Source organism: Pseudorca crassidens, chromosome 19, assembly GCF_039906515.1.
Source record: "Pseudorca crassidens isolate mPseCra1 chromosome 19, mPseCra1.hap1, whole genome shotgun sequence".
Lineage (NCBI taxonomy): Eukaryota > Metazoa > Chordata > Mammalia > Artiodactyla > Delphinidae > Pseudorca > Pseudorca crassidens.
Genome location: NC_090314.1, coordinates 13,684,881 through 14,681,820, shown reverse-complemented (window position 1 = coordinate 14,681,820; position 996,940 = coordinate 13,684,881). Strand labels below are relative to the sequence as shown.

General features: G+C 48.2%; 24 protein-coding genes, 3 long non-coding RNA genes, 2 other non-coding genes and 3 pseudogenes across 91 annotated transcripts; 10 read left to right on the top strand and 22 right to left on the bottom strand.

Annotated features, from left to right (window-relative positions):
* Nucleotides 1–1,456: 1,456 nt before the first annotated feature.
* TRPV1 (transient receptor potential cation channel subfamily V member 1) lies at nucleotides 1,457–36,008 on the bottom strand. 2 transcript variants are annotated; one of them, XM_067717398.1, is made up of 17 exons: nucleotides 35,516–36,008; nucleotides 33,911–34,928; nucleotides 25,304–25,622; nucleotides 24,392–24,546; nucleotides 24,165–24,317; nucleotides 23,647–23,787; nucleotides 23,203–23,501; nucleotides 22,158–22,337; nucleotides 19,443–19,601; nucleotides 18,081–18,176; nucleotides 16,616–16,686; nucleotides 13,904–14,069; nucleotides 13,418–13,484; nucleotides 10,250–10,572; nucleotides 9,217–9,344; nucleotides 8,491–8,606; nucleotides 1,457–2,365 (listed from the first exon to the last, which is right to left on the bottom strand). In XM_067717398.1, the coding sequence occupies exons 2-17, from the start codon at nucleotides 34,188–34,190 to the stop codon at nucleotides 2,193–2,195; spliced, it is 2,826 nt and encodes a 941-aa protein (XP_067573499.1). In that variant the 5' UTR covers nucleotides 34,191–34,928; nucleotides 35,516–36,008; the 3' UTR covers nucleotides 1,457–2,192. The 2 variants fall into 2 exon arrangements, with proteins under 2 accessions (XP_067573499.1, XP_067573500.1); XM_067717399.1 differs by lacking the exon at nucleotides 35,516–36,008 and having other exon boundaries at nucleotides 25,304–34,043.
* Nucleotides 36,009–36,141: 133 nt separating this feature from the next.
* Nucleotides 36,142–56,492, bottom strand: SHPK (sedoheptulokinase). Of its 3 annotated transcripts, none has more exons than XM_067717418.1 (7): nucleotides 56,238–56,492; nucleotides 52,704–52,845; nucleotides 46,860–47,043; nucleotides 46,166–46,318; nucleotides 44,729–44,904; nucleotides 40,825–41,025; nucleotides 36,142–38,598 (listed from the first exon to the last, which is right to left on the bottom strand). In XM_067717418.1, exons 1-7 carry the CDS (start codon nucleotides 56,451–56,453, stop codon nucleotides 38,186–38,188), a joined length of 1,485 nt encoding a protein of 494 aa, XP_067573519.1. In that variant the 5' UTR covers nucleotides 56,454–56,492; the 3' UTR covers nucleotides 36,142–38,185. The 3 variants fall into 3 exon arrangements, with proteins under 3 accessions (XP_067573519.1, XP_067573521.1, XP_067573520.1); XM_067717420.1 differs by having other exon boundaries at nucleotides 55,506–56,361; XM_067717419.1 differs by lacking the exon at nucleotides 46,166–46,318.
* Nucleotides 56,380–75,969, top strand: CTNS (cystinosin, lysosomal cystine transporter). Of its 4 annotated transcripts, none has more exons than XM_067717431.1 (12): nucleotides 56,380–57,001; nucleotides 58,424–58,679; nucleotides 59,765–59,844; nucleotides 63,808–63,886; nucleotides 65,069–65,153; nucleotides 69,560–69,663; nucleotides 69,781–69,912; nucleotides 70,829–70,928; nucleotides 71,019–71,138; nucleotides 72,199–72,369; nucleotides 74,143–74,260; nucleotides 75,002–75,969. In XM_067717431.1, the coding sequence occupies exons 2-12, from the start codon at nucleotides 58,633–58,635 to the stop codon at nucleotides 75,055–75,057; spliced, it is 1,092 nt and encodes a 363-aa protein (XP_067573532.1). In that variant the 5' UTR covers nucleotides 56,380–57,001; nucleotides 58,424–58,632; the 3' UTR covers nucleotides 75,058–75,969. The 4 variants fall into 4 exon arrangements, with proteins under 4 accessions (XP_067573532.1, XP_067573530.1, XP_067573531.1 ...); XM_067717429.1 differs by having other exon boundaries at nucleotides 74,521–75,969; XM_067717430.1 differs by lacking the exon at nucleotides 58,424–58,679 and having other exon boundaries at nucleotides 74,521–75,969.
* A 952-nt stretch (nucleotides 75,970–76,921) lies between these two features.
* On the bottom strand, nucleotides 76,922–81,943 carry TAX1BP3 (Tax1 binding protein 3). Its single transcript, XM_067717435.1, has 4 exons — nucleotides 81,784–81,943; nucleotides 78,684–78,803; nucleotides 78,202–78,279; nucleotides 76,922–77,891 (listed from the first exon to the last, which is right to left on the bottom strand). Exons 1-4 carry the CDS (start codon nucleotides 81,820–81,822, stop codon nucleotides 77,754–77,756), a joined length of 375 nt encoding a protein of 124 aa, XP_067573536.1. The 5' UTR covers nucleotides 81,823–81,943; the 3' UTR covers nucleotides 76,922–77,753.
* Nucleotides 81,944–82,042: 99 nt separating this feature from the next.
* On the top strand, nucleotides 82,043–82,956 carry EMC6 (ER membrane protein complex subunit 6). The gene is made up of 2 exons (XM_067717436.1): nucleotides 82,043–82,201; nucleotides 82,389–82,956. Exon 2 carries the CDS (start codon nucleotides 82,437–82,439, stop codon nucleotides 82,767–82,769), a length of 333 nt encoding a protein of 110 aa, XP_067573537.1. The 5' UTR covers nucleotides 82,043–82,201; nucleotides 82,389–82,436; the 3' UTR covers nucleotides 82,770–82,956.
* Nucleotides 82,957–93,982: 11,026 nt separating this feature from the next.
* Nucleotides 93,983–109,843, bottom strand: P2RX5 (purinergic receptor P2X 5). Of its 13 annotated transcripts, XM_067717410.1 has the most exons (14): nucleotides 109,707–109,843; nucleotides 105,582–105,732; nucleotides 104,875–104,946; nucleotides 104,514–104,589; nucleotides 104,331–104,427; nucleotides 103,992–104,072; nucleotides 103,612–103,750; nucleotides 103,009–103,145; nucleotides 102,459–102,552; nucleotides 102,244–102,309; nucleotides 100,248–100,330; nucleotides 99,839–100,046; nucleotides 99,226–99,375; nucleotides 93,983–97,797 (listed from the first exon to the last, which is right to left on the bottom strand). In XM_067717410.1, the coding sequence occupies exons 1-14, from the start codon at nucleotides 109,841–109,843 to the stop codon at nucleotides 97,711–97,713; spliced, it is 1,578 nt and encodes a 525-aa protein (XP_067573511.1). In that variant the 3' UTR covers nucleotides 93,983–97,710. The 13 variants fall into 13 exon arrangements, 7 of the variants coding, with proteins under 7 accessions (XP_067573511.1, XP_067573513.1, XP_067573512.1 ...); XM_067717412.1 differs by lacking the exon at nucleotides 99,839–100,046; XM_067717411.1 differs by lacking the exon at nucleotides 104,875–104,946.
* LOC137213072 (uncharacterized) lies at nucleotides 96,380–107,810 on the top strand. The gene is made up of 3 exons (XR_010937773.1): nucleotides 96,380–96,485; nucleotides 98,251–98,329; nucleotides 101,608–107,810. It is a non-coding gene; the product is annotated as an uncharacterized lncRNA (long non-coding RNA).
* A 753-nt stretch (nucleotides 109,844–110,596) lies between the features above and the next one.
* On the top strand, nucleotides 110,597–125,532 carry LOC137213073 (uncharacterized). Its single transcript, XR_010937774.1, has 3 exons — nucleotides 110,597–110,733; nucleotides 123,634–123,698; nucleotides 125,274–125,532. It is a non-coding gene; the product is annotated as an uncharacterized lncRNA (long non-coding RNA).
* Nucleotides 124,751–173,533, bottom strand: ITGAE (integrin subunit alpha E). The gene is made up of 30 exons (XM_067717437.1): nucleotides 172,264–173,533; nucleotides 164,825–164,916; nucleotides 163,530–163,597; nucleotides 163,061–163,178; nucleotides 162,697–162,840; nucleotides 162,170–162,285; nucleotides 161,420–161,571; nucleotides 160,055–160,208; nucleotides 159,372–159,522; nucleotides 158,796–158,863; nucleotides 157,382–157,517; nucleotides 156,706–156,848; nucleotides 156,201–156,341; nucleotides 155,297–155,533; nucleotides 154,139–154,269; nucleotides 152,352–152,482; nucleotides 150,983–151,146; nucleotides 149,435–149,563; nucleotides 146,363–146,436; nucleotides 143,018–143,150; nucleotides 140,888–140,986; nucleotides 140,292–140,371; nucleotides 139,515–139,592; nucleotides 138,931–138,994; nucleotides 138,741–138,848; nucleotides 135,298–135,354; nucleotides 134,886–134,981; nucleotides 133,227–133,322; nucleotides 128,573–128,683; nucleotides 124,751–127,625 (listed from the first exon to the last, which is right to left on the bottom strand). The coding sequence occupies exons 1-30, from the start codon at nucleotides 172,419–172,421 to the stop codon at nucleotides 127,530–127,532; spliced, it is 3,525 nt and encodes a 1,174-aa protein (XP_067573538.1). The 5' UTR covers nucleotides 172,422–173,533; the 3' UTR covers nucleotides 124,751–127,529.
* Nucleotides 135,509–139,181, top strand: HASPIN (histone H3 associated protein kinase). The gene is made up of 2 exons (XM_067717438.1): nucleotides 135,509–137,886; nucleotides 138,660–139,181. Exons 1-2 carry the CDS (start codon nucleotides 135,545–135,547, stop codon nucleotides 138,742–138,744), a joined length of 2,427 nt encoding a protein of 808 aa, XP_067573539.1. The 5' UTR covers nucleotides 135,509–135,544; the 3' UTR covers nucleotides 138,745–139,181.
* A 17,167-nt stretch (nucleotides 173,534–190,700) lies between the features above and the next one.
* Nucleotides 190,701–222,557, bottom strand: NCBP3 (nuclear cap binding subunit 3). Of its 2 annotated transcripts, none has more exons than XM_067717400.1 (14): nucleotides 222,330–222,557; nucleotides 220,300–220,365; nucleotides 218,293–218,398; nucleotides 209,338–209,550; nucleotides 207,364–207,492; nucleotides 207,076–207,152; nucleotides 206,225–206,333; nucleotides 203,773–203,872; nucleotides 203,370–203,473; nucleotides 200,981–201,275; nucleotides 199,315–199,469; nucleotides 197,655–197,816; nucleotides 196,363–196,525; nucleotides 190,701–195,896 (listed from the first exon to the last, which is right to left on the bottom strand). In XM_067717400.1, exons 1-14 carry the CDS (start codon nucleotides 222,510–222,512, stop codon nucleotides 195,788–195,790), a joined length of 1,971 nt encoding a protein of 656 aa, XP_067573501.1. In that variant the 5' UTR covers nucleotides 222,513–222,557; the 3' UTR covers nucleotides 190,701–195,787. The 2 variants fall into 2 exon arrangements, with proteins under 2 accessions (XP_067573501.1, XP_067573502.1); XM_067717401.1 differs by having other exon boundaries at nucleotides 209,338–209,463; nucleotides 222,330–222,553.
* Nucleotides 222,558–228,491: 5,934 nt separating this feature from the next.
* On the bottom strand, nucleotides 228,492–256,847 carry CAMKK1 (calcium/calmodulin dependent protein kinase kinase 1). Of its 8 annotated transcripts, none has more exons than XM_067717406.1 (17): nucleotides 256,689–256,847; nucleotides 249,958–250,080; nucleotides 249,441–249,842; nucleotides 248,494–248,541; nucleotides 247,675–247,728; nucleotides 247,074–247,125; nucleotides 246,688–246,821; nucleotides 246,207–246,243; nucleotides 245,323–245,344; nucleotides 243,993–244,081; nucleotides 240,589–240,788; nucleotides 238,698–238,751; nucleotides 237,992–238,065; nucleotides 236,260–236,347; nucleotides 235,911–236,039; nucleotides 233,748–233,851; nucleotides 228,492–229,122 (listed from the first exon to the last, which is right to left on the bottom strand). In XM_067717406.1, exons 2-17 carry the CDS (start codon nucleotides 249,988–249,990, stop codon nucleotides 229,038–229,040), a joined length of 1,605 nt encoding a protein of 534 aa, XP_067573507.1. In that variant the 5' UTR covers nucleotides 249,991–250,080; nucleotides 256,689–256,847; the 3' UTR covers nucleotides 228,492–229,037. The 8 variants fall into 8 exon arrangements, 6 of the variants coding, with proteins under 6 accessions (XP_067573507.1, XP_067573503.1, XP_067573509.1 ...); XR_010937759.1 differs by lacking the exons at nucleotides 228,492–229,122; nucleotides 249,958–250,080; nucleotides 256,689–256,847 and adding exons at nucleotides 229,660–231,618; nucleotides 232,993–233,202; nucleotides 254,446–254,657; XR_010937758.1 differs by lacking the exons at nucleotides 228,492–229,122; nucleotides 249,958–250,080; nucleotides 256,689–256,847 and adding exons at nucleotides 229,660–230,645; nucleotides 231,388–231,618; nucleotides 254,446–254,654.
* A 2,400-nt stretch (nucleotides 256,848–259,247) lies between these two features.
* P2RX1 (purinergic receptor P2X 1) lies at nucleotides 259,248–276,335 on the bottom strand. 3 transcript variants are annotated; one of them, XM_067717428.1, is made up of 13 exons: nucleotides 276,180–276,295; nucleotides 269,492–269,605; nucleotides 267,461–267,608; nucleotides 267,090–267,161; nucleotides 266,565–266,634; nucleotides 266,227–266,323; nucleotides 265,843–265,923; nucleotides 265,439–265,580; nucleotides 263,654–263,781; nucleotides 263,129–263,219; nucleotides 262,644–262,709; nucleotides 262,303–262,360; nucleotides 259,248–262,192 (listed from the first exon to the last, which is right to left on the bottom strand). In XM_067717428.1, exons 4-13 carry the CDS (start codon nucleotides 267,138–267,140, stop codon nucleotides 261,786–261,788), a joined length of 1,191 nt encoding a protein of 396 aa, XP_067573529.1. In that variant the 5' UTR covers nucleotides 267,141–267,161; nucleotides 267,461–267,608; nucleotides 269,492–269,605; nucleotides 276,180–276,295; the 3' UTR covers nucleotides 259,248–261,785. The 3 variants fall into 3 exon arrangements, with proteins under 3 accessions (XP_067573529.1, XP_067573528.1, XP_067573527.1); XM_067717426.1 differs by lacking the exon at nucleotides 269,492–269,605 and having other exon boundaries at nucleotides 261,977–262,192; nucleotides 262,303–262,404; nucleotides 276,180–276,335; XM_067717427.1 differs by lacking the exons at nucleotides 267,461–267,608; nucleotides 269,492–269,605; nucleotides 276,180–276,295 and adding an exon at nucleotides 267,609–267,760 and having other exon boundaries at nucleotides 267,090–267,110.
* A 103-nt stretch (nucleotides 276,336–276,438) lies between these two features.
* ATP2A3 (ATPase sarcoplasmic/endoplasmic reticulum Ca2+ transporting 3) lies at nucleotides 276,439–346,073 on the bottom strand. Of its 6 annotated transcripts, none has more exons than XM_067717393.1 (23): nucleotides 345,942–346,068; nucleotides 324,684–324,849; nucleotides 322,596–322,762; nucleotides 319,168–319,290; nucleotides 304,774–304,856; nucleotides 303,230–303,334; nucleotides 302,909–303,047; nucleotides 302,564–302,644; nucleotides 302,388–302,473; nucleotides 300,352–300,816; nucleotides 298,305–298,393; nucleotides 298,037–298,139; nucleotides 296,694–296,825; nucleotides 296,175–296,300; nucleotides 294,899–295,117; nucleotides 294,455–294,790; nucleotides 292,409–292,629; nucleotides 291,333–291,535; nucleotides 290,782–290,867; nucleotides 287,144–287,277; nucleotides 286,564–286,681; nucleotides 285,928–286,045; nucleotides 276,439–276,573 (listed from the first exon to the last, which is right to left on the bottom strand). In XM_067717393.1, the coding sequence occupies exons 6-23, from the start codon at nucleotides 303,269–303,271 to the stop codon at nucleotides 276,473–276,475; spliced, it is 2,799 nt and encodes a 932-aa protein (XP_067573494.1). In that variant the 5' UTR covers nucleotides 303,272–303,334; nucleotides 304,774–304,856; nucleotides 319,168–319,290; nucleotides 322,596–322,762; nucleotides 324,684–324,849; nucleotides 345,942–346,068; the 3' UTR covers nucleotides 276,439–276,472. The 6 variants fall into 6 exon arrangements, with proteins under 6 accessions (XP_067573494.1, XP_067573497.1, XP_067573495.1 ...); XM_067717396.1 differs by lacking the exon at nucleotides 276,439–276,573 and adding an exon at nucleotides 281,785–283,165 and having other exon boundaries at nucleotides 345,942–346,073; XM_067717394.1 differs by lacking the exon at nucleotides 276,439–276,573 and adding an exon at nucleotides 281,785–283,168 and having other exon boundaries at nucleotides 345,942–346,066.
* TRNAR-CCU (transfer RNA arginine (anticodon CCU)) lies at nucleotides 345,230–345,302 on the bottom strand. The gene has a single exon. It is a non-coding gene; the product is annotated as a tRNA-Arg (tRNA).
* A 651-nt stretch (nucleotides 346,074–346,724) lies between the features above and the next one.
* On the bottom strand, nucleotides 346,725–461,986 carry ZZEF1 (zinc finger ZZ-type and EF-hand domain containing 1). Of its 4 annotated transcripts, none has more exons than XM_067717384.1 (55): nucleotides 461,326–461,986; nucleotides 444,802–444,946; nucleotides 441,134–441,328; nucleotides 439,440–439,611; nucleotides 437,751–437,950; nucleotides 435,912–436,122; nucleotides 432,371–432,487; nucleotides 431,146–431,324; nucleotides 429,481–429,579; nucleotides 425,493–425,584; nucleotides 424,961–425,109; nucleotides 420,497–420,608; nucleotides 419,197–419,412; nucleotides 417,458–417,558; nucleotides 416,767–416,936; nucleotides 416,060–416,193; nucleotides 411,934–412,004; nucleotides 410,842–410,956; nucleotides 407,084–407,243; nucleotides 406,007–406,128; nucleotides 405,799–405,921; nucleotides 404,740–404,906; nucleotides 404,575–404,656; nucleotides 403,400–403,601; nucleotides 402,193–402,341; nucleotides 400,255–400,495; nucleotides 396,978–397,057; nucleotides 394,718–394,811; nucleotides 393,479–393,947; nucleotides 392,442–392,606; nucleotides 388,955–389,074; nucleotides 388,002–388,163; nucleotides 386,312–386,441; nucleotides 384,465–384,603; nucleotides 382,762–382,927; nucleotides 381,569–381,831; nucleotides 380,022–380,191; nucleotides 375,711–375,861; nucleotides 374,161–374,300; nucleotides 373,549–373,826; nucleotides 372,318–372,492; nucleotides 371,697–371,829; nucleotides 366,446–366,645; nucleotides 364,813–364,932; nucleotides 362,820–363,011; nucleotides 361,610–361,710; nucleotides 360,130–360,265; nucleotides 359,675–360,034; nucleotides 358,495–358,638; nucleotides 356,765–356,933; nucleotides 356,499–356,597; nucleotides 355,931–356,096; nucleotides 353,502–353,655; nucleotides 352,824–352,895; nucleotides 346,725–346,813 (listed from the first exon to the last, which is right to left on the bottom strand). In XM_067717384.1, the coding sequence occupies exons 1-55, from the start codon at nucleotides 461,677–461,679 to the stop codon at nucleotides 346,757–346,759; spliced, it is 8,883 nt and encodes a 2,960-aa protein (XP_067573485.1). In that variant the 5' UTR covers nucleotides 461,680–461,986; the 3' UTR covers nucleotides 346,725–346,756. The 4 variants fall into 4 exon arrangements, with proteins under 4 accessions (XP_067573485.1, XP_067573483.1, XP_067573484.1 ...); XM_067717382.1 differs by lacking the exon at nucleotides 346,725–346,813 and adding an exon at nucleotides 348,392–351,003; XM_067717383.1 differs by lacking the exon at nucleotides 346,725–346,813 and adding an exon at nucleotides 348,392–351,003 and having other exon boundaries at nucleotides 411,934–412,001.
* On the bottom strand, nucleotides 427,349–429,087 carry LOC137212519 (etoposide-induced protein 2.4 homolog pseudogene; annotated as a pseudogene).
* A 130-nt stretch (nucleotides 461,987–462,116) lies between the features above and the next one.
* Nucleotides 462,117–478,519, top strand: CYB5D2 (cytochrome b5 domain containing 2). Of its 5 annotated transcripts, XR_010937771.1 has the most exons (6): nucleotides 462,117–462,494; nucleotides 466,713–466,853; nucleotides 470,732–470,918; nucleotides 471,417–472,036; nucleotides 472,832–473,562; nucleotides 476,729–478,519. XR_010937771.1 is itself a non-coding variant. In XM_067717433.1 (4 exons), the coding sequence occupies exons 1-4, from the start codon at nucleotides 462,245–462,247 to the stop codon at nucleotides 471,631–471,633; spliced, it is 795 nt and encodes a 264-aa protein (XP_067573534.1). In that variant the 5' UTR covers nucleotides 462,117–462,244; the 3' UTR covers nucleotides 471,634–472,333. The 5 variants fall into 5 exon arrangements, 1 of the variants encoding a protein (XP_067573534.1); XR_010937772.1 differs by lacking the exon at nucleotides 472,832–473,562; XR_010937769.1 differs by lacking the exon at nucleotides 472,832–473,562 and having other exon boundaries at nucleotides 471,417–472,170.
* ANKFY1 (ankyrin repeat and FYVE domain containing 1) lies at nucleotides 477,116–554,017 on the bottom strand. 2 transcript variants are annotated; one of them, XM_067717389.1, is made up of 25 exons: nucleotides 553,878–554,017; nucleotides 536,623–536,815; nucleotides 532,047–532,165; nucleotides 521,110–521,245; nucleotides 516,499–516,622; nucleotides 515,213–515,362; nucleotides 513,525–513,690; nucleotides 508,744–508,948; nucleotides 507,410–507,478; nucleotides 506,987–507,186; nucleotides 501,977–502,074; nucleotides 498,641–498,872; nucleotides 497,587–497,685; nucleotides 497,193–497,346; nucleotides 496,274–496,442; nucleotides 495,342–495,460; nucleotides 494,378–494,534; nucleotides 493,042–493,242; nucleotides 491,304–491,480; nucleotides 486,505–486,652; nucleotides 485,951–486,041; nucleotides 485,523–485,647; nucleotides 483,915–484,061; nucleotides 481,906–482,014; nucleotides 477,116–481,232 (listed from the first exon to the last, which is right to left on the bottom strand). In XM_067717389.1, exons 1-25 carry the CDS (start codon nucleotides 553,885–553,887, stop codon nucleotides 481,100–481,102), a joined length of 3,531 nt encoding a protein of 1,176 aa, XP_067573490.1. In that variant the 5' UTR covers nucleotides 553,888–554,017; the 3' UTR covers nucleotides 477,116–481,099. The 2 variants fall into 2 exon arrangements, with proteins under 2 accessions (XP_067573490.1, XP_067573491.1); XM_067717390.1 differs by having other exon boundaries at nucleotides 481,906–481,996.
* Nucleotides 554,018–558,671: 4,654 nt separating this feature from the next.
* UBE2G1 (ubiquitin conjugating enzyme E2 G1) lies at nucleotides 558,672–691,610 on the bottom strand. 2 transcript variants are annotated; one of them, XM_067715882.1, is made up of 6 exons: nucleotides 691,400–691,610; nucleotides 591,265–591,367; nucleotides 583,541–583,638; nucleotides 578,279–578,457; nucleotides 574,143–574,265; nucleotides 558,672–561,729 (listed from the first exon to the last, which is right to left on the bottom strand). In XM_067715882.1, the coding sequence occupies exons 1-5, from the start codon at nucleotides 691,593–691,595 to the stop codon at nucleotides 574,179–574,181; spliced, it is 663 nt and encodes a 220-aa protein (XP_067571983.1). In that variant the 5' UTR covers nucleotides 691,596–691,610; the 3' UTR covers nucleotides 558,672–561,729; nucleotides 574,143–574,178. The 2 variants fall into 2 exon arrangements, with proteins under 2 accessions (XP_067571983.1, XP_067571984.1); XM_067715883.1 differs by lacking the exon at nucleotides 691,400–691,610 and adding an exon at nucleotides 662,209–662,546.
* A 17,160-nt stretch (nucleotides 691,611–708,770) lies between these two features.
* Nucleotides 708,771–708,888, bottom strand: LOC137213669 (5S ribosomal RNA; annotated as a pseudogene).
* A 10,294-nt stretch (nucleotides 708,889–719,182) lies between these two features.
* On the top strand, nucleotides 719,183–759,781 carry SPNS3 (SPNS lysolipid transporter 3, sphingosine-1-phosphate (putative)). Its single transcript, XM_067715881.1, is given in 12 exon segments — nucleotides 719,183–719,256; nucleotides 719,258–719,487; nucleotides 724,178–724,314; nucleotides 724,859–725,010; nucleotides 725,723–725,789; nucleotides 726,488–726,636; nucleotides 727,431–727,583; nucleotides 732,687–732,876; nucleotides 751,579–751,644; nucleotides 758,119–758,217; nucleotides 758,318–758,489; nucleotides 759,383–759,781. Coding segments are annotated over 12 exon segments (1,578 nt in total). The 3' UTR covers nucleotides 759,472–759,781.
* Nucleotides 759,782–768,664: 8,883 nt separating this feature from the next.
* SPNS2 (SPNS lysolipid transporter 2, sphingosine-1-phosphate) lies at nucleotides 768,665–802,449 on the top strand. 3 transcript variants are annotated; one of them, XR_010937761.1, is made up of 13 exons: nucleotides 768,667–769,207; nucleotides 782,964–783,029; nucleotides 790,896–791,032; nucleotides 796,131–796,282; nucleotides 796,506–796,572; nucleotides 797,876–798,018; nucleotides 798,321–798,473; nucleotides 798,592–798,781; nucleotides 799,093–799,158; nucleotides 800,956–801,054; nucleotides 801,127–801,290; nucleotides 801,590–801,750; nucleotides 802,309–802,411. XR_010937761.1 is itself a non-coding variant. In XM_067717409.1 (13 exons), the coding sequence occupies exons 1-12, from the start codon at nucleotides 768,838–768,840 to the stop codon at nucleotides 801,744–801,746; spliced, it is 1,650 nt and encodes a 549-aa protein (XP_067573510.1). In that variant the 5' UTR covers nucleotides 768,668–768,837; the 3' UTR covers nucleotides 801,747–801,750; nucleotides 802,309–802,449. The 3 variants fall into 3 exon arrangements, 1 of the variants encoding a protein (XP_067573510.1); XM_067717409.1 differs by having other exon boundaries at nucleotides 768,668–769,207; nucleotides 801,704–801,750; nucleotides 802,309–802,449; XR_010937762.1 differs by lacking the exon at nucleotides 799,093–799,158 and having other exon boundaries at nucleotides 768,665–769,207.
* A 1,271-nt stretch (nucleotides 802,450–803,720) lies between these two features.
* On the bottom strand, nucleotides 803,721–819,742 carry MYBBP1A (MYB binding protein 1a). 3 transcript variants are annotated; one of them, XM_067717386.1, is made up of 29 exons: nucleotides 819,222–819,742; nucleotides 818,995–819,089; nucleotides 818,723–818,838; nucleotides 818,319–818,626; nucleotides 818,027–818,125; nucleotides 817,223–817,306; nucleotides 817,059–817,133; nucleotides 816,859–816,966; nucleotides 815,820–815,995; nucleotides 815,500–815,667; nucleotides 815,276–815,393; nucleotides 813,871–814,166; nucleotides 813,121–813,231; nucleotides 812,442–812,567; nucleotides 812,089–812,256; nucleotides 811,899–811,998; nucleotides 810,190–810,286; nucleotides 809,941–810,092; nucleotides 809,491–809,577; nucleotides 809,250–809,411; nucleotides 808,994–809,164; nucleotides 808,743–808,900; nucleotides 807,471–807,723; nucleotides 807,122–807,247; nucleotides 806,966–807,034; nucleotides 806,259–806,372; nucleotides 805,946–806,047; nucleotides 804,911–805,059; nucleotides 803,721–804,739 (listed from the first exon to the last, which is right to left on the bottom strand). In XM_067717386.1, the coding sequence occupies exons 4-29, from the start codon at nucleotides 818,580–818,582 to the stop codon at nucleotides 804,175–804,177; spliced, it is 4,098 nt and encodes a 1,365-aa protein (XP_067573487.1). In that variant the 5' UTR covers nucleotides 818,583–818,626; nucleotides 818,723–818,838; nucleotides 818,995–819,089; nucleotides 819,222–819,742; the 3' UTR covers nucleotides 803,721–804,174. The 3 variants fall into 3 exon arrangements, with proteins under 3 accessions (XP_067573487.1, XP_067573488.1, XP_067573489.1); XM_067717387.1 differs by lacking the exon at nucleotides 818,995–819,089; XM_067717388.1 differs by lacking the exons at nucleotides 818,723–818,838; nucleotides 818,995–819,089; nucleotides 819,222–819,742 and having other exon boundaries at nucleotides 818,319–818,579.
* Nucleotides 819,743–820,391: 649 nt separating this feature from the next.
* Nucleotides 820,392–823,089, bottom strand: GGT6 (gamma-glutamyltransferase 6). The gene is made up of 3 exons (XM_067716063.1): nucleotides 821,234–823,089; nucleotides 821,039–821,152; nucleotides 820,392–820,729 (listed from the first exon to the last, which is right to left on the bottom strand). Exons 1-3 carry the CDS (start codon nucleotides 822,123–822,125, stop codon nucleotides 820,392–820,394), a joined length of 1,344 nt encoding a protein of 447 aa, XP_067572164.1. The 5' UTR covers nucleotides 822,126–823,089.
* A 10,535-nt stretch (nucleotides 823,090–833,624) lies between these two features.
* Nucleotides 833,625–853,910, bottom strand: TEKT1 (tektin 1). 4 transcript variants are annotated; one of them, XM_067717423.1, is made up of 9 exons: nucleotides 851,689–851,998; nucleotides 849,950–850,156; nucleotides 846,440–846,605; nucleotides 844,195–844,323; nucleotides 843,522–843,665; nucleotides 841,162–841,384; nucleotides 836,026–836,222; nucleotides 835,367–835,588; nucleotides 833,625–833,874 (listed from the first exon to the last, which is right to left on the bottom strand). In XM_067717423.1, the coding sequence occupies exons 2-8, from the start codon at nucleotides 850,137–850,139 to the stop codon at nucleotides 835,381–835,383; spliced, it is 1,257 nt and encodes a 418-aa protein (XP_067573524.1). In that variant the 5' UTR covers nucleotides 850,140–850,156; nucleotides 851,689–851,998; the 3' UTR covers nucleotides 833,625–833,874; nucleotides 835,367–835,380. The 4 variants fall into 4 exon arrangements, with proteins under 4 accessions (XP_067573524.1, XP_067573525.1, XP_067573523.1 ...); XM_067717424.1 differs by lacking the exon at nucleotides 851,689–851,998 and adding an exon at nucleotides 853,754–853,910 and having other exon boundaries at nucleotides 833,783–833,874; XM_067717422.1 differs by having other exon boundaries at nucleotides 833,783–833,874; nucleotides 851,464–852,000.
* On the bottom strand, nucleotides 842,731–842,802 carry TRNAD-GUC (transfer RNA aspartic acid (anticodon GUC)). The gene has a single exon. It is a non-coding gene; the product is annotated as a tRNA-Asp (tRNA).
* Nucleotides 853,911–873,292: 19,382 nt separating the features above from the next.
* SMTNL2 (smoothelin like 2) lies at nucleotides 873,293–934,864 on the bottom strand. 5 transcript variants are annotated; one of them, XM_067716776.1, is made up of 11 exons: nucleotides 934,792–934,864; nucleotides 929,360–930,465; nucleotides 928,305–928,481; nucleotides 904,560–904,691; nucleotides 885,689–885,779; nucleotides 884,933–885,169; nucleotides 884,188–884,263; nucleotides 883,090–883,269; nucleotides 881,299–881,416; nucleotides 880,842–880,993; nucleotides 873,293–874,246 (listed from the first exon to the last, which is right to left on the bottom strand). In XM_067716776.1, the coding sequence occupies exons 2-11, from the start codon at nucleotides 930,383–930,385 to the stop codon at nucleotides 874,120–874,122; spliced, it is 2,316 nt and encodes a 771-aa protein (XP_067572877.1). In that variant the 5' UTR covers nucleotides 930,386–930,465; nucleotides 934,792–934,864; the 3' UTR covers nucleotides 873,293–874,119. The 5 variants fall into 5 exon arrangements, with proteins under 5 accessions (XP_067572877.1, XP_067572880.1, XP_067572878.1 ...); XM_067716779.1 differs by lacking the exons at nucleotides 928,305–928,481; nucleotides 929,360–930,465; nucleotides 934,792–934,864 and adding an exon at nucleotides 906,168–906,472; XM_067716777.1 differs by lacking the exons at nucleotides 904,560–904,691; nucleotides 928,305–928,481; nucleotides 929,360–930,465; nucleotides 934,792–934,864 and adding an exon at nucleotides 893,016–893,496.
* On the bottom strand, nucleotides 893,608–899,186 carry LOC137212832 (uncharacterized). Its single transcript, XR_010937643.1, has 4 exons — nucleotides 898,162–899,186; nucleotides 895,427–898,125; nucleotides 894,048–894,090; nucleotides 893,608–893,911 (listed from the first exon to the last, which is right to left on the bottom strand). It is a non-coding gene; the product is annotated as an uncharacterized lncRNA (long non-coding RNA).
* On the top strand, nucleotides 913,646–915,025 carry LOC137212518 (proteasome maturation protein pseudogene; annotated as a pseudogene).
* On the bottom strand, nucleotides 934,481–948,463 carry XAF1 (XIAP associated factor 1). Of its 5 annotated transcripts, XM_067716788.1 has the most exons (11): nucleotides 948,414–948,463; nucleotides 946,611–946,691; nucleotides 945,312–945,425; nucleotides 944,919–944,992; nucleotides 941,973–942,017; nucleotides 941,616–941,672; nucleotides 941,069–941,264; nucleotides 939,816–939,901; nucleotides 936,608–936,949; nucleotides 934,792–934,864; nucleotides 934,481–934,678 (listed from the first exon to the last, which is right to left on the bottom strand). In XM_067716788.1, the coding sequence occupies exons 2-10, from the start codon at nucleotides 946,648–946,650 to the stop codon at nucleotides 934,808–934,810; spliced, it is 1,011 nt and encodes a 336-aa protein (XP_067572889.1). In that variant the 5' UTR covers nucleotides 946,651–946,691; nucleotides 948,414–948,463; the 3' UTR covers nucleotides 934,481–934,678; nucleotides 934,792–934,807. The 5 variants fall into 5 exon arrangements, with proteins under 5 accessions (XP_067572889.1, XP_067572891.1, XP_067572890.1 ...); XM_067716790.1 differs by lacking the exon at nucleotides 945,312–945,425 and having other exon boundaries at nucleotides 948,414–948,458; XM_067716789.1 differs by lacking the exons at nucleotides 945,312–945,425; nucleotides 946,611–946,691; nucleotides 948,414–948,463 and adding an exon at nucleotides 942,212–942,347 and having other exon boundaries at nucleotides 944,919–944,986.
* Nucleotides 948,464–962,107: 13,644 nt separating this feature from the next.
* On the top strand, nucleotides 962,108–988,940 carry SLC13A5 (solute carrier family 13 member 5). 6 transcript variants are annotated; one of them, XR_010937642.1, is made up of 13 exons: nucleotides 962,109–962,794; nucleotides 968,854–968,982; nucleotides 969,263–969,399; nucleotides 971,722–971,909; nucleotides 972,888–973,053; nucleotides 974,547–974,669; nucleotides 977,913–978,128; nucleotides 978,968–979,068; nucleotides 980,130–980,248; nucleotides 982,175–982,336; nucleotides 985,376–985,513; nucleotides 985,693–985,837; nucleotides 986,673–986,813. XR_010937642.1 is itself a non-coding variant. In XM_067716781.1 (12 exons), exons 1-12 carry the CDS (start codon nucleotides 962,348–962,350, stop codon nucleotides 986,796–986,798), a joined length of 2,052 nt encoding a protein of 683 aa, XP_067572882.1. In that variant the 5' UTR covers nucleotides 962,110–962,347; the 3' UTR covers nucleotides 986,799–988,940. The 6 variants fall into 6 exon arrangements, 5 of the variants coding, with proteins under 5 accessions (XP_067572883.1, XP_067572886.1, XP_067572884.1 ...); XM_067716781.1 differs by lacking the exon at nucleotides 985,693–985,837 and having other exon boundaries at nucleotides 962,110–962,794; nucleotides 986,673–988,940; XM_067716786.1 differs by lacking the exon at nucleotides 985,693–985,837 and having other exon boundaries at nucleotides 962,674–962,794; nucleotides 968,862–968,982; nucleotides 986,673–988,940.
* Nucleotides 988,941–996,940: the final 8,000 nt, after the last annotated feature.

Here is a 996,940-nt window from a genome sequence, read left to right as displayed (position 1 = left end):
GCAGACCCACCCAATGGTCAGCAGCGGGTCCGTCTGCATCCCAGTGGCCACAGCTGTCCCTGGTTTAGCAGAGCTGAGCAGCCCGCCCATCAGGGATTCTGGGTGGTGACTCATGCTGCCTCCGAGTGATGGAGAGTGGAGGACATGGGAACTGAGAGAGATCAAGAGACAGCGACAGATAAAAAAGACCAAGCTGTTGCAGGTGTGTCCTCCTTTAAACAACCCGGGTTTACACAAAGGTTGTAATCATTCATTTTACAAAAGAACACCCACAGGATTCCTTCCAGCGCTGAGTTTGGAGGTTTGATCCAATTTGCAGTCATTTGAAAATATCTAATGTCTGCACATTTTCTGAGGAAGGCCTACGGGTAAAGTAAGGAGTCCCAAACCCAAACAGGAAGCAGAAGCCCGCACGTCTCCCTTCCAACCCTGGGCCAGGCTGTCATGCCCCAGCCCGTTCTCTGCCATGCAACCTGGCACCACAGTCAAGTTCTGGCTTTGGAGTCACATTTGCCTGGGGTCGGACCCAGGCATTGCTGTTTCCTCGCTGTGTAAACTTACTAACTGTTCCAGTCTCAGTTTTCTCATCTATAAAATGGAGCTAATAATAGCTCTTCATGGGCGATTAGGAGGCTTACAGGATAATGAACATGGAGCACATCACATAAACACTCCCTTCGTTCTAGCCGTCGGTGTTCTTCTGCTATGCTCATTTGCCATGGTCTGGCCATGGCTCACTACACGCCTGGCCGCTTCGTCAACCAGACTCAGGATCCTCTGCTGGGCTTGTGTGTGGAGGTAGACGTGCTGCTGGAGAACTTGGAGGAGGGGGTCCCAGTGTTCCCTCCGGATAGACTTCTCACAAAAGGGCTGAAGCCCGGCCGCAGCTAATGTCATCCTTCATCTTGGGAATCAACATCCAACAATTTCACGACTAGGCAGCTCATTCCACACGCCACAGACATAACAAAACCCGCCAGTGTTTGGGACAGAGGGCTTTTCTAAATCATTCTTTCTTACATTCTAGTCCGTAAAGCAGGGATCCTCAAACTTTTCCATAAAGGGCCAGAAAGGAAATATTTTAGGCTTTGCAAGCTATTCAGTCTCTTGCAACTGCTCAGCTCTGTGTTGTAGCATGAAAGCTGCCAGAGACAGTACAGAAATGAAAGGTTGCCTTGTGTTCTAATAAAAGTTTGTTAACCAAACCAGGTGGCGGGCCAGACTTGGTCCCTGGCCCACAGTTTGCTAACTATTGTAGGTGTATGCATGCAGGAGTGCCCTCACACACGGGTAACAACTAAAGCATGACCAGAGGCTCCTAGCCATACAAGGTAGTACACACACGCACACACACACGCATGTGCACACACAGAACACACGGAGCCAATGAGCTACGCCGGCTCAATGACTGACATGGAGTTCACACTTGATATGACAGATGTATTTATTTCTGTACTTATCTGATGGACGGCAGGATGGGTAGAGGTGGAAGTAGGTATCCCTGTAGGCGAGCAGGATTATGGCCACTACAGAGGGAAGATCATTAAAAAAATTCTTGCCACGTGGCTTTGGGACATGGTTCTGTACTTTCATTTGAACAGCGATAGAGCTAATATTTTTGGAACTGGGATGGATCACACAGAAGGAGGGAGTCACTCCGGAAACACCTGATTCTGACAGAGCTGGGAATGGGGCCAGGTTCCCCCACCTTCTCGGAGGAGCAAACATTGTCACCCCCAGACCACTCTGGACAGGGGAGATATTAAGGACAAAATAGACAAGGGCTTCGGCATTCTATCTCAAAGAAGTGTTTTGTTCTAAAAGGTGTTTCCCTGGGCATCGCTGCCTTTCACTCCCAGGAATATAAAATCAAAGGAAACTGGGGCATCGCGTACATGCACGTGGCGATTTCTCATTCGCCATGTTTGATAAAGTCAGTAAAAACTGGAAAGCGATATCCTTTTGTGTTAGGAGAGTCAGCTGGGGACAGTGAGGGTGGCGTGACTAGCTCTACCCACGCATCCAGCAATGCCTCGTGCAGCTTGTTCCGTGCGGTCTAGGAAAGGGCCTGCGAGGAGGGTGCTGGTAGGGCCAGGCTGCTGAGGCATCACTGGTGGCCCCTACACACCCTCTTACCGGAGACAGTGGGCTTTCCTAAGGCCCACAGGGTTGAGAGCACCCTGTGTGGTCCCTCACTTCTCCCCTAAAGCAGCAGAATCCTTGATGATATCGGCATCTTCTGGCTTGAGGGACCCTGCAAAGTGCTTCAGATGAACTTCCTCAGGCTGGGCAGGGTGTCTTTCTCGAGTACTTGCATCTCTTAAGAGGGGAACCAGGGCAAAGTTCTTCCAGTTCCTCCCTGCAGCTGAAAGATGAAACACTATTACTGCTTTGGAAGCAGCAAAACGATACCAAACAGTCGTTTGCTGGCCTTACCACCCTCCAGATAAAAGGGGGCACAAGCACATCGGTGCTTCCGGAACACAGGGATCAGTGCCATTTCCTCTTTCCTCACCTGATCGAGGAGGCTCATCTGCTCTGGCAGCTCCTAAATTCTCCTCCTCGACCCCACCCTGACTTGCTTGTGGCCTCAGGATTTTCCGGTGCTGCTTTCAGCCTCAGTTTCCTCCCTGCCCATGTGGGAGGGAGAGCAATGCTGGGGCTGCCCTGGGAGCAGCTCCACACCAGGTCAGCTGCAGCGTGATGAACCCCAGCCAAAGAATGAGGATTTGGGGTTCAGGCCCCACCAGGGAATAGCAGATTGGGAACAATGCCAAGGGAACCATGGTGACACTGGGCCTTGAAGTGGGCTCTCATGTGTGGCCTGAAATCCAAGGAAGCCCCTGAGGAGGACCCACTGTCACCCCCCAGAGCGATCTCCAGCCCCTCCCTCCCCCCAGCAACCTCAGAGAAGTGACAGCCAAGAGGAACAGCTGTACGTGCTCTCCTTCTGCTTGCCTCTGGCTGGCCATCTTGGGTCTGATCTTTCTAGAAAACCAGCCTAAATTCACACCTTTCGCCCTCAGGCCACAATTCAGGCTCCTCTGTTGGTGTCCTGCACTGGTCACATCCCAAAGGCATCAGGAATGTGGGAGGCTGGGCCCATTGTGACCTCCCAGCTGAATTCTCCAGGCCTCGGGTTTCCCCTGGGCCCGCAGGCTGACACTGGTCTGCCCCCGTTCACCACAGCCTGATACAAGCACCAGGAGGATGTTTCAGGGAAGGCATAGAAGCAGGAAGCCTCCACGGGGAGACAGGCCAGGTGCTCACTGAAGATACCATCTTCTGGCTGGATGGATGGTGGGGATACACCTCCTCAGAGACCGCTTGGCCCAGCTCCAGTCCCTGGGCCCTCAAAGCAGGCATGGGGGCTCCCAGTGCCTGCTTCCCACAGTCCTGATACGAAGACCCCCTCACGTGCTCTCCCTAGCTCAGCTACTGACCACTTTCCTCCCTGCCCTTTCTCTCTTGCGCTCCCTCATGCCTTCCCAATCACTAGTGCTATGTGGGTGGGGAGAGTTCCCTGTTACCTGAATAATCTGATTATTCATTATGGGAGTTTCCACTGTTACGAGGTTGTATAGGAAAGCAAAATCCTCAGGAAATACTCCCTACTTAAGCATAGGTGTGAAACCAGGGATCCTCTAACCATCTCCTAGCCCCTCCCCAAGTAACATGAGTGTGTGTGTATCCCTGTCACTGGATCAATGTCTTTATTAATAGCACAGTGAATGTGCGATGCCTCAAACAGCCAACAATGTCATGCAAACACAGTGCAAATCAACTGCAAAGTGAAACAGCAAATCTTGTAAAAAGGTGTGTGGTTTCATGAAATCAATGAGGGCAACGTTGGAAAACTACTCAAATCACTTGCAAAGCCATCTTTGAACGGCTCTGTGGTGAAGCTGGACCAGTTAACAACAGAAAAAGAGATAATAAGTGTTATGACATGACACGGGGAGTGCTTCTAATGAAACTTGTGGGGAAAGTATAGGACTGCAGAAGGCCCTTGGGAACACTGATGAAGCCCTTGAGTAGTTTTCCAAAAGTAAGCCTCTTAATAAAATAGATTTCCACTTCCAGCTCTGATGGAGTATCTAGTACTGGGCTAGCCATCCTGCTATAAACAATCATAAAACTGGACAAAATACATGCAGCAAATGTCTTCAGGCATAAGACAACAGACTGAGAAGCTGCAATTGCTGAGAGAAGTGAGATTCACAGGGTGAGCCCTGTGATCGCCCTAACGTATTGCTTAGGGACAAGTTCTCAGACTACAGTGCAGCAAGCTGGAGTCTAAGCAGAGTGTAGCAGTGCCTCTGAGCTAAGGAAGAAGGGAGCAGCCGAAGTGGCCGTGCCTCTGAGCAGCCGAAGCAGCTAGAATCTGTGGGACAGGGTGCAGGAGACGAGGAAGAAGGGAGCTGTAGGGGTAGAGGTCCAGAAGTCTTTGGGGTGGGGTCCCCCCAAGTCCTTGGCTCACAGTTGGGCTGTACTTGCACAGGCTTCTCAGACAGCGGATGCTATGGGGTTGAAAGTGGGACAGAGACACCAGAAGTTGAGCCGTACTGAGGGATATTGGAGATCCAGCCCCGCCAGTGGAGAGACTTCCTCACCACCCTTTTTCTACTCTGAGGATCAAGCTAAAATACCAGAAATACCCTACTTACTGTACACACACTAAAGTAAGATCTACTCAAGACCCACCCTAAAGAGCCTCTAACCAAGCCCCGACAAGATCCACAGTGGAAACAGTTTGGAGGTTGAGTCCTACAAGTTTGATGGGATTGGCAAATACCTTGGAATTTCCACAGGCCTCCCGCAATAAAGGTTAAAACTAAGCCTACACAAGTTCAAGGTGATTCATCAGTAACTGAACTGCCAACTAGGATAAAAATTCAATCAACTGTCTCTACAACATATTATTACGATGCCCAGTATACAATTTAAAGTTACTAGACACACAAGAAACAAAGAAATGTAACTCACAGCCAGGAAAAAAACAGTCAGTAGAAACTGACCCCAATAGAAATTCCATAACCAAGAGCCTAACACTTGAAGTGTAATATTCACTGGATGGGCTTAATAGCAGTTTAGAGATGACTGAGGAAAGTGTCAATGAATTTGGAGACAGATCAATAGAAATTATCAAATTTGAGAAATAGAAAAAAATTGAGGAGGAATGAACAAATGAAACCCACAGGACAATATCAAATGGTCTAACATGCATGTAAAAGGAGCAGATAGGGAGACTAAAACAAAGTGTATATAGTTTCCAAACATATTGATGTACAGATCCAAGAAGCTCAGCAAACCCCAAGCAGAATAAAACCAAAGAAAATCAAACCTAAGCATATCTTAGTCAAACTGCTGAAAAGCAAAGATGAAGAGAATGTTTTGAAAGCAGCCGGGGCTGGGGTTGGGGGCGGGGGCGGGGGGAGGGTGGGGAGACACACTACAGACAAGAGAACAGCAGTGCAAATTATGGGTAAATTTTCATCAGAAACAATGGAGGCCAGAGGACAGCAGAGAATCACAGTTTAAGTGTTAAAATTAAAAACAATGACAACAGGGCTTCCCTGGTGGCGCAGTGGTTGAGAATCTGCCTGCTAATGCAGGGGACACGGGTTCGAGCCCTGGTCTGGGAGGATCCCACATGCCGCGGAGCAACTAGGCCCGTGAGCCACAACTACTGAGCCTGCGCGTCTGGAGCCTGTGCTCCGCAACAAGAGAGGCCACGACAGTGAGAGGCCCGCACACCGTGATGAAGAGTCGCCCCCGCTCTCCACAACTAGAGAAAGCCCTCGCACAGAAACGAAGACCCAACACAACAAAAATTATTTAATTAATTAATAAACTCCTACACCCAACATCTTCTTTAAAAAAAAAAAAAAACAACAACAACAACAAAAAAAAAACCCCTGTTAACCTAGAATTCTATATCCAATGAAAATATCCTTCAAACATGAAGATGAAATCAACATTTTCAGGTAAACAAAAGCTGATATAAAACTAATCTATACTGATCGAAATTAGATAGTTACCTGGGATGGGGAGGGTGGAATTGACTACAAAGGGGCATGAGGGTCTTTCTGGGATGATGGAAATGTTCTGTATCTTGAGTGGGGTAGTGGTTGCCTGAGTGTGTACATTTGTCAAAACTTATCAAACTGTGCATTTAAAATGTGTGCATTTTATTGTATGTAAATTACATCTCAATAAAGTATACTTTTTAAAGTTTGTGAAATATAAAAAAATGAGCTTCTCTATGAAGCAATATCAAACACGCAGTGTCATGCTAACAGGCAAGTTTGCCTGAAAAATCATGCCCTTTCCCTGAGCGAGCCAAAAAAAAAAAAAAAAACTATCAACACTTGATTCATTTGTTCATCTAAGAATTAGCAACACTGGGCTCCCTGGTGGCACAGTGATTAAGAATCCGCCTGCCAATGCAGGGAACACAGTTTCGAGCCCTGGCCCGGGAAGATCCCACATGCCGAGGAGCAACTAAGCCCGTGCGTCACAACTACTGAGCCTGTGCTCTAGAGCCTGTGAGCCACAACTACTGAGCCTGCGTGCCTAGAGCCCGTGCTCTGCAACAAGAGAAGCCACCACAATGGGAAGCCTGTGCGCCGCAACGAAGAGTAGGCCCCGCTCGCCGCAACCAGAGAAAGCCTGTACACAGCAACCGAGACCCAACGCAGCCAAAAATAAATGAATAAAATAAATAAATTTGTTTTTAAAAATTAAAGAAAAGAATTAGCAACATCAGCAAATTGGCAAAGTAGGCAGCTCTAAACACCCATGCCTCCACAAAAACATTTTTTAAAAAGGCAGAAACTTTAGAACCAATGCAGTCAGAACTCTGTGAAACAGTCCAAGGTTTATAGCAACTTAAAAATGTTAGGGAGCTAAAACTACAAAACTCTTAAAAAAAAAAACTAACAAAAACAACACAGGGGACAATCTTCCTGACATTGGATTTGACAATGATTTATTGGATATTACCCCAAAAGAATAGGCAACAATGGAAAATAATGGATAAATTGGGCTTCATCAGAATAAACGTTTTGTACATCAAAGGGCAACTCACAGAATAGGAGAAAATATTGACAAATCATATATCTGATAAAGAATTAATATCCGAAAGTTACAAAGAACGCCTATAAAAAAAAATTTTTTTAATGGGCAAAGGGCTTGAATAGGCATTTCTCCAAAGAATATCTATAGATGGCAAATAAGCACATGAAAAGATGTTCAAAATCATTAGTCATTATGGAAATGTAAATCAATGAGATACTACTTCACATCTATTAGGATGGCTATAATCAAAACGAAAACAGGAAATAACAAGTGTAGGTGAGGAAATGAAACCCTGGTACGTTGCTCGTGGGAATGTAAAATGACTCAGCTGCTTTGGAAAACAATTTGGCAGCTCCTCAAAAAAGTTAAACCTAGAATTACCACATGATCCAGCAGTTCTACTACCACCCAGAAGACTGGATATTTGGAAATCAAAAAGAATCTTGTACACTAGTGTTCACAGGATTATTCACACTAGGCTAAAAGGTGAAAACAATACTAATGTCAGGGAACAGATGAATGGATAAATAAAATATGGTATATACATTCAATGGAGCAGTATCGAGTCAGACACAAAAGGACAAATATTGTGTGATTCCTCTTATACGAAGTACCTAGAATAGGGAAATTCATAGAGACAGAAAGTAGAATAGAGGGGCTGGGAGGAGGGTGAAATGGAGATAACTGCTGAATGGGTACAGAGTTTCTGTTTGGAAGAATGAAAACATTTTGGAAATAGATAAGGGTGATGCTTACACAACACTGTGGATATAATTAATGCCACCAAATTGTACACTTTGAAAAAAATGATGGAAATGGCAAATTTCATGTTATATATATTTTACCACAACTTAAAAAAAAAAGAAAAACAGACTTAGTGCAGGGTTGTAATTATAACTCAAAATGTGTTCAATATAAGACTAGGCTTGCCTCATTTTTAGGTAAATATCTTCCATTGGACCTTTCATTTCATGCCCACTGTTAAAATGTTTACTATTAATGATGAAAGGACTTTTTCTGGTAGTGATTTTCCACGGGGCTTCTCTGTTCAAGGTGTACATTGTCTCCTCCCACTCTTCCCTCCTCTGCCTGCCTGGATGTGTTGGGTCGGGTGAGAGTCCCTGTTGGTGTCCGTAAGCCTCACGGAGCTGAAGGCAGATGCTGGGTGTGAGGACTGGGCAGGAGGAGACAGGGCACCCACGGAGAGGCTGGACGTGGGCTGACGGCTTCCTCTGGGGCACTGACAACCAGGGGGGCGTGCAGAGCTAGCGGGCACGGGCACACGGAGCAGCGGGCCGCGCAGGCGTGCGAGAGAGCACGGGAGCGCCCATGACTATGTGGGTGGCTGACACCTGGGGCTGCTCCAGGAGTGGGGGACCCCAAGGCTTCAACTGCCCACCTTCCCCTCACCTCGGCCCGACCGCAGGGAGAAGCTCAGTGTGCGTTTGATGCCCTCACAGTTGCCCGGGTCTTCATTGATGATGCCCACGTTGGTGTTCCAGGTGGTCCAGTTCACCTCGTCCACCCTGCAAGGGAGGAGGTGAGGGAGCAGGGAGCTGGTGGTCCACGGCCAGCTTCCCCGCCCCACAGGCCACGCCCGTAGACCAGGATGGGGAGACACAGCTGGCGAGAGGAGGCGCAGAGGGGCCTGCCTTTTGGACACCACCCCTGAAGATGAGTTCTCTGACCACACTGTGGGACCCAGGATCTTTAAAGATTGGATTCCTGGTTCCGACCCTGATCGCTAGGTGACCCCTTCTGGACACCTCATTTACCAGTATTTCATGTCTGGATCCCACCATCTGGGATCTATGGTGGGGCCCCTATGCTCACAGTCAACCCCTAGGGCAGCCCCTGAACCTACAGCTGCCTTGGGAGAGTCCTTTATGTTCATGACTGGGCCCAAGAGACCCTGAGAAAGGCTTATGTTCCCACAGTTGGTTCCAGGTGGGTCCTCCATACCCATGCTAAGCCCTGGAATGGCCCCTGTACCCACAGCTGGCTCTGGGTGAATCCCCAGGCCCACAGGTGAGCCCTGAGTTAGGCCTCTGTACCCACAGCTGATTCTGGTTGGGTCCCAATATCCATAGCTTAGCCCCCAAGTTCCCCAAGCTTTGATTCTTGCCTGGGAATTACCTGAAACACCACCTGTAGTCGTCCTTGCCGTCAGCTGTGTACCCCACCTGCAGCAGCTTGCCTGAGCGAAAGGCCTTCCTCATACACTTAAGGAAGCTCTTCTCCGTGTCCAGGATGGTGATGGCTCTCTGCAGGACGACACAAAGGGCAGAGGGGCAGAGGGTTCATCCAGGAGCCGCCCCTGGCTGCCAGTGTCACCTGCCAAGATCAGCGTCTGCAGGGTCTCTCCCCGTCCCTGCGCCTCCGAGCCGGACCTCCAGAACCCTCTTTACCAGGCTGGTTCCCACAGCCAGGCGGGTGCACATTCCATGGATGGAGCTCAGACCTGCACAGGCACTGCTGGTGCCTTCCAGGTCTGGGCAGGGCAACCATGAGTTAGATGGAGTGTGCCAGCCCCAGTTCCTCCCCTGAGGAGCTCACAAAGGGGCAACGTGGTATAGTGGCTAAGAGCAGAGGCTCGGGGGTGAGACTGCCTGTGCCGAGTCCTGGCTACCTTGGACACAGATACCTAACTTCTCTATGCCTCGTGCCTTCACCCAAAAACGGGGAGAGTGAGAGTGCCCTCTTGGTAGCATTACTGTAGGATTAAAGAGAGCATGTACGTAAGACACTTAGAACAGTACCTGGTGTAGAGCCAGTGCTACTTAATAACAATGATGCTTTTATCATTAGCTGGAAAGGCAGATGGAGACCAGGTGTCTCAAAGATGCAGCTCTCAGGGCCCATCCCATATTAGCTGCTTCCCGAGTCTGGTCTCTGGTGCCCACTCTAGATGGAGTTCCTCTGCGACAGGCACCCCCGTGGGGCTGAACCCTCCATCTCCTCCCCGCAGGGACTGCCCAGCCCACAGTAGACACAGAGTCTGCAAACACCCGCTGGTGACCCTGGGCAGGGACCCCTGTGGGAGGAGCCAGGGGGAGCCAACTGAGGGAGAGGCTGCTGCCTGAGCCCGTGGCCTGGCTAGGCTCTCTGCACCCTCCCCAAAGCGTGCAGGGGATCCCCTCGTGCTGCACACACCCCGCCAAGCACCCACCTGCAGCTTCCAGATGTTCTTGCTCTCCTGTGCGATCTTGTTGACCGTCTCGCCCATGAGGGCAATGAGCATGTTGAGCAGGAGGATGTACGTGAGAATCACATAGGCCAGTAACAGGATGACAAAGACAGCCTTGAAGTCATAGTTCTCCGTGAACTCCAGGTCACCCATGCCGATGGTGAACTTGAACAGCTCCAGACACGTGGAGTACAGGCTGTTGTAGGAGCTGTCGGACGGCCGGCAGCCAGGACCTCGCCACCTGTGCGACGTCAACTCAGCCGACACGGAGCCATTCTTCCCATCCTCAATCAGTGTCACCACCGCTGTAGGGCATGGGGAACATGTGGCTGGATGGAAGCCAAGACCCCAGGTTCCCCAACATGCACACCCACTACCCCCAGGATGGGTCTGCGGCAGGAACTCTGGCCTGGCTGTGAGAAACCTTTGTGTGATTTTTGTTTTTAAAAGCACTCCCTTCTTCAAAACTATCAGTTTGTCATAATATACTGTTTTATTAATAGAAAAGTTTTATCATCATCTGCTAGGGGAAAAAAATGCTAAAATAAATATATATGCACAATGTGATACAGTCACATGTGTGCAGTACACAAGCTGCCTAACCTTACATGTCAGCCCTGGGTCCGCATCTACTTTCTCAGTCACACCTTTGTCGCCTGTGCCCCTTAGAGGGTAGCCCAGAGCCAGCCCATTCCAGAACCATGGGGGCTAAGCAGCTCAGATCAGAATGGCTTCTTGCTGCATTCTGTACTCTTCTTTGGGAGAGATACTGCAGAGCCTGAGAGCTTCTGTAGCAGTTGTGCCCCATGGTTACTGCATAACCCCCTTGGCCTTATCCCCTCCTGTGGCTCAGATCAAGCGCCAGAGCCCACACTAATCCCTATGAGATCCCTTCCAGTCAAAGCTGCCCATCACTCCCAGACAGGATACCACGTGAACCACGTAACAGTAGGACTCAGATGGGGATCAAAGCAGGACTCAGTTGCTAAGAAAAGGATGTGGTGTGTCAAAAGGGCACAGGAGCCAGCTGCAAGGGACTCCTAATGACTATTTCTCAGAGAATTTGAGCATGAAAAGAAATGATAATAGTAAGGAGTTATAACCCACTTAACAAAGTGAGAATCCACACACACAAAAGAATCAAAGAGGCCCTACTGATGTAAATAAATAAATCAATGTAGGAGAATGGAAACCCCTTCCATTACGTTACTGTAGGGAAAGCTCTTCCAGACAATAGCATGCCAGCTAGCAAACGTAGAAAGAATAAATTAGAAAATTATCATTTGGCAACCATCACAGGATCAGGTGATTCAGGTGGGAACCATCAGTGGATGCTAAAACCACTGGGTGAAAGTTTGATGAGAAACAGGATATTTACAGTCTCAAAGCATCACCTCACAAATTACTTATCAATTACAAAGGGAAAGATAATAACTTGACAGTGGATAAATCTGGTAGACCTACCAAAACCGGGTAACCAAAGTTAACATCACCAGAGGGAATGTAAATTGGTGCAGCTACTATGGAAAACAGTATTGAGTTTCCTTAAAAAACTAAAAATAGAGCTACCATATGATCCAGGAATCCTACTCCTGCGCATATATCTGGAAAAAACAAAAGTTCTAACTCAAAAAGATACATGTACTCCAATGTTCATAGCATCACTATTTACAATAACCAAGACATGGAAGCAACCTAAGTGCCCATTGACAGATGAATGGATGAAGAAGATGTGGTATATATATATACAATGGAATATTACTCAGCCATAAAAAAGAATGAAATATTGCCATTTTCAGCAACATGGATATACCTAGAGAATATCATACTAAGTGAAGTAAGTCAGACAGAGAAAGACAAATACTATATGGTACCACTAATATGTGTAATCTAAAAAATAATATTAATGAATCTATAAGCAAAACAGAAACAGACTCACAGACATAGAAAACAAAACTTACCATTATCAAAGGGGAAAGGGAAGAGGGGAGGGATAAATTAGGAGTATGGGATTAATAAATACAAACTGCTATATATAAAATAGATAAGCAATGAGGATATACTGTATAGCATAAGGAACTATATTCAATATTTTGTAATAAACTATAATGGAAAATAACCTGAAAAAACATACATATATGTGTGTAACTGAATCACTTTGTTATACACCTGAAACTAATGCAATATTGTAAATCAATTATACTTCAATTCTAAAAAAAGAACCACAAAGTTATCATCAGAAATGGGACAGACAGACATCACGGGACTCCTGATATAAGGAAGACACACATTACTTCACTGATATTCTGACCAAACATGTATACCGAAATCTAATTGTGAGGAAACATCAGATAGATACAAACTGACAGACATTGTAAAAACTGGTCTTTACTCAATAAAAATGCTAAGATCACAAAAGAGAAGGAAAGATTGAGGAACTGAAGGAGACCAAACAGACTTGACAGGTGAATGTAATGTGTGATCTGGGATTTTCATTTCTGTAAAAGATATTTTTAGGACAATTGGTGAAATTTGAATAAGGCTGGAAATGAGCTAATAGTCCTGTATTGATATTGATTTCCTGATTTTGATCATTATGCTGTGTTTATGTAAGAGAATGTTCTTGTTTTTAGGAAATACACACTGAAGTATTTAGCGGTAAAGGACTGATCATGTCTGCAACTCACTCTGTTCTTTTAAGTATGGTGTAGTGTGTGTGTGTGTGTGTGTGTGTGCGCGTGCGTGCGTGTGTGTGTGTGTGTGTGTGTGTGTGTGTGTGTAGCTGGGAGAGAAAGTGATTTTTTAAATGTGGTAAAATTTGGGGAATCTGAGTAAAGACTATAGAGAAGTTATTTGTACTATTCTTGTGGCTTTTCTGAAATAACATCAAAATTTTTTAAAAGTTTAATTGAGCCAAAATGCAGCTATACTATAGGTAAGCAGCACTTCATACCTCTAAAATGACTTAAAATCTTTTATGAATCAATTTCTAAGTTCTCCTACTATTTCAGTGTATTCACTGTCCATCTGCTCTGTCACCTGCAGACACACACCCCGGTGGGCCTCTCCCCACCCAGCCTGGCAGGGTCCTCAGGAAGCTGAGGTCAGCGGAACCCCCTGCGCCCCACCAGCCCTGACCAAGCCCGTTACCTGTGGAAAACCCAAATAAGAAAACGAGATAAACAAACATGAAGCGACACAGGTCTCTCAGGATCATCTGCGGGAGAAAGCAGGCTTGTCAGAAGCAAATCAAGGCCTGGGAGGGGCCAAGGGAAGGGCCAGGACTGTGTCGGCCTGGGGGCTCATCTTGAGCGCAAGTGGAATCAGAGGACAGACAGGTAGGTTTGGTTTGGTGGTTTTCAGCTCAGGTGTCATGAGGGAGTCACCACAGCTCCCCCCGCCCCCCGCCCATGGGCCTTTTTCTGGTGGGAGAGGGGGGCCTGGCATGTGGCAGGTCAAGTTTCAGGGGAGCCCCCCAAACCTGGGTCAAGGCCAGATTGCCTCATTGTTGGGGAATTCTCTGCAAAACTGGGTCTTAAAGCAGCACCTCCCCAGACAACAACTCCCCAGACCGGGTCCCACACACTCAGGAGGTAAACGGGCTCTGCAGAGAACCGCTCCGGCACCGGCACCCACCTTCTCAATCATGACAGCATAGATGCCCATCTGCTGGAAGCCGCGGGTGTAGTAGAGCATGTTGGTCCAGCCCATGGCCAGGGAGAAAACCATGGAGGCCACGTACTCCTTGCAGTGGCAGAAGTATAGCACGACGGTCCCCAGCATGAACAGCGACTGCACGAAGCTGACGGGGGAGGGACAGCAAGCCCTGTCCATGGGCACCGGGGGGCCTGCACCCTCACAGACAAGACCCCAGATGCCTGGACCTCTCCTCAGAGGCACAGCCCCAGGCCACGGGTGAGCTGGGGATGGCTGTCCTCCCTCCTTCAGCCCATGAGTCTCAGTGGGAGGAGTATCGCTCCCAAGAGGCAAAAATCGGTTCGGGGGGCAGGGGGAGGGGGTGTTGCATGTGCAAAATCTTATCCTTTTTACACACAAAACACAGATACAAATACAGTACATAAACGCATATATAGTACATTTGCAGTAGGAGATTTCATGGGAGGGGCAATTAGGAAAAAAATTTTCTAAAAAGGCTGAGAAAAAGGGCTGTAGCTCCAATAGCCTCCCTGCCCAGTCCCTGGGAACAATAACCTCACGGACAACAGAGACCTAGGAGGCCTAGGCCTCTGAGGAGGTCTAGGCTGTGCTCTCTTGAAAGAACCACAGGTAGAGTCTGCTGGTCACACCCTCAAACTCAGGTGAGGAGCCAGGGAAGATGTCCTCTCACTCTTTAGTCTGGTGAGGGCTGCCCTAGTCGGAGCCTTGGAGAGGCTGGAGGACGTCTGGACGATCCTATGATCATTATCCTACGACGATCCTATGACAGGGTCTGCTCAGTTGTCCCTTCTTTACTTATTCGTCCCAAGTCTCCTTGTTCATCATGGCCTCCTCCCGGAAGTGCCCGCCCAACAGCTGCATTAACACAGAAGCCTGCACTGACCACCCAACCTCCCATTTGTGTGTGAGAACCCAGCAAAAAGTCACCGCTGTGCTGATGTGAGTGTACTGAAAACTAGTGTCCTTAAACTGGCTCGTCAATTGGAGTTCTGCTGCAAAGAAAAACTATTCCTCGGCATCTGCAGACCCTTGGCCAAAATAAGAACTGACGCCAGCTGACATAGGCAAATGGAGTCCCCACCTAGGAATTCTGGAAGCTGGGACGTAGTGAACAAATGGAAACTGACCTAGCAGACCCAAGAAAGCCAAATTCAAATCCATAGTGCGGAAACCTGAGAACCAACTCGTTCCATCAAGGAAACTCAAAAGGCTTTCGAGGGGAGGTGAAGAGACCTGACGTGAGTAAGAGTGGAGGTGTTGTCTCTGAAGAAGATAAAGCAGAGGGTCTTTGGACCCGGTTTCATCAGACACCCAAGAAAGCATTGGTATTTTACCCAAAACAGGAGATTGTGTGATTTCTATACAAGACATTACGTAAAGCCCTCTTCTCCACTCAGCTCTCAGGAAGCTGGCAGCTAGACTTCTTCCCTCCGGATAGAAGATTGAAAAGATGCAACAGATTGACTTTGGACATTCTCCAACAAATTGTTTATCTAGACCAGACTATAATGCAGCTAAAAATTGATAAGCACCGGGCTTCCCTGGTGGCGCAGTGGTTAAGAATCCACCTGCCAGTGCAGGGGACACAGGTTCAAGCCCTGGTCCAGGAGGATCCCACATGCCACAGAGCAACTAGGCCTGTGCACCACAACTACTGAGCCTGCGAGTCACAACTGTTGAAGCCTGCATGCCTAGAGCCTGTGCTCCGCAACAAGAGAAGCAACCACAATGAGAAGCCCGTGCACTGCAACAAAGAGAAGCCCCGGCTCGCCACAACTAGAGAAAGCCCGTGTGCAGCAACAAAGACCCAACGCAGCCAAAAATAAATAAATAAATAAACTTATAAAAAAAAAAGGGGGGGGGAACAAATAGAATTTTTTTAAAAGAGCACTTAGGAATTAAAAACATGATATCAAAAATAATAAACTCACTAGAAAGAACGGAAATTAAAATTGATTTGAACCTCCCAGAAAGAAGAGCCAAAAATAAAGAGAACACAAGTGAAAAAATGTAAGAACTAGTTCAGGACGAAGTCAGGAGGTTCAATATACAAATCACAGGAGTTCCAGAAGAGAGATCAAGAAATAATTCAAGAAAATATACAAAAAAATAAAGGACATAAATTTAGAGATTGAAAGAGCCCACTAAGTACCCAGAATATTGGATAAAAACAAATCTGCATCAAGAAACATCAAGTTTCCAAACACTAGGAATAAACAGAAGATACTATAGGTTTACGAAGAGAAAAACCAAAAGAGGTCTTAAAAGAGGATTCAGAATCAGAATGGCTTTGGACTTGTCGCCTTTCATATTGAAAGCAAAGAAAAAATGGAGAAATATCTTCACAATTTTAGAAGAATTTTATAACCAACCTCGCTATCAATCAAACGTGAAGGTATAGTAGAAATATTTTCAGATGTGCCAGATTTAAAAGAAATTCCCTAGCACCTGGAACATACCTGGCACAGAGTGGACCCTCAGTATTCCTCACCCGACAAACGTTTATTGGGTGCCTTCCATCATTCATTCAACATGTTTATGAAGCCCTACTATGTGCCAGGCCCAGCAGATGTGAGAGAATGAGTGAGAATGAGCTGATTGCTGTAACCCCAGGTCTCATGCCCAAAAGATGCTATCTGCTACAGAGGCATAAGAGTCAGTATCACTTACAAAAGCATCTCACTGTAGCTGTCCACAAATAAGGTCTTCAGTGATGGCCGTCTCTGCAGGAAATATTGAATCTGCAGGTAAACAGAGTAAGATCCCAGGAAAGGTTAAATGGTGAGCGCCCAGAATGCTTCCTAAATGGAGCCACGATGGACCATGGGAGTGCATCAAAGCAAAGATAACGAAGACAGTGAAACAGGATGGGTCAGGCTAATGGGGTAATGTTATGTACTCGGTCAGGAAGATTTTTTTAAAATAGAGTAGAATTACAGCTATACCTAGAAGCAAAGATGGGAAGGAAAACCACCAAAATGTTATTAATTGCTGTGCTTGAATTGCGTGATTTTTTTTCCTTCTTTTTAATTTGTACTTTTTCTTCCTAATTTTCTTAAAGAAGTTTGAATGCCAGTAAAAATTCTTTAACCATCCTCCACCAAACTAACTCTCCAGGATAAACCAGTGCTCTCCACCCCCCGAAAACATTCTGACTGATGCCCACGGTGCATGCTCCCCTCCAGGACACCCACACCCGCCTTGCCCTCCCACTGGTTAATCCTGTTTGCCAATAATGCTTTTTGCCCACTGCACTTGCTACTGCAGCTTTGTACTTTACTAAAATATAAACTAGGAGGGTGAAAATAAACAGAAACTGTTGTTTCTGTGAAGACAGAGTCCAGTGATTTGGAAAGACTCCTTAAAGGTGAGTTACTGAAAAAAAAAAAAAAAGAGGTGTAGCTTAGATCAAAAAGATTAAGGGGCGGCTTCCCTGGTGGCGCAGTGGTTGAGAGTCCACCTGCCGCGGGTTCGTGCCCCGGTCCGGGAGGATCCCACATGCCGCGGAGCGGCTGGGCCCGTGAGCCATGGCCGCTGAGCCTGTGCATCCGGAGCCTGTGCTCCGCAGCGGGAGAGGCCACAGCGGTGAGAGGCCCGCGTACCGCAAAAAAAAAAAAAAAAAAAAGATTAAAGGAAAAAATCACAATAATCTCAAATTCTGCATTCAGGTCCCTTTGTACATGTAACAGTGGTTCCACATATATTAGAAGAATGGCCAAGGAATATGCATGTTTGAGTTTTTAGTTAAAATGGTTCCAGTTTACATATAGATTTCTTTCATTATTCAGAGCTATAATGGGCTGTTTCAATTAATTAAACAACTACTAGTCATGATCCTGTCTCTTAATAGGCTTCCACTCTATCTCTGTAATTAAATATTACATTCAGTGGGGAGCCCTGACTGCCTGTCTTCAAGCATGACTGCCCTGGGTCTGCAGGGACCCACTGGGCAAACCTGCACCCTCCCACAGCTGTGAATGCCTGAGGGATCTCATCTTCACCTGTGCGTCTCTAAGCTCCTCTATCAGGGCCATTATGTGGCTGATGAATTAAAAAGTGGGTGAGCGCTGAGTGAGTCTCTTGACTTTTTGTTTTGGTGATAGTGGAAACTCACGGAGTTGGAAGGAATGCTTACCCCTCGGAAAAAAAAGTAGACTCCCCCTGCTACAGAAAGAATCTCTCCAGTGACTCGGAAATAGCCCCCAACGGTGTGTTTCAGCTTAAAGGGAGGCTGCAAAGGGCAGAGAAATTAGTGATTCCATTCACTCATTCATTCATTCCACAAACATTTACCTGGTACAGAGCCCTGCGATTAAGACCCAGCCCCTTCTGGAAAGGCTCAGCCTCCATCAGGAGAGAGAGACACAAATAAAGACAATGCATAATTATGGGGACACCTGCAAGGAGGCCCCTCTGTGGGACCTGATTTCCAAAGTGGCAGCTTCCAGCTGCTAAGAGGAGTGTCCTTACTGTACTGTGCTGTCTCCTGGATGATGTCCTAACCTGGAGCTCTGCTTGGCTGGGAGGACGGTGGTGGCATTAGGTGGAGGCACCCTTACAGATCCAATGTCATGTGCTTCCTGCTGTTCCCACAGCCTATGGCGAACGCCTGGTCTCCCAGAACTGTCAAGGTTCCCCACGGATGGTGGAGGGAGAGACGTCACCGTCACACACACACACGCACGCGCGTGTGCGCCCACGCACGTGTGTGTGTCATCCTTGTGTTTCAGCCACAGTTTTCCAGAGTGGGTTTCCTTCCAGCCTATCATCCATGTTTCATAAGCACTAGTTCACTAGCTTGTCTCATTAGCACACATTTCGTTTCTCTTAAAGTCATTAGATGGCCTTAATAGTTGTATAGAAATTGGGTTTCACCTAACTAGGAAGTTGAGTTTTTCAACCAAATTTACAAGCAAGGCAACCTGGAGATAAAGGCAGCAAGTTAAGTGCTTGGATACTGAATGGAAAGGACTCAGTTCGGAAACTTGAGGGAGTCTATGGCTCCTGGTAGCGGAAAAAGTCTGGTCTTAAGTTAATCTGATGCATAACCCAGGGCCTGGCTTAGAGGAAGCCCTCGAAGTATATGTCCAGGGAATGAATAATGTGCAAGTGAGTGAACAAAAGCAGGCAGGTGAGAGGGCTGGCAATGTGCTCAGGGCTGACGCCACCTGGGACCCTGAAGACACGCAGACGAGCGGAGAGGTGCTTCTGGAGCCCCAGTTCCTGCATCCTTTCTAACCTAGTACTGCCCCCCTGCGATCAGGGACCTCAGCGACCACAGGCTCGGCCTCTCAGAACCCGGAGGCTAAAGGAGGGGCTGAGAACAGGAGAGGGAGGTGAGACGACCAGGAGAGGGAGGACGGAGCACAGGGACATAAGATCTCCAGGTGACTCTTCCATGTCTCCAGGGTCTGGCCTGGGCCCGTGGTCTTGGGGTCTTATAGGAACGCCCGCCCCCTCCCCTCGTCCCCCGCAGAGGCCCGAGCCTTAGGCGCACCCGGCCTTCCACAGGCCTGTAGTAGGCGGCCGTGGTGAAGATGATCATATACAGACAGTAGATGAAGAAGTTGAAGTAGAAGATGCGCTTGACGAATCTGTCCCACTTGTCCTGCAGAAGGCGGTTGAGCGGCTCCACTAAGAGCATGTCATGGCGATTCTAAGGGGAGCAAAGAGGAGTGAGGCTCACCCGTCCCGGACCCGGCTCACAGGACCACATCACACCCACGTCTCTGCAGGACCACGCCCTCAGCTTGGGCGGCAGCGGAGGGTCACAGCCGGCTCCCCACGTGGCCCCCCCGTGGGCCTCAGTGTCTCTGTTGTGCAGTGAACAGGGGTGACATTGGACACGTGACCCTAAGAGCCCCTGACACTCAAGACCGTACCAGTGTCACCTGACATTCTACGCCCACTCTCTGTAATAACGCTCTCCCAAGAGCCTACATCCTTGCTGTTCCCACAGTATCGGGAAGAGGCTGGCACAGGCAGAGCTTAGCATGAGGCTGCTGAGGGAGAGGCCTTTGAATTCCTTAATTCTCCCATTTCCGGCCCTGAGTCAGACAGGCTATCCAGGTGGGAGTGGCAATCACCTATGCATGAGACTGAAGGGAACGGGGAAGTCTTTCCTGCCGTGAGTGGGCCCAGTGCCTGGGATACCACCATTACAAGTATTGCTTTGGGGCAAAAGTCTCACATCAACGAGCTCTCTGTAAAGTTCAAGTATTCCTAGGATGTGGATGAGCCAAAATCAGGTCATCCTAGCCTTTTTGGGCCATTGAGTGCAACGCTGACCCAAGCTGGAGCTCCCCAAATAAGGACCATGTTCAGTGTCTTCTTGAATACCTTTGGGAATGGGAAGCTCTCTGCTGCCCCAAGAAGCTTGTCGGGAAATTCTGCTCTCTGGAGTAAAGTTGGTCTTCTCTGCTTCCCACCAGTGGTCCCCGCTCTGCACTCGGGACCCCAGTACTGCATTCCAGCCCTTGAAAGCCTCCAGAGATGTGCAGATGGCAGCCGTGGCCCCAGAGCCTTCTCTCTAGGCCAAACACCCCAGTCCTTCTTGAGGTTGTTTCCTACCTGGGCCAGCCCTCTGGGAACACTTACATCAGGGATTCTGAGTCAGAGGCCCAGATTCAGCATGGCAGCCCAGGTGGGAGCTGACAGGACAGAACAAAGCAAGCCAGGCCTCTCCCTCCTCTGGATTCTGCCCCTGTAAGTGCAGCCTCTGCCCTGTGAGACATCATGGCAGCCCATCATCACCAACAGCACAGACTACAGCCCCCAAAGTCAGCCTCAGGGCCTGGAGCACCTGTCACCTTAGAAAGATGGGACAGCAGTGGTGGCAGGATAAACTTTTCATTAAGTGGCATTGGGACCCTCATTTGTAAACAAAATAAGTAAGACACCTACCTCACACATACACAAAAATCAATTCTTGATAAATTTAAAAGCCAAACATAAAATACCTACAAAGGAACTAAATATAAGTATTGGAAGATGTATGTGCAATCTTGAAGTGGAAAAGGCTTTCCAAAGCAAGACACAAGTCACAAAAGCTATGAAAGAAAAAGTCTAACCAATTCGACTCTCAAAATGAAAACTCTGTATAAGCAAATGATGCAAATGAAGTTTGCAAGAGACTAGGAGACTAGGAGAAAATAAAATATCTGAAACATGTGCAATAGAGAAAGGATCAATTCATTTCATAACAAGAGCATCTACACACTAAAAGAGTAAGGCAAACAGTCCAGTAGAAGAGATGGCAAAGGACAAGGAATAGGAAATCTACCAAAGAAATATGAATGGTTGAAAACACATGAAAAAATTCTCAGCCTCACGGTAAGCAAGAAAACAAGAATTAAGACATCAATGAGATAGCATTTTGGGCTCCATGGGCTTAAACTAGGTTAAAAAAGAAAGATTGGTAATACCCAGGTTGGCAAGGACATAAGTAGATGTGTACCCATGGGTGGTGGGCAAGTACATTCATGAAATCTTTTTGGAGGCCATACTTTCTGACTTAGCAATTCCAGTTCCAGGTGTCCTTCACAGAAAAATTCTCAAACCCATGCCAAGTGGCCGGTAGCATTGTAGTAGAAAAAAAAACAACAACGAAATAACTCAAATGTCATTCTTTGGATATTTACACCCCATTCCTTCTATGGAATACTTGCAGTAATTTTTTTTAATGAAGCAGACTCTTATGTGCTGATATAAAACTATCTACAGGGACTTCTCTGGCGGTCCAGTGGTTAGAACTCTGTGCTTCCACTGAAGGGGGCCCGGGTCCGATCCCCGGTCGGGGAAGGTCTCACAAGCCGAGCAGCGCAGCCAAAATAAAAAATTTTAAAATTTAAACAATAAAACATGCCACTAAGTGAAAAACATGGTTGTTCTGTACTATATATAGTATAATCCCATTTATATAAACAAAATGAAGCTACATGTTTTTATATGGTAGAAAAGGAGGATTCTTTTCTTGTCTATGTATTTTTGAAATATTTAAGTTTTATGGGAATATTATCATATATTGACTGTATGATGCAGGAAGACATTCGGTGGGAATGAATGGGGAGATGAGACCGCAGGGTGTAGGCCCCGGGTAGCAGGTTTCCATTGATGGGAGGGGCCAGAGCCAGATTAGGGAGTGGGAGTAGGGGCTGGGGTGCAGTGAGACCCGAAGCCCTTCCTGGCTGGGTCCCAGCCTCAGCCCACTCACAGGTGTCTCACTGCTGCTGTAGGCAATCACCTCCAGCACTGAGTTCTTCTCACAGGTGTCGATGCAGGACAGGTCGTACAGTGAGGAGTGCACAGGCCCGTAGGCCCACTCGGTGAACTTCCTGGACAGGTGCCTGCACTCGGGCTCCTGGATCTCCCTCTGGAGAATATAGGCCAGGACCTGCCGCAGGGATACAAGAGCCTGTTAGAGGCCAGCCTGGGGCCCTGCACAGGCTGCATTCCCTACCAGCTCTGCTCCAAGATTAATTCTGCTTCCCAGCCCATTGGAGACCCCACCCAAGCCCCAGGAGAGCCCCACCCCCATCTAGCAGCCTCCTGACCACCATCAAGATCAACTTCCCACTGCCTCAGACCCCAACTGCAGCCACATCGGACCCATCACCTGATCACACCTGGCCCCCCATTTCTCCCATCTCGCAGTGAAGGACTGCAGTGGTCCACTCTAGAAAACCTCAAGCCAGAAGGAAATAAAATCCAAGAAATAAAACCAAGGTTATAAAGGTTATAAAACCAATGTTCTCATCCTAAGAGACTCAGTATGAACAGAGTCAAGCTCCCAGAATCCTCTGGTACTGAGAAGCCCCTTCCCCTCCAGTTCCCAATTGCCCAGCCCCACCTTCAGCCTTCCATGGCCTGACATCGTCCACAGGCTTGGGCCTGCCCCACCCCATTAGGACCCCATATCACCCAAAAGTCCTATCTTCCATGAAAAAACACCAACAGTTTCTCTTTCCATTTCACCTTCAGCTCAACCCACCCCCATCCCCAGACCCCAACGCCCCACCCCCATTCTGTGTCTTGTCGGTGATGCTCAGAGTTGGAAATCAGAAACGGCCACGTGTGAGCTGATGAATTCTGCTCGGCATCTCACAATTCCCCTGGCTGACTCTAATGCCCCCTGCCCTCCCTCTACAGGCTGGTGGGGCAGCACCAGGGCTCTGCGCGGTGGCGATGTCAGAAGCTTAGGAAGGTAGGCAGGCCCCTCCCACAGCACCCCCTGCTCAGGCGTGATGCCCCCTCCCTACCCCGATCTTCCCACTGCTGGCGGCCAGAGCCAACGGCGTCAGCCCCTTCTTGTTGGTGAGCTCCTCCAGCTTCAGCGCAGGGTGCAGTCTGGCCCCCAGGATCAGAATCTCATTGTACATGCTCGTCACAAACTTGGTGTTGTCGGCTGTGTTGTCAGCCACCTCCACCAGCGCATGCAGCACAGTGTTGCCCACCGAGTCCCTGGCGCTGATGTCGGCCGACTGCCAGGAGTTCTGCAGCAGGAACTTCACGGTGCCCAGCTGGTTGGTGCACGCAGCCAGGGAGAGGGGCAGCTCACCTGCAGCCAACACAGGCAAGCGGTGGGCTTCCCCAGGAAGAGACTGGCCCTTGCACCACCCAGCCTCCAACTCCCCCCGTCTCCACCTCAAACCTCCCCTTAGCAATCATCAAAAAGCCAAGTGTCTACCACGTGGTCTCCCCACCAAAATAGAAGCCAGGCCGCCCTTTGGTTTTCTTAAAGAAGTCCCCATTGGCCGCGGCCTGGACGTCGGCCCCGTTCTCCACCAGGAGGGTCACCAGTGCCATGTTCCGTCTCTCGATGGCAATGTGCAGTGCCGTCTGGCCTGTGGAGGACGCGTGCTGTTGGCTTTGTGCTCGTCGTCCTGCGGGGGCTGCCCGGACAGGTGCCGGCGGTGGGCGTGGGCAGAACATGCAGCATGACCCCCCACCAAAGGAGGCCCAAGGAGGCCCTGAGGCAGGAGTAGAGACCCCCAGAACAGGGAACACCAGACTGGGATCTGAAGGAATCAAAATGGCCCAAGTGTAAGGAGCACCGAGCCATTGGGGGGGTGGGGGGTGCAGGGACCCCCAGGACCAGGAGATCCCAACTCAGTGGCTGGACAGGGAGTAAGGAGCTCAGAGCCTTTCCCGGGCATGACGGTGCCCTCCTGGATCCAGGCAAACTTGTGGGCAAAGCCATGCTGGCCCGGGCCTCCCTCACCCTTGTAGTAGCCGTCCGTGTAGCTGGCATTGACCAGCTCCTTCAGGCTGTCCGTCTGCCGGGCGATCTCCAGGAGAAGGGGGATGGTGTCGTTCTGCCCGTCGTGCAGGTTGAGCATGGCTTTCAGCAGGCAGGTCTTCCCTGTGTCCGGGTCTGCAAGACAAAATGGGGGTCAGAGCAGGCAGCACGGCGGGGCCGCTCCCGGGACCCGGCGGCTTCCAGGCCACCTTTGAATTCGCTGTCCGTGAGATGTTTCTTGCTATTCTTCAGAAAGAGCAGCAGGCTCTCCAGCTCTTCACAGTTATTCTGAGCCACTGCTTCGAAGATCTTCCTGCGATCATAGAGCTTGAGGTTCTCGGCAGCAGAGTCCTGGGATGGCTGCCTGAGGGCCAGAAAACACCTTCGTCTCATACTCTGGTCTCAGCCCTGAGGCCTTCAGAGCCTGTCAGGGGGCACAACTAAACCCCGAGGCAAACCAAAAGGGGAAAAAACACGATACAAAACCCACCGCTCAGTCCAGGCTGTAACAGGGAACAGTGGGGCGCGTGTACCCCTGTTGTGTCCCCACCCTGTGTGTAGGCATCATCTAGAAAGTCTTTGCAGCCTCCACTTCCTCCAATACCCAGGCCACTCACTTCTCTGCCTGCTCAGAGGCTGGGGGAGCCTGGAGGGGATGGAGGGCAGGGGTTTGGCTGGCCTCTGCTAAGTGAAAAAGCATGCTCACAGGGCCACAGAAGTCATCCAGCCCTGTGCAGTCCCTGTCCTGCTTCGGAGGAGGTGGGAGGCCTGGTGCGCTCTCTCTGGAACTGTTTTGTACTCTGTCTAAAAGCATCCTGCGCCTGAGCCTCCCAACTTAGAGTCCTCATGATTAGGGCTGGTGAGCATTCTAAGCCTGGACCCAGAGATCAGCCAGCAGCTAGGATCAGCATATATGCCAGCATGTGTGGCCACATGTCCCGAAGGTCCTATGAGTACAGACGCTGGACCAGGCGACCTCTGGAGACCCCCAGCTCCCTGGCTCTATGACCTTCAGCCCATAAACTCGAGTATCACATGGTGTCTCCACGGCTGGGGCCTCAGCCAGCTGGGCCAGTTAGGCTCCTGGTGGAGCGGGAGGCTGAGCTCCAGGTGCAGCTTACCTGGCACAGGTGGGACCATCCCCAGGCCTCTGGACGGTGACAACAGGGCTGACTGTGATGGCCGGGCAGGATGCCAGCTGACCTTCCTCATATGAGCAGTCCATGAGGGATGTGTCCTCCGAATCACCCTTTCCAAAGAGCCGGCTGCGGTTCTTGGCCACAGGGAAGCTGTGGGGCTTGGCTGGAGCTGGCCTGGAGTTAGGGTCTCCATCTAGGGGTTCTGGGCAGGAGTCCTCTTGACGCAGGTCCTGAGATTCCCGTAAGTCTGAGCTCCCCCATTTCTTCATCCTGCCAGATCCTCTGTGGCCCGAGAGGCGGCCTGCGGGCAGCCACCAAGATCGAGTTTGCTCCCAGCTGGAGGGCTGCATGACCCTAGCCCCCACTGCCCTTGTTGCAAAGGCCCCTGTGAAGCAGGACAGCCCAGAAGTCCGACAGCTCCTGCCCCCAGCCTTCCAGAAAGGAAGCTTTCAGGGGTGTTGTACCTCCCACCCCAGAGGCCTCAGGGGGAGCAGGCCTAGCAGCCCCATGGCCAGCAGCCTCCAGGGATGAATGAGCCCCCAGCTTGGAACCATCAGGATGGATGGTTCCTCCTCTTCTCTGGGCCTCAGTTGCCTTGTCTGCAGAGTAGGAATGATAACCACTGCTCTGCCTCCCTCCAAGATCAGAATACGGGAAACAGGAGGAGAGGCTAATCTCTGGCTGTGCATCTGGGGAGGAGCTCAGGACGGCTCAGCCCCAAAGAGCCGAGCAGTGTGAGTCCCCAGGAGCAAGGTGGCTGCTGGCAGAGACCGGCATTCACACTCCACACTGCGTGGGCCCTTGGGTGCTGTGTGTCGCCCCCCCCACCCCCATCAGCCACGCACTCTCCTACCTTTGCTCTTCGACCTGGCTGCTGCAGCTGTTGAGTTTGCAGGGGATTTTTTGCACGTTTTGTCATCTTTGTGAAATTAGTATATTTCAAGCATCCTGGCCCTGAACTTTTAGACTTTAAGTGATTCAGCGCCGGTGGGCCTTCTAGGCCTGAACACCTGGACTTACACTGGCAGCTGGTGCCAGCACCTATGGCTGTAAACTGCTGTTGATACTGTTTTCCACTCTTTCTTAACCTCCTTTCCTACTCTTCCCCTCCCGACTGGGCACCATCACTCCCTGATACCCAGCGCTGTCCCACATCTCAGGGACCTTGGCCTCCACAGTGCCTCCACAGGGGGTGCTTTTTCCTCCTTCTCCTCTTGTCCAAACTGCACCACCGCTCAGATGCCACCTCCCCACTGATGCCACTTCCTCCACGTCCCCTAATCCCTGCACTCATCGTGCTGCTCCCCTCCCCCTCCAGAGGGGCCCAGCTCATTTCATCCCTCCTCACAGCCCTCTTAGCACCGTCCACCATGCAGTCTAGCAATTTCTATGCTTCACCGATATCTCCGCACCCTGCCCCGTGAACTCCACCTGGGCAGGGCACTTACCAGATCCATGTCTTTACGAAAAAAAAGCTGTGCTGGGAAAGGAGTGAGATCAGATACAGACCCTTCTGGCTCCCATTTCCATAGGAAGTTAGAGAGATTCATGTTCCGGCAGTGGCCGGATTCCAGGCTTCTCAAGCCTACATGTTCAAGTGAAAGTTCAGGCAGTGAAAACTCAGAGCATGTGGCTGGGCTGTGACAATAACTTGGCTATGATCTGATGCCCAGATCCACGCGGAAAAAGAGGCAGCCTTACCATTTCGCATCCTGTGAATAGGACAGACGATGACTACAGGCTCGTTTCCACTCCTGCCTGTTGTTCTGCATTCAGGAGGGCCTGAGTCTTTCTCTGATTCATCTACTAGGTGGAAACCCTGCTGCAGGAAGTATGCCCAGCCACAGAAAGCCCCACTTCCAACCAACACCCATGTGTGCATCCCATCATTCAACACCCATCCACTGACACTACTGGGTGCCCAGCCCTGTGCTGGGGGCACGGAGAGGACTGAGACCCCATCGGAGATAGAAACCAGGTGCTGGCTGGGGCAGGGGAACCACAACAGGGCCCAGAGTGCTGAAGAAGTCTTCGTGGAGGAGGTGACAGATGAGCTGGGCCTGGAAATGGAACAAGGCTGGGCTGGGACTAGGGAAGAGGATGGAGACCCCCAGAGCAGCTGATGAAGAGGAAGTCAGTGGGGTCAGAACCAGATGGCTGTCAGCCCTGAACGCCAAGGAACAAGATGTGGACATTACTGCTCAGATGGTAGGAAGCCATGAGAAGCTTCCCATCGAGGCCTGTTCATAGGATGGGGATCGTATTGGCGATTAAAAGGCATGGGAGGCTAATGAGAATGAGAGGAATTGATGTGTTTGAGCCCATGCTGTGCAAAGGAAAACACTGTTCTAACACTTTACAGGCATTCACTCGCTTTATTCTCACATCTCTAAGAGGGAAATATTTTACGGATGAGGAAACTGAGGCACAGAGCAATTATATTACTTACCCGAGGTCACACAGTTAGTAAAAGGTGGAACCTGGATTTGATCCCAGGCAGCCTGGCCCCTGAGCCTCTCTAGCACTCTACCACCCCCACCGGAAGGCTCAGGGCTCTTTCTCAGTCATGAAAAGCCCCAGACCTCACACCAAGAGCTGGGGGCCAATCAGACCAGGCCCTCCCAGCCGTGGGGCCAGGCAGGTGGGGACAATGCCCTTTCATTCAGAAGCCCCAAACCTGTAGCACCCTCCTGCTCAAAACAAGCATCCCAGGAAGCTCAGAACCCCACAACAGACACAAATCAGGTCCAGGCCATACGCCAGGCCTGGCTCTCCCAGCAATGTCTCCCTCTGGATAAGGCTGGCTGCAAAACCAAAAATAAACCTGCTTCCCAACTAGCAGCTCTTAACAGTCCAACAAGAGAGCACCTATTAGCCAGGAGCCTCAACAAACCTTTCAGTGCTGTTCTTTCTTGCAGCTTTGCCTCATTCTCTGACTGGTCCAAATCTAACCAAACTCAGTAAACATGAAGCAGCCCACACAGTGCTATCAGTCAGTCAGTCAACAAACCCTGGATCTGCCCTGCAGGCCCTGCACCTGATTCCCTACTGGAAACCAAGCTTCTCCCAGGACAGAGGGAGGGACAAGGACTAAGAGGCCATTTGCTCTAGGCTGCGGGGGATGAACAGGGACAAGATAGTCTGCACTGCCAGGCCTGAGGTGTGCCCAGCACGTGCGCCCCATGGCAATGCACCTGTCAGAGCCAAACATTCTACAGAGTTGGGGGAATTTCCAACCGCGATTTGGGGTGTCTGATGGAGATGGTGCTTCTGTTTTACATAAGATTCACAAATTCACCCATCTGGACTAAAGGATGGTCTCGAGAAAAGACTCTGCCCAGCAAAGGCCTGGTTTGGCCTCTGGGTCTTTCTCAACTCTAGAGCCAGGAAGGACACTGCCCATCACCTGGGAGAGGGCTCCCTTCCCCTCTCCCCAGTCCAGGTGAGACATCCTGGGGTACAGCTCTCCTCCTCCCCTCTCTGCCCAAAGCATCCATCTGTGTCTGGCTTCCGTTCGGGCTTTTGGGAGCTGGTCTAGCACCCGGCCTTGATCATTCTCGTCTCCTACTGAGCATCTCCTAAAGAGGGATGGAGAGCTGGGTTTGCAGCCCGTGGATGAAGAGCCAGAGGAACACTACCCCAAACAGAGAGTGGAGGCTAGACGAGGACCCAGGGCTCCCGCCTGCCGGCCCAGCGCTCCTTCACTCCAGAGGGGACTACGCACTGAATCCTCCAGCCACGAACCGCTGGCCTCTGCAGCAGCCAGAGCTTCTTCACCCCAGGATGCCTCTGGTGCAGATGAGACACAGTGATAATAGCAACCTCCACGATCCCTTACCCAGTGCTCGCGATTAGCTAGGATAAGTGCCCTGCGACTCCGGTACCACTTAAGACTCACCATGGGCTTTGAGGAAGCCACTGTCATTATCCCCAGGTTTCCGATGGGGTGAGTGAGGCGCCCAGAGGCTAGTTGAACAGCCCGTAGTCACACAGCTGGGAAGAGGCATACCCCAGCTTTGGACAGCTCACTATGCTGTCCAACGCTTTTAGATGTTTCTGAAAGCGAACATCCAACTACAAAAGGGACTCACCAGCTAGACGCAGGCACACCCCAGACCCAGCAGGCGCGGCGAGCTCGAAGGCCGTTCCACTCGAAGGGAGGGTTGAGCTGCTGTGGGGAGAAGAGGTGCCTCCCCTGCCTCCCTCCGTGAGGGTCCACGGCCCCTCCCCGGGCTGCGGCTGCTCCGCACTGACAGGGATGGGCTGTGGGCGCCCTCTGGCACTCAAGGAAAACGTTTCCAGCAATGGTAGCAGCCGCTGTTTCTGAGGCTCCGATTCCCAGAGGACCCCAAAGTCTTTCCCATCATTTTTGCCCTTTTTTTCAGAAACCACTTAGTGCTGGGGCCACAATGCAATTAGCCACACGCAGCCCAGAACCAGCCAGAGCTGGTGACCTCAGCTCTCAAGGAAGAAGGGCGCTGCTCAGGCCTCCCAAACCCACCACTCTTGCAGACAGGGTGCTCTGGGGAAACAGCTCAGCAAATGCACTTTCACAGCCAGAGATGTAAATGGAGCACCGCTCCATTTTCAAAATGCAGAAGGAATGGAAAGGGTCGTGTCACCCATCATGCAATCCTGGCCTGGCAATTAGGGACCTCCTGGTTTTGAGTGCTGCCTTTGCACCAACTCTGTGTGACCTGGAACGAGTGCCTGGCTCTCTTGGGCCTCTCATTCCCTGTGTGCCCAGATCTGGGGCAGGGATGATGGTGGGGGCACGTCTGCATCTGCCAGTTCCGGCCTTTCTCAATTGGGGTTCCTCACGGAACCACAGAACACAGAAAATGATGAGGGTTTATTTTCTAACGCTTCCTAGTATGACCCTAAAGGAACAAGGGAAAAGTTAATTCATCACTTCCAATAGGGCTTCATTCCCTCCCGGAAACTGGTTGAGAAAAGTCTCAAAGTCTTTCCAGGTGTGCATACAGGCTGCCGCCCAAAATGCCTGAGAAGCTGACCTAGCAGCTGCCCCTGGGAACTCAATAGGACTCCAATAAGCTGCGGGTCAGACACAGCCTGAAAAGAGCAGCCACATGCCAGAAAGGCCCATTGTAGCCCTGCCTGGAGTAGCTTATGAGCTCCGACCCCTGAGTCAGACACTGAAGTGCAGACACCACATGGATCCGGCATGTCTTTCTACAGTTTACAAAAAGATTTCACCACCCACTCTCCTAGGCCATGCAACAACCCGGCACAGTGGGAGGGTAGAGACTGTCATAGCCATTTTACAGATGAGAAATCTGTGACATCTAGCAATTAGATGATTTCCCAAGTCACACTGCTGGTTGGGCCAGGAAGCCGGGCCCATTCCACCACGCCATACCATGTCCCCTGCTTGCACACCTTTTCATATGTGTGTCGTTTGATATGTGCCTAAAATTGAAGCTAAAATGCTTCAATTAAAATGAAACTTGGGGGACTTCCCTGGCGGTCTGGTGGTTAAGACTCTGAGCTTCCACTGCAGCGGGCTCAGCTTAGAGCCCTGGTCGGGGAACTAAGATCCCACAGGCTGCACAGCCAAAACAAAAATAAAAAATAAAATAAAATGAAATTTTGGAACGACTAAGAATCTACTGTATAGTGCAGGGAACTCTACTCAATACTCAGTAATGGTCTATATGGGAATAGAATCTAAAAAAGAGGGGATATATGTGTATGTATAACTGATTCGCTTTGCCGTACTGCAGAAACTAACACGACATTGTAAATCAGCTATACTCCAATAAAAATTAATTTGGAGGGCTTCCCAGGTGGCGCAGTGGTTGAGAGTCCGCCTGCCAATGCAGGGGACACGGGTTCGAGCCCCGGTCTGGGAAGATCCCACATGCCACGGAGCAGCTGGGCCCGTGAGCCACAATTACTGAGCCTGCGCGTCTGGAGTCTGTGCTCCGCAACAAGAGAGGCTGCGATAGTGAGAGGCCTGCGCACCGCGATGAAGAGTGGCCCCCACTTGCTGCAACTAGAGAAAGCCCTCACACAGAAACGAAGACCCAACACAGCCATAAATAAATAAAAATTTAAAAAAAATTAATTTTTGAAAAAATGAAACTTGGAATTCATTCTTTTTTTTTTTTTGAAATTGTGGTAAAATATGTATAACTTAAAAGTTACCGTTTTAAGCATTTTTAAGTGTACAGTTGAGTAGCATTAAATACACCTCAGTATGGAGACAGTGCCGTGCAGACACTGGGTCAGGCACAGCCCCTGGCTCACACGCTGCCTGGGCCAGGCCGGGGTCTCAGCCTTGAGCTGCCCCCAGGCACAGGGAGGGAGCTATCTGAGGAAGGCACTGCGAGAACCGGCCAGCCCAGGAGCAATGTCCAGCAAAGTGGTGGGTCACACTTCTCCACCAGGACCGTCCCCTTAGCCTCCAAGGTGATTTTTGCCTCTGGTGAGGACAACACTTGTCACTAAATGTGTCCCCTTTGTAACAGAGCCAGTGGGGCTGACAACATCCCAGAGTCTACCTGGTACCGCACATGCTCCGAGGGCTGCAGGGGAAATCCTGGCCCTTCTCCTCCTTCCCCGACAGCTCCATGTTGGTCTCCTTGGCTGCCTCTCCTCGCCAAGCCTTTCCCCTCCACACAGGTGCTCCTCGGGACCCTTACCTCCTCCTTCGCCTCTCTGAGACCCTCACTCCTCCAAGAACCCACCTGACATTCCCAAGCCAGTGACTCCTTCACCCAGGCGTCCAGCCCTGCCCTCTCCCCTGGGCTCCATCCCTGCCTCCCGGGATCTCCAGGTAAAGACCGCAAACCCCTTCCCCTCAGCACATCCCAAGATGGACCCCTCTTCCCCCCACATTCCCTTCCCTCAATGCCCCTGCCTATAAAGGCACCAACTTTCTTCTGGTCACCAAGTCCGGCATGCTTTGTCCTCTCGACCCTCTTCTCTGTCCTCGCCGTCTGGGCTGTTTCTGTGGCTCACGTCCATCCCTCACGGCAGCTGGCAGACAGTTCTCACCAGAAGCCCCAGAAGTGCCTCCTGTTCCCAGTCTAGGCTTCCCAGCCTGCCACCTCCCAGTCCCTAGTCCTAGAACATTGTCCTGATCGTGGCCCCCTTACCAATCAAGGCCCCACCCCTCCACCTGGCACCCTGAGACCACATCCCCGGTCCACTCTCCCACCGTGGCCCACCTCCTCCTGTCACCTAGACACATCTCCTCCCCAGCCACACCCACGGTGCCTGCCTCCACGCTCTTCCCCCCGCCGTCCCTCTGCCCAACATCCATCCCACTCAACCCACCGTTACGGCCCAAGTGACAGGTGAGACCTATGGACGCTGAGATCCTATCATTCAAATCCCACCTCCTCCAAACGATGCCTTCCTGGGCCTACTGGTACATTTGATCACAATGACAACAAGAATGGCAGACAGAGTGCCAGGTTCTGGGATAAGCACTTTATAGGCACTATCTCATTGGACCCTTGCAAAGTTTCACGAGGTGAGTACAATTTTGTCCCCACCTTACAGAGGAGGAAATGAAGAGCAGACAGGCTATGTAACCTGCCCAAGAACAGTGACAACTGTACTAGTCTCAGCTGGAGCTTCCTAAAATTTGTATCGGGCCTTAACTTCTCTGATGTTTGCACCCGGCTTTGCAGATTTTAACGGCTCCTGGGCGACACAGGCTCCGGCGCCCTCCGTTTCCCTTCTCCAAGCCTAACTGCGTGCCTTTCCCAAAGGTGCACGCTGGCCCGGCTTTATCTGAACAGCACCTGCCCTGAGTGGTTCCACTAAAGTTCAGAAAACAGTGTTGGGACAGGACCTCAGGGCTGGGCCTCACCACCATCAGTGTGGTTTCTGGGTCGTAATTTGAAACACTGTGTTGTTCTTGGATCTATGTAATGACGTGCCCATTAAAACTCTTTGTAAGTAGATCATGTTTTAATGATGACTTCTGGGAAGGGGCACTCCCTCCAAGCTCTGATGGGTACCAGAGGCAGCACGGGAAAGCGCTGGAGGTTTCACAGCAGGTGGTTGGGCCCCGTCTGGTGTGACCTAGGCTAAAACTGCTAACGTCAATGATGGCCACAGGTCTCTCTCTCTCTCTGTGTTACCACCGTGGGGCACACTGACCCTGGCAATGGGAGCCTAATAGATTTTTTTCATCCACCTGGGCTCTTCTCAGATTGGAAGCCAGACTTTCTGGCACAGCTAGAAACCAGCAAACTCCCATGTGCTGAAAAAGACTGATTACCAAAGTCGGGAACACTCATCCTGCCACCTCGGGAGGAACCTGGTGGGGAGCAGGCCGTGCTAGACCCAGCCCCAGGGAGACTGGTGAAGACACGACCGCAGGTGCCTGTAACGCCCACCCCCCCGCCAAGGACAGTGAAAACACTACTAGTTTGTCTCGAGCTTTCTAAGTCTTGCACTGAGATTTCTAAATCGTGTCCTGATTTATGCGTCTTGCCTCCCAAATTTTAAATGGCTTCAGGGGTCCAAGATTCAGATGGAAAACAGCAAACCTGGAAGAAAACTACTTTCCTTTTCGCATTTGGTCTGTGCATGAGTGTCAGCGGTACTCACATGAGTCAGCTCCCGTGGAGGGGAGGGCTCTGGGAGAGGGGTCTGTGTGCTGCAGAAGCAGATGAGCTGGCCATCTGAGCTGGGGAGGCATCCACTCGGCACCCCATGGCTGAGCCCTGCTCTGCAGAGCTGGGACCCAGAGAGAGGGACCAGAACAGAGTGAGAAGTGGTTGGCGGCGTGCAGGCAGAGAATGGAAGCAGGAGTGAAGCGGCCCAGCTGTGTCAGACGCCAGCTGCGTGAACTTGGGCGGCAGCTGAAGCTCCGGGCCTGCTTCTTCATCCACAACACAGGTGAGAGCACCTGCCTGGCCTGCTTTCAGGGGCTTTGCTGGGGATTAGCAAGGATATGGATGTGAATGGGCTCTGTGAGCTGGTAAGTCTCCAGGCAGGTCTGGGGGGTTGTACATCTCCTCATTATTTCAGCTCGCATCTGCTGACTGCTGAACTGTATCCGGCCATTAGCTCGAGGTGGTGACTAATTGTTTTCTGATGAAAAAAACAAGATTTCCTTAATGTTCATGAGTCACGCAGTGAGCATCTCTATACCAAGAACATCTCACTTTCAAAGATGTGGCCTGTTCATCTAATCACGCCTGAGAAGTGGTCAGGTGTGACCCACCCTCTTTCCTGAGGCCCACTGTGCACTTTGCAAACCCAGAGCGGTGAGTAGGGTGAACAGGGTGGTCTCTGCCCTCCAGGAGGCTGGGAGGGATAAGGAGGAAGACCTGCTAGGCTCTCTCTGATGCTTACAGGGTGGGGCTCCCTGTAACAGGCACAAACCAGGAGCCAACAGGCCGTGCCGACAGCAAACATTGAGCGAGGTCCTGGATGCAGTTGTGATCTGGTGGCAAATATGCTGCAGGGGGACTGCAGCTGGCGGATGGCATCAGAGTCAGGCCTCGGACAAGGTGTAGCGTTCTGCCTTGTGAGGTGGACATCAGCCCAAGTCCAGATGCAGGAGGAGGACGGGGCAGAGAACACCTAATAGGGACCCTGCCCCCAAGGAGCTTTCAGTCCACTTGAGAAGAAAAGGAAAACAGAGAACATGAAAGCCACGTAAACATCATATGTATGTAGTCAAAGGCCAAAGGATAGTGCGTGTGGCCGGGACAGGGGAGCGAGCCGGAGGGCTGGCGTTCACTCCTCTGCCCCTGGCTGGTTCCAGCCTCACCATCTCTCACAGGCTGTTTTCTAGGTTCCTCTAATTGGGACCCTTCTCCTAACATCCATCCTCCAATCCAGAATACACACTGCCAGCTATTCTCCCAAAGCCCAAGAATCCCCAATGCCCTCCCTCCCCTCTGCTGCCCACAGGAGAAAGTCCAAACTCTCTGGCATCCACCACCCTTCTCCGTCTGCCCAACATTTCCAGCCACCACTCCCACGACACCCTTGCACCTGCCCTATGACCAAGTGACACCAGACAATTCACACACTCTGGTCAGGCCAATCACTTTAACATAAACACATTTGCCTAACCTGACCTCGCTGCCTAGAATAACAAAGAAAGCGGGCTGGGAATCCTAGAGTCGTGATCTTACATAAGTTACTTAACGTTTTTGTGTTTCGGTTTCTTCATCTGTGAAATGGGGATAATACACCCACCTTCTAGGATTCTTGTGAAGATCAAATGAGTTCAAACAAGTGGAGTCCAGATTAGCTTCTAGTCCATTGTAGGTACTCAAAAAACGCTAACTTGGGCTTCCCTGGTGGCGCAGTGGTTGAGAGTCTGCCTGCCGATGCAGGGGACACGGGTTCGTGACCCAGTCCGAGAAGATTCCACATGCCGCGGAGCAGCTGGACCCGTGAGCCACGGCCGCTGAGCCTGCACGTCTGGAGCCTGTGCTCCGCAACGGGAGGGGCCACAACAGTGAGAGGCCCGCGTACCGCAAAAAACAAACAAACAAACAAAAAAACGCTAACTTTTGTTAGTAGCAATGGACTGAAACTTTCTAAGGTTTCTTTTTTCGATGTCGCTTGCATGAAGAATGAATTGCTTCTCCTTCTTGGCATGTGGGTAAATCTGTTATAGCGTTTATTTCATTCCCTAGTGAGGGGGATTCAACAATACATCACCGTGCCTGATAGAACACCCATCTCCTAGTAGATGCTTCATAAATATGATTCACCTGGGTCTATGCTGGGACTTCTCAGGCACAGTGTCTACCATGGCTGTAGCAGTCAGAATGAACTAAGTTATCCTGTGGTAACAAACAGCTCCCAAATCTCAGTAGCATCAAACATCAAAGGTTTATTTCTCAGTCACACTATGAGTCACTCGCTCTTTGGTGAGGGCTCTACACCACAATGCCCTCATGTGGGACCCAGGGCAGCAGAGCCTCCTCTCTGGGACACCCCAGGTCACTTACAGCAAAGGGAACAGAGTGTGGCAAATCTCACATTGGCTCCAAAGGGCTTCCTGCCTGGAAGCGACAAACTTCTGTTGACGTTTTACTGGCCAAAGCAAATCAGGTGGGGAAGTGCTAGCCTACCATGCGCTTAAGATCAGGGTATTGGCAAACAGCCCTAATGACCCAGCTCCTCATCTGAGGATCAGAATGGTACCTCCTGAGAATGAGAGCAGAAGCAACGAGTGGTTTATGACTTCAGGCTGGAGAAATGAGGCCCTGGCAGCTGTACTCAAACCCTTGCAGAGGCTCCAGGCCAAGTGCAATAGAAATGACAACAGGACCACCAGCTGGCAAGCTTGGACCGTGCAAGGCTTAGCCCTCAGAGGTAGTGTGGACATGCGGAAAGGGGACAGAGAGTTATGGTGCTTCGCAGGATACCCATCCAGCTCCTAATTTATATTTAGACTCTACCCACAGCATCCTGGGAATGCAAGACAGGCTGCCTCCCTGACATCGGAGGGCCAGTTCCTCCTGATGGACAGGGCTCTCTGCTATCCTTTGGCCCATCCCGAGGTGACTTCTCTCTCAAAATGATGGTGTCAACTCATTCTGGCCAAGAGAACAATTACATGACGTTCCTGAGTGATCTGCAGCTGCTTGTCCCGGCAGAACCATGGGGCAGGCAGGGCTTCTACAAATGATCCCCAGAGTTATGTCCAACCTCCCAAACCCTGTGGCAGCGCCAGATTTATAGTCTTCCCAATGCAGAGAGGTGTGTTTTACTAAAGGGACAAGGCTCTGGAAGAATGAACTTTAGTATCTGAAATTCAATCAGCACAGCCAGGCAGATTAAGAGTTTCAGACAACCACATAACGTGGCATTCACAAAGAGACATGACTGCTTCCCAAACTCACAGTCGCCCAGGTGCCTCAGAGTCAGGGACCTGGGATCACCCTTGGGAGTGTGGAAGTAGACACAGCAATGGTGGCCCTCTCCTGGAAGCCATTCCATGGTCATCCTACCAACCACGGGAAGGTTTAAGATGCTCTGGGATCCCTGCAGAGATGCCGACTCAAGTGGGATGTTTCTGCAAGCCAGGCACACATGGCGGGCCAGCAAGGCCCACACCAAGAGAAAGAAGAGCTGGGGCATTTGGGACAAGGGATTCTCTCTGCTTTCTCTCTAACAGGAGCATGCGCAGCTGCATCCCTTCCCTTGGAAGGCTTCCCAGGGATGCACAGGGGTAAAAACACACTGCTGCACAGACACACTCTTGGAAAAGAGTCTTGCTGGTGTCTGGTCAGACTCTTGGGAACAACATGCCTGAACGGTGGCGTTATGCAGCATCTGTCCCCTTGGCTGGTCATTCCACCCACATTTTCTTCTCTGTTCTGTGTCTTCAAGCCAGCTGTGTTGTGAGGAACCATGGCAGCCCCAAGCAGGCTCTCCTTGGAGGGGAGGTACATGGCAAGAAGGCCAGCACAGATCCCTGCATCTTCATCTCAGCCAGCCTGCATCACTGTCCTTGGGTCACCTTCTGCCCCAGCTAGCTGGCTGTGGCCAGAGAAGAACAAGATTGGGAAAGGGGCCTCAGGGTCACGTGGCACAATCCAGTAGGGAAGACTCTTCCAACAGTACATGTGACCCATCTTTCCCTTTCTCTCTGTCTATCCCACATCTACATTTGCAACCAGCTCTCAGGTGAGTCTCTTTCAGAAGGCACTGATTTGGGATCTGGTTGATGACTCCTGGCTGCATTATTAGAGTGTGCCCTGAAGATTGGTTCTTGGTCAAAATGATGGCCTGAGAATAAGCATTGCTTAAAACTGCCCACAGAGCTGTCCAGGAAAAGCATGATCCCAAGATAAGGAGAGGAACGTTAATTAGATAAACTTTGCAACAGTCCTTTGGCCAATGAGTGTGCTAATACTCCTGCTGGTTAAGGTTTCTCTGGAGCATAACCAGAGCGGCCCCTACAGCTGCATCCACATCCTGCCCATAGGACACTGGGAAGGGGAAAGCCCTCTGTACCTCCTGCTTCAGCACCTCGTTCCTGGACAGCGCACTCCCACTGCCGATCACCCGCTCCACGCCCCACTCTTGGAGCTGCTGAAAAGGAAGCATTGAGTGCAGGTTCTGAACGATGCCTCTGCACAGCGCCCGGGTCACGTGCCCCAAGGAGAGGTCAGAGGAGGAGATTCTGGTCACTGAGGCCAGCTGGTCTGGCAGGTGCCTCTCGCCCAGCACTGTTGGAGTGATGGTTAGGCAGGTGTCTTTCTGCTGTGCAGCAGCCTGGATCATGCGTGAGTACACAGTGGATTCTTCAGCCTCCAGGCCTGCCAGGAACAGAGAAGGCCTGTGTGAGTTCATGCACCCCCTCGCTGCAGGCTATAGAGTTACCAGGGGGCAAGGATAGGTTGACTTGCTGCCTCTCCTCACTGTGGCTGGCTGCTTCCCAGCTCAGGACTCAAATATTCTGGCTAGCTGTGCTCTGCTCCAGACCCCAGCCACCTTTCTCACTACAGACCCCAGCCCAATCTTCAAGGAGAGATCTCGTAAGCGCTGCTGTGAGTCCTTACCAATCCCACAGCTGTGGGACTCTTGGTCCTAAGTAGACCAAATGCATACACTGATCAGTAAGTATCATCACACCTGTTATTAGTGTCACAGGAATCCCAGGACCACAGTGCTGATCACAGTCTAGCCTGCCCCTCGGCAGAGGTTACGAACAACCGGTCTAGACCAGAGCTCAGAGTTGAATGTGCATGTGAATCACTCAGGGATCTTATTAAAACACAGCTTCTGATTCAGTGTGCCTGGGGTGGGGCCTGAGATTCTGCATTTGTCATCAGCTCCTAGAGGAAGCCAGTGCAGCTGGCCTGAGGACCACGCTTTTTGAGTAGAAGGTTCTAGATCAGTGCTTACCAACACTTGAGAGCATCAGGATCACCTGAGAAACTTTTATAAAATGCTGTGCTCAGGCCCCACTCCTCTCCCCCAAGCCAAATAATCAGCTTTTCTGGGGGTGAAACGAGGACATAAACATGGTTTTTAAAACTCCACGAGTATTTCCAATGTATGGCCAAAAGTCCCCAAGGAGTCTCAACGTCAGCACATTTAACTGATACAAACTCACCTATACACCCTCAGGAATGAGAAAGAAAAAAATATATTCTTTTCAATCAAATGAAACAATGTAGACATTTCATAGGAGGTTAAGTTATATAAACTACTAGCCTTCAAAGCACCCTCTGTTTCATCAAAATAAGAACCACGAAAATGTAAAAGACTTTTCTTTTTGAAAATCTTAGAGAAAACTTAAGTATTACGTACTCTTTCAGGGCTGAGCAAAACAGTCACTTCTGTATAAATAGAAACACCAGCCAACTCAGTAAACAGTCGACAGACTCAACCCAGTTGAAGAAGTATCTGAGTAAAGGGCTTGCCTGAAGGTTCTGATGACTGGTTCTGCATCTTTAAAACTTTTCTTGATTCAAGGCAAAACAAGATCAAAGTTCTGTTCTTTAAATGCAGCATTCCTGAGGGATTCCCAGCCAAGGGTGCAGAACTTACCCGCAATGCTGACACCCCCAGCCAGCCTGGAAGGACTGACGTGGGTCAGCAACACCTGTCTGCATGACCAGTATGAACTTCCCAGGTGCTCCCTGTGGCCTGTGCCCCACCTAGTTATTCTGTTCGATGTTTCCTGGAATGACCTGATTTTGAGCTCCTACAAGTGACCCATGCATCTGATAAGCATGATCTCCCTATTTCTAGACAGCTGGCCAGAAATTTCATTTCTACCCTAAGTACTTAGAAAGGGAACCTCTCCTGGAAGAAAGAGGTTACATCTTTCTCTGTAAATGCAGAGCAGAGGAAGGCCTGATCAATTCCACCCTGAAGAGAGCAGGAAGACGTCAGAGTTTCCAGGGACCCTTCCAAGGAAGGAGGAGAGGTGCTACTTTCCAGGAATAAGTGCTACCAGTCTTTTCACTCATTCATGTTTGATCATTTTATTCTTCGCTGTCTGTAGCCAGCAGAAGGCAAACCTCAAATGCAAGGTTACTGACAGAGAAAGTAATAGCGGGGCCAGGGAGAGCCAGGAGACTATTAGGATACTCCACAGTTAAGATTAGAGGAGAAGATGCGCCTCAAAAAAGAGAGTATGGGCTTCCCTGGTGGCGCAATGGTTGAGAGTCCGCCTGCTGATGCAGGGGACACGGGTTCGTGCCCCAGTCCGGGAAGATCCCACATGCCGTGGAGCGGCTGGGCCCATGAGCCATGGCCGCTGAGCTTGCGCGTCCGGAGACTGTGCTCCGCAACGGGAGAGGCCACAGCAGGGAGAGGCCCGCGTACCGCAAAAAAAAAAATAAAAAAGGGTAGGTGATGGCAGCTCAGAAGATGAAAGGCTACAAGCTCAGATCCCTAAGGACAGAGGGAATGTGCTAGAATCTGGCTGGGTCTGAGACAAGAATCTAGAAACTTACAGCACATTCAGCACCAGGACACTGCCACATAGAAAGGACAAGCAGAGAACACACCACTGTGTGGGCCACCCTTACCTAGATCCGCCATCCACTGGACCAGCATGTGGACGAACATGGCCAGCACGTTGCCCCCATTGAGGGATGCTGCCACCGCCAGGTAGGTCCTGTCAAAGTACGGGAAGTAGGCGACTGGAGCTGCAGGGTCTGGAGTCTGCACTGGCTGGAATCCTGAAGGCATGGAGGCTACCAGCTGCACCGAGGTGCTGATGTTGAGAACTGGATGTGGTCCAAAGAAAGCAGAGGTTAGGCCTGTTGGGCTAACTCAGAGGCCACAAGTCACAACAGGGTCGGAGAGTGTGCCACAAATTCCTGGATACTCCTCCTTTCAGGAGGAAGAGCCTAGTCCTCCACCCCTGAGTGTGGGCTGGACTCAGTGACTGGCTTCTAATGAAGAGAGTAAAGCAGAAGTGACAGTGTGTGACTCTGGAGACCAGGTCATAAAAGGGCACTGCAGCTTCCATCCTGATCACTTGCTCCAGGGGAGGCAGGTACCACGTCGTGAGCAGCCCTATGGAGAGGCCCACTGGATGGTTGCTGGCATAACTGACCCCATCTTGAGCCCATACGGTCCCTCCTGTCCCTCCGCTGACCCTACCCAGGACTGTACTAGGCGGTGAATCACTTCTCTGCCGTCAAGGGCTTTATAGTTAGTAGATATTGTTTAACAATGGTTAGGGCCAGGTGGCCTCTATGCTCTGTTAGTTCCCAAACTATGCTGACTTTTGCTGATGTATTCCCAGAGCCCATGAGACTAGTTACCCATTCAGTTATCTTAACTTAGGAGTGTATGTCCTGTTTCCAGGCACCCACCTCATGTCCTAGGTTAGCTATAAAACTGTCCCAAAGGCCCCTTGGTGGTGCAGAATGCAGCTGCCAATGCTTCCAGATCATTGTCTGCCTGATCCCACTCTGTAAGTTACCCTAAAATAAACTGACACATTGATTATACAGAGCCGCCTGCCTCATTTTTCAGTCGCAAGATGCAGTCTCAGTTCGGTGGGTACTTTTCATTCCCTCCGTCCTCCAACACCTACAAGGAGCTGAGGCCTCCTGCCAAGAGCCACATGAGTGAGCTGAGAAGTGGATCCTCCAGCCCAGTCAAGCCTTCAGATGACTGCAGCCCCAGCCGACTGACAGTGTGATTGCAATCCAGCCACACCTAGACTCCTGACTCTCAGAAACTGTGTGAGATAATAAGTGTTTGCTGTTTTAGGCTACTAAGCATTGGAGCGATTTGTTACACAGCAATAAGCTACTATTCACAGAGAGGCAGACCTCAGCCCAAGTGTTTTATTCTTTGGGAGGTTTCATTCATTTTTGGTGGGTACCACCTCCTTCTCATTTCCAAGGTGTGCTTCTCAACCTCCCTCCACCAGCAGGGGGGACGCTCCCAGACCTAGAACAGAGGGGATGCTTTTCTCCTCTAGATGGAGGCCAGAGCCTACAGACTGTCCCAGGAGTCTCTCCTCCATTTCTCACGAGACCTGGCCAGAAAGCCTGTTCCTCTCAGTCTGTTGGGGCTAAACTAACTGAGGTCAGGATCCAACTGTCCTACCTCCTGGGAGGCAGAGGCAAGGAGAGTGAAAACAAGTCTCAGAAAGTCAATAACCTTGACTTCCTGCCACATCAAGACTTTCACCATGACGATAAACCAGAAGCATCATGCCCTCCACCTATCCCCTCGGGGGGAAGTGTCAGTGAAGGGGGCCGACCAGCCTTGCCCATGGACACCGCACAGCTGGGCACAGGCCAGCGGCCCCAGTCTAGAACCAGAGACCACAACCAGCTCAGTGAAGATGGAGCCTAAAGCTTAGCTTCTTCCCATTTGACCACCATCTAGAAAGGACATTTATATCCAGGCACATGACAGCTCTCTGTGGAGGGAACAGCCTAAGATTTGAAGACTACCAGGTAGGAGGAAAGAGCCAGGCTCTTTATAGGCACCATCCCAGTGCATCACGACAACGGCCCCATGAGAAAGGCATCATCATCCTCATTTTGCATGATGACAAGGGCTCAGGGAGAAAATTCAGGAGAAAAAGACGGGGTTCTTGACCTTAAAAGATTTTATCACATATTTGTGCAAACAAAAGTGGCAGAATCTGGATATATGTATATGTATAACAGATTCACTTTGTTATACACCTGAAACTAACACATTGTAAATCAACTATACTTCAATAAAAAAAAATTTTTTTAAGTGGCAGAATCTCAGCTTTCCCTCTCACCTAATCTTGAATTAAGAGGAATTACTACCAAAAACAAAACAAAAAGTCACTTGAAATTTTATTTTTTAAGAATGTACTAAAATAGGAATAAACTACTGCTTCAGAGGATAGTGCTGGTCAGAGTTTTTAAACTCAAGGTTAAATTGTAATAGTTCTAACTGATGGAGGAAAAAAAGATGTGATGACAAAGAAAATCCGAGTAAGATGAATGACTTCTCTGTTCCCGTTGATAACAAGGCGAGGCTCTCAAAGTGGGCCCACTCAGCCAGGCTGCCCTGAGGATCAAATGAGACACACAGCCTGCAATCACCCTGCTCGGGGAAGCAGACCCAAAGTCTACCCCAGCCCCAGGAGGGGCCAATGGCAGCCCCCAGGCCATATCCAGCCTGCCATCTGTTTTTGTATGGCCCAGGAGCTAAGAAAGTCTCTTCCATTTTTTTTTAAATGATAGCTTTATTGAGATGTAATTCAGAAAATTCACCATAAAATGCACCCTTTTAAAGTGTACAGTTCTGTGCTTTTTAGTATATTCACAGAGTTGTACAAACATCACTGAGACCTAATTTTAGGACATTTTCACCACTCCAGAAAGAAATCCCATACTGGTTAGCAATCAACCCCGTGTCCCAGCCCTAGACAACCATGAATCTGCTTTCTGCCTCTACGGATTTGCCTGTTCTGGACATTTCACAGGAATGGAATAATACACTATGTGGCCTTTCACTTTCATTCACATGTTATAGCATTTTAGCTCTGTGGATACACCACATTTTTAAAATCCATTTATCAGTCGATGGGCATTTGGGTTGTTTTTACATTTTGGCTATTATGAATAAGGCTGCTAGGAGCATTTGTGTACAAGTTTTTTGTGCGGACATGTGTTTTCAATTCTTTTGAGTATACACATGGGAGTGGAATGGCAGGGTCCCATGGTAATTCCACGTTTAACTTTTGAAGAACTGCTAGACTGTTTTCCAAAGGGACTGCACCATTTTACAATCCCAGTAGCGTGTTCTTACCTTTTTAAAAGGTTGAAAAGAAATGAAGAGGAGAAGAATATTTCATGACACATGAACATTTTATGAAATTCACATGTCAACCTCTCTAAATAAAGTTTTATTGGAACACAGCTACACCCACTCACTTATGCATTGGCTATGGCTGCTTTCCTGCCCCAACAGCTGTGAAGTAGTTATGATAGAAACAAAATGGCCCACAAAGCTTAAAATATTTACAATCTGGCCCTTTACCCTGCCCTGGATTGCTGTCTCCCCTTCACTGTGACTCTCTTGCATGGAATACAGGGACGTCTGCGCTTCTACTCAGATCCGAGGAACTTTCATTGACAAACACACAATAACAAAACCCCTAACCTATTGAATAATAATCTATTTTCTTGGTCTTGGAGACACATAGAAACCAGCCAACTAGAGAGAGTCATTTCCCTCACCTGTCTCTAGAGAAGAAAGGCACAGACTGTGGTCAGGATAGAAATTGCCCTGCTGAATTGTATGTAAGCTCCCGGGGCAGGGGCTTCACCTGTAGGGATGAGGGTGTTTTTCATGTTTTTAACATAATGGTCAAGAGGACGCTGCGACTGCTGGCTATGGGTGCCCCTCGGACCCTGGCACAGAGCTGGGGCTTAGGAGGCCCCAGTAGAAGTCTGAGGAGAGAACCAAAGACAGACTTACCTGCGTCTGTCCTTTGGGCCATGCAGGAATAGACAGAGGCCTGCAAATCCCCCAAGGCCACGCCCACCTGCGTCCCCTTTGGGATCTCAAACCAGGCCCGGGAAGTTCTGCCTGCCACGTTGCCAGGCTCGGTGACGTCCGGGAGTAGGTGGACGGGAAAGCCTGCGTCCCTCAGTCTGCAAACCAAAAGTGGACAGCATATCTACCTGGTGCTTGGTTTTCTGTTTTCTGTTGTTTCCAGGAAACTCAGCAATGGAAAGCGCGATAGGATACACATTCAAGAAGGGAGGGCAGAATCCAGTGTTTTCACAGAGCGTCTCTTTGGCTTTTTTTAAACCATGAGGAAAAGCCTTGGGTTATTTAAAGAGTGAACCCTGGCTTTCAAGAGCTTGGGATGGGCCTCTTGGAGAAGAACACAACCAGTTTGAGCAGAGGTAGTCAGAAGGGACTGGATAAGAAGCAGATTTCATCGGCATCCAGCCTCCTGCATTTGAAGGGAGAGCAAACACTGTGCAAAGGGAGGAAGCTGGAGTTTTAGAGCAAAGTCACAGCTGGTTAGCACAGGCCAAACCAAAGTCAAACCCATCAGTCTCCTGAATACCAAATGCATCCATCACTCGCGGTTAGTGAACATGGGGCTGCCAATTTTATAAAACATGCTGGAAAGTCCTTTACCTGAATTACCAGGTGCTTTTTGTTTTATTACAGAGCTCAGAATTTGGACCCTGAAGGCAGTGAACTTATAGGGCACTGGACTGCTGGACCTGAAAAGGCAAATGATTGCTTAAAGGGAACTTAAAAGGCATCCCTTAAGCCTACTACTTCCATTTCTTAACCTTATTTTAAAATACATTAGGGTGGGGGAGAGAGATAGCTAGGGAATTTGGGATTGACATGTACACACTGCTATATTTTAAATGGATAACCCACAAGGACCTACTGTATAGCACAGGGAACTCTGCTCAATATTATGTAACAACCTAAACGGGAAAAGAATTTGAAAAAGAACAGATACATGTATATGTATAACTGAATCACGTTGCTGTACACCTGAAACTAACCCAACATGGTTAATCAACTATATTCCAATATAAAATAAAAAGTTAAAAAAATAAAATAATATGTTAAAGAATGGATGTTGTTCTTTGGAATCTACGGGCTGGCTCAGGGCACAGAAAGAACTGGGGAGCCCACCCTAGGTCTGGGCAACGGTGGAGGAGCAGGCAGCATGGTGTGGTGGATGGCGCCCCTCCCCAAGAACTTCACTTACAGTCAGGCCCACCCATGCCCGGGGACTGGAACAGGCTGGAGGGTGTTGGAACCTGACCTTGGCCTCGTGGAATCCTCCATTATTCCCAGATGGGAAAGCCCCACTGAAGCTCCCGCTTTAGAGGTTCTGCCCTTCAGCCTCAAGCCAGCCTGCACAGTTATACTCACGTCTCCAAGTTCCAGCTTTGGCTCCTGGTGTTGAAATATCCCCAGCTAGCGGCATTCTGGTCGGACATCAGGGGTCTTGTCAAGCCACACAGCATGGCAACCACATAGTCGTGAATAGTGCCAGCTGCATCGTAGGACTTCAGGAACTCTGGGCTGTTTTTCATACCCCAAACAATTCAACGTGGTTTAATATTGACTTGAAAGCATGTGCTGCACCTAACTGTGGGCGGTGTGGACTAGACATGGCATAGCTGGGTAGCAGCCAGAACCGCACAGGCTGTGGATCCCTAGCAGCGGAACCTCCCAACCCCTCCAAGCCAAGCTGGCCAGAGTCAGCCTTAGGGGAGGGTACTCCTAGGAGGACACACCGTGCCTGGGAAAGCAGGACATCAGCCGTTCTCAGCAGCCCTGATCCCACCGTGAACCCATCCTGTGATCCTTGGCAAGTCCCTGGCCCTCTCGGGTCTCTTCTTTCCCCCTCCAGGTGAGAATCAGATTACCAATAAGAGCCCTCTGCGAAATGAAGCAGTGGTAGACCAAGTCTAAGTCTTGTGACTATACCCTGTGCTGGGCCACACTCACTGAGGGACAGTCCAGCACGTGGAGTGATGCTGGCCAGCTAGAGGTACAGCTCCCTAGCCACTCTCGTTCCCCTGCAAATCTGTCACCCAATTCAAACAACAGGTGTCCGTACCTATTTTTCAAAAGCCAGAAGATGGTTGCGCAGCCAAACCCCGTGGCCACACTGAGATGAGACTCTGGCCGGGGCAGAGAAGCCAGGAACTTGCTGCCACACCGGCCATCCTGCCACGTTACTAGGTGGCTCACGGCTCTGGGCTCGAACACAGGGGCAGCCCCTGCCTCTGTCCATTCACAACCTGGAACGAAGGAGATGACCAAAAATGGAGAACTGGCACCAGCATGTCCTTGAGACTACTCTGCTAGTGAGGTTATAGGACAGACTTTATCACCCATGACAATGCTTCACTCACACTCAGGGGTTCTGGCCAGTACCCAGAAGAGCAGGGAGTGGATGGACCTAGAGATTGTCATACTGAGTGAAGTAAGGCAGACAGAGAAAGGCAAGTGATATCATATGATATCACTTATATGTGGAAGCTAAAAAAAAAAAAAAAGAGGTACAAATTTACTTATTTACAAAACAGAAATAGAGTCACAGATGTAGAAAACAAACTGATGGTTACCAGGGGGGAATGGGGTGGGGGAGAGATAAATTGGGAGATTGGGATTCAGATATACACAATGCTATGTATAAAATAGATAACTAATAAGGACCTAACTAATAAGGACCTGGCGGTCCAGTGGTTAGGACTCAGTGCTTTCACTGCTGAGGGTCCAGTTCGATCCCTGGTCAGGGAACTAAGATTCCACAGGCCCCAAGGTACGGCCTTAAAAAAAAAAAAGAAAGAAAGGAAAGAAAGGACCTACTGTATAGCACAGGGAACTCTACTCAATCCCTCTGTAATGACCTATATGGGAAAAGCAGCTAAAAAAGACTGGATATATGTATATGTATAACTGATTCACTTTGCTGTACAGCAGAAACTAACACATTGTAAATCAACTATACGTCAATAAAAATCATTAAAAAAAAAAAAAAAGAAGAAGAGCAGGGAAGCGGTCACAGATAATATGCACCTGAAGCTTACTAAGTTTCACCCAGGAAGAGGGAGTAAGCTGGGGATGGGGTGGTCCACCCTCACTATTACGTTTCTGCCTAAAGCTGGGATTCTTATCCCAGCCCTAAAGCTGGAAATCTGAAGCTTTTTCTTCAACCCTTTTATCTGCTTCCAAAACTCTTTTGACCCTTTTTCTTCTTTTTACTTTTAGGACTATCATCTTTATTTTGTTTGTGTTATAAAATAAATACGAAGTTCCTACCATGTACCAGGTATTGTTCAAAGCACTTTAAAAATATTAATTTTTTTAATCTACATATTAGCCTTACAACATAGGTGTGATATTTATCCCCATTTTCACATAAGACATATAAAACTCAGAGAAGCTTTAAAAATCTTGTCAAAGATCACATAGCTACTAAGTGATAGAGGCAGGATTCAAGTGCAGGCAGTCTGTTCCAGAATCTGGCCTGATGGATATCCTTTCTCTCACTTTCTTCTTTTTTTTAGCAAAAATAATAATAATAATAATTTAAAATTTTTTAAATTATACAAATGATAAGTGAATGCATTCTCAATATAAAATATCCAAATATTACAGATAAAGCAAAAGGCCTGCTTGACCATCCCCATCAGAGTCCCAGCCCCCTTCCTGTCACTGTTAGCACTTGTAGAGTTTTTTTGGGTTTTTTTATTTTTTGGCCGCGCAGCACGTGGGATCTTAGTTCCCTGACCAGGGATCGAATCTGCACCTCCTGCACTGGAAGCGCAGAGTCTTAACCACTGGACCGCCAGGGAAGTCCCGTTGTTGGGTTTTTATACTCACACAACATACTCTCTTTGGTTTGGTTGATTTGGGCTGGGTTTTATTATATTTTGGTTTTGTCTGTTTTTTAAAAACAAACAGTACTATACTGTATGTATTTTTTTAGTGGTTGTTTTTATCATCCAGCAACATGTCCTGGAATTCTTTCCACATTAGTACATGTGAGTGCACCTTATTCTTTTCAACTACTGCATACCATTCTACAGCGTGGGGTACCAACATTTATTTAACCACTCCCCCATGAGGAAACGTCACAGTTTTCACTACAATAAACAAGGATGCCATGAATGACCATGATTATGCCTCTTTTGCATATACATGTTAAAGTCCTTTTCCTGAACAGATTTTAGGTAGTAGGGCCACTGAGTCATAGTAACTCTTATTTTTACAGTGTATAATTTAAAAGCTTTATCCTCACCCCCGGCAGTTAGCAAATGGGTTTCATATTAGTTCAGCTGGAAGTTTTCTTCCTGTAGTTGCTATAACTCTCTTATTTTTTTTTTTTTTTTTTTTTGCGGTACGCGGGCCTCTCACTGTTGTGGCCTCTCCCGATGCGGAGCACAGGCTCCAGACGCACAGGCTCAGCGGCCATGGCTCACGGGCCCAGCCACTCCGCGGCATGTGGGATTTTCCCGGACCGGGGCATGAACCCACGTCTCCTGCATCGGCACGCGGACTCTCAACCACTGCGCCACCAGGGAAGCCCACCAAACACCCTGCCAAACTGCCCTCTGAAACGGCCAAGCTAATATATACTACCAGGAGTGATATTTTAAAAAACCAATTTTCCACCCCCTTTGCCAACTCTTGACATTCTCAAACTGCTTTCTTACAATCCAGTGGGTGGAAAATGATTTCTCGTTGTTGTTTTCCTCTGCATTTTCCTAATTCCTAATGACACCGAGCATCTTTTCATATGCTTATTAGCTATCTGTATTTCCTCTTCTAGGAATTGCCTGTTGGTTTCCTCTGCCCATTTTTCCACAGGGCCATTGGTCCTTTCTTTGTTCTTTATATGCACCCATATTCGTCCTTTGTCTACTATATACTAGTGAATAATTTCTCCCTGTCTGCTGCTGGCCTTTTAGCTTGATTTTATGATCCCCACTTCTCTCCTGCTATTACTGAGCCTGAAAATGGAATGTGGAAACTGGTGTAACCACAGGCCTCTCAGAAGACACTAGTCACTCCCTCTCTTCTCCAATTGGCGCCCTTGTGGAAGCACTTAGCTCTCCGCTCAGGTTACTGGTGCCTGTCTGTGTTGACTGCCTTGAGCGAGCCCTGGAAGACGAGGGCTGCATCCTGTTTCTATGTCTCCCGCGGGGCCCAGCACAGAGCCTCATATATTGTAGGTCCCGAAACCAAACTGAATTACAGCCGCTATGAAAAGCAGAACGACTTGATCTCAAATATGATTTCACTCACTCTGCTAAGCAGGTATCATCGTCAAACAGTGGCTCTCCTTCCCAGAAACTGAAACCAAAACAAGAAGGCATGCAGGTGGGCCCCATGAAATATTAAGCAGCTCTCTCCACCGATGTGGGCGATGGTTTGTGTGGTCGTTACAGAGGCCAGGAGACGGGCAGAAAGGAAGGCGTGTGACCGGAGCACAATCATTAGATCTCTGCTGTCCTCTTTGGGAAGGGTTTTAGTATCAAAAGGACGTTTATTCTTGTTACTGCAAAATTAAGGAGTTTAAAAACTTTTACAACCTAGACTCCCCCTGAGAGTTCAGCTCTAACACCAGAACTGGCCTTTCACTCCTGCTGGGGATTGGAGCCGAGCAGCTCCCGTGGTCCCAGCTGGCCTGACGACAGGCAGACAAAGGGAGAGGAGGAGGGGGAGAGCCTGGGTGGGCTTCGGCAGTCACCCAGGCCCCCCCTGGGGACTGATCAAAGGATGCACCACCAGACCCCTGTCAAGCCACCAAGAGGCAAGTCACCACTCACTTGGCCCAGGGGAATCGGAATCACTGATCCTCTAGGCAGAGGAGGGGTGAATCCAATGTCCAACCTCCTTAACTACAGCCTCCACCCCGCAAAGTAGCCATCCATACTACGCTTAAAACACCTGCAGTGAAAAGTTGATAGTTTTGAAGCTGGGTGATGGGTATGTGTCAGTTCATAATGCTGTTCTCCCTACTTTTATGTCTATGTCGAACTTTCTATAATTAAAAAAAAAATTTTTTTTAACACTTGCCGTAACAGGAGCTCATAACTTCCTACAGGAGTCTAATCCTGCCTTGGACATTCTGTTGGGAAAGTCCTCCCTTCATTGAGCTAGTGTGTCCTCCTGTGACTCTGGTCCTCCTGGGAGATTTTCAAAGTTCAGTGTCTGAAGTCAGACAGACTTGAGTTCAAAAGCTGGAGTCACGGGACTTCCTTGGTGGCGCAGTGGTTAAGAATCCGCCTGCCAATGCAGGGGACACGGGTTCGAGCCCTGGTCTGGGAAGAACCCACATGCTGTGGAGTAACTAAGCCCGCGAGCCACAACTACTGAGCCTGCGTGCTGCAACTACTGAAGCCCGCGCTCCTAGAGCCCGTGCTCCGCAACAAGAGAAGTCCCCGCTCGCCGCAACCAGAGAAAGCCCGTGCACAGCAACAAAGACCCAACGCAGCCAAAATAAAGATTAATTAAAAAAGAGAAAAGCTGGAGTTGCTACTTGCTGCCACATGACCCTGAGCATATTATTTTATCCTCTCTGAACCTCCAGGTCTCATCTGCACAAGAGGGAGAGTAATGTAACCCATGTCATAAGGGTGTTGGGAAAATTCAATGAGATCACACAGGTAATATACTTAGCTCAGCACCTGGCATGCGAAGTGCTCACTGCTGTTTTCCTGGCTTAATACTCCTCCTAGAGGCCAAACAGAACAGGCCACCCACCTCTGCACTGTGGCAGACCTCCTGAAAGAATACGACCAACTAAATGATGCTTAGCAACTGTGCCCATGAAAAGGATGTGCCCTGGAATGGAAAAATCACAAATATCTGTGATTATGTTAAACAACAAAAACTATGCCTAAATTCAGAAGAGTTTCCTCTGCGTCTTGGAATCTACAGCTACACTAATCTCTTGGTTGTTGGCACTGATGCTCCAAGGCACTGGCACAAAGAAAGAGGAGGCTGTGGAAAGTCCACTCCACTGAACCCAACAGAGAATCAGAGAGAACTCACTCTTCTCCTCTCCCTGTTCATGAATAACGTGTGAGTGGACAGTTCACTTCATTACCTCCTTTGAACAGGACAGGATGTACACAAAACGCAAGAGGCAGCAGAATAACCTGACCCTTCACAGAGAGCCCTTGGCAGCCCTCTTCTGGTTCCAGGGGAGGCAGGAGATAGAAGGGCCCCAGGCTGAGCAGCTGGAGTCTGTCCCCTGCGGACAGATACTCCAAGATGAAGGTAATAGCGGAGCGAAGCGTTAAGGGCTGTCCAGATAAAAGATAAAGAGACCACATATTCCTCATTCTCAAGATCAAGGAGCCCTTCCCAAGTACACGTGCACAGAAAGGCTCCTCGGGGGTCAAAAAGGGAAGGGGTGCCACTCCATAGTAGGTGATGTCAACCTACCCGTAGGCCTCTTTGCTAGAATCCATCTTGCCTAAGAGATGTGCGCACACACAGGGGAGGACCCTGAGATAAACCAAATACGGACTCAGAGCCAGTCAAAGCAAGAGGATTGGCCAAGGGAAATCAGAAGAAATGCCCCATATAAGTGATTCAAACTACCACGAGGGCGCGAGCCTCTGAGAGCCTCTGCCCCTCTGAGCCTGCCTGTGTGTCTATACACACGTACCCTTTTTCCTCCTAATAAACACTTTACTTGTTTCACTACTTTCTGTCTCTTTGTGGAAATTCATTTCTACAAAGCCGACGGGCTAGAGTCTTATCACTGGCCGCTGGTCCCTGGTGGTCTAGTGGCTAGGATTCAGCACTCTCACTGTTGCAGCCTAACTTCAGTCTCTGGCCAGGGCAACCAAAACCCTGCTTCAAGCCGCTGCAGGCCGAGGCCACCTGAGATCACAGGGTGACTGTTAACAGCACGTGATCACCCCCAAGCTCAGCATACCTTGGCCTGTTTTCCAGAACATGACTCCGTGCATCTGTCCTGACACTCCGATGCCACAGACCTTGCAGAGCTGCTGCCGGGGAAGGGCAGCAAGGCACTCGTGGAGGGCCTGGATGATTCTCCTCACATCCTGCTCTTGCCCCTGGAAACAGAACAGGATACGTTGGACAGAGGTACACACACAGGCAGGGGAAGGAGGGCAGAGGCGCCAGGGACCTCCTGGGTGGTGGCTGCCCACCTAATTCCACCGAGGTCACTTCCAGGACCTGCTGAGGGGCCTCAAGGAGGGGATATGGGCCTGAGGGTTCTCCACCACCTCCAGCGGGGCCTGGAGTAGGAACGTGGTGGGCGAGGTCCCACTTCTCCCTTCACAGATGAGGCGCTTCTGTGGGTTAAGTTCAGCCAATGGCCTGGGCTCTGCCCGCTGCTGTGGAAGAGTCTGAGCTGAGAAAAGCACTGCCCTGCCCTACAGGAGCTTACTGTCCAGCAGGACAGGAAAACACAAGAAAGACCATGCTGCAAGAAGAAATAAGGCAAAGGTCTTTGGCAAGGCACATGAAGCACTGGGGTAGAGGAAGGATGGAACCCAGCAGGGAAGGTGTAGGCAAGAAAGGCTTCCTGGACTAAAGCACCTGAGGACCAGCCCTAATGTTTGCTCCAGTTCATCCATCTGGCAAACATTTCCCGAATGCCCTGAGGGCTTGCATGTGTTCCGCGGGCAGTGAAGGCCTCCCCTCCTTGGAGTTAAGCCTTTATTTGTCAGCCTGCTGGCCTCGGGCTGTGGCAGTTCTTGGCTCCAAACAAACATGATAGAAGGAGTAGAAAGAAGAAAGGCGAGGAGGGGTAGGGCTGGGGAAGGAGAGGAGAGGGAACACAGAGCATTTCGTTGAGGAGGCAACCCTACATCCTAACAAGACTCTTTATGCAGGAGAGACTACAGTAGAACTGAGCGGGCAGTAAAAGATGGGGCAGAGAGGAGGTGCATGGCTATGCGTGATCCCCCAGGAGGGAAGAAATAAGACAGTGGGCAAAGGAAGAAGGAAGCAGGGAAGAGGCATTTGTTTACACCTGCCCTGTCCAACACGCCAGTCATCAGCTATACACAGCTAGTCTGAATTGAAATCTACACACCAGATTTCAGATTTAGTACGAAAAAAAAAAGCACAATATCTCATTAATAATTCTATATTGATTATTACATATGGAAATGATATGTTTGGATCCATTGGGTTAAAATAATAAGCAATGAACCTTAATTTTATGGTTCCTTTTTACTATTTTTTGATACGGGCACCAGAAAGTTGAAAATTACACGTGTGGCTCACATTTGCACTGCACAGTGCTGGTTTAAAGAGTTCCCACGTGGCATGAACCCAGATGGTACATGAACGCAGGACAGAGGAGCTGCTGTTTAAAATGGGCCTAGGGTGGGTGAGCTGTGTAGGTAAGGACAGCGGAGGAATGAAACAGGCCAGAGGGGAGCGAAGGCAAGGAGGCACTCAGTGTGTGGGGAGTTTTAGTGGTGAGTGTGATGGGGGAGCAATTCTTGGACAGACAGTGGATACACCCACAATGTCACAGGAAAGGCGCTGCCCCCATTCCTTGATTCAGAATATCAAGTGGTCTACATTCAGATCAGATGCTAGAAATTCAGATTTGAAAAAAGAATTTAGGAACTCATTCAACCCTCCTCCCCCACACCCCTTTTTACAGATGGGGAAACTGAGGCCCAGACAGGTAAAATTCATAACACAGAAAGGGTCACAGAGCTTCCCTCAAAAATCTTGATATTTTAAAGTTGCAAAGAGCTAAAAGTCTGACCTTCCACAAAGCTGCCAAAGTTGACCGTGGAGTACACAATGCTTCTAAAGAGTGAGAAATATGGACATGAGGAAAGAACAGAGCCACCAGGCGTTTCTATGGATCAGTAGTGTTTACCCCAGGGATGATTTTTGTCCCCTCGGGGGCATTTGGCAATATGGAGGCATTTTTGGGTGTCGCAGCTGGGAAGGAGGGTTCTACTGGCATGCAGTGGGTTAGAGGCCAGGGATGTTGCTGAACATCCTACAACGCACAGGACAGCACCCCACAACAAAGAATCATCCAACCTCCAAATATCAACAGTGCCAAGGTGAAGAAATCCTGCTATAGGCGAACTTACAACAAGGCTGTTTGTCCCAGAGCACAACACACATGTGGAGGATGCAAGGGGGGCTATTACCGGCCTCCCCTAAACCCCCCCCTTAGGCAGGTGTGGAGCACTGGGCATGCCTGTAAACACAGAACACTGTGCTGGACACTGGGGGAAGTGGGGAAAGTAGTTTTCAAGAAGTGGCCCTATTTCAAGAGAAAAGGGCACTGCCTAAAACCCACCCCTGTAATCGCAGCTCTGCTGCCTACCCCCACAGGGTCAGAGCTGACATTGCCTCCACTTCATGGTCCATGAAGTGAGATAATCATTCTAAAATGTCCTGATGCCCCAACCAAGCTAATTTTGAAAGCCTCTATGAAAATGCGAAGTGCTCCTGAAATCTTTATCCTCTGAAATGCTTCTGATCAAGATGGACTCTGAACCCTAAAGGACTGAGTCCAGGTATGTGGCAAGAGCTTGTGAAAAACAAAGCTATTGGGAGTGGGGTTTGGCTCAGAAAATCGAGGTTTGTGGCTGGAAGGGGCCATAGAGGTCATCTATTTCAATTATAAGAACAAGCTGAGATCCAGGAAAAAAAAAAAAGGCATGAGGATACACAGAAAGTTCCTTGATATTAATCTGTATTATCAATGAACTGAACATAAAGCTACCTTTTTCAAGGAATTAATGGAATCCATCTCTGAGGACTGACATCCTTTCTGAACCCACAACTTGCAATTGAGCCCACTGTGGTGAAATTCTCCATTTCTATATTGTAGCTTTCACAAAACACTAGTTTTCGTGTAGAATTATCAATCTGACCTTTTTCTAACATTTTAATTGTGGTATCTCTCAATGTCTATCTGTCCTGGTGTCTTTCTTCCAAGGTATCTCAGCCTTTGGAGCCAGGGGACTTTTGCTGTCCAAGTGTTTGAGTTCCTCCACCCACAATCCACTCCTGCGGGATGAGAGAGCGGCAGGTTACGCTGGATTTTGCGTCTGATTTCTCAAGGAAAACCCAGACACCGCCCTAGGGAACAAGCTGAATCCTGAATTTGAGGACACCTGCAGATGTGAGGAGCAGAGAGCCGCAAGAATGAGAAGGCAGCCTGAGATCGCTCCATATGCAGGAGAGCAATTTCCTTCAGGTCAGGATACAGAAAGTGGAGGGCAGAGAGCACGGGGGTATAGCGCCAAGGTCAAGGCTCCCAAAGAAGGCCCGAGAGTGGGGCGATCGGTGCCAGCAGGTGGGAAAGCTCCTGGGAGGAGATCTATCGGATCGAGGGAGTTGCAGCGGGCAGGCAGAGATCAGGCAGGCTGGAGCAGTTAGGGAGACTTCTTTGAGGAGGAAGAGGGTGTCTGGAGGCTCCTGGAGGCGGCGAGGCTCCAGGGCGCTGCCTCACCTGGGGCCCCGCCGCCGCGCTCTGGGCCGCAGTCTCGGCCCGCGCAGGCCGGGCACAGCTCGCCAGTACCACGAACCCGGAAGGGTCGCCGCGCGCGGCCTCCACCAGGGCCGCCTTCACAGACGTGGTGCCCAGGTCGATGCCGAGAGTGACAGACCGTGCAGCCATGACAGCGATTGAGTCTGGGGCCCGGGCGCCCCTTCCAGCACACTTCATCCGGGACAGAGGCGCCGAGGCGGGGCCTCGCCTGCCAATCTTTCCAGCCACGCTCAACACGACGAATTCTCGTCTTCCCATTGGTTGAGGAAGGCCGAGTCCCGCGCACCCCGAGTGACGGGCCCCGGCTATAGGCGGAGCCGCGGTGGAAGGCGGAACCTACAGGCCCCGCCCCGCAGGGCAGGGTTTGCGATGTGGCCCGAGGCTTCGGCCTTGCTCACCAAAGTACCAGTACCCCGAGTCTCGCTGGGGGATGCGAGAGCTTCTGTGACCCTAATAGTGACTTAACCCTCCCACATATCCGAGCCTGCCAAGTTGCCTGAGCCCCTCCGCTCCTCCCCAGCCCCAAACTGTCTCGCCGAGACGCGGGAAAACTACAGCTCCCAGGGTGCACCGCGCCGAGACCTGTACTCCGCGGATCAGGTGGCTCGAGTCAGGTGACTTCTGGTCCGCCCCACACTAAGTCAAGCCGGCCGGAGGAAGCTGGTACAGTCCGAAGCGGCTCCTGCGTCCCGTCTGGTCGGTCCCCTGAGCCTAGAGGACCTCAGGTGAGAGCCGACGCGGCCCCGACAGCCTCCCCGCCTCGTCTCCCAGGCGGACCCCCTGAGGCCTAGAGACTGGCACAGCAAGTCAGTTGGGCAGCCTGCCGCGCATCCAGCCTCCCTCAGCCGCGCCAGGGTTCCTTCCCCGGCCGCTAGCCCCGGCCTCGAGGCACCGGACAGCACCCGGGTTGAAGGGCTCGGGTGGTAGTGAGTGGAGGCAGGGGACACCGGGCTGCCGAGGTGGTGTGGGAGGCTCTGTTCCAGTGCAGGTTAGCGTCCCTTCCCCGCTTTCTGCTTAGTTGCTGCCTGAATCTGGGTCGCAGAGTTTGCAGATTGCTTGGCAGAGGGGAGACACTGAGAGGACCACGTCAGGAACTCCTTTTGGGGTGCTGAGCGCCGGGCTGGGCTACCGGGGAGTGGGCAGGACGAGACCCGGTCCCGCCCTCCGGGCCTTTCAAGCTGGAGGAAGGGAGGACTACTGGGCCCTGCCTTTTTCACCAATGTTGAGGAAAATTACAACCTAGGCTTTGTGAGAGCCTGCTAAGGGCCCTAGGCAACAGCTGTATTTACTTTACATCATTGTTTCTCATCCTTTTTTTCTTACCAACCCCTTCCCCTTGAAATTTTAATACTGCTGATAAAAGGACCACGAATCGTGCCTAACGTGTCATTTAATTTAAGTCCTATGATTTAGTTCCCACTGTCCCTGTTTTCACTTTAGGAAATTGGAGCTTGAGGAGGTTAAGCAGCACCCCAGAGTCACACAGCTAATAACTGGGGAGCTTAGGTTCAAACCTGTGCAGTCACTCCCCAGGGCAGACATTCCTTGCCACTATGTTTTCCTTCTCCAAGTGAAGAAGATCCAGGGAGTTCCAGATTGTACAAAAGGTGACAGGATTAACCGGATACCTGACCAAGTGGAGCTACCACAGGAAACCCCTGACCCCAGGTTTCCCCTGGGAGGGGATTGGGAGTGGGAGGCTTCTTGAAGCAGGTGGCATCTGAGCGAGGCCTAGAATATATCAATAGAACTTACACAGGAAGAGCAGCATGTCAGACAGAGCCCATTGTGGTGAAATTCTCCATTTCTACCTCGTAGCATTCACAAAACACTAGTTTTTGTGTATAATTATAGTTTTTAATATTTTATTTATTTATGCACGCATGCATGCTGTGCCAGGTCTTAGTTGCGGCACGCAGGATCTTTAGTTGCGGCATGCGGACTCTTAGTTGCGGCATGCATGCGGAATCTGGTTCCCCTGCCAGGGGTCAAACCCGGGCCCCCTGCATTGGGAGTGCGCAGTCTTACCCACTGGACCACTAGGGAAGTCCCTGGGTATAATTTTAACCTGATCTTTTTCAGACATTGTAATCGACCACATATCTCTTAAGTTCGTTTTATATCTGTCCTAATGTGTTTCTTCCAAGGTGTGTCAGCGTCTAGGACCAGGGAACTTCTGCTGTCCAAGAGTTTGAGTTTCTCAGTCTACATTGCAATCCTGTGGAATGAGAGAGGAGCCGGTTAGGTCTGATTCTGTGCCTGAGTTCTCAAGGAAAACCCAGACTCTGCCCTGGGGAACAAACTGAATCCTGAGCTTGAGGACATCAGCAAGTGTGAAGAGCAGAGAGTGGCAAGAATGAGAGGGGAGTCATTCCACATACACAGGAGAGCAATTTCCCGCAGGTCAGGGTACAGAAAGCAGAGGGGCAGAGAGCACGGGGATACAGCGGCAAGGGCAAGGCCTCCAGAGGAGGCCAGAGAGTGGGGAGATGGGTGCCGGCGGGTGGGAAAGCTCCTGAGATAAGACCCAATGATCGGGGGAGCTGCAGCAGGCAGAGAGGCCCCTGGAGGAGACGGAGGGGCAATGGAGGTCAGGCAGGCTGAAGCAGTCAGGGAGACTTTTTCGAGGAAGGGGAGTATCAGGAGGGTTCTTGAGGCCTTTTGGGGAAACTGAAACCAGAGAGGGGGGCAGGGATGTTTCCACACAGACCTCTCATGGCTCTCCAACAGTCCACAGGAATCCCCAGAGGCTGTCACAGGTGGCGGGGCAGAGCACTGTACACTGAAGCAGCATGCGGAAGCCAAGTTATAGATATTTAAGCTCACCTGCCCCATCTTGACCCTTGGTTCACCTGTTGTGCGTGGGGGTTATGGGTACGCAGTAACCCATCTCCTTCACTTAACCAATGAGCTGCCACGGGGCTGATCTGAGGCTTGTCCCACACTGGGTCCCCTTTGTGAATGATCCCCGCCGGTCCCAGAGAAGTGACACTTGTTAAACGAAAATGTCCTAATCAAGGGTCGGTTGGTGGCATTAACCCATAGACGCTTATCCCAGGACAGGAAATGAAGTTAATTTCCTTAAGGTTTATAGGTTCACAAAGTCAAATATCTGACCACAGTTTTAATATCTTCTGGAAAAAAGAACCCCCAGCCAATAAGACTGCATTCTTTCTTTCTGTTTACTAGGTTGCACAAAGCAGTTGAAGAGGGAAAAATTCAGCATTTGTCCACTTCCTCAGGGTGGGACCTTACACAACCCACTTAGCCTCTCTGAGCCCATTTCTCCACATGTCAAAGAAAGATAAGTCCTCCCTGGGGTCCCCTTCTCCAAGCTGGTGATACAAAGCCCATTGAAGTCACAGGTGTGAAGTGGAAGTCCTTTAGGAACTGTCCGTGCCATGGTTCCAGGTGGCTTATTGTCCACTTGTTGCTGAGCTGATCCAACTTTAACCTGAACTTCTCTTGCTGTTTGTTTTTCTTTCTAGTTCATTGAAATCGAGGAACATGATAAGGAGGTGGCTGGTTATTTTTAGCCTTTTTCCCCTGAAGCTCATAGAGAAATGTGGTAAGTTGAGAAATGGATAAAGAGGGAAATGGAGTAAGTAGCCTGACTTGTTTGCCGCCAAAAGTTCAGGACCATCCAGCTTGCATGTGTCTGCCTGCCCCTTGGCCAGATGGGCACCCAGTGAGTGGAGCAGACCGAGGTCTGGAGTCCAGGAGTTTTACAGGGAGCCAGATGGTTCCACAGATAATTAGCCTTCTGCCCCGGGGTCCCTATTCCCTTTTCTGTATCACCAACATCAAACTGTGGAGCTCTGAAAATCTGGGATAATATCTGTAGAGAAGAGCTTGTGTTCCCACCCTGTAGACCTCAAAGAAGGGAGTTATGGGTCCTGGGAGATGCTGCAGAAGCAGGTGAGGTGGCCACCTTGTTGCACCTGGTTCTACCAAGCGGTAGACACCTGAGGAGCCTGCCCGGCATCGCCTGGTATGATGAGAAAGCTCTTCCCTTAGACAGGGACCGAGGAACCAGAGTGAAGCAGGGCTAGGGGCCTCACAGAATTCAGGCTGGTTGTCGAAAAACACGTCAGGGTTTGTGCATCCTTGTGAGGCTTGACCTTCAGAGCAGGGCCCTTAGAGGCCTGTATCATTCCATCGATTCTCCACTGCCCAAACATTGCTGAAATTCCTTCCACGAAAAGCTGCGTAGAGCCTCCATGGACACCAGGCCCATTATTTTGATCATCTGGCTGTTGTCAAAAATCAAATACATCTTGGGAATTCCCTGGCAGTCCAGTGGTTAGGACTCGATGATTTCACTGCCAAGGGCCCGGGTTCAATCCCTGGTCAGGGAACTAAGATCCCACAAGCCTTGCAGCACAGCCAAAAACAAATCAAATACATCTTAAAACCCCCAGCTAAAGTTTCCAAATTAACCTTATACGAACCGTGCAAACCCTTGCCAAAGCTCCCCAGGAGCCACGCGCAGTGGGTGCCCTGCTCCAATTATTTGGCCTCTTGAGCCTCTGAGAAAACACAGGTCATCTGATCAGCTCTTCCAGGTTTGTTAAACAATCAGTCATGTCACCTTGTAGTCACACCTTGCGGGTAAGCAATTTCCGAGAAAGAAGAGGTTTCTTCCAAGAAAGAAAGAACACCATGGAGTCCAGTGTTCTTCCATACGAATGCCAGAGCCCCACTCCAGACCTGCCGGATCATATTGTCTGGGACTAAGGCCCCGAAGTGTGTACATGAGCCTTGGGCTGCTTTAAATAAAACTCCATTAGTCATGCTAATGCACTGCCCTAGGAAAGAAGAACAAATCCAACTGCCACCACTCGATCATACAGAGGGCTGACTTAGGCCCAGAGAGGGTAGAAGTCTCTCCCAAACTTGTCTCTGCTTTCGGGAGTGGTGTTAGAGGACCAATGATGAGATCATTTGCCTTCGGAGTTTTTTGCCCCTGACTTCTTTGGGTGGAATCTTGAGGTGCTGCCACCTAGTGGCAAGGACCTGCGCTCTGGACCAGGCTGGCCTAGGTTTAAATCTTGCCTCTACCGTTTCTGAGCTGTGTGAGCAGGACACTTGCCCTCATGGGTTTCTCCACTTTCTTCTATCCGAAATAGGGATCACGTTGCCCGTCTCTCACTGTTATAGTAATTTGAGGATGGGAGTTCACAGTACAGCAGAGTGGCTGGCGTGGGGTGGGAGGCATAGTGGGAGATGTGCCAATAAGGATTAGTTTTTAAAATGCAAAGACTCTCCTTGGGGGAACCTTCAGGTAGTCCCACCAAGACTCATTTGGTTATTCGGATGTGGTGTCCAGAGACTCCTGCCCTGGGGCAAACTTTAAAACATGCTTTCCCAGGATATGATATGATGCCAGCTTCCTAACTGCCTCCCATCTTGGGCTAAAAAATGTCCTGCAGGGTTTACATGATAAGAATAGTCACCAGCAATTATTTCGCACTCAGGCTGTGTGGAAATTGCATCACAGACGTCACCACGCTTTATCTTCACAGTGCCCCCGGGAGGGAGGGAGTGCTGTGCTCTCCATTTCACAGGTGAGGAAATGGAGGCTCAGGGAGGTTAAGTACGTTACTCTCGGTCACACAGCGAGGAAGTGACAGAGCCAGGAGGGAACTGTGTGACCCAGAGCCCAGTCTCTCCGCTGCTGAGCGCTGCCATCTTCCTTGGGGCTAAGTGAGGGGAAGTGGTTGAACCCTGACCTGGTTCTCTGAGAGCTCACAACCTCCTCTTTTAAAATGCAAAGTCTGGAAGAGTTAAGGCCATGTGGATCTCCCACTCACCCTGACCACAGTCCCAGCAGAGCCCCAAGGGACCCAGAATGTGGGTGGCTACCTGGCATCACCTTCAGTATCCCTGTCCTGGGCAGGGTCTTGCTTATCTGATGTGGTCCTCAGGCTCTAGGTAGAAAGTAACAGCAGGGACCTTTAAGTCCTCCTACCTCAGCTGTGCAGCCCAGAACAGAGCCTCGGGCTGGTATGAGAGAGGTGAGTGTGAACAAGGAGGGGCAGAGCTGCCTCCAGGCCCCAAAGATACACCTAAGGAGGGGGTGGTGGGTGGGGACCATCCTACTCTGCTCTGAGCAGCTTGGCCTCCCAAGGGCCAGGGTGGGGACTGCAACTGACTGTGGGAATCAGCTTGGAGACTTTCAGGCATGCGCCAGAGCCTGCATCTGCATCCACCTGCAGGCCAGCCTGGACAAGGTGGCTCAGGTGGGGCCTGAGAGGTCCCGGGTCACAGAGCCAGGCCCCGGAGTGCAAGTTTCAGGCTGGCAGGTTCCCTTGGAGGAGATGAGGTTACTCTCCGCCCCTCCCCCCACTCCCACTGAGGTGTCCGGACAGAGGAAGAGAAACTACTAGGGAGGAGGACTGAGAAGGGGCTCAGACAGTGGAGGTTGAATTAGGGAACTTTTAAGTTTCCTTCCAACCTGAGCATCTAAAATTTCAGTTCTTCGTCTCTGCCTTTGAGGGGTCTGGGGAGACCTGGAGGGAGAGGGAGACCTGGGCCCCACCTGTATCCACTACCCACACAAGGACCATCTTCATCAAACTGAGCACCTGCTTTCCCCTGTGGACCCCCTTCCCAGCCCCGTCTATGTTCATGATCACACCTTAGGCTGCGAAGGCCCTCAGGTGAGGGAGGTGAAGTAGACGCGTGCCTGGGGCATTGGGAACACCTTGGGTGCCGGGGCCGCCCAAAGAACATAGGAAGAGGTCAGAGAGAAGCTAATTCACTCCTGGTCTGTGGCCAAGCTGCCCTGGAGTGTTTGGCTTCCCAAACCTGCTTCCTCCCTCACCCCCGAGGCCTATCTGTCTACCTGCTGAGTTAGCATCTTAATGCCAAGAAGAAATCTCCCAGAGTGAAACTGTGTACTGTTCACCAGTCTCTCCCGCATCCCCAGCAGAGTCAGCCTCCGGAAGGGGATCAATGAATGGGGTGAGCTGGGTTTGTACAGGAGCCCAAAGGCGGTTCTTTAGAAACAGGTTAGCTGGGCCCCAGGTGTCTCTCTGAGACTACAGGACGGGACAGGACCAGTTATGCAGGGCCAGTTTAGCTCCATGAACAGAGGAAGCCATTGTGCTTTCCATCTGAAGAGGTGGTTTAAGCCCACATGTTCCAGTCCCAGATTGTGGCTTGATTTCCTTTGGGCCAGTTGGGCCAAAAACTGGGACCAGTTTTGGGGCTCCATGGTTTCTATTTCTGGGTGACTCCTACAGACCCTCAGAGCTCATCGGTGGGAGAGGAGGACGCTACAGCATCTCCTCCTCAGGCCTGTGTCTCCCTCTATTTCTGGCAGCAGGAGGGGAGAGAGCATAACAAGGACATTTCCAGTCCCATCACTTACTTAGCCCCTCAGAATCTCAGAGTCTTTGCCTAGGGGATAGAGGTGGTTATAAATCAGACTTCGCAAGTTCAAGTGTCAGGAGCCCTCCTCCCAGCGTCTCAGTGGGCCTGAGTTCTCTGACCTCATGACTTATGCCACTGATTTGGGTCATTCCAGAGTCCACGGTCAACTTCTCTGTTCCTCCCACCGTGAAGCTGGAAAATGGAAGCTCCACCAACGTCAGCATCTCCCTCCCGTAAGTTCCCAGGCCCAGCTTTGTCCTCAGCCCAGCTCGTTCGCCCCACAGCTGGGTCAGGGCTGACCCCCGGCTCAGTCTGTTCATATTTTAAGTGTGATGCCCTTGCCTCTTCACTTTAAGACGAGCCAGGGAAAGAAAGGCAGCGGCCCTAGGCTGCAGACCGAGGTCCCAAAGTCTCTCCCCAACCGCTGAATCCTTGCTTCCAGCGGGAGGAGGATGACACGTGAGCCTTTTCCCCAGCTGAGGAGAGTCCTTGAGTGACCAGCAGTTGATGCCAGACTTCCAAGTGGTCCTTTCCAAGGTTCGAAATATTTGAAGAGAGCCCTGGAGGTTGGGGGCGAGGAGCTAGGTCGCTTGGCAGTGCTTCTGAGATCACATCCAACTGCATCTGCATTGGGTGGATCCCACTGTGCAGCGCTCCTGCTGAGGCTTGTCTGAGAGTCTCTCTAGCTGCCCTCTGCTGGTTCCTGCACGAGGGTGCCGACCTAGTCCAGACTGTGCCAGAGAGCTTACCTCCTCTGTATCCTTCCCTGCTTTGTCCAACTCTTGCCTCCCAGCCATGAGGATTCCCCAAGATGAAGATCTGGGAAGATTTTTTTTCTCTTTACCCTTCTCCCTTTTCCTCACCTCTCCCGGGATGTCTGATCTCAAACCAAAGCTTTGGGACCAAGGCTCCCTAACAGACCCGCATTCCATCCCCAGATCCTGCCATTTCTGCACATCGACACCTTGTGAATCTGACACATCACCCCCTCAGCACAACTCTCCCCTCTGCAGAATCCTTAAGCAGCTTTCCACCGCCTTCCAAATTAACTCCAGGCCTCTAAGCCCAGACTTGAGGTCCCTATGGGCTGCTCCCACTCAGACATATCTCACTGCTTTCTGGGGTTGCTGCTCCCTGCCACCTGACCCTTCTCAGAAGCCTTTCCCACCAGAGCAGATGCCATGGTCCTGTCGGCCTCTGGACACCTCATGTGGCATTCACAGCCAGTTTCCCACCTTCTTGTGTTCTCACTGGCCACAGGGACCCCACCTCTCAACCCCCCCAGGGCCAAGCACATAGCAGTGCCTCACCCTAATTGCTTGAGAAATGACAGGCCTGCTGTGAAATCCAGAGGGCTGGTTGAGATCTCACAGAGTACAGCTTCTCAGCAGTAACCAGACTCTTGTCCTCCACAGGCGTCCTTTAAATGCAACCTTGGTGATCACTTTTGAAATCACATTTCGTTCAAAAAACATTACTATCCTTCAGCTCCCTGATGAAGTAAGTAATGAATCATAACTGATGGGTAGAAAACTACTGGATAACAAAACACATTTTAACTAAGTGCTTGTGTAAATAGGCCACCTTGTTTTTATACCATGGGCTGCCCCTGTCCTATTATTCTAGAAATCTCAGATTTGGGCTTTGTTAGTCTCTTTGAGGATGGGCTTTTTATGCTATGCAGATGGAATTAGGAAGGTGATGGTAAGAAATCTGAGGCAGAAATGGTTCTGAGAATGTAGAAGAAATTCTTAAGATGGTTTTTTAAGACGTTGCTGCTCAAAGAGCATCGACAGACTAGGAGCATTGTCTCTGCTTTAAAATCTTTTCTTTTCTTTTCTTTTTTTTTTTTTTTTTTTTTTTTTGCTGTACGCAGGCCTCTCGCTGTTGTGGCCTCTCGCGTTGCGGAGCACAGGCTCCGGACGCACAGCCTCAGTGGCCATGGCTCACGGGTCCAGCCGCTCCGCGGCATGTGGGATCCTCCCGGACCGGGGCACGAACCCGCGTCCCCTGCATCGGCAGGCGGACTCTTAACCACTGCACCACCAGGGAAGCCCCTATTTTCTTTTTAATTGAAGTATAGCTGATTTACAATGTTATGTTAGTTTCAGGTGTACAGCAAAGTGATTCAGTTATACATACACATATGTATATATATTCTTTTATGTATATATTCTTTTTCAGATTCTTTTCCCTTATAGGTTCTTACAAAATACTGAATGTAATTCCCTGTGTTACACAGTAGGTCCTTGTTGGTTATCTATTTTATATATAATAGTGTGTATATGTTAATCCCAAACTCCTAATTTATCCCTCCCCACTAAAACTTTTTAGAAATGCCCTATCCCAGACCTACTGATTAAAAATCTGCATATAAGCAAGATTCCCCAGATGATTTGGGTCCACATTAAAGTTTGCAAAGCACTGTTCTGAGATCCCATTGGATGAGTGTTATTTCCAAAAACCAGTGCCAGAGGCCCAGAGGCTGTCTGATATAATAGTGATGACTATTTATAGTCTTTATACATTTATCTGTTAATACATACCCTGCTTCCACCTTACCAAGGTTTTGAGCCAATTACCAGTCAACCTGATTTTAAAACAAATCAGTAGGGGGAAAAAAGAAACCAGACAAGATGAACACAGGGATGAAATTGATAGCCGTGAGGCTCAGCATGAGGCCCTGTGTGGTCGTAGAAATGAGCTGCAAATCAGCTCTGAGCCTCCTAGCAAGCAAACAGTATTGACTCATGATCAGATAAAGAGCGTCTACCTAAAGGACCTGAGTGAGAGGGGAGTCTCATCTCATAGACAGGGCCATTTCCCACAACTTCCCCCTCCTGCCCCGGGATATGAGGCCTGCTGCAGGGTAAGAAAAGCCGTTGATTCTAAGAGCAGGTTGTGGTATTTAGCCCTCAGAAGTCTGGCTTGATCCACAGATCAAATTTAGACTCTGAGGAAAGGACGCTGATCACTTAGTTTAAGGGCCAGACATCTAAGGGAAAGATTAATCTTTTAAAAATAAGTGAGGGCTTCCCTGGTGGCACAGTGGTTGAGAGTCCGCCTGCCGATGCAGGGGACACGGGTTCGTGCCCCGGTCCGGGAAGATCTCACATGCCGCAGAGCGGCTGGGCCCGTGAGCCATGGCCGCTGAGCCTGCGCGTCTGGAGCCTGTGCTCCGCAACGGGAGAGGCCACAACAGTGAGAGGCCCACGTACCGCAAAAAAAATAATAATAAAATAAAAAATTTAAATAAATAAATAAATAAAAATAAGTGAAAATCAAGCATAACATTAAGCCAAAAAAAAAAAAAAAAAAGCCTGGACTGTATGATTAAAGTGCAAACACAGACAAAGCAAATCTATGGTGTTAGAAGAGTGGTTTCCCAACCAGTTTGCAAAGCAGAAATAGAGACATACATGTAGAGAACAAACATGGACACCAAGGGGGGAAAGCGGGGGCGGGGGTGGGGGGATGAATTGCGATTGACATGTACACACTAATATGTATAAAATAGATAACTAATAAGAACTCCTGTACAAATAAATAAATAAAAAACTCCTATAGTAAAAAAAAAAAAAAATAGTAGTTTCCTTTTGGGATCAGCGGTGACCAAAAGGGAACAGAACACAGCTTCTGGGGTCTGGAAACGTTCCATTTCTTGATCTGGGTGCTGGGTGCACTTTTCAGCACTTATGTTATAGTTCATTTTTTTCTTAAGAATTTAATTTAATTTTATTTATTTGTTTATTTATTTTTGGCTGCGTTGGGTCTTCACTGCTGTGCACAGGCTTTCCCTAGTTGTGGCGAGCGGGGGCTACTCTTCGTTGTGGTGTGCGGGCTTCTCATTGCGGTGGCTTCTCTTGTTGTGGAGCACGGGCTCTAGGCACGTGGGCTTCAGTAGTTGTGGTGTGCGGGCTCTAGAGCGCAGGCTCAGTACTTGCGGTGAACGGCCTTAGTTGCTCCATGGCATGTGGGACTTCCCGGACCAAGGTTTGAACCCGTGTCCCCCGCGTTAGCAGGTTCTTAACCACTGCGCCACCAGGGAAGTCCCTAGTTCAATTTTTTTATTTATTTTTTTTTTAGCGTAATGGTGGCAGATCCATTTGTAGAATGACCTATCTGGGCACCAACCCACTCTTCCAGGCTTATGCCTCCTTGACCCATCCCTTTCTCTAACTACTCCTGTCTACTCCCTGTGCCTTTGGAAACCACTGGGTAGAACTTGGGGGTCAGGCAGGTGGTCTAGGAGCCTGCGCTGTGAACCACAGGTGAGGTACATCACCCCAACACATCTCAGTTTCCTCATCTGTGGACAGAAGGTTAATAATGTTTCCTTGACAGGGCTGTGAGGATTAAAAGCAGTAGCAAGTATGAAATGTCTAGGATTGCAGCTGGCTCACAGAAAGAAAGCGCTCAGAAAAAAGATAGCAATAAATTTTGCTGTGGACCTAAAACTGCTCTAAAAGATAAAGTTTATTGATTAAAAAAATTAAAAGCAGGACTTCCCTGGTGGCGCAGTGGTTAGGAATCCACCTGCCAATGCAGGGGACACAGGTTCGAGCCCTGGTCCGAGAAGATCCCACATGCCACGGAGCAACTAAGCCCACGTGCCACAACTACTGAAGCCTGCACGCCTAGAACCCGTGCTCTGCAACAAGAGAAGCCACCACAGTGAGAAGGCCATCAACACAACTAGAGAAAGCCCACGTCCAGCAACGAAGACCCAACGCAGCCAAAAATAAAAATTAATTAATAAAAAAATTAAAAGCAGTTGTTATGATTTCATTCTGCCTTGTATCAGTTAATTTCCAATTGGAAGATTTTCCTCTTACCTAGTTCTACAAGGGACCTGATGGCCACTTAGAAATATGCAAACAACAGTTGCCAGGAAAATCTGCTAAAAATAAGAACAAATGAGGATGGGAAAGTAAAAGAGCCAAGAGTAGTACATGTCATGAAGACGTAGCTCACGAGACATTGGCCACGAACTGGATCCCAGGCTTTGCAGCAGCCACTTACACCGTTTCAATTGTCCTGCCAAAGCCCCCGATTTCTGGGGATAAGAGCAGAAAGACAGTGTTCAAGGGTCCCTGAAGAAGCCACTGCCATCCAGTGAGCCGCATCCTCACGGTGCCCACAACATGGCTGGAAGGCGGGGCCTGAAGCGTCATCCAGGGAACAAAGAGATGGGGGACAGTGTGGTTCAGTAAAGGTATCATCCCACTCCCTGCCACACTCGGGATTTGAGAGCATCAGGAAGCATGATTGGGAGGTCAGAAGTTGCAGGTAGGCCTCCAAGTACTGTTTCTTGGAGCAGAGCTTTCTATGAATATTGGGCAGAAATGAGGGTAAGGATGTTCTCCCTGCCGGGCGTCTGGTGTGTGCACCTCTTCTGTTTGTCGCTTGGCAGCCAGGCTGGGCGTGGGGCAGACATCCCTCTGTGGATCTGGAAGAGCCGTCCGTAGTAACGGAAGTAGAGGTAATAGCAGTCATCGTAGGGTAGTAGTGATGGTAACCACTTCACAGCTTGCTGCGTGTCAGGCTCGGTGCCGTAAGCTTTATGGACATTATGTCGTTCAGAGCAGCCCTGTAAGGTAGACACTTGTGTTCCCGTTTTACAGATAAGCAAACCAAGATCAGAGCTCAAATAGCTTGCCCGAGATCGAATGGCTAGTGAGACGAAGAGGGCCCTCCCACCATCCCTCAGAGATAAGCCAGGGGAGTCTGACGCTGATGTATGGGGATTCCAGCTGGCCGATTAGTCCAACATTTCTCCCTACTGTTAGGAAGCTCCTAGAAGGCAGGGGCTGTGTGTGACCTGTCCCTCCATTCCCTAGTGCATGGCCTGGAGCTGGGGTCCCAATAACTACGGGGCGCTGGACCTGATTCAGTTTTCCTAACAGGTTGTGGTCCCTCCCGGCGTGACAAATTCCTCTTTTCAAGTGACGTCTCAAAATGTTGGACAAGTTACCACTTATCTGCACGGAAATCACTCCAACCAGACCAGGTAGGCTGGCCTCTGCCCGTGTGGGCCCTAAATGATGAGAAGGGGGATGGTGCTGGCACGGGGGGTTTCCTCCGGAAGTCCAGCCCCAGCTCATCCTGGTCCCCGCATTCTCTCCAGCCCAAGGATACTCTTCTCCGTGATCCACAGCAATGTCGTCAGCATCATAAACCAGGTGATCGGCTGGATCTACTTTGTGGCCTGGTCCGTCTCCTTCTACCCGCAGGGGATCGCCAACTGGAGGCGGAAGAGGTAACCCACGGAGCTTCACGTGCAGTTTCACCTGGGGCCGGCAGGATGGGTGTTCCAACGAGGCTGTGGGCAGCCTGGGTTCTGACTTACCCTCTGCTCTTCTTTTTTCCTGTCCTTTCTTAAAAGTGGTCTAATGTGAAAGTTCTAAGCGCCTGTGTAGGACTTGCAGTGCTGGGCATTTGGTCTCTTGTGCAATTCAGGCCCTCCCTGCGAAAGCGACAAAATGGGGCTTCTCAGTGGAAGTGGAGAAGGGGCTGGGTGGGAGGAGCCCACCTGAATCTGCTGGGCTCCTGGTCCACGGAGCCCTGGAGGAATTAGTGTCAAGTTGTGCCCCAGTGCAGGAGTTGGATCCTTCGGCCTCAGAGACGAAAACCGGCCCACCTTGATTTTAAAGACAAGGGCCCAGGGCTTCCCTGGTGGCGCAGTGGTTGAGAGTCCGCCTGCCGATGCAGGGGACACGGGTTCGTGCCCCAGTCCGGGAGGATCCCACATGCCGTGGAGCGGCTGGGCCCGTGAGCCATGGCCGCTGGGCCTGCGCCTCCAGAGCCTGTGCTCCGCAACGGGAGAGGCCACAACAGTGAGAGGCCTGCGTACCGCAAAAAAAGACAAGGGCCCAGGCGTCATGCACCAAGGACACCTAGGCCACCAAGGAACGTGGGCCTCTGAGGGGCTGCTGAGCTGGGAACCAGGGAGGGGGGCGCTTCCTCTCTGCAGGAAGCCTCCAAACAATCCCAGGAGGGTGGGGTTCGGTGGCATTGGGGGTGGCATGGAAAGGGACCTGAGGACTGTGCTCTCCTTGAGGGAGCCAGGCCCTCCTTCCTGTGTGCTGGGAGCTCTGTCCCCTCCAGCCCCCGGCGGCCCCCAGTCTCACCCCCTGCTCTGCTTTGTCTCCCCGTCCCCCCGCCCCCCTCCTCAGTGTCGTGGGTCTGAGCTTTGACTTCGTGGCCCTGAACCTGATGGGCTTCGTGGCCTACAGCGTGTTCAACATCGGCCTCTTCTGGGTGCCCTCCATCAAGGTACGGCCCTGCTCACCCCCGCAGCCCAGTCCAAGCTGTCCGGTGGTCTGGCCACCCCTCACCCCCCAGCTTCTCCCCACTCCCAAACAGGAGCAGTTTCTCCTCAAATACCCCAATGGCGTGAACCCCGTGGACATTAATGACGTCTTCTTCAGCCTGCACGCGGTCGCCCTCACCCTGGTTATCGTGGTGCAGTGCTTCCTGTACGAGGTGAGCAGTGACCCTGGCACCCGCCGCAGCCTGCGCTGCCCAGGCCAACACCCGGCAGCACCTGCTGCCCATACCTGCCGTTTTACAGGAGACATGGAAACCCCCAGAAGGGAAATGTGTCCGTTCACTCACATCTGCTGGCCTATTATCCAGACCCCATTGCTGGGCACAGGGAACACCCCGTAAGCCCAAGTCCTCAGGCCGCCCCAGGTCTGGGGTGAGGGACACAGACAGAGACAGTGATGACCCAGCAGGCTGAGAGCTGAGCGGGCAGGGAGAGCACAGGTAGCTCGTGGGCCCCACGACTCAGCCAGGGAGGAGGGGGAAAGAGGGCACTGAGTTGTGGTCCAAGGGATGAGTGAAGTTCCCATGGCGATGCGGAAGAGGGCCAGGGTGGGGCACCCCGGCCGGCGGACAGAACTGTGAAGGCCAGGGACTGCGAGAGGGACTGCGAGCAGATGGGTGGCCAGGGTGGCGGTGGAGGGAGCAGGAGAGGCCCTGGGGGGCTCTGGGGGCCGGGCTGAGGAGCCCGGGCACAGCTGTGCTGCTGGAGGGCCGTCTGCTGTCTCAGCAGGGAAGGACGTCGTGAGTTAGTGCGTATTTCAGGGCATCGCTGATGCTACTGTTTCCTTTCACTTCCCTGTGGGTGCACCACTTCCCTTGGGGAGTTCTCTTCCCACACACAAGGCAGGCCAGAGCTGCTTGGCCCCCACCTTCACGAATCTTCTAGGTTTTCTTACCCTTTGCTGAGAAGGTTAGATGAGGGAGGCCTGCTTTTGGGAAAGAGATTCCAGAGCCAATCAGGCTCCCTGGGGTCATGGAAGGAGCCTGGGCCGAGATGAGGTGCCAGGCCTCCAGCGTGATGGGGGCCATGTCCCTAGCACCCTTCACTCCTGGTGGGCTCTGAGAGGGACCCCGCTCTGCAACATGGGAACAGGAAGCAAACGGGCTCTTCAGGTCCAAGAGGAGGGAACCAGAGACCCTGATAGTGACAAGGTGCAGTTGGTGCTGGGCTCTCTGCACCCCGCCCATCCCTTCCCCTGCCCTGTCTCATCCTCAGCGAGGCAACCAGCGGGTGTCCTGGCTGGCCGTCGGCTTCCTCGTGCTCTCCTGGCTCTTCACACTCATCACCCTGATCATGGCCGCGGTCAGGGCCACCACGTGGCTGCAGTTTCTCTTCTGCTTCTCCTACATCAAGCTGGCAGTGACGCTGGTCAAGTATTTTCCACAGGTACCTCCAGGGTCTGCCCGCCTTTTCCACAGGTACCTCCAGGGTCTGGCCGTTAGCGTGAGAGGGATGAGACACAGACCCTGGACCCGGCTCCCTTGGGGCAGCTTCTGGCCGGGGTGAGATGTGGATGGAAAGCTACAGGGAGGAGGCCGGCAAGCCCAGCAGGAGTGGGGCCTCACAGAAAACCGGCTGTGACCAGTACCTGCTCTTCCCAGGGGCCGGGAATCCCACGGGGAAGTCAGTGGCCGCTTCTTTGACTCATGCTCAGCTCTGAGAGTCAAGGGTTGTGCAAGTCACTCCCATCTCTCTCCAGCCCCACCTTTCTAATGACTTCAGCTTTGCCCCCCCACCCTACCACCACCACCCATTACCACCAACTGATGACCCTGATGGGCCACAGCAGGGTACCAGGAAGATGAGGTGTGGGGGGGAACCCGCCACCATTCAGGGTCCTCGTTGTGAGCCCTCAGCACCCTCCCTCGAGCACTCAAACAGTCCTCTTCAGAGCTGGGTCAGACAGCCTAAGAGTCAAACACAGCTTGCCCCACAGGCGGAATGGCCCGGGAGAGGGTCAGGTGTAGAAGAACTGCTAACTGCAGGCTGAATCTAGGCCCTTGCCTTTAACTCGCCTTCCCAGCACAGGGAACCTTGTGTTCCGTGGGCCCAGGAAGGAGAGCATTTTGGCCAGGGTCAGGGCCAGTACCCTGGAGGGCATGGAAACAGAGCCATCCGCTTAAGGATGAGCAGGACTCCGTTCTGTGGACAAGAGAGAAGGGGTGCTCCAGGCCGGGGCAGCCTGCACAAAGGCACAGGCACAGAAGACCCTGCCGGCGGAGCACTGTGAAGCTAGGAAGGCAGGACCAGGTCCCAGGGCGCTTGGGAAGGTGGCTTCAGAGTCGGGGGATGGTTTTGGGGGAGGTGGGGCCTCAGTCCCTGAGCGTGGGGAGGCTTGGGCCTGGGAAACCTGGGAGGCAGGAGCCCCAGTTAGAGATGTTTGGAACCGTCCAGGACTGGAGAGGTGGCAGCAAATACAGAAGAGGGTGGGAGAGGGCAAAGAAGGGGAACTGACAGGTGGCTAACTGGGAGAAGACCACTACAGAGGCCAAGCCGTCCCCCCGGGTGGTGGGAAGGGAGGTCAACGGTCAGAGAAGCCCAGAGGGCACTGGCAGCAGGAAGAGGGGCGATGTGCAAGTGGGCTGGACCTGGGAAGCCCGAGGTGGAGGCCCTAGAGCCCAACCAGGGCTGAGGAGGGAGTTAAGTCCACTCTGCAGATGGGGAGACTAAGGCTGGGAGAACTCAAGTCACTCTGCAAGGGTAACATAGCTCCTCCGATGGTGGAGCTGGGATTCCAAACCAGGCCATCAGACTCCCAGGCCATGTTCATAAGCTCAACATGAATCCAGTCCAGGCTGAGTTTGGGGAGACTCTCCATTTGAAGGTGAGTAGAAAAATCAGAGTTGCTGGGAAGCCAGGATAAGGAGGGCTGAAGAAGATGGAGAGGCAGCAGCTCCCCATCCCTCTGCCGGAGTTTGGGAGGTGCAAGGGAAGGAGGAGGAGGGCTGTTTGCTGAGCACGCAGAGGAGACCCCAGAACCCGCCCAAACCGTGCCCTCAGTCGAGGCTTGTCGGAGCCCAAAGGTCACTGTTTTTGGAGCTGAGGTCCAAGCGCATGAGTGGGAGGAATGAGAGCCGCTCTTGTTTGGAGCGCGGTCACGAGGTGCAGGAGGCCGCCACTCAGCCCCCTCACCGCCCTCCATCTGTCTGTCCGGCCCAGGCCTACTTGAACTTTTACTACAAAAGCACCGAGGGCTGGAGCATTGGCAACGTGCTTCTGGACTTCACTGGGGGCAGCTTCAGCCTCCTGCAGATGTTCCTCCAATCCTACAATAACGGTGAGTCAGCCGGCAGGCAGCTAGAGGCACAGGGCGGGGCCAGGCTTCCTGGAAACCACCCCTCCCCCACGCGGGGAATCCTAGCCAGTCCCAGCCCCCAAGGTGAGGCTTACCTCCGGCTTTGGCAGCTAGAGGATTTGTGGTTTCCTGGGCAGATGGGCACCCCGCCCCCCCACCCCCACAGCCCCACGTGCTCCAGTTGCTTCAGGGGCTGCCAATCTAAAACCAAAACCAATCCCATCCCTTCTGGCTGCTAACAGACCAGTGGACGCTGATCTTTGGAGACCCGACCAAGTTTGGCCTCGGCATCTTCTCCATCTTCTTCGATGTTGTCTTCTTCATCCAGCATTTCTGCTTGTACAGAAAGAAACCAGGGTATGACCAGCTGAACTAGCTCCCAGGGACCCAGCGGAAACAGCCCAGGCCCTGGGCCCTGGTGGGCAAGTTTCCACTAGGAAGGCTGAAAAAGCCGTCTGGAGTGCCGGGCTGGCTCCATGTGGAGAAGCACTCTTCCTCAGGGCCAAACTCCTTGAACTTGAACCAGCCTGCTTTCGTCCAGGACTCTTACAGGCCAGGGAGGAACCTACCTCTGGGATAGGCACCTGACTGTGTGCCGAGATTAATGGCCAGACCACTGGCGGCCCCTCCCAGACTCCCCAGAGGTCTCAGCCCCTCCCAGGCTTTGCTGGCCAGGCATCTGGCCCTCCTGCATCTTGATGCTGCACCTCTATTTTCTTCAAGGCTTCAGGCAGCACGCAGGGCTTCTGGCAGCCGTCCCAGGCAGGATTGAGCACTGAGCTTGGAGCCAAAGGCCTGGCCCCAAGCAACGAGTGTTTCTGGAAGCAGCTTGAAGGACTGACCTTGCAGCTGGGAGAGCCAAGGGTGCTTTGCTGCCACTGCTGTGTTCAGAGACCAAGCAGCCAGGTGCCGTGGCCAACAGACCTGAGGTGCTGGTGCTGGTGGCAGGGGGGCTAGGACTTTGGGGTTAGGCCTTGGGTACCTCCTCTGAAGGCTGCATTCTCTGAGCGCTCACTGTCCTGACACTCAATTCTACGTAAACCCACTTTCACGACTGCAATCACAGGTGGCCCAGGCCAGGCTCTGGTAAAGAAACAGTATTTCTGAGCCTTGAGGTACCCAACAGATTGGTTCAGAACCAGGCTCACATCCAACACTCTCTGGATCCTTATCACACTAACGACCCTTTTGGATTTTTCAAAGGGATGTTTTGGAAGTGAGTGGCTTACTTTCTTCTGCTGCTGCCTATCTCCACTTACCCATAGTCAGGCCCCAAGCCCCTCCAACTGCTCCTTACCCTGAGTCTGGAGTACAGGACACACACACACACCAGTCTGTGCCTTAGGCGCCTGTTAGACTTGCCACGTGGTGAAAACAGCTCCCCTGACGGGGAGGGCAGGCCCCCTTCCCTCCCCAGACCCCTACCTGAGACTCACCAATTTGTGGCTATTCAGGAGCCTCAGATAAGGACTTAAGACCAACTTACACAATCCTTATGGGCCCCACCTGATCCCAAAGCCCCTCCTTTCCCACTCCAAGCAGTTGTCCTTCCTTTGGAGGAGGGGAGGGGAGGGTCCCAGGACGTGCCTTGTACCTGCCATGAGCTTGTCAGTCCACTCTCGTAGTTGTTAACCACGAGATCAACATGAGGGGCTTCTGTCCTTAATTAAACCTGATTCATTTCCTCTGCACACTGAGCATTTGCCAGATGCAGGAGGCAGGGGTGTTGGCTTCAGAACCAAGTCCTTGGGGCTTAGGGAGACAGCCTCAGTCACTCGTGTAAGGAAATGTGTGGGATTTTGAAATTTGCTGATTCCAAGGTGGCTGCGTGCCGACCCGGCATTTCATCAGGGGAGCTCTGTTGGGTGGCACAAGATGCTTACCTGCTCAGGGCCAGGTAGGTCCCGCAGGGACCCTGTCTGCATTACCAAGGGCATGGCACTCAGGCTGTGGTTGTGAGCACGGGTTGGATGAGGTCTTTAAGGGCACGTGGGGGAAGGGTGGGGGAGGAAGTCTTCCAGATCATCTAGCCAGGTATAAGTATCAAAGAACTTAGGATCTTGTTTCCCTAAAGCAGAAACTGCAGCCTGACCAAGCCCACACGCCTGTTTTATTTGGTCCACCCAGTCTGTGATTGGGTACCACACTTTAAAGGTGGGAGATTGCAAAAATCTGACTTGGCAGTGCTAGGTGGGTCCATGAGTGGCAACAATTCCCAGAGCTGGTAATGCAGCCAGTGCTGGGCCAAGCAAAGGCCTCAGTGCTCCCCAGCTCCCCCCATCTCCTCAGGTCACAGCCCCTGGAAACATTTGGGGCTGCATCTCTGGCTGTGCTAAACTGAATGCTCTTAAGAGTCTTAGTGGGTGGATGTTCTCCCTTGGTGTCCATGAGGTCCCTCCCCAATAGGAGCTGAGGCTAGGTTACGCGAGGGAAGTTGGGGGTTCCTGGCCCAGTTCCAGTGAAGGTACTCCCAGACGTTCCCACGCGGGCGGCCCTGGGCAAGCACAGCGTCAGCGGCCTTGGGGATAGTTGGGCTTTGTCCAGAGCAGCAGGGGCCAAGTCAGCCAGCCTCACAACCAAAGCTCTCTCACAATTCACCCCCAAATATCCCTACCTCATGTCTCAGCAAAGACCTCTGATGAATGAATTCCAGCACTGTTTATTGGGCACAAGACGTGGGGTGGCTTCCTACTGCCCCATTTCCACAGTAACCAAAGCAAGGCTGGTTCCCTTGCTAAGAGTAATTCCCAGATGTGAATTAGCCGAATTCGAAAGTTGAACTGGCATCTTCAAAGAGTACGATAAAAACACTTTGTATCAAAGTTGTGATTAAAAAAATACAAACGTTAAACCCAAAGGCATAGAGGAAAATGGCAATCCTGAGAACTGCCCTGAAATGTCAGCCTCAAACCTCATCTGAATCCTGTAAGTAGGTGAACCCTGGGGAGGCCCGCACCCCTTGGGGGGTGGGAGTGCAACGGGGTGAGCTGCGAGCCTGCCTGGCTTCCATCCGGACAAACCTTCATAGTGTCTCTGGTAGTGAGTCGAATCCCCGCTGGGAAACACAGGGAAAAGGATGGGGCACAGGCACTGCAGAGCCAAGACACGGGGGGCAGTGCCCAGCCCTGTGTTTCCCAGCTACATGGTGTTCTCAGGAAGGGGGGCCCCCTGCTCGCCTGCTGTGGCCCGGCAGCAGGGTCTGGGGGCCAAGCCTTGGTCACAGATTGGGGACTGACTCCATCTCGGCTCCAGGCCCTTGTTTCCAATCCTCAGTGTCCAAGGGAGAGAGCTGGTCCCAGAGCTTCGGGCCCATGGTGGGAGAGGGGAAGGCAGGTCAGGCCTCTGGGACCAGCTCTTGCCCTTCTAGGTGGGGGCCCAGCAACGAGCAGAAGCCAGGACGAGGGGCAGACAGAGCGTGGAAGTAGTGTCGCTGTACAAAGGGCGGGCAGGCATGAGTCAGGGGCCCCGGCGGCTGCTAGGACAGCATGGACTGCTGCACGGCCTTCTGCAGCGACTGCCGCGTCACCAGCAGACGCACCACCTCCTCCGAGCGCTTGGTGAGCCGCTTCCGGGCCTGGTCGTGTGTGACCATGGTCATGTCCCAGCCGTTCACCTGGCCCAGGGAGAGAACACAGCCCACCTCAGCTTGCCACCTTCTGGGATCGGAAAGTAGGACGGGCTTTGGGAGGCCTGGGTCTCCCGAGCTGACGTGCCCGGGCTGGGGGATGCCAAGCACCTCTCACACATACACACAGCGGAGAGCCAGCTTCCTCTGGGGGCGACGCCAGTATGGGCTCCAAAACGACTTCGGTGATTCTCCCAGGTGCCCAGGGAGGCAGGCAGGGGCAGCCCCGCCCCCCCCCCCCAAGTGCTTTAGACCCTCTGGCCCAAACCTTGTTTTCCTCCTTTGGGACATCTGTTACCTGCATGATCTTGTCCCCAATCTGCAGCCCAGCAATTTCCGCAGGGCCTCCTTCGGATACCCGTGTGACGTAAATGCCCTGGAAAGAGACAGCCCAAGTCAAGCACTGGGGTCACTGCACTGGCCTCTTATCCACAGAGCAAAGCCCAGCATGGCATACTCCTAGCCGTCTGTCTGTCCCGCACCCAGTATCCCCCAGCACAAGCTGTGTCGAACAGCCAAGGGGGAAGTAGAACAGCCCCATGGATGCTACAGCCCCTGCTGCTAGCCTCCTGGGCTCTGTCTGAGCAGGGCTTCCTAGTGCTGGGAGGGCTGGGAGGCCCACCCCTACTTATTCCCACCAGATCATTTCTTGGACCTTCTTAGAGAGGACGTTTGAGAGAGATGAGGTCTGCTCCTTCCACAAAAGCCCAGGAAGCAGAGACCTACCATCTCAGGCCTCTGTGCCCCACAGAGAGGTCCCCAGACCCTAGTCCTCCTCACCTTGTCCGTCTTATCTTCTGAGAAAGGATTCTGGGAGGGATCCTGGTCAATTCCACCTCCAATGCTGAAGCCCAGGATTAAGTTCTCACCTTGACGCAACTTGTGAATTTCAACTCTTTGCTGGCAAAGATAAAAAATGAGTTGGGGATGAGTAGGTATGGAGAGCAAATGCGGTCTGTGTCCCCTGCAGCAGCCTCAGGCTCAGAGCCATGCCATGGGGGTGGGGCCCAGGGCCTCTTTCAGGAATCCAGCTGGTCACCAGCCTGGCGGGCTGGGGGGTTGAGACTCATAACTCAGCCACATCAACCCACCCACACAACCCTCAGTCCCAACCTCTCCCAGCTCCCTCTGTCTCAGGCACCAGCCTTCTCAACACATGCTAAGCCCCTCCTGGCCCAAGAACCAGGGTGCTTTGGCTGCTCTGAAGAAGGGCCTATGTCCCAGGGGAGGGACCACACAGGGCAGGAGAGGTCAGGCCCTGAAAATAATATGCAGGCACACTGCTGAGGCAGCTCGGATTGCTGAGCCAGCCCTGTCAAGGGCAAGCCCGGAGATGCTCGGGAAAAGCAGAGATCAAACTTGCACAGAAAGGAGGAAGGCTGTCATGGCCAAAGGAACAGGAGCAGAGGCTTGAAGTTGCTATGGATACACGTCCATGAGACCGGAGTGTACAGCGCAGGACCGGAACTGGGAGGTGAGATGAGGCCGAGCCCAGGTCAGGAAGGCTGGGAAGTGCAGGCCCAGGAGACTGGCCCAGAGGGAGGGGGTGTCTCCCTAAGCCCCAGGCCCTGCTCTTGTGCAGTGGAGGAGGTGGAGGAGGTGCCTAGGGCTCTCCCACCATACTCAGGTTGTGGGCCCCATCTGTGCCAAGCTGCTTTCAAAGACCTCAGCAGCCACCCTCCAGTCCCCAGATGCTGGGAGCCAGACCGACTGCCCCACCCCAAAAGTTGACAGTTTTAACAGAAAGAAGAAAAACACAAAGCAAAAGGTGACTTGATCTGGACTTGAGGGGCTTCACAAAGGAGCACCAGGCATTGGGCTGACCAGGATTTTGGCCACCTGACCTTGATTCTAGGCCCACTGGAGCTCTCAGAAATTGGGGAGTAGGGCTGGAGTCGGGCCTGATGGTAGATCATGGTCAGGTGTGATGCTAGAATGACCACTCAGGCACTCGGTACGGGAACAGATGTCTCACAGAGGTGGTATGTGGAGGCCAGGGTACATGAGCTACTTAGGAAGTGAGATCAACAGGCTCCAGACTGTTCATGGCCGAAAGGAGCCAAGGCGAGCTCCTGGCTGGCCACCTGGCCTGGCTGAACACAACCATCTCCCAGATGGGGACCCGAGATGAGAAGGAGCATGTTGAGCTGGAGAGCCAGGAGCCATCCAGGCAGGTGTCCAGAGGGTAGACAGGCCTATGGAGCCAGAGTTCAGAGGAGAGGCCAAAATGATTTTAACATTCTCAAAATGTTAACTACATGGGAGAGGGCACAGGGCAGGAAGGAGCTTCTTCCACCCCCATCCCCGATCCAAGACACAAGAGGGAGAGGCCAGACCCCACCCACCGTATTCAGACATGTTCCTAGTGTGAGAAGAATGGGAAGGTCATGGTCCTAGAATTTTGAGGAAGGCCCGGGGACCAGTCATGACCTGCAGTAAGGGGGTTGCGGGAAGCGTGACACCTGAGGCCCACTGGACCTAGGTCCTTCATGTGCAAACGTGTGCGCTCCTCCAGGCCTGCCTCTGCCTCCTCTGACACACACCTTTGCGCACCTTTGACTCACCTTAAGATCAGAAAGAAGTACAGGCTTTAGGACTGGGAGACAAGGCCCCGTCACTGACTTGCTGGGTGAGGTCAGGCAGGTTACTGCCCCTCTCTGGTTCCCCACCTGCGCCCCTTTTTTCCAGCTAAGGAGCAAACATGACTCCTTCTCTCTGGGGCAGCTAGAGAGCTGGAAAAGGCAGGCTGGTGCAGCCAGGGTGAAGCTGAGGACAGCTGTCAGCAGGTCCAACGATGTTTCCTCCTAGCCCAGGCCTGAGCTGGTGCTCTAAGCTGACCCTCACGTGTCAGCTTTATCAGTGGCTCCCTGGTCACGCCACCTGACTGCAGGAGTGCCCAACACGCCCATCTGAGATACTGCAGCCAGTCCCAGGGCCCCAGGACTAGGACTTCCACCTGACCCGTGCCCTACCCAGCAGGCATTTCTTCTCAGAGACCTGGCTCCTTCCTGAGGGCTTCTTCACACGACTGAGCATGACCAGACTTCTCTCTGGGACTCAATTTCCCCACCTTAGCCACAGAGTGGGCCTCCAGACCCCATCCAGCTGTGGCATTGGTATCTGGGTCTAATGTCCCAGCCTCACTTTGCCTATTCTAATAGCACTTGGCACCCAAGACCAGCCAAGGGAGGAGACAGGGGCCTGAGCTGACCCCAAAAGGTCTCCTCAGGCCCCAAGTGCCAGGTAGGGGACCTGGACTTTGCCCCAAGGGCTGGGGTTCCAGGGAACGTTCGGAGCAGGATCGAACCAGTTGTATGAGCCTTCACTCTGGACCGGGCGGCGATGGGTCCGAGAAGGAAAGGCCGCAGGGGAGGGGGGGAGGGGCAGCTATGTTGGCCCCGACCACCTCCACCCCGCAAGTCTCCCTCTGGGCGGCGGCGCCGGCTGGAGTGGAGGAAGCACTTCCTCATTCCAGAGGCTGCGACTCATGGACGTCGGGGCCGGCGCCCGCCACCCGCGGCTGCCCGGCTGGGGACACAGATCCGGGAAGTGGGCGCTTTCCCAGACTCCCACAGCAGGGGCCTTTCTCCTCAATCTTCCCTGCCCCGGCCGGCTGAGAGGAGCCCAACGCGGCGGCGTTGGTGCGCGGGGTCTGGCCTCGATCCCGGCTCCTCAGGAGGCGCTTGGGTCCCAGCCATCTCTGCTGCATGGCTGGGTAAGACCGCGGCTCCGCTCCGGCAAAGCGAGAACCAGAGCTCTAGCTGCGGGTTTGCAGGAGACCCGGGCTCGACGCTTTGTCAACGTGTTTGAGGTGTCAGTTTACCTATCTGCAAAGTGGGGTCAAGCCAAGACGAGGAGGAGCCCGCGCGAGACCACTCACCACCACGGCGGTGACCGGCTGGCCCGGGACGTAGGACATCTCGACCCCAATCTGGTTAACCAAACACCGCTCAGTGAAGCCCGCAGCGAAAATCCCTAAGGCCTCGCCCTCTCTAGTTAACAAAGGCCAACCAGCCCGGCCCGCCCGCTCATGAATAGTTAACGACGCTCCAGCCAATCACCGGCCGGAGCGCTCTCGGGCTTTCGGAAGTCCCAGCGCGCGCATAGAAAAGCGGAGAGAGGGGTGGAGCGTGCTCAGGGCGCCCGTGGCGCATGCGCCAGAGGGCGGGTGCGAGTTCCTGGCGACTGCGCAGGCTGGGCCGTCCCAGCATCCTCCAGTGCAAGATGGCGCCGCGGGAATCCGTCCTGCGGGCTGTCTGAGGGAGCGCCGAACTACTGCGTCCGCCGCCGGCTTCCAGGTAACTGGGCGAGTCTGGGTGGGAAATGCAGATGTGCCGCCAGCAACCCCGAGCCCTCAGCCTTTTCAGCGTTTTTCGAAGGTCCGAGACTGAGGGGTGCGAGGTCTCCGCAGCCCCAGGGGGAGGGGCGGCGCGAACCCAAGTCGCCACGCTCCGGGCGCCACCTGTAACTTGGTTCTCTCCGCAGCCCCGCGTTGCTCCACGAGAAAGCAGAGGCCGAGCCCGGGCGGGTGCGATGGCCGCTGTGGTGGCCAAGCGGGAGGGGCCGCCGTTCATCAGCGAGACCGCTGTGCGGGGCAACGCCGCCGTCCTGGATTACTGCCGGACCTCGGTGTCGGCGCTGTCAGGGGCCACGGCCGGCATCCTCGGCCTCACCGGCCTCTACGGCTTCATCTTCTACCTGCTGGCCTCCATCCTGCTCTCCCTGCTCTTAATTCTCAAGGCGGGAAGGAGGTGGAACAAATATTTTAAGTCGCGAAGACCTCTCTTTACAGGAGGTCTCATTGGAGGCCTCTTCACCTACGTCCTGTTCTGGACATTCCTCTACGGCATGGTGCACGTCTACTGAAACGTGGGCAGGGATGACTTTAAAAAAAACAGATTGGGAGGACTGTTGCCAGAAGTTAACACCAGGTAGACTTACCTAGTTTTTAAATTGTTGGAGTCGCCGCTTGTCCTGTAACGTTATAAATAATTTATATCTTAAGATGAAGAGTCTGTACTGTTCTACAGATTAAATGAAGCGTGAGACCCTTTGTGGAGTTTTCTTCCTACCTTAACGCGTACCACCTGTCTGCCATGGGTGCAAAATCGCCTGGTATTGGCTCCGGGAGAGCTGGGACTGCGCCTTAGTTTTCTGTCCTCTCCTTGCATTTACACATAGGCCCCTCAGAGAGGGGCCACTAGGGCCTGAATAAGGAGAGAACTTATCGTTAACATCCTGAGAATTAATAACAGTTAATGTTTATTAAGTGTGCCTTGTATGCCAAGCATTGTACCTCGTACCTTTTACTCATTACTTCGTTAATTCTAGCAATGTCCTTATGGAGTAGATGTGATTATTATTCCCCATTGATGCACCTGAGTCTCAGAGAGGCTAAATACCTCTGCCGGAGGAGGCACAGCTAGGAAGAGGCAGAGCCAGGATTCAAATGTAGGTCTCTTAATTGCTCTTACTGTATTGGCTGACTACCTTTTCAGAACCCAGCCTTCCCTCCCAACCACTACTCTCAAGGTATGAGTGGTGTCATTTCAGTTCCATTTCACCTAGTTAGAGCTAGCTGTTTTCAGTTTTTAAAAAGCAAGCTCTTTTTTTCTAGACTCTGTCAAGTGAGAATTAAACAGACTGATTGATTGAGCTAATCTATGGGCTTGTCTAGAGTGTAAATGCCTCTGTCTATATGCTGGTCCATGATCCCTTCCTGTCAGGAGGCTTATCTTAGAATAAAATGCATACATTTAATTGAGAAATAAATATTGCATTAGCGTTAAGTAAGGAACACGTTGCTTGTGGAATTTATAGTTTTAACTGGGAAGACCAGCATTACCTGATTTCACAAATAGATTATAAGAGCTACGAAGAGAGTACACGGGAGCCCCAAACCTAACCCAGGTTGTGGGGTAGCTTTTTTTTAAAAATTTTTTAATTTTATTTTTTCATACAGCAGGTTCTTTTGTTTTTTTTAGCAGTACGCGGGCCTCTCACTGTTGTGGCCTCTCCCGTTGCGGAGCACAGGCTCCAGACGCGCAGGCTCAGCGGCCATGGCTCACGGGCCCAGCCGCTCCGCGGCATGTGGGATCTTCCCGGACTGGGGCACGAACCCGTGTCCCCTGCATCGGCAGGCGGACTCTCAACCACTGCGCCACCAGGGAAGCCCTATATAGCAGGTTCTTATTAGTTATCCATTTTATACATATTGATGTATATATGGCAATCCGAAACTCCCAATTCATCCCACCACCACCACCACAACTACCCCCCCCCCGCCACTTTCCCCACTTGGTGTCCATACGTTTGTTCTCTACATCTGTGTCTCAATTTCTGCCCTGCAAACTGGTTCATCTGTACCATTTTTCTAGGTTCCACATATATGCGTTAATATATGATATTTGTTTTTCTCTTTCTGACTTACTTCACTCTGTATGACAGTCTCTAGATTCATCCATGTCTCTACAAATTTCATTCCTTTTTATGGCTGAGTAATATTCCATTGTATATATGTACCACATCTTCTTTATCCATTTGTCTGTCCATGGGCATTTAGGTTGCTTCCATGACCTGGCTATTGTAAATAGTGCTGCAGTGAACATTGGGGTGCATGTGTCTTTTTGAATTATGATTTCTCTGGGTATATGCCCAGGAGTGGGATTGCTGGGTCATATGGTAATTCTGTTTTTAGGTTTTTAAGGAACCTCCATACTGTTCTCCATAGTGGCTGTAGCAATTTACATTCCCACCAACAGTGCAAGAGGGTTCCCTTCTCTCCACACCCTCTCCAGCATTTGTTTGTAGATTTTCTGATGATGCCCATTCTAACTGATGTGAAGTGATACCTCATTGTAGTTTTGATTTGCATTTCTCTAATAATTAGTAATGTTGAGCAGCTTTTCATGTGCTTCTTGGCCATCTGTATGTCTTCTTTGGAGAAATGTCTATTTAGGTCTTCTGCCCATTTTTGGATTGGGTTATTTGTTTTTTTAATATTGAGCTGCATGAGGTGTTTATATATTTTGGAGATTAATCCTTTGTCCATTGATTCGTTTGCAAATATTTTCTCCCATCTGAGGGTTGTCTTTTCGTCTTGTTTGTAGTTTCCTTTGCTTTACAAAAGCTTTTAAGTTTCATTAGGTCCCATTTGTTTATTTTGTTTTTATTTCCATTACTCCAGGGGGTGGGTCAAAAAAGATCTTGCTGTGATTTATGTCTAAGAGTGTTCTTCCTATGTTTTCCTCTAAGAGTTTTATAGTGTCCAGTCTTACATTTAGGTCTCTAATCCATTTTGAGTTTATTTTTTGTGTATGGTGTTAGGGAGTGTTCTAATTTCATTCTTTTACATGTAGTTGTCCAGTTTTCCCAGCACCACTTATTGAAGAGACTGTCTTTTCTCCATTGTATATCCTTGCCTCCTTTGTCATAGATTAGTTAACCATAGGTGTGTGGGTTTATCGCTGGGCTTTCTATCCTGTTCCATTGATCTATATTTCTGTTTTTGTGCCAGTACCATATTGTCTTGATTACTGTAGCTTTGTAGTATACTCTGAAGTCAGGGAGTCTGATTCCTCCAGCTGTTTATTTCCCTCAAGACTGCTTTGGCTATTCAGGGAATTTTGTGTCTCCATCCAAATTTTAAGATTTTTTTGTTCTAGTTCTGCAAAAAATGCCATTGGGATTTTTTGCACTGAATCTGGGATTGCACTGAATCTGTAGATTGCTTTGGGTAGTATAGTCATTTTCACAATATTGATTCTTCCAATCCAAGAACATGGTATATCTCTCCATCTGTTGGTATCATCTTTTTTTTATTTTTTATTTATTTTTTTTTTAGCGGTACACAGGCCTCACTGCTGTGGCCTCTCCCGTTGTGGAGCACAGGCTCTGGATGCGCAGGCTCAGCGGCCATGGCTCACGGGCCCAGCCATTCCGCGGCATGTGGGATCTTCCCGGACCGGGGCACGAACCCGTGTCCCCTGCATCGGCAGGCGGACTCTCAACCACTGTGCCACCACGGAAACCCTGCAGTGGCTTCTCTTGTTGCAGAGCACGGGCTCTAGGCGCGCGGGCTTCAGTAGTTGTGGCACGTGGGCTTCAGTAGTTATGGCTCGCGGGCTCTAGAGCGCAGGCTCAGTAGTTGTCACGCACGGGCTTAGTTGCTCCGCATGTGGGATCTTCCCAGAGTAGGGATTGAACCCGTCACCCCTGCATTGGCAGGCGGATTTTTTGTTTGTTTGTTTGTTTTATTTACATCTTTATTGGAGTATAATTGCTTTACAATGGTGTGTTAGTTTCTGCTTTATAACAAAGTGAATCAGTTATACATATACATATGTTCCCATATCTCTTCCCTCTTGCATCTCCCTCCCTCCCACCCCTCTAGGTGGTCACAAAGCACCGAGCTGATCTCCCTGTGCTATGCGGCTGCTTCCCACTAGCTATCTGTTTTACATTTGGTAGTGTATATATGTCCATGCCACTCTCTCGCTTTGTCACAGCTTACCCTTCCCCCTCCCCATATCCTCAAGTCCATTCTCTAGTAGGTCTGTGTCTTTATTCCTGTCTTACCCCTGGCTTCTTCATGACATCTTTTTTTTTTCTTAAATTCTATATGTATGTGTTAGCATACGGTATTTGTCTTTCTCTTTCTGACTTACTGCACTCTGTATGACAGACTCTAGGTCCATCCACCTCATTACAAATAGCTCAGTTTCATTTCTTTTTATGGCTGAGTAATATTCCATTGTATATATGTGCCACATCTTCTTTATCCATTCATCCGCTGATGGACACTTAGGTTGTTTCTATCTCCGGGCTATTGTAAATAGAACTGCAATGAACATTTTGGTACATGACTCTTTGAATTATGGTTTTCTCAGGGTATATGCCCAGTAGTGGGATTGCTGGGTCATATGGTAGTTCTATTTGTAGTTTTTTAAGGAACCTCCATACTGTTCTCCATAGTGGCTGTACCAATTCACATTCCCACCAGCAGTGCAAGAGTGTTTCCTTTTCTCCACACCCTCTCCAGCATTTATTGTTGCTAGATTTTTTGATGATGGGCATTCTGACTGGTGTGAGATGATATCTCATTGTAGTTTTGATTTGCATTTCTCTAATGATTAATGATGTTGAGCATTCTTTCACGTGTTTGTTGGCAGTCTGTATATCTTCTTTGGAGAAATGTCTATTTAGGTCTTCTGCCCATTTTTGGATTGGGGTGTTTGTTTTTTTGTTATTGAGCTGCATGAGCTGCTTATGAATTTTGGAGATCAATCCTTTGTCAGTTGCTTCATTTGCAAATATTTTCTCCCATTCTGAAGGTTGTCTTTTGGTCTTGTTTATGGTTTCCTTTGCTATGCAAAAGCTTTGAAGTTTCATTAGGTCCCATTTGTTTATTTTTGTTTTTATTTCCATTTCTCTAGGAGGTGGGTCAAAAAGGATCTTGCTGTGATTTATGTCATAGAGTGTTCTGCCTATGTTTTCCTCTAAGAGTTTGATAATTTCTGGCCTTACATTTAGGTCTTTAATCCATTTTGAGCTTATTTTTGTGTATGGTGTTAGGAAGTGATCTAATCTCATACTTTTACATGTAGCTGTCCAGTTTTCCCAGCACCACTTATTGAAGAGGCTGTCTTTTGTCCATTGTATATTCTTGCCACCTTTATCAAAGATAAGGTGACCATATGTGCATGGGTTTATCTCTGGGCTTTCTATCCTGTTCCATTGATCTATATTTCTGTTTTTGTGCCAGTACCATACCGTCTTGATTACTGTAGCTTTGTAGTATAGTCTGAAGTCAGGGAGCCTGGCAGGTGTATTCTTAACCACTGCACCACCAGGGAAGCCCTAGTTTACTGCATACAGGTCTTTTGTCTCCCTACGTAGGTTTATTCCTAGGTATTTTATTCTTTTTGTTGCAGGGGTAAATGGGAGTGTTTCCTTAATTTTTCTTTCAGATTTTTCATCATTAGTGTATAGGAGTGCAAGAGATTTCTGTGTATTAATTTTGTATCCTGCAACTTCGCCAAATTCATTGATTAGCTCTAATAGTTTTCTGGTGGCATCTTTAGGATTCTCTATGTATAGTGTCATGTCATCTGGAAACAGTGACAGTTTTACTTCTTCTTTACCAATTTGTATTCCTTTTATTTCTTTTTCTTCTCTGATTGCTGTGGCTAGGACTTCCAAAACTATGTTGAATAATAGTGCTGAGAGTGGACATCTTGTCTTGTTCCTGATCTTAGAGGAAATGCTTTCAGTTTTTCACCATTGAGAATGATGTTTGCTGTGGGTTTGTCATATATGGCCTTTATTATGTTGAGGTAGGTTCCCTCTATGCCCACTTTCTGGAGAATTTTTATCATAAATTGGTGTTGAATTTTGTCAAAAGCTTTTTCTGCATCTATTGAGATGATCATATGGTTTTTATTCTTCAATTTGTTAATATGGTGTATCACATTGATTGATTTGTGTATATTGAAGAATCCTTGCATCGGTGGGATAAATCTCACTTGATCATGGTGTATGATCCTTTTAATGTGTTGTTGGATTCTGTTTGCTAGTATTTTGTTGAGGATTTTTGCATCTGTATTCATCAGTGAAATTGGTCTGTAATTTCCTTTTTTTTGTAGTATCTTTGTCTGGTTTTGGTATCAGGGTGATGGTGGCCTCATAGAATGAGTTTGGGAGTGTTCCTTCCTCTGCAATTTTTTGGAAGAGTTTGAGAAGGATGGGTGTTAGCTCTTCTCTGAATGTTTGATGGAATTCACCTGTGAAGCCATCTGGTACTGGACTTTTGTTTTTGGAAGATTTTTAATCACAGTTTCAATTTCATTACTTGTGATTGGTCTGTTCTTATTTTCTATTTCTTCCTGGTTCAGTCTTGTAAGGTTATACCTTTCTAAGAATTTGTCCATTTCTTCCAGGTTGTCCATTTTATTGGCATAGAGTTGCTTGTAGTAGTCTCTTAGGATGCTTTGTATTTCTGTGTGTCTGTTGTAACTTCTTTTTCATTTCTAAATTTATTGATTTGAGTCCTTTCCCTCTTTTTCTTGATGAGTCTGGCTAATGGTTTATCAATTTTGTTTATCGTCTCAAAGAACCAGCTCTTAGTTTTATTGATCTTTACTATTTTTTTTTGTTGTTGTTTCTATTTCATTTATTTCTGCTCTGGTCTTTATGACTTTTTTCCTTCTACTAACTTTGGGTTTTGTTTGTTCTTCTTCCTCTAGTTCCTTTAGGTGTAAGGTTAGATTGTTTATTTGAGATGTTTGTTGTTTCTTGAGGTAGGCTTGTATTGGTATAAACTTCCCTCTTAGAACTGCTTTTGCTGCATCCCATAGGTTTTGGATCGTCGTGTTTTCATTGTCATTTGTCTCTAGGTATTTTCTGATTTCGTCTTTGATATCTTCAGTGATCTCTTGGTTATTTAGTAACGTATTGTTTAGCCTCCATGTGTTTGTGTTTTTTTATGTTTTTTTTTTCCCTGTAATTGATTTCTAATCTCATAGCGTTGTGGTCAGAAAAGATGCTTGATATGATTTCACTTTTCTTAAATTTACTGAGGCTTGATTTGTGACCCAAAATGTGATCTATCCTGGAGAATGTTTCGTGTGCACTTGAGAAGAAAGTGTAATCTGCTGTTTTTGGATGGAATGTCCTATAAATATCAATTAAATCTGTCTGGTCTGTTGTGTCATTTGAAGCTTGTGTTTCCTTATTAATTTTCTGTTTGGATGATCTGTCCATTGGTGTAAGTGAGGTGTTAAAGTCCCCCACTATTACTGTGTTACTGTCAATTTCCTCCTTTATAGCTGTTAGCAGTTGCCTTATGTATTGAGGTGCTCCTATGTTGGGTGCATATATATTTATAATTGTTATATCTTCTTCTTGGATTGATCCCTTGATCAGTATGTAGTGTCCTTCCTTGTCTCTTGTAACATTCTTTATTTTAAAGTCTATTTTATCTGATATGAGTATTGCTACTCCAGCTTTCTTTTGATTTCCATTTGCTTGGAATATCTTTTTCCATCCCCTCACTTTCAGTCTGTATGTGTTCCTAGGTCTGAAGTGGGTCTCTTGTAGATAGCATACATATGGGTCTTGTTTTTGTATCCATTCAGCAAGCCTGTGTCTTTGGTTGGAGCATTTAATCCATTCACGTTTAAGGTAATTATCGATATGTATGTTCCTATGACCATTTTCTTAAGTGTTTTGGGTTTGTTTTTGTAGGTCCTTTTCTTGTGTTTCCCACTTAGAGAAGTTCCTTTAGCATTTGTTGTAGAGCTGGTTTGGTGGTGCTGAATTCTTTTAGCTTTTGCTTGTCTGTAAAGCTTTGATTTCTCCATCGGATCTGAATGAGATCCTTGCCAGGTAGAGTAATCTTGGTTGTAGGTTACATATTCATCACTTTGAATATGTCATGCCACTCCCTTCTGGCTTGTAGAGTTTCCGCTGAGAAATCAGCTCTCAACCTTATGGGAGTTCCCTTGTATGTTATTTGTCGTTTTTCCCTTGCTGCTTTCAATAATTTTTCATTGTCTTTAATTTTTGCCAATTTGATACTATGTGTCCGGGCCTGTTTCTCCTTGGGTTTATCCTGTATGGGACTTTCTGCACTTCCTGGACTGGGGTGGCTATTACCTTTCCCATGTTAGGGAAGTTTTTGACTATAATCTCTTCAAATATTTTCTCTGGTCCTTTCTCTCTCTCTTCTCCTTCTGGGACCCCTATAATGTGAATGTTGTTGCATTTAATGTTGTCCCAGAGGTCTCTTAGGCTGTCTTCATTTCTTTTCATTCTTTTTTCTTTATTCTGTTCCGCAGCAGTGAATTCCACCATTCTGTCTTCCAGGTCATTTATCCGTTCTTCTGCCTCAGTTATTCTGCTATTGATTCCTTCTAGTGTAGTTTTCATTTCAGTTATTGTATTGTTCATCTCTGTTTGTTTGTTCTTTAATTCTTCTAGGTCTTTGTTAAACATTTCTTGCATCTTCTCGATCTTTGCCTCCATTCTTTTTCCGAGGTCCTGGATCATCTGCACTATCATTACTCTGAATTCTTTTTCTGAAGGTTGCCTATCTCCACTTCATTTAGTTGTTTTTTTGGGTTTTTTTTCTTGTTCCTTCATCTGGTACATAGACCTCTGCCTTTTCATCTTGTCTATCTTTCTGTGAATGTGGTTTTTGTTCCACAGGCTGCAGGATTGTAGTTCTTGTTTCTGCTGTCTGCCCTCTGGTGGATGAGGCTATCTAAGAGGCTTGTGCAAGTTTGCTGATGGGAGGGACTTGTGGTGGGTACAGCTGGCTGTTGCTCTGGTGGGCAGAGCTCAGTAATACTTTAATCCTAACCCACTTGTCTGCTGATGGTTGGGGCTGGGTTCCCTCCCTGTTGGTTGTTTGCCCTGAGGCAACCCAACATTGGAGCCTACCCGCTCTTTGGTGGGGCTAATGGAGGACTCTGGGATGGCTCACGCCAAGGAGTACTTCCCAGAACTTCTGCTGCCAGTGTCCTTGTCCTCACAGTAAGACACAGTGGCCACCCCCCCACCCCCACCCCCCCCGCCCCTGCCTCTGCAGGAGACCCTCCAACATTAACAGGTAGGTCTGGTTCAGTCTCCTGTGCAGTCACTGCTCCTTCCCCTGGGTCCCGATGCGCACACTACTTTGTGTGTGCCCTGCAAGAGTGGAGTCTCTGTTTCCCCCAGTCCTGTCGAAGTCCTGCAATCAAATCCTGCTGGCCTTCAAAGTCTGATTCTCTAGGAATGCCTCCTCCCGTTGCTGGACATCACGTTGGGAAGCCTGATGTGGGGCTCAGAACCTTCACTCCAGTGGGTGGACTTCTGTGGTATAAGTATTCTCCAGTCTGTGAGTCACCCACCCAGCAGTTATGGGATTTGATTTTATTGTGATTGCACCCCTCCTACCGTCTCGTTGTGGCTTCTCCTTTGTCTTTGGATGTGGGGTATCTTTTTTGGTGAGTTCCAGTGTCTTCCTGTCGATGACTGTTCAGCAGTTGGTTGTGATTCCGATACTCTCGCAAGAGGGAGTGCGAGCATGTCCTTCTACTCCGCCATCTTGAACCAATCTCTCAATTTACTTATTTTATTTATTTATTTTTGGCTGCATTACATCTTTGTTGCCGCACGCGGGCTTTCTCTAGTTGTATTGATGGGCTTCTCATTGCAGTGGCTTTTCTTGTTGCGTAGCATGGGATCTAGGCACACAGGCTTCAGTAGTTGTAGCATGTGGGCTCAGTGGCATGAGGGCTCAGTAGTTGTGGCTCGTGGGCTCTAGAGCACAGGCTCAGTAGTTGTGGCACACGGGCTTAGTATCTCTGCGGCATGTGGGATCTTCCCCGACCAGGGCTCAAACCTGTGTCCCCTACATTGGCAAGTGGATTCTTAACCACTGAGTCACCAGGGAAGCCCCTGGGGTAGCTTCTTTGAGGAAATAACATTACAACTAGGATGCAAAGGTTGAGTAACAGTCAAGTGTGGAGAAGGAGTTACTTGCAAGAAAGTGCATGTGTGAGGGCCAGTGAGAACAAAGGAGTTTGGCCTGTGTCTGAAAAGTTAGAAGAGGCCCTGAGGTAGAGCACAGTGGGAGGTTTTGCTGCCGAACTAAACTTGGGTCCACTTGTCCATGCGCAGTAAAACCAATCTACTTTCACTGGGTTGTGGTGAAGGAAAGTGCAGTGCTTATTGCAGGCGCAAAGCAAGGAGACCAGGCAGCTAGTGCTCAAAAGGCCCAAACTCCCTGATGGCTTTCAGGGAAAGGTTTTTTAAGACAGGGTGAGGGAGAGGGTTGCAGGGTGCGTGATCAACCTGAGGACAGTCTTCTGATTGGTTGCTGTTGAGGTGACCAGGAGTTAACATCATCAACCTTCTGGTTCTAACAGGTCTGGGGTCTACTGCTTGTGGGCAGCATACAGTTAACTTCTTCCACCTGGTGAGGGTTTCATTATCTGCAAAACAGCTCAAAGGAGGTGGCTCAGAATGTTATCTATAGCCCTTGAGGAGGAACTAAAGGTCTTTGACTTAGTTTAGCTATTATTTTGTCTTGCTTGACTGTTTTTCTTTCTGTGTTTTCTCCCTTCTCTGATTAAATTTATTCTTTGGAACTGGGGGAAGCCTAGGAAGCTAAAGTTTTTCTGCAGACAGGAGGCATGTGGAGGACATTCTGTCCTGGGAAGGCCACATAGGGTCTTGCTCAATTACAGTTTGCCCTTGATACTAATAGCAATTGGGGGGAGCCTTTGAAAGTTTTAGCTAGGAGCGATGTGATCAGTTTGGGACTTTTAGAAAAGAATCAGTTTTAGATCAGAAGGGGATCTGAGAACTTGAATTCAGGTCCCCTTTTACAGATAGTAGGTGGTAACCTGTGACCAATAGTGGAGGCCCAGGCCTCCTGAATCCCATTTTGGGCTCTGGACCAGATGTTTTCACATGAAGCCAAGAAGCGGCTGAGGTGATAGCTTTGCCTCCTTCTCCCAGTGACCACCTCTGAACTCTTTCTCTGACCACCAGTGAAGATGCTCACGTTCATGGTTTACACAGCCCACCCCCTCTCCCAACCTCCCTGGTCCTTTCAAGGACTTCTCTAAGTGGGAAGGGAGGGTTCAGTCCTGATGCAGGGTGAGTCCTGCTGGGGGGTATGGCGAAAAGTGAGCTGATTTACTTAACCATTCCTCTATTGTTGGGCAGTAAAATTGTTTGAAAGGTTATTATAAAAAAGACTGCAGTGCATGTCTTCACATCTATATCATTTTGAGGGAATTTAGTAAGCTACTAGAAGATAAAAACTTGATTCCAAATGCTTTCCAGAGTTTTATCAGATTATACTCATTAAATGAAAAGGACCAGTTTTATCAGTGCCTTCCTAGTCCTTTAATGTTTGCTAGTTTAAAGAGTTTCCTTTCATTTGAATTTCTTTGCAAGACAATAAGGAAAGTAATATATTGCTCACTATTTGTTTCTTGTGTCTGCCTCTTTTGGTCTTGCCTTCTTTACATTTTCCTCTAAAACACCAGGTATCCATGAAAATATGTAGGAGAAAAGATCAGGACACATTTAAAGTTAACACTTTTTATTGTTTTATAACCAAATTAAAATGTCAGAAAATACATATACTGGTCAGGACCCAGAAAATGCTTGATATCTCCCCCCTTTAATTCTGTGTGCTGGCCTAAGGGGAAACAGCTGAAAGAAAGGTATCTTTTGTAGAGAGCATTCTTGGGTCCACTGGAGAATATGCTCTGAGGAGAGTTGTACCACTTGGAGCGGGGGGGGGGGGGGGGGGGGGGGGGCAGGTTGGAACCAAGTGGAGCCCTTTTCCAGACGTGCAAGTTGCCATTCCAAATGGAGTGATTTAAGGACTTCCCAGGGCACTGCAGACCCTATCTGGGGTACTCAGACACCTGGAGGAAGTCACATTCCCCCCTTTATCCCCAGGGGTCAGCTAGCCACTGAGAAAGGAACTGATGGGCTTGGGGGGCACAAAAAAGGCATCTGTGACTGATCAGTCCTGATGACCACTGCATCAGGAGTAAAGGGCACTTTGCGCTTTTTTTTAATATATAAATTATTTTATTTTTGGCTGCGCTGGGTCTTCGTTGCTGCCTGCGGGTTTTTCTCTAGTTGCAGTGAGTGGGGGCCACTCTTTGCCGCATCGCGGTGGCCTCTCCTGTTGCGGAGCACGGGTTCTAGGTGCGCGGGCCTCAGTTGCTGTGGCTCACGGGCTCTAGAGCGCAGGCTCAATAGTTGTGGCGCACGGGCCCAGTTGCTCCGGGGCATGTGGGATCTTCCCAGACCAGGGCGCGAACCCATGTCCCCTGCACTGGCAGGCGGATTCTCAATTACTGCGCCACCAGGGAAGCCCGCTCTTTGGTCTTTCAATGGCTGGTCCCTATGATGTCACATTAATAGCACCCAATTTGAAACTTTCCCATTGGCCAGCATCATGGTACTCCAAAGGCATGGAATAGGTAGATGGCTTTAGGCCAGGGCTTGAACATAAGCATAGACAATTCTTGTGATGCTGAAATGTCAGCATGGAAAGATCTTAAGAGGCTAGCATGATCATCTTCCTGATGAGGTGCACCGAGGGAAAGGGGCTTTCCCAGGTTTGGAAAGTGCTCAAGTTCCTGCTTCTCTTCTTCCCACTTCAAAGCCAATTTCTGTAAGATTAATGAGCCTCCTACTCGTTCACCAAGTTTCTGCAAAAACGCGGGCAGGGGTGATGCTGTGCAGAAGCATGGGAACTGGCTGTGTGTTACACCATCCAGAAGCTTTGATGGGGGCCACTGGCCAGTCTGGCTTCCTGAGCATGGGGCCTCTGACATGTACGGGAGAGGCCACCTGGAAAGCTTTGCTGTACTTGAAGAAACAGGTTAAGTCCTCCATGGCAGTAAGTTTAAAGGGGCAACCCTTAAAATTAAAGAACGTTAACTTGATGAAAGCCTCACAGAAGCTGCTCCAGTGACACCGTCTGCATTCCAGTTCCTCAGTTGCTCTTTCTCACGTCTTTTCTACATGCAGTTCCCTGACGTGGATGCTTCCCCCATCACCTAGTTAGACTGCTACTAACCTTTCTGACTTCAACTTGTGTGTCACTTCCTTGTGGAAACCTGGCCCCTCCTCACTGAGGACTCTCAAAGCATCCCATCCTGTTTGTGATTGATGTGTGACCTCTAGACTCTGAGCACCTGGGCAGGGACCGTTTCTGTGCTGCTAGCCACTGTGTCACCAGCATTTAGTCCAACACCTGACACAGTAGGCACTCAATAAATATTTACTGACTGAAGGAGTAGCTGTAGGGAGACATTTCCATTCCAGTATAAAACAAATAGCACAGCTGTCAAGTGTTACGGCCGCTGCCAAGCGATTCCAAAAGCAGATTAAAAGAAACCAGACCCAACTCCTCAGTGGCCGTGACCCCTGCCCTTTTCACTCCCAAACATATACGTAACATGCTGTGTTATCAGATCCAAGGGTTAGCCTTAGAGAGGAAGTGAAACACCACAGCAAATCACCTGGAGTTTTCACTTTCTCTTCAGACAGCAGGTTGGGCTTGCTGACAGGTCACCTAGCAGCCCAGGGGAGGAGCTGCTTGATCTAGAAGGGGTCCAGTTCTGGGGACCACGCCCCTGTGCCCCAGAGGCCAGCCTCGCCAGAGACCTTTCCGCCCCTCCAACCCTCTTGTCCAAAGGCCCCAGTGGAAGGATGTTTACTCCCCGCTCTGTGCGGAGGAGAACCAGAGTCCTCCCAGAGAGGGTGCTCCCTTGAATCAGGGCAGGTGCTCACACAGCACCCAGGCTTGCTGGGTGACGGGCAACACTGCAGGCCTGGGCTGCCAGCTGGTTTCAACAACCATGATTGAGTTCTAGACCCCTCCCCTTGCGTTTTCGCTGGGGCTCCTCAGCCAGTGCAGCGGGAGAAGCGAGCCAGCCGGCTCCCTAGCCCAGCATATTCTCTTGCATCTGACAGAGGAGACTCGGTCTGACTGCAGGCGGCAGGAAAAGTTCATTTCCTGAGGGAAGGCGTGAGTAACCCAGTGGATTCTCAGCAAGACAGGTGAGCCTCTTGGAATTGGTAACACAGGTTGCCTCCGGGAACGGGTGGGAGGGAAGCTTTTCACTTCTGTTCTTTTGTACCTCTTAAATTTTGAGTCATTTAAGTATGACCTAGCCAAAATATTTTAATTTAAATGAATTGAGCATAATGCCACTTTCCCGAGGGAGGGAAGGGGGGAATCTGCTTGGTCTCAAAGTAGCTTGCGCTATCTCCTCAAGCACTGCTTCTCAACCTTTCACGTGCGTGTGAATCACCTGGGAGTCTTGCTGAAATGCAGGTTCTGATTTAGGGGGATGAGGGAGGGGCCTGAGACTGCATTTCTAACAAGCTCCCAGATGATGCGGATGCTGCTGGTCCAGACCACACTTTAATAGCAGTGCTTTACAGCCACTGAGGGAGGGGGTTGAAGGCCAACCTAGTAACAACTGTTTCCACCTGACGACTGAGCGCCATTCATCAATCATCTCATTAGATGGAGCCCTAGAGGAGACAGGGAGGGAAGCCGGGCAGGGACACTGCAAGCCCCACAGAACAGCGAGAGCCAAACCACACAGGCAGATGTGTCTCCCATCTGGGTGAGACGCTATCCCCTGAGCTTCCCGAGGCTCTCCTTCCTCATGGCCAGCTGCCTCCTCACAGGTCCAGTCCTTTCCCAGTTGCCTCCTTGGCCACCTTTAAATTTCACCCCTGGGGGCAAGGCCACATGTCCCCTTGGGTGTTGGCCAAGGTCCTTCTCTGAGGAGCCATCATTCGCTCTAGGGATTTGTGCAGGTCTCAGCTAGAGGCTGGAGGAAGGCCAGAGTCCTGGGCCCAGCTGTCATGTCTGTCGGCTCTGGAGGGAATTACACGCATGCCCCCCTCCCTGGGGGCCAGGTCAGTGTCTCATTCAAGCATCTTTTGGACAGGGCCCAGCCCGCAGCAGGCATCAGTGTTTGTTATGTGAATGAATAACTGAATGCCCTACTAAGTTCTCAGGAAAAATGAAAACACTCTAGGCCCTTGGCCTGCCCTCCACCCTTCCCCTCCCCAGGGCCTCTTCTGCATGAGCCACTGTGGCCACTGGGAGGCTCCCCTCCGCACACACACAACAAAAAGCTTGTAGCAGGATCCCAAAGTGCAGGAGAGCGGGCTGTGCCTGGAAGCCCCGTCCCATGTGGATGACGATGACTCTTTCCAGTTCAGAGCTGTGGGCAGTTCTGCCCTCAAATCTTCACCAAATCTGCTGTCAGCCAACAGCTCTGGCTATGCCTCCACGGTCTGCAGGTTCTGCAGCTGCTCCACATTCACCTTTCCATTCCCCTGGTGGCCAGACCTATGTGTGGGCGGGTGGGGGCACAGAGGACGCTTGGGAGCCCTGCAGGCAGGGACGGCCTCCCTAAAGGCAGGCTCCGCCTGCAGAAGCCTCTGGCTGGCAGCGCGGTAGGCAGTGAGCGTTCACAGCAGCAGTCTGAGGGCTCCCTGGCCACAGCCCAGGCACAGGGAGGCGCAGGCCGCGGCCTCTGGAGCTGGCCCAGCAATGAGCAGCCGCTGCGGCCCCACAGCAACAGGCGAGGTTGGCCAAGACCAGCAGAGCAACCGCTCTTTCCTCTTGTAGGCGAAGGAGCTCAGGTGAGCACCCAGGAAGTGACAGGGAGCACGTGGGGGGCTGCTGGCACAGGCCTACCCCAGCAGATCTCCCAGCCTCTCCATCGTTCTTTCCTCACTCCTCTCCATCCTTTGCCTTCCCTCTCCATCCTGGCTCACCGCTCCCTCTTTCCCTGCCCAGGCCCAGTTACCCACTGGAGGCTGCCAATCGCTGAGTCAGCAGAGAATGGAAGCTCGAAGCAGAGGGCAGCCAGCCCCAGGTCAGTGAACGCCTCTGACGTAGTTCACGAGAGGAGAGTCAGGGAACCCTACTCACTGAGCTGGAGGTTCCCCTGTGTCCAGCACCCCCGGAACAAAAGGGAAAACAGGCCCAGAGAGGGCCAGGCACTTGCTCAGGGGCACATAGCGAGGCAGGGAAGCAGAGCAGGCCTGAGGGCTGCCTCCTGACTCAGCCCAGGGCTCCCTCCCACGCCAGGCTGTGGTCAGGTCTACAGAAAGCGCCAGGCTGCCCGGGGCTTCTGGGCAGTGCTCAGGGAAGGGCAGCCTGCAGGTCACCTGTCAGCACAGCCACCACTGTCCTCAGGCTTGGGCAGCTCCAGAATTTCCACATCAAAGAGGAGCTTAGGGGGAGGCATCTGATGAGGTGTGGAGGGATGAAGGGCCGGTAAGGCAAAACAACCTGATGGAGAACTGGATTCTAGGAACCCACTGCCCAGGTTCAAATCCCAGCTCTGCCATTTATTAGCTGTGTGACTTGAGCAAGTTACTTGACCTCTCTGAGCCTTGGTTTCCTCATTAGAACAGGAAATATTAATGTCCACCTCATTAGGTTGCTGAAAAGAGTTCACATGTACAAAGAACTCAGAGCAGTGCCCAGCAGAGTAAGCCTGAGTAAATGATAGTACTGTCTTAACGTGGGCACAGCATAGCAAGCAGACAGGTTTGTGGTCGCTCAGGGGTACTGGAGGGTAACGGGCATCGTGGAGGGGCTAAAGCACCACCAGCACCCCTCCCCCCCAGAGTCCAGCTTGGATGGGCTCTGCTGGGTCCCTGGCATGCTGCCTTGGGGCCAGGTCACCCAGAGCAGGGAGCACAGTAGCCAGCTGGGCTGTCTCTGCGGGCCTCGTTCCTGGCCCTTGGCTGGGCAGCCCCTCACCTGGTAGGCTGGAGGAGCTGCCGGCACACACAGCCATTCTCCTGGGCGCGACCTCCATCCTGCACCTCTGGCTGCTCCGCCAGCCCCGCCGCGTCCGGGGCCATGCTCTGCTGCGAGGACTCTGCCATTCGGGCGAGGACCTCTAGGTCCCTGGGCAGGACATGACCCATTAACCCTGGCCTGTGGGTCCCACCTCCTCCCTGGGACAGGTGAGCCACTCGCCCTGCAGGGGGCGCCCCTCTTCCCCCAGCAGCTCAGCAGGGGTGGCAGGTACAGTGAGGGCTCAGGGCTCAGCCCGAGAACCAGGGCTGGGGTTCAGTCTAGGCAGATGATGCAGGCTGGCCCTCCGCCCCGTCCCAGGTTGGGGTGGGAGTGAGGGAGCAGCACCCAGTGCATTTCCCATCCCAGCTCCTCTGAACACACGAACACACACACACACACACACACACACACACACACACACACAAGCTCCTCTGAACACACACACACTCTCTCTCTCTCTCTCTCTCTCTCTCTCTCTCTCCCCCCCCCAGGCCCCCAGAGTGAGGGGGGGGAAATCCGTTTTCTTTTTTTCCTTCCCTTACCACTCCAGCTTCCCTCAACCCCAGCTCACCAGGACCACCAAGTCCAAGAATCCTAAAATTGTAGGTGCTGGAAGGCACTGTATGTAAACCAACACTCTCATCCCACAGAGAGAGAAACTAAGGCCCAAGGCGGCCTGGGACTGGTCCAAAGTCACCTGGGGAGACCGTGGCAGGGCCAGGCCTGGAAACGAGGTCTCCTGCCCATGGCCTGGGTGGTCTTGTCTTCTGCCAGCTGCTCTGAAGTAGAATCCAGTTTTGTAGAGCGGGTACTCAGAACATTCCGCCTTACCCAGCCCTTCCAAGGGAGCTCCCCGTATTCAGCCCTGCCTCTACCCGCCAAACGCCGACATAAAACCGGGGTAAGAGTTCTGAGCCCGGGAGGGGGAAAGGCTGACCTAGTGGGCTCCCCTAGGGCCGCTGGGAGGAAGCATAACTGACCTCGCTTCCTCATATTTCTTGTCTCGGTAAAAGTGGCTCTTTTTGATGAAGTAGATGAGTACCAAGTCGCAGAAGAAAGACCCCTGCAAAAGAGTTGGGGGTCCCTGACTCAGGATCCTAGACTTCCAGAGAGCACCCGGCCACTTGACACCAACTACATCCCATTTGATCCTGCAGCAACCCCTGAGGGGGGCTGCGCTCAGAAAGAGGCATCTTTGTCCAGGGCCACAGAGCTGCTCCATGGTAGAGCCCGAGTTAGCCTGTGGTCTGTCTGACCCCTCAGGGTGAGCACCCCGCACTACCCTGATCCCATCGGATCACGCCTTCAGCCAGGGTCTGCTAAGCACTGCCCTGGGGTGCGGCCAAGAGTAAGCCAGTGAGACCCTCTGGGGACTCCCCCTCTGGTGCAGGAGGCAGGCATATAAATTATGACTGACAGTGACAATGTCCCAGGATGGGGACAGGAGCAGGGGCAGCAGAGAGAAGATGGGACGCTACTCAGCCTGGGGAGGAACATCTGGGCTGAGTCTTGAGGCTGAATAGGATTTTATATAAGGAAAAAGGAAAAATCGCTCAGGAAGGGCACTGCAGAGGAACAGGCTCGTCATGCCTGGGAACAGGGCCAGGAACAGAATTGTGGCATTGCGGGAATCCCTCTAGTAGGCAGTGAGAGAGGGACTGGAGGGTATCTGAACAACAAGGACACCACAGCAGCGGTCAAGGAAAGATGAGGAGGGCTGAGCCAACCCAGCGGACCGACCCACTGACACCTGAACACAAGCTCTTCAGACCAGAGTGGATGGCGCAAATACCAGTCTCCTCCACCAGAGGGCGACTCCACCCACTGCACAGAGAGGAGGGAGCGGGGGTGGGGGGTGGGAGAGGGTTGATGGAGGACCACAGGTGAAGCAAGTCCTCTGACCCTGGGCATTGCACAACCTTCCCCGCCATACCCGCCCATCCAGATGCTAAAAACATTATCAATTCCTTGTTCCACAGAGAACACTCCTCCCACCCCCCACCCAGCCTCTACCACTTTTCCCCCTTACCTTCATTTCACAAGTGTGTCCCCAGATGCCTGTGTTCTGATTTACCCCCATCATAAAGTGATGTCTGAAGGTGGCCCCTGTCTCGGGAAGTTACCTATGTTAAACGTGCAGGGCTCCCCAACAATGTTGCTGCAGTTAAGAGGAGGCCCTTGGGGCCCACTTTCATCCACTGACCACCTCTCAGGAGCGGGGCTGCTGTGACCTCCTGGGCAGAGGAACCAGGGACAAGGCTGCCAGAAACCTTGGCAAGTGGCTTGCTGGTACGGGTGTGAGCCACTCTGATGACTGCCTTGTCTTTAAAAAACTTCCAGAAAAACAAAGGGGCATGAAAGATCCAGAGGAAGCCTTTCCCTGCCCTCCAGCTGCTACTTCCTCTCCGGTGGCCCCTCTGCCCAACTGAAGGGACAGACCTGGACTACAGCCCTACTGCCCTGCCTCTCATCTTTCTAGCCCCGTGATTCACAACCGGGGGGCAGTTTGGCCGTCACAACTGTGGGGGAAGGTGCCGCTGGCGTCTGGTGGGTAGAGGCCGAGGATGCTGTCAGACACTCTACAATGCACACAGTCACCCCACAAAAAAAGTGATCTGGCCCTACGTGTCAACAGGGCCGCGGCTGAGAAGCCCTGTGTATAGCCGGATCCTGCCTCTTTTTAGCAGAAGTGGAGACAAGGCTGCGCAGGATCCCAGAGAACCCCCCCCCCCCCAGCTGCAGAGCCACAGGCAGAAGCCTCTCTGGCTCTGGAAAGAGAAACCCAGGTAGTCACGGCCACCTGGGGGCTGCTGGAGGGGTGTGAAGTCCCAGAGAGCCCTCTTCACCCCCATCCGCACTGACCTCCCCAGTTCTGGTTCTTTCTGGAGCACTGGGACGACAACTGTGGGGCAGTGTCCCTGCTGCCCGCCCCTGCGGGTGCTTGGAGGGTAAAGAGGGTGGGGGAGAGGTACTCACCACACCCATGAGCGCCACCCCTGAGCCCACGTTGATGACTGTGGGGATGATGTTGAACTTCCCTGCCTGGAGCACAGAAAGACAAGGTGGGGTGAGGAAGGCAGCAGGACAGCGGGATCCCCAGGGACTCCCCCAGAGCCAACCTGGGGTCCCCCCAGCATGCCCCACCCTCCCAGGACCTGCCCAGCTTCAGAAGGGGAGCCTCACCCACACACCTTGCCGTTCACCATCACATCAAAGCGGATCCCGTAGGCTTTAAACAGCGTGCGGAGCTCCACCCCAGCTGCGTCTCGGTAATACTTGGCAAACCTGGGGGAGACACGGCTCAGGGAGCCCTCGGCCTACCTGGGTCTTCCCTGTTTGGCAACACAGGCTCCACTACCTTGGAGATTTATAACCCCCCCACCCCAGGACCCTGGCATTCAGCAGGCCCAGGAAAGGTTGGAGACCCCCTTGCTGACGTGACATAAAAGGTTCGTTCAGATCTTTGAAGTTCTTGTCAGACGCTCCCCAAGAGGCAAGGGCTTTCCCATGACTACTGGGCCAACCCGGACCACCAAGGCACTGATGGGCCTGACCCAGGCCTCAGCTTCAGGGCAAGTCCAGAGCCATGGCCAATGCTTCTCTCCCAGAGGCCCCCTGGCAGCCTGCCTGCACCTCCCGCTCTGACACCCACCCCCAGGAAGGGGTGTTGTAGCGCTGGCACCCAGGCAAGGACACGAAACGTGGAGAGGGTCATAAGGTGGCAGACTTAGCCCCAGTTACCTGAAGTTGTACCCAGAAGAGAGAGAGTTTTCTGAAAATCTGTTGTCCAGACGGTTAAAATAATAGCGAGGGTAACATTCAGAGGGAGCTCTATCAAGATCACAGTCCCATTCAATCTGAATTCCTATCACACCACCCTTGATGCAAAAGAGACAAGAATCAGTGCACAGAACTTTCTGGAGATACAAGTCACAGACCAGCTCTTCGTGGAGAGCTCAGGCAGGGGGTTGGCCCCACTGGAGCATCCTTCCCGGAGGGAAGAAGGCCCAGGGTTCACACCTCTGGGGTGACTGAGAAAAGTGCGTCGCGGACAGCCCATATCCTCCTGCTTCACGCTCCAGGGAGAAGGGAATGACCCGAGCAAGCACCTACTGCAGGACTGGCACCTCACACCACAGCCAGGGTGCCAGTGGGGCTCCTGGCTCGGTTTCAGCTGATGCCCCTGGACTCAGAGCCAGACGCAGGTGCAAGTGTGCAGCACAGCTAATTCTGAGACGGTCCCTGGGCAGGTGACTGTAGGGCCACCCCATCGCGTGGGTCCTCCTCCACACCCCCTCCTCACTGCAGAGCTCAAGCCCAGAGCCGGCCAGCCCCACCACCCACCTGCACAGCTATCTCCTGGAAGCTGCTCCCCGTCCAGCTGACCACAGACCCAAGTCGGAAGATGGGGCAGTAGGGGTCCTTGGGGCCAAATTTACAGGACTTCAGGAAAGCTCTGTCTGTGGTGTCCAGCACATTTGTCCTGGGTGGAGGCCATGAAGAGCCAGTGAAAGGAAGGTAAGACTCGCTGTTCCCAGGCCAGAAACCGGGTGTGACCCACACTGAGCCCTTGGCTAAAGCCCCTCAGATCCTGACTGCTTTCCACCCCCAACACCCTCCAGCACGAAAGGACACAGCCCTGCCGCCACTGCACGGGAAAGGGTGCCCCCTCACCACCCAGTGGGGCATTCCACACAGCGTTCCATACACATGGGCCCACGTACTTGGAGAAGTTGAATTTGGGGAAACGAACGAAGTTCTTTATGTAAACAGTGAAGTCTTCAGCTTCGCCCAGGAGTGGCTTCCTGAAAACCAAGGCAGGACAGTCTGCTCAGGAGGCCCTACCCCGCCCCCTCCATGCCTGTGCGGAGGCTGAAGCCTGTCTGCTCCCTGGGTGCCCTGGAGCCTTTGCAAAGGACAGTCAATTTGATCATGTCGGGGTGGTCCTGGGGCCTTTGTGGGGTGCCCTGGCTTCTCCCCCAGGACATGTCTCCACCATTGGGCTGGGACCCGCTGCCCAGGACTGGGTAACTCCTCAGGGTCCCGAGGTTACAGCCACTCACGCTGGCCTGGACTTTGTCTCCACCGGGCACCAGGCGAAGATCTCACAGGTGCCCTTTTGCTCGCTCCCCGCCCGCAGGCAGCGGCCAGTCCTCACTCCTGCAGGGGTGGGAGAAGGACAATGCCAGGAACCTCCTGGTTCCAACTCCCCTTCTGCCCCCAGCCCTGTCTACTCCAGGCCTCACCATTTCCAGCCACAACAGGCTCCCCAGGAGGGCAGTCGCTGTCCTCATAGCACAAGGCATCCGGAATGCTTTCACTCTGCCAGGAGAGAAAGGGTGCCTGGCGGGGGGCAGGTGCTTGCAGGGACCCCTTCTCAGAACCAGGTCCCACCCCAGGGTGAGGCCGGGGGTTCCTCCCTTGCCTGTGGCTGCTCACCCCTTGAGAACCTGCTTCTCCCCTGAATAATGCAGGTATGCACGCTGGTGCACACATCCCCCAGGGCCCTTGGAGGGGGTCGACACCCCTGCCTCAGGAGAGGGGTGGACCCCAAGTACTGCTGGCAGCTCTCCCACCCCCTCCCCAGCTCTCTGCACCAAGACGCACCTCGGCACAGGTTTCCTGCCGCTGGTTGGGGGTCACGACCAGGTTGGTGATTACAAAGAAGACATTCTCTCCCTGAGAAACCAGAGGGAGGTTGAGGAACCCCCTCCTGCCATCTGGGGTCCCCCCTTCCCGGGGCTGCCTGGCAGGTGGTGGGATCTCTGCATGGGTGTTGCAGACACGGGGGCCACAAATCAGTGGATCCCACCCACGAGCCCACTGACCTCGGAGTCCCAGAGCAGGTATGCTTAGAGGGGTCTCTTCCATGCCCACAACCCCAAACCATTCTGACCTCAGCCCCCAGGGTCCAAGCTGAGATACAGGAGGGGAGAGAGGAGAAGGGGCAGTGAAGAGATGGCCCGGCCCCGGCACAGGGAACTGCTCCCAGGGACAGTGGCCAATATAAGGGCAGGGCTCTCGGTGCCAGGCCACCTGACTCACACTGACCTGGAAGTTCTCTGGGTCCCATTTGGTTTCAACAGGCTCAGGGTTTCATGGGAACAGAGCAGCCCCGTAAGGCACAGTTGGGGAGGGCTGGGGTTAGGCATGGGGTAAAGGACCTGGGCAGAGTCTATCTGCAAACCCTGCAGCCATCCCAGGCCAAGGGAGACAGTGAATGGAGGTCCCTGGCTCCCCAAGCAGTTTCCCATGTCACCCACCCGGATCCAGACCCTGCCAGCCTGGGCCCTTGTGCTGGGTGGGGCTCAGACCTGGGGTGGGATGACATAGTCGGCAACATCCCAGAGCCGCTCCCCAAGCTCTGAGGTGTTGGTGAAGGTCACACCCTTGACTTTGGTGATGATGCTGCTCTGCAGGGATGTGTCCGTGTCTTGGTAACACTTCTTCACCAGGAACACCCAGCTGCAGGGAGGGGCAAGCAGGTGGGCGTCAGCCTCATTGCTGCCCTCAGGAAGTTTCCTCAGGCCCCCAGGGTGTGGAGGGGTCAGGCTTGGGGCTCCACCTTTCCCACCAGCTCCTGGGCAGGAGTCACAACTCCCTCTGCCGCCTGAAAGCCAGTCCTGCAAGCAGCAGAGGTGACAAGCAACCCCAGAAGTGAGAGGCTGCTGCTCTCAGGAGCCAAGGCCCTGCAGCTGGGCAAGCTTGGGATGAAACTGGCTCGACCCACACTTGCCATGTGACCCCGGGTGAGCCAATGAACTCTGGGGGTCAACACAGGGCTAAGTGCACCTCCTTCCAGAGGGGTGAGGATGGTTAAAGGACATGGTGCACAACCTGGAACTTATCATGAGGAGACCTCAGACAGACCCAAACTGAGGGGGATTCTACAAAATTAGAGTGCAAAATTCTGTACTCTTTGACACCCAAAACACAAGCAACAAAAGAAGAAATAGGTAAGTTGGACTTGATCCAAATTAAGAACTTTTTTGTGCATCAAAGGACACTATCGGGGCTTCCCTGGTGGCGCAGTGGTTGAGAATCTGCCTGCTAATGCAGGAGACACGGGTTCGAGCCCTGGTCTGGGAGGATCCCACATGCCACGGAGCAACTAGGCCCGTGAGCCACAACTACTGAGCCTGCGCGTCTGGAGCCTGTGCTCCGCAACGAGAGGCTGCGACGGTGAGAGGTCCGCGCACCGCGATGAAGAGTGGCCCCCGCTTGCCACAACTAGAGAATGCCCTCGCACAGAAACGAAGGCCCAACATAGCAAAAATAAATTAATAAACTCCTACCCCCAACAACAACAACAAAAAGAGTACATGTGAATTCCAGAGTTTACTTATGAGGAGGTTCTATTGGCAAACTTCCAAAAGTCACCAAGAATAAAATTAAAAAAAAAAAAAAGACACTATCAACAAAGTGAAGAGACAACCCAGAGAATGGGAGAAGATATTTGTGAGTCACATAACTGATAAGAGTCTAGTACCCAGAATATACAAAGAAGTCTTACAACTCAACAATAAAAACGACAAGTAATCCAATTTAAATATGGGCTAAGGATTTGAATAGATATTTCTCCAAGACAGACATACAAATGGCCAATAAGCCCGTGAAAAGATGCTCAACATCTTTAGTCAGGAAATGCAAATCAAAAAACACAGGGAGATAGTACTTCACACCCAATAAGACAGCAGTAATCCAAAAAATGGGAAATAACAAGTGTTGGTGAGGATGCAGAAAAATTGGTACTTGCTGGTGGGAATGTAAAAAGGTGTAGGTGCTGTGGAAAGCAGTTGGGTAGTTGCTCACAAGGTTACTATATGACCCAGCAATTCCACTCCTCAGTATGTAACCAAGATAATTGAAATCATATATCCACACAAAAACTTACACATGAATGTTCTAGCAGCATTATTCCTAATAGCCAAAAAGTAGAAACAATCCAAATGTCCGACAGATGAATGCATAAGCAAAATGTGGTGTATCCATACAAGGAGGTATTATTCAGCAATTAAAGGAATAATTTACTGACACAGGCTACAGTATGTATAAATCTTGAAAACATTATGCTAAGTGAAAGAAGCCAGACAAAAAAAGGCCACGTGTTGTAATGATTTGATTTATATGAAATGTCCAGAATGGGCTATAGAGACAAAAAGTAGATTAGTGGTTACCAAGGGAGGGATGGTGGTAGGGGAGAATTGCAAATGACTGTTAATAGACACAGGTTTCTTTTGGGGGTGATGGAAACGTCCTGGAATTAGATAGTGGTGATGGTTGTACAACATTGTGAATGTACTAAAACCCACTGAATTGTGTAATTTAACATGGTTAGTTAAAATGATGAACTGCATGCTATGTGAGTTTTACCTCAATTTAAAAATGGTTTTTAAAAGATCCTGCACTCTCCAAAAAATGTCAGTGTCATAAGATACAAAGACAGACTCAGGAGTGATTCCAGATTAAAGGAGACATGACAACTGAACACAAGGCATGATTTCAGATTTTCTTTTCCTATAAAGGTAATTTTGGGGACAATTTACAAAAGGTCTATTGCTTAGATGATAATATTTTTATGTTAATTCCCGAATTTTCATGCTTTTACTTCATTAAATAAGAGATTCCTTGTTTTTAAGAAATACCCATGGAAGAATTTAGGAATCGAGAGACATCATGCCTGCAACCTACTCAACAGAAAAAAATTGCACATGTACACACACACATAGAAAGAGAAAGGGATACGGAAAACACAAATGTAGTAAAATGTTAACATTTGAGGAATCTAGGTGAAGGGCATTAAAAAACTACTACTCTTAAAACTTTTCTGTGAGTATAAATTACATCAAAATACAAAAAAAAAATTTTTTTAATGAGACGGCACACGTAAATTGCTTAGCACAGCGAGTGCCAGGCACAGAGGAGGAGCTCAATGAATATAACACATCAACTTATTACTGAGGTTACTGTTAATTAGAGATTGTCCAGGTCAACCCCCCTTGGTAAAGTTGGGAAAACTGCAGCCAGAAGAGGGCAGGAAGCCGCCTTCCTGAGGTCCTGCAGCAGTGCTGTGGGGTGCCCTGCCTCTCCCAGGCAGCAACCAGGATGCTTCCACCCTCATCTCTGGGGGCAGAGCTGGCATGTCCTGGGGCCCTAGGCTGTCCCATCTCCAAGGACCTCTGAGAGGGTTGTGACCCTTGAGCCAACCAGCCATTTTAGTAGGGACACACTGGGCCTGGCCTGGACAGAAACATTCAGCAAATACTCAAGGAACAACCACCCTTCATTCACTCATTCGTTTCACACCTGTCCCCTAAGCAGTTAGGGGATACCAGGCAGGCCCCGCCCTCATGGCATCCCCAGGCTGACAAGGGCAGTCAGCACGAACGTTAAGCAAATGATCCCCTGAATACGCACGTAATTACATTGTGGGAATTCTGGGGAGGAGCATGCGAGAACCCAGGTGTGAAGGATGAGTGGGCGCTAACGACGTAGGGGAGGAAAGGGAAGCCTGGCTGAGGAGCAGTAAGACAGAAGGCCCTCAGGTGGGGGGCAGCCAGGTGTCTTAGGGATGAATGTCAGGGATGAAGCCCGGCCTCCGGGTGGGGGTGAGGTGAGGTCAGGGCTGCCCTCCCTGGAGGAGCCTCTACTGCTCCCCAAGTCAGGAAGTAGGAGGGACTCAACAGCATTAAACTGAAGGAATAAAAGAGGCACATCCGCATCCCAGTTGTCTGGTGTCATTTCCTCTCCACCTGTCCGCTCCCTGCTTGGGGGTGAGGCCTCTGAACAGTGCCTGGCTGACCCCAAGGAGCTGCCCCTCAGCTGATGGTGCCAGCTCCTGCAGGGCGGGGGAGGGGGGCAGACAGGAGAGCTGGGTGCCAGGGAGCGTAGAGGGTTTCGGGGCAGGACCCCCAGAGAGGCCAGCCGCGGGTGGGGCAAGCCAGCCAGAAAGGAGTTCTGGGACATGCCAGGCTCCTGAGTTGCCCCTGCCGGGAGACTGGCACTGAGCTCAGTGACTATAAATAAACCACCGGGGGCCGGCCTGGGCCAGCCTGGGCTAGGGCCCAGGGGGGCTGCCATGACAGCTGCAGCCCAAGCCCCTGCAGCCTCGCCCCCTTCCCAAAGCCCTAGCACTGGCGGCCCCAGCCCTGGAGAAAGGAACTGCCCACGGAAAGCCTCACAAATGGGGGGGCCCCAGGAACCCCGGTGCATCTCATCACCTCAAGAGCCGCTGGGGAGTTGAGGGCTCCCTCCTTAGCCCCCACCCTTAAGCCCAACGGTACAAGAAGGGCCGCCTTCCCGAGCAGGGTCCCAGAGCCCAGTCACAGGGCACCCCCGGCGCCCCCAGGCCAATTCCCAGCCCCCGGAGGCCACAGCTGCGGCCCCGACCGGCCCTTCCCCCTCCCCGAGCCCCGAGCCCCGAGCCCCGGAGAACTCACACCACCAGGTAGGTCAGGATGGAGACCTGCAGCAGCCGGTAGAGCAGGCCCACCTTCTTATTCTTGGCGATGACGTACTTCTCGGTCTTGTAGTCGAAGAGCGACTGGTAGAGCCCCTTGCAGCCCGCCTGCCCCATGGCGCCGGCTCACCTGGCCCGCGATCGCGTCGCCACACGTGTACCGCATGGAGCCGCCCCCGCCGCCGCCCGGCCTCCAGTGTGGGCACCGCTGCGCCCGGGTGCGCGGCTCACCGGGCGGGGTCCGGCGGTTGGCGAGGCCGCGGCAGCGCCGCCCGAGGCCAGGCGGGGGCCTCAGACTGCGACCTTGCCTCCTCCCCTGACTGACAGTGACACCGCCGGGCCGCCGCCCGGCCACTGGCCTGCGAGGGCCCTCCCGGCGATCGCCGCCGCCCGGGAGGGGTGCGGTGAGAAGAGGGTCTCCTTTGGAAGCAACGCCCCTTCTCCGCCCCCAAAGAAATCCAGGGGTTCCTCCTATTGAATGGCCGGGGAAACTGAGGCCAGGGGAGGGGGACCTACAACACAGCAAGTGGAGGCGAAGACGGGGTAAAGAGCATTGACAGAAAGATACAAACAGGTTTCTTGATTTTTCTTGCTCCCTGGGGGCAACCCTCGCCCTCCCCTCACAGGATGGGGGCTGGGATGAAGTGCGCGTTCCTACTGCAGCAGCTGCGGCCGGCCCGTTTAAACCCCACACTCCGGGGGAGTCAGTTGCCAGGCACGCCCCAGTGGCCAGAGCACGGAGAACTCTGTAGGGCAGGGAGGATGGGTGGGGTGGGGATGGGGAGACAGGCAGCCGAGGCCTGGGATCTTAAAGATGCCTGGAGAGAGGGCGGGGACCAGCTGTGGAAATGCTCCCAAAGCAAGAGACGGACCTCACCTAAGCTGCTGAATCTGCAACCCCTCACGGACGGTGGAATTAAATTAGAGGCAGTGGGAACACAGATGAGGACACCTCCGAGAAGATCAGGTTCAGAACGTGGGACAGCCATCGAGAGGCGGGGTCCTGGGTGAGCTCGGTGTGCGTGTGCACGTGTGTGCTGGGCTGTGCACGCTTGTTTTCTGCATTTCACTCGCTGCCATCCTGCAGTCTGACCGGACGTGGTCCTGCTCCTCTCCCTAGCCTGGCTCTCACACAGGAATAAGTTCCCTTCCCTGAACCATAGGCTCTGGGAGTTGGGAGTTGGAAGGGACCCTAAAGTTCACCAGGTGTGACCTCCTCTCAAAGTAAAAGCCCCAGGGCAGCACGCCTCCAGTTTTAGTGAGCATGGGTATCATTTGGAAGAAAAATGCAAATTCCTGGGCCCTGCCCCAAATATTTTCATTCCCTTAAGGCTAGGATGGGACCAGCAAATCTGTATTTTGCTCTCAAGTTGCCATTTCGGAAGCACAGATTTTTGCAACTGTTCATCAATTTCAATTCAAATGCCATTTCCTTAAAAAAAAAAAAAAAGTCCTGTTCTTACTACCACCCACCGAAAGCGCCTCCACCCCAAACACTTTCTATCCCATCACCCCTTCTTATTCCCTTAGAGCCCCTGTCACTCTTGAATATGATCTTATTTACTTATTGTCTGTGTCCCCCACTAAGACCGTCAGCTCCAGGAGGGCGGGGACCTTGCCTTTGGACATCTCTGCATCCCATGCCCACCACTATGACTGCTACATAATATGTCAGTACATATTTGTTGAGGGAAACTCAGGCCTGGCGTTTTAAACAGGGAGATTTCCGCTGCCGCCCTGTTCCAGTCATGGCTGGGGATTTTGGAAGCTGACATCATCCTGGGGGAAAGGCTTAGGAATTGTCACCAGGCCTCCTTTCCTCACTCTCCTGCCAGCCTCTTCCTCAGCCCTCCCCTCACACGGCTCTCCAGCACTCAGAGGAGATGCAGCCTCCATGGAGTGACACCACGCCTTATAAGGAGGCCCACCAACCTGCTCTTGTCTGCCCTCCAGTGTGGGCAGCCCCTCCTGAACCCCCCACGGCCCAGCCAAGACCAGGCTGCAGTTTCTGACAGAACTATCCAGGTGCTTTACAGACCACGAGGGACATCCAAAGGGGAAAGCGCTGCTCTCAGGGCCAGGGCCAGACCCCTCCTTGTGGGCTCCCTCACAGCTTCTCAGGCTAGATCCAGACCCATCAGTGGGTCAGGACATCAGTTTACTGAGTTCCAACCAGCATATTCACAAAAAGAAAATATCAGAGTGTGTTTAAGGAAGTAAGTGTAGACAGTTTGGTGAAATGTTTGAAGTATGTGTGTGCGTATAATGACGTGTAATATATTTCTTCTTGTGGGTCATGGTCAAAACAATGTGAAAAATACTTCCCTGGAGCTGCAAACCTAAGTATCTGCAATCTACCTCCGTATCGCTGGGGCCGGCTCACCTCCCCAAGTTCAGGTCTAACTCCCATTATACCCGAAGTGGGAGAAGGGGTCTTTGCTTTTTTATTGGCCGCACATGCAGAAGTTCCCATTACCAGGGATCAAACTTGCACCCACTGCAGTGGAAGTGCCAAGTCTTAACCACTGGACCGCCAGGGAAGTACCAGAGTCTTTGCTTTTTACGTTTGCATTATTAGAAGTTCAAGTCAGGGATGTTTCCAAATCCAAGATGAATTCTCCACTTGAATGAAAACTGCCTGCTGTCTTTGAGTGGTTTTTCCAGTCTCTACCTAAACCCATCTCAACAGGCACCCTGTTCAAATGATCTTCGCCACCACTACTGTGCGAATGCTTATCAGCTTAGCAAGTAGTAAGTCAGGGGTCAGGGGTGAATGGCTAGTTCTCAAAGTAGTCAAAGCCCCCTTCCCTCTCCTCCCCCAAAGGCATCCACATCACGCTTCATTATAATGACTGTGGTCCACCTTAAAGAAAGGGGCTGGCAGTGAAGGGACTGACCAATCTCATCTGGTTTGTAAGACTGTCTCGTTGGATGATTTAAGGTAGCTGCAGTCAAGTGATGGGAAATTAGTAAATGAACTCAAAAAATATTCTCCAAATAATTAAAAGGAAGCAGAAGAGAAATAAAATACACATCTCATAAAATAACGTCCTTGGAGGAGAGGTTCAGAGGTTACTTACACCTAACAAACGAGGTTCAATTTCCCACCCCAGAGGAGAGGAGGGATCAAACGAGGCCTGAGATAGGAAATCTGAATCTGTCCTAGGGCACAAAAGGAAGTCATCAAAAGGCAAGGAGAGCCCTCCTTCAGAGCCCGAAATATCCTGGATGACCTAGAAGGGACAAGAGTGGGAGAGGCGTGGCACGGAAAGGGTTTCATGAAGCAATTCATCCTTTAATTTTTCTTTTGCTCTGAGGAGTCCTGCTTTGATAAACACATTCCATTAACAGACATTACTGGTCCATTTAAGAAATAGTATTTCTCAGGGTATATGCCCAGTAGTGGGATTGCTGGGTCATATGGTAGTTCTATTTGTAGTTTTTTAGGGAAACTCCATACTGTTCTCCATAGTGGCTGTATCAATTTACATTCTCACCAACAGTGCAAGAGGCTTCCCTTTTCATCACACCCTCTCCAGCATTTACTGTTTCTAGATTTTTTGATAATGGCCATTCTGACTGGCATGAGGTGATACCTCATTGTAGTTTTGATCTGCATTTCTCTAATAATTAGCAATGGTGAGCAGAGTGAAGTAAGTCAGAAAGAGAAAAACAAACACCATATGCTAACGCATATATATGGAATCTAAAAAAAAAAAATGGTACTGACAAACCTAGCTGCAGCGCAGGAATAAAGAGGTAGACATAGAAAATGGACTTGAGGACTTGGGGTGGGAGGGCGAAGCTGGGCTAACGTGAGAGTAGCATTGACATATATAAGCTAACAAATGTCAAATAGTTGGCTGGTGGGAAGCAGCCGCAGAGCACAGGGAGATCAGCTTGGCGCTCTGTGATGACCTAGAGGGGTGGGATAGGGAGGGTGGGAGGGAGGCTCAAGAGGGAGGGGATGTGGGGACACGTGTATGCACATGGCTGATTCGCTTTGTTGTGCAACATCAACTAACACAGTATTGTGAAGCAATTATACTCCAATAAAGATTAAAATTTTTTTTAAAAAAGAAACAGCAGATACTAATGTTGCTTCAAAGAGTCAACAGGAAGAAGGAAGCCTGTCTCTGCAGGAAGCATTTCTGAGTCCTGTCTTAAGTGATGGGTTCTTACTCATTACTCAGTTCTCAGAATGTGACCTGGGGAAAAACTCCACCGAGGTGTCACTTTAAAAGACTAAACCGTCAAATGCTGGCTCACTGGGCACTGAAAAGGATAAAGATTCAAACTCAAACCAACCAAACCCACACAGCAGCGCCAGCACGAACATGGCACACGGTAGAGAAAGATGGTCCTGCTCGTGCTCCCTGCGGGGTTTTCCCCACCTTCATGAAACAGCCCTCGTCCATCCCACCTCTGTCTCCTCGAGTTCACAGGACTGTAGTGATGAACCGCGAGCAAGCAGGACATCCTCGTGTGAAACCCGAGAGTGGGTGTGGCGTCCACAGCTCCTGCGCTCAGTCCTCCCACAGATTCTTCCTCTGTTGCAGTCTCTATCCCCACCTGCCCTTCTGGCCTCACGAGCCCTTTACGCACACCAGCTTCAGGGGAACTGACTGACAGCTTTATCACATCCCGCACTTTCCAATCCCTGTGCCTCTGCTCAGGCGGGTCTCTCCTCAGTACTTCATGGCTTCAAGGCTCAGCCTTTACAGGGCTTTGTCTCCTTCACAAAGGCCTCCTGGATCCCTCTCCTCCTCTAAATTCCCAAAGGACAGGATCCGATCTGTATGTTTCAGGGAGTTACAGCTGAGTGCACACCTTATCTGTCCTATAGGGCGATGAAGGCAGAAAAGGCTTTACCACTCTGCTCCACTGGGTCTATAATGAGATAAGTGGTCATCCAGAAGAGAAGGGGGGATGGGGGGAGGGAGGGAAGGAGGAAGGGGGGAAGGTTGATTCCTGATCATCCTGCCTCTACCCATTAGCCTGCATATTTGAAGTGTCAAGAGTAGAGTGACTAAGCCTTTATTTTTGAGTGTGTATTTCTAGAAGATTTCAACAGAGATAACTCTACTAGAGCATTATGTTACATTTGTCTCCTGAAGCAACTTGTTAGTCATCAAGACTCCAAGTCTGTGCTGAGCGCTACCCACTGACAAAGCGTAATCACATGAACAAACCCTGATCTCATTAACTAGTATTTCACAGGGTGTGGGTCTTGACATCAAAGCTCACCCAGAGTGCTTGCCCCAAAAGCCAATTCCCAAGCCCAAGCCGGACTAGAGCATCAGGACCCTTAGTGGGTAGAGCCCAGGAACCTGATGAGCTGAGCTCCACCTGTGCCTCTTCCCCAGCAACACCTGTAAACCTCCACTGCCCCCTAGCTGCCGCTGCCCTACACCCTGCCCGCCTGTAATGAAGCTTCTGTGGAAAAACATTAGACCTGAAGATTCCTCCTTAAACTAGCTGATGGCCTTGGGCAAGTTGTTTCCTCCTCCACAGAACAGCTAATGGTGCCCGGAGTGACTGATAGATGGCTGCAAAAGTACAAAGCCTGGGGTAGAACAGATGCTTTTTCTTAAATGACCCAGCCTAAACAGAGTAGGTCTGTGAAGCTGGATGGAAAAATAGGTTACCTATTTATTTTTACTACACTTTAACTGAAATTTACCATTTCCTTCAATTATGAATGTAGGCAACAAACCATAAGAGTATTAGCAGTACCTGTATCTTAACACCAGTAGAAATTACAGATATTTCCCCATTTTTCTTTCTTAATAAAGAAGTATGTATCTCCATTTCATAAAAATTTTTTTAATATTCTGATCACTGTTTCAATATAACTGGTTCTTTATAAACTTATATATTTAAAAACAAGCTGATGGAAAAATACGATAAAGCAAGCATAGTAAAATGTTAATGGAAGAAGCCAGGTGTTCAGTGTAAAATTCAATTTTTCTGTATGTTTGAAGATGTTCACAATAAAATGCTGGGAATTTATCTGAGAAGCCGTCCCTAGACTTCAGCAAATCGCCAAACGGGTCTATGGCAAACAAACAAGTTAGGAACTCCTGACCTAGAGGTACTAGTGTCCTTAACTTGCTACTCTACCAGTGAGTTCTTCACCTAGGAGGCAAAGGACCCCAAGCCCCAGTGTAGAATCCAGGAGTTAGGCTGGTAGCCTTTCCCAGACTAGGCAATCTAAAAGGTCTGCAGAACCACAGTGGGCCAGTGGTGTTTTCTCCCACCCCAGCAGTCCAACGTCAATCTCAGACCTCACAGCTCTACAGAGAGGAAAAAAATTCCTGACCACATTCATCTTTGCTCAAAATTACACCTGCTCCAATACACAAGTGGCAAAATACTATAAACAACTTAAATGTTCATCAATAATGGTGTAGTTAAATAAATTACGGTACCTCCCAAAACAGATACACAGGACAACAAACCATCCATTAAAAAGAATAAAATAGATTTCCAGTTCATATAAAATGATCTCCAAAATAGATTAGTAAATGAAAAAAAGCAAAATACAGAAGAGTGTATACATTATATACTACGATTTGCAATTTTAAAGGATGTTTTTATATGCATAAACTCTCTCCTGAAGAATGCACAGAAAAAAGAAACTGGTAATCCTGGTTTTCTCAGAGGAAAAAAAAAATGGACAACTGGGGGCCTGGGGCATGAGGGAGACTGATTTTTGCACTGTTTGAATTCTGTTATCATGAGTATGAACCATTACCACGTGAAGAGAATAAATAAATTCACTGTTCCTGAAAAAAATAAAAAGAAAGAAAAACTTACCCCAGGGTAGGACACTAGTCAAACCCAGGAAACAAGGCCAAGAGCTCGAGAGCATCTGCCAGCGCTCTGGGCAGGGCTAGCCCAGCCCCCTTCCCAGACCCTGCAGAGAAGACGCCTCCCCAGAGAGCACACCTGCAGTCCCCCGACCACTCAGGACTGCAGCTGGTTACAGGTCCTAGGAGTTGACCAACCAGACCCAGAATCCAATCCTGGGGCAGAGGGAGGGGGAGCAGAGCTGCCAGCTGCCTCTCCTGGAGGCTGGCACCCTGGTCCTGTCTTCCCTGTGATACTTAGGAAGAGTTCCTCGTTTAGACAAACCACCAGCAATACTACTGCTTCCTAATGCCCAGCAGCGAATCTGCAAGACTCAGTTCCCCCACTTCTGGAGAGCACATTGCTCTCTAATTCTAAGTCAAATCACTCTTACTTGCAGGATACAAAATTAATGCACAGAAATCTCTTGCATTCCTATATACTAATGATGAAAAATCTGAAAGAGAAATTAAGGAAACACTCCCATTTACCACTGCAATAAAAAGAATAAATAACTATGAATAAACCTACCAAGGGAGACAAAAGACCTGTATGCAGAAAACTATAAGACACTGGTGAAAGAAATTAAAGATGATACCAACAGATGGAGAGATATACCATGTTCTTGGATTGGAAGAATCAATATTGTGAAAATGACTATACTACCCAAAGCAATCTACAGATTCAGTGCAATCCCTATCAAATTACCAATGGCATTTTTTATAGAACTAGAACAAAAAATCTTAAAATTTGGATGAAGACGCAAAATTCCCCCAATAGCCAAAGTAGTCTTGAGGGAAAGAAACAGAGCTGGAGGAATCAGACTCCCTGACTTCAGACGATACTATAAAGCTACAGTAATCAAGACAATATGGTACTGGCACAAAAACAGAAACATAGATCAATGGAACAAGATAGAAAGACCAGAGATAAACCCACGCACCTATGGTCAACTAATCTATGACAAAGGAGGCAAGGATATACAATGGAGAAAAGACAGTCTCTTCAATAAGTGGTGCTGGGAAAACTGGACAACTACATGTAAAAGAATGAAATTAGAACACTCCCTAACACCACACACAAAAAATAAACTCAAAATGGATTAGAGACCTAAATGTAAGACTGGACACTATAAAACTCTTAGAGGAAGACATAGGAAGAACACTCTTAGACATAAATCACAGCAAGACCTTTTTTGACCCACCTCCTAGAGTAATGGAAATAAAAACAATAATAAACAAATGGGACCTAATGAAACTTAAAAGCTTTTGTAAAGCAAAGGAAACTACAAACAAGACGAAAAGACAACCCTCAGATGGGAGAAAATATTTGCAAACGAATCAATGGACAAAGGATTAATCTCCAAAATATATAAACAGCTCATGCAGCCCAATATTAAAAAAACAAACAACCCAATCCAAAAACGGGCAGAAGACCTAAATAGCCATTTCTCCAAAGAAGACATACAGATGGCCTAGAGGCACATGAAAAGCTGCTCAACATCACTAATATCACTGATCATTAGAGAAATGCAAATCAAAACTACAATGAGGTATCACCTCACACCAGTTAGAATGGGAATCATCAGAAAATCTACAAACAACAAATGCTGGAGAAGGTGTGGAGAAAAGGGAACCCTCCTGCATTGTTGGTGGGAATGTAAATTGATACAGCCACTATGGAGAACAGCATGGCGGTTCCTCAAAAAACTAAAAATAGAATTACCATATGACCCAGCAATCCCACTCCTGGGCATATACCCAGAGAAAACCATCATTCAAAAAGACACATGCACCCCAATGTTCACTGCAGCACTATTTACAATAGCCAGGTCATGGAAGCAACCTAAATGCCCATCGACAGATGAATGGATAAAGAAGATGTAGTACATATACACAATGGAATATTACTCAGCCATAAAAAGGAACGAAATTGGGTCACTTGTTGAGACGTGGATGGATCTAGAGACTGTCATACCGAGTGAAGTAAGTCAGAAAGAGAAAAACAAATATCATATATTAACGCATATATGCAGAACCTATAAAAATGGTACAGATAAACCGGTTTGCAGGGCAGAAATTGAGACACAGATGTAGAGACCAAATGTATGGACACCAACGCAGGAAAGTGGTGGGGGTGGTGGTGGTGGTGTGATGAAATGGGAGATTGGGATTGACATATATACACTGATGTGTATAAAATGGATGACTAACAAGAACCTGCTGTATAAAAAAATAAATAAAATTAAATTTAAAAATTAAAAAAATTTGAAGAAAATGTTTATAGATTCATGTAAGTGAATATATCTATAATAGATTCAAATGAAAAAAGGAAACTGCAATGCATGGAAATATTATTTTAGGAAAAATTTATGTAGCTATGACAGTAAGCCTTCCGATTCAGGAACTTGGTGTGGCCTGCCATATGTGCAGATCTTACTTTGTGTCCTTCAGTAAGATTTCACATTTCTTTTATTTAGGTTCTTTAACATTTTGTTAAATTTAAATGTATTAAGTGTGTATTATAAGTGGTATATTTTCCCCTGTCCATTTCTAACTGGCTACTACTCATATTAAAAATAAAAATAATAAGAAAAACATAAACAAAACCCAACTTATCAGTTTGTGTCTTATGTAACTTTATAACTCCTTATAAATTCTTATACCACTTTATAAATTCTTTTTAATTCTAGTAATCTTTTACTAGATTCTCATAGGTTTTTGAGACCTCTACAACTACAGACAAATTATGCTTTTCTAATATTACAAAATTATTTCATACCCTTATCTATTTCATCAGACCAGATCTCTATAAATAATGAATCACATTATTAAGAGTAAGTATCTCCTGTGCCTGATTTTAAGGAAACAGCCTCAGAAATTTGCCATTTAGTATATTTGCTAAAAATTTTTGGTAAATGTCTTTATCATTATGCAATAACTTCCTTCCCTTCCTAACCTACTTAGAAGTTTTATTAGGAAAAGTTGCTAAGTGTTATCAAATGCCTTTGTAGCATTTTTCATATAACCTAATTGTTTTCCTCCTTTAATTTGCTGTTGTAAACAATTCAAGTTTTGTTTTAATTCAGACTTCATCTTTAATACCAGACAATGAGACTGCCCTAAGACCAGAAAGTGCCAGGTGCCATCCAGGAGCGACTGGAAGGACACTACATAATGCCTCTCTTTGTCCTGATTGTTTTGGACACTGAATTCTGCTTTTTCAAATATGAAAATTGCCACCCCTCCTTCATTTTTGTTTGCATTTTCCCAATATCTTTGTCTATTTATTTTTCAAATTGCTTGCTATCTTGTTTTACAAGTGTTTCTTCAAATAATACACATTTGGGCTTCCCTGGTGGCGCAGTGGTTGAGAGTCCGCCTGCCGATGCAGGGGACACGGGTTCGTGCCCCGGTCCAGGAAGATCCCACGTGCCGCGGAGCGGCTGGGCCCGTGGGCCACGGCCGCTGAGCCTGTGCGTCCGGAGCCTGTGCTCCGCAACGGGAGAGGTCAGAGCAGTGAGAGGTCCTCGTACCGCAAAAAAAATAAAAAACAAATAATATGCATTTGAATCTGACTTTTCAGCCCATCTGACAGTCTCTGTCTCCTGAGTGCATTCACGCTTAGGGAAGTAATTAATGTACTTGGTTTTATTGCTTCCATCTTAAATACAATCTCACTTTCCTTCTTCTTACTTTTGCTGAATTAGCCATTTTCGTCCCTGTCATTTTTTCCTGTTCCTTTTTCCTCCCTGTCATTCCTCTGTTTGCCTTTCTTTCCTGTCAGTTTTGAAGTCCTACTGTGCTTTAAAGATCAGCTCATGCCTATATATTCCTGAGTCATCTTCAAATATATATATTCTATCAAAAGAAAATAATAATGTTATACAATATGTGGGGGCTTCCCTGGTGGCACAGTGGTTAAGAATCCGCTTGCAAATGCAGGGGATATGGGTTCGAGCCCTGGTCCGGGAAGATCCCTCATGCCGGGGAGCAACTAAGCCCATGTGCCACAACTACTGAGCCTGCGCTCTAGAGCCCGCGAGCCACAACTACTGAAGCCCACACTCCTAGAGCCCGTGCTCGACAACAAGAGAAGCCACCGCAATGAGAGGCCCACACACCACAACGAAGAGTAGCCCCCACTCGCCGCAACTAGAGAAAGTCCGCGCATAGCAACGAAGACCCAACGCAGCCAAAAATAAATTAATTTAAACAAATGTTATACAACATGTATTTTTTTTATACAACATGTATTTTTATACTATATGTATTTTTAACACACATGCACCAAGCATCTATAGCTGCTCACACCTCCCTCAACCCCAAACAGGATAGAAGCTTTAGTTCTAGGTTACTGTTAAGTTTTTCTTTAAAGAATGACTCTTCTATTTCAAAAGTCCCTACTTAGCGTTTATATTACAAAGTCCTAGTCACATCATTATTATCTATTTAACGTTAATAATATATATATTGCAAGATTCACTGCTCCCATTATTCCTCTCCTTTTTGTCTTTCCCTATCTTGGGATTTCTGTTCTGAACCAACTGTCATTTGATAGAGTATTTCCCCACGTGCTGTCCTCAGGTAAGTACATGGACAGAATACTTCTTAAATGCCTGCACTTCTGACAATGTTTATTTTTCCCTGACGAATGAATGATGTCTTTTCCTGGTTAGTGATTTTGGGGCCTTAGTCTTCTTCCCTCAGGATTCTACAAATGTTGCTCCAGGAATTTAACTGTTAGTGTTGCTGATTAAAAAAAAAAGTCTGAAGCTAATTGATTCTCTTTCCATTGCAAATAAATAATCTGTTCTTTGGGTCTCAAAACTTTAAGATTCGTCCTTATCCTTGGACTTCAGGAATTTCATCAACGTGTGTCTACACATATATTCTTACGTTAATCCTGCCTGGGACTCAGAAAGAGGATTACTTCTCTACTTATTTCTTTTCTACCTCCAGACTCCTTTATTTCATGTTATAACTTCTGGATCTGACTTTTGAATTTATCTCTAGATAATTCTATTCTACATTGTCGGGTGTATCTTGAGCTTCCAGATGTGACTCAAGAAGTATCATAATCATAATCTTTACCTATTCAATTTTTTAATCAAAAATTAAATTTGTTGTATATGAAAGCTGTTAAGAGTAAATCCTAAGCGTTCTCATCACAAGAAAAAATTTTTTTTTCTATTTCTTTAATTTTGTATCTATAGGAGATGATGCACGTTCACTAAATCTACTGTGGTAATCACTTCATGATGTATGTAGATAGAGTCATTACGTTGCACACTTTAAACTCACACAGTGCTGTATGCCAGTTATAGCTCAGGAAAACCGGAAGAAAAAAATTAAATTTGTTCTGATTGCCAAAGAAAAAAATCTCATTTCATGGGAAAATACATGGTCTTGCCGATATTAAAAAATAAATAAAAAGGAAAGTAAAGCTACAATTATATACCCATTAAGCAAACAAAGTAAAAACAGAGATCCCAGGCTCGTTCACGCTGCTGATAACCACGTAATGTGGTTCAATCTTTCTGGAAAGCTATTTGGCATTGAAGGGCAATTACCAAATGTGTGTAAGCCCACTTCTGGAGAAAGCTTTACAAAGTGCAATGACCTACACAAATTTAAGTTACTGACTTCCCCAAACACACATTAACCCAAGGTGTTGCCTCTCCCCCTCCCCCCAAACCTGCATTCCGCAGCAGCATTTTGTCTCTGACACTGGCTCCTTGAAAATGGTCATAAATTATCACAAATGGTAGAAGTTATGATCCTGTTTATGTAAAACACAAAACAAAACCCAAAAACCCATGTACTTGTATATGTACATATGTGAATATTTCCAAAAGCACCGAATATGGTCTGGAAGGATACATGCTAAGCCAGCTGACCTCAGCTTCTAAGGAGGGGCACGGGATGGGGCAAGGTTGTGACTAAAGCATATTTTCACTTTTCACTCTGATCTCACTCTGAGAGTGTTATCTATGTATTACTTACATACTTTTCAAAACGTCCTTCCACTAATCAAAATAAAGTCAACTGGAGTTGGGAATTGTCTATTTAGGTGCATCCAGCTACCTCCTGAACTCTTGATATTTGAACAACTGCCCTTCCTGAAGTGATTAAGATTCCCTTGATTCCATTTACTAGAGCTGTTCTTAAAGTAATGGTAAAATTCTGGCACTATTGCAAGGTTATAATTACGGCTAGGAGACCCCAAAATACCTAAAGCCTGATCTTAACCAAATATCCCTCCTTGTACGGATATTAGAGAAGATGTGCACAGACTAATACACTAGCACAGATTAATTTTAGACTGCTGGGCTTGGCTGGAATGCTCCTTTCTCAAGGTCTAATTAGGCCTAAATAGTTTGACCAATTTAGATATTCACATCTGCTTATTTCATCCCTCCAACAATCAAATTCAAAGTTCAGATGTTATCCTGAGAGAGGTTATTTGAATCCGCGCTCACTAGCCTGTAGCCGGGGAGATGAAAACAAGAGAAACCACAGGGGCACTTTCCCCCATGCTAGTGTCCAGCTGGCCCCATCTTAGTCCTTTTCTGGCCGGGACACTGGCCCTGTGACATGACCCACTGTCCTTGGATCTCTGCAAGCTTTGGCATGTCCTGTTCCCAGGCAGAGGAGGGTGAACAGGAAATGGGAAAGGTCTGGCACTAGATGGGCATCTTTTAGAAGAAAGACAAGGCTCTGGCCCAAGCCAACAGCACATGAATTTATACAGTGTAACCATGGCTCCATTTAAGTCTCTTCCTCCTCACAGACTGGTCCCTTACGAAGTCTCCTGACTACAATGACACTGGTCTAACCCAGTCAGGTCAGCCCAGCTCAGTCAGTCAATAGCTTACAGATGGTCAATGTAAGTCTTGGCTGTTACAACCAAAGTGGGCTCTTATTTGCTATTAAAAAAAAAGTATAAAAGCAGGGACTACAAGTCACCTATAATAATGAAAACTTGGACACAACTCCTGAGCCCAACAACAGGGAAACACCTAAGCAAACTTACTTCTTTCTTTTCCTTCAAAGGCACACCTCAGAGATATTGCAAGTTTGGTTCCAGACCACCACAATGAAGCAAATACCATGATAAAGTGAGTCATACAAATTTTTGGTTTCCCAGTCCATATAAAAGTTATGTTTACACTATACTGTAGTCTATTAAGTGTGTCATAGCATTATGTCTAACACAACAGTGTACATACCTTAATTTTAAAATAAAAAAAAATTACAAGAGTAACATCAAAGATCACAGATCACCACAACAAATGTAATAAAGTTTGAAATATTTCAGAAATTACCAAAAACGTGACAGAGACATGAAGTGAGCAAATGCTGTTGGAAAAATGGTGCTGACAGACTTGTTCAACACAGGGCTGCCACAAACCATCAGTCTGTAAAAAATGCAGTACCTGCAAAACCCAATAAAGGAAAGTGCAATAAAACAACATGTGTCTGTAAATAAGATACATTAATAAAGGTAGCTGCACTGAAAAACAGAGAATGGTATAATAAAGGGACCAACGTATAAAGGAATTCCTGAAACAAATAAAGCAGACGGATTCTGATCAACAGAAAAGCTGATCGTCCCAGACAGGAAAGATAAAGGGCTCCATGAGAAGCGGACGGGACCCCAACCAAGCCCCAGTGATCACCCAGAGGCAGAGTGGCAGAGAGTGGGACCGAGGGCAGGCTGTGAGGCAGGCAGAGGGCATGCAAAGCTCCCATGAAGGTCAGGCCCAGAGGTAACTGCTCGGAGCCCCACAAGTTCCAGCCAAAGACGTAAGGATGAGAAAAAGCATATCAGAAAGACTCCAAATTGCCATTCTGTGCAGACAGGATTTTGAAATCAACAGAAAAGCTATTAAAAAAGAGTAAGAGTAAGATGGCAGATAAGATAAATATTCAAAACAACCAATTAAACACAATTAAACACAAAACCAATTAAACACAAACTCTATATAATCAGTCAGGGGGAAAAAAGGTATTTTTCAGAGTAGCAGTAAAAAATATAAAAATGTAAATACAAACTATAATACAGCTGGAAATTAAAATCTTTGTAAATTAAGACCTCTCTGAAGAAAATTACAAATCTCGTTGCAGGGTGTTTTAAAAAATCTCAGCAAGTGGAGAAATGCCATACTTCTTTCTTTTTTTGATAGGAAAGAAGTGGATTTATTTAGAGAGAAACACACTCCACAGAGTGTAGGCCATCTCAGAAGGCAAGAGGCCAGAAATGCCATATTTCTAAGTAAGAAGATAATACTATAAAGATAATGATTCTCCCCAACTTAATCTGTACATTTAAATTAAAACCCCAAAAGGTTTCTTTTGGGATTCTGAAAAACTGATACTATGAATTACCTGAAAAAACACAATCAATAATTAAAAAAAAAATAAGAATGAAAATGCCCTATAATCAAAATTTACTGCAAGGTTAAAAAGAAGGCTGATATCAAAAGCAGAATACCATTTCCACACTGATCAGATTAGCAAAAGTTAAAATTTGATGATGCCCAGTGATGGCAAGGGCACAGAGTGGCACTTACATATATTCTAAGTGGGACTGAAAACTGGTGAACTTTTTTGCAGGTCAAGTCACATCATACGTTGAAACTTTTTATGTTTTAAAAAATTTTTAATTTAATTTAATTTAATTTTGTTTCTAGAAGCTGCACCACGTGGCATGTGCGATCTTAGTTCCCTGACCAGGGATCGAACCTAAGCTCCCTGCACTGGAAGCGCAGAGTCTCAACGACTGGACCACCAGGGATGTCTCATATATCGAAACTTTAAATGCACATAACCTTTGAGTCAGTAATTGTGCTGAGAACTTACCCATCACTATACTTGAAAAGCATGCCAGGATACCTGTTTAAAGATGTTCGTCGCGCCTTTTCTTTGTAATAAAAAAAGAAATGGAAATAACCTAAATATCTACCTGTGGGGACTTCACAAGTAAACTCCAACACATCTGCATGTAACACAGTATACTATGGAGCTGTTAAAAAGAACGGGGTAGATCTGCAGGTGCTGCTAGTGGAAGACTTTTCTAAGGTCTATCAGATGAAACAGCAAGGGGTGGAACACTGCAAACAATTCAATCTCACTGAAAACGTTTACACTGGTATATGCGTAGGAATATTTTGAAGGAATATGTGAAAAACCATTAACAGTGGTTGCTTTTGGAAAGAGACATTAGAGGTGGGAGAGGAGAGGGAGACTGCCTTTTCATTTTTTAGATCCCTTTCTGCTGTTTTGAACTTTTTATTTGCATAATGCTAAAAACTGTGGTTCCTTCCACTGTGGTACTGGCACAGGAACAAACAGATCAATGAAACAAAACTAGATTTCCACTTGTGTGTGTGTGTGTGTGTGTGTCTGTGTGTGTGTGTCTGTGTCTGTGTGTGTCTGTGTGTGTATACACACTAGTATATATATTCTAATATATATTTGAATAAATGATAAACTGTTATTCATCTGGAAATAATAATATAGTTAGACTTTAGGTCATCAAGAAAACAGAAACTGGGACTTCCCTGGCGGCACAGTGGTTAAGAATCCGCCTGCCAATGCAGGGAACACGAGTTCGAACCCTGGTCTGGGAAGATCCCACACGCCGCGGAGCAACTAAGTCTGTACACCACAACTACTGAGCCTGCGCTCTAGAGCCCACGAGCCAGAACTACTGAGCCTGCGTGCCACAACTGCTGAGGCCCGTGCGCCTAGAGCCCGGGCTCTGCAATAAGAGAGGCCACTGCAATGAGAGGCCCATGCACCACAACTAGGATTAGCCCCTGCTCGCCACAACTAGACAAAGCTTGCACACAGCAACGAAGACCCAATGCAGCCAAAAAAAATAAAGAAAGAAAATAAAATAAAAAAGAAAATCAGTTATGCATCCGGGAAAAAAAAAACTCAAGTTAAATTCCCTAATTCACACCTTATACCTACATAAATTTTAGAAAAAAATCAAAATTTAGAAGAAATAACAATGAAAGCACCTGAATTAGATAAAGAAGACAAAGGGATCAGAGAGATTACTTTCTACATTATATACTTCTGCACCGTTTAATTACTTGCAATGACTTTTATTACCCATGAAAACAAAGACTGTTCCACTGCAGGTTTGGGAGTAGGGAGATATGGCCAAGTCTTAACAGCATGGAGCGTACAAATGAAATAAAATCAGATACTAAGAGCAAAGCCAGCCTGTAACTAGGCCCTACTCTTGGTTCCACCTCCTCCTGCGGATGAGCGAGCGCTCTCTCACGGAGGCACGATGGTCCCCTGAGCAATTCACTCAGGAGGAAGCCAGGCGAGGACCAGCACAGGATGTTAAGTAGACACTACAAAACAAAGTCCTGGTCTTCCCCTCTCCCACCTTGTTCCTGTTTTGGTGACCTCCGTATTTCCACTTTTTACATTTGTTCTGGGGTGCTTTTCTGTGGCCTCATTTGAAATAATAGGCCACATCTTAGGGTCTGAAAATGCCAAACTAGGAGCTGCTTTCGTACCACTTTCCCCAAGATATACTTCGTGGAACACCATTTTGGAAGATGTTAACAGAAACAGCAGGAAAAAAGCACTCTTAGGCAAATAAGGCTGGGAAATGCTGCATAACTGCATAACCTCCTCTTGGGGGGCGGGGGGGGGCGGGAATCACAAAGTATATTGTATTTGCATATTAAAGGCACTTCTGTAAAGAAAACAGTTTTATTTAATACCAAATGTCTCCCAAGTTTCATTTTTGCACAATGCACAGACACTTTGGGGACAATGTATGGTTAAAAAACAACATTCACAAAACGGTGTGCTAGGTTCTGCTCTCGATCATCCTAAGGAAAAGCAACCCACAGGACACCCAGTCTCTAGAAGCCTCCAGGACTGGCTGGTACTCTCTCCCAATGGATGAGGAAGCTGGTCTAATTTTCTTCTTCCAGTAGACTCTCTGATTTCAGCTGGTCCTTCCTTATTCTCTCCAAGTTCAGTTGTTGGTATTTTCTTTTAAAAAAGCCACACTAAAACAAAGGGAGGGAAGCCCGATTACAGGCCTAACCTAACCATCTGCTTTAGAAAACCATCTACCTGCTTGTTGCCATAATAGCCCCCATGCTCCTCTGCTTCCTCTGAATCTCTCCTGATAACCCAATCCTTCAAGACCCGTCTTAAATACTGCCTTTCCTGCGCTCAGTCCCCAGTCAGAAGAGATTTTCCACCTTCCTCTGAACCCCCAGAGCACTTTAACCTTTTTAACTTAACTAATTCTGCAAAGTACTACAGTTTCAGCTGTATTGGGTCATATATCTATGTAAAAGTACTCAGCCTACTGGGCTGAGGGTAGAAAGAGATCAAGTACAGCCTCCTACACATCAAGAAACTCACAACCTAGTGAGAAGAGAAATAACCGGAATATAGTGTGACGACTGCCCCTTGGAAGGGTTTCTAGAGGGGAGCTCAAAGGAAAAGCATAAAGCTCAGCTCAGAGGACTCAGGAATCTCTGGGCTGAGTTTTAAGGGAAGAGTGAGAGCAAGTCAAAAAGAAGGAAAGGACTTACGGGTGTAGAGAGCCTAACTGCAAACACAGAGACACGAACCTATTTAGTTCAGTGTGTTGAGAAAAAAGCAAGACTTAAAGGTGGAGAAAGTAGAGGCCAGAGTGGAAGGTCTTGAATAGCAGTGAAAGAGTCTGAACATCAAAACAGGGGAAGGAAAGGAAAGGACTTAAATAGGGGAACGACAATCAGGTTCATTTTAGGAAAATATCTCGGTACTCCAATTCTTCAGTTAGATCTTTTATCTTTTTCAGACAGAAACTGTCTTACTCATTTGCCTCAACAGGCCTGTGGCTGAAGGAAGAGGGAAAGGTGGTCACGAGGCCAGGGAAGCTGCTCTAGGTCAGGGGCTGGCTGTCCTAAGGAGGACTGTGCCCAACACCAGAACCTTTACGAACATGAGTGGAACCGACCTTGACTAGGATGACTATAATCACGATCAAAACCAGAAGGCCACCAACACTGCTTTTAATAATGAGAGACAGAGAATACGCCTCCTCATCTTTCAGGAAGATGACAGTGATCTGGAACAAAACAAAGAGATCATCCAATAAGTCAGGTAAGGCAAAATGAGAAAAAAATTTCACGTTATTTTAAGGAGCAAAATGTGAGAACTTGGCAACATACAGTGTATTGATCGAAACTGATGACAGGGAACTTCGCTGGTGGCGCAGTGGTTAAGAATCCACCTGCCAATGCAGGGGACACAGGTTCAAGCCCTGGTCCAGGAAGATCCCACATGCCGCGGAGCAACTAAGCCCGTGCACCACAACTACTGAGCCCACATGCCACAACTACTGAAGCCTGCACGCCTAGAGCCCGTGCTCTGCAACAAGAGAAGCCACTGCAATGAGAAGCCCACGCAATGCAACGAAGAGTAGCCCCCACACGCAGCAACGAAGACCCAACACAGCCAAAAGTAAAATAAATAAATAAATAAATAAAAATACCAATGGAATTTTTTAAAAAAAGTGTACACACCAATGGTTTTTAGTATATATATATTTTAAAAAAACTGATGACAGTAAAGCAAAAAGCTAAACATTTCCTGATGCAGCATCTAAAATTATCTGATGAGATTTGTGGTTTCTGCTTCCACATGTAAGGAGCTTGAGAGTCACCACTCCATGCTAACAAGTAAAAAGCTGAACAAACTGAAAAATCAACAATTTTTGGATCCCTGAGAGAGCGGAGGCCACAAGGCAAATTGCTGCCCCCAAGAGCGGAGGGAGAGACAGAGAGACTGACACAGAGAGCAGAGGCTCACCAGCACCAGGGAAGCAAAACCTGAACTGCAACTGATGGGCTGCTGGAAGCGCAGTGCTGACAACCCTGGGGCTTACAAACTCTAGGAAACCCAGTCGCGGGGCTGAGGTTTTCTCCAGGAGCTTGACCAGGTTCCCACAGTAAACACTGGAGAAAAAACCCTTCATGCTTCCAGCAGGGGGAGGGGAAGAGGAACCATTTTGAAATAAGCCAGAGAACCCTCATCTTAACAAGGCCTGTCCTCAGGGGAAACTAGTTAACTAGCCTAACCTGCTGGGTAATATCAGAGCCTAACTGTCCTGGGGGAAGGGAAGTACCCAACTCAAGCCCACTCTAGCCATCCTGTCCCACCTAATGGGGTCGAAAAAGACTGAGAAACAGGGGTGAAGTTCGCAGTCCAGAGGCACAGGCTCATTAAAAGACTGAGGCCTATCACAGAACGACAGCACACTGCCCCTCCCCAACACCTCACCACATTCGTGAAGGTCCGTCTACAGCATTTCCTTCTACCTGGTACAGCGTGTCCAGCTACCAAGAGAAAATTACCAGGCATACCAAAAAGCAAAAAAACACAACTTGAAGAGACAGAGCAAGCTTCAGAACCAGACACGGCCAGAACGCTGGAATTATCAGACTAGGAATTTAAAACAACCATGATGAATATGCTAAGGGCTCTAACGGTTAGAGCAGTCAGCACACATGAACAAAGAAAACGAGCAGACGGGCAATGTAAGTGGACAGATGCAAATCCTAAGAAAGAAGCAAAAAGAAACGTTAGAGATGAAAACCCGCTGTAACAGGAAATGAATGCCTATGATGCGCTCATTAGTAGACTGGACATGGCTGAGGAAAGAATCTCTGAGCTACAGACAGCAACAGAATCCTCGAAAAGCAAAGAAAACAAAAACTAAAAACAAAACGAAAGAAAAAAAAACCAGAGCACAGTAAAATTATCTGATGACCAAAATATTTTATACAAACTATTTTGGTCTCTTATCTAGAAGAGTTATGTCTGCCAGGAGACTGTGACCTTCTGTTTGTGTGTGTGTGAGAGACAAGAGAGCGAGAGAGGGAGAGAGCAAGAGAGAGCGAGCGAGAGGGAGAGAGAGCGAGAGAGCGAGAGCGAGAGCGAGAGCGAGAGCGAGAGAGGTTCTATTAAGGAGCCTCTGACAGTTTAATAGAGGGTCCCAACAAATTAAGATCTCTAGGGTTTAAAGAACACTGAAAGACGCAAAATCAAGATTCTACATCCAGGTATGCCCCAAGCTCACATCTTCAAAATGATTTCTAAGTCCCTTCCAACTCTGTTCTGACAACTCTTTTTGATCTTGCCTAATGACTGATAGGACATTTTCTGACATGAAATACATGACAAAGATAAGGGTCTGCTCTTCACCAGACTAATGTCAGTGACACAGTAATAAATGCAAAATGGCATCCATGTGTACTGTTGAAAAGCCCTTCCATTAGAAGCCACCCCAGCATTGCTGTCCAGAGGCTCTCTCCATCCCAGGGCTCAAGTGGAAAACCCAGGGGACGTGCTTCCCAAGTGAGACCCAGACATGGTCCTCCCAAGTTGTGCCCAGCACACAGATCACGGCCAGAAGGCCATCAAGACACCTCTGCCTGCCCAAAACACTGAATTCCCTTCATCCAAGTGTTCAAGCACCAAGGTCAGGGATGCTTCGGACAGAATTTCTGTATGGGATGGAAGGCTGGACAAATTTACCTTTGAGGCCTCTTCCAATTAAGTCATAAACACTTCCAAGGGCTGACCCTCCAGGCACTGTTTAACTCATATAAGCTGAACTTAAGTTCTGGGCCTTGGGAATAGCGAGGGAGCAACGCAACAGAGAAGAACAGGAAGAGAGCTGTTTTTTTCCTTTATGGAAGAGTAAAGTGGGGGCAGCGGGGAGTATGGGGAGAAGACTTGAGAACCTGAGGTTTCAGAAAGTAATGAAAGGAAGTCCCAAGATGACAGTAATGTAACATGTCAGGTTTGAGTAGAAGTACTCCTATTTCTCAAAGCCTCCTCCTTTTTTCCTCTTCCAAAACCACAGGTTCCTAAAGTGTCCTAAGGTGTCCTAGTAGAGGTGAAGGCAGAAGCAGGACACAGAATACCCCGGCTTGTAGAAAACACTCTTGGTGGCCCACCCAACAGCCATTCTCTCCTTTCCTAGTTTGTTCAGAAGTCATGACTGGTCTAAGCTGATCATGACAAAGTCATCCCACTTTGCCAGTGACTGACACAAGATCTAGTTCTCACTAATAAGTTACAAGGACATTATCTGCTAGGAGTTTTTAGGAAAATTGTCCTTGAAAAGGGAAGGCTGAAATTCCCTGGCAGTGCAATGGCTAGGACGCTGCACTTCCACTGCAGTGGACATGGCTTCAATCCCTGGTTGGGAAACTCAGATCCCACAGGCCACACGTAGTACAGCCAAAAAAAAAAAGGAAAGAAAAGAGAAGACAAATGAGGAAAAACTCCTTTTGCTTCTGACCTCTTGGCTTCCTATTTTGTATACTGCCATGTGAAACTGTATCACTGGGAGAAGTGGAAAGTGGCAACTTTGTGGCAGCCACAAGGGAAGGCGTCCCCAGCACACGGAGGGTAGAGCACAAGATTCAAAGGGGCCAGCCCGTTGACACTGGTCTGCCTCCCTCACTGGATAAACAACAGAGGCCTTTATGGTACATGAGTGCTAGTGTCTTGCAGCTGAAATGTAAATACTTTGCTTGGGGTCCTGAATTTTAAAAAAGGAAAATCACTGTGGGATCTCTATGCTATAGAAATAAAAGCATCAGTAAGTAAAAGGGGGAAATTTATACATAAATTATTTAAGAATGTGCATGTAAGAAACTGTTAACAGTAATTCCCTTTGGGAAGAGGGAATCAGGGGTGTGGAAAGGGGGAAGTAAAGGAACCATTATTTTTTGTTTGGGACCTTTGTGTAAGGCTTGGATTTTCTTGCTTTTCTATTTAAAAAAAAAAAGTCTGAGCAATGGGATAATGGGGCACTTTCTTCCATATCATTTTCTGTATTAGAAATACTTACAAATAAAAGGAAATGTTTTTCCTGACATGTTTGGAGAACTGCACCTTTCCCCTCCTCCAGGGAGGAAATCAGAGGACCTAATGTTTAGCGATCCAGTCTCACCCTCTTGACATTCCCTCCGATACTGAATCATGCCTAACTACAGAGCTCACAGATGGACAATCTCTGACACCGGCAGCACATCTAGGTGAGTGTCAACAAGAATGACAACTCAGGGTGGCACACACAGTATTCGGCCCACAGATCACAAAGGTCAGTCTGACTTGCAGTCATTCTTCTGCAAAACGAATCCAAGAGTTCTAGTACTTAGTCTAAGACTCATAAAAAAAAATATGCATTCCTGAGTATTGTAACTGTGCAACATTGTAACTAAACACTGATACCACACACTAAGAAGAGAGTTGTTATATACCCCCTCCCCCAAAATTTCTCACCTAAGAAATTTAAAAAAATATACATTTTCAAATCAAAGTATATATAGCTGTTGATTCCAGCCTAGTTATTTCAACTGAGACTTCCTCTGCTTAGGCCTCTTATTCAGTTGCCTCATTTCAGAGACAGAAAAACTGAGGCAGATGCTGAGTAACTCAAGGTCACGGAGGCAGTTGCTGGCAGAGTCAAGATCAGAGGTGATAAGACTAAAACAGGAAGAGGGCAACAGCCAAGTGTCTGTACAGGGGCGCTGAGGCCAGGCACAGTTTTCCCAGGACATCACCCAGAGAACGAGAAGACAGCCAGGGATTACCTTAGTTCTATGGTTCTCTGCATTGAGCCCCTCATATAGAGATTTGTTGAAAGATATTTCCCCAAGGATGTGCAGCTCAGTCACATCTCTTCGTAACTATAAGATGGGGAAGAAAAAAAACGAAACACATTTTAGACATGGACTTACTGTTCTTTTTTTTTTTAAGTTAACTTTTACAAAAATTTTATTGGAGTATAGTTGATTTAAAACAGACAGCACTCATCATCTGCCCCTTTAAACGTGCTCCTTCTCCAGTACTTCCTCAGCAATCACAAAGTTACCCAAGCAAGACACCTGCAGTTATACCTCAACTTCTTTTCCCTTATCCTTTACTTCATGCTACACCCTCATTGACCTACCCACACAGCCCAAGTCAGTTGTTGGTGATTCTTTTTTTTAGCCTCTCTTGCACCTGCCCCTTTTTCTCCATCCTCATTGCTACTTCTTCAGCTCAGATCTCATCATTCTCACCTGGATCATCACAAGACGTTAAACTAGACTTTAGTCCCTACTTTTTTTTTTTTTGCGGTATGCGGGCCTCTCACTGTTGTGGCCTCTCGCGTTACAGAGCACAGGCTCCGGATGCGCAGTGTCAGCGGCCATGGCTCACGGGCCCAGCCGCTCCGCGGCACATGGGATCTTCCTGGACTGGGGCACGAACCCGTGTCCCCTGCATCGGCAGGCGAACTCTCAACCACTGTGCCACCAGGGAAGCTCTAGTCCCTACTTTTGAATGAGTCATCAGGTAAGGCCTAAGAGGTAACATGTGAGTTAAATATAAGAAGAAACCACATACATGAAGATCTATGAGAAAAGCAATGTCATGCAGAAGGAACAGCAAGTACAAAGATCCTATGGCCAGAACAATATTGGCAAACTGGAGTATAAAAAGCAGGGAAGGGCTTTCCTGGTGGCACAGTGGTTGAGAGTCCGCCTGCTGATGCAGGGGACACGGGTTGGTGCCCCGGTCTGGGAAGATCCCACATGCCGCTCTGGCAGCTGAGCCTGCGTGTCCGGAGCCTGTGCTCCGCAACGGGAGAGGCCACAACAGTGAGAGGCCCGCGTACCGCAAAAAAAAAAAAAAAAAAAAAAAAAAAGTAGGGAAGAGGCGAGTACTAGGAGATTAAGTTGAAGAAGCAAGCAGAGACCAGATCATAGGGTGCCTTGCACACCACTGAAAGAGACAAATTTTAATCTAAGTGTATTCAAACTTTTATTAAAAGCAGATAAGTGGCACAGTGTTTTCTTTTAAAACATAGCTGTTATATGAAGAACGTTTGTAGAGGGTATGGCAAAAGCAGAGGCAAGAAGAGCAGAGAGAAGGATACTGCAATAAACCCAGTAAGAGGGGTGGCCTGAACTACAACAGTACCAGTGGAGATGGAGAGAAGTGAGTGGATTCAGAATATACTGGTGGGGGTAGAATCACAGAGCTTGCTGCTGATACAGATACGGGGATGTAAGAAAAGGAGTCGCAAGTAATTCCTAGAATTCCTAGTAACTAACCCGAATAAGTTACCCTAGTTAGTAACCCTCAGTAAGTGGGTAAGCAACAGGTTGGGATAGGAGGTGGATCAAGAGACCCGTTTTGGACATATTATATTTGGAGATGCTATCATCCTTCTTAGGGTAACAGTAGGATAATCAGATCTCAAGTACCTGTTCTGATTGACTCAAGGAGACCTCTGCAGCCACGGTTACATTTTCTTTATCCGAGGTGACGTTACAGCTCACTGAATGCCATTCTTCCACATGCTGGAAGAAGGTGTGTGTTAGTTGGCACAATTCCTCTTCGGGTGGAAAAGCCGGGAATTTTAACACTTGGCACACAGAGCACCTCAAGGTCCCGGAATAGAGGGTGTGAGCAGTTTCTGCGCTCACTTGGCTCGAGCAAAGCCGCAACCCTGGCAAACGTGACCCAGTGTAGAGGCTAAGGGGCGCCTTGGGACCGCCCCGCCTGTGCTTTCAGGGGAAACCTCGGAAAAGTAGAATTCGTGCGTCTCATGTCACCCGCTTCAGGCCCTCTCCCTCCCTGCCGCCCCGCCCTGGCCTCTCGGACGACCGCGCTCACCTGAACCAGGTCGCTCCCACAAACGCGCTCCGGACTCTGGCTGCACACAGTGTGAGCCTGAAACAAGACCCATTCCCGCGACGCCTTGAGAAAGCCAAACCGCCATAGTTATCCGCCCTCTCCCACTTCTCGCGAGACCCATCGTGATTTGCGGGTGCGAGGCAGGGCGCTAGGACCCGGCGGGCGGGTCTGCGTCTCTAACAAGTCTCGCGGTGTTTCCATTTGAACCGCCTGGCGGGTGTCGGCGATGGCGGCGTCACTCCGGCGACCCGAGAATCGCCTCTTCCGAACGTATGGGGTAGCTGGCGGCGGGGGGCCGCGGCGGCGTCCGGGCCAGGCAGCGGTGCAGTGGTTCCCGCCACAAGACCAGAAGCGTTTCTTCAGCAGCAGTAGCAGCGACGCCAGCGGCGGCGGCCCCTCGCCGTCTGTCGTCTCCGACGATCCTGACGACCCCGACTTCCCCGGCAGCCCGGTGGGTCAGCGGCGGAGGCGCGCTGGCGGCCGACTCTCCAAGGACCGGCCGAGTCTGATCGCGACCCCGAGACGCCTGAGGCTGCGACCGCGGTGCCCGCAGAAGTGCAGCACCCCCTGCGGGCCGCTCGGACCGCCGCCCTTCCCCAACGGCCACCCGGGCCTCCTGAGCCCGGACCTCAGTGTGTGCGGCCAGCCCAGGGACGGCGGCGAGCTGAGCACCAGTGCCTCCCTGTTGAGTTCTCCGGCCTCTCCCGGCCCCGGGTCCCCTGCGCCAGGAGACAGCATCTGTACCGACCCCTCCGCCTTTCTGGATGCAGCCTCTGAAGCTCCGAGCGGCCTCCACCTCCCAGAAGCCTCCCTGGACCAGGAGCCTCTCCCCTGTTCCCAGGAGGCAGAGACAGCAGGAGGCAGGCTCAGCAGGTTGGCCCACCAAGCCCGTGCCAGCCTCAGGTCAGCTCTCTGTAGCTTTTTGGACTCAGGAAATCCTGAGGATTCTGAGCTTGGGCCAGATGGGAAGAATATGCGGGAGTCCTGCTGTGACAGGGAACTGGTGAGGAGGAGGCTGGAGAGCCCAGGTTCACACAGCACGGGCAAGCAGAGGGCCACGGACCAGGACTCCGGTCGAGAGGCCGGGTCTCAGGAGGCTGTCCAGATAGAATACGGGGAGGCCCGTGGGTGCAAGCGCGGTATGGCACCTGGGAAAAGCAACAGGCCTGAGAGATCCGGGCCAAGCCGGAAAAGGAAGCATCAAGAGACAGCAGAAACCTCCCTCCACCATCACCACCACTTTAAAAAAGGCCAAAAGATGCAAAAAGATTCACTCGTCACCCAGGACCTGACGCGTTTACAGAATGCCTGCTCTTGGACCAAAGCCAGGGCCTCCTTCAGCTTGCACAAGAAGAAGACGGTGACCGCCGCGTCACAAGTGTGCAGCATCTACACCGTTGCCAGTTCCCTCTCTGAGTCCCTCATATCAGAATATTCAAACCTTCCTGTCACAAACAGAACAAACAGTGCCCTGTACCCTTGGCACTTCTCCTCCATATATTTGCTCACCCCCTTAAAGACACTACATGCCACAGACAAAAAGGCATCCGATGCAGAAAAGGTTTATGGGGAATGCAGTCAGGAGGGTCCTATCCCCTTCAGCGACTGCCTTTCCTCAGAAAAACTGGAATGCTGTGAGAAGATTGGGGAAGGGGTGTTTGGCGAAGTGTTTCAAACAGTTGCTAACCACACACCTGTAGCCCTAAAAATCATTGCTATTGAAGGACAGAAGTTAGTCAATGGAGCTCATCAGAAAACTTTTGAGGAAATCCTGCCAGAGATCATCATCTCCAAAGAGTTGAGCCTCTTGTCTGATGAGGTATGCAACCGTACAGAAGGCTTCATTGGGCTGAACTCGGTACACTGTGTTCAAGGATCTTACCCTCCCTTGCTCCTCCAGGCCTGGGATCGCTATAACTCAGCCAAAGGGTCTGCAAATGACCGGCCTGACTTTTTTGAGGAAGACCAGCTCTTCATCGTGCTGGAATTTGAGTTTGGAGGGATCGACTTAGAGCAAATGAGAACGAAGCTGTCCTCCATCGCCACTGCAAAGAGCATTCTGCACCAGATCACTGCGTCCCTTGCAGTGGCAGAGGCATCGCTGAACTTTGAGCACCGAGACTTGCACTGGGGGAACGTGCTCTTAAAGAAAACCAGCCTCAAAGAGCTCCACTACACCCTCAATGGGAAGACGAGCTCCATCCCCACCCGAGGGCTACAGGTCAACATCATCGACTACACCCTGTCACGCCTGGAGCGGGACGGGATCGTGGTTTTCTGTGACATTTCCATGGACCAAGACCTGTTTACAGGAGAAGGTGACTACCAGTTTGAGATCTACAGGCTGATGAGGAAGGAAAACAACAACTGCTGGGACGAATATCACCCTTATAACAACGTGCTCTGGCTACACTACCTCACAGATAAGATCCTGAAACAAATGACCTTCAAGAGCAAAGATAACACCCCTGCCTTGAAGAAAATGAGGAGAAAGATCAAGCATTTCCATGAGACTATGTTGAACTTCAGCTCTGCCACAGACCTGCTCTGCCAGCACAGTCTGTTTAAGTAAGCTGGGGTTGCTGACCGCTCCCAAAGGAGAGGGCACAGGTCTGGAAGCCCCTGATGCCGTTTTTAACCTCTATCCCCACAGCAGGGTGGGATTCCTGTTCTTACAGGTTTCCAGTCAGCTTTTCAAACAAGAATTTTGTTTCCAAGTGGAAGCTGAAATGTTTGTTGAAATGTTTAAACTTAACAAATATTCTTTAAAAATAAACTATACATGAGAACAAGTGTTTACAACTGAAAAGCCCTCTTTCTGTCAGCAGACTCCATTTTGTAAATTCCTTTCCCCATTTTCCTTTTTGAGCCTTGACACTTTATGTAGCCTGAGCAGGAAAAAAAGCCCAAGGCCTCAGCTGTCAAACCGATCAGAGCCTGTTGCTGTAGGTGTCATAAGGCTGGCTTTGACAGACGAGGAGCCAGCTGAGAGCAAAGAGGCCGTAGCAGAGCAGAGTCCTAGGCAGACAGACTGGAGGGCAAGGAGGAAGGAGGATGGTAGGCAGTTTATAGGGAGAAGTGTGAGAAATGCCACATGTTTATCAAGCTCATTTGCCAGTCACAAAGAGAAGCAGAATTTATCGATGATTTTCAAATGGAAAATAAATTTCTCCATGGCTACTCAAAACGTTTGAATTTTGCTTATTTTTTCATCAAGGGAAGAAAAACTGGAATGTCGTTTTAAGGGCTGAGTGGTTAATATTCCTTGTGAACATGACTTTGGTAATTTACTCCTAAAATGTGTTCCCAGGTTAACTAATCTTTTTCTACTCCTTTTCTAGAGTTTTAGTTTTTCTACCTTTGAAAATCCACAGTCACTCTGGAAAGAGATGTGATGGTGATATAGAACCGCCTCTATGTACCTGAGTCTTGGTCAGGTTCTTCACTCTTATGACCTGGAAACCTTGTAATTTAACTGGAACACAAATTTGCAGCTGGAACTCGGCTCCAAAGAGGTTCTCCCCATGTATCTGCAAAATAAATCAAAGCGGGAAGTCACGGCTGGTGTTGCTTTGCCACCTGTGGCTTTGCAATGACAAGCACAGCACTTACATTGAAGAGGAACTCCTTGTGGTGCGAAAGCCCCTGGCTTGTGTTCATGTACGTCACTGATGGTCTGCATTTGAGAGGACATGGGTTAGGCCTCAAGGCCCCTTTCTCATTTTAAAAAACCTCAATGCTACCAACTGGATACACTAGGACAGAGGGCACCTGATCCTTAATAGGGATCAAAGCTGAATATCAAAATGTAAGGTGGTGGTAGGGCAGTTGGGATCAGGTTAGAATATTCGAATTCTGTATATTTGGGCTGGTTCTGTATCTAATTATAATGCCTTAGAGTGGCCTTACTTTTTTCCTTCCTTTCTTCCCAATCCCATAGCCCCTCTCTTCCCTCCTTAGCATCACATCAGTTCCCTTTTGTATCAAGACCAGTTGGCACTGCTCCTCCTTTGATTATGACCATGGGGTTTCTAGGACCCAACTGTTAGTGCCCTAGACGTCATTGGGCGCCTGGGTTCTAAGCAGCCTCCTCTCAGGGAAGGGCAATGCCCACATCTACCCTGACCACAAGTTCCACCCACAAGAGAAAATGCCTGAAGCTGTCCCGCAGGTGTGGGCCCCTTGGAAGTACTTACTTGGGAAGAACTGCAATGAAGGCATGTTTGAAATGAAGGCTGTGGGTCTTACTGACCAAAGACCTTCTTTCATTGGAACTAGGAAATAAGAATGTCAGTTTACAGCACACCTGCTTTGTACACATGGCTTCTTACCTTGGCTTCCTGGGATCACTGGGGGTCAGACAGAAAAGACTCTGGGAGATAAGCAATTAGAGTGCAGAAGACGCTCTAGGAGACCATACTTAGAGAAACTGATTTTAAAAGGGTTTCTCAACCTTGATAATATTGACATTTGGGGCCAGATAAGTCTTTGAGAGAGGCTGTTCTGTATATTGTAGGATGTTTAGCAACGTTCCAGGCCTCTACCCACTAGATGCCAGTAGCACCTGCCCCAAGTGGTGCCAGTCAAGTGTCTCCGGGCGCTGCCCCTGGGGGCAGAACCACCCCTGTTTGAGAATTTTCCCAACACCGTACCCGACTCTACCCCAAACACAGAGGTTTTACAGAAGACAGAGCTTCTCTGAAGTTAAATGAACCAGAATTAGAGCTCCAGTCCAAAGCTCATTCTTCCAGACCATACCATAGTTTTACTTTGTCAGTAAAAGAACATTTTAAATATCTTCGATAACAAGAAGGGAAAGCCAAGTCACAGCAGGGACACACGTGCCTTCTCAGGGCTCACTGAGGTTCCCCTTCCTGGGCAGTGAGGGAGCCAGAGCTATTATGCACGCACATGGGAGGGAGGCTTCTTGCAGGGCTACAGGCTGGGCCTGCTGTAACACAGGCATTACTTACTTGGTGACTGTCACAGCGATGTCGGCTGTCCTGTTTGGAAAGGCACTCTCCTCCAGCTGCCAAACTAATGAAAAGTTTGCCTGTTTAAGCAAAAAACAAGGTCACTTGATTCCCCTTTATACCACTCACAACTCAAACTGCTTCCTACTAACTAAACAGACCTGGGAAACATAATTCATACTCATGTTTTTGTAGCACAGCATGCTTCAAGGTCCGTTATTCCACGTTAAGCCTCACAATGTCAAGATGGAGTAAGCGGGGCAGACAGGATTATTCCCCTTTACAGTTGAGGAAGCTGCTTCAGAGATTTCCCACAGCGCAGAGCTCATCAGTGGCAGATCAGGGACTCATAACTTTGGGTCTGATGCTCCTTCCATACTGCACCCAGCTTCACTCTGCTGTACTGGGGTGTGTCAACCATTTATCTGTGGCTGTATCCCTCACCCCCACCACTCCCCACTTTCAGAGCACGCTTGGCCGCTCTGAGCACTCTAAGAGAAGTGTGGAGACTGCAACTGAGATTCTAATGAGACTGGGAAGTAGAAGACACCAATCCCAGGGCAGTGAGAAGAGTCAGCCAATCAAAACAGACTCACAGATGACCTCTTGAGTACGGGGTGACCGATCCTGCAGTTCATGACCAGGACAGAAGCAGTTGGCTTAGAGTCATCGCACTGAATGTCTGGAGAAGGAGGCTGTTAACATAAAAGACGCTGTTTTTGTTTTGTTTTGTTTTTGACATTGATTTTAAACGGCAAAAAAAGGAGCAGTTTCCTCACACCAATTCAACATGCCAGACGCCCTGCCAGGAGCAAGGGACACAAATAAATCAGACTCTGTCCTTGTCTTCCTCACAAGCTGGGCAGTAAGGGCCCAATGCTAGATGGTTGAGGAATTTAAATACAAGGCCTAAGGAGTGGTTCTGTGAGAGCAGTACAGAGAAAAGCAGTAGAGAAAGATGAGGTCCAACCAGGAGGATTCAAAGTCTTCATGGGGAAGGAGACATCTGAACTGGGCCGTGGACCAATGCAGATCTCATGTACTGAGCCAGGCTGGAAGGCCAGCATGAGCCCAAGCACTGCCATGCAGCCTTTTTCAGCCACGGTTCCTCATCCAGACCACTGAATACAGAAAATGACTTGAGTAACTACTATTTTCTTAATTCTCCCAAGGATGCTGCATCTAGTTCCATTCTAGATGCTTAGGAGATCATGGCATTCTTCTCATGTAATGGATGCTGTCTTAGCCCAGATAGCCTCAGACCACTAGGGACACAGTCGTAGTATGACAAAGCCAGGTTTGTTGACTCATTACAACGAGGAAAACTGCACTGTGGTGTATCTCACCAAACAAAGGAAAAGACAGTTATTAAAGGATTCTGGGGAAAGGTGGAGTTCAGGGGAAATGTAGACAAAGCAGTGTTTTGATAGGCCCAAACCAAAGCAGGGCTGCGTGTAAAAGGCCACTCAGCATCAGGGCTGGACTGCAGAGTGGACTCAGGGACCCATGTCCTTGGAAACTATTAAGGTGAATGTGAAAAGTTATGTCCAGAAACATTTTATCTGAAGCTCCAAGCCTCAGACGGAAAATGAGAGTGCTTCTCTTTGTCAAAGTGGCTTGGACTCTCCAGGCAAGAGTAAGATGGTTTCATAATTACAGATAGAACTTCGAACAGCAAAGTTTCTGACTGCCTATGATGTTAGGGAACAAAATTTCTCAGTGTTACAATATTTTACAGCTGCAGGGTGTTCTTGGGAGAAATACTGTTTCCTAGTATCTTGCAGCTGGCTTTGAGTCTGTGCTCCCAGGCTGATGAAAGGCCAAGCAGACTCTTACTTTCCAGTCCAAGCTACTTTATTAGAGGTTATTTCTCTCTCAGAACTCTAGTTAAGAAAGGCTGCAAGGGGACTTCCCTGGTGGCGCAGTGGTTAAGAATCCGCCTGCCAATCAATGCAGGGGACACGGGTTCGAGCCCTGGTCCAGGAAGATCCCACATGCCACGGAGCAACTAATCCCGTGTGCCGTAACTACTGAGCCTGCGCTCTAGAGCACGTGAGCCACAACTACTGAGCCCGCGTGCCACAACAACTGAAGCCTGCGCACCTAGAGCCCACGCTCCACAACAAGAGAAGCCACCGCAATGAGAAGACCACATACTGCATGAAGAGTAGCCCCCGCTCACCGCAACTAGAGGAAGCCCGCGTGCAGCGACAAAGACCCAATGCAGCCAAAAATGAATAAATAAAATAAATACATTTATTTAGGGGCTTCCCTGGTGGCGCAGTGGTTGAGGGTCCGCCTGCCGATGCAGGGGACGCGGGTTCGTGCCCCAGTCCGGGAAGATCCCACATGCCGCGGAGCGGCTGGGCCCGTGAGCCATGGCCGCTGAGCCTGCGTGTCCGGAGCCACAACAGTGAGAGGCCCGCGTACCGCAAAAAAAAAAAAAAAAAAAAAAAAAAAAAAATTGATTTAAAAAAAAGGCTGCAAGCAAAAGGAGTGATTAGGCAGCAAAATAGCACCATTGAAGATTTTTAAAGCAGAGAATGACGTGATTGGATCCATGGCATATAGTTGGATTGGGGGGGGGGGATCCATCTAGTTAATAATCATTTACTGGATGGACCAGGGTGAGGCCGGAGGCAGAGTCAGGAGGTTGCCGTAACAAAGCAAGTATGCCAGAAGGGAGAGCCACGAGCAGTGTGGTTCCCAAACGCTGTCATAGTTACCTTTTGTATCCTCTTAAACTGCAAGTTTCTGGGGTAATTCAAAGCCATGCTTGTCATGTAGGAATCTTCCCCAGAGTTAGTTAGGCTAATGTTCATGCTCAGCTCCTTTGTGAGACCCACCACCAATTCCTGCCTGCACAGGGTAGGCAAATAGATAAATGTTACCAGTTTATTTAATCTGTACAAACCTCAGTGCAATACAACAGCACCTTTTAAACTAACTCCTTAGATAAATTGCTTAAAGGATACATTTAGCCTAGATTTTCTTCCCCTCAACGTAAGCAAACATCTGGACTGCCATACCTCAGCTGCTGTGTGACATGACCATTCACGTAATGTTTACCATGAGTCAAGGACTGTGTTAAATGCTTCACACGCTCAGTTAATCCTCGTAATAACCCTATGAAGTAGTACGGTTGCTATCTGTTCTATAGAGAAGGGATCAGAAGCCAAGGGAGGCTAACTGACTTGCCTGAAGTCCAGCAGCCTCAAAAGGGAGTTGGGAGAATTGGATCTAAACCCTCTTTCTACCACCAACGCACTGTGACCCCAGGCAACGTACTTCGTGACCCAAATTCATCCATCTCACGTACATTTACAGAAGACTTTCTCTGTGCCAGACACCCTGCTCGACATGGCAGAAATAGCACACGGGGGACAGATGCTGCCCCTGCCCCTGTCTTGGCCTCAGCCTTCCCACCCACAACATCATCCCGGCCCTTCCAATTTAAAGGCTGTGGGTTAAAACATGAATCTGTTCAGCCTGGAGAAGACTTGGGGACGTGTAAGTGCTTCTTTCCATCTGCTGAGGCACCATGGGGCCCCTCAGTAATTGAGACCTACAGGGAAACATATTAACAACAAAGAAAACTTTCTAACCCTCTGAAAGGTTCAAAGATGGAATGTGCAGCTCTCGAGAGTAACGTGACCTGTGTCTTGTTGTGTTGTTTTTGTTTTTATCACAGCTGAGAAAAGGATAGATTGGAGGGCTAGAGGGGGCAGAGGCAGAGCTTGTGTGGGGATCCATCTGGGAGATGATACAGGCCTGAAATCAGACAGTAGTAGTGGGGATGGGCAGGGGGTAGAAAGCAGAGGTGATAAGGCCGTGCTTGCAAGCAGCACAAAAACGAGAGAGGAGTCGAGGATGCCTCCTGAATATCCAGCTTGGATGACCGAGTGGGGCTAGTCGTGAGGGAGAGAACACAGGGGGAAGACCCGAGGGCAGAAGTTGATCAGATGGGTTCAGTCCAGGGCATGATGAGAGGTGCCCAGAGGACAGGAAGGCAGAGATGTTGAAATGTCAGTAAGGCATCCTGTTCTAGAGCCCAGGAGAGAGATCTGAGAGTCACTGGAATATTTACCAGGGGTTCTCAACCTGAGGGCCGGGGCAGTTTCAGAGGGCCCCAAATGCAAACACCAGTGGATGCAAGTGTGATCTTCTAGGGAGAAAGCTCTGTAGCCTCCCTTAGATTCTTTAGGAGATCCATGTTCACAAAAACGGTCAAAGCCATTGAGACATTTGGTTGCTAAGGATTAGGTTCAATACTTTTGAAAAAAGAAGAGACTGCTGGCTGTGAACACTAGGGGGTGATGTAGGGCCAGCTGTTTCACTGTCTACTTCACAAGGACGTGGCTGGGAGGGCTTTCTCCGCTGTAATTAATTCCCTGTTAGAAACAACTGCGTCTCCTTGTTAGGCTGGCTTCCAAAGCACTCAAAAGCCTTGAATTGGATCCTTAGTGACTGAGAGGGGCAGCGCTAAGCCATCCACATCTGAAACACAAGTCCTGCAAATGTCTATGAGAAGGCTTACCAGGACTCAGAGAACAGTGCTCTTCCCCAGAGATGCCAACTCCGGCCAGCTGGCCATCAGTGCCATGTTACACACACAGCACTAGGAGTCAGGGAAGGCATTTTAAAACCACCACATGTCCAAAACCAAACTCATGATCTCTTCCTCCCCACCCTGCCTTCCAAAACAATTCTTCCAAAAGCTTCCCTAATTCAGTTCTTGACATCACCATCATTCTAGAATGCAGTGCGGTCCAACAGAACTCTGGCAGTACTGAAAATGACCTGTTCTGCGCTGTTTAATACCACTAGCCATATGCGGGTCCTGAGCACATGAAATGGGCCCAGTGCAACTAAGGAACTAAAATTTAATTTTAATTAATTTCAATTTAAATAACCAAGTGTGACTAGAGCCTATTGTATTGGACAGCACAGTCCTAGATGCTCAGGCTGAAGCGTTGAAAGACTTCTTAGACCCCTCTCTTTCTCTCACTCCGCACATCCAATCTGTCATCCAATCCTGTGGGCTCTAACTTCAAAATATAACCACTTTCATTGCTACCACCCTGGCCTAAGTCACATCACTTCTCACCCGAGTTCCTACAGTAGCTCCCTACCATTGCCCCGCCTCCACCTTTGCTCCTACAGTCTACTCTCAACACAGCAGCAAGAATGATCCTGTTAAAGTGCATGGTCATGTCATCCCTCTGACTTCTCAGCTCGTGGTAGAAGTCCTCATGGAGATGCAGGCACGTATGACCTTTCCTCCCCTCACGTGACCTCTCCCTCCCTCAACTACTGCAACCATGCCGGTGTCCTGGCTCTTCCTCCCATCTCCAGGGCATTTACAGGTGTTCTTCCTTCAGACCCCCGCAGAGTTCATTCCTCCACCTCCCCTTGCATGCACCCAAATGTCACCTTCTCCGTGAACATTCTCCTGACCACTCTATTTAAAACTGCCACCCCACCTGCCCCCGGCATTCCATCCCCCCTTCCCTGCCTTCTTTCTCTTCATAGTATTGATACATCTCATCAACACAAAGTTGACTTATTACCTTCTCCCCCTAAAAGCACCAGGAGGGCCGGGATTTTTGTGTGTTGTTTACTGATGTACCTCTAGCACCTAGAGTGCTGGGCACAGAGGAGATGCTCCATAAATATGCAATGAATTAAGGAATTTGGTTAAGAGGTGAGCCAGGGAAGAGGTTACCTCTAACTTAGGTGGTCCTAGGAGTGAGAGACACTGACTTAACGAAAATAGCGTTGTCCGGGATGTCCAGAGACCTGGGTGTAAGTCCACCCAATGATCATGTGACCCCACACAGGCCCTCAGCTACTGAGTCTGTTGCCTAATCTATAAAATAGGAATACAAATTTCTGTCTTGCCTCCCTCACTGGGTGGGTGGGGAAGCAAGAGATAATAAGTGCAGAAGCCCTTTGTGGGCCATGAGGGGAAGGGGGAGGAAGTGAGCGGTCCATCCTGGGGAGGGGTTTGCCCAGGTAAGCCTTCAGGAGGAAGTTAACTGCAGAAACCGTGACGACTGGATTCAACTCACTGAGAGAGGGTGGTAGCCAACTGCAGCTCAGCGACACAGAACAGCTTATTCTTGCAGGCCTTCTCGTAGGGCAGCTGTAACCAGACAGAGAGGGGCAGGATCAGCCCAGAGACCCCGCCATCCCCGCCTTGCTTCATGATCTCCTTAGCACATTCCTGTCCCTCCTGCTGACTCTGAGAAGTGCAGGTGAAGGCTGACAGGCTGGGGTTGTGTCCACAAGGCCGTGAGAGCTGTGACTGTGACATTCCTTGGCTTGTCAGGGATGGGGATGTGCTTGGTCCTACAACACAGGTACCATGCGTCAGGCCACTGGCCAAGGTCAAAAATGGGGTGACCTTCGTGAAACGGTGGGAATGCCTGCCGCTTTCATATTATGCTAATTAAGCAGCAACACTCACAACTCACTATTTTGAACATTTGGGGGAGGAAAACCCAGGTGAAGAAAAGCTTCCTTAGTCCTCTTAAGTAGAGCAGCAACAGCAGGGGACAAAAGGGGGTAAATAACCAAATATTGTCAAGGTCCAGTCCCGTGAGGTCCTCTACCCCCATGGCTAGTCTTCTCTGTAGGTTAAATATTCCACCTTGCAATCTTGCCTACACCAAACAAATTCAGAAAGTCGCACTGGGTCCAAAAGGCCCAGTCAAGGTTGAAAAGCTCCAGCTCAGGCTGAAAAATCAAGTTGTCTAAAGGAGCTGGTCTATTTTTTATTCTGAAGGAAGCACAGGCAGCTCTCTAACTGGGGAACCTCTGCATTTATCTTCCCAGCAGCCAGTGACCATCGCAGCAGCTTTACTAAACAGCAGCAAGGACTGTTTCCATGACCTGGAGCTAGAATGGGAGCCCAGAGCTAGAAAGAAAACCTTCTGCTTCCCAGAGAAGGGAGATGCAGTTCACAGGAGTCAGAGCTTGGAGCTCTATCTGACTGGGTCAACAATTGGGGGCAGGTTTTTTTAGTTTTGTTTTTAATACAGCCAAGCAGCCTGCTCTCTTTCAGCACGATTATAACACCCTAAGCTCCCAGCCAGAACTCATTCTCTGGAAACATCTATGTGCCTAACCTAACAGCAAATCATTTCTCCTCATCCATTTTATCAGTGGGATAATTTCTTTAAAAACCTCTTTGCCAAACCATCAAACTAATAGTTGATTAAGGTAAGAATCCTGAATGGATGTTAAACAGGATATATGCATAGTCTCAGAGCATCTCCCCATAAGATACTTATTAATTACAAAGGGAAATAGCACCAGGAATGGGGCAAATTTAACATGATGTGCCTCGGATACGATGCACTTAGAGGGGTGAGACCTCATTTCTGGGATATTCCTGCCCCAAATGCATAACCTGAATCTAACCATGAGGAAACATCAGACAAAGACAGGTTGAGGAACATTCTACAGTATAACTGGCCTGTACCCTTCAAGAATGTAAGGTCATTAAAGACAAAGAAAGATTGAGAAATTATTCAAGATTAAAGGAGACTAAACAAAAGTAATGAACTATCCTGGTCCAGAAAAAATTTTTTTTCTTTTGCTAAAAAGGACATTAATAGGACAACTGGTGGTATTTGAATAAAGTTTGTAGATTATAGTATTTCATCATTGTAAATTTCCTGGTTTGGATCATTGTACTGTGGTTATGTAAGAGAGTGTCCTTGTTTTTTAGGAAATACATATTGAAGTATCGGGAGTAAAGACGCATCGTATCTGTAATTAACTCTCAAGTGGTTCAGAAATATAAATTTCTGAGACTACATATGTATATGTGTAAGATATACATGAGATTTTGTATAGAGAGAGAGAGAGACAGAGAATAAAGCAAATGTGATAAAAGGTTAAAATGTTAACATTTGGGGAATCTGGATAAAGGATGGGAATTCTTTGGACAATTCTAACTTCTTAGTAAGCAAAATATTTCAAACTAAAGTTTTCTTAAAACAGAATATATATAATTAGTGATAATCTGCTTTGTTGACAAAACTTTATTATTAGTTCTCCCAGTCTTTTCTGAACCATCTAAGTGTCAATGCCAAATTTTAAAAATTTAGAAAATTAATATACTATTATGAATTTAGAATAAATTTGCCTAAAAAATTAAAATGAGAATCTTTGCTCATCGGGAACCTGATCCTCCCTCTTCCTGGGCAGACGAGCGATAGGAACAGTCACCCTGATGATGTTGTTCTCTTATTTCTATTTACCTTTCGTGATTGATGCATTGGGTGTTAACCAAAACTGGAGCTAAAGGCTTATATAACTGAATTAATATAGAGCATTCTTGTACAAATATTGGACAGTTGTGAGTGTCCTATGATTACCTAGAAATATACTTCTGCTACCTGAAGCTTTTCTGTGCCAGCATGAACTACTTTTGGCTTATTTTTACTTTTGGAGGTTCAATGCATTCCAGCTAGCTGTAATTATTACTTTTCAATGCCCATGTTATCACTTCTTTGATCCTGCTGATTTTTCTGTGCCCCATAAGACTGTCTAAATGAATGCTGACAGAATACCCCAAGGCGCCAGGGCCTGAGTGGGAACAAAATCTCCTCAGATATCATAGAATCAAGAAACTTTACTGGTTTTTCCCTCTCTGATTTCCTGTAGTTATGAGAGAAGCTTTTTGTGACACTATCCATCTGCTAGGGTATAGGTCTGGTGGGCCATTCAGCCTGAAGGCCTGGGCAGGACCTGGGCAGGCAGGTATGCCAAAGGGCATCCTCTCTGCAGCGCGGGGCAGGTGGGCTCCAGTCCAGTCCCCACCCCTCACCACTCCGTTATCAGAGACTCTTGCCAAGGTGGGCAATGTATTCACATGCTTCATTAAATATGTAGCAGGCGCTTTTTGTGAACATGAAAGAACGAGCCTTGGGGGTGGTTTGGAGACGTGTATTACCCACCAGTGAGGTCCTGGGCAAATTAACACCATCTCAGGAACTCTATATCCTTGTTTGTACAGTGAGGGGCCTAAATGCTGTCTGAAGACCCTCCCAACTTTAACATTCTTTGAAGACAGGGGAGCAGGTACTTTTAGGGGGATGGCTCCCAGGAGAGTCTGGTCCAAGCTGAGTCACCTGGAAGATGGCAGAGGGCTCAGCATAGAAGTCCAGGATAGGCTGGGGATGGTCCCTCCGGCCCTCGGGGGTCTGGAGTTGGTAGCTGACCTTGACACTGATGTTGGAGAAGCAGTCCTCCTGACAGAGCTGCAGAGTCACCAAGGAAGGCAGGGTTGGAGTTGGATGTGGGGGAGAAGATGACAAGGAGAATACTTTTAACTTTGATGCAGTCACAATAAGAAATAAACAATGAAAGTGGTAAGCCAGGATTCCGAAGCCTCTTCCAAATAGGCCCGGCTGCCAAGAGCACTGGGAAAACCTCCCTTGATCTGCCATGGCCTCGGGCACCGTAACTCCTTATGGTTCCTGCCCCAATCACAACGGGATTCTGGCCATTAGGAGTTAAAAACTGGCCCGGGTTTTATTCAGAGTACAAAGGGGAGCCACGAAAGGGAAGAGTCATGGCCACATCTGTGTTTACAAAGATCATTCTCCAAGCAACACGGAGGATATACTAGAGAAATAAAAGCTGAAGACCAGGAGATGGGCTGGCATGCTGTTTGCCATTCTCTTTGTTTATTGAGCCTTTTTGCCAGGTGGGAGCTTTGAACACCTGAGAGTAGGTGAGCACGATTCCCAGGTGGAAAAGGTAGTTATGCTTGTATTTAAGGAAGCCATAGATTTGCTAGAAACTCGTTCTTAATCCATTTAACAATCAACAGACATGGGAACAGATGTGTAGTCAGAAGAATAATTTACGAGTTTATTGGAATAAATGATCCTTTTAGGTCCACAACTCTGGGTCCTGTCAGGCTCTGGGTTCTGACAAATACATCTTTCATGTCTCTAGGCACATCTGTCAGGAGTAAACTTTTGTAAATCACAACTTCTGTCTTTCTATTTCTACTTTCTCTCGTTCAGGTTTTCTGATGTTGACTCATGCAAGGGCCCTCTGCCCCACTTTTATTATCAGGTGAGGGAAGGAGCCCTGTTATTCCCAATTTATTACCAAGAAAAATGTCAGCAATTAGAGAATTTCCCTCTTTGTCCAGTTTCTAGGAAGCTCAGAGATCTACTTAGTGTTCAATTTCGGTAGGTTTCTTTTCTTTCTGGCCACTCGGCACAGCATGCGGGATCTTAGTTCCCAACCAGGGATCGAACTCACGCCCCCTGCAGTGGAAGTGAGGAGTCTTAACCACTGGACCGCCAGGGAAGTCCCTCGGTAGGTTTCTTTAATTTGGATTTATGGTACCATAACTCCCACCTCCCACCTCCCATGCCATCATGTGGTTCTTTTTTTTTTTTTTTTTTTTTGCCCTCATCGTGCTGCTTGTGGGATCTTAGTTCCCTGACCAGGGATTGAATCCGGGCCCTCAGCAGTGAAAGCACAGAGTACTAACCACTGGTCCGCCAGGGAATTCCCCCATCATCTGGTTCTTAATCTATTATGATTATTTCAGTTGCCTCATTTGTGTGTATGGGTACATGTGCTTCATTGCATGCACCTCAGTTCTTTTCTCAACAATACAGACCCCTCTAGACTTTTTTGGAAACTCCTCCACTTACCTCTCCCTCTGTGGGAACCAGCAGGAAGGGCTCACAGAGACGGGGGCCCGTGCCCCACTCCCTAAGGGAGCTCTGACACAGCCTCTCATCTGAACACTGCAGCCTTTTCCTCTGCTTCACCACATCCACGTCCAAAGTGAAGTTCAGAGAGGTCTCTTTGAGGCCTGGGAATGAAGACCAGGTCTTCCTGATGAGACTGGGATGGGCAAGCCCCAGACAGAGGGCCCTCCCATGAGTCCCTCCTGAGTGGCGCCCCCACGCAGGCGCTTCCCCAAGCTGCTTCTTCATTTCAAAGGTACTTTTCTCATGTCTTCCGGCACCCAGCTAGGGTCCCTCAGTGCACCAGCCCCAAACCCGGAGCAGCACATCCCAGGGGCTGAGTCAGGCTTCCCTAGGGGAAGAAGCGCTTAGGGAGGAGGCTGGGATTGAGGGGGGAAATGAGGAGGAGCAAAAAGTCAAGGAATAGAGAGAGAAACCACAGAGTAAAACCTGAGGACAGCAGAGCTGGAAGCACCTTGTAGACTACCTGGGCCAGCTCCCTCACTGTGGAGAAAAGAAACCAGGGCCCAGAGAGTGAAAGACGCCCTCCCAGTGTCACACAGCCACCCAGCAGCTGCCATGCGGGCTCTGTGGCCTGAACCTTTCAGCCTATACAGCTGGAACGGATAGGCCTGCCCTTTCCTACTTAACAGATTTGATCATGGGCTCTTGCAGGAAAGCCAGCCTCCATGGGAGAGCACATGCTGACCTGCAGGAAGACATCCCCAGGATTGTTACCGAGAGCTTAAGCCCTGGGGACGGTTGCTGGGGGGTTGTTCTGGCGGGGATCTCTTGGGTTGGCGGTGAGCACCTGGGCTGTGAAAGCCATGCCTTCTGGAAGTTCTCCCAACCAGTGCCAACTAAGCGGATGGGAAGGGAGGCCAGGCCGCTGGCAGGTTATCCAGTCCCCCTGGGCCAGGGAGACACGGTGAGCAGGGAAGGGGAGAAGATGTAAATCAGGGAGAGAGAGGACAGGTACTTCTCGGGAGCCCTGCGCACACACAGGTGTGGGCACAGTAGGTGGAGATGCACAAGTACCGGCCTTCTTCTGAGTCTCCTTTCAGAAACTCAACCCTTCCACCCAAGGAAGGGATCCAGTGCCCCTTTTCCCAACAGGGTCAGAGAGACCCCTTCAGAGTGTGGACTTGACAGCAGATCACCCTTTTCTGGGGCGGTTCCCATTAAATTGAACCTAAGGTCAAAGGAGCTAAAGTCTAACAGAGGGATTTCGTAACACCCCACCCCCACTCAGCCCTCTTTTCCTGCCCCCCCACTGAAGCCAACAGGAACTGACCACAGCACTGGACGGGTCAGCTAGGCTGCCTGTTACCTGACTCAGCAGCTGGGGACACATAGCTGATTTCAAAACACAAATTCACATTCACGCTGCTGTAGAAGCCAATGGGCAGTGCCTTGGGGGTGAAGGTCATGGACAGCTTCAGACGAACCACAGGTCTTGAGCTAAACAAGACAGCAAAGAGGACCATGAGAAGGGACCACAGGACTTCTGGATCGGTGCCTGGGCTCTTCCTTCATTCAGTGAATATACATTCAACACCTCGCTTATGCCAAGTGCTATTCTGAGTCTTCAGGATACTACAGGGAAAGAGATAAGCCCTGCTCTAGTGGGAAAACAGACAACAAGCAGATAAACAAGAAGAAACAGGAAAATCCTATGTACAGGAAATGCTATGATAAAAATAAAATAGGATTGGGACTTCCCTGTCAGTCCAGTGGTTAAGACTCTGTGCTTCCATTGCAGGGGGCCCGGGTTTGATCCCTGCTCAGGGAACTGAGATCCTGCATGCCGCGCAGTGTGGCCAAAAAATAACTAACTAACTAAATAAATAAAATAGGATAAGGTAATAGAGATTGGGGGCTACTTAGCTGGTGGTCAGGGATGGCCTCACAAATGAGGAGACATTTAAGTTGAGCTCTGTTACCAAGAAAGAGCCCGCTCTGTGAAGATCTAGGGGAACTGCATTACAGGCAGAAAGCACAGCTGATATAAAGGGCCTGTGGTAGGAATGAGTCTGCTTTGTTTGAGGAACACAAAAGTCAGCATAACTGGGGCACAATTAGTGAGACAGAGAATAGTAACTAGTGGCGGGGAGGGAGGGGTCTGCAGGGCCAGGCCATGGTAAGGAATTTCGATTTTACTCTAAGTGTGAACCACTGAGGGGTTTTGAGCAGCAGAATGAAAGGGTCTCTCTGGCTGCTGTGTGGAGAACGGAGCACAGGGAGTGAAAGCAGGGAAGGATGCCATGGCAGTGGTCCAGGCGAGAGGTGACAATGTCATGAACTACTAGGAAGTACTTTGGAGGTAGAGCCAACCAAAACTCGGTGGGATGGCAGGGAAAGGAAAAAGAGGAATCAAGGATGACTCTTGGGTTTTTATCCTGAACAAATGGCACCCTTTGCTGAGATGGGAAGCCCAGGGAGGGGCAGGTGGGGAGAAGGAAGGGCGGGTGGGAATGAGTCCTTTTTTTTTTTTTTTTTGGCTGCCCCATGGGGTTTGCGGGATCTTAGTTCCCTGACCAGGGACTGAACCCACGCCCTCTGCAGTGAAAGCACCGAGTCCTAACCACTGGACCGCCAGAGAAGTCCCCTTTTTTGTTTGGTTGGTTTTGACTTTTTTTTTTTTTTTTTTTTTTTTGGTGAGTCCATTTTTAGACGTGGTAACTTTGCAATGCCTGTGTTGCATAAACAGCCGAGCCTGGAGCTTCGCGGAGAGCACAGGGCAGATTGGTGCCCCGCCAGATTATTTATAGCCATGGGACTAGATCACTCACTTAGGGATGGAGCACAGAAGCTCTGAAATTAATAGTAATAATAGCAGCCACCACTGAGCACCGTGCTAAATACTTTGCATAGATCCTCTCAGTCCTCATAACTCTCTGAGGTAGGTGCACTGTTATTCCCATTTATAGATAAGAAAATTGGGACTTAGAAATTCTGTCCAAGGGCACACCGTTAAGTGCAAGTTGAGGTTCAAACCCAGCTGGGCAGAGCCGGCGCCCTTAACCATGCGCTTACTCCCTCCCCTCAGTGCCTGGTGTCTTCACGAGGTCACTTAGGGCAGGACAACTGGGTGAAGCTGCCAGAGCAGACCCCTACCGGAGCACAGCCGCCCGGCCCAGAGCGCCCACAGCGATGTCAGCAAGGCCGTCGCCACTGAAATCTAAGCCACCTGCCACCGACGTGCCGAAGTACTGCAGTCCTGGGGCCACCACTGAGGCTCTGATCCTCTGTGGATCGAGAAACACAAGGTGTCAGGGAGGGAAAGGGGTTTCCTTTTGGTTTAATTCAATCAGCAGATTAGCCTTTGTCCCCATCCCAGGGAGCCATCAGCTGAGGAACTGGGAAGAAAACGTCAAGGTTCTCCCAGGGAGGCTTGAAGGGGGGTGGGGCTTGACAGGGAGAGTAAGGACAGCAGGGGGTGGGGAAGAGTAGGGTCGTCCCAGGAAACAGTCAGGGGTCAGTGCAGGGGGCACAGGGAGTACTGGGCACAAGCAGTCCTCATGTGGGGCTGAGGCGAGGGTGGCTCTGAACTACATTTCAGAAACACCACTGAAGCACAGGGTGGAAGATGGGGAAGAGGAAGGAGCCAGGGCAGGGGTGGTGGGGATGGAGAGGAGGGGCTGGATTTGGGAGACAGCAGGATCTTTAGGAGGCAGAGGCTGACATGTTGAGCTGAGGTCCGGGATTAGCCTGGGTTTCTGCTGTGAGCCGTGGAGGGGTAGGGCTCAGAGGAGCGGCAGGTCTAGGGGGAAGAGGATGCTTTCAGTTGGGCATCCTGAGAGTGAGATGCTGGAGGCCATCCAGGTGAGGGGCTCAGGAGCAGCTGGACACACAGGACTGAAGCTTGGAGAGAAACTGCAGCTGGATGTGAGTGAAAGTGCCCATAAAAGATGGAGCGTGGAAGCTGGCAATGGATTCCTGGGGGGTGAGAGCTAGGCTTGGGGTGGGGGGAGGGGTTGGGTGGGAGACAGGAGCCAGAGAAGGGACAGAGAGAGGAAAGAGGATCTGAGGCAGGTCCATGGTCAGGAATGCCAAAGAAGGAGGGAGTCACAGGTCAGGAAAGTACATGGATGTTGCCACAACCTCTAGCCCCACTGGAAGGGTCTGAGGTGAGAACCTCCAAGTGACTTCTGTCCTTCAACCCTCTGGGACCTGCCTGGCACTTAGGACTGGAGCTGGCTTGGGTCTCAGGCCATCATATCTGGGGAAGGTCAGAGTCCCAGAGTAGAGGCAAGAGAGAGCCCTGCGGATCACCTGTGGCTGGTTGGTAGCGAGGTCAACCAGCTGGTTGGTAGAGCGTCCATTGTAGATGTACACGCTGCCGAAGCCTACACCATCATCTGCCCCGAAGTCTTCCAGGGGGGCCCCGATGGCCACATCTGTGAGCTCATCCTGACTGATATCCCCCACTGTCGCCATGGCAAAGCCAAATCGCGCATAAGTTAACCTGGGGTGGCCACTCAGCGTGCGTACCAAGGAGAAGGAACCATCCTGTAAGGCAGAGAGGCAGCTCAGCCCTCAAGACAGGGATGCAGGGTGCCCACCCCACTGCCACCCCAGGGAGCATGCTCAAGGACTTGTTGATTCTGATTCTCCAGCAGGGAGGGAGCCTGTGGCTCAGAAGAGGCAAGAGACCTTCCCAAGTCTGCACAGTGAGTGAGTGGTGAAGCTGGAGTCCTCCTGCCTTGCAGTCCAGGACCAAGAGCTGCAACCCTCTGCTCCCATGATTGGGGTACTGGGCTGGCGATCAGGAGGCCTGGCTTCTCGCCTTGGCTCCACCACACACTTGCTCTGTAAACTGAAGCAAGTCTCCACATCACTGAGCCTCAGTTTTCTCATCTGTAAAATGGGAGTAACAGCTACCTCCCATAGTTACTGTGAGAAACAAGTGAGATCACAGACAGGATGTGCTTTGTCAACCGTGCAGCTATTTGCGATGTCATCATCCTCAACATGAGATGATGGGGTGGGGAACGTAAGAAAGTGGGGGAGGGGACGGAGGGAAGCAGTCGCCCCACCAGGCTGCCATCCACCCTGAGCTCCCCATCTCTGCCCTCTGGTGCAAGGCGGGGCCGGGGCGCTCCCAGCCTCTGTCCCCTCGGCCCCAGGCCGAGCAGCCACAGCCTCGGCCAGCTTGCGAAGATGGCGACTGTCCCACCTGCTTGTTCACACGGTACATGTAGACTCTGCCCTCCTCGCCTTGCACGTGGTAAAACGGGGCGGCCACCAGCAACAAGTCTGTGGTCCCATCCATGTCGACGTCCACAGGGCACAGCTCAGAGCCAAAATAGGACCCCATCTACAGGCCAGAGGGAACGCAGCTCACAGGGAGTGCCGGGGAGGCAGCCGCCACCACCAGAGCCCTCAGCAATGCTAGGCCTCTGCTCCTGCTCTTCCTGGGCCACCAGCTTCGGGTCAGACCAGATCAATGTGTTCAGCAGAATAACACAGGAGACTGGGTGAACAGCCTGATCCCCCACGATGGGGGAAACCAGCTGGCGCTCAGACACGCAGAGCCGGGGCAGAGGCTGAGTTCTGAGACCTGAGTTCTGCCCAGGCTGGGTCCCCAAGCCACTGTGTGCCCTGGAGCCCACCCCTTTCCCTCTGGGACCTCCAGATCCCTATCTGTAATAACGGGGGCGGGGGTCCTTCTCCAGCAGTACCTGCTCGCCCTCCAGCACTGGTACAAAGTTGGTCTCTTTGCTCTCCTTCCGGAGCTCAAACACAGCCCCTTGCTGCTTGTGCTGTGGAGCCCCTGCCACATAGGAGAGGCCACAGGTCTTGTGCAGCACCGCCACCGAGTAACCTGCGGGGGGGATGTGGAACTGTGATCAGGATCTCCCACCGGGCCACTCCTGTGCCCCGCCCCCCTTCCCAGCCAGGACTTCGAAGTAGCTTGGGCAGGGAGGCAAACATGGAGAGACTATCTTCCTCATCCTTTTAAAATCGTCAGCGGTGGCTCTACTTACCCATGCGGCTGCTCACACACGTGTGTCCCACTATACAGATGGGATAGACACACACGATCACACACACAGCTTCACTCAAAATACACTCCACGCACGTTCATCACAAACGCAGTGCATGAAGACTGAGGAGGGGTGAAGGGGCACCCACCGCCATTACTAAGGGAGAGGCCCTACCTCCCTAGGCAGCTGCCAGGACCTGGCGCTTTGGTACCAAGCAGGCCTAATTCTCAGCCTCAGGCTCCCTAAGTGGGGCCCTTCCCTCGGTCCACGTGACCGACCTGGGCCCTCCTCAGCTAGGAAGTGCACTAGCGGCCTGTGTCCCTGTACAGGCCCCGCCCACACCCAGGTAGCCTCCAGGCCCCGCCCTCACCCAGGTAGCTGTACTGCACAGCCTTGGCATCCACCGCTGTCTGGTTCAGGAAGCGGCCCTTGCGGCTGCTCATGTTGTAGAACAGCGTGCCCCCCGACCAGTCGAAGGCCCCTACAGCACCGAGCAGCACCTGCCCCTGCAGGGGACAAGGGTGGGCGGCCATCTGAGCGGGAGGGACCCAGGGCCAGCCAGGGTGGCATCGGGTCTACCTGCCAGCACAGCAAACCTTGCAGGGGGGATGAGGGGCATTCAGTGCACCCGGCCAGAGACGTAGGAGGAAGGCGAGAGGCAGACACTGGGTTCCTGCCTTGTACCCATGACCCTGTCAGGGCAGCTGTCCCTCCAGTACCAGCAACCCCTGGGGCAGAAATCCAACCCGGGGCCCAGATGTTGAGCATTTAAAAAAGTATGACTGAGGGACTTCCCTGGTGGCACAGTGGTTAAGAATCCGCTTGCCAATGCAGGGGACACAGGTTCAAGCCCTGGTCCGGGAAGATCCCACATCCCGCGGAGCAACTAAGCCAGTGCGCCACAACTACTGAGCCTGCGCTCTAGAGCCTGTGAGCCACAACTAGTGAGCCCTCGTGCCACAATTATTGAAGCCTGCGTGCCTAGAGCCCATGCTCCGCAAGAGAATCCCCCACTCGCTGCAACTAGAGAAAGCCCACGTGCAGCAACGAAGACCCAACACAGCCAAAAATAAATTAATTAAAATAAATTTTTTTAAAAAAAGTACGACTGAGCAAAATGGGGCTCATGTCCTCCAAGTCTGCACAGCCTGAGTCTGGCACCCAAGGCCCACCTGTGTCGAGTGATGTGCTAACCGTGCTTCCACCACATGCAAGGACGGTGTCCTCACTGCCCGTCTGTGGGGAACAGGGCCTCTGGTGGGGAGAAGTACCCGGCTTGGTAGGCAAGCCCACCCAGGGCTGGGTGTTACCAGTCTGTGTTAAGGAAGCTGCTTAATCCTTGAGCGCAGGACGAAATGACCTCCTGTTATAAACAGGGCCACTCTCTCCTCGACCTCAAAGGTCCAGGTTAGGGCGAGCACACAGAAGTGTTTTCCTTTGTCCTAAAATGGCTCTTTCATGGGACTTCCCTGGTGGTCCAGTGGTTAAGACTTTGCCTTCCAATGCAGGGCACGCAGGTTTGATCCCGGGTTGGGGAGCTAAGATCCCACATGCCTCGGGGCCAAAAAACCAAAATATATAAAACAGAAGCAATATTGTAACAAATTCAATAAAGACTTAAAAATGGTTCACATCAAAAAATCTCTATGAAAAAAAAAATCTTAAACTGGCTCCTTCAGAGGCCTCAGCACAGGGCACTGAGAGCCAGGGGACTCTGAGCCCCTGGGGGCCGCTGGGGCCCCTCCTCTGTGGAGAGCCTGCCTGGTGCTGAGTCGGCCACGTACCTCGTCCAGGATCTGGGCGCTGAACCCGACCTGTGCCAGCTGGTAGTGGAGGGCATCTCCGACCGTGCCTGGAAGCCAAGAAGCCCAGTGAGACTGCTGTGGGCCAAGGTGAAGGGAGAAACCAAGTCGGGGAAGGGTCCGGCTTGGCCTCTTCCCAGAGGGAAGGAGGTTCTGGTAGGATGGGACGAGCATCAGGTTGGAGTAGAGATCCGGGTCCTGCTTGAGCAGCTGCTGGCAGCATAGCTGGGAAGAGGGCCATCCCCTCCCTCTTCCTGGGCCTCAGTTTCCTCACCTGGGAGCTCCTGGGAGCAGGAATCATGCCCCAGTCACCCTTCTTCCTCCAGCACCAGAAAGAGCTTCTCATCAGAGTTTCATGGAATTTGGGGGAAGTGAGGAAGGCTGGGGATATTGTTGCCTTTTTAGAGATGGAACAGCTGAGGCTCAGAGAGGTGACCGGAGTTGCCAGAGTGCCACATGGAGGGAGGACAGGAGTAGGGCTGGAGCGTGGGCCTCAGGCCTCCTGCTGAATGCCGAGGGGGCTGCCACACAGGGGTGGCCAGGGACCTGGAGCCTCACCTTCCACGCTAATGATGCTCTGCTGCAGTTTGCTCAGCAGCCCATCCAGCGCTGCGTAGTTGGTCACCTTGAAGGCGTGGTCCTCATCGGGGTCCGAGGCGATCAGCTTCAGCTCGTTGTACGCCCTAGTTTTATTAAATGCATCTCCCACCTGCACAGAGGCCCTGGGTCAGTGGGCCAGCACCGCGAGGGCTCTCCAGGCCTCCTTCTTTCCCTGCTCCCTGTTCTCCCACACACTCTACGTGTGTTTTCCTGAACACACCAGCTCCTCACCCCTGCCCACGCTATTCCCTCTGCCTGCAGAGCCCTTCCCGCCTCCCCTGTGCCCCACGTCAGCTACTCCTCTTTGTCCTCCGAGACTCAGCTCAGCACCCGCTCCTCCTGGAACCTTCCCTGACATCCCTCCTGTGGGCTCCCAGGGTGTCCACTGCTCTCCCCATCACTGCTGGGCGAGTGAGCTGTGACCACCACTGGGAAATGAGCCGTCTGCGGGGAAGACCCTGAGTGGGGTGGGGAGTGCGGGGTGCATGGGACACGGGGGCTGAAAGAAGAGAAGTTGGTGAGTGAGTGTGAGTGCAGCAGGGTTTGGGTACGCTGCTTACTGAAGCCCCTCTAGGAGCCCTGGCTTCTCGCCACCCCAGGCTGCACAGGGTCACGAGGTACCCCCAGCACCTAGTTCTTACCCCAATGGCAAAGCGCTCAACACCTTGCATCTTTGTGGAGTCGATGACAGTTGTGAGGTTGAGGGGGTCCCCGAATATGTCCCCATCAGTGAGCACCACCATGACCTTGGATGCCTTTTCTCTGGAGCCATGGCTTGGTGTGAAGATGTTGTCTCTAAATCGGGGAGAGTAAAGGGAAAGAACTTTGCCAAAGGGATGACTGAGCCCTGGGGAGATTTTATTCACTGACCTGTTTTAGAATTGAAGAGGATTAAGGAGCCCTCCTGGGAGAACAAAGGCCCAAAGAGGGGTGGTGATGTCCCTGGGTACACAGCTGCGCGCGTGGAGGTGAGGCTGCAACACAGGTGTTCTTATCCCTCACCTGCTCCCAATAGAAAGGTGCTGGACAACTAGAGAAAGCCAGTGCACAGCAACGAAGACCCAATGCAGCCAAAAATAAGTAAATAAATAAATTTATTTTAAAAAAAAGAAAAAGAAAGGTGCTGGACAGCACTGGAGTCTATTCCTCGTGTGTATGTGTGGGAATAATAATGATATTAAAAACAGTGGCTAAGATTTACATAGAACTTAGATGCCAGGCACTCTGGTATGCACCGTACATATTTTAAGGCAAGTACTATTATTATTATTATTATTATTAATCATTATTACTGGCCACGGCTTGCGGCTTGCAGGATCTTAGTTCCCCGACCAGGGACTGAACCCTGGCCTCAGCACTGAAAGCACCAAGTCCTAACCACTGGACTACCAGGGAATTCCCTATTATTCTCATTTTAAAAGTGAGAAAACTGAGGCTTCCCTGGTGGCGCAGTGGTTGAGAGTCCGCCTGCCGATGCAGGGGACACGGGTTCGTGCCCCGGTCCGGGAAGATCCCACATGCCGCGGAGCGGCTGGGCCCGTGAGCCATGGCCGCTGAGCCTGCGCGTCCAGAGCCTGTGCTCTGCAACGGGAGAGGCCACAACAGTGAGAGGCCCGCGTACCGCAAAAAAAAAAGTGAGAAAATTGAAGCATAGAGCGGTTAGGCAACTCGCCCAAGGTCTCACGAGTACAAACTGTAGCTGGGATTGAACCCAGGGAGCCTGCCCACTAAGCCGCTCTGATAAGCACCGTGCCCTACTGCTGCTCGCAGGAGGAGTCTTTGGAAGAATTTTTGGAGGACTGTCTTGGGGTGTCATCTATCAGCCAAGGCTGGGTGGGAAGACCTCACAGTGTCCCCTTTCACCAAGGAAGAGCCTGAGCCCTGACCCTCTCCTCTACACAGTCTGTCCAGCCCCTTCCCCAGGTAGGACGCCTCAGAGCCTCTGGGCGGGGCCGTGGACTGGCACTCGGCAGGGGTACAGGTAATTCTGTTGCCCTCACACTCACAGGACATGCTGCATGGCAGAGGCAGTCTTGGTGACACTCCCCACTTGAGTGATGTTCTGGACTCTGGCGAGGGACGCTGTAACGTCTTGGCTGTCCTGAAGGTCAAGCTCTGTCTGGATGACTTCCCCATACTGCACCAGGGCAAAGTTGCACTGCAGGGGAGGGGCCGAGAGGGAAGGAGTTTGGCAAAGTTGCCCAAGGCCACCCCTGCCCCTTAGATGGCTCCGCCTGGAAGCAGTGGAAGAATCCACTGCTTCCTCCCAGTTTCTGGGCAGGAGGAAATACTCAGGCAGAGGGAAATCTCTAAGCCAGTGGGGGTGGAGGAAGGTATGATAGTAATGGCTCCCAGTGAATCACAGACTTCTCCTTGAATCCATGTCCCTGTGTAGTCCCCCTCTTCCACACTGACTCCGGGATAGGCCAGGTGACTTGCTTTGGCCAATGGGACATCAGAAAATGTGATATAATCAGAGGTTTGGAAAGTGCTTGCCATGAAAGAGTTGGGCTGGGCTGCTGGAGACACACGGTCCAGACAAGCAAGGGCACCTTAGGGTCTAGTCAAACAACCAGATGTCTGCAGCTGCAGGAATAACTCTAGGCAAGACCAGCAAAAGAACCACCCAGCTGAGCCCAGACCGAACAGCTGACCCACAGAAGGAGAGCAGATCGCTGGTGGATGTTTTGAGGTGGTTTGTTCCCAGCGGTAGATAACACACAAGCTGTGTGAGTCCAGCCCTTAGGGAAGCCCACCTCAAAGCACTTCTCATAGATGTTCTTCATCATGTTGGAGATGAAGTCTTTAGCTCTCTGGAAGTCTGGGGGATCGATGCTTCCTGAGCCATCCAGGATGATGGCGATCTCGGTGCCTGGGCCAAGACAGGGAACAGGTCAGGTGTAGGCTTGGCATCTGGGGCAGGAGTGAGGGCAACTCGTCCTGCCCTGAAGGGCACCCACCCAGTTCAAGCCCTGAGGGCTCAGTTCAGGGAGGGCATCGGTGCCACTCCCAAGAGTGAAGCCTTGTCTCAGAGGCAGAGAGAGAGCCAGAACCTGCTCAGGCTCTGACTTGCTGCGTGAGTCACTCCCAGCACCCCCACTCTCTGGGCCTCAGTTTTCCCAGCTGTGAGATGGAGAGAGACAGGGCTGGGACTGGCCAGGCCTGTCTAATCCAGCCACTGCTCTCCATCTCTTGGACCTAGGCACGCCTCAGCCCTGGAGGTCTCCAGCCTAGGGAGTCAGCTCTGACAGCCCTGGGAGCGACCAGATTTGCCTCTTCTCACCAGCTGCCTCCTCGTCCTCGTCCTCTGTCTCCTTCTCCTCCACCTTCAATTCCCGGCGCAGCCTGGCTGTGTTCTCCGTGCTGCCTTTTCTGTTCCTGGAGCAGTCTCCAGCATCCACAGGGGCATCAGGGTCCAGTAATTTTTCTTTAAAAAGTACACGTGGAAGAGCTCCGAGTCAGATGGCCTCCTCGTTCACCTACAGGTAAGCCTGCTCTTAGCTCTGCCCTGGTTCCTTCACATGGGGCCTAAGCCTGCCTTGCCCTCTCCGGGCCTGTGTCCCTCTGCATCTACCACGGGCTGGCGCCTCTTCTTGCAGACCCCGGGATATCCCTTCAGAGCTGTCCAACGAGGGTCCAGTCCTTACCAAGGTCGGAGAAGTAGACCTGGGCACGGGGACGGAGGTCAGGGGCCAGCAGGATGCAGTTGCCTGTGAGCTCTGAGCTGAGGCTCTGGGGCCACCGGGTCGTCACCTGAATGCAGACCTAGAGGAGGGGGAGAAAGGAGGGGAAAGCCCGGGTCACCCCCAGCCCAGGCCCCCTCGTCACAGCCACACCCACACCCCCACGTCAGAATCCAGTGGCTCAACCAGGCAGGGGACGCGGGAACAGCGTGCTCACCCCTCACCAGGGGTAGGAGTCGCTGCCGGGGTCAGTGTGCTGGGTCACACGGAGTACCCAGCTCAGAGCCGCTGTCAGCCCTGGGGCTGCTGGGGATACAGCTGGGCTCAGCCCTGAGAATAACACGCCAGTCAGGACTGGTATCCACCACGGTCAACCACAGGGGTAGCACCAGCTCCCCAAGGCCCTCCACCCTCCCTCGCCACGCATACTCACCAAAACACCATGGTGGTTCCGGACAACTGTCACTCCACGGTACCTCCCCTTTGGGATGGGGACATTCTCTGAAACAGTGAGGCCCAGGTAAGGAGGGAGGAATGCTGGGAGGCAACCCAGGAGCCAAGGTCAGAGAGCACAGGGCCATCTTGGTCAAAGCCCCATGAGGAAGAGCTGGCCACTCAGAGCAACCTCTAGAAGCTAGATGCGGGGGGCCTTCAAGGACAGGCCTCTCTCCCAGGCTCATTCGGTGTCTCATTCAACATATGCCCCGTGATGTCTGCTCTGTGCCCAGCCTGCGACAGATGGTGATAGGGATCCAGAAACATTGAGACCTGGTGCTGGTCGTCCAGGGGCCCCTGGGCTGCTGGGCAGCTGGCAGGTGTGTGCAGCACCAGGGAGGAATGGCAAGAGGCTGGGGGACTGGCCCTAGAATCCAATGAACTCTCCCCTCTCCAAGTCCTGTCTCTGGGGAATCTTACTGCCCCACATCCCCAGGGGCAGAAGTGTAGCTCCTTCCCCTCCCGCCCCACTGTGGGCCTCAGGAGACTTGCATTTTTGAGTCCCAGGATCACTCAGTCACCCTGCCGGACCGTGTGCCCTTCTGATGCAGAGATGGAGGCTGTTCAACACAGCGCCTCCCACAGAGACCAGCACTCCACCTGACATGGCCCAACGGTCGTCAGCAAAGTGGGCCTTCAGTTGGGCTGGGCAGGATGGGAGGAGTTTGGTCAACGAGCGAATTAGGTCCATTCCTTTGTTCATTCAAACGGCATTACTGAGCACCTAATATATGGCAGACCCCATGCTAGGCGCTAGGATGGCTACAGTTAGATTGCAGGGGCGCGGGGCGGGGGTGGGTTCCATTGAGGCGTGGTGAGTTGCGGTAGGTTGGGTTTTGGAATTGGGTGGAGTTGGGTTTGCATCTGTGGTGCTGCTCAGATGCGTGACCTTAGTCATAGTGGAAACCAAAGGACTTCTCTGAACTGTAGCTTTCTCTTCTGTAAAATGGTGTGGTTTTAAGGATTAAAAGTCCGCGAACCACTTAGCAGAGTGTCAGGTGACTCTGTAAGCACTCCATCCATTTTAGGTTTCATTTTTGTTGTTAGGATTGGGTCCGGAAAGGTGGGCTGGGGGTTAGGGTTGGGTGGGGATGGGATTGGGCACCAGGATGGAAGGCTTGCTGTGGCTGGTGGTGGAGGCTAGGGTGGAGAGACTGGAATGGTTGGGCTGGATGAGTGGGATTCCTAGAAAGGAGGTCCTGGGAGCATTCCCGGGAGCAGGGGCTGACTTACCTACTGGCTGGCAATGGAGCTCATCCTGAATGAGGGAACACTGATACAGGGGCCCTGCCGTCCTGCTGGTCCCGGGGCTGGTTACCAGGAGCCTGAGCGAAAGAGTCGGCAGCAAAGTTGAGCTGGTCAGCGATTCCCTTTTCCTCCCTACCTGCCCAGACACAGTCCTTCCATTCCAGGCCCACAGACCCACAGGTTCCCTGTGGGGAAAACTATGGAGAAGACCAGACCTGGAAAGGCGGGCAGGCTCCCAGCCCAGGATGGTGGATCTGCCTTACGAGGGAGGCATGGGCTCAACCTTTGCACAGCTCCAGGCAGGAAATGGCTAAATGCATCCCCTCTGCCTGCTGGCCCACCCTGACAGAAATGGGGTGATATTGGTGGTAAATAAACACTCGCTGCTCTTTGATGGCGGTGGGGGGAACCAGGAAGCCACCAGCAGCACAGTTGCTTCTGCTGGGGACAGAAGCCTTCCTTCTGTTGCCTTCCTAGTGGCTGCAAGGGCGCCTGCCCCACCTGGCCCCAGTGACAGCACTTCCTGAGAAGAGCACACTTGTGCCCCTCTCCTAGGGGCAGGTCAGAACTGGAGGTTCTGGGCCCCTCAGCCTGGTTAAGGCAGCCTCAGGAGACGTGATTCCCAATGGCAAACTCTGCCCCCTGCCCAGGGAGACAGCAGAGAGCCAGCGTCAGCCTAAACATTCCGTGTGCATGCTGCCCAGGGAGGATCAGGGCTGCCCCGAGACAGGGAGAGAGCTCCCCATCCTAGGAGCTGTGAGTAGGGGGTGTTGGGGAAGGGGTCCGAGGCTGAGCTTGATAACACTGAACCAAGTTCAAGGTTTTATGCTGAGGGCAGTAGGAAGCCACAGAGGACTTTATAAAGGGGAAGCTTTATAAAGGGGATGAGACAGGTCATGATGAGTTACAGTGGTTTGGGGGCCAGGAACGAGGTCATGTTTCCACTTCCTCATCTCCCGTTACTTGACATTTAAAGAAAATATGAAATGTATCATTCACTTATCTCCATGGGTGACAGCATAATAATAAAATCTACACCTGTGTGTGTGTGCCCTACCCAGCTTACCCCAGCCCAAGCTGACTTCCACCCCTGACGGGTCCTGTCAAGGTCAGCGGTGGTCCACACATCGTCAGATCCAAGGGACACCTTTCTGCCCTCATCTTCCTCAACCTCTCAACAGCCCGGGGCAGAAGTAACCGTCTCTCCCTTGAACCACTTTCTTTTTGGTTCCCCTGACCTCTCTCACTACTCCTTCTCAAACTCCTTTGCTTGCTCATTCACTGTCTGACTTCTAAATGTCACTGGTGTCCCGGGGCTGGGTCCCTGTTTTCCTCGTCCACACACTCTCCCTGGTGATTGATCCCCCCTCCAATCCCTGGCTTCAGTACACCTATCAATGCTGACATTCCCACCTTTATATCTGCAATGCTAGCATCCCTCCACCAGAAGCCAGGCCAGCGCAGCTCTAGAAAGCAGAATAATGACCTGCCCCGCCCAGAGAAGTCCATGTCCTAACCCCCAGAGCCCAGGAATACGCTACTTTTTATGGCAAAAGGGACTTCGTAGATTAAGTTAAAGATCTTGTGCTGGGGAATTTATACTGGATTATCTGGGTAGGTCCAATGTAATCACGAGGGTCCTTATCAGACCCTTTAAAAATGGAGGAAGGGGCCACAAGCCAAGGAATGCAGGCAGCACCTAGAACCCAAAGGAAGTGAGGAAACAGATCCTCCCCTTGAGGCTCTAGAAGGAACAGAGCCCTGCTAATGCCTTGATTTCAGCTCAGTAAGACCCTCTTTGGACATCTGACCTCCAAAACTGTAAGATAGTCATTTGTGCTGTTTTAAGCCACTAAGTTTGTGATGAATTGTTACAGCAGCCCTAGGAAACTAATAAACAAACAACTGCCCATTGTCTAATAGGCATCTCAAACTTAGAACGTTCGAAACAGAACTATGGTCTTGCTCTCCATCGCCTGAACTGAACCGTTCCATCTTCCCTGACATGATACATGGCACCACCAACCACTATGTTCTGAAGTCCAAAGCCTGGGAGCACCCTTGCTTCGTCTTTTCGCTCATCCCCTTCATCAAATCCATCAGTAAACCCTGTTGGTTCTTCCTCCAAACTATATCTAGAGAACATCTCTTCTCTCTGTTTCCCCTGCCACCATCATCTTGCCTGGTGTGTAGTAATAGCCCCCTGTTATTTTTTTCTGTTGTTTGTTTTTTAAATTTGCTCTTGGGACTTCCCTGGTGGTCCAGTGGGTAAGACTCCGAGCTCCCAATGCAGCGGGTCCGGGTTCGATCCCTGGTCGGGGAACTAGATCTCACATGCATGCCGCAACAAAGATCCTACGTGCCTCAGCTAAGACCGGCGCAGGCAAATAAGTAAATAATAAATAAATATTTGTTTAAATAAAATAAAATAAATGTACCCTTGTAGATTACACCACGTCACTGCCCTGTTTCAGCTGCCTCCCGTGCACTTAGGTGAAGAGTCCATAGCCCTTGCTGCAGCCCACGGGGCCCTGCACCATCTAGCACCTCCCCACCGCTGAGACTCCCCTCCTGCTCCTTTGCTCTCCAAGCTCTAGCCCCGCACTGGCTGGCTTCCGTTCCTAGGCTGCCCCCAGCTCTTTCCCGGCTTGGGCCCTCTGCCTTGCTGCGCCCCCTCCCCCCAACCTGGCTCATTCTCATTCCTTGGCCTCGCTTAACTGTCACCTCCTCACAAATGCTTTCTCCAACCAGCCTCACCTCACAACCCAGTTACTCCGCTCTGCATCGTCCCATTTATTTCCTTCCCAGAACTTGTCCCCGTTTGATAGCATCCTGTTTACTTCTTTACTGTTTATTATCAGTCTCTCCCCCTAGACTCTAAGTTCCCCAAGGAAACTTACAGTCTACAGGGAGAGGATCTTGGTAACAGTGAACCAAGTCCAAGACCTCACAAGTTCCCCAAGTTCCCCTTGCCTCTCGTTTGCCATGTTATTTCCAGCACCTAGAACAGTGGCTGGCACAGAGCAGGGGTTTGGTAAACATCTGTTAAATGACGACTGAACAACAGCCGAGGCAGCACATGAGGGGGCTAATCTGGGGCAAGGCTGAGGGGCAGAGAACCACGTGCAGCTGAGCTCTGTGGGCTTGCAGCTGAGCCCCTAAATTAGGTCGCCTGCTCAACAACTTTGCCTCTTTCCGCAGACCCCTCCCAGCCTGAGCCTCAGCCCTGGGCCCAGCACCTTATTCTCTGCTCCCCCGTAAAGGTGGGCTCAGAGCTGGGATCCAACCCAGCCACGTCTTGGTGGGGTAGGTGCAGGCCTGGAATAGCCTCAGCTCTCCTTCCTCCTTTAGGCCTTGGCCCAAGCTGTTTCTTCCGCTTGCAATGCCTTTCAGCTCCTCTTCCTGCAGAACAATCTTCCCAAGTACCAGCTCCTCAGGAAGCCTTCCCAAAAGAAGGAGCACCTTGACCCCCTCCAAGCCCTCCAGGAAGCCCTCACTACTGGACACCTACACTTATCCCTGGCTTTTGTTCCCACCTAGACTGTGAGTTCTTGAGAGACCACCACGTACAGCTGCACAGGCTGTTCACTGCAGAACCCAAGGTTGCCACCCATATCACAGTCACGCAATGCCGGGGCCCCGGGGCCCCGTCTGAGCTGCCTCTGCCGCCCGCCCCTTTAACCACCTCCACCACGGTGGGTGGTCTCTTGATCTCCAGGTTTACCGACTGAGTGGCTGGCAAACTAAACTATAACTGAGCTCACCATCAGCTGACAGCCCCAGGGACCCTATCACACCTGGGCTGAGTGTAGCCCAGCTCCTGGCTTCACCCAGCTGTAACTCATCTCTGTCCTCAGAGTCTATTCCCATACCGCCCAGGGGGAAGGCCTTCGTTATATCCCACTCCACCCCACTGCAGCGGCCAAGTCCATGATGCTGCCAGCCCTGGCTGTTACAACTGACGTAGAAACAACATGAGGGAGAGAGAGGCACGTGTGGTCCTTGCACGAGGAGCCCAGCCTGTTCCTCTGCGGCCGGGGTGGCCAGAAGCACGTTTCCTGCCCTGAGCAGCAGCCCGTGGTCTCAGGCTCCAAGGTTTGAGGCAGGAACCCACAGGTGCCTCCCACCACATCCTCCCCCGCTGCACGTTCAAGCCCGTGAGACCCTTTCTGCTTCAGCAGGTGTCCGGGGAGGTTTCCTTGGGCCCTGGGGGGCTCGGAGCCTTCTGCTCTGGGTACTTCAAAGTCCCCTCTTCCACTGTGGCGTTTCAGCTCGGCTTTTTTAAAAAATATATAAATTTATTAATTTTATTTATTAATTTTTGGCTGTGTTGGGTCTTCGTTGCTGCACGTGGGCTTTCTCTAGTTGCGGCGAGTGGGGGCCACTCCTCGCTGAGGTGCCCGGGCTTCTCATTGCAGTGGCTTGTCTTGTTGCGGAGCACAGGCTCTAGGCACGTGGGCTTCAGTAGTTGTGGCACGTGGGCTCCACAGTTGTGGCTCACAGGCTCCAGAGCGCAGGCTCAGTAGTTGTGGCGCACGGGCTTAGTTGCTCCACCGCATGCGGGATCTTCCCAGACCAGGGCTCGAACCCGTGTCCCCCGCATTGGCAGGCGGATTCCCAACCACTGCACCACCAGGGAAGCCCTTGGCTTGGCTTCTGAGGGAGGGGGGTTAAAGTCTGTTGGGTCTGAAGCTGGAGTGGTGAGGGCCCTGCTGGGGTACTGGAGGGAGGGGGCTCGGCAGGAGATGGTCACAGCATGGCCGAAACCCGGCCTCGACCTTGATGAGTGCGGGGAGTGCAGGACGCTCACACACTGCCAACTTTGTGAAAACTGAATGCTGACCCAGCGTAGAAGCCACGATCCAGCAATTCCACTGCTGGGCACCCTGTGCCTAATAAAAAGAAGTGCATTCACCCAGTGAAAGAAAGTGCAGAGCTAGGCCGGGGGTGGGAGCGGGGGTTAACTCTCGCCTGGGATGTGCGCGGAAGGGAGCACATGGCTGCAGGGGGCTTATGCGAGGCTGGTCCTGTCCTGCCTCGATCTGGACGCTGCTTACGTGGGTGGCTCACTCTGTGAACATTCGCTGAGCGGCACTCTGATGACGTGCAGTCTTCTGCGCAATAGTGCAGCAATAGAACTTTATCAAGACAAAACACAGCAATGCTTACCTTTAATTCTTCCTGGAACCAGAACATTCCTAACAACCTTCTCACCGCGCTTCAAGCCTTTCAGGCTCCCCAAACCTTTGTGCCGGCTGACAAAGCACGGCCCACCTCCCCCATCCAATGTCTCATCAGGCTCAGTTTCAGCCACCGACACCTTCCCAGCCCCCGCACCTGGCTCAGGCTGGCTTCCAGACTTCTGACCAAGCAGCTCTCAGCCCCGATTCCCCCTCCCATGCCTTCTCACACTAATTCCTACTCAGCCCCTAAGTCCCAGTGTCAAGGTACATCCTTTGGCTGAAGGACACACGTGCCTCTATGTCCCCAACGCACCCTGGACGTCCCCACAGAGCAGTCTTCACTCCTCCTGTCATCGACCAACTTGTCTGTTTCCCACAAGAGCCTGGGAGCTCCATGAGGGCACGGACTGTCTCCTTTAGTATCTTATCCCCCTAGCTTTGCCCGGCACTGACCAGATGCTCCAAAAATACTGATGAATGAATGAATGAGTGAATGGGCCCTGCCCTCACCACTTAAATCTAATGGTCACCAGCCTCTTCACTGGACAGTGAGGAAATCAAGCACAGGGTCCGAGCCCGCTTGGCTGGCGTGGCCATGGCCCAAGTCCGGGGCTATGAGGCTGCCTCGGGAGCCACCACTGCCCACCCATCTGCTACCAAACAGAGCTCCACTCAGCCAGGCGCCCTGAGTGCCTCACCTGACTCTGCCCCAAAGCTATCTGGACCCTGGGCTCATGGCTCAGGGTTGCCGGGTCCGAAGGAAACCCCTCACCGTGGATCAGAAGCAAAGCAAAGCAGTGGCAGGTGAGGGGTGGGGTAGGGAACCAGCCAGGGGCAGCTGGGCAGTGGAGCAAGCACAGAAAGAGCCCTGCCACGAACAGGACAGGGAGAGGAAGGGCTGCTCTAGAGTAAGGGAGACGAAAGAGATACAGCCACGATACGCAACACAGGAACTCTGACTGAACGCTGGCTTCAAAATGAGCAGCTCTAAACGTCATCTTGGTGACAACAGGGGACGTTGGAGTGTGTGTCGTGACCCTTCACTGCAGAACTTCTCCGAAAACCAAAGACATGTCCCTAAACAGCACACCACCACTACCTCCATCTGATAGAATCTACATTTGATTTACTTGCTTATTGTCTATTTCCCCCGAGCATAAGGATTTGTGTCTGCTTTGCTCACCACTGTTCCCTCAGGGCCTGGCACAGAGAAGCTGTTATTGTATAAATGCTTGCGGAGTGAATGGCCATGGTATAAATAATTCTACAACTTGCCTTTTTCATTTTACAATGTGTTTCGAGACTGATCCGGTTCATAACCACTGCACTCAATTCGTTCATTTTACCTGCTTTCAGTGTCGCATTGTATGACTCACACCTTATGTCTTCCATTTTTTCCGACGATGCTTATTTCAAAACAATGTCCCAGTCAATATCTCTAGGTGTGCCCCAAAAGTTCCCTAGGGTTGGTATCTGGGGGTGGAATCACTGAATCAAGGGCCGCCTGCATCCTCAGCTCTACCTGATACGGCAAAATGATTCTCCCAGGTGGTTATACCAACTCACATTCCTACAAGTTCCTGTTTCACCACATCCTTACCAGCAGAATGCTATCAGACTTAAAATGTTTTACTTATCTAATGGGTGGGTACAGGTGAGAAGTTTAAAATACAAAGTCATGCGTGTTGATCTTAAATTTGGCCAGAAATTGTGCCAAACACTTTACGTGCATGAACTCAAATACTCTTTGCAACAACCCTGTGAGGCAGGAAAATAATCACCCCCACTGCAGAGATGAGAAACTGAGGCCGGGGGTTGCATGCCTTGCTATAAATACAGAGCAAAGCTGTCACCGAACCACGGCGACCAGAGGCACAGTCTCCTCGTAACCACCACGCCCACCTGCCTCATATTTTCCATTTAAAGGAAATATTTACCGTCACTGTCCAAAATTTCTATGTTGAGCACGTTACTTTTGTAACAGACAAAAGAGCCTTGATAAACTTTAAAAGATTTTTAGCCTCCCCTCCTCCACCCCCGGAGAGGCCAGGGTGAGGAGAGGGGCCAGGGCTGGGAGAACGGGCCCTGAGCTAACGGCCTCTCCCCTGCACGCCCTTCTGAAAGGGGGTTCTCCCCAGGCTGGGGTGTGAGGTGCCAAGGGCTTGTCTGGGGGCCTTCTCAGGCTCCCCGAGGACTCATCAGTCCTCACACACCCCGCCCCGCGCGCCAGGCCCCACTCACCAGGTCTGGTTGGTGCTGGAGTCCTCATGCAGAAGTGAGCTGAGCACGTAGGGGACTCCCTTGGGAGTCACCCAGGTCTGGACCATGTCCACATTGAAGGTGGCCAGGGGAGCCAGGCCTGAAGAGAAAAAAAGAACATTTAACAAAAGAGGCACCATTATTCCATCACATCCTGCATTGCCACTATCCCCATTTTACAGATGAGGAAAGCAAGACTCCCAAGAATATTTTTTGGATGAACCACATGGCATGTGGGATCTTAGTTCCCTGACCAGGGATCAAACCCATGCCCCATGCAGTGGAAGTGCGGAATCTTAACCACTGGACCACCAGGGAAGTCCCCCCGCTACCAAGAACCTTTTTTCCATGGGAATAAGACTGGAATGCAGGCGTGTCTGACCCAGAGCCCCTGGTCCTCCCACTAAACCAAGCTGTGTTGGCACCAAGACCCCCTCCTCCAGGAGGCCTTCCTTGGTTCTGTCCCAGAGCACTTGCTACCTTCTCACACCTCCCACTGTGCACTTTCTATACCTGCCACGGAGCACATGCTCATCACTGTGTCATGTACCAAAGTTAAAATAGACTACGGGCCCCAGGGTGAGGGTCTGCATACATTCTGTCTACGTACCTGCCCATCAAGTGACCCAAGAGAAAACACATGTCCTCAAAAATACCTCAGAAAAAGAATGTTTATAGCAGTTTTATTTGTAACAGTCCCAAACTGGAAACAACCCAAATGTCCATCAACTGGGGAATCGATAAACTGACATATTCAGACAATGGAATACTACGCAGGAGTAAAAAGGAACGAACAATTGACACACACAGCAAGATGGGTGAATCATGAATATCATTATGCTCAGTGAAAGAAGTCTTACATAAAAGAGTATCTACTGTATGATTCCATTTATATGCTGTTCTAGAACCAGCAAAACTAATCTATAGCAAAAGAAAATATTGCCTGGGCTAATGTGGGATGGGGATTAACTGGGAAGGAGCAGAAAGGAGCTTCCTGGGGTGATGGAAATATCCTATATCTCTATAGGAGTTTGGATTACAAAGGTGTGCATTGTCAAAAATACATCAAATGGTCCACTTAAAATTTGTGTGTTTCACTGTAGGTAAATTTTACCTCAAAAAAAACACAAAAGAACTATAAGGAAACACTGAACTCTAGTTGATATGTATGATGAAATGCTTAGGGATGAAGTGTGCTGATGTCTGCAATTTACATTGAAATGCTTCAACATATAAGACGGCTTGATGGACGAATAGATGAATATATATGGATGGATGTTTATATATAGATGGATATAAATAAACATATTTTATATATGTCAATTACAATTGTCAACATTTTGTTATATTTGCACTATCACACATATTTTACATATACGTAATATACAAAAATATATATATTGTAAAATCCATACATTGTAAAATCTAAGTGTTGTATGTGGTTGTCCACTGCACAAGTTTTCCAGATTTTCTGTACGTTTGAAATTCTTCACTAAAAATTTTGGGGGGAAAATTGATACAGACAGATTGTCCCCCAAAGAGGCTGCGCCAATTCATATTCCAACAACAGAATGGAAGGCCTATTTCCTCACAGCATCTCTTGAGCAGACTGTGCGGACCTCCTCATCCTTGTTTTAAAAGAGTATCTCAACATTTTGTTCCCAAACTATTTTTTAGGGCTTCCCTGGTGGCACAGTGGTTAAGAATCCGCCTGCCAATGCAGGGGACACGGGTTTGAGTCCTGGTCCAGGAAGATCCCACATGCCGCGAAGCAACTAAGCCCGCGCACCACAGCTACTGAGCCTGTGCTCTAGAGCCCGCGAGCCACAACTACTGAAGCCCACATGCCACAACTACTGATCCCGTGTGCCACAACTACTGAAGCCCGCGTGCCCCAATTACTGAACCCGCATGCCACAACTACTGAACCCACGTGCCACAACTACTGAAGCCCACGCGCGCCTAGAGCCCATGTTCCGCAACAAGAGGAGCCACTGCAATGAGAAGCCTGTGCACCTCAAGGAAGAACAGCCCCCGCTCGCCGCAACTAGAGAAAGCCTGCGTGCAGCAACGAAGCCTCAACACACAGCCAAAAAAAAATTAATTAAATAAAATTTTTTTAAAAGCCCAGCTCTTTAAAAAAAGAGAAAATTTGAAAAAAAATCTATTTTTTAAATTATGAGTAAAGTCAAGCCTCTTATAAGTTTGTTTCCTGCTTATTCATATACATTATCCATTTTATGAGGTCTTTATTGTTTTCTTACTAATTTATAAGAGCTTTTTGTCCAAAAGAAATTGTCAATGTGTTAGAGACTCTTTCTCACTTAGCTCTTTGTTTGACTGGCTTATATTTTTCCCCACATCTACATTTATTATGTAGTCAAATTATGTTTCCTGTATGACTCGAGTTTTGTGTCACGCTTCCCCACTCAGAGATCATATAATTCACTCATGTTTTCTTCGATATTTTCTTTGTTTCATTTCTTATGCTTGAGTCTTTGATTCATCTAGACTTTATTTTTGCATATATCCAGCTTTACTTTTTCTCCCCACAACATGAAATTGTCTCAACATTACTTCTCAAATAGCTCATATTATCCCTGCAGATTTGAAATACCACCTTTATCATTCTCAGAATTCTCATGTGCGTTTTGGCGTCTCCAGGGACTCAGTTCTGCCCCATTGACCTTACTGTCTCCTGCTTGGACACATTCATTAGTTTCCTGACCTTTCTCTTCCAAGACTTCTCCCTCTGGGTACATCCTTTCCGTACCAGTTGCCAGAAAGAATTTTTAAAAGCATGCTACTCCACTGCTTAAAATTCTAACTTCTTGGAAATTAAGCAATGTACTTCTAAATAACCTACGGCCAAAGATAAAATCATAATGGAAACTTTAAAATATTTTGAACTGAATGAGAATTAACACAGGACAAATCAAAACTTGTGTGATACAGTTAAAGCAGTGTTTAGAGGAAACGCAGAGCCTTAAATGCATATGCTAAAAAAAAATTAAGAAAAAAAGAGAGGCTGAAAACCAGTTATCTAATATTCCATCTCAAAAAGCTAAACGAATAGCAAATCAAGCCCAGAGAGAGTACAGGAAGAAATAAAGACATGAGCATATATTAGTGAAATAGAAAACTAACCTACAGTAGGGAAAATCAACAAAGCTAAAGTTTGGTTTTTAGAAAGAGTAATATAACTGATAAAAACCCCTAGCAACACTGATCAAGGAAAAAAAAAAAGGCAAACACATAAATTACCAATATGAATGAAAAGAGGACATCAGAACAGAGCCTAAGACATTTATGAAATAATAAGAGGATAGTATATACAACTTTATGCCAGTAAGCTTGACAATTTAGGTGAAAAGGACAGATTCTTTGAAAAGTAAATTTACCAAAACTGACAAAAGAAGTGAAATCTGAATAATCCCAAATTTTAAAAACTGAATCCATTAACTCCAGGCCCAGATGGCTTCACTAGTGAGCTCTCCCAAACACGTAAAGAAGCAATACCAATCTTACATGAACTGTTCCAGAGAAGAGAAAATGAGAGAACACTTTCCAATCATTTTGTGGGGCCAGCATGACATTGATATTAGCACCTGACAAGAGCGACACATGAAAGGAAAATTAGCCATCTCTCTAACGTAGATGCAATACTGCTAAACAAAACATTAGCAAATCAAACCCAGGGGTATATAAAAAGCATAATACCTTACAACCAAGTGGAGTTTATTTCAGGAATGCAAGAGAGGTGTGACATTCGAAAAGAATCAATTTATTTATCACGTTAACAGAAAAAAGAGGAGAAAAAAAAATCATATGATCATTATGATGCTGAAAAAGGTATTTGATAAAATACAATACTGATTTGTAATTTAAAAAATTCATAGCAAACTAGGAATAGAAGGGAATGTCTTTAATCAAGAATATCCACAAAAATCCTTCAGCAAACATCATTCTTTTTTTTTAATTTTTTTTTTTTTTTTAATTTTTGGCCATACCACGTGGCACGCGGGATCTTAGTTCCACAACCAGGGATAGAACCCGCGCCCCCTGCAGTGGAAGTGCAGAGTCTTAACCACTGGACTGCCAGAGTTATTTTATTTTATTTTTATTTTTTTTAATTTTTTTATTTTATGCCACGCAGCTTGTAGGATCTCATTACCCCGAACAGGGATTGAACCCATGCCCTCGGCAGTGAAAGCATGGAGTCCTAACCAACCACTGGACCACCAGGGAATTCCCAACATCATTCTTATTGGTGAGTTATTGAAAGCTTTCCCCCTAAAATCAGAAATGAAACAGGGATGCTCACTCATACCACCTCTATTCAACATTTTACTGGAGGTTTTACAGAAGTAAGAAAAAAGAAAAAATACAGAGCACAGAGATTAAAAAGGAAAAAAATAAAACTGTCATTATTTGCAGATGACATGATTAAGTAGATTGAAAAATCCAACAGATCCACAAACATTGAGGATTAATAAGTGCCCTGAGCAAGGTCATGGGATACAGAGGCAAAATACAAAGAACCATTGTATTTCTATGAACCATCAATGATCAAATGAAGAATGAAAAATTTTAAAAGACGCCATTAACAAAAGCCATAAAAAAATCAAATGTCTAAGAGTAACTCTAACTAGACATATGCAAAACCTCTACACTAAGAACTATTAAAAGATTGGGAGAGATTAAAGATCTAAAATGAAGGAACAGATGATGTTCATGAATTAGAAGATTCCGTGTTGTTGTCAGTTATCACTATACTGATCTATAGCTTCAATACAACCACAATCAACATCCTAGCACATTACTGGGGGAAGGGTGATGTTCACAAGCCAATTTTAAAAATTTATATGAAAATGCAAAGGGCAAGAATATTCAGGCACTCTTGAAGAAGAATAACAAAATTTGGGGACTTATCATTTATCAAGATTATTATAAATTTATAGTTATTAAAACAGAATTATATTGGCACAAGGATAGAAAATAGATCAATGGGACAGACAGTCCAGAAACATATGGGCACCTGATTTATGACAAAGGTGACAGTGAGGAACAGTGGTGAAAGAATGCTCTTTTAAATAAATGGTGCTGGGTCACTTGGATATCAATATTGCAAAAAAAATTAATCTTGACTCTTCTCTCACATCATACACAAAAAGTCAGTTCCTGATGAACTGAAGATTTAAATGTGGACTTAGATAGACCAAATATCTAAATATGAAAAATGAAACAATGAAGCTTCTAAGAGAAAACAAAGGACCTTGGGGTAGACAGATATTTTTTAAACAGGACACAAAAAACACTAGCTATAAAGGAAAGAATTGATAAACTGAACTTCATTAAACTTAAGAACTTCTGTTTATCAAAAGACATCATTAAGAATGAAGAGGCAAGCCACGGAGAGAGAAGATGTTTGCAATACAAGTATCTGACAAAAGATTCCTATCAGAATCTGTAGAGTTCCTACAGATCAATAAGAAAAAGTCAGGTAAGCCAACAGAAAAAGGACATTTCACAGAAGAGATTATCCAAATAGCCAGCAATCATATGAGAAGGCACCATTAGACTTCACAGAAAGGCAGAGTGAGATCACCATGTGATACCACTACACAACCACCAGAAAGGCTAAAATGAAAAAGAAAATACCAAGTGCTGACAATGAACCCTCAAATACTGCTGGTGGGAATGTCAATCGGTACAATCACTTTAGAAAACCGTTTGGTAGTTATCAACTAAAGCTGAGCACATGCATAGCTCATAACCCAGCGATCCTACCCTAAGGCAAAAACCCAACAGAAATGTGTTCATATATTCACAGAAAGACACGTACAAGAATTTTCATAGCCTCACTATTCATAACAACCCCAAACTGGAACAACCCAGATATCCATCAACAGGAGAAAAAAATATGCTGTGGTATATTCCCCAATGGAATACTCTACAGCAATGAAAATAATCAACAACAAGGTGGGTTGGATCTCATAAATACAGGAGCAAAACAGAACATACTGTATAATTCCATTTATACAGAGTTCAAAACAGGCAAACTAATCCATGGTATCAGACGTCAGGAGAGTGGTTACTCTTGGGGGTAAGGTAATAACTGGAGGGGGCCATGGGAGGTACTTCTGGGATGTTGGTAATGTCCTCTGTTTCTTGAAATTGGTATCAGCATGTGGATTTGATTTAATCTGAAAATTCACTGATCTGAATTTGTCCATTTTTGCATGTGTTGTCTTCAAAAAAGTTTATATTAAAAAATAATAATTGTGGGGAGCGGGGAGGGATAAATTAGGAGTTTGGGATTAACAGATACACACCACTATATATAAAATAGGTAAACAACAAGGATTTACTGGATAGCACAGGGAGCTATGTTCAATATCTTGTAATAACCAATAATTAAAAGAATATAAAAAGAATATATATGTATATGCATGTATGTATAACGGGATCACTTTGCTGTATGCCTGAAACTAGCACAGTATTGTAAAGCAACTACAGTTCAATAAAAAAATAATAATTGCCAAGTGTCTGAAGCACATTGAATACACAAAAATTCCAGGGGTTCATAATGATACTTAAAAGACAGAGAGAAAACAAAACAAATCAAAACACTGCATTTTTCACCCTTGGAAGTAATGACGGCATTATGCCCTTACTCTGAAAATTGACTATTAAAGGGAAAGCATTAAGCCATTTTCTTGCCTTTCCTGTATGCGCTGCATTTCAGGGTCACCAAATGGTCCTAGTTGACGAGAAAAAGCTCTTTACAGAAGAATCGTTACTAATGAATGCGGAAGGAATAATAGAACCATAAAAACACAATTTTGCAAGTCATAACGAAATACAATTAATTCAGGCCACGATCATCAATGGATAAAACTACTTAGATGAAATTTTGATAGAGCACTTCACAATTAGGCTGACCCCCCCCCCGACCCCAGCCCACTAGTTCATCTCAGTGCCGCTAAGAGTGGGCCCCCCAGGCATGTGTGCCTCCTAGTGTGACCCCCTGGGAAGAATACTGGGGCCCAAGACGCTGCATTTCTAACAGCTCCCATGTGATGCCCAGGCTGCCAGTCATCAGACCACACTGAGAAGCAACTCTCTAAAATACGTCGGCAAAGGAAACAGAAAAAAGGGAGTGAGATAAATGCAGGACGTATGGCAAAATCCTCCTGATTGTTTAGAGGATGCTCGCCAAAAAAGTTAAACCTGAATTTAATGAAGGCATTAGCCCTAACTTCCAAGTTTCGGGTAATGTAGGGGATTGAAGGACAAATCACATCGAGAGGAAACAAACGCACAAACCCTGCAAGATGTTCTGCAAGACAAGCAACTGCGCTCTGCAGTAAAGAGAAGATTTGAAACAGACACACAAACCTCAAAAATGAGCAAGGGGGTCACTCTCGACTAAGAAAGGCACAGCAACCATACGTGGGGTGTGGGTCTTGTTTGGCTCTTGATCTGAACTGTTAGAAACAGACATTTTGAGACAGTCAGGAAGATGTGAGTTAAGAACTGGGTATTAGATGATACCAAAGAATTACTGTTTATTTTGTTGGGTGATGAGAACATTATGGCTGTGTAAGAAAACATCCCCAAGTACTTCAGAAATACGTATTGAAGTACTGAAGGGTGAAATGCCTGATGCTGGGCATTTTTTTTCAAACAATGCTTCCGAAACATTAATGTGCAAATGAATCATCCAAGTATATTCTTAAAAATGCAGGGCTCCCCTGGTGGCGCAGTGGTTGAGAGTCCGCCTGCCGATGCAGGGGACACGGGTTCGTGCCCCGGTCCGGGAAGATCCCACATGCCGCGGAGCGGCTAGGCCCGTGAGCCATGGCTGCTGAGCCTGCGCGTCCGGAGCCTGTGCTCCGCAACGGGAGAGGCCACAACAGCGAGAGGCCCGCGTACCGCAAAAAAACAAAACAACAAAAAAAATGCAGATTCTGATTCAGTAGGTCAGGGAGTGGTGCTAAGATCCTAGTCTGACCGCCGCTAAGTGATGCCAGGCTGCTGTTGGTCCCCAGACCAAACTGTGAGCAGCAAGGCTTCAAAATACTTTGGCAAAGGAAACAAAAAGGGACAGTGAAACACATAAATGCAGCAAGCGTGGCAAGATCTTGATAGCTGTGTCATCTGGGTGATGGGTATATTGGGTTTATTAATGTTATTTGCTTTAGTTTTGTACATGCTTAAAACTTTGTTAAAAACCAACCTTCCAGGGACTTCCCTGGTGATCCAGGGTGTAAGACTCTGCGCTCCCAATGCAGGTGGCCTGGGCTCAATCCCTGGTCGGGAACTACAACCCACATACATGCCACAACTAAGAGCCCACATGCTGCAACTAAAAGATCCTGCGTGCCGCAACTAAGACCCTGTGTAGCTGAAATAAATAAAACATTAAAAAAAAAAAAAAACCCAACCTTCCAAAGGCTGAAGGAGCAGGCACCCTGTGAGAGGGTAGTGTCCACTCTCTCCTCTCAATTCCCAGTCTCCTTCCCCAAGCCTGGCACAAAATAGACATCTGTACTTTATTCCTTTCCCTTTATACCTCTGCCTTGCCCGGAATGATTGGTGGTGACTCATAAAAATACACCATGTGCTAAAATAAAACTTGTTTTAAAATAATGGGACAGGTCAAAAAAACTAAAAAGGGAGAACTACCCACTTCTTACAAGGGGCGACTGGAAGGCATTCTTTCCCCTTTTTACCATCTGTGTGACTTAAGAGACATGAATTGAAACCCCTGTGATAAGTCCAGCCTCCTCCCCCCGGCATCCATGGTACCCCCCTGCCCAGCCCAGTGTCCCCTCTGCCAGCTCTGCTCTCTGGCTCGATACCCCACTTCCTGAACACCATCTGCATACCACCCGCCGCAGGGCCTTTGCACAAGCGGTTCCCTCTGCCAATGTGCCTTCCTCATCACTCTCCCACCTCTACCCCATCCTTTGGGGCCCTGCCCCAGGAGCAAATCCAGATTCTCAGCCAGAGTACCCCAGTGGTCCCTGAGCTCCCTCGGCATCCTGTGGGGTCTCTGTCGCTCTGACTAAATCGTGTCTGGGTCAGAGTGATCTGTGATAAAGTCTGTCTCCCCAAAACTGTAATCTGATTTGAGTCATCTATGACACACCCCCAACCACTGAGTCCCGCTCAGCACAGTGCCAGGCCCAGATGAAGTGTCCTGGAAACATCAAAGAGGGACAGAGATTCCTGATCCCCTACCCCAACCCCCACATCCCCATTTTGCTTTGTTCAACGGCGGGATCTTGGTGCAAGATTCCTGAGGGGTGGGAAAGGGGAGGAGATAAGCAGAGAGACCATTACAGCCACCCTCCTTGACCACCTGCTGTCTTCCAGGTACCATACTCAGGTGCTGAGGCTCAGAGAGGTCAGGTGATTGCTCGTGGCCCATCAGCAAATTGTAATTTGTGTCTGGGGCCCAGGTCTGCCTATTTCTAAAGCCTTTAATAAAAGCTGGAGGCGCTGCGGGGGCGGGGGGGGGGGATGGTGTAAACAGAGACCTGGCTCCCTGTTGTGCCAGCAGCTCAGAGCTGGGGCAGAGCTCTGGGTTATGGAGCTGGTAATTAGGTCAGTGAGAACATATTTATGTGTGTGTGTGTTCAGGAGTGTCACCGGGGCCGCTGAGCTTTCCCATAAGGCCAGCCAGTGCCTGGGGTCCACCAGGCGTGGGCCGCCTTGCTGGGGCAGGCTTCCCCCAGGCCCCTGCCGTGGTCCCTCTGCTCGGGCTGTACCTCCATCAGGGGACCCCTCTCTTCCCACTTCCCACTTCGACTCAGAGAAGAGAGCATGAGCCCAGGAGGGAGACAGCCCTGAGTTCAAATCCTCGCTCTGCCACGGAGTCCCTGAAGGACCTTGGGCTTGTCACTTCACCCCAGTCTCCCCATCTGTGACGTGGGACCGTGCAGACTAGTGGGGCAAGGCCGGGCGCAGCATCTGACATCTTGCAGGCTCAGTATGTGGGTGCTAATGTCAGTGTTATAACCACAAGGGAGGCCTGCCACGTTCTCTGACAGCCTTGCCCGCCAGCTCAAGGCCCCTTCTTGGGCTGCCAGTGGTGAGAGCCCGGCTGAACCGGAGTCTGTCACCACAGCGCCCACAGGGCCGCCTCTCCAAGCTGTCCCGGCCACACAGGTCTGCTGAGTCAGAGTCCCCTCCATCCTGTCAGCCACCACTGCCTGCACCCACCCCCTATCTCCCCCACCACACCAGGCAGTTTAAATACACATTCTCACAGTACTGTTCTCGGTTTAGCAAACTGAACCCAGAGGGGTGGATGCAGGGCAGGGAATGGTTTGCCCACACGTATACAAGGAGCCGGGCCATAGAGCTAGGACTAGATTCAGCCTTCCTGACGCCCAGTCCAGAGCACCCAGAAAGGTCTGCAGGCCGCCTGTCCCGTGGGGCAGCTCACCCTCCACCCACCCGCCTGGGTCTTCCATGTTGAGCCTCATCGTCCCAGCCCCAAACCTCATCCCTCGGTCCCCCACCCTGGCCCCTTCACAGGCTACCTAATAACCATGGCCGACAGGTCTAGAGCAGACAGTGTTGTGCTCTGTGCTAAAGTGCTTCTTCCTCCTAAACATTTCTCGTAAGTGTCTCTCCCTCCCCATGCCCTCCTGCCCCAACCCCCCGGATGGGACCTCAGCAGCGGCTCCTCACGGGCCCGTCTGCCTCCCCTTTCTCCAGGACTCCGCCTTCTACACCACAGGCACGTCCGGGCTAGGGGCCTGCTGGCCTTCCCACTGCCCTCAGGGTGTGGCCCGAGCTCCCTCAGCCTGGCACTCTGGGCCCCCCACACTCTCCACCAGCACCCTGACCACCCGCATGGCCCCCAGCTACTCCCCAAGCCAGCCTCCCAGAGAAGGTCGGAGGCGTCTGGCTCCTGCGTGGACCGCTCTCCACACCCGGCTGGCCCACGAACACTGTGCTTGTCTTACCTCTGCCTGGGATGCCCTTTCCCCATCCCCTGTGTGTCATCTGAAGGCATTCTCAGTGGGCCCTCTGGCTGGGGACAGAGGGTCAGGGTTATTGTGTGCGTGTGGCCTGCTCCCCACTAGGGCCCAGCGTGTCCTGGTTGTGGGGCACAGGCAGCGTCAGAGCAGACAGCCTTCTGTTCCCACTCAAACCTCACCCTGCGTCTCCTTAAACACACTCCTCACACCCGGGTCTCTGTCCATACTGTTTCTCCTGCACAGAAAGCCTCCCTCTCACCCCGCACCACCTGTCTGCACTTGCTATGCACCTCCCCCATCCTCAGGGCCACCGCGGACACTACAGTCCCCCATCCTCAATGGCCAAGGTTTCCCATCACACACTTGCACTCAGGTCTGGGGTTGTGCCCCGGGAGGAGGCAGGTCTGACACCTCCCCACTCCCCCAGCAGGACCCAGCAGGGCCCCAGGCCCCAGCCTGAAGCTGGTGCAACAGCAGAGCCGGCCCTGGACTGCTGGCTCGTGTACCACTGTAAGGTTTTACAGGCCACTAGCACAGTTCCCTTCCTCACACGAGCGATGCAGACGCAATCTCTGAGACCCTGGGGGGAGAAGTGAGTGGCTGCGGTCACAGAATGAGTCAGGGTGAAGACTGACCTCGGAACAGCAGGCTGCATGGTAGCAGGACGAGATGGGCAGCCCCAGGGTTTCCGTGAGTTTGTATCTACATCTGACTGTCCCAGAAAACTGATGTTATCTCATCTGCTCCCACTGATAAGAAGTGGGCATCACCACAGTGGGTGCTTGGGAAGGGTGGAAGGTCAGGCCAGGAACAGTTTGGATTCTCTCCAGCCTAGGGAGGTGCAGCCAGGCACAGGATGCAGGGCCCTGGGCGTGGGGTCACTGTCTGAGGGGTTCCTCCACCCTCTCTGGCATCTCCTTGTCACTTTCTCAGACTCTCTCCAGCCCTTAAGACTCAGCGCCAACCTCACTTCCTCCAGGAAGCTCTTCATGATTGGTCCATCCCTAAATCTCAGGACCTCACAGCTTGGAGAGGAACTGTCACAGTTCCATTTCTCCCACTCAGACTGGCGCTGCTGGGGCCCTGATCTTACCCCCAGCCCATAGCATAGCCAAGCGGGGTAAGTGATTTCATTGCAAGTCTGCTGCATCTTGCTCTCTGCTGTCCGTCAGCCTGGGGAGTGCCTTAGCCTCAGAAGGGGTTTGATACATGTCATCTGGATTGACATTGCTGAAAAAGGTGCTGGGGTGATAGATGGTCTTTCCAGAGGCCACAGGAGACAGAGACAAGCAGGAGACCAGAGTGACACCAGGGTTAGTGTCCCAGGCCATGGGGTATCCTAGAGCTGGGAGGCAGGCAGAGGCTTGGCCTTGAGCCCCGCTTCTACTAGTACGTGCTTGTAACTATGGCCAGTCATTACCCCTCTCTGGGCCTCAGTCACCTCCTCTCTACTGGGATGGGGTGGACCAGGTATGGACACACTTGGTGATGGGGGATCAAAGCCATAAACCATAAAAAGCATTGAGACCTTCCCCACACACCATATGTAACTGAAAGTAAAGGGAAGTCTAAACTGTAAAATAAGGAAAAGGAAGTTCAACAAGGTTTTGATCTTTCCACGATGACTATTTTGATGTTTTTTTAAATATCAAATATTAAAAGGTATCCAAAAATGTATGCTTTGCTCGTGCCCCATGCACGTTTGGCCTGCCTCTTGGGTGATCTGGCCCCATGGTAGGTGCTAATTCTGAGCCCCCTCCCAGCCTGGCCTCAGCTCTCAGCCACTGTCTGGCGTTCACTAGCTAGCCCCCACCCATCCTTGGGGAGAACTCAGGCTCCCAGCAGCCCTGAAGCTACAACTGCCTGATGTCCAGTCTCATTCTTCTGACCAGCTCCTGGCCAGCGCAGGAGGCCCCCGGGAAGCCTGCCGGATCACTACACAGGACCACCCTCGCCTCAGGCTGGATCTGAGCAGTGCCCAGGGGCTCGCTGACCACGCTTATTCTCATCCCTGGGGCCTAGTGGCGGGGTGCAGACTCCTGGCTTGGCTTGCCTCAAGGGGCTTCCAGAGGAGTTTTAAAGGCCATATGGGACCCCAGGCAGTGGAGAGGGAGTGTCCCCTCCCCCCATACAGGTTCTCTCAGGGGACCTAACGTCAGGAACAGGAAGCAGGCTCCCCCCACGCGTTCGCCGCACGGTCTCTCATCAGTGCTCACCTGAGCACGGGGTCCTCACCCTCCTCAGCTAAACCGGGGGGCTCCGCTGGGCGGGTGGGCCGCACCAGCCTCCACACTCTGGGGACAAGCTTGGCACAGACCTGAGGGGCTGCCTGGAGTGGGTTCCAGGGGAGAGGGCCTGCGTGGGGAGGGGAGCTGGCGGGAGGAACAGGAGGCAGAGCCCTGGAGTCCAAAGCCACACGCTGTCAGCAGCCAACAGAGCCTCAGAGGTCCTTCCTACCTGGGGGTCTGACCCACGGAGCAAGACGGGCTTCCAGGGGGAGTCCCCAGACTTTCTCTGCCCTCAGGCTCTGAGCCCCACCAGAGACACGCAGATGGACAGGCTGTGCAGCCCCTCGGGGCAGGGGGTGAGGCTGACTTACTGGTCATGCAGAGCAGAGTGTGGAAGAGCCACATCCTGGCTGGAGCAGAGGCAGCGGCGTGGGCCTCGACTCGCTCAGCTTCCCTCCGCAGCTCCAGGGCTCAGACAGCCAGGAGGCGGGGACAGAGGCGCACACACAGGCAAGGACCACAGGCAGGCAGGCACTTTCAAGTAGACACAGACGCTTCACTTGTAAACGGCTGGCTGCGTGGCTTCCTCAGCAGTTGTGGGCTGGGTCCTGGGAGCTCAGAGACACCAGCCAGCCCTGCCCCATCACCCACGCTTTGGTGGAACAGTGAGCCGAGGTTTGGCCTGGGAACAGGGCTGGATGATCTCAGCAGCAGATGTGTGAGGTGCAGGAGCAGTATTAATCCAGCCGTTGTTTAGCATCCACGTGGGTGGGTCCCAGCCCCATGCCCTGCCCCGGAACCCGCCACTACACACCTCACCCCAGCGCCTGGCCCAGGGTCCTTCCTACCGAAAGCACCCTCACAGCTCGGGGCTCCGGCACTCCGCCTGCGCACGCGAGGCCCTGAGACTGCGGAAGGTCAGGTGAGTGGAAAGACCCACGTGCTGCCTGAATCGCTGCCTCAGTGCAGCTTTGGCTGCATTCTCGTTAACACCTGACTACAGCCCATGATATGGAACTAACCTCACGAGCTCTGGGCTACCAGAACAACGGAAGAAGTGACACTCCATGCACCTTTCAGCACACCTTGGATCCAACCCAGCAGCCCAGAGGACACACTGCCAACAGCCTGCAGTCATATTTAAATGCCAACTTCACGATCTGTCCAATTTTCCCCGTGACCACATCTGTCGCAGAAGGAAGTCCCTCCCGCACCTCTACTTCCCAGACTGTTGGCCGTGCAGAGCAGTGCTGTCCAACAGAACTCGGCGATGAGGGTCTAGAGCCGCACGGTCCAACACGGGAGCCCCTAGCCACATGTGGCTACTGAGCCCTTGAAATGTCACCAGTCACTGAGGAACTGAATTTTCAATTTTATTTCATTTTAATTAATTTACAATCAAAAAGGCAGGGGACTCTATGTCTCTCTCACATGAATGCCTGCATCTCCAGGGAGAGCGCTTTGAAGTGTTAATATAAGTGTTAAAACACAGCACACAATGGTGATGACTTAATGACTAGATGAAAATCAATTTTATCTTGTTTCTCACAGTGAAAGCCTGCTTGGCCAAAGTTCTGTAAAGACTGATGTCACTTATAACATTCTTGCATTGTTTGCTTTGGTCTGACAAAATACCTCCGACTAGCACGATAGTTCCCTGATGTTACACGGTTGTTTGAACAGAGATTACGATTCACTGTTTTTCACAGTATATACCATCCAACAGAGCAGTTAAACAGATGAAAAAGCAAAGCTCCAGGTCTGATGAGTTGTCTGCCAGATCACGACGAAGATCACCCCAAGTTGGCTTCACCTCGTCACAGGCCAGGGTGCTGGCTGTCTTCCCACACTCAGGGCTCAGTGACTCTTTCCCTCCCTGTTCCCAGTGCCAGGGGCACCTGGCAGAGCAAGGAGGGGCTCCCCTCCCACCACTGGCCCAGAGCGGGAGAGAACAGACCCAGGCCGCAGAGCAGAGCAGCAGTAAGGACAGGCTGGAACCCACGACTGCAGCCTGCTGGAGGTTTCTGAGAGAAAACAGGACTTTGGTTTGGAGTGTGAACTTTAGGACATCTCTGGAGGCCAGGCAAAGTTGATGAGTGGATGCTGGAACAGGTGCAGGGCCATTTTCTGCATCTTTGGAGACTTCCAGAATGCTGACTCCTCCTGCATCCATCCGAGATGTATTTTCCAAGCTTGTTGGTGCCGGCACAGCAGACCCCTAATCACGAGCACGCAGGGGCCCTTCAAGCCCTTCTGACAGTAACTGCTGTCCCCACAAACCCAGACTTAAGGTCCTAAGTCAGAGCCAGGCTATATAATGCTACATCCAAAAGCAATGTGAAAATGGCTTCTTAACTCATTTGACTTTAAACAAATGGTAAGGGACCAACTTGAGGGAATTCTACAACATGACGGGACTGAACACTTCAAAAACGTCAACATCATAAAAGGCAAAGAAAGGCAAAGGAATCGCTCCACATTATAAGAGACTAAAGACAGGATATTAACTGTAGTGTGTGATCCTGGATTGTATCCTAGACCAGAAAAGAACATTATTGGGACAGCTGGCAAAATTGAAGCATGAACCACGGATTAGGTACTATTGTACTGATTAAAATTATACATTTCCTGAATTTGATAACAATGCTCTGGTCATATGAGAGAATGTCCTTGTTCTTAGAAAATGTACACTAAAGTATTATATTTAGGGAGTAAAGGGATGCGATGTAGGCAAGTAACTCTCAAACAGTTCGTGGCTGGTGGGGGACAAGGGGGTGAGGGGGGAGGGAGGGGAGGAAGAAAAGAATGAATAATGAAATGTGGCAAAATGTTCCTTGGTCTACCCTCGAAACGATTCTGTAATTGTTAAATTAATTCACAATGAACAGTTTTAAAGTTAGGGGACGGAGGACACATGTTCAGCCTGAGCTGAAAGGACTAACTGCTTTGTTTGCGGAGTGAGCGGACAGCACAACTCACCAGGGGATGGGGGCTGTCCCCACAGGCCTGCCTCATCGCCCCCAGACACAGGAAATACTTCTAATTACCCACTTGCCTTCTGAGTCCTAGGAGGCTGGGAGGAGGGCATTTGGAAGAGTGAGGATGTTACTGAGACTAGACACGGGACTGCAGCAGAGGACAGAGCTGGCAAAGGGGCTCCGGGAAGACTGAAAAGCAGTCGTAATCACGCCCATTGACTGAGCGTCAGGAGGGGACGCAGACTCAGTGCCAAGGGCCTTCCACGCAAGCCCTCATCTGATCCTCACAGCCACCATACTCGGTTATCCCGATTTTGCAGATGAGGATGCTGGCTCAGAGACAAGAGGTTAAGTAATCTGCCCAAGGCCATATGGCTAGTAAGTGGCCGAGTGGACTCAATCAAATGGGTCTGTTTCCTCCAGAACCAGGACTCTGAACTACAAACCCTACTGCCTTCAGACCCATGGATCAAAATCCCTCCCAGTCTGTGAGCTTTTAAAAAGCAGTGACCTCATTCCACAAACACACACTGGGACCCTTGCATTACTGGGTGCCATGGACTGAACTGTGTCCCCCTCCCCAAATTCATATGTTGACGCCATAACCCCCAATGGGACTACATTTGGAGATAGAGCCTTTAGGAGATAATTAAGATCAAAAAGGTAGGGCCCAGGACTTCCCTGGCGGCACACTGATTAAGAATCTGTCTGCCAGTGCAGGGGACACGGGTTCGAGCCCTGGTCGGGGAAGAACCCACATGCCATGGAGCAACTAAGCCCATGCACCACAACTACGGAGCCTGCACTCTAGAGCCCACAAGCCACGACTACTGAGCCTGCGTGCCACAACTACTGAAGCCGTGCGCCTAGAGCCCGTGCTCCGCAACAAGAGAAGCCACTGCAATGAGAAGCCCGTGCACCGCAACGAAGAGTAGCCCCTGCTCACCGCAGCTAGAGAAAGCTCACGCACAGCAATGAAGACCCAATGCAGACAAAAATAAATAAAAGTAAAAAAAAAAAGGTAGGGCCCTAATCCAATAGGCTTGGTGGCTTGAGAAGAGGAAGAGACATCTCTCTCTCCAAGCGCATGCACCAAGGAAAGGCCATGTGAGCACACAGTGAGATGCTGTCTGCAAGCCAGGAAGAGAGGCCTCGTGCGAACCCAACTACTAGCACCCTGATCCTGGACTTCTACTTTTAGACCATTGAGAAAATAAGTTTCTGTTATTTAAGCCACCCAGTCCATGGTATTTTGTCATAGCAGCCTGAGCTGATTAAGACACTGGGCTACCTCCTAAAAAATCTCCCAAGTGAAACACAGAATGGTGTGTGTGCACTGGGGAAGGGGGGCAAGCAGGGAAGGGAGCAAGGGAGAGGATCTCCTTCTCCTTTCGTAACGGAGGGCTGGGGCGGGGGTGTTGCACCGGCTCATGGAACCAAGGGTGCAAGGGCTTAGGTCTCTTGCTTGCCCCCAACTCCTTCCCGTCCAACTTACGCTCCTGATGCTCCTTGGGAAACCTCAGCAAAGATCCTAGAACTGACATTAGCACTAGAAGGAAACCTGGAGGTCATCCCACTTGAGCCCTTCATCTGACAGGCAGGAACACTGAGGTCCCAAGAAGCGAAGGGACTCGTTTGGGTTTTTTTTTCAAGTCTGCAGATGAGCTAGAACGAGTCCCCAAGGCTGCGGGCCCAGCCCCAGCCATCACCCCATTTGACCCCCCCCCGCAAAAGACATTCTACCTGAGCAAAACAGTGCCGTCTCCTGCTCAAGGGCCCTCTGACGAACTCTTGCCACTAAGAGGTGACGCATTAAACACACGACAGCCCCAGGAAGGGACGGGAAGGCCTCATCACCTCTCCTGTCGATGGTGTGGTCCCTTGCTCTAACCAACACTGGTCCCGAGGCAGGGGTGACACAGTCTGAGGTAACACAAAATCTCAACTACTGAAGACTCTGTCATCCAGAGGAGGCCTCTGGAATTCGCTCCAACAAAACCAGGTAAGAACCCCGGGTGCCGGGTGCTGACTTTGGTGGGTTAAAGACCACCCATACCCTAGAGTTGTATTTATAGCAGAGCAAAAGCCCACTGCAATGCCTCACAACTATTTGAAATAAGCTTCTGAGCCAGCATTTCCCTGACCGCTCCCAGGAACATCCAAGTTATGTGAAACGTTCATAGAATTTCATTGTTTTAAAAAAGGCTAGAGTATTATTTTTCTTCTAAGATTTACTTTATAAACATGTAAGAAAAGTTCTACGTTACTACTGGTCAGACTACACAACAACAGTCTGCCTTGAAGCCAGCATGCTGTTCTCAAGTTCATCAAAGACATTCTGTCCTTCTAGTTCTTCAAAGAAAAAAATGGTTTGACTTCTAATTTACTTATTGTGTAAGATTTAAAGGCAAATACTTGTACATCAACTTATTTGTGCAGCAATTAATTAATCTGTGAAGCCGTCATTTGCTGTTAACTTTAATCCAAATTGCCTGTTAGCATTTCACCGTAACTTTAAAACTGCTCCGCGTGACAGTGGGAAGCCTACTTTAGGCAAAAGAGTTGTTGCCAGGAACGAATTGTTTCTTTGTGTCTTCTTTGGGCTGCTGTCACTTCCTCACCAATTGGATCAGATGCTAAGAATCGGCCCAGCAGTCTCTCTTTGGGGCCTCTGATCCACCCGCCGGCTTCCTTTCTTGGTCTCCTGGGTGCAGATGAATGCTTTCTAAAAAATATTCTGGATTATCTACATGACTCTCTAGCAAATTCTTTACAAAGCCAGGTAAGCTTCAGCTCAGATACAGCCAGATCATCAAAATTTGAACTTCATGGAGGTCTACTTAATGAGATTCTTTCTTATGCAAGTGCGATTTATGCACTTGTGAACAACCTTCCTCTTTTTTGAATCTGGTAGTCTCCGCTAGAAGCAGACTAGCCTGCAGACAAAGGTGCCAGAGCTGGGTTGGCTTCCCACAATTCATTCATTTGCCAAACACTTTTTAGGCACCATTTACTCTGGACTGGCCTGGTAGGAAGAACAGATAACAACATGAAGAAGCCTGCTCACAGGGGCTGCTAGCAGGGAAAACAAAACATGAAAATAAAGTGTTGTGTGTACAAGGCAGAACCACGAGGACTAGCCTGTAAGAGGATGCCGGGGCTTCAGAGAATGGAGCTGCTCCAGCAGCTGGGGAATTCACACATCCAGCTATGTGTACAGGGGATCTGCCAGGTGCCAGGCTCGGCACTCGGACTGGGGAAGCCCATGACCAAGCCAGATGCGGCCCTGCTCTCACGGAGCTCACAGTCTAACAAGAAGACAAAGCAGGAAGACGGAACTGCGATCCAGTGTACCGGTGTGCTGGCTTGAGGGGGTACAGAGATTTGGCATTACATACATATTTCACTTAGGCAAACGTTATGGTATTTGTCTGAAAAAGTTAGGAAAAAAAAAAAGTCAAGGAAAACAGTTTTAAGTCATTTGGGCCATTCCATCTGCCACTCCGCTCCCTGAGCAGACAGGCGGGAGGGCCAGAGGTGAGCTTGTGCCCCTGCTGCTCCCGTGGCCTGTCTCAGTTCCCAAGAGCCTCTTCAAAAGCGAACTGCTCGCCTGAGTGTGAGTCTAACAGCTACAAATAAGTGTTGCTTGCATAACACGGCCCTATTTGCAGGCTAACCACTTCTCCTGGTGCTCAGCGAAAGAAACTGTGACCTATTCCTGCACAGGCAGGAACCAGCCGCACTGCACCCTGCGAGAATGGTCTTCAACATGGCGCCTTCCTCAAGGTGTCTGAAAGGAGTTTTGATTACACTCAATTTTTATCCTAGGCATGACTTTATAACCTAAACCTGGAATGTAACAAGACTCCTTCGTGGCAGTACCATGGGACACATAACAGGGCCAATAACCTTGCTCTGGAAGTTGCAGGTAGCTTCCTGGAGAGGTTTGTAAGTCCTTGAGGATGAGGGAGAGGAGAAGGCAAAGCTGAAGTGGGATGAGGAGAGGACCAGGGGGTCACTGGGGAAAGGAACAGCACTGAGCAAAGTCTGGGAGGCTGGTGAGATCAAGATGCCTCCAGGAAACCAGCAGGCAGAAGGTCGGGGAGGATGGGGAGAAGAGGCTAGAGATACTGCCAGAGGCTAGATCTTGACCAGCCTCGTGAGCTGTCAAACGAGTTCAGAATTTATCCCATCGGCAATGGTGATGCTTTTAGGCAGAGGAGTAATAGGAATAACCTTCGTAAGAATGTTCGTCCTGAAGCACATGAAAAGATGCCCAACATCATTAGTCATCAAGGAAATGCAAATCAAAACCATAATGAGATACCAATTCACATCGAAACATAACAAGTCTTGACAAAGATGTGGAAAAATTGGAACCCTCATACGTTGCTGGTGGGAATGGAAAATGGTGCAGCCACTTGGAAAAACAGTCTGGCAGCTCTTCAAAGGTTAAAGATAGAGATACCAGAGGACCCAGCAATTCCACTCCTAGGTATATAACCCAAGAGTAATGAAAACATATGTCCATGTAAAAACTTGTACATGAATTCTCACAGCAGCCTTATTCATAACAGCCAAAAAGTAGAAACAACCCACCGGTCCATCAACTGATGAATGGCTAAACAAAATATGGTATACCCATACGATGGAACATTACTCAGCAATAAAAAGAAACGAAGTACTGACATATATTACAACATGGATGAACCTCGAAAACATGTTTAGTTAAAGAAACCAGTCACAAAAGCCACAAAGTGTATGATTTCCATTTATATGAAATGTTCAGAACAGATAAATCCATAGACACAAAAAGTAGTTAGTGGTTGCCAGTGGGGAACAGGGGATGGGGTACTGCGAATGGGTACAGGGTTTCTTTTTGATGATGAAAATATTCTAACATTGATTATGGCAATGGATGCACAACTCTGTGAATCTACTAAAAGCCACTGAAATGTACACTTTAAATGGGTGAACCGTATGCTATGTAAATTATATCTCAATGAAGCTGCTAACAACACCGAAAGTTCATCCCAGCTGCAGTGTGCAGAATGGAGAAGGAGAGACAGGGGAGAGGAACCAGTAAAGAGGCTGCTGCAGGGATGGAGTGGGAGAAGACAGTTTCTGACCTAAGGCGAGGGACTCATGGGGTCAGGCTAGAGGAGGCCAGGGGAGGAGAGGTTCCATTGTGTGCTGGGCTCCACAAGCTCTCCTGGGTAGTTGGCACCTCTCCCAAGGTGGAGAGTGGAAAACAGAAATGAGGTATCTGTAATTATTATCAAGCAGCAAAACGTATCTAAAATCTCATATGTGTAAAGACTAAACCGACTGTCCATCTTTGCTCCCCAGCTCCCAAGAAAGGGCCTGGGCTTCCAGAACCCCCCACTCGTAAGACGCTGCAAGATCTGAGTGCTTGAGTGGGCTGGAGAGTGAGAGGCTAAGGCCAATAACTTTGGGAAATAAAACTTAACGTCTTTAAAGGTAATTTTTTGGGCTGTGCGTGTTTGTGAGAACTGCAAGGCTGCTGAAGTAGGCATTTTTCTTGGTCACAACAGTTTTAACTACATACCACCGCCCTTCCTGAAAGCCTTCCTTGATTCCTAGCAAAAGACTGGTGAGGGCTGAAAGGCCATGGGACAAGTGGGCCTGAACTACTGGTGGGAAAGGGTCATGACTGGGAAACACAAGGGAAAGTCTGAGAAGGGGAGTTTTCTGAACACTGCAGAGAGAATGTCAGTGGGGACCCTGACCACGGGGACCTCTTTGTCTCACTAGTGGCCCAGAGACTGGAGTGGGGTGGGGGTAGTCCCGTCCACAACCTCACGCACACCCTCAGTTGTCTCCTTGACACTCCCCGCACCTGCCGCAGATGCTGGTGCTGGCCAGCCCGCTGCAGCCACCGCTCTGAGACAGCAAAACACCATTAAGACGCACCAACGAAGCCAGCGGCTCAGGTACCAGCCCATTCATTTGCTAGAAGGGGAAACTGAGGCCCAGGCCCACGGAGCAGAGCCAGGGGTCGGCGTCTCTGACTCTACAGCCCCTGCACTTCTCACTTGACCAACCGCCCAGACCCTGGCCCCTCCTCAAGAACCTGGTTCCCAGCTGTGTGCTTCATGGGCAAAGAGCTGAGAAACCCTCAGAAACCTTAGGTCTCAACTGGCAGGGAAACCAGAACCAGCTCTTTCCTAGAATCCCACTAGGAAGCTGAAACATATCATGGTTACATGCTCTCATCTTTCTACAGGGAGGGAAAAAGCAGGTTAACCAACAAAATATGGACAACACAGTTCTTGTTGCAACTCTCAAGTCTCCCCGCCCTTCTTTATTAAACAAAGCGTTCGTTCTGCCCTCCACCGCACCGTACTGCAATCAACTGATCATGTGACCATTAGCTCAGGCAGAGCAAAGAGCTCTAGAACCCTGAGCTGCACTGGGTGCTGAACATTCCAGACAGGTGAGGGGCTGTGACATCACACAAGCAACACAGGCTTTATTCTCTTTAACTCCTAAGCTCTACTGAATTGAAGTAAGACACTATTTTTAAGCCTGCAGAGGAATACAACACTAAATACTTCAAAATAAAAATCAGACAGGAAGACAAAATAACCTACCACCTTCTCATGGTAAAATAATCTGAAAGGAGTTTAGAAATAAATGAACTAAAATTTCTGTAACTATTATCTTATTTGCCAGTTTTGCAGAGTCTTCAAGTGCCAGAACTTGGAGACAGAAAGAATAAATATCAGTGTTATCACTTCTGAAGTGATAATAAATGACAGGTTCCCATCTCAGGTGGATGGGTTTTTTTCCCTACAGCGGCCAAAAAGCAAGGTAAACTCTATGTACAACAGACAGACTATACAGTTAGGATCATTTAAAAATAATGCGGCTCCCCTCTTTGCCTTCTTCCAAAGTATATAATATATATTTAACAGCACATAAGAAGACACCACTTGAGCTTCCCTCGTAGCCAAAAGGAAATATTTTCACATATAAAAATTAAAAATTTAAACTTTTAAATCATTAATATTTTTTAAACATAATACAGACTTAAAAATTGTTCAACATTAACCCATGACCCCACCCCTAGCACAAAAATCCACCCCAAAGTCACAGTTTTTTGTTCCTAAAAATCCCACAGCACTGAACTTGATCTTCACTGCAAGCTGATTGCTAACAAGGCCCCCTAACAGAAATCCCCAGGGAGGAACGAAGGGCGATCGACGCTGCGGCTCTTATCTACCTGGGCGGCATGGGTGCACCTCTGAGGTCAGGTCCATGAGATTCGGCCCCCACACTAGGATCCTGGAAGGGTGAGCTGGCAGCTTCCCTCATCTTCCCCCTCGAAGGCTGTCCAATAAGCACCTGGGAATTGACTTTTCTTGGAAAAAGGGTGCTGGTAACAGCTGTCAGGGCCAAGGCAATAGTGAGAAGTTCAGTTCTCTGCTCTTTGGATGAACTGTGTAAAACATTTCTTTTAAAAGACACAATGTTAAAAATATTAAGAAAAATGTCTACAAAATCTGGAGGGCTGCCTTTTCCTCAAAGGGTAAAGCTTGTGGGGTGGTGGGAAAAGAAATGAGGGCCCAGAACTATAACTCTGCAGCAAAAGATTAGATAGATGCCCTTCAAAACATGTCACATTCTTAAGATGTCTTGCTGAAGTAGCAAGAGCGGAGGGTGACTGCGTGAGCCAGAACGGGAGGGGCGCCAACTCCCGCATGGGGGGTTCCTACTGTGCACCCCACCCTGCAAAAGAATGTCAGGCTTCAGGGCAGCTGCCTTGGGCCCCAAGGGCATCAGGACTCTGCCTCTGAACCAGAGCTGCTTTCCCGACTAACTTCAATCTGGAGAGATGGTAAGTTATCTAACCGGCTCTTCTTTTGGCGAGACTGTTCTTTCTCCTTAATCAGAGCCCCCCATGCCCTCTGCAGCTCGGAGTCATCTTCCTCTGTGCCGGGCGCCCTGTGATCCGTTTTCTTCGTGTTCTTTTCTTTGGTCTTGGGTGCAGATCCTAAGCGATTCCATAAACTACCTGTTTGGGTGAGAAGGCATTTCAGCTCTGGCAGTCGATGCTGAGAAACAGGGGCACTGGCAACACCTGACGTGCAGGAAGCACGGGGCGGGGGGCGGGGATGGAGCCAGCGGGGCGGCTGGGGGGTTGTCCATGGCACCTGCAACCATGGTGCAGCCTTGGGCAGATCCTCTCCTTTCCCCGGCTGCAGTCCCCTGCCTGCAGACTGAGAGAACTGGACCCAACGGGAGATTCTCTCAGCTCGGGGATATGTGCCCCCCGACCCCACCCTACCCCATGCTAGGCACATCAGAATCACCTGGGAGGCTGCTTATACTACACCTGCCCCTGCCTGGTGAGACTCACCATCCCGTCCGTGGACAACTTCATTCTGCCAGGACTGGGCCATTCCCAAATCTTCCCAGCTACAACATTCTACAAACTGATGGGCCTGCTACACTGTCAACTTTCAGATTCTGCCCACTCTCCATTAATTTTTCAAATATTAATATTTAACAATAGAGAAATACACAGAATTTCATAAGATAGACACTCTGTAAGGCAATTAAAAGTTTTATGTATAAGGGCTTCCCTGGTGGCGCAGTGGTTGAGAGTCCGCCTGCCGATGCAGGGGACACGGGTTCGTGCCCCGGTCCAGGAAGATCCCACATGCCGCGGGGCGGCTGGGCCCGTGAGCCATGGCCGCTGAGCCTGCGCGTCCGGAGCCTGTGCTCCGCAACGGGAGAGGCCACAACAGTGAGAGGCCCGCGTACCGCAAAAAAAAAAAAAAAAAAAGTTTTATTTATAAAAGCTATAACAATGTGGAAAAATGCCTATGATAAGATGATATATGAAAATAATAGTATATTTATATGGGTAAAGACTGGAATAGCATGAAACTAAAAAGTCTTTGTGTTAAACAGAAAGAATCAGGGGTGGGTCTTTTTTCCTATTTTCTAAATTTTCCACACTGTTACCATGATGATGATGATGATGATGATGATGACAATGACTATAATGAAAGAGGAAAAATAATTTACTTTTGTCATATGCTATTTCCTGCCTTCTGCTAACAAAGTATTTCTGTGCTACACCCATTGTCTCTGCTCTTACCCAATTCCCTTCCCCATCAGTTTTCAGTGTTACCAACCTGATTTCTTCTCCCGAGTATCAGAGTAGAGGCCTTTAACATCTTGCCTGGGAACACCTAGCCTACTATGTACATCAGAAAAGGGCTCTCTCCGAACGACTGGGTTACTACTAAAAGCCTTTTCCGGAGAATGTGGTCTTTTTCCTAATCGCTGGCGTATATCTAGAAAAAGAAAAAAAGTACTGCCATGACCACGCGCACATGCTTTGCTATCTGTACTGTCAACCTGAGATCTCTGCAGGACCTGGTACCAAATCTCCCTGAGATTTAGACACGCGCTGGACACGGGGCCCAGCACAACCAGGCTTTTAAGAGCCTTCCCTCTACAGAGTCTGGATTCTCCGGGAAAATTCAAATGAGAATCCCCAGGGGCTCGCAGGGGGAAAAAAACCTTAGCTGACTGCTCAGAAAGGAACTTCTCAGGCAGAATTGTCTGCTTTGTGTTTTCTGTAGTAGGATCAAGCAGAGCAAATAATTTACGAACGTTTCGGCTAACAAGAAATACTGCAAGCTCCCTGAGGACAGAAGCCGCAATCTCTGAACATGTAAGAAGTTCTCAATAAACTATTACATTGAACAATAGTTGTAATGAGACTGACAAAAAGCAAAGGATCAAGGGAAGATGTCCCAAATCATATTTGTTTTTCCTCCAAGCCCCGCCCCCCCAGAAACCTGCCTGTCCTCCTGAGCTCCCTCTCACAATAACAGCAACCACAAAAACACATTTATTAGCAAGGCCCTGTGCTGGGCTTTCACCCACCTTGCCTATGCTCTCTGAGGACAGCACCCCCATCTTTCAGCCCCTCAGGCCTGGGCCCTTGGCTTCTCTCCCTTTCCTCCCGCAATTCCCAGCGCCGAGTCTTCTTCCTCTCCAAGGCTGACACTGTCATCAGTTCTGCCTCCACTGTCCCTGATCTAGTTCAGGCCCTTGTTACTTACTTAACTCTCTGTCACATGCTACGCCGCCACCAAGTTACCTTTCTAAAATAGATATAAGATCAGGTTACTTCCCACCTCAAAAAAATTAGGTTTGCCAACTGAGATCCTATTTCCTCTCCGAGGCCTCACTCCACAGTCACGTGCTCGGAGAAGCATCCCACAACAGATCTTCCCCCAAAAGATCCACCTCCTCTCTGCTCCCACAGCCCACTGCTTACAGTGCCCTATCACAGCACTTACTCCATTCTGCTTCAGGTGGAATTACCTGAATGTGTGCCCTTATGTTTTTCCATCTGAGTTCTATGATTACTTTGCATCCCCTGCAAAGACTTCTAACACTCCCAGCATCTAGCCCTGGCACACAGCAGGCATGGCCAAGTACCCACTATATGCGTGTTTGCACATATAAACTAACCAGTTCAAACTCTTAACCATTTATACAACAACCCGAATTAATTTCTATTATCCTTATGTATGAAGTATACCAATGACATACAGAGTAAAATAATTGTTTGGGACAAAAATATTGAAAATGAGTATTGCAAAAGTCTGATTAAATTTCATGTCCTAAAGTGCCAATGCCTAACCCAAAATTTAGAAGTGATGAATCAGGACTACTAAATTGGTCCGTAAATGACAGTGTTTTATCCAAGAACCTATCCCTGTCTGCATTTGCTTTCTGGAACTCAGAATGAAGCCCAGATACACAACTCAACAATACCTGTTTTAGTACTGCTGCCAGGTGGCCGTGGACGTGTGTGTTGACGTTTTTCATCTAACAAATGTCGGACATCTGCAAATTTCTCAGGTGTTAATTTGTTACCAATTCGGTTTTTTATATTGCTTGTAGATAGAGTATCTGCCTTCATGGAGTTCCTTTAAAAAGGGGGGTGGGGGAACAGTAAAACAACTTGAACTGTGGGATAACACTCATACAACAATCTCATACACTCTGGAAAAACAATTTAAGAAACCCAATTAACATGGCCAACCAACATTCACTTACAACACCATAAACCAGTAATTATTTGCTTACAAAAGCCAGGACCAGCCTGCTGTAAAGAGGCTGCTTGGGGTTGAGCAGGCCCGAGTCTTCCGGGGTGGTTTCCGCACACAGCATCTGCAAGCTATCGCAGAGCACGTACCTGCGAGCCCCCTCCTCCTGGGACAAACGCTAAGTAGAGGCCTGCAGAGGGCTGGAGGCCTCTGCTCACCCAGGCTGTGATCTGGCTATAGTCTAGACACAACGGAGTCTACAACCCCTTTCGTTAAAGGACAGACGTCTCTGCCAAAGACCTCTCCCACCATGTCAGGGGACGAGTTCCATTATTCTGGCAGCATTTGCCACTGGAAAGTTCTCTGAAAACTAAAAATAAGGATGTGAACAAGGCCATACAAACCAACCAGCTTAAAAGTTTTTTCTTCCCTTTTCCCAAACACACCATCAAGAGCTCTTAGAGAGCACCCCAGCCTCGAGCCCTCTCTGAGCCATGCATATGCGATCTGCCCTCAGGAATCTGCTCAGCTCCACTGGTCATCAAGGAACGCATATTAAAATAACTGTATTTTTTCGTCCATGAATAGCAAAAATCAGAGTGATAATACCTAAGGTTGGTGAATGATGTAGGCAACAGGTGGTAATTTGAGTAAAACCTTTTTGGAAGGAAATTTAGCAACATCACATTTTAAAACATGTGCCTTGACTTATGCAGTAACCAGAATTTATCTAGTTGTTGCAACAGTAAGAAAACAGAAATCCAGGGAATCCCCTGGCATCCCAGTGGTTAGGGCACTGCTCTTTCACTGCCGAGGGCCCAGGTTTGATCGCTGGTTGGGGAACTAAGATCCTGTGAGCCGCATGGCGCAGCCAAGGGAAAAAAAAACAAAACAGAAATCTCCATCAATAAGGGATTGGTTAAGTAAACAACGACACTTTCACACAATGGACTACATACACTTGAAAAACTAGCAGACGTCTACACTACATTAAATGGAAAAAGCGTATGTCAAAACAATGTAAACAGTATAACTTAATTTTTGTACAAAGATATCTATAATTTCTCTATGTGTTATGTATACACATAAAACTAGCAGGAAAGTAATTCACCCAATTGCTAACAGTCGTTCTCTTAGAAGAGGAGATTACAGGTGACTTCACTTTCTATATCGTTACAGCTTTTGTAACAAGGATCACCTCTTGTACATTAAGAGGAAAAATCAGATGCTTTTATTCAAATTCTACAAAGGACTGAAATTAGAAAAGATAAAAGTGGATATAAAATTAAGAGGCATTAAGAAGAAGTTAGTAACTGGTATTAAGAAGAACTTAGTAATTTTTTAAATCAAATTAAAAGCTAGCACTGATAAAAAGAAAAAAATATTTTTACCTGATATTTTTCAGCTGAGATTCCACTTCGTCCGCATACATTGTCATTTTCATGCTCTTCTTTGGCGAAGGGGTGGAAATCATTTTCAGTTCGAGATCATAGTCCATTTCATCCGAGTCTGAGCCGCTGGCACTGGACCGCCTAGACGTGCTCCGCTCCCGGGTCTGCTTGAGGGCTGGGAGCTCCTCGTGGTACTCCACCACCACCCTGTCATCAGCATCCATGTCCTGGTCCGCCTCTTCCTCCTCCTCCTCTTCCTCCTCCTCGATGGGTTCCTCAGGAACATTCACTAGTCCTAAGGAATTTAACCAAAAAACATTAGGAAAAGCCCTAAAACTAACAAATCCAATTTTCTATTCTACGTCAGTGACCTTTTTAAAAGATGGGATTCCCATCCTTAGAGTTTACTGGGGCATTATGTATAATAGTGCTAATCTGGTTACCATTCTGATCCCGACAACAAAGAATGTCTAGGTAAAGTATGAACGAGCAGCCTGATGCCATATTACAGAGTTATCTAAAATACAGACCCTCATCATTATTCACAGATTCTGTATTTGTGAATTTGCCAATTTTATTTGTAACTCCAGAATCAAAACCCATGGCGCTTTCGTGGTCATTTGTGGACATGCATAGGAGCAGCAAAAAATTTGAGGCACCAGCCATGCATGTTCCCAGCTGCGGGCAAGCAAAGCCACATCTTCTTTGTTTTATCTCTCACACTGTAAACAAGTGTCCTTTTTGCAGTCCAGCGAGTGCTAATTTTTAACACTTTTGTGGCTTTTATTGGTGATTCCCTTGTTTAAAATAGCCTCTGAGCATAGTTCCAAAGCTGTCTAGTGTTCCTAAACGCAATGAGGCTGTGATGTGCCATATGGAGAAAATACGTGTGTTAGATAAGCTTTGTTCGGGCATGAGTTACACTGCTGCTGGCCTCGAGTCCAATGTTAATGAATCAACGGTATGTAGTAAATGAGGTGTCTTTAAGCAGAAACACACATCAAACAAAGTTATATGCTGATCAGTTGACAAAAATGGTGTGATTAGGGCTTCCCTGGTGGCGCAGTGGTTGAGAGTATGCCTGCAGATGCAGGGGACGTGGGTTCGTGCCCCGGTCCGGGAAGATCCCACATGCTGTGGAGCGGCTTGGCCCGTGAGCCATGGGTGCTGAGCCTGCGCATCCGGAGTCTGTGCTCCACAACGGGAGAGGTCACAACAGTGAGAGGCCCACTTACCGCAAAAAAAAAAAAATGGTGTGATTAGAGTCTCTGAATGGTTTTCAATGATCACGGTGACTTTATAGAACATAACCACCATGAATAATGAAATGTACCTTTAAAAGTCATGGAAAAATGCTTGTAAGTGGAATGCTTGAAGCAGAATATAAAATATATGTCCACAACAGTTATTATAGTATTTATTGTGAAAAGAGACAAAGGAAAAATGTAAAATGAAATCAGTTGTTAATCTTGGAGTGCTAGAATTAGAGGCAATTTGTTTTTTAATTTCTTTAATATGAATGTAAAGATTATATAATGAAAATAAAAGTAACTGAAATTGGAAAAGCCTAACTGTGTATCAGAAAAGTATGTGCGTTAAGATGCAGATTTCAAATATACAAGTTTGGATATTCACATGAAATTAAAATGTAGAGATTTCATCTCTCCCTGTCCCTATTACAATGATAAATGTGTATGCGTGTTATTCTGTGTTTGTATGCTGACTTGGCTGGTTCTACAAAGCATATAGAAGATTTTCACAGATCAGACTCAAAATAAACAAATCTTTATAAAACTTAATGAAAATGGTTCTTTCACAATAAGCACCAAAAGGAAGGACGGAAGGAAGGGAGGACGGAAGGAAGGGAGGAAGGGAGGCAGGAGGGGTGGGGGGGGGGGAGGGAGGGGAGAGAGAGGAAGAGAAAAAGAAAGAAAAAGAAAAAAGAAGAAACAAAATGAAACCCAAGTCATGATATCCCACTTTACTGAGGCATTCACGTGCACAAGCCAATAAGCACAGAACGCTAAACATAGCAGCTTATTTTCATCAGACAAAGGAACGATCAAATCAACTCATCCAACAAAAGAATTAAAATTTTTTTCATGCAGCTTTTGATATTAATAGGAAAATTAGATTCCTAAGAAAAGTTTTAATTTTTCCTACATCTTGCCTTTATTGTTAGAACGGCTTTTATAAAATCATTTGACCTCTTTGTACGGGGCAATTTCAAATTAATTGTGACTTGACTTACTTTCCTATATGTTGGCAGAGGGTGAGGGCAAGGAAGAGAGGATGATAAAGTTTGGAACCTTAAGAGACTGTATTAAGAATAAAAATATGATTTCAGGAGCCAAACATGTGTCTACCCAAGAGCTGAGCAGGCAACTACCGGAATGTCGGTGTTCATAGGATGTCAAGCCAACGTCGTCCCCAATCAGGGCTCTCTTCTTGATCACATCCCGCTGAATGCGACGGGAATGGTATCTTCGCTTCCTGCAACATTGCCAAAACAAGCACATAATCAAAAACCAGCAGGAAGGGCCTTGAAATCCACTAGTTAATTTCAACTACACCCTGACACAATGTTAGGTGCTGAAACCGAGATATTTCACATGAAGCTGAAAGTCAGCATTCTCACACCATTTACCACAGTTAAAAATCTTGAATTCTTTCTTCTTGTTTTCCTTCACGTCCACATACGGTGTTGACATTCCACTGCAGAATACCAACTGAAGGATTATGAAAAGCTTACATACTATTTAAACTATTGTATTTTAAGGTTTTGGACTCACCAAGAATTACTAAGAATTCCTTTCATGCCTCCGTAATTTGGATTCCCATATTTCATGTAATACTGACTTCTTCTTGCTGCTCCAAGTTCCTTTTTGTCATCTAAAAATTAATTACAAGTTACCAAGGATTTCCTGTGAGTGTGAAGACAATGTTGAATGGGTTTAAAAAAAAAAAAAGAATGTTTTTCATGGCTGGGATCAGATCAGCACAATCAGCCAACAAAAGGGGAGGACGCACTAGAAACACTGACTCTCTGAGCGCCTCCTAACGCACTGCCTTGTGGAGGGGGTGGAGCAAAATTCAGAGACGAGGGAGGTTAAGCTGCTGTTAGGGAGCTGACTTCATAGAGAAAATACTATTAACAACAATACAATATACTAGGTTCCAAGAAGCACAGGGGAACATCAGTTATCACCAGCGTTCAGGAATCAAAAAGGCTTTTAGAAGAGGTGGCATTTTCACTGCCCCCTGAAAGATGATACTCACTTCTGAATGACAACACTCCAATAACACAGAATCAGGGTCAAAGAAACAGATTATACACAGGTCCGTGTATTTGGCAAACCATTTTTTTTCCAGTTTACCGTGATGTTCCTCAAAATGGCTTAAGGAAAACAGCACAGCACCATATATCCAGAATGCACACAAATGGTCCCTCGAATAAGTAAATGAAGACAAGACCCCATTTATCAAGTTAAAATGCCAGTTAACAGGAAGAAAAGGTGGTCAGTGAGCACACATATTTTCATAATATAAAGGTCTCTTGACAGCTCCCTGGGCACTCACTGAACGCAAGGGATGAACACCAATGAGAATGTACCCAGTGCTAGAGATAAACTTGGTGTCACAAACCAGAATGTGCACCCTACAAAAAGCATGCCCACCAGCTCCCTGGAGAAATGGCTGATTCCAGATCTGGGGCAGGGAAAGTACAAGTTGAGCCTGGCAAAACAAGATGTTTTATTGTGCCATAAAGAAAGAACTCAAAGAATCATGAAGGCGTGTCACAAGAACACAGTTTGAAGAGGCTCTACTTGCCAAATCCAAAATAATTTGTGAATCAAAATAATGATAAAATGGATGATAACCCATTGAATAAAACTCCATGAATCTAAACTGATATAAGTAAAAAAGATAAGTAAATACATAAACAAATGGGTAAAAAGGGAAAGCTCTTCCTTACGGCAGACTGCCAACTAATAAATGAGAGAGCTAAAAAGTCATCAATGGATCTAAAGCTACGGCATGGAAGTTGGATGAGGAACAGGCTATTTACATAACCTCAAAGCATCTCCCCACAAACCTTTAAATTATAAATGGAAAAAGAGTAACTTTATAGTGGAGAAACCTGGCGATCATTACCTTAACCAAGTGATAAAAGCTAACATCCTCAGGAAGGGGATAAATAAATACAATGTGCCTCCTGACATGATGCACTGAAAATGACACAATGTCACGTCTGTGGTATAAACGCACAACCCGAATTTAATTAGGAGACATCAGACAAACTAAGGGGCAGCCTATAAAATAATGAGCCTATCCTCTTTAAAAATGTCCCAGTCAAGGAAAACAAAGGAGTAGTTCCATATTCAGGGAGACTAAGGCGACACGGCAGACTTAAACACCCGGGCCTAGAGTGGATCCTAGTTCAGTGGGGGAGTAGTATAAAGAATAATCCAAATGTATTTGATAATCATCATTGTCAGCAGCAGCAGCAGCATGAACTCTTAACACTGACACAGCACTCACTGTGTGCCAGGTAGTTTTTTCTTCCCCCAGGTAGTTTAAATATACAGAGTGGGGAGCTGGTACAATCTGAACGTGGGCTCCGAATTAGGTAACAGTATTGTATTAATGCTAAGTTCCCTGATTTTGATAACTGTGTGTAAAACCAAGTCCTTGTTCTTCAGAAATACTTACTGAAGTATTCAGGGGTGAAGAGTTGTCATTTCCAATTAACTCTCAACTGACTCAACCCCCACCACCACACACACATTATTAATGTGTACCCAAATCATTATGTGTAAAAAGCCTTATGAATTGTTAAGAGGCTTTTTATTTAATTCTTTAGAGAATTAGAGTTGAATGGCGCTACTAGCAATGTCCAGGAAGGTATTGCTATGATACCTAAAATACAATTTTAAAGTTTTCATAGTTCAGATGATAAACTGGCTGAAAAGCACATGGGACAAACCAGCTTTGACAGAAAATAACTTACTTTAGCTAGAAACCACAAAAGTGTACAAATAACTAATATTCACTTTCAATGTGTGAAATTCCAACTCAGGCAGCAAGTCATTGATTTTATAAGCACAGAATATTACAGTTTGAAGGATCTTTGAGATTACTTGACCTAGGTTCTGATTCAGGAGAGGTGTCACTCAATAAAAATCACTTTGATTAAAAATAAAAATAAATACAAAATAAAAATCAACACCAATGATCATTTACCTTTTGTAGCAAATCTCATGAATAACCTATTTCCTTTAGCGAGTCTGTTCGCTGGACGAAGGTCATTTCTTAGCAGAGATTCTTCTTCTACCTGAGACAACGTGTCCAACTTAAGAAAAAAGAGCATTTTCGACATAAAAATTAAAGCCTTTTTCATATTCATTCAGCAGCAAAGTTACCACTGATTAAGAAAGCAATCTACCTTTACTAATACCCATCAGCATTACAGCACCAGTTCCTCTGCAGGATGTCTAAGTCAGAGGTCTTCCCTGACCACCTTGTCTAAAAGAATCGTCTCCATCATTCTCTATCTGCTTACCCTTCTTTACTTTTCTTCACAGCACTCATCACTTCCTGACATTATATTACATATCTGTGTATCAGTGTATTGTCTGTCTACCCCACTAGAATGTAGGCTCCGACAGGGTAAGGACTTTGTTTTGCTGGACGCTATACCCCCAGCACCTAGAATTTGGTATATGGTAGGCATTTAATAAATAATTTTAAAATGAATACACTTTAATATTTCCAACAACAGTACATATGCCATTAGGAAATATGCCATTACTTGCTATTCCTTAATTTTACTGATTTGATAGCATTTCAAAGGATTTCTCAATAAAACCATTTCCTTTCATACAGAAGTGTGAGTACTAAGATCTCAAGATGAATCATTCATTATAGCCACACGAACTTAAAGGCCAAGAGCCTGGTGCCCCCTCAGGAGGTATAATGGTGAAAGCCAGAGGAGGAACACAACGTACTGTATTAAGTCTTTAAGGCTTAAATACCAAGACAGTAAGCAGTTGTTTACAGTGAAACCTTACAGACACCTTTGCCCTCTCACTGACCTCTACATCACTTGCGTTCTCATCTTCAACTTCTCCTTCTTCAGCCTCATCGTCGTCGGAACTGTCTTCCTGCTTGTCTAAAATGGAACGTGAGGGACAAGATGAATCTTAACTCCATCTCATGCATGCTAAGTCTAATATTTTCTCCTCCTCTTTACTAATGATCCAAAGCATCACAGCTTATTTCAGAAATAACTGGCGATGAGATGCTATAGAACACTGCACAGAAACTCAAGTTGTAAAGGACAGGACTTTTAGCCCCAAAGTCCCTCCTTTGTGGTCAGTTACCTTTTTTACTTTTCTCAGACGACTTGTCCTCATTGGCATCCCTGCTTCTTATCTTATCCAGGGCTGGCAGGGAACTCATATTGATAAGGGCTCGTGTGGCTGTCATTTCATCCAACCAAACCACATTACCTAAAATAAGATAACACGTTACATCACATCCAAATGGTTAAGTTTCTTGAGAACAGAGACTACATCATATTCACTGCTAAAGTCTCATTCAGCTATGGACTGGCATCAGTAAATGTACACACCAACGAATGAAAGGAACTACAGAACCTGGTAGTAAAACTGCTTTGATAAAATCAACCTAGAGCTACATTCCCAAACTGGGTCCACAAAATAATGGTCAAGTATTCCATGAAAAGGGGTTCTTTATATTAAAACTGCCTGGCATACAGTGGCTGTTATACATAAGTGTTAGCAGTTCTTGATGATGATGATGGTGAAAATTCTCAAATAAATTTAGATTATCCTTTATTCTACTGCCCCCTACATGGAAGCCCTCTGCTGTTCCTTGTTATCCAGACATGCTAAATGATGTTTCCCTACTGTGAAGTGTGGGTGACGATGGCATCCATGGGATATATAGAACGGAGGCGTGACAGCCACCTGGCTTTGCAGCAATCAATTTAATTTGCTTCTTTAAGAGAAGTTAGCAAGAAAAGGTTTTTGAGAAGTTTAACTTTAAAGCAGCGTTTCTCAAACTTATGTTACTCCTGTATCTCAGTTTGGGAAATGAAAGTCTAAAGAGTCTCATCTTTGTTAATAATACGCCACATGGTCTTGAGCAAATAACCTCCCGCTTCTGTTTCTCAGTTTCTGATGTACAATACGAGATAGGTGAACTGGATGATTCTAAGGGTTCCTCTGACTCTAACATCCCTTAGCTACAGTTTTAATTAGATAAATCAGGCGTTAGCAAATCCAGCCCACCACCTGCTATCATTGATTCATTCATCCATCCATCCATCACCCATCCATTTATCTATTTATACTTGAACCGGCTTTATTTAGTTATAACTAACGTATAATAAACTACACACCTGCCACCTGTTTTTGTAAACAAAGTTCTACAGAGAACAGCCAGGCTCATTCAGTTATATTGTCTATAGCTGCTTTCACGCTACAACGGCAAAGCTGGGTAGATTCCACAGAGACTGTATGGCCTGCAAAGCCTACAATATTTATCATCCAGCCCTTTATAAAAAAGGCTTGCCATCCCCTGATTTGGATGGTCTAAGTTAAGAAAAAAGAAAAAAGGAGAAAAACTTTTACTCAGTCATGCTTCTTCTTCTTTCAACGAATTAACATCTAAGAAAGCAGCCGGGAAAAGCAGGTCAGCACACTGGCAGAAAGTAAAGCCAGACTAGAAGTGAGACAAGACAAGAAGCCGGCAGAGTGGGTACCAAAGGTCAGGCCAGACTTGGAGAGGGGACGCAAGTTAAAAATTACAGTTAGCTCACAAGTGGAACAGTCCCCAGATTAGGGCCAGCAGATGAAGCTCCAGAAAACACAGTCCAAAGCAAGCAGAGATGAGAGGTCTGGCACTGTGTCAGAGGGTTCTGGTCTAGTTCTAGGGCAGAGATAGCCCTCTGAGAAGCTGTATGGCAAGTTGCAATGACAAAGTCTAAAGCCCTGAAAATGCAGCCCCAAGTCTATGCAGTTGGACCCACCCCTTTGTTGGGAAACTGTGGGTGTTAAGAGAGGCCTCAGTCATGTACCCTGGACTCCGCTGCCAACAACCATCCTCCTAGAGGCCGGGTAACCACCTCTGAGCTGACTTAGAATACGCATGGAGTACGATCTGGCAGACTGGTTAACGCACTCTGGTTCTCAGCAGTGAGCAATTTTTTCTCTCCTAGGCTAAAGGCAGAGGTTAGACATAGTCTGGCCAAAATCATTCACCATTTGAGATGGCAAAAATTCTTTTAATATCATAAACAAAAGCATATTCAAGTAACCTGGGTTACTTACAGGAGGTATCATCCAACCACTCAATGTGGGCCGGAGGATATTCTTTAAAATAGGAAAAGACATCCTGGGTACTCATCTCATCTACGCCGCAAATGTAGATTGTCTCCAGTCTCACTTTGGGGATTGCTAGAAAAACAAGACACCTGCTGTTGCACAATCCACCAGTAGCCCGTTGTAACAGTTCAGATAATAGGTATTTTAAAAAGAAATATGCTGAAAGAGATAATAATTATTTCAAAAGAAAATGAGACTTGACAGTAAGGTAAACTATTTTAATTTTTATCACACATCAATAGCATTAAATAAACGACTATTCAGAATGGGCTTATTAGGCTGAGGAAGATTAAACAAATGGTGTTGATTATATACATGATACCTCGTCTCAAAATGACCTGTAATAATAAAAGCAATACCGAATTCAACAGGGTTATTCATTGAACTTGATACACTGATTCTAAAATTTTTTAAAGATATGTCAATGAGAAATGTGCGATAGTCAAGACAGTTCTGAGAAGAGACACTGCTCCTGGATGTAAAGCAAAGTATGAAAGTAGAGCAAAGAAATCCTACAAATCAATAGAAAATGACGGCCCCAAATAAAAATGGGCAGAGGACATGAGCAGAGGACATGAGCAGAGGACATGGGCAGGCAATCCACACAAAAAGAAACAGAAAAGGCCAATAAACATGAAGAGATGGTTGACCTCACTACTATCAGGATAATCCACCTTAAAACAAGGTATCAGTTTTCATTGACCAGGTTTTTTTGTTTGTTTGTTTTTTTAATTTATTTATTTTTGGCTGCGTTGGGTCTTCGTTGCTGCACACGGGCTTTCTCCAGTTGCGGCGAGCGGGGGCTACTCTTCGTTGCGGTGCGTGGGCTTCTCATTGCGGTGGCTTCTCTTGTTGCGGAGCACAGGCTCTAGGCACGCGGGCTTCAGTAGTTGTGGCTCACAGGCTCTAGAACACAGACTCAGTAGTTGTGGCGCATGGGCTTAGTTGCTCCGCAGCATGTGGGATCTTCCCGGACCAGGGCTTGAACCCGTGTCCCCTACATTGGCAGGTGGATTCTTAACCACTGTGCCATCAGGGAAGCCCACTGACTATGTTTTTAATTCATGTCTTTTAGTATCAATTGGTGGCAGTGTGGAGGAAGGAGCCCCTCCCTCTGCTGGTGGGAGTGTGAACTGCCACAGCCACTCTGAAGGGCAACTAGGAGTGTCTATTACAAATGTAACTTAGCACATGCCCTATACGCAAAGGAATTCTCTTCAGTATCTATCCTAAACACACATGGGTTCACAGAGTGGTCCACACAAAGATGTTTGTTGCAGCACTATTTTAATAACCCAGTAGCTATCAGAGTAATAAATTATGGTTTATCCATATTAAATGAATCATGGTTTATCCATATTATAGAATATTAAGCAGTTAAAAACAATGAGATAATTTATTATATACCATGGAAAGATTCTATGACACATTACTGAGTGAAAAAAAGCTGCAGAAAAATACATACATTAAAAATATTAAAACATAAATATCACCATATATTTTCTAAGGATATATATTTGTGTACACAAATACATAGAAGAAACTCTGGAATAATTCACTCCACACTGATAAGAGCTGTTACCTCTGGGAAGGAAGAAACGTTGAAGGCTGTGGTCTAAAGGAACCTCACCCTTAGCAGAATTGTGTTTTTTACTAAATACTTTAAGCACATTATCTCATTTAATCTTTTTAATTGTGAAATACACAAATATATCAACAAAGAAAAAATATTTTTAAAATACCTGTATATCCACCACCTAGCTTTACGCTTAAATTCTTAAAAAGATTTGAGGCAAATAAGGCTTCCCTGGTGGTGCAGTGGTTAAGAGTCCGCCTGCCGATGCAGGGGACACAGGTTCGTGACCCGGTCCGGGAAGATCCCACATGCCGTGGAGCGGCTGGGCCCGTGAGCCATGGCCGTTGAGCCTGTGCGTCCAGAGCCTGTGCTCCGCAACGGGAGAGGCCACAACAGTGAGAAGCCCGCGTACCACAAAAAAAAAAAAAAAAAAAAAGATTTGAGGCAAATAAAACACTATATATAAAACTAGGGCCCGGGCTTCCCTGGTGGTGCAGTGGTTAAGAATCCGCCTGCCAGTGCAGGGGACACGGGTTTGAGCCCTGGTCTGGGAAGATCCCACATGCCACAGAGCAACTAAGCCCATGCGCCACAACTACTGAGCCTGTGCTCTAGAGCCCGCGAGCCACAACTCCTGAGCCTGTGAGCCACAACTCCTAAAGCCTGGGTGCCTAGAGCGCATGCCCTGCAACAAGAGAAGCCACTGCAATGAGAAGCCCGCGCACCGCAACGAAGAGTAGCCCCCACTTGCCACAACTAGAGGAAAGCCCGTGCGCAGCAACGAAGACCCAACGCAGCCAAAAATAAATAAATAAAATAAATAAATTTAAAAACAAAAACAAACAAAAAAACCCCCTAGGGCCTGTGTAAGCTCTCCACGTCCCTTCCTACCCGAGCTTCTCCAAAGTTGTTCTGTCAAGAAGTCAGCATCTGGGACTTCCCTGGTGGCGCAGTGGTTAAGAATCCGCCTGCCAATGCAGGGGACACAGGTTCGAGCCCTGGTCCGGGAAGATCCCACATGCCACGGAGCAACTGAGCCCGTGCACCACAACTACTGAGCTCGCGTGCCACAATTACTGAAGCCCGCGCGCCTAGAGCCCGTGCTCCGCAACAAGACAAGCCACTGCAATGAGAAGCCTGCGCAACAAAGAGTAGCCCCTGCTCTCCGCAACTAGAGAAAGCCCACGTGCAGCCATGAAGACACAACACAGTCAAAAAAATAAATTAATTAAAAAAAAAAAAGAATTCAGCATCCATTACTCCTAAGTATGTTTTTATATGTCATATATTTTATTTAAAACAAATGAACTTGAAATACATGTGAATACTTTCAGATAAAAGTTCTTTTTAATTTTTTTTTTTGTCATTTTGAAGAGTAAAAGACAGGTTTAATGGGAGCCCATTAGGTGTGGGCAGAATAAATCAGGTAAGTATCTTCCTGCCAACTCAGATTCATGAAGACAGAGATACCATCAAGACTTATGAATCCTAGGACTTCCCTGGTGGTCCAGTGGTTAAGAATCTGTGCTTCCACTGCTGAGGGGATGAGTTCAATCCCTGCTCAGGGAACTAAGATCCCGCATGCTGCATGGTGCGGCCAAAAAAAAAAAAAAGACTTATGAATCCTTAGCAAGTCCTTATTAGTGACCAGCGGTGCAACAATGAACAGAACCCCAAATGAGATGGATGTCCACACTGGACATGCAGAGTAACTCTACCACGCAGGATGGGAAACTGAAGAGGTAGCCCAGGGGACCTTCTCAGTTCTTCAAGCTAAAAGCCATGATTTTGGAGGAAAAAATCCTTTGGGAAGTAAAGAGATGGTTTTGAAGAGGGTAAACAACAAGAACAGCTCCTGGTGAGGGTAGAGGAATCAGACTGAGGAGCAGGCAGAAGAAAATCTTGTAGGAGATGCTGATATGAAGGATTTAATCATATATGAGACAAGCTTAAGATCTGATGGAAGCCTGCCAATGTCACTGCTTAAAATAAAACAAAGCAACAAAGAAGGCGCCTAGATTTATTCCCAGATGATGAGAAAGGACTAACTGCTGAGGTGGCAGTGAACAAATGAACTGGGGAATGAGAACTGGGCATTTACTGAGTGTTGACTACAAGCAAGGTGGTGAGGGAATCATCTTGGATTTTCCAACAGGAGAGAAGACAATGAATGACAGGTCGTAGGACACAAAACTCAAGTCTTTAAGAAAGCAGATTTCTGAAAATCCAGAGAAAAAGTAGCCAATTTCAAAGCCTCAGATTAGGATGATCAAAAAATTTGGAAGACACTAAATACAGTAACTCAGAGTATGAGAGGTGATCCCAAGAAAAGAGAAAGCAACAAAGCTTAGGTGAGCACAACTCACCAAAGAACACATATGGGAGACAGATAAAGGGTAAATTACCAGTATAAGAGAAGAAATGTAAGAAATGCACGAGTCTGAAAGACTACATCAGGCTCTATGATAACATGGAAAATGCTGATGACAGACTGTCAAGTGGAAAGGAAGAAAGCAGTAGGACTACAAAGCGAAAAGCAAAAATAAAGTCCATACCCAGAAAAGATTAGAAGGAAATGCACAAAATGTTGACAATGACTGCATTTGGGTGGTGCACTGTGGGCAACTTTTCTTCTTACTTTACTTTCCTAATTTTCTTTGGTGGACACGAATTGTTTGTCTAACATCTAATGAAGAAAAGGTTACAGTCCAGAGCAAATAGGCTCATCAAAAATGCCAATGGTGGGGGCTTCCCTGGTGGCGCAGTGGTTGAGAGTCCACCTGCCGATGCAGGGGATACGGGTTTGTGCCCCGGTCCGGGAAGATCCCACATGCCGCGGAGCGGCTGGGCCCGTGAGCCATGGCCACTGAGCCTGCACGTCCGGAGCCTGTGCTCCGCAACGGGAGAGGCCACACCAGTGAGAGGTCCTCGTACCGCAAAAAAAAAAAAAAAATGCCAATGGGGGACTTCCCTGGTGGTCCAGTGGTTAGGACTCGGCGCTTTCACTGCCATGGCCCCGGGTTAAATCCCAGGTCAGGGAACTAAGATCCTACAAGCCAAGCGGCACGGTGAGGTGGGGGGTGCGGGGGGGAATGGTGGTTTTTTTTCCAAGTGTTTCGAGCAACGTTGCTTTGGGGAAAAGGGCAGAACTGTTGATCTATTTTGCTGTACTACTAAAGGGCAGTAGAATAGCTATCATTAAGTAAGAACTAAAACCCAAGATAGGTGACAAGAAGGGCTTTAGAAATAGTTTTAATAGATTTAAGTCTTCTAATCTAGAATTACGCCCCACTGTACTAACCAAAACACAAAGCAGTGATTTCAGAATTAGGCAGTAATCTCTAAAAAGTTGCAGGGGAGGAACGAGGTACCTTAAAGCCTTGAGAAGGACTAATTCTGTACTGATTTTCAGAAAAGAGGAAAAGAGAAATTCCCAAACAATGCAAAAGATTGTCATTCTCTGAAATTTTTAAAAAATAGCTTATCAGACAGAATCTCTGATCCCTTAAGAAACTTAAGTCTTTCCCATAGGAAATGACATGAGTTCACTAAGAAGCAAGCCAGCTAACCTCTTTTCTTTTTTGATTGGATTAGCAGGCCAAGAAATTCAAAGAATACCACAGACATGTTCTATCTCAAGTTTATTAAGGCGCGTAATCTAGTTCCGCATGACAATAAAATGATAGGTGGGCCTGATAACAGAATAAGACTATAATTGATGCATCTGTGTGTCATGGCATGATACGGGATTATCCTGTCTGACATTTACCAACAGCTGGATAAAGATGCAGAAGCCATGCATAACAAAGTGAGGAGTGCAGCTAAAATGTTGAAAGGCAGAGTCAAGATGAAAATTAACTCCGTAAGCTGAAATGGAGTCTTGAAATCAAGATATAATTTAATAGGGATAAATAAAAAGGCAACTTTTTAAAATGTCTCAAATACAAGATGAGAAAGACTGTTTTGATAGGCGCAACTCCTGAGGGAAACAACTGGTGCTTTGGTTGACTAGAAGATGACTACTATGAAATGGCTGGGACAGAAACCGTGGTCAGAGTCCTGCCATGCACTGCACGAATCCAACCAAATCTGGAATCTGTACCTCATCTGATGAAGGACGTTTAGAAACTGGGAAGGGTCTATAGGAGGGAGACCAGAAAGTCATGCCACATAAGAAAGTTTAGGGAATGGGCTGTCCATTCCTTCAGCTGAAGAGTTACTGTGTGAATGAGGAAAGGACTTAATGTTGTTCTAAGAGTTACACAGTAACTAATAGACAGAAATTACTAGAAAGCAATTTTTGTTCAACATGAAGAAGTATCCAAAAACAAGACCGTGGGGACTTCCCTGGAGGTCCAGTGGTTAAGACTACGCGTGCTTCCATTGCAGGGGGCACAGATCCGATCCCTGGTTGGGGAACTAAAATCTCACATGCCACAGGGTGCGGCCAAAAAAAAAAAGAAAGAAAGAAAGATAAATAAATAAACAGTGTGCATGCCTTAATTAAAACAAAAACAAAAAAACTGACTGCTTCATAAATAGTTCTCATGCCACCACTAGGAAATGTTCAGGCAGAGGCCAAAGGACCACGGGGAACTTTGCCGAAAGGCCTGCAGCACTGGGCAGGAGGAGGGATCCAGATGACCTCTAAGGTCCTTTCCAACCATGAGAGCTTTGATCTTGGAGATAAAGAGAAGCTGCCTGACACTGTCACTCAAAAGTAGCGAGTTACTCTTGATGAGGACTGGTCTAGTGCAGCGCATCCCAAACCACATCCCTGAAGCTGGCAGAGAGATTAGGAACACAGGCTTCAGTCAGACCAGCCTTCGAATCCCAGCCTTGCTACTTACTACCTGTGGGACCTTGAGCAAGTTTCTCAACCTCTCAGCACCTTACTTTCCTCACCAGTAAAACAGAAATGATAAATACGTTCCCTGCAACAGGGTTGTTGGAAGATAAGCTAACCACATAGCAGAGTGATTGGCACATAGTAAGCATTTATCAAATGGTGTATTTTATTACTGTTGATATTAATAAGAAGAAATAACTTGACACCTACTGTGGCTGCAGGAATCAAGATGCTTATTCCAATGTCCCCATTCTCCCAAGAGGCTGGACCACTTAGATGACTGTTTGGAAGATGGAGAATGCCAGATAATAATAATAACTAACATTTACTATATGCCAGACACCACTCTAAGAATCATAACATTTTGTCAGAGCCTCCCAACCACCCTATAAGAACTAACGTTAACCTGCCTTTCCAGATGAGGAAACTGAGGTTCTTAGAGGCTAAACAACTTACCTAAGGTCAAAGAGCTAGAAAGTGACAAGTCAGGATTTGAATACAGGCAGTCAGACTTCAGAAACCACGCTCTTAACCACAACACCAGTGGTTCTCAATCCTGACTGCACATTAGAATTACCTGAGGAGATATAAAAATAATAACTATCTTTGAGATCTATCCAAACCCATTCCCCCACTCTAATTTAAATTGATCTGGGAAAGGCAGCAGGGTTCTCTGGAGTTCAAGAACACACTCCAAAACCATGCTGCTTCCTGGATCAAAAAACAGGTTGTAATGAGCAACTGACATTCCAGGCAGATCTATTGTTTTTAAGAGAATCTTTAAAACCATGAGATCGGGATTACTTTTCAAAAAAACATTTTTTTTTAAATTAAAATTTAACCCCGAAAGTGATCATTTTCAGGAAGGTATCCTATTCCCATTTTACAACAAGGAAAGTGAGACCTAAAAAGGTTCACTAACTCGCCCGCATTCACTAAGGAACTGAGACGATCCCAGGAGGGCTCAGCACTCTGAAGAGCCCCAACACAGGTGGGAAGAGAGGCTGAAGTGAGTAATTAGGGATGCTTCACAGAGGCAGTGACATCTGAACCAGAAAAAGCGTGGGACAGGGAGGGGCAAATCAACAGAGTGACCGGCATGAGCAAGGTCAGAAGCAAGATGTCACAAGGACTGCTTACGGGACTAGAAGGAAACAGGGGGGCTTTCAAGGTGGAGCTGTAAGAAAGGCCTCCGACATCTGCCTGGGTCTAGACCGTGCAGGCACATGAATGCCTATGCCTTCACAGGACTTTTCCTGAAACAGAAAAATCCACTCAAGCAGATGCCTGGACGCCTGGCCTGCAAGGGAAGCAAGGTCGTATTTCCAAACTGAACTCATTATGCAGAAAAAAGGAGTAAAACAGCTCCAGAGTTGAGCTCTGCATCCGAGCCACTCTGCCCACTGGCGTGGAAGGAGGTTTGGGTCTCTGGGATCATATCATATATTGTAAGGCAACAGAGCAAAGCAGTTAAGAGCAAGGCTTTAGAGTCAGGGTTTATCTGGTTTATCAGGTTCTAACCCTGACTCTACTTTTACTAGCTATGTAAACCTGGGCATTTATTTAACTTCTTTGGGCCTGTTTCCTTTGTAAAATAGGGATAAAAATACATTCCTCATGGGGTTGTTGTGAGAAATGAGTACGAAACAAATATGTAACCCGCTAATTAACACAGTGCCTGGTAAGAGAGCAAGTTCCCAACAAATAGTCGCTATTCTTTCATTCATTCAACATGTTTTTATCAAACAAGCAAGCCTAGAGAAACTCACACAGCAGAGCATAGACCTTTAACATGCATTCAGAAGGCTGCCTATTAAGCCCTTCACAAATCCCAAATTTGCAAATACAACAGAGGGCGGTCATTTGCATTTATGGAATAATAAATATGACTGTGAACTCACTAAAAGGGTAATAATAATTTTCCCCTCTATTTATAAATTGCTTTCGAAAACTGGGGTAGATTACTAGATGTGATAATTCAGGGTGAATTTCAGGAAGCATGATACTTACCCTAACAAAACACAAAAATAAAATAAAATCACAAGCCTGTATCAACTGAAGTATTAATGGTATCCCCCCAACCAATCTGACTCCCCTAAAAGACAGTCTCACTGTGATACACTCCCACTATATTTAAAGGCAAAGAAAAGTTAACACTTCTATGTTAAAAGCAGAAAATGAGTAAGAGTCCATAAAAGCACAGTTCTAATCTCAGCTCTGCCTCCAACTAGGTGACGTTCTCTGGGGCTTCTCAGAGAAGACAATCTCCTTCTTCCCAGCTCTGACATCTGAGAGACAGCTAATGCAGCTCAACTTTAACAGGTCACCTCAGAAATGGGGAATTCACCAGTTCCTTCCTTAGGCAGTATCTGGATGAGGACTGGACACGAAAGGCAAGGCCAGAAGCATAAGGCCCTGGCAGGGAGAAGTCATTCTCTGGGAAAATGTGGAAAAATTCCCCCCGAACACCCTGTACCTTTCTTCATCATGTCTCGGTCCAAGGCTACATTTCTTTGGGCAAGATTTACTTCTGAGCGAAAATGGAAGCGCTTAGCTCGCTGTTCTTTCTTTTCAATTGCTTCCTAGAAGGTATAGAAAAAGCCAAAGAAGTGAAACATGGAAGAGGAAAGTTAAATCACAAACACAAAATGATGCATCAGTGACAAGTAACTTAGAAGAAATAAGCAACATTGTGCCTTTAATAATTTTTGCAAAGAACTAGATATTCACAGTCAATGACTGGGAGGGTATACACTAATAGTGCTATAATTTGTAATAATCTCTACAATGATTCATTGCCTATCACTGTTATCTGGGACACAGCAGGAATTCAATGAATATTTGTTGATTCAGTGAGTAATGAATAATGGTTTGACATTTATTATTAGGAATCATGTAAACAAATTGTAACTAAACAATCTTAACATTCCAATTTTTCAGGTGCAGAAACTGAGGCACAAAGAAAGTTAAAAGGTTTGCTAGAGGCACTTCAGCTAATAAGGGGCAGATCTTCTGATCTCAGTACTATTTCTAGAAGCCCCACCACCACCCCCATTTCACAAAGTCTGTGTGCATGGTAATCACACCTATCACACATTATGTCTGCCTGAGCAGTCCACTCCCTAAAGCTTTTTCTGCATTTGAAAATAACATTGAAGCAAAGAAACTCTCTCCTCTATTCTAAACTTGTGCCCACGGAATTGCCAGTTTTCATCTATAAGTGACAAGAAGCATTGATGCTCTCTAAAAAACAAAACAATCAGTTTCCTAAATTTTTTTTCCAGGAGGTAAAATAAATCCAGGTCCAACTATGGGTTTCTGATAGCTTTTAGGAAGCTTCACTAATTGTATATTGACTTTGCCACGCTAATTGAAGGTCTGACTATAGAAAGCTTGTGGGGATTGGTAAAGCAGCAACAATTCTGTTATTTCCCAATAGTTATGCTAATTTTCTTCACTTAAGTTTTCCCAGTGGAAACAACTAATCTACCTTCCTTTAATAAGACTGAAGTACCAATTCTTGGCTACCACCCTTTCCCCCATATATTTGTTTCATATAATGGCAAATGGTGTGGGCTTAAGAAGAGTACTGTATACTTCTTTTTCAATTACAAAAAGAAAACACCTTCACTTTATTCTATTTTCTTGTCAAAAAAGATGATCAGTTATTTCTTTTGTCCTTTAAGCAATCAGAGATTGAGACCCAGATAAAACACAAAAAAGTTAGCATGACATACTTATTTTTATTTTTGCTTTCACACATCCAATATAGTAACACAGTATTATTTATTCAGAATTGTAACTTAAACTCTGTTTGAAACTTAATTGCACACATTAAAATCAGAAACAATGTTTAAGCTGAATATCATCAACAATTAAAGCAACAAATAAGTATCAACTGTTTATTGTAAAGAAAATAATATGTTTCGTTCTGTGAAGAGTTACAGTGAAGCTGGTAATCTAGTAACAGCAGTCACTAGATAAAAGGCAATACTCCCAGGTACTGGGAATAATTCAGTCCACTTGGCCTTCAAAGTCTAGCCACACACACACATTCAGGAAATCGTATTTTTCTCGGCCTCAACCAGTGAGGAATAAAGACATTTACTAAGGGCTTACTATGTGCAAGGCACTTTCACGTTTTGCTTCATTTAAAGTGGAAACAGTTTACACATTTTTAAAGAATGGACAGCATAAAAAAAGCACTCCAGTGCAGAACTTTTTCTTGAACATGGTTAATTACAGGCATCTAGGTACAGTGATTATATCTTCTCATGGATTCAACAACACACAAATGCTGTCTGAATGTTCTCAGGATGCATGAAGGCATCACGGTATAACACAAAATTTAAACCTAAAAAAAAGTTTCAATCCAACAACAAAAGAAAAAAGGAGGTAAAGAATAATTGCTGTTCTCCTAGAGATCTGTTCATTAAGTTCACCTGCTTCTCAAAATGAATAAATTAATCATGGTCTGTCTTACCTTGGAGGTGACATCGATTCCAGTGATGAAGCTGCCAGCCTTGTTTTCATATCTTCTGCTTGTGTCCTAACAAGAAGGGGATGGGTGAGAATTGCTAACGAGCAACCGACGACAAGCACATGATAAACAACAGCCTGACAACCCATTCCTTCTGGACAGTCGTTCTTTTCAGCAATCCTTCCCCCGCCCTGACAACCTCATATTATGGGGAAGCCTGTCCCAGTGACTCCATGTAGCAATCAACTACTATACCAAGAAGGCTTTTCTAGGCCTATCCACAACCTAAAGTAATTCCATCTACTGAAGGTATCCGTGTAAATGAAAATCTAAAGGCGTTCATGAAAAATATCCAAGATGATGCACAGTCACTTATCTCCCCAACCCAGACTGGACAAATTCATTGTGCCAGGCCACCAGATGGAACACAAGTCTTCACCAAAATGCAGAAAGTCAGGACTCACCTCGACCTTCTGGGGAAAACACAGCACAGTGCAATGAAAATAGGATGGGATTTGGAAGCCTGGGGACTCAAATCACATCTCTGACGTTCACTGATTACATGACACTGTACAATTCCTTTGGCCTCTCTGGGCCTAGGTTTCCTCTGTGGTATCCGCCTACCTTTCTGACCTCTTTTAACTGCTCTCCCACTTGTGCTACAGAACTTTACCTTTCTCCAACAAAACAATCTCGTGCCCATCTCAGAGCCTCTGCACTTACTGTTGCCCCTGCTGGGAACGCTCTCTTCCACATCTTCACATGGATGGCTCCTTTTTGTCACTTAGGGTTCAGCTTAAATTTCACCATCTCAGAGGACTTTCCTGACCATCCTATGCCATTCTGCTTCCTGCTCTGCACACCCTCCCTGCCCTCTGCACACTTCCATCCCATTAACATGCTTTATTCTCTCCACAGCACTCACCACTACCGTAAATTATTAGTTTACTTGTGTCCCCCCAACTGGAACATAAACTCCAGGACACAGTCTGGTCTTGATCTTGGTCAAGTGCCTAGGGCTGTGGCTGGCACTAAGTGGGGGACGCAATAAGTACATGTTGAACTGAAGGAATGAAGGGATGATAACACCTACTTCACAACCACAGTGATATTTTAAATGATATAATGTAGTAAATGGTAAAATGCCACTATGTTAGTTGTTGTTGCCAGAGTCACTGTAATTTACTGTCTTTAGTGCTCTTACCTTTTTTTAAAAAATCTTTTTCCATAATCTTAATTTAAAAGCAAGACTAGCAGACATGTGCTAAAAAGTAGTCCATGTTAGGTGAGAAATTAAGTACATGAGAGAAGCCATGCAGGCCTGAGACCAGCCCTAAGAACCGGACACAAGACCACCAAACCAAAAGCAAAAACACCTCTCAGCATCCCCATTGTGATAAAAGAGGGACCAAGGACCACTGCTGGTTCACTGATGTTTTGTTTTCATTAAGGGCTGAGATCCTGGAGCCACGGTGTAACAGCGGAGCCGCGCGGGGACAAGATGACCCTCAAGTCACAACAGAAACACAGAGTTTCTGCAGCTGACAAGCCCAGCTCTCCCAAGGGAAACCGCGAGTGCTATGTTTAACAGACACCAGCTCCACCGGAGTAGGACCCACAAAGAGACCGGGATGCCCGCGCCACTCGACAGTTCCTTCTGGGCCGCTCCTGGTTCTGTTCCCGCCCGGGGCTCGCCCTTTATCTCAAGCCCCCAGATAAGCCCAACCCCTCCTCATTCACACTCTTGCACAGACTGACTCCGAGGAGCAGCGAAGGGGGTGTCCTCAACTACCCCCCAGCTCTTCCCCAACTCCTCCAGCCCTCTCAACACCCATTTCCGGGCGCCCCAGCGTCCTTTCTCTTGCTGCCCGTTTCTGCTCAAGCCTGGCGCCCCCGGCCCCCGGGCGCTCGCCCCCCTCATCCCTTCCCCAGACTTCCCCCAGCCCCGGCCACCTCCCCTTCCGGCCCCCACCGGCGCGGGACACTCGCTCAGCGACCTCCTCCTCGCCCTCGCCCCCGCCCCCCGCCCGTACCGGGATCAGTTCCTTTAGCGAGCGCCGAACCGGCACGACCTCCAGCTCGCCCTCCTCCACCTCCATGGGCTCCGGCTCGCCGCGGTCCAAACCTGACTCTGCTTCAGGCGACGGGGGCCCCAAGGCCGGCCCCGCCGGGACCTCCGCCTTCACCGACACTCGCAGGCCCCGTACGGCCGCCATCGCCGCCCGCCGGCCGCACCACTGAGAGCTCGCCCCGCACACCGCGGGCTAGAGCGCCACTGCCACAGGCCACAGAGCAGCCGCTACCTAGAGCGTCGCCTGCTGCGGCTAGAAGGCTCTCTTCAGCGCCTACGCCCTCTGGTGGTGGGAGGAACCCTGGACGGCTGGAGCGGGATCTGGTGAAGAGGAGGCGGGACCGAGTGGGAACGGAGGCAGGGCCTGCTGGAGGGCCGCCCCCCTGCGGGGCCTGGAGCAGTTCGCTACAGTCTGGGCTTAGAAAATAGCTACACCTTGAGCAGTAAACTTGTAATCAAAGCTAATTTTACTGAATTATCATTACCTGCCAGTGACTGTTCCAAGTGCTTGAATCCTTACAACAACCCGATGAAGTTTCTACTTTTACTATCCCCATTTCACATTTGAGGAAACTGAGGCATTGAAATTTACCCAAGGTGACAGGCTATTTAAAGGACAAAATCCGGATGTGAGCCTTGGCAACCAGAATGAGCCTTGGTCTGTCACTTCTGGGCAAGTCTGTAGGTTTACAATGCACTTGCCTCGACAACCTTTGTCTCAAGTTTCCCAATAGTTGGCCCATTTTACATACCGCAAAATTGAGACTCCAAGAGGGTACTGAGCTTGAACGCTAATTTCGTGTCTCCCAAGGGCTCAGTCTACTGGAGACTTCTGAGCATGGTTTCTTGCGGACATTTCTAACAGGAACCTGGTTGGGAGAGAGGGAGTGTCCTCTAGGCTTCCAGAGGGCGCCACTGGTCAGTTTTTGCTTTGAGTCCTGATTTTGCACCTTCCTCCCCGTGTTACCTTGGGCTAGTTCTGACCCCTTTCTGGTCCTGTCTTCCCATCTGAGGAGGGTGGAGGTGGGATCCTAGGGTCTCCAAGGCCTTACCAGCTCTGACAATGGAGAAGCAAATAATTATAAACCAAGGGAGAACATGATCAATATCAGACACACCTGGGTCTCAAGCTGGCTGGCTCCGCCCCTTACACCACATGTGACCTTGGGCAAGCTACTTAACCCTTTGGAATTTCAATTTCTTCATCAGTAAAATGGGTCATTACCCACCCTGGGAGGTTGTGAGGCTTAAATGAGATAATTATATGTAGATACAGGATCAAACAGAAGGGGTACAGTACATCATAGTTCTTTGTTTGGTTGGTTTTGCTTTTTTTAAAATATGGTCTAAAACAGAGCAAACACGAGATGGAGCTCTTTAGGGGGCTAGTTTTCCTTGATGAAAGGGACACATAGTAGTTACAAGATTGGGTTAAATGTATGGAATGCACTTGCATGAATTTTAAAGAACATTTTAAAGAAAGTTTGTGCTTAGCTGGCCAGCTTTGGGCCACAGTCACAGACCACGCCATTACATGTATTCCATAGGCCTGAGGGGGTGGGGCACGGGGAGAGGAGGAAGCAATCCCTCCTCAGCTATGGACATCAGGAGGCCAGCAGAGAAGTTTGCACAGGCCCCTGTCCCTGCAGGGTAAGAGCCTCGAGGACTCAGGCATTGCAATTCAGCACAGTCTAGAGGAGAACCAGCTCCCTGGGGGACCTCTGGCTGGCATGAGAATCAGGAATCCAGGGCAAGCCAGGGCATCCAGCAAACACCAGGGGTCCTAGACTCCTGTCAGAAAAGCCCTTGATGCCTGTACCTTTCTGTTCACCTAACTCACCCCCACCGCCCCTTCCTTTCCTCAGTGCAGCCTGCTGAGGTGAGGTCACAACACTAGTAGCGGCAAAGAACAATTTTCAAAAAAGTTAAAAAACATGACTCCCAAATATTAAATGAACACGTCAAAGCTTTTAATCCTCATTAATGAATGAGGACATCAGTAAGATTTTATAAATTTATTTATTTATGTATTTATTTTTGGCTGCATTGGGTCTTTTTTTAAAATAAATTGATTTTATTTTTTGGCTGTGTTGTGTCTTCCTTGCTGCACGCGGGCTTTTCTCTGGATGCAGCGAGCAGGGGCTACTCTTCATTGGGGTGCGTGGGCTTCTCATTGTGGTGGCTTCTCTTGTTGCAGAGCACGGGCTCTAGCCGCGCGGGCTTCAGTAGTTGTGGCACACAGGCTCAGTAGTCGTGGTTCGCGGGCTCTAAGCACAGGCTCAGTAGTTGTGGCGCACGGGCTTAGTTGCTCCGCGGCATGTGGGATCTTCCCAGACCAGGGCTCGAACCCGTGTCTCCTGCATTGGCGGGCGGATTCTTAACCACTGCGCCACCAGGGAGACCCTGCATTGGGTCTTCATTGCCGTGCGCAGGCTTTCTCTAGTTGCGGTGAGCAGGGGCTACTCTTCGTTGAGGCATGCGGGCGGGCTTCTCATTGCGGTGGCTTCTCTTATTGTGGAGCACGGGCTCTAGGCGTGTGGGCTCAGTAGTTGTGGCTCACAGGCTCTAGAGCGCAGACTCAGCAGTTGTGGCACACGGGCTTAGCCGCTCCGCGGCATGTGGGATCTTCCCGGATCAGGGCTCGAACCCACGTCTCCTGTATTGGCAGGCGGATTCCCAACCACTGCATCACCAGGGAAGTCCCCAGGAAGATATTAAGACTAGCTCAAAAGAGAATTTGAGCATGAATACCAAGTTGGTCAATCAAAGGAATATTGAAATGGATTTAACCACAGAGGTTAATGCTCTGCAAGGCAAGAAACTGTAACCTTTGGGGTTCCCTTTTCTACCAGACAGAAAAAATTTGCATTACTATTGGACAAGAATTATTTAGTCAAAAGAAATAAATTTAAAAAAAGAATTATTTGCTCATTGTGAATTTTCTATAAATTAACCTCTGCCCTTACAGAGTTGTAAAATACCCTAATCAATAGTAAATCGGAAGTCAGACCAGGGTACCCTTCCCTAGAGAATGAGATGATCCCAGGTGGAACAGGCATGTTAGAGAGCAGCCAGCACTATACTGAAACAACATCAGTGTGGCTATTTTTCCTATTCCTTTTTCTTATTTCCAATGTCTGGATAATTTTCTATTCATAGAAGAAACCAGGAGAGTGGGATACTGAGACAGACTGGAGAGTTTCATAAAAGAAGTGATCAAGTGTCACAGACAGGACTTCCCTGGTGGCGCAGTGGTTAAGAATCCGCCTGCCAATGCAGGGGACACGGGTTCGAGCCCTGGTCCGGGAAGGTCCCACATGCCGCGGAGCAACTAATCCCATGCACCACAACTACTGAGCCTGCACTCTGGAGCCCGCGTGCCCCAACTACCGAAGCCCGCACGCCTAGAGCCCATGCTCCGCAACAAGAGAAGCCCCCACTTACCGCAACTAGAGAAAGCCCACGCACAGCAACAAAGACCCAATGCAGCCCAAAATAAAAAAATAAATAACATTTTTAAAAAATACATTATGTCATATAGCCACCTTTAAAAAAAAAAAAGTACCACACTAAGGCAAATGTTACTAACAGGGGAAACTGGGGGGCGGGAGAGGCAGGTGAGAGGGTGTATGGGACTCTACTTCCTACTCATTTTTTCTGTCAACCTAAAACTGTTCCAAAAAATAAAGTCTGTTTGTTAAAACAACAACAACAACAAAACCTTGACACCCAGACTACATTCCAGACCAAAATAAATCAGAATCTCTAAGGGTGGATGATTTTTTAAAAGCTCCCTGGGAGATTTTAGCATGTAGCCAGGTTGATAACTGATGTTTACACTGAACTGGGAATGGGAGAGGGCAGACTACAGCTGGGAGCTCTCTCAGCTTTGGGGTGCATTTCCCAGGGAGGTGGGTGGATGTTGGCAAGATTACCTGAAAGAAGATGAGAGCACCTGAGGGCATGTGGATCCTCTCCTGTGAAAGCTCTGTGCCTCAAGGCTGATCCCCTGCGCTTGGGGGAGACCGAGGGCGAAGAAGTTTAACTAGCCCCTTCCCATCTTGCGGTTCCCCATTGTTGTGGTTCCATTCCTGCAGTGTGGACCTGTGCCTAGGCCATGGGGAAGGGAAGGTCTTGGGGAGACCAAAGGACTGGGGGGAGGGGTTGTCAAAGGGCTCTCAGTGCAGAGAGCATCAGCCACTGACCAGAGCAAGCAGGGACCAGCGCTGCTGGGGACGGGACACACTGAGCCAGGAAGTAACAGGGAAGAAGGAGTCTGCGCAGATGGCATCTGAGAGAGAAGCCAGGAGGGGCTCTTCCTGTATGCCTGGGAGTGTGGGACAGCAGCCTTCAGAAAGCCAAGGCGGTGGAAATTGGGAAATAGTTAAGGGAAGACCTGAGCTAGTTTGCAGGCTGAGGAGCAGGGAGGGAAGAACAGAGAAGGCCAGAGATATACAGGCTAGCGAAGAAGCTTACTAGGGATCAGGTGGAGAGAATTGGGTTCCCAGAGGGAAAGTCCCACTCTTGCGATTCAGTTGAGAGATGCTTTTCCAATGGTCTTCATCATGGCGGATCAGTGAGTAGACAGATAACAAGTTGTGAAAGTGACTCAGCCGGTAGGTAAGGCTGCAATCCCTGGGCCTTGTTTCCAGTCTTATAGGAGATGAACCAGACATCAGACCACATGCCAAGGGTGCCTCTGGGGCTGTGGACCAGGGAAGGCTTCCTGGAGGAGGTGACCTGGAGATGGTGGGGGCCTAGGCAGTGGGGAGAGCATGGAAGTTGACCACAGAGCTGGCATGGGCTAATGATAAACTGTCAGCCCAACCTGGGTGGGAACTGGCAGCTGCCCTGGAGAGTGAGAGGTCCCAGACTTTGTTCCCTGGGTCATGCTAGCTGGAGAAGTGGATGTATCTGAGACCTCAGAGGGCAGATCCAGGTCAGTCTGTGTGTGTGTGTGTGTGTGTGTGTGTGTGTGTGTGTGTGTGCGCGCGCGCGCGCGCAGGAAGGGACCAGGGACAGGAGGTGGTCATTTAAGCCATGGACACCCAGTCCGTCAGGAGGCTGAAGCAGTGCAGGGAGCGGCCAGGGCTTTATTCTGCAGGTGAGACAGAGGACAGTCTCCTCCCAGCCCCTCCTGGTCTCCTTCTGGGCCTCAGTTGACCCCCAGGGCCCAGTACCATCCACCGCATGACTCCCCAGCCTCCCTCAGTGGATCCCCAGTGGCCCAGGAGGCAGCCCCATAGACAGGCCTGCTTGTTTGCCCAAGGGGAGGTTGCGTAGGTGTGCCAGCCTGTGGGCAGGGGAGGGAATCTATAACCTGTGACGTGTATATATGAGTCCCAGTGCATCTGGGTGTTCCCCTGGGAAAACTGGAACCCTCAGTGGCCCTGACCACCCATCCCTCCTCTCCTTCAGGCTGAGACCATATAGGATGATAGAGGTTGGGGGGAGCAGAGACCGGGCAAAGTTCCTGTGGGATCCGGAGCCCAGAGACATTCTCCGCGAGGAACCAGAACCTCCCAGGGCAAACCTCACACTGCCCCGAGCCTTCAGCTGGACACCCTGGCCTGGGCTCAGCTTCCCCGTGTAGTTAGGCCTGGGAGCGCAACCTCCATCTCCCATCTTCGCAGGTGTCCTTCCCCGTACGCTGGGCTCTCGGGTTTTCCCAGCCACTGACGTGGGAACCTGCGTGGGGGTGTGGGCAGGAGGCCTGGGCTCTGGTCTGGCTCTTCCCTAACTCGCTGTGTGACTCCGAGCCTCAGTTTCCCTACCTTAGCGTGCCACGTAGAGTGGCTGTCCTCGTGGTGAAATGACATCGTGGTCCTATTCGAAGCTCCTGTGCGTGACAATCTGTACTGTCAAACCCAGGCACGAGGTTTGGTGACCAACACCTGGGATGAACCAACCTGAGGATCTTTCCCGACTGCAGAATAGGCCTTGGAGGGTGGGGCTGACACTGATGAACAGAGGCAGGGGTGGGGGATAGCCGTGTCTGGGAGTAGTGGGTGAGTGAGTCTGAAGAGCCGTGGGGAGCAAGAAGTGGCTGGAGGGAGGGTGGGCGGGGCATGGGTCAGGAGAGCGTCCAGGGAGGCCTGGGAGGCTAATGGCAATGGCCTCAAACCCCGGGCTGAGCACTGAGAGGGGTGGGCGTGGTCCGGTGGGTGCCCAAAGACCACTCTGGCAGCTTGTAAGAGGATGGATTGGAGCACTGAGGACCAAGCCAGAGACCAGTAAGGAAGCGAGAGGTGGTGGGTCCAAAACTGAGGGACAGCGAGGGTCGGGAGGGAGTGGCGTTTGGGGAACTTCTGCCTGGCAGCCAGGACCCCCTCCCACAGAGGGCTTGGTGTAGCCCTCATGGGACCTTTGCAGGACGACCAGGAAACAGGCAGCAGCAGCTTTGGTCTCCGTTTCTCAGATAGAAAAACCGATCACCATGATGGGCAGCCTCTGGCTTGATCTCCTTCCGGCTGGTCTCCAGTAGCACCTGGTGAGGAGCTCTGCAGATGAGCAAATACCAGTCATGCAGGACGTGTTGCGCTTCGGGTCTCTAAGGCTGGCTTCAGGCAGCCCCAGAGGCAGAAAGGTCTTTGGGTTGCTTTTCAAGGGTCTAAGTTGCTGAGTACTTACTATGTACCAAGCACTATGTCAGATGCTTGGCACAAATGCCTCATTTCACCTCACAAGAGCCCCATGAGGAGGTGCCGATATTGTCTGCATTGTACCAACAAGGAAGCTGAGCCTCCTCTGATGACCTGCAAAGGGCACACAGCTATTACATGGCAAAGCTGGGATTCAAGATGAAGGCTATCTGACTTCAAAGATGACTTTTCTTATCATGGCCATGGAGAAGCCTCCTACGAGCAGGGAGCTGCCGGGTCCAAACAGTTAGTACCAGTGCCCAAGGCTAAGGGGGCACTGGGAGGACACTGGCCTGTATCACAGGGACTCCTGTGAGCCTTCACTTGGGACTTCTGCCCCATGAGGAGTAGCAGTGGCTCCCAAGGACCAGACCCTGGCCTCCCTGGGCCCCTGCAAAACAGGCAGGATGCCCTGACGGGCCACGCACTGGCTCCCAAACACCCTGTTCTTCCCAAGGAGGGGCCACAAGACCTACCCAGGAGACTGAGCCACATCCTGGACTGTAGCCCCTCCCCCTCCAAATCAACCCTCCCTCCCTCCCTCTCCCACCCCCAGAGCTCCTCCACTATTGCCCTACTCAGACCCCTGCAGAAAAGTTAGCAAAGCCACACCCAGATGCAGAAAAGGTACATATACCAAGCTTTGGGGGGTTGTTTTGTTTTAACTCAGGAAAGGGCTTTTATTATTTTTAACTCACTTCCTAGGAAGTTAATTTTTAAAACACTCTTATGGAGTCTGTCCATCCCTTGTGCTACATTCAGAAACAATGATGCCAGTCCAAACCCTCAGTGATGGGGTGAGCATGGGCAATGAAGCCGGGCCCACCTTGGAGCTCTGCGAGGGGGGAGCGTGTCCCTGAAACCCCTACCCTCCAAGGCCCCAGCACAGAGATGCTCAGGGAAAACCTGCTGATCCGTGAATGGCCTCCCATGAACTCTATAAAAAGTGTTCTTAAGAACAGTACCGAATTATCGTTTAAGCCCTGGGTTACAATGCCTTAGTGCAGAGGAGCAGGGAGACATGTGGACCCGGTGACAACTGGCCGCGTTCTGCTCAGAGCCTTAAATAAACATAGACGCTATATTACAGATGCACGTGCTGGTGCAAGACATGCTGTGTGCAGCAGATGGGCACGCACGGGCGTGCGTGCATGGAGAGGCGATGTACACCCACAGGCACAGACACACGCGAGATGCAGCCTTCCTCCAGCCCCACCTCCTTCCCTTCCGAACAGAGTTCTCCTGCAACAGGAGCCCTGTGAGGGTGACTGAAATCCCTTGTCTGGCCCATGTCTTCAGGGCAGGTATGTGAGTCCTGCTTCATTTTCCTTTGGGGGCCAGTCTCTTCAGCATTTGGTCAGTCAAGGCCAAGCCAGCAAGCCAGGCACTGATCCCAGAGAGAAGTCGGCTCCAGCTCTGAGCAGGTGGGATGACAACTGTTCTGGGGTGAGCCAGCGACAGAAGGCCCACCTCTCCGTGGCCACCTGCCAGCGCACACACCCCACCAGGGTTCCAGCTCTAGCGAGGCCTCCAACCTGGGCACTTGGTCCTTCATCATTGGAACGCGAGGGCAGCTTCCAGGACCAGATGGGGAGGCCGGTGCTGGATCGCAGCCTGGATTTCAGTTACTCCAGCATCTGCAAGGTCACAGCCCTGTGAGTCCAGGGCCCTCGGTCCATGTCAGCCCTGGTATCTCTGGCAGCCAGGGCTCTGGGGAGCCACGGGGGGAGGGAGGGAGGCGGGCAGGGAAGGCTGGGGTTCCTGGTTCGGGCCTCTGCTCAAAGCCTCACTCAGCCCATCCTCCAGAGTGTGAAACACAATCCGGGAAGGCCAGTCCAATCCACTTGGCTGCCAAGTGATGGTGGGTACGCTGGGAACCACCCAAAGCTGGAGGAAAGCTCGATACGTGTTCCCAGGCAGAGCTTTGCACCTACCTCCCCCATCAAGTTACCAAAAAAAAGATAACGAAAGAGGAACCTGGATTCTCCAATACTGGCCCCCGCCCCCGTGAGGCCCAGGAACACCCACCAAGGGCTCAGAGCCTCCACGTCAGTGTTCTCAGTAGACAAGAGCTCTGGCAGCGCCCCCCTGAGGAGGGCAGGGTACACCCCTCCTTGTGCAGGTGGCGGCTGAGCCACGCCCACCCGGCCTCTGCGGTGGTAGCAAACGAGGCTTCCACCTGTCATCTTCGTTTCCTGCCTCCTGCCCCTGGGCCTTGCCAACCAGCCGGTGCGGTTTCTAAGGCACCACGGGCACCCAGCTTCCCCAAAGAATGGGTCCCGCCAGGGAGAGCGAGGACGAAACAAAAGGCTTTGTGGGAGCCCTACCCCCCTCAAACCCCAGGTGACACACATTCCGATCCTGTCCCTGGACACGCACTTGTGGAGGTCATGCAGCACGACAGGGGAGGAGGGCCGGGAGAGGGGCCACAGTCCCCAGCCCCCTGCCCGCAGGGGCGGCTGTTGGCATGAGGGCAGTGGGCCTTTGGAGGCGCAGGATGAGCGTGCTGCCGGGCGGCCCTGGGCGCATGCAGGGGCTCAGGACGCAGCCTCATCTTCTTGGACGCCGGGGAGCTCCGGGCTTTTGCCTCCTTCACCACACCCATCCTTCCTGTTCAGGGGACACCAGAGGCAGAGGGACCTCAGGGGTCAGAACATCGCATGCACGAGGACACTCACACACACTCACAGGCATTTATATCCACATCTCTCAAATCCCCCCTCACCTCCTTTCTAAGCTCATCTCAGTCTCACTCTCCTGCATGGTGGTCCCTTGCTGGTTTCCTCACCCCTCGTCTCAGCCCACAACCCTCCGTGGCTCCCTACTGCCTGGAGACCAAGTCTAGATTTCCCAGCCAGGCTTCCGGAGCCTCTCCAGATCTGACCTTCCTGAGCTGACTTCCCTGCACCCTCAAGGACCAGCCGGGTCACAGGCCTTCTAGGTTGGCCTAGATCAGCCCCCATGGTCCTAGGTCGAAGGGCTTTGGTTTTGCATTTTCTTTTCTTTGTTCACAGGACAGATTCTACCTATCGGTCTCAGGATTCTGTCACATATTCAGTAGATTCCTGTATCTGCTTTTTTCCCCTAAGACCTTTTTTTTAAAAACATGATCAATGAGTGGATTTTGATACCTTTAAAAAGGATCAATCTCATTTAAGTCTACTGTAGAGTTTCAACAATTATCCCGAAGCATAAAAAACAGAGACAATCAAGGACAAATGTTGGGACTCTGACGAGGTAAAACCTGCTTTTCAAAATTAAACTTGAGTCACAGAACTATAGAATGTTATAGCTGGGAAGTGTTAAGCCCAATCCCTTCACAGTCCAGATGAAGGAACTGACCTGTCTCCCCATTAACATGTCCACGAAAGGACAACGATTGCCTCGTTCAGGTGTACTCTTCATGCCCAGCCCTGTGCCCTGCGTGGATGCGTCCCTGGCCTGTGACTGGCCCGAACCACCACTAGGGGGCGCCTAGTCACAGACACTGAGCTGGAGACCAGACGTCCAGGTTTGCGCCTCATGGTCCTAGTTCTGCCTGTTGTCCCCGGCATAGTTAGTAATAGCTTCCTCTTTCGCTCTCAAGAGTGGCTCCGTTTGGACGCAGAATATGTGGTCCCCTACACTATGCCCAATTCCAGCATCGCAGCCTGCAGATCTAAAAGAGCCCGGGGAACCCCTTCCCTAGGACTGGCCACCTCACAGAAGAGACAGGGAACAGGAAGTAAGCTTTGGACAGTCGAGGCCTCTCCCAGGCCCCAGAGCTCACCCCACTTAGGCCAGGGAGTCTGTCAAGAGGAGGGCAAGAGGTTGGTACGTGGACCTCCCTGGGTGCAAGCAACCTCTGGCAGGGAGCAGACACCAGCTTGTCCACTATGATGGGACCCCGTACGTCTGAAGAGGGTGGTCTCACACAGACGAAACCCACATCTGGGCCCCCGGACAGCACAAGTGAAACTGCTCCTTCCCCAGAGGCCGACGTACCTGGACGGCAGCCGCCGCTCACCTCCCAGGGGAGCACATCTCCTCCGCAGAGCGGGCTGGCTGGCACAGCCCCTCTGTCCCGCAGCTCCCTTCGCAGGCTAGAGGAAGGCGACCCAAGTCCCAGGACCACATTCTGGTCCAGGACCCCCTTACTGTTTTCTCTCTGCAGGTCTGTGCGCAAACTCCAGCAGGCCTTGTCAGCATCCCAAACTTTTATTTCAGTGGAAGAAGGTGGAAACGCTGAGGGCAAGGCTCACGGAGGTCTGGGGAACTGCTTTTCTGCCCTCCCCCAGGAGGTGGCGAATGTACCTGCCGGGCTCTGAGGCGGGAGCCGGCAGCACTGGGGGTTCCTCTTCCCTGGCCCAGCATCGTCGTCACCAGTCTGCCTGTCCTTACTCGCTGAACAAGCATTTACGAAGTGCTGACTGGGTGCACGGCCTCAGCAATGGCCGGATGTATAGCACAGGCCACTCAGGAAGGCAGCTGACCCACCCCGCCCCTGGACCAGGAAGAGTCAGCAGAAGTGTCCCTCCCTCCACACACAAACCAACCTTCTACAAAGAGGTCTGCCTGCAAACCTCGACTAGGCTGCCGTGGGCTGAGAACAGAGGTGCAGACAGGGCCCTGCTCTGAGGCCTGGCCGAGTCCCCAGGCTCAGCCTGCACAGCCTGGTGATGCTGAGAGTGAGGGGAGGGGCCCCAGCCCTCACCCCACCGCAGGGAGCACCCTGCAGGCCTCAGCCCACCAGTACTTACGACAATAAGCTTCCCGGGGCAGACATGGATCGCTCTTCCCTCCGCGCCTGGGGCTCAAACGGGTTCCCAAAGGAACGCTTTCTCAGCATGGACTTAACCAGGATCTGGGGAAGACACATCAGCGTGAGGAACACAGGCCCCCGGGTTCCCAGACGCACTGGCAGCCTCCACCCTGACTCCCGGACGGGGAGGCTGCTGGGTGGGCCCTGCTAAAGCTCCCTGTCCTTGGGCAGAGCAAGGAAGCGCATCCCAAGCAGAAGAAATGGCAAGAGCACGGAGGGGAGCTGGTTGAGGGTGAATTCTGGGAACGGCGAGGAGCCCGGTGCATCTGGTGCGTGGCGGGCACAGAGGCCAGGAGCAGACCAGGAAGGGTCTGGAATGCGAGGCTGAGGGCATGGGGAGTGCAATTAGGAAATGCCTTCTGGCTACACAGGAAGGATGGAGTCGAGAAGAGGCTGTCCCAGGGGCCAGAGAGGAGCTGCGCAGTGGCCTGGGGGGATGCCAGGAGGGGACAGGCTGCTGTGCCCTAGCTCTCTGACTGTCCCTCCTCCCGCTACAAGGACAGCTCCATCCTCCTGCCCACATGCACACAAATTCTCACACACCAGCATAGCATCGGGGCGCCTTTACTTCTTCCCTCCTTCCTTCTTCCTTCCAACAGAAAGTATTTATTGAGCGCCTACATATGCCAGACACTATTCGAGGCACAGGGACCACAACGAGACAAAAATTCTTGCCCTCATAGAGTTTATATTCTAGTTGCAGGGACAGGCAATAAATAAGACAGATCAGTAGAATGTATGTTAGTTAGTGGTAAGGGCTCAGGAGGAAAATATAAAACAAGGAAGGGGGATGAGGTATGACAAAGAGGAGGTTGGAATTTTCAATAAGGGGCTGGGAAGGTTCACTCACTTCTCACTGAGAAGGTGACTGTGGAGTGAAGACCTGGAGGGATGAGGAAGCGGCCCTGTGGACATCTGGGCCAGAGGACCCCAGGCGGAGGGAAGGGATGTTCAAAGGCACTGGGGCGGCAGGTTCCGTGGCATGTGGTTGGAGTGAACGGAGGGAGGAGAGGAGGTGGGCAGGGGAAAGGGGGGCAGGCAGGCCATGCAGGGTCTGCCAGGCAGTCAGGTGCGTGGCTCTTACTCTGAGCAACACGGAGGCCTGAGTGAGCAGGGTCTGAGCTGAGAAGGGACATGACCAGGTCCCTGGACCACCCTGGCTGCTGAGTTGGGTGTTAACTGTAGTGGGGGCAAGGGTGGAGGAAGGGCAGGGGGACAACCTGGGAGGCGAGTCCAGTGGTTTAGAAAAGAGAGTATGGTGGTTAAGACCAGGGAAGTGGCAGTAGGGACCCTATGGGAGCTGACAATTCCAGGGACCCCATACAGCCCTGGAGCTCTGTAGAGCACAGGATTTTAGCCCGCTGGCCCTACTGGACCCAGTAGGGAGGCATGAAGTGCACAGGCCAGACCCCATGCCAGGCACGGGCCCCAGCTCGCTCTCCCGGCCTTGTGCTCACCCCGACTCACTGTGAAACCTCAGCGCAGGGCAAGCCATGGCTCTCAGTGTCCCCCCACAAAAAAACCCAGATGGCCATGAGGGCCAAGTTAATAACTCCCAACTGTTAACGTGGGAGCTGTCCAGAGGAGGATGCGAACAGCTGAAACATGAGAGGAAAGCGGAGGGAGCACACGGGTGGTGTCTGCCTGACACGCGGGGGCCCCGGGACCACGTCTCCAAATCAAAGGCACGCTAGGCCTTTTCCCTCTCACGTCCTTGGCACCTAGGCCAGTGCCTGGAAGATAGCAGAAGCTCAATAAACGTTAGGAAGGAAGAAAGGGAGGGAGGGAAGGAGGGAGGAAGGAAGGAAGGAAATGCTTCTCCGGTCGTGGTGAATGTGGACACTCAGTGAGGGCAGTATATTTAAACCATTCGCTCTCCTCACCACACCTCCTGGTCTCCCCACCACGAGGCTGAATAATATGACCTTGTTCCTGTGGGCCTCTAGCGGAACAGTGGCCTCAAGGGCCCAGCATCGGGGCTGGCCAACCAGGAAGCCCTCTGCCCCCCACAGGGCCCAGCACAGAGCTAGTCTCAGGCGGCAGCCATGCCCACCCCCCAGGCCCTCCCAGGAGTCGGTGCCTCCCCCCCCCATCCTCTTACCACTGTGGTCCAGCTGGGGATGAGCCTGACTGAGTTCTTCACCTCCTCCTCCGTCACCTCTACCACGGTGCAATGCTCCTCCTCCGAGGGAAGGGGTTCCTCCCCATTCTTGGTCACCCAGGGATGCGACTGCAGAGCAGAGGGCAGGGAGGGTCAGGGCCACAGGCGACAGACATCGGCAAGCGAGGGCCCTAGGCATCCCACCCGCAGTCGCCTTGAGGGTCCAAAGCCCAAAAACCCCAAACCCCAACCCAATACACAGATGTCCCCAGTGTAAGGCTCCCCAGAAGGGGAAACTGAGGCCTGTTTTCTGTGGCCCAGCCCAGCCCAGCACCTCTGGTTCCCCAACCTTGATGTCTGGCACCCCAATTCTTGTTTCAGGGTTCTTGTCTAGCATCTTCAGGATTAAGTCCTTGAGCTCTTCGCTGACCCTTGGCCTAAAGAAGGGGAAGGAAGGAGACGAGGGAGAGACAGCTGATGGTCCTTTGCTTCCCACCTCTGCATTCCACCCTGCTCCAGGCTTCCCTGATCAGTGCACACCAGGGCAGAGACACCGCCGACCCCCCTTCTCAGAGAGCAGGAGGGACACCCCCAAAGGCACCAGGGTGGCAGGAGAAAGCTCCAGAACAAGCGTATGGATATCCTTCTCCCCTGAGTACGAAGTAAAGCATTCTCCCTCAGGGGGCAGAGGTCACAGACGTAAACGGGGTCCCATGGGTGCTGGACACCCCCTGGGAGGCAGAGGTGGCAAGGATAATGCGAGAAGAGTCGCTTTATGGGACCCCCAAGAGGCCTTCGCCCCCACTCACCATCTTATCTTCTCCTCCGCCTGGGAGGCGGCCAGGGAAGATACCCATTTGACAGAGGAGGAAACCGAGGCTCACCGCCACCCAGAAGAGGGAGGGCAGGGGTGAGACTCAGGGGGAGGAGAGCAGGACTCAGCCCCGCATCAGCTTCGACGGTCTCTGCTTAAACTTCAGGCTTCGTTGCTACTTAAATTCTTGGGAGAAGGAACCTACTCTCAGGGCTATGACCTTGGCTCCCTCTGCTGTCCTAGATACTTAATCCCTGGGGGTGGGGGGTGGGGGCGGAAAGGCTGGGAGACAAGCAGTCACGTGAAAGGGGAGGAAGCCACTGCTGTAGGGATGGTGGCAGGGAGCGGGGAGCTGGCGGCAGGTGAACAGGTGGGGGGACCCAGGGGTCTTTGAATGCCCGGGCCAGGGCGTGCCTCTTCCTGTGGGCTTTGGGAAGCCTTGGAAAAACTTTCAGCAGGCGGCGTGGTGAGATCTGTTGCGCTTCATCAGGGTCACTCTGGCCTGACTGCAGTAGCTGGACAAGGCAGAGGCCTGAACTAGGCAGGGGGTGCCGTTGGCAACAGAACCGGGAGAAATGTAAGAGGTGGACTGAGCACGGCTTGGGGCCAAACAGGAAGTGGGTGCGAGGGGCAGGGACCCCGAGGACAACTCCCAGGGTGGTTTCTGACCTGGGCACTCTGCGCAGATGGTAAAAGGGCCCTGAAAAGTGAGGCGCTAGGGGACTCAGGCTGGCTGCCATGGTAGCTGGCATCATAATCGGGAGAACCGTGGATGGGTGGGGAGGCCTCTCCAAACAGTCCTTCTGGGCTCAGAGACCTCAGTCACAAAGGAAGGGGCAAGGGGGAGGGAGTGGCTTCAAATCCCAGACCCACTGAGCCTCCACTTTTCCATCTGTGAAACGGGGGAGTGCACTGGCATCATGAAGCCCCCCCACCCGTGTGGAGAAGGTGGAGGTTCCCCGCGGGTGCAGGATCTGCATGGGGTTGATGTCACTGACCTCCTGGAGGCCTTCAGTGAAGAAGCAGGATGAATGTGTGACCTGAGGTCATCCCTGCCCCACTCCCAGCCTCAGAGTTCCCATCTGTTCAATGAGATCCAACCCAGATGTCTGAGACCCCGCTCATATGTCCCTCCATTTGCTCCCAGGGAGCAGCACCCCAACCTCCAGATCTGCAGGCTGGGGTGGGGCCCGGAAAGGACAAAAGCTCTGCTAAAACCCAGACACGCCTCCCTGGGGGTGGGCGGGGCCCGTGGTGGACAACTCACTCCTCCGGGAACACGATGGCCTCATTCTTGATCTTGCGGTGCAGGGCCAGGATGAAATCATCGATGAATGGGCACTGCAGTGGGGAGAGACAAAGGATGCGGCGCCCAGCACCTCAGCTCGCTGGGGGCAGCTCCGGGCTCCTCGTGAGCTGGGGGGGACCTCGTCTAACTTGTGCAGGTCCTAGCCCACAGGAGATGCTCAACAAACGTGGACTGAACGAATGAGTGCATGACAACCACTCGCAGCAAGGCCTGCACTGCCAGGGCCTGAAGTTTGGGAACATGTTCCCTGAGATTCCCCCCTGTGCCTCAGCACGGTCCCTGGAGTGGGAGCGCGTGCGGACGGGGATCTCGGCACGTCAAGGTTGGGTGTCCGGCCTGACTTAGAGCAGAGGTCAAGGACAATTTGTTGAATGAATGAATGAGTGAGTGAATATGTGAATGAATGAATGGCACCATCTACACCTCCCTTGGGATGTCTGCTGTCCCAGGACTCCTGCACATGAATCCATCCCCCCAAGGGGACAAGAGGAGAACAGAAAAGTTCCTTTTCCTTCCGTCTTCTCTGAGCTGGGTGGGCTCTTTCAAAAGTCACTTTACTTAAGGACACAAAGGCAGGGCCTGCATCTGTCATGCATCCTGACCCATGGTGCCCAGCCCATGGTGCCAGGGCTGCCCCACCTCTGCCAGCCCACCCAGCACTCACCTTCCCGTAGACAAAGCAGTACAGCGTGATCCCTGTGGCCCACACGTCCAAGGCCTAGAAAGAAACAGCTCATATCAGTCCCCCAAAAGGAACTGACACCCCTTGGTCACCCAGCTTCAGTGGGCCATGGGAGAGGGCAAGTGGGGAACCTCCTTCCTCAGTCATGTATTCACTCAACAAACACTCCCAGGCCCCTGTTCCATGCTGGACCCTGTGCTGAGCACTGCGGACACAGGGACAGCCAGACCAGGGCCCTTGCTGTCAAGGGTTTCCAAGTCTCCTTGGAATGGGCCCAAACCAGACATGTTTCCAACTCAACAGGTACAAAACCCCCTTCATCTACAGGGTCGCATTTGCTGTACGCACGACACAGACGCACCCCAGAAACGACAGTATATGTTGAACTTGTACTCGCTAAACCAGCTCTGGCTTCGAGAAGTCATCCCTCTTCCTGATGATCCACTGGAAAAGCCACCATCCACCTTCTTTCTGACACCAGAACAGCCCCTGGCCCTCAGCTACCTCCACAGCCCCTTGGGGCTTCCCTGCACCCTTGAATGTGCCCTGTCTCTACAGGCTCCTCCTCTGGAACCCCACCTCCTCTCCTAGTATCCACTTTCTCTCTTATGTGAATGATTCTCAAATCTCTGCCTACGTATTCCTGCCACAGATGCCTCATCTGAATCCGATCAGGGAACACCAGACAAATGCAAACTGACATCATTCTACAAAATAACAGGCCTGTTCTCTTCAAAAATGTCAAGGTCAAGCCACTTTTCCAGATTAAAGGACCCCAAAGAGATGTGACAAGTGAATGCAGTGACTGACCCTGAATCAGATCCCAGACCAGAAAAAGAAAAGGCATTAAAGGACAGTATGGGGACAATCGATGAAATCTGAACAAGGTCGATAAGATAACAGTCTTTTATCGATGATAAATGTCCTAACTTTGATAACTGTACGGAGGTTATGTAAGAGAATGTCCTTGTTATCAGAAAATACCTCCAGAAGTATTCAGTGATAAAGGGGCCAAATGTCTCCAACCTCTATAAATATACGGAGAGACAGTGAAAAGGTAAATGGAACAAAATGTCAATAATTGGTGAATCTGAATAAAAGATGTAGGGGAGTTTTTTGTATTATTCTTGCAATTTTTCTGTAAGTTTGGAATTATATTAAAAGTTAAAAAAAAAAATCTCTGTCTACAGCCGTCTCCTGAGCTCCACACTCACACACGTGTCCAAGTGCCTCTCAACCATTTCCTCCATGGCAGAACCACAGTGGGGCAGCCAGTACTTCACAGGTAGAGCAGGATGTGCCGGGGGACACACAGAACCACAGTCCCTGCCCAGAAACCTTTGCCACTGCCTCTGTCACTTAGGACAAAGCCCAGACCCTTAGGACTTCCAGACCCTTTAAACTCTGTCCAAACCCCGCTGTGCCCCTCAGTTCCCTTGTATGTTCTCTGGGCTCAAATTCTCCCCATTCTTCAAGGCCTAGTTCAAAGGCTGGCATATCCAAGAAGTCAGGGGAAGCTCTGATGTCCCCCCAGACACGAGCTCTCCTGCCCTTGCACCATGACCAGAAGGGCAGGGAGCTGGGTCATCCAGGCTCCGTGTGTTCCACAGCCCAGCCCAGAACTCAGCACAGAGCAGCTGGCGGGAAGTATCTACAGGGAAGACTTGGGGCCGTTTTGCTGGAGGACGAGAGGAGGCCCAAGTTCGGCGAGTTTGTCGGACTCCAGAAGGAGGCAAACATGACGGAGGGGACCATGTTCGGTCCCTCCTGAGACATGAGGACCCTGGCACCCTCAGGTTGGAAATGGGACCCCGTGGCACGTACCCCCACCCCTCCACCTGAACCCCAATCCAGCCCGGGTCCTGGGAGCCACCTTCCCACTGAAGCTCTGGCCGGACTCAGAAATGGCCTCGGGGGCCATGAACGCTGGGGTCCCGGCCGTGCTGGACAGCCGAGCGTCGTTCCCCTCAAACTGGTTGCTGACGCCGAAGTCGGCGATCTTCACGTGCCCGTCGTCCCCCAGGAGCAGGTTGGATGGCTTGATGTCCCTGTGGATGATCTTCTGGTAGTGCACTGCAGAGAGAGGCAGCTCGAGCGCTGGCCTGGGGCCCTGCCGCCCAGACCCCCCACCTGCTCTTGCCTGGCCGTGGAGGCTGCCTCAAACTCCAGGAGAGAAGGAGCGGGGACTTCCTGTCCCCTGCACACATTCATCTCTTGAGGATCTAGGGCCCCCTGCTCAGCTATGCAGTGAAGACACTAACCTAGGCTGTTAGTAACAGCGCCGGGACTGGACTCTTAGGAATCTTTGGACCCCAAGACCAGTGCTCTCTCCATGGCAGTCAAGGCATCTGCCACTGAGGGTGGACGTCAGAGGAAACTGGGGGAAGGGGTCCTCCGTAGGCCATCCCTGGCCCTCCCATGTGAGTGTTGTCTACAGGCTTGAAGCCCATCAAAATCTTTCCCCAGTTCCATCCCCCGCACCCAGCCTGTCACAGCTGTCCCTGTTCCTCGGACTGAGGGTGGGATTGTGGGGTATCCTGCAGAGGTATCACCTCAGCCCTAGGGACTCTGGGCTGATGAGGTTTTGGAGAGGGAGGGCACCCCAAGCCTTGGGACTGCCGGGATGAACGTGGCCGGGGTAAGGGTCGGCCCTCTCTAGTAGGCTGAGCGCCCACCCTGCTTCCTGGGTCCAGCACTGCCGGGAAGAGACGGGCAGCTCAGGCTGAGATGACCAGCAATGTCCCAGCAGAGAAAAGGCACTGACCTCATCCCACAGCCATCCACTTATGGGCTCCCTGCTCAACAAATACGTTCCCCTGGACCAACAGACCCCAGGGTGTTGGAGAGGAGGGAAGGGAATGGGAAGGAGGGAAGGGGAGGGGGAAGGAGAAGGAGAGGAAGGCTGGGGGCAGGGGGAGTGAACATCATATATTGATAAGAATAACAACAGGACCCATGGCCCTATAGCGACTGCCTCCTATGTGCCAGGTACACACAAAGCATGTGACACACACCCATCAGAACACAGACGTTCAGGAGGCTGTGAATTGGACCATGGAAAGTGGGCTCAGATTCTTATCACAAACCCTGGTATCGCCCTTGAACTCCCAGCTCTTTATCCACATGGGTATCCCACAGACATCTCAACATACACCTCAGTATTTGTCAATCACATATTTAATTGAGAACTTGACTTCTCTTGTCTGCAACCCCCGCCCCGCCTAAACACACACACACACAGCACCACCAAACAAACAGAACAGAAAAGCTCTGCTCCTCTTCTAGTCTTTCCCATTTAGTTAATGGCCATATTATCAGCTGCTCAGGCCAAAAGCCTCAACTCCTCTCTCCTTCAGACCCCACATCCAATGCATCAGCAAGTTCTATGGACTGGACCTCTGAGATATATTCCAGATGCGACTGCTTCTCCTACCTGCATGGCTGCACTTGCCCCGTCTGTAAGAATCAGGCCTGAGCCTCCCCGACCACAGGGCCTTCCCCGGGCAGCCTCAGCTCTCCCTTCTGGGGGCCAGAATCACAAAGTGGGTCTTCAGCACCGGGTGCCACCATTTGTCTGCCTGTCCAGTCCCTGCTGCTGACCAGTTCACTCCAGAAAGCCCTTCATCATGGTTAGCTGGGTCCTGATGAGGCTTTACCCAAGAGCCAGATGGGATTAGCTTGTTTTTTCTGTTTTTTTTTTTGCAAGGAGAGAGGATGGGAGACAACAGGCCCGGGACAAGAAGTGGGTGGAAGCCAAGCTGGTACGGGGTTGTGTCTGCTGCCGACCACACCAGGGTGAAGTGCCCCCCTTCTCACACCTCTAGGCCCTTGTTAGGGACTTTCTGCAAAGCCCTTCCCTCGCTGTGCCTCAGTTTCCCCATAGGTACAAAGACATCATTAAAATGAAGGCACTGGAGTGCCTCAGATGAGATAAAGACATTCACTGCAGGTCAAACCTCAGCTGGTCCTCACCTGCTCCCCTAGGGAGAGAATATGCTTCTGATAAACCAAGCTGAGATTTCAGAGGGATGGCCTGTGCCCCACTCCCCAAACCAGGACAGAACCCTAGCTGCCTGCGGGCCCTCTTCTCCCCATGACCAGTTAGTCACCCACTGCTGCCCACCTCACCTCGTTCACATTTGCTCCCCGCTGCCGCTGCCCTAATCCAGGCCTCACCATCTGTCAGTTGGGCTGTAGAACCAGCCTCCTCCCTGACCAGCTGGTGGCCTCTTGTCCTCCATCCAGCCACCATACGCTGCCAGACAGAGCTTTCCAAGACACAAATCCTGTCACTCCCCTCCCCTGCTCAAAGCCCTCAGGGGCTCACAAGGCTCACAGGATAAAGTCATGAAAGTCCTCTATGGAGGCATTCCCAGCCCTCGCGGTGCAGCCTGGACAGTGTTTACAGCATCATCTTTCCCTATCCCTGGCTCCCAGGTTGGACTTAACCAAATTGAACTTCTCCCCAGTCTCAAATAGTACTCCCCTCCGTGCCGCTGTCATGCAGTTCTCTCCGCCTGGTGTACTCCCTCCCACCATGCCTCAAACTAGCCAACGAACTCCTACTCATCTTTCAGGACCCTACTCATAAGTGGCCTCCTCCAGGAAGCCACCCCTGGTCCCTTAGTGCTCTGACAGCCCCTGTGCCTCCCCAGCCTTGGCAGGCACTGCTTAGGTTCCCGTCCCTCCCACTAGGCTGCGAGATCCTTGAGATCACTTCTGGGTCTTTGGCCAGTGCCCCCAGCTGGCACTTAGTAGGTACTCGTAAATGGATAAATGAATGAATAAATGAATTCCACAGATAGAGGCTAAACGAACATTCTCCCTTCTGAGCTCTCATCACCTTAGGGCCCCTCACAGTAAACGGACTCTGCTACCACCCACTGGCCCCATACCAGGACAGACTCCTCCTCGAGCCGCTGGACATAAATTCCTTCCCACAGCTCTTGAGGTCCAGTGGAGAGGCTAAGCTTGGCTAAGAATTCAGCGGAGGTGAGATACACGCTGAACGTCCGAGGCGCTGGCCGACGCGGTGACGACCCGGCGCCAAGGACCTGGCGCATGCCCAGTGAAGTCTGCCGCCACCCTACCTGTTCAGGAAGTTTCGGCCCCGCCCACAGGCCCATTTCCCCACCCCCAGCTAAAGATGATTGGTAGATCAGCACTGACTGACAGGAACTGCTCAGAGTCTGCTCAGCCTGGGCTCCGTCTCCTCTTGTGTCCCCTCCACTCCCCCCGGGTCTCCAGCCTCAGGGGGGCAGGCAGCCCCTTACTCACAGTACTCAAGACCCAGGATGATGTCCCTCAGGTAGAGACGAGCTTGCTCCTCGGGGAAGGGCTTGTCGCAGGGCACTTCCATGACCGGCCTATGGGGAGGGCGGGGAGGGATGTTTCGCCGGAATCAGGATGAGTAAAGGCAGATGTCAGGTGGAGGCGAACAGGGACTGGGCCATACAGACCCCTCAGGACCTTTTGGGAGCCCTCTATGCTCGAACGTGTCCCTAAAACCCCAGATAGTAGCTTCTTCTCCCATATAATGAAAATTTGAAAACAGGCATAGACGCAAATATCCCTTTTCAATCACTACAATTTCAAATTAGCTTTATCTTAATTTCTGATTGGCTTGGTATTCCTTCTTCTAAGTACTTAATTATCTATAATCAAACAGTTGTGAAGATGCCATTTAGGGCAGTGTTTTCAAACTGTAGGTCCAGGACCAAGAAGGTCATGAAATCAATTTAATGGATGCCTACTGCTTTTTTTTTTTTTCCCTAATGAAGTAGAATATATCAGAGTATATCACACGTAATACACTGTTTTATAAAACTTTGGTTTCAATTACAGATATGGATGGCAATGTAAAACTTGTATTTCTTACTTTGAATGGAGGTCAAAAATGCTGAAAGCCCCTGAGTCTTAAAAGGACATCACTCCCTGCCCCTTCCCCAAATTGGTCTTTAGGTAGCCTCCCAGGCAGAGAGACAAGTCACAGCCTGTATTCAGGCCTTGGCAGTGAGGGCCCCCAGTCCACCCAGCCCCGTGCCCTTTACTGCATGTCTGCTGTTCTTCACATACCCTGAGAAGGTCAGACAAGGCAAACATGAGTTACAACCCTAGATTTCATCAGTGACTTGCTGTGTGACTTTGGGCAAGCCACTTACCCTCTCTGAACCTCAGCTTCCCTTCTTGTAAATGGGAGTGAATGGCATCCCAGCCACCCAACTCACAAACTTGTAAAACTGAAAGAACTCTTTGTGATTTGAATACAGATGAGAGTTGAGTTCCATCTCTATACTTTTGCTGGAGAAATATTCCTTTCTTCTCTCTCTTCTCCATCAAAATCTTCTTTCCAGTTCTTCAAGTCCTGGCTCAAAACCCACCCCCTCTTCCTGAGGCCTCCCTGGCTATTCCAGTCTCACTGACCCCACCGGCCTTCAAAGAATCATCCTCTTGGTCTCTCGTTCTGCCCCCACTCCCCAACCCAGACCACAGCTCCCTAAGGACAGAGGCTGGACCTCTTTTTTTTGCTAGAGTAGCTGACCCCAGGACTAGGGATACAGGGAAGGAAAGGAAGACTTGACCTGCCTGATCGGGATGGGGAACTCACCCCTTTCTCAGGAGGTCAAACACTGAAAGAAAAGAGAAGAAAAGAAGAGTAGGTAAGGTGCAGCCAGGCTGAAAAAACAGCCAATGCCAAGGTTCCTCCCTGTTCTGGAGGGTGGGAGAGGGGGCAGGCATCCAGGCATACTTGAGGGAGGGATAGGACAGGGGTCCCAGGGTATCAGAGGAAGTAAATGAGCGTGGGTCGACTATGGACCTGCCTCACTAGACTCCCAGGTGCCGAGTGAGGACCATCAACATAGACCCCTTTTATAGGGGGGAAATGGAACCTCAGAGAAGGGGCAGGAATTTTCCTACAGGTCATAGCAGATAGGCAGGTAGGAGAGGGAGTGGAGGCTAAAGACTTGGCCTCTGATTCCTAAGCCAGTGTTCCTTCTGGCCATTCCCTGAGAGCTGCTAAGCCCAGCCCTAGATCGAGCACCAAGGCCTTAAGTAATGACAACAGCATACTATTACTAATAATAGCTAATGTGTCTTGTATATAATAACTCATTTTCTTCTCACATCAGCACTAGGAGGTAGATACCATTATTATCCCCATTTTACAGGTGAGGAAACTGAGGCACAGAGTTATCAGATAGGGTCTGGGAACCCACATCACATAGCCTACTTCCTGTATCTATCTGATCCACCATCCCTCCGATCAGTGGAGTGGGGGGGCTTGGGAATATTTGTTGAATCTAACTGGATATTCTGAGCCTGGCTCAGCAGGGCTGGGCAAGAGAATCTGGGCCTTGAGAACATGTGTTTCCTCCCTGCCCCCAGGAGGTCAGTGCGTTGCACACAGCCCATCTAAATGTCAAGTGTGTCTCCGGGGAGCACTCAGACCCACCGGGGTAAGCTGCTTTGGGGATGAGCTGGGTCACTCACCCAAATAGAGATTGTCCTCAGCTGGGTCATCCAGGACCTGGTGAGAGGGAGCACACATGAGGGTGAGTCTTGGGGAGTTATGGGGTGGGCATCCCAGGCTGTCTCGTCCTCACCAGCCCTAGGACCGCTAGTGTGCTCCACAGCCACCCTGGACGATGCAGCAGGAACTCTGCAGGCACCAGGCAGATGAGGCCTCAGGAATCGCGGGCCCCGACCTGGGTTCACCACATGGCACCCAGCCCCTCTTCCCCTCCTGCCATAATGGGGGCTCACTTCTTGCCTCTGGGGCAGCTCGTCCCCCTCCATGAGAACTTGAGAACATCCCAGACCAGCCTGAGCTGACCCCAGAAGCCTCCCGGCAGCCCCCACTCCAATTCTGGCCCTGCCCTTGGCATATTTCCCTCAGCGGGATCGCTGGGTTCGTGCCAAGTGCCCCCTGCACCAGAGGCTACTCCACAGGCCTCACTGGCTCACCACCTACCTCGATCAGCTTGACCACATTCACGTGGTCCAGCTTCTTCAGGATGGCGATCTCCTGGTACACCCGCTCCAGGGGCAGCAGCTGCTTGGCTGGTCCTGCCTGGGCAGCCTGGGACCCTCTAGGGGGAGGGCGACCTGTGACCAGGAAGGGGAGTCCAGCCAGTTGCAGAAGGCTGGGCCTCACCACGGCCCTGCGACCAGCCTCAAGCAAGAATCTTGCAAGACCATGGCCTTGGCCTCAAACCCTCAAGCACAGTCCCACCACCAGGCCTTTGCTCATTTTCTCCCTGCCTACCCCCAGTCCTAACAAAAACTAGCCTCCGAGGTCTCCTCCTCCTCTGCCCCCAGGCCAGGAGCTCCCAAGCCCAGGACCAGACAGATACGTACGTGGAAAGCCATACTGCTTCAGTAACTTCTTCTTGGAAAGAACTTTCATTGCCTGAGGAGGGAGGGGCAGACATCTCACTTGTGTGAAGCCACCAGGGGTTAGAACAGGCTGGTTACATGTGGACTGAGGTCCAGAAAGGCACATGAGCATCTGTCACTGGCACTGAGGATATGGACTGCCTGCAGTTATGCTGGGTTAGGAGGGAGCCATATCTGAACCTAGGCCTCACCCCTCTTCCCCCCAACAAGCCTTTCTAGAGCTCTCTCCTTAGAGGCATCCAGCCTCTGCTTGCATATCCCCAGGGTCAGGAAGCTCATTTCCGAGAATTCCCTGGTGGTCCAGTGGTTAAGAATCTGCCTTCCGATGCAGGGGACGTGGGTTCGATCCCTGGTCAGAGAACTAAGATCCTACATGCCGCGGGGCAATGAAGCCCACGCGCCACAACTAAAGAGCCTGCATGCAGCAACTAGAGGGAGCTCACTCTGTTCACAGGCAGCCTTGTCCTCTGTCTTAGCACAGCCTCTGCCCACTCTCCCAGCCTCCTAGGGCCCAGCTTGGAGGGGCCCTAGACTCACATAGTGAGTCTATCCCCAGACTCACATAGTGCCTGTCTTCACTTTCGTTGTAGGCCAGCCTCACCACGCCGTAGGCACCCTGCAGATAGGCACAGGTCAGCCCCCGCTGGACAGGACAGCCTCCCCCAGGACTAGCCCAGGAGAAGGGGAGCCTGAACAGCTCCAGCCCCCTCCCCTCGCTTCCCATCTCCACCCCTGCCACCAGTGGGCATAAATTTCAGGCGGGCAGGGAGAGGGCTCCTATGCCCTGGTCACTGCCCCTGCCGGGCTCAACACAGCTCTATGCCTTCCCCAGTCCCTTCCATCAAAAACTCTGGGGAGGGGACTTCCCTGGTGGCGCAGTGGTTAAGAATCCACCTGCCAATGCAGGGGACATAGGTTCGAGCGCTGGTCTGGGAAGATCCCATGTGCCATGGAGCAACTAAGCCCGTGCGCCACAACTACTGAGCCTGTGCTCTAGAGCCCGTGTTCCACATTAAGAGAAACCACCGCAATGAGAAGCCCGCGCACCACGACGAAGAGTAGCCCCCGCTCACTGCAACTAGAGAAAGCCCGTGCACAGCAACGAAGACCCAACACAGCCAAAAACAAATAAATAAATAAATTTATATTAAAAAAAAAAACCTCTGGGGAGTCAGGAATCAGGAGTCATCGCCCACCCCCCACCCCAGGTGTTTCCTATAGAGGACAAAACTTTCCTCACTTCCAGGCTAGGACCTCCTTGGCCCAGCCTCACATTCCCAGAGGAGGAGAGGGGATTTTGGCAAGCAGAGGATCTGGACAGGCTGCCTCCGCAAATCCCCCAGACAAGTTCCCACTGCTCCTGGCCTGCCCCCAGGCCTACCTTGCCAATCTCACTCTGCAGCTTGTACTGGTTCAGCTGCACACAGTCCTGGTGGGGGAAAGAGAGAGGACATCAGGTAAAGCTTGATCCAGAAGCAGCACTGCTCCCACTCCAGGAGCACGTCCAGGGCCCCATCCTGGCCCCAGGCCCCTTGCTCCCAGACCCTGGGTCTCACCCACCTTTCAAGTTTACATAGGCAAGTGAGGTAGTGCCAATGCCAAAAGTGAAGCCGAAAGTGACAAGACTTGGAGAATGTTTGAAAACATGAATGGTGAAGCATGCCTATGCTTTGCTCCCTAGGAAGTGGTGGAAAAATGCACTGATTCCTACCTGGATGCTGGGGGCTGGGAGACCCTGATGGGAGAAACCCATGAGCAAGTATTTCCAGAAGCAGCTGAATGAGGAGACTGCATGGACAAGAAAGATGAGGAGAGCCTTGGGGACAGGAGACCAGAGCTCTGGCTCAGGCGTGAAACGCTCAGCTTCTGAAGCCTGGAGATTGCTCAGTACTTGGGTTCCCTTTCAGATCTAAGTGGCAAGGACGGAGCCCAGAGGCTGGAAGCCTGCTGGCAGCTCCTGAGTCAGAGCAGACTCTAAGAGGCAGGATTAGAGGTGGAAGGTTCAAGCTGGGGAAGACTTGGGGGACAGGAGGACGCACTGTCTATCTTCAAATCTCTAAGAGGACTTCTTGGGGGAATAAGGGAGGGACCTATTTCCTAGGCCTGGACTGGGGGTGGGAATGGTGAGACTTACAGGAGGCAGCAACTGGCTCAGATGAAGCTCCCCTTGGTGGGAAGAGACCATGTAGTGAGGTAGTGAGCTCCTCAGCTCTGGGGGTATGCAAACCAAAGGCTAGACAGCTGTGTGGCAGGGATAGGAACAGCAAAGGGTCTTCACTGAGGACTACTGAAAAGCTCGTGGGCACCCCCTAGCTCTGCCCCACCAACCTCTGCGTCCGAGATGGCCACATGGTGGGACTCGATGGTGGGCCTGCGCCATGCCCGTGGGGAGATGTGGCTGGCAGGCCCTGTGGCGTAAGGTGCAGCCTGGGCCTCCAGGCAGCTCCCCGCTGGCCGCTCCTGCAGGGAGAACTTCCTAGCCGAGAGGCTGGGCCGGGCAGCGGGGCATCTTGAAGTACCGCCGGGGATCACGGAGGCAGCTCTGGCCGGTGGTGAAGGGTCCACACAGTTCCTGGTGGGCTCTGGGCTGCCATCCGTCTCCTCCAAGTGGGCCACATCCATGGCTGCCACTCGCTCCACCAACTCTGCCCGAGGGTCCTGGCAGCAGACCGCCGGGCCCCCCTCCATTGCCACAGTCAGCGGGTTCCTCTGTGCAGCCTTATTGGGAACCTGAGAAAAGAGGGCAGAGAAGCCTTCAATCCCGGCCACAGAGCAAGGAGGTCAGATTTCCAGGCCCTTCTCCCATCGTAGCCACAAACTGTGAGTTCCACCTCCGTGTCTTTACCTGGCCTGTTCCCTCTGCCTGGGTTGCCAGCATCCAAACTCAAGTCTCCCTACTAACTAAAGGAATTCCAGGAACTCATCTGGCTCTGCTGCACACCAGCCCTCTAGACCTCAGTGTCTGCATCTGTGAAACAGGCACAGTCACATCAGCCTTCCTGGCTTCACAGGGAAGCAGGGAGAATCTGATACTCTGGAGTCAGGACAGACAGACATGGGCAGAACACTGGAGGCCCAGCAGTACTGGGAGAAACAGAGCTCCAGGTCAGCTCAGGCCCCCATCCAGCAGACAGCGCAGTGACTCACAGCCCCACCCCCTGACAACAGAGCATTCCAATGCTGCTGCTGTGGCCGCCTGGAAGCTGATCCAGGCCCCCCTCCACCCCTCACTGCCTCCAGGAAGACTTCCCTGGGTCTCCAGCCTCTCCCACCCATCTCACTTCCTCCAGGAGGACTTCCCTGGGTCTCCAGCCTCTCCCACCCATCTCACTTCCTCCAGGAGACCCTCCAGGGCTACAGGGCAAGTCTTCCATTCCTCTCTTCCCTGCCCTAGCAGAGCCGGCAACCCAGGACAGGGTCCATTAGAGGAGGAGGCTGCTACTTTGGTGACTGTGAAGAGAGACTTCACTGCACTTATTTCTCCTGGTTTTTCCTTCCAGTTTATTCATGTGGCTAAAATGTTCCCCACATCTGTTCAGGCTGAGATGCTCCCCCTGGCCTGGCCTTATATCCACACTGGCCCTATTGCAGTCTGAGCCTCCAGGCCAAGGACTAACTCCAGCTTGAACCCCAACCAACCTCCAACCTCCAGCCCCAGACCTCACACTCAACTACAGCTCTGGGCTGAACCCTGACCCAGGGCTGAACCCTGATACTCAGGCTGGGACTCCATTTCTGCCCCAGGCTGAGCACTGGCCCCACCCCACTCGATGCCCCTCCCCTTTCCTGGACCAGACTCAGCATCTTCTCAGGAAAAGGAAGTAAATGGACTCCTGACCCTCTGCCCTTCCTGTTTGGCGGTAACTTGTGCTGTCACCACACAACAATTTTGAGAACGTGGTCTCCATTACACCCCTTATTCCCCCATCACCTTGCTTTGACAGATGTCAAGGAGGCGGGGTTCACTGGAGTCCACTGGCCACAGAGGAGCCTGGGCTGGGTTCCAGTCCTGCCGGCCAACCTGCTGTGGGCCCTAGGCAGCTCCTTCCTGACTCTGAGCCTCAGTCTCCCCATCTGTACCACAGATGCAGGACCTTCCCAGATTCCTAAGACCACAGCAAAACTTGGAGATGGATTGTGGGTAAGGGTGTGGTCCAGACCCCCTGTGCCTGGCACACAGTGTATTGTATGAGTAGAAGCCTGGTGGAGCTGATGTTGGCCTGCAGAAAGGAAGGGAGAAGGGAATTTAGACTGGCAACAGGAAAAGACATGGACGCTGGACCTAAAGGAGTGAGGGGAGTGGGGGTTGGTGAGGCTAGAGCATCAGGGAGGCCTCCCTGGAGAAGGTGAGAGTGGCAAGTAGGAGTAGAACATCGGGGAGGACTCTCTGAAGTAGGTGAGGAAGGGAGTAGGGCTGGAGCATCATGGAGGCCTCCTTGGAGGAGGTGGAATGGAATTAGAGCATCAGGGAGGCTTTGGGAACCAGATGGTTGCAGGAAGGAAGAAGCCAAGGCTAAAGGGAGCCCTACAAGCCTGGCCCACCCTGTAGGTGGCTCACCCTGACGCCCCTCCCCCTCACTCTGTAGGCCCTTTTTCTCCCACCAGAATATAAACTCCACAGGTTAGGGCTCTTGTCTGCCTCGTCTCCATAAGATTACTGGCATCAGCAGCAGTGCCTGGCACAGAGAAACAGTAAATATTTTTTGAATGAACAAGTAGTTGCCATAGTGATCATTACAGTCCTGGCCCCATTAGACAGATGGAACAGCAGAGAGGGGGAAGGAGACCCCAGGGAGCCTAAGGCAAGCCCATGGCAGGGAACAAATGGCAGTGTGCGGACCTCCTGTCCTCTTGTCCACAGCAGTGACCGAGGGGACTGAGAGTCACCCCAGGCAGAGGCCACAGGCTGCCCTAGCCCATCAAGTTTGCATAGGATTTCCCTGAGGCTGTTACTCCAGCCACAGGCCATCCTCCTTCAACTCTCTTTCCCTCTTTTCTCAGATTGGGAAAGTAGGGCCCAGCAAGGTCACACAGCAGGTCAGGGCAGAGCCTTCCTGCTCCAGTTTGGGGCCCTGTTACCTGGTTGAGGACCCAGGCTCTGAAGCCAGGCTGCCAGGCTACGCTCCTTCCTGGCCATGTGCCCGTGGGCAGGTGACTGCGCTCTGTGCCTGGGTTTTCCCCATCTGCAGAATGAGGTTAACAGCAGTATCACCCGCCCGCGGGGCTGTGAAAAGGAGTGAACACCCATCCCGGGCTCAGAACCAGGCCTGCCACTGACGAAGCCCCGTAAAACGGAGTTGTGCTGCCGTTGTTGTGATTGCCTGGGACACGTGGTGGCCCAGATGGATGCGCAGGCGGCACAAGGCAGCTGTGAGGGCTGACGTCAGGCCCTCCGCCCTCCCTCCCGCCTGGATCAAATTCAGGTGACTAAGCACGTCTGTGCAGGAGGCGCCCTGGGGAGGCCCCAGGTTCCTGCCTCGTGTCCAGGAGACAGGGCCGTGTGTCCGCGTGAGAGAGTATGTGTAAGCAGGGCTGTAGGCTCGGGGTGACAGTGTGTGTGTGTGTGTGTGTGTGTGTGTGTGTGTGTGTGTGTGGGGCCGGGGGCAGTGGAACGCACACAGGAGGGCATCTGCACGGAAACAAGACTCTATGGGTGTGGCCTATACTTGCGGATAAGTGTGTTCATGTACATTGTGTGCCTTTAGGTCTTTGTGTATGTGTGTCCCAGAATGGGGGGTGGGGCCTGCGCCCCTCGGGGCAACAGCAATGTGATCCCACAGCATCAAGTCTGAACTTCCCACATGGTCAACAGTCTACCAGCCTGGGGCTGCTTGCTGGGCTGGGCTGTGTGTCTTGGGCAGGACCCACCCCTCTCTGGAGGCTCACCCAGGGGGTCTCTCAAGGCCCTCTCTAAGCTGAGGCCTCCGTGCACACTACATATAAACTGACTCAGCAGGTGGCTAGGAGCCACATGGGCAAATAGAAGGACAGACAGGCTGGCACCCAGGCCCAGGACAGAGCAAGGACTCCTATGGGCGTGGGGAGCCTCCCAGGGACCAGCCTGGTCCTGCAGCCGAGAATGGCCAGGCTCAGGCCCTCACTCACTGAAAAATTCTACCCGAGTCTGTCCTCCCAGCCTGTGACTGTGCTGTCTGGACGGGTCACTGAACTCCTCGGGGCCTCAGCTTGCTCATCTGTGAACTGCACAGAGAGCCACCATCATGCCGCCTTCAGGGCTACGGGAGGAAATGGATGAGACTGTGAACGTTGAAGAGGATGGTGCCTGAGCGACGTGGAGCTGGGATGAGTCTGTGGCACGGCCACCGAGAGCGAGCCCTGATGTACGTGCAAAGCCCCATATCTGCCCCCCGCTCCCAGGTGGCCTGGCACATTACCCCCTCAGGCTTCTCCTCCCAGGCTACGTCCCTCATGCACAGGTGTCTGGCTATTCCCAAGGGATGCAGACCCTGGCTCCAGACCCTGCTTGGCCAGGCCTCCCCCTCAGGATGTGCCTCATCACCTGGGTCCCTCGGAGGAGGCCCAGCGCAGGACAGAGCAGGGGTATCCTGCTCTCATCCACACTGGTTCAAGCAGCCTCTCCTGGGATGACTTCAGGTACCAGTCAGGCCTCACCCTGAGTTCTGGAAGGCTGCTGGGAACCTCAGGGCAAGGTTGAGCAGGGGTCCCGCTATCATCTAGGCAAGACAAGCTGTGGCCCTGGCTGGCAGAGGGCAGGCCAGAAGGGAAAGCTGTAAGGAGGTGGTCCAGTCACCCGGGCCAGACACAGAAAGTGGCCTTGACATCACTGGGCTGCCTCACAGGAGCCATGTTTATGCTCCTGACAAATGTCTGGATGGCCCTGGCAACGGTGGCCTCTGTGGCTCCCGCCCCCGCCCAGGATGACTCAGTCCCCTCGAGGGAGGCCCAGGCGTCTGTCATGCTCGAGGACGCCTGCTGTGAGGACGCGCCCCCGCCCCCCCATTCCCAGGGAGGCCCCAGGCTCCGAGATGGGCTCTGTGCCTGATTCCGCACGGCAGCCCTCAGCACATCCTGAGCGCCCTTGGCTGAGAGTCTCCAGGCCTCCCCTCTCCCTCTGCCCCTGCATCCTCCAGAGCAGGTCTGCGCCTCCTTCCCTCCGTGTTCCCTGGCAGCTCGGTTCCAAGAGGCTCCAGTTCAACTCAGCATTTCCCTGAGTCTGCTCTTCCTCCTCTGTCCCCATTGCTGAGACGAGTGCCCCCCCTCACAGTTCTCCCAGCCCAGAAACCCAGGAGCCCTCCTTATCAGCCACCTTTTCCCTTTTGCCCATCCTTATCCCCCCTAACCCCACACTTACTCTCCACTCTGGCTGCAAGTCCCAAACTGCAGACTCTGTTCTGCTGCCAGGCCTTTGTCCAAGCTGTGCCTTCTGCCAGAACACACCTCCCTCTCCTTTGCTGCTGGAGGGCAGTTCAGACATCTCCTTCCTGATCTCCCCACTGCTGTGCTGGATGAGGTCACCGAGCCCAACTCCTTAAAAAGTCCACACGCAGACCTCCACTTTCCTTCCCCCCTGTTTCCGCCACACAGGTCACCCGCCTCCAGGCTCACACCCCAACCCCACCACACCCCATCCTCCAGACCAGTTGCTAGAGGGAATATTCCTAACATGCAAATTTGGTCTCAGTTCTTCCAGACCTGGCCTTCCGGGATCTTGGAATCTGGAGGACAGGAGAGCAGGAGACCTAGACTCAGACTGGGGCTCACAGGCTAGGGAGCAGCCAGGGACACAGACTTCTGGGACGCAAACCCAGGGTCATTCATTCATGCAAGAAAAACTCATTGAGCACCTGCTGTATATGCCCAGGCACTGTGCTAGTTCCCAGGAAATAAAGCAGCGAACCAAAAAGACAAAGTCCCTGCTCTGATGAAGTTTAATTTCTAGTGGGGCAAGAAGCAACAAACAAGAAAGCCAGGAATTAATAGATGGTATGTCAAACAGTACATGCTATGGAGAAGAAATACAATCGTGTCAAGCGGAATCAAGAGTGAGGCACTGGGGGGTGCTATTTATACAGGGCGATCAGGAAAGGCCTTTCTGATGCAGGATTTGAGCAGAATCTGAAGGAAGTGAGGGAGCGAACTGTGTGGATATCTGGGGAGGGCATTTTAGGCACAGCAACCGCAAAGGCTGTGAGGTGAGACGGTGCTTGCACTGTCTGAGGAACAGCAAGGAGGCCGATGTCACCAGAGTGGGGTATCCACGTGTGAGAGGTACCTGATGGCAAGCAGAGTTATACCTGGATGACAAGGCCCAGTCATTCACTGTGCCTGGCCTCACGGATGGCTTCCTGGAGGAGGTGGCATTTAAGCGCTTTCATGATTGCTGAGTACGGGTTTCAGAGGAGAGGATAGAAGTTCACACTGTGCATGACAGAGAGCCACTTCCTGGCTGGGGCTCAGGGCTTGGCTTTGGGGGTCTTTTTGGACAGAGACCAGGAGGACTCGAAAGCCAGAGGAAGGTTTTGAGTAGGGGAGTGACTCGATTTGGATGAGGTTTTAAAAAATCATCCCTCTGCCTTCTGTGGGGACTGAGGGTAAGAGGCCAAGGAAGGGGCAGGAGTCCCCAGAGTCTGTGGGCCTAGGACACGGTCTGGCACACGGTGGGTGCTCAGTCTGTATGCACTGAAGGAAGGAGTGGGGGCTGTGAGGGCAGTCGGTGCACCCTCAAGGACACAAGCTGTGTGCTCCTCCCACTTCCCGGCCCACTTGACAGATATACAGCCCCATACAAGCCCACCGAGGCACAGTCCTGTGACCTGGGACACAGCCTTCTCTACACACCCCTGCACCCTCAAGATACACACACACACACACACACACACACGCACACCCCACTCCCGGAGCAGGCACACGCCGATATCCGCGTGACCCGCCCGCACACACCACTCCATCCTGTAATGCACACAGGCACACTCCTGTGCCCACGTGACACACGCACACCCGCCTCCAAACACCACACACAGGTCCCTGTGCACGTGTGCACCCTCCGAGCCACCAGTTCTGTGCCTGTCGGGCCGCCGAAACCGCAGCATCCACCTCCGCCGCCCTCCTCCACCCCCTGCTCCAACCAGGGAGGACTGCGCAGCTAAAACCACTCGAGTCGCATCTGTCCCATTCATCCCCCCGCCCTAGCTCCAGCACGAAGACTCGGAGGTGGGCAGTGTGGGAGGAGCGCTCCGCGCAGATCCACACGTGGGTTCACCTGTCTGGGCCCACTCCGCATAGACACGGCCTCCCACCAAGAGCTGGGGCTGGGGTAGTACGCCAGGTATGGACGCGGTCCCGCAGACCAGAGCTGGGAGAGGGACGCAGACGGCGGGGCGCCCTCATAGATGCGGTCCCAGATGCCGGCGCAGACAGAAGCAGGCTCCGGGAGGCACCTAATAGACTGGGCCCCGCAGACCGAAGGGGGAGGATCCCCGCATGGACTAGTTCTCGGCTGTCCTCGCAGACCATCCTTCTCGCCTGCAGGCTCCGAGCAGACGTTCAGGCGTTCGTACCCTCCCGCTCCCCCGCCCCCTCCCAGCCGACCCCTACCTCGGTGCCCAGCGAGATTCTCCGCGGCCCTGAGGACGGCCAGGCTCGCTCCCGCGGCGCGCATCCCGCCCCGCCCGCCTATCCAGGGCCAAGATCACGGAGCTCAGACCGCCGGTCCCTGGGCTCCAAGCGGCGCTCGCTCCCCAGCCAGCCGCCGCTCTCGGCGCGCGCTCATTGGCCTGGCCGCGCGGCCCCCCTCCGGCACCGCCCAATCAGAGCCCAGGACTCCCGCCCGGCTCCTGGAAGGGAGGGGCCGCGGCGGGCGGTGGCTCTGTAGGGGTACCTCCCCCTGCGGCTGGACCGGCCTCGTCACGCCCCCATCGACTCGCGGCAGGCTATCTGGGGTCCCTCGAAATCCCTCCACGCCGCGGCCTGGGCCCCTTAGCTGGACCTGGAGGGTACGGTTGCTTCCCCCATAAAACCCTTTGTCCCCCAAACATCTCGGCCTGGGAGGGGCAAGAGCGCACCCCTGCCCCCGAAGTGGGGGGCGGGGATGAGGCGCAGTGAGTACTAGAGGAGGGGCGAAGCGAGATCAGCAAAGGGATGGGGCCCGGGCCGAGGGCCAGGGAGGAAGGCCTTGAATGGTAGACTCAGGAGTTTAGCCTTCTGCTGTGTGGAGGGTAGGGGAAACGGGAAGCGGTTTTAACAGAATGCTGGGGTCATAGTCGGATTCTCATTTGGGGAAGGGAGCAGGCAGCAGGAATGGCGAGCTGGGGCAGGACGTCGACCTTCGTGGTAGCCCACCTCTCCCCTGGCAAGCTCATCAACTCTTGGTTCAATTACATTCTACACTTGTGTATCTATCCTCTGGCACCTCACCCCACCGCTTGTCCAAGACAGAGCCCCATATCACTCCCCCAAACCTGGCCTCTTATGTCCCTGTCTCAGTCTGGAGCCAGACACCTGGGAGTCATCATAGCCTACCGCTTACCTGTTCCAACCAGTAGATCACCAAGTCCTGCCCATGCTGCTTCTTAAATATCCCTGGAATCCACCCACTTTTTTCTGCTTCTCTGCCCCTCCCTTGGCTCAGGTCACTATCTTCTTGCACCTGAATTGCTACAGCAGCCTCCTCATTGGCCTCCCAGCTCCGTGCAGCCTCATTGCCCTCCCGCACGGCCCCCACCCACTTGCATTTCTCCACCTGGTGGCCAGAGTAATATTTTAGAAACACAAGTCCAACTGGTCAGCTCCTGCTTCGGAATCTTCCATGGCTCACCAGTACCCTGAGAATAGATCTAATCAGGCCCTCCATGACCTCAGTCCTAATCACCTGCCTCACTCCTTTCAGGACTTGGTTCAATGCCCCTTCTGCCAGACACACTTCCCTATGAGCTCACTGCCCAGAGTGGGTTAGCGAGTCCTCTTAGGGACTTCCTTGAAGTGAGCATCTGTTTACCTGCCTGTTCCTCCTCTGGACTGGGAGCTCCTTGAGGGCAAGGACCATGTCTGATTCATCCAGCACAAAGCCTGACACGTTGCTTAAAAGATGTTTGTCGAATGAATAATTAATTGATATGGCGATTAGGGGGTTGGATGTGTGTGGTTGGAGTTCAGGAAAGAGGGCTGGGCCATTGAGACAGTTTTGGGAGTTGTCCGAAGGGACCCATAGTAGGGCCATGGGAAAGGCTGAGATAACTTCAGGGCAAATAAACAGGGGCTGAGGACAGAACCCTTGCTTTTAGGGGGAAAAATTTCTGTACCAGGTAGGATCAGTTTTGACTTAGATAACAGAAATTCCATGTAAGAGCCTCAGGGAAGACAGTCCTGGGCTGGTATGGTAAGCAGATGAGGTAGGGGGTCCCCGAGGAAAAGAACCAGATGTAGCATTTTGACATAAGAGAAGCCATTTTTGGCCTAAGCCGTTTTTGTAATCTAACCCTGGCCACAATGCTTGTCCTTGAACAGGTCTCAGTAATTAATGATCATAAGGGAACAAAAGAATGGAGGAACAAGCAGCTGTTATCAGGTGGAGAAATAACAATAGCAAAGATAATAGAGCAGTTGTAAAGACTCCCAGTTCTGTTTGAGTACTTCAGATTAGCCTGAAATACTTTCTTAAAAGAGCTGTTTTGCAGAATTTAAACCCCCTTCAACCACCAGATCAACTAGAACCTGAGGGATGATGTTGATCTTTTCTGAAGCTTCTGTCAACCTTTGCCCCAATTCTATGATGCGTACACTGCCCAAGCCTCTTCACGAATATGTAGCTTAACACTTCCACAATTTTGCCATTCGGGGAGACACTGCTTTGGGAAAGATCCCCAGTGTTCTCCTTACTTGCCTCAGGTAATAAGTGTCTCCTTCTCCCACTCTTTGGCTTGGTTGTGTCTTTGGGCTCAACACCCACCAGAAGGTGAACCCAGTTTTGGGGTAACAGTATGTCAGCTGTGCTCCACAAAGACCTCCCAGATGTGGCTCTTTCCACTCACTACTCCAGCCACTTCTGGATTTGACTCTTGTCCTCGTGATTCAGGATGGTGGCTAGAGCTCCAACCATCACGCACACATTCCAGGCAGTGGGATGGAGACAAGGATGAAGAAGAAGAAGGCAAAGGATCTGCACCAGCTCTCTTTTAAGGAAAGTTCCCAGAAGGCGTCACATGACGCTTCCACATACATCCAATTAGCTATAACAGTCACATGACCAGACCCAGCTGCAAGAGGAGGCTGGGAAATGCAGCTTCCATTCTAGGCAGCCACACACCCAGCCAAGAACCTGGGGACAGCTAGCTGACTCTGCCATTGAAAGAGAGGATAGAGGCAGGGGCAGAGCACTACTGTGTGCCAGGCTCTGTGCTAGGTACTTTATGCATCTTATCTTACCCCAACCTGAGTAGAGGCTATTATTACCCCTGACTCACAGAGGAGGCTTGGAGAGTTAAGCAACTTGCCCAAGGACACACAGTGACAGAGTTGCAATTGAAAACTATCTTATCCCTACACTCCAGGCTGACTGGAAAATCTGGAGAGGGTGGGTCCTAGGAGCTGCTGGAAGGAAATCTTTCAACAAAGGAGGGCTCAGCCAACAGTGTCAGAGGCTGACAGGCTGAGCAGGATATGGGCTGAAGTGTCTGCTTGCATCTGGCAACAAGGACGCCGCTGGTAACCTTGGCAAGGGCATCTAGAAGTGGGGGTAGGGGCTGGAGGCCAATTGTAGAAGGTGGGACCCAGAGGGAAGTGTAGACTGGTCTTTCTGGAATGGTGGTGGCAGTGAACGGAGAGCAGGCAGAGCAGCAGGGAAATGTGGGCTGCGAGGAGGCAGGAGGGGAGCGGGAGAGAGGAGAGGCGGCCTCCAGGCTGGGTGAGGCATGATTTCCAGGGAGGAATCCTCTGCTCACTCGGGAGGGAAGGGGACTGGAGGTGCACAAGCAGGTAGATCTGGAGAAGGAAGGGAGGGAAGAAGAGGGAGTGCCTGTCTTGTAAAATCCGAGGGATGGCTCTTGGCCGGGGAAGATGGCAGGAGGCCAAGGGCCTGAGGGAGAGGGGAGGGGCTAGCCTGTGATGTTCAATATGGTAGCCACTAGCCACACGTGGCAAGTTAAATTCAAATGAATAAAATAAAAAATTCAGTTCCTTGGTTGCATGAGCCACATTTTAAATACTTAACGTCCACAATGTGAATACTACATTGGACAGCACAGATAGACACTGTTCCATCACTGGTGTCGGACAACACTGGTCTAGACAGAGCATGGTGATGGGGGTGCCCAGAGACCCTGCTTGGCCAGAGGGTCATGCCCACAGCAGGGTCCCTGGAGGATCCTTCCACACTGTCTCCAGTCAAGACCTTCCTCCCCTCTTTGGGATTCCATCCGATCTCCCTCCTGGGACAGCCAGCCCCTTCCTCACCCCTGCTTTCATGAGGCCACTCCTGGGGTCTCTGCTTGTCCCAGTGCCGGGCCTTTCAAAGCCGGGGGAGGGGCGTGAGGAGGGTTGGGAAGATCTCCAATGACTGGGGCCGTGCCAGGACAGCGGACCCTGGATAGAGGTGAGCTGATGCCCAGCACTGCCTCTGCATAAGGGTCAGCTCACCACCTCCCACGGAGAGACCCAGAAGGATCTCAAAGATCGCTCAGCTCAGCCCCGTGTTTCACAGCTGCGGACACTGGGTTTCAGAGAGGGCTGGGAAGAAAGGGCGGAAGGCAGAGGTTTGAACTCGTTCACCAATCCTCTTATTACACTCCAGCCCTTGATTTCCCAGACCTTGTGTTCACACAGGGCCGGGCAGGCCCCGGGAGCTGGGGCTGGCTCACAGGCAGAGAGCCCAGGATTCGGGCGAGGCTCCCACGCCGACCAGAGGTAGCTGAGTAAGGATTCATCACTAGAAGGGGCTGTCCTGGCCTGACACACTTGAGGAGAAGCACATCCCCACAGAGGCGGGGTGGCATGGACCATGAGTCTGCGCCTGGGGGTGTAGGTGTGTTCAGATGGTTGTGTTTGCAGGGCCCAAGCTGTTCAAACACACAGTGTGGATGGGAGGGGGGGCTGTGCGTGCGGGTGAGCGTGCATGCGGGTGAGTGTGCACGTGGGGGAGGAGTGCATGAGACACCGTGTGGCCTGTGAGCACACCACACACCTGCTCAAGGCCCGCACCTGCCAGGGGATGCCGGCCCCAGCTAAGTCTGATACCTGATCAGGAGCGGTTCTAAAACTTAGGTCCTGAAAATGACCTGAAGAGTTTGCTGTGCTTGCAGACCATGTGACCAGATGTGGAGTTTCTGGTCCCGGAGGTCTGGGGCGCGCCCAGCTGCTGGCACTGCTTTTCTTTTTTTTTTTTTTTCCTTTGGCCTCGCAGCTTGTGGGATCCTAGTTCCCTGACCAGGGATCGAACCCAGGCCCCTTGGCAATGAAAGCGCAGAGTCCTAAACACTGGACTGCCAGGGAATCCCCCGGTGCCAGCACTGTTGATAAGCATCCCAGGGAAATCTGGGGTCAGTAAGAAACAGGGTTCAAGCAGAGCTGTCCAACAGAACTTTCTGCGATGCTGGAAACGTTCCATGTGGTTCAATAGGGCAACCACAGCCATATGTGTGTATTCAGCAGTTGTAATGTGGCTATTTGAGGAACTGAAGTTTTAATTTTATTCAATCTTAATTAATTTAAATAGTCACCGATGGCTAGTGGCTGCCATATGGGACAGCAGAGGTCTGGAGACATGAGGGAGTAGGATGGATGGACAAGGGCCCAGAGGGAGAGGCATAAAACCTGGGGCCAGGAGTGGCTGAGGCTGGTGTGAGGCTCCCTTGGGGGCTGCAGAGTTGGAGCCAGAGCCCAGAATTGTGCAGGTCTGTCCCAGAGTCCACCCTGAGCTTCCGGCAACCTGGTGTCTGCCTGGCCGAGAGGGTGGGAGCGCTCCTGGGGAGACCCCTCCACCCTGGCTGAGACCCCACCAGGCTCCCTGCCTGCTGTGTCCAGTAGGAGGGGGGAGACAGAGGTCAGGATGTCTTCACGTTGTCCTGCAGAACCAGGGTGGAGCTGGTGGCCGCAGGGTCGTGCGCCCCCTGTGTAAACATTGGGGGGATGAAAGTTATCCCGGGGGAAGCAGCTGGTTCCCCGGCACAGACACGCAGGCCTGGGGCCTCTGCAGGGCTGGCTCCGGGAGTTCTCTTACCGGCCCTGACCCCATGTCCTCCGCGTACTTGAACTTCTTCTGCTTGTAGTAGTGCCTCCTGGGCAGGATGTGGAGCAGCAGCAGATCGCAGAGAACCGTGGCCTGAGGGGCGGCGCACGGGAACCTGGGGGTGGGGACAGGACCCTCCACTCCCCACCTCTGTCCTGCCCCAGCTCTGGGCCCCAGTTTCCTCAGACATACTGTGTGCGGGTCTAGGGAGGTGGGGTGGGCTCAGTAATAGGGAACAATTTCGGTCAGGTCTGGGATGGGAGACTTGTTGCTGAGGTGTGGAAGGGGAGGGCCTGACCCCGGCGCAGTGACCCCATGACCTCAGCACTTACCACCCCAAAGATGCCAATCCCAGAGCCAATGGTGGTCATGGTGGGGATGATGTCAAACTTGCCAGCCTGGTGGCAGGGCCCAGGGGAAAGAAGGTTAACAGTCAGAAGGGTCTGGTGGAAAAGGCCTTCCACAGGAGCGCTGAGACCGGGCCGGGAGCAAGGGGCCTTCCCCACCCTCCACTGGCAGCTGGTCCCACAGCCTGCTGCCCACGGCTCTGGCTCTGCATGGAGACCCAGCTGCTGCTTGGGAGCCCTGGGTTTTGACCTTGACTCTGCCCTCCCTGGACAAGGGGAGACAGTGAGGGAGGGGTGGTCACAGGCTGGAAAGCCCTGCCCTCAACAGCATCTGGGTCCCTCTGTTATCAGATGTAGAAGTGCTGAATGAGGCCCATCCAACTTCCTGTTGCCTCTAACCACAGACACCCAACAAGCACCGGCAGGAACCGAGAGTGTGTCTCTGGCTACCCCTCACAATGGACACTCACCTTGCCGTCCACGAGGATGTCAAAGCGAATCCCAAACACCTTGAACAGGTGCCGGTAGTTGGTCCCATTCTCCACGAAGTGCCTGGCAAACCTTGGGGAAGGGGAGAGGTTGCAGGAGAGGGTGGGTGATGGAGAACTGTCTTGGGTCCAGAGTTTCCACAGCATCAGGGATACAGGAGCCCTTAGAGGTCCATGAGGACAGCCCCGTGCCCCCCAACATTATATAGAGGGGGAATCGCAGGCCTCATTCCAGGAATGCTGTACTCAACCGCTGCCCTAACTCCTGATGTGGGCAATCTCCCCAGCCAGTCCTGGCCAGGTGGGCCTCAAGGGAACCGAGAGCCAGGGGCAGGGCTCAGGCCTCTGGGCTCGTGCTCCCTGCTTGGTCAATTCCGGGAGAATGGGAGTTTCCTAGGATCCGCTGCTCCCCTCCCGGAGACACTTGCTTGGCCTTAAGGGGTTCTGGGAGTAGAAAAGCCCGCAGGACGCCAAGGAAGGATGCACTGGTGGGGGCCCGGCAGGCACCTGAAGTTGAAGCCTTGAGACAGTTTTTTCTCTTCATACAGCCCGTGGAACTCATAGACGGGTTTGCAGTGTCGCACATGCCAGTCCAGGTCACAGTGCCAGTCGATGGTGATGCCTACCACCCCGCCCTACCAGGGACACAGGCCCTCAAGATCCGGGGTTTAGGATCAAGAACTCCTGCCTTACAGCTGGTGCAGCTGTTTTCTGTCTGTTTGAGAAGAGACACTGAGAAGCTGCTTCAGGGTTGAGGTCCCATCACCCTCTCTGGTCCTGCCTCCCACCCATCACATTCCAGCTTTCTGACAGTTTCTAGAATACACCAGGTTCTTCCTACCTCAGGGTCTTTGCACAAGCAGTCACTCCCCCCACCCCACCCCCACCCCCGCCCACCACCATTCCCCACAAGGCTGGTTCTTTCTCATCCTTTGGTCACTTCTCCTGGGAAGCCTTCCCTGACCACCACCCCCAGTCTAAAATATGCCCTTGTGATTCCCTCTGTGTTCTCTTCTAGAACACGTGTCACTTTGTAACCACACATTTATTTTGTGTGATTATTAACGCATCTCTTCCAAGACTGTAAACTCCACAAGGGTGGAGCTGTCTGTCTCATTTGCACTGACTCCTGAGTCACAGCGCAGGAGGCAAGTAAATAGCTGTTGAATTAAAGAGGGAGTCTGTAAAGACATGGGCTGGGAAGAGAAAACCTGAGAAAGTGAAGCCCCTCTGGGCGAGGCAAGGATCAGGGACAGGTGGGCTGAGCAAGAGGAGAGTTGCGTGTGGAGCTGGGCAGCTAGGCGGGAGGCTAGATGCCTACCAACAATGGTGATGGGTGAGAAGTTCCTACTGGGGGTGGCAGGGAGATTTTTAGGAACAGGGGAAACTAACATTCAGCTTTCTGGTCCTGTGTGTTGCTACTGCGTAAACCCCCTCCAGGGGTTGGCAAACTGAGGCCTCGGGGCCGAATCTGTTTACACATTGCCTGTGGCTGCCTTTGCCCTACAGCAGCTGACCTGGGTGGCTAGAACAGAGACCATGTGACCTGTGGCCCATACGTATTCTCTGGCCCCTTAAAGAAAAAGTTTGCTGACCCGTGTTCTCCATAAAGGCACCGTGGGTGAGTCGTTTTGGTGTGTGATGTCACAGAGAGGGGTTGATTTCCATCCCTGGATCCCACAGGAGCGGATAAGGCTCACAAGGGAGCACGTACCTAGGATGCCTTGGGCCAGGCCACCCTGAAGTGCTGTCCCATGCCCTCAAGGCAATCCCGAGAGACTTGCACTATTACTGCTCCCACTTTACAGGTGCAAAAGCGCAGACTCACTGAAGGTAAGAGACTTGTCTGAGCCAGGATCTGAACCCAGTCAGACAGGTCTGTGCTCCTTATAAGGTAACGTTTCTCTGGGAATCCCACGTGACTGTGTGCATCTCAGCCTCCAGAATTCCCAGGAAACCTGGGCAGGCACAGGATTTCCCAGGGCCATGGGCCATGGGATTTAAGCTGCTTGTATCTAATATTTAAAAAACACTGGGCCCTCGGAAGACAGCCAAGTGACATCTGCCTATGGCCATTCATTCTGGGCACCTCCTCTGTGCCAGGTCCATGCCAGGCCCTGCTGAGGACACAGGCCTGAACCACAGAGGCCCCCAGTATTAGGGGATAGATCTATATATATGCTCGGCCCACGCTAGGGACTGGGTGCGGTGCGGGGGTTAACTGGGCCTGAAAAGTCTTTTTTGGCCTGATGATCTGGGGGCCCAGCCCTCCCCACTCGGCTGGCACCATACCTTCTCGGCCAAGGTGCTAAAATTCTGGCCTGACTCTTGTACCATATAGCCGAGCTTGAAAACTGGGCACAGTGGGTGCAAGGTCTTGTGATAGAGGCAGGTCTTCATGTAGGCGGCATCCACCTCCTCCACCAGGTTGCGCCTACAGGGGCAGACGGCATTGGTGGTGGCAGCATGCCAGCTGGAAGGGCACCCACCATGCCCGGGAGCTCTGGGGACCCCTCCCGGGCCCTAGAGACGCCCCCTCCCTATCCCTTGGAGACTGAAGGCAGCCCACCCCAGGGGCCCAGGCCAAGCTTCTGCCTCCAGAAGGAACTCAGCATGAGTGCAGGGTGACAGAGGTGACAGGTTAAGACCGGCTGGAGCAGCCTCCGCCTGCATCTCTGCCTGCTTTTCCCACAAACCTGGTGACCTTGAAGCGTGGAAAGCTGATGCTGTTCTTGATGAAGAGAGTGAAGTTCTCGGCCTCTCGGAGAAGGGCAGGGCTGGAGGAGACGGCACTCACCTACTGCCCCCTCCCCAGGAGTCCTTCGTGTGCCTACCAGAGCTGGGCTTGGCGTGTGGGGCTGTGAGAGCCTATGGGATCTTCCTGAGTCATTGGAGGGGTGGGCATGCTGTAATGTGGACTCTCAGGCCCCTTGAGCAGAGGCTGGGGCATCTTTGGCCTGAGCTGCACAGATGGGGTGAGGGTGGGGTTGGAAGAAGGGGGGACAGAGCACAGATCCAGATGCTCCTCTAGTCTGGGCTGGGGACCCTGCTCCCAGCTCCCTGGAAGGACAGGGCATTACCATGGGATGTTGTCATCCACCTCCACGGGGCACCAGCCAAAGATCTCACACGTATGCACGATGTCGTTGAAGGCCACACACTTGCCTGTGCGGATGCCTGGAGCAAGGGTGGAACCCCTGGGTGCCCACCCCAAGCTGGGGGTGCAGAGGAGAACCCCCAGGCCCCACTCCTAGGAGCCCCCATTGATGGGGCGCCCAAGAGCAGAAGCCTGGCTGGTTCTGGGACAGGGGAGGCCAAGGTCAAGGTGGCGGGAAGAGAGAGAGCAGGAAGGACATCCTGGTGGAGGAAGCCTGGAACTGACAGGCTGTGGAGGGGGACAGGAGGAGGCCGACCTTACCTTGGGCCTTCCTTTCTGCCTTTCCCGGGGTGCAGCCACTATTATTCGTGCACGTGCCCCCTTCTGGGTTCTGGGGAAGGGGAGAGCTGCTGGCCCCAGGTCCCCTGGGTAGGGTCCTAAGAAGATCCCCCCGCCCCCTGCATGGCCCTAGGGTGTGGGGCAGAGTCTCAGACCCCTTTGGAGTGACGCTTAATCACAGCCTCCTTCCCCCAGTCCTCTCCCAGGACCCTCTGGGCTCATGCCAAGCTGCCTAGTGCTGATGTCACAGCAGGGGTAGGGGAGGTTGGGGCCTGGGCATTGGGCAGGCACTGAGGCTCAGCATCCTGCGTGGCACACAGCTGGGAGGGAAGCCTCAGCAACCGCCAGTGGTGGGCCATTACTGGGTGTGAACTTATGCCTGAGATTCCACCACTGTGGTGCCGCAGGAAGCCTACCTGGCTTCCCCTCCAATGCCCAAGGGGGCCTCCTCTTCTATGTTATTTTCCCCTGTGGGTCCAAGAAGGGGGGATGGGCAACAGTCCTCACCTCTGCACAGTGGCCTTGGGCCTGCCGGGGGGTGGCGATAAAATTGGTCATGACCACAAAGGAGTTGTCCCCCTGGAAGTGAGAGGCAGGGGGAGGGGAGGGCAGGGCTCTGAGCTGGGAGAAGAGCCCCAAGAACCCAAGCACTGCCCTAGCAAGCCCCCAGAACCCACAGGACACCCAGCAGCCTCCATAACCCACGACATCAGACTGGGGTGATGTTATGAGGCTGCTTCCGCCCCTCACTCACAGGGAATCTGAGGCCCAGAGAGAGAGAGGAGCTAGGCTGGTCCCCCAGGGAGGTGGGACGGAGCCTAACCCAGCTCTGAGCCAGCAAGCCCTGTGGCTGGAAGGTGCACCCCGAGTCTGCTCACCTGGGCTGGGAAGACGTAGTCAGCCACATCCCAGACCTGGGGGCCCAGGCTTGGGAGCTTCGTCACAGCCAGACCCTTGAGTTTCACAGACACGCTGCTGATGAGGCCACTCGAGGTCTGGTAGCCCTTCTCATAGACAAACACCCACCTGCAGGGGGGCAGAGGGGCCAGAGTTGGCCGGAGCCATTCAAGGATGGCATGAGGCTGTGGGCCACCGCCCCTTCCGGCACCAGCTGGACGTGTCAAGTCCTTTCCCTTCCCCTCCCCAGACGCGTCTCTGAGCCACTCTCCGTTCCTAAAGCTACATCTGGGACTGGAGGCTGGAAATCCTCACCTGCTCCCCCTGCTGGCCTGTGCCTAGGGTTCTACCATTCTTTTCACTATAAAAATACTCTTACTGGTTGGCCAGGGAGCAGAGCCCCTGAAGGTCTCTTTCAGAGCCTTTTCCAAGAGTAGCATTTGTTGGAGGCCAAGCTGCTTGGACTCCAGTCTTCAGCCCTATCTCCTTCCTTCCTGAGCTCTTCCCGCTGAGAAACAGCAGAGTATGATGATGGCCGAGAGCCTGGCCTTTGGTGCCCGAGAGTCTGGGCTTGAATCTCACAGGCTGTATGAGGGTAAACTAGTCTCTGTTTAGGGCAAATCCCTCTCTGTTTCAGTTTCCTTGTAAAATGTAAACAATAATAGTACCAATACTACTTATGTTGTGAGTTAATGCCTGTGAAAGCACTTGGAATGGAAACGGGCATGGGCTAAGCACTGTATAGACATTAGCTACTATTATCTCAGCCATGCTGGGAGCTCTTGGGGAGGGGGACTGACTGGAAGGGAAACCGGAGGGGCAAGTGGCCCTTTGAAGGGCTCACAGCATCTGGCCCCAGATGAGGCCCTTGTGGGTGTGGGTCAGGCTGGAGGTCTCCCAGCTTTCTCAGGAAATTCTGGCCTTCCCCTCCCAGCATCAAGAACCCCTGCTCCTCTGGGTTCTCCACTTCCAATCTGGGAGGTTTAGTGGGGTCAACCTCCCTCCTAGCCCCACAGTGGGGGGCACACGACCAGGGTTTGCCAATCAATGTTCCATTGCCCTAGCAACAGCAATGGGTCTAAGGATGGGCACACAACCCTGAGGAGTTTCAGCAACGCAGCCCGAATTTTTCTGGGAATTACTGGGAAAGAAACGTCCTCTCTGTTGGGTGGCTAAGCAAGGTATGGTTAGTCATCTGTGTTACCTCACGGAGACAGCAAGCCTGAGAATGAAGCCAGCTTAGAGAAAAGCCAGGCCAGTAGATGGAGAGGGGCAGACCCCTGACAATGTTGCTTGAGCACCTGGATCCTGCCACACCTGAAGCATGTTGAAAAGTCACTTCTGGACTTCTCAGTTATATAAGTTAATAAATTCTTTTCCTTTATTTAAGCCAATTTGGGTTTGGTTTCCGTAGCTTACAAGTGAGAGTTGTGGATAATACTTCTCTCCAGGGTGTGGTCCCCTTCCTTCAGGAAAGAATCTTGGCGATTCATTGTAACTCTGTGTGTGTGTGTGTGTGTGTGTGTGTCCATGGTATCCATCAGAGTGTGTAGCTGTGTATCTCCAGGGCAAATCTGTGAGCACACTTGTGGCTGTGGCTGACTGTGGGGAGGTGTGTTTCTGCCCCTGTCACCCCTCACCCTACCTTTAGCCCACCCGTCCAAAGCAGAGCTCAGAGCCCTTCTTCTGTCCCCCAGAGCTCAGGACCCATGACGGAGTTCTCCAGGCCTCCTATTCCCAGTCACCACTAGCTCTCTGGGGGCTGTCTCCCTGCTCCAGGCTCCAGGAAGGCAGCCCACCAATGTCGTCCTCTCCCCTCCTATAGTCTACTCCTCTCCTTCTCCAAGCCCCCTCAACCCCCAAAGCCTGGTGCTGGAGCCCAGACAACCCCTCCCAAGCTTAAGCGTGGTCACTGCTGCCCCCTGCAGGTCTCAGATGGCAACAGGTGAGGCATGACAAAGCCTGAGCCTGCCTGCTTGCCTCCAGCCCCGTCAGGGAGGGTGGGCCATCACCTATTCCCCCAGTCTCCTTAGGTTCCTTCCTCCAGGAAGGCCTCTGGCTCCAGGTCCAAGTGTGAAGTTGCTACTGAGGGGGATGACGGGGAGCTGCTCCGCACTCTGAACACGCTGCAGGAGAGAGAGGTCACCGGCCTGCCTCCTGGGCCCCCCGATCCCTGACATCCTAGTAGCAGCATTTCTCTCTTTGCTCAGAACCAACTCCTCACCGTATAGATAGAAAAACTGAGGCCTGAGGGAGTGTCCCTCCCGAGTCAGAGGCAGACCCAGGCTCGAGGCTCCCCAGCCCAGGACCCTGGCCCCGCCACTGAGCAGTCTGGCATCAATGTGTCTGCCAGGAGCCACACGGAGGCTGTGCCCCGGGGCTGATGTAGCCATTCCAGGCTGTGTCCGTTCCCAGGGGCTGTCAGTCCTGTGGCCCAAATCTGACATCAATGACCTCGGTTCTGATAATACCGGAATGACCATGGCGCCAGGCCTCTCCCTCCAAAGCCATGCTCTCCGTGATCCGGTCTTGTGGTCAACACCCCAGGAAGGCCACCAAGGGGGTCTGATGCCAAAGACACTGGCATCTTCAGAAGCCCCTCCCCTTCCAGAAATTCTCTTTTCCATTCTCTCCTCCTCATCCTCAGTAGTCTCTCTTCTTCAACAGCCCCTTGTGGAAGAGGCCACATGGTGGAGTGGCTGAGAGTGTGGCCTCTGGAGTCACAGAGGCCGAGGTTCACACACCAGCACCGCCACTCACCAGCTGCGTGGCTTCAGGCTAAAGACTAAACCTCTCTGAGCACTAGACGTCTCAGTAAAAGGAGGTGAAGGCACCTACCTCAAAGATGCTGATCGTTCCACAGATATTTACAAGCAAGGCCCTACCCCTCACTGAGCCGTGGGCTGGGCTCCAGGAAGAAAAAGAGTCTAGGTGATGGTGTGGAGGACGTTCCCATGAGTTCTTTTTAAGGAAATTAACACAGTGCTTGGCATGCAGCAAGCACATGATAAAATAATCCTATTTATTTACGGTCTCTGGTCCTCCTTCACCAATTCCTCCTTAAATGTCGATCTGTCCCCATCTTCTGGCTTCCATTCTCAGCCCAGGCAGAACCTTGTGTGTGCTGTTGCGGGCACACTTTGTCCCGATTTTTTATCTCCACTTCTGCACTCTCCTCCAAGATTCAGTTCCACACATTCAGTCATTCAACAGATATTTATTTATCGGACCCCTATTATGTGCCAAGGAAAAACAAACCAAAATTCTGCACTCAAAGAACTTATATAGAAGCTTCCCTAGTGGTCCAGTGGTTAAGACTCCGTGCTCCCAATGCAGGGGGCCCAGGTTTGATCCCTGGTCAGGGAACTAGATCCCACATGCCAGCGAAGATCCTGCATGCCGCAACTGAGACGCGGTGCAGCCAAATAAATAAACATTTTAAAAAAAAAGAACTTATGCAAATGTTGAACCTCCAACTGTTTGGTGACACAGATTCCTCCCCCCCTGCCCTGCCTACCCTCCCACCCCCCTCCCAGACATCTCATAGGTACCTCCAACTTAACTTGACCCTTTGGAAAACAGTCTGGAAGGTCCTCAGAAAGTTAAACATGGAATTACCATTTGACCCAGCAACTCCACTCCTAGAACCGAATACCCAAGAGAACGGAAAACATGTCCACACAGAAACTTATACACAAATGTTCACAACATTATTCACAAGCAAAAAGTGGAAACAACCCAAATGCCCAGCTAAGTGTGGAATTTCCATACAGTGGAATATTATTCAGCCATTAAAAGGACTGAAAACTGAAACGTGTTACAACCAACGTGGACGAACCTTGCAAACATGGTGCTGACAGAAGCCAGACACAAAAAGGCCACATATTGTACGATTTGATCTTTATGAAACGTCCAAAATAGGCAGAGCAAGGGGTAGGGAGGCGCGACGGGGAGTGGCTGCTAAGGGGTGTGAGGCTCCTTTTGGAATAGCGCAAACGTTCTGGAATTAGATAGTGGTGATGGTTGCACAACTTCGTGATTACACTAAAATCCACCAACTTGTGTACTTTAAAAGGGTGAACGTTATGACTTGTGAACGTTATCTCAAAACAAAACTTCAACCGGACCAAACTGAACGCCTCATCTTCCCACAGAACTTCCTTCTCTGGTGCCCTCATCCTGAAGGACGGGGTCATACTTGCCCCAACCCCCAGGCTCACAGCCTGGACACGGCACCCTCCCTCTCATGCCCCCATTCTTTGCATCCCTCCATCCTTCCCATCTCCCCTTGGCTTTCATCAAAGAACCCAGAGGGCTTCTTGTGGGGAGGCTGAGACACAAGAGGAGCTGGGGCAGATGCCGGGGCAGCTCTGGCGTGCGGCAGGGAGGACAGGGCATGTGGCTGGTGATACAGGGTATAGCCTTGGGCCACGGGCTATTGGGCAGAGCACCCTTGGAGAGAGGCAAGACCAGGCTCCGGGCCCAGGAGGGACTGAGTTCAGAGCTGGGGCCCACACCGGGGCTCAGAGGTTCATCAACATGCAGTCTGCAGACAAGTCAGGCTGATGATTTATGTCTGTAAGTGTTTTGACTGAATCATCAACCTCTAAAAACCAAGAGATGTTCCTTTCACCCATAATTTCCAATTTCCCACTGCTCTTGAGAAGTCAGGAACTGTGGCCATGCTGGGCACATGTCCTGATGCAGCAACGGTGGGCAGAAGCTGAGCTGTGGCCACCCCCAGTGCGGGGCCCGCTGGGATGATGACCTGTCTTCCATGCTCGCTGCTTCTGCCTTGGCCTCACCCTCACCTCTTATCACTGCTGCCTCTTCACAGCTGTCCTGCCTCTGGCCTCCACCCCCTACCCCAGCACCTGCCTGCCCTGGGCCTTCCCCTGTTAGACACCCTTCCATGGCTCCCCACCACCTGCAGGAGAAAGCCCATATCCCTCAACTCAGCATTGAGAGGCCTGAGCCAGTGGCCCTGCTCACTCCTCCACTTCCTCTCCCTGTCTCTATTCATGCTCCCTCAGCCTAGCCCTAGTGACTCTTTGGGTGTTCCTTCCCTGCCCCAGGACCTTTGATCACACTCTGCTTTCCAGCAGAAGTGCCTGAAGCGAGGTGGGTACCCAACCAGGCTCCACCAGTCAGGACATTCCCTTTCCTTGGCCACAACAACTGGTTCTGGGATGGGCACATGACCCAACCACAGCCGATAAGAGATGGACCTGGGACTTTTGCTGGAACTCTGGAGGAGAAGACGCTTTTGTGCCCCAGGGCTGCTGGTGGCCATTTTTCCACTCTGAGGGCAGAGAGCCTGCCTGAGAATGAGGCCTCCACAGAGGAAAGCAGAGCTGAGAAGATCCTGGCTAGCTTCCTTGGAGAACCCAATGGGACCAACCTGAATTCCTCATCTTCCCATAGAACATGCTCCTGCACCCTCATCAGGGAGGATCCAGCCAGGCCTGAAGCCCACACTGATTTTTCAGTTACACAAACCAGTTAATACCCTCATCCTCCCTTGTTAACCCATTTTGATTGGGTTTCAGTCCCTAGGAACCAAGAAGTTCCAGCTAACTCATCCTCATCTTCTCTCTCTCCCCCTGCCCACCCTGTACCCCACCTCTGTCCCAGGGAACCTGACGCAGGCCTAGGCACAGAGAAGATGCTATGGAAGTGTCCCTGGATGTGTCTCTCCCAGCAATAATTGCTATCTCTCCTTATCTCTGATTGGTGCACTCCAAGATCAGAGGCATGTGATTTCATGAGCTCTGTGTAGGGGCGCACAGGAGGCCTGAGGGAAAGCCAAGAGCAGGACTGCCTGGACTAGAGCCTCCAGGCCTTTGCTCAAGGCTTGTTCTACCACTGTGCCACCTCCTCCAGGAAGTCTTCCCAGGCTCCCCTCCCCAAGCAGCATTCATAAATCCCCTTGAGACCCTCCTGTGTGTGCAGCCAGAGCCCCCCAGACAGGGACATATCCCAACACACCTCTTGTATGGGCCTGCGAGGTCATGGATGACAGCTCACTGCCTGCACACCTCCAGTTACAGAGAGCTCATCACCTCCCAGGAGACAGCTTTAACGGCAAATTAAACCATCCCAATTTGAGATAAAAAGAGTGACATCTTAGCTCAGGCCGCCAGGGCCTCAGGTCCGCTCCCTCCACTTGCCCTCGACTTCCCGGAGGATTGTGACTGACAGAGAAAACAGCCTCAGTTTCCCTCCTCGGAGTCTGTTCGAGTTCTCAGCATCTCAGCCTCTCTGCCTCTGTCTCAATAATTCCCTCTCCATATCTGAGCCTCAGGGCCTCTCTCTTCATCTGAGTGTTGTGTTCCAATGTCTGTCCCTCTGTCCAGTTCTGTCTCTGTGTCTGCCCACCCCCCATCTGGACTATCTCTCTGTCTCTGGGGTTGGGGTGTCTGGCTCTTCTATGCTCCCCTCTGTGCCCCTGCAATGCCCACAGGACCAGAGAGTCTGACAGACAGGGCCCTTGGGAAGGGGGGGCAATTAAAGATAGGCCATCCCTCCTCAGAAAAGGGCAAAGACAATGTCTTTGGAGGGGGTCCCCTAACCCCTGCTCTGTGGAACAGCTGGGAAACTGAGGTCTGAAATTGTAAGACAAAGTGCAGGCTGGATTTGGTCAGCAGTTGCGGGTGCCTAGCTGAGCGGTCAGTGCAGCAGTGGGCAGTGGCCAGACGAGGGCACCAGAGACAGCAGGAGTGGCAGCCCCAGCTGGAGTCTGGGGGTTGGTGGGTGTTTCCAGGGACTCTGCCTGCCTCCCTCTGCTCTGTGACTGGGGCAGGTCAGTGCCCCTCTCTGAGCATGTTTCCTTTCCAGGATATCAAGTCCAACTTTGGAGTCACACAGCTGGATTCAAGTCCTGGTTCAGCCTTTTTCTAGCTGTGAGAACCAGGCTAAATCATTCAGTGTCTCTGAGTCTCACCAACACTGACGAGGCCACATCCATTTGGAAACTGAGTGCACTGTCTTGGGAGAGAGGAAGGGAAGGAGGCAGGTAGTGAGGTCCCCGTCACTGGAGGCATGTGTTCAGGACTGGATGGTGGCTTGGGGCATCTGCTGCAGCTGGGAGTGGGGTGGGAGGACTGTGCCTTTCCCTCTGACAGTCTGTCACCAACACACAAAAGGAGGTCTGGCAGTGCTGACCCGAGAGCAGAGATGGGGAACCATGGGGGCCACGGTGAGGACAACGTTCTCCCAGCCTCTTGGTGGGAGCGATGCGCTGGGCCTGTGGGCAAGCTCTCTCCCCGCTGGAGGGTCAGGAGTGTGGCTAATGGTGGAAACACATCGGGGCCCCATTAGAAGGGTTCTCAGAGCCCTTGTGAGGAGGGGAAGAGAAGGCAGAGTCAAGGCTGGGGATCAGGAGGCCCCAGTTCTAACTGGGCCTGGATGCTGACTTGCTGTGTGACCTGGAAACCCCACTGCTCCCCTCTGGGTCTCTTTCCCTCACAAGCTCAATGACACTGCACATATCAAACTGGTTTGTGAACAGTAAGGAGGCAGAGTCCGAAAGGTATCGGAGGGCTGGGTCGTGGCCCTGGCTCCACCCAACCAGCTCTGGGGCCTCGGGGGCAGGGGGTGGGGGGCAGAGGGAAGGTTGTTTTGGATGTCAGAGGCCCTAGGGGGACCAGGTGGTCACTGGCCTCCTGGTCAGCCCGCCCTAGTTTGGTCTCACAGCAAAAACGGGGACACGGAGACCAGAGGGGCAGGGCTTCTGGGTGCCCCAGACCCCCCAGCGGGGGCTGAACCCCCTTCAGTGGCCTTGAGGCCTCCAGGAGCCCTCTGTGGAGTCACTGTAAGTGGACATAGTGTCCCTGACACAGGGGCGCCCAGCCCCAGGGGCACCCCCAGCAACCACACCCAATAGGCTCGTGCCCAGACACACGAGGGCACGTGCACCCCACACAGAGCCCTGGGTACAATGCACACGCATCCACACACCACACACACGTGTGATCACATAAGCACCTGCCCAGACAGCCAGACCGATTTCAGGAAGATGGCCTTTGCGTGGCTCCCAGAACAGCAGCCCACAGGGGAGTCCCACCTACTTCTGCCCCTGCACCCCTGGGGCGGTGGGACAGGCCCCATGATGCCCAGAAAGGAGCTGTCTTCCCCAGGACCAGAACGGACCTCCCACCTCTGCGTGACATGCCACCATTAAGGCACCAGGTGTTCTGAATTTGAAGGTTTCTCTGCTCAGGTTCTGGAATAGACCAGGATGCCTTTACTTTAGGCAGGGCAGGTGAGCGCAGGGCCCGTCCCACTCTGGCCTGTAAAGTGGGGTGCGGCCTCCATCTCTCAGGAGCTGCGTGGCTTGGCTGGGAGGTCAGAAGTGGAAGGGCTCTGGCTGGGGCTGGCTGGGGCCCTGGCCTCTGATGCCCCCCCCACCCCTTGAGGGAACCATTAGCAGTGGGTCAGTTCCTCAGAGCCCAGAGGCTTTGCCTCTTGTTCACCACATGACCGGAGGCAGGGCTGCCCCTCGTCACAGTGTCCCCACCTAGGCAGCGGGTTAGCAGGCTTCCCTTCCTTCTGAATGGCACCTGAAAAGTTTGTCAGGAAGCGTGACAGGCCGTGGAGGGAAAGAGGGGCTCTTTGGGGTCATGGGAAGCATCAGCCTGGAGGACAGGCCTGGGTTGGGGGCTGGTGCAGGAGGGCAGCAGGGGGGGCGTCCAGACTCACCCAATGACGTAGACCAGAACCACGAGCTGGATCAGGCGGAAGATGACGCCCACCTTCTTGTTGCGCACAAGCACCATGCGGGGAGTGTCATACTCAAAGAAGAAGGAGGCCAGCTCGTCCTGGAGCCGCCGCGCCATGGTGGCCCAGCTGGGGGCTGAGAGCCGAGCCCCCTGCCCGGCCTTGGCTCCTGGGGTGAGCCAGGCGTCAACACCCAAGTCTACAGCGAAGTTTCTAGAGGTTTCCCAGCCCCTTAGGAAGAGCAGGGTGGGAAAGGTGAGGCCAGAGGTCGGGAGTCAGAGGTCAGTTGTCAGCACTTGAGTTGGGAGGGAGAGTCCTTGGGTGGTCAGAGCCGCTCTTGGCCCCTGGCAGGCAATGGACTGTGGACCAGCTGTGCCTGTGGACAAATAAATTCCCAAAGATAGGCGGGGGCGGGGCCAGGGGGCCACCCAGGCCCGGCCCCACTGCCCCTCCTGGCTCCGCCTGGGCCCTGCTGGGCCTCCGGAAACGGGAGCTGCTGGCAGGAAACCATGGGCCACCCGTCACAAGGCAAAGATAAAGCTGTCTGCCCCCCACGAGCTTGGTGGAACAGAGCTGGGGGCTCAGGCCAGGGCCTGGGTGGAGTGGCCTCAGGCTGGAGCCCTCCCCAAACCAGGGACCCATCTTGTATCCAAACATCCTCCCCACCCTACCTTGGCCCCAGGTGGAAAGCTCAGTCCCTGGGAGTCTACAGCCAGGAGGGCAGAGAGGAAGGAGGGCTGCTTCCAGCCCAGCTGCCTGACACTTCCTGAACCTGGGGCAGGACCCCCACCCCGCCCTTATAGACTACCTTCCATCCACCCATCCCTCTGGGTCTGAGCCTGGCCCGTGCCCAATCAACCTCAGGGTCGGGCTGGCATCTCCATCCCCCCACCTCTCTTGTCCTAGCCGCACCTCCACCACCCTGAAACCAGCACAGGGCGCAGGAACCCAGGCAAGGCGAAGGCCGCGTCTGTCACACATCACTGTGGGGCTCTCAGAGCCCAGCAAGGGAAGCCTGACATCAGACCGCCTCAGCGAACACCCCTGGCTGTGCTGCTTGCTGTGGGGGCCTGGGTACCTTGCCTCACCTCCCTGAGCCTGCTTCCTCATCCGTGAAATGGGGCAATAATGGGACTTTCCTCATAGGGAGAGGCCAGGGGATGGGTCCTGACAACACTGAGGACAGAGAAATTGAGGCCACTCCTGCAGCCCCTGCCCTCAACCCCAACCCAGGCCCTGAAAGCAGAGGCCCTGGGGGCTGGGCTGGGGCAGGTCCTGTGTTAACTCTCCGAGCATCAGAGCTGGAGGCTAACTCCCAACCTCCCTCTCATTTTGCAGGTGAGGAAACTAGAGCTCAGAGAGGAGAAATGAATTGCCCAAGCTCACCCTGCACGGTACAGGAAGCCCCCGCTTGAAGCAGGAAGGTCTCCCTGGCCCTCCCTCCACCCAGGCTGGGTGTCCTCGGGGCTCCCCCACACCCCGCCCGCCCCGTCCAGGCTGCCCCACCCTGAAGGCTGATGGGAGTCTTCTTCCTGGCAGGCCTTTAGCTGGGAAATCACTCTGGGCAAGGAGCCAGGCCCCGGGGCTGGGAATCCCAGCCTCCTGTCTGAGTAGAGCTGCCTTCTAGACAGCAGGGGGTCCCCACAGAGGGCCCCTCCAGCACCCTAGCTCAATCCCCCCATCAAACAGATCAGCCTCACCCAACACAGAGTTCCCGCTAATCTCAGGCTCAAGGGTCTGTCCGGGGATGCTGCCTTCAAGAGGGGCTGGTGAGTACCACGTCCTGGCTTTTCTAAGGAAAATCCAGAGATGCTGGGAGGCAGAGCGGAGGTAGCCACATCCCCTTGGCCTGGTCTTGACCTCAGACAAACGGGCCTGTCCTCTTCCCAGCTGACCTCATGCCCTTGGAACAGCAGGCGCTGGACATGAACTGTTTGCAGTGGGGGTGAGGTGGATGCTGACACCGTGTCTGGGCCATCTCTGTGTTCCCACTCCACCCACACTTCTCAGGACAGCACACCACACTTGGGAGGGCGGCAGGCACTAAATTGGGGTTTGGGGGAAGGGGAGGGGGAAAGGAAGGGAGGAGGAAGGGAGGGAGGAAGGAGGGAGGGAGGGAGGGAGGAAGGAGGGAAGCCAGACAGTCCTCCAGTCTGTGTCTGTGCTCTTCACTCCGTCACCATGTTCTCCTCCTTCTCCCCTGCCTCCTCCTCCTCTTCCTCCTCCAAGGAGCTAGGCTTGCTGACAGACAGATGGACCAATGGACAGACAGACTTGCTTGGAACACACACATGTGCTGCTGTTACAGCCTCGGTTCTGACCCTGACACTCAGAAAACAGGATGCGCCGGAGGACAGTCTCATTTGGGGATGTTATCATAACCAAAAATGTGCCCAAAACAAAAAGAAATAAAAGCAATTACATTTCTTTCCCCAAATTCCTTTTCTCGTGAATCACTCTGCAAGAGTAAGACGGGCAGCTGAGAGGGTCGATGTCCCTTTCACTGGTCCTAAAGTGCGTCTTTCCACTGAGGCCTGTGCTTTCCCGCCCTTGGCCTCCACCTCAGCATCCCCAGGGGCAGATATCCGTGTTTGTTCCAGGCATTTGGGGAAGTGAAGGAAACCTAGAATTCTGCAGGCTTTTCTTTACAGCAGCCCCGTGATGGAGGCTCAAGAATTGTCACTTTGCAGATAAAGACACTGAGGCTCTGGAAGTTAAGGGCCTTGCCCAAGGTCACACAACGATTAGCTCCCGTATCTGCTGGTGGCCGGGAAGGAAGCTCCCCAAAGTCTGAGATCTTGGCCCAGAGCCCACCCTAAGACTCCAGCCCTTCAGAGCCGCCAGACCTGCCTTATAAGCCCAAAGGCCGGATGGCCTGAGCGGGTACTGGGCCGGGCCTTGTAGGGAGGCAAGGCAGTGCTGCCAAGCTTGGCCCCAGGATGACCTCCCCTGCGTGGCTAAACTTAGCCACTCTGTGAGGGTGGAGGGGGCCTGTGTGCCTATCCTGGAGGCCAGCCCGGGCCCTCAAGGAGGTCGGCACAGGCTCCAGTGGGTCTCCTTGGCCACTCAGGGTCCCAAGGTGCAGGGGCCACGCCTCTGCCCGGAGAGGAGCTCGGTCCAAGCTCCCACACCAGCTGGTCCAGCCTCAGTGTTCACACAGCCTCTCAGACGCTGTGGAACAGGGCCCTGGGCTGGCCTAACTGGACTGTCTAGGGGAGGGCAGGCATCCATGGGGAGGCCACTACGGGGGTCCCCAGGCTGGCTTCTCCTCACTGCCCAGATCTTGCATGGCTTCTCTGGCCTCTTCCGTCCCCTACTAAGGGCCTCCATCCGGCTGGAGCCCCTCTGCCAGAGTGTCTGAGGCATCACGACCCCCTGGTTCTCCTCCATGCTTTTGGGCCATCTCCCCTTGGTTCTCAGCCTCTTCCTTCCCCTGGAATGTGGGGACTCTTTGGGGCTGGCCTGGGCCACTGCCCCACAAACAGTGCGCACACACCTGGAGGCCCGCCCCCTGCCGACGCTGAAGCCACTACACCTACAGCAGCCGCGCGCCCGCCACCTCCTCTGGCTCCCACCTCTTTTCTCTTTCTTCTAAATCAAACTGCACTAAGGTATAATTTACGTGCAATAAAATGTACCCATTTTAGGCACACAGTTTGATGAGTCTTGACAAATGCATGGAACTCCCCTCCCTCCCCAATCCCTCACCCCTGAACGTTCCCTCCTGCCCCTTTGCTGTCGGTCTTCCCCAACCCCCAGCCCCCGGCAATCACGGATCCGCTCTGTTGCTACAGCTTTGCCTTTTCTAGAACTTCATGGAGGTGGAATCGCTCAGTATGGGCTCTTTTTGGTTCTGGCTTCTTTTCCTCACACCAGGGTTTTAAGCATCACGCATTCTGTCGCATACATGGGTGCGTTGTTTTCTATTGCTGAGCAGTATTCTGCTGTATGGACATGCCAGTTTGTTCATCCTTCCCCTGCTGATGGCCATTTGGGCTGTTTTCAGTTTGGGGCTACGATGAATAAAGCTGCTGTGGACACTTAGGTCCAGGTCTTTGTGTGGACATATCTTCGTTTCCTGTTTTTGCCCTTCCACTTCTCCCAGTGCAGCCCCAATGGGCATCCATCCCTCCTGGGAGGGGTGCAGTGTGGGGGTCCGTAGGAGCACAAAATCCTGGCCTCTGGAGGCGACGGGGGAGGCCATGGGCATTTTGGTCACTGCCATCCCCGAGCCAGTGCGAAGTGTGCCGGGGCTTTCCCCGGAATTCCCTCCTGGGTCAGTGGCTGAGGTAGGAAACCTCTGTTTACCTTGGCCCATCGGGCTCCATGTCCTGTGGGCTGGACAAGGCCGGACTTGGGCAGGGCTGGGTGGGGATGGAGGCAAAGCAGGCCTGGCCACGTGCCCCAGAGGCTGCCAGGAGCTAGAGCCCGCCTGCCTCCTATGTAAGCACCCCAGGCCCATCTTAGCGCCACTTGCTGCCCGTCCGTCAGGATGAGGGCCAACTTGATGGTCAGATTTTCAGAGGGCCTCAGGCTCTTTAACTGTAAGATGGAGCCCTACGCCCTGCCGGGCCCATCTCATGGAGCTGGTTGAGGACCCGGAGACAAGGTACATGAAAATGCTTTGTGATCTGAGATGGATTTTGTTCAAGAGGGAATCCTTCTGCCTGCCCATCCCCGGCTTCTGCTGTGTGCTGTGTGTCAAGTCCTGTCTCCTAAATAAAGCCTGGGAGCTCCGAAGGGTGGGTCCTGCCTGTCTCCTCTGGTCACGGCCTGCTTCCTGGACGTGCCATCCTTGCATTACATGGGGCCCTGTGCTCAGAAGGGCCCCGCACTTGGTGTATTGCTCTGCTGCCACTGCTAAGAAATTCTTAAGTTTTGAACAAGAGGCTCCCCATTTTCATTTTGCACTGAGCTCCACAAATTATAGTTGTGCCTGCCTCTGGCCCTGCGGGCAGGGCCTGAGTCCCCTTCCGAGGGCAGTGAGTCCTCCTTTCAGAGGAGGAAATGAGGGAGGCAGGGGAACACGGCTCTTCCCTTCCCAGAGCTCCCACTTTTGGAGGGCAGGGTCACCTGGACGAGTCAGGAGTTAATGTCAAGCAGCCTCACGAGGCCCCGGGACAGTGTGAGCCTCAGGAAGCCTCGGGGAGGTGCATTTGAGCTGGGCTGGGAAGGACGAGAGACGGATGGTACCTCAGGGAGACGCAGGACCCCTGGAACAGCCAGGGCCGGGGGCCCCTCTGTGGGGAGCAAGTGACCCTGGATATTCAGGCTTCAGACCCAGCCCTGCCCCGGGGAGTCACGGGCCCCTCGCAGCCTCATCTCCCTTGAATCGTGTGTAAAGGGCTTTGATCACATGCACAAACTTTCAAGTGCTGTACACGTGAGGAGAAGGCAGTCAGGCCTCTGCTACGGGGGCGTGGCTCCCCGCCCCCTGTCTGAGGATGAGATCTCCCTCCGGCTGGCATCAGAGCCCCAGACCTTCACTCACTGCTCCTGGCGGAGGGGGCACAGGTGGTGGGAGCCCCCAGGGAGACACCGAGGGGGCAGAGGGGGGACCGCTCTCCAGGAAACACGCTGATGGCCCTTGTTGCCCCAGACACTCAACCTTTATTTCTCTACCAGACTGCACGTCAGCAGGTGGGTACAGGGCCCTGCCCCCTTCCGAGACCTCCGTTCCCCCAGCAGGAAAGATGCAGGAGAATCTCTGGGGGCTCCAGGAAAGTCCCACCCAACTCTGATTCTCTCACTTTCGAGAGAGGGGAGGGCGGAAGTGGGGGCGGAAGGGCTACTGAACGTGGAGCCCATTTGTCTGCAAGGCGGGCCCAGGGGGCCTTTTGATTCTGGGGACCAGGACAGGGATGCAGGTCTTGATTTACACATAAAATAATCGCTTTGTACACTCTCTAGGAGGGGCGAGGACGCACGGCCATTTACTCACTGCTTCTTCTGCTCTTAGCTAATTTTCGCTGGAGGGGCAAAAGCTGAGTGAAGAGAACACTGGTGTCCCGCAAACGCTCTTTTCCCATCATCGGAAGGGAGGGAGCGGACGTGCCCTTGGGTAGCTAACCATTCTTCAGGACGTCCTTTCGGCCCATGGGTGTGGGGACTCAGGATCACGCAGCCGTGCAGAGCTTGATGCGGCCAGGAGCTGGGTCAGGGTGTCAAGGCGCAGTGGTCAGGGACCCAAGGACGGCTCGGGTCTCGGGCGCCAGGGACGCAGAAGGCAAATCGTCCTCCGCTTGGCAGAGCAGGCAGCACCAAGACGGCGCGTGCTCTGTCGGCTTGGAACAGAGAAACTTGAGCCTGGGGGTGCGCCGAGCTGCGGCAGGCAGGCTGGCCATCTCCCAGGAAAGGAGGGCCTTGCTCTGCCCCCCTCCCCCGCTCCCGTGTCCCTCTCTCTGAGCCTTCCACCCCCTGCACACATAAACACAAACAGGCGCAAGCCCTCGGGAGCTGACTCCGTGGAAGCAGAGTGGAGGGGGCTGTCTGCCCTCGCTGTGCACAGCTGGGCCTGGCTGTCCCCGCTTCACCCTGGGCCAACCAGGCCCCAGCCCAGGCACTGAGGGAGAGGCCAGAGTGGCTCCCAGGAGAGCTCTGTCTATGCAGAGATGCAGGTCACCTGCGTCCAAGGAAGGGGAAGCAGACTCCTGAGCGCCCTTGTGGATCTGGGGAGGAGGGCTCTGCTGTGGGCTTCTGGGCAGGCCCTGCCCGGGCTGTAGCTCCTGGGCCACAGCTTCAGGGATGAACTGCCCAGGAGGGCCCTAGAGACCTGAATTACAGAGCCCCCAGGGAGATGGGAGGGGGACAGAGACCCCGGGATGGGCCTGGAGGTGGCCGCCCCGACCTCAGCAGGGCCCAGTGAGCAAGCAGGTGAGCGTGCAGGCAGGGGGGGCTCGGGGGGCGAAGGCTTGGGCACCATCACTCTGAGGTACACACTGGAAACTCCACTCTGCTCCCGGCACTCTCTTCTGGAAGAAAACCCGAGAGCGTGTTAACATGTACGTAGGAGAGCACACATCCACACTGGTTCCTTCTGTCCTCCTCTTTCCCTGGGACAGCCCCACTCTCCCATGGCATCTCTCGGTCGGCCCCCAGCCCCGCTACACCCCCTGGATGTCCCTGGAGCTTCCTTCACCCCACATGTTCCATCAACTCCCTCAGAGCATCTGATGCACATTACCCTCTTGGTTTCCAGTTTGGGGAACCACTACCTACCATCATGAGGTCCAGAAACCCTGGCCATTCTTTACTCCTTGCCCATCCCACATACCAGGCCTGCTATTTCACCATCTTCATCTCTCTTCCTCCACTGCCCCCACCAGGGCTCAAGGCCTCTCACCAACAACCTCCTGTCCCTGGCATCACACTACAGACCTAGCCCATCACTCCCTTCAATGGCTCCCCAACTGCCATCAGAATAAACTCCAAACCTGCCCCATATCCTGAACCCTCCCAGATCGGTCCCCACTCAGTCTCTCCAGGCCTCCCCTCCCTTCAGCCTGGCCCACAGGCCTCCGCCTGACAGCTGAGGTCAGGTAAGAGGCCCCTGCCCCTGACCCTCCGGGACTGACCCAGCATCCACAGTTCTTCCCAGGACACATCTCTCGTAAATCATGGGGAAGCCACGAGCATCAGGCCTCAGCAAAACTTCCCTAAAAGGCCACCAGGCTGGCTTGGGAATGTAACAGAGTCCCCTGTCTCACCCCTGCCCTGTCTGCCTTTAGGAGGCCCGAGGGACTGCGGCTGCACAGGCCATAGCTGCCTGGGCTGCCAGCGGGCACACTCCACCCCACCTCTCAGATGTGGCCACAGATACCCAGCCTGTGTCCGTCCTGCGGGTCCCATGGCCACTCCTGAGAGCAGAGCACCACCCTCACGAGCCGAGCTTCACCAGGACCACAGTCAACATCTCAGGTTAATGGTGGAGGTGGAGGCATCTTCCGGGACCAGCTTACCCTGGGCTGGGCCTCAGTGTCTCCCTCCCAAACCAGCTTAACAAGGCCCACCAGCCTCCCTGCCCTGAGTCTCGCTCTCATCTACCCTCCATGGTCACCGCAGTCCCTCCCATGCTTCCACCCTTCTGTGGCTCTCTCTGACCTGAGGATAATGTCCAGGGTCCTTACCTTGGTATCCGAGGCCCCTGCCACACTCTGGCCTCAGCCCTCTACCCTGCACTCCAAGCCCCAGCTCCACTAAAGAGGCCAAGCCTTTCGAGCCCAGCCTCTTCTCCACCAAGTTCAATCCTCGCCTTTCAAACCTCTGCCCAAACCCCACCTCTTCTAGAAACCACCCCCAACCCTGGCCCAGTAGGGGCTGCTCCCTCCCCAGTCCTTCCAACCTACCCGGTCCTGCTAGGGGCCCGCTCCTCTCCCCCACCCAAGCCAAATCCTCCATCATCCAGTAGCCAGCACTGGAACAGTGCCCAAGACATAGGCTTCTCCCATTGGCTGAGAAACGTTCTCACTTTTCAGCTTTCTCGAGAAGACGCGGAACCTCTTGGCTAGGGAAAGCTCTTAAAGACGAAGGTGCCCACATCCCCCGGAGGATGTGGGGGACTTTGCAGGTGAGTTAGTGTGGTCAAGGTTGGCCGGCAGCCTTCCTGGTGGCCCAGCCCTGTGCTCCAGCCAGAGCTGGGGCTGCTGCAGACGGAGTTTCAGGTGACAGAGCCATTTCCCTGTCTTCACCTCCCCAGAAGCGCCCTGAGGGTGGGCCCGAGAGAACCATGCCGGGGCAGAATGCCTTGTCTGGCTTGGCTCCCCCTTCCCCACCCCCAACCTGTGGGCTCCAACAGACCTTGCTTTGACCAAGCACCCACCTCTACCCTCAGCTGAGCCCCCTTCCCCCAGCCACGTGTGTGGTCACCCTCTGGACAGACCTACGGTGGGCCAGCTTCTCCAGAGAGAGGAGGCCAACTTGTTTTAGCCTTTTTAATAACATAAAATATTTGCAGTGCCTGGGAGGGCTGGCCAGCATGGGAGATGGGGGCTGATCGGCTGCCCTGGCCCCTGCGGAATGACAGGCACGTGATCTGTTTATGCCCCCCCACCCCCACCCCGCCCTGGCACCCTCTCCTGGGCCCGGGATACATTCCTGCCAGAGGTGGCCCTCAAGGACCCAGCTGCTCCAGAGCAGGCCTCAGCCATCTCTGGGCCTAACCCGGGGCCCTCAACAGCAGCCTGGCCACAGACCTACAGCCTTGGCTCAAACTCCCAGGAACAGGGACTTTCTCACCCCTGCCTCCTCCCTCTCTGGGCAGCTCGGGCAGGGTCAGAATCACCCACGCTCTGAGCCCCTGGCAGAGGCAGGCAGGTGGACACCGTGCCCCAGCCTGCTCCCCCACTCACCGCCCCCCACGCCAACCCTGCCATTCTGTCCTCCATTCCCGGGTTCAGGCAGACCCAGAGCTGTGAACTCAGAAACAGAGAACCGCCTGGGAGACTGTGCTGAGAATGCCTGCATAAGATCAGGCCCGGTTCAGGGAAGTCAGAGGCCAAGCAAGGCCCAGAGGAGGGCACAGCAGGCCTGGCTGTGCAGGGCTGGTGGCAAGTGAAGAAACCGAAGCCGCGTGGCTCTGAGCAGTGCTCCCGCTGGCGGCCCAGTGAGCCCAGGGCCCCAACCCCTGCAGTGCAAGACCCTGCGGACACTCACTGCAGCCTGGAAGCAGGGGTGGGCAGGGAGGCGGGCTGGAGGCGAGCAGGGTGGGGAGGGTCTGGGGCCTCTCACTCACCATCCACGTGCTTCCGGGACAGGTACTTGAAGGCCTCATCGAGCAGGATGACAGGCAGAGATATCTGGAGCACCACCACCCACTGGTGCCCACTCAGTGGGGTCACCTGGAAGATGAGCTGCGGCGGGGTAGTTCTGGTTAAAGGAAGGAGTGCCCAGAGCCCCCCAAATCCACTGCTTCATACACCCGGACTACAGTGGACTCTTCACGAGCACGTCTGAGATGCCTCTCAAGGTCCCACCTCCAGATGTGTCCCCCCTGTTTCCTCTGCCTGAGGTGCTCTCCCCTGCCCTCACCCAGAGGACCAAATCCTTCTGTTCTGTTGGGAAGTGGGAGGGTTTCTGCACTGGGAAAGGGCATCAGGTTTCCTCCTGCCCCAGCCTGGGAAGGTTCCCCACCTCTTCTGTTCCCCAAGTCTGGGGGGAGGGTCCCAAAGTGGGGGACACATCTGGAGGACAGTGGCTGGCCAGGGTCCCAACACAGGCTGCAGTCACAGAGCACCATCAGACCCCCCCATCACACCCCCCAGGCAGTTTCCATCACGAACAGGCCCAGAAAGGCCTAGCATCAGAGGAGAATTAGGACCCTGTGACCCCAGGAGCCCGAGAAGGTGAGCAGGGCTGGATGGAGACTCACAGGCAGGGGCGGCACAAGCAGGATGAGGAAGTGTAGGGCCATGGACATGGCCACAGCCACCAGCAGCCAGGGGTTCAGCCAGGGCGGCATCCGCAACAGTGACTGGTTCTCCGAGACGCTGCCAAGGGCACAGGGCGCTCACCTCAGGCCAGGATGCGGGCAGGCCCCGCCGTGGTCACCCACCCGCCCCCCCATGTGAGATGCAGCAGGTGGTCTGGGCCTCGGCACTGCCCTTTAAGGACGGGAGAGCTTCTGGGAGGCCAGTGCCGCCGGAAGGTGGATGTCACTGCTGCCCTCTCAGCCCCCAGGGGCCTATGCTGGGACTTGGACGCCCTTTCTCTGCCCCTCAGACCCAATCCTGGCCCCTCTGTTTCCTCACACCTCCATCAGCAGGTCCACCAATTTGGGCCCCCATGGGTCCTCAGAATCCTCTTCTGGACCCTCTGACCCCCCGACCCCAATCCTGGACCCCCGAAACCTCAGACCTCACTCCTGGACACCTCTGACCCCAATTCTGGGCCCCACTGACCCTCAGCCCCCATCTCTCAACACCCTCTCCAGGTCCCTCTGCCCAGCCCACCTGTTAAGGGCGTTGCACATCTCAATGGTCACCAGCACAGACAAGGCCATGGTCGTGGGGAAGCGTGACTCAAAGACCTCGCATTCAGTGCCGGCAAAGAGTGGGTTGTCCTCTGAGCACTTCAGGAAGTTCCTCTGAGGGCCCCCAGGTGGGGTGGGGTGGGGTGGTGGCAGGGAGAACAGCGGTCAGGGGCGGGGCCAGGGCATGGGAAGAGGGAAGCCTCACTCCGCCCTCACCCTCGCCCTCACCCTCGGCTCACATCTGAGGACTCAATACAGCCAGCACTGCCGCGGGGAGGGTCCAGGGAGGGTGCTCGCTCTCCCAGGATGGGGACAGAGGGGCTGCACTGGGCCAGGGAGAAGGGCAGACCGTTCTGGGGCAGGGGGGTGGTGGGACGGAGGGGGAGCAGCTGGCATTAGGCTGGGGATGGACGGCAGGGGGCCCTGGAATCAGGGAGTGGGGGACTGAGTATCCGAGGCACAGGAGTGCGGGCGGTGATTAACTGAGGCCACAGAGTAACATGAGTAAACGCATATGAAAACTGATCAGTAAAATTATACTTGAACAGAGTTCACCCTTGGTGGGTAGAAGAGGAAGGTTACTGGGGCCCTAGTCATGATTATTAAATAAGATTCCATTCACACCTCCCTCCACTTCTGCTGCTGAAATCGAGCTCTACCAGACCTGCCCTTTGCTTATGACGTGGCCTAACTCATGGCCAGGTGCAGGCTTGCTGCACGGCTTCTTCATAATTAACAGGGAGCTCTCGGGGCTCAATAAGGGAAGTGGCCCTTGCCCCTGCAGCCCCAGGGGAGTTTTCTTCCTGCCCATAAACCTGGCTCACAGAATCTGCTGTAATAACATGCTGAACTGAGGACACTCGTGAGAACTTCCGTCTTGTTCTCTTCCACACCACGGGGATGAGCATGAACGTTCATAACCGTTCAACAGCTCTGTTCTCCAACAATACAAATCTGGCCTCTGGAATCTCATCTGAACACAGTGATCCTTTAAGCTAAAAGTTCAGAAATGGGGGGGGGGGACACATGCTGTGAAAATAACTCTCAAAGAGAAATCTGTAAAGTGACCAGCTGTCTGACCTCCTGTCCAGGAAATCCATCCCTCATTTCTCCCCGGGCAAAAATGCGGGTAAGGCGACTGTCAGCCAGAAGGGGCTGCTGGCACTTCCCTCTCTCGTGCAGAACACAAAATTATAAAAGGCTATGGCTTGGCTAGATTTCTTATTTTAACAAAGAGATGGAGAGTCTTATTTAAACGAACAGTGGGAATTTCTCCAAAAACCAAGCTCCGGTATTTGGGACAAGTGCATGTTTTTATTTGGCACTGATCACAGGCCAGAGAAAATGTCCTAAACTTTGAACCCACCCACTGATCAAGAGGACCAAATGCTCTTGCGAGTTGTGTCACCGCCGCCAGGTCCCACCTCCAGACCTTAATGGTAAGGACCTTGCACATGCATGTACCCACAAACGCAGTGCACACGCCTCCCACTCGGGCATGTGTGTGCTTGCATCCCTATGCCCATGCAGGGGAAGAAAATACAAACAGGATTGAAACATGGAGGTGTTTCCATAGACAAACACCCTGCCCAGTTCAGACCTCCTGGGTTTCAGCCGTGAGCACCTGCCACACACGCATTGTCCCCAGGTCGTGGGTCACAGTGAGGCCTCCTACATTGTTTATTAGAAGGTGCTCAGGGCTGGAACTTCCGCCTCACAGATGCATGGTGAGCAGCCCCCGAGGGGTGGGGAGGCTGCTTCTTTGGGGGAAGCCACTGTTCTGCCTACTCCTTCCCTTTGCCTCCCTGGTTATTTCCTATTCACCTTCACCTGCAAGGCCCCCTCTGGGTTTCATTAACTTAACACTTACATAGCTCTTACTATGTGCCAGGTGTTGGTCTAAGCACTTTGTAAGTATTGAATCATCTTAGCCCTATGAGGCAGGGTCTATTATCCATTTTATATGGATGAAGAAACCAACAGAGAGGTTAAGTAGCCTGTCCAAAATCACACAGCTAGTGTGTGATGGAACCAGGGTGGGAACCTGGGCAGCCAGGATCCAGGATCCACTCTGCTGCTTTTACTCAGTGTTCCTCCAGGAATCAAAGGGGGCTCTGGGCACTTCTCCTGAAATTCCAGCACCTGGAGCTGAAAGTTCTCTTAGGTCTAACTCTTGACCATCTCTGAGTTCCACAGCCACCTGCCTTTTCTCTGCTGAAGCACTTCTCACTGTGAAATGTGACTGCCCATTTCCGTGGCTCTCTCCCCCACTGGACTGTACGCTCTTTGCAGAGCCTTTGCCAGCTCGGTCACTGTCATCGCCCTAACAATTTGTGCCTGGCACAGAGTCAGTGCCTAATAGCTGTTTCTTAACCAAGTGGATAAATGAGAAATGGAATGACCTGAGGACAGTTGGGAAGGTGGCACCAAGGGGACTGGGGACTGACTGGTAGTGGGCATGGGATGTGTGTCTAGCATGACCCCAGGGGTCATGACCCCAGGGGATCCACAGCACAAAGGATGGTAACAGAGGCAGGGCAGGAAGGAGGCAGCAGCGGGATGGCTGGCACATCCCCACTCTCCAGCTGCTGCCCCCACAGGAGCTACAGGAGCAGGTGCCTGAGGCTGGTCTGAGCCATCTGCCAAGGGCTGTGGGGCCACCAGCCTTTGGGACAAGGGTCTGGGCCCATGCTCTTCATTGCTGCCAGGAGGGAGAGCCCCATGTGCTTGAGGGCTGGTGGATGGAGGAAAGCATCCCCAGGCTGCCTCTACCTAGGTGTGAACCCCTGAAGGAGCTCTCACGCTGCCCTCAGGGTGGGGAAGACTGTACTCCCCTGACACTCCCAAGAGTGGCCAGGAAGTCAGGGTCCCTCTCTTGAGCTCTTCTACCTACAGGAAAGTAGCAAAGTCAGGCACAGTCAGAGGAAGGAAATTCCACATCCCCGCCTCTCTCCCCTTTAAATGAGAAACCCACAACTGCCTTTGCCGGAATTGCCGCGAAGGTTCTTTCAAGCAAAGGAGATGCACTGGCTGCTCAGACAGAAGGACAGACTGACAGACAGCAGCTGAGGTGGGGCTCCCTGCCTGCTTCCAGAGCTTTGCTGAGCTAAGCCCGGCCCGTGGTGTGCACCTGCCAGCCAGGTGACTTCCAGAGGTCAGAGGGTCCCTTCCCCAAGACACACGTTGGTTATGAAAGTGGGGAGCCCGGCAGATTCCTTCCGTCCACTGTCAATTGCTCCAGTTTGACCCTCTGCCTGAAGTTCCACCATTTAGGGGCTCCTACCTCTGAGCCCTCAATTGTTTGGGCAGTTTCCCAGTAAAGTAAGACACTTCTGGGCAGTTAAGCCCCTTGGTCCCCCTGTAACTAAATGATTGGGGGAGGAAGTAGCCTCCTCTCTGGCTCGGGGGCTGTGCTGCCGTCTCTAGGCTTCCTGTGGCTTCTGAGCTTGTCTCTTTAGGTGGTGGATGTCTATACGTGAGGAGTGGGGGGGGGGCGGGACAGCCACTGGCACCCGTGGGGTTCTGGACTCCTTTCCCCTGGAACTCCAACAACAACTTGGGCTGTGAGTTCTACCTCCCAGATGCCCCCAACAGGCTCCCTGGCCATCCCTTGCTCACCAGCTGGTAGAAGGTGACCTGAGGTCCCTCGGCATCATACAGGAACCACCAGGTGGCAGCAGCCACTGTGGCCAGGCCAACGTACACTGTGGGGAGGGCAGGAGAAAACTGGTTATAGTGGACACCTCTGGTTTTCTGGTATCCGTTTCCCCTTCCTAATAATTCGCTGGAACCACTCTCTCCCTTTCTGAGCCATGTGGTTTGCACACTACTGCAGGAGTAAGAGGACAAAACGCTCTTTCTCCTGCTTTATTTGAGGTTGTAATGGGGCAAGTACAAGGGCTGGAGCTACGGCAGCCATCCTGCCACCCCAAGGAGCACCTGCATGAGAATGGAGCTGAGGCAGAGCCAAAATATGCCAATGGTACTGTCTGAGGGCTGGGTCCAGCCATGCCTGAGGCATGATCTAATCTCTTCAGTTACACGAGCCCACACAGTTTCTCTTGGCATAAGCCAGGCTGAGTCATACTGGTCTGTAGTTTGCAAGTGTAACTGATACAAGGGTCTTAGGAAGCTCCAGGAACCGCAGTGAAGACTGGGGCCCCACTCACCTCCAATAGCCAGATATCGGAAGAAGAGCCAGCCACTGATGAGTGCCTCCCGAGGGTTCCGGGGCCGCTTCTCCATAATGTCCAGGTCTGGTGGGTTGAAGCCCAGAGCCGTGGCAGGTAGGCCATCCGTCACCAGGTTCACCCAGAGCAGCTGCACAGGGATCAGGGCTTCGGGCAGGCCCAGAATTGCTGTGACGAAGATGCTGGAACCAGAGTCATGGGCTCTAGCCCCAGCAAATGGAGGGTACAGCTCCTACTCTTACCCCAGGCCCAGGAGCTCCTGCACTGTCTCCACAGCAGCCCCGCCTCACACTGGGCCACCCCTGCCCCCTCAGTCCCAGCTCTGGCGCCTGGACAGACCTGCCTTTTAGGCCTCTCCTCTTGAGGACACAAGTCCTCTTTAGGGGCACACACACACACACACACACGTGGACAGTGCATGCCTGAAACATATACACATTTGTTCACAGATGTGTACAACAACCTAGCACAGGTTAAACAATCCCACAAACACAAGCAAACACCTACATGCTTGCCCCGACGTGCAGAGATGCAGAATTCTTACATAGCCAGGCAAACGTGTTCACCGTTCTCCACAGGCATCACTCACATGTGAACCTAAGTGCGTACCCAATTACACACTAGCACAAATCCTCATGCGAAAAGATGAACAAGGACTCACATGCACACACGTACACACACCTCTCACTCAGGCATACACCCTATGTGCGCGCACACACACACACACACGTGCACGAACACATTACTGCCCAAAGGTGAAGCAAGTTCTCCCATCTTGCAGGACTCTGAAAGTGGGAAGAAGGTCAGGCTGGAGGGATGACAGGGGACTTTTCAGGCACCACCTCAGGGGCTGAGGTGCATCAGGGCCTCTGGAGAATGATGAGGTGTCCCCATCCCTCCCCACCCTGAGGTGGGACTCTGGAAGGCCCCAGCCTTCCAGGGCAGGGCACGGGTCCCTCCATCCCTGCAGCCCCATCCCAGGAACAGGCATTTCCCCAGTCTTAGGGATGCAGAGCTGGTCCAGAGGGCTGGGAGGAGGGAACACAGGGCCTCACCAGACGACCTCGCCAACATTGGAGGAGATGAGATAGCGGATGAATTGCTTCATGTTGCTGTAGATGGCCCGGCCCTCCTCCACTGCAGCCACGATGGAGGCAAAGTTGTCATCTGACAGTACCATCTCTGCCGCTGACTTGGCCACGGCTGTGCCGGAGCCCATGGCGATGCCGATCTCCGCTTTCTTCAGGGCTGGGGCATCATTCACCCCGTCTCCAGTCTGAGGGCCAGGTTAGGTAGGTTCATGCCTGAGAAACTTCCCTTCTACCTCCCTGACTCCCCTCAACTCAGCCTATCACCAAGTTTAGGGGATGTCCCCGAAGAAGCAGACAGCTGGACAGAACAAATGGTGAGGTCATGAGCCTAGAAACTGATTTGGGGATGAGGCTAAGGGGAAGGCAAGGAGTGCAGATAAGGACAAAATTGAGGAGATCAAGTCAAAGATCAGAGAGAATGGTGAGGTGGGGACAGGGATGAGGGTGAGTCAACGCCGAGAGCAGGGGTGAAATTCAGGTGGGATGTGGGGTAGAAGATGAAATTGAGATTAAGGACAAAGGTAAGCTCAAGTCAGGAATGAGGTGAAGGTCATGGCCCAGGTCAAGGGTCGGTTAGGTGTTGTAGTCAAGGGGAAGGCTGGAGCCAAAGTGACGAGCAGGGTCAAGAATGGACTCCTTTCAAGATAAAAAAAATTAGATTAAGGTAGAGGTCAAGTCAAGGCTATGGTCCATATCAGGAACGATGTCATGGTAGAAGTTGGAGTTGAGGTCAAGACTGAAGGCCAGATAAAAGTTGAGGTCAACATAAAGTACTGGACTGCGGGGGGGATCAATGTCAGGGAACAGATCAGGGTCCAGGTCAAGACTGGAACCCATATCAGGGTTGAGCTCAGACTAAAGAATCAGTTTAAGATGGTCAAGGTCAAGGTCAGGGACATAGTGTGAAGATCAAAATAAGGTCAAGAACAAGGTTACAGCTGTAGTCAAGTCGAGGTTGGTGCTCAGCTCATTATCCAGGTCTAGGCTGAGCCACAGGTCAGGATTAAGGTCAAGGTAAAGGACTGGGTTAGGCTGGAAGTCAAGATTATAAACTGAGGCCAAGTCAGGGTTGAGGCTGAGATTGAGAATCAGTTCAGTGTTGATGAAGAGGTCAACAATCAAGAATGAGACAGAACAAAAACTGGGTCCAAACCAAATGTCCATTCAGAGGTGAATGGATAAAGAGACTGTGGATGGGAATTCCCTGGTGGTGCAGTGGATAAGACTCTGCACTCCCAATGCAGGGGGCCTGGGTTCGATCCCTGGTCAGGGAACTGGATCCCACATGCATGCCGCAACTAAGAGTTCGCATGCCACAACTAAGGAACCCTGGAGCTGCAACTAAGGAGGAGCCCGTGAGCCGCAACTAGGGAGCCCACCTGCCACAACTAAGACCTGGCGCAACCAAACAAACAAGCAAATACATAAATAAATAAATAAATCTTTAAAAGAGACTCTGGTATATTCACACCATGGAATGCCACTGAACAGTAAAAAAGCTATCGTGTAACTGATACCTGCAACAACATGGGTAAACCTCAAAGGAAAGAAGCCAGACACAAAAAAGCACATGCTGTATGATCCCACTTACATGAAAATCCAGGAGAGGCAAAACTAATCTATGATGCAAAAAAATGGGAAGGAGCATAAGGGAACTTCACGGGTTGACGGTAATGTTCCCTAGCGCGTGTGGGGGAAAAGTGTACTGATGTCTGCAACTTTGAAACACATTTAAGAAAAGATGGATGAAGGATGGGTAGAGGGATAGGTACGTGATAAAGCCAATATAACTATGTTATTTATAGAATCTAGATAGTGGATATTTATAGGCATTCACTATAAAAATCATTTTGACTTCTCTTCGTGTTTGAAATGTTTTGTAATAAAATGTTGGGAAAAATAAGAATGAAGCAGAAGCAGCGGTTGCCCGGGTTGCTCCTCCCAGGGCTTATGGCAAGTGCTCACCCCCACCCTCGCCACCTTCCCCAGGCTCCCGTCTCGTGGCCTCACCATGGCGGTGATCTCATTGAAGGACTGCAGGTTCTCCACGATGCGGGACTTGTGCGCGGGCTCCACCCGAGCGAAGCAGCAGGCCGTGCGGCAGGCGCGGCGCTGCTGCTCGGGGCTGAGGTCATCGAATTCTCGGCCCGTGTAGGCCTTGCCCGCCACGTCCTCTGTGTCCTTGAGGATGCCAAGCCGGCGGCAGATGGCCACAGCCGTGCCTTTGTTGTCCCCCGTGATCATGACCACACGGATGCCCGCCTGGTGGCAGCGTGAGATGCAGGCAGCCACCTCGGGCCTCGGAGGGTCCAGCATGCCCACGCAGCCCACGAAAGTCAGGTCCGTCTGCAGGGAGGGGGCAGATGCGAGTAGGGCCTGGGCCCATCCTCAGACTGCCACCTGCCCAGCACCACAGGCGGACACATGGCTCCCAGCCCTGGGGCCAGCACCCACCTCGTACTGCACAAACTTGCTGCAGTCGTCTAGCTGCATGTCCTCCTTCCTCGGGGGCGCATCCCGGGTGGCCAGTGCCAGGCAGCGCAGTGTGTCCGAGCCTGAGCTCCAGTCCCGGATCTTGGCCAGAATCTGCTCCCTGGAGGTGGTGTTCAGGGATACCGTGCGGCTCCCCACGCGGACTGAGCTGCAGCGCTCGATCACACTCTCAGGTGCCCCCTGCCGCGTGGGGTAGGGGAGGAGACAAGTCCGTCAGTCAGGACCCCTTCCCTCCCTCCTGCCTAACAGAGGAAATTGAGGCCCAGATACGGGGAAAGGTCACCCAAGGGGACACACAGCAAGGCACAGACCAGAATCCATTCTTTGGAAGCTCGGAGAGGGAACCAATTAGGCCCCACTGTGAGAAAGCCCAGAGGGAAGGGGGCTCACACAGGGTGTGACACCGTGTGAAGCCCAGGCAGAGGCACCCTCCCCTCACCAACCTGCAGCTGAGAAGGCCTGCTGCAGCATTTTGGGGGATGGGGTGGGAATGGCAGCCCTCCTGCAGGCCCTGCCTCCCTGCCAGCCTGCTGCTACCGGGATCCCAGTTCTGTGGGGTGCTCGGCAGCGGGACCAGGAACAGAGCCCTGCTGAGGGTGTGTGCGGTGTGGCTCTGGGAAGGTGGTCTTGGGGGTGCCGGGCTACTCAGCGGCCTTGGGGTCTCAACCCAGATCTCGCCCGAGGCCTGGGAAGAACCTCTGAATCCTCCATCAGTGCCTCCTCCCCCTCCTCAAAGGGCACTCCAAATGCTAGGTTTTTTCGGCTGCCCAAGCTCCCAGTACAGAAGCTTGTCATTTCCAAAGAGGTTAAAACCCTCCACTGCGCGTGAAGACGTGAACGGGGGTCTGGATGGGAACGTGGGTCTCGGTTTCCAAAACACAAAGCACCAAAGTTGCACACCAACCACCTCAACACGCCCTATCAGAAGCAAGAGGGGTTCCAAGACCTGCCAGCCTGACCTGCTGTTCAGATGGGGAGCCCGAGGCCCACACGGGGGTACAGTGACCGCAAGGTCATGTGGCCAGGCAGTGCCTCTCAGCCCAGAGCGGGGACCACAGGGCATCTGGCCCTGGCTTTATCTGCCCCACATGTGGATCCCACTCCCAGTTCCCCATGGCAGGCTGAGCACCCTTGTTATGGAGTCGTCGCTTTGACAGAGGGCCTCACACCTCCCCCAGTCTCCCACCGCTGCAGGCTCTGGCTCTCCAGAGGCCCCAGGCTGGTCAGGCAGGCCCACCTTCACAAACATCTTGCTGCCCTGGGCCGCTAGGCCAGGGTGGGTGGGCGTGCAGTACACCGACATGGACTTCCGGTCTCGGGAGAACTCCAGGGTGAACTCCTTCCGCATCAGCTGCTTGATGACCTGCAGGGCCCAGGTGGGTCAGGGCGTGAGGGGCACAGCCAGCAACTCTGGCTCCTTCCTTGCCAGCTGCTCAGCCCCATGAAGAGCCTCTTGCTCCCTGCACGATGTTGTCTACCCTCTTCTGACCCTGGCATTCAAGGCCTCTCTCCCCCTCTCCAGCCCCAGAAATGCCCCGAAGTTGCCATTTCCTGACCACGCTGTGTAATTCCCGACTCGGAGTCCTTGCCCACACTCAGCTTTTCCTCTCTTTTCCCCCTAGACCAGTCTCACTAGGGGTCTGAGGGCCCTTCTCCTCCCAGAAGCCTCCCACCACTTCATTCCCTTCCCTCCCTTCTCCAGATGCCCCAGAAGCCCCAGCCACGCGGCCTGTGGCCGAACCCTCAAGCTGCTCACCGCGTTGCAGGCCCCAGCTCGCTCCACCCGGGACAGGGCCTGCAGGTCCGTGTCAAAAACATTCATCTTCTCTACAAGGCAAGTCAGGGCCGTCTCCGTAGCCTCTCCCACCTTCTCATACACGCCCTTCGCCTAGCGGGGGCCAGGTACAGGGAGTGAGGGGCAGGGTGGCCCCCAGCCTCACCTCCCACTCGCTCCCTGCCCCCTGGAGCTCCCTTTGCCCGTCACCTGTAACGTCCTTTGCGCCAGGCCTGTGGGCCCTTCCCAGCCCAGCTGACCTGACCCTCCCTCCTCCCTTCCCTCCTCCCCTGACATCAATGGCCACGCACCTTTCCTGTCCTCTGAATCGCCCTCTGCTCACACTTCTCAGCTTCCTTCACCAGATTCCTCTTTCTAAACCTGCTGTCTGGGCCCTGCTCCTTCCGTCCACCCCCGTCTCCCTGAGGCCTCATATGCCTCTGGCCTCTCCCATCCTTCATGGGCTCATGATGGCCAGTGCCCACCCAGCCCACTGCAACCTCTCTCCTGAGCTCCAAGCCCACACGTACAGCTGCCACCTGTTGGACTCTGTTCCCTGGGGACCCTCAGGCTACCTCTCCCCCTCCCTATTTTGCCACTCCCATGACAGTCCCAGCCAGGACAGCAACTACAGGCTACCCTGACCTCCTCCCTCTTTCACCTAACCAGTCACCAAGTCCCAGGATCTGGGCTCCAAACTCTCTCTCCAACCCATGCCTGCCCCCCTCCCCCTGAAGCGCCAGCCAGGACTCAGCTGGCACCGCTCCGGCCTGGATGCCCACAAGGGGCTCCTCGGCTCCGGTCTTGCCCAGTCTGTTCTGTCCTCCACACAGAAGTCTGGGTGATCTTCTGTGAGTGCAGATCTGACCATATCACTCTCCTGCTCCAAACCCTTTGCTGTCTGTCTACTGCCCTCATCTGGGCATCAGACTGACTTGGCCAAGCGCCCCCGCCCCAACAGGCAGGAGCGGCCTCCCACATGCTCCAGCCACAGGGAAGAGCATTCAATGCTCGTTTCTGGGCTGTGCCTTCTGCTTTAAACACTTCTTAGTCTTGTCCCCCAAACCTCTTCCCCCAGGCACCCCTGGCCCTTCTGCCCTTTACATTACAGTCCCCCACAGCCCAAGAGCCCCGAGCAGGGTTCCAGAGCCAGTCTGAGGAAGGAGGGGTGACAGTGTGGAGTGGACAAAGGATGGCAGTGCTCCTGGGGTGTGGCACTCCAACGGGGCAGGACCTCCAATCCTGCGAGCTTTGATACTCTGGGAGCAAGGTCTGTTCTGAGCGCCTGGATACTAGGGAGGTCACGAAGGGGAGCGGGGGCCCACCTCGTTGTAGTCCAGCGCTGAGTCATTGCACAGGGCGCAGATGGTCGCCAGCTCAGCCAGCGCGTCAAACTGCCCGCAGCACACAGGCCACCCCCCCAGCCGCCTGTGGAGCCAGAGCTGTCAGTACGGTGCCCTTGTCCCAGCCCCTGGGCAATGCCCAGCTCTTGGCCCCCAAGAGGTCTCACCAATGACAGCTCTCAGAGCTGTCCTACATAGCTCCGCCCACCAGGAAACCCCGCCCACCTGAGCCCCCTCGCCGAGCACTTACACTTCGCCCTCCGGGGCATACGTGGTGCCCGAGATGGTGAACTCGTGCAAACTGCAGGTACCCGCTTCGGCCTCGGCTACCACGAACATCTGCGGAGCGCAGGGGCGTGCTCAGGCAGGCCCTCCTCCCTGGGCAGCCAGTCGGACTCAAGCCTGACCCCAGGGTGGTGTCCTGTGGGTCTCCAGAGGAGGTACCGGCCTTCCCTCCCCCAGGATCTTGGAGGTGAAGTGTAAGAGTACTGCGTCCAGGCTGAGGCCGGGCCTCTCTGCCCTGCCCAGCTGTGTCCAGTTCAGGCTTGTCCTTTGCTCTAAACCCACGAGAGATTTATGGCAGATTCTTCAATGTTCTGGGGCAGCTGCCAGCTTGACAGAGCTCTGAGCTGGGACGGGAAGCCTGGGTCCTTGCCCATCTCACTATGTGACCCCTGGCGGAGCACCTAAGCCTCAGTTTCTCCACTGGTAACGTGGAGAAAGTGGGATCAGAGTGCAGCTGCCCCTCCTTGCCCTTCAAGGGAACGAGTTCCTGACCTCCAAGGGAGGAAACCTACATAGCATCCTGAGGCACAGACCCCGTCCCAGAGAGTGAGCTCCTGCCCGCAGGGCCCAGCCCCTACCTGTGCCCCTGCAGGACAGGGGGCTCACCTCTCCCAGGGCAGCCCATGTCCTCATCTGTCAGCCAGCTCTGCCAGGGAGCTAATGCTTGCTTCCTGGAAACGGCCTCACTGCACATTCCCAAGCCAATGGCCAGCCCAGCACCCAGCAGGTGCTCAGTAAACATCCCTTCCATTGCACTTTCCTCCCTGCGCCTGGGGACAGCCCTCCAGCCAGCAGACCCCTGAGAAGTCAAGTTTCTTAGCCCATCATCCAGTATGTAAGGCCCCTACGACTTCCCTATACTGTGTTTTTCAAATCTTTATTTCAGAACCCCTAGTAGGACTGTTCAAATGAAGTCCTACTAGGGATTCTAGCAGGTCAGGGGCTGCAGGGCAGTAAAGCGTGCTGGTGCCGCCAACCCCATGGCAGCCGCTGATGGGCTTCTGTGGGTGACTAAGGTCTCAGATATAGAGCCTGGGTTTCCCAGGCCCAGTGGGCAGATTATGGGAGCAGGGGTGGGAGAGGAGTGATTGGGGGACCTAGGGAGCGGGAAATCCAAAAGCTTCACCGTCATGCCACCCACTCCTCTACCCCAGGGGCCTGCTGGAGTCTCAGCCAGACTCCCTGATGCATGTGGGCAGCAGCCCAGGATCTGGGATCAAGTGCCAGGAAATGAATAATTCCTGCCTGGGCCCTTCCCAGGTCACTGGAGCTGGCGCATCTGGTGATAGGCGTTGACCACAGAGAGTCACGGTGGTGAAGGATAGAACCTGGGTCCAGTCCCTGGTCCAGAAGATCCCACATGCCGCAGAGCAACTAAGCCTGTGTGCCACAACTACTGAGCCTGTGCTCTAGAGCCTGCAACCCACAATTACTGAGCCCTCGTGCCACAACTACTGAGCCCACGCGCCTAGAGCCCATGCTCTGCAACAACAGAAGCCACAGCAATGAGAAGCCCATGCACCACAGTGAAGAGTAGCCCCCGCTCGCCACAACTAGAGAAAGCCCGCGTGCAGCAACGAAGACCCAACACAGCCAAAAATAAATAAATAAATAAATTTCTAAAAAAAAAAAAAGAAAAAGAAGAAAAAAACGAACCTGGGTCTAGGCCCAGCTTGGATCAGATGCCCAGGCTGTACTTGACCCTCCCCTGTGTCCTTTATGGTTACCTGGCAGGGCTTGCACACCCAAACTTCAGATGGGGAAACTGAGGTTCACAGATGGGCAGTTGCCTGCCAGGACCCTACAGAGTGACCCATGGGTCCTAACGATGCATGTCCAGCCAGGCTTTGCTGCTCTGCCCCATGAGAACCTGGATCTGCTCCCCACCATGGGGCAGCACACAGGTTCTCTCCTCCACCTCTGGCCAAAAAGGAGTCAGGGAGTGGCCCAGAGAGGGAGCCTAGCCTGCCAAACATCACACAGCAATACCCAACCTGGCTGCAGCCACTCACCCGGCAGACTGACATCTGATTGGTGGTGAGTGTGCCCGTCTTATCAGAGCAGATGACCGAGGTGCAGCCCAGGGTCTCCACGGAGGGCAGACTCCGCACGATGGCGTTCTTGCGGGCCATACGCCGTGTGCCCAGTGCCAAGCATGTAGTGATGACAGCCGGGAGGCCCTCAGGGATGGCGGCCACTGCCAGGGCCACGGCAATCTTGAAGTAGTAGACAGCACCTCGGAGCCAAGAGCCGCCGTGGGCCGGATCAGCGAAGTGACCAATGTTAATGACCCACACGGCCACGCAGACCACGGAGACGGCGCGGGACAGCTGCTGCCCAAACTCATCCAGCTTCTGCTGCAGGGGCGTCCGCTCTGGTGCCATGGCCGCCATCTGACTCCGGATCTTACCCAGCTCCGTGTGCAAGCCCGTGGCCACTGCCACACCCATCGCCTTGCCCGATGCGATGTTGGTGCCCTGGCCGAGGGAGGGATAAGGAAAGGGCTGGTTAGCACCCCAACCGGGGCCCAGAACCCCTGATCCCTTCAGGCTGGGGCTAGGGCTCTTATTCCCCTCCTTGGCTTTCTTTTTCTCCATACTTAGTGCTCTCAGAGGGATGCCACTATGTAGTCTTGAGTCATTGTCATCGCCATGATAGTGTCAGCTCTATGAAAGCAGGGACTTGGTTCAGTGCCACATCCCCAGTGCCTAGTGTGGGGGGCCTGGCACAGAGGAAGCACCAGCTGATACTGACAGTATGATCAACCAGCACAGCACAGCACCAACCCATCAAAATTCAGCTCATAAACGACCAATACAGCCACACAGGAGTGTGGCTAACCGTGACCTCAGGTAAACAGTCGATAAATATTTACTGAAGAATCCAGAAAATGTGAGCTGAAGTCCATCCATTCCCAAGGCCCCAGTAAGATCCCCAAGCCCCGGTGCAAGTGCCGGCCAGCCTTGAGCCTCTGTGTCCTCTGCTGTAAAATGGTCCAACAGAGGCCCGAGACACAGCTGCTCTGAGGAGGCTCATAACTCGGTCCCCTTCAGACAGGTGCACTATGCTGAGGCTGGAGAGAAGGTGGGTTCTGGTAGCCTCAGCGTCCCTTCTGCCCTGAGCCATGCAGCTCCTGCCCCCCCTTACAGGCCCCTCCGCTAATGAAATGACCTGCAGTTAGCCAGGGCACCCTCCTTAGAAAGCTTCTAGTGACAGCTTCTAATGCCTGAACATGCCCCTTGGCGTCCCCTCCCCACCCAAGGCAGCTTGTCCAAAGCTTCCAGGCACCTAGGCAGGGTGCTCTCCTCAAGAAGAGCTGTGGGTGTATATCACTTTCTCCATTTCTGTTCACTTCTGGGGAGACTTTAATAACTTAGTGCCCAGGGCCACTGCCAATTGGCCTGACCCCTCCTTGTGGCCTCCGTGGGCAGCCTGTGAGCATCACTGGTTAAGTCCCTCTAAGGCCACAGGGGCTGATCCCTCCCACCAGAGAAGAACCCATCACTCTCCCTGAGAAGAGCTGGGCGGCTTGGAATCTTGCCTTGGGGATCAGTTTTCCTATCTGAGAAATGGACTGTTCTTGATATCCTTCACCATTTTGGCAATGCTTCTCCCTCTAGAGGATTCTGTTGAGGCAAGAGAGGCTCTGCCTCTCTCCAGTTTAAGGCAGGATAAGCCTAGCAGGTAGGAGGAAAAGCTCTGGAATCAGGAGTCTGAGTCCACATCCCAGCTCTGTCACTCGCTGGCTGTGTGACTTTGGGCAACTTACTTAACCTCTCTGTGCCTGCTTCCTTGCTGGAAAATGCAGACAAGAGTACTTATTTCAAAGGCGCTGTGAGGATTAAATAAATTAATACAGGTAAAGGGCTTAGAACAGGGCCAAGCACACAGCCTTAGGTAAACACAGCTATTATTATTACTATAAGTTTGTACATATTCTTAATAACAGATGAGGTTCTTTCCCACAGGGCTTCAGCTGATTAATCTAAATGTTATTATCTTTACCATCACTGTCCAGGCAAAGGCCCCAGGCATCCCAAGCACTTACAGAAAACAGCATGTTCTTCTTGTCCTGGTTCACAGCTCTGGGGTCTGGGATGGCATCCGTGTGCTTGGTCACAGACACAGATTCACCTGGATGCGGAATCAGAAATGAGAAGCCCCACGTGAAGGCGCCTCTGTCCCCTGGCCTAGCCGCCCCTGGCTCCGGCCTCCAGGCCTCACCAGTCAGGATGGACTGATCCACTCTCAGCGCGGTGGACTTGATCTCGATGAGACGGAGGTCGGCAGGCACTTTGTCTCCCACTGTGGAGGGAGAACAGCTTGGCTGAGGGTGGCTTTGGATGCCACCTCCTGGGAAAGCCAGGAGGGCTCCCAGAAACCAAGGCTGGGGCTGGGAGGCAGAGGCCTGAGCTGTCCCCTGGCCTACAGTCCCCTTATCTGTCCGATGCGGTTTTGGCCAAAGAGCTTTAGAAGACTCCAATAACTACCCCCTCTGCATATACAGTCAGAAAGAGAAGGATGGGCTCATCTGCGTCACATAATGAAAGGAGGAGGCCCCCAACGCACCTGCCACTTCCACGATGTCTCCGGGGACGATGTCCCGGGCGCGGATCCGCTGCACACCCTTGCGGTCCGAGCGGATCACCTTGCCCATCTCAGGCTCATACTCCTTCAGGGCCTCAATGGCACTCTCAGCATTGCGTTCCTGCAGAGGCAGGAAGGCTGTCTGTCTCTGCTGGCCCCAGCAGGCCACCCCCTTGGAGTGACACCCTTAGGGCTTGGGATGGATCTGGAAGCAGAAGGACCTGCAGGATTTCCGGACCAAATGGAGGTCACACCTAGCAGCTGGGAGACCCCAGGGCCCAGTCCCACCACCGAGCCTCCCACCTGCCACACGCCCACGATCGCATTGGCCACAAGGATCAGCATGATGACCAGGGGCTCCACGAAGGCAGTTGTGGTCTCCTCACCTTCCTCGAACCAGGCCAGGACCTGCCGGGATCAAAGCTGGTGAGTTTAGGCTAAGCCGTGGGCCAGGGTCTGCTCGCCATTTCCTTTGTATGCAGGGTCTCTGTCTGCTCCCATTTTGGGGGAAATACCCCTGAGGAGCACCAGACCTAGAGAGGTCTGCTCTCAGAAGGCCTTGGCTTACGAAGTCCAGCCCCTGCAGGTAGTGACCACCAGAGCCCACGTCCCACCCCACCCACTTTCAGGGACGTGGGGCCGTTGTGTGATGGCCAGTAGGAGGCATCGCCACCTGCCTGGCGGTGGTTCTCGGAGCAGGTGTGGTGTGCCCAGACCAGGAGTGGCGGCAGCATCACCTGGGAACTTGTTAGAAATGCAAATCCTTGGTGTCCATCCCAGACCTCCCAAGTCAGAAACTCTGGGGTGGGGCCCAGCAGTCTGTGTTTTAAGCAGCCCAGGTGATCCTGCTGCAGGCTCAAGTTCATGGTTCACAGACCAGAGGACCATGATTCCAGCCAGAGCCCAGGCCTGGAGGCACGAGACCTGGTTCAAGTCCGTTCCCACCTCTTGGCCCAGGTGGGCACTTGTCATCCTCTCCAGGCCTCAGTGTGTCCATCTGTTCCGTGGAGAGGGTACCAGAACCCTTTTGGCTCAGCTGTTTTGGGCACATGCCTGGACAGACTTTTTTAAGAGTCCTCCGTTTCCAAGGAACAGTGAGTGGCCAGGGGGGTCAGACACAGCTGGCTGGGCCCCTCCTGGCTGGCGGGGCCTGGGGCAGGAGTCACATGCACCCCCGGGGCTCCATTCCCTGCATGACCGTTGGGTCTCTGCTGCTCAGCCACTGGTGTTCCCCTTCCCCACCGCTCCACTCTGGCCCCGTGGCCCTGCAGGTGCAGAAGGAGCCTGGGCAGGGCGGATGGGGGACAGCCGCAAGGAGCAGCATCCACGAGGAGGCTGCAGGAGGTTAAGGCCCGAAGTCTGTCTGAGGAGCTCTGCAAGTCACAGAATGGGCTCACAGCCGGGGGGATTTCGCCCCCCAGGGCCATTTGGCAACATCTGTAGGCTTGATTGTTACAAGTGGGGAGTGCTACTGGCATCTGGTGGGCAGGGGCCAGGGATGCTGCTAAAAATTCTACAGTGCACAGGACAGCTCCCACCACCAAGAATCATCTGGTCCAAGAGGTCAGCAGGGCCGATGCTGAGAAACCCTGCGCTAAGGCAAGGAGGGGTGGGGTCAGACCTGTGCCTCTGTGAGCTCACTCTGCCAGCCAGGGGACAGGTGGGAGCCGCGAGTCCAGTGCGCGGGGCTGCGAGGGTGTGGGCAAGGGCAGGGGGCAGGCAGGGGCCCAGGGATGCCCACAGCTGAGAGGACAGCCCTGTGGCCCAGAGCCTGGGCCTCTGAGCACTGCCCTGACCTGGTCTCCCTCCCGGGTTGCCCGATGCCATGAAATGGGGGCCCTACTTACGAAGGAGACCAGGGCCGCCAGCAGCAGGATGCGCACCAGGAGGTCCTCAAACTGCTCCAGCACCAGCTCCCACAGGGACTTCCCTGGGGACAGGAGTGCCGCATGAGGCCTGGGCCCCTGACCGACTGACCTGCTTCCATGCAGAGCTGGGGCGGCCTCAGGACCACCTGGCCCACTCCCTCCCTACCATTTGAAAAGGGAGAGCCCAGAGGCCCTGAGAAGCACAGATGGGCAATGCAGTGGGGTGGGGTGGGGTGGGGGTGGGGTGTTGCTCAGCAAGGCCCCACCCAGCCGGGGGTGGGGGGAGGACACGGCCTGACAGTGAACGGCCCACGATGGTGTCTGGTGGCCTCATAGGCCGCCCTGGCCCAAGGCTCACCTTCCTCAGTCGGGAGCTCTGCAGGATCCAGGCAGCCACAGGAGCCATGGGGAGACAAGAAATGACTGGGTTATAGAGTGGAGTCTGAGCAGCCCCTGCCCATGTGCCCACCGGGACCTCCACGATGGGCAGGACACATCACCCCAGTTCTCTGAGATCACAGAACGGATGGTTTGAGCCCAGATGCTTCCACCCCCAACCCTCACCTCACTCTGGTTGAGGAAGGTCTGGTGTGGCCTGGCTCACCCTGGGACAAGACGGGAGCCAGGAGCGGCCTCATAGACACTCCCCCATTGCACAGAGGGGTAACTGAGGCCTGGAGAAGAGACGGGACCCCTGAGGTCACATAGGGAGTTGGTAGTTCTCACAGCTCCCTGCACTCTGCTCTTTCTCAGATGCCCACCTGGTCCCGTTCAATGTCCCCCACCCATGGCAGGGTAGCCCTTCCCTCAAATTGAGAACATCGGCTCAGGCCACCTCTGACACACCTGCTTCTCCAGGACCACAGGGACAAGGCCCACAGCACTGCTGTCCCTCTGAGCCTCACCCCATCCCAGGCTCCCCCTGAGCACGACCCCAGCAGCCAGCAACCCGGACACTGAGAAACCCACCGCAGTTCAGTTCCTAGAGGCTGAGTCTCAGCTTGTCCCCTCCCAGGCCCTCCACTCCAGGCAAGCTCAGTGAGGACCCAGCCAGCATGCCCAGGCCAGACCACAGAACATTTTGAAGAACCATGTTTCCAAACACCACCAGGACCTGCTGTCACTTTACGGGCTCCACTTTTATCTCCTGTTTCCCGAAGCACCTATGTTACAGGTGGAGCTGGCTGCCCCAGTACCTGAAGTCTTGGAATCTTCCCAACAGCCTAAAGGGGAGGCAGGTGGGAATTCCGACCCCGTTTCGCAGGTGCAAGAGTGAGGTCCAGCGTGGATTCGTGGCTTGAACAAGGTCACACAGCCAGCAAGGGTATCTGTGGGTCTGTGGAAAGGGGCCCTGGACGGGCTTCTCCCTCCTCCTGCCAAGCTCGGGACCTGCCCACAGCTGTCTGAGGCCCCTCCCAGATCAAGCCTAACTGAGTCTTGCCTCCTCTTGTCTACACCCCCAGCCCCACCCCGGGTCGCTTGGGAGCTTGTTAGCATGCAGAATCCGAGCCCCACCCCAGGCTGGCTCTCCCTCTCTCCTCCTCCCTGACATGGGTCCTTGCCTCTGTCCACCTGCTTTCGGCTCGAGCACCTGCCAGCATTTCTTCCCATGGGCACCTCTCCCCTGACCATCTGTTTCAAAGGTCTGGGGTCTGCACCTGGCAGCTGAACCATGGGGAGTAATAAGCAGCCCACCGGGCTGCAGGAATCCAGGAGGAAAACATGTAACCTAAAAATACACTTTCTAGCATTTTCTCCAAAGTCCTATTTTAGGCAATGGCTGACATTTTCCGTGGAAAATGTAATCTCCAGTGTCCTGCGTTGAGATTAAAATCAAACAGACTTTTTCCTTCTGATCTATTTAGCTGAGGCGAACAGGAAAGGCGGGGGGAGGGCCAGGCCTGGTTTCTGGGCCGATTCTCCAATGGAGCAGCGCCCTTTAGAGGTCATCTCGGCCATGCCCCAGCCTCATGGCACACATCAGTCTGCTTCTGCCATGCTCGACCCAGGAGATTCCTCAACCCCTCACCTCTGCAGGTGTCTTCAGGGTTCCTGACCTAAGGGAGAGTGTATCCGTTAAGTCTCACCTGAATCCCTCCTGCTGTCTCCCTGACCCCTCCCTCTATTTGGCATGTAGCCCCTTGACCACCATATTCCTCAGGGCTTTTTTTCTGGGTAAGAGTGAGGTCCGGGGTTGGGAATCATGTTATTGGACACACATACCAGCTCTAGTTCCCCTGCAAGCTGCCCTCTGCCTGCAGGTCTCACCAGTTCTCCTTTCTCTCCCCTTCCACCTGGATCTCCCCTTCTGCTGACCCACAGCTCGATCCAGGGTCCACTCTTGGTGGTGGTCATCATGCTGTTCCCCAAATACTTCTCATTCTCCCCACCTTGTGGGCACACAGTAGGACTGCACGTCCCAGCTTCCTGTGTGAGTGGCAAAAAGAAGGATGTATATTCGGGCTGGAATGTTGAACTGCTGGAGAAGGGCGCCGTCCGATGGAAAATTTCTGTGATGATGGAAGAGTCCTATAGCCACACTGTCTGATATGGTAGCCACCAGCCACATGTAGCAACTGAGCACTGGGAATGTAGCTAGTGTGACTAAGTAGCCACATTTTATTTATTTTTGCCACACCTTGAGGTTTGCAGGATCTTAGTTCTCTGACCAGGGATTGAACCCAGGCCCCCAGCAGCAGAAGCACGGAGTTCTAACCACTGGACCACCAGGGAATTCCCTACATTTTAAATTATACTTAATTTTTATTCATTTAAACTCAATCAGCCACACAAGGTTAGTGGCTGCCCTATTGGACAGCACAGTCTGGACTTCTTTGACCCTCTGCTACAGCAACCAGCACCTGTGCAACGGTATCTGCTTTGTGAACCTGAGTCACAGAGTCGGGAGACATCGAGCCCCCAGATGGGCTGCACTGAGGTACATATATACAGTGTGAGCAAGAAATGACCTGGATTGTTTCAAGCCACTGAGATCTGAGGGTTGTTACTGCAACATAACCTAGCCGATCCTGACCGATGCCCCCTTCTCCCCAGACCTAGCCTCTACCGCAAGGCTCCCCTTTCACCCCCATCCGCTGCCCCTGGGGGAGGCTCAGCCAGCCATGAGGTCACCACAGATGCCCTGCCCATCCCTGAATGAGGGCCATCCCTGCTCATGTAATGCACATGCTTCCAGTCATGTCTGAGTAGCTGGCTCCCCGTGGGGCCCTGAGCCTCATTTGGAAGACGGAGTACCCACCCCCACCCAGAAGGGCTGCTGTGAGGATCAGCATTAGTATCATTAATATTAATAAGCCACATTTATTGAGCACCTACTATATACCGAGCAGTGTGCCAGGTGCTTTACCTACTTCATCTCCGGAGATAAACGGGAGGGCATTGTGTGCCCAGCACGTGAGAAGGTGCTCCACAGACAGAATAATCACTTCCTCATGTGCATTACTCTCTTGTGATTCTCAAATAACCTGGGAAGGAGGATACAATTATCATTCCCATTTTACAGAGTAGAAGTACAGAGAGGTTGAGTGACTAGTTCATGGTCACACAGCTGGGAAGTGGCAGGGAAGCGTTTTGAGCTCAAATCCCTACTCTGGACCTCCTGCACTCATGCCTAGGCTGTCCTGCCTTCCCACCCCAGTGGTCCCCCTGTCTCCCCCCAGCCAAGGTCACCTGAAAGAACGTAATATCCCACGTCCTGATTGTTGGGCTGGATGCCCTCATCCCATCAATCGGTTCATCCTTCTATTGTGACCCTAGAGCCATCAGCCCAATCATCCCAGCCCAAAGGCTCTTCCTCACAAAACAGGTGGTGTTTTGGGGGTTACTAGACCGTATCTGCTCAGGCCTGATCTGCTTCAAACTCCAATCCTGCCAAGACTCTGAACAACCCAGTTCTCCCCTCACATGAATTAGTTCCAGGGGCACGGTGGGGGATCCAGGGGCTAGGAGAGCACCTCCTCCCCTTCCTAGGCATCCCTGGAAGATGCTGGTTCCCCCTTGCCACCTCCAGGTTGCATTTGGTGGGGCTGAGCCAGTTCCCCTTGAAATGATGGCATTGGGCCCTCAGCAGCACCAGATGCCCCATTTGTTAAGTGAGGAGAATGTCCTGGCCCTGCCCACCTCTTGGTGCCATCTGCCAGGCTGCACGGGCCAAGTCAGTAACAGGAGGTGCTGCCCCTCCCAGACCCCAGCTGGGCCAGCCTGGGGGCATATGAGCCCCCACTATTCTTGTCTGGACCTCTCACATGGTGGCTTCTCCTGGCCGAACCCTGCTCTGGGTCACTGTTGCCAGACTGAACCAGTCCATTTCCACAGATGCCCGATGTGGAGCTGGCCTGGAAGGGCCTGGGATGTGATTAGAGAAACTCTGCAGCTTAGAGCAGACAGCCTGGTCCAGAGGGCTGGGGTTCAAATCCTATATCTTGGTAGTTCTGCGGCCACAGGCAAGTCACTTTAACCCTGGCTGTGCTTCAGTTTCTGCATCTGGAAAATGGGGATAATAATAGTAACTACCTCATAAGGTTGCTGTGAAGATGAAATGATGTAATATGTATGAAGAACTTAGACTAATGCATAGCATATGGTGAATGCTCAGTAAACATCAGCCATAACAACAGTTAAGAGGATGGAAGCTCCAGTGTCCCTAGCACCTGGGACAGCGCCTGGCACACAGTAGGTGCTCAATAAAACTCTGTGAATGAATGAATGACCCTGCCCCGCTCACAGACCTTCAGTGACTCTCCTGGACCTACAGGATAAAGACCAACCTTAACAGGGCCTTCAAGGTCTTCCTGGATTTGCCCCAACCCACCCTTCCAGAATCACTCTCATAGCTTAGACATCCGTCCCTCCCTCTGTCAGCCAAGTGAGATGCCTCAGGATTGCTACCACGTCCCCTGGTTTTGCTAAAGCTTTCCCCCCTCCAAGATTTTGTTTCGCCATTTTTTCTGTGCAGGGTACCTCCCCATTTCCTCATCTGAATCTCCAGGAAGGCTTCCCAGAAAAGCTTTGCTCTCAAGGGTCATCAATGTTGCCTTCTGCTTCCCGCCCCGGAGCACCCCCAGGGCAGGCAGGGGCTGAGTTATCCCTGGGTCCACACAGAGCCTCACTGAATTGTTTATTCGGTTGCCCCATGGTTCAGCCCTGGACCCTGGGCTCACAGCCCAGAGCCCAGGAGAAGGGGGGTGCGGGGCCAGGGCTGCCCCCAGGCTCCACACACCACCTGCTCCCCTAATCCCCCCTTGACTCCTTCCTTCTCACAACAATGGAAACTGGTATTTCAGCTTCTAAGTGTTGGTTCCAGTTGGGAGAGGCGAGTGCTCACCAAGGTCTTCCTCAAAGGCAAATTTACAGAGCAATTAAATCCTCACTCACAAAGTCAGGGAGAGATCTTGGTTGGCAGACGCCACCCCGCCCACCTGGCCTGCCACGGTCTCCAGGCCCCACCTGGAGTGGATAACCTCTGCCCTGGTGCAGCCTTACTGGCTGACCAGGCCCAGAGGCGAAGTGTTTGCTGGGCGTCCTCGGAGCTGTGCGCAGACCCAGCCCCGCCTCAGGGAGCTCCTGGTGCAAGGGCTTGGGGTTCTGCAGGGGCGGGGCTGGTGCTGTTCCTGAGAGGGGGTACTAAGGCTGCCCAACAAGGGTGTGAGAATGGGGGTGAAGCCTGAAATACCCGCCTCAGATCCGAGTCAGTTCACATCTGCAAGGCCCTTGGGGGATCTCAGGGGCCTGTCTCTGCCCTACTGACAACACTGGGGCCAAGGAAGCGGGTACCTGGGCTGAGGGCAGGAGATAAGGTCACAGCAGAGACCCCACCGGCAGGAATCTAAATCCAGACTATCCCTCCCACCTGGCACCCCTGGAGCTCTGGTACCCACTGTACAGATGGGCAGGCTGAGGCCCAGGAAGGCAGGCTCCAGCCCCTGTCACAGCCCCTCCCCCAGCTCCCCTAAACAGAGACACTGCCCCTCCCCCGCAGAGACTTCCTGGGACCTCGCCTGACTCCCACATCAGTGGGCTCTGGGGTGGGGGTGGCTTAGGTGTTGGCCCGCCCATTTGGGGGGACACCCCCAACCCAGTCCTGCCTCCTGCCTAGGCTCACGTCCAGCAGGGGTGATAGGCAGCCCATCCACGGACATGAGGAGATCAGATGGCTCCTGCATATATGAAAAAATGCCCAACATGACTGGCAAACAGAGAAGTGCAAAGTAAGACTATGAGAGGCCACTCTTCTATGAGATTGGCGTCCAATAACACACTGTGCTGGTGAGGTGGTAGGGAAATGGGCAGGTCAACTGGTGCAACTTTATGGAGAACAATTCAGCAACAGCGGTCAAAATTTAAAATACACACACCCTTTGACCCAGCAATTCCCCCTCTAGTCATTTATCCTTTGGAGATAGTCACAGTGTGTGAAATGACATGGGGACAAGGATGTCCCTAATAACGTGTGTGTGATAACAGAGGCTTTGAACAACCCCAGAGCCCATCAAAAGCTCGGGTGAAGAAGTGCTGGAACAGCCACATGCTGAAACTCTGAGTGGCCACTAGGAAGCCCAAGGATGCTCCACGTGGAACCACCTGCAAGAGTGACTCGGTCACGTGGAAATCAGGGGCAAAACAGCCCTCAAAATCCACTTCCTTTCATGTAAAAAAGATCATCGATCACAGACCCAGAAGTGTGTGTGCACAGAGTATCTTGGGAAGGAGACACTGGGGTGGCTGGGAATGGGTGACTGGGGACGGGGCTGGGGAGAATTTACTATATACCTTTTGTACATTTTGAATGTGGTACTGTGTGTACATTTTTATTCAAAAAAATAAGTTGAAGGGATGTAGAAAGGCCCCTCCGAGAAAGCTGAGTCCTGGGCACTGCTGGGGTCTGCAGAGAAAGGCGGCTCACAAGAGGCCAGGAGCCTCCCACTTTCTGCCCTGTTGGGGCCTCAGAGGACATGGCTACTTGCTGGGGTTGGGACAGATGCGGGGGAGGGAGGTGCGACTCCCAGTACACTCACTGACTGAGGCCCCTCCCCCAGCTCTGAGGAGCAGGGAGGGAGGATCCCCGGCCCCTGCTTCCCCTCTTCCTGTGCTGGCAGAAATTGTGAACTTCAAGACTTAAGCAAATGACTTCCTTGTGGTTTCCAGCCTAACGACCTTGCAGGTGCATAGACTCCTGGGGTGGGGGAGGACACTAGTCCCTGGGGTGTTCCCTCCACCTGCAGGTCCCGCCCCCTCCACCCCATTTCTGGCCCAGAGCCAGGCCCAGCTCCTTCTGCCACAAGAAGGGATGGCTTGGTGTACGCAAACACTCACAAATGTCTGGCATGGGTCCTATCGTAGCCTCACTTATGATGAGCATAGAGGCACCGAGAGGCAAAGCAGTATACCCAGGATTGCACAGCTATGAAAGGGCAGAGCTAGGGCTCAAAACCCTGTCAGCCTCACCCCAGAGGCTGCGTGGGTAGAGACCGCGGGACACCCACACCTCCTCCTCAGGCCGGGGCTCTGCTGCAGGAGCATGAGCCAGGAAGGGGAAGCCGGCTCCCTTCTCCTCACCTGATGACTTCCAGAGCTCTGGAATGCTTCCCGAGGAAAAAACCCTTGGGGTCTCCGCGGGGGCCGGGGGCAAGGCTGTACTAGCTCCTGTCTAGCTGACCCCAGCTCCTAGCACAGGCCCCAACACCAGGGTCCCAGCGTCTGCAGAACGGATGACTCCCTTGAACAGACAGGGGAACTGAGGCCCAGAGAGGGGCAGGCACCCAGTACCAGCTCTACCACTTACTGTGTGACCTTGGGCAAGCTGTCTAACCTCCTGGTGCCTCAGTTACCTCCTCTGTAAAATGGGGATGACAACAGTTGTTTTCATAGAGTTGTTTTGAGGAAGGAATGAGACAAGAGATGAAAAGTGCTAGAAGACCAATGTCTGGCACGCAGTATCAATGGGAGTCAGCGAACACGAGCTTTCATTTTTACTACCATCGAAGCACAGAGGAACCACAGGAGCCTAGGAGTAGCCCCCTAACTTTTCCTACCACCCTCCCCAAAATGCACATCCACCTCTCTGTACCTACACACTGCACCAACATCCTTATTCATCACCCCACACAGATGCTCAGCCGCCAGGGCACCCCCAAATCCTCTCACCTAGAGAAAACAACATGGGGGGAACTAGAGGCTCCCTCCTTCCCAGCCAGCTTCCCCTCCTCATGAAGACATGGGGGCCAGAAAGGAGAAGGGTGTTGGCTAGAGTAACGCAGGGCAACATCTGTGTGATTCTGGAGGCAGAACCAAGGGCTGGATCTCCAGCTGCCCTTGGGAATCAGGACTCCTAAGCTGGAGGCCACAGCAGCACAGAGGAGGCAGTGGAACCCCAGACCTGCTGCCCCGACCCCCAGCCCCACCCATGGGCTGGGGGACCAGCCCTGATGCCCTGCGCTCCTGCAGCGAGGACACCCTCCCTGCCAAGTCACTAGTAGGGGATATTAAATAATATTTATCTCCCTAGTTCCGCCCACAGCTCAACTAAATATAGCAACTAATTTTTTCGAAAAAGGATTTCTGCTCCAGAAAGATAATATTTATATAAGAGGTGGTTGTCATAAACCAATACAAAACCCAAAGCTCCCTTTCTGACAGCTCTTCGTAATTTTCAAGCCAGCCCTGAGCAGTGAGACACACAGGCCAGAGAACCTTCCTTCTGGCTGGCGGGGAATCCTGAAAGGGTGAGGCCCCAAGTTCTGAAAGGGCGTGGGTCCAGGCTGCACTCTGGGGATGGAGGCGACACTTCTCTCTGGACCCCTAACACTCTGCGCCGTGCCCTGGGGTGGACCAAAGGGGTGGCAAGTCCTGCCTGCAAGCGACCTGGGGAGGGGCCTCTACACCTTCTACCATCCCTGGGTCGTATCTGCACAGCTGGCACTTGCCGTGCTTTTTGGCAGGTGGAGAATCCCACACTCCTTTGAACATGAGGAAGAACGATACCTTTCCCTCCCAAACAGCAACAGCATGAAGGCTCCCTCCTTGCCCAGAGATGGGCGGGCGTGGCTCCAGGTCACCCAGGAAGGAAAGGCCTCCCCAGGCAACTCCCTGAGTGAGGCCCTGAACCTGCCACCCCCAAGGAGGTGGGTCTCCCGCCTCAGCAGTTCAAAGCCCCCACCGACTCCGCCAGCCACATCCGCCTGGGGTTGCAGAAAGAGGAAGACCTGGGGGTGGGGTCACCAAGCCTGCCAGCTGACAAGCTGCACCTTCTGGGCGTTTTACTGAGCCCTCGGGGGAGACCCTCGGGGTCAGCTAGGAGGCTGAGCCTCAGAGTCCCCGGCTGGTCCCTCGCCGGCCGACCCCGGTATGTGCACCTGCACGATTCCGGCGGACTGCGGCGGCGCGGGGATGCAGCGCTGAGCGCCGATGGGGGTGGGCGAGGGCCTGCAGGAGTGGACTGGGACGCGGGTGGAGGTGGGAAGCCCGGAAGGGCCGCACGGGTCCCTGGGCCCGGAGGGAGGAGAGCGGGGCAGGGGAGCCAGGCGTCTGGTCTCCGAACCCGGAACCCGCACCCCCACTTCCCCTGCGAAGGTACCGCGCAGCCCCGCCGGGAGCCCCAAGGGCATCTGCAGAGGTTTCCTGAGCCCTCGCTTCCTGCCCGCCCGCCCGCCCGCGGGGGCCGATGGCTGGGAGGGGAGTGTACCTCTCCGCAGCCGCGGTGCCGGGGGCGATACGGAGACCGCGGCGCACGCGGCCCCGGCTGCCCCCGCGTGGCCTGCGCTCTCACCGTTAGGGCCGTAGCGCTCCCGCGCGCCGGTCACCTGCTCCGGGCTCAGGCCGCCCTCGGCAGTCACCGAGAAGCGGCGCAGCACGTCGGCGGCCGGGAGCAGGTGCGCCTCCGCCTTCTCCATGCCGCCCCCACGGCAGTCTGCGCCGTCGGCACAGTCGGGGCCGCCTCTCTGCAGGGCTACTGCGCGGGGCGCGGGGGGCTCGGGCCCCGACGGGCGCCGCGCGAGGCCAGGACCGCGCTGGGACCTTCCCCGACGGCAGTGGCGGCAGCGGCCGCGGCCCGCGCCAGAATGCTGCGCCCAGGGCTCCCTCCCAGGGGCGGGGCGGCCTGGGGCCCGCCCCCGCACTCACACCCCTTCCGGCCGCCCTCGGAGCCCTCCGCCCCGCCCCCGCAGGACCCCGAGGCGCGGAGGCTTAGCTGCCCGCCCATTCTGCAGAAGCGGGAACTGAGGCCGCCCACGCGGAACGCGCTGAGCTTGGGGGAGCCGAGGGAGCGTGGTCCGGAAGGGCCTCGACCACTGTCCACAGAGCTGGAAGGGGGAGGCAGGTCAGAGAACTGGGAGGGCTGCTGAGCACGTGTCTCTGAGATGCCTTCTTTTGAGCCCTCTTGGGTCCTGGGAGGTTGCAAAACGGGGATGTCCATAGAGGGGCTTCCTACCCCCTACTCGAATTCTGCAAAGTATGACCCTGGGTCTAGAGGGAACCCAAAAGCCTGTGAATAAGCATGACTCCTCTGGAGATTACTTGATGTTTTCTTCTTCTGATGTTTATGCTTGCTTTATTGTTTTCATAAAGTCCAGCGATGAGCGGTTATTCCTCACACAATCAGAACCTCTAACAATGACCCAGTATATAAGAAAGTAAACCAGTCTTGCTACCTTAGACTCACACCTTCACCCCAGCAGGAAATGTAACTGCCAGGTGGGATGAGGGTTCCCTGGAGAAGTCTGAGGGTGTGGGGGGGAGGCCTCTGACCAGGCCCCCAGGGAGAGTGACCCTGGTGCAGGGCAGGGGAGGGAAGAGGAACCCCTACTCCGGTGCTCCCTGAGATCCAGTCTGTTCAGGGGTACCAGGAGGAGGGCTGCAGGTCAGGGAAGCAAACTGTGGGAAGGCAGAAACCACTCACCGCGCCAAAGGGAAGAGCAAAAAAGAGCAATCTGCTTGCGCCCCTCCAGCTTGAGAGACCCAGCCAGTCTCACCCCACCCACCATCATACCCCTACTGGTGGCCTCTGCTGCCCAGAGCTCTGGGATCCACCTTGCTGGCACAAGGTCAGAGATTCCAGGACTGAGCCCACTCAGCTGGCTGTTCAAACCTCAAACCCTATAGTGCCTCTGCAAACAGAAAGCCTTCAGGGAGACTGCAACTGCACACACACAAGCCCCAGCTTCCAGCCTGGCTCCCCCCCTGCTGACCCCTACCCAGTGTCCCCCCAGTTCCTGATCTCTTCCTCCCAGGATGGGGCCATGGTCCTGCTCCTCTCTCTCCCCTTTGCCATTACTCCTTGAATATAGAGAGATTGAGTGAGGACTAGCTGGCGGAACGGTCCAGTGCTTTGCTGCTTTTGACAGGTCACCCAGACTGACTCCAGGGGCATCAGCTGGGGCTCAGCCTACTGCCGTTGAGGTAGGGGAATGCTGGTTTTCTGTCTGTGGCTTCATGCAGCCCGATATTTTAGATCTCAAGTCCAATATTCCCTGTGTTTCCACCCTCTCCCTTTCTTCCCCCACCACTGTAGGGCACAAAGACAGCCCTACCTGCATCTCTAAGTTGCCAGGAAGAATGTTAGCTAGGGCTAGGCGGGGACAGAACCCTACAGCTTTCCACTAGAGACCTCCCTCCCAGAGACATGAAGCCCTAGTCACAAAGCAACTGGAAATCCCTCCCCCTCCCCCACTTACACATCCTCGGGTACGACTCCCCACTCTCGTTTGTCAGCCCCAGGGACCTTAACACTAAGCCTCTCCACTCCACCCCACCCTCAGCTGTCAGTTGGCATTTGCTCGAAGGCAGAGCCAGAAGGCCTGCCTGCTTGCTCTGGCAGCCTGGCCTATCTTCCCTCTCTCCAGCCCACCCACCGCACCCCACCCTGCTTCCAAACCACCACAAGCAGGGCCAGCAGCTGCCAGCAACTATGGCCCCCACCTGGCAGGTTCACACACCTGTCAGCATGCCCACCTGCTTGGCTGCCCCCATGACAGCTTCTGGGCATCGCTCCAAGCTTCCACAGTCATTTCACACTCCAACTACTTGCCCAGTTGCTGTGTGCCCCCTCCCCCCATTATGCCCTCTATCTGCACCTAGACATACAGCTGGTAGCCAGGGGGACATGGTCACAGGTACGCCGCTGTCCAAAGGGCTGGTCTATCATCCCCACCTCCCAGCTGCCAGGTACTGAGAGCTCTAGGCCTGGCACCCAGTCCCAGCTCTTTCTAAATCCCCCACAGGACAGATGATGGCAGAACTTACCACCTCTTTGGCAGGAGGTGTGCCTGCCAACCTCACCTGGGGGGGGCAGAGCGGAGCATGGGGGAAAGGTAGGTATTTGCCAGAAGGATTTGGACACAAGAAGAAGAGGGTGTCACAGGCAGAAAAAACAACCTAAGTTGAGGGTGGGAAACCTCAGCCGTGTGCCAGAGACAGTGCCTCAGCCCCTCAACATGGCTGCACCAGAAGGAGCATGAGCACAGGATCAGGAGGGTAGACCGGAGAGGCAGGGCTAGGACGCTGAGAGCCCTGTTCGAACATTTAATGGCCTGGCCTTTTAAGCAATGAAGATGTGAGGTCACATTTGCTTTCTAGAATAGTTTCCCCCTGGAAGCTGGTGGGGGACGGCATCCAAGGGGAGAGGAGACGCTGAAAGGACCCCACAGTGGTAAAAAATGAGGAGGTGTAGACCAAGGCAGAGGGAGCTGGTTGCGGATTAGGTTCAGGGATGAGAGCAAGTGAGGAGTGACAGCTGACTCCCGTGTTTCTGGTGGGTGAGGGGTTCAGCTCTGAGGTGGGGGAGGAGCGGGTTGAGGTGGGAGGGTGTGTGGGGCCAAGTGGAGTGGGAGGGGCCTGGAGGAATCCACGTGGAGGCGGAAGAGGGTTCCTCTTGCAGCTCCCCTCTCCCTGCCCTACCTTATCGCCTATCACTGCCCCCGCTCAGGCCCCACCTTCTCTCTCAAGCTCTCCAACAGCCTCCTCCCTGGCCTCCCTGCCTCCAGACTTACCTCTGTATATCAAGATTGCCTGCCTGAGCTGGTGATTTCATTACTTCATCCCTCTGCTCAAGACCCTTCCTTAGCTCCCCATTACCAGCAGGATAAAGTCCAGACCCTTCAACCCAGCAGTCACAGCCCTTTCTTTACCAGTCGGCTCCTACTCATATCCAAGCAAACCAGTCTGCTCAAAATTCTCCAAACGGGCCTGGCACATTCTAGCTTCAGCCCTTTGTCCAGGCTGTTCCCCTGGTCTCAAGTGCTCTCCCAGCTCCTCCCCCTAAAATGTCTCCCCAAGAAACTCAGTTCCTTGGCTACCCCAACACTGTGTATTCATGCTCTTCCCTGCACGCTTCTGACCGACTTTGAATGAGGCCCCATAGATCAAGGCCTATCTCCCCATTGCACACAAGGGGAAACTGAGGCCCAGGGAGAGGATGGGACTCAAACAGGGACATGGAGCCAGGGAGGCCAAGGCAGAGCTTCAGCTGGAACTCCCAGGCCAAGTGTCCTGTTCCTCCTCTGCTGATGGCTTTCCTTGGTGTTCAGCTGCTGGGATACCTCTGCTGGGCCAGGCTGGGGAGGTCTCCTCTGAGGCCAGGGAGTGAGCTTAGGACAGCCTGGCCAATGGGGGCTCCAACCTGAACCTGGGGGAGGGTCTTGAGAGATAGTTGAGGGGACAGGCGCGGGGCCAGAGTTTGGGAGGATTGGAGGCAGGAGGACTGGGCTCCCACCCTGCTGTTGTCCCAGCTTCCCCCCTCCCTGATTCCCTCTCTCCCTCCCTCCCTTCCTCCCTCCCTTTCAAGTCCACTGTCTTAGCCCCACCCTGCCCACTTGGACAGACCCTGTGAAGTGGGGGCAGGGAAGACTGGCCCCCAGCCATACAGAGTGGGAGACCCTCCTGTCGGCCACCCCCCTAACCGCAAGTTCTTTTATTTCAGTCTTGGGGACCCCTGGGCAAGTTCTAGATGCACCCCAACCCCAGTCCTCTTGGGCCTAGGGCCCCTACTAACCTGGAGCCACCCTCCCGCCTCTCCCCATGCCCTAGGTGGGGACCCCCACACTCTGACCTCCGCTCAGCCCTGCCCCTCAGGGATATCCAGCTTCCCTGGCCCACACTAATCCTCAACACTTGCAGCTGCCCATGTTGTCCCACTGGGGCCACATCTAGCTCCCTGTACACAGTAAGAAGTTTCTTTGTCTCTGGATCTTTGCTCACTCTGTTCCCTCTGCCATCCTCTGGGGCTCGTTCCTATTAGACCTTAAGGCCCAGAAACCATGGCTCATCCCTGGGGCCAATAAGACTCCCATCGCCCGTATGACCCCATCAAGCTCCCCGCACCCTGGTGTTCACTGTCTGCCCTGCACCCCTGTCTGTAGTCACCCTTGAAGGCAGACTCACCTCAGTTCTCAGGAGGTGTCAGGGAGGGTGTCTGAATGACTGAGTTAAGGCAGGAAAACTCCAGAGCCTCTTCCTGGGAAGGGGGCACACCTGGCCTTCAGGGACCTGGGGAAGTGGGGCTTTGTCAGCAAGTGGGACAGAACAGGCACCCAGGGGCCTTCGGCCCTGGACACCCGGACCATTGCATTTTGGCCAGAGGAGGCTGGCCTCCTTTCCCTGCAACCACCTCTGTGGGACCGCCCTGCACAGCATGGGGGCCGGGGCCTTGGGTCAGGCTACTCACTCTTTAGCTCCTTGAGGCAACTTCCTGTCGTTGTCCCCTTATCTCGCTGGCCAGGCTGAGGAGAGGAAGTTGTCCTCTCCCTCCCAATGGTGGACAGAGACACCCTCCTGGACCTCAGGCGGGGGGGAGCATGTCATGTGAGGGTGCGCCTGCTTCTTGCAGACCTGCCTTCTCCTGGTGCTGCTACTAGAGCCCCCTTCCTAAGCAGCCATGCTGCTACTCTCCTGCTCCCCATGGTCTCCCCAATTAACATCAACTCCTCAGCCCCTTGGACTTTAGTCACTTTGACCTGTCTTCTCCTTCCCTGCCTCTGCCCATGCTATTACCTGTAGTAGGAAACTAGTTCTTCTCATCTTTACCTGTCTAAACTCTCCTTACTCTTTAAAGCCAGGCTCAAATGCTACCTTCTCCGAGAAGTCCTCTTTGACCCCTCAAGAGCCAGTGACCGTGTGCCTCCTGCGTGGCCCAGCTTTTCTGTGCTCCGCCCTATTTGCCTGGATTTTCAGCAGCAGCATCCAGGCTGTGCATCCCTCCAGGACAGGAGCTGCATCTGAATCATCACAAGGTCTCTACAGGGTGGCCCAGTGCATGAAGGTCATTATAAAGTTGCCCTCTAGGCTGGGGATCTCCTGAGACTGAAAATGTGTCTATAACACTCATCATTGCCTCTCAGTGCCTGGCATCTGGTCTGGCACTTACTAGACTCTCAAAGATACTGGTTAAATGAACACGTTCTTAGCCAATGCAATAAGAGAAGAAAAGGAAATGGGATACAAATACTGGAAAGTGAAAGACTGAGTAAGTATAATCACATCCAGGAGCTGTGACAGTCTCACCATGGATATATCAGAGTTAGCACTCCCATTGTATGGACAGGGGTTTAAGGCCCAGAGAGAGGCTGGAATTTGCTGGAGGTCCCACAGAGGGTTGGGTTACCTCCTAGCTCTGTTACTTTTTCTGCCACAGTGTCTGGCACAAGCACATAGTGCCTTGGCTAGTCTTGGGCTGTGCCTATCAGCACCTTGGCCAGTGAGGTGAGAAGCCCTGCTTGGCAGGGAGGAGGTTTCATTCCAGGTTCCAGGCCATGCCTGACCAGTCTGCTTATAGGATCAGCTGGTAGTGGGTTGTAAGAAGTTAAAACACAAAACCCCTATTTGCCTTGTAAATGGTTACACCTGACCAGGCTTGTAAGACTGAGGCACAACTTGAAAAGGAATGTGAGACCTGGGACTTGCTCCCTGGTATAGAGAAAGGCCTTTGGCCTGGGGGTACCTGAGGGCAAGGCTTTTCTTGGTTAGACCCTCAGCCTGGAGAACCATCCCTGCCTCCTGTGCACAGAGAGCAGGGGCTGCTGGTTCAGCCTTACCCAGCGGGTACCCACAGGCCTGGGGCTGGATTAGTGGGGCTGGTCAAGTCCTCAAGCGAGGCTGGCTCCTTCTGGGCACAACCCTGGCCATGGGAGTCTGAGAAAGCCCCCTCCCCTCTGGACCCAGGGTCTCTGTGCAGTGGGGGTGGGACAGAACAGTGTCTGGAGTTCACAGGATCCATGGTAGGAACTTGCTTACAGGGTCCACCCAGGAGCAAAATCAGGACAAAGTGGCAGGAGACCCAGGTCTGTCCTTGGCTCAAAGGCTGGGGGCAGAGGGAAAAACTCAGGTCTCTATTTGTGGTCCCCTTGCTGCCTATAGTCACAGGCTCCATGTCACTCCTGGCCTGTTCTTTACCCTCTCAGGGCCCAGCTGTCCTGACTTTCCCTCCTCAGTGCTCTTTTGGGTCTCTCACCAGCAGTGCCAGGTCTCCGCCCCGGTGTTCCCTGTGTGGCGGCCAGCCCAGCTCCCTGGGGATATCCTGTCATTGTGGCTCAGAGCCTAGGCACTGCCTCTTGCCAGGTCAGCTCCAGTCCTCTGGGTCCCTTCCAGGTCCCCAGGTGGGGCCCAGGAGCCCAGAGAGGTTAGGGAAGTTGGCAAAGGCACCCAGATCCCCAGCGTGGCAGACCGGGCATGGTGCCCAAGACACCTGACGCCTGGGCCATGGCCAGCCTCTGGGCAGACGCACCGGCAGGTCTCCCTGCCCCATTGCCCACTCTCTGGGTGACCTTGGCATGTCCTCTATTTCTCTGAGCTCCCTCCCTGAGGCCATGACTTACAGCCAACGCAGCCCAGGCCCTGGCCTCCAGTAACCGGGCTCCATGAAAATGCCCAGACTTGCAAACTGGGTTCCATTTGCCTTTCATTCCCTGGAGTCACACACCCCCTCATTTGTGTATTCAAATCAGCCCAGGCCCTCCTGGGTGGGTCATTCACAACCAGCTGCTGGAGTGGAGGAAAGGATGGGACCTGGGCATGGGATCTGCCTTGGACATCTCACAGCACTATCTGCTCCGGGGGTATAAAGTAACAACAGCCAGGCACTGTGCTGAGTGCATTATTTAATCTTTACCAGCAGGTTCTTACACCCCTTACACTTTAGAGCAGGTTCTTACACCCCTGCTTTATAGAGCTGCCCAATGAGGTAAGAGCCACACAGTTGATACATAGGAGAGCAAAGCTTTGAACCCGGGCCATCTGGCCTCAGAGCCCAGGCTTTTAACCACTGTGCTATTCTGCTTGTGCTGGGTCCCTAGGCAATGCAGGGCTAGTTTCCTAACCTGGCTCTGACTCAAAGCCCCTGCTCATGACCACTAAGTTATACAGCCTGGTGAAAGCTCTGAGGAGGGGCCAGGGTCCCCAACATGCCATCAGCATCCACTCCAGGTCCCTGAGATGGCAGTCACCCTTGACTGGGGAAAGAACCCCACCTGAGAAGACCATAGGCTTTAGTTTTTAATCTCAGCTCTGCTGCGTGACCTGGGACAAGTGACTTCACCTTTCTGAGCCCCAGTTTTCTCATCTGTAAAATGGGCAACATAGTAGACCTAAACCCACAGGTCATTCTGAGTGCTAAGTGAGCTGGTGTATCTACAGTGGCCAGCATGGGCCTACTGGGCCGTAGATCTTCAGAACCCATCTTTTACTTGTGTCCACTTCCAAGGACCCAGCCCGGTTCTGCCCTGTCTTCCCCAGGACACTCCCCCTCTGGTCAAACTGTCTGTGACCTGACCAGGAAGCTGGCCAAGGGCAATACCCACCCAGATCCTGGAGGCAAGACGCCAACAGGCAGGAACAAAGAATTTTCCATGGCTCCGCAGTTAATGAGGAACTGACACTCTTCTGGGCCTCAATTAGTCTTTCATCCTCCTCTCCTTCCCTCAGATTTCCATCACTGGTGATATTTACGTTGGAATTCTTCCCAGGACTTCAGGAACCCAGCATGGGCAAGTGGAAAACAATACAAAAAAAGAGATAGGTGTATTTTTCTAAAGGTAGTGTTGGCAAGCTTGCACTCTTGGTTATAAAACATATTACAAAGCAGCAAGTATCAAAACCAAATGATTTTGTGTTTAAATCAACTCAGCTGGGCTTCTGTCAATTTTCAGACATTGCCAAAATACCAAGAAGAGAAAGATGTGGTCCCTTCCCTCAAGAGGGTCACAGCCTGGCTGGTACATACCCAAGTAGCAGGTACTTAAGCGTGTGTAGTAGTTAAGACTATGCTCTCAGGAGACAGACCTGGGATTAAACTGCTACTAGTTACCAGGCATGTGATCTTGGACAAGTTACTAAATGAGTCTCAGTTTCATCATTTGTAACAAGACACACCTCAGTGGACTGCTGTGAGTTTAACTAAGAAAATATATGGCATTGATAGTTGGGTACCCAACATAGGTGCCCCCTTTTTGCTAACAGAGCCCTGACTTTACTCCAGGTAGCAAAGACTTTGCCCCAGCCCAGTGCATGAATCATGAGTGATTTAAGCCAATCGCAGGCCAAAATCCTCTTTGCCAGATACTGTTTTTCTCAGTTTCCTGGCTGCTGAGGATGGCCATGTGACCCACTTATAGCCAGTGAGGTATAAGGGGAAGCCTGCTGAGGGCTTCCTGAATAAAATACAGAGGATGAAGGCTTTGCTTTCCCTGCTTCCTCCCTATGAAGAGTTTTGATGCCTGGAGCTGCAGCAGCCATTTTGTGGCCATGAGGCATCCAGCTTAAGGATGAGAAATCTACCCTGAGGATGGCTATGTGGGGAGGCATTGCTGAGCTGCAGAACAGCCTGAGATCGCCCACATCCAGACTTCTTGTTCTGAAAGATGATTTTAAAAGTCTTTATTCAAAGCAAGTGGGAGATGAGTTATGTAAAAGATAAATGGTGTGGGTCACTCCACTTGCCTTTCCACTCAGTGTGTAAATGGGATGGAGCTGTGAATCTGCTGGGCCCAAGTATCTCTCAGGACCTCAAGGTGCAAAGGTAGCCTTGGGTGTGGGCTCCACTGGAGAAACCAAGGCTGCCCCATGTCTGGCTGGAAACCACCAACAGGTGATGGCATCTGGCTCCCCACCCCTTCCTGGAGGGTTTCAAGGGTGATTTCACTCATCCTCAGTTTTTGCCTTATGCGCCTGGGCCGTCCATGCATTTGAATCAGAACTGCCGGAGGTGCCCATTACCCCGCTGGATGGAACAGGTGGAGGGAAACCAGCAGACAAGGGGCTGACTCCCCACCAGAGGTTGCCCAGGGAGAACAAAGGGAGGAAAAGGGAGAAACATAGCTCACTTAGAACCTAAGTGATTAATTAGTCTCAATTCATGAACCAAGGTTGTTCCCTACAACAGGCTGCCTGTGACCTCACGCAGGTCTTAGCCCAGTGTTAGCACAGGCTCTGGGGTGAACAACTTGACATCTCAAGGGCTGGCTGCATTTTACATTAAGTGCCAATGAGGACAGGGAGGGTCTGGGATTTGTGATAAAGGGGGGCGCCCAACCAAGCGGAAGCCCATTTGGGGTCTCGGTCCCCAAAACTTTCAAGTGGTTAACTTCCTGGGTTGTAAATATTCTGAATTGGGTTTTTTTGGTTGCTTTTTTTTTTTTTAACAGGAGGCAATGTGGTTAAGGGGAGGTTAAGAGCGCAGGCTCTGCTCTCTGTTTCGCTGTCTGAGAAACGGGAATAATGCTAGAACCCACTTCATCCGTTGCCACGTGGCTCTGAGCACGGGGCCTGCCCCGAAGGACAGCCTTTGTGGTGTCGCTCCACCACCAGGCAGAGAAAGGCATTCGGAGCACAGACCAAGAAGCGGTTAAGGGACCCAGTGCCCGATGAGGTGCTGCGGCTCTGTCCCTCACCTTAAAAATGACAAAATAGTGGAACCCAGGGCATCTGACCTGGAAAGACCCCTGAGTCATCTTCTGTTTTCTCTCCTTGCGCAGGTTGGACTCGAAGCCCGCAGAGACCAGGAACTGTCCCAAGGAGAAACGGCAAGGCCACGTAGAGGGGAAAGGGGTCAGAGTCCTGAAGAAACAGGGAATGTTGTTCTTGTCAGCAAGAAGATAAATGAGGACAGATGAAAATGATACACGTTTGTGTGATGACGTTTTCTACCATAAATGTCAAGAGAACCGCCACAGAATGGGAGACACAGAACAGCCACAGGACGGGAACCACCTGGGACAGCGATGCTGGTGGCAGCAGCCACACGCTCTTGCTCACGGGTGGCAATGCTGGGACCTGGCACCCGCTGGACCACCGCCCACAGTGGAGGGAAAACCCGTCCCCGGGATTTTTTGAGGTATCCCCTTCTCCAAGGGAACTAAGGGCACCTGCTACAGAATGTTCATGCCTCTGCCCAACTCAGGGACAGACGCACAGACATGTGGTCAGACAGTCGTCCTGGCCCCCCACCCTCACATCCCCCACTGCCTGCCCTTCCCCCCAGGCTTAGAGAGTGGATGTGCCTGGCCTGGGAGCTGGGAGATCCCCATTCCACTCTGCACCTGGGACCACACCTGTTCTGCAAATTCTGGCAGACCCCAGCCCTGCTTTGGACCTCAGTTTCCCTTCTTGCACAGTGGGTGGGGGATGGGGATGGGATGTATAGGAGGGGTCAGGTGGTCTCCAAGGCTCTCCCCCTCCAGTTCCAGGTCTGTGACGTTTTACACTGTTTTAGGCAGAAACGTTTGCTCAGAGGAAACCTTCCACAGAGCGTCAGTAGTGGGCATGGGGGAGGGGCTGGGGGTGGGATGGGGTGGGGCCTCACTTGCTCCGCTACAACCCCTGAGTGGACAGAGCCCTGCCCAGCTGCTGGGTCCTGGGCAGTCCCTGCCCCTCTGGCCTCAGTCACCCTGCTGGCACAGCGGGGGCTGGACAGGATGGTCTCACCAGCCCTTTGAGTGTCCCTCACTTCACAGCCTCGAGAAACCTCTCCAGATGCACCTTGGGCCTTCTCATGCCTTGGGACCAGGCCCCTGCCCTGCCCCAGCCCCCACACCTCCACCAACCCTCGCCCAATGGGGTCTCTCCTGGCTTGCCTCCTCCCCTCTGATTGGGCCTCCTGGGTCCCCTCAGTCCCCTTAGTCTAAGCAAGGAGTGAGTGATGTAGGCCAGCAGGAAACCAGTCACGTGCCTGGGATCTTCCAGCGAAAAGGAAAGGGGCACCCGGAAGGTCCCCACGGGTCCAGCAGAGTCTGAACTGGATGTGGAGGACAAATCTGGTCTCTTTTCAGTTGCAGGGGATACAAGCCCAATTTAAATAGGCTGAAGCACAAATGGGAAATTATTGGCTCATTTCTGTTCAAAGTCCAGGGGACGGCGATGGCTTCAGAAACGGCTGCATCAAGGGTTCTCAAATTATGAATTGGGGAATTTGTCTCTCTCTGCCTCTGGGATGTTTCTTCTGTGGTGAGTCCAGGGTTCTCTCCTCACGGTGGTAAAATGGCCGCCAGGAGTCCCACCTAACATCTCACTTGCATGGTCACCCTAGAAGAAGGAGATTCTCTCTGCCAACAGTTTCATGAAAAGCCCCTGATTTGAGTCTCATATCCTGTGCTCCCATGGGATGTGGGTCCTGTGCCCCTTCCTGAACAAATCCTTGTCATGCTCCAGTTGGCTATATGGAGTCACATGCTCTAAACCCGGGAGATGGGAGGTGGTGAGGAGGAAGAGGGAAGAGGTCAACACAAGGGCTGAAGGGGGTTCCTCAAAGGACAGTCAAGGCGCTGAACCTGGAGGAAGGGGTGCTGAGCAGGCAGGAACATGAAGGGCCACCACCACTGCGGGAGCATGCCAGGTCAGGGACCTCCTCCACGGGCACTAAGAGGGGCCAGCTCTGTGTGAGCTTCTGTGATGGTCCCAGGGGGAAGGGAGGAGGCTCCTGTCCAGCCCCGGGCTCCAAGGAGCCCCAGCAGTGGCACAGTCTTCAGGGAGGAGGCGTAAGGGCACAGGGTGAGTGCTGAGTGCAGAACAGCCCAGAGACAAAGCCTCATGGATGATGGAAGGCTGAGGAGGGCCCGTGGCCTTGGTGGACGAGTCTCTCTCCTGGGAGGCTGGGAGACTCTCGAGGGAAATGCCGTCTGATCCTTATTCTTAGAAACAGGAAGTGATAGCTTCCTGAGAGCAAACTGACCTCATCCCCAGGCCCCGAGCCATCAGGGGTCCAGCCACTTCCAAAAGCATGTGGTTACAGGTCACACGAGGAAGCATAACTAATAGGTCCACATCTTGCCTCTCATTCCTCTTCTAGCCTCAAAGTGAATCATCATCCCCTTAAATAAAGGTACCCCTTGATCAGGCCCTTAGTAAGGGAGCACGGGTGGCGTGTCATAAACTTGATCCATCCCACTGAATCTTTCTGACTTTAATACCTTTCAAGTGTGACTGCTTCTCATGTGCTAATACTGCCATGTGCTAATTACCCCCATGTGTTAATACCACCATGTGCTTATACCTCCATGTGCTAATCATCTCCGTGAGCTCACACACTCTGTGTGCCAGTGTCTTCCAGGTACTAGCTTCATTCTGGGCTTGTGAAGGGCTTTAAACAGCACAAGTTAGTACTCGGGACTACACTCAGTTTTACCTGGGTATTGACGGCTCCTTGCTCTGAGCATCAGTCAAGGCCAGAGTCTGGGCCATAAAGGATAAGGGCTGTCCCCAGAGTCTCCTGGAAGTAACAGCTCTGGAAGAAATTCCTGCTGTGCCTCTGCCAGTCTTTCTGGCTGGGAGAGCAGGGAGCAAGCAGAGCAGCTAGAGCCGAGAGGCCAGGGCGCTGCCCTTGGCCCTGGCCCTGGCTCGCTGGGTGACCTCGGGGAACTCCTTGAGCTTCAGACCTCCTCGAGCCACCCGGTAGGCCCTCTGGATCTGTGCTGGCAGATTCCTGGCTCCAAGGTGAGCCTGGGCCAAGCCACAGCCTCCCTCCTCTGCCTTCCACTGCCACCTCCACCCGGCGGTTCCCATGGCGGCAGCCTCGGTCCTCTGTTTACTCTGCTCTCTGTGATTTTTCCACAACAGGCCATTGAGGACACAATGCCAGCTTCCCCCCGAGGAGGTGCTGCAGAGCCCACGCCCACAGCCAAACAGCGGATGTGACTCTCCAGCCCGGCGGTGGGGGGTGGGCGTGCGTCTCAGACTCCCATGGCCCCGGGCCTAGACCTCAGCCTTCTGAGAGGGGTGCAGAGAGCCCGGGTCAGATTGGGGTTCCAACCCCAGAAACATGCATGAAACCTACAGCAAGTCGCCTGCCCTCTGAGATGACTCCCAGGCGTAAAAAACAGGTCATGTGCCAGCCTGGGGGCCTCTGTGAAGCTCCAAGAGCCCACCAACGACAAAGGGTCTGCCTTAGCTCCTCTCAGAGGCAGCCCCTGCCCGGCATCCCCAGGCACGAAGGGTCGGAGACTCTGGGCAGCAAATGCTTCCTGCCGCAGCTGGCTCCAAGCCAAGCACTGCCTGGCCACGCTCAGGTCAAACCAATAGTATGGCTTTCGCCCCGGCCTCCGGTCCCCAGCCAGGAGCAGGCCCCGGGTGAAAATGCCAAGACACAAATCCTAAGCGTCACTGGGTTTTGTGGTCCTAAGTGTATATACCATCATTGTAAACAACTAAATATAGAAATAATTGGAAAACAAGTGTCCTTAGACCTCTTGGGTTCCTGGCATAAGACAGTAACTGACATTCGGCATGCAGTATGTGCTAGGTGTAATCTGAGCACTTTGCCTGACTTTACTCCCTTTATCCCCACTGAGGTTTTCCTCCTTTGATGGTTTATCTGGGCTCAGAAAGGCTAAGTGACTTGCCCAAGGGCACATACTTGTTTATGTTAGGTTCAGGAGCTGAACTCTAACAGTCAGGCCCCTGAAGTTCAGGAGGCTGATCTCTGTGCGACGTTGCCTGGAAACGCTGACATCTATTGTTTTGAGGTGCGGAGTGGGACCCGTTATTTTTCCAGGAGCTTAGAACAGTCCACCAGGCACTCTAAGCCTGGCATCCTCTAAGGATCCTTGTCCTCAGGGCCATCCAGGCAGGGTGGCTGAGGAGCCCTCAGCTCCAGGCCTTCTGTCTCCTGCCTCAGCCTTACCCCAACCCCAGACTCTGGGCTCTCTGGTCACTGGTGGGCTCCCCCTCCGTTCCAGCCAGCCCACCTCCGGTCCCCTCATTTCAGTGTCCTCCCACTTCTCCAGCTTATTTCCCCACTTGCTTTGTCTTCTTGTCCGTCTTTACTCATCATATTCCTTTCTCCTAGTCTATCTTCATCTTCCGAAACCCAAACCATCCTGACCTGAGCTGGGTCCGGCATTTAGTACACCTGTCCTTTCCGAAAAGGTGTGAGTGTGTCCTCTCTTCAAGGTTCTCAGGGGGCCTGGGAGACACCCAGTCCAGGGGTCTGTGTGGCTGGGACAACTGGATATTCACATGCAACAGACTGAAGTTGGGCCCTTACCTCACACCATATACAAAAGTTAACTCAAAATGAATCAAACAGTTAAAACTATAAAATTCTTAGAAGAAAACATAGGGGTAAATCTTCATAAGCTTGAAATTTATAATGGTTTCTTAGATATGACACTAAAAGCACGAGCAACAAAAGACAAATAGATAAATTGGACTTCATCAAAATTAAAAACTTTTACAAAGGAGGCAAGAATATACAATGGAGAAAAGATGGTCTCTTCAGCAAGTGGCACTGGGAAAGCTGGACAGCTGCATGTGAAACAATGAAGTTAGAACACATCCTCACACCATGCGCAAAAATAAACTCAAAACGGCTTAGACTTAAATATAAGACTTGACACCACAAAACTCCTAGAAGAGAATATAGGCAAAACATTCTCTGACAGAAATCATAGCAATATTTTCTTAGGTTAGGCTCCCAAGGCAAAAGAAATAAAAGCAAAAATAAACAAATGGGACCTAATCAAACCTATAACCTTTTGTACAGCAAAGGAAGCCATAAACAAAAAGATAACCTATGGAATGGGAGAAAATATTTGCAAATGATGTGACTGACAAAGGCTTAATTTCCAAAATATACAAACCGCTGATGCAGTTTTCAGTATCAAAAAAAAACCAAACAACCCAATCAAAAAAATGGGCAGAAGACCTAAACAGACATTTCTCCAAAGAAGACATACAGATGGCCAACAGGCACATGAAAAGATGCTCAACATCATTAATTATTAGAGAAATGCAAATCAAAACTATGGGTTGGCCAAAAAGCTCGTTTGGTTTTTTCTGTACAATGGCTCTAGTAGCCCTTAGTTGTCTTTCACTTCATTCGAAACAACTTTGTTAGATTGTATTGTGACAACTGTCGTATCAGTGTGCATTTTAAAAAAACTTATCAAAATTGGTGAGTTTTTGTGTAACCATTTTAATATTGAAGATGGAAGAAAAAAAGTAACATTTTTGGCATATTATGCTCTATTATTTCAAGGAAGGTAAAAATGCAACTGAAACACAAAAAAAGCTTTGTGCACTGTATGGAGAAAGTGCTGTGACTGATCAAACATGTCAAAAGTGGTTTGCGAAGTTTTGTGCTGGAGATGCTCCACGGCCAGGTAGACCAGTTGAAGTTGATAGCGATCAAATTGAGACATTAATTGAGAACAATCAACGTTATGCCACGCGGGACATAGCTGACATACTCAAAATACCCAAATCAAGCGCTGAAAATCACTTGCACCAGCTTGGTTATATGAATCGCTTTGATGTTTGGGTTCCACATAAGTTAAGTGAAAAGAACCTTCTTGATGTACTTCTGCATGTGATTCTCTACTTAAATGTAACAAAAATATTCCATTTTTAAAACAAATTGTGACGGGCGATGAAGAGTGGATATTGTACAACAATGTGGAATGGAAGAGATCGTGGGGCAAGCGAAATGAACCACCATTAACCCCACCAAAGGCCAGGATGCTGTGTATATGGTGGGATTGGAAGGGAGTCCTCTATTATGAGCTCCTTCCGGAAAACCAAACGATTAATTCCAACAAGTACTGCTCCCACTTAGACTGACTGAAAGCAGCACCTGATGAAAAGTGTCCAGAATTAATCAACAGAAAACGCATAATCTTCCATCAGGATAACGCAAGCCCACATATTTCTTTGATGACCAGGCAAAAACTGCTACAGCTTGGCTGGGAAGTTCTGATTCACCCACTGTATTCACCAGACATTGCACCTTCGGATTTCCATTTATTTCGGTCTTTACAAAATTCTCTTAATGGAAAAAATTTCAATTCCCTGGAAGAGTGTAAAAGGCACCTGAACAGTTCTTTGCTCAAGAAGATAAAAAGTTTTGGGAAGATGGAATTATGAAGTTGCCTGAAATATGGCAGAAGGAAGTGGAACAAAACGGTGAATACGTTGTTCAATAAAGTTCTTGGTGAAAATGAAAAATGTGTCTTTTATTTTTACTTAAAAACTTAAAGAATTTTTTGGCCAACCCAATAAAATGAGGTATCATCTCACACCAGTAAGAATGGCCATCATTAAAAAGTCTACAGGGCTTCCCTGGTGGCGCAGTGGTTAAGAAGACGTCTGCCGATGCAGGGGACACGGGTTCGTGCCCTGGTCCAGGAAGATCCCACATGCCATGGAGCGGCTGGGCCTGTGAGCCATGGCCGCTGAGCCTGCGCGTCCGGAGCCTGTGCTCCGCAATGGGAGAGGCCACAACAGTGAGAGGCCCACGTACCGCAAAAAAAAAAAAAAAAAAGTCTACAAATGGGAATTCCCTGGCGGTCCAGTGGTTAGCACTTGGTGCTTTCACTGCCGAGGGCCCAGGTTCAATCCCTGGTCGGGGAACTAAGATCCCACAAACCGCAGAATGAGGCCAAACAAACAAACAAAAAACCTACAAATAAATGCTGGAGAGGGTGTGGAGAAAGGGAGCCCTCCTACACTGTTGGTGGGAAAGTAAATTGGTGCAGCCACTATGGAAAACAGTATGGAGGTTCCTTAAAAAAATTAAAAATAGAGTTGCCACATGATCCTGCAATCCCACTGCTGGGCATATATCCAGAAAAGAAGAAAACTCTAATTTGAAAAGACAGATGCACCGCAATGTTCACAGCAACACTATTTACAATAGCCAAGACATGGAAGCAACCTAAGTATCTATCAACAGATGAATGTATAAAGAAAGCGTGGTATACGTTTATGAATGTATAAAGAAGAATGGACAGTCCCTTCCATCAGGAAACTTGCACAAGCCTCTTAGATAGCCTCATCCACCAGAGGGCAGACAGCAGAAGCAAGAAGAACTACAATCCCGCAGCCTGTGGAACAAAAACCACATTCACAGAAAGATAGACAAGATGAAAAGGCAGAGGGCTATGTACCAGATGAAGAAACAAGATAAAACCTCAGAAAAACAATTAAATGAAGTGGAGATAGGCAACCTTCCAGAAAAAGAATTCAGAATAATGATAGTGAAGATGATCCAGGACCTCAGAAAAAGAATGGAGGCAAAGGTCGAGAAGATGCAAGAAATGTTTAACAAAGACCTAGAAGAATTAAAGAACAAACAAACAGAGATGAACAACACAATAACTGAAATGAAAACTACACTAGAAGGAATCAATAGCAGAATAACTGAGGCAGAAGAACGGATAAATGACCTGGAAGACAGAATGGTGGAATTCACTGCTGCGGAACAGAATAAAGAAAAAAGAATGAAAAGAAATGAAGACAGCCTAAGAGACCTCTGGGACAACATTAAACGCAATAACATTTGCATTATAGGGGTCCCAGAAGAAGAAGAGAGAGAGAAAGGACCAGAGAAAATATTTGAAGAGATTATAGTCAAAAACTTCTCTAACATGGGAAAGGAAATAGCCACCCAAGTCCAGGAAGCACAGAGAGTCCCATACAGGATAAACCCAAGGAGAAACAGGCCCAGACACATAGTAATCAAACTGGCAAAAATTAAAGACAGAGAAAAATTATTGAAAGCAGCAAGGGAAAAACGACAAATAACATACAAGGGAACTCCCACAAGGTTAAGAGCTGATTTCTCAGCAGAAACTCTACAAGCCAGAAGGGAGTGGCATGATATACTTAAAGCAATGCAAGGGAAGAACCTACAACCAAGATTACTCTACCTAGCAAGGATCTCATTCAAATTCGATGGAGAAATCAAAAGCTTTACAGACAAGCAAAAGCTCAGAGAATTCAGCACCAGCAAACCAGCTCTACAACAAATGCTAAAGGAACTTCTCTAAGTGGGAAACACAAGAGAAGAAAAGGACCTACAAAAACAAACCCAAAACACTTAAGAAAATGGTCATAGGAACATACATATCGATAATTAACTTAAACGTGAGTGGATTAAATGCTCCAACCAAAGACACAGGCTTGCTGAATGGATACAAAAACAAGACCCATATATATGCTATCTACAAGAGACCCACTTCAGACCTAGGGACACATACAGACTGAAAGGGAGGGGATGGAAAAAGATATTCCATGCAAATGGAAATCAAAAGAAAGCTGGAGTAGCAATACTCATATCAGATAAAATAGACTTTAAAATAAAGAATGTTACAAGAGACAAGGAAGGACACTACATACTGATCAAGGGATCAATCCAAGAAGAAGATATAACAATTATAAATATATATGCACCCAACATAGGAGCACCTCAATACATAAGGCAACTGCTAACAGCTATAAAAGAGGAAATCGACAGTGACACAATAATAGTGGGGGACTTTAACACCTCACTTACACCAATGGACAGATCATCCAAACAGAAAATTAATAAGGAAACACAAGCTTTAAATGACACAATAGACCAGATAGATTTAATTGATATTTATAGGACATTCCATCCAAAAACAGCAGATTACACTTTATTCTCAAGTGCGCACGGAACATTCTCCAGGGTAGATCACATCTTGGGTCACAAATCAAGCCTCAGTAAATTTAAGAAAAGTGAAATCATATCAAGCATCTTTTCTGACCACAACGCTATGAGATTAGAAATCAAATAATTACAGGGAAAAAAATGTAAAAAACACAAACACATGGAGGCTAAACAATACGTTACTGAATAACCAAGCGATCACTGAAGAAATCAAAGAGGAAATCAAAAAATACGTAGAGACAAATGACAATGAAAACACAACGATCCAAAACCTATGGGATGCAGCAAAAGCCATTCTAAGAGGGAAGTTTATAGCTATACAAGCCTACCTCAAGAAACAAGAAAAATCAAAAATAAACAATCTAACCTTATACCTAAAGGAACTAGAAAAAGAAGAACGAACAAAACCCAAAGTTAGCAGAAAGGAAAGAAATAATAAAGATCACAGCAGAAATAAATGAAATAGAAACAAAAAAAAAAACAATAGCAAAGGGCTTCCCTGGTGGCGTAGTGGTTGGGAGTCCGCCTGCTGATGCAAGGGACACGGGTTCGTGCCCTGGTCCGGGAAGATCCCACATGCCGCGGAGCCGCTGGGCTCGTGAGCCGTGGCCGCTAAGCCTGTGTGTCTGCAGCCTGTGCTCCGCAACGGGAGAGGCCACAACAGTGAGAGGCCCGTGTACCACAAAAAAAAAAACAAAAAACAAACAGACAAAAAAACAATAGCAAAGATCAATAAAACTAAAAGCTGGTTCTTTGAGAAGATAAACAAAATTGATAAACCATTAGCCAGACTCATCAAGAAAAAGAGGGAGAGGACTCAAATCAATAAAATTAGAAATGAAAAACAAGTTACAACAGACACCACAGAAATACACAGCATCCTAAGAGACTACTACAAGCAACTCTATGCCAATAAAATGGACAACCTAGAAGAAATGGACAAATTCTTAGAAAGGTATAAACTCCCAAGACTGAACCAGGAAGAAATAGAAAATATGAACACACCAATCACAGTAATGAAATTGAAACTGTGATTAAAAATCTCCCAACAAACAAAAGTCCAGGACCAGATGGCTTCACAGGTGATATTCTATCAAACATTTAGAGAAGAGCTAACACCTATGCTTCTCAAACTCTTTCAAAAAGTTGCAGAGGAAAGAACACTCCCAAACTCATTCTATGAGGCCACCATCACCCTGATACCAAAACCAGACAAAGATACTACAAAAAAAGAAAATCACAGACCAATATCACTGATGAATATAGATGTAAAAATCCTCAACAAAATACTAGCAAACAGAATCCAACAACACATTAAAAGGATCATATACCATGATCAAGTGAGATTTATCCCAGGGATGCAAGTGTTCTTCAATATATGCAAATCAATCAATGTGATACACCATATTAACAAATTGAAGAATAAAAACAATATGATCATCTCAGTAGATGCAGAGAAAGCTTTTGACAAAATTCAACACCCATTTATGATAAAAACTCTCCAGAAAGTGGGCATAGAGGGAACCTACCTCAACATAATAAAGGCCATATATGACAAACCCAAAGCAAACATCGTTCTCAATGGTGAAAAACTGAAACCATTTCCTCTAAGATCAGGAACAAGACAAGGATGTCCACTCTCACCACTATTATTCAACATAGTTTTGGAAGTCCTAGACACAGCAATCAGAGAAGAAAAATAAATAAAAGGAATACAAATTGGAACAGAAAAAGTAAAACTGTCACTGTTTGCAGATGACATGATACTATACATAGAGAATACTAAAGATGCCACCAGAAAACTACTAGAGCTAATCAATAAATTGGGTAAAGTTGCAGGATACAAAATTAATGCACAGAAATCTCTTGCATTCCTATACACTAATGATGAAAAATCTGAAAGAGAAATTAAGGAAACACTCCCATTTACTGCTGCAACAAAAAGAATAAAATACCTAGGAATAAACCTACCTAAGGAGACAAAAGACCTGTATGCAGAAAACTATAAGACACTGATGAAAGAAATTAAAAATGATACAAACAGATGGAGAGATATACCATGTTCTTGGATTGGAAGAAACAACATTGTGAAAATGACTATACTACCCAAAGCAATCTACAGATTCAGCGCAATCCCTATCAAACTACCAATGGCATTTTTTGCAGAACTAGAACAAAAAAATCTTAAAATTTGTATGGAGACACAAAAGACCCCGAATAACAAAAGCAGTCTTGAGGGAAAAAAACAGAGCTGGAGGAATCAGACTCTCTGACTTCAGAGTATACTACAAAGCTACAGTAATCAAGACAATATGGTACTGGCACAAAAACAAAAACACAGATCAATGGAACAAGATAGAAAGCTCAGAGATAAATCCACACACCTATGGTCAACTAATCTACGACAAAGGAGGCAAGGATACACAATGGAGAAAAGACAGTCTCTTCAATAAGTGGTGCTGGGAAAACTGGACAGCTACATGTAAAAGAATGAAATTAGAATACTCCCTAACACCATACACAAAAATAAACTCAAAATGGATTACAGACCTAAATGTAAGACTGGACACTATAAAACTCTTAGAGGAAAACATAGGAAGAACACTCTTTGACATAAATCACAGCAAGATCTTTTTTGATCCACCTTCTAGAGTACTGGAAATAAAATAAGGAAATGGGACCTAATGAAACTTAAAAGCTTTTGCACAGCAAAGGAAACTACAAACAAGATGAAAAGACAACCCTCAGAATGGGAGAAAATATCTGAAAATGAATCAACGGACAAAGGATTAATCTCCAAAATATATAAACAGCTCATGCAGCTCAATATTAAAGAAACAAACAACCCAATCCAAAAATGGGCAGAAGACCTAAATAGACATTTCTCTGAAAAAGACATACAGATGGCCAAGAAGCACATGAAAAGCTGCTCAACATCACTAATTATTAGAGAAATGCAAATCAAAACTACAATGGGGTATCACCTCACACCAGTTAGAATGGGCATCATCAGAAAATCTACAAACAACAAATGCTGCAGAGAGTGTGGAGAAAAGGGAACCCTCTTGCACTGTTGGTGGGAATGTAAATTGATACAGCCACTATGGAGAACAGTATGGAGGTTCCCTAAAAAACTAAAAATAGAATTACCATATGACCCGCAATCACACTACTGGGCATATACTCAGAGAAAACCATAATTCAAAAAGACACATGCACCCCAATGTTCATTGCAACACTATTTACGATAGCCAGGTCATGGAAGCAACCTAAATGCCCATCGAGAGACGAATGGATAAAGATGTGGTACATATATACAACGAAAATTACTCAGCCATAAGAAGGAACAAAACTGGGTCATTTGTAGAGACTTGGATGGATCTAGAGACTGTCATACAGAGTGAAGTAAGTCAGAAAGAGAAAAACAAATATTGTATATTAACGCATATACGTGGAACCTAGAAAAATGGTACAGATGAACCGGTTTGCAGGGCATAAATTGAGACACAGATGTAGAGAACAAATGTATGGACTCCAAGAGGGGAAAGTGGCAGGGGGTGGTGTGGTGGTGTGATGAACTGGGAGATTAGGATTGACATGTATACACTGATGTGTATAAAATGGATGACTGGGGCTTCCCTGGTGGCGCAGTGGTTGAGAGTCCGCCTGCCGATGCTGGGGACGCGGGTTCGTGCCCCGGTCCGGGAAGATCCCACATGCCGCGGAGTGGCTGGGTACGTGAGCCATGGCCGCTGAGCCTGCGCGTCCAGAGCCTGTGCTCCGCAATGGGAGAGGCCACAACAGTGAGAGGCCCGCATACCGCAAAAAAAAAAAAAAAAGGATGACTAATAAGAACCTGCTGTGTAAAAAAATAAAATTCAAAAAAAAATAATGGAATATTACTCAGCCATAAAAAGGAATGAAATAAGGCCATTTGCAGCAGCATGGATAGACCTAGGTATTATCATACTAAGTGCAGTCAGACAGAGAAAGACAAATATCATATGATATCACTTACATGTGATATCATATGTGATATCATATGTGATATCATAAGTTACAAATGGACTTATTTACAAAACAGAAACAGACTCACAGACATAGAAAACAAACTTATGGTTACCAAAGGGGAAAGGGGAAGGGATGGATAAATTAGGAGTTTGGGATTAACAGGTACACGTTACTATATATAAAATAGATAAACAACAAGGACCTACTGCATAGCACAGGGAACTATATTCAATACCTTGTAATAACCTACAATGGAAAAGAATCTGAAAAAGAATATATATGTATATATGTGTATATATATATATGTGTATATATATATGTATGAATCACTTTGCTATGCACCTGAAACTAACACATTGTAAATTAACTATATGTAAATTAAAAAAATTTAAAACTTTAATGCATCAAAGGAACTATTAAGAGAGTAAAAGGACAACCCATAGAATGGGAGAAAATATTTACAAGTCATATACCTTTATCTTTACTTTTATCTAGATAAAAGTCTAGTTTAAAAAGACACAGGATAAGCAGGGTGTATCTTACTTTTACTCCAAGATTTTTTGGAGAACACATTCTTTAAATGTTAAGACATAATAGTAGAGAATGCAGAATTTACACAAAATTCTAGCTACCATGGGAGACTTTAAGAAATGTGGAACGTGAAGTCAAGCATGTGGGGGGAATGTGAGTTCAACTTCTTGCTCTCCTGCCAACGAGAGACTTGTACAGGAGAGTTCAAAATCTGCAAGGCTCTGCGGATGGAAGGACCCAGAGGGCTGCCTTGCTGGGCAGGCTGGTGGGGAGACCACAGACAAGGTCAGCCACCAGGAGGAAGCCTGGACCTTACTGGGTCTGTCACTGCCACGTCCGAGCCTGGCACAGCACCTGGCTCCTAGCTCACTGAATTAGGCCTCTTTTGTTTGCAGGTAACAGAAGCTGATCTCAGAGTGGGTGTGCAAAAATGGGGAAACTCTCGGCTCCTGTGACTGACAATTTCAGGGTAGCTGGTGTCAGGATGGCTGTATCAAGGGATGAAGCATCCTCATTCTTATGCTCCTGACAGGAGCGCAGAAGGGCCATGCTGATGTTCCTGTGTCCCAGCAACCCCCGTAGAGAGAGAACTTCTCTTTCTCCACAGTTGCGGCAAAGGTCCTGGGACAGAGTTTCATTGGAATGACTTGGGTCACGTGCCCACCCCTGGATGAATCACTGTAGCAGGGGAACAGAAGACTCTGATTGGCCAGGCCTGAGTCTGGGCCAGGAGTGGGCATCCTGCTGGGTTGGCCCCAGAGAGAAAAACTTCTGTGAGAGAAGGGAAAATGGCAAGAACAGGTGCTTTATGTAATAATATACATGTATATTTACTGACATGTAAAAACGTTCACAGTGTATTACTAAATGAAAAAATAAGTTATAGCGTCTACAAGTTTTTTGACCTATAGTGAAAATCTCACAACATTTGCAGTAAAATATTAACATTGGTCATCATTGGCAGCGAGATTATGGGAAATATTCTTTTTGCTTATCTGTATTTTGAAAAAAATTTTTTTGCAATAAACGTGTGGTACTTATTAATAAGAAAGGAAAATAAAAGTTGGCTTTTTGGTTTTTGTTTTTTTTAACATTCTATTGTGAGAGTTTGCTTTTTCAAGTTTTGTTTTTAAATTTGTCACAGGGTTTGGCTTTCTGAGCTCCAGGCTGGAATATGTGGCGGGTTTCCTGCTTGGGGAATTGTGTTTTTCCAGGTTGCCTGAGAGGCACTGGGAGTTTGGAACAAACAGGAGCTAGCTGCCTGTTTCTCATGAAGCCCTGACTCTGGGGCAGCCCCTGGACCTGGGTCACCACACCACCCTTAATGCTGAGCCCCACATGCCAGGCCTCAAGCCTGTGTATTTAATTTTACCCTTATTTGCATGAGCACTGTTACTCACGCAGTGTTAATGTTGTGAGACTTTTCCTTATGGGGAAAAAATATTTTTTCTTATATAAATGGGATTGTTGACGTTATTTATATCTTGTTTTTTTATTTAGTAATACGTCTGTCTTTAAGCCAGCATCACACTATCTTGAAGTTCTGTTGCTTTGAAGTAAATTTTGAGTGTGAGTTCCCCATTTTTCTTTTTTCAGGATTGTTTTGGCTATGCAGGGTCCCTTGTCATTCCATGTGAATTTTAGAATCAGTCTGCCAGTTCTTCAAAGAAGTGAGTTGGGAATCTGACAAGGGATGGCACCGAATCTATAGATCAGTGTGGGGACTATTGCCATCTTAATAGCAATAAGTCTTCTGATCTATGTATATGGAATGTTTTAAAATCTATTTAGATCTTTAATTGCTTTCAACGATGTTTCATGGTTTCCACCGATAAATTTTGCACTCCTTTTGTTAAATTTACTCCTAAGTATTTTATTATTCTTGATGCTGTTTTTTGTTTGTTTTTTTGGAATTGTTTTCTTAATTTTTCACTGCAAATATGTAGAAATGTAATTGATTTTTTATATATATTGATTTTGTATTCTGCAACCTTCCTGAATTCATTTGTTAGTTCTAGTAGTTTTTTAGTGAATTGTTTAGGATTTTCCATATACAAGATCATGTCATCTGCAAACAGCGATAATTTTACTTCTTCCTGTCCAATACAGAATCCTTTTATTTCTTTTTCTTGCCTAATTGCCCTGGCTAGAACCTCCAGTACAATGCTGAGTAGAAGTGGTGAGAGTGGACATCCTTGTGTTGCTCCTGATAGCAAGAGGAAAGCATCCAGTCTTTCACTAGTAAGTATGATGTTAGTGGGTTTTTCATAGACGCCCTTTATAGAAGATCTCTTCTACTCCTAGTTTGTTGTTTTAATGAAAGGGTGTTGGATTTTGTCAAATGCTTTTCCAGTGTTTTTTTTTTTTTTTGCGGTACACGGGCCCCTCACCACTGTGGCCACTCCTGCCGTGGAGCACAGGCTCCGGACGCGCAGGTCCAGCGGCCACGGCCCACGGGCCCAGCCGCTCCGCGGCACGCGGGACCCTCCCGGACCAGGGCATGAACCCGCGCCTCCCGCATTGGCAGGCGGACCCCCAACCACTGCGCCACCAGGGAAGCCCTTTTCTGTGTATTTTGATGATCCTGTGGTTTTCGTTTTTATTCCATTGATATGGTGGAGAGCATTAATTGATTTTCAGATGTTAAACCAACCTTGCGTTCCTGTGATACATTCCATTTGCTCATGGTGTATAATTATTTTCTGTGATGTGGGTTTGTGCGAGTATTTTGTTTAGGATTTCTGAATCCAATCTCATAAGAGATAATGGCCTATAGCTTTCTTTTCTGGTGCTATCTTCACTATTTTGGTGTCAGGGTAATACTGGCCTCATAGAATGAGTTGGGAAGTATTCCTTCCTCTTCCACTTTTGGAATAGCTTGTGAAGACTTCTTTGGTATGAATTCTTCTTTAAATTTTGGTAGAATTCTGCAGTGAAGCCATCTGGTCCTGGGCTTTTCTTTGTAAGTAGTGTTTTGATTACTAATTCAATATTTTGTTAAAGATTTTCTATTTCTGGGAACTCCCTGGTGGTCCAGTGGTTAGAACTTGGCGCTCTCACTGCCAGGGGCCCGGGTTCCTGAAGGTAGTTTGTTATCTTTACAGGAATCTATTCATTTCATCCAAGTTATCTAATTTATTGGCATACAATTGTTCATAGCCTTCCTTTATAATCCACTTTATTTCTGTAAGGTTGGTAGTAATATTCCTTCTTTCATTTCTGATTCTAGTGATTTGAGTATTCTTTTTTATTTTCTTGGTCAATTCAGCTGAAGTTTGTCAATACGGTTATCTTTTCAAAGACCCAGGATTTGATTTCATTGATTTTTCTCTCTGCTTTTCGAACTCTATTTATTTCCACTCCAGTCTTCATTCTGCTTTCTTTAGGCTTAGTTTGCTCTTACTTTACCATTGTCTTGAGGTAGAAGTTAGGTTACGGATTTAAAATCATTCTTTTTTTAATGTAGGTAGTTACGGCTTAAAATTTCCTCTAAGCATGGCTTTAGCTGCTCTTTGGTGTTTTGTGTCTTCATTTTTATTCACTTCATTTTCTAATTTTCCTTTCAGTTTCTTCTTTGACTCATTGGTTATTTAGGAGTATGTTATTTAATTTTCATATATTTGTGAGCTTCCCAAATTTCTTTCAACAGAATAACAAAGAGACACATTTGTGGGACTTCCCTGGCGGTCCAGCGGTTATGACTCTGCGCTTCCACTGCAGGGGGCACAGGTTCAATCCCTGGTCGGGGAACTAAGATCCTGCATGCGGTGTGGTGCGGCACAAAAAAAAAAAAAAAGAGAGAGAGACACACACACACTTGTGAACATGTTCTAAGGTTTCTGCAGGATACGTTCCTGGGTGTGAAATTGCTGGGTTAAGGGTAAATATACTCAGCATTTACTTAGATCTTGCAGAAACGCTGCATCAGTTTGCACACCCACGAGCAATGTGTGAGAGATCTGGGTAAGGTAGAATTTTCTAGTTTTTGTGAACCTCACAGATAAAACAACTGTTTGAATTACATTTCAATTATAAATGAGATTGCACATTCTTTTTCATATGTTCTTTGGCCAGCTGTATTTCTTTCTCTGGAATTTATATTGATGTAAGGTGTGAGGTAGGAATCAAACTTTGTTTTCCACATCTGACCCAGCATGCTTTCAAGCTTTCCTCTCCTTTGCAATAGTTCTAACTTTTGTATAGTCAAAGTTGTCCATCTCTCCTTTATGGCTCCCATCTTTGATGTCATGCTGTTTGACACTGCCTCTGTTGGACAGAGCTCTTTATGCCTGGCTATCCTGGGCCTCCGTTGCTCAGGGCCTCACTGGAGTTCTTGTCAGAAGCTTCTCTTGTTTAAGGAGCAGCCCAGGGCCCCCTCCCTTAGCAGAGAGGCAGGAACGGGATGGCTGTCTCTAAGAAGGATGGTGGACCTGTAAGCTTTGTGACTGACATGTCTAGGACCCACGTTTATCCTCTCTGCTTTTTCTTTTTAAAATTTTATTATTTGGGGACTTCCCTGGCAGTCGAGTGGTTAAGACTCTGTGCTTCCACTGTAGGGGGCACAGGTTCGATCCCTGGTCAGGGAACCAAGATCTCACATGCCACGCAGCGTGGCCAAAATACATAAATAAATAAAATCTTATTATTTTATTTTTAATCTTCATTCATTCCTTTCTGTTATCTTGCCTACGTTTATTTTGCTTTTTGATTTCTAACTTCTTGACATGAACACTTAGTTCATTTAATTCTGCTTTCTTTATGTTAGTAAAAATTCACTTATGGTTATGATTTTCCTTGAATAAAGCTTTGACCACCCTCCACATGCACAATTTTTATATTTTTTCACTGTCATTAACTTCAAAATAGTAATTGCAGTGTGGATTCTCTTTTTCACCAAAGAATGACCTATGATAGTTCCCTTCCCTTCCGTTTCCTCGTTCTGGTGGCTAGATTTCTAAACCTTTTGTTAATAACATCTGGTCTTAACAGCATATAATTTCTGCTTTAAGTTTTTCATTGAGATATAATTCATAGAGCATAAAATTTACCATTTAAAAGTCAAACACAATTTAGTAGTTTTAGTGTATTTACCACGTTGTGCAACCATCTCCATGATCTAATTTCAGAGTATTTCCATCACCCAATTTCTGTTTTTAAAATACTTATTGAGAAACCCACTCACATTAAGTCAAGTAAAAAGGGGAACACTCTCACAGAAATGAAGTGGAGGAACAATAGCTGGACTTCAGAGGAAAAAGAAAGAACCAGGAAGCTACTCTAGGGCTGGGAATCTCTTACTGAACCTCTTTCTTTTCATCTGCTCCAATATCTACTCTGTAGATTAGTTTCATTCACTTGAACATGGCTCAACATGACCACCAACCCCAATTTTACGTAACTCTTTAGATCCACAGTTTGCCACAGTTTTTTGTGTCCTAAAATCCTTATTTCCTAAAGGGTCTGATTGCCGTTAAGTTGGATCAGGTGTTCACTCCTGATCCAATCACCTGTGGCCATAATGGATGGTTACTTGCTCACCACCCCCCCCAGCTGGGCTAGGAATGGGGTCAGGTTCCCTTAGAAAGATTATATGGGAAGAGATGTGATGTCCAGCATATCTAATACAATGGCCCGAAATAGGATCCATTTTTAGGAATTATCCATGAGCACTGGAAAAGAAGGCCTTCTCTATGGGCACGATCTGCATGTACACACACAAGCACAGGTACGCACCCACACTTACTTAGGAACAGAGCAGTGCTATTAACTGCTGTAAGACTCTTGAACAGAAAGACGGTGGGTGATTGTGTTGTGGTCTAGCCAGCCTGTTAGTAGCATGATGGGAAGTTGAGTGGAGGTGCCCCTGTAGGAACTAGACATTCTCACTGCCCATCAGCCTGGGAAGAATTGGACCTGGGAGAGAAAGTGAGGACTTGGAGCAGGGGCTGGTGTAAGGGGCTTTATTTATTTTAAAATTTATTTCATTGAAGTATAGCTGATTTACAATGTTGTGTTAATTTCTACTGTACAGCAAAGTGATTCTGTTATTTATACATATATATGTGTATATATATATATACACACATATATGTATGTGTGTGTGTATATACATATATATATATACACACACACACACATTCTTTTTCATATTCTTTTCCATTATGGTTTATCACAGGGTACTGAATATAGTTCCCTGTGCTATACAGCAGGACCTTGTTGTTTATCCATTCTACATATAATAGTTTGCATCTGCTAACCCTAAACTCCCAATCCATCCCAGTATAAGGTGCTTTAGAGAGAGGAAAAGGTAGCTCCTGTCCTTTCTGAATCCTGAAGGGCACTTCCTCCCATCCTTTGACTGATGACCAGAGCTAGCCAGTCACCTGTGGTAGATTTGGCTGTGCTGTGGCTCCTGCCTGCTCTGCCTTGACCATCTGACAAGCCTTGATGAGCTGCCCAGTCCAGCCCTGGTTGTGTCATGTGCAGTAAGAGCAAGGCCTATGTCCATACCCAGCCTGCAGGGCAAAGGGAGCACAAGGCCCCCAGGGAGCATGACATGGTCCACCCGGAAGGGGACCCTCAGGGACGGGAGACAGGCCTAGGAGAGTCAAGGTCTGGGTCAACTGTCCTCCTTCTCAGGAGGTTCTCTCTCCATGGGCAGTCTCGGCGAAGGGGAGCTTTGTCATGAAAGCTTCCTTACAACTCTGCTGTTCATTTTTTTTTCAAATAACCTGCTGGTAAATGAGAAGGATGTCACCTACCTTCCGTTACAATTGCTCAATTCTCCACACATTTCTAGCAGTGCTTGCCTTATGTAATTTCTGGTGGGATTTCGTACAGAAAACTGTTTTAACTGCAAATTACACTCTTAAATATATATATATATATATATATATATATATATATATATATATATATATATATATATATATTTGGCTGCGCCAGGTCTTAGTTGCAGCATGCAGGCTCTTAGCTGTGGCATGTGGGATCTAGTTCCCTGACCAGGGATCGAACCCGGGCCCCCTGCATCAGGAGCGTAGAGTCTTAACCACTGGACCACCAGGGAAGTCCCACAAATTACACTCTTTATCCGCAGAAAATATTGATCCATAAAATGACATTTGGTCCAGTTAAATTTTTTGTCTTGAACTGCATTGCCTAATACTAAATGACCCTGATTTTCTGGTCTCATCTGCTTGGTATACCCGTGCTCATTCTTTTCCATGTAACCTTTTTTTTAGATCGGTTGTTTTTGGATGTTTTTCTCCACTTCTGTATGGGAAACGTCTATACCACTAATGGATGAGGGGCATCTTGCCCGGCAGGGCAGCTGAGTGGTTGAGCAGGTGTGCTGGTGTGTCCCACAGCACACCTCTGTGGGGCTCTCCCGGCACATCTCCTGCCCAGTTGTCATGGATGCTGTGCTGCTCAGCAGTTCTGGGCTGACAACCTGCAAACTCATGGGTCTCCCAAGTAGCTTTGTAAACATGAACTTAAATCATGACTAGAAAACATCAGTTAACAACTCAGGGAAGCATCACATGAAGAGACACTGAGAGGCTGTCGCCACCGGGGAGTCAGTGGTGGGCAGTGGTCAGGTTGGAAAGGAGGGGAGAACCATCACCTGGTTCTTCACCTTCACCTCTGTGAAAACCCAAGAGAGAAGCAGAGCAGGGGAGGGAGGGGGAGAGACAGACAGACTGACCTGGAATCTAGCTTTGCCTGGAGCCAGATGCAACTTGGGCTTTTTCAGTTTTGTAAGTCAATAAATTCTCTTTTAAATTAAGTTAGCTTAGAGTGGGTTTAACTTGTAACTGAAGAAATCCCAGTAAATCCAGGGCAGCGCCTCCAAAGTTAGTCTGGCACTTCACTGAGCATGAGCAAAGCTCCGTACCGAGAATCCCTAGAAAGGAGAATAACAACTTGGCAATGGCTGCAGCTTAATATCATCTGTGGCTTGACTGGACACTGCCAGAAGTCTCTTTGATTTTATTTCGGGGATTTTTACATATTTGCTTTCCATATACCTTTCGTATTGACGTGATGAGACAGAACTACGACATTTTTTCGAACTATTGGAGCCAAATTGTTGCATAAACTTGGGTCAGAATTGCTTTCAGCTGGAAGAGACCGCACAACAACAAACATATTCTCTCTCATCCTCTCCCTCTCCCTCTCCCTCTCTCTCTCTCTCTCTCTCTCTCTCTCTCACACACACACACACACACACACACACACACACACGCACGCACGCACGCACGCACTTCTGGAGGTTGCCCCGTGGCAGCAAGACTGCTGCGGGAGTGCCAAGCATGGTGCTCTCTCACCACAGTCAAGAGGAACAAGTGGGGGCCAGGGCAAAATCCCTTCCCCAAGGCCTCCCAACAGGCTTAAGCTGAATTCTCTTTAGCCAGAACTGGGTCACACAGGTACCCTGACTGTGGGAGGGGCTGGAAAAGTGAACATTCAGCAAATAGAAATGAGATTACCGAGACGGATTTAAACCAATCGTGACTTTCCTCAGGAGCTAGTGTAAGGTCCTATCTTTCTTGAGATTAAAGTATCTCCAGTCACCACCTGCAAAAAAATTGGATTCTGTTAGCAGGGAAGGGGAGTGGGTGGGAAAGGGTAGTAAGTGACAGGGTCCACCATATAGGGCACACAGGGCCATGTTTACATTTGGCCTCAATCCGGAGGCTGGTTTTGTTTTTGTTTTTAATAGAAATTACCATTTTAATTAAAATGCAGACTGGAGAACTTAGTATATGAAGAGGAAACACCGGGGGCTTAAAATCCTTGAAAACATCAGAATTTAAAGCCAGAGCCTGGGTTTTTAACCAGGTGGCTTACTGCTGATTGGTTGAGTAAATTTGTTTGTTGAATGAATGAACGCGTGCCTACCACGGTGACAGCTTTGGGGCTGGTGTGTCAGAAGAACTGAGCTGGTCTGGCTCTGCCACCACTTCCTGTGCGATTTCAAGCTGACCTCTCACAGCTTCTAGTTCTTTCTCAAATGAGGAGGCTTGGCTGGTTGAACTGTGTCTCCCTTCCGTTCTAAAAGGCTTGAGTTCAGATTGCTATTGACCTCTGTGACCTTCTACTGTTTACTCGTGGGTTAATCTCAGCAGGCAGCCTTTCCAGCCAAGCAAAAGCAGTGTCAGAGCAGCAGCACGGGGCTCAGACGGACAGAGCACAACACAGCCAGCCTCTCCAGGCCTACTTTTTGGAGTAAAGGCCCAAGCAATCAATGTTGCTTAGGTAACGCTGTGAGACAGGAGAGGGCGAAAGCATCACCCACAGGCTCTAGAGGGAGACTCAGTGGCTGCACAGGCCTTGGGAGCACCCAGTTCTGCTGAGCCCCACGCTGATCCAGTTTTCTCTCTGGCCTCAAGGATGATGAGGGCTGAGTCTGGGTCCTGGGTCCTGGCCCCGGATTCCTCAGAAGGCAGTCTGGGGGCTTTAGGAGGGATGTGTCAAGATGCTTTCAGGCCGGGAACAGACGGGCCTCGAAGATTGGTTACATCCAGCTCTCACCAAAGTCTCTCTTCTCTAATTCATGAGACAGCCCTCAGCACTAGGAAAGTGGCTGAGAAGGGGGCACAGCAGTAAGTGGCAAACCAGCGATGTGAGGGAGGAAGCGCAAGACCCCAGGATGGGCAGACGTCGGCCTCGTGTTTTGTCAGGAGCAGGTCCAGAGGCAGGCAAGGAGGAAACCGGGCCCTGGATGGGTAGCAGCCCCGTGAGACCCCTGCCTTCCTTCCCTCAGCTGGCTGCACACAGGTCCTGTGAGCCACAAGAGGTGAGGGGTGCCTGGGATGCAGCTGGGGTGTGTGGCTGGAGAGGAGCGGACCGGGGAGAGAGCGTGTATGTGCACAAACCTCTGAGTAGCTGTGCAGACGGACAGGCCCAGGGAGCAGGGGCTGAGCATAAGCCCCCCCAGACCATAAGCCTGAGGGGAGGGGCATCTCCTGCACGGCTATAGTCAAGGCAGGAGGTGCAGCTGGGAGGGGTATCGGAGCTAAGAACCGTTCTGATTCCTTTCTACCCTGAGGCCGTGGGATTCTAGAAATTCATCAGGATGGACTTGATAGAAACTCCAGGTATCATCTTCATAAGAGAGGCAGAAGGAAAAAAAGAAAAGCCCACACACAAGTGTACCTTTTTATATAGAATTTGTACAATATATTTCTCTTCATTTGCATATTTTACCCACAACTTAACATCCTTTATACAGGCTGAACTTACTCAGCTGATATAATCAAAATTCTTTCCTTCAACCAAATAAGAAAAATTCAAAATCGTAAACCTGTAAGAAAACAAATTAAAAACGATGATGAAAATAAGTCACTCCTCATTAGGAACAGCGTCTGTCTGTACAATATACATGGTTTGGAACAGATTTCTTTATAGATTAGGCACATGTTTCCACAACACCTTCATTCCTACCAGTTTTATCTCATTCCAGGCAGTCCTGCCTAAGAAGGATCAGAGGGATGTTGGTCTTGATGGAAATCGCGCTTTCGGATGCTGTTGGCCCAGCTGGGGACCAGGGGAGCGGGGCCTGGCTCAGCGGCGCCACCCAGTGGCTGGAAGCAGAGGCGGGTGCGATGCAGGGGAGCTGGGCCAGGCAGGGCCCTCCCAGGAGAGAGCAGCAGTTGTGTGTGAAGGGGAAACCGAGGCTTATTCTGTGCAAACTGAACACAGAGAGACCAGAATAGCAAGGGTGGTGTACACAGAGAAGCTATGAGGAGTCCAGCGTTTATTTACAGTTTATCTTCCAGGAGGGAGCATGGGGAGCAAAGCTGGTGGCTGCTGTCAGTTTGAGGCACGGAGGGGTATCGGGGAGGTGGGGGGCATGGCGAGGGTAAGCAGTGAGTGCACCATCTCCATGCTGACCTTCCGTGGAGCCCCTCAGTGAGCCCGAGCCCGCAGTAGGGACCTCTCCTCCCAAGCACGGCGCTTCTCTGTGATTTCCCTCCTCACTGCGAGACCCACCCGGGTCTGGGTGGTACGGAGTGTAGGCCCTTCTCTGGGGATGCAGGCAGAACAAAAGATGAGAAAGCGGCTTCTACCAAGCCAGCAGCGCCTCACACCTCAACACCGTGGGACACCAGGCCATGCCCGGGCCTTTCCGACACCAGGGTGATGGGCTTCAGGTCACCGAGCTTCAGGACCTGTCCTGTTTGTTTCTGTCTCCTTTGAATTCTTCCCTCCATGATGGCTCCACATGCAGCTTGGGGCTGGGCTGAGAATCCAATTCTAGGGCTGCAGAAGGTCGCTGCACCTTGGCCTCCTGACCCAGAAGGCAAAAGTGCTCTTGTGGTGAGATGCTCCTGGGACCAGGAGTCTTGGGCCCTGCAGAGGGGGCTTCCGAGGCCATGGCAGTGCTGATCTGCTCAACTTGGCCCTGGGTATGATGAGCCTTCCTTGGGTTTGGCCCTGTGTGGGGGGACATGCTCGGGCCCAGACCCCCGCCCTTAAATGGCAGCTGGCTCAAACATTCTTCAAATGGCGAGTCCCACTGAGGCTTATCCATGGCACAGGTGCCAACCCAGCCTCACACTCCAAAGCGTGGCTTTGGAAAGAGAATAGTAATCAGCACTTCAGGGCAAGACTACAACCATTTAAAAAAAAATGTGGAAAACAGCATTCATTAGAACTAATGTAGTTATTGCCAGACAAGTGACAGCCAAGTAACCATGGAGAGTCCCAGAGGTGGACGTGATGGACTACCACGACCGTGGAGCAGAAATACAATCATGTGGTTTTGTTTGTTTTTACTTCTAAGGTAAGATATCCTGTGATTACATTTCAAATCTTTAGGTACAGAAGCTAAAGAGTATTCTTCAAGTTCTGCTACTTTCACACAAACCGGTTTGTCCCCCGGAATGACCGATCCACTGGTCAGGCCCCCGAGCTTCTCTCAAGGGAGTTGGTGTGGTTCTTTCTAAGAACATGAGGTGGGAACCGAAATATGTTAAAACAACAACTAAAACAACGCAGCTGTGCTGGGAGCAGGGCACGGGTGGACGTGCACGGCGGCCTGCTGGCTGTTCCCAAGGGCACTTGTTCTCACCAAGGATTTCTCCGGGACGGCCGAGGCTATGCAGGGGGCCAGTGCGGCAGTGGCTTCCGTACTGAATGGTGGGGACCAGGTGGCAGCCCCGAGGGGCTCTCACTGGTTTTGGTTTGGATGACCCAGTCTCAAGAAGCAAAAGCAAAGAAGGAGCTCCCAGGCTGCTGTTGGAGGTCCTGCTGAGAAAGGTGGCTCAGGGCAGACCCTGTCTTCCCCTGAAGGTCAAGTGCAGGCAGTTCCAGCTCAACGGAGACAGATTCCTTTCCAGAGCGGCTGCAGCCAGGTCTTCTTGGGGCTGTGGCTTCTGCAGGGACAGACCCTGGAGGAGGCTGGCCTCTGAACAACCTTCTCAAGGGCCTGCTGCCTGCCCTTTCTGAATAATTTTGCACTGGTCTGCTTATTCTCACATGCTATGGTACGTGCGGGTGCCTGGCCTGTGACACGGGAAGTTCTCGGAGACATGGCGGCTTGGCATTCTAGTTGGGGTGGAAGGGGGAGCTCAAGGAGAGCCAGGCACCAACGCCACAGGAATCTTCCCGAATGAGTTTAGACATCTGCTCTAAGATCCTTGTGGACAGATTAGCTAGTTCCATGCACACCATACCAAGGGCTAACACTCAACATTCCAGAGGCGGGTGGCCTTGTTTGGGTAGTTGATGGCCAGGCTGATAGCAGCAATGTTCTGCAGAGCCTGTGGAGGGAGAAAGAGTCATCACCAACGTCAAGAACCGGTCACCTGCTGGGTCACTAACTGCTGACAGAACAAGACCCTCAGCTGAGCACCTGAGGAGGGAAGGGGAGAGGCAGACGCGAGCCAGATGTGGTTCCCCTCACCAGGGGGACCACGGTCTAGAGCGAAAGACAAAGCTATCAAGAAAGTCCACATGGAAACTCCAAATGTAGGCAGAATCATCACTGTCCCGAGAGAGGAGCAGGTGCAGTTCTGGGGGCTCAGAGGGCACATCTGCTGGGGGGTCTGGGAAAGCTGTTTAGGGAATGGGGACAGCAGCACAAAAGTGCAGAAGGGAAGAAACAAACAGCCAGTGGGCCCCCCCCCCCCCCCCGGAAGCAATGCTGGGAAGGCAGACGCCCTGGAGCCAGGCCAAGGCTGGTCTCCAAGCCAAGGCAGCAGGAGCTGGGGGCAGGGGCTGGGGAAGGAAGAGGCGGAAGCAGGGAGAAGCAGCAGAGCGCCGGTCCAGCAAAGTGGACAGGCTGCAGGGAGGGTCAGAATGAGGATTAGGAGACCGGACACAGCGGCAGGTGAGGGAGGAGCCACAGCAATATGTGATGCGGTGTCAAAGCTTCCGGTGTCAAAACGGTCAAATGTCAAGATTTCACTGTGTGAAACCTCGGGACACCACGGGTGGTGATGGCAGGGCTGGCAGGCATCCGTCGGGAGGGGAGGGAGTTTCCACTCTGCCTTCGGGGTCAGGACGATTCACACAAACCCCTCTGTAGTGGATGGGGAAGCCCGCTTCTAAGCAGGCACTCTGACCCTTTTTTGTAGGAGGACCGTAGGTTCACTGAGAAAACTTGCCAGGAACAGAGTGCAGGGCGCTGGCCGGGAGTCCCAGCTGGATGCCCCTCAAGTGAGACTGCGGGCAAATCTTTCCCTTCTCTGAGCCTCCGTGTCCCCATCTGTCCACTGTGGACGCAGACCACACACTCTACGATGTTCAAGGAGTCTGTGAGCCTAAGGTTCTCAAAATGTAGTCTGGAGCCTGCGGGTTCCCCAGACCCTTTCAGGGGCTCCGTGTCGTGGAAACAACTTTCATAATAATACCAAGACATTATTTCTCTTTTTTCACTTTCATACTCTCACGAGTATACAGTGGAGTTTTCCAGAGGCTGCTGTGTGATAATAGAACAACTGAAAGCAGAAACAGATCTACGAATCCAGCTGTCTTCTGTTAAGGAAGACATTAAAGAGATCTGCAAAAATGGAACACAACTCTACCCTTCTCAAAAATTATTTTGTTTTGAAAAATACCGTTGTTTTTCACAACTGTAGTATTAAATAGAATGAGATTATTTTAAAAAACAAATTGATAAGTGTTTAGCATTTAATTTCTAACTTAATTTCTAAATTTAAAATCTAATTTAATTTCTAACAGTATATATCAATATATATAATGCACATAAACAAAAGCTTTTGGGGATCCTCAGTAATTTAAAAGCACAAAGGGGCCCTGAGACCCAATAGCTGTCAGAGAGGAGTTCTCCTACCAGGGAAGAAAGTTACATCCAAAAATATCTGAAATCCTCTATGGAAACTTCAGGGATCAGCCAAACTATAAATTTAAGGCACTGGTTGTTCTGGTTTAAAAGCCACAAATTCTTGCTAGTGTCTACTGACCCCACAGTTTAATACGAACGACACTGATAAATGGGGCTCCGTTGCTGTCTGTGACACCAGTAGGAAGTGGCTGACTGGGAACAGAGCTCCGTGTAAAGCTGGGGTGGAGTCTGCACGGGTGCCGGGGGAATTTCGGCCGCCCGGGGAGGGCGTACCTGCGCCGCGCAGCGCAGAAGGTGGTCGTCGGTGGTTAAGGCCAGCAGGTAATCCTGCAGCAGGCCGAGCTCCTGCGGAAAGAGCGGAGGGCAGCTGTCAGAGGCCACCTGCTAGCGGACACCCACCCATGACCCACGACCCAAGGCCCCAGAAGACTCGGGTGGGACACTGCTGCCCACTCTGCCAGACATCTCACTGCCTGCTTTCCTTGGGAGCCATGGAAGGAGCAGGACGGTGGGGAACCAGGTGTCCTGACTCACCGCAGTCTCCTCACTATAAAACGAGGGCTTAAGCTAAAGAGTTCTGAAAGGCCCTTTCATCTCTCACAGTCAATGAGTCTACTGTGCTGAGGAGAGGGAAAAGAGGAAGAAGAAAGAACCTGTTGGTTTATTTTCCCAAACTCACTGCTGTCAAGGGTCGATCCAGGGCAGTTTCCTTCCCCCTTTGGCACCAGGCCTGAGCAAACAAGGGGAGGGCCTGGGGAGGGCCTGGCTCCCTGGGGCGGGAGAGAGGGGAACCCCGGGCCCCAGGCCACGCTTGTCTCCCTGTGCGGGTTTGCCAAGCCCCCACGACACCCTGGGCTCTCAGAGGGCTGTGACCTGAGGCCCAGGGCTGGCCCCAGGCAGCAGACGAAGCAGAGGCCCGGAACCTGGTGGGGAGGCAGGACAGGCCCTCACCTGGGCGCGGTTCTCAGTGACAAAGAAGAGCTCGGTAAGGGCGCGATGCAGGGGCAGCAGGATGCCAGGCTGTGTCACGTCCTCAAACAGGCTGTACTCCATCTGGGTGAAGAGCTGCCACAGGGGCTTCAACAGCATGAGGTCACAGAGGTCGCTGTGGGAGAGGGGTATGGTTTGCTGGGATCACGCCCATCAGATGTCAGACAGACAGAGGGTAGCTGCCGGGCACTGCAGCTCCAACACTCCCCGCCCCCCCATCCAGTAAAGGCAGGACAGGACAGTTCCAGTCACCTCACACTCCCCAAAACAGCCCCAAATATTCACCAATGGCAAATAAAAAAAAGGGGCAGCATCTCAACTTCAAACCAGGACTCCGGGGAAAAGGATATCCTCAAGCACATTCATGTAAATCAACTGCACATCTTTAAAAATGGTTGTTAAAAACTTCCAGTGACAGCGGAAAAAATCTCAAGATAAACGTTAAGTGAAAAGAGCAAGATACGCAACATAAAATGTAAACATTTAAAAACTGTATATTTAGTATTGTGTGACCATATTAAAAACAATAGTAAATAAACATATCAAAAATGTTATCAGGGCTTCCCTGGTGGCGCAGTGGTTGAGAGTCCACCTGCCGATGCAGGGGACACAGGTTCGTGCCCCGGTCCGGGAAGATCCCACATGCCGTGGAGCGGCTGGGCCCGTGAGCCATGGCTGCTGAGCCTGCGCATCCGGAGCCTGTGCTCCGCAACGGGAGAGGCCACAACAGTGAGAGGCCCGTGTACCACAAAAAAAAAAAAAAAAAAAGGCAAATGACCTAAAGAGACATCTGTCCAAAGAAGGCATACAAATGGCCAACAGGTACATAAAAAGGTGTTCAATTATCACTAATCATCAGGGAAATGCAAATCAAAACCACAATAAGATATCACCTCACCTGTGTTAGGATAGCTTTCATCAAAAAGATAAGAGAAAACAAATGCTGGCAAGGATGTTGAGAAAAGAGAGAACCCTTGTGCACTGTTGGTGGGAACGTAAACTGGTACAGCCACTATGCACAACAGTATGGAGGTTCCTCAAGAAATTAAAGCTAGAACTACCAAATGATCCAGCGATCCCACCTCTGGGTATATCCAAAAGAAATGAAATCATTATCTCAAAGAGATTATCAGTACTCCTATGTTCATTGCAGTATTATTCCTAATAGCCAATGTCTGGAAATAATGCCTGTCAAGGGACGAATGGATAAAGAAAATGTGGTGTATATATACACAATAACATATTATCCAGTTATGAGAAACAAGGAAATCCTGCCATTTCCGACAACATAGATGAACCCGGAGGGCATTATGCTAAGTGAAATAAGCTAGATAAAGAAAGACAAATACTGCACAGTATCACTTTTATGTGGAATCCAAAAAAAAGTCAATCCTATAGAAACGGGGAGTTAGAATGGTAGTTGCCAGTGGCTGGGAAGTGGGGGAAATGGAGAAAGGCTGGTAAAAGGGTATAAACTTTCAGTTACAAGATGAATAAGGTCTGAGGATCTATTATACAACATGGTGACTATAGTTGATAACAGTGTACAATACTATAACACATAACAGAAATTTGCTGAAAAGCAAATTTCAGCAAAAGGGTGAAATTTAAGTGTTGTCACATACCACAAAAAAAGGTAAACATATGAGGTGATGGATGTGTTAGTTAACTCGATTGTGGGAATCCTTTCACAATGTATAATGTATTATGTATCAAATCATTACCTTCTATACTTTAAATACATTACAATTTTATTTGTCAATTACACCTCAATAAAGCTGGTGGGGGGGGAAGAAATAAACTAATCCTAAAATTTACATGGACATGTAGGGTAAAAATAGCCAAGACAATCTTGAAGACGAAGAACCAGTTGAAGGACTTATACTGCTAGATAACGTGAATTTGCTATAAAGCTACAAAATCTAAGTGTGGTACTGGCACAAAGATAACCAAAAAGACCAATGGAACAAAAGCAACCAGGGATGGAGCCATGTGGACACCTTCTCTGTGACAAAGATGGCACTGGAGTGTGGTGAGGGGAAAGGTGGGCTTTTGAGTTAAGTGGAGATCCATGTGAAAAAGCAAAGTTTGACCCTACCCTTCAAATCATGCACTAAAATTCATTCCATGTGGACTGTAGACCTAAATATGGAAGAAAAAATAATCAAGCTTTATCTTCATGACCCCAAGGTCAAATAAGGCAAAAATTTCCTAAATAGGACAATGAAAGCTCTATCATAAAGGAAATGAGTGATGAACTGGAAGACATTAAAATTAGAAACTTCTCATCAAAGACACCACTAACAGAGTGAATGGCAAGCCCCGAAGTGGGGGGAGATATTCACAATACAAATACCCAGCAAGGGACTCGTATCCAGAAGGCAGCTTACCTGTGGGTGCAGCATCGCACGATCCTCAGGAGTAGGTGGATGGCTTTTAGCCGCTGATGACCAGTCTGGCGACAGGCCACGCTCACCAGCCATTCCCAAATTTTGGCCAACGGGAGGTGCGGCACAACTCTTTCCTCTGACAGCATCTGCTTCAAAATCTCGAATCCTGGCAACCCCCACAACACAGAGACATTTGAAAAATGTAAACTGCTCAAGTTTTAATGAATAGGAGGAAACCACTGTGATCATTTACATTTCACCTGAAATTATGCCTTATGTAAAAGCAACATAGGAACACTTTCAGTTCTTCCTTTTTGCAGAATGCCCTGGCAAATTCTAAGAGAACAAGCATCTTTCCTAGGCCTTGACAGATGGCTCTTTAGAAGTTACAACCTGCCAACTCCAGCACATTCACGAGGGACATGCGTGGGCCTTGTGGACATATTTGTTGAAGTCTCAGAGAAAAGTACCTGCTTTGATTTTAACAAAGATCAGTGACATAATGGCACCGAACCCCAGAGTGTCCCGGGCCGGGAGATCATGCAAACAGAAAGACCAGAGCACACACCTGTCTGGAATCGCCCCAGGTGCCCAGCTGTCACAGTGAATTTGTAGCCCCACTCGGTGTTGCTCATGTCAGAGGTGAAGCGGTAATACAGAGTATCTCCTGGGGCACACAAGAATCAGAAAACAAGTCAGGACACTGCAGCAACAGGGAAAGGCAAGTGAGCGCTTTCCACTGAGACAGATTCAACACAGTTTTAAATCCTTCAACAATTTCCCTTCTAGGTACTTAACGTTAAGAGTCTGTATAACTCAGTACTTATTTACTACCTGGAAGCTCAAAATCTTTCCATTTCTGTTGAGACCCGCTGAAGTTGTGTCGATCCTGCTGAAAGTCACTGCTGCTGGACATGGCTAGCTCGTCACAGCCCTCCTCTGTATTGCACTGAGGATCGAATTTGATTGAGAGGTAGATTGCACCAGGAATGTGAACTTTATCCTAGGAGGGGAAACAAGGACATTCCTGACATCGCTGGCCACTGGACAGTGACTGAAGGCTTCCTTGTGCCAATCTGCAGTTAAAACTGGGCACGTAAGAAGGGGTAAGTCACAGCTCCTGCCTTCCAGGAGCTCTCAGCCCAGCTGAGTCGGGGAGAACGCACATGGCTGCAAACACGGCAGGAAGCACACTGTGCGGCCTGGGGCACAGCTCGCAGGAGTGGGGGGAGGGGAGGGGAGGCGAGGGCAGAAAAGAGTCCCAGTGAAGGGATGTTTGGGTTGCTGTGGAGACTGGGGGCACAGAAGCAGCCTGTCCAGGAGGAAGGAATGGCAGGAGGCAGGTGAGAGAGATGAGCACCTGGCGGGTACACTCCAGGCAAAGGAAAGAGCACTGACTGGAAAGCCTGACATGTTCAGGGAGTAACAGGAGCTTGATGTGTCTGAGGTACAGGGTGAGCTCTGTGTGCACATATGCTTGGGAGATGCGGACAGGGGTGACGTGACCCTGGAGAGGCTGGCAGGGACAGATGCAGAAGGCTTTGTGTGCTAAAATGAAGCGTTGAGACTTGTCTGGACAGCAGGGGGAGCCCTGGAAAGGTTGTAAGCAGGAGAAAGCCTAGGTTAGGTTTGTGCTGTACCAGGATCACTGTGACAGCTGGTGTGCAGCAAGGCCAGGGCCGGGGCAGGCCAGCAGTGGGGGATCAGAGAGGAGCAGAGGAAGGGACCCAGGGAAGGGGAGGAGTCAGGGCAGTGGAGAAGGTAAGGTGATCACTCTGAGGGCTCTGAGGTAGAACTCGCTAGCTCACTAGGTGTGTCTACGTGGGGCTGAGGGAGTGGGGACAGAGCCTAGGAGCCGCGGAAGAAAAGAGGCTTAGAAGGTAGAGAGTGAGGAGGTTTATACGTCTGCAAAACAAAACCTCAGCTGGCAACAACCATATCCTGGATTAGTTTCTCTATCGCCCACCACTGTGGCCACAGGCCGTCACCTACTCAGAACGACAGCACCAACATTTTGAAAAGAGATGAAGAAATGCAAGCAGCATTAAGTCAATGAGGATAACTGAGGCCGCCACCCTCCTGCCTCATCCAAACTCCTACATCTCTCCACGTACAGAGTTAAGGAAGGAAGAGATGCGGCTTTTCAGTTCTGGGTAATTAAACAAAGGGGTGGGAGACTCCAAGGTGTGGCCAGGTCATCAGGAGATGGACAGAGTGAGGGCTGAACCCAGATCCACACTCAAAGTCTCTGCCAGAGACACCAAGGCCTCACTCTAAGGAGCTTGCTGCAGGAAGAGGAATCTCTCCTCCAGGGCCGGGTGGCCCCTTGCTTTCTATTAAAACAAGGTCAGGAGAAGAAACGACTTGTTTGTATAGATTCCTGGGACTGGCTTCAGGGAGGCGGACTGCTGCTGAGACCACGGGAGCACATTCTAGGCCATGTCTGTCCAGGCAGAAGGAGCCACAGTGGGAATTGATGAAATTCACGCTACTCAGCAACCCTTGCAGGTCCTGCCAGCTGCGTACCCTGAGGCTGGGAGAGTCTGGCCGACCCTGGATCGTACCTCAAAGTTGGTGTTGTTGTTATACGGGTGTTTCGACTCCCTCACTTGCACCTCCATTCCTGGCTCCTCCATGAACTGGCAGGCAGCCAGGGCCATGGTGCCTAGCATGCTCTCTCGGCAGCCCTGGAGCACCTTCTGCAGTATCTGGTGGGACACAGGCAGGAAACATGGGAAGATGGTGACAAAACTTTGTAGTTCAGCTACAGACTGTGCCCAGGGCTCCTGAGTTCTGCTATGTGGGTCCCCTGGTTCTACACAGAAGGAAGTGGAAGAGATGCTTCCAGTCCTGTGAAAGTTTGGTAACCCAGCACTACTTCAAAAGACCAAGTCGAAGATGTGATTTAAAAACAAAACAAAAGATGGTCACCACTTGTCAAGTTGAAACTTAAAATTAGAGCACTGAAGACTCCCCTGGCGGTCCAGTGGTTAGGACTCCGTGCTTCCACTGTAGGGGGCACGGGTCTGATCCCTAGTCAGGGAACTAAGATCCCACATGCCACAAGGTGTGGCCAAAGAAAAAAAAAATTAGAGCACTGGACTTAAGAGAATGCACAGACTCTGGTAAGACCCCACGTCTGCCACCCAGAAGCTGGGAGCCTTGGACAAGCCTCCCGGGCTTGACTTCTTCACCAATAAAACTCCCTGGGTCACAACGTAACACAGGTGTAAGTGCTGGCAGAGTGTCTGACCTGAGGTAGACATTCTAGAAACCATGGTTGAAAACAGACGACGTAAACCTTCCTGGAAGGCTTCCTGTATTACGGGAACAGGCTGTCAGAATCATAATTAACCCTGTCCCGCAGACTTCACACTGTGTGAGACCCTAGGGAACATGAGAAGAGACAGGCTACCAAGGAGAGTTAGACTCTTAAGTCTGAAAACAAAAAAGAAAAACTGCAAGGGTAGGTGTCGTGGATTGTTACATCAAACACTCCCTGAGCACCAAGTCTGCCTAGGCCATGAGCTCGGCTCCAGGCCAGTACTTGGGAGAGTTTAACAGCGACCTGACCCTGCCTTCGTTGCGTTCACACCTGTCAGGAGGGCTGTAGAGCCACACAGGTAACCTCACTCCAGGAAGGCACTCCCTAGAGGAAGCCTATTCAAACGCCCCAGCGGGGGGCTGGGAGGGACACAGAGGAGGAGCAAGTGGGGTAAGAGCCCAGCCCGGCTGCCTAATTACCTTCTCCCACTGGTGCTTTTCTTCCAGCTGCATGAACATATCCAGAATGTAGGTCATGTGGGCAGGGCCGCTCAGCTCCAGGATGTCCTCGCTCACTGGCACGTGCCCTGGCCACTCAGCGAGCAAGGATGCGAGCACATGGCGGGCGTACAGGACTGCTGTGGCCTCGTTCACGCGGAAGAGGTAGTCGCGCACAGCCCTCTTGCTCTTGCAGTTGAGCTCTTTGTGCAGGAGGGCGGCGCTCTTGCTGCGCCGCTGCTTGGCGTAGCTCTGCTGCAGTTCACTCTCCGTGCTGGAGATCAGCTTCTGGGTCACAGGGTTTGACTCCGTGGTGGCCTGGTCACAGCGTGCGGGCCGGGACTGCAACCCAAAGACCACCATCACAGAGGCCTGGCCTTCTCACAACTGGGGTGGGGGCAGGGCAGACACCTTGCTTCCCAGGTGGGGCAACATACCAAGCATGGTAAGATAATCATGTCTGTATCCACAGCTTTGGCGCTCTGCTCGTCCAGTCTCAGACTCCTGCTGGGCTGCCACCTCTGAGCCAGGGTCCGTATTCTTTCATCAGTGGTGAGCTCATCCCCGTCAAACCTGAAGAGAAGGAAGAAACACAAAGTTGGGCACCCTAGTTACAGAAAGGCAAGAGTTTAACCTGCAGTGAAACTTGCAGAAATGCCGATCCGAGTTATTTTCCTGTTATTTTGCAATTACATTATTACGTTCCATATTTCGCACACTAGATTCACAGTGTTCATCTATTCGTGCACGCAAACGTGCACACAAACGGGCACACAAACGTGCACGCATGCCCACGTGCCCAAAGCAGAGATGCAAGCCATCCCTTAGGATCCATTCTTCCTTTCATTTAGAAACAAAGTTCCCTGAAGTTTTAGCAAGATACACAATCACCCAGCTGGAGACATAGTTCCCAGTCCTCCTAGCAGCAATGCAACGAGGGTCATGCCAACGGGAGGCCAGTGAGGTAACGTGTGCCATTTCCGCAGCTTGCTCTCAAACAACTGGGTTAAGGATGAGCTCCTTTCCCCACCTTCCCCCTTTCCCCTGGGCTGGAACAAAGAGCTGGTGTCGGGGAGCCAGCTCCGAGGACACAGATGAGGACAGCACCCTTGGGGGTGCGGGGTCCCTTGTGAAGCAGACCGCCCACCCACCATAGGCTACTGCCTACCTCTGGACTGTGCCGTGAGAGGGAAAACAAATTCCATCTTCCTTGACCATGATACTTCTGTGTCCTAACTGATGCAACCCTGCCTCATCTCACAAAGGATTTGAGGCAGTAGATAAGAAATACATATGGGAAAATAGAAATATGAAATAAAAGAAAATTAAATTGGAATTGGATATAAATCAGAATAGGAAGTCAAAACTAGGATGTGGGGGATGGAGGAGGAGATTAGTTGCAGAAACATAAAGTTCTCCACAAATTTAAGAGCTGGGCCCGAGAACTAGCTCTGAACTTCCTGGCCAAGAGGAAGGGTATATTGTTAATTTTGTAATAATCCTTGAAGAAAAAAAACGAAAATAATGTACAGAAGTGAAAAAACAAACAAACGAAAGGACACTTTTGACCAGAATGTACCAGAAGGTCCTGCTCTGCACCGTTTGCTCCCTGGGCTGACGTGGGAGAGAGACCTTGGCGTCTGTGTCAAAACTCTGCCCCCACAACGAGTTTACTCTAAGAGGCAGACTGCGAATATAAAGCTCTTCCTAAAGAAGAAGCACACAACACAACTCAAAGATGAGCCATGCGGTGTGGCACAGCCAGCTTTCATGTCGCTTTATGAAGAACTGAAAACCAACTGCTCTTTGGCCTGTCAGGAGTTTTTACCCAGATCTAGTTGGCAGGAGGTAAACAGAGTCCCGCCCTTACTTGTTGCCTCACTCACTACACTTCGGCTGTATCTAAATGTCCCTTACCTCTTCTGAACCTCCAGGAAGAAAGAGTCGGTCCTCTTCATCTGCAGTTCGTATATGGCCCGGAGAATGTGCAGAGGGGCATTGAGGGCGTCGTGAGCCATCTGAAGGCCACAAGGAGGAAGTAGAAGAGAGACAATTTAAACTGCATTAACACATTATTGATGATCTGACCTCAAAAGTGATAAAACAATTATTTCCTAAAGTTACCACAAGTTATAATTTAAAAACATCACATGGGCACTTCATGTATATAAGATTATAAGCCCTGGGCTTCCCTGGTGGCGCAGTGGTTGAGAGTCTGCCTGCCGATGCAGGGGACACGGGTTCGTGCCCCGGTCCGGGAAGATCCCACATGCCGCGGAGCGGCTGGGCCCGTGAGCCATGGCCGCTGAGCCTGCGCGCCTGGAGCCTGTGCTCCGCAACGGGAGAGGCCATAGCAGCGAGAGGCCCGCGTACCACAAAAAAATAAAAAATTATAAAAAAATTAAAAAAGATTATAAGCCCTAAAACATGGACTGTAAAATCTGCATTACTGTTATAAATTCAAAGGAAGATATAAAACATGGAAACACCAAAAAAAAAGTCATGCAAACAAATGTACTGTTAATAGTCAATAATAACCCACCAAATTGTATTCATTGCTAGCTTCTCTGTAGCAGCTGCCTTGCACTCAAGTTTGTTAAGTGGCACATAAATCTAAGTACTGGACTTCCTTTTGAGGTTTTTAAAAACTGTACTTGCTTTCCTTATATCCACCCCATACTCTCTGTTTACTCTTCACACAGTTAGACCCTTTGAAGTCCAAGCCCTTGCCCATTTTCACATCATTCTGAGGAAGAGTGGATTATTCAGGGAAAGTAGGAGTGTGTCTTGAGAAACTGTGAGGACAGACTGTCACCTGGGGATTTATGGACAGGCCTGAAATTACATGCAAAATTTTACAAAAGTTATTTGCAAGTATAGTTTATGGGAGAAACGATCTAAAGCTTTTGGGTCCATGACCCCCCAAACATTAAGAACTACTGTTGTAATAGGGCTTTTCCATCCCTCTGGACGAATTCTGCACAATACCGACTGAGTCTTCAGGAAGCGCATTCTCAGGACATCAGTCTGAAGCATTTTCACATGGAGGCTAAAACACAGCCCAAGCCAAAGAGAATCCATTCCTTAGAGTCCCTTCCTCAGTCCACACCGTGACCCAAGAACGTACCAAGAAACATATCCTGGTGGGCTCATCCAGGCTTTCGAGAGGGTCCAGCTTTTTCTGCTCCGGCTCACCCGGGCTGCTGACTGACCGTTCCACCTCTTCCTCCTGGTCACCTCGCTCATCCAGCTCCAGCTCTCCATGCTCAGCCAAAGTGCTGATCTCCTTTTTTGAGGAGTACAGCATGATGGACAATATCTATACAGAAAGAAAATCAGGCAGGGCAGGAACATGAGTGTTTAGTGGGTGAGATCTTTAACCCTCAAAGGGTAGAAAATATCTGACTGAACCTTTTAAAAGACATCAGAATTCACAAAAAGAATGTAAAATTAGTAAAGAAATATGAAAACATGTTCAACCATACTTATAATAAAAGAAATGCTGACTAAAAACTACAAGGGACTGTGACCGCCTGGAGGGGTGGGATAGGGAGGGTGGGAGGGAGGCAGGGAGACGCAAGAGGGAAGAGATATGGGAACATATGTATAACTGATTCACTTTGTTATAAAGCAGAAACTAACACACCATTGTAAAGCAATTATACTCCAATAAAGATGTAAAAAAACAAACAAAACAAAAAAACAAACAAATAAAAAACTGGGAACAAGCTAAATTTCCCACAGTAGGAGTTTGATTAGTGCATATCTCACACAAAGGAACATTCCTTACAAATAATGACAAATTTCTATTGGTTTTGAAAAGCGTTTGTTAGATGATATTTAGAGAAAAGCCATGTTATATAGCATTACCCTATTTTGTAAAAATATGTGCATAGAATAAAAGACTTTAAGAACACTGAAAAAAAAATAAAAAAATAAAAACTACACGGGACCTTCGTGTTTAACTTTGCCACTGATGGTGTAAGTTGTTATCATCCTTTTAGAAGGCATTTTGGTGAAATGTAAAGAGCTACACAAATGTTCATAACTTTTGACCTGGTAACTCATCTTCTGGGAATAATGTAAAATGTGTAAAAAGCTATACTCTTGATATGGTCAATGAAGCATTTAATAATGGCAAAAAACCTGAAATTCATCTTTATGGATCATCTGCAGCCATTAAAGATGGTCGTTATGAAAACTACCTAGCAGCCTAGAAAAGTGGCCATCACATGACCTCAATTCATTTCAACAGTGTGCCTCATTGTACAATCTAAACCTACGTATGTAATATAAACACAGAAGGAAAAAAATTAGAAAAAGGAAATACACATAATACTAATGGTAGCTGTGTTTGGGGTGGATGAAATTTGGGGTTTTTCTTTCTTTTCTATTTTTCAAACTTTCTGAATATAAAAAATATAAGTTTTTGAATGTAAAAAAAAAATTACTTAAAAATATTTCCTAAAGAACAAGAGCTCAAATGCTCACCAGGTTATCCATTAATATGTTTCAGCGTACTTTCCTAAAACCTAACCAAATCCTCCTGTGGCAACTGAGAGCTGCTTCCTGGAGCTCAGGCCTCTGCGTGACTGAGAATGACCACCTGAGCACCCCCATACAGCAGCAGCCTTTTCTGACCTGAAGCTGACGCTTGGCACAGAAACGCCCCAGGGAACCACAGTAATTCCACTAAGAAAAGTCTAAGGCCTATGGCGAAAAGGAATAAAATGAAAATTATCAACTAAAATCCTACATAAAATAAACATAAGTGAGGACAAATTTAGGAACTGATTTTAGCTCAAAGGAAGTTTAAAGGGAAATAATAATTCAAGGGCAGATTTACTACCATGATATAAATGGTCAACCGTGTGTTTCCACAAAATACTTCTCTTCCAATATTCTTTGAACAAACATCAAATTCATTTTCCCTGACAAGGGAGGACAGGTGTCATAATCTCTATTTCCAAAAAGGAAGACAAATATAAGACACTGTTTTAACAACTGCACCAGATGAGAGTACACAGGGCAGAACCAGCTGTAACTGACTCGTGGTTCTAACTCCCAGGCCAGTAAATCTGCATCAGGAAGCAGCAGCAGGAATCACCCTGGTCCCTTACTTCCAGGTCCCGGAGGAGCCACGTTTTACTGAAGCCGGTCCCTTTGCTGCACTTTTTCACCAGCAGCTTCAGCAAATCAGTCTGAAGGAAGGTAGCATGGGTCTCTTCAAAACCATGAGCCTGTCAAACAGAAAAAGAATGATCTGCAACTGCCTCAGAGTGAAGAAGGTAAGGGTCACTCGGGGAGAAGCAGGCCTCTGTCACAGCCCAGTCTCAGCTAGTGGCCCAAGTTCACCTTCTGGTGAAAATTCCAGAGTCAACGGGGAGGATGAAACTCTGAACCTGAGCCATAACCTAAGTGTGTTCGCTCTCTAATTCATTCACTCAACAAGTATTTCTGAAGCTTCGTACATTCTACGTGCTGAGTCCTGTGCTAAGAACAGAGGTTTTATGTCCCTCTCCTGCTCTCTACCTTCCAAAAGCTTCCCACTGCCCTGCAGACTGAAATCCAAGTCCCTATTCATAGCTGACAAGGTCCCGCAGGCTCCCTGCCTGTCTCTGTGGTCTCATCTCCTCCTCGGCACTTTCCTGAATCCCTAAGGTAGTTCCTTCTGCTCCCTGACAACCGGGCCTGGAGTTTGACCTCTCCCAGGATGTAATGCTCTGCCCAGACTCCTTATTTATCACCTCAGATTTCACCTCCTCAGAAAGGCTCTTTCTGACTCATGGTGGATTTCCTTGCAGGCTCTTTGTTGTCTCCCTTGCAGTTTAGGCTGAAAGCTCCATGACAGCAGGGACATTCTTTCTAGTTCAACACTATGTACTCAGTTCCATCTGGCCCCTGGTGCTCGACAAATAGACATATATTTACGGAATGAAGGATTCAAAGACAGAAATGGTCTCTGCCCTCAGGGAGTTTATTTTCTCTTTCCTACGGTAATGTAAACAATTGAAACAATAGTAGATTGTGATAAATGCCATGAAATCAACAAACAGCAGATGTGTGGTCTTGTCTCAAGCCTAAAAATATAAACTCTCAGGGCTGGGCCAGAGCTGAAATGCCATCTAATCCAATCTCCTTGTGGTGCTTGAGTCGTTCCACGGCCTCCTCGCCAGTGTTGCCAAAGTCAGGGAACGCATAAACTTTCCAAATGAGATCCTTCTCTCATGGCTAGTTCTGTTGGAAAGATCCTCCCTATCGATGCCCCTCAGATGGTAGAAGAATCATGTTCCCCACAAGTCAAGGCTTCCCATCTCCATGTCAATTATCGCCCAGCTCTTTAACTTGTCTGTCTTCTCTTACACCAAATGCCAAACCTATTGCTCCAAGATCCCGTAAGATATTAGCCCCCTTTATTCTTCCTAGGATGAACCAGAAGGGACTGTGGTTCAGAGGCAAGTGAGAAACTGTTCAGTCAATTTTTCTTCTCATCTTCCAAGGTTATGGGCCCATTAGGTAGTGGTACCTGGTTCCATGAGGCAGGACTGAAAAATTACAGAGAACCAACCATTGGGAAAACTCTGTTTCTTCCTTAAAGTTATCCTTGTGCAAGGTGCCAATTATTTCTAAAAATAATCAAGATCCTATGATTAACCATCCATTGAAATCAGATGGTATGTCCTTCTAGTTAATACCCTGCAGGTGTTAAATCACAGCCAGATTCATTAGCAAATAGAAGAAGCTCACCACTACCTTCAGTGTTTTGTATAATCCTTTGAGGGCCAAGGACAGGACCCAAGTTGCTTCCACTGCCTCGGGACAATGGCTGTCCATGCTGGTTTGCAGAAGGTGACTGGCAATAAAGGCAAAGTGCTGGGAGTATTGGCTCAGCTGGGCCTGAGAGTTGCTGCATTCCGGTCCTCCTCCTTTCTGGACCAGCTGGTAGTCCTTCACTGAAGGGTGATGTCAGGCAGGAAAAGAAGGCACAAAAAGCACAGTTAATACTTCCTGCAGGTAAGTTTCTTCCCCAGTAATGTGCCTTACTGAAGCAAGAACTGCAGACCCCAAAACACAAATCTCTCTGGCTTCAAACTTAGCCATTATATTTAAGGCCAGCTTGCAGCTGAGCACAAAAGTGGTACTGGGCCACCTACCCACCAAGCCACCAAGAGATGCAATTCACATTCCTACTACTCACACAAACAGGTTGTCTCCAAAGGTGTTAAAGGAAGTTCATAAACACAGAACACATGAGAGACTTCCATTTCAGAACAAGCCTGAGTAAAAGGGATCGGGTTTACTCTCTTACATTAAACAACCAGAACCCTGGAAAAATACATGAAACGATGGTTTGCAGACATTGGACAATAGGTAGTACAGGACGATGACCCCTGAAAGAAGGGACATAAACCAGGTGAGCCTTCCAATAGCCCTGGCTATCTGGAGACAATTTCCAGCCTGCACAGCATGGAGTGGAAATCCAAGTCCAGTTTTAATGAACTGAGGAGACAGAGGTCAGAGTTCAGGGAAGTCAAGGCAGCTAGGACTTATGGGACACAATATCACAGAGAAGAGAGAGGCACAGAGAGAGGGGTGTGTGGGAGACCTCTCTAGATATCTACAGAGGGTTCCTCATGAGTATTTGGCTGAATACTGATCTACACAAATGTGAGAGGAAACTAGATAGGAAACTACCTGGTTCTAGGAAAGAACTGTCAAAAAGCAGTAGGCAGAACAATTCTTGGAGCTCACAAAGAACTCTGAGAATATTCTGTCTTCTGACCAGTGAGAGTGGAAGTGTCCTAGTCGGGGGCATAAAACTATTTGAAGACATAATGATCAAAAACATCCCAAATTTGATGGAAACTATAAATCTGCAGCTCCAAGGAGCTCTTTAAGCCGTCAAGCAGAAGAGACAATGAAAATCACGCCAGGGCACATCGTAATCAAAACGCTAAAAAGCTGTGATTAAGAGAAAAATCTTAAAAGCAGGCAGAGAAAGAGACACATTTTGAAGAGTAACAGAGAATGACAGCTGACTTCATGGCAGAAACTATGCAAACCAGAAGAACAATATCTTTAAGGAGTACAAAGAAAAAACTCTCAGCCTACAATTTTTTACCTAGAAAAAGTCATCTCACAGATGAAGTCAAAGTAAATATTTCTTTGGTTTGGCAGGACGAACCAAAATAATGATTTTGTAGCAGCAGACCTGCACTACAAGAGATATTAAGGGAAGTTTTTCAGGAAAAAAAAATGATACCAGGTACAAACCTGAACTTATACAAAGGAATGAAGAGCACCAGAAATGGTAAATATGTGGCTAAATATTAAAGCTATTGTTTTCTCACTTTAAGATCCCTTTTAAAGTATGTGACTTTTAAAGCAAAATAAATAATGTATTGTGAGGTTTATATCATGTAAAAGTAAAATGTGTGACAACAACAGTACAAAAGATGATGGAATAAAAATACAAAACCTATGTTTCTTCACTATATGTGAAGTGGTAGACTGTTTGAAGACAGACCACGATGAGTTAAAGGTGTATATTATAAACCCTAATGCAACCAGTAAGAAATTATTTGAAGGTAAACTACTGTAAACCCTAAAGCAACCACTAAAAAAATAAGATATACTTTAAAGCTAATAGTGGAGATAACATGGAATCATTAAAAAAACAAAAACAAAACCAGCTCAATCCAAAAGAAGTTAGAAGGAACAAAGAACAGATGTGACAAACAAAAAACAAGCAAGAATATAGTAGAGGGGCTTCCCTGGTGGCACAGTGGTTAAGAATCCGCCTGCCAATGCAGGGGACATGGGTTCGATCCCTGGCCCGGGAAGATCCGACATGCCGCAGAGCAACTAAGCCCATGTGCCACAACTACTGAGCCTGCACGCTACTGAACCTCATGCACCTAGAGCCCATGCTCTGCAACAAGAGAAGCCACGACAATGAGAAGCCCGCACACCGCAACAAAGAGTAGCCCCCGCTCGCCTCAACTAGAGAAAGTCTGCGCACAGCAACAGAGACCCAACACAGCCAAAAATAAAAACAAACAAATAAATAAATAAGAAGATAGTAGATTTGAACTCAATCATCCTGATAAGTGTATTGAATACAAATGGTCTAAACATCTCAATTAAAAGGCAGGTATGGGCTTCCCTGGTGGCACAGTGGTTGAGAACCTGCCTGCCAATGCAGGGGACACGGGTTCGAGCCCTGGTCTGCGAAGATCCCACATGCCACGGAGCAACTGGGCCCGTGAGCCACAACTACTGAGCCTACGCGTCTGGAGCTTGTGCTCCATAACAAGAGAGGCCGCGACAGTAAGAAGCCCGCGCACCGCGATGAAGAGTGGCCCCCGCTCGCCACAACTAGAGAAAGCCCACGCATAGAAACGAAGACCCAACACAGCAAAAATAAATAAATAATTTTAAAAAAAAAGGCAGGTATTGGGGAGGGATAAATTAGAAGTTTGAGATTAACAGACATACACTACTACATATAAAACAGATAACCAACAAGGACCTACTGTATAGCACAGGAAACTATACTCAATATTTTGTAATAACCTATAAAGGAAAAGAATCTGAAAAAAGAATATATATACTGAATCACTGTGCTGTAAACCTGAAACTAGCATGACATTGTAAATCAACTATACTTCCATAAAAAAAACAACAAAAAAAAGGGCAGGTATTGTCAGACTGGATTCAAAACCAAGACTCCACTATGTGCTATCTACACTTGAAATGTAAAGACACAGGGAGGTTAAAGCAAAAGAATAGAAAAAGATGCATCATGCAAATGTTAGTAACAACAACAACAAAAAAGCTAGAGAGGCTACCTAAATATTAAAGTAGATTCCAGAACACGGAATATTATTAGGGATATAAAGGAACGTTTCATAATGAAATGAGAAACAGACCATACACGCAATTATAGCTGGATACCTCAACATTCCTTTCTCAGTAATTGTTAGAACAAATAGACAAAAAATCAGTAAGAGTATAGAAGACTTGAACAGCACTGTCAAATGACTTGATCTCAATGACATCTATAGGACACTCTACCAACAACATAGTATATGCATTTTTTTTCAAGTGCACATGGAATCTTATTTGAAACAGACTAAATTTTTGACCATAAAACAAATTGCAGTAATCTAATAGGACCGAAATCATTCATAGTATGTTCTCTGACCACAACTTGCAATCAGTAACAGAAAGGTATCTGGAATACCCCCAAATATTTGGAAATTAAACAACAAAATTTTAAATAATCACAGAAGAAAGAAAAAAATCACAAGATGAATAGAAAATACTCTGACCTGAATGAAAATGATAACACAACATATCAAAAATTATGGATGTGGATAAAGCCACACCTAACAGGAAATTCACAGCATTAAAATGCTTCTATCGACGAAAAAAGAAAGGTCTCAAATCAGTGACTTAGACTTCCACTTTAAGAAACCAGAAAAAGAAAAAAGCAAATTAAACTCAAAGCAAGAAGAAATAAGGAAATTAATAATGGAAAGATAGAAATCAATAAAAGAGAAAACAGATAGAGAAAAATCAATGAAACCAAAAGCTGGTCCTTGGCAAAGATCCAATAAATTGATAAATCTCTGGCTAGCCTATGAAACAAAAAAGAAAAGATACAAATTACCAAAACCAGGAATGAGAAGAGGCATCTGATACCCCATGTGAAATTCAGAGAAATTAAAGATCTACATTTTATAAGACCCAAATTTATCCCATAAGTGAATGGAGAGATATACCATGCTCCCAAGTCAAAAGACTCAGTATTGGTAAGATGTCAATTCTCCCCAAATGGATCTATAGATTCAATACAATGCCAATCAAAAGTCCAGCAGGGGGACTTCCCTGGTGGTCCAGTGGCTAAGCCTTTGTGCTCCCAATGCAGGGGGCTCGGGTTCGATCCCTGGTCAGGGAACTAGATCCCACATGCATGCCGCAACTCAGAGTTCACATGTCCCAGCTGAAAGGACTGCACTTGTCACAACTAATGATCCCGAATGCCACAATGAAAGAACCCGAATGCCACAACTAAGACTCGGTGCAGCCAAAATAAAAATAAACAAATAAATATTAATTAAAATAAAAAAGTCCAACAGGTTCTTTAATAGAAACTGACAAGCTGATTCTAAAATTATACAGAAAGACAAAGGAACTAGACTAGCCAACAATTCTGAAGAATAACAAAGTTGGAGAACCTGATTTCAATACTCAGGAGAAATCTACAACAGTCAAGACAATGTGGTATTTGCGTAAGGAAAGATATATAGATTAATGGAACGTAACAGAATCCACAAATAGACACAAACATACATGGGTCAGTTAATTTTCACAAAGTTGCCAAGATAATTCAATGAAGAAAGAATAGTCTGTTCAACAAATGGTCGTAGAACAATGGGACAGTCACATGCAAACAAACAAACAAACAAATAAGTCTTGACTTTTACATTGCACAGTACACAAAAATAGCACAGATAGTGCCTAGTGCTGAAGCTGAATGATAAAGCAGATTATTTCAAGAGCAGACCTGGGCACATAATGATGCACCTTCACTGTTCTATTGATGAAACAAAATGGAAAGTGACATGAATGCCAATACAATTATGTGAAGTTATTTTACAGTCCTGTAGCCACCTGACTCCATCATATATTTAAATTACCCATTAGAAAACAAATGACACTGGCAAATGAAAAGAGTTAATGTTCAGAACCTAAACATCTAGCCAACTCAAAAACACAGAGCCATGTACACAAAATAACAGTGTGGAAAGGGCCTTCAAAGTGATTCCAATTCAACCACATCACTTCAGAGACAAGTAAAAAGAAGTTCGGGGACCTATAACTTGTTTTTTAAAAATTCACATGCAGGGGAAGAACCAAGATATCTTAACTGATTTTAGGGTATACAGAGATTGGACAACTGTCTCTCATTCTTAGAAAAAATCATTATGCTTGGGACCTGTTTTCCTCTTCCGGGTTTTGACGTTGACGATCACAGCCCTGTTCTTCTCAGTAAAGTGCTTCAAGATGATCACATTATGTGGTTCGTTGGCATTATCCATATAAACACAGCGGGTCCCCGCGCAGAGGACCTAAACATGACACAGACAGAAAAGGCAACTCAGCAGCATATAGAGCACAGTGCCTTTTGCTTGTGCCACTGACTTCAACAAGCAGTCAAGGACAGGGTTCTTCCCATCTCTAAGTCCAGGGCCTGGCACAGGCCTGGCACAGAATTGGTTTAAGTGCTTGCTGGATAAAGCCATGTTTTCACAGTCCTCTTCGTCCCAACCAGTTGAGAGACGTGAAGAGTAGAAATGAGATCAAGGTGAATGCCAAAGTGAACAACTGTATTTTGAAGTTCTCTGTAACTTAATATATTACAGTTACCTATTATTCAAAGCCAAGAAAATGAATCAAACGGCTAAAACTGTTAAAAATGCAAGTTGAACAAACCATCCCATAATCTTGAAAATATACCAATACTGTAAAGGCAAATTATACAACTAAAGAAAAAAAAACTTCCAAAGATATACGCTGTGCACGTGATGAAGAGGAGGCCAGGCCTTCAGTGGCGTACCTGGGGGAAGCCGACCAGCACCAGCAGCGTGAAGATGTTGGTGTGCTTCAGCTGGAAGGGCAGCTGCTTGATGCAGTGGTCTGTGAAGGTGGCAATGACGTCACGCCACAGGGGGGCGCTGTTGAGTGACCGCAGGATCTCCGCCATGGAGCAGGCCCAGTCCAAGCCCACGCGGCTAGAAGGCAAGAGCTCCATTAGACGGCAGCGCAGAGGCTCCAAATTCAACTCATCAGGTCGCCACACTCAAAGGCAGACCCAGAAGCATGCCAATGAGCCATTCATTGTATTAATTTAAAAACTACCAGAATGTTACACAACTCTTTAACTGATCAGGAGCCTACTCCTCTATTCTTTTTTTCTTTAAATCATGAATACATTGTTGTGCTCTATCAAATGATTTGTCTTCACTGGTTGATATGATCACATTGTACTCCCTCACTCCCATTTTGGTTGTTGTTAACGTAGTGATTTTAAAACTGTAAACCCTCCTTGATTTCCTGGAATAAATGTAGTCAAAAACAAAACAAACAAAAAAACTACCAGAATGATGCTTTTCATATAATGATAAGTGTGTGTAGGGGGGATATCAAGATTTGTTACTTATATACTCAAGTCTACAGCTATGCTTTTAAAAATCTCTATAAAAGGTCATGCACCATGTGCACTTGTGCACACTCACATTCACGTACAGAAAAAAACGCACAGGAAATGTATACTAAAATAGCACCAGGGAGTTCCCTGGTGGCCTAGTGGTTAGGATCCTGGGCTTTCACTGCCACGGCCCGGGTTCAATCCTGGTCAGGGAGCTGAGATCCTGCAAGCAGTGTGGTGGCAGTGGGGAGAATAAAACAGCACCAGATGCATTGATGTGGTACAAGGCAAGGTGAGTTTTCCCCCTCATTTTGGTTTTCCAAATTTGGTATTTTGATTATGTTACTTTTATATAATGAAAATAGATCTATTTTCTTCAACCCCAAAGCCTACACTTATTACTCTCAGGAAAGAACAAACCAGAATATGTATCACCAGAGAGTGCCCAGACTGTACAGCTGTCTTAATGTGGGTTTTAAGTGCAGTTTTAATGTCGGCTGACAGTGTTGCTAATAAAACAAATTCCACTCTCACAAAAGATCCCTAGACAAGAGCAGGGAAGCACGCTGAAATTAATCAACAGCCAGATCACTGACCTAAGTAAATGAACACCAAGGTGGGGCACAGTGAGGGCGGCTACCTGTCCAGACACACAGCTCCCAGGCTAAAGAGCAGGTGGGTGGTCTTCCAGCCATCTGGCACAATGGAACTGTCCCCTGCTGCAAACAGGTTGTGTTTGGCCGAGAGGACCTTGGTCACTGCGGCATCTACCTCCACTGGTGAAAGGCGGATGATTAACTGGCCGAGAAGACCCAGGGTGAGGTGATACGTTTCATTCAGGTGGCCTGCATTTGAGATGACGACCTGGAACATGAGTGGGAGCACGTGCTCCAGGTCTATCAGGGGGACTGTGGGATCCTGTCGAGAGAGGAGAAGAATCTGTTCAATACAAAAATCTATGTAACCACACCAGCTAAACACTCCATCTCCTTCATATATTATTTATAACTGGCCTGGTGCCAAAGGAATTATGCAGTGTCTTTCACAAATGGCTTAGGGACAATAGACTGTGAAATAAACATTCTCAGGTATCATCTTACAATCCTACTTGTAATTTATAATCCTACCCCAGGGATACACAGATGACTGCAATTAACAGTTAATTCCAGTATATGGCTTTCCAAAATTTTTTTCTATGCATAACACTACCCACCCCACCCCCTCTTTTTTTAAATGCCAATTTGTCTCTTACCGAGTTTAAGGGAGGTAACATGGCTGCTAATAATCCCAAAATCCTCTTCTGGGAACACTCAGCAAACACCTGCTCAGGGCTTGGAGTAACTGCCTTTTCCTCGATCGGCTTCTGAGATGATGCTTCTGCATTTTCAGCATCTGAGTTGTAAAACACCAAGCTCTGAGAGTTTGCCAGGTTCTATATGTGTATGAAGAGGCAAGTAACCACTGCACTGTTCCTGTGCCACTACAGAATCAAGCTGGGACTTTAAAAACCTATTGCTGAACACGTCTTACTCAAGGAGGTCTGTCCTGATCACCCTGGTTTAAGGTTGAGCCTGCCCTCCGATCTCTCCCAACCCCTCTGTGCTCTCCATTCCCCTGCTCTTCTGCGCTCATGGCATTTAATTACCTTTTAACACACCATATTATTTGATATTGATTGTTTACCATCTGGCTTCCCTTCTAGATTTTTGTTTTTTTCAATGATGTATCACAAACACCTAGAAATGTTTCTGGAGCACAGCAGCTATTCAATAAATACTTGATGGATGAATAAACTATATGTGAACCAGGATGCTGCTCCTCAGATGGAATCAGACCAGAGTGGATTTTGATGACCTGGATTGACATGGAGTCAAACTGTTTTCTGGACCTTAGAATTATAGGCCCTGCAGAGATAAGCGTCAGCCCCATATGAGAGCTGGCCCCACGGACGGGGCAGGATGCCGGCGCTCACCCCTGCCTGTCACAGAGCGGCCGTTTGGGGAGGATCCCGCCTCCCCGAGCCCTCCTGGACTGGGCTGACATTGCTGCCGCGCTCCTTCTGCCCACAGCGCCCCCACTCCTGGCTCCTCAGTTGCCCTGAAACAGCCCTGACCTTGCGCTGCCATCCCCAGCAGATGTCCGAGGGCCTCCACAGCAGAGTGCACAGCCCCTCTCCACTTCCACCTTCCAGTGCTCCACTCCCTCCCTACACACCTGCCCCCCAAGGGACTGCCTGAATTCTCTGGGGGTTCCCACTCTGGGGCCTTTCTTTGCTCCTGTAGTTCTTTCTGCCCTGAATGCCCTTCCCCCCAGTAGATCTCAGCACAATGAAGGTCCCATGCAGGCCTTATTTACAAGGGCTTTACAATGACACAACCTGTTCCAGCTACACACCCATCACCGCTAACACCCACTTGGGCCTCTCTCCTGGACAGAATCACATCCCAGCTCAAATCAGTTACACACACCTTTGTCTTAAACCCTCTCAGACTGTCAGCACTGTGAGGGCAGAAGATGTGTCTATCTGTCTGACTTGGTCCCTGTTTCAACCCCAGGGCCTAGCACAGTGCTTGGCACATAGAAGGCACTCAGTAAATTAGGGAATAAACAAGGTAGGAAAGCAGGCAAGATGAAGAAAAGGTGACTTTCAAAGTGTTACCAGTACCATCTGATGTAGAACTGAGAAACCATGCACCCTTGGGTGCTAGCCAATTTTAAATTGTGTGCAAGGAGTAAGTCAGGGACGGGTATGCGTGCACTTTAAGATCAAAGAGATCAAGGTAACTGTCAAAGAGTCTTTACCTGGAAGTTCTGTAGGTGCACAGGCATCTGCAGGTGAGTCTGAAATCTGCGTCTGGCAGGAAGGACCCTTCAGTAACGATGCAGCTCCCCCTGCCTTGCTCCTCTGCTTGCAGTCTAAAGGTCTGACTTCCTTAGGGGCATCCCTCTTCCCCTAAAAACAAAACGGTGAGTGTAAAAGAATTAAGGTTTCTTTCTTAAAAAAGTTTACTTGTTAATCTAATACAACTTTTAAAATCACTAGCCAATCAGTCTTCACAAACAAAAATACTTTTGAATTAGAGAATGCCCCTCGTTTCTGATGATAAATCTGTACTCTAATTAAGACAGTAATCACTGCATCACATCCCCCCAACACCTTCCAAATGCCGCTCTGTCAGAGCCTGCAGTCACATAAGCAATGGCTCTGGTACAAACCTCTAACACATTCTATTTATCTTCCAGAAGCCAGGTATAGACAGTTCTTCTCTTGGGGAAAAAGAAAAAAAACGAAGGTGTGGATTTCCTTCTAGCACAGTAAGCTGACTTTACACCTTTGAGAATTCCATTTTGGCAGAGAGACTTATAAAGGGGGCCCTCATTGGAGCTGGGAGGGTTTTCTGGGCTCAGGAGTCTGGCAGTGAGCTGCCCACACTGGCAGGGTGACAGTCCTTGACCTGAATTTCCTTAGGAGTCACTCAAAGTCACCCCAAGAATCACCTGCACTCCCTGGGCCCTCAGGGTACTTTTCCTTGCTGTCACACAGGCTTATATGTGGAAACCAGGCCAGGCAGGAAGCCTTCTGTGCACGGTGGAGGCACCCTAGCTCCAAGGAGTCTGCGAAGGCAGGACACTTTGGAGCCAAAGATGGAGCGTTGTCCAACAATAAACACTCATGAGAAGAGGACACTTTGGAGCCAAAGACGGAGCGTTGTCCAACACTAAACACTCATGAGAAGATCCTGACATCTCCCAGCGGCAGCTACTTATCCTCCCTTCTCCAGATACTGTAACCTCAACATCAATCCTACCCTCAACACCCCAAGAAGAAAGTGGCTATAAGATTGTCCAGGAGATTTGCCCGAAGCACACGACGGAACCAAGACACAATGGAACTTGAATCTAAGCTTGAAACTGATCACAGCACCAGTTCTGTTTGACCACAGGATGACTGGAGCTTTCTGAGGTTTGTGTTAACCCTGCATCGAGCAAGTCCATCAGCGACATTTTTACAACAATACACTTTTTAAATTAAGGCATTCTCTGTATTGCCCAAGATACAGAAGAAGAAATGGTAATGGAAGAGAAAATGTGGGTGCTTGAAGAGTGGACTGGAAACTGGAGTACCATTTACTTGGCTGCCAACAATGAAAACATGGTAAGTGAAAATGGACCACTAAGGATGAACTTCTGCTTATTAACGAGTCATCCAATGGTGACATTGGAGTCACCTTTTATCGAAGGGTTAATTGTACGTGTCAAAGCTTCAGCCTCCTTGCAAAAAAAACCCGTGGCTATCTGGTTCAGCATGCTCTACTCAGGGAAGGACTATTTATACACACTTCCTGATCGCAGGAAGGTACGTATTATTTTTCTAGTCAACACAAGTGAGGACGGATTCATGACTTCCCTGATGATGGCACTTGCCAAAGGCCGTGATCTGAGCCCTGAAGACTATGAGGTTTTCAAAGAAAAGACAAAGAAAATGGCTGTTCAAGTCAAAAATGTCATTAAAGTCAGTGACATAGATACCTGCCCCCGAATTAGCGACTCCTCCCCCGTCCTCATGTCACTGTTGGTTTTTCCCTGTGTTAAGTCAGCTAATTGCTTTCTGCATTTGGAAGATAACACATCTACATCATGAATCGACACATTATCAGCTTCACCCACATGAAGACAAATGTGCCTTTACTTTCCACCGTGTCCCCTACCTTCTCTCTCTCCTATGAAGCTGAGATCCATAGACCTGACCTTTTTTCCCAGCTCTGTTCCTGACTTGTTTCTTGATCTTGGATTTCTCAATCTCTATGTAAGTTTAAATACAGTTATTTAATAGAAAAAAAAAAGATTGTCCAAAAAGGGGACCAGACTGGGAGAGCTACCTGCCTTGTTAAAAATGTACCCTCTGAAAAGATCTCCAACACTATACTCTCTGTACTATGTGGCCCTTTGTGGAAACAATATAATTCCAAAGTTCTGGCTAATAATGTTAGTCTTGATCTTCTTTCCTGTTATCACAGGACTCCAAAGAGCCACTGCAGTTGCACCACATGGCACTCAAGAGGGTCTCATTACTGGCCAGAGGCCGTTGTAGACAGATGATGTCTCTGGCTGAGACTGCTTTCTCAGTTGTTTAAAACAAAAAGTATCTCTAGACATTAGAGGGAAGGAGGGACAATACCCTTAATACAGCCTAGGATTGGCTAGAAACGCGCAGAAGTTCAAAAACAAGTGATTTGTACTCAGGGCCCAAATAGGATATGGTTCTTAGGGCCATTGTAGTGGGGACGTTTGGGTTCTGTTGTGGGCACAGTGTTGGAAACTGCAATTTGCTAGAGAGAAGACTAAGAGCCAGAGGCAGAGGCAGGGTACCCTGGGTATACCCAGCTGCTGATGGGAAGAGGACCCAAAAGGTAGGGACACCTCAGGAATAAAAATAATGCCCTGGGAGATCCTTAGAAAAAGGGTGATTCCAGTCCCTAGGCAGGGAAAGCCTAAGATAAGCCTGAAACATCTTTTTGTATCAAAAATTAAGAAAGTGCTCAAATAATAATGGAGACATATCAAAAGGACACAAAAGCCAGCTGGAAGTTTCCATTGGCCAAACACGGGACAATATGAGCATCAAAATAAGTAATAAAAAGTAAAAGATTTTAATCCATTGAATAAAAAAAATTCACCGAGTCCATTTTCATATAAATAAATGAATAAGTAGATACATGGGGAGTGCTGTGCTGATGGGTAGCATAAGATGCTGGGAGCTCACAAGAAGATACAATTATTCCCAGGCTCAAAGGTGAAGACAAGACTGCTGATTTATCCTGTCTCTGCTGATAACGTTCTTTCTGCCCCACCATAATCTGTGGGTGGGTTCGATGCTGCCTGGAGAAGGGGTTTTGTGGTCAAAACAGGCTTGAAGGTTATTATGTCACTTGTCCTGTGCTGGCTCTCTGGCGGAATGAAGCTAATAGAATTTTCAAGTTTTTGCCAGCTACCTTTGCTTTTGCCTTCCTCTAAATGACAACAGGATCCCAGTGAGCTATAACCACCAAATGGGGATCCTCCACAACAGAGACAGAGGACAGAAACAGCAGCAGCTCTTGAGGCAAAGCCAGGGGCATTTACAGCACCAGCTCAAGCTTTGGAGGCAGCATCATGGAAGCTCTGCTTGCTCTTCCACAGAACAATCTTAATGTCACTGTCACAGGTTCCACCTGGATCCAGGAAGGCTTTTCTTCTACTTACACAGGCATATGCAAACTACTCTAAACTACATATGTAAACTACTTGGTAAGTGGTAAGCAATTAGTATCACCTATTTGTTGGCTGAATATAAAAATAGTTTCACATATACAGTGTTCACCATAGGTCAGGAACCAATCTCTTTAGGTGCATAATCTTGTTCAATTCTTATAAAAACCACAGGAGGCAGGAAACAGGAGTAATTAACACTGACAGGGAACTTACTATGAACACTGCTTTTCTTAGAAAAATGTTTACTTATTTATCTATTTATTTATTTGGTTGTGTCGGGTCTCAGTTGCAGCATGCAGGATCTTCGTTGCTCCGTGAGGAAATCTTCGTTCCAGCATGCAGGCTTTTCACTGTGGCATGCGGGCTCTTCAGCTGTGGCATGTGGGATCTTAGTTGTGGCATGCAGGATCTTAGTTGCAGCATGTGGGATCTTCACTGCAGCATGCGGGATCTTAGTTGTGGCATGCAGGATCTTAGTTGCGGTATGCAGGATCTAGCTCCCTAACCAGGGATCGAACCCAGGCCCCCTGCACTGGGAGCATGGAGTTTTAACCACTGGACCATCAGGGAAGTTCCTGAACACTGTTTTAAGCACTTTATAGACATTATTTCAATGTATGTAATGCATGTAAATCCTCACAACAATCCTAAGGAATGGGTATTTTCATTATTATCCTTCCATTTTTACCGACGAGAAAACCAAAGCAAAGAGATTCGGGTGACGTGCCCAAGGTCTGACAGAGGATCTGCACCCAGGTAATCTGGGTCACGAGCCTATACCGTTAACCTCTGTGTTCCAGCCCCTCGTGTGAAAGCTCTGAGCTCACCTGTGATTCTGCCCAGGGAAGGATTGTTACTTACACTGCGGTGCACAAATGGGCCTGCATCGGCTGGCTCCACAGCAGCCTGGATGGCTTTTTTCTCTGGCTGCTCCTCTGATGTTTGGGTGGGCACAGCGACTGGTGGGGCCTGCTTTTCTGAAGTAGAGTCACCATCTGGCAATATACCAAGAAGAGCTAGAGCTTTAAGACCTACATGGGAAGCAAATAAGAGAATGGTTAAAAGTTTTATAATAAGGATTATTCTCTGCAAATGCCATAAATCACTTTGCTACTATATGGAAATACATGGCTGAGTTCTCCACGAAATGAACCAAAGAGTACTCCATCCAACCTTCCACCCTCCCTCCCCCCTCGCCATGGCTGTCCAAATCTACTCAGCTCCTGATTTCAGACACCGGAAGTTTCGATAGTGGGGGATACTTGTACTTTATTAACAACAGAGGACAAAAGATACAATAGGATTGTCTGTTTAGAAAATCATGAACATTAAAATTTTGTAGTAGCCCCAAACAGCCAGACTTCTAAATTTCCACTGGCAAATAGATAACAAAATAGCTCTGAAGTACTGGTATTACCCACCTGCTACTTCATCCAAGTCTGATTTCCCTAATGTTTATTAGAATGGGGAGTTAGTCCATTATTCTGAAAGGAGTTTAAATTACTCAGAAGTTGAACATTCACATTATTTTTCTCCTTGGCACCCCTCAGTAGATTCAAAGTCAACTAGATATTTTATTAGTCAAACTTTTTTTTCAAATATTTATTTATTTACTTATTTGGCTGTGCTGGGCCTTAGTTGCGGCATGCAGGATCTTCGTTGCGGTGTGCAGGATCTTTAGTTACAGCATGCGGGATCTTTAGTTGTGGCATGCGGGCTCTTAGTTGTGGCATGTGGGCTCTTAGTTGTGGCATGTGGGACCTAGTTCCCTGACCAGGGATCGAACCTAGGCCCCCTGCTTTGGGAGTGCAGAGTCTTAGCCGCTGGACCACCAGGGAAGTCCCTAATCAAACTATTTTAGTTATAAATAGCTCTCATCTAGAACACAGTTGTGTGGAAGTAGATTTGCACTCCAGGTTAAGAAAAGGCTGCATTCCTTTGGCAAAGTTAAGTCTGGTGGATTCAAATACTAAATACTTCATCCCCAGACATCAAGAGTTTTAATTATTAATTTTTTTTACATCTTCATGAAATATTTTAGAGAAACTAAATGCTACTTTAATGCTGACATTTCTCTCAAATGAATCTGGGGATGTTTTTTTTAAAAAATATTTATTTATTTATTTTGGCTGCACTGGGTCTTAGTTGCAGCATGTGGGATCTAGTTCCCCGACCAGGGATCGAAGCCGGGCCCCCTGCATTGGGAACACGCATTCTCACCCACTGGACCACCAGGGAAGTCCTGCATCTGGGGATTTAAAATTAGGTTCCACTCCAGGGTGAGCACCTCTTGTGGAAAACTGGGTTTTACTGCTTCTGAACTGAGCACTGCATTTCACTTTCACTGGGGCTGTTGCTTCACAAGCAGCTGAGGGGTGGTCTGGTTTCCATGCATGAGGAACAATTACCTTTTCCCTGGTGAGCCTTCATCAGACAGTCCCCGACGAGCTGCATGCACTGGCTCCGCAGGGTGGCAGCACTGCTGCGGGCCTGGGGATCCAGCTTTTCACCATCCACGTCCTCGGCGCTGGCCAGGTGGGTACTATAGAGAGCCAGGGCGGCGAAGAGCAGCCAGGAGTAGTTGTGGATGTAGGGCTGGATGAGCCTCTGCCGGTCGCTGATCCGGATGGTCACCATCGGATGGGCAGTGATACTGTGGGTAGGCAAGTGGCTGCAAAGGCAAGACATCTTTAAGGCCTACAGGCCTTTGTGAGCCCCCAAAAAGGGAGAATTGGGCCTCAGGGGACCACATGCATGGTCACAACTGGGCATCAGGTAGCTCTAAGACTGTGGTTATTGAAAATTTAAAGACAGGGCTTCCCTGGTGGTGCAATGGTTAAGAATCCGCCTGCCAATGCAGGGGACACAGGTTCAAGCCCTAGTCTGGGAAGATCCCACGTGCCATGGAGCAACTAAGCCCGTGCACCACAACGGCTGAGCCTGCGCTCTAGAGCCCGCAAGCCACAACTACTGAGCCCGCGCGCCTAAGTCACTGCAATGAGAAACCCGCGCACCGCAACGAAAGAGTAGCCCCTGCTCGCCACAACTAGAGAAAGCCCGCGCATAGCAACGAAGACCCAACGCAGCCAAAAATAAATAAATAAAATTAATAAATTTATATTAAAAATTTTAAAGATGGGTATGGGCCCTCTCTTCAGAAAAATGAACAAACACTGCACATTCCATTTTGGGATTTCACAATCCCCAGAAGACTGTCTATGGAAACCAGGTGAAGTAAGAATTCCTTATTGTGAAGTTTCGCAGGGTGTGGTTATAGTATTTTGGTAACATGAGAAAATGACCATAATCTTTAGAGACAGATATGAAGTATGCAGGAAGGAAATGATTTAAGGTCTGGAATTCGCTTTAAAATACTTTAACAAAGGAAAATTAAAAAGAAGAATAAGCTAAGCACACATAGCCAAATCCTCCTAATTGTTGAGTCCGGGTCATGGTTATGTGAAGATTCACTGTGCTACTCTCTCTACTTGTGGGTATGTTTGACATTTTTTATAATGCAAGGTTTTTTTTAATTATTAAAAAGAAGGCAACGGAATACATGAAGGAAAGTTTACCAGGCTGGAGGTCATCTGAGACATACCCATAGGAATATTTCTTGGCCGCATAGCATCCATAGCAAAGGTCAAAGTCATCGCACACATTGCAATTCATCCTCCGGCCTATGATCAAACCCTGGCAGTGGTCACATGTAAACTCCATGTTGACCATTTCGTGGTCATCTCCGTGGCCCTCAGGCTTCACCCCACCTGGGGGGAAAACAGCAGCGTGAGGTGAATTGGGCAAAGGGCTCTTAGAAGGGCTAGTTTCCAAACCCAAACCAACCCCAGAAGCAGGGTTGTTCCCAACAGATTGATCGGGGCGTCACGGGCCACAGGAATCTTCTGGAGACCAAGGGTTCCCCAGGTGGCTCTTAGCATATGCACGATGTTCTTGGCATGGAACATCTTAGCAATAGTACCGTGCATGGACCCTGCTTTTCCAGCGCAATATGGAGTCTGATCAAACAGGTCACCAATCCCATCATGACCTCCATTTGGCAGCACAAGTCCACACAAATATTGGTGTATTCTTCTTAACAGGCACTGAGAAGTAATCAGGTATTTGCTCTTACTTTTTCATTCCCGAATCATAGATGAAAACAGACTCCATAACCACAGACCCACTGAGTGAGAAAGAATGTTAGTCACGAAAGAGACTGACAGCTCTGGTCTCCTTCTTACTCTGAGTCCAATGGGTTTCTGAGCCCCGTCATACACCTGCTCAATGCTCCTTACCTCTGACCCACTTCAGTTCCCACTGCCAGAAACCCAGTCCAGGCACTAATCCCCTTGTCACTATTGTGACTGATTTCCTAAAGGAAACTCTTACATGGACAGAACCCCCTTTCTCTAGCACAGCTCTGGTCATGTTCCCAATGCAGGTCTTGAAAAACCTTCCCCACTGTCTGTAGACTCATTCAAATTCCTGAGCCTGGTATCTCTGGGTCCTACAACCTGGACCCAACCTGTCTCAATCTATCACTCAGCGGCAGACACTGGAGAGTCTGTCTAAACACACTACATATGCTCACTCCTCTGTCCCTGGACCTGCTCAGCTTTGGATGACGACGCACTCTCCACTGCTTCCTTCATCACCCAGTTCTAACTTTCTTCAAAGACGAATTCATATCCCATCTCCTCCACAAGCCTTCCTGCAATGGTAGCCTTCCCTACTTCTGAACTTTTCCAGAACAATCTGTACTGCTCATCTGTAACTCAGCATGTACACTCTTGTCCTGGAATATACATTTTGTGAGCAGGTCCAGTCTCCTGCTAAGACTATAAATGCTTCCAGAGCAGGGGCTGTATCTTATTCGACTGGGTGATGCACACAAAGAGCATTCAACTGCTTACTACTGACAACCTGCTTTATCTCAGCACCTACAAGTCAAGAGGATTCAAGACTTTCTGAAGTTTGCTTGTGTGTATTTTACTTCTTATAAACACTGCATGATTCAGAAGGCAAAATCATTTCCTGAAAACTCAACTGAATGTACATTCATTGGTGCTGAGTGTTTATCAAGTGCCTATACCCAGCAAGATAGAAGATGACAGCACATCACATAACAGAGCTCTGGAGTTTATCATTCAGTTGGGGAGATAAGGGTCATATTCGCCAACAAGTCAGAGAACACTGCTGGGGCAGTATTGTTACTGTACAGTGGGGTTTAAAAAATGACAAGATCACAGAAAATAGAAATGCTTATTCCTTTTGGGTATGGCACACTGAGGCCGTGAAATTTACCTAGGAAGCAAGTCTTGCAGAGATCCATGTCGCTGCACTGCAGACACCGGTAGCGATGCCAGGGGGCAATTTCGTCACACCCATCACAAGAGATGTCCACGTTTAACAGGTCACAGTAGCGAGCAATAAACATGTGCATCTATAAGATGAAATAAAACACAATTAACCAACAGACTTTTAATGTGGCACTATTCAGTAATCAATCCACCCTTCAGTATGTACTTAAAATATTCCAGGCACTGTACTAGGTGCTAGGATTAGGGGATGTAGGAGCTTAGTGTCTACTTGGGAATTCCCTGAAGCAAACAGATGACAGCATACAGTATGACAGGGGCTTGGATAGAAATTTCAGGAGGCTTACAGGGCACGTGGAGGTTTTTCAAAGGTGCTAATTCCTCAGGTGAGACCTGAGGGGCAAACAGGCATTAGCTGGGTGGGGGTAAGGGTGGTGGGCACGCCCGATAAAAGCAATAGCAAGTTCTACAGGAGGCACAAAAGGGTCAAGGCAAGGGCTCATGAACTTGGCAATAATTCCGTATGTAGAATACAGTGTGGAGGGGGGGTAACCAGATAAAGTTAGAAAGGTTAAACCACAAGTGCCTGGGATGCTAGTCTAAGGAGTCAGAGACATTTTAAACAGAAGAGTAACTGAGCATTCTGAAAGCTCCTCTGGTTACTGAGTGAGAACGGATCAGAGAGGGCAAGACTGGAGACAGGGAGACTGACCCTGACAGCAGCTGTTAAAGCACCCCCCCAACAGGTGATAAGGGCTGGACTGGGCCAAAAGTGAGATGGTGGAAGGTGGGAGAGCTGAGAGGTAGTAGAAGACAGAGGTGAGGAACCTTGGGGGCTGACTGGTTACAGGGGCCCGCGAAAGGGAAGGGTCAAGAACAACATCCAGATTTCTGGCTTGGGTACTTGGCTGGACAAGGGTAGTGTTCACAGATACAGGAAACACTGCACAAGAAGCACTGTTTGCTGGCACTTAAGAAGAAAAACTTTCTGGGGAAAGAGTAAGGGCACCATTTCATGAGCAAAACAAACTGTTTTACTGCGAAGTCCCTGGAGGCTACAGTATGCTTTATCTTTACGGCCTAGAAATAAGGGAAATAAACCACTAAGTCACCATACGGTAGTACAGCATAGCAAATATGCCAAGCTACCTTAGAATGGCTCCCAGTAAGGTATTAACAAACAAGAGAGAAAAATCGCAAAGGCCAAGTTGGTGTGCTCCATCCAAGCACCACAGAGATGCCAAATGAGCAAAGTAACTGGCACATAGTAGGCACACAAACTAAGAAAATGAATGCATCTGAAGCAGCAGATGCCTGGCATAATGTGGTGGTGACAGATAAACCCCTAATGTGGAGATGGACATGGCAGGCTATGGGAGCCTGATGCCTCTACACATATGAATCATGTAACTCTGATTCTGGGCACACATGGCTGCTTCCACGCTCACCAGGCAACCTTCTGATTGAAACATGACTTCCCAAGTTGCTTGCCTACAGGAAAAGAATGTACCACAGACACCAGAATCCAGGGCCTCCAGCAATTCTATTTCTCACTATAAATTAATAAACTGGCACCTAATATTTTACTTCAGCCCCACGAGCCTATTTCCTGTGAATCTAGTTCTACGGGAGGGAACCACCACCTGACTGTGGTCAAGTCAGGATTCAGGGCCCCTCAGGTTAAAGACTAGGCTGGGTGATGGCCACTCACTAAGGTACTGACTGCCACCTGGAGCCCTCTCAGGGGACAGCCTGTTGGCACTCCCCCGCACAGACTCTCCTCTCCAAACTCCTAGCAAGTCACTTCAGGTTACTCTAGTTGAGAGGTCTTACTTTCCTCTGCTTCTCTGGATCTTCCTGGGCTATTTTTTCATACCAGGCCTCAAACATGCCATCCTGACACTCATCCATCCATTCTGAATTCTGCTTGGCATCAGCAAGCTCATCTTCTTCACTCCATTGGCTGAAAGAAGCACATAAAGAGAGAAAAGCATGCCTCTCCCAATAATCAAGGAAAGCGCTTGTTAGCAGACTCTGTGTCCTATGGGTCTAATACACGAGGCACTTTTAAACTTCTGAAGGGAAGAGGTCAATTCGGTTTTCAAAGCCCCAGGATTTGCCAGATGTTTGATAGATATATACCAATAAAAAGGGAGAAGCCCCTTCCAGAGTAGACTACAATGGGTGAGGAATTAGAGCTTGAAAGGTTGTACCTACATGGCATAATCCCACTCAACAACCATTTGTGGTGAACCTACTATGTGCCAGGCACTGGAGCCAAATAAAGCAAAAAAAAAAGTCCAATTTGGACATGCTCAGCACACCCTAGCGGTAGCAGCATGAGAAGGGAGTCAGGAGACCCTGGGGCCTCAGCTCTCCCGCTGGCTTCTGTAAGACCTGGACACAGCACTCAGCCCTGGTCCTCAGTTTCCTCATTTCTAATAGATAATCTCAGGGACTCCTTTTAGGTGCAAAATTACAGATTTCCATAATTTCAGTTTACAGTTTGTTTCAGCAACCGGAATTTTAAATACACAACTATTTGCTCGACAGCAAATGCAAAACATCTACCAACCAACAAATACACATTTGTTCCTTCACTTGTTCCAACAAACTGACTTCAGGCCTACTCAGACTGAGCCTGCTCCAGGTGCTATGGGGAGCGCTGAGGAAGGTGCGGTCCCTACTCCCAAGGACTGGGTCACGGAGGAGTAGGCGAAGCTTGAAACAAGAAGCAGACTGATGGCTGAAGAGCCAGAAAGCTGGTGCCCCACCCATTCCTCCTCCTTGCTGTGCCCCAGCCCTCCACCAAGAGTTCCCTCTGACAGCAGGGCAATGGCTGCGGTTTGTAAACAAGGAGACTGCTTAAATTCTATGTCCTTTTCCCAGGATATCTCTTCTGAGAGAGTGAAAATTGATGTTGATTCATTCACTGATTTCCTCCTAATTATCTCCTCTTGCTCTTCTTCCGCCTTTCTCTTCTTTCTTTTCTACAGACATGAGTGATTAATGGGTAAGAGGAATGAGAAGTGCAAAGAAAAAAAAAAGAAAACTTTGCATACTATTTTTTCCCCTCATACCTTAAGTCCTTGTAATGTGCAAGAGGTTACAGTGGCTAAAAATCACACACACACCAACAACAACAGAAAAAGATTCTCCAATTCAACAAGCTATATGAGGAGCTCCAAAAATGAGGAGAAACTCATGCTGAGTTCACAATACCACCACCACCACTTTATATACAGCACCATGCACCAGACACCTGCTAAACACTGAGAAACGGGACTCATTCATTCTTCGCAGCAATCCTGAGGCAGGTACTGTTATTACCTCCAGCTCTAAAGATGAGGAAACTGAGGCACAAAGGAGTTTAAAAAGTTGCCCGAGGTCATCCAGCTAGTATGTGCCAAAGCCAGGATACTCCCCAGAAAGTCTAGCTCCAGGCCCGAGCTCTGAATGTGCTACGATCCCTGTACTTGATTAGCTACTGTAGGAACTGCAGAGTGCAGGACTGTGTCCTTACCTGATCACACTGTCATGGACACTTATATTTTCTTGTGACATTTTCATGAGGAGATCTGGTAACTGAATGTCAACAAAGAAGGTGAGATCACTGGGTTCCCAGCCCATATCCAAAAGATGAAGCAGGGCCGTCTGGACACAGGACAAGGCAGGCAGCAAGGACCTGAAGAGGCCACGAAGGTGCAAGTTACTAAAGCTGCCCATCATCCACAGAGACAACAGAAACAATGTGAATCAGAGCCCTGGTGTGCTTGTCAGGGGAAAACAGAAGGGAACGCCAGACTGCTGTTTTGGGTTCCTTATAATCTCTTTTCCAATTTCTCAGACTCCATATAAACCTTCTTCAAGCAACAGATTAAGCAAAAGAGTTCTGAAAGCATAAAGAGAAAGGTCTCCACCCTGCTAGGACTACCACAGGGGACACTTTACGGTAAAGGACTGAGTAGTAAAACTCACCTCTGATAAACAGCAAGGTCAGGGCCAGGCCCAATTAGCCTAGGTTATACAGCTCAGATGTAGAGAAGAACCATTTGATTTAAGGTTTATGTCTAAACCACTTACTATGGAGGAGACTGGGGAATGGCTTTCTATTCAAGTTTTGTTTGTTTTTAATTTTTATTGGGATATAACTGATTTACAATGTTGTGTTAGTTTCAGGTGTACAGCAAAGTGTCTATTCAAGTTTTTAAAATTGAAAATAACAGGTTACAAATTTTCAGATGAACCAAAACCCATCCACTTTAAAAAACTGTACACACCATATAGAAAAAAGGCTGGGAGAAAATATACTGATAAGTTAACATTAGCAATTAGCTCTAGACGGTAAGATTAGGGGTTATTTTTATTTTACTCTTTGTGCTTTTCTGTATTTTTAACAGTGGACATGTATTTCTTTAAAAAATCAGAAAAAACAGAAATAATTTTTTCTCTAGAAATCATAAAATTATCCCGTACCTGTCGTTTACGTTACTAAACCCTTTAACTGCTTTGACCAAAAACAGAACAAACTGATAGTAAGTGTCTCGAATTTCTTTGTGTAGATCTGCACCACAGCCCTCCAGGTGTCCAAAATAACTAGAAACAGAAGAAATTACCAGTCACTTAATTGCCAGAACATTAATCACTTAATTGCTAACGAAGTGGCACAGAAACTTAATAAAAACATAACTTCAGAAAGTAACAGACAAAACAGCAAGTGACTCATCTGCTTGGATCAAGAAGGTTGCCCACCAGGAGTATAGAGATGACAATTATTAACCTTTCTTTGTTATTATAAAAACCACCCTTCCCACCACTACCTGAGCGCCTGGTACCATGTTAAGTATTCCTCACAAATTACCAAAGTTAATCCTCTCCACACAGTCACGCCCACCCCTCTGCCTCCCTTCAGTGACGACTTCCGTGCCAAGCTCAGTGTCTTTCCGACCTTGATCCTTGTCACCTTGGAGACTCCAACACCCATGGGAATGATGCCCCAGTTCTGCCGTCTCTGGATCCTCTGCCCTCTTCACCTCCAGCGATCTTCTCCTCCAGCCCCTTTGCCATCCCCGTCTGATGGTCATTTCCTTGACCTTGTCACCACAGTAACGGCGTTACCTCTGAAATCCTGACTTCAGAGCATCCTGCTCTGACTGACCTCTCACCCTGCTCACCTACACTGCGACTCCCACCAATCCCAGGGAGCCCCAAGCCATGATGCTCCCTCACGTTGACTATCCACCACTGCCGCCAGGCTTTCTCTTTGCCCTGTACTCAGCTTCAATTCCATGGCCCGTCACCATAATCATACCTTAGCAATCACCAAGTCATTTGCTGCCTTCTCCCTCCACATACTTGCCTGAGAAATTATATGCCAACATCAAAATAGCTAATTGTTGCTGGAGGAAACACCACACAACCAAGCTGACTAGTAGTACTTTACGTTCACAACCATAATTCTCAAATAATCTCTCCAAACTGTCAGGCAATCAGACCGGCTGTCTCAATTTTCACTACTGTTTCAAACCTCCTGCTTCTTCTTAAACTTCCACTGCCTCCTCCTAAGCCATCATTTAGAGCTGATACCTACCCTCAAATTTTATATTTTGAAAACAGAAATGATCCCACAGGAACTCCCCCATCTTCGCACCACCAAACCTACCAAGCAACTTGCATCTCTACCCCAGTGTGTTTCCTCCTGCTGCCAGGGAGATAGTCTCCCTGGCTCTCAAAGGCCGACCACTATACTTAACCACTGCTACTGCAATTAAGCCCTCCTTCCTGCATCGAGTTTTCCTCACTACTGACCCACTCCCGTCAGTGTACAGTATACTCTGCTATCTCTTCAAAACCCTCAGCTGATGCTACATCCCCTGCAATTACTATCCTAATCCCCTGCTCCCCTTTAAGGCCAAATTTCCTGAAATAATTGTCTAGTCTCCCTCTCCATTTCATCACCCCCATTCTCTTCTCAACCCAGTCCAACAGAGCTTGTGGCCTCATGGCTCCAGTAAGACTGCTGTCAAATCTAGTGTGTTCTTATCTCTCTCAACCTCTCACATCAGCATATGACACAATGGACCATTCCTATCTATTTTTTTTCTTTTGACTGTGTTGGGTCTTCGTTGCTGTGCACCGGCTTTATCTAGTTGCGGCGAGAGGGCTACTCTTCGTTGCAGTGCGCGGGCTTCTCATTGCAGTGGCTTCCCTGTTGCAGAGCACGGGCTCTAGGTGCATGGCCTTCAGTAGTTGTGGTGTGCAGGCTCAATCGTTGTGGCGCGCGGGTGCAGTAGTTGTGGTGCACAGGCTTAGTTGCTCCACAGCATGTGGGATCTGCCCGGACCAGGGATTGAACCCGTGTCCCCTGCATTGGCAGGTGGACTCTTAGCCACTGCACCACCAGGGAAGCCCCATTCCTATCTTTGGAGATACATTCCTCTGTCGGCTTCGACGGCACCACCATCCCCTGGTTTTTGCTCTTGGTGGTCACTCCCTGGTCTCCTCATGACTCCTCTTCCTCTGCTTGGCTTCATCTAAATAAAGAAGTGCCCCTAATGCTCAGTCCAGAGCCCCCTCTTGTCCATCTCTCTGCACTCTTTCTAGAAGCTCTCATCTGGTCTCACGGCTTTACATACCATCTATATACTGACAACATCCAAATTCTATCCCTACTCCTGGTTTCTTCTGAGATGTTTAGACTCTTATCTCTATTTTCTCATATCTACTTGGGTATGAAAGAAGCAGTTCAAACTTAACATGGCCAAAACAAAACTTCTGATTATCACCCCAATCTGTTCCTTCCATACTCTTCCCCTCAGTAAAATGTATCACCATCCACCCAGCTGCTCAAGCCAAAATCCTAGAGGTTTCTTTCCCCATGACTCTTTTCATTCACCCTCTACGTCTAATCCATCAACAAGTCCTTACAACTCCACCTCCACGGTGTATCTTGAATCTCACCCTTTTCTCTCCTTCTCCAGTACTATCTCCTGGTCCAAACCACCTCCACCTCTTGCCTGGGCTACTGCAGCAGTCTCTCCACTGCTTTTCTTCCTTCCACTCTTTTTCATGTAGTAGCCAGAAGTATCTTTCATAAAGATACATCACAGTGTGTTCCCCTTGGGCTTAAATTTCTCCAGGGACTTCCCATCTGCAACTCTGGGTAAAATCCAAACACCTTAAACCATGTCCTACAAAGCTTTACGTAATATGGGCCCTAATTTCCTGACCTCACCTCCTCCTATTTCTCTTGCTCAGGCACACTGGCTTTCTTTCTGCTCCTTGGGCTAATCCCCCACCCTAGGGTCTGTGTGGTGGTCCTTCTGCCTTTAGTGCTCTTCCCCTGGATCTCAGCTGGTCAAGTCATGCCTTGGTTCCATGTCCTCCTCAGCCTGCCTAACCCAACTACACAAATTAGGTCACTCTGTATGAAATCACCACATAGCCAGGTTATAGATCATATTTTTCGTTTGTTTGTGTTTGTTTTGTTTTGTCTGTCTCTCCTAAACAGAATACAAGCTCCACTAGAACAAGGATCTTGTCTGCCTTGCCCACTGCTATATACAACACCTAGAACAGTGGCTGGTAGAGACAACACTCGGGAAGTGTTTACCAAGTGGCTGCTGAAACAACCTTGTGAGGTACCTAGATTTATGTTGTTATAGTAAATGAGCATTAAATGTGGCCCCCAGCTTCCAGGAGCCAAATGATGAGTACGGGTGCACAGGCAATACAACCCTCATTGGTAAAATAAAGTTGATAAACTCATCAAGAGGAATAAACATGTTCTGGTATTTACTTACTGAAAGGATAGAACCCATTTTTCCTTAGAATGAGAGAATGAATTGTTCAAAAACATGAATTTGTATCCTACATGGAAATGATAGAGCTCTTACTTAGAGAAGACAATCAGGATTTCTTTAAAACGACCCCACGGCTTGTCTTCCTCGTACTTTGGACTTACTTGGTAAACTCTTTCTGGCAGGTCAGAAGCTCCAACAGGAAAAGTATGAAAGGTGGGTGGAAGCAGTGAGGCTGCCCAAGGGACTCTGTACAACACTGAATGATCCTCAGGACCTCGAGGATGCTCCGGGCTTGGGCCTTCCTCAAGGAAAGAACCTTTACAACACTGGAGACAGAACTCAAGTCAGGAACACCCAGAAAACTCTCGAGCTGGGGCAGAAAGAAAACAGACCCCTACCCAAGTTCTGATGCCGTATTAATAAAAAGGAAACACTATTGTGAGGTATCATTCAGGAAGGATAGCAAGACCTGTTTGCTACGTTTAGTCATTACTCAGCAGCACTACAAATCAGTTCACTGTCCAGAAGCCCAACAACTCACGTTGAACAATTAATTGATTAAAAAGGAACTCTGTCTCTGTGGTAAACCAGGGACAAACTTAGGAAAGGAAATTAAAATATGCAATACTTCCAGAGGTATAGGCCCACTGACAAGTAATTTTGCCAAAAATATCAAATCCTAAATTTCTCCCAGCGTTAAAATAAGACAAATTTATTTTGGCAGCTAGGAAGAGAAATGTTTCTTTTCTTATCCAAATGGTACATTATTGATATAATGTATATATAGCATAATGTACAAATCTCAAGTGAAAAAAATACTTCTTTAAAAGAAAAACAAAATCAAAACTTTTCTTGAACATTCTAAGACAAATCTTGATCTGTCCTCCAAGTATTATTTGCTCATTTTTTTTGTTGGTTTTTTTTTTTTGCGGTACGTGGGGCTCTCACTGTTGTGGCCTCTCCCGTTGCAGAGCACAGGCTCCAGATGCGCAGGCTCAGCAGCCATGGCTCACGGGCCCAGCCGCTCCGCGGCATGTGGGATCTTCCCGGACCGGGGCACGAACCCGTGTCCCCTGCATCGGCAGGCGGACTCTCAACCACTGCGCCACCAGGGAAGCCCTATCTGCTTGTTTTTAACATGAACTTCAAGTCTTTGACAAGACTGGGTACCTGCTGCTTGAAAAGAGAAGGCGCTCACCTCTCGTGGGAGAGTGACAGATCTTTAATGAAGTCCATGGCATCCTTCAGCACAGGGTACTTCTCTTTCACTGTGGGCAACGGTCTGGCCTCCTCTACTGAGCGGAAGGAGAGCAGCCGGAGCCGCCCCCGGGTGAAGGGAGGCCGCCGGGTGGGAGTGGAAGGTGATGAGGGCTCTTCGGCTGTGGCAGAGGACACTTCCGTGGCAGGAGCACCACTGCTGGGCGGCAGCGTGGGCTGGACATCCAAGCCAGGACTCCTATCTTCCACAGCAGGGGGCGCTGCTTTGGTGGGAGATGTGGAGGCTTGGAAATGTTCTTCCACCACAGAGCTTGTCCTCTGGCGCTTGTCCAGTGGCCGCAGATGATCTGTGTCATCTACAGCCACCAACTTGTCACAGCCTTCTTTTGAACTTACACCCATGGGCAAAAATTTCAGTAGTAGAAGACTCTTCTGAATACACTCTTTCGCTAAATGCAAAATGCAAGAAAGATAATGAAAAAAAGTCGAAATTAAACTCGTTACCTACTTTTGCATTGAAAATAACCTACTTAAACTCTACAGTTTAGGACAAGAAATACCTCCATTAACACAGTGATATACACATCTACTGACAGGACAGAATCAAATTTTCTCTCATTATATACATCAAAATCTCCCTAGCACTACCATCAGCACACTTAAAGTTTTATTGTGGACATTTTCAAATATACACAGAGAGAGAATAGTATAAGGACCCTTCCCCTTGCGCAGATTTAACAGCCATCAATCCAAGGCCAGTCTTTTTTTCACCCACTCCCACTCCCCACTCCCTGGATTACTTCCATGCAGATCCCAGGCATCACATTATTTCATCTGTAAAATCTCCAGTATATTTCACTAAAAAAAACTTTTAAATAATAACATAACCATGAAATTTTAAAAGTTAACAGTAATTCTTTAATTTCATTAAATATTCAGTGTGAATACACTTTAAAAACATAACAAGATGTAGCTCAAAAAGCACTTCGTGCCTCCTAAGGAAAGTAATTAGAAAGATGCTCCGTCTGGATCATGTTAATAAACAATTAACAACTGGCACTTCTCTATTTGTGAACATCCTTGGAAAATACATTTAGTGCCTGTGTTACCTTCCCTAGGCCAACACAGCTTCAACTAAACTTATCTAGAAGGTGGGTCACTGGTTTTCTACAAAATGGAAACAGAAGGCCCAGTGATGACAGCTGGAGATGGCACTCACCCAGGCTCTCGGGGTTCACCTCAGCAGCTTCTGGCCCGCGTTGTTCTTCTGCCTCATTCCCCAGGCTCATCAGGGACTTCTGCTTCATCTCTAACTGGGGAAGGATTTGAGCCACATAATTACGCTGTCCAGACAGGGCAGCAAGGGCAGCCACAGCAAACTACTTCAAAAGCACACAGTGCTGAGATCCTGGAGAACTTTACAGTCCTGTGCACAGGACTGAGCTGTTTTTGTTTGTCCTAGAAATAATTCAGGATTTGAAGCTGCCTAAAGGTCTATCTGCAAGACCACCTCCTTTTCAACTATGTGTTATTTGGGAGGGATTTGTAACCATGACCCTATTCTTTAAAAAATTCTAGAACCCTGGAGTTGGAGGGGCCCTTACCTAAAGCTGACCTAGTACAGATAAAGAAGTGAGGTCTCAGGACTTCCCTGGCGGTACAGTGGTTAGGACTCCATGCTTCCACTGAAAGGGGCATGGGTTCAATCCCTGGTCGGGGAACTAAGATCCTGCAAGCCGCGTGGTGTGGCCAGAAATCACACACCCGGTTTGCAGCAGAGGTTGAACCACAAGTTGATCTCTATTCTCCTCCGAAGGCGGGGACACCTCTAAGTGATGCTGAGACTGCCAGGCAGAGAATGGTGCTTCTAGTACCAGCACAGGAAATGGTCACAGTTTGGGCCATGGTGCTGACAGCCCAGAGAGAAGACCATGTGTGATGTATGTAGACCAAGGTCTTAGAGAGAAGGCTGGTATCTTGTCCAATCATCGGCAGTCTGTCATATGCTAAGCCAGAAGCATAATCTACACTGTGCTTTGTCACAATTGCCAAATCCTTTTTACTTGAACTGTGTGTGGCCACTGACTTTGTCGGACACTTTCTTAAATTGCTATTACTGTCTTGGTTCCTTTGTCAACACAGTCTTCTGATCCACCCGCCGCCATTCTGATGATGATACCTTTTAGTTTCTTTTGAGAGTCCCTGTTCATTTGGGTCTCCATCTATCTATCTTGTCTACATTGAGCACCAACTATGTTCTACTCATTGTGGATTTTGTCCAAGGCTGTCTGTTCCTGGATAAACTCATACATTAAAAAAAAAACTATTACCAATGATTTGAAGTTATCCTTATCTCTGCCTTGACATTTATATTCTTTCACATTTACTAAATTCTCCAGCTAGGTGTCTTAAATAACCTAGATGTCCTCATACATAACAGGTCTCAAACTGAACTTAGCACCCCACTCCCAGATCCAAGACCATTCTTCCTATTCTGGTCAACGCTTCTACCCACCCACCAAGTCACCCAAACCAGGAACACGGAAACAGTCCTAAATTCCATTTGCCTGTTCACCACTCAGATCAATCACACAGTCTAATTATCTTATCTCCCAAGTAGCAGAAGCCATCCTCATCTAATTACCACAACTAGTCTCTTGCTTTCACTCTTATTACCAGCCTCTACTCATTTATTTTAAGACTGCTTTCTCAATTACTATACAATATTTAAGGTGGTTGTAAATATATATATAAATAATACTAATATATACTCATCTCCACACCTAAGAAATAAAAACAATTCTCCTGAATTTGTTATCATTTCCATGCATTTGTATAATTTTACTACATATTTATGTACATAACAGATCTAGTTTATGTTTAAGCTTTATACGAGGAATATCATACCTACGCATTCTTCTACAACTTGCTATTTTTTGCTCATCATCACATTTGTGAGCACCACCCATGCTGATACAGGCAGCTCTACTTCATTCACTTTCACTGTAATACAGCATTATACAGTAATATAATATATAATCTTTTTGTCTGTTCTATAAATGGGACATTTTGTTCTTCCAGTTTATTGCTGTCAGGAACAATGCTGCAGAACTACTTTTCTAAAATGCAGAAAGCCCTCTCCTTTGCAAGAGTGCTCTCCTCTGCCTAAAACTGTCATCTAACACAATGCTCTTCCCCCTAGTCTAAAAGGTTAGGTTCCACCGAGCAGCCTTTGGGTTACAGAAGGAGGTAAGCGGGGGCTCAATTGAGCCCTGTTTACTCTGACAATCTCAACATTCACCAAATTATGATTTCAAGGGTTCTAAATTATTTTTTATCCATTCACATCACTGAACTTTAGTTTTGAAAAACATTCCTAAAGTTAAATTCTTGAGAAGAGAGCTACTTACCTTAATTCAATGATATCATGGTGGGAAAACTCAAAATGCATAAAAATCACATGCAAAGGAAAACCTTACCATCCATATTCGAATCCCATCTGCCAAGGAATACACCTGTGCGAACTCCTCACTCAGGGCTGTCTTGCCCCCACTGTTTACTGGGGAAAGGAGAGGTTACATTCAGTTAACACAATTCACTACTGCAACATGAAGCCCAAAGTCACCTCCCAATCTCCGCAAAGGAAAACTCTTCCCCTGACACTTGCACATGGGGGTTCCTAAGAGAGGACTGGGGGAAAAAAACTATCAATTAAACCACAAACACCTGTAATGGGTTCTCTGTGTTACTTCAAACTAACTTTTTTCAAACAAACCGCATCTGAAATGGATATACTGTTAAAGTAAAATATTAAAAGTAAAAATATAAAAGTAAAATATAAAAAAATTAAAAGCAAAATAAAAATTATTAAAAGTGAGTAAAAAATAATTATTGACATGGAAAATCTACAAACAATAAATGCTGGAGAGGGTGTGGAGAAAAGGGAACCCTCATGCAGTGTTGGTGGGAATGTAAATTGATACAGCCACTATGGAGAACAGTATGGAGGTTCCTTAAAAAACTAAAAACAGAACTACCATATGACCCAGCCATCCCACTACTGGGCATATACCCTGAGAAAACCATAATTTAAGAAGAGTCATGTACCAAAATGTTCAATGCAGCTCTATTTGCAATAGCCAGGATATGGAAGCAACCTAAGTGTCCATCAACAGATGAATGGATAAAGAAGATGTGGCACATATATACAGTGGAATATTACTCAGCCATAAAATGAAACGAAATTGAGTTATTTGTAGTGAGGTGGATGGACCTAGAGACTGTCATACAGAGTGCAGTAAGTCAGAAAGAGAAAAACAAGTATCATATGCTAACACATATATATGGAATCTAAAAAAAAAAAAAAAATGGTTCTGAAGAACCCAGGGGCAGGACAGGAATAAAGATGCAGACGTAGAGAATGGACTTGAGGACGTGAGGAGGGGGAAGGGTAAGCTGAGACGAAGTGAGAGAGTGGCATGGACATATATACACTACCAAATATAAAATAGATAGCTAGTGGGAAGCAGCCGCATAGCACAGGGAGATCAGCTTGGTGCTTTGTGACCACCTAGAGGGGTGGGATAGGGAGGGTGGGAGGGAGACGCAAGAGGGAGGGGATATGGGGATATATGTATATGTATAGCTGATTCACTTTGTTATACAGCAGCAACTAACACAACAATGTAAAGCAATTATACCCCAATAAAGATGTTAAAAAAAAAAACATGGAAAAAAGTTCATGGTATATATTAAGTAAAAAAGGCTGATAATGAAACAGTATGTACAAAATTGTCTTATTTAAAAAGAGTATACATAGTAAAAACATGGTGTGTATATATACATACGTACACATATAAATATACCTAAATAAAAGGCCAGGTAGATATATAGAAAAATGATAACAGAAAAATGTTCTTGAAGTGGTGAGATTATAGTTGATAATTACTTTAAGCTCTTCTGTACTTTGTAAGTTTCTACATGAATAGGTATTATTTTTATAATTAGAAAAATAACAAAAAAGTTCTTTTTTCTTTTTTTTTTTTTTTAAAGAAAGACCCATGAGGCCTGTCCCTTTTCATCTAAAAACCAAAGGATAAACTACTAGAACACAGTGACACTCTCTGTTGAGCCAATGTAAATGCAATGTATTTTCTGAATACCTAGAGTGTGCCAGGCTCTATACCAGGCACTGGCAAACACTATGCTGAAAAAAAAACATGGTTCCTGCCCTCAAGCAGCTTAGAGTCTAGTTGAAAAACTCCTCCCGTACATTTCTAACCCAAAAGGGTGACAAATTTTTAGACAAAGATGAGCAAATTAGCTAGACAAGGACCACTCTCAAAGTAGTTCAGTCTTGAAGAACCCATGAATAGCCCCTTAGAGGCAGGGACAGAAAGAACTGGGAACCAACTTTACCTCTTTCAAAGCAACAGTGGTAGGTATTCTAGAAACAACTTGTATTTGGTAAAATATTTCTAGTTCCTACATTTGATTGTGTGTTTCTTAACTGCAAATAGGTATGTGATAGCCGAACATGATTTGAAAAAGAGCTGGGGGAGAGTTCTATCTCTCAGCTTTTAACTCACAAGGCTTTTATCCTTCCACTGAAAGTTCCCACAGGTAACAAAGGCTGTCCAGTTGTCTTACTACAATTTGATTATGGAAACATGTACCGAATTTTTTTTTCCAAGACCATACAGGTCAGCAGGCCCCTCATCCCCAGCAGAAATATACTCTCCCATGTGACAGCTGTTTACTTAAACCACTCATGCTTCAGTACAGTTTTATTTACTTGAGCAGCTTCTTAAAGGAAATATTAAGATTTGAAGGAGTAATTGAGATGATTTGGACATCAGGAAATAAACTCTGCAATGTGGGACACACAAGACTAAGCAATAAAGGTAGCAGTGCTAATAATATCAACAATAATAATAATTAGAGCAATAAGCAATTACCTACTCTAAGAAAGGAAGCATTTGTTCCTGTTTCTTTCATCAGCACCATGGAAAGAACACATATCCTGCCAAAGTGCTTGGGACAGCCCATAACTTGTCTTTACGTTGGGTTTGAAATGTTTTTCCCCTGAAAGATTATGCGCAGGGAGAGACCCTCCCTCTCCGTGGGTCCTGTTAGGCTGCAGTCTACACTTATAGTAAATACACAGAGATGGTATCCCTGGGGGACATGAGGAAAAGAAATGGCAAGGAGCAGGCTATCAACGAAGGAAACCAAGCAGGGATGATGCTACAAAGAAGCTGCAAGTCTAAAGATGGAGTTAATACCTGCATTTCCTCCTTGGTTATCAGCACATTCAATTACCTAAACATCTCAGGTTTAAATTGGAATTTCTTAGCATGTTAGAGCTAATCTAAACTTTACGGATAAGGATACTCAGGTGCAGAAAGGTTATCTGATTAACCTGAAGCTGCACAACTTCTAGTTTGTGAGCTGGGACTACAACCCAAGTTAAGGTTTCTTTCCATTAAACTTCTCGCCAGTTTTCCATGAGAATTCTGGATTACAAATTACCTGCTAATTAGGAAACTCAAGGCTACTTGCTATATACTGCAATCTGCTAACTATAAATTGGTCACAAATCTTTTGACTGGCAAAGTAGGACTGACAAGATGAAGTCTATAGTTGTAGAAGTATGTTTATGTTCCAAAATATTTTACAACTTTCACTTAAGATAAGCTTTCTTAAAACTTAGCAATTGGCCTTCAGATCAAAAACATTCCCTGTAATATAAGTTACCATATTTTTGCAGCTTCTCATATAAATCTGGAGTGCGATACACCAGAGCAGCAAAGGTGGCGTTCACAGCTTGATCAATAGTGGAACCAGCAACTATATCTGTCTTTGGGGCCTGTTTTCTACATGCCTGTATGAATCCTTTGAAAAGTTCTGAATATGGCCCACAGAAGTTCTGGGCAGGATCTGACTGTGCAAAGTCAAGAAGAAATTGGTGGCAGGGATCATCAGGGATGTTCTTAACCTGGGAACAACAACAACAAGAAAAACCATCATGTTTAATGCATTCATTCAAAAAATAAAGTTTACTGAACACCTACTAGGCCAAAGCAGAAGTATAAAACACGGTGCTTACTCTCAGGAAGTTTCAATCTACTTGGGGGAGATCAGACAGATACATGGGTTAAAAAAAAAGGTAAACATAAATAAAACATTAAAAGCATTAAAGCTACCACTACTGTAAAGCGTAAGATTATCAAGTGCCAAATGCCTAGAAGGGACACCCAGTGCTGAGAATCCACAGGGGGGAGCTCCTGGCAGGTTAAAGTAACTACGGAAAGCCTCCTGGAGGGGACGGGCTTTGGACTGGACCCTGAAGACTGCGCAGGTTTGGCCCTGAGGAACACAACCATGAGCAAAAGTTAAGAGTCAGTGGGGAGACTGACCTGGCCTGAAGTCTCAGCTGGGGAGTGGTGGGAACTAGAGTCAGATAGGTAAGGTGAAAGGAGACTGTAGAGAGCCTTGACTGTCACACTGAGGAGTTTAGACTTCACCCTGTGGGCAACGGGGAGCCATTAATGGTGCTTGGCAGTGGAATGACAAGATAATGCAGTGATTAAAAAAACTTGGTAGGTACCAATGTAACAACGCAAGTGCAAGATAAGGGTCTGAATAAAGATGGAGACAGAGGAGACAGACAGTGGTGAACATCTCAAGGAAGAAGCCACAGGGCTTGCAGCTGACTGGACAGGAAAGGTGAGAACAAGGTGGGGATAAAGGTGATGCCAGGGAGCAGTGGTTCAATGCCTGGGAAACAATAATGACAGTAACAGGAGCGAGAAGTCCAGGGAGACGTCCTGGTTTTACACCTCTGAGTTAAAGGGCATCAGAACACTTAAATGGAAATACCTGACAGGAAGATGGGGATACATGACTGGAGCCTGAGAGAAGAACCAGGGCTGGAAACTGACATTTAGGTATTTTTCACACAGATATGACAACAGAAGAGAGGAGACAGCATCAAGTCTTGGTGGGGTGCAGGAAAGGGGAGAAAGCCCAAATGAAGCCTACTCTTTAGAGAAGGAGGAAGAAGAGAGGTCAATAAAGGGAGTAGATGGAGTGGTGAGATTAAGAGAAGACAGTGGGCTGCCATGGAATAAGAGAAGGAGCAGAGAGGCAAAGGAGAAGAGAAGCTGAGCAAGAACCCCTGGATTCAGCAATTAACTACTGAAGAACTGGGGTAGGGGGAGGCAGGAAGAAGGGAGGAAAAGTAGTAGAGCAGAGAGAGAAGGGCGGAGAGATGAAGAAGAGACAGTGGGCAAACTTGTTTCGTTTTTAATTATTATAAGCCTAAATAATGTGTTACTGTTCCATGGAGAACAAATAAGTACAGCATAAATCATTTATTCTGAAGTTTGACTCAGCGGGCACCGGAAATAGACTCGACTTGTTTGTTTAATAACTCCATCAAGAGAGATTTACTGAGCACCTACTGTATATCACTGAAGAGTCAGTCAGTCAATACTTCTGAAGACCCGTTACACTGGCCCCTGTGGTGCACAGTGGGGACCCCAAGTGAACAAGGGATATAGTTTCTGCCCTCGAGGAGCTAACAGCTCAGTGGGGGTGATAAGATACAAACACAGACGTTTATAATTTAAAGTAATAAATATTAGTAAACATTTCCCATTCCAAATACAAAGACAAGAGAAGAACAAATACCTCCTTATTATCCTGGGGTGGGTGAGTGGGCCAGCTTGCTTCTAATCCCAACTCTGGACATATTTGGTGCCTGAACACAGGTTTCCACAAGGGGGAGTTTAGGACTAATGCCATTTTTGCCTGAGGTATTGCCATGTTACTTCCTAACTCTGGAAAGAGAAAAAGAAGGCTGATGAGAGTTCTATTTTTTCCTTAATATACTGAGAATCTTTGAACTGGTGAAGAAAAGCTTTTAAAAAAACTTGGGCATTAGGACTTGGAGGGAATTCACACACATTTAGCAGAATGTAATTGTGATACTTCATAAACAAATACCCCAATGAACCCAAGCCATCAGGCAGTCCTGAAATGCTACCATTCTCTACGACAGCTTCAGTTACAGGTGCCTCTGAAATGACTTAACCCGTGTAGTAAGTTGAAAACAGAATGGGAACTACCTCTAGGGTATAACAGGAGACCATTTAGAAACGTTCCATTATGGGGACATGTTCACAATTCATAAACTTAAGTTTGTAAAAAATAGCAGCAATAATTAAATACCCACCATGTATGTGTTTATGAATAAACAAAGAAAAAAAACTAGATAGAAATAGATTAAAATGTTAATAATAGTTATCTCTGGGTATCAGGATTAAAAATGGCTTTTCCCCTTGGCTTTTTTCCGTTACGCAATTTTTGTATGATGTTTTACTTTTAAAGTGAGGAAAAACTCAAGACATGATATAGAAATAAAATACGCTAGCAAGTTTCATTCTATTTCTTGTTTCACTCATCCTTGGATGAATTTAACAAATAAGTTGAAGAAATCACTTTAAGGCTAAATCCATGTTCACATATTTATACATATTCACACAAATATTCAGATAATTAGAGAATATACAATTAATTTATTCCATATTTCTGCCTTCTTGTTGGAGTATACCAAAATTGACTCACAAAACAATGATGACAATGCTGCCCAAACTCAGCTCCCTCCCCACTTGTCCTCCACAGACAGGGAATCCACCATGTCCTTCCTTGGCAATGTGCCCCAGTGTCTGAGTCAAGCAGACATCTTATTGTGGTTTAGTTTAAAGGAAACTGAAAGGGAATTTTATCAATCCCCTTTGCTCTACTGCTATGTGGAGACAACTTACACAAAAGGGGTACTACCTTGCTCTTCAATGTGGCTGTTAGCAAGAAGGGAAGGGATGGTCTGTGGACTTACGATGCACGGATTTGAGTGCCATGCACTGGGAAGCGAGGCGTCCCATCAGCCGGGAAACAAGGAGCTGTAAATCCAAGCCCCAAGACACGGCGACATCAGGCAGGCCATAGGCAGTGACGGTGAATTTGTAGCCCCACTCATTGTTGCTGCTGTCAGAGTGAAAGAGAAACTGCAGCCGGGGACCAGCCTTAAAGGTCACTTTCTAGAGACAAACAAAAAAGTCATGTGGTCAAACTGATTAGAGAAGGTAGCATTTCAATAATAAGCACGTTCTTCACGACTCAGAAAGATCTAAATATAAGATTGGTCTAAATATAAAATTGGTCCCTGGAGGTCCAGTGGTTAAGACCCCGCGCCTCCACTGCAAGGGGCATGGGTTTGGTCCCTGGTCAGGGAACTAAGATCCCACATGCCACATGGCCAAAAAAAAAAAAAAAAAAAAAAATTGGTCTATATTCTCACCATTATATCTTATCACCCCCACCAAAACTACTAAAGGAGAAATGTATAACGGAGTGACTGAAACAGAAAATTCACAACTGCATCTTATGAAGAAGCAAAGTTGAAAACTGCTGGTCGGTTTTCTAAACCTCAGATGCCCATCTGCCCACCACCTACTCAGCCAGAGAGCATGCTGCCCGCTCCTCTGCTCCCAACCAAGACTGCTGACAGCAGAGAGAAGGTCAACAGTGAAGCAGGACTTAACTTCCCAGCCCCAGAGACCATGCGGCCCTAACTGTGAGGGAGATCCTGGCTTTCATCACCATGGTCAGGGCCCTCCTGGACTCACTGGCCCTTTCTTGCTAAGGATTACAACTCCCCATTTACTCTGACAATGTGATATAAACCAGGGGTGGCAAACTGTTCCTATGAAGAATCAGAGAGTAAATCGTTAGACTTTCTGCGCCATACAGCCTCTGTTGCGATGACTCAACTCCACCACTAAAGTGCCAACGCAGCTACAGATGAAACAAACAAATGGGCGCGGCTGTATCCCCAAAAAACTTTATTTACAAAACAGGTATTGAACTCTGCTATAAGCACTTCCTTTTACGAAAGTGTAATATAAGTGCTTCCCTTCAAAGACCATATCTCTATTACCGCCTGAGGCTGACAAAAGGAGAAGAATTGACACAGAAACAAGTATCGCATGGCTCTCTGGGAACATCACTCACCTTGGGCCATTTATCAGTGCCGACTTTTGTGTCATAGCGTGTTTTCCCACCTCTAGCGTCGGTAAATTCCAGATAATCATACCTGTGAAAGCATAATCTTTATCACTTTCCGTCTCTCATTTCTGATCCATTATTGCTTGGGGAAAAAGAACAGGTGAGTTGTACCTTTTCTCAGTTTCACATCGCTCATCAAATTCTACCTCAAAATAGGTTGCCCCTGGGCTAACAAAGACAGACACCTCATGGCAGTTATTTTCATAGTTGTGAGCAGACTCCTTGGTCCACGTATGTAACACCACAGGACGTTCCTGTTGCCAAGTCTCCACATCCAGCTATGTAGACAAACGAGTTAAGAAAGAAGGGTTTTCATCACTCTACATCCAGCCACACACAGGAAACTGCTGTGCATCAGTGCCCCAGACAGTAGCTTTTGACATCCCTACACGAATCATCACACAGGCTAAAAATATACCTGATGTTCCCATCTATACATATCGATCAACATACATTTATTCAGCAGAGAAGACACGGGGTTTCTATTGCATTATAGTAACTCTGATTAGCTTTTATTTTTCTAACTATGACTATCTGTAAGAACTATTTCTTACAAACCAGTACCAGCATGAAGTTCCAGTACTAGCATGAAAGACCTTACACTCCTATTTGGGACCCTGGCAAACCCGAGCCCACCTAGTCTTCTCCCTCCCTTTTTCAGTCTTTGCTTTTTTTGTCTTTAAAATAGGCTTTAAAATATACGCCCTTTCTACTCCCACAGAGTTGTGAGATTCAAACAAGACAGTGAAAAAACATTTTGTCCTGTAAGGCTGAGTAAGGGAGAAAATGCTTTTAAATACCCAACCCTCTAATTTGCCTTTCAACACAGATTTTCTCTTCTGGACTTCAATTTGGTTAATCATTCACATGGTTTTGATATAATTTCATGTGCTGTAGAACAATTAAATTAATCTATGTACAGCTTCCTCTGTGTCTCCTGTCTAATGCTGACCATATACCAAATCAACTCAGACTGGCATTTATTCTTGCTGTCAAAACCAACACTGATAAAGTTGATAGGCACTGATAAAGTACTGATAAAACAGAGGGGGCTCTTCTAGAGGTAACTTATTCGTGTAGACCCGTAACTGAGTGGTATGTCTCATTACGTGTGGTCACAGCGTTCCTAAGAGGGGATACAAAGCAGGTTCAAATGCCAACTCGAGGTACCTTGTTCAGTCCTCCATCAGGGTCACTGCAGAGCTCCTTCAACAGCTCTGTCAGGGCACTGAACTCTCTCAAGAGCGTGCAGTGTGAAATATCTAATGTGCAAAAGTCCAGCAGAAAGATCACCTACAGGAAGATGAACGAAGCACTTAGCGTCCACCTCAGACTCGCCCCCTCCCACCCCTTACAAATGGCTGCCACTCTGTCTTACCAGTTGACGAGCTGCCATTGAAAACACCGAATTACATAATTTTTCTACTACAGTTTTCCCGCTATACTGTGACAAAAGGGATTCCAAAATCACTCTCATGCGTGCCAGAAACTGTCCCACATCTGCCAAAACATAAAGAAAATAATTAATATTTTATATGGTAGAAACATCACTTACTTGGTCATCATCAAGGACAAAGCTGGAGAGGGTCACAGAAGCTGTAGAGGGAATTCCCCATCAGAGAAGACCATGAGACCATTTCAGTGTCATACAAACGTTTTCCTCTGGGAGGGAAAAGCACTGCGAATCTCAGTAAAAGTTTACTTTTAAAGTGAGTGATTTTTTTTTTTTTTGTCTTTGCTACTTTTCCATGGGGTGGAGATATCCCTTTTATAAGTGAAGGTACATGGCTGACCAACCCAGTTGCTGGTCTGCCTCTCCCTTTGTTTACAAAGGGCCCGCCTCTAGGTACGCCATGTGACAGGCCAAACTTGAAGAGCCAAGACTCAATGCTGTAAGCATTTTTGACATGGCTGCTGAGACCAAGTTTGATGGAACTGATTTTTCTACATACAACTTCTCAGAACCCGTTGGGTTTTGTATAATTTTCTGTGGGTTTATGGGACATGAATATTTTCTGTGGGTTTATGGGACATGAATATTTTCAGTACCAGCAAAGATCACAGAAGTGCTCACATGTACCTTAGATTTTTAAAGTTCAAGACTTTCTTTTTTGGATAATTTGATTAAAACAGGGAAGACAGACTCTACTGAAGAATATAGTATCATCTAAGAGTGCTGTATGACCGCAGAGGCAATGTTTAGGCCGTGAAATGACCCAACCGTACAATAAAAACACTTAGGCATACTACTTCATTCAGACAGGAAACTGAGCAAAAAGACATGCTACGGAATTCCATTTTAAGAAGAAAAAAACAACCCGAAGACAGATCTGATTTGTAATAATGAAATGAAAACAACACACACTCTGTTCTATGTGAGGTACTAAGAAAAGAGCACACACAGAGTCAAACCCAAACACCTATCTGTTTTCATGGATTTTGTACTGAAACTCACATTTTTCAATAAGGTCAGCGGCAAGATCTTTGGCTCCAGAGTCTGTGCTCTTCAGCTGCAGGTAGCACCAGGACAGCAGGCTGCCTTGGACAGACCAGAACAGGGAGAAGAGCACAGAGCCCACCTCCCCTTGGGCCCCATCGACCATCAGCAGCTCACACTACAGTGGAGGAGAGAAATGGAAAGTGTTTACAACAGGCCATTCACAGAACACAGCCAGGGGCATTCTGTAAGAGAGCAGCTGTCAGACACAAAGAGATTCTAGGGAAGTGGGGAATATTTATGACAGAGCTTTCAACCCAAAAGTGACCAAGAAAGACGGCATTATGAAAACTCCTCTCTTGCCCTCCAGCTGTTCAGAGCCTTTATAGATGTTGGACTCCACGTTCCCCCTTCCACCCCTTAGGAACCTTACCCCACGGTTATCTTCTCTCTCTCTCTCTCTCACACTCACACTCACACACACACACACACACACACACACACACATCTTCAATAATTCCTTTTCTCTCTGGCTCCTTCCCCTGAGCCTTCAATCAAATCTCTCCCATTTTAAAAGACAATTCTTTATCCCACTACAGCTCTCTAACCATCATCTTTATTCTCCAGTTTCTCTGAAGAGTCAAATGACCTCTAGGGATAAATTCTTGCACCTACAAACCACAAGATATACTACTTCCATGTAAATGCCCCGAACTGGAAACAACCCAACTCTCCCTTCCCTCCAAAGTAAAATGGATAAATAAATTATGGCAGATTCATAAAGGGAATATTGTGTACCAGTGGGTTGGGGGTGGAGGGGGAGAACTGCAGCACATACATCAACATGCATGAATCTCAAAAATGCTGTTGGGTGAAAAAAACTTGTCCCAGAAGACTGAATGCCACATGATTCCATTAAAGACCAAAATCAGGGAAAACAAGCCTGCTATGTAGGGATAAGTAGAAAGAAACACAAGGAAATGATGAATATAAATTTCAGAATGGTGGTTACCTCTGATGAGGAAGGAGGAAGGTGAGCCATGGAAGGGCACTGGGCAGGGAGGGGCAGACTGCAAAAATACTGGTAATGTTCCACTTCTTAAAATGGATAGTTGTTTCTTTAAAGTGTGCATCAATATATATATTTGTGTACATGTGTTCCATCTGAAAAAGCTGCCTGCACCTGCTGTGCCTGCCTTTCCCCTCCCTGCCACTCTACCCCTCCTGCACCCACCACTCGTTGAAGCCATTCCTCAAAGGCATTAGTTGCCACCTAGAGAGCAAAGCCTCCCCACTTAACCTCAGCCCTGGGAGCTGTGCCAGCCACGGTCCTACTTGAAGCTCTCTCCTCCCTCAGCTTCTGTGGCCCCTGACTTTCTTCCTGCCTCTCCTTCTTACTCTCCTGGCTGCCCTTTCTACACAGATGCCCACAGGCGATGAGAGAACACTGACATTCATGGCTTCAACTATCACCTGCTGGTGAATGACGGCAAATCTCCATTTCCAGCACTGACTCAGCTCCTGAGGGTCCAACCAGACACTGTCACCTGAAGTCCTCCCAGAACCATAAACCCAACATGTTCGAAGCCTAGCCGTTAGCACTCTCCTCTTCAAATACCTGCTCCTCCCCATCTTGTCACTGGCCTTTTACATATGCTGTTGTATTAAGAACACCCCTTCCTCTATGCCTGATCAGACTCCGTTTGTGGGCTCACAAGGAGCTCCAGCACCACCTCCTCCAAAAAGCCCTTCCCAAGCTCTACTGCCTTCTTCCACCAGATGGGGTCAGGTGTGCTCTTCTGTACCCACAAGACCTACGCTTTTAGGCCCTTACTGTATTATGACTGATCACATGTTTGCCTGCTTCTCAAGACCGTGCTCTTTTGGCACTGTACCCCCATGCCTAGCACAGGGCCTGGCACGCAGCAGGCTTCTTGTGGATCTCTACTGAATTAACAGACTTGCGAGAAATTTTTCAGACTAGGTACATTTCTGACCACCTTGAAAAAAAGTTTTTTTAAATCTAACTCTTCTTCTTTAGTACAACCATAAATGTTTCTTATTCAAAAAGATAATTCAAGGAAATATCTCAATGGCTGCAGTGATCCCTGGCCTGGGAGGTTTGGTGAGGTTTCTAACTTCCTTTGTATCACAGGAAAGTGACAGGGAAGAAAAGACAATCACGTGATCTCCAAATAGTGAAGATTATGAGGAATTCTCTTGGACAAATGCTATCTCACTTCTCTACGTACAACTCACAGCACACCTGACCAAGTGGAAAGGGGACAAGACTAAGAGTCGAATAGCCTGGGTTTCAGTCCTGGCTCCAGCACATACCGACTCACGCAGGAGGCAGAATTAACACCCACGAAAACCAGTGAGAACACTGGAGTCTTCTGCCCAGGGGCACTGATGATGGGAACGTAGAACTTAAATCAGCAGTCTGGGAAACACAGAATTTAGATGAGCTCCAGGAGAAAGGGAAAGTGTGGGAAATGGCAGAAATAAAAACAGATGAGAATGAGACACGGCTAACCAGGGCAGAGCAAAAACTGATGGGCAGTAGGCTGGAGTAAGATTTTTAAGGGAGACTCAAGAGATGGGTCTGGAAAGAAGACAGAAAGGAGAAAATAACCAAAGAGAACATTAATGTGACAGCAGAAAATAGAGCATTGATTAAAAACAATTAAGGCTTATAAAGTCAATACATTACCTTAAAGAACACAGGCATCACAGTAAAATAAAAATAACCCTGAATTTAAACTAATATTAGGTCTAAATAGTGGCCAGTCCAGTGTGACCTAGCACACTACAAATGACAGCCCAGCACACTGAAAGCTCTCTAAGGTCCCTGTGAGCAAATGGGGGGGGGGGGTAAGTGCTGAGTGGCCTATCAATGCAGGCAGCTGGGAATGAACGAAATCATGGCTCCAGAAGCAACCTGAAAACAGCAAAGCACTAACAAAAACATAAGAGATTTAAAGACACCAAGTTCAGCCACGTCATTAAACACATCAAGGGTGTGGTCTGTACTCTGCCCACATCTCCTCTACCTCCCTGGTTCCTGTATTTTATCCAGAGAGGTAGTGCTTGGTCCCTTACTACAGGGCTTTGCTACTTCAGAATCTCTGGGGGTACTTGACATAATGCAGAGTTTTAAGCCCTACCCCCAGCGACTCTAAATCAGTAGCTTGGGGTGGGACCGAGAAATCCAAATGTTTGCCACAATGTACCAGGCGATTCTGATCCAGGTGACAAATGGACTACATTTTGAGAAACAAAATCCTTCATGTTAAAAAAAAAAAAGAAAAGAAAAAAATTTTAAAATATCATTAGCACAGAAAAAAAGAGACCATCTTTTCAGATTTGATTAGCCTGTGGGTTTGCTAAGTAATCTTAAATTTTAAGAAAAGTTAAAGGCTTTTTCCACAGAATTCACACCACAAATATATGACTATGCGCTGGGCTCACTGACTGACACCAGAAGGGCACTCAGTAAATACCCATTCCTCCTTTTCAAAGGGAGTCTTAATGAGCACTTTCAGGTATTTATTGCTGGCTGACTACCAAGGGGCAGGGAAGCAACCTCTCGCTCATTTTGCAGGAGCTGCTAACTAGAAGCAAAGGCAGGCGGGGAAACCTCTGTGCTCGTGTGTGACAGTCGTAGGCAAAGTTACAATCATGCTGTAAATGAGGGCTAAAGGGGAAGGAGCCACAACTGCCCTACCCCGTCTCCTAAAGGCAAGAGGCAAAGGAAACAGAGCGGCATCAGTTACCTCTCGAGCAGCAACAGAGAGCAGAGTGCTCATGACGGCCAGCACTTCACTGATGTCCGTGTCGGCCAGGTCGCCTTTCTCAGGTAACAGCAGAAGGCCGCCTGGATCCTTATCACTGAAAGGACACAAATTAGTCATGACACCTTGTTTCAGGAAGGGGATTTTCACGCTGTCTATCTCAAAAGGTTCCAAAAGAGAACCTAGCAAGATTTCACTGTCAGTTCTATGGGATGGGAGGAGTTTGGGTCAGGAAAAGGCCAGGGTCCCAGCTGGGTCTGTGCCACTGTCTGTCCACATGTACTTATGTAAGCACAGGCCCATAAATCTTCAAGTCCTTAGAAAATATTCCAGGGAATAAATATGATGAATAAATCACCTTGGCCACCAACAGGAAATAAACCTAATCTCATGACTGCTAATCTGACAATCCAGGCTAAACATTCCCTGTGTCTTCAAAGTTTCTTCACATGAGCCCCAGCTTCTTTCATCATCCTTGATACTCGATTCTGAAGACATTTTATACAGTCCTCTAAATCTGGCCTCCGTACCAGGTATAGTCTCACCTGCAGACAGCTGCTCAGGCTTTTAGTCCCCTCCCTCCTTCAAGAGTCTATACCTCTAATAATGCAACCTACAGGCCCATGAGCTTCTTTGGGAGTCAAAGCAGGTAATGGTCTCCACGTCACCCCTCTCAGCACAATTTTTGCTAAACTACCACTCTGTGCCTCTGCAGTTGGGCTTGGGCTTTAAGGTATCTGGGTTTTTAGACTTGAGGACTGGACCCCAAACTCCTTCAGCTTCTTTTTTGTCTTCAAAAATCATGTAGAAACTGAAGCATTCAAGGAGATTCCCCATGGGTTCAACTCTAAAGTGTCTTACAGTGACTGGGACTTGGAGCAAATTCTTGACAAGACTATTATTCTACCACTATTTTGGTCACTTCTGAGTCTAGTGATACCTCACTCTAGAAACCTGGCTGAGTGAGGGAAGTACTTGGTTACTCCAAAAGCACATGAAAGGAAGGGAGAGCTCAAGAAAACAACGTTGCAAAGATCTGAAATACTGGACAACTGAAAAGAACTGTAAACTTACCTAAAATACGTGCAGAGTGAGCGGAAAGTGAGCTGCAGGGACTGCTTGTGTTCCTGCTCAGTGACATTCTTCTAGAAAACAAGACACTGCGGATTCAGGAAATCTATTCCACAACATTCTAGAGCCCTAGAGCAGCACAAAATGCCACGGCCCACTGATCCCAAACATGGGGAAAGCCGGGGTCAGCAGACCACCTCACGGGCCCAACTTAGACCTGGCCTAGCGCGAAGAGGGAGCAGAACCAAGAGACGGCAGGTTTGCTTCTGTTCATTGCTGAAGCTGACATTTTCAAGCCTTCCTGCAGGAAAGCTTGATGCAAATGTTTAGGAAGGTGACTTCCAAAAGATGTCTATTTTCATCCCTGGGCAGGCCATCCCAAGAGGAGGGGACAGAGACAGAGCGCCTTTCTTGTGAGCTTTCTTTTGTTTTTTTAAAACAGGATCTAAGCTTTCTCTGTATAAGTCCGAACAGCCTACGGTGACAGTTAAAGGAATCACACCCCCTGATGAGGCTATGGGTTACTCTGGGGGCACTTTTTTTTTTCTTAATTCAATAAATGTGTTGAACACCTATTGCTATGCAAGGCACTGGGGGAGATTTCCAGAGGATTTAAGACCCGGGGCCCTGCCTGGCACAAGAGGCTGGGAGAGATAAGATATGGTCACAAATGACAGCAGTTCAATTCATCTGCACGAGAAGCGAAAAAAAATATAGACCTTACCACTGCTGTCAGATAGATGGGCAAAGGAAAAGTTAATGAGCTGCTTTCCTAACACACAGCAATGTCATTCAAGAGGTCGCATGTCCTCTATTTTTCCATGTGGGACACGAGCTAACAAAAAAACCATTTGCTCAGCTGCCTGATAAATGCTTCCAGCAAACAAGTGGGACAGAGATTCATCCACAATTCAGAGTCAGCTGATACTGTCAAAGGTTAAAACTCACGAAGTAAAAACTGATCCAAAGGGAACCCCTCATGCACTGTTGGTGGGAATGTAATTGGTGCAGCCTTTATAGAAAACAGTAATAGCTTTTGAGGGTGCTCAAAAAATTAAAAACAGAACTACCATATGATCCAGCAAATTCCACTCCTGGATGTTTATCCAGAGAAAACAAAAACACTAATTAGAAAAGATAATATGCACCCTCATATTCATTGCAGCATTATTTACGATAGCCAAGATATGGAAGCAACCTAAGTGCCCATCAACAGATGAACGGATAAAGAAGATGTGAGATATACACACACACACACACACACACACACACACACACACACACACACACGATGAATGAATATTAGCCATAAAATCTCGCCACTTGTGACAACACGGATGGACCTAGAGGGTATTATGCTAAGTGAAATAAGTCACACAGAGAAAGACAAATATTGTATGATTTCATTTATATGTAGAATTTAAAAAACAAAATAAATGAACAAACATAACGAAACGGAACAAAGTCATAGATACAAAGAACAAACAGGTGGTTCCCAGAGGGGAGAGGGATGGAAGGAGGGAAGAAATAGATGAGGGAAATTAAGAAGTACAAACTTCCAGCTGCAGATTAAATGAGTCGCAGGTATGAAATGTACAGTGTGGGGAATATAGTCAATAACTATGTAATATCTTCATATGGTGACATATCATGAAATAAACTTATCGTGGTGATCATTTTGAAATGGACAGAAATATTGAATCACTATGCTGTATAACAGGAAATAATGTAGTGCTGCAGGTCAATTATAATTCAAAAACAAACAAACTCATAGAAAAAGAGATAAGAGGCAGGGGTCGGAGGAACTGGATGAAGGCAGTCAAAAGGTACAAACTTCTAGTTATAAGCTAAATACTCGCGATGTAACATACAACATGATAAATGTGATTAACACTGCTGCGTGTTATATATGAAAGTGGTCAAGAGAGTAAATCCTAAGAGTTCTCATCACAAGGAGAAAAATTTTTTTTCTGTTTCTTTAATTTTGAGATTTCTTTAATTTTGAGATTTCTTTAATTTATATGAGATGATGGATGTTCATCCAATTTATTGTGATAATCATTTCATGATGTATGTAAGTCAAATTATTATGCTGTGCACCTTAAACTTATACAATGCTGTATGTCAATATATCTCAATAAAACTAGAAGAAAAAAACCTGATCCCTCAAGCTGATATGGAAATTTTGCAGAGAGCTGAAAACAACCAAAGATCCTCCCTCCTCTTGGAAATCCTCCATCATTTAACCTGAACAAGATTCTCCTCTAAACACCTATTGCGTACAGGGTCAGTTTTTCCTTGTGGCAGTGCCCCCAAACAGACTGCAGTCATTTGGCATCACATTTTATGCTTCTTTTATTCCCTTTTTTGTTTCTATGGCGCTTTATGCATCCGACAGGGCACTTTTATTGCATTTACTAATTAGTTGTTACATACAGAAATGCCCTTTTAAATGCTGCATCTCGTTTTCTTCATCAAAGTCTTCTCAGTACTTCTAATAGTTGTTTGTCTAAACAGACAAATAATGATTATTTGTTTTATTCTTTCTGATTGTTATTTTTAAAATTTCTTTTCCGTGTCCTACAGCACTGGCTAGGCCTTCTAATATAATATCAAAGAGAAGCAGTGACAGTAAGCATCCTTGTTTTATACCTCACTTTGGAAGGGACGAGTCAGTGTCCCAAAGACCAGTACATTGTTTATTGTAGGTTTTGGATACATGCCCTCCAAGAGATTAAGGAACTTCCCTTTTATATCAAGTTTGCTAAGGGTTTTGTTGTTTGAACCATCATCAGAAGTTAATCTTATTAAAATTTTTTCTGCATTTATCAATATGATTTTTTTCCTCTCTGATTTCATTGACTGATTTTCTAATGTTAAACCATCCTTGCATTCCTAGGATAAATCATAATTTTGGGTGGGAAGATTAAAACTTGGTTGTATTTTCTTTACAGATATAAACTGAAATATTTATGAATAAAATAAGTCAGGGATTTACTCTGAAATAATAATGGGGGGTGGGAGTGGGTGAAGTATATTACAGATGAAACAAGATTAGCCTAAGTTTATCATTATTGAATCTAGGTGATGAGTACACTTGGGGGGTTGGAGGGATTCATTATATGTATTATTTAATCTAGTTTTGTGTTTAATTTTCCCATAATAAAAAGTTAAAATGGCGGCTTCCCTGGTGGATCAGTGGTTAAGAATCTGCCTGTCAATGCAGGGGACTCGGGTTTGAGCCCTGGTCTCGGAAGATCCCACATGCCGCGGAGCAACTAAGCCCGAGCGCCACAACTACTGAGCCCACGTGCTGAAACTACTAAAGCCCGCGTGCCTAGAGCCTGTGCTCCATAACAAGAGAAGCCACCATAATGAGAAGCCTGCACACCAGAAGGAAGAGTAGCCCCCACTCAACACAACTAAAGAAAGCCCGCGTACAGCAATGAAGACCTAATGCAGCCACAAATAAATAAATAAATTTATTTTTTAAAAAAAAAAGTTAAAATGTTGGAACTTCCCTGATGGTCCAGTGGTTAAGAATCCTCCTGCCAATGCAGGGGACTAAGGTTTGATCCCTGGTCGGGGAACTAAGATCCCACATGCTGCAAGCAACTAAGCCCACGCGCCACAACTAGAGAGCCCTCATGCCGCAGCTACAGAGCCCACACACTCTGGAGCCCATGCACCACCAGAGAGAAGCCTGTGCACCACAACTAGACAGAAGCCCGCGCACCACCACGAACAGCCCACGCGCCGCAATGAAAGATCCCATGTGCCACAACTAAGACCCAAAATAAATACATAAATAAAAATAAATATTAAATAAAAGGTTAAAATGTTAAAAAGAACACTTGGTTGTAGGCATGTCATAAAGCTGAAGGAGACTAAACTCTCCCTTTGTGATTCAACAGGTTCTAAAACAGAGGTCAGGATTATCTCTCATCCCCACCCTGAGTACAGCGCTATGTCCTTAGATACTTGTGTCCCACACAAAACTTTGCACACAGTATTAAATACACATTTGGGAAACTGAAACTGAGAGGATATTCAGAGAAAACAAAGACTAATAAGTTTCACCCCAACAGAGTTCTGGAATGGAATCCATACTTTTAACGTAAATAATTACCATCATGGTGAAGAGATGGTCCCGCCGGGTCTGTCGATCAGGAAAGAAGACGGCAGCCCCATTAAGAAGGGTATTCCTGACTTCTTGTTTCAATATTTCCATGGGTGCAGAGTCTCCATCCACCCTATCCACCACTGATAAAAATGAATAATCGGCTTTAATATATCCCACCTATTCACTTACAATATATGTATCGTCTGTAGCCCATACACTCGCTACCAGAGCAAAGAAATACTTCTGTACAGGCTAGGCAACGTAAAGAAATTATATTTTTATTTGTTTAACAAAAATAAAGACTCTATGTACCAGTTTTTACATTATTTCTGTCCTTTTGAGACACAACTTGGCGAAGCCTTAAAAATAACTTCAGACGATCATGTGTTTTATTCTCAATTAATATTATCATCTCCCCCACCTCAATCTATCAGCCTCATCTCCGTGTCTCAGCTGAAGTAAAGACTGGAGTGTGATAGCAATTACTCTCAATATAACACAACTGTATATCAGAAACCAGGAAGAAGTCATTGAAGAGGGACTAAATCCTGAACTCCAAATAATGATTCAAAAGAGGATCATGGAAACTCATTTTCCAAAGATGTAAACCTTTTCCTGGGTTTGCATGGTCAGAGGACCCCCTGTTCTCTAAAGCAAAAGGCCCTGCAGGCTACGAGCTCAGGGTCACAGTAAAGAAGAACCCCAATCCCTACCATCACACAGGTGTGTGTAGAGCTCCTTGGCGGCCTCTACCCGCCTACGGCTCATGCTTGGAGCCTTGGCGTCCTCAGAGGTGGCCGACACGTCTCCTTGCAGCACGGAGAAACAGCTCTGGAGGAGCTGCAGAAGCAGGGTTTGGGCACAGATGCATTCTTCCCTTGGGCTACAGAAAGACAAAGAACATCAGAGAGCAAAAATGCAAGTTGCTTTTACCCTCCAAGCCAAACAACTATCTACAAAGGGCTCTCCCCGCTAGGCATCAGGCTCAGTAAAAAGAATGCCAACCAGAGGCAGAAAGGTGGAAAGGAAAGAACAATGGACTGGGTAGTGACTGAAAACACAGACCCTGTCTGACTGTGCCCACTCTGGGCAAAGAAATACACCTCTGATTCTGTTTCTTCAGTAGTATAATGAGAATACTATAATACTTGACCTGCTTATCATTATAAAGTTGTAATATAAATGACAAAATGCTTGCAAAAACACTGCCCTAATAAAGCACTTTGTAGAAATGTAAGGTGTTTATTTTCAACAATAACCAAATCTTTCAAATCAGAGCAATATAAACTAGTAGGAAGTAAAAAATCTTGGAAGAAAAAACTTGTCCATTTAGAACAGCAAAACTCTGTTTTCAGTTGTGCTCATCAATATCCGATTATCACCTTGTAACAAATTCTGACTTACTTTTGCTTTAATTTACTGTAAAAATCCCAGAAGATCTGCAAATCAAGACCCGCGAAGTCCAGAAAAGATCTGTATTTTAAGCCACTTTCCTTCTGCTGTACCTAAAAAATAATAAAGACCAGAAAAAATAAAATTGAAACATGTATTTAGAGAAATATTGTAGTGGCTCATTTACTTCTCACTGTTAAGGGATAAGGTGGCTCCGCATCTGTAAAATTCCAACATAACTGATGCTTACTCTTAAACTAAAAAGTCCGTGAACAACTGTTTTTGGTGTGAAACTTTCTAAAATACGTGTGTGTGTGTACGTATGTACGTGAATGTATATATACACATAACACATACACACACATCCCTATGAAAGCTCCTTGACTTCATAGATTCTACACCTGGAACGTAAGGGAATCTTTACTTGGTGATGATTATTGTCCAGGACCATCCTGCAGCATGTTTTGACCCTTCCCTGCATGTAGGCTGAAAGATCAATTCTACTGTAATCGCTTCTGCTACTCCTAAGCATCTCCCTCTCATTTGCTATTTTCTGCTGTGATAGGAGAGCTCCAGTAACAAAGACCAAACAATCCATATACAAATTGAGTCACCAGCCTCTGAACATGCCCTGAAGCAGAATGCAGGTCAAGAGTAGATACTGTTGCATAGCACATGTGAGAGGGCTCCACTGGGTTCCTGAGTGATAAGCCATGTTCTCTACAGTGATGGCTGCAAGAACCTTTCTTTGAGTAGACTGTCACTGTGTTTTTATTAGTGACTGTAGAAGTCAGTATCAAAAACACAATGTTCACAGCAGCATTGTTTACAATAGCCAAGATATGGAAGCAACCTAAGTGTCCATCAACAAATGAATGTATAAAGAAGATACGGTATATGTGTATGATGGAATATTACTCAGCCATAAGTAGAATGAAATTTTTCCATTTGTGACAACATGGATGGACCTGGAGGGTATTATACCTAATGAAATAAGTCAGACAGAGAAGACAAATACTGTAAGTTTTCAACTTATATGTGGAATCTAAAAAATGAAATAAACAAACAAATATAACAAAGCAGAAACAGACTCACAGTTGCAGAGAACAAACTAGTGGTTACCAGAGGGGAGTGGAGTGTGGGGAAGGGCAAAAATAGGTGAAGGAGATTAAGAGGTACAAACTACTAGGTATAAAATAAAATTTAAGTTACAAGGATATAATGTACAATACAGGGAATATAGTCAATATTTTATAATAACTTTGCATGGAGTATAATCTATAAAAATATCGGGTTACTATGTTGTATATCTGAAACTAATACTGTAAGTCAACTATATTTCAATTAAAAAAAATCCTGTTATTATTTTTGGTACTTTTAGTAAACAAAGAGAATTCACCTACACTTCAGGAATAATTCTAGGACTTAAAGAAGACATAAATTCCACAAATGTGCTTTGTCTCCCTGTCAATCAAAGCTGGGGCTCTTTAAGATCTGCATGTAGGTGTATCCCAGGAAACCTCACGATGGTGGCCACATGCCACTTCGTCTTCCACTGACTGATGCCATTAATGCCCAACGCCTCACTCCCCTTGGCCTCCCAACATCATCACAGCAGCATGATGCCTGCCGTCCTCATTTGTACTGCATGGCTTCAGCAGGGCCAGGTTTCACTGGTTGGTGTTCCTTTCCCCAAACACTGTCGTTACTCTTCCCAAAGGAATGAGGTCTAACAACTGAGGAAACACTACCAGGTCGTGGGCGAGCTGCTGGATGAACTGAAGGGTCCTGAGGAGCAGTGTGGCCCCACAGACGCTCTCCTCCACGCCCTTTCTGCAGTGAGTACGGACGATGCTCTGCTCTGCTTCTGCCCTCGCGGGCCGGAGGTACCCACTGATGCTCAAGCCTTGTACTCCCAGGCGCTCTGCCGACTCCTGGCGGGTGCAGAGGAACTTCACCATCAAATACTGGAAAAGGACAAGACAGAGGTGAGGAGAAGGACTTAGAAGCCCCAGGTACTGACGAAAGGGAGATAAAGGCCTTTCTGGGCAGGTCTTCCTGTGACTTTAATAATTAATGAGGTACCACTATGCCTAGCACTGGAGACACAAAGTATAAGCCCAGCATCTACAACAAACAGGGAAGAGACAATACAAACGCTGAAGTCAGGTTTGGGGAAAGTTCACAATAAGAGAAACGGCACTATTCCTGCTTCAAGGCAAAAACAGGATGAGACAGGATGAATAAGAGAAGGACGTCTGCTCTGTGGCACAGTCATTTTGAAACAGACAACAGCTATATGGTGAAAAGAGTCAATGACTGCCCTAAGGGATCATCTCCAAGTCCCCAATTACCTGTAATCCATGTGCTGGGAGCCCAGGACACAGCCTTGTCTGCTCAAAGCTAAAACCATTTGCAAAGCCCAACTTCTATGCACACTCTCTGCTTATTATAGTGAAAGCTCCTTTGTTGAGGGCCTTTCAGAATCCACTACTCAGCTGCACAAATATTTACTGAGCACCTACTATGTACAAGCCCTAAAGATAGTTCTTGTTTCTCTTTTTTAAGCTTCTTACTAAGATTCACAACGGAGGTTAAAAAAAATTAAGTAGCCAGATAACGATTGTTTCTACAAAAAGACATCTCTCTTGCATTTAGGCCTGTGGACTTACTGCTCCCTCAGCCTGAAAGGCCCTTCTCCACACCTCTCAGCCTGGCTAAAGATGACAGCTTAATCAACTTTCAACACTTGGCATCGCACCAACTTTCCCGGGAAGTCTTCCCTAGCGAATTCCAGGCTGGGTAAATGTTGTTCCTCTAGGCTGCAACAGCCCCCTGTGTGTCTCTTTATCAGCCCATATCACACTGTCTCATACATCTGTGTCTCCCACTAGACTCGGAGCTCCGTGAGGGTCATGATCACGTCTGATTCACCTCCAGGGTTCCAGTGCTGGCACAGGGCCGGCACAAAATAACCGCTTGATAAACACTTACAGTACAAAAGGAGGGGAGTGGGCAGGTGTGCGAAGGCCACACCTCACTGACACTTACCTTGGCAACCCTGCACTGTTGCAACTTGACATCTGCTTCATCCCACTCTTCCTCCAGCTCAAACCAGCCAATAGGATCATCCTCGCCAAGGTTATCAGACGGGCAACCAATCCTGTAAACACAAAGGTAATCACAGAATGTTCTCCTATTCCTAAACTTCTCAAGGGTCTAATGAATAAGGCACCACCTAAACGGCATTTAACTTGTTTACCCGGCCTGTCGGTTAACAGTCGAGGACGGGGTGTGGCACGTGGGCCTCTATGAGCATACAAGGGAGCTGGCGGTAACATCCTCCCCATTTCTCAGCCTCCTCATCTGTGCAATGGGAACTATGGTTAGTCCCAAATATAACCTGAGAACTAAGGAGAAAGTCTGCTTCCCTAGATAACTTGCTTATCTGAAGAATGAGACCTGAAGTCAAGGCATCTGAGATGAAGCTACTCAGGAATAAGGTACAATGCAACAGTTGGTGTGTGCTTCTGGAAAGATCCAAAGGAGAGGCAGGTTCAGTTTTCTTTCCCTAGGTCTGGCTAACATAGGTACGACCGGCCTGAGATTCACAACTGCAACAACTGAAGGGTAAAAGCTGAGGAGCTTTCAGATCCTGGAGCTCCAAAAAAGGAAAACTTCAGCCTTCACAGGCCTCAGGATTTTTCCCTATTACTTAAGAAGTCCTTCCAGGGAAGCATTTCAACCCAAAGGCTGAAGAAGTACAACTGTGTGCTGTTTCTTTTTTTTTTTTTTTAATTTATTTATTTTTGGCTACGTTGGGTCTTCGCTGCTGCACACGGGTTTTCTCTAGTTGCGGCAAGTGGGGGCTACCGTTTGTTGTGGTGTGCGGGCTTCTCATTGCATTGGCTTCTCCTGTTGCGGAGCACGGACTCTAGGCACGCGGGCTTCAGTAGTTGTGGCACGTGGTCTCAACAGTTGTGGCTCGCGGGCTCTAGAGTGCAGGCTCAGTAGTTGTGGCGCACGGGCTTAGTTGCTCCGTGGCAGGTAGGATCTTCCCGGACCAGAGCTTGAACCCGTGTCCCCTGTGTTAGCAGGCAGATTCTTAACCACTGCACCACCAGGGAAGCCCTTGTTTCTTTTTAAAATTGGATACTTGAATGGTACTTCCTTTTTAGGAATTAAATAACTGAGAAGGAGAAAATGGCAGTCTTTTCAAGTAACATTCCTAAAACTTTAAACTATTTAGTCTGTGATAGGCTAACAAGCTAGCCAACACATGGGTATTCTGTATAGATAAGATAAGCAAACACAGGGATTTACAAGAAGAAAACAGCAAGAAGAAAAAGACAAAGGACCCAGAGTAGGTTTTGTAACAGAGAGAAAAAAACATTCTCTTCTTACAGTTAAGTCTTTCTTAGCATAAACCTTTCATGATATAGTTAACCCTAAAACCAATGGGACAGGTGGTATTCCGTCTTAGCCCAAAACCATGCCAATGACTTTCATCAATACGGTGTGTTTGAGGATTTTTCAATTCACCCTTTGGGAGTCATCAAGGAAATCCTTGAGATACAGAGAGCTGGCAGGATGTCAGAGAGTGGGGAGAAGCAACCTTGCTCACTACACCCACTCACAGGCAGGGTGGAGAAAACAGAGCTAAGAATCAGTCCTCTTAAATATGTACAGCAACCAAACAGCTGGTCCCAGAGTGTGCTAACTGACCAATGTCTGACCAGAGGGCAGACAAAAAAAAAAAAAAAAGGCAAGAAGACAGACACATGTTTATTACCATTTTGACCTCCAAACTGGAGAGGGACTGATAATATGTAGCCCAAGCAAATCAGGATTTCATAGTAGTTCAGGCTGGAACCAGGAGCTAAAATCAACAAGGGACTAGCAAATAAGTCTGCATTTAGGTTCCAAAAAAAATCATCCTATATAAGATGTGAAAGATCTTGTTGGACAGCAGGTTTAGGGGAAAAAAACCCTATATTAATATGTCCCAGGAGTGGGACACAGCTACTTAAAAACAAGTGTATCTCTAGTTATTGTTTAGAAAGAAAAGCATCTTTTAAAAAAGCATGTATGCATGATGGGAGAGAGATTTGTTTCAATTCATTTAGAGGGCTGAAATTAAGACCACAGAGTTGAAATTACAAGTGTAGATTTCAATAAACATAGAATATGTTACTGAAGTGCAGTGAGTTCTCCATCATTAAGGATATCCTAGGGAGGCTGAGTGACCCTTTGTCAGGAATGCCACCAAAGGAAGTCCAGCAGAGAGAGGCAGTTACTCTAGATCCTTGCTATTCCACGTGTGATCCGTGGTCAGGGAGCATCAGAGTCGCCGGGGAGCTTGTTAGAAATGAAGGTCTCAGGCCCCAGGCAGAACCACTGATTCAGAATCCGCATTTTCACACAATTATTGGTGGTTCATACGTACATGAAAGCCTAGTAGTACAGTACTCAGTGATAGTAAAAACTCCAGCACCCCACTACCTGTGAAATACAGGAGCAAAAAGGGCAAGTCTCGGGCTCAGCTGCATGAGTTTTAACTTGCTACTAGTAATAAGGGAGGTAACACTGTCCAAGAGGTCACCAACGACGTCTGTGGCTAAATCCAACAAGTCCACTTCTAGACTTACCTCACCGACTCTCGGGTAACATCCAACACTGTTGCCCACTCCCTACCTCTTTAACCACGATTTTCCCCTGGCTTCCCTGCTGCTTCTCTGGCTGTTTTGCTCAGCCTCCCTTTCTCTGCTGCCCCATAAATGCTAGTGCCTCTCAGCATGTTGACCTAAGGTCTCTGTTCTTTCTTCCCAGCCCACACACTCCTCCAGAATGACCTCTTCTAATTCATTTTAAACTATCAACGAGGGCTTCCCTGGTGGCACAGTGGTTGAGAGCCAGCCTGCCGATGCAGGGGACACGGGTTCGTGCCCCGGTCCGGGAAGATCCCACATGCCGCGGAGCGGCTGGGCCCGTGAACCATGGCCACTGAGCCTGCGCGTCCGGAGCCTGTGCTCCACAACGGGAGAGGCCACAGCAGTGAGAGGCCCACAACAGGAGAGGCCACAGCAGTGAAAGGCCCGTGTACCGCAAAAAAACAAACAAACAAACAAAAACCTATCACCGAAATGTCTCTCATATCTCTGCCTTCAGGACAACATCTCTTCCAGGTTCCTGACCTGTTTATCCAACTAGCTGTGGGATATCTCAGAGGCTTCCTAGAACCTCAAATGCAACAGGACCAAAACTGAGCGCATCATCTTCCCACAAACCTGTTTTCCCCGAGGTATTTTCTGTCTCAGAAAAAGGCGCTACCAATGTCCCCTCTGGCGAGCCAAGAATCCAGGACTCACTGATGCCTAAGCCTCCTTCTCTCTCCTACTGTACATCAGTCACTCAGCAGGTCCTGCCGCTTCTACTTTCTAGCCGTCTCTTCAATCGTCCACATCTCTCCATGGCTCCTGTTGCTGCTCTAGTTGAGGTTATCCACACTCTGGCTTCCCAGGTGACCGTGACAGCCTCCCCCTTTTCATCTGGCCTCCCTGCTCGCTCTCCTCCAGCCCACCTCACATAGCAGGCTCCAGAGCAGCACTTCCAAACTACAAATGCGATCTCTCCTCGTTCTTCTTGAAGCTCCTCAGCAACACACTCCACCCTGCTCCCTTCCCCTGCCCCCATGGCTTTCAAGATAAAGTCTAAACCTTGAAACAGAGACAAAAGGGCCTTAACAACCTGACCCTTTCCTAGCTCTCCAGCTTCACCTCTCCCCACTCTCCAACTCACGGCACACCTCAGCAACGTGGGGCTCGTCAGTCCCTTGTGTACGCCAGACCCCACCTGAGTTCTCAACTCTGCTCTGCTCTTTGCTCAGGCCACTCTCCTTCCACTTCTTCAAGTAGTTAATTAGCTTTAGCTCATCCATATTCAACACTTCCTCCGGGAAGCCTTCCCTGATCAGGTCAGGTGCTCTGCCATATGCTCCCAGAGCACCTCATCCCTCCTACCCACCTTGCATTTATAGTACTGTGACACTGTAGGCTTTATCACCTGTCTTCTGAGCTAAACAGTAGGCTCTACAGAGCAGGGAACGGGCCAATCTGCTCATTACGGTATCTTCAGTACCTAGCATCAGGCCTAGCACATCGTAGGTGCTTAATAAATATTTTCAGTAAAAACACAAAAATAGGAGGAGGGAAGCTGGGGCCTGGGTAAATTTTCCAGTGGCTAGATAAGACTAGAGACCTCAGGCTGCCCACAATTCAGGCATGTATTATTACCCAACCATTTTGAAGATGTGTACACCTGGTCACAGAAGGGATCAAGTAAGAGACTATGAACAAATTAAAATATATGTCTTCACATGTGCTGCCAGAAAGCAATGAATGCTCATGGCCACTGAAGATGGGTTAGTGGCAACTTTTCTATAAAGAAAACGTATTTCACCAATAAGAGAATGTATACAATCTTATTAACTATAAAGATTTTTATTCTGTTCCTTACCTGCTTTTTACAAATTGCCTGAATTCCTGAAGCTTCCATTTGTCATATTTTTCAAACCTTTTGAAGTGTTCTTCTGCATGAAATTTATCAGAAGATGAATTATAGGCAAACACCAACCCACACTGGGCACCAATGCCACCACGTCGAACCTGGAAATAGAGATCTAAATAAAGTACATCAAAGGGACCAAAGTTCTGTGGCCATTTTGTTCCCAAATAATATGGTCAAATTCAAATAGCTTAACGCAAAAATCAAACCAACAAAATGAGATTTAAAATACATTAAGTCCTGGAAAAGTAAGAAAGCTGCTTCCCAAGAAATGATTCCTTACTTTTCTTGATCCTTATACTCACACCATCTACAGACTTAACAATCTATTCATCTTTGTGCCCTTGCCCTCTGCTACAGGCCTGACACAGAATAAATAATCACTAAATGTTCAATGAAAAACCAGTGACATGGACCTCCGAAGTACAATCATATTTTTAAAAATAGCAGTAACATTTCCTAAAGAAGGCAGCATAAGAATTACCATAATTCTGATCTGAGTAACTTGAAAGGCAGATTCAGTTCCTGTAGAAAAAATAGTACTTGCTCTGGTTTTTCCAGTCTCTGTAAGAAAACCTACAAAAAAGAAAAACTAAAGTTAGGATGACTGAGGCATCTGTAATAACCCTAAGAACTAAGACCAACAAAACCAAAGCTTATCCTTTGAGGCAGAGGGCATCTAGTCTACCTGGTTCTCTCATAAAAATTAGAAAAAGAAAGAAGAAAATTAGAAAAAGAATTCCCCTCTGGGCAGAAGCAACCCCCCGAGAGACACCGAGGTAACAGATCATGGTCCAGGTATAACTTGGTCAGAGCAAAATCTTTTCAACTATACAGGCCGCTCAGCTCTGAGGTAACGATAAAGAAATTAAAAAGTTGATAAAGACTGTGACTTTAATTCAAAGAGACAAAAGACTGGACAATCAATCACCTTTCTAAACCATTCCTGAAACCATGACTGACGTTTGGCTGGGCTGTTAGAAGCAAGCAGGCTTAAAGGCTGAGAGAGGAATTAGATAGCTTCTTGAATACTCTTTCAGGAAAGACTGTAAAAGTCTTTGAAATGGGCAAGAAAAGCATGCTGGGTGTTTGTTCAGTGCACTCTTTGGGTCATCTCCACCTTTCTTTGTCTCTGAACTATTTTACAACTCTGTAAATTGTAGAATAGTAACAGTAATGCAAAAGATTCTTGTCCACACAAATAAAAATTGTGTCTATAGGAACATAGCTGATTATTCCTTATGAAGACTGACCAATTTTGCAACCATCTGTAGATTCGTGTCAGCATTCTTACTGGTCTATGTGTATTAATGAGTTCTCCTTTGACCTGCTTGTAACATCTTACTGGTTCCCTCAGTAATTAATGGGATAAATAAAAAGATTGACGTCTTCATTTTATATTTGTATGAGAGTTGTGGTTCACCTTTTTTGCTGTTGTTAATTATCCTTTAAAAATTTACAAAAAGGTCTGTTAAATCCAAAGCTGCTTTTCTCTTTCCAACCTCTGTAAATTATATAACTTACACATTTACTCAAATCAGCCTGACCACCCATTCTTCCTGAAACCACGAACTGCTTTCAACCACTCTGCCTTATCAAGATGAAAAGACTAAAACCAATTTCATGCTTATTTCATTACACTGGGTTCAATAAAACAAAAATTTGTGAAGTTAAATCTCCGTGAGAGATTTAAATAATATGCATTATTTGTCACCAAAACCAAGAAAATTAAATCCAAAGGAACCTTTACTAAATCACAGGGAGAAGCTATTATTGATCTAATGCTATCAAATAGTAATTCTACAGACAATTTTAAGAAGCCATACGGCCAGAAATTCACACAATTCTACTAACAGTAATACTAAAAACGATCCCACTTATTGAACTGTCACCTTTCCTAGGAGGTCTGGATGCCTCTAACTAATCAAATCTATTGTAAAGGCTGAAATGCTGCCTGGGAGTAGCTGCCAGTTTTCATTAGTCTCAAAGTAGCTGAAGCAATAATTTAAGTCAAAAGAATCAGATTCTTTTAAAATAACACTGCCATCAATTTTTTTAAGGCCCAAATAAATACATACGTTAAACAAATAAAGCTTAAAAAGTAAATAAATAAAACCTCTGTGCTTCCTTTTCTTGGTAAAAAACCAGCTCATAAGTCTAACTATAATATTTTAAAGCTACAACTGTTTGGACACCATGCCCCTCCTGCCCAATTTATTCTCTTAAAATGACAGGAAGAAAATAACCAATCTCAAACGTAAAGAATTCAATAACCCTACTCCTTCAGTTCTATTGGCAGCAGTCTGCATTCCTTTAAAATGCCAGACTCATGGCTGTGACTCACGGGAGGTCAGCCCTCGGAGTGTCCACGTTCGTGTTCTCCGGGCACTCTGTGCAGCAAGGGGGAACGTCCAGTGTTTCCCAGAAGCTGGGGAACTTGAAAGGTAGCAGTGAAAAAGAGCTTTGGCCCCCGTAAGGGGAAGAAACAAATCACTCCTCAAAACCCCACAGTTCCGGCTGTGAGGACTTTCCTCTGTCCTCCCTGTCTCGTCAGGTTCATTTTTTTGTAGAGGACGGAATCCTAACCTGAGTTACAAGAAACAGACAGTGACGGTTGTGGAGGGAGAAACCAGGGGAAACCAAGGCTCCTCCCCACGCCCAGTCACATCCCACCTGGGTGCTCATCAGAAACACAACAAAAGCAACAAATCCACACACTACAACTAGTTTATGCAATTTATCCATGCAAGGTTAGGTGGAAGGCAGGGAGGAGAGGGGGATGGATGATACACAGGGAGAGTAGCAAACTATTCAAATCAGACCAGGCAGAAGAGCTGGCAAATGCATTTCAATAGCTACAGAAAAACCTGTGGTGCTTTCAGACTTAGAATGGTGTTAAAAATCCAGGCTGATTTTAAGGACAATGCAAACACCCTGTATGGTATTATAATGATGGATATAGGTCATTATACATTTGTTCAAATCCACAGAATGGAAGACATCAAGAGTGAAGCCTAAAGTAAGCTATGGACTTCCGGCGATTACGTGTCAATGTAGGTTCACCCTTCGTACAAATGTACCACTCTGGTGAGTGATGTGGATAATGGAGGAGGCTCTGCATGTGTGGGGCAGGGGGCATACGGGAAATCTCTGTACCTCCTTCCAGTTTTGTCGTAAACCTAAAACTGCTCTTAAAAAAAGAAAATACAGTCTTTAAAAAGAAAGACTAGATGGAGACACTCTGAAATTGTTATAAAAGTTTAAAAAAGTAAGATAAAATAAGAGAGGCCTTTCAGTAGATGATGATGAGAGTATGAAAAAAAAATCCATACACTGGTTTTAAGAAGATTCTGCCTTACATACTCCAGAGACAAAAATCCCAATTCTTCAGAGAGCAAAGGAAAACTGCAGAGGGCCTTTGGTAGAGTGGTCTTGCTTTCCTGAGTGTGGGAAGGGGGAAACGGGCAAAGAGCTGCCACCACCTCCTCCCAACCCCACTTTGGATGGCAGGTGACTGGGCGGTCTGAGGTGGCCTTCAGGGTGGCAGGAGATGAATGTGGGGGAGGAAATGTGTCTGCAGAGGCTGAGCTGCTCAGCGAGAACTGCAGGAAGCCTGTCTCATGCGGTAGTCATGGCTTAAGAAGACCACCAGGAGGAGGTGGGACTGGTGAGGCACGTTTTCCCAGGCGTCTTCACTTCACTGGTGCTAATGACCACAGGAAACAGAACAGAGAGGAGGCGACTACTGAGAATGCACAAGGTCTGTTCTGCTGTGAGGCAAGCCAAGGCGAAACCGAGTGCAAAGTGGTAAGGCCAGTTCCCTTCAATGTTTGATAACTGCTGGAACATTCCACGTCCTTTTCTGAACTGGCAATATTCAAAGCAGTATAGTGAGTAGAAGGGGACATGTGCAGGCGACTAACCAGCTGGCCAACAGGACGGATGAGGAAGAGACTCACAAACACTCCCTGGATGAGGAAAAGAGCCACAGCGCTGAGGAGCACATCAGCAATCACCATGCTGACGCCAGGGAAGGAGTGAGGCTTCCTTCCAGACACTTCAAATGCCAGAGCAGCCATATGGAGAAATACCCTCATCTTAAGCTACGTTTTTAGCACTAAGTGCTACTGATCCACTGAGTGTCTCAATACTTTGAGATAACACAACAGAAAGACAGTCTGAACTTAAAAATGGTAACTTTTTATATTCCAAGAGGAGAAGTCTTTGCTTTTCAAAACTGAAGGCTCTCAAGTACTTTTAAGTTGTTACAGGTGACTGACACCTAGCAGGTGGCAATACTGTAGTAAAGAAATCACGCAAATGGTTCAGGAACCACTGAAACCAACTGAAGGACATCGCAGCGAAGACTGCATATCTTGAAAGTTTCGAAGACCACAGTGCGGTTTCACACAGCCTCTAGTGAGCACCATGGCCCTTTCGACTCACTAAAACCCGACAGGTCCACCACTCACCGTCCCTCGTCCACGGCTCAACAAGGAGGTTTTCAGGTCCTGACTTCTCTTCTTTTCCCTTGACATCACAGGCCTGAAGAATCAACTGCAGAGGTTTACCTAATCAAAGAAAAGAAAGAGAAAGAGACAGCCTGAAGCTAGCGCTACGAAAAAATGGAAACTAGAACTCATTAGTGCAAATGGAGAGCCTGTGGACGCCCAGACTGCTCAGTAAAAATCTACCCATTTAAAAGCTAAAATAGGAAGTAATATTAGACAAAAGTTGACACCATCCTTTTCTGCTTTCCTGAAAGAAACAAAGTACAGCTTATGTCCCTAAGTAATTCTGAGGAGAATCATTCTAGAATAACCACTAGCTGGAAACGAAGCACACTATAAGACACAGATTAATAGCACAGGCTCAACATATTTGTGTGCCGAGTGGGGGGAAAGGAGGGATTCCTAAGACACTGTTTTGGAGCCAATAATTAATTTTATTGTAATTGCATTTAAATATATAAATAATGTCTTAGCGTTCTAGGTCTTGTTTCTTTAAAACGTCTCCAGGCAAATTTTGAAAGTTTTCAAAATTATAAAAATCAACTTTTGCTATAATGGTCTGAAAATTTTTCTTTTTCTTTTAATAATATAATGAAAACCTTATAACCCTATTAACCTATAACCCAACCCAGAACTAGAACATTATCAATAATGAACAGTCCCCCTATGCATTCCTCCTCCATCCCGTGCTCCCTGCTCAAATAACTGCTAAACTGAATCAAAAACCTTTCTGGAGAATATTTTCCAGATACTACGTATCCCTCCCATTTGGCTGTGCCTTCTACGGGCCCCTACCCCTCCAAAAAAATGACCTTTCCAAAACTGGGGAGGGACTGGATTTACAAGACATCGATTGTCAGACTTAAAAAATTAAACATAAAATACATTATTATAAAGTGATATTTAGGCAAAGGTACAAATATCATGAGGAAGTATCACAGTATTGCCTCTATTACTGAAGAGGATGGGATCCAATACTGTACTTGTGGACAGAAACTTTACCACTAGAGGCCAGGACAGCACATGTCCACTGCAGTCATCTGAGAGTAGCTGTATGGACTCCTGTGTTGAGAAGGATTAGGAGGCCCCACCCTGGGTCAGTAGAAAAGTGCTAAGATGGACTGCCATTGGGCCCAGGAGGGGAAAGTGATAGCAGGCATGTATGTATGACCATCTATGTTGTCCCAACCAACTATAAACTATCACGAGGATGCAGAGGGATGGATTCCAAGACAAGGATCCTTTGCTCTGGGTCTGGGGTAGTTTCCTCCCTCCTCCAGATGAGAGGTACTCCAACTTCCCAACCTCTTGACCTACACCATGAGACACTCCCATACTTTTATCAAAGATGGCTGTGTTCAAATGGCCACCATGCCTAAGTGATTAGGCCAGTAAATCCTGGGAGTACAGCGTAGTGAACACTCAGGTCCCCTTCTGCTAATGCATCCATAAATGAACCAACATCTCCCTTCTCCCTACCAGCCCCAAAGAAGACACGCTCTTCCAGAAATCATTGTATAACTACAACAACCGAGCCCACAAACTACACAAAAAGATAAGAAGATGCCAGGAAATCCCACGTTGGTGATGGTTTTATGACGTGTGCATCATGCCGAGGTCATTTACCATATTTAAGGAGCAGGTTCTGCCTGACTGATGCCATGGATGAGATGAGGGATGAGGCATCATAGTGTGTGTCCAGGTGGTCAGTGACAGTACACAGAGAGCTCAGCACTTTGGCAACACTCCCTCTTGCTAGTGCAAAAGCCAGAAGAGTCAGCTCCACCTCTGGAGTAGAAGAGCAGCTATAAACAAAGAACAAAAAACACTTCACTTCTTAAAACTATGAGAAAATCCAGGTAGCTCAAACTCTGTGTAACTGATTACATAAGCAACATCAAGCTGCCATATGCTTTCTCTGTTTACCAGAAATACTTTTTCAAAATCCTTACGACAGCCTAAAGAAAAACTAAATCAACCCAGAGGACCAGGAAATTAAATCCTCACTTCTGTAACCTTCACCTATAAGTATTAAATAATGCTATCAACTTTAATAAGGCAAACTTTATAAACCAAAAATAAATAGGCTGTTGCAATAAGCCCCTGCTATGAAGAAGCCTCGGGTAATAATTCGGCTTGGCCAGAGTGTTAAGGGCTTATTCCTTCAAACACCGATAACATGCTTTAGATCTATTCCACATCACATATGCTTTTTTAAACATATTACACTGAAACTTTTAAACCTGTCTAGATGGGGACTTCCCTGGTGGTCCAGTGGTTAGGACTCCGTGCTTCCACTGCCGGTGGCATGGGTCTGATCCCTGGTTGGGGAACGAAGATCCCCACATGCCATGTGGTGTGGCCAAAAAGAGAGAGAAAAAAAAAAAAAACCCTGTCTAGATGGCTCAGGGCCTGGTTTGTACTCTAACAGGGCTCACTGTGACAGAGCTGAGTGTCCCCACACTACGCGATCCCTCAAACAGCTAGCAGGGTGTCCTTTCCCAGGTCTATGGACAATCAGGCTTGTTAGACCTGTTCACGGAGACAGGAGGTGCTGGGCTGCGGATGTGAGGGAACTGAAAGGCTTTGCATTCTGGACTTTGAGACCCCTGCTCTAGCTGAATCGGAGGATTACTCCGCACCCACCCCCAATTCCTGAGGGCAGGTGTACTGCTAGATCATGGAGTTTACACGGGTACACCGTTATTTCACTTTCTCTTCAGTCACTACAAATGATTCTTTAAAAAACAAAAAATCTTTAAAAGATTTTAAAATTAAAAAAAAAAGAAAAGGACTTATCAAGCCCATATGCCCTCTATCCGCCACCAGCCCTTATCAACCTTAATTTTACCTAGTTATCCTTATGAGGAAGCTGTCCACTTCTTCCAGAACGTTGGGAGACAGGAAAGTTGAGAAATCTGTAGATCCTGGTGAGAGGGAAAGTGGAGGCATGTGCTGCAGTGCCTTCCTAGGAGTGTAAAATGTGCAATCAGAACAATCCCTGGCAAACAATAAACTTAATAATACAATTTTAGACCAAAAAAAATTGTTGGAAGCTTGTTTGGATTAATCCCTTATCAAGAAACAGACAGTGTTCCTACAGAGAACCTGGTACGTAACACAGATCAGCCTTTTTCCTGCAGGGGTCCTGGTGCTAAACAGTTTAATGAGGTTTCTTCCTTTTCTTTTCTTTTTTCTTTAAGAGTTCCATTTCCCTCTATAAAAGCTCATTCAACCCTCTGGAAGCAAGTGTTCATTTTAAGTAGTATAAGCAAGAGACATATGTCTACAGAAAAACCCTGAGTTCTTAGAAAACTTGACCCCAGGGGCAGAGCTGTTTGTGACACACAAAAAAAATTCATCTTCAGGTTTCTTGTATCTAAAGATGCATCATGATATGTTTATTTTATCCTAAACATATCAGCACCTGTCACCTTCTCTATTCCTGCCTGTGTTTCTTGGCCTTTCTACCTCAGAGTCTGCTTTAATGTTTCTCTTTTCTCATCTCCTTTTACAATAGCTTTACCTCCTCTGGACCAGCAGTCATCTAATAAATTTATGCAACAAAATATTACTGAGCCCTACTTGTGCCAGCAACTGTGCTAGGCAATGAGTGTACCATGAACAACATGAAGGTACAGAAAAAGTCACTCAAAATTCTACACTTGATAGTCATTTTATAATAGTAGTGGGAATCCCTGAAACTATTTTATTTCTACATTTCACAACAGAGACAAAACAGCAAGGCTAATAACACTGTGTCAGCTTCCACTCTGCTCTCGTTTCTTGTCCCCTCTATATGAGCTGCATCAGTAGGGCACCTACACTAACATACAGTCGATCAACAAGGTCTAATGCACCTAAGTGGCATGCAAGGATTTACGGAATTTATTTCCACTTTTGTTTCATAATATTTTTTTCTTACTTATTTTTCCTCATTGATTTTTTTAAAATAATTTTTAAATTTTAGAATAGTTTTAAGATCACTGATATTTAAAAGTTAGGAGTGAAGATACCATTGCCAATTAACTATTACAACTGTTTAGGGATATATCCGTTCTTCAACAACGTGGCATAGCTTCACAAAAATAAGGCAGAAAACTTTTCCTCTTCCCCTTCCTGAAAATTCAGTCCATAAAGTAGGGCTGTGCAAGGTAGGCACTCGTGTGTCCTTGGGTGGGTGCATGGGTGGGGTGCATGGTGGCCCAGAGCGAGGTATTAGAGTGGGGTACTGAGCAAAGGGACAGCCTGGCATGGAATGCAAGCACCAAGAGGGTGAGGAGGGTGTCCAGGCAAGGGCCAGGGAGGTGGGAGACTGGTTATATAGAGCGGGATTGTTTAAATAAGTAAATATTTCAGGGATGATGGGAGCCAGGTTTCTCACAATCACCGAAGGGAGTTACAAATAGAGAAAGGGAGAAAACTAGAATGAACAGCAGTGCTGGATTAGAATTAGAAGTTATCAGAGTTTATTAGAAGTATAAACTCAGAGTTTTCAGTGTTACAGATATAGAAATAAATATAGGTGTCAATGTGTCTGTGGATACACATATGTGTCTATTACTTACACACAAACATGTATTTCCCAGCTGTGTACACTGAAAGAAGCAACACTCCAACAGCAATGAGTTTAGTTTGTTTCTAAACACAACTCTCCACTAAGAGTGACCATGACTCCTGAGCAAAACAGCTGATTCTAGGACTATGGCAGGGAACATTCAAGATAAGCCTGGAATATCTTGTTGTAAGGAAGTGTTCCAAGAAGATGAGGACATATCAAAAGGACATATGAACCAGACTGAAGGGGTTCCCATCGGCCAAATCTGGGCCAATCTGACCGTCAAAACTGTGATGGATTATAACTCAGGGAATAAAACAGGAATCTTGAGTCATACCAATATAAAGTTTGATGAGGAATGGGATATTTACATAGTCTCAAAGCACCTCCTCACAAAACATTTATTAATTACAAAGGGAAAAGAATTCTTTTACACTGGAAAAGTCTGGCAGACACCACTTTCATCAAAGGGTTGAAGTTAACATCACCAAACTAGTAATAGGACAATCTGAAGCTGTGTGTCGCTGATGGGATGCAATGAGAACCCATCATCACTTCTATGACATTCCTGCCAAAGATACAAAATCTAATCTTAATCATGATGAAACTTCAGATAAACCAAAACTGAAGGATGCTCTTCAAAATAACTGACCTATAATTTTCAAAAGTTTCAAAGTCTTAAAAGTCAAGGAAAGACAGAGGAATTGTTCCTTATTGAAGGAAACTACAGAGACATGACAATGAAATACTAAGTATGATTCTGGACTGGATCCTTTTGCTACAAAGGACATTACTGAGACAACTAGCAAAACTTGAACGGGATCTGAGAATTAGATGGTAGCAATGTATATCAATGCTAATTTCCTGATTTTGATGGTTGTAGCAGCATGTTCTCATTTGTAGGAAACACATACTGAATAAAATATTCAGGAACCATGGGGCATCAGGTTAGCAAATTACTCTCAACTGGCTCAGGAAGAAGCTACTTTTTCTTTTTGCATCGAATTTGCAATATTTCTCTAAGTTTGAACTTTTTTTTATTTTTTAAATTTTAAAACAGGCAGGAAGAAAGGAGTCTGGCCAAATATTACCCTTCAGATCTAGCACTGCCAGCAGTATTATTTGCTGAAGAGTTTTATTTAATAGCAATAACAAATCTCAAAAAACATCTACAGAACAAAATATTAGCTATCTCTTTTATCTGATATTTTGACAGCCTGCACTAAGAGTGCCTATTATCAGTTATTAAACTTACATATAACACTAATACTTCATTGCTACTGAAGCTAGTTGCTTTGCCTTATATATTACAACTGAGTCTTTTTGCCCTAACAGTTTTTAGAAGAAAATTTTCAAAGGTACTCTACATTTAAAAATAAATTAATTTGGTGTCCTTGAAAAGATTTGACTCTTTAGTGAAAAGAGCTTTCAACCTAGGGCCTAGGTCCAAAGACCTGGATTCAAACTGATCCATCACTGCCTGGTCATACACCTCAGGGAAGGTCACCGTATCCCTGTCTATAAAACAGGGATAATTTTTACAGATACATTTTACGACATAAGTAGGTAAATAATATATAGCATCTGAAGGTGTTTTATCCCATATAAATTGCTATGTAATGTGAACAACTGTTCCCCAGTGGATAAGGAAGAGGAATGGCATGTGGGACCCCCTCACAAGATAGAAGCTGAAGGCACAAACAACAGGAAACAACAGGGCACCTGGGGCCCAGCTACTGACTGAGTCTCGATGATCAAAGGCTGCTCAGTGACTCGCCCTAAAGGGTTAGAGAATGAGCACCCCGTGACAAGCCTGGAAAGCAGAGCGACTTACTGAGTGTTGCGTAGCACTGTTTGGACAAAGGCGGGATTTGTCTCCATGGAAGCCGTCACCAGAGATGTCAGCAGAGACCAATACCATATTGCAGAAGCATCTGAGACTGAGACCCCAGACTTCTTGACTCTCTGAAAGCCAACAGCCCTCAGACCATGAATTCTAGTGTCACATCCATCACTAAGACAACGCTTTATGTTAATCTGGACATCTGTCAAGCGCAAACAACAAATTCAGTATTGGATTAACTTCTTCAGTTCAGCAAATTCTAGGCTTCCAACTAAAAGCAAGATAGTAATTCACATTTCGAAAAGAAAATTCTGAAGATATACTCTGATGCCAGAAATAAATGATGTGTGCAATGGAGCTAGTATATATAATAAATTTGTCAAAAAAGCATTGACCAGGCTTCCCTGGTGGCGCAGTGGTTGAGAGTCCGCCTGCCGATGCAGGGGACACGGGTTCGTGCCCTGGTCTGGGAAGATCCCACATGCCGCAGAGCGGCTGGGCCTGTGAGCCATGGCCGCTGAGCCTGTGCTCCGCAACGGGAGAGGCCACAACAGTGAGAGGCCCGCGTACCGCAAAAAAAAAAAAAAAGCATTGACCAATCTAAGGAGTCAAAAGAATCATGTGTAAAACTAAGGGTGGCTTAAATCTATATATCACAAAGTTTCATAGGCATTTATGAGTTCTGATAATTAACACAAAGTGCATTTTTAAAATCCTGATTAAATACACGGTAAGAAAATGTCTAAAAACTTTTCCTAGAGTTCCGAAATTTGGATGTTGTTATGAAACAGCAGCTGGCTCATAGCAGTTGTGAGAATTTCTTTTTAATTATCAAGTCCAGATAAATGGCATAGGCATGACTCACTTTTAAGAGCTGTCATAATTTCTTATTTGGGTTGGAAAGGAGGTGAGAAGTTTAAAAGGACACAATTTAGAGAAAAGACCACCACAGTATAAGACAGGAAGCTTCTACTCCACAAGCTTAACTACGTCTTTGCCCAGGGGTGAGACACAAAGACTCTACCTCCCCAGGCCTCAGTTCCTTTGAGCAAAGTAAGAATACTTCTTTTGGCCCAGGAAAGCATTAGAAGAAATGAGACAAAACATGAAGCATTCCGGCTCCCTGAATGAAATAAGCCTGGAAAGAAATCACAGAATTGTGATTATTTCCAAAATGCTATGTGTGAAGCAAGGTTATAATAGTATAAAAATGGAAACAAACTAAATGTCCAAGAATAAAAGGCTTGTTAAAATTAAGGCATATTCTTACAACACTAAATAAAGGTGTGCATGAATATATAAGACAACACATTAAAAAGTTACAAAAGGGCGTGTACAAAATATCACTATTTTTTGTAAAAAGACATGTATAGATATATGTAAATATATATATGCAAACCTATTTTATTTTTTAAAATGTATATATATATATGTGCGTGTGTGTGTGTATTTATACACACAGACATACACACACACACAAAAATGTAAGAAAAGGTCTGGAAGGATCCATACCAACGGATTCACAGCGACAATCCCTGGGTAGTGGGATTTTGAATAATTTTTATCTAAATATTTCTGATTTTCTAATAAGAAAACAAAAATAAAATATTTTTAATTAAAATAGGCTTTACTGCTTTTCTATAACTTTTAAAAACACTGAATAGGTGAAATAATGACCACTTTCATGTATATGATGAGAAGCAAATCAAATCTCCAGAGAAAAGCAAACAGCTTTTCTACTTCAGAGGTCTTCCCGCCAAAAAACATGACTTCTTCCTCCCCTCCCAATCCCCTTAGTTAGAAGGGCAAGACGTATCTTGGTTGACTCACAGAGCTGACTGATGTTGGCATTTTCCAGCAGTGTCACATAGCCAGTGACATTGCTGGGAATGTGCACGTCGCGGACTTCCTGAAGATCGCTGGCACTCCTCCCCACAGCTACAGTCACCTGCTGCGGCATGTAGCTCTGGTCAGTGGCAGCCACTGCAATGGACAGGTGCCTAAGCACAACATCTGGCTTCATTTTTAAACTGGAAAACACGGAGAGCAGAAACTACAAGTGTTTATACAGGTTGAGAACTGGCAGGGCCCACAAGTCCCATCTCTTAAGATCTTAACGTGTGATATACCCCAAGACTGACTCCCCTAAAAGCAACTAACTTGAAATGCTGGCTATTAGTTTCAAATATGACCTTCCCAAGTTTCTAAAATTCCTTTCAGTTCAAGATCAATCTTCTATTTCTTTTTAAGCTACTAACACAAGCAGGAAAGTACAATATGAACAGTCTAACAAAATCCCTTTACCTGGCAAGAAGCAAATTTCTAAACTGCATGCAAATTCCCTCATGTATAGATGGCTAAAGAGCATATTTATCCTCTATGAGAAAACAAAGTAATTATTTCTATTTCCACCAGCTGAAATCAGCCCATTTTCTGAAGGGACAGGTGAAATTTTAGATAGCAGCTTCATCATAGTTTACTGTCATCTATTCCACTCCAGTGGGGGAGTTCCCTGGCGGTTCAGTGGTTAGGACTCCGTGCTTCCACTGCAGGGGGTACAGGCTCGAGCCCTGGTCAGGGAATGATCCCCCAACGTGCTGTGTGGGGGTGGGGGAAAAAAAATTCCACTCCAGGATTCCTGACCACCCCCGTTCCCTCTTTCTCTAATAAACTGGCCAACTTAGTTGTACACAAATTGTTTAAATGTGCAGAAAAAATCTTGAGAAGTGAAATCACATCAGATATAAGAAAAGTACTTGTCCCTTGTGATATTAATCTTCCTGAAAACCTAGTGAAAAAGATCTGAAATCCATATCATAAAATATTAGTCAAATGCTAATTTTCTCCCTTAAAATACCAAGTAATTTTCCATGTTTATGAATATATGAACCAGGTTAGAAAATTTTACATGATTCCTTTAACTTGATTCTTTTCTTTTTTAATAATTTTTTTCATAGATTTATTTTTATTTATTTATTTATTTTTGGCTGCATTGGGTCTTCATTGCTGCGCGCGGGCTTTCTGGTTGCAGTGGCTTCTAGTTGCAGCGAGCGGGGGCTACTCTTTGTTGTGGTGCGCAGGCTTCTCATTGCAGTGGCTTCTCTTGTTATGCAGCATGAGCTCTAGGTGCGCAGGCTTCAGTAGTTGTGGCATGTGGGCTCAGTAGTTGTGGCACGTGGGCTCAGTAGTTGTGGCTGGCGGGCTCTAGAGCGCAGGCTCAGTAGTTGTGGCACACAGGCCTAGTTGCTCCGTGGCATGTGGGATCTTCCCGGACCAGGGCTTGAACCCGTGTCCCCTGCATTGGCAGGTGGATTCTTAACCACTGCGCCATCAGGGAAGTCCTAACTTGATTCTTAAAGCATCTTTCCAGATAGTCACAAGAAGAAAAACACTAGCCAGTTAAGTAGAAAATATTCTAAAATTTTAAAAAATATTTTTTTAACACATTGTTGGGATAAGAGAAAGAAAGTGGGTAATTTTCTTGGACTTTCACTCAAGAATTGGTATTACAGCACCCACCGAATCCAGTGTGAGCGGGCACTGCCATCTGACTGCCAGTATGATGACGTTTCTCCATTTGTCATCTTGTCAATGTCTGCAGGGTTGGAGGATGTTTCTATATAAGTGTAGCACTTTGCTACTGACTTGAGTTTGTCCATCTCTGGACTTCTAGTTAGATCTCCAGGGCTCTCTGCAAGAAAAACCAGATTTTACCATAACATCTCTTTCACAAAGAATCTTTAAAAAGATCATTTAAAATATCTAGCAGAAATATGCTTGGCACTTTGGCCCTAGAAAAATAAATGCTCCTTAAAATCTCCTTCCAAATTGGAGAACACGTGTAAAGCAGAAGGACTGCTCCATGAGCTGACTGTAGTACAACACAAATCCACTGATATATCTGCAAAACCACCCAAGAGATGAATATGATGACTTATAGTTTGAATTTACATTTCTTTAATTATGAGTGAGATCTTTTTAAGCCACTTGTTTGTAAGCCACTTGTGTTTCTGAGTATGGCCTGGTCCTGCCCTCATCTGTTTTTGTTACTGGGTCACAAGTCTTCTTATCAATTTATATATTTTATGTACATTATGTAATGTATATATACACCTACATAGTAAGTAATATTTACTAACTGTTTACTGTGAACCAGGCACTTTTCTACACATTTTTATGTATTAATTCATTTTAGAGATGAGGAAACTAAGGTAATTAAGTAATTGCCCAAGGTCAGAGTTAGTAAAAAAAAACTGAGTCTGTCACAATGTTACAAAATATACTTTTGTTCCCTAAAATGTCATTTGTTGTTTGACTCTGCTTATATTTTTTGCTGTACAGAAATTTAAATTTGCATACAGTCTAACTTATTAATCTTTTCTTTTGTAGTTTTTGAGTTTCATGTCCTGCTCAGAAAGGTTTTCCCATGTCAGGGTTTTTAGCTCTTATAGCTTTCTTTTCGGTTGAACTTTTTAATCCATCTGCAATTTATTTTCGTGAATACAGTGGGTTAAGAATCTTGTTTTATTTTTTTCTGCAAATGGCTAACCAGTTCCCTAACCCAACTTGCTTGCTAATTCACCTTTCCAACCTGACGTGTAATGCTAACTATATCTGGTACTATATTCCCACATGTATTTGGGTCTATTTCTGGACTCTTATTATGTTCCACGGACCTGCTAATTCACAGTATCAACTTTTGTTGTGGTCACTAAGTGAGTCTGTAGTGGCTTCCCTCATTTACTTAACAACTATTCACAGAGTACCTACTACGCGGCAGGCATAGTTCCAGGTGCCAAGGATAATGAAGCGAACAGACAGACAGAAACGCAAGTAAATACTAATGCTACAACCTCAGATGATGATAAGTGCCATTTAGACTATCAAACCTGCAAAGGGGATAGTAACCAAAAGGTGGGGAGTGGCAGGGGTGGGGGCATTAGTTAGGTAAGAGTAATGAGAAAGGGCCTTCCTGAAGTCACATCTGAGCGGAGACTTGGGGTTATGAAGAGGGTGAGAGGGAGGGGGAGGGGAAGGAGAGGGGGAGGGGAAAGGCAGAGCAGGTCTTCATTCTTGTGCTACAAACTGGTCACTATTACATTTTCAGAAATAAAAGCAGGGAGAAGTGTTGGCTCGTCCTATCAATAAATACCACACTTGGAAGAAACGATGATCACGCCTTCTCAAGAACACCCCCACCCCTGCACACGTACCCTTTTCTTTTTGTACCAGTTGATCCAGAGAGTCCTTCAGAACAGAAGCCCTCATGGTGCTCATGTTATTGCAGTGGTCCAACATCGGGTAGGGGATGACGGTGCTAGAGAGCCGGTTGCGATGCAGGAAGCGCAGGATCATTGACGAGTGAACATCCAGGCCCTCCTTGGACTCTGAAAATATGTCTATGAAACCTAAACAGACAAAATCCATCTTTGGTGTTTTTGGGAACCCACCACAGTAGTTTCCACATCCCCTGCCTGGCGGCCTCTCTGAATTAGCTGAATTAAAAGCAGCCGGTAAGAATCCTCACTGATAGTTTCAGCTTTCATCACTGAAAAATCTAAAAAGGCTTTTAAGAAGTGAATCAGTGGTAATCTCAATTTAAAAATTAACTTCATTGTAGTTTAACAGAAAGTTTAGAAGACTCAGAATAGTGATTATCTGTTTCATTCCAAGCTTCAAATTTTTATAAGTTTAATTTATAAACCTAAATACTAACTTGAAATTTTTAAAGAAGTTTTGCATATAGAATGTGGGCTAGGAATAAAGTTTATCACGTTAGAGAGTAAAGGCATAACTGCTTTTATACTAAGCTACAAAAAACCACAATAATGAAAATATAACCACTGCCCTGACCACAATTCCCGATGGCATCTTATAGTTTTTAAGGTCCTTCCACACACAGCACCTCTTTTGGTCCCCACAATAAGGTGGGGGGGTGGAGGGTGGGGGAGAGAAGGCACCGAAGGTACTGGTATCCTCCTCTTACAACTGAGGAAAACGAGGCTCAGGTGACAGTCGAAGACAACAAAAAAGGGGTAGGACCGGAAGTAGCTCCTCGCACTGCCTCCGAGTGCTCCTTCCACCATTCCAGTTTTTTCTCTCCAGTGTGGCCCCTCTGGAGTCTCCCCCATCTGTCCATCTCTCTGGCCGCTGCCCAGGCTCTGGCCTCAACACCGCCCACTCATACACCTCCCCAGATATCCTAAGCGGCTCCCCTGGCTGCATTTTGTCTGACATTAACTTGAGTAATCTTACAAAAACACAAAACAGGCCATGTCTACCCTGTTTAAAATCCTTTCATGGTTCCTCATAACCTACAATAATATGCTTTGAACTGAGGTGCACATAACCCAGGCAGTTAAGTGAAGAGAGAATAAACATGGCAGCTTTTCCTGGAGCTCAGATATGCTTGTAGATTTGGGGAGGATTTGTTTTTCTTTTCGTTTTGCTTTCTAATTAAAACAAAAGTATATTATAATTGTATCATTTGATAAACTGTCACAAACTGAACACACCCACGTAAGCAGCACCTAGAGCAGGACTCCAGAAGTCTGCAGGAGAAACTACTTTTAAGTGTGAAACAGAAACATATGAGAGCAGAAGGAAACTTTGCTTTGATTTTTTTTTCTTTTTGCGGTATGCGGGCCTCTCACTGTTGTGGCCTCTCCCATTGCGGAGCACAGGCTCTGGACGTGCAGGCTCAGTGGCCATGGCTCATGGGCCCAGCCGCCCCGCGGCATGTGGGATCTTCCCGGACCGGGGCACGAACCCGTGTCCCCTGCATCGGCAGGCGGACCCTCAACCACTGCGCCACCAGGAAAGCCCTGCATTGATTTTTAAAGATAAACATAAGATTGTAGAGAAACTGTGCCCCTGAAGCAGCCCATTTGATTCTGCCCCCTACACAAAACCCAGAGACACTGGTTTGATTTCCCAAGCCGCAGAAGTTGATGCCATCCCTTGCCTCTCCTCTTACAGTTCTTTCCTAAGCAGAGGCCCACAGTAATACCCAAACCTCACATGATGACGCTGCTGATGCTGCACTGATCTCAGAATCCGTGTGATGCTTGTAATAGGAAAACTTCTGTCATATGCTGAAACAGTCCCGGTAAAGGGACTGTCTCTTTTAAACATTCAGCACCCATACAATGAGAAACAAAAGGAATAAGTGTCAGTCTGGGTTAGGCAGAGGGACCAGGGAACTAGGATCCCACCAAAGAGGTGAGGTCAGCTCACCAAGGTTCAGCCAAGGACTGTGAAAAACAACTCTTAAGTTGGCTGTTGATAAAAATTTTGAGTAGAAAGTCCTAACTCATTGGGATTTCCCTGGTGATCCAGTGGGTAAGACTCTGAGCTCCTAATGCAGGGGGCCTGGGTTCCATCCCTGGTTGGGCAACTAGATCCTGCATGCATGCCACAACGAAGAGTCCGCATGCCACAACTAAAACCCGGCGCAGCCAAAATAAATAAATTAAATAAATAATAAATAAATAATTAATTAAAAAAAATAAAGTAGCGCTACCTTCAGTGTTGTAATTAAACAAAAGAAAGAAAGAAAGAAAGTCCTAACTCACAACCCTGCTAATAAGGTAAGAACCTTGGGATCTGGACCCCCAACTTTTCTAACCTAATCTCCCCCTCTCCTCAAGGTCACCCAGAGCAATGGTGCACTAACTATTGGTGGATCCCCTGGTCTCCACTCCTCTCCTCTCCTCCCAAAACATCTATTTGAAGTGTTCAAATAAACTCCTGATGCTATCCACATGCTGGTAACACAGAGGTGGGAGTAATACGTAAATGCCAAGATGTAAGTTAGTTATGCATAATTCAAAGCATAATTTTAACTGCCATGAGAATAGGAGAAAAGTTAACATGTACAGGTTACCTATAATGTTCTATAAAAGTTACGCAATTAAAGACAATTTGAGGAAGAGTGGAAATAGGCATTCTTCATTGAGATACAGAAACCATCCTTCCCTAGCTCAATAGATCCTCAGCAGGAAGTCAGAGAGGTCAAGGACAACCAGTTACATTTATGTATCCAACAAGTCTATCTGCCTCCTTGCTGCTGGAGCTCAGGCTCTATACTAAGTATTATGACTCTAAGTACACAGAGCAGGAAAAGCTCTTGGATAAGATAAACTGAACCAAAAAGATGATATGCCAAGTTTTTTTTTTTTTTCCCTTTCAAACTCAATTGTTTTCTCACTAGAAAAAAAAAAAAGGTAATTTTATTTTGATTCTGTTTCTGAGTCCCCCAAAGAAACCATCAAAAACATAGACAAAATTTTTTCATAGGTATAATGTAGAAGTATTGCTTAATTTTAAGCTATTTTTATTCTTACTTAAATTTCTGAGTGATAGCTTTCTAAAAAAAAACACTGGGTGCCTACCATGTGCCAAAAATTGTACTAAATGTGAGGACACAACAGAAATAAAAGAGAAGGCTCCCTGCCCTCGTGGAGCTCACAGGATAAGAGTGAAGACAGACATATACAAATAAGTGAGTGATAATTAATTAATTAATTACAACGGTAATATGTTGCAAAAAACAAATGCAGGATGCTAAGACAACATACAGTTGGGGCCAAGGAAGGCTTCTTGAGAGACTGAAATAAAGAGATTCACTAAGGAAGGCAGTCTCATGACAAAGGTTCATAAAAACATGGTAGAACTGCTCAACCAACACTGTACTGGGAAGCAAGAGAAATGATTATAGTGAACACTAATTCAGACCACGAGCTTAATGACGACTATCAGAGAAGCACATTTATTTCATGGTGCTCACAAGTCTGCCTAATTACAACCCACATTATAGCAAAGTTCATTTGGGCTTTAAGAGAGCGTTCCTCAGCATTCAGCACTCAGATGACAGCCTTACCTGGAACAAGAGAACAGGCTTGCAGCTGTCTGATGATATGGCTCAGCTCCCCTTGAAGATTAGCTCCACTGGAATTCTTGAGAGCCTCCAACATGTTCTCAGCATCAACGGTACCATCACCCTCGGCGTCAAACTGAGCAAAGGCCTAAAAGAAGAGATGCAAGAAAATAAGGTCTGTTCCAAATCCTGAATAATTTTTTTGACACTTCCCAAGACCAGTGATTTTGGTTGTTACTGTTGTTGTGGGAAGAGTTCCTATACATCATTCAAAGAACAAAAACATTCAGGATAGTAACTCACTATGCTCTGCAGAATGTGTGTATAAGTACTGCTACATGTATGCACAATTTCATCATCTCATCTTTCAAGAGAGTAAGCCCCCTTCCCCCAAATAATTTCAGAAGAAAGCAACCACTGCAAAAATGTTCAACTGGTTACAAAGTGCCAAAAACAAAGCATTGGCTTAGGGTAGCACCTCTGGTTTATCTGGGCTTTTTCTTTTAAACACTCTTTGGACACGAGAGCTAACTTGGTTTATCTACTTCATAGCCCTGTTTTCACTAACCTTTAACCATAATCTAATTTGCTCCCTGTTCATGTTGGGTCATCTGGGGAACCGGGTACAGCATGGGATTTGGCTTGAATCCTGCTCTGTCACTAACTGTCCATGTGACTTTACACACATTTCTTTGCCTCCGTAAGCCTCAGCTTCTTGATCTGAAAAATGGAGCAAATATTACCAAACTCACAGACTGCTGCCTGGATTAAGTAACATTGGCACAGAGCCCAGTATAGTGAAAGCACAGAAGCAGTGCAAAGTGGTCCTCTTCTCCTTGCTAATCTGCACTGTTACCTCCTCTTGTGTCCCTGACCCTCTCTCACATCCTAAAGACTTTCCTCACCCAGCAGCTGCCCCTCTCCCCAGATCTCAAGCCCTCCTTCATCAGGGGCTTCTTTCTTCCTGCAGATACACTCACTCACAAACATCCCTCACCATGAAATACTTTAGGAGTCTTCTACCTCCTTTCTAAGTAATCCTCTCTCTTTCTTAAAACTCCTGCCCTCTTTCCTTACTTCCCCCCTCCAAGAAAAATGGAAATGTCCCACTGACGATTCATGACTGACACAAATACCCCTATTTCCATCACAGACCTCTGAACAATGCAGTGTTTAATAGGAACACATGCAAATTCCTGTGTTTGGGTCCAAAAACCATGGACATAAATGCAGGATGGGGGACAGAGTTTAGAGGTAGAATGTGGGAGAAAGATTACAGCATTCTTGGGGAGGCGGGTGGGAGGGAGGCTCGAGAGGGAGGGGATATGTGTATACATATAGCTGATTCACTTTGTTCTACAGCAGAAACTAACCCAACATTGTAAAACAATTATACTCCAATTAAAAAAAAAAGAGATTGGGGCTTCCCTGGTGGCGCAGTGGTTAAGAATCCACCTGCCAATGCAGGGGACACGGGTTTGAGTCCTGGTCCAGGAAGATCCCACATGCTGTGAAGCAACTAAGCCCGTGCACCACAACTACTGAGGCTGCGCTCTAGAGCCCGTGAGCCACAGCTACCAAAGCCTGCGTGCCACAACTACTGAAGCCCACGTGCCTAGAGCATGTGCTCTGCACCAAGAGAAGCAACCACAGTGAGAAGCCCACGCACCGTGGCAAAGAGTGGCCCCCGCTCTCCGCAACTAGAGGTAGCCCGTGCACAGCAATGAAGACCCAGTGCAGCCAAAAACACAAATAAATAAATTTGTTTAAAAAAAGAGAGCGATTATAGCATTCTTTTTGCCTCTACTTCTTTTGGGGGATTATCCAAAGAGTTAACAGGCTACATTAATCCAAAAAGTTATCAAAGGCTACACTAATGAAGGCATAATGCTCAGAAGGAGGGAAGATACCATCCTGTTCTTTTCTGATTAGACCCAATCAGGAAAGCTAAGCTTAGCTGGGAAGTCACACACCCAAAGTAAATGAAATAGAAGAGATCAGAGGAAAGATATCCTGATGAAGAGAAGACTAGAAATTGCCCTGTGAGAAGAGCTGAAGGACCATGGAATCTTCAGTGAGGAGGAAAGATGACTGGGAGTAATAGACTCCTCTTCAAATACCTGATGGGTTGTAACAGGAAGGAGCAGTTAAGGTCATTAGATAGAAGCTAGAGGGAAAAGCTCATCATAAAGATGGACGTGTCTGGATGAATGGATAAAGAAGATGTGGTACATATATAATGGAATATTACTCAGCCATAAAAAGAAATGAAATTGGGTCATTCGTAGAGATGCGGATGGACCTAGAGTCTGTCATACAGAGTGAAGTCAGAAAGAAAAACAAATATCGTATATTAACGTATATGTGTGGAATCTAGAAAAATGGTACAGATGAACCTACTTGCAGGGCAGGAGCAGAGATGCAGATGTAGAGAACGGACGTTTGGACATGGTGGGGAAGGGGAGGGTGGGATGAATTGGGAGATTAGGTTTGACATAAATACACTACCATGTGTAAAACAGATAGCTAGTGGGAACCTGCTGTATAACAGGGAGCTCAGCTCGGTGCTATGTGATGGCCTAGTTGGGTGGGATGGAGGCAGGGCGGGGAACGGAGGTGCAAGAGGCAGGGGATGTGCATATGCGTATGGTTGATTCACTTCACTGTGCAGCAGAAACTAACACAACATTTTAAAGCAACTGTACTCCAGTTAAATAAATAAATAACCTCCTGTATAAAAACAAATAAAATTCAATAAATAAATAAATAAAATGAGATCAATATTTTATAAAATTAGTAAAATACTTATGCTTCATCAAAATAAAAAAAGATGGATATGTCTGCTGTTAGTGGGGTATAAAGATGGATTAGGAAGCTCTAGAAGGAATGCCCACCTCATCCCTCAAGGCTTCAGGGCAACAGCTAGACAACCAGCCAACAGGAGTGTTCAAAGAAGTCATACTAAACAAATGCATTTACCTCTGCTCCCTCATGAAATCCCACTAAGACAATATTATAAAGGGATTTTTTTTTTTAACCATAAGGACAAAGAGAACAGGAGATGTTACAATAGCAACAAAATTTTGGAAGCTGGGAAGCAGATGGATGAATAGTACCTCTCTAAATAAAACTGTATGTACACTGGATATATCAGCCATAAAGGGAGATTTGTGGGACAGCTGGATACATTCTGGGGGGGCCTGGGTATTAATTAAACAGAAATTAATGGAACAGTGAATACCACTAACTGAAAACACTAGGCTACAGAAGAATATTAGAGAATGATCTCCTGTTAGTTTGAACAAAAAGCAAATATGCACTTCCTACTTTGGTACCAAATATATATAGATAGATACATAGATACATAGATATATCTGAAAGAATAAACATCAAGATGTTAATAGTGGTAATATAGCAATCTACATATGTTGCTTTTATAATAATAAAGAGGAAATTATAAATATTAAGAAATTTTAAGCACACCCCAATATAAAAAGTAGAGCCAATGGATATGGAGGGAGGTAGAGCAGAAGCACACCTCTGTCTGCCCTGAGGTCTCAGGGTGTGAATACGCAGTACCAATAACAGCTACCTCCCAACTCCTTCACATTACAGCATAGTGAGAAAATAGTATTTGTATGACTCAGCGTCTGAGGGGATTAGTACAGCTGTAACCCATTAAATTGGGACTGACAGATGGTTTGGGAAGCTCTGAATTAATATTGAACACTGGCTAAATTTTAAGCAGTGTACATATCATTTATTCCTTATAACAGCAAAAGACCTTACTATTTAACCTACCCATTTTATAGTTGTACAGAGAGGTCGGAGAACTTGCCCAAGGTCACACAGCTAGTATTCGACTACAAAGCCCCCAGAGCTCATGTTCTTCACCACGACTCCATTCTCCTTCCTTTGACCAGATAACACCTGGGGTTCCTTGCAGTCCGGAGACCAAGTGCTCAAAACGCCTCTCTTATCTATCTCTTTCCTGCATCTGTAAAATTTGCTCTCAGCACCTTGTGCCCAAGTTAACTCAGTATCAACCTTAAAACTGAGACTCACTCTCTAAATTTCAAACAGTACTCAAGTCCTACTCCTACCAGAACTTCTGCACTTCGAGTGCCACCTGCATCTCAAGTGCTGTTTGTTCCCAAATTCCCACACAACTCCTGCCGTTTATGGCTGATAAAAATCCTATATAAGCAAGGCTATACAAACGGTGACATTCTGCTATTTTTAACAGACTCTGTTGATCTGTCAATAGTTAATGGATATGATAAAGAGAATTTTCAAACAAACAAAATAAAGACAGTTCGGGTGAGAAAAAATATCAGAAGAGCGTTGCTAACAGCTTCACCAAACAAATACGTGATTTCCTAACAGTCAGAAATTGTCCTTAAAGAGGGGCTTCCCTGGTGGTGCAGTGGTTAAGAATCCTCCTGACAATGCAGTGGACACAGGTTTGAGCCCTGGTCCAGGAAGATCCCACATGCCGTGGAGCAACTAAGCCCGTGCACCACAACTACTTGAGCCTGTGCTCTAGAGCCCACGAGCCACAACTACTGAAGCTGGTGCCTAGAGCCGTGCTCAGGAACAAGAGAAACCACCACAATGAGAAGCCCGCGCACCGCAACAAAGAATAGCCCCCACTCAATGCAACTAGAGATAGCCTGCACGCAGCAACGAAGACCCAACACGGCCAAAAATAAATAAATTAATTAAAAAATTTAAAAAAGGAATCGTCCTTAAAGAAATGCACAAGTTGTAAAATCTAACACTTAACATCTAGTTTGTTTCACAGAAGCCAATTTACTTAGCAGTTATTCAACACCATCCGACAGGCAGCCATATATACTTGACCCATGCTTGGGTATGTGCATATTGGGATTCAGGGCATAGTCCTTGCTCTCCAAAATCCTTACAGCCTAGAAGAAGACAGATATGTAAACCGAGAGCAGCAATGTGATAGGTGTGATAATTATAATAAAGAAGTAACAGCATAAATAACTATAATAGCTGATACTTACTATTAAGTAAGCATTTACTAGGCACCAGACAGAGTTCTAAGTACCTCACCTGGATCAACTCATATTTTCCACAACCCTAAGGTCGGTACTATCGCTTTACTAGAGAGGGCAAGAGAAGTTAAGCATTTTGTTCAAGGTCACATGGTTAGTACTGGTAAATGATGGAGCTTGGATTCCAATCCTGGTTTGATCTGGGACCCCACACTGTCGACCACTATGCCATGAGCTAACAGAAGCACTCCAGAAGCCAGAAGCCCAGGAGGGGTAGGGGCGTTTGGGGGAAATGGCCCTCAGAAAAATGACCCTTGAATTGAGCCTTAATGAATAACTAGGAATTTGCAAGGATATGAAGACAGGGAGGCCATCCTGGGTAGAGGGGACAGAGTGTGAGAACAGACACAGAGTGCACCACAGATCGTGAGAACTATAACCTACCTGCAGTGTGGAAAGGAGGCGGGGGCGGGGGTGAAGAGACACACAGAGGTCAGAAGAGAGAGAACCTGGCCAACCAGGCTACAGAGCTCAGATCTCGCAGCAAGGGTACCATGAGGCTGCTGGAGAAGACTAAGGGTGGAGGGGGCCGAGCCTCCCAGATCTATAAAGGCTCCCATATTGGAATGGACCTACAAATCTCTTAAAATATGTTCCTTTATACTGCTGAACCCCTTCTCCAGTGTCTCTGTGACATACATTGGTGATGGGAAGCTCATGTCTTCTGGCCAGTTGACAGCAACAATGCTCTTCTCTATATAAGAAATGGAAATCTCCATCCCTGATGTTACCACCCCGTGGGGCCCTTCAGAACACATCTGTTCCTTCTACCCCAACACAGCCTGCAGATCACTGGAAACACTGATCAGGTCCTCTGAGTTTCTTCAAACCCTCCATCCTTCAGCCAGTTCTCTATGTGGTATGGCTTTTGGTCTCATTCCCATGCTGGCTGCCCGCTCCAAGATCCCTCCAATTTGACAATAAACCTCAGAGCAGTGCCTCTCAACTTTTATCGGCTGATCCACTGTAAGAAATACATTTTATATCATGAGCCAGTATACATGTAATTGGTATAAAAGTTTGGTGAAACAATGTACTTTTTCTTATCAGATATAATGTACCCTGACCTTTTCTATTCCATTCTACTCTTTCTTTTTTTTAACTTGCAGGTTAACACTGACTAAATAGGTTTCCAACCCACTGAAGGGACAGTCTGAAACTCACTGCCCTGGAACATGGGGCCCCAGACCCAACTCGATACACTGGGTCTAACCTCATGGTGCAAAGTAAAGCAAGTCTACCTTCACCTCTCTGCGTACAGAGCAAGACCCCCAATTTCCATGGAGTCTCCACATAGACAGCAACCTGGACTGATCTGCTGTATTCCTCCTCCTCTCCTGCTCCAGGTCTCTTCCTGTTACACCCGCTACATGCTCTGCCGTCCACATGACAACCATGCAGGCAGCTCCCAAGTGCAGGCATTATGCTAGGGAGCATGTGGAAGATAAAGAGTATAACACAGTCAGACTAAGGGGAAATGTGGGTAAGAGATCAGTGTCACATGGACCTCTTACTTTCTGTGAGACCTGGGACAAGACTCTTGGTCTCTCTAAGTCTCAACTCCTCTTCCCACCCAACCTTCCTTCATAGCTTGTTGTGGGGGTCCAAAGGTTTCATGAACAAGTCTATGCCTAGTAAACTGCAAAGAGCTATTAATACATTCTAATTAGAGGCCATAATTGATACAACTCACAGACAAGAGACAGAAAAGTGGGCTGGCTGACTACAGATTTCCATCCCTTCGCCTTGGCCCGAGGGCAGCACGGGGCCGGGCTCAGACCATTCCTGTCTAACCTTCTTAACCACTACTGGGATCAAGACCACAGTGCACATAGAGAAGGAGCCAAAATCATCACAGAACAGAACTGTGGGCTCAGACAAGCAGAATGCAACGCACCAGGCTTACATATAAAGGCTGCACACTGGTTCAACTTGGAGAAGCACACTCCATCAGAAGTCAAAAGATCTAGGTCTGGTCCTAGTTCTGCCACCTGTTGGCTGAAAGGGTCACATCCATTTAAGGCCTTAGTTAACTCATCTGTAAGGCTGTTCCACATTCCATGTCTAGTGAAGTACTGAAGGGCTGTCACAGAAGATGGAGTAAACAATCCTAGAGCAGAGACAGAACAATAGAGAAGAATAACACCACTAACAGCAACATTTACTGAGCATTAAGCATGTGCCAGACACTGTTCTAAGGGCTTTACATGAATTCATTTAATCCTCACACTGACTATATAAGGTAGATACTATTATTATGCTCATTTTATAGCTGAGGCAACTGAGACTCAGAGTGGTCATGTAAGTCAATCAAGGTCACACGGCTTGAGGATGGTGGAACTAGGATTTGCCCACAAGCACGCTGAGTCCAGGGCCCAATTCTCACGCTCAGTCTAAAAAAGAACAGTGGAACAGGCAGACTTACAAATCGGCAAACTCGGAACTTCCCTGGTGGCGCAGTAGTTAAGAGCCTGCCAATGCAGGGGACACGGGTTCGAGCCCTGGTCCAGAAAGTATCCCACATGCCGCAACTAAGCCCGTGCGTCACAACTACTGAGCCTGAGCTCTAGAGCCCATGAGCCACAACTACTGAGCCGACATACCACAACTGCTGAGGCCCGTGTGCCTAGAGCCCAGGCTCCACTAGAGAAGCCACCACAATGAGAAGCCCGTGCAGCACAACGAAGAGTGGCCCCCACTCGCCGCAACTAGAGAAAGCCCGCGCACAGCAACAAAGACCCAAAGCGGTCAAAAATAAATAAAATAAATAAATTTATTTTTAAAAATGTAAAAGATAAATAAGTAAATAAATCAGAAACTCGCTAATACCTTTAACAGGCTAACTGTCCAAGATGTTACAGAAGTGATCCTGGGGCAGGTGGGGGACAGGCTGCCTGCAATGGCTACAAAGGTCCCAGCCAACTCAGACTCTAGACCAGGTCCCAAAGAAACATCATTCCCCAAGTTTTGCTTTCTCTCACCTCAATATATTTCCACATGCTGTGCCTTTCAAATGGAATATCCCTTTCTTTCTTTGCCTGGCAAATTCTTTCAGCTTCTCAACCTCTGGTTTGGTGAAGCCTTTCCCAAACTCCCATGCTACTGTTAAATGCTTCTATGTGGTCCTTGAAAGTGGAAAGGGCTTAGCAGGGAGCAAAGGGCTGAAGCGAGAGAAAGGGAGCAAAGGACAAAATTCCCCTCGTATATGGGAAACAGTAAATGGACCCGGCTGGCTAAATAGCACTGGGAGGTAAGAGTGGAAGGGTGTAAAGACCTAAATGTTAGACTAACATTTGATTCTGAAGGCAATGGGAAGCCAATGAAGTTTCTAAAGCAAGAGAGTCCATAATGTAGTGGTATTCTGGAAATCAGGGAAAGGCAAAACAGATCTGTGACCTTTCCTCCATAGCTCTTGTGGATTGTGAAGTTCTCCAAAAGAAAGCCAATACCATCACTCCCCCCAAAGCAAAGCACAAAGAGCCAGAATAATCTCCAATTCCCCCAGGATCTTCCTCTTCTGCACTGCCTCATCACTATCAATGGCCAACGCTTACTGAAGGCTTCCTGTGTGCTGGAGAAGTGCAGGCAGTGCCTCAGAGCCCCATGGCAGAGCAAGGCTACACAGTGTACTCTAAGTGCCAGAAGACCTGTACTGAACAGGAAACAAGAGCCTCACGGGTAGGACTGAAAATACGATTATACAGAAGCCATCTGAATCACGTCACAGGAAAGGCTTGGTCCTGACCAGGTGATGGTGCCAAGGCAGGGAATCTTGAAGAACTCATAGAAGCAAGGTCCACACACAGGACAAGGCAGGTGTCCCACAGGGGACAGAGGTAGATAAGGTCAGACAGGGAGACAGGTTGGCCTGTGGGTTCCGACTCATTCAGAGGAATCTGTGCTTGATCCCTCAAGCAGTGGGGAGCCTCTACTGGCTCTGAGCTGAGGGTAAGCAACGCTTGTAGCCTGCTTCCGCGTTACGGTACATTCACATGTCTCTCACACTGTCTTGACAGGGTACAGAATTACATCTGTATAATTCTATTTGCATAGTTCTTGGGCTCAGAGCCATTCTAAATTAATTGATCAATACTATGACATGATAATGCCAAGATGGTATTCTTCTCCAAATTTCCTCTAAACCCAACAGTGACTAAGAACCTTTTTAAGTTTTCACTAAAACTGTATTTAACTGTTTCCTCCAATGTCAAGAAATAACTTCTTGGGGATTCCCTGGTCTAGTGGTTAGGACTCTGCGTTCTCACTGCTGAGGGCCCAGGTTCAATCCCTGGTCAGGAAACTAAAATCCCACAAACCGTGTGGTATGGCCAAAAAAAAAGAAAAGAGAAGAAAAATCTTATTAAAAGGTTACAGATTGAACATAAAATATGAGGTTGGAGAATGAGGACTGTACCATATTCAATCTGTCAAATCAAACTGAGGGCTCCATGGGGAAAATACCTACTGGGCACTGGCTATGAGCTGGGACTGTGCTGAGACAGTAAATAAATGAATAAAAATGGTCCTTCCTTAAATGAACAAACTCTTAGAAAGGTATAACCTTCCAAGACTGAACCAGGAAGAAATAGAAAATATGAACAGACCAATCACAAGTAATGAATTGAAACTGTGATTAAAAATCTTCCAACAGACTAGGGCTTCCCTGGTGGCGCAGTGGTTGAGAGTCCGCCTGCAGATGCAGGGGACACGGCTTCGTGCCCCGGTCCGGGAAGATCCCACATGCCGCGGAGCGGCTGGGCCCATGAGCCATGGCCGCTAAGCCTGCGCGTCCGGAGCCTGTGTTCCGCAACGGGAGAGGCCACAGCAGTGAGAGGCTCGCGTACCACAAAAAAAAAAAAAAAAAAAAAAAAAAAAAAAAAAATCTGCCAACAAACAAAAGTCCAGGACTAGATGGCTTCACAGGTGAATTCTATCAAACATTTGGAGAAGAGCTAACACCCATCCTTCTCAAACTCTTCCAAAAAATTGCAGGGGAAGGAACACTCCCAAACTCATTCTGAGGCCACCATCACCCTGATACCAAAACCAGACAAAGATACTACAAAAAAAGAAAATTACAGACCACTATCACTGATGAATATAGATGCAAAAATCCTCGACAAAATACTAGCAAACAGAATCCAACAACACATTAAAAGGATCATACACCATGATCAAGTGCGATTTACCCCAGGGATGCAAGGATTCTTCAGTATATGCAAATCAATCAGTGTGATACACCATATTAACAAATTGAAGAATAAAAACCATATGATCATCTCAATAGATGCAGAAAAAGCTTTTGACAAAATTCAATACCCATTTATGATAAAAACTCTCCAGAAAGTGGGCACAGAGGGAACCTACCTCAACATAATAAAGGCCATATATGACAAACCCACAGCAAACATCATTCTCAATGGTGAAAAACTGAAAGCATTTGCTCTAAGATCAGAAACAAGACAAGGATGTCCACTCTCGCCACTACTATTCAACACAGTTTTGGAAGTCCTAGCCAGAGCAATCAGAGAAGAAAAAGAAATAAAAGGAATACAAATTGGAAAAGAAGAAGTAAAACGGTCACTGTTTCCAGATGACATGATACTATACATAGAAAATCCTAAAGATGCCACCAGAAAACTACTAGAGCTAATCAATGAGTTTGGTAAAGTTGCAGGATACAAAATTAATGCACAGAAATCTCTTGCATTCCTACACACTAACAACGAAAGATCAGAAAGAGAAATTAAGGAAACAATCCCATTCACCACTGCAACAAAAGGAATAAAATACCTAGGAATAAACCTACCTAAGGAGGTAAAAGACCTGTACTCAGAAAACTATAAGACACTGATGAAAGAAATCAAAGATGACACAAACAGATGGAGAGATATACCATGTTCTTGGATTGGAAGAATCAATATTGTGAAAATGACTATACTACCCAAAGCAATCTACAGATTCAGTGCAATCCCAGCAAATTACCAGTGGCATTTTTTACAGAACTAGAACAAAAAATCTTAAAATTCGTATGGAGACACAAAAGACCCTGAATAGCCAAAGCAGTCTTGAGGGAAAAAACCAGAGCTGGAGGAATCAGACTCCGTAACTTCAGACTATACCACAAAGCTACACTAATCAAGACAATATGGTACTGGCACAAACACAGACATATAGATCAATGGAACAGGATAGAAAGCCCAGAGATAAACCCACACACCTATGGTCACCTTTTCTTTGATAAAGGAGGCAAGAATATACAATGGACAAAAGACAGCCTTTTCAATAAGTGGCGCTGGGAAAACTGGACAGCTACATGTAAAAGAATGAAATTAGAACACTCCCTAACACCATACAAAATGGATTAGAGACCTAAATGTAAGACCGGACACTATAAAACTCTTAGAGGAAAACACAGGAAGAACACTCTTTGACATAAATCACAGCAAGATCTTTTTTGATCCACTTCCTAGAGTAATGGAAATAAAAATAAAAATAAACAAATGGGACCTAATGAAACTTAAAAACTTTTGCAAAGCAAAGGAAACTACAAACAAGACAAAAAGACAACCCTCAGAATGGGAGAAAATATTTGCAAACGAATCAATGGACAAAGGATTTATCTCCAAAATATATAAACAGCTCAAGCAGCTCAATATTAAAAAAAACAAACAACCCGATCCAAAAATGGGCAGAAGACCTAAATAGACATTTCTCCAAAGAAGACATACAGATGGCCAAGAAGCATATGAAAAGCTGCTCAACATCACTAATTATTAGAGAAATGGAAATCAAAACTACAATGAGGTATCACCTCACACCAGTTAGAATGGGCATCATCAGAAAATCTACAAACAACAAATGATGGAGAGGGTGTGGAGAAAAGGGAACCGTCTTGCAGTGTTTGTGGGAATGTAAATTGATAAAGCCACTATGGAGAACAGTATGGAGGTTCCTTAAAAAACTAAAAATAGAATTACCATATGACCCAGCAATCCCACTACTGGGCATATACCCTGAGAAAACCATAATTCAAAAAGACACATGCGGGACTTCCCTGGTGCTGTAGTGGTTGAGAATCCACCTGCCAATGCAGGGGACATGGGTTCAAGCCCTGGTCCGGGAAGATCCCACATGCCACGGACCAACTAAGCCCGTACGCCACAACTACTGAGCCTGTGCTCTAGAGCCCAAGAGCCACAACTACTGAGCCTGAGTGCCACAACTACTGAAGCCCGCGTGCCTAAAGCCCGAGCTCTGCAACAAGAGAAGCCACTGCAATGAGAAGCCCACGCACCACAACGAAGAGGAGCCCCCACTCGCCACAACTTGAGAAAGCCTGTGTGCAGCAATGAAGAACCAACAACGAAGACCCAATGCAGCCAAAAATAAATTAATTAATTAAAAAAAAAGACACATGCACCCCAATGTGCACTGCAGCACAATTTACAATAGCCAGGTCATGAAAGAAACCTAAATACCCACTGACAGACGAATGGATAAAGATGTGGGGACTTCCCTGGTGGTGCACTGATTAAGAATCTGCCTGCCAATGCAGGGGACACAGGTTCGAGCCCTGGTCCGGGAAGATCCTACATGCTGCGGAGCAACTAAGCCTGTGCGCCACAACTTCTGAAGCCCACGTGCCTAGAGCCTGTGCTCCACAACAAGAGAAGCCACCGCAATGAGAAACCCGCGCACCACAACAAAGAGGGGCCCCCGCTCGCCGCAACCTGAGAAAGCCAGTGCTCAGCAATGAAGACCCAACGCAGCCAAAAATAAATAAATAAAATAAAATAAAAAAATTTATTTTAAAAAAAAGATGTGGTACATATATACAATGGAATATTACTCAGCCATAAGAAGGAACGAAATTGGGTCATCTGTAGAGACATGGATGAATCTAGAGACTGGCATACAGAGTGAAGTAAGTCAGAAAGAGAAAAACAAATATCGTATATTAACGCATATATGTGGAACCTAGAAAAATGGTACAGATGAATCAGTCTGCAGGGCAGAAACAGAGACACAGATGTAGAGAACAAATGTATGGACTCCAAGGGGGGAAAGTGGCGGGGGGTGGGGTGGTGGTGGGATGAATTGGGAGATTGGGATTGACATGTACACACTGATGTGTATAACACAGATAACTAATAAGAACCTGCTGTATAAAAAATAAATAAAATTAAATTAAAAAAAGAAAATGGTCCTTCCTTCAGACTTTACAACCCAACGAATTTCACAAAGTAGGCACCAAAGCTAATACAGAAAATTAATAAAATAAGACCTAGGGCTTCCCTGGTGGCGCAGTGGTGAGAGTCCGCCTGCCGATGCAGGGGATACGGGTTCGTGCCCTGGTCCGGGAAGATCCCACATGCCACAGAGCGGCTGGGCCCGTGAGCCATGGCCGCTAAGCCTGCACGTCCGGAGCCTGTGCTCCGCAACGGGAGAGGCCACAACAGTGAGAGGCCCACGTACCGCAAAAAAAAAAAAATAATAATAAGACCTATTCATACTAAATTCCCACATTCAAGGCATCTGCTATCATCCTATGTTCAGCACTTTTTTCCTGCTCCAAAGTCTACATGATTTTCTGGAAGCTTATCATATTAAGAGCACAATATCTAATCTCTAATCTCTGATGTCAAATAAGAATTTAATTTTAACTCTAATTCCTCTTCTACATAGGAGTCAATTAAATTAAATATTTCTCCCTGTGACCAAATCAAAGAGTCCTTCTCCATGGACCACACCCACCAAGAGAAAAGGTGTGTTATACTATAAAATGACAACGTTTCAGACTTTGGTCTTTGGTACAAGTTCAAGAATTTTTTTAGGACAACACTTCAAGCAACTGAGGTCACAGGTATGTGAAGGCAAGACAGCTGGGTACACATGGATGGCAACAGGAGCCGGAAGAACCAACATGTACAACTTGGAAACTCTTACCATTACACTAGTAAATACTATACACCGATGAGAACCTGCTCTACAATCTGGTCCCTGCCTGCTTCCTAGCCTTGCTCTCCTCCTGCTGCAGTCTATGAAATTGTAACCCAATATCTGTTTTCCTCTTCCTCAGTAATTAAATCCTGATTTTTAGCTGAATATATGGCCATGGAATAAGGATCTTTCCCAGCCTCCCTTGCATTTAAGTGTAGCCATGTGACTGGGTTTGGCCAAATGGGTTTGTGGCCCTCTCCTTCCTTTTCCCTTTCCTGCTGGTTGTGCAAAGCAACAGCAACAGAGTCATTTGGGTCATTAAGTGGAAGGTGACTGTGGAGGATGACAGCACAAGAAGATGGACAGAGTCAGGTCCCTGATAATTGTGAAACTGCCATATCAATCCTGGACTGCCTAAGTGGACTTTTACATAAAAAGCTTCTTTATCATTTAAAGCACTGATGCACTGGATTTTCTGCCTTGAAGCAGTTTTGTAACCATAACACATCCTACCATTCTTTCTGATTCTCTATTCTCTGGACTTGGGACTTGTGTATTCGACTCCCTCTGCCTGAAACACTGCTAACACCTCTGCTCCTTGTCTGCTTTCAGCCTTCAAATCAGAGCTGAAAAGTTAACTTTCTCAGGTAAGTCTTCCTTGACACCCTGGATGAGCTTAAATACTCCTATTTTTTCACTATGCTTTCCCTTGGATAATACTCACCACACCTATAATTGCTGGGTTAACGTGCATCACTTTCAGTACTAGATACTCTTTAAGAACAAGTTATCTGCTTTGTCCACTGTCATCCAAGTGCTGAGCACTCAGTATATGCCCAATAAATATTTGCTCAGTGAATGAATGGATAACGTCATAGTCCTTGAGTGAATTCTGGACCACACCTCGAGGACTTCTGGCCTTACATTACGGGACTCCTGTAGCTCTATTCCTGTCAGACACTCTCACAATGTAAACAGTTTCTCTCCATTCTCTTTTGGACAATTTTGAAATGTGCTAACTCCTTCAAGAGATCTGCACAGCTCTTTCTGACACTGCTTCATTTTCTCTTTACACACCTAGGACTAGAGTGGAAAGTATTGGGAATTCCCTGGCAGTCCAGTAACTAGGACTCCACACTTCCACTGCAGGGGGCCCAGGTTTGATCCCTGGTCAGGGTAATAAGATCCCACAAGCCACGCAGCATGGCCAAAAAACAAACCAGAACAAAACGAAAAGAGTGGAAATTATTATGAATGCTCCTGGAATTTAAAAAAAAAAAGGAGACACTTCACTAAGTTATATTACCAACATTTTCTAAAGTCGGGATTCTTTACAGGTATTTTTAAAAGGAAAATATAAGAAACACACAAACCACATTATCTGAATTCTGGCCATGTAGAGGAAAACATCCTTAAAATATTTTAAAAGCCTCTGGTTTTAAAGTGTACATCACTTTTTAATGGCATTACAAGTACCTGTCAGTTTACTGCTTTATGCACTCACCCTTCACTGACACTGAATATACTACATGGTTTACCCATTTTCACAAATTAAGCACCTTCTGTTATAACATTGTGGAGTTAAAGAAACAGGGCCCCAAGGAGGTAGTGTGACGTAAGAAAAACAAAAAACCAAGAGATCTGAGTGACAGTCTCAGTTTTGCCAATGATTCACAGGGTGATCCTGGATCAGTTCTTTTCTTAACTCTAAAATGAAGAATGCGGTACAGATAATTTCTAAGATCCCTTTCAAGGAAAATATTTTGTTGCCATATCAATTTGCAGTTAATCACTTAACAGAAACAATGCTGGTGACTATGCCCAAAGCTATTATATACAATTACAAGTAGTGACAGGAAACCTGGTATTTGCCTGTCAGTTTTAGGCTCTAGGTAGGTTTAAATGAGTCGAAAATGTGACTTTTCAAAGTTCTAAAACAAATGTGTGTTTTGGAAAAGCTAGTTTCTGCGTGATGAGAATGGCTTTCAGAATGTGAAAATTTCCAATATGTGTTATTCTCCTCCCACATTCGTCAGGCCCACACACTGGATTCAGAAGGGGCCCTGCAAAAACCCACTGGCCAATAAAACAGAATGGTTTTCATGGCCACTCCCTTGATCCCTAGAGCACATCTCCCTTAAACCATTCTGGAGCATGATAAGGAAGCTCCAGAGGGCAGTTGATGCAGCGTCAGACAACAGCACAAAGGTCTATACCACAGCAACATGCAAAGACATCTACACCTGTCCAGTACTTCCGAGCAAGAACGGCCTAGTCCAGGATTTCCACACCTCTAATAAAGGTTAAAGAGATTCACAGTCGTCTCCCAAAGTGAACAGGCTGGAAGCGCCCACTGTGAGTCCCAGCACACTCATGCTCCTATTCTGGGAACCTGCACACCCTATGGGTTCCTGCCCAGCCTCTCCAAAGCCACCGCCCACCTCTTCACGCCCTTGGGGGCGACCGCCCTGCCCCCGCCCCACAGTCGCCAGTCAGCCCTGACCTCCTCGAACCGCTCGCCCGAGAAGCCGGCGCCACGAGCCTCCAGCAGCTCCCCGAACTGCTCCAGGGTGACGGACTCTTCGCCGCGGCCCAGCCGCTCTTCCAGCCAGCGCAACAGCGCGCCGTGGTGCCTAGACACCAGAGACTCGTAGGGCGGCGCGGGCCGCAGCGCAGCCGCCGCCTCTCGCAGTCGGGCCGGCTCCAGTAGCGCTGCGGCGGGAGGTAGCGCCGGGGCCGCGGGGCCCGGACCGGGGGTCGTCCCCGAGTCCTTGGCCCAGTCCTGGTGCGGACCCCAGGCCTCGCCCCCGGCGGCTGCCGCCTCGTCTTCACTGCTGTGACTCGGAGCGTTCCCCATGAGGTCTCCGTCTCGAGCGCCCGGCTCTGCCGCCGCCGCCGCCTCCCTGCCTCGACCTGTCAACCTCCGACGGCACCCGGCGGGCGGGGACGAGGAAGGGACGGCGGCGGCTGCGGCTTCCGGCTTCCTCGCTGACAAGCGAGGACTGATGTCGCAAAGGCGCCGTCAAGTGGACTCCACCAGCTGTCGTGAGACAGCTAGCTAGGGCATCCTGATTTCCAAGACGGCGCGTCTGTCATTACGTCTACGTCCTCCCGCGGCCTCCTTTGCCACCATCTTTGTTGGGGGCAGATAATCTGCCGGCCAGGAAGGCTTCCCGCTACTCACTTTCTCGGTATCCCTCCACAGTCGCTAGCTATGCTAGAAAAGTACGAGAAAGAGTTGGAGCCAGGGAGTGAACTTTTCGCCAGACTTTCCTCTTTCAGTCCTCCGTTGTCCCCTTGGTGACAGGCGGACACAGGAGAGCGCGCGTCGCGCCGGTGACGTAGCGGCCGGTTCTCCGCCATCTTAGTTGTGGACAGAGAGGCAGCAATCTCGGAGGAGCCGAGGCGGTGCGGCTGTCTAAATGCTGTGCCTTGGCAGGCGTGGGCTCTGGCTGGGCCTGGCCACGGCGGCAGCGGCGGCGATGGCCGCACGGCTGATGGGCTGGTGGAGTCCCCGCGCTGACTTTCGCCTTTTCATACCCGAGGAGCTGGCCCGCTATCGCGGCCGCCCTGGGGACCGGGGCCTCTACTTGGCCTTGCTCGGACGCGTCTACGATGTGTCCTCTGGCCGGAGGCACTACGAGCCTGGGGCCCACTATAGCGGCTTCGCAGGTATTAGCGGGGCGGTTCACGCCTATTCCTGTTACGATGCGGGCCGGTAGGCGTCTGCGCTTCATTCATTCACTTATTCATTCGTTTATTCATTTCCTCTTTTCCTCCCCACATTCGTCAGACCAGCGTGGGGACCGGGCTCAGCTGCATCATCCTTCTGGTCTGTTTTGACTCGGGCAGGACTATGGGCAACTGTTGCCAGCCTTTGCTTTCCCTATCTTTCCCCACCGCTCTTCTTGAGTTAGGCTGGAGAAACACATCTCTTGCCTCTTACGAGTTACCTTTTACTCGCCAGCAGAAGCCCCCAGTACATGCTTTGTGCCACACTGCGTGGCTCTCAGGGCCCAGAGATGAGTGACGCCCTGCCCCGGCCTCAAGAGTTCCCCAAATGGTTGGAAATGATTCCAACCATTTCTTCAATGTGCCCCAATTGGAAGCGATCTTCCTTTCCCCCTGCTCCAGGTTTCCCCTAAAAGTAGTACATTTGGTTTGAGTCGTTCTTGCTTCTAGTACAAATGCATTTGTCTGCCTTCCTTGAAAAAGTTTATCAGGTTAGAGCACAGGGAAGGAGTCTGGCCTCATTTACAGTCCTTCAGTACTTAGAACAAAGCTGGCACGTTAGGCCTCAAAGAACATTTGTCAAATGAGGATTATTCTGTCCTCCCTATTTTACATCTTGGGGGATTGGAGGATGTGATTTGCCTAGAGCCCTCACAACTAAGTCCTGACAGGACTTGAACTAGGAACACCAGACTATTACTTTTAGAGATGTCGTCTTACCAGCCCAGAAGAATGACCATCTCCTAGATTAAAAAAGAAAAAGACGACGAGCAAGCCTACGGCCAGTGACTAAGCTGATAGGAAATAAGCATTTCCCACTTGTCATTATTTCAGGAGAACTGGGTAGCTGCCTCTGGTACTTAAATACAAGTCACTTCCCTGTCTTTAGGGAGAACTTTTAAGAAATAGAAGCATTGACAGAGAAGGAATTAAGTTCAGTTGGTGTTGCTGAGCTCCTCAAACAGTCCAGAAGGGGAAGGGACTTACCCAGGGCTACACAGTGAGTTAGAAGCAGAGCTGGAACTGGAATCAAGTGTTTTACTTACCTGCCAGGTGAGGACACTTTGGTGCACTCTCCTGCTGCACTCTGATGCAGCCATCATGGCTGTATGCACAAGTGTGAGCAGAAAACACTCCATTTCTGGAGTGGTTTTTCTTTTGCAATGTGCTCCACTGTCGACTGAGTTCCTTTGTGCCCAATACTTATTCACCATCTATTTACTGACCACTGCCATGTAGCTGGCCCTGTACCACGTGCTGAGGAATCAGAGATTATAACATTGCTCCCCAACACCTATGCACTCTAGTAGGGAAGCAGGTATGTTCACTTATTCGCTTAGTCAATATTTTTTTTTAAAGATATTCAGATGGTATAAAATCCACCCTTTTAAAGAGTACAAGTGGTTGTGAACATAGAAAGTTGTGCAAGTATCACCATTATCTCATTTCAGAGCATTTTTATCACCCCCAAAAGAAACCCCATATCTATTAGGAGTCATTCCCCAACCCCTCCGACTACTTAGCCCCTGGCAACCAGTATCTACTTTCTGTCTCAAAAGATTTGCCTCTTCTGGGCATTTCATGTAAATGGAGTCATGCATGTGGCCTTTTGTGTCTGGCTTCATTCACTTAGCATAATGTTTTCAAAGTTCATTCATGATGTATCGGCATGTCAAGACTCCATGCCTTTTTATGGCCAAATAATATTCCATTGTATAGATATACCACATTTTGTTGATCTATTCATCATTTCTTGGATATTTGGGTTGTCTCCACTTTTTGCTTATTATGAATAATACTATGAACATTATGTACAAGTTGCGCGGGCTTTCTCTAGTTGCGGAGAGCAAGGGCTACTCTTCGCTGCGGTGCGTGGGCTTCTCATTGCGGTGGCTTCTCTTGTTGTGGAGCATGGGCTCTAGGCACATGGGCTTCAGTAGTTGTGGCGCACGGGCTTAGTTGCTCTGCGGCATGTGGGATCTTCCCGGACCAGGGCTCGAACCCGTGTCCCCCGCATTAGCAGCCGGACTCTTAACCACTCTGCCACCAGGGAAGTCCCTGTTTTATTTTGTTCTGTTGATGCTGAGTTGTATGAGTTCTTTGTATATTTTAGATGGTAACCCTTTATCAGATATATCATTTACAAATATCTTCTCCCATTCAGTAGGCTGCCTTTTCGGGTTTTCTGTTTGTTTGTTTTGGCTGCGCCTTGAAGCTTGCAGGATCTTAGTTCCCCACCAGAGATCAAACCCTGGCCCCCTGCAGTGGAAGCACGGAGTCCTAACCACTGGACCGCCAGGGAATTCCCTTGCCTTTTCGTTTTGTTGATAGTTTCCTTTGCTGTGCAAAAGCTTTTAAGTTTGATGTAGTTTCATTTGTTTACTTTTGCTTTTGTTTTCCTTGCCTGAGGAGACATTCCCAAAAATACTGCCAAGACCAATGTCAAAGAGCATACTGCCGGGAATTCCCTGGCAGTCCAGTAGTTAGAACTCTGCAGTTTCACTGCCGAGGGCCCAGGCTCGATCCCTGGTTGGGGAACTAAGATCCCACAAACAGCACGGCCAAAAAAAAAAAAAAAAAAAAAAAGAGCATGCTGCCTGTTTTCTCTTGGGTGTTTTATGGTTTCAGGGCTTCACTTTCTTGATAGTGTCCTTTAATGCACAAAATTTAAAATTTCTGACCAAATCCTAATTATTTTCCCTCTGGTGGTTTGTGCTTTTGGTGTCCTAGCTAAGAAACCATTGCCTAATCCTAGGTCACAAAGACTTACACCTATGTTTTCTCCTAAGAGTTTTATATTTTTAGCTCATAATTCAGGTCATTGATTTATGGAGTCAATTTTATATATGGTAGGGGTCCAATTTCATTCTTTTGCATGTCACTATTCAGTTGTCCCAGCACCATTTGTTCTTTCCCTCATTGAATTGGCACCCTTATTGAAAATCAATTAACTATAAATGTTTGGGTTTCATTCAGTCGTGTATTTACTGAGAATTTACTAAAGATCAGGCACCACCAGACACTGGGGAACTGATTCTTTAGTTTGGTATGTTCTTTTCCCTGATAAAACTTGCGGACTAGTAGAAATGACAGACGTTAAATAGTTATCACATAAGCAGTTAATCAGTTATTTTTGTGATGAGTGTTAAAAGAACATAGTGGTGTTACTAGAGGCCTTAGCCTAGTGGGGGAGGAGGAGAGCGAGAAAGGGAGTACAGTGGCAAGGTGAGGTTGGCGGTGGCTGGTGCAGAGCCTTGAATGGCCTGCTAAGGAATATGTACCTTGTCATAGGGCAAAAGGAAGCCCCTGAGGATTCTGAAGCAAGAGAATGGTATGATCGATTTAATTAAAATATCAGTCTAAGTGTTGTATGGAAAATAGATGAGCAGGGGGCCAAATGAATGCAGGGAGACCTAGCAGGTTACTCTAGTAGTTCAGATGAGAGACGACGGCAGCCCAGGCTTGCTTAGTAGTAGATGGGGCCAGGCAGACTGATATTTAGGAAGAAATTATAGGACTTGGGGACTGATGGGATGTAAGGGATGAAGGAGGAGTCAAGGACTACATTTCTGGAGTGAGCAACTGGTTATTAACCGAGACAGGGAGTACTAGAATAGAGGCAGGTTTCCAGGGGCTGGGGATGCAGTATGGACATTTTTAACTTGTGATGTCTGAAAGTCATCTAAGGCACGTTGAGCAGACAACTGGATATACAGGTCTGGAGCTCAAGAGAAGTCTGAGCTAAACATACAAATTTGGCATCTTTGGCAGAGAGGTGGTACTTGAAACCACGGAGTGGATGAGATTGTCAAGTGGAGGGTGTGGATGGAGCAAAGGAGGTGAACAAGAACTGATGTCTGAGGCTGGTAGAAAATGAGCTAGAAGGGTAGGAGGAAAACCAAGAGTATAGTGTCACAGAAGCCAAGGGACATGGTCCACCATGCGAAATGTTGCTGAAAGTCAATGAAAGAACAGGATGCATGCCAGAAAGTATGTCTAAGATCCAGGGGCGTCTGTCACCGAGGGGGAGGAGGGATCAGCTTTGCTGGGGGCTGGGGAGTGAGGGTTTGGGGGAGATGTTTCTCAGAAAACAGATTCTTGAGTTGCTACAGTGTTGGTGATTTATAAGTTAATCTACTGGAAACATCTCCCCTGCAGGCCGAGACGCATCCAGAGCGTTTGTGACCGGGGACTACTCTGAAGGAGGCCTTGTGGATGATGTATCTGACCTGTCATTTTCTGAGATGCTGACACTCCAAAGTTGGCTTTCATTCTATGAGAAGAATTATGAATTCATCGGTAAGTATTCCACAGGTCATTTCCATAGATTTCATTTAGTTGTCTTGCAGTTGTTTTCTTGTTTTGTTTGTCTTGCAGTTTTTTTAAGGGGCTAGAATTCTTTGGGGATTGGACTCAAGGTTAAAATCTGAAAAATGCCCATGGATTTTTCACCTTAAACTCCGGCTGTCAGTGTGGCGATATGTCCCGGAAGGAAATGGCTGGGGCGCTTGTTTCCATCACCTTTTTTTTTGGTCATGCCGCGGCTTGTGGGATCTCAGTTCCCTGACCAGGGATCCGACCAGGCCCTCGGCAGTGAAGGCGCGGAGTCCTAACCACGGGCCCACCGGGGAGGTCCCTGTTTCCCTTGCTCTAGCTCCTGGGAGAGGACTGCCCGACCACTGGCTTTGGCCTCTGCTGCCCCACAGCCTGCGCCACTCTTGAGTGACCCGCCCAGGAGGGCAGCTTCCCCATCTCGCCGTGTTCCAGGAGTCTGGCTTCAGACACAGTCAGGGAGGCTCAAAGCCTGTTTGCAAATGGTTTTGACAAATATCCTTTTACTTCGTCCCCGAAGGAGACAGACATCAACCTGTGCCCATCCTCAACGAACTGCCTCCCAGGTGGAAGTCATGCTCATCAAACACTTGTTCAAGCCAGTTGTGTGGAGCGCGGCACCTGCTACCTAAATGAGAAGATACCTAACGGTGTCCTAAAGAAATGTTAGACACTAAACAGTAGATTGCTTCACAAACACTGACAACTGGGATGGTTGGGCCCCTGTTCTCCATCTACTGCTGCCCTGACCTCTCACTGGAGCCCACTTAGACACGGCTAATTTCCTGAGGAACATCAGTGTCACTTCACCCTGGAACAGGTCTAAATTGGAAGTTCTTTCTCTGCCCCTAATGCCCCTGCATGTCTGCTTCTGTCATTACTCCCTGGGTTACCTTTGCTGAGAACCTTTCACTGGCATTTTCACTGACTCCTCTGCTCCGTCCACGTCCAACTAGCCAAGGCTTTTTTCATGAATCTGAAGTTCTGTTTCCAGTGCCCCCTCTTCCACACCCACCACTGTTGGCCCCTGTCACCCCAACCTGCAGCACCCCCCATCTTTGTTTTCACCCAGTCTGCACCAGGCCACTCCTCAGATCACAACTATGTTTGCCACTGAAGGAACTGACCTCTATCCGTCTGGCCTTCAGAAGGCTTGGTTCTCCCTTTTCCCCATAAAGTTGCCAAACCAAAGCTGAAACATGACTGTGTTAATAAGAAAAAAACCCAACACAGAAGAATAAAAGTGGAGTCCTGTGTGTCAGCAAAGGATGCCAGACCAAACACATCACACTGATGTCGAGGAGCAAACTGATGTGTTTGGTGAGATGAGTGAACTCGTCTTGTCTGAACAGTGTTAACGTGCAGGGGAGTGAGGGGCACATGGTCAGAAATGCCTCCGAAGGACTGTAGTTAAAGTCAGGATATATTCGAGTATCTGCTATGGATATGCTGTGGTTCTGGTCCTCATGGGGACCACAGATGAGCTGAATGCAGTTCCTGTCCTCTGTTAGCTCATTCTGTAAGGGGAGGGCAGTGTTAGGTTCTTTCAGGGCACCAGAAACCCTCAGGACAGAGCGTCAGAAGATGAAGGTTTATTACACAGGTGCACACTGAAGGACGACAGCAGGAAGCCATCTTGGCAGCCATATGGCCAGGCCTCGAGGGGAAACGAGATGCCATTTTTGTGTTCTGGAGACCCAGCCAATGGTGACCGCCATTCTCACGACACAGCTTCTGCCTCTTCCTCTGTTGCCTCTACTACTGCTGTCCTCTCTTTGGGTCTCATGTCTAAAACCCACCAGGACAGGCTTGTCACCATGCATACAGAGACCCTCTACAGGAGAAAGTGCGGTGCCAGGCCAACTCAGACTGAAGCCCTGGGACTTGGGCCCTGCTCCCTTCATTTATTCTAACAAGCGTTCAAAATGAATGCTCTGAACTAAGCTGCTTTGAGTGCTGGGGCCTCACTGGTGGGGAGAGCAGTATCATGAACTAGTAAACTGACTAGACAATTCCAGATAGGACTGTGAATAAGCTAAAACTAATGTGATGCATGTTTGGGTGTGTGCGTGACACCTTTAGAGCAGACGGTCAGGGTAGCCTCTTGGAGGAAATGAAAATTAAGCTGAGACCTGGAAGGTGAGAAGGAGCCAGCCATCCTGAGATCTGAGAAGAGAGTATTTCAGGCTGAGGGAACAGAGTGCGCGAGGCGGGGAGCAGCGAAGCATGGTCAGGGAGCCTACAGTGAGGGAGGGGACCACTTAAGAGGAGGCTGAAGAAGCAAACACAGGTCAGATGCTTGTCTTGGAGGCCTTTGATAAGAAGTTTGTGTTTTATCCATATGTTTTAGGAAGCCATAGGAGGGTATAAACCAGGCATGGAGGTGTGATTTACGTTTTTAAAAGGTCACCCCAGCTACTCTGTAGAGAAAGAACTGTGGGAAGGAATGAGCTGAAGCAGAGACCACTGGGAGGCCACTGTCGTAATCCATCGTCTGGATTAGGGTGGTAGCAGTGGAAATGGAAAGGAATGGGCAGAATCAGGGTGTTTTTTAAAGGTTGGACCGACACGATTCACCCATGGTTTGGACATGAACGAAGGGAAGTGTACATTTAGATGTGAAGGAGGAGTCAGAGATCCAGGGCTCCTAAGCCAGGGAACCCAGGCAGAAGTGATAAGAATAGGGACCTCCCTGGCGGTCCCCTGGTTAGGACTCTGCGCTTCCACTGCAGGGGGCCTGGGTTCAACCCCTGGTTGGGGAACTAAGATCCCGCAAGCCACATGGAGTGGCCGAAAAAACAAAGTGATAAGAATAGAATTGGAAAGGTCAGGATAGGGTGTTGGACTTGAGAAGATGAACTGAATCTGGTACACGAACGTACCCTGGAATCTCAGTTCTCGGGGACTGAGAAGATTGGACAGACACAGCAGGAGGAGGTATGTACAGATACCTCCTCCTACATGGGCAAACCTTCTAGAAGTCCTTTCTGCTGCTTCTCTTGCCCTGTGCCAGGGGCTGCTGTGAAAGCCACTTGCACTTCAGGACTCGGAGATGCAAGTCCCTGCATCTAAGAACTGATCTCTTCTTGGCTCTGGCCTACAGGCTCGCCGACCACTTGCTGGCCACTGCCATAGCTCAGACCTTACAAATTCTGACGGGGATTTCAAACTAAAACCAGTTTCCACTCAGCTTGTCCACTGAAGGACTGAGCCGGAAAAGAATGGTGGAGGGGAGAGCATGAGCTCAGGGCCAGACCCACTTACTAGCTTCAGGGACTTCCCAGCTATTCAGTCTCCCAGTCTCTCTCCTAGGACCACGGGAGCACTGATTTCTCTCTCAAACGGGTGTTAGGAGGATTACAAAATACTGGTAAAGTGCTAGCACAGCTCCTGATGCTGAGTGAACACTCAATAAATGACTTATTTATATCCATATAAGACAAAATAATTCAATGTGGGGAAGAAAGGAGCCACAAAAATGTTATGCAATAAGCCATTCATTCATCAAGCATTTCTTGGACACCTACTGTGTACCTCAAGCACTGTGGAACACTGAAAAATGAGTGACATGTGGGGAAGGATTTTATAATTTCCGTGCTGGAGGACTCTACATCTAGAACAGGGAGGCGTCTATCCAGAGTCGTATAAGATGTTGAGAGACATCGGGATAGAAGGCAACACAAGTCCCTCCAACCAGTTCTTAATAAATCAGCAGCCAGCAGGCTACTGTGGAAGGCGGAAGCCCTGGGGACTCGGCTTTACCAGGACTTCTGCAGGAGCTAAGCCTCTGTTCCTGCCCCCCCCCCCCCACGGCTACTCTGATGTCAGCTTTCCTGTCACCACAGGGAGGGTGACAGGAAGGTTCTACGGAGAGGATGGGCTACCTACTCCAGAACTGACCCAGGCAGAAGCCATGATCACCAAAGGCTTGGAGGCAAATAAACAGGAACTGAAAGAGAAGCAGAAGTTTCCACCATGCAATGCTGAGTGGAGCTCAACCCGGGGCAGCCGGTTCTGGTGCTCCCAGAGGAGGTAAACGGGCTTTCCTTCTGTTCCTCCCGCCTCTCCCCCAAATCCATCTTCTAGGTCACCACATCTGTGCTGTTCAGTGAGGCCATAAATTGACTGTTAACCCAGGGGAACTTTGTCAAAATACGTGTGCTCTGGGATAGCGATTCTCAAGCCAGACGCTGCTTTTGAGACGCTCAGAGGCCAGTGGGGAAAAGCCTTTCACAGGTGTTGCCACCAGTGCAGGGAAGTGGCGCAGCCTCCTAGGAAGGCAGAGGGCAGGGGCTGGAGCAGCAGTGAAAGGACGACGGGCTGTGCCCTCAGAGGGGAAGCTGGAGGACCTCGGGGGAGAGCAAGAAGGTTCGGGTGAACACTGCAGACCACTGCCTTGGGAAAACACCAAGGCAGCAAGTGAAATGGCTTCTCCTTTTCGCAAGGCCTGGTTCACTGCTCCCTCTCCTCCCTTCCCAGAGAAACTCACGACTTCATGCTTTAAGCAGCCCTCTTTCCTTCTCTCCTTAGTGGAGGTGTGAGCAGAGACTGGATTGGCGTCCCCAGGAAGCTGTTTAAGCCAGGTGCCAAGGAGCCCCACTGCGTGTGTGTGAGAACAACTGGCCCCCCTAGTGACCAGACGCCGGACAACCCTACACACAGAAATCGTGGGGACTTGGACCACCCCAACTTGGAGGAATACACAGGCTGCCCACCCCTAGCCATCACATGCTATGTCCCCCTCTGAGCCGGTACCCTGTATGTCCATAACCCACAGGGAACCCTCACCTGCCTTTCCCTAATGGGCCCTTGACTCCTGTGCCCTAGGAGGGCTCCTACATGAAACAAGAGGGCCTGGAAGGACTGGGCCATGCTCTGCAGACAGGACTCATGCCCCTCCCCATGGGCTCACCATTTTGGTGACTGAGCCCAGTGCTTGGCAACCTGCCTAGTACTGGTCGGCCTGTTTTTGCCACTATTCCGCTAGATCTCCTCACCATCATCCTTTGGAGTTCGCAGGTATTAACGGGCACAAATTTGACCAACTCAGAGCTAACTGGACAGACACGCAGAAGGGCTCTGAGCTCCAACAGCTTCCTTTCCACGGACTCCCAGGCTGCCCAGATCAGCTGCCGGCCTGGGCCCTGCTTGTAAGTCTCATCCTGACCAGGACATCGGGGCCTACGTCATTCCCTTACAACTCAGAAACAAGCAGACACATCCAGAAAAGCCATACGAACTAACAGTGTCAACACAACCCTGTTCCGGTTCCCCACTTGCTAATGTGAGCCCTGACTTTTACAACCTTTCTTAAAAGTAAGACCTCTGCCCTTAGGCAAACCTGAATTTATCAGTACAGCCAAAAGCCGCATTGAGTTAATTCGAGCTGGACCAATATAGTGAGAGGTGACAATAAAACAGGATAGGCTAGTTCTGGAAATGGAAAAGTTTTTGCTCTTAGGGATGCAGCAAATCCAGATAACTCTGAACAAAGCAACAATTTAAAGCAAAGATATTGTTTCTCTTTAAACACTTAAAATTAGGGGTGGTGTGTTTTCAAAGGGAGAAGTCTGCATTTTTGAGCAAAAGGTAGTTTCACAGCTCTAACGCGGACACTGGCTAGCGCAACATCAAAGTTTGGGCAAGGCTACAAATGCCACTACAAACAGCCTCAACAGTGGGTGGTGTGTCCAAGGTCATCTGTAATCTCCCACACTGGACCAAGTTCATACCCGTTACCTCCTCGATTCTAGTTAAGCTCATGGGGGCAGAGTTCCTACCTTACAGGTAAGGAAACGAATCTGAAGCGATTACAGGTTCATGGTCTCCCCATCTGTGCCTTCACCTCAACTTCTCCCAGTCCCCTCAGCTGTTAATCTAAACATTCCCTGTCGTCCCTTTCTTGGTCTTTTTTCCTCTCCTTTATCATTAATCTCACTTAATAGCTTTCCAGATTCACGGACTGGAAAACGGAGGCTGCCTGCCCTAACTGGTGTGGCTCACTGCCCTTCGGCCACAGCTGCTCTTCACGCCTGAATCCTGCTCTTGGCTCCTTTTGCCATCCAGGATCTTCCTCACCGGCCTTTCCAGCACCTTTAACCTCTTCCTGCCTCCCGGCTCTTCCCTCTAAGTCTGCATTCAACAGCTCACTTCCCTTCCCTCCTGCCCCATTCTTCTGAGGCCCCGTAACTCCTTCCTGTCCCTACTTCCCACCCCAGCGAAGCTTTGGAGAATGCTGCATGTACTCAGGCTTTGCTCCTCAGCCCCCGTCTGCCTGCAACACAGTCGCCCAGCTTAGCCCTTCCCTGCGCCACAGCAGGATAAATTCTGTACTGGCAAACGCACGGCCACATTCAATTATTACCTACCTGGACCTGTCCCACCTGAGGGCCCTCGTGAAAGCCTCCCTTGGCTTTTTCCCCATTTCCCTTATCTCCCTCGGGGGTCCCTTCCAGCCTCCTGGAAGCCTCTCCTCCACACGCCTTCCCACCAGCTCCTGTCGCTCCTGCGTCAGCTGCCAAGTCTGCAATCTCGTCCAGGCGGCTTTCCTGACCATTTCTGCAGGCACCAGAGTCTCCACAGTTCTGGCATTTAGTCTTCATCTTCTCCCTGGTGATTCTTCCAGTGTCCCTGGATGGTTCCACCATCGCCATCTCAAAGCACCCAGTCACACCAAGTAAGAATCCTGGCCATCATCCCCAGCCCCTTCCCTCCTGAGCCCCTCCTCCTGACCAGTCTCCAGGTCCTAGCAATCCCACCCCTTACCTGTTCAGTACTCCTCCTCTGGTTGAGGCCTTCCTTTCTCACCTGATCTAACTGCACTCCCTCCAGCCCATCCTCCACACTGCCAAGCCATCCCCGTGATGTTCAGGGCATTCTCCGTTTAAACCTCTTCAGTGGCTCCCTTATCTGTAAGGATCAGGTGCTAACTCTTCAGCGGCACACGAGGCCCTTCTAGGGTCCGTCTCCTCTTAGCCTCTGTATCTCTGCCACCACCTCCCACGTGCACTGATCCCTCCAGCCTTCACCTCGCTGCTTTATGCCTGCAACACCTTCACCCCGGCTGTCCCTTCTGCCTGGAATGACATGTCTTCTTCTCAATTTTTCTACCTCTTATCCCTTAATAACGTAGCTCAATCAAATGGGAGGCTTCATGAACCACTGGCCCACCAGTGGATTTAGACGCACTTTCCTCTAGGAAAATAATTCTGTGTTCACTTCTAAAATAACAAATGTCACAGTGTCCCGTAACTATGAATTTCCTATCAGCCTCTCGCATTGGACTGCAGACTCTCTTTGAGACAGGGACCAAGGATCACTTGGCTTTGTACCCCCATATCCACCATACCTAGGACACGAGAAGTGTGCAGAATTAGCTCTCTTGCAGATGAGGCAACCGAGGCCCAAAGAACTTAATAAAGGCACATAGCAATGAAGCTGAGCCTAGAACTCAAGGTTCTTGTCCTGACTCAGTGCTATCTTCGTGCCTCCATGGCTTGGTATGTCTCCGCCCTCCCTGGAGCAGGAGCAAACAGTAAGGAGGCGAACTTAAGTGAGGACCTTATTCTGAGTTCCACACAGCCCTTGAGCTCAGTGCCTGAGGCACCCCTGCTGACTCAACCCCAGGCTAACTGAGAACTAGTCACTGCCACTGCTCTCCTTAGTCCTTAGTTATTCGACAGATATTTACCAAGCATCTGTGTGCCATGGGGTTGGGCTGGGGGGAAGTGAGGCTCCTGACCTCAAGGAGCTTGTAGTATGGCCAAGTAAAGCCCTGGTTAGAGCGGCCAGAGGCCACTCCTGGGGTAGGAATGCAGGGATAGCGTGGAGGCCAGGTCCAGAGATGTTTAGATCCTTCCAAAACAAACTGATAAGGAAAAAGAGCAAAACAAGGCACTTAAGAGTCATCCCAGCCAAGTACAGACCTGAACTCTGGCTGATGCAACACCCCTGAGCCCACATTTCAGGACACACTCATCCAGCCTCTGCGGGCTGCTCACTTCCTTGCTCAATGAGCACTCGTTTCCTTTTCGATGCCGACCACTTACTTTATAGGAAACAGCCTCCTCACACCAGGGCAGTGGATGAGTCTTCAAAGGATTCGCCAAGAGTAGGTTGTCATGTTAATGATCCAGAAGGCTCAGCCATGAGAAGCTAGTGGCTACTGGAGAAATGCCTCTCCTTCCTCTCTCCTGGGCAAGACTATGGAGGAGGAAGGTAGTCCCTCCGTGATGCAAGCCACAGAAAGTTCAGCTCGGGCAGTTAAGACCTGCTGACAGAGGGAAGTGGAGAAGGAAACTAATACATGTTGGGCAAACATGCTGAGCAGGGAGGGAGCTTTGTCTGTTCTCACTGAACCTCGATGCCAGCCTTGAGAGGGTCTTCTTATGGTCCAGAAAAGGGGCATAAATTCTCCCACCCCACATCTAATGGTTACAACAGTCATTGCACGGCAGGGCTGAGTTTTTTGTGTTTTTTTGTTTGTTTTACATCTTTATTGGAGTATAACTGCTTTACAATGGTGTGTTAGTTTCTGCTTTATAACAAAGTGAATAGAGCTGAGCTTCTTACCCAGGTCTGCTCTCTCTGCCACACCATGAGCAGTGTTAAAGCAAGGGCTGGGCAGCTGCCTTCCAACATGCTGGAGGAAATTGTAACGTCTGCCTTTTAATCCTGAGATTCCAGTTTTTCCAGAAACACAGAACTAAGAGGGAAGAGCCCAGAATTTTTTGGCCACAGCTCAGTCCCTTTAACTTGCAAAGGGACCCGTATCAGACCATTGCCGCCATCCCTAGCTTGCTCAGCTCCAGGACAAACTGTGATCTGAAAGATAGACGCTACGGACAGGTTAGGGATATCTGTTCAGAAATCTGTGGAAATCTGAATTTCCATCCTCGAAAGCACTTCCTATTCCCTGGGCCCCCAGATTCCTGCAAATAGGCAGCAGACATTGCTCCCATCAGTCCACACTGGAGGGGACCCTCGCTGTGCACACCAGAATTCGTGTACTTGCATGAGAGGAAGGACATATGACCTAATACTGATCGCCTTCCTCAGGGCAACCCTGTGAGCTAGGACGAACCGTGCTCACTTCTGTTTTACAGACATAAAAATGAAGGCACAGAAATTATGAAACATGCCGGTTTGTACTCACATATTATGACAAAATATGACCAGTGTTCTCCTCAGGGACGGCTATTAGGATTACTTGGGATTGTTACGTGGAAGCCCCCAACAGTGCCTATTAACTCTGAGTAAAGCCACCAGAGAATGCGATTTATCAATCACCATAGCTGGTCCGAACCAGGAGTGAGCAAAATGGAAAACAGGTAAGGGAAAGGAGAACACTAGTTCAAGAAAGTGTGATGGTGAGGTGAGCTACTAGATTCATGCAGTTTGTATGAGGGAATTATGGATCACTAGATTTTAACTTGCAAACCCCTAAACTTTCCTTAGTTTTCTCTGAAACCCACAGCACCAGTCCTCCCTTCAGACCAAGGCCAGCAGAAACCTCACCATGGGGGGATCTTCTCGAGTTGCTCCTAAATAATGGAGTCAGGGAGGGAATTTCCAGGGTCCATGGGAGAGCTGCAGTGGGGTCAGGTGGCTGAGCCTGGGCAGCTGTGGTCACAGACGTCACCATGAGCTGAAGTCTGGGCCAAGAGCACAGGACATCCAGGCAGCTGGTCATTATGCCTAAAACAGCTACCTTCTCACTGCTGTCAACCATGTGTTTCTGAAAAGTGTTGGAAATTCAGATTTTCCTAGAGGGTAGCTGTTAAAGAAATGTATTCACATGTCAGGAGTGTTAAAATTTTTGTGTTTGTTTTTAATGCTTACAGGGCTTCCCTGGTGGCACAGTGGTTAAGAATCCACCTGCCAATGCAGGGGACCCGGGTTCGAGCCCTGGTCTGGGAAGATCCCACATGCCACAGAGCAACTAAGCCTGTGCGCCACAACTGCTGAGCCTGTGCTCTAGAGCCTGTGAGCCACAACTACTGAGACCATGTGCTGCAACTACTGAAGCCTGCGTGCCTAGGGCCTGTGCTCTGCAACAAGAGAAGCCACAGCAATGAGAAGCCCGCACTGCAACGAAGAGTAGCCCCTGCTCTCCACAACTAGAGAAAGCCTGTGCACAGCAATGAAGACCCAACCCAGCCAAAAATAAATAAATAAATTTAAAAAAAAAAGGAACTACAAATGTGTTATTAAGGTTTCCACTTTAAATGTACAATTTTACCTCATTTTATTTATATGGAAATATTACAGAAAATGCAAATATCAATATTTGAAAAATACATTCCATTACACGGACTCCAAAGAAACAATGCTGCTAAGCGCCATGGTCCTATATGATGCTCTCGCCCCACACTGAGCACCACCCGGAATGGCTTGGAAGCCAAGGTGATCAACCCAAATGTGTGCCTGCAGTTTTGGCCCAGCCCTCCCCCTTGGTATAGCACACAGGTATGTCATGGTAACAGCCAACTCCACACATGTGCCAAAAAAGGACATTAAGTCATTAAGCTGAACAGGCTGCCAACTCAAGACTCCCTAGCTACAGAAAACCAATGTTGTCAGTTGTAACAGGTTAATATATTACTTATGCCACACAAAAAAGTAACAGTACAGGCAATGATCTTCCAAAGAAAATCTTTAAGGCATCTATGATGACTTCTGGAAATTTAATAAGTGTTTAGTCAAATAATCAGCTCTTCACTAAATTACTTCCACAAAATGAGAATGTGGCTTCCAAACGCTTTAGAAAGTTATTTGTCCTCAGCTTCCTCCTCTCCCCAGAGGGGCTGGGGAGCTTTGGTGCTTCAGATTAGGAGGGGCTGGTCTTGCCAGCCCCATGCCCAGTTCTCCTGGGCCTGGGCCCGAGGGAAGCAGTCCCAGGTCCTGGAAGAAAGCTTGTTTCAGGAGCTCTCTCTCAGTCTCAACCTGCAAGCTCCACGCGGGGCTGTCATGGAAGCGTTACATTTACTTGCTCATGCTACTGTCACCTGGGGAGTTAGTTTGCCTTTCAGATCTAAGCATTACATAGTTCAATAGGGGTTTTTCTCCAGATTAAAAAGAAACCTAGATGGAGATCAAGGTTTTCCCCCGTCCCAAGGCTTTTCCTCCACTTCATGCCTACAGATAAGATTAGCACAATACCGTTCAATACAACAAGTGGGAGACATGAACCGGGAGTGGTGGTGAACCCACAAGCACGCTGAGTTCCATGCAGGGACCCCATTCAGGGAGAGGAAAGAGGAAAGCTGAACAGGGCGGTCACAAATAACTCAGGGCTCTGAGGTAGAGGACTAGTGGTCACGTGGACCCCACTCCTGGAGAGAATATGGCAGGTGAACTGAACAATCTAATCCAGCCTCGACTAAGTTGGTAACTAGGGTTGACAATGCACAGGCAACAAACTCCAAACAGAACACATATTCTAATACATCATTCAGTGAGACACCACTAAAAGATAACTGAAAGTTAATAAGTCCTAAGTGTAGGCACTTAAGTTTGTGGGAAATTCCTGTGTTCGAGGATCATAGCAAGTTAGTTTTAGCCATTCCATTTATATATATAGCACGTGGTTTGTACCTTCATCTTTAAAAAAAAAAAGAAAGGACTGTAAAGAACACACTGTATCATAAATCTGGTGATGAGCATGAGGCAGTTAAAAAGCTAATTCAGCGTAAAATGTTGACTGATTCAGCAAATTATATTTCAATAAAGTTTATTCTTCCTGCTCTACTCAGTCACAGTTGGCAACTTTCTGAATGAATAAAATTGAGTTTTTTCTATTAGTATGTAAGCTATGGATTAAAATGTAACAAGAACAGCCAGGCAGTTCTAGAGTCAAGTCTGACGGCCTGGAGAGCACAAAGGGGACTGAGAGCACGTCAAGTCCCCCCAGGTCAGCCACCACTCAAGGATCCTGAGACACAGCCCTGCAAGCACCGGCACGGCAGGGAGAGCCTAAGACTGTGGAAAGGTGCTTTTTCTAGATCTACAAGATCTACCTGAAGCCAATGCAGAACTCACAAAATGTTCCCCCAACTTGTGGCAGCTAAGTACCATTGCTATCCCTGGACTCTGTGAAGAAAAAGAAGCTTGACTCAACAATTTCAAACATGATTTCAAGATTCTTAAGTGAAATTAGAGTGTTATTGAAATTGGTATAGTAGGGCAGGGGCAGGACAATCAATCTCATCCCTGATTGAATTTCCGTCCTGCTCTCTCTACCATGAACGTTAGAAGAACAGGTATAAAAGTACCGACTACCTCAATTCATATCTGAAGCATAATTATCTTACTTTCCAATTAAAGAATCAAGCCACCTAACTAAGGCCTACTTCCTCAGGCCCTGTTCAGGCAACAGAAAATGGAAACTGACCACATGCTTCACGTGGTCAGGTGTTTGCCAAGACTAGCTGTTTTCCTATAAAAATTCTATATGAAATATGTCACAGACTTTTGGGGACAGGAGAACTCTTCTAATTAATTTTTTCTTTGAAACATTGTGCACAAGCTCATATTAACATAGAAAGCATATATATCTTATAAATCCACAGAAATGTTAAAAAAAACCGTAGCACTCTGGCTTATCAGCTCATTTTACACACATATTTAGGCAGTAGGATGTATAAGTCTACAGCGACATGGAGGACACACCATTATCCAAACAAAACAACAGGCTGCTGCTGCAAAAAAAATATTTAGTCCCTTTTACACATATATTCATACTTCATTAATACAAAACAATGTAGTGGTTAAACGTCTGAAAAAAACAGCATGTATGATTGAGATTGTTAATCTCTGAGTACAGCTATACAACACATATTGTTCATCTCAGAGTTTTGTTTCGTTTTGTTTTTAAAGCAGTGGTAGAAGTTTCTCTTTAAATGTGCATTTTTTAAAAAAACTGGCCAAACCTTCAAAAGAAAAGAAGTTTAACACTTCAGGATTAATGCAGTACTAGCAGCGACTAAGGCCTGGTAGGCTCTGGGGGCCTCATTCAGCACACGAGCGAGCCTTCCAAATGGGGTCACACACACTTGGCCAGGGCCTTTGGCTGTTGGCTCTTATGGGGCAAGGACCTGGGACCTGGGACGGACAGCACTCACAACATAACTGCAAAGGTTTCAGCAAGAAGCACTCGTGTCAAGGAGATGGGACCTGCCAGCCTGAGGCTGGAGAGTCCCCTTCCCCTCACTTGGCCCGTGTCACTCTCCTGCTCCACATGACACTCCGCAGGAGTTTTCCCTTTAAGACTTAGTGTGAGCTGAGGTCCAGTCAAAGCCGATCATTAGAATCACTGATGCATGGATGCGTGAGGGTATTTTTGAATATGGATTTTTAGATTGGAATCACCAATAATGCAGCTATATAAAAAGTGCAGCACAATAAAAGTGCATTTTCTCCACCACTGCCTAGTGGCAGGTGACTGAGGACTCCATAGACAGGACACAGTAAGATGAGAGAACAAGACGGCTGCTAGGAGGTGTCAAGCTGCCACACCGCAATCCTGACACCCGAGTAGCATGAATACTGGTAAAGCTTTCAGTTGTTAAGGCCACAATTTTTCAGCTCTCATCTTTGAACCCTGCTTAGAAATATTTCACCTTTTTTAAAGGGGTAGTTCACTAAAAATACAGCTTAGCTTTTCCCAAAAAAAAAAAAAAAAGAGAGAGCGAGATTTCAGGGCAAGAGGATCCTATTACCTTTATGAAAACACTGTGCAGAAAAGTCCACAGCCACTTACCCTAGAGTAAAGCCAGCTCTTGTCGTGCAGCCAGATGCCAGCTTCCTACGGTTAGGCTCTGCCTAGGAAGTCCACCCAGTCAGGAAGACTTCATGAATGCTCTGAGATGGACACTAAGCTACTGGAAGGGAAAATGGTTTTCGAAGCATCCTTGTACATTGCTAGCAGAATGGGGTCTAATTCCTATCACATTTACCACTTAGGCTAAAAGACCTGGTCCAATTAGTGAGACGTCTAGTGACCTTGATCATAGTCTGATAAACTGACAATCACACAGAATTATTTGAGATGGGATCTGTCACACCACGGTCCTTAATTGCTCCAGTCTATTGCCGCAAGAACACAACTGCCAGCTCCTGCTCTGGGGGGTGGAGGGTGGGGGGGTCAGGCTGGTGAGCAGAGCAGCTGCTGGGGATGCAACCGAGGATGTGGCCTGGACCTTCCCGGGGGCTCACTAAGAGACCCCACCCAAAGTCAGTACATCAAAGCAAATGTTGCAAACTCGCACAGGCTTGTTCAGATCAAACTTTATAATAGGAATCTCCTTGGTCGAGCATTTATGGCAAAGAAGACGTCCGCAGTGACGACTGTGGGAAGCAAAGAAAGGAAGTGTGAGAGGGGTTCTCGAGAGCAGACTGCCGCCTGGCACGCGAGCACAGCACGGCAGTGCCCCATCGGACAAGCAAGCCCACGCCTGGCACTCTGAGGCCAGCTCTGCCCCTCGCCAGCCAAATCATACCAACGCATGTATAATTTATAGTCCATGACAACAAAATTCTAGCCAATAATTACGTTAAAGTGATCCTGGAGAAGCCTCTTTCTTTAAAGCTCAAGAAAGGCTCAGCAAGAGCCAAAGAAGCATCTCCCTGTAATGGGAACAGCTCCTCAGTTCTCAGGACAGTGGCCTGTGCTCAGGCTGGGAAGCACACGTCCTGGGAGCGCAGTGATCAACTCAGCTTCACTGCAAGCAGGAAGCCTGGCTAAGACGACAGGAGGCCTGACAGGCCACCTAGCACTGTGAACCCCAGCATTCAGCAGGAAAGCCATCAGTCTGAGTGCCCGCTGGCCTCTGTACATCACTAGAAGTGTGCAGGGTCCCGTCACCTCATTGCTCCGTGTGGTCAAGTGTTGCCCAGGAGAGTACAGGGCCCTGGCAAGTTCATAGTTTACTATGGGAAAAGGCAGCAGCAATGGTATAGCAGAAATCCCCTTATTCCTCTGGCAAGTGATTGGTGGGGGGGTGGGCGGGGACAGTCTTACCAGTGATGTTTGCGAGTTGTGACTCCAAACTTGGCAGTACACTCATAGCAATTGGAGCCGTCACACCACGGAGGCTCCTTGGACAGCATATCTGCAACACAGCACAAGACTAGTTCCTGTCAGATACCGACTGTGCCCAGCCAGACCTGGGGCTCAGAAGTAGCAGGGAAATGGCCCAGTAAATAAAGCAACACGTCGCAGAGGGACGTGAAGGATAAGAAAGCAACATACAGGCACGCTTCCTTTTATTGCGCTTTGCAGATATCGTACTTTTTACAAATTGAAGGTTTGTGGCAACCCTGCATTGAGCAAGTCTAGCAGTGCCATTTTTCCAAGAGCATTTTCTTACTTCATGTCTCTGTCACACTTTGGTAATTCTCAAAAATTTCAAACTTTTTCATTATTATTATATTTGTTATGATGATCTGTGATCAGTGATCTTTGATGTTACTATTTTATTTTGGCATTTTTTAACAATGAAGTATTTTTCAATTGAGGTATATACATTGATTTTTGGACAGTGCCACTGCATACGCAATAAACTACAGTACAATGTAAATAGAACTTTTATATGCGCTGGGAAGCCAAAAAAATTTGTGTGACTTAGTTTATTGCAATATTCACTTTATTGTGGTGGTCGGGAACTGACCGAGGTCTGTCTATATTCTAAGTAGGTCAGGGAAAGTGGCACACAGGAAAATATGGAGAACCAGTGTCTGCCAGGCAGACGGGGGTAGGAAGGAAACAGTCTTAAGGCAGTGAAACAGCACAGTGTCTGTGGGGGAAACACATGCAGTCAGGGATGGTATGGCAGGGAGAGGGCAGACCAACAGCTGGAAAGACTGGCAGGGGCCCCATGGTAAGGGGAACAGGGATGGAGGGACCAGACAAGAGCAATGAAGGGGGCAGAATCCGTCAGGTCTGGTGACTGAACACAAGTCGGGGGTGAGAGGGAGGCAGGGAGCAGGAAGGAGACAAAGGTGATTCCCAGGTTTCTGGACAGGGTCACTGAGTCTGAGGTGGGACCACTGGCAGGGAAGAGACATCAGAGAGAAGCAGAGCAGCAGAGGAGTTCAGTTTTGAGTCTGTGGAAGCTGTGGGGCATTCGGTTGGAAGTTACCAGTGTAGGTGACAGCAGCAACCACTAGCATTTCTCTAACCACATGCCGGCACTGCTTTGAGTGCTCCATGCAGAGAAGGAGACCGAGCTCACGGGGAGGAATCAATCGTCACCAAGCACCTTCCACATGCCAGCACTGCAGATGGTGTGGGCTCCTGATCTGAGCTCCTTAAAGGTTGACCAAGAGCACGGCAGAGAGTAGACTAGCTATAGCAACACCGCACTTTGGTGCTGGCTCTGCTACAAACCAGCTTTGTGACCTTGGGCAAGTCACCTACATCAAGATCACACAGCTACTAAGTATGTCTGAGCTCGTTTCTCTGCACATACCATGGGGCTAAGAACCCCGTTCCACCTGCACTGTGGGTGATGACAGCACAGTGGCACTTGAGACATTCTGAGTCTTTCTGCTACTTCAATGGGGACAAGTAAAGACTTGCAATATGACATTCATCAAGCGTGAAGCTCTCCTCGCCACAAAAGGAACACAGAGGAGGAAGTCAGTGGGGCTGAACCAGAAGGCAATTCTGAAGGACGCAGAGAAGTGGCATCAGCTGAAGGACAAAGGGTGTGCAGACACGCAGTCGGGAACCGTGGGAAGGGGGAATGCCTGGAGCTGTCAGGTTTCTGGTGGGATCTGGGGAAATGGGAAACTGACGGGAGCCCCAAAGCGGGACACCCAATAAACCAGATTTCCAAAAGTGACCCTCCCACTGCTGCTCAAAGGCCCTGCATGGCATTCACAAAGGCCTAAACCATATGGTGCCTGGAAAACTCCTGGTTCAGATCGTGAAGCAAGTCATTATGAGATTTCAAGGTCACCAATACATCCAGATAATCAACACCGTCACTGTGCCTGCACTGGAAGAGCAGAAAGTGGGCCACTCACCTAAGAGTCTAAACAGCAGCTGCTTGGTGGCAACCTGGTAGTTGAAGATGTTGACCCCTTGGTTGTTGTTCACCCCCAGGCGAGCACCCGAGCGGACGACGGCACGGCACAAGTTGGCGTTCCCTTTCATGTATGCCAAGAGCAGCACTGGAAACAAAACCACAGGCAGGGCTACTTCCCACCGCCGAGGGCAGGACAGAACCCTGGCAGGACACGTGTTGGCAAAGTCCCCACTGACACACAAGGGCCTTGGGGCTCTCGTGACAGCTCCGCAGAGGATCTGCAGCATCTTGCAGCCAAGGACCCGGCCACGAGCCAGGGGGTCCAGAGCAGCTCCAGCTCCAGAGACACACTCCTGCCCATTCAGAGCTCTGGCCACAAGAGCACTGAGGAGGGGTCACACACTGAAGGGAAAATATACTATTGTTTCAGCTGCCTTCCTCTGGCATAAAACACTGGGGGGTGGGGGACAAAGCTCTTTTCACACGATGTACCTAACTCTGAAGACTCGTGAGGTGTGTACACACGGAGAAAACAATAGATTAGTGCGGTAAACCTGCGCCAGAAAGTTCTTCTACCCCGTGGAGCCTCTCTCCTGTGCAGGAGCAGGCCTGGTGGGCGCCCGGGCTCTGGCCAGGCCACCCTGCTGGCCCTCCCTACTGGGGCAGGAAGCACCTGCCTGCCTGTTCACCTGCTCATGGACAACGGTGCTCACTGCAGTAGGCTCTGGGTCCAGCAGCTCACGCCCAGGGCTGACTCCTCTGAAACTCAGGCTCACCACTGCTGGCTTAAAAAACATGTTCATGAATCAAGGCCGAGAACTGATGACAAAATATTTGGTCCCATGCTAAGGTCTGGGACACCCTTTGGTGACTGCATTGCTGCCAAAGGCCATGAGGTTCTGTCTGGCAATGATGACAAATGAATGGGAATACAGCAGCAGCAAAGAGCTCAGAGAGCCCTGGGCTAGGGAGAAAGAGATTTGGGTTTCATCTTTGTTTCCTTACTTGAAAAATGGGGACACATTATACGCACTGCTTACCTTATAAGGTTGTTGCGAGTATTCAACAAGAAAACGAATGCAAAAGTCCATCAAAAACACTATGAAAGCTACACAAATTAACACAGTGATTGTGGGTGGCTAGAGCACTACCATGACAGAGGCCTGTTTACTAAACCCCTCTAGTAGACATCAGCCCTCATCTGTACATAACATGCCACTTTTTCAAAACACATAAATACGCACTGTGGCACATTTCCTCCTTCTGAAGCACCTGTGCGGTGGCTGTATTTCCTCTCTCGCTTGGGTAGGGATCTAGTTGACTGGATACGAGGTAGATGAGGGCAATAAAAACAGGTGGGCAGGCCTGTCTGGACGTGGATATGGCTTTGGAGCACTAGCCCCACTTCAGATGTGCTTGTGCCTAAAATCAGACACTGCCAAATTCCAAGTCAGGAATCGGTGACAGGTTCTCACAGAGCCCAGCCCACTGGGCTGAATGTCCTTAAGTAACGGCATGGGTGTCTTGTTTTTCGGCATGGGCTCTTATTTTTCTAGGAAGCAAGGAACACCAGTGAGACAGGACAGACAAAAATCTTATTACATACCTGTGTTTCCTTCTGCATCTGGTTTATCCAGAGGATACTCAGGCATGCACTCTAAGAAGAGATCAAAGATGGCTGCTGCGTTCTCCTTGCCATATTGTCCCAAAATGTGCAGTGGCGACTGGCCTCTGATAAAACAAGTTGGAAAAGTTAGGGATCTATCTGCCACAGCCATCATGCACAAGAGAAAGGGGGTTTTCAGAACTCTGTGATGCTGGATAAATCTAAAGGACACAATAATCATAAAAGTTTTCCTAAAAAGTATTTTCAGAAAGAAGAATTCCAGGGTACTAAAGGCTGGTCAAGGGCCCTAGTGGACAGTTCTGCAGCATGCCCCTGGGGCTAATACAAGGTGCCCGTGACCACCAGCTCGGAGGGGCAGGCCAGGGGACGTGGAGCTCTGGCCTCTGCTCTGAACCACACACACTCACCGTAGATTAAAGGCTTCAGCATCCACAGTGCACTCTGTCAGGAGGACCCGGATGTTGTTGAGCCGGCCATGCATGACAGCGAGATGAAGAGCTGAGGAGGAAACTCTCTTACAGTGCAAGCCCAGAAGCACAGAGAGAAAATCTCGACTCCTCCTCACCCTCACAAACTTCCCTCTAAATGGGACTCGGCCAGAGCAGCCACTGTCCACTCACAGAACCATCCTTTCCATGCTTCACCATCCCCAAGAATGAGTCCTAAATGCAACCTAAGATTCACTTTCTGCCTCTGCCGTTATCCAAAGATGAGATTCAATGGTTTCACAAGAAGCCATTTAGGCCTCCAGAGTTACCACTCACATCAGGAGGTTGCTCAGGCCCTGGTCAGGAGGAGGGTGCATGCCTGGCTCAGAGCATTTCCTGTCACAGCACTGCCCCTGTAAGAGCCAACCTCTGGGAAGGGGAGCAGACCCAAGGAGGCAGTGCCCCTCCAACCCTAGAAGGGAGGGACTGCTCGAGGCACTCAGCACTGCACACGGGGAATGACTGGAAGTTACCATTATTTCCATTCTCATCCACAGCAGCAAAGTCCACTCCATTCTCCAAGAGGACTGAGCAAATGGTGGGCAGGTCCTGCTGGGCAGCAAGATGGAGGGCGGTCTGGCGGTGCTTGGTTAATTCATTCACTTTGGCTCCTGCAAGAAGCTGTTGAAGTTGATTACATGATCAGCCGTTCTACCACAACCAACCAAGGTCCTGTGTAAGGGACCAAGCCTGCCTATCTCCTGGCATCCACAGAGTCTGCCCTGCTGGCAAAGCTGGGAGCAAACTCCTGGTGAGGCACAGGCCAGCAAAACCTATCCCAAGGGCAAACTGGCAATTATCAAAATGTTTAAAAAGCCATTCCCTAGGACAGAGAAATTCTAAGACTTCAGTATATTAAACTACACAGGACTGCAGTGCACTACATAAGGATGTCCACTGCGTGTAACAGTAAAACCAGACTGCAGAAAAGATTTAGTTACAGAAATTATAATACATACAAACAATAGCACTGGGAGCCACTAAGATGTTAAAAATTTAGGGCTTAACATGAAAGGATATCTATGCTATAGTAAGTTTAAAAAAAAGGCAAGTTAGGCCTCTCTTGCTTTCTGAGATGGCCCGAACTCTGTCTGTGGAGTGTGTTTCTCTCTAAATAAATCCACTACTTACCTATCAAAAAAACAAAACATAAAAATAAAAAAATAGGGCTTCCCTGGTGGCGCAGTGGTTGAGAGTACGCCTGCTCATGCAGGCGACACGGGTTCGTGCCCCGGTCCAGGAAGATCCCACGTGCCGCGGAGCGGCTGGGCCCGTGAGCCATGGCCGCTGAGCCTGCGCGTCCGGAGCCTGTGCTCCGCAACGGGAGAGGCCATAACAGTGAGAGGCCCGTGCTTACCATAAATAAATAAATAAATAAATAATAAATAAATAAAATTTAAATTTAAAAAGGCACATTAGAAGACAGAAAGATAGTGTGATTCCATTTGGTGAGACAGAGATAAGAGAACTATATATACACACACAAACATACACAAACTGTGAAGGTGTTTAAAAGCATACACGCCAAACTCAGGGAAGAGTCAGGAGTGAAAGGGAGTTACTAACTGCTTTATATCCTTACATGCTTTAAGGGATATAAATAAATCCACAATAAAAATGTACTTTTTAAAATTAGTTTTTTAAAAGAAAGAAAGTAACACAAAGAATTACAGAATCAAAGGCAGGAAGGTCCTTTAAATAGTGTCTTATATATTCATTTAGTATCTGAAGTTCATTCATCATCCACTTCCTAATAAAGTTTCAAAGACAGCTGCTGTTAACAGAACAGAACCTCTACTTTGCAGTCAAAGCCCAATTTGCCTCTCCTGAGGTCTGCAGCCATCTTTGGTTCCTTTGTCTGTGTGTGCAGGCACTCTGCCTCTGGGAAAATCTAGGCAGTGATCAGCTTCTCTGGTTCTGACCCTGACTTCCAAGTCCCAGCCCCCCAGACCTCTGGGTGCCTGGTCAAATCACTCATAGGTCCAAATAGGACATGCCATAGAGGGGTATTCATGGTCGTGAGTGCTGTGCTAGGGTCATCGCTAACCCTAACCTTTCTCAGTGGAGAAAGGCACTGTTTCAGTGTGAATATGTTCCAACATTAAGCTATACCGATTCATAGACAAAGGACTACATGGCCATTGTTTGGAAGATCAGCTGTTTCTAGGGACTCCAATCACCTGCAAGATCAAGGCTTAGTAAAACAGAGGCATGACCTTGAGGAAGGGGCCCTGACCCTCAAAACACCTAGGTTCCTAGGGTGGCAGGCAGACTGACACACACGGGGTGCAACTCCCTATTCACGTCTGCCTCCTTCACTGCTCCCCACATCCAGTCTGCACCTGGCATCTGTCAGACCCACCTCCTCATCACTGTCCAGTCCATCCTTCCCTGTGGTTGCCTCCCCTAGGCCTCTTCTCTGCTGACACTGCCCCCACACCCTCACACCCCACCCCCAAGGCAGATGCTCTCTCAGCTCCAACACATGTCAAGTCATAAAGATTTTCCTAAAAAGAATTCTTCAAAAACAAAAATGGCAGGGCACCAAAGGCTGGGCAAGTGCTCGAGCGGTCAGTTCCGATGGGAGGCAGCAGCAAGTGGCAGCTCTGTAAGCCAGCCAGGTGACGTGGAGGCCTGGTCTTGGCTCTGGACCACGCTCTCAGCTCAAACACTCTACTACTGAAAGGATGAAGGCCGCTCACAGTTCTTGGTTTGAAATATGAGACCCCATGACCTGGCTTCTATCTCTCTCTCCAACCACATCTCCTTCTACTCTCTGCTCAAATTTCAACCAAACTTTGCCACTTGAAAAACCACATGCATTTTCCAGTCTCCACATCTTTGCTCAGACCCTTCCCCTGCCTGGGTGGCATTAAGTTGTCCTGGAAAAGACAGGCTTTGGGGTCAAAGAGAAATGGCCAAATTCCCAGCTATACTCCTAACTAGTTGATTTTCCTTCCTTCCTTCCTTCCTTCCTCCCTCCCTCCCTCCCTTCCTTCCTTCCGTCCTTCCTCCCTCCCTCCCTCCCTCCCTCCTTCCCTTCCTCCCTCCTTCCTTCCCTCCCTCCCTCCCTTCTTTCTTTCTTATTTATCTATCTATCTATCCATTCATTCATCCATTGCTGCATGTAGGCTTTCTCTAGTTGTGGCAAGTGGGGGCTTCTCATTGCAGTGGCTTCTCTTGTTGCGGAGCACGGGCTCTAGGTGCGTGGGCTTCAGTAACTGTAGCACGCGGGCTTCAGTAGTTGTGGCTCGCAGGCTCTAGAGCACAGGCTCAGTAGTTGTGACACACGGGCTTAGTTGCTCCGCAGCATGTGGGATCTTCCCGGACCAGGGATCGAACCCATGTCCCCCTGCAATGGCAGGCGGATTCTTGACCACTGCGCCACTGGGGAAGTCCACTGATATTCTTGAGGGAAGAAAATTCTTTGAGATTAAATTTTCTCCTTTGTAAAATGTAAAACATTTCCTACATCCCTCTGAGTAGTTTTGAGAATTAAGATGCAGTAAGCTCCCTGACATCAGTACTGGTGATAGTTTTTTAGATCTGACACCAAAAGCAAATGCAACAAAAGCAAAAATAAAAAACTGGGACTACAAACTAAAAAGCTTCTGCACAGCAAAGGAGAAACAATCCAATTAAAAATGCGCAAAGGATCTGAATACATATTTTTCCACAGAAGACATACAGATAGCCAACAGGTACATGAAAAGATGCTCTACATTACTAATCATCAGGGAAATGTAAATCAAAACCACAATGAGAGGGACTTCCCTGGTGGTCCAGTGGGTAAGACTCCGAGCTCCCAACGCGGGGGGCCCGGGTTCGATCCCTGGTCTGGGAACTAGATCCCGCATGCATGCTGCAACTAAGAAGTCCACATGCTGCAACCAAAAAAAAAAAAAAAAAGATCCCACACGCCACAAGGAAGATCCCACATGCGGCAGCTAAGACCCAACGCAGCCAAAATAAACAAATAAATAAATAATAAACAAACATTTTTTAAAAGCCCATGAGATATCACCTCACACCTGTTAGAATGGTTATTATGAGTAACAAGTGTTGGCAAGGACGTGGAGAAAAGGGAAGCCTCGTGCATTGCTGGTGGGAATGTAAACTGGTGTAGCCACTAAGGAAAAAAGTATGAAGGTTCCTCAAAAAATTCAACATACATCTACCATACGATCTAATAATTCCACTTCTGGGCATTTTTCCAAAATAAACCCCCGCTAATTCAAAAAGATACATGCACCCATGTTTAATTGCAGCATTATTTTCAGCAGCCAAGATATGGAAGCAACCTAAGTATCTGTGACGGAGGGATGGATAAAGAGCTGTGTTATGTATATACAATGAACACTATTCAGCCGTAAAAAGGAATGGAATCTTTTGCAGCAACATGGCTGGACCTTGAGGGCATTATGCTAAGTGAAATAAGTCAGAAAGAGAAAGACAAATACCGTATGACCTCACATGTGGAGTTTACAAAACAGACAACAAAAAACCCCCAAGCTCACAGATTCAGAGAATAGACTAGTGGTTGCCAGAGGCAGGGGTGAGGGCTGGGCAAAATGGGTAAAGGGGGTCAAAAGGCACAAACTTCCAGTTACAAAATAAGTAAGTCACGGGGGTGTGATGCACAGCATGGTGACTACAGTGAATAAACTGTGGTGTATATCCGAGAGTTGCTAAGAGAGTAAATTTAAAAATCCTCATCACAGGAAAAAAATTTGTTGTAACTACATATGGTGACAGATGTTAACGAGACTCGAGTTGATCATCTTGCAAAATATACAAATACCAAATCAATGTTGTATATCTGAAGCCAACTTAATGTTGTTTGTCAATTATACCTCCAAAAACGATTTTAAAACTCATGAAAACAAGAGAGTGGGGGGGAAGGGGGGAGGGGGGAGGGAGGGGTGGGGAGAGGGAGAGTGTGCGCGCACTCGCTGGAAAGCACCAGCTGAGCGCCTGACACAGAGCCGGCAGTCAACGGAAGTGACCTCCCTTCCCTTGATGCTCCCACCCTGCCACCGCCACCCACACGCCGCCTTCCCTCGTGGCCTCACTCCAGCATCTGTCTGCCCACTGGGCACTCAGGACACACTGCCCACAGACACACCTGCTTTCCTCAGTGTACCGGCTACCTCCCCAAATTCCTGCTGGCCTTTCACAATACCTGGCCAAACACCTGTGATGAGAGTCCGCACACACTCTACAACATGCTTTGTCCACACGTTTCATGCAATAATGTTTCAGCGACACTTACCAAATTGCGGACAATAATCTCTGAGCCTGCTTGGACAGCAAGGTGCAAAGGGGTCAACTTGGAAGCATCCTGGACTCTGGAATTCACGTTAGCCTGGACGCTGATCAGGAAGAGCACACTTTCGATATCAGAGTTCTGAACTGCCACGTGAAGAAAATTCCGGCCCTTGTTATCCACCTAAGGCAACAAGTGGGAACCAAAATATTAGTGGGCTCCCCCTGCAAGAGGGCCTCCTGAGCAGCTGCGAGCTGCACTGACCACTGGAAGGGCCACGGTGTAGTCCTCCCTCAGCTCCAGAAGCTCCCTCCCAAGAACCAACACTCAATGTCGCGCTACACCCCACGCCCCACACCCACCATAGACCCACACTGCGTATTTATGCGTGTGACCACATGCGCGTGGTCAGAAAAAGGGAGCTAACCCAAGCTGCCCCGGCATCCTCCTGAAGCAGGAGTGGACTTGGAAGGCCAAGAAGGAGACAACCTGAAGGACAGGGAAAGAAAAGCACCAGAATACTGGGATGCATGGGGAAAGGCAATGGTGGACAGCGGCTTTGGGCGTTTCCTGCTTTGGCTAAAACAAGCACCCAGAATTCTAAAAACCACAGCTGCAATGCCAGCCTGACCCTTGAGCAGCCAAACAAACCTTCAGAAATTTCCAGAAAGTCTCTTCTTTCACTGAGCTACAGGATAATAATACATGTTGGGGGAGGTCGCCAACGGTATGTCATAGACTTTGCACCACTGATGTAAAGCAGACAGAAGCCCACTCACATCAAACCACACAGGACACTACAACTACCAGAGCTGCCATATCAGTGTGAGGGCTCAGGAGGAAGTGAGGGAGACACACATGCTACACACACACCACATTCCGTCTCACACACACACACACACACACACACACACACACACACACACACACAGCAACATATCTGCAAAGGACTTCGATCAACAGCACCGGTTTCAGGCTAGATGGGGAGGAAACGTGAAATGACTATCTCCATTCATGAATATTTTACCCCATGTGAGCAAGAGTGAGGTCAACACCTACTCGATCAGTCACACTCAGGCAAATGCTGAAGAAAAGGGATATACGGAAGCCTGAAATACAAAGCAAAAGTCTCCACCCGTGTTTGTACTTTTGTTCAGGTCCCAAGTTTCCAATTTACCTTCATAAATGGCTACTCATAAATCTTGGCGTAAATAGACAAATAAAGTGCTGGATGGAGATTCAAGTGTCTGAGAACTGACTTCACAAACCCATCCCAGCTCCCGCCTTAAATCAGTTGCCTCTGTCCTTTCCCGCCCAGTCTGATGTTGCAGGTCAACAGCTCGCCATCCACAATAAGGACAACTGAGCCTGCTAAGCTGAATGCTGACAGCTCCTCTAAAACCCAACATGACACCAAAAGCTCAAGTTCAATTTAACCCTTTTAAGACATTCATTACTAGGGCAAGTAAACCACCCAGCAAAAGCAAAGAATGCCCTCAGTTGTACAAACACAGAATTCCTGTCCCTGGGCCCAGCCTCCGCCAGCTCCCTTCCACACATGGCACCAGCAGGTGGCTGGCATGCAGGGCAGAGCAGGCACATTCCATCCAGCACTGACAGGACATCTGAATGGCCAAAATTTAAGGGGAGTACAAATGTCTTTAACGAGAAGAGCCCTGTTTAGTTGGTGACACATGTTTAGTGCTTGGGGCGCCATGGAGAATGTTGGGTGCCGGTCACTCACCTGCTCAGCAGCCCCGGACTCTCGTTTCAGGATGGCCTCGGCTGCCTTGTTGTTCTTGTAGGTCATGGCACAGGCAAAGGGGGTCAGGCCCTGCCTGTCTCGGACATTCAGGTGGATGTCAGGGTGGGAAATCAGCAGCTGAATGATGACGCCGTGTTGGTTGCTGATGGCCACATGGACAGGCGTTCTTCCTTCTGCATCCTGTGGGGACAAGGCACAGATTTCAATGTCCAAGCAAAGATAAAACCCAGGAAAAATACGAAGGGGAATAACCTGTAAACAGAATTCAGTTCTGAGAATCAATACTGCCACTCTGTATTTGAAATCAGTTTTTCAAGAGGCCAAACACAGAGATGACTGACAGCCACTCCCCATTACCTCCACGCTCCAGTGACCAGGGGCACAAACACATTTGGTTTAGAAAAGCTGTGATATGGGCTTTCCTGGTGGTGAAGTGGTTGGGAATCCGCCTGCCAATGCAGGACACACAGGTTCGAGCCCTGGTCCGGGAAGATCCCACATGCCGCAGAGCAACTAAGCCCACGTGCTACAACTACTGAGCCTGCGCTCTAGAGCCCGCGGGCCACAACTACTGAAGCCCACGCACCTAGAGCCCGTGCTCCGCAACAAGAGAAGCCACCACGAGAAGCCCGCGCACTGCAACGAAGAGTAGCCCCCGCTCGCCGCAACTATTTTATAAATAAAATAAATAAATTTATAAAAAAAAAAAAAAAGCTGCAGTCACCCTCACCTCTAAGTTAAACCACTACTTATCTGGCTGCAGGGCCAGATAAATCTTTTCTGTTTTTGGCCGCACAGTGCGGCACATGGGATCTTAGTTCCCCAACCAGGGATCGAACCCGTCCCCTGTATTAGAAGAACCTTAACCACTGGACAGCCAGGGAAGTCCGCTACACAAATCTTTACAGGCTAGAACGTTGAAAAGCATCAAGGAACGTAACTCAGGGATGCCCTATTGAGCTACTGGAACATTTTCCTAAACACAGTACTCAGCTTGGGATAGGAACAAATTCTCAATGGAAATCTGTAAAAAATGTGGACAGGAGGCAAAGAAAAGTTGATTGAACGAACCTTCCTCACTTTGTAGAAAGGACAAAGGCAAAGAGACGAAAAGTCTTAACCTGAAATCATTAAAACTACTAGACAGGCTACATGACCCAAGAGACAGTCACTTCGTGTGTCCGTCCCTTAGGCCCATTCATGGAAAAGCAGAGGCCCGAGACCAGAGACTCTGCAAGGTCCCTGGCCATAAGAGGTGATTTTCCTGATTCTGGGGTTACCATCCATCTTCCTGGAAAAGAGATACTCTCCTTACCTGTGCATTTACATTGGCACCAAACTCCAGAAGACACTGTATCGTCTCTTCCAGCCCCCAGGAGGCTGCCAGATGCAAGGGGGTCTGCCCATCTCTGGCCTCTTCCTCTCCTTCTCCATTAGCACCAGGTTGTCTGGGACTATTCACATCGCAGCCACTGAAAGGAAGGGGAAGTAAAAGGAACGCATGCTTCCACCGAGCCTGAAGGCATGCTAACAGGTGTAAAGCAGCAGCCTCATCCAACCCAACAGAAAGGCTGCCACCACCAGGGACTGCAGTCCTTGCTTCTTGGCCTCAAATACGGGTGTGTGTGTCCTGCTCCCACAGATTTTTTTTCTTTTATTTTTGGCCACGCCACGCGTCTTGCAGGATCTTAGTTCCCCGACAAGGGATGGAACCCGGGCCCCTGCACTGGAAGCGCAGAGTCCTAACCACTGGACTCCTAGGGAATTCCCTTGCTTCCCTAGATTCTTTGGCAATTGCCCCTGGGGGCAACCTGGGTATCAGAACGCTTAAAAACTCCCCCAGGGGACCTGCATGCATTTAAAGTTTGAGAATTACTGCTCTAAAGCTTTCCTGAATAACCTCAGCTCCCACACCTCCTGTACTCTGAGGCCGTGGAGGCTGGCATGACTCAGGCACCTTGGTGGAGTCCTGCAGAGGCCATTCGGTCTCCTCCACCCCAGCCTCCCGGTCTCACTGTGTGAACTGGTCTGATGTGACTACAGGGACCTATATGGCTCCCAAAGCAGGAAGCTGGCTTAGCTTTTAGATTCTTTGATCTGGGCACATAAGCCCCTCTCCCTGACTGACTTGATCTGACAGAACAATGACCCTCTCTAGCCTTCATTACAAAGGTCAAGCTAGCTACAGGCAGGTCAAGACTATAGTTGGAGTAAATGAGAAAAGGGCCAGTTTGCGATACGCTGAATAAGATCTGGAGGGATACTCAGGCCTCTCAGACCTGCGAATAAGAAAGCAGGCGGTAGACTCGTCGTTTCCATCAATGGCTCTGTGCAGCAGGGTCTGAAGGCACCCACTAGGTCCTGGGCCCCAGCACGTGGCGTCACAGCCATGTCTGACCTGCAGGAAAACACAGGTCACTCACAAGCACTGCCAAGCAAAGGTAAACACGTTTATTACCATCTGTGAGCCCTACGCACATCATTAGACCCAGTTTTCAGGCGAGACACAGTAGATAGTTAACTGAGATTTAGTTTAATCTGTACCATTCATTAGTTTTACAAACACTGATTAAAATCTGCTCGGTGCAAGTTTTTGCACTAGGTCCTGCGGGAGGGGTTTGAGAAATAGAAGGAAGATATGTTTGATTAGTGCCCTCTAGAGCTGTGTCCTAGAAGGGACAGAAAACACACACAAATGCCCGCATACACACACACGAGCCCCCCAGTAACACACACCTGTAAACAGCAGGTAATCTCAAGAACAGTTGGGTAAACCCCCAGGTTTAAAATGCCTCTATGTCACATTTCAGGCCCTTCAGAAAACTAAGTGAGCTTCTGGGGCTACCTCCACTTTTGGAGCCTGTCTTCTGAATAAGGGGGACAAACCTGAGATTTGAGAACTTATCACTGTGGTAACAGTGAGGACATCCCACAGCCAGTTAAGCCACCACCGGAGCAGACGCCTGAGGAAATGCCTCAGCTCTCTTGCTTCTTGGTAGTTTTCTTGATAAAGACACCCTACGAAAAGGTGTTGGCCAAGGCTACGTTGAACACGCAAGCTTCTTTAACATGACCTTTGACTGCTTGTCCTTGACCCAATCTGTTACTTGGTAGATCTCATGCTCCTTATGATTGCTACGGAGGCCCCAAATCCATCTCTGACACAAAATATCCCCATGTGTAAACGGAGCTGAAGTTGAGCTTGTCTCACCAGAGTGGATGCGATGTCCTCCAGATTATCTGCCAGCGCAAGCCACAGTGGGGGGTTCCCCTTCTCATCTGGCACAGACATGTCAGCTCCTCGGGTGCATATGGCATCCACGACAAGGGGAAGCTGATTTCTGATGGCCAGCTGAAGAGCTGTCTCCCCATCCTGAGTCCTGCTGGGACATGGACACCAAAACCAATGTTTGTATCTGGGGCCAAATGGTTAAAGCGTGCCCTTCTGGGCATCCTAGAGGCCAGAGTCCACTGTATCCCTTAAACACACTTCACCCACATTCACTAATATTCTTTCAGAGAAAGTTAACCTGTCAATAGCATCTGTCCCTCCTGTCTTTTTAAAAAATACAGCCAGGCTATCCTATTGCACAGAGAAGATAACTGCCAAACATGCCAGCATGCTGAAATCTTACAGGCATACAGCTGCTTTCAACAGCATCTGAATAGAATGTCATCCCAACTACCCACTTGACAAAACACTTTCACCCACTCAGTCATTCTGGGTCAGGTGACATTGGAGATAAAGATAAATTCCTTTGAAAAAGCAAAAATAATAAAAATTTAACTGTGTATTTTCGCCCCTCAAGCCTTTTGATAGCTCATCTGTTGGAATGTTCTTCATTATAACTGAAAATTCCTACTTTTAAACAATTGATTTTGGACTGTCCTTTTTAATGAGATTTGTGCAATATTGTGCCCTGGTCTCGAAAGGTTCAAATAAGAGCAAAGCACACAATTCTCCTTCTGAGTCTATGATTACATTTAATTACAACACTGCATTGGTACTTTTTCAGAGTCATTGTTTCTCTTCCTTTAACAGGGAACAAAACTCTTTTCTACAAGCAAGGCTATGAACCGTCCCAACTAAACGTGGCCTGGTGCTGTGGCGGAGTGCTGTTCCAGCCCACCTGACGTTTATGTCCGCCTGGTGCTCCAGGAGAAAGAGCGCGCTCTTGTTGTCCTGCCGCTGCATGGCCATGTGCAGCAAGGTCTGCCCGTCGGACATGGTGTCGTTGATGCAAGCCCCGGAGCCCAGCAGCTGGGCTGCGATCGTGTGCATGCCTGGGAAAGAGACAAGCCCCGATTAACGTGGGCTCAGCTTCTCCCACTTCATCAACCTCTTACTACAACGAACACCCTCTCAACTTTGCAAAGCCAGCAGTTCTCCACTGGATATTACGGGCTGAACCCAAACAGAAAGGCTGTCCTACAACAAATGATTAGCTCCGACCCTTCCACCTCCCTTCCCCTAGCGCCCACTGTCTGGCGTATGTCTGTCTGCAGGCCCTGGCACCACCTTACCAGTCCATAATGCCAGGCCCAGCACAGTTTGGTCTCGGGAATCCTTGAGGCTGAAGTCTGGAATAATTTGCAGGTTGTTGGTGGCATGAAGAGCATTAGCTATATTTTTTAAAAGAAAAAGAACACTTGATTTCACCATCCCATGGATCCCATCTAAAGTATTCAAGAGACTACCAGCTCAATTTCAAACTGACTGACTGATCATTTCTATACAGAGAACTGATAAATCTTGTTGTGGGAAGTGGAAGCCAAGACATTTGATATTTTGGAGCAAAGTTTATGAGGAAAAATGAATGGTTTTAAAGGTTAAAATACTGAATCTTCACAAAAGGAAAACAGAGTCCACTATGGAAACACACATTAATTACTTGATTACTGAAAAGAGGATCAAAACAATGCCCTGGTGACATTTCCCTAACACATAAGTCCTACCATCGTATACCTCCTGTGTGGGCTAAGAAAAAGGCACGGCCTATCTAACACCCCACTTCCTTCCATGAGCTCAGTGCTAAAAGATGCCGGCCTTAACAAGGATGCAGGAAAGAGTAAAACAAATTTCAAGGCAGGAAAGAGAAAAATTGGAAGATGACTTTCTGAGGGAAACGGGCCTCCCTCGTGGCAGGGGCTTCCCTCGGCCCCTCTTTCTGGCTCCTCTCTCATGGTTCACCTGCCAGGGAGGCTCAGAGGTGGGCGAGAGAGCTGACCGGCTCGTGGAAGACCGGCGGCGGCAGAGTTTCCAGAGACAGTGCTCACGCCAAGGCAGAACTCTGCTTGACCCGCACCGAAGTGGCCTGGGGCCACACCCCGAAACACCAGAGGAGCAGCCAGAGACTCTAAACCTTAACCCCGCGGGTGAAGTGAGCAGGCCCCATCCTGAAAACGTACACAGAGAAAAACAGTAGCCGGAGCCAGAATATATGCTTATCTGGTTTGACCGCAAAGGATTTTTGGGGTAAGAAAACTCACCAATAGAAGAAACATCAACTCTGTCATTAACTACTCAAAACCACTGTGCAAAGGTCACGGTGATGGGCAGTAATCCCTAACTACCTACCTTTTTGCTCCAGGATGACAGACACCACATCTGGATGATTATAGGCAATCGCCATGTGCAGTGGTGTCTGCAGGTAGACGCTGCTGTCCGCTGAGCTGGGCAAGGATGCAGGCTGCTTTGGTGAAGGCAGGGCCTCCTCCGTCTGTAGGTTTGGGTTGGCTCCCTGCTGCAGAAGCTCTGCAGTGAGGTTGGCCAGGCCATGCCGACAGGCCGTGTGCAACGGGGTTTCTCCCTGAACAGAAATGAATAGTCCCAGTCAGAGCACTTCAGCCTAGGAGGCCCCTTCACAAAGGGACAAAGACAGCCTACGTGCTGCAACTCAGTCCCCAGTGCCAGGCACAGCCCCTGGCTCATCCTGTCACCAGCTCCATGAGGTCTGTCCCACTCCTCAGGTCTCCTCTCCTTCCCTTTCTCCTGTGCCACCATCCTTAGTTCCTCCAATGTCCTCCCAAGCACCCTCCGAACACCCTGGGTCCTCATCTTCTGCATTTCCACCCTTCACTCAGTTTTTAGAATTATGTTGCTAATTATAAAAATAATACATTATTATTATTATTAAACAGACGACCTCCGAGCGTCACTAAAATAAACACTGTAGAAATCAGAAAAGCCTCACATCCACAGCCCCACAGATAAGCGGTGCTGTCAGTCGACCGTCACAGCTTTTTTAACCCCCTCCAGCACACTGATGTCCTGATTCTTTCACCAGCTTGTACCAACCTCATCTTGAATTCTGATCAAGAAACACCTCTTTCCCCCACTTTTTAAAATTAAAAAATTTTTAATTGGTATTAGAGGTACCTGATTCAATGTTCAAAAGGTGCAAGAGTATACACTGAAAAGAAGTTTCCCCTCGTGCCTTCCCCCCCACCTACCCAATTATCCTCCCCTGAAGGAACCATTATTACCAGTTTCATGTTTCTCTCCAGTGACGGAATATTCACACAAAGACATATACACGTGTATATATGTGTGAATACATATATGTGTACACCTGTACACACACACACACACACGCAGACACACACACTGGATCTTTTCACCCAAACAAACTGAACACACTGCTCTGCACCGGCTCCTACTGAAGCTACACATCCTCACTGTTTAGAGTCCAAGAACTTCATCTACAAGGCCTGCTGTGAAAAACAGCAAGGTTTCACCTTGTTTTCCCTAAAAAAAATTCTCCTTTCCCAGAGGGAACCACTTTGAATGCTTTGAGCGGGTTTTGTATTTCCTCATTTCTAGCTAACGTGTTTTTATTGCCGCCTCATCACCTTCCCCGGTGTGGGATCCCCTGTGGGTCCTGCCACTGTGATCTCACCGGGTGATAAGGATTTGGCTCTTTCACTTCTTTCCCCCGTGGACCCCTTCCCACCCCACCCTCTCCCTACAGCCTCCTCCTCAGGCTGTCTTCTGCTCCAGCCCTTCCCCCCACACAGCCTCCCTAGGTACGCTTATCTACGCCCATGACTTCTACCAGGGAATACAAGCAGGGGACTCTCAAACCAGGATCTCCAGCCTTGTCTGTATATCTAATTTTCCCACTGCCTGCAGGATATCCCTGCCTGAATGTTTAAAAAGGAGTTCAACAATCACAAAATGGAATTCACTCTCCCCACAGCAGTTCTTCCCCCTGGCCAGTCCCCTGCTTCTCTTCTTGGATCCAACACAACCGTCTTAACACCTCTCCAGCCCTTGCTTCTGAGAGCCACAGAGGTAGGTCCTATGTACTATCATTCTGCAATTCCTCTGAAACCCATCCCATTGGGTCCAAATCTAGTATCAGAGGTCAGGACAAGCCATTGCTTGTCTAGATGATTCCCATCTGGCTCCAGCCTGGATCTCAATGGTACATCCACCCCACCAGCTATCCCAGGAAGCTTTCTCAAGCCGAAAATGATCATACTGCTTCCCACTTCTGTGGATTTTCTCTTCCCACAGGATAAAGTCCAAAGACCTTAAACCAGCATTCCAGACCTGTCTCCAGTGTCATTCTCACTTGCTTTCAAGTCGAGTCTCCTCTGTGCCTCTACATCTTAAGGTTTCACCCAGTTTTGCTCTGAAGGGTATCAGAGAAGGAACAGTTGGTAGACAACGTGGGCTCAAGGGAGAATTTTTTTTTAAGTTGAGAGACAGTAGAGCATGTCTGTATGCTATTAGAAATGAACAGTGGGCAACAGTGATGATACAGGAGAGAGACAGACAGAGGCAGACACACATAATGGCAGGAGCAAAGCCAAGAAACCAGCCGCTGGTGCATACAGGGCCATGCCATCATTCTAGCTGAAGAGCAGGCCGGGTGCAGGTTTAGGCGCAGACAGATTAGTAGATTTAATGGTGGGAAAAAATGGCGCTGCCCTCCCCTCTGTGCTTCCACGACACATTGATTTGTCTCATACACCAAGCTTACTGTTTACTGCTCTGCCCAGCGCTGCTGAGAGAAAATGCAACTGTATGTTGTAGTGCCTGAGTCTTAATACTGGCTCCGTTATTTACGAGTCACTTAACCTCTCAGAACCTCAAGGTTCTTTACCCTGAAATGAGGGATTTACAGATGTTGATAATGTCTCTTCAACACATGCTGCTTCTAGATCCACTGTGAGAACTGAAAGGGATAATAACCTTAAAGCTCCTTGCACAAAGTAGCTGTAGAATAAATGTGATCTTAAAGATAAACACATCCTCCCTGTCTGAAAATTATAAAGTAAAAATAACTATTATTTAGTTTCTAATGTCCCAAATGTTATGCTAATAAGCACTTAAATTTATCATTTATTTTTATCTTAACCACACCTTATGAAATCAATATTAACCCCACTTTACCGATGAGAACTGAAGCTCAGAAACGTTAAGCAACTTGCCTAAGACCACATACAGCAGGATGGGAAATGGGAAGCCTAGTAAATCCAGGAATGTGCAACCCGAAAGGCCCCCCTTTAACACTGCACCACCTGCCTTAGCTTGAGATACAGACTAAATAAACATTCACACAGGAAAACTTTCGCAAATGTAAAATGTTACAAAAAAGTAAGATGCTAATATGGTAGGTTGTTGTGTCCATGTTTGCTAATCTCTAGTAGACCATGAAGTCCACAGTGTATTGTTTAGGACCTGACACACCACAAATGCTTAAGAAGTGGCTGCTGAATGAATCGATCAACCAATATTTGAGGATAAAAGCATCGACTAGACTCTGGTTTTTTAACAGTGTCCATGTATTTTTTTTTTTTTTGACAAAAATTGAAGAGAATCTATTCTGTTTTTTCCTACCCATCCACCACTGCCATTTCTTCCACAGACCAAAGCCGCTTCACCTGGCTGCCCTGTCACACTTACCCACTTGTTTCTGTGGTTGACGTGGGCACCACTGGTTGCCAGGAAAAGAGCTGCTGCCTCATTTCCTGCTTCAGCTGCCCGCTGTAGTAAGCAATTTCCTAGGAGAAAATGCACATGTTCATTCTTCCATTTGCATAAAAATGAGGTCAAGTTCCACACTGCACCACACCCTGCCCTTCCCTACCACCTTTCACAACTTACAAGCCCACACTAGACGTAGGTGAAATTTAAGTCTACACAGGCACCCTGTGTGTGGACACAGAGACTCAAATGAGCCTGTGTGGGGAGAAAACACTTGGTCTGGAAGTCAAAAGACATTCATTCCTCCCTGGATTTCCCACTAGCCACCTCCTAGGACCAGGGGGAAGCTATGTCTCCTTACCAGGGTTGGTTAGAACATAATTTCTCAACAGCAGTGCTACTGACATTTTGGGCCAGATAATTCTTTGCCGTGAGGAGGAGTCTGACCTGTACACAGTGCGATATTTAGCAGTATCCCTGGCTTCTGCCCAACAGATGCCAGTAACACTCTCAACCTTATTTTTTTTAATTAATTAATTAATTTATTTTTGGCTGTGTTGGGTCTTCGTCGCTGCGCATGGGTTTTCTCTAGTTGTGGTGAGCGGGGTCTACTCTTCGTTGCGGTGCACGGGCCTCTCATTGTGGTGGCTTCTCTTGTTGCGGAGCACGGGCTCTAGGCACGTGGGATTCAGTAGTTGCAGCACTTGGGCTCAGTAGTTGTGGCACACGGGCTTAGTTGCTCTGCAGCATGTGGGATCTTCCCAGACCAGGGCTCGAACCCGTGTCCCCTGCATTGGCAAGTGGATTCTTAACCACTGCACCACGACCTTCAACCTTATTGTGACAATCAAGACTGTCTACAGACGTTACCAAACGTCCCTTGGGGGGTGAGGCTTGGGAAGTCATCTCTAAGAACCTCTGGGGTAGATGACCATTTTGGAGACACTGTGAGCCGAAGTTCTACCAGAAAATGCTCCTTAAATACTTTAGTTTTACTCCTATGGCCTTAAATATGTTTGTTCTTGGCTTAGAAATGTTTTACTTCACACTATCACTCTTCTAAATAAAAATCTTAGAAAGAAAAAAACAATAGGAAAAACTCTCTTTGACATAAACCACAGCAAGATCTTTTTTGACCCACATCCTAGAGTAATGAAAATAAAAACAAAAATAAACAAATGGGACCTAATTAAACTTAAAAGCTTTTGCATAGCAAAGGAAACCATAAACCAGATGAAAATACAACCCTCAGAATGGGAGAAAATATTTGCAAAGGAAGCAACAGACAAAGGATTAATCTCCGAAACATACAAACAGCTCATGGAGCTCAATATCAAAAAAACAAACAACCCAATTAAAATGAGTGGAAGACCTAAATAGACATTTCACCAAAGAAGACATACAGATGGCCAAGAGGCACATGAAAAGATGCTCAACATCACTAATTATTAGAGAAATGCAAATCAAAACTACAATGAGGTATCACCTCACACCTAACAGAATGGCCATCATCAAAAAATCTACAAACAATAAATGCTGGAGAGGGTGTGGAGAAAAGGGAACCCTTTTGCACTGTTTGTGGGAATGTAAACTGACAGCCACTGTGGAGAACAGTATGGAGGTTCCTTAAAAAACTAAAAATAGAACTACCATATAACCCAGCAACCCCACTACTGGGCATATACCCTGAGAAAAACTATAATTCAAAAGGACACATGTATCCCAATGTTCACTGCAGCACTATTTACAATAGCCAGGACATGGAAACAACCTAAATGTCCAACAACAGATGAATGGATAAAGAAGATGTGGTACATATACACAATGGAATATTACTTGGCCATAAAAAGGAATGAAATTGGGTCTTTTATAGAGATGTGGATGGACCTAGAGTCTGTCATACAGAGTGAAGTAAGCCAGAAAGAGAAAAGCAAACATCGTATATTAACACATATATGTGGAATCTAGCAAAATGGTACAGATGAACCTATCTGCAGGGCAGGAATAGAGACGCAGACGTAGAGAACGGACACGTGGACACAGAGTGGGAAGGGGAGGGTGGGACGAATTGGGAGATTAGGATTGACATATACACACTACGATGCATAAAACAGATAGTTAGCAGGAACATGCTATAAAGCACAGGAAGCTCCGCCTGGTGCTCTCTGACGACCTAGATGGGTGGGATGGGGGTGGGGGTGGGAGGGAGGTCCAAGAGGGAGGGGACATAGGTATACATAGAGCTGATTCACTTCCTTGTACAGCAGAAACTAAAACAACATTGTAAAGCAATTATACTCAATAAAAAAAAATTTTTTTTTCTTCTTTTCCTCTTGAAATGGTTTTAGTCCCAGAACAGTGTTTTCTCTATTAAAATCCATTTCCTTTTTGGATAAACACAAGTCTCACGTTCTACAGCTATGCTATTTGAAAACTCAAAATAAATTAAATACCAGGACTAAAACCAAGGAAAAGCAACGGGACAAAGGACTGCTTTGTTTCCATGCCATTTTTATCTTTTCCCTCAGAGAAAGTGATTCCATGCCTAGTTGAGAGTCTTTCTAATTGAGACTCCTAATAAGAGTCCCACTTTCACTTCTGTAGTCATGCCAGTGTACACAATAACTAAATCATATACCTCCCTACAGAACAAAGATAACCTGCAACTGCTAAAACATTACTGATATGTCTATGAAAACTCAAAGTATATAATGTAAAACTGACAGAACTAGCAAGAAAAATGGACAAATCCATAATCACAGTGACCATTTCTAATATACCTCCCAGAAACGGACAGATCAAGGAGTCCAAAAGTTAGTAAGCTAATGAGTAAGATCTGAACAGCACAATGAACAAGCTTGATTTAATGGACATAAACAGAGAATGCTACATGCATCCTACAATTAAAGAATGCAATTCTTTTCAAGTACATGTCAGACTTTCATAAAAACTGTATCTCTAAGAGTCTAACATTCAAGTCCGAAGCACCAAAGAACCGATCTCTTATATGTCACACTCTTCTACAATGCAGTTAAATCAGAAATCAGTGGAAGTATGGTCAATAACCAACAAACATTTATAAATTAAAAGCTATTTAGTAACTATCTCATTTCCAGAGAATCTTTAGTCTAAAACACAGTTCTGCCTGTACTCCCCATCCTGTAGTACTGCTGCCTTGAGCTTTTATGTCACCCAAAGGGTGATTTCATTTGACCTTTATTTAATTAGTAACTTCTTTTAGGCGAAGGGATATTTAATATCCTTTTTTTTTTTTTTTTTTTTTTGGCCAGTTCCCCTCATTAGTGGCACTTACCCATGCTTTTATACACTGCTAGGACTCAATACTGAACCACATGGAATCCCGCTCCTTAAAATATCTCCATGTTTTATTTAGTCAGATCAAGGACATATTCACATTAAAACAGTGGTTCTCAGTGTATGGTCTTTGGATTCGTAGGGGTTCCTCAGAGTCTTTCAGGGGGTCCAGGAGGTCAAAACTATTTTCATAATAATAATACTTGATGTTATCTGCTTTTTCCCCCTGTGCTGACATTTGCACTGAGGGCACAAAAGCAATGGTGGATCAAACTGGGGAGCCTTAACACAAATCAAGGCAGGGGCCCCAAAATGTACTAGTGGTAATCACTGTACTCCTCACTGCCATGCACTCGGTCAGAAACATAACCAGTTTCACTTACGGTGGCCCTTGATAAAGCAGTAAAAATTACTAACTTTAATAAATCTCAACATTGAGTACATGTCTTTAAAATTCTGTGTGACAAAATAAGAAGTATGCATAAAGTATATAAAGTATGTTACATCTGTTATGTAACAAATTACACAAGTTGTCTCAAAGGAAAGCACTTGTGTCATTGTTTCACTGCAAGCTGAACTAACAGTTTTTTCATGGAACACCATTTTTACTTGAAAGAATGACTGATTAACAAACTATGGTTATTCAAACCTGAGTATTTGACAGACAATTTCTTAAAAAGTAAGCCTGTCTCTGTAAGAAAAACAACTGGCAATACTTCCACCAAATGACAAAATTTGATCTTCCAAGTGAAATTAGAATTTTGGAAAACTTTTGTCTGCAACTGTAAGTTTAACAGCTTCTCAATACTGAAAGACTTTTCCAATGAGATCAGTGGTGATATTAATAAATGTGATTCTAAAATAAATGAACATTTTGAAGATCTGCATAACTCAGTGAAACAAGATTTTCCAAATGACTAAGGCATGATGTTACAAAATCACACATGAAGAAATCCATTCAAAGCACACACAGACCATGGATTTTATATAACAGAGTACAAAAAGTTCACTGACACAGTTTCAGATTCCATATTGCAACTAACCTTAAAAAAATTACCCCTGGATAAATTCTTCTCGCTGTAGTATCAAAGACATATATCCACAATTATCTGAAAAGCCTCTTAAAATATGCCTCGTTTTCCAACTACATCACTGTGTGAGGGTATTTTCTTTAACCAAAACAACGTATCTCAAAAGACTGAACACAGATGCAGATACTAGAAACCAGTCACTCTTCCAACTGAATTTTTTTCTGAAAGTTATTCTTCATAAAAAATGTTATATGTCAACATAAAATTGTTTGTCGTTATTATTATTAATACATCTTTTAAAAATTTCTCAGTTTTAATTTCTAACATGGTAAATACCAAAGATATCCACTTAAACAAAAGCTCTTTGGGATATAATTTTTAAGAGGGTGAAAAGAGTTCTGAGTCCAAAAAGACTGAAATTCAGTGCATTAAATAAATAGAAGTGTTTCAGCTTAACGGACTTATCGAGTCTGGCTAGATTTTTGGAAGCACAAGATCAGGCTTTTTACTATGGTTAAAATTACGTACAAAATAATTCTCATAATAGCATGCCGTTCGGTTTTTAAATTTTTGGTAAAAACACTGACAATATTTCATGGGGTCTCCAGACTTGAGCATCAGCTCTTAGGGGTCTGTGTTTTACCTGTTATTGCATCAGGTGCATTGGTGTTGCTGCCACGCTGAATGAGTCTGGCTGCAAAGCTATTTTCATCAAATGAGGTCCCATTTACCACAGGGAGGTCTTCAAAGGGATTTACGGACTGGTCGGAAGACACAGTGATGTACTGCACGGCAAGCCACAGAGCTGTGCTGCCCTCATGGTCTTTCAGCTCTAAATCTAATCTGGAATGAGGAAGCAATGTGAATAGCAAGTATAATCGTCTTCTGACACTCTGTACTGTCAACAGCCTCATTCTTTCTCTTTGTACTTTATGAATGACAATTTTTTATTTTACTTTTACTTATTAAAATGGATAATGCTAAAAGACATTTTAAGAGAATCATTTTTCACTCACAATCCCACCCTCACAACTGCTTTTTCATTTCTCCATGTTTCCCTACGTACTGTTTACACTGCAGCAACTGGTTGAACACGTATTCATTCCTGGCCATGATGGACAAGTGTAAGGGAGACCTACAGGATGAAGAAGAGGTGTCAATTCAGGACAGGCCCAGTTCAGGACTACTCACAGCAGGAGGCAACTAGAATCCACAAGAAATTCCCCATTTCTGCCAGAGTTTCTTTTTCTATCCTGACAGACAGTTTTCCAAAACCATGACCAAGTATCAAAGGATGAAAATGGATTTGATTATATGTTACAATTTATTCAAGTAGCCAAAAGAACAAGAATCAATAAAAGGAAGAGATATAAAATACTCTTCAATTAAATACTGACCCTCATTGAATGTATATGTACTGTTTTTAAAACAAATAAAACAGTAGTTTCTGCCATAGGTATGCCTACTTTCCCCTACATATCCTCCACAATTCTGAAAAGAAACTTTTTCTTCCCATAATTCTCTGTTATACTCAAACACATTATGAGTGGCATCGATAGGAATTGATTAACCACTCTTCACTGCTTTTATTTAGCCCTCATGTGCCCTGAGGAAGATGGCCACCACAGAGCACAGGGACTCCCAGGCTGGTATCTATCTCAGAGGTACAGAATGCCAGAATTTATTACACTTGGGGGAAAAAGATTAAGAAATCACAAGAAAAAAAGGAATGCAATTATTTTGGGAAATAAGGTAATTATGACATTATACTGAGTTCATGGAGATCCGCCTTATTTAAGTACCTTACTCATCACACAAATCTATTTTCCTATTCTGACGACCTCACAGTTATTTTTTGACAGGGTTTTTTAAAGGTATAAAATACTGAGCTGCTATGGTAAGAAGTGGGTCCCCCTAGTGTTGGTGATTCAGGTGGCTTAACTCCCTTCAATGCCTCACACACTGCTGTCCCAGAGATAAGCAGCCCGTTCTCAGATTCTAAACCACAAGGAATCCTCAACCAAATATTTCTGGGAAGGGGCAAAAGGAACATGACAACTACTATCAGTATGCTGTGGAAGATGGCAAGCTGTGTGGACAGAGCTGTCTGAAGCAGAGGTACTTACAAAAAGGTGGAAATGGAGTTTTGTGGAGATGACAGAAACTGCTTAAAGATCCAAGGACCTCAGTTACCCAGGATGGAAATGGTTTCCCCAAATGCCTCTGGCCTTAGTCGTCTCTCTCATTTGCAAAACGAATCAATGTTTGTAACTTCCATAAAATTCAGAGAGAATAATGCTGAACTAAAAAACATGAAGTCCCCGCCTGCCAGTTATGTGCCACAATAAAATAACATTGTGGGAACTGTGCTCAGAGCAGGTGATCTGCTCCCCGACTTACCTGCCCTTGCTGTCCTGCATGTTGGGGTTGGCGCCAGCCTGCAGGAGGGCCTCTGCAATCTGTGCCATCTCGGACATCACATCTGCTGAGTGTTTTTTTGAACTGTACGATGCTACAAGGTGCAACGGTGTCTCCTGGACACCCAACGTAGCAGCATTGACAAGGGCCCCATTCTTAATGAGGAAAGTGGCAGCAAAGAGATCTCCTTGAAAAGAAACAACAGAAGAAATGGTCACATATGACAACACTCAGGGCAAGCTTTTCTGACCAATGCTTCCACAAAAAGGTACCAGTCAGTAACCGTAGACAAAGAAGATTTCATCATTGAGATCATGGACTTACATACTCAAATTCAACTTCTGATGACCTCTTGTCATCTGTCCTGACCCCTCGCTTCAATATCACTTCACAATTTTAAGCATACCAGGCTTCTATCCTTCAAAGGTCATTAACTCTCATAAAGGGTTCCGAGATTCCTCCACAACACAATTTATCTCCCTCTCTCATTCTTGACCACAGTCTATACCTAAGCAATACTTACCTCTAACCGGCTATACTTGCAGTGGCTCTTGCTAAGGCACTTATGAGAAGTTTTCCTTTATATCCTGCAATACCATTTCATCTTCTTCAACTATACTTCTGCTATCTGAATATCGAGAACGGGGCTTAGGATTTCAGGAGTGGCAAAGCTCTCAAGTCTGTTAGCTGTATTCCTGTATTATTCATCTGAATAATATGAGTTTCATCTAATCTTCAGTAGACATGGAATTTCAAAATCAACTGGTTTTCGATATTTCCCATCTGCTGTATTCTTTCTTCCAAGGGACCATCTTGCTGGAGAGTGTGAGCTCTGGCACTGACGTGACTAGGCCACCACAGCCCCCCATATCCTGATTGGTCCATGTCTGATTTATTTTTGTATCTACCACTGTCTTATACAAAACAGGCACCAGGGAAATGTTTGGGAAGAAAATGGATTGACTGGTTGAAGTTATAAGGTTCCACTTTAACAGAATGGCTCTAATTCCAATCAATTATGATTTTGGGTAACTTAAGAATCCTCTAACCAGACGCTTCTGAAATCTTTTCATTCGTCTGTCCCCGATTTTTTTCTTGGGGGGTAGGGGAAGATACAATCTTTACCAGCATCGTGTGCAAAGGACCAAAGCTTAGATTTCTTTACAAAAAGATGTCGGTAGAGCTCTGAAAGCAGCAGGTAACATGCATATCAGGGATTAGTCTGGGTCAGGCCTTTGCTGTCCATATGTACAAAGACATACTAGGGTTCTCAGTAGGGCCCTAATGTGTAATATGAACAAACCCCACAGAGATTCAGTCTAGGAGAGAATATGTAAAAACAATACATTAGCAATAGAATAAAATATCCTAGAGAAAGTCACTTACATTCTGGAAGTAGAAAGAAAATTTAGAATTATGAGGACAGAGAGCCTTAAAATGACAAATCTGATAAATAACATGCTGGCGGAGAGGTGAAATGTGGTTTCGTTATCTTTAAGCTTGGCATATATTCCAAACTAAGTAGTAAACAGATAGCAAAGCTAAAGTATGTCAATAAAAAACTTATAATACACTATACACACAGAAGATAAACTGGGCAATACTGCACACAGAAATAAGGGTACAGATCAATGGTTGGATTCAGATGGATGGCATAATAAAAAAACGTTTTATATCTTAAGCCCTCTTGAAAAGAATCATAGGGCTTCCCTGATGGCGCAGTGGATGAGAGTCCGCCTACCGATGCAGGGGACACAGGTTCGTGCCCTGGTCCGGGAAGATCCCACATGCCGCGGAGCGGCTGGGCCCGTGAGCCATGGCCGCTGAGCCTGCGCGTCTGGAGCCTGTGCTCCACAACGGGAGAGGCCACAACAGTGAGAGGCCTGCATACCGCGCAAAAAAAAAAAAAAGAATCATAGCTTTTAGATTAACTTTATTCATAAGCGCCGAAGTGTTTTTTTTTTTTAACTTACACATATATACATACATACAGTATACGCACCCTACACAAAAAGTTATTTAGGAATTATTGGCAACTGAAAATTGATGATGTTTTACATTAACAGAAAGTCAGCCCATGGATATACAGCCTAGAGGAAATAGACAACTGACATCGAAAAAGCAGAACAAAGGGAGGGAACAGAAAATGCCAAAAACACCATTTATAAAGGTTCTGTCAACAAGAAAACTTCTAATACATTTTAGAACGATTTCCATCAAAAACCGTTAAAACAAAAACTGTTTGGTGCTCAACAGTTCCAATTACTTCATCACTTCACTCCCTGAAACTGCCAAGTAAATGTATAATGACTTGTCCACATAAAAACATTCCTAACAATGTAGTTAACGTTTAAAAGAAATCCACACACAATTTTTCTTTCAACAAAGCTCCCTGACCGGTTTCATTCAGGGACCAGGCAGTAACTTTCATTATTTAATTAACAAAAGCTGTATCTCATGCTGCTCCAGTTGGTGGCATCATCTGCAAACCTCCTACAAACAATTAGATAGGAGCATGCTGCTTAAGAGACCCACTGATTGATGTTGATCATCAAGGAAAATAAGCACAAGAAGATTGTTTTAAAAAGCAAGGATTCATCTTCTTGCCCAGATGCAGCTAATCAGAGGAGATGGCATCCCTCTGGTCACATGTATATCTCCTGTGGACTCACTCACAGACGCACTCTCGGTACAAACTGATGGGTACACTTGGTTATTAGGATGATTAGTGAGTCTTCTGGTTAGAGATTCTAATGTGTGTCCACAACCAGACCTAAACCTCATATATTAAGGATCTTCACTCATATTAGAATGAACTTAAAGTAAGGTTAACAGTTAAATTTCAGGTATATTACTCAATTTAATCATTTGGGCAGGTCAACGGACTGACAGCTCAAGGTGAAGAAGGAAAAGGTGAAAAAAATTCCTACAGAAATTGAAGCTGGTCGTGGCACTGCAACACAGGGGCGAGGTAAGAGCTGCAGGCTGACCCTACCACATGGTAGTCACTGGGCTAGGTGTGCTACTAACCTGTCTCTCAACAACCAGTAAAGCAGGTTCCTCACCTTACAGGTGAGGAAAAGGAGACTCAAGAATGGTTAAGTGACTTGTCCAAGGCCACAGAGTAAGTGGATGAGCCAGGATTCCCAGCTTGGTACATCCACGCTCCAATGCCAATACTCCGTGCTCCACACCAGGCCACACTGCCACGTTCAACAATCAAGTTTACCGTGCCCACACTGCAGCCCACATACTTGCAAGCAACTAATAAATTCAGAGCAGAAGATTAAATCATCTGCAAATAAGCACCATAAATGCACCACCAATTCTTGGCAATCCTTGTAACTAAGCAATCATCAAAATATTTAATAACTCATCAAAGATGTTTTTTCATCATACATAAGAATTTAAGTCCTTAAGAGGAAAGAGACATAATTCTGAGATTGTTTTTTTAGTAACAAGTTTATTTGTTTCCAAAATAAACATTTCAGACACTAAACAGTATGGGAAAGAATAGTTCCTGATGTGGTGGAAACTTTCCCCACTGAACACACACCCAGTGCTCAGCACCCAATGGCTTTGCACAGTGTGGAATGATGCTTGGGAAAAATGCATCTGCTCTTGACACTGACATACTCTAAGGCTTTCCTTCCCAATGATGAACAAAATTTTCCTCTCCATCAGCCAGCATGCTTAACACTCTAACGCATGACTTAGAGGGATATTTATATTAAAGCCTATGCCCAAAAAGGGCAAAGCCACAGCTGCAACACGACCTTATTTGAAGTAACTACATTCCACCAACTAGGAGCAACTTGTGAATGGTAAAAATGTGGCAGAGATAATAACAGTATAATAATGCACAACTGGAAGGTTAAACATACATGATTAAGATATAGGGAAACCATTACACGTATTCTGTTTTTGATGTCCACATGTAAACAAAAAAGTGGCCACAGCCAAGTACTTCAATCAAGTCATCTATCCCCCTACAAAATGAAGGCTTTGAGACATTTGAAAGGTTTCTTTCCATACTGGAACTCTACCCCTATATAGCTTTTCACTCTGTCAAAAAAATAACTACTGCAAAGTAGAGTCAGGCAGGATCCATTTGCGACTTAAGAATTATTAAGGCCATGGGAAAAACAAAAGACTAGTACTTGTTTCCCTTTAATTCAATAAGGTGAAAATGCTTTGATCGTAATTCTATCACTTACATAGCTTCCCACTACTAATGACAATGTACTCAAACACAGCTACAATTTCAAATAACTTCCCAAGAACAAAATGAAACTTTAGCACTTTGTCATGATCTATGAGAAGTCTATTCTGTAAAAGTGAAAACTCTGAATCCAAGAATATGTTTAAATATTCGTGTTCTTGATACTTTCCCTCTCTTACAGTAACTGATACAAGTCTTCCTAGCACAATTTCTGGAGAAACTGATGTATTGAATAAGCAAATAACACATCAATTGCTTACAAGTAAAAGGTACTTTTTCTATAAGTACCATCTTTCTAGCCTTCTTCTGGGGCTCCTGCTGACACTCTGAAGAGCCTAACCAACAAGACATAAGGCAATAGCTCTTCCATCTCTCTTCTGACCCACTGATCACAAATTCTAAATCATGTAGCCTGCAAGTACAGACTCAAGAAGCCTTTGAGAATCTGTGGAACAGGAACAGGGTCAGAGAGTCTTCAAAAGTTACCTGGATAAAGGTAAAATTGCCCACTGCAGAAAATATAAAATACGCTTCTTCCTACCTCTTTGGATGCCTTTATGTAACAAGCTCCAGCCATTCTTGTCCACCATGTCCACGTCAGCTTTGTGACTAACCAGAGTGGTGGCGATACTCTCTAGTCGTCGTGAAAGGGCTAGATCTAAAGCAAGATCTCCGTTATGATCCAACTCATTCAGCTTCCCAGGGAGCTGCACAGAGAAATTTGTAAATCAGCACCCATCCAGTAGAGAATACAACTAAATCTCTCACACCTTGACTCTTAAAAATCATCTCACACAAATGTCAAATTTTAGTCCTATAACTTACTATATCTTACTCTCCAAATTCAACTGAATTCACAAACTTCTCTCAGGCCTCCTCAGGACTCATGCCTTTCAGGGAGCCCAGGACTAATGGGGATCACAGAGCAGGTGCAAACACCATGGAAGACAGTACAAGGGGGAAATGTAGACAATGCTGTAGGAACACAAGTGTCAGGACAGAGGTTCAGAGAGCCTGATGGGAAACAGCTCACATTTTCACAAAAGACTGTGGCTTAACTATCTAATTCCTCCTAGCAGTTTAATGCCTCCCCCACACCCTGGACACCCAGGATAAAACACATGACACAGCCATCCATCAAGAGCAGCTACATTTCTTCTAAGGCAGTGCAGTAAGCAGAACGACAGCCCCAAAGATGTCCACGTCCTAACCCCCCGAACCTGTGACTATGTCACCTCACACAATGAAAGGCACTTGGCAGATGTGATTACGGTTGAGGACCCTGAGATGGGGACAGTGTCCCTGGATATCCAGGAGGGCCCAATCTATCTAATCCCATGAGTCCTTAAAAGTGAAAGAGGGAAGCAGAAGAGTAGGTCAGACAGTTGTGACACGAGAAAGACTTGATTTGCCACTATTGGCTTTGAAGACAGAGGAAGGGGGCCACAGGCTAAAGAAATGTGGTGGCCTCTAGAAGCTGAGAATGGCCCTGACTCAGCTGATAGCCAGAAGAAAATGGGGATGTTGGTCCTATAATCACAAGGAACTGAATTCTGCCAACAACCCAAACAAGCAGGCTTCCCTAGAGCCTCCAGAAAGGAACACAGCCTGCCAACACCTTGACTTCTAGATGGGTGATGCCTGTACTGGACTTCCAAGCTACAAAACTATAAGATAATAAATTTGTGTTGTTTTAAGCCACTAGGTTTGTGGTAATTTCTTACAGTAGCAAAAGAAAAACTAAAGCAGATTTTGGTACCTGGAAGTTAAGTACTGCTGTAACAACTATCTAAAAATGTGGACGTGTCTTTGGAAGTGGGCAATGGGCAGAGGCTGGAAGAATACTGAGAAGCATGATAGGATAAGCTCAGACTGCCTTGGACAAACTACTAGTAGAAATATGTACATTAAAGACTGTGCCAGATGGGCTTCCCTGGTGGTGCAGTGGTTGAGAGTCCGCCTGCCGATGCAAGGGACACGGGTTCGTGCCCTGGTCCGGGAAGATCCCACGTGCCGCGGAGCGGCTGGGCCCGTGAGCCATGGCCGCTGAGCCTGCGCATCCGGAGCCTGTGCTCCGCAACGGGAGAGGCCACAACAGTGAGAGGCCTGCGTACCACAAAAAAAAAAAAAAAAAAAAAAAAAAAGACTGTGCCAGCAATGGCTCAGAGAAAGTGAGGAGCACTGTAGAGAAGAACAAGAGAAGTACAGTTTGGGGAAAAGGTATAGTACCTGTGAATCCATTTCAATTAGATAAAGGAAGACCACATCTTCTCTCTCCACTTTGATAGCTTTATGTAATGGGTACTCAGTCTTGGACTTGATCATTTTGTATAACAACTGAGCACTCATGCTGCTGAAGTCCTCCTTTCGTAAGTCATCCTAAGGATTAAAAAGACAGTGAAAAGCAGAACAGATTCAACATATCAACAATAACGACAACTGACATTTCTTAAGAAGCCCCTGGAATGTGTCTGGCCCTATTTTAAAGGGCTTAACATTTCCCAACTCATTTAATCCTCACGAAAACCCTATGAGGTAGGTACTATTATTATCCCCATTCACAGATGAAGAAAGTAAAGCATAAAGAGGCTAATTAGTGTGCCCAGCTCGCACAATGAGTGAACGGCCAAGCCGGGATCTGGAGCCCAGAGGCCCACCTGCCGAGCGAGGACTCTTCACCACAGCACTACCCTGCCTCTGGGTGAGACGGTAAAGCACAGGCAACACGGACACTCCACAAGGACGAAGTCACAAGGAGCCCTCCCCGTGAGAACAGAGTCCTCCCCTTCAACCCCACACAGGAGACAGGTACAGAATTAGTCAGAACTTCCACAAACAACTCAGTCCACTGAGTCACCATCGCTTTCTACTGTTGCAGATCTCTAAGTTTCTACTACTTTAGCAGAAAGGTTACCGTTCCTGTTTCAATTCTTTAAAATCCAGTTCTTTAAGACACTTTTTCTCACAATGCTGTTGAGTACCGAACAATTTGCAGAAACTAGGTTATAAACATAGCCCTAGCCATGATTTTCTGAAAAACGCAAAACAGACAACAACAAAGAAATGCAAGACCTGTCTTTATGATGAAAGCTACCTAAGAAGGGCATATGTAAATTTAACAACACCCTCCACACGACAAGAAGGCAGGGAAATCCCCGAAGGGGTGCTGCCGAGCACGAGCACGGCAGGCCTGCTGGCCCTACAGCAGCACCCGCTCCTGGGGCTCAGCTGCCACTCCTGCAGATGGAGGGTAAAGCAGGCCTGTGTCCCTCCGTTCCAAGCCTACTTCTTGACCTGAGCTATCTTCTGCTCCTCTACTCCGAAATCAGAATTATGAGAATTTTAGAGCCCAAAGGAATCTCACAGATCATCTAGTGCGACTACTTAGCCTTCAATTTTGTTATAAGAGGAAGTGAGGGGCCAGAGAGGTATCTTTCTATGGAACCAGGTCCCAAGCCCCAGTCTTCTGACTTCCAGTGAAGGTGCTTCTCCACACCTCTCAGTCTCACACTCACCCAATGACTTGCAATAATTTCTGCACAGTAGTTCATCAGCGTGCTGGCATTCAGCTCCTCCGCAGTCTGATAGAAGCGGATACAGTTCCTGACATTCACCAGGGACATCACACCCTTCTCACATCTACGAGACAATTTTAATGATCAACAGTATTATTAGGACCAATTTATTCATAAACAAACAAACCAAAGCAATAATCTGTGTACTGCCTGGCCATGTCCAATAGCACTAAAGCCTAAGGTTTAAGCAAAGCAGCTACGAATGAATTGTAGCTGAGTTACTATATATATATATATATATGTGTATATATATATATATATACACACATATATATATATATATTTTTTTTTTTTTTTTTTTTTTTTTTGCGGTACGCGGGCCTCTCACTTTTGTGGCCTCTCCCATTGAGGAGCACAGGCTCCGGACGCGCAGGCTCAGCGGCCATGGCTCACGGGCCCAGCCGCTCTGCAGCATGTGGGATCTTCCCGGACCGGGGCACGAACCCGTGTCCCCTGCATCGGCAGGCGGACTCTCAACCACTGCGCCACCAGGGAAGCCCACTGTATTTTATAAGTCCTAGAATTTCACTATTATATTGCTCATTCTGGTCAGAACCAAAATAATCTGTAAATAAATATGTTAAGCTTAACCCCCCAACTACCTTGAAAGTAATCACGTGAAACTCAGTAATCATAGCACACAGGCAACTGTAATATCAAACACGCAATAAATCAAATTCAGTCCTTTGATGTTTTAATTGTATGGGACACGTTTGCAGTTCCCACAAGCATAACTCTGTCACGCAACCAGTGTGGCTTAGAAATCACTTCAAATATGAGGCTCTATGCCTCAATAAATGAACACCTCCTTAAAAGTCTTCCCCAAATGGTGATCTATATGGTATGAGAATTATAACTCAATAAAGCTGATTTTAGAAAGCCCACTTTAAAAATCTATCATGTATAGAAACAAATGAGTTAAGAGTCAAACTATAGTACACCAGACAGAGAAGAACTGGCTACAACGGATGTCCCATAGAGCCTGGTAACAACATGACAACAACAACAGCAACAATAACAAGACTCTCACAATCACTAAGAGAGCCCCAACTACGTCAGGGAAGAGAGGGCTGCACGCAGGCCTCTGGCAGCACAAAGCAGGCACACGCATGTCCTAGACTAGAAGATGTAGCACTGGGAAGGCCCACACTTCCACTGCCCCAGAATTCCTGGAAATCTTGGTGGGTCTCCACAGCACAGGGCCCGGGGGAAGGAGGCAGGTGACACGGCCCTCCCATCTCCTTTGCCTGAACATCTCCCTACAAATCAGGTTCACCTCCAAGGGCAGTCGAGAGGCCTAATGTGGCATCAGGTATTCCCTGACACCCCACCGCTGCTTCTGTCCCCAGCTCCCACAAAAACCATGTTCTAATCACAAGGGCAGCATACAGTGCTGAACGCAAAGTGAACCGTGAGGTGAGAAAGACCTGAGTTGAGGCCCACGGAATTTGAGGGGCCAAACTACACAAGCTCCCTGTGACCCCACCTCCTCCCCTGTGAGACATTACTCTATCTCAGAGGTTTAGGGGATCTCTGTGTGTTTTCCAAGATAAAGGAAAACTATGTAAGCCTTGCACAGTCTGAGGTACATAGGAGGTATGCTTGCTTGAAAGCTGAGGTCCTTCTCAAGGAAGCTGCATAATTTAATAACTAATAAGAATGCGTTTCAGTATTACTATAAATAAGAATAACTGATTGGCTAGCGGATAACTCCCAATTCTAACAGGTGAGGTTTGGATACCAAGTGGAGAGTGGGAGATGAGGGAGGAGAGGAGGAAAGTCATGAGAAAGACCTGGGAAGAAGGGGGAACAAACTTTCTAAACCTCACAAATGAGACCTTAGGCTAGGAGCAAGAATAATCATGGAGTCATTTCTCCATCTGGCAGTAAATGCAGGTACCCATTTTATTCCAAGACCTGTGCTTAAGTGCTTTGTTTTTAAGCTACACAGCTTGGTGTGAAGAAGCATCTCCCCCAGGGCACTTTTAACTCAAATTGTCACAATATCTAAATAAGTTACTATAATAATGAATAACAATGTTCTATTTCTGAGCCTCTGCTGTCTGTACCACCAGTTTCCCCAAACTATTAGCAGACTGACAGCAATGTTTGAAATTATTCTGACCCAGGCTATGAAATCAGAGCATTCCAGGAGAAAAGTCCTCTTTTCAGGTATGTGAAACTTTTACCACTTTTACAATGACAAATATCCTAATGTCCTAAAACATGGTGTGATCTCAGGGAGTACTGACTTTACAAAGCATTTTTACAGACAAATGCTGAGAGTCTGAAAATTCTATTCCCCTCCTTACTACTGCCAAAATACACTCTATCAAGATACTCAACTATGTTTCATGAAGACAGATGTTTTGTTACCACTGGCAGACACTTCATTTTCACTAAATTCTGGGATCCCCAGAGTGACATTCACTATTTGGATAGCCTATAAATAGTAACTGACATGATTTACACAACTGAAGAACATGTAATTATATCTAAAAACTCAGATTCTCAGTTCATATCTTCTCTTTGAAAAGTAGCAAGGCAGACTAACTTTCCTCTAAAGGGATTTTGTTGCTGTTAATATACGTTTTTAATTTTAGAGTACAAAAAGGACACAGATGCACAAAAATGATAAACCTAATTTTTAAAGTACAAAGTCAAGCATATACTCAAGCGTCCCACAAACTCCTGTCTAGTTTTTTATCAATCCCGTGTATGAACATAAGGCAGAAAAATTACTGAAAGAATGAACAGCAAAAGGTTAACAGTGGTTGAATTAGACGATTTACTTTTTTTCTTTGTATCATTCTATACTTTCTAAATACCATGAACTGAATACGTAGTTAATAATCAGGAAAAAATTATACAAACTGTCAGTTGTTAGCATACACCATTAATTCTCTCCTTTTTTAAGAGTATTTTCCTGATAATGCTTATGCCCAAAACCTCCTTTTCATCAAACTGGTGATAGCATTCCCAAACCACCAAGACCCCTACATTACAAAAATGATCAACACCGGCTTCACATTTAACTGCACACATTTGTGTTGGGGCCCTTTCACTTACTATTTCAAATGTGTAATTTCTCCTGCAGACAGCAGTGGGCGCTCTGTGACCTTTCAAAAGCCAACAATTGAACCCGCTACTGGGTCTCTTCCATCCCAGCCCTTAACAAAGCCATGACAGATAAACTTAATGCCCACATCCAACAATACAACATTGAGCATCTGGTCATGTTGACAGTTATGAAGCCTAATCAGTCAATAAACAACAAACATTCTAATTAAAGAATCCATTACACAGATTACAATTATCTAAACTACTCCAAACTGCAGGGCACTTTTTTTTTTTTTTGCAGGGCACTTTTATCAAAGCAATTTAATTTACAAGCAAGTTTGACAAGGTCAATGGGAAAAAGCTCAGGAAATCTGGGGGGGAAAAAGTAGATATAAATCACACTCAATCTAATCAAAATTATTCTCATTTCACTCTCAGATGATTCAAAAACTCACCCAAAGAAAGGCCGTGACAGTAAAGTTATCTTTGCTAACCTAATACTGTATGTACCTACAAACCTTAGACCTGCTTGTTTGATTTTTTTTTTTACTTATTGGATTTAGGTATTAAAATGCACTCAAGCCCACATCAACCACAGACAGTCAGGAGTAACCTGTGTACTTGTCTCATGTGGGGCCCAGTGGGCCATCTCAGGGGAAACATCAGCCTCATAAAGAAAACAGAACAAGCAGCTCTGGTAGCAAGGTCTCTCTTGACTCACTGAGGGCAACACAACAAGTGGAATGCCTCTTGATAGCTGAAACTACCTCTCCACCCACCCAGGAAAAAAGCCATTCCTTCACGCATGCAGAATACAAAAGATTACTAAGTGACATAAAAAGACGCTCCATCTACCAAGCTGACTACCAAGGGCCATATCTCCAACAAAAACTAAAGGGCATTTTGCTTGATATCGTCTGGTGAACATTTTGTTTTCTGTTGTTATAAAGGCCAACTTGGGAGAGCAACAGAGAAAATGCAATATAAAAAACATAGGAGACTAAACCTAAAAAGCAGTTAACAAATGAAGTGAGACCTCAGAAACACTATGAAACTTACTGAAGCAGATTCTCATGTACTAATTTAGTTATTAATGTGTTTCTAACAAGAGAATATGACCAAGAACTCCTTCTAAGTAGATATATCAGAAAGTAGAATAAAATGTCAAAAGGAAATGGTATAGGAGGGAAAGTTGAGGCGTTGGACATTGGATTATATTATTTCATATTCAGTTCATCAGTTCACACAGCTATGTAATCTCAGGTAATAAACCAGTGAAAGAACAGAGAATACCTAAAAGCTTTGGCAAAATTTAGCTTACAAGATAACACAAAGCAAGGGAGATAAAATTCTCTCCCCACTACTGCGTTTAAAAGAACACCTTGCAAAAGTTATTTACATTAGCAGAAGCAGCTGTTTTCCCAGAGCTTGGCATAATTAAAGCTCAGCCACCACCATCTGAGGTGCTTGAATATATCTGCTGTGACTTGCCTCTCCCTAAGGAGCTGTAGCTGAAACCGATTAGCTAGTTTCATCAGCTCAGTCAGGAACACATCATCTTCTCTGAACTCCAACTCATCCGTATAGATCCAGCGAAGCATTGTCATGGTCACCTCAGGGTTAGCATCTGGTTAAAGAAAAGAAGTAGAAAAACTTTGAAAACAAAGCACAGATGACACACTCAGGCCTTCTCGAGGACCCCTAAAAGTTGAGGATAATAAACTAAATTCTGGTAGACCCCACTCAAAGAAATATCACACAGGCATTAAAAATGGTAATTAAGCATTTTGGGTACCATCTGACTCCAGAAAAGTGTTAAGAATTCTGCACGGGGCAGCAGGTGGGGAAAATGAACCTATTAAAGATATAAGTCAGGGCTTCCCTGGTGGCGCAGTGATTGAGAGTCCGCCTGCCGATACAGGGGACGCGGGTTCGTGCCCCTGTCCGGGAAGATCCCACATGCCGCGGAGTGGCTGGGCCCGTGAGCCAAGGCCGCTGGGCCTGCGCGTCCGGAGCCTGTGCTCCGCGACGGGAGAGGCCACAGCGGTGAGAGGCCCGCGTACCGCAAAAAAAAAGATATAAGTCAAATAAACCGGGGGAAACTATTTTAAACATATGGCAAAGAGTTTACATTCTAATAAAAAGATCTTACAAATAAAAATGAGAAGATGGACACTCAATGGAAATATCAGCAATGGATATAAACAGGTAATTCACAAAGAAATAAAATGGCCAATAAACCTTACTGATAATTAAATATAAACTTAAACTAGAATACTTTTTTTGTTTCTCAGACTAGCAAAGATTCTTAGAAGTGCATAACACTTTTTTTTTCCTTTGGCTGTGCTGCAGTGGAAGAGCAGAGTCTTAACCACTGGACTGCCAGGGAAGTGCATAACCTTTGACACAGCAATCATACATGTAGATTATTATCCTAAGAAAATAACTAAGCAAATACAGAGAAACATAAGATAGTCAATGCAGTATTATTTTTAATAATGAAAAACTGGAGCAAAACTCTTAAGAGAACTAATTAAATAAATTAGAGTATAAACTGGAAAATGTTGCATCAATTAAAATTATTTAGATCTATATTCAACATAAAAAGATATTCACTACATAGCAAGTAAAAAAACTACATAACTAAAAATACATGTATTAAATGATCTCACTTTTGTTAGATATATTTGTCTGTGTATATATGTGTGTGTATACACATACACACACACACACACACACACACACAGAGTTTTGTGTCTGTCTTCCATCCAAGTACTAACCAAGTCCGACCCTACTTAACTTCCAAGATCAGACAAAATCGAAGACATTCTGGGTGGTATGACCACAGAAAGACTGTCCATCTGTCTGTCTGTCTATCTATTGAGAGACTGGAAAGATATACACTAAAAGTATTGACCTGGAGGAATTTGTAACTAATTTTTCTTTTAGCTTCTTTTCTCCCTGATTTTTATTTAATGAACATACATTACTTGTGTAGTTTTTTCAGTTAAAATGCTTTACAGCAACTCGGGGAAATGCTTGGGATGAAAATCATAATGTAAAATATCTAAATTATGATTTCAACTAAAATCAACTCTTGGTTATCAGAAGGAGGTCAGTGATGGTCAGAGGATCACTCAAAAAATCATGGTCTACACACCAACAGTTCTCAACTGTGGGCCTGGGCTAACAGAATCAGCATTATCTGGGAAAGTGTGAGAAAGTCTTATTATCAGGCCCACCCTGATCTATTAAGTCAGAAACTATAAGAGTGGGGCCCAGCATTTGTGTTTTAACAAGTCCTTCATGTGACTTTGATGCTTGCTAAGGTTTAAGAAACTATACTCAATTCTTGATTACCTAGGAAAGGTGGAACATGCAACAGGAACATCCCATTAACTTAGTAATTAGGCAACAACTGAATGGTTCTTACTAACCCCTCTCTTCCAACTCTAGTGGGGAGGAGAGGGTTGAAGACAGTAATGTCAAGTGAGTGAAACTGAAGGCCCCTGATTAACTTGCAACCACGTTAATTCACCATCACCCCCTTAAGTAGCCAGATAGTAAAAGGAGAAAAAAAAAGGTGTAATTGGCGGGGAAAAAAACAGTGAAAAATAATGCATCAAAATGCTAACAGTGATTAGGTTAAGGTCTATTTTTTTTTTCTTTTCTCTCTTACCTGCCAATGTAGTAATAATACTTTTGTAAATGTCTTAAGAGAGAGAAAAACATTTTAAAATCAGATGAAAATCTAATTTGATTTCTTTAAACAATTTACTTGAAGAAGTACTTCAACTAAGCTGTCTAAGGTATACAAAGTAGATCTTGAAACAGTGAAATTCTAAGCTAGCTTTGTAAACTGGGTTTAATGCCTCAGTAGTCTCCTAATGAAAAGAAAAAATATGTAGGCCATGCAATTTGTCCAGAGTCACCAAAAATGCCAAAGCTGTGTACAGGCAGACCTCATTTTATTACACTTCACTTTATCTCACTTTGCAGATAGTGTTTTTTCACAAATTGAAGGTTTGTGGTAACCCTGTGTTATCAGATGATAGTTAGAAATTTTTAGCCATAAGGTATTTTTAAATTAAGGTATGTACATTGTTTTTTTAGACATAATGGCAATGCACACTTAATAGGCTATGTGTAAACATAGCATTACATGCACTGGGAAAACAAAAAATTCATGTGACTCACTTTGTTACAATTTTTGCTCTTGATGGCAGTGGTCTGGGACTGAACCTGCAATATCTCCGAGGTCTGCCCGTACACCACTACTTGGCTCATACAGCCTTATCTTGGAAAGATAGCTTATGCCTAATGATGAGAGCATCCCCAACACCACAACCCTCAAATATCTTCTCTGTGGTAGTTTAATTAATTTTGTTTTAAAATTTGGCTGGTTTCCTTTAATAACTCTTACCCCAATTGTCCAAACAAATAAATTTGACCTGTACGGTTGATAAACCAAAATCTAGTTTTCTTCTTTTTTTTTTTTTTTTAGTTTTCTTAAAAACCACATCAGCAGGGACGTCCTGGAAGCCCTCAAAATTTCAAATAAAATAAGATCCAAGTGATCGCCAAATTTTCCCACTCCTGCCTTGACTCTTCCCTTAATCTCCAAAATAAACTGAGAATAGATCCATTTTGAGACTCAGACTAAGCAGCCCGTGGTATAAGGTGGGCAGAGAACAATGAACCAGAAGGGTATGTGCTTCCAACTGTGTATTTTTAGGCAAGCGATTCAGTCTATCTGCTTCCAATCTACATAAGCAAGTGGCTATAAAAGTCAGATGATCCCATAAACCAGAAATTACCTTTAAAAAGATTAGACTCTGAGAAGTGAAACCAGTTGGCATCCATGACTTGCCTGGTATATCTGCTGCTAGAAGCCGTCACCCTCTCATCAGGCCCAGCGCAGAAGCTGGTAAAAATCTGTGACTGCAAGGATGAAAAGAAGGTAACACCTAACCTTCCGACTTCACTGTAGTCCACGATGCATATTGTCATGCTTTGGAAAACTTGAAATTTTCTTTTGGAGAACTTGAAATTTTCTGTGACCTAGTTGGGTTTTTTTTTTTTTTGGTCTGATTTCAGATAAATGTTTTATAAGACATTTGGAAAGAATGGGAATAAACTTATCTGTACGCAAGTAGCCATTAAATGAAGTATACTGAGGAAATTAATTTTGTTACTTAAATCCTCCATTCAATCTGTCAAATCTGAGAAAGGTGTTTTGAATCTCCTACTGTGACTCTGGTTTGTCTTTGAGTTTCCAACTATTTTTTTCTTCATGCCCTTTACAAAAAGTTTTTAGCTCATAAAATTTAAAAATCATGATAGACTGTATCTTTTTTTTTTTTTTGCCACACTGCAGGACTTGCAGGATCTTAGTTCCCCACCAGGGATTGAACCCGGGCCCCAGCAGTGAGAGCACCGAGTCCTAACCACTGGACCGCCAGGGAATTCCCATAGACTGCATCTTTTATCAGTATAAACATCCTCTTTAGTCAGTTTAAGGATGCACCCTTAAATATAACTTCTTGGAAATAAAAATAAACCCCATATCGTACTTCAAAATAATCCCAGTGTCAAAAAGGAATAAAAGTATACCGGGTTTAGTTCTGTTATGGCAGTGTGACAACCCATGCTACTGTAACTGATTATAGCTAAAAACTGTAGACAGTGTACCAAAAACAGCTACCAGAGGATTCTGAAAATAAACAAAAGCATCTGAATTGTAGGGGGAGGCAAAACTTGAAGAAGCAATTGCACTGGACAAGCTTCTCCATTGTTTTTTTTCCCTTTATGGCTTTGTCCTGAGGGTAGACTTGTCCAGGAGGAACACTGCCGTAGTGACCACGAGGATGCCTAAAACGCCAATAAAAACTCCACCTTTCTGGTCAGATGAACCAGGAAAAGGAGCCCCCAGGGCACTGAAGGGTCAGGGGAGAGTCCCAGAGTGAAGAGAACCAGAGAAGGAGATCTCCTAATTCTGTGTACAAGCCACAAGGCCTCAGGCTCACCTCTAAGCCACTGATGCACAGAACAGTCCTAGCCCAGCTTTAAGAACTGAAGTGATATTTGAACCACCACCCACAGAAGGTGAAACAGAAGCTGCAGTTTGCACCTAAGGAGCCTTAGCATTTTCCAGAGGATGACACAGGACCAAAGCCTACACAACATAATGGCAATGTCCAGGATACAATTCAAAATCATTTGATAAAGAAAAACATTTGGAAAATATGACCGTTTTTCAAGGGAAAAGATAACGTCAAGATGACCCAGATACTGAACTTATGAAAGACTTGAAGACATCTAGTATAACTATGCTCCAGAAGGTAAAGGGAAACACACTTGAAATTAAAAGAAAAATTTTCAGCATATAAATTATAAGAAATAGAAATTATAGAAATGAAAAATATGATATGTATAATAAAAACATACTCAGTGGGCTCAAGAGCAGAATGAAAACAGCAGTGCAAAGTCAGTAAACCTGAAGATAGATCAGTAGAATTTATCCTATCTGAAGAACAGAAAAAAAAAAAAAAAAAAAGGTTGGGAGAAAAAAATAAAAGAGAGAGCCTCAAAGAGACCTGTTGGATAGTAACAAAGGGTCTACTACTGGAGTCTCAGAAAGAAAGAGATCAAGGAAGAAAAATAATGAAGAAATGATGGTCCTTTCCTAATTTGGTGACAGACCTAAATTTTTAGATTCAAGATCAGAGTACCCTAAACAAGAAGAAAATCATATCTAGATACATCATCAGCAAACTACTGCAAACTAAACATAACGAACAAGTCTTTACCACTTCACATCCGGTAGAATAGCCTCTATCAAAACAAAACAAAACACAGTAAACAACAAGTATTGGTGAGGATGTGGAGAAATTGGAACCCTTGCGCACTGTTGGGGGAAATGTAAAATGGTGCAGACCGTATAGAAAACAGTTCCTTGAAAATTTAAAATAAAACTACTATATGATCCAGCAATCCCACTTCTGGGTATGTACCCAAGAGAACTGAAAGCAGGCTCCTGAAGAGAGATTTGTACACCAATATTCACTGCAACATTATTTACACTAGCCAATAGATGGAAGCATATATTGCTCAATATGTAGATGACCATATATTCCTCATCTATAAGAGGGAACAAACAATAGTACTTACCTCAAAGTGTTATTCTAAAGATAAATGAGTTAATACCTGTAAACTACCACCACATGTTAATTGCTATACAAAAATTTCCTATGATTATTATTAAAACAGACTATTTTAAACCAACACACAGACAAATTTAGCATAAACAGAGATTAGAGAGAAAAACACAAAAGCCATGTTAGGGTTGAGTAAGGGGACATAACACAGATTAACTGAAGCTCTAAGAAAATCTCTGGGAGGGGGTCTCAGCTGTTAGCAGGAGGCCACAAGGCTGTTTGAGTGTCCTCATGACACAGCAGCTAACTTCTTCCAAAGTGAGCAATCCAAAAGACAGAGCAAGGAAGAAGTCACAATGCCTTCAAAGAACCTATCTCTGCAGTAACATGTTATCAATTACAAGCTCAGTCAGCCTATACTTAAGAGGAATGGAATCAGGATCCTCCTTTGAAGGGAGGAATAACAAATAATTTATGGACATATTTTAAACCACCATAGATATCTTCAAAATACTGAAACTGAACAACCTAGAACTAGCAGTTCACATGGTATCTAACAGATACCATTGTCCCTGTGAGTTTGCTGGAGCACCTTAGTGTGCCTGAGCACAGAGTCTGGGACCCTATGCTCCTTCCACTGCACAGTGCAACCTCCCAGGTCTGTGCTTTGGTGCGTAGTTTTCCTAACTGGACTGAAAAGGAGGGAAGGAGGATGCTTTCTGTTTTTGGAATGGCTTGACAGGACACAGGACACATTCCAGGAAAGCTGAATGACTCACCATAAACTCTCATGCCAGGGAACCATAAGATCTTTGCTGGAGGAAGCATGCAAGAAATTCTAGCTTCAAAACAGCCATTCTACAGCATTGGAACTGCTCAGTGTCAGCTGCTATTACTGAAGTGCTATAGAGAGGCTATAAACAAACCACTTAGCCTGAAGCAAACTGCTTTACTTCATAAAGAAGTGAAATATCGTGCATCAAGATTTGTTGTACTGTGTTGAGCTAACAGTTATATTCTTTCTCTTCCCAGTTGATCAGTCAGTATCTTTATAAACATCTTTATACTTAAAATAACCAATAAATAAAAAGCAAATTTATACTTTTGACCTTTATATTTTGAAACAATTTCAGACTTAACAAAACAGTTGTAGAGTTCCCGTATACCCTCTACCCATCTTCCCCTAATATTAGCATCTTACATAACCATAGCACAATTATTAAAACCAGGTGACTAGGACCGATACAATACTATTAACTAATTACAAACTTTGCCAATTATCCCAGTAATGTCCTTTTTATGGGCCAGAATCCAATTGAGGTACCACACTGCATTTCATTATCATGTCTCCTTAGTCTCCTCCAATCTCTAACAGTTCCTTAATCTTATCTTGTCTTTCATGACCTTAACATATTTGAGTAATACTGGCCAGTTATTCTGTGGAATGTTCCTCAATTTGGGTTAGTTTGATGCTTTCCCATAATTAGATTGAGGTCATGCATTTATGGCAAGAATCCTACAGAAGTGATTGTGCCTTTGTCACTGCATCATATCAAGCGCAAAATATTTTACTTTTTTTTTTTTTTTTTTGCGGTACGCGGGCCTCTCACTGTTGTGGCCTCTCCCATTGCAGAGCACAGGCTCCGGACGCGCAGGCTCAGCAGCCACGGCTCACGGGCCCAGCCGCTCCACAGCACGCAGGATCCTCCCGGACCAGGGCACGAACCCGTGTCCCCTGCATCGGCAGGCGGACTCTCAACCACTGCGCCACCAGGGAAGCCCAATATTTTACTTTTTTGAACAAGGTATGATTTAAGAAAACTTTCATGTACCCAAATACATTTTAAACACTTGGTATATAATGCCTACTGTATCTTCATCAACATGTGCTAAAATTCTTATAACAATTAATAGAATTAAAGTTGTGCTTATTTTGAATTTTAAGAAATATCAGTTACACAAGAACCTCCAAAGAAAATGTGAGACTTAGGATGTCACTCTAAGAATGTAAGTTCCATACAAATACGAATTTAATTTTGTTCACTGCTATAACCCTAGTACCTTGAAAAGTGCCTGCCACTCAGCATTTGTGATATTAATGGACTAATTCTGAAGAAACAAAATACCAATAAATTCATAAAATGATTTTATTAAGTTCATGAGTGTGGAAAAGGTTCAACCATTTAAAACACAGCTTTTACGCTATTTATACACTTGTTTACAAGAGCCTATTTCCAATCTCCCTCAGGCGTGAGGCAGCCATGGGCAGTAGTGCTTCCAGGTATCGTATAACACACAGGCTTCTCAGGCAGTTTCAGTTGCTGCAAGCCCAGATTTAGGTAATCACACCCATGCCCACCCAGGCAACTCAGCAGGACTCTGCACAAGACACACAAACATGAACAGGTCCACAAATGCAACCACCTCCTTGGAACCCTTCAAAGATAAACTTTATAAAGAAAAGTAAAGATGGGCTTCCCTGGTGGTGCAGTGGTTAAGAATCCGCCTGCCAATGCAGGGGACACGGGTTTGAGCCCTGGTCCGGGAAGATCCCACATGCCGCAGAGTAACTAAGCCCATGCACTACAACTACTGAGCCTGTGCTCCAGAGCCCGAGAGCCACAACTCCCGAAGCCTGGGCACCTAGAGCCCGGGCGCCTAGAGCCTGTGCTCTGCAGCAAGAGAAGCCACCACAATGAGAAGCCCGCGCACCACAACGAAGAGTAGCCCCCGCTCGCCTCAACTAGAGAAAGCCCACGCGCAGCAAGGAAGACCCAAGGCAGCCAAAAGTAAATAAATAAAATTTTAAAACGCTTAAAAAAAAAAAAGAAAAGATACCATAAGCTCCACTACAGCTATCTTAGTAGATGCCTGATTTACCAAAGCCACCAGAAACATTGACTCTGCAGCCGCTCACTCCTGAAAGCAAACCTTGTAGCCCGGATCAAACCATGCTGATTATTTACAGCAGGAGGCATGTTCAGGGACATTTAAAGGCATTAACATTATACCTTCCTAAACTCTAGAAAATCTCCTGCTTCTCAGTGATCCAATCTTGTGGTCAGATAGTCACAGATAGTGTTAAAGCAGCTCTTAAATGTTCTAATGTACTAAAAAAGTAAAAGCAAAATTTTAAGTGCAATGTTTAATGCAATTTTGCAATTAATTAATTAATGAAATTTTCTGTGTTCTTACGTAATTTTATTTGTTCTGGGGAGCAGTCATATTTTATTTTTCCCACTCATTCATTTTGGTTGTATGCAATATTTCACAGCTACATTTACCATGATAAACATTTACACTGTCTGAATTACCTATAACAGAATCCATCTGACAGAAGTCAAATGATGAGGTGAAAAAAAAAAAGTATGACTATTTTATAGCTCAGCTGTCTAACTGTTTTCTAAATCCTTCATACCCATTTACAATGTGACTGGCAATGTGCAAGAATACCAATTCCATGAGCCTCACAACTACTGGGATCATCAATTTTTTTTTTTTTTTTTTTTTTTTTGTGGTACGCAGGCCTCTCACCATTGTGGCCTTTCCCGTTGCGGGGCACAGGCTCCGGACGCGCAGGCCCAGCGGCCACGGCTCATGGGCCCAGCCGCTCCACGGCATGTGGGATCTTCCCGGACCGGGGAACGAACCCGTGTCCCCTGCATTGGCAAGCGGACTCTCAACCACTGCGCCACCAGGGAAGCCCGGGATCATCAATTTTTGATACTGTAGGTATCAAAAGGTGGTAACTTATTCTAAACTTTTTTCTAACAAAGTTGAATATTTTCAATATTTTATTATCTCTACTAGTCTTTGAAAACTACCTGTTCATGTAATCAAGATCCTATCATGCACTGTGAAGAACACCTCATGATCCAATGGGTTTTAAAAGTTATTCATAATTGTGTTATATGGGGTCAAAGATATAAGGCTTCAAAAGACTTTACTTTTAAAAAAGAAAAACTGTTCAGATTTCAATCATGTGGACTGGTGTCCTTCCAGTAAAGACCGTTTCCCAAGTAGATGTTTTAGTTATAGGCATGAATGCATATGCTCATGTATATGCATGTATGAATATTTGTGTGTTTACAGCTATGAATTACGGACCTCAGGTTAAATCCCAGAAATGATCATGAGACAGAGTTCACTCACAGTGGAGAAGCATCAGACAATTTACCCCCTAAATTCTTGAGATAAATGCTTATTTAACCTGTGCAACACTGCTCAGGTGTTAGCCACCTCTGACACGTTCCTTATCAGCCCAAGTCAGTCTCTTCTGTACCTTAGACATAAAGCCATTATACTACTGTATATACAGCCCTGGCCTTAAATGATTTGTTATCAGCCCATTTCCTCCAACAGAGTATGCACTCTGTATGGCAAGGATGGTGTTATAACCATCTCAGTGTTCCTAACACTACACATGGAAAACAGTACCTTCTGAATTGGCAAACCTTTTGAACAAAGACATAAATCAGACTTTCCACACAATCACTTCTGCAAGTAACGCATATCTTAATGCCTGGGTATGCTCCTTACCACATTATAATTCTCTTGATTATTAATATCAGAATTAAATTCAAAATTTGCTCTTTTTATTTTTTTTAAGCAGCTGTTAGGCAAGTACTAAGTGAAAATGCAATTTTGAAATCAACTTTTGAAAACTATGTTTTTAAGTTTACTTAACCACCATATTTACCCAAATTCTACACAACATACTGTGGCATAAAACAATTAAATAATAACATTAAACAGCTCAATGCACTTATTCAAATCCTAAAGACTGATGGTCATCCTTTGATGTTAAAGAAAGAATATTCTTATTCTTTGGAATAAATGTTACTTCTGAATTCAGTTCTTATAGACCAGGAAAAGTACTTTTGGCAGCTATGATTAAATTTTAAGCAACTGAACAGCAGCAGGACTTTTTCTTAGAGTGGAAGAAAAATTTTTCTCTACACATGCTCCCATATTTATAACATACTACTATATGAAAAGAGTTTCTGGATAAATATTCTTATTTTATAAATTCTAAGAATACTGTGAATCCTCAAATATTTATGATTTATCAGCCAGACATTAAACAGAAGTGTCCACAAAGTACAACCTACTGGTTCACTAATTATTTAACTAGTTTATGGTCACCATCAATTTGTAAGAAAAGTATTCTACGTTCATTAAACCACAAATATTTCAAAATTACACACCATAACCTTCTGCCAAGTGTTCTTGTGCTGGGAGTTTTGAGTCCCCAGCCCATCAGAGGCTCACCTGACAGGTCCAGCTCCTCGGTGGAAGACAAACTGGCCAGACTCCAGCTGTCACTGCGGGCCGCCAGGACAAACTTGTGAGCATTGATGTGCCTGCCCCCAACCTTTATCTTCAGATCACTGATGAAGAAAAATACCCACAGATATAAAATGTCATTATAACTAGGTGTAGCTAGGATTCACAGCTGATAAATATATGAGTATTGACTGATCAACATACATCTGCAAAAGAAAAAAAAATCACAGTAGAATTATTTCTCTATGCTACCACTGAATTCTGATGGCTCATATTTACAATATGTTGCTAGACACGTTTTCTATTTCTAACTTCTAGCTTTAGTTCACGTGGGATGTTCTGCTTTCAAAGACATTCCCTAATGTCACCCACAAGATGGTGAACCTACAAGTTATCAATACACAGGATTATTAATATTCATATAAAGAGAAGAGGTTTTATGAAGGAAAAAAAATCAAGATTAATCATCAGGAGAGAGAGATAGAAAGATTAAAGATTGTGATGACAGCTCTGAGACTACAGTGCTGCAATGCTCCACACTATATTAATGCTCAAGCAAGGTTAAACCAAAAACCATGAACAAATTAGCTTTGACAAAGCAGTCAAGAATATGAAACCCAATATCTACACTCCTGTTCTCACCAGAAACATTCAGACCTATTATTGGCCATTTTTTACTCAACCATTTATAAAGAAATGGGATGAGAGAAATCTTGTTTTCAAACATGTTTCCATATGTATGACTTACCACTACATGAAAAGAGCTTTCCAAATAGTTATTTATTTTTAACTCTGAAATGTCAGATGTCAAGGTGGGAAAGCATCTGGGCAGTTAACAAAAACCTAAGGGTGACCTACTGGGCTGACACAAGCATGTGCCAGATGGCAGCGCTGGCAGCAATCCACAGGCACGAATCAGCATCACCCTGCTTGTATCTGCATGTCTTTTTATTTTTATATTCCCGTTGAAAATAATTTGTTAGGCTGGAAAGGTTTCAGAAACTAAATTCAGAGAGAGGGAGAGAGGGAGAGAGGAAGGGGGGGGGAGGGGGAGAGAGAGAGAGAGAGAGAGAGAGAGAGAAAGGAAGGAAGGAAGGAAGGAAAGAAAGAAAGGGAGAGAGAGAAAGGGAGGGAGGGAGGGAGGGAGGAGAGAGAAAAAGAGAGAAAGAAAGAAAAAACTATTACATGAATTGACTCATCCACTTAAAAGGAGATGCAAACATAATACTGCTTCTATACAACGCTTGATGCAAACACATTTTACCCCACAAAAGCACTGTCTAGAACATACTTTATAATTATGTAAGCATATCAATTCTACTTCTATTAAAGAACTAACCAAGTTGCAACTAATTATGTTAGATCAAAAGAGTAATAGGGTACTTATTATTTCAAACTATTAGAAAATACTGTTAACATAAAACACTATCAATAAAGAAGAAATACAATTGATATTCTATTTTAAATGGAAGATAAAACTGTCTCATATTATATCCTATGATAAGGTTTAAAAATTATAATGAAAACAAAGCACAAATAATTTTTACACTCTAAATTTATTTGTAAAGTATTAAATTCTAATAATGTAAATGAACAGTCACTGTTTACTGTTTCTGCCACAAACCTGACTTTAGCCACAAAATTATAAAAATGAATGTTTCTATAAAATTCCTACTATTATTCATGAATGTCAAGTCAAAACTTTTTCTTCTGTAGTCTTAACATCTCAAAAGGAAATAAATATAAGGATTTCACTAATCTCTAATAATAATAGTTTTTAAAAATATGATTCAAAAATGTAAAATTGGACAGGTCAAGTCTATGAGGACTCTATGCAGAAACAATTAGGAGGCTAGCAATTTTTTAAAAATTTCATCCTAGTCAACTAAAGGCATTTCCTTTTAAAATATGGATGCTAGGGGCTTCCCTGGTGGCGCAGTGGTTTAGAGTCCACCTGCCGATGCAGGGGACACGGGTTCGTGCCCCGGTCCGGGAAGATCCCACATGCCGCGGAGCGGCTGGGCCCATGAGCCATGGCCACTGAGCCTGCGCGTCCGGAGCCTGTGCTCCGCAATGGGAGAGGCCACGACAGTGAGAGGCCCGCGTACCGCAAAAAAACCAAAAAAAAAAAAATATATATATATATGGATGCTAGGATGTAACAACTGGAGAGGAAACATAAATAAAGAGCTTCTTGCTAGAGTGTCTCAATCAAACACTTTAATAGGAAAAATTATAAGCTTGTTTGCTAAAAAAATGGTAGTAAATAACTACATATAACCATCATTTTTAACTGTCTTATGGGACCAAAGCCTCCTCCTGAACTTAAGTAAGAATAAAAGAAATGCACCAATTTCTTCCACATCACTCAATTTAAAAATTTTAACACTGACCCTTCAGTTATTCCAATTACTGAAATACACATAAAAACACTATTTAAATTCAACAAAATGCATGTTCATGGGACAAAGTATTCCCCCCCCACATCTTGGTAAAAGAGCATCTGCTTCAGAAATTGATATTCCAGTTTCACTTATCCCATCTCAACAGGTAAGTCCTCTTTGAAGTCTCCATTCCTCATCTGATTATCAATTGTAGATAACAAAGGTATTCAGCCTTCTTTTGATAAAGGACAGGTTTTAGAAGAGGAAGAGAGACCCACCAGAACCATGGGATCATACCATAGCCGACCAGGTAAAAAGTGGCCAGAAGAGATAACTGCCCAGTCTCATTCCCAGTCTCCTAGAAGGAATACAGTATAAGAATGCAATCAGGGACTTCCCCTGGTGGTGCAGTGGTTAAGAATCCGCCTGCCAATGCAGGGGACACAGGTTTGAGCCCTGGTCCGGGAAGATCCCACATGCCGTGGAGCAACTAAGCCAGTGTGCCACAACTACTGAGCCTGCGCTCTAGAGTCCACGAGCCACAACTACTGAGCCTGCGCACCTAGAGCCCGTGCTCCACAACAAGAGAAGCTACTGCAAGGAGAAGCCCACGCACCCCAATGAAGAGCAGCCCCCTCTCGCAGTCTGCAACTAGAGAAAGCCTGCGCACAGCAAAAAAGACCCAGTGCAGCCAAAAATTAATTAATTAAATATAATTAATTAATTAAATAAATATTTTTTAAAAAGGAATGCAATCAACTGTTACGTATTACAGAAAGTAAATTATGGGAATTCTAATGGGTAAGAGCCTTGGACAGTGGGACAGCTGTGTCTGTAATAGAAATGCCAGGCTTCCTGGGGCCAACGGAAACAAAGTTTTCACTTGTCCATGGGAAAAAGAGGAGGGCGAAAAGAAAAAAAAACAATGAACTATATTTTACAAGTAGATACATCCATTAGATTTAAAGAAAGCCCTGTCCTTTACTCAGAGTATGTACTTCCTATTTTTTTGGTATTAATTTTTTCTTTTCTTTTAGAAATGATTAAGATGGTAGATGGCAATCCTGGATTTTGATCTATTTTAAATGTCATAATTTCAAAATTTTACTTAATCATCTAATCCAATCATCCTTCTCCCTAGTAGGCAAATCCTTCCTTCCACACACATTCATGTCCATGTTTCTTTTCCACATCCACATCCCAGCTCAGTCCTTCATCACTTCCGGTCTGGACTATTTACGATAACATCACGGCTGCTCTTGTCTTTTTATAATTTCATCTATACGATGTTACCAGACTAATCTGCCTAAAACACCACTTTGATTATGATAGTCCTATAACTCAAAAACACTGTTCCACACTTCCTAGAGGATCAAATCCAAATTCCTCACCTTGGCATCCCCAATCCACCCTACCTTACCCACCTCTCCCAGTGCTCCCCTACATGGACATGTACCCTAAAATGGGCCCCTCACTGTCCTCTAAATCCTCCACATGTTCCCATGTTTGAGCCTATTCTCAGCCACTCTCTCTACTAGTAATATCACTGTCTTTATCTATTAAATCCTACTCAGCCTTTAACCTTTACCTCAAAACTCATTTAATAACAATTAAAAACTGAGCACTTACTATATGCTAGACTGTTGTTCTAAGTGCTTAAACAGTATTTTATTAATTTAATCCTCACAACAACCCTAAGGTAAACAGTTGTATTATTATCCCCATTTTACAGATTAGGAGGCTGAGGCATGTCATATAGCTCCAGGTCACATAGCCAGTAAGTGGCCAGCTGAGCTTCTAACACAGGCTGTGTGGCTCCAAAGTCCACCCTCAACCATCATGCTACACTACCCACTAGTTCCAAGAAGCCCTCTTTGACCAGCTCAAGAGAAAGCGACCTCTCCCCTCTGAATCCCTGCACCTGTAAGCTAATTCCTATCTATACCAGCGATGCTATCTATCACCATCACTCCTATACTCTGTACTGAATATAAGCAGCAAACAAAAGAGACAAAATCTTGCCTCAAGGGGCCTACATTCCAGAGACTAAAGGCTGGTCAACTAGTAGAGAGAAATAAACTTGGGAAGAAAGTCAGTAAGAGGAGAAGCTGCAATGTAGCCTGTGAATAAAGCAAAAGGGCTTGCTTCCCCAAACTGGCCCAGTGCCAGGAGCTCACCTATACTGCTCCTGCTCATACAGGTCGGCCACAATCGTCAGCAGGCGGCTGATGAAGGACTCTTTGCTGCTTTCCTTGTTTGCTTGCGCAGCCAAAAGGGTGCATCTCTTCTCTGTCTCTGCCAATTTCTTCTGCAGCTTGACATACTCCTGTCGGAGAAGCATCAAGTGCTTCTCCAACTTGGCCACCTCCTCTGCAAGGGAGACAGAAAATCAAGTTTACCACAGCATGTGTAAAAGCAGACAGCATCCACTCATCCCTCATCCTGCAGCCAGGATGGCTACCAAAATGACTACAGCTGACCCTTGAACACGGGGTTGAACTGCGTGGGTCTACTTACACACAGATATGTTTCATTAGTAAATACGTACAGTACTACACCATCCGCAGTTGGCTGAATCTGAAGATATGGAGGAATCAAGGTCATGGAGGGCTACAAATTACACGAAGATTTATTTTCCACCGTGCCGGAACGTAGGTGTTCCTAGCCCCTGGAGTTGTTCAAGGGTCAACTGTAGTCACGTGACATTCCTACTATTTCTTATTGATACTCCTACAAGACCAAGAGTGGTTTTGTTTGAGGATGCCATCACAGTCCAGGGATGTCTTCCCAGTTTCCCTGAAGACCAATATTTAATATATGGAGTCTCAGGAATGATTATCAGAATTACTTGGGAGGCTTTTTCAAACCACTAGCAGTAATAAGTAACTTCTACATATCACATGCTGTTCTACAAGCTTTCCGTGAACTCTCATGCAAGATTCATGACAACCCCATGGGGTAGGTACTATTACTAGCCACACTTTTCAGATGAGGACACTGGGCCACAGATTAAGAATTTGCCCAAGGTCACGAAGCTGGTGAGAGGTGGGGCTGGGATATGAGCCCAGGCATTCTCATTCCGGGGCCTGTGATCTATTAACCACCACCCCATACTACCTGACACCTGCCCTCCCTCAGGAAGCCTCAGGGCAGTCAATAACGGTTCAGATGAAAGCAAGTAATATTCCACAGGTGTGCTGGGGCAGATTTAAAAGGTTGAGAACCACTGTATTTTTTTTTAATTAATTTATTTATTTTTGCTGTGTTGAGTCTTCGTTTCTGTGCCAGGGCTTTCTCTAGTTGTGGCAAGTGGGGGCCACTCTTCATTGCGGTGCGCGGGCCTCTATCGCGGCCTCTCTTGTTGCGGAGCACAGGCTCCAGAAGCGCAGGCTCAGTAGTCGTGGCTCACGGGCCTAGTTGCTCCGTGGCATGTGGGATCCTCCCAGACCAGGGCTCGAACCCGTGTCCCCTGCATTAGCAGGCAGATTCTCAACCACTGCGCCACCAGGGAAGCCCGAGAACCACTGTATTTGATTCATTAAATTCAACAAACATTTACCGAGTAGCTACGAGGTGCCAGACACTACAGTGGTAAGCAAAATCAGACATATCTTTCCTCAGAGCTTTCAGTAACCGGGGAAAGTAAATTTTTATAATTAAAATAATAATTGCAACAACCAAATGCAAAACTACAACTCTAATGAGTACTAGAAGAAAAGAACAGAGCTATGAGAACCTATAATAAAGAAATTTAACTTCCGACATCAGGGAAGACTCCCCTGAGGATGCAAGCAGTCAAGAGACTTCTCTCTTCCTTTCCCTGGAACTTTGGTGGGGATTCGTGCAACCATGCATAAATCATCGTATCTAGGGAACCACAGTGCTGCTATGGTCATTCTCTGGGCTTCGGTCCATCCACCCCCTACTCCCCACCACAGATATTCCAAATCTTCACACCGCCCTCAAGCCCATCTCCCACCCAATCTGCCTCATTCTTGGCCAATGTCTTGAGAAAACTGAGCTACTGCCACCGACCCCCACGGTGCCAGCAACTACTCCCATCTACCCTATGCTTTCTCAGTGAAACCATCTCCCTCCTATCCAAGCTTAATCCCTCCACCTCTGCTCCAAACCCATCACTCTCCTCTGGTCCTCTGCTTGATCATCAACCCCCCCTCCTCCAGCAACTTCAATCTCTTTCAGCTGGGCCCTTCTCATCAGCACATAAAGCTGTCCAGGTCTATACCTAGTAAAAACAAAACTCTCCTTCCACACATCCGACCCACCTCTGCCCTTCCAGCTCTATCTACCACACACATTTCCTCACCCACTATTCCCCTGCCACTCCCTCCTTCTGTCCCCACCACTCCCTTGAAACTCCTCTCACTGATGACCTTCTAATTGTCAAACCCAATAGACACTTGCCAGTGGGTCTCCTCCCACACCTCTGTAACATGACTCAGGACACTACTGTCCATCCCTCTTTTCTTCTCTTCTTTCAGCAACCACAATGCCACCTTCTCTCCAGTTCTGGTGCTCTGTCTCTTTCACATGCTTCTCTGCATCCCTCCGAACACTTGACCACTGACACTCCCCAGGGGGTCTATCCTTGGCCCTCTTCTCCACCGTGGGATCTCCTAAGGCAGCAGATTTTTGGTCTGTGGTTGATGCCAAAATCTAGTGCCAGTGATCCGTAGATTCATCTCTCTAGGGCAGATCTCTCTTCTTAGCTTCAACTATCCATCTGCCCAACAGACATTTCTCCCTAGTGGCCCACAGGCACGTCAAACTCTCTATCCCCAAAACAAAGCTTCGAGCAAATTTGCTCTTCCTTTGTATGGTCCCTATATTAATAAATGACACCAGCATCTATCCTAGTTACCTGAAGAAGAAATGTGGGAGGAATCCTGGATGTCTCCTGTTCACTCACATGACTCTAACCCTACCCCAACTCAAAAACTGACCTTCCCACTTAAAAAACAAAGGAATGGTTAAATAAAGTGACATAAGAGTTTGAAGTTATTATGCAACTATTAATGTTTTCAAAGAAATATGTGATACTAAACATGCATTTTCAAATTATAAATATTATTAACAGAAAAAAGGAGGCTGAGAAGCATATTTTATAAGTCTAATTTTATTAAAAACATTCACATACATGAGGAATAAAAAGACAAATACCACAAAATATCAGATTTTTCTCTTCTTTGCACTTTCCTGCACATTTCAGGTATTCTACAACAAATGTGTTCTCTTTTCATAATTATAAAAAAATATTTAAAGAGAAATGTGTTTAAATACTAATAGCCTATCTTCTGCATACATACAGTAGGGAATTTTTCCCCTTCATCTAGAGACTCCACATTAAATAAATGCCTGGAGTCAAAAACCTGGCTATCTCAGGTATAAATCAGTATTCTTAGGAAAATAAAGGAGAAGGCACTTGCAAGATGAAAATTTGCTTACAACTGCTAAAATGATCACTGTGGTCATGAGTTACATATCAGATGAGAATTCCTAAAACTAATTTTTTTTCAAAATACTGCAATTATTTGGCCTACTAACCGTTAAACCAAGTATTGTTTTAAAAAACACTGGCTAAAGGAAAACAGTACTTACAATGATCCTATTGCAATATTTTTTCAAATCTTAGCATTACATTTACACAAAACCCCTTCAGTAGGACTCAGGTCTACACTTCTATTCTGGTGTGACAAATCACTGGTTTTAAAGAGTTCTTCATAGTTACTCGGACTAAAGAGCCATGAAATTGCAATTATTTACCTAAAACGGGGACACATTTAACACAAAGCAGTAAATTCATGTGACTGTACAAAATTTATACTTTTTTTCTTCCTGTAGAGAAAGAAATGGAGTTGATGGGTCTCTTTAAAGAAAAACTGGCACTCATTTTCTACATGTGGTAACAGAAAATGTAAAAGGACATACGAATTAGGAGTAGCTTCAAATTATGTCCAAAAACTGCTAACACTCTTGGCAAAATCAATCTATGGTGTCACGATAACGGTTATCTTTGGAGGAATGGGCGGAGAGTGGTAATTGGGAGGGCACATGAGGGATGCCCTCTGGGATGCTGGTAACATCCTTTTTTGTTGTTTTTTAACTTAGTAATGGTTACATTCCTGTTTTATTTTGGTAATTCACTGAGCTCTATACTAATGCTTTGCTCTTGGCATGTATCTTATGCTTCAATTAAACAGTTTTAAAAAATTCATATACACCTGTAGTGGATTCTGGAGTCCAAGCAATGGGGATCTAAATCCTTTTAGTAACTAGCTATGGGGACCATGGGCAATTCATTTCTCTGAGCTTTAGTTTCTTTATATGTAAGACGGGGGGCGGGCAGGAATCTACTACTCAGTGCTGTAGTAAAAATTCAATGAAACTACTGTAATTTGCACATGCACTCAAAACTGTCAGCATTGCCTCCACCCTCCTCTTTGCATTTCACAATTACATAATTATTGGATAAATAGTTTAAACTATTTTAACTGTTTACACATTTTTTTTGAGTCATGAAAAGCAGAATGAGTTTCAAATGTTTTATTGACTTAGGAATTAAGATTGATCAATTAAAATCATGGCAAATCAACAGGACATTATCAGAAGGATGAGGTGATGAACAAAAGTAAAAACAGAAATGGAAACACCGCTAACTACTGAACGAGCTACTTTAAATACTGCATCACCTCGTATAGCAAGTCTGCAGTGACAATTCCCGAACCAAAAAGTAAAGCCTAACATGCTTTAAAAAATCATCACTACTATTCATTTGAAAGAGATGTAAGTTAGGCTGTACCTTAAAAAAAGCTCTCAGGGCTTCCCTGGTGGCGCAGTGGTTGGGAGTCCGCCTGCCGATGCAGGGGACACGGGTTCGTGCCCCGGTCCGGGAGGATCCCACATGCCGCGCGGCTGGGCCCGTGAGCCATGGCCGCTGAGCCTGCGCGTCCGGAGCCTGCGCTCCACAACGGGAGAGGCCACAACAGTGAGAGGCCCACGTACCGCAAAAAAAAAAAAAAAAAAAAGCTCTCAAAGAGGCAACTCCTAATCTACCCTAGGAAAAAGTCAGTCAATGTCTATAATTGATCAATCTAGAAATGGCAGTATTATCACTTAGAGGTAAACAGAGAAGAGTGGAAAGTGGTCTGCGGAGTGGGTCTGAGGGGTAGCAAATTTATTTTTTGTTGTAAGTCTTGTAATATTATTTGAGTTTTAAATCTATGTGCACTTACAAAGCAAATATACTATTTCACACAAATTTTAAAGATTATGGAAAACAATTACAAATATGAGGAAAAATAAATAATTTTCTAATACCCAAGTGTAAGGGTTTTTATATATCACAAAACTTTAGGAAGGGAAGGAGCCTAAAGATCATCTCTTTTGGCTCAATTCCCAGAGAGTGAACCAAGGAGCAGAAAGGGGACAGGCCCACAACCAGCAGCCTACCCACCTCTTGCCTCAGACTGTGTTTGATGACATTACTCCCAAACTGGCTGCGTAAGAATCACTTAGGCAGTTTGAACTAAAGAGAGAGAGCGCGCCCAAATTCAGTAGATGGGGAGTGGGGTCACAGGAAATACAGAGTACTTTTAAGACTACCCCAGGTATGGGGATGACTAGCCTGGGGAAAAAGTTCAGCCCCCAGCGCGTACCTCCCCAAGTCACACAAAGACTGCTCTGGGAATACTACTGTTTAGATAGAAGACCAACTGAACTGCAATTTTTCTGTTCATTCATTGACTTGTTCAAAGGTTTTCATCTCCTAGGAAGACAGCTGTATAACCTAGTCATTCATTAAAAATTTATTAAGCACCTATGCAGTGCCAGTGTCAAAGTAAAGAAAACCATCTTGGCACATGTTTTTTTACAAAGTCACAAGGTAATAGAGAAGATGGGCAATTAAACAAGACAAATTGATAAAACCTGACAGCACTCTGACAGGGGATGCAAACTGAGCATGGAGCAAGACCACCTGGCTAAAGCCAGCGCAAGGAAAGACACTCCAGACAAGTGATGTTTTACTCCAAAAGATTTAAATAAAGCCTCTGCTTGTAGCATACTGGGTCCAGAAAATGTAAGGAAAAGGCTTCAGTGTTTTGTCTTCTTGGTCAGATTTTCCTTTTAAACTAGTATCAGTCAATGGGTTTGTGCAACAGGCATAATACTAGGCTCTAGGAGAAATACAAATAATTAGAAGGCAAGACCTAGTCTTGTCCTCCATAAAAGTCACTGGCACCACTCACCTGCCTCTCTCTAAGTCAACTAAATGGATGGCCAGAGGACACCTTATCTTGCTAGTTCAAACTAGTGGCTACAGTCACATCCCACTTACCCAAGAGATAGCTTCCAAGTTTTCACAGGGTATAGCCTGTGGCTGTCGACTGCAGATTTTTCTTCCCTGAAGCAAACTGAACCCTTTAACCCTGGTTTCAATCACACCATATTCTAGCCAACCTTTTGCTCAAGAGCTCCAATCCATCAAGACTATAGCATCTGTAAATACTCTGCATTTCCATTTCACTTAAACTATCATTCTGCAAGTATTTATGAAGCACCTGCTATGAACTAAGCATTATAGTAGATCACCAGTTGCCTCTTTGAGAGTTTTTTAAAAGGGCAGTCTAATTTGCACCTCTTCCAAACAAATAATGTATTGATAGCACCAAAGGAGTACCAAATATAGAATCAAAGTAGTATCTACAGGAACTCACAAACAGGAGGGAAAAGAACAAAGCTAACAGTCACAAAGAATCTGGATACTGATTCATGTGGGGGAATTATGAGGACATTTGCCTTCAACAGTAGAAAGTTACTAATTCCTTTAACCCTTAAAGAAAAGATCATAAAAGTTCTGTTTCAAACACCTTCTCAAGGAATCCTTGTAAATTTCTTTGGATATCAGTTATACACACGTAAATCCAAAATCTACAGCAATAACCCTAGTCTCTCTCCAGAATTACTGACACAAATTTCTACCTGCAACCTCGACCCTGACATTGTTGTTTCAGTCAACAGTTCCCTAACAACACGAGACATAAATTACAAGGGTTATATAAATTACAAAGAGAAGAGGCAAGATGAAAGGAGGGCTTTAGGATATAGGGCTCTCATTCATGAAATCAGAGATGCTCCCCGCCTAGCATCTTTTGTAGGATGAAACCCTGATCCCAGGTGCACCTAACAGTGGTATTGCAACTGCCACACCATTTCATAGTATAATGGAGAGAGCACCCAAGGCTGAGATATTATTCTGTGGGCAATGCGTCTGCTTGCAAACAGCAATACAAATGTGTCCTTGAAGTACCACCAAGCTGTAGAGTTCTTATAGGAAAAAGTATACAATTACCATTCTGAGCAATAATGGAGAGAGAATCTACAGCACAGTACAGTGGTGAGGAGCACAGGCTCTGGAGGTAGACTGACTGGGATCAGATCCCAGGCCCAGCACTTCCTAGTTGTGACACTTCAGGCAAAGGCCTCCTTCTCCTCATATGTTAAGTATGTTGTAAACATTAAACATTCAAATACATACAAAGACCTTAGAAGATTACCTGCCTTGCAGTAAGTGGTCAATAAATGTTAATTATTACAATTCTTAGAAAGGCAACACGATACAGTCGTTAAGAGAGTGTACTCTGGGACTTCCCTGGTGCTCCAGTGGTTAAGAATCCGTGCTTCCTGGGCTTCCCTGGTGGCGCAGTGGTTGAGAGTCCGCCTGCCAATGCAGGGGACATGGGTTCGTGCCCCGGTCCGTGAAGATCACACATGCCGCGGAGCGGCTGGGCCCGTGAGCCATGGCCGCTGAGCCTGCACGTCCGGAGCCTGTGCTCCTCGACAGGAGAGGCCACAGCAGTGAGAGGCCCGCGTACCGCAAAAAAAAAAAAAAAAGAATCCGTGCTTCCACTGCAGGGGACATGGGTTCAATCCCTGGTCGGGGAACTAAGATCCCACATGCTGAGCGGCCAAAAAAAAAAAAAAAAAGAGTGTACTCTGGAGCCTCAGTTGACTGGGCTGAAACCCTGGCCTGCCCATTACTAGCTGTGTGACCTTGGCAAGTCACTTACTCTTCTCCGTGCTTCGATTTTCACAGGTGGAAAGTGGCAATAATCATGGTGTCTCAGAGTGCTGTCGAGGAGTAATTGAGTTAAGATAGATTAAATTATTTAGAACAGTGTCTAGTTTAAAGGTTTACTACCACTTCTTTATCAACTGACTAGTTTTCAGCTGTGGCTTCTTCTTTCTCTTCCTCCAACTTTCCTTTTGAAAAATAAGCCTAGAAATTTAAATAATAGATAAACCTACAGTTTTGCCGAAAGAGCTATGCTAAGTATTGGTGAAGAATGTCAGCACTTGCATTATAATTCAATCATGTTTCTTTCCAAACAATACCCATTTGCTCTTCACCAACGCAGTTGGAGGTGAGACATTTTCATGAGCTCTCTATAATTCATCACTCTTGACCTAACCAAAGATGCCTGAGACAAAAAAAAAAATCTACATTCACTATTAATAGCCTAAAAAAGAGACCAACATCAACTGCAATATATATATATATATATATATATTTTTTTTTTTTTTAATCAGCAAGTCATTGGACAGTCAGAAAAGGAACCCACAATGATCCTTATAAGACTCTTCCTTCTAGGTCAGGAGTCGGCAAACTTTTTCTGTGAGGGGCCAGATAGTAAATAGTTTAGGCTTTGTGGTAGAAAGCAGATCAGTGGTTGCCAGAGGTCAAGGGAATGGGATTGAATGAATGCAAAGGAGTTCAAGGAAATTTTTTAAGATTATAAAAATGTTCTAGATCATAATTTAAGATCTTAAGCCAAAGCCCATGCTCATCCCACTGTACCATGCTACCTATTTTCAGCTCTAATGTCAGGACATCAAACACGTATTTATTATTAATTCACTGATTTAGAAATTAAATGTTGTTTCCATTCCCTACCTTAAATGTGATTTCTACTCCCCTCTGCCTACTCCAATACTAACCCACACTGTATTCATTAAACCTTTTTAGATTAACAAAACCCTGATATTTCCTTTCTCTACACTTCTGTAGTTCTTACTTTCTAGTCCCAATTTTAGCAGTGAATTAGTGTTCTTTTGTATAATCCTTTAATTACCGACTTTCTCCCTACTCTGCTTCAACTATGTCCATTAGATAAAAGAAAAATGATCGTAAAAGCTGTGATAACATTTCATTTTGAGAACTACAAGAATAATTTTTGTTTCAGACATATATTAGAGTCTTCCACATAACAATATTTCATTAAAGCATGTATCAAAGTCCCAGAAAATACTATCTTCTTTGTTGGCACCAGAAAAGATAAGCTCCTCACAGGTGATGAATTACTACCATTACTGCTTTCCTAAACCTGTCATACTAAAGATGTCATTTTTCTTTCACTGGGATTACTGAATATTCACTAACCAAGAGTGCTAACTATGGGAAAATTGTGTAATGGAGAATAAGAAATAAGTGGATACATTTACTGTTCAGAATTCAAGTTCACAAAATACCCTAATGAAAAAAGGAAGGGAAGGAATTCCTGGCCGCCTAGTGGTTAGGATTCCGGGCTTTCACTGCCGTGGCAAAGGTTCAATCCCTGGTCAGGGAACTGAGATCCCGCAAGCTGCACAGCTAGGCCAAAAAAAAAGAGGAAGGGAAGGGGAAAGAAGACAGCAATACCATCGGGAGGAGGTTACAAAGGAATAGTAAGATACCCCTGCCAGTCTGTAACCTCCCAGTTCACACAAAGTTTGTATTACTGAAAACAAAATGGTGCTAAGAGACATTTCACATTTTGACTTTTCACACTTTAAAAAGTCTAGCAATTCTGTCATAACTCAAATGCATCGACAACGTCCAAAAGCCATTACTTAACAAAAGTTTGCTTTAAAAAATCCTTTTACCCCAGTTTACAAATAAAACCAATTACTCAGGACTTCTTAGTTAGGAAAGATGACCTTATTTTATTTATGTATATGTGTGTATATGCACATAGTTATATTTGTTTAAAAAATGATTCAGTAGGGCTTCCCTGGTGGTGCAGTGGTTGAGAGTCAGCCTGCAGATGCAGGGGATACGGGTCCGTGCCCCGGTCCGAGAGGATCCCACACGCGACGGAGCGGCTGGGCCCGTGAGCCATGGCTGCTGAGCCCGCACGTCTGGAGCCTGTGCTCCGCAACGGGAGACGCCGCAACAGTGAGAGGCCCGCGTACCGCAAAAAAAAAAAAAAAAAAAAAAAAAAAAGATTCAGTAAAACCCTCTTTTATTCAATACTGGCTCAGTTTGAAAAAAATGTTTTGGGGGATATACTGATCTTCACTGAAGCTGAGTGATGCAAAAATCTGAGTTTTTAAAAACTCCCCGGGTGATTCTAATATGCCGGGTTCTCCAGGTTGAGAGCCACTAGCATGAACTACCAGAATGACAGCAGAAAGGAAAGAACGTATGTGAGAGCTTTATAAGAGTCACAGGATTTGGTGACTGACACCAGACTTAGGAGGAAGTCAGGGATGATTACTAGGTTATGGACTTGAGTTCGGCTGGACAGTAGTGCCACTAAGCATCAATGCAAAAGAGAAAAGTTACTAAACTATAAAGCACAATATGCATGTTTTTATGAGAAACTTTGCCTTCCCCTCTCGGTTCCACGTCCATTAAGGCTGCGACTGTGTGTTGCTCACTTTGTCATCCCTAGCAATAGTTGCCTGTACTTAATAGAAATGAAATACATTTTTCCTGATTGTGATTCAACTCTGTTAAGACTTGTCTGCAAGTCAGTGGCATGACTTAGTATGTTTTTCAAGACCGCACTCTGGGGACTTCCCTTGGTGGTCCAGTGGGTAAGCCTGCACACTACCAATGCAGGGGGCCCGGGTTTGATCCCTGGCCAGGGAACTAGATCCTGCATGAAGGCCGCAACTATAAGTTCACATGCCACAACGAAGAAGTCCACGTGCTGCAACTAAAGTCCGCATGCCACCACTAAGACCTGGTGCAGCCTAAATAATATTTTTTTAAAAAGCACAGCATTAAAAAAAAAGAAAAAACCTCACTCTGTGTAGCACTGACCACAGATAGGGCTGGCTTCACAGGAGATACTCAACAAATATTAGCTCACTAGCTAATTTTCACACAAACGCCAGTCTGACTGGAAATGCTTCCAACTGCCTGCTAAGACATAATCACCTAAAGGTATACTGGGCATGGCAAAATCTGTCCACACCTGAGATCAAGATATTTGTTCTCAAATCTGTTCCTCTTCTTCCTGTTAACAGCCCAGCCATTATCTGAGTCACCCAGGCCTAGAACCCTTGGGTCATCTCTGATATCGCCCTCTTGTCAACATGCAAACAGGTTTCCAGAGTCCTGTCTTTTATGCTGTCTATAGTGAGTATCTCTCACAGCAGTCCTCACCAACCCCAATGCCCCTTACCCAAGGACTCACCTTCAATTGCTACGGCACCCACTCCAGCCTCCCTCCCTCATTCCCTCCCAAATCCATCCTCTACATTATACAGCCTTTTCAACAGGCCTCAGACAATTCTAGTCACGTCACTACCTTGGCTGATACCTTTCAGTAGCCTCGCCCCACGGTCCACAGAGCAAAATGCAAATGCTTAAACAATCCCTTCATAATCTAGCCCTTAACATACTTTTCCAACCTCACATCCTGCTATTGATATTTCTTCCGAGAATACTGACCTCCTCCCACCCACATCTCCCCATGTCCAAAAGCGGCCTATTTTTCCAAAGTCCAACCCAGATAAGCCCAGCTTAACTCCTGCAGCAAAGGCCTCCCCTGACACCCAAAACATACTCCCCACTTCCCTAAAACATCTCTTCCTACTCTGAATTTTCAAAGTAACTCCTAAGCATTTTTCACCTTCCACCCTACAATGCAGTTTCTTTTTCTTTTTTTCTAAATTAATTTATTTATTTTTGGCAGCATTGGGTCTTCGTCGTTGTGCGCGGTCTTTCTCTAGTTGCGGTGTGCAGGGGCTACTCTTCGTTGCGGTGCGCGGGCTTCTCATTGCGGTGGCTTCTCTTGTTGCGGAGCACAGGCTCTAGGCGTGTGGGCTTCAGTAGTTGTGGCACGTGGGCTCAGTAGTCGTGGTTCATGGGCTCTAGAGCGCAGGCTCAGTAGTTGTGGAGCACGGGCCTAGTTGCTCCACGGTATGTAGGATCTTCCCGGACCAGGGCTCAAACCCGTGTCCCCTGCAATGGCAGGCAGATTCTTAACCACTGTGCCACCAGGGAAGTCCCTACAACACAGTTTCTAACACACATGCTTTCGTCTCCCCTCCTGGACTGCAGTGTTCTCTGTGAAGAGGCTCTAGGTCTGGCTCTTCTTTTTTTAACCACTGACTACCTCTCCCTCCACCCCCACTCCATGCTCATCCCATCCTCCACCCTACAGTGCATTAGTAGGTGGAGTTCAATAATACTGTAGGTCCCTGGCCTACTCAGATTTAACAAGAGAGCCTGAGGACATAGTTTCTCATTTTGTTGGGCATGTCTGTAAATCATGATAATGTCCCAACTACAGCAACTCACCTTGCCGGTGACTGAAGCCCACATATCTGAGCATGATTCAGTAGCTCTACTCTGGCACATCCACAGTCACTGCAGTGACTGGATAAACTTCGTTTCTTTGTTTTTAAAAAATATATATATCCTCAAGGAGAAAGCTAACAGCCTCTGCTGGTGACAGAAATGAAAGGGAAGATAGAGAAAAGAAAGGAATGGTATATAGAGAGATACTGCTTGAGGGGTCACCAGACAATACATAATTATGAACAGACTGGGACATCTGATGAATGAATAAAATAATAAATGAAGAGATAAACTTTCAAACTGGAAGGAGCAAAATTTCTCCTTTCACTGTTTCTACCAGCCTATACCAAGCATTTTCTGGAACACTGCTGTCCAACAGCACCTTCTAGAATGATGCAAGTGTTCTATTCATCTGTGCTGTCTGCTAATATGCGAGCCGCTAACCACACGGTTACTGAACACCTGGAATGAGGCTAGCATGACTAAGGAACTGAATTTTAAATTTTATTTAATTTTAATTAAATGTAAGAAGCCATATGTAGCTAATGGCTACTGTAGTGGCCAGGGATTGTCCAGAATACAGAATGTCTTCACCTTGTTACTTGAATTGTTGTCAAAAGTATTTTCCTGACCAAATTCCAGTAAGCTTATAAAAGTCCATGATCATTTTTCTGTTTAACAAGTCACATTTTTTTCCAATTTTCACTTTTATTTTATTGAGGGGAGAGTGGTTTAAGAGGAGACTAAGAGAGGGGACTTCCGTGGTGGTCCAGTGGCTAATACTCCACATTCCCAATGCAGGGAGCCCGGGTTCGATCCCTGGTCAGGGAAATAGATTCCACATGCCACAGCTAAAAAATCCCACATGGGGCTTCTCTGGTGCTGCAGTGGTGAAGAATCTGCCTGCCAACGCAGGGAACACAGGTTCGAGCCCTGGTCCAGGAAGATCCCACATGCCACGGAGCAACTAAGCCCGTGTGCCACAACTACCAAACCTGCGCTCTAGAGCCAATGAGCCACAACTACTGAGCCCATGTGCCACAACTACTGAGCCTACACCCTAGAGCCCATGCTCTGCAACAAGAGAAGCCACCACAATGAGAAGCCCGTGCACCACAACAAAGAGTAGCCCCCACTCACCGCAACTAGAGAAAGTCCACACAGCAACGAAGACCCAATGCAGCCAAAATAAAATAAAATAAAAATAACTTAAAAAAAAATCCCGCATGCCGCAACTAAGACCTGGCGCAGCCAAATAAATAAATAATAAATATATTTTTTTTAAAAAAAGATGAGACTAAGAGACAGACTGCATGGTAGGTACACTGCATGATACACTATTTCTTTTGAGATAGTGATTATCCCCCTTTCAAAGTTGAGGAAACTGAGACTGAGAGCAATTAATTGGCTTGCCTGTGATCACAGCTTAGTAAAACTAGGATTCAAACCCATGTCTGCCTGCAGAGACTGAGCTCTTAAGCATGCTTAAATTGCTAAGACTAAACTGGGCTGGATGAAAAGTAGGTTAGGCAGTTCCCAGCAAGCTGATGTTATTCAGAGCACATTAAAAGTTGGACCAGCCAGCTTACTTGACAAGAGACTAAGGATGTATCCAGGCAACTTTCTTTCTTAAAAGCTGGACCAGCCAGCGTACTTGACAAGAGACCAAGGATGTATCCAGGCAACTTTCTTTCTTTTTTTTTTTTTTTAATTTTATTTATTTATTTTTTTATTTTGGCCACACCGCTTGCAGGATCTTAGTTCCCCGACCAGGGACTGAACCTGTGCCCTCAGCAGTGAAAGCGAGGAGTCCTAACCACTGGACCGCCAGGCAATTCCTGGCAACTTTTCTTGATGTCTGGTAAATGATGCTCAATAATTCATCCACTCCTTCAACCACGGGCACGATGCTAAGTTGGAAGATACAGCAGTGAACAAAACAGGAAAAGTCTCTGCCCTCATGGGGGTTATATTCCAGTAAGGGAATTAAAAAACAAACAAACAAAACCTAGGGACGGTCTCTGAAGAGGTGAGAACTGAACAGACACCTGAGTGAATAAAAGTTGATTAGCTGCGTGGAGAAACTGAGGAAGACTGTTCCAGGCCAAGGAAACTGCAAGACAAAGATATAGAGGTAGGAGTGTGTTGGGAATGTACAATACAAAGAACAGCAAGGAAGTTAGTGTGCAAGAGCTTTGTGAAGGAGAAGAAATAAAGTATCACTGTTAACCAGCGGCCAGATCCTGTTGGCCTGTAAAGATCACTGGAAGGCTTCGGAAAAATATATTCCAAATGTATATAAGATATAAAATATATATAAAATCATGGAGAGCCACGGGGAATGGGGAGAACGTGTGGAAGGGTAGGTGTATTGCAAAGAGTGGGAGAGACATGATCTGATTTATGCTTTAAAAGGAACACTGGAGACTGTAAAAACAGGCTGTGGGGAAGTAAAATCAAGGAGAAAAAGTAAAAGCAGAAAGACCAAGTTGGAGGGACTTGTTCGAGTGATGAAGGAGGCTGAGATGAAGGAGAGCTACAGAGATGTAGAGTGGAAATGGCAACTAATTTTAGGAAAGACTTTAGCTAAATATATACGGTCAAACCAATACCCATGGATGCAAGGAAAGAAAGAAGCTTGGTTTCTAAACGAGTCGCATTAAGAAGTTACTGTATAACTCAGCCCCTGCAGGTTCTATTTACTATTCCTAAGCGCAATTTCCCACATTCTCACACTCACACCACCTAACGAAGACCATTATCAGGGAAATTCCCACAGAGCGTGCTTACAGATCATCCAATTGTTACATGACACAGATTTTTGCTATTTGTTTATATTTAAATGAGTATTTCTGAACAAGCATAGCCAGCTCCGATAAATTCTTTTTAAAGTACATGTCGCGTAACACCCCCGCAAAACACTGTTTAGATAACCTTGCCTTCCTGTGCATAACAAGCAGTTTCAGTTTAATGAGGTAACTGGACTAGGATGCTCACTCAATTCTTCCCAAAGTCTGTGACATTGTTTCCAAAAAGCTTAAGTCAGAACACAGGCTAGGAAACTGGAACACACACAAAAAGAGTAAAATAAAAACTGTCGAGTCAGAACCTCCTGACTATGCTTACCTATCTGTACTCCCTTGCCAATTTAACCCTGAAAGGATGTTTTAAGGTGTGCTCTCCACCAGCTGCATCTCTCTCAAGGTTATCCTAACACAAATCTCAAGGCACTTGCAGGATAACAATCAGCATATTCAGCCAGCAGGAGCTCTTCAGGCTGGAACCGAACTGCGAGGCAGAGCAGGTACTCAGTAAAACTGCTTAATGAAAAACCAACTGCCTTCTACAATTTCAATCTTGGTAATGTACTCCCCAAACATTCCTTAACTTCCCTAACTGGTGTAAAAGCGCTGGAGTACCTGTCACCTCACATAAAGCCTTCCTGAACCTTTCCACCCCAACTCACTGCTCTGGGCAACACGCTCCATTTTCACTGGCTACCCACTATGTTAAAAAATCTTAATCAACATTCTGTGACTCATCCAAAGACTAGCTTCAGGGGATACCTCAGCTTTCTTCGGTTCCTTTTAATCCTCCTCTGCTTTCATACAATATTTATCTCATGTTTCCCCCTCAGGGGGTCTAACATGGTAGAAAGAGCAGACAAAAAGTGGGTGCCTGCCCCGGATATCTCTAGAACTCGGCCTCAATTCCTTTATCTATAAAGTGCAAGTAACACCCATGCCGGACCTCCTTCACAAGGTTGTTGCCAAGTCTAATCCAAATGAGAAAAGCCTGCAAACTTGTCAGGTGCTGCCCAAAAGTAAGATCCAAGTAAAGATAGGTTCAGACAAAGCTTAGCTCAAAACCAATCGGACAGGTGGAGGACCAGCACAGTGCAGTCACTCAATAAACATTAAGTCAAATAAGGAGTATTTTCCTCCAGTAATGGGGTGAACAGGAGAAGCACACTAGCCAGGTCCGACAGCTTCACTCTAGGGTCCCTGGCAGGTAACTCCCACCTCTGGGTCTCCTTTCCCGCCACCTGTACAGCAAGGCTTTGACAATGAAGGCTTCTAATATTGTTACGTTAAGGGCGGCTCAATCCGAGAGGCCAAATTGCCTTCACCTGCAGGGGCACAAAGAAAGCGCCAGAAAAGCGGGTAAAGACAGGACTGAGAGGCAAAGGAGTCGAGGTCTAGTTTAGCACATCTCTTAGGAGCAGCGTGACCTTGGCCAACTCCACTACCAAGCAAACCCCCTCCTCCCGTCCACATCTCTCAATCTGGAGAAAGAATCCCAGCCGCTCCGAATCCCGAGGCTGCTGGGGAGCCCAGAGCCTATAGCCCCCTCCTGTTTGGCTCGTTGGCCCGTGACAGCCCTGGCTCACCCCCACCCCTCACCCTGGGAAGAGTCCTAAGCTCTTTCGCAGGGGAGGGATGTACCCCTTCCGGATGCGGGACCTGCCAGGACAGCAGTTTCGATTTCCTAAGGAGAAGGGTTACGTCCCCCGCCGTCCCAGCACCGCCGGTAATCAAAGGAGCCTCCCCGGCGGCCCTCGGGATCCCCGAGGCTGCACTCAGTGCTGGTACGGGACCTCACGACCGGCCCGGCACCCTGCCAAGGTCCCGCGGGGTCGGGGACGCCGGGAGGGGCGTTGCCATAGGAATAGCGCTCAGTACCCCGGCCCGAGGCGCGCGGCAGAGGCGAGAGAGGAAGGCTCGCGAGACCCGCTGTGCCCCAAGCGAACACACCCGGCCGTTCCCTCACAGGGCTGCTTCGCCCAGCCAGCAGCGCCCCCACAGCTCCGCGCCTTCCCGCGCTGCTCCACAGAAACCTTACCTTCCGCCATGTCGGGCCCAGCCCTGCCTCAGCCTCGCGAGAAGTGCGCCGCTCAACTTGGGCGGTGCGTAACGGAGGTGCCCAAGTCTCGCGAGAGTCATGGGGGCCAGGGAGAGGGAGGGATCGAGACTAGGTAAGAGCAGTGAATGAAAGTGGAGGTAGCTGGACGCGGGAGGAACCGAGAGCCTAGCTCTCTTCACCTATACTTTCGAGGCTCTGGACTTATCAAGCACTGACTGGGCTCTATCATATTACACGCCCTAGGCAGGGGACTGAAAGGGATGGACGCAGCGAGCATTGACTACTCTTTGGGAAAATGTGGCCACGAGAGGGTCGAGAAAGGGGTTTTCGTGGTTTCTAGGTTTGTTTGTAAAGATGTGAGAGGCTGAGAGAAAAGAGCCAAAGGAGAGGGAAAGGCTAATGAAGGTTCACTAGCCTGGGGAGGCGGGATGCCCTGCAGGCGAATTCAGAAGGAAATTTAGGGGAAGGGATTAACTGTAGACTACAGGCAAGTCACTTGTTTTCTACTAAAACATTAGGAAACAAGAACATGCATGCAGATGGATGTGGAGGTAAGAGATATCAGAGAGATTGCTTGGTGACACCATTTTTATGGTTGAAGTTCATAGGCAAGGGGACCAAAAGAGTGAAGAAAATTTGGGAGAGGAATCTGAATTTGGAAGGCCTGGTTGCACGTGTCTTCTGAGTGTGTGGATGGGTCACTTTTTTCTAGCAGAACTCAGCCACCTGGCTGCAGAAGCAGAGAATATGGATTGTAGCATTTGCGCAGGGCTTGGGATTCATTGCCAAAAAGAAATTGAGAGTGCTGTGAGAATATAACTCCGGTGCAGACTGGGTAGAGGCTGATGTACGAGTCATAAAACTGCAGGTCTCTATAATATTGAAGACCAATGCAGTGTGAACAAGGTTGTGAGGGCCCTGTGTTAGGGTGGCAAACTGAAGTTCATAAGTTAAACAGTACTAGGAGACAATAAACTCCAGGACAGAGTCATGGAATATGGTAGCTGAAGTGGAGGTGAGAAGCTAGAAAAATCAGATATTGGAATTCAGAGGTAGAGAAGGTAGGAGACCATAAACCAGGTGCTAAAATCTTTAGTCAATGTGGGGATGACTAATAGCAAAAAGGAAGGCTAACGAGTAATATAACTGAATAGTGTGAAACCTGTCAAAACAGATTCTTACTCAAAGGACAATCAAAAGAATGTGGATTGCACCCATTCCTAGAAGCATCCACAGTTAAGGACTGAGGGGGAAGTGGTGGCCCTGGAGAAGAGCCAAGAATAAGAGATGACAGGTTGAAGGAAGGATCTGAGAACAGGATGAGGGTGTCAGAACAGAAAAGGGGGAGGATTTGAAAGTGGAGAAATTTTAGGTGCTGCCAAGGTTAACCATTTAGTGGGTAGTGAGGTAGAGTGGAGAAAGAATTTGGAGTTTAGATCATGGTAAACATAATCATGGGGTTAAAATGTTGAGGAAGGAGGAGGAATTCTGAGGGAGGGACACCTGGGAGATGAAAGGGGAGAGGGTATTGAAATGTTTAAGAACGGTGGTGTGCTCAGGGAAATAGCGTTCCAGTTGTGGCAAGAGACTAAAGATGCGGAAGAGGCGTGGGCAGGGAGGTGCGTACAGCAGCTGCATCGAGCAAGCAGAGCTTAGAGGGCAGGAGAGCATTTGCCAGGCTTAATGGAGGTGTCATGGCTCAAAGCTTCCCTGTCAAGAATGGTTTATAGGTGTGCTAAATGGTGAGCCCTTGGGGCCACTAGGGTAGCCAGGCAAGACAGTCTCCTCTGGCCACAGGCAGCCTCATCTGTTTTATCTCAGAGTGCCCTACAAATATTTCCTGGGTCATAACATAAATGTGATCAAGAAGTCCTGTCATAGCTGATGTCTGGTTTTGCATCATATGACTTATCTTTGCCTCTTCACCAGCACCAGCCTAGTGTCTGGCATACAGCAGGTGCTCAAAATGTTTTTCTTTTTAATACATTCTTTTTAAATTAATTATTATTCATTTTTAGTTGCATTGGGTCTATTGGGTCTTCATTGCTGTGCGCGCGCTTTCTCAGTTGCGGTGAGCAGGGGCTACTCTTCGTTGCGGTGCACGGGCTTCTCACTGTGGTGACTTCTCTTATTGCGGAGCACGGGTGGCACATGGGCTCGATAGTTGTGGCTCGCAGGCTCAGTAGTTGTGGTGCACAGACTTAGTTGCTCCATGACATGTGGGATCTTCCCAGACCAGGGCTCCAATCTGTGGCCCCTGCATTGGCAGGCGGGTTCTTAACCTCTGCGCCACCAGGTAAGCCCTCAAAATGTCTGATGAGCTGTTGCTGTGAGCTATACCGGGAGTCAGGGGAACTGGGTTCAGATTTGCCTCTGCAACTGATTTGTTGTGTCGATCATGGTCAAGTCCCTGTACGATCTATGCTACCATCTCAGATTCTCCATCAGTTTCAAGAAGGAGTTGGACTAGAATCCATGGTTCTTAATAACTTGGGGGATCATGACCTTGGAGAATCTGATGAAAACCAGGGACCCTCTCCCTTAGAGCAGCACGCAGGTAGCAGTAAACAAATGTGCCCTTTTAGTTTGCTTGGCCTAGATGCCCACAGTCAAACAAGAACTCATCTTAAGGGATTTAATCAACTCAAGAGCTTCACTACCTCCTCATCACGAACTACCTTCAAGAAGCCCTCTAGCAGAGGTGAAAGCACTCTTCTTAGCGCTGTCTGTAATATAACCCTATCTCTGGGCCCTTGTCTTCTGAATAGACTCTTACTGGCTTGAAACCCCTGAGCTATAGGACTACTTAATACACCCTGTAAAATAAAGCATCTACAGTACTCAGTGAATTACAATACCCAACAGGGTTGGATGGAGCTACAATATTAGATATGACCTGAGAAATCTGAGCACTGAAACATGATTCATTTTAGACCTAATTCATGTTTTGTCTGATTTAGAGGAACTTTGTATGAAGTTGTCCCGGACATGGAGCATGAAGTACAGGAAGGGAAAGATGCTGCCTGCCTTAAGAGCGTAGGGGAACAGACTCTTTCTGGGGAGGTAGTAGACTCTTATCTGGGGAGGTAGATAGAAGGGGATAGGGAGGGAATCACTAGACTGGTAGTCCAATGAATTGGGTTCAAGTACAAGCCTCAACACACCTCAGTCTCTACGTGACCTGGGAAAAAATATCCCGGAGGTAAGAAATAATGGCACACGGTATGTAAGGGAAGTCATGAAACTGAATCCCAGCCATGAAACCTACTTGCTGTACAGTCTTGAGAAATTAATCTGAACCTGATTCTGCATGAGGACCCTTGTAAGAATTTGACTAGATCCTTTACGAAACACATCTAGCACAAGCCTGCCACAAAGTGGAGGCTCAATAAATAGGAACTTGATTACTGGTGCTCATGAGGGTTAAAGGAGAGGTCACAGTGCTAACACACACAGTACTATTATACTGCACTTGTTCTTAATGGAGACTGCTGGCAAGGGAAAACCAAGTACCTTATCTATGGCTTTCTGTGCAGCTATGTCTAAGATGTGTCTGGCTGCCTTTTTTGAAAGCCTTTCCCTTCTCCTTCACTGCAGCCCAGTGGGGTGTGCAGACTCCAAGAGACAAAGAAGACTAGTCCTACCTAGACAGCCAGGTTACACCATCTGAAACTGAGCAATCAAAAATACCTGAATCCCGTTGGGGTTTGCAGTCCTCCAGAAAACGAACAATTTTAATTTGGTGAGGTGTTACCAACTCTTACAAGAAGGAGGGAGAAAACCAACTGATCCTTCCTCAAAGCCTATGGCCTTGCACACAGTAGACAAAGTCAAAAGCTGTTCATTTGCATTGGACAGCATGGGAATAAAACTTTTTTGCTATATACCTCAAGTAGATGATTATGCTTACAACTGATATTTAAAGTTTAGGGACATCATCTAGACCTTTCTATAATAGTTTTATTTCCAATATATTTTTCAGAAAAATTAAACCCTGAAAACTGAGCCCCCATTTTCCCCAAACTGCTCTCAAGGAGGATTTTCTTCTTGTGATTAAGAAATTAGGCTCCATGTTCTTTTCTCGGAGTTTGTAAGGAAGAGGCCTTAAAACCACTGGCAACTTCTATCAAGACAGACAAGCTTTCAACACCTAACACTGTAAATCCATATAAACTATATATAAAGATGCAGGGTGAAAAGCTGAATATTTACATCCTGAATCCTGTTGTGGTTTGCAGTCCTCCAGAAAAAGGAAAAAAATTGTTAAGGGGGAAAAAAGTACTCAGTTCTTGCTGCATTTGCCACTAACTTACTGAGTGGTACTGGGCAGGTATTGGGGCCAAGTTTGCCCATCTGTTTAGAGGAGGGAAGGTGGGGATTGAGATGGTGCCTGTGTTCTCTTCCAGTTGACGTTTGAGACTGGGTTCTTCACCTTTTGGCTTATCTTCATGGTAGAACCAGTCTAGGCCAAAGACAAAATCCCAAATAATGCTCTAACATGTGCTCATTTTATTTTATATAAGGTTCTAAATCAGCATGCACGAAATTCTGATTAAGAATGGTGGTTGGCCGCGTACTGGAAATTTTAAGACCGTTATATCAGGTTGGAAGTAAAGTGAACTTCCTACCCTCTGGTTCCTCCTTTAAATAAGGTTTTAAAATTTTTTTATCTAGATTCCCCTGTGGACCCTTTGCTATCATGTGCTGTTTATATAGAAAGAATCCCATAACTTGCTTTGGAGACCTGCATCCTGAAACCAAAATAGCTCATGATACAGCCTCTAAGTCATCATTTATTGATTTATAGAGCACCCATCACATGATCGAGGTGCTTTACAATACAGTAAACATCACAACAGAACTCACATAGTTAAATACAATCAACAAATTACAGAACTAAAAAAAAAACAAACAAACAAAAAACTGGAATGAAGCAACATTATGTCAAATTTCAAAGATGCTGAGAAGTGGCAGTACACAAAAGGTAATTCCACCAACTGGGGACCAGACAGGCAAAGATACACAGGCACCACAACCCCAAACGGGGAGATTTGTAGAGGGTGAATGAGCATATAAAATAAAATTTCACAACCAAGAATGAAGGCCATTAAAGACACTATGACACCCAAGTAATCACAGAACTAGTGGAATAACCTCACAAAAATATTACCTTGTAATGACAAGAAAACCAACCTCATTTGGATTTTAAACTCACAAGAGGCCAGAAAGCCACTGAGATCATCCATCCTATTATGAGCACAGACTGAAATCGATAAGCCTTTACAAGAACTTGGAATAAATTTAGGAAACAGGCAACGGTTCTACAATCCATAAGACTATGCAGGTGTTGTTGATGGTTGGCACGAGGTCAGGGAGAAAAATCCTTTTCCTAAAGCAGACAAGACTCACACTAATGATGAGGCACTGCTGGGACAAAAGCCACCTGGATCAGTGTCACTTGAGTGTGGTTTAATATCAAATGTAGAGGCATTTAGATTCACAGTCAGATGAACACTGGGAAAGGCACAGATGACACCTCTGACAGAGGAAAAGAAGCCAAAACATCTCTCGAGGCCTGTGTTTCCATATGTAGCACACTCAGGGCACCAGGTGGAAAGGGGTGTCGTGAGACATGCACTCATTCCTGGCTCTCCTTCTACCCCCCCATGATCTAGCCCTAAAGAACACATGGTTACACCAAAGTAACTGCATTAATGTGGCACTTAAAGTTCAAGAATAGTTGTCCCTGAGTTACTAGGTCATTTGCTCCTCTCTGAAGAGTCAAATCCCAGGTTTTAACTCAAGAGATTGCTAGCAGAATTACAGCAATAGGAGAACAAAATTCAGACTCCATCTTGCCACAAGCAAGCACCATGTGAACAATTTCTGATTTAAGAATAAAAAGGGATTGCATTCAAAGTCCCAGGTAGGCATGCAGTACTGCTGGCACTTTGGGGCAACAGTGTTTACAGAGTCTTTGAAAAAGTAAAGTCACACGCCAAGTTCTTGAAGAAAATTGGGCTGCAATGAATCAAACAATTTCACATTCAGCCATTACACATTTATGGGCTTTTTTAATGCTTCAGAGTGAAGAAGAGACTGACATTTAGAAAAATCACTCTCTACTGTGACTACATCCTCAATTATTTTACTTCTGCTTTAAAAGACATGCAAGTTCATAAAGGACTGGCTCCTTGCAGGAATCCTTTCATTCTTCTGCCCAAGCATTTCTCCAAACCCCCCAGAGCAGAGATGCACCAATTCTCACTGATTCTCACAATTAATCACCATGTCCCATCAGGTACTGTCTCAAGTTCTATCCCTTATATGCCAAAGACTACCTCCAAGTCCCAGCCTCACACCAAACACAGAGGAACCTGGGCACACCTTTAACACTGCACATGCTCATTTTACATTTCCTGAAATTATTTTTGAAAACTTATGATATGAAATATACTTATGCTCAAACAGTAATAAAAATCCAAGTGCAGTATGTCAGTGGCAAAATCTGTATATGTCAAATAACAAAGCCTTTACATCCCTGTAATGCTTTGGGATTCACGTAAGAATCTATACAGAACCCAATACATATACTGCCATGGCCATGTGATTTTCAAGTATTAAATTTGTTTGCATAAGGAAACAACCTGAGATTTTTCTAAACTGCACTTCTCTGGCACTCAGTATTATAACCTTCATTCAATACAATAAAAGCCAACAACTTGACAATTATTGGAAAAAAATTATATTTTGGAAGAACTCACTACATAAGGTGACAGAATTCCAAAATCAAATTACATGAAAATATACATCGCAATTTCTTTGTACAATAGGTGAGAAAAATCTGCAGTATAGAGGATAGAGGCAAAGAAATATGAAGAGCTAAGGAGAAGGGTGTGTGGGTAAACAGCATTTTTAATAGCAAACCCAGAAATTAAGTAGAAAGCCTGCAGCTGTGCATGCTTTATTCATCCAACCTTCACATTAGGTAACTGAGGGCAAAAATAAAACCAAATCAGAATTTTGTATTGTTTGGGGTAAATTTCAATCATTTTAAATCTGAATTGAATTCAGAACCAACTCTTTTTAGTTCTTGGGGATAATGACTGAATTCAAGAGCTCTCAACAATGAAAAAAATGTTATTGCTATATCCAATCCAAGAGATGGGTGCAAGTATAATACAAAAGGGATGAAGCACCTAGTGATGACCATTCCTCTGAAGTCATCATTAAAAATCAAGTAGTTGCTTATTGAGTGTTTCAGTATTCGAACTAAATGATCCTGGCAGACAGAAGAGACAAAAGCAAAGGGGAGTGTGTCAAAACAAAGAAGATACAAAGTTTAGTAAGTGAAAAGAGTTTAATGAAGCCTCAATGGTTTAAAGGAAATTAAATGGAAACTTTTAATCCTAATTGCTTTTTATCTGACATGCTTTAAGGAGTCTTTTAAAACTGATAAGAAACAATGAATAGGGAAAGAAAACCTGCTAAAATCTTTTAGAATTTACACGATTCTTATTCTACTACAAGAAAGCATTATTTGGTACAAGGTGTGTTTGTGGATGTACATGAACAGTATATATATTATCCGGATCATGTTGTGCTATGTACAGGTCTTTACAATTCTTCCTGAAGGTTAAAACAGTTCATTAGAATTCAAAATGCGTAATCATCTGTAAGTTGGCACTTGTTAGGCTCTTGTCAGCATTGATACTGGCATGTTTTATTGCAGCCCAGTTCCAGCCAGTGTTTGCCAACTTGTTACAACAGAAGTCCAGCAATAGGTGGGTAGAGTGCAGGAAAAACAGTGCCATGTTTCTCAATTGGAGACCTACAAGAAAGCAAACAGCATTATATAATGATTTTATAAATTACAAAAGAATTGATTGATTAGAAATTTTTATTTGTATTCCATTTCTTGGGAAACAAATTTTTCATTTCACTTTAAGCTCACTTTTGTGCATTTCCAATATGATAGCCACATACAACCATTTCATTTTAAATTCAAATAATTGTTAATAAAATTTTAAATTTAGTTCCTCAGTCACACTACCCACATATCGAGTGCTCAGTATGTCTACTGACTACCATGTTGGACAATGCAAATATAGATTATTTCCATCAGTGAAGAAAGTTCTATTACTAAGCTTTAACTTAGATTTCTCTAGGTTTAGTCCAAACCTATATTATCCGTGAAGCCTCTGACAACTGACCTCTCCCAATTAGAGTTCCCTATTGTTTTGTATCTGCTAATCTCATGTGTTCAATTCGACTAGAAGAACCACAGCTAAATAAAAACAACTACCACCTTATCGAGTGCTTATTATGTGCCAAGCAGTATACAAAGTGCTATACAAACTTATCTCATGTAATGCTCATAATCACCATATGAAGGGGTTTCCCCCATTTTACAGAGAAAAGAGAGACAAGGTCACAGAGCTAATTAATAAGTGGCAGAGTTTCCTGTTCAAAAGGTTAGGAAAAAACACTAGTTTCAATTAAATTTTAAAAAGTCTAATTAAATGATTGGACTTTTCAGAGCTTTTATTATATGAATGTGTCCTTTGAGTATGTAGCGGGAGCAGGGGAGGAGAATACCTATTACTATTACATCGGATCAAGTACTCCAGAAACACTGAAGTCTGTATCACCTGCCAAGCCAATGCTGGTCACAAAGAAGTCTAATAGAAGATGACTGGGAATCCAAGGGATATAATTTTAAACTCCTAACAATGAAGCCAAATGTACTTAGAGCCATGGCAAATATTTAACTCACACCAGATGTGTGAAAAGTTCAGTGTGTCTTCTAAATCCCCGAATGAATTTATCAATATTACAATCACCCGAATTCAACCATACCAGAGGTCTGATGTGGGCAAGAAGAAAGCTGTGGGCTTATCTATGGCCGAACATGTGGCTATTTCCTGAATTTAGACTACCTCCCTAAGACAGCTCCTGAGAAGCAGAATGACTGCTAAATTTCTCTCCAAAGGGCTCATACCAATCAATGTAAATGGTCCCCAGCAAAGCACTGAATCCACCAAATATGAATATACCACCTTCACCAGCAATCAGGTTCTATTGTTTGCACACAGATACACATATGTGCACACGTTTTATTAGAAAATCTAAAGACATAGACTGATACTCAAGAGAAATCATTATGAATAGGACTGTAACTTTTAGGTTATGTTACTTAAGTGTTTTTCCAAAGACTACATATCACACCCAAATTTACCCCTGCCCAGTTAACCTCTCAGGGCTGAAAAAGAGCTGGGTATAGAGCTCGGGCATTCAGTAATCATTCCCTTATGATATGAACAAGAAATTTCAGGGTCACAAAAGAACCATTTAAAACCTGTTTCCATGTGAGGTTTTAAAGAAAAATACTCCAGAGAGGACTGACTATAGAAAGTCATTAACTACCTAAAATCAGGTATTTGAGCCTTTTAGTAGTTAGGAAGGACCCAGCTTTAAATAGCTTTAGCTTCTTCTTCAGCAGGAAAAGAAAAATCTATTCCCCCCGCCCCGCCTTTAAATAAAATATATTCTAAACAGACAAAAGGCCTTGGTACAGAAAAAGCAAGTTTGTTGTTCTTTTCTCTAGAAAGAGAAATGTGAAACTGAATTACCTGCATAACACTCAAATAAACGGTGCTGACCTAAAACAGTCATTTACAATTTGTAAGCATATCCCATTTCTGGTTTAAAATAAATCTTCTGTTGTGTGACTTTGTTAAAAAATCACACCATTTTTATATTAATGGAAATTATATCAACTGTATGTCTTTACAAAATAACTTAAGTATCTATTTTTTGCCTCAAACTTACACTTCATTATTCTTGATTTCTAACCTACAAATCTGGAGATGGTTTAGTTGGAAAGTGTCTTGTTCCATTTATTTCTAAAACTAGAATCAAATCATTAGTTTTCCATGTGGCTACACAATTTAATCTTTCTAAAAGGCCTAAAAAAATAAAAAGCAGACAAGCGTGATTTCCAAAAAAAAAAAACACTTTTTTTTTAACACTTTTTGATGTTAAAGACAATATTGAAAGTAATTCGTCATTCAAGGGTAAGTGTCCCAATAAGCTCAACCATTCTTAAGTGAAAGCAGTCCATGAGTTAAATAGCTTAGTATATCAAGGAAGTTTTCCCCATTATCTTTCACACAGATGATTCCAAAAGTTCCAATTCATTCTACACTGCCACCAAATATACTACTTACTAAACAACAACTCTCCCCCTATCACCAATCCATCTGTTTTTCCCCCAAACTGAACTATTCTTTTTCTTTTCCTTATGTCATGCACTGGTGACCATCCACACACTTCCTTTCTGAGGTCGGTAATACCTCACTCTCCTAGCTCTCCTCCTTGTGACCAGGCAGCCCACATGTTTCTGTCCCCTAAATGTGGAAATTGTGCAAGATGCTGTCTTTGGCCCTAGTATGTACTGCTCTCTATACCAAATGAATGGTCATCTCTACTCTAGAGACTTCTAATCTCACCCGCAGCCCTACGTCTAACCTCTGTCCTAACCATTCAGTATCAGTCATACTTTCTCAAAGCTGCACCGTGTTTCTACTCCCACTAGAGCTCTGCGAGTGGTTTAACCTTTTTTAGGCCTGGTCTAACTGGCTAGGTGAACAGCTCTCTAATGGCCTGGATAATGTCTATGGTACTCCTACAGAGCCCCTTCTTTCCCAAGAAAACAGTGCCTTTGTAAATATTCATTAACAAGAAATGAAATGAGCTCAGGGTCAGCTGTTCTTGGTGTTACCTCTCATTTCAAGATATAAATCTTAATCCTTAATAACATGCAACTGTTAAAAGGGAAGCAGATATACATTATTGAGCTAGTAAAATATCAAGACAATGTTAAATGGAAAGTACAGAGTGTATGCTATGTATACATTTATGTTATAAACACAGACACAAAATCACACTTGTGTGTACATGTGTGTTAGGGGGAGAGTAAGATTTCTGAAAGATTAAACAGTGTTTACTTCTGATAGCAGAACTGGGGAGCTGAGATGGAAAAGAGATTTACTTTCCCTTATATATAGCTGCAACTATAAAGGTAGCAGTCAAATTCAGAAGGAACCAAAATAGAGCCATGATATTTATGGGTTAGAGAAGATGTTTCTAGAAGGGAGATCAATAGTCAATTCAATTCAATTGCTACAGAGATTAAAAATCAAAACTAAGGGACTTCCCTGGCGGTCCAGTGGTTAACACTCCCCACTTCCACTGCAGGGGGCACAGGTTCAATCCCTGGTCGGGCGAACTAAGATCACACACGCCTCATGGTGCAGCCAAAAAAAACCCACTAAACTAAAATTAAGCCTTTGGATGTGGCAAACAGGCAGCCCCTGGTTTCCTTATTACGGTAGTTTTCTGTGGAGAGGGAAGAAGGTGCGGCAAATGTGCTGGAAGATTGACAGTTTAAAAAAAAAAAACAGGGCAAAGCCCCTTTGTTTCCCAGGTCCCTCTCTTCCTCCCTAAAGTTAAGTAGTACTACAAATTTTAAGAATTTTATATACTTCTTCTAGTCCTTTCTTTTTAAAAAAACTTTTATTCTATCGGATAACTATGATAGAATAAAATATAGTTGGTTTTACTTTATAATTTACATAAATGATATCATACTTTTTTTTGCAAATTGCTTTTCCTACTCAAGATTTGTGTTGAGGGCTTCCCTGGTGGCGCAGTGGTTGAGAGTCCGCCTGCCGATGCAAGGGACACGGGTTCGTGCCCCGGTCTGGGAAGATCCCACATGCCGCGGAGCGGCTGGGCCCGTGAGCCATGGCCGCTGGGCCTGCGCGTCCGGAGCCTGTGCTCTGCGACGGGAGAGGCCACAACAGTGAGAGGCCCGCATACCACAAAAAAAAAAAAAAAAAAAAAAAAAGATTTGTGTTGAGATTTAACCATGTGATTATATATTACTAAGTCTACATTAGGTATTTTAGCTGATACAATAGAATATTGTAACTGATATTAATAGTAACTGATCAATTCTGATAGGTCTTTTAAAAATTACACACAATACTGCAAGCAATATCCTTGTATCATGTCTCTCTGTACACATGTGCTGGAGTTTCTCTAACCTATACACCTAAATCGCAGGATACGTGTTTTCAAATTGAGTAGATATTACCAAATTGCTCTCCAATGTTGACAGAACAACTTCACTCATACCAGTATTTCAGGTACACCACTTCCCGAAATCTTCACCAACACTTGGGTTTCTTGGACATTTTGGTTTTTGACAACCTGATGGATTTGATGTCATCCCCTGTAACTTCGTATTTCTGCTTACAAATAGAGCTGAATTAATTTTTGCATGTATAACAACAATCATCTTTCTTTTTGCTTCTATTTATTATCTATTCATATCATTGTCCTTTGTGCTGATATTTTTCTTATTGCTTTGCAAAAGTCTGTAGATTCTAGATAGAAATCCTGAATATTAGATTTACAGAAAATTTTTCCCAGTTTGCCGCTTATATTTGTTTACTTTGTCTTGTCATAATATTTAAGTTTTTGGTTTTGATACAGCCAAATTTATCAAATTTTTTCCTTTTGTGGGTGTTACTGGTGCCTAATAAATCCTTCTCTACCTTGATATTCTCCTGTATTTTGTTCTGATATTTGTTTTTCCTATCTGTCTTATGTTTTAAAATTTACTGGAGATAGCTTAGTCTCCTCCTTACCTCAGTCAACAAGATCACTATAGATCACCTGTATTAGTGGGAGTGAGGTGGATGCATCCTTGAAGCAGGTTCAGTAGAGTCTGCACTTTTCTTCATAATCTTACTGTAACACAAGAGATCAGAAAGCCTCAACGTTTAAGGAGCCCTAATTTTAAGGAGATACGGGTGAGATGTGGAGGCTAATCCTTAAATGATCTGAATATGAAACCCATCAAGGATGTGGTCCTATTGTGATAATCACATACTCCAAATGTGGTCTCAAATAAGCCATGAAGAAAATATGGCCACCTAGGAGGAACAGAAGCCGTATACATGGAGCCACATATACTTCTATTTGTGAGAAATGACTCTAGATTCATGCGTACACATATGCAACGAGGTAAGGCAGAAAATCTTCTATCTAACTGTGCTGGGTTACACAATGCCTACTATCCTGGGTGAGGTTATCTACGAAACAGGTTCTCAGACAGGTATTTGTTTACTGGGAAGTGCTTCCAAAAACAAGAGTGAGGGAAATAGATCTAAGCAGAAGAAGAAGATGAACTGAGGGGGGCAGTTGAAATAAAGGCTTCAGTCAATCCCACACTGGAATGGCCCTTCAGATAATTCCCAAATTGAGAAAAAAGTCCAAGCCTTTGTATCAACCCATCCCTTACCCAAACCAACTAGTCCTTGGATGCAAGTGGCCTCTGGGGAAGGGGACTAACTTGGGCAAGTGATCTCTTTTAGCTAAGGGCAACACTGCTAGAAAGCAACTCAGCTATGAGTTATCAGTAGGCAACATGCCCAGCAGGCTGGGATATGATTATTTCCCTCTGGACAGAGACAGTAACATCCACTACACCCATAGCTTATCTTCTCTTATCATCTTACTTATTCCCTGATGAAGCCAACCAGCAAGTTGTGAGTTGACCTATGAAGAGGCCCATGTGACAAAAAACTTAGGACTCAGTCAATGGCCTATAAGGAATAGAAACCTGACAAAAACCAGTTGACTGAACTTGGAAGCAGATCCACCCACCACAGCTGAGCCCTGAGATGGCTGCAGTGCCAACCAACACCTTGAATGCAGCATTATAAGGAGCCCAGAGCCAGAAGAGTCAACCAAGTCATACATGGAACCCTGGCCTATGGTAACCATGAGATAAGAAATGCTGTTTTAGGGCTTCCCTGGTGGCGCAGTGGTTGAGAATCTGCCTGATAATGCAGGGGACACGGGTTCGAGCCCCGGTCTGGGAGGACCCCACATGCCGCAGAGCAACTAGGCCCGTGAGCCACAACTACTGAGCCTGCACGTCTGGAGCCTGTGCTCTGCAACAAGAAAGGCTGCGATAGTGAGAGGCCCGCGCACCGTGATGAAGAGTGGCCCCCGCTGGCCACAACTAGAGAAAGCCCTCGCACAGAAACCCAACACAGCATTAATTAATTAATTAATTAAATAAATAAAATGACACTTAAAAAAAAAAGAAATGCTGTTTTAAGTCACTGAATTTTAGGTAATTTGTAACACAGCAACAGAGAATACAATCCCTCTAGCCTTGATACAGAACCAAAAGACCAAAGTCCTTTTGTCTAGTGGTATAGAATGTGGCCATGCTGCTGATCTATGGGAAAGGGAGGATTTGTTTCTCCCTATCTCCTCTCTCTTCATCCCATCCCACACCTGAATTAGAAAAAGGATATGGTTATTAATTATTAATAATCTTTATACAGGAGACACAGATACTACATGATTACACTTATATGAGGTATCTAAAGTAGTCACACTGATAGAAACATAAAGTGGTGGTTGCCAAGGCCTGAGGAGAGGGGGAATGGAGAGTTGTTGTTCAAGGGGTAGAGAAGTTTCAGTCGTGCAAAATGGAAAAGCTCTAGAGATATACTGTACAACAATGTGCATATAGTTAACAATACTGTACACACAAAAATTGTTAAGAGGGTAGATTTAGGTTGTGTGTTTACCACAATAAAAGTAAAATAAAGAAAATCTGGATCAAGTACATCAACACTAATGCTTCCAGTTAAAAGAAAATTATATGTTATAGATTTTGATGTAAAAAATTACATCATTAAAAAATACTAAATTAAATTTACTTTTCATTCAACCCAAATAGAATGTACATTTTTCAAGTGCTTCTTGTGGGTTTTATTTCACATCATCCTATCACAAGACTACAGAGACTGAGGATATTCAGAAAGTGCATGAAAAAAGCAAGTCTTTAAGAAGAGTTTGAGGGCTTCCCTGGTGGCGCAGTGGTTGGGAATCCGCCTGCCGATGCAGGGGACACGGGTTCGTGCCCCGGTCCGGGAGGATCCCACATGCCGCAGAGCGGCTGGGCCCGTGGGCCATGGCCGCTGGGCCTGCACGTCTGGAGCCTGTGCTCCGCAACAGGAGAGGCCGCAGCAGTGAGAAGCCCGCGTACCGCAAAAAAAAAAAAAAAAAAAAAAAAGAAGAGTTTGAGTGATAGACTAGAGCTCGCTAAATCTGCCACAAAGCAACAGGTTTCTACAGTATAGCCATGGGCATAAAAATCATGTAATGACAGAGACATTTAGATTATGTGGGGCTTCCCTGGTGGCGCAGTGGTTAAGAATCCACCTGCCAACACAGGGGACACAGGTTCGAGCCCTGATCCGGGAAGATCCCACATGCCGCGAAGCAACTAAGCCTGTGCGCCAAAACTACTGAGCCCGCGTGCCACAACTACTGAAGCCCGCATGCCTAGAGCCTGTGCTCCGCAACAAGAGAAGCCACCGCAATGAGAAGACCGCGCACAACGAAGAGTAGCCCCCACTTGCTGCAACTAGAGAAAGCCCACGCGCAACAACGAAGACCCAACGCAGCCAAAAATAAATAAGTAAAAATAAATAACTTTATAAAAAATAATAATAATAAAAAATAAAGATTATGTGGGCACCTCAACCCTACAGCTTACCTTGTTCTGTGCATTAGGTAGATGAGGAAAACATAGGCCCTTTTATAGAAGGTATTAGTTAAGTCATGGAGTCTGATGTGATTTCTTAATTTAATTTTCAAATGATTTCACTTTTAGTGCAATCCAAACAGATGACTGGAATTGGGTATTACTGAGGCATTATTTCCCAACTGCATCATATCACATGTAACAAGAGCAGTAAGACAAATTCATAAATGGCTAAAAGTTAAGACTCTAGGTGCTACAGTACTTCAGAAAGGGAAGAATTTGCTTGGGGATGAAGAGCAATAACTTCATGAAAGAAGGGAAATTTGAAATGGACCTCATCTCAAATGGCAAAAGAAACAGAACACACATTCCAGACCCTTGGCACGGGAAATGGGTCGAGTATTTGAGTTGAATGAATGACAAGATACATTTCAGAAAGAGGGGGACTATACGAGCATAAGAGGGAAGCTACTAGTAATTGTTAATCAACATACAATAGACAAGACTGGGTCCCTGAATGCTAGTTAAGTACGTCTGCTTTAATTACTTTTTTGTTTGTTTGTTTTTTTGGCGGCACCACACAGCTTGTGGGATCTCAGTTCCCCAACCAGGAATTGAACCACGGCAGTGAAATCTTAACCACTATACCACCAGGAAACTCCCCTTAATTACTTATTAATCAATGTTTCCCAAAGAATGTTTGTCTTTGGCCATAGGTGGGCCAAAGGATCCTCATGATGAGGATGAGCTTCAGACTGAAAACAAAATGCAAAATCGTTTACTCAGTTCTTACCGATGAAAAACACACAGTTCAAAGACTATAATTTTTTACACAGAAGCCTGAGCTTAATAGTAACACAATAAGTTAGGAATAGTAACTAAAATTAACCATTAAAATATTAGAGCATTAATTTAATATAAAATTCTGTCCTATCTAATGTCCAGCTGCCACACACACCCTTCTACAACAGTGCACAGCCATTACAATGCACGAATGAATTTATATGTAGGACTTGCAACTTTAAAGAAGGATGTGTAAGCAGTGCTGACCTGTTTGCCAAGATTTCCAGTTATTGCTTCCTACACCTTTAATTGTAAGTTCTCAGTTTAGTTTCATCATTAACAGTATATTATACTGTTTTTCAATTAACCTATTCTATGCAAGGAGGTATTTTGATTCAACATTATTATTTGCCTCCATCTTCTTTTTACATGAACCTTAATCTTGATAAGTATACTTTAAAGACGTGTATGTTATGATCAAGTATAAATTAACTCTAATCCCACCAACAAAGAATATATAATCCCTTACAAAATTAGTTTGTGACACTTCATTCGTACTTATTTATTTTATTTGCAATATACTATCAAGGTAAAAAAAACTCTTGATTATTTCCTAAATTTATAAAGTACTGTTTATAAGGTAAAATCACACATAAGCTTAGGCTTCAACCTATTATTTCCTTCCTCTCAATTCGTTGTTGTCGCCAAGCTCTTTTCTGACTGGAAAATAGTATGGGTAAGGAAAACAAGCCCTGAAGTGCTTGTTGTTCCTAAGATATTGTCCGACCCATAAAAGAACCAATGCAATAAATGAGCTGAGCTTCGTGAAGACTAACATGGCAGTTGTATCCAGGACAAATATCTAGGATGAAGTGCAGGCCGACACAAAAGATGTTCAACTAGTAACAAGAACTTGACCTAAGGTGGTGGAAAGCAAGAGTCAAAAGAAAAGATGAGGATCACTGACTAGACATGTGGGAGGTATTAGATGTAATGATAATGAAATCAGGACAGGACTGTTAGCAAAAATAAACAAAACAGAAATAATTTGAAGACTGCAAGGTTATTGCTATATCTGTTGGGAACAAAGAGAAGTAAAGTTAATTTTCAGCATTTTAGGTTATTATAACAAGATCTAAAAGTAGATATGAGTCTTTTCAGAAACTTAGAGATAATCAAACATGAAAACAGAATGAAAAGTGGGTAGACTTTAGCTTAACTTCTGATTTACCTTTGCATTTGATACGTTTAATCATAAAAATCATAAATAAAAATTAAGACACTGTGATACCAGTTCAAGGATAGACAAGCCAACTAAGGAAACCTAGAAAGGTCAGAAACAGATCAACACATACCTGGAATGTAGTTTTACAACATAACCAACACTGCATATCAGTGGTGAAAGGATGGACTTGTAAATAAATGATGCAGTCAACAGTTATATATTAGGGGGAATCAAAGGGTAAAGTTGAACTCCAACTCATACCATACATCAACCAATTTCAGTGAATTCAACACATTTGTGAAAGGCAAAACCATAATAACTTTTAGAAGACAGTATACAATAGTAGCTTTCTGATGGCAGGGAAGAAACTAAGACACAAAAAGTAAAATGCATACAGGAAAGAACTAAAAAATTAAACTGCATTAAAATTAAGCACCTTGTTCATCCAAAGACACCATGGAAAAAGTGAACTGACAAGGATACAAATCAATAACCTTACTGAAAAACAGGAAAGACCAGAATAAGCATTTCACAGAGGAAGTGTCAATGGTCAAACACATGTTACAATACGCAATTGCATTGGTAACTAAGGCAACACACATTAAGTCCATAATGACATATCATTTTACACCAGATCAAAAACTTTGGGAAAACAAACTTTGAAGAACTCTGATAATATCAAATGTTAAAGAGAATATGGAACAAATGGAATCCTTGTCCTTGCCAAAAGGAGTATAAATAGATGCAACATTTTGGAAGACAATTTGGCATTATCTACTCAAAGTGGTGTGCATATACCTTTAACTTAATGCCACCCCTAGGTATACACCCAAGAAACTTTTTTTTTTTTTAATTTTTATTTTTTGCCGTACGCAGGCCTCTCACTGTTGTGGCCTCTCCCGTTGCCGAGCACAGGCTCCGGATGCGCAAGCTCAGAGGCCATGACTCACGGGCCCAGCCGCTCCGCGGCATGTGGGATCTTCCCGGACCAGGCCACGAACCCGTGTCCCCTGCATCGGCAGGTGGACTCTCAACCACTGCGCCACCAGGGAAGCCCCCAAGAAACTTTTGTAGTATCTCTGCAACAAGAAACAAGGATAGCCACATTCTCTGTAATAGCAAAAACAGAGCAAAATAGGGGAATTCCCTGGTGGTCCAGTGGTTAGGACTCTGTGCTTTCACTGCCCTGGGCCCAGGTTCAATCCCTGATTGGGGAACTAAGATCCTGCAAGCCAGGAGGCATGGCCAAAAAAACCCAAAAGAACAAAAAACAAACAAACAAAAACACCAAGCAAAAACAAAACAACAACAAAAAAAGCAAAACAAACAAAAGAACCCCTCCCAAAATAGAGAAATAATGCAATGAGAATCAAGAGTAATTTATCTAATGAAATACTAAACAGTGAAAACAGAAGAAATATAACTGCACATAACAAAGACCAATTTCAAGAATATAATGATGAGCTAAAAGTCACAAAAGAATGCATACATTATAATTTCACATATATTCAGTTCAAAAACGTGGAATATGTTGTTTAGGAATACAAACTTGATGAAATTATGAAGAAAAGCAATGGTAAACAAAGAATTGGGAATATGAAAAAAGGATGGGGTAGGAGGGGAATATAGGAGAAGTAACAAGTAGTAATAAAGTTCTTTTTCTTTTTTAATATTGATTGATAGATTGATTGGCCACACCACACAGCTTGTGGGATCTTAGTTCCCCACCAGGGATTGAATCCGGACCCTCGGCAGTGAGAACACGGAGTCCTAACCACTGACTGGACCACCTGGGAATTCCTAAAGTTCTTTTGCTTAAAATAGGTGGCCAGGTACAGGGATGTATCATGGATTCTGATTTTTTAGATGCTACGTTTCATACACAGGTTTTATCACCTCGATATTTGATTTTAAAAAGGGAAACCAAATAACTTAAATATCACACATTTGGTCAATTCATCTACACCATGTCCTCTTCTAAGCCAGATGGGTGGCTGCTATCTTTGGCTCCTTGCTAGACTTAAAACGGACTTGTGGACAGACGGTATACAATAAAAGGGAAAATTTTCCTACTGGCCCTATAAGTAATAAACAAGGAGATAAAGACCAATTAAAACAAGAAAGGTAGATGTTTAATACAAAATATGATCCTTCTTTAAAAAAAACTGGGAAACAAAAATTTAAGTCATTCTTTATTCATATAGCACAGTATGAGAAGATACAAGAAACTTCAATGCCTAGCTTAGTCAAAGATGGCAAACCAAAAGGTAAAACGGAGGAAACTTAGCTTTAAAAAAAAACAGAACAGAACTTTATAATGAGAAATTTTACCATCAGTGAAAAGAAATAGACTGTTACCATACTAACAACCAGTTTAACACAGAATATCTAGTAAAAAACAGCTGTATTTACTGAAGGAAAAAGCAAGGGGATGACACTATTTCTGCTGAGAAATAAGAGACTACTGGATACTACCACTAAAAAATGAGGCCAATGAAAACAAGCAATTCAAATACCCAAATCACACAATTTCTAGAAACATTTATGACGTGTATAAAAATGCAAAAGAATAGGATGACTTTTTAAATGAACTTACCCTGAAATAAGTGAAGTTACAGCTGTTGAATAAATGTCACTCAAAAGCAGTCTCTTGGCTTTTTCTTACACAGCGGGCAACTTTCCTTTTGAATTCTCCATTTCTGTCTTCCCTCCATTCTTTCTGTAAGTACAAAAGTAACAGCAACTGATTTTATGTAAACTCCTCTTATAATCTCAAATACTAACTTTAATTTTGAATGTAATGCTTTGGTAATGTGAATACTTTTAAAATGTTAAAAAGTTGACAAGGTAGAAAAGTAGTCAAGAAACACTTTTGCAAGGCACTCTGCTAAGATACATGCAAATGACCTCTACAGGCAAAAGTCTCTTTAAAAAAGGAAAAGGCCCTGAAGATCATTAGCAGTTTTGTATTATGCTAAAAAGAAAGCTACGACTTACAAATAAGATATCCAGGCTATCTGAAGGATCACCAACTCTCCCTACTGGGTAGCAACCAGAAAATAAAGTAGACATAACAGTGCCTCCAATATCAAGTATATGGGTGTAATGCATCATACTGAGATGATACTGAGTACTATTTCTAGTGGGGGCGGGGGGATGAGGGGGTGGGATACATGACAGTGACAATATCACTATCACTGCCTGGCCCATAAAAATGGAACACAAAACAGCACCAGCATAGTTTCACAGGAGAATAGAGCTGATTTTACTTAGCATGTAAATACCAGGAAATTCTCACAAAAATGCCCAGCCCTTTTTTCCCCCCGCTATATCATCCATTTAGGGACAGCAAAGACTACAGAAATCTTCAATACTTGCCTGTGCAGAGGAAGAGATTTGAACAACAATTTTTGCCCTCAAAGCAAGGCACCCCAGAAAGCCAATCATTATAATAAATTATGAGATAAACTATAATGCTAACATCTACAGAGATCTGGAGATGTTTGATGAAATATTTATGGATAAAATGTTATTGTCTGTAATTACCTCATTATCATATTTAAGAAATTTTAAGGAGAAAGGGTCAATTCCAGAAAAGAAGGAAGGTCAATCTCAAGAAAAGAAAGAAAAAAAAAATCACCTAAAAAGAGCACTTAGCAGAGAGAAGTAAGACTGAGAGCAGGGAGATGAGATAGAAAGCTATTACAATAATGTAGGTAAGAAGTTAAAAGGACTCAAATCAATGGCAGAGGGGTGGAAAGGAATTTAGATATATAATTTGACTGACATTCTCTGGTGACACACAAGACTGGGCAAGGATGACTTCTAGGTAGAAGATAGATTGGTAGATGATGGTTCAAAGCAGGAGCTAGCTAATAACAGAGTCGCCATTTGTTGAATCCACTATGCCACACACTGTGGATGACCAGATGGGTGGTGTTATCATCTGCATTTTACATGTGAAGAACCTACGGAATCAATAGACCAAAAAGCACATATGTTTATCTCTTAGCTCTCCTAAGATCCTATTAAAATGATCATACCGGAATTATTTTTTTAAGGTATAAATCCTCACTGTCAAAGAAAATGGCATTAAAATCATCTGATAACGGGGAGAAATTTCTTCTGGAAGACCAAAAGTAGATGGAAGAACAATGAAACGTACATTAGAGGAGAGAAAGTAATAGCCTACAGGAGTCTCAATGGAACCCCAGCAAAGGAGGGAAAAGGACCTATTGAACAGAACTCTGAAGTTAAAGTTTGGAAATGACAGCTCTGAGAAGTCAGTAAGAAGTGGGGGTGAGGTGCATGCCACAGCTAAAGAAGACCCAGTGCAGTCAAATAAATAAATAAATATTTTTTAAAAAAAAGATGTGGGGCTGAGGGACTTCCCTGGTGGTCCAGTGGTTAAGACTTCACGCTCTCAATGCAGGGGGCTCAGGTTAGATCCCTGGTCATGAAACTAGATCCTGCATGCTGCAACTAAGAGCCCGCATGCCACAACTAAAGATCCCGCATGCTGAAACTTAAGATCTCACATACCGCAACTAAGACCTGGAGCAGCCAAACAAATAAATAAATGAAGTGGGGCTGAAAAGAGATTGACAGAAAGTCTATATGACTCAATAGCTTGGCCCTTCCTCCTACCTACACCCAAAATTAATACCTTCCTAAAATAATAACGATGATATATAGATTTTATATAAATATACTGAAGACCACTAGAATTAGAGCTGCTAGTGTGGGTATTGGTACTGAAAGTAATTACTTCTTCACTTTGGCATTTAAATGGTACCCCTCTTCCTCCAACTCACTCTTAGTTTATTTTTTTTTTCACTCTTAGTTTAACATCTGGCTTATTACTCACACACTCTTGAGTGAAACCAATTCTGCACACATGCGCCCCTTATGTTGTTTGGACTGATACTTGACTTATTAGAAGTTAGAATGGTTTTCTGCCAGTGTTTACTTCAATTCAATTACTAAATTCAAAAATTCAAAGCCAGAGATTTGAAAGGGGGTTATTATATGTAGTGTTTTTCTACATGTAAGATTTCACCCAAGTTTTTATGTAGGTTTGAAATAACAAGGAAAAAAGGTGAATTTAATCTCCCAGCTTTCACATATACTAACAAAGTTTCCAAGAATAAGAATTAGAACAAAAGGATTGTTAAAGAAGGATAGACGGCTGAGGAACTAGGACTATTCTAGATTAAAGGAGACTAATAAAACATGAATACAGGACTTCTGTGGCGGTCCAGTGGTTAAGACTGCACGCTTCCACTGCAGGGGGCATGGGTTTGATCCCTGGTCAGGGAACTAAGATCCCACATGCCGTGGAGTGCAGTGCAGCCAAAAAAAATTAACAAATAAATAAAATAATTTTTAAAAAAAAGAAAAGGAGAAGGAAGAGAAGACCAAAAAAAAGAAAATAAAAACAATAATGTAAAAATGAGAAACCTACAGTAAAATGGTAAGAAATACCAACCTTTACAAAATAAAAAATAAATAAATAAGTAAAAAATAAATAAAACGAATACAAAATGTAACGTGAGGACTTCCCTGGTGACGCACTGGTTAAGAAACCACCTGCCAATGCAGGGGACATGGGTTCAAGCCCTGGTTCAGGAGATCCCACATGCCGTAGAGCAACTAAGCCCATGTGCCACAACTACTGACGCCCACACGCCTAGAGCCTGTGCTCCTCAACAAGAGATGCCACCACAATGAGAAGCCCGAGCACTACAATGAAGAACAGCCCCCACTCAACACAGCTAGAGAAAGCTCTCGTGGAGCAACGAAGACCCAACACAGCCAAAATTAATTAATTTTTCAAAAGCAATGTGGGTTCCTAAAATTCTGGATTCTGCCGCCCCACCCATTTCGTTCTTAGGAGATACACGCTGAAGTATTTAAGTATATACTTAAACATAAAGATCTGTAAAGTATTCTCAGTTTAGCAAATAATAATAATGATAATAACAACGTTGTAAAATGTCCACATTTGTGAACCTGTATGTGTAGGGTATAGGGGTGTTTAAGGGTGTTTATAACTAATGCAACATTTTGTAGGTCTGAAAGTTTTAAAAATAAAAGCTTGGGAATAATAATATGGACCTACTAGGGACCTGATAATAAGTTCTCATAGGTATGACAGCTGTTTTATAGTTATATAGGATAGTGTCCTTATTCCTTTTTTCTTTTAATTTATTTTTTTGGGGGGTGCTGCGTTGGGTCTTTGTTGCTGCTCGCAGGCTTTCTCTAGTTGCGACGAGCACGGGCTACTCTTCATTGTGGTGCGCGGGCTTCTCACTGAGGTGGCTTCTCTTGTTGTGGAGCACGGGCTCTAGGCGCGCAGGCTTCAGTAGTTGTGGCTCGTGGGCTGTAGAGCACAGGCCCAGTGGTTGTGGCACACGGGCTTAGCTGGTCCACAGCATGTAGGATCTTCCTGGACCAGGGATCGAACCCATGTCCCCTGCATTGGCAGGAGGATTCTTAACCACTGCACCAACAGGGAATCCCCTAGTGTCCTTATTCTTAAAAGATGCAGGTACAAATATTTAGGGGTAAAGCTTAGTTACGTCTTACTTATCTTTGTACAGATTCATGAAAAAATTAAATGAATAAAAACATATATCATACACATCCACACATATATACTTATAAAGTTACTATAGTTCTAATCAAGTTTAATTAAACGGGAGGGGAGATGTGTGCATGTGACCACCTTACCGCAGCGTCAACATTAGCAGGTGAATCTCCATTAGGGTCTGCCAGCATAGAAATGACACTGATCATGATGGTTTCCACGGTGTGAATAGGCAGCCAGCGTTCCTCGGGCTTTTCATAACCATATTTATCTTCCCCGGGCTCATGAAGAATAGAAATGCATACATCACCATTTTTATCAACTGCAAAATTAAAGAATAAGATTACTGTTTTAAATATTTAAAATAATTTGGCTATACATAAAATACATATTATAATAAACATGGTCCCAATTCCCACGGCATCTGTATAAAATTCAATACCACTGTACCACTGAAAAGATACAGAAGTTAATTTCCAAAATGGAACCTGTTAACCTTTTAGGAAGACCGAAGATTTTACCAAGTAGGATCCACCTGACAAACCCAAAAGGAATGTAAGCTACCTTTTTCATTTGTGCAAAATTTCAAGACACATAGTATGTAGATGGTGCCTAGCATTTACATGTAATAAATACAATGAAATGAAGAAATGGCATCTGTTGAATCTGTTCTTCATTTGCAGAAAGTATATGGTCTAAACACCAGAATTGAGTTTCTGGATAATGAATTCCTAGTTTCCCCACTAACTTATTGATTGAAATTGTTAATAGTCAAAGGTCTAGAGACTTTCCTAAGAAAAAAATAAAAGGTAACATGATAATATACTTTTAAAATCACATAAAGGCAAAATTATATTTTCAGGGAAAAAGTATACTCAAATCCACAAAAGGAACATGTTATATTGCTAGTGAAAATTCATCAACGTAAGTGATATTCATTAGGCCCCTAATCTATAAAACGGTTTTAAAATCCAAGCCACAAATTAATTGTTGATCAAAAGGGGTAGAGGAGTCCTAATCCACATTTACATCACACAAATATTCCCTATTAGGGAACTATCAAAATCATAACATTCATTAATCTTCTACAGTGAAATTTTCCCTATTGCAAAAAGCATACTTATTGGAGAAATGTTAGAAAAGACAGAAAAGTATAAAATTTTGGTGAAAAACTTTTTAACCAAATTTCCAAATCCTATAAACAACCAATGACACTATTTATGTATATTTCATCCCTGATTTCCTACCTAAAGTCCAACAAATTTATGATAGGTATAATGTTAAAGCCTACTTTTCATCTCCTAACTCAAGCACTCCCCTGCTATTATTAACTCTGGGTAACCAGAGTCAAAGTTCGTGTGCACTGTGGCTCTACGATAAATGCTTCTTGAACGCGTGCCATGTGCCAGGCACCCACCACCTGACATGGAGTTCAGCAGTGAATGCAACATTCAAGACTCATGCCTTCAATGTCTTGTATATGAGCTGTTCTGCAATTAAGGTTCCTTTTCCCAACTCACCTACACCTCCTAGTAAAATCTCTTAACTAAAATGAAATAACTAACTAGATCAAGAATAACAACAGCAAAACTTGTGACAGCACTATAAAGTTGAACAGAAAATGCTTACACAGTATTAAGATATTTTCCTCACTTACACTTAAAATTTTTTCTTTGGAAGTCATTTTCTTTGAGAACATTTAACATCAAATGTTTGTACAGAATTCTATCAGAGAGAATCTATTTGAGACCCATTTTCCTTTTATAAAAATTATCGTAATTTAGCACCTTTAAAATTTTTTAACCTTGTGTCATTTCATTTTAAACATACAGTTTAGTTTCTTAGAAAGAGGTTTTTACGCTTAATGCCTATTACCAAATTACACTTTAAAAATGCAAGATATGAGCTGATAATTCTGAGTGACAAGGCAATAAAACTAAGATTTTTCTTTATTGAAAAAATTTTTAATTTCACAACTGAAATCTAGTTTAAAATACTTTTAGGGGCTAAATTTTTCCATGTACAGAAACTTTATGTATTTCCTCTTTAGTCAAATGTCTGTTCATGTCCTTTACCCATTTATGTACTCAATGTTTAGTTTTCTTCTTGCCAAACTGCTTAATTTTCCTTGTTTAATTTTTGCCTGTTATTTTTTTTCTTTCATTTCAATACCCCAATAATGTTTTTTAATGGTTGGCCTTATTATCTGACACAAGATTCATTTAAGAATCCCATACTGAATTTAGTTACCATTTCTCTTTCCTCTTTATAGTCTTCTAATATTTATTGCTTTTGAAACTAGAAACTCCTTGTTCCTAACACCCAGAAAATAATATTCACTATTTTTAAAAACCACTTGAAACTTTTTATTCCATTTAGAGTTTTAATTCACTTTGCTGTTTGGTGTGAAGAAAATTTCTAAATCAATTTCCCCATAAGTAGCTAGCCAACAGTCTCAGCATCAATGACTGAAAAGAAAACACAGCTCTTCTTCCATCTTGAAACTAAACTACCTGAACCATGCATACCCTTCAAGCTATCTCCCTTCTCTTGAAGCTGTGCTCTAAAATTAGGAAAATCTGATTTCCCCTCGTCTTCTCTATTTACACTTGGGTACTCTCTTTTTTGCCTTATGGGAAACTGTCTTCTGCTTCCAAACAGGATGCTATGACTATTCTCACAAAGTGACTGGGAGAACATATTCTCCTGGGTATTTTTAAAGTCAACCCTTCTGGGCCCAAAACAACTGATACCGTTGAGGACACCTTCCTGGACACATTTTCCTCTCTTACTTCCGTGGCACACTTCCTTTCCCTGGTTCTTGAAGCCATTCTCTCAATCACTTTCTTCTTTTCCTTTTCCTTGGTCTGACTTTTGATGTTATCCTAATCTCCAAAATTAATCCTCTTTTCCCTAAGTAAATTAAACCATTCATTATATCACAGTGTTACCCACCATCTCCCCCCCGCCAGCTTTATTAAGATACAATTGACAGAAAACGTTGTGTAAGTTTAAGGTATACCACATGATGATTTGATATCGTTACCTGTCATCTTGATGTCAGTAGCTTCCAAGGCCCTAAGCTCACTGCTGAGCCTTGACTAGTTTTCTTTAATTACCTAAGTGGTTATGGCAACTGCACCTCCAGAAAAACAAGTCTCAAATTGAGTGCATCTAAGTCATACAAATGACTTGTATGACTTTACCATATAATAATTTTTAATAAAACAGCTTTTGAGATATAATTCATGCATTTGAAGTATACAATTTAATGGTTTCTAGTATGTTTAGAGTTGTATAACCATCACCACGATCAATTTTACAATATATTCATCACCACAGAAAGAAATGCCGTACCCATTAGCAATTGATAAAATCCTCTATCTCCTAGCTATTTTGTCTGGTTTTCCCTTCCAAACCTTCCCCCGTGAGTATAAACTTTCTAGACATAAATATAGTCATGATGAACCTACTATACAGCTTTAAAACTATTGAGTCCCCACGACTAAAGATACATATTCAAAATTCTATTTAAGAATCATATTCTCCATCATTCCCTGACTCCCTCTTCTATGCTACCAAACACCTTTCTAACAACATCACTGTTGTCTCTGTTTCACCATTAAATTTATGTCCGTCTTTCCCTTACACATACCATAATATCCTTACAGAAAGACCATAACTCGATCATCTTTGTATCTCCAGCACCTAGCAGAAATTCAAATGCTGGTTTTTCCCCTCATTCCCACTGCAGACCACTCTCACTCCCCTTTCTAAGTCTAGCTCCTTCTGAACCTGCCATCCCTGGCCCATTGCCTCCTCGGGTATCCTTTCTTCACAAAGCATCCCTTCACTCAAATCACGTCTTAATTACTTCACTCTCTAATGCCTTCTCCCTTATGGTCTGCAAACCAACAATCCCTTCAACCTTAAAAAACAAAGAAAATAAACACTCATTTCAGTTGCCCTCTTAAACTACGGAGGCCACTGCTATTGTTCCTCTTAACAGAGGTTCCATGTACTGCTTACATATATTCTCTCATGTAACTCTCACAGATAGAGAAACTAAGGTTCAAGAGGCTTTTACCTACAGTGATATAGCTAATTTGTGGTAGAGACAACATTCAGAAACTTCGTTACATTTTCCTTTGAAATAGGTGGAAAAAGATTGACTTACACATCAAATAATTCAAGAGAAGGCAGGAGAAACTGCCAAAAGGCTAGGAAGAAATGAAAGAAACGTCCAAGGCAGATGTGGTCAATTCGTGCCTCCATATATCTTGTAGGGTTATCGCTAATGTGTTCTACCAGAAAGAAATTATTTTTCTCCCTTCTTCCTGGTGCAAAAATTAACTATGTCTTTTGTCATCACTGCTATCTTAGATGTGATGAAATATGGCGGCTTCCTTGGTTCCCAATAGTTTTCCATTTGCCAGTCTAGTCTCTCCTAAGTAAGACTCATCTGTTTTTCAAGTCACTGGGTGCTATTACACTTCCTTGAAACAAAGCCTTGGTTTATTCATGCATCTGTTACCCTCACTGATTTTTGCTTAAACTAATATATAAGGGTTTCTCTTCCTTACAACTGAAAGTCTGGACTATGAGAAGTAGAATGAAGATCAGTGTAATTGTCTAAAAAGACAACTTTGATGACAAAATACTGATAGTCAAAATACTTAGGAAAGAAATTCTTGCAAGCTCTATCATACAAAACAAGGCCAAAAGTTCAGGGAGACTGTGTATACACATAGTTTATCTGGCCTAACCTTTGGCTCACAAAGTGAATTTTAAATGGTAGTACATCTTTGGGTAAAAAAGTCAATGTCACCATTTTATGCACTGCAGTACTGGATACTTTTGAAGGTTTAAACACACAGTATTGTATCTCATTTGATCCTATCAATCACCTTATGATGTAGGTAAGACATTCCTTTTTGACAGCTAAGAACATACATTAAAAGTTAAGCGTTGTCCATAGTCTAGGAGCTAAGATGAGAAAATAGAAATTAAAAATCCAGGTTTAATTACTTCTAAGCTCTTTGTAATAGCCAATGAGTCACCTAACACCTTGGAAATTATCTCCTCAATTATAAGAGCTCTATTAATGCTGAATATCACCCACCAACCCTGCCTCCAGTTAGGAACATCATGAGTCTCAAAACGAGCTGAAAACTAAGTAAGTAAATAAATAAGTAAATGAAGATTTTTTTCCCCATGTGATCTCTGTCAATTCTTCTCTTCTAAGGAATCTAAATCCAAGCCCATGTGCATAACAAACACAACAAACTTAGTACAAAAATTCCAACGCAATTTCATTGAGAACTACATCTTCCTTATTGACCTTGAAAACTTCAGGGACAGGCCATCATACTTGCAAATGTAAAAGTAAAACTAGATAAACTTACCATTTGGGTGCCAGATTTCTGTAATGAATTTCATTTTAGGAGGCCGAAGGGGATAATCTTTTGGGAAAGTGAGATGAGCCTTAAAAACACCACCTTCACTGGAAATACAAAAACAAAAACAAGTTCTTGCCTATAAGTTCCTGCTTATAAATAAGAAAATTATTAAAACAAACATAAAACAAGGATGCTAGTGCTAACATTATAAACAAAATAAATAATCTGGATTTCAAGCAGTTTACTTTACTCAAATATCCAGTTTAATAAACTGTCATACCTACCACCTTATTAAACTCTCAAAAAACAGTAAAATGAAAGAAACAGCTTTAAAAAAAGGCATCCAGATCAGATTACACGACTGCTGTGCTACAAACCTTTTAATCTCTTCCCACTGCACTTAAAACAAAATTTAAAAGTTAAGTTTAACATTGCCTATCAGGGTCAAGTTGCCAATTTCTCTACGTTGATCTCAATCTTCCACTCTTCTCTCTAATTCCAGCCAGTCTTCTTTCTGTTCTTCAAACACAACAAGCTTTTTCTCATCTGAGAGCTTATGTATTTTCTTATTCCCTCTCTGGGAACAGTTGTGCTGACCTTCAATCCATCCATCCATTTATTCATCTTATCATTTAACAAATATTTATTCAGTCTTTACGTGTCAGACACTGGGAGTACAGCAGTGAACAAAGCATAAAGTCTCTCAAGGAGTTTATAATTGGTGACTTTCCAAAGTAGGGCTGTGCAACAGAACTTTCACACACTAGAGGTGGTTTATAGTTATGCTGGCCAATATGTTAGCCACCAACCACTTGTATCAATAATATGGCGAGGGCTTCCCTGGTGGCGCAGTGGTTGAGAGTCCGCCTGCCAGTGCAGGGGACACGGGTTCGTGCCCCAGTCTGGGAAGATCCCACATGTCGCGGAGCGGCTGGGCCCGTGAGCCATGGCCGCTGAGCCTGCGCGTCCGGAGCCTGTGCTCTGCAACGGGAGAGGTCACAACAGTGAGAGGCCCACGTACCACACAAAAAAAAAATATATATATATATATATATGGCTAGTACAACTGAGGAACGGAATTTTTAATCTTGTTTAATTCTAATAGGCACATGTGGCTGTGACTGTTGTGTTAAGGCACTGCAGAGCACTGTCATTTGCTTAGGAACTGTTCCTGAACAACTGTCAAAACAACGTAAGTCATTGTTAAAGAAAACCAATGAAAAAAAGTCAGCCTTATGGGGCAAAAACGACAAAGCCCCTGACTTGTGTCCTTGGTACTAGCTGTTTCCTCTGTTTGAAACACTGTTCTCCCTTTGTCATATTCAGAACTCAGCTTAAATGTTACCTCTTGAGAATGATTTTACTTGACTACCCAATCTTAACTAGCCACTGTGTCCCTCTATCACATGGACCTCTTTTCATTTCTTTATTGCAAAAGCAATTCACACCTCTGATTCTCTTATTGTAAGATGTACACCCCATCAGAGCAGGGTCATCTGACTGTGTTTGTTTCAGATCATCGAGAAATGGAATCCTCAGCTCATTAAATGGTTTTCATTCATTAAACAAATAGATAATGATTATCTACCTATGGGAGGCACTGTTGTATGTAAAAGAATACAACAGGGACCAAAACATTAGAGATCACTGATTTATGGCACTTACCATTCTAGAGTCAGAGGAAAGTATCAAGAAAAATACCGGTAATAAATACTGGAATGATATGAGCAATCTATTGTTAAAATTTTTTTTTAATCTATAGAATAAGCCCATTTGCCTTTACAAAGAAAAAGTGAGGGTATGTTTATATACAAATAGAAAAATGTCTGGAAACATGACACCAATATATAATAATAATGGTTAATTAACTCTGAAGCACAAGATTATGAGATTTTTTTACTTTCTGCTTTGTACATTTTGATATACCATGAATTTTTAACCACAAGCAAGTATTAATTCTTATTGCCTTTTTCTAATCATAAAAGCAAGATGAGGGGAGTTAAAGAAAGGTAGATCATTAACACCAAACACTTCTGAATACTTAGGAAAGGCCACTAGATTCCGAGTATAAAAAGTAACCTCGACTTTAAAAACCTCGAAACAGAGTAACTGAGAAATTAGAAGAAAGAAAATAAGGGTAGTAAAGGGCTTACCACGAAAAAGAAAGAATACCCTTTCCTTTTGCACAGGAAGAAAACAGACTGAATGTAGTACGGATATCCAGGGGTAAAAAGGAAGAAAGCTGACACATTTTATGCCTGCCTTATGGTCTTAATTTTCATAATTTATGAGACTATCTATTGAAGGGAAAAAACATGAAGACTTGAGGGAATGGAGACTAGAACAGCAGTTGTAAAGAGCGCATTACACTGTTAAGAGATAAGTCTACCTTCTCGGACTATGTTACCCCAACTGGATAAATTAGTGCCAAAACTGGCCTTAGGAAATATTAATTCTATGAACTAGTTTTTCAAACTGGGGCTGCAAAGCTAAGTAAGTGAGTCACTAACGAGTTTTCTTTATAAACAAATAAAAATAGAATAAAAAGGGCTTCCCTGGTGGCGCAGTGGTTGAGAGTTCGCCTGCTGACGCAGGGGACAAGGGTTCGTGCCCTGTTCCGGGAAGATCCCACATGCCGCAGAGCGGCTGGGCCCGTGAGCCATGGCCGCTGAGCCTATGCATCCGGAGCCTGTGCTCCGCAATGGGAGAGGCCGCAACAGTGAGAGGCCCGCGTACCGCAAAAAACAAAAACAAAAAGAAAAACAAAAACACTTTGAAAGCCACAAATACAGAAAACAGCCAAGAATCTATGTAAAACAACATCAAAACAGCTACCACAAAGCCCATGTACTTTATCCCACTGGTAAGACTATTCCCTGATACTAAGTTAGCTTTCCTGGGTCCCTGAGTTCTAACTGATATCAGATCTACTTAAAAGCTTTATATTAGGGGCTTCCCTGGTGGCGCAGTGGTTAAGAATCCACCTGCCAATGCAGGGGACATGGGTTCGAGCCCTGGTCCGGGAAGATCCCACATGCAGAACAACTAAGCCTGTGAGCCACAACTACTGAGCCCGCACACCACAACTACTGAAGCCTGCGTGCCTAGAACCCGTGCTCCACAAGAGAAGCCACTGCAATGAGAAGCCCGCACACCACAACGAAGAGTAGCCTCCACTCGCTGCAACTAGAGAAAGCCTGCGCAACAAAGACCTAACACAGCCAAAAATAAATAAGTAAAATAAATTTTTTTTAAAAAAAGCTTTATATTAGCTGATTGGAATCCCTATCATGAAAAATTGCCTTAGTCTATTGAATTATTTTCAATCTTTAAATTTTAATAGGACTATCCTTAAAAGTTTAAAGTACACAATTTTAACTCTGTCTGCAGTGTCCTCACCCATTCTAAACTAATCATGCAGTTCCTTACAGTTTTTCTCCTACAGGTGGAATCTTTAACTTCTCTAATACCTGTGAAACTCCTACTTGTTATTTTTAAAAGCCTAGTTCAGTAGTCCCAACTTGTGGGCACAAACTTCTAGTGAACAGTGAACAGCCAAGTTAGCAAAAAACTCAGAACACTCAAAGAGTACAAAACATAGTAAACTAAATATTAAAATGTCACATATTCACTATTTTTCAAATATATAAAGATCTACTATGATGAACAAAATGGCAGTTTATGAAAAGCATCAATGAATTAAAAATACCTTCCCTCCCATTATACATTCTCTTCACAGGTATTAATAGTATAATTACTAGCATGATGTTAAAAAGAGGTATGAAACCAATAGTTTCACATTTGAAAAGGTTGAGAAATCTAGGCCTAGTTCAAGTTTCTTCTATTAGACTTCCCTTACTGTTTTTGTATTAAAATTATAAAAATCTTACAAGTATCAGATCCTATCATCCTACTTTGTCAGATCCTATCATTCTGCCATATTTACTTATTTAAATGATATACCATATGCTGCCATCTGAAATTTTGCTCAACACTGTTCTTTTATATATTCCTGATAATATCTGTCTCCTGTTTATTCATTTTTACCTGCCACAATTTTTCTATTACAATCAAAATGTTTGCTTCCGATTTCTTTTGCTATTACAAACAACAGAATGTTGAACATTCTGAACTCTTTCTAGGCATTGGGTTTTACCCTAGAAATGAAACAAGACAAAGTTTAAATAACTGTTTAAAGTCACACAGATAACAGTGATAGCCTCAGGGAGCTAAACAAAGACAGTCTCCAAAACTCACGTTCCTAAGCACTAAATGATAAGTGGCACGGCACTGCCATTGATCAATCAATTTCTAAGCCATGCAGGCAGGTTCATTCCCTCCAAAATTTCATTACAGAATATATGGCTTGCGCCTCTAAGTTTTAAACAGAACTGTGGAAGAATTTTGTTAGTGTAAAAGAATATTAATCAGAGAGTTTAGTTAGCCACCTCTTCATTTTCTATACCCACTCAAGATAAGGCAATAATACTACAAAATACATATAATCTTAAGATTCTCCAAATTCTTCACATCATTGGCAGAGGTAGGAAACAAAATTAAGCATACTTCTTGAGCACACTAGCCATTAGTGATGAAAAAAGAATAAGAGATACAGGAAAGGTACACATTCACCATTCCCTCATACAAATTTATAAGATTTATGATTACATGGTGCTACCCATGTCTCCTAAAGTTTCTGTAAAAACCTACTGCCATCCTACCTGACATTTTTCTTGCCGAGGATATGGGCAGCTAGCCACACTACTTGATAATCATTAGTCTGAAAATAGCAGGCATGTCACACCAGTTTCAGAATGTTTTTCGTAGAGAAAGCCTCAAGACGGAGCTTCGCTGGTGGTACAGCAGTTAGGAATCTGCCTGCCAATGCAGGGGACACGGGTGCAAGCCCTGGTCCGAGAAGATCCCACATGCCACAAAGCAACTAAGCCCGTGCACCACAACTATTGAGCCTGCGCTCTAGAGCCCACGAGCCACAATTACTGAGCCCGTGTGCCACAACTACTGAAGCTGGCGCGCCAAGAGCCCATGCTCCAAAACAAGAGAAGCCACCACAATGAGAAGCCCGTGCACCACAAGGAAGAGTAGCCCCCGCTCGCTGCAACTAGAGAAAGCCAGCATGCAGCAACGAAGACCCAATGCAGCCAAAAATAAATAAATAATTTTATTTTTTTTTTAATTCCTTATTTTCTAAGCCAGCTAAAATCCAATTTCTGTTGCTTGAAGCCAAAAGCCTACTAACTATTACAGTTACTAACTCTTCAGTTCCCACTTTAGACATCTCTTCCTCTGGGAAAAATTCCCTGACACAGTCATAACCTGCCATGCTACCAACGAGTTCTCACAACACCTAATGCCTCCCTCCATCATGGCTGTCCTCAAAGTGTATTAAATAACTATGCAATGAGCTGTCTTGCCAACTAAACTGTAACCTCTTTGGGAGCAGTGACTATTAGCTAATTCAAGATCATGTTCCTAGCATCTAGCATAAGAGTACTGAAAAAACTTTTGGAAACTAAGTCAATGAGTAATGTAAATGCCAGTACACTGCTTTATTTTTGCAACCATTCTAAGTAGGAAGTTGCTAAAAGGGACGGCCTAAACTCAATAAATCATAAACCTCTTTTTTGAGGGCTTTAAAAACAATTTTATAACTATCAGCACATGAATTTTAGAAAAGGTCATTAATAAAAAGCAATCATACCAAAGTAATTTTGGATGATTATTATAAGGTCTGTCAATTGCATTAAGGCTTCATTACTCACAGGATGTTCAAAGTACGTGTGGCACTGAGGTTAAACTGCAGCCCAGGTGCAGCCAGTGCTCTCATCAGGAAGGGACAGTGCAGAAGTGGCAGCCAGTTGTCTCGTCAGCAACTCCAGAGGAACTGCCACAAATGCTTCTGCTGTCCACACCTCAGATCAACAGCCAGCAGTTTTTAAATGTATACAAAAGGCCAGAAATAGATTTTTATTGGCGGCAAGAATGGCCTAATTAGTGCAATGAGTACTAAAGTGTCTCTCTTTGGTAAAGCTGAAGGGACACAACATATATATGGACCAGCTGATAATATTTAGAGATGCTTGCCACCATCACACGAAAAAAGTGTACGAATTTTGCAAGGTCCTTACAGATCGAGGTCAAACCTGGATGCCTAGTTAATCTTCTACACAGACATTAGTTTAGAAGAATTTCTCTTGTTATCACATATCAACTTTAAGATTAACAAGATTCTGTCACTGGAATGTTGCTGTATCTCCCTTGAGTAAACCTTCACACAATATGTTTTGATTTAAAAACCTAGACGACCAGAACCTCATCAGGCTCATAGGCCAGGCTGTATGTATGATTTTTGTGTGCAAAATTTGGTAAGAAATTTGCTTTCAAATAAATAATATTAAGGTTATGGAGGAATACCTCTAGGATGGCTTTCATTGGCTACTGTTATTTACCAAACTAACATTGTAGAATGACTAAATTGAGTTATTTTAGTTTGCAACAATTACCAATGCAGAGACTTCCCTGGTGGCACAGTGGATAAGACTCCGAGCTCCCAATGCAGGGGGCCCGGGTTCAATCCTGGTCAGGGAACTGGATCCCACATGCATGCCACAACTAAGAGTTCGTATGTCACAACTAATGAGCCTGCGAGCCGCAACTAAGACCTGGTGCAACCAAATAAACAAATAAATATTTTTAAATAAATAAATAAAAATAATACCATTAAAAAAACAATTACCAATGCAAACATACCGCTGGGAGATCAGCAAAAATTCTGATTGGGAACAGTTGTGACAAAACATAAATCATTTTTTTCAGACCTCAGAAAACGCCCAAATCAATACTACAGCTCAACTCTGTATGTCATATACCAGTTTGCTCTGGTATAGAACTAGCTCTGAATTTTCTCTTACATCAGGTGTTGGCGAAGGGGAGACAAAGGAGTTACCATCTCAGAACATCTAAAATAAAACTACTCCACCATCAAAAGAATGTTTGATGTATCCAAATCCTTGCTGCTTAGTACCATCAAGGACCACAGTTGAGTGACCAAGTATACTCCCCAAGAAGGTCCCTGCTGTCCTTCAGTTGTATTTCTTTGAGAAGGTTGCTGCATTTTTTTTTCAATACCTCAACTTCTATAAAAAGTGTGAGGGCTTCCCTGGTGGTGCAGTGGTTGAGAGTCCGCCTGCCGATGCAGGGGACACGGGTTCGTGCCCCGGTCCGGGAAGATCCCACATGCCGCGGAGCGGCTGGGCCCGTGAGCCATGGCCGCTGAGCCTGCGCGTCCGGAGCCTGTGCTCCGCAACGGGAGAGGCCACAACAGTGAGAGGCCAGCGTACCGCAAAAAAAAAAAAAAAAAAAGTGTGAGACTTGTACTAGTCACTAACATCAGATAGTCAAGATCCATCTTACAGAACATTAAATATTAGTAAGTTTAAGTTGGTCTGCAAACACACAGAACAGAAAATCAGACTGTGGTCTTTGAATCTAAAAATGTATTACATAACGTATTTAAGAAATTCCATCTTTTTCTGTTGCTCTTTGATTACACCACATTCTGTTGTGTATCTTTACATCAATTAATAGTGATTAATTAAAACTGATTAACTTTATCACTTTTATAAACTGGGAAACTTCAGTTTGTCAAAATAGTTTATATTTCAATTGCTAAAAGAGCTCCACTTGGATGTTAGTTCCATTATACTTACTAAAGTGTATCTGGAGGACCAATAATAAGGACTTCCCATCGGTAGAGATCATTGTCATCTATTAAACCTGCTGAAAAGCCTTCCACTGGGTTTTTGTTGAGTTCTGTGGAAAAAGAAAATGTTTATCAAAAATTTTAAGTAAATAATCTTCGCCCAACATTCATTACAGAACTTGAATATACATGTTATAAATTCTAACCTGTTAAATGAACACACCTGGATCCATTAGCAAAATGCTACCTGATGTCCAAAACATTTCCATTTCTATAACACAAAGAAGCAATGGGTAAAGCAAAGTATCCAGAAAATCAACTTCTACTGTGCCCTTTTACTTCTACCCTGGTTTCCAGCTAGGTTCTCACCATTCTAGTAGCTCCCTAGTGGTATATAGGTATAGCCATACAGAGAGCTTATTAAAATGCAGGTGTCAGGACTTCCCTGGTGGTCCAGTGGTTAAGACTCCACACTCCCAATGCAGAGGGCCCGGGTTTGATCCCTGGTCAGGGAACTAGATCCCACATGTCACAACTAAGACCCAGAACAGCCAAATAAATAAATAAACATTTTTTTTAAATAAAAAATAAAATAAATAAAATAAAATGCAGGTGTCAGGCCCATCCCCTAGAGATTCTGGTTCAGAGGGAAATCAAACCAATATCTCTGGTAATTCTTATGCTGTGGTCTTTAGGATACATATTCAGAAACACCAAGAGTCCCTGATACCTTTTCATTGGAATTTGCTGCTTAAGCAACCTTCATTTATACTAATAACTACATGTCTACATGAGTAAGTCCTCTGTATTCTTGGGGATATACAACTACAGTTGGCGTTCATGTGCGGCCCATCAGACTCTGAGCACAGAGACAGCAGAGGCTCCATCCATCCTGCCTATGTGTGTTGACCCCCTTGCTGACCAGAGTTTCCAGCACCCAGGAGTAGCTTAAGAATAATAGCTGGATAGCCAGGAGATGGAAGCAACCTAAGTGTCCATCATCGGATGAATGGATAAAGAAGATGTGGCACATATATACAATGGAATATTGCTCAGCCATAAAAAGAAACGAAATTGAGTTATTTGTAGTGAGGTGGATGGACCTAGAGTCTGTCATACACAGTGAAGTAAGTCAGAAAGAGAAAGACAAATACCGTATGCTAACACATATATATGGAATCTAAGGGGAAAAAATGTCATGAAGAGCCTAGGGGTAAGAGGGGAATAAAGACACAGACCTACTAGAGAATGGGCTTGAGGATATGGGGAGGGGGAAGGGTAAGCTGTGACAAAGTGAGAGAGTGGCATGGACATATATACACTACCAAACGTAAAACAGATAGCTAGTGGGAAGCAGCCGCATAGCACAGGGAGATCAGCTCGGTGCTTTGTGACCACCTAGAGGGGTGGGATAGGGAAGGTGGGAGGGAGGGAGACGCAAGAGGGAAGAGATATGGGAACATATGTACATGTATAACTGATTCACTTTGTTATAAAGCAGAAACTAACACACTATTGTAAAGCAATTATACTCCAATAAAGATGTAAAAAAAATATATGCACGAAAAAAAAGAATAATAGCTGGAGCCTACAGGAACAGCAGTAGCAACATGAGATTTTCCTCTTCCGGAGAGAGTGCTCTAGCATGGATGGGGAATGACGGGGGCTGGGGACGAGAACAGAGGCAAAGAACTAGTGAGGTGGCGGGGAAACAGGCCATGAGGCCACCTTAGAGGAGACAGGTAAGAAACAGTTCCTAGAGACACAGAGCTTAATAAAGTAATGACCAATCCATGGTGAGCGTCATGTCAGGATTTTTTAAACAGCTTTAATGAGATATAATTGACATTCGGTAAGTTGCGCATATTTAAATTACATTATTTTTTTTACATATTGATATATGTATACAGCTGTGAAGCCATCACCACAGTCACGATTGTGTGTGCGTATAAATATATGAATCACCAACAAGCGGCACTGGTTGGCTCAAATTGAGAAGTGGGACAAAGCACACAGGAGAGCGATTGAGAGAGGGCTTGCTGGGAGGCTGAACAGGTTTGTAATTCTCATATAATTCCTGCCATCATCCTCAAGGAGCTCAGTCTCATGATAAGTAAGTATAATACAACTCAGAGTGCTATAAAGACTGAACAAAGTGTGTTAGTAACTGAGAAGAAAATATTAATTTTTTGAGGAATCAGAGGTGGTTATTTCAACAGATTTAACACTCCAACATGCCAGTGAAACACAGAGAGAGCCAAAAGTGAAAGTTTATTTATATTTAAACGTGAATGGCTTCTTTTCTCAAAATTTGAGGGGAGATTTTTTTTTCTAATTTATAAGTCTAGTATTTTTGCCTAACTGGCAAAACAGATTTTTATAAATAGTTTTAAATCAGTACTGTGTTTTGAAACACAAGAAATGCATTTTTACTTTTAAACAGCTATTCTAAGACATTTTAAAAATACTGAAAATGCAAAGAAATAGTATTTCAATCTTGTTATTTTGTTTATCAATGCAAACATTTACTGAGTGCCAATATGCTGCAGACATACTGGGAAAGATCTGAAAGTCCCACTTTTACTGTCAACTGAGGGACAGAGTGGAGCATAGACAATTACAATCTGGGCAGGTAAATTCTGCACTGAGTTATCTCATTTCTAACCTTTCTCTAGACAAACACTGGTATATTACTTAGACCATTTTCTCCAACACTATATGCAAGAGTCTTATGGAAGATTCTATAGTTTATCTAGAAATCACCTAATGGTTGCATTTTACATCAGAAGTTCAGTGGAATTTTATAAATGTAGGTGGGTAAATTCTTAAATTAGCATACATGGTCAAAATTACCCTTGAAAACGTCCTTACACTTTCCATAAAGTAAATTATTCCTTCTCACTTTTGTCAATACACCGTAAGTTCTTTAAAAATCTTTTGCACATTCTTTCCACGCTTTTCTTCTACAGGAGTGATTGTGTCCATTCCTTGTTTCATTAAGTAATGCAAAAGTAATGCTGCAAGATGTCCATCTATCTCAGTTTTGTCATGGCTTTTGCCCATAGCGTGGATCCTCATAGCCTAGATCCATGGGTATTTAACAGGCTTAATCTACCTATTAGTGGCAGATCGTTACCTACCTTCATGATTCCTTCAAGGTCCAATTCCTCCATGGGGCCTTCCCTAAATAACTTACCATATAATCTTCTTTTGACTTCTGCTAAATTCCTATTAATCATACTTTTAGTCTGTACTGCATCACCCGGCACTTAACTATCAGCTCCTGATTCCCACAGAAGTAAACAGGCAATTAAATGCTCCAACATTAGTACAAGAATTTGGAGGGGCACAAAGAAGGGCACATTATAATCATGAAGAGACAGAAAGGCGTCTAAAAAGAGAAGAGACATCTGAAATAAGACAAAGGATTTTGGTGGAGAAGGTGCAAGGCTTACACAGGGAACACATACAAAAACTTGAAATATGGAGATCAGCATACGGGGGGCGGGGGGGGCGTCATACAGCTGAAGCTAGATAGCATGTCGGAAGGACTGCAAAGAGCCTTTAGAAGCCATGTTAGTTTAGACTTTATCCAGAGAGAAATGACGAGCCTTTGAAGAGTTTGTTTTTGTTTTGTTTTTAAAGCAATGAGGTGACCTCATGAGATTTACTTTTTCAAAAACCAATCTCTCAGTATATGAAAGATATGTGGAAAAAAAGTATGTGAAAGAGTAAGGCCATGTGATGACGAAGAAACCAGAAAGGAAGCTATTAAAGTAATCCTGAAAAGTGTACCTTTAGTATATGGTAGTGGGAATAATAAACAGGGATACACAGGAGATAGAATCCATCAACCAAGCTTGGTGATGTGGGGGGTTTTAGATAATAAGCCAAAATTGACACACATTTCCTCAAAAAGTTTATAAACATTGAGTTACCATATAGCCCAGTAATTACACTCCTAGGTATATACCCAGGAGAAATGAAAACATCTACCCATATAGGAATTTGTACCCAAATGTTTATACTGCAGCATTATCCATAACAGTCAAAAAGTGGAAACAACCCAAATGTCCATCAATGAATGAACAAATTATGATGTATACATACAATGGAATATTATTCAGCCATTAAAAAAGGAATTTAAGTGCTGATACATGCTACAACTTAGATGAACCTCAAAAACATCAGGCTAAGTGAAAGAAACCAGACACATAAGGTGACATATTGTATGACTCCTTTTATATCCACAAATCCGGAGACAGAAAGCAAAATGGGGGGTGAGGGTGGGGGGGGGTGGGATGGGACGGAGATAGAGTATGATAAATGAGTATGGGAGTTTTTGGTGGGGTGATGAAAATGTTTCGAAACTGAAAAGAGACGGTGGTTGCACAACATTGTGAATACACTAAATACCACTGAACTGTACACTTTAACATGGCTAGTTTTTTTTAAAAATGGTTAGTTTTATGTTATCTGAATTTCAACTCAATTTTTTAAAATGATAAATAGGTTTCTACATAGGGCAACGGGGTAGGAGTCTGTTTTTTTCTCTGAAATGGGAATTATAATAAAGATGTGCTGATTTTAGGGGTGAGGGAAAGAAATAATGATAGGTTTGGTTTTAAGTACCTATGGGGCATAAACAACACATTGTTTTGTTTGTTTTTTTATATCTTTACTGGAGTATAATTGCTTTACAATGTTGTGTTAGTTTCTGCTGTACAACAAGGCGAATCAGCAATATGTATACATATATCTCCATATCCCCTCCTCCCTCTTGAGCCTCCCTCCCACCCTCCCTATCCCACCCCTCTAAGGTCGTCACAAAGCACCGAGCTGATCTCCCTGTGCTATGTGGCAGCTTCTCACTAGCTATCTATTTTACATTTGGTAGTGTATATATCAGTGCCACTCTCTCACTTCGTCCCAGCTTCCCGCCCCCGCCCTGTGTCCTCAAGTCTGTTCTCTACGTCTGCATCTTTATTCCTGCCCTGCCGCTAGGTTCATCAGTACCGTTAAATACATTGTTTTAAAATGAAATTTGAGCTAGAGACTTGGGGTTATCAGAATATTGCTGATAATTGAAGCCATAAGAGTGGTTAGTGGCATCACCCAAAGAAGAGCCTGAAGTGTGAACTGTAGAGAATCTAACTAAAGGAATTCTAGAGAATACCAATATTGGGGGGATTAAAACAAAGAAGTGGCTACAAAAGTGACAGAAGTAGGAAGAAAAGCAGGAAAAAGCTAGATCAAAGAAGCCAAAGGAGGGCTTCCCTGGTGGCGCAGTGGTTGAGAGTCCGCCTGCCGATGCACGGGACACGGGTTTGTGCCCTGGTCCGGGAAGATCCCACATGCCGCGGAGCGGCTGGGCCCTTGAGCCATGGCCACTCAGCCTGCGCTCCGCAACGGGAGATGCCACAACAGTGAGAGGCCCATGTACCGCAAAAAAAAAAAAAAAAAAGAAGCCGCCAAAGGAGATGCATTCCAAGGAGAAAGTTACCAACAACGACAATTACATGCTGCTCAGGAAAGAGGGGGTCTAAATTCAGTCTACTGGGTTCAGTTAAAAGAAGGGCAAGGCTGCCCTAGGCCTAAGTATTTAGTTTCCGTGCAATGGTAAAGCAGAGACAGGCCATGCCGGCAACACTGAATTGACAAAAAGAAGGTGAAGCAGAAAAATACAGGTGGAAACTTTTTCTAGAAGTTTGTGATGGGAAAGTATAGTAGCCATAAGCAGATGAAATTCGAGCAGGTTTTTTTTAATGGGAAAGGCCAACGAAAGATGTTTAAACATCCTATCACATTTAAATGTTAACAGAGATACCTCATACTATATTTGAATCCAAATATAAACAATAAAATTTAGCTGGAAAAAAATGCAGATTTATTTTTTAACATACTCTTGGGTGGAGGTGGCCTTCCTAAGCAGAACACAAAACTCAACAGTCAGATTATACTACACAGCATATTTTAAATCCACTATAGCAATAAAGCTTAAATACAAATGAGAGACCGGGAGAGAATATTTGCAGCACAATAGGTAAAAGTCTAATATCCCTAATACAAATAGAGTTACTGTAAATCAAAAGAAAGAGTAAACATGCAAAGGGTACAAACATAATGGGGGAAAATGGAAATTGCTAACAAACACAAAAATCTAGCCTACTTAAGATAAATATTTAAACCAAGAAGTGCCCATGCTTGGGTTTCTTCTTAGATTCCTAAGGTATTACAGAGAAGTTCTGAATGTGACAAAGATAAAGATACATTTTTTTCTGAATGCTACCTGGACACAAGTAGAGTTGGAAAGAGCTAGAAAGAGCTCTCTTTCCCTCGTATCATGAATGCTAAAACAAAATTATAAAGTTCTAAAGCACACAAAACTAATCAATAATATTAGAAATCAGAACGATATCATCTTTTCTTCTTTTTCTTTCAGAGTGGTGAATGAGAGTGGTATATGGGACGAAGAATGAAAGAGACTTCTGGGATGCTAGTAATGGCATGCTGTACATAATATTTATGCATTTTTCTTTGTATATATAATACTTCAATTTTTAAAACTCAGTAAATCCCGAAGCGCCAGTGATTGTTAAATGAAAGTTATGTATGCATGCTGTGAATCTGGAAATCACTGTGGGCCAAAATGGTCTACAAACCATGAATTTAAAAAGAAATCAAGGGCAAGGTAATGTCCTTGAGAATAATGATTTAGATAGGTGTAAGTAATGGAAAATAATGCATGAGCAGGCTTACTATGATAGAGTCATTATTTAAGAATAAGACTAAAAGAGAATGGGGAGTACATATGAAAAGTAAAAACTCCACAGTCCTGAACCTGAATCAGAAGTATCGATGTGAATTCACAATATAGCTTTAAAAATGCTGAGCTCTGTCCACTAAAAAGGTCGAGAAAAATGACCAACTCTGTAGCAATGAGAATCCCTAGTGCCCAGAATATGGTCTCCAAATATGAGTTATACTTAAAGGGAGCAAGGCTCTTCAGAAAAATGGCTGATTCCAGGTCTGGGGTAGGAAATATTCTAGGATCATCTCATACCAGATAAAAAGGAAGCTATCAAATAATACTATGGTCTTGTTAAAAGTACTCAGCCAACTTGAAGAGATTCCCACTGGCTCAATATGGGACAATTTGAGTATCAACATTTAATAACCACAAAGGATTGAAACATATGTTTTAACCCATGAGGTGAAAAACAGTGACTTAAAAAACAACAAACTAATTGGTCCCATTACAGGATGCTAATAAACCATTTTGTTATTTTGAAAACGAATTTTTTAAAAAAAGGCGAAGGAATCAAGATTTATTCTTCCTTTTCTATACAAATGTTATTGTCAGGAAATCAAACAGTAACTACTATTTGATCAAATGAGTTATCTCTCTATAGAAATGGTGCAGTTAAAAAATGAAAAATTATGGGAGGGAGGCTCAAGAGGGAGGGGATATGGGAATATATGTATACATATAGTTGATTCACTTTGTTATACAGCAGAAACTAACACAACACTGTAAAGCAATTATACTCCAATAAAGATATTTTTTAAAAAAAGAAAAATTATTGAAACATTGCCATTTTTTCATTTTAACCTAGGCATTTTAGAAAGGACAACCAGACATTAACGTCTCCTGATAAATAAACCACCACTTACGAAGTGATCTCACCTGATCTCACCAGAACCCCCAGACACAATTTCCAATTTATAGAAAATACAGAGAAATATGTTTAAGAACATTCCCGAGACACAATTAGCAAAATCTATACTTTGGAAAATTCTAAAAAGCAAGGCCTAGAATCCTCAATAAATATACTGCAACAGGAAACAACAGAGCGGACTGAATTCAAACTTTTAAATAATGTATGACACGTGCACAAATTTAGAGGCTGACTAGATCTAACAATATTAAATTATTGTTAATTTTTTCAAGTGTGGTAATGATAATGTGTTGGTTTTTTACTCCCATTTTTTTTTTTTAGAGATACATTTACAGACAAACGATGATGTTTGAGGATGTGCTTCAAAATCACAAGAGACGGGGGTGGCGGGGGGGGGGCGGCAGAGACAGATCAATCAAGAGTGGTTGTGACCTAATAACTGTTGAGGCTAGGTGAGCACATGGAGGTTCGCTGTACAGTCAGTCTACTTTGGTATTATTATATGTTTAAAGTTTTTTCTCCATGAAAGTTTTTTTAAATGCAAAAAAAACCCAGTTTTAATGTAGTCTAAAATAATGGTTTACAATATTTTGTTGATCATGAGAAAATAAACCTTCACTGAGCCTTGGCAAAAATACAAGGTGTCTCAAAATAACAACATTCAAAGACCCAAGTATGTCATTTTATACTTGGCTATTAAGAAAATAAGCTACTTTAACTGTAAATACCCTTTGCCAAGACTAAGTCTAACAGCTACAAAGCTAAATACAAATTGTTATTTATAGTCTAGAAATGATGTTCCTTTATGTCTCAATGGTTGTAGTCTCCTGCTCTGGGGAATGTGCATTCCCGTCAAGTTTATTTATGTATCACACAGCTGGCTGTAAGGTGCATTTCTGTAAAGTTACTATTTTTATGCTGGCTTCATTTTGAACTGCTGAAATCGCAGATAGAACCTTTTATCCAGACACTATCTAATTACTCTTCCTAAGTATTGAGATGGTTTGTCAAAACAATTTTGACCTTATTATCAGAGGAATAAATTGCCATATTACTTTAAAACACTCATCGCCAGAAACCAAGTCACCAAAATTAACTGGGAAAATATTCCTGTCTTGCAAACGTCCATTAACTAACCAATATCAAAAAAAGTAATGTATCAGCAAACAACCAACGGTTTGTTCATATTTCCTCTAAAGGTTTTTTAAATGCATCAATTAAATCACCTTTACAGATTTCTGGTAAACTTTAAAAGTCTGCTTAAAATCAGAATTTTTTTCTTTACACTATGTCATAAACCAGGGCTAACTTGATTTCCTAATCCAAAACATTTCAACCTAGATGAATCTCTTTCACTGTGCTTCAAAAACATAAGGAATATGGAACAAGCAGAAGGGGTCAGAGATAGTATCTTGCAAAGATTTTGCCAATATGCTTCTGAAAGGATTTGCTTGGCAGAATGCCAGACCACATTCCTAAAATAGCACTTAAGGAAGTTCTGCTGCCTGTAATGTTTCACCTTGCTTACATCCTCTTCAAACACTTATTACCTAAGGGCTCTTCAACAGTAAGTCCTGAGTATGTTGTTGTTTGTGCTTAAATACAGCAGCAGCAGCTCATATCTCTGAAAAGATGTGCTGTGGCAGGAATTCCCCACAGTACATAAAATGTTACACCTTGACACTATAGTCTACGCTTATTTTTTAGAAATAATTTGATAAAGACACGATGCGCAGGGGGGCGGGGGGAAGGGGGCGAACACAACACTTGTGAATTTCATCTCAGAAGAGAAAATATGGGCCATAGTTTGGCACAGAGTATGGTATTATGTCAGTCAAACCTGGGTTTGAATGCCAACCTCTCTCACTACCCTTAGCACCTTAAACAAGTCATTTCTCTTTTTGAGTGTAATATGCAAAACACTGTCCATCTTAGAGTACAATAAATGTCAATTGTCCATTTTCCTCCTTTGAAATTGCTCATTAGACTACAGGCTATAAAATGAATACAGGGACTTCCCTGGTGGCGCAGTGGTTGGGAATCCGCCTGCCAATGCAGGGGACCAGGGTTTCAGCCCTGGTCGGGGAGGATCCCACATGCTGCCGAGCAACTGAGCCCGTGCACCACAACTACTGAGCCTGCGTTCTAGAGCCCGAGAGCCACAACTACTGAGTCCGCATGCCACAACTACTGAAGCCCACATGCCTAGAGCCCCGTGCTCTGCGACAAGAGAAGCCACGGCAATGAGAAGCCCGCGCACCGCAATGAAGATTGGCCCCAGCATGCCGCAACTAGAGGAAGCCTGCATGCAGCAATGAAGACCCAATGCAGCCAAAAATTAATTAATTAATTAAAAAATAAATAAAATAAAATGAATATAATGTTCTTTAGAATCTCAAGAACAAGCCATACCTTAAAAACTTCTTTTTGGAAATACTACCCACCCCTGAACATCACACTGAACTGCTTGTTTTGGTGTTGTTTATTCTGTACCCCATACCCCAGGGCCATAAAAATAAGTGAGTGAATACCTGACAAGCCAAAAGAATGAGATCTCGCTGAGGATTTTTAAAATCAGAATTAAACAAAGGGAGCCCCAATCCATGGGGGAGCCTGAGGGCTGCCAATAGCCACAGCTCAAATCTCAAAGAGAAAACAGATATGTGAAAATGAAGCCAAAATGAAGTCAAATACACAAAAGTAAGCAACAAGAAGAGAGGTCCTAACAGAATTCTAGTTCCTTAAACCTGGTACCTGCCCTCTTCCATAAATTTGGTTAAGGGTCATTTTTCCTTTTTTATCTAAACTTACTCTAGTTCAATTCCTGCCGCTTCCAACTAAGAGTACGCTTTTCTCCATTCAAAGAGTCGTATTTTTAAGCTTTCGTCCCAGTTGGTCTCTAGTCAGTTTCCCCTCGAATACTGTATAGCAGTGGCTCCTAGCTTTCCTTTACCCTCAGCCACGTTACACAGGGGTTACAATTGGTTCTCAGCAGGGCTGGCAGGGTATGATCACCCCCAAAGGCAGATGAATGGGGTAATCTATTCACTCTGCCACCAACTGCTGAGGGTGAGAATCATTAACCACTTCACTCCATGCTGATTTTCTTAAGTACTACTCAAATTAAATTAATATTTCTAATAGCTCTTATCTCCTTATCTATTTGTTTTGTATAAAACTAGGTAAGTTGCACTGCTTCATGTATCAATACATGGAATGTGCTTTTTTTTCTTTCTTCTTTTTGCGGGGGGGGGGGGCTGGGGGTGGAGGGGGTGGGGGTGCACCATGTCACACAGCTTGCAGGATCTTAGTTCTCCGACCAGGGATTGAACCCTGGTCATGGCAGTGAAAGCGCCGAGTCCTAACCACTGGACCACCAGGGAAGTCCCTGGAATGTGCTTCCTTTTGTATTTCTCCAGGTTTCTGCAACCTCAAAGTGAAGTCTACATCTCCTTACCATCCCTTGTTATACTCACTTGCATGAACAGCGTCACAATCAAAATTCCCCTAACACGATGATGAGGTTCTCAAATCTCCATTCCAACTCACTTCGAGCTCTCTTCAACCACCTAATACTACATATAAAAACCCAGGAAGACTTCAGAAAAACAGTCTCAAAGAAATTACAGAAATATGAAAGAAGATATTATAAAGGAACAGAGACCTGAAAGGCAAAGTATAAGAGTTTAGAAAAGAACAAAGACAGGGATTACAGTCATTTTAGAAATTTTAAAATTGGGGGGTGGGGGGTGGGGGCGGGGGAGATACAAGACAAATCATGGTCATAACTTTAAGAAATATACCTTAAATGGGACTTCCCTGGTGGTCCCGTGGTAAAGAATCCACCTTACAATGCAGGGGACTCAAGTTCGAACCCTGGTCAGGGAACTAAGATCCCACATGCTGCGGGGCAACTAAGCCCATGCGCCGCAACTAATGAGCCTGCACTCTAGAGCCTGTGCATCACAGCTAGAGAAGAGAAAACCCACGCACCACAACAAAGAGCCCGCGCGCCGCCAAAATCCCGCGTGCTGCAACTAAGACCCAACGCATCCAAAAAATAAATGAAATAAACAAATAATAAATCTTTAAAAATAATTTTTTTAAAAGCTGCTGCCTATAAGGATCCCAGTGTCAGAAGCCAGAACTGAGAGTGTTCCCAGAAACAAAGATGAGGCACACCTGCTGCTCCACCCCCACCCACCATAGTCCCTGGGAGGGCAGCAGCATCTCCCCCGCCCCAAAAAAGAAATACACCTTAAATGAAAAGGTAAACAATTACATGTTGAACAGAGTAAAGATAATAGATTAAGCAGATATACTTTAAGTTAAATTGATACTCCTGAAGAGATTATAATATAAATGTCATAAATAAATATATGAAACTCTCCTGTAATAAATAACTAAATATGCAGGCTGAAAACATACTCTACAACCCACAGAAAAACTGGTACAAAATAAACACCACCAAAACATCTGTCAAATGAGAGGTACTGAGTTTTAAAGCAAAACAGTATCATGAGCATCCAGACAGAAAAAAATCAAGTCAAATGTAGGCAGGCAGGTAGAATCTGGTTGGCCTCAGATTCTTCCACAACAGGGAATTCAGGAATACTGAATGAATAATCACAGAATTCTGAGGAAAAGTGTGATACAAAAAATGTGAAACATGAAGAAGGGGTAGAAACAGCATGGCATTAAGCTCTCACAAGTATTGTGAACTTAAGGACTTAAGTTAAATCACTTCTTGAAATAACTGCTGGGAAATTAAAGAATGCTGTAATAGAAAAACCAAGGTGAAAAGACCATGTACTTACTGACCGTTTAAATACATGACTAAAACTAAACAACCATGAATGGTTATAAGCTTTTAAAAACATATTATAAATCCTGATAATGTTAAAATAGGTCTAAGCAAAAAATAAATAACATAACATAAAATAAAATAAAAATAGGTAGGTAGGTAGTTAGGAGAAAGGAAGAAAGGGAAGGAAGAATATATGCATGTGTTTATTCCCTTATCCTGGTTTATCAATAAGTCAATGGGTTGTACTAAAAGAGACTCGAAACTATTTAGAGGTTTTTATAATTTTCTTCTCTCGGCTTTAGGACTATTTTAGGAATTCATCCCTTCTTGTAGTAACAAACACCTGTTTGTAGTAACAAACATCAATCATGTTTGTAATAGTATCTTAGTTTCTTTTTTTCAGTCAAATGCAACCAATTTAATTAAAAATTTATAAACGGCATGCATATCATAACTCCCTATTTCTACATTCATTATATATGCATTAAAAATATCTGGAATGATGTTCATCAAATGTAGGTGATGGTTATTACTAAGTGCTTGGTTTCTTTTTAACTTTTTCTTTAAATTATGAAAAAAGCCATTTATTCTAAAATAACACAGGAAAATAAATTGTAAGCAGTCACTCTACCTCATCTTTCAAAAATAACCATTATTAATAATTAGCTCTATATTCTTTCAGATTTTAAGTATATTACCACATAGTACAGAAAGTAAGATCATATCATTTTATACCGTAGTCACTTAAGTATGGTATGAACATTAGATACTTTCTCCCCCTGTTCGTTCGTTTATAATACTGCCATAAAATTTTTTGTACTGTCCTGTACACCTGTGGAAGCGTACCTAGAATGTATAAGTTGAATTGTGAGTCAAAGGAACATGTATATCATCTACCAAAAGCTCAATTCAATTTATAGTCCCAGAAACACTGTAGGTTATCTATTTCTCTACAGCCTTGGGTGTTATCCTTCCCCCCCCCCAACAACTGATAATTTATACTTCCTACATGCATTACCTATTTGTATTTGTTGCCCTTTTTTACCTTAAGTGATTCAGTCTTTTCTTATTGATTTGGGTGAGACTTATAAGCTGTATGGCTCTTTATAAGTGCCATTTTTGTTTTAAAACATTCTTGGTTTGTGTTATTTTTTAATTTTTAATTTTTTGCTAAACAGAAGTTCAAGGAGTATAAGTTTTTTTAAAAAGTCAATCTTTTTTCACAGCTCTTTGGTTTGTCGTGCATAGAAAAAACCTCTCTCCCTCAAGCCCAGACTAAAACATTCTTGATTACTTTCTTTCATTTTAATGATCTTATCTTTTGTTTTATCTTAACCATTGGCTAATTGTTGACCATGGGCAGGTCCCTCTATCTGTAAAGTGAGGATAACAGTGTCTATTTCATAAGGTCTGTTTGAAGAACACATTCATGCACCTAGAGTGTCTAACCCAGCAGCTGGCACATTGTAAGCAATCAGTAACTATCACGATCCTTTCATAATTTATGTAAACATAAAGACATAAATCTAGCTCCCCTCCACCTATCGCCAGTATGATAAGCCAGTTGTTCCAAGGCATTTTATTAAATAATCCACCTTTTCCCCAAGAGTTGAAAGCCATTCATTGGTAGATCCTGGACTTGAAGGTCACTGAACTGTAAATTCACTGCTTCTTTCCACTATGGCACTGAATTCTGGCTTTGGTTTCATATTTGCCTATAACAGCATCTCCTTTTATAATGTTTGACTTACCTTAAAATCTACCAAGAAAAGAAAATAACTCAAACTGGTAATCCCATTCTCTCACTTGTTGTACACATATATAAATTTCTAAATTGGATACAGAGCACCTAGAAAGAAAGCATCCTAAATAATTAAAAATTAAACTCCCTAGGGACTTCCCTGGTGGCGCAGAGGTTAAGAACCCTCCTGCCAATGCGGGGGACACGGGTTCGAGCCCTGGTCCGGGAAGATCCCACATGCTGCAGAACAACTAAGCCCGTGCACAACTACTGAGCCTGTGCTCTAGAACCCGCAAGCCACAACTACTGAACCCACGTGCCACAACTACTGAACCCACATGCCACAACTACTGAGCCCACGTACCACAACTACTGAAGCCCGTGCGCCTAGAGCCCATGCTCCACAACAAGAGAAGCCACCGCAATGAGAAGCCCGCACACCGCAACGAAGAGTAGCCCCCGCTCGCCGCAACTAGAGAAAGCCTATGCACAGCAACAAAGACCAACGCAGCCAAACAACACAGCCTCGTTTTTATGACTGGGAAATACTTGTTTTAGGTAAAGAGAAAAGAAAGATGAGCTTACTGACAGTGAGTCTTTTTTTAATAAAAGTTGAGTTTGCCTGTACACACACACAAGTATTTCAAAGTCTCCAGTAGCTTTACAGTGTATCTATAGCTATGACAGAAACTTAAAACAAAAATTACATATAGCCCAGATAAAACGACTGATAGACAGTCAAAAACATTAGACTATTTCCAACTGAAGGGAAGGACAGATCCCTAAAACAATACATGAGAAAACTGGACTTAAACCCAGAAAATGATAAAAGAAGCACTGAAGCTAGAGGCAGATGGTCACTGACCATCTAGATGGAAAGTTTATGTAGTTCTTAAGGCAATCTAAGGAAGGAGCTGGCTTCAAAGCCAACAGAAAATGTTTCCTATGCTAACTAGTAGTTTGGCTTAACTGCATTCCACTGGCTTTAAAAGAATGAAAGAAAACAATTTCATAAAGAAATGGGATGCAGTAACATATGCCATCAGATGAAGGTTAGGAAAACACACTGATTGAACCAGGAGAGGTCCCCTTCCAATCTCATTTCCTTGATAAACTCTAAACACAAAGTTACAAGACTGTGTGATATTTAGGGCCAAATGCACCTGATATTTACAACATCCAAACTCTCATCATTTACTTAAGACAGCAGCCAATGATTCATTATACAAATCTGACTTACATACTAGCAGGGAAAAGTCAAAATTCTCTTGCTGTGTCCTTAACTCTTTCATATTAAAAAAAAAGAAAAAAAGAAAAGCTACGTGTTAGTGCATTAACAATCTGAATGACAGCTTAGTCAAATTTAGTTTTTAATTATGAAAATTCATATCCATCCTGTGCTTACTTGCACTCCAAGCAGAAAGTCCTTTCATAGTCTTCCTCATAAATGAAGAACAGGTAAGCACATATTTTTTAATTGTTTATATAAATTTAAATATATCCCACGGGATTGACATATATATGCTACTATGTATAAAATAGACTAACTAATGAGAACCTACTGTATAGCACAGGGAACTCTACTCAATGCTCTGTGGTGACCTCAACGGGAAGGAAATCTAAAAAAGAGGGGATATTATGTATACGTATAACTGATTCACTTTGCTGCTGTACAGCAGAAACAACATTGTAAAGCAACTATACTCCAGTAAAAATTAATTTAAAAAATAAAGTAAAATATATCCCAGAGTTTAAAATATTTCACTGTGGATATGCGCTAAATTTTAATTAGTAAATTCCCTATTTATAGTTGTTTTAAATTTACTACAGCTACAAATAGTATTTTGTATTCTAATCTGGTAGTCAAGAATATAACTTACTTTACTAATGGGGTGAGTTTTATTTTATATGCTAATTACAATGAAATGCCATGCTATTCTTGTCGTTTATCTGGTTTTTTTAGATTTTCATCTTTTTCTTAATTCTTTTATTAAATAAAATTATCAATTTTAAATATTATATTCAGACATCTACCTTTGCTCTTGTTTCTAACTTTCAGTTGATTCTCCTGGATTTTTAAAGGAGATTCATCATTCGGCAACATATTTGGTATCTGTTTCCATTATTTGTGTGTTGCTTTTCTCTTGTTTTCCTACAAGGGCTAGAACAGTACCAAAAAATATGAACAACAGCAGTTATATACATCTTTTTATTATTCCTCACTTTTAAAATACATGTAATTACTGATAATTTCCAACAACTATTATTTATACATTAAAGCAGGTCCCAAGTTATTTTTTTGCTTTGGGGTTGTTTTTTGGGGTTTTTTTGTTTTTGTTTGTCTGTTTGGGGGGGGTGCTTTGGTTTGTTTTTATTTAAAAAAAATTTTTTTTGGCCACACCACCCATGGCACGTAGGATCTTACTTCCCCAACCAGGGATCAAACCCATGTCCCCTGCACTGGAAGTGGGGAGTCTTAACCACTGGACCACCAGGGAAATCCTGGTTTATTTGTTTTTGGTTTTTATTTACTTATTTGGCTGCGCCGGGTCTTAGTTGGCACCTAGGATCTTCGTTGCCACATGCAGGATCTTCGTTGCAGCATGCAGGATCTTGAGTTGCGATGTGTGGGACTTGGTTCCCTGACCAGGGATCGTACCCAGGCCCCCTGCGTTGGGAGTGTGGAATCTTAGCCACTGGACCGCCAGGGAAGTCCCCCGTGCTTTGTTTTTTAAGGTAAAGAATGGAAGCCAGATTTTTTCAAATGCCTTTTCAACATATGTGTACATCATTACTGATCACAATCATGGGACTGTTTCTTCATTAATGTATTAATATATAGTACCAGTAGTAACAGGAAAAGATTATCTTAGCAATCCTAAGTAGAATCCCATTAGTCATTTATCGATACTATTTTGTTGATTTTGTTGAGTAGAGTTCCCTGTGTTGATTTTGTTGAAATCAACAAAATAGTATCAGTGTCTTACTGAAGACACTGTTATCTGTAACTGGGATTGGTCCAGAGGGTTTCTGTGCGCTCTGTCAGATGTTGATATTGGACTCAGACTCAAAATGAAACAGGAAGCTTTACAATTTTTACAATAGCATAATTAAAATAAAGTGGGAACCAGAATAAACACATTATTGGAACATGCTAGACAAAAGCAGGCTCTTTGGGAATTTATAGAATTGTCCATTGGGGGAGAGGGGAATAAATCCAAAACTTATATCACATTTGTATATAATATACATTTTACCAAAATAACTTAGTTAAAATATTTTTTTTTATTTTTTGGCTGGACTAAGCAAGACATGAATCACAAAAGTCATAACTCAGATGACTTTCCTGGCGGTCCAGTGGTTAAGACTCTGAGCTTCCACTGCAGGGGGCACGGGTTCCATCCCTGGTCAGGGAACTCGCCTGCCACACAGTGCAGCCAAAAAAAAAGAAATGGGGGGAGGGTCCATAAATCAGAATGACAGCTTTGTCTACACAGAAATGTAACCACTTGAATGACAGGGGAAAATTACTAACATATGACCAAGCGTTAATCTTCTCTTAGTGCACATAAGTGGATTCATATTACAAAAACAAAAAAGGCAATGCACAAAGTAAAAACTGGAATGGGTAATATAAATGTAAGATGTTCTAACTCAAATGCATATTAAAACAATGTGATTTCTGGTTCTTCTACTATTTCCTCTAAGTAGGCCCAATCCCCCTCGTGCCATAGGGAGAAAAAAATAAATCTAAGCAGAAGGCCATTCCAGTTCCAATACAAGATTTCTTCCAGAGAGGAGAGTAACACATGTGACTATGTGAAAACAGCAGTGATATATTCCTATTAATTCACTTTCTGGTATATCTAACCATCATGCCTTAAACTCCTCCTCAAACCTTTCCTTAAGTTGGTACTACTTGATATGTTTCTCTAATTCTAATCACAATTTATTTACTTTATTTGTATGTATAATCACATTAGCAAAAGGAGAGAACCCTGCTGCCTGATGAGAAATGGAGTACATGCAATATACCTTTACTGAAAGGCATACTGTGCATAATAGTGATTTTCTCCACATTGAGTAAAAATGGCTTCTAGAAAATGGGATGCCCTGTAAAAAATACAGGTGAGCATAAGAGGCCTAGAAAAGGACATACAGTCAAACAAAAAAGTTGGAAGTGATAAAGCTTATTAAGGGAAGAAAACCATAACACAAGAGCTTGACTATGACCACATCCCCCCTCCACCATATAAAAGACAGTGTTTATTTCTATGCAAGAGAAAGAAAAATGAAGGTAACATTGACTTGGGCATGGCATGGTGCTTTTCTGAAAAGCCAAGAAATACTTTTGTACCATAGATTTGTAACCATAATCGGCATGTATGCCACTAAGCACTATGTGGATATAGCAGTAGGATTTTGTATCGTCAAAATTATGAAGAAGGTAAAAGTGGAGGAAGAAGAGAATTCGGTAGAAGAGTTATTACATTGCAAAGCAAGTCCTGAATTGTTTCAGAGGTTTAAGAACAGTGCAAGAATACACAAATTTAAATATCATTGGTAAAACAGCTTCTGATAGCAAGGCTACAAAAAATCTCCCCCAGTGAACTGTGGAAAGCTACTAATAAATATAGTAGTGCTGAAGAGCAAATTTGTAATCTCAATGAAAACAGATCTTTTTTGGGAAATGAAAGCCATCTTATACTTTCATTTCATAAAACAAGAAAAATTTGTCAGACGAACATTGCTTTTATAAAGAAAAACTGAAGGGGATGTTAACCTAAATTCTTTGTTGGTATACTCTGAAAATACAATACCTAAAATGTGGAATTTTTTTTTTTTTTGCAGTACGCGGGCCTCTCACTGTTGTGGCCTCTCCCGTTGCGGAGCACAGGCTCCGGACGCGCAGGCTCAGCGGCCATGGCTCACGGGCCCAGCCGCTCCGCGGCATGTGGGATCTTCCTGGACCGGAGCACGAACCCGTGTCCCCCGCACCGGCAGGCGGACTCTCAACCGCTGCGCCAACAGGGAAGCACTGGAATGGTTTTTTCTATGTACTTTTTTAGTATTTTCTGAAAAAGTCTGGAGGGGGGCACTTTTTGTAAAGCATACTTTTATGGGGGGAGGGGGGCGCGGGGAATGCAGCTCAGCTTGTGGGATCTTAGTTCCCTGATCAGTGGAAGCACGAAGTCCTAACCACTGGACCACAAGGGAATTCCCGCATACAATCTTTTTGTAATCAGAAAATAAAGCTATTTCCAAGGCAAGAGGAGCACTGAGTTTATTTTCATCCTATACATTCTTTCGTTCTCAACTTCCCCATTTTCTGACTCAATTGTGCAGGTTCCAGACTTATGTTCAACCATGCCCTACTCTTTTCATTTACTCCATCTATTCATCATCCCTGACGTTTCTTAAATGTCTCTAGTGACCATCTACTTTTAGCACTGCTACTGTCAACATCAAGTCTAGGTTTAATTTTAAAATATGATTAAAATTATCAACTGTTTTCCACCCATACTGAAGATTTTTTTTTTCTGTATTAACGGTAAGGATGTTTTTTGAGGATGTTGTATATTATATTATATTCCTTTCTTATGAGAAAAGGAATTCAGGAGAAATAGTTTTCTGATCTCAGTAATACTTAGGCCTCTTCAGAGTGTGTGCTTTATTTTTATCTTATCTATACCATGAATTGTGTAACTGATCATATCTGCCTTTACGCTTTGGTTGTGAGAAACTTAAGAGCCAGTTTACACCAGCGGTAAGTACAAAGAATTATTTCATATGTATTTTTAGTAAAGCTAATTCTAATGAATACTTTATGCCTGTATCCATTGTTTTCCTTTCACTCTCACTTCAAATTGATGTCAACTTGTTGGAATTTATTCATTCATTCAAATATTTATATTTAAGTACGTGCTAGGCGTTGGGGATATAACAATGAACAAAATAGTTCCTGTTCTCTTTGCTCTTGAGACAAAAGGGTCTCAAGGATCTTTCATGCTGATGGGGAAAGATAAACTATAGTATATCAAATGGTGATAAGCCGCAGTAAACTACTTTTTGAGCAAGATGGGAAAGACAATAGTCTGACAACTTATCAAACCAAAAAATATTTAAGCAACGTTTTACCTCATCATTTTCCCTACTCTTAACACTGTACAACAACATCAATGTACTTGGTGCCTCTAAACCATACACTTCAAAATGGTTAAAATGGTAAGTTTTGTTCTTTGTTTGCAGTACGGCGGGCCTCTCACTGTGTGGCCTCTCCCGTTGCGGAGCACAGGCTCCGGACGCACACGCTCAGCGGCCATGGCTTACGGGCCCAGCCGCTCCGCAGCATGTGGGATCTTCCCGGACCAGGGCATGAACCCATGTCCCCTGCATCGACAGGCAGGCTCTCAACCACTGCGCCACCAGGGAAGCCCGGTAAGTTTTATGTTATATATATTTTACCACAATTTTTAAAAAAGGCTTTCTGATCCTCTCACTCTCATGGTATATAACCAAATTTCTTAGACAAACTCTCCCCCTAAAATTTAGCTTCATCTCAATCCTTTCTCATCCTCTACTTCCCTGAATCACTGACACTCCAAATACAACCTGAGCCTGTGATTTACACTCCCACTTCCCCTCAGACTTTCCTCCCTCAGGCTTTGATGACTCCCCTCTTTCTTTCCTAGTTTTCTCCTCCCGCTCTGAACACCACTTCTCAGCATTTTAATGGCTCCTTTTCCTCCACCTGCCCGCCAAACACTGCCTTCCAAGAGTAACCCATCATCTGCCCTTTTCTATTTGTTCAACAATCTACTCTTAGGTACTTGCACACACCAAAGGCTTCAAAGTACTACCTTGTGTGGGGTGTTACCTCCAAATTTACCTCTCATGAGCTTCAGAATCTACTTCCCAACAGGACCTCAACCTAAGCTCATCCTCTCCGCCAAACCTGTTCATCCACCTGACTTTCATTACTTCCCCTTAGTCATCCAACCTTGAAATCTGGCAATCATTCCCTATTCCTCCCTCTTCTTCACCCATTACATCCAACTAGCCTACTAAATGACCCTAACTTCCAGTACCTTCCCCAATAATCTGACCTACAAACTGTCACCAGATGGATCTTTCTTGGACAAAAGTTTGGTCATTAACCCAGCACTCATGTTCCTCTATGATCTGACCTCAAAAGAAAGCTTTCCGTCTTTATCTCTTACTTTACATCCTCCCCTCCTTTGAATATACACACCATCATACTCATACTCCTATATCATATCCCCTCCCTCTTTTTACTAATGCCAATCCCCTATGCTTAAACAGTAATTCATACTTCTACCAAACTTTTTTTTTTTGGCCGCACCGCAAGGCTTGCAGGACTTTAGTTCCCCCACGAGGGACTGAACCTGGGCCACAGCAGTGAAAGCACCAAGTCCTAACCACTGGACTGCCAGGGAGCTCCCGAAAGTCTACCAAACCTTAACGGGCTGGTTCAAATGTCAGATCCTCCTATAAACCTTCCCAAATCAGGAATGTAAATTATCCTTTTCATCTGTGCTCCCTGGTATTTTGTATTTGTGAATTTGCCACATTCTAGCTGTATGAATTATGTTTGTCCTTATAACTCAACTATATTTTAAGAGGCTCAAAGGGAGCCATTTATTTCGGGGAGGGAAGATACAAAATCTCACCTGACTGATAATAACATATGAACACTAAGTATAAACCCTTTAGTTTTATATAAGAATCATGCTAAACATATTTAATGATTATTAAGTACCTACCATTATATTTTGCCAAAATGACATTTAAATCTAGGCAATCCAACTGGATACACAATCACACTTGACTATGATTATGTAAAGAGCTTGGGGTTTTGACAGTAGTGATTAGGAACAATGAGATCAACTTACTTTGGGTTTCAAAATAGCTTCAATTCTTATTACATTATGACTCAGCTTTAATAGGCACTGCTTTCTAGCTACATTACTCTTAACCCACTTCCTCTTAATCCTGGCCAAAACAGACTACAAATTTAGTTGCTAACTGACTCGTCTCCAGAGCAAAGTATTTCAAGTTTAGAAAAGGTTCCCTACTCTAGCTACACCACCAGGCTCTAGGAAATCCTGTCCTCCTGTGTCCCCAGGGTTCCAATCCCCTAGCTAATAACACATCCACAATATAGTATTCTTCCCAGTGCATCCTGAGAAACATGGTTCTGTTTTCTTACTTCATCTGACAGAATCACTTGATTGTCCATGCTCTAGTTCAGTGGTTTTAAAACTTTACACAGGACTGCCCTGGTGGCGCAGTGGTTGAGAATCTGCCTGCCAATGCAGGGACACAGGTTCGACCCCTGGTCCGGGAAGATACCACATGCTGCGGAGCAACTAAGCCCATGCGCCACAACTACTGAGCCTGCGCTCTAGAGTCCACGAGCCACAACTACAGAAGCCCACGCGCCTAGAGCCCGCGCTTCGCAACAAGAGAAGCCACTGCAATGGAAAGGCCGCGCACCGCAACAAAGAGTAGCCCCCGCTCACTGCAACGAAGACCCAACGCAGCCAAAAATAAATCAGTTAATAAAAGAAAAAAAAAACTTCGCACGACTATTTCTTCACCTGGGTAGTAGCTATACCTTGCTTTATAACAACTCTTTAAATTGCACATGGTTTATATTGCATACATCATACACACATACCATACACTGTTCTGTAGATATGACTATACAGCATAAGAGTAAAACAGACTGAGAAGTAATTTTAAAATTTCAGAGAGAGAAACCTTTAAACAACTGAATCTTTTCCTCAATCTTAAAAACGAACAAAGTTGGAGGACTCATATTTTCTAATTTCAAAACTTACTACGAAGCTGCAAGAATCAAAACAGTGTAGTACTGGCATAAAAACAAACATAGAACAACAGAATAAAATAATAGCCCAGGAAAAACCCCTTGCATACATCATCACGTGATTTTTGCCAAGGGTGTCAAGACCATTCAATGGGGAAAGGACAATCTTTTCAACAAATGGTGTTGGGAAAACTGGATATCCACATGCAAAAGAATGAAGTTGGACTCTTTCCACACATCAGATGTAAAAATTAATTCAAAATGAATCAAAGACCTAAATGTTAAAACTAAAACTCTAAAATTCTTAGAAGAAAACACAGGGGGAAATCTTCATGACATTAGATTTGGCAACAATTACTTGGATATGAAAACCAAAGAACAGGCAACATAAAACAATAGATAAATTAGGCTTATCAAAACTTTAAACTTGTGCATCAAAGGCAACCCAAAGAATGGGAGAAGTGTGCAAATCACGTATCTTGACATGGGATGAATATTCAGAATACACAAACCTCATAAATTTAAGGACTTGAGTAGACATTTTCCCAAGGAAGACATACAGTTGGCCAATAAGAACATAAGATGAGGCTTCCTGGTGGCACAGTGGTTGAGAATCCGCCTGCCAATGCTGGGGACACGGGTTGGAGCCCTGGTACGCGAAGATCCCACATGCCACGGAGCAAGTAAGCCCGTGCACCACAACTACTGAGCCTGCGCTCTAGAGCCCGTACTCCGCAACAAGCGAAGCCACCATAGTGGGAAGCCCACACACCCAACGAAGGGTGGCCCCCACTCTCTGCAACTAGGGAAAAGCCTGCGCGCAGCAATGAAGACCCAATGCAGCCAAGATAAATTAAAAAAAAAAAAGAACATGAAAAGATGCTCAGTATCACTATTCATCAGAGAAATCAAACGAATCAAAACTACAAGATAGGGCTTCCCTGGTGGCATAGTGGTTGAGAGTCCGCCTGCCAATGCAGGGGACACGGGTTCGTGCCCCGGTCCAGGAGGATCCCGCATGCCGCGGAGCGGCTGGGCCCGTGAGCCATGGCCGCTGAGCCTGCGTGTCCGGAGCCTGTGCTCCACGACGGGAGAGGCCGCAGCGGTGAGAGGCCGGCGTACCGCAAAAAAAAAGAAACAAGAAAAAAAAAACTACAAGATACCACTTCATAACTATTAGGTTGGCTCTTGTTTTTAAAAAAATCAAAACAAATGAAAATGGCAAGTGTTAACAAGGACACAGAGAAACTGGAGGCCTTGTGCACTGCTGGTGGGAATGTTTAGTAGTGCAGCCACTGTAGAAGACAGTATAGCATTTCCTCAAAAAATTAAAAATTGAATTACCATATGGTCCAGCAGCTCTATTTTTGGGTATATACCCAAAAGAACTTAAAAGCAGGGACTCAAACAGATACTTGTATACCCACGTTAAGCACAGCATTATTTGCAATAGCCAAACAATGTGGAAACAACCAAGTGTTCATTGGTAGATGAATGGGTAAACAACATACATACACTGTAGCATGAAAACATGCTACAACATGGATGAAAATTGAAAACATTATGGTAAGTGAAACAAGCCAGACACAAAAGGACAAATACTTTGTGGTTCTTATATGAGGTCTCTAGAGTAGTCAAACTCATAGAGACAGAAAGTAGAATGGTGGTTATTAGGGGCCAGTGAAAGGCAAGAATGGGTTAAATTGTTCAGTGGGTACAGAGTTTTTCAATTTGAGATGATGAAAAAGTTTTGGAAATAGTGGTAATGGTTACAAAACAGTGTGAATGTACTTAATGCCACTGAACTATACACTTAAAAATGGTTTAAAAAAAAGGTTAAAATGATCAATTTTATGTTATGTGTATTTTATCACAACAAAAAACAGTCCAAACATACAAATTAGATAAATGTGGAGCACCTCAAATAGAAGCCAGTCATCTTCCTACTGCTTTGTGTGACAGATCCTGATTGAGGATACCATTGCTCTTAATCACTCTCACACTTTTGATGTGGTCCACACTCAAGGAAGGCACCATTAATATTCAATCATGGGGGACTTCCTGGTGGTCCAGTGAGTGGCTAAGACTCTGTACTCCCAATGCAGGGGGCCCAGGTTTGAGCCCTGGTCAGGGAACTAGATCCCGCATGCATGCCGCAACTAAAAAATCTCCCAGGTCACAACTGAGACCCTGTGGAGCCAAATAAATAATTAAAAAAAAAAAAACAATCATGGAGCTCAAAATTTCTCAATGTAGTACTCAGGAGCCACTCCAGCCAAACGAACACATGATGAGACATTTGCTACCCTTAGCTTAATATGTGACCTTTGAAAACAAATCTGCCCTTCTCTTCCTATGTGGGAACCCTTTCTCCCTTGTTTTCTGTGGAGCTTCTCCTAAATGAAAGGGCCATTTTAGACTGTGTGAGGTTCAAGTAAGCCAAAACTCTCATTCTCATTGTTAACGACATGTATATAAAAAACAACTCCAAATGGACCACCTAACAGACTTCTTAGGTTTGTGAGGGATATCAAATTCCACCAAGTTGCCAGTCATCATTTTTATGGAGTGGGAACTCAAAGCCTGGACTAGAAAAAGAATGGCTAGTCTGGTTCTCCCAGCTGAGAACCAGAACATGAAGATAAATTAGTCTTGATTTAAAAAAACAAAACACACACAGCTAGAAATACTTTTCACAAATTAATTATTTAAGTAAATGTACAAGCTGCAATTATTTTATGTTCTTCAAAATACTGACCTACTGATTTTCTTTTTTTTTGCAAAAGCACTTTAGTACCTTACGAATACCAGCTCTGATGGGCATAATAAACGTCAAGTGAATTCACAAATATTTTAGCTAACAAGAGACACAGTAAAGCTTAAGATTTTGGTCCAAATTCACTGCCTTGCACCCAGACTACTGGGGGGCGGGGAGGGGGGGAAATGGTGAAACAAAATAAAAGGATGCTGTTGTGCTTTGCTTCTTTGCTTCCATTTTCATTCCTCTACATCAGTTCCTCCCCTCCCCGCTAGAATCCATGAGACAATCCTGAAATCACTTATATATTTACTCAAACTTATAAAGGAAACCTGAGCACCTACATGGAAAATTGGAATTTAACTAAATTTTTTCCAAAAAAAAGAGTCTGAACAAAAAATTACATGACTGCCACTTGGTGAGTAACACATATGATTACAAAATACAGTAAAAAGCTTGAAAGAAAAAAATACACCAAAACCATAAGTAACTGCTTTCCAGTGACATGAGACTGAGATCTCTCTCTGTTTCTCTCTCTCTCTCCAATTAATCCACAGTTCACGAATAGGAATTTATTTCTATAGCTTAAAGACTTTAATACATTGAAAATTCAAGACATTTTTATAATAGTTAAGGATTTCAATAACCCCAAAAAATAGGGATCCCTTCAAAATAACATTGACCTATCATAAACCAACCTTTCTCTTCCCAGTATAACTTTTACTATGAAGCCTGGTTCCTTGCCATTTAGGCTTTTTTAAAGGTATTTTTTAAAACATTTTTATAAAATGCTGCTACTTATAAGTAGCTTAAAATTTCAGTGAAGTTCTCTTAGTCTAAAATGAAGTTAATTTTTCCCCAAAAATACTAAACTATCACCAGTAGAAGTTCCTAATGGAATTATGCCAAATAGTGACAAATTCCCTGGTGACATTCCATGACTCATTAAGTATCATGCCCTTTGGGTGGAAAGACTAGTTTAGCCAGATTACCCAAGCACAAAGTTACTAGTACTAATAACATCTCATATACCTTAAAAAAAAAAAAGAAAGAAAGAAACCTTGTACATTGTACTTTGATGGAAGTGTTTAATAATTTAACACTCTAACACAAGGCAATTGATCATATTTAGAAGCAGCAACAATCCAAAATCTAAATTATCATGATAGATTTTTCTCAATACAAGCCAAAGGCCAAGTGTTTCTAAATCAACTGTTGTCAAAAGTTTCTGTCCCCCCCCACGCGTTTCAAAGCTATCTTCAAATTTTCCACAGTCTTATCTGACCTTAGGAATAGGAAATATTCTGTTAAAGAAAACACAGCAGGGGCTTCCTTGGTGTCGCAGTGGTTAAGAATCTGCCTGCCAATGCAGGGGACACAGGTTCGAGCCCTGGTCCAGGAAGATCCCACATACCATGGAGCAACTAAGCCCGTGCGCCACAGCTACTGAGCCTGTGCTCTAGAGCCTGCAAGCCACAACTACTGAGCCCACGTGCCACAACTACTGAAGCCCACGCGCCTAGAGCCCATGTTCAGCAACAACAGAAGCCACCACAATGAGAAGCCCACGCACTGCAATGAAGAGTAGCCCCCGCTCGCCACAACTAGAGAAAGCCTGCACACAGCAGTGAAGACCCAACACAGCAAAAAATAAATAAATAAAATAAATTTTTTAAAAAAGAAAGAAAATACAGCAAAGCTTAAGTAATTGGATAACTGAAAAAAATTTTTCCATGTCAAAAATCACCATACAAAATTACAAGGCATTGGGAATTCCCTGGTGGTCCAATGGTTAGGACTTGGTGCTTTCACTGCCCAGGTCCGGGTTCAATCCCTGGTCAGGGAATCCCACAAGCTGCTTGGTGCGGCCAAACAAAAATTAAAAGGAAAACAACTACTCCTACAAACCTTTAAAACAAGCCCCCCACCCCACAACCCACACAATTCAAAACTGTCAAGAAGTGCTCAATTTTATTGGGAATTTTAAAAATAAAATTATATCTGTCTTTTTCTTTTAATATTTATTTATTCATTTATTTGGCTGCGCCGGCACTTAGTTGTGGCATGCAGGATCTTCCTTGCGGCATACGTGATCTTTAGTTGTGGCGTGTAGGATCTAGTTCCTGACCAGGGATGGAACCAGGGCCCCCTGCACTGGCAGCGCGGAGTCTAACCACTGGACCACCAAGGAAGTCCCCAAAATCATTTCTTTTTACCTTGCAGAATCAAACATTTTTAGAAGTCCCTGATAGTAAGCACATAATAAAAACTGGAATTTTAATACAGTGATAGTGGGACTATAACCTTCCTAGCAGGTAACTGGTGATATTTGTTAGGAAGTTCAAAAGGGTACAAACTTCCGGTTATAAGATACATAAGTACTGGGGGGTGTAATGTACAACATGATGACTATAGCTAAGACTGCTGTATGGTATACTTGAAAGTTGCTAAGAGAGCAGATCCTAAAAGTTCTCATCACATGGAAAAAAAGTTTTTGTTTTTCTTTTTTTGGAGTAACTATATAACACGATGACTGTTAACTATTTTTATTGTAGTAAGCATTTCACAATATATGTAAGTCATTATACTGTATACCATAAACTAAGTCCTGTATTATCAGTTACATCTCAATAAAACTGAAAGAAAAAAAAGAACCTCAAAAAATGTTTTATCTTCTTTGATTCAGCAATAACCATTCCTAGAGATTTATCCTAAGAGAAATAATAAAAGATTATGCGTAAATATTTTTCATAGGAAAATCCACAGAAGCATTAGCTATAATTTAAATAATTTGTAATATAAAAACAACCTGAAGTCAAAAATTGTGGGAATCCTATGGTATCAATATTTGCATATGAAAGAATGCTATGTATCAATGTAAAATACTTTGAGAGTATTTAATGACATGGAAAAGTATTTACGATTTGTTTTTAAAAGATAAAATATTGTAAATATATCTAACTCTTAAAAACACATACACTACATGTATTTTTAAAAAGTGAAACCAAAAAATTTGGCCTAAACCTCTAATCTATCGTCCAGTTCAAGGTGCCAGGATAAGCACATGTGTTTATCTCGTCTCCTTCCTAATAACTTTATTAAATAAGCTTTTCTAAAGAAATTTTAAAATAACTTTTTAATTTAAAATATTTTTTAAAAAGCCTAGGTAGATTGCCCATGGTTCTGAAAAGATGGAAAACGGATGGAGGAATGTGAATTGATTAGGCACAGTGGAGGGAGAAGAGCAGAATACTCACAGAGGGGGTGCAGCGGGCGAGGAAGGCTAATCTTCTGGGCAGAACCCCAGAGAGGCGCCAGTTCAGTGACCGTCGTAGTGAGAAGTGGGACTGAAAACATCTGTCATATCAAGAAGTCAACAGAGAATGTCTAAAGTTGATAAACCAAAAAATAAACACTATAAGCATATTATTCAGAACATGGAGTTAAGCCCCAGGAAATCTGAACCAAAAAGGTTTTTTTCAAAGTAGTTGCCTGTGGAGAGTGGGGATCTTCATTATTAGGCCTTTTGTATCACTGATATTTGATTACTTGATTTTTTAAGCTAAGTGTGTGTATAATATTGATTTTAAGTTTTCATCCTTTTTTATTTTATACTTTGTTCATTTTCCTTTTAATACACAACATCCTACGTTCTACTTCCTTCCCACCAAGGCAGAGGCTGTATGCACCTCATTTAGCAGTGTTTTTCAACTATAAGTTATGCAGTCATGAAACAGATCTAGTGGGATATAAACAGCATTTCTTTTTCCTAATAAAAGGAAAAATAAAATAGAGATATTGTTGGTGAAGCTTTCATTTCACTTATAAATGTTTACTTAAATGTGTGTACTGGGGGTACTATGAAACATCTCTTTCTCCTGTGTCTATTCTCAACCCAGCACCCAGAACAATCCTATCAAGCTGTGAATTCAGATCATGTTACTACTCCAATGGCTTTGAGTTCTGCCTCACAGTAATGAACAGCCTGCTTAATTGCCTAAAAGGTCCTTTAGAATCAACCAGTATCTTTTCAACCTTCTACTTGCTACCTTGTACACTTGGCTTCAGCTAACTGCTCTCCCTCATCTTCCTCTGACATTCAAGACTATCTCCACTTCAGGGCCTTTGTGTTTGCTGTACCCTCTGCATGATTCCCTTCCTCAGCTAATTCAATTATTTAAATGTCATCCTATTTTAAATCATAACCTTCACACTCTTACACTCTACTCCCTATTTTATCCTTACTCCTTATTACTCTTCATAGTCCCTATCTTATTCCGTTTTATGGATACTTCGCCCACAGCATACAACTTTCTATTAATTTTGTTTATCTCCCCTACCCCCATTAGAATGCAAGCTCTAAAAGAATATGGATTTTTGTTTGTTTGCTGATGTAGTACAGCACCTGTTACAGTCCCTGGCATGTAGCAGGCCCTCTGTAATTATCTGTTGAATTAACAGATTAGATAAAACATATATATCATCTTAGGAATTGCCAGATTATTGGCAATCAAGCACAACAGTTTGGAACCTTTAAGAAATTCTGGTAATTTCAATTTTAAGGATAAGCTATGACTTAGACTCTGGAGTGGTAAATTCAGGTTATTCACAATACTGAGTATGTTGCTGGCGTACTGGGCCATAATGAATGTGCAAGTCTGTTGAAATAATTAAAACAACCTTTCTTAATATCAAAAGTAAAATTTTAAATGCTGGTATTTCTGCCACCATTAAAAAAAATGGGAGAACCTATCCCCTAAAGAGCTAAGATACTTTAAAGTACAGAAGTCTTATACCTTTTTAAATATGTCACAGTGAAAGTCTCATGCTCAGTAACCACAATTTGCACACATTCACAATTTTCACTATTTCCTTCAACCCCGAATGGAGATCAAGGGGCACGCTGTTGATCACCTTCATTTCTTCAGAATAAAACAAAGAGCAAGTTAGCATTCCTGTGAAATTCACATAGCAGGTCTTTTACTGTGGCACATACGGATGACAGAGCCTCTGTCAGTCATGATTTTCTTTTTCAATGAATTTTTTTCTAGCCTACATTACAACTCACTGGATAAAAAAAAGAAATCTTCAACAGATTTTCAATGATTAATAAGAAAAATCCTTGAACACTTCTCCCTCATACACACAGAAGCACACATGGCAAAACAGATTTCTACTGAGTTAAAAAGAAGAAGCTTAGGGCTTCCCTGGTGGCGCAGTGGCTGAGAGTCCGCCTGCCGATGCAGGGGACACGGGTTCGTGCCCCGGTCCAAGAAGATCCCACATGCTGCGGAGCAGCTAGGCCCGTGAGCCATGGCCGCTGAGCCTGCGCGTCCGGAGCCTGTGCGCCGCAACGGGAGAGGCCACGACAGTGAGAGGCCCGCATACCGCAAAAAAAAAAGAAGCTTATCCAACTGCAAAAAGAAATGTCTTTAAGCCTGCAAATGAATAACACTTTTTCCATATTTCGTGCCATTAATAAAGCACACTTAACAGCATGACTTGACAAAAAAAAGTTTCACTAATCACTTGTTTTTTGTGTTCTTGGAGAATAAATTTTGATATTAGCTAATTTGCAACTGGTTCTACCCATCCATCTTCTCAAAAAACAATGTGGTTTTACCTGTTTTTACCACAAGAAGTAAAGGCTTTTTTAAAGAGGGAAATAAACGAGACAAGCTGAAAGGGCAGCTCACAGACATAAATAAAATTGAATGAAGTACTCAAGCCACTGGCACAATGAAAACTACACAGCATAAAGGAAGTAGCAGACCTGATGTTGATGAAAAAAAATTATGAAATGAAAGAGAACCTCAAGAAAATTACCTAGAACACAGCAGAAGAGAACGAAGGAAGCATTTAGAAAAATAAAATGAAGACAAGAAATGAAGATGAACAATCATAAAACTGATGTCTTTCGAGGAAAAATAAAAATGAAAGCATATTACAAGATATATAAGAAAATATTCCTGAATCACAGATTGAAACGGCTTACCATGTAACAGGAAAATGTAATAGAGAATCACACCAAGACCGAGATATATCCTGATGAAGTTACTGAACTTCAAGGATAAAGAAAGAATTCTACCAATACCCAGGCAGAAGTAGGTCACCTACAAAGGGAAAAAAAAAGTCAGGCTGGCCCCAGACTTCTCTAGAGTAACCCTAGATGCCAGAAGATAATGGAGAAATGTCTATTGGGTATTAAGGGGAAGGCAACATAGCTCAAAAATTCTATAACCAGCCAAAATATAACTTCACTTGTGAAATCCTCCAACATTTTTAAACATACTAGACTCCTGAGAATAGAGCATTCAAACAACCACTCCTCAAATAGAAAAATCTACTTGATAAACATAATAGATTTAAGAATATTAAAGCTATACCTTTATAATAATAGCCACAGAACTATAAACTATCATATTTCATCTATTCTAAGATGCACTTTTTTTCACATTTTAGTATATCTGAAGTCAGCATGCATGTTACAATCAATGGCATGTCATAGTTTCTTTGACAGAACTTAAGCATGTTAGTGGTTGTCGTACAATCTTACAATCAATGGTACTTTAGACATAATGAAATACAGTATAAACTTCCAAAATGAGAGAAGGGAGAGAAAATAAAGGCAATAAACCATGTAGTTTAACACAGAAAAAAGAAAACCAAACAAAAAGACAGGCAATGAAAAGAACAGTATTACAGAAGCAAAAACAAACATACAATATTAATGTAAATGATTAAAAGCATCTCAGATTGGGTCCAAAAAGACTAACCTTTCTTTATCCAACTACATGGGGTCTACATGAGACAAACCTAAAACAAAGACTTTGAGAGGTTAACAATAAAAGGTTAGACATAAGTATAAGCAAGCAAGTATAAACACGCTTATCAGTTGAATTCAAAGTAGAAGAACATTAAAGGTGGCAAAAAGGGTCACTTTTCAGAATGCTCAAGATTACAATCCATAAAGAAGATATAATGTATATAAAACTATGTACACCAAAACCTTCTCCCTCTCGCCATATATATATTTGGAGCCCAAACTTTAAAGAAATACAAGAAAACTGGGCAGAAATAAAAGTAGAAGGCAATCACCATTTCAGTCCTTAAAGACCAAACAGATAAAACGATAAAATGGCTGAACAACATATAATGGGATGAGATAAAATCCCTATGGAACAGTTTATAAAAACTGATTGTCTATTTAGGCCATAACACCTAAAAATTTAAGAAAGCAGAAATAATAGAGACCACCATCTGAAAATGAAACAATTAAACTACTCCCCTTAGTGGAAGAGACCTGACCATTTATGTACTATCTCTCCCTAAACTACTCCATTCAAAGATGGAAATCAAAATTAATACAGATTAATAAATAACAATTATAAAAACTACCTATATAAAAAAACCTTTGATACATAAATAAAGCTATACTCAGAGGAAGATCTACAGCCTAAATAGTATCAACTGATCAAGAATTAAAATTAAATATTAAGCATTCAACTCAAGGTTAGAAAATAAATAGAACTAAAACAACAAGCAGAATGGGGGTGGGGGGTATGGACTGGAAGTTTGGGGTTAGCAGATGCAACCAATAACATATAGAATGGATGGACAAGAAGGTCCTACTGTATAGCAGAGGGAACTATATTCAATGGGTCCTGGGATAAACCATAATGGAAAAGAATATAAACAAAAATGTGTGTGTGTGTGTGTGTGTGTAACTCAGTCACTGCTGTACAGCAGAAATTAACACTGTAAATCAACTATACTTCAATTTTAAAAAGCAGAATAAAGGAATTAAAGAAAGTCATAAGTTACTCAATTAGAAATCAGAAGCTAGTAGATTTAATTCTAAAACCTAGGAGCTAGGTTTTAGAGCTAGCTAGGAGCTGCATTTTGAAGGGAAGGGGAAAAACTCTAACAGATAAACCATTAGCTAGACTAAAAAACAATTATATAAAATTAGAACTGAAAAAGAAGCAGTAAGATGGTACAGAGGAAACCAAAATAAGTTTCCAGTAAATTTTAAGTTACTAAATTTTTAAATGTAGATAAAATAAATGGTTTTCTAGGAAAATACAAATTGTCAAGTGGAATCAAGTAGAATTAGAAAGCAAACACCTCAATAACTCCAAAGAACTAAGCTGCCAAAGAGTTCTCTCTCCAGCCACTCCAAACACCAGTCCTGGACATGTTCATAGTAAATTCAAAAGGTAGTTCCTTTATTAAAGTATATCCAGAAACAAAAGTTTTCTACATTTCATGGAGCCAGTCGTGCACAGACAGCACAGAGGATACTCTTTGACAAAAATTCTAAGTAACAGCAAACACTAATATATAGTATTTACTATATTCCAGACACTGGTCTAGATAGGCAATGTATGTAACATCAACTCATTTACTCTCAAAACCATCCAACAAGCTGGAGAACCAAAATATTTAACAGCAGGTACAGAACAGTCACCAACCCATCAGAAGCATGCCAGAACTAGGCTATGCTGGAACACCACCCCAAAGGCCCTCTTTTTTGCCACACAATACCCCTTTAGTGGCTAGATCACAAGGAGGAAGGGTAACAGCCAAGGAAGGGAGAAAGTAGTTTAACAACCTGTACATCACATTAGTGCTGGTGCCTACTGACTGATTACCACTACCTGCTTATGAGCTGAGAACTATCTGTTATCTCCACTTTACAGCTGAGGAAACAGAAACAGAAAAGTTAGATAACAAAGAGGCTAGGGCACTTAACCTCTAAGCTATACCGCCTTTCTAAAATAAAAAATACTAGTAAATATAATCCAACAGTAAATTTAAAAGGTATCAATCTTCCACAAATTTAAGAGAGGCTCGATCTTTTGAGCTAACATCATATTAAGATCAAATGAGAAAAGGCGTTTGTTTTTACTGTTGAAAACCTTTCATAAAATGGCAATATAGGGACTTCCCTGGCTATCTGGTGGTTAAGACTCCATGCTTCCACTGCAGGGGGTGTGGGTTCGATCCCTGGTCAGGGTACTAAAATCCCACATGCCGCACAGCGAGGCCAAAAAACTTTTAAAAATAAAAAGCTAAAAGAAATGCAGGTATTAAAAAAAACAGCAATATACATTCCCGATATTAAAAGGAAAGAGAATCCTAATAAAATAGAGGTGGATATAGCACCAATATTTTTAAGAAAGACATACCATATAATACACATGCAGCTGTATACTGTGTATATTCATTAAAGATTTTATGTACACAAATAATACATTAAGCCAGTAAGGCAAAAACTAGAAGTATTCCCATTGAAGTCAGGTAACAAAACAAAACAAGGATTCCCTCCATGACAACCATTATGAAAGAAAGGAAATGAAGATGAGCAATCATAAAACTAATGTTCGGGCTTCCCTGGTGGCGCAGTGGTTGAGAGTCTGCCTGCCGATGCAGGGGACACGGGTTTGTGCCCCGGTCCGGGAGGATCCCACATGCCGCGGAGCGGCTGGGCCCGTGAGCCATGGCTGCTGAGCCTGTGCTCCGCCGCAACGGGAGAGGCCACAACAGTGAGAGGCCCGCGTACCGCAAAAAAAAAAAAACTAATGTTCTTTGAGGAAAGAAAAATGAAAGCATATAACACTAATAGTTTAAAAAAACTATTAATAATAATAAATAATAGTAAAACATTTAACAATGTTTTAGAAAAATTAAGCAATGTACTCCGGTTTAAAAAAATATTTAAAGAGGAGATATGAATATGATTATTGCATAGCTAGGAAAGCTAACAAAACCAAATGAAAAACTAAACAAAGCGGGCAATTACAAAATTAAACAAATTAACAGCTTTCGCATATATAAATACCAGCTAATCCAAAAAAAAAAAGTGGAAAAATAATTTTGTACCGAGAGCAATTCAAGTCTAACAGAAAAATGCAGAGCCTGTTTTAAACATAAATAATTAAAATGCCCACTGAAAGCTAGGAATTCATAGGAAGCCAGATTTCGTTCTTGGAAAAGACAACAACACTGTAAAGATGTCAAATCACCCTTAATCAATCTATAAATTCAATGGAATGCAGTTGATCAAAACTGCAAAGTATTGGGGGGCAGGGTGAGGGATAGCAGTGAGTAAAACTTGACAAAGTGATTCTACTGCATGCAACTCTGGAGCAAAAAGATGCCAGTATTATCAAAATAACAGCATTAATATTTGCATTTTAATTAAAGTGCTAAGAATTTTTAACAATTCGTAGAATTTGTAAAAATAATCATCTCAATGCAAAAAAGTTAATTGTGAAATATCAAGAAAATGTAAACTTATTAAAATAAATGTTAAACATACAATCCAATATTAACTGATAAAACTAAGCTATTCAAAACTAAAACATTACATTAAAAATTTACTTAAAATACAGAAAGAAAAATATTTCAAGATTGGGCTAAAAAAATACAGCTAAAATTTCATTTGAATTGTAAATATTCAGGGACAAATTTTTATAGGTGCTAAAATTATTCTAACTACAACTTTGAATAATCCCATCTCTTATTCAGAAAGGCTGAGAGCTGCAGTTTTTGTCTCAAAGAGTGAGCCTACTAAAATAAGGGTCAAATCATCTCTCTCCTCTGCTGAAAACACGTGTCGGCTCTCCACCTCACTTAGAGCGAAAGCCCACGTCCTCGTAATGGCCCACGACGCCCAACAGGACCTGGCACACATCTTTCCCTTTAGCTGTCTGACCCCATCTCCTACTTCTCTTCCCACTGCTCACCTTAATCTTCCCACATCAACAAGTCTAGCATCCCATTAACAGAAGTTCCAAAAAGAGATAACAGAAAACAGAAAGAGGGCTGGATACATACATACATACACACAATTTTCCCAGAGCTGCAAGACATAAAATTTATATTAGGGCCCTCAAAATTCACAAAACATTAACAGAGAGGCTCACACTAAGAGCAAAATAATATTTCAGAACACCAAATCCTAACAGCTTCCAGACAGAAAAACAGTTGACTTTTTTTTTCCTAATCAAAACTTAAACATTAGTCTTGAACTTTCCAAATGAGAAGAGACACAGGCAGCTGTTTGTTATAATCTCTTTACAACTGATTTTTAAAATTCTATTTGTTTATAACTGATAAAAATAAGATGATGCATAAATGAAAATCTTTCTAAAATTACAATAACTAACATAGTATAATCTGGACTAAGAACAGACTTGGAGATCTAGAGAAGTGTCCAGAAACGAACCAAAATACACACGGAAATTTGGTATATGATAAATTTGATAGCAGTTCAAATCAGGAGAGAGGAAAATGAATAAGTCAAAAATGGTGTGTTAGGACAACTGATTCATTAAAGAAAAAAAAGTCAATCTCTACCGAATTCCTTACGACAACAAAAAAGTCAAGATGGATAAAAAAATTTAATGTAGAAAATAAAACCATTAAAGTACAAAAAGAAAATATGGGAGAATGAGCAACATTTTTTAAATCCTGGTTTAGAAAAAGTCTTAGGGGGACTTCCCTGGTGGCACAGTGGTTAAGAATCCGCCTGCCAGTGCAGGGGACATGGGTTCGATCCCTGGTCTGGGAAGATCCCACATGCCATGGAGCAACTAAGCCTGTGCACCACAACTACTGAGCCTGTGCTCTAGAGCCTGCTCGCCACAACTACTGAGCCCGCACTCCACAACTACTGAAGAGTAGCCCCCGCTTGCCACAACTAGAGAAAGCCCACAGGCAGCAACAAAGACGCAACACAGCCAAAAACCAATTAATTAATTAATTAATTAATTATTTTAAAACCCAAAAAAATTCTTAGGGACTTCCCTGGTTATCCAGTGGTTGGGACTTTGCCTTCCAACACAGAGGGTGCAGGTTCAATCCCTGGTTGGGGAGCTCGGATCCCACACACCTCGTGGCCAAAACACCAAAACATAAAACAGAAGAAATACTGTAACAAATTCAATAAAGACTTTAAAAATGGTCCACATCAAAAAAATTTACACAAAAAGTCTTAAATCAGATACAGAAGCCACAAATGAAAACTTTAAATACAATACAAAAACTTTAAACTTCTGAAAGGTTTAAGAGGGAGAAGAAGAGGAATCCGTTAAGACAAACTAAGAAGCAAACATTTGCACGCATGACAGAGGTAATCCCTAAATAAGTACAGGGCACTGACAAAAAAATAAGATGAGATCCAACAAGTGCACAGGGGAGTAAATACAAATGTCCAATAAATACATGAACAACTGTTTAACCTATTTCAAAATTGTAAATATCACTTATATCTTAAGATTGGAAAGTGAATCGCAGTTTTAACCAGAATTGGCCGAGATATGAGTCAATAAGCAGTAGGGAGAAATGTCACGATTTAATTTTTATAGAAAGCAATTTGGTATTGTTAAACTTTACTTTTCACCCTTTCATTTAAATTCCATTTTTAGGAATTTGTTCTACAGAAAAACTGGCACCATTGAGAAAACTATCACTTAATTTCTCCTAATGCATCATACTTTTAAAGTTTTAAAAAATTTCTTATTCAGTCATATTCACACACAGAATTCACAAATACTTTTACAGTATTAGCCTCTCAAAAATATTTGCTCCTCTTTTACAACTTCCTATTTGTTGTACTTTCTGGAAGATTTCTTCAATTTTATCTTCTAAGAGCTCCCTTCCTTCTTTACAGAATTCTGCTCCTATTTACAAACTTAATCTTCGTTATTAACTTTTTTTCTTTTTTAAATGTTTCCTTCTCCATGTCCGAGGTATATTTCCTCCTAGTTGTTTTCTACCTCCACTGACTTCTTTCATATGAGGAAACATTATTTTACTTATCTGATAAAACTTGACTGTCCATATTTAAGAGTAGACGACTAAAATGAACAGGGGGACTGGAAACTGAGCACGTGGGTAGGAGGTAAGGATTGATAGCTTCGTGTAATGTAAGATGCTCTGGCTTGTGTCTGGGTGAAAAAGAATATCTCAGTGTAGCTTTAATTTGTGCTTCTATGAAGTCTAGCACCTTCAATATTTTTCAAAGTCATCTCTAATTTTCCATAAATAGACTGTTCATGCCCTTGTCCTTTTTTTCTAGTGGGTCCTTGTGCTCATTTATTTTTAAGAAATTGATTTTAAGATTTTATTTCAAGATAATTTGACTTTACCTGTCTGGTAATTCTTAACAAAATTAATTTTAATTTTAAAAACTAAGAACAGGGCTTCCCTGGTGGCACAGTCGTTAAGAATCTGCCTGCCAAGGCAGAGGACACGGGTTAGAGCCCTGCTCCAGGAAGATCCCACATGCCGTGGAGCAACTAAGCCCATGTGGCACAACTACTGAGACTGCACTCCAGAGCCCGCGAGCCACAACTGCTGAGCCCAAGTGCCACACCTAGTGAAGCCCGTGCGCCTAGAGCCTGTGCTCTGCAACAAGAGAAGCCACCCAATGAGAAGCCCAGGCACCAAAACAAAGAGTAGCCCCCACCTGCCGCTTAGCCTGCACGCAGCAACAAAGACCCAACGCAGCCAAAAAATAAATAAATATTTTTAAATTTAAAAATAAATTAAAACTAAGAACATAAATTGTTCACAGTATTTTTCTGCTTAACAGCTTTTTCTTCACTTCTATATTCCTATGCTTAAAAAGCATATTCTCTTTCATAATTAAAAAAAGTAATTTCTTTATATGGTTGGTTACCATAGCTTCTGCTTCACCCTCTCACCCTTTTCCACTTCCTACCCACCTCACTCACAATCTTCCAAAGGATTCACTGGTGGACAAAAAGAAAGAAAAGGAAGGGGGGAAAAAAATCCCTGCTCTGAGACATTTATTTGGATTTAATTTTAACCTGAACTATTTATAGCACTACTCTTTCCTACCTTGTAATGCGTGCTGTTATCTAAAATATCCTCACAAACATTTATCTTCCATTTTCAAGGGCCATCCCACAATGTTGCTTCCTCCATGAACCCTTTTTAACTGAAGGTAGTCTCCACCTCTTATAAAAACCTACAGCATCATAACTTTTATCTTTCTTATATTACTTCCCTTAGTTTGATATGGTTTCGTCGACTACAGGATCCATGTCTAAATATTTATTTTATATCTCAGAATATTGTCCAGTGTTGAACATTCAGTTAGCAAATGATGGGTGCTCGAAAACATAATTTTATAAACATTTTTATGCTTTATAATTTTATAAATATAAAAATAATTTAGGTCCAAAGGTATTTCAACCAGTAAATTTTAAATTCTTATCAATCGGCCCTTGATTCAAATCAACTCCTCTTTAACCTTCCTCTCTCTAGTTTCCAACTTTCCCAGATCATTTAAAAGCCTCCTAAAGATTTTTACATCCTAGGTCTTGTCTTACCAAATCTATATACCTTAGTCCTATTACTTTTTACACAACAACGCAGTCAGAACCTGGGATTCTGTATGCCAAGATCTGATTCTCCGTCAGAGAAACCCTGCCTCTGACAGAAGCTCTGGGTTCTCTGATCCGACTTCTCCACATTTCTCTCTTTCAGCTTTCACCCACCACCATATCACCCTAAAGTGACACTGATGTACTTAACAATTTTAAATATTCTCCATCTCATTTTCAAAATATGAATATACCTAAAGCCAGGTGAGAGTCTGAGCAGATTTCCCAAGCATCTCCAGGTTCCAACTCTCCCTCTAATACTCCTGTATTAACTGCCCCAGCTTTAAAACTGCTCCTAAAATTGCAATTACAGTTTATATAAATATATATTATTTCTCTGCTACTTCTATCCTAAGCAAAGTATAAAAAGAATTCTATTTTCCATTAGGCTATGCTACAATTTTGGTAAAGAGACTTTTACCCACATATTAAAGAAAACGGACCACCTTCAAAGCCATAACATAAAATTACAATGTTTCTGATTAGATCTATGAATATCTTGTCTTTCTGTGATATGCTTTAAGTTAATATTCTGTGTGAGTAGCACCTCTAGTGGCCACCAGCATCTTTGCAAAGCAACGATAGCATAACCAGAAATTACTGAATTTGAGCCAGGTAGATCAATTCAGTAAAGTGAAACCCCAGTATTTCCAGAGAATTACACACACAAAAGATTTATCTGGTCATGTAAATAACATTGTGAGTTTATAAACAAATATTACCACCTTAACAATTTCATACATCAAATTGTTTATAGTTACCTCTACAAGTAATGATAATAGTCAACACTTACTGAGTGCTTTGCTATGTTCTATAATCATCCCTTTACAAGTATTAACCTATTTAATACTCACAAAAATCCTATGAGGTAAGTACTAAAATTTTCCACACTGTATACAAATCCAATGTCTTCCCTGAATCTCTGCCCATAGACTCGTTACTCCACCTTCTCACGTGTTACTCTAGATGAGCTAGCTGCCCATGCTCCTAGCTAAGGCTTCCAAACTGGGCAGTAATTAGATCCCATCTAATTTCCTTCACTCAGACATTGCCCCAGAAATTTCTACCCTCTCCTGTGTCATCAATTCTTCCCTCTCTACTGAATTCAATCCCATCAACATACATGCTATCATTTTCCAACCTTTACAAACACAAAAATGAAGCCCACACTTGCTCCAGTTACTGAGCCATTTCTCTGCTGCCCTACTTTAAGAGCACAACTTCTAGGAGTCACCTGCATTCCCCGTCTCCAGTCCCTCTCCTTCTATTCACTTAAGCTCACACCAACCTGGCTTTTGCCCCCACCAGTGGCACTTAAACTGTCCTTTTCAAAGTCTCCACTCACCTCAAGTAATCATTTATCTGTCCTTGTCTTACCTGACCTCTTATTGGACACAGCTGATCTCCCTCCCTCCCTGAAATTTCTTCACTTGGCTTACAGGCCACCCACCATATTTTGGTTTTCCACTTACCTCCCTGACCATGCCCCCTCACACTCCTTCCGTAGTTTCTGATAATTTCTCTGACTTCTTAATGCTGGTGTGCCCCAAGATTTGGTCCTTAATCCTCTTCTCTTACTGACCCCAACCAGTCTCATGGTTTATTTACAATCTATACACTAACAATTCCCCAGTTTATGTCTCTAAGCCATACCTTTTCACTGATTTCCTGATCATATATGATAAACTGACTATAAGGCTTTTCTACTTCAACGTCTAATAGGCTGTTCAAAATCAGTGTATTCAGGGCTTCCCTGGTGGCGCAGTGGTTGAGAGTCCGCCTGCCGATGCAGGGGACACGGGTTTGTGCCCCGGTCCGGGAAGATCCCACATGCCGCGGAGCGGCTGGGCCCGTGAGCCATGACCGCTGAGCCCGCGCGTCCGGAGCCTGTGCTCCGCGACGGGAGAGGCCACCATCGCAGTTAATGCCAACTCCCTCCTTTCAGTTGCTCAGGCCAAAACCCTTGAAAGCGTCCTGGACACATTCTCTCCCTCTCTCTCTCTGTCTCTCTCTACACACACACACACACAAACACACACACACACACACACACACACTCCTCCCACCCCAAAATCTGGCTCATCAGTAAATCCTGACCACTCGATTTAGCAAATATAACCAAAAATTCAATCATTTATCATCTCCACTGCCACCATTCTGGTCCAGGCCAATGTCGTATCTCTTCTGGCTTACTGCTAAAGTTTCATAGTCTATTTGTTTCTGCCCTTCTCTCCCTGCAGTCTATATACTCAGCATCACAAGTCAAGCGTGATCCTGTTAAAATGTAAATCAAATCATGTCAACTCCTATGCTGAAAACCTTCTAATGGTTTGCCTCAGTATAAAAGCCAAAGTTCTTCCCTATAAAGACCACACTATCAACCCTCACCTTGCTGTCTGCTGACAACCAGGCCCCTCCTCCCAACTCAGAGCCTCACTGCCTGGGAAGCTTGGCCCCCAGACACCAATGCTCCACCCTCAACTTTCCATCCTCTTTCCCCACTTTATTTTCCCTTCAGGTAACTTATCACTAACACATCACATTTTAACTTAATTATCTAGTTTATTATCTGTCTTCCCACACTAAATGTAAATTCTGGGCTAGCAAGACTTTTATATTCTGTTCTTTAAAGTACTACAATGCTTATAAAAGTAGGCACTCAATATTTGCTAAATGACTATAGAATTAAATTTAGAGATTAAATTTGATATGTCAGCACTTTGAGTTGAAAGTGCTATGTGAGACAGTTTTTACATGATCCAATCACTTAAAAGCTATAAAGCTTTAAAACAAGGTCAAGTCCTCTTTTCCTATATAAGAGGGTGAGAGATTTCACTACACTCTTCTTCAAACCTTTTTTCAAGAAGGTGAAAAATACATATTATTGGTAAATTTCTCTTTGGTTGCAACAGATGTAAACTCTGGAGACTAAAGCTCCAGGGACGTCTCTGGAAAAAAACAGCAATGACTATTAGCCAAAAGAAAAAATTGAGGCAAACAAATACACTGGTGCTCCAGCAGGTTTCTAAAACAGCACTATGTCCTTCATTTATTGAAGGCAGAGCCAAAGTTATCCTCAACAGTAAATCAAGTTAATGAGGAATAAATAGCATAACAAGAAAACAAGCAACCAAAGAATAGCTAATTATTGCTATTAACACTAGAGCACACAACATACTTCATGTACTTCAAAGGATCTCCAAATAAGAAGTCCAATCAATAATATGAGAAAAGGTTCTCTATACAGCTTGCCCTAGTACTGAAGCAAATGTCAAAAGGAATGGGTCTCAGAAGTTATTTTAATCCTATTTCTTTAAAAAAAAAAAAAATCCTTAGCCCAACCATGAAACACACAAAACATGAGGCACGAATTTAAGTCTCACAGATAACTCAAATGATAAATACTATCCCCCAAAAGTTCTACTGGTCTTAGTCTGAGAAGACAACTCAAGAAAAAAATTTAACAATTGAGAAAACTCATTTGCCTCATATATAAAAACTGGATTTCATGCAATTCAGATAAGACCAAAGCATAAGCATATATGGCCCTTTTTAAACTTACCAAATTATCAGCAGAGTAGAATAGTAAAACGGTTTACCATGTACCCATGATACAGGTTCAATTATCAATACATGGCCCATCTTGTTTATCTATTTTCCTACCCATACCCCCTGAAGCTGGATTTTAAATTCCAGCTGTCATACTAAAATTAAGTTCTAAAACATAACCACAATATTATTATCACAGCCTAAGAAAAATGAACAATTTGTTAGCATCAGATACCCAGTGCTCAAATTTTCACTCTTTCTCCGTAAAGACTATTTTTACAGTTAGTTGGTTAGAATCAGGGTCCATCCAAACAAGATCCCTACACTGTATTTAGTTAATAATTTATAGGTTTCCTGAGACTTTTTCTTTTCCTGTCACTTATTTGTTGAAAAAAAACCAAGACACTTGTTCTACAGAATTTCCTTCTAGATTTTACTGATTGCATCCTCCTGTGGTGTCTTTGAACATGTTTTCTGTATCCTGTGTTTCCTATAAATTGGTAGATCCAGAGGCTTGATCAGATTCAGACGCGAATTTTTTGCAAGAAAATTTCACAGTTAGGGGCTTCCCTGGTGGCGCAGTGGTTAAAAATCCACCTGCCAATGCAGGGGACACAGGTTCGAGCCCTGGTCCAGGAAGATCCCACATGCTGCAGACGAAGTAAGTCCGTGCACCACAACTACTGAGCCTGCACTCTAGAGCCCGCGAGCCACAACTACTGAGCCCGTGTGCCACAACTACTGAAACCTGCACACCTAGAACCCGTGCTCACAACAAGAGAAGCCACCACAATGAGAAGCCTGCGCACTGCAACAAAAGAGTAGCCACCACTCGCCACAACTAGAGAAAGCCTGCGTGCAGCAACAGACCCAATGCAGCCACATAAATAAATAAATAAAATTCTTTTTTTACAAAAAGTATGCCCAACTGTCTATTTAACTAATAGACAAGTTCCATATGGCTATCTGCCCCTAGGTCTACCCTGCCACAGATTAAGGGGAAATAAAAGATGGGTGAGGAGCAGGCAAAATTCGGGGGGTGGGGGGGGAGGGCGAAGGATGCCATAACCTTAAAAAAAAACTTTAGGTAAAAATAAAGAATGGAACACACCAATTTCAAAGAACAAACCATGAATATACAGACAACACCAGAATTAAAAGTGATGAGAGTTAAGGGTGGGAAAAAACTACATATTTCCCGTCTTTAGAAATTTTCTACAATTCAAAATTCAAACAAGTTTTGCTTATTATATGTATTCATGTGCCAAAGAAATAAAAGATCAAACTTCAACTTGAAAACATAATTATCTGAAAACTTTAAATCAGCTTTGCAAAATAAATTGATGCATAATTAAAGTCTGATATGATGCCATGTTAGTCCAGAGATCCAGAAAGAACAAGTAGAACGATAGCACCAAATGGGCAGCTAGAAACACAGGCCCCAGCCTCATAACAACAACCTAATGTTTATTACTTTTTGCGGGGAGGGAGGGCTGTCATTAGGTCTTCTCGGCAGTGTTTAGCAAAGGTAATCTTCTAAGAATCAAAAATCTTTTCAGGGAATTCCCTGACAGTCCAGTGGTTAGGACTCAACGCTGTCACTGCCAGGGCCAGGGTTCAGTCCCTGGTGGGGGAACTAAGATCCTGCAAGCCGCACAGCACAGCCCCCTCCCCCAAAATCTTTTCAAACCAAGCCCTAAGCAGATTCTAATGCCTTGAAAAGTATAATGTTGCTCAATTTGAATTTTAAACAGTACTGCTTCACTTTCAGTTTATAATAAAAATGAAGATTAAATTTGATTTGCCAGACTTTTTTCAAATTCAATAATCCTGGCTAATTTACAACAATTTGTAAACATTTCATATGTATTACTTTCACTGATCACTTAAAAAGTAAGCATAAAGAAAATAAAGCTTCAACAATACTACAAAAAAAATTACTTCTAGCAATTATTTACCAGGCATAAAGCCAGCCACTGAATTATTGAATTATCTTTAGTCATAGTACCAGGAGACATTTGGTACAGCATTGCTGTGACTGAAAAAAAACCCTCAATAAATGTTTATTGACTTACTAAGACTTGTTTACTCTTCTAATAGTCACCTATTATACAACTCTCATCTTACAAGAGAAGATCTCTTGTTGATCTTCAGAGCATGAAATCAGAGACAGCTTCAGTATGTAGATCCACAAGTAAAAATAGAACAGATTCCAGAGACTCAAACTGAGAAGGGAGAGGAAGAACACAGCCATCCTTTTTTAAGTAAACAACCTATGGTTCTATTCAAAATCATAAAATAGGTATTTCCCATAATATGAAATAGAAGTGTTGAATAATTCACGACTGCACTTTTCAAACTATTTTCACATTACGATTACTAATAGGATGCTCATATCTGCTATTGATGTTTCAACAATACAGTATTCAGAACTGCTACACAACTTACAACTTCTCTTTATAAAAATGACTATCCTTAAAATACAAATATCATTTACTGCCATTAATATGAAGACCAATTTTAATTCTCATCTTAGGTATATTTTCTACCTACTGAAAGAAGTCTTTACATGTAGATCATTCTTTATACTAATCCAATAAATATTGAATATCAATGCAAGTCAACAGTAAGTATAGGGACTTCCCCAGTGGTCCAGTGGGTAAGCGTCCACGATCCCAATGCAGGGGGCACGGGGTTCGATCCCTGTTTGGGGAACTAGATCCCGCATGCGTGCTGCAACTAAGAGTTCACATGCCACAACTAAGAAGTCCATATGCAGCAACTAAGAAATCCGCATGCTGCAACAAAGATCCCACTAGCCACAGCTAAGACCTGGTGTAGCCAAAAATAAATAAATTTTTGAAAGTAAGTATGAACATTGTATCCAGACCTCAACTGAAATAATCCTAAATATACAGATTACATAGCCAATGAACTCAGTTTTTATGGTCCTTCGAAGTAGGTAAGATACTGCAGTCTCATCTATGTAACCTATACTTTCCACAGGAGTCTAGAAAGGAGGAACAGAGAAAAGAAGAAATATACTTCAGAAAAAGATACTAAAGAGGAAGTAATACAACTGTCGAAATCCAAGAAAAAGACTGCTTAGTTCTTCTATAATCTTCCAGCAATTTCTTTTCTAACATCCCTTCCAGAGATTTAAAGTTAGCAGCTACTTGAACAATGCCATCCATTCAACATATATTTACTGAATGCCTACTACATGTCAAGCAAAGTACTGTTTTATCTGCTACTAATATAATGTAGTAGTCATTAAGGCTACTGTCTCTTTTTGATGAATGACTAGTTCAATTAACTCAAGATTTCTAGCAGCTGATATGAAAAAAGAACTATGATCAGAAAGCCTCACAACTAAGTACCACTAAAGTTGAAAAAATTATTTTTCGGATTAAAAAGAATTATTTACATTGCTAACAAAAAGAATGAACTTACTCCTTAAAGTTCTCCTTAAAAAGGACACTGTTACATAGTATCTTCACAACACCCACAATGAATTTCACAAGGCTGCTGCTGACAGCATTATCTCCACAGGTGGAGACAGCAGTAATTTCACCCAAAGCCCAATTCAGTAAAGACACCTCTGTGGAGGGTGGTGTGCGGCAGGGTAGGTAGGTGCACAGCGCTCTGCAGAGTCTGAGGAAGCATTTAAGAGTATCCATAACAATGATATTTAATTTGTTGAGGGGGAGAGGGAATAAAGGGAGATCAGCAGGCAGGTGGTTTCAAAACTCAGAATATAAATTGAGACAGATCTTCCTCTCCCTCCACTAAATGCAGACAATTTTGAACAGAAAATTTCAGAGGATTCCAGACTACTATATCCATTTAAGAACCCAAGAGGAAGGGATTGACCCCAGAATCTTTAGTCAATTCTCAAAAATTATAATTTAATCTTGGTAATCTTAACTGAATATGGTAGCAGCAAATATCAGACTATACTCACTGACCAGTTACCTATAGTGCAGATACATATACTCTACGTAGCCAACAGAATAAACACCTAGTGCAGAGCACACATCTTCCAGAAAGCCTTAATGAGCTCTTACTACTGAAGAGAGGACGATTCCAATGGATACTTAAAATGGCTTAATACTCTTCACTGACTCATGCAACCACCACCCCTAGCCCTTCTGGATCTCTTAGTTTCCCCAAATGTCCTGGCCTTTTCAAACATCTGGCTAGTTCCTATAATTATCCTTTAGTCTTAGCTTAGATATCACTTCCTAAATGATGCTCTCACCAACTCTTCCTACTATATGAACCTCATATCTTATGGCAATTACAAATTTAACTGACTGTCTTCCCTGCTAAACAAATGTACTGGGCTTCCCTGGTGGCGCAGTAGTTAAGAATCCGCCTGCCAATGCAGGGGACACGAGTTCGAGCCCTGGTCCAGGAAGATCCTACATGCCACGGAGCAACTAAGCCCGTGCGCCGCAACTACTGAGCCTGCGCTCTAGAGTCCATGCGCCACAACTACTGAGCCTGCCCTCTAGAGCCTGTGAGCCACAACTACTGAAGCCCCCGTGCCTAGAGCCTGTGATCTGCAACAAGAGGAGCCACCACAATGATAAGCCCGTGCACTGCAACAAAGAGTAGCCCTGCTCGCCACAACTAGAGAAAGCCCATGCACAGCAACAAAGACCCAACGCAGCCAAAAATTAAAAAAATAAAAAATGTACTTCCTTTCAGAAGCAATTTCTCCAGTGTCTCCAAACCCAGTAATATTTAAAGTCAGTATTTAAATGTTTACCTGAAGGACAAGACTACCTCTGATGAAAAGCAAATTAGCCTTAGAAGTTTTTCGATCTCCTTTCTTATACACAAATGAGCAAATTGCTATCCCATATAGTATGGCTCAGCTAATTAGCTAAGAACACTGTCAAGGCACCACCTTGAACACTTCAAAATGAATAACAAAGCATTTACAGAATGTCTGGTTTTGAGCAGTACTTCTGGCTGTACTCCCCAAATTAAACTATTTGTAAAAATGTGCACCCAGGGACTGAAAGAATCAACTTATATAATTAAATGGTAGGGCCACTGTTATTTATTTAAACCACTCTTAGATAATATAACCACATCATCTTCAAGATAATACTGCCTTACCAATCTCTATAAAGAAAAGGTTTCTATGTAGCTCATTGAGAAGTGGAATCAGATCATGAAGGAACCATTAAAAAGGAGACTGGCCAGACATTAATTTTTTTACTCCAATGTTAATTATTACCTGACCCATAAAGAAACAGTCTCCAAGGACCCTAAGACCGAGCCATATGGTAAATGGAAGTGTTATCAGTCAAGGTTCAGGGTGCAGAAAACAGAAAATACATTCAGTATTTTAATGAGAAGGAATTTAATGAGAAATTAGGTGCTTACAAAGTTATTCAAGTGGCTAAAAGAATGAGTTAGGGAAAGAACTTCCAGTATGACAACCAGAGAGATACAGAACTGATCTACCAGCAACCCTGGAGCCAAAAGTTCAAGAAGAGTACGGCAACAGTGATCCAGATTCAGAACATGAAATCAAGGAGAAATCACTACATCACTTCTATGCAACACTGTATGGCAAATCATGGCAAGTGTAGTAAGAAAATTAATTTAAAAGCATATAGATTAAAGAAATAAAACTGTGTTTATTTGCAGACTATAGCTGTGTATGTAAAAAATACTAAGGAAAATATTAAAAGGCTACTAGATCTAGTAATTCAGCAAGGCTGCACAGTACAAGGTCAAAATACCAAAAACATCAATTGTTAAATGTCCATCAACAGAGGAATGGATAAAGATGTGGTACATATATACAGTGAAATATTACTCAGCCATAAAAAAGAACAAAAAAATGCCATTTGCAGCAACATGGATGGACCTAGAGATTGTCATACTAAGTGAAGTAAGTCAGACAAAGACAAATATATGATATCGCTTATATGTGGAATCTAAAAAGAAAAAATGGTACAAATGAACTTACTTACAAACGAGAAATAGAGTCACACATGTAGAAAACAAACTTTTGGTTGCCAGGGGAAGGGGGTGGGTGGGAATTGGGAGACTGGGATTGACTATATATATATATACACACTACTATATATAAAATAGATAACTAATAATGACCTACTGTATAGCACAGGCTACTCTACTCACTACTCTGTAATGACCTATATGGGAAAAGAATCTAAAAGAGTGGATATATGTATATGTATAACTGATTCACTTTGCTGTACACCTGAAACACAACATTGTAAATCAACTACATTCCAATAAAAATTTAAAAGAAAGAAAAGAAAAAAAAATCAATTGTATTTCTGCATGAAATACTTCGGGATACACTTAAAAAAGCAGATACAAAATCTATACAGCAAAAACTACAAACTTGCTAAAATTTTAGAAGACCTAAATAGGGACTTCCCTGGTGGTCCAGTGGCTAAGACTCCATGCTCCCAATGCAGGGGGCCATGTTCGATCCCCGGTCAGGGAACTAGATCCCACATGTCACAACTAAGAGTTCATATGCCACAACTAAAAGATCCCGCATGTCACAAGTAAAGATCCCACATTCTGCAACTAAGACCCAGCGCAGCCAAATAAATAAATATGTAAATATTTTTTAATAAATAAATAAAATTAAAAGACTTAAATAAATTGAGAAATATACCATATTAATGGAAGACTCAGTATTGTTAAGATGTCATTTCTCCTCAAATTAATCTATATATTCACTGTAATTCCACTCAAAATCACAGTAGGCTTTTTTGTAGAAACTGTGTCAAAATGACTTGAAAAGGGCTTCCCTGGTGGCGCAGTGGTTGAGAGTCCGCCTGCCGATGCAGGGGACACAGGTTTGTGCCCCGGTCAGGGAAGATCCCACATGCCGTGGAGCAGCTGGGCCCGTGAGCCATAGCCGCTGAGCCTGCGCGTCTGGAGCCTGTGCTCCGCAACGGGAGAGGCCACAACAGTGAGAGGCCCGCGTACTGCAAAAAAAAAAAAAAGACTTGAAAAGACCTCAAAAAGCCCACACAATTTTTAAAAGAAAAACAAAGTTAGAAGACTTACACTGCATGATTTTAGGACTTACTGTACAGCAATAATCAAACTGTGATATCAGCATAAGGTAGACATATAGATCAATGTAACAATACAGAGTCCTCAAAGACACCTACAATAGGTTGGTCAACAGAAGTTCCAAGGTAATTCAGTAGAAAAAGTTTAGTGCCTTCAACAAATGATGCTGGAACAATATGCTACAACCCAGATCAACCTTTTTTTAAATTTATTTTTGGCTGTGTTGGGTCTTCATTGCTGCACGCAGGCTTTCTCTAGTTGTGGCGAGTGGGGGCTACCCTTTGTTGCGGTGTGAGGGCTTCTCATTGCGGTGGCTTCTCTTGTCGTGGAGCATGGGCTCTAGGCACTCAGGCTTCAGTAGCTGTGGCTCATGGGTTTACTTGCTCCACAGCATATGGGATCTTCCCGGACCAGAACTCGAATCCATGTCCCCTGCGTTGGCAGGCGGATTCTTAACCACTGCACCACCAAGGAAGCCCAACCCAGATCACTCTTAAAAACATTATGTCAAGTGAAAAAAGCCATAACAAAAGAACACATATTGTATTATCTCATTTTCATGAAATGTCCAGAAAAGGCAAGTTCATAGGGACAGAAAGTAGATTAGTAGTTGCCTGGGTGTGGGGCTGGGAAAGGGGAGTGTCTCCTAATGCGCCCAAGATTTCTTGCTGAGGTGATGGAAATGTTCTAAAATTACACTATGGGGGACTTCCCTGGTGGCACAGTGGATAAGACTCCGCACTCCCAATGCAGGGGTACGGGATTTGATCCCTGGTCAGGGATCTAGATCTCACATGCATGCGCAATTAAGAGTTCACACGCCGGGCTTCCCTGGTGGCTCAGTGGTTGAGAGTCCGCCTGCCGCTGCAGGGGACACGGGTTCGTGCCTCAGTCTGGGAGGATCCCACGTGCTGCGGAGTGGCTGGCCCATGAACCATGGCCGCTGAGCCTGCGCGTCTGGAGCCTGTGCTCCGCAGCGGGAGAGGCCACATTAGTGAGAGGCCCGCATACCGCAAAAAAAAAAAAAAAAAAAAAAAAGAGTTCACATGCCACAACTAAGGAGCCGGCAAGCTGCAACTAAAAAGCCCATCTGCTGCCACTAAGACCCAGCACAACCAAATAAACAAATTTTTTTAATTATTAAAAGAAGAAAATTACACTATGATGATGGCTGCACAACTCTAAACATACTGACTGTACACCTAAAATGAGTAGGTTTTATGATATACAAATTAAGCCTCAATAAATCTGCCATAAAAAATATACTTTCATATGTGGGGGGGAGGAAAAGCAGAGACTAAGTCCTTGGAAATTAGAAATAAAATTGCTGGGACTTCCCTGGTGGCGCAGTGGTTAAGAATTCCCCCTGCCAATGCAGGGGACATGGGTTCGAGCCCTGGTCTGGGAAGATCTCACATGCCACGAAGCAACTAAGCCCGTGAGCCACAACTACTGAGCCCGCGTGCCACAACTACTGAAGCCCGAATGCCTAAGGTCTGTGCTCCACAACAAGAGAAGCCACCGCAATGAGCAGCCCGTGCACCACAACAAAGAGTAGCCCCCACTCGCCACAACTAGAGAAAGCCTGTGCACAGCAACGAATACCCAACACAGCCAAAAATAATTAATTAATTTTAAAAATCATCATGATTTTTAAAATTAATTAATTTTAAAAATCATCAATAAAGAAAATTGCCAAAATGAAAACTAAAATGGCCAGTCTAAACAAACAAAAAAAAAAAAAACAGGCATGGCCGAAGACCAAGTCACTAATATGGAAAAAAAAGTGTAGGGAATCTCCACAATATAATAACAAAAGACAGAAAATGGACAACGGAAATAAGGAGAAAGAAAAGTGATCAAATACATGACTAGTAGAAGTTCCGAACACAATGTAGGGGAATGAAGATGACGACAAAATAATAAAAGAAGGAAATTTCTGAGCTAAAGACAGACCTAAGCCTTCAGCCTAAAAGAGCCCATTGAGAGTCTAAAACAACGAATAAAAAAAGTTTACACTTAAGAGACACATATGGGTAAAATTTTATAACTGAGTATGAAGAATATCCTTTAGAACTTCAAAAATGTATCTACACAGGAAGTAAAATTAGACTGACATGAGTAATTCTCCTTCACTGTCTTCTCATAAGGAATTCTGGACACTATAGACAATGAAACAATGACATCAAAGTTTCATGCGGAAAAGATTTTCAACCCAGAATTCAATTCTCAGAAAAGCTAACAATCAAATGTGAGGACAAAATAAAGGCATTTTTCAATATGCAAGGACTCAAAATTTACCACCCACACACTCTTTATAAAATTTAAGAAATACTAGAAATAGGACAATATGGGTTATGAGAAAATAGTTGCATATGAGCCAGAATAACTAAGTGAAGGTGAAGGAAGTAAGACTTTGTTTGATACTTAAAGATTCTCCTTCAATAGACACAGTTTCAGTGATGAGAAGTACAGGGCCTATTTAGGTACAAAATTGTTATTTGGTATTACAATGAATACATTAACATAATTATATAAATGCTGTTTTCTGGCTCTTTTTTGAGACAAGACAAAACATTATTTCAGTTATAAAAAAGAATATAAATGTTATAAACCCTGATAATATAAAAACAATTAACAAAAGCTGCATGGGGGGAGAATCACTGAACAGTAAGTGATCTAATTTTTTTACCTTTCATGGCAAAAACTCCTATGTAAGGTTGATAAATCATTTTAATAATTAAGCCAACCATCAGAAGAGCTACAAATATATAACAAAAATCAGGAAAGGGAATTAGTGTTATAAAAGTCTTCATCTTTCACAGTGAGAAGTTAAAGTCATGAATTAAGACCTATCATATAAACTATAGTGGTAACCATAAGCATGAACTATAAATTCCCTCTGGAGATGGAAAAGGAAGGGGGGTGAGTGGATGGGAGACTTACTTTTCATTTTATTCTCTTTGGTAGAATTTATATATTTGTCATGAATATGCAATATTTTTATAATTTAAAGAAGTGTTTTATAATAAAAATTGAATTTTGTTTTAGCCATACAATGGAATACTGTGTTTGAAAAGAACAAAATAAGTTTCTACATACCAATACATAAAGATGTCTACACTATATTAAGTGAAAAATCGAGATGCAGAACAATGCATTAGGATGGTACTATGTTTACAATAAAATGTGTGGTACAGCCACCGTGGAAGACAATTTGGCAGTTTCTTATCAAGTTAAACACAGTCTTACCATACAATCGGCAATCATACTCCTAGGTATTTATTCAAGGTACCTGAAAACTTTACTTTCACACAAAAACCTGTATACAAATGTTTACAGCAGCTTTATTCATAATCACTAAAAATAGGAAACAACCAAGATATCCTTTAACATAGGAACAGATAAGTAAACCGTGGTACAATGGAATGTATACACTGGAAAGTATACAGTGGAATACTGTTCAGTGATAAAAAGGAACAGGTTATACTGATTCATGTAACAAATGTAGATAAAAAAGAAAGAAAAAAAAATGTAGATGAATTTTAAATGCATATTTCTAAGTGAAAGAAGCCAGACCCTAAAAGCTACATATGACAAATTTAGGGAGAAGGCAAAACTGCAGAGACAGAAAATAGATCAGTGGTTGCAGGGACTGGTGGAGAAGGGAGTGGTCAACTGCAAGGGGGACACACGGGGGAATTAAAAATCGACAAGGATGGAATGAAGACTATGACAAATGAATCTAACTGTATTACAAATGTATGACATAACTTCACTGAAGGGGTTGGGGGGGGTGGGAGGCTGACTTAAGTAAGGTTGGAAATCAATATTTGTAAACTGAAAAGGACAAAGAACTGTGTATAAACACTGTATTCTAGTTGTAAACTTGTTTCCCACAAGGGTATGAGTTAAAAATTCTAAAACTGCTTTTAAACAACTGGTAGGGGTCAGGTTTCTCACTGTCAGAGAGGGAAGTTACAAGAAAACAAGAAGGGAAGACTAGAATGAACATTCTGCTACTTGATTAGAGTCAGAAACATCAGTATGAACCTAGGAGTAGCTTAATACATATACAGATGGATATACAGAAACATTATAGATATGTATATACCTAAGTTAAAATACACATATTGCCTACTGCTGTCCTATAAGGTAATGACACTCCAGTAGCAACGAGCACTTTCAATGCTCAGATCTTGGTTTCTAGATACTATTCTTGGAGAAACAGCTGACTGCAGGGCTGAGACAGAGAAAATACAAGATAGGTCTGACACATCCTGTAGTCATCAGAAAATAAGGAAGTGCTTAAAAACTAAAAGGTTGACTGCATGTCAAAGCAACATCAGAGCCAAGTTGAAAGAACTCTCAATGACCAAAGCTGGAACAATTCAGGGACAAAATGAATGACATAAGGAACAAAATAAATATATGATGATTAATTTATGTCTACTTTGCTGGGCCACAGTACCCAGATATGTCGTCAAACATTACTCCAGATGTTTCTGTGAAGGGATTTTTTTTAAATGAGATTACAATTTAAATCAGCAGACTTTCAGTAAAGCAGATCACCCTCCATAATGTGAGTGGGCCTCATTCAATCAGTTGAAGGCCTTAATTTTTAAAAAGACTGACCTCCCCCAAGAGGAAATTCTGGCAGCACACTGCCTTAGGAATTGTACTACAACACTGACTCGTCTCTAGGGTGCCAGGCTACCCTGCAGAACTTGGACTAGCCAGCCCCTACAATTACATAACATATAGATATACCTGTATATCCATCCTATTGGTTCTGTTTCTCTGCAGAACCCTGCCCAATACAGATTTTAACCCCCCAAATATAAGCCCATACTGAGTAAATTACTGAATTAACAAATAAATGGGAGAAGTGACAAGTCTTCCTCACAGATGAATTCCAAATGATGTAGGTAGTGTCCCCTTCAGTAGGTGGGGCCTAGTCCCTCCTTCCCACATGAGTATGGGCTGGACTTCGTTAAGTGAGTAGCTTACAAAGATAAGGGTAGGAGAAGAGAAAAACAGTAACTTTACAGTGGAGAAACCTGATCACCACTGCCTTAACCAAGGGATCATGGTTCACATCACCAGTGTTGTTGTGTGGTTATCGACTGGCATGTGATAAGAAGGGCACTTCACCTCTGTGGTATTCTTTCTGAAAACCCCAGTCTAATCAAGAGAAAAACATTAGACAACCCCAATTTGAGAGACATCCTACAAAATACCTGAGAGGTATTCCCCAAAATTGTAAGACACAAAAAACAAGGAAACTCTTGAGAAATTCTCCAAGAACAGACAAGACTTAGGACAACTAAATACAATGTGATATCTCAGATGGGCACCTGGAACAGAAAAATGGACATTAGGTAAAAACTATGGAAATCTGGGACTTCCTTGGCGGTCCGGTGGTTAAGACTCCGAGCTTCCACTGCAAGGGGTGTGGGTTCGATCCCTGGTCGGGGAACTAAGATTCCACGTGCCATGCGGCACAGCCAATAAATAAATAAATAAATATGGAAATCTGAATAAAGTATGGACTTTAGTTAATAATAATCTATCGGGACTTCCCTGGTGGCACAGTGGTTAAGAATCCGCCTACCAATGCAGGGGACATGGGTTCGAGCACTGGTCCAGGAAGATCCCATATGCCGCGAAGCAACTAAGCCTGTGTGCCACAACTACTGAGCCCGCGTGCTGCAACTACTGAAGCCTGTGTGCTACAGCCTGTGCTCCGCAACAAGAGAAGCCACCGCAATGAGAAGCCCACGCACTGCAACGAAGAGTTGCTCCCACTCGCCGCAACTAGAGAAAGCCCACACACAACAACAAAGAAGGTCCAATGCAGCCAAAAATAATAAGTTAAAAATATATATATACTGATTCATTAATTGTGACAAATGAACCATACTAATGTAACATGTTAGTACAATACTGGGGAAACTGGGTGCGGGGAATATAGATAGAATTCTACTATCTTCAGAATTTTTCTGTAAATCTAAAACTTTTCTAAAATTAAAAGTTTATTTAAAGAAAAAAAGGCCTATCACAGTGGCACTGCTTCCAACAGCCATACCATATGCCTTAGACCCTGAAGAGGGCAGCAGGAAGCACAGCACTCTCACTATGCCACTGATGCACCTGCAAGAGTTAAATATAAACCAAACTGGTTAATGACAGTTTTGTTCTTTTCCCACCAGGCAAATGCTAAGGGCAGAAGTTGCAGCAAAGGTATAATCCTAAGGGAGAGATGTAAAAACAACCAGAAGAGACTTTGAAGATACAGTATTTCCCTGGGGAATTACCACACCACAGAGGTCCACAACAGTTTGAATAAAGCACAGTCCAAACTCCTAGACTGCTAATGATGACAATATAAACCACCCTATGCACTACCAAATACAAAAAATATTATCCTACGAGGTAAAAAAGTATTAAAGGGAAGTCTCAGAGTAACACCCTTCTCTACATAAGCCTTGAAATAGACAGATATTTTAGTTTTAGAATCCTACAGCGTAGAAGATGAGAAATAGACAAACTCAAAATATCAGATGAGGCCACAAGCAACAGTAGTTACCCTTCCAAAAGTCACAAAGTTTTCAGAATTTAACAGTGTACTATTGTATAAAAAGCAGTAGTTTTGGTAATAAGATGACCTGAGTTTAAAATCAAGTTTAAGGGCTTCCCTGGTGGCACAGTGGTTAAGAATCCACCTGCCAACGCAAGGGATACGGGTTCGAGCCTTGGTCCGGGAAGATCCCACATGCCGCGGAGCAACTAAGCCTGTGCGTCACAACTATTGAGCCTGTGCTCTAGAGCTCACGAGCGACAACCTACTGAGCCCACACGCCTACAGTCTGTGCTCCGCAACAAGAAGCCACCGCAGTGAGAAGCCTGCACACCACAACAAAGCATAGCCCCAGCTCGCCACAACTAGAGAAAGCCTGCGCACAGCAACGAAGACCCAACGCAGCCAAAAAACTAATTTTTAAAAGCTTAAAAAAATATATTGTAATAAATTCAATAAAGACTTTAAAAGTGGTCCACATCAGAAAAAAAAGGCTTCTTCCTTTCAGAATTTCAATTTACAAAAAATGCAATGAAAAAATAATCAAATGTTAAGAAGCTACAAAGGGATGGCTGATGTTTGTATCATGTTTTATCTTTTCCAAATCTACAATAAACATGTTCATTTGTAATTAGGAAAGTTGTATTTTAAAACATACACATTCCATTTTCCTTTAGAATACCTTGATTTAGGGTTACCTGACATCTGTTTTAAGAACATTTAACTCACCCGCAAAAAACGTAAGAAAATCAAAAAAAAAACAACAAACCTAAGAAAATCAAAGAACATATGACCCCACAGACACCCCAGGACCCAAGTAGGAAAGGAATAATTGGGCTAACACATTTTTACAGTCTCTATATAGACCTAATTTAAATACTGTTAAAGAACAGGCTCAGAGAGTAATGAAATCTAGCTGTCTTGGTTCTGCTATTGTGAATAAGCCAAACTGAGTTTCCTCCTCTGAAAAATGTGGTTAACCACCTTGGTAGGAAACCTAAGATAGCTAAGATTGAGGACCAGACAGAAACTTTGAAGACATTAAAAAAAAAAGAAAGAAAGAAAAAAAAGTAGAAAAAGGGACTTCCCTGGTGGCACAGTGGTTAAGAATCTGCCTGCCAATGCAGGGGACACGGATTCGAGCCCTGGTCCGGAAAGATCCCACATGCCGTGGAGCAACTAAGCCCGTGCGCCACAACTACTGAGCCTGCGCTCTAGAGCCCGTGAGCCACAACTACTGAGCCCATGTGCCACAACTACTGAAGCCCACGCGCCTAGAGCCCATGCTCCACAACAAGAGAAGCCGCCGCAATGAGAAGCCCGCGTACCACAACGAAGAGTAGCCCCCGCTCACTACAACTAGAAAAAAGCCCACGCGCAGCAATGAAGATCCGATGCAGCCAAAAATAAATAATTTTTTTTAAAAAAGTAAAAAAAGCTTTAAAAGGTGGGGGGAGAAAACCTTTCATTTTTGAGGTAATTTATAAAGAGTTAGAAAAACCAGTCATAGTAAAGTAGTCCATTAGAGAAACTGCTTTGAGAGAAAAGTAAGGACCTTGCTGAGACACTGAGGGTGCCCAACAAGTATCATTTGGTCAGCTATACTGTAAATAAGTGAAGGGGGGTGGGGGGTGTGGTATAAGGGCAAGAATGTCTACACTACTGTGGTGAAGTATATATATTCTAATTATCAACCAATATTTATTTATAAAAGTCTACGCTCCCCACTAGAAGGGGAAGCCAGGAATTGTATCATGCATCTTTGTATCCCCGGGGCCTGGCATATAGAAGGAATTAAATGTTTACTGAATGGAAGTATTCTAATTGTTTCACTTTCTACCTTAAAAGGTTCAGTTCACATGTGCTTAAATCCTGTGTGTGGTGGGGGGGAGATCCAGAATGGTAATTTTAATCCATTCAATAAGTATTTACTGGTTGCTTGCTGTTTCTGTCACCCTTCTAGGCATCTGTGATATGTCAGTTGATAAACAAAACCAAAAATCTCTGTCCTTATGGAGAGACCGTAGTCTAATATCATTCTCCACTCTGCCCAAAGTAATGCTGAAGTGTGGTCCCTTAACTGGTGCCAATCCACCAAACTGTTAATGGTCCCTGACCACCAGCCAAAGGAAGCATTTTGAAACTCAGATAGCAATTTGATAGTCATTTTATATGATGAACCTAATATTATAAATATGGGCTCAAATCTGTCTTTATTTCATTTTTCTAATAATTCATTTTTTATTGCTTTTTAAAATATTATATAATGAATTGAATTTTTTAAATATTTATTTATTCATTTGGCTGCGTCGGGTCTTCATTGCCGCACATGGGATCTTTTAGTTGCGGCATTCAAACTCTTAGTTATGGCATGTGGGATCCAGTTCCCTGACCAGGGAATCGAACCTGGGCCCCCTACATTGGGAGCATGGAGTCTTAGCCATTGGACCACCAGGGAAGTCCCTGGAAAATTTTTTTAAATTGGTCTTTCACCACAGATAATGAGAAGCACGGGTCCCACATACTTCGGATCACATCACTTCCCCCCTCCTCAGTGACTCTGTTCTTCAGTATCTTTATGGTATTCCACAAATAAAACCAACCTTTCCAAATATTATTTTCCCACTAGTTCAGTTTATCATATACTCCAACCACATTGAATTGTTTTCAGAACAAGCTTTCTGTCTTGCTTGTTCTTTTCCCTCAGCCTTAAATACTTTCCTATTTTATGTGATCAAATTTTACATATCCTTTAAAAGTCAAGCACAAATGCCACCAACTCCTCAAAAGTCCTCCAGGTAGAAGCAAGCTTTCCCTGACTTTCTCTGATACACTATTTTAAAGCAGCCCTCTGAGGATTTTCTACAGACTACGAGTTCCTAGAATACAAGAATAACTTATTCATCTGGCATCCCTATAGACTATACAAAACAGGCATCAAATTTGCTGAATGATGTAAGAGACAGTATTATATGTGCATAAATGAGCTTCACTCAAGAGATCAGAAAAACCTCCAAAATTATACCCAAAATTGTATGCATTTTTCTCAGGAGAAGGTCTTAAATGCTTACTAAATTCTCAAAGGAGTCTAAGAAGCCCCCAAATGTTAAAGAAACTACTGATATGGAAAGGGCTTGGGTTTCATTGGCAGACAGATATATTTCTGCCAGCCAGCTCCATCAGGGTTAGCTTGGCGAAATACCAGATATAATATAAACCTTAATTTCCTTATCTCAAAAAGGTGATATTTACTCCAAACATTTGCTGTAAGAACTGAATGTGACCACATATAGAAAGTCTAGGATCATGAAGAGTAACCTGTTTCCTTCCTGCCCTCTTCCCTCTTTTATATGTTAGTGAAGTAAGCAGACTTAAGTTCTTTACAAAATTTTTTTAATTACAAATTACTGCCATCCCTTGAAAGTTGTGCCCAGACCACTTTCTTGGAAATCTTCAACAGGGTTATTTGTCTTTCATAAATATCTATTTGTTTTAAATCTGTCAACTTTAGACTTCTGTAATGTTAAGTAATTCTAATTACTGTTTTTTCTACATTGCTAAATGCAAAGGTTTTTTTTTTAATATATAACTTAATGCTCTTAAAAGAACTGACATCTTGATTCTGCTGTATCTAAAATATAGTCCTATTCCTATAAAGCCTTCCCTGACTTCACTGTACTCTCCCATAATTAATCACTCCTTCCTCAGTGCTACCTTCTGCTCCTTCCACATGTATGTTTTATACTTATACTGCATTATACTTATACTGCAATATGTACTTATGTTGCATTATAACTTTGTTTACATGTCCATCAACGCCTACAAAATGTAGCACCTCAAGGCAGGAATACCATATCAATTATCTTTGCATTCCCCCAGCATTTCTCAATGCAACTGAAGAGCTCAATAAATGAGCTTTTTTTTTTTTGCGGTACGCGGGCCTCTCACTGTTGTGGCCTCTCCCATTGCGGAGCACAGGCTCCGGACGCGCAGGCTCAGCGGCCGTGGCTCACGGGCCCAGCTGCTCCGCAGCATGTGGGATCTTCCCGGACTGGGGCACGAACCCGTGTCCCCTGCATTGGCAGGTGGACTCTCAACCACTGCGCCACCAGGGAAGCCCAATAAATGAGCTTTTATACTGATCCTCTCTTCCATTTTCCAAACGACAACACAAGAAGTTTAAAGGAGGATTATTTAAAATTAAGATGGAATTTCTACCTCAAACTACAGATTTCTCAATTCCAACTTCCTATTCCTTGAAAGTGTTGTTATGGCAATTATGTTGCTATGTTTGTAACTATGAATAGTAAGTTTAAAAAGGACTTCTCTACATGAAAAAAGACTGATAAAAATGCTCTGGTTACAAGTGACTTTTTAAAATTTTTTATTTTAATACACAGATTTATAGGGCAATGGAAAAAAACAGATCAGAAAGATCTCCTATACCCTTTACCCAGTTTCTCTCAATGCTAACATCCTGCATCACTATCGTATAATAGCGAACCCAAGAAATTGGCATTGGTACAATCCACACACTTTATTCCTATTGTATCACTCTTATTTGTGTGTGTGTATAGCTCTATGCAATTTTATCACATTTGCAGATTTATGTAACCACTATAAGACAGAAACAGTTCCATAACCACAAAGATCATTTATGCAGCCGCCTTATAGCAACACACTATTACCATCCTTAATCCCTAAAAACCACTAATCTATTCTCCATCTCTACAATTTTGTCATTTCAAGAATTTTATAAGGGTGTTAAGACCATTCAATGGGGAAAGGGAAGTCTCTTCAACAAATGGTGTTGGGAAAACTGGATATTCATACAGAAAAGAATGAAGTTGAACCCTTATCTTATATGACATACAAAAATTTACCCACAATGGATTAAAGACCTAACGTGAGACCTAAACTATAAAACTACTAGAGAAGGTTTGCGATATTGGACTTAGCACTGATTTCTTGGCTGTGACACCAAAAGCACAGACAACAAAAGCAAAAATAGACACCTGGAACTACATCAAACTTAAAAACTTTTATGCAAAGGACATAATCAGAGTTAAAAGGCAACCTATGGAAAGGGAGAAAATATTTGCAAATTATGTATCAGATAAAAGGTTAATATTCATAGTAATAAAGAATGTATACAACTTAACAACAAAAAATCAAATAACCTGATTTTAAAAACAGGTAAAGGACCTGAATCAACATTTTGCCAAAGGTGATCTACCAAGGCCAACGAAGATGGGAAAAGTTGCTTAATGTCAGTAATAATCAGAGAAATACAAATCAAAACCATATCACCTCACATCAATCAGGATGGCTACAATTAAAAAAACAAGTGTTGGAGAACAAGTGGAGAAATTGGAGCCCTGTACACTGTTGGTGGGATTGTAAAATGGTGCTACTGCTATGGAAAACAGTATGGAGGTCGCTCAAAAGCATTAAAAATAAAACTTCTCAATACAGATGCACTACTCTGGTGGAGGATGTTGATATTGGGGGAAGCTAAGCTTGTGTGGGGGCAGGGGGTACTATGGGAAATCTCTGTATCTTTTACTCAATTTTGCTGTGAATTTAAAACTGTTGTAAAGGGAATTCCCAGGTGGTCCAATGGTTAGGACTTGGCGCTTTCACTACTGGGGCCCAGGTTCAATCCCTGGTCAGGGAACTAAGATCCCACAAGCCATGCCGCGTGGCCAAAAAATAAAATAAAATAAAATAAAAAATAAGGTTTCTTTTTAAAAAACAGAACTACCATATGACCCAGCAATCCCACTTCTGGGTATATTCAAAAGAATTGAAAGCAGGATTTTGAAGAGATATCTGCACATCCATGTTCATAGCAGCAATAATCACAATAGCAAACAGGTGAAAGCAACCCAAATGCATCTACAGATGAATGGATTAACAAAATGTGGTATATACAGACAATGGAGTATTATTCAGCCTTAAAAGGAAGGAAATCCTGTCATATGCTACAACATACATTACACTAATGAGCCAGTCACAAAAAGACAAAATACTGTATGAATTTACTTATATGAATCAAATGCAGAGAAACAGTAAAACAGTTGTTAGCAGCAGCTAGGTCAAGGGGGAGAGGGAGAGTTGTTTAATGGGTATAGAGTTTCAGTTTTTCAAGATGAAAGAGCTGGAGATTTGTTTCACAACAATGTGAATATACTTAACGCTACTGAACCATACACTTAAAAATGGTTAAGATGGTCAATTTTATGTTTTTTACCACACAGAAAAAAGAATTTTATATAAATGGAATCACAGAATATGCAACATTTTGAGATTAATTTTTCATTCAGCATAATTCCTTTGATATCATCTAAGTTGTTTTGTTTATCAATGGTATATTTCTTTTTACTGCTGAGTAGTATATTCCATGGTATGGATGTACCACGGTTTACTCATCCACTGAAGGACATCTGGGTTGTTTCCAGTTTGCAGTTATTACTAATAAAGCTACTATGAACATCTGCATGTAAGTTTTTATGAGGATATAAGTTTTCATTTCTCTAAAATAAATGCCCAAATGTGTACTTGATGGGTTGTATGGTAAGTGTATATTTAAACAAGAAACTGCAAACTGCTTCCACACTGACTGTACCATCTTACATTCCTACCAGCAATGTATGAGAGATGAAGTTTTTCTGCCTCCCCTGGCCAGCATCTGGTGTTAATTTCTTTTAATTTAACTATTCTATATAGGTATGTGGTGATATCTTACTGTGGTTTCAACTTTCATTTCCCTGGTGTTTAATGGTGTTGAACAACTTTTTATTTGCTTATTTGCCATCTGAAATGTGTTTTGCTCATTTTCTAAGCAGGCTGTTTTCTTTTACTGTTGAGTTTTGAAGAGTTCTTTGTATTTTCTAGATCAGTCTTTTGTCAGGTTGTTTGCAATTTTGTTCTTCCAGTTTGCAGCTTGTCTTTTCATTTGCCTTTCACAAAAGTTTTTTTATTTTGATGATGTCCAGTTTACCAATATTTCCTTTTATAGATCATTCTTTTGGCGCCATGTCTACTTTGCCTAGAATTACTGTCTTAAAATAGAAACTCTAATTAAAATACACCTTATATAAGAAATTGATAATATAATTAAAGTGTAAGTACATTCAAAAGCAAATCAAAAGTGTCTTCTAATATAAAGGGCATTTTTAGGTTTTGTTGTTTATACTTTTAACAGATCCCTAACCAATGGACAAGAAAGGCGAAGAAAAGCAGAGAAGGAAGAGTAGCAGTTTTTCTAAGTTATTAGACATTAATATAGAACATCAATAAAAGGTAAACATTTCCACTTACAAAAATTAACTTTTCAAAAATATTCTAGAACTTAACATCATAAAGAAAAGTACACATCTCTAGCAACTGCAATAAACTACAGAATTTTTTCCTAGCTGTTTCTTTGAGGGCCAGAATCTATCAATGGAGCAGCACTGATAAAAATTTCTGATTTAGGGAATTCCCTGGCTGTCCAGTGGTTAGCATCCACACTTTCACTGCGAGGGCGCAGGTTCAATCCCTGGTCAGGGAAGTAAGATCCCGCAAGCCATGTGGCACAGCCAAAAAAAAATCCTGATTTACTTGAATTAGCCTAATACTATCTTGCACTAGGTAAAAAAAATTTAAATTCTCTATTTTAACATGTATATATCTTATTTCCTAAAGACGCATTTTATTCTTATTCCCTCATTTATCTGTTCATACCAATAATTCATGTTCATTACCAAAATTTGCAAAATATTTGCTTTTTTTATTTGTACTTTTCTGTGGCTGAAATGCCTTCAACCAAATATAACTATACTATGTTTACCTGGCCAGACTGGTTCCGTAAGCATATACTATGCTTTCCTCTCTGAAAAGTTATTTCCTATAAACCAGTCAAGGATGGCATTAAACAGACTTTTGCAGGTCATCTAGTGTTTTAAATTCTAACAAAAATATTTCTCAATAATTTAGAAATGCAAAAATCCTTCATCCTGGGCTTCCCTGGTGGCGCAGTGGTTGAGAGTCCGCCTGCCGATGCAGGGGACACTGGTTCGTGCCCCGGTCCGGGAAGATCCCACATGCCGCGGAGCGGCTGGGCCCGTGAGCCATGGTCGCTGAGCCTGCCCGTGCTCCGCAAAGGGAGAGGCCACAACAGTGAGAGGCCGCATACGGAAAAAAAAAAAAAATCCTTCATCCTAAATTGAAGTGAGTCCATTAAAATAAAAGAATGCTTAGCATTTTACTCGCTTGAAGCAAGAGCACATCCACACTACAATTTACAATAAATTAGCATGACCTCCTCAAAGAAACTTGCACTAAAGTAAACAAGATCAAATAACCCAAGGATTGAAAGTCTTCTTGATATATACAAACACTCTTCACCTGAAAAGTCAAAAAGCAACAATAATATAGGAGTAGTGAATGGATTTTCAGATTTTCCTCACTCGATATCACTCTATCAATAATGAAGGCATCTAATGTACATTTATATGCACACATATCACCAAATATAATGTGTATTAACTCAAACTATATAATAAAACCATATACTTTGGCACTACTTTATAGTAAGTACAGATTATACTAATATACTAATATGTACAAATTAGAGTTTACTTCAGTATTTTAATATATTAAGCAGTACTTGAGAAAGTGAGGTCTTCCATTACAAAAGACAAGTACGTTTCATTCCGACTTTATACAAAAGTAAACTACCATTACTTATAAAAAACTAAATTTCATTATATATCAAAAATATTCAGAGTAACACAAATTATAACTTAAAACATTTACTCCCTAATGTTAAGAAAATTCACTAAAAAAAACAAAAAAGAAAATTCACTTACTAAAAAATTAGACTTTTTTCCCAGCTTTACTGAGATAAAATTGACATATAACACTGCGTGTGTTTAAGGTATACACGATTCAATATATGTACATATTTTGAAATAAGATTCTGAAACATAACATCAGATGCATAATTCCTTGATGCTCCCTCCACTACAGGGATTACAAATCATCCAACACCCCTCCCTCAACCACAATGTCTGTTTCATTTATACTTTTTTTCTGACAGCATATAGTAGCTGCATTATTTCTATAACAGTGTAATGATTTCTGGATATAAAAATTCCCAAACTCTATTAAACAATTAGTGGTTTGATGAAATATAAACTTACTTTTATAATTTTCTTCCATTTCTAAATATGTGGGTAAACAAATATTAGTATACAAATATTAATATTCTGCTCATCACCTAGAATCTTCTACCACTAGGGTATCCCTGTCAATAATCAATTACTCTATTTCTGCTACTTTAAGATTATTAATGAAATTTTATGTCAGAATGCCAATACATTCTAGAAAGGCCAATGAGAAATATTAAAAATTGGGCTTTCTTTGGCCCCATCTGGACATGTAGACTAATACTCTGTGAAGGTGAGGCCAGGAATCTGTATTTTTAACATACTCCCAAATGATTTTATTGCACATAAATCTGAGAAACACACATAACTAACTCATCACAACCTACTTACATATGTAGACAAGGAGACAAAGATTTGGGAATGTTGCAGATTACTTTAAAATATGCAATCAAAATTTCTACAGTAAAAGGAGTTCAATTATTTTATTGTTACTGCTTAAGAGATCCTTCTTGCTAGTTCTGGGATGACAGGTACCTATGAGAAAGCAACTGTGTTGTCAATGTTAAAAAAAAACTCAAGTGATCTTAAAAAAAAAATCCTCTTATTCTTTATAAATGTTTATCATAAAATAAAAGTTAGTATGGTTAGAGTAGGGAATAAGTCCAATTAGTCCAATTTATTTTCTCAGAGTTAACTGCTAACACAAAAAAGCTTAGCGCTACTTTCAATCTATGACATTCTACAGAATGTTGGTCGTAAAGTGACAATGGCTAAAACATCTTTTTATTATTACCTTAAGAATATCACTTAGATTTTAATGTGCATTATTTCGTACATAAAATTTTATTAAGATGAGAACATTTCCCCAATCATTTTGGTAGTTACTGGATAAATTAAGCTCGAATATTTAAATTTATAAAACCATATTTCACAATTGTGCTAAACTGCTGCTCCCTGGAAGACAATATAGCCAATTAAAAACAACGAAGTCTCTAATAAGAAGGTCCTGAATATGAATCTAGCAGCACCACTTACTACCTGTGTGACCTTGGGCAAGTTATTGATACTCTCTTAGCCTCAATTTCCTTATTAGGAGGATTAAATGAGATAATATATGTAAAGCTCTCAGCGAAATGCTTGGTAGATGCTATGCTAGTCCTCAGTAAACGTTAGCCCGTATAAACATATATATAAACATATATAGCTATATAAACATATACAGTATAAGAAGCCACACAAGAAATTATTGATGATGGCTGCTTCCAAGAAAAGCAGCCTGGGTTGGGATGGAAAGACTAAACCTTTTTTATACTCTTTATATTTTTAACCACTGCTTACAACACCTTTTCAAAAAAAAAAAATTAAATTATCTCTTGTGCTGTAGGATTTCTTAGTGTTTAGCATTATGCACTGCAAAAACTGAACTGTGACTGCTGAATTCGCAAAGAAGTAAGTCATAGTCTAATAATACCCACGAAGAAATATACAACCTATCTGATTTCATGAATCTGTTAGGTGTTCTTACTTGCTTCACAATGGCCATTATGGTCTTAATTAAAACACCTTAAACCAGAGTTTTCAACCTCAGATGACTATGTCCCTCAGGGGACATCTGGCAACAGAGACATTTTTGGTTGTCACAACTGAGGAGGTGTACTACTGGCATCTGGTGGGTAGGGGCCAAGAATGCTGCTAAACATTCTATTATGCATAGTATAGGCCTTTACAACAATAATCAGCCCAAAACATCAGTGGTGCTGAGGCTGAGAAACTCTGCAACCCAAGGAACCATTCTGCTTCACTCAGAAAGTCACCAGGTTCTTCATTACAGTTACCAACAAAACACAACACACACACAATAAATTCTCCCCTCAAATAATGAAGTAAAATCCTTCAGGACTGGCAGACTAGGGTCTCAATAAATGTAACTATTGTTAGCCACTGTTGTTGTTAAGTTTCTGAAATTCTAGCAGCTAGAATGGCTTAGGTTTGTGTGTCTACTCAGTTCAATACATTTCAAGATTTTCAAAGCATTTATTATTACGCCTTCCAAAAGTTCACTCTAAATTATTTCAAGAGACTACAGTTTACCATTCTTTCCTGTTTTCAAATGATATCTGAAAAACCAAAAAGCTCAAACAATGTACTACTAACGACTAAAATACAACAGGGCCTTTATTTCAGTATGTAGTTTTATCAAGTCTTCCCAATAAACTTGATATTTTCACATTTTCCTTAATACACTGGCCTTGGTCTGTTTTATACATTTTGAGCATGTTAATAACCTTCAAAAATTTAAGAAACTATTAACAACAGTCCATTGTGTCTGATCAAAAAGACAAGAAAATTAATCAGCAGCTAAGTAACTTTATAATGAGGCATGAAAAATTACAAACTAAATCATTCTGTTCTCCAAACTTAAAGCATATCTTGGTGTGCCTTATCAAAAAGTCAACCATTAAGAAAGAGCTTTGGGAAATGTCTTATCAATATTTGGGATTAATCTTGTAAAAGAGTGCAAAACTGAACCAAGTGCCTATCAAAATTTACAGCCTGTTCACAAATAGGTTGGAAAGAATTTTGAAATACTGCTACTGATAACACTTATTAGTCATACTTTACTATCTTAGTAACTGCTTAACTTCTTTTACACCTTTAAAACATGTATCTTTCCCATTATGAAAGAGATGAGTACTGTTTTAATACTGATTTAGTATTTTAATACTGTTTAACAGTCCACCACATAATTAAAACTTCTGATTTAAAGTATTCTTAGGGAGAAAAAAGAACATCTTAATTCCTTCCTCCAAAACAAAACAAACCAGAAAAATACACAGAGTAACGTGTGTTTGCAAATATAAGATGCAATAAAGTTATTCTTTCACTGCTTGCCCAATACATTTGCGATGGACACAGGTATCACTAGAAATTCTCCATTCACTCCGTCACTCTCCCTGAGCATTTAGAACTTTAGTACTTGTCCAAACCTGCTTGCTCATGCTCTAATAATAAACCTAATTATACAACCTGTAACAGCCCCTGACAACCTTTTCCTTAAGAAGCCATAAAGGTGATTTAACTAACACCTCAACCTAAGTCTTAGTAAACCTATTTCAAAAATAGATGTCTTCATTTCAGCCTCTGGGTTCTGCCGAGGGCTCAGGGCCGCTGGCTGTGGAGCGGGGAGGTGAAGATCTGTCAGAACTGTGAAGGACACAGGCTGGGCGTTGGGCAGCAGTGGTTAACTGCTGGTTCATTTCTCTTTAAATCTGGCAGCACGTGGGGCGGCATTGTGAAGCCACCGACCCGCCTCCCCCCTTCCACTCCGCACACGTACGTCCCCGTCCCCACTGCGCATGCTCCACTCACACAGTCCTAGCAGAGTCGGAGCCAACCCCCTAAAAAGTCAACCTGGAAGCCGCAAACGGCCGGAGGCCGGGACAATGGGGGAGGGGGACGCAGGCACCTCTGGGGAGGCAGGCTGGCCACCGCCCCAAGCCAGAGCCCGCGGGCCTCAGCCCCGGGGACCCGCAGGCCTGCACAGGAGCCGGAGTCGCTCGGAGCACAAAGCCCCGAGCCGGCCAGCGAGCGGCTCTCGGCTCGGCCCGCTCCTACCCTCCCCCAGCCGGGCGGCGCAGCCGGAGCCCGTGCCAGGCGGAGGCAGGCGAGGCGGCGTCCCGCGCCCCGCAGGGTTCTCAGACCCCGCGCGCCCGCGACGAGGCCGCGGAGGCCGGGGCTTTTGTTGTCCGCCACAACTCCGCGGACCCGGCGCTGCCTGGGCAGAAGTTTGGCGCGCCTCACCTATCCGCCCGGGGGCCAGTTCCTCTCGCCCACCCTGCCCCCGGCTGTCGGCCCGCGGCTCCGACAGCCGAGCCCCGGACGCGCAGCCGGCCCGGCCCAGACGCTCTTCCTGCCTCGGGGGTCTGGCGGCCTCTGCCGCACCTGAGCCCGGACCCGCCCCTCCAGGGAGGGTCCGCCGGGGCTGTGGACCTACAGCCCCTCCCCCGCAACGTCCCACCGAACGGTGGGGGAGGGGGCAACCTCCCCTCCTTCCCCCGGGGCGGCAGGCCCGGTCCTGGGGCCGAGGCTGGGGCGCGTCCCCGCCCCTAATGCCCTAAGAAAGCAGGGAAAGAAGTAATGGGCCCGGCTGGGACTGGCGCCCTGGCTCCCCAACCTCGCAGGCCCGCTCCCGGCCTCGCCGGGGGCTGCCGCTTCCCCTCGCCCGTCCGGCCGCCCGCCCGGGAGCGCCCAGGAGGAGGAGAGGAGGAGCAGGCAGCTGCTCGCCGCGATCGCGGCCCGGGCCGGCGCCCCTCCACCCGCCCGCTCACCTGCCAGCTGTCTTCGCAGTAGCAGTGCCGACTGCAGCTCCGTCATCCTCCCCGCCAAGGGCCCGGGCTGGCGCCGGGGCTTCCGAAGAACTGGGGACAGGCTCTGGGGCTGCTCGAGCTGGGTGTGCTGAGGAACCCGGGCCCCCACGACGGGAGCGCCGAAGCCAACGGAGGCTGGGCTGGGGCGGCGGTAGCGGCGTCTCGCTGCCGGTGCGAGTCAGCTCGCTTCAGCTTTCCTCACAGCGCCTCACGCCCGGAAGGGGAGGGTACCCGTGCCGCCGCGGCGCGCACTGGGACTTCGCTCGCCCGCTTCCCTCCTTCAACCCGCCAGTCGGCCCCACCGGTGCCTTCCCCCGCCACTGCCTCACTGCGCGCAGGGTCGCTCCACGCAGGCGCGCTAGGGCTGCCTACTTCGGAAGCTGCCCTCCCGCTAGGCCGACCCCTCTGGCTCCCTGCCCCGCCTCCGGAGGCGGAACCCCGCCCCCTCCGCGCAGTGGCCCCTGACGCCGCCATCTTGGGAAGGTCGCCGCCTGGCCTGGTGCCGGGGCCTCGGCGGGAGACGCCCCGCAGACGCCATGACAAAGAGGTCGCGGAGGGTCAAGACAGCACCTCCGGGTCGAAGCAGGTGGTCTGAGAGTGAAGGGGCCAAAAGAAGTGGTAGGTGCCTAGTTGTTGGCGAGCGCCCAACAGCTATCTAACACTCCACATATGGTGTGCGAATTAGTCATTGTTAAAGGCGAACTTAGTATACACGGTGTGCCCCATTTTAAGCACACCTCCAAAATAGACTTCAGATATGCTGGTAGTTCACTTTACAGAAAGTTGCACAAAAAGATTCTTGAAATAAAAAAAATGTTCTGCATCTCATAGCACAAAATGTTTAAACACCATTAATAATCTCTATGTGTAAAGTGAGTTGAGATTAGCAAAATCTGATATACACGGTGCAAAATATCCAGAAAGGCATCTACTATGTAAAGTCTAAGTGCGGGATCTAGGGTTTGGAAAAAGCAACCTTACCCCGCTCTACCTCTTCTCATCCTCATTCCCACAGCTTTCTGCCTTGCATAACAGAGTCTTAATAAAGAGACGGAGCAGAAGGAAAAATGATACCTAATGGCACTCAAATGTATCTGTTCCTTCAAAAATATTTACTGAACCTGGGCTTCCCTGGTGGTGCAGCGGTTGAGAGTCCGCCTGCCGATGCAGCGGACACAGGTTCTTGCCCCGGTCCGGGAAGATCCCACATGCCGCGGAGCGGCTAGGCCCGTGAGCCATGGCCGCTGAGCCTGCGTGCCCGGAGCCTGTGCTCTGCAACGGGAGAGGCCACAATAGTGAGAGGCCCGCGTACCGCAAAAAAAAAAAAATATATATATATATATATATATATATATATATATTTACTGAACCTGCATTAACTTTGCACCTGAACTGTAGAAGACACAGAGAACACAGCTCTGTTCCTATCCTCAAAGGTCTTACAGTCTCCGTGAGCTCCAGGTAGGGTAGCCAGAGGAGGACCAGGTTCTAATACAGTTTCTTGATTCCAAAAATTACTGAAAAAATTGTCCTCACTCTCCCCCTAAAACAAGACTTAAAAGGAACAAATAAACATTAAGAGTGAATCTGCAGGGCTTCCCTGGTAGCACAGTGGTTGAGAATCCGCCTGCCAATGCAGGGGACACAGTTCAAGCCTTGGTCCAGGAAGATCCCACATGCCGCAGAGCAACTAAGCCCGTGCGACACAACGACTGAGCCTGTGCTCTAGAGCCCGGGAGCCACAGCTACTGAGCCCGCGTGCCACAACTACTGAAGCCCGTGCGCCTAGAGCTGGTGCTCTGCAACAAGAGAAGCCACCACAATGAGAAGCCCACGCACCACAACAGAGTAGCCCCCCTCGCCGCAACTAGAGAAATACGACGTGCAGAAAAAAAAAAAAAAAAAGAGTGAATCTGCATAAAAACATAAATCTACCATTAAAAAAAAAGGTGAATCTGGACTCCTTTGGGAAACAACTCCCTGGAGCTAACCCAGGTTTTGTGAAGCCTAAAATTTACTCCGTTTGAAGGACTCTCTTTAGGGAAAAAATTTTTTTAATTGCATTTGAATATGATTGTCTATTTAGAATGAGAAAATAAACCACAAATAACTGTATGCTTGGAAAATTGTTCCCTTTCTCTGAGATCTCTTGAGGCAGGTTGTCAGAAATTCTGCTTGATTGCAACATGGTTTCCTCTCTCACCTAAAACAAATTCCAGCCTTCCGGGGAGCTCTAAAGCTTCCTTAGCTTTACCAGAAAAAAAATCCGTTTCTGACACCATCCCTCCTTTCTGGACCAAAAATCTTTCTATTTAAGTAAATTTTTAGTTTTATCAAAGTAGTAAATACACATAGTTCATAACCGGTGTATTAAGGATTATAGTGAAAAACAAACGTATTTCTCACATGTGCCCTTCACCATTCCTAAATCCTGCTTACCAAACGCAACCCCTTTTAACTCTTTTAGCAGTTTCTTCTCGTAGTTACCTCCATTTATTCTAAATGATATAATGCTTTTTCTTGACTTATCCATTTTAGACCTTATATATTTATTCTTATTGTAACTGATAAGGATTTAACTGTCATGCTACTTTCCATCTTTTATTCTCCTAAATTATTAAATTATCGTATTTAGTTATAGCAATAAATGGTTTTTACACTATTGTGACTTTGTAAATGTTGAATAGGAGAGTCAAATACTATAATGGATTATATTCATTCCTTACACAGATTTTTTTTTGGAGGCCTAGTGTTTCTAATTATACTTTTTTTTCTTGCAGTATCTTGATTATAATTAATATCCTTCCCTTCCCTATTCCACCCTAGTGCTATCGTACCACTTACCCTATCAAGCCCTTTTTCTTGAAACTCTCCCTTCTAGAAGTCTCTATGTTACCCTCTAACCTGGGCTGGTTGCTTTGGGCTATGCTTCCTACATAGAAGTCTTCTTAGGACTCCCCTTGGCTGCTCTCCTGGGCTGAGTCTACTGCATCCTAGATCAAGTCTAATTATTTTTGTTACTCCCTTCTTTTGCTGGAGCATATTATCAGATAACTTCTGATGAGTATACATGAGGCAAATTTTCCAAGTCCTTATAATAACAGCTGAAAATGCCATTATTTTAAACATCTATAATTAAGTGCCAGTTTAGCTGGGTACAGAATTTTATGTTTAAAATCAAATATTTTTCTTCAAAAATGTGAAAGCATTGGTCCATTGTCTTTTAGCGTCCAGTGTTGCTGTTGATTCTTATTCCATTGTCAGTGACCTCAGTGACCTACTTTTTTTTCTTCTCTGGATAGTCCTAGGATTTTTTTTTCTGACTGTGTTGGGTCTTTGTTGCTGCACGCAGGCTTTGTCTAGTTGCAGCGAGCGGGGGCTACACTTTCTTGCGGTGGGTGAGCTTCTCATTGCAGTGGCTTTTCTTGTTGTGGAGCACGGGCTTCAGTAGTTGTGGCTCATGGGCTTAGTTGCTCCACTGCATGTGGGATCTTCCCGGACTAGGGCTTGAACCCGTGTGCCCTGCATTGGCAGGTGGATTCTTAACCACTGTGCTACCAGGAAAGTCCTTTTTTTGTATTTTAAAGTATCATGATAATATGCTTTGGTTGTCTATAGGATGTTTTCTTTTTTTAATTCACTGGATTCACAGTGAGTTTTGTAGTGACAGAATGGTTGTTTTCATTTACATACAGAAATAAGCTTAGAATAATGAGATAGTCTGCATTTTTCTGGTATATAAAAAATTATTTTAAAAAGCAGTTGAGGGGCTTCTCTGGTGGCGCAGTGGTTGAGAGTCCACCTGCCGATGCAGGGGACACGGGTTCGTGCCCCGGTCCGGGAAGATCCCACATGCCGCGGAGCGGCTGGGCTCGTGAGCCATGGCCGCTGAGCCTGCGCATCCCGAGCCTGTGCTCCGCAACAGTGAGAGGCCACAACAGTGAGAGGCCCGCGTACCGCAAATAATAATAAAATAATAATAATAAAAGCAGTTGATTTTTGTATGTTGATCCTGCAACCTCACTAAACTCTAAATTAACAATTTATAGATTATTTTTATTTTCTATGTAAATAATGTAAGTCCAAATAATTGTGTTTCTATTTCTTTCTTTTGATACATTGTTTCTCTTTTTGCCTCACCGTGCTGGCTAGGACCTCCAGCAGAGTTGCGTAGAAGTAGTAGTGGGCACCCTTATTTTTTTCCATTCTTAAACGGTTATTTTGATGTTTCATTATTTTTTTCATGCTGTAGATTTTTTTGTAGATCACTTTAACAAGCTAATGAAGTTCCCTTCTATTCCTTGCTTACTAAGATTTTTTTAAATTTATTTATTTATTTTATTTATTTATTTTTGGCTGCGTTGGGTTTTCGTTGCTGCATGCGAGCTTTCTCTGGCTGTGGTGAGCAGGGGCTACTCTTCATTGCAGTGCGCAGGCTTCTCACTGTGGTGGCTTCTCTTGTTGCGGAACACGGGCTCTAGGCATGCGGGCTTCAGTAGTTGTGGCTCGTGGGCTCTAGAGCGCAGGCTCAGTAGTTGTGGCACATGGGCTTCATTGCTCCATGGCATGTGGGAACTTCCCAGACCAGGGTTCAAACCCGTGTCCCCTGCATTGGCAGGCAGATTCTTAACCACTGCGCCACCAGGGAAGCCCTAAGATTTATTTTTAAAATAATCCCCAAATCTTTATCTCCAGCCCAGATCTTTCACTAGTTCATGTCAGCGCATCTAACTGTCTAACTCTGTGTTCATTGACCTAACAAATGTTCATTGAACACCTACTGTGAGCTAGAGGTGATTCTAAGACCTAGGGTCAGGGAGTAAACTAGACAGACCAAGTTCCTGCCCACATGGCACAGACATCCAGTGAGAGAGGACAATCAGTTAAAAAGGTAAACAAATATTAAACAAGTCATCATTATAACAAGTGATATGATAGAAGTAAAAAAGGAAAAGAGTAAAGTTTAGATAAGGTAATCAGGGAAGTCCTCTCTCAAGAGATTATATTTGAGCTGAGTTCTGAATTACAAGTAGGAGATGCCATCTGAGGATTCTGGGGAAGAGCATTCCAGGCGAGGAAAAGCTACTTCTAAGACCCTATGGTAAGAAAGACCTCGGCTTGGGACTTCCCTGGTGACACAGTGGTTAAGAATCTGCCTACCAATGCAGGGGACATGGGTTCGAGCCGTGGTCCGGGAAGATCCCACATGCCACGGAGCAACCAAGCCCGTGTGCCACAACTACTGAGCCTGAGCTCTAGAGCCTGCGAGCCACAACTACTGAGCCCGCAAGCCACAACTACCAAAGCCCGCACGCCTAGAGCCCACGTTCCACAACAAGAGAAGCCACCGCAATGAGAAGCCTGCGCACCACAACGAAGAGTAGCCCCTGCTTGCCGCAACTAGAGAAAGCCCACGCACAGCAATGAAGACCCAACACAGACAAAAATAAATAAAATAAAATAAATAAATCAAAAAAAAGCCTAAAAAAAAAAGAATGTAAACCCTGAAAAAAAGTAAACCCTGAATATCAATTTAGAAATGAATAAATAAATTTATTTTTTAAAAAAAGGAGAAAGAGCTTGGCTTGTCCAAAGACTAGAAAGGGGGTCAGCATGGGTGTGGCGGCCCTACTGGAACCTGATGAAAAGGGTGCTAAGAGCAGGTTGGAGAGGCAGACAGGGGTCATCTTACAAAGGAGGCCTTGTTGACCACAGGAAAGAGTCTGGATTTTAGTTTAGTTACAGTGGAAGCCTTGAGACTGGTGATTTTTTACATTGTTTAAAACTCCCTTTGGCACTTATACAAAAGAGAAGACTTTACTGGAAGATCAGTAAGAAGGTTATTGCAGAAGATGAGGCAAAAGATGGTGGTAACTTGAACCAGAATGGGGGCAAGGATGGTAAAGTAGGTGTGGGGAGGGGAGATTGGGAATGGATTTGAGATAAATTTTGGAAGTAAAATAGGAAGGGCATGCTGATGGATTGAATGTGGGTGAAGGGGAAAGACGACTCCTAGGTTTATGACCCCTGGAAGAACTGGCTTTATTTCAAAAAGGAAGACGGGAACAACAAGTTCAAGTGGGTGATATAAAGAGATCTATTTTGGATGAGTTATATTTTAGCTCTTTATTAGACATCCAAGCAGAGATGTCAAATTAGCATATGCATACATAAGACGAGCTCAGAGGAGAGGCCAAGGCTATAGGTTATAGATCTATAGATACAAATTTGGAGAGATCAGGTTTCCTAGGGAGAGAGTGAACTGAAATTTTTTTATTTTTATTTTTGGCTGTACCACGTGGCTTGCAGGATCTTAGTTCCCCAACCAGGGATGAACACAAAGGAGAAAAACCAGTGTGGGCTGTTACAAAAGCCAAGACGGGAGCAAACGTTCCCAGGAGGAAGGAATGGTCAACTGCAACAGGCTATTGAGAGGTAGAGAAAGATGAAGACTGAGAAGGATGCACTGAATTTTGTTTTAAATTAAGACAACATTCACTATGTACAAAGTAACTGAATAACCACTTTGATGCATTACCTCACAGATTACATACATTAACCCTATTATTTCCATTCTACAGATGAGGAAACTGAGGCTTAGATTCAGCAGCCTTCTCAGATGTCAAATCCTCTTAAAACATAGTAAATGGTGGAATTGAGATTGAAACCCCAACTGTCTGTTGCCAAAACCTGAGCTATTACCCACTGTACTGTACAGCCTCCTGTAACAGCAGGTATAAGAGGCTGCATTCTGTCTCCTTAATATATTAAGTTACTTAACAACTCACCCAGGCATGACCATACTACCTGTTTCACATTTCACTACCTGAAAGAACTTAGTAACATTTCACACCCGGATGTTTGTGCACTTTGTCTTCCAAATCTTTTAGGAAAATGTTCAACGAAGAAATTTCCAGCATTAACCTGCAGGTGGTCTCAGTATTAACACTATTCTATTCAGAGAAATCTTTATATAATGTATTCTGTTTGGAATTTTTTTTCTTGAGGTATAATTGACACATTAGTTTCAGGTGTACAGCATAATGATTCCATGTTTGTATACACTGAGATCACCACAATAAGTCTAGTTACCATCCATCACCATACATAATTAACAAAAAATTTTTTTCTTACAATGAGACTTTTAAGATGTACTCTCTTAGCAACTTTCAACTATTCGATACAGTATTATTAACTATAGTCTCCATGATACACATTACATCCCCGTGACTTGTTTTATAACTGGAAGTTCGTACATTTTGATTCCTTTCACACTCCCCCTCCCCCACCACGCACTGAATTTTGAAACTGAGAAGCTGTTTTTGACCTTGATAGAAGGATTTTGATGGAGCAATGTTGACAGCAGGCAGAGCAAAGTGGGTTGAAAGCTAAACGCAAGATGGAAAAATAGAGATCTCAGTGTCGTGTGCTTATTTGAGGTTTGTGGTCATGAACTGCAAAAGGAACCAGTAGGTCCAGCCCGGTAATTTTTTTTTTCTGGCAATTTTCAGTTGCTCAGGTGTAGGCATGAAAAACTCTGATAGCTGGGGTACATTTAGGGTTGGGGGCTATCCGTCAAGTAACTGGAGATTGAGATGGAGACAGGCAAGTTTGTTGAAGTTGTATGAAGAGAGTGCCTGTAGTAATGGACTCTTCTCTAAGCTGAGTAGAGAAGGAAGTGAAAATGGGAGGGAGCTGATAGTGAAAAAGTGATACAAATAATGGGATCTTGATGACTTTGAAGAGTGGTGTGGTATAGACACTAAAGCAAATTGGCTGGCAGGATAGGAAATGGTGGTCAGGGTGGGGGGTTTGAAATCCAGAATTCAGTTGAGGTATGGTCATGGGTGGTGAGTTGGTCTCCTGTGAACATAGGAGAGGCTGGCGGGTGGGGAGGGGAGGGGAGGGGAGGAAGTCAAGGAGGTGACAGGCAGGAGTACTGGATAGGTCTTCCACGTGGGTAATTAAGTCCCCAAGGACAAGAGGTGGAGTAGAATGAAGGGAAAGGCTGTGAACCAGGAGACAAAATTATTGGTGAATGGGTCCACAGATAATAGCAATAAAGAGAGTAATAAGTGGGACTTCCCTGGCGGTCCACTGGTTAAGACTCTGTGCTTCCACTGCAGGGGGCAAGGGTTTGATCACTGGTCAGGGAACTAAAATCCATAGGCGGAGCGGCACGGCCAAAAAAAAAAAGGAGAGAGTAATAAGTGGTATAGCGGAGATGGCATTAACCTCCAAGAGCTCGGGTTTGGGAAAGTAAAGGAGAAGAAAGACTGGGAAGAAGCAGTGAGGAACCAGGAGACTATGCTAAGCCTACTGGCCCTGAGATCCATGAAATGTGAGAGAAGACAGCCTTCCCTTGAGAGGGCTGAGGAACCTGAGTCCTTAGAAGAGAGCCGGGTTCAGATAAGGCCAGGAGGTGAAGAAGTGTCCCGTAAGCACCTCAAGCTACTGTGATCAGAACACACTGTCAGGGTGGGGGTGGGGAGATAAATCAGGAGTGTGGGATTAACATATATACACTACTCCCTATAAAATAGAGAAACAACAAGGACCTACTGTATGGCATAGGGAACTATACTCAATACCTTATAATAACTTATAATGGAAAAGAATCTGAAAAAAATAGATATATTTTTATACATATAAATGAAGCACTTTGCTGTACACCCAAACCTAACACATTGTAAATAAACTATACTTCAATTTTTTCTAATGGTTAAAATTAAAAAAAAAAAAAAAACCTTAAAAGTAAAAACAAAAACCTCACTGTCTTCCCCCCAACCTGCTGTCACATCTGACAGTACCTAGTCACCCAGGTCAGAAAAGAGAGAGTCAGCCTCGGTGCCCCACCCCCTTTCTCACATCTGATCAACCACCAAGACCTAAGTGTTCCCTCTTTTCCATTTCCTTGGACACTCCTTAATCGAGGACTTGATGACTGCTGCAACCTCTGGAAGGGTCTCCTGGCCACTGGTCTTGACCTTCTCTCCCTTCATCTATTTTCTGCAGCCACAGCAAAACTTTCAAAATGCAAATCTGCTATTGTTCCAATCCTACTTAAAACTCTTCAGTGGCCTCCCAAGTATTACAGGATGAAGCCCAAACTCCCCAATATGGTTTATAATTTTTTTTTTTTTTTTTTAGGTACGCGGGCCTCTCACTGTTGTGGCCTCTCCCGTTGCGGAGCACAGGCTCCAGACGCGCAGTCTCAGAGGCCATGGCTCACGGGCCCAGCCGCTCCGCAGCATGTGGGATCTTCTCAGACCGGGGCACGAACCCGTGTCCCCTGCATCGGTAGGCGGACTCTCAACCACTGCGCCATGAGGGAAGCCCCACAATATGGTTTAATTGTCCTTTACAGTCTAGTCTCTGTAGACCTCTCCAGGTTTATCCTGCACCTCTCATCCTGTACCTTTCCCTGACACTCTCTGCTCCTGGCACAGTACACTTCCTTTCCTTCCTCTAAAAGGTCAAGGGGTTTTTTTATACCTCTGGATCTTTCCACTTGCTGCTTCAACTGCCCAGCATGCTCTTTTCTGCTGTGTACTTGGCAAGCTCCTACCAATTCATCTTTCAGGTCCTTGAAGGAAGCCATTTCCTCCAGAAAACCTTTCACAATCTCAAAATTAATCTTACTCCTATGTTTCCTATCTCCAACGTGTATTACATATCCTATCCTAACATTTATCATGCAGTATTTCAGGTTTTTTCCTTTCAATTGTCAGTAAGCTTTGAGATGGCAGGACTCTATTTTACTTCTCTGTTCTCAGAACTTAATATAATGATGCTATGCAGTGGGCACTCAACAAATATCTGTTGAATGAATGAGTCAATCCTATTAAATTAATAATAAGATAGTCTTTCAAGACTAGTATAAGCCTACACTTATTAAATTTGGGTTTGTATACCTGGCAGAGGGTGGTACAGAGTGGTGTGCCAAGGTGTTCTTGAAGCCTCAGAATAAACCTCTTTAGGATTGTTAATTTTACTAATTTTTTTGAGGTTAAAAAGTAAAAAATAATTAAAGGAAAATGTGTAACTTTAAATGCTTATTTTAGAAGAGAAGAAAGACTGAGAACTTCATGAGCTAAATACTTATTGTAAAAAGTTAGAAACAGAATAGCAAAATAAACCCAAAGAATGATGCTGGGACAACTGGATATCCACGTACAAGAGAATGATGTTGGATCCCTCCCTCACACCATATACAAAAATTAACTCAAAATGGATCAAATTCTAAGTATAAGAACTAAAACTAAAGTTTTTAGAAGAACACATAGGGACTTCCCTGGTGGCGCGTGGTTAAGAATCCGCCTGCTGGGCTTGCCCGGTGGCGCAGTCGTTTGAGAATCTGCCTGCCAATGCAGGGGACACGGGTTTGAGCCCTGGTCTGGGAAGATCCCACATGCCACGGAGCAACTGGGCACGTGAGCCACAGCTACTGAGCCTGCACGTCTGGAGCTTGTGCTCCGCAACGAGAGAGGCCGCGACAGTGAGAGGCCTGCGCACCGCAATGAAGAGTGGCCCCCGCTCTCCGCAACTAGAGAAAGCCCTCACACAGAAATGAAGACCAAACACAGCCTAAATAAATAAATAAATAAATTTATTAAAGAGAAAAAAGAATCCGCCTGCTAATGCAAGGGACACGGGTTCGAGCCCTGGTGCAGGAAGATCCCACATGCCGCAGAGCAACGAAACCCATGTGCCACAACTACTGAGCCTGCACTCTGGAGCCATGAACCACAACCACTGAAGCACGCGCACCTAGAGCCCATGCTCCGCAACAAGAGAAGCCACCGCAATGAGAAGCCCACACACCGCAAGGAAGAACAGCCCCCACTCGCTGCAACTAGAGAAAGCCCATGCACAGCACTGAAGACCCAAAGCAGCCAAAAATAAATAAATTAAATAAATAAATTTTAAAAAAGAAGAACACATAAGCATAAATCTTTGTGACCTTGGATTAGGCAATGGTTTCTTAGATAAGACAACAAAAGCACATGCAACAAAAGAAAAAATAGATAAATTGGACATCATCAAAATTAAGAACTTTAAAAAAAAAAATTAAGAACTTTTGTGCTTTAAAGGACATTGTTGAGAAAATTAAAAGAAAACCAAAACAAAGGGAGAAAAGTTTTACAAATCGTGTATCTGATAAAGGATATCCATTCATAATATATGAAGAACTCCTACAACTCAATAATAAAAAGACACCCCAATTTTAAAGTGAGCAAAGGATCTGAATGGACATTTCTCCAAAGAAGATATACTAATGGCCAATAAGCACATGAAAAGATATCAATATAATTTGGCATCACAAAAATGCAGTCAAAACGACAATGAGATATTACCTCACAACCACTAGAATGGATAGAATACAAAAGACAGATAATAAAAGTGTTGGGGAGGACATAAAGAAATTGGAAACTTCATACATGTTTGGTGGAATTGTAAAATGGTGCAGCCACTGTGGAAAAGTCTGGTAGTTTCTCAAAAAAGTTAAATATAGAATACTAGGGACTTCCCTGGAGACGCAGTGGATAGGACTCTGCACTCCCAATGCAGGGGGCCCGGGTTCGATCTCTGGTTGCAGAACTAGATTCCACATGCATACCACAACTAAGGAGCCTGCCTGCTGCTACTAACACCCGGGGCAACCAAATAAAATAAATTTTATAAGTAATAATAAGGGCTTCCCTGGTGTCGCAGTGGTTGAGAGTCCGCCTGCAGATGCAGGGGACACGAGTTCGTGCCCCAGTCTGGGAAGATCCCACGTGCCGCGGAGCGGCTGGGCCCGTGAGCCATGGCCGCTGAGCCTGCGCGTCCGGAGCCTGTGCTCCGCAACGGGAGAGGCCACAGCAGTGAGAGGCCCGCGTACCGGAAAAAAAAAAAAAAAAAAAAAGTAATAATAATGGTACTTACCTCTTAAGTTGTGGTGAGGACTGAGTTAATGTATTTAAAAATATATAGAGAATACTACATGATTCAGCAATTCTACTCCTAGGTATGTACTCAATAGAATTGGAAACATGTTCACACAAAAACTTGCACAGAAACATTTGCAGCATCATTATTCATAAAAGCAAAAAAGTGGAAACAACACAATTGTCCATCAACTGATGAAGAGGTAACCAAATGTGGTATATCCATACAATGGAATATTATTCAACCATAAAAAGAAATGATGTACTGTTACATGCTACAACGTGGTTGAACGTTGAAAACATTATTCTAACGGAAAGAAGCCAGACACTAAACCCCACATATTATATGATTCTATTTACATGAAACACCCAGAATAGGCAAATCTGTAGAGACAGAAAGTAAATTAGTTGTTGTCTAGGGATGGGGTCGGAGGGAAGGAAATGGAGAGGAACATATAATGGATACAGAATTCTTTTTGGAGTGATGAAAATGTTGTGGTAATGGCTGTTCAACTCTGTGAATATACTGATAACCACTGAAATGTGTATACTCTATATGGGTGAATTTCATGGTATACAAATTATATCTTAGTAAACATGTTATAAAAAATAATAAATATACCCAAAGAAATAAAATAATAAAGGCGAGAGCACAAGATTGAGAATATAAACAACAATCAGGAAAACCAGTAAAGAGGAATAACAAGGCCAAAAATTGGTCATTTGAAAAGTCTAATAAACTTGACAAACTCTGGCAAACTAAAGAGAAAGCACAAATAAAATTAAGGGTGAAAAGAAGCAAAACCACATGGATTAAAAAGATAATAAGAGGATTATGAACAATTCTGTACCACAATTTGAAACCTTAGATTAAATGGATAACTTCCTAGAAAAATATAATTTAGTGAAAGACTTAACAAGTAACAGAATGTAAATCAACTATACTTCAATAAAATAAATTTTAAAAAAGAAAAAACAAATAATACATTTTTAAAAAGAAGTAATGAAAAGCCTAAATAATTCCATTGCTATTAAATAAATGGAATTGGTAATTAAATGTCTTCCTAAAAAGAAAACTACGGCTCAGATATTTTTGGTTTTGCTTTTTACTTTTTTTCTTTCTTTCCTTTTTTCTTCCTTCCTTCCTTCCTTTCTTTCTTTCTTGGCTGCATCAGGTCTTAGTTGCAGCTGGTGGTCTCTTCGTTGAGGCGCTCTCTTAGTTGTGGCGTTCAGGTTTTCTCTCTCTAGTTGTGGCATGCAGGCTCCAGGGCACGTGAGCTCTGTAGTTGTGGCAAACAGGCTCCAGAGCACGTGGGCTCTGTAATTTGCGGCACACAGGCTCTCTCGTTGAGGCGCACAAGCTTAGTAGTTGTGGCGCGAGGGCTTAGTTGCCCCTCGGCATGTGGGATCTTAGTCCCCCAACCAGGGATCGAACCCACCTCCCTTGCATTAGAAGGCAGATTCTTTACCACTGGACCACCAGGGAAGACCCAGGTCTAGCATAATCTTTTATTTTTAAAATAAATTTATTTATTTATAGTTGCAGCAAGCGGGGGCTGCTCTTCCTTGCGGTGTGCAGTCTTCTCATTGCAGTGGCTTCTCTTGTTGTGGAACACCGGCTCCAGGCGCATGGACTTCAGTACAGTAGTCGTGGCACATGGGCTCAGTAGTTGTGGCTCGTGGGTTCTAGAGCGCAGGCTCAGTAGTTGTGGCACACGGGCTTAGTTGCTCCGCGGCATGTGGGATCTTCCCCTACCAGGGCTCAAACCCACGTCCCCTGCATGTGCAGGCGGATTCTTAACCACTGCGCCACTAGGGAAATCCCTCCTTTTTTTTCTTTAATATTTTATTTATTTATTTGGCTGCGGTGGGTATTAGTGGTGGCTTGCAGGCTCTTAGTTGTGGCATGTGGGATCTAGTTCCCTGATCAGGGATTGAATCTGGGCCCCCTGCATTGGGAGCGCAGTCTTAACCACCAGGAAAGTCCTGATGCAAAATTCTTAAAGGAAAACATTAGTGAATTGAATCCCACAATATGTAAAAAAAAATAGCACATCATGTCTAATTTGAGGCTGGTGTAAAAGCATAAGGAAGCCTTGTGGGGCTGGGGCGAAAGGTATGAGGGGAGAGGATGGCAGGCTGTGACGTCAGCGGTACTAGGCTTCCTGGACCAGAGTGAGGAGTGGATTTTATTCTATTTGCAGTGGGAAGTCATTGTAGAGTTTGAAGTAGTCTCTCCTCCTTCAAGACGTTTAACTATGAAGGAGAAAAGAGGTGGGGCAGTAGCTCAGGGGAGGGCTATGTATGCACAGCCCAGAAGACAATGACTTAGTCTTTTTTATTGATGCTCCCTCCTTATACCCTCTACCCTCCCAGCTGTTTTCACAGATTTGAGCAGCAAACCTGTTCCTTTTTGGATCATGGTGGAGTAACAGTGCGTGCACAGGTGCCTGCAATTCCCCTTAAATGATAATTAGCTTCTTCATACTTTGGTGCTTTGGTTCTGCCATCTGAAAAATGGGATGGGTCTCCAGAAGGTGTTGAGTGTAAGGCCTTTGGGTCCCTCAGAGGAAATGTTTGCTAGGACACCAAGCTTCCTGCAGGCTGCAGAGCAGCCCCACCCACCCTCAGTGCTTGCTGAATGCCTCACAGCAACCCTGAGGGTCCCATCAGAGAGACTGAGGCCCAGAGAGGGGAATCGGACTGCCCAAGGTCCCAAGGGAGGCAGAGATCAATCCAGAGACAGAACCCAGGCCTCAGTTCTCATTTCCTGTTGTTCTCACAAAGCACACTGTGGCCAGAAACAGTGAACTTGAGACTCAGAAAGTGCTAAGATCTAATTCCCCTGAAAACCTCACCTCTCCTCACCTGTCCTGGGTATTTAGGACTCCCAGAAGTCCTTATCTGCCCCACGTGCCACCCATCTCTGAGCCTAGGTCCCCTCACCTGTCTGGGTGTTTGCCAGCCTTAGCAATAAGGAAGCTGCTGTTGATCTCAACAAGTATGTTGATAATGGAGTTACAGCAGGATGAGCCAGAGGAGAGTATGGAAGGACTGACCCTGGGTGACTTTTCCAAGAAATACGACTATCAGGGAAGGAGTCAAAAGATAGAAGGCAGTAGCTAAAAAGTGGGACCAAAAGAGAAGTTTTTGTCATTGGGTTTCGGTTGTGATTTCCTTTTAGGTTGAGGGAGTTGAGAATAAGCTGGAATGCTGACAATGAGTCAGTGAAAAGAAGGATGATAAAGATTCAGGAGAGGGAATTCCCTTTCGGTCCAGTGGTTAGGACTCCGTGCTTTCAGGACTGAGGTCCTGGGTTCGATCCCTGGTCGGGGAACTAAAATCCCACAAGCTGCATGGCAAGGCCGAAGGAAAAAAAAAAGATTCAGGAAAACAAGAGGGTAACAAATTGAGCAGGGTCCCCAAGAAGGGGAGGAGGTGTGCCCCACAGCACAGGTGGAGAAGTAAACTCCAAACAGGAAGGGGAATTCTCTCTTCGAAACTAGAGAGAAGGAGGAAGGAACTAACGTGGATGAAGGTGAGTTGGGGGGGGGGGGCAGGAGGCCATGGGGGAGGCAGGAGGAGCAAGGGTACAAGGGGGTGTGGAGGTTTAAGAAATAGCCACTGTGGGGCTTCCCTGGTGGCGTAGTGGTTGAGAGTCCGCCTGCCGATGCAGGGGACGCGGGTTCGTGCCCAGGTCCGAAAAGATCCCGCATGCCCGGAGTGGCTGGGCCCGTGAGCCATGGCCGCTGAGCCTGCGCGTCCGGAGCCTGTGCTCCGCAACGGGAGAGGCCACAGCAGTGAGAGGCCCGCGTACCGCAGAAAGAAAAAAAAGAAATAGCCACTGTGGAGAACAGTAGAGAATTGACTCGGGAAACAGGGAAGAATGATCAGGCAACCTTGAGAGCCCAGCTGCTGTTGGAATACATTTATGGCAGCACCAATCTGCCCAGATACGTGATTTTTTTTTTCAGCCGTGTTCACTTGCCCGGATGTAGACACAGAGAAGATGGAGATTTGGAATGATTTAGGGCTGGTATGACACAAAGACAAGTGTGGAAGAGAGTTGAGGATATTGGTGAAAGGGTTGACATGATGGACCAGAGACTCCTGTTATTGAAAAAACAACTATCCTCAGAAGAATGTGTTTTATTGGTACCATTTTTCCAGGTTCATGGAAAAGCTCAGACAAAGTTCTTTTTTTTAATTATTATTTTTTAAAACAAATTTATTTATTTATTTATTTTTGGCTGTCTTGGGTCTGGTAGCTGTGGCCCGCGGACTCTCGCCCTCACACTGCAACCAAGAGCCTGCGTGCCGCAGTGAAAGATCCTGCATGCAGCAACTAAGACGTGATGCGGCCACAAATAAATAAATATCTTTTAAAAGAAGAGTATAAAAAAATGAAATAGTGGCTCTGTGTACACACGCACACACACACAGACACACACATAAACAAAGGAAACACATAGTTTGATGACTAGGAAGAGGCTGTGAGCTGATTTCTTAGTGGTTCAAATACTTAGGGCTGTAACTGCTAAAGTTAACGTTTCTAAACAACAGGGTCTATTTTTTAAAAATTGTTTACTTCAGGGGGATCAAAGGAGGCTGATAGATGATGACCCTGTTATACTCCTGACACAGTTAAAAATGCACCTGTTCACTCCTTCCGACAATCGCTTGTTCGCTGGTTTTTCACACATACATTCAGCAGGTGGGTGCACGTGAGAAAAGTCTGGAGTTGAAAGGCGATCTTGCATCATTCAGGACTTAACTCCTACCCTCCACACAGACGTAAATCTCACCCTTAAGAGCTTATCATTCCCAAAGAAAGTCAAAGCATTTAAACCAATGCCTTAAAGATTCTGCTTCCATTCTGAGATGGAATTATACTTTGGTTCTTCAGCAGGGCTGACCTTGAATGGTGATGTCCCCCAGGGCTCTGGACAGCACATGGTGATTTGCACAAGGGCAAGTTCACGCCCATTTATCTTTGACAAAGTCCCATAAACAGTGTACTGAAACACCCGCCCGTCCCCCCCCCAAAAAGCATAACTACACCTGGTCACCTTGTTTAGCTATACTTAGGCAATGTGTATGTTGATATAATTAGATGATCAAAACGCCAACGGTAATTCTTCCAAAGGAACCGCAGCTAATGATACAAGACCCTGCTGGGATTACCAAGGTGGGGAACCGTGGATGCCACCGTCTGCATCTATTTGTGGAAGGATCTCTTTCTCTGGCTGGAGTTGACTCTGCCAGCATGGCAGCCAAAAGTGTGGGAGAATTAACATGCCCTTCTCACCCCCAGCTGTCCTCAATGGGCGACTGATCTGATGGGAGTTGGTATTTACTCCAGCTCATCACCCCTCAGGTGGGAAAATTCTGAGAGGCGTGTTCTGCGCTGATCCCCAGAGGTCCCCTGCAGAATCGGGCACTGTTGCCCACAGAGATCACCTACCTGACAGTGCTTTTATTTATTTATTTATTTAAACATTTATTTATTTGGTTGTGCCAGGTCTTAGTTGCGGCATGCGGGATCTTTTAGTTGTGGCATGTGGGATCTAGTTCCCTGACTAGGGATCAAACCTGGGCTCCCTGCATTGGGAATGCAGAGTCTTAACCACTGGACCACCAGGGACGTCCCGACAGTGCTTTTTTTTTTTTTTTTTGATTTATTTTTGGCTGCATTGGGTCTTCCCTGCTGCACGCGGGCTTTCTCTAGTTGCAGAGAGCGGGGGTTGCTCTTCCTTGTGGTGCACGGTTTTCTCATTGCAGTGGCTTCTCTTGTTGCTGAGCATGGCTCTAGGCATGCGGGCTTCAGTAGTTGTGGCTCGCGGGCTTAGTTGCTCCGCAGCATGTGGGATCTTCCCGGACCAGGGATCAGACCTGTGTCCCCTGCATTGGCAGGCGGATTCTTAACCACTGCGCCACCAGGGAAGCCCCTAACGGTGCTTTTTACTTGCTTCTTCCCCTTGCTTGCTTCACGTCCCCACTCCTCTACAGGTGTTCCTGGGATCACCTGCCAAAGAAACCTCTTGCATTCAAATCTTTGTCTCAGGATCTGCTTCTGGGAAAATCCAAACTAAGACAGGGGAACGTTGCCAAGTATGAACAAAGGCCCTTGGAAGCCCAACTGATACTCATTATCAGAGGCAGTCTCTCTCTTACCCCATAAACTAATTTAGCTTCGCAGTACTCTCAGAAGAGCTTTTGACTCACTCATCATGTATCTCATGGGAGGAAAGGGGACTGCAGGGCAAACTTAGTGCATGTTTCATAACTTCTTTCACTTAGTTTTAACTCTTTTAGGCTGAGACAGAGTGTGACATCTAAGGAGGGGTTGGTGGGGAGTGGGTACAACCTGGCAGGGTAGTGGGGCTATTCTTCACAGCATGAAGTTCATTGTTTGTTGGTTTATAGCTTCTTACCACAGAAAATCTCAAACATACACAAAAGTAGAGAGAATAGAATAATGAACCCCTGTGTATCCATCATCAGATTGGACAACTACCAACTTATAGCCAATATCTCCCCACTCCACCCTCAATTATTTTTATCTTTTATTATGTTTTTTTTTTTTTTTTTTTTTGGCTGTGTTGGGTCTTTGTTGCTGCGCGCGGGCTTTCTCTAGTTGCGGCGAGCAGGGGCTACTCTTGGTTGCGGTGTGTGGGCTTCTCATTGCGGTGGCTTCTCTTGCTGCAGAGCACAGGCTCTAGGCGTGCGGGCTTCAGTAGTTGTGGCATGTGGGCTCAGTAGTTGCGGCTCACAGGCTCTAGAGCGCAGGCTCAGTAGTAGTGGTGCACGGGCTTAGTTGCTCCCCGGCATGTGGGATCTTCCCAGACCAGGGCTCGAATCCGTGGCCCCTGCATTGGCAGGCGGATTCTTAACCACTGCGCCATCAGGGAAGCCCCACCCCCAATTATTTTAAAGTGAAGCCTGTAGGGAGGGAATTCCCTGGTGGTCCAGTGGTTAGGACTCAATGCTTTCACTGCGGAGGACCCAGGTTCAAACCCTGGCTGGGGAACTAATAACCCCGTAAGCCCCGCGGCCAAAAAAAGAGTAAAACCCATATATATTATTTCACCTGTAATACTCAGTATCTCTAAAACATCAGGACTCTTTTTTTTTTTTAACGTCTTTATTGGAGTATAGTTGCTTTACAATGGTGTGTTAGTTTCTGCTGTATAACAAAGTAAATCAGCTATCCCTATCCCACCCCTCTAGGTGGCCACAAAGCACCGAGCTGATATCCCTGTGCTATGTGGCTGCTTCCCACTAACTATCCCTTCTACATTTGGTAGTGTATATATGTCCATGCCACTCTCTCACTTCGTCCCAGCTTAGGACTCTTTTTATAAGCATAAACATAGTATCATTATCATATCTAAAAAATTAATAATTCCTTAATATTATCAAATATTCAGTCAGTGTTCAAATATCCCCAACTGCCTCATCATTATTGTTATTATTACTATTTAGTTTTTTATTATTATTACTATTTAAAACTGTAGACTACTTACTAGTTTACAGTTATCTAAAAAAATGTCCATATTTTTTGATTGGTTTTATGTCTCAAGTTTTTTGGTTTTGTTTTGTTTTGTTGCCGGGCTGGGTGGCTTGTGGGATCTCAGTTCCCTTGGAACCCAGGCCATAGCAGTGACGGCACTGAATCCTAACCACTAGGCCACAAGGAAACCCCCTTAAGTCTTTTTTTAGTCTGTAGGTTCCCCCTCCCCATCTCTATTTGTCTTTCCTTGCTATTTATTTGTTGAAGAAATCTGGTCGTTTATTCTTATATAATATCTTGAGAGTTGAATTTTTACTGACCACATCAACAGGGTCTGTCATTTAACATGTTCTCCAACTTTCTCTATTTTCTGTAAAGTGGTAATCAGATCTACAGAGCTGATCAGATTTGGATTCCATTTTGTTCCAAGACACCTTTTTATGTGGTATTAGGGACTTCCATCAAGAGGTACATCTGTCTGGTTCTTCTTTGTTTTCTAGTTTCTATCTTGATTAAAAACAACCACAACCACAAAACTGTGATGTTTACACTGCCATGGGACAAACAGAATTGTGATTTACCTTTTGTAACTTATGTGGCTGATTCCCCAGGTTCTTTTGCAGTGTGAACTAATCTGTCCCCAATGGTTACAGTGTTTTCCTTCTGGGATTCTGAGACATGACTAGGAGTCAAATGGAGAGCAATGTCTTCATGTGAGAGGGCCAGTGAGGGTAGGGGACAAGATTTCAAAAATACCTGACTCAAGCTATGGACGCAGGAAAACTGTGTTTGAATCCTCAGGCAAGGCTCAGCTGGGTAACCATGGATAAGCAGCTTAACTTCTTTTGACTCTCAGTTTCCTCAACCCTATACTGTGATAAATAATAATCTCTCCCAAATAGGGCTTACAGTGGACCTTTTATTATTATTATTATTGTAATTATTATTATTATTTTCTTTTTTTGGCCACACCACACGGTATGCAGGATCTTAGTTCCCTGACCAGGGATCGAACCCATGGCCCCTGCAGCGGAAGCGCAGAGTCCCAACCACTGGACTGCCAGGGAAGTCCCTGTAGTGGACCTTTTTAATCTTGTGGTCACCCAGCATCTTTTGGAAAACCCCTCCTACACAAGCCAAGACAATTTCTCATTATGAAAATAGAAGGTACAATAAAAGACTCTTCTATCCAGCCTCCTGTGTAGTTAGGGCATAGGTATGTGGTCCAGTCTTTTCCAATGAGATGCAGCTGACTTTGATTCAGAAGAGAGGTATATGAGGAAGAGGATGCTGCAGGGAGTGGCAGGAACTCAGAGCTTTTGTGGGGCATTTGGAATACTCGGAGTGGAGATCCTTTCTCCCTTATGACAATGCCCAGTGGTGGCAAAAAACAGGTGCTTTGCTGATAACAGTCCTGGGGTAAAATTGGCATATTGTTCCTGGCTATGTAGCCTTCAAGCCCAATTCTCTATCCTGCTCAGAGACTGTGTGAGCTATTTATATCCTTAAATACATTCCTTTGCTGTTTAAACCAGTCAGAGTATATTCTTTTATTTGCAGCTAAGTTCCCTGACAATTATGGGGATTCCAAGATGTTGCTAAATATGGTGTCTAGTATGAGGAAGGGAGGAGTCAAACTCTACCTGAAGCCTCTGGCCTTCTAGGGAGATGACATAATGCATTTTATTATTGTTTACGTCAAACTAAGTTGGGTTTTCTGTTCTTTGTGCTTAAAAGCATCTGGATTGATTTCCGTGTGTACCTTCAGTGCCTGGCTAAATATGCTCAATACGTGTTCGTTCGTAATCACCTTTTAAAATTACAATATAGGTAATTCCCTGGTGGCACAGTGGTTAAGAATCTGCCTACCAATGCAGGGGATACAGGTTTGATCCCTGGTCCTGGAAGATCCTACATGCCTCAGAGCAACTAAGCCCGTGCTCCACAGCTACTGGGCCTGCACTCTAGAGCCCGCAAGCCACAACTACTGAAACACACGCGCCTAGAGCCCGTGCTCCACATTAAGAGAAACCACCACAATGAGAAGCCCTGAGAAGCCCGCGCACCGCAACGAAGACTCAACACAGCCAATAAATAAATAAATAAATAATAAAATAGAAATTACAATATAAGGACATAAAATAAACTGTACATATTTGAAGTATATCATTTGAGTTTCAACACATGCAAACACCCATGAGTCCATCACCTTAATTAGGCAATGAACCTACCCATCATACCTAAAAGTTTCTTTGTGCCCTTTTATAATCTCTCCCTCTTTCCTTCCACCCCAACCCCAGGCAATCACTGATTCCTTTGCTGTCACTTTCTAGAATTTTACATAAATGAAATCAAACAGAATATACTCTTTTTGGTCTTCTTTCACTCAGCATAATTATTTTGAGGTTCATCATGTTGTGTGAATCAATAGTTTGTTCTTTTTAACTGCTGAGTAACATTCTATTGTACGGATATACCATAATTTGTTTATCCATTCTAATGGTGGTTATTTGGGTTGTTTCCAGTTTGGAGTTATTACCAGTAAAGCTTCTATGAACATTTGTGTAAAGTCTTTGTTGGGGAATTCTCTGGGTCCAGTGGTTAGGACTCCACACTTCCATTGAAGGGGGGCGCAGGTTCGATCCCTGGTCTGGGAACTAAGATCTCACATGCCCCGCGGCACAAAAAAGTCTTTGTGTGGACGTGTTTTCATTTTTCTTGGGTAAGTATCGAAGGACAGAATGGCTGTGTTGTATGGTAGGTATTTCATTTTTAAAGAAAATGCCAGACTGCTTTCCCAAGTGTTTGCTATTTTACATTCCCACCAGCAGTGGATGAAAGTTCTACTTGCTTCACATCCTTGCCAGCACTCAGTAAGGCCAGTTTTTTAAAAGTTTCTAGCCATTCCAGTAGTACCTCATTGTGATTTTACTTTGCGTTTTCCTAATGATGATGTGGAGTATCTTTTTCAAATATTTATTTGCTATCTATGCATCTTCTTTGATGAAATATCTGTTTACATTTTTTGCCCATTTAAAAGAATTATGTTGTCTTCTTATCGAGTTGTAGAAGTTCTTCATGTATTCTAGTTACAAGTCCCTTCTTAGACATGTTTTGCCAATACTCTCTCCCAACCTGTGGCTCAGCTTTTCATTTTTGTAAGTGTCTTTTGAAGAGCAAAAGTACTTATTTTAATGAAGTCCAATTTATCCATTTTTTTATAGTTTGTATTTTTTGTGTCATATATAAGAAATCTTTGCCAAACCCAAGGCCATCACTATTTTCCCATAAGATTTATATTAGCAACTTTGTAGTTGTAGCTCTTATATTTTTTAGGCCTGTGATCCATTCTGAGTTAGTTTGGTTACATGGTGTGAAGAAAAGGCCAAGGTTCATTTATCACAGCAATTGTTTATTATGTACTCTTTTAAAACTTTTCCCCCAGTTTTACTGAGATATAATTGACATATAACATTGTATTTGTTTAAGGTATACAACATAATGATTTTATATATGTATATACCACAAAGTGATTACCAAAATAAGTTTAGTTAACATCCATAACCTCACAAGTTATAAATTTTTTTCTTGTGATGAGAAATTTTAAGATTTACTACTCTCTTAGCCACTTTCAAAGATACAATACAGTATTGTTAACTATAGTCACATGCTATACATTAATCCCCAGAACTTATTCATCTAATAACTGGAAGTTTGTACCTTTTGACCACCTTCATCCCCATCCCACTCCCCGCACACACAGTGTTTATTGTTTGGGTCATCTGATTTAGTCCTGACATTCTTTGAAGTAAGTATTATCATGCCCATTTTACTGATGAAGAAACAGAGTCTCAGAGAGGATAATTACTTTGTTGAAGTTCTCTTCTCTAAGTGGTTTTGATAGAAATTTACATGTAATTCTCCCTATTATATTTAAGGTTTTTTTTTTGGCTGCCAGGGAATTCCCTCTCCCTACTATATTAATCGCCATTACCTTCCTATTAAAAATGTGAATAGAATTGGTGTGTCCATTAGGATTCTTTGATTGCAAACAACCAGAATCACCCAACACTTAACCCTAATGCCTAAGGATGTATTGGGTCCCCTGACTCCAAGAGTTGGGCTGGCTTCCCTACTAAATCAGGGCTCCAGTGATGTCCCTAGGCCTTGGCAGATCTCTGTCTCTCTCTCTGCTTGGCTCTGCTCTCCTTTTTTCATTGGCTTCCTTCTCAGGCTTCAGATAGAAGCCCAATGATGGCAGCAACTTTCAGGGTCGAGACCCACCAAAAGGATCATCTGCCTTGTTCCCAGAAGCCCCAGCCTCCTGCTTGCTAACTTCAGACCCTTGGCTTCTGGAGGTACACGCAGGAGGAACATAAGACAAAACCTTTCCGAAATGTACAAAAGGGCCGCTTCTTTAAGCCTGTCCACGCAGCACCTGCATCAGAACCACCTGCGGGCATCTGGTAACAGGCAACTTTCTGGGCCCAAGCCTCTCTTCCTGCAGGTTGACTTATGAGGCCCCAAGAAGGAGAGAGATTCATCAGGGAGCCAGGGCTGATCTAGGAAGAAAACCCAGGGAGGAAGGGAGAGAGAATGAGGGGCAGGAAACATGTCCAGCCTCAGCTCCAAGGACTCCCATGTATTTTCCCTCTGGCTCCCGTATCAAGAGAAAAGGCCAGTGCTGAGCCCAGCAGGAGGCTTTGGAGGGAGGTGGCTTCCTGCTAACTAGGGCCTCTGAAGGCTCAGATTGCCGCCCCTCACCTCCCAGGGAGGCTCAACATAGCGGGCATCTCAGGTCTCCCAGCCTCAGGCACAGACATCTTCTGTTAAAGGAGGAGGCGTGGCTAGGGGAAGGAGCTGGGTGGGTCAAGCTCTAGCAAGTATGAGAGCTGCCTCCTTTGGAAGGGCTTAGGAAGGTGGGGAGGAGTGCATAGGCAGGTTAAACTAGGTAGAGCCTGATCCACTAGGGAGGGAGGCAGAGGGAGGCCAGGACCTCAGTCACTGAGGAGGTAGGCACCTACCTTCCCTCTGCCCCACAGAACCTGTTTCACTGCTGTCTTTAGTTCCTCCCCTGGGCCAGCCAAGGGCCTCAGGGGTAGAGGTAGGTGGGCAGAGAGGTGATGGGAGGAGAAGCAGACAGGTGATGGGAGGGAAGAAGCTGCCCAGCCCTGGGGAACAGATGTCTGCAGGAGAGACAGGTGCCCAGTGCAGGCAGATGCAGCTTTCCCGTGATCACCTGCTCCGGAGCCAGAGGAGTGACCCTGTCCATTAAGGGATGGGCACTGCCTCCTGGTTTCATTAATGCCATTTTATTATTTATTTTTCATTTTTTTGGCCACACCCTGCAGCATGTGGGATCTTAGCTCCCCGACCAGGGATCAAACCCGGGCCCCTTGCAGTGAAAGTGCAGAGTCTTAACCACTGGACCACCAGGGAAGTCCCTCATTAATGCCATTCAAAAAAACATATATATATGTGTGTATATATATATATATATATATACACACACACATATATATATTTTTTAGCTGTGTTGGGTCTTCGTTGCTGCGTGCTGGGCTTTCTCTAGTTGCGGCGAGCAGGGGCTACTCTGTTGCAGTGCACGGGCTTCTCATTGCGGTGGCTTCTCTTGTGGTGGAGCATGGGCTCTAGGCGCGCGGGCTCAGTAGTTGTGGCTCGTGGGCTCTAGAGCACAGGCTCCATAGTTGTGGCGCATGGGCTTAGTTGCTCTGCGGCATGTGGGATCTTCCCGGACCAGGGCTCGAACCCGTGTCCCCTGCATTGGCAGGTGGATTCTTAACCACTGCGCCACCAGGAAGCCCCATTAATGCCATTTTATACTTCCTCAGCCCATAAAATGTCATCTTATGGCCACTACATCAGCACAGTACTTGTTTGGTTGGTTAGCTGTAAGATTTAGAAACAATGCAGGATGGGACTTCCCTGGTGGCACCGTGGTTAAGAATTCGCCTGCCAATGCAGGGGACACGGGTTTGATCCCTGGTCCAGGAGGATCCCACATGCCGCAGAGCAACTAAGCCCATGCACCACAACTACTGAGCCCACATGCCACAACTACTGAAGCCCGCATGCCTAGAGCCTGTGCTCTGCAACAAGAGAAGCCACTGCAATGAGAAGCCCATGCACTGCAACGAAGAGTACACTGCTCGCCACAATTAGAGAAAGGCTGTGGGCAGCAACAAAGATCTAACACAGCCAAAAATAAACAAATTTTAAAACTTATTAAAAAAAAGAGAAAGAAAGAATGTAGGAACAGTCTTCTCATCCCAAACTATCATTGTATAGATGGAAGACTGAGGTCTGGAAGGGGCAGGGCCATGAAGCTATTTAATATGCTCATCACCTTCTCTCATGGAGCACTGTGGTAGAAAAGTCCCCTACTTTAAAAATTATTTTATACATGCACACATACATAATATACATATGAAATATATATTTCATAATATTTTGGTTAATTTGATATTTCAAAAACTCATAAGGCACCCAAAAAAATAAGTCTTCTTCCATTCTTGGTCTCCCAGAATAACTAAGCCCGTGCACCACAACTACTGAGCCCACATGCTGCAACTACTGAAGGCCGCGTGCCTAGAGCTCATGCTCCCAACAAGCGAAGCCACCACAATGAGAAGCCTGCGCACCATGACAAAGAGTAGCCCGCGCTCGCCGCAACTAGAGAAAAGCCTGTGTGCAGCAATGAAGACCCAACGCAGCCAAAAATAAAATAAATTAAATAAATTTTTTAAAAAACCCCACTTAATTTTAGTACCTAGCTGCCTCATTCTTTTTAACAGTACGTAATATTTAATTGTATGGCTGAAGCATAATTTATTAACGACCCTCCTATTTAGGTTCCAAACATTAACTATGAAAGCTATGGTCCAGTGAATATCCTGGTGCATATTATGTACGTCTTTTGGCACCTGTATACCTGTAGGGTAAATTTCTGAAGTGGAATTGCTGGGACGAAGAGTTTTGGTTTTTGTTTTGAATTTTATTTATTTTTTTATAGAGCAGGTTCTTATTACTCATCCATTTTATACACATCAGTGTATACATGTCAATCCCAATCTCCCAATTCATCCCACCACCACCACCACCCCCTGCCGCTTTCCCCCCTCGGTGTCCATATGTTTGTCTCTACATCTGTCTTTTTATATTTAATTTTTTGATAGATATTATGAGTTGGCCTTTTAAAGAGGTTGTGCCAGTTGACTTTCCCACCAACGATGTGGTGGGACCTGTTTTCAGACACCTTGACCAGCATGAGTTCCCCTTTTTTTTTTTTTTTTTTTTTGCGGTACGCGGGCCTCTCACTGTCGCGGCCTCTCCCGTTGTGGAGCACAGGCTCCGGACGCGCAGGCTCAGTGGCCATGGCTCACGGGCCCAGCCGCTCCGCGGCACGTGGGATCTTCCCAGACCGGGGCACGAACCCGTGTCCCCTGCATCGGCAGGCGGACTCCCAACCACTGCGCCACCAGGGAAGCCCATGAGTTCCCTTTCGTTGGTTTTTTGTTTTGTCTTGCTCATCTGATAGGTGAACAATGGTATCTTGTAGTTTTAATCTACATTTCTTATGTTATGAATGAGGTTGAGCATCTAAGATAGAAACACAGACACAGTTTGTAACTGGAGTGGGGTCTGGCCCCTACCCCAGCCTGAGTCACCGTGTCTGTCTTCCTCACCTCAGCTGATGAGAGCTGGCAGGGCAGCCTGGGCCCCAGCCCTCCCAAGAGCTGTCTTCCCCGCCCCCTCACCTGCGATGAGTAACAGCTTCTCCTGGGTGACTGGAAGAGGCATGTTTTATTCAGGCACCCTGGTTTGTCCGGCTTTTCTGTCCCTGAGGGTTGGGTCTTGGCCTCTGATGCAAAACAGAGGAGTTGCAGCAGAGAAGTGGCAAGATGAGACCTGCTTTTATTGGGAATGGAGCTGGGGTATATGGGTAGATGGGGAGGAGGCTGCAGTAGTTCAAGGTGAGCACTGATGAGCCCGAGCTAAGCAGTGGGGCCCTGGGACAGACCCAGACGGACAGGACAGACTAGGTGCCGAGGAAGAGGGAGAGGTGATGGGGGTGGAGTCAGGATGGCAGAGGAGGAGTGAGTTGAAGCTTGCCTGTGGGATGGACAAAGGAGATGAAAAAATGTTTGTTGGATGAATGTCTTCCCAGTGGCCATAGGATTGGAGTGGTCACGTGTTCAACAGAGGGATAGTTAATGCAGCCAGTCTGGCCACAACAGGTTAAACCAACTCTGGGGCGTGTCCTGCTGCTGGCTTTCTGCAATGACACAGTCTGGTTTCCTGGAAGACAATTAACACACAGCTAGCTTTACTCCTGATTTACCACCTGGGTCTAGCTTCTTCTGTGATGCCTCCTGCTGTCCCTCTGGTGCAGGGAATGTGGGTTGGGGAGTGGGCTGGTGGCCAGACCAGCAAGAGCTGGAGGAGGAGCAGGTAAACTGGAGGTGGGGGGAAGGGGGAAACATGGGTCCACCGACCCCAGCCCCCATCCAGGCTGCTGGCTAGAGCAGAAGGTCAACCAGGCCTGGTGGCCACTGCCCTTTTCAGGCATGTGTTCTAGATCCTTCTCCTACTTCAGCCCATGTTTCTTCCACAGGCTCTCACCCCGTGTATCCCAGAGTTCTCAGTCCCAAATGAAAACTCTCAGGTGGCAACAAGAAACCCATTATCAGTACCTTAGTCTCTCTTTTAGGGTCTGCAGATAAATTTGAATTTCAGATAATAAATTTTTTAGTATAAGTATATCCCAAATATTGTATGGGACGGACATACTTATATACTTCAAAAATAAAAAGAAAACCACTCATTTGAAATTCTCCTTTAACTGGGCATCCTTTTTTAAAAATTTGCTCAATCTAGGGACTTCCCTGGTGGCACAGTGGTTAAGAATCTGCCTGCCAATGCAGAGAACACGGGTTCGAGTCCTGGTTGGGAAAGATCCCACATGCGGCAGAGCAACTAAGCCTGTGCGATGCAACTATTGAGCCCGCGCACCTAGAGCCCATGCTCCGCAAAGACAAGACAAGCCATCGCAATGAGAAGCCCGCGCACCGCAATGAAGAGCAGCCCCTGCTCGTCTGCAATTAGAGAAAGCCAGAGTGCAGCAACGAAGACCCAACGCAGCCATAAATAAATAATTATTTATTTATATTTTTTAAAAAAACTTTCTTTAAAAAACTTTTTTTTTGCTAAATCTGGCAACTCTGCCAGCCCTCCCCCAGCGGATGGAGACAGCCACTGCCACCTGACCTGTCACTGGCCCAGGTCCTTTAGTGCGCGGGCACCAGGGGCTTTACTTCCATTTGCCAGGCACATGGCCACACGACGACCCTCTGAGGAGGGAGTTCAGTCCCCTCTGGGTGAGAAAACTGAGGCTCGGAGACACGAAGTGACTTGCCTAAGGTCAGACAGTAACGCAGGCGCAGAGGCAGGATCCGAGCACCGGCCCGGCCAACTCCAAGTTCAAGCTATCTGCCCTCCCCACTCAGTTTGTCAAACCACCTCCTCTCCGAGCAGGAAGGGCTAAGGGTGGGCTTCCGCCCTGCAATTCACAGAGAGGAAAAAAGGCCAACGCGGTGGAAGCCCCCAAGCCCGGAACAGACAAGATTTGGTGCTAGAATATTCAAAGCGATTTTGAAACCAAGCGCCTCTTAGTAATAACAATACTAACCGCGGTCATTTGCATAGCTCTCGGCAGTTGACAAAGGGTGTCTCCAGCAGTCGATTAGAATAATAAAGAAAGCAGATGGGAGAGGGAACGCCTGCAGGACCACTCGGCAGGCCCGGGGACTTTTCCGGAACTCAGTCCGGGTGTGGCGTGGGGAAGAAGGGAGGGGGGAAGGGAAGAGAGGGGAGGTGGGGTGCATCCTCTCGGCCGACTTCCAGGAACTCCGGGGTTAGAGAGCCGGAGCCCCAGGCTTGGGATGAAGATCTGGGCGGGACTCAGAGCCTGGCGATGCCCCAGTGGGCGTGAACGTGTGGGGGTGATCAGTTCCTGACATTTCCTGCTGGGCTGTGTCCCCGTGTGTGCGCTCAGCCAGAGGTTAAGGTGACCGGGTTGGATTTCGATGGCAGGGGACTGGGAGCCCGGCCCGAGGGTGGGTCCGGGACGGTGGGTCAGGGACGGCTGGAGGGGAGGGGCTGGAAACCCCTACAGGGGGTGGGGTGGGGGAGTGGAGGTGGGGGTGGGTGGACAGAGGTTGGGGAAAGTCTGGTCAAAACGAGACTTATGTAAATTAAACCTTATTTTCCCCTTGACCCACAGGATCCTTTTGGATCGCACCTGAAGTTCTCACCTGCAGTTGCCAGAGGCTGCTAGATACTTGAGTTTTGAGTTTTTCTTCTTTTTATATGCCACGTGCTGCTGGTGGGGGGAGGGTCGCGGTTGGAGTGGGGTTAGAGGTGAGGGATGTGCTTTAGGCTACCTGGGGCTTAAGGAGTGCCAGGAACCTTAGGGAATCTTTCCGAAAAGCTAGAAAGGAGAAAAGCTGGGTAGAGAAGGGGAGGGGAGGGGAGGGAAGAGAAGGGAAGGTGGTCCCTGAAAACTGGGTTCACCTCTTGGTGGGTATCACAACCAAGCCAAAGATCGGGAGAAGGAAAGATTTATTACTTGCAGCAAGTAAGGAAAACATGGGGGATCTCTCCCAAAGCAGTGTCTCCAAGAACAGCAAAATTGGGGAAGTTTTAAGCTAAGAGTACATGTGTATTTATGAGGGCGCTAGAGCACAGGAGAAGTCAGCATAGAATTGGGGCAAAGGGCAGCAGAGTCCAAGCCTTCGTTGATTGAAGTCAGGAGCGTCAACATCATCATTCCATCCTCCACCTGGGTGGGGCGTTAGCTCCTGCAGAACGCAAAGATGCGTTATTACCTATATCCCTTGAGGAACCAGGACCCTGCCCCGAGGCTGCACTACTGTTTCAGGGCAGCCTCCCTTGTTTCTGCAGTTCCCTCCCTTAAGATCATTAATTACTGAGAACTGTTTGAGGGCAACCATTGTGTCCAGGCTTAGATTACAAAATGGCTTTGGCCAAAATGGATTCTCTTATGTCAAGAAAGCCATTCCTGGTTCTCTTTCTCCAGGTACCACACCCCCCTGCCCCGCCCCGCAACCTATCTGCTTACAAAGGGAGAAAGGAAAAAAAGAAAGAAGGAGGGAGAGGAAGGAAGGAAGGAAGGAAGATATACGGGTGTGGATAAGGATAATCTCCCCCTCAGTTTCTGGTTTGATAACGTTATTTTTTTTCTTAGTTTTCTCCTCTAAGCAGCTGTGTCCAAAGTGTAGTCGTGTTAAGCTGACAAGAGGGCAGAAGATACACTGATTTGACCCCCCCCCCAAGTTAAAATTTTATTTCAAATCTTCTGCAAAGGGAGATACTTTGAAAAAATCTAGTGGAAAGATTCCCTCTGGGTAGAAACATTTGATATGAAAAAAATTGTTAGTTAATTGTCATCAAGCTGGACTTTAAAAATCTGGGTAAGCAACATTAGCCTGTTTGCCAGATGGAAGATGGTTGTGTGAATACATCTAACTTCCAGAGAAGAAGGTCTTCTCAAGTATTTTTATCAGGAATGCTAGGGACTTCCCTGGCGGTCCAGTGGTTAAGGCTCCGTGCTTCCACTGTAGGGGGTTCGATCCCTGGTCAGGGAACTAAGATCCTGCATGTCTCGCGGCTCTGCAAAAAAAAAAACAAAAAACAAAAACGAAGGTTCCAGGAATTACATTGGGCAAAAAAGTTCTGCTCCAGATAGGTGTGGGACGATTGGCACAGTGAGGTCGTCCCTGGGCAACTGGGCTCCCCAACACGTACCCAAGGGAATGGGGTACATAGGTCCATCAAAAGACACGGGCAGCACACACTACCAGCCCTCTGGGGCACCCGCACCCCACCCCTGCCCTCACCGCCTCGTGCTATACAGCACACTAGCCCAGCTGGGCCCCCTGGGCCCGAGTGGGGAGCTGTTTTGCTTTAGTTTCGGTTCCCAGCAACCCCTCCTCCCCACCTACCACACTCGCCCACCTGGAGCAGCAGTAGACAGGATGGCCGGAGAGAAGGCAGCCCTTTCAGTATCTGTGGGCATCTGCTGCATCTCGAAGCCTCAGGCCCGAGAGCTGCCACCTGGCCGAGCTCAGAGCTCTACCTTGTTTCTACAGCCTTCTTGCTGGTCAGACGGGCTTCTCTTCTTCCGGAGTCTTCAGGAACCTCCCCTATCCAGCCCACCTGTTTGTGGCCTGGCCTCCTCGAAGCATTGTGAGGCCCAGGTGAGTGGGGTCAGCACTTGGGTGGCCCTTGAGGGCAGGAAGCGGGACTAGTGATGGGGCACCTTCTCTCAGGTAGCACTGTCTGTGCATGGGATGAATGGCTTCAGGAGGTAGGCAGCTAGCAGTTCTTGGGAGTTTAAGCACACACAGGGGCCAGACACTTTCCAGAGATTCTGTGGAGAAAATCCAGCCACTGACAAAGCCTGTGGTGTCCTCACCTGGGTCCCTACTGTCCCACCTCCGCGAGAGGTTGGAAACTCGTGAGGGCATTTCTGGAGCGCTACTAGCGGTTTGTGCCTTCTAGGGTTTTGGGACCAGGAATACTAAACTCATGCAGTGGGTTGGGAGTTGGTCCCAGCAAAGGAGAATTATCTCTATTGAAATGCCAATAGTGGAAATTCCTTGGTGCTCCAGTGGTTAGATTCCAAGCTTTCACTGCTGAACGCTGGGGTTTGATCCCTGGTGGGGGAACTAAGATCCCACAAGCTGCGCAGTTCAACCAAAACCAAAACCAAAACCAAAACCCTCACAAATACCAATAGTGACTCCCTGAGAAGCACTGGTAGGGTTGAACTGGGTGACTTCTGAGGGACTTTATTTATTTATGATTTATTTATTTGGTTGCACCAGGTCTTCGTTGTGGCACGTGGGCTCCTTAGTTGCAGCACGCAGGCTACTTAGTTGTGGCATGCGAACTCTTAGTTGTAGCACGCATGCGGGATCCAGTTCCCCGACCAGGGATTGAACCCAGGTCCCCTGCACTGGGAGCGTGGAGTCTTATCCACTGCGCCACCAGGGAAGTCCCCTGAGGGACCTTAGATGTGAGTGGCTGCCATTTTAACATCCACTGTAGGTGATATATGGAATCCTGGCAAAATAACCCCCAAAGAGGAGGATTCAAGGTCTAGGCACACATGGCGTGTATGTGTGTATGTCCAGGCATACATGGGGGTATTGTGCATGCACAGGCACACTTGAGTGTTCACAGTATGGACAAGCACACACGGGTTTGTACATGCACTGTAGGTACACACGCACACTCACACATGCACACAGGTTACAAACAATCCTCTGGGAAAACTCTGACCAGCCCAGTGATGGGTGTAGTGAGCTGGGCAGGGAGATGGGGGAAGAGAGGAGCAGGGAAGGGAGGAGAGGGGAGGGGAGTCCTGGGGGCAGTGTGGGTGGAGAGGCTGCATTTGGGGACCTCAGGTGACACAGCAGCCCCAGTTCCCTTTCTGGGAACTCAGCTTCTCCCTGGCTAGAATCAAGCCTCTCCCTGGAGCTCTGCCCACCAGCAGATTTGGAGCCAAGAAGATGCCGTTCAGTTTGAGTGATGGAGTCAGCTGGTGGTTGGCTGGCACAGGTCCCTTGGGTTGATTTAGACATGTGTCCATCCCCTGCCTCCCACAAGCCTCCGCAGTGGGACCAAGGGTGCCTGCAGGCAGATGACTGAAGGCTCTTCCGCTGGTCTTGAGCATCCCTTTCCTGAATCATTGGCTCTGCCACTTGCGCTCCACCCTCTCCTTGCCTGCCTCCTGCTGACAGCCTATGTCCGCCCCCTGCCCTTCCTCCAGCTTGCTGTCCTCCTTCACCATGATTGCCACTCACCTGAGGATTCAGCTGTGTCCCATGAACCTTCACCTGGCCCAGCCCATCCCCCTGCAACAGGTTTCTAGGTTTGTCTTGGGCCGTATGTGAGACCCAGGCTGAATGAAGTTGCTGTGCCCATGGGGACGGAAGCAGGGAAGGGGTTCAGAACATCTGAGGCAGAGAGAAGCCCCTTGTCGTTAACAGCTTAAGACACAATTGTGGGCATAATTAACACATAGGTACTTTTTTTTTTCTTTTTGGCTACATGGCATGCAGGATCTTAGTTCCCTGACCAGAGGTTGAACCCACGCCCCCTGCAGTGGAAGCCCAAAGTCTTAACTGCTGGACCAGCCGGGAAGTCCCCCACAGGTACTCTTAAAACAACACATTTAAAAAATCACCGCTTACAGGTGCATGTTCCGGTTCAACTTCAAGAGCAGCCCCCAAACACGGGCACACACAGAGCTGTGCGTGCACCAAGGGTGCCCCTGAGCGCTCACAGTGCATCCGTTGTCTCCAGCAGCTCGCTGGGCCAGTGCTCTCTTTCAGCTGTGTCTCTCTACTGCTCCCTGAAGGGCAGAGACTGCCAAGCCCAGCTGGAGAAGGAGAAGGGGGGGTGGGGTGTGAAGCATCTGCACCCCACTGGAAAGGCACAGCCTCCAGTAGCAGTTGGGCATACCTTTGGGCATAGTTTTCCAGGAGGGAGTAGGTAGGGTGGTGGGCTGGAGCTGGATCTTCTGGGCTTGCAGGCGCTGTGTATTTAGTGATGTTGCAAGTCTGGACATGATGGGAGTATTTATACCATGGCAATTGACAAATGCTACAAGTCCCCCTCCCCACTCAGTGGGTTAAACATTTCCCCAGAACAAAACTGGAGCAGGAACAGAATTGCCTTGTTTGCCAGATTCCTGTGAAAGCTCTCAGCCTGACCTATTGTGCCTGTCATGGGCAGGAGAAATGCCAGGGGGTGGGAATGAGTGTGGGGAACATATTTCTATACCTGTGGGTGGCCTGGGTTAAGTGGAACAGGGGCCTCACCCTCTGACCGTGATGCACCTCGGCACCCAACAGTTGTGACTGTTCCCTTTGCCTGGAAACCCTTTCCTTCTTTCTCTATCACAATCTGACCTTCAAGGCGCAGCTGGATCCTGCCCATTCTGGGAGGGTTCCTGGATGCCCTGCAGGTAGTGGGGATGGGGTCTGGAGCCCAGCCAGGGCCCTGACTCTGCCACTTACTAGCTGTGTGGCTTTGGGTGACTTAACTGTGCAGAACTTTGATCCCTTCCTCTATAAAATAGGCGTAATGGTGGGGGAGATAAATTAGGAGTTTGGGGTTAACATATATACACTACTACATATAAAATAGGTGAACAAGGACCTACTGTATGGCATAGGGAAGTATACTCGATATCTTGTAATAACTTATGGCAATAACTTGTAATATCTTATAATGTAATATCTTGTAATAACTTATAATAGAAAAGATATCTTGTAATAACTTATAATGGAAAAGACTCTGAAAAAGGATATATATATATACACACACATATATATGTATAACTGAAAAAGTGTTGCTGTACACTTGATAAAAACACAACGTTGTAAATTAACTATACTTCAATTAAAAAAAAAACTTTCAGGAATTCCCTGGCGGTCCAGTGGTTAGGACTCACACTTTCACCGCAGAGGATGTGGGTTCAAACCCTGGTCAGGGAACTAAGATCTTGCAAGCCGCGCCGTGCTGAAAAAAAAAAAAAAAAAAAAGGAGTAATGATATTTATGCCAACACAGTGTGAGCATTGACCAAGGCCACCTGTGGGACACACATGGCACAGGGCTGGCACAAAACTAACATTTGATAAATGGCAGTTCCTTTTCCCTCCTCCTGTCCAACCCATGGCAGATTGCAGACACCTCTGTTTAGCCTGAGTCACGATAATTGTAAATGCTCCAACTTGGCCAGATTGGCTGTCAGATTGGATTATAAAAAGAATCCAGATTCATGCTGTTTACAAGAGAAAACATCTAAAACAAGGGTATGGAAGGTTGAAAATAAATAGAAAATACTAACCAAAAGAAAGCTGGTGTATATCTACAAATATCAAACTATTATTTAAGACAAAAGATATTTATGAGGAAAAACAAGAATATCTACATTGTGATTACAGGAACAACCTGCTAAGATGAAAAATTCTCAAGTTGTATTACCTAATAATATATCCTTAAAACATATAAAGCAAATATCAAAAACGTGAAAAAAAAACCCATGGGAGAATGGGAAAATAGTTTTGCAAATCATGTAGTGATGAGGGATTTGTATCTAGAAAATATAAAGAACTCTTACAACTTAACAATAGAAAGACAGGGAATTCGCTGGTGGTGGTCCAGTGGTTAGGACTCCACGCTTTCACTGCCCTGGCTCGGGTTCCATCCCTGATCGGGGAACTAAGATCCCACAAGCCATGTGGCCAAAAACGAAACCAACAAACAAAACAAACAATAAAGAGAAAAATAACCCAATATAAAGATTGGCAAAGGATTTGGATAGACCTTTCTCTGAAGAAGATATGCAAATGACCAATAGCTACATAAAGATGTTGAACATCATTAGTCATGAAGGAAGTGCCAATCAAAACTTCAGTAAGGGCTTCCCTGGTGGCACAGTGGTTGAGAATCCGCCTGCTAATGCAGGGAACATGGGTTCGAGCCCTGGTCAGGGAAGATCCCACATACCGTGGAGCAACTAAGCCCGTGCGCCACAACTACTGAGCCTGTGCTCTAGAGCCCGGGAGCCACAACTACTGAGCCTGCGCGTCTGGAGCCTGTGCTCCGCAACAAGAGGGGCCGCGATAGTGAGAGGCCCGCGCACCGCGATGAAGAGTGGACCCCCGCTTGCCACAACTAGAGAAAGCCCTCACACAGAAATGAAGACTGAACACAGCCAAAAATAAATAAATAAATAAAAAGCCAAGCATTTGAAGAAAAAAAAAAAAAAACTTCAGTAAGTAAGATACTACTTCACACCCACTAGGATGGCTAGAATCAAAAAGGCAGACAACAAATGTTTGCAAGGATGTGGGGAAATTGGAACCCTCGCATGTTGCTGGTGGGAACGTAGAATGGTGCAGCTGCTGTGGAAAACAGTCTGGCAGTTCCTCAAGCTGTTAAAAATGGAGCTGCCATTTGATCCAGCAATTCCGCTTCTAGGTATATACCCAATACATTGAAAACATAGGTTCACACAAAAACTTGTACATGAATTCTCACAACAGCGTTACTCATAATAGCCAAAAGGTGGAAACAACCCCGATGTCCATCAATGATGAATGCATAAACAGATCATAGTGGATCCCTACAACGGAATATTATTCAGCCATAAAGAGGAATGTAGTACTGATCCACGTGATGACATGGATGAACCTTGAAAACACTATGCTCAGTGAACAAAGCCAGACACGAAAGGCAAACGTATGATTCCATTCATATGAAATGTCCAGAACAGTCAAATCCACAGAGACAGAAAGTAGACTGGTGGTTGCCAGGGCTGAGGTGGGGGGTAAAGGGGAGAAGCTGGGGAAGAATGGGGAGTGACTGTTCATGGGTACAGGGTTTCTTTTTGTGCTGATGAAGTGTTTTATTACTATAATTATTATTTTTATTTTTATGTTCTGGCCGTGCTGCACAGCTTGCAGGATCTCTGTTCCCCAACCAGGGATTGAACCTGGGCCACAACAGTGAAAGCCCAGAATCCTAACCACCAGCCCACTAGGGAACTCCCTGAGGAAGTGTTTTAAAGTTGATCGTGGTGATGGTGCGTAACTCTGAAAAGACTAAAAACCATTGAACTGTACAATCTTAATGGGTGAATGTGTGGTATGTGAATTATATATCAATAAAGCTGATTAGATAGATATATATGTAAATTCGCCTTTGCTGTATTCTGCCCCCCCTTACCACCCCACCCTTTGGTTGTGACTTTAGTTGAAGTGTGTGGGTTTCTTTTTTTTTTTTTAGATTTTATTGGAGTATAGTTGTATTCTGCCTTTTTTTTTTTTAACATCTTTATTGGAGTACAATTGCTTTACACTGGTGTGTCAGTTTCTGCTTCATAACAAAGTGAATCAGCTATACATATACATATATCCCCATATCCCCTCCCTCTTGCATCTCCCTCCCACCCTCCCTATCCCACCCCTCTAGGTGGTCACAAAGCACCGAGCTGATCTCCCTGTGCTATGCGGCTGCTTCCCACCAGCTGTCTATTTTACATTTGGTAGTATATATAACTCCATGCCACTCTCTTCTCACTTCGTCCCAGCTTACCCTTCCCCCTCCCTGTGTCCTCAAGTCCATTCTCTATGTCGTCTGCGTCTTTATTCCTGTCCCGCCCCTATGTTCTTCAGAACCTTTTTTTTTTTGGATTCCATATATATATGTTAGCATACGGTATTTGTTTTTCTCTTTCTGACTTACTTCACTCTGTATGACAGTCTCTAGGCCCATCCACCTCACTACAAATAACTCAACTTCGTTTCTTTTTTGTGGCATATATATGTGCCACATTTTCTTTATCCATTCATCTGTTGATGGACACTTGGGTTGCTTCCATGCCCTGGCTATTGTAAATAGAGCTGCAATGAACATTGTGGTACATGACTCTTTTTGAATTATGGTTTTCTCAGGGTATATGCCCAGGAGTGGGATTGCTGGGTCGTATGGTAGTTCTATTTTTAGTTTTTTAAGGAACCTCCATACTGTTCTCCATAGTAGCTGTATCAGTTTACATTCCCACCAACAGTGCAAGAGGGTTCCCTTTTCTCAGCTCCTCCCCTCTTGCCCATGGGTGTTTGACAAGGAGCAGGAGGCTGTGTTCCCAAGTCTTTCATCAGTCCTGGGTCTGAATATACCCCTGAAAGGATGCTCCCCTTCTCTTTGGGGGCTGGATCGAATCAGGATGAGGATGAGCGTTCTGGCAAGAGGCATAACCCCTCTCGCGTTAACCATTTTGACCACTTGGATGTGTGCAGAAAAATTCATTCTCACTGAAGATCTGGGGTCTTTTCTGGTGGGGGGGCCCACACCACGTGGCATGTGGGGATCCTAGTTCCCCGACCAGGGACCGAACCCATACCCCCTGCAGTGGAAGCAGAGTCCTAACCACTGGACCACAGAGAAGTCCCAAAACTTGGGGACTTGAAGAGTCACCCCCAAGCCCCAGGCATTTCCTCTTGTCTCTGGTTGCCTCTCTCCTTCCTCTCCCAGAACCCAAACTGATCTCTCCCTGGACTCAACACTCATAGCAGTGTGTTGAGCCTATTCTGTGTGTGTGTTTTATCGGAAGGAAGAAAGTGCAGACCTTGCACAGATCAGTGCCTCTCCCTGAGGCTCTTCTGTTTCATAGATGCCTGGGACTCCAAGGGGCTCCTTACAGGGTTTCCTCTAAACCAGGGGTCTGCAGACTCTGACCTGTTAGCAAAACTGGTTGGTGGCCTGTGTTTGTTGAACCCTGACTACTAATGGTCTTAACATTTGTTGGTTTAGAAAAATACACTTCCCCTCCTCCTCCAGGATCTCCCCAACTCACACAAGAGGAATTCTGTGGAACATGATTGTTTCTGCCTCATCGCAGACATGGTGATAATGAAGTCACACTGTCACAGGAGATTTCCTGTTGAATGTGTGGGCACCCTGAGCGCACCCTGGGAAGGACATGTCCCTGTCCCAAGAGAAGGGCCCCTGAGAGCAGAAGAAGGAGGAAAAGGGTACCCTCTTCCCCTTTTCCATCTTCCTTTCCTCCCACCTCAATTCTACTACAGAGGAAGGATTTGAATTAGAACCTGGACAATGAGTCTACACCCAATGGACAGATGGGAAGACTGAGGCCCCAGCCCCAGGGCCTTTGCCTGGCTGGCTGAGTCACTGGAGACCCCTGCCTCTAGTAAGCATGTGCTGACTCCAGGTGTTCTTGGAGACCCTCATAGTGGTGAGCTGACCGTTTAGCCCTCCTGTCCAGCCTTGGAACTACCCTGCCATGGATCTGACTCTTAGCAAAGAAGTTATCTTTAGCAACACCTGGTGGTCACTGACCGTCATAACTCTGATTTGCCTTAAAGGCTGATTGATCCTCAGAAGCAAAGAGCTTATCCAGTCACATAACTTTATTTCATGGAGAAAGTTCAGAGAATAGCACTGACCTACCAGAAGTGACACAGCAATTCACTCCCTTCTTTATTAAAATGTGAGTGAGCCCAGCATGAGTTCCAGGTACTAGTGACAGCAGCAGCTGCTAAGACCCACCGTGGGAAAGAAAGAAAACAAACAAGAAAACTATCAGGGACTTCCCTGGTGGTCCAATGGTTAACACTTTGCCTTCCAATGCAGTGGGTGTGGGTTCAGTCCCAGGTCGAGGAGCTAAGATCTCACATGCCTCGAGGCCAAAAAACCAAAACATAAAACAGAAGCAATATTGTAACAAAATCAATAAAGACTTTTAAAAAATAGTCCACATCAAAAAAAAAAAAAAAAATCTGGGGAAGCTGGGACGAAGTGAGAGAGTGGCATGGACATATATACACTACCAAATGTAAAATAGATAGCTAGTGGGAAGCAGCCGCATAGCACAGGGAGATCAGCGCAATGTTTTGTGACCACCTAGAGGGTGGGATACGGAGGGTGGGAGGGAGGCTCAAGAGGGAGGGTATATGGGGGTATATATATATACATATAGCTGATTCACTTTGTTGTACAGCAGAAAGTAACACAACATTGTAAAGAAATTATACTCCAATAAAGGTATTAAAAAAAAATAAAAAACAACTAGCAGACAGTGATAGGAGCCATGCAGAGCATTAAACTATGAAGCTGGGACAGAGAGTGACTGGGTGACTTTTTTTTTTTAATTCAAGTAGTTGATTTACAATGTTGTGTTAATTACTGCTGTATAGCAAAGTGATTCAGTTATACATATATACATTCTTTTTAAAAAAATATTAATTTTATTTATTTATTATTTAGGCTGCAATGGGTCTTAGTTGTGGCACGTGGGGTCTTTTAGTTGAGACATGTGAACTCTTAGTTGTGGTATGCATGCGGGATCTAATTCCCGATCGAACCTGGGCCCCCTGCATTGGGAGCTCAGAGTCTTACCCCCTGGACAACTAGGGAAGTCTCTATACATTCTTTCTTCAATATTCTTTTCCGTTCTGGTTTATCATGGGATATTGAATACAGTTCTCTGTGCTATACAGTAGGACCTTGTTGTTGATCCATTCGATATATAAAAGCTTCCATCTGCTAACCCCAACCTCCCAATCCATCCCTTTCCCAACCCCCTCCCCCTTGGCAACCTGTTCTCTTTGTCCGTGATTCTGTTTCTGTTTCACAGATAGGTTCATTTGTGTCTTATTTTGTTTTATTTATTTTTTGAGGCTATTGTGAGCAGAATTGTTTTCTCAATTTCATTTGGTTATTCTTTTTTAAAATTCTTTTAAAAAATTTAAAAAATGAGATATAATTGATATATCATTTCATTTTGGATTGTTCATTCCAAGTGTATAGAAATACAGTGTAAACTTGCTGAACTCATTTATTAGTTCTAAAGGTCCTTTAGTGGATTCCTTAGGGTTTTCCATATAAAAGATCATATCATCTGTGACTAGAAATAGTTTTAATTCTTCTTTCCAGTCTGGGTACCTTTTATTTCTTTTTCTTAACTAATTGCCCTGACTACAACCTCCACTGAAATGTTAAGTAGAAGTGGTGAGAGCAGACATTCTGGTCTTATTCCTGATCGTAGGGGAAAAACATCCAGTCATTTACCGTTAAGTATGTCAGTTGTGGATTTTTCATAGATGTCCTTTTTCAGAATGAGGAAGTTCCATTCTATTCTTAGTTTGAGTGCTTTTAATCAGGCAAGGGTATGGGATTTGTTAAATGCCTTTTTTTTTTTTGCATCCGTTGAGATCATATGATTTTTGTTTATTGATGTGATATATTACATTAATTGATTTTTCAGATATTAAACCAACCTTGCATCCCTACGATAAATCCTGCTTGGTCATGGTGTATAATTATTATTTTTTTAAAATTTTGTTTATTTCTGGCTGTGTTGGGTCTTCGTTGCTGTGCACAGGCTTTCTCTAGTTGCGGCGAGTGGGGGTACTCTTCATTGCAGTGCGCGGGCTTCTCATTGTGGTGGCTTCTCTCGTTCCGGAGCATGGGCTCTAGGTACGCAGGCTTCAGTAGTTGTGGCATGTGGCCTCAGTAGTTGTGGCTCATGGGCTTAGTTGCTCTGCGGCATGTGGGATCTTCCCAGAACAGGGATTGAACCTGTGTCCCCTGCATTGGCAGGTGGATTCTTAACCACTGTGCCACCAGGGAAGTCCCGTGTATAATTCTTTTTTTTTTTTTTTTTTTTTGTGGTACACGGGCCTCTCACTGCTGTGGCCTCTTCCGTTAAGGAGCACAGGCTCCGGACGCTCAGGCCCAGCGGGCATGGCTCACGGGCCCAGCTGCTCCGCGGCACGTGGGATCTTCCTGGTCCAGGGCACGAACCCGTGTCCCCTGCATCGGCAGGCGGATTCTCAACCACTGCGCCACCAGGGAAGCCCCCCGTGTATAATTCTTATAATTAAAAATATTATTATTGTTTTAAGCCATAAAATTTGGGCATAATTTGCTAAGCAGCAACAGATAATTAGTTCAAGCTGCTTGGTGTGGGGACCATGGGCTCCTTGCCCCCTTAGTTGCCAGGGGAATGTGGTCAAGAGTGAGGCAGTTGCCTGCTGCAGTGTCTGTTCTCTTGGGCAGCTATGAAGGCCTCATCTCTCCAGTGGCTTGGTGGTGGGGTAGTCTCACGTGGAGCCAGGAGCCAGGAACTCCTTCTTCTCTTTGGTGGTGTGAGTGTTACAGCTGGACACGGGACACCTAGAGGCAGAGCTGGAACTAGAACCCGAGCTTCAAGTCCCTGGGTCTCCAAATTCTTTCATTGGGAGTCGTGACGCAGCTTGTCCTCCTGTCGCTTTCAGTTATGCTTGAATACATGGGGAAGAAAGGCGTCTTTTTGCATGAGGGTCTAGGTTGGCCCCTGGAAAATAAATTGCTCTAAATAACAAGAGAGTCAGGGCCTCCAGCTTAACTTTTTATTTTTATTTTTGGCTGCACCATGTGGCAGGTGGGACCTTAGTTCTCTGACCAGGGATCAAACCCGTGCCCCCTGCAGTGGAAGCGCAGAGTCCTAACCACTGGACCACCAGGGAAGTCCCTGGTGCCGTGTACAGCTCAGGCAACCACTTAGGCTGTGCTCCACTCCTCAGATCCTGGTCCACACCAAAAGGGAAGGGAGCTGTGAACACTAGCACAGGGATTGCTTCCCCAGGGCTGCCGGAAGCCCCACAGAGAGGTGTCCTTGTGTGCAGAGAGCTCCTAGGTGCCCTATACTTGAGAGAACATTCTGTGCACAAGCACGCCACCCTCTGCATGATCCCCAAAGAAGTGTGTTGGGTCATGTTTTCAAAAGGGGACAGAGTTCTAGCTATTTGCTAGTAAAGGCTGGAGTGACAGAAATACCTCAGCTGAGCGGCTTCCCTGGTGGCTCAATGGTTAAGAATCCCCCTGCCAATGCAGGGGACATGGGTTCGAGCCCTGGTCTGGGAAGATCCCACGTGCCGCAGAGCAACTAAGCCCGTGCACCACAACTACTGAGCCTGCGCTCTAGAACCTGCGAGCTACAAGTACTGAGCCCATGTGCCACAACTACGGAAGGTCGCACGCCTAGAGCCCATGCTCTGCAACAAGAGAAGCCACCACAATGAGAAGCCCACGCACCCCAATGAAGAGTAGCCCCCGCTCGCCACAACTAGAGAAAGCCAGTGCACAGCCAAAAATAAGAATAAATAAATAAATAAATAAATAAATTTAAAAAAACAAACAAAAAAAGAAATACCTCTGCTGAAAATAATTAGTCCCAGGCTGGTGCAGCTGGTCGCCTAAGAAGCATGTTTCATTCACTCATTCAGAACATCCATTCTGTCTTGCTGCTCTGGTTAAGGCCTGGGCCAGACTCTGGAGGAGGCAGAAAGAGTGCCTTTCCTTTAAGGGGCTTACTGACTCATGGGAAAGAGAGAAAATCCCAATAACGAGCAGTAAGTTTCAGGATAAAGATAAGTACTCAGCCAAGCCTGCAGGCTTCCTGGAGGAGGTGACCTCTGAGTGGAGTTTGGAAACACCAGTAGGAGGTGGTATCATGAGCCCAATGGGTGGATATTGAAAGCTCAGGGAACACTGAGAGCCGGGGATGGGGAAAGTTTAGAAAATTCCCTTCCTTTTTTTCATCTGTCTCTGCCCACTTCCTCTTTCCCTCTCTCTTTCTTCCTTTCCTTCTCTTTTCCCATCTTCCCTTTAGTTTGGCAGCCTCCCTCAGCCTCACCCTGCCCCCAGTTCGGGCCCACCACTCACCAGGGCTAGGTCCCTATTAACTGCTAGTCCTTGTATTCATAGCTTCCAAGGGAAAGGAGGAATTTTCAAAATTGCTACCAAATCAAGAGAGCCCAGGGAATTCCCTGGAGGTCTAGTGGTTAGGGCCCAGCTTTGATCCCTGAGTGCGGATCTAAGATCCTGCAAGCCTTGTGGTATGGCCAAAAAAGAAAAAAAACAAAACAGGGGAGCCCAGGTGAAGAGGGGAAGTGGGCTTCTGCAGTCACAAAATCCTGACCTTTCTGGTGTAGCTGCACCCATGCAGCACTGGCAGCCCTGACCCTGCCTCAGCCACAGGTATAGCACATGGTCGGTCATGTTTATCTTGTTTTGTTTCATAGCATTATTTTTTGGTGTGATCATAAAAACTATACAGGCCACTACTTTTTCTTTTTTAATATTATTATGTAAGTGAGATACTGCAAAAAATTTAGCATATACAAATGAGACAGTAAGGTAGTACAGGGAATTCCCTGGCGTTCCAGTGGTTAGGACTCAGTGCTTTCACTACTGGGGCCTGGGTTCAATCCCTTTTTGGGGAACTAAGGTCCCGTAAGCATGACCAAAAAAAAAAAAAGAAAAAGATAGTATAGCAAAAAGGAGAGGAGCACAGAGTTCAGAACCAGGTGGGGCAGTTATTTAGCCCCTTTGGGGCTGTTTCTGATTCTAAAAAATAAGTATAGTTATCATACCCAATTCACAGGTAGTTGGCAGGGTCCAGCACATGGTGAGTACTATTTAATATTTGCTATTATTACTATTGGAAAGTAAAGAAAAAAGAAAAAAAAGAAAGGAAAAAAAGTACCTATAATTCTAGGAGCCTGAGATAAATACTGTTAACTCTTTGGGATATATGCTTCTATACTTTTGCCCTGGGTATATGCTTTATAAAAATGGTCGGTTCTGGGCTTCCCTGATGGCGCAGTGGTTGAGAGTCCGCCTGCCGATGCAGGGGATACGGGTTCGTGCCCCGGTCCGGGAAGATCCCACATGCCGCGGAACGGTTAAGTCCGTGAGCCATGGCCGCTGAGCCTGCGCGTCCGGAGCCTGTGCTCCAAAACGGGAGAAGCCACAGCAGTGAGAGGCCCGCGTACAGCAAAAAAAAAAAAAAAAAAAAAAAGGTCGGTTCCATAATGTGGGATACAATATGATCACAGCTCTTATTTTCCCAGTTAATCACTCATGATTGCATGTGTCTCATTAGCAAGAAATCCAGGATCTTTAGACCACCCTGAATTATCCATGAGCTTTGGGGGTTTATACTATGCCTGGAATAGTTCATGACTGCTGTTGCTTCTTATGGCCACATGGTGTCACTATTGGAGCCTGATCCCAACCAGTCCATAGGACTTGCTGGTGAAGGATGCTGTTGTGTCCTTTTGAAAACCGGCTAAACTCAGCTAGGGGCTTGCAGGCTTGAGATCCCAAGCCTGTGGCTCTCAGTGCGAAGCAGCTCTCTTTCCTGTACACTTCCCCCTAGTTAGTGTGCCCGCTAGCTTCAGGAGCCCCAGGTTAGGACAGTATTTCCTTTTCTCCTTGGGAACCCACACCAGGGGCTTGTTTAAACCCTCCAAATATAAAGGGTCACCTGACACCCCCTTATCCTGGGAGTGTGGTCACTTCCTCTTGTAGGGCACCGAAGTGGTTAGCTTTCTGTGAAAGATGTTGTTTGCTCACACAACGGCTACTTGCCTACTTCTTCTTTACTAACGGAGGCAGCCTCCCACGGGGCCCACCTTCCCAGCTTCTCTTGCAGCTGGGTCACAGACATTGGCTCAAACCTGGCTGGAGGGTCTTGAGGGGATGCTGGCTGGGGGATTTCTGGGGAAGATTTTCCTCTCTGATAAATACACATGAATATATTTCAGGAGAAATCTTCCTTATTGGGACTTCCCTGACCGTCCAGTGGTCAAGACTTCACCTTCCAATGTAGGAGGTGCGGGTTTGATTCCTGGTCAGGGAGCTAAGATCCCACATGCCTCTCGGCCAAAAAACCTAAAACATAAGCAGTATTGTAACAAATTCAATAAAGACTTCAAAAATGGTCCACATCAAAAAAATCTTTAAAAAAAGAAAAGAAATCTTCCTTCTTATATGTGAGAGGGCAAACCTGCAGACGAAGGCTGAGGTAGCCAGCCTTCAAGAAGATCTCCAGGTAGCTTTGCCTCCTGGTTTCCATGCCCTTGTGTAGTCCTCTCGTGCAGTGAATCAGGGCTGGCCTATGTGACCGATTAGAATACAGCAGAATGCAGACTTAGAGGGCTAGATTGTGAAAGGTATTGAAGTTTCTGCCCTGGTCCCTATTGGATTGCTCCCTCTGGAGGGAGCAAGCCACCACACTGTAAGGACACATACCCCACTGTGAGGACACATACCCCACCGTGAGGACACTCAGGCAGATCTGCAGAGAGGAGTCAACAGCCAGTGCCGACTTGCCAGCCATGTGGGTGAACCATGGGGGTCCTTGGAAGTGGACCCTCCAGCTCCAGTCAAGCCTTCAGATGGGCACAGCCCCAGGTGACATCTCACTGCACCACATGGGAGACTGAGCCAGAACCCCCAGTAAGCTGCTCTGACCCACTGAAGCCGTGAGGGATAATAAATATTGTTGCTTAAAGCCATACATTTGGGGGGGGTTGTTATACAGCAATAGATAAGTACTCAAAGGCCAACACTATAAAGACTTCAGAGAGGAAAGATGGAAAACACTGGTGTCTTCGATGACATCATGGTGCCACTGAGTTCTCTCATCCAAGTACTAACCAGGCCCGACCCTGCTTAGCTTCCGAGATCAGATGAGATCGGGCGTGTTCAGGGTGGTATGGCCATAGACCATGGTGCCACTGAGTTAACCAACCCTGAAACCTCCTACTTCCCATCCCTTAGAGTGAGAGACATACACACAAACTGCAAAGCTGAGTGGACCTTCTAGGGCCATCCAATCCCTCCACCACCATGGCTACCAACATTCAGATAGGGTAGTTGAGGCGCAGAGAGGGAAAGCCTCTGGTTTGCCCCTCGTAGTGTTGGACCCCAGGCTTCCTACGTGGTCATCCATGACTCTGTGTTGCCCCACGCCAGCCTCCTGCTCCTGGGACGTGATGTTCTTCTGTTTTATTCCTAAAATGCCTCTTGGGCAACGCCTCTTCATAAAAAACCCCTCTAGAGGTCAAATCCTGAATCCCTGGTAGGAACCCACCTTTGGAAGCCGAGGAGTCCAAGGCAGTCGGTCGTATTCTGATGCTGTGCTCCTGGCCAACACCCAGTCTCCTGGATTTGACCAATCCCGGGGTTTCTGACTCCTTGAGCTGCTCCCTCGCTCTGAAAGCCAAGGCAGGGTGGCATTCTGGGCTGGCATAGTGAGGGCTGGACCTGGAAAGGGGTGACCATGACCAGCGTATCTGGGGCAGCTGCCTCTGGATGGGGGGCGGCTCTGTCTCAGTGTTCACTAGCTGCAGCGCTCTTGTGTAGTTTGCATGAGTGTGAGTGTGTGTGTGTGCTTGCAGGCTTGGCTTCTCACTCATGCACTCATACTTGAGGGTGTAGCTCTGCCCGTCACTCCTCGGCCCCGAGGGCAGGGCTGAGACCAAAGTCTCATCTATGTGTGCCGGGGAAATCCCTGTTTTATTTAACACTGACATAGCATTTCCTCAACACCAGGCAAAGTTCTAGGCACATTTCAAACTCATTTAAGCTGCAACAACCCTACAAGGTATGTACTATCCTTATCCCCATTTTATAAATTTATTTATTTACTTATTTTTGGCTGTGTTGGGTCTTCGTTGCTGCGTGCGGGCTTTCTCTAATTGTGGTGAGCGGGGGCTACTCTTCGTTGCAGTGCGCAGGCTTCTCATTGCTGTGGCTTCTCTTGTTGCAGAGCACGGGCTCTAGGGCACGCAGGCTCAGTAGTTGTGGCGCGCAGGCTCAGTTGCTCCGCGGCATGTGGGATCTTCCCGGGCTGAAACCAGTGTCCCCTGCGTTGGCAGGTGGATTCTGAACCACTGCGCCACCAGGGAAGTCCCATCCCCATTTTATAGATGGGATAATAGAGGCACAGAGAGGTTGATTGGCCTAAGATCAAAGGGTCAGTGAGTAGTGAGTCTGGCTCCGGGTTAGGATCTTAGCCATGATGCCAGCCTGCCTGCGTGTGCTCAGGCTGAAAGGCCTGATTCTGAACTTCCCTATGTTTCACAAAGACCATCCACATGGGGTTTGTGGTTGGACTGCATGGCAGAGGCCAAGGACCAATCACTACCATCATCATCATCACCATCATCGTCATAACAATAATAATTGTCACCGAATGCTTCCTACGTGCCAGGCTCTATGCCGGGAATGTTACGCGTACTTATCTCAGTTCGTCCTCACAGTTAACCCCTCCAGCACATATTCTTCTCTCTGTATCACACATGAGATCATTGAGGCTCAGAGAGGCTGGGGACTTGCCCAAGGTACACAGCTAGGAAGAAGCAAAATCGGAATTCGAATCCAGGCTCGTCAGACGGCAAAGCTCGTTTCCTTGCCATGTCACCAGACTGGTTTTTTGTTTGTTTGCTTTAACTTAAAAAAAAAATTGAGGTGAAATTCACATAACATAAAATTTTAAACGTTTTAAAGCATGCAATTCGGTGGCATTTGTTACATTCACTATACTGTGCAACCATCACCTCTATCAAGTCCCCAAAACATTTTCATCACCCCAAGCGAGAGAGACCTATGTACCTATGAAGCATTCCCTCCTCTCAGCCCCTGGCAACCACTAATCTGTTTTCTATTTCTATAGACTTAACTATTTGGGGTATTTCATGTAAATGGAATCATATATTGTGTGACTTTTTGTGTCTGGCTTCTCTCACTTAGTGTGTTTTTGAAATTTAGCCACGTTGTACATGGGTCAGGACCTCATTCCTCTTTATGGATGACTAATATTCCATCGCAGGTATACACCACATGTTGTTTACTGATTTTTCAGTTGATGGACATTTGTTTCCACCTTTTGGCAAGTGTGAATAGCACTGCTATGAACATTCATGTGAAAGTGTTTCTTTGAGCCCCTATTTTCAGTTCTTTTGGGCATATGCTTAGGAGTAGAATTGCTGGGTCATGTGGCATTCTATGATTCACCTTATTTTTTTAAATTGGAGTATAGTTGCTTTACACTGCTGTGTAGGTTTCTGCTGTACGGCAAAGTGAATCAGCTATACGTATAAATATAGCCCCTCTTTTTTGGATTTCCTTCCCACGTAGGTCACCACAGAGCACTGAGTAGAGTTCCCTGGGCTATACAGTAGGGTCTCATTAGTTATCTATTTTATACATACTATCAATAGTGTATATATGTCAATCCCAATCTCCCAATTCATCCCACCCCCCACCTTTCCCCTTTGGTGTCCATATGTTTGTTCTCTATGTCTGTGTCTCTATTTCTGCTTTGCAGATAAGATCATCTATACCATTTTTCTAGATTCCACATATATGTGTTAATATACGATATTTGTTTTTCTCTTTCTGACTTCACTCTGTATGACAGTTTGTAGATCCATCCACGTCTCTGCAAATGACACAATTTCGTTCCTTTTTATGGCTGAGTAATATTCCATCGAATATATGTACCACATCTTCTTTATCTATTCCTCTGTTGATGGACATTTAGGTTGCTTCCATGTCCTGGATATTGTAAATAGTGCTGCAATGAACATTCGGGTGCATACATCTTTTTGAATTATGGTTTTATTTGGGTATATACCCAAGAGTGGGATTGCTGGGTCATATTGTAGTTCTACTTTTAGTTTTTAAAGGAACCTCTGTACTGTTCTCCATAGTGGCTGTATTAGTTTACATTTCCACCAACAGTGTAAGAGGGTACCCTTTCCTCCACACCCTCTCTAGCATTTATTGTTTGTAGATTTTTAAAAATTTTTATTTATTTATTTTATTTTTGGCTGCATTGGGTCTTTGTTACTGCACGCGGGCTTTCTCTAGTTGCAGTGAGCGGGGACTAGTCTTCGTTGTGGTGCACAGGCTTCTCATTGCAGTGGCTTCTCTTGTTGGGGAGCACGGGTTCTAGGCTCGCGGGCTTCAGTAGTTGTGGCTCGCAGGATCAGTAGTTGTGGCGCATGGGCTTAGTTGCTCCACTGTATGTGGGATCTTCCCAGACCAGGGCTCGAACCCTTGTCCCCTGAATTGGCGGGCGAATTCTTAACCACTGCGTCACCAGGGAAGCTCCATTGCCCATTTTTAATTGAGTTGTTTGTCATTTTGTGGTTTATCTTTTTATTTAGAAATAACTTTCAACTTACAGAAAAATTACAATATAGTACAAAGAAACCCAAGCAATCTTTACCCGAATTCATCTATTATTAACATTTTGCCCCATTTGCTTTCTTGCTGTATCTGTTTTTTCTTTTTTTTTTCCTGAACCACTCGAATGTAAGTTGCTTACAGGATGGCCCTTTACCCCTAAATGCTTCAGTGCAAGGATTTCACTTACATAACCGTAGTGCAGTCATCAACTTCAGTAAATTCAACACTGATCTATTTCTTCCTAATCTATCATCTACATTCCAATTTTATCCATTGATCCAATAATATGCATTTCTTCCTCCAGTTTAGGACCCAGTCCAGGATCCCATATTGCATTTAATTATCATATCTCTTTCATCTCCTTTAATGTGAAACAATCCCTCAGTCTTTCTTAGTCTTTTGTGACCTTGACATTTTGAATAATACAGTTCCTTTAAAAAAAATATAGTCTTCTATACTCTTACCATCTGATCTAGCAATTGTGTTTCTTGGTATTTACCCAAAGGAGTTAAAAACTTACGGCCACACAAAAACTTGCACATGGATGTTTTTTTATCAGCTTTATTTATAATTGCCCAAACTTGCAAGCATCCAAGATGCCCTTCAGGAGGTGAATGGATAAACCACGGCCCATCCAGACAATGGAATATTATGCAGTACTAAGAAGAAATGAGAACCTGCTAAAGGGGCAGCCGGTGGTGCCCTGCTCGCCTGCGTCAGCGCCCTAGGCTGGTAGGACCTGCTCCCTTCCCTTGCCTCAAGGTGCTCTTCAGAATCTGAAAAGGAAGCAGTTGGGGGCATGGTGCCCGTGAGCTGGGGCGCACACCAGGGACATCTTTCGTCCCCAGGTCCCTCCCCGAGCTTGAGGTCAGAACAGAGATGAGAGTCTAGAGGAGAAAGGAAACTCGCCCTTTGGGCTGATGCCCACGCCGGGAAAGCTCTGGCTTACTCTTCGTGGTGCAAGCATCTCGGTCTTCATTTTACACATGAGCAGACTTGAAGCTTAGAGGAACCCATTCATTTCTTAGTCCAACAGTTAATTAAAGCACCTACTTTGTGCCGGGCCCTGGGTTAGGCTCTGGAGACACAACCACGAACAAGACACGCGCTCATGAAGGAAGACACAAAACATAAGGGAGTGATGCCCAACTGAACTTGAGCCCACAGAGGTCCGCACAGGGGTGCCCAGCTCTGCCACACATGTATCAATACAGAGTGGCGGGCTGCCTCCCTGGACCTATTTCTCCATGAGGAAGTAGAGAACATCTGCTCCCTTCCCCTAACTTTCTGGAAAGAAGGCCAGGGAGGAAGAGCCCTCTCTCCCCCAAGGTCCTGGTTCTTTTGGACAGGTCCACTTGCCAGAAGACCAAGGGGGCTTATTTCTGCCGAAGCTGCAGGGATAGGCCTCAGGGCACAGAGCCCTAGTGACCTCACTGCCGGAGCAGGTGCAGGGGGATGGGATAGTTTCTAACTCAGGGGCACAACCTTTAGACACAGGACCTCCTCCTCTTTCAAACGCTGCATGGCTGGAGAGCCAGGAGCTAGAGCTGTCTCCCTACATGGTCTCTATAAAGCAGTGCTGGATAGCTGGGGCCGGACTAAGAGCTGCTGGCAGGTAGATCTGGTTTCCCGTACCAGCCGTGGCTGTGGGCAGTTCACTTAAGCCCCTCTGAGTCTCAGTTTCATCCCAGAAATGGAGGAAATGACAGTATTTACCGTATAGAGGTGTTGGGAGATCAAATGAGATAATGCATTTAAAATGCTGTACAGTGGTTAAGAATCCACCTGCCAATGCAGGGGACACGGTTCGAGCCCTGGTCCAGGAAGATCCCACATGCTGTGGAGCAACTAAGCCCGTGCACCACAACTACTGAGCCTGCGCTCTAGAGCCTGTGACCCACAACTACTGAGCCCGCGCGCCACAACTACTGAAGCCCCTGCGCTTAGAGCCCGTGCTCCGCAACAAGAGAAGCCACCACAATGAGAAGCCCACGCACCACAACGAAGAGTAGCCCCAGCTCGTTGCAGCAAGAGAAAGCCGCGTGCAACAATGAAGACCCAGTGTAGCCAAAAATAAATAAATTAAATAAATAAATTTTTAAAAAAAGAAGAAGAAGAAGAAATGAGCTCTCAAGCCGTGAAACAACATGGAGGAAACTTCAATGCAAATGACTAAGAGAAAGAAGCCAATCTGAAAGGGCTACATCGTGTAAGATTCCAACTATATGACATTCTGGAAAAGGCAAAACTATGGAGACAGTAAAAATATCAGTGGTTGTCAGAGGATGAGGGGAGGGAGGGATGAATAGGCAGAGCACAGAGGATTTTAGGGCAATAAAACTATTATGTGACACTATAATGGTGAGTACATGCGGTACGTTTGTCCAAACCCATAGAAGGTACCACACCAAGAATGAACCCTAATGTAAACTATGGACTCTGAGTGATAATGATGGGTCAAGGTCATCAACTGAAGCAAATGTCCCACTCGGGAGGGTGGGGTGCTAATAATAGGGGAGGCTATGCGTGTGTGGGGCAAGTGGGAGTAAAGAGTAAAGAGGGGTAAATGGGAAATCCTAACCTTTTGCTCAGTTTTGCTGTGAACCTAAAACTCTAAAAAATAAAGTCTATTAAAAAAAGTCTATTAAAAAAATAGTGTCCCTCATTTGGGTTTGTCTGATGTTTCCACGTGATTAGATTGGGGTCATGCATTCCTGGTGGGAATCCTGCCCCTCGTTGGTGATGCTATTTTAATCCTTTGGTCAAGATGTTGCCTGATTCTCCTCCTGTATCGTTACCCTTCCCCCCACCTGCTACTAATAAACAATCTGTAAAGAGACACTTTAAGAGCATGCCAATATCTTTCCCCTCATCAAAAATCTCCCGCTAAACTTCACATCCAATGTTGAGTTTTGCCCACAGGCTGCCTTCCTGTCGGCCGCCCCTCGCTGTCTTTGTTTCTCCGGTTAGGACATTACGTAGGAGCAGGTTAGCCTCCGCTTCCGGTCCAGTCCAGTGTCGCTCTCCTGGCCAACACCCAGCCTTCCTGATCTGACCCGGGTTCGAGTCCCTCATTCACAGCCCATCTCATGTGTGGCAGCCAGACCTTCCCACAGCGAGTGGGACTCTGGGAGACTCGTCTCATTTCCTGTCCTGCAAAGCTTCTCTTTCTCACGGCTGCTACCATAGCCCCAGGCTAGGTCAAAAGGACCAGCCACCCTGGGTGGTGAGGCCAGGAGCTCCCTTCCCCCCAGCAGGCCTCAGGGGCTGCGGATGGTGAAATCTCACCTTCGAGGCTGCACTGGGATCAGTAGAGACCTGCAGTAAGATACCGAGCGGTTAGGGCAGCTGCTTTGAGGTTGGGCGGCTGGGAGCCCACAGGAAGTGACTTGGTGCAGATCTGATGCGTCTTTACCCCGGCACCCATCCCTGGACGGGAGCTGCAGGCTGGCGAGGCTGGGGGCATGTCCGCGGAGTGCGGGGAACCTGGGCCCGAGGGGCTTCAGGGCTGGTCCCCGGGGCCAGGCGGGCACTCAAGGGCCATGGGCTCGGGTCCGTGCCCCTCTCCATCCACGCCCACCCCCTGGAGCCTGCCCCGCTGGAGAGCTTACGTGGCTGCTGCCGTGCTCTGCTACATCAACCTCCTGAACTACATGAACTGGTTCATCATTGCAGGTGAGGAAGGGGACGGGCATCCTGGGCGGCACTTGCCCATCTACCTGCTGGCTGCCCTGCCACCAGCCGGTGCTGTGTATCCACAGTGGGCTTCTGTCCAGCAGACTTTCTTCTTGTGCAGCACATCCCTGCTATTCTTACCCCCGGCCTGGTTTCAGCCTGGCCTGAAATGGGGGAGGGTCAAATGAGTTCCCAATCCAGCCCCAAACTGTATATGCACCCAGGTGTGGGTGCACAATGGTGGGTGGGTGAGGACAGCAGGGAGGACTGGGCCTCGGGCAAATGTCTGGTGGTTCTGGGTGGAAGGTCGGGGTGAGGTCGTGGAGGACAGGGTGGCCTGGCCCTGCTCCCAAGCAAGAACTAGCTGGCTGGTTGTTTCTGGGGCATCAGGCTGCGTGCAAACTTTGCACATTCTGCCTTCCTTCCTGTAGGCCCCAGGGCTCAACCTGCTGTGTCTTCATGTCACTCACTCATGCACTTATTCATTTGTCCATTCATTCATTCATTCAAGATTCAGCCTTTTCTCTCTTGATCGCGGATTCCTTCAAGATCGACTGAGCACTATGGGCCTTGGGGACCCTCTGGTGGGCCTTGGGGACCCAGGGGAGGGGAAGTCAACCTTGTAGCTCCTGAACTCAGGAATGAGCCTCATGGGGCAGAGGGACAGAGGAGCCTGGGGAGCTCTGAGGAGGTGCTTGCAGCAGGCGGGGCCCTCCTCCGAGCCCAGGGTATGGATTCAGCAGTTACCAGCTCGCAGCTGTGGAATGAATGGGCCTGGGGTTGCAGATAGCACCAGACCCAGTGGGCGTGTCTGTCTTCGAGGAGCTCAGAGGCATACAGGACACACGTAGAAGGGGCTCTAATCCAGGACAGACTTGGGAGAGCATCATTTGGGCAGCCCCAGGATGAAAAACTGAGGGTTCCGACAGAATTCACAGAGGAGGGGCATATGGTTTGGGTCTTGAAGGCTGAAAAAATCGGTAAAGCAGGGAATGGGGTCAGGCAAGGGCGTTCAGAGAGAGGGGTCGGCGTGAGCCAGAGCACATGGGGCCAAAGTGCATGCTCTGATCAGGAGAGGAGCTGGGGGAAGCGGCAACTTATTCTAAAAGGGTGTTTGGGGCTGGATCATAGGTTTCTTGGGGGCCAGGCTGGGAGCTTGCACTTTCTGCTGAGGCCGTGGGGAGCAAGTGGGGAGACTGTAATCAGAGTTGAGGCCCTGATGGAGGCAAGAGGAGACGGGGAGGTCAGTCAGAGGCTACCACTAGGATTAGACTGGAGCTGGGGAGGCATGAGTTGGACTGGGGGTGGAGGGCATGAAGGGGAGAGGAGGGGTCAACCAGGCATGTGGAGCTCTTTCAGCCCCGCAGGCTGGGATCCCTGCTTTCCTGGGAGGCCGCTGGCTGGGCTGTCAGTCCCTGAGTCCTCCTGGCCTGAGGCACTTTCCCTGATGGGAATTCCTCTGGCTGTGTGAGTAGCAAGGCTGTGGTTATTGGGCTGAGGGAGACCAGGGGAAGTGAAACCCCACAGAGTGCCTGGGGACGGTTGGAGCAGGTGATTGTCAGCCACTAGAATTCTCTGGTGTGAAGCAGGTCTTTGGCAGGCCAGAGGGACAGAGGAAAGATAAAAACAAGGCTGGGACTTCCCTGGTGGCACAGTGGTTAAGAATCCACCTGCCAATGCGGGGGACACGGGTTTCAGCCCTGGTCCGGGAAGATCCCACATGCCGCGGAGCAACTAAGCCCGTGCGCCACAACTACCGAGCCTGCGCTCTAGGGCCCATGAGCCACAACTACTGAGCCCGTGTGCCACAACTACCGAGCCTGCGCTCTAGAGCCCATGAGCCACAACTACTGAGCCCGAGTGCCAGAACTACTGAAGCCCACGTGCCTAGAGCCCGTGCTCCACAGCAAGAGAAGCCACCGCAATGAGACGCCCACGCACCGCAACGAAGAGTAGCTCCAGCTCGTCGCGACAAGAAAAAGCCGCGCACAGCAATGAAGACCCAACGCAGCCAAGAAAAACAGAGCAGCGCAGGACTGGGGGGATCCCAGGAGCAGTCAAAACAAGGGGCTGAGTCCCAGTCCCCCAAATGAGTGCGAATATAGAGAATTTTTACTTAGCCATTTTCTTTGTTTACCTGTGTTGTCTCTTGCCAATGAATATGTCTAATTCGTGTAAGTAAAAGTATTAAAAGGGAAGGAAAGACATACAAGTTGGTATCTGGACGTTGTGGCAACTGGGTACAAAGTGAATATCAGAACAAAACCCTCTCACTTTGCTTCTCTGCTTCTTCCATCTTTTTCACCCACTGGCTGGTCTTACAGGTGTGGATGTGGGGCTTTCTTCTCCATCGTGGGGGTGTTTCTGCAGGGCTCCATTTGTGACTCTGGGTGGGAGGGTAGACCCAGCTCCCCTAATTCCAGCTGTACAGCCATAGGTGGCTGGAGCCTCTGTTTCTCCATCTGTATAATGGGGACAGTGATACTGAGGGCCCTCAGCCATCTCATAATGCAATCAAAGTGATGACAGGGCCAGAGCCTCACAGCTCAGATGAGCAGGTGCCTGGGACCGTGACTAACTCTGAAATACCACCAAGGGGCTGAGGGGATTTCGGCCTAGCAATCTCTCGGAGGGGCTTCAGAGCAAGAGCCTGCCACCCTCAGGGGCCGAGTTCGGACCTAAGTGGGACCCGCTGAAGCTCTCATGGGCATTCTGTGTTTGTGTGTCCATGCCTCTGGAAGAACATGCTTGTGTGTGCATGTGTGCAGGCCAGGGCACATATGCCTTTGCATGTACATGCTCATGCAGGTATATGTATGTCTATGAATGTCTGGAGTTTGTATACAAGCAGGGCTGCACAATCCCAGGGACTTTCATTTACACTGTAGTCTAAGTGAACGGCTGCCGTCACTATGACTGTGACGTGAAGGGCAGCCCTGCACGAGTGCAAATGCATGCATGCCTGTGCGTGTGTCTTTACGTGTACATCTCAGTGTACGTATGTCCGGGTGTACGAGACTGGGCTTACACGCCTGTGAGTGCAGGCTCCTGTATGTGTATGTCTCGGTGCCTCTGGGAGTGCCTGTTTGTATGTAGCTGTGTGGATCTGCATGTCTGTGTGCCTGCATGACTAAGTGTCATGCTTGTGCATGAATGTGTGTGTATATCTGTGCCTTTGGGATGTGCTGGCTCCTGTATCTGTGTGTGTGTGTGTGTGTGTATGTGTTTGTGTGCATGTGTGGGAGAGAGGGGAAGAGAACAGTGGGCCCGGGTGCCACACCGGTGCTGTGCTGGTCGGCTGCAGGCCTGTCCCAAATGCAGGGGCAGCTGCCCTTAGAGGCCTGGCAGGCAACTTCCCATTTCCTGAGCACTGTCCGTCTGCCCACAGGAGTTCTGCTGGACGTACAGAAGTTTTATCAGATCAGTGACAGCAATGCTGGTTTGCTTCAGACAGGTAAGGAGGGAATCCCCAGCCTGGGGCCCTGGGCTCATGCTGGGTGGGGGTCTTTCAGCAGTTCCTGCTCTGTGTCCATCTCCAGCTGCTGGGAAATGGGTGCCAGGCTGAGCCTCACTGAGTCCCTTGGCACAGAGGATGGGTGGTATTTGGGTGGGAGGGACAGTCTGGGTCGGAGAAGGAGGCAGCACAGGCTGGGATCTGGATGGTGCCTGAACAGCCTCTTAGGGTTTGAGGGTAGGAGCTGTGGAAGAAGCAACGGGAGCCGGGGCTGGAAAAGCCTCCCGAGTGGAGTTGCTCACTCATCCTTCACATCTGTTAAGCTCAGCTTTGTAGCCGGGGTTGAGAATTTCTGATGTGTGCTTTCCTCTCACGGACCTGATCACTAGGACACAGACAGACAGACAGTGGACTTCCCTGGCAGTCCAGTGGTTAAGACTCTGGGCTTCCACTGCAGGGGGCATGGGTTCGATCCCTGGTTGGGGAACTAAGATCCCACATGCCTCGAGGAGCAGCCAAAAAAAATAAAAAAAGGTAGACAGAGACACGTACCCCGCCCATGGGCTCAGGTGGGGTCTGGGCCCACTGGGGCCTACGTTCCAGCAGTGGGGAGCAGCCACACCTCCCATTCCAAGGTTGGGGTCGCAAGGCATTAACTTTTCCCCAATGACTGGATGGCGACACACACATGCACACGCACATGTATGCACACACTGTCACAACACAGGATACACGTGTGTGTTCTTTACAGTTTTGAGAGAATTCATGTACAGATCGAGCCCGTATATTTCTTTCCTAAAATATATCTGCCTGAGAACAAGCATCTGGCTCTTTTTTTCCCACCTCCCCTTTAATACTCACCTGTCCACCATTTAAAACATATATTTATTTATTTATTTGGCTGTGCCAGGTCTTAGTTGTGGCATGTGGGATCTAGTTCCCTGACCAGGGATCAAACCGGGGCTCCCTGCATTGGGAGCGTGGAGTCTTAACTGCTGGACGACCAAGGAAGTTCCCGTCCACCATTTTTGGCAGGAAAATACACCTATCCCCATTCTGAGTTTTACTAGGTATAGAAACATCCAGGGTACTAGACAAAGGGACCCCTCATGGCTGTTTGGCTTCTGTTGATGAGGCCCTGGAACGGGTCAGAGAGAGCATCGGTAGAAACCAATTGGGGATGTTTCCTCCAGGCTACAAACCCGGGGATGGCAAGGCGCCAAGCCTTATCTAGCTGTCCCGCTCGTGTGTGACAGTCTACTATTTATCTGCGATTGAGAATTCAGAAGTGAGATGGTTGTCTTAGGGATGGGTATTAACACATGTATTTCAACTAAAAAAATGAAGCCAACATTTTAATATCTTTTCTTTTTTTTTTTTTTTTTGCGGTACGCGGGGCTCTCACTGTTGTGGCCTCTCCCGTTGTGGAGCACAGGCTCCGGACGCGCAGGCTCAGCAGCCATGGCCCGTGTCCCCTGCATCGGCAGGCAGACTCTCAACCACTGCGCCACCAGGGAAGCTCTTAATCTCTTTCTTACAGACAACCAGTCTGATCTGTCCTACTGATTGGGCAAATGAGGACTGGCTTTGCCCATAAGCCTTTATGGTAGACATTTCCCGTAAACTGAATGAGCTTAATCTGCAGCCTAAGGATTTGGATGAAAATATAGTTTAAAACATACAATCATGCTGGAAATCACATCCTTCTCAACTATTTAAACTTACGATAAAAATGCCTATGCTGAAAACATGCAAAAGGGTACACAGTTCTGTAAACCGAGGCACCGAGCAAAAGAGGTAGATCACTGGTCAGACCACCGTATTTTCCAGTTGCTCCTGTCTCGGGGCTGAGGCCGGCAGCTGGTGCTTACCTCCCAGTCATATTGTAGCCAAAGGGAGGCTGTGTCTCGGTTCAATACCCACAACCTTCCAGATTAGACAGACAATGGAATCTGAGTCAGTATTTCCCTTCCCTGGTTCTTACCATGGTGAACAGGATTATGACCACAAGGCCCCTGATAAGTGAGTTGTGGGGAGGGAGAAGTTTGTGTGTATGAGAGAGAGCGGGGGGAAGCCTGTGAACATGGGGACGTGCTTGTGCGTGTGTAGTGGGGAATGTGCATGTGCGTGTGAGTGTGTGTGTTTGAGGTTGGATGAAGGGAAGGGGTTTCTCTGCAGAAGCAGCCCAAAGAGGTGTGTGGAAAGGGCAGTGGGCTTGGAGGCCTGACGACCAGGCTTGTCCCCAGTGACCTCAGGTGAGTCTTTTCACCTTTCTGGGTCACCGTGCAATGGCCCTAAGACCTACCCTGCTGTCTGTCTGCAGGGTGGTAGGCTGGAGGAAACCGATGACTCAGAGGGCACGGTGTAGCTCTAAGAGTGGGGTGGAAGGTGGGGGGAAGCAGTGGTCAGACACCCCTCGCCCCACCGCTATGGGACAGAGAAGCTGCTGGAGTTAGTTAACTGATTTACAATATTTAAAACGAACACTGATGTGGACCTTACCGTGTGCCAGGTGCTAGTCTAAGGGCTTAATAACATTAACTCATTTAATCTCACAACAATCCCACGAGGCAGGGATTATTATTATGCCGATTTTACGGATGATGAACCTGAGGCACAGAGAGGCTATGGGGCTTGCTGAAGGTCACACAGCTGGTAAGTGACAGAGCTGGGATTCAAATCCAGGTAGCTGCTTATAGAGTCCTTCTCTGAACCCTGTGCTCCTTAATTCCTCCCACCTTGTCACAGAAATGATTTTAATCTGGAGAGCGAAGGCGTGCCTGCCTTCCACTTAGGGGCAGGCTTCTCCATCCCAGGAGATCTGCAGGTTTAAGGTGTTTATATCCTGTAAAGGATCCCTACCTCCAATCTCATAAAAGTATGAGATTTGGGGAAATATTTTATAAGCTTTAGGTAAAGATGTGCATTAACAAGACACAAAATGACTCCCCCCCGAGGAAGATTGATAAATTTGACTACATCAAAGCTAAATCCTTCTGTATGATGGTGATTGAAACTATAAGTGCAATTAGCAATAATAATAGATGACATTTGTTGGGCATTTACATAAAGCCCGTCACTGCCTTTTATATGCTTTATTTTATTTAATCTTCCCCATAACCTTATGGGGGAAGTACTATTACTATCGTACTCTGTAGTTGATAAAGGGAAAACAGGAGAGTTAAGGATTTTGTCCAAAGTCACACAACTAGGAAGTGGTGGGGTCAGGATGTGAGCCCAGGTATTCAGTCGCAGAATTTGCATTTTAAATCCTTAATACAAATATAAAGGACTGGGAGAAAATTATCCACAAAGAGCCCGATAGAAAAATAGGCAGAGGATGTGAACACAGAGCCTGCTACTCAGCCTCACTTGGAAAAAGAACAATGCAGGTTAAAACGTCAGCGAGACGCCATTTGTGTTTCAACCATTAAATGAACAAAAATAAATCGATTGATCCTAGCAAGTGTCAGCAAGCAATATACATACTTCTATTCAAGTGTAAATTGATACAGCCTTTTTGGAGGCCTATTTTGGCAGTAGTTATTATATATTTAAATGCCGTTCACACCAAAGACCTTTCTCAGCGGAGGATTAGGTCAAACCATATTAAACTGCCGTTTTTGTAGGTCAAAACTGGCTTAATTTCCGCAATTGCCTACGGCTCAACCCAGTAATAGAGCGGGTCAGGGCAAAGTGGGAGGGGCTGGAACCTGAGCTGGGACGAATCTGGACATTCATTGGGCTCAGGAAATGTCAATCATCTGTGCTCCTGAATGAAGACGCAGACGCTGGGCGGGGCCCCCCAAAGCCTAAGGCCCTTGGGTGGTGGGACGGGGTGGGGGAGGGTCGGACCTTGCCCAGGTCACCTGGCGGCTCTCGGAGGCAGCGGAGGAGGGTGGAGGAGATTTTATTTGAGGAACAGAAGCAGTGAAGGTAGTTATCCACGTGGTATAGTCACGCAAAAACGTGGCAGTTTCTTTGTCTTCGCAGAATAGCAAACGCATTCACTAATCCAGCCACCAATTCATAAGCGTTTAGTACTTTAAAAAACTGTATAAATACAACTGCAGCGTCAGGGGAATGTTTTACCTATTTAGGAAGACCAAATCTTTTCCAGCCTCCAGGGGCCGCTGGTTTATAATCACTGTGCTCATTCTAAACCGTGCTCATCAGCTCGGAGCAGGCACCTGGCCCGCCCCCCGCCCCCTCTTGCCTTCCACGCCCTGCCTCCAGCAGGGGCTTGAGAGCGAAGTCCCTGTGAGTTCTCCGAGAGACAGGGCCCTGGCAGCTCCACGCCGGGCTCTGTGTTCACTTCTGTCTCACGTTTACATGGCCTGGGAGGGGGATGTTGACTTCTCCACTGCTGGGCTGGTGCTCAGAGAGGTGGAGTTAGTAACCCAAGGCTGCACAGTGAGCAAGCAGCAGAACTGAGATTTGAGTCGTGGCCCTGCCCCCACCCTTTCCTTCCAGTCCCCCTGACTCTGGGCAGTGGTGGGGGTTGGATTGGGGGATTCACCTTATCTTTTCCTCCTCCCAGCCTCCACCCACTGCCAAGCTTGTGGTGTCTGAGCCGGTTCCCTTTTCTGGGCCTGCTGGACCCATCTGCCTCCCGCCCCCCCCCCCCCCCCCCCCCCCCCCGCCTTTGTCGAGCCGGGGATGCATGCTGCCCCCTGCGTGTCTCCTTCAGTCTTCATCGGCTGCCTGCTGCTGTCTGCACCCGTGTTTGGCTACCTGGGCGACCGACACAGCCGCAAGGTGACGCTGAGCTTAGGTATCCTGCTCTGGTCAGGAGCAGGCCTCTGCAGCTCCTTCATCTCCCCTCGGGTAGGTACCCTCACCCCTTCCCAGGCCCCTGGGGGACCCTCCCCCACCTTCTTCCTCCCTGATCCAGCCCCAGCAGAGCTGCTTCTGCTCCATTGCAGGCTCCAGGCTGGCTGGGGGATTGTCTTCTAAGGGCTGAGAGAGGGGCCTTCTGAACAGGCTGTTGGACTTTCTTAACAGGGGCCTTCCTCTCTGGCATCTCCCGCTGCTGCCCATGGCTTCACTTCCGCTCGACTGTGCTGGGGCTGGGGGTGAGGGTAACTGCTACTGTCTGCGGGAACTGGCCTGGTTAGCACAGATGATGCCCAGGAAGAGGGCTACTCAGGGCAGGGGGTTGGGGGTGGCTGTGGACACCAGCAGGGGGCACCCGTGTGGTTTGGGGAGCCTGGACTGGGAGGATAATGAGGTGTCTGGAGCCCTGATCTCCCTCTCCTCCCCTGGGGCACATGTCACCAGATGCCCTCGGGTCCCTCTGACAAATCCTCAGGTCCCCTTGCCCCGAGGGTGATTTCTGGAACTCACTGCAGTCTTGTGCCTGTTTGCCCAGTACTCCTGGCTCTTCTTCCTGTCCCGGGGGGTGGTGGGCACTGGCACTGCCAGCTACTCCACCATTGCGCCCACTGTCCTGGGAGACCTCTTCGTGAGGGACCAGCGAACCCGAGTGCTGGCCATCTTCTACATCTTTATCCCTGTTGGAAGGTTGGTATTACCCTGGATCCACTTCCCTGGGTGGTAAACTGAGGCCTAAAGGAGTCAGAACAGGAGCCGGGCTGGGTGGAGGAGACATCAGAGCAGAAAGGCTTGGAATCCCAACTCTACCCCTTCCTCACTGTGTCACTTTACCTCTCTGAACCTCAGTTTCCTCATCTGTAAGTGGGGCCAATAACACGAACTGACAGGCTATGGTGGGAGTTAGAGATACATAATGAGGATGCTCCTTACATGCTAGTACACTCCAGGAAGGGGTGAGAAGTAGCGGCGCAGCAGTGTGGGCTGCACAGGGAGGGGCCAGCCCTGGGAGGGGAGGCAGACAAATGTCTTAGGGTTGGGCCATGCACTCCATAGTGGGGTAGGACAGAGTGGGTTTTGCAGTCAGGCCCCTGAGCTCTGACTCAGGTTTCCTGAAATCTCCTGATTTGGGCAGGGCTGAGACTTGGGGAGGTGGGGTGGGTGGTCCCCAGATAGAGAGACAGTGGATGTTTGGGATGGGCCTGGAGCCAGAGGTCACCTGTGACTTGACAAAGGGCAGTAGACATCTGGGCCTCACGTGGCTCACTTTTCCCAGTGAAAAAGGCAATGAGCTGCAGAGAGCCGGCTCCCTGGGGTCGGGGCACCCCGGCTCAGGCTGGCCTTGGGGCCTCAGGGTTGCCTCCCTTCCCTCACTGCCCATTTCCCCTGCCCCCTGTCGCAGTGGTCTGGGCTACGTGCTGGGGTCGGCTGTGACGGAGCTGACCGGGAACTGGCGTTGGGCCCTCCGAGTGAGTCCAGCTTCCTTTTCTTCCCTCCGCTTTCCCCCTGGGCCGGCAGGGACTTTCCAGCCTCCAGTGGCCTTTGCCCCTTGGCACGGTATCTGGCGCCATGGGGGGTGTTCAGACATCAGCAGCTCAGACATTTGGGGCGTCCTGTGGACTACGGCCTCTGGAAGTCGTGCCCCTGGTTCAGATCCCAGCTGCTCAGTTTGCTAGCTTGCAAGTCACCTCCCTCTTTGGGGCCTCACTTTGCCTGTCTGTAGAGTGGGGGAGTAAAGTCTACCTTATGGAATCTTGAGGATTAATGAGATAAGGGATAGGAAGACACTAGGGCAGGGCTGGTGTGGCAGATGGAGGTGTGGGCCTGGAAAAGGGACAGTTATTGGGGCAGCAAGTACTCAACAGTCAGGGTCAGTGTAGTCACGCCTCCAGGTCTCAACCATGTCAGGCTCACAGGTCCCAATAGAGTGGTGTCTGTATAGGACAGACAGGTGTTAAGTCAAACCCCAAGGGGACCCCGCTCCCCAGAGAGGCTGTCCTCTCAGGGGTGAGGGGGTGAGAAACAGTGGTTTGTCAAGCTCTGTGTATAACCAGCTCCCAGGAAGTGAGTCCCTCCCCAGCCTGGACCACAGAGTTCAGTCACTGCCAGGATCTCCTGGGTCGCAGGAGTGTGTGGCCCTGAGCTTCCTGGGCCCTCCTGTCCCCAGATCATGCCCTGCCTGGAAGCCGTGGCCTTGATCCTGCTTATCGTCCTGGTTCCAGACCCACCCCGGGGAGCTGCTGAGAAGCAGGGGGTGGTGACCGTTGGGGGCCCAAGGAGCACCTGGTGTGAGGACGTCAGATACCTGGGGAGAAAGTGAGTGTCCCTGCCCCTCCCTGCATGTCACTGAAAACCCCTCTGTCTGCCCCGGCATCACTGACTTCCTTCCCTCCACCTCCAGAGAACCCTCCCCGACTGCCCCAGTGTTCAGAACCCTCTTCCTTCTCTGAGCTCCCACTCACCAATGGAGATGCCCCTCCCCCACTCGGAGGCCCCCTCCCCCTAGCCATGTGACGGCATACGGGCTGGGAGAGAGGGAGGAAGACACTGTGAGCTCCAGCCTTGGCTCTGCCCTGCCTTATCCCAGAGTGACCTGAGACTTGGAGCCTCACTTCCCTCATTTATTCAGTGGACATTGTTCTCCAGCTTTGCCGGCTTCTCAGGGTTACTGGGAAGATGCCCGAGTGAATCACTCACCTCTCTGAGCCTCACGGGAGAGCATCCCTCCTCTGTTCCAGGCAGAGTCACCCACATGGCCGGGTCTCATGATTTACCAAAATATGGGGCATGGGCAGGACCCCACTCTCTTTGTTACAGACCCACGAGCCGAGTGGAGGGCACTCAGAGGAGGGTGGGGCAGCACAGACAGCTTGCTGGAGAATGTGATGTTGGATTTGGGTCCATCAGTCTGGGGAGACTTGGTCAGGCAGAGAGGAGGGAGGAAGGAACAGCTGGAGGGAAGGTGCGGAGGTGGGAGGGGCAGGCTGCTTAGGGAGTGTCGGAAGGACCTGGAGCCACCTGAGTGCCCAGGAGAGGGGGGAGTGGGGCGGTAGGAGGCTCCCGCAGCCCCAGCCCTCTCTTGGGTCGAGCCACATCATCTTCTCTTACAGCTGGAGTTTTGTGGGGTCGACCCTTGGAGTGACAGCCATGGCCTTTGTGACTGGAGCTCTGGGCTTCTGGGCCCCCAAGTTTCTGTTCGAGGCCCGTGTGGTGCACGGGCTGCAGCTTCCCTGCTTTCGGGAGCCGTGCAACAGCCAGGACAGGTGAGGAGGGGCGTCTGGGTGCCGGCTCAGGGGGGCTCTTGATGGGGAAGTTCTCAGGAGGTTCTGAGCCCCCAGATTCAGCCTCTGTGGGCTCATGGAGCTCTGGGCAGACATCGGGACTTGGGGGCCCGCTGGCAGGTGGCAGACCTGGTTTTAGCTTGGGCAGAGCCCCTGCTGCTCTGAGCGGCCACAGGCGGCTCCCTCGTTCTCTCTGGGCCCCAGTCCCTGTCTTCCTGCTCTTGGGCTGCTATGGGGGTCCAGAAAGCACTTGCGGGCGGGTGAGGCTTCTGTGGGGCCTGTCCTTCGGAGGGACCCGTAGTGTGAGGTCGTCCCATTCTACAGATAGCAAACTGAGGCACTGGGATGCTTCATTACTTCTCTGGCTTAGGGATTTCACACATGCATTTGTATGTTCTCTGCATTGACAGTCCTGGGAAAGCTGCTCTTCTCACCCTGCTGTTCTCCTGTCCCCCCAGCTGACCCTGTTCTCCAGGGGCTCCATGACCTCCTGATGGAGCGGGCATGTGTAATCGTCTCTTATTTGCTTCCTCCTTCTCCCTGCTGATGCTTTCCAGTCTCCTTGAGGACCCCTTCTCCTCCCTGATCCTGCCCCGATGGGTTTCTCAGAGTTCCTCAGGGCTCCGTGTTCTCCCCTGAGGCCTCAGTGACACTAGTTGTCTGCTGGCAGCATTGACATCCCTTCTCCCCAGCCTCCTCTCTTGCCTCTGCCTCCCTCCCTGATGCCCAGGGAGAGCTTCGTGTCATTTCCGGAATGTCCCCTACTCCGTCACTTGTCTCTGCCTTTGCCCAAGCTGTGCCCTTTGCCCATAGCTACCTCCCCTTTTCTCATCATTACTTCTTATAAGCTTTAACTTTAGTTCAGGCCCTATTCTAAGCCCTTTACATGAAAAACCGTCTGAGGTTTTATAATAATAAACCCTAGTATTCGTGTATTACAAATGAGGAGGCGGAAGATCAGAGAGGTTAAACAAATTGTCCAAGGTCACACAGCTCGAGTAGCAGAGCCAGGATTCAAACCCATCTGACTCCAAAGCTTCTGCTCTTAAGCTCCATGTACTGTTGCCTCTGCAGACTGCTTGGTACTGTTAATTGACTTGAACATCTCCCCACCAGCTGGCATACAGTGGGTGCTCAGGCAGCATCCAGTAAGTGAATGAATGAATGAATGCATCAAAGGATACGGTGATTTTTTTTTTTTTTTTTTTTGCCACACCAAGCAGCATGCAGGATCTTAGTTCTCTGACCAGGGATTGAACCCATGCCTCCTGCAGTGGAAGCGTGAACTCCTAACCACTGGACCGCCAGGGAAGTCCCAGGATATTGTGATGTTTATCCTGGCTCCTCAGCTAGATTCTTGGATCTCCCCAGAGGCAAAGACTGAGTCCTAAAAGTCCCACTGCAGCTTGAAAAAGTGGGGAAAAACCAGGTCTCCATCCCACTTCAGGCATTGACTGGCTGTCTGTTCCTGGGCCAGTGATTTCCCCATTGTCTGCTTCAGCCTCTTCCTCTAACTCAGCTTATTCCCAGAACCTGGCTGAGAAGCTGTGTTAGGGTCCTGGGGCTGATGGAACGAATGACCACACACTTGGGTAGCTTCAAACAACAGAAACTTTTCCCATAGTTCTGGAGGCCAGAAGTCCATAATGGTTTCACGGGGCCAAAACCAAGTTCAGCAGGGCCACACTCTCGCTGGCGGCTCTCGGGGAGAATCCTTCCTTGCCTCTTCCAGCTTCTGGTGGCTGCTGGCGGTCCTTGGTTGTGGCCGCATCACTCCAAGCTCAACATCCACGGTCACGTTGCCTTGTCCTCTTTGTCTTAGATCTCCCTCTGCTTCCCTCTTATAAGGACATTTGTAATTGCATTTAGGGCCCACCAAAAAATTGGAGGATCATCTCCCTACCTCAAGAACATTAATGTAATCACATCTACAAAGTCTATTTTGCCATATAAGGGAATATATTGTCACAGTTTCCAGAGATAGATGTCTTGGGTTGCGGGGCATTATTCAACCTACCACAGGGTCCTGGTGTTCGGGTTCTGCACAGACCCTAGCTATTAATACACCCTCCATAGTTAGGATAAGCCCGCAGGTGAGGGTGGGGCGGGAGCAGGAAGCTGCAGGACACAGGATTCTAGCTCAGCCAGAGGGAGAACTTCCAACATACAGAGCGGGGGCCCAGACGGAAGGGGCAGCATTAGGGTAATGAGCTTCCCATCCCTGGGGGCATGTAAGTAGGAGTTGGATAGCTGCTTGCCAGGGCCATTGTACAGAGGATCAGCATAGAACTTGCAGGCTTTAAGGACCCTCTTGGCTCAGAGTCTGATTCTGGGAAGGCTTTGTGGGGGTGGGGACATTTCGTGGTAGGTGTGTCCTCTGGCCACACCTCTGCTCAGGGGCACTGGGGGTCCCCCATCTACACCGCCTGTTTGAATAAGGAATCCTAAGTCTTAGAAAGGTCTCGAGACCCTGCCAAGGCTGGCTCAGACCGGGACTCAGAGGTAGATAGCATTCATCCGGGATTTGGGGTCACTTGACTGGGCTGAGCCGGAGCCTGGTACAGCTTGCAAGGCTAGGAAGGTTCGGTGAGCACCTTTAAGCTGCCTAAGGACACACATGCTTTGTTTGGAAGCAGAGGGCCAGGAGACCCTGGCTCTGCCAATGTGGGGCTGTGTGGCCTCAGACAGGTCTCTGCCCTCTCTGGGCTTTACACAATCTCCTATAAACCAAGGGGATGGGGCAGGGAAATAAACCCATTAGTCCTCAGCCTGTGGGACGGACATTTCACAGAAGTTATTTAGGGGAGAGGTAGTTTTTTGTGGCACTCAATTTGTCAGTAACCATAGTCTTGCGTCTGTCATGTTCTTACCTCTTGGTGGTAGCCATGGACGTAATATCAGGCACCTGGCACTTTTGGAAAGGTTTGGATCTGGGAGGGGATCCTGGCCAGGTGGAGAATGGTGGGTGGGGGCAGTGGTGCTCCAAGGCAGGGAAGCCAGAAAGTGTAGGGTGAGTTTAGAGAATTTCCAGTCATTTGTGCAGAGTGAGGGAAGGAGAAAAGAGGGGAGGTTACACAGGTCAGCAGGGGCCAGTCCTGCAGTGCTGGCTGGGAGCCTGCCCTGAGGACAACAGGGAGCCACTTAGGGGCTGGAAAGGTCCTAGTTACCTTCGTTTTTTCAAGAGTTCACGCTAGTCAGTCTCAGCATTCCTTTGGGCTTCTTTAAAAGGAGGCTTGGGGGACTTCGCTGGTGGTCTAGTGGTTAAGAATCTGTCTTCCAATGCAGGGGACGTGGGTTCGATCCCTGGTTGGGAAACTAAGATCCCACATGCTGTGGGCAACTAAGCCCGCATGCCACAACTACTGAGCCACAACTAGAGAGCCCACGTGACGCAGCTAAGACCCGACGCAGCCAAAAATAAAATGAATAAATATTAAAAAAGGAGGCTTGGGCCCATCCTTTGGGCTAGACCAGGAGGATGAAGGTGTATATTCACATCCTGTTGCTTAGTAGCTGGGTAATCTTGGACTCAACCTTTCTTTCTTTCTTTTTTAAAAATATTTTGTTTATTTATTTATTTGGCTGCACTGGGTCTTTGTTGAGACACGCGGGATGTTCGTTGCCACGTGTGGGATCTTTGTTGTGGTGTGCAGGATCTTTAGTTGCAGCATGCGAACTCTTAGTGTGGCATATGGGATCTAGTTCCTTGACCAGGGATCGAACCTGGGACCCCTGCATTGGGAGCACGGAGTCTTAGCCACTGGACCACCAGGGAAGTCCTGGCCTCAACCTTTCTTAACCTCACCTGTTTCAGCTGTCCACCTGGGAATTCTGGGAGAGATCAGTGAGCCATTTGGTTAATATCTCTTGTTCCAGGCTCTATGCTCCCAGCCTAGAGTCAAGAAAGTAAACCGAACCTGGTTTCTGTTCTCCAGGAATTCACAGCCTAGTGAATAACCTTGATGATAGAGACATGGAAGATGTTATGGGAACTGAAGGGGGTGAACAAATCAGCAGAGGGACAAGGGAAAGCATCCTCAAAGAGGGGACCTTTGTGATGGGTCTTGAAGGATGCATAGGAGTTCGGTAGGTAGAGAAACCAGTGAAGGGTGTTCCAGATGGAAGAATAAAAGTATGAAGTGGGGACAGCAACTAGTCTGGGGACTGAGGAGGATGGAATTGGGGTTTGTGGTTGAGGTCACCCAGAGTCAGATCATGAAGGACCATGTATACCACAATGAGCTGGAACCGAATCTGGTGGGTGTTTAAGAGCTGGTGGAGAATTTTAGGCAGGGAGTGGGCAGGGGCGTAGTCAGATCTGTGTTCTAGAAAGCATCCTCTGGGGGACCTGTATGGAGGTTGTCCTAGAAGGACAGGTTTCTACAGGAGGGAGGTGCAGGAGGGACCAAGTGGAGTTGAAATGGGTCTAGGAGTAGGTGGCAAAGGTAGTGAAGTTAAGAGGGGGCTACTTGAGAGGTGTTCAGAAACAGAGAGTCGAAGGATGGACTCAAGGAGGGGAGGGTGTGTGGGACTTCACTGGCAGCCCAGTGGTTAAGACTCCGCGCTTCCACTGCAGGGGGCATGGGTTTGACCCCTGGCTGGGGAACAAAAAAAAAGAGAGAGAGGAAGGGTGTGTACAATGCCGGTGTATCATAGGAGCTCGATAAATAAATGCTCACTTACCTGCATTCTATTAGTACTGGGACCTGGAAGGTGAGAAGGTTGGGGCCAGTGTGGGACTGTAGAGTTAAGATTTCTGAGTGGGGCAGTTTTAGGTGGTGAAACAGTGGAGGAGATTGCTGGCAATGAGGCAGGCTGGGCGCTGGGGTGCTGGGGTGCTAGGAAGATCACCCACATGGCCAGTGGCATCCCCAGGTTGAGGCAGGAAAGAGAATGGGAAGGGTAGGGGAGTACGTGGATCCCAGAGCAGGGTCCCAGGGACCCACGAGCATCGGTTAGGAGGGAGGGGAAGGGGCCCACAGCCACACTTTCTGTAGGTACCAGATCACGCACTGGGGGGTAGGCGGCCGGACCCCTATCCTGACACCACCGGCTGACCAATCCCTCTCTGCTCTTTTCCATCAGCCTGATTTTTGGGGTACTGACTGTTGTGACTGGCCTTGTTGGGGTCATCCTGGGAGCAGAGGCTTCGAGGAGATACAAGAAAGTCAACCCAAGGGCTGAGCCCCTCATCTGTGCTGCCAGCTTGTTTGCTGCAGCCCCCTGCCTCTACCTGGCTCTCATCCTGGCCCCGACTACCCTCCTGGCCTCCTATGTAAGTGAAGGCCCCTTTGGAGGTGGGAGTGGGGTGAGGTGGGTAGGGAGCTCCTGTTTCACATAGGCTTACGTTGTGCCGGGTCTTCACGTACATTACGTTTATCCTTCTGGGGAGCTTTGTTATCCCCATTTAACAGATGAGGAAACTGAGGCTTACCAAGAGTAACACAGCTAGGGGCGGAACTGGGGTTTGAGCCTAAGCCTTTCTAAAGTGTGTCCTCTGAGCTCCTGGTTAATACTTTGATGGGAGAACATGAGACCCCTTTATTCCCAGGACATGTGTTGAGTCCAAGAAGAAATAGGGTAATTCTCCCCAGGTTACAGATGACGAAAGTGAGGTTCAGATTGGCCATAGCCAGTGCGGACACTGCTTTAAAGGTGACAGTATTAAGGATACCGTATCTTCCAGATCCATATCCCATCACATCCCTTCATGTGCCTCACACTCCGGTTATACCAGTGACAGGTGCTCACATCTCCCAGCCTTTGCTTGTGTCCATTCCCTCCGCCGGGGGCACCATTCCCCTCTTCTGTGCATCCTAAAGTCGTTCTGCTGTAAGACCCAACTCAAAGGCCACCTCCTCCAAAACCTTCCCAGGCTACTCTATGCTCACATCAGAATTCACTGGGGCTCCGTGCATGTTTAGGTCTCATCAGGCGTCCTGGTGTATCCGTATCCCTACATACACACTTATATGTGTGCTGCTGTATCCCTGGCTCTCCAGAGCCCTGGCCCTGGTTGTCCCACCTGATGGGAAGGAGCCACTGATACCGGGAAGATGGCGCCAGCCTAGCCCCAGCTAGACTGGTTCAAGCTTCCTACCCCTCCACTCCCACTCCCTGGTCCTAAGGCCCTGGGGACCCACCACTGTGGACATGGAAGCCCCTGCATGTGTGGGTGGGGTTCACAGAGCAGGCTGGACTCAGAAAGCAAATCAATAATAGCTTTATTGTTCCCTGACCAGTTTGAGTGTGTCTCTCCCCCATGACCAGACCCCATAGCTTTTCTTTCTTTTTAAATTTTTTACATTTAATTTTATTTATTTATCTCTGGCTGCATTGGGTCTTGGTTGCTGCACGCGGGCTTTCTCTAGTTGCAGCGAGCAGGGGCTACTCTTCGTTGCAGTGGGCGGGTTTCTCATTGCGGTGGCTTCTCTTGTTGCTGAGCTTCAGTAGTTGTGGCACGTGGGCTCAGCAGTTGTGGCTCGCGGGCCCTAGAGCACGGGCTCAGTAGTTGTGGTGCACAGGCTTAGTTGCTCCGTGGCATGTGGGATCTTCCTGGAACAGGGATTGAACCCGTGTCCCCTGCATTGGAAGGCGGATTCTTAACCACTGCGCCACCAGGGAAGCCCCCACCATAGCTTTTCCAGTTACACTCATGAAGCCCAGTCTCATTTAAATCAAAACTTTTGTTCTACTTCCAAATAAAGCTTCTATCCAGGTCCAGAAAATTGCACTGGGGAGAGGGGGAGCTCTACTCGGTTGGATTCTCCTTGCTCCATCTCTGTCCTTTGTCCCCAAGACCACGGCTCCCCCGGGATCCTGACCGCTCCAGGGTTGGGCAGGCCAGCAAAGATGACCGGAAATGGGCCAGGTGTTATTGGTGTCTGGCGTTGTTTTGCTGACTGTCAGTGCCCTCCTTGTGGTAGATGCCCAGATGTTGGCTGACTCCTCTCTTGGGAGCACTTTTGTGGGTTCTGGGGGCCTCGGGCCCCAGCATTTGCATTGTCCAATTCCCTGGTGCAGGAGACATCGTCACCTGTGTACTGTCGCAGCTTCCCTCCGCTCCTTTCCAGGGTTGCCCTTCCAGCTCTTCCTCCTGGGCCCTGTCGCCCCAGGCAGGCACCCCATGGGGCTCCCCTCTTGTGACCCTCAAGCCTGTCTCCTCTCCATGGTTTCTGTTTGACCCCTGGATGTGCTCAAGATGTAGCTGCCCCTACTGCTGCCCTTGTACATCCTCCTGTTCCCAGGTGACATGTGTTGGGGTGTCCTGAGGATGCTCTTTGTAGATGCACCCCAGGTGGCCCTGGTGTAGGAAAGTGCATTTTTTGGGCATCCAGCCAGGGAGAAAGCCCAGTGTCCTTCCTGACAGGCACTGCGCTTTCTGTGGGTGGGCCACCCGAAGCCCCTCACTCAGCTTTCTCACTCTTCAAATAAATCCTCCCCAGCCTGGGTCTCCAGCCTTCTTCTGTATAAGCTGGGGGGCCACATGGGATGGTTCCCTTTCTCTCTCTGAGTCCTGAGGTGTGTCTTGTGCCTCTTTTAAGGTGTGGGTGCTTCTCACCAGTGTCGTCAGCCTTGGTTGGGTTTCCGCTGAAGTTCCTGGGGAATAGACAAGTCCTGTTAACATTCCCTTCTGCACGTGCTCTTATTTAGTCCTTACAGTGCCCTCCTCGGAAAGGGTTTTTCTCATCCCCACTTGACAGATGGGAAAACTGAGGCCCAGAGACAGCAACACAAAGAGTAGGACAGATAAACCTCTAACGCAGCTCCGCAGACTCCAAAGTCTCTGTCCTTCATGCCGCACTGACCCTTGTCACCCCCATGGGAAAGAAACAGAGGCTGGCGTACACCAGGCACTAATAAATACCTTAATGCTTATTGTCTGAGGGAGTGACTGGGACCGTCATCTCCAGCTGGTGGGGACTGAATGGGCCTGACCTTGCAGGGAGGCTGAGGCCTGGGCAGATGGAGGCCCCATTTAAGGCCTGTCACTGCATTGGCTGGGCCCGCGGACCACCTGCCAGTTCCGCTTCTGCCACTGTCTTGCTTGGCTCTGGGAAGCAGCTCCTTGGCTGTGTTTTGGGGACACAGCTGTCCCCCGCCCCATAGCCTGGCGCATCTCCAGAGCTGGATGGCTCATCTAGAAATGACATTGCATCTTGGCTGACAAAGCCAGCTGGGGAATCTCTTCTCTAGGCCGGCCCTGGGACGCGAGGGACTGCAGGGCAGGAAGGCTGGCAGGGCTGGGATGTGTCCATCGTCCAGTGCTGGGAAGCTGCTCCTCCTTGTGGCTCGTGTTTGGGCTGGGCAGGATCCCCAGCGACCAGAGCTCCAGCCTTCCAGAAGTGGTGCGGTTCTTTCTGGAACCCCTGACCAGACCCCCCTCCTCCATGGCTCTGTCTGTGCTTCTGAGGTTCTGAGATTCAGGCTCTAGCTCCCCCCATCCCCGCACCCCCGCACCCCTGCCCACTAACACCAGTCATAAATCTTTTTTTTTTTTTTGCATTACGCGGGCCTCTCACTGTTGTGGTCTCTCCCATTGCGGAGCACAGGCTCCGGCTGCGCAGGCTCAACGGCCATGGCTCACGGGCCCAGCCGCTCCGCGGCATGTGGGATCTTCCTGGACCGGGGCACAAACCTGTGTCCCCTGCATCTGCAGGTGGACTCTCAACCACTGCGCCACCAGGGAAGCCCAGTCATAAATCTTTAACACCTCCAAACTGCCCCTCTTCTCTTGGTCCGCTCTGTCCTGTCATGGCACACGCCTTGCCGTCTTTCTCTAGGACTGTCCCAAGAGCCCCCGTCCTGGTCTCCATGTCTTCCTGCTCCCCCACCACGATCTGTTCTCCCCACACTGCCAGAGGGACACCACAGAAACTTCCCTGCTTGAAAGCCTTGCATAGCTCCTTGGTGCCTCTGGAACTAAGTCTAACTCCTCATCCTGGCATTCAAGGCCCCTCATGAACGGCCCTGACATCCTTAGTAGCGTTATTCGATGTGGTTCTGCCATGCAGGTCCCCTCCTGATTCCCAGGATATGCCCTGTGCTCTCCATATCCAGGCTCTCCCTCTGTTTCCTCTACTCCCTTCCCTTCTCCATACGCCCGAATCATTCTGGGCCTTCAAGGGAGGCTAGAGCACCATCTCTCCATGGAGCCTTCCCTGATTGCTAGAGCCAACACTCTCTCCCCATACTCGCCACTCCTCAGCACTGTCTTCCTTGGGTCCTGGTTACTTATGCTCTGACCACCCCCTCCCAGCTGGGCCCAGGTTTGTTCCTATCTTTCTCAGCACTCCAGCCCGAAGCGCAGTGTCAGGCACTTGGAGTGGGGTTGGGGTGATCAACTGTTTGCTGTGTGAATGGTTGAGTGACCAGCTATTTTCATTCATTCATTTATTCAACAGGTATTTATTGAGTGCCTATAAAGGTGGCATGCTAGTTTAAATGCCACAGATATAGCAGTAGATAAAACAGACTAAATTATCTCTGTTTTTAGGGAGCTCCCATTCTAGTTGGGGGAGATAGACAACAGGCAAGATATATAAGTAAAATTCACGATATTGTGAGTTATGGGATATTTAGGGGAACAGTGTTCCAAGCAGAGGGAACAGCAACTGTAAATACCCTGAGGCAGGAGCGTATCTGCTGGGTTTAGGGAACAGCAAGAAGGGCACTGTGGTTAGTGTGGAATGAACGGAGAAAGGGAAATGAGGACAGAGAGGTGGTGGGACAAGATGATGTAGGGCCATGTGGGCATTGGGTGGGGCTGGCTGAGAGCTGAGTTGAGGTTTTGTGCTGAGGCGTGGGTGGTCTAGCTTATGTTTTTTGCATCCATTGAGATGGTCATGTAGTTTGTCCTTTATTTTATTAGTATGGTATATTACATTGATTGATATTTGTATGTTTAACCAACTTTGCATTCCTGGGATAAACCCTCCCTTGGTCATGGTGTAAAATTATATTTATATGTTGCTGAATTTGGCTTTTTAGTATTTTGTTGAGGATCTTTGCATCTATATTCATAAGAAATACTGGTCTATAGTTTTCTTGTGATGTCTTTGTTTGGTCTCATAGAGTGACTTGACGAGTGTTTCTTCCTCTTGTATTTTTTGGAAGAGTTTGTGAAGGATTTGTGCTAATTCATCATTAGCCATTTGCTAGAATTCCCCATTGAAGCCATCTGGTTCTGAGCTTTTTTTTGTGGGAAGTTTTCTGATTACTGACTCGATATTTACTTATTATTGGTCAATTAAGGCTTTTTATTTCTTTTTAAGCCAGTCTTGGTGGTTTGCATCTTTCTAGGAATTTCATTCACAGTATTCCCTTATAGTCTTTTTAATTTCTGTAAGGTCGGTAATAATGTTCATTCTTGATTTTAGGAATTTGAGTCTTCTCTCTTTTTTTTTTTCTTGGTCAGTGTAACTAAAAGTTGGTCAGTTTTGCAGCCAACTTTGGTTGTATTGATTTTCTCTATTGTTTTTCTATTACTGACTTACGTTTAATGGAATCACTCTGACTTCTCTGTTGAGAATAGACTTCCCATGAGGGTATGGGGTACAGGAGCAGAAGCAGCAGAGGTGGTAAGAAATGGTTGGATTATAGATATGTTTTGAAGGTAGATCTATCAGAAGTTCCTGATGCATTCAGTGTGGGGTGTGAGAGAGAGAAGAGTCAAAGGTGAGTTCTAGGATATTAGCCTCTGTAGCTGGAAGGAGGGAGAGGCCATTAACTGAGATCGGAAAGTAGGCAGGAACAGCGGCATTTGGGGGAAGATGAGCAGCTTGGTTTTGTACATTCTGAGTTTGTGGTGGGAGGTTGACGTCCAAGTACAGGTGTTAGTAGAGCTGGATGCAGGAGTCTGGAGTCCATGGGACATGACATCATCCCTAAAACTTCAGTGGGTGGGAACTGGCTGCAGTCTACCATGAAGGATTGTCATTAGGTGTGGGAGACCTATGGGGGTCAATATCAGAAAGGGTGTCCAAAGGGGGCTGAGGAATTCGCTTCTGTTCATATTAGTTTCAAGATAGGAAGAATCACTTGAGTCTCTTCAATCCACCCATCCATCCATCCATCCCTCCTTCCATCCATCCATCCATCCATCCCTCCTTCCATCCCTCCTTCCATCCCTCCATCCATCCCTCCATCCCTCCTTCCATCCCTCCTTCCATCCATCCATCCATCCATCCCTCCTTCCATCCCTCCTTCCATCCCTCCTTCCATCCATCCATCCATCCATCCATCCCTCCTTCCATCCCTCCTTCCATCCATCCATCCATCCCTCCTTCCATCCATCCATCCATCCCTCCTTCCATCCCTCCTTCCATCCATCCATCCATCCATCCATCTATCCATCCATCTATCCATCCATCCACCCATCCATCCATCCACCCATCCACCCATCCATCCATCCATCCATCCATCCATCCATCCGTCCGTCCGTCCATCCATCCGTTCACCTTCTCAGATTGTAGGAACCAAAGTTCTTCCTGTACTTTCTCTGCCAGTTCTGGGGAGATAGATAGGGCTTCCTGCGAAGGCCCACAGGAATGTGGGTATGTGTACTGCTAGTGTGTGCACGCATCTAAGTGTGAATATATGCAGGTCTGTGAATATGAGTGGAGATATGTGTGCTTTTGTGTGAATACACCTCTGTGTCTGTACAGCCATGCTCTGTGTATGTTGCATATACACGTCATTCATTCTATATATGCGTAGTATGTATGTGTCCATGTATGCTGTTTTGCATACATGTCTGTGCATGAGTGTGCACATGCACATGTATCAGGGCAAGCAGATAATTGTGTGGGATGTGTGTGCACATGTGTGTCTGCAGCTGCCTATAGCTTTCATCAACTGCTTCTGGGCTCTAGCTGCACTGCGTGGGGAGGAAGGGTTTTTGGAGGCATCGTGGGCATGCCTGTCCTCAAATTTCCTGAAGTAGGGCCAAGTTATGCGGTCTGTTTCATGGCAATAAGGTTTCCTGAGCATATAAAATCTGGTCTGGGGCCTTCCGTGGGGGAGCCCGCTCCCTGGGGCCCACCTGCAGGAGCAGAGGGTTCCGTCTCTTCCCTCCTTCCAGTCCCCTTGGCAGGGGAACTTGACTTCTTGGCTGTTAATTGGGATCCAGACACACACAGCAGGTCTTGGCTCACACCGTCTTCCTTGGCCTTCTTCCCAGAGCCGCTGCCCTTCAGAGGAGAAAGGGTTTGTACCCAGAGGAGGGACTGAGCCCAAGGTACGAGCTCCATCATCACTTGTCTGATAGCTGGAGGATGTGGCTGAACGTCGGCAATCCCCCCTTGGGTGGGCTTTGTGGTCCAGAGGAAGTAGCAGGAGTTGGGGGATGACAATGAGCATGCACTGAGGCGTCTGAAAGACCTGGACATCGTTCCTGCTTCTACACTTACTAGCTGTGTGAGCTAGGGCAAGATCTTGACCTTGCTGAGAGTCAGTTTTCTCAGCTGTAAAATGGGAGTGTTCGTACTTTCCCCTTGGTTTCATTGAGGAGCTAAATGAACTTTTGGACCTGTTCTAGTTAGTATAGATACATAATGAAACTTAGTGGTTTAAAATAAGAAAAACACTTATTTTGCTCACGAATTTGCAGTTTGGGCAAGGTGGGGACTGGGGCTGACATATCTCTTTTCCACTTGGGGTTAACTATGCAGAATGGGGGTGGGGGAACTGGATCGTCAAAGGCTGAGGGCCGCCTGATGGTTGATGCTGGCTGTTGGCTGAGACCTTAGCTGGAGCTACTGGCTAGAGCAGCTGCCTGTGACCTCCCCATGTGGCCTGAGCTTCCTTACAACATGGTGGCCGGCTTCCAAGGACTAGAGTCTTGAGAGAGCCAGGTGAAGCTGTGTTGCCTTTGAGGGCCTGCCCTTGAAAGTTACACAGCGTCACTTTCACTGCATTCTGTTCTTCACTTGAGCCACAACTTCTTGCTCAGATTCGAGGGGAGAGAGAACGGATTCACTCTTTTTGGTGGAGACTAGCAGTGATCTGAAAGAGCATGTGGAAATATTACAGTGACTGTTTTGGGAAAATACAGTCTGCTACATGCCCCAAAGGTTCCTCCTTCACTGAGCCCTGGGTCAGTGACATCTAACATTACGGGGAGGAGTGTCTGGGCATGTGGCCATGAAACCCCACAGGTGTAACCCTACCCCTGCCCAGGGTGTCTCTGGTTCTGTGCTGCTCTTCCTGTTTCACAGGTGAGAAACCAGGGAGTGGGGGTCTTCACCCTTAAACCCTGCCGGGCTTCACGGGCCGAGGGAGCAGAGGTCTCAAGGAGCAGAGTCGAGGCCATGGTGAGGTGGCTGTGAGGCAGGTCCCAGCCAGGATGAGCAGAAATGTTCACTCACTTATCAGATATTTCCCAAGCACCTCCTGTGTGCCAGGCACTGTTCTAGGCTTTGAGGATGATGCAGCATTGAACAAAACAGGCAAGAATATGTATGCAGTAAAATAAATGGTATGTTAGATGGGAATGAGCTCTGTGGAAAAGAACAGAGCATGGAAAGTGGACAAGAAGAGGGACTGGGCTGTGCAGGATGGTCAGGGAGGCCTCACAGAGATGGTGGTGCTTCAGCAGCAACCTGAAGCAAGTGAGAGAAGGAGCCATGTGGATACACGGGTGGAGTGGGGGAGAGCTCTCCATGCAGAGGGAAGTGCAAAGGTCCTGAGGGGGAAATCATGCTGGTGTCTTCTAGGAAACGTGGTTGGAATGGGGCGAGCCAAGGTAGAGCAAAGGAGATGAGGTCAGAGGGAATGCCGGGGGTGGGGTGGGGAGTGTGGGGCACTGATTGTGTGGATCCCTGCACATAGAATGAACTTGGCTTCCAATTTAAGTGAAATGGGAAACCACTAGAGAATGTCTAGCACAGAAGTGATGCTCTGACTGATGGTTTGTATCAGTCACCTATTGCCGAGTAACAAATCACCCTAAAACGTAGTGGCTTAAGACAACAATTTATTATTTCTTATGATTCTGTGAGTTGGCTGGATGGTTTCTTGCCTGGTTTCACCTGTGCTCACTCCCGTGGCCGCCTTCACCTGGAAGACTGGGTGGGGTGGGACATCCAAGCTGGCCTCACTCGTGTCTGGCCGTCAGCTGGGGCTCCTCCATTCTCCTCCATGTGGCCTCTTGTCTTCCACTGGGTGAAACCGGTTACTTACATGGTGGTCTCAGGGCCGCATTCCAAGAAAGCAAAGCGGAAGCTGCAAAGTCTCTTAAGGCCTAGGCCAGGAACAGCACAGCATCACTTCTGCCTTATTTTATTGGTTGAAGCAAGGTGTGAAACTGAGCCGGTTTCACCATGGGAAGGGACTGTACAAGGGTGTGAATACCAAGAAGCATGATTAATTGGTGGCTGTTTTGTAACTACCTACCACGTAGTTTACCAAGGTCTCTCTGGCTGCTGTGTTGATAATAGAATGAAAAAGGACAAAGACGAGAGACAGGGGAACCCATTAGGAGGCTTTCCAATATTATAGGCAAGAGATGCCTGTGGCTTGGATTGGGCAATTTATGGAGGAAGTGCGAAGAAGTGGTCAGATTCCGGGTACGTTTTGGAAGTAGAATCGACAGGATTTCCTGACGGGTTGGGTGTGGAGTGTGAGAGAAATGGGTGAGTCAAGGGCAACTCCAGGGTTTTGGGCCTGAGCAACTGGAAACACGGAGTTGCCATTTACTGAGACGGAGAAGGCTGGAGGGAAGTACGGAGTTGTTGTTGGTTTTTTTTTTTTTTTTTGGAAAGGATGGGATTAGGAGTTCAATTTTAGACATGTTGAATTTGAGATGCCTTTTAAAACATTCAACTGCAGATGTTAAGAGGCAGTTGGAAATTTATGAGTCTGGAGTTCAGGAGAGAGGTCTAGGCTGGTTATGTAAAGCCGTGAGACTGAATGAGATCAGCAAAGGCCTGAGCTTGGATAGAAAAGAGAAGAGGACCAAGGATCACACTCTGGGGGACTCGACACGTCAAGGATATGGAAGCATCATGCTATCACAGTGAAATCAAGCGATGAGACCAACAATTCAATCCACCACACTCTATCAATGACCTTTCTATTTTTATTTGGGGGAAATTAAAAAAAAAAAAGCAAAACCAGAAAAGCACAAAGAAGAAGATAACAATTTTCCATTTTCTCATCCCCTAGAATCAGCTACTGTTAACATCTTGGCCTGTTTGCTTCTACTTTTGTGATGTGACCATCCTTCTATATGTGCCTCTGTATATAAACCCAGATATATGTGTTTAGAAATACTTTTGTTAAACTGAGGTTATCTGGTAATTTTAAAAACAGATTTATTGAGATGAAATTCAGGTATCATACAATTTAAAGTACAAAATTTAATGGTTTTTAGTATATTCACAGAGGTTTGCAATCAACACCACATCAATTTTAGAACATTTTCATCACCTCAAAAAGAAACTTTATAAGACAATAGAATAAATGCATTTCTTGGGCTTCCTATAAAAAAAAAAGAAACTTCATATTCATTATAAATCATTCACCATTTCCCCCTAACCATCCTCTATTCCAGCCCTAGGTAACTGCTAAGCTGCTTTCGGCCTTTATAGATTTGCCTATTCCGGATATTTCATGTAAATAGAATCATATAGTGTTTAATTCATTTATATGAATTTACCTGAAGAAACTGAAGTGAAATCAAAGGACTTGGTTAACTTCAAATTAATTTTAAAACTTTGGACTTATTGATGAATCCTGATCAGCTTTCTTATACCTCCCCCTTCTTCTCTCCCCAGTCTCCTGGTTTTTGTTAGTTATATTATTATTTTTACTTTTTCTAGATTTATAACACTCACAGTCTGTTCTCTAAGCATAATCCTTAGATCTGGGACAGTAGTCTCAGATTTAAATAGATTCAATACTCATTCTCCATCTGTTGCATAGATGCTCCATTCCTGAGTTCTTCGTTTTGGTTCAACTCCTAACTGAGTAGATTTTGTGGTTAAATAGTTTTTAATCCATTCTGTCCCCCTTTCCAAACCAAAAAGGGCTAGAGAGGTGGTTTTCCTTTGGTTCATTTATGTTTGAGGTTGTCTTCTCCTCTTTCCCTCTTTTCTTGAACAACAATTCACTGGGTATGGTATTGTTGGCTCACATTTTCTTCCTTTCATTACTTTGCAAACATTTGTTCCATTGTCTTTTCGTATCAAATATTGCTGTGAAGAATGAAGTTTAAAAAATCTTTCATATCGATTCACTTTTTCATCTGGATACCTGAAGATTATATTATTTATTCTTGAAATTCAGTGGCTTAGGTAGTGTATTAGTTATCTCTTGCTGTGTAACAAATCATCCCCAAGTGTAGTTGTTTAAGACAGCACACATTTATTATCTCACAGTTTCTGTGGGTCAGGAATCCAGGCATAGCTTAGTTGGGTCCTCTGCTTCATGGTCTCTTGTAGGCTCCAATCAAGGCATTAGCCCAGGGTCTGTGGTCTCATGTGAAGTCTCAACTAGGGAGGGATCTGCTTCCAAGCTCACTCAGTGGTTGTGGGCCTCATTCAGATCCTTCTGCGATGTTGGATTGAGGGCCTCAGCTCCTCATTGGCTATTGGCTGGAGTCTGCTCTCAGTTCGTTTGCTATGTTGGCTTCTTTTTTATGGCAGCTCCCTTCCTGAATATGTGTAGGCTGAGAAGGCAATAGAGGAGTCTATCAAGGGGAGTCACGGTCTTTTGTAACGTAATCACGGAAGTGGTATCCCATGACTTTTGCTGTATTCTGCTCATCAGAAGCACATCCCTAGGTCCAGCCCACACCCAGGATGAGATACAAGAGGCAGGGGTCTCTGGAGCCACGTTAGAAGCTGCTTGCAACAGCTAGGATATATCTCAATGCTAAATATTCTATATCATATAAAAGTTTGTTCATAACAGTGTTCTTATCTGCTGAATCAGCACTGAGTATCCTCCTTCCCCCCTCATCTCTTTGAATATTTCTTATGTTTGTTTATTTGTTGAGTTTTTTTTTTTTTTTTTTTTTAACCTGTGTTGGATCATCTTCTGGGCTGGGACTAGGGTAAGGCCAGCAAGGCATAAGGGCACACAATTTAAGGAGGCACTCACTCCCAGGGGCTAACCCTACACTTGTGCAACCCAGAGACTGAGTACCTCCTTAAATTTGGTACCCTATGTGTCTCACTTGCCGTGCTCTAGTCCCAGCCCTGATCTACTTCACCTGTCTTTCATATCATTTACTTCTCTCTAAATGTTTTCTCTTTTTCTTTTTTAAAGTTTTTTTTTTAATGTGGACCATTTTTAAAGTATTTATTGAATTTATTACAATTTTGCTTCTGTTTTATGTTTTGGGGTTTTTTTTTTTTTTTTTTTTTTTTTTTTGGCCACAAGGCATGTGGGATCTTAGCTCCCCAACCAGGAATTGAACCCGCACCCCCTGCATTGGAAGGCGAAGTCTTAACCACTGGACCACCAGGGAGGTCCCAATGTTTTCTTCTTTGTGTTTTTTAAAAATCAGTCAATCTGTGAGATTATCTCAAACCTTTCTCTATATTGGTGATTCTACTTTGGTTGATGTCTATTCTGTTTCTGACTGTTTTTAATTTATTAGTTCTGTAATAATGTTGTTTATTGCTTTGTTCCTCCATTTATTCCCTTAAGTCTGCAATATCCTTTTATATCTCATCCTATTGGAGGTTCATTTCATTTTTGAGCTCTTTATTGAATTACTATTCAATGTAGTTTGAAACAATTATAAGGTATTTCCTTCTGCTCCTTCTATCATCTGTCTTCTAGGTTGGGTTCTTTTTTCTTCCTTCCTCCTTTTCTTTCTTCTTCCTTCTCCACCTTTCCCCCTTTCCATTTCCTCTGTTTCTCCCTCCCTCCCCCTCCCTCCCTCCCTCTTTCTTCCTTTCTTTCTTTCTTTCTTCATTTCTTCCTTCCTTCCTTCCTTCCTTCCTTTCTTTCTTTCTTTCTTTCTTTCTTTCTTTCTTTCTTTCTTTCTTTCTTTCTTTCTTTCTTTCTTTCTTCCTCCCTCCCTCCCTTCCTTCTTTCTTTCTTTCTTTCTTCTCTCTCTTCCCTCCCTCCCTCTCTTCCTACCTCCTTCCCTCTCTCACTTTCTCTTGCTGTTTTATTTATTTATTTTTGTATGTTTGCACAGTTCACATACTGAGTGCTTTCTCTAGCCTGGGTGTGGGCAGCTCTGCTCTGATACTGAATTTGCTTTGATATAGTGTGGGTGACTCTTTTCTCCTACTCTCTTCCTGCCTTCTCTGTGACCATTCTCTTCCCCAAAGGAGCTGCAGTTTGAGAGCTGAGTGTTAGGTTCTCTGTCGCCTGAGGGAATTGCAGGGCTCAGGTAAGGCAGGAGGGGCTTTGTGAGAACACCTGGACTCTGCTCTCTCTTCTGGGGTTTAGGTAAATGCTCTATCACAGGGTTCATTCTACTTAATTACTGGCCTTAGGCCCAGTAAAAAACAGTAAAAAATTACTGTTTTTAGGCCTTATGTGGAGTCAGTAACTGGAGTCATTTATTCACTTTCACCACTTTTACCCATTTCTCCCCAGCAGCTTTTCCCACTGGTTCTCAGTTAAGAGTGGAAACACAGGACCCCTGCTCAGTTTATTTCCCTCTAGATGCTGGGGTTTTGGAGGAGAGCTCTGGGGAGGGAGGAGCTGAGAAGGGTTATATTCTCTACTTTACTCCAGAATTATCTGTTTTTTTTTGCCTTGGCTGCCAATATTTAATACTTACCTCATTAAGCTTTTTTTTTTCCTTTGGTGAAAAATGTTTCCCCCCTACCCCCCGACACTATTTTTTACTTTTGGGGGAAGGGAAGTCTATGGTGCAATTGCAACCCTCCGTTTTCACACAGGAGTTGCCCCGGATGATCTTTAAGGCTCCTTCCAGCCCAAACTAGATCGTAACCCTGAGTTCCCTTCTGGCCCAAGGAGCAATGTGGCCACCATGACACAGAGCAGAGCCAGCTTGGCGGTCACTGAGGGCTTTACATCCGGGGAGGGATGCTGCCCTTCTCAGCCTTGGCGATTCCTGAGCAAGGACCAAAGATGGAGACCCAGTATTTGCTGAGCCCGGTGCCCACAAGGGAGTCTTGCGTGATGGTTGGCAGGGAGCAGTCAGGATGTGTGTCCATTGTAGCTGTGGTCCGGGTCAGCTAAGGATTCCAGGGTTGGCTATGGGACCTGCTCTCACCCCTTGGTGGCCCAGACAGCTGGGCCGTGCAGGTGCCCCAGCTTGGGGGATCTCTCCTACCACTTGGCCCTTGCGGGTTTTTTGGACAAGCCTATTTATTTATTTATTTATTTAGGCTGAGTCAGGTCTTAGTTGCCGTGGGATCTTTAGTTGCGGCACGCAAACTCTTAGTTGCGGCATATGGGATCTAGTTCCTTGACAAAGGATCGAACCCAGGCCCCCTGCTTTGGGAGCAAGGAGTCTTAGCCACTGGACCACCAGGGAAGTCCCAGTCCTTTTGCTCTTGTGTCTTGGGCTGGAGTAACTGAGCCTTGCCAGAGGCTGCCTATGAGGGGCTGAGAGAGGCCCACCTACCCTTCCTCTGAGGACCCCACTTCCCTGCCAGGATCTAGCAGGTGTCTCTTCTTGGATGGGCAGCAGAGCCTGCAGTATCAGCTGGGTTCTCCAGGAGGACTGGAGCTCATTCCCCATCTGCCTGTCTGCCAGGCTGCTGGGCCTTTGCTGGCCCATGGGAGCTGGGCGGTACCCTTGTACCCTAAAGACAGTCCCTGCAATTACAGGTTGGCAGGCCCAGGGAAAAAGTGTGCCAGCCGGCCCAGCAGCTTGCTGGTGGCCAGTCTGTGCCAGGGACCTGCATCCTGACTGGCTCAACCATGCTGGGTGAGGAGTTGACCTGTGCAAGGGGAGGATCGGCCTTACCTCTGCCTGAGTCTCCGCAAGCCCATGGGAGACATTTGCTTTCTCCCCCCATTCTTTGCAGTTCAGAGATCAGTTACTGCCCAGTTGTCAGACTGAGATGGACCAAAGTGAATACACTGTCCCTTCCACTCCACAGGGGCTGAGCCTCCTCTGGGGCAGGTGCTCCAGCTTCCGCCCTGCTCCCTGCCCATGCCTACCTGTGCGTGCAGGTGTACGTGAGGAGGGTGTCTTTGTGTGTGAAGGTATGAGTGTGTGCATGTCCGAGTGCAGGTATGCACATGAGTGCAAAAGCAGGAGCGCGTTTGTGTACATGTGTACGTGTGTGTGTGCCCGTGTGATTGTGCACAGCTTGCTGTCTACATTATAAGACCACAAGCATGCACAGGTACATGCTAGGCTGTTTTCCAGCCGCCGTCTGTTTGGTTGGTACTCTTGCCACACATATTTTAATACTTAGAATGTCATCCCTGTTACCTGCTTATGTATGTGTCTTTGTGGTGTGTGAGTTTTGCGTATGTGTCCCAGGTTATGGGTCTAGGTATGCGTGCATGGGTCTTGGAGCTCTTGTGTGTGTGTGTGTGTGTCTTGAGGATGCACGTGTCTGTGCATGCTTGTGTGGTTGTGTATTATGTGAGTGCATGTGTCAGAGAGTGTGTGTGTGTGTATGTGTGTGTGTACGCCTCTCTGGCCGGGGGTGACTAAGGCCAGAAATATGCATCATCACCGCCCCCACTGGAGGGGGAAATCCTCTTGAGTGAAATGGAAAGGCCAGGGGTTGAGGGGCTCCACGCTTCTCAGGCAGTATTCCCAGGCCCTATCACCCAGGGAGACGGAGTCAGGGTGCAGGGAACCATGAACAGGCACTAAGGGGACAAGGCCAGATTTCCCATTTCCCTTTTGGAAGTCCCCTCCGGGGCTGCTGTCGGGAGGGATGGTGGGGCCTGGGAAACTGGTGAGGCGGAGGGACGGGGGAGGCCTGGACCAGGCCAGCAGCAGTGGCCGGGAGGAGGGGGCAGATCTGAGGGACATTTAGGATGCAGAATGGACAGGAATCGGTGTCTGGAGGGGTGCGAAGGCGAGCAAGGCATGTAGGAGCCCCCCGCCTCCCCCTTTCCGTGTCTGACCGCTTGGGCAGCTTGCTGGTGGCCAGTCTGTGGGTGGGTCCTGTATCCTGGCTACCTCAGACACCCTGGGCGGGGACAGTAACATGGGGGGACAGGAGGAGAGAGCAGGTTTGGGGACCTAGTCAGTGTGAGGGCCCTGTGGCCGTGCAGAAGAGGGCGTCCAGGGGGCTGAGGGGCCTGTGTGGGAGGAGCTTTGAACGGTCGGCTGGCTACATTCTTCACCGTGACTTAACTTCAGACCAGGGCCCTTCTTGTTTGTTTTGTTTTTTTAATTGTGGAACACAAGTCTGCATTGGTTGTGGAGGCCGCTGACTTCTCAGACCCGATTTGCACGCAGCCTGTGGGACCAACTGAAGTTATCTTGCAGCTTTAAAAGCAAAAGCTGTTGGTGGTGGAGGGGGCTGCTGGGGCGCTGGGCCACCCTATCGTAGCAGCGTTGGGGAAACCAAGGCCCAGAGTGTGGTGACCGCCAAGGGTGGCCCCACATGGCCAGGTCACACCTCTTTGATGGGGTGTCCCTCCAGGGGGTCACACCTCTTTGATGGGCTGTCCCTCCTTGAGCCCAGGCAGCTGCCTCAGGAGACTGTAATTACAGGATTAGGAGACGGCCTCTCCCCAGCTGGGCCTTTCGCCCCTCAAAGCCTCTGCGTGGAGGCGGGGATTTGGTGGCTTGGGTGGGTTTCCAGGTGTGTCTGAGGAAACCTGGCATCCTCAGGCAGCTCGTTCAGCCTGAAGGGGCCCGTTGTGGCTGCAGCCTCCCTCCGATCGGCCCTATTTTGGGGTCAGGATCCACCCTGCTCCAGCTGGAGGAAGGAAAAGGTGTACCTCAGCATGTCCCGGGGGTGTGGGGCAGCCGCGGGGAGGCCGCAGCACCTGCAGAGAGCAGGCTCCGTGCGGCTGGCCCCCCGGCTGTGGAGGGCAGGATGCCTTTGAGCTGGAAGTGGGAGGAGGGCAGCGGCCTGGCGGTCCTGGTGGATGTGGGAGTCGAGGGAAGGATGGGTGTGAGCTGCCCTCACGTCGGTCCCAGGAGGCCGGGTTGGCAGACCCTGTGGGGCTGGAATGCGGGTCTGCAGCCTGCCTGGGCCCCGCCTAAGGCTCGCCAGCTGGCCACTTCCTGATTCCCACCCCTGTGGGTGCCCAGCCCCGGGCCCAGAGGGAGGCCCCGCCCTGCCTTCAAGCGTTCCCCAGTCTGTGGAGGGCCAAGGACTAGTGAGACTGGGAGAAGACACCCGCTGCTCCCCCTTCCCAGGGGGTCCTGCCGTCTCTCCGCAGCCCCGGGCCACACTCCTGCCCGCCCGGCCTCGTGGGTGCCTTCTAGCCTCTTCGCCTCTGCTCACTACGGTTCTCTGCCTGGCACGGCCTCGGGGCCCTTCCAGACCCATGCTGATGCAGCCCATCCTTTGGGGCTCTGCTCAATGCCACCTCTACCTGGAAGCCCTCCGCATCCTGGGCTTTCCTCTGACTTCCCTCTTGCCAGCCTCGCCCAGCTCTGTGGTCTCTGGGACCTCTTGGAGTCTTCCCCCGACCTCACCGACAGCTTCCTGCCCCTCACCTTGCCGCAGGGGAGAGGCGCTCACCAGAAAGTGACTTGATGTGTGACCGTCGGCCTGAGTCTTCTCATGTGTGGAGTGGATGTAATGATACGTGTCTTATGAGGTGGCTGAGAGTTGGATGGGTGACAAGAGTGGACACGCCTGGCGCGCAGTCAGTGTGCAGGCAGTGGGCCTTTGGTTCCGCGGTCCTGGGTGCTTGTAGGCCTTTGGGATCCAGAGCCTGGGCTGCCCCAGGCACAGCCCCGTGACTCCAGGAATGACTAATTCCACTCCAGCAATAAGCCCTTAGAAGCTCTGAGAAATGAGACTTTTCCCCTCCTTCTTGCCGCTTCATTAAACTCTTCTTGAGTGAGTGGAATGAGGATTGTCCTAATCCTTTGGCACGAGGTGGGGGGTTCAGGGAGCTGGGAGAGACAGGTACGCAGCGGCCTCCAGATGGCGAGGCGGAGGGTGGGCACACAAGGTTATCCCAGCCCCACAGGTGCCCGGGGTGGGGGTGGGCACTGGACGGGGGCCGGAAGCCTCGTGTTTCAGGATGGCTTTGCCCTGGGCCAGCTGGCAACCTCAGATGAGCCCTGGCCCTGACCCGGGCACAGTTTACTGTCTCAGCCTTGCTCACCTCCCTGTGCTGCTCTCGGGGTCTGGGAAGGGGAAGGCCTAGGAGGGGCTGTTGATAGGAGGCCTGGACTGGGCAGTCTGGCTGGCATGCAGTAGACACCTCCTTAGTGTACACAGGCCTTAGGGGAACAAAGGGGAGGGTGGGCAAGTCCTGGACCTTTCTCCTCTGTTTCTCCACCTTTATTTATTTATTTATTTTTAAAAAATATTTTATTTACTTATTTATTATTTATTTATTTTGGATGTGCCGGGTCTTAGTTGCGGCACATGGGGTCTTTAGTTGCAGCATGTGGACTTGTTAGTCGCAGCATGTGGACTCTTCGTTGCAGCACACATGCAGGATCTAGTTCCCCGACCAGGGATTGAACCCGGGCCCCCTGCATTGGGAGCACGGTGTCTTACCCACTGGACCACCAGGGAAGTGCCTGTTTCTGCACCTTTAAACGTGGCCTGGGAGTCCTGGCTGCCTCCCTGGGTGACCTCAGTGGCTAGACCCTGGGGGCCGTCCATCAGGGGGAGTGCTCTTCCCAGGCCCGGGCCCTGGCACTCCTCTCTGGGTCACGGCTGCCAGTCTGCCCAGATGGGAATGTCCACCCACTCTGGAGGCTGTCGCAGCTGGGAAAACAGTTGCAAACCTCACCCACCCCAGTAAGTCTCGATGGGTCCTTCCTCTGGGCAGCCTCAGTCTCCTTCTCCACAGGTGGGAAGAAACAGCGCGGGGAGGGGCTGGTGACTGAGATCCAGGGAGCCTCATCCTGGCCACCCTTTGTTCACAGGTGTTCCTGGCCCTCGGGGAGCTGCTCCTGTCCTGCAACTGGGCCGTGGTTGCTGACATCCTGCTGGTAGGTGTGAGAGTCGGAACGGAGGGCTGGTCCTGGGGCCTCTCGAGCAGGGGCAGCTGGAGTCTGTCCTGCTCAGAGCTGGACTTCTGCTGTTGAGTGGCCTAGAGGCCAGGAGGGGCTTCAGAGACCATGGGGTAGGGGACCAAGGTCAATGAACAGTCACCTTGGACCAGGGGCCTCCCTGACAGTCTCAGACATATCCTTTGACCATCACTCCCATTTTATAGATGAGCAGATGGAGGCTCAGAGAGGGCAGGTGCCTGAACCAAGGTCACACAGCCTGCAGAGGCTCTGAGCCAAGACTGTGGCCCGGGTTTTCTTTTTTTTGCGATACACGGGCTTCTCACTGCTGCGGCCTCTCCCGCCGCGGAGCACAGATTCCAGACGCGCAGGCCCAGCGGCCATGGCTCACGGGCCCAGCTGCTCCACGGCACACGGGACCCTCCCGGACCGGGGCACAAACCCGTGTCCCCCGCATCGGGAGGCGGACTCTTAACCACTGTGCCACCAGGGAAGCCTGGGCCCGGGCTTTTTGACTCCAGACCTCCCTCCTTCTTTCTTGACTGCACTTCACAGCAAGCAGGCTCCTTGGCCTCCACTCTGGGTGTGCAGACAGGGATGCTGGACTTCAGGGCCACAGAGCCCAGGTGGGTCCAGGCCACCCCAGCTCCCATATCATGGGCTGCAAGGCAAGGGGCCAGCTCAGGCTATAATGAGGGCTGATGCTATCCTGACCCCATGACTGCTAGGTCCAGAGTCTAGCAAGACCCTCCCTGAGCCTCACACTCTCCGTCCAGCCTCCCTGCCTCCTTCTAGGAGAAGTGCAGGGAAACTTTTTGAACACTGAAGGGCTGTGCCCTTGTGGATTACACAGGGTCCCAGACCTAGGGACACCCCAAGAGCCCTCCTCCTGCCTCCTGGTAGTCCAGGGCTGGGTGGGCATGAGGGAACCAGAGCAGCTTGCAGTCGGCTGAGAGCTGTCCTGAAGGGGGTCTAGTGCAGGGGCACGAACCTGGATTCAGGAAACAGACCTGGGATTCAGCCCTGCTTCTGCCACCTACTAGCTGTGTGTGACCTAGGCAAGTCACTTTGTGTCGCCGAGCCTCAGATTCCCTGTGTGGAAAATGGAGATGAAAATGCCTCCTGGATTACTGTGAGGGTGAAATGAGATTATCCATGTAAAGCTTTTGCCCTGTTCCTGGCACAGAGAATGCTGGCTGGGATCCTGACAGCAAGTCAGTGGTTCCTACTTTCTCATCTTCCATCTCCCAGAGAAATCCTGGCATCCTGGAATCTGAGTTTGAAAGGACTGTGGGGAAGTGTAGTCATTTAATTAGCCAACAAAACCTGCTTGAATACTGCTGTGGACGGGAGGCTCACTCTCTGTCTAGATGCTCTGGCCCTCTTCTTGGCCCAGGCTCAGCGGATGTAGACAGGGCTGTCCTGTCTTTGACTCCTGGGTGGGTGTATCAGCTGCAGGGCTGGCGCGTCTTCTCTTTTCCTCCTTCCAGGCAGGAGACTTGGGCTCCATCCCAGACTCATCCATAGACCTGCTGAATGGCCTTGGGCCTCAGTTTCCTTGTCTATAAAAAGGGGTAATCATGGGCTTCCCTGGTGGCGCAGTGGTTGAGAGTCCGCCTGCCGATGCAGGGGACACAGGTTCGTGCCCCAGTCCGGGAAGATCCCACATGCCGCGGAGCGGCTGGGCCCATGAGCCATGGCCGCTGAGCCTATGCATCCGGAGCCTGTGCTCTGCAACGGGAGAGGCCACAACAGTGAGAGGCCCGCGTACCGCAAAAAAAAAAAAAGGGGGGTAATCATAACCAGCCTGGCGGGGTAAGCAAGATAGCCTGAAGGAAAGCCCTCTGTATGTGGAATCGTGCTGGCAAATCCTTTATTTTTTGGCCAAGCTGTACAGCATGTGGCACCTTACTTCCCCGACCAGGGATTGAACCCGTGTCCCCTGCATTGGAAGTGTGGAACCGCTAAGGAAGTCCCAGGCAAACGTTGTCTTGAGTGGGGCTGCCCACTTGTCCTCTGAATCCTGCCCCCTGCAGCTTCCTCCACGTCCCCCCCTCCCCCCGCCTGCTCCCTGCTGCACACGGCAGCCCTGCAGATATGTGAAGACTGCGCCTGTGTGTGCTCCCCCACCACCACCGTGTCTGTATTTGCAGGAATGATTAACCTGGCAGAGCCAGGCTCTTTGTAGAGCTGTGTGTGGGCTGGGGACAGGCGAGGAGGGGTGAGGGGGCCAGTTAGCCATAGTCTGAGCCATCTGGGTCTGCTGGAGCTGGCTGGCACTGCCCAGGGGGCCGGGCTGGACGTGATCCAGCCTACTTAGTGTTCCCCACGGTCCTCCCCTGGCTTGGAGGCCTCCAGCCCCTAAAGCTTAGTGGGGCCTGTCATCCCAGGAAGGCTTCTAGCCCCCCTTCCCCTGCCTCCCCACCTTCCCAAAGCCCCTCAGTGGAGGACAGCCTTGTGACACTTTGGTGGCCGGAGCTGGACCAGTCCCTGCGGTTCTTGGAGCTCAGTCCCCTGACAGAGAGAGGGGGAAGGCTCCAGGGGGGGAGTGGTCTCCGGCAGCTGGGGGCTCCCAGCTGTAGGGTGGAGGGCAGACAGATGGTAGCTGGGGGCAGGGTGAGGAAGGGTGGGAGGTGACATGACCTGGAGAGTAAGAAGCTGCGCAGGGGAGAGGAGAGAGAGGGTGGTAGCTGGAGTTGGCAGGTCATAGGTAGCTGGGGTTGCTTTTCTAGAGGTGAGGCAGGAGCAGGCTCCAGGGGCCCAGAGGGGAGATGGGTGGAGAGAGGCCAGCAGGGGGTGGGATGGGGCTGGGGAGGAAGCAGCGTGCAGCCAGGCAGGGGCAGGAAGAGTGGCGACACTGGTGTGGCAGGAAGTGCAGGGAGGTCCCTGCTGGCTGCCCTTGCTCCTGAAGCACAGAAGGTGAGAGGGCAGCAGAGCCCAGGAGCCAGGATTCTGGAACAGTCCATCTGCTTCCACTCCCAGTCCTGCACCTCTCTGGCGGGCCTTGGTTTGCTCAAGTGTGCAGAAAGGTGGTACCTACCTACCAGTTACGCCCAGGCTACGGGGGCAGAGTGAGCTAAGCCTGTATCACGCACTTTCCTGCGGGGTTGCTGTGGGCTCCATGGCCCCATGTCAGTCCTGCCTCAGGGACACGGCTCTCTTTGATCTGCTTATCCACAAGGAGGAGAACCCAGATTCTCTCTGGGGAAGAGACCTCAGGGGCTCTTCAGTGGTTCCCAAACTTCACTGAGCCTAAGAATCAGGTTTGGGGGAGCTTGTTACAAATTCAGCTTCCAGGCCCTCTGTCTTCAGGGTCTGATTCAGTTGGGTCTGTGTTGGGTTGAGGGGTCTGCATTGCTGTCGAATGTCCTGCGTGATCCCGGTAGAGCCGTTCCTCAGAACGCACTGGAAAACACTGGTCTAGTGTAGCCAGCTCCCCAGCTCGTAAACCCTCTGCGACATTCTGACTAGTGCAGTCCGTCCCCTTGTTCACCTACTCTCTGACGGGGAGCTCACTCTTTGCACGCTGGGAAGCCCCTACCTCCTGGTGGGTGAGTTAATAAAAAGGACCTTGGCTCGTCACAGCCAAGACCCACTTCAGACCCACCTCCGGCAACCTCCCCCTGCCCGGCAGGGCCTCGGAGCGCCTCGCTTCCTGGAAGGCTGGAGAGTGTGTCTCCCCAGATGAACTCCCTGCTTCCCCAGACCTACTGATGGGGTCTCTGGCTCCCTCCACACCCTCCTGTCTGTCTGGGCCCCGCTCCAGCTTACCCACCGCCAACCGTGGGGAGTAGGGTAGAAGGGGGACTCGCTCCAGGTCTGTCCTCCAGGGTGCTGGAAATCCGCCACCAGGCTCACCTCCCACCTCCTCAGCACATCGCCACCCCCTCCTGCTGGGGGCTCATCACCCTCCTGGTCTCCATGCTTCCCTGCTCTGCCTGCTGCCCCTAGGTAGCCGTCTGCTCACTTGTCTGTCTCACCCTCCCAGGGGTGTCTGGGTGGGAGGGCTGAGTGGGGAACGTGAGGCAGGCTGCCAGGGAGTCTGCACCTGGTGACTGGTGCAGTAACCAGTAACCGACTTTCTGCACTCCCTTGATGCACGCCCTGGATTGGCGCTGGTTATGCCCCTGGATATAAAGGGAACAGCTCTTCTAAGAAGGGCGAGTCAAAAACAGAGGGGTTTTTATCTCGGAATAGAGTGTGCCTGGAGTTTTGGGAACCCAAAAGCCTCTGAACTTCTAAAATTACCTGCTGGGCTCTCTAGCTGCTGGTGGGGCCCAGCCTTGACCCTTGGCTACGTGGAGACCCTGGGGACCCAGAACAGGCAGGGGGAGACCTACCTCTCTCGCCACTGGCATCAAGGGCTGGTCCAGTTCCCGCAGGTTGGAGTTTCTGGGAGGGGAGGAAGGGAGGGTCCAACCAGCCCCTGCACGGACTTTTTTGGACACTCAGAGTCCATCTTCTAGGAGGCCCTGCCCTTCTGCCCAGAACCACCAGTGAGTAATCACATAATTATGGGGTGAGAAGGAAGCACTTGGGGAAGGTGCAAAGCTGTGGTCAGTTCCTTCTCAGGCTTGTTGGCAGGTCTAGGTGATGGGTGGGAGGCCCGGCCTCTCTCACCACCTGGACAGCGTGGCTCAGCGCCGGTGACCCCGGGACCAGCCGGTCACCCTCAAGAGTGACTCTTACTGCCCTGCCCACCCACAAACCCCTCTCTCCAGTCCCCGGGCTCTGGCCTTCACACCTTGGGTCACACCGTCCCCTGTCTGGAGTTCCCTTCCCTGCTCTCGCTGCCAGTTAGCGGTTTTCGGGGCTTGGGGTGAGCTTCTCCTCTTGGTTCTTCTCACTGTTTTCCAAATGTTCTATAAAAAATGCGTAAATATTGCTGGAAAGTTTCCTTCTTGCTTCTAACAGCAGAATGGTCAAAGGTCAGACCCTGGAGAAGAAGGCCTGGGATCAAATCTCAGCCCTACTATTTCCTGGCTGGGTGACCCTGGGCAAGTTACTCACCCTCTCTGTGGAGGGTTTCCCATCTGTAACATGTGGCTAGTAATCGTATCTCCCTCATGGGTTGGTTGAGTGGATATATAAGATATATATATATGTATATGAGATACAGAAAATGCATACAGGAAGCATTTAATACATGTTAATTATTATAATAATTATTATCATCGTTATTATTCTCTGATGGGCTCAGATTATGGACAGCTAGGCCTTGGGGCTAAGGCTCTGGGGTGAGACGTTTCCCTGTGGCTGCCCTGTTGGGACTGTGTGACGTGTGGCTTCTACTTGAACCTCCTGCCTCCCTCCCCTCCCGTGCTGTAGCCCTGGGTTCTGGCAGGGCCTCTCCTGAGACCAGTCTCCATGATGGTTCTACTTGACTTATTGAGTTGGCAAACTTTCAGCTAGTCCCCTCTGTGCCTGGCGCCTTGCTGAACCCCAGGGACCCCAAGAGAACTTAGGCAGGAGCTTTGCTGCTGGACAATGTAAGGGTAAGGGGAGGAGGACCATGAACCTTCCAGCTGAGGGGGATGTGCCTTCAGTTAGGGGTGCGCACGAGCTGGGGGAGCTCAGGGCAGGCACCTGAACTCTGGGAAGGCTTCACAGAGGCGGTGACCCAAAGGTCAGTCCTGAAGGACGAATGGGGATGCTCCAGTGGACCAGAGAGGGGAAGGCTTGCCAAGCAGAAGGCACAGCATGTTCAAATGCCTGGAAGCTTTCTGCCCCTTAGAATCATAGGGCATGATTTCAGCCTGATGTCCTCCAGGTATCAGATGAGGAATGATAATGAAAGTAACCCTTTATGTAGGTACTATTATTATCCCCATATGGGGTTGAGGAGTCCGAGGCACAGAAAGGTGAAGTGACTTGCCCAAGGTCACACGGCTAGTGAGTTGGGGGTGTGGGATTGGATCCCAGACAATCTGACTCTGGAATTCATATTCTTAACCTCCCAAGTGGGCCTTTTTAGCAAGCCTGCCTTCGGTCTCTGCCCAGAGGGGCTTCTTGAGATGGGGGCTGAGCCCTCCACACCACTCCGCCCAGGCGCCCACACGTGCAGGCGCCTAGCTGTGCACCCGCTCTTCACCCCACAGCCCACACTGCTGCCTTGTGGGCCCCTGAGCTGGGACACACCTGCCCCATCACATGTCACAGCCATGCCTGGTCGCCCTGATTTAACAGTGAATCAAGAGGGGTGGCCTTCATCAGGGACCTGGCAGCTCCATCCCAGGGGACCAGGGAGCCTTCCTGAGCCTCCAGGCGACCTGATGGCTCAGTGGTGGGGCTTCAGGCATTGGGTTCGTCGACCCCCTGCCATCCTACTCTCTTGGCCAGCCTGTCACCCTGCCAGGCTGGTCCTTGGCAGCCGGGGGACAGAATAGGGCATGAGGGGGCACCTACTCCTTGCCCTCGCTTGGGGAGCTCCCTTGGTGCTTCTGTGTTTTGCAGTCCGTGGTGGTACCCAGGTGCCGGGGGACGGCAGAGGCGCTTCAGATCACAGTGGGCCACGTCCTGGGAGATGCCGGCAGCCCCTACCTCACTGGACTTGTAAGGCTGGGTGGATGGCAGGGGTCCAGGGAGGAAGTGCACTTGAAGGCCTGGAGGCTGGTCTGGTGGGCCCGACAGACCCAGCCTGTCTCCTCTGCAGATCTCCAGCGCCCTGCGGGCTGCGCGTCCCGACTCCTACCTGCAGCGCTTCCTCAGCCTTCAACAGAGCTTCCTGTGCTGCGCCTTCGTTATCGTCCTGGGTGGTGGCTGCTTCCTGCTGACTGCACTGCACCTGGAGAGAGACCAGGCCCAGGCCCAGGCCCGGCAGACAGGTACCCCTGCCACCTTGCACCCATACCAGGCTCAGGGCTGACCCTATAGGAGCAGGATCACCACCCACCCGCTGAGCCCCTGGCTAGTTTATTTGTTCATCCATTCACCCATAGTTATTACGTCCCTGCTATGTGCCAGGCAAGGTTGCAGATGCTGGGGAGTGAACACCAAGTCCGAGCCCCCATGAAGCGAAACAAACAGAAGAAGTAGAAGATAGAGTATGCTCAAGGTGATAAGTGCTACGGAGAGACATAAAGCAGGAAAGTGGGGAGAGAGGAACAGGTGGGGGCAGGTTGCAGTTTTTGAAAGGGTGGTCAGAGAGGTCCGCACTGCGCGGGGACTGAGTCATGCAGCTATCTGGGAGAAGGTGCTCCTGGCAGGGGGAAAAGCTAGTGCAAAGGCCCCGACGTAGGAATGGACCTGTTGTGTTTGAAGACTGGCAAGGAGGCCAGTGTGGCTGGAGCCAGGAGCAAGGGGCCAGTGGTTGGGACGAGGGTGACAGTAATGGGACCAGAGCGTGGGGGCTTTGGGGGCCTTTGCAGGGACTGAGGCCTTACACAGAGCGAGATGGGAGCTGCTTTCTGGTTTCCAGTGCACAAGCCCCAGGGTGTCTGATTTACATCCTAAAAGCACCACTCTGGCGCTGCTGTGTTGAGAACAGACTGCAGGGGGCTAGTGTTGAAGCAGAGACGCCACAGGAGGCCCTGCAGCCGTCAGGGGAGAGCAGCGGGGCTGGGACCATGGTGGTGGCATTGAAGGTGGGGAGAACGGGTCGGATCTGGAATTTATTTTGAAAACGGAAGCTAGAGGATTTCATGACAGGCTGTGCCCAGGCCTCGTCCCCAAACGCCTTTGCCTCCTTTGGGGCTGGCTGAGCGATTTCTTCCCACAGGGATCCCTGACAGCAAGGACGTGCACAGAGAGGCCATGGAGAGCCAATGCCTGCTTCCTAGCACCGGTGCCTCCCCAGAGGACCCCTGAGGCCCCTGCCTTGCAGCGAGGAGGTCCCACCCACCCTGCTCGCACCTTTCTGGGCGGCCTCCACTGTATCAGTGCCTCTGCCCACCTTTGACTGCGGCTCCGGGACCCTGGCCAAGCTGCACCTGCCACTTCTTCGCTCCCAGCTAGAGAGCTGGCAGCGCCTGTGGCTGGGCTGGGAATTGAGCTGTCAGCACCCTCGGTGGGAGGCCTGAGCCTGTGCCTGCACCCCGCACGAGGCCACGCCAGCGCGGGTCCCTCAGCCTGGCTGCTGGCGGCCCGATTAAAGTGTGGCCAGTACAAAGCCCGTGGATATAGGCCTTTAGACCTATGTTATTTATAGCCTCAAGGTGTCTCTGCTGGGATTAGAAGCAGGAGACGGGGAGGTGGGCGGTCTGGGCCAAGGATGCAGGGCTGCTCAGCATGGGCCTCTGGGCGTCCGCACCCTGGACCGCCTGCTCTGACCCAGGTTCCCCAGTCTGCAGGGGCAGCCCTCTGCGTGCGTTCACCCTCTGAACGAAGTGGGGGCTGAATCAGTAGTCTTGAAGAGAGGTTTCTACTCCGGTGCTGGTGTGGGAGTGTGGCTGCAAGAACCAAGGAGGCGCTCAGAGGAGTGCCTAGGCCTGCGCAGACCCAAGCTGGGGGGCTGGCATGGCTGTGCATGAGGGCCCTGCTCTGCATCCCGGCCTCCTCCCGCGCGGGGAGGGCCGGCTCGCTGGGACTCGTATTTGCCCCTGGGCTCAGAGCAGCTGGGCACAGTGGGCCCCGCAGGAGATCAACAGCTTCCAGGCGGGCAGCAGTGGGGAGGCATGTCCTTTCCGCCATGAGCATAAGCGGGTCTCCCCTGCCCTGGTGCCCAGCTAGGCAATCACTGTTCACTTGCTGATCGCCACTTGCGGTGTGCCAGGCTGGGCCTGCCTCCCAGCAGCTGTGGGCAGAGCAGTGACCCAGACTCACACTCACCTCCTGACCCTTGCTTGCCGCCCTCCTGCCCCCCTGTGGTGTCCTCCCTGCCCCTTATGTTGGATGGGACAGGCTCCAGGAGCTGGACACTCCCGCTCAGCCCGCGCCTGCCACGCTCACCCCCAAGTCTCAGCGGCCCCTCAGGAGCAGCTGTCACCAGGGTGACCTCCCCTTCCACCCACGATCTGACGCTTGGCGCTCCTGAAACGGCCGGCCCTGAAGTTAGGAGAGAAAGGATTCATGAGGCTGCATGGTAAGGGTTCTGCACCCAGTTACAGTGTGGGTGCGGGAGAGGGGTCCGTTCCCACACCACCAAGCGAGTCTCTGACTCTCGCTGGGGGCCTACAATTCAACTTGACTCTGAGATGATCTACCCAGAGATAGCATCAGATTCCGCAGGGTAAGGATGCAGTGCAAAAGACTGTCCCTGTCACCCCTGTGCCACGCTTCAGATGCCAATCACAAGTCCAGGCTGTGACCAACTGTAAATCCAAGGTTCTCACAACCCCTTCCTTGGGTTCCATTAATGTGCGAGAGAACTTAGGAAACCCGTTTACTCACTGTATTGCCAGTTTATTATAAAGTATAGCTCAGAAATAGCCACACGGAAGAGATGCATAGGACAGGGTATGGGGAAAGGGCGTGGAGCTTCCACACTGTCTCCAAGCAGCACTCCCCCAGATGTCCATGTGTTCACCAGCCCGGAAGCTCTCCGGACCCAGTCCTTTTAGATTCTACGGAGGCTTCATTACTTAGGCATGATTGATTAAACCGTCACTGGTTGATCTCAATCTCCAGCCTCTCTCCCCTCCCGGGAGGTAGTTGGCGGGGGTGGTGGAGCTGAAGTTCCAACCTTCTAATCACAAGGCTGGTTCTCTGGCAAGCAGCCTCATCCTTAGGTGAGTTCCAAAAGTCACCTCCTTAACAAAGGAAAGACACTTTTAGGGCTCTCATCACCTAGGAAACTCCAAGGGTTTTAGGAGCTCTGTGCCAGAAACAGGATGAAGACCAAATATATATTTCTTATTAGAAATCACAGTATCATAGTTAGTTTCCTCTGAGAAGGAGGCAGTCGGTCTGTGCGGGATTCACTGGCTGTGCGACCCGGGCCACTTCCTGTCTTCTCTGAGCTGCGGACTCCCCAGCTATATTTAAGAGGTGTGTTGAATGTGATTTTTCTAACCTAGACCTCATGTGATTTCTCACGGGCTGGGTCTAGGTCCACAGAAGCCCAGCTCCAGGATCTTCCTCCCTACAGTCCTGGGGAGGACCCCTGTGAGATTCAGCTCCCAGGAGATGGGCAAGCGCTTCCCAAGAGCCATCAGCTACCCCCACCTCTCCCACCTCAGAGTCCTCAGGCTGGGGAGAGAGATCAGAAACATGCGTTGGTACCAGTGGGTGCCCATCTTGGTGTTGGGCAGTGACTGCAACCCTGCCCTTGGACCTCACAGCCCCAGAAGGAACAGGGAAACGCTTGGCTGGGCCAAGTGAGGCACACCTATGGGCAGAAGAAGGGGTTACATCCCTCAGAAGCGTTGAGGAGTCAGCCTAGGAGCTGGTAAAAAGCCAGAGGTGTGGGGAAGGGAATCCCTGGTGGATAGAACAGGCCGAGGTGCAGGGGATGGGGCAGAAGATACGTGATGAATCACGGAGAGGTGTGGTGTGGTCAGAAGGGAGGGGGTATGTGTGTTTTGGGGGAGATAGAGGGAGCGGGAGAGACTGGCTGGGACCAGAGGGCTCAGATGCCAGCCGAGGAGCTGGAGCATGAATCCTGTAATCAGGGAAGTTCTTTCTGACTCAAGTGCTTTCTGGGGTTTGGGTTGCCAGGCAGGGCAGGGTGGTGCTTTCTGGGACTGAGCTAGACAAAGTGCCGTACCAGGAGTTTATACGATGTTATCATCCAAAGTGTTTGGAGGCGGGGCAGGAGCAGGGCGGGCTGGCAGACTCTGGGAGGAAGGGACCAGTATCTGTTCTGCAAGCAACCCGACCCCAGCTCTACTCAGCTCCCACCCCTTGCCTCTCTGGGGCTGGTCACTCAGACTTCACTGTGCTGAGGTCGCAGGTATAGGTCTCTGAGAACCCAGCCACTCGGGCTAGGCGGGAGGAGTGGTCAATAGAACGCACCTTTCTGGCCAACAGGGCACTTGCTGGGTGATCAGTCCCTGATACCGTGGACTCACTTGTTGGGAATGTTGATGGAGGAGCACACTGCTGAGCAGGACGAGGCCCTCAGACCTGATCTGCTCACATCATGTGTTAATTGCTCTTCCTGGACACACGCTGCATTCCAGCTCCCAGGTGTCATCCAGGTATGCAGGTGTGCTTGGTCAGTGTGCGTGTGCCTGTGCGTGCTCATCTCTGTGTTGGTGTGTGAGCACGTGAGGAGGTGTTTATAGGGTCTGGATGAGAAAACTCTTCTTCCACCCTGACCTCAGGCTTGAAGGGTTAAACACGTGCGTCGAGATGGTCACCCCAGTCCTGGCTTGTCCCCCTGCAACACCAGACATCAGTCTGTTTCATTCCCTGAAGAGTCTATCTTTCCTCCATGCCTGGGTGGGCCTGTGAGCCTTCTGGTTTAATGCAGCTGCAGGAGGCAACCAGAGGTTGTTGGAGCCAAGCCTTATCTGACACAGGGAGGTATGGGACTGCACGTGCTCTTTCTGTGGGACCACATCAGTTAAGGTTGTAGCGTGGTGTGCAACAGAAACTGACTGATATCTTAAGCAAGAAAGGGATTTGTTGAAGACCTCAGGAGCTCACTGTGAGCTCTATGGGAAGATTGGAGATTCAGGGGCCAGGGCTCCAGGGCCATCTTATTGGGACATTTTCTCCCTATTCTTTTTCCTAGGCTGGCCCAGCAATATATTTTTTTGTTTACATATTTGGGTTCCATGTAAAAGTTTGAGAAAAGGGCTGTTCTGCTAAAAAAAAAACAAAAAACAAAATGCTGATCCAATACACCTTTGAGGCCATCTGCACTGGAATGTGAATTAAAGGCCTAGATTGGTATCCTGTGACATCAAGATTTAAAGCCCTGGCTGAGAGAGTCCAGTTGGATCCTACGCCCATGCCTTGATTTATAGCTCCATTAAGACCAGGAAACCAGGGTCACTTAGCAAGGGAAATGGACATTGAGCATCAAAATAAAACATCAGTGAAAGAAAACAAGACCAGAAAAAACAAACCCACAAAAACCAACGACTGTGTGCATTACAGTGATCCTGGGCAGGCCACTGGCCTTCTCTCAGATGCAGCCTCTCACGGGACAGGGAAGAGGCTGGACTCAGTGTCCTTCAAGGGATTCTTCACTTCTCATAGTCTGAGTCCATGATCAAAGGAGATCGGAGCGTCTGTAATTCAGAAAGTGTTAAGGATGTTCAAAAGACAGAACAGGAACTTCTGTGTTAGTGGGGACTCAGAGGCATCTGTTCTGAGCAGGAGAGAGAGGCAGAGACGAAGCGTTCTGAGCAAAACTCGTGAGGCAGGCCCAGGCTGGGGGATGGAGGGGCTCCAAGAAGTCCTCAGTTTGGCAACAGCGGGAGCAGAGAGGAGGTGTCCTCTCCCTACCCGTGGGTGGTGCCCTGTGGAGAACGTATTCAAAGGGTGGGAGGGAAATGGCACAGGGAAGCTAATGGAGGGTGGAGTCAATGAGGGAGAAAATGCCTTTACCAGAAGGGCCCGGAGAGGAATCTGGCTGGTTCTGAGTCACGCAGAGCAACAGATACATGATGCAAATCAGCACACACTTACTGAGCACCTGCTAAATGTCATTTACTCATTCAGTCACAAACATTCTCTGAGCACCTCCACTGTCCTGGACAGCGGAAGTGAATCAGACAGCGTATGGGCCCTTAAGGCTCACGATCTGTTGTTGGGCCGGTGGAGGGGAGTGGTGGACTCATGTACAAACATAGTCAGCACAATGAGTTTGGTGTGATGGAGGAGGGATACACAGGTTACTCAAGTAACCTAGGGGAGGAAATGACAATTGAAACAAGCAGGTCAGGGAGGGCTTCCTGGAGGAAGTCATGGCTGTGCTGGATTTCTGAAGGACTAATGGGAGGAGTGACCTAGGTAGACAGCATAGGCAGAGCAGGACTAAAAAGCCAGGGGAGGGGGCTGCCCAGGGGACGCTCTCCGTGGTCCTGAACCATCAATGTGTTAGTAGGACAAGGGCTTTTGTGTTGAGGGGAGAGCGGGAACTAGAGACAACTGCCCCCAATTCCTGCCACTCCTCTGGGCTCCAGGAAGTATAACTATGAGCGAGTTCAGGGAGATCAATTTTCAGTGTAGACGAGTGTAATTTTGAGAGATGGGCTGTAGGATCTAAGGCTGGAGATTGGCATGGGTCATGAAGAGTTATCGGAGATCATGTTAAGGAACTTAGATATTTTTAAAAAATTAATTTTATTGAAGAATAGTTGATTTCCAATGTCATGTTAATTTCTGCTGTACCGCAGAGTGTTTCAGTTATACATATATATATTCTTTTTCATTTTCTTTTCCATTATGGTTTATTACAGGATATTGAATATATAGTTCCCTGTGCTATACAGTAGGACCTTGTTGTTTATCCATTCTATATATAATAGTTTGCATCTGCTAATCCCAAACTCCCAAGCCGTCCCTCCCTCACCGCCCCCCCCCCCCACTTGGCAACCACAAGTCTGTTCTCTGTGAGTCTGCTTCTGTTTCGTAGATAGGAACTTAGATATTTTTAATCCTGTAGGCAGTGGGGAGCCATGGAAAAGTTTTGTGCAAGGTAGTGGTAGGGTTGTATGTGTGATTTAGAAAATTACTGGCAAAAAATATGAAGAAAAGACTGGACGGGGGACTTCCCTGGCAGTCCAGTGGTTAAGACTCCGCGCTTCCACTGCAGGGGCTGTGGGTTCGATCCCTGGTCGGGGGACTAAGATTTCACATGTGGCTGAAAAAAAAAGAAAAGAAAAAGACTGGAGGGGAATGTTGGAACAGGTGGTGTTCATCTTTAAAAGGGTCCAAGTGAAACATGGAGAGGTTTGAGCTAAGTCCATGAGCAACTGGGACACTGGGAGATATTAAAGAGAAAAAATGGACAGGCCCTAGAGGTGGGAGTTGAGGGAGAGGAAGGAGTCCCAAATGGCTCCCAGGTTCCCAGCGCAGTGACAATGTGGATGCCACTGCTATTTGTCAAGAGATAAATGATACTGGGTGGGAGCAGGTTTAGGGGAAAGACGATGAATTCAATCTTGGATGTGCTGAGTTTAAGGCGCTGGGGGATATCTAGGGGGGAGTGTGCAGGAAACTGCATGTGGACCTAGTGCTCGGAGATGAGGCCACATCTAGAGATGGAGGTTGGGGTGTCCTAGGGAGGTGGATAATTGTTGAAAGCCCAAGCACGGGTGAGAGGCTGCCAGGGGAGAGTGTGCCATGTGAGCAGGGAGGAGACTGAGGCTGAGCCCTGGAGACACTCCTGTGTAGGGAGGTGGGCAGAGGGGAGGTGGACTGAGCTCCCAGGTGGCAGCCGTGGGGGAGCCAGTATTTCTCAGAGTGTGTTCTGCAAAGCTGTAGTCATCTTACGAGATGTTCTGTGGTCTGGCACGCATGGGGACAGGGCAGCCATGCTTCCCCATGGGAGACTCCCAGTGTACACTCTCAGATTACAGACTCTGAAAAGTTCCTCAGTTAGGAAACCTAATTCTCTGTGTTTATCCCACCATTTCCCAAATATACTTGCCCTTGGGACACTGGCCACTAATGAAATGTGCCCCATTTGTTTTGAAATTATGGTCTAGACCTAATGAATGAATATCAGAAGGCCCTTTAGCCATCATTGAGTTCAGCCTCCCATCACGTTGATGAGAAAGCTCTGTCCTGGAGAAGCTAAGAGCATCGCTCTGGGGCAGGAGAGGAAACGCTGGATTAGGGGGTAGACACACCTGTGTTTAGTGCGAGCCTCATCATTTACTAGTGACCTTAGGTAGATTACTTCTCTTCCCTGGGTCTCTTTATCTGTGAGATGAAGACAAGAACCCTACAAGTTCTCTAGCTGATGGTCCCAGAGGCTCTCAGGAGGCCACAGTGACTTGCCCAGGGCCATACAGACCAAAAGGGCTTATTGTCCCCCCATCACCGTGCCTTTGGTGGCCCCTTAGCCCACCTAAGGACCCACTCTAGAGAGTGCCTTTGAGTTAAAATCCCAGAAAACCCCACAGACTGGGAATGGCTGGCTTGCTTGGTGGCAGCGTAGAGGTCCCCCAAATCTGAAAGGCTCAAAACTCTGCCAATTTTCCCCTGCTCCAGAGCCTACTCAGTGGCGGAAAGGCAGTACCATGGAAAGGGAATGCTCCCCTTTCTGGATAAGGCCTAAAACTGCTCCCTGGGCAGAGCTGTGGCTGAAAGGATGAGGAATTTTGGGGAGTGGGAAGGGGACCATGGTGTTGGGCTTAGAGCCATGGTTCTGCCTTCTTCACTGCTGGACAGGCCCCTAGCTGGCCGCATCGCCCCGCTGGGCACTGTCCTTTAGCTAGCACCATCACACAGTTATGAAAGTCAGTGCCAGGGCTCAGTCCCAACCCCATGGAGCTCCTAGGTCTGTCCTTCCCTGTTTAATCACCTGCCATCCTGGGCCACCCCGTGGAACTTCCCTCACCCAGCTTTGCAGTCCTGGGCTCAGCAAACTGGAAAGAGGCAGCAAGGCAACTTTCAGAACGAAATCTGTTTTCCTAACCCTCCCGCCACAGTCATTCATACCCAACACGATGAAGCATATTTTTAGTCACTTTGCAGAATTTAAAATACACCTCGAAGGCGCCAAGAAACACCAGCTTGGGGATTAACTCTGCTCACAAGAGACGGTGGGGCGGGAGTGGGGAGGGGTGACTTGTGCTGTGTCACCCGTTGGCTATGCCATGACTCACCGTGGCCGACACCTTCACGAGATGCACCTGCCCATGGATGTGGGCTCTGGAGCAGCCTGCAGTGGGAACCGAGCTCCCAGCCCAGGCCGAAGGTATTGCACCAGCCTGGGTCAGCCCCAGCCCTGCTGCCAACTAGCTGCATGTCCACTGTAGGGTCACTTATGGGCCCTGGAACCTGTGTGTGAATAACTCTGGTTTCCCAGGCTCTGTCTACTTCTAACATTATGTCCTCAGCACTCTGTACAGGATTTTCATTTCAAAGCTGCAAACAAATGAATGGGGGAGGGAGTTACCAAAACCACAGCCCCTCTGAGATGGGTGAGAGTGGAGATTGTGGCCCTGAATACAGAAACTACCTGACCACTCTGCACAGGAGACAGGGCGCCCCGCTCCCCCAAGGGAGGACCTGGGAGACTTCCAGACCCTTTAAATCCTATCCTCCTATCTACCCCCAGAGAGAGAAACTGAGACCCAGGGAAAGTTAGGGGTCTTGTCTAGGGTCATGCCACACACCAGGGCAGAACTGGGCTAGGACCCAGCCTCCTGTCTCCCATTGAGGGCTTTGTCGTGCGCTGCTGAAGTGTGATGCTTGCGGTTGCCCGTTGCCGTGCCCTCAGGAGAGAAGGCCCCCTTTCAATGCCCTGTTTCGTGGGTGGAGGAGGGGGCCGGTTGGAGCCCTGGCTCTCTCTGCCAGGGGCTGCCTTTCTGAGGGGCAGGGGTAGGGTCTCGGTGTGCACACAGGAATGGGCCCAGCAGGAGGCAGGGGGCTGGATCTGAGCTTCCCTGGAGAGGTGGGTGACATAGCCTTCTGTGACTGGTGGAGGCCTGGGTCCCGGGCCAACCCCCCACCCGTCACGCTTCTTGGTTCTTACGCAGCCCTCCCTGAACTGATTAAATCATGGCGGGTGAGTAGCTGCTGGAAAGGCCGTGGGCCCTCCTACCCGCGCCCCTGACTTAACCGTCTGAGACCCTCTCTCCAGGATATCCGTATGCCCTGAGCTCTAGCCTTCAGCTCTCTCCCAGAGTCTCCGCCGCGGTAGGGGACGGGGAGGGCACTGAGTGGGTGCTGGGAAGTCCTGCTTCCCGGACGCTACTCTTAGCTCCGCAGCTCCCCACAAACCCCCTCCGGGTCCTCGTCAGCCTCGGCGGCCGCGCGGCTCCAAAGTGACTGCGCCCCCGTCGGGCGGGAGGGGCTCTGCGGCCCGGCCCTCCTCCTCCGCCCCCCGGGGGCAGCACGTGCGGGGCGGGGCTGTGGCCCGAGCCTGGGGCTGATTGGGCGCGGGCCTGGTGGGCGGGGCCGGGCCGCAGCTGTCAGAGCAGCGGCGGCGGCGACCGCGGCGCACCGGGCTGAAACGGTGGCAGCGCCGCAGCCGGGGTCGGAGCGCAGGAGCCGACGGGGCCCGGCCGGGATGGTGCAGCGGCGGCTCCTCGGCGCACACACGCACTGAGTGGGCCCAAGCTGGGCCCCGCGTCCCCCGCGCCCCCCGCCGCCCCGATCCCGGCCGGCATGATGTGCCTGGAATGCGCCTCGGCGGCGGCGGGCGGCGCGGAGGAGGAGGAGGCGGACGCGGAGCGGCGGCGCCGGCGCCGGGGGGCGCAGCGAGGGGCCGGCGGTGGCGGTTGCTGCGGGGCGCGGGCAGCGGGCGCCGCTGGAGTGGCGACCGCCGACGATGAGGTGCAGACGCTGTCGGGCAGCGTGAGACGGGCCCCTTCCGCACCCCCCAGCACCCCCAGCACCCCCAGCTGCGCAGCCGCTGCCAAGGGCCTCGGCGCTCAGCAGCCCAAACCAGCCAGCTTGGGCCGCGGGCGGGGGGCAGCCGCTGCCATCCTCAGCTTGGGCAACGTGCTCAACTACCTGGACAGGTACACCGTAGCAGGTGAGCGAGTGCCCCACCCAGTCCAAGAACCAGGACCCTCTGCCTCGAGGTACCTCGGGGAGCCTTCGGTCCCAGGCCCCCTATATCCAAGCCTTTCGTGGGGTCCCTAAGGGCCCTCCGTTCAGACACGACTGGGCAAGTGATGCCCTGAGATCTACTGGTCAAATCCAGGGACCGGCCCCCGTACCCCCGGGCCTGGGGTTGGGGGAGTCCCCACCCCTGGAGTAGCCCGCGCGTCCTCGCCAGCCCTTGACGTCCTATCCGTTGTCCTCTTCTGCGAGAGAGTCTCCTTTGCGTCTCTCTGCGTTCTGACCTCCGCGCCCCCATCCGCCCCAGCCTCAGGTTCCCGGGCCTCTCCTCCCCTTCCCCCAGCCCAGGCTGTCTGTCGGTCCGTAGCCGGTCAGTTCCTTCCTTCCTCCGCCGTCTCCACTCCCCTGCGTGCGTGCGGCGAGTGCGCGCGCCCCTTGCGGGTGTGTGCCAGGGGGAACCAAGTGTGTGCTCGCGGGCGGCGCGGATGTGTGTGTGAGCGTGTGAGCGCGTGGCTGACAAAGGCTTGGGGCTGCGGGGAGCGGAGGGAGGGGCGGGGCGGGTCCGCGGCGCCTGGAGACCCAGGATGCGGTTTGCAGCTGGCCCTGGCTAGAGGCCCGAAGACGCCTCCCCCTGTTCTGTGTCGCTTGGGGCCTGGGGTAGGGCGCGGGCCCCTGGGGCTGCCTCATCCTCTGTGAGCATCTCCGGGAATCAGCCTTGGGGAGGGGCTAGAGGTAGATAGAACAACTGAGTTCTAGCCCCGGATTTTCCCCCTTGTGCTTGGTGTGTGACCTTGGGCCGGTCTTAGCCTATGTTTAGGTCTGTTTCCCCGTTTGTAAGGTGGTTGGTCCTCAGGCCCTTCTGGGATTCCAGTCTCCTCGCTCCCCTCCCATAGTTCTGGGGTGGGGGGCGGGGGGTGGTGGTGCCTGTGAACAGGGGTTTTCCCTAAATTGAGCTGCCCCTCGGTGGGAAGGGTGCAGCCTTGAGAGAAAGAGACTTTGGCCAGGCTAGCACGTGGGGGCTCTCTCCCATGGGAGAGCAGTGACTGGATACCTGACATCCTGGCGTGCTGGCCTAACCATAGCTTAGTAAAATCTGGAACTAGAAAAAAAAAAAAGATGGAGGAATTTTGGACAGACTCGAAAGAGAACTAACTTTGTACCCATGGAGAGAGGCAAGCTCTGGCTTAAACCATAAAACATATGCCACCTGGGTCCCCTTCCCTAGGACTCAAGTCTCCCCCTCTCTTGAATGGGCTTTTGTGTCAAGGGGAAGGAGGAACTCTGATGGGAGAGCAGAGGCTTCCGCCTTTCCCCACTCCCACTTTCAAAACCCTTTATCTCTCTGACCCTCCCTGTGGGGTGTTGGAAGTGGGTACCAGTGGCACCAGTTTCCCGGTCGAGCTCAAGGGGCTCTTACTTCGGCCTGGTGAGCAGGAGTACCCAGCACCGCCCAAGTGCACCAGCCCCATGGCACACACATGTGCCCTGCTGCCTGGGACCTGGGAGCTTAGGTGCCACCCTAAAATGGGGAGAAGTCAGAGAACACGGGGTGGGGGCCTGTAGTTAGTGCAACATCGACTTCTGTCCGTAGATGGGCAAACCGAGGCCCTTGTCCAAGATGGCCCGGAGAGTGCGTGACAAAGCTGGTGTTCGATCTGCCTGTTTCCCGCCCTCTCAGCTGGGCAATGAATGGCCTGCTTCTAGTGCTGTAACACACTCCAATTTGTTTTTTCATGCCCCTGACCACCCCCTCTGATATTCTTAGGGAAGCCGACTCTGCTAGGGGCTGAGGTGCGGTGGTGGGATCGGGGAGGGCTGCTGCTTATCTGCCCCCACCCCCACTTGCGTCCCAGAGTCAGAATGCGAGAACAAGATAGGAAATTTCTGGTGAATTGGTAAGGGGGGGTGGGGCAGTAGGGAGGAAGGCCCGGAAAGCTCTGTGCAAACAGCGCCTGAGCTGTGCATCCCTCCCTGTCCCTCCAGGGTGGGAGCTCATGCACCACCCTGCCCCCAACACACAGCATACACAGATTTCCTCTCCGGATAAGCCTGGCTCCCTCACTCTCTCTTTATGGTAGATTCTCCTACCACCCCCACCTTGCTGCCAAGTTCAGTTTTCAGGAAGATTTACTGTCTCTATGGCAACTACTATGGCTTGATGTATCTTGGTAGACTGGGGGGACCACAGGGGAATGGTCATCCCTGGCCCCAGTCCACCTGTTGCTGGCTGTCCAGCTGGGACAGAGGAGGGGAGGCAGACACTCCACTGCTCAGTCATCTTTGATATTTGCGCCCACCTGATCCCTGAGAACCTCACCATCTGGCCCTGCCTCCCCCATCAAAAAATGGGTGAGTTCCCACTCTCTTCCTTTAAATCTGTCCTGTGCATTTCTGTTTTCATGGTATAGACCAGCTCTGTCCAAAAGGGATATAAATGCAAGCCACGGATATAATTTAAAATTTTCTAGTAGCCACATTAAAAAAGTAAAAAGAATAGGTGAAGTGAATTAATAATGTATTTTATTCCACTCAATATATCCAACATAATTCAACATGTAATCAATATAAAAGCTACTCATGGGATAGTTCGCCTACTTTTCATACTGAGTTTCAAAACTCAGCGTGTTTTACATTTACAGCACACGTCAGTTTGGACTAGTTGCTATTCAGGTGTCCAACAGCCACAGTGGCTCGGGGCCACCGCAGTGGACAGTGAAGGTCTAGAGTCTTTGATTCCAGAGTTCACATCCAGGCTCTTCAACTTCCCAGCCATGTGACCTTGGGGATGTCTCCTGAGCCTTCTGGGTGATCATTTCCTCCCCTCCACCTCCCGGGGTGTGTGCATAAATGAGAATGTCTCTTAAGCCAGACTCCTAGGAGAGCTTCACAAATGTCAGCTCCCTGCTCTTCCATGGCTCTGCCCAAGCTGTGCCCTGGCCACTGTGCCCTCCTGTTTCTCGGTTTCTGACAGTTCCTTTCAGGAAGCGTTGGCAAACCCCTCCCTTCTTCACCAGGGCTGATCTCCATCCTGGGAACTCCAGGAGGTTCTGCCTCTGCCCTAGCATTCCCAGCGCCACCCCCGGTGATCTGGCTAATTATGGCGTCTCCGCCTCCTTGTTCTCCTCCCCCTCCTCCCCTCCTCCTTCCCTCCTCCCCCTCCTCCTCCTCCTCCTCCCCTCCTCCTTCCCCTCCTCCCCCTCCCCCCTCCTCCCCTCCTTCTCTTTCTCCTCCTCCTCCCCCTCCTCCTCCTCCCCTCCTCCTCCTCCCCCTCCTCCTCCTCCTCCCCCTCCTCCTCCTCCTCCCCCTCCTCCTCCTCCTCTTCATTCTCCTCCTCCTCCCCTCCCCCTCCCCTCCCCTCCCCCTCTTCCTCCCCTCCCCCTCCCCTCCTCCTCCCCTCTCCCCTCCTCCCCTCCTCCTCCTCCCCCTCCTCCCCTCCCCCTCCTCCTCCCCTCCTCCCCTCCCCCTCCCCCTCCCCCTCCTCCCCCTCCTCCCCCTCCTCCTCCTCTCCCCTCCCCCTCCCCCTCAGAGCCCCCCTGAGGGCAGCAGGCGTCAGAAGCAGGTGAGAAGGGCCAGGTTCCTTAAGAAAAGCTCTTGCTTTTCTTACTGAGCATTGTTTCAGTTGGATGAAAGTGAGGTAGCCGGGAAACTGCCTCCAAACCCTTGCCCCATCCTCCTTGGGGGGATGAGGACACTGACACCGGGAGAATGCTGGAACTTATCCAAGGTCACATGGCGGGACGGAGCAGGACCAGAACGCTCCAGTGTGGTCTTCTCTCAGGGGGAGGACAGAGCATATCCCCTGCTTCTGACCTGGAAACTCGGAGAGTGCTGGCCAGGGCAGAAGCCCTCTGGGCAGATGGGTTTCAGCTCAGTTTAACAGCAGCAGTTTGAGCTCCCCTAGGGCACGTGGCTCCTGCACCCTCCCCCAAGCCCCTGTGAGCCTGGCAGCCACCCACTCTCCATTCGGAGCCCACTCCTGGCTGCCAGGTCAGGAGAAGGAAGGAGCCTCTCAGGCGAGGGTCCTGAGTCTCCTCTTACCAGCTCTACATCCTGGTGCCGGAGCTGCCTGTGCTCCTGGGCTCCCATTCTTGCCTCTGTAAAGTGGAAGCAGAGCTGAGGGTGTAGGTGCCAGCATTCTGCTCCTGGAACCAGGCCCAGCAAGAGGGAGCTCACGTTTGGTGAATAACTATTTGAAAGCTGAGATCCTCCCCCAACTTCTCCGGGACACCTGTTCTCTTCGGGAGACCTAGTTTCTTTCCCTTTGATCCAGCCCCCTGGCAGACCAGGCACTTGAAATTGGGCGGAGCAGGGGCTGGTGAGGAGAGGCAGAGCCCTGCCCTGGGGAGTCCTTTTCTGCCAAAGAAGCTGAGACCGGTATCCATGGCAACCACTCACTAACACAAACCCAGAAGGAGAGGGGAGTACAGGGAACCAGCCTGGAACACAGGCCTGGCAGGGACCGAGGGGCTTCCCCGAACACCTGGGCTCTGCGCAGGAGGGGCTGCCAGGACCGGCTTTTAGCTCTTCTTCTGTCTGCTTGGCTGAGGCTGTCCAGAGCTGACAGTTGGGGAAACAGAGGCTCAGGGCCTTTTACAGAGTCACCTGAGTGTGTAGAAGCCAGGTCAGTCCCCAGGCTCCGTGTCTATCTTTGTGGATAAGGATATCAACACCACTCCCGCCCTGCCCTCTCAGGTGGCTTTGTCCCCATGAGTGGCCCTGCCCTCGCCACCACCAAGTCAGCACTACGCAAGGGCTGTAGGGCGGGGTGTCCCAGGGCCACATTCCAGAATGCCTGTCTGGTGGGTCAGCGTCCAGGTGCACCGCTGGGCTGGCCTGGAATGCCTGTGCCCCAGTGACTAACCACCAGCAGCCCATTTCCTTGCTCCTTTTCCTCCTCGGCCACTTTCTGGCTGGTTCTAACAGCATTTCTGCTGCGCCGTTGACCTGTCAGAGAAGCGCTTTGAAACTCACTGCCTTGATTTGGGACTCAGGGCCAGTGACTGGCCCAGCCTGTGCCTTAGTTTTCCCTTTGTGAATGGGGCCGGAAGGCTGCAGGCTGCAGGGTACAGCCTGGTCTGAGAGTGAGGCTGCTCAGAGAGGTGGAGTTCCGCGTCCCTTCCCCAGACAGGAAGTGGCTTTGTTTCTGCCTGGGTGTGGGGGCCTGAAATCCTGAGGGTAGAAGGGGGATGAGAGCAAAGGAGGCAAAGAGGACACTGTCTCGATCCCCAGGCCCCTGGGGCTGGGCTCCTGGTTGGGCCCTGACAGTCTCCTGGGCTGAGCTTCCTACTCCTGGCTTTATCAGAATTGCTGTGTGACCTGAGGCAGATCCTGACCCTCTCTGAGCTGTGAATCCACAATAGATGATTTTGTTCCTCTTTTTCTGTGGTCAAGGTCTTGCTCCCAAGGGTAGTATGGGGCACATGACTTGGTCTCAGGGACTCTTGTCTTCTGGAGCTCGGCTCTGCCTGTACCTCCCTTTTCCAGGACGATCCAGGACTGTTCCCTAGATGCTGCAGCGGCCAACCTTAGTTTTTGCTGCCGGGTCTCAGTGGTGTCTCTGCCCTCCTTCCAGGAAGTCTTCCCCACATCCCCCTCACTCTGTCCACCTCCATCACGGCACCTACCCCCATGTAGGGTGGCTGTCTCCCCTCAGCCTCACGTGGGCTGAGCCTGGTCATCTCTGTGTCCCCAGTATGTGTGGGGGGCTGGCACAGGCTTGGCTCTTGTTGGCCGACTGAGTGGCAGAATTGAGTTGACCCAGCCCTGCCTGTCCCCAAAGCCCATCCTTCTGGGCTGAAGGGGCATTGGTAGGTTTGAACGACCCTGGACAAGGACCAGGCCCCTGTAGGGGACAAAAGGCCGGTGCTGCCCTTTTGTCCTGAGTAGGACACAATGAGCTGGAGGCCTCATGTGTCTGAGAAGGAAGGGGGGGCAGAGATCAGTGTGGTCCCTGTCTGCCCAGTCCGCAGCCCTGACAACGGGGCTTCCTGGCCCCATGCTGGGCAGAATGGCTCCTGTACATGCAGGAGGGCACTGTGGTGGCTTCGTCTGGTCTCTTCTGCAGGTAGGGCACTGGAGGCCAAGGGCTGGTCCCGGGTCACACTGCGAGGTGGGGTGAAGCAGAACAGAACGCTGGTCTGCTCTGGGCCTGGCCCTCTCTTGGTAGTTGGGAGTGGTTGGCGAGAGGAGCCCTAGGTAAGATACGGCGGAGGGCGGAAGCATTTATATTAGAGCAAGAAAGAAGCAGGACTGATGCCCCAGCCAGAGCTTGGAGGCTAGGGGTGGGGTCCCAGCCTCCTGCCTTGCCCTCAGTTCTCTGCCTCCATAGAGACCTTGCTGGGGTCTACCCTCCCAGCCTGGTAGCTCCGTGGGGTCTTCCTGGTCCCTTCACTGCCCAGCATGGACTTGCAAACGGGGTCCCAGGCAGCAAGGAGCACCAGTATGCTTTGTAAACTGTAAAGGGCTGTGCCTGGGCAGGGAGGGTGTTACTTGGCCACACACTGTTTCTAGCACCCAGGTGAGGGCGGTTGGTGTGGATGTTGAGAGGGGGCTGGCTGCAACCTCTTTTCTGGTGCTTTTTGGGGTGAGGTGGGGAGCACAGGCCAGGTCGGGGCGCTTAGGGGTCCGCTCGGCCTAGCTCCTGCCGGGCTCTGTTTCCTTTGCCTTCTGAATCTCAGTTTTCCAGCTGAGAAGCGGGAGTGGGGGTCGCTGGTGGCCTGGGCCGCTGGAGCAGCGCACAGGGAGGCGGCTGAGGGCTCGTGGGCTTGAGCCGTGCCGTTCTGAGGTCTCTTATCTCTCCCCACCCTCTCTCCCCCCATATCCTGGACTTATCCCAGGTCTGTGGCCACACAGGCCACACCCTCCACGGGTCATGATAAGGGTGTGGCCACCTTGTCCCCGGCCCCTGTTGGTCTTGGGAGTCCTTGAGCCAGAACAGGGCCGGGGAGGCTGAGATGGGAAAGGAGTGGCCCTGCAAAGCCCCCAAATTGCTAAGGCCGAGTCTGGTTCCAGGAAAGCTGGCCCCAAATGATAGACCAGAACCGCAGGCCAGAGGCCCGGCCGCCTGTCCCCGCCCACTATGGGCAGAGAGGCTCGGTGGGAATGGGGGTGGGGGAGGGGGAGGGAGGGCTCTCTGAGCTCTGGGGGTGGTTCTGCTTGCCCCCCGGGCTGGCGGGGCCTGTGGGCAGGGCTCTGGGTAGGGAAGGGTGCTGTGGGGTGCTCTTTATGGGGACAAGTCTGGAGTTTAAGTCTTCTAGGGAAGGGGTGAGGCCTCTCTGAGGCTGTGGGCCAGGGGTCCCATCCTCACGGCCCCTGCAGAGATGACCCAGATCTGTAGGCAGGCATGGGGGTAGGCGGGTGAGCACGTGTAGAACAAACACGATTAAGATTTAGAACGGACCCAGCAGGGGTGTATAGGGATCCTAGGTCACTCTCAGATGGGCAACCTGAGGCTCAGGATAGAGGCCAGACGCTCCTGTAGGTCACTCAGTTTGTCCCTGGGGGATGGGGGGAGGGTCTTGCCCTGTGGAAGCTCTGGGGCAGGTAGAAGTGAGTGTGCCTCACAGCCCTGGTCTCCGGCTGAGGAACCGCCTTGGCCCATCCCCATTAGGCTCAGGAAGGAGTGGGTGGGTGCTGGCGGGGCCAGGCCGTGGTTTCCCAGCCTTAGCCATTCAGAGCCAGGTCAGCAGAGCCAGGCCCTCAGGCCCCTATAATTACCGGGGTGGGAGTTGCGGCCCTGCATTGGAGCAGGGGTGAGACTTCCAGAGTGAGCCAGCCCTGAGGCCTCCACAGGGGAACCAGAGTCGCTCCAAGAAGGACCAGCCAATGGCAGGCATCACCTATCCCTTCAGATCCCTAGGCTCTGTCTTTCCAGCCATCTGCCCCCATTTTGGAGAAAAGAACGCTGAAGTGGGAATTCCCGTCTGGGAACTGGTCACAGCCGGGGCTCTTGCCCCATGATGAGCTTGATGATCTATGATAACGTTTGTAACATTTATTGACTACCTACTATGTGCCAGGCACCATTCTAAGCATTTTACATGGATCAACCCATGTAAACCTCACAACAACCATGTAAAGCAGATCTTAAAATTAATCCTTGTTACAGAAGAGGAAAATGGCACAGAGAGTTTAAGTAACTTGCCTAAGGTCACAAAGCAGGGAAGGTGGAGAAGCCAGGATTTGAACCCCGATGGTCTGGCTCTGGAGCCCATGCTCTTGGAAATTCAGCTATGCTGCCTGCTGCTCTGAGAGAGGTAGGGTAAACACGGGGTGATGATGACTGTGTTTGGGGAGTGAACGTGGGCACCAGGTGGCCTGCCCTGGATGACAGGGCAGAAAGAGACCTCAGGATCATGTCCCAACCTTGCCTCTGAGGCTGCTCTGAACTGGGGGGTCCTGAGGTCAGTGTGGGTTTCTTCTTACACCTTGGCCTTTTTGAGGACTCTGTGATGTCAGCGGGTTGGGTTCTGGACCTGGCTCCTCTAGGGGCTATTGAAGGACCAGCAGTGATGGGGGATCACTGTATCTGTAACCAACCAGATGGGTGAGTCGGGCCAGGTTCCATCCAGCTCTGGGGGTGCCTTCAAAGTTACAGGCACCTCCTCAACAAGAGCCCCAAAGGAGGGTGTTGGGGGGGGCACCCTGATAGGCATGACCTCGGATCTGGGCCCTGGATGAGGTGAATCTTAGCAGGTGGAGATGAACAGTCCAGGAAGAGGGCATGACTGTAGTCAAGGCTTGGAGGCCTCTGGGCCATGATATGTGAGTCACAGGGGCTTCAGACCAGCCAGGCCAGTGGTTTCCAATCACCTGGGCAGCGAGTTAATGGATTCCTGGCTCTGGCTTCTAGACAGGGTGATTGTGCAGACCTGGAGCACGGAGGCCTCAGGTGCTAGAAGTCTGGGCTTAATTTGGGTGGCAATAGGGAGCCACTAAGCTCTACTGGGCAGCCACCCTCAATGACCTAATTTGGTTACACTCTCAGAACAGTGTCTGGCATGTAGTAAGCACTCAGTACACGTTAACACCCATATTATTGTTGTTGTTAGCAGTAGTATTACTGAACCAGGGACCTGGGCCAATGGATTTTGAAGACCTCGTGGGTGACTCTGGGCCCTAGCCAGAGTTGATAACCACTGTGCCACGGCCTTAGCTCCTTGAGTCCAGAGATTGTCTTGTGGTCTCTGAAACCCCAGCCCAGGACTTAATAGGAAGTTGATAAGTGCTTGTGTGATCAGGTTGCAGGAGGGATGCTGGATGGGCTAGTAGAGGCTGGAGGCAGGGAGTCCAGGGAGGAGGCAGTTGGAGAAGGAGAGAGAGAAAATCATTGGGGCTCATTCATGGGAGACAAGGGGGATGTCATGGTCCACTCCCAGGTGTCTGGTCTGGGGAGTGGACCAGGTAGGTGATGGAGCCGTGGAATCAGGGTCCAGGTGGCTGGGATGCTGAGAGATGATAGAGCCTGTGGGGTTGAGCCACCAGAAGGCAGTTGGCTTCAGGGGGGATGGAGATGAGGACATCGAGTTGGGGAGGGGTGAGAACTCTTTTAAGAACTTCAACTGTGGGAATTCCCAGGCGGTCCAGTGGTTAGGACTCAGTGCTTTCACTGACATGGCCTGGGTTCAATCCCTGGTCAGGGAACTAAAAAAAAAAAAAAGACCTTCAGCTGTGAAGGGGGGAGAGAGAAAGAGCGGCTGGCAGGGGAGATGAGGCCGGACCGTTTTTACCACCAGGGTGAGAGAGGGGCGAGCACGTTTGTGCGCTGATGTGCAGGAGACAGGAGTGAGGGAGATGCTGACAGCACAGCTCAAGCAGCGGCCGACCCGGGCCAGCTTCCCGGGAGGCAGGAGGGGCAGTTGGCCTTGGACAAGAGGAGAGCCCCTTGGAGGCTTGAGAGGGGTGTAATTAGGGTCAATGGGTAAGAAAATTCAGGTGCTCCTGCTTTTCCAGAATGTTTTCTTGGCTCAGGGAGGAGGACCCTGTGGGCAGAGGACGATGTGGCTGTGGATTTGGGGTGACTGCCTGGAGAGGCCTGGATCGGGAGCTGTGGCCATGGGACAGGGGGGCGCTGCGGGTGTGGTGGGAGCCCCGCCTTGCCCGCCCTGGGCTGTTGGGGCTGATGGAGTGGGCGTGGTCTGAGCTGGAGGAGGCTCTGCTCCTGGGCGTGAGGCCCGTCCTTGACCCGCTAAACCTCAGCCTCCAGGAAAGAGACTAAAAATAAGGCTGTGGTGAGGAAGGGAGGCGGGGTGTGGGTCCAAGCTTGCCTGGAGCCCAGAGGAAAATCTGAGACAACGGTCCGGGCTGCTGTGACACACGCTCCCCGTGCCAGTGGCCAGTGGGATCTCACTCTCCTGCAGCCATGGCCCTTGGCAGGCCTTGAAGAGGGAAAACAACCGAGAAAGGCTCAGGCAGGGCCTGACCTAGGGTCTTACGGCCTGTACGAGGCCCTGTTCCCTGGAAGGGTTTCTCTGGCCTTCTGCCTGGAGCTCAGGCCTTGGACCCAAGACTGGGTTGCCGGGGGGTACAGGGGTGGGGACATCCAAAGCTGCCTGCGCCTTGGGGTCTAGACTGCTCAGGAGTTCCCAGGGACCCTGGATGCCCATCTGGGTATGGTGAAATATTCCTCCCCCTTACGAGGAACTCTGTTCAGTAGAGGAAGTCAAGGAAGGCTTCCTGGGACTTCCCTGGCGGTCCAGTGGTTGGGACTTAGCCTTCCAATGCAGGGGGTTTGGGTTGGATGCCTGGTCAGGGAGCTGGGATCCCACATGCTGCAGGGCCAAGGACCCAAAGTATGGAATAGAGGCAGTGTTGTAGCAAGTTCAATGAAGACTTTGAAAATGGTCCACATCAAAAAAAAAAAATCTTAAAAAAAAAAAAAGGAAGGCTTCCTGGAGGCAGAGGCAAATACTGGACCTTAAAGTCATGGGTAGGGGAGTGCGTCCAGTCAGATAGCTAGGATGTGCCTTGGGGAGGAAGCAAGAGTGTTTTGATTTGCTGTGGACACATGCCGCCTTTATGATGACCACTTTGATATGGTCTCCCTCCCAGAAAGTGGGCCTGCGGTTGCTGCAGATCCGCGCCCTCCTCTGGGCCGTGGGTGGGGACCCAGAGTGCAGGGCCCAGGGGGAGTTTTACCCTCCTACCGTCTCCTGACTCTATCCATCCTTCCGTCTACCCAATGCCTAAATTGTGATGGTCTCTGTCCTGGGTTCCGGAGATGACTTGCCATGGTCCCAGCTCTCAGGGGGCTCATGATCAGGGGGGTGAGGCAGGCCCCCGCCCATCACCTATGCATCCACGGCACAAACAGTCACTGTGTGCCGGACCCCGGGCTGGGGGGCAAGAGTGAACCACGCAGAGGCTGTGTGGCAGAAAAACAAGCTTTGGTTTTTGATAATAGACCCGGTTTCAAATCTCACCCCTGACATCTCATGTGCTGCATGACACGTTATTTCATTTCTTGGAGCCTCAGTTTCCTCATATGTAAAATGGGGATGATAGTCATAGCTAAGCCTGGGTAGCAGGGAGCCTCACACAGTACCTGGAACTTAGCAGGAACCAGCAGCTAGTGGCTCTTTGCTCCTGGCCACAGTGGATCCAAGGAGCTCATATCCGTGTCCCTCTGTCATCTCTGTAGATCAAACTAATCCTGGTGTGACAAGTGTTAAAACAAGGATGGACAGGGGAGCGTGGGGGCAACTAGCTTATGGAGGGTGGTGGGAGGGGGAGAAATTAGGGAAGACTTCCCGGAAGAGGAGGCATCTAAACTAGTCTTGAAGGTATGGCGAGAATGAGCTCAGCCAACAAAATTGCACCAGGGTAAGAAGAGGGACCGTGTGTAGTCAGGGGCCCATGAGTAGTTTGGGGTGGCTAGGGTATGGGGTGCGGGGTGGTGTCCTGAGAAGTGAGTCTGGAGGGTGGGGTTGGCGGGGGTGAACCTGCAGCCCCACGGCCTGCTGAAGGCAGGGGAGCCGCAGGTGACGGTGATTCTGCAGGAGAGGGATGTGATCGGATCAGGAGACTATAGAGGCCCTGGCTCAGGTCTGGGAGTGGGCTGTGAGGCCGGGAGGTGAGCGTGGGTGGCTCCCCAAGGTCGGGCCCAGCCATGCCACCCACCGAGCCTGATCAAACTCAGGGCCTCTGAGGCTGGGTCGGGGCACCTCGGAGATCCCACTTGGTGGACCTGCCATCCGCAGGCCCAGGACCGGCCCCTGGTTTCCGCCTTCAAGGTAAAGTCCCAGCCGCCCTGGTTAGTAAGTCATTAGTTGGGTCTCACACAGCCTCTTCATTATGGGTAATTATGGTGAATCCACTCTGGGTATTAACAAGGAGGAGACCAGCTGCTCTTGGCTGTCAGGCTGCTAGAACAGGAAATCCCTCAGCATCCCATGCCTGGGTCTTGGGTGGGGGGACAGTGGCTTCTTCCCCAGCCGCAGCCACTGGACGAGACCCTCGTACTGTGTTTGGAGATTCCACTTTCACCCGTTTCCCTGTGGTGTGACTTTGAACATGTGGCTTACCCTTCTGTGCCTCAGTTTCCTCATCTATCCAGTGAGATGATAGTACCAGCCTCATAGGGTTGTGTGAGGGTTAAACTAATGAAGCACTTAATGCTCAATAATACGAACCATCATCATTTAAAATGCTGACGTCATCATCACCATCGCGTCGAATAGTTCTGGGAGTCCCCCGAAGGCAGGGTCCTGGTCCCTTCCTCTGTCCCCTACATGGGGAGCTCCTGAGACAGGCCCTGTCTCCTTTCTCCCCTCTTTCTTCTCAGTGCAGACGTGCAGTGGTCAGGGGGACTCTGGCCTGTGGCCCAGCCTCCTGCTGTCCTCAGATAAGCTGAGGCAGGGGCCCTGGGAGCTGTGGGGCTGGGGGTTGGGCTTACCCCAGAGCCCTGGTTGAGGGCTGCACGAGGTCAGAGGGGGCTGGGCAGTTGCTGGCCTCTATACAGCCACGGCTGGGTCTGTCCACAGCTGTCGATCGTTTCTAGTTGTTCTGGTTGCCGCCCCCGCCTTTGATGTAAAAAGCCCTAACGAGCGCAGAGGTGGCTGGGAGTTGGGAGAAGGGCAGACGTGGCCTCAAGGGCTCCCCTTCCGCCGGGAAAGCAGACCCGGAGCCCCGTCTGCTTCCCTCTGCCTCTGGGCTCCTGCATCAGAAAACTGGGAGTCCTGGTTATTGTCCCGAGGACAGCTGGGGTAGCACATGTTTGTGCACACGTGCAGGTGAGCGGGTGTGTGTGTTGCCTGTGAGCCCTCTCCGCCCTCTCCTCGGCCAGGGGGCTTCTCCTGCAGCTTTCAGTGGCTGCCCACCCACTCTCCGGGCTGTGGGCTTTGTGGTCTCCTCTGACGGCAGGGTCCACGTCTGGGGCTGAGCTGCAGATGGGCCAGAGGCCCAGGCTGGTAGGAGGCTTGGCTGCCCCGCTGGGCCGAGTAACCATGGAGGAGCCTCACCTGTCTGCGCCTTGGACCCCACACTGGCCGAGTGAGGGGATGTGGTCCTGTCCCCAGTGTGAGCACCTCAGGGTAGAAGCTTGGCCTCCGAGGTTTCTGGTGGCCTGGCTAAACTCGGCAGGGTGGGGTTCTGTAGATGGGGCCAGGCTGGGCCCTGCAAGGTGGAAAGAGGGCTGGGCTGGGGCTGAGGGTCGCCTAGGTGGGGTGTGCGAATGGGGGCACCCAGGCGTCAGGCGTCGCCAGTAAGCATCCTCTGTCTTCTCCTCCCAGGTGTCCTTCTGGACATCCAGCAGCACTTTGGGGTCAAGGACCGAGGCGCCGGCTTGCTGCAGTCAGGTGAGGTCCCCCTCCCGCCCTGGCCCCCCTCCTGCTTTCTAATACCTGGTGGGGATTCCCTGCCTGTCTCTTCCCTGGTCCTGACTCACTGGAAAGGGCGTGAGTTTTGTGTCCAAATCCCACAGTTGCCTCTCACAAAAGGCACCACTTCCCCCAGCCTCTGCTTCTATTCTTGTGAAACAAAGCAAATAACACCTGCCCTGAGGGCCTGTGGGTGAGATACAGGAATGCAGGCAACCTGGGAGTCACCTCGCAGATGCCCAAACAGGAAACTCCAGCTGGTCAGCCCCAGAGCCTCTCGCAGGCCCAGGGCAGGAGCCTGAGAACCTGGGTCCCAGACTAGACCTGGGCTTGAGGTTCTCGGCCCCTCACCCCCCGGGGTCCAGCCTTGGGACTGGTGGGGAGGCAGGGCCCGAGCCCCCCTGGGCCAGGGCAGCATGGCAGGTGATTAAGCAGCTATTCCAGCCTCTGCCCCTCCCTCCAGGGTCCATGTCAACCTCGTGACTGCCCTGCCTGCTGTGTAGCCCTGTAGGACCTGAGCTCTTGGCCCTCCACTGGCTGCGGCCCTGCCGGCTGTGCCCTCTTCAGGACCCTCAGGCCTGGGCAGAGCCAGTATTTCATCCCAGGGCTGGTTCTGACTCGGCCTTGACCTTGCTGTTTCCCCTTGGTCCTGGAGTCCATCTGGCCGTGAGGCCCAGTTAGATGTGGCTGCGAAGGTGCATGGTCTGCATTCCACTCTGGGAACCCCGTCCCCTCCCGGGCTCTCCTGGGAGGGAGGGGCAGAGAGGCTGGCTCTGTCCAGGAACCTGCCTGACCTGTCTGGGTGGCATTCCACCACGCACTGTGCCAGGCCTCCACGGCCTCCTTGAGCCACAGCCATTCAGCTAGGCTCAGTGCCCATCCTCATTTCCTAGATGGGGCCTCTGGGGCTCAGAGAGGGGAGATGAAAGCTCCAGGGTTCAGCCCGAATACATGAGAATTAACCGAGCTGGGACTATAGGGCAAGGCTGTGCCGTCTAGTTCCTCCCAAGGGCGCCCAGGCCCCTGCCGCGGCAGACATCACCTCCACCCGGAATGTGAGCCCAAGCCCCTCTGCTGGCTCGGCCCCCCCCCCCCGCCCCCCTTGCTTGGCCTCCCTGGCTAGGTCAGAGCAAGTCCTCCTGACCCGGGGCCTGGGACAGGTTCCTCTAGCCTCCTGGGCTCCGTGCAATGCAGTGACCAGCACTTACAGCTGGAGAGACAGAGTTGAAGCCGGATGGGAGTGTGGGAGGGATCAGGCTGCCGAGCTGGTGAGGGAAGGGCAGGAGGGAGCCTAGCTGCCCATCCCCCTGCTCCGTGGCCCCTGAGTCACTGGGGACCCAGCCCGAGCCTCATCCCCCTCCTGCTCTGGCCTCCTCCATTCAACTCTCACTGATGGAGGTCAGGGCCAGTGTAGCCACCCAGGGAGCGGGTTGGGAGGGCTGCGAGGGTCCTAGCGCTGCCTCAATTATGTCCCAGGCTGTGTCCTTCTTATCCCTGGCGACCTGGCCGGAGGGGGATAAGTCATCCACAGCATCATCTTGTTTCTCCCTCCTACAAGCCCCCTTTGCTCAGCTTCACTTTCCAAATGGAAGGACAGAGGTCAAGAGAGGGGAAATGACTTGTTTAAGGTCTCATGGTGAGAGAGTAGCAGGCCTGACACTGGGACTTCCTCTTGGCTTGGGTTGGGGGCACAGGTGGCCGCTGGATTGGTGAGGCTTATCCCAGGTATCTGAGTGTCTGGCATCTCAGCGTTCTCGGGGTGGGTGCCTCTGGGCCATGGTGAGAGCTCCCAGCACTCTCCGAGACCCTCTAGTCATTACTCTGCGGCCCTCACCCTCCCACCTACCCTGGGCACAGCTGGAATGGCTCCCCAGAATGTCCTTGCCTCTCTGGCCAACTGAGCCAGGAAGCCAGGTGGGCTAGACCAGGATGTGACCCAATGGGCTACCAGGCAGGTCACCTAATTGGCCTCGGCCCCATGCACCTGGCTCTTCCCTGATAGGGTCAGAGCCAGGTGTTGCTGCTTGCCCAGATCAAAGGGCCAGGGCTGACAGCTGGGGTGCCTGCTTATTTGTGGGCACCAGGAGCTGCTGGGCCAGGAGACAGGGTCGGGGGGTGGGGCGTGGGGTGGCTGAGAGTTCGGCCTGGGCCTGCCCCTGCTGTTTCCCCTCGGGACCAACTCAGGGCTGGGGTTCGTGGCATCACGAGGAAGTGTCAGGATTGGGAGGCGGGGGCAGGGGGAGAGTGGGGACAGAGGAAGAGCCAGCTCAGACTGAAACCAGACGGCGCCTTTGCTTTGGGACCAAGTCTCCTTCTGGCCTTTCTCCCTCCTCACTTTGACCAGCCTTGCAATATCCTCCCGCTTCGACAGAGACTCAGGTTCTGAAGGCAGAGCTGGGCAGCCCCCGTGGCTCTCCCCGCAGGACCCTCCTGTTAGAAGGGAGGCCCGAGAATCTCCCTCCCTGAGGCCTCAGTGGCCAACCTAGGGTTTATATTCTGAGCAGAGTCTGAAGGAGGAGTGGTTCCCATTCCTCCCGTAGGGGCTCTGAGTCTGGTGGGCTTCCGGGTACCGATGGTGCCGGCTGTTCTGGGTCCTCCCCATCAGCCTGCCGGCCCGGGCCTCCATCCTCCCCATCCTGTGGGCAGGGAGGGTGCTCGGGCAGGGCCTGACCCCACCCACCCCATGCCTGCCGGAGCACCCTCCCTGCCCACAGGATGTGGAGGATGGCGAGTCTCCTCCAAATAACCAGTTGACCAGATCCGGACTTTGTAAAAATAGATCTGGTTCAGCCCAGGCTGAGGTGGGGCTGGACATGTGCTCTAAGGCCACAGTCTGGGGACTCAGGGCTCCCCCAGCGCAGGCCTCACCCGCTTCTGCTCCAGGGCCACCTTCTCAGCAGCTCCGTGGGTTCGGAGTGCAGGTGGTCCGGGGGCTGCCTGCAGGGGCGCAGAACCCTCAGTGGGAGTCGTTTCAAGCTTTGGGTGCTGGCCTCCAACCAGCACCATGAGAGGTGGGTGGCGCCTTAGGGATGCTGCCCGATCCCTGTCTCCTTGATGACCTCCTGCCGGCCCTGTGAGGAGGGGCGCATCACCCGTCTTGCAGAGGAGGGAGTGAGGCTCAGCCCCAGCTTCTCCGGGTGAGCCAGGGGCTCTGACTCCTCCCCCTCGGCCCTCCGCGGCCCTGCCCCCTGCCCTGGCTCCCTGCCAGCGGCTCCATTGTCCCAGACCTGTGGGCTCAGCACACGTGAGCTGACGGAGGGCTTCCCCACACCCCGACCACAGGATGTCCTCGTGCCGGGAAAGCCGGCCCTGCCGAGACCAGGGGTGGGGCAGCCAGTCTGCCCAGAAAGCTCTCCTCAACCAGACAAAGACTGTGGGGTTGTGGGTGCTGAGCCCAGGAAGCTTCTAGGCCGGGCTGGTCTTTATTTTCAGCAGGGCTTCCTGCTGGCTGGAGAAGGGTCTGCGCCCCCATCTGGGACATGGGTCACCTGCCCAGGCCTTTGCCTGTGCTGTTGCTGCTGCTGCTTCTTCTTTTTTTAAAATTAATTATTTGGCTGCGTTGGGTCTTCATTGCTGCGCGCGGGCGTTCTCTAGTTACAGCGAGTGGCAGCTACCCTTCGTTGCTGTGCGCGGGCTTCTCATTGCAGTGGCTTCTCTTGTTGCGGAGCACGGGCTCTAGGCGTGCAGGCTTCAGTAGTTGTGGCATGCAGGCTCAGTAGTTCTGGCTCGTGGGCTCTAGAGTGCAGGCTCAGTAGTTGTGGCGCACGGGCTTAGTTGCTCTGTGGCATGTGGGATCTTCCCGGACCAGGGCTCGAACCTGTGTCCCCTGCATTGGCAGGTGTATTCTTAACCACCACGCCACCAGGGAAGCCCCTGTGCTGTTCCTTCTGCCAGGAATTTATTTCCCTCCAGGCCCTACCTAGTTGTGTTCAGGCCTCTCTGCTGGCTGGTGACAACCCTGAGGGCCGGGAGAGGCCCTTTCTCTCGGCTCCCCAGAGCAGAAGGGAGGGCTGGAAAGATGGATTGTGTCTCCCTACTGACCTTGGATTCCCTTGTCCCCAAGGGGAAGGCCCTGAGAGACAAGAGAGTCCAGGGTCGGGAGGGTTGCTGTGTCATCTTGGACAAGTTCTTCCACCTTCCAGTGGCCCCAGCTGTACAATGGGACAGACGGTAAAACTCAGGTTGGGACTTGGTGACCTTTGGTGGGACAGGGGTGGGGATGGGGTGTGGCTGCCCCAGCAGGAGTCCATCTGAAGTCCCAGGTGCCTCTGCCCACCCAGAAGAGCAGGCAGAAAGCCAGCGGGGAAAGCACTAGGGGGGCTGCCTTCCGGTTCTGCTGTGGACAGGAGGATAGGGATGGACCAGGATGGCTGAGGTCTGGCTCACCTTCTCCAGCCCCTCTGCACCCACCCAGTGGGTGCTCCTCCTTGAAGGGGGAGAACAGTGTGCTGTGGATCTCCACTGCCCTCTAACTAACACCAAACCTGGAACTAGGGGTTAGGGCCCGATCTCCCTCAGTGGTCTCCTCTCCCACTGCTTCCTCTCTCTATCACCTTCCCAGCCTACAGCCTCATGCGTCTTCCTGCTGTCCCCGACACACCCTGAACTTTCTCTGACCTTTGGAACATCAGCTGGGATCTTCTGCCTTCCCAGCCTGGCCACCTGTGGTGTGATTTAGAGCAAGGACTCTGGAGTCAAACTGGGGTATAAATTCTGGCTTAGCCACACACGAGCTGTATGATGTCACTACTTTTAGCCTCTACTGTTTCCTCCGTAAGATGAAGGTAATAGGGAGAATCAAATGAGATCATGTGTGCTTATGGCCAGGGCACATCCATGAACGGTAACTGCAGTTATTACTAACAATAAGCATTATGCCTCATTAACCATTATACAGTCTTATAAGATTTGTAATTCATATTTTAGTATACTTGATTTTAAGTAGTATCATCAGGGTGAACTCCTATGCAGCCTTCAGTGCCCTGCTCTGCTATCACTGCCTCTATGAAGCCTCCCTTCATTGTCTTGGTAGGATTTGGCCCTCCTTGCTGGTTCCCTGGCATTTTAACTCTTTAAGCTGGGCAACCCATGGACAGGGTCTGCTTCTTGGCCAGACAGGGGGGCAACTCCTATTCTGATTCTTTCTGTCCACTCCTCACCTAATACAGACAGGCATAGAGGCAACAATTCTTCCTTCTCCCCTAACATGTGTAAGTCCTGATGAGACTGCAGTCTCTTTCCAGCCCATATCCTGGTCTGATCTCAGGCAGGTCCTGGGAGACAGACCCAGCAGGAAAAATTCTTTTTCTAGATAAGAGGAAATAATTTCTACCTTGACTGATCTAAACAAGGGCCCAGTGTTGACCAAGAGCCGACCCACTCTGGGCATGGGCAGGACGTGGCATTAAGCCCCTTACACGCATTATCTCATCCAGTGCTCGGAGCAAGCAGGGAGTTGCTATTTTTATCTTTATTTTACAGATGAGGAAGTCGGCGTGCTGGAGGTGGCTTAGGTTCATGAGAGTTGATTGTTAAGTTTTCAGGAATTGTGTGAGCTGGTTGTTAAGCACAACCGTATTACAAACTGAATTATATAAACTTACAATTACACAACATCACAGCAGAGCACAGGGAGATGGGCTCGGTGCTTCGCGATGACCTAGAGGGGTGGGATAGGGAGGGTGGGAGGGAGGCTCAAGAGGGAGGGGATGTGGGGACATGTGTATGCACATGGCTGATTCGCTTTGTTGTGCAACAGAAACTAACACAGTATTGTGAAGCAATTATACAGTTATACTTTGTATAATTATACTCCAAAGAGCTATTAAAAAGGAAAACCCAAAGGTAATAAACATTCAGAATTCATCACCCCCTAATTATTTTGCTACCTTTCACCATTATCTACGTTCTTAAGGTTATTTATGTCTGTTGGATCTAGGTGGTAGAAATACTCTATGTACAACTCTGTGACTGCATCTCTCTTCCCAACTCTGATTAGTGACATCACCTTGGTAGCTTGAAATCAGGCCATGGTGGGAGTACGTGCACCATGAAAATGGGCAAACACTACACATCAGGGCTCCCCCCCACCCCGCCTCATTTTTGGAGAGCCAGTTGCTAAACATTTATCAGCACACCACTGAATTGAGGGACAGAGAGGTTGTGACCTTCCCAAGGTCACCCAGCTGGAAAGGAACAGAGCTGAATTCAAGACCAGGCACTGCGTCCCTGGTGCCCAGATTCGTGCACCTCTCTGCTGATTCTGCCCGAGGCCCCAGTCACACAGTTGGGATTAAAAGATTGCCCCCCACACCCATACACGCTCACCATCCTGCTCCCTGGGATAAGTGAGGGATAGTCGCGTTGCACCAGCCCAGCCTGCTCTCACCCCCTTGCCTCCTTCCTCCCCTCCCTCTATCTCTTCTCCTAGGGGCTCAGGTCTGTGAGGGAACAGCCAGACCCTGTGAATGTTTAGCTTGGCCGGCCATCTTATCTGCCCCCCCGGCCTTTGTCTGGCCATCTGCCCGTCAGCTGTGGGATTGCCTTCCAGGAGGAGGAATCAGGGGCTGCCTCACCGCATGACCTAGCGACTACCCTGTGTTGCTGGACTCTTTATCCCCCCTGAGACCTCGAAGGCCCCTCCCATGCTGGTAGTGTCATCCCCACAGGGTCCTCTGAGACTCTGCTGCTCTATTGTTCTGGAAGAACAAAACCAGGTCACATCACTCCTCTGCTCAGCATCCTCTGGTGTTTTCCTTTCTCACCCCTAGAAGCCACAGTCACCACAGTGAGCCACAAGGCCCTACCCCATCTGGCCTTTTCCCCAGGGTCCCTCTGCTCCAGCCACTCTGGTCTATTTGTTGTTCCACAAATATGCTAAGCACATTCGTGCCCCAGGGCCTTTGCACTTGCTGTTCTCAACCCAATATTTGCATGATTTGTCTCCTCCTCTCCTCCAGGTCTTTCTGAAATGTCACCTCTGACCTTTCTATTTAAAATGTTAACATCTGTTTTCTTTTTCTCACACACTTTTCCTATCTCCTGTTTCTGCCCTTTTCCCCTCCTTAGCATGTGTCACCCCTTGACATACTATATTTTTTATTTCATTGTTTCTCACTAGAATGAAAACTGCAAGAGTCTAGGAATTTTGGTCTTTGTTGAATGGATGAAAGGATGGATGAATGAATGAGTGAATGAATGAACAAATGAATGACAATGTTTCCAAATGTCAGGAAAGTCTCTGCAGTCTGCTGGGAGTGAGGGTGGCTGTGTGATCTGGCAGGTATGAGACTGGGGGTTCCAGGTCCAGTTCTGCCCCGATTTGCTGTGTGACCTTGGGTAGGTCCCTTTCCCTCTCTGAACCTTTTTTTCAAGTATAATAAGGAGAGTAGCATGGCAAAGTATAAGGAACACTGGCTCTGGAGTCAGACGGGGTCAAATCCCCACTGGGACATTTACTATTGGTGGGGCCTTAGGCAAGTCACTTCTCTCTGAGTGTCTCCCCATCTGTGAGGTGGGATGGGGGTCAGAAAGATACACAAGATGCTGTGTGGTGAGCCCCTAGCACCTGACAAGTAGAAAATGTTCAGTGAATAATCTTTACTCTTTTAAAAAGTACCCGAAGGGCTCATCTGCCACTGGGCGTTGAAGAGGATGGAGTCGTGGAGTCTCCTAACCCAGAGGGCCTGTCCTACCTCCCCTGGGCCCAGATCTGGCCGAGGTTGCCCCTCTCGGGCAGCGGCTGCTTCCTCAGCAGGCGCTTGGCCTCTCGCTGGGTGGTCTGGGCGGGCGGGCTCAGCCATGAGACCCCTGTGCCACAACCGCGGCTCTCCTCTCCCCACGCAGCATTCATCTGCAGCTTCATGGTGGCCGCCCCCATCTTTGGCTACCTGGGTGACCGCTTCAACAGGAAAGTGATCCTCAGCTGCGGGATTTTCTTCTGGTCGGCTGTCACGTTCTCCAGCTCCTTCATCCCGCAGCAGGTGAGGCCTGCCCGGGCCTTCCACCCGGCATTCCTGCTCATCCTGTCCGTGTGTCCTGGTTCCTCCAGCGGGTGGCAAGTCTGATTGACCTATCCTCGTCTAGACTGGGGTTCCAGCCCGTTGGGTCCAAGTGTGGTGGGATGAGGGGGGTCTTTGGGTACTTCTATACACTGGCCCTACTGATTGGGCTTTCCCCGTGCTGGCCTTGAACTGAGGGACTCACAGCCCTGTGTGGCATCCTGACTCTCTCTGAGCTGCTTCTGATGTGGGGAGGATGCAAGGATCAGGGGGGCAAGTCTGGCCAAGGAGTCAGGGCCCTTGGGTTCTAGTTCTGGCTCTGCTGTCATCTTGCTGTGTGACCCTAGATGCGTCACCACCCTTCTCTAGGCCTCACACAGTTTGCTCTTTGTCCGACCATCAGCCAGCTCCTTGGGTCAAAGTCCTAGGGAGACAAACATTAGTTCAGTGTCAGGAAGATCTTTCTTTCTGTTTTTTTTTTTTTGGCCACAATGTGCAGCTTGTGGGATGTTAGTTCCCCAACCAGGGATGCAACCCAGGCCCTCAGCAATGAGAGTGCGGAGTCCTAGCCACCGGACTGCCAGGGAAGTCCCAGGAAGGAAGATGTTTCTTACTTGGCTCTCACAGTTCTGGATTTGAATATCCCAATTCTGTGGCCCACTCAGCTTTGTGATCTGGAGAAACTTCTCTGAGCCTCAGTTTCCTCATCTTTAATTGGGGATAATACTTCTTAGTATGAAGGGTGGTTGTGAGAAATAATTGAACTCATGAATGTCCAGACCCTGACACATGGCAGGTTTCAACAAATCATTATTTCTGTTCTTTCTTCCAATGAGGAGATATGTTGCTCTGAGAGGTAGTGAGTGTCCCGTCACTAGGGGTCTTTAAGCAGAGGATGGACAATCACATGATGGCTACTATAGAGGGAGATAGAGGAAGAAGGGGACGGACTTCCCTGGTGGCGCAGTGGATGAGAATCCGCCTGCCAATGCAGGGGACACAGGTTCGAGCCCTGGTCCAGGAAGATCCCACATGCCGCAGAGCAACTAAGCCCGTGCGCCACAACTACTGAGCCTGCACTCTAGAGCCCGCGAGCCAGAACTACTGAGCCTGCATGCCACAACTACCGAAGCCTGCGCGCCTAGAGCCCGTGCTCCGCAACAAGAGAAGCCACCACAATGAGAAACCTGCGCACTGTAATGAAGAGTAGCCCCCGCTCGCTGCAACTAGAGAAAGCCTGCATGCAGCAATGAAGACCCAAAGCAGCCAAAAATAAATAAAATTAAATCTTAAAAAAAAAAAAAGAAGGGGAGAAGACCAGGATTTGCCTTCAGGGAGTGTTCAGCCTAGGGGACAAAGGAGGAGACCCTGGCCTTGGGAGCATCCAGGCCTGGGGATGGGAAGATGTGACAGGAGCTCCCATGTTCAGAGCCTTCAAGATAAGCAAAGTGCTGAAAGTCCTCACTGAAGAGAGAGCAGTCTCTGACATCCATGTGGTCAGGGAAGACTTCCTGGAGGAGGTGGCAGTTGAGCTGGGCAGGCAAGACAGGGAGGTTAGGCCTTTTGGTGAAGATAGCACAGACAGAGGGAGCAGCCTCATGGAGGCAGAAATGGTGGAGTGTGTTGGTAGATTGAGGAGGAGAGTGCTTTGGCTGGAAAGGAAGGCAGGGACCAGGTCATGGAGAGCCTTGAATGCCAGGTTGGAAGGCCTGAGCTTTCTCCTGAGGGAAGTGCTGGACCCTGGAAGAGTCTGAAGAAGGGCAATAGTGAGTCAGATTTACACTGATCGAGAGGAGGTTGAAGGTGAGGGCAGAGAGAACTGGCAGGTTTGGGGGATACAAGTTTGCTTCATGGGGCAGCTTCATAGCGAAGGGTCAGGCCAGGTAATAAGCTCCAGGCCTAGGACTTCCCTGGTGGCGCAGTGGTTAAGAATCCACCTGCCAATGCAGGGGACACAGGTTTGAGCCCTGGTCTGGGAAGATCCCACATGCCACGGAGCAACTAAGCCCGTGCACCACAACTACTGAGCCTGTGCTCTAGAGCCCACGAGCCACAACTACTGAACCTGTGAGCCACAGCTACTGAAGCCCGTGCACCTAGAGCCCGTGCTCTTCAAAAAGAGAAGCCACCGCAATGAGAAGCCCGTGCACCACAACGAAGAGTAGCCCCTGCTAGCCGCAACTAGAGAAAGCCCGCGTGCAGCAATGAAGACCCAATGCAGCTAAAAATAAATTAAAAAAAAACCCCAAAAAATCCCAGGCCTAGAACGTCAGGTAGAGCCTGATGGCCACAGTCAAAAATGGGGACTGGACCAGAAGAAGCTTCTGGACCCCCTCTGGCTCTTGTTCTGCCCCTGATCAGGCTCCTCCTCATCTGACCTCTGGGGCTGCTTCTGGGGTTAACCAGTGAGTACAGGACCACGATGTCAAGTCTGGGCCCCACTCTGGGTGTGTGGAAGGAAGGGAGAGATGGGGAGAGAAGATGAGCAGAGGCAGAGAGAGAAACGGATCACTCCCAATTAATCCATGAGTTCACTGCAGTCACAGTCCGAGTCCCGTGGGGGTTTTTGGTGGACCTTGGCAATGTGATTCTGAAGTAAATCTGGCAGAGAAAGTGCCCAGGAACAGCCAAGAACATTGTGAAAACAACAATGAAAGGGCTCTTGTCCTATCAGTTATCAAAACACGGCTATTCTAATGAAAACAGCAGAGGGATAAACTAAGAGATCAAGGAAACAGAGTCCTCCTTTCTATGGGAATTGAGTGGAGGATGGAAGTTGCATCTCGAATAAATGGTGTTGGGAGTATTGACTCTCCATCTGGATGGAAGATAAAGTATGGTCTGTATTTCTAACCATACTTCAAAATAAATCCCAGCTAGGTGAAAGTAAAGTAAAAAGCAAACCATAAAGGTCTAGAACTATAATTCAACAAGAAAAAGACAAACAACCCGGTAGAAAAAATGGGCAAAGGATAGTGACAGGCACTTCCAGGGGAAGATCCCCCAACAGGCAACATATGTAGGAAGAGACGGTTCTCGGCTTCTTGAGTAATCAGGGCACTGCAAATTAAAACAACAACGAGTTACCGTTTCACACCCATCAGATTGGCGGCAATTAAAAAGGCTGACAATACCAAGTGTTATTCAAGCTACTAGTGGGAGTGTAAATTGGTAGAGCCTCTTTGGAGAGCAAAGTGGGGCAGGATTTTGTAAAATTCTGTGTACACCGCACAGCCCAGCCTTCTACTTGGGGGTATATGCCGAAGGGAGAAGCTCCAACTCGTGGACACAAAGTGACAGGTTTACGTAAGGATGTTTGCTGCAAGTTTTGTAATAGAAAAGAAAGAGAGAAACTAAATGATCTCGACTTGGGGGACGCCCAGGTAGAATGGGGTGTATTCATACTGTGAGCTTCTTAGCAGCAAATGAATGAACTAGATCTATATTAACCAGCTGAAATGGGTTTCCAAAAGATGAGGGAAAAAAATCAAGTTGTGGGACAAGACTCATGGAATGCTTTTTTTTTTTTAGTATTTATTTTACTTTTGGCTGTGTCGGGTCTTAGCTGCGGCACGCATGATCTTCGTTGCGGCACGTGGGCTGCTGTCTAGTTGTGGCTCGCGTGCTCGGTAGTTGCGGCATGGGCTCCCAGTCCCCCAACTAGGGACCGAACCCGCGTCCCCTGCACTGGAAGGTGGATTCTCAACCACCGGACCAGCAGGGAAGTCCCAGGGATGGTCTTTTTATGTTTATTGTGTGAGAGCACACAGGGGACACTAAATGTTGTTCCTTGGTACGTGTATGTGCAGGCAAAGGTAGAGAGGAAGTCGTGACAAATGCACAAGATAGCCAGTTCCTGGGGGAGGAGTGGGCATCTATGGGATCCCTTGTCAAAGAGGTCTTATCTGCCTGCTCTTGTACGGAGGAGAATAAGGAAATCACACCCATTTTCTTTCTCTTTCTAAAATATAACAAACATAAAAGATAAAAGAATATTTTGTATCATTCTGGGATGGACTAGCCCTTCTTGAGCAAGATGTGAAATCCAGAAGCCATTAAGGGAAAATCAACAGCTTGGACAGCATCAAATTAACCAACACAAAATAAAGCTTCTGTATGATGAAACTCCCCACAAACAAAGTGGAAAGAAAGATGATGGAAAATATTTGTGACCTATCCAATAAACCTCAATTCCCATGGTATAGAAAACGCTAACAGAAACCAATACGAGAAAGACAAAGAACCCAACAGAAAAATAGGCAAAGGCTGTGGGCTGCTGCTTCTCCGGGACAGAAGCCTAGGCAAGGGGCCAGGAGAAGGAAGACTCAGAGATGGAGGGTGAGAGAGCGAATGAACTATGGAAACGAGAGGCACAGACATGGATGGCAGGACCAGCGGCACAGAGAGAGGGCCGGGAAAGAGATGTGCAGAGACAGGGAGACCTGGAGGAGGGCTGGATGTGGGCAATGCTGGCCGGATGGGTGGTCGGGGTGCGGCCGGGGAAAAATGACCAGGCTTGGTTCTCAGGCCCTGGGCAGCTGGGGGGATGGAGGGGCTGGGTCCACATCAAAGGGGTAGAACCACTGGCAGCTGGCACGGCCCCACCCTTCCCATGTAGCTGGGCTTTGCTCTTTGATGTGTGCATGGGGGAGGGGCACTGAGCCCACTGGGCTGCCCTGCCCACTCCCCATTTACACTGCGTCCTCAGTGCTGCTAGGGTCAGCCCAGCTGCCTGGTCAGGCAAGATGGGGCCAGAACCCAGGGAGGAAGTCTCCCAATGAGTCAGGGTGGCAGTGGAGACACAGGCTTACGCCCCCCGCCAAACCTACAACTCTCAGCCCCTGAAAGTCCAGCTCCATCCGAGCACTGGGCCAGCTAGACCCAGTCCGACCCACTATTCAGAGGCAGGAACTGAGGCCCAGAGTGGCCTGGGGTGTAGTCGTTGCTGAGGCAGGGGTTGGGCTCCACCCTCTCTCCTGTCTCCTGGGCCCTGCCGCGGGTAGGGAGCAAAGCGGGGAGCGGAGATGCGCAGGCAGGGGAGCAGGCGGGCCCCCCCAGCGCTCTCCGCCCCTCCCCACAGCACTTCTGGCTGCTGGTCCTGTCCCGCGGGCTGGTGGGCATCGGTGAGGCCAGCTACTCCACCATCGCGCCCACCATCATCGGCGACCTCTTCACCAAGAACACGCGCACACTCATGCTGTCTGTCTTCTACTTCGCCATCCCTCTGGGCAGGTGAGGATCCGGGCCAGGTCCCTTCGGGTTTCTCACCACTCCCTCTCCCTGGAGTTTGGCCCTCTGTGACCTAAACACATGGGCAGGCAGCCTTGAGAAGCGCCTGGACCAGCTCCCTGGCTGGCTGGGTGGGGGCGGGGGCTGGTGGCCTCCTAGACTGGTGAGCATCCCCTGCCCCCGACGCCCTGCCCATCCCTGCCTGACCGTCCCGTCCTCTCTGCAGCGGCCTGGGCTACATCACCGGCTCCAGCGTGAAGCAGGCGGCCGGAGACTGGCACTGGGCCTTGCGGGTAAGGACACCCCCAGACCAGCCGTTGCCCAGGGTCACCCAGAGATTCAGGGACAAAGCCTCAGCCGCCAGGCTCCCCACCTCGCGGGCCTGGGCTCTTCTCCTTCAGTTCACTTGGAGGTGTGAAGGGCGCCAGACTCGCCCCACTCAGGGCCCCAGTCTGTGAGGACGAAGGAAATTCCACGTTCACGGCAGCACTTCCCGCTGTGGCCTGTGCTGGGGCGGGGCTGAGGCGAGACCCCTGTGTGAGGGCCCCGGGGTCTGGAACCACTTCCTGTCCTGCAGGAGGACTCGGCACAAGTCTGCCAAGGCCCCCGGACAGTGCAATCAGAGGAAACAGAGATCCCCAGTCTTGTGAAGGAGAGGAAGCTTAAGACAAAGTGTTTTTTCCTCAAAAGCAGGAAGGAAGCAGCCTCCGTGGAATTTTTTCATGGGGGGCGGCGAATGGAGAGGAACTCCCCAGACCATGGGCTCCCAGGCCTGGTGGGGATGGGTACAGATTTCCCGGTTCTCAGGAGCTGGTGGAGGGACTGGTATATTGGAATCCAGACTTGCGAGATGTGCCCTTTCCATCCGGAGAGAGGCCTGGGGCCTTGGAGATTCTGTTCTCGACACTGGGCAGGATGCAGGGAAGACCCAAAGGGGCTCCTGAGCCTCTGTTCTCCTGGAACCCACAAGGGCCCCTCCCAAACCATAAGCTACATGCGCAGCCAGTCCCTTCTCAGTGCCCCCCCACCACCACCAGGGTGAGGAGCTGGCCCAGGAAGCTTTTCCAGACCCAGGGAGGCGGGCAGGAGCTGGTATCTGGCTCCCTGTCCCCAGGAACACTCCTCTCCCAGTCATCATTCCATATGTCCACCCACCTACCTTCCTTTTGTTCCATCGATCACCCATCATCCGTCACTCGTCACCCATCACCTACCCACTCATCCGTCCTCCTGTCCTTCCATGTGTAATTCATCCACCTAGCAATCCATCCATCCATCTGTCCATCCATCTCTCTGACTATCCAGCCATCTGTCCTCCCTCCTCCATCCATCTGACCATCCCTCCCTCCCTTTCACTTTCCGTCCTCTCTCCCATCCGGCCCCTGGGCGGCACAGCCCATTTTGAGCCCCCAAGCCCCATATGCTAGCCTCACCCCCAGTGGCTTTGCCCAGTCAGGAAGGCTGGGCAGATACCAGCCCAGAGGAGGAGCCCGGGGCCCAGAGAAGGCGTGGCTGGCCTGCTCCCCCTTCCAGGTGCAGCAGAGACAAAGACGCCTGGGCCCTGGTGTCCTGACTTGGTGCACCCTGACCCACCAGGTGTCCCCCATCCTGGGCATGATCACAGGAACGCTCATCCTCGTCCTGGTCCCAGCCACTAGGAGAGGCCACGCTGACCAGCTCGGGGGGCAGCTCAAGGCCCGGACGTCATGGCTCCGAGACATGAAGGCCCTGATCCGCAAGTGAGTGCTGCTGGGAGGGGCCCAGTGGGAAGAGGGAGGGAGGGGCGCCGAGAGGAGAGGACCCCAACTTGCAGGCTGGCCCACACAGCCTGCTTGGCCAGACTCCTGTCCACAGTGCCGGGGCTACGAGTGTTTACGATCCCTGAAGCCAGAGCCCTCAGCCCCAGAGCCCGTAGGCAAGGCATTTGAGGCCTTCTGTCCCTGGGGGAAGGAGGGAGGGAAGCCTGCCTCCTGGGCCCGACCCTGCCAGCTGCGGGGATGCTGGCCCCCCGCTCAGTGTTGCTGCCCCGGCCTCTCCCCAGCCGCAGCTACGTCTTCTCCTCCCTGGCCACGTCAGCCGTGTCCTTCGCCACAGGGGCCCTGGGCATGTGGATCCCGCTCTACCTGCATCGCGCCCAAGTCGTGCAGAAGGCGGCGGAGACGTGCAGCAGCCCGCCCTGTGCGGCCAAGGACAGGTGCGGCCAGGCGGGCTCAGTGGGCGGGCGGGGATGGCAGCGGGGTGAGGGAGGCCGCCGGCCCCTCTACCCCAGCCCTGCCCTCTAACCCGTGCTGCACCGTCCTCTGTCTCCGCAGCCTCATCTTCGGGGCCATCACCTGCTTTACGGGTTTTCTCGGGGTGGTCACGGGCGCAGGAGCCACACGCTGGTGCCGCCTGCGGACCCAGCGGGCTGACCCGCTGGTGTGCGCTGTGGGTATGCTGGGCTCCGCCATCTTCATCTGCCTCATCTTCGTGGCGGCCAAGAGCAGCATCGTGGGGGCCTATGTGAGTGCGGTGGGAGTGCCAGGGTGGCCGGGGAGCTGGGCTCTGGAGGAGGAAATGCAGTCTGACTTGGGGCAGGGGGAGGGACCCCCCACGGGGAGGCTTCAGTCCTCAGTCTGCCCCTGCCCTGTCCAGGGCTGTGGGCCTGGCTTGAAGCCTATAGATAATCCACAAATTCCCCGTGCGCCTGACCGCCAGGAGCCGGGGGGAAGGCTTCTGGGGGCTCCCGGGCAGCAGTCAGGGTGCAGGGAGCAGCCTGGGGCCAGTGGCGGGTAGAGCGCCCCCTGATGGTTGCTCTGGTCTCTCCCGGGCAGATCTGCATTTTTGTAGGGGAGACGCTGCTGTTTTCTAACTGGGCCATCACAGCGGACATCCTCATGGTGAGGCAGGCCAAGGTTGCCTCGTGCTGACTGGGGCCTCTCAACCTCTCGGGGCAGATGGGGAGGGTGGGTGAAGGGGTGGGAGAGCCGGCTGGGCTTGTGAGGGGAGAGAGGGGATCAGAGATTTGGGGGTCTGCATCGGGGCAGGGCCTGGAATCAGAGGGTTGAGCAGGCAGAAGGGCAGGATGTGGGGACTGGGTGCGGAGGGCGATGTCTGGAGGCTCAGGTTTGTGGCCGGGAGGCTGGCAGTGCCAGGCTGGCACCAGAGTGGTGCTGTCTGCCAGGGCTCCACCCTCAGGGTCTGAGCTCCCGTGGACTCTGCCCTCCCGGCTCAGCCCGGGTTCTAGGCGCGCCTGCCCGAGTGCCCGTGGCTGGGTCGGGCAGACAGAGGCCGTCTTCACGGGGCCAACAATGGGCTCCAGACCAGGCGGCCAGGGACAAAGAGCCATCTGAGCGGCGGGCGGCAGGGGCTCGTGTCCTTGGGCGGGGATGGGAGCAGCCTGGGAGGAAGCAGGAGGGGGCTGTGGCCTCGAGAACAAGCGGCAGTCTGGGACGGGGGTGGTGGAGGGGGTGCTGGCTGGTCCTGTCCTCAGTGATCCTCCAAGTCAGGGCCGGGAGAGAACTGGGAGAAGGGTATGCAGGGGACCGGCGGCGGCGAGGAGGGTGGGAGGTGCCAGGGTGGGCCCTGGGGGCAGGGGGAGGAAGGACTCCTCATGGGGCCACCTTCAGCGCACTTGGGGTTTGGTGCCAGGATGTGGGGCAGCCTAGGAGATCAGTCTGCCTGGGCATGAGGGCCCCTGGCTAGCTCCCCTCCAGGAAGCCTGCCGGGCCCCGCCCGAGCTTCCCTGTGTATGTGCTTCACCCGGGGTGGTCTCTCTCCAACACCGCCCCCCCCCCCCACCCAGTCCCTGGCTAAAGGTGTGGTGGGCGGGAGGTCTGACTCAGCTCAGTGCCAGGCAGGGGATCACTGCACACGCGGGAGCGAAGGTTGGAGTGAGTTTGCCTGAATCAAGTACCCTTGGCGGTAGGCAGGACCCCCTCCTCTGCCCCCAGCCCCAGGGGCAGCCCCAGATGCTGACAGGGTTTGGGCCCCAGGGAAATCGTGTCCCATTTTATTAAGTGTCACAGCCAAGTGACTAATTATTCCTGGAAATGGGGCCACGCAATCCAGGTCTCCCCTCCCCCCCAGTAACTGGGTGCCCGGTGGGCACTGGCTGCTCTCAGACTGTCCACAAAGGCTGGGGCTCTGACTAGATGAGGAAGCTGAGCTCAGGGGCAGGGGGCTGCCACCAGCCCCTCTGTCTGACCTTGGCCCGCCCAGCTTTGGAGCTGCAGCCCCTGTGGGTCAGGGCCTGCTTGGGCTGGGGGGGGTTCTGGGGGCCCAGCAGCTCTGGCAGTCCGTGCTGGGGGTAAAAGTGGAGGCTCTTCGAGGCAGGGTCCTGCTTCCCCACCATCACCCATCCCAGCCAGCCCAGGCCTTGGCAGGTCCCCACGGAGGCGAGACCAAGATGGGTCTTTAGCTTGTGGGGAGGTGAGGGCAAGATTGAGGTCAGGGTTCTGGTCCCAGGGTTGCCACGTGTGATCCCTGTGCCCGGTGCACTTGGCTCCCTGCCAAGGGCCAAGTGCAGACGCTAAGGCAGCCTGGTCTCAGAAGCTGGGGAGGAGGGGGTGAGGGCCCAGGAGAGCAAGTCGAGACACCAGGGCAGGAGCGAGTCTGAGGCCACGGGAGCTTGAGAAGCGTTGTGGCCCCTGGGCTGAGGCCAGGGGGGCACAGCTGACCTGCGGCCTCTCGCCCAGTGTGTGGTCATCCCCACCAGACGGGCCACCGCCGTTGCCCTGCAGAGCTTCACCTCCCACCTGCTGGGGGATGCCGGAAGCCCCTACCTCATCGGCTTTGTGAGTACTGGGGGTGGGGGGTGCAGGGCTCTGGAAGGCGGCCCCGCCCTGACATGCACCCCCATCCCACAGATCTCCGACCTGATCCGCCAGAGCACCAAGGACTCCCCGCTCTGGGAGTTCCTGAGCCTGGGCTACGCCCTCATGCTCTGCCCCTTCGTCGTGGTCCTGGGTGGCATGTTCTTCCTGGCCACCGCGCTCTTCTTCCTCAGCGACCGCGCCAAGGCTGAGCAGCAGTGAGTGCGGGGGTGAGGGTGGGCTTGGAGCGGGGGGGTCAGCTGGCTGACAAGGTCCCCGCCTCCCCGATGCTGCCTCCAGCACAAGAGGGGGCCCAGGGTGGCCCCGGGGCGTTTGTGGTGGTTCTAGGTGGGTTTTTCCCTGGAATGGTTTTCAGAATTGGGGGTCTGGCCCTGCTTTTCTCTCTCATTTTCTGACTTCTTTCTCCTCTCTTTACTCCTCTTTCTCTCTCTCTCTCTCCCTCCCTCTCTCCTCTCCCCACTCCTGGGCTCTCCCACCTCCCCCTGGGGCTGACGAGGTCCCTGCCCAGCACATCCGGTCCGCCGGCCCCCGCGATGCGATGCGCCAGAGCAGTGCCCGGGCCAGGCCCCCGCTGATCTGCCACCTTGACCCCCGCCCGTCTCTCCCCCAGGGTGAACCAGCTGGTGATGCCGTGTGCATCTGTGAAAGTCTGAGGCAGTGAGTGTGGGTCCGGGGGGCTGGGGGTGAGACTCCTTGCAGGAGGGCAGAGGCAGGGTTAGTGGAGGGGGAGCACGCAGCTCACCGTGGAAGGGTGTTCTGGAAGCAGGAGCAGCTCCTGCGTCACTCCTGCCTGAGCACATCCCAACCCTGGGTTTGGTCCTCTTCCTGATGAAATGTTGCCCGAGTTGACCAGTGGACCCATGGGAGGGGGGCAGCTCCCCCTTCCTTCCGCAGAAGGGCTGGGGGCATAGGTCAGGGTGGGGACTGGCCAGGAACTCCCTGCTCGGTTCTGGACTCTGTCCTCCCGAATCCTCCTAGAGGTGCCAGGGCCTGACTCCTCCTTGGACCTTCCTCTGGGCCTGGCCTCTGGGGGCTGCAGCTTCCCGGCAGTGCGAAATCCAAGGTCACTGCCCCACGCCTTGGCTCCAGTAGACCCACACCCTTCATGCTACCAGAGCCCCGAGAAAGGCCTGTTTCTCCCCCATAGGGAGGATGGTGAAAGAGGGAAGCTCTGGAATGGGCTCCGCACCTGACCTCTGACCCCCTCCCCTCCAGGTGCTACTGGGATAATGAAGAACCCTGGCTCCTACCTAGTCTGGGAGGTGTCCCCCGACGCCCTGGCCCCGTAGGGCTGTCCCGAAGCTTTCCATGTGACCCACAGCTGGGTGCCCACCGGCTCTGCTCTGGGACTGCTGAGTGGCCTTGGCTCCAAGAAGCTGTGTCCTCAGCTAACCTGGAAGGCTGTGTGTGCTGGAGCCATGCGCTGGGACAGACCCCCAGGCCTGGGTCTGGGCTGCAGGGGCCCTGGGCCCCAGGAAGACGACAGCCCACTGTGGGTATGTGGGGAGAGGCCGGCCTGTCCCCAGCGTATGTGATCCTGGGGCAGTCTCTGCCCTCCCCAGACTCTGGGGCCGGGGGGCTGGACTTTCCTGCACAGCTTGCTGGGCAAGGCGTCATCTGCAGCTTTGAAGACACGACACCCCCTGGACTGCACAGAGAAGGGGTGGCCCAAGCCTCAGGGCGGCACTTCCGGCTCTGAGGCTCCCTGAAGCGCCTGGGGCGTGAGGACTGCAGCCTGTCAGCTGGGCCTCTGACCTTGTGGACGTTGGACCCAACCTGGCAGAGCCGGGCACCCAAGTTGCTGGTCGCTCTGGAGGACATCTGTCTCTGCTGCCTTGGGCTGGCTGTCAGCTCGGAGATCTCCCAGGTGGGGGACCATCCTGACAGGGAGCTGGCATTACCAGGAGTGAAGGCCCTGGTGGCAGCTACACCCCACCTGTGCCCCAGGCTTGAGACCTTTGGGGGTTCCCCATGCCTACAGGGCTCCTTGGATCCACCATAGCACCCCCACCCCCCAGAAGCCAGGAACTGACTCTGGCCCGCAGGCTGGGCCCTTTCCAGGGGCAGCGCCCAGGGGACAATTCCCAGAATCTGTGGGGCAGCAGCCAGAGCTCTGGCCGTCAGAGGAAGCAGCCCTCCACTAAGCTTCCTGGCCCAGGGCCGAGCCTGGTGGGAGCGGAGGCACATCGGGACAGGCCAACACCCAGAGCCACCTCCACGCAAACAGCAGCTGCTTTCAAATGCAGCCCTTTCCAGACCCCCCCGCCCTCAGAGCCACACGCTGGGGCGCCAGCCCCCCAGCTTCCCCCGTGGAGCTCATCACATCCCCTCTGCGTCACACACTCCCTCCCGGTACCTCTGCTGGAATCAAGGTGGTTCTGGTCTCGGTGGCCCCGTGTGGCCAGCAGGAGACCCTAAGAGCCAGCCAGCTTAGTGCTCTCTGCCCACAGTTGAAGGGCTGGCGTGGCTTCAATGGTGGGGAAGTTGGTGTAGCCCCCCTCCCCACCAAGCTCTGGGGCACCCTGGTGGGGGGGCTAACCCAGGGGTGGGCTTCCCCCAAAGACCAGCCTGGCCTCGACTGGGGCCCCAGCAATGTTTTCTTGTTGTACAAGAACCAGGTCCAAGTGTTGCTTCCTCTTCCTTCCGGAAGCCAAACTGCTCCTTTATTTTTTAGAGCTGCTGATTGTGAATCTCAGAGTCTTAAGAGAGAAGCCAAATATATTCCTCTTGTAAATGAAGAAATAAAGATATTTAAGTCACGCCCCAGTGGCTCCCACAGGAAAGCAGCCTGGGGGGTACGAGGCATGGTCACACTTGTACCCCACCCGCCAGATACCAGAGCCCTGGGCCTGGCCCACACCGCTTGGGGAGCCAAGGTCCCACGCGTGCTGTGTGCCTGAGAGCAGCGGCAGGGCCTAGCCCAGGGCTGGGGTCTCTGAGGCCACGCCTGCTGGGGCAGGACCTGCCAGCAGGCTGGCAGCAGACCTCCCACCCCCGGCGCGGAAGGCAGAATCTCAGACGGTGGCTTGTGTATTAAAATTGCGGTGAAAAAATAGGGGTCTCTAGGGCAGATGGGGACACTCACAGCTTTTTCGCCTTCCTCAGCTGCCCCTTCTTCTTGAGCCCGCTCTGGAGGAGGCTGGGGCTCCTGCTGGCCAAAGACAACCTGGCCTTTCTCCGAGGCAGCGCGGACTGCGGCGACTTGCCTGAAACCCCCTTTTGGGGCAGATTCTTCTGACGCTTTTTGGCAGCAGGCTCCTTGGGGGACTCAGGAGACACGGGGGTGGCTCTGCTCACCTGGGACAGCTTCCGATTTTTCTTCTGCGGCTTTGGGGTCTTGGCGGGGCTGCTGGGGCTCGTGGCAGGGGGCTCTGGGGTCGGACTCTTGGAGGCAGGCAGCCCCTGCGCCTGGGACTGGGCTGGGCCCTTGCGCTTGATCTTCCTCTTCCTCTTGCCAGTGCTGGGGGGCTGGTCCCCACCGGCGGCTGCGGGCTTGGCCGCCTCCTCCTGCGTGGCGTCCTCGGACTTGCGTTTCTTACGCTTCTTGGTCTCTGGCAAGAACCCCTTTTTCTTCCGCTTCATGCTAATAGGGCTCGGCGTGGCCTTAGGGACTTCCTTGGCATCCTTCTTCTCTGACTTGGGACGCCTGGGAGGAAGTGAGCAAAGGAAAGATGTGGTGAGGGCAGGGTTGACCTCCACGTCCGTGGTCCCCAAGCTGCCCAAAGCTCCCACACTGTGGTGCAGACACCAGGACGTGTGCAACGTGAGGGTCTTCCCAGCCCCTCCCAAGGTGGGGGCCCCCTCTCCCCGAACGTACTGGACTCCGAGGAACTTCATGGCCTGCCAGTAGAGATCATAGAGGCGGCTGGAGCCGGCCGAGTGCGCCCCCTGCTGTAGCCCCTGCTGCAGCCTCGGCTGTTGGCTCTGCAGCACGCCCAGGACAGCGGTCAGGTCCATCGTCAGCTTCTGCAAAGGGGCAGGAAGGCTGTGGCTGCAGTGGTGACATGAGGCATGGCCTGCCTCTCCCTGGCTCCTGGCCCCTGTCCTCCCACCCTTGCCCAGTGAGAGCCACTCTGTGAGCCCACCCCCCTTCTGGACCCTCAGCCAATCCTGCCTGTACATCCCTAGTCTCTCTCGCGTTGCAAGGAAAAAAGAGCCCCAGGTGCCATGTTCTGTTCTCTTCCCACAGCCCATAAGGCCCACCCACCTCCGGGGTGCCCCATGCAGTGACCTCAGGGTTGCCAATGCCTTTCCTCCTATTTCCCCCTCCCCGTCACATACTGAATGGGTTGTTTTTCAAATCCACTGGCTTCCAGAACACCTCTCTCTCCTGGCTTTTTACTACCCCTCTGAGCGTGGCTTCTCAGGTCCGCTTGCCGCTCTGCAAGGCCCTGGCCCTGTCTGCTCCCTGCAGCCCCCTCTTGGAAGCTTATCCCACACCTGGGCTTTGATCAAGTGTCTCCGCTAAGAACCCCCAAACCTCTTCCTCTGGGCCAGACTGGAGGAACCAGAGCCTTGCCCACAGCGGCCCCTTGAGCATCTCACGCTCCACCCGCCCGGCCTGCCTCCGAAGGCCCAGAAACCCGTGCCCCGCGCTCACAGCCGCGTCCTCCCATGGTCACCAGCCCTCCCAGCCCCTTCTCGGTTTTCTTACTGGAGCAGAGGGACAGCCCCTGGCTCACCCCACCCCGGCCAGGCACTGGCTGTGGCACCCTCGCCCCTCACACAAAGCCCAGATTCCTGAGCCTAGCGTCCAGAACCTTCCCCACCTGTCTCCCCACCTGCCCCCTCACCTCTGCTCAGACTGCCTACCCTGCCTGCGAGGTGCCCTCCCTCCTGCGCCCAGGCTCACCTCATGATGGATGTTCCTGAAGAGAACGTTGAGCAGCTCCAAGGAAGACAGCTCCTTCTGGCGCCCTGACTTGGTCTCGGCCTCACCCAGCGTCCGCAGGGTCTAAGGAGAAGGCAGCCAGGCTGAGCCCCTCCAGAGAGCTGCCCAAAGCCTTGCTGTTGCCCACACGAAGAGATTGGGGCGCCGAGGAGAGAAATGCCTCCTTGGGGGGACCCCCAACCCACCCCCAGACGCAGGGTCCAGCAACTCTTGCCCCTTGGTTCCCAGAGCACCACTGCCAGTGGGCGGGGGAGTGGAGCCCCGTGGCTGTTACCTCGGTGACCTTCGCCAGGATCTGGTCCAGCAGCTGCTCCCACTCGGGGTCCTTAAAGCACAGCCTCAGCTCCCGCGTGGGCAGGGTCTTCTGGAGCAGCAGGCAGGCCTGGGCCTGGGGGGTGGGGGGGGGTGGAGAATGGGGTGACCAGGAGCCTCGGCACGCTGGGCCAGGGCTGAGGGAACCGCAGGGGGACCCCACGAGCTCCAGGAGCCTGCTGGGCACTGGAATAGGCCACGCGGGAGGCGCTGTCGCCACAGAAGCTCTGGGCTGGGCCCTCACCTGCCCCTGCCCCTTCTTCTCAGGCAGGTGGGAGAACCGAGGCCTGGGGGGCAGCCAGGGCTGTCAGTCAGCCGGACAGGGTTCCTGGCCCTCCACTCACTCAGTGCGTCCTCCTCCTGTGTCGCCAGCCCCCTCGTCCCACCCCCGCCCCCAGGCCTACACCCATCAGCCCGGGGCTTCCTCTGCGCAGGTCAGAGCACGGTCTCTGAGGAGCTGGTGGGCTCGGGCCACACAGGAAGGGACCCCCACCCCCAGCTGCTCTGGGCCTACAGTGGGGGCGGGGCTGGCCAGGTCGGAGGGGCAGGGCCCAGCCTCTGGCCCGCCCAGGGCAGCATTCCCAGGCCTCACAAATAGCTAACGAGCCAGCCAGGAGTCGAGCGGGCAATTCAGACAGGCCCTCAGCTGGGATCTGGGAAGCCCCTTACCTGATGGCGGGGCCGCGTGTGGCTTGCCACGTGCTCGACCACGATGGGGAGCAGGTTCTTACAGAGCATCTGTGGAGGGAGTGATGGGCTGTGAGCTAGGCTGTGAGGACTGGGCCGAGCAGGGGCCCAAGGGGGCGGCCTGGCACTACAACTCACCGGGTGCCGGGAGAAGAGGCTGAGGAACATGGGAGCCGTGAGCGGGCTGCTGCGCTTGGTCAGGAAGGAGCTCAGTGCCGATGAGTAGATCGGGGTCACGAGGCCCAAATCCAAGCAGCTGGCAGCCTGCACCGTGTGAGAGAGAGCTGGTGTGATGCCAGGGAGAGGGGGCCCTGGCATGGGAGCAGAGCCTGGGCTGCCTTCAGAAGGCTGAAAGCTGGGTCCCGGGGAAGGCTCAGCCTCAACTTCCCATCTGTGAAATGGGCAGATGGTCCCGCCGCCTCCTGGGACTGGCTCCCACCGGCTTGGACTTTCCAGGCTGAGCCTTCCCGGGCCAGTGCCTGCTCACCTCTGGGCCCTGGGGCTGGGTGCCGGCGTCAGTGGCGGCTTTCTCCTTCTTCTGGGCCTTGCAGGTGGACTTGCCCACAGTGTTGCCCTTTAGGACCCGGAGCAGGTAGAGGGAGGCGTTGAAGTAGTAGAGGCAGACAGAGGAGTCAGCCTGGCGACCGGCCTGCTGCACCAGCCGCTCCAGCTGGGCGTACAGAGTCTCCACGCGGTCGCCCACGTTGCGGCAGTAATGCCGGGAGCGGCACAGGTGGTGCCTGGCGGGGGAGAGCGGGGTGGGGGTGGTCACGATGTTACCCCCCCACCCCGCCCCACGGCAGGGCCAAGCCCCAGGGTAGGGACGCCGGGGCTTGGCAGGAAACAAACACCTAAAGAAAGGGGTCTGACCAAGGGTGCAGGGGCAGGCCCGGGACCACATGCAGATGGGCCCTGAGGAGAAGCCGGAGGGAAACCAGCTCCCTGGGTGAGGCTCCACCACGGGCCAACACCCCGACCTGGCCACAGCCCCATCTACACCCGCCCCCCGGGGGATGGTGGCTTCCAGGCTCTTTGTAAGACACAAACCAGGGCCTGCGCGCTCAGTACCCTTCGGGCCTGGGCAGAGTGGGAGGGAGAACTAGATGAGCACGTGGGACCTGGGCCTGCAGGGGGCGTGAGCGGGGGCTGCGCTGTCCACTGCCCCGCCCCCCCTGCTCTGTGCTATGCACTCGGCACCTCAAGTCCTTAGGCCTCTGTCTCCACCACCTCCTCTGCCCTCTAGAAGACAGGGAGGGCTCCACCTGCCACGCTGCGCCGACTCTCTTGCTGGGCTCCCTGCTCTAGCACCGCCCACTCGCCCGCCTCCTGGCTGCAAATGCCTCCAAGGCTCCCAGTACTGCGAGGGCCGGGCCACGAGGCCTCTCACCTCCGTGTGACACGTGTGGACACGCCCTTCTGCCCCGCCTGTGGCCTCTGGGCCTGAGGAGCTCCCTGCACTGCCTAAACTTCTCCCAGGGGGCCTTCCTTGGCACCTCAAGCCTGGGTTAGGTGCCCCTACCGTCTCCCATCCAGCCCCTGCCACAGGCCCAGAATGTCGCCGCTGGACGCCCTGTCGGGTTTCCCAGCCTCAGTGACCCCGAGGGCAGGGATGGGACTGGGGGCCCCGTGCTAAGGGCTGCAGAACACACGGGTGGGGCAGAGCTGAGTGGGACTTCCCGAATGATGCGGGCCCCCAGCGCTCCCCGCTCCTACCCAGGGAACCCCAGAGGCCCGGCTCCCGGGGCCCGCCCGCGCTCACATGAAGATGCGGGCCGTCTTGTGCAGCAGGTCCTGCTCCTGCTTCGTGCTGCTGGTGCGCATGCTGCGCCGGATGACGTGCAGCAGCGGCTCGAGCACCTCCAGGACCAGGGGGTTCTCGGGCTGCTTGGTCACCAGCACCTCGATCAGGTCCAGGACCTGTAGCCGGGAAGGGTGGGCTCAGCCAGGTGTGGGGACGGGAGCAGAGGGAGGCTGGACGGAGGGTGGGGGTGGGCCGCCTCGCGGGCTCACCCTGATCTGGAAGCCCCGCCGCAGTGCCTTCTCCTTCTGGAGCTTGTTCTTCTCGTCCCTCCGGGCCTGGATGCGCAGCTTCTGCTCGGCAAAGAGGCTGGCCAAGTTCTTGTCCAGGGCCATCATGGCCTCATCCCCCAGCTCGTCGTCGTCCTCGCCGTCAGCTCCGCCCTGAGGAACAGAGGCCCCGTGAGCGGCCCGGCCTCGTGCAGGAGACGCACACGAACGCAGGGCCCCCAGCCCGGCTCCTGCTCACCAGCGCCTTCCCTGCCTGCAGCACCGCCCGCAGCTGCTCCCGGAAGCCCTGGTCCACGTCCCCGTCCCGCTCCTCCTCGTCGCTCTCCTCGTCATTGCTCTCCTCCTCGTCGCTCTCCGAGTCTTCATTGCCCTTGTCCTCGCCGTCGTCCGAGCTCTCGTCCTGCGGGTGGGCCGCGCGTCATGCCTCTCCACCACTCACCGCGTGTCCGCCCGCCCCCCCCCCCCTCGCTGGCACGAACCTCCGCATCCCCCAGCAACTGCCGCTCAGAGGCGTCTGTAACCACCACGTTGTCGTCCTCATTCTGGCTCTCCTCGGGGTTTAGCACCTGCCGGGATTCCCAGATGGCTGACGCACCTGTTGGCCCGGCCCCTTCACCCACCTCAGACCCCTGGGCCCTCTCAACTGCCTTCCCTGACCATGGCCGTCCGGTCTCGGCCAAAAGGTCCCCATTTCAGGGAGGAAGATGGAGCCCAGGAGAGAAAGCCACTCCCTCCAGTGCCTCCTTGATAAACCCCGTCAGCTCTTGGCAAACCCAGGGTCAGGGTGCACAGCAGGAGACTCTGAAGGAGGCCCCCGACCACCCTGCAGGTTACAGTCAGGACAAGGTGGCAACGAGGCAGCCCTAGTGCAGCCCAGCACTTGGGAGAGCCCCATCCCGGGACCCATTTCCCCAAAGGCCCCAACTTACATCCAGGATGAGCTGCAGGGCACGTGGAGTCAGGTGGGAGCAGATGTGGCTGAACACACTTCGGGCCACCTGACGCATCAGGTGGCTGGGCTGGGCCAAGAGGGCCAGCAGGATCTCCAGCAGCACCTCCACCCACGGCGGCTCCTGCGGGTCTGCGAGCAGGGAAAGGGCTGAGTCTGGGCAGGGCACCAGCGCCCCATGCTGGGTCCCTATTGCCTGCCCCCCCACCCCCCCGGGACGATGACCCACTGGTGGCCTTGGAACGGGTCCGACGGGGCTTCTCCGCCAGGCTCTTTTTGATGCAGGTCTGGATGTCGCCCAGGAGGTCACAGCTCTCTGTGGGGGACTGTGCAGGACAGGACAGAAATCAGGAGCCAGGCCCCATTCCCAGCCTTTGCTGAGCCAGGAAAGGGGGTGGCCAAGTGGGAGGAGCTGGCATCTGAGGCCTAGAAGACTCCCGACTGCCCTGGCCAGTCACCCTCACAACCCAGAGCAGAGGACCCCAGCCAGACCCCAGGGGCAGCCCAAGAGCTGATGACCTTTTACACGTAACACGCAGGCACGGGGTCTGAGCGCCCTCAGAGACCGTGAAGCCCAACCTGCCCACCGCTGCCAGAGCAGTGGAGAGCCTGACAAGGCTGGCCTGGTCAGGATCACAGGGCACCAGCAGGTCCCAGCCTCCTGATTTGCAGTTCTAGATTTCTCCTCCCACACCAGGCTCGACATTGCTACAGAGAAAGACCTGAAAATCATTGCTCTTAACAAATTTAAACCCATCTTGATAGGGGAATAAGCCCAGACTCCAGCCACCGACCGGTGAGTTGAAAATAACCTGTGTGACTGTCGGTACCAAAAAGGCAGACTTTCCCCCATAATGCAGCAGGGCAGCGTCAGTGTTGGGGGCAGGGGTGGTGGAGCGAAGGCCAGAACAGGGCCCAAGCCCTGGCCATCTTTGCCTCCAGCTTCCTGGCTGTGGCTGGGTACCTTTTACCCAAGTCAAGCTCGGAGGTCCCAGGGTCTGGGTAGGCCCCTCAGAGGCCCAGTGCCAAGCACTAGAAGGGGCATCGAGACCGATCGTTATCCACACAGCTCATGTACGAGCTGGGTTGAGTGCCCAAGACCTGGAAGCAAAAACTCCCAGAAGGGAGTCCCGTCTCAGACTGCTCAAGACCTGAAGCAGCCCCACAAGAGCCAGCCCACACAACGCAAGAGGAAAACCTTCAGAGAAACCAGGGTTCAGAGCCGGGAAGAAACCACGAGGCTCAAAAGAGCTGCCGGCACTAAACTCCAAACGTGGTCAAAGTTTCTTGCTGGAAAGAATAGAAAAAGAGACAAAGCTGGTTCTAGAGGACCTGTCACGAGAAAGAGTATGAGTGACCATGTGAGGAATATAGTGACAGGGCACAGAACCCCACGTGGGGAGCACCAGACAGAAACACGCTACCCTCAACCCACTACTATGGGTTCTGGAAGTGCGAGAGTCAGACAGAAAAGTCAGGACCCCGCTTCTAATTGACCACTGACAGACAGAAGAACTGCCCCCATCGGTGACTGGTATGCCCAGAGCCAGAGCCCCTCTTCTTTACATCCATCACCTCTGGTCAGTAAGGCAGTTTTGGGAGGCCCTGTGGGATAGTGGAGTCAGATCCCTATGTTTGAATCCTAGACAACAGCTGTATGGCCTGGGGTAAGTTCCTTTACCTAAGTCTGTTACCCCACCTGTCAAAAAGAAGATGCGGCTGCCTCAAAACTGTGGGCATTACAAACAAAGGACACTGCCTGGGGAAGCTCAGGATGTAGCTGGGGCCCAGTAAGTGGGTGCAGTGATTTTGTCCTTGGGCTGTAATTCCAGCCCGCAGCAGTCAGCCTAGGAAACCTGCCAACTTCAACACTCCAGGGCCTCTCCTGGCCACCGCGGACCCCAGGTCTGTAACCCCTTCCCTTCCAGGCCGCCATACCTTGAAGAGGTGTATGCCCACCAGGAGTAGCAGGTGCTGGAAGGCAGTGGCCTTGGCCTCTGAGGACTGGGCCTCCAGTTCTTTCAGAGTCTTCAGAGTCCTGGGTGAGACGGGCACACCCTCAGGCACTGTGGCCAGCGTCAGTGCCCCAGAGTGTCCCGCCCATGCTGTGGCAACTGCACCCTCTCACCGGTCCCAGGCCTGGCGCTGCTGCGTGGTGAAGGCCACCAGGGGAACCACGTTGCGGCTGTGGCTCAACAGCAGGTCTGCGAACCGCACCAGGTGGTAGGTCCAGGGCTGCCCGTCCTGCGTCTGCCCCGGCGCCTGCCGGAACTGCGTGCTCAGAGTCTGCAGCAGGCTGGTAGGGGCGGGGTCAGGGTCACAGGCTGGGCTGGTGAACAAGGCCACACACCCCCAGCCCCACACTGTGACCCACTGGAACTCACCGGGCCGCAGCTTCAAACTGGAGGGAGCAGCGCCCCGAGGCCACCTTCCTGCCCGCTCGCCCACCCTCAGACCTCTCCCAGGCTGCCCAGCACCCACCTGAAGAAGGCACTGCCCACCACCTCCCGGGTCCGGCTGTCCAGGGGGTGAGAGAAGTGCTGCTCGGTCTCAGGGATCTGGGACATGGGCTTCTTTGTCTCGAAGAATGAGTGGAAAAAACAAAACCTGGGGAGGGAGAGAGGGAGGGAGGGAGAGAGGGAGAATAACCCGTGTTACCCTCAGTCAGTGCCACCATTCTGACCAGCCCATCCTCGGGCCCTCACCGAGGGCCTGGTGCCAGGTGGCAACGATGAGAGAACGGCCATTTCTCAGGTCTGGATCCCCAGCAGAACAGAGCCCAGGCCGGACTAGGGAGAGGACCAGCATCCCTCCCTCACAACCAAGATGTGAGGCTGTGTGGCCTCGGCCAGGGAACCACCACTTCTGCCTCTCTTGGGGCTGCAGGGAGGGTGGGAGGGGCGCCTGGCAGATACAGAGGCGAGGACCCCCCAAAACTGCCGACGCGCAAAGGCATCTGGGGAGGGTGGAGCCAGCCCAAGCCTCTACGGTCCCCCTTCCGAGGGTTCCCCCAAGGAGTTCCCCTAAATCTCCTCCTGCCTAAGGGGCAGGGACAACGTGACCCCCAGGCTCCTGGCTCCAGGGGGACCCAAACCAGGATCAGACAAGAGGCCGCTGCACCCGTGGGGAGGTGAGGTTCAAGCCCATCTCGTGACGATACCTGGCCACCTCCTCAATCAGGGTCTCCTCCTTCTCCGCGTGCAGGTTGTCCACGATGCTGACCAGGCGGAAGATGAGCCACTTCCGTAGCCGGAACACGGCTCGCTCGGGCCTGTGGGCAGGAGGCAAGTCCGGAAGCCGTTTAGAGGTGGTGAAAACAGTGCCCCCTTGCCCCGTCTTGGAGACAGGAAAACCAATAAAGATTCCCCCAACGCCCTTATCACCAGCACGGGGCCACGTATGAGAAAACCGAGGCCTTTAACAGCGAAGGCTCAGGGGCTTCCCTAGCAGTGCAGCGGTTAAGAATCCGCCTGCCAACACAGGGGACACGGGTTCAATCCCTGGTCCAGGAAGATCCCACATGCTGCAGAGCAACCAAGCCCGTGCACCACAACTACTGAGCCTGTGCTCTAGAGCCCACGAGCCACAGCTACTGAGCCTACGTGCCATAACTACTGAAGCCCACACGCCTAGAGCCCGTGCTCCACAAAAAGAGAAGCCACCGCCATGAGAAGCCTGCGCACATCAACAAAAAGTAGCCCCTGCTCACCACAACTAGAGAAAGCCCATGCGCAGCAACGAAGACCCAACACAGCCAAAAATGAGTAAATATATATATATTATATACAAAAAAGAAAGAGTGAAGGCTTAGATCTTCCCCACCTCTCCCCGCTTAGGGAACCACGGTACCATGCGAGGGAGGGTCCAGGCCTTTAGGGCCAGGAGGCCCCTCCCCACCAGGCCCACTCACCCGTGGAACAAAGCGTCCTGGGCTTTCTTCTGGTTGTTGGTGCTGAAGTCCACCAAGGAGTCCAGGTTGGGCTGGAGAAACATGTCCCGCAGCCAAGCCACGTAGCCCTTGAGGGCGGGGAGACTCAGGAACTGCGTGACCCGCCAGAAGGTGGGCACGACGGGGAGGCCCTGGTTGGTGACGGACGTGAAGCCCACCACCAGGGCCAGCTGCCGCTCGGGGTCGTCCTGGCAGCCCTTCAGGAAGGCCCCCACGTACTCATTCATCTCTGGAGCAAACTTGAACTGGCTCGGGAGCTGCGAGAGGTGGGCACAGCACCGGGGTCACCAGCCAGGAGGGATCCAACAGCGCCCCAGCTTCTTCCACAACAGGCTGCCCCAGCTTCTTCCACAACAGGCTATACTGAGGCCCAGGAAGCCCCTCCCTTGTACCAGCTGGGTTGCCCAGGCGCCCCAGAGTTTAATCTTTGTAACAACCCTTTGCCCTGGGCCCCTCTGTTCTGCAGATGAAGAAAACGAGGCACAAAAAAGCTTGCAAGTAACTTCTGAGGGTCACGGGGCTCCACGTGGTGCAGCTGGGATCCAGCTCCAGTCAGTCTGGCCCCCAGTCCGTGCACTTAACCACTGCTCTGTCCTTTCTAAGCCTGTCCTTCACCCAGAAGAGAGGAACAGCAGCTCTCCAAAGCTGGTTGTAAAGATGAAACGAGCTACTAACAAACCCAGCAGCACTTCCTGTGAACCGGGCACTGCTTTAAGCGCCTGTGGACAATGTTAGCCTGGTTATCCTCACAATAACCGAGGAGGGTCCTGCTCCTCTCATCTCACGGGCAAGCAGAAGCAGGCACAGAGAAAGGAAGCAAACTGCGGAAGGTCACACAGCTGCGGTGGAGTCAGGAGGGGACCTGGCCGACCCAGGTCTGGGATTCCGTGCTCTTAACCACCAGCTGATTCTCCTGTGGCGCACTTAGCTTAGTGTGGGGTGCACAGACTGCTCAAAATGGCATCGGTGATGATGGCTGTTCTCACTGTAGCACTAGCTGGGGGTGGAGGGAGGTCTGGACAGACTGCTGGTGGGGTATATAGAGGCGGGGGAGGGGTATACAGCTATAGAGGCAGGGGGAGGGGTATATAGATACAGAGGCAGGGGTTGCGGGGGGGGGGGGGGTCGGCCCTCAGGTAGCTCACTCTACACAGAGAGAAGGGACACCCAGGTCCCAGGTCCCTCCCAACAGCAGCTGTGCTTGCTCATCCCAGGCAGGACCACTGACATGGAGAGGAGAGCAACCCTCTCTTCCGGAAGCCAGCTGACCCCGGAGGCGGCCCCCCCCACCCCAACTTCTTAGCAGGAAGCAGCCCAGTCGCCTGGCCCTTTCTGGCAGGGCTGGGCCACAGGGGGCAGCACCTACCTTAGCAGTGACCATGTGCTCCCCGTAATGGCGGATCAGGTCCCCCTGCATCACCAGCTGCAGCTGCTCCTTGGACAGCAGGGGCAGGGCCGCGCCCAGCAGGCGGAAACACAGGTAGCTAAGGGGGCGCAGGACAGAGCCTGGTCAGAGCCCTCGGACCCCTGGCCCATCCCTGCTCAACAAACCTGGGAGAAGGGATGGAGAGAGGTCAAGCACTCACGCACCTGGCCGGCCAGAACTGCTTCTTCAGGAGCCCTTGTTCCACAACTTCCTTCCAGAACCGTGGGAAGCTGTCTTCCTGGAGCGCCAGGCGGAGCAGGTCCAAAGCCACGGCAGGCAGCTTGCGTTCCTTCTTCACAGAGGTGGCCGCCATCTTCAGCACAGTCACCAGCCTGCAGAGGAAGGCGGAGGGGACTCAGGGGGCACTCCCTAAACAGGCAGGGCCAGGGGCCTGGGGCCACATGGACACCCGACCCCAGGCCATGGCGCAAACCCGTGGATGGAGAGGCAGCCCAGAGAGCCCATCTCCCCGCCTCCCTCACACCTGGGGATGCTCTCATCTGAGAACAGGTTGACCGGTCCCATCAGCTTCTCCAGCTTCTTGGGCACCTTCTGCTGGGCCAAGAGGAAGAGCTCCAGGTGCTCAGGGGAACCAAGTACTGAATTCAAGTCGGGCTTGAGGACTTTTGGCAGGACCTCCTGCAACATGGCCTCTGGGACCTGGCGTGGGGACATGGGTTGAGGGATGGGGGCCTCCCTCATAGCACCCTTTGTCTCTCCCCATGGGGCGAGTCCTTTGGGCCCTGTTCCACCTGCCAGCCCAAGGAGGGACAGCCACAGTCCACCTTGCCAGGCATCAGAGCGTGTTCCTTAGAAAGCTCAAGTTCCCAAGTCCCTGAAGCTGGGTTTAAACAAGCACCCCACTGATGCTAATTGGCCCTGGACCACCCTTTTAATTATTCCTCTCCTGGGTTCTGCAGAACTAGCCCATTTCTTATACAACATGCCCCACGTGAAGGTCCTTCTGGCTCTGTGGCCAGGGCTGTGCAAAGCCTTGGCCTGGGATGTCCCGGTCCCTGCCTTTTCCTCAGCAGCAAAGGATTCTAGGTACTAGCCCACCTCCATTTCCCACATAGGGCAGTGGGGGCCCCTGAGGGGCCAGCTCTGCCCAAATCAATGGCAAACACGTTGAACCCACCGGGCACATGCCAGGCACTGTTCTAAAACGGCACCATCCAATATGGCTGCCACTGGCCACATGTGCACACCACGCACTTAGGATGTGCTAATCTGAATGGAAATACACTGTGAGTGTTCAACACGCTGGATTTTGGAAACTTAAAAGAACGTAAACTACCTCTACAGTTTTTTTGTACTGACCGCACATTAATACTTTAGACACAGTAACATGTTTTATTTAGTCTAGTAAACCACACCTATTTCTTTCTCGCTTTTTAAATGTAGTTACTACAAAACGTCAAGTACCACACATATTTCCGCGGGACAGTGCTGTGTTTCCAGGCGTAAACTCGCGTCGTCTCCATTTTCCTCTACAACAGGCAACGTTACCCCAGGCCCCGTACCTGCGAGAGGATGTCCACCAGGGCCTTCTGGGGCTGCTCCTGCAAGTGGCTGTAGTGCTGGCCCAGGACTTGCAGCAGCTTCACCGCCTGCATCAGTGCCTCCGAGTCCTGGTACCCCCAGAGGCAGAGAGGGTGTGAGCAGGGCATGCCCCTCTCCCCCCACCACTCCAAGCCAGTCCACATACCCCCCAAACCCTTACCTTCACCAGCCTGCCTGACTGAAAGAGGGCTAGCACCCCAAACAGGTTTCCAAAGAGAGCAGGTCTCACCATCCCCTAGAAAAGGATTCCAGGCACTGGTGAGAAGGATCCAAGTGTTCCCCAAGCCTGGGGCCGCTGACCTCCCCGGGGCCACTAACTGTCACCTTCTTAACCTTCTGCAGGTCATATTTCTCTTGTATCTGCTGCAGGATGCTGCACAAGGGGATGTCTTCAAAAGCCTGTAACAGCTGCCAGGAGGAAAGGAGGGGTTCTGGGGGAGCGGCCCAGCCACATCCCAAAGGCCTCCATCTCCCACTTCTCCCCTTCAACTTCTGCCCAGAGGCCGTGGACCCCTGCTCCCACCCCAAGGATGCCTCCGAAACTGCCTACCCGCCTCTGAGCAGTGCTGATGATAGAACACAGCTGTGAATGGAACTGAATCTTGCCTCCCTACCCCATGCCCAGCTGGGGTTCAGAAAGTACCTCCTTGGGCCGCTAGATTGCTCGACTGCGATTCCCAAACACTCCGTCCCCACAGCCTGCTCTGAGCTCCCCCCAGGCAGACCCTCAAGGACCAGATCTCTACAGCCCTTCCATTTGTTCAGACTCCTTAGAGATAGCCTATAATTAGCTGAAGTGCCCCTTGGGAGAAGAGGGCCCCGAACCCTGCAGAGGTAAGAGAACTCACCCCAAAGCTTACTATCCCCAGTAAATGTACCTCAGAGGCTGAGTCAACCCATGTACCCCAAAGCGAACTCAACCTTCCACTGCACCTGCCTGGGCTTCTCTACACACAGGCCGTGCTCATGCAGTTTTCTCCGCGTCCACGTGGGGACACCTCCCATCAACTCGGATGCCACCCCATCAATTTCTCAGCTGCCACTTCTACAGCTGGGACATCTGCCCTTCTCACTCCCCCACCGTTTTGATCAGCAAGGCTGAACCCATTCCAGGAAGCACCACCTCACCTGCGCCAGAGCCAGACTGTAGCAAGGCCGGGCTGTTTCTCGTCCGACCCCGAGCCCAGTGATTAGGCGCTTCAGGGAGTACTTCAGCTCGGATGATCCCTGAGGAACCAAGCACATCCCCAGGTGGGGCGGTGAAAAGAACCGTCCGGCACCCGCTCATCCCTTTTCCTCGGCGCGCGCTCACCTGGGCCTCCACGTTCGCGACCACATAACCCCGGGCCCAACTCCTGGGGCCCGCCGCTACATCTTTGCCGGGATCTATACAGCCCCGTCCCAGGTCCCGCCACCATACCTCTGGCCTTGCGCGCAGATACTCCAGCAACTTCTCCGTGGCCTCAAGCCGCGTCTCCTGCTGCGGCTTCGCAATGTCCCAGAAGAAATCCAAAAACTCGCGGCTGTGCTTGAGCAGGCCATGACGGTCGGCAGGCCGGGCGCCACTCTTCGGGGCCTCTCCCGGAGCCGGAGGCTCAGCAACGTCCGTACTCTCCGTCTCCGCCATGCTTGTCGAACACGTGGGCTCTGAAGACTGCCTCTTCCAGGTCGGGTCGCGGCGCATGCGCACTGAAGTGGGTCGGCTGGGGGCGGGGCGGCCTGGCTCTTCTGTTCTCAGGGAGATCAGGAGTTTCAATTTTATTCTGATTGTGATGGGGAATCACTGGAGGATTTTACGCAGGGACAAGGCTTGATCTTACTTACACTTTTAATAGATTATCCTGCTGTGTGGAGGACGGATTGTAGGAGAGCAGAATAGAAGCAGGAAGACCAGTTGGATCAGACCAAGGTAATGTGAGAAAATTCCAGCTAATTTAGAGCTGGTAGTGGGTGATGGAAAAAGAGAGGGATGTTAGGTTTGGGGCTAACATCAGCGGGTAGGCTGTGGTATCACTTGAGCTGGGGGAAGAATTTTCTTCGTTGTGGGGAGCAGTAAGGGGGAGGTGGTGGGGTTGAGTTCTTTAAATCAGAGATACCTCTTACAGGGCGGCTGAGGAGTGCTACTGGCCACGCCTGTTGCTTAGCTTGAGAACCTGTCTCTGGAGGATCGTCGTTCAGAGACCCTGGCGCTCTGGGAAGCGGGGAGGTGAGGGCCAAGTGCTGGCCAGCTCCAGCCCCTTTTGTAGCCCGAGACACCCAACTACTCATCCTCTCAACCACTTCCTTGCTCTGCTGTTTCAGAAAGTGAGAATAAGTGGTTTACCTTGTACATGTGGTGCCCCAGAGGTGAGCAGAAAGACAGCAGCCCGGCTCTGTGTCCCTGGGTAGGGGTCTCCTGTGTTGTCCATGGGCGAAGCCCAGACACCAGGTGCCTAAAAGGCTGATGTGAAAGTAACCAAGAAGTAGGAATGGCACGTGGCGTCCAGGAGGCTTGATCTTTGTTTCCAGCCCAGATGAGGGAGATCAGTGGAGTGTGGCCTGAAGGGGAGCACAGGGAGGCCAGCAGTGCGCCAGGATCTGCCTGCCCTGCCCGGAGGCCCAGAGCTTAGGGAGGGGCGTGGCTTTTTTCCACCTGTCCTTCCCGGAGCTGGATCTGAACTCAGGGCCGTCCCCCAGGCCCTGGTGTTCCTTCCTCATTGTCCTCAGGTTCCTTAGCTGAAAAAACTCAAGTCCAGGCGACTGATCAGGCCAGAAGTTGAGGGCCTAAGCCAGCAGTGGGCACAGGATTGGTGCACACTCTGCATGTACTCCATTGGTGCTGGGCCCGCTCTGCCCTGGCCTCCAGGCTTGAGACCCCCTACTCCCACCCACCCCTGCCAGGCACCGCCCCACCTTAAAACCCCTGAAAGGAGCAGCAGCCACTGGGGACACTGGAGACATGGGCATGCTCTGCGTGGGCTGACACCTGAAGCAGGGTCCCTTGGCCACAAGCTCCGGGGCTCTCTGTTGGTCCTTGCTAGGCCTGGGTTTGGGGCCCAGCCAAGTGGCTGAGCAGTGAGTGAGTCATGACTCTGGCAGCTGCAGGGGTCCCTGAAGGCATGAGCCCCAACACGTCGGCCTGTGTCATCTGAGCTGTCAAGAAGGATGAGGGGACAGGCCCAGGCACTGTTTGCAGACTTGGCCACCAGCTTGCTGAGTAGAACCCCGGCACTTGGGGACAGGCGTCCAGAGCTGAAGGAACTGTTGAGCGAGGAGGTAAGGAGCACAGAGCCGCTGCTGTCCACGGTGGCCAGGACACTGCTCCCGGGGCTGACGGCAGCTTGTAGGGGTGCTGGGCAGGGCTGCGCCCCCCGGACTGTAGAGCTGCCTCCAGTAGTTCCAGGCCAGCTGAGGGGCTGGGGGTGGTGAACAGGATGCCCTGGGGCACAGGTAGCTGCAGTGCTGGCTCCAAGGTGGGCATGGGCCTAGCTGAGGGGCCCTCCAGCCCGCAGACTCAGTAGAGCGTCCCTGGCAAGGTCTGGGGTGGGAGCAAGTGCAGCCCGGTGGAGCACAGCTGCCAGTTTGGGGTTGGTGGCTCGGGGCCCAGGGGAGTCCCATCAGTGTGGCAAAGTAGGGGACAGAGGCCCTTTGTGCCCTGGGCTGCGTCTACCAGAAAGCCCTCTTGAGCCAGCACGGTGGGGCCTACCAGCAGGTGTGGCGAGGGCAGGCGGCCAAAGCCTGTGTAGCAAATGCAGGGCAGGCAGAGCCGAGGGCAGCCCCAGGCCGGGTCTGACGTCAGGGCGGTTGAGTGGCCTGAGGAGCTACTATGGAAGAGGCCCCAGAACACGGTGCCTGGGAGGAGACAAAGGGGTCACACGGGTCCGGGGCCCTGACTGGTGTCAGGGGCACTCAGTCCCAGGTGAAGGGTCACTGACTTAGCCTGGGGTTAGTGGTTACTGACTAGGCCTGGAGACAGGCATCAATAACCAGGCCTGGGGTCAAGGTCATACTGATCTGGGATCAAGGGTCACAGCCTAGAGTTGGGGCTACTGCCCCAGTCCTACGTCCTGCTCACCAGCCAGCCTTGAAGGCCAGGGGCCACTGACTGCCTGAGTTCCAACTTACTGATCATGCCCAGGGTTGGGGTCGTGGGTCACTGACCTAGCCCTGTGGCATGAGGATGCACCACCGCCAGACACAGAGCTGCTCCGAGTCCAGCATCCACGACGTTGCCCCCGGCAACAGACAGCTCTCGACCCAGGTGGGAGCACGTGGCTGCAGCAAGAAAGGGGCTGTCGTGGGACTGGGCCCCGTGACCCCGGCCCTCCCCTCCCCCGAGCTGCTCCTAGCACTGACCTGTAGGGCTGATGATGCTGCCGCGGTGGTACACGCCAGGCCTGTGGGAGCGCCCACTGGCTGGAGGGGCCCCAGAGCCCAAGGTTCCTGGAGAGGCACAGCTCTGCAGAGTTGCCTCACGGCCAGGGAGAAGCCAATGGCCACCAGCAGCAGGGCAGCCACCAGCTGGGCCCAGGCCCCGGGCAGACTGCCAGCCTTGTTCCTGCAGAGAGGGATGTCCCGAGCCAGGACCAGGCAGGCAGACACCCAAGAACCCAGCAAACAATTCCCAAAAGGTTTGGTCTTGCTTGCAAGGAGGAGTATAAGTTTGCCAAGGAGAAAGGGCCTCCTGGCAGAAGTCACAGCATGTCTGGAGACACAGAGATGGGAAAGAGCTTGGGGGAAATAGTCCCTGGAGAGGAGGTTGGAGGGGTGGGTCCAGCCGGTCTGGAGGGACGCCTGAAGGGGGCTTGGCACGCCTGAGGAACAGGGCCCTGCCAGGTGTAGCCAGGACCACCCTGCCCAGCAGGTGCCTCGTGCACCAGCGGGTGGGAGCTGGGAGCCTTTGGCAGAGCAGCCGGCAGGGCCGACTTGATACAAATGTCCCTTCAGAAGCACAGACCTTGGATTGGCCAGGACTGGGGCTGCAGCCGGGGGTCCCCCCACTCAACCAGAAGTTTCCTAGAGCTGGCCAAGCACGGGGTTGTCTGGCGCTCCTTAGGGACTCCAGAGGGAAACACTTGCCAGCCTCAGTCCTGAGTTGCTGGGTGCCCAGACCTCTCCCTGACTCACCCAGAGGAGTCCTGGGGCCCCGAGGGATGTGGAACGAGCTGCTCTGATATCTCACCCTCTTCCTCCTCAGACCAGCAGCTTCTGGTAGAGCACAGGCCCTGCTATGGGTTCCATGGCCCATGGTGCCTGCCCGCCGTCCAGGCTGAGTCTTTGGAGGCTCTGCCCGAGCCTGAGCCGGTGGGGAGGAGGTGGAGGCACCCTTGGGGAAGGGTGGTGGGCAGGGCACGGGGCCAAGGAGGCTGTGAGTGACCCTGCCCCACCAGGGCACAGGGCCCGAGGAGCTCCTGTGGCAGGCGACCCCGTCAGAGGAAGGAGAAGCCCAGTCCTAGGGCCACAGCCCCCGAGACCCAGGGCACCCGCAGGCCGCTCCTTTTAGGGGTGCCGCCTTTGGATCCCGGGCCTGTTAAGGCTCTAATCTAGGGACGGGAAGCTTGAGTGAGAACTGCAGTACATTGGCTTGGATCGGGGCTCAGCATGTGACTAGTTTCTGGTATGGGGGTTTCTGGTCTCTGGCTTGGGTCAAGGCTCAGCCTGAGGCCACTCCAGGGGTCTGGGTGGGGGAGCAACTTGGGTGGTGAAGGTACCTACCTCCCTGGGCACGTCATGCGGCGCTTATCCAGCAGGTGGCGCCATAGGGCTCTTGGGGAGCTGCAGCCTGGAAACCAGGTGTTTCCATATTCTTTCATTCTGGGTTTCACTTCAAGGAGTTCTGTGGGAAGATCATAGAACTCCAAAGAGTGCTGCAGTCTCATCTGTTCTCCAGTCATCTCTCTGCTGACCACGCTCTGCTATGAGCGCCTCAAACCCCAAACCCTCCGCTGTGCTCTCAGCGGACCATCTGTCCTCCCACTTCACATATCAAAGCCAACACCAGAAGCCCTCTATATCCACCCCCAACTACAAACCCACCTTCCACCCCACTCCAATGGAAAAGCCTATTCCCTGCCTCTGGTTCTGGCCCCGACCTCTCCCCCACTTCCTACCTCCTGCTTCCCCAGGGACCTCACTCAGTGACCCCCTTCTCTCCTGTAGCTTCACATCTTCTCTGCGGGTTCCACTTAAGTGTCGAGTCTCCAGAAATTCCTCTCCTAGGCATGTACCCAACAGACATGTACTAGAATGTTCATAGCTGCACTATCTGGAACAGCCCCAAATTGGAAAGCTCACACACCCATTATCAATAGCATGACTGTAGTTACACAGTGCAATACTCTGCAACGGTGAGAATGAGGGGTCTACAACTGTATGCAATGATATAGATGGATCTTACAAAGACACGACGACTGAAAGAAGCCAGGGACGAAAGAGCACATCCTATTTGCTTCCATCTGTATAAAGTACAAGAACAGGTGAGCCTAGTTCCTGCCATTACAGGTCAGGAGGAGGCAGAGAGGGCTTCTGGGATGCTTGGTGATGTTGTTTATCAATCTGAGGTCGGTTGCGTGGGTTCCTGATTGTGAAAGTGCATCCAGCTGTAATTTGTGACACGTGCACTTTTCTGGAGGTATCTTGCATTTCAATAAAAAGTTTTTTAAAAAGCTGGAGTATTTTCTCCATTAAAACCACAGCCACACTCGGTGCTTTGTGACCGCCTGGAGGGGTGGGATAGGGAGGGTGGGATAGGGAGGGTGGGAGGGAGGGAGACGCAAGAGGGAAGAGATATGGGAACATACATATATAACTGATTCACTTTGTTATAAAGTAGAAACTAACACACCATTGTAAAGCAATTAACCCCAATAAAGATGTTAAAAAAAAAAAAAACCACAGCCACAAAAATCGTCCTTTCATCTCACTCAGCTCTCCAGCCACCTCTCTTTCTCTCGGCCTCTTCACAAGCAGGTAGAGTGGTTAACTTTGCTGTGCATTGGGAGTTTTTAAAATCAGATTGCTGGGCTCCGTTCCCAGAGGTTCTGACTTTGTAGGTCTGGGGTAGGGGCCAGAAATTTGCTTTCCGAACTCCCAGGTGATGCTGCTGCTACCAGTCCTGAATGAGCACTGATCTACAAAAGATACACACCTGCTGTTGCCACTTCCTTGCCTCCCATTTTTTCCCCCTCAGCCCACTACAAGCTGGTTTCCATCCCCAACCCGCCAGAGAAACCTTCAGTTTCTAGGCTTTCTGATTTCTTGGACCAATAACTTACCAACCAACCGGAGATACCAGCATAGGGTGGCCAACTTTTTATTTTGCCATGGATTGGGTGTGGGAGGGTCACAATTACCATCTGTGTTCATTTCATAAAATAATTTGATTTCACTTCCTGTTAATACAACGTGGGAATGTTATAGTGTCGGAATGAAGGTCAGGCCTTCCTTCCTGAGAAAACGCAGCTGGGAACCTTATGTGTCTATATGCCCCATCCTCAGACTGGCCTCTGCGCTCCTAGCCCTGGCTCCCTTTATCCAGCAGACAGTCTGTGACACCTGTCCAGCCAACATTCCTCTATCCTTAGAACTATGCCCTGGCAAACTCTTTGGGACCAAGACCTCCACTGACTAGGTCCGGGAGACCTCTCCCTGTATGGTCTTTCTCATTCCCACAGCTCTGGGCCTGGACAGCACTGCCCCACACCTCCAGAGATGCCTATTAGCTAAGCTCCAGTTAGACGCCAGACAGGCTTCGGGGGTGAATAATGGTCAGGCCAAAGGGCAAATGGTGCCAATCATTTCAGTGCGAGTTGGGAATGGAACTAGGTTCCAGAAACCTGGGTCTGGTCCGATCTACAAGCCTTAGCAATTGCCCAGCTATGAGACCAAAGAGCCCGGAGACAGTGACAGAGATGTCAATGATTTATTGGGTAGGGAATCTTACAAGTCTGAAGCAAAGTCCTGGAGGGGCACCCCACCACGGATGGCGGACGGCAGGCAGGCAGGCAGGCGGGCGGGCGGGCGGGCGGGCGGGCAGTCCCCCCACCATGGATAGCGGGCGGCGAGCAGGCGGGCTGGACACGACAAGCTTCATTACTCAGGGAAGAAGGAGGCTACCTTTTATAGGGGGAATTGACGTCAGGTTGACTCATCAGTTACCAGGGAAACCAGCGGCTGGGGCAGGGGGCAAGTATGTAGGTAGTTACTGATTAAGCCCTATGATTAAGAGGATTGGGTAGTCGTGTGAGTAGGGTGTAGGTTAAGCAGGGACTGGTCAAGCAGGGTATGTACAGAGAGCAAGAGAAGCCATCTTGAGTGGCCTGACCCCAGAGCCTCAATCTACAATGCTAAGATGATAATGGATAAGCCTCATCGCTGCAACTATACACACACACACACACGCACAGGTGTCTCTGAGTGCGAAGTGTAGGACTATAGGTTGATTCATGCCTTCATCATTTATTTTTAAATTATTATTTATTTTGGCCACACTGTGCGGCTTGTGGGATCTTAGTTCCCCAACTGGGGATTGAACCCGGGCCCTAACCACTGGACTGCCAGGGAATTCCGTATTTTTAAAGTTTTTTATTATAGATGATTTTCAATATTATACTAGTTTCAGGTGTACAACATAGTGATTCAATATTTTTATAGGTTATACTCCATTTAAAGTTATTACAAAACAATGACTATATTGATGATTTCATTCTCTTAAAAGTACTCAACTTTATCCTAATGGTTCTGCACATTAGAATCACCTGTAAGCTTTAAAAGCTCCTAATACCCAGGCAGACCAATTAAAAAATTAAAGCAAACTCTTTAGGTTGGAGATTCATCAGTTAGGTTGGAGATTCATCAGTTTTTTAAAATTAATTAATTTATTATTTATTTTGGTTGCCTTGGGGTCTTTCTTGCTGTGCGTGGGCTTTCTCTAGTTGCGGCGAGCGGGGGCTACTCTTTGATGTGGTGCCTGGGCTTCTCATTGCAGTGGCTTCTCTTGTTGTGGAGCACAGGTTCTAGGTGCACAGGCTTCAGTAGCTGTGGCACGCGGGCTTCAGTAGTTGCGGCTCATGGACTGTAGAGTGCAAGGTCAGTAGCTGTGGTGCGTGGCTTTAGTTGCTCCGCAGCATGTGGGATCTTCCCGGACCAGGGCTCGAACCCGTGTCCCCTGCATTGGCAAGCGGGTTCTTAACCACTGCGCCACCAGGGAAGGCCCTCATCAGTTTTTTAAAACGCTTTCCAGGTGTTTTCAACGTGCAGCCAAGGTTGAGAACCACTGCCTTATCTAGCCCGCTAGTTCAGTGATTTCTGCAACTGGAATCATTTCCAGGGACTTAAAAATGATACCAATGTGCTAATCCCTCCCCCTCTCCAGTCCCACACCAATGGAGTCAGTATCTCTGGAAGTGAGCCTCAGTTATCAGGAGAGTTTTTAAAGCTCCTCAGGTGATTCTAATGTGTAGCCAGAATTGAGAATTGCTGCTTCTATTAATACCCTCCTAGGTGCCTTTACCAGGCATTCCCTGGGTATCTCTTCTGTGCTGGGGGAGGGTGGTGAGGAGCCTGGGAACAGCCAGAGGTTGGTTGTCCTCCAGCAGCCCTGGCCGCTCCTACAAAAAGAGGCAAGGAAGGATATGGGCCCAGCAGTCAGCTTCTCTCCAGTCCCCTCAAGCTGACTTTCCTGCTCATCATCTCTGGCTCAGACCTGCCGTGTGTGTGCATGCACACGTGCACATGACTTTGTAATTGGACCCTGGGACATGCTGAGATTTGACTCTGATTATAAATTTGGAGGCAGTGAAGTGTGGTAGGCGTGGAAGAATTGGCTTTTCCTTGCAAGGTGATTCTGTGATGTGACCAGAATATGGGTATTAAAAAAAAAAATTACGAAAATCAGCCCCGGTGATTATAGTTGCAGATATCACCAAAAAGGGTTTCTGAGCAAGCCAGGAACAGCCTCAACAGACAGAGGAGGCAGTGTTAGAGTGGGTGTATTTGCTGAGCCATTTGCTAAGACAACTGTACACTCGGGAAAGACAAATACCTTTTTCTTTCAGGGATTATTAGATGCTGGCTCTGAGCCAATAATACCTAAATCGTTATTGCTGTGGTCCACCTGTTAAAATGAGGACTTATGACAGTTAAAGGGAAATTTGACCAAGATAGAGCTGGTGGAATTCTTCACTCATTCTGCAGCTATTTCCACACTTTCTGAGTACACAGTTGGAATAATATACTCTGCAGCTACCATAATCTTTACATTATTTCTCAGATTCATAGAGTAAGAGCCAAGTGGAAGCCTCCCTCTTCAATGCTCCCTCTATAAGCAGAATACTCAGATCAATACTGGAAGAATTGCAAAGATGAGTGCTACCATTAAAGACTTGAAAAATGGAGGGGTACGGATTCCTATTTCAACTTAATTTAGTGGTCTGTATAATGCAGAAGACAGATGGGTCTTGGGAAATTACAGTAGGTGTAGTAACAAGAGTTAAGTCAAATTGCAGCTGCTATTCCAGGTATTTCTTTATTGAGGAAAATGAACACAGCCTCTGGCAAATGCTCTATTCTCTACCCCAATAAGCAGAGAATCCAGAAGTCTTTTGTTTTTACCTGGTAGGGATAGCAGTACACCTTCACCTTCTAGCCTCAAAATGATGGCAGCACGGCTTCTAATGTTCAGGGTCAGGGATACAAGCTGGGGCATCTGGTGCCCAGATGAGATGGAAACAGTGGTGCCTTCACCAGACATTTCTGCCCCACGATTTTGAGCATTAGCCTCTGAGGCAGTTCTTGAACAGCTCCCCACGTCACCCAACCACTTTCTGTGCCCACAGACCTTTCATAAATTTATTTTCTATTTAATGCAGGCAGAAGTATGTCTTTTGCTTACAACTAGTAACACTGACTGAGGCACATACCTCTAGAAGTCCCTGGAGGGCAGCAAACATCCTACACGGCTTAAAGTGGGGACCAGGGACGTGTCTCTTGATAGAACCAGGATTCTCATCTCCAAATACTGAAGTCACTCACGCAGATGAACAGACGTGAGGTCAGTTATCTCACTGGCTGAGCTTAGGCCACATGTGTGCCCCTTGCCAGTAGAGGAAGAGTATGTCTTAGAGCCAGACTTAGAATTGGGGAAGTTCAGCTCCAGTAAGAGGTCATTACTTGGTCAATTTCTTTTCTGAATATTTCTAAAGCAAGAAAGCCTGGGGGCTTCCCTGGTGGAGCAGTGGTTGCGAGTCTGCCTGCCGATGCAGGGGACACGGGTTCGTGCCCCGGTCCGGGAGGATCCCACATGCCGCGGAGCGGCTGGGCCCCTGAGCCATGGCCTATGAGCCTGCGCGTCCGGAGCCTGTGCTCCGCAACGGGAGAGGCCACATCAGTGAGAGGCCTGCATACCGCAAAAAAAAAAAAAAAAAAAAAGCTTGAATCAGGAAGCACCTCCGTTGCCCCTTTCCTGGCAGCATCTAGTTCTTTATTCACTGCTTTCATCTCTGTCAAAAGTGTTCCAGTTGCCTCTGGGTACCGGTCTTCTCCTGGTGCTGAGAGCCTCATATATCTTTGACGATACTTCCTGTAGTGGGTCTGTCATGTTTTCGAATGCCTCCTCTCTCCACTCCTTCCTAATAGCATCCACATTTTCTACTGGGGAATTATTCCTCCCCACCCCTCATAGCGTGGAGTCCTAGTGAGAAGTGGTGGCAAGTTCAAATATCTGGGACTGATCAAGCAAAACAAAACAAAACAAAACAAAAAACTCATGACCACTAGATGGTAGTGGCACACAATGAGCTGTATGAGCGTGGCTCTGGGACAGGACTGCGGTCACGGGAAGTCCCCCATAGCGGGAGACGTTCTAGGGATAGCAGTGCTGGGCCACCCCCTGGAAGGGAAGAGGGCAAGGGACCTTCCGGGGGGAGAAGGGACTCCAAGAGGGGGTTTATGTGTCTAGGTAGGTCTCTGGGTCAGACAACTCAAAGGGCAGCAGTGGCTTGGGGTCTTTTATAGCTCTGGGGTTTGTCTTATCTATGGCCGGCAGATGTTGGGTGAAGTTTTGCAGGGTGTGTAAAGCAGGCAGGTGCTAAGGGGCTGAAAATATGCTTATTGGGGCTATATTTAAAGCAACTGGATGTGTACAAATTTGAGTTTGGCCCCCGGAGGGGAGGCTTTTGAGCTAATGGATGCCAGCCTGCTATGAAGTAAACACCATAGGGGTCACCACACAACACAGGGGTTATCTATAGCCCTTTTATTGATATATGACAGGCTAATAATAACGAGTGCCTGTCTCCTGCCTCTCTCTTCCACTACAGAAGGGGAGGGAGCAGATCTTTCCTCAACCCACCCTGCTGGTATAGACAAGGGGCACTGTTTTCTGGGGCTGACAGTTGAGAGAGACAGAGAGAGATACAGAGAGAGAGAGAGACAGAAACAGAAACTAGAACCCTGTACTAGCTGATAGGTCTCTGGGTCCACACTCTAGCTCTGAGATGGGGTTATCAGTCAGGCTACATTCTGGTCTAAGCGTCAGTGCATCCAACAATGGCTTGAACAAATAAGGGCTTATTTTTCTCACTAGTTTAGAGTTAACCGGCTGCTGCTTTTGCTTTGGGGCTCCCCAGCGTTGGGACTAGTTATCTATGTGCCCTTCTTGGTCTTTCCCCATGGTATCCAGGGGCTGTTTGAAACACCTCAGCCGTTGCCCTGGCAGGAAGGAGGGGAGGAAGGGACAGCACCAGTGGTGGAATTTCCTGCTGGATGCCCCTGGCCGATTTCTGCTTTTGCCTCTGTGGCCAGAACTGAGTCACACAGCCACCCCCACCAGCTGCAAGGGAGGCTGGAAACGTAGTTCATGGATCCTCTGTAAGGGAGGAGAGTGAGGGAGAGGCTGGGGGCTGGGCACGGCTGTGGGTTAGGCAGCCTGTATGCCCCGCCTCGGGGCACTGGGTGTAGCTGATCATCCTGGAGCACGAAGTCCAGGGGCTGTACGGGGGCCTCAGCCCTTTACTGACAGGATGTGTCCCCAAAGTCTAAATCAGGTTCAACAAGTAGTCTCAGATGCAGGTGGTTAGGAGATCCAGAAGGCAATGATTGATTTCATGATTTCCCTAACTCTTCCACATTTGGGAAACTGAGTCCCTGGCTGTGGTTCTTCAACACGGAAGACCACTTTGGGCATTATTCACCTTGGACCTGAGGTCACCAACCCCCTTCCAAACTTAGAGGCAAAGAGTAGAGTTTAGGTCATCACAGGAAACAGACTTCCCAAGATCAATTAAGGTATTGATCTCTCAGGAATGATTTGGGAAACTTGAGCTCAGTCTCTAAATCTGGGACTGAATCACTCTGAACAAGTTATTAACTCTGTGCCCAGGTTTTTCCATCTAAAAAATCTCTCCTTGCTACTAAATGATGGGGCATAAGGGTTTCAGGAGCGTGTGTGCTAGAGTTAACCTGCTTGGGGGTGAATTCTGTGTGACCCCCTCCAAGCCTCAGTTTCCCCACCTATAAAATGAGGATAGTAACAGTTTGCATAAGTAACTCATTATAAGCACTCAACACGTTAACAGTTGTCATAATTGTTGGCATTACCAATGGTATACCTGTCTTGCAAGGCTCTATAATAAGTCCTTTTGGTTTTGCGATCGTAGCATCCTTTATAGAGACCTACACACAATTCCTCGGTAAATATATGCAGCTCTGAGACCCCTTGCGTTTGTGTGTGCTGTGCCACTGCCTGGAATCCACCCCTGCCCCAGCTTTCCGCCCAGCAAACATCTATTCCTTCATCAAGATCGCACTCAAGGGTAACTCCCTTAATTACCAGCCTTCTCTGCCCACTTGTCCAGCTGAGTGGCATGGCCTGTGAGAGTTCCAGCTCTCCTGGGTGGCAGCCACAGAAAAACCACTGGGCATCATTGAGCAGTGTAAGGATGCCTGAGTGTCTCGCAGAACCCGAGGGCCTCAGAAATGGCCTGGAGCCCAGAGAAGCAGGGCTGCTGGAAGCACTTTCTTCCTCTTTCTCTGGTACATCAGCTTCTACTTTTTCTCTAGTCGCAAACTGGCTGTTACCCGTCCACATGATAGACAGCAGCTGTCACCCACCCTCCAAAGCCTACATCTAGAGAGCAGCCGGATGGAACTGAAATCTCCTGGTCCTATGTCCAAATTCCTCAGGAGAGGGGCTCGTTGGCCCACCTTCCGTTAGCTGCTCACTGACCCAGCCAACCGGGGCGGGGCGTGGGGAGGAGCAGGGCTGGATGGTGCAAATACGGTGGTTCCCGCTGAATTGAGTTGAGGGGGGCAGTCTCTGAGAAGGGAAATTTGTGCAGGAATTTGAATACAAGCAAGAAGCCACCCTGTTGCCTACTTAGAGCCCTCTGCACATTCAAAAGGTGTGTCGCCCGCATGCTCTGATCCCAGCAGGGCCACTCACGCTTTCCTTCAAGGTGTATATATATATATGTATACATATATATATATATATATTTTTTTTTTGCGGTATGCGGGCCTCTCACTGTTGTGGCCTCTCCCGTTGCGGAGCAACAGGCTCCGGATGTGCAGGCTCAGCAGCCATGGCTCACGGGCCCAGCCGCTCCGCGGCATGTGGGATCCTTCCGGACCGGGGCACAAACCCGCGTCCCCTGCATCGGCAGGTGGACTCTCAACAACTGTGCCACCTGGGAAGCCCTCCTTCAAGGTATATTAGTTAAGATTCTTAACTGAGCAAGCTTAGCAAAAAACTTCTGAGAGCTAAAGCCAAGAGTGAGGCATCTCATAGAAAGAGTTGGTTGTTCAACTCTTTGCATGAGAGGACCCAGGGGGGCTCTGGGGATGCGGCCACAGGAGTTAGTGACCCTCCTCTCTAGATCTCTAGATCCTCTAGTTATTTCCTGCCTCTATGCGCTTCTGTTTCAAAATCCCGATTCCCAGGAGGCCAACTCTGCCCAGCCCTGATGGGTTGCTGAGCAGTTTGGGTGGGGAGGGCCGTATGGACATGGTTGTGGAGTCCTCCCTGTGTATGCTGGCGTGCAGTTCTCAGAGAAGAAGGTTTTGGGAGCTGGGGAGTTAGTTCAGGCCATAGTGAGAAGAGCCCTGAGTTTGGGGCCAGGCGTTTAGCCTTGCCTGAACCTTTACAGGGACCTTGGGCAAGTAGTTTGCTTTCCCCCAGTTCCCTATGAACCTGTTTCCTCATCTATAAAACTGGGGAGTTGGGCTGAAAGACCACAGGAATCCCATGACATTCTGTCCATTCACACGTTCTCTTTTTCTGGAACTCACCACCCAGTAGCTAAACTTTTGAGACGTCCCCAGAAGGGTCTGAGAAATGTAAGCAGATTCTTAGAGTGATCAACTCCTGCCAAAGACTTAGCCCTCAGGGACCCAGCACGTTTCACTCTATGCTGCTCACAGGTGACACTTATCCACGAATAGACCTCAAACGCTCAAATACTAAGGATTTTCTTATGGTATCAGGAGATTGTGAGAGAACAGGGTGCGTACCAGCTTGAGAAGCAGGCGCTCTTTGTTTTGTCTTACTGACAGGTTAATCTCTGTTAACATAAAGGCATCCTTTCCTTAATTTTAACTGTCTCAAATTTGAGGGATGCTAACTCCCCCCATTAAAGAGTCTTCGTACCTAATTGAGATCGTCCACTTAAGTGCCAATTATGACCTAAGGAATGCAATGGGAAATAGTTCATAAAGAAATTGTCTTCTTCCAGGATTTCCAGAACATACCAAGGGCCACAATTCTTCAACGAGGCTCAAACCAAGCCAGCATCTGGTTCTCTGTGATAACTTCATTACGTAATTCATGTGTAAAGGTAAACACAGCAATAGGTGTGAATGTTTCAGGACAGCTGTGTCTAGCACTCTGCTACTTCCTTTCTGGGCTTCAGTTTTTCCAGATGTACAATGATTGAGTTGGACTAGATACTTTCAAAGTCTGCACTCACAGCTTCAATGTTTACGACTTCCAAGACACACTGATTTTTCAAGGACACAGGCCAAGTTGAAAGAAATTAACATGGCCTCTTACTGCCGGCTCCTGTGTGATAAAAGAGGAAATGTTTCCCTATTTCTGCTCCCACCTCTCGGCTTCTTGGTCCTTGGGGAAGAATGCGTACCAGCAGAGAGCAGAGGTTACCAATTTTCTTTCCAAAGACATCCTGAGATAAGATAAGCATCTTTCAAAAATCAGCATCTACACTTCTTGACTTCCTCCAATCCTCTATTGAAATTGCCTTTGGCAAAGTGTCATTGGCGATTGCCCAGCTGCCAGACCTAGAGGATGTTTTCCTTTCTTGGCCTACGCTGGAGCGTTTGACCCGCTGACCACCAGTGCCTCCAAACGTTCTCCTACTGTGGCACCTGTGATGCTACGCTTTTCTGGCTTCCTTCAGCCCCTCGGAGGTTCTTTCTTAGCCTGCTGGTTGGTCCGGTTCTTCGCTCAACCGGGAAGTACTGGTGTCTTCCGGGGCTCAGGCCCAGACCCCTCCTCCGAGCTCTTCAAACTCTCATGCGCTGCTTGGCTTCCACTGCCGCCTGTCTGCAGATGTCTCCCCGCCCTCTGGCTGCCCCTGGACCTTCCTCCCCACCACAGGGTCCTCGCCCTCAACGTGTGAGCTTGTCACCTTCACTCCCCGACCCCCACCCTCACTGCCCAGCCCTCTACCTCCCAAGTTCCCTCTCAGCAAAAACGGCGCCCCGATGCACTCTGATACCCAAGCCAGAAACCGGGGAGCCGTCCTTGGCCCCTCTCCCTCCCTCGCCCTGTATATCCAAGCGGTCCCCAAGCCCCGGAAGCCCTAGACTGTCCGGCCTCTGTCCCTCCTCTGCTTGCTGCCCCCCACCCCCGGGACGGGCTCTGTGTGAAGCGCTTCTCAGGGGTTGTCTCACCCACAGGCGCCCTCGGCGGCGGGTGTGACGGGAGAACTTGAACTGAGCCATGTGTGACTCCAGAACCCACACTCGTAGCCACCGACTTGAATCTGTGGCGAGAATGGGAGGAATTTGTTTTTCTTTTCTGTTACTGTCACTTGAGTGTTAAAAAAACCACTACGAATAATTACTAACTGGTCAGAAAACCGACGTCAGATGGTTTACATTCAGCAAAGAAAACAAAAGCCAGAAATCCTTTTCACGCGGTGGTGCGACAGGACGGCCCACTGGAAAGGCTTACCTACTGAGCCCGGGAACCTCGCCTTCCTCCTTCCCAGGCTGGCAATCCCGAGACTAAGGTCTGAATGGATCTGAGTGCCTGTCCCCCCACCTCAAGCAAGGGCACCTGTGACTTGTTTTCGCTCCCTTGTGCTGCAGCATGAGGCCCGATCAAGCCTTGCCTGAATTTCTCGTCTGGCCTTTTATCGACTTCTAGTGATTAAAGAGTCCAGGGCCCCGAGTCAGTAACCATGACCCCAGAAAACAGCAACCTGGCTCACCCGCTCCCCAACCCCTAACTTCCTAAGAGCTGGAGGGCCCTTGGGTCCTACCCCTCCTCTTTCATTTTGTTACCGACACAGGTTAATCAACAGAAATCAAGAAGAAGCCAGATAAGAGACAGGCGAGGCTTTACTGGGATTAGCGCTGCAGCACGAGGGAGTGAAAGCAAGTAACAGGTGCCTTTGCTCGCTCCCCGAGGGGGCTCAAGCTGCTTCCTTAAATGGGTAACTATGGGGGTGGGTCAGTGGGTTGGGACAGACGGCTGGCTTAGGTGGTCTGCCCAGCCCCCTTGGTGGTGCCTTGGGCAGGGATCATGCTCAGTTCCCTGTTTTTGTTCCCGGCACCTCAGAAATAGCAGTTGGTTTGTGGCCTTTTTGTGCATAGTTATTTTTAGTCCCTTCTAGTTTCTTTGTATTCTGTTGCTCGGGGAGATGTTTGCTCAGGTGCAATCACTCCACTAGAGGGTCTCAGGTCCCAGCCTGTCTCAATTTCATCCGAGAGAAAGAGGCCCAGAGAGACGCTCACAGGTGTTGGGAAGGCTTACGGGGGTGGGGTGGGGGAGACTCCCGACCCAGGGCTGCTCCTCTCTCATCTAAGTTCCGTATGAACTGAACATGCATCCCGTGGACCAGCCAGGGGTCTAAGTCAGCAACCACCACATTGTTTTCTAGGGAAAAGGAATCTTGAGGGCCAGGAGAAGTGTTCGCCGGTCCTCTCCTGAGTAAGATGGGCATGGTCTGAGTAGGGGATCCAGCCCAACTTCTGAATTGACATAAATCTGAACTAAAATGTCTTGGACCCCTCCCCCAGGCCTGAAGTCCTGTGATGAGAATGGCCTGTGCTAACTCATGGAACTTAACCCTTGAACAACCACAGCACCACTAGCAGTAGCAGAATAGAGCTTTGCACCCAAATCTCAGGCCCCGAGCAGGCCTGGAACGCCAGCCAAGGCTTTTTGGTGGGCTGACTGGAAGTTCTGCCCACCTGAAAGGAGAGTTCTCTGCTACCGTTTTATGACTCTGTTTAATGAGAATGGCTTACTGAGAATCCGACTTTCAGCAGACAGTGTCCGGATCGAGGTCCCCGGCCCACTTCCCGTGGTCATCCCCGCCCCTTGGAGGGATGGACTTCCTCACACGCATACACAGCACTTCATCGATGTAGATGGTATTCTCCTTGACTTGGATCTCCTCCTGCAGGGCGAGCTGCCTGCCATTCAGGCCTCGCAGCTCTACTTGAGCTTGGGCTAACATTTCCTTTAATCTAGGAGAAGAGGAAGAACACTAGGGAATAACTTATGGCTCTACGTCACTATTTCAGGGGGAAACCTGTATTCATATATTCAGCACAGGATCCAAATTGAGGTGTCTTCCTCCTTTCTCCTCCTTAAGACAGAGATTTCAAATTGGCGGCCCTGGGCCATGTTCACAAGGCAGATAAACCCATGAACTGCCAACATTTAAAATTGTAGATTGTACCTAAACATCTGGAGTTGGACTTCAGAAAAATGTAAACATTGGGGTGCATTCCCTGCATGGCAGCAACTGGCGGGAGTTAGGAGAGACCGCCCTCTAGAAAAGAACCCCTCAAACGCGAAAGATGCAAAGGTCTTTAGGCCCGCCCGGCATCACCCACGATGACATTGCCTAATCCTGCTCACGGGCCAGGTTTAAATGGAGCCCCAGTAGCCCTGTGCCTACCTTGCGACGTTGTGGGTGATCTCATCGACCTCCTTGATCAGCCTGTACTGTGCACCATCGTGACACAGCTCCACATTAGGCCGATGTGTCCTGGTCTCCAGGCGTGTATGGGCCACCTTGGCAGGTCCTTCTTGGTCAAGGATGGCTTTTTCAAGGACTGTGATATTTTTCTCCTGGGAGGCAATCTCTTCCATGACCTTACAAAAAGGATTAGAGGAGGTGAGGCCAGGGTGTGTTCCTCAAAACTCAACAGCAGACACTCGTAGGAGGTTAGGAAGAGGGGACCTCCGATACCTACCCGAGCAGGACCCCAGAAAGTCTGATCCCTCTTCACTACAGCAGTGATTGCTCGTGGGCAACGTAACTCACCCAACCCTAGAACCTCACAGACGGAACGGACACAGGTGGCCACTGCTGCCTTCCCAGATATGTGGATTCCCTCAGCAAAGGCTGAAGGCTGCCCATTTACCTTGGTATAAAGTACCTTTGTATCATGAGCGGAATGCTGCCTATTTCCTTACCAATCCACCCACTAGTACTGTAACTGAAGGTGGGGTCCGGCTGCTCGCCGCTCAAAAACCATTAAAGAGGCCAGGTTGGTGGAAAGGAAAGTTTGCTTTATTTTGAATGCCGGCAACCAGGGGGGCGGGCGGGGAGGGCAGACGCCTGTCCAAAGGCCGACTCCCCAGCACAACCGGACAATCAGTGGGCAAGAGCTTTTATAGATGGAGGGAGGGGGCTACATGCAGAAACAGCACAGTCACCTCTGACAGTCACCTTGGTATTGGTCATCGGTGGTCTGACCAGCATCATCTTGATTGTTTTGAGCACAATTCATCTTCAGTTCCAGGGTCGGTTTGTTCCCATTTCCTTGAGACCAATTCTCAGAATTGCGGCAGCTTATGTCATGGCTACAGTCTGGTCATCATGTCGTTAACTTCTTCCATCTGCTGGGGGTTTCAGTACCTACAAGACAGCTCACAGGCTACGGCTCAGAATATTATCTACAGCCCTTGAGGAAGAACTAAAGGTCCTTGACTTTGCTTAATGACTAAACTATTATTATTTGGTCTCCTTTGACTGTTTTCCTTTGTTTCTGTATCTTCTCACTTCTCTGATTAAACTTATTCTTTGGCTGAAGTTTTTCCACAGATAGATGGCAGGCTGAGGACACAGGGGGAGGGGAGCAAGGACCATAGGGTCCTGCTCTGTTTCAGTACCAGTTCTGCCCCCTAGAAGCCTGAAGAAAGGGTGAGCAGTTTAATCCGAGTTTTGTTGGTTTCTTTGATGGTGGCTTTGTGCAAAGAAAAGATTCCTTTGAAGCTACTCGGGTTTTTAGATTAATATTTCACGAGTTTAAAATTTTATTTCTTCCTTGTTTTTCTTTTTAAACTTCTCACCATGGGAATTTCCAAACATACATGAAGGTAGGTAGTATAATGAACCTCATGGACCCATCATCAATTTAAGCAATGATCAATACATGGCCAATCTCGTTTCATCCATAATGCCCTCTATGCACCCCTGCCATCAGCTTTTTTATTTTAAAGGAACTCCCAGATATTATATCATTTCAGTCTAAAATACTTGAGTATGTGTTTCTAAGTTATAAGGACTCTTTTTTTTTCTTTTAACATAACGACAATACTTTTTATCACACACAAACAAAAGAAGGATTCTTTATTATTATCTAAAATCTAGGGTTCAAATTTCCCTCAGTGTCCTTTTTTTTTTCGGTAAGAGTTGGTATGTTTAAATTAGAATTCGAATGAGGTCCACACATTACATCTGGTTTTCTTAATGTTTCTTTTTTTTTCTTTATAAATTTATTTGTTTTTATTTTTGGCTGTGTTGGGTCTTCACTGCTGTGCGCGGGCTTTCTCTAGTTGTGGCGAGCGGGGGCTACTCTTCGTTGCAGTGCGTGGACTTCTCATTGTTGTGACTTCTCTTGTTGCTGAGCACGGGCTCTAGGCGCGTGGGCTTCAGTAGTTGTGGCACGCGGGCTCAGTAGTTGTGGCTCGCGGGATCAGTAGTTGTGGCGCATGGGCTTAGCTGCTCCGCGGCATGTGGGAATCTTCCCGGGCCAGGGCTCGAACCCGTGTCCCCTGCATTGGCAGGCGGATTCTTAACCACTGTGCCACCAGGGAAGCCCATCCCTACCCTTTAATTTGGAGGCCGTCGCCTCCGTTTGCCGAGCTTCTTCATGACCACGGAGGCTTCTGGCCAGGTGATACCCAGCTGGAGCCTTTTCTCATAGAGCCTAGGTTGGTATCTCCAGGTGGGGGCAGGGAGTCTCACCCGATTTGTTTCAGTCCATCATTTGAGCCTGTCCAGACCATTTTGGATGCTCATTTTATTTTACTTTTTAAAAACATTTATTTCTTTGTTTATTTATTTTTGGCTGTGGCACGTGGGATCTTCGTTGCGGCATGCGGGCTCATAGTTGCGGGATCTTAGTTGCAGCATGCGTGTGGGATCTAGTTCCCTGAGCAGGGATTGAACCCGGGCCTCCTCATCGGGAGTGCGGAGTCACACCCACTGGACCACCGGGGAAGTCCCTGGATGCTCGTTTTAGATGTTGCTGCCAAGGCCTCAGCCACACAGCTCCCAGCTCCTGCAGAGTCTCCTCCGGCAGGACGGGGCTTCTCACAGGCCTCTGCAAAGCCCAGCTTCTTGCGTCTTCTCTTACGGTGGGGACCCTCCTCCCCGCTGCCTTCCTATCTCAGATTCATCTTTCAAGGCCTGGACTAAGTTCTTACTCCACCAGGAAGCCTCTTGACTAGTCTTTGGCTGCGTTTATCATTATTACTATTATTGTTGTTGTTGTTCCTATTATTAGCTGCTGCAGCAGCCAATTTTGATTATCTAGTATATTGATTATATGTATAAACTATGTAAATGTACGTATATATGTGTGTGTGTGTGTGTATAAAATCAGTATGTGCCAGGCATTGTTCTAAATATTTTATTTGGGCTGTCTAATTTTACCCTAACCAACTCTGGGAGGTGAGTACTGTTGCTGTCCCTATTTTATCAATGAGGAAACCAAGGAACAGGGAGCTTTTTTTTGTTTTGGCCGCGCAGCGTGGCATGTGCATGCAGGATCTTAGCTCCCCGACCAGGGATTGAACCTGTGCCCCCTGCAGTGGAAGTGCGGAGTCTTAACCACTGGACTGCCAGGGAAGTCCCAGGAACAGGCAGCTTAAGTGTATTATAAATGTTTTAAATTTTCTATACATTATGATGTTCTGACATCATAAAAAACCTTTCTGGCTGGGAGAAACTGCCCCTCCCTGGGCTCTTCGATACTTAGAGACGGCGAAGGACCAGCCTGAGCAGGCCTTGGATCTGCAAGCTCAGCGCTCTCCCGCCTCTCTCTGCCCTTTCAGCCCAGGAGGCCATCTTGCTCTGCCTCAGTCATCCCAGGGCCGGGTGCCAGGCACCTGGGGACCATTCCATAGCCCAGAGCCCACTGAGGTTATTCACACTAGCTGATCCTAAAGTGCTACCTTTGCCCTGCCTTGGGGGTCCTGAGGAAACCCCAATAAAGGCCGTGGCCTCCACCTTCCCCTTGCTCCTGTCATCTGCCGCCTGACCACCCTAGTGTGTTCTCCACGTGGCCCTGCGTGGGGAGCCCTGCCTCCTGTCTCTAGGACCTGTGAATACGATATAAACTTGTTTTTTCCTGAGCCCCCTGTCTCCTTATGGCTACACTTGACTGACCATCTCATAAAAGAACACAGAACATTAAGTAGCCTCCCCAAGATCACACAGCAAGTGTGGAAGCCCCATTTCGAACCCAGGCTGTCTGGCTCCAGGCTGTACACGCTTACCCACAAGGCTCTTCTACCTGTCGTTTTGCGGACTATTGCAGTATAACTTTGATGACATTCTGGTTTGCCCTGCTCATCACAGAGATAAATATTTTCTGACAATTAGACTCTGGGCTCATGGAAGGCAAGGGAGGAATGCAGCAGAAGGACAAGGTTGTGGTAGTTGAGCAGGCCTGGGGCTAGAGCAGTGATGCACCTGCCACCTGGGGTCCCTTCCGCTCTCCATGGCTGCTTCACCATCAGTGAAAAGCAAGGAGTGGGCCAGCAGTGGCCACATTGGGTAGCTGTAGCTGTCCCAGCGTTACAGGTGAGGCGGAAGGCTCAGAGAGCTTGAGGCGTCCGCTTAAGTCACTCAGCTGGTCTGTCGCAGGACTGGAATGTGGGCCCACAGATCCTCAGTCCAAATTCAGCCCTTGTTCCACTGGACTCTACCCAGTGTCCCTGAGCTTAGCCTGCGGATGGTCCCATATGCTCAGGATCCAGCGGTCCTTGCTGGTGAGGGACACGGGCTACAGCCGGCTTATTGGGCTCCAATTGTTAAGCATTCAGGAATTCTGCCAGACCTGTGTTAAATGGGTAACTTGAAACTGACCATGGTGGAAGAATTTACACCACAGAAATCTGAAAATTCTATACATCAGGGGTTTTTTTCTCCTCTGGGAGCCAGTTACCAGCAAACGGCTGGATAACCAGACAACAAGCCAGAATCCCAAAGTTGCATCTGGGTTTGGAGAAATCGGTTGCACTCAACTCACGGAACTTCAGAGTCATAAAGGACTTCCCTGGTGGTCCAGGGGGTAAGACTCTGCACTCCCAATGCAGGGGGCCCGGGTTCAATCCCTGGTCGGGGAACTAGATCCCGCATGCATGCTACAATCAAAAGTCCGCGTGCTGCAGCTAAGTCCGCATGCTGCGACTAAAAGATCCTGCACGCCGCAACAAAGGTCCCGTCTGACGCAACTAAGACCTGGCGCAGCCAAAATAAGTAAATAAAAATCAATCTTTTTTTTTTTAAAAAAAGAACGTATAAGAGCATACGGTGCATCTCTATGCTCCACAGAAGGACGAACTAAGGCCCAGAGAGGGGAGACAGCCTGTTCTTTGCAGCAATGAGTACGAGAGGCCCAGAGCGGGGCCAAGGCCCGCTCCAGTCCCCCAAAGCCCAAAGCCTGCTGCTAAGATGGAGAGAGCTGAGTGACCTCTACTCCTTAGTACACAGGATAACAAGCCCTGAAGGCCATTCTAGGTTTACAGGGTAAAACCTTCGGAAGGTGCTCTTCCATGGTCCCCCCAGGGAGCTCACCTTGGCCAGATGAGCAGCCAGCTTGTCCCTGGCGTCCTTGGTCTCCTTCAGCCCATTCTTGAATGCGGTGTCCACCACGTCACATTGCCTGCTTAGGTCGTTGGCCGTCTGGGACAAGGTTCGGTCCACGAGGGCCTTCAGCGTCAGAGAGTTGTTCCTCTGCTTGTCAGCCTTCTCCACGTTGGTGTTGGAGAAGTCCATCCAGTCTTCCAGACTCACAGAGCTGAAACAGGACCCGTGCATTCGTTCATAGCATGTTTGGGCTGGGTGTGTGGGTATGGCGGTAGGACAAGCTACTGGAAACCCACAGGAAGTTAAGCCTCCCTCCACCATCAGAAGCACCTAGAACGTTTCCCCATCTCTAGGCAGAGCGAATGGTGGTCTGTCAGTGGCAATAACTCACTTTAGGGAAACCTACTTACTCTGTGCCAGGCTCTGGGCTGGTACTTTACAGACATCCTCTCATTTAATCCTCATGGTGGCCTAGTGAGCTAACTTTCATACCCCCATTTGACAGATGAGGAAAACTGAGGCTCAGAAAGATGGAGTACCTTCGTCAAGATCACATAGGTAGAGACAATTTAAGTATCAAAGTAAATTATAATAGTAACAGATTATAACACACTGAATAAAATAGGAGAACATGAGTCCATACTGGAATGCTATAAAGAAATGAAAAAATTGCTAGTTTGACAAGGAACTGCTTTATAGAACACTTGAGGAATCTCAAAATAATGTTGACTGGAAGGAAAGGGACACACGAGATACATAGTACATGATGCTATTTACTAAATGCAAAAGTAGGCACAAGAAACCTATTAGAAATCAGGAATGTGGTTCTCTTTGGGGAGCAGAGAGGAGGTATTCATCAAGAGGGGACAGGGTGGAGGTTTTGGTGTTGGTGGTAATGTTTTATTTCTTGGCCTGGTTGGTGGTTACATGGAGACTGTTTGCTGTGTGACTAGAGGCAGCCTCTGAGATGGTCCCCAGTGACCCCCTGTGTCTCCTGGTGTTCACACCTTTGTATAGTCCCCTCCCCTTGAGATGCGTGATGAACTCATTGACTCATCTCTCCTGAACAGACATAATGAGAGGTTATTTCTAGGATTAGGTTGAAAGAAAATTGTGGCTTCTGTCTTGGCTGCCCTCTCTCTCTTGCTTCCTTTTGGATGACTCGCTGTGGGAGAAGCCAGCTGCCACGTCCTGGCACAGCTCCATGGAACAGCTCGGGTGGCAAGGCCTGTCATGACCACACGAGCCAGGTCAGAAGTGGATCCCCCTCACGGTTGTGCCTTCAGATGAGACTGCAGCCCCAGCAGACCCCTGGACTACAACCTCATAAGATGTGAGCCAGAGGCGCCCAGCTGAGCCGTGCCTGTGCTCCTGACCCACAGAAGCTGGGAGGTAACACACGTTTATTGTTTTTAAGCTGCTAAGTTTTGGGGTAACTTGTTATACAGCAAAAGAGAACTAAAACAATGATAAGTCGTTAAACTGTTTACTATTATTTGTGCATTTTTCTTTTCTTTCTTTTTTCTTGGCTGCACCGCATGGCTTGTGGGATCTTAGTTCCCCGACCAGGGATTGAACCCGGGCCCCGGCAGTGACAGTGCCAAGTCCTAACCACTGGACCACCAGGGAACTCTTGTGCAGTTTTCTATATGTATGTGTTACTTCAAAAAGAACGTTTTAAAGATTAGAATGAGTTAGGTCTGTGATGTAATGTTACTTGAAAAATGTAAGTTAGATGTTACAGAAAAGGTACATGGTACGATCCCATTTTTGTAAAGAAACAAAATTTATTGGTGTAGGTGAGTGTATACATATGTTTGTAAGAACATAGAGATAACACTGGTTATCTCAGGGGGTGTAATGATAGAAAGGAGTACACATGGGGAAATTAGTGACTTGCCCTTTCTACATTTTTAAATTCTTTTACTTGTTAAAAATGCAAATAGGTAAATGAATAAATTTGAAAGGTTTAAAGATTTTATATCAGGGACTTCCCTGGCGGTCCAGTGGTTAAGACTCTGCGCTTCCACTGCAGGGGGCGTGGGTTCAAACTCTGGTCGGGGAACTAAGATCCCGCAAGCTGTACAGTATGGCCCCCCCCACCCCCAATTTTTTTTTATATCAGACTTTCTTAAAGTGGGGGCAACCCGGAGGACCGAGGCGCCTGTGGGTCCTGTGTCAGGGTACTCACTGCTCAGTGCCCGCTTTTGCCCCAAGCCTGCCTCTTCCCAGCTCTCAGCCTGCATTCAGGATGATGTGCTAGGTCCTGCCTGCCTCTCTGAGAAGCACTACGATGACACGCAGCAGGGAGGAGGACAGCAGGGCCAGGCCAGCAGGGACCCACTCACTTTGCTTCAACCCTCACGACGTTCTCAGAACATTTGATGTCTGGAGAGTTGTTGTTGAGTGAGAAGCAGATATCATCAATGGTCAGGGCTGTAAACTTGTCCCTCAAGTCCTTTTCAAGACTGTACTTGGCAGCGCGGTTCAGCCTGAAGGGAGAAGGTAAACTGGGTTTCTCCCTCTGGAATGCCGAGGTGGCACCTATACCAGGTTCTTGGGACACCATGGAAAATGAAGCCAGTCTAGTGCAATATGGTGACACTTCCTCCCACCTTCCCATCCCCCCAACACACACACACACACACACACACACACACACACACACCATTAGACACTTGGTGACAAATTAACATATCCAAGCCAGGACTTCAAGATCTTCCCTCCAGATGTGACATTTTCTGATGTCACCACTGTGGCATCCTGTTTGTGAGAGGTCAGCTCCAGTGTCCTCCAGTTTACAATCAGGGGTGAAATCTGGCCGCACCCCAACCCGCCACCAGAGGGTGACTGTCACGCATGAGAGGTTGTCTTGGTCTCATTCTGAGTGTTGCCGGGCCACCCTGGGGGCATGGGAAGTGCTTGTAGGGTATTAAATCCCATTCTTTCTGGGCCATGGAGCACGGCCTTTTCTAGATAACGCCCAGTGGAGATGCGAGGGCAGGCCCTGCATGGCCATACCTGATCTGCTCGGACGTCTCCTCCAGGGTGCGGGTCAGCAGGGCCATCGCCCCCCGGATGATCTCCGCCTCCTTGATCAGCTCCTGCTCTACCTCATCGTGGACCAAGTCAATGCCAACTCGCTTCTCCCTGACCGAGAGAAAGGGGGATGGTCATCCCACGCGCGGAGGAAGGCAACTCAAAAGCTGCTGACTTTTAAAACTGTCTGGACAACTGGACCAGATCCATCCGGATGATGTGATGGGGGATGGACATTAGTTGGTGTCTATGCGACTTCAAAATATCCAAAACATAATGAGGAAAAATTAATCGGTGACTGGTTACTTGGTCTGAAGAATCCCAGCTGGACTTTGGGCCTCAATTTGGCCATCGGTTCTGAAGCCTTTTACTTTTTACCTGTTTATTGGAAACACTGTCTTCTGACTTAGAATTTTAAAGACATGTTTCCTTCCTTGATCCTCTGACAAGGATTGAATCCAAAAAGATGCTCTATAGTAACAATAGTAATAGTCATAATGATGCCAAAATTAATAGTACCCCCGCCACTGAGCACTTACTATGAGACAAGCATCGTGCTGAGCTTTTCATGCGGATGTTCCTTCTCACGTAACCTCTCAAGTACAGGCGAGGAAACTGAGTTTCAGAGAGATTACGTAACTCACCCCCTGTCACAGAACTAACTGGGTATCACTCATGTTTTTAACCACTTACTCCCAAAATTGATCAGTCACTGTCTGACAATTTATTCGTTTCCACCTGCATGACAGTGCTAGGGAGGAAGTCTCCACTCACCAGCTGTGTGACCTCAGGCACGCTGTATAACTTATCTGTGCCTTGGTTTCCTCATCTGTGAAATGGGCATAACTATTAGTACTTCCTAGGGCTGTGGCAAGGGACAAAGGAGATAAGAAAGCAGATGGCACTGTACCTTCCCCAGAGGAGCATGTACTCAATCCATGTATGTCCTCTACATCCTAGTTACCCTTAGGTGTAGACTTGAGCCAACTGGATGTTGGCCTCTTTGATCACCTGCTACTTCCCTTTGCCTCACAAACTCTCTACATCTGGCTGGGAGGTTGCTGCCTGGTCGCTGCAGAGGGTGTCCTGGCTAAGCTCACTGAGGTAACAGGGTTTTCTGGGAAGGAGGAAGAGTATGGACGGAGTCACAGTGCATTTGGGAAGCCGCAAGCAGCTCAGCACCCCTAAGTACACCCCACTGTTGGGGATGAGATATGGCCCTGGAGGGATCACTGGGGCCCCAACCATGATGGACCTTGTTTTTGAAGCTAAGAAGTTTGAATTTTATTTTGAAGGTACTAGGGCAAAGCATTGTAATGAAAGGATTTTAAGCATGGAGTGACCTGGAAAGATCTGCATTTGGGAGGGTTCGCTCAATAGCTAGTGGGGAGGATGCACTCGATTGGAGGGGGCTGTGCTGGCAGAAGGGTGCCCCACCTAGGGCTGTGACAGGCATCAGGTCTGCAAATCAGCATCACCCCAGAGCAGAAAGGATCGTCCTACTCATAGGACTTACAGGAGGGAACTTATAGTAAAAAGGTATGTTTGCACAGTGCTCTCTGGATTACAAAGTGCTTCCATGTGGCTCTGTGTATAGGAGCAGACTTGTCCTCTAGTAAGTGTACCTGCTCTGCCTGCCCAAAATAAAGACCACCATTTCCCAGTTTCTATTGGTGTGGCCATGTGACTAAGCTCTGGTCAACGGGATACAAGTAGAAATGGTGAATGCCAAACCCTTATTATTACTACTTGTTGGCATGTAGATGTAACGGCTGGAGCTCCAGCTGCCATCGTGAGTCACGAGGTAACCTTGGGAGTAAAAGCCACGCACATGGAACAACAAGATAGTGGAGCAACACGATAGAAAAGCCCTGGAAGCCTGACACTGTGGCACACCATGCCAACCCTGAACTATCTCCAGACTCCTTAAGTGTGAGAGAGAAAGAAATTATCTAAGTTCAATGTTATTTTGCCCTTTACTGATTACCCACTGCCAAACCTAGTCCTAACTTATATTTAAGTTAGTCAAGAGCAGAGTTTAGACATGAGCCAAGTCCAGTGCTCCTCCCACTGCCCAGCACCCTGGGCATGCGAGATAATTGCAGGCTCTAAAAGAACACTTGTTCATTTGTCTCATTCTAACCCATCACCTAGCACAGTCAGCTTTTACCTCTTCGCAATTCATTGCTTACAACAGATGATTCATTAGAGGAACCTTCCCTCCTACCTGTATTCCAGACACTTCTCAGTGATGTGCAAGGGCTCTTTAAAGCTCTCCAGGGCTTTCTCCAATCTGGTCTGATAGATGAGTAGATCTTCGGTCGCGTGCACCAGCTGCTCAAGTTTGTCATCTAACTCCTTCTTCCAGAACCTGACTTCCTCAAGCCTCTGCTCTGAAGCACACAGAGAAGTCACACCAGGATTAATCTATTTCCAATGTAGCCAACTCTTAGATTAGAAACTTGAAGACTATTGTAAACCTACCCGAGATACTTTCTTTTCTTCTTAGAGTTGTGCTACTTGGGGCATTTTTACATCTCTGAGTTTATTAGAAAGAAAGGAAGGAAGGAAGGGAGGGAGGGAGGGAGGGAGGGAGGGAGGGAGGGAGGGAGGAAGGAAGGAAGGAAGGGGGGAGGGAGGGAGGGAGGGAGGGAGGGAGGGAGGGAGGGAGGAAGGAAGGGGGGAGGGAGGGAGGGAGGGAGGGAGGGAGGGAAGGAAATAAGAATATATTTCTTCTTACATTCAACATCAAATTAACCCAAAGACCATTCTAATTCGCCACTCTAATTCTTCAAAACCCACTGTTTTTAATAACTTTTAATTTTGTCAAAGACACATATATTGTTTGAAAAGTCAAATAGTTTTACAAGTATTACAATTCTCTGACCCATCCCTACCCACTTCCACTTTCTGGAAGCAACCTCTTTTTAAACACTTTTAGTATTTCTTCTGGCATTTGCTTACATTGCTATTTATTCATTATCAGTTTTAAGATTACCTATTGATTTCCTATGATGAAAGATAAGAGTTTGCTCTTATACGACTTATACAACACACTTCTGATCTTTCAATCTTCCCAATATAGCTGCGTCACCATGTTGTTAAATAATAATTTAATGTTTGTTTATATTATTGTAGGTATGTAAATATTACTTACACCCAAACCATGGTATCATGATACTATGATAAATTTACTTTCTTATACAACTTTTTAAAAATTTTTTATTGGAGTATAGTTGATTTACAATGTTGTGTTAGTTTCAGGTGTACAGCAACGTGAATCAGTTATACATACACATATATCCACTCCTTTTTTAGATTCTTTTCCCATATAGGCCATTACAGAGTACTGAGTAGAGTTCCCTGTGCTACACAGCAGGTTCTTATTAGTTATCTATTTTATATAAAGTAGTGTGTATATGTCAGTTCCAATCTCCCAATTTATCCCTCCCCCTGCTTATCCTCTGGTAACCATAAGTTTGTTTTCTACATCTGTGACTCTATTTCTGTTTTGTAACTAAGTTCATTTGTTAGATTCCACATATAAGTGATATCATATGATAATCTGTCTTTCTGTGTCTGACTTACTTCACTCAATATGACAATCTCTAGGCAACCATGTTGCTGCAAATGGCATTATTTCATTCTTTTTTATGGCTGAGTAATATTCCATTGTATATATATACCACATCTTCTTTATCCATTCATCTGTCAATGGACATTTAGGTTGCTTCCATGTCCTGGCTATTGTAAATAGTGCTGCAATGAACACTGGGATGCATATATCCTTTCAGATTATGGTTTTGTCCAGATATATCCCCAAGAGTGGGATTGCTGAATCATATGGTAGTTCTATTTTTAGTTTTTTGAGGAACTTCCATATTGTTCTCCATAGTGGCTGTACCAATTTACATTCCTGCCAACAGTGTAGGAGGGTTTGGAACGCCTATAGGTACTGAGCCTCCCAGATGGATCCTCTAATTTTGTCTTTTCTCTCCTGTTTTCTATGTAGCTCTTTGTCTTTTTTTTCTACTTTCTGGAGATACTTCAACTCTATCTTTCAACCCTTCTTTTGACTTAAAAAAATATTCTGCTCTCATATTTTTAATTTCCAAGAACACTTTCTTGTTCTCTGAATGTTCTCTTTTTTAAGAGTCTTCTTGTTCCATAGATGCAATGTCTTTTCTAAATTCCCTGAGGATCTTATAGTGTTATTTTTTCTTTTGCTCTGTGTACTTTCTTTAGTTTTGTTTGTTTCAGTGTTTGCCATTTTAGAACCTTCCCTCACATGTTTGGTGATCCTCATCTGGTCATATTTGAGAATAAAATGCTAAAATACTAACTGGGAGCTCTGTCTGCAGGGACACGGCTTGTCAACCAGAATGCTTTATTGTCTAGTGTGATCAGGCCTACTTATAGGCTGGTATCAGGAGTAAGCATCAACCCATCAGGAGAAGCCTAACATTTAACCCTGCAGGCCTGAATGAAGTTTTGGTTTATTGGAGGTTGAAAACTAGCAGCCCTTAGACCAGGTTTTGCTTATAGATGTGCTTGTTCATCCTGCCCAGTGTTATAAATATATCAAATCAATTGCTAGCATTTAAAAAGTGGGTAAAATTCCAGCTTTTCTAAAAAAAAAAAAAAAAAAATCAGGGAACTCGGCAACACTGGGCCCATATTCTTTCTTGGGAAAAAATGGGTTGAAATTGATGGAGCACATGTTCTCCAGGAACCCTCAGTCCCCACCACTCCCTATTGTCTTAGGGGTCTTATTCAAACCCTTATGTTACCTGCCCAACTCTGATAGACTGTTGAGTTTGTGACCTCTGGTTTATCACTTTTTGGCATTTGGGACTTTTGTTTGTTTCATCTTATTTTTATTCTTGTTTTGCTTATTTAAGGGCACCACCTTTTACATTGTGTTCGTAGGAATGGGATTGTCAAGAGAGCATTACTCTTTCTTTAAGATTCAGCTCAGGGCTTCCCTGGTGGCACAGTGGTTGAGAATCTGCCTGCCAATGCAGGGGACATGGGTTCGAGCCCTGGCCTGGGAAGATCCCACATGCCGCGGAGCAACTAGGCCCGTGAGCCACAACTACTGAGCCTGCGCGTCTGGAGCCTGTGCTCCGCAACAAGAGAGGCCGCGACAGTGAGAGGCCCACGCGCCGCGATGAAGAGTGGCCCCCACTCGCCACAACTAGAGAAAGCCCTCGCGCAGAAATGAAGACCCAACACAGCCAAAATAAATAAATAAATTAAAAAAAAAAAAAAAGACTCAGCTCAAGTGTTCCTCTCTAGGAGGTCTTCCCCAATTCTCCAGGCAGACTCCACCCTCACTTCTGTATCCCTTCCCCCAGCTCCTATCTAGTTATATTTTGATTATTCATTTTTCTATCTTTCTCCTCCTCGATCCAGGAGCCCCTCAAAAACTGAGGCTCTGATCATCCTCTGTGATATTCCCAGGGCTTAGTCCACAGATGCTCTTAGACGCTCAACAGATATGTATCGAATCAGTAAAAGAATGGCTGATGAATGGCTGAAAATCAGACTGGGTTACCATGTCTCTACCTTAGGCCAGTGAACTTAAAGACAGAGCCCAGAGAATACACATGTTCCTCCCTAATATTTCAAGAGAATACGTTGCCATTCCTGAACATGAAATGCAAATGGCAGTATCGCCATACCTCAACGGTATCATCCAAACATGTCCCCAAATGTACCAAATATGTTACCTTACCTAGTTTCTTGTTCACATCGCTTTGAGATTTTCTTGTGGTCTTTTCAATTTCATTCACAAGCCTCTGGCTTTCTGCCACCAGGCGTTCGGACCGGGACCTTTGGGCCTCTGCTCTGTGGTATTGGTTCTTGTTAGCAATGTGCCACTCTGAGGGCAAGAACTTGGGTGGATGTTGTAGTAGTTTGGCCATTTGAGGTTTCTAAAGTCCTGATCAAAAGCAGAATTTTTTTTTTTTTTAGATTCATTGAAAGCAAGTTGTCCTTTTTTTAATGTCAGTTTTTATTAAAGTGTGACATTCATACCCAAAGGTACATAAATCATAATCTGTACACAAAATGAAAACCTCTGTACAGCCAGCACCCAGATCAAGAAATAAGCATTACCAGCACCTTACGTCTCTTTCTGATCACTATTCTTCACCCCCTCCCCCCAACAGTAACCACTATTCCAACTTTTAACACTGTAAATTAGCTTTGGTATTTTTGAACTTAATATAAATGGAATCACTGTGTACTCTTTCATATCTGACTTCTTTTTGCTCAGCCTTATGCTTGTAAGACTTATCAGTATTGTTCATATACTTGTAGTTTGTTCATTCTCATTCCTGTGTAATATACCATTGCACGATTAAACCAAAATTTGTCTCTCTTTTCTACTGTTTATGGATATTTGGGTTTCCAGTTTGGTGCTATTATGAGAATGCTATGAATATTCTCATTTAGAGACAATGTGTTTTTTGGTGAACATATGCCCGCAGTTTTATAATGCATTAGAATTGCTGGGTCATAAGGCAGTGTTCAGTTTTAGTAGGTATTGCCAAACAGATGAACCCAGACATGTTTTCTTAAAAAAAAAAAAAAAAGAACAACTGTGACATCTGTAAACTGACAGCTGGGTATTGAGCCTGTTCAGCAGATGAAAGAAACAAAACCTTCCCAGGACAAAGAAAAGGAGAGAACAAGAAGAGGAACACATGAGGAGGCAGCAGGCAGAGACCAGCAGCGGCAGAAAGACCAACATTGCCCCACCTCATCTGCACACAGCTCTGACTGTGAGAACTGCCGTCCTCAGACAGGGCTAAAAACTGCCCCCACCAACATCTCACCCAAAATATATACCTGACCGCCTGCTCTTAAAGGCTTCTGGATCTCTGAAGTCCTTCAAACATACAAGGAGCGACCCGGAGTCAGATCCTGACCAGGCTGAGCCCCAGGCCACCCGGCTCCCTCTGACAACATGGGGTCTCCTAGTCCAGTCCCTCCTATGGCTTCGGCCAAGTGTGAGTGTGGGGCTCAAAACTTAACCCAAGATTTCTGGATAAGTCTGAGTAGCTCTCAGAGAAATCTAAATTAGGGCTGAGGTCGAAATTAAACCTAAATTCGGGCTGATACCAATGGGCACAAGGCATTGGGTAGGTCTGTGCGCTGCAGTTAAGGGTTGGTGGTGTGGGGCCGGGGCTTACCCTCAGCGCCACAAAAAACCACTACACAACTTCGGGATGGGAGCCTCCTTACCCCAACCGGAGCTCCGGGTTCTTGCAGAACTGGGCTGTAAACAGCGCAGTCTCCGTGGCAACCGGAGACCCGTCACCAGGGCAAAAGGGGCGGGGTCTGCCGCGAAGCTGCTTTTTCCTCAGAAGGCTCTGCGCAGGCGCGAGTTCTGTGTTTTCCCCCAGCGCCGGGGACAGGGGGATGTGGCCTGGGAGCGCTCAGGCCAGATGCTCGGCTATCTCAACCTACCACGAAGACGCGGGACACCAAGCTGGGAGTCAGGAGACCTGCAACTGGCCTTGGTCCTGCTGCGGGCTGGGCCACCTCGGGCCGCACTGCTCTCACTGGGTCTCGGACTCCCCAGGTGTACAGCGATGTTGGGCTGGACGATGGCTTCAGGTCCTCGCAGCCGCAGGCCGTCCCGGGACCACTAAGCCACAAGCCCGGCGCTGCACAGAGTTAGCCACGAGAGATTCCTGGGGTTGCCCGGGCCGCGAGGAATTAATAGGAGGAGATAGGAGGTGGGGCCGGGTCTCGCATCCTGGGCCCGCCCCTCAGCTTCCGGCCGAGGGCGGTGGCCGAACTCAGGCTAGGAGTCAGGAGTAATTTCTCCATCTAGAAAATGAGTGGATTGGAGCTCTCAAACTAAGAGTACAGTGCTCGGAATATGTTCTTTATGGTTGTAGTGCTGGTAAAAAAAAAAAAAAAACACTTCCGCACAGCCTGGAACACAGAAAATGGGTATTCAAATCTCCCGCTCTATGCCAAACTTGCAGCTCCACCTTTCACACCCCACAATCGAAGGCAACCTCTAAGAACAACCAATCAGAGGAGGCTTTGCCTCGTGGAGCCCGACCCCCTAACATCTCTTGATTCTCTTGTTAGCGTCCTGAAGGCCCACGAGGCGTCATGAATATTAAACAGGCCGCCTGTCCAGTGGCGTCTGGAGGAGCTCGTGTTGCATATTCATATTCCCCATCCCTCAGAGAAGGGGCTATTTAAGGAGCGAAGTGGCCTCGCCGGCCACCCGCACACCAGCGGGAGAGTCGCCAGTCTTGGATACCAATGGGTATTCAGGGCGTGGAGCCCGGGTTTCCCACTAAGGGAAGGCGAGCCGGCGGGAATGGGCCAGAGTCCCAGCCCCAGCAATGCATTCCAAGGACACCTGAAGAAGGTGGTCTGCCTCCTGAGCGTGCGGGGCAGCTGGGCCTCGGGGGAGGTGCTGGCTGGTGGGCGTCCTCTCCTACTTAGGCGAGAAGAAGGGGCGGCGTCCTGATGGAGCAAGCCAACCCTGAATGACCCCTGTGGTTACCTTTGGAGGCCCCGACCCTGGCGTCCCCGCACCTCAGGTTACAGAAGGGGAAATTTCTTGGACCTGTTGGGAACATGATACAATTGGCCAAAGTACATGAAATTAGCTATATGAATTATGATCATAGGTCACCATTATATTTTGCATCCGTATACAAATTTAATCCTCTCCCCCTTCCCCACGGCATGGAGAGGGATAGAAAAACCTTGAGACCCTCACCGAAGAACTAATGCTTGTAGTTGAGTCCAGCCAGCTGGACTCTCTTCTGCTGGTTTTGCTCTCTGAAAGGCCTGGATGCTGTTGCATCTCTTGATATACTTAAAAAAAAAAAAAAAAAAAAAAGCACTCTGCAACTATTTATTCTGGCGTTTAAGTGTAATTGCAAGTATTTGAAAATATTTTCAAAAGTAAAATCTTATCTTGCACCCACAGAGGCCAGCAAAGGAATGAATCCAATAGAGGAAGTATCGAACAGCTTATTATCAATAATAACTCAGTGTGTATCTGGCATCAGTATATGGGTAGAGAATAATATTAGAATGTAAAGCAGATATGCAGTGCAAAGCTTAGAATTTGCTAAATTAAGAAGTGTACAACCAAAGTTTATATTCAAAGTAGGAATACTCAGGCAAAGTGCATTGAAGTTTTAAGTGGTTTTGAGATTTTTGTTGGTTGGAACAAAACTACGTTTCCCAAACTGCGTTGTTTCCTGCAGAGGTGGTGTAGGTCTGTTTCCCCAACCCGCCTCCCACTGGGTGAGAGGCCTGAGTGGGCAACTCTGAGTGCAGGTGTGGGAAAGAGGCCTTCAGCAAAACACTCCAGGTCACTGTGTCCACTGGGAGATGGAAAATACAGGAGGAAAATTAAGCCTGAGAGGATAGACTCAGGAGATTTAATATTTGTCAAGTGGAACTTCCAGAGGGGGAAAAATAGAGAATAGAAGATGAAGGAAAGAGAGAGAAAATGTCCTTGAGTTAAAGACTCAAGTCTTTATTTATTTACCTTAATTAATTAAAAATTTACACAATTTTGATGGGCTTCCCTGGTGGCGCAGTGGTTGAAAGTCCGCCTGCTGATGCAGGGGACACGGGTTTGTGCCCCGGTCTGGGAAGATCCCACATGCCGCGGAGCAGCTGGGCCCGTGAGCCATGGCCGCTGGGCCTGCGCGTCCGGAGCCTGTGCTCTGCAACGGAAGAGGCCACAGCAGTGAGAGGCCCGCGTACCGCAAAAAAAAAAAAAACATCAGATATTATTAACTTCTTGTTTAACTTTCCTACAGTGCTACCATGACCCTTGAACTGACCCATGACCCTAGCTGCAGGACTAGGACTAACTCTTACTCTGCCCAGGGTGCCTAGCCTCACTGCACATATAGTGTGTGCCCAGTAAATGCATACTGAACGAATGTGCTCTAGTCAGTTGAACTGTCCAGCCGTTATGAGAGTGAGCAGCATTGACATAAGAATGCAGCTCTCCTAAGTGGAGTCTGAGAACACCCTGTTGCCTAAATTAATATCAGGAAACAAGCTACTCAGTAAAAGAACTCAATGTGCCAGCTCTGATTTATGTTACCCAATCACTGCTTGCTTACTTCTTATTAAGTACCATTTTATTCTATATAGGAAAAGCTATGGAAAACAGATTCTCTTTTTATGCTTCCTTTTGTTCTCCTACCAAGAGTCGATTTAATTATAAAGATGTGAAAAAGATTATTATACATTTATGGATCCCAATAATTAAAAAGCTAAAATACTTTAAGACCTTAGAAAGCATACAATTTGAGTGTAATTTAAAGAAATTGCCCCTCATGATTACCTATTTGGGGCTTGTGAAAATCAGCAAAGGATGCTATTGCATTGATCTTTGTCCCATACTCCTCTTATTTTGATGTACGTTTCAGATAGCTTATATACATCTTAAGAGTTCTATTCCTTCAAACTTTTAAAGTATTCAGTGTATACGGTACTAGAGTTTCTACTCACCTTGATTCCATTTTGCATGAAAGAATTTTGGAAAGCAACTTTGGTAGTTTTTAAGCCTATAGGTTTACTTTTGAATTTTTGAGTTATCCTTTAAGAGAATCTGATTCTTGGAACTGCAAGGAACTTGAACAATTATCTAGTCCAATCTGATGCTGAAATATCCTCTATAGCAGATGTAGAGGATGCCAAATCATTGTCCAGTGCTTGAACTCTCCCAGTGATGGGGAACTCATCACCTTTCAAGGCAGTCCTTCTTTGGATGCAGCTGTTCAATTTTCCCAACACCATTTATTGAAGAGACTGCCCTTTCCCCATTGTATATTCTTGGCTCCTTTGTCATATGTGCGAGTTTACTTCTTGGCTCTCTTCTTTCCACTGATCCATGTCTCTGTTTTTATTCCAATACCACATTCTGTTTGATTACTATAGCTTTGTAATATAGTTTGAAATCAGGGAATGTGATACCTCCAGCTTTATTCTTCTTTCTCAAGATTGCTTTAGCTATTTGGGAGCTTTTATGGTTCCATTAAAGTTTTTGGATTGTTTGTTGTACTTCTGTGAAAAAATGCCTTTGGAATTTTGATAGGGATTGCACTGAATCTGTATATTGCTTTGGGTAGCACAGACATTTTAACAATATTAATTCTTCCAACCCATGAGCATGGAATATCTTTTCATTTATTTGTGTCTTCTTCAATTTCTTTCATTAATGTCTTGTAGTTTTCAATATACACATCTTTCACCTCCTTGGTTAAATTTATTTCTAGGTATTTTATTCTTTTTGATGCAGTTGTAAATGGGACTGTTTTCTTAATTTCTCTTTCTGATAGTTCATTATTAGTGTATAATAATATAAGGAACACAACAGGTTTTTGTGTATTGATTTTGTATACTACAACTTAATAATGTTCTGTAATGACTATTTCTTTTTTCAGTTTTAATATCTTTTATCAACGTATAGTTGATTAATAGTGTGTTAATTTCTGCTGTACAGCAAAGTGACTCAGTTATACATATATATATATATACATTCTTTTCTAACATTCTTTTCCATTATGGTTTGTCATAGAATATTGAATATAGTTCTCTGTGCTGTACAGTAGGACCTTGTTGTTCATCCTATATATAAAAGCTTCCATCTGCTAACCCCAAACTCCCCCTCCATCCCTCCCTCAAACCCTTCCTCCTTGGCAACCACCAGGCTGTTCTCTATGTATAATGACTATTTCCTAATGTTCTATTTAAAAGTACAGTTCAGGACGTGAAACATATGTTTATTGTTTATATATACCTATCTACTAACATTTACGTGGGCCAAGCGAAATCTGATTGAGCCAAACCCTGGAAAATGTAATTATACTTATCGTTTTACTATATTGTCATGGCTTCGTGCTCCTGATAATTTTAATGGTATCTGCTATTGAATCTTGGCAGGCGCCATTGAGTATTTCTCAGAATGTGGGCAACTCTCCAATAATCTGCATCAGAACCCCCCAGGAATGCTTGTTAAAGTATGGATTCTCAGTCCCCAGCCCAGACCTGCTGGATCAGAACTTAAGTTTAAGAAACACTGCACCTTTGTGGGGCCTGCTGTGTCCTACCAGTGGTCTTCCCTTGGGTTTCACTTTTCCACAGGAAACAGAACATAAACCTCAAATTGTCTTTGCACTTGGACCCGTTCCCTTTGTTGATCTGATACAAGAATAGCTTTCTGTGCTGCAACAGTGAGCTTGTTGAATAGATCCCTTGTATTTCAGGAGAGGAAATTTAGTGCTTCATTGCTCACCATCCCTACTGGCCCGGGTAACTCTAAGGATAAACTAGCTTGGGTTTCACCCTGGAGGATTAACATTTCATAGAGCACACAAAGCCCCATGAAAGTCGAGATGAGGCAGAGCAAAGTGTGCACTGGCTTCTTTGTGTGGTTGGTTTCTTGTCTTTAGCCATTTGTCAGGCACAGCAGCTGAAGGTGCTGAATTGGATGAGGTAGTAAATTCAAGAGTCAAACCAGCTGCCAGATGCTCCCTGGAGGCTTCCTGGAGGGTGCAGCAAAGGCTGCTAACCCAACTCCTGCCCTTTTCGCAATTATCTCCACACCTGGGATTGCAGGAAAGAAAAAAAATGTTTCCTCTACTCTCTTATATTCAGTATCTTGGTACGTGCAAACTAAACTGACAAAGTTTAGCAGAAGAAAAGGCATACGATTTTTATTGATGTTAATATTTTTGTGTGCACAGGAGCTTCACAATAAAAGAAGTGAAAACTCAAAGAAGCAGCTAGACTTGAGGCTTATATACCATTTTAACAAAGGGCAATAAATTGTGAAGAAGTGACTAGACAAAAGTAAGGAAATGTGAGCTTCTAAGGGTGATAAATTCTGGGAAAGTGACTAGGGAACGTATGGGGAAACTAATGGAAAATAAGGGTTATTTAAGTAAGGTCTGTTTATACAGGTTCATCTTGGTGTGACCCCAGTCTCTGGTGAAAAGAGTTAGTTTCTTCTTCCTGGTACAGAGGGACACCTTCCTCCAAGGAAAATTTATGCCCTACTTTTAGGCAGATAAAGGGAGGGCAGAGAACTTTTCCTGCATCTGTTGTTTCTCAGTTACCTCCAGCTCCGAATAATCCTTATGCCAATGTGGCATATTTTAGGGTGGCATATTCTGATCCCCTTCAGGATCATCAGCACATCCAGCTGGGGAGAAGTCGGACAGAAACTGGCACAAAAGGATGATTTCAGGCAGTTTCTTTGAGTTCTAACTGCGTCCCCTGTGCAGAGCAATTGGCCTGGGCCCTGTGAGGCCTGCTCTCCCTGCTCCATCAGAATTGCTGTGGACTAATTTGAGAGCAGCCCTCTGAACCCAGAGGAACCATAAGAGTGAGATTGATGTGCCCACCAGGTAGAACAGCTCTGCAGGAAGGTAGATTCTTAGACGGAGAAAACCAAGCCTCATAGTTCAAAGGACTGAGAATTAAATCATAAGTAATTTTTTTTTAAGTTTTGTAAAATATGTGGATAAGCCATATCTTCAAATGAGCCTAATACTATTAATAATAAATAATAAATGGGATATACACTACTGTATATAAAATAAACAACAGGACCTACTGTATAGCACAGGGAACTATATTCAATATCTTGTAATAACCTATAGTGGAAAAAAACCTTAAAAAGAATACATATATATGTGTGTGTATATATATATATATATGTATATATATATATATAAAACTGAATCACTTTGCTGTGCACCTGAAACATTGTAAATCAACTGTATTTCAACAAAAAAAAAAAAGAAAAAAAAATCTGCAACCTAAGACAAGGAAATCATCATGTTCCACTAGAGGGCAGTGTGGCAACAATCTAGAAACTTTATAAAATAGGCTCGTGAGAACAGAGGGAGCTTGTTATTCGTTTATAAATTTATGATGAGAACTGCTTTGGGCAGAAACAAAAATCAAATACCGCTTTCAGCACAGGGGGTTTGTCTAGATGACACGAAACCTACTCAAGTAGTTTTTTTTTTTAAGTCAGAATGACATTAAAAAAAAACGCAAGTTGACTGACTTGAGCAAAACGGAATTGCTTTCATTAGTTGCTATGTTGTTCTGTTGCTATGTGGTTTAGTAGAAGCTATAAACAAAATCAAGGAGATCACATTTCCTCTGCCTCAGCCATTTGAAAAGCTTCAAACCCCTAAGAGTCCTCATCTCCAGTTGTGCTCGAAGTAACAAAGTTTGCCCGAGGGTTTAAACTGGGCATGATAATAAGAGTTATATCTAGCTTTTTTTGAACGCTGAGTTCAGGCTGGGAGATTCACATGGAGTATCTCTTTACTCCCCAGAGCAGTTCTATGAGTTTATTACCATCTCCACTGGAGAGAAGAGGAGACTAAGCCCATGGAAGATTGAGTGCTTGCCCCTGGGACACTGCTAATCAGTGGCAGAGCTGGGCTTCAAACTTAGGCAGGTCGAATCTAGATGCCTTGTTTGAGCTACTTCTAAGCCATCAATGGCAAAGACAGAACTAGAACCCAGGTCTCTTTGTTACAAATTAAAGGCTGACGTTCATGTTGAAAAAGATGTACATGAGCAGGAATAGGAAGAAGAAAACTTTAAAAGAGGGCTGAGAAGAAAGACAAAGTGTCTGTGTTTGCAAAGAGATGGGTTCATGCCAAAACACAAGAACATTTTGGGCTGAGCTGGGATGCCCCATATATGCCGATTACTCACGGCCAGAGTGGCCAAGGCCAGAGGGATTTCCCCACTGCCTCCTCAAAATCCAGAGCCCCGAGACCCATGGCTGGTGGATCTCCCAGGAGAAGCTCACAGAAGAACGCTCTTGCTTCAGGGCACAGAAGAGGAGAGTTGGAAGTTCACCTAAATCCTCAGAGCCCTTAGTCAAGTACATTCCAAATGATAAGAATAATTATACTTTAGGACTCAAATGCCAGGCACTGTACATTTTACTTGTCTTAGTTCACTGAATCTTCATAACAGCTCTAGGGGGTGAGTCCACCACCTGGGAATCGGATGGGCTGGCCCCTCGTGGAAGGCACGTGTGGATTATGAGTGAGAATGCACACCCCGCACATAAATGGAGTATTTTAACCGCCCTCTCTTATCTTTGAGCAATACAGCCAATTCTGTTATTAGAATGCAACCCGCTTCTTAGGAAGCATGGCAGATGGCTTACTTCCCACTTCCCAAACCTCCCTAAAAGGGCAGCAAAGGAATAAAAATATATACACACCAGCCTGTAAGGGAGAAAATGGGAGAAGAGACAACATGGATAAGACAGTTCCACAAACAGTTGGAAAGATGGGGAGGATGGTAGCTGATCTGGTGGAACTGGGGATCACTACCTGGGCCTCTGCAGACAAGGAGACCAACAAGCAGAAGGGGTTGGCCTTGCGCAACTCTATGTTCTGGGGACTTGGAGGCACAGGTGGGAATGAGGAATGGCACTAAAATCTGGGAGGCTAAAGGGCCTGTATAGGGGGTGGTTAGACCTCCTTCCACTTTCTGCTTTGAAAATAAGCAGGCGTCACAGGCAGGCTTACCCCAGCCCTCTCCACACCCGCATCGTGCCCCTCTCACCCTCACTGCTAGAAGATTTGATAAAAGTTCTCTCTGGATAACTCAGAGAAAAGAACTCTCTTGTCTGACATTTTAGAGTCCCGCCCCCATTAAAAAGCCAGTTTGAGGCCCAATCACCTTGTAGTAAGTCTTTCCCATTGACAAGCCCACCCACTCCCTCACAGCCTCTGTTCATCTTTTTAGCGAATCAGGCTTAGATAGAATGAGCAGTCCAGGACCACCCAATATTTAAGGAAAGCTTCCAACTTGAAAGATAGAGACCCAAACAAACAGGAAGAAGGAATCTGGAGGAAAGAAAGCTTATGGGAGCAGGAAAAAAATGTGAAAATAAAAGTCCTTTCAATAATTCTTTCAGAGAAGTAAAATAAGATGTTATAGACATTAAATGAGTTGGATGTTATTTTTAAAAGGATTAATGAGAAAACAAGAATGAGATTTTGGGGAATTCCCTGGCAGTCCAGTGGTTAGGACTCTGTGCTCTCACTGCTGAGGGCCCAGGTTCAATCCCTGGTCACGGAACTAAGATACCATAAGCTGTGCAACAAGGCCAAAAAAAATAAGAGAGATTTTGGAAATATTTTAAAAGGAGAGTAAGAATAAAATACTTAAAAGAGGGACTTCCCTGGTGGTGCAGTGGTTAAGAATCCACCTGCCAATGCAGAGGACACAGGTTCGAGCCCTCGCCTGGGAAGATCCCACATGCCCCGGGGCAACTAAGTCCATGCACCACAACTACTGAGCCTGCGTGCCACAACTGCTGAAGCCTGCGTGCCTAGAGGCCGTGCTCCTCAACAAGAGAAGCCACTGCAATGAGAATCCCGTGCACCACAACGAAGAGTAGCCCCCACTCGCCGCAACTAGAGAAAGCCTGCACGCAGCAACGAAGACCCAATGCAGCCAAAAATAAATAATAAATAAATAAATTTATTTTAAAAATACTTAAAAGAAAGTTCAGGAGAGATAAAGTAGAACAAAAAGACAAAGAGATTTAAAAATAATAGTAATAATTGAGGAAAGATAAGAATGAGGACCATTCCAGGATGTCCAGTTTCCAAATAACAGGAAGGAATTCAAGAGAGAACAGGGGAAAAGAGAAATGGAAGGAAGGAAATTCTAGCAAAAGCAATACAATTTCCCAGAACTGAAGGACACGAGTCTCCAGATTGAAGGCCCCACTAAGTGTCTGACACAATGAATACAGACGCACCAAGATTCATCAGCACAAATTTCAGAAGACCCTGAAGAGAGAAAAGATTTTCAAAGCTTCCAGAAAGGAAAAAGAAAAACATACAGAAGATCCAGAAGGGCATTAGACTTCTAAGTAGCCACAGGGAAGTTAGAAAATAATGGAGCAAAGCCTTCAAACTTCCACGTGAGAATCATCTTCAGCCTCAAATACTTGTAACCAGATGATCAGTGAAATATGAAAGTGGAATAAAACATTTCAAACATGAAAGGACTTACATTTTACCTCACATGTATATCTTCTCTGAAACAGCTACTGCAGGATATACACCAACAAAATGAGAACGGAAACTAAGAAAGAAGATGTGGAACTAGGATTCGTGGGATTCAATACAGGAGGACAGTGAAAGGAGATGCCAGGATGACAGTGGCTAGAGAGCAGCCAGTCCAGCGGGGACCAGGAGGGAGGCACTCAAGGAATAAAAGAAAATGACATGTTTGAGGACATAGGAAATAATATCCAGAAATACTGAAGCGCTTGGGGGAAAAATAAGCAACTGGTATATAGAATGCTAAGCAAATAGAAAACAAAAAGTAATTACTAGTTCCAGGAAATAAATGAAAAGAATGACTTGTGTAAAGGGCCTAAGGTAGAAGTGAGCATTTGAAGACTAGCAAAAAGAATGGGGCCGGGGCTTCCCTGGTGGCGCAGTGGTTGAGAGTCCGCCTGCTGATGCAGGGGACACGGGTTCGTGCCCCGGTCTGGGAAGATCCCACATGCCGCGGAGTGGCTAGGCCCGTGAGCCATGGCCACTGAGCCTGCATGTCTGGAGCCTGTGCTCCGCAACGGGAGGGGCCACAACAGTGAGAGGTCCGCGTACCGCAAAAAAAAAAAAAAAAAAAAAAAAAAGAATAAACTGTAGCAGGCAGAAAGGTAGAAGCCAGATGCTACTGCAGTTAGAAGGCTATTGCCACGATCCAGGTAAAAGACAACCATGATGACCCAAGAGGATGATGGTGGCTTGGACCAGGGTGTCAGCATTGGAGGTGGTAAGAAGTGAGTGGACTCTGGGTTGACTTTGAAGGCAGAGCCAGAATATTTCTTGACATAATAGATGTGAGGGGTGAAAGAAAGAGAGAAGTCGAAAGTGCCTCCAAGATTTTTGGTCTGAGCAGCTGGAAAGATGAAGTTGCAGTCAAATGAGATGGGGAGACTGAAGTTGGAACAATGATCCTGTTATCCATTACTGAACCAATCCAGACTTAGTGGCATAAAACAACAACCATCATTTATTATCATTAGCTGGGCTCAGCTGGGCATGTCTCACTTGCTCGTTGGGGCTAGGGTTACTAGAAGATTAGAGTAGCAGGAGGATGGACAAATTGGGGCTCCTCAGACATCCACCTCTCTCTCTCTGTCTCTCTCTCCATGGTCTCTCCACATAATCTCTCCAGCATGGTGGCCTCAGAAGAGCCAGACTTCTTACACAGTCACCCAGAGCTCCACAGGGTATGTCCCAAGACCGAGAGGGAAGCCACATCACCTTTAATGACCCAGCATCAGAGGCAACACAGCATCCCTTCAGCCACCTGCTATTCCTTAGAATCAAGTCACATATCAAGTAGGCAGGGGATCCGTTTCCCCTCTTGGTAGAAGGAAAGTCAAAGGGTTTGTGAACATGTTTTAAAACCACCACGGCAGGTTTGGGGAAGAAGATAATCCAGTTAGGGGACATTCTGAGATGAACACTATTTGCATAGTTGTGACAAAATAAACACCGACCATTGCTTTAGCCAAAAATTATGATGTGACCACATTGGGGGGGATTGATGGGGAGAAAGTGATGGGATCACAGTGTGGGAGGGGCACCTTATCATCCCCTGTTGTGGGAAGTCAACGGATGTATACAAAGGGAAAATCGAGAGAGAGAGGAGTGAAACAATGTCCATTAGAAATACAGGGGAGTTCCCTGGTAGCCTTGTGGTTAGGATTCTGGACTTTCACTGCCATGGCCTGCATTTGATCCCTGGTCAGGGAACTTAGATCGTGCAAGCTGCGTGACATGGCAAAAAAAAAAAACAACCCAAAAAACAAAACAAAAAACAGGGATAAATACAAAGGGAGATATATAGAAGAAGGAACCCCAAGATGGGGTGAGGCTGTGGGAAGGGAAGGGGGCTAGTGTTTTTCAGTATGTCTTTTAGTACCATTTAACTTTTTAACCTATGAACATGTACTACTTTGATAAAACAGTTTTTTAAAGGATGTAAATTTTGTTTCACTAAAATTGATTTTTTTGTTTTGGCCGCTCTGCGCAGCATGCAGAACTTCCCCGACCAGGGATCGAACCCATGCCCCCTTCAGTGGGAGCACAGAGGCTTAACCACTGGACCACCAGGGAAGTCCTAAAATTGATTTTTTTTTTTTTTGCTTTTTATTAAAAAAATTTTTTTTAAACATCTTTATTGCGGTATAATTGCTTTACAATGGTGTGTTAGTTTCTGCTTTATAACAAAGTGAATCGGTTATACATATACATATGTTCCCATATCTCTTCCCTCTCTAAAATTGATTTTTTATTTTATTTATTTATTTATTTGATTTTTTAAGTGTACAGGAAAAATACCCAATCCATAATGCAAGGGCAGTTTTAGAGACTATCCCAACCCAGCCACCTTTCCACTCTGCCTTCTCCTTCACGTCTCTGGCCTGAAAGAGCACTGAGACCAACCCGGGGCTCCATTCCTGTCCACTCTGTCCCAACAAGGACCACCGCGGCTTCCCAGGTCTTGGATCATCTCACTAATCCCCCTCCCCACCCCTTCCACACCAGTAGGGCAGGGCTGATGCCCATTTGAAAGAAGAGAAAAGTATGGCTTGGTGAGTTCACCTAGTCATTAAAAGACAGTAGAGACTTGAAGCCAGGTCTTCTGGTGTTACTCTCCTTCAGGTGTTATGGTCTCTCTGCGCTAAACATGGTGGTTGCCATCACCGAGGGTTCTCCTGGCAGCGTGAGATGGGGGTAAGGGAGAGAGAGAGGGAACGTTCTTGGAAGGAAAGTGCATTATTTTTCCTGAATAAAAACACACCTGTCATGAAATCCACCTCTCCAAAAGATATTTGATACAGTGACTGTGATGGCCCCTGACTGAAAATACTCCATTTCCCCTTAGTCACGCTCCTTGGGTCAGCGTAAGCCTGCTGGATAAAGTAACAGAAAGAAACAAACAGATCTCCTTTGGGATGAAATTCCTATGCCCAGAGGAAGACTGTGGCGAGGGTGCAGGGGACACAGTTCGGGGCAGAACCTTGGGTTTTCCTCTGTGGAATTGGACCCTCTTGGGGGGCGGGCCTGGTGTGCTGGAGCCCATCCCTGCCCTGGGGAGCAGAGGGAAAGTCACCAGTGGGAGGCAAGACCGTTGTAAGTCAGTTACTCCTTCAGAGACTGAGGACTGCCCGCAGGGCTGACTAATTAACCCCTGATCTGTGGTTAGTTCTGCACAGAACCTGCTCTAGTTACGTCAAAGCCTTTATTAGCGGGATAAAGTGGCCTGGCGTCCCCCAAACTTGCCAATGTGCAATGCGATGGTAACCATGACAGTGGAGTGGTGTCAACAGGTGGGCAGGTGACCTGTCCCAGTCAGGTCAACAGAGCCCGCTGAGCACCTACTATGAGCAAACTCTGTCTGAGGCCAGGATGGCAGTGGGAACGGATGGGCACACAGCTCTGCCTCTGTCCCCGGGGGCTCAGTGGACCAACTGAGTGGCTCAGGATACTTCAGTGTCAGCGGTAGGAGTTCGCTCTGTGATTCTGCCATGTGCCATGTGGTTAATGCCATTTGCTTAACTACGCTAGGACTGATCTGATTCTGGGCGGCGTTTTAGTCACTGGAAGGTGCCACCCTGTGGGTCCTTCTGGGGGTCCCAGAGCCAGGGGAGGGGCTGTGGTCTGCTTTCCCCTCCCCGGCTTTGCTTTCTAACCGATCACAGCAGATGTCCCGAAGTGTTCTCAACCCTTCTCTGTTCTAACCGAACTGGATTTTCTTTCTTTCCAGTCTCGTGATAATGACTGAAGGGAAGGTGGCCTTCGTAGTGGAAAACCCGTAACACTGATCACCACCCCTCGTCCAAGGCCGTGACGCTGAACTCTGGGGGCCGAAATCTGAACCTCTGAACCGACGGTGGTTCCAGTCAAGCCTGGAGAAGCTCAGTTACAGCTTGTTACCTTCGGCTTCACGTATCAGTATCAGCTCATAAACAAATGCCTGACTCTGCCCCTCCCGTGGGCGCTTGAGAGTCTCTGGCGATCGGAACCGAAGCAATATTGGATTAGAATGTCCCACTGGAAGGAGAGGCAGCGGCACCTGATTCATTCTGAAAGGAGGCACGTGACCTTCAGAAACTTGGGCGGGGTCCCGGGGGCCCAGAACAACTGGTTCATTTGGCCTGTTCCTCCTGTGCTCGCCCAGCTCAGAGTAACCTGCCCACCTGGCAGCACTGCCCATCCGTTCAGAAAGGACTCGTGAGCACCTACTGTGTGTCAGGCTCTTGTTAGACCACGGGCACCCAGTAGGGAGCCGGGCCCTCTCTCTGCCCTCCTGGCACTTACGGTCTAGTGATAAAACAAGAGTGGTGGGTGATAGGACAAAGTGAGTTTATGGTGCTCTGGGGACAGAGGTGGCGGAGGGCTGTCAATGAAGGCCTCCCGGAGGAAGTGATATTTAGACTGAGCTCTGAGCATGAAGTAGGAGAGATTCAGGTGAACAGGGCAGAGGGAACAGTGAGGGACGAAGATAAAGGTGAGAGTTGGAGCCAGGTTGGTGGTCTTCAATACCCTGTTAAGGAATTGTTTATCCTAGGGATGACGGGAATCCATTCGGTGGAGGTGGTGATGCAATCAGATTTGCATTGGAAGATCACTCTGGTGGCTGAGGGTAGAGAATGGGTTAGAGAAGGCCAAGAATGGAGGCCTGGAGGCCAGTTCTAGGAGGTAATTGTTCTAATCCAAGTGAGAAGTGATATGCGTTACATAAGGTTACCAGGCAGAGTGGATGGAGGAAACTGGGATCAAGAGATAAGAACCCCAATGTTCACAGCAGCACTATTTACAATAGCCAAGATATGGAAGCAACCTAAAGGTCCATCGACAGATGAATGGATCAAGCAGGTGTGGTATCGGGCTTCCCTGGTGGCGCAGTGGTTAAGAATCTGCCTGCCAATGCAGGGGACACACGTTCGAGCCCTGGTCTGGGAAGATCCCACATGCCTTGGAGCAACTAAGCCCATACGCCACAACTACTGAGCCTGTGCTCTAGAGCCCACAAGCCACAACTACTGAGCCCGCGTGCCACAACTACTGAAGCCCACGCACCTAGAGCCTGTGCTCTGCAACAAGAGAAGCCACCGCAATGAGAAGCCCACGTACCGCAACGAAGAGTAGCCCCTGCTCACCGCAACTAGAGAAAGCCCACGTGCAGCAATGAAGACCCAATGCAGCCAAAAATAAATAAAATTTTAAAAATTAAAAAAAAAAAAAAAGAATCTGCCTGCCAATGCAGGGGACACAGGTTCGAGCCCTGGTCCGGGAAGATCCTGCACGCCCTGGAGCAACTAAGCCCATGTGCCACAACTACTGAGCCTGCGCTCTAGAGCCCGCGAGCCACAACCTGAAGCCCGCATGCCTAGAGCCCGTGCTCTGCAACAAGAGAAGCCACCGCAATGAGAAGTCGCGCACCGCAACCGACAGTAGCCGCCACTCACCACAACTAGAGAAAGCCCGCGCACAGCAATGCAGACCCAACGCAGCCATAAGTAAATAAATAAATAAATAAATTTTAAAACATGAAAAGAAGATGTAGTATCTATATATAAGGGAATACTGCTCAGCTGTAAAAAGAACGAAATTTTGCCATCTGCTATAACATGGATGGACTTGGAGGGCGTTATGTTAAGTGAAATAACTCAGAGAAAGACAAATACTGTTCAATATCACTTATATGTGGAATCTAAAACATACAACAAATTAGTGAATATAACAAAAAAGAAGCAGACTCACAGACGTAGAGAACAAACTAGTGGTTACCAGTGGGGAGAGGGAAGGGGGAGGGGCAACTTAGGAGTAGGGGATTAAGAGGTACAAACTATTAGATGTACAATAAGCTACAAGGGCATATTACATCATATGGAGAATAGAGCCAATATTTTGTAATAACTGTAAATGGAAAGTAACCTTTCAAAATTGTATTAAAAATATAACATTTTAAAACATTTTTTTTTAAACTTTTTTTTTTTGCGGTACGCGGGCCTCTCACCGCTGTGGCCTCTCCGCTTGCGGAGCACAGGCTCCTGATGCACAGGCTCAGTGGCCATGGCTCACGGGCCCAGCCGCTCCCCGGCATGTGGGATCTTCCCAGACCAGGGCATGAACCCGTGTCCCCTGCATCGGCAGGCGGACTCTCAACCACTGCGCCACCAGGGAAGCCCTAAAAACATTTTTAATAAAATAAAAATTTAAAGAAAGAGATACAGAAATCTTCCTCATATAAAGAGTTCTTAAAAAATCAAGGGGGGGAAGAGAAAAGGGACAAAAGACACGAACAGAGAGTTCATAGAAAAAGATATACAAATAGCCCATAAGTATAAAAATATTCTCATCTTCACTCTTAAGTGAAACACAAATGGAAATTATACTGATACCCTCCGTCACCCGTGAGATTGACAGAAGTTCCAAAGTCTGACAAAGTCTGGGGAAAAAGTGAGCTGGGGAAGAAGCAGGTACTCATGGTGGGAGTGCAAAACCCACCCGTAGGGAGGGGAATTTGACAACATCTAACAAAGTAGGCATTTACCCGTTAACCCAGCGACCTCATTTCTGGGATTTAACCCTGAAGACACACCGCCACAAGTATAAAGCGGCACATACGCAAGGCTGCTCACTGCTCGTAACAGCTGAACATCGGAAGGACCTAGATGCCCTTACACAGGAGACTGGCTGAAGAAACTGCCCACTACCCACACAGTAGAGGACCATGCAGCCACCTTTTAAAGAGGAGGACGAGCTCTATGAAACAATTTCACTTGCTAATGAACATTAAAAAGCAAGGTACATAGCAAGTATTGGCTACGCTATCCTTTATGTAAGAAAGAAAGGAAAATAAAAACATAGCTATGTACTTGCTTATTATTGTGGATGGAAGGGAGGGAGGGAAGGGGAAAAAAAAGAAGGAAAGAAAGACACAAAGGGAGGATGAACCAGAGAGTAAAGGAGGGAACAGGAATGGATGGGGGAACGTGAATGGAAGGATACCTTTTCATACAGTTTTGATTTTTAAACTAGGGAAAGAATTTGCACATTTAAAAAATAAACTAAACTCATGGAAACAAACCCTCCATTGAATGCAAACAGAAACAGATGAACCTAACTATATATCAGATTCATAACATGACTTCAAAGAGAAAACAAGTACTGCAAGCAGCTTTTGAGGGAAGTATCTGTGCACCCTAAGAGGATTTATGCGGGGGGGGGGAGGGGGGGAGGGCTGCCAAGAAATCCTGAACTTTACTTAGTGGATTCGCCATTGGCCTTGGCATTTTAAATTATGGAATTCTTGTCTGTGTATTACAGCATAGAAGACAGTTGTAATACATCGAAATTGTCGGGAATCAGGATTGTTGGAGAAAAAGAAATGTAAGTATGGAATAGAGGAGGGTGCAGATGAATCCTGTGGTCTCGGATTTGCTGGTATGCTTGGAGGCATTTATACATAAAATTTCTTAGCTCTGTTCACTGAAAGGGCTTAGAAGCAAGACACCCAGTAGCAATGAACATACCTGGTTCCCGGATCCTGACTGAAAAATACGACTCTCCACTAAAAGAGACCAGGATCCCTTGCTGCTGATTCCAGGATTACGGCAAAGAAGATAAAAGGTCAGCCTGGAACACCTTGTGCCACCAGGCAAGGAAGGGCTCAGAGGCTGATGGGGACACATCAAAAGGACACAAGAGCTGTCTTCTCCCCCTGGACAAACTGGACAGTTTGAGTATCAAAAACAATAATGACAGGGATTTCAACACATTGCATGTTTTGAAAAAGAATCGTAAGTCCATAGTAATGCTCAAAGAAAGGAGATATGGAGAGAGAATGGCCTTCTTTACAGAGGAGTGTCAGCTATTGAATATAGAAGAAACGATGGAACTCAAAAGTCACCCCTTTCAAGAAACGTATGGTTACCAGAGGGGAAAGCAGGGTGGCGGGGCTGGGCGGGATAAATTAGGAGCTTGTGATTAACAGAGACACACTGCTATATATAAAATAGACAACCAACAAGGACCTACTGTACAGCACAGGGAACTATATTTAATATCTTATGATAACCTATAATGGAAAAGAATCTGGAAAAGAATATGTATGCACAACTGAACCACTTTGGTGTACACCTTAAACTAACACAACATTGTACATCAACTATACTTCAATTCAAAAAAAAATCACCCTTTTCAACTCCCAGTCTAATCACAGATTCAGGCAAAAATCATCAGCTGATAATTCTAAAGATGTTGGGGAGAAGGATACTCACAGGGTCTCAAGAGCATCACCCAGATTTCTAACTAGTTACAGGGGGAGAGGGTGCAATGGAGAGGGCTGGTGGACACCCTTCGCCACACCATCAACCCTCCCATGGCCCAAAGGGGGCTAACCCGCACCGTGTGCTCCTCATGTGACGCTATGGAAACATCCATCACCTGGGCTGTATTCGTGCCAAACACGTTTCACGTGAATCTACTCAGGAGGAAGCAAACGACAGCAGAGTGGGCAACGGTCTACAAGGCAACCGGCCTGGGCTCTTCAAAAGAGTTAAGTTAAAAATAGGCAGTAAAAAGTGGAGGGACGGTTTTAGATTAAAAGCAATTAAAGAGACACAACCACCCAGTGCAGTGTGTGAACTCTGATTGGATCCTGGATTGTTGACAATTTTTAACAGCCTAACAGGCATGTGGAAACAATTAGGGAAATTTGAATGGACACTGTATACAAGTACATGTTCCGTTTCTTAGGTGTGCTGGTATATCGTGCTCATGTAGGAGAATGTTCTTATTCTCGGGAGACATCTGCTAACACAGTATTCAGGGCCAAGCGTCCTAATGCACCTTACTTCCAAATGGCTCAGAAAAATGGAGACAGGACACAAACATGGCAGAATGTTATCAAGACAAAAGAATACGCGATGTTCACTGAACTCTTCTTTCAACATTTCTGTCAATCTGAGGATTATCAGAATAAAACCTTGGGGAAAACCAGTAGCTCTGATGCGTCAGGACACTCAATAGGAATCATGAGGCTCTGCTGGCACGAGTTTTGCAAATGCCTGCTGTGCGACACACGGAAGGGAACAGGTGAACTGCTTTGGCAGTTGGTCCGTGATGCCCAGGGACAAGGCGGCTTTCAGGTCCCTGGCATAGACAATGGGTAGTGATCATGCTGCCGTTTGCTGACGCAGTCAACACTGGAGAAGGAGCCAGTTGTGAAGGGAAAAGGAAGGGAAAACATTCTATCTGGACATTCAGGCTCCCAAAGCCCGCACCAGTCCTGGGTTATGAACCCCTGATGTAGAAGACAGGGCACAGAGCAGAAGACACAGCACAGGGGAGTGACGGATGGAGGGAAAGGAGGCCATGGTGGAGACTGGGAAGAAACAGCCAGACAGGTGGGGGGAACTTGAGAGTGTGGGTGAGGTCACGGATGCCAGGAAGAGGGTCTAATAAGGCACATATCACCGAGATAGCAGACACACTAAGGACACTTGTAACTGTGAGTGATGAAAAATTTGGTTTGTAAAAAATATAGATCTTTGCCCCTTGCCTATGTGACAGCATTGGATCAACTCAAGGGACCAGGGTGGAGTCAAGATGCACCCAAACACTGGCACGTCTCGGGTGTCACCACCCATATCGTCTTGCCCTACTGGTTCGGGGCCTCCATCAGCTCTTCATTACACCCAGTCGGACGGTCTCCCTCCTGCAGAGGCTGCCTGGATACCCCAGAGAGCGCAGCATTCTTGGTTCATCCTTCCCAGGTGTTTTTTGGTTTGCTTGGTGCTTTCTAGGGAAGAGGCAGGCCTATGCATTTTTAAGGTGCCCTTTCAAAGGACGATGAGGGCTGTTTGATGTCAAATCAAGTCCAAAAACCAAGAGATAAGAGATCAAAGGCTTTAAAAGCAAGCTCAAACCAAATCTCAAAAGCGAGACAGATAAGACGGATACTAATCCTACCGAGAACATTCGTCATTCAGCAGAAGGGGATGATGGGTGGATGTGAGAGCGTAGCTCAGACAGGGGAACAAAGGCAAATCAAGTTGGCCGTCTCGACAGGCATAATCGATTCACCAGGATGAGTTGGTCACCTGTCCCTAAGTTCAAGAAACTCAATTCAGAGTTGGTTCTTCTGGGTTGCACAGATGTCCCACCTAAAACTGACCAACTTACTCAGCATTTTTAGCATGCCATCCAATTGCCTGGAGTCACATAGACCTGGGATGGTAGAAAAGAAAATATCCTCTCACACATGTCTCCTCCAGTTACAGAGCACTGACCGCTGCAGCAGGGAAAACTGAGAGCTTTTCGTCATCGAACACATTTGCGAAATTCGTTGGCCTTCACAGACTGTTCCCCGAACACCTGGCCTGAACGTTCTCCTCTAACCAGCATGTACAAGATCATATTCAGAAAGTGCTTATGAGCTCTCCCTTGGCTAGAAAAATCTCCATCAGCTGTCAGAGAAGCTAAAGCCCATCTTGGCTCTGGAGAAACATTCCCTTCAGGGAAAAACGCACAAGCCAATCTGGTCACTTAATAAGTTTTAACAAAATCCAGGTGAAGGGATCTGGGAAAGCAGAAGAATCTTATGGAACACAAGCAGCTCTGAGAAATCATTCCTCTCGGGAGGTGTCGTGGGGATGGGAAATAAACATGTGAGACCATCTGTACCATGGTAGAAGGCGACTCGACGTCCAATTGCACAAATGGGAACTTTCCGTGCAAGACTGATCTAAAACGATGGCTTCCAAATGTCTTGAGACTGGGCGGCTTGCTCGCGTTCCGCCCACCCCCCTACTTGCCCCACACCTTGGAACCCTCAGGCTTTGTCTTGGAGATAATCAAGTTTCAAACCCCTTAAAGCTTATGAGCCCTCATTTGCCCCTCCCCCCCAAACCACAGACGAGAACATTACAGGACCTACGTTAAAGATATCTAGCCTGGATTACTCTGAATGTGAGACATGAGGGACACCACGCCTCAATTTAAGAGAAACTGTTCATTACGCCAGCAGGATCTGCTCTATTTTATGTGCAGAGGTGCAAGACCACGTGTGCAATTCAGGAGCGCTCCGCTTAACATGTGCAAGGACTCAGGAATGTATAGGCGTGCTTTTTACAGAGCCCCTGTGTGCTTGGACTGGCTTTAGGTTTGAAACCCTAAACTTCAGTAAGAAAAAAAAACCAGGTGCAGTGTCTTTGCTAATAATAGGGCTCACCTTCCCAAGCCTCCACGAGACAAGAGCTGGAAAGGGAGTGGTTCCCACTGTGGAAGAATCCAAAGGATGGGACAAGGCTGCAGCCCGAACAAACAAATCTGCTGAGACTACCAATCACCCACTTGGCAAGCTCTGCCGTGGTCCTCCCGACACCCCCAGAGCTCTGTCCCCCAACACAAGGGACCACAGGTGACTCTGAGAAGGCACAGATGCTGGTGGTTAGAACCCACTGCATGAGCTGAAGACATATATTAACTCCTTAAAGGGAAGTCCTCCAAGTTCATGGCTAAAATCCAACCCGATTAGAAAATGCTTCTTGAATAAGAATAAGCTAATGGCTGCGGCTTTATAGAATCTAAAGATGTTCTACTAAAACCCTAACCGCTTTTTTTGTACCACCGAACAGCTGTGAAAATAAACCAGTGCCCCTCGATGGGCTCCCCCACGTGCGGGACCACCCCACTGCTGATCACAGATCTGTCAGTCAACTTCCAGGGGACAGAACTGCAAGGGGGGACTTTCTGTCCGTGCTCCTTCCAGGACACGGAGACGGGTGACTGACAGGCAAATGCAAGAAGAGCAAATGTGATTTTGAACTTTCTGAGTGGTGATGTTGGCACAGAAACAGTTAAGTGGGGGGGGGGGGGCGGGATGTAAGCAGATTTTCATTTGAAATGGATGAGAAATCTCTTATTCCCAGGCACCCCATCTCCCAAACAGAAATAACAAATCCCAAGCGAAGTGCGACACATCTTTTTATGTACAAACGGTCAGTGGTACAGATGGAGTTACTTTTTATAAATATCTGCAGCGAATCCCTTAAAAGAAGCTGTGACTAAAAACCACCTCGCAGCACCAAACGCCCGTCCTTCCCTAAAAGTGTTAACTTCCTGAGGGCCTATTCTCAGCCAAACACGTGCGGAGCCCCCCTGGGAAGGACAGGACCACTTTGGGACCCGGCGAGAGCCCTCCCATTTCCCCAGAGAGCCGAGGTGACTTGCAGGTCAGCTGCTGCCCAGGACCTGGGAGTGATTAAACAGTTTCTTCCCAAGACTTCAGTCTTCTTTGTCAAGCTGCTGATTAAGCGTCTCTATATTTCCTGGCAGTGGCCCAGAGCGCGGGAGGAAAGGAACCTACAATAGTGTGAGGAAGTAGAAAACTCTGGGTGTTTGGATTAAAAAACACTTGGTAGTCAATGCAACCCTGTAAAGCCAATGGATCCAGTTCAGCAGAGGGAACACTGATTCAGGCTTCCAAATCTACAGACAAGCATTATTATTATTATTATTTTTAAGGAAGGTAATTATTTAGCACCAATTTCTCTCTCTCTGGGAATACTTCCTTTTCCTTGGAGCCCCTGGCTGTGATCAGTGCAGTCAGTGCACGCAGCTCAGCGGTACTTTCCCATCAGGAACGCAGCCGGGCAGGTTGGGGAGCGCGGTTACGAGGCACAGAACAAACAGCTCTCTCACACCAGAATGCAACTCTGCTCGGGGGGGCATCCTGACTCCGGGACACAGGCGGCCCCACCGACTCCTTCGGGGCTTGGCTCTCCAGCCCCGAGGGGCTTCACTCAAAGCGACGCAGGTGGTTGTACAGAGACTGGACGTAAGTGAAGACGCACATGGGGTCTGGCTTGCGGCCCATCACCATCATATCCTCCACCTCAATGAGGCGCTCACAGTTGGCCAGATTCCTGAAACACAGAAGCCGCATCAGAACGCCGGCCCCAGCCATCAGCCCCAGAACAGAGCTTGGCCCAGAGCTGGAGGCTCCCAAGTGCTCTCCAACTGTGAATTCACATCACCCCAGAAGAGCCTTTGCGGTTACTTTCTCTAATGCAGTGTTTCCCAGACTCCCACATCCAGGAACCGCCCTTACGACTCGTGTTTTTACATAACTAGACTTACTTTAAAATTTCAGTGAAATTCAGCTTCACTTTAAGGTTTCACTAAATTAAGTTCTGCTAAAAAATTCAATTTTATTAATTTAGACAAACTTATATTAATCGAAAAGGTTAGTTTCATTAATAAAAATTTAGCTCCAAAATTAAATTTCACTAAAAAAATTCAATGTGTATCAGCAGGATATGGAGAATCAGCACGGGCTATAAATGTAAAATGAATAAAGTAAAAAATAAATTCACCCATATGCTTCCTAAAACAGTGTCTTTGGGCTTCCCTGGTGGCACAGTGGTTGAGGGTCCGCCTGCCGATGCAGGGGACACCGGTTCGTGCCCCGGTCCGGGAAGATCCCACATGTCGTGGAGCGGCTGGGCCCGTGAGCCATGGCCACTGAGCCTGCGCGTCCGGAGCCTGTGCTCCGCAACGGGAGAGGCCACAACAGTGAGAGGCCCGCGTACAAACAACAGTGTCTTTCACCTTTTTTTTTTAACCATAACCCATAGTTAGAGGTGTTTCATCGTGATTCATTCAGCACGCGCATACATTTATGTGGAAATAAAGTTTCACAAAGATACTGACCTTTTCTACTACTCATATTTTCTCTAGATTTCGTCTTTATTTCTCTCCCCACCTCCTTTTTTTTGTTTTTCTGTTTGGTTTATTTTAATGCTGGTCGTGAGCCACTAAATTGATTTTATTATCTACTCAAGGGTCACAACAACTCAAAGTTTTAAAAGTTGCTTCAAATCATCTTGTGAGCCTCCCCTCAACCTCGCCCTGGGCCCGCCTCATGCTCTGGGAAATACTGGTTTAACTTCTGGCCCACTGGTGTAGATAGATGCGTGTGGAAACTGGGCCTTTCACTGGGCTGCAAAAAAAGCTCTTCCCTCTGCCGTTCCCAGCTGGGAGGGGGACTGAAGGTACCGGCTTCAAGGTCTCATGGAGGTGGGAAGACGAGCATCCACCTGGGAGGTAACAGCAGGGACCCTCGCCAAGCCCAGCAAAGCCCCGCCCTGTGCCGAGCCAGACGCGTCATCAGGCCGAACCCAAAAGGCCCAAAGCAACTGCAGTCGGTCCAATCAGCTTCAACAGCTGTGTGCACTCTTGTGGTTCCAGGGTCTCCGGTCTTTTTGCCCCCATATCCATAAGTCCATGAGTGACACTGTTCACATCCCAGCTGTATCCTTCCTAGCGATATGATTTGAGGACGACACTTAACTTCTCAGGGCCTCAGTTTCCCCGACTGGATAACAGCCACTTCACGGGGAGGTGGGAGGATCCATGAGCTCATCACACAACCAGCAGGAACGGTGTCTGGCTCGTCAGAAGAGCTCAGTAAACGTTAGGAATGGTCACTGTTGCTGTCTGTATTATCATGGTTCGCTCCAAGCAGCAGAGTGGGTCATCCGGGAAGAGAGGCCTGAACTGGAACTCTAAAGAGCTGGGTTCAGATTCCGACTCTGCCCACAGCTTCACCCTTCCGTGCCATCTCCTCGGTGGAAAGTCAGCCCCCGACCTCCGCTTGCTCCCCCTCCCGGTGGGCTTGTTCTTGTTGGGAGGTGGTGCCTTGTACCCCAAGCACTTTCTACCAGTCCCTGCCGGCTCCTGGGCCTGCGTGCTCCAAAGACAAGCACTGTAATCTCAGCACGGGGCCCATCCTGTGGTGCTGGCCTGACGCTGGGCCTCCTGTCAGAAACCGAAAGCCAGGGCGAAACGGAGACGCCGGTCCTGGATCCCGTCGGCGGGCTCCCCCTCGGTTTGGAGCGGGCAGCTTGCAAGGGAAGCCGAGGGCTTCGTGGGGTGGCGAGTGGCTCTGGCCCGATAAGTGGGCACCCTGGCTGCCCAGGATGGGCCGGGGCGGGGCTCGGTGTCAGGGGAGTGGACGCCGTGATGAGGATATGCACGCAGAGGTGCTTTGTTGATAGTCAAGGACTGAAAATCTGAGTTCCTGGGGAGGCCGTGGACCTGAGTTCACCTCCTTGAGCTATCAGGTGGCGTCTGATGCCCTTCTCCATACCTGCAGCGCAGGGAGAGCTCCTCCTACCCTCCCAGGGCTGCAGACGGAGAATGCCAGGTGTGTGCCCAGGTACCACCACTGACAGCAGTGGCCTGAGTACTCAGTCCCCCAGGAAACGTGGGCACCGTTAGAACCCTAAACCTCAGCCTTGGACGAGAACTGAAATCCCACCCTCCAAACACCCCCCTCAGAGGCACCAGCCACCTGGTGAAGGCCCTGCCTCGGCCATGCTCCCCTCCAGGTTCAGGGAAGGGGCCCTGATTTCCTCCAAGCACCGTTCCGATCCCTCTGCGGGTGGCCCTGGCCAGGAGGAAGTTTTCCCTCACGTTTCTTACGCGGTTTTGCCTCTTGGTACTTTCTACCTATTGGCCTCACAAGGCTATTCTCAGTCTAATTGCTTTTCCCCCCACAAAAGAGCCCTTCACGTGTTGGAAGAGAATCTTAATATCTGTGTCTTTCCCTGAAACTAACCATGTCTGGTTCCTTCGCTGTGCCCCCAGTGGGTACCTGGGGGCCCTCCTCTGAGCGGGTTCTGGTTTCTCTCTAGGATTGCTGGCACGTCCCAAGTGTTGTCCAACTTGGGCTGGCCCCCCTTCTTCATTCTAGAGGCTGCACTGACCCTCCCACTAATGACATCCCTGCCCCTGCCCAGGGTGGCAGTCAGGACGGGCGCTAAGGCCTGACCCTGGTATCACCCTCTACCCCGCAGACAGGAAGCTATGGGCAAGGTGCTGGCTTCCCCAGAAACCAGGGGACTGAGCCCCTAACCATCTGGTCCCCACCCCACCCCAACCAGCCGTGACAGTAATGATAAGATTTCTAGAAGCTGTGGACACAACTCCTGAGACAGGATGTGAGTAAAGGAAAATGATGATGAACACTGACTTTTATAAAAACACTTCAGTCTCAAAATATTAGAGGCCCCAACTGCCTTTTAAATGAAAACAAAACTGCTTTTGTGAAAACACAAACTTGTTTTAAATAGTTCAAACAGCATGGAATCATCATCCAAAGAAGAAAGTACAGGTCATTTCAAATGTCGCTGCGCAGCAAGAACCAGAGCTATCGTTTGCCTACTACCAATTTTAGATGAATTAGCCCCACCTTGTTTGGGGTTAAAAAAGGGTCAGAGGATTTTCTCCTACTACTATCCTATTGTGATCTTCGTCACTCCAGGGCTAGCCTGTCAGGCAGGCAGGTGGAGGAGGTGCCTGAGGGGTTATTTTTATTTGTCTAAGCCTTCTCTAAATGCAGCCTGGGATGCCAGGGCTCGGACTACAGCCTCCTATCTGGTTTTAGAGACACATAGGCACTACAAATAGCCTGGAAGCTCCCTCAGCTGGGCTGTAACCTGAGAGTAGGACACATTCCCCGCAGGGCAAGCGGGCTCCTCAGCTACACTGGCCGGCCTGGGCCTACACCGCACCCTCCATCTCGGCGGAGAACCACCCGCCACAGGAGCTGGTCCTCCCGCCCTCCAAGCCCCGAACGCCTGTCGGACGAGGGGAGCTCACTGTGTTGTCGACACCGCATCACTCACACAGATTAGGCCCCGGGGAATCTTGGGGGAGGTAAATTATCAGGGGGAGGGGCATCACAAACCCCTCTTACTCCCCGGGTTCTAGATGCGTCTCTGTGCTTTGAAGGCCCCTTGCTCGCCGAAGGGTCTGGAAGCTTCTCCTTCCTGATGTGCAGGGGCCCTGTCCACGGCTGCTTTTCCTTTCCAAAGGCCATGTCTTCATCAGAGCCCAGGCTCCCGTCACCCTACACCGCCCACCGCAAACTGCCTTTCTGCTGCCTGCGTGGCCCTTGACGGCTTTCCCCCAGCCCCGCGTGTCTGCTTGGCTTTTGCTGGCAAAACTAAGGAGTAGGCTGTTAAGACACTGGTAGCCAGTATCCTCGAGTAGGTGTCCCTGTGCCTTCTTTCCAGCTGTTCTAACCAGCTTATTGTCCAAGAAACTAGGCGAGCCCAGCTGCCATCCTCCCAGGAGGCCTCGGGCAGGCAGGCCCACCCTCCCAGCCCTGTCCCCCACGTACCTGTGAGCTGAGTTCCCGGATGACTCAGGAGGGGAGGCACCTTCCTCCCCCTCAGGCCGGCTGTGGGCGCCCCTCCCTGCCCTCTCTCGAGTCAGCAGATAAGCCAGAACTCATCTCAGGGGCCCAAAGCCCATCCTCCCCTCCCCTCCCCTCCCCTCCCCTCCCCTCCCCTCCTCAGCTAGCCGGAGCCGGCTCAGGCGGCAGGAAGGCAGGGCCCCGTTTTTACCACGTCCTTTGCTCTGGGTGGGAGGGAGGTACAGCCTGAAGCAGGCTCCCACGCCCCAACCCCAATGTGGGAGTAGAAGAAACATCTGGTTGGAGCCTGGAGGCTCTCTGAGCTCACACCTCGTGCTGGGAAAGCACAGCCACGGAGCTCTGGCTCCGGCCGCCAAGGCAGGTTACGTTCCCTGCGAGCTGGGGTGCAGGGCCACCATCCTGGGGCCCGGGCACCCCTCTCCCTGCCACAGCCCAGCTTGGTCCAGGGCTGAGGGTGACCGAGGCGGCCGGGGCTTGAGCGGGCACCGCCAGGCCCACTGGACTCGATGGAGAAAAACTGTCAGACAAGCGTGGCCTCACCCAGCGGTGGCGGGGGGGGGGTGGTCTTGGGTGCCCACATCGGAGCCCGGGCCCTGTACACTCTGACCATCTGCTTTTCCACAGTCACCCTTTCTGGGCTTCCAGGCAGCTGGGGAGGCGCCCCCTCCTCAGCATCGAGCCGTTACACTTGGCGCTACTTCAGCACCGTCTGGATTCGGTTGTGTAACGCGCTCTGCCCAAAGCTGTTTCCGCAATTAGGACGACAGCTAATCCTAAACAGCCGCGGAAGAGACGGCTCCCAAAGCATACAAGGAGTTCTTACGACCCCACGGGGGCGAGAGGCCACGCAGGTCACCCGAGACAACACAGCAGGGGCCACGCCGGCACGCCAGCAAGTCAGGGTCTCCGTTCTGCCCCTAGAGCGAGACCCGCAGCCCCGGGCACGGGGCTGTAACCTGTGAGCTCCAACTCCTTCCCCGGCCGGGCTTGGGGCCAGGTGTGGGGCGGAACAGACTCGGGGTGGGGGGGGTGGGCAGGCCAGGCTTCAGGGAGGGCTCTTCCAGCTCCACCAGCACGTGAGAGCACCTCCCGGACGTGGGCACCGGGGTCGCGGACAAGACACGAGGGGGGTCAGGCACACACGGGTGGCCAGAGGCTCACTCCACCAGGCACAAAGGTGGGCGGCCAGGAGAGAATGAAAAATGTTCCCTCCAGGAAACTCAGCTCTGGGGAGGTCCTCCTGCCCTCTGACCTTCCTCCCCCTAACTCCACAAAGCCCAGCAACAGGCAGCCCTCAACACCCTCATCTCTGCCCCGTGCCTGCCCTGGACCGGGGGCACGGACTCGACGGACCGCAGCAATAGCTCCCCTGCCCTCTGCCTTCCGTGTCCAGCCCACGTGAGGCCCTGGCATGAGGGCAGGAGGTGGGGGAGGGCAGAGGGTTTACTCCCTCAGCTCCCTTCCTGCCGGGTCACTGTGAGCTGGTCGCACCCGCTGCCCCAAAGTACAGCTCCTATCAGCCAGCCCTCTCCGCACAGCTGTTCTCCCCAGCCCGAGGGTACCCCACGGCGCCTGGCTCATCGCTCACTCCTGCCCACACGTTTGCAAGGAAGCCCTTTGTTAAACCCTCCTGCCTACTCGGTTTGAAGGCACCTTCACCAGAGCACTCTTTGACACTCCCCTGAGGCACGGGGGGTAGCCCTCAGCCTATGACCAAATGCCAAGCTCCCCGAGCACCTCCTGAACCCAGAATCACCCCTCACCCAATCTTCTCCCTATGAGCAGGTCTTAAGAAGGTAGGCAATTTCCTATCAAAAGCTTTTACGGCATTTAGGGAAGCAAAGTGTACCTACTGGAGAAGTCTGAAATGTCCCCCAGGCAGATATTCAGTTTCCTGCTGCTCAGCTGCTGGGCTCTCCCAAGCAACTGTCTCTCTCACCAGCCTGGAGAGGACAGGCTCAGTGCTCCGGCGGACCCTGTCCCACTGCCCCTTGCACCTTGTCTGTGGCTGGCCTGGTAGACCGCACACCAGAGGCCGGGTACCAGCCAAGAGGGCGGGTGCACGAGAAGAGGAGAGAGCCTGGCTCTACTACTGAGTGCCGGGGGGCCCGGGGAAAATCCCCCCTTCCCGGCCATAGTCTCTCCATCTGTACGGGAGGCGACAGACTGGGTGGCCTCAAGGCTCTCAGGTCTGCGGACAGCTGCCCCCGTCCTGCCGGCCCCTGTGCTGGACGCGGGGCAGAACTCGGGCTTGGGGACTGGGAGGGGCTGGCAGCCAGGGGACCCGCCATACTTACTCGGCCATGGTGAAGGCCAGCTCGAAGTTCTGCCGCCGCTGCGCGGGGCTCAGGGCATTGTAGTCGAAGGCATCGGGGAAGAAGGAGTGCACCAGGGCGCAGAAGGCCATCCCGTCGCTCCAGCTGGAGGAGAAGTTCTGCAGGTCCACGTGCTGCGAGGCCAACGCAGGGAGGTAAGGGGGAGCACAGCGCCGGCCTCAGCTCCTCCACCTGATTCGACCCCACAAGCAGGTCCTCCCAGCCCCTCCCCAGGCCCACCATCCCCCCAGCTCAGCAACAAGCCGTGCCTGCTGGACTCCACCTGCAGCGGCTGGGGACCGATCGGGAGGGTACAGATTCTCCAGCTCCTACCCCTCCGCCCCAGACTGGGGCTCCCGTCCCGGCCAGGGGAACACGAGCGGGGGGATGGCGCCCACTCCCGCCTCTGCCGGGGTCCCGGCGGCCGGGCCGGGCTCACCTGGTAGCCGAGCGTCTTGTTGCGGCACCACTCGAGCAGGATCTGCTTGATGCTGCTGGCGCTGGCCACGCCGAAGCTCTGCGAGCGCTTCAGCTTCGCCCGGGTCTCGCCCTTCCCCCTGCAGAGAGAGGGCAGGCCTGCTGGGGGGCTGGGGGCTGCCCTTCCCCCTGCAGAGAGAGGCCAGGCCTGCTGGGGGGCTGGGGGCTGCCCTTCCCCCTGCAGAGAGAGGCCAGGCCTGCTGGGGGGCTGGGGTCTCGCCCTTCCCCCTGCAGAGAGAGGCCAGGCCTGCTGGGGGGCTGGGGGCTGCCCTTCCCCCTGCAGAGAGAGGGCACGCCTGCTGGGGGGCTGGGGGCTGCCCTTCCCCCTGCAGAGAGAGGCCAGGCCTGCTGGGGGGCTGGGGGCTGCCCTTCCCCCTGCAGAGAGAGGCCAGGCCTGCTGGGGGGCTGGGGGCTGCCCTTCCCCCTGCAGAGAGAGGCCAGGCCTGCTGGGGGGCTGGGGGCTGCCCTTCCCCCTGCAGAGAGAGGCCAGGCCTGCTGGGGGGCTGGGGTCTCGCCCTTCCCCCTGCAGAGAGAGGCCAGGCCTGCTGGGGGGCTGGGGTCTCGCCCTTCCCCCTGCAGAGAGAGGCCAGGCCTGCTGGGGGGCTGGGGTCTCGCCCTTCCCCCTGCAGAGAGAGGGCACGCCTGCTGGGGGGCTGGGGTCTCGCCCTTCCCCCTGCAGAGAGAGGCCAGGCCTGCTGGGGGGCTGGGGTCTCGCCCTTCCCCCTGCAGAGAGAGGGCAGGCCTGCTGGGGGGCTGGGGGGCTGCCCCTCAGCTGCCATCTACTCCGAGAACGTGCCGCACCTGCTCACCCAGGTAGCAGGCAACCCTCCCAGCCCTACACCCACGTCCAGGCATGAGCCCCCCATCCCAGGGCACAGCCTCCCTTGATGGAGTCTGGCCCAACCAGATCCCTTCCAGCCTCCAGGTCCCCTGTTTACTTCCCACATGGGCAATCCTGGGGCAGAGGACCTGAGGCCACACGGCTCGTGCAGCTCTGGAGCGGCACTCCCCGCTTCCTTTCATCCCACCCCTCCTCTGAGCCTCCCTCTGGGGCCGCCCTCTTTCCTAGCCTGGAGCAACGGTTTCTTCCTCTCTGGGCCCCGAGGACACTCCTTAATGGCCAAGAACAGGTTGTCTGGGTCAGCGGGACACTTCCTGGGTGTCCCTTCTGACTCACTAGAGTCAGAGCCTTGGGAGCGGGACTGGGGGTGGTCATCATCAAATATGCCTGGGCCGCACCCCACAAGCAACAGGCATCAATACCCCCAGCGGACAGGAGCGCTGGATAAATGTGTGCAGAGGTAGGTCCCATCTGGGAGCGGGGGTGGGGCGTGATAGGGGGCTGGTCTCGCTGTGTCACCTCCAGCTACTGCTGGGCATCCCAGTGACTGCCCTCTGGCCTCTCCAGTCACGCCCTGAAACCAACTTCTCCAGTTGGGTGAGGAATGTGGGTGTGAGGGCAGCTGGGGCCCCTCCAGGACCGGGGGAAGGGGGCCTAGGCTCTCCCCAGGCCTTGCCTGGCCCCCTGCCCGCTCCTCTCCTCCCCACAGCTGGGGCCACCTATCCCTCAGCCTGCTCCGTAGCTGGCCCTGACCTTGTGTCTTGCCCAAGAGGTCACATCTTGGGGAACTGCCCCCTGGGGAACAGGACAGGGCCGGCTTTGCACGCTGTGCCTGCCTGACCCTGGTCTGGGCCCAGGCCTACTCTGGGGGCCCAGACTGGTCTGGGGGGCGGGGGGTGAGAGCATCCGTACTTGCCAGCTGTATCCTGCTCCCATTTCTCAAACAACGCCTTCCGGGCCTGCGCCCCCGAGGTGCGGGGCAGCGTCTGCGACCTCACCAGCTCCCGGCGACGCTCCCCCTGCCGATGGGCCTGGGTCGTGGCTGGCGGCTGCGGGGATGGGAGAGACTCGGGTGGCGTCACCAGAGGTGGGCTGAGGAGAGAACCACGGAGTCAGGAACACAGACCCGCCCATCACTAGCTCACCTGGGCCCCGGGCCCCCCACCCCACTGAGTGTAGAATGAGGCAGCAACCAGGCTACAGGCAGGGAGGAAGCACCACTTGCTCTAGTCACCAACCGGTTCTGCAGCTTTTCCAAACTGAGCTGCTGTCCGAGGCAGGCCTGGCCGGCAGCGGGCCCCTCTCTGAGCATCGTCACCCCTCGCAGGTGTCCGTGCCTGGGCTGAGCGGGGTGGGGGTGGGGGCATCCTCCTCGCGGGAGGTGTACGCAGAACCGGCCTCACCAGGACCAGGCCCCCTCCTCACCACCACGAAAAAGACCCCCTTTGTTTCTCCCCTGCAACAGTTTTCCAGAAAGCCACAATTCTCCTTTTATTACTGAAAGGGGGGACAAAAGCCAAGCCAGCCTCTATCCCCAGCTCCGATCACAATCCGGTGGGCCTGGGGGAGCATGGGGACAACCACAGGCCAGGAGGCAGCAGACCTGCCCCAGCCTAGAGACGTCCTCAGCCGTGGGCGGAAAGCAGGATGGGTGGAGAGGAAAGTGGGAGATCGCCCCACGCTCCATCCTCCTGTGGGGACTGAGACACCCCCTCCAATCTTTGCACAGACTTCCTTTCAAGGGTCCTAAGAGAAACCAGCCCGAGGCCCTATATATATATATATTCTCCAAACAAAACCCTCCACCTAGCCCCGCGGCCTCATGTCCTCTGCTCAAACCCCACCCATTGACGCTGCTCTCCCTTGGAACCAAGCCCAGGAGGGTGCCTCATCCTGGGTCAGCATGGGAGCTCCCTGCAGGGGCCCGGGCAGCCCGAGTTCAAGGCAAAGTCCAGACGCTGCCTGGGGAGGGCTGACCTCCCCCCACCGGGGACTGGGGCCCCGACTCACCTGCCGTTGTTCCTGCTGGCCGTCACTGCCCCGTAGCCAGAGCTGGATAAAGACCGTGGGAGAGAAGAATTCTTCTCTTCGGGACAAAGCAAGGGAGAGAAGTAACAAACCCTGGCCTCTCAGAGGGTCACCACTGCCAGCCTCCCTTCCTCTGACCTGGCCCTGTGCCATTTACCCAGCGTCACTCAGGGCAGGGGCAGGACCCCTGGGCTAAGCTGGGCCTGCCTCGGCCAACAGTTGAGGAGAAAGGATGCTGGGAACATACAGCAATGACATAAAAGAGGCCTTTTAAAGTGTCCCCCGCCCCCAGCCCCGCTTTTGAGAGCACAGAGCCCAGGGCCTCTTGTGCTACGTATCCAGCAAACACTTTGTTCCCGAGCCCTCATTCTGGAAACCCACACAGCCCAACCCCAGGACACACCACTGAGGCCTGACCCCAGGCCCAAGACAGGCCCCGGGGACCACGCCAAAGTGTGCAGGGTAAGAGGCCACCTTCTAACCACAGCCTCGACCTGCAGTAAAAGCCACAGTCGCCTCCCGTGGGGGACGAGGCCACTTTACAGCATCTCTGGGGGGAGGAGCCGGGAAAGATGAGCCCCATTTGATGGAGCAGATGAGCTAGGGAAGGGGGTCGCAGTGACAGCAGAGGGGGGCTGGGGCTTGCCCAGGTTTCCTGAGTCTCTTGCCAACTGCCCCCAGCCCCTGCCCTCCCTCCCAGTTTGAGGCCATGCCCTCCTGCTCCTACCAGTGGGACTGGGAGTCCAGGGTGTGGTGGCCTCGCTGGGGCTGAGGCCCCCCAGGACGGCGGCAGACGTGGGCGAGAGAGCTGCGGCTGACGTCTCCCCAGAGAACCTCTCGGAGACTCGCGTGATAGCCGTGACTGGCTGGTGAGGCAGCCGCAAGGAGAGGCTCGCAGGGCGAGGCTTGGGGGGTTCTGGTGCCGGGACAGTTTGGGTGGTCTCAGGGGGTCCATCACCTGGACCTGGAACATGGGACCAGCAGGGTTGGGGGTGTCAGTCGTGGCATCCACAGGGGCCTCAGACCCTCCCAGGAGGACTCCAGTCTCTGTGAACCTTCCTCCCACCTCCTCCAGGAAGGCCTCCCTGACCACTCCAGCCTCCCTGACCTCCCCCTGCTGCGGACGTCTCGCTGCTCCAACCAGAGCTGGTGTCTGCTCCAACTTTCCCTCATAAACAGTTCAATAAATAGTCGCCTATCAGTCCACTTTCTACCCTGTTCAGTGCTTGGATAATTCCTCAGCCCCTGCTTGCATTCCTCCAGAAACAGGGAAGCTCACCACCTTCTGAGATCTCTCATTTTCTTCTGTGTTTACACAGTTCTACTTCACACTGAATGAGGCTGCTCTCCTGGCAGCCTCCCCACCTGCTGGGGTTTAGGCTCAAGTCCTCCATCCCTGACAAGGGGTGGCCTGGCCCAGAGGCATGGCCAAGGCCCTGACCCCAAAGCTACCCAGCCCGCTCTCCTCTGCCGTCAGCCCTACCTGCCCCAGGCTGGTGCCCGTTCTCGACGATGCACGAGTCTGAGGTCCTTCTCATCTCCGACTCTCCGGCCTCGTCATGGTGATCCATGCTCTACAGAGAGACAAACACCACCGAGGCCTAGTCAGCCGGGGCCAGCTGCCCGCACCCCCTGTGACACCCCTGGTTCTGACAGGGCAAACAACAGTCAATTTTGAGAGAGACAGCCCCAGGAAGGTACAGTGATGGGCCAAGGTCACACAGGACTCAGTCTCACAAGTTGAGCCCCCAGGATCCTGGAGGCAAACACCTCCACGGGGCTCATCCCAGACCCCCAAAATGCTAGGGACAAATGTCAAGACTGGGAGTTCTGAAAGCGTGTGCAAGGCGCCCTACCCCTTCCCCCAGGCTGGACCAGATGCCTGGGGTCCGGAGAGCCTGGCCCTTGCTCGTCCCGGGGGCTGCCTGTGTGGGAGCAGCCCAAACCCAGCGACATAAGGTCCTTCCGGGCCAACAATGGGCCCAGGAGCCCTCACGCTGCAGGGTCACAAGATTTGCCTGGATGTCCAGAGCACAGAGGCCTGATTGGCTCCATGGGGCCCCTCCATCTCCTCTGGGCTACAGCAGTGGGGGGTGTCATGCAGAGAGAGAGCCAAGACCAAGAGCCAGCAGGCAACCTGGCATCCTGGCTGTGCCGCCAGCCACCAGGTGACCCAGGTCAGGTCGTGCCCCCTCTGGGTCGGTTTCCCTGTTGGAGATGAGGGAGTAGGTTATGCAAAGCCTTGCCAAGCGTCAGGTCCTTTTTCTGGGCATGCCACTTAGACCAACTTGCTTCTGTCCCCCCAGGAAGATGCCACCACACCCATTTTACAGATGGGACCTGAGGGCTGAGAGAGGGATGTGTGCAGTCCAGGTTACACAGTGAGAAACAGCTGAGATGTGTGGCCAGGAGGGATGTTGTCCTCAACCTTGGCTCTGCCCTGGTCACAGTGAGGAAGGCTGGAGGGCTCAGAGCATCTGTGAGGCTGGTAGGGTCTGCCCTGCAAGAGGAGAACACAGGCAGACCCCGATCCGGGGCTCTACTAAGAGCCCACGATGAGTGGCTTGAGAGGTGGCCGTACCTCTCCTTAGACAACTCCAGACTACCTAGCCCCCTTGTCTACCAGGTTCCCAGAATGACAAAGGCCCATCCTTGGCCCCCGACGGCTCAGCTATCACTGCAACCAGTGCAAGAGGTGTCCACCCCGCCATGGGGGGGATCAGTCTGGTGGGGGAGCCAGGGCTGTGAGCAGATGATATCAAGCCAGCATGAGGGTGTGTGCCTAAGACAGACTTCATCCAGCCCCGTGGGCCAGGAAGGGCCTCCCAGAGGCAGGGGTAGCTGAGAGCCAGTCTAGAGTAAGCTAGGTGGGACCAGGAGTGGAAGCGACCAGTATCTGCCAAAGCAGATAGACAACAAGGCACAAAGCATTCTGATCTGGTGGCTGGAGAAGCACCATGCAGCCCAAGGTGCCAGCCTGGAGAACGTGGACTTGACTCCTTGGACAAGAAGGAACTGAAGGTTGTCAGCTGTGTTTTAGGACCATCCTTCAGAAGCCAGTGACATAGTGCCATGGAAGGGGTCGACCAGATGGCCAGTCACCTCACTAGTCCCACATGGGGACCTGGGGAGGAGAGATGGGGCAGTGAAAAAGGACTCAAAGGCTTGGGGAGAGTAAGTGGATATGGAGGGATGGGGGAGTCACACCTCTTTCAAGCCTGGGCTTTGGGCCCAGCTGACTTGACTATGGCGGTGGGGGGGGATCGGTGGGAAAATAAGAACTTCAGTTTGGGACATGGTGAGTGTAAGGTGTCCTTGGGGCATCAGGGGGTTGAGGTCAGGAGGCAGCTGGATATTTGAGTCTGAAGTTTAAGAGGAAGGATGGACAAATGATGGAGAAACAGGCGTCTCACATCTGGAGCACAGCAGAGGAAGAGCAGGCTCGGGGCCGATGGGGCCTGCGATGGGCACCACACCTGGGGGCAGAAGAGGTACCTGCAGAAGAGAATAAGAAGCAGCGGCCAGAGGGGGGAGGAAGAAAACCAGAAGAACGTGGAGAAAGGCAGGTGGAAGTGTGTCGAGAAGGCTGGCGTGTCAGTGGCTCCAAAGGTAGCCTCAGGTCAAGAAAAAGAAGGTCAAGACGAGATCTAAAAAGGTCCTTTGGGTTTAGCAAAAAAAAGAGGTTCTTGGTGACAGTTCAGGAGCTGAATCAGAGGTGGGGGTGGGTGCAGGAGACAGCCTCAGGGAGAGATGGAGACACGGAACCTGCAGCCATGAGGGGCGGGGGGAGGGGCTCTGGACGAGGTAGAACAATGTTTATAGGCTGCGAGAAAGGCTCCAGCCGGGTGATGGGACCCTCTGTGCAGTGGGGACCCTGGGGAAGTGGGAGAGGACAGGACTCGAGCCTGGGGCGAGCCTGGGCTTGGAGGGGAGGTGACTCCTCCAACTTCCAATTCAGGAGGATGGAGCGGGACAGGTCGGCCCCACTCGTGGGAACACTGGAGAAGAGGGGGCAACTCCTGACACCTCAGAGTGGAGAGGGCACCCCTAGAGCCTAACCTGAAGCCAGCTCGGCAGAGGGAGGAGAAACAGCCAGTCCATCCTGAACCCAGCCCCCACCCGTCACCAGGGCGCTCAGCTCTGGGGGCTTCACGTCCTGCCCGCCCACTCTACTCTGGTCCAACAGGTTCCGCAGGTCTAGGCAGAGGTCTGGAGGGCCCGGCCACTGGTGAAACCATTTTCCCAGGAATGTGGGTCTCTCTGGGCAGCCCCCCCCCCGCCGCAGACGCCTAGCCCCCGCACATTGCAGGCCCCGTACCCACCCCATGATGCCCCAGGGGGACCAGACGCCACAATCAGGCAGGAAGAAGGTCCTGGACCAGCTGGATTCCTGCCAAGGGGTCTCCAGCAAAGCAGGAGGGAAAGGGGATGGGACTGACTCACGCCGGCAGGCCGGACTCCCCTCACTACGCCATCCCCGAGACTGGGACCCACTGCTCGTTCAACCCATCCAGAGATCCCCCTCCAGCCCCTCATAGGAGCCTGGTGGGTGGGGGTCATCCCTAACCTCACCCCGTGACCAAAGGCAGCGGCAGAGTCAAGGTTTGGGTCTCCTACCCCAACCCAGGGCTCTATCCACAAAGTGCTCATGCTTTCCAGGAGCACGAAAGACAACTCAAGACAAATTTGTGAGGCCGGGCCCTGGAGGGGGAGGGGAGGGGGAGAGCGGGGTAAGTGCTCCAGCAGGATCTGAGTCCCTGAGCCCACCCACAGGGCCCCCAGCATGCATGCTCCCCCAGTGGTCTTCCTTTGGTGGGGGCAGCCTGATTCAGCCACAGGGAAGGGAAGGGGGTGGGTTCTGTGTGCTGGGGTCAGAGTAGAAGTCACTGGAGAGCCCTGGGGATGAGACGGGTCCTGGGGAGCTGGCTCTCGCACTCCCAAGATCTGGGCTTTGTTTGAAGAAGGGGGAGGCTGCCTGTGAGGAAGCCCAGGCCTGGGAATGTTCGGGGGAGAGGCGGGGGGTGCTGAGTCTTATTTCAGGGACCCTCTCCCTGGGGAAGTGTTTAAACACTGTTATGAGGCCAGGAATAATAGTTCAGGCACTCTTGGGGCTGCCTGACCCCACGTGGGCTCATGCGCCTGGGCAGGGGAGCACGTCTGCGTGCCTAGCACAGCCCACAAGCCGCCAGAACCCCCATCCTGAGCCCCTAACACGGCTGCTCCGTCCTCCTCTCTCACACCACAGTTTTAAAGACTCAATTCAAACTTCTACCCAAAGCATTTAACTCTCTTATCACACAGTGTGTCTGGGAAAGGAAGGCAGATAAGGCAAGTCTGGTTTCTTTCATGCTGGACCTCGATGCTGCTCCTGGCTGTCTCACGTGGGGACCCGGTGGCTCCAGCTCAGCTGAGGACATTTCCAGGGACCAACCCTGGCACAGCCTCCTGGGCCAGGCCTGGCCTCAGGCTACCCTCCACTAGCCGGACCACAGCCGTGGCTCCGTGGACACTCTTACGAACCGATCGGGTTGATGTCACTGTTATAACTACGCAGCCCACTCGGCACAGGGGCCAAACAGGGATGGGCCAGTCCCCCTTGGATGCAAGGAGACTGAGGTCCAGCTGGGAGATGTCCCTAAGGCCTCACAGCAAAAGTGCCCAAAGCAGCTCCTATTTGCTGCAGGGTCTCAGGCTTCCTACAGGAAGTCCTCCTGATTATTCCCACCCTACTGCCCTGCCCTCTCCCTCCTCCCAGAGCCTCCCTGGCTACTCACTACCTAGCAAGGTCAAGGTTTGTGCACTCAGAATTGGATTACTAGATCAACCCTGCATTGAGTTCAGGGCATAAGTATATGCTGAATATGACCCACCTCCCACCCCTGCAGTCCCTGGTTTGAAACCACAGGAAGCAAAAGGGTCTCAACCAAGGGTCTCTACATTTCATTGTCTGTTACAGAGGGGCAGTGGAACACCGGCCTCCGCACTGCCTGACGACTGCCACCACTGGCTCTCGTGCGCGGATGAGACCCTCCTACCCAGACCACCCTGCACCCCTCCGACCCCCGGCAACACACACGTGGGAATATGGGAGTAGGAGAGGCCAGACAGCCCTGGTGCCCAGCTGACACTTTCCAGTCTCACCCTGGAGCCCCGATTCCTTGTTCACGACCAAGTGTCCGCTCACAAGCTGCCAGTAACAGCCCATGAACAAGCACGTGTGGATGACTCTGCACAGCACCCTCCCTGCCAGAAACTGGCTCGGAGCCCGGGTGGGCGAGAGAGAGGTGGGCTGCAAGAGAAGTGGGGAGCAGCGCCTCTGGTAGGGCAGGGAGAAGCTGCCTCGGGCCCAGGGAGCCTCTGATCCCACTGGAGGCCTCGACCATCCTCTACCCGCAGCGCTCAACTCTGCTGGCTGTTCCACCTCCCTTCGCTTTTTTTTTTTTTTTTTTTTTTGCGGTACGCGGGCCTCTCACTGTTGTGGCCTCTCCCGTTGCAAGAGAACAGGTTCCGGACGCGCAGGCTCAGCAGCCATGGCTCACGGGCCCAGCCGCTCCGCGGCATGTGGGATCCTCCCGGACCGGGGCACGAACCCGTGTCCCCTGCATCAGCAGGCAGACTCTCAACCACTGCGCCACCAGGGAAGCCCCTTTCAGGCTTTTTTGAAGTCCAGAACCTACTCCTCAACTGTGTCTCCATCCTCATCCCTCAACGAGGGGCAGCATCCCTGCTGACCCCCAACCTCTTCTTCCAGAAGGACTTCCCTCTCTCCATGTCTAAGAATGGGCTTTCCAGGGCCTCCCAGCCCCCTGGCAGCTCCCTGGACTCTGCCCAGGGCTCTGGCCTCACCCTCTCCTTCTGCATGGCTGCCCTGAAGACCTCACCCATTCTAGGGCTTCAACCACCAGTTCTGCCCCGATGTCCCCCTGACCTCCGGCCTCGACCGGATCTGTGACTCCGCCTGCTCTGGGACACCTTCGCCTGGATGTCCCACAGCCTCACACCCTCAGCACAACCCAAATGGAACCCAGCATCTCCACCAGATGTGTGACTCAGGAGTCCCCCAGCAGGGCTCCCCAAGCTCTGGCTGTCCTCTCCTTGGCCCACCACATTTAAGTTATCCTGTCTCCAGCCACCCTCCAACCTGCCATCCATCCATGAGGGACCTTGCTGGATACAAGGAGGACCCTGTCCCTCCCCTGCCCGGTGCCCCGCGCCCACCAGCTCCATGGCCAAGAGGACTAGCCCGCCCCACGTGACTAATTCCCCACTGAGAAAACTTAGATGACTGGAGAGATTCCTCTCACATATTTGCGTGAATTCATGTACCTATTTACATGACTCTGAAAGCATTTTTCGAAAACTTGGACAGCTGCTTCCACGAGCAGACAAGTAGCAAATGTGTGTTAAAATAAAATCTCAGAAGCAGCCGATGACAGTTTATTAGGTACGTGTGAGCTCACAGTGGTGATCTTATACCATGGCCAAACAGTGGTCATGCTTATAGGACAGAATTAAGTGTATCCATTTCTAGCCACTTCACACGGAGCACCGGGACACCCAGGAGCTCTGCCACCAGCATGTTTAAGAACCTCTCACCCCAGCCCCCCAAGGCAGAGCCCAACTCCCCGGCCCAGCATCCAGGGGCCTCCACAACTCCTCCCTCTGCTCTCATACCCACCAGGCTCCTCTCCAGCCGGTGAGTCCTTCCAGCCTCTCTGAGGCGGCAGGCACAGCCCCACACACCGCCCCCTGCACGAGCAGCAGCAGGTCCTTGGCCTCCAGCACAAAACCAGCCTGAGACACCCACCGGGACGGGACAATCGTGTTTGGAGCAGAACATCTGCTCTGGCTGCCCGCGATGTCGGTACTGCTCAGTCTGGGGCCATCGCCCACCCTGGCTGGGACCTCCAGGGGCAGGGGCTAATCTGATCCCCCTCCTCCTGGCCCCTGGAGGTGCAGCCCAACCCACACAAGAGATCTGAAGGTGTGATGGATTGAACCAAGGAGGGACTGCAGGTGCACACTACCCAGACCCTGGCACCCCAGCCCCGGAGCACACGCCTGGCAGGGTGGGAAATCCCACCTAAGGGCCACTGCACACACCACGGGAACCTTCTTACCCGCCGCTCCAGGAGGCCCCAGGCTCAGGGGAGAGACCTCCGCCCCACACGCACGCCGTGTGGGCCTCTGGCCGGTCATTGACCCCGGAAATCTAGACTGCTCACGACTGGTTCCCCCTGGCCCCCACCGCCACCCCGTCTCTCCCTTCAAGGTAAGGATTTACCCCCTGCGAGTTCCCAAACGCCGCTGCCCCGGCTGCGCCCCAGCAGACGGCGTCCTCCTGCCCCCAACACACACCCGGGCTTGAGTTCTCAATCTGGGTTAATCAATAACCTGAACCGTCAGGCCTCAGTGAAGCGGCATCGCAGGGGGCGCGTCAATGGAGGTGTGGGAGTGGGGGGTGGGGTGGGTTGCTGACCACCCCAACACGCCGGCCGGGCCCCGGGCGGTGTTAAACAGCGCCCAAGCCCTTAGTGCCACGGGACAGCAGAGAGAGAGGGACAGAACTCGGGGCGAACAGGGCCCGGCTGCAAAGAAGGGAGGGGGCCCAAGACAGGTGCAGCGGGTAGACTAAGCCAGTGCTTCGCAGGATGGTGGCCGGACCCCTACGACGGAGTCGCAGCGGCGGGTGGCAGGGCAGCGCCCAGTCCCGCAGGCGCACGCACTCGGGACCTATAGGCGCGGCGGGGGTCGCGGAGCCCTCCTCCCCTGGCGCACGCGCACAGGCGCCGGCGCTCCCCGAGGCTCACCTGGCCTCGGCCGGACAGCGAGAAGGTGGCGTGGCTGGCAAAGCGCGCGGTGCCCAGACGGGGCGCGCGGTCCGGGACGCCAGGCGCGGGCGGAGGGCTGGGCGTGCCGGGCGCGGGGGCCAGCCCGGTCGTCAAGCCCAGCGCCTCCACCTGGCGCGTCAAGCGCTCGAGCTGCGCCTGCAGCCGCTGGTTGTCGCGCTGCAGCTCGGTCACCGTGCGCGCCAGCGGTCCGGCCAGGTGCAGCGCCTCGGCCACGCGCTGCTCCACGCCGCGCTGCAGCCCCTGCATGTCCTCGTGCAGCGCGCGCACCGCGCCCTCCAGCGCCGCCTCGTAGCGGCCCAGCGCCTCGCGCACCGTGCGCGCCTCCTCGGCGTCGGGGGCCGGCTCCATGGCGGGGCAGAGCGCTTACGTGTGAGGGAGATCGGGCCTAGCCGGGCGAGCAGTCGACCTCCGCAGCTCCGGGCAGCAACTGGACGCCCGCAGCCGGGTTCGCCCGAGGGTTGGTGGGAGGGGCGGGCAGGGGGCGGGGCGGGCCCCCGCGAGCCGGGGGACTGGGCGCCGCGCGGGGGCGGGGCCGCGGGGGCGGGGCCAGGCGGCTCGGGGTGACAGCCCCTGTCCAGTCGACCCGAGGGATGCAGTGAAGTGGGGGAGGAGGGGTTCCCCGGTGGCGCCGGAGGAGAAGAGCTCACTCCGCCTCTCCTCTTCCGCGGTGCGGAGCTGCACAGGGAGTGCGGAGGCCGAGCCCCCCTTGACCCTGGAGGAGCGGCGTGCGGCCTGGGGGAGGGGCTGCGGGCCACCTGAAGAAGGCCTCGATCCCCAAGTGGACTTGACCTCGGAGACCGCGGACGTGGGTTATGCGTTCCATCGGGGCTCTCACTCGCAGGGCCCAGGTCCTACTGGGGGTAGGGACCCCCTCACTGCTCAGGGAGACCTGAGAGCCACAGCAGTAATTCCCAGAACCCCGACCCTCACCCTGTGCCCGTCACTGCCCACTCTGCGCCGTGCACACGGCCCTCACAAACACATACTCACCTGTGGGATCTTTGCCTGGAATTTCTTGCACCTGTTATAAGACCTAAGGGAGGAGACAGGTGGTGAGGTCCCTCCCTGACTCTGCAATTATGTGCTCTCCCCTCCCAGACCCACTCTGTGTAGCAAGATCTCTGCATCCTTATTGCTGGTGGTCATAGGGGCTCAGGGCTCACTGAGGGGCCCCTGCTAGGGGATCCATGAGTGACAGAGGTTAGAGACAGAGGAGAGAGCATGCTTAGGGCCCAATCTCCAAATCCTAGGATCGGCGACCTTGGAATTAATCACCCCCTCCCTCCATCAGAGCCTTGGTCCCTGGCCTCTATCCACAGGCCGGGGCTCCCACCTCGACTCCCTCTCAACACTCCTTTCATGCCTGAACCCAGATATTCCTCCCTTCCATACCCCCCATCCCCCAACCATCCCAAGAAAGGGAGGAGTGAAAACAGCTGTTGCTTCAGAATGATAGGATGATGGGCAAAGATGCTGTACGTTCCCAAATATATTGTAAAATTGATTTAAAATAAAAATGGGAACATCCCATCCTTCTTTGTGCAAAACAAATCTTTCCTGATTAGCCTTCTCCTTCCCAGGCATGGCCCACCTGGAGGAGGCCCGGTGGCTGGCAGGCACAGCCAGATGACTGGGGAACGAGAGGTCCGAAAGGCTTGTTCCCATCACACTAGGCTTCCAAAGATGTTTGCAGCCACAGACCTCCTGGACTGGCCTGCTCTGCCCCAAAGGAACTGGATCAGCCTAACAGATGCTGAACGCTGGTTCCCCCTTTCCCCCCTCCACCGTGGGGACAGGAAGGAACGCTGGGTTACCTAATCCAAGGAGCCTTCCAGCAATTATTTCATGAGAAAGTCAAGTGCCAAAAGGCGTTCATGTTGTGTGTGTGTGTGTGTGTGTGTGTGTGTGTGTTCCAAGTAGCTGTGTGGACAGGGTGAGCCAGATTGCTCCCTGCATTCTTTCTGGGGGTAGAATCTTTGATAGAGACTAGGAGAGAGGCTGCTGCTGCAGCTTCTGCCCCGAGTAACACTCAGAGCCCCTCCAGGTCTGAGCCCGGGAGCCTGGAGTTCAGAGACCCAGCTCTCAGGCAGAAAAGCCCAGCCTCTTCTTTTGCAGGACCTGAGGAAGGACCAGGTGGGGAAGTCTGGGAGGGGCTGGACAGCTTGGTCCCTGGCCCTACAGTGGATGTGCATCTGGGCCTGTGCCTGGACCGGCAGCATAGGTGAGGGTGGTGGTGGTGGGGGGCAGGGGTCCAGCCTTCTCTCCCAGCCTCCAGGAGAAGGAAGGCTGGCCAGGTCTCTAGAGTGGGACCCCTAATGGGTGATAGAATCTAGAGCCTGGCTGCCCAGGATCCATCCACACTCTCCCACCTCAGCTGGGTTATCTCCTGATCCACTGTGACAACATCTGGGTAGGGCTGCTCGGGGGCTGGGCAGGGCTCCATCTGCGGCTGCAGTAGGAACTCTGTCAAGGGCAGAGATGGGGCTCACGGTGGGTTCTGGGCAGACAGTACAAGAAGCAAACCATCTCCCTTGGCCCCTCTCCTGATGGGGCTCACGGTGGGTTCTGGGCAGACAGTACAAGAAGCAAACCATCTCCCTTGGCCCCTCTCCCTCGGCAGTAAGACCACTGAGTCAGTAACTGGAGATGAGCCTAGGAGAGGAGAGATGAACCAGGAGTGGGAGGAAGAGGGGCAGGGGGTCAGGGAGAGGAGAAGGGAGGGAGGAGGCGCCGATTCTGGGGCGGGGAGGGGGGCACTGAAGACCAGCGCCACCCAAGGGCTGGCTCCCTGCCAGTTCAGCTCAGAGGGTGATGCTCATCCCAGGCCCCAGGGGCTCCTCTCTGCTGCCCCCTCAAGGCCCCTCCTCTCACCCTCCCCCGGCTCAGCTCCTGCCCAGTACCAGACCGGGGCGGCGGGGGGGAGGTAAGGGCTGATGGACCCAGCTGACCTCCCTCCACATTCACCAGCCCTGATGTCAGCAGGCTAGCAAGGACGACCTCCTGCCAAGTCCTGGGGTCTCTGGCACCTGCCCTTCCAGCTCCCCCTCCCCTGGTTCTGACCCGTCCACTGTCTGCTGGTCCCTTGATCTGCTCTGGTGCTGGGCTGGGGGCAAGATTCGGGACGAGCCTTCCTGTGTCCCCTGCCACTCACCTCCTGAAATCAAATCCCAGGCAAGCCTAAACCATGAAGCCAGGGACCTAAGTGGGGAAACTGAGGCCCCAGGAGGGCCAGGGACAGGCCCCAGGTCACACAGCAAGGGATGCAAAGACAGGACTGGAACCCAGGGCCCTGGCTCTACTCCCAGCACCCCTTGGAGGCAACAGTCCAATCCAGCCAAGTCTGGGCAGTGCCTCCTGTTCCCAGGTTGCCCAGAGGCTCCAATCCCCTGGAATGGCTCCTCGGAGCTCTCCAGAACCACCCTGATGGCCCTCTGGCAGGAGCCCCTGAGGACCATCCCTCCTGCCTCCCCTCCTGCCTCCTCCGCTTCTCCTCCCCGGTGACCTTCCTGAGTGACTGTGCTTTCATTCATCCCTTAACTGTGGTCCCCGGGGCTCTGAGCTGGGCCTGTCCCCCTTTCAGCCGCAGACCCTTTCTGGGTGGTGTCACCCCCACACACACACCCATACTGATGACTTCCCCTCCTCCACCTCCAGTCCAGCCCCTCTCCATATACCCACCCGCCTCCAGCCCTCAGCCCTGAAGGTCCCATCCGCTCCCCAGACTCCTGACGTTCTGAGAACACACATAGGGCTTACGGGGAGGGGAAAGGACTTAAGAAGTGGGCTGGTGCAGTCCTCTGCCGCCCTGGGCCCACCTACCTGGGACCGCTCCTCACCCTCTGCACCCTGGTCCCCGTGCATGGGTGAGGTACGTACATACGCTTGCGTGCACGTGTCGGAGCGCATCCTCAGGGAGCAGGGTCTGTCTCTGCTGTGCATCCATTCCCACAACTGGGGAGGCAACTGGCTTTAGAAAGTACTCCATAAACACTGTGTGATTGAATGCCTGGGAAAGGGGACTCATTGGAGAGCCAGTGGAACCAACAGGACTAGTGGATGGATGGACTCAGTAAGATGGGTCACAGAGAGGAGGCATTAGAGGGGGCTCACAGGTACTACACAGGGCCTGTCTCCAAGGTCACATCAGCCTTTGCACTGAGTCAAAGGCAGCTGCCGACCTCACTGGTCATCTCACCCCTCCAAGCCCCTCTGCCAGGAAGGGCTCAGGTTGCAAAGTCATGGGGCAGGCCAGACCCATTGTCTGTCAGACCCTGACTGGCCCTGCCATGGCCTCCATGTAGCCCTCAGCCTGCTGGGACGGGCTAATGGGCCTGGCAGTCTGGCTTTGTAACTGGGAAGGTGTGTGAAGGCAGCCGCACCACACTCCTCAGGGTCCCCAGCTGCAGGCACCCACAGGGAGTAGGCTAACAGGGACCCAACGGAGAAATACACTCCAGGACTGGACCCCTCCCTCCTGGCAAGCATACCATCCCCGGCTCCTCCTCCCAAATCCTGAAATCCAGCCTCTGCCCTGGAAACCATTGCCTTGTTATGAGACCCATAGGGGTGTGGACACAGGGCTTGCGTTTATCTTTTCCTGACGGGTTGCTGGGTTCAGGAGCCAAGGGGAGTGCTAAGCAGGGAAGCAGGAGCGTGGTACAGGCTGTGCAGGAGCCCAGGGTGGGCCAGTCTTGGGGGCCCCGGGCCTCATCTCCAGCCAGGACCCAGGAGAGGGGCACAGAGGCTCTGCCCCCTGCCCCGCAGCTCTGCCTGCCTGAATCGGAGCCACTGGGGCCGATCCTGGAAACTGAGGTCCCTGGGAGGGAGGACAGAAGAGACCTCTGCCCTCTGGGTCACTCCAACTCCCCGCTACCGAACCCTCCTTTAAACTCCATCCCAGGGACACGCTGCTGGACACACGTGCAAATTTGTAATGTTCCTCTTTCTCCCGTGTATCTGAGGATGCATCTGTGCACGTATCAGGCTTGCGTGTACAACACCTGTGTGGGTGTGTTGGTGTAGAGGGAAGATGTGGAAGGCACAGAGTCTACAGTACCTGCACACTCACCTGCACGCTCACCTGCACACTCACCTGCACACTCACCTGCACGTGTATGTGGTGTGGGCACATTTTCCAGCACCCGTGGTGCTAGGAGGGATTTTTATGCATTTGCTACTAAGTGGTGAATGTGTTTCTAGACACACATGTATGCATGCTTGCGGTACATGTGTCAACACAGGATGCGCACATGCCTGTATGTGTAGGTCGAGTGTCTACCTATGCTCACGTATATCAGATGTTTGTGTGTATATCGTGTGAGTTTGATCACACGTGTCACGTGCCCTATTTCTCGCTGCTTCTTTAACCAGACCTGGAAGTCTGTCTCTAGAAGGTATGGATCCTGGGTGCTCTGCAGAGACTTGCATAGAAGATTCTAAGGGTGGTCTTGATGGGGGAAGGGGGTAAAAGGGTGGAGCTTCCCGCCCTCCCGGACCAACACGGTGCCCTCTTGGTCCCAGCGGAGGAGCATCTCCCACGGGTCTCTGTTGAAAGCCAGGCTACACAGAGAGAAAAGAAAAAACAGCACACAAGCCTGGGTGGAGACGCCTGCCTCTTCCGGCAAAGGCAGGGGCTGCAGAGAGTGTGGGGTGGAGACAGCTGCTTCCAGCCCAGATAAGGCTGTGGGCTCACATTTTCCATTTCCAGGAGCCTCCCCCTCAGGGCCCGGAAAGGTCTCCGCTGACTCACCCCAGCTCCCTGCCCCCACCCTGGGATCTGCAGCGCCAAGAGGGGAAAACGAGGTGCTGGAAGAGCCGGCACCTCACCATAGCTTGTCCTGTGCCACCGGGGACTGGGGAAGTGGTCCCTGGGGCAGGACAGGCCCAGCCTGGGGCCCCTCACAGCTAATATCCTGCCCCTTGTGCCTCTGAAAAGCCACCCAGGAAGGAGGAGGGGTCTCTCCTGACCTCTTAGAACAACAGTCCCTGCCTGTGCGCGCTCTGTGCTCTGCCAGCCTGGCTGCCCCGGCCCAGAGGACCGTGAGACCCAGAGGGGCGAGCCGTCTTTGTCAGGGACAGAACGGGGCCTCGCTCGAACTCTGGGCTTTTTCTCCCTTCTCCCCGCGCCTCCGCGCCTGCCCACCCAAAGCCTGCCCCCTCCAGCCCTGCCTGGCCTGCTCCCCTCCCCCTCCCCCTGCCCGGGCTATTTATAGGGCCTGGCTCAGGGGCCTCCAGGAGAAGGGGAGCCAGAGCTCCAGGGCTAGAGCTCACTGGGCCTTCCCCAGGCTGGGCAGGGTCCGCTTTCAGCCCAGCAAAAGGCCATGTCACTCAGAGTGAGCAGGGGGGCTGGGGAGGCCAGGCCACGGCAGGAGGCTGGGCTAGGACCCGGGCCAGGGCCCCTCTGGAGTCCTTTGCAGTCCACAGACAAGCTGGGCTTCCTCAGAAGTGTCCTGGAGACTCCTTGGGGCTGGGGCGGATAAGGGAGGTGTACAAGGGCACGAGCCATCCTTGGGAAGGCCTGGAGTGCGGAGGCCAACACGAGGGCCCACCAGGCTGTCGCCTCCCTTGGAAGCCCCCAGAGTCTCTTTCCTCTAACAAAACGGTCCCTCTGGCCCATGGATCTGCTCCGCCAACAAATGAATGGCTTAGGGTGCCATTCAAGGCCCTTCCAGCAAAATGCACAAACTCTCACATTTCTGCCATTGTGGCTGCACTGGTCCCGCTGTCTGAAGCATCCTTTCCACTTGTCATCCTGTCTGACAACCTCCCCACTCCTTCTTTAGACCTTCAGAGCCCAGTTAAAATGCCACCTCCTCTGGGAAGCCTGCAGCACTCCCCGTCTCTCCTCCCTGCCCCACACTGCCCACTGGAATACATCCCTCCTCTCCCGCCCTGGCTCCCTCCTCCAATGTGTGGCTTGTGTCTCTCTTGAGCAGTGATCTCGGTTTGGGGCTCCTGGAAGGTCAGGGCCCCACCTCCCTCAGTCCTCTGCCCCATCGCCCAGCCCGCAGCTCCACAGCCAAGACCTGTTGAATGAGTGAGTGACGGCGAGGGGCACTGGATGCGTGAGCGCAGGAACTAGTGATTGAACAGCAAATGGAGATGAAGAGAACCAGCGGGGAAGGAAAGCAGGAAAGATCCCTTCTGTGTCTCCTGAGCCCTGGAGGGACTGCCTGGTGTCCCAGTGGGCAGGAAGGTGACAGGGACAGCCCAGGCCAGGTCTCAGTGACACTGCTCGGCCCTGGGCAGCAGCCAGCTCGGTCACTCTCATTCTTTCCAGATCAAAGTTCCCCCCAGGGAACAGCCCGGAACCTGACACTGGCCCGGGGTGGGGGGTTGGACCAGCTGGTGCTGTTGAGGAGGACACTGAGAGGCAGGGCATTTGTCCCCAGCTCCACAGACACCAGGTCAGCAGCCCAGGGAGGAGGCTGGAAACGCTTCCACACACCTACTCCAGCCCCAGCCCCACTCTCGGATGAAGGGCCGCACCGGTAGGTCGGGAACCCCTGGCTCTAGGCCCTTCTGTTCCAGAATCCCCAAGGACCCCAAGCCCCTCAGGGCCTCAGGGGCTCGGCTCCCTGTACTGCCACCCCTCCACACACATCAGTTCTGACTCATCCCCACCCCATCTCCCAGCAGCTCCCATCTCAGACACCCTCCAGGTGTCTGAAACATACGTTGCTCTGTCTCCCAGCATCTGCGTCTGTTTCTGTCTTTGCACCTTTCTGTCTAGACTCTCCGTATTTCTGTGTTTCTCTGTATTTTTTGTTCTCCCCTCAGTCCTTACTCCTGTGTCTTTTTCCATCTCTGTTCCCTGGACATGAAGTGGAACTATGGAGTGGTGTGTTAGCCCTTCGGTCTGCAGTGAACAGATTTTTCCTGTTGCTGGGACTGGGCTGGGAGAGGATGGGAGAGAACAGAACCCAGTGCCCCTGCTGCAGCTAGGCCTCCCTGGTACCCTCAGCTGCTGTTGTCTGAGCCAGACCTAGGTCAGCCCCACGGCCACATGAGCAGACAGAGAAGAAGTGGGCAGAGCTGGTCTGGGGCGGGAGGCTGTGTCAGTGGGCCAGATCCCTGAGTCTGCCACTCCTCTGTCCCTCTTCCTCATTCCACGCCTAGTTGTGGAAAGTCATACCACAGCCAGAGTTTGACTTCCTAGCCCCCACTCCCATGTGCAAGCTGGTGTCACACACACACACAGCATAGGGGAGTGGCTCAGAGCATAGGACTCTGCATCTCAGTCATGGCTCACTCATCTTTGGACCTCAGTTTTCCTATCTGTAAAATGGGGATTATAAAAATAGTATCTGTGTTCTGGGATTGTTAAGAAGCATTCAATTAGTTCATGTCTGTAAGGCCCTTACAAACCAACGCCCTATGTCTGGCACATAGTAAGTGCCCTATCTATCTGTCTGTCTACCTATCTGTTACATAAAATTAATAAAATTAATAAATATGCATGCATGCTTCAAACTTGACTCTCAATAAAAATTACATGTTGCTTTCACCTTTGTCCTGTTGCCCCAGGCTGAGCCAGACCCTGGTCACCAGCAGGTCCAAACAATCTTGATGTGAGTAGTTGTTAATTCAAGTACAGGAAAAACATATAGCTCTGGGTGTGTGCCTTTCTACAGATCTGCTTGTGGAAGCACATGTCATTAATAGCAGCTGTATGACATGTGGAGAAGTCGCCATTGCTTCTGGTTGAAGACGGTGGAAACCATCTCCTTCTGCTCCAGACACGTAGACGTGAGATTGTTAAAAATTAATGAGGGGGACGTGTCTGTAGACAAGAAACGGAGACTACTCCGTAAAAGAAAGAAGACAGGAGGCTGCAGGGAGAGAAGGGGCTGAAGCTGGCAGTCCCCAGGGGCTGGGAAGAGAGCAGGGCTGAACTTGTAGGGTGTGGGCCACAGTGTAAATGCTAAGCCAGGCTGGGACCTAAGCCTGGCTGGTGTCAGGACCTGTGGTGCCAGTTGTGATGATAAACCAGAGCAGCTCTGTCCACACTTCAAGGTCGTGGCAAAAACCTAAGCCACATACCTGTGGTTGGGCCCTCAGCAGAGCCACTAGGCTTCAAGGGACTGTCCCAGAAATGTGTCATCCACATGAGGTTGGAGGCCCACAGTGGATACTTCTGAGAAAACCCTGGTCTGGAGCCCAGCCAGATACAAACCAAGCTGAGGCCACTAGCAGATGGCCTTGGCTTTTGCAGAACCTCCAGATAACCTCACAACCAAGGATCACAGAGCACTGAGGAAGCCAACAAACTTGGCAAATGGAAGAACTGATAGTTGAGAAAACAAAGTTTTAGAGCAATTTGAAAAGCCTTTAAAGTAGGTATCTTTAAGGTCCTCAAAGAAACCGCAACCACAAAACAACAAAAGGAGGTCGTGAAATAAGAGTAGGACAGATGACAGAATCCATTGCAAACATGGGAAATTAAAATTACAGATAATAAAAAACTGAAAAGGTGAGCTGAATATCTTAACTGAATAGAGCTGGAGAGAGACATAATGAATTAGAAGTTTCGAGTTGAGGAAATCTCCAAGAACATATGACTAAGAGATCGAGAGATGGAAAATATGAAAGAAAAAAATGAGACACGAGGAGAATAGAAACAGATGTATCCGGAACAGATATATAGAAAGAGTGATGGAGAGAATTGCTAAAGAGGTCATGGCTGAGGACTTTCCAGAAATGAAAAAAAAATCCATAAATCCTTAGACTGGGAAAACTCTTAGCACATCCTAAGCACGGTGAACAAAAAACAAAAAAATCTATACTAGTTTCACATTTTAGTAAAACTTCAGAACATCAAGGATCAAGACAAAAAAAATCCTAGTACCAGAAAACAAGGAATAAGAATATGACACCAGAGTCTTCATCAACAGTACTAGAAGCCAGAAGATGATAAAATATCTTCAAAGGAGTAAAGGACAACAAAGCTGTACCTAGAGTTGTGAACACGGCAATACTATCGTTTAAGAGTAATGGCAGATTAAGTACATTTTCAGACATCACTTAAATGGAAAAACGAACTTGGAAAGAAGCAGTGGGTTGGAATAAGAAAGAGTGAGAAGGGCTTCCCTGGTGGCACAGTGGTTGAGAGTCCGCCTGCCGATGCAGGGGACACGGGTTCGTGCCCCGGTGCGGGAAGATCCCACATGCCGCGGAGCGGCTGGGCCCGTGAGCCATGGCCGCTGAGGCTGCACGTCCGGAGCCTGTGCTCTGCGACGGGAGAGGCCACAACAGTGAGAGGCCCGCGCACCGCAAAAAAAAAAAAAAAAAAGAAAGAGTGAGCAAATAAATCAGCTAAATATATTGGCAAATCTAAATAATTATCATTAATGTTATTATGTTTAGTTCCTGGTCCTAAAATTTCAGATCACAAGAACATGGGAGCTGGAAGGGAAGAGTATGGAGAGCAGTCATGAGTATCATGTATCCCAAATGAACTTATTTACAAAACAGAAATAGACCCACAGACACAGAAAGCAAACTTATGGTTACCAAAGGGGAAAGGTAGGGGAGGGATAAATTAGGAGGTTGGGATTAACATATACATGCTACTATACGTAAAACAGACAACCAACAAGGACCTACTATATAGCACAGGGAACCATACTCAATATTTTGTAATAACCTATAAGGGAAACTAATGTGAACATTTATATATATACACAACTGAATCATTTTGCTGTGCACCTGAAACTAACACAGCATTGTAAATAAACAATACTTCAGTTAAAAAAAAAAAAGATTTCCATGTATCAGATGCTGCTGGCGTCCTCACTCACATCCTCCCTGCCTCTCCTCTGATTTCAGCTAAAGCTGCAACCAACTCTTCCTGGGGGGCTCTGGATGACAGGCTCAGTTTTTGCTCCAGGGCTTCTGGAGTTAACGCCTCCAGAGGTGGCCCTCAACCAGGGGGCATGGGAGCTGACGGTTAAATGCTTCTCCCACTAGCTCTTCATGTGGACAATTTTGAGAGGCTTTCTACAGGCTCCTCAGAAGGTCCCCACTGGAACTGAGCCCAAATTGCCCACGGCAGAGACCTCAGTATCACACTCATAGTGGTGCTTTCTCCATCCCTCACTCTCCCGGTCTCTCTCTCCAGCTTCCTGCCGTGATTCCCAGATCAACCTTCTAACGCAAGAGTCCTTATCACAAGTTTTGCTTTCAGTAGGACTCTGAGCTAAGACACTAAGGTTCTTGTCTTCTTCAGAAGGATCATAGAGATGCAGATTGCTTTTTTACTGAGATAGTTTACATCCATTAAGTAAATTTTGCAGATGTAAAGTCAGTGGTTTTTCATATATCCACAAAGGTGTGCAACCATGACCGCTATCTAGTTCCAAAACATTTTCATCACTCCAAGCAGAAATCCTGTACCCACTAGCAGCCATTCCCCAATTCCACCACGAACCTACTTTCTGTCTCTCTGGATTTGCCCATTCTGTATATTTCATATACATGGAATCATAGAACACGTGGTCTTACGTGACTGGCGTCTTCCATTTGGCATGTTTCCAAGGTCCAACCATGCAACATGTATTGTGGTCCTTCATTCCTTTTCATGGCTGAATGATATTCCATTGTATGGCAGAGCAAAATATGGAGGACAGGATGAGGCTGCAAGATAGTTTAATAATCAGGAAGTAGTAACACAAACATGTCATCTAGAAATACAGGAGTAAATATTTTACTTTATTTTTTACACCAAATTCAATCAAATTCATTAACAGACATTTAAAATGCGAAACTATCAAAATGATAGAGATCAACATAGAAAATCTACATGACCTTGGGTTTGGTCTGTAGATCATGAGCTTTGAGTTTTAATACACAACACAAAAAGCCGATCCACAAAAGAAAAAAGTAATATTGTGGACTTTATAAAATGAAAGATTTCTACTGTGTAGGAGTAAATATTTCAAAAATCAACTCCAGAGGAAATAAGAAAGTGATTGCCAAAGAAAAACCCTGTAACCCAACAAACATCTTTTTCTAAACAAACATTGAAGGAAATGACCTCATTCTTTATGTGCATGTATAACTAATGGAAATAAAAACTAAAATTAGAAAAAGAAAAGGAAAAAAACATGGTAAATAGAAGATACAAAATAAGATGTCAAAGTAAGTCCAAATATACCCATCACAATGCATTTAAGTGACTTAAATTTACCTATTAAGAAAACGAAGCCTTTCAGAATGGATAAAATCCAATCATATTCTACTAACAAGAGCAAACTTGTTGCTAAAAAGCAACTATAATATGGAAATACTGACATAGGAAGGATGGACAAAAATATCCTTCCCAGGCAAGAACAAAAGAAAGAGGAAAGCTGTTGTGGCAATAGTGAGGTCAGACGACATAGAATTCGGAACAAAAGGCATTAAGATTAAGGTGGATATTTCATACTGATGAAATGAACAATCCGCTAACAGGATTCAGCAGTCATGAGTGCGTCAGTCATGTTCTTGTTTTACTGTGGTACAAAACACATAACAAAATTTACCACCTCGGGGCTTCCCTGGTGGCGCAGTGGTTGAGAGTCCGCCTGCCGCTGCAGGGGACACGGGTTCGTGCCCCGGTCCGGGAAGATCCCGCGTGCCGAGGAGCGGCTGGGCCCGTGAGCCATGGCCGCTGAGCCTGCGCGTCCAGAGCCTGTGCTCCGCAACGGGAGAGGCCGCAACAGTGAGAGGCCCGCGTACCAAAAAAAAAAAAAAAAAAAAAAAAAATTACCACCTTAACCATTTCTAAGTGTACAGTTCAGTGGTGTTAAGGACATTCACATTGTCGTGCAATCACCACCACCATCCATCTTCAAACTCTTTCCTCTTGCAAAACCGAAACTCTGTACCCGTTAAACAATAAATCCCCATGTCCCCCTCCCTCTAGCCTCTGGAAACCACCGTTCTATTTTCTGTCTTAGAACCTGATTGCTCTAAGTACCTTATGAAAGTGGAATCGTACAGTATTTGTCTTTTTGTGACTGGCATATTTTACTTAGCATAATGTCCTCAAGGTTCATCCACATTCTGACAGTGTATGTCAGAATTTCCTTCCTTTTTAAGGCCAAATAACATTCCACTGTATGTACGTACCACATCTTGTCTATCCATCCTCCATCCATGGACACGGGCTGCTTCTGCCCCGTGGCTATTGTGAATAACGTTGCTATGAACATGAGTGTGAACGCATGTGTCCATCAGTAGTCAACCAATGGTCACTTATTGAAACCTCACTGTCTTCTATGTATGGCTCCAGGCGTGGGGAATACAGCAGTGAACAAGACAGCAGTCTGCCCTCCAGAGGCTTATATTCTAGTGGAGGGACTCAAATGGTGCAGTCACGTGACAGCAGGCGCTGGTCAGTGCCATGAGGAAGATGAACCCTGTGGTCCATGAGCGACTGTAGTGAGCTGGGGGCTGTTTTATCCAGGAGGGTCTGAAAAGGCCTGTTCAAAGAAGGTGAAATTTGTGTTGAGACCTGAAAAGTGAGATGGTGGCTAAGACCTGTATAGGAAAGAACATTCCAGGCAGAAGCAGCAGCAGGAGCAAAGAAGCCCGAGCCTGGATCCAGTCTGGAGCGTTAAAATGCTTTGAGGACGGTGAGGCTGGTGGACAGCAGAAAGATGGGCAGAGGCTTGAGGACAGAGAGGGAGGCAGCGGTGAGGGGGTGGGTCCATATGAGGGGTGGCCTTGAGGGCAGTGGTGCAGGGGAGGGAGCTCTGGAAGGTGTCAAGTAAGGGGAGGACCTGGTCTCCTTTACTGCCACGTGGAAGGTGGATTTCAACAGGGCCAGCGTGAAGGTGGGGATTGCAGTGAGGCATGTACCTAACTCAGCCCTGAAGGGGGAATGCCAAACCTGGTAGCTCTACAAGGAGAAGTTGAGAAATCTATTAATCACAGCGGGCAGTTTTAACCTCTGGGTGAAAGAGAGTCTCTCAGCCCCGCCCGTGTTGCCCTGTAGCCCCCACTTTTTCCCCGGCCCCCTGCGGTCATCCCTCCCACGCCTCACTCACGTCTTCATATCACCTCTCTCTTCTTCCCAGAGCCTCTAGCGCCTCCCAGCCCCTGAACGTCACTGACGGTTCTTCCAGGCCCTAACATCCTTCCAGTGAGCCCCCAGCCTTCCTGGCCTCTCCCAGGCTCTCCCAATTCACCTCTTCCCTCCTACGTCCCCTATTACCCCTTTTGGAATCTCAGCTCCTCTCACCTCCTTAGTTCCTTCCATTCCCAGTCTCTCCCTAGCAACTCAAATCCCCAAATCATCTCCAGTTCTATTTCATAGCTCCCCTAGTCCTTGCCTAACCCTCCCAGACACTCAGTCTTTTTATACCCCCAGCCTGAACCCCACCAACTTCCTCCCATTTCCCAGAGTCCCTCCAGGACCCCCCGCTCCCCGTTTGGTCCGTCTGCTTAGAGACTCATTTTCTAGTTCCTCATGTGGGACCAGAGCATCTTTATTTATTTTCCATTATTTCCCACTTGCCAGAAGGGCCCTCACACTGAGACCCTTGGTTGGCCAGATATGAGTAAAACACAAACACAGTTTTAATGCCACCTCCAGCCACCCCCAGACCCAGTGAGGAGGAAAGGCAGGGTCCCCCAGGCTCCCTTTCATTTCCTACCCCAAGCAGGATGAGAGCATGCTGATCACAGGGTGGGGGCAGGGCCCATCCTGGCAGCCAGGGAGCTCCAGGTCCAGCCAGCGGAGGCTCCTAGCGGCTGCCACCACACAGACCCAGCCAGAGCATGGGGCCTGCTGCAGCAGGTGGCCACAGAGCGGGGGACCAGAGGGGTCTGTTTTTGGAAGGGCTGTGATTTATCAAGATGGCCAGCCCTGGTTGCCTCCCTTCCCATCTGTCCTATCACCACGCAATTCCTCCAAATTCCTCCCAGCTCCCCCATCCCTTCCCAGACCCCCAGTCCCTCAACCTCACCCATCCTCCCAGTCTCTCCAACCCTCCACAGGGCTTCCTAGTGTCTGTCCCACCCCCCCATTTCCCCTCCGGTCCCTGCCATTTCCCCCAGGGCCCCAGACCTCCACCTGGGTTAAGGCTAGGGGACTGGGATCCCCAGAGGACTGGGGCTAAGAACTGATGTGCTTGTGTGTGAGAGGAAACTACCCAAGGCAAGGGAAAGAACCATCATAGAGGAGTAGACCAAACATTTCTGCAGCTCACACAGGAGTAGGAATAGTCCCTGTTTCCACCAGTCAGAACGGAGAGGCCTCGTAATATACCAAGCATTGGGTAGAGTCTTCAGATGGGTCATGCATTTCAACAAAACGAAAAGGCAACCCATGGAACGGGAGAAAATATTTGCAAACCACATATCCAAAGGGGTTGATATCCAAAAAGGATAAGGAATGCATACAACGCAAGAGCAAAAAAACCTCAATTATAAAATGGGCAAAGGACCTGAACAGATATTTTTCCAAAGAAGATATACAAATGGCCAATATGAAAAGATGATTGACATCACTAATTATCAGAGAAATGCAAGTCGAAACCACAATAAGATATCATTTCACACCTGTTAGGATGTTTATTATCAAAAAGACACGAGGGACTTCGCTGGTGGCGCAGTGGTTAAGAATCCGCCTGCCAATGCAGGGGACACGGGTTCGACCCCTGGTCCAGGAAGATCCCACATGCCACGGAGCAACTAAGCCCGTGCGCCACAACTACTAAGCCTGCTCTCTAGAGCCCAAGAGCCACAACTACTGAAGCCCACGCGCCTAAAGCCCATGCTCCACAACAAGAGAAGCCACCGCAATGAGAAGCCTGCGCACCGCAACGAAGAGTAGCCCCTGCTCGCCACAACTAGAGAAAAGCCCAGCACGCAGCAGCAAAGACCCAATGCAGCCATTAAAAAAAAAAACAAACATGAGATAACCAATGTTGATGAGGATGTTGAGAAAAGTGAATTCTAGCACTCAGTTGGTGGGAATGTAAACTGGTACAGTCACTATGGAAAACAGTACAGGGGTTCCTCAAAAATAGAACTACTATATGATCCAGCAATCTCACTTCTGGGAGATTCACATCCAAAGGAAATGAAAGCACTGTCTCTAAGAGATAACTGTACTCCCATGTTCATTGCAGCATTATTCACGATAGGAAAGATATAGAAAGAACCTAGGTGTCTGCTGACAGATGAATGGATGAAGAAAATTACACACACACATATGTGCGCGTACACACGCACACGATGGAATATTATTCAGTACCTCGAGGGGTGGGATAGGGAGGATGGGAGGGAGGCTCAAGAGGGAGGGGATATGGGGACATGTGTACGCATGTGGCTGATTCGCTTTGTTGTGCAACAGAAATTAACACAGGGTGAAGCAATGACACTCCAATAAAGATCTATTTAAAAAAAAGAAAGGAAGGAAATCCTGTCATTTGCAGATTCATGGATGAACCCGGAGGGCATTAAGCTAAGTGAAATAAGCCAGACAGAGAGAGACAAGTACTGCATAATATCACTTACACATTAAAAAAAAAAAAGTCCAACTCTTGAAACAGAATACAGTGGTGGTTGCCAGGGGCTGGAGAGAGGGGGGAATGGGGAGAGGTTGGTAAAAGGGTACAAACTTTCAGTTGTAAGATGGATGAGTTCTGAGGATCTAATGCACAGCATGGTGACTACAGCCGATAACACACTATTGTATAGTTACTCTCTCAGCAGACCTTAAGCTTCCCCCCCACCCCCAACAAAGGTAACTGTGTGCGGTGATGGATGTGTTAATTCGCTTGACTGCGGGAATCCTGTCACAATGTCTATGTATATCAAATAATGTTGTACACTTTAAATATATTACAATTTAATTCGTCAACTATACGTCAGTAAAGCTGGTGGGGAGGGGAATAAGGATGATGCATTAGGAGTAGGGCTAATTAGTCCCAAAATAAAGGCTTCCTGCCATAACAAAGTATAAAAAGAAGCCTGAAAGGACAACCTGAGTCACAGGTGAGTTAACCGTATGCCAGAACAACACCCAGCACTCTTTAAAGGAATACAACAAAACACAGCACGTAAGATTCAACAAGATAAAATCCACAATAGTCAGCACCCATTAGAAAATTACAAGACATATGTAACGAAACAGAAAATTCTGACCCGTACCTAGGAGAAAAACGAATAATAAGAAACAGACCCAGAGATGACAGAGATTATGGAATTAATAGATAAAGACTTTAAAACAGCTATTTTATTTTATTTATTTTTATTTTTTAAAACAGCTTTATGAGAGTATAATTGCTTTACAATGTATGTTAGTTTCTGCTAAAACAGCTATTTTAAATCTTAAAATATAATCAAGGAAAATCTGGCCATGATAGGGACAGAAATAAAAGATATCTAAAAGAGACCAGGGCTTCCCTTGTGGCGCGGTGGTTGAGAGTCCGCCTGCCGAGGCAGGGACATGGGTTTGTGCCCCGGTCCGGGAGGATCCCACATGCCGCGGAGCGGCTGGGCCCGTGAGCCATGGCCTCTGAGCCTGCGCGTCCGAAACCTGTTCTCTTGCAACGGGAGAGGCCACAACAGTGAGAGGCCCGCGTACCGCAAAAAAAAAAAAAAAAGAGAATAAAATGGAACTTCTAAAGCTTAAATACACAATATCCAAAATGAAATATACACTGGATGGGCTTAAGAGCAGATGAAATATTACAGAAGAGAAGATCAGTTTCCTTGAAGAAATTGCAATATAAGCTACCCAAGATAAAGCACTACGAGAAAAGACACTGAAAAAGAAGTCAGCAGAGTCGTGGTGGGCTGTAGGACAATATCAAGCAATCTAACATATTCCAATTACAAATTGGAATCCCAGAAGAAGAGGAGAAAATGGGGGAACAGAACAAGTATTTGTTTGTTTATTTATTTATTTGGCTGCGCCAGGTCTTAGTTGCGGCATGCGGGATCTTTTAGTTGTGGCAGGTGGGATCTTTAGTTGTGGTATGTGAATTCTTAGTTGCGGCATGTGGGATCTAGTTCCCTGACCAGGGATTGAACCCAGGCCCCCTGCATTGGGAGTGCGGAGTCTTAGCCACTGGACCACCAGGGAAGTCCCCAGAACAAATATTTGAAGAAATCGTGGCTTAAAATTTTCCAAATTAGATGAAGACTATAAACCCATAGATCCAAGAATCTCAATGAAACCCAAGCAAAGAAACAAAGAAAACCACACCAAGGCACATCGCAATCAGATTGCTAATACCAATGATAAAAAGAGAATCTTAAAAGTTGCCGAAAAGATTCGACTTCTAACCAAGATGGAATAATGAGGATTGGATTTACCCTCTTACTGAAACAATCTAAGAACAGACAAAATATATGAAATAACAATTTTCAAGACACTTGATTTCAGGCAACAAAGGACAGTGATCTCTGAAAGATGGGGAAAAATTAGGTGAACTCTACAATTGCTCCAGTTCACGGATTTGGATGTACTATTGTAAGGTTTTTATGTTATACATGAGATGGTATAACATGACCGTAACCTATAAGCCTGAAGCCAACCAGTAACAGGAAGCTATAGCCAATAAACTAACAAAAGGGATAAAATGGAATCATAAGAAATATTTGATTGATCCAAAGAAGTCACAAAAGGACGATAAATGGGAACAAGTAAAGTGTGAAATAAGAAGAAAATAATATAACAAGCAGAATTTAAGTAGAAAACAGAACAACAATAAAGTCAGTTATGTCAGAAATGAATTCAAAAGCTGATTCTTTGAAATTATCTATAAAATGGGGTGCAGGTGAGGGAATATAGGCAGATTGATCAGGAAAAAGGAAAAGGAGGGAAGACACATTATCAGGAATGAAAAGAGGACATTTCTACAGATCCTACAGACATCAAAAGGATAATAAGGGAATATTATGAAATACTTCATGCCAATAAACTTGTATAAATTGTATACCTTCTTTGAAAGACACATGCTATCAAAGTTCACTCAAAAAGAATAGCTAACCTTTCCAAAAAAAAACAGAAACAAAAAACTCAAGGCACAAATGACTTCACAGATGAATTCTACCAAACAGTTAAGAAAGAAATACTAAAAATTGTGCAGACTCTTCCAGAAATCTGTAGAGAAGGAAATACTTCCCAACTCACTCTATGAGGCCAGCTCCTGGCCTGGTTTTTCCTGATACCAAAACCAGCTAAGAACATTACAACAAAACTACAGAACAATATCCCTTATGCACATAGATACAAAATCCTTAACAGGATTTTAGCAAATCAAATTCAGTAATACATAACAAAATAAGGCATCATGACCATAAGGGGTTTATCCCAGGAGTGCAAGCTTGGTTTAACATTTGAAAATTAATCAATATAATCCAAATTAACAGTGCAAATAAGAACTACAGCATTCTCTCAAAAGACGCAGAAAGAGCATTTGACAATATGCAACATCCACTAATGATTTAGGGGGAAAAAAACCACCTCAGCAAACTAGGAACAGAAAGGAACTTCCTCAGCCTTACAGAGGACAGTCAAGATAAGCCTATAACTAACATTATACTTTAATATAAAAGGCTGAATGCTTTTCCCCTAAGATTAGGGGAGAAAAAAATCAGGATATCTGATTTTTTTCCTCCCCCAATTTCAGATATCTGTCTCACCTCTTCTATTCAAAACTGTACTGGAAGTCTTAGCCAGTGCAATAAGGCAAGGGAAAGAAAAGGCATACAGATTGGATAAGAAGAAGTAAAAGTCTTTGTTCACAAAACATGATTGTCCAGGTAGAAAATCTTAAGCAATCTACCAAAATACTACTGTAACAACTAAATGAATTTAGCAAGGTCTCAGGATCAAAGGATCAAGGTTAATATACAAAACGCAACTGTATTTCTTTATATTAGTGAGACATTAGTGGGACATTGAATTTTTAAAATATCATTTACATAGTATTTACAATAGCAGACAATGCAATACCATACACAATAGAGGAAAACTCAAAACACTTAAGAATATATTTAACAAAATATATACCAAACATAGAAAATTACAAAATATTGCTGAGATAAATTAAAGAAGTTCTAAATAAACAGAGAGATATACCAAGTTGATGAATCATAAGACAGTATTATTGTTGATTCACCCCAAATGGATCTGTAGAGTATAACTATCCCAGTCAAAATTCCTGCATGTTTTCTTTCTTGAAAATTGATGAGATAATTCTAAAATTTAGCCAAAAAATGTTTTAAAAAGAAGAAATATATTAGAGGACTCAAACTACCCAATTTTGAGAGCTACCGTTATCAAGATAGCTCAGTATAAGGGTACAGAGACATCAATGGCACAGAATAGAAAGTCCATAGATAGGCTCACACACACAGAGTCAAGGCTGGGACATGGGACCTGGGACCCTTTACTGGAGTGCTTGCACTTGCAGCTGGACAAATCTCACCTCCTCTCCTGGAGCAACTGAATACAAAGAAACTATAAGGGACTAAAAATAAGTTCATGCATGTGCAGTTGGGGCAAATTATGAACAATCAGATACAAAGAGGCCACAAACCAACTGCCACTTCTGAGGTGCTGGGAGAAAAGCAGGGTACTACGCATGATCCCTGCATACAGCACCACAAAGGGGTTGGTGGACCACCTAAGCTACACCTCCTGCCCAACCCATGGACCCACCCCTATTGTTATCCAATTTAAGGAGCCAGCTCGCGGCTCCTCCAGGAGTAAGCAAGGGCACCTGTTGCTTGCTTTCGCTCCCTCCTGACGAAGCCTGAATTTCTCATCTGGCCTCTTTTCAATTTCTATTGATTAAAGAGTCCAAGGACCCGAGTCCGAGTCCGTAGCAAATTGATTTTCAACAAAGGCTGGAAAGTGTGAAAGGGATTGTCTTTGCTACAAATGGTGCTGGAATAACTGGATACCTATATGCAAAAATAAAATGAACCTTGATCTGTACCTCACACCATACCCCCATATTAATTCAAAATTAATCATAGACCTAATTATAAGAGCTAAGACTATAACACTTCTAGAAAAAAACATAGGACAAAAATCTTTGTGATCCTTTTTTTTTTTTTTGGTCGTGCTGCACGGCTTGCAGGATCCCAGTTCCCCAACCAGGGATTGAACCTGGGACACAGCAGTGAAAGCCCGGAATCCTAACCACCAGGCCACCCCCTTGGCAAGTACTACTTAGATAGGAAACAAAAGCAAAATGATAAATAGAACTTTATCAAAAATAAAAAATTCTGATCTTCAAAAGATATCATTAAGAAAAATGAAAAGGCAAGCCATATTTGCAAAATACATTTATCCAGTAAAGGACCTGTATCTAGAATGTACAAGGAATTCTTAAAACTCAATAAAAACAGCTTACTTTTTTTAATGGGCAAAAGATGTCAACAGACACTTCACCAAAGAAGATATATGAATGGAAAATAAGCAAATAAAATGATGTTCAGCATTATTAGACCCTAGGGAAATGCAAATTAAAACCACATGAAATGGAAGTGAGCAGCAGGGCCGGCTGACAGTAATGGTGCTGAGAGGCTGTGTGCAGGGCGACTTGGGCTTGGATCTCAGCTAAAGGACAGTATTCCAGTTACTGAACTTTCAGCAAGTGGACATTTTGAAAGCCATGATCTTCTGTGAAAAGGTTTTTTTCTTGTGTGAAAAATGAACGTTTTCCCAGTCATCCTCTTAAACTGTCAGAAATAAAATTTCCAGCTCAACCAAGACAAAATGAATTTTTCTACACTGAGAAACTCTGGGGTCTATTTGCTCCACTAAATTTACAAATGGAATTCAAAGCAATGCAGCATGTGCTGCATCTTCCATTTCTTCCAAGCTCAAACCTTTCACTGGATATTTGAGGAATAATGACGAGCCTATTGGATTTGAAGATATTTTTAATGACACATCACAAAGTGAACTAATGGGAGAACCACACTTGGTGGAATATAAACTCAATTTCCTGTAACGCAGTGTGCTATTCATGAAAACAGAGGGACTTCTTCTTGTTTATAGTCATCTATTTACTATAATTTGGTGTACACAACATTAAAAGTACTGACACATTAGAAAAAAAAACCCAACAAACCCACATACACATACCCTGGAGTGGCTAAAATTTTTTAAAACTGACGATACTAAGTGTTGTCAAGAATATAGAGCAACTGGAGCTTTCATCCATTGCTGGTGGGAATGCAAAATGGTGCAGTCACTCTGGAAAGTAATTTGGTAGTTTTTTTTTTTTTTTTTTAAATCAAGTTAACCATATACTTACCATATGAACCAGAAATCCCACTCTTAGATATTTACTTAAGAGGAATAAAAATATGTATTCACACAAAGACTTGTACACAAATGTTTATAGTAGCTATATTCGTAACGATAAAAATTTGGAAACAACTCCATCAGTGGGTGAATAAACAAATTGTAGTATATAGATACAATGAACACTACTCAGCAAAAAAAAAAAATCTAGTAATACATGCAACAATATGAATGTTTCTCAACATTAATGTTAAGAGAAAGAAACCAAATCTGAGTGATTATTTGTTGTATGATTCCATTTATAATCTGTAAATCCTCAAAACATGATTCCTTTGGTGAAGGCAAATATATAAGGATAGAAATCAGATTGGTGGTTGCTAAAGGCCAGAGGTGAGAGGTGAGGCAAAGGGCACAATGAATCTTTTTAGTCGAGGGAAATGTTCTTTATGCTGATTGTGGTGTTGGTCAACGGTGGTATATAGTTAAAATCGGTGAATTTTACTTTAAGTAAATTATACCTCAATTCATCCGATTTTTAAAATAGAATGCATGACAGACTTGCTGGCTACCACTGGTTTTTGTTTGTTTGTTTTTTAACATCTTTATTGGAGTATAATTGCTTTACAATGTTGTGTTAGTTCTACCACTGGTTTTGATAGCAAAGTGAAGACAGTTTGCTGCACTGGAAACTGGTTCCCCTAAAATCTGTAGGAAGGAAAGTATGTGTGACTGTTTCCCTTGGACCAGATGTGAGCCATTGGAGAGCGAAGACCTGCATAGAGCGATAATAAAACCTGTCCAAGGGCGCCACCAGGAGGGCAGCTGAGACTTAGCAGCAAGAAGCTGAAGCCTAGGCCTGCCCGTGGGCCTAGGAGAGGTCAGCTGCCAGTCCAGACCAAGGATGAGACCTATGGGTGACAGACCCAGGTAATGGTGTGGGCTAGAGGGTTGGGAAGAACTTACAAAAGAGCCCTGCTAGATGAACAGTCAGCTTTATACACATGCCAGACCCGGGGAGATTGTGTGGCAGGTCACACAGCACTAGTCAGAATAAGACCGCCCCTTTCCTCCTCCCTCTCCCTCCCTCATTTCAACTCCAGAGAAAGCAAAAGCAGCCTAGTGAGTGAGTGAGGAAGAGGATCTCAGGGTGTAAGAGCAATGGGGGAATGGAAACAGGCGTTTGTCAGACACGCACATTTCCCCTCCCCCCGCCACCACTTAGGCACACTTTTTCCAGCTGCATGCTGTCTACCCAAAACACATCGGGAAGGTGCAAGGGAGACATTTTTAACCTTAAACTTTTAATTTTTTTGACTTGTACTTTTTTTGCATTTTTTATTGTGGTAAAATATACACAACACAAAATTTACCATTTTAACCATTTTAAAATGTATAATTCAGTGGCAGCAAGTACACTTACATTGTTATGCATCCATCTCCAGAAGCTTTTCTTCATCCCCAACTGAAACTAAAAAACTAAAAATAGAACTACCATATGATCCAGCAATTCCACTTCTGGGTATTTACCAGAGGAAAACAAAAGCACTAATTCCGAAAGATACATGCACCCCTACATTCACTGCAGCATTACTTACAATAGCCAAGACATAGAAAAAACCCAAGTGCCCATCAACAGACAACTGGTTTAAGAAGATGTGGTATAAATATATACAATGGAATATTATTCAGCCATAACAAAGAATGAAATCTTGCCACTTGCGACAACATGGATGGACCTAGAGGGTATTACGCTAAGTGAAATAAGTCAGACAGAGAAAACAAATACTACATGATTCCACTTATATGTGGAATCTAAAAAAACAAAACAGACAAACAAAACAGAAACAGACTCATAAATACAGAGAATAAATGGGTGATTGCCAGAGAGGAGGAGAGTGGGGGAATGGACAAAATAGGTGAAGGGGTTTAAGAGGTACAACTTTCCAGCTATAAATAAATAATTCAGGGGTTTCCCTGGTAGCGCAGTGGTTAAGAATCTGCCTGCCAATGCAGGGGACACGGGTTCGAGCCTTGGTCCGGGAAGATCCCACATGCCGCGGAGCAACTAAGCCCGTGCGCCACAACTACTGAGCCTACGCTCTAGAGCCTGCGAGCCACAACTACTGAAGCCTGCGCGCCTAGAGCCTGTGCTCCGCAACAAGAGAAGCCACTGCAATGAGAAGCCCGCGCACCGCAACGAAAAGTAGCCCCCACTCGCCGCAACTAGAGAAAGCCCGCGTGCAGCAACGAAGACCCAACGCAGCCAAATAAATAAATAAATAATTCACTGGGATGTAATGCACAGCATAGGGAATATAGTCAATAATATTGTAACAACTCTGTATGTTGACATATGGTAGCCAGACTTATGGTGATCATTTCATAAAACATAAAAATATTGAATCACTATGTTGTACACCTGAAACAAATATTGTATGTAAATTATAATTCCATTTAAAAAATAAAGATATACAGTCCAGGGCTAATACAACAGGCTGAAAAGTCCTCAAAGCACAGGCTCCTTACCATACCATCCTAGTGTAGCTCCACCATCCCCATGGTCTAGGTCTAGAGTCTGGGTCCAGGCAGGAAGAAAGAGGAAAGGCAAAGGCTTTTGGAAAGATGGGGGAAATTGTCACTCAATCATTTTCTGTGTTCTGTGGTTCAGAAGAGTGTCCTGGTTGACAAAACCTGTTCTAAAAGACCAAGAAGCCAGAAGCATGGCAATGTCTCTCGGAAGGGCCAAACTGGTCCATGATCCTCATCTCCAAATACTGAAGTCACTCACACAAATGAAAAGACCTGAGATCAATTATCTAACTGGCTGAGCTTAGGCCACATGTGTGCTTTGTCAAACACAATCTTATGGGATAATTGTGGTTAAGCAAAAATTGGAGGGAGAGCTCCTTTGCCCAAAGCAGGATGTCTGAGAACACAGCTTCACCAACAGTTTCTCTCTGTAGCGTTCCCCAGGGGAGCCCAGGGAGCACAGTTTGAAAACAACTTATCCATCGTCCTCATTGTACAGATGGGAAAACTGAGGCCTGGGAAGAGGCAGGGGTGTGCACCAGGTGATCTGGGGCAGAGGTGGCAATGGATCACAGGCTCCAACTGTGATCGGAGTGATTTCCCATCCAGCAAAAGAGCTTTACAATTTGTAACGCGTTTTCACTGACAGGATCTCAAATGATGAAATGAGGGCACAGAAGCAGGAACTGACTCGCCAGAGGGCACGTGGCTAATGAGTGACCGAGGCTTACTTGGACCTCGGGCTTCCAGATCCTGAAATCAGGATCTGTGGCCTAAAAGTATTTTTTACTTCAAAATTCATCTATAAATTTTTGCAAGCCTTTAAAAAATGTAAAAATTAGGAAGAATCTCACCTACTCCCTTGCAGCGGGAGGATTCGCTAACTGTAGCTGGGTTGTCACATTCTCCATAGAGAAGCTACTATAGACCTCGATGGCCCCTGCACAGGGAAACCCACTGAATCTTCGGCCAGTCAGCACAGGTATACTCATATCTATTGCACATCATTGGTGTGTGTGTGTTGGGTGGGGTACGGTTATTTGTTCAGTAACATCAAATACTTGCTGGGCTCCAATTTACAGTGTCAGGGACTGTGTTAGGCACTGAGATTAGAGATGAATTAGACAGAGCTTCCTGTCCTCGTGGAGCTCAATCCAGAGGCAGACGGTACAGTTAAACCACAAAGTCATTTTAGATAGTGGCAAGTGTGGTGATGGAAATACGATGATGAGATACCAGTGACAGGACGGGCTGCCACTTTAGATTGAGTGATGGGAGAAGGCCTTTCGGATGAGCTGAGATAAAGGTGAACAACAAGAAGGTGTCAGTCATGTGAGTATCTGGGGAAAACAATCTCATCTGGCCTTTTTAGTGAACAGAGAAAAGGCCAATGTGGCTGGAGAAAAGGGGAAGGTGGTACAAGAAGAGCCCAGGGAGGTGGACTGGGGTCACATCATGTAAGACCCTGTAGACCACGGTCAAGTTCAAGTTCTGGAGAAAGGCAGGTAATTAGGCACGGGCGACCTAGGTGGGGCTTCCCAGGAGGCAGCTGAAGAGCGGTCCAGGTCCATTCATTGAAATGCTCCCGCGAGTGGCCGGCGCGGCCCGAAGCTTTGGCTTTAGCCAATCAGAGCTTGGGGGCGGGGCCAGAGCCAGCAGCTAGTCGGCAACCCCCGCGGCCTACCTGTTCCTCGTCGCTTCTAACTCTCACCTCCTCAAATGAAACTAGTTGTTCTCCGGTTTCCTCGACCACCACGAAAGGAAACCCTGGTCTTCAGCGTCCGGGCCCCTGAAGGAAGCAGGCGGACGCTGGCTCCCACCCTCCGGGATCGCTTTCCCCGGTGTCTGGTCTTGTCTGCGGTGGGGGGTCGAGGCGGCGGCCGGGGGCGTAGCAGGGAGTTTGATGAGCCCCAGAGCCAGAGGGGCCGCAGAAACCCGAGGTGGGAGGCCACGGGACAGCCCTGTGGCCTGACCCTCGCAGGAGAGACCTGCAGCTTGCTTTTTTCGCTTAGTACGTCTTGAAGGGTGTCCACGTGGAGACATGAAGACCCACCTCCGTCTTTAAATTGCTGCATGATGCAGAATTACCAGTGCTTATGTCACCCACTCCCAAGCTAATGGACTCTTTAGTTGATTTTACTTTTCTGCTATAACTAATGGTCCTTCAGGAAACATCTTTGTCATTCTTCTTGTACCTGTATTTCTCTAAAGTTGTCTAATTCCTCAGTCACAGGCAGGCCATCAGTTACATAGGTGAGTGACGAAGTTAGGCTGTGACTTAGAAGGTTTCCCTTGGGGAGGAGGGGAAGGGGGTTGGATAAATTCCCTAGGAATGGTTGTGGCCGACAAAGCACAAAGGCCTTGGGGTTAGACATGCTTTTGCTTCCAGTTTTGATAGTCACTTATTGAAGACTGGTAGGCGAGACCCCCAGCCCCCTGGGGCCTTATTTTCCTCATCTGTGAAGAGGGGACACTGGGGTGGTGGTGGGAGGGGCTGGTAGAGTGATTTGTAAGGTCTGTTGCACTGAGAAGGCCTTATATTACCAGCCTGTGGTCTAAAAGTACATGAGAGAGTTGACTAAAATGATTGCACAGTTGTATCGGTGCCATAATGTGTGTTCTTATTGGTGGCTTAGAAAAGAAAGAAGACATTTGCCTTATTACTCAGTAAGGTGGGCAAAACAAAACATTTTACTTTGGAGTTCGGGCAGAGAGCCTTCTCCCGTGGGGCCCTCCATCCAGGTCCTCGTGCCTTCGGCCAGCAGGTAACCTGAGGGCCAGGGACAGGCTGCCCACTGGCTGGGCCCAGACCTCTCCCCTGCCCCCATCTCCTAGCCAGACCCTGCTGACTGCCTGATCTCTCGGCCCAAAGCTGGGGGCTCAGGTGAAGCCCCCGCCCAGCCACGGCACTTCTGGGAGTTGGGTGGGGCAGGGCGAGAACAGTGGCCACTCGAACCCCACGGGGGCTGTCAGAACTCTGAGGGCCCGAGAAGGTGGGTCTACCTGGACAACAGCTTGGCCACCCTCAGGCCTTGGAGCTGTGTAGGTCCTGGACCTGGGGTGACCACTCTGTCCCAACTGGACGAGACCTCCCCTCGTCCGGACACCTTAATGGGCCTGTCAGGTGAGTGGAGCCCTGGTCGACAACGGGTGCCTCACCTGGACCAGACAACATCTGACAAAGGCCTTAATGGGTGAGCAGAGCCCCGGGTGAGGAGGGGCTGAAGGGCAGTGGTTGTCATTTCTACCAGACCTTGATCTCAGGAGATAGAAATGGTAGAATAACAGACCATATTTGGCCAATAGGAAGTGCGCACCACCTTTTGGTTAGAGTTACTGGCTGTTTATAGAAGGCCTGTCTATATAATACGAAAAAGCTACTCGCAACTCACCACCCTCCACCCGCACCACTTTTCAAAAGAAAACTTGCCCCATCTAGGCCTTCTAGATGTAAAGAGGTTGCCCACGGATAACAGTTAGAAAATCGCACACCTTGTAAATGCCCATTTGTTTTTTTTAAAAAGTCATAGGAAAGAAATGTCTTCTGGAAATGACATTTTGAAATGGAACAGTTAAATCACCTCTAGAGGTGACCTCTAGAGGTGACATCGGGGTGATCCAGGTCCACGTACGTCCCACACATATGTGGGTTAGAGGACATGGAGTGGCAGACCTTGAGGAGGAAGGAAAGAAGCTTCTGTGCCAGACTGGTCACACTTGGGAGACATTTCCATGTCATAACCATTGTTCTGTGTGTGCAATTTATTCCTCACTGCTGTATAAATAGTTGACAATGCTAAGTACTTTTCTGAAGTATCTAGTGGATGTTCTGAAGCGCCTGAAATATGTTAAAAGTAGAGGTAGTAAAAAGACATTTTGAAAGTATCTTTTTGTTAAGATTCATATGAAATATTGTTATTTTAGGGGGGAAGGGATTGGCCAAACCACCTTTCTGAACAGTAAGCACTGTGGCTGTGCGCTGGCTCAAGAGGGAGGGATGTGTGTGGATGTGTTCATATTTACATGTTGAGGCTGACCACTGATGTGTGTGTATCTCTTTCGGCTGTACTATAGAGATACATTGCTGAGTAATTCAATGGAAACATATCTCCTTGCTAATATTTTAATAGTATACATTGGATAATGAATTCTCTCAGAAGCATTATACTTTGTGTACTCTGTTGCTTTATCTCTCATTTTTTTTTTTGAGGGGGGAGGGTCGCCAAGCCACGTGGCACGCAGAGATCTTAGTTCCCCACCTAGGGATTGAACCTGTGCCCCCCGCAGGAGAAGCATGGACTCTTAACCACTGGACCACCAGGGAAGTCCCTATATCTCATTTTTAATTGAACATGAAGGGACTGCAGTATTTTAATCATAACTGACAATATCTTTAGCTAGAGGCCTGTTGCCAATTTTGTCTTTTATGAAATGTTTGTCGCCAAGAAAGGCAGGATTACATTTTTTTCTTCTTGATTGAGTTGGTATAGTGTATTCTTGGTTATCAAAATACTCATATATTGAATAGCTTTGGGTCTTTGAAACAGTGATTATTCATGATGTATGAAAAAGCATGATACATAACTATACAATCTTAATTACATAAAAATGGATGTTTAGTTGTGTAGGTACATACATGGGACCTAGAAGGACACGTCAAACTGTAAACTGTGATTATGGGTGACTATTTTTGCTTCTTGTGTTTTTCAGTTTCCTATTACGCACATTAACTTTTAAGAAATATTTTTAAAATCTGTAAACATTTTACTTTGAAACAATTATTTAGGGACTTCCCTGGTGGTGCAGGGGACTCCATGCTCCCAATGCAGGGGGCCGGGGTTCGATCCCTGGTCAGGGAACTAGATCCCACATGCATGCCACAACTAAGAGTTTGCATACCACAACCAAGGAGCTGGCAAGCCGCAACTAAGGAGCTTGCCTGCCGCAACTAAGACCCGGTGCAACCAAATAAATAAATATTTTAAAAAGCAATTATTTACTGTAAACGAAGGTGGACTCACACCCCGACAAGATCTTATTTTAAATCATTCAATGGTGAGTGCCTCTGCTGTGCCTGGCACAGTTCTACGCACGCAGGATACACAATGAACAAAGCAAAAATGTATGCTCTCAAGGGGCTTACACACCACCTGAGCATTTGAGATTTTCTGTGTGGCTGTCTAGACTGTTTTTTAAAATCTGTACTTTTGCAAATGTAGAGGAATAGGAATCAGATTAATTTTCTAAACACCACCCAGGGAAGGCAGGCAATCTCTGTGTGTGATATATCTCTGTGTGTGATATTCATCCAGTGAACTAATACAATTCTGTGGCCTCCAACTGCAAATCCAATTTTCTGTAGGTCCCCTCTCTGGAATAGCTGTTTGGGTCACTTGTATAAAGGGGTAAGTAACCATCAAAGAAGCGGACTATTTTGTGTTAATAAAAGATTGTTTCTATCAAGTTACCGCTGGTGACGTTTTTTTCTGAAACAATGACATCATCCTAAAAACATCATAACGATGAATTCATATTGTTCTGTTTTACTCAAATACTTGGTTCTTAAGAGATCTGTTGGACCCGGCAGCATTTCTAACCTAAACACAGTAAAACAAAAGTTTTCATTGATCCTCTCCTCCACACGCTCCTGTGCTAAATGGAATTACAGTATGATTGACTCCAAATCTTTTTGCTGTGGGAGGCGATACGTGGTAAGTAAGAGAATGGCTTTGGAGGTGGGTTGGGTTTGAGGCTCACTTCCAAAGCTTCCTAAGCGTGTGACCTTGGGCAGGTTCATCTTGCTAAGCCTTAGTTTTCTTCTCTCTTTAAAAGAGGGATATAACAGTCTCTACCTTCAAGAGCTGTAGTGAGGACTAAATGAAACTGTGAATTAATACCTATCACATAGTAAACACTCAACCAGTGATCACGTTAATTATCTGTCTGGCATGGGCTGAGTAGGGACAGGGAGGGGAACTGGGTTCTTCCCGTTTTATCCTTAGGGTTGGGAGAAAGAGTTCTGGGTTCTGAATCAGAAAACCATAGTATTGGTTCTGCCACGAAATGGCTGTATGACTTTGGGCAAGTGACCTTCCTTTGCTGAGTCTGTTTCCTCATTTATTAAACAAGATAAAAGCCAACATTTGTTGAACGTCCAAGGGATAGGCTTATGTGTGGTATTACATGTATTAAATCATTGATCCCTCACAGCAGACCCGGGTGGGAGGCGCTATTATTTTTCCATGCACAAACAGAGCTGTTAACACTCGGGGGGACAGGGAATACTTGCCAAAGGGCACACAACAAGTGAGGGGCAGCTCAGAACTCAAACCCAGGCAGCCTGGCTTGGAAGCCCAGGCTGAGGAATGTGGCCATTCACACCAGGTTCAGTGTCACACACCCCATCCCAGCATTATTAGTCTTTCAAGGACCTTAGTGATACACTGTTCAGCTTTTCCCATTTGACAGACAGCAGAAACTAAGATCTGAGCAGGATAAAGAACTTATGCAGGGTCACACAAATTAGTGGCCTAAGTGGACCAGGAACCCAAGTCTCAGAACCCTTCCAGCCCAGAGAGTCAGAGGTCCGCCCCTGAGAGTCTTTTCAAAAACGAAAAACTGCACTTTCATTGGGGTAACTGTTTACACCTTAGTCTGATCACAGCCCTACTTTCCTCCTATTTTCGTAAATTCTGAGGAGCTGACCCCAGTCACTTGGTGGCCGGGGCTTCATCAGCCCCGCCAACAGCTGAGAGGAGGCACTGGGGAGTCAGAATGTGCTTCCTGCTCGTCCATACAAGACAGGACGTGCCAGTTTCTTCTGCGCGTTTCTGCAAAGAACCGCATGCTCTCTGTGGACCCTCAGCAGGGGGAGGCGTGTGGGAGCAGCCCTCCGGCCTCTTGCCCTGCACTGGAGGACAGGCGTGGATAAGCTGTCACCCAGCCAGGCCACAGGTCTGTGTCTCCACCTACCACGGCGCCTCTGAACGCGGTAAATTAAAAAGCGGATACCTGTTAAAAATCCGTGGGTTCGGAAACCTCGTGTGCTCTGCACGTTCCCACTAGGACTCTCCCGGGCTTGTTGCTGTTTCGATTCCTCGGGGAACAGGAAGGTCTGTGCGGTAGCTCTCTGTGTGGTCAGGGGAATCTTTGAGGGTCCTTGAGACATGTTTTCAAGAGATCCACTAATAGCAAGACGTTACGTGCCTTTTTCACTTTAATTCTCTCTGGAGTTTTGCGGAGGCTCCCCGCACAGCGTCTGACGTTACGACAGACCACAGAAACCCGGATGAGAACACAGCTGTCTGCTATTCAGCGGGATGTGCAAGAGATTTGCAAAACTGGAAAACAAATCCACTCTTTTATGGAAAACATGTTCATAAAAAATGTTACTTCTGTTAACATGTTTTCCATAAAAGAGTGCTCTATGCTTAGATCCTGTGTTTGGGGACGAAAGGAAACTAACCAGAACTGGTCCACAGCATGAATAAATCATTACACCAATCAATCAATCAGTCAGTCTCGCAGGTGGTCTGCACTCCAGCTGAGCCTTCCCTCTCCCCTAAAGCAAGCTGCCTCACCTCTGGTCCACAGGCACTAGATGGCTCCCAAGGGCCCTTCTGGTTTCAGCAACTAAGACCTGGGAGCTCTCATTAGATTATAACCAAGCAGGACCCTATGGGGCCTTTCTGGGACAGATACCCCTTAGCCTCTGCCACCTCTTGTCTGTAGAAAAACTTTAGCCAAAGAATAAATTTAATCAGACAAGAAAATGCAGAAAGAAATGCAAACAGTCAAAGAAGACAAAATAATCATAGTTTAACCATTAAGGAAAGTCAAGGCATATAGTTCCTCCTCAAGGGCTACAGATAATATTCTGAGCCATATCCTTTGAGCTGTTTTACAGATACTGAAACCTCCACCAGGTGGAAGAAGTAACCTACATGATGACCAGACTGTGGCCATGACATGAGCTGCTCCATCTTGCACAATTCCAAGAACTGGCCTCAAGGAAATGGGAACAAAGAGACCCTGGAACTGAAGATTAACTGTACTTAAAACAATCAAGATGAGGCTGATCAGACCTCTGCATGACCAATTTCAAGGTGACTGTTGGAGCTGACTGTGCTGTTCTGCACGTAGCCCCCCACCCACCTGTGCACCCCTAAAACTCCCCTTTAAAAGCTCTTGCCCCTGATCAACAGTAGGGAGTTGGTTCTTTGGGACATGAGTCCACCTTCTCCCCAGGATTGCTGGCTTCCTCAACAAAGCTATCTTTCCTTTTACCCAACACTTGTCTCTCAGTATTGGATTCTTGAGTGACAAGCAGCAGAACCCAAGTTTGGTAACAAGATAGGGACTCCACACCACTTGCCAGTGTTGATCTTTTCTGAATGTTCATGAAACAGGAACCATAGGCACCCAACAGCATTGCGGGGACATTCAGATATGACAGTGAATGTGGAAATCCTGTGAAAATTGAAAAGCACTGGATAAATATGAACTTGAACAAAGACCTGAAAAGCTAAGCATAAATATGGACACAACACACAAAAGATAAGATAAAATCGCAAGTGAAACACTTGTCAAAATGTTCTGAGATATATTTATTTTTATCTATTGGAAACCCCCCCTATAAGCAACTATATGCACAAAAATCTCAAAAGACCAAAAGCAATCTATGTCAATGGCATGGGCTCAGGAATTTACCCTTATTCCCTGTTTAAAACCCATCAGATTTCCCTGTGACTATAAAAATAACACATGGTCTTTGTAGAAAATTTGAGAGATAGGGGAAATCATGAAAAGGGAAATAAAAATCACCCATAATCCCACCACCCAGAGATAACTATTAAGATTTTTGGTATATCTCTTCTATGCTTAAAAAAAACCCTGTAGGGCTTCCCTGGTGGCGCAGTGGTTGAGAGTCCGCCTGCAGATGCAGGGGACGCGGGTTCGTGCCCTGGTCCGGGAAGATCCCACATGCCGCGGAGCGGCTGGGCCCGTGAGCCACGGCCGCTGGGCCTGCGCGTTCGGAGACTGTGCTCCGCAATGGGAGAGGCCACAACAGTGGGAGGCCCGCGTACTGCAAAAAACCCCACAGAACTGTGTTTGTGTTTTTACATGATCGGTATCACGCTAAACACAGTTTCACTTAACATCACATTAGGAATAGTTCTCCAGGACATTACAGATTCTTTGTGAATATGAGTGTAAAGGCCACTTCTGGTTCAGCCCCACATGAGAACTGAACGTTTGTAGCAGGCTGGGCGCCATGCTGCCTGGATGGGGAATAAAGGAGACCCCAGAAAAGCAGATGTGGGAGACCCAAGTCCACAACACTGATAAATTAGGGGCTGATCTCCTGTGGGAGGGAGTTCCCGCTCTGAGCAGGCTCCTTCTAAACAAGGGAATTTCCCTGCTTCACTCTAGGATGTGCTGGTGAATTTCTTTCATCTGAGATCAGGCCTGGCCAGCGTCAGTGGCAGAAGGCTCTCATGTGAAGGTCAGCCGGGATAGAAAGTGTTTCTGAACTGACGCTGACAGTCAGTGGAAAATGCAGCTCCATTTGCTCTCCGGCTACTTACACCTTTTCCGGAGGGAGATTAGCAAGAGTCAGGGTCCCCGAGTAAGACACTGCTCCAAGCGGCTTTGGGCTTTCAGTTCTGTGGCTGAGTGAGGGTCAAAAAGCAAAACCAAATGACAAAAAAGAGAAATCACACCCAGATAGTTGGTAAATATAGCACTTTAAAGTCACCTGGGGTCTTCACATGACCAGAAGTCCCAGCCGTTGCTGGGGTGTCATGTTGGTGTGAAACTAGCAAAGAGGAGAGAGAGGAGAAAGAGGGCTGGGGGTAAGGGATGCCCGAAGTGTCATTCTGTGAGGCTCGGATTGTCAAGGTCAAAGTGCTCTTGGCTTTCTTCCTCTGGAGAGCGCTCCTTACGTCATGCAGTAAGCGACGGAAAAATAGTTAAACTCTGAATCGATCAGCATTCTGTACTTCCTGTAAATATGCCGCAGTGTCCTGTCCTCTTCAGGCGTCTCATATCTGTTTGTATAAATTCTCACCTGTGCCGATAGACAAACACCCCCGCGTGTGCGCGCGCACACACACACACACACACACACACACGCGCGCGCGCACACACACACACACACACACACACAGTGGCTACATCACCCAGACCCCAAAGACAGTCTGAATGATGTACACGTACAATTGTTGGCAGAACCAGGAAAAGCCCAAGCCCAGCTAAGGATGAAACCTCCAGATTCCCTTCCGTGAAATTGTTAACTTCCAATGGACGGACTTGTGAGACATCCAGCCCCCATGCCCTGCCTCGCTCCTGACCTTCATCCCAGAGCAGGAACGCTGGGGCTGGACGCCTGCCCGCCCAGGGGCCTGGATGCCCTTGCCCGATCCCCGTGGAACCCACCCCGGGCGGGCTCTTACCTTGAGTGTGCGCAGGGCACACCGCCCTTCTTCCTGACTCTTCAGGATCTGCTCCACAAAGTTAACATCAAGGAAAGCCCAGATGTTGAAGTAAAACAGCTCCCTGCAGGATAAGATGAGGAGGTGCAGCTCCTCGTCCAGAGACTCATGGTTGTTGTTGAACTCAAAACTTAGTTTCTGGAAAAGCACCAAAGGGGAAGACGGATGTGGACAGAGATGCTGGGACTGGTTGGATCATTCCATAACACTTTCATGACCCGGCTTTGGCCTGGTAGCCCATGGTGGTTCAAGTGCTTTAGATAAGGGGCACTGGACAAGCAGTGGTCGGAAGAAGGGATTTGGGAATGAAAGTGATCTCATCCAAATTTATGAGACTTGGAGTTTCAAGGCAATGTATCTGGAGTCTGGAGACCAAAGTGGTGGTCCTGGCCCTGCGATGGACTAACCAGGTGGCCATGGGCAGCACCGAATGGCTATGATGTCAGCCTGCCCACTGCAGGGCTGTGTGAGCATCAATGAGCTCTTAGCACTTTGTCATCCCTCACTGTTCGTAGTGGTACTTATACGCTTGAGTATCAACCCTCACAGCTGAGAGGTCTTCGGCGCGGGGACAAAATGATCCTGATTTTATAGATGGGGAGCTGCCCACACCTCTGAGCTCTTCTGTAACTTGGGTCAAATTTGGCTTTTTGCCTGGTGTGGAGTCACACTGGGGCCTGTGTGCTGCTGTGACTGGGTGGAGAAGCAGAAGCTGCTGACCTGCTTCTCACCTGTAGAGGCACCTGCGCGCTCAGGCCTCACAGCTCTGAGCCAGGGATATAGGCGCTCTCCTTGGTTGACAGACAATCAGGAATTGGTTCCACGTCTAGGAAGTGAGCAGTAGCTTTTGTCCTCTGCTGCGGTCTTGGGGACCGGGTGAGGCTTAGTTTGGTGACGTTTCCCAGAACCTCAATTTGACCTTGAGTGAGTGTGTGCAAGCCCAGGTAAGAGCAGGGAGCAGGAACCTGAGGGGCAGCCGCTCCTCACAAGCCTCCCAGCCCTCAGCTCATACCTACCTGCAGAGTGTGCCGGAAGGTGGGCAGGAGATCCGTCAGAGTGGGCTTCATGGACCAGTCGGGGTTGCTGAAAGAGCAGTTTCTCAGACTAATGCTCCTGATCGGGATCTCCTGTAGGAGGATCCGGGCCAAGCGCTCATACTGCACGACTTTCTCAAAGACGAAGTTGACTTTCAGCTTGGTGGCGTACCTAGCCAGCTTGGCCCAGGACATGCCCCAGACGACCTGCCCGTGGGGGTCATGAACGTGGCACTTGATGTTCATGCTCCAGAGGGTGCCGGCATTGTTCTCACCCAAGTTCTCCAGCAGCTCATCGGAGATGCAGTTGTAGTTGAGGGTCAGGGACACCAGGTTGCGGAACGTGGCCATGGTCTGGTTGAACTGGGGGCTGCTGTAGACAGCGAGGCGGTGGCTGAAATAGTCCTCGATGTTGAGCTCTGACACCGCACTCTCTGTCCGTAAGTAGCTCAGGGAGTTGAGGATGTGGCAGCCCTGCTCCACGGTGAGCCTGGCCCCTTTTAGGTTGAGATGATCCAGGTGTTTGCCCATTTTCTTCAAGAAGGAGCTCAAGCTTTTCAAGAACAAGCTTCTGACGCTGTTCCTCCAGACCAGGCGGTCCAGTTCCAGGTACTGGATGGAGAGAGATTTCAGACGGTTGTTTCTCTTGCCCAGACACGACAGAAGGCCTTGCATGGTGACCTGGAACTTCTTGGTCAGGACAACGCTGTAAGGAGTCAGGAATTTGATCTCCAGGTGCTCCAGATAACGACCAAATTTCTTAACATACCAAACAGCCGACTCAAATTCGTACGCGTGTACCCTGGAATGTCTCCCACTAAACGTGATGGCCCTGTATCGCCAGAGGTCGGCCGAATACATCATCTGGTTCCACCTTCTGCAGACAAGGGCTGCTCTGGACCTGTCCTTGTCTCCCAGCCACCAGAAAATACGATGTAGGCACACATCGGGCAGGGTGGCCCAGCAGCTCTGGTCTTGAGGCTGGGTCAGTTGGCCTTCTTCGTCCATCAAGGAACCGGGATGTCCACTGCAGCTGTGTGGTAGGCAGGGCTTCCAAAAATGAGGAAAGAAAAGCAATCACTTGTTTTCTGTGGGGAGTAAAAAGGAAGAACCATTACCTGCCAAACACATATTAAACCCAATGGAACAAACTTGCACTATGGCCCCATGTGTTGGTACTGGGCTGGTGCAGCGGATGCAATGATAAATCCACCATACTGTGCACACCTGCAAGGAGTCACAGCCTATCAGGGGTCTATCAGGGACATAGACCAGGACTCAATGACAGCACTGTGGGAGGCATGAAAATCCTCAGGCATATTCATGGTGCAGGGTGGCACAAACGGGGGTATTAGTTCTGTCTGTGTAAGAAGAAGTAGAGAGGGCTGCTCAGAGGAGGTGGCATCTGAGCTGGGTTTTGCAGGGTGAGTAGGATTTGCAAGGCAGACAGGTTGGTGGTGGAGGAACTGGTATATTCCAGGCAGAGGGAACAAGATGGGCAAAGCCACCGAACTGTGAGTATGCGTGATGTGTTCACATTCACGGAACTAAAAATTGCTTGGAGCTTAACTTGTGAGGGTCAGGGAGTGATGGAACTGGAGCTGGAGCAGTGGGAAGTGCTGGTTCAAGGGCATCATTCAAGATGTTCTGAATGATGTGATAAAGGCCGTGTCCTACAGCCAGGGATTCTCACTGTCCCCTCTCCCTAAGACTTTGGAATTCTGACATCTTCTCTGGATGAGAATCAGTGTCTGTGTTGAGCAGCATTGCTGATGGCTGTGTTTATATTCAAAAGGTGCAGCAGCAGAACAAAGGTGGAGAACCTCAGCTGAGGTCAGGGCAGGTCGAAGGATCACACGCCCAGAAGCGACGTGGTCAGTCTTGAGGTAAAGAAAGAATACTCTGGGGAATGGAGGAAGGATGGTCCATAGTAGAGGCCAGGCTTGAAGCCTGGGACTAGGGTGGCATTATAGTGGGAATCGGGGTGGGCAGACACGATTTGGTAACTGGTGAACACCTGAACTGGGAGGACTGAAAGGTCTCTGACTTGGCTGTTGGATTGCAGGTGGTATCCCCAGCCAGGCTAGGGAGTCCCAGGGAAGAACTGGGCTAAGGCCCCGCCAGATACACTGAGCCCTCGGTCAGACTTTTCATAGCCATCTGCTGTAATCTTCATGGCTTTGCTTTCAATGTTTCCCCTGCCTGAGAACTACCCTCCTTTTCTTTATGTCTCCCAAACCCCCCATTTTTAAAGTTCAAGCCCTACCACTCCATAAAGCTTTTATTGGCTTCTTTACCAGGTAACCCAAGATCATTCATTGTGGTTCACAAAAACTCAGAGCTGGAAGAGATCTGAAAATTGATTTTTTTTTTTTTAACCCGTGGAAACTAGGCACAGAGAGGTGAAGGGGCTTGCCTATGGTCACACAGCAAGTTAGTAACAAGACTCAGGCTAGACCTGGGCTTTCTTACTCTTTCTCTTATACTTTTTTCCTACGTCCACTTTTCAGGCCTTGGGTTCAGAGGGACAAGTTAATCATAATTTTCAGTTCGGGACAGACACTTGTCTGTGCAAGACCTCTCTTTGATTCTATTTATTCATTTATTCTATGTCCCACTCCATTGCTCCCCACCACAGGCAACTATTCCAGCGTGTTTGATGCGCTGCTTTTTGGTTGTGTGCGCGCTTGCCAAATGTATGTTCAGCGTCCGTAAGCATCATTCACGTTGCCCTGCGTACGGCTCACACGGCATCTGTCATCTGAATAGACCCGGCGGTGGGTATCCCCTTCTCTCTCTTACCCACTCTCCCTGTGATGGACCCCCAGGCCTCTTCCAGCTCCCCACAACAGCACAGTGGCGATGAGCATCCTCAAGTAAGCTCCCGTAGGGGACCTATTTGGGGGTCTTCCCCCGTGCCTCTGTCCTCCCTACCCCATGATCACCTACAGAACAGTTCGGTCCCTGCCTCCAGCCGGCCCTCCCATCTCTCACCCAGACAGACTTCCACACGGGAACTGGTAGCAGCCTGCCCCCACCCAGGACACAGGGCTCCAGTGGGGTCAGCCGGCTCCCCTTCTCTTTCCCCTCTCTCTCTGTGTCCATCCTTAGTATAATCTTAGTATAATCTAAGCCTTTCTCTCCCAGAAACCCACACACTCCTTGAGACTAGGGACAGCCTCATTCTTCTTTTGAGGAAGTTCTTAAACATTTAACTAATGAAGAAATAAGATTGTGTCTTCAATCACATATAAACTGCCCGGGGCTAGGGGACTCCACGGCACTTAGTAAGGAGCAAGGCACCTAAGAGATGCTCAAGAAAAGCTAAACCAGGGACTTCCCTGGCGGTCTAATGGTTAGGACTCCTCACTTCCACTGCAGGCGGCACCAGTTAGATCCCTGTTCAGGGAACTAAGATCCCACAAGCCTCCCAGAGCAGTCAAGGGAAAAGAAAAGAAAAGAAAAGAAAAAAAAAGAAAAGAAAAGAAAAGAAAAGAAAAAAGAAAAGAAAAGAAAAGAAAAAAGAAAAGAAAAAAGCTAAACCAGTTAGAAAGCTAATCGAAGCCCTTTGACCCAGCAAGGTCACAGGGTCTGAAGAATTATACGACACTTTAAGCCATGGGGGGCAGTGGGATTGGAAGAACATCTTTGGTGGGCTGGAGAAGGTGTTGCAAGTGGTCCAAAAGTCATGTCACTGCCTGGAACCTCCCCTCTTGCAGCTTAGTGGGTTGGATCCTGGTTCTGTCAACTGCGGTATGTGACCTTAGGCAAGTTAATTAATTTATTTATGCCTCAGTCTCCACATCTGTAAATATGGGTAATAATAGTACCTTTCTCCTAGCGTTGGGGGGATTAAACGGGCTGATATACGGAAAGCACCAGAACAGTGGCTGGCACACAGTAAATGTTATACAAGTGTTTGCTGCCATCAGAATGTGGGTGGCAAGGTGCTTCCAAAACATCCCTGTAGGGAAGGTGTTTACAAATGGGAGGTTAGGAAAGCGTCCCGGTGAGATGGCGTGCTAGGTGGGGAGCGGGGTTCCAGCCCAGCCTAAGGACGCTGGAACCTAGGCTGGGTTTACCACGTCACACAGCTGCCGAGCCTGGGAGGAAACCTACGTGTCCGATCACCCGGGGAGGGGAGGTGGCCCAGGAGCCTTGCGTGGGCGGCAGGTGAGGAGGGCAGCCCCGCACCCCCGCGCTGGCCTCGGGGCGTTCCCGGCCTGCGCCCGCTCGCGTCGCCTTACCCGCCGCTCGCTGCTCGGGCTGCTGGGACCGCGAGCGCCGGCCTGCTGCGCCCGCACCGCCTCGGCTCCGACGCCACCGGCGGTGGGCTCCGCGCCCGGCCCCGCAGGGGCTAGAGGCCGAGGGGCCGGCCGCCTTTGTGACGCGCCCCCACTTGCCGGGCTCTGCTCAAGCCCGCGGCCGCGGGGCCCAAACCTGGGGCTGCCAGCTCAACCGATCGTGCGCGTGCGGGGCAAGACGGGTCCCCGCGCAGGTGGCCCGGGAAGGCGCCCTGGCCGGGGGGGACCAGAGGCGGAAGGCTGGGCCCCGCGACCCCTGCCCGTCCCTCCTCTTGCGAGGAAGAGGTTCTGCCCCCAGACTTGGGGCGCAGGCCCGCGCAGTCGCCACCTTTCCTGTCCTGACCCATCCTCGGAGTCCTGTCCAGTCCCGGGGACCCAGCGTGCGGGGCCTCTCTTCGGGAAACCACTGTCGCTGCCGACCTAAGGAAAGTCTTAAGCAAACCTGACTTCGACAACTTGACAAAGCTTGAGAAATGCCCCACTTTTCCAGTTTCGGGAGGGTGGGGTGTCCTGGGCCCTTCCTTCCCTGGTGGGGTCTGGGGTCTCCCCACGGGCCAGGCAGAAAGGTAGGGTGTGCTGTTTGCTGGGAGGTGGGCTGCATCTCTAGGTGTCTCCCAACTAACAGCCCTCACTAGCACGTCTTTGTGCTTTCTGGCTCTCCCCTGCCACCCAGCCTCATTTTTCTCTTCCTTTCTCCCCTTTCTTCTTTGCTGCCACTCCCCTTTCCTTGCCGTGCTAGCCGCTGCCATCCGTGGCCCTGGAAAACCAATGAAAAATCTACAAAAAGGTGGAGGACAAGTTTTCAGGGAGGGCTTTTTTATTTTTCGGGGACAAAGCTGGGTTCCCTAAGGTGTCCAGGCTGTGTGGAGCCTAGACGCTTGATCAGAATTCTCAGGCAGAAGGGTCAGAGCCCTTTTTTCTTCTGGTTTATCTGGAGCTCTTGGGGAAACCAACATCTCGGCTCAAAAGGAGGAAAACAGAATCCAAACCTTTTCTTCTACAAGAAAGAAACCCAGTGAATAAAACCCATCTCTTTTCACAAGGAAAGACTAGCACAGAAAGCAAGCAGCAAAACCAGGGTAAAAACAAAATCTTCTAAATCCGTCGTACCTTTTCTTTTCCAAAGCTAGCTGGAGCTTCTCGCTTGTTTTCCTTTTGATGAAGCTAACCACCAGCATTTCTCCTAAAGAAATGGACATTAAAAAAGTTCAGTGTGTTTAAAGGGGGGAGTGTTAGTTCCTAGGATATCTCTGGGCAATCCTATCCCCAGTTCCCGGAGCAGGAACCCTGAGCTACAGATGGCATAGAAAATGTATGGAGCCCAGTGAGCCATGAGGGGTCTATGGGAGGCTTGGGACAATGTTTAATAGAGGCCTATCTATCACCATGAGGCGGGTGGATGAACAGTTTAGAGGACACCCACGCCATGGACTCTTATGCCATTAAAAAGCGGGGGGCAACATCATTTGACTTGGAGGGATGTCCTTGGGTATTGATGAATCATAACATTAAGATGCAAAGAAATGTGTATAATTGGACTCCAAATGTGTACGTGTGTGAGTGGTTATACAACAGAGTTGCCAGATAAAATACAAGATGTCCAGTTAATTTCAGAGAAACAAAGAATGTTTTTTGTATGTCTCATGCAATTATTTTGTAGTTATTTTTGTCCCAAGTAATGAATTTTTATTTGCTAAATTCGGCGACCCTATTATGTAAGGATGGAGGGAAGTATGGAAGGAAATTTCAAAGTGTGGGAGGCAAGGAAATATGGCACTAATAACACCCCCAGCAAGTATGAAATTCACTCAGCTTTGTAAAATCAGGTGCTGTGTGCATATAGAGAAGAAGTTAGAAAAAACAAGATCTAGGTCTACTTTTTTGTAAGGAGTGTGCATCATATATTCAGTGAAAAAGGCAAATGGCAGAGTAATGAATATAGGAAGATGATATATAGGGGAAAAGAAAAAACAATTCAAACCCCATAGAGGCTTGTTCGTGTTTGTGTGAACAGAGTTAAAGCTTTGGAAGGACACCCACCAGGATACTGAAACTAGTATCTCAGGGCGTGGAACTGGGGAAGGGGGGTGGGTGTGGGGGAGGATGAGCTTTATCTTTCTATTTGTTTGTATGGTATCATGTCAGCTGGTTACAACAAAATCTAGTATTTAGTAGTATCTAGTACTTTTGTATTTTGAAAAACATCAAATAATGAAAGTTTTTTTTTTTTTTTTTGAGTGAGGCATCCTGTTTGGGGCTTAAAAGCGTAAGCTTTGGAACTATATACACATGTATTTTAGGCTGGATTCTGCCACTCTCTAGTTGTATAATCCTGGGGAAGCTACTCAATCTTTCTGTCTGGCTTCCTTATCTGTAAGATAGGGATAAAATACCTGCATGTTTTTTATAGTGATTAACCATTTGTAAAGAGCTTTGCATTGTAACTGGTACATAATGGTTAACTACCTCATACTAATTCTTATTATTATTGGAAAATAATCTAGGATGTAAAAAATCAGGCTTTTGAGGCTGCAAATCCTGATCTGCTGGAGGTAAGATACCAACTGACTTAGTATCTTGACCAAGGCTCTCATCTCTGGGCCTGGATTGCCTTATCTACGCTATGAGCTAGACAGCTAGATTGGGTATGCTCTGTCCATTTGTTTGCTCCACAGTTTTGGGGCATTTGCTGTGGTTATTCCCTGGGCTGGGAACTGGAGATACAGAGAGGAAAGATCTGGCTCTGCCTTCAGAGGTGGGAGATGATGCACATATACAACCAGGTGATAGGTGCTATGAGAATGGATTTGGGCACACAGAGAAAGGGGAGATAAAGATGTCTGAGAATATCCTGCAGGTCTTGGATTTCTTTAAACACTGTCCAGATGGCTCCCAGCCGGATGAGGAGAGAATGGAGGCTGGGTACCTGATGTTGGGTTAGGGTTGGCAGGGGAAGTACGATGCCACACTGAGAACACCTCCTCAGAATGTCATAGGCTGTCTCGTCTTCTACAGGAGAGGAGGCCCTGAGCTTGCCATCAGACTTCAAAGGCAGATCCGTGGTTTTGTTTGTGCCTCTTGGTGCTTGCCGCGTTGACTTTTCAGAAAGATGGCGAAATCTGCTTGTATTTTTCGTCTTTGGACGGACGTCTTTCTGTGCTGTGGAAGTTTGATCTTCAGCAGCCTGACTTGAAAGGGATGAAGGAGGAATATCTGGTTTCCCAACTGGAGAATATGTCACAGAGTCTGAGATTGGACGGCATCTGTCCTGCAATTATGAGTCATACTTCAAATTTTAAAATGACCTCAGCTTTAATGGTGGACAATACAACAGGCAAGATAACCTGAAATATTCCCACTCTGAAATGCTGGATAAAATATGACGTTCACTGAGCTGACTTTGCAAGCAAGCAAGCTCCGTGTTCCAGGATGAAGACCTGACCTGTTAAGCACATGAGCTGACACTTCAGGAGGAGATGTGGGGCCAATCTTGTATCTAAGAGCTTGGATAAGAGAAGAGTCCCATCCACACAAGATGTGGAATTGGAAGTAAGATTCCCCTTTCCCTGCGTAAAGCTGGGAACCTTGAAGGCTAACCTGTGGTGGCTAAGAGAAAAGAATCGGCTAATTGGAAAAGGAAAGTGGCAAGAGAGCTTGTCTACCTTGGACCAGAAATTGAGGGTGCGGAAGCGAAACTGACACTCCTGAAAACTCAAAATCCAAGGCTCATGCCATTCTTGTATTTGGGGTTCAGATTTACAAAATCCTCATGCTCTGGGAATACCCAAGCAGAAGAATTCATGTAAAATTTGGGATGTATGGCAGAAGCAATCACAAAATCCCTCTGGAGGTTACATAATCCCACACTAGGTCATACAGGATTCTCACAGATAGAGTCTCACTAAATAGAAGCTCGTGATTCAAATGTACACACAAGGAAACACCCTACCTTGGGTAAGAGTCACAGACACAACCATTAGCAGGATTAGTCTCCAAGGAGTTCAGATAACAGAACTATAGGAGAGAGACTGTAAAATAAATTAATTAAAAATGATTCTAACAAGAGAAAAGAATATGACCCTATGAAAAAAAGAGTAGGTGAATTTGAAAGAGAGATAAACAGAACTTCTTGAAATGAAAAATACAGACACTGAACCTCAATGGATAGGCTTAAAAATAGCAAGTTAGATTTGGCCAAGAAAGAACGAACTTGAAAATAGGATTTGAGGAAATTATTCAGAACATAGGAGGAGGAATAGAAAGTGTGAAAGGTTAAGGGACACGAGGATAGGACGAGAAGGCCTGATGTACATCTAATATGTTCCACAGAAAGAGTTGGGAGAACATGGAGGGGTTAGGGAATAGTGGGGATTCCAAGAGATTAGAGCTGAGACTTTTCAGAACTGATTAAGGCAGAACGAAACCTTTAGATTTGGGCAGGAGAAATTCTGAAGAAGAAAGAAAAAAATAAACACACTTGGGCATATTGTTTTAAGCAGGATGAGTAAAAAGAAATCTTCTCTTGGATGCATTGCAGTGAAACCAGGAAGATCAAAGGCAAAGAGGATCTTGAAATCAACCAAAGAAAAAGCGTTATCCACAAAAGAATGGCAGTTACACTGAGAGCAGACTTATCAACAGCAATCATGGAGGTGGGAAGACGGTGGAATAAACTTCAAAACGCTAAGAGAAGATAACGGTTAACGTAGAATTGGACACCCAGTTAAACTACCATTCAGTAATGCAGGAAAAAAGTACCTGTGCAGGCAGCTAAAAATTTACTCCTCACAGCTTCTTGCTGAGGGAACTACCTAGACGTGTATTTCAGGAAGGGAGAAATCCTACCCAGACGGAAAGCTTGGGATTTAAGAAAGAACGTGAGCAAAGAGAAAGGTGAATGTGTGAGTATATCCAAGCAGGCATGAATTGCATAAAATGACAACGATAATAATGACTAAAGAGGGATAGTATGAAAACAAGGTGAGGGGCTTCCCTGGTGGCGCAGTGGTTGAGAGTCCGCCTGCCGATGCAGGGGACACGGGTTCGTGACCCGGTCCGGGAGGGTCCCACATGCCGCGGAGCGGCTGGGCCTGTGAGCCATGGCTGCTGGGCCTGCATGTCCGGAGCCTGTGCTCCGCAGCGGGAGAGGCCACAGCGGTGAGAGGCCCGTGTACCACACAAAAACAAACAAACAAACAAAAAAAACAAGGTGAAACTAAATTCCATAGCATTTACATGTAAGGTGGGAATAGAGAATCGGAGTCAACATGTTCTCAAATCCATATATTGTTTGTAAGGAGGGTAGGGAATATGATTAATTTAGACTTTATTAAGTCAAGTATTCCTATTAAAATGCACTAAATGTCACTAATGGTAAACTTTATATGTATTGTTCCACAATAAACAAAAAGGTCTAGATCATCCCTAGGGTCTCTTTAGTTCTGATATTCATGTTTGTCTGAATTGAAGGGTAAAGAAAGAACAAACAGCGCTCCATCGAAGCAGAAGGAAATGAGTTCTTTGGAGAGAAGCCTTAGGAAGTTTCCCCAGAAAGAAAATGCTCCATCCTGCAAAAGAAGGGAGCAGCTTGGCAGGGCTAAGGCACTAAAACGTGCTCGGAGCGATGGAGGGAGGAGTCTGTGAATGTTCCCAGGCAAAAGCAATCAATCAATCAATCACATCGTGACATCTTTACAGAGTCCCCCTTTTGGTACCTAGCCCTGATACCAGTTTCACTGTGGGAAGATGGAGAAAGTTGTTAACTTTTTCGAGGGAGCTCACAGTCTAACTGAGAAGACTCCCGCATGGGACAGAAAATAATAAGGCAGGTCCTATTAAGGACCAAATTGCCATGGCCAGGCCCTGAAGGCTGAAGATGTTTGGAGGTGATCAACGATAGCTGGACTGGTCAGGGAGGCTCCTTGAAGGGCTGGCACGGTGGGAGACCAATGATGTGTGCTAAATTAGCCTACACCAATTCACAACATCCCTTTTTGAACAAAGCAAAACTAAATATGGGAACCTCTGTTATCCATGCTGTGTAAAGTTGGACCCGGAATCTACCTTTCCTGTCACTCTGTTTGGAATATGAACTAGCTATTGGCATCATTAGAAAATAACCAATTTCTACTCACCACATGGTGGAAATACTTATTTCCTGGGATCATTTGGTTGCAATAATGACAGCAGATGTTGCTTTCAGGAGCTGGAATTCTCTTCCCTGAAAAAGCATGGAAACAACAGCACAAATGATTGCCCTTGACAATGGCTAGCCCGACTGTCCCACAACCGCGTACATGGCCTGCAGTCCTGATGCTGAACTGTCCCCGGCCTGCCGTGAGTGTCCTGCACGGCCAGGGTCCTTGGCCACACAGGCCACCCACAGCAGGAATCACCCACATCATTTCCTTTAAGCTGCAAAAGTGCACTCGGGGCAGCACACAGCCCTGATGAAGAGACATTTTCCTGGCGCAGGACTGGTTTCTAAGGAGACAGAAGGAGCCGTTACCACAGATGCCAGCCCCGTCCGGTCTGACTGCTCTTTCATTTCACCAGTCTCTGAGCTCTGTGATCAAACGAGGAGTTATTGCACACATCTCTGTTGACTGTGTTGAAGCTGTGTTGTGTTGTCTTGTTGAAGTTGTGTTGTGTTGGTGAAGTTGTGCTGAAGAGCCGTTTGCGGGCTGTGTTGAAGCCCAGCCATGCTGGAAATGTACACGCGTCTCAAGCACTCCAGTTTTTCATCTGCCGATTTTAATAAAATCGTTTACCAGGAGAGACTTACCATCCAAAGCATTTTAGGCTCTCTCCATGTGTTACTGTGTTACTAAAACAACCAGTGAACACAAGACCTGTCACATTGCTGTCCTCCGTAAACACATCTCATGAAGAGGTAACCAGGTCAAGACAACACACAGTGCTACCAGGCGGCCAACACATAGGCTCGAAGGTCAGGAGTTACAACTAGATCCCTTCTGTCCGCTGCTGATGGTGGTGAAATCTCCTGATTTGGTGTCAGGGAACTTGGATGTCCTGTCTGGTTTCTGCCTCTAGCAAGCCCTGTTTCATTCTATGCATAGGTTTCTCATCTGTCAAAGGATGCAGGTGGGTCTCTGCCAGGCTGGAATTGTGCTTGAGGGGTTCCAAGGAAGCCTCCCATTTGGCCGGGCCCCCATTGCCTCTGCACTCATCTGTGTAGCTCCCAGGCCCGCAGCTCCTGGCGTCTTGGTGTCCCTGGACCAGTCATTTACAGACCACAGCAGACACACAAGGAGGCCACTCTAGCACGTGGTCCAGAGTAGCCAGATGAATTTGAGACACGTGTATCTGTCATCACACATGCCACCTGTCCTGCTGAGAGCTTACATCCCTTGCCACCCCTGCTCACCTTTCTGGAGCTGGGTCTGCTCACCGCAGCACTCGTCTCTGTGCCGGGCCAGCATGTGGAGCACGATGCGCTGGCCGCAGTGTGGGCAGACCTCCGTCCGCCTGCCGCAGGGGTGCTCGTGGATGTCCACCTTGTTGAGGCGCACGGCCAGCTCACAGAACTGGCACTCAACGGGGCGCTCCTGGCATTCCTTGGCCTGCGGGGAAGCAGGCGGGACGGGCATGGTCACTGGCCTGCAGTTGCGTTGGGGGTATGAGCTTATTTCCCTGGGGGACTGAAGCCAGTAAGAGAAAGCAGGTGGGAAAGGCCAGGGGGTGGGGGGACTCTCCTTGGCAAACACGAGCTCTCTTGGGCTTGTGGACCATGGCAGGCCCTTCTGACGGGCATCTGGGGGCAGGAGGCCCTGTGATGAGCTAGTTCCCCATTGTCCCCCAGGCCTCCTTGGGCAAGAAGAGAGAGCTGGGGGAGGGGGAGGGGGGGAAATCTTTATTACTGGCCCCTTCCCCTCCTCCTGGGCTTGGGAGAAGAAATCACAGCTGACTCTCACCTCTTGAATCTCCAGCAAGTGCTTCGGCAGGCTCTGCTGACACGCTGCGCACCCCACCTAAACACGGAGGGAGACGCTGGAGTCCCACCCAGCTCAGTGGCCCTGGCTGTGCGTGTCAGGTGCGGGTCTGTGAGCGCCTGGGGGCAGGAGTCAGGTTCCCTCGTCTCCCTGCAGCACCAGCCCTGTGCTCAAGGCGCATCTGTGGGACCCGCTGAGTTGAAATGGATGCCTGAGCTTGAGGATCTCCAGAAACAGCAGGAGAGAAAGGTTAACCTTTGACCAGCCTTGGCCATGAGTGCCTTCTAGAGCTCTCCTTTCCTGTCTCTCCTCTTGACACATCTCGACGGAACATTTTACCTTTCCTGAAACAGGGACTCCCTTGCCTTGGCTGGACCCATTTGCCTGTAGGGAAAGGATAGGGGATGGGAAAACCAGGGTTCACTCAGTGCAGTATAAGGCAGGCAGATTTAACTACCCTTTCCACTTCACAGGGGGTGCTGGGCGCGGGGTGCCCACCTGAGGTGGGCTGCAGTGCGGGCCGGGCTCCGGCTGGCCACCTGGTGCCCCCACCCCCATGCCTGCTTCCGCCTCCCCACCTGCTGGTGCCTGCCCCCGCCGTGCTCTTCCATCGTATCCTGTAGGACGGGTTCCTTGCACTCCGGACAGAGGACCTTGAAGAGCAGAGAGTGGGCCCCATGGAGGGCCAAGTGGCCAGGGGCCCCGCTTCTTTTGCTGCAGGATCAAGAGGGAGGAAAAACAGGCTTATTTCATGGTATAAAGCATGGAGCCGTATTTCGTCTCCACGGCTGCTGGATTAAGATCATTCAAGGCCTCAAGCACTGAAAATATGACGATACCACCTGCCCCCCTTCCCCATGTTGGTCCTAGATCAGAACAGTGCAAAATCATAAAATAAGTGTAAGGATGCTCTGTAAACTCTTCTACTGCCTGGGGTGAGAGGGGTCGGGCAAGGAGGGGCGGGAGGCAGACATTACAAAGCGGCCGGAGGAAACTTTTGGGGGGAACGGATACGTTCATCATCTTGATGGTGATTTGATGAAATATAATTTATATTTTGAGGCAGGACAAGAAAAAATTAAACATAAAATTCTCTCTGTGTTTGTTTGGGCCTCCTCCCTCCCTAATGTACGGTGTGCATCTGTATTACACATTAACCAGAGCTCCTCAAAGATGGGAGTGCCTGCTTGATGGTAAAGATCAATTTTTTCTTTCTTTCTTCTGAAGCTAGCAATGGAACTTCATAAAAGAATAGGGTTCTTTCCCAGCTCCGTGGGGGTCCTAGTGACCGTGACTTGCTGTTTGCTTGGTACACACACTTTGTACGTGCTTACTTGGACTATGCATTCTTGGTGAATTTTTTGTGAAATATCAGTATGTCTTTTTTTTTTTTTTTTTTTTTTTTTGCGGTACGCGGGCCTCTCACTGTTGTGGCCTCTCCCGTTGCGGAGCACAGGCTCCGGACGCGCAGGCTCAGCGGCCATGGCTCACGGGCCCAGCCGCTCCGCTGCATGTGGGATCCTCCCGGACCGGGGCACGAACCCGCGTCCCACGCGTCGTCAGGCGGACTCTCAACCACTGCGCCACCAGGGAAGCCCCAGTATGTCATTTTTATGTATGATCCTTTGTCTCAAAAATGTACATGACTGTGCCTTCGACTTTTAACTGGTGGGACTGTTCTCAGAGCTTTCTGAGAATCTGCTTCCTGGGTCATCATTCTCAGCGTGGCTTGAATAAAATTCCCTTTTGTTCTTCCTAACTTGATAGCTTATTGAATTTTAGTAGTCACGGTGATGGTTTCATGGGTATATATCTATGTCAAACATGTCAAATGGCGCACTTTAAAAGTGTACCACAGGGAGTTCCCCTGGTGGCGCAGTGGTTAAGACTCCGCACTCTCAATGCAGAAGGCCCTGGTTCAACCCCTGGTCAGGGAACTAGATCCCACATGCATGCCACAACTAAGAGTTCACATGCCACAACTAAGGAGCCGGTGAGCGGCAACTAAGGAGGCCACCTGCCTCGACTAAGACCTGGTGCAACCAAATAAATAAATAAAATAAATATTTTTTAAAAGTACCATAAATGCAGTTTATGTCAATTATACCTTGGTAAAACTGTTTTTAAAATGAAATAACAAATATCAAATTCTTTCAAATATTTTGTCTATTTTCAAGCACTCCCCTGCTTGGCCCACAGCCAGTTGGAAATCCAGGCCTGCATGCCCACTCAGAGCCTTGCAAGGGCAATGCCAACTTTCAGAACCCCCATAGGGAGAGCTTCCCAGGTCTCCCAGAACGAGAAGCCATCTACCTTTCCCTGCCTTAAGGCTCACCTGTGCAACCCACAGAGAGGTTGAGACCCTTCTTGGAAACCCCAAAAAACACAAGCTTCTGACCCTCCCAGTTCCCAGGCAGGGCGTTTCTTAATACTTCTCCTTTCCTTTCAACCAGCCCTTGCTTGTGGCAGCTTGGGAGAGAGGACACGTAGTGGCCACAGCTCTAAAGGCCTAAAGGATGATGAGAGCTGCCCGCCCATGTCCTGGGCACATGGGATGTGGCCAGAGGGGAGCGGCCAGAGCCTCACTCTGCTTGGTCTGAACAAGGTCTTGGCTTCTGCACAGCCCAAGCAGGTGGCACAAAAGCTGCTTCCCACTCCCTTCCTCTGTTCTTGCCCCTCTGCCCGGCCTGGCCCCTTTCTCCTTCTGTCCGGCCTGGCCCTTCAGCTCTTCTTCCTGAGCCGGTTCAGCCAGGAGGGTCTGCCTGGAGGAAGCTCTCTGGGAGGGATCCCTCTGGTTCCCAGCACAGGTAGGGAGCTTCGAGAGTGAGGTACTTCAAGGGGCCAGGTCTCCCCGAGTTAGAGGTGTGGTCTGGGACCCCTGCTCTATCCCCTCACCCTGCTCCACAGCACCCTCTCAAGGTGAGGGCGGGTGTGGTCCCGGACAACCTCTGTGGGCCCCTTTCTGTCTAAGACTGGTGTGAAGAGCATATGATCAGAACTCCAAGTTAGGACCCAAGTTCTGAAAAATACGAATAGCCCAGCAGGGACAGTTAGCCTGGCTGTTTGGCTTTAGAACTGTCCCAGAAAGACTGAAATATCTGGGGTGGGATGTTAGCCAACCCTGACCATCTCTCATCATCTTCCTACATCTCCTGAGTTTAAATCTTCCACCCTAGCCCTCCTGGGTACAAGGGCCCTTTTCTCTTAACTTCAGAAACAGCCTTATCCCGTCTGCCCCTCTCACTAGACAGCCTCAGTTCGGCCGCCGGGAAAGCAACTTCTTACCAGTTCCTGCACGCCTGGAAGTTTCCCTCCATGTTCTGGTCTGCGGAGTCTTTCTGTTTCGAGGAGTTTCGGTTCTTGCGGGCAGAGAAACAAAACTGAAAGTGTTCTAACAACCCGGCCCACAGCCCAGGAAGGGAGGGGTTTTCAGATTTCTCAGCCCAGGGCTGCTCCAAGGTACCTGTGGCTGGACACTCCAGGAAGCCCCTCTGTAGCTCGGCCAGCCCAGACAGCCCCTGCCGCCTCCCTCGGCCTGTGCTGCTGCCACCAGCTGTTTCTACGACCCCTGGGGTGGGAGCCAGAGGCCAGGCCTCCCACTGGGCAGCAGCCCCTCCCCTCACCCAGGCTGGCCTCACTGCATGCATGTCTCTCCATCCCCTTGCATAAAACACAGACCTCCCTCTCCTTCCTGGTCCTCTTGCTGGTCCTTTCTCTGCCGGGGAGAGAGCTGGCGTGCCCTGTTGAACTTGAAGCTTGTTCCCTGAGAGTGGCTCCTGGACTTCCTGCATCCTACTCTGTCCCGGTCAGGGCCGGGAGAAATGGGGGATGCAGCGTGGTGTGTGCCAAGACTACAGGCTTTGGAGACACACCGCTTAGCAGCTTGGTGACCTAGGGCAACTGCCTATCCCCCAAGCGCCTCTTTTCTCGCTTGTAAATAATTACAGCAAACACAACAAGCGGGCAGGCAAATGAGGACATCTTCAGACACAGAAACCACTGCACTGAGGGGTGATATAACTTGCACACATCGCCAGCCAACAGGCAGAAGAATCAGGCTTTGAACCCAGGCAAGGAGGCCCTAGGCTTGTCTCTCCCAGAATGGCCAGAGGGTCGGGAGATGGGAGTTCCAATCCTGAGAGTGGAACTGACTGGCAGCTTGAGTCACTTTAGCCTCTGGGCTTGTTTCCTCATTTTTCTGGACTCAGCTGGGGGCCTGGGGGACTTTGGGAGTCCAGGTGCTCCCAGAAACTGTGTGAAAAATTGCTTTCATCAGAGTACGTGGACTCAAAAGGAGTCCAGGACCCAGACAGTTATAAATGACTGGACTAATTGACCCCAAAATTTGAGATTCAAAGAAATCAAACTCTGCTAAAGGCAACACATGTCCAAAATTATATACACATAATTGGATCAAGTGAATATAGAACAGTTGTTTGTCTACTTGTGTTCTTTTCACGGGGAGAAACAGGATGTAATTAGTTAGATAAATAAAAATGATAAAACAGTGTATCTAATCGCTCAGTGGGAATTGAAAAATTTGCAAATAATTGCAACCCCATCAGAGACATTTGGATTTTATATACTTCACCTTGGCATTTTTAAGGAGATTTAATTAGCTTCAATATTCACCTTTATTTTTTGTAAACACGATTAAGATATTAGTGAATAATTGGAGAATTTTGATTGTGGCTTTGCACATTTGTCTAAGCATATTAATTTATTTAAACTTTAGTGAGCATGCCGACTACATAACTCTACAGTACTTGCTCGATGTGTAGCAGCTTCTCACTAATACATGAGTAAGTCCCTCCTGATGTTCAGAAGGTCAGCAATCGAAAAGGGACCACTGAGGTAATGGGTAATCCTGACTCAGGGCACTTAGCCTGACGTGTGGCCATTTATCGGGATTCTTGGGGCTGCAAGGACGGTAGCTCCAAAACTTGTCCACATATTGGAATCACTTGGGAAACTTACCTGCCCAACTCCAGAGAGCGTGATTTCCCTGGTCTGGCATGTGGCTGTGACTTTGGAGTTTTTGAAAGGTCCCAGGTGATTCTAACGTGGAAAGAAGTTGGGAGCCACTGATGCAGGGGGAAAGGGCTGGTTCTGAGTTCTAGCCTTGGCCCTTTGCCTTCTCATATGAACAATAAGAGGATGGGGCACATGAGCTTCACTCAAGATTCCAGAAGTGTGGGACCCACCATGGAAGAAAGACGGGGCTGGGTTTCTGCAGGAGGAGAGCTGGGATCTGTGGGTGGAAGTCCCAGGAGGCCCCGAACTTCCTCCTGGTTACGACCCAGTCCCTGGATGAACCTGTCAGGGATGGAGGGGACCTGGCCCCAGCAGTGAGGCCGGGAGGGTCTAGGATTCAGTGAGCATGCAGCGCTCATGTTCCCCTGCGGGTGAGCTTGCAAGAAAGCCCATCTAAGCCAAGGTGCAGACAAGCTCTTCGTCCGGGCCAGCCCTGGGTAGCACACAGGAAGAGAAGGGGTGCCGGCCTGCCAGACAGAGGAACAGGATGGGAGGCTGCTTACATACCCCCCACCTCCACTTGCTCGAGAGACCCTCTCTCATGTGCATCTCCCACCCCCGGGGTCCTCAGAGCTTTCCCAGACCCCAGACACAGCTGTGCTAACAGAAGGATTCCAAAGCACCATATTGAGTGATGGCACAAGCAGGCTGAGAGAATTCTTGTGAAGTCTGCAAATGGAGTGAGAGCAGCTTTTCTGAGGAGGATAGTGGGATTAAGGAAAAGGTTCAGACGTGGTCTCCAGCCAACTACCAGCCTCCAAAATTCAGGTACCGAATGAGAGACAGTGGGTGGGGACAATAACTATCAGTGATAGGAGATAGCAGTGGCGAATGAATGCTTAAACATTTCCTGTGTTCCAGACATTATACTAAACATTTTACAGGCAGGATCCTTTTTAATCTGCCCGATGGCTCTGGTGTAAGGATTATTACCCCATTTTGTACCAATGGAAATGGAGGCACAGAGAGGTTAAGTACTTTGCTCAAGGTCACACAGTGATGTCAGAACTGGGATTGAAACCAGGGTGATCTCACTTAGGGGTCTATAAACCCAGACACCATCTACCTTATTTGACAGCTGGTGGGGATGGGGGTGACCCGGGTTAACTTCCTGATTCCCTTCCTCACCAGCTGGGCAAATTCTTTTTTTTTTTTTTTTTTTTTTTTTTTTTGCGGTACGCGGGCCTCTCACTGTTGTGGCCTCTCCCGTTGCGGAGCACAGGCTCTGGACGCGCAGGCTCAGCGGCCATGGCTCACGGGCCCAGCCGCTCCGCGGCATGTGGGATCTTCCCGGACCGGGGCATGAACTCGCGTCCCCTGCATCGGCAGGCGGACTCTCAACCACTGCGCCACCAGGGAAGCCCTGGGCAAATTCTTTAATCCCTCTGACCTTTGCTTCCCACTTCTGTCTATCTCCAGGCAGTTTTATGAATAGCAACAACAGTGGAAAAAACTGTGCTTTCACACACATTGTCTCCTGTTGAGATCCCCCAGAATGGAGGGGGTGGTAGAGATGTCAAAGAGGGCTGCACAGGTGAGATGTTCCAGGGGCACAAGGATCAGTGATGGGGGCTATGGCGGTGGAATTGGAAATGACCATGAGTTTTTTCATCTACATCCTAATTGTCTTCCAAGATGTTTCCTCTTCCCGGGCTGGCCCACCCCTGCACCATCCCTTCCTTACATCTCAAAATTCCACAAGTTCTTCAAGGCCAACTCTGACATTATGACTGATACAGGACCTACCTCCTCTGTCTCTGGTTACGGTTGGCTGCTTGTCTGTCCGTTGCCCCAACTTGCCCTCAGCCAACCACGGGTGTAGGTGATTTGAGATTCATCACCTCTTTCATCAGACTCTTTCTGATTCATCACCTTCTTCCAGAGGGTCCCATGTGCTTGTGCCTGGTAGGCTGTGAAGCCCTGGGCTATGCAGTAGTGGGCAGGTAAACGCTGGCTGAGCTGAACGGGTGTGCACAGTGCGGGTCTGAGATAATCAGAGCAGAAGTTAGAAATCTCCCTGCACCCTCACCTCCACCCCACCCCACCCCAGAACGCAAGGGCCCTCCAAACAGCAGCGGAGGCCATTTCCTTCTGAATTTTAAAGATAACTTATATTCTGTAACTAATGCAGAAATATGTTTGCTTTGAAAGCAGTTAGAATATTACAGACGAAGGAAAATTTCTTTTGGACCACCATGGCCGATCCTGAGCCATCACTATTTTTAACTGGAGTGTGTAACCAAGGCACATTCTGGTTGGCACAAAAGCCTGTCCCCGTTCCCACCGTGACATGAATCAGTGCTGCGGGCTTGCCTGATTTCATCATTCTGCCACCCGTCTTTGGCTGGTCACCAACCCCTCCCCAACCCCAAACCCATAAAAAAACTAGATGAGAAATGCTCTGTTGTGAGCTGAGAATTCCTCTCCAGGGCACTGCGGCTACCGGCTTGGCAGCGGTCAGGAGTTTCCGGCAGCCTCTTTTGTGTCCGGCCTGTGGGTCAGGGGAGTGGGGGAAGGGGTGTCACAGGGAACTAATCCCTGCGACGTGACTTGGCTGGGTTGCCCAGCGTGACCTTCCAATGGGAGGACGGAAAGGGGGAAGCAGAAATTCTAGGCTGGCCCAGGAAGCAGGAATAATAGCACATACCTCGATGCATTGTTTTGAGGATAAAATGAGAAATTGTGTGTGAAAGCTGTACGAGGTCACGGAAGACAGGAGAGAATATTAAAATGTTATTTCCATGGTTGACTTTGAGAAGGGATCTTGGTTAGGCTTTCTTCTCTTAAGGGATCGCTACGCTAAGGAAAATGATGTAACGACACACGTATTTTACCTCCCAGACAAAAATTACACGGTGGAATTGTGCACACTTCTGTCGGTCATGCCTTTAGAAAGATCCTGTGGTCAGAGTGGGCCTGAGTCCTGGGAGACATGATCATTGAGATTGCAGTCTCCCCAGGTACAATATGTTTGGGTGGGAGTTTGTTTTTCAGACCACAGGCAATTGCATCAAATGACTAGTCTCTGGATGGACTTCAAGCCTTGGGAATATCTGTGATTGTGTTTGGGGCAGATTCCAGGCCTGGCTGGGCTGCATAGTCAGGGGATGCCCTGCCTGCTCCTGCTTAGTTGGCATCCAAAGGGGAGGAAGCTTGTCATTAAACTCATGGGCAAGAAACAGCAACTTCATCGCATTCTGTCTGCAATTGTGGTCCCAAGTACTTTTCCCTTCCATTCCTTCGGAGGTCTGTTTCCACACATTCTCAGCTCTTTTCCGGGTCAAAGCACCTCCTCACCTTCTCCCCCTACCGATCCGCATGCGATCGGCAATCCCAGCTCTCCTCTTTGTCTCCAGATGGTCATGGCTTCAGTGCCCCGCAGGCACATCTCAGGGTCAGTGTTCTAGGGCTTTCTGCCTCTTGCCGGTGACTTTCTAAATCTCAGTCACGGAATGGCCACCTTAGTTGCTGCCAAATCTCACGTGGCCCAGGACAAATGACCATGTACATTAAATCTTTTATTGTCACTTTTCTGGGGGGGCGGGCGGGGAAATGAAAGAGAAAAAATTTAGACCCTGAGCATCTTTCTGCTATCAGAAAAGCTTACTTCGTATGAGTCATGCTGACGAACAGCCACTCGTTTTAGAGAATAATTAGTGTCTTTTGGTTTTTAAAAATGGACCCCCCCTTACGACCTCATTTAACATTAATTATCTCCTAAGAATCTTATCTCCAGATACAGACACTTTGGGGGTTAGAGCTTCAAAATATGAATTTGAGAGGATACAATTCAGTCCTGACACCATCTGACAATGTTGTAAATTGTGCATTAAAAAGCCATAGGAATTCTAAAGAAATCAAGAGGGAGAAGAATGGTCTTTTGTATTTATCCATACACAATACAATTCTAAGCCTAACTACCAGAGTTAGATCAAATTTGACTGGATAAAGGCACATTCCCCTTGAGTCCCACCTCACTTCAGTCACTAGTTGCAAGTTCAGGGACTCCAAACCCTCCCACACTCCTGACTGGCTACAAATCCTGGGGTTCCCACTAGCTACTAAGGATACCAGCCACAAGCTTGGGGGTCCCCAGGTTACCCTCACTTCTTATCAGCTGGCTACAAGTCTGGGAGTTCCCACGACTCCCTCAGGTACGAGAATCCACTAGAATGAATCATAGAACTCAGGAAAGTGCTATACTTACGATTACAGTGTATCATAAAGGATACAAACCCGGCCCAGCCAAATGAAGAGACGCACAGGATGAGGTCTGGAGGCTCCCAGACGAAGAGCTTTCATGTCCTTAGGGATGAGCCACCCACCCAGCGGGCGGGTGTACGATCACCAGTTAGAACGTTGATATATAAAATGTTGAGAAGACCTGGGGAGGGAAAGGAGACATGGCTGGCAGTGATGTGGTAGGATTTGTGTAAGAGGGCTGCATGCTCATCTTTTATGATAGGAAGTCAAGAAATATTTTATAAACTTGGGAAGTCGCAAAATCGTAGTTTATTTTACTCAGAAATATGGGGAATTCCCTGGTGGTCCAGTGGTTAGGACTCCACCCTTCCACTGCAGGGGGCACGTGTTCCACCCCTGGTCCGGGAACTAAGATCCCACGTGCTGCATGGCGCAGGCCAAAGAAAAGAAAAGGAAAGAAATATAGAGGTAAATACTGGAATAAAGTGCTAGAAGTAGTGTTGCAAGTGTGTACTTCTGGGGGATGGGAAGAGGTGGGGTAGGTAGGGTGATTAATTGGTTGTTGAAATATCTGTTTAGTGCTGTTGAACATCTTGCTTTAGTTCCTTCTTTTTATTTTATTTATTTTTGGCTGTGTTGGGTCTTCGTTGCTGTGCGCGGGCTTTCTCTAGTTGCAGCGAGAGGGGGCTACTCTTCATTGTGGTGCGCGGGCTTCTCATTCCAGTGGCTTCCCTTGTTGTGCAGCATGGGCTCTAGGCACACAGGCTTCAGTAGTTGTGGCATGCGGGCTCAGTAGTTGTGGCTCATGGGCTCCAGAGCACAGGCTCAGTAGTTGTGGTGCACGGGCCTAGCTGCTCCGCATCATGTGGGATCTTCTCGGACCAGGGAACGAACCCACATCCGCTGCATTGGCAGGCAGATTCCCAACCACTGCGCCACCAGGGAAGCCCCTTTAGTTCCTTCTTGTCGCCATCTCGGCCCTTTCTAGTGGTACGAGGGCGCTGGGAGAGCCAAAGAGATAACAGGGTGCCGCAATGATGACCGTAAACAGCCAGATGGAAATGTCATTAGGAAAATGAACTCTGTTATCCTTCGTTCCAGGGCCACTTCCATGTATGGCCGCTGATGGGAAGAGCAAGTAAGGCAATGCAGATCAGACCACACTGGCTGATTTGACCTCAACAGTAGCCTGCTTGGCAGGAAGAAACACCAGATATTCAGGGTAATCAAGAAATTCTAGGGCACACAGTTGGGAGAACACTCACATTGATATACAATCCAAAGCTCCACCTCTGTCTCCTTCCTCCTCCGCCCGTACTTGGAGGGACGTCTGTACCATCCTCAGGGCAGATGAAAAGAACCACACATACAGCCTTCCAGATTAGGTCCATATAACCACCTTTTGCAAATATAGTAAGGGAAGTCGTTTAGGCATACTGGGAAACCTTCCCTTCTGCTTGCACAATTTCCCTTCTGTTGCATTCCTCTTGATTTTTTTTTTTAACAGTTATATTCCAGTCTCTGTCCCTTTTTGGTTGGAGTTAAGCAACACTAGATTATTTACTTACATATTGTAAATGACAGCTGGGGTTCTGTTGATATCTTCTCTGCTATCCCTCTATTTTTTTCTGAAATTTCTAAGCAAAGACCTGACTTTCCAGTTTCCTATTTCTACTTTAAATAAAATTTGATCTTTCTATAAATTTTGTTTATTTTTTGAAATAATCCCCTCACTTATTTTATATAAGTAAAAGCATTATTATTAATATTTTAAAATGTCAAAGTAAAAAAAAAAATCTGTTCACCCACTACTCAGCTTAAGAAAACATTAGAAATAATAGTTGAAGTCCCCTGTGTCCTCCAGGTCTGTTGCCCTGCATTCCCATATATAACTACTCTCCTAAATTTGGAGCTTATTATTCCTTGGCATGGCCTTTAGACACTTACTACGTATGTTTGGACCCATAAACAACATATAATATTGTTTTTGCATACTGCTAAACCTTGTATAAGTCGAGTTAAAATGTATATAATACTACAAATAAACAAATTAAAAACTCCTCTGACCCTCTAGCCCTTTCAAGTAAATCTCTCTCTTTTTTTTTTTTACAATTGAACTTCTGTAAAGAGAAGTCTCATCTTGCTTGTTTCCATGCATCATCTCCCGTCCTCTCCTTACCCTACTGCAGTCTGGCTTCTGCCTCTGCTGAACCCCATTCCATCTACAGTTACCTTATTGTCCACTTGACAATCTGCACTGTGGGGATTCTGAACAACTTCATATAAAAAGAATTATACAACTTAATTCAGAGGGCTAGAACTCTATACGGCATCTTTTTTTTTTTTTTTTTCCGGTAAGCGGGCCTCCCACTGCTATGGCCTCTCCCGTTGCCGAGCACAGGCTCCGGACGCGCAAGCTCAGCGGCCATGGCTCACAGGCCTAGCCGCTCTGAGGCACGTGGGATCTTCCCGGACCAGGGCACGAACCCGTGTCCCCTGCATCGGCAGGCGGACTCTCAACCACTGCGCCACCAGGGAAGCCCTCTATACGGCATCTTTAACAACGAAATGCAATGTGCTATAAAAGGGGCGCATTTTACTAAAGGGAAGACCCTCCCAACAAATATTTTTATCTTTTCTATTGATGGATGTATCTGAAAGAAAGAGAGAGGGGGCAAAAAAGGACTTGCCATTCAGCAAGAAGGGAACTGAATAATTAGAGCAAAGGGGAAAATTTGAATCCTCACTCAGCAAATCTGTGTTTTCAGATTTGCCAATCAAGGCCACCATTACTATTTCATGGCACAAAACTTTGGACCCAGCATCCATTTGGAAAAGGGATCAAAGTTCACATTTTCATTCAGACCTGCCTTGTATACACAGTGATAAAAAGATCCCTAACTTAAAAACACCCAGTTCTTTTTCATCCCTATGCTGCCCTAACTATCCCTCTATACCCCTCCCCCCAAAGATGACCTTTGGAGACTAAATATTCAACAAGTGGGACATTAGCTATTCTTCTTTGTCTGAAATATTTTTTTTTCCTTTATTTTATACCTGGAGCATCACGAATGTTTTTCTAGTGTTAAATATATGCAGGCCCCTTTAAAAATATTATGAGCATTTATTTTGCAATATTTAAAATATGTTAAAAACTATAAAGGAAAATATGATAAACATCTCTGTATTCACACACAGTTAAAATGATAAAACATTTCAGATATAGTTGGAGCTCTCCTCTCTAATCACAGCCCTCCTCCCTACCAGGTTAAAACCAGACTGAATATGGTGTTCATTTATCCCTCTAGTCTTTATACTTTTACTATTTCTGTTTGTATCCTTAAGCACAATATAGTATTATATTGCATATTTAAAATGTTATAAGCATTATCACTCTGTAAGTCTCCTTCTGTAACTTACTTCTTTCACCAAATATTATAAAGTTTTCACCAAATACTTATAAGCTTCATTTATATTTATGTGTATACCTCTAATTCCTTCATTTTTCCTGCTATATAAAAATCTGGCATGAAAATATCCCAATTTATTTATTTATTCTCTTGTTATTGGATTTTTCAAATTTTTTGTTCTTGAAAACACTATTACCATAACTTTCTTTTATATGTCTCCTGTACATATGTGCAGATTTTTTTTCCTAGGACAATGATCTTTGAACTTCTTGTGCACTCATTATCCTAAAATTACCCAAAATTACCCTAAGGTAATTTTGAAAAAATTATGTGTCTCTTTCCACATTTTAAGTTGTCATCTAAATTTTTTATCATAAGTTTATTAAAAAATGTTTTTATTTATTTTAAAAAATTTTATTTTATATTGGAGTATAGTTGATTAACAACGTTTTGTTAGTTTCAGGTGTACAGCAAAGTGATTCAGTTATACATATACATGTATCTATTCTTTTTCAAGTTCTTTTCTCATTTAGGTTATTATAGCATAAGTTTAAATACTAATTTGAGCCATATGAATCTGCCATATTTGTAGGTTGAAAATGGTTGAATATTAACAATTTCATATAGTTCAAACTGATAGTTGCAAAGAATGTCATGTCTGGTTATTATAAATATCATTTAAAAATAAAATTGTTACTTCACTTTTCAACATGTATCCAATGGAATCTAAATATCATAGTAATTTGATACATGCTATTATCCACTTTATTTATTTATTTTTTTAAATTTATTTTTGGCTGCGTTGGGTCTTCGTTGCTGTGTTCGGGCTTTCTCTAGTTGCGGCGAGCGGGGGCTGCTCTTTGTTGCGGTGCACGTGGGGTTCTCACTGCGGTGACTTTTCTTGTTGTGGAGTACAGGCTCCAGGCACACGGGCTTCAGTAGTTGTGGTGCACGGGCGTAGTTGCTCCGTGGCATGTGGGATCTTCCCGGACCAGGGCAAGAACCCGTGTCCCCTGCATTGACAGGCGGATTCTTAACCACTGAGCCACTAGGGAAGCCCTCCACTTTAAAATTACTCAAATAAACTCTTCCTTGACAGACCAAAATTTTATCTAGTTATGTTTCTCATTTATCTTATATTTCCATTCCATTTAGTTAATAAAATCTCTGTTAACATATTTTTTATTTGAAGTCTTCTACTGCTCTCCCAACCATATTTTTCCACAATAAAAATATGTGTACAAATTGAAATACTCATGTTTCAAAATTTTTTATGAAAGTAAGGCTCTAAGAGTTAAAATTTTCTTCTGCTTTAAGTTATGACAGTAATTATTAGTATATACTTAACCAAAGCAACATAAATATAAGAGATTTTTATAAATAATTATTATATATAAAAAGTGAAATTTGATTGCAAAGGCAGTTCAATAAGGTCGATGGCGCTTAATTTGTTAGCGGTTAGCCATGGATGAATGTTACTTATTACCTGGTGGAGGCAAGATTCAGCATCAATTCTATCCTCATTTTCTGTTATAGATGTAGGCTCTGAGCAACTTTGCTGAGGTAAATAGATAGGAATAGAAGATTTTTAAGAGCAGAGTTTCTTACTTCAATGAACTTTCCCAAGTTGCACCAAATTCACTAAAAATCGCATAATGATCTATCATAGAAAATTGTTTTGGATGTTGTATCATTTGGCAGCCTGATTTGGTTCTCACTCAGTTTCACTGACAGCAAAGAACTGGAAAGCACCTGGCTCAGAAAAGCATTTGCTGCTCAGACTTTTAGGGTCATTTTCCTGTTCAACTTTCAAGAATTCCACCAAAAAGTCTTTATTAGGATTTTCAAATGATAATTAAATACCTCTTTCACCATAGAAGCATCTCTTAAGACTCAATATACTCAGAAAGACTTGGGAAAATGAAAATATTGTTAATTGTAATACATCTTACAATTTCAATACATCTGTTACAATGGACAGTTATTTTCTGTTATCATGAGATTCAACTATACATGTGTCAAAATATTGAAGCTACAAATTTAGCACAGTTGGCTTATGGGAAACATCCTCTATATAACCTAATTGGCAAAGTCAGTATTTATTGTCAAAGTAATCATCCAAATAAGACTTATTTTGTATGAAAAAAAGTCTGATTTCACTTTCCAGTTTGAAGAGCTATGTTAATTTATATCCCTGTAACAACCATCTCACTTCTGAATTCTTGTAACTCAAGTAACCAAGCTCATATAACTCAAATAAGTTGATCCCATTTCCACACACACCACTTCTAAAAGATGTTAAGTGTAGTGCCCTGGACTTAACATTTATCACATGTGGTAGGTCAGATTATTTGTGCACAATTATTAATTCCCTTCCCATCTTTGCAATCCTTCCCTGCAGACAGAGTACAATTCCCACCCTGTTGACTTTGGACTTGGCCACGGGACTTGCTTTGGCTAGTGGAAGCGGGGAGATGAGGTACGCTGTACCTGAGCAGAAGCTCTAGAGGTGCTGCGAGTTCCCACCAGCACTCTTGCTCCTGCTCTCCGCCTTGGGAACAGCGTGTCCTGAGAGCGTCCTCTTCCTCAGTCTGGGTCTCGGAATGAGAGAGCAAGTGAAGCAGACCCACAGTTCAGAAACGAGAAGAGTGTGGAGCTGCCCACAATCTACCCACAGCCGGGAGCAGAGTTGGAAAACCGCAGACTCCCAGCCGACTTGCAGCTCTGGAGTAAATATTTGCTGTTGCAAGCTGAACCTGGCGAAAGTTGACCAACGCTCTCTTCTAATGGCAACATCCTATACTCTGAGCGAATCAAGCTGAATTTTGGTTGCTGAATTTTTAGCAACCAAAACTTGTTTACAAATAAAACAGTGTTCCCAAGTTAAAGCCTGGAGACAAGCGATGCCTGCTTTTAGTAGCAGTGACCAGTCCTTGTAGCTGCTCTATCCATAGAAATACTTACACACCCTGCCCAAATAGACACAAATAGACTCGAATAAAAGTATCTAAAGTTTAAGAAAAACTATTCACCAATTGCATTCCTAGGCATGTTTTATGCATGTCACCCTCTCAACAGTAATACCATTCTCTTTGCTACAATATCAGCCATAAAAATATGAATTGGGAGGGATGGGATTCATTAGTCTAAAGTTTATTTTTTACCTACTGCAATTTTAAAAGGGTTTTTAAATTTTAACATAGTTTAATTTATAAGGAGTTGCAAAAAGAGTACAGAGAGTTCCCATTCTGCAGACTGCCCCACCACAGCATTCCATACAGACACAGCATGTTATTAAAAGCAGGAAACTGACATTGGTACAATCCTAACAACTCAACTACAGACTTTATTTGGTTTTAATGATTTTTACATGCAGTGTGTGTGTGTGTGTGTGTGTGTGTGTGTGTGTGTGTATGCGGGTGTGGGTGTAGTTCCATGAAACGTTATCACGTGGATAGATTAGTATGTCCATCACTACAGTTAGGATATAAAACTGCTCAAGTCACCTTTTTATAGCCACATTCTCCCCCAACCCTGACCCCTGGCATCTACTGGTCTGTTCCACCTCCCTCTAGTTTTTTTCACTTGCGGAATGTTATATAAATGGAATGCTGTACGTAACATTTTGTGATTGGCTTTTTACTCTCCGCATAATGCCCTTAAGATCCATCCAAGTACGTTCTTTTTCTTTCTTTCTTCTTTCTTGTTTTATACTGCTGAGTAGTATTCCAGCTGCGTGGATAAAGTGCAGCTTCTTTACCACTCACCCGCTGAAGGGCACATGGATTGTTTCTAGCTTGGAGCTATCGTAAATAAAATTCCTCTGAACATTCACATATAGGTTTTTGTGTGAACATGAGTTTTCACTTCTCTAGCATAAATTCCCAGGTGTGTGATGCTGGGTTTTATGGTAAATGTATGTTTGACTCTATAAGAAACCACCGAACTATTTTTCAGAGTGTTTGCGCTATTTTATATTCCCACCAGCAATGAATGAGAGACGCGGTTGCTACACGTCCTCATCAGTACTTTGTCAGTATTTTCTGGTAGATAAATTTGCACGTATCAATTGAATTCCCATTTCAATTGATGAGAATCGGGAAAAACTGAATGACTCGTGGATTAAAAAATCAGAAATAACTTTATTAATTTGTTACATATTATGATCAAACTTTTGTTATGTGTTTAACATATTTAGTGAAAGAAAAATGCCTCTACTGCTAAAAACTAATTAGTTTAGCAGCTGCCAGTAGGCACTGGTTAGTCCATGTAATCTTTCTTGCGTAGCAAGTCTCCATCTAAGCCTGGGTCTACTTCTAGGCTCTTCATTTTACGCTACTCATCTATTTTTCTATCTTCATGCCAATAGCTAACGGTTACGTCAGTTACTATCACTTAGTGAGTCTTATTCTGATAAGACTCATTTCCCCCCTCTCCTCAGAAGTGTCTTATCTATTCTCGGCTCCTTGCAAAAGTTTGAACTTTAGATTTAGCTTGTCAAATAAAAATTCTGTTGGGATTTTCATTGGAATTGAAATGAATTTATAGATTAATTTGAGAGGAATGCATATCTTTACAATGTTTAGTCTTCCTACCCATGAACTTGGTATAATCTTTCCAGTTATTAGCTTATTTTTGTTGTCGCTGCACTTTAGTCTCCAGTATTCCTGAATTATCTCAGGATTTTTCTCAACGATTTGAACACTTTATCATTCATTGGTGATTCTGACTACCTTCCACTGCTGCCTGGCACATTTTTATTCAGCCTTGAAGTCTCAGCTCAAATGCCACCTCCTGGGTGAAGCCTTCCCCATTGTTCCTGACACTAAGAGTATTTTGCACATAATTGCAAGAGCAAATATTTCTTGATTGTTGATGATATGCCAGGGCACTGGTAAGCATTTTCTGAGCATTAACTCATATAATCTTCAAAGCAACCTTCTCAAATCAAAGTTGGTGTTATTTGTGAAAAAATAAGCTCAGAGAGGGCAACTTGATAAGGCACACAGCCAGGATGAGATTAGGGGCAGGACATGCATCCAGGCGGTCCAGTTCTAGAGTCCACGCTCTAACCACGTATACCCCCTGTAAAGTGAAATCGAGTCCCCTTAAAACCGAGTTCCCCTGCTGAGTTTATGATTAACCTCTCTATCCAAAACTTTATTCTCTTTCTTGTCCTGCCCCTGTTCCCCTTAGGATTGAGGAGGATCAAAGAAAAGGGGGATTGAAACCGAACAGGACCCTGTGGGGTCCTCCTGGGTAAAAAAGCCCCTCCGTACCCATTTCTTTTTTGTAGAAAAAGGCTTTGGTCTCCTAGGTCTTCCCTGAATTCCAAAGAGCAGACTCAAGCAGTTATTAATTAGGGAAGTGAGGGAACGCAGGAACAGAGGAAAAGCAGTCAAGAAACAATAGGTCAGCAATAAAACAGGGTACTAGTTCCTCCTCGAGGGATATATATACAATCTGACACACATCTTTGAATTGTTCTGCAAGAACTAAGACCCCCCCGCCCCCACCCAGGTGGAGGATGGGGTACATGTTGACCACAAGCACATAGACCCCAGACTAGTTGGAACCAGAAGGTTGACGATCAAGAGTCGCAAGACACCACCTTGTTACCCCACCAACAACAACCAATCAGAAGAAAGTCATGTCCCCTGCAACCCTCATCCCAAATGTTGCCTTTAAAAACTCTTCCCCAGGCCTCCCTGGTGGCACAGTGGTTGAGAGTCCGCCTGCCGATGCAGGGGACACGGGTTCGTGCCCCGGTCCGGGAAGATCCCACATGCCACGGAGCTGCTAGGCCCGTGAGCCATGGCTGCTGAGCCTGCGCATCCGGAGCCTGTGCTCCGCAACGGGAGAGGCCACAACAGTGAGAGGCCCGCAAAGAAAAAAAAAAAACTCTTCCCTGAAAGCCACTGGGGAGTCTGGGTCTTTTTGAGCATGAGCTGCCTATTCTCCTTGCTTGGCACCTGCAATAAACACCACACTTCACCACAGCCTAGTGTCAGTAGACTGGCTTTGCTGAGTGTTGGGCTAACGGACCCAAGTGCGGTTGGGTAATAAAAGCAGTTGTATTACTGTAAGGAACTGGTTTACTTAGAGGAAATACAATTATTTTTAAGGCAGGACGAGAAACATTTTAAACATAAAATTCTCTCTCTGCCTGTTTGAGCCACTACTTTCGTCCCTTTAATGTGCATTGTGCATCTGCATTATACATTAACTAGACCCCCTTAGAAGACACAGGAATGCCTACTCGCCAAAAAAAAAGGGGGGGGGTATTTTCTCCTGGCGCCAGCAAGGTAACTCCTCAGGAGATAACATTCCTCTTTCAACCCTGTAAGGGGTCACAGTAACCCACTACTTGCCTTGTTGGACTACGTAAACCGTCAACATGTTACTTTGATGTATAACCCTTTGTCTCAAAAACTTAAGTGCCTGGACCTCTAACAGGAAAAGCAGTCCTCAGAGCTTTCTGAAAGACTATTTCCTGGGTTTTAATCCTCAGGTTGGCTGTAATAAAAATTTCCATTTCTTTCTTAGATTGACTATTGATTGATTTTTTTCATTGACAACTTGCATTCACTCACGCATCCCAGAGAAAAAGTTTTGAGTGCACATATCAGATCAGGCACTGTAAAAGGTGCTGGTTGGACATATGGTGATGAATAAAACAAACGTTAAATAAAAATCACACCAATGGGGCTTCCCTGGTGGCGCACTGGTTGAGAATCTGCCTGCCAGTGCAGGGGACACGGGTTCAAGCCCTGGTCCGGGAAGATCCCACATGCCGCGGAGCAACTGGGCCAGTGAGCCACAACTACTGAGCCTGCGCGTCTGGAGCCTGTGCTCCGCAACAAGAGAGGCCACGATAGTGAGAGGCCTGCACACCGTGATGAAGAGTGGCCCCCGCTTGCCACAACTAGAGAAAGTCCTCGCACAGAAACGAAGACCCAACACAGCCATAAATAAATAAATAAAAATTTAAAAATCACACCAATAATTAAACAGGTACAAACAGTGCTAAGTGCCCTGGGATGGGGGGAGACAGGGAAACCCAGGTTTAGATGAATGAGAATTACAAAGGGGGAGGACAGAAGAAAGATACAGGAAGGGTTTGGGGGAATACCTGTCCTTAGGTGGAGGTCACAGGAGGAGACTCGTGAATTTGATTTAGGATGTGTTGAGTTTTAGGGCCTGAGGCACATCCAGGCTGGAAAAAGTTGGAAATATGGAGAATCTGGGACTCTGGCACCAGGGCTGGGTTGAAGACAGAGGATACTAATCACTAAGGAACAGGCTGTGGTTAAACCACAAACAGAGGTAGGCCTCCCCCAAAGAAAGCTACAGAATGTGAAGCCCGGCAGGCAGAGGAGGAGAAGGGAGGAAAGAAGAAAGTGATAGGGGTGGTGGTGCCTGCAACCTTGTACCTCCAGCGCACAAAACAGGGCTTAGCACAGAATAGGTGCCCAGTACTTGTCCGCAGGAGGCGGGCCGAGTGAATGAACGACCCTCTCAGGGCAGCCTTGGTTAAGTCCCTTCCCCTTGGGACCCTCGTTTCCCCTGTAGAATGGCAGTAGCTGCCGCTGTCAGGCGGGCTCAGTCAGCCTTCCGCGCACGCAGGGCCAGCTGGGCGTCGGCGGGCTGCGCCAGTGTCCGCTGGAGGGCGAAAGCACGCCGGGCTGCGGAGGACGGTGGCCTCACCTCCTCCGCGATCGCTGGAGAGTGCCCGGGATGCGCTGGGTGGGAGACGGCGCGCTGGGGACGAGTCCTGTGCCCAGAGCAGCGCGGACACTGCAGGGAAGCTGAGGGTGAAGGGGGGGGGCGGGAGGGGAGACCCGCGGAGCAGACGGCCATGGGCGCGCGGTGGGTCGCTGCGGGAGACCCCTCCAGGGTGAGAGTGGGAGGGGCAGGAGTAACCAGGTGAAAAGGAGGGAGAGGTTGGGGAGACGGATCCGAAAGACTCAGAAACCGCTAGGGACTTTCACCTGGGACCCCGGCAGGGCCCAGGAAGGGCAGGTGCGGATGCAGAGGGGGCGCCGTACGCCTAAGCCCGCAGACTGAATGACCAATCACTCCCGCTTGGCCGTCCGCGGGAGCCTGTCTAGGGCACCGCAGGAAAGTCTCGGAGAGCCAGGAGGTGCCAGGGCCCAGACCACTCCTGGAGGGCCCGCCAGAAGCGCTGGAGTCCGTGGGCGCCGCCCGCCTCCGCCCAGAGGCAGAGTTGGGGGCAGGCTTGTCCCACCGACCCCGCGGGATTGGCCCCGCCCCGGGGCCGCGGGGAGGCCCCACCATGGGAGGCGGAGTTCCCGCCGCCCCCTCCAACCCCCTGGACTGCGGCCCCTTCTTAAGCCCGTGAAGCTACTGGCTGCCCCTCTCTCGCCTCTCCCGCCAGACTCCCTCTCCGCGATGGCCTCCGCACTGAGCTATGTCTCCAAGTTCAAGTCCTTCGTGATCTTGTTCGTCACCCCGATTCTGCTGCTGCCACTCATCATTCTGATGCCCGCCAAGGTCAGTTGCGTCTCTGGGCAGCCCCTTGGATTCTGGGCGCCGGGTGCCCAGCAGCAGGCACCGAACCCGGGAGCATTAGGTGGAGCGCACGGATTCCCGGGGGCGGGCACGGCTCCCCTGGGGCACGGAGGCTCAGGAGCTCCGGGTGCTATGGAAGGCACCCTGCAAAGAATTCTGACAGGCATGGATCTTGGGGTTCACAGATCCCAGGGCGCAAGAACTGTTTTGGCAAGCACAGGAACCCAGAAGTTAGCACCGATCTTGGCCACACAGCCCCTCTATAGGCTCAGAATCTCCCCAGAGTGCATAACCCGGTCCCCAGGCCCCCCAAATGCCACCTGTACCAAGAGGGAGCCTGGGGGCTTGTCTTTCCCTTCTTTCTCCTGTCTCTTCCCTTGGGGAATGGGGACTTCCCAGCGGTAGGTGGCTTCCGAGGCCAGTCGGGGACCTACACGGAAAGATCATCACCTAAGTGAACCCTGAGTGCCATCTTTGTCCCTCTCTGGCCCTCCTTTGAGCCTCGGTTTCCCTGTCTATGATCCACATTTCTTTCCAGCTCTGAAACCTGGGCAGCCACAGCTGAGTCAGAAACCTGCTCCCAGCTGAAAGGCAGGTCAGGTCTGCCTGCTTTTGCTCACTGCCCGCTGTGGAGGCGGCAGGAGGTGGGACACGGTCCCAGAGCTCACGCCTTGGGTGGCACGACGCAGGGTCTCTGGGAAGCCGTGTCCCAAGCCCTGGCCTCCTGGTGCTCCCAGGAGGGAAGCGGAGAATGAATGGCCTTGGCCACAGGGTGGGGGCGGTGCGGGGAGCCTGGGCCCGGGCCCTGCTGGGCAGTGCGAGGCCTGTTTGGCAGAGGCCCGAGCCCTTTGAAGGCTTTTGGCTGCTGCCTGCTCCTTCCTCATTCCCTCTTTCCACCTTTCACTCTCAGCCCAGACAGGAAACCTCAGCTCCCCCCAGCCCAAGCAGGTTTGGGAAACGGAGGAGCTCTTTAGGGGATGTTCTGAGGGCAGTCCTAGAGGAATGGGGTTGTACTGGGATATCGGGAAGCCAATCTTTGAGAGAACTGGACTTCCACCTTTCACCCATCCTTGTGATTTTATTATTTATTTATTTTACTTTTGGCTTTGTTGGGTCTTTGTTGCTGCACGCGGGCTTCCTCTAGTTGCGGCGGGTGGGGGCTACTCTTTGTTGCCGTGGCGGGCTTCTCATTGCAGTGGCTTCTCTTGCTGCGGAGCACGGGCTCTAGGCACGCGGGCTTCAGTAGCTGTGGTTTGTGGGCTCTAGAGCGCAGGCTCAGTAGTTGTGGTGCACGGGCTTAGTTGCTCCGCGGCATGTGGGATCTTCCCGGACCAGGGCTCGAACCCGTGTCCCCTGCGCTGGCAGATGGATTCTTAACCACTGCGCCACCAGGGAAGCCCCATCCTTGTGATTTTAGCCAAGCCCCTGCGTTCTCTGGGCCTTGGTGTTCTTGTCTGTACGATGGGGCAAGGTGGTTTGGTTGTTGACATTTTATGGCTTTTGGTGCCAAAAGAGATTATCCTGGTTCCTAGGATGGGGGAGGGGGAGGCTGGGAGGAGCCCTTGGGTGGGCTGAACACAGACCCTGGATGGGCCAAGGACAGCAGATCCAACTAGAGTGGTTCTTTAGTTTCCACACCAACTGTGATCGGCCATATTTCCTCTGTAGAAAAAGATTTGGGGCTGTTATCATCTGTGGGAGGGAGCCAGGCAGGAGAGCTGTGATTTTAGTTCTGCTGGTGGGAGTGAGGTTCCCTGGACATCAATTATGGTAGCTTTGCTGACCTTCCTGCTCCAGAAGAGTATGACCGAGACCCCACCACCACCCCTGCCCATCCCATCCCCCCCCCACACAGGTAGCCCTGAGCTGGGACCCTCAATTCAGGCTGTGAATGCATGTCATTGACCTGCCCCGGGAGTGAGAATCAGGTGAGGGAAGAGGAGGTATCAGTAAAGGTCGTTCCAGGGGCTGACTTCATGTGCTTTCTCTCCCAGTGGTGCAGGTGACTGGGAGCCAGAACCCTGTCTGCTTGTTTTCTCCCTGTGTGCTTCTGTTTTGGTCACCCTGAAGAGCTCCCCGTCCCCACCCACGGCCACAAAGTTTGCAAGGAAACCCAGGGCAGGGGCAGAGCAGCGGGGAAGCTGGCGAGAACTTGGCAGCCTGGGCGGCACTGTCCAAGCGGGGCGGCGACTCCCAGGGCATGTCACCCTCTGCCAGTGCCCGGGCCCCTCTCCTGCAGGCTTTCTTCTTTTCCTCTTCTCCTGCACCTTGCTTCCTTCCTGTCTTCATCTCTGCTCCACTTTTCTGCCTGTTCTCTGGGTTCTTTCTTTAATAAAAATAGCTTTTTATTAAATAAAAAAGTAGATTCATTGTGTTATTAAAGTTATGTATTTTTTAAATTTATTTATTTATTTTTTTGCGGTACGCGGGCCTCTCACTGTTGTGGCCTCTCCTGTTGTGGAGCACAGGCTCCAGACGCGCAGGCTCAGTGGCCATGGCTCATGGGCCCAGCCACTCCGCGGCATGTGGGATCTTCCCAGACCGGGGCACAAACCCGCGTCCCTCACATCGGCAGGCGGACTCTCAACCACTGCGCCACCAGGGAAGCCCTATATATTATTTTTAAAGTCTGTGAAGTATAAAGTAAAAATGAAAAGACTTTCAAATCCCATAAGACACATACACAGTATGTTCTCTTAGCTACAATTTTCCATTAAGCACTATGTCATGGACGCCCTTATTTGTTAATAATTAGGTAAATAATGAGCCATGGTTTTCTCCAGTTGTGCACTTAACGTATTTTTTGAGCCCCACTATGTGCTCTCCACTGTGCTGGGTGTGGACTTTTAAATCCCACTGTCCACTGTGAGCTCAGCTTGCAGTGCTCCTCCGGCCACATTCTCAGCTGCAGGGAAGGCTCTGAACTGACCAAGAACTGGGCTCCCATCTGCAGGTAGAATCCATCTCATTCTGCACGGTGACCAACCCCTCCTCAGGCTTCCCCAAGGTCACCTGTCCTATTCTGCTCTCTCCACAACACTCTGGGAGCATTCTAGACGAGGGAGGGTCAAGTTTGCTGACTGGTAGTATTCAGGGATGGGGTACCCTCCTGGGCCTCCTGATAGGAGCATGGAAGTGAGAGGGCAGTTATCCTGTGTCTTTTCTGTTGGTTACTTCTGGCGCCTCTAGGAACTGTCCCGGGAAAACTGGTTACACATGTCACCTGCCGCTTCTAAGTTCAGATAATAAAAAAATCACTTTCTGTGTGCCATATGTTAAGAATGGGTACTTTTAAATCCTCAATTTACAGGTGAGGACATGAAACAAGCAGGGAGAGGGGCCAGGGTTGGGAGTGGGAGGAATATTTTATCAAAGACATTGTTGGGAATTGTTCTCACATGATGATAAGGAGAGAGGGCTTCCCTGGTGGCACAGTGGTTGAGAGTCCGCCTGCCGATGCAGGAGACGCGGGTTCGTGCCCCGGTCCGGGAAGATCCCACATGCCGCGGAGCGGCTGGGTCCGTGAGCCACGGCCGCTGAGCCTGCGCGTCTGGAGCCTGTGCTCCGCAACAGGAGAGGCCACAACAGTGAGAGATCCGCATACCGCAAAAAAAAAAAAAAAAAAAAAAAAAGACATTGTTGGGAATTGTTCTCACATGATGATAAGAAGAAGGAGAGTGAGTTTTAGACAGTATTACCGTTTTAAAATTCTCTACAGCACACCCTCTTATTGCCCCCCCCTGCAGCGGACCATTTCTACCTCTCTCTCCCTTGACACCAAGGCCCAGAGAAGGCGTAACTGAAGGCCACACAATGGCAGACAGCAGACGCTGATCAGGCCTGCCCGGTGTCAAAGCCTGGTCTTCTAACCACGTTGCTATCCTGCCTTGAGCCCAGAGGCTTCAACCAGCATTGATTCTCCCCTCTTTCCCAACAAAGGCACATCTGACAAAGTTTGGAGACATTTTTTGTTGTCACAACTGGAGAGTGCCACTGGCATCTAGCAGGGTGGAGGCCAGAGATACTGCCAAACATACTACCATGCACAAGACAGGCCCCCACCCCCCACCAACACAGAATCATCCAACCCAAAATGTCAGTATTGCCGAGGCTGAGAAACCCTGCATTAGACAGTAGAGAGGTGTCCTGGGGTTCTCATGGGCTGCCGAAGAAAGATTTATTTTTATCACTGATAACACAATCCAGACAAAGAATGTCTCAGCCTTTGTGTGATGTTCCATGCGTATAATATGTGTTATCTCGGGTGGTGATAAACAGTGATTGTGTGCAGGTACGTTTTCCCAGCAGTGTTGTCACAGCCCGTGCTGTGCTGGTCCGTTTCTCTAATCAGCATCTGCAGTGTCCCTGGGGTTTCAGGCCTGTGCTGGATGCCGAGTGACACGGATTCTGCCCTCCACTGCTCACTCCACTGTTCAGTGTTCAATGGTGGGTGAAATATAATGCCAACCCAGTGTGCTAATTGCTGCGGGTGGGGGTGTGCATAGAGGAAGGACACGGACCCAGACTAGGGGCAGCAGTGAACTGAGCCCCAAGCACTCACTCCAGGCCAAAGGAATGATGTCATGTGTGAGAGCAGCTGTGGGAGGCGGAGCATCTGCCTCAGTTCCCACCAGTGCCCTGGGGTCTCAGGAGCTCGGGGTGGGAATGGGCATGGGAGATGTGGCTGGAGGGCCCTGCAGGGCCTGCTCCATCACAGAGGGTCTCCCAAGACATGCTAAGGCATTTGGCTTTTGTCCTGAAGGCAAAGGAAGGCTTTTACACAAGGGAGTGATATGATCCGGTTTGTAAAAAGAGAAAGAGGGAGCAGCAGTGTGGAGTGATGCAAGTAGAAAGATCGTATTAGAAGATAGCTGTGCTGTACACCTGAAATTAACATGGTATTATAAATCAACTATACTTCAATTACCAAAAAAAAACTACAGTGAATAAAACAGCAAATAAAAAAAAAGATAGCCGCAGTGATGCAGGCAGAAGATGTGGCCTGAGCAAAGGCAGGGCCACAGGGTGAAGGAAGAAGGGAAAGAGGAAGATTTTGGGGTAGAAGCTATAGGTTTTGGAGGCTGATTAAACTGGAGGGGGCTGGAATGAGGGAGAGGCAGAGCCTGGTTGGTTAATAATGATTATAGTAAAAATGCTGATGAAACAAAAAACAACCCAGGGAGGTGGGCATTATTATCCCTATTTTATTAGGCGATGAGACGGAGAATTAAAGTCCTACAGTGAGTAAGGGGCCGGGGCCGTGAGCGCTTGAACCAAACCCAGGTCTGTCTCACTCCAAAGCCAAGATCCCAGTGGCTAAGTAGCTAAAGGGTGTGAACAGGCGGTTCACACAGGATTAAATATGAACAGTAAAGCTTGAGACCCTTGTAACTAGAGAGGCTAATAGACACCAAGACCATCTTCTCAGTTATAATAAAAAACAGCCCTGCAAATCCTCAGCGCTGGCCATTCTCTGAATGAGCTGGCTTAGAACACACATTTCTGGGAGCCGAGAAAGTTGGAGCAGCCTTTTGAGAAGGAAATTAGATAGAGATACCAGGAGTGTGAGGATGTGCTTTGGGGAGCCTTCCCTAAGAATTGCACTTACTTTGTAAAATGATTTAATTTTTAGAGCAGGTCATCAGAAACAGTATTTTCTTTTTTCTTCTCTTCTTCCTCTTTCCTCCTTCTTCCTCCTCCCCCCTTCCCCCCACTTGCACTCCTCCTCCTTTTCCTCCTCCTCCTCCTTTCCCCCCTCTTCTTCCCTGTGAAGACGTGAGGATGGATGCAAGGCTTGGAGGGGTAAGAGACCTGCCCAGGACCGCACAGCTGGGGGGCAGGGGGCAGGGGCCTCTTGGTGACCGGTCCTGTGCCCTCCTCACTGTCCTGAACCTGGAAGGCTGTGCTGACGGGGGCAGGGAAGCAGCGGTCCCCAGTGACATGCCACCCTGTTTTGACAGTCCATGCCCTGCTGTCCCGAGCATTCTGGGGTGGGGAGCAGGGCGGCAGCAGCTCGCCAGGCCTCAGTGCTGTCTCTTCAGTTTGTCAGGTGTGCCTATGTCATCATCCTCATGGCGATTTACTGGTGCACAGAAGTCATCCCTCTGGCTGTCACTGCCCTCATGCCTGCCTTGTTTTTCCCGCTCTTCAAAATTCTGGACTCCAAACAGGTGAGCAGCCCCAGGGCATCCGGGCGGCTTCCTGCTTCTCTCCCAGTGGCTCCTTCTCCGAGCCCTTCTCTGAGCTGCCTAGGACCCGGGGGACCAGATAATACCCTGTTTGTGGGCTCTCTCTGGCATAGAGATATACCCTTGACCCTCCGTCCCCATTCCAAGCTGCCCTGAAGTCAGCATGCTCTGCTCGCCTATCTCTGGGGACTTGGGTGACCCTGAGCCCAAGTAGTGTGTGGTCAGGGGGCAGGCCTGATGGGGCCTCCATGCCGTCCTGCAGGTGTGCGTCCAGTACATGAAGGACACCAACATGCTGTTCCTGGGTGGCCTCATCGTGGCTGTGGCCGTGGAGCACTGGAACCTGCATAAGAGGATCGCCCTGCGCACGCTCCTCTGGGTGGGGGCCAAGCCTGCCCAGTAATTACGCCTTCTCTCTCTTACCGCAGGGCTCTGCAGTAGGCCCCAGGGCCAGGGAGGGGCATGTGGCACAGGCCAGATCCCCCACAGGCAAGGACTGGCCATGGCCTTACCTGGGCTTTGCAGCCAGGCAGACCCCTGGGTGGGTGGAGGCTGGATCAAGCCATGCCTGATACCCCTAGGGGCTTTGTGGGGAAAGCGGGAAAGAGATGGCTCAACTATGCAGCTCAGGGGGGAGCAGAAAGGTCATCCCTCCAAGGCTGGCACATCTATTCCCTCTGCAAAGCTGCTGCTTACCCCACCCTTCCCCCATTACTCAGTCGTCTCACCCCTCTCCAGGATCTCCCCTGACAGTCACAGGCCATTCCGACCAAGCCGTGGAGTTGATACAGCAGAATCACCTGGGTGTACCGAGCGCCCACAGGGCCCCGGGCATGATACCGGGGGCTTATTTACCACCTCATCTGACTCTCACCGCACCTCTGAGGGTTGGGGATTATTCCCATCACCCACGTTCTGTTCTGAGGCACAGAGGGGTTAAATGGTTTGCTGACGTCACATGGGGATTAGACCGGGCCTGTCTGATGGGGCCTTGCCCCCTCTAATTGGGAACTCAGCATGCACCTTTTTTTGAGGCAACGTGCTCCCTAAATGATGGCGTGACCCAGCCCAGCCCTGGGAAGGCAGGTTGGTAGCTCACAGTAAATCCCTCCTGCTGCGTCCTCATGTCAAGGGCCGTGCTGGGCTCTGAGCACACAGAGGCCCCGGCCCGCCCGAGCACCCCTGGCGCCTCAGCAGCCTTGAGTGAGGGCTTTGTGACTCTCCGACCTGTCACCCGAGCCCCTCCAGTGACTGGTTTACAGTGTCAAATCAGAAGCCATTGCATTTTCTAGAAATGTGAGGCCTCAGAGTTCCTGTTTTCAGGATCCTCTGAGTGGTTGGCTTTTCTCCGTCAGCGGGGGTGGGGCTCATTCTGGAGTGTGCTGGAGCGCCTTTGCTCCCAAACCCAGGGTGCCCAAACCCACAGCTTCTCTGCTCCTTCCTGTCACCTGGCTCCTCCTCCGAGCCTGGCTTCCAGCTGTCCAGCTGCCTGTGCTGGGGGCGACCTGTATGTTGAGGCTCCCTTGATGCCTCGGAGCATCATGTTGAAGCCTCATTCATGTGAACTCTGACCCTCATCCTAGCCTGGATCCCAGCCTTTGTACTTATGGGTCCATGAGGTCTACCTGCATGGATACCAGCTAAAGCCCAGTGCAGTGCAGCCCCGAGACCCTTCTTCAGGCAAACAAATTAGTGGCCCTGGGGAGGAGCCTGACTGCAGAGGGGCATGGAGACCAAGAGGTTGAGTTCCATTTAGCCAACCACCCCTCCCAAGCTCCTCTGCTCCTGGCCTTGTGCCAGGTGTGTGGGACCCATGGAGAGGAATCAGACCTTCCCTGCTCATGTGCTAAGGAGAGAGCAGACATGGAAACAGTTTCAAATCCAGCCAGCGAGAAGTGTCCTAGAGAAGACTGAGGAGGGTGTGGTCAGCCCTACCTGGTGCGCACTGGGAAGGAGGTGACAGAGAAGGGATGCTGCCTGAAGGCTTTGAGAGACCGTGAGGAGTTTTCTAGGCAGATGACACAGGTGGCACAGAGGTGGAAGGTGGGGTGTTACACGGAAACGGAACGTTTTCTGAATACTGTTTGGGGATCTGGTCCACTGCAGAGCGGAGGGCGGCAAAGAGTGTGAATGGAGGGAGGTGGGGCAGGGGATCAGCCGTGAAGGAGGTCCCACTTCCCAGGGCCCTCCCCGGCTCATCCTACCCTTGAAGGCTGACTCCTCGCAGCCCTTCTGAACTCATGAGGGGAGAGGTGGGGTCAGGGTGGGTGGGAATCTTCTAGATAGAAGTGGGAAGTTTGGTCTGCCTGCACACAGGGCTGCTCAGCGCACCCCTACGTCATATTAGGGCCAACTCTCCACACTGGGTCCACACAGACTGGATGCTGGTGCTTCCCTGGCTAGATGGTGAGCGCCTTAGGACCACGACTGAGGCTCAGGCTGCCTGGTGACCCGGTAGCCAGCAGAGTAGATGTCAGTAATGTTTGTGGGAGAGAGGTGCAGAGGGAGGAAGGGAAGGGAGGGAGGGAGGGAGGGAGGCAGGCACTAAAACTGCAATCCCCTCCTGGATAGCCAACCTTGAACTGGACTCAGCACCTTGGCCCTGAGCCCTGGCTTCCCTGCAGGGGGCGCCTAGCCCCCCCCCCCCCCCACTGCTCCCTAGGGGCTGTGAGAGGTGGGGGCGGGGATTCTCCGGCTTTCCTCCCTGCCCCTCCTCTGCAGGCTGATGCTGGGCTTCATGGGCGTCACGGCCTTTCTCTCCATGTGGATCAGCAACACGGCCACCACGGCCATGATGGTGCCCCTTGTGGAGGCCGTGCTGCGGCAGATGGAGGCCATGAGCGCAGCCACCGAGGCCAGCCTTGGGGCTCTGGAGCTGGCAGACAGGGGCAAGGCCGGCGAGCTGCCAGGTGAGGCCCTGGCCAGGGCAGCCTTCCCCTCTGTTGCCAGCAGCTTTAGCCACCTCCCTGCTTCCTGGAGCCCTCCTTTTAGCAGGCACGTAGAGAAATACTTAGAAGACGCTGTTTTCCTAAGTTTTAGGAATGTGATTAGTGCATAAAAGTTAGATCCTTGAGTAGAGCTTATAGCAAGTTCCTGCCCTCCGTTCCCGCCATCACTGAAATGAATACGTGTTGATTTGATCATTCATTTGGGTATCTTTTGAGCACCTACTGGATGCCCCTCAACCCCTTCTACCCCTACTCATCCTCAGGGCGGCCTCCTCTGAACAGGCCAAATCCCTCCACACTCTGTTCCCGCAGGTACTGGGGTTGGTCGTCCCACCTTTGCTTCCCCGCTAGGCACCGAGCTCAGGAGAGTCAGAGAGTGCCTGTGTTTTTCTCTGTCTTGTTCGCTACCCCATCCCCAGGGCCCGGCGTGGGGCCACTCAGGGCCTGTGCTGACAGCCTGATTGCCGGACCCTGGGCCAGGTCCTGGGGCTGCAGAGATGAAGCAGACACACTCCTATCGTGCAGCCCAGTGGGACGGAGTCAAGAGGCCCCTCGGAGAGTTCGTCTGACTTGGGGGAGGCCAAGGGTTGCCATTAGCCAGACACTGAGGGAGCGCAGAGAAGGGAGAGGCCTTGCTAGGAGGAGAGGACATCTGGGATGGATTTGGGCCCCTCCCTCCAGATGAAGGGAGCAGCTTGAGTAAGAGCAAGGAGGCAGGAAAGAAAGGAGTGTGTCTGACGTCGCTGACTGGGCTCGCCGAGGGACGTAGCTGGGGGTCACGTGGGGCCGGATAAGAGCACTGGGCTGGAGGCGGGGGACAGAACCTGGGCGGGGAGCCGGCAGACCTGGCATGCCTGGGTCCTCAGGTCAGCGGCAGGGTCAGGAGCTGAGGCTGGGCAGGTGGTCCCCAGTGTGCCCACGGCAGTGTGCCCACCACAGGGAGCCAAGAGAATTTTGAAGGTCCCTCCATGAGGCAGCGGGAGGTCGACAGGAAGAACATATGCAAGGCCATGACCCTGTGCGTGTGCTACGCAGCCAGCATCGGAGGCACTGCCACCCTGACCGGCACGGGACCCAACGTGGTGCTCCTGGGACAGATGCAAGAGTGAGTCGCTGGCCATGCCTTTTGGGGACAACAGTGGGGGGAGGATGGGGCTGGAGGGGCCCACCCACCTCTCCCTCCTCTTCAGCTGGGCTCTGGAGCCTCGATGGGGGTGGGGGCCGCCTGGCAGGGGTGAGAGGGTGGGCCGCCATCAGCCTCTGTGGCCCAACCTCCCTGCACATGCTCAGGACCCCACAGCACAGGAGCTGATGTCCACAGACCGGGTTGCTTTCTGCTCAGGACAAGTCCTGCCTTTCTTTCCTGGGCTCAGGATTCTCGCTCAGACAGGGAATGTGGATTGAACGTGGAGCTAGTCATGGGAATTGACAGTGTAATCCGAGAAGCGGGGTCCTTGGTTAAAACTTGTAGAAAATAGATGCCCCTAAAGATGCTCCCCTCAAAGCTGGCTCACGACCTCGGTTGTTAATGGCGATGGTCCTATGACACCTGGAAAGGTTAGAGGTTAGGTCACCTGGTGCCTCACCGCCTCTTTCACTGTGGCCCCTCTAATTGCCCTTGAGAGGGACGTGTGCCCCTGTGAGGCTCCAGGTAGACCATGGGGTGGTTTAGAACTTCCCAGCCTTGGCCACAAAGGGACCCAGGCTTTGAGGACCCAGTTCTGTTCTTGGTCTTGTGCCGGGTGGGGCTTGGGTCACAGAAGTGAGAGGAACCTGGGCCCTGCCCATGGGATACTCGTGGGCAGCTGAGGGTAGCAGACATCCAGAGAGTTCTGGCGGGTTGTGTAAATGAAAATAAGTACAAATTGCAGTGGGCGCAGAGGGAAGGAACAGAAGTACGACGGTGCCCGTCCTGTGCAGACAAACACCCTGGACAGGGGTCGGGAGGGCAGCTGGGAGGTGGGAAGGGCGGGCCTGCAGACACTCGAGATCCAACAAGCAGACTGTTTTGCTCCTGCGAGTGTTTTCTGTAATGACAGCCTTATGGTTTCCCCTGAAGTTCCTCTGGGCTGAATGGGAAAAGCTCTGTGGCTAGTTTGACACCCTTGGGCTAAAGGGAGCAGTGCCTGGGGTTGGGGGCGGAAGTGACCCTCCTCCAGCCCCCAGGAAACATCTTCTGGTCCCACCCTGGGAAGCTTTTGAGATTTGATTTCCTAAGGGGGGGGCCTTCCCTTGCAGAAGCCCACGGGGTGAGGTTCTGAGGCATCTGTGGACCCCCTGAAGCTGTTGGCCAAAATCTGTGTGTACAAAGGGGTATTTTTCTGGACTGAAGGGCCATGCCTTTCGCGAGCTTCTCAGCGGGGTGTGGACCTCCAGGAGGGGCGGTTGGTCGCTCCTCAGGCTTGCCTTGTGCGTGGCTGTGTTCTGGGGCCCTTGCTTGACTGGGGTAATGCTGAGGGACGGGTGTGGGTGGCTGGACTTCAGGAGGAGGGGGCCCCACTCCAGACCCCCTCTCAGGGCCCGGCAGCTGCTCAGCCTCCGCCCGCTCTCCGCAGCTCAGTGTCTGGTAGAGATGTGGACCAGCATTTTCCCCTTCAGATTGTTTCCTGACAGCAAAGACGTCGTGAACTTCGCCTCTTGGTTTGGATTTGCCTTCCCTAATATGCTGATCATGCTGCTGCTCTCCTGGCTGTGGCTCCGGTGTACTTATATGAGATTCAAGTAAGTTTGAGATGCTTATGGCACAGAGGATCTAACCGTGCCTCGGCTCAGCAGGGGAGTCTAGAGAGTCCCTCCTGCAGCCCCATCTCCTGCTAGTTTGCCCTCCAGTTCGCGCTACCCCTGCTGCTCACCGTGCCTCTGCACATGCTGTTCCCTCTTCCTGGAATGCCACTCCCTGCCTTCCTACCTTCCAACCTCCTCAGTCCTCAAGGCCAGTTCAAATGCTCCTTCCTCAGTGACACCTTTCCCAACTCCCCCTACCCCCATTCTGATTCTGACGGATTGCCTGCTCACTGTTCCGGACTTCCCTGGGCACACCACGCCTTGCCCCTTGGCACCTGTAGTCATGCTCCAGTGCCAGCCCTCCCCTGACCTGAGCTCCTCTGTGGCCTGCGGTAAGTCCTCTCTGACCCCTACACCCGGCCGGGCTCCCAGCCCAGGGAGAAAGAGTAGGTGTATCGTTGTCAAAGCAATTAACAAGAAACTTTGTTCTTGGTGCCGGTCAACACTGCTGGACAGACTTCCACTTGGCTGCCAGTGTCTGTCAGGCCAGGTCACAGCAGACCTCCTGATAATATCCACGTCAGTCCAAACCCAGATTTACTGAATGCTTACAATGTTCCCAGCAGCGCACAGCTTCTGCAAAGTTTACCTTCCAGTTCCCAGCACACAGTTGACCAAGAGTCAACCTTGACAGCAGCCAGACTTTGGACAGAAACCATGATGTGTGGCTGACAAATACCTCAAAATGTTGTTGTCATTTTTAAATGCACAAACTTCTCTATGGCGTGAAGGTGACCCTCTCACACTGGAGTATAAAGTACCTAGCTGTGAGCCATGTGCTCTGTGCCTTAATTCACACGGCGCTTGAGCCCAGCAAAAAAACAGAGGCCTATGCGGCCCAGAGATCTCAGAGCTGACAGGTAAAAGCACCCACGAAGACCTGTGCGTTAATCGGAAAAAGGGGCACTCTGGTTAAGTCTTCTCCTGAAGGAGGAACTGTTTTCAAGACTGCCGTTCAAAAAATCTCTGTCCATAATCAAAGCAGCCATAAATGACGACATAACGGTAGCTGTAGGCATTCGTCGCACACCCCACCCTGCCCGGTGTCCGGGCCCCCGTGTGAAAGGGAAGCTGCTCCTACGGGTGCTTGGCTGCAGTTTGAATCCCTCATCTGGTTGGTCGTGGAGAGCAATGTCAGGGTCATTCCCTCCAGCCTAATGCTGAAAAACTCTAGCTTCCTGAGTCTATGGGCAGCTTCCTAGGCCACATCCAGCCAAGGGAGCCACAGACCCTCCCAAGAGCACCCAGGACTCTTGGGATATTCCTGCTGGCTTACATCCAACTTTCCTCACCAGGCTAAGCCCTGAGTTAGGCATGACGGTTCTTCTGGCCCCTGCCAAGGGGCTCGGGGTCCCTTTGCCTCTCCTGCAGCGCACTGACCCAGTTCATCATGCACCCACCCAGCTCCCGGGGCCCCCACAGGAAAGCTGGATCCATCTGCCTGCATCCCGTGCCAGCCCAGCGGTCACCAGACGGATAAACCCAAAGATGAATGTGAAACCACTTAGTGTGAGAGGGACCTGAAGGCCCGGGGGCACCACTGCAGGGGGCCGGCACTGGACAACTGCATATATGATGCAGCCCCCGGAGTCTGCAGCCAGTGTGGTGTCGGGATGTGTCTCCAGCATCAGACAGGTGCTGGGCAGCTACCAAAGTCACCCCTTATCCTGGAAGCCTGAAGCCTCTGGTCCAGCCCCCGAGTCTCGAGAACGACAGGTGGCAGCAGATCGGTAGTGGGTGGAACACAGACGCTCTCAGGCCAAGGGGGCGAGGACAAGGAGGCCAGCTCCCACGCCAGCAGAGCCATCCCCATGCTGGATGATCTGGAGGTGTCCCTGGCGGGTGACCCTGAGGACAAACGTCCTTGCCCCTTGTCCAGAACGGAGATCTTGGCCGGCAGTGCAGACCTGAGTCCCCATCACTGCCACTTCCTTTCCTAACCCCCGAGCACCACGGGAAGCTGTGTCCCAACCTCCTTGAGTCCCTGCTCTAGGCCGTGCCCCATGCCCTGCATGGCCTTCACCCTCTCAAGGGTGGTTCCCGTCCAGCCCTGGCTTCAGCATTCGGCACCTCAGCATGTATTCCATTAACCCCTGTGCTCCTGGGAAGTCTGTTTTAGGGTCCCAGGAAGGACTCCCACAAGGGAAGCCTCTCTAGGGATAATCCTCTTGGCCTTGCCCCCCACCTTCAGGCTGACAGGGGCTGGAACGTGTGATTGGAATCCTCAGCGGATCCCTCGGGGTTGGCATCCTGTGTGCCAGTGGCCCCAGTCAGCCCCTCCCCAAGGCTAGGTACCCTCTATAACTCCTCCGAGATCCCTCCTCCTTCCTGCCCCCTCCTGCCAACACTCCCCAGGGAAGTCCTGCAGGGTGCCCTGGGCAGGCGTGTTGGCCAATGGGCACTGGTTCCTAGGGAGCCCATCCAAGAGCAGGACCTGGCTGGCTTCCCTCCTGCCTTAGCCACAGCTACTACGAGCCCTGGAGTCTTCTGGGTCCTTAATCCTACATGTCAGCTCCTTGCAATGCAAGTACCCACCCTGTTCCTGCCTGACCCAGTCTGCTGGGACCTGTCCTTTTCCTTGTGTCCTCTTGAGCCACCTGCTGATGGGGACTGGCATTCTGGCACCATCGAAGGCAGCTCCAGGCCGCAGTGGGAGGAGGAAGACGGAGCACGTGAAGGAGCCTCGGCCCCACCTTGTGCCGGTTCCAGATTTCTCACGGCCACCCCCAGATGTCGGCAGCCACCGGTCTCTAGGCGACTGGCACCTGCCGGGACCCCGTTGCCAGCAGTGGCCTCGGCTCTGCTTCCTTCTGCTTCCGATGCTCCTGTCCATCCCCTGTTCCCTGTTTTGCTCAGCCTCCCACCCTCCTGACCATCCTCTCTTCCTACCTCCACTGTCCCTGACACCCCACCTGTGCCATCTCAGGCTTCTTCTGGGGGCACCCTGGGGACATATGCTGGGCCCATAAAACAGAGACTTTGCCCCACTATGTCCTGTGAGGTAGGGTAGGCAGATGACAGAATTGGGGAGTGGGAAGGGACTTGCTCAAGGGCCCCCGGGTGACAGGCAGCCCTGTGTGGCTTTCTATCATGTTCTGCTGCCCAGTGTTCACGCTTCCATTCAACCAGCCCTGAGTCAACCAAGACGCCCCGCCATCCTCTTGTCTTTGCATTCTCTAGTATTAAAGAGTCCTGGGGCTGCGGGCTGGAGAAGAAGAGTGAGGAGAAGGCTGCCCACGAGGTGCTGTGGGCGGAGTACAGGAAGCTGGGGCCCCTCTCCTTCGCTGAGGTCAACGTCCTTCTCTGCTTCTTCCTGCTGGTCGGCCTGTGGTTCTCCCGGGACCCCGGCTTCATGCCCGGCTGGCTGTCAATCACCTGGGTGGAGGGCAAGACAAAGTAAGTGGCTCCTCCCACAGCGCACCCACATGGCTCTCCTCCTTTTCTGCTGTCCAGTTCTGGAGCACTCTGTTGGTTTCTGGACTCATTTTTGTCTCACCAGTCTTCCTGACAAGCTCACAGATGTGTTCTTGTGGCCCCTCTTGCCCCAACAGGCTGGCAGGGTAGCCAGGCTGTTATAGAGAGAGGTCGGTTGGGCTGGGACTGGGGCTCTCAGCGCTCTGGTTTCCAAGTCTCTGTTCTGCCATCTTTCGTTTCTCATCTTTCTTCAGGTCTGGGCGAGTCCCTCTGAAGACACACATCCTGGGGTCCAGAAGCTTCTTTAGACAGAGACTTGGCAAAAGGGGGGATATGAAGTTTCTCTCCTGGCTGTTATGTGGTCAGAATAGAAGAAAGGTTGAGAAACATGCATATCCTAGAAAGGGCAGGAGATGTGGACATCTCCTGCCTGCTGCCTGTTACTGCTCATTCCATTTTGAAGGTCTGCTTGGGGTAGCCCCAAAGTCCTTGTGGCCACCCTGGTGAACCCAGAATCCCAGAGAATCTGGCTGGGAAGAGCTCATGAAGTTCACCTATGGAGCAACACAGACAGAGAGGGAAGTGAGCCGCTCAGAGCCACTCGAAGTTGGTGGCAGAGCTAGGCCAAGAACGCCAGAGTCTCGGTGTCCAGCCAGGATTCAGTCTACCTCACCCCTCCTGATCTTGGCCTTTGGGGTTCCAGTTTTCTTACTCAGATGAGCCTGTTTCCTCACGTGGGAGCATTCAGATACAGAGCAGGCTTGCTGCATGACTGTCGTGTAGCCAAGATGGGCTAATCCCGTGTGCTCCTCCCTGCCCAGGTATGCCTCCGATGCCACAGTGGCCATCTTTGTCGCCATCTTGCTATTCATTGTGCCTTCGCAGAAGCCCAAGTTCAACTTCTGCAGCCAGACTGAGGAAGGTAAGGCTCCTGTCCTGGCCTCCCATTCATCAGGGTTGGGGCCCCGGCAGCAAAGGATCTCCATGGTGTTCCCTGGGCCCGGGAGGGAGAACATCTCACCCTGCTGAAAAGGACTGTGGCTAGATTACAAAGTCTGGGCACAGCGTATTTTCCAAGGCTTCTCTGCATATTGTTTAGTGCAAAATCTCCTCTTTTGCTTTTTAAACATTTGAAATCGTATTTATTTTACAACAGGAACAGAAAGAGATTTCACATTTCCCATAATGCCATCAGTATTTTGGGGGTTTCTCTCTCCCTCCCAGTCTTTGTTAATATGCATATATATTATATGGCTATAATCAAAACACACATAATTTCAATCCTGTTTCTTTACTGGTTTTTGTTTTCATGTTTTTGCTCGTGGTTATGCTAGAAACATTTCCTGCTATCGCCACAGTCTTCCAATTCATTTTCTCTAATAACGGCATTATATTGTATCGGGGGCTGTAACCATTCCCCTGTCATGGAGCATTCTGGCTGTTTTGAATTCTTCATTATTATAAATAAATGTTTTCGTGAATATAGCTTTTTCTTTGAGGGTGTTTCTTCTTTAGGATAAATTTCTTGCAGTGATTGCAGCTGGGGTAAAAGAGTATATTTGTCTTCAAGGCTTTTAAAATGTATTGGTAAATTGCTTTTCAAAAAGACTGCACCAATTTATAACACTAACAGGAGTGTCTAACAGCTTTACCATACCATGTCTTTACCAGCAGCGGGTGTTGTAGTGATTACCGTAAATTTTAGCTAATTTACAGATATGAGACGGCACTCATTGTCCTTGCAGGCTTTTATTCCCCTGCATTAGATCTGTTTTATCTCTTTTGCTTGCTAATGCTGCTCTGGGCTATGTATGGGTTTTTGTTTTGTTTTTTTTCCTGGCCACGCTACGTGGCTTGTGGGATCTTAGGTCTCCAACCAGGGACTGAACCTGGGCCCTCAGCAGTGAAAGCACGGAGTTCTAACCACTGGACTGCCAGGGAATTCCCAATGTATGTGTGTGTGTTTTTATCATCTCTTCTCAGAAATGAAAACACCATTTTATCCACCTCCGCTGCTGAATTGGAAGGTGGCCCAGGAGAAAGTACCCTGGGGCATCGTGCTGCTCCTGGGGGGTGGCTTTGCTCTGGCTAAAGGATGCGAGGTAACTTCTCCACTGTGGGCTGCCTAGGGCCCCTTCCTTCACCAAGAGGGCAGCTGAGAACTGCTGCACCCCTCCTTCTCGGCACCCCAGGCCTGTGCCTGTGTGTTTCTGTGTCTGTCTTCTCCATGTAACTGTTCATTTCTTGAAGACAGGGCCTCTGCCTTGTCATCTAGGTACCCTGCACCATGAATAGTGCCTGGAATAGAGAAAGTACTCCCTGAGTGATTTTCAGAAATGAGTGAATGAGTGACCCTGGTTAGCCAAAAGGGATGGGGGATGCTGGGAGGTCTCCTGTGGGGTTTGGTAATAACAATCTCTGCTTTGATTTATTCTAGGCAGATCTTTCTTTCAAGTCTTTGTGAATATTTTCACCATTACCTTTGGTTCCTCTTCCTGCTGAACTTTGTTGATATGGTTGCCATTAAAAAATTTTTTTCTCTAGCTAGGTATGTAGTGACATAGGAGAAGAGGAAGAGCTTTTGGGGGAAAACACCCAAAAATGCAACTTTCTTACCTCCCCCCTTCCCTGATAGGGAAGAAATGAGCCAGAGGGAGGGATGCTTGGTGCTGCTCTCCTCTGTCCAACCGTTCATCCATCTATCCAGGAATAGAGCGTAATACACAGACTTGGTCTATCTTACTATTGCTGTTTCCTCAGCATCTAGGACAGAGCCTGGCACATAGTGGGTACACAACTATTATTTGGATGAACAGATCCATCCATTTAGTCACCTCTCCATCCATCTCTCATTCACTCATTCATTCATCATCAAACCTTCCTATCATGTCTGTGTTAGGTCAGGCACAGGAATTACAGAGGAGATTGATATATGGTCCCTGTTCTTGAGGATTTCACAGCCTAGAGAGGGGGGCATGTTTGGAAGAGCATTTCAGAAAGAAGTGACACATGAGTAAAGAAATCAGCGTGTTGTATCCAGCTGAGGAACAGCAGACGATAAGGCTGGTGAGGCTCACAGACGCCACTTCACTGAGGGTCAAGATAGGGAGTGTGGACCTTATTCTGAAGGTGGTGGGTAGCTACTAAAGGGTTGAGGCCAGAGAGTAACTTGGTCAGATCTGCACTTGGGAAAAATCTCCTGGATGTCTGAAGTGGAGGCCTAGGCCGGACAGGGGTTGGGGAAGACCCAGTAGATGCTCCCTAGCCTTCATCTAACACAGGCTCAGAACACTGGACTCCATGGACCACTGTCTCCTTCTTGAAACTCCTTCCTCCTTTGGTCCCCAAGACATCATTTTCTCCTGTCTACTTCTAACTCTGACCATTCCTGCCCTGCCTCCTTGGTTGACTTTTCCTCTGTTCTCCCTTAAATATGAGTGTTCCTGAAGGTTCTGTCCTTGGCTGCTTCTTTGTTCACGTTTCATTCTCGCCCTGGACAATCCATTCTTAGCCTAAAGCCCCAAATCTAAATTCCCAATTTCTGGCTCAAATCACTCTCTTGAGCTTTAAGAACTGTGGGAGACAGAGAGGAGATGATAGACATGAGATGTTTTGGGTGACATGGTGACTGGGCATAAGAAATAAGGGGGACAGAGACCCCAGGATGACCCCCTAGCCTTCTAGGTTGGACACTAGGTGAGTCTAGTCACTGGGCTGGGGAGCCCAGGGGGAGCAGAAGATGAATTCAGGTTGGGGCATGTTGGGTCTGACACGCTCATGGGATATCTGGGTGGAAATCCAGACAGCAGACCAGCTGGGCTGGAAACGAGGATTTAGGAGACAGCAGAGTGAGGATGGAGATTGAAATTGTGGGTATGAATTAGATCACCTATGGTAATGTATGCAGAGAGAGAGAATCAGAAGTGAAGGTGGGCTGAGCTCTTTGGAGACAGATGAAGGTCCCTCCAGGCTCTGGAGGAACTGTGAGCCACGAGCCCTGTGGTGACTGCCCTCCCTGTATTTCCCAGGCCTCGGGGCTGTCAGAATGGATGGGGAAGCAGATGGAGCCCTTGCATGCTGTGTCCCCAGCAGCCATCACCTTGATCTTGTCCACACTCATTGCTGTGCTCACAGAATGCACAAGCAACGTGGCTACCACCACCCTGTTCCTGCCCATCTTTGCCTCCATGGTAAGTAACTCTGCTGGGGGTGATGACCCTTAGTCGTCATTTCATAGGAAGCTGACCATATCCTGGGTCCCTAGAGAGGCAGTGACACCAGGGGCCCAAGCCTGGCCAGGTTCTGGAGACCTGGGTCCTGAGCCCTGCTCCAACACAGACTTGTGTGCCCTTGATGGCCCTGGGCCTGCACTCAATGCTTTGCTGGTTCTTCTTTGTATCCTCCACGCTGACCAAAAGTGCTAAGCAACAACCAGGTGCCCTAAATTTATTTATAAATGTAACAGATTATTTCTCAAGCTGGGGAGACAGGGCTTACACCAAGGAGGCCATGGGGGAATGATAGAGGGTCTCTCAGAATATAGCACAGGAGAGCAGAAGGCCTGCAGGACAGGGGGACACCATTGGCTGGAACCCACCAGGAAGAATCTTGGGGGAAATGGAGCCTGGGAACGGTGGCAGGGGAGAGGACGTTCTGGGAAGATGGAGTAGCCCACATAAAGGAAATGAAGTGCACGACTGAAAACTCCCAGAAGCCTTGCTTGGCAAGCTCAGGGACTGGGGATCAGTGGGCACTGAGCCCAGAGAGGCTGCGGGTGGTGGTGGACGGGGATGCTGAGTGCCAGGCTAAAGAGCTGTGTTCCGTGGGCAAGCATGTTTTTGAATTGGGACTAAGAAGAAAGCAGAGCTTACAGGAAGCTCGACTGTGACCTTCTCTTGCATTTCCTTTTGTCACTCATCACTTGGCAGTTCCAACCTCAAGGTGGTACAGAAAAAGCCCTAGGTTCGGAGTCAGAAGACCTGAGTTCAAGTTGTGGGATCCTCAAACCCGTCACTCGAGTTCTTTCTCCTACTCTTGTGCTGAGGGTCAAGTAGGATGAGGCCTATGAAAACCCGCTGTAGATGTAAAACGAGCTGGGGAGAGGCTGGGGCTGTCATTCTGGAGTTGGGAGGACAGACTTACAAAGGCCTCAACTCAGGATTTTGAAGTCGGTAAATTTTCATTCAGTTGCCAGGGTGTCCACGTGTATAAAAAGCAAACCCAAGTGATTTTCTCCTTTTATTCCAAGAGAAGATGGAAGTATTAGAAAGAGCAAGGCGGCCCATCTCCCCCTCCCCTAAGCAGGCTGCCCAGGGCGAAAAGATGCCGAGGAACGTCTTCTGATGCTGGTCATGCCATAGTGAGGACTCCTTCCCCTAGTAGAGGCCTGGCTTTGTCACCTCCAGACACTAGTCAAATGGGGGTCTTCACCTGAGAGGGTGGCCAGGCCCTTCGAAAACAAGCTTTTCTAGAATCCGAAGTCCTGACTTAGATTCCACACAGACCTCACACTCCTGCCTCAGCACCCACCTGCAGGCAAAGGGAAGGTGGTGACCCCCCAGCTGGGTCACAGAGGCACATGGGGTACATACCCCATGGGGAAACCAGGAAGCAGACTGGTTCCTCTCAGTTACTCCTAGGAGTGTAACTGGCGCAGCCTTTCAGAGACCTGTTTACCCATGGGAACCATAACCTGAAACCCGCTCATACCCTTTGACTCTGGGAATTTTTAATTTTTTTCCAATAAAAAAAATATTTATTTTTTCCTATGGTTTAGAATATATCAATACAGTGATACATGTATAGATGTTATAATAAAACCCCCTATATTAAAAGTATATGCTAAAATACTTTCCTGATAGTGGTGAAAATAAAGAAAATTGGAGGCCACTGGTAAAAAAAATTTTATGTACATATTTATATTTTGTGCATAGAAAGGTTTAAGATATAAGGTTTGTGAAAATAAAATGACAAGGATTTAAAAAAACCCTACTGCTAAGAGATTATACCGGACTCTGGGAATTTTATGTCCAGGAATCTCTTAGGAAAATCATCAGAGATGCCTACAAGCTTAAATTATAAAGATGCACATCAAAGAATTATTTGTTATAAAAATACTTCCATAATAGCAGAGATTGGTGAAATAAGTTATCATATATTCATACAATGTAATACTATCAAGCCATTTAAAAAAAAAAATCATAGTCCTGAAGGGTATTTCATAAAATGGGAACACATACTTTTTCAAAGCTGAAAATGTGATACATACACGTAGCCAGAAAACGTCTAATCATACCAGAGTATACAGACCCTTACGCTCTAGCTTCCTCCCTAGAGACAACTCCTGTTATTAATTTCTTAGGTATCTTTCTGGACGCATTACACATGCACACACAGACACACACACTCTCCTTTTAAACAAATGGCATTGTTCCATGGTCCTGTTCTGCACCTTATTAAATCTAATCATATATCTTGGCGATCCTTCCATTGTTAGCACATAAGACCTACTCAATTCTTCTTTTCAGCTGCAAACTATTCCATTGTTTGTATATATGTATTTTATTTGACCGTCCTGCTATTGATGGCCGTCGAGTCTGTTTCCTGTGTGTTTTGCTGTTACAATATTGCACTGAAAATCTCTGCATATGTGTCTGCTCTCATGTGCAAGTAGATCTGCATGATAGATTATTAATTTTGGTATTGACAGACATTACAAATTATTATATCATTCATTCATTCAACAAATACTTATGAGCATCTGTCTACTCTGTGCTAGATGTGGCTGAATTTTAAGCTTTGAACAGATGGATACCAAATTTCATACACAAAATGATCCCAAATGTGTACAAAAACACACCCATCCAGAGGCACACACACAGGTGAGAGATGTGGTCCCTGCCCTCTAGGCTCTCTCTGTGTCAGGACAGACAGACATGTGCACACATGGGCTGCAGCAGTGCCTGGCATGGTCTCTGGCACATAGTAGGTGCCCAAGAAGTATATGCTGAGTGAATTGAGGGGGTTCAGAAAGGCTTTCCGGTAAGTTTAGCCTTCAGGGTCCAGCAGAGTTATCATCCAGCTGTGGCAAAGGGTAGAGGAGCCAGCAGGACAAAGGCACAGAGGTGGGAATGTACACAGTACATCAGGGAAAAGCTTTTTAGAGTGATGGTCCCCAGGAGCTTTTGTTTTCTGCATCTGTGACGTTGTAGTGCTGTGTTTTTCCCCAGTCACGTTCCATTGGCCTCAACCCGCTGTACATCATGATCCCCTGTACCCTGACTTCATCCTTTGCCTTCATGTTGCCCGTGGCCACACCACCTAATGCCATCGTGTTTTCCTATGGACACCTCAAGGTTTCCGACATGGTAACGCAGCCGCTTTTATTCACTCCTATCAGCTATGATGCTTTTGTCATGAGGGATGCCCCATTTATTAATGACTTGTGGTGTCAAACAGTTTGGGACCAAATGTCCAGACCCAACTCATTATTTGCATTTATATGCAGCTTTTTTCTTCTTTTTTGACATGATCTCTTATTTCATAGACTGTTCTGTCTCCCAAAGCTGAGAGGTGGGTTACAGAATCTCCCACCTGGAAGTGCCCAAGCAGCCACCAGGGGAGCCTTCACTGAGCACTTGGAAGGGGTGAGGGTGGGAGTCCCATATGGACAAGATGGACTTCACAATCTAGTAAGAACCCGTGAGGACAGTCAGGAGGGGCAAGGCTGAGATGAGGGGAAATGTTAATGACAGCCAGAGAGACTGACAGAGGTGTCTACAGACATGGAAGCAGGCAGGGGGAGAGACACCACTGCCTGGGAGCAGATGCTGCCTTGGAAACAAACGCTGCCAAAGGAGGAATTCTTCAGCTCTGCTTTGGCTTTATCCCAGCCTCCGGTGGGAGGAGGGCGGCTCTGCAGCTCCGGAGTGGGGAGAGGCAAGTGGGCAAGCAGGGGAGGCCAGGAAGGCGTTAGCTAACTCAGAGCCTCCGCTGGGTATCTTTGGGACTCCATGGAGCATTCTCACCCAGAGGGTGGGTCCCAGAAACCAGGAATTGCAAACTCAATTCCAATCCCCAGTGAAAACTCTGCCACAGGGTTTGAAAGCAATGGTTAGTGAGCACCCAAAGAACGCAGAGCATGCCCTAGAAAGGCCAGCACGTGCCTGTGGGACGGTGAAGGCGCTGGGGTGAGCGCTGGACCTGCAGTCAGACCCGGGCCCCTCCAGTCACTCCCTCGCCTCCCTGAGGCCCAGGTTTCCAAACGTCCCAATGGGCCTGAAGAGCCCACCTGTCCTGCCTGTTTCCCAGGCTGCTTTAGCAGTGGTGCTTCTTACTGGACACCAAGTTGCTCTGCCTGGGGGGTGGGGTGAGCACAGGGCCTGGCCCGGGGACGGGAGGCCCAGCAAACAGTCTGTCTGTCCTTTGTTCCCTTCTCCCAGAGTGCTGGTTCCCAAGGCCCATTCACCTTTGTTCTGACAGCCTGGCAGACCCCAGGGTGCTGACTCTGACCCTGTTTTTTTCCAGATGAAAACAGGACTAATAATGAACGTCATTGGAATCACCTGTGTATTTTTGGCCGTCAACACCTGGGGACGGGTCATATTTGACTTGGACAGTTTCCCTGACTGGGCTAATGTGACAGCACAATGAGACTTAGAAAGAGCCGCAAGACCACGCCCAAGGCCCCTGCCCTCCTGAGGACACCTGAACCTTCCAGTACAACTCATAGCAGAGCTTTGGGGTTCACGCCCCAAGGTGACCCCATGATGCCCACACCCCACGGAGACCCAGCCAACGGCCACCTCTTCCTCCAAGCCTGGGGTCTCAGCTGGGGATGGGTGTCTGGAGGGCAGGCTCGGAAGTGAAGCCTCCCATAAGGCTGCTGGCGTCCATCTTTCCTGGGGGCCTGCCATCATCTCTGGGACAGGCAGGGTCCCACCCCCACTAAGCCTCGAGCTGGCCCCATGGCTGGGCTCTGGTGTTCTCTCGTCATCCAAATGGCAACCAGATCCCAGCTCTGGAGGTGAGAAAACAACCTTCCAGAGCCTGTGTCTCTCCCAGCTTACCTCGGGCTGCCTCAGATTCCCTCCTGTCACTCGGAAGGGACAACCCAGCCTGGGGACAAAATGTCTGGTCCTGGGAAGCTTTCCACTGCTGGAGCGAGTGGGAATCAGCGCCTCCTGGGACCACCAGGAGTATGGTGCCACCCCCAAAGGATGAGGAATTTGAGTCGATAACTTCCGGACGACACCACCTGCAGCACCCCACTGACAGTTCACTGCTCCATTTGAACTGACAGTTTGGACCCCCTTCCCAGCTCTGTGGGGCACCTCCTTCAGCTCCTAGGCCCCTCTATTGTCTGGCCGACATTTGCTGGAATCTGCCCCATTTGTCCCAGGCAGGTCAGTTTGGCTCTTCCGGGAGATGCTTCTCCTGCCCCACGACAGCTGGGATCACACTCCAAGTATGGGCAGTGATGGCCTCCTTTGGGGCCACAGGCGGAGGTCTAGGTCCTCCCTCACCTGCAGACCTAGAAGGAATACCTGTTAACCGCCAAAAGCAGGGTTCCTTTAGGGTTTGTCTGTCATGCCAGAGTTTGGGCACCTCTGGGGAAAGCCTCCCTCTGCTGACTGGTCTTGGCAGTCTAGCCTGCTGCTGACAGAGCATCGTTGAGAACAAGCAGTGCCCAGCGGTCCCTGAGCAGACAGCCCCTGCCCATGAGTGAATCTCCCTGAAGTTGCTGGACAGACTCCAGAGTGGTCTGGGAACCCTCAGAACAACCTGTGAGAGACACATGAGAGAATCCTATCCTCCTACCACCAACCCAATTTCCCTTCCTTCTTGTGCTGCTCCATTGATGGTATTTTTCAGAGCAGGAGAAAGTATGGGAACCCAAGGAACCCCCATGCCCCACCCGAGGACCAAGCATACGCCACCTGGTTCCTGGGTGGGACGATGTCTGAGCGCCCAGTCTGTCTCCCACGGAAGGTGCACGGCGCTGTCTCTGGCTTTCTGCTGTGTGTAGGGTGGGGGTGGGCAGGCAGGTGGATGAATGAACACTTACTGCCCACCTCCAGTGTGCCAGGCCTCCCCGGCCCTGGTGCATCAGACAGTTATCTCATTCAGTCTTTGCAGCAGCCTGTGAGATAGGCAGGCATTATTAACCTCCTCTGTCTTTCATTAATACTGGGGCTCAGAGAGGCCAGGCCATGTCCAAAGTCACACATCAAGTTAGTGGTGGCTAAGGTTCCAATATGGATCTTCTGCTGCCATGTCCACTGCTGCTTCCTCTAGCCATTAAGGGCCTTGGCCTTACAGGGACGGTAGGGAAAGGTGGGTGGCCAAGAGCACATCTACCCCAAGGCCCTGCCTGCTCAGGGATCATTCACAAGAGCCCTTTCTGCTGCCTCCTCTGCGATGGGCTTAGGTCAGTCCTGGAACAGACAGGGCTGGTCTTTGCCCAGAGAAATAAAGCCTTTGGTTGGAGAGAGCAGTATGGAAATGGCTACCTGCTCCCCTGCCAAGATAAAACCGACCCACCCCTCTATCACTACTCCCTACACCGCCGCTGTTGATGTGTCTGCCCCACCAGTGAGGGCTCCCAAGGACTTGCACTCCCTGCTGGGTCCAGTGCTAGCCCTATGGCTAATCCACAGCACACCACCACAAGTGTGATTGGTAAATAAATGATTGATCAGTGTTGTCAATCAGATGTATGCCTGGTGGTAGTGAGCAAGGTCAGTGAAGGTCATCCAACGTGGGCAATGAAGGATGAGTAGGACTGGCCAGGCTGATGGGGGAGGATGTGGTGGGGTGGGTGGAAGGGTGGGGGGATTCCATCTGGTTGAGGAATGACAAGAAAGCTGGGCAGGGGTTCAGGAGAACAGATCCCAAGGTTGAGGAGGCTGACCAAAGGCTGTTTCTAAACAGCATCTCTTGAAGTTGGCTGGAGCTGCACTAACATTTATGGCCAGTGCAGATCAGGATTGCTTTCGGCTGCAAGTAGGAGAAAACCTAGCTAACAGCGGCTTAAATCATAAGGGCATTTAATATCTACTTAACAGGAAGTCTGGAGGTAGACGGTTGCTGGCACTGGTCCAGCAGCTATCTCGGGCCACCAAAGACTTGGGATTGATCACCCACTTTGCTATCTTAAGGGTGCTATGCCTTTGCTGTCATGCTTGACCCTCATTATACACATCTGCATTAAAGGCAGGAAGGAAGGTGTGCGAGATGGGGGCATGATGGCGCCTACTGCATCTTTCCCTTTCATTAGAAAAGCAAAAGCTCTCTCAGAAGGCCCTACAATCTTCCCTTTATGTCTTGTTGGCCAGAACTAGATCATATGCCCACCCTTAGGCCAATCACTGACAAAGGGGAATTGGAATACCATGAGACCAACTAGGACTCATTTCTTGGGCTTGGGAAATTGGCCTATGTTTCCTGAAATCAAGAGGTTTTCACCTACTACAAAATATGGCTTCCGGCAGGGGAAGAAAAGGGGGAGCGGCTGGGTAGGTGATGAACCAGGGTCTGCTATTATGACCCCTTCAGAGGGCTGCCCTCACTCCAGGCTACTTGAATGGCTCCCTTTCCATGGAATTCAGTAGAAACACATTCCTAGGTAGGAAGAGAGTATGTGTTTGGTCAAGGGCTTCACCTCTGCCTCCACTTCCAGGAGAACCACTGGATTGGGAGGCTAGAGTCTGAGTCATGGACCAAGGTCAGTCCTGACATTGGATACTGAACAAGTCAGTACACTCTCTGGGCCTCAGTTTCCATTAGGAAGGGGCCGGACTAGAGCATCTGTAAGGGCTCTAGAGTCATGAACACCCTTACCCCACTGACCCTTCATCTGCTTGGGCCAGATGCAGCCCCTGCCACATCCCCATGATGTCTTGGTTTAAAGTCTATTACATGGCCCACTCCCTGCTCCCATCTGGGTCTTAGCCATTTGCTGAAAGCCCTCTGAGACCTTTTCCCCACTGATATTTTTGCCTCTTATATTTTGTAAAGAGGTTCTACCCAAGACCCTTGATTTCCTTCTTCTTTGCATACATCAAACATTTGGGCCCAAGGTTAGCTGAACACATAATCCTGACCAGGATTGCTCTCTGAACTGTTTTGCCAGGGACTTATGACTCCACAAGGATCCCATGCATTCCAGGGTTCCTTAGCCTTTGATCTGGAATTGGGATCCTTCCCTGTCCCTCTGAGCTGAGGACTTCCTTAGGGAAAGACCTGGACTGCCTCCTCTGGCAAAGCCAGTGAGCAGGGCATCTCCCTGGGACAGGAAAAGTCTTCCTTCCTCCCCACCATCCCTTACACACAAGAATAATGGATAATGAAACTTTTGCTCTGGACTTCAAGCAGGGAGTCAGCTCACTAGCACAGAGTCCAATTCTCAAAATGAATACGGACATTCCCTGGTAGGACCCTTGATGGCATGTTCTTGTTTGTGGAAATAAAGACCAAATGCTGGACTGTCTGGTTAAAAATTACACCTGGAAGTCCTATTCTTAGCTCAGAACTCCTTTTTCTGGGGTACTCTCTCCCCTGGTCCCACATCCTCTTAAAAGCCTTGTCTTCCAACCCACCAAAGAAGCTTCTTTTCACATTAAAAAAAATTCCATCATGATAAATCTTCCACATCATGGGATGGCTTTTGACATTCTCCGACAGAAAGCTTATCATTTCCTGCCCAAATCCTTGTGCTCCGATAGATATTCAGTTTACTTCCTGTGGTGTCCTGAGCCAGGATTCAGGTTCTCACTTCCCTGCCCCAGAAACGCCTTCCAGGCGCTTCCCCTGATATGCTCGTGCAAATGCCCACTTCTACTCTCAGAGATATAGGCCCACCCCACTGCTGGCAGTGTTAGAGTAGCATTTATGTCCCTGCTTCCAGCTATCAAGGGTAGAGAAATATGACAATTCAACCTCAGAACACCCTGTTATCCAATCAAGAAATTTTAATTAGTTTTTATATCTAAAAAGTTACCATGAACACAGTGAAAAAATTCCAACAGTACAAAAAAGTACTGAGACATGTCCCTCCACTTTAGACCTTGAGGCCTCCAGGCCCTTCCAGAAAGGCAACCATTGCCCAACATTTTCTTACATGTCCTTCCAGACATGTTACATATACAGTCAGCCCGCAGGGGTTGGCTCCAGGACCCCTGAGGGTACCAAAGCCTGCAGATGCGCAAGTCCCTTGTATAAAATGGCCTAGTACAGTTGGCACCCCCGTATCTGTGATCCTGCATGGTGGTTGGCTGAATATGCAGATGCAGAACTCGAGGATACAGAGGGCCAACTGTATACAAGCTTATGTAATAGGTATGTGTCCTCTTTATTACATCTGGGAGCATACTATACACATTTTCTGTCCTTGTTTCCACCCCTCCCCCTTAATTTATTTGGAGATCATTCCATTTCAGGACATATTAAATTTGACTTTATTTCTCCATTCAATAGTTAATTTTGTTTTTATTTTTTCATTTTTTATTTTTGGCTGCTCTGCAGCTTGTGGGATCCTAGTTCCCCGACCAGGGATTGAACCCAGGGCCCGGAAGGGAGAGCACCAAGTTCTAACCACTGGACCATCAGGGAATTCCCAATTTTGTTTATAAACTGAGGTAAAATTAAATTCAGTGAATTGCACAGATCTTAAGTGTACAATTCAGTGATTTAGACAACTGTATAAAAGGTGTAAGCAACACCTCATTTCCATCTCCTTAACCCCTGACGGTTCTCTTGCCCCTTCCAGGAATCTGCACCTTCTTGAGGCAACCACTGTACTGATTTCTGTCAGCATGGGTTGGTTTTGCCTGTTGAAATTCATGTAAATGGAATCATACAGTACCTACTCTTGTGTCTGATTTATTTTGTGCAACAAAATGCTTTAGAAATTCATTCCTGTTGTGTGTATCCATTCATTCTTTTTATTGTTGTTGCTAAGTAGTGTTCCATTGTATGAATATGCCACGGTTTGTTTATTCTCCTTTGATGGACGTTAGGTTTGCTCCAGTTGAGGGCTATCTGAATAAAGCTGTTATAAAATTCTCTGCATAAGTCTTTTTGTGGACATGTGTTTTCACTTCTCTTGGCTGTGTGCCTAGGAGTAAGCCTCAGTCTTTTTAAAAGCTGCATAGTATTCTATTGTAAGTGTATACCGTATAATAAACAAGACCCCTGTTGATGGGCATTTGGGTCATTTCCAATCTTTTGCTAGGACTGTAATAAACATGTCTGTACTTAAATCTTTGTAAACATACCTGAGTAGAATACTTGCCTAGAATGGCATGCTGGATGAAAACATATATGTATTTAAATCTGGGACAGAGGGGAATTCCCTGGCAGTCCAGTGATTAAGGTTCTGCACTTTCACTGCTGAGGGCCCGGGTTCCACCCCTGGTTGGGGAGCTAAGATCCCACAAGCTGTGTGGCACCTCGGCCCCCCCACCCCCCCAAAAATATCTGGGACAGATATTGCCAACTTGCTTTCCAAAAAGGCTATGCCAATATATATTCTCAAGAACTGTGCATGAGGAATCCCTGGTGGTGCAGTGGTTAAGAATCTGCCTGCCAATGCAGGGGTTCGAGCCCTGGTCCAGGAAGATCCCACATGCTGTGGAGCAACTAAGCCCGTGCACTTGCAACTACTGAGCCTGCGCTCCAGAGCCCGTGAGCCACAACTACTGAGCCCGTGTGCCACAACTACTGAAGCCCATGCGCCTAGAGCCTGTGCTCCACAACAAGAGAAGCCACCGCAATAAGAAGCCCACGCACTGCAATGAAGAGCAGCCCCCAGTCGCCGCAACTAGAGAAAGCCAGCAACGAAGACCCAATGCAGCCAAAAAAAAAAAAAAAAAGAAATGTGCATGTGGCCATATTCTCACATATCCTGAATAACTCTGTATATAATCAAATTTCTCAATCATTGCTACTCTGATAGTTGCAAAATGCTATCTCATGATTTTCATTCTCATTTCTTTAAACTGCAAGTAACATTTATAATTTTTTCACATATTTATAATCCATTTGTGTATCCTTACTGGGGGGGTAAACTCCTTTTTTCCTATTTTTAAGAGTTTTTTAAAAAGGCCTTTTCTTATTCACTTATAAGAACTCTTTATATATTAAGGAAATTAGTCATTTGTCGTAAGAATATTTATAGTGTATGCTAAAATATGGTAAAACTCTGTTTATTCTTCTTTTTAATCCTCCCCACCTCCTGCCCCCAGCTATTATCACATATTTTTCCATAAGAATTTCTGAATCAGCTTCTCTAGTTCCAAAAAAAACCTGGTTGGCAGTTTACCTCTCTGACTATCTCTTTGCTACTCTGCCTCACTCTCCAGGGTTTCCTGACCTCAGCACAACTGGCATTTCAGACCAAATAAATCTTTGTTGTAGGAAGCTGTCTATGCACTGCAGGATGTTCAGCAGCATCCCGGCATCTATTCACCGAAGACCAGCAGCAACCCCGCACTTCCCACCCCCCTGTTGTGACAATGAAAAATGTCTCCAGGCATCCCCAAATGTCTAAGAACCACTGACTCACTCTGATCTAACTACACAGGCCTCTTTGCTGCTCCTAGAGCACACCAAGTACACTCCTGCCCCATCACCTCCTTTAAATCTCTGCTCAAATGTTACTACTAGTCAGCCTGTTTTAACTTATAACTCCCCACCCACCCCACACTCTCTATAATGTCTTTGATTTTTCTCTATTGCATTTTTCATCTAGCGTACTATATAATTTACTTCTTTATCTTGTTTGTCTATCTTTCTCCTATCTTTAAGACTGTAAGCCCCATGAAGGCAGGGATTTTTGCCTGTTTCGTTCAATCCTGTATTCCCTGTGCCTAGAACACACCTGGTACACAGTAATGGCTCAATACACATTATGAATCTAAATGAATCAGAACAGGTTTATAGATTAGGTTAGATGAGAAATGACATCTTTATAATATTGATCCATGCTACACAACAAAATGTCATTTTTTCATATATTAAACTTTTATGTCCTCCTGTAAAGTTTTCAAGTTTCTTACAAATAAGATATACTAAATGTTTTTTGCAGTAAACATTTGCCCAGCCTGTTTTTCCCCATTTGTGGACTTGGGAAGCCAAAATACCTGACTCAAAAGGGGTGAGGACAGGCTGCCAGCTGCTTCCCTGGCCAGTGACCCTTGGGCCTGGCGTCATGTCTAGAAGCCCTTGCTGTCTCTCTTGCCCATCACCCAGCCCAGAGTGCTTCCTCCTGGCAGGGCCTCCACTGCGGCTGATGGCACTCCCTAGGTATCCATCTCTGTCCACCTCCCTGAGGGGCGCCAGCTAAGGGATATTGAAGTGATATCGCTCAAGACAATCCCACTGTGTGGGGACTCCCCAGAGACCCAAGGGCTCACCTCTGAGCTCTCGTGTGGGGCAGGTGACAGACACACTGAGGGTGACTTCACCTTTCCTGGCCAGCTCCCTAGCCTAACAGGAGGGGCCTGTGCTAGGGGACAGATTGTCCAGCAGAGTAGGGGTATTGGAGAAGAGGCCTGTCCTTGACAGGCTCTGAGAGGAGAGAAAGAGGGGGCTTCCTTCCTGTCCTCTGTTTCCCCAGACCCTTCCAGATGGGCCCCTACTCCCCACCTTGCACTGCACTCCCGCCCAGGTCTGAAGTATAGGAGTGGTGGTGAGACCTGAGGCACAGCCGAGCTCTGGACTTCCTCCCTGGGTGTGGTCTCTCACCTGTGAAACAATGACCCTTCTATGGTCTGAGAGCTCTGGGCTGGGCACAGGGTGGGCACTTGGTGAAGGGGCTGCTCTTATTTTATCAGGCATCACTGCCGCTCCTGGGGTCTCCTTTTTGGCAGGGCCTATGAGGATGCCCATCAAGACCACATGAGCCCCAGGTCCACCCCAAGGTCACCCTGACTGTGCCCAAGGTAGCCTCCAGATGGATCTGAAGCTGTGACTCAGTACCACCCGGGGGGAGGAGTGAGACCTTGAGAAGCAGTAAGCTTCAAAACGATTACGGGCCCCCCTCCTTTTGCGTAAGTCAACATAAAATAAGATGATGCTTGTGAGGTAAGACCAGAGGCCCTGACTGCTGGTGTACAAAGTGCTGTGTGGTGTCCTGCCTGCCCTGTCCCCAGCTGGGCCTTACACTGTGCCTGGGACCTCCCGGGGGTGGGAGTGGGGCAGCAGCCTTGCTCAGAGCCCAGAGCGGAGCCGGTGGACAGGGCTGGGCTGTCTCAGAGGGCTGGCGGGGCCTGAAGCTTGCTGGGAGGCAGGGAGGCTGGGGGGGGGGGGCTCCTGCCCACTGTGGGGCTGCGGCAGTGTCCCATGGTTCACCACTTCACATTTATAGCTCCAGTGCTTCTCAGCTTACTGTCCCTGCGGTGGGAGGCCCGGCTCTCTGGAAACCGCAGCCGTGGGTAGTTGGATGCCTGCCTGAGTGCTGAGCTGTGAGGGAGGCTCACAAGTTTCCCAGGACGGTGGGCCTCAGCCCCAGCCCCCGCCTCAGGCTTGCCCTGGTCTCTTCCTAGAATCTGGCTGGAGGCTGGGGGGAGCTGCCAAGGTATTGAGGGTCCATCACCCTGTTGGCCCTCTGTGAGAAGCAGGAATCTTGCCAAAGAGTGGGGTGCTCCCTAAGGCTCCAGTGGGACTCTGGGACAAAGGAGCTAATGGAGGAGGTGAGGATGAGCCAGAATGAGGCTCACAGAACAGGGCTGGGGTGCCTGGAGCTTCTTTTTTAAAAATAAATAATTAATTAATTTTTGGCTGCGTTGGGTCTTCGTTGCTGCGTGGGCTTTCTCTAGTTGCGGTGTGCGGGCTTCTCATTGCGGTGGCTTCTCTTGTTGCGGAGCACGGGCTCTAGGCACGTGGGCTTCAGTAGTTGTGGCTCACAGGCTTAGCTGCTCCGAGGCATGTGGGATCTTCCCGAACCAGGGCTCGAACCCGTGTCTGCTGCATTGACAGGTGGATTCTTAACCGCTGCGTCACCAGGGAAGTCCCCAGAGCTTGATTCTTGATGAGCACACAGGAAGCATGGAGTTGCTGCTCTCCAAACCAAACTTCTCACCCTGCGAGAAATTCATCGTGGCGTGGCCCTCAGCAGACCCGTGCAGCAGGTCTGGCTCTGTTTGGCCAGGGAGGGGTCTGAAGCTGGGAGAGGGTGGGAGGTAGGCGACCTGCCTAGATGCTGGCAGCCGAGCAGGAGGAGCCAGGCCCAGGCCCAGCACGGCGACAGTGACACCAAAGCCCCGTTCTCTTCACTGCGCCATGCAGACCTCGAGTTTTGTCTGAACTAGGGAGAGGGGCCCTGCTGGCTTGACAGAGACCTGGGAGGAGCACGGCCTGGCTCCTGTACCCCTAGCTGTGAAGCTGCCCTGCTCTGGCTCAGTTAAGGGGCTGACTCCCTGCCCTGCCCCTCCTCCACCCCCCCCCCAAGGCCTGGGCCCTGACAAGGGTAGGTCAGGGAGGGAGGGAGGGAGGGAGGGAGACTGGGGCCGGCATGAAACAGGCCTCTGGGGCGTCTGGAAGCTCTCACCCTGCAATCGAGGGAAACCCCAGAGAGCAAACAGGGGAGGGGATGGGGGCAGGTAAGGCCATGATTACCGGGTGCGGTGTAGAGGGGCCCTGTGGGAAGGCAGGGCCCACCTTGGGGAGGTGAGGCAGGATGGCAGTTACCTAAAAACAGAGCTGATTTTCATAGAAATAGAACACCTATTGGGTGTGTTTCTTTTTTAAAGTTAGGCTTTATTTCGGTGTTCCCTTCCTCAGCAAACATCCTA

Coding starts and splice junctions, on each gene's coding strand:
- HASPIN (XM_067717438.1), top strand. CDS start 135,545: ATGGCGGCGTCACTCCGGCGACCCGAGAATCGCCTCTTCCGAACGTAT. Junction 137,887..138,659: donor TGCCAGCACAGTCTGTTTAA/GTAAGCTGGGGT, acceptor CTCCTTTTCTAG/AGTTTTAGTTTTTCTACCTT.
- ZZEF1 (XM_067717381.1), bottom strand. CDS start 461,679: ATGGGGAACGCTCCGAGTCACAGCAGTGAAGACGAGGCGGCAGCCGCC. Junction 372,493..373,548: donor GGAGCTGTGTGTCTGGACAG/GTAGCCGCCCTC, acceptor CTTGCCTTCTAG/CCGCGTGGGCTTGGACTGGG. Junction 364,933..366,445: donor GATTATACAAAACACTGAAG/GTAGTGGTGAGC, acceptor TCTGTTTGACAG/GCTCATGGTTTTGAAGAGAC.
- CTNS (XM_067717429.1), top strand. CDS start 58,633: ATGAGAGGGGAGTCATTCCACATACACAGGAGAGCAATTTCCCGCAG. Junction 69,913..70,828: donor GCCAACTGGAGGCGGAAGAG/GTAACCCACGGA, acceptor CCCCCTCCTCAG/TGTCGTGGGTCTGAGCTTTG. Junction 71,139..72,198: donor TGCAGTGCTTCCTGTACGAG/GTGAGCAGTGAC, acceptor TCTCATCCTCAG/CGAGGCAACCAGCGGGTGTC.
- TEKT1 (XM_067717424.1), bottom strand. CDS start 850,139: ATGGCCAAACTACTACAACATCCACCCAAGTTCTTGCCCTCAGAGTGG. Junction 844,324..846,439: donor GAGAAGTGTCTGGAATACAG/GTAGGAGGGAAG, acceptor TCTCTCGGTCAG/GGAGAAGCGAGTTGGCATTG. Junction 843,666..844,194: donor GAGACGTCCGAGCAGATCAG/GTATGGCCATGC, acceptor TTCTCCCTTCAG/GCTGAACCGCGCTGCCAAGT.
- SHPK (XM_067717418.1), bottom strand. CDS start 56,453: ATGAAGTGTGCTGGAAGGGGCGCCCGGGCCCCAGACTCAATCGCTGTC. Junction 47,044..52,703: donor GTTCTGGAAAACAGGCCAAG/GTATGCTGAGCT, acceptor CCTTCGTTCCAG/GTTGTGAATGGACAGAGGCA. Junction 46,319..46,859: donor TTCTGGCTTTTGAAAAATAG/GTACGGACACCT, acceptor TATGAAAAACAG/CCCAGAGTTCCTGAAGTCCT.
- NCBP3 (XM_067717400.1), bottom strand. CDS start 222,512: ATGGCGGCCGTACGGGGCCTGCGAGTGTCGGTGAAGGCGGAGGTCCCG. Junction 207,493..209,337: donor GTGGTTGGATGATACCTCCT/GTAAGTAACCCA, acceptor ATCTTATTTTAG/GTAATGTGGTTTGGTTGGAT. Junction 197,817..199,314: donor TGGCAGCAGTACTAAAACAG/GTATTGTTGAGT, acceptor TTCTTTTTCTAG/ATATACGCCAGCGATTAGGA.
- SLC13A5 (XM_067716781.1), top strand. CDS start 962,348: ATGACCAATCACTCCCGCTTGGCCGTCCGCGGGAGCCTGTCTAGGGCA. Junction 962,795..968,853: donor TCATTCTGATGCCCGCCAAG/GTCAGTTGCGTC, acceptor CTGTCTCTTCAG/TTTGTCAGGTGTGCCTATGT. Junction 973,054..974,546: donor CTCCTGGGACAGATGCAAGA/GTGAGTCGCTGG, acceptor TTTCCCCTTCAG/ATTGTTTCCTGACAGCAAAG.
- CAMKK1 (XM_067717402.1), bottom strand. CDS start 254,568: ATGTCTGAACTGCCCTCCAGCAGCAAAGGAGAGGGAGGTGTGTTCTGG. Junction 246,244..246,687: donor ATGTGGTCAAGCTGATCGAG/GTAGGTGGTGAG, acceptor CCCTCTCACCAG/GTCCTGGATGACCCAGCTGA. Junction 233,852..235,910: donor TCCCCAGCTGGACCACAGTG/GTAAGAGGATGG, acceptor TGTCTTCCCCAG/ATCCTGGTTAAGTCCATGCT.
- SMTNL2 (XM_067716776.1), bottom strand. CDS start 930,385: ATGGACGAAGAAGGCCAACTGACCCAGCCTCAAGACCAGAGCTGCTGG. Junction 928,482..929,359: donor CCTTCCGGCACACTCTGCAG/GTAGGTATGAGC, acceptor GTGCTTTTCCAG/AAACTAAGTTTTGAGTTCAA. Junction 880,994..881,298: donor ACAAGACGCTCGGCTACCAG/GTGAGCCCGGCC, acceptor TTGGCCTCGCAG/CACGTGGACCTGCAGAACTT.
- CYB5D2 (XM_067717433.1), top strand. CDS start 462,245: ATGCTGTGCCTTGGCAGGCGTGGGCTCTGGCTGGGCCTGGCCACGGCG. Junction 462,495..466,712: donor CCACTATAGCGGCTTCGCAG/GTATTAGCGGGG, acceptor TCTCCCCTGCAG/GCCGAGACGCATCCAGAGCG. Junction 466,854..470,731: donor GAAGAATTATGAATTCATCG/GTAAGTATTCCA, acceptor CTGTCACCACAG/GGAGGGTGACAGGAAGGTTC.
- SPNS2 (XM_067717409.1), top strand. CDS start 768,838: ATGATGTGCCTGGAATGCGCCTCGGCGGCGGCGGGCGGCGCGGAGGAG. Junction 799,159..800,955: donor TCACAGCGGACATCCTCATG/GTGAGGCAGGCC, acceptor CCTCTCGCCCAG/TGTGTGGTCATCCCCACCAG. Junction 801,291..801,703: donor CGCGCCAAGGCTGAGCAGCA/GTGAGTGCGGGG, acceptor TCTCTCCCCCAG/GGTGAACCAGCTGGTGATGC.
- XAF1 (XM_067716787.1), bottom strand. CDS start 945,424: ATGCAGGAAGTCCAGGAGCCACTCTCAGGGAACAAGCTTCAAGTTCAA. Junction 936,950..939,815: donor ATAAGTATTTCCACCATGTG/GTGAGTAGAAAT, acceptor TCATAATTGCAG/GACAGATGCCGTCCAATCTC. Junction 934,865..936,607: donor CAACCCTAACCCAACATCAG/GTACCCAGCCTC, acceptor CCATTTCTTTAG/GAGAAATGCTGGTGGTTAGC.
- ITGAE (XM_067717437.1), bottom strand. CDS start 172,421: ATGGTGCCTCTTTTGTTAAATGTTCTTTTTTTCTCTTCAGGCCTGGCT. Junction 164,917..172,263: donor TCCAGCACCAACCAGACCTG/GTGAGTGGGGCC, acceptor TCTTTCGCTCAG/GCTCCTGGTAACCAGCCCCG. Junction 163,179..163,529: donor GGAACCACCATGGTGTTTTG/GTGAGTATGCGT, acceptor CCCCTCCTCTAG/GTCTGCATTCAGGTGACGAC.
- TRPV1 (XM_067717398.1), bottom strand. CDS start 34,190: ATGAAGAAGCAGGCCCGGAGCTTCAGCTGCCGCCCAAGTTCACGCAGC. Junction 24,318..24,391: donor CACGGACAGCGAATTCAAAG/GTGGCCTGGAAG, acceptor TTTGTCTTGCAG/ACCCGGACACAGGGAAGACC. Junction 23,502..23,646: donor GCGGCCTGGCTTCTATTTTG/GTGGGGAGACCA, acceptor TGTTGGCTGCAG/GTGAGCTGCCCCTCTCCCTG.
- GGT6 (XM_067716063.1), bottom strand. CDS start 822,125: ATGGGCCATGGAACCCATAGCAGGGCCTGTGCTCTACCAGAAGCTGCT. Junction 821,153..821,233: donor CAGCATCATCAGCCCTACAG/GTCAGTGCTAGG, acceptor TTCTTGCTGCAG/CCACGTGCTCCCACCTGGGT. Junction 820,730..821,038: donor TCCTCATGCCACAGGGCTAG/GTCAGTGACCCA, acceptor GTCTCCTCCCAG/GCACCGTGTTCTGGGGCCTC.
- ATP2A3 (XM_067717397.1), bottom strand. CDS start 314,702: ATGGAGAAGGCGGAGGCGCACCTGCTCCCGGCCGCCGACGTGCTGCGC. Junction 296,826..298,036: donor CAGCGCTGGACTACAACGAG/GTGGGCCCCCGC, acceptor GGCCCCCGCTAG/GCGAAGGGCGTGTATGAGAA. Junction 290,868..291,332: donor CCGATATCTGGCTATTGGAG/GTGAGTGGGGCC, acceptor CCCTCCCCACAG/TGTACGTTGGCCTGGCCACA.
- TAX1BP3 (XM_067717435.1), bottom strand. CDS start 81,822: ATGTCCTACGTCCCGGGCCAGCCGGTCACCGCCGTGGTG. Junction 78,804..81,783: donor AGCCGGTCACCGCCGTGGTG/GTGAGTGGTCTC, acceptor TATCTTTGCCAG/CAAAGAGTTGAAATTCACAA. Junction 78,280..78,683: donor CAGAAGATAAGACGGACAAG/GTGAGGAGGACT, acceptor GTCTCTTTCCAG/GGCATTTACGTCACACGGGT.
- P2RX1 (XM_067717426.1), bottom strand. CDS start 276,316: ATGGCGCGGCGGCTCCAGGACGAGCTGGCCTCCTTCTTCTTTGAGTAT. Junction 263,782..265,438: donor TTAGCACCTTGGCCGAGAAG/GTATGGTGCCAG, acceptor TGTCCCTGGTAG/GGCGGGGTGGTAGGCATCAC. Junction 262,710..263,128: donor ACATCCTCGTGGACGGCAAG/GTGAGTGTCCAT, acceptor CCCTGCCACCAG/GCTGGCAAGTTTGACATCAT.
- UBE2G1 (XM_067715882.1), bottom strand. CDS start 691,595: ATGCACCCCACCTCCCCTCTCTTCCCTTCCCCCCTCCCTTCTTCCCCA. Junction 591,368..691,399: donor GAGCTATGCAAATGACCGCG/GTTAGTATTGTT, acceptor CTTTTTCCACAG/AACTCAACAAAAACCCAGTG. Junction 578,458..583,540: donor AGAAATCTGGCACCCAAATG/GTAAGTTTATCT, acceptor TTAATTTTGCAG/TTGATAAAAATGGTGATGTA.
- EMC6 (XM_067717436.1), top strand. CDS start 82,437: ATGGCCGCTGTGGTGGCCAAGCGGGAGGGGCCGCCGTTCATCAGCGAG.
- P2RX5 (XM_067717410.1), bottom strand. CDS start 109,843: ATGGGGCAGGCGGGCTGCAAGGGGCTCTACCAGTCGCTCTTCGACTAC. Junction 104,947..105,581: donor ACTATGTCATCCCACCCCAG/GTCTGAGCCCCA, acceptor CTGGTTTCTCAG/GGAGAGAATGTCTTCTTTGT. Junction 100,331..102,243: donor GGGTGGCGCTCATGGGTGTG/GTGAGTACCTCT, acceptor ACTCTTTTGCAG/GGGTCTTTCTTCTGCGACTT.
- MYBBP1A (XM_067717386.1), bottom strand. CDS start 818,582: ATGCGCCGCGACCCGACCTGGAAGAGGCAGTCTTCAGAGCCCACGTGT. Junction 815,668..815,819: donor TCAGATGAGAGCATCCCCAG/GTGTGAGGGAGG, acceptor CTTCCTCTGCAG/GCTGGTGACTGTGCTGAAGA. Junction 805,060..805,945: donor TCAGGAACATCCATCATGAG/GTGAGCCTGGGC, acceptor GCCCCTTTGCAG/AAGCTGACGATGGACCTGAC.
- ANKFY1 (XM_067717389.1), bottom strand. Junction 515,363..516,498: donor AAATTATTGCAAGTCATTGG/GTGAGTGTGAGA, acceptor TTTAATCCTTAG/GATGACTTACGAAAGGAGGA. Junction 507,479..508,743: donor ATGCAGGACAGCAAGGGCAG/GTAAGTCGGGGA, acceptor TTCATCCTGTAG/GTCTCCCTTACACTTGTCCA.